This window comes from Acomys minous (assembly GCF_964271855.1).
Source record: "Acomys minous genome assembly, chromosome: 14".
Lineage (NCBI taxonomy): Eukaryota > Metazoa > Chordata > Mammalia > Rodentia > Muridae > Acomys > Acomys minous.
Genome location: NC_140496.1, coordinates 21,441,138 through 22,570,505, shown reverse-complemented (window position 1 = coordinate 22,570,505; position 1,129,368 = coordinate 21,441,138). Strand labels below are relative to the sequence as shown.

The window sequence follows — 1,129,368 nt, the reverse complement described above, 5'->3', positions numbered from 1 at the left end:
GCTGAAAGTCCAGGGTAAATCCCAACTGTCTCTTGACTTAGGTCCCTGACTACCTGCTCCCAGCCCCGGGAAGCTACATATTGTACTTGTCTGGTTGTTGACATTTTAAAATAAAGATACATTTTTATGTCTCCTAGAACTGGGAGATGCAGTGTTTGGAGGAGGTGACTGCCTGGTTGCCTGGGTGGTGGGGTGTGGCTATGTGACAAAGAGAGATGGGGAACTTCCTGGGAAATCCTGGGACTCAGCAGGGGACCTGAGTGGGCTCCACAGGAGCTGTAGGGTTCATATCCCTCCTCTACCAACCTGCATGAAGAAGTGAGATAAAGTAACCGGCCAGCCCAGCTTTAGAAGTTACATTGTGAAGCAGTTAGGGAGGTCTGGGAAGCCCCCAGAGCCAAGACACAACTCCTCTGTGACAACCCCCACCCCAGCCTATCTTTGTACCTGAGCTCCCAGCAGAAGGAGCCGTCCTCCAGGGACTCCCCAGACCCTGTGGCTGCTGACTGCAGGGGAGGCCTCATCAAGAGTGCAGCGATGAACTAGGCTGGGAGTCAAGGAAAGGAACAAGGGCCCAAAGGAGGGAGCAGGCAGTAGGCTTTTTAAAGAGGGCAATTTATTGTCTCAGAGGGGCAGAGCTGAAGGAAAGGGCTACAAAGCTACTTCCCCACACCCCAAGAATACGCATTCTCAATTCTTCCCATAGGCTGTGGTTCTGTGGGTTGACCCACAGAGGGGAGAGGAGGCTTGCACTGCCCCAGGGAGTTCTCAGGTTAGGGAGGGACATAACAGTGACACAAGTTTCTTAGACATGTTAGTGGCTGTAAACATTGGGGGGGGGGGTCTTTGCTCTGGAGGAGATCTTGGTCCATTCTTGATCAGGGGAGAAGTGCTTAACCCCCTTTTTAGGCCTAAGAGCAGTCCTGGAGGGGTCACAGAAGCTGGATAGCCAACCCCAGGACAATGTGCTACACCTCACCAGGTCAGACACGTGAGCCGTGGGCTTCACCACAGCACACAAAGACACACACAGTACGTTTGGGAGCCATGGGTTAGAACGCTAGAAGATGGGGATATAGTTGTCGATCTTGGCCCGATGGCGCTGGGCGATGCACTCAGCAATCCAGACAATGTTGCGACATTCCTGTTCCTTAAGCTTCACAAAGGCATAAAAGACACCAAAGTGGAACTGGTTCAAGAAGGCCAGCTTGTTCAGCTTCACCTGTGGACAGATGCAGGTGTGATGCACACGGCTGTGGCCAGCAGCATAAGGCCTAAGTCACAAGCCTACTGGGTAGGCTCCACAAGAGCCCTGTGCTCACCTCATGCTCAAAGAATCGGTCCTCCAGGGTCTTGTCTCCAGGATTGCTACCTGCACCCTCAAAAAGCAGTTTGTATTCCTGGCCAGGAAATGAAGAGGAGCACAGGTGTGAGTGCTGCCAGGTGCTAGTGGTGCCAACACAGCCACTTAAACCTGGTCAGCAGGGCACTCACCGGGTAGTAATCGGCTACACTCTTGACCTGTTCATAGTCATCCGCCCGAGCCAGCTGAGCTAAGCCCTCAGGGTAGAGTCTACCGCAGTGTGGAAAGAGCTTGGCACGGTCCTCCTTGGACAGCTCTGTGCCGAAAGAGTTGATGGTGATGATGAAAGCTCGGCGGTCAGCTTCAAACTGCAGGACCAGTGCATAGGTGAGAAGAGAGGGAGATAAGGGAGGCCATGGCCAGTCAGTTGGCAGAGCGCCCCCTGGCAAACATCAGTGGGGACAGAAGGCAGGGAGATGGGCAGGCACTCACCTCTAGGATAGGACACATGGCATCAGCTGTGGTCCCACCCAACAGAGTGCAGAACTTGTAGAAGGACTCCAGATAGGCCTGTAGAAAGGACAGCTTCAGGGTAGGTACACAGCCCCACCCCTTTTTATTGCCAAGCTTAGAGGGGGATCTGTTTTCCTACTGGTGCTCTACTTTTTTAGACTCCAGAAATCTCTCCTTCTTCAGCCTTAGAAAACCAGGTATCCAAGGGCCAATGAGGAAAAGTTATCCTCAGAGTTCAGTCTACACTGAATCCACAAGCCCTCCCTTGCAACAATCCACCTTGCAGACTCCTCCTCCCCCCACCCCAGGCAGCTCATAGGCATCAACAGCAGGAACCAAACTATCAGCTCAGTTCCTGCTGAAGGATGGTTACTGCTTATGTGAGCACCAGCCTCACAGTCAATAACTGGGCACATGGGCTGCAGGCGGAAACAAGTACTTTTTGTCCAGGCAAATTGGATCTGCTTGGCATGAGGAAAGGACAGGTTAGCTCAGATACAAGGTCTTTCCCAACTCTCACTCACAAGGTTTCTTTCCAATACCTCCACCCCCTCCCCAGCATGGGCTTGCAGACCCCATGGGGGTACTCTTGCATGAAACTTCACTCAGACCCAACCTAAGGCCCCAAATGTAGCATGGTCACCGAGACTCTGGATCTACATGCTAGGGACTATTCTGAGTCGGGTGGGGTGGGGGAGGGGCTTGCAAGGTATGAGAAGCTTTCCACCTTCAGGTGTGCCTTCTATGCTAGCTTGGACACTATAAGATAAGCTCAGGGGGGAGCCTGCCAATATAAATCAGTAATAAGAAAAGCCTGGAAAGAAACAACAGAGCCCAGCTCAGGATCTCAGAGAATCAAAAGCCATTTTGATGGGCGAGCAGAAATGGTTCCCAGCTCCCACCTTGGTGGTACTTCACAGGCCCACCAGGAGTCAGTCCTCTGTGGCCTTCCTATGGCCAGCCAAGCTGGTTGTGCTGAAATCTTAGGACCTACTTTAATGGAGCCTGCAGTTCCTATCTGTGGAAGAAACCACCAGGCAGTTTGGAGTTCTGTTACCTAGCATTTACTCAGCCAAGCTGTATTGATCCCCAGAAAAGCTGACCCTAGGACTAGCCTACATTTTCCTCTAGAGGGTATAGTAGCAAAGAAACTGGCAAGACCTAGGTACCAAGGTCACCTGCCAACCCTATCCTGTTCCCAGGTTCTGCCAGCCCATGCTTGCTGCACCAGCTCCCTACAGTTCACTTGTCAGACAGCTGTAGGTCCACCTAATCTCTCATGTGTGACCACTGGGCTGGGATATTGCCTGCTAGGCAGGCAGCTCTGGCATGGAGCCCATAGTGTTGGGTCAGTGTTTGTGAGCTGGTCCTGGGCAGTTCTTTGCAGTGACTCCAGCCAAAACCAGTCAGGCCCAGTGAGGGTGTGAGTAAGGCTTGGGGGATAGCCACACCCCTCATTCTGTCTGGGGCAGGGAATCTGTCAATAGGCTAGGTGCGTGGGAGAGAGCACTATAAGATTAAGCTAGCAAGTGTGTGTGTGTGTGTGTGTGTGTGTGTGTGTGAATGTGTGTGCACACTCGGGCATACGCACCTGCACATACGTGTATGTTTGCATGTACCCCTTGTCTCTAATCTGCTTTCCACCCTGCAGTCACAGAGAGCCTTCTAAGAATACTTTGCTCTGTTAGAAGACTTCAGACCCAAACTGGAGAGATAGCTCAATGGTTAGGAGCACCACCTGCTCTTCCAAAGGTCCTGAGTTCAATTCCCAGCAACCACATGGTGGTTCACAACCATCTGTAATGTGATGTGATGCCCTCTTCTGGTCTACAGGTGTACATGGAGGTAGGACACTGTATACATAATAATAAATAAATAAATCTAAAAAAAAAGATGACTTCAGACTCACAGCCTAAAGTTCATTTTTTCCACATTTCACTTATTTTGTGTGCCTGTATGTGGGAAGGTCAGAAGACATTTAGTGAGTATTAGTTCTCCCTTTCCACCATGTGGGTCCCAGAGATAAACTCAGGTTGTCTAGCTTGGCAGTAAAGTACCTTCATTTCCTGAGCCATCTTGCCAGCCCAAAGTTCAAACTTATCTTTTTTGATTATTGTTGTTTGTTTTGTGAGTATCAGTATGTGGGTATCACTATGTAGCGCTGGCTACCCTGAAACTTACTACATAGACTCAAACTCACAGCCATCTGCCTGCCTCTGCCTCCTAAGTACTGGACTAAAGGCCACTATCCCTGGCTTGCCTTTTTTCCTTGAGACAGACTCTTTCTATGGAGACCTGGCTGACCTGGAACTCACTACATATACTAAGCTAATCTTGAACTTAGCAAAAATCCTCTTGAGTTTTCTGAGCATTTTGAGGTATATACCACCACTCCCAGCTAAAGTTCAAACTTTTGATGTGCCATTCGAGATGCTAGGTGACTTGGCTCACTCAGTGCCTGCCTTCTTTTGGATATCCTCCCACTATCCACGTGAAACCTGCACTCTCACTGTACACCCCTTGCTATCTAGCTGGCCCATGCGCCTTGCTTTCCTTTTGAACGTGCCATCCCTCTGCCTATGCTATCAGAACTTCTGTTATCTACCACCAGATCCTTACTGTATGTTGGCCCAGGCCCCACAGAAAGATTAGAAGGTCTAACTCACACTGAGCCAAATGTCCACCAGCCAGCTACATTCAGAGCAGTGAAGACTGGATAGACAGATGTCCTCAGGTTTAGGTCAGCAGGTCTCTCTCTTCATGGTTTGCCAATTTCTGGCCCATGTTCCTGACTAAAGTCTGCCAGGACTCTTAGCATCATATCTTAGAATCACACCACAAACTGAACTCAGCCTTCCCAAATGCTCTTTACTGGTATCTAATTTTAAATGTCTACAGTGACTGTGAACCCAGAAATCCTAAGCCCACTCCATCTCCAGAGGCTATCCAGTCTATGCCACAGCCTAGGTAGAGCAAAAGGCCAGTAGATGCTAAAGACAGTGAGCTATCACGGCCTGGGAACTGTAAACTGGCTGTGCCTGGCTGGATACTTCCCCCACATAACTAAGTACATTATTGTCTTTGCCTAAGTGCCTGTTCTGGATGGCAAAAGCTCATGTGGTATGTGTCTGAGGACTATGGCCTGGGTGGTGGCCCATGACCCTCCTAGATGCTTGAGTGGCTGTCTAGGAGCCAGCTCTGACAGGCCAAGTGACAGAGCAGCGGCCACTCCAGTTGATCTTATCTGAGTCCGCTGCAGACACCATGGAATAGATAACGGGTTCCATGCAACCTTGTAACCATCACAGCAAGAGGCTAAGCCCCCAGGACAGGAGTGTGGTGCAGGTATACCCGGCCCAGCATCTCACATAAATCACCTCCTGGCACACCCACAGACCCACCCAACGGCAAGTAAGCGCCCCACCCCCACCACTTTTAAAGAACACTACCTTGTAAAGCGTATTGCGGATTATCTCGATGTTCATCTCATCAAGGTCTTGCTCTGAGATGCAGTCCTGGAAAAAAGCCGCTGGGGAGGGAAGACAAGGATGTGAAGAATGGGTAAGCAGCCTAAATGAGCGCCCATTAGGCTAGGTATTGGGGACCCCCAGTCCAGCTTGAGATGCTGCCTTGGAGTAGTAGAAGCAGCTCTCTGAGCCATGTGCACTGACCTGAGCTGTTCCTGCATCCCTGCTCCTAAAATTGATTTATAAAGGAGGCGGCCAGCCATAACATGATCTAATCGCTGCTGGGTCAGACCCAAGTTTTGACCATGCCAAAGACAGGCTTGCATAAGAGGCCATGAGATTTTTCCCTTCTCCAGGAGCAGCTATGGGTTGAGGGGCTTGAAACCCTCTGCTCTGTACACGCTATGAAGGCCTAGTGCCTACACATGGGAAACTAGCCTCCTTCTCTAGGTAAGAATGAGTTCAGCAGCGAGGCACGGAGTAGCCAGTGATCCACTGCAGGGCTAAGAGGAGAGGCCAGGCCAGGATCCCAAGGAGGGCCTGAAGGCTTACCTGACAGATGCCAATCCCTTAAAGATGAAGAAACTGCAGAAGCTACAAACAGCCCAGAACTAGCTCAGAGCTACTGGGAGAATAAAAGGCAAACCAGGTGATTCTCATGCCTTCTCTCTAGCATTTAGGCAGACAGGAGCCAGCACTATTAGGTGGGGCTAACATGAAGCTATCCTGACGCCCCCTCTTTCCTTGGCCTCTGACATGGACCCTGGGAACTCCTCAGTGAGATCCAAATGAAGCTGTTCGCTTCTCTTTTCTGCCTCATAGGAAGCTAGCCACTGTGGCCCTGGATAGGACTCCAAGGGACGCCAGCCCTTTGCTCTCCCCTGTTAAGTTCATTCTGCCCTTCTCTGAATTCCAAAAAACTAAACTATTTCCAAAGTTAGAAAGCCTAAGTCTGCCTTTTGGGTTGTCTGTCTGGCCTAGAAAAGGTACTGGGAAGGACAAGCAGTGGGATGGGAAATAATGAGAATAGGAGGCTGAGGGAGGACCAGGGCGGCGGCAGTGGGCAGTCTCCTTCTGCTTCAGGGCTTCCCCATCTCTTACAATCCACACTGAGGCTCTGATGCTAAGGCCACTGTCCAGCTGCTGTTTCCACCACAGTGGCTCACCCAGGGGCGTGTCCACCAGAATGGCATTGTAGAGCTCTGCAGGTGTCTGTGCGATGTTCACAGCCTCCATCTGCTCAAAGCTGCCTAGTGGGTGGCACTTGGGCACAAGTTCAGCAATTGAACGCTGGTGCAGTGTGCCCGTGATGAGCAGGATCACGTTGTCAATCATGTAGCTATAACTGTGAGAAGCAGACAACAACAGAGCAGATTGTTAGGGTAGAGGGCTTGGAAGGCCTGGCCCAACACCCTTGCCCACAGAACACATATGTCAGCACCTCCGAAGAGTAAGTGCTGGCTCATGGATGCTGTAGATAGGCTCCAGAGGAACCCCCACCCCCAGTAACAGGACCACAGGATAATACAGCCTCTCCTTTGACAAGATGGTGGATTCATGCCCTATAAATGACTGGAACACAAGTACCCCCCCATGGTGTGAACAGTACTCCAACAGTACACAAGAACTGTGGCCACACATGGGTGAGGCACACAACCCATCCCAGGGGCAGGTGTGGTCAAGAGTATGAAGATAAAAGGACTTGTAGATGAAAGTGTGTTCTGGAAAGGGAACAGTACACAAAGGCCTGGAGGCACACACTGAGTGAGACTGGATTTGAGGAACTAAGTGTCGCCAAGACTGGGAAAGGGAGGGCACAGCTACAGGCAAGGCAGTGCTGTCAGCAAAGGGCTGCCTGGAGACTGAGCTCAGGCCAGGCAGAGGGTTCCACCTTCACCTTAAACACAAGTGGGATGAAAATAGGACACCATAGTGTAGTTAGGGCCACTCTGGCTCCTTGGGAATTGGGAATGCAGAGGAGGAAGAGAGCAAAGACTATGGAGTAAGCCAGGGAGCGGCTCCTCCAAGAAGGGCTAGAGAGGAGTTGTGAAGCCCCATCTAGAATGAAGGACAGATTAGGCATAGTGCACAGCCTTACTTTGAAGACAGAAAAAAACACTACTCCTTAGGGCCAGATGCCAGTTCAAGCAACTATTCAGGAGGGCCGGAATGAGATCCAGAGGCTGGTCTGACTCAAGTCAGTTCTAGGATTAGTCTGCTAGGCTCGCCCTGCAAGAGGACTGCTCTGTCCATCGTGGGCAGCAGAGGGGGCTGTGGAGCTGGGGAGGGTGGGGCTGCTAAGACTTGGCATGGGACAACCAAGACAACTTGTCTCCAACTGAAACACAAAGCCACAGAGGTGCTAGAGCAGAGAGTTTTGTGTCCTCATCTATGGGGGAGCAGGGATAGGATAAAGAAGGGGAGAGGCCCCGGCTACAGTCAGGCTGCAGCTGAAGTAGTCCAACTATTATTACCTAGCCTGCTGTAAGCAGTAAAGAAGGAGCTGGAGCAGGCCTCAGAAGCATGTCCTCAACAGCCAGGCTGGGCCACGCAAGAGTAAGGACTAAAGATGGAGGCTACTCAGATGTGCAGCTTGGTCATCATGTGGGTCCCTAACAATGGAAGTAGGGGCTGTCTCTGACTGTGTTCCTTGCCTCTGGATCCCTTTCCCCTAGCTGGGCTGCCCTGTCTGGCCTCAGTGAGAGAGGATGTGCTTAGTCTTGCTGCAACTTGAGGTGCCAGGATGGGCTGGTACCCTTTGGGGCCTCTTCTTCTCTGAGGAGAAGAAGGGAAGGAATGGGGGAAGGGGAGCAGGAGTGGGACTGGGAAGAGAGGAGGGAGGGGGCTGGGATCAGGCTATAAAGTGATTAAAGGAAGAAAGGAAGGAAGAAAGAAAGAAAAAAAGGAAGAAGGGAAAAGAAAACAATTCTAAATAGAGATAGGACAGATAGTTTTTTTTTTAATGGAGGCTACTATGAATTGGGCCCTGAACAGTTTTGTTCTGTTTCTAGGAGGGCTTGAGCTAAGCTCTATGCCTGAGACAAATCTTGAGTACCTAGGGCTAGACTGTTCAGAGAAAGCCTTGGTAGGAGGTGGTGCCCACTACACCAAGGGAAGAAAGGGGAAAAGGTGGTGGCCCACAGTGCCAGCCACACAGGAAAATAACCCAGTCCTGCCTCAGCCCAACCCATACATATTCCTTGTGCTTGCTGAACACCCCCCTAGCTTGTACCCAATTCAATACCATTACAACCTCTGCTGTCCTGGGCCTGGGGCTAGGGAGCTGACCTGTTTTCATACCCAACCCAGCTGGACCATTAAGGAAGGATATGCACTGAGAAGAGACAGCACCTCTCCCCCAACTCCCTAAAAAAAAAAAACATACACACACACACACACAAGAGTCTCAGGCAAAGTCCATTTGTTTTTTGGTTTTTGTGTTTTTTGAGACAGGGTTTCTTGCAAGAACCATTTGTGATTGCAAGCCAAGAGGTCTATAGGCCAGCCTCTTGTTCCTTACTCCATACAACTGGCAGAGTAGGGGAATGGCAGAGAAGGAGAGCGAGCCTGCCAGAGCTCTGTGCTTTGGCCTTAACCTATATCTCCTCCACTCTAGTATGTCTCTTGCCTCTGACGTCTTCTGTATCTCACATATGCCAGGATACACATACCACCCTTCATCACTTAACCTGCACACAGTCTAGCCCCCTAAAGCCAATGCATCCCAGAGACAGCCATAGAGACCCACCCAGAGATTAGGACTGCCCTTTCCCCTCTTACACCCCCTGGAGACGCTGAAGAACAGCTCATCCAGTGTGGCCTTAGCACCTCAGCAGATAAAGCCCACAATGCGCTCTTACCAGGCCCTGTCTAGGGCTTTGTGCCACAGCCGCTGCTCGCACACACACCTATGGCCAGTACCTTATCTTCTAGTTCTAAACTTCCCACCTTTATCTTCTCAGTGACCCCACAACCTAGCCTCCTTGTGCGCACAATCCAGGGTCTCTGTTTTATCGGTTTAGGCTAGGGCAAGGCTATCTAAGACACCAACGGTGTCTGAGTATTTCTGAGTGTCCTGGCCCAGCCTTCCCTTAGGCCCTGTAGGGAGATGCTGCCACCTGACCTTACTGCTAGCCCTCTGGTGAGTGGAAGAGGCCAGCTGCAGTTCACACTTCAGCTCTGACAGTGTGTGTAGAAGGCAATAGTAGCTCTCCCCTCCCTTCCCCAAACCTCTCTTTGTTATAAGCCTTAGTTGAGCACAGAGGAAAATGCAGGGCCAAGTTAAGGCCACTCATAATCATGGCACTCAGCCCCTTCTAATTCCTCCTTCTACTCAGGCCAGGCCAGCCTGCATCCTGTGCCAGGCTGAGCAGTTCTCTCCCCCTGGGCCAACTATAAGTTGCTTCAGCAGAGGCCCCTGCTTTCCCTTCCTGCACAGTAAGACTCGAATCTTCTTTCCTGGGAGACGGAAGGCAGGACAGGCCTAGCAGAGGTGATGAGATGCAGCCATATACTTTCCTACATTCAGTGAGCAGGAAACCTTCCTTCTCTCTGCCTAGCTCTTCAGCAGTTGCCCCCCTGTTCCCAGAAAGCTGCGCTGCCATGTCTCCCCTCATTTGGCCTCAAAAGAGAGAACGAAGTTCCAGCTGGTCAGCATCTCCCTCCAGAGGAAGACAGCTGGGGAGTGGATGGCCCGCTGCCCGCCAGGCCAAAGAGGCCCTTTTGGAGTAGGGGGTGGGGCAGTCTATAATCCTCTGCCCTGAGGCCCTCCCTTGCCCTGTGCCTCCAAATAGCTTGGGTTGGGAGAAGTCTGGGGCTGCAGTTTAGGAAGTCACTTCCTTCAAAAAACCTTGAGAGTCCCTAGCCGACCCTGTCCCTCCACTGTGCCCTTTGGTGCCACCTGCTGGAGCAAGGTGGCTTTTCTGCACTTGGGCTGGGAGGCTGTATGGAACCAGGTACTTCTGTCAACTACTCTACCCGCAGCCCCCACCTAGGGTCCTCATTTGTTGCTAGTGACAGTGTCTGTTTTCAATTACATTTAAGTTCTGAAGAGCCTCACCCAGGGCTGGAAATGAACAGAAGTTTCTGCTATGGCCTCAGCACATCACCTCGTAAGCCTCAAGCTCCCCTTTACAACCAGAATGAATGAGATGTGGTCCACAGAGCAGTTAGTGGGGCTCTGACCATCTCAGTAAAATCCTGACCCTTCTTCAGGGTCCAGTTGGGCTATTCCATTTGATTTGAGCCTTTGGGGCTCTAAAAGAATGGTGCTTTTCTTTTCTCCTTTTTTTTGGGGGGGGGGGTGTTGTTGTTTGTTTTTTGTTTTGTTTTGTTTTTCAAGACAGCGTCTCTCTATGTAGCCTTGGCTATCCTGGACTTACTCTGTAGACCAGGCTGGCCTCGAACTCACAGAGATCTGCCTGTCTCTGCCTCCCGAGTGTTGGGATTAAAGGCATGTGCCACCATGCCCAGCTCATTTTTGTAAAAATATTTTATTTATTTATTGCATGTACACACTAGAAGAGGGCACCAGATCTCATTATAGATGGTTGTGAGCCACCATGTGGTTCCTGGGAATTGAACTCAGGACCTCTGGAAGAACAGACAGTGCTTTTAACCTCTGAGCCATCTCTCCAGCCCAATGGTGCTTTTCTTTAAGCCAGAAGAACAGGGTCAGTGCTGGCTCCCTTTCCATGCTAAGAAGCAATAAGGAAACAGAACCCACAGCAGCCCTAGAGACTCCATCAGCAGATACTTGCCCACTCACAAACTCAGCTTATTGGGAACAGTCAGGATAAAAAGGCCTGGGGAAACCTGATGACTTCTCTATGACCAAGCAGGGCCAAGGTGGGTGTAACATGTACTGCAGAGGGTAGGAGATGCTTTGGGGGACCCACTGGACACTTGAGGCAATTGTCCTGGGACAAAACTTCCTTCCAGGTGTCCACTTCAGCTGATAGCAATTCTCCCAGATGGTACAGGTTGACCACAGAGTTTCTGCCAGTGGGCATATAGGCTACAGGCAAGTGTTATCCACTGGGGATGGCCCTGCTAGAAGCTCACACATTTTTTTAAAATGACATTTAGGGGTCACCTGAAGATGTCCCAGACACCAAGCTTAGCCTCCTACATCTTTCCCAATTTATCTTCCAGGGCTAACTCTCCTGTGGGAAAACATCATGGAATAGGCCAGATAAAGGTCTCCTCCAAGGCTAAAACACCCTAAATATAGGCTCAATATCAAGTTAATGGCTAGGCCTGGCAAGAGTCTTTGGGAAAACGGCACTGTAAAGGTGAGCTGGGTCACCTTCAGACCATATGTAACAGTCTACTTCACTTTGACCATCTGCTTTATGGCAAACCTCTGCTGTGGCTCCTGTGGCTCTGCACCACTATCCCTCTGCATCCACACAGCTCCTGCCTGGCACTAGCTCTGGACTCACCCAAAGTCTTTCAGCCTAGATCCCCACTCCTAGGCCTTCCCTCAAACACCTTTCTCCTCAGCCTAGTAGCCATTCCTTAGGGAACGCAGTCCTGAGTCCCCAGCCTGAAGGAGCCCCACCTGACCCCCAACATAGAGGCCAAAGAAAGCTTCACTGTCTCTTTCCAAAATTCTATTCACACTTGAATGATCTGCTAGGGCACTGGAAGAGCATGAGAAGCTAAGGAAAAAGAAGTTAAATTAGACATCATGAAAGAACAAAGTGCTGAAGGCTGGACACTACCAGTGTCCTTGGCCACATGAAGGCCAAGACTGACCACAGTCAGGGCCTTGCTGTGGAGTGGCAGAGCTTCTAGGAAATGACTGCAGGCCTGAGTGACAGGGGAGGTGAGAGAAAAATGAGGAATGTGAAAATATAGGCCCCAAAAATTAGTTTCTAAGCGTGGGTAATGATGCTAGAGATTGAGGTATGGTTCCAGAAGCATGGGAGAGACCTGAAAGGGAAGGTGGCAACACGGGTAAAGAGGAACGGCCACTCAGGGTCCAGCCAAGGGGGAAGGTGGCAACACGGGTAAAGAGGAACGGCCACTCAGGGTCCAGCCAGGGGGAAGGTGGCAACACACACGGGTCCAGCCAAGGGGGAAGGGACTCAGACTGCTGGTAGAAGGCTCAGGGAGGAAGGTGGAATGGAGTCAGGGGAGGCATGCAAATGCAATGTTGGAAGGCGTAGTAGCTTCTGATGACTTTGAAGATGAGTAGGTGGGCCATCTGCTCAGACATGAAAAGACTGGAGGCAATCGAGAAATGATGCTTAGGATGGGGAGGGGTCATTCTACTCTTTTTTTTTTTTTAAGATTTTATTGATTTATGCGTAAGTGCTCTATCTGCAAGCAGACCTGCAATCCAGAAAAGGACATCAGATCCCAGTATAAATGGTTATGAGCCACCATGTAGTTGCTGGGAATTGAACTCTGGAACCTCTGGAAGAGTAGACAGTGCTCTTAATCACTGAGCCAGCTCTCCAGCCCCAGTCATCCTACTCTTGATGGGAGCTTCAGGGTGCTGAGTAGGGATAGCAAGAAGTCACTGGGCAGAAGCAGGCTCAGGCTAGCTAAATGGGTAAGCACGCATGTCTGTTAGGAGGAATGACACCCACCCACCCCCCTAACACACGCCCTGCCAATAGCTGGCTTCCCCAGCTTTGCTCCCAGCGGTGGAGGTGGAGGGAGGACAGCTCCAGGCTGAAGGCTCTGGGATTACTCCAGGGCTGGGGTGCTGCCAGCCGGGTGGGACCATGAGTTGGGCAGCCAAGAGAGTTACAGATGTTGGCAGAAGAGAGCTCAAATGATAGAAAGAAAAAAAAAAAAAAAAACAACCCTCCAGCTAGGGACATAGGGAAATGAAGAGGAAGGGATAGCATAGAAGGAAGCAAGGCCTCGCGTCATGTTGAATCCAAAACCCACCATGTTTTGCAAAGGACTCAAAGTGGGCTGGAAAGCCTGAAGGCTGTGGGTGGAAGATGACTGCCTGACTCTGCAATTTCAGGAGTGGAGTAGTTCCAGGTGGTGACATAGCCGTCGTCAGTGAGGGGTGGCTTATGGGAGAGGGGAGGAGCAGGCACTGGAGATGAAGGGGTCAAGAACAAGCAGCCACGGGCTCAGACTGGCCAACACATGGCTGCTGAGCTGTTCCTGGGCTGGGGAAGGCTATAAGCCACAATCACCCGTGAATGGAAGAGGCGGGGAAGTGGTGGATTCAGACAGCTTGCCACAGGATAGCACTTGGCCACTTTAAGCACACTTGGTGCTCTGAGCCAACCTCCAGCAAAGAGCTGGCGGCTGCTCTGTCTCAGTCACGCTCAGAGCCCTCTTCAGTTTCACAGCCTGGCCGGCTGACACCAACACAGGCCAGAGTAGATGCACAGGCAGGTGGGCAAGTTGGCAGCAAGATGGATAACATCTAATCTCTGACCACTGGCATGAGGTCAAGCTTCCTCCAGCCAGCCTAGCTGGCAAGACCAGAACATTCACCAGGAAGCTGAAGGAGCCTTGTGTAAACAAGCTGAAGGTGAACACTAAGCTCTGGTAATAAACTCCATTTCCCGGTATGTTCTCGGCTCTGGCTGTAGGGTAGGGGATACACAGGCCCAAGCTAGGAGTTAGGTGACAGATGGTAGAATGATGTGCCCCCCCCCTCTCTCTCTCACACACACACACACACACACACACACACACACTGGCAGCACATGATACACTCCATCTGCCCTGTCTCCCTAGGTCTACATTGGCATTCCTCAACAAGGTGAAAGGTAGTTTGAGCATGAGCCCATCGAGGACTCCCCAGCAAAGAGGTCTCTGGGGGAGGAGAGCTACAGCCAGGAAAAGGCCTGCTTTCCAGCTTATAGGAGTTCTCTGCACCTTCTGGATGTCCCAGCCTATTACCTTTACCTGAGGATGGAGCCCTCTGCCTAAACACCCCCTCTGAGGAGATAAATTCTGTGCAAGTGGTTGCTCTTGGTTGAGAAGGTGACAGGCTAGCCAGCCAGCATACAGCCCTGTCTCTGAAGAGACAAGTGGAGTACTGTGTCTGGTCCCAAGCAAGGGGGTAGGGAATGGGAAAAACAAGACTCTCAGAAGGATGTGGGGATACATTTCCTAACAACATCCACTGTACAGCCTGTGATCATACTTCTGCTCACCGCCTACATGAGGTAGCCTTCTGGGCGGAAGCCATTCTTGTCTGTCAGGCCCTGACTCATGACTCCTAGGTCACTCCTTAAGGGTCAACTTCTCTACCTTTCAGAATCCCCGGTACATAAGACTAACTAAAGTAGCCTCTTCTAGCCCTCAAGTCCAGGGTTTCTCTGTTTAGCTTCTCTAAGAGCTCCATCCAAGGGTCACACACTGAGGAAGCCTGGTGCAACCAAGGGTTATTAGTAAACAACCCACCTTAGCTCCTGTAAAGGACAGCAAGGCACTCAGCACTCAACTCAAGCCATGCCCAGTCTTTCTGACCTGACAGAGGAGATGGAGACCAGGCCTCAGCCTAGGTAGGGGCAGAAGGACTGCAGGGAGATCCATCCCAGGATCTCCAGAGTTCTGCCCACACCTGAACCGTAGACTCATAGCATGAGGGGGGAGGGTGAAACCTAATGAGTGTTTGATGGAGGTGCTGTAGAATAAGTGAAAAGGGGAGCCCCAAATTTCCCAGCTTTTGCAACTTAACACTTCCACAACAGTGAGAAGACAGGAAAAGAGACTGGTAATACCACTTTAGAGATTGTGACCTAGTGTCCAGGGTTGCTGAGCAACCAATCTAGTTATCACGTGAGAAGACTTTTGTTTTGTTTTGTTTTTCGAGACAGGCTTTCTCTGTGTAGCCTTGGCTGTCCTGGACTCACTTTGTAGACCAGACTGGCCTCGAACTCACAGCGATCCGCCTGCCTCTGCCTCCAGAATGCTGGGATTACAGGTGTGCGCCACCACGCCCAGCTGAGAAGACTTTTAAAGAAGATATTCTTTAATGACAGCTGAACTGACAAAGCTGCCACCTGGTGCCAACTTCTGCAGGCTTAGAGGTACCTTGCCCAGCACTATGGGTTTACTCACGTAATGAAGTCCAGGAAGCTGGCAAGCGGCTCATAGGCATGGTTTCTCATGTGGCGGAACTCTACTACCATCTTCTCCTTGAGCTTGTCATCGATGACTGACACTGTCAGAGGTGATGCTTCATTGGCCAGGAAGTTGCCATAATCTGTACTCTGCAGGTGCAGCTTCAAGTCTGAAATCCAAGGGTAAATGGTAAGGGCTTTTTTAATTGTACCCATTGCCCTAAGTTTCCTTCCCTACCCAATTCTAGGCCCAGCTCCTCCTGTGAAACTGTATCCTGCTGTCACCCTATCTTCCATCTCCCTATTGGCTCAGTGCAATTTACAAAGGAGCTAGGCTAAGAAGTCAGGACACTGGGCTGCAGAGAACAAACACAAGTAGGATAATTGTGCACCAAGATAGTGAGGCTAGGAAACCTCAACACAAGATGTCACTCACAACCTGTAGCCTCTGAGACCCTGGCTCAGAACAGAATATTACATGGGCTTCACTCTCCCATTAGAGTGAATTAGAGGAGTGGGCAAACCAGGCGTGGTGGGGCACGCCTTTAATCCCGGCACTTGGGAGGCAGAGGCAGGCGGATCGCTATGAGTTCGAGGCCAGCCTGGTCTACAAAGTGAGTCTAGGACAGCCAAGGTTACACAGAGAAACTCTGTCTCGAAAAACAAAAAGCAAACAAACAAAAAAAGAATTGGAGGGGCAAAATATTCAGACATGAGACACATTGAGAAAGAAATACCTAAAGCTATTATGGGTAGAGAAAAGAGCCAACACAAAAATATGGTTGAGTAGAGAAGGCCATGTTGGGTTGGGGTACAGCAAAGGGTAAGGAGTAGGAAGCACGAAGGAAAAGTGAAAAAGGGAGTGTATGGCCAGGGCACGGACTCCTTCAGCAGTGGCTGGAGGCAGACAGGCTAATACGAAGAACTCTCTTGAGCTTTTAGAGACACGTGATAAAATATGACTCGCCCCTGCCCCTAGTCCATTTCTCCCACAGCAGCCAGTGATTATTTTATTTTGCAGTACTGGGAACTGAACTTTGGGCTTCATACATGCTAGGCAAGTATTGTGTCACTGAGGTATAGTCCCAGCTCTGTTTTTTTTTTTTACACGTGTATATATATATGTGTGTGGGTGTGCATACGTACATGTAAGCATGGTTATAGTGGTTACAAGGAAATCTTGGACATCATTTTCCAGGCTCTTCCTTTTGCTTTAGACAGGGTTGCTCACTGGCCTGGAACCTGACCAAGTAGGCTAGACTACCTGGCCAGTGAGCTTACGGAGACCCACCCGTCTGGCCTCCTATCTCACTGTTGTTGGTAAAAAAAAAAAAAAAAAAAAAGCACATGCCACCATGCTCACCTTTTAATATGGGTTCTAGAGATTTGAACTCAGGTTGTCATTGCTTGTGAAGCAAACACTTTATCAATTGTGCTGTCTACCCAGCGCCTTTATTTATTTAGTTTTGGTTTTTTGAGACAGGGTCTCATTATGCAGCTTGGCTGGCCTTGAACTCATAGAGATCTCCCTGTCTCTGCCTCTTAAATGCTAAAATTAAAAGCATGTGCCACCATGCCCAGCCTCTTTCAAACATGATCTTGTTATGTAGCTCAAGTTGGTCTGGAACTCACTAGACCAGGCTGGCCTCAAACTTTTTCAATCCTCTTGCCTGAGCCTTTCAAGTGCTAGTGTTGAGATCATAGGCATTAACCATCATCAGCTTTGATCCTTTTTTGAAAGTTACATTTAAGCCAGGCGATGTGGCTTAATTACATATGTAATTCCAGCACTCTGTGAGGCAGAGGCAGAGGCAGAAGGATCTCCATGAGTTTGAGGCTAGCCTAATCTACAAACTGACTCCATGACAGCCAAGGCTACACAGAGAACCCCTGTCTAGAAAAAACTAAAAAAAAAAAAAAAGCTAGGTGGGGGTAGGGGTGAGCATGCATGTGCCCACATGTTCCCCAACATGCAGTGTGCCTATGGAAATCAGGGGACTTCTGTAGATATTTGTTCCCTTCTTCTACCACATGAGTTTCAGGTATTGGAACGCAGGTGGTCAGGTTTGGTGGCAAGTGCCTTTGCCACCTGAGAGTGGTCTTCTTAAAACACAAAGCAACTGGTTGGGCAGTGGTGGTACACGCCTATAGTCCCAGCACTCAGGAGGCAGAGGCAGATGGATCTCTGAGTTCGAGACCAGCCTGGTCTACAGAGCTAGTTCCAGGACAGCCAGGACTACATAGAGAAATCTTGTCTAGAAAAACAAAAGAGGGGCTGGAGAGATGGCTCAGAGGTTAAGAGTACTGGCTGCTTTTCTAGAGGTCCTGAGTTCAATTCCCAGCAACCACATAGTGGCTCACAACCTTTGTAATGGGATCTGATGCCCTCTTCTGATATGCATAAAGACAGAACATTCATATACATAAAATGCATAAATAAATATAGATTTTTTTAAAAAGTCAGGTGTAGTGGCGCATGCCTTTAATCCCAGCACTCGGGAGGCAGAGGCAGGTGGATCGCTGTGAGTTCGAGGCCAGCCTTGTCTACAGAGTCCAGGACAGCTAATGCTACACAGAGAAACCCTATCTCAAAAAAATCAAGAGAAAAAAAAAGAAAGAAAGAAAGAAAGAAAAGAAAACACAAAGCAACGATACCACTCTCCTTCCTCAATCCCTCTCCCGTGCCTATTTAACTTCAGGTGGGAGTCTCTGCTGCGATGGGAACGCACAGTCACCTCACTGCCCCTCCTGTCTCTCTACCCCAGTCACATCCTCTTGTCAGGGCCCTTTCTCTGTTCCGTAGCCTGGAAAAAGGTAGCTTACTCCACCCCTTCCTTCAGATCACTCCGTAAACACCCCTCTCTTCCAAAGCCTCTCCTGAAGTCTGACAACTCACCAAATCCTTCGCCCCTGTCATTTTTCTTTGTAGCACTGAATCCCAGCCAGGACAAGACACAGAAGCTATGAGGATAGATGCTGATCCACTGTGCTACTCTAGAGCCTAGATCAGAGTAGTGACTGTATGCTTACTTCTGCTCTGTAAATTACTGTAGGATAAATGAAAGAATAGGAGAGGATAGGTGAAGGTGGCAGGAAAATGAATCCTGGGTTATTATATGGGGTCACTATGGTAACAATGGAAATACTAAGGCCAGTGACTATGAAAAAGAGCCATTGGACGGGAATGAGAACAAGGATTCCCCAGGTGTTCTCGAGGCCCGGACAGCCACACCAGCTGGAGCTGCTCAGACAGAGTGGGAGGTGGAGTGGATAACTCCTCCAGGGACTGCAGGCACCTCTTTGATGCCCCCACCCCCCACTCTATCACATGAAGAATGCACATGTGTTCTGCACTGTGGCACACACCTCTAATCCCAGTACTCAGAAGGCAGAAGCAGGGGGATTTCTGAGACTTAGAGACCAGCCAGGATGACAGAGTTAGACCCTGTCTCAAAACAAACAAATGCGGCTGGAGAGATGGCTCAGAGGTTAAGAGCACTGACTGCTCTTCCAAAGGTCCTGAGTTCAATTCCCGGTAACCACACAGTGGCTCACAACCACCTGTAATAGGATCCGATGCTCTTTTCTGGTGTGCATGAAGACAGTGTACTCATATACATAAAATAAATAAGTCTTTTTAAAAAACAAACAAACGAACAACAACAAAGAATGCCCATCTTGCAGTCAAGCATGCAAAGGAGATGGAGGAGCACAAGTGCCAGAATGTGGAGAAAGAGGCAAAGGTGCAGGAGTGGATCCCTTCTACCTATATGCCTGGGGCTGGTGGGAAACAGAATGTATGCCATGTGGCTCCTAGGCACTAACAGTGTGGACTGTAGCCTCTTGAGGCCCACTGCTTTCATCCCAACTCTGCCACTTTCTTCTACTTTTATCCCATGGCCACCCTAAAGATATAAGAAGAGAAGGCAAAGCAAGTTAAGAAAAGCCTTTTAGTGATATGTGCACATCCTCCAATGTCTCTGCCCCAGGACATCTGCAATCACCCTGCTAAGAGGTCCTGTCTCTTAATATTGCCTGCATTCCCACTCTACACTATAAAAATCTTGAGACTAGACAAATATACAATCTTTTTTAGAGAAACATGAAGCTGAGGCTGTAGTTCAGCTGCTGAGGGCTTCTGTAGCACATATGAAGTCCTGGGTTCAATCCTTAGCTCTGTACAAACCAGAGGTGTTGGCACATGCCTATAATAACCAGCATTTGGGGGGCAGAAGTAGGAGAATCAACTATTCATTGCCAACCTAGGCTATAAGAGCCTGTCTTGAAAAAGAAAAGAAAAATAGAATAGGGTGGGGGCAGACATGACGTTTACATCTCAGAACACTGTGTCAGATAGTTTCGTGCATACAGCCACCTGCTTCACAAGTCTTCTGGCTTTTCTGAATTACTCTGAAAAATTACATAACTTTTCCTTTCCTTTTCTTTCTTTCTTTCTTTTTTTTTTTTTCCGGGGGTGGGGGTGTTTCAAGACAGGGTTTCTCTGTGTAACAGCTCTGGCTGTCCTGGAACTCGCTCTGTAGTCCAGGCTGGCCTGGCCAGCACACCTTTAATCCCAGCACTCAGGAGGCAGAGGCAGGTGGATCAGTAAGAGTTGGAGGCCAGCCTGGTCTACAGAGTTCCAGGATAGCCAAGGCTATACAGAAAAATAAACAACAGAACCCTCAAAACCACATGTTGCTACTGGGGCCTGGGAGACTAGCATGGGCAAAGGGTTCTGGTCTAGGGTCACCAAGTCTCAAACTTTTACTTCAAGAAGTTTTAGAGCTGACAGCAGCTAGAATTGGTATTTTGGCTTAGACTATCAGCTAGGCCAAACTGTCCATTTATCCATGCAGCCATAGCAGCCAGCTGAAAATTCTCCTCAGGCCAAAGACTTCCTTTTCAGCTCACAGCTTGGGCCTAGAGATTAAGACAGGGGCATAGGAAGGCCTCAGGGCAAAACTCAGTTCTCTGACTAGATTGCCTCCTCACCAATGGCCCTATTGCTTCCTAAGGTAGCAAGCCTAGCCTGACTCAATCTTCCTGATCCCTTATGCACAAAGCCCTAAGGACCCAGGCTTCTGTACATTCTGCCCTTCTGAGCCCTGGCACGTGCTCTGGGAGATTCCCTAGACAAACTGTCACCTTCCACTGGGAATCCTGATAAGCTCTCCAGTAGCATGACACTTCCTCCCTCTGTCCCACACTGCCTTGCATCACTTGGCTCTCTCTGGGAAGCTAGCTCAGCAACTTCCCCACTGCCAAACACTTTCTCTTAAATAACCAGTGACTCTCCATCAAACACTTGGTACTCAGGTGAGAGTTTTCACATCAGAAGACCTAGAAACACCCAGGTCATGTGATGGTCTCCTCCCATGCCAAGAACAATCATTGTGTTAGACCTAGTCATGCCCATTTCATAGGCTTGTCAGTGAAAAGTCTGATGGAGCCAGACCTTGTCCAGAGTCTCACAGGCAGAGTGTAGAGAGGTTAGGGCACTATGCAGGCCTGTGGGACTCTGTCACCCTATCTCAACTCTCTTTTGTTCCCCTGCCAGCCTCCCTGACCACATGCTTCCATAGTCCTTGGCTAGGGAGGGCTTTTCAGGTATGGAACCAGCTGCCAAATAGCCTTTAAAGCCAGAAGAATTGTCCAGTAGCAAAGTCCAGGCCACCTGGATGCCCAGGCCTACCTGTCAATAGGAGACACAGGCCCTCACTATCACGACTCAGTGACAACTCCTGATAGCATCTCTTCTGACACCAACCATTACCAGAGAAGCTAGAAATATACATGTGTGAGTAAGCAGTCAAAGCTGGGGTGCTCTCCTTTGTAGAACCCCACCCCTGGAACTTCACAGAAGCTTCGGAGCAGACACCCCTGTGCCTCCATTGCTGCATTCTGCTGACACCGCATTTGGAGGAGCACGGCTCTGAGCACTGCTGGAATGCAGGCGGCTGGGAGGTTTCTGCTGGAGTTTGTCAGCTCAGAGCAAACCCGGGAGACTCTGCTGAGAATCCTGCCCAAGGCTGAAGAGTCTGCCTTACCAGGAAACTCATTTTTTATTTATTTTATTTATTTATTTATTTTGGAAACTCATTTTTAAAAGCCCCCAGAGACACTGTCAAAGGGCTGTTCCAGACCACTTTCTTTGGCTAAGGCCCACATTTCCCTGTGACCCAGGGAAAAGGGACAGCCTGCCAGCCAAGAAGGCAATTTTGAGGGAGGCAGGCAGGCTGATCCCCCAGCTCGCCCACGAGGGGACCACACAAGGCTTCTAAACCAGTTTTCTGACCCTGATGGAGAAACCTGGCGCCCAGACGCAGTGGCTGGCAGCCCCAAGCTCTTCAGACAGGCCTGGCCAGGGCTAGGACAAGCTGGGTTAGGATGCTCTCTCCTCAGCTTCCTACTATGTCTGATGGCTGTGGAGGAGGGATGTGACTGGGGACAGGATCCAAGCACAGGAGAGGCTTAGCCACCACTGGGCCCTGGCTCAGCCCCTCAAGGGCACCCGAGGACAATAGGGGCTAGGACCTGGGCTCAGCAGCCTAACAGAATCAGTGGTGGACCTTGAGAGGACCAGACATGCCTGGTCTGAGGTAAGAGCTGTATTCTGGTTACAGCAGACTCTGGGAACAACTCTGGGCTACCCACAAGGCCAGCTGTCTACCCCAAATCCTATCAGTGGCCCAGCACCAATAAGTAGTGTCTAGTCAGTTTGGGATCTCACAGTAAAAAATTTCCTAAGAGGCTGATTCTCAAGTTCAGAAAGACATTGCTGCTATCAGGAAGTTCTTGTTTGGTGTGAGCGAAACCCTCAGGAAAGGAAGCAGATTAATTCACTTTCCCCATGTTCCTGGTCCTGCTCAGCTCTGGGCTTACTCCTCCACACCCCACCCCAGAACCATCCCAGGCCTCCTATGCCTTCTAAGTTCTTGTCTCCGCTGTTCTGGAAGCTACCTCCATTAACTCCAACTCCTGTGCCATGCACCCTTCCTGCTCTACTCCTTAGCGCTCACTTCCCAAGCCCAGAGTGAAGTCATCCAACACCAATATGTCACTATCACCTTTACGCAGGGGGCTCTGTGGCCCTGGAGCTACAGCTCTGTTTCTCCCAACACCCCTCACCCTTGCGCTTCTTTAGCCCTGACTCTCTGACTTACCAGTGCTACTATCCTGACAACAGTCACCTTCCTATCATCCCAGCAAATGCTCAGGGAAGTCCATAGGTGGCCTTAGTAAGAAGCCCCTGAAGTGGAGGAAAAGGAGCTGTTTCCTCAGTCCAGCCCAGGAAGACTGAACAAAGAAGACACACACTCAGCCTAGAAACCAAGAGCCTCTGCCCCTCCCTCTTCCACAGGGCAGCCTCTGTCATCTTGCGTTGTGCGTCAAAGGCCACTGTCCCAGCTCCAGCAGAGAGCTCTTGAAGGTACCTAGGAACCCTCAGCCCAACACTCACCTGGCACAGCTATTCAGCCTATAAGCCTGCCCTAGCTTCAGGCTAGCCTAATAGCTTCCATCTGCTCTGAAAACCCCCTTGCTTATCCCTAATCCCCTGTCTGCTCTGGTCATGACCTTTCAGTAGGAAGGCTCTGGTCCCTACTGACACTACTGACCCTACTGACTGATCCAGGCTCCTAAACAGTACAGCTGCATGCCCAACCAACAACCTGACCAGTGTTCTCTGCTCTGTATGATAAAGTATTGGCTTGGCAGTGACTCAGACAGGCTTAAGCAGCCCTACCCCCACCCTCTTCCTGAAAGCACTCCCTAAGCCTGCCAACCCTGAAGGAGATCTTTCAGGCCATTCAGCTGGCTCCCAGGGGCAGGTAGCACATGGCCTTTCCAGCCCTCTGGCCCCTACAGCAGTTCTCCAAGGACATAGGCAGGCAGAAAAGGAGGGTTATGGCCTATGCCAAAGGGTTGGTCCCACATGCCTTAGGGGACCAATACACCGAGCAGGGTGGCCAAGTTCTACACTCACTTATGGCCTCATGGTCCACAGAAGGGTCTTGTTGGCCAGCTGGCCAGAGTGAAGTATAAGAGTACAGTGTGTTCCCAGACTTCACTTCTGCTTTTCCAGAGGCTACTCAATGACACTCTCCTGGGGAGCTCAGGAGTTTTCAGGAATTGTATAAAACCAGATGCTAGAACATGTTCCATAGAGCCTAATGTGCCAACCCTAGTGGTAGCTAGGCCACTGGCCTGTGGGGTCCAGGTGACGGGTCTGCTTCAAAGGAACAGGGATCCACTTCCAATGCTATTACTTCTAGAGGTGAAAAATAAGAAAACACAAGATGGATAGATGTGGACAGATAGCCAGTATGGTGATGTAATAGAGGCTGTGCCACCCTGACACTTCTGGGTGAATAGGCTGGTGAATATGCTAGGCTCAGGAGAGTTTCTCAGGCTCATGTCATCTCTAAAGCAGATGTGTGTGCACTGGCTGGCTGAATCTGCAGGGTCAGCGTGCCACATCTGGACCACAAGTGTGGGAGCCTCTGCATGGGAACCATTAACTCTAGGTTTACCTAAGACCCCAGCACAGACTGAGCATCCTCTTCAGCCTTTGAGCCTCCACTGTGGCATATCTAAGGTGATCCAAAAGCCCCCAGGCAATGCCCACTGAGCACCTGTGGGTGCCAGCGTTCTCCCTCCTCACATACTGCCTGCTCTTCCTTACCGCCCCTGTAGTGTCAGGAGCACCTTACCCTGGCCAGTGAAGGCATGCCCTTCCTCCAACAGCTGGGTTGTGCTATAGTTCCTCTTCCCTCTTAAGACCCACTTTGCCCAACCATTGGTTTCAAAATCATTCCTTGGACAGAGAAAGGGAAATACTCTGTGTGTTTGTTTAAATACAGGGCTCACTGGTACCCCAGGATGGTCCTCAAACTTAAAAATCCTCCTGCCTCAGTCTCTTAAGTGCTAGGATTACAGGCATGTACCTACCAGCATGCCTGGCTCAAAACAAAAAGTCTGAGCTTTGGAGCCATAAAAATGTGGGTTCAAGCTGGGTGTGGTAGAGCACACCTTTAATCCCAGCACTCAGGAAGCAGAGGCAGGCAGGTTGCTTTGAGTTCGAGGCCAGCCTGGACTATAAAGCAAGTCCAGGACAGCCAAGACTAACACAAAGAGACTCTGTCTTGAAAACGAACAAACAAAAAATGAGGGTTCAAATCTTGTCGTGCAACTTGGCCCTGAGTATTTTACAGTACATCTCTATAGCCAGGCTCCTGGCTAGTCACCCAACACATGCACTGAGTGCCCAGCCCCAGGGCACCTACACAGACATTACATTGAAGTAATGGTATGCAGAGAAACATCAATACAGTACACTACAGACCACCTCTTCCAGCAAAAAGAACTCACACAAAGAACACTCTCAGCTCAAAAGTCGCGATCACTCCAGCTGTGGCTCAAGCTGCCGTATTCAGCCCTCCCAGGAATTCCCCTCTCCATGGCCTATAGCAGTTCTTCTTCTGGGCTCTGCTATGTCCTCCACACCCCCGCCGGTGGGGATTACTATACCACACGAGCATGTAAACTCACCAGCACAACTCTATCTACTAGAGATAAAAGAGTATGGCTGGCTCAAGATCTAGGACGCTTACCCCAAAGTCCACGTGTTACTTCACCTACCAACACGATCATACAGAGCCCAGGGCAGCCCAGAAATCCAGACAGAGTTTATGACCCAACTCTGCCCCACACACTATATCCTGGGCTTCCCTGAGCTAGAGCCCCAGAGTCTTGGGAGCAAACAGGAGATAGAGTAGCTATGTCAGCGCCTGCTCCACAGGAAGCCCTAGGACCTGGCAGGCCTGCAGGCCCTAGAGCCTATTGCTGGCACAGCCAAACAGTTACTGGGTTTCAGCTGGTGTGAGGCAGGGCTGACACAGGGAAAAGACATGGAGTTCTCCCTCCTTGGTCTCTGGACTCGAATTTTATTTCATGCTGGAGGCTTTTACGTCAAGGTGAGGCATTGACAGGAGGGATGGGGCAAACCCAGAGGTGGTCCAGCTAATACTGGTAACACCACCCACCAACATCAAATATTGGTGGGAAGATCACTCCCCATGTCCAGAGTAATCAGAATGTCCGTCCCAGCTTAGCCACCCCACTCCCAGCTCTGGGACAGGTGGCAGGTGGCACAGAGTCACATTTAATTACCCATAAGATCTCAGGAACACCTCGTCCCTGTAGCTGGGACAATGAAAGCATCTCTCATAACCCATGAGGAAGTCAACTCATCTGACAATCAGGACGGTGCCAGTCAGGCAATGGCTTCATGTGCCAAAGGGAGGGGCGGAACTGGTTACTGCTGCACCCAGGGCAAGTTCCAAGAAGCTCTCCCCTAACTGAGTGGTAATTCAACAGGACAGCCTTCATCAGGCAAGGAATACCTTCCTCGGTCCTAAGACTTCATAGGACTGGTATGACCCAAAAGACACAAGGTTTACAGGATAGTTTCCTTGTGTTCCCAACCACAACCTAGCCTGGCAATCAAGGGACCTTACCCTGGGAGTTGGGGGCCACACCTCTTCTGCGGCTACCATGCACTTTGGCCTCATGTAAGCTTTCTTCTCTAGATTTGCTACTACAGTCAGAGGATCTGCAGAATGGAGTGCATCTGGAGCTGTTAAGGAGAACTGCTTTGCGTTTTCCAAAGATATGGATCTGTTTGGATATGAGTAAAAGAGGTACAGTGGCCTGACCCGGCTGGGTGCCAGGCAGCTAAATGAAGGCCACCAGCAGATGTAAGCTGTGATCAAATGTTGGCTCATGTCTAGGTCGTGGGTTTGCTGGACCATAGCAACTGTCAGTGTAGTCAGTCCTTGATGCCGGGCTCCTGTTCCACACAGAGACCTCTGGAAGGAGGACATGAGGAAAAGCTAAGGCTTGCTCAGATGGAGAAGGGTAGTTCTAGCGAGCTCCAGAGGCTCTGATCTCTGTGTGACTATACCAGTATCCTGGCAGGAGCATCTTGCCAAATCCATGGTGCTCAGAGACAGCCCAAAGGAGAGACATAAGAAAGAAATACTCAGCTGGGCAGGGTGGTGCACACCTTTATTCCCAGCACTGGGCAGGCAGAGGCAGGTGGATCTCTGTGAGTCTGAGGCCAGCCTGCTCTACAGAGTGAGTTCCAGGACAGCCAAGGCTACACAGAGAAACCTTGTCTCATGGGGGGAAAATACTTATTTTGCTTTGGCCTCAGCTTTATGACAGGCTCAAAGGATCAAAAGCCTCACTCATGGATGTGAAGACACGTTGTCTTCAGTATGAAACTCCATTCCCTATAGCTCACAGAAACTGCACAGAGCAGTCCAGGCCAGGGGCAGAGTTGAGTCACACTATACACATGTCTTGCAGAACCAAGAGAGTTGGACTAGGCAAGAAGGTGGCAGCATCTAGCAGTAACTATCCAGACTGGTCCTGTTCAGTATCCTTCACTCACCCAGCTTTGAGCTTATGTCCAGTAACTCCACTCAAGAACACAGTAAGACAGGTGTGGGGCAGCAGTAAAACGCTACACTGGATGTGACCAGATCTGTGGTCCTAGCTGGCCTGTGGCAGGGCAGTGGTTCCATGTTTGAGGAGCTTCATAGTTTACAAGGTAGATCCAATGGCTCAGGAGTTAAGAGCATTGTTGCTCTTACAGAAGACCAGGGTTTGGTTCCCAGCGTCCACATCAGGTGGTTCATAACCACCTGTAACCAGGTATTGGGGAACCTTATTCCTCTGGGCTCCACAGGTAACTGGGCACACACGCACAGATAGCACAGATACCCCTACACACACATTCTCTCCCTCCCTCCCTCCCTCCCCCATCCAGGACTCTCTGTTCCTCCAGGCCTGGCCACGTGGAACGTAGTTTGGAACTTAGTGGGTGGAGAAAATGAATGAACTGCCGCAGGTGACCTGGAAGCCTCAGGGTCCTGTGCAGCAGATCATGGGTTGCACCTCACCTGAATTCCTCAATTCCCAACTCACTGACTCTAAGCTAGATTCCCTGTGGCAAGGCCTGGAGGATTGGCAAGAGCCCAGCAGCAGGGATTCTTCCCACTGACCACCCTTACTGAGTTGAGGACTAGATACACACAGGTATAGCCCAGGGAGCCATGAACAGACAAATTAAATAGTAAATGAAGGAAAAGAGAGAATCTAGAGTAATTTGACCAGAAGAGCTAAGGCAGGTGTCAGGAGAGCAAATGAGTAAGTCCTTGGGCTTTATCTGGGACCTAATATCCCAGATAAAATACAAGAGTTGGATAAGTTACCTCAGGAGCCTGTCTAGCTCTGCCATACTCTAGTCTGGTCAGGCCCAGGTCACTCTGACTCCCTGTAACACAACCTTTGAAGGCCACCAGAGAGGTTCCCTGGCAGGACTAGTAGCAGATGCAGGACCAGGTGATCTAAAGCCCTCAGAATACAGACAGCAACAAGACGGCTGTGGCTCGTCTACCAATCAAATGTGAAGTTTCAGTTGAGGTCAAGGCCTGAATCTACTACCTGAAAGTCCAAAGTCTAGACAAGTGCCCTTAGCTAGACCCCAGACAGAGCTGGCCAGGAAAAGAGTGCCCAGCAAGCAGTCAGGGCTTTTCCTCCCAGAACCCTTCCCCTGCTGAAAGCCTGCCTGTCTATCCTCAGTCAGTCAGGCCATCTACACAGCTGTCAGGGCAGCTGCAGGATGCTGGGTATGGATAGGTGGAAAAGGCATCCAGATTATGAAATAGTAGTCTAGCTAAAGTGGTTTTTTCATTTTTCTACCTCTTAAAGGGAGGGGGGAGATGAGGAAGTCAGCCTCAGAACACCGGCTGAGCAGAAGCAGTGACCTCAGTGGAAAGGCACTCAAATGAGAGCAGAGGTGGAGGAAAAAGAGTTGTCAGCTACCTGTTAATGACCCCATTCTTGGCATAATTATAGGGCCAACATTGCTTACTTGGGAGTTTGGTAGCATGCTTAGTACTCTCTCAGAGTCACTTACACATATGTATCTGTATGTGACACACATGCCTAAATGTTCCAAAGGAAACTGAGGAGAATATAGACTATGGATGAATTCTGGTTAGAACTAACAAGGGTGAAATGCTGGTGAAGGGGATATTTCTAAGAGCCTCAAAAGCAAGGTCTTGACCCTTGGGGAGCCTCAAGCTCCTACATGAAACCCTGAAGACATCTTAAGAGCTCATAAGCTAGCATACTGTAGTAGCTGCTACTCCAACTCTGAGAGCTGCCAGAACGATGAAGATGCAAGTAAATGAAGACAGTGTATTAGTCAGGGTCAGATCATCCTGTACATCATCAGGACAGAGAATATCAGAAAACGTCCTCTGGTCTTCTTCCTATCCTTGGAAGATGGGACACAGAGAAAAGAGCAGAAAGAATGAAACAAATAGAAAACACTAAACAATGAACCCTATACTTAATCTTAGAGGCTAATTGGGGACTTGAGAGACAGAAGTAGACCCCAGGACAGAATCCTAAAGGACAACAGCCATGGACAGGCGCTGTGTACAGCAGAAGCCCAGATAGAGCAATGCTGCGTTGCCAGGCTCTCAGGCAGCAGAGTGGTCCCAGTGCACCCTCTTGTGGCCAAAGGAAGGATGGGTTTACGGACAGCCAGGAGGAGTTTGGCTCTTAGAAGAGGTTTGCTCCAGCTCCAGTTCCCTTTCAACACATCCTTCCAGTTTCATCGCGCCTCAGACTCTTGGTCTCCATCTCCCCCAGCCATCAGCCCCTGCAGGGTAAGACTTCTGACACCCGCAGAGAGGTGCAGAAATGTGTCATAAACAATGGGAATTTAGGGGGCTGGAGAGCAGCTTAAAGCACTTGCACTTGCAAAGGGCCCAAGTTCACATCTCAGCACCCACATGGTAGCTTATAACCATCCATAACTACAGTTCCAGGAGATCCAACAATGCACTCTTCTGACCAGGCATGTACACGGTGCACATATGTACATACATACATACAGGTAAAGCATTCATACACATTTTTCAAAAACAAAGAGAAACTCGAGAGATGGCCTAGCAGTTAAGAGCTCTGGATGCTTTTCTAGAAGATTGGATTCCCAGCACCCACATGGGAGTTCACAACTATCTGCAATTCCAGGTCCAGGGGATCCAATGCCCTTTTCTGTTTTCCTGAAGCACCAAGCACACATGTGATGGTGCCCAGATAGACATATAGGCAAAACACCAATACATCTAAAAATAATTTAATTAACTAAAAAACAATGAAAAATTAACTGTAGACACCAGGAAAAGCCAAGGTGAATACCGGGGCAATATGAGTCTGACATGAGAAACTGGTCTTACATTGGCATAGGCAGTTTTCTAAGGGACAAGGCTAACAGGATGTGGAAAAAAGCTTGGGTACCCTCAGTCTGCTACACTCTTTGTTTTCTAGCTCAGCTGGACCCTTTCAAATCTCTATAACCCTCAGAACTGTTTTGTTTCTACTGACACTTATTACTTAGAAATAGGACAATCTGTGACACAGTGACTCCTTCAGCATGTGGCTTTAGCTCTTTCTCCCCTGGATTCAAAATCCTAGGACCCGGCTAGTAGCATTATGCGCCTAGCATTCATCCAGTCTCTCTCTCTCTCTCTCTCTCTCTCTCTCTCTCTCTCTCTCTCTCTCTCTCTCTCTCTCACACACACACACACACACACACACACACACACAGTCTACTGAGCATCCATTCTGGTGAGAGTTGCACTATTAAATCTTAATAGGCAACAATTTGAAGCCAGGTGTGGTGGCGCACACCTTTAGTCTTAGCACTCAGGAGCTAGAGGCAGGCAGATCTCTGTAAGTTCAAGGCCAGCCTGGTCTACAAAGAGAGTTCCAGGACAGCCAGGGCTATTGCACAGAGAGATCCTGTCTTTAAAAAAAAAAAAAAAAGTTTGCAAGTGAGTGATTTCCATTTCACTTCACACAGGTTCCGCTTTACACAGCTGGGTAAAAGGAGATCAACAGCGAACAGCTGGTCCTACAAAGAACAGGAGACAGTCTAGTAATCAGAGAGGTCTGACAGTCCTGAACCTCGGCAGGCACAGATGGCTTACCAGAGAGCCTGTTGTACCTGTTTGTCCTTTAGTAGGCCCTTGGATGAGCTGTATTATATTTGGTTGTTTGAGCTGTAAGCTGGGGAACGAAGCAGGATGCTGCAGCAGGTGACGGGGAACTAGAGACAAAATGATTAAACAGAGACAGACCCAGGCCCTCAGGGATGCGGCTCTGCTCTTCTTGTCATGTCTACTTGCTCTCATGCAGGAGACAAGTTGCTGTGTTTGATATGACCACCTAAGAAAGCGAAGGCTGCATTCCATAGCACATGCCTACAGTCCCACTACTCAGGAGGCTAGAGCAGGAGGAGGCTGCACTCAAGGCTAGTCTGAGTTACGTTGCAGACTATTGTTATCAGATGAGTTTTATGCAAAAACATTTAAGCTAAGATGTTACAACACTTCATAGTTGCCTGTAAACCCAGGACTCAAGAGAAAGAGTAAGGAGGGTCACTGCCATTCTGTCCAGCCCTGTCTACAAAGTGAGACCTTGCTTCAAAAAACAAACACAATGGAAAAATAAATAAGTAAGATGTTAAGGGCATTTCCCTCTCTGCTACCCAGGAAGCCTTAGTCTACAGGGGTCCTAAATAGCTGGCATTTGCCTATTTTAGGTGGCTACTTTAGAGAAACCCTGTCTGGGGAAAAAAAAAATCCTAGACAAAGAGTTTAGGCACTGGTTTCACCTCACAAACCAGGCCCAAGAAATTGCTGAGTAAATCTAAGAAAAAGTGTTTTATCACTTGTCAGAACCAGTCCTGACGTGCACTCCTAGAGCACAGCTTATGTTACACAACAGACACTCACTCGTTTGACCATAAATAGTTCCCAGATAAAATCAGGTGAAACTATACATAGCAAGATGTAATCTAAAGAGAAATCAGGAATGGTGATGGAGAGGGAGAGGCAAAGGAAAGAGAAAACGGCACGGCAAGAGGGAACTTGCCCAGGGCTGCTGTATCTGGGCAGGGACCCTAGGGCTCTAGCCTGGGATACATGAGGAGTCTAGGCCTGGCCTAGGCCCTCAAATATTCCCTAGATTCGAAGATTTCAGGTAAAAAGAACAGGGAGGAGCTTGATATAACCTCCCTCAGCATCAAAATAGCCCTATAATGCTGTGAACCAAAATCGGGCAGACACAGACTCCAAGCTCACCAGCACAAACCTTGGCTTGGATGACTACTAAGTGTCAGAACACATGTGCTCTAATTTCTCAAGTATCTTCACCAAACATTCTAAGTGTTTTTAAAATATTTATTTATTTTACATATGTGTGTGTGTGTGTGTGTGTGTGTGTGTGTGTGTGTGTGTGTGCATCATGCACCTGCCTTGTGCTTGTGGAGTTGGGGAATCCCACGGGACTGGAGTTACAGAGAGTTGTGAGCTGCCATGTAGGTGCTAGGAATTGAACCTGGGTCCTGTAGAAGAAAAGCAAATGTTCTTTTAACCACAGATCTACCTTTCTATTCCTGCTCTAAGCTTTTAAAGTATTATTTGTTCATTCTTATATTCAAAGAGTGGGAGAAAACATAAACTAGGTACTGAAACTCTTCCTCCCTCCTGTCCTCTCCAATCTCTCTTCCAGAGCTTATAACTCTGGACAATGTGGGGCCTTTGCTTCCAAATGCTTGTTCCTGTGTGTGCCTTTAGTCTTCTGCTACACTGGGATTGTTATGCACAGTGCTTTACGGCTTTCCCCCAAACAATGTATTTCTAAACCAGCACTTAGAAAATTTCCTGCTGGTGTCCCACAGTAAGGTAGTGCATGGGTTATCTAACCACTGCAGCCACCTTAGGGACTATGTCACTTGTTCTAATGGTCTCTGTAATTAACAAGGCTGCCATGAATATCTCTGTGCCTGGTACCCTATGCTCATTTTAGGATCTAATTCTTTAAATGGGATTACGGGTTCATACAGAAAATATTTAGGCAGTGTTTTGACAAAATAGTAACAATTTTGCCTACCATACATGGTGATACACATCTGTAGTCCAAGTACCTGGAAGATGGAGGCAGGAGAACCAGGAGTTCAAGGTCATCACAGTCTATACAGCAAATTCAAGGCCAGCTTCAGCTACATAGAGAGACCAGACCAACAACAAAGACCGTGGCCAGGTTGTGGTGGCGCACTCCTTTAACCCCAGCACTTAGGAGGCAGAGGCAGCTGAATCTCTGTGAGTTTAAGGCCAGTGTGGTCTACAGAGTGAGTTCCAGGAAAGCCTGGGATACACAGAAAACCCTGTCTCAAAAAACAAAAAACAAACTGAATGTGTGGGTGTGTAAATACAGATGTGTGCTATATGTATGTATGTATTAGAAAACAAGAAACAAAACCAACCCTACCACAATCACCCAGAGAGATGTCAGCAATCTAGAGGGAAAGGGAAATTCCAGCATGTTTCTCTCTCGCCTTGCTTGCTAAACTAGGCTCCATGCCATATGTCCTTGTTAGGCCACACTGTACACATCTGGCCCACAGTTAAGCTGTGCTTTAGTCACCTGGCACAACTCATGGGCAGGACTGGGCTCCTAAGGCAGGCTGCCCTGGCTGCAAGCCTAGAGATGACTGAGCATGTCTAGCTCCTTCCAGACAGTGTACTGATGACTTCCAGATTGGTATCTTAATTTAGTGCTACTTCCTCACATGCTCACTGGACTCCTCCCTCATACATCTAAGATGCAGCAGCACCTCCTCCCCTACCATCTTACCCACACTTAAGCTGTCTTCCCCTCAGGGGTCCTCCACCTCAGAAACAGCTTCAGGGCTCATCCAAATCTTTCTTGAAGTCAGAAGCCGACTTCCAACATGTCTCACTGGTTCCTAACAAAAAGTAGATTTCCGGCCATGCACACCTTTAATCCCATCATTGGGAGGCAAAGGCAGGTGGAGCTCTGTGAGTTCAAGGCCAGCTTGGTCTACACAAAAAGTTCCAGGACAGCGCGGCCAGGGTTATTACACAGAAAAACCTGTCTCAAAAACAACAACAAAACAAAGGAAAAGAAAGAAAGAAAGATTTCATCCCCTTTCTGATCTCTGATCCAGTCCTTTGTTCCCTTATTTCATGCTGTCACCCAAAGCCACTAGCCCCTAGTCTGACTCTTGAGAATAGGGAGCTCCAGAGCAGGCTTCTGTTTATATCACACAACCCATCCCTACCTCCTCCACACTTCCCTCGGCTTCATCCAGAAAAGGATGGAGTTCCTGACAGCTCACAGCAGCCTTCCGCCTCTCCCCCCAATTTGGAGGTCTCATTCTCTTGAGCAGACGCAAGCAATCAAGGCAGCAGGCACAGGTGTCAATGATCCATACCAGCTCCTTGATCCTTGGGCACTGGGGTCTCTGATGTCATTGCCCAGGGCAATTGGGACAATACAGATCCTCAAATACTGAAGGAAGGCTGTGTGAGGCTCAGTCTCTCACTTTACTCATGCTTACTGCCTTCTGCAGACATTTCTCCAATGCCCCCTTGAACACCTCTCTTTTGGTCATTAGATTACTGGGACATCTCTTCCTTTGGATCACATCTGACTCTGATGGATTTAGGACTGAGCTAACGAATCTTGCTATCTAAGCTATGTTCATCTCATTTCAGAAATCCTGTTTAGTCTCCTTTGGCAAAACAAAATGGAACACACATATATTTTCACACAAAATGATATCAAGAAATTGCCAGAGCCAGGTGTGGTGGCACACGCCTTTCGTCCCAGCAGAGGAGGCAGAGGCAGGTGGATTTCTATGAGTTTGAAGCCAGCCTGGTCTACAAAGAGAGTTCCAGGACAACCAGGGCTACAAAGAGAAACCCTGGGTTTTTTTTTTGGGGGGGGGGGGGGAAGGGCCAGGTGTGGTGGCGCACGCCTTTATCCCAGCACTAGGGAGGCAGAGGAAGGCTAATCACTGCGAGTTCAAGGCCAGCATGGTCTACAAAGCGAGCCCAGGCCAGCCAAGGTTACACACAGAGAAACCCTGTCTCAAAAAAGAAAGAAAGAAAGAAAGAAAGAAAGAAAGAAAGAAAGAAAGAAAGAAAGAAAGAAAAAGAAAATCTAAAAAAGAAACGAAATCACCAGGTTTGGTGACCCACACCTTTAATCTCAGCACCTGGGGGGCAGAGGCACATGAATCTCTGAGTTGAAGGCCAGCCTGGTCCACAGAGAAGGTTCCAGGACAACCAGTGCTAAATCTTGTCTCGAAAACAAACAAACAAAAAGAAGTTCTTGTGCTTTTGTGGTTCTTTGTTTGAGACAAGGTCTGCCTATGAGCCAAAGATGTCTTCCAGCTCCTTATCTTCCTGCCTCAGTATCCTAAGTGCTCAGGTGAAATAAAGGCATGTGCCACCATGCCCAAGTTCGAACCCTTCTAAAACATTTATTTGCTTACTTTGTCTGCAAAAAACCATGAGCATGTGTGGAGATCAGATGAAACTTTCTTTTCACGATGTGAGTCTTAGGGATTGAACAGAAGCAGTCAGGGCTGGAGCCATCAAAATGGCCAGCATTTAAAAAAATATTTTTAGATTTATTTTATGAGTATGTTTTATATGCATGTATGTGTGTATACTAAGTGCATGCTTGGTGCCTCAAGAGGCCAAAAGAAGGTATCGCATCAGTAACTGGAGTTACTGATGGCTGTAAGCCACCATGAGAGTGCTGGGGATTGAACCCTGGACCTCCACAAGAGAAACAAGTGCTCCTAACTGTGTTCCAGGACAGCTAGGACTCGAAAAAACAAACAAAAAAGTGTAAAGTACACAGTTTTCAGTATATTTCCTTATCACAATTTTAGGACATTTTTATCATCCTAAAAAGAAACTCGCCCACATAATCCATCCCCCTCCCACAGTACCCTGTGCTTACTGAGCATCCAATGCTGTTCTGAATGTTCTGCATCTTAGGCACACCTGTCCCTAAGTGAAGCCTGTGTGATGTTTATGGCCCACCCACTCAACCCCGCCCACGGCATCTCCCTCCTAGTAACTAAAGAAGAATGACCAGTGGGAAGTCAGCAACTAGCTCCTCATTAGTCCTTCTCAAACATCCTGAAGAGCCACGGTCACCTCCCTTTAAGATGGTGGCACACACCTGTAATCCCAACACTCAAGGAGGCAGAGGCAAGATTGTTGTGAGTTTGAGGCCAGCCTGGTCTACAAAAAGTGAATCCAGTTCAGCCAAGGCTACACAGAGAGACCCTGTCTCAAACACCCACCCTACCCACACCCCGCCAAAAAAAGATGATGTCCCTATGTTGCCCAGGTTGGCCTCAAACTGGCAAGCTCACCAAATGCTCTTCCTACCTCAGCCTGGTGAGAACAGATAGAAACCACTGGGGCCAACCACTAGCTAAAGGATCCTATTCCTGTTTTACAGTTAAGGATAAATGACTCGCTCAAGGTCACAAAGCCAGTAAGTGGTTAAGCTGGGATTTGTTCATCAGTGAGGTCTATTGTATCTAGTGAGCATCTCTGCCAATCCAGTTTCATCAGCTTCTAGCCCTTCCTTCCCCTGTTCTCACTAAGGTCACTCATGACTTGGGAACGGGAACGGGAGAGCCTCTTTCTACAAAGCTCTTGGCCATGTTTGAGAATCACTGTCCCCTTCACTTCTACACCCTCTCTCTATATATATCTCTATCTATCTATCTATCTATCTATCTATCTATATATATATATATATTTTTTTTTTTTTATCCACGTCCTCTCTTACGGTAATCAGTCTTTCAGGAGATGACTTTGGCCACTTAAACAGTTGTTTTCCTTCATCCTCCTCCCAACTTTGTTTAACTGAAGCACTTTCTGGAGAAGGGTCCAATCTCCAACCTCTATTCTATTCTATACTCTTTTGGAGACTTTGGTTACAACTCTACTGCAGTCCCCGAAGCTGTCTTCCAAGCTCTGGTCTCTACCTGAAGGGGATGAGGCCTTCATCCAGATGACTCATGAATGCCCACTCTCATCTTCTCACTTCCCCACTGTCGTCATGTCATTCTGCCATCTACACACTTACCTAACCCAGACATGAGGGTACCAACCTTAAGTCCTTGTTTGCTTCTTTTCCTTCCTTTTTTCTTTAGACAGAGTCTCATATAGTCCAAGCTGGCCTCAAAATTGGCATATAGCTGAGTATCACTTTGAATTCCTGATACCCCTGCTTTTGATATCCCAAGTGCTGGGATTACAGGTGTGCACCATCACACAGCCTTTCTTCCTTCCTTACACTCTTCCTACAATTCCCCTACAGTACTTCCAGCCAATGCCTAAGCACAGATTGTCCTTACCTCTGGTCAGATGCCTGTGAACCTACAGAGTAGCTGGGCATGGTAGTACACGCCTTTACTCCCAGCACTTGGGGCGGCAGAGGCAGGTGGACCTCTGTGAGTTCAAGAACAGCCTGGTCTGCAAAGTAAGTCCAGGACAGCCAAGGCTACACAGAGGAACCCTGTCTTGAAAAACCAAAAAAAAAAAAAAAAAAAATGGAGCTGGAGAGTGGGCTCACAAGTTAAGAGTACCTTTTGCTCTTGAAGGGGACACAGGTTCAATCCCAGCATCCACATGACAGACCTCAATCACTGTCTTCTGACCTCCAAAGGCACCACGTATGCACACAATGCACAAACATACATTCAAACAAAACACTCATACACATAAAATAATAAAATACATCTTTAAAAAAGAAAACTACATAGCCAGATGGGGGTAGCGCACACCTTTAATCCCAGCACTTGGGAGGCAGAGGCAGGTGGATCGCTGTGGGTTCAAGGCCAGCCTGGTCTACAAAGCAAGTCCAGGACAGCCAGGGCTACACAGAGAAACCCTGTCTCAAAAAACAAACAAAAACAAAAACAGAAAACTACATATTGTGCTTTCTCTTCTAAAGTAGCCTCTATCATATGCCTACTTTCCAACTACAGTTACCTTTAAAAGTCAAGTCTAATAGTTTTACTCTCCTATACTCTGAAAGCAAGGCAAAGTCCTCTCTGGCTTTTCAATCTTTCAAGAGTTGATGGTCTCTAACTTTCCAGCCACATTCCTAGCCATCCCACATTTAATAAATGCCAAATAACTTGTGATTAATGAAAGACAACATCAACATTTGCACCTTCAGTTTCATAAAACTGACTAGCCTAGCCCAGCCTAGATTTTCAGTGTTTCTTCACCCCAGACTATCTTTTATGAAATAATGCTAAATTATAGTGGGAAGTATGAAAAAGATTACACCAGACCAAAGAGGAATCAAAGTACTCTTGAGAGGTTGTACAGACAGCCCAGTTGGCAAGATGTGGTACAAGCACAGGATCTGAGTTTAGATCGCCAGCACCCACTAAAGAAGCTGAGCACGGAGTCCCAGGGTCTGAAACCCACTACTTGGCAGGTGAGACAGAAAGATCCTTGGAGCTGGTTAGTGATGAGTTTCAGGGTCAGTGAGAAACCCTGCCTCAAAAACTAAGGTTGGCAGCAATCAAGAAAGACACCTGAGCCAGGTGTAGTGGTGCACATCATTAATCCCAGCGCTTACAGGCAGAGGCAGGAGGATCTCCGAGTTCCAGGACAGCCAAGGCTACCCAGAGAAACCTTGTCTCGAAACACACACACACACACACACACCCCACAAAGAGAAAAGAGACTTCTTCTTGCAAGGGCAGAGGACTCACATGCAGGTATGCACACATCCACATAAACACATCCATAGCTCACACATGCACAACTATTGGGGAGGAAGCTATTCTAAAATATAAGCAATGAGCCCTACGTGAGGGCTTCAACCACAGCACCAAGTATTGAACTGGCTCTGAACAACTGTCCTCAGCACCACTTAGCTTCACACGAGTTAAGAAGAACATAGGGCTCTTCCCACTGATCCCTGACAAGAGGAAGTCAGCGGCCCAACTGGGCCACGGGCCACGTGAAGCCCTCATTATGGAGTAGAAAACTAGCAGGCTGAACAGCGTAATTCAGAAAGCTACTTGCTTTCTCTATTTCCCAAGTTTCTAAGTGAAGAAACACCTGTGACTGGACTCCTCAGGATGAGAACCACCCCTAGAACTCGGGTTGCCATCTCTAAATGGTGTTTTCCAATAAACAGAAGCACATCTCCTGAAAGAAAACTGACTATAATTTTAGGTCCGGAAATGTTCATAATGTGATTAAAATACACTGGCATCTCAGGTGGTCAGGAAGCACATAAGGCAAGCAAAAAAACCAGGCATGGTGGTACACACCTGTAATTCACACTTAGGAGTGTGAAACAAAAAGATCATTAGTTGAGGTCAGCACTCACATGAAAGTAAGGCATGACAGTGCACACCTGTAAACCCAGTGCTGGGAAAAGGCAGAGGCAAGGGAATCCCTGGTACTCTCTACTAGCCAGCCCCACGGTCACTGAAAGAACCTCTCTCTCAAAAAAAACAAAACAAGAGAGTGATAGAGGATGATACTTGATGTTGATCACAGGTGAGCACAAAAATGCATTCGTAACTCACATACACAATATACCTCTACACACATACACACCACACACACACACACACACACACACGGGGGGGGGGGGGGGGAGCGGTGAGAGACTTGGTAGCTAACCCTAATAAACTACTGACCAAGAGACAATGTTAGCATCAATAGTTTAACTAATAAGTTTAAGAAATAAGATCCAAAGCCAGGTGTGGTGGCACACACCTTTAATCCCAGCACTCGGGAGGCAGAAGCAGGTGGATCACTGTGAGTTTGAGGCCAGCCTGGTCTACAAAGCAAGTCCAGGACAGCCAAGGCTACACAGAGAAACCCTGTCTCAAAAAAGAAATACAATCCAGGGAGCTGGAGAGATGCCTGGGTGGTTGAGAGCACTGGCTGCTCTTCCAGTGGTCCTGAGTTCCATTTTCAGCAACCACATGGTGGCTCACAATAATCTATACCATCTGGTGCCCTCTTCTGGCACTCTGGAGGCAGAGGTAGGAGGATCCCTGAGTTCTGAGGCCAGAGTCCTAGGGCTGTTACACAGAGAAACACTGTCTCAAATAAACAATAAATAAATAAATAAATGTATGTTTGATGCAATCATAAATCTAAAATACATGCATTTAAATTTTTTTTATTTTTTTAAAATCTTTTAAAAACTTTTTATTAGCCGGGCAGTAGTGGTGCACACCTTTAATCCCAGCACTTGGGAGGCAGAGGCAGGTGGATCGCAGTGAGTTTGAGGTCAGCTTGGTCTACAAAGTGAGTCCAGGACAAGCAGGGATACAGAGGGAAACCCTGTCTCAAAAAAACAAACAAACAAACAAAACTATTATTTTATTTTATGTACACAGAGATTTTGTCTGTGAAGCACGGACATGACCAGTGCCCTCAGAGGCCATAAGTGGGGTTCAGATTTCCTAGCAAAGGAGTTGCAGATGACTGTGAGCTGCCACGTGGAGGCTGGCTACTGTTGGGGGGGATGGTCTGATGTATTTTGATGCTAATTGCTGCTAGCTGTCTCGGTGATCTACCTTTTGATTAATTAAAGGCCATCCCACCTGGGCAGGGCAGAGGAGACAGAGGTGTGGCTAAGATTCCTCAGGCTCAGAGAGAGAGAGAATTCTAGGGAAAAGAAGAGAGACTGACACGAGGAAGGAGAGACCTGAAGGGAGAGGAAAAGAAGGCCGCCATGGGCTAGATGGTGGAAAACAATAGGCCACTAAATACCTATTTGATTATAATAAACTACTGAGGGTGTTTTCTTTGTTTTTACGACAATCCTGACCAAAACAAAGAAACCAAAAACCCAGTGGATTAATACATTCAAAGTAATTTTGTACAGCTTGTGTGTATACATTTTTATTCTATTCCTACCACAAGATTCAACCTAACAAAGAATTCAATGGAGCTGGAGAGATGGCTCAGCAGTTAAGAGCACTCACTGGCTGTTCTTCCAAAGGTCCTGAGTTCAATTCCCAGCAACCACATGGTGGTTCACAACCATCTATAATGTGATATGGCGCCCTCTTCTGGCCTGCAGGCACACATCCAAACAGAATACTGTATTAATTAATTCAACACATCCACACACACAAAAAGCTCAGAAGCATGAAGAGCTCTTTTAACTGCCATCTCTGTTCCCTCTGTTCCCTCAAGAGTCTTCTTCCTACTCTTGAACAGACAGATACAATGTACAATACAGAATAACAAACACTGGAGTCTTTTTCTTCTCTTTTCTTTTTTGGGGGGGTTTTGTTTGTTTTGGGGTTTTTTGTTTTGTTTTGTTTTAGTTTTGGTTTTTTGAGACAGGGTTTCTCTGTGTAGCCTTGCCTATCCTAGACTCACTTTGTAGACCAGGCTGGCCTCAAACTCACAGCCATCTGCCTGCCTCCCAAGCCTAGCTGAGCACTAAAACCTTAAAGAGACAGTTCTATCAGAGAGGGAGTCAGTGGGGTAGATAGCCTACTGGACTGGAATCCAGGTAAGCTAAAATGCTATGTTTGTCATGTATTTTCTGTTTTGTTTTGAGTTTTTTAGGGTTAGGATCTCAAGCCTGTCTTGAACTCGTGATTCTCCAAATTTCTTGAGCTGGGATTACAGAACCATTGCACCTGTCTTTTACTTACTGTCTTGCAAAGCAAACAACAAACACCCTTAGTCCTGCCCTCTCTGCCTTCTGAAAACTGTCCAGCACCTGAAACATTCTCTTTGGAATCTGTATCATGCCAGAGCAAAGATCTTACTGGGGAGCCACGTGTACTGGTGCAGGCCTTTAATCCCAGCACTTGGGAGGCAGAGGCAGGTGGATGATCGCTGTGAGTTCGAGGCCAGCCTGGTCTACAAAGCAAGTCTAGCATACTCAAGGATACACAGAATAACCCTGTCTCAAAAAAACAAAAATAAATAAATAAATAAATAAATAAATAAATAAATAAATAAAAAAGAATCTTGATCATCTCCAGCATTCAAAGTTCCTGGGATCCCAAACACATGTCAAGAAATTTCTAGAAAAGTATAACTGAGCCGGGCGTGGTGGTGCACGCCTTTAATCCCAGCACTCGGGAGGCAGAGGCAGGCGGATCGCTGTGAGTTCGAGGCCAGCCTGGTCTACAAAGTGAGTCCAGGACAGCCAAGGCTACACAGAGAAACCCTGTCTCGAAAAACAAAACAAAAAAAAAAAAAAAAGAAAAGTATAACTGACAAATACCATAGGAGTTACAACTGAATGGAGGAGACACATGCTAGTCAACCACGGCCATTTTTTCAAAGACAAAGTTGGCAGTCAGGTGTGGTAACTCACACCTGTAAACCCAGCTCTGAGGAGGATTGTTGCTGATTCCTAACAAGCTTGGGATATACAGTAAATTCTAAGCCAGCACTGGCTGCTCTCCAGAAGACATGGGTTCAATCCCCGGCACCTACACGGTTCACAGTCATCTGCTAATTCCAGCTCTAAGGGACACACAGAATTAAAAACAAAAACAAAAACAATTCCAGCTTATTTAGGAGGCTAAAGGAGGGTCATAATAGCAAACTGAGCCTAAGCTACAGAGCACAAACAAGCCAGGGTAACTTAGGAAGACTCTGTCTCTAAACAAAAAGTAAGAGAGTGCTGGAGCTAGAGTCTGGTGGTTAGGCGCCCTGTCACATACCTACCAGGCTTAAATCAGTGTTTGTGAGGCAGTAGTGGGGCAGTACTTAATGAGCAAAGAGCCAAGCAGAGGGAACAGCAGGTTAAGTAACAGACAATATAAGCTAATGTTTACTTGGGTGCTGACTTTTTCTTAGTGCTTACTGGGTTTTGGTGCTGGGCTAAATAACATCGTGGCCATCTCACAGTCTTTGAGGCAGATGCTGCTTATATGCCAGGTGAAGAATTCTATGTCCAAGAAGTTAAGGGATTTGTCTACAACAATCCAGTAATTGGCAGGTTGAGACTCAACCTTGCTTGACTCTGAAGTCTTGTTATCTCTGTGCACCCAGTGCTGGGGTGTCCCATGTGGAAAGAGGAGGAAGGGATCCCTAAATACTACCCTACAGGCCTGGGTGATGTGCCACAAGGGAGTCCACTGCTACACAGCTCAGCAGGAAGAATGTCCTAGGATGGTTATTGTCAATGATGGAGTGTGTGCTGGAAAGACGGGAACACAGGATCCCAGAAATTCCACAAGGGAGCAGGCAGCAGCAGGAATAAGAAAAGCCAGAAGAGAAGCCAGAAAAGGTAACAGTGTTCACCTTTAGCTTTACCCAAATAAGGATTTTCCTCAAAGAAAAACTAAACATCTTTGTAACTGGGGGGAGGGGGGGGAATCTTCCTTAAGTTCCAGTCAATACACAGAACTCACGCTAAGTGGCACCTAGTTTTAGGTCCTGCCCGCGGCAGCCTCCCTATCTCTCCTCTTCCCGCAGTGAAGTCAAACTAACTTTTGTGGCCAGCTCCCACATCGCAGCATCTTCAAGCAGCCTCTTTCCCCACTTCCACTCACATAATAAAGGTGAATAATTTTTCTTGCATGTTTAACATTAAAATCATAAAAGCTACTTCTGCACTTTAACTTCACTAGGTCTTCCTATTTTAACATTATATTTCACTTGACAGGTCTAGTTTTCAAGGTAAACAGTAAGCGACCGAGCTCAACTTAACCTCAGAAGTATTGGATGAGAACTTCCCACACCGGTGAATCACCAAGCCTCCTCCAGCTATAAGTACCTTTCTTCAAGGGAATCATTTAGGCCTCAGGGAGCTCTCTATCCTTCACCACCACCAGGCTGGAGGTTCTGGTATTAGGGACGTCTCTAACTTAGTACAACTGCTACAGCTGGGCCTGAAAATCTTCTCACTTTACATCAGTGGTTCTCAACATTCATTAAAGCTGCAACCCTTTTAATACACCTCAAGTTGCGGTGACTTCCAACTATAAAATTATTTTCATTGCTGCTTCCTAACTGTAACTTTGCTACTGTTATGAATCATAAACATCTGTGTTTTCTGATGGTCTCAGGTGAACACTGTGATTCCCCACAAAGGGGTCCCCCACAGGTTGAGAACTGCTGCTTTAGATCTGTGTGAAGAAAGGGGAACTTGGGGCTGGAGAGACGGCTCAGAGGTTAAGAGCACTGCACTGACTGCTCTTCCAGAGGTCCTGAGTTCAATTCCCAGCAACCACATGGTGGCTCACAACCATCTGTAATGAAATCTGGTGCCTTCTTCTGGCCTGCAGGTGTACATGCAGACAGACCACTGTAAAATAAATCTTTAAAAAGAAAGAAAGAAAGAAAGAAAGAAAGAAAGAAAGAAAGAAAGAAAGGGGAACTTGGGCTGGAGAGATGGTTCAGTGGTCTAAGAACAGTGTCTGCTCTTCCAAAGGACTTGGGTTCAATTCCAAGCACCCACACCCACATGGCAGCTCACAACTGTCTGTAACTCCAATTCCAAGGGATCAGACACCCTTATACCAATGCACATAAATTTTTAACAACATTTTTTTAAAAAAGAAAGAAAAGGGAACTCAAGCTGGAGAGATGGCTCAGAGGTTAAGAACACTACTTGTTCTTCCAGAGGTCCTGAGTTCAATTCCCAGAAACCACATGGTTTACAACCATCTATGGTGGGATTTTTGTTTGTTTGTTTGTTTGTTTTGTTTTGTTTTTCCGAGACAGGGTTTCTCTGTTTAGCCTTGGCTGTCCTGGACTCTTTCTGTAGACCAGGCTGGCCTCGAACTCACAGAGATGCACCTGCCTCTGCCTCCTAAGTGCCAGGATTAAAGGCGTGCGCCACCACCATCTGGTTACGGTGGCATCTGATGCCCTCTTCTTTCATGCAGATGTACAGGAAGACAGAAGACTCCTATACATAAGTAAATAAAATCCAAAAAAGAAAAGAAAGGGGAACTCAGCTTCTGTCACTCTTGTGTAAGAAACTGGTGTCCCAACAGGCACTGCCTCTCGCTGGGGGTTGGTTGAGTGAATGGGGTTGGAGCCAAACACTTGTGCGTGAACTTCAGATTTACCAGGGCCACCTCTTGCTTTCCCAAACGGCCCGTTTTGAAGATACTGCACAGCCAAAGGTACAGAGTTGGGTGGAACCCCTCTCGCTAAACTGGCTTAGCAATTCCCCAGGAAGGCTCAACACCAAGACACAATGATTCCAAAGACAATGGGGGAGGGGAGAGGCGAGGCTTTTCCTCCTAACTTCCCCATGCATTGTCACCCAACAGGCCCAGGGTTGGGCCAGAGCGAAGAGGCTTGTAGGCACACACCTCGCGCCAGCTAACCAATCCACAGAGACCCCGTCCTTCTAAATTACAGGACTAGCTCTCACGGGGTTAGAGGCAACCCAAGCAGTGGCAAACCACTGCGGTTCTTAACGTCTTGTTTATGTCTGGGCCCCGCGACGAGCCACGGCTCCTTTTTTTGACATGCCAGCCACCAGCTCGCGGATTCCCAGAGGCTTCGCAGGCCCTTTCAAGACCCTCCATTTCCCGCTTCCTCCCCGACTCGGGGAGGCCTCCATTGTGGCCTTTCAAGGTCCCTTAAACAGCCCCGACCCTCGGAGCTCACCCTCGAGCGTCTCGCACTGCACCAGGTTGAGGTAGTCCGCCTGGCTGAGCACCCCGGCCTTCAGGCCCCGCACTAATCCCTCCAAGTAGCCATTGTCCACGTTGAAATAAAGCTCCGGGAAGGACGACATGGCTGCGGCGGGGGCAGCGGGGACGGCGGGACCAGAGAGCCCCGATCTGCCCGCACGCAACTCGACTCCGAGATCAGCTGACGCGGCGCCCGCAGCGGGCTGTCAAGTGCGTCAGGTGACGCACAGCGTCTCACGTGACCACAACAGGGCTGGCTCTTAAATGCATCCAGCTTCCGGGTAGCCTGGCGCGCAGGCGTAGTTCGGGAGTCCTACCCTGAGCGCCCTTTCTCTGGACGCCTGCGCACTAAGGAAAGGCGGGCTCTCGGCGCCCAGCGGAGGGCAAGGCAACGTCGATGTTGGAAGTCGACCGCGTGGTGGTGCTAATACCCTCAGGATTCGAGTGGGGGCCCTCAGTTTAGTTTTCCCGGGTCAGGAGCTTCTGTCTGGCTCTGTTGGGGGCCAACCAAATAAAAGTGAGCGTGTGTGCTGTTCCTTAAGCTGCCGACGCTGTCTCTTACCAGATGGAAACTGAGGTCCAAGGAGAGGAGGAGTTTGGAGCCAAATGTTTATCCACTAACTAGACTTTACACCCGGTAACCCGTGCTGCGCCCGCTTTCCCTGCATTTGCTGCATTAGATTCCCTAGGACCGGCGTGTGTCCTCCTGCTTTCCCCGAAAGGGGCCTGGTACCTTAAAATCGCCTGTATACGGGGCTCCGACTATGGTACAGCCTAGACCCCAAGCTTGTGTGTGTAGTTCCGACATGATGACATCCCCTACCCTTCGATGAGCCCAACCACCCTTCGACAGCCACATTAGAAATAACCACAGCTTTAGGCTTGGTCCCATCCTTTATTCGCGTCCCCTGCCTTTGCCCCAACCTCCGTTGGTTAGGTGCGGCTGCAGAGGTTCGTGGCAGTCCCCAGCTTGCGGCAGTAGCAAAAGGCATTGAAGAAGCGGCAGTAGCACGTGGCGCACGGGTCGCAGCAAGGCACCTGCTGTCCCAGGCAGGACTCGTGCAGCCTTACACAGCGACGCGGAGAGCGAGAATCGCGGTTCTGTGGATCTAGCACCTGCATTCGTAGGGGAGTAAAAAACAAAACAAAACGAAGTCTGACCTCAGGTTCAGGAAACTCTTCTACCCTGTCAAAGTAGGATGGCCGTGGAGTGTGGGACAGGGATGGCCTGCGATTCTGCACACGGTGGGCAGTCCAGAAGTGGGGGAGGTGATGGTCTCTGATGCACCCTGCCTTCTACTCTATCCCTTCCCCTGAGCAGTTACCTCTGCCAAAGCTTCTGCCTTCTGCAGCAGGCCTTCTTCCGCTCCGGCTGCAGTTGTCCTCTTCAGGCCCTTCAGACTTTGACCTGGGGCAGAGGATGTGAGGGCCACACCCGACATGCACCAAGTACCCACCTCCCAAGGTTGGGATGGGGAGTAAGGGGTAGGAAAGAGGGCTTAGCCCAGGCAGGCAGGTTTGTGGCCAGCAATTGTCCTCGCCCCACACATGCCCAACCTGACCATACTCACCTGGGAACTCTGGGAACAGGGCTTGTCCAGGCCTCCTGATGCTTTCCAGTGGAGCCACGCCCATCTGGACCCCCAGTGTGGGAGGCAGGGCCAGCAGCAGGACACAACTCAGCAGCGTTATAGTCAGCATGGCCTGGCTCAGCAGGAAAACAACCCCATTTAGTCTCCTCATCCTTAGAGTACCCTACTGATGCTGAGAGCGAGATTCCCAGAAAGTTGGGGTTCCTGTACAAGTCTTTGCGCTTACCTTCGTTTCTTGATCCTTGCCTAGAGAGTTCCTGCCCACTCGTGCCCTGAGCTTATATAGCACTGTCTAATAAAGGGCCAGCACGTGACCCCTTCCTTCCGCCAGGGCATGAGGGAGGGGCCTCCCTGGAAAATGGGGGGGGGGGGGGGCAGGGGGGAAAGGGGGCACAATTCAGGCTTTCTCCCTAAAACCTCTGTACCTTTGGGCGTTCTATCTCCAATTTGGCATGAGGCAGCCAGGAGCCAATTAAACTTTGGGAACAAGATCAGGTGTTCAGGCCCCCAAATTTCCATAAGACCAGAACCTAGGCATGGGTCAGGCTAGAACTATTAGCAGTAATAAGGCAGGCGGCCCTATGGCCTTAATTTAATTTCTGGCCCCATAGAGGTTCACTTAGAGTATATGGCATATTGTTTCCTTTGTTTCCAGGAATGTTGGTCAAGGGCACCAAAGAGAGGCAGTTGAGTATCATGGGGCAGGAGTGGAGTGAAAAACTAGACCCAAGGTTTCTTTGAAAGAGAGGTCAAAACAGCTCTTCCAGCTGAAACCAAGCCCTCCTGCCTCGACCTCCTCTTTCCCTTCTTTAAAGACCCCCTACTCTTATTCCTGTCCCCAAACCCCTTTCCACCTAAGGTTCCTGGAAACCAAGGGAGCAGAACACAATGTTCCCAGGGTGGGCACACAGCTTCAGAGTAAAAAGCTTTCAGGCCGCCTGCTTCATTAGTGTTAATGGCTGCTCCCTTCCGCCCTGTGTTGTCAGGTCTCTGCCCACGCCAGGTCTCATCAGCTTGATGACGTGTGAGGACTGCCCGTTTGTGGATGTAGCAGGACCCGTTTGTGGATGTAGCAGGACCCAGGCCTTTTTTTTTTTTTTTTTTTTTTGAGACAGGGCCTTACCATGTAAAACCAGGCTAGCCTCCAATGTACAGCGATCCACCTGCCTCTACCTCCTATGTGCTGGGAGTAAAGGCGTTCACCACCACACTTTGCGGAGGTTTCCGTTGTTGTTCTTTGTGCCTGCGTGTGTATCTGTGTGCCAAGTGCGTGTCCGGTGCCCAGGGAGGTCAGAAGAGGGCTTTTGGGTCCTATGGAACTGGAGTTATTGATGGTTGTGAAGCACCATATAGTTGCTAGGAACTAAATCCAGGTCCTCCTCAAAAGCAACAAATGTTCTTAACCTTTGACCCAACTCTGCAGCTTGGTGGGTTTTTGCTGATTTTCTTTCTTTTTTTATTTTTTATTTTTTAAGATTTGTGTATTCATTTATTTTATGTGCTCTGTCTTCATGCACACCAGAAGAGGGCACCAGATCTCATTGTAGATGGTTGTGAGCCACCATGTGGTTGCTGAGAATTGAACTCAGGACCTCTAGAAGATCAGACAGTGCTTTTTTTTTTTTTAAAGATTTATTTATTATGTATATAGTATTCTGCCTGCATGTATGTCTGCATGCCAGAAGAGGACACCAGATCTCATTGTAGATGGTTGTGAGCCACCATGTGGTTGCTGGGAATTGAACTCAGGACCTCTGGAAGAGCAGACAGTGCTCTTAACCACTGAGCCATCTCTCCAGCCCCCAGACAGTGTTCTTAACCTCTGAGCCATCTCTCCAACCCTCTTTGTGGGCTTTTTAAGAAATTATATACATGCCCATTTGGAAAAGGAATACAGGTTGAATCATCTTGGAGATCCCAGTGCGCAAGGCAGATGAAAGAACTGCCAGGATACACAGTCCAGTCCATACTGACTCTTCTAACCAGGTGGAGGCCTGCGGAAAGCCCCCTGGCAGCCTTCATCTAGAGTTCACATCAGTGTTTGGGTTCAAGCTTCATGGTAGGAAGCGCTCTGCAGAAGACGGGCCTATAGCACAAACACTGGTATCTGGAGTCAGGCTGGCATTCTCCTGCAGGTGACCAGGACACAGTCCTCAGAGCCCGGAGTCTTCTTTCTACTTCCCAGGAGCTGGGGGAAGCCCCTATGGGGAGTGGTCCCTGACCTTTCCCTTTAGGACAGCAAGGGTCAGCCCTTTTGTCTCCCCTGAGAATGGTGTAGGCAGTTTAACAAGGCTGTCACTGAACAGACCTGCCATTGAGATCGGTTTGGAAGCTGATCTGGAAGTTTGGTGGACTCGTGTCAGGACTTCGTCTCTCCTGCCGTGACCTGGAGAAGAAATCAGGCTGTATCCTAGCTGCCTCGCTCGGAACTCAGGAACAGCAATCCGTGAAGTGTATGTAGGTGAGGTGCTTTCCCAAGATCATTCTTTTAGCCTCCGTTACTGGAGATTCTGGTTGAAAAGGTAAGCAGGGACATCTGGTGAACAGGAAAGGTGCCCCCAGTAAGCTGATAGATACTTGTAATCCCATCGCTTAGGAGGCTGAAGCAGGAGGATGGCTGAGATGGACTCTGGCCACTTGGCCATATCTATTTACCATCTATCCTCAGGGCAGCTCTTCTTGTCTCCAGTGGGGCCTCTTCCTGCCCTGAAGGTCAGCAGTCTTCACCTGGTGGTGTCTATACAAGTGTATCCGTCCACTGGGTAGTGGCAGACAGGGAACGTGCTGCTTATAGGGGCGATTTGTGATCCTAGGCAAGTCCCACGGGAGAGACAGACAAGAAACTAAAATATTAAAGTGACATCAGCGATAGGCAGCAAGAGGGTGTCCATCGGCAGAGACATTCAGGCACCACAGCCATATCCCGCCATCTAATAAGGTTCTCTGGCAGAAGAAACAACCCTAATCTCAAAGCCTCAGAAGCTTTGGCATCAGCAGGACCACCATCTCACTCATCTCTGTGTTCACAGCATCCTAAAGGAAATCAGTGACAGGGCTGCTGAGGCACCAGGGTCCAACGGACACTGCAGAAACACAGAAGGCATTACCTCACAAAATGACAAGGGAGCCAGGCGTGGTGGCACATGCCTGTGATCCCAGCACTCGGGAGGCAGAGGCAGGTGGATCACTGTGAATTCGAGGCCAGCCTGGTTTACAAAGTGAGTTCAGGACAGCCAAGGCTACACAGAGAAACCCTGTCTCAAAAAAAAAAAAAAAAAAACAAGCAAAACGAAAAACAAAAACAAAAATAATGACAAGGGAAAACTATAACAAATATAAATAAACAAAATTTAAATGGAATATAGAAAATTTAGATACTTATATCTCCTAACTTATGTGGCTTAGCCAGCTTCGCCACAAGCTTACCTAATTGCTTATGCCCTTTATACTTTCTTTTAAGATTTATTTATTTTATGTGTATGAATGCTTTATCTACGTATATGGTGTATATCTACATATACACCAGAGGAGGGCATCAGATCCCATACAGATGGTTGTGAACCACCATGTGGTTGAACTTAGGGTCTCTGGAAGAGCAGCCAGTGCTCCTAACTATTGAACCATCTCTCCAGCCCCTATATTTTCTTTCTTAGTTTTTTTTTTTTTTCTCCCACTTCGTTTTTTTGAGACAGGGTTTCTCCATGTAGTCCTGGCTGTCCTGGACTCACTTTGTAGACAAGGCTAGCCTTGAGCTCAGAGATGATGCGCCTGCCTGTCCATTTAACCCCAGTACTCAGGAGGCAAAAAAGCAGGAAGATGTCTGAGTTCCAGGCCACCCTAGTCTACATAGCAAGTTCCAGAACATCCAGGACTACATATAGAGACCCTCTCTCAAAACAAACTTCAGCTTGCTAGGTGCTTCAATACAAGAATGCCCCAGAGCCTGTCGGGCCAGTTCAGGCACCACCTCAGTGGACAGCGGGCAGGGAGTTGGCTAGGGAAGGCTTCCCAGGGGAGGAGCCCTTTCTTCAGTCATGAAACTTGAGTAGGAATTGAGGAGGGCCAGGGCAGTGTAAGTTTCTTGGATTCATAACTGACACATTTGGGGGCTGGAGAGATGGCTTAGAGGTTAAGAACACTGTCTGCTTTTCCAGAGGTCCTGAGTTCAACTCCCAGCAACCACATGATGGCTCACAACCATCTATGATGTGATCTGATGCCCTCTTCTGGCCTGCATGTGTACATGCAGGCAGAGCACTGTGTACATAATAAATAAATAGATCTTTAAAAAAAAAAGCAGTATAACTGACACACTTTACCACTCAGTCTAGTTAGCACTGCTTAACACATGGTCTGCCTCAAACCTGGTTCCTGCCCAAAGACCCAACCTAATCAATAGTCAGTTGGCTTGCTTTCTTTCAGCTGGAAATGGGAAGCCAGCCATCCTCCAATGTTCAGACAGAGTCATCAGCAAACATCTGTAGCCATCACCACATCTCTGTGCGTGTGCACAGGCTCAGACAACCTGCCACAGAACCCAGTATAACGCACCTCATCCATAAGCACAAGTAGAGTCCAGAGGAGGAAATAAACATCTAGTTACATCTCTTCCCACTCCAATCCCCTTTACCTTCCAGTGTGGCCCTATATATATTTATACAGACAGAAAAAAAAGAAATGTTCTGTGTGTGCAGACATGAATGTGCCCATGGTGGCCCAAGGTTGAACTCCTTTTTTTTTTTTAAGATTTATTTATTTATTTATTTATTTATTTATTTATTATGCATACAGTGCTCTGCCTTCATAGCTGCAGGCCAGAAGAGGGCATCAGATCACATTATAGATGGTTGTGAGCCACCAGGTGGTTGCTGGGAATTGAACTCAGAACCTTTGGAAGAGCAGGCAGCACTCTTAACCACTGAGCCATCTCTCCAGCCCCTGAACTCCTCCTTGATCACTGTCCACCGTATTCACTGAGGCAGAGGCTCTCAAGTGATCAGACGCTAGTTCGGCTAGCCAGCTTGCTCTGTGGACCCCATGTCTCTGCCTACCAAGCATTAGCACTACAGGTGGACTGTCGTGAGAACATGGCATTTGTGTGGGTTCTGGCACCTAAACTCAAGGTCCTCACACTTGTAAGGGCTCTACCCACTGAGTCAGCTCCCCAGCTCCCCTACATATATTGATTTTTGCAAGTAAGCAATCTTTTATTTAAGTCAATTTATTTTATTTATATTTGTTTGGAGACAGGGTCTGTATATAGCCCTGGCACTCACTATGTAGACCAGGTCAGTCCTGAACTTGCAGAGATTCTCCTGCCTCTGCCTTCTAAGTGCTAGAATCAGGGCATGCACCACCACCTGGCTCTATTTTATTTATTTATTTTGATTTTTGGGGACAGGGTTGCTCTCGTAGTCCTGGCTATTCTGAAGTCCCTTTGTAGACCAGGCTGGCCTCGAACTCACAGAGATCTGCCTGCCTTTGCCTCTCAGTGCTGGGATTAAAGGCCTGTGCCACCATGCCCCAGTCCATTACATTTTTTGAGACTGGATCTCATTATATATCTCTGGTTGTCCTTGAACTTAGATCTGCCTGCCCCTCTGCTTCCCAAGAACTGTGATAAAAGGTGTATGCCACTACACCCAGCCTCAATTCAATTTTTGATTCAATTTTTGTTACAATTAGAATCTTCTGCCTTCCTAATGTGTCCTGTTTTCCTTAGTGCTAGGTTTGAGTATAGTTTGTGTCCCTCCCCAGGTTTTGGTGATTGAAGGCTGAACCCCAGAGGGCAGTCCTGAGAGGTGGTGGGACCTTTAAGGAGGACATAGTTGGAGGCCCTTAGGTCCTTGAGAAACTTAGCCTGTAAATTCTTCCGAGAGGGTTCTTATAATTGGAGCAAGAGCCTGGTTCTACCCAGGCTCTCTTCTGCCTGTTGGAGAAGTGATTCCATGGCCCTGCTCACACTCCAGCCATCTGTCACTGGATTCTTGCCAGGTCTATGATTTGCCACATGGCATTTTGGCCTTTAAAACTGTAAGCTAAATAAGCCTTTTGTTTTTAAATGTAATTTTTATTCACGCTTTGAGAATTTCATACATATATGCAACATGTCTTGCTCATATCCACCCCTTTGGAGCCCCCCTGGGCCCGCCCTAACAAGTGTCCATCTTTTTGTTTTGGTTTGGTTTGGTTTGGTTTTGGTTTGGTTTTTTTGTTTGTTTGTTTGTTTGTTTTTATTTTGAGACAGGGTCTCTCTGTATAGCCTCTGTATAGTCCTGGACTCACTTTGTAGACCAGGCTGGCCTCGAACTCACAGTGATCCGCCTGCCTCTGCCTCCCGAGTGCTGGGATTATAGGCGTGTGCCACCATACCCAGCTTCAGTAAAGTACTCTTATCCCCCCAAAGATTCCCTTATTTGCCCACTAGGAGAATGCTGAGGCTGTTCTCTCTCACTGGATTTAAGAGAAGACCTTCTAGAATGACCAAAGACTTGCTGTCCCTCTATTGAAAAGAGAAACCTGGGACGAGGAAGATGGCTCATCCAGTAAAGCACTGAATGCATAAGCCAGACCTTCTAGGTTTGATCCCTGGAATTCACAAAGGCTGGGAGGGTGGGTTGCAGGTTCAAGGTCAAATTAGTGAATTCTGTCTCAAGCAAAAAAGGCTAGTGTTGGCGCATGCTTTTAATCCCAGCACTGGGGAGGCAGAGGCAGATAGATCTCTGTGAGTTCGAGGCCAGCCTGGGGTACATCGTGAGTTCCAGGACAGCCAGGGCTACACAAAGAACCCCTGTCTTGAAAAAAGACACCCCCCCCCAAAAAAAAAGCTGTTAGGAAAACAGAACCAGTGACTTAACATCAACTGCAATTAGCTAAAAGCTGGAGTCAGATCATCTTAGGCCATAAGAATATGGTCTCATATACCTCAAAGAGTACAGAGGCAGGGCTGGTTTCAATTGAGGGGTGACAGAATGCCTCTTGAATTTTAAATACTTGCTGGGGGTAGACACAGTTGGTTGATTCCCAATTCCTGTTCTCAATTTTGTTTGGGACAGTACCCAAATACACCAGCTTCCTCAGATTCCCAAAGGCATTGCTGTGTCAATGAGGTATGTTTATTATGCACGAGACTCCACTATGAAGCCTCTGGAAAAGTGTGGGTTCCTGTCAAGAAGTTAAAAGTAGGATTCCTAAAGATAAGGAGGAACTCTCAAAAGGGGGAAGACACATCTAGGACCACTTTTGCACAGTTGTTCACAATGGAAGCCTAGTGCTTCCCAACATCTGTGTCACACACCTTCAGCATCCTGGTGTCAGGATCAAAATGGGATTCAGGCCATTTTTGCCCTCCCTGAAACCAAGTAATGGCTGAAGAAGTCCCAGGAGTTTTAAGTAGGTCAGAGGCCTACTCCTTAGGACTGGCAAAGAGGACTCAAGCAAGCTGCTCAGGCCTGTCCCTTAACCCTTGAGGGTAGAACCTTTTACTGCTTCAGTAAAGAGAAGAGAGATGTATTCCTACAGCTTAAGTTCTTCTCCCGGAGAGGAGCGGGTCACGAGAGCATCTGTCTCAGTATGTCTAAACATATAGATCTCCAAGGTAGTGCTCACGCCAGCAGCAACAGCCTGAGAAATCCTGAGGGTGTTAATCTAGCTCTGTACAGACTCCCAGGACTGCGCTCAGTTTCGTGTGTGTGTGTGTGTGTGTGTGTGTGTGTGTGTGTGTGTGTCTGTATGTCTGTGTCTGGTGTGCACATGTATGTCAAAGCCAAAAATCAACACTGGATGTCTCTTGTTAGGAGCTGAGTTGTCTCTGTTTTGTTGTTTGAGACATAGTCTTTTGCTAGAACGCTGGGCTCATCAGTTCGGCTGGGCTAGCTAGCTGACCAGTGAGCTCTGGGAATTATCAACATAAAGCCACGGTGCCTGGCTTAAGACTCAAGTCCTCATGGGAGTAGAGCAAACACTACTATAACTGAGCCATCTCCCAGCCCCCACTGGCTGCCCCAGTTTTAACAGACATTCCAGGAGACTTTGATGTGGCTGATCTTTGAGAATCCTCGCTCCATTTTGTAACTCCAAACCCTAGCAACTTCCTCATGTAAGACCAGGCGCCACTGAGCAAGGAAAGGCAGTTGAAGCTATCACAGGCAGGGGAGGATCTTCATCAAGTATCCACTGCGTGCCTCACTGTGTGCCTGTGCCTGACACAGAACAGGCACAGATCCTTAGGATTTAGGAGAGCCTGCAAGAAAAGAAAACAAAAGTTCATCCAAGAACTGAGGCTGATTGGTGGTGGTGACGGCGGCAGCGGTGGCGGCAGCGGCAGCACACACCTTTAATCCCAGCACTTGGGAGGCAGAGGCAGGCAGATCACTGTGAGTTCGAGGCCAGCCTGGTCTACAAAGTGAGTCCAGGACAGCCAAGGATACACAGAGAAACCCCACCTCGGGGGGGAAAAAAAAATAAGGCTGGAACACAAGGAATTTGAGCCTCTTGTGGCTCCTTGAAGATACTCAGCCTTGTCAGTCCAGAAAAGCCTCCAGCCCTACCCCCAAACCCTGCTTCTTTCTCAACTAAGGGAGCTATCCACTTGATTGTACAGAGAACAGGCTGTGTGCACTATCAGTGGAACACTGTGCTTATATTCCTTATAGTCCACGCAAGACCACCTGACCACAGGCTAGCCCCACATTCAAATTTGCATGGTTGAACCAAGGTCAGAGAGAAGCCCACAGAAGCTAGACCTCACACCTTTTGGGGTCTGGACGCCATCTACTGGCTGCCTGTGCTTGAGTGACTAATCCAGGGATTCCTTTTTCTTTTCTTTCTTTCTTTCTTTTTTTGTTTTTGTTTTGTTTTGTGTTTTGTTTGTTTGAGACAGGGTTTCTCTGTGTGGCCTTGGCTCACATGGACTCTCTTTGTAGACTAGGCTGGCCTTGAATTCACAGCGATCCGCCTGCCTCCACCTCCCCAGTGCTGAGATTAAAACCGCCTGGCAGGGATTCCTGTGTGAAGGCCTCTCTGGTCCTATCACCTCTTCTGAAGGCCTCTGTAAGAAGCCAGTGGAAGGAAATGAAGGGATAAAGGCCCAGTTTGGCCTCAAAATGGCCAGAGCAGAGTTTTATTGGTCTGAGAGGTTGATGTCGCTAAACCCTGAGGGGCTCAGTATCCAAGGGATACAGGAGAGCACCCCATCTGGCAAGGTCTGAGAATCAGTTTTTGTAGCTGTAGAGCAGGGAGGTGGAAGGCCTGGAGAAGCCAGACCCATGCACTCTGTGCTCCGGGGCATGCGACGGGGGTCAGCTGCTGTCTGGAATCCCATGGGCGGCTAATTTCCTGAAGCCTTGAGCCTATTTTATGGGCCTATTTTCGTGTGTTGGGGGTGGAGTCTTTACTTCCTTTTTCTTCAGTCTCCCACAGCCCCAGATGACTAACTCCCCTTGTCTTCTGTGAATATCTCCCATCTGCAACCTGGGTGCTGGGACTCAACTCTCCAAACTCTTTTAATGTCACACAATGACAACATACGCTACTTTTGCTATAAACGGCCCTTTGAAAAGTAGAATTCAAGGCCTCTGACGTGCTCTGACATCTATACCCAGGCTCCCCTAGAACTCAGGAGAGCAGACCTGTCCTCAGAGTCAGACCAGGGCTATCATGTTAAGAATCAGAAAACACCCTCACTGCTGGGCATAGTGGCACATGCTTATAATCGAAAATACCAAAAAAGAAAAAGTAAACACCCTCACAGCCAGAGTGGATGCTAGGACACAAAATGCCTTCCTCCCCTCCGGCCATACCCTAGCACACGTTGGTGCAATCTAGAAAAGGGATAAGCTGAGAAGGGCTCCGGCCCACCAGGGAGGAGGTCCCAAATATATTTAAAACTCCATCATAGCCCCCTCAGACACACCACTGCTTTGTCTGCAGTCCCATCCCACAAGTTTTGTAACATAGCCTGGAATGCTGCAAAGGCTGAAGATAGCATCTTGTGCCTGGTCCATTGTCTGAGAGAGGGTGGACTCGGCCAGCTTTTCTCATCAGTCCTTGATGTCCTAGGACAGGAGAACGACTGTAGACAAGAAGGAACAAAGCTGGGGCAACCTCCTCTGAGCCTGGCAGCCAAGCTGATGAGAGGCTGATTTTACAGAAAAATTTACATGACTCTCAGCAAGGAAGCAGGTGTCAAGGGAATTAGACCAGATTCTTGTGCTGCCTGGGCCTGCTCAAGTCCCCTCCCTTGCCCGAGGTCCTTGAAGTTGAAGGAAGATCTGTATATTAGTCAGGGTTCTTTAAAGTGAAAGAATTTATAGAACCAGGCGTGGTGATGCACACATTTAATCTTAGCACTGGGGAGGCAGAGGCAAACTGATTTCTGTGAGTTCGAGGCCAGCCTGGTCTACAGAGAGAGTTTGAGGGTAGCTAGGGATGTTACACAAAGAACCCTGTTTCAAAAAACCAAACAAACAAAAAAAAAGAATTTATAAAATTAACATTATATATTATGCTGGTCTCCAATATATGCTGTAATCCTGAAGAAGTAAGTTCTAATGTCAGGGAAGGAATGGATTTGCCAGCAAGGGGAGGGCAAGCAAGCAAAGAGCAAAAGCTCCCTTCTATGTCCTTATATAGGTTTCCAGCAAAAGGTATAGCCTGGACTAAAGGTGTGTCTTCCTACCTCAAAGATCTGGATTAGAAGTACCTCTTCTCACTTCAAATTAAGAAGTCCCTCACAGATGCACCCTCCGTTTTGGGGGGTTTTAATTAATTCCAGATGTAGTCAAGTTGACAACAAGAACAGCCATCACAAGCAGCAACATTAGGGCAAGATGTAGTTTTATACCACTGTGAGACAGGAACTCACAGGATCTCAGGCTGGTCTCGTACACAGTTCTGTTTTGGTGGCCGTCTCTGCATCCAAGGATAAAACCCTTAACAGTGTCACCTTGTTCACCAACAGCGTCAGGCCTTTGTGTCTCAGAAGCTCCAGTATCTGTACTTGACTAGCTGAGTGAATGCAAGGCTTATGACATTTTTTGGAAATAAATCAATAGACTCGTACGTGATCCTCCCTAAACATGGCCCCCTGGGCTTCTGCTTCCTGTTTAGCAGCCCACCCCCCTTCCTCGCAGCCATTCTTAAGCTCTGGCCTAAAGCCTGAGGGGCTTCCGTGCCTGGGATCTACTGTTAAAAGGTTTCTCTTCTTACTGTGTCCTCCTCACAGCCACCCGAGTATATCAGAGACTTTACGCCCTCACCTGTAGGGAATGGGTGGGCCATGGTTTCTTCAGGCGCTGTATTCTTGGCCGAGCCTCAGTCACTGTCAGGAGCATGCCCACATAGAAGCCAGTGTAAGCCTAAGTCAAATAAAGACAACAAGGCAGGGAGCAAGGATACAAGAGTGATCATAGCAAGAACAGCAGGGTTGGGGCTGGAGAGATGGCTCAGAGGTTGAGAGCACTGACTGCTTTTCCAGAAGACCCGGGTTCAATTCCCAGCACCCACATGGCAGCTCACAACTGTCTGTAACCGAAAGATCAGATATCAGAGACATACATGCAGGCAAAATACTAATGTACATAAAATTAAAATAAATTATTTAAAAAAAAAAAAAAAAGAACAGCAGGGTTGGCTGCGCCCTCCCCAAAATGAAAGATCTAGGATGGTTTGTTTTCTTTTGCCATGTCCCAGAGCTACGGAAGAAAAGCAGGTGAGGTTGACCCTGGGGGCACACAAGCCTCCACAGCAGCTCAATCACATCCTGGCTTTGGCAGGCTCTTATCTGTGCCCTGGTGGCATCAAGGTATCATCGGGTGGCAAGTGCCAGCTTGCAGGTTGGAATGGTGCCAGCAGCTGCTGTTCTGGCTCTAGCCTCGAGCTTCATTCGGTACCTGTCACTAGGGTTCTCTTGAGGCATTATGCGGTCAGTGTCTCCCCAGTTTCCCACTGACATTAGGACTTAAATCCTTGTGGATGAAACAGAGGCAGATCCTTAAAGGTGGCTTGCAAAGAGGAAGTAGGTGGTACAGGTCCTCTCCCCAAGGCTTCAGCAAGAGCTGTTGGTATGTTCAAGACGGGTGAACATGATTCCTTTTTCTGGGGCTGTCGGGAGAAAGGCCTAAGGAAAGACATGGTGTTTTTCTTTTCTTTTTTTTTTTTCTCCCAATGATTTATTTACTAATGTATAGGCGTGCCTTATCTACTTACACACCTGCATCCCAGAAGCATCAGATCACATTCTAGATGGTTGTGAGCCACATGTGGTTTCTGGGAATTGAACTTGGGACCTCTGGAAGAGCAGGTGGCGCTCTTAACCACTGAGCCATCTCTCCAGCCCAAGACATGGTGTTTTAAAGTATGAAGATTTGGGGTTCCTACCTCATCCAAGAAGCTGTCTTAGTTGGGGCTTCTACTGCTGTGACGAAAAGAACTTTGGGAGGAAATGGTTTATTTCTTTTTTTGTTGTTTTGTTTTTGTTTTGTTTTTTCGAGACAGGGTCTCTCTGTGTAGCCTCAGCTGTCCTGGACTCACTTTGTAGACCAGGCTGGCCTTGAACTCACAGCAATCCGCCTGCCTCTGCCTCCCGAGTGCTGGGATTAAAGGTGTGCACCACCACGCCCGACAGGTTTATTTCATTTTATAGCTTATAGTTTATCATCCAGGAAAGTCAAGGCAGGAATCTGAAGGCAGGAACTGACTCGTGTGTGTGTTTGTGTGTGTGTGTGTGTGTGTGTGTGTGTGTGTGTGTGTGTGTTTGTGTGTGTGTGTCTATTACTATATCCCACAGGACCCATCCCCTCCACAGGGTGTAAGTAGCTAGTGTTCAGAGACAAACTGAGGTTGTGTGTCTGTGTGTGAACGCATGGGAAAATCTGGGAGCACCTCCATCTCACCCCCACAATCAGTACAGTGTTACAGCACCACTGCTCAGACTGCACGTCAACAGAACTAACATCTTTTCATTCGCTCATTCTTTGTAGAACTTAGTTTAATGAGCCCTTTTGCTTAGCAAAAAAAAAAAGAGGGGGGGGCTGCACTGTGCCAGTGAAAGCCAGCTTTCTTACTTCATGGTGGAATCAGCTATGAGGTATAATTCTAGATCCCTGGAATGTCTGCCTGAAATTAGCATCCAAATGAGACTGCTTCTACCCCCGGATTTGCCCCATACTCTCTTCTCTTTCTTATTTCTATTTACTTGTGTTTTCATTGTCCATGTAATTGTTTCTGTTCATATGTGTGGGTATCTGTGCATGCAAAGGTCAGAAGAGGACACTGGATCCCTTGGAGTTGGGGTTGCAGGTGTTTGCAGGACACCCGGTTTGTTTTGTGGGTGCTGAAGTCCAAACTCTGGTCTTCATGATTACATGCAAGCACGTTTAACCACTGAGCCACCTCTCCAGCCCCATCTTCTGCTTCTTTTATTCCTTTTTTGTATCTCTCACTGGATACATGTTTTCCCAAAACAGACAGTAAGTTGGGGAGGAATAGTTCTTAGAAAGCAAACCAAAAGGTCGGCAGGAATTGACCACCTACCAGACTCCATGGTGAGAGGAATCCTATTAATGGAAGGTGATATCTGAGAGTCCTCAGACTATGACAGTGAGGTGATCAAATATTCACTCCAGGAAACGGAGACTGGAGTCAGGATGAAGGAGACACACCAGCTCATGTGGTAGGCCTAGTACACTGGAGTATGAGGCAAGTCAGAAATCTGGAATCCAATGGCCTGATGCTTAATCTTCGATCAGCTTGACTGGCTTTAGGATCACCTAGGACACCTAATGCCTTTGGCTGAGTCTTCAGGAGGTATTTCCGGATAGATTTAATTAACAAGGCTGGGCATGGTGGCGCGCGCCTTTAATCCTGGCAGAGACAGAGGCAGAAGCAGAGGCAGAGGCAGGGCAGGGGCAGAGGCAGAAGCAGGGCAGGGGCAGAGGCAGGGGCAGAGGCAGGGCAGGGGTAGGGGCAGGGCAGGGGCAGGGCAGGGGCAGAGGCAGAGGCAAGGGCAGAGGCAGAGGCAGGGCAGGGGCAGAGGCAGGGCAGAGGCAGGGCAGAGGCAGGGCAGAGGCAGGGCAGAGGCAGAGGCAGGGCAGAGGCAGGGCAGGGGCAGGGGCAGGGGCAGGGGCAGGCAGATCACTGTGAGTTCAAAGCCAGCCTGGTCTACAAAAGTGAATCCAGGACAGCCAGGACTGTTACACAGAGAAACCCTGTTTCAAAAAACTAAAAAGAAAAAAGAAAAAAAGAAGACTTTACCCTGACTACATTCCACAGGTTAGGGTCTCTAGCTGGATAAAAAACAAACAAAAAACAACTGAGATGATCACCAGCAACCCCTTCCCAACTTCTTGGCTGAACATTGGATGTGACCAACACTTCACAGCCACGCCTTCCCAGCTGTAGTGGGCTGCAATTTTATCAGCCAAAATAAATCCTTCCCTTCTTACATTGCTTTCTGTCAGGTATATGGTCACAGCAACAAGAAAAATATTAACTTTTATTATTTGCTACATTTAGTACTACCAGCAAGTACTTAGCAGTGGAAACCATTAATGTCAGCCAAGGCTACGGCAAGAAACCCTGTCTCGGAAGAGAGGGAGAGAGAGAGAGAGAGAGAGAGAGAGAGAGAGAGAGAGAGAGAGGAAAACCATGATTGTAAGTGAACCTTCATGTCACGAAGCCAGAAAGCCAACAAAGAAACACCAGAACCAGGACCCAATATGGCACCACAGACTTTTGGGGAAAGAATGGGACCTTTTGATTTGCAATTACAATATATGAGTGGATACACATGGAAATCCGGCACCGAGGGAGTTCTGTCCTCTATGTTAACTTCAACCTGTGCAGGGACACAGGGACCCTCCTGATAGAAAGCTACGCATAGTCTCTCATGTAGGCAAGTTCCTTGGAGGAGAATGCTTGCTTTTCTTACTTTTAGCCTTGTCATCCCTCCTAGTCGCCAGACCCATGCTAGAATAATGAGATTGATGAGTCCTCAGCAGAAACATGGTGGTATGTGCCTGTAATCCCAGTACTCAGGAGGCAAGGCAGCCGGGGGTTCTGCAAGTTGAGGTCATTTGATCTACATAGTGAATTCCAGGCCAGTCAAAACTACACAGCAAGCCAGGCATGACTTTAATCCCAGCACTTGAGAGGTAGAGGCAGGTAGATCGCTGTGAGTTCAAGGCCAGTCTGGTCTACAAAGCGAGTCCAGAACAGCCAAAGTTACACATAGAAACCCTGTCTCGAAAAAGCCAAAAACAAACAAAAAAACAAAAACAAAACTACACAGCAAGACAGTCTCTCTCTCACACACACACAAAAAGCAGGCAGATCGATGTTCAAGGCCACCCCGGTCTACAAAGCAAGTGTAGAACAGCCAAGGCTGATACCCAGAGAAACCCTGTCTTTTGAAAAACCTTTTTCTAAAAATCCTCTGGGCATGGCGGCACAGCACACTCCTTTAATCCCAGCACTTGGGAGGCAGAGGCAAGTGTATCTTTGTGAGTTCCAGGCAAGCCTGGTCTACAAAGAGAGTCCCAGGAGAGCCAAGGCTACACAGAGAAACCCCGTCTAAAAACAAAAACAAACAAACAAACAAACAACTAGATTTGCCAGGTGTGTAAGCGCATATTTGTAATCCCAGCACTTGGGAGGCAGAGGCAGGCAGATCCCTGTGAGAGTTCGAGGCCAGCCTGGTCTACAAAGCAAGTCCAGGACAGATCTCATTATAGATGGCTGTGAGCCACCATGTGGTTACTGGGAATTGAACTCAGGACCTCTGGAAAAGCAGTCAGTGCTCTTAACTGCTGAGCCATCTCTCCAGCCCGGGCTCAATTTTTTAACCAATACATTTTATTACGAGCTTATTAACTGAGTGTATGTCCCTTATAACCTAACTAACCGAAACAATAGGAAAAGAGGATTAAAGAACTACAAAACCATAAGGATATCAGTTCCAAGGAACAATTCACCTGGCATTGCCAGCAGGATTTCTTCTGCTGGAACCTGGAGTAGAACCCGGAACCTCAGCAGGAGCCCCGAAGCCTTCCCTCAAGCGGGTCTCTCTAGGAGTGTCTCAAAGTGGAAGCAATGAACGGCCAAAACTATCCCAAGTCTCCGAAGGCCGCGCCTCTTGTTTCTGGCTCACTTATATATCTCCTCCCACAGTCTGTTCACAGATCTTTTCAGCTGGCAACAATCAAGCTCCCACACGAGGTGGTTTGCCTTCTAGTAGATTAACATCACCTGTTCTCTCACAAGGCCGTTCCCCATCCCACACTTGGGATCATAACAAAAACAGGTTTATCTCCTTCAGATATGCCTGCCTCTGCCTCCTGAGTGCTGGGATTAAAAGAGTGTGCCACCATGCCCAGAGGATTTTTTAAAAAAGATTTTTCAAGAGATAGGGTTTCTCTGGGTTACAGCCTTTGCTGTCCTAGACTTGCTTTGTAGACCAGGCTGGCCTTGATCTCACCAGGAGGGCCCCACCACACATGGCTGAACCTAGGACCACAGTCTAGTCAATATAGCAAGAGCTTGTCTCAAGCCAGGTGTGGTGGCACATGCCTATAATCCCAGCAATTTAAGAAGCTAAATCGCTGGGCGGTGGTGGCACACATCTTTAATCCCAGCACTCGGGAGGCAGAGGCAGGTGAATCTCTTTGAGTTTGAGGCCAGCCTGGTCTACAAAGTGAGTCTAGGACAGCCCAGGCTACACAGAGAGACCCTGTCTCGAAAAACTAAAAACAAAACAAAACAAGAAACTAAGGCAGAGCCAGGCATAGAGGTGCACATCTTTAACCCCAGCACAGCGGCAGGCAGAGGCAGGTGGATATCTGTGAGTTTGAGGCCACCCTGGTCTACAGAGAAACCCTGCCTTGGGGAAAAAAAAAAAAAAAGCTGGAGAGAAGGCTCAGAGGTTAAGAGCACTGACTGCTCCTCCAGAGGTCCTGAGTTCAATTCCCAGCAACCACATGGTGGCTCACAGCCATCTATAATGTGATATGATACCCATTTCTGGCCTGCAGGTGTACATGCAGGCAGAGCATATTATAATAATACACAATATTATAATAAATAATTATAATATAAATAATATAATATTTATATTATATTTATATTTATATTATATTATATAAAAAATAATATAAAAATAAAATTATTATATTATAATATATTCATCTTGGGGCTGGAGAGATGGCTCATTTGTTAAGAGCACAGAGGACTCGGGTTCAATTCCCAGCAACCACATAGCAGCTCACAACTGTCTGTAACTCCAAGATCTGACACCCACAGACATACATGTATTATAATAATAAATAAATACATTTTTTTAAAAAGGAGGAAGAGGAGGAGGAGGAGAAGAAAGAAGAAGGAGAAGGAGAAGAAAGAAGAAGAAGAAGAAGAAGAAGAAGAAGAAGAAGAAGAAGAAGAAGAAGAAGAAGAAGAAGCTAAGTCAGGAAGATGGAAAGTTCTAGGGCAGCCTGGACAATGTGCGTGATACTTGACCTCATAAAAGGACTGGGCCTCTATCTCAGCGATATCACACTTGGGTAGCACCCCACCCAGCCCGGGATTCAGTTACAATGTATTCAGACATATGCACAGTGTCCTGCCTCCTGATCATGCCAGCCAAAGAGCCTATGAGGTGAATAAGCAGTAGCAGTTTGGGGCTGTAATTAGCAGGGTGTGCTTGCAAAAAAAAAGTTCTTGGAACGTGGGGGTGTAGACCTTGGCCCTCCAAGTTGTAGCTCAGCTGACTCCTCTGGTCTTGGTATGGTACCTTTCCAAGGGAGGGGTTATGCTGAACTTTGCAAATTAATTTAAACGGAGTGAAAGACCTTGAAGAAATGTTTGAAGAATATTTCTTGGTCTAGCACTCCATCTCACACAGGACACAGACATTAAGCAAATGTGATTGGCTATCTTAGCTTTTTTTAAGATTGATTTTATTTTATGTATATAAGTGCTTTGCTTGAATATATATATATAGGTGTACCATGTATGTGTCCGGTGTCCAGGAAGATCCCAAGCGAGCAGCTGACCCCTGAAAGCAGAATTATAGATGTCTATAAACTACCATATGGGTGCTGGGAATTGAACCCAGGTCCACTGCAAGAGCAGCCAGTGCTCTGAAACTCTGAGCCATCTCTCCAGTGACTTTTGTCTTAACTTTCACAAATGACTTTTAAGCAGTGGGCTTGTTGACTGTTCAATGTTAAGTCCCTGAGAAAGGCAAGTTCTAGGCCCCACCTCCATAGGTCACTGCAGATTGGGCCCTGTTGTGATTCTGATTCTCATCCTGGATCTCCCTGCCTTGCTTCGGAAGTCAAAGGCTCCCCAAAGGCCTCTGCCATTCTATGACCCTTTCACCCTACCTAGGAGCTACCTACCTAGGATCTTTGGGCTATAGAGAAGAGCTCCTACTGAGCTTTCATCTATTCATACCACTTGGGTACAGGTGGTGTACCCAACAGTGTACCCAATAGACTTAACAGTTGATCAATTTTCCAAAATTATATAGAGAGCACTCATGCCTCCTTATCTGGTGCAATAGTTGATGGCCTATTGAACAACACAGATCAATACATTTTCCTAGGATTGTAGGCCACCACTCCTGGCTCAAGATGAAGATTTTTTCCTTCCTTTTTAAATTTTTGTTTTGTTTTTGGCTTTTTGTTTTTGTTTTGTTTTGTTTTGTTTTGTTTGGGGGGTTTGTTTTTGTTTTTGGGGGGGAGGGTTCGAGACAGAGTCTCTCTGTGTAGCCTTGACTGTCCTGGACTCACTTTTGTAGACCAGGCTGGCTTCGAACTCACAATGATCAGCCTGCCTCTGCCTCCCAAGTACTGGGATTAAAGGCTTGCGCCACCACTGTCTGGCTTTGGTTTGTTTTTTTAAGACAGGGTTTCTTTGTGTAGCTTTGGCTGTCCTCAAATTCATTGTGTAGACCAGGCTGGCCTCCAACTCAAAGATCCACCTGCCTCTGCCTTCCAAGTCCTGAGATTAAAGGTGTGCACACCACTGCCCCACAAGATAAAGACTTTCTTTTTTGTTTGTTTGGTTGTTGTTGTTCATTTTTATTTTATTGCATTGGTATTTTTGCCTGCATGTATGTCTGTGGGTGTCAGATCTTGGAGTTACAGACAGTTGTGAGCTGCTATGTGGTTGCTGGGAATTGAACCCGGATCCTCTGTGCTCTTAACAGATGAGCCATCTCTCCAGCCCCAAGCTGAAGACTTCTTTGTTGCCCCTATTGGTCTTGAAATCCTGGAGTGAGGCTGGGTATGGTGATACATACAGCAAATCCCAGAGGCAGAGGCAGGAAGATCTCTGTTATTTTCAGGTTAGCCTGGTCTATTTAATAAGCTCCAGGATATCCAGGATTACATAAAGAAACCCTGCTTTAAAAAAAGAAGAAGTGGTATTGCACGCCTTTAATCCCTCAGGAGGCAGGCAGATCACTGTGAGTTCAAGGCCATCCTGGTCTAAAAATCGAGTCCAGGACAGCCAAGGCTACACAGAGAAACCCTGTCTCAAAAAACCAAACCAAACCAAAAACCACCAAAGCAAACCCTGTCTTGAAAAACAAACAAAGAAAAAAGAAAAAAGAGAGAAAGACAGAAAGAGAGAGAGAGAGAGAGAGAGAGAGAGAGAGAGAGAGAGATCCTAGACTGAACCTATTCTCTCGCTGGAGTCTCTTGAGTACCTGAGACTGCAAGCACACACTAACACACTCAGTTAATAAAAATCTATCTATTCATTCTTATTTCATTGTGGGTGGCCTGGAACTCATGGTGTAGACCAGATGGCCTTAAACTTGCAGAAATCCTCCTGTCTCCATCCCCTGAGTACTGGGATTATTCCCTTGCACCACCTTGCTCAGTTTTTTTGTTTTGGTTTTGAGACAGAGTTTTGCGTACTAGGATTAAGAACACGTGTCACCTACACCCAGATGGAGAGCCGGCTCAGTGGTTAAGAGCACATGCTGCTCTTTCAGAGGGGCCTAAGTTAATTCTCAGCACCCTCACTGCAAGGCTCACAGCCACCTGTACCTCCAGCTCCCAGGGATCCTACTCCCTCTTCTGGATTCTAAGGCACCCGCACATTCTCACCTAAACACACACACACACACACACACACACACACACACACACACACACACACACACACTGTTACGTCTCGAACTTGGGACAAACTGGCTAACTGAGGTGCCTATTAACACCTAATATTAAATCAGCCATTGTTTGCCAGCCTCTCTCAGCATCACCAGGACCAGCTATAGAGACATCCTGGCTGGCGTACCCTGCCCCTACCCAGCCCCCGAGCTTTACTGCTCTTTACCTAGCTTTTCTTCCTCATATAACCCAGCCATTTTTGGTTATGCTGGTCTCTGGCCCTCTTGGTCCCCTGGCCTGCTTCTGGCCTCTTGGCCCCAGGATCCTTTATCTTCCCCTCCCCCCTCCTCATACAGTCTGGTTCAGCCTGCTGGGCATGTTCAGTCTGGACTCCTCCAGATGCCTCTGTCTCTCTGCCTGCGCTTTCCCATTTACCTATGATAAAAGCCTCAATCCCTTAGGAGCAGTCATGTCTTCTTTTTATTTCCTCCCCACCCCCACCCCCACCCCCCATTAATCTGGTGCTGAAACCCGGGAGGAATAAAGAGTCGCAAAACAAAGTCTCAGTGGAGGGAATTCCTATCGCCTCCTTTTATCTTTTTACTAACTTTTATTCACCTTCATCCCCTCTACCCCCACCCTCACCCCTCTCTGTCTTCTCTGGGTTCCTTAGCAGATTCCAGAAAACAACAACTACCAACAACAACAACCTCTATGCTTCAGGCCAAATGTGTAGCTCTGCTTCTCAGAGATGAATTTAATTAGAATAATAGAGGTCCCTCCAGAGTTGGTGAATGTCAGTCAGAAGCACCCAGGCACAGACCCCTAAACATGTCTTACACACACACACACACACACACACACACACACACACACACACACCAGCAGCAGCAGCCGCCGCCACATTACACACTGGATGTGTACATAATTAGTTTCCTTGTGGACAGACTACACTTTAGTCCAAGTGTGTTTCAAAGATCAATTAGCATAGCAGTATCATTAGCTAACTATGTAATTGCATGGCTCCATGCTCCAAAGGGTCCCATGATTAGTTTCATGAGCTGCTGCTGTCTCATGAAATTCATAATCTATTGAATGAGACACTCTGTATTTACTTTTCCCACTGAGTCCCACAGATTGTGTCCTGGGCAACATGTTTCAAGATCAAGACAAAGTAAGTATATCAATTTAAGACATCCAGAAAGTAGATCTCCAAAGAAATGAAAATACTTAAAAATAAGCAGGGGAAGGCTGGGCGTGGTGGTGCATGCCTCTGATTCCAGCACTGGAGAGGCAGAGGCAGGTGGATCTCTGTGAGTCTGAGACCAGACTGGTACAAATAGGAAGTTCCACAGAAGCCAGGACTACACACAGAGAGAGAGAGACCCTGTCTCAAAGAAACCAAAGCAACAACAACAACAACAACAACAACAACAAAAGAATAAGCCACAATTTATTTATTTATTTTTGTTTTGTTTTTCGAGACAGTGTTTCTCTGTGTAGCCTTGGCTGTCCTGGACTGGCTTTGTAGACCAGTCTGGCCTCCGAACTCGCAGCGATCCACCTGCCTCTGCCTCCTGAGTGCTGGGATTAAAGGCATGCACCACCACGCCCTGCTCACAATTTATAATACAGAGTATACATGCCGCAATGAATCACAGCATGCCCAAAGAGACAAGGGAGGACAAAGATTTGGTTTTCTTTCTTTCTTTCTTTCTTTCTTTTTTTTCTCTATGTAGCTTGGGCTGTCCTGAACTCGCTTTGTAGACCAGGCTAGCCTAGAACTCACAGTGATGGGCCTGCCTCTGCTTCCTGAGTGCTGGGATTAAAGGCGTGCACCACCAAGCCTGGGGAGGACAATGAAATAACTGTTTTTGGCTACAAAGATCATCAACTATTTGGCACCTGGCTGAAGAGGCAGTTGCAAGGTAAGTGTCCTTATTAAAAAGACTGTGTGTATGTGTGTGTGTGTGCGCGCGCGCGCGCGTGCGTGTGTTGTGGGGTTTTTGCTTTGTTTTTTGAGACAGGGTTACTCTATGTAATAGCCCTGGATGTCTTGGACTCACTTTGTAGACCAGGCTGGCCTCCAACTCACAGCGGTCTGCCTGCCTCTGCCCCCTGAGCTCCGAGATTACAGGGGTGCACTACCACATCTGACAGGTTGTGGGGGTTTTGTTTTGTTCTACATTCCCCCCTCCCCTGCTCTCTCCAAAGGATGTGAGGTTTTAATTTTTTTTTTTTTTAGGAAGTCATAATAGTTTGTTGTTATAAAGAATGAGGCCAGCCTGGTCTACAAAGCCAAGGCTACACAGAGAAACTCTGTCTTGAAAAACAAAAAAAAATCTCGAACATTTGATTTTACCAATAAAGACTCAGGAGCCAGATGCTAGAGTGAAAACCTGTGAGCTCAGAGAGGCAGAGAAAGCAGCCAGCTGACCTTCCTACTCAGCTCATGTCCCAGAGGAAAAAAACCAAAAAGCCTAAAGCCAGAAGCTTGCTAGCTCAGCTGACAGCCTAGGCAGGAGGAAAAGCAGAAAAACTAAATTGCTAACTGAGAGCTCAAAAGCCTGCTTCTTCTTATCCACACTGCCCTAAATGTCCTTCAACTAAAAATCCCTTCTATTCTTTATTCCCTCTCAGCTGGCTTCTTGCTCCGCCTCTGACCTAGGGTTAACTTTATTAAATCCTGTGTACAAAAAGCTCTTGGATTAAAGGTGCATGCTAGGGCTCAACCACCCCATAATCACTGTTTACAGCAAACAGAAAGTTATTGTATTAAAGGTGTGAGTTAGGGTTCAACCATACCAAACAACAGAGTTTTACAGTTCACAATCTCAGGGTTGACAGTAGGATAAAATATCATGCAACATAGTTCTTTTTATCAAGTGTGTGTGTAAATGAGAGCTCTTACCTCACAGTCATGGGCTTGGCATAAGTGATTCTGACAACTTCCTTGTCATTGTTTCAGGGATTTTTGTTTGAGACAGGATCTTGCTGTATAGCCCAGGCTAGCCCAGCACTCACAATGTAGCCCAGCAATACCCACAGTGATCTTGCTTCATCCTCCTCTGTCTGGCTTGATTCTGGCAACATCCACAGGGGTGAACGAGGCAGGTGGCTGAGGAGTGATAGCTCTTTCTGGAACATATTAAGCCTACTGTCAAGTGCAGTGATATGCACATGTGATCCCCGGACTTGGGAGGAAGGGTCCGGCCGAGCTCTGAGTTCAAAGCCACCCTAGTCTACAAAGAGAGTTCCAGGACAGTCAGGACTACACAGAGAAAACTTGTCTCAAAAAATAAAGCTCAAGGCCTGTTTGAGTGACTTAGTAAGAATTTGTCTCAAAATAAAAATAAGGCTGGAGTTCTAATTGAACTCCAGGGTTCTGTCCTCAGTACTAGAAGAAACTGACAATTATTGTTACTGGGTGTCATTAATGATGAAGATAAGAGTGAAAGCCAAGCTGGGCGTGGTGGCACACGCCTGTAATCCCCAGCATTCGGGAGACAGAGGCAGGCAGATCTCTGTGAGTTTGAGATCAGCCTGGTCTACAAAGTGAGACCAGGACAGCCAAGGGTACACAGAAAAACCCTGTCTTAAAAAATCAAACAAACGCCGGGCGTGGTGGTGCACGCCTTTAATCCCAGCACTCGGGAGGCAGAGGCAGGCGGATTGCTGTGAGTTCGAGGCCAGCCTGGTCTACAAAGTGAGTCCAGGATGGCCAAGGCTACACAGAGAAACCCTGTCTCGAAAAACCAAAAAACAAACAAACAAACAAACAAAAAAGAGTGGACTTCAAATTTCATTTAAGCATGCTTAATTCATTATCCACATTCATCGCTCTATCTTCTTTCACCTATATTTTGTAAAGCATATTTTTAGCTGAGCATGGAGCACACACCTGCAATCCCAGCATTTGGGAGGCTGAGATAGAAAGATTGCCAAGAATTTGAGACTGTTCTGGGCAATATAATGCCAGCCCGGGCTACATAGCAAGAAAACAACAGCGACAACAAAGCATTTTTAAAATTCTACCGGGGCCTTTGACAACCCTCAGGAATTCAACACAAACACTCCCCCAGCCTTTTGATCACTTGCTAAGATGTTGCACATTCCATTTAGATAGGAAACCCCATCTGTCAATTCTATCAAAATCCCACCCAGCTGTCGTAAATTCTCTCAAAGTGTATGTGTATGTTTGTATGTGTATGTCTGTGTGTGCACATTTATGTAAGTATGTGATGGCTGCCTCAGAAGGATAAGAAGTTGACGTTTTGAAAATATTAGAAATAATCCAGAGCTGGGTGTGGTGGCGCACGCCTTTAATCCCAGCACTTGGGAGACAGAGGCAGGTGGATGGCTGTGAGTTCGAGGCCAGCCTGGTCTACAAAGGGAGTCCAGGACAGTCAAAGCTACACAGAGAAATCCTGTCTCAACCCCCCCCCCCAAAAAAAAAAGAGAGAGAGAGGGAAAAAAAAAGAAAGAAAGAAAAAAAAGAAGAAAGAAACCTATAGTTTTCTAGATTTCCGGGGCGATCGAGAGACTCTCAAGCAAAAACAGCAACAAAGATGATTCTGTGACTGTGCAGGACTTGGAAGTTGGGAGTGCTGTGGAAGTTCTGCAAAGCTCCAGCCTGGGCCCCTTGAGGATAGAAGGCCCTGTTTTAATGAGGGTGCCCAAATCTAGGGAAAACTAACAACTCCACTGCCTCTCGTGATAGAACAAATCAGGGTTTTAGATAAGAAAGCAGCAGTGCCCGGGCTGTTCTCAGGTTTCCTGTGAGAAACCCCGGTGGAGAAGGCGCTGTTGGCTGGGTAAATGAGTCACCGGCTTTATAGGCCAAGGGAGATAGAAAGCAGATTCCAGGAAGTAAGCAAAGACGGATCTCGGGGAAAGTGTTCCCTTCTAGTGTGAAGCTGTCAAGCCACGGAGCTGTGCTGGAAACTCAGAGAAAAACAGCATCAAGAAAGACTAGAGAAAGCTTGTGAACCCTGGCAGCTCAGAGGAGCGGGACTCCGCACATCTGGGCAAGGCGGAACAAGCAGCCAAGATGGCACCGTCTAGGCAAGGCAAGGAGAGAGTAAGAAAATACCTCAGCGCCCCCAAGCTTCTAGCCACCCACAACCCAGCGGGGATTCATTGAGCACGCACCACACTTGTATTAAGTGACAAGGAAGAAGGTTTGCAGGGTTGGGGTGCGAGTGGGGGGCTGGGGGGGGAGGGGTGGTATGCAACTGTGGGGATTTGGGTGGCTGTTTTAAAGAACTTCAAAGATGGCAGTTTGAGCTGGACATGGTGATGCACGCCTTTAATCCCAGCACCCGGGAGGCAGAGGCAGGCGGATCGCTGTGAGTTCGAGGCCAGCCCGGTCTACAAAGCAAGTCCAGGACAGCCAAGGCTAACATAGAGAGACCCTGTCTCAGGGGAAAAAAAATTAAAAAAAAAAAAAAATGGCCATTTGGAAGCAGAGGCACCAGAAAAAACCGGATGGATCGTTTGTATTCTGTTTACTAGTTGTTTGCCTCATGAGTTTCTTAAGGTGGAAAGGGCACTTCCTCAGTGCCAGGCGACATACTCATTGGCATCTTTGTGTTCACTAACAGAGCATTTTGGTTCTTTTTACTGAGCTCTCTGAGCCAGGGACCTGGGTCTACCAGTGGGGCAGGCAGAGGACACAGCAGTAGTATCAGAACCCAAGGCAGAGCCCAGTGTGGGGCACACACTTTTAACCCAGCACTCAGGAGGGCAGAGGCAGGTGGATCTCTGAGTTTAAGGCCAGCTTGCCTGGTCTACAAAGCAAGTTCCAGGACAGCCAGGGCTACACAGAGACACCCTATCTTGGGGAAAAACAAAAACAAAAAACAAAAATACTAAGGTGGGACCATGCATTCTCAAAGGAGAGCTCCTATGGTACTTGAAGTCAGTGACGGTTCAGAGGCCAGAGAGAATACCGAGATGACCTTACATTCCAGTCTGGCAGTGGGGAGAATAGGTCTGGGAGATCAGTGCCCTTCAAGGCCAAGGCTGAGTGGGGGATGTCCCACTCAGCACATTCCCTTCTGTATGACGTTAGAAATAATTAACCTGGGGGCCTTAACTGCTGCCACCAGCACCTTTTAGGAATTCTGGCCCTCCCTGAATGACGTGTGGCCAGCACTCCCACTGCATGGCCCTGAAGGCGAAGGGAGTCTCACTAAGATCTCATCAGATGTGGTGACCTGTGGTCACTGCATACCAACTCCCGTGATGTCCTGGGACAGTTCCCTGGGTTCTAATCAGTCTGAGCTGATGGCTGCTGTCCCATAGGGACAAGAGCACCTAGAACAATTCTCTTCCTGTCAAGTCTTATCAGGCCTTCAAGGATCCTAACTCAGTTCACAATGGCATCTTGGGGAGCAAAGAAACCCAGGAGAGGAAGGTAAGTCTTAGGTCTCAGCTCAACTTGGCCACAGGTTTACTGTGATGAACAGCAAGCATGGCGCTCTCTCTCTCTCTCTCTCTCTCTCTCTCTCTCTCTCTCTCTCTTTCTCTCTCTCCCTCTGTTTTTTGAGACAGAGTTTCTCTGTATAACAGCCCTGGCTGTCCTAGACTTGCTTTGTACACCAGGCTTGCCTTGAACTCACAGAGATCCACCTGCCTTGGCAGTCGAAGGCCACCACGCCCAGCTAAATTTTTTTCTTTTCTTTTCTTTTTTTCTTTCTTTCTTTTAAATTATGGCCTTCCCATCCCTAGGATACAATGATTTTTAGTATCTGGGTCTTCTGGGCATAGGAAATTGGACAGTCAGGTGACTCAGCCTAGATATGGCCCTGGAATAGAGTACTCTGTGTAAGAACACGCAGACAAGTGTAGTGATAAGGAAACAAATTTAGGACATCTTGAGGGCAAACAAAAGATTTCTGACCAAGCCTAGAGTCCATAGGAACTATCCAAAAGACACTGGCATCCAGCTGAGACCTAATGGGTAAGCAGGTATGAGTCAGGTGAAAGAAAGCAGAGAAAGCATTCAGATGCATAGACCAGCTGTACTGACAGAGAGAGGGGGGTGGGGTGGGGACAATGCACTCAGAGAACGTGAAGCTCAGTCTGGCAGGACTTAGGTCTTCCTGGAGGAGAACTGGTGAGAGATGAGGGACCAATAAGAAAGTGAGGAGGGACAGGGTCCAAATTATAGAGACGATCCACCCTGTGAAGACTGGACTAACTCAGGAAAACCAAGGACACAAGGGCTAGGCAGAGGTTTCCGATAGTTAAGGGCAGGGTGGTACAGGTAGAGGCTCACTTGGAGACAGGATGCAGTTGATGGGGCACCCCTGGTGTGGATGTTTGAAACTGCGTTGTGGATACTTCCACACGGTGGCACCAAAAGGCCAACTCTGACAGGGCAGGGGTCAGTTTGGGAATCCTCGCTGGTAAGGCAGAGTCTAGAGTAGGACCGGATTGCCAGATGCCTGGTGTCTAGGACACTCCACACCTCCACCAAGCTCTCCCTGCTATGTCTCTTTCAGAAGATTTCTGACAGTAGGATGCACACAGAAACAGCTGTGTGCCACACTCCCTAGCCTTTACAGAGGCCAGGCCTACAGGGATCCTAGGGGAAAAGCTCATCCCATGACCTGGGAGAGGCAAGGACATTCCTCCCACTTGTCCCTTAGGAGAAAGGAGTCAGGAAGGAAGGAAGGACGCCCAGCCCAACTCCAGAGAGGCACAGTCACCCCACCCCTTACCCAAACCAAAACAGCTGGGCCCGGCTCACTGCTCCCCCTGGAGGCTTGAAACTGGACCATCGAGGAGCGCAAGAGAGACACAGCTGGCTGTACTGGGTGAGTTCCCAGGAAAGGTGGCCTGCTTGGCCAGCCTAGAAATTTATACCTCCTAGTGCAGAAGCCAGCCTGGAGCTGTCCAAATAAGAAATGGCCACCTTCATTTTCAAAGCAGTGCCGAGCTTACTGAAACCTTTTGTGGTATCAGTAAATACAAATAGGGAAATTCAACCAAGAGAAATTACAACTCCGGGACACGATGGTCTACTGGCACAGGGAGGCGTGGACAGCTCTCGTGGGCAATGGATGCAGATACGGGTTGTTCTAGAGCTTTTTCCACCCCGCTGTGCTTGTTGCATTGAGGAACCCGAAACCCTCAACATATTAAACGACACATAATTCTCACTTGCCACCCAGTCCTGACTCTGTTCTGACCTACCCTTCCCACTGGCCACAGGCTACGGGCTACAGGCATTTGTGACTTCCTTCAGCATCCCCTCACTGAAGCACCACATCATCTGTTCAGCTCCATTAAATAATTGAGTAGTCGGCATTTTCAGACACAGATCTTTTCCTGTTTGAACAACTATTTCTTTGGGGTACATTTTCCAAAGGGGGTTAACAGGGAGAGGGGAAACAAGGCTTGTGCTTGACTTTCTGGTAACCCTGACAGCATTCCTCTGAAACCCACAAGGCAATTAATTCCCTCTTCTTATCAGTCCACTCATACACATCATGCCCACCACGGCTAATTTGAAAGGAGGAAAAAGATATCTCATTGTTTATTTGTTGTTTAATAGTGAGATGGCGTGCCTCCTCAAATTACTTTTTTTTTTCTTCTAGTCTTTTTGAGACAAGGTCTCTCCTTGTGGCTTTAGCTGTCCTGGAACTCACTCTGTAGACCAGGTTGGCCTCAAACTCACATAGGTTCGCCTATGTCTGGCTCTCAAGTGTTGGCATAAAAGGTGTGGGCCACCATGCCCCACTAAATCACGTTCTTTTAACGGTGCAGGGGATGGAACCTTGTATAGGACCTTGTACAGGCTAGACAAGTGCTCTGCCAATGAGCTACATGTCCAGCCCTCAAGGTGAAACTCCAGTGAGTAAATGGGTAGGCATAGTCAAAGCACCAGAAAGAAGTTGCACCAAGAACTACAAGGTGGTAATTGTAAAGCTTGAACTTGTATATGGGCAGTATCCTTGGCCCATCACCTTTGACCTACATGATAAAAAGTAAGATCTAATGCCAGGTGGTGGTGGTGGCCTTTAGTCCCAGCAGAGGAAGGCCTGTGTCTGTGAGCTTGAGGGCAACTTGATCCACAAAATGAGTTCCAGGTCAGCCAGGGCTACAGAGTGAAACTCTGTCTTGAAAAAACTAATCCCTCGGGAGGCAGAGGCAGGCAGATCCCTGTGAGTTCGAGGCCAGCCTGGTCTACAAAGTGAGTCTAAGACAGCCAAGGCTACACAGAGAGACCCTGCCTGGAAAAAAAAAGAGATAACTAATCCCACCCTCCAAGTAAGAGGGGCTGGAGGTGTCCAAAGGATGCACGAATGTGGGTAAGGGCATAACAGCCCCAGACTGAGTCCCTCTGAGCCCCCTTCTAGCACCACCATACACTGAAGGTCTCTTGTAGACCACTTTACTGGCATGTTTTATCCTTCACCAGACATCTCATTGACATAGTGACCATTGTCTCTTGCAAAAGCTGTCTCTAGCCTAGACCCCTCTTTCCTCTACCCACACGTCCAGCTGCCTTGTGGAAAGTCCCCTTCAGATGCTGTCTGCCCAGACTAACTATGTCATGGTCCTAAGTCGATTCTCCAGGCCTCCCCACCTCATTGAGGAAACTCCAAGGCCCAAGGCCCTTGCATCATCTAGGATGCTTCCCTCTCGCCAGAGCCCTTGAAGCATCAAGCTTTGCCTCCCAAATATTTCTCGAATTTCTCCCACTCTTCTTCCCCATTGCCCTAACTATGCCCATGCCAGTATTAGCTCACCTAGAAATGGTGGCAAGGTCGTTGTGACACATACCCTACTGCAAAGCACAGATATGATATAATTCTAGGATCTGCCAGCTTAAAGCCAAGGCTGTCATTACTCTAAGGATAAAGCCTTGCCCTTCACTTAGTGCCTAAGGCCCCTCATAGCTAGTCCCTTCACTAATGCATGCATAGTTCTCCAGGCATGGTGGGCTTTTGTTGTCCTCTAGCAAAAAAAAAGATTAAGTTTCTTTTCTTGCCTTGAGCCCTGTTGCCATCCTACCTCACATGAGCCTCAAAGACATGGTCTTCACCTGCCAAGGAATCTCCAGGAACATGTCACACTAAGTACCCTTTCCTAACAACTTCCACTTACCTATACATTCACACACACACACACACACACACACACTCATACATACATACACACAGGCACACACACTTACACATACATACTTCCACACATATACACATGCACACATACACACACTTATACACAAGCACACCCACCCACCCACACTCACATATACACATATGTATATGCACACACAAGCACACACGTGTTCCCTCACATACTCATATATACACACACAAACACTACATGCACACACATGCACATACACATGTATACACACACCACACAATCTCACAGATAAACAAACATTCTTTATTTTGGTGAGGCAGGAAGTGGGAAATCTCAAAGATCAGAACAAGTTGCCTCAGGGACAAGGTGGTGACCTTAACTATAGTCCCTGAAAGATGGATGGTTATGGTCTTGGATGTTTCCTGAAAGCTTGATAAGTATCTGGCCAGTAAATGGATGATATCACCAAAGCACAGTGGTGGTGGTGGTGGTGGCCTTCTATTTTATTTCTTCCCAGAAAGCAAGGGGAAGTTGTTTTTCTAAGAGTTATAACCTAGCTGGGAGTGGTGGCACACGCCTTTAATCCCAGCACTTGGGAGGCAGAGGCAAGTGGATCGATGTGAGTTCGAGGCCAGCCTCGTCTACGAAGCAAGTCCAGGAAAGCCAAGGCTACAAAGAGAAACCTTGTCTTGAAAAACAAAACAAAACAAAACAAAAAAGTTATAACCTGTGGGGGCTTGTGAGGGAAGCCTCTGTCTGTCCTTCTTTCGTCCCTCTTTCCTTTCTTCTTCTCTTTGTTGTTGTTTTGTTTTTAACTTGAATGTATACACTGCCAAAGTGGAGCAGGTAGCACCATGTACGAGGGCCCTTGCCACCCTCAGATTCTGCTAAAGATATTTTTCTCAGGCCTCAGTCTACCCCTCCAAGACTGTGAGCTCTTCCAGGTTAGAAGTGCACATGTTTCCTTGCTGAGCTTTAGCTTGAAGGCCAGTGCCTGGCAGAAGACGTGCTCGGCACCTGATGCCTCAATCAGGCAGAGCGAAACTGACTATGACTCAGGGAGCCAGTCTGGAACTCAGACCCAGCCCTTCCTAACCACGTGGCCTGGAAAATTGTGGCCTTCTCTTAGCTTCAGGTGTCTCCTCTGGCACGAGTCTCTGCTGCATCCTTCTAAAGCCTGCTTGCTAGTATCTGGGGGAGAGGCCTGACAGTTCTCTAGCATTCCACGGCCCTCAGATGCTGCCCTTCCTTCAGGGCCTCTTGGGAATCGAGGTGTGCCCTCTGATCACTGAAGTCCAGTCAGCCCCTGGTGGTCAGTTGGCTGCAGACAAGAACAATACAGTGATGGATGCTCAGACAAAAATAACTGGGGCACCAGAGGGCACGGATAGGGGTGTCATTTGATTTGCTTCCCAAGAGGATGGGGTGGGAAATAGGGTAAATCAAGTTGAAGGCAGGGAGGGAGGATGGTCAGAAGCCCGAGCATGGGAACCACAGGCAAGTGGTATAGTATAAGCAGAGGCAGTAGAGCCATGTGCAGAGGAAGAAGAGGGGCTGTCTCAGGCCAGAGCTCTCTAAGGCCCTCATGGTCTACATGGCATGAGGACCCATTGACACCTCTCTCAAGTAGGAGAACCTATGACTGAACTAATGATTTAAAAGGTTGCTTGGAAGCTCGGCATGGTGGCACAGGCCTGTAATCCCAGCACTCCCGAGAGGCAGGCAGATCTCTGTGAGTTCAAGCCAGGCTGGTTTACAAAATGAGTCCTGGACAGCCAAGACTACACAGAGAAACTCTGTCTCGAAAAACCAAAATGAAAGCTGGGCATGGTGACACAGGCCTTTAGTCCCAGCGCTCAGGAGGCAGAGGCAGGTGGGTGGCTGTGAGTTCGAGGCCAGCCTGGTCTACAAAGCGAGTCTAGGACTGCCAAGGCTACACAGAGAAACCCTGTCTTGAAAAGAAAAGAAAAAACCAAAATGGAAAAAAAAAAGGGGAGGGGGATTCGTGAAGCCGGAGAGATGGCTAAGTAGTTAAGAACATTTGACACTCTTGCAGGGCACTCGGCACCCGCACAGCAGTTCACAATCACTTTCGAACTCCAGTTTCAGGGGATCTGACACCCTCTTCTGGTCTCCTAGGTCATCAGGCACAAAGAACACAATTTATACACATAAAAAATAATATTTTTCTTAATTTTATTTATTTAGAGAAAGGGTCTCACAATGGAGCTTTGGCTGGCCTAGAACCTGATACGTAGACCAGGCTGGCCTTGAACTCACAGAGATCCACCTGCCTTTGCCTCTCAAAAGTTACCGAGCCTGGCAAATCTTTCTTTTTTTTAAGTGGGGATTTTCAGGCTGAGAATAAAGCTCAGCGGTAGACTGGCTGCCTAGCAAGTACCCAGCCATGGGTTCTACTCAGAGCACTGTAGGAGAGGGAGAGGGTTTCTCAATGTGGAATTGCATGCCTTCAGTCTTTGAAAGAATTTCTCAGAAAGTACCTTTGATTAGCCAAGTGATGGCACAGGGACAGCTCTATGCCATTGTCACAGCAGCAACCAGCACGCTGCCTAAGACAGAGCACTGGGAATTGGGGGCAGGGGAAGTAAAGGAGAGAATGAATGTTAAAGAACCTGGAGGACTAGGAACCAGGGAGAGTGGCACGTACCCTCAGTGCCAGTACTCGGGAGGCAGAAGCAGGTGTGAGTTTGAGAGCAGCCTAGCCTACGTAACAAGACCCTGTCTCAGTGGACCGAAGACAATGCAGCTCAGTAGAAGAGCGCTTGTCTAGCATGTAGAAAGTCCTAGATCTGATCCCCAGAAGAGAAAGGGGGGAAAAAAAGACAAGACAAGAAGGGAAGGGAAAGGAGGGAGGGAGGGAAGGCAGAGCAGATACTGATACTTGCTCATTCACTTACTCATTCAATAAATAGTCTTTCAACTCCCACTATGAGCCAAGATAATGATGACCTCTGACCTAAAATACTCAGAGACCACAGTCAGGTCCCTCAATCTCACACACAGTGCCTCTACGTCCACGTGGCTACCTCACAAAGGACTTGGTCAGAGCTTGACAGAGTCAAGAGAGGAGGCCGCCTGCAGAGAAGGCACTTGAAGAATGTCTTGTTAAAGGGGCGACTTTAGAGCTAGCCAGAGACCTAGAGATGCCAGTTTTGAGAATTCAAGAGAGGCTCAACCTCTGGCCACAGATGTGTGTGCTTGGGCAGAAGAGGTGCTTTACAAGGTTAAGGACGAAGTACCTGGTCAGGTAATCAAAAGAACCAGAGAAGGGATCTGATTAAGAGCATTAGCTGCTCTCCGAGAGGACCTGGGTTCAATTCCCAGCACCCACAAGGCAGCTCACAATTGTAACTAATAACACCCTCACACAGACATACTTGCAGGTAAAACAGTAATGCACCGAAAAATTTTAAAATAAATAAAAAGAAGAGCCAGGTGCTGGTGGCACATGCCTTTAATCCCAGCACTTGGGAGGCAGAGGCAGGCGGATCTTTTTGAGTTCAAGGCCAGCTTGGTCTACAGAGCACATTCTAGAACAGTAGAACAGCTAGGGATACATAGTGAGACCATGCCTTAAAAAAACAAACTGGACCAGCACTTGGGAGGCAGAGGCCAGCCTGGTCTACAAAGTGAGTCCAGGATGGCCAAAGCTACACAGAGAAACCTTGTCTCGGAAAAAACAACAAAAAAAAAAAAAAAAAAAAAAAAAACTGGAAAGGGGGGGAGGGGTGCGTTCACAATGGCATCCAGGGCAAGAGTTTTGGGGGAAACCTGGAGCGTTGGAGAGCTGGAAAACTGAAAAGGGCTGAAGGTGTCCCTGGTAAAAGCGTGGGACGTTGGTATCCCAAGAGTCCTACCATACTGGGTTGTTGAGAACAACCCTCAGGACCAGGGTCAGAAATCCAGGGAGCTCTTAAAATACATCAAACCACTCCGGAGTATGCCTGACCTTCTTCTACAGATGAGGTGCTGCGGAAGTCAGGAAACAAGGAAGCCAAAGGCGGAGGATCAAGGGCATAGGATTGGAAAGAGCTAGTACCATCTGATTAATGGGAGGTGTGCTCCCATAGCCAATGTGTGCTCCTGGTAGGCCTTACCAGATCTTACCAGGTCAGCCACGTATATTCCAGTAGCAAAGCCTGTAAACTTCTCAGAAAACAGTACCCAGTGAGTGGTGGTGAATGCGGGCATGCCCTGGCTATGAGCCCTGATTTGTTAGCCAGATAATGTCAGAAGAGGTTGTCTGACCCTACAGCGGGAAACTGAAGCTGGCTAAAAAGGTGGGGAAGGATGAGGGGCAGGGCTTCAACCCAGAAAATGTGGGATGTTAGCCTCCCTTATCAAAGCCTTTCCAGACCCTAATCATTTTCTCCAACCACCCCAACTCTCAGTATCAGTTCCAAGAACCTATTTATGGTGACAGGAAGGGGGCCTGAGGTCTTTAGAGCGCCAGAGATCTGGGGAAGAGGCAAGTAGGAGGGATTCCCGAGCGCCCCCTACCCCAGTTTTAAGGTCTGCAGTTGTTCCCAGGAAGCCGCCCAGTTCCCTCAGACGCCTTCGTTCCCCAAGGTCTCTCCTCCCACAAGCTGGCTGACACCCTAGGCAGACCATTCTGCCGGGTTACCCGCGAAGGCGGAGCGAGCTGTGGGCGCCCCTTAGGGGTGCGGGAGCCCGGGGGAGTAGGGGGAGCGCAGGAGGTGGGGCCCGGTGGGGCGGGGCGGCGGGACGGAGGGAGGGGCAGGCGCCTGCCGCGGCGACAGCAGCAGCTGCGGCGCGAGCAGGCCAGGCAACGCCGAGAGCACCGACAGCGCGAGGTCTTTGCAGCCCAGCTCAACCATGTGAGTGTCCGCGCCGTTTCCGAAGGCCGTGTCCGGGAGAGGGGGCGGGCGGTGGATCCCGTGCCTCCCGCACCCGCGGCGCGGGTCGGCTCCCCGACCCGAAACCTGTCCCGCCTCACCCCGTTCTCGCGACCCGGATCGCGCGGTGTCTTTCCTCCCCCACACCCCCATCTCCTCCCCGGGCGCGGAGAACGCTTCACCCTTCAAAAGCCATGGCCTCCGAGTCTACCGCGCCCGCCTCCTCCTCCTTCCCTTCTCTAGCCAGGCCGCGGCGGCCGTGCCCCGGGGCTCCGCGGTGGGCAGGCCTGAGGGCGAGCCTGAGGCGCCTATCTGGGCCTGGGATTGGCTTTCTCCCCGAACCTGCGTTACCCTCGGCTGATCTGGCACTGGGAAGGGGGTACGGGGGTGCAGGAGGACCTCCTAAATGAGCTAGTCTTCCTGGCCCTGGTCGATCTAAGCTGCTTTGGGGCCAGGCCTGAGGTGACTGAGCCTGCCCGAGGCCATACACTCCACCCAAACCAAACCTGAAGCTGGAGGTCGTACTGGCAGCCGTCGGCGACCAGACCCTGTCCCTGGAGATGGAAGCGGTTATGGGGACTCAGCAAACAGTCAGAACGGAGCATCCTGTAAAACTGGTTTGGGGAAGGGGTTTGTTCACCAGGGTTAGAACCCCGGAGAAGTCAACTTCAACACCCTCGGTCCTCCTATCCCGAGTTAAGCCTGAGTCTGACCTCCCTTACCAAATCAGTTCTGATGTGTATGCAGGCTGGTCTCTCCCGTGTGCAATCTAATATAATAATAACGGTGCCCAGGCCACCATCTGTGTGGCTGCACGCGTTTTAGATCCGCAGCATTCAGCTGAATGCAGCCTTCTGAGGAGGCGTATGACTGTCTGGCAGATGTACGTACCGAGCCTGAGAAGTTAACAACATTCTCAAGGTCACACAGCTGGGTTGGGGGAGAAGCAAGAATCCGATCTGAATCTTTGCCTCTGCACCATCCACCTTCCTAGTATTGACAGTGGGGGCGGGGAGGGAGATAAACCCGTAATAGAGCTACATAACACTAGAGCTGGACAAGGCTCTACCTCCTACACGGTCCTGGGTCCTGTGGGCAACAGAGCGAGATGAGCAGTCCCGGGGCCTGGGTTTGGGTGGGTGGATGGGGGGAAGCACAAAAGGCATTGGACTAGGTTCTGCCTAGGTGGAAAAGCAGGCGAGGAGAGTGAGGGTGAGTCAGAGCGTTCCCAATCTGCCACCGCTGGGACTGGCGTCTTAGCCAGACCTAGCCGGGGGAGGCCGTCCAGCTCTCAGAACGCGGCGGGACAGGGAATGTGACCAGCTGACCAGGGAGGAGGCTGGCAGGAAGTGAGGCCACCAAGCTGTCTCCACCCGGTTCCGGGGTGGGGTGGGGGTGGGGGGGGGGTCCTAGGCCACTGCAAGGCCCCCTCCCCTCTTCATTACCAGTTCTGGTTGGCGGCTGCCAGATGACGTCAGCAGCTAGGTTTGGGGCAGTTGCCATGGAGACAGGGACAGGCTTCTGCGCGAGACCCCTCTCCTCCCTTGCAGCCACTCTTTTGCCTGGGTTATTTATAACTTCTGTTTACCTCAGTCTACTGTGGCCCTACAGCTGAGTCGGCCTGGACCCAGAGACTTGGAAAGGCGGTGGCTAGAGTGATCGAGCACTGCGCTAGATGGACAGTATTGTAGGTCGGACTTTCCGTCTTGGCACTCTGGAGCTATTGGGCAGAGTTGGCAGGAGCAGAGACTCCTGTGTCTTAGCAGCCAGCATCCGCCAGCTGAGATAGTTCCTCTCCCTTAGCTCCTGGTTAGGGGTGAAGATGGAGGTGTTAGCCCTCTCCGTCCACACCAACAGGAGAGATCCTGCCTCCCCCAGAAATGACCAGTCAGATGTACATTCTCCATGGCCATTTAAGCGGCGGTCCCCGTCGTGGTTGGTGTTATCAACAGTTACTCGGCACGGTTCCTGAGTAATAAGAATACTCAGTATAGCAGAATCCTAGGGTACCTCCATCCTGCTTCCGTCCCAGGGAGCAGCCCCCAGCCCACGCATATGGTACCATGATGGAAAAGGGAAAGGCGAATCTTTTTTTTTTTTATTTTAAATTTTAATTTTAGGTTTTTCGAGACAGGGTTTCTCTGTGTAGCCTTGGCTGTCCTGGAGTTGCTTTGTAGACCAGGCTGGCCTCGAACTCACAGCGATCCGCCTGCCTCTGCCTCCCGAGTGCTGGGATTAAAGGTGTGCTCCACTACGCCCGGCCCAGGAAAAGGAGAATCTTAGGTAGTATAGGGGACCTAGACTTGTGTCCTATGACTTAGCAGGCCAGGATCCTGTTCCAAAAACTGGGTACCCCAGCTTCTTCACTCAGCTCCCTCCTTCCTTCATCTCCCGGGTGCTCAGGTCCTGGGGAAGGGCCCAGGAAATTACACACAGAGAAACACACAGAGAAACCGTGGCCCCAAGACCCAGAGGGCATAGGCTGGCGGGAAGATAACCCCGGGAGAAGAGCTACAACTCGCTATGTGGTCTTGAGGATCAGAGAGAGGAAGCTATAGAGGCGCCAAAAAAGGGGGAACCAACCCCGGGCGGGCTTCCGGCAAAAAGAAGTTAGGGGGACAGAAGAAAAGAGAAGGAGCTAATCAGGCTAGGAGTAGTGACAAGAGGGGGCTGGGAATGTGTCTCAGTGGTAGAAGGCTGGCCTAAGGTCCTTAGTTTGATCTATCTCTCTGTCTCTGTCTCTGTCTCTGTCTCTGTCTCTGTCTCTCTCTCTCTCTCTCTCTCTCTCTCTCACACACACACACACACACACACACACATGCACTCACACACTCACACTCACTAGCAGAAAGGCTGTGTGGGAAGGATGAGTTTTGCTGCTCAGATGCTAAGAGCCTTGAGTGCGGCAGGAGGGGTTACAGTTACTAGAGAGGAGGACAGGGGCCTGGGAAGGAAGCCTAAGTCTTTATTCTTAGGGCAGCAGGTAGCTGTGAAGAGAGAGAGATTTGAAACATTCAGAGTCTGGGATGAAAGCCTAGGCTTGGATCTGGGTAAGCTAATATTCATTAGTAACAGCAGCTAGCGTTTGCTGTGTACTACTTGGCCGTCTCCCTCCCCTGAACGCTCCCTGCAGACGGAGGTGTCTCGCTTCATGCTTCCGGCATGGCTGTGGTTATCATCCTCATTAGATCTGAAGGCCGAAAGCTTAAGTGTCCCACCCAAGGTCACATACAGCCAGCTGACCTCGGCTGTGAAGCAGGCCTAAGAAGACTTACCTATGGCTTTAATCCCGGCACTCAGGCGAGGCTAGCCTGGTCTACAGAGGGATTCCAGGGAGCCAGGGCAACACACAGAGAAACCCTGTCTCCAAAAACTTAAAAAGAAGGAGGAGGAGGAGGAGGAGGAGGAGGAGGAGGAGGAGGAAGAGGAGAAAGACAGACAGAAAGAAAAGGACTTACCTAGTCTTTGCTGGAATTAAATGATCTTTTTCAGCATAATTCAGTAAACATCCCTTTAAAAAGGGATATCGCTGGTTGTGGTGGTGCACGCCTTTAATCCCAGCACTCGGAAGGCAGAGCCAATGGAATCGCTATGAGTTTGCGGCCAGCCTGGTCTACAAAGCAAGTCCAGGACAGCCAAGACTACACAGAGAGACCCTGTCTCGAAAAACCGAAAAAGAAACACTTAAAATATATATATATATGGTGTTTTGTTTGTTTGTTTGTTTTGGCATTGTTGGTGACGAGAGTTTTCAAGACTGTTGTTGGTAAATAAAGATGGCTGATTGAAGAAATATAGGGAGTCTACTAGGAGGCTGCTGGAAGATTCCAGGGTAGAGTCGGTAATAGCTTAGACCTGATGTGAAGGTGCAGATTCTAGAGACTTTAGTTTTGTTTTTTGAGTTTTGTGACAGACTCTTAGTAAGTTAGCAAGGCTGGCCTTGAACTCACTTTGTAGTTCAGGAATGCCTGAACTTTTGATCCTTCTGCCTCAGCCTCCCAGGTAGATGGGATTAATAAGTATGTACCGCTATGTAACACCGGATCCAGAGACATCTAAAAGCTAGACCAGCTAAGAGTGGGTGATTGGGTGGAGGTGGGGTGAAACTCACAGCAGCACCGGGGGTGACTCCCAGTTTCTGTTCTGAACAACTGGGATATAGATAATAAGACTGTCGTGGAATCGTTAAGATTGGAAAATGTAAGCTGGGCAGTGGTGGCGCACGCCTTTAATCCCAGCGCTTGGGAGGCAGAGGCAGGCGGATCGCTGTGAGTTCGAGGCCAGCCTGGTCCACAAAGTGAGTCCAGGACAGCCAGGGCTACACAGAGAAACCCTGTCTCGAAAAACTAAATAAATAAATACTGGAAATGTAGCCATTTCCGTCCAGTGGCTTCAGACTCAGCTCATCTCCCTTCGCAGGCCACCACATATTGTCAGTTAGTTTGTGGGGAGGCATCTGGGGTGGGGGGGGGTAGGGGGGGAGTTGGATAAGCAGGCCTAATTCAAGAGTGGTTTGGTTGACAATAGATAAGGATGCTGACAGAGAGGTACAGAGCCCAAGAATTGAGGCAACGAAGTCCATGTGGGGATGAAAACAGAAACAGGTCCTCTGTGGGAAAAGAGAACGTGTGGCTAGGGAGGGAGAAAAACAGAAGTATGTTGCTTCTTGAAATTTAAGGGCAGGAAGTCAATACTTTATTGAGATCAAGCAGGATAAGGACTAGACATTAGATAGTGAGTTGATTCAGCAACAGAGAGGTCATTGTTGACCTTGTCAAGACAGGAGACAGGAGGGGTGGGTGCAGAAAGCCGGCCAGCACGGGAAGAGGAGTAGGTGGGTGTGGCGAGGAAATGGAAGCAGGACCATTTTCCCAGAAACTTGACTCAGAAGGAGCAGAGCAGTGGGGTAGCTAGAGCAAGACGCAGGACACGGACACACAGGGAGGCATTTTTTCCCCCATATTTATCCATTCACTGTGTGTGTGTGTGTGTGTGTGTGTGTGTGTGTGTGTGTGTGTGTGTGTTTCTGCATGCCTAGGGAATGAATCCAGAGCTTTGAACATACTAAGCATATGCTTCACAGAACCACATCCTAGACTCCCTGTAGTTATTTTACTTCATTCCAACTATATAATAAAATCTCATGCATGCAGGAAGTAGCTAGGTACCGTGACATACACCTAAGACCCAAGCGTCTCAGAAAGCTAAGGCAGCAATATTGTTTGAGCCTAAAGAATTTTGAGGTTAGCTTAGGAGACTATAGCTAAGACTCCATCACTCCTAAACACACACACACACACATACACGCACACACATACACGCACACACACACATCTGTCCTGAATGTGCACCGTGCTGCATGGAGCGTTACCTATCTGTGATCAGGAAGTAGAACGTTGCTAGCCCTCCAGGAGACCCCCTTCTGCCTACTTCCAGTTACAGCCTGAGGAGAATACTTCCTCACGCGGCGTTTCATTATTGTAACAAAACACCATGACCGAAAGCAACCTGGGGAGGAAAGGGTTTATTTCATTTTCTGCTTCCAGGTAACAGTTCATCACTCAGGGAAGTTGGAGCAGGAACTCAAGTAGGGTAGAAACCTGGAGGCAGGAACTGAAACATAAGCCATGGAAGAATGCTGCTTACTGCGTTGCTCCCCGTGGCTTGCTCAGTGTGCTTTCTTTTTCTTTTTTCTTTTTTCTTTTTCTTTTTCTTTTTCTTTTTCTTTTTCTTTGAGACAGGGTTTCTCTGTGTAGCCTTGGCTGTCCTGGACTCACTTTGTAGACCAGGCTGGCCTTGAAAACACGGCAATCCGGCTTTCAGTTTGCTTTCTTATATACCCCAGGACCACTTGCCCAGGGGTAACAACGCTACCCCCAGTTGAGTTGGGCTCTCCCACATACATCATTAATCAAGAAAATATGGCGTTGGGGGCTGGAGAGATAGCTCAGAGGTTAGGGGCACTGACTGCTCTTCCAGAGGTTCTGAGTTCAATTCCCAGCAACCACATGTTATAATCTATAATGTGATCTGATGCCTTCTTCTGGCCTGCACGTGTACATGCAGGCAGAGCACTATACACATAATAATAAATAAATAAATCTTTAAAAAAAAAAAAAAGAAAAGAAAATATGGCTGGGGTGGCACACACCTTTAATCGCACCACTCAGGAGGCAGATGCAAGCAGATCACTGTGAGTTCGAGGCCAGGGTGGCCTACAAAGCGAGTCCAGGACAACCAAGGCTAACACAGAGAGACTCTGTCTTGAAAAACCGGAAAAAAGAAAAAAAAGAAAATGCAGAGCCAGTTATAGTGGCATCTACCTTAATCCCAGCACTCAGGAGGCAGAGGCAGGTAGATCTCTATGAATTCGAGGGTAGCCTGATCTACACAGCAAGTTTCAGGCCAGCCAAGCAAAGCTTCACAGTTAGATCCTGAAACAAAACAAAGCAAAAAACAAACAAACAAACAAAAAACAAAAACAAAACCAAAACGATTGCCTACAACCCAATCTGATGGAGAGAGACATTTTCTCAGTTAAGATTCTCTCTTCCCAGGAATGTCTAGGCTTGTATCAAGTTGACAGAAACAATCAAGGACAATTACTAATCTGACTTCTGCCACCATAAATTGGTTTTGTATGTTTTTTTTTGTTTGTTTTTGTTGTTGTTGTTGTTGTTGTTGTTTTGGTTTGATTTTTGAGACAGGGCCTCGTGTAGCCTGGGCTAGCCATGAACTTCTGATCCTCCTGCCTCTGCCTTCTGAGTGATGAGATTCTGGGGTGGACCACCATGCCCAGATACTTTCATGCTTGTTTTTGAGCTTCATTATAAAGGGAATCATATACGTCTCCTTACTCCTTGATATACCTATAAGATTTGCTCATATTACTATTGTGTTTATTTTTGTGATTCTGTTCTTATTGATGGGCATTTGGATAATTTTCAGACTTGTTTTCTTCTCTCTCTCTCTTTTTTTTTTTTTTCTGAGACAGGGTCTTTCTGTGTAGCCTTGGCTGTCCTGGACTCACTTTGTGGACCAGGCTGGCCTCGAACTCACAGATATCCACCTGCCTCTGCCTCCCCGAGTGCTGGGACTACAGGCGTGCACCACTGCGCCCAGCTTTTGTTTTTACTTTTAATGTGAGAGTGGCTTGAATTTACTGGTGAGTTGAAGAGGAAGTCAGACATCTGTCTTCCCTCAGAAGGGAGAGAAAGATTAGAGCCACACAGAGAATTTCCCAGGTAGGAAGTGAGAACTGCCTGTGTTTGAGGATTGCACTGTGATTCCAACCAGGCTGTTGTGCCAAGACCCCTGGGCTCCAGCCAGGCTGGGCGAAGGGGCTGCAAGGACAGGGAGGTGGTTTGCCAGGGTTGGTTTCTGCTGGGGGAAGACAGAAGTACAGAGGGCTGTGGACACTAACAGGAGGCAAGAGATGGAAGTGTGGCCGTGGATGCAGGCTAGGATGAGGGTGTACAGAGAGGGGAGGGGAGGGGAGGTGGGAGGGAGCGGAAGAGAAAGCAAGCAGAGGCGGACTGTGATCTGTGTGCACAGCGGCGTCTGTGAAATTCTGGGTTGTATCTCCAGTGGACTGGCACATGCTTGTCATTCTGTGTGTGGCTCAATATCTGAGTTGTGGGCTCAGGGTACCAGCAGTCTCAGGCAACAAGCAGATGCTGTAGTGGTGATGGAGAAAAACTGACAGGGCTGTGGTTTAGGATAAGGGCATTCCAGAGCAGATAATAAGGGCAGGGGAGCAGAAAGATGCAGAAAGGCTCGTATTAGGTGGGCAGTCCATAAGAACACAATTCATGCTGGATGTGGACATGGGATATTCAGGTAAGAGGTGTTGGGATCAAGAAAGTCAGTACCTGGTGCATGTCTTTAATCCCAGCACTCGGGAGGCAGAGACAGACGGATCGCTGTGAGTTCGAGGCCAGCCTGGTTTACAAAGCAAGTCCAGGACAGCCAAGGCTACACAGAGAAACCCTGTCTCAAACAACAACAACAACAACAAACAAACAAACAAAAAAAACCCCACAAAACAAAAGAAAAAGAAAAAGAAAAAGAAAGTCAGTACCAAGGGAATTCAGGACTTGCAGAGAGCGCCCGGGTAGGAGGAGGACCCTCTCCATCTTAGCTTCCACTGTAAGGGGAGGTCCTGGCTCGGGAGTAGGACCTGAGCCTTTGTGGGTGTAAAGGTGATGTAGGGGCCCTTGAGATTCTTTGCCCTCACCTCTCCTCCGTGTCTTGGGGCTGCACGTCTAGCTCCCCACCCCTTCAGCTCCCCTCTCTTCTCAGCTTTTTCAGAATCCTTACTATCCAGCGTCATTTGTTAGCGCAGTCCCTGCATTCACCCCCCACGCCTTTCCCCTTCACACACATAGAACCCAGCCTTTCTATGTTGAATCTTTCTCAGAAGCCAACTTCTTCTTTCTTTCTTTCTTTCTTTCTTTCTTTCTTTCTTTCTTTCTTTCTTTTTTCTTCCTCCTCCTCCTCCTCCTCCCCCTCCTCCTCCTCCTCCTCCTCCTCCTCCTCCTCCTCCTCCTCCTCCTCCTCCTCCTCCGACACAGGGTTTCTCTGTGTAGCTCTGGCTGTCCTGGAACTTGGTCTGTATACCATGCTGGCCTCAAACTCATAGGAATCTACCTGCCTCTGGCTCCCAAGTGTTGGGATTAAAGGCGTGCACCACCATCACCTGTCTGTTTTTGTTGTTTTGTTTTGGTTTTGGTCAACAGAGACTTTTGAACGCTTTTAATTTTTATGTGTATTGGTGTTTTGCCTGGATGTATATGTCTACATATAAGTTTCTGTGTCTGTGTGAGGATGTCAGATCCCCTGGAACTGGAGTTACAGGAAGTTGTGAGCTGCCATGTGGCTGCTCACCTCTCTAGCCCCTTGCATACCTTTCTATTACTGAACCCCATCGCCTCTTCATTCTGCCCTTCCATATTCATTCTAGTGTTCAACTTCTTCACAGGCACCCCTGACCCCAAACCCTGTGTCAGCCCACTCCGGAGGAAAGCCCCTAGTCACCCCTTGCAGAGGTTAAGCAGACCGAGGTCGGGTGCCCCCCTAGTCCCAGAGACCAGTCCCGCCCCATCCCGGCGGGCTGAGTCAGGAGGCAGGAACTGGGCGGGCGGGAGGCGCAGAGAGCAGCCGAAACCGGGGCCAGAGCCGCTGGCATTGAGCTTGGAGTCCAGCGGGGCTGGTACAAAAAGCCCCGCTCAAGCGGGACACAGTGGGTGAGCGCGGGTCGGGGGCCATCCGGAGCCTACTATGAACTCCAAAAAGAGAGGTAGGACTGGGCTTGGAGCTGTGAGGTCTCCAGAGGTGGCCACAAGGGATGCAGACGGGATTCTGGGGGCCTAGGGCGTGTGTTTCGTTGAGAGTTGGTTGGGGCGGGGGTTCGGCCGTGGACTCCCTCCCTCTAAGGGCAGGAGAAGCGTGCGTCCATGGCTCCGTTTCCAAGTCAGGTCTATAGCAAAGTGGAGGGAGGCGGGGCACTTCTCTGTGCACTGCTCCCCACTCTGGGAATCCCCGGCCGCCTAGCCCGGAGGACGCTGGCGTCTAGGCGTCTGCGAGTCGGTGTGAGTTGGGGGCACTGTTTACAGTGGGCAGTGGGTTAAGGGCCAAACCTGTACCGGCCAAGGCTGTCTCTCAGCTCTACCAAGATCTGAACCCGTGTCCCGCCCCATGACCTCCCACGGCCTACCGGGGTGGTGGTACCCGAGTTCTCGGTCCACTTGTGGGGGGGGCGGTCCAGGGAAGGGCTGGGGATGCCGCCCCGCCCCCGGGTAAACAGGCGCTTCCGCACATTCTTTGTGCGCCCCGCCCCTTTCCTGCTCCTTCCCAGCTGGAGGAGGGTCCCCGCGCGACACCCCCTTCCTGCTCCGCGACAGGCGGAGCCCGCACCTCCGCAGGAAGTAGGGGCCGAGCGGAGGCCACGCTGAGTCCGAGGCCGAGTCTCCAGCCACTGCCCTGTCATTAGCACGGGGGCCAATGAGGCTAAGACTGCCAAGGCTGGATGGAACCCACTAGGGCAGCTGTACCTGGCGACCAGGGAGGGCCTGATCCAGCTCTGGGACCCTGCCACGGGAAGCGGGCTTCTTCAGGGACCCGATTGGTGCTAGACACATACCCCCGCCACCCTCAGGGAGCCCCGCGCGGACTCATTCCATGATGTCCCTGTCGGTGCGGCCGCAGCGCCGCCTGCTCAGCGCCCGGGTCAGTAGGAGCCAGTCCTTCGCAGGCGTCCTCGGCAGCCACGAGCGCGGGCCCAGGTACGCGACAAGGGGTTTATTGGGGTTGAGAGAGTTAGATGGGGTTGGGACTGGGTACGTAGTGAGGGTTCTGGGGATTCTTGCTGACTCCTTTCTAAAAGCAGTCCCTTCTCCAGGAACTTCGCCGTCTTCAGCCCGCCAGGGCCCCCACGGAAGCCCCTAGTGCTCTCCCGAGTGTCGAGGATGTTTTCTGTGGCCCACCCAGCCCCCAAGGTGCCACAGCCAGAGCGGCTGGACCTGGTGTACACTGCCCTTAAGCGGGGACTGACGTAAGCAACACCCTCCTTATACAGTGTCCCAGGACTCCACCTAAGTTTCTCTCTGCAAGGCCGAATCTCCAGCCTTGCCCCAGCCCCCTGTCAGCTGGAGGCTGGATAAGTTGACTCTTGTCGTTTGCCTCTCCCCCAGGGCCTACTTGGAAGTGCACCAGCAGGAGCAGGAGAAGCTCCAGGGCCAGATAAAGGAGTCCAAGAGGAATTCCCGCCTAGTGAGTAACGATAGGAGGTGCCCTGGACCAATGTCTGTAGCGTAAGGGCAGGGCAAAGCAACCTTGGGGTATATCCGGCTGGGGCCCGGGGTGAGTTGGTAGGAGTTTCTTTTTTTTTCTTTTTTTTCTTTTTTTTTGAGACAGGGTCTCTCTGTGTAGCCTTGGCTGCCCTGGACTCCCTTTGTATGGTAGGAATTTCTACCCCAGCTTCTTTATGCTCGAGACCCAGTGCCTTGCAAAAGTTTGCAGTGGGAGAGTTCAGGCCTTACTCATGGCAGCAAGAGATTACATTGCAGTGGCCCAGGAGAGTGACAGGAGAGGGCCGTCGAAGGAAGGAGACCACGTGTCTGTTGAATCCTGAGGAATAGCTGCATGGGCAGTTACCTTCCTGCGGCTCTCCTCATGCTTTCTAAGCGTCTCTTCTTCTCTCCCTCTGTAGGGCTTCCTGTATGACCTGGACAAGGTAAGTGTATGTGTATAGGATAGTGCTGGGAGTTGGCTCATAGGGAAAGGGCGGCCCCTGGGACTCGGGCTCTTTCTGACTCAACTCTCCCTTAGCAAGTCAAGTCCATTGAACGTTTTCTTCGACGACTGGAATTCCACGCCAGCAAGGTACTTGTGCAGCGTGCACGCGGAGTGGGGGCGTGGGTGTGGCTATCATAGGGAATGGGGAAGGTCCACCGAGGGCTACGCTGGTGGCCAGGCTCAGTCCCCTCCTGCCATCCTTATCGTCACCTTCTCAGATCGATGAGCTGTATGAAGCATACTGTGTCCAGCGGCGTCTCCGGGATGGTGCCTACAATATGGTCCGTGCCTATAGCACGGGCTCCCCGGGGAGCCGAGAGGCCCGAGACAGTCTGGCTGAGGCCACTCGAGGGCATCGAGAGTACACGGAGGTGAGAGATGAGGACCCACTGTGGCAGAGGCACAAGGTGTGGGCTGGTGAGAGGAAACCAGTTCTCGTCAGTGGCTCACATTCTTACCCCTTCCTCCCAGAGCATGTGTCTTCTGGAGAATGAGCTGGAGGCGCAGCTGGGCGAGTTTCATCTCCGGATGAAAGGTACTGAGTTGTAGAAGCAGAAGAGAGGCAGGAATGGGGATGCCTAAGGCCCTCAGCATGGCTCACCTTCTCCTTTTGTGCTCAGGGCTGGCTGGCTTCGCCAGGCTGTGTGTGGGCGATCAGTACGAGGTAGGAGGCTGTACGTACATGAGAAGAAAGCTGGGGGATGGAAGGGCTACAGTCCCAAGAGCTGCTTCACACACACCCTGCGTGTCTCCCCCAGATCTGCATGAAATACGGCCGTCAGCGCTGGAAATTACGAGGCCGAATCGAGAGTAGTGGGAAGCAGGTGTGGGACAGCGAGGAGACCATCTTTCTTCCTCTACTCACGGAATTCCTGTCTATCAAGGTGATTTTCTCTGACCAGATCCATAAGGCAGCTTGAGCTGGGCGTGGTAGCGCACACGTTTAATCCCGAGCACTTGGGAGGCAGAGGCAAGTGGATCACTGTGAGTTCAAGGCTAGCCTGGTCTACAAAAGTGAGTCCAAGATAGCTAGGACTGTTACACAGAGAAACCCTGTCTTGAAAAACCTAAAAAAAAAAAAAAAAAAAAAAAGAAAAGGAAAAAAAAAAAGACAGCTTGTCCCCGTGAACCTGTTATCCTGTGGTCTCTGTAACCCCCATAACACTCCTTATGTGGGCCTTGAAAACAGTATCTCTAACTCCTGCGCCTCATGATTTCAATACTGAGACCTTCTCATGGTATTCGGACCTTGTGGATGTTTGATTTCCTGAACTCCCGTGAGGCTGTGGACCTCTAATTCCAATGACACACACGTGGACTTCTATGACGCTTGTGTTGCCAGACTGTCTCCATGGCCCTATGGTCCCTAGAACACTCATCCTGAAGTAATCTACCTGGCCTCCTGACCCCGCGACTATCTTAAAGCCCCTATGGAAATTCAGATTTCTGAATACCCTAAAGCCCCTACACTCACATGACCCCTCCACACACTCTTGCTTACAGGTGACAGAACTGAAGGGCCTGGCTAACCATGTAGTTGTGGGCAGTGTCTCCTGTGAGACCAAGGACCTGTTTGCTGCCCTGCCCCAGGTTGTGGCTGTGGACATCAATGACCTTGGCACCATCAAGCTCAGCCTAGAAGTCATATGGAGGTTGGTGGGCACGAAGGGCTTAGGGCAGAGCAAAGGAAGGTCGTGGCACGGCTAACGTCCTTTTCCCTTGGCAGTCCCTTCGACAAGGATGACCAGCCCTCAGCTGCTTCCACGGTCAACAAGGCTTCCACCGTCACCAAGCGCTTTTCCACATACAGCCAGAGCCCACCAGACACACCGTCACTTCGGGAGCAGGCCTTCTATGTGAGTCAGAGTTCAGGCTGCAGGTCTTAGCATCTCCCTAGGCCTTACTGATGCGACCCTGAAAGTGTACTTTTCTCTTAGAACATGTTACGGCGACAGGAGGAGCTAGAGAACGGGACAGCGTGGTCCCTGTCATCTGAATCTTCAGATGACTCATCCAGCCCACAGCTCTCAGGCACGGCTCGCCACACGTCAACTCCCAAGCCTCTGGTCCAACAGCCTGAGCCCATGCCCATCCAAGTGGCCTTCCGAAGGCCAGAGACCCTCACCTCTGGCTCCATGGAGGAAGAGCCAGCTGTCACCCCAGCCCTGGTCAATGGACATACCCCTTATAGCCGGACTCTCAGCCACATCAGTGAGGCCAGTGTGGATGCTGCCTTGACTGAGTCTGTGGAAGCTGTGGGCTCAGAAAGCCTAACCCCAGGACCTAGCCCACTTGCACATCCAGATTCCACCCACACGGAACATTTAAGTAGTGTTCCTCCTGTTGTAGACACCGGCCTCTCTGCCACAAGACCCACCCTCAGTACAACTGGCCCTGCCCCCACATCAGTAGACCCTGTGTCGTCTACACAGCTAGACTTAGTTCACAAAGCCACAGACTCTGGCCCTTCTGCGTCGCCAAGCCTCACACATACTACTACGAGCTCTACCTATAGTGCTGTAAGCACTGTTAACAGTGTTCCAAGCCTAACGGCCACTACAGGTTCTACCCACAAACCTGCGCCCTCTGCCCTCGCTTCTGCAGGCTCTATCCCCAGTGTTACAGACCCAATCCGGGCTACCACAAGCTCTACCCACACTACTCCAGCTCCCACCCACACCACTATAAGCCTCACCCACACTACTGCAAGCCCTACACATAGCACCCCAAGCCCCATGCACACCACCCCAAGCCCTACCCACACCGCAGTAAGTACCACCTACACTACTCCAAGCCCCACCAATGCTACTCCAAGCCCCAGTCACAGTACCTCTACCCCTACTCAAAAGGCCAGGGTGCCAACTCATACCACTACGAGTCATACCACTAGGGCTGTGGGCCCAGACCAGACCACTACAAGCCCCATTTCTACAACTGAAAGCCCTTCCCTTTCTATAGACCTTGCTATAACCTCCCGTTCCTCTGCAGACCCCACAGTCCCAGGCACCGAACCTCCACCCTGTAGTCACCCAGCCTCCCCTCCCTACACTAAAGCAGACCCCACCGCATCCTGCACCTCTTCTTCTGATTCAAAGCCCCTCACAAGCCCTGCCCCTGACCCCTCGCAACAAATCCTTAAGAGCCCAAGTTCCTCTCCCTCATCCGTAGCCCCTGCACCCCAACATTCAGAACTTAGCCTGACCACAGCTGCTCAAGCCCCAGTCCCTGAAGCAACTGGAGGAGCTGGGGACAGAAGGCTTGAAGAGGCTCTGGGGACCCTAATGGCTGCCCTGGATGACTATCGTGGCCAGTTCCCTGAGCTGCAGGGCCTGGAGCAGGAGGTGACTCGGCTGGAGAGTCTGCTCATGGTAAGGAGGCTAGGCTGGGCAGCAGAGGGGCAGTTGCCAGCTGGCGCAGTAGTTCTGATAACCGCCCCCCACCCCTTTACAATCTCAGCAGAGACAAGGCCTGACTCGAAGCCGGGCCTCCAGCCTTAGCATCACTGTGGAGCATGCCCTGGAGAGCTTCAGCTTCCTCAATGATGATGAAGATGAAGACAATGATGATCCTGGGGACAGGTGAGGGGGCCGGGCAAGGCAAGCCTGGGGACTTAGTGGGGCAGCCAGGGAATGAAGGGGAAGAGGTAAAGCAATGGAAGGCAGAAGAGGAACCCGGTGATTTGGGAGAAAGGCAAGATGGGGACTCGTGAGGTGAGGCCAGGTAGAATGCATGAGGGTGGGCTTGTGGCAGCAGCTGTGTCTTGCCCTTGTATACCTCGTGTTTCTTTGATGCCCGTGTTACTAACTCCATCCATCCCAGTGTTTCTGGCCACCCTGCTCATCCCAGCAATGTCTGCCTCCCCTGCAAGTCCCCATCAGCCTGCGAGCCTCCTGCCTCTCTTCTTTCCCTTGACCTCACCTTGGACCCACCCTGTGCCCCCCAGCGTCAGCCCCCTCCGTCACGACCCCGACTCTCCCGGAGGTCCAGGCCTCTCGGCTCCCATTCCTGGAGTAGACTTTACCGATTCAGATCTGAGAGCCACACCCGGTCCCTCCTCCCTTTACGACTCCCTAGGTTCCCATCCCAAGCCCTGCGTCCCCTGCAGTCCACATTTTATAGACCATCCCGCCAGCAATCCTGCTGGCGCCCATCACGGGGCCGGCAGCCCCTTTGGTCCTAGCAGGCTTAGCAAAAGGCAGACTAACTGTAAAGACCTCACATTTACCCATTGCTGGTGGCAGCCTCGCCCTCCTGCAAGTCCTCTGTGAACTCTCTACCTATTGTCTGTGTCTTCACATTGTTCTTCCATCCTGGGTGGGAGGAGCTTAATAAAAATCAATTGGTGACCAGAAGGGGATGTGTGCTCTTCGGGTGGTCGATTCCATTTTTCTCTCAGGCCCATAAGCAGCCCAGAGGTTGTGTCAGAGGACAGACTAGACTCATCGAATGCACAGTCTCTAAGCACAGGGTGTCCAGCCCTGGATGCTACCTTGGTCCAGCACCTGTACCACTGCAGCCGCCTCCTGCTGGTGAGGGGATGTTACCCCTCCCTCAACCCCTTACTCCAAAGAGCCCTTTACTCCATCCCTGGCCCTCTAAACCTCCCAGTTCCACATTCCCGATGCCCTGAGGTCCTGGTATTTGGAGCCCACTGAATGTAATGCCTCCTACACTCCTCCCTTCTACAACCTCTCCCAATGCATGCTGGGACCTGTACTCCCCTCACTCCGTCCTCCCCAACCCTTACCATGAGGTCTAAATTACTTGGCAACCCCTGTCCTCTAGAAACTGGGCACATTTGGGCCCCTACGTTGCCAGGAGGCGTGGGCTCTGGAGCGGCTGCTGAGGGAGGCACGCGTGCTCGAGGTAGTGTGTGAGCGCAGCAAACTGTGGGGGACTGCTGCCACATCTGCCCAGGAAGGTAAAGACCTCTCGGGCTTGGGCTCTGGCGTCCTCCTGGAGTTCGCGCCTAACCGACTCCTGTCTGTGTGCCTGCCCCTCCTCACCCCTCACAGTGGTGCAGTTCTCTGCCCCTCGGCCCGGCTTCCTGATCTTTTGGGACCAGTGTACAGAGGGACTCAGCCCCTTCATCTGCCCTGTGGAGCAGGTGCTCCTCACTTTCTGCAGCCAGTACGGTGCCCGTCTTTCCCTGCGCCAGTCAGGCTTAGCCGAGGCTGGTGAGTGGGTCCTTCTTTCCTTCCTGAGTTCCCTTAGGGGAATCCTCTTCAGCCCATACTGACCTACAAGTTGAGCACTGAAGAAAACTAGTGAATGCTTGTCCTCAGAGTAAAGTGTGAGCAAGGAGTCCCTGGGCATGAGCTAGAAGGAGCGGGATCTCTTCCCCCTTAGAGGCGCGTATCTATCCCGACTCAGGCTGTGGTACTGTCTTCCTCAGTGTGTGTGAAGTTCCTGGAAGACGCCCTGGGGCAGAAGCTGCCCAGGAGGCCCCAGCCGGGCCCAGGGGAGCAGCTCACCATCTTCCAGTTCTGGAGTTATGTAGAAGCCTTGGACAGTCCCTCCATGGATACCTTCGTGACAGAGACCGCAGAGGAGGGTGAGGCAGTGGCCCTGGCCACAGAATACTGGCCCCATGGGTGTGAATGGTGAGATGTGAGGACAAAGCATGACACCCCAAGAGCTCTGGCAACTTGTTGTGCCCCCTTCCCTGCCGTTTCTTTTAGTGTTACTGGTACAGAACCTGAACTCCGATGACCAGGCCGTTGTGCTGAAAGCTCTGAGGTTGGCGCCAGAGGGGCGCCTTCGAAGGGATGGGCTTCGGGCTCTAAGCTCCCTGCTGGTCCATGGCAACAACAAAGTCATGGCTGCCGTCAGCACTCAGCTTCGGAGCCTGTCACTTGGTCCAGTCTTCCGGGAAAGGGTGAGTTTGGCAGGATTCTCTGGTGGGGGCGGTTAAGGTTGAGGGCTCCCAGGGTCTAAGTCTGCCATCCCACCTTTGCTCAGGCTCTTTTGTGCTTCCTGGACCAGCTTGAGGATGAGGATGTGCAGACTCGAGTGGCCGGATGCCTGGCTTTGGGCTGTATCAAGGTGATTTCCCTGCAAACCTCCCTAACACTCTCACTCCAGGGCTGTTCTTCCTAGTTACACTGAACACGCCTCAACATTTTGTTCCCTGATAGGCTCCTGAGGGTATTGAGCCCCTGGTGTACTTGTGCCAAACAGATACAGAAGCTGTGAGGGAAGCTGCCCGGCAGAGCCTACAGCAGTGTGGTGAGGCTGGGAAGTGGGGAGACATGAGTTAAGGGGGTTTGGGGGACATCTTGGCTACTGGGAGCAGGGTGAGGTCATGCCAGGGATGGGAAGACCTGGAAGATGCCAGGGCCACTCATGACCTTATGTTTGCTCATTTATAGGGGAAGAAGGACAGTCTGCTCATCGACGGCTGGAGGAGTCCCTGGATGCTCTGCCCCGCATCTTTGGGCCCAGCAGCATGGCCAGCACAGCATTCTGAACGCTCTAGTCACCCACCGGCTCCCAGTGCTCCTTCCCCCATTTTCAGGGCTCACCAGGCACTGTCAGGGAGGGTGAGGGCTGGTTCCAGTCACCTCTCCCCACAAACTCCTATCAGTGAAAATCTAATATATTCTGTTGCCCCTGGGGTTGGTAGAGTGCCTGAAAGGAAGAGCCTCCCAGCCTTGGTTCTGCAAACCCTTTGCCACAGATAGTGTCAGGGGCCTGGCCATCTGGTCATCTTGTTCTGCCTCACCACATCCCTTGGTTTTGTATTTTATTTACAGAGTTTTACAGAAAATAAAAAAGCAAAATGTGTTTCCTACATGGCTTGGTGCACTCCCAAACCTCTGCTCCAACACCTTCTGATGTGCTCTTCCTGACACTGTTGTGCCCACACTCCAGCTGTGACATCACGTGCATTTGGCCTGGAAATCCTGGTGGAAGAAAGCCCAGAGTGCAGGGTTTGGCTTGGAGAAGAGACACAGAAGAGAAAGGAGCATTGGTCATTAGGCTGAGCCTGGGAACTACAGCCCCTGAGTGGACCCAAACTGTCCAGCTGGTCTAGAGGAGGCCCTAACTGCTTAGTCTAGACCTGCAGTTGCTAGAAGGCCAAGAGGACGTCATCAACAACAGCCAGCATGGAGTGCCTGAGCTCCTTGCCACCAGGGGGCAGCAGAGAACCACATCAGTGGGTGTCTGCCGATCTGACCAGGTGGCCTCCTACAGCGGCGCTTAAGGAGCAACTTTAAGGTTATAGGGAGAAGGGGAAAATCCTTGCAGAGGGGAGGAGCCTGAGCCTGGGAGACGGGAGACCCGGATGCCTGCCCTGTGAACCAAGACAGCAAGGTCCTTCCCTCCCGAAGGCCCCTCCTTCCCTGTAATAACAAACCGGTGAACTCTGTGGCCCTACACAGCCAGCAAACCTGTGTTGAGGAAGTAGGATTCCCAAGAGAGGGCGTCCTTGCTTCCAGTACAGGAGTTTGTTAACCCAGGTTAGGAGACCTCGAACTTGGAGGGCCGGGTGTGATTTTTAGGGTGGCAGGTCTTTGCTAAGACGGCCCTGAGGGGGTTCCACACGCATGGCTAGAGAAATGGACCTTCCATTCTCCTACCAGAATCTCTATTATTCAGAGAGAGACTGGACATACGTAAGGCCCACTCTGGTGTCCCAATACCTGTGGTGACAGCACAGTAGTATGACATTGTGTGCAAAAAGCTGTCCTGGGGAGATGGGGAGCACTTAGGAAGAGCCAATTAGGTGTCAACAGCTGCCTAGATGGGGTGGGGGTGGGGTGGGGTGACCCAGATCCCTGGGGAGCTTTACACCAGTGCTTGAGAACTGCTACTGGGAGGTGTTTTTTTGTCTGGGCTCACACCACCTGCTGGGGAGGTCATGCTGAGCTAGAGAAACGGCAACAGGAAACACCTGTGAGTGGATGCTGGTTGTTCAGTACAGTCTGGTGGGGGTGGGGCAGGCAAACAGCCCTTACACACTGGCATAGCTGGGTAAAATAGGCAGTTCAGCTTTCTGGTTGGTCAGCTGGGTAAAATGGAGTAGAGAAAACAATCAGATGGCAGATTACACCATCGCCTAGAACTGGTCAGTTTGGAGGAAGACCCAGAACCACCAGTATCCCTGTAGGCCCAAAGCCACAGAAAAGGCCTACGGGCAGGGCAGGGCTGTTCAGAGTGGTGGGGAAAATGAAGTCAAACCCTGGCCGAGCAGGTCTACAGTGAAGGCAGTGACTGTGAAGCCAGAACAGCCCCATAGTGCACTGCCTGTCAAGAAATACAGGATGGGCCGGGCGTGTGGCGCACGCCTTTAATCCCAGCACTCGGGAGGCAGAGGCAGGCGGATCGCTGTGAGTTCGAGGCCAGCCTGGTCTACAAAGTTAGTCCAGGACAGCCAAGGCTACACAGAGAAACCCTGTCTTGAAAACCAAGAAAAGGTCATTCCAGTCAAAGGTCAATTATGGCTGTCACAAAAAAATCCTTGCTCTCCAAAGCAGGACCCTCTGTCTTCTGTAAGGAGGACCCTAAGGCCAGAGCCTAGGCTTCTGCCCGAGCTGAGCAAGGGTGAGGACATGGTGGATAGGTGCTAGAGTAACATCACTTTGAGCACAGCCAGGTGAGGAACTATCAGGGCAAGGGAAAGACCCTCAAGACATCCGGGCTTGGAGCAGCACGGACCAACCTCAGGACAACCACTTGACCTCTCCTCTTAATACATGACCTGAAATCAGGCTGGCTGGTCTCTCAGCCCAGGAGCAGGTCTTGGTCACAGAGCACAGCTAGTTGCCCCGGAACTCTTACTTCCTACCCTGCCGTCCTACTCAGATTCAGGACAGCTGGGAGCCTGCTGCCCCAGGTGGTGGACAGTCATGATATTATCAAGAGTCGCAGGTGTCAAAGCAAGGGATGTTTGCAGAGGGGGCACATGGAAATGGGCTTCCGGGGCCTGTGACATGCCCGCGGGTGTCACTGTTTAAGACCACCTCGGTCACAGTCCTGTCTTGGCCATCATCTTCAGAACTCTGCACAGAGGAGACTGACATGTGCATGCTGAAAAAAAAGGGGCCAGGCTGAGGTGGTTCAGGATACAATTTATTGAGTTGGTGGCTGCCGGGTTGCCTTGCATTCCCTCCTGTCCTCTTGCCCTCTTCCAATCTCATCTTCTTGTTTCACACTCTTCTTTCTCATGCATTCAACGCTGCAGTGAACCAAAAAGGAAGAAAAAGCGTGTTTATGAAGGCAGAGGAACAGATGGGCTGGCACACGGGAAGAGGACTGTTGCTTTGTCTCCCCCACAGAGCGGGGGTGCCTTCCTTGTACGATTCTGAGCCTGGGATGTGGGTCTAGTTTGCTGAATGCCAGGCACATGAGATGCTCTCTGCTTTCTCTGCATCCCCTCAGAAAGATGTGTTCTTACTATTCAGGCCCCCGGGAGCTCACTAGGTAAGAGCACTTGCTGTTCTTGCAGAGCACTTGGGTTCAGTTCCTAGCATCATAACCATCTACAGGCACATGCATGCATGAACACTCATACACGTAAATAAATCTTAAAAAAAAAAAAAAAAGAATTAGAAGGCTCTTAGTTTAGATGCTGGGCTAGGCTTTTCTGGACCTGGATAATATGAGGTAAGAACGAGTAACTCCTCCAAAAGTTAAGGAAGGACAATATATAATTTAGAAAATTAGGCTGTCAATGGCCTCCAGCGACAGCCATTAATCTAAATTTGATGCTAAAATTTAAGGCCCAGTTGCCTCTGAACTTAAGATACATCCCAAGTACATGGGCACACAGTAAATGCTGACTTGGAACAGCTACGGAAGCAGTTGCTTTTCTATAGGTAACAACTATTTTTGTTCCTAGCAAACTTCCCTGACCTCTTCCTCTTCATCGGACACCTCTCTAAATATCACTCCACAGACTGCTACTCTCTTGAAACATGACTTCCATCCACACGCCGAGGCTAATGTCAGCCATTCAACTTACTTTCTAGACCCCTGTGAATTCAACTACAGAATGAAATCTTCCTTTTGAACATCCAAAGCATTTCAAACTCAACAACGCAAGGCCTATTCTTTGCACTTCTTGGGCCTATCTATTCTCCATGATGCAGAATGATATCTAAAACTCAAATCTACCACTACAGGCCTTCTTCCCTTTACCAAAAAGCGTGGCCCACTCAACCCGGTGGCTCACAGAGCCCTTTGAGAAATGCTCTTCATTTCTAGTTTAACTACTCCCTTTCCCTGGAGCTTTACTGGGCTATTGGCAGGGCTGGCCTACAGCTGAGCCTGGCACCACTCCTTCTGTGGTCCATTATTATTTTCACCCTTACATAACCTTGCTCAAACCAACCCCTAAAAGCCTTCAACATAGACTCTGTGTGTGTGTGTGTGTGTGTGTATATATATATATTTTTACCCCTGTAAAGAGTTTTACCTTCCCTGGGGTATACTGGAAACTGCTTATAATAAGAGGACTGCTGTGAATTCAAAGCCAGCCTGGGCAGCACAGTGATTTTGAGGCCTGCCTGGCCTACACTCCATTCTAATGTGTTAATCACACCACACTGCGACTGCTTATTTCCTTTGTAACCTCCACTGTATTCATAATTACCATAATGATTCTACAAAGCAATTGGCACCACAAAAGTCTAAGGATGACCCACAGGAGTTTAATGGGTCCTTTTCACTAGAACTTTTTAAAAGTTCTTTTAGTCTTTTTTGTTTTGTTTTGTTTTTGTTTTTCTGAGACAGTGCTTCTCTATGTAGTTCTAGCTGTCCTAGAACTCACTTTGTAGACCAGGCTGGCATCTCTAACTCACAGAGACCCACCTGCTTCTGCCTCCGGAGTACTGGGATTAAAGATGTGTGTCACCTCTGAGAGCACCCCCACCCCCCACTCCCTGAGTCTCCAATTCCCCACCCATCCACGTGAGGATTGAACCCAGGGTCTACTAGGCAAGTACTTTACCACTGAGCTCTCATCTCAAACCTCACCCCCTTCTTAAACAATGCTTTATCGGGGTAATTCACATATTATGTAGTTCAGCCACTTAAAGTGCAAGCCTGTAATCACAGCATTTGGGAGGCTAAGGCAGGGGGATCAGAGTTCAAGGTTATCCTCAGCTACATAGTAAGTTTGAGGCCAACCTAGACTACTTGAGATTCTGTCCCAAAACAACTTTTTGTTCGTTTTTGAGACCAGGTTTCTCTAGGTAGCCTTGGCTGTCCTGGAACTCATAGAGATCTGCCCGTTTCTGCCTCCCAAGTGTTGGCATTAAAATCGTGTGCCACCATCACCTAGCTCAAAACATTAAAAAAAAAAAAAAGAAAGAAAAGCTCGGCATGGTGGCACAAACCTTTAATCTCAGCACTTGGGAGGCAGAAACAGGCAGATCTCTATAAGTTCAAGGCTAGCTTGGTCTAGACAGTGAGTTCCAGGACAGCCAGGGCTACATAGTGAGACTGTCTCAAACAAAACAAAACACCAAAAATTTCAAATTAAACAAGTAAGCCGGGTGTGGTGGCGTACACCTTTAATCTCAGCACTCAGGAGGCAGAGGCAGGTGGATTGCTGTGAGTTCAAGGCCAGCCTGGTCTACAAATCAAGTCCAGGATAGTCAAGGCTACACAGAGAAACCCTATCTCAAAGACCCCAAACAAACAAACAAAGTATACGATTCAAGTTATGCCTGATAGTGCAAGGGTCTAATGCCAACTACTTGAGGGACTGAGGCAGAAACATTACAAATTCTAAGACTGCTTGGACTATAAAGGGAGCTCAAAGAGGCCATCTTAGATAACTTAGCAAGACCAGGCCTCAAAAAAAAGTTAAAAAAAGAGAGTGGGCAGATCTGGAATATAGCTCAGTGGTAGAGTCTCTGCCTAACACAGACAATACCCTTGGCTCAATCCCCAGTAACGAGGCATCTAACCTAATGGCTTTGGATATACTCAGGGTTTTGTACCAATGACTACAATTTGTTGTTGTTGTTGTTGTTGTTGTTATCATCATCATCTTGAGACAGGGTTTCTCTGTGTAGCCCTGGCTGTTCTGGACTCACTTTGTAGACCAGGCTGTCCTCAAATTCACAGTGATCCGCCTGCCTCTGCCTCTGGAGTGCTGGGTTTAAAGGTGTGGGCCACCACGCCCGGCCTCAATTTTATAATATTTTTATCTACCCATAAAAGAATGTTACTTCAGCTGGGCACAGTGGCATACTGCTGTAATCCCAGCACTCTGGAAGAGGCAGGTGGATCTATGTGAGTTTGAGGCCAGCCTGGTCTACAAAAGGAGTCCAGGACGGACAAGGCTACACAGAGAAACCCTGTCTCAAAATAAATAAATAAATAAATAAATAAATAAAATGTTATTCTCTTTATGCTATGATACTTTATACTATGTTATCATTCCCAGGGTCCCTGCATAGGCCTAGGCAATTAGAAATCTTTCTGCCCCTATAGATTTGTTTATACTGAATATTTTTCATAAATGGAATCAGGTTATGTCTTACCAATTTACCCAGTTCTAAGAGACATCTGAGAATGTCCTGAAAGCTGGAACTACATGGTAGGTGCTCCCATGCCTAGCTATATATCCCCTTTACCCCTTAAAAGACAGTTATACAGAAAGTTTAAGGCCAGGTTGAGTTACAGAAGGAAACTTAAAGCCAGAAACTTAGTAAAATCCCACCTTCAAATAAAAAGCAAGCTGGGCGTGGTGGCGCCCGCCTTTAATCCCAGCACTCGGGAGGCAGAGGCAGGTGGAGCTCTGTGAGTTCAAGGCCAGCCTGGTCTACAAAGTGAGTCCAGGACAGCCAAGGCTACCCAGAGAGACCCTGTCTCGAAAAACCAAACCAAACCAAACCAAACCAAACCAAAAAAACAAACAAACAAATAAAAAGCAAAAGAGAGCTGGGGATATAACTCAGTGGTGGCGTGCGCCTTTAATCCTAACACTTGGGAGTCAGAGACAGGTGGATCGCTGTGAGTTCAAGGTGGTCTACAAAGCAAGTCTAGGACAGCTAAAGCTACACAGAGAAACCCTGTCTCTAAAAACAAAAAAAAAAAAAAAAAAAAAAAAAAAAGTAGCAAAATTACAGTTATGAAGTAGCAACAAAAATAATTTTATGGCTGGGGGGGGGGTCACCACAACATGCAGAACTGTATTAAAGGATGACAGCATAGGAAGGTTGAGAACCAGTGACCTAAGTAAAGATTCTTTTTTTTTTTTTTCATATTGCATGTTGTTGATGTTGTTATTGTTTTTTTGAGACAGGGTTTCTCTATGTAGCCGTGGCTGTCCTGGACTCACTATGTAAACCAGGATGGCCTCGAACTCACAGCGATCCACCTGCCTCTGCCTCCCAAGTGCTGGGATTAAAGGCATGTGCCACCATGCCCGGCCTTTTTTTTTTTTTTTTAAGATTTATTTATTTATCATATATACAGTGTTTTTTGCTTGCTTGTATACCTGCCCACCAGAAGAGGTCATCAGATCTCATTATATAGATGGTTATGAGCCACTATGTGGTTGCTGGGAATTGAACTCAGGATGTCTGGAAGAACAGTCAATGCTCTTAACCGCTGAGCCATCTCTCCAGCCCTAAGTAAAGATTCTTATCTATTGTTAGCACATTGTCCTTTCATTTGTTGATTATCTGGTGTAAACTTCCCCTCCTTCCTTTTTAGACAAGGTCTTGCTATCTGGCCCAGACTGGCTTTCAATTCCTGATCCTTCTGCCTCAACCTCTCAAATGCTGGGATTACAGGTGTGTGCTGCTATGCCTGGCTACAACACTGACTTTATTTATTTTTGTGGTCTTGCTACAGATTGAGGCCAAAGCCTCACGCGTGCTAGATAAAGTTACTGAGTTATCACTGAGTTACAACACACCTTTTGCCAGCACCTCTTACTACCTGTCCGCTGGTAAAGCAGCACCTTGTTTATCTATAAACTCTGGCACCCAACCCTTGAGAATTTGAAATTGGCCCAGTGGTGGTGGTGCAGGCCTATAATCCCAGCACTTGGGAGGCAGAGGCAGACGGGTCTTTATGAGTTCGAAGTCAGCCTGGTCTACATAGTGAGTCCAGGACAGCCATGGCTAGCTACACAGAGAAACCCTGTCTCAAAAAGACAAAAAACATCATGGTGCCGCACGCCTTTAATCCCAGCACTCGGGAGGCAGAGGTAGGTGGATCGCTGTGAGTTCGAGGCCAGCCTGGACTACAAAGTGAGTCCAGGACAGTCAAGGGCACACAGAGAAACCCTGTCTCGAAAAACCAAAACAACAACAACAACAACAACAACAAACAAAAGAAAGAAAGAAACAACCAAAAAACCCCAACAACCAAAAAACCAAACCAACCAACCAAACAACAAAACAAAGCCAAAGAACTTGAAATTGGCATGGTGGGTGCAAGCCTTGAGACCATGCCTGGCATCCTGAGTTTCATTCCTGGGACCTACATCAAAGAAGAAGAGAACCAACTTCTGCAAGTTACCATCTGACCCCAACAGGTATGTCCTGGTATGCATGCATATCCAAATACAGCTACACAAAATAAACAAAATGTGGTATCTTTTAAAAGTAAGGTGGCACCCTTATATACTATTTTTTCCTAAATGACAACTCTACCAATACTAAACATATATCTTATTATTTCAGTCTATATCACATTCTAAGACAATATTCTAAAACTAGCCTTTATAAGCCAGGAGTGGTCACTATTGCCTGTAATCACAGCACAAAAGACTATCAGTTCAACTTCAGGTCACCCTGTGCTACAAAGTCAGTACAAGGCTATAAAACAAGACCCTATTACAAAAAACAAACGACACACACACACACAAATCCCAACTATACATAAAATAAAGCACAGTGGCTGGCAAGATGGCATAGTTAGTAAAAGGTATTTGCCTCCAAGCCTGATAACTTGAGTCCCATTCTTAGGGCCCGGAAGTAAAAGGAGAGAACTTCTGCACGTTGTCCTTTGACCTCCACACATGAGCATGCCCACCCCTAGTAAATACATTAAAAAACCAACGAAAGGCAACACCCAATTTCCTTTATAAATCTTCTGCATAGGTAGTCTTCGTTAGTACTTCAGAAAACAAATCTGCCTGTATTTTTCAGTGCTGGGGATCAAACCCAGGGCCTCTAACACGACAGGCATTCTGCTGCTGAGCCCTAGCCCCAGGCTCTAGCCTTATTATCCTAACTGTATCTCATCATATTACTCTTCTCTCACCTTGTCTCTGTCTAGCTTGAAATGTCTTATTTTTTGGGTTGGTTTTCTTTTCCCTACTCTTTGGAGATGAGTACACAAAGTGGGACACATCAGGATTTCCTGTAAGAAAGAAAACATCTTTTTGTTCCTTCCTATGTATTTTCAGCATTTTCTCGGCTGACAGAATAGTACACAAGTTCCTTTTTTCAGAAAGCAGTCCTAATGTTACTGGGAACCTATTCCTGGCTTCTGATACCTCAGATGTCATAAAATAGGAAATACAGCTGAGGTGTGGGGGGGGGGCATTGTTTGTTTGTTTTTCTCTCCTAGACAGGGTTTCTCTGTATAGCCCTCCCTAGCTGTCCTGGAACTCGCTCTGTAGACCAGACTGGCCTCAAAGTTACAGAGAGCCTCCTGCCTCTGCCTCCCAAGTGATGGGATTAAAGGTGTACATCACTACACCTGGCTCAGCTGAGGTTTTTTTTTTCCGTTCCAAAGACACTGCCTTCTATTTGCCCACACTAAAGTCTTAGAGGTTATTACTGTGAATTATTCTCAAGGTGATCTGAGATAAAGACTTAGAGGAAGGTACCTGAAGAGGTTAAAGATTTATTGTTTTATTTATAATGCTAATCAAACCCAGGTCCTTGTGCATGCTAGGCAAACATTCTGTTACAGAGCTACACACTCAGCCCAGAGGCTAATGGTTTCAACTTCAGTCAGCATTACTGTTTCTGACACCTAAATTCCAAAGTGAGCCAGGCACCAATCTCTTTAGTAAAGAGACTGGAAAATGCAAACATCTTAGAGCTACCTGTCTCCAAATTTTCCTCTCTAAATCTGCCTTTTCCTTTTCTTTGAGTCCTAAAGTGTACATAAGAGATAAATGGGATTAATCCCAGCACTCAAGAGAGGCAAAGGCAGGCAGATCTCTGTGAGTTTGAGGTCAGCCTTGACTACAAAGTAAATCCAGGACAGCCAAGGCTACACAGAGAAACCTTGTCTGGGAAAGAAAAAAAAAATGCTCAGGAGCAATAAATACCATCTTTTTTAGTTTTCTGACCAGGTTTCTTTGTGTAAACCTGGCTGTTTTGTAAATCCCTCTGTAGAGCAGGCTGGCTTTGAACTCAGAGATCTGCCTGCGGGGGACTAAAGGTGTATGCCATCACCACCAGAGGCCTACCATCTTTTTAAACATCTCCACTGGGTTGAGATGAAGCTCAGTGGCAGAGCACTTGCCATGTGAACGGCCTAGGGTTGGAGGCCTTCCACCAAAAGGGAAACAACACTCCCTTGGCCTTACATCCTTGCACTTATCCCCAAATGTCTGCCCCACCCACCCACAGCAAAACCTTCAAGTTGCCTTTGTGCACCGTCTCTGTTTCCTTACTTTCCTGTTTACTTTTTTAAACCCATTCGACTCTGGTTAGCACCTTCAGCTGGTACATAGGAGTTAAGCTACAGTCACCAATAATATTTTCCAGTTATCTCCAAGGTGACCAATTCAATAGCTAAAGCCTTGGCTCAATTGTACCAGAACTCTCAGCACCTGAAAACAGAAAGCTCTCTCCCTGCCCCAAACTTGTGGCCATAGATTCTACAACACAACACTCTAGACTTGACTTTCTCTTTGATTCCTTCTCCATTACCCTCTTTCTAATATTGGAATTTCTCCTCTATCTTCCTAAGTCAAATCATAAACTGACAGCCACTCCAACAGTGGTTGAATTGGCTCATGAAGTTTTACAACATCGGATTTACTTGCTGACATTTGAAGATCTGGATTTTACATATTTCTAAACCCAACTTTCAGATTCTTTGCGGGGAATAAACAGCATCTGTTGAAGGTTAGGAACACAGTCCTGAGTCACATTCCAAAATCGGAGGGGGCAGGGGTCATTAGGACATCTGGCAATACGGGAGTTTGTCAAGTTTACCACTGGTTGGGTGGGGTCCCCAGGTGCCTCCAGCGGAGAGCGAAGGGATGAAGGACTTCACCAACTGGGAACCTAACAGAAATAACACGCCTTAAAAAAAAAATACAGACTTTCACGATGCCAAATACAGCTAGAGACGACTACTGTGGTCTGCTGTCTCTCTGAACTGGGGTGGCCGTGTTCTGGTTCTCTTAATTTCACATCCGGCTTTATCAGATCCTTTTCTAGGGAGGAAGATCACCAAAGCCACTGGGACAAGCCAATTCTTTCTAGCCGTAGTTCCTGAGCACCGGGCAGTGCTGGGGGGGAAGTGTGAGAGTGCGGGAAGCCAGTGGGTCTTACTAGGCGGTGTAGCCACGGTGCTGAGCTCAATTCGGGCTGGGCCCAGCCTGGGAGGAGCCTGGGCAGGGCAGACCGAACCCTGGAGCCTTCCCTACCCCACGGCTAAGCCCCGCGCGCTTAGTTCAGCTAACCTTAGCCCTCCCGCCCTCCCCGGGAAGGGAGGGAAAGGCAGAGAGCTAAGGAATCAGGGCAACCGGGCGGAGATCGGACTGCCCAGAGGCCGCAAACCTCCGCCCAGGAAGCCCCACCCAACGGGAACCAGGACGCCTCCGCGCCAGCGAAGCCCACGCGCGACCGGGCGAGGGCGCGGAAGGGCGCGTGCGGCGGCGTGACGACGCGACTCGCGGCGCATCTCGTGACGCCATCGCGCCTGCTTTTGAAAGTTGGCGCCCGGGGCCGCCTCCCATGCTGCCCTGCGCCAACCCCTCCCCTCACCTTTCCTCCCCCGCCCTCAACTCGCCGCCGGCCGGCCTCCCCCCCCCCCCTCCACCCGTCTCTTCCCTTATCAGCACCCGCGGCCCCGGCAGCGCCGACGCAGGCGCACTGCACCGCGCCGCCGCCATTTTGTGTCCGAGCCTGTGGAGCGATTAAACCGTGCGCGGACCTGCTTCTTTGGCGGCAGCGGCGACAGCGGTAGCCAGTGCAGGCACGCGGAGCTGGCCGGGGACGCCAGGTGGCCGGAGCGGTGGAGCGGCGGCGGAGCGAGCGCCGCGGGGGGTGTGGCGCGAAGGTAAGGGGGCCCGGGGTGGAGGAGGTTTCGCGGGCCGCCTCTAGGTGTCACGATGGGGCCGCTCCGGTCGGCGCTGGCTGCAGCCCGGCGCCAGCGCCGCCGCCGGGGGGTGTTTGTCTCCCTCTACCGTCCCTGCTGCGGCGCGGCCGCCGCCATTGCCCGGCGCCACCGCCAGGGCCTGGCCAACCCCCCTCCACGTCCGCCCCGCTAGCTTCCCTCCTCCCAACATCGTAGGCCTCTGGCGGCGGTGTCGACAGAGGCCTGCGCGCTCGGCGACTCCATTTTCCTTCCTTTGTCTCTACCCTCGAGGCCGGCTTTTGGCCCGGCTGATCTTCGGGCCGCGGCCCGCCCTCTGCCCTCCGCCCCTCCCGCGACGAGTGGCCCTAACCGAAGCTGGACTTCCCGAGGCTCGGGGGGGGGGGGTGTCTGCGTTTGCCTGGCTTAGGGGGTCCCGAACCCTCTGCCGCCGGCGCGTAGCCAGGTCCCGGAACCGTGTGGGTGTCGGGTCCCGACCGACGCGCCTCGGACTGCCCATCTTCCAGTCCACCCGGTCCCGGAACCTACCCGGCCGCCCTGCGTGCTTCTCCAGCAGCTGGGGTGCTCGCTAGTTTCCCCTAGTCCGATCGTCGCCGCTGCCGGTCTCCGTCGCCGCCGAGTGGCGCAGGCGGCGCTGCTGTGGCTGCGAGCAGAGGGACCCCTGAGCTGCAGAGAGCTCCCTCTGCCCGAGCTGCTCGCGCCTCGACGCCGCCCGAGCGGGCGGGGGAACGCGCGCTCACCGCCCCCGCCGGGCCCTGCTGCGCCCCCAAACTCACGCCAGGGCATCGCGCGGGACCCGACCGGTGCGGCCCCCAATGGCGGCCGGAAAATACACGAAATTCTGCACCAAATAGTTTTTCTCCAGCTAGGATCGCACTCTTCAGCCCCTTGGAAAGATAGCAGTCAGACTCTGTGCGCTCCGAGATCTCAAAGGGACTGAAACTTAATTTCACTCTGATCACAAGTGATATGATAAACTAAATTCGGGAGCATGGTCTGGCTAACGTTTGTACAGGCGATACTGGAGTTTGCCTCCCAGTTAAAATGTACTGACGGTAAATTCGTACTCCACTTAAGACCTGATGCTCTAGGGCTAGGCTAAGACAGTTCAACCCCTCTGGGATTGTGCAACCCGATCTAAAGTTCCAGTAGGGCAGAATGAACTTATTCTTGACTAGACTGGTAATTTGACTGTTCGATGAAATGTGAGGGTTGATGTTGTAATTGAATCCTGGGTCACTTGCAGCAGATGGTTTATAAATATCTGTGCCTAATGTAACTACTCTTTAGTAGCTGACTTCCTGTATTGAGTTTAGCATTAAGTAAACATTAACAAAGAGACCTAATACTTTTTTTGGAGTTTAGATCAACCAAGAAAGCTAAAATTCCAAGGCCTCCGTAGGCAGAGGGAAAAAAATTAAACAGGTTATTTATCCAGACTTTATGTCTTTTGCATTAAGAGGCTTTCTCTGTTACATTGTTCAAGTAAGTTTTGTGTCGTTCTGTCCCCCCCCCCCCCCCATTTTATTACCAATTAGTTGCTGGTTTGTGGCTTAGGTTATTGAGAAAAGAAAATCTGAAATGATTTTTAAGAAAGAAAAGATACTTAAGCATATGAGACCTTTATATCTCCCCTGCCTCCTCCCGAATTTCTCTGTGTCCTGGCTGTCCTAGAGCTTTGTAGACCAGGCTGCCCTGGAACTCAGAGCTTCACCTGCCTCTGTATCCTGGGTGCTGTGCTTAAAGGCTTGCTTTTTTTGGTTTTCCGAGACAGGGTTTCTCTGCGTAGTCTTGCTGCCCTAGCCTCACTTTGTAGACCAGGCTGGCCTCGAACTCACAGTGATTTGCCTCCCTCTGCCTCCCAAGTGCTGGGATTAAAGGCTTGCACCACACCACCACGCCCGGTTGCTTGCTTTACGCATCACGGTGCTAAGAAAAATGATGCTATTCACTGTTTACTGTGTCTGATCTCAGTTTGTAGGTGCTGACAACTCACATTATATGCAACTCTTCGAACACTCCCAACCTTTGTGCCAGCCCCCCTCCCTTAAAATGAACCTAGAATTGTCTGTTGAAATCCTGTGCAACTTAATTTTTTTGTGGAACATTGTGTATGCCATGGCAAGTGTTCTGCTTATGAGCTATGTTCTCAGCCATTTAGCATCTCATCCCGTTTTTGAACTCTCAAGAATGTTCTTCCTCAACCCTCCCCAATAAAATTGCACTAAGCTACCTAGCTGTGGTGTTTCATGCCTTTGACCCAGCACTTAGGAGGCAAAGGCAGGTGGATTTCTGTGCGTTCAAGGGGGTTCCAGGACAGCCAGAGTTACACAGAGAAACACTATCTCAAAAAACAAAACCAAAACATTGCACTAAGTAACTAAATATAGTAGTGTCTATAGAATGCCAGCCTTCTTAGTAGAGCCATCTTTTTCTCTTATATTTAGCCAAACAATGTAATTCCTGTGTTCTTTTGAGTTTTACTGTCAAGTTTGTATGACAAGTGGCATACTTTGTTTGTTAAAATAAGCTGCACAAGTTCCCAATGATAGTGACTATCAATACTTTGGAGGAAGAGACAGGAGGATAAGAATTCAAGGTCGTCCTTAGCTGCACAAGATTGCCTTATTAGATAGACTGGTTGGGATTTGTTTTTGTAGTACTAGGGTTTGCACTCAGAGCCTTGAATAAACTAGGCAAGTGCTCTCTACCTCTGAGCTATATTCATAGTCTCTTTAGTTTTGAGGTAGAGTCTCTCATTAAGTTGCCTTGAATTTACTGTGTAGTGTGGGTAGACATCCCATTTTCAATCCTCCTAACTCCCCAAATACCTGAGATTACAAGCTTGAATCCAGACAATTTAAAGTTAGGACCGTTGAGGAGTAAGTGGCTAAATTTAGTCCTGCAATACTACAACATACAAATGACAGATATTAGCAAAGTACAATGAAAATGAAAAATGTCATAAAATTCATTACTTTATATGCTAATGATTATTTTCAATGGAAAGAAAACAACTAAATCTACAAGGAAAATAAATTGGGAGGAAAATTAATGCAAGATAACCTGAAGGGCTACTTATTTAAACTTTGTTTTTGTTGGGTATAGTGTCACATCTTTAATCTCAGTGCTCGATAGGCAGAGGCAGGCTGACCATCCTGGACTACTTAGAGAGATCCTGTCTCAAAAACAAGAAAACTGTGTTGTTTTCACATAGGGTCTCATTATATTAGCCAGGAACTGGCTATGTAGAACAGCCTAGACTCCCAATTCAGAGATCCACCTGCCTCTAAAGATTTGAGCCACCACCTCCAGTGGCCTTTATGTGGGCGTGCAGGCCAGGTGTGTATGTGTGAAGGTTGAGGAAAACACTGGAGTCCATTTTCTCCTTTTCTTTTTTTTGAGCCCTGGTTGGCGTAGAACTTGCTGTGCAGACTAGCTTGGTGCTGAACTCACATCTGCCTGCCCTTGCCTTCCAAGTGCTGGAGTTGAAGTCCTGGGCCATCGCTATCAGCCATCATACCTAACTTTTCTTTCTTTTTTTTTTTTTTCTTTTTTTCTTTCTTTGCCTTTTTTTTTTTTTAAAGATGGTGTTTTCTATATAGCCCTGCCTCTCTTTGAACTGACTATGTAGACGAGGCTGGCCTCACAATTGATCTGTCTGCCTCTACTCCTGAGTGCTGGGATTAAAGGTATGAACATTGGGCTTTTACTTGGGTTTTACCCACACCTTGCCATCTTGCCCAGCTCAAGGACTTAAGTTAATAATGTGACACAGTTACATAAATGTCTGTCTACACAAGAAAACCCTGCTTATTTAAGAATATTTGAAGCTGGGCAATGGTGCACACCTGTGATCCCAGTTCTGGGGAGGCAGAGGCAGGTAGATCTTTGAGATTGAGGCCAAACCTTCAAAGCAAGTCCAGAGCCGGGCATGGTAGTGCACTCCTTAATCCCAGCACTCGGGAGGCAGAGGCAGGCGGATCACTGTGAGTTCGAGGCCAGCCTGGTCTACAAAGTGAGTCTAGGACAGCCAAAGCTAACACAGAGAAACCCTATCTCGATTTTTTTGTTTTGTTTTTTGTTTTTTGAGACAGGGTTTCTTTAAGTAGCTCTGGCTATCCTGGAATTCTCTTGTAGAGCAGGCTGGCCTCGAACTCACAGAGATCTGCCTACCTCTGTCTCCCAAGTGCTGGCATTAAAGGCATGCGTCACCATGCCCAGCTCCTGTCTCAGATTAAAAAATAATAATAGTTGAAACTGAGTATAATGGTACATGCCTTCAGCCTCAGCACTAGGGAGGCAGGCGGATCTCTGAGTTTGAGGCCAGGACAGCCAGGGCTCTGCTATACAGAGAAACTCTGGACAAAACAAAACAAAACAAAGTAGTTGAAAAATCCTGGGGCTAGACAGATGGCTCAGAGGTTTAAGAGCACTGGCTGCTCTTCCAGAGGACTCGGATTTGATTCCCGCACCCATATGGCAGCTCACAACTGTCTATCATTCCATTCCAGAGGATCTGACACACAAACCCATGCAGGCAAAACACCAAAGGATATAAAAATAAAAAATAAATTATCAAAAAAAAAAAAAAAATCACAGAGAGACCCTGACTCGAAAAACAAACCAAAAAAGAGGCCAGGTGGTATCTCAGTCCTTGGGAGGCAGAGACAGGTGGATCTCTGAGTTCAAGGCCAGCCTGGTCTACATAGTGAGTTCCACGACAGCCAAGGTTGAACAGAGAAACCCTGTCTTGAAAAAGAAAAATCCTTAGGGATCTCTCCAACCTTTTAAGAAAATTTAGTTGGTACAAAAATGAACCTTAAGGTGTGTTTTCAAAGTTAGGATTTTTTTTTTTTTTTAAGGATATTCAGAAATAAAGGAGTCCTACTGGGACTAATGACTGGCTTGGGAGTTCCTTGGCAGACATGTAGCTGACTAATGCTGTAGGGAGGAGTCTGTGGCAGAATCTTGAACACTTGTATTTACTGGCAGAAAGTTTCCTTTTGAGCCTTTTTCCTCTTAGGGGATGCTGCTAGGATCACAGCTATTCCACATCGTCTGATTTACAGGCACCATCTGTCTCTTTGTCTCTTTAAGAATCCTGATTTGGCCGTCTTTATAACCTACTTACCTGTGTTGGCTCTAGGTGACTTCAGACTTTTGGTAAAAATAGATCCTTCTTCAAATAACTTTCAAGTATTGGAATTACGGGCACGTACCACCCTAATAGTCACTCTCTTCATATCTTCCTGGTCAGTATCTGAGCGTTGTTTTTCCCCCAGTGGTTTAATAATGCAACGAGGTAGCATTATATAAACAACTGACATACACCTTACACCTCCAGAGTGGTGGTGTAGTTTTCATAAACTTGATCTGTTGTTGTTTTTCGAGACAGAGTTTCTTTGTGTAACCTTGGCTGTCGGGCCCAGGATGGCCTCGAACTCACAGTGATTCGTCTGCCTCTCAGGGCTGGGATAAAAGACATGCACCACCATGCCCTGCCATACATTTGGTCTTTTTTTTTTTTTTAAAGATTTATTTATTTATTTATTGTATATGAGTGCTTTATCTGATATCTGCAGAAGAGGGCATCAGATCACTTCATAGGTGGTTGTGAGCCACCATGTGGTTGCTGAGAATTGAACACAGTACCTCTGGAAGAGCAGGCAGCTCTCTTAACCACTGAGCCATCACATTTGGTCTTTATTTTGGAGTAACTTAATTTTTTTCAGGGGTATAAGTTCTGTTCCTTCTGATGGTATTAGGGACTTCAATATGAAATTGTTTCTTAGACAGAATAACAGTTTATGTTAAGCTACCTCCCAACAGAAGAGCCATGACATCTCTTTACCTTGAGTTTTATTCGTTTGTTTTGATTTTTCAAGACAGGGTTTTTCTGTGTAGCCTTGGCTGTCCTAGACTCAACTTTGTAGACCAGGCTGGCCTCGAACTCACAGCGATCCACTTACCTCTGCCTCCTAAGTGTTGGAATTTAGCTTGAGTTTTAAAGGTATTATATCAGCTTATTTTATTAAGCTAGTTAAATTATGAGATGGATTTGCTGTTTATTGTACCTTGCATATTAAGTTCTTTGAAAACTTTTGTTGCTTATAAAGACTTATTTTATGTGTATGAATTATTTATTTATTTATTTTCCCCGAGACAGGGTTTCTCTGTGTAGCCTTGGCTGTCCTGGACTCACTTTGTAGACCAGGCTGGCCTAGAACTGACAGATCTGTCTGCCTCTGCCTCCAAAATGCTGGGGTTAAAGGCGTGCGCCACCATGACTGGCTGAGCACTCTTAAAGAGTGTCACTTGGGGGTTGCTCCCCTCTCCCCTCCTTTGAAGGGGCATGGTCTCTCTTATGTACCCAGGCAGTCCTGGAGTTTGTTGTGTAGACCAGGCTGATCTCAGACTCAGAGAGCTCTTCGTTCTGCTGCTGGTGCTAAGAATCTAGAGCACTAGGACTAACTAAAGACGGTGCCAGGCTTAGCGTTCTTCTTTTTAACTAGCAGTAGATCCCATCCTGTCAGTACTTGAAGCTTGGCAGCGCATTGCTAGTCTAGGGAGGGAAGCGTTTGACTGAAACAAGTATTTGATTATTATGTGTCTAGAATCTTCAGGGCTATTTTGTTTGTTTTTTTGAGACAGGGTTTCTCTGTGTATCCTTGACTGTCCTGGACTCACTTTGTAGACCAGGCTGGCCTTGAACTCACAGCGATCCGCCTGCCTCTGCCTCCCAGAGTGCTGCTGGGATTAAATGCATGTGCCACAGCTAGCCAAAAATTCTTATATCTGAAGTAACAATCTTTTAGCAGTTTCCTTCCTTATCTTCAGTAATAATGAATAATGTTACTAAATAAGTTAGTTTGCACCACACTCAGATTAAGTTTAACAAGAGACACAGAGAAGTTTTCATTGACCTTTGAAAATCCTAGGCCCAAAGCTGGGCAGTGGCTCAGACCTGTAATCCCAGGGCTCCGGGCGCTAGATGTAGGCAGATCTCTGTGAGTTTGAGGCTATCCTGGTCTACAGAGTGAGTTCCAGGACAGCCAAGGCTACACAGAGAAACCTGTCTAGAAAAAGCAACAACAAAAAGAGTTAATTTTTGGCCAGGTTCTGTGGCTTATGCCTGTAATCCCAGCACTCAAGGAGGCAGAGACAGGCATATCTCTATGAGTTCGAGGACTCTACAAAAAGAGTCCGGGACAGCCCAGGCTACACAGAGAAAGAGACCCTATCTCGGAAAAAAGGCAGTTTTTGGTAGTTTGAGTTTATATGCCATGATTATAATAGTCGAGTACTGTTTATAACTCAAAAATTCATTTATTCTGTATATACTCAGTGAATGTCTGAAAAGCAACTGAGTGTTGTATTGTGGACTTGATAGGCCTTCACAGAAGGATTCGTTTGGTCAACATAGTAGCAGTTGATTGCCTGGTGGAAGGATTTTGTTGTTATTATGACTAGATCTTGCTTTGTGGCCCGGGCCACTATTCGCAGTTCTCCCGCGTTTGCTTCCCAGGTGCTGACATTGTAGGCCTTCATCACCACAGCCAGTTAGTCTATTGTTTTCCTCCAATCGTATCAACCCTCAGTTTGCTCTTCTTTTTTTATGCTGTATGTATAGTTACGTAAATTTTCTGTTTTCATTAAATGATTTTTGCTTTTCTTTTAGAATGACTACAAATCTAGAACCAAAGAACAGGATGCACTAGCAGCCCGACTTGGAGCTCGGGACTGGAGAACTGGGTTCTGTGGTCCTTCCTCAAACTGATTTTGCAGCCACGGAGAGGTACCGCCTTTTCCATTGTTCGCTGTTTAAAAGGGGCTAGCTGGGCTCTGAGGTGCAGGCCTGTGGTTCCAGCTCCTTGGGAAGCTTGTGTAGGAGAACCACGAGTTGAAGGCTATGCTGCCTTGGGAAATAAATAAAAAGGTAAAGCCGGGCATGGCGGCACAATCCTGTAATCCCAGCACTCAGGGAGGGAGAGGCAGATGGACCTGGGTGAGGTCTGAGGCCAATCTGGTCTACAAAGTGAGTCCAGGACAACCAAGGCTACACAGAGAAACCAAAACACAAACCAGAGGCATGGTGCCATATGCCCGTAATCTCTGCCAGCACTTGGGAGCCTAAGTTTACTCTCCAGTACTGAGGGCAAGAAAAGTGTATGAGGTGATGCCATCTCTTGGGTCTAGAAGATTTTCTGGGTAGTTTTGAGCATAGAAGATACAGCTTGTTGTGTAATCTTATCTATATTATAAGATAGATCCTGGATATGAAACTGTAGTACTATGTACTAGTTGTTTGACAAGACAGATACTGATGTTTTTCTGTAGAACCTTTGAGTTATATATTTTAATATCTGGGATAAATTTTTTTTTTTTACTTAATTGGAGTTAGTCTAACTGGCCAGTTTCCCGTGCGGTGTGATAGTCATAACCTAAACACTGGACAATAGGCATCATGGGTACTTGGAAAAGACCTCATGAATTTTGGGGTCTGTTCTGCTTTGAGACTTCTAAATAATTAAGTAGCATTTGAGATAAAATTACCTCCTTTCATGCTTAAAAAAATAACACATCTTTTTTACCACGGGGGGGGGGGGTGCAGGGGGGGAATGTGACATAATTGTGTTTGTAAAAAGGATTTAGAGTTTGAAGTTCATTCTATTGATTTTTATTTATTTATGTCTCTACTTGTTGTATGAGTATGTTAGTGGGATATGTTACAGCACTTACGGAGGTTAGAGAGCATGTTTTGGGAATCATTTTCTCTTCACCACGTGGGTTCTAGGGATTCTGCTTGGTGGCCAGCACCTTTACCTACTGTGCCATCTCCTCACCTTAGAGATGGAAACTTCAAATGAAAATATTAAGTTAATTGCCATGAGTGTACTATCTAAGTGGTTACTAGAGTTTTTTGGTTTGGTTTGTGGGTTTTATTTTGTTTGATTTGATTTGGTTTTTTTGAGACAGGGTTTCTCTGTGTAGTCTTGGCTATCCTAGACTCACTTGTTTTTTTGTTTTTCAAGAGAGAGTTTTTTTGTGTGTAGCATTGGCTGTCCAGAAACTCACTCTGCAGACCAGGCTGGCCTCAAACTCTCAGAAATTCACCTGCCTCTGCCTCCCGAGTGCTGGGATTAAAGTTGTGCACCACCACCATCCTGCTAGAGTTTTTCTTATAAACTTTGTTTAGAATAGAGAGAAGGGACTAGAAATGAATGTTCTGTTCTGCAAACTTGTTTTCCAAATAGAAAGAGCAAAGTCTGTATAGTAGTATTCTGCTTCATAAATTACACCCTGCAGGTTCTTTTAGGAATGTTGATACTGATCACACACTAATAGCCTGCTGAAAGAGAAGCATTACTAATTTGAAGAATTGTTGAGAAATCCAACCTTACTAGTTTGGGGAATGGAATAGGAACATGCTGCTCATTTTAAAATGTTACTAGTAAACTTAATTGCATTAGATCCCTATTTTTCAAATTTGGATATGAATACCTTTAGGGTATAAGGTGATAAAATTTAACAGTACTTGAAGCCAAACATAAAAACGACCGTTTTCTTGGAGCTTAAATTATGTTAATTTAGGGTGTAGTGAGTTAAATAATTTAGCTAAAACTGACTTTGAAAAAGTTGCTAGAGCCTGGCTGTGGTGGGGCACGCCTTTAATCCCAGCACTTGGGAGGCAGAGGCAGGCGGATCGATATGAGTTCGAGGCCAGCCTGGTCTGCAAAAGCGAGTCCAAGACAGTCAAGAATACACAAAGAAACCCTGTTTCGAAACCCCCCCCCCCAAAAAAAAAGTTGCTAGGGAGGCAAAGGCAGGCAGATCTCTGAGTTCTAGGCCAGCCAGATCTATATAGAAAGTTCCAGGCCAACCATGGCTATTTATTTAATGAGACTTTACCTCAAAACAAAACATTATATTTAAATAAGACACCATATTTGAAGTAGAATGCAAACTGTATCACTGCACTAGGGAGGCAGAGGCAGGCAGATCAGTGTGAGTTAGAGGCCAGCCTGGTCTACAACCTGAGTCCAGGACAGCCAGGGCTGTTACACATAGAAACCCTGTCTCTTTAAAAAAAAAAAAAAAAAAAAAAAAAAGGTCTTTAACAAATTGAAGTATGAGTGCCTGGGGTGGGAAGTGAGTTTCATGGGTGGCACAGTGGAAACTTTTGAGAAAAGTGATAACTTTTTGTTGCTGATGCTTGCTTGCTGGCTTGTTTAGATAGCTCAGGCTTTGTAGCCGAAACTAAAGACAATTCTGCCTTAGCTTCCCATGTGCTAGAATTCCAGGCATGCACCACCAGGCCTGGCTGGCGTGTGTGTCTGTGTGTGTCTGTGTGTGTGTGTGTGTGTGTGTGTGTGTGTGTGTGTGTATACGTGTGTACATGCTCATGCTCTTGTGCCTATTGGAGGTCAGAGGACAACTTGGAGGAGCCATTTCTCCCCAGGTAAATCCTGGGGCTCAAATGTAGGCCATTAGATTTAGTTGCAAGTGTTTTTACACCCTGAGCTATCTCATCAGCCCCACTGTAGTCTGTTATTTAACAATTAATACTGGTTTTTGAGGGTTGAGGATAGAGCATAGTGGTAGAACTCTTTTTTTAAAATTTTTATTTATTTATTTACTTATTTATTTTGGTAGAACTCTTTACTAATATTTGTGAAGCAGGTTCAGTTCCCAGTACTTAGGGGGAATCTTGTCATGGAGCTAGACAGATGTCTCAGTGCTTGCTGCTCTTGTCATGGAGCTAGACAGATGTCTCAATGCTTGCTGCTCTTGTCATGGAGCTAGACAGATGTCTCAGTGCTTGCTGCTCTTGCAGAGGATGGGAATTGGGTTTCTTGTGCCCATACAGCAGCTCACAGCCTTCTGTAACTACAGTGCTAACATTATTTTGTATCCTCATTCTTTGCATTTGTCTGGGACCCTGGATTTTGTTTCTATATGTGACAGTCTCTGTAGACACATATCACTGACTAATACATTAGGGTCAGGGTTCATTACGGGGTATCCATTGTTAGTCGCTATAGTACAGAGACACTTCTCTTTTGGTGTTCCCAAACAGAAAACTGTGTAACTCTAAGAAATGACCTGCTTCACAAGTTGTCTTAGGAATCTAATATTCCTTTGTTCTTTACATTTCTACCAATAGTATGTAGTATACATGTATCCTTTACTTTTCAGATTTTTCTGTTAAATAATTCTTTTGTTACACATATTTTGTTCTATGACACTATTTATTAGTCTCACTGAGAATGTTAGGATTGCTCCCAACTAGTCTTGATCTGTATTAAGAGCATTATGTTGCTATTTATTCTTACCACCATGCTCTGTGGTACAGGTATTCATTGTTGACTGTAAGCTGCGAGATTCTGACTTGGCCTTAGAGGAACCGCTCTAGGCAAACAGAAGCAGTGTTCTTTCTATCAAGTAGCCTTTGTGGTATGTACCGTGTAGTCACATACCGAGAGGCAGTAGGACTATGTACTTATACTCTTCCTCCTAACACTTAGCTTTCAGTATTGCTGAAAACTGAGGATAGAGGAAAAACTTAAAAAATTCACTCCGAGATATAATTAGTTTGAGATGACTTTGCAGAATTTTTTTTTTCAATTTTATTTTTGTTTTGAGACATGCTCTCTCTTTGTAGGCCTTGAACTCAAAAGAGATCCACCTGCCTCTGCCTCCTGAGTGCTGGTATTAAAGTCATGTACCACCGGGCTGGAGAGATGGCTCAGAGGTTAAGAGCACTGTCTGCTCTTCCAAAGGTCCTGAGTTCAATTCCCAGCAACCACATGGTGGCTCACAACCATCTATAGTGAGATCTGGTGCCCCCTTCTGGTGTGTAGGTGTACATGTAGGCAGAATACTGTATACATAATAAATAAAAAATCTTAAAAAAAAAAAAAAAAGTCATGTACCACCATGCCTGGCAACTTTGCAGATTTTATCGAAAAATGAACAAGGCAGATATTGTAGCTCACACTTGTATTATTAGCACTCTAGAGACTAAGGTAAGAGGATTACAGTGAGTATGAGGCCAGTGTAAAGCCTTGTCTCAAAAGTGGGGGAACCTCACATTAGAAGACTATAAACTAGCCAGGCAGTGGTGGCACACGCCTTTAATCCCAGCATTTGGGAGGCAGAGGCAGGCGAATCACTGTGAGTTTGAGGCCAGCCTGGTCTACAAAAGAGTCGAGGACAGCCAGGGCTACACAGAGAAACTCTGTCTCGAAAAAAAAGAAAAAAGAAAGAAAGAAAAAAAGAAAACTATAAGCCTATATTTAAAATATTATATTTTAAGCAGAGTGAGGTAGCGCATTCCTGTTATCCAAGCACTCAGAGGCAGAAGCAGGTGGATCTTTGTGAGTTTGAGAATAGCGTGGTGTACATAGCGAGTTCAGGACAGTCAAGGCTATACAGAGAAATCCTGATTTGAAAAAAAAAAATTAGGGGCTGGAGAGATGGCTCAGAGGTTAAGAGCACTGACTGCTCTTCCAGAGGTCATGAGTTTAATTCCCAGCAACCACATGATGGCTCACAACCATCTATAATGTGATCTGATAACCTCCTCTGGCCTGCAGGTGTACATGTAGGCAGAGCTCTGTATACATAATAATAAATAAATCTTTTTTAAAAAAGAAAAAAATTTCTATTTTAGGTCAGTAACTTTGAAACCATGGAACATAGACTCTATATGAGATCGGATTACAGTCTGAAATCATCTGTCCCTCCCCTTGCTGAGAGTAGAGTCTTAAGAGGCTGATTTCCAGTTCCCCAAGATTATGAACAGGATGTGCTGAAGTTTTAAGAACCGCTGCTGCTGGTTGTCCACTCTTTAACCCCCACCCCCACCCAAAACCAGAAAATTATCTGTTAGCTCTATGTAAACCCTAAGTTGTGTGTGTGATTTATTTCTCTTGTGTAACTATTAGTAACAAGCATACCATAGATGAAACTTTTCTTAGTATTGTAATTGCTGAAAGCTTAGGACTGTTTCAGAGACAGTAACTCTGAGCTGCTTCTCAGGGAAAAGGGAAGCTCTGGTGATTTTGGGCACAATTACTCTTAGGTATATAATGAAAAGCAAGGTGTTAGGTTGCTTTACCCTAGTGTTGGATTGTAGAGAACTTACTCTGGACCCAAGTACTGTTGACTTACCCTATAAGTCTTTTCTTATTAAACAGCCTCTAATACCAGATTGCAGTAGCCAATTTGAGGTTTGGGGGTTTGGGGGTACTGGGGAATCAACCAGAGGCCCTAGCACATGCTTTGTTTACAATCTCGGTGTCAGTTAAGCACTTGCTTAGCATGTACAGGGCCCTATGTTTAGTCTTCAGGATCACCACCACCGTCCTGAGGGTGAAGCGGAATGGATTCTAGCTTTATGGGTCTGAAGAGAAGGCTCAGCAGTTAAGAGCAGTTGCTGCTCTTGTCAGATGAGACTTCTGTTCCCAGATTCTCGTGGCAGTTTACAAATGTAGGTAAATCCAGTTCTAAGAGATCCGATCAGTGCCCTCTTCAGGCCTCCCTGGGCACCAGGCACACAAGCTGTGCACATACATAGATGCAGGCAAAATACTCGTATGCATAAACTACAAATAAGTTATGATCTGTCTACCTCTGCTTCTCCAGTGCTGGGATCAAAGGTGTCCACCACCTTGTCTGGCCCTTGAAATTCTTTTTTATTCACACAGGTTGCCCTCTCTGCCAAAATAGTTGGAAATACATTAACCTCACTCATGTTTTGGTTGTGAGCTTAGTCTTTAATAGCTGAGCCATCTCTCCAGCCCATGTTACCCTCTCTTCACAGCACTCATCCTGTTACTTAGCTGCTATTTGCTCTTTGCCTGTCTTGCTGTTAGATGAGGAAGCTAAGAACTGAGCCCTGTGTAGAAAGCTTATCTGGGAGTGAACAGTGTTACAGTGGAGGCTGCCTCTACTGTTTGCTCTTTCTGCTTTACTTGTAACCTTTGTCCTACTTCTTTTGTTAACTTGCTAAGAAGCTACTACAACTTTTAAAAGAGTAGAATCAGTTATCTTTTTGGTTTAAGGATTATTAACATGTGTGTCTAGCCATGTCAATATGTGCTCTGAGTGTAGCTATGTTTGGAGGTCAGAAGTGCTGGACCACACCCAGCTAAGGCTTTTTTTTTTCATATATATATATATTATACCTGGTTTGTTACCACAGGTAGCTACTTGGGAGGCTAAGGCAGAAGGATCAGAAGTAAGTCTACAGGAGTCTATTTTAAAAATAAAACCACAACTTATTTATTTATTTGGTTTTTTGAGACAGGGTTTCTCTGTGTAGCCTTGGCTGTCCTGGTCTTGATTTGTAGACCAGGCAGGCTGGCCTTGAACTCACAGCGATCCACCTGCCTCTGCCTCCCAAGTGCTGGGATTAAAGGCGTGTGCCACCATACCCAGCTAACTTATTTAATATACTACCTGTTCTTGGTGACAAACAATTGCTAAATATAAATTGGCTGCACTCCGAAGGCAGAGGCAGGCGGATCGCTGTGAGTTCGAGGCTAGGACAGCCTGGTCTACAAAGCGAATACAGGGGAGCCAAGGCTACACAGAGAGACTGTGTCTCGAAAAACCAAAGATTGTCTTAACCATTCTCTCCATGCTAGGTAAGCACTGTCACTGGGTGTATTATCTTTCTGGTTGTATTTATTCAGTCATTCATTCGTTCATGTAGATCTTTTGAGACAAGATTTTATATAGCTTAGATTAGCTTCCAGCTTTGTAACCCTCAACAGTCTGGAGCTCCAGATCCTCATGCCCTGATCTCCTCAGTGCTTGCTTGCATCAACACACAGGCCTTATTTTCTATTTTGAGCCAGGGTCTTACTACATATCTCTGGTGGGTCTGGAATATACTGTGTAGACTAGGATGACCATAAATTTTTCAGCAATCCTCTTTTCTCTACCTTTCATGTGCAATTATACACATGTACCATGGAACGCAGATTTTTGTTTTTCTCAGTATCTCTTTGTATATTGATCTGCCCTGCCTGCTTTTGCTTTCTGAGTTCTGGGATTAAAGGAACATGCCATTATACCCAGCCAAACCCAGTTTTATTATCTTAAACAAATTGTTTAACTTTTCTCGCAATGACTAGATGCTGCAATGATAAATATGGAATGTTCAATTCAGTAGTTTCCTCCAGAAATAGGTGGATACACTTACTGTATTATTTTATATGATACATTTCTAAATTTATGTAGTCAAAATTAATACCTGGGCATGTGATTGCAAATTAAGTGCCAGCTTGACCTGTTTAGGAATTCTAAGGCTAGCCTGGGCCACAAAGCGAATCCTTGTCTCTAAAAATGAGAGAGAGGAAGGAAAATGACATAAATACTGCCATGAAGAAAATTAATTCATATTGTTAGGCTTTCATTTAGCATATAATTATTGTTTTATTTGTCTATCTTCCTACACACTTGTCTTGTGCTAGAACGATTTATATTTCATAAATCGTGGATGTCTGTTGTTTATCTCACATTGTTTTGTATCTGTTGCTTTAGAGAACACAGAAGTAAAACATAATTCCTGCCTTGAAAACTAATAGTTTGTTGAAGGAAGATATAGAGTATCACTACATTATAGTTAAAGCAAAACAGATAAAAAGATCAGTCTGCCCTTGTCAAGGATGAAAAGATTTTGATGTAGGATATGTTTTGAGCTAGGAAAGAACAAGACAGCAGACAATGATGTAAAGATGCTGAGCAAGAAGTACTCAGAGAGGTTAAATGAACAGCAAGGATGGAAACAAAAGGTGCAGAGCTGGGAGCTAAGCCAGAACTTGATTCACTTAGCATCAACCACTATGAAGGTTTTTCTGTCACATGAGTATCTGGTGGATACAATCTTACTGTACAACCCAGTCTGGCTTCAAATTCAAGACCCTGTCTCTGCCTCCTTAGTGTTGTGAGTATAGGCTGAACCACCACACTCAGCTTTGTTTGGGGTTTTTTCTGTTTTTTTTTTTTGTTGAGACAGGGTTTCTCTGTATAGCCCTGACTGTCCTGGACTCTCTCTGTAGACCAGGCTGGCCTTGAACTCACAAAGATCCGAATGCCTCTGCCTCCCAAGTGCTGGGATTAAAGGCATGCACCACCACACCCTGCTAATGAGTAGAAAAGTAGAATTTTGAATTCTGGCATTGGTTTTATTATCTGTTTGTGTGTTTATGTATATGTCTGTGTGTGTGCACATTTACAGTGGCATGGGTATTTAGCAGATAACTGCAGGAATTGATTGCTTCCACCTCTGGGATCCAGAGGATTGAATTCAGGTTGTCCTGTCTGGTGGCCAAAGCTGAGCTATATCACTAGCCCCAAGTGATTGGATTTTAATGAGGCAGAGGCAGGCAGATCTCTGTGAGTTCAAGGCCAGTTTGGTCTATACAAGTGAATCCAGGACAGCCAGGTGACACAGAAACCCTATCTTAAAAACCAAAAACCAAAACCAAACAAAAAGATCTGGTAAAATGCCAAGAGTAGCTGAATGTAGTACATGTTCAAAACAGATGCAAAATTTCCAAGTATCTAAAGAGTAAAAGAGGGTGGGTAGTGGTGCAGGCCTTTAATCCCAGCACTCAGGAGGCAGAGGCAATTGGATCTCTGAGTTCAAGGCCAGCATGAACTACAGAGTGAGTTCCAGGACAGCCAGGTCACCCTGAGAAATCGACTTTCAAAAACCCAAACCAAAACACAACATACTAAATTGTTCTTGCAGGGTCTGGAGAGATGGTTCAGTGGTTAAGAGCACTGTCTGCCCTTCCAGAGGTTCTAAGTTCAATTCCCAACAACCACATGGTGGCTCACAACCATCTATACTGGGATCTGATGCCCTCTTCTGGCCTGCAGGTGTACATGCAGATAGAGCACTCATCTACATAAAATAAATAAATCTTAAAATAAAAAGATCTATTTGGAAAAAAAAATTGCTCTTGCAGAGGACCCAGTTTCAGTTCATAGCACCAAGGTAGAGCATAATTGTCTATAACTGCAGTTTCACGGTGTCTAATGCCCTCTTCTGACCTCCTAGGGCTCCTGAATGCAAGAGATACACACACACACACACACCCCAATGAAAAAGCAACAACAATCTTTTCTTTTCTGTTTTGTTTTGCTTTTTTTTTTTTTTTTTTTTTTTTTGTGAGACAGGGTGTTTTTCTGTGTAGCATTGGCTGTCCTAGACTCACTTTGTAGACCAGGCTGGCCTCGAACTCACAATGATCCACCTGCCTCTGCCTCCCGAGTGATGGGATTAAAGGCGTGTGCCACCACTGCCCAGCTTTCAACAACAGTATTTTCTGTGGTCCCTTTACTCTGTTTTTGTTTTGTTTTTTGAGACAGTTTCTTTGTGTGTATAGTGTGGCTGTCCTGGAACTTAATCTGTAGACCAGACTGGCCTCTAATTCAGAGATTCACCTGCCTCTGCCTCCTGAGTGCTGGGATTAAAGGCCTGCACCACTACCCACCCTCTTTTACTCTTTAGATACTTGGAAATTTTGCATCTGTTTTGAACATGTACTACATTCAGCTACTCTTGGCATTTTACCAGATCTTTTTGTTTGGTTTTGGTTTTTGGTTTTTAAGATAGGGTTTCTGTGTCACCTGGCTGTCCTGGACTCACTTGTGTAGACCAAACTGGCCTTGAACTCACAGTGGTGATCCGTCTGCCTCTGCCTAGGATTAAAGGTGTCATCACCAAACCCAGCCCCATGTAGCTTTTGTCCTTCTTACATCTCAGCTGTTCATTTGTCCTTTTCCTCCTTTTTTTCTTTTATGATGCTAGAGTTAAAACTTAAGCTTTGAGTATGAGTGGTTTGCCCTTAAACCCTGAGATAATATTATACCCTATTTTCCAGCATATAAAATGACTGGGCATAGAAGACAACCCCCAGTTTTTCCAGTTAAAATACAGAGTTTGGAATATACTTGCTGTATAAGACTACCCCTCTTTCAAAGCACACACTGTGCAGCAGACTTGGGTGTGTGTCTATTTGCAGGCAGGGCACAGGCAGCCAGGCACTTTACTAAGTGCCAGCAGACAGCCAGTGCCAGCCTACACTGCCTCTTTAAGGTGCTCTCCACACACAACCCTACACGCAGCCCTCTGAGTTGAAGGATGGGCAGGCTCTGGTGGAGAGGCAATCCATGCTCACCTCCTCCTGGAGGTACAGAAAAATGTGTGCAGCTTGCTCCTCCCTGCTTCATACACAGCCAGGAATCGGCAGCTGTACCACCCCACCATATGTTTTTTGTTTTTTGTTTTTCAAGACAGGAGGTCTTTGTGTAACCTTGGCTGTCCTGGACTCACTTTGTAGACCAGGCTGGCCTTGAACTCACAGCGATCCACCTGCCTCTGCCTTCACCCCACTAAATATGCTGGACATATGAAGCACGGGGATGAAGCAAAGGGAAAGCAAGCTGCAGCATATGAGACAACCCCTAAAGAGTTGTCTTATAGGCTGGAAAATATAGTAGTCTTTTTTTTTTTTTAATGGATTTCACTTTTAGCTCAGGACAGCCTCAGACTCCTCCCAATTCTCTACTTTAAGGCTGAGGTGGAGTTGTTGGTGTGTATGTGTGTGTATGTTTTCCTTTTTTTTTTAAATTCACTCTACACTGCAATCATGGCTCCCTCCTCCCCTCCCCTCTTTCTCCGTCTTCCCTCCCCTCCCCCTAAGAAAAGGGGAGCCCCCCCCCATCACAGCACATCAAGTCACATCAGGACTGAGTGCATCCTTTCCCATTGTGGCCTGGCAGGGGAGCCCCACCAGAAGGAAATAATCGAAAAGCATGCAAGAAAGTCCTTGTCAGAAACAGGCCCTGCTCCCCTTACTAGCCCCCATGAAGACTAAGCTGCCCATATGTGTACATGTGTGTAGGGGGTTTAGGTCCAATCCTTACGTGGTCCTTGGTTGGTATTTCAGTCTCCACAAGCACCCCGGGCCCAGGTGGTTGGCTCTGTTGATCATCTCGTGGAGATACTATTCCCTCTGTATCCTTCCATCCTTCCTCCCACTCTTCCATAAGGCTCTCTCTGCTCCGTGCTCCATCCAATATCTGGCTGTGAGTCCCAGCGTCTGTTTCAATCTGTTGCTGGGGGGAGCCTCTCAGAGGACAGCTATGCTAGGCTTTCGTCTGCATGCATAGCAGAGTGTTGTTAGTAGTGTCAGGGGTTGGTTCTCTTGCATGTGGTGGCCAGGTGTTAGTTGGACATTCGATCAATCTCTGCTCTTTTTTTTTTTTTTATCTCCGCACATCTTGTAGGCAAGGTAAATTTTGGGTCAAAGTTTTTGTGGGTGGGTTGGTGTTCCCTCCTTCTACTAGCAGTCCTGTCTGGTTAGAGATTGGCCTCTTTATTTAGTCTTCGTGTCTGCTGCTAGCAGGGGTCTCAGCTCAAGTCACCCCCTTATACTCGGAGGAGCCTACCTTGTTGTGGGTCTCCAGCCTGTCTCAGGGATGCCTCAGACTATGGGTTCTCATCTCTGCAAGCCCTCTGTCCTCTGCTCCTGATTTTTGGGATTTCACTGTGTATGTTACCAACTCCTGGCTCTGAGTTCTGTGACTTTGAAATAGGTCTTGCAGTTTTTCAGTTCACACTATTATTTGATTCTTTTTCTTTTTCTTTTTCTTTTTTTTTTAGACAGGGTTTTTCTGTGTCACCCTAGCTGCCCTGGACCAGGCTGGCCTTGAATTCAGAGATTGACCCGTCTGTACCTCCTGAGTCTGGGGATTTAAGGCATGTTCCACTACCAGGAAGCTATTTATTTCTTGAGACTGTGGGCTGGCCTTGAACTCTGCAATCCTTCTTCCTTCTTGAATCAACATTGGCAAGAGTCATCATGCCCAGCTTGATGTTATTTTTTTCTTCTGATAAGTTTGTTGTGAATGATTTAACTTTCTATATTTCTATATAGTTTTTCTCTAACTTCTTTTTTGTTGTTGGTTTTTTGTTTGTTTTTCAAGACAGGGTTTCTCTGTGTTAGCCTTGAATGTCCTGGACTCACTTTTGTAGACCAGGCTGGCCTTGAACTCACAGCAATCCGTCTACTTCCGCCTCCCAAGTGCTGAGATTAAAGGTATACGCCACCACTGCCTGGCTATAATAACCTTTTCTGAATAGAGTTTTTCTAAGTAAGCATTAAGTCCTAATAAAATTTCACCCGTGTTTTCTTTGGTATAAGCCAAAAGACATAATGCCAAAAAAACCTCAGTAAAAGCAGTTTTGTGGATCAGACCAGGTGGCCCATGAATGTCCAGCTTTCAGATGGTCTGCCATAAGTCTGGGATAAGCCTGGGTAGAATGCTGAATTCCACAGGGAGGTCAAGTCAGACAAGGACAGAAAAGTCCCTTTTAGATTTACCTGCTAATAGTCATTGTTGGCAGTTCAATAGAATTCTAAGGACCGGCTGGGCGGTGGTGGCGCACACCTTTAATCTCAGCATTCGGGAGGCAGAGGCAGGTGGATCGCTGTGAGTTCGAGGCCAGCCCGGTCTACAAAGTGAGTCCAGGACAGCCAAGGCTACACAGAGAAACCCTGTCTCGAAAAACCAAAAAACAAAAAAAACCCCAAAAAACAAACAAACAAACAAACAAAATTCTAAGGAACGTAAAACAAACTCCTGAACTAAGAGGTGGAAGAGGATTGGAAACAGCAGATGTGGAGTTGAGCATAAAGAAAATACCTGACAAGGATGCCAGGCACAGTGGTGCACACCTGTAATCCCAGCACTCGGGAAGCAGAGGCAGGCAGATGTCTGTGAGTTCGAGGCCATCCTGGTCTACAGAGTGAGCCTGGCATAGTCAAGGCTACACACAAAGAAGCCCTGTCTCGAAAAATCAATAAATAAATGATAAAATACCTGACAAAAACTACACAGTGAAATGAGGTTTAAGAAGGGACGTATGTGGATAGCATAGAGCTGACAGAAAAGGATGAGAAGGATAATGTGAATTGATCTAGCCGACTGACCGAGGGATTATACAGTTAGGTTATAATATAGGAGCATGACAGATTTCAGTTGTCTCTGTTAGAGTTAGGTCCTTGCATCCAATCTGTTAAGAGGCCAGGGAAATACTAGGGAACTAGGTTTTCTTCTAACTGGTCACCCACAATTGCCTAGATGTTACTTTGTCAATCTAAAGGAAGCTCCCCCTTCTTCTATCCAGAAATTGATGAGAAAAGTTTATTTGCTAATTTTTTTCTTTATGTAGCTAAGTATGCTGGTGTGGAACTTCCTCCTGTGTACTTAAGAATGACCTTGAATTTTTTTTTCCCTTGCTGGGTGTGGTGGTGCATGCCTGTAATCCCAGCAGTCGGGAGGCAGAGGCAGGCAGAACTCTGAGTTCAAGGCCACCCTGGTCTACAAAGTGAGTCCAGGACAGCCAGGACTACACAGAGAAACCCTATCTCAAAAAACAAAAAAGGGGGGGGGATTTTTTTTTTCTTTAATTATGGCATACTGGGATTATGGTTGTATAACAGTATACTCATTTTCACAGTGCTGGAATCAAACCTGTGGTTTTGTTTGTGCTAGGCAATAACTCTACTGTCTGAGCAATATCAGTAACCCCCTTTTCTTTCTTTTTTTTTTTTTTAAGGTTTTTCAAGGAGTCTTGGCTTTCCTGGACTCTGTTTTGTAGACCAAGCTGGCCTTGAACTCAAAGAGATCCACCTGTCTTTGCCTTTCAAATGCTGGGATTAAAAGCATGTGCCACCACTGCCTGGCCACGCTTCTTTTTTTATTTCACTTTTCCACCGTGATGATAGAAAACCAAAGATCTTTTCTGAGAGCACTATTGTGATAGGACTGTTTTGTTTTATTTTGTTTTGTTTTGTTTGAGACAGGGTTTCTTTGGTTAGTCTTAGCTGTCCTGAACACACTTAATAGACTAGGTTGGCCTCAAATTCACAGAGATCTGCCTGTCTCTGCCTCCCAAAGTGTTGGCATTACAGGCATGGGCCACCATGCCTGGCTTGTGAGGGGACTATTACTTAGAGGGAGAGAACCTCTCATAAGTACAAGGCTCTGGCTGGACTCCATCCCAAGCACAGCCCCAAAAGAAAAACAAATTCCCAAATGCCAAAAAACAATGTATCACAGTGATACTGCAACCCCAGAGTAAAACTGTTCTACTAAATATTTTTTTATTTTGTTAGTGATAAGTTGAAAACTAGTCTTCCTTTATTCTCTATCCAGTACCTTTAAATTGAGAGAGTAATAGGTAGTAGTCCTTATGGAGAGATGCCTTTAAACTCTGAAACAGATTGAAGATAATGGCTTGAGAGTATGGAGATGATTTAAAAAGCTAGTGCCATGGCTACATTGTTCTTCAAGAAGCTGGTGGAAAAGCTGGCAGACACAGGGAAAAGACTCAGGAGCAGCTAAAAAAAGAAAGAGGGCCCCTTTTCCTTGGGATCAAGGAAATGTTAACTCCTTCTTAATAGTATCATTCCACAAAAGTGGTTTACTAAAATATTTGAAGATGTGGCCACAAGCAAGGAAGATGAGAGAGCAGAGAGATTTAAGCAATCAGGAGTCGAATATTTGAAAGCTGGAATCAAGAAGGGAGGAGGTGAATTAGAACTGTTAGCAGAGGCAGTACAGCTAGGAGTGTAGTCCCCACAGGAGTTGGGGAAGGAAGCCAGATTGACACTGTTGGTTAGTTATTGATTCAGAGGAGACATTCACTTCTGGAAAAAGCTAGCCTAAGGAATCCACTGCTCAGGATTTCTAAGCAGTGTCAGAGAGACTGGTTGCTTGTTCCTTTTATGTGATGTTTTTCTGTAAAAATAGAAGACATTGCTTGAGACTTCAGTAGATCCTGATGTTCATAGACTAAGTTGTGTGTTCGTTTCATTGAGTATTGTCAGCCCAACTCCTTGGTTACGCAGTTGTTTTCAGTTTGTGTTCCTTTAGACTTGTTATTTTTCTGCCTGGTACAATTCTGTGATCTCTTTTAGATAGAATTTTAAATGCAATATTTAATGTATCAAGTTTTCGGGTTTATAGCAGACAATTGATTTTCCTGTGTTCTTCAAATTATTTCCTACGAAACCTCAAAGAAGGAAAAAGAAGACAGCTTGTAGGAAAAAAAATTTTTCATCTACTAGATTTGATTAATCTGTCTGTCAGTCAATCAGCCATTCAAGAAATAGTGTCATGTAGTCCATGTCAGCCTCAACTCACTGTGTCCAGTACTTACCAGTAACTCCTGATCTCTTCTCTCCACCTGCCAAATGATAGGATTACATGTGTATGCTACTAAACAGACTCCTCCATCCTTTTTTTACTGGGGATATTTAAATCGTCTAGGATAATGTAGTAATTCTCTGGGGTGGCTACCATTAAACATTTACCATGTGGCAATAACTATCTCTTTTAATGCTGTCTGTAACATAAATAAGGCCTTCTCTCTGTTCCCTAACTCCAAATATTTGGATTATCACTCAGGTTTGCTGTTTGGAGCTTGTTCGATTGGGAAAACTCTTTATAAAATAGGCAGAGCTAGTGGTGTTAGGCATAGTGGCTGGCACTCACCTTTAACCCCAGTACTCAGGAGGCAGAAGCTGGTAGATCTCTATGACTTCCAGGCAAGCCAGATCTACATAGCAATAATTCCAGACCCTGGAAGCCGAGGCAGAATTAAGCTAGCCTGTCTACAGAGTAACGCCTGCCTGAAGTAAAAATTAAAAATGGGAAGAGTAATAAATGTCTTAATGTTTAGTGGCAAATCCTGATTATGGGGTAGGGGTGAGGCCCAGAGTTCTGCAAAATGATCCCAGTGTTGTTAGTCCTAAGATCATACTTGGAGCAATAAAGGTATACAATTGTCTTAGTTGTGTCTTCTAGTCTTGCTATTGAGAACTTAGAGGTTAATCTTTCAGGATCTTACAAAATGCTGGTATACTGGTGCTTAAATAGACATTTAAATTCAGATAAGTTATAAAGTTCCAGATATCATCCCTTGACTACTACCTTTACAGTAACATTTGTCTACACTGTACTGAAACGGCTAGTAAGAGGTCTTTGTATTAAACATTGTATTATTTAGCCAGGCTTTAATGGCAAGACTGGGAAGACAGAGGCAGGCGGATCTCAGTGAGTTCAAGGCTAGCCTGGTCTACAGAGACAAACCTGTGGCAAACAAAAACAAAGAAGAAGAACAAAAAGGTTATGTTGTTTTGCTCTTAGGTATTTAGAGCAAAGGATAATGAAAGCAGATAACAGCACTACAAACTAAACTGGCTAAATAGAGAGAGATTAAGATTGCTTTAGACCTGGCCTTGAATTTTTGCTTTTATTTTAAATTTGAGGAAATTGACATTACGCTGGTTCTGGGTTTTTGTTTTTTGTTTTTTGTTTTTTTGTTTTTTTGGGGGTTTTTTTTGGGTCTTTTTTTTGAGACAGGGTTTCTCTGTGTAGCCTTGGCTGTCCTGGACTCGCTCTGTAGACCAGGCTGGCCTCGAACTCACAGTGATCCGCCTGCTTCTGCCTCCCGAGTGCTGGGATTAAAGGTGTGGGCCACCACGCCCGGCCTGTTTTGTATTTTTGAGGTGGTGTGTTGCACAGCTTTACCTGAAGTGACTTGAACAAATGTTCATTCACCTCAGGTATGGTATCAATCACAATCCATAGAAATTATTTTGTTCAGTTTGGGTTTGGGAAACCAGTTTGTGAGTTTACTGGGGTTACATATAGAAGCATGGGTACTCAAAGGCGGCTGTGTGACGAAAGGCCTGCCATAGACAGGAATTCCCTGCCCAACTTTTGAAGGCAGCTCTACTGAAAAGTTTATCTCCTCCAGTAATTGTGCATGCTTTTAGAACCTTGAAGAGTCAACTTGTAAATCTTGTGACTTCCTGATTTTATTTTGTTTTTTTGAAACAGAGTTTCTGCTAGTCTTGGCTTTCCTGTAACTCACTCTGTAGACTAGGCTGGCCTTGAAACTCAGAGATCTACCTCCCTTACCTCCTGAATGCTGGGATTAAAGGTGTGTCACCACTAACCAGTCTCTTTCTGAGGTTCTTGAGCCTTTAAATGTTATGAACTTTCTGAAGCTTCTGTTTCCTTAGCTTTCTTTATCTTCTAAGACTCCCTATTCCATCTGGATAGAATGTTTCAATTAGAAAAAATAGACACATGACAGTTTTTAAACAACCCAGGCCAGCCTTGAAGTTGCTGTATAGCCAAGGCAGAGTTCAAACTTCTGATCTCCTGCCTCTGCCTCTTGATAGGATTACAGTGTACATCAACATACCCAACTCTTTGTTTTGTTTTGTTTAAGTTTTTCTTTTTCAGTTTTTCCGAGACAGGGTCTCTGTGTAGTCTTGGCTCTTGGACTCAATTTGTAGACAAGGCTGGCCTCAGACTCACAGCAGTCCACCTGCCTCTGCCTCCCGAGTGCTGGGATTAAAGGTGTGTGCCATCACAACATACCTAACTCCTTTCAGACATTGTTCAGCACAAAATCATGTGCTTTCTTTTCTTCTCCTCCTCCTCCTCCTCCTCCTCCTCCTCCTCCTCCTTTTCTTTTTTCTTTTTAGTTTTTTGAGACAGGGTTTCTCTGTAGCCTTGGCTGTCCTGGACTTCCTCTATAGACCAGGCTGGCCTCCAGAGTACACAATGATCCGCCTCCCTCTGCCTCCTTGAGTGCTGGGATTAAAGGGGTGCACCACCATACCTGGCATATGCTTTATTAGCAGACACGTAACAGCAAAGTAATGGCCTCAGAACCTCAGGAAACTTGACGATCTTAAGAATAAGGAGCCGGGCGGTGGTGGCACACACCTTTAATCCTAGCACTCAGGAGGCAGAGGCAGGCAGATTGCCGTGAGTTCGAGGCCAGCCTGGTCTACAAAGTGAGTCCAGAACAGACAAGGCTACACAGAGAAACCCTGTCTTAAAAAACAAACAAACAAAAACACACACACAAAGAATAAGGGGAGGCAGAGGCAGGTGGATCTCTGTGAGTTTGAGGGCAGGTTGGTCTCAAAAAGGGGCGAGGGGGCAGAATAAGGTGGATCTGAAGAAAATGGGAGGGGTGCAAGGAACAGAACAAGGAGGAAGGTGACCAGACAACAGTATTTGTGTGAAAATACAATTTTTTTTGTTCTGCTAATTGGTTTTGTTGTCCTTGGGTAGGGCGTGTTGTTTTGAGACAGAGGCATAGAACTCACTCAGGGCCTCACTCTAGGAGGCTAGCCTGGTCTACAAAAGGAGTCCAGGCTACACAGAGAAACCAAATTCTAATTTATGTAAGCATTTGCTTTCAACATGGTCATGTTTTTGTTCCAGCCCACCTTATTTTACCCTGAACCTTTTTCATCCTGAATCAGGCTATGGCTGTCTCTCTGTAAGTTTTATAAAGCCTTCCCAGAATGCTGACACAGATACAGTGCCTGCACAGAGAACTGATAAATCGTGTCTCTAATAAAGTAAAAGAGCTTTATTTGAGACTGGTCCAAGTGCATCATAAAGTGCTTTAAACTGTTGGTTAGGGATAACCTTGTATATATATTTATGGGTTTTGTTATGTCACCATATTACTTTAAATAAAGTGATTCTCGGAGCCAGGCGGGCTTGCGAACACTTTGTTTTTGTTTTTCGAGACTGGGTTTCTCTTTGTAACCTTGGCTGTCCTGGACTCACTTTGTAGACCAGGCTGGCCTCGAACTCACAATGATCCACCAGCCTCTGCCTCCCTGAGTGCTGGGATTAAAGGCATGGCTTTGAGGGCAGCCTCCTCTACAAAGTGAGTCCAGGACAGTCAAAGCTACAAAGAGAAACCCAGTCTTGAAGGACAAAACAAAAAAGAAATAATAATAAAAAAGATGATTCTCAAACACATTTTACTTAGTTGGTTTTTTAATTGTTTTTAGATTTATTTTGTATGTATGGATGTTTCTTCTGCATGTATGTATGTATACCAGCTGCATGCTTGGTGCCTAAAGCAGTTAGAAGAGGGGGTCAGATCCTCTAGAACTGGAGTTAAAGCCATTTGCGAGCTCAGTGTGGGGCTGGGAATTGAACCCTCTGAAAGAACAGTAAGTTCGCTTAACCAAGGAGCTATCTCTCTAGCTCCCCATTTTACTCTTAGGTTTTGTTTTGTTTTGTTTTAATTAAATTTAATCTGTTTAGTATGTAAGAGTTGATTCTTTCTTTCTACTACATGGGACCAGACTTGGTCATTAGTATTAATAACAAATACCTTTATGTCTGAGTCATCTCGCTGGCCGTTATTTTACCCCAGGTACCCCCAAGACTTAGGAGGCAGCAGCTGAGGACCAGCATGGTGACAGAGGCAGTCAGGCTTCCCCCGTATGTGATTGCAAGCATGCACTGCTGTGCCCAACTGCCTATGAACACTGGGGAGCAAATTCATGTCATCATGCTTTCTCAGAAACTATTTTACCAACTGAGCCCTCTCTCTTGCCCCAACCACATAATAAAACTTTCTGAAAAACAGTATATCTAAGTATGATTTATTTTTTGTTTGTGTTTGTGTTTGTTTTTGTTTTTTCAAGACAGGGTCTTTCTGTGTAGCCTTGGCTGATCTGGACTCACTTTGTAGACCAGGCTGGCCTCGAACTCACAGAGATCCGCTTGCCTCTGCCTCCCAAGTGCTGGGATTAAAAGCGTGCGTGTGCCACCACAACCGGCCAAAGTATGATTTCTAAGGGAGAATTTAGTAAAAACAGCAAAGCGTGTGGCTAGGAGTATAGTTCAGTAAGACCCTGGATTTGACACCTAGAGCGGTAAAACCAAGCAAACTCTATTCTGTTCTACATTTTATAGATATAAATATAATATAGATATAGATATAAAATGTACTGTTTGTTTAGGTTGGTTTTTTGTTGTTGTTGGTGGTGGTGGTGGTGGTGGGTTTTTTTTTGTTGTTGTTGTTTTGTTTTTTGAGACAGGGTTTCTCTGTGTAGCCCTGGCTGTCCTGGACTCACTTTGTAGACCAGGCTGGCCTCGAACTCAAAGCGATCCTCCTGCTTCTGCCTCCCAAGTGCTGGGATTAAAGGCGTGCACCATCACCGCCCGACTTTGTTTGTTTTTGAGTCAGTGTCTTACTGTGTGGCCCTAACTGTTCTGGTCTAGCCTTAAACCTGGTGGTTTGCTTGTCTCTGCTTTTCCAGTGCTGGTATTAAAGTTGTGCACCACCAAGCCCTACTTGCTACAATGTTTCTTTGTTGGCAAATGTATAAATTTTAAAGTAGCTTTACTGATGATTTTTAATGTAGTTTAATACCCAGAATTGAAGTTTCTAGTGCTTAGTGTTTCTGTGTTATTCGTGATTGGGTCTCGTTGTGTGGCTCAAGTTAGTCTAGACTTTATTCCCCTAGCCTCAGCTTTGCAAGTGCTGGTTTTGTAGTTATGTGCCACAGCACCTAACTCTTTGTGGTAGAAGATTGACCTGTGCTTTGTGTGATTAACCTGGTGCCATAATAACATTTTACCCCAATAATAACAACTAAAACATCCCTAGACCTTGCATACTGACTCTGGAAGCTAAGTTCCCTCTGGTTGAAACTTGAGTCTATAGGTCGTTATTTCAACTTTTCCATTTTTCTTTTGGTAATTTATTTGCATAAGAAACCAAAATTAGGGCTAGAGAGATGGCTCAGCGGTTAAGAGCACTGCCTGCTTTTCCAAAGGACCCGGGTTCAATTCCCAGCACCCACATGGCAGCCCACAACTGTCTGTAACTCCAAGATCTGACACCCTCACACCAGTACACATAAATTAAATTTTAAAAAAAAGAAAAGAAAGAAAGAAACCAAAATTAATACTGTGGTGTTTCTCTTAGACCAACCTTAACTTCTGAAGTCATTTTAATACTGTCACTGGTTTTCTGTTAATTGGAAGTATGACCTAGAGTCTTAATCGGTTTCAGATTTTTTGTTTTGATTGGAAAGATATATAATATAGGTGGTAAATTTTCTTCCACCAAAGAGGTAGATATCTGTTGAACAGCCATTGATGGGTGCCTAATTCCTTTACTAAGGAGTTTTTTTTTAGTTTGTAATGTGTATGCTTTTATTTGGGCAAACCTTATCTTAAATAACAGTTTGTGTTCTCTTTTACTAAAGGAAAGGGAAATGGAAGGTGAGGCGGTTGAAGCCATTGTGGAGGAGTCTGAAACTTTCATTAAAGGAAAGGAAAGAAAGACTTATCAGAGACGCCGGGAAGGGGGCCAGGAAGACGATGCTTGCCACCTGCCCCAGAACCAGACAGACGGCGGTGAGGTGGTCCAGGATGTCAACAGCAGTGTGCAGATGGTAATGATGGAGCAGCTGGATCCTACCCTTCTTCAAATGAAGACTGAAGTAATGGAGGGTACAGTGGCTCCTGAAGCAGAGGCCGCAGTGGACGATACCCAAATCATAACCTTACAGGTTGTAAATATGGAGGAGCAGCCCATTAACATAGGAGAGCTTCAGCTTGTTCAGGTCCCTGTTCCCGTGACTGTACCTGTTGCTACCACCTCGGTAGAAGAACTTCAGGGGACTTATGAGAATGAAGTCTCTAAAGAGGGCCTTGCAGAGAGTGAACCGATGATATGTCACACCTTACCTTTGCCTGAAGGGTTTCAGGTGGTGAAAGTTGGGGCCAATGGAGAAGTGGAGACACTAGAGCAAGGGGAACTTCCTCCTCAGGAAGACCCGAGCTGGCAAAAAGACCCAGACTATCAGCCACCAGCCAAAAAAACAAAGAAAACCAAAAAGAGCAAACTGCGTTACACAGAGGAGGGCAAAGATGTGGATGTTTCTGTCTATGATTTTGAGGAAGAACAGCAGGAAGGCCTACTGTCTGAGGTTAACGCAGAGAAAGTGGTTGGTAATATGAAGCCTCCAAAGCCAACAAAAATTAAAAAAAAAGGTAAAATGAATTTATCTGTAATGGTCTTGTAAAACTATTTGGGGATAAAGGATACAACAGCCTGTATGTAAATTATTTTTGTTTTAAAAATCTAGTATTATAAGTCCTCAAAAGAAGAAAGTCTATTAATGCTGTGAATTACTAAGTTTCTTTTTAGATTGAATTTGGTTATAAAAAGTTAGTAGTATATAATTGTGGCTTTGGATTAATCTAAACACTGAGGCACTGTAACAAGTATGTATTTTTATTTTGTTTTGCATATAGGTGTAAAGAAGACATTCCAGTGTGAGCTTTGCAGTTACACGTGTCCAAGGCGTTCAAATTTGGATCGTCACATGAAAAGCCACACTGATGAGAGACCACACAAGTGCCATCTCTGTGGCAGAGCATTCAGAACAGTAACCCTCCTGAGGAATCACCTTAACACACACACAGGTACTGGGTATGAATGTGGGGCTATGGCATAACAGAGGCTAAAACATGTTTTTTAAACTTTATAAACTTACTGCAGTAGGAAGTTGAAGAGTACTGTTTTTGTTCTTTGTAGTATCTGTAGTTTTTACTTGACATAATTCATAAACAGTTTAGCATTGTGTTGCTGAGACCCGGGTCTGAAGTTGCTGAGTGATAAGAAATGAGACCAGGGCTGGAGAGATGGCTCAGTGGGTAGGAACACCAGGTGCTCTTCCAGAGGTCCTGAGTTCAATTCCCAGCAACCACGTGGTGGCTCACGACCATCTAGAATGGGATCTGGCTCCGTCTTCTGGCATGAGAGCACAGTGCTGTATACATAAGAAATAAACATTTAAAATAAAAAAATTTAAAAAATTTTTAAAAAATGAGACCCAAAAGCCCAAGGCAATCCATGTGAAAGAACTGTAGAAATGAAAGTAAAATCTTATCTATGTTAAAATTATTGCTTTATTTGCTTCTTGTTGCTTCATCTAAAAGAAGGTAGGTTGTTCACAACTTAAGGATAGAAAAGTGTAAATACCATACTGGAAATTTATTTGTTCAAATACAAAACATTCTTTAATATGTTGTTCAGTATTCTGATATCAACTTCATCTTGTGTATGGCCAGATTTCAGTGAAGTGGGGATCTAGACTTCTTCTAGATCCCTGTGCTGGCAAGTTATTTTGTCAACTTGACTCAAGCTTATCAAGTTATTTGAGAAAAATCTTCATTAAAATTGGCCTATATTGCTATGTGGAACCTTTTCCTAATGATTCCTATGACAGGGCTCAGACCATTGTAGGTGGTGCCATGCCTAGGCCTGGTGGTCATAGGGTCATAAGAAAGCAGGCTGAGCAAGCCAGAGGAGCAATCCGGTAAGCATAGTTCCTGCCCGACTTCCTTAGCAGTGCAGTGTGACTTCAGAGTCATAAACTGAAAGAACTCTTTCTTCCTCAAGTTGGGTTTGGTCATAGTGTTTTATCACAGCGGCAGAAACCCTAAGAAACTCTCTTCTGGGATCTTCATCCTTTTAGACTAAGTACTTGGTTGTAAGTTCTCTCACCCAGTTTTTCATGGAAACTAGCTTTTTTCCATATTCTTTACTTCATTCATTTTAAATGGTTACTGTTGGTTTTGATTTGATATACTGGTTATCAGATAAATTAGTCAATTGTCTTGTTTTATAAGTAGTATGCCATATATTGGGATATTTGTTGGAGGTTAGTCTGATTGCTGCTCAAATGAGCAGACTCGCTTACGCCAAAATGTTTGTAACCTTGCCTAAAACCTTGTTCCTGTTAAACCAATAAAAAGCCAGCACACCTGGGCAGGGCTAATGGGATAGGCATGGCTAAGGTTCTCGTGGAGTTTTGGGAGAAGGAAGAGGAGAAGGAAGGCCAGTTAGGAGGAGAAGCACATGACTGGTGTGGCTGGAGGGTTTGGCCCAGATGAAGAGCATTAGCAAGTATTTGGGATTATGGATGGAAGATAGCTCGAAAGAAATTATTAGAGGCAGAAGCCATGGGATTGGGGGCAGGGTATATGATACTTGCTCCAATATGGGAGGTAGTTTTAGGGATTAATGTCTGCCTGCTCCAGATGAGCCAAGGCTATTTTAAAATATAACAGGTGTCTGTGTTTCATTGATTGCTAGCAGGTTAGAAAATACTGCTATAATAATAATGATAGGGCTAATAATAAACATTTATTAGGCCCTACCTTCTAAATTAACCTCAACAGATATTCTTAGCCATCTAGCCACTTAGACATCCACCTGTGTCTGTCTCTAGTGCTGGATTAAAGGGGAGCATGCGTCACAGTGCCTAGCTTCTAGCAGTATTTTTGCCTATTGTAGCAAGGGCTAGAGAGATGACTCAAGAGGTTAAGAGCACTGTCTGTTCTTCCAAAGGTCCTGAGTTCAATTCCCAGCAACCACATTCTGGCTCACAACCATCTATAATGTGATCTGATGCCCTCTTCTGGCATGTGGGCAGAATACTATATAAATAAATAAATAAATAAATAAATAAAGCTTTTTTTTTTAAGGTTGTAGCAAATGAAAAATGACTTGGTGAACATGAACCTTGAACAGAAGGTCATAGGTAGTACAGCGTAGTGGACATCCTGCTAGCACCACAGCCATACCTCCTTTGATAGTTGTCATGCTTGTTTCTACCAGAGGCAGAGCTCTTTTCTTTCCTCAATATCACTAGGTTTAAAAACAGAAGTCATTATTTTGGTTACTTTGTTCTGAAATGAATTGAATGCTGCTTTCCTTCTTTTGATAGTTGTTTTATTTTTCTATACCACCAGATAAATATATTTCATAGAAAAAATTTCTTCACTCCTAACTCAGTGGTACTGAAGAAGCAAATTTAAGGAGTAAATAAGCATTCCTTTCCATTTCTTAGTTACTGTAGTTTTTCAAATGACACTTCTCTCAAGAAAGCCATTTTGTAGAGTTGGTCATGGTGTCTTATGCCTGTAAACCTATGTACTTGGGAGGCTGGGCAGTAGGATTAAGAAAGATTTCAGGGCCACCCTGGGTCATAACATTATTTATATATTGAGAATCTATTTTAAAAGAGATAATGAGCCAGGCGTGGTGGTGCATGCCTTTAATCCCAGCACTCGGGAGGCAGAGGCAGGCAGATCTCTGTGAGTTCAAGGACAGCCAAGGTTACACAGAGAAACCCTGTTTTGAAAAACCCAACAACAAAAATTTAAAAAAGAGAGAGAGAGATAATGAAAGAAATCTTGACATTGTGATTTTCCTAATTATATTCTTTGGGAGAGTAGTGTTAGAAACAGGGTTTCTGTGTAGCCCTGGCTATTCTGGAACTCACTGTATAAACCAGGGTGGCCTGGAACTCAGAGAACAACCACTCCCACCCCCTACCCCCATCCCCTCAAGTGCAAGGATTAAAGGCACATGTTACCACTTCCCGACCTTGTTGTTACATTTAGTACAGACTAAAACATAATGGAATTTCCACTAATGTTGAATTCTTAGTAAACAGTTTTTTTGTTTGTTTTGTTTGTTTGTTTGTCTTTTGAGACAGGGTTTCTCTGTGTAGCCTTGCCTGTCCTGGACTCGCTCTGTAGACCAGGCTGGCCTCGAACCAGCGATCCGCCTGCCTCTGCCTCCCGAGTGATTAAAGGCGTGCGCCACCACGCCCGGCTTAGTATTTTCATAAGATAGGAATGAGAAGGAATTTTCTCTTTAAAGGCACTAGATTGAAATAATTAGCAGAAACTAAAGTTTAGCATGTTTTCTCACATCTTAGGGCCTAGTGCTAAAAATTTATTCAGGCCTTCCTGTAGCTTGTTGAGCTACTTCTCATTTATTTATTTATTTATTTATTTATTTATTTTTGTTTTGTTTTTCAAAAGAGAGTGTCTCTGTGTAACAGCCCCGCCTGTCACGGACTTACTTTGTAGACCAGGCTGGCCTCAAACTCACAGAGATCTGACTGCCTCTGCCTCCTGAGTGCTTGGGTTAAAGGTGTGCACCACCATGCCTGGCACTTTTCTTTCTCCTTTATTTTTTTAAAGATTTATTTATTTATTATGTATACAGTGCTCTGCCAGCATATACACCTGCACCCCAGAAGAGGGCATTAGATCTCATTACAGATGGTTGTGAGCCACCGTGTGGTTGCTGGGAATTGAACTCAGGACCTCTGGGAGAGCAGACAGTGCTCTTAACCACTGAGCCATCTCTCCAGGCCTTGTTGAGCTTTCAGTGCATCAGTCTGAGCCATACATCGAACTCTGTCATTTACTGTGTCCTTAATTCCTGTTATCTCCTTCTTCCTTTAGGTACTCGTCCTCACAAGTGCCCAGACTGCGACATGGCCTTTGTGACCAGTGGAGAATTGGTGCGGCATCGTCGTTATAAACACACCCACGAGAAACCATTTAAGTGTTCCATGTGTGATTATGCCAGTGTAGAAGTAAGTGTCTAGTCTTTTTTGAAAGCTTTCTTAGGCCATGGTGGGGTTTTCTGTTTATAAAGAATACCAATTCCAAGGCTGGGCATGCTAGTGCCCGCCTTTAATCTCTGCACTTGGCAGTCAGAGGCAAGTGGATCTCTGTGAGCTCAAGCCCAGCTTGGTTTACATAGTGAGTACCAGGGCCCTGTCTCAAAAAACTAAAATACCAATTCCATATGTTAGTACAAAAAAGTTCTTCTAGACTTTGAAGAAATAACTACCCAAGATATTTAAAAGTGGAAGGTTTGGTGTATACTCCTTTAATCTTAGCATTGGACAGGCTGAGAATTGAGAGTTGAGCTTACCTTAGGCTGGATATTGAAGGATTCACTTTGTAGACCAGGCTGGCCTTGAACTCACTGAGATCTGCCTGCCTCTGCCTCCTGAGTACTGAGATTAAAGGCACCACCACGCCTGGCACAAAACCCTGTCGTAATGATCGCATAATGGAAGATTTGGGGTTGAAGCTATAGATCAAGCAGGAGCATTAAAGAATCTCTTGGATTTGATTACCATTACTTAGAGGGAAAGGGGGCGTGTAGGTTTGATTTTTTTTTTTTTAAGTCTTTATTATTTGAGTCTGCCTTATTACCATAACTGAATAAGGATATTACCAAAAGAGAAGGGGAAGTTACATGAAATTAGTAAGCAACTAAATCCATCTAATAATATATTGAAAAATAAGTGGTTCTTTTTTTTTTTTTTTAAGTGGTTCTTAAGTATATCCAAAACAAGACTAGTTCAGTAGTGTGTGTTTTACTTTATAGGTAGCTGGAAGAGGCATGATAAAATACAGTTCTCATTACTGTGTAAAGTAATGAGACTTGGGAAAAGCTAAAGTAAATCCCTCTTAATTAGCTCTGAATCACTTAAGTGATCTCTCATGCCTTTAATATCAGTACTCAGGAGGCTGAGGCAGGTAGATTGCTGCAAGTTTTAAGCCAGCCTAGGCTGCAGAGACCCTGTCTTTTTTTTTGGGGGGGGGGGTGTCGAGACAGGGTTTCTCTGTGTTGGCTTGGCTGTCCTGGACTTGCTTTGCAGACCAGGTGGCCTCGAACTCCCAGTGATCCTCCTACCTCTGCTTCTCAAGTGCTGGGATTAAAGGCATGCGCCACCACGCCAGGCAAGTCTGTCTTTAAAAAAAAAAAAAATCTAGGGTTTTTGTGTGTGTGTGTGTGTGTGTGTGTGTGTGTGTGTGTGTGTGTGTGTTTAATTACATCTTGAAATCTAGGTTCTTAATGCTACTGTTTCATTGTTGTATTAAGAATCATAGCTAGAAAAAAAAAGAATCATAGCTAGCCAGGCATGGTGGCTTTTTTTTTTTTTTTTTTTTTTTAAAGAGAATACCCAACAGTATTAACTAAAGACCTTTGAATAGGAAAAATTCAGTGAGAAGAGACCAAATAAAAAGAAGTACACGGAATAGGCCTGGTTGTAGCAGCACACACCTTTGATCCCAGCACTTTGGAGGCAGAGGCAAGGGAAATCTCTGTGACCAGGCTTGCCTCACAGTGATCTGTCCGCCTTTGCCTCCTGAGTGCTGGGATTAAAGGGTGTAACTGTTTTTACTGAGACTGTCAAGTGAGATCAGTATCAGATTTTTACTTGCTGATATGTCAGTTCTTGAAAAGTTTTTAATTTGGAATGCTGGGTGTGGATGTTAGTACTAGGCCCTGTCTTTAGTCCCTAGAACTGTTGAAAAGAGAAGTTGTAATAATGGTTTTAGACCTGAGGTTTATTTTTGTTGTTTTTTGTTTTTTGAGACAGGGTTTCTTTGTGTAGCCTTGGCTGTCCTGGACTCGCATTGTAGACCAGGCTGGCCTCAAATTCCAAGGGATCCACCTGCATCTGCCTCCAGAGTGCTGGGATTAAAGGCGTGTGCCACCACCGCTTGGCCCTCCAAGCATTTTTCTTTTTCTTTTTTAAAAAATTTTATTATTTATACAGTATTCTGCCTGCATGTGAGCCAGTATGCCAGAAGAGGGCACCAGGTCTCATTATAGATGGTTATAAGCCACCACGTGGTTGCTAGGAATTGAACTCAGGACCTTTGGAAAGAATTGAAAATAAATTGAGGCGTGTGTGCTGTTGAATATTGTGAGACTGTGGTAAATCAGGCAGGTGTGGGCTGAGTGTGCTCCTGGTGAGTGGTAGAGCACTCAGCTAGCACGGGGGGAGCCCCACAGGGGGAGAAAGAGATTGAACAGTGCTGCTGAGATAGTTACTTGACCACTGAGCAAAAGGGTTTGGGGAGGTTTCCTCTTAAAATTTGTAGACTTTTCCCAAAAAAGTCTGACACATTAGTTATGAATATTGAAGTATTTCTTAGAGTCATGTGTGAAAGGTACAGTTTTGGCTAGGGTACTTAGCAAGAGACAGAACGCTTAGCCAGTGGCAAGGAAGAGAAATGAGAGGCTCCCAGATCTCAGCCTGTCTAGGAAATACTAACGAGAGGACAGGGTGGAGGGATTAAAACATGAGCTTAGAGTTGAATTTTGTAGGAAGTTAATGTAACTAAATATAGGCATGAATTACTTATTAAAATATTGTGAAAAGTTTTAAACAGAAATAAAAGGGGTGGAGATGTGGCTCAGGGGTAGAGAGTATTTACCTAATGCAAGTCCCTGGGTTCAGTCTTCAGGACTACTTGACCCTCTCTCCTTGGATTGTAATTTGCTAAGAGAAAGCAAAGGCTACAATGGAGAGACTTATTCTAACTTTAGTGCCCCTAAAGTAAGCTAGTATGCCTAAGCCATAGAGTTCATGTTACAGTCTACTTAACAAACGTATGAGAGGTTCGGTTGCTTTCATGTTTCAGGTCAGCAAATTAAAACGACACATTCGCTCTCATACTGGAGAGCGTCCGTTCCAGTGCAGTTTGTGCAGTTACGCCAGCAGGGACACATACAAGCTGAAAAGGCATATGAGGACCCATTCAGGTACGGCTTCTCCTCTCCTGCTCCTAATGAGCTGCTCTTCAGTGAACCCTGTAAAGTGCCTCACGTGCCCAGGGCTTACCTGAGTGGAAGGCTTACTAATGAAAGCTCTGGCTATCCTCTGAATTGATGGTTCAGAAAATATGCTTGAAGACAATTTTATTCAATTTGAGTCTTCTTATAATGTGAAAATGGTTCTTTTAAGTGAGATATCAAATGAAATTAAAATCTAGTGTTTATTTTTTAAAGTCTGAGTAGAAACTGGATGTGGTGATATATACTTTGAATCCTGGCAAAGGCAGGCAGATGTCTTGAATTTGAGGCCATCCTGGTATACTTGGCAATTCCAGAATAGCTAGGGCTACATAGTCTTTGTTTCAAAAAACAAGACAATATGTCTGGATAGATTATCTAGCATTCTGACTTCTAAGTACTGTCAGTTTGTAAAGAAAGGCCTGTGCCCAGTGTGGTAGCACAAGCCTATAATCCTCTCACTCAGGTTAAAGCAAGAGAGCCTCTGATATCAGATCATTCTAGGCAGCAAGATAAGACCCTGCTTCAAGAAATAAAGAGAAAGGACAATTTATTTCTAGTCTCCCCTAAGGTAATCCCACAAGAACTTACTGCCCTAAAATAGAAGACTGTACAAAGCTGAGCAGAGCAAAGGTGCAGTGTGTGTTTGTCAGTTCTGAAGATGGGCATGCGCTGAGCAGTTACACTGAGCCTGACCTTCTCAGGGAAGGCCTGAGATTCTTCGTGGCCTAACTCATGTGTCTGACACCCAGCTACTCAATAAACCATAGTAATTATTTATGTAATTTGTTCATTCTATATTTCCTTTTAAGGAGAAAAACCTTATGAATGTTATATTTGTCATGCTCGGTTTACCCAGAGTGGTACCATGAAGATGCACATTTTACAGAAGCACACAGAGAATGTGGCCAAATTTCATTGTCCTCACTGTGACACTGTCATAGCCCGAAAAAGTGATTTGGGTAAGTAGATTTACTAGAAGCAAATTAAAAAAAATTTTTAAATGGGAGGATAAAACCTTCACCTTAAACTCAAACTTTGGTGTATGTGAATGGCTTCCCACTTAGTGAAAGCCATTGCTTAGCTGCCCCTCCCCCATCTTCTTTCTCTTTATTGGAGTCAAACTACAAGATACTATATCCTGAATATAGATTATCCATAAGTTGAATGGAAACCATACCTGTAATAGTAGCCTCCATTCCCTAAAGGTCAGTTTCCTTCAGGTTTTTCTAAAGTATTTGTATATTTCTCTAGTAACTGGAGTATGTTATTGGTTTGGTGGTTATTCCTGTGCATAGCATAGGTAAGCCAAAATTACATGGAGAGAAAAGGCATCTATAGGGTATGCTTACACATAGGATCATCTAGAGTTCTCTCTTCATCTTTCTTACTAAAGAAATGCAGAGGCCAGCAATAGTAAGTGCCAGTGTTTGGGAAATTGAAGCAGAGGAGTCAGAAGTTCAAGGTCAGCCTGGGAAATTTGAGACTTTGTCTCAGACAAGACAAAAGATGACTTAGTGATGCCCCTGATGCCCCTGTGGTCCCAGTTTTTCAAAAGTCTAAAGCAGGAGCATCCTTTGTTTCTGGCAGTTTAAGCTTGGCCTTAGCCAAATTAGCAGGACCCTGTTTTCATAAGTGAAAAAGAACTGTAAATACTGCTTTCACAGTCTGTGTCAGCCCAAGAGAAACTGTGTCCTGGACATGTTGGTGATTTGTTCTTTGTTATACTTTGTAAGTGTTGAATGCCAAACCCACGGCCGCATCAATGCTGAGTCAAGCACTCTGAACTAGACTATACTCTTCAAAATATTTTTTCTCATTTCCTTATTTTTTTGTGGTTTAGATTTTTTTGTTTACATTTGATCTTTACAATTTGAGGTAATATGAAGTATCTTAAGGACAGTGGTGCACTGCCTAAAGCTCATAGAGATGTATTTGTGCAGCGTATCTTACAAGTGGCAAAATTGGGCAGAAGTCCTTGAGCCCTCTCAGTTTTGTTTTGTTTTGTTTTGTTTTGATCTTTTGAGGTTGTTGTCTTTTGTTGGTGGTACTGGGAATTGAACCCAGGCCGTCTTGCGCATATTGTGAAAAGTAATAGAGCAGGACTCCTGATGTCCTTCTCCAGCCTCTCTGTGAGCCTGAAGATGAGTGAGTGTGTGGAGTATTGGTAGCTCTCCCCCCCTCATCCTGGGAACTGAACCCAGTCCACAGAATCGGCCCTCTGGTTTTTCTTAGGGAAGAATGAGTAATGCTTTGGTAGACACTGACTTTGAATACCATATATTCATAGTCCTAGTGTGGTTGGTCCTACTCCTGAGCAGTCTAATGGCTGTTCCCCATTCTTTAGTAAGTGCAGTTGTTTGTGCACAGATTTTTGGTTCAGCTCTGCAGGAGACACAGTGCTACAATGTAGTTGGGCAAAGCCTTTTCTTTCTTTCAACTACTAATCTTCCTCCTCTTTTTATAAAGAAATAAAGGCAGCAGGGTGAGATGTCCTGTAATAAAACCAGTTATAACCTCATTGTATTTACGTTCACCTTTCTTGTCGTGGGAGTTGGTGTGGCTTTCTTGATCTGTGCCTTGTCCCTTCACTCTCAGCTCCACTGTCCTATGTCCTTAAGTGTTTTCACTACTGTTGTGTTTGCCTTCACACTCTGCTCCTTGATCTGTCTTTTCAACTTAGTGTACTCATTTCTCTCCTAGCCACAAACAGATTATTTTGAATAAGACCTGATGGTATAGCTCAGTCATCTTAGTTGTCCAAGAAGCTGAGGCAAGAGGATAACAATTTCAAGGCCTACCTGGGCCTATGTAGTGAGATCCTGTCTCAAAAAGTTTTTTTAAAAAATAGGGCTAGTGCAGCTGGAGAGATGGCTCAGCAGTTAAAAGCACTGACTGCCCTTCCAAAGGACCTGGGCAACCACATGGCGGCTTACAACTGTCTCTAACTCCAAGATCTGACACCCTCACACAGACATATGTGCAGGCAAAACACCAATGCTCATAAAATATAAATAAATAAATAAATACTGACTGTTCTTCCAAAGGTCCTGAGTTCAATCAATTCCCAGCAGCCACATGGTAGCTCACAACCATCTATGATGAGATCTGTATACATAATAAATAAATCTTAAAAAAGAAAAGAGGGCTGGTGATAAAACTGAATGGTAAAGTACTTGACATGCCCTGAGTTCTATCTTTAGTACCACAAAAACATGTTTAAAATAAAAAACTGAATAGTTCCAAATGTATCCTCAGCACACACATACATGCTCCACACCATTCCACACTGCTGGGCAGTCACTTGTGGTTTTTTCCCTGTCTTTAGTTTTCCTTTTATTTGCATCATATGCCATCATTTCAGAAAAGGGACCTGCTAAAACATTCTGTTCATGTTGGTTTCTTCCCTAATTTGTGCACGCACGCGTGCACACCCCAAATAATATGCTGTACTCTCCTTGAAGCAGTTTCTTTCCTTGGTCTCTGATTTAACTACTATTGGTTTTCTCTCCTTGAGTTCAGTCCCCACACCCTCCCCCCATTTCTATTTTATTTTATTTTATATTTATTTATTGCGTTTTTCTCCCCCTACCAGTGGCTTTAACTGTTATATTTAAAGCCAAACACAGGCTGTGCATGGTGGTGAAGGCTTTGAGTCCCTGTTCAGGAGATGGGTAGGTAAGGATCTCTGGTTTCCAGGCTAACCTGGTCTACATTGTGAGCTCTAGGACAGGTAGTAGTCATAGAGACCCTGTCTTAACAAAGGAACCAGCCTGACCATAATAGGGTTTTGTTTTGTTGTTGTTTTGGTTTGGTTTGGTTTTGCTTTTGGTTTTTCAAGACAGGGTTTTTCTGTATACCTTTGGCTGTCTTAGACTCGCTTTGTAGACCAGGCTGTCCTTGAACTCCCAGCAATCACCTGCCTCTGCCTCCCTGAGTGCTGGGATTACAGGCGTGCGCCACCACACCTGCCTATTATACCAGTTCTTGCTCTTGCCCTTCTGTCACAGTGACCTCATCAGCTCCTGTGTTCCACTCCTATACTAGGACCAGACTATCTTTTCCTGTTCTCATCCCTATTTTAGTGTCACTGTTTCAAATTCAGTGTCTATAAAACTCTAGGTCTACAGACACACAGCTTAGTCTTAACCCCTTTCCACTGTTCCTCATCTCAGAAAGTGGCTTCCTTTGGATGTCATCTTCAACACCTACTTCACTGTCTTCACCTTACCTCACATTTAGACCATTACCGCCTATTGATCTCACTTGCTAGAGCGCTCGTCCTCTCAGCCGGCCTCTGTGTCCATGCAGTCCTCTTTCTTCAGCCTCCATGGCTCACATACTGGTCTCCACCTGTTGTTGGTGGAGTGGAGATGGAGAAGGACAGGGAGTGACATAACACTAGGGACTGAGCTCAGGGTCTCATACCTACTAACGTGTTTTACTGCTGATCTCGTGTTCTTAGCCTATGGAGTAAGCTTTTCTTAAGAAATAAAATGTGTTTTTCCAGCTTCAATTTGGCTTTATATTTTGTTTGTAGGCGTCCACTTGAGAAAGCAGCATTCCTATATTGAGCAGGGCAAAAAATGTCGCTATTGTGATGCTGTGTTTCACGAGCGATATGCTCTCATCCAACATCAAAAATCACACAAAAACGAGAAGCGCTTCAAGTGTGACCAGTGTGATTATGCCTGTAGACAGGTAAGTGCTGTCTAAGTTAGAAAGCCATTGATGCTCGCTCCATGTCGTGTTGGTTGGTTTTTGAGACAGTTTCCCTGTGTCCTGGAAGTAGAGTCTACTCCAACTCAGAGATCCATCTACCTCTGCCTCCTGAGTACTGAGATTAAAGGTGTGCACCACCACACCTGACTCCATAGCTACTTCTCATAAGAGTATTTTCAGAGGAGTATGAGGAATACTACCAAAAATCAAAGATGCTACTGTTTGTCAGTTAGTTGAGTCTGGTCTCCATTTCATACACTTTTTGTCACAGTAGATACCTTAAGACACACGGTCAGCTTCTTTCTTGTTTATTTGCTTGTTTTTTTGTTTTTTGTTTTGTTGGGTTTTGTTTTGTTTCTTGTTGTTTGGTTTTTTTTTTGTTTGGGGGGTGGTTGTTGTTGTTTGTTTGTTTGGGACAGGGTTTCTCTGTGTAGCCTTGGCTGTCCTGAACTCACTGTTGTAGGCCTTGAACTCACAGGGATCTGCCTGCCTCTGCCTCCCAGTGCTGGGACTAGAGGTGAGCACCACCACACCCTGTTTCAGCTTGCTTCCTTCTTTCTTTCTTTCTTTCTTTCTTTTTTTGGTTTTTTGAGACAGGGTTTTTCTGTGTATCCCTGGCTGTCCTGGACTCACTTTATAGACCACGCTGGCCTCGAACTCACAGTGATCCGCCTGCCTCTGCCTCCCGAGTGCTAGGATTAAAGGCGTGCGCCACCACGCCCGGCACTCAGCTTCTTTCTTGAAGGGATTCGGGGTGTGGCTTAGTTGCAGAGCATTTGCCTGGTAATTTCCACAATAAAGTCAATCTTGACTATATAGTGAATTTGAGTCTAGCCTGGACTACAAGAGACTGCCTGGAAAAAACAAACAAACCAAAAAAACCCTGTAGGTATTAAGTCCAAGATTTGGGAGAAAGAGAAGAAATCTGGCCCTGAAATGATTCTTAAATGGGAGTTAAAAAATCAGCCCAGCCAGGGTGAGTGGCTTTCTCTGTGCTGGGGTTTAGGGAAGCACTTTTGCATCCCTGTAAATATACTGTTATCATCATGATAAACTGTTACCTCTTAAAAGTGAAAGGCACAGGGTATGTATGCACAGCAGCTGGGGTAGCGGTCCTGTGACCCTCGGAAGCCATGCTGACACAAGTTGTGTTTCAGGAGAGGCACATGATCATGCACAAGCGCACTCACACGGGGGAGAAGCCTTATGCCTGCAGCCACTGCGACAAGACCTTCCGCCAGAAACAGCTCCTTGACATGCATTTCAAGCGCTATCATGACCCCAACTTTGTCCCTGCAGCCTTTGTCTGTTCTAAGTGTGGGAAAACATTCACACGCCGGGTAAGGATCGGTTTCCCATTATGGTTCTTACTATCACGGGCTTGATCTGCTGTTGCAGGATGCAGTTTTTTCCACTGTAGTAAGTGTTTGGAAAGGGTCATTCATTCCTATCCCAAGCTCTTCTGTCCATGGGGGAAGCCTTCTGTTGATAGGACTGCAGGATCTTTGAATAGGCTGATGGTAAAAAGGCATGTCCTTAGGTAGATTGAAGTATGCATTCCATCCTATCCCTAGCTTTGAGTCTGTCCTGGTTTTCCATTGGTTAGCCAAGTCAGCATGGGCCAGCCATTGCGAAACTCCCTGACTCCTAGTGACTACAGGCACTAAGCCCATCAGAGGGCCCAGCCTTATCTTCTGACAGGTGCCTCTCTCACTCCCTTTCTAGTCTCTTCTACCTCGCCCCACCCCCCTTGACTATTCCAAATGCTTTCGGTCTTCCTGAATGGGGTGGGAGGGACATGTTGAGTACAATTAGAAGAGTTTGGGGACTTTATGGATTCCTTAAAGTTTGTTTTTATTCAATTAAAATAATGAGAATTTTCAGTTTGAACTTAGCTTTTTTAGTCGTGTGAAACAAGGTTTGTTCCTTTTGTCAGAATACAATGGCAAGGCATGCTGATAACTGTGCTGGGCCAGATGGTGTAGAAGGAGAAAATGGAGGAGAGACAAAGAAGAGTAAACGAGGAAGAAAAAGAAAGATGCGTTCTAAAAAAGAAGACTCCTCTGATAGTGGTAAGTGGATCCATTTGTTGATCTGGTTAGAGGTGACGCATTTGGAGGCCCAGTTTCCAGTCAGCCTGTATTAGACAATAGAGGCAAGAAGATCGTTTTTCTTTCATGCTTATAACCTTTCTAAAGCCAGGTGGTGCACTCCTGGAGGTGCAAACTGGAAGAGCAGAGCAGAGGTTCAATGGCAGTCTCACTACATATCAAGCCCAAGGCTAGCCCTGGCACCCAGAATTTTGAGGTGACCCCCCCAGAAGTTACAAGTGATCACAATAACCATGAGTTTGGAAAACTCTGTAGTAGTAGCTTGCTGCAGAGCTCAGCACTGTTAGAGACTGGCCGGTGCCTTTTCTTTGCCTAGTACTGTCTTGTTCATGTCTGCAGAGATTATTGACAGCCTCTAAGAGATCTGTACGGTTCTTCCTTTTGTCTTGCATTACAGGTACTGTCTCCTCCTCCTCTTCCTTTCCTTTTTTTTTTTTTTTTTTTTTTTTTTTTTTTTTTTTTTTTTTTTTTTTTTTGGTGAGGGGATGCTGGGGGGTGGTGTTTCTCTGTGTAGCCTTGGCTGTCCTGGACTCGCTTTGTAGACCAGGCTGGCCTCAAACTCACAGAGACCCACCTGCCTCTGCCTCCTAAGTGCTAGGGTGAAAGGTGTGGGCCACCACGCCCAGCATATTGTCTCTTCTTTTCCCTAAAAATTGGAGTCAATCTGAACTCCATCCTACTGCTAGCAAAGGCCATACTGTAGTCTTATTTACCTCAGAAGTTCTGTCTGTTAGCCATCTGCAGAGATTGACCAGTAAATTCTGTTACTTTCAAGACTTTTTTCCTACATTTCTCAAAGCCAAAAAGCCTTAAATCCCTTTCTGGGCACTTCCTCCCTATTTTTGACTGAATTTGTTTAATTTTCTAGGCATAGGGCCAACTTAGGCAACAGAGGCTGGAATGTTCCGCAAGGAAGCACCTTGTTTCTGAGACACTGCCACCTACAGTGTGTGCCCTTCACTCAGTGTCTCAGTCACTCAGAACATGAGGCAGTTTACCTTGAAGATGAGTCATTTACCCAGTGATTCTTTTTATTTGTTTGTTTTTTTGGCTTTTTAAGACGGGGTCTCTCTGTGTAGCCTTGGCTGTCCTGAACTCGCTTTGTAGACCAGGCTGGCCTCGACCTCACAGTGATCCGCCTGCCTCTGCTTCCCAAGTGCTGGGATTAAAGGCGTGCGTCACCACACCAGGCTACCCCACCTATTTCTAATTTTAAATGTTTCTTTTCAGAGAAAGTGAGTGTACGTTAATAAGCTGTGCCGCTTAGAGGGAAATGAGCAGTGTACCCTTTGTAAAGCCACAGTGCCGGCTGTGGGTAGTGAGTTCTCTTGGGCTGCCTGCAAGCACAGGCAGCAAAACAACCTCAGACTCACGTCAGAGGCTTGAGTCCCACTCCAGTAGTTTAAGCTTCTCGCCTTATAAATTAGGGTAATGCTGTGTGTGCGAGAGTGTGCACATATAGGCCAGAGGTTGCTCCCCAGGGCTGCTCCTGTCTCTCTCCCAACTGCTAGGATTGTTTGGCACACGCTCCCACTCCAGTCTCTCTTTATTAGTATTTAATCTTTGTGGGTTTTCTTTTGGTTTTTTTGAGACAAGTTTCTCTGTGTAGCCCTGATTGTCCAGGACTCACTTTGTAGACCAGGCTGGTCTCCAACTCACAAAGATCTGCCTGTTTCTGCCTCCCTGAGTGCTGGGATTACAGGTATGTACCACCACACCCAGCAGTATTTAATCTTTTAAAACTATGTGTATGTGGGGAAACAGGAATGTGACATGAATTCAGATGCCAGTGGAGACCAGAATTGTTAAATTCCTGGAGTTGGAATTACTGGTAGTCGTGAGCCACCTAATGTGGTGCTAGGAGTCGAACTCTGCAAGAGCAGCAAGTGCCCTTGACCACTGAGCCATCCTTCCATCTCCTAGGCCCTTTGTTTTGTTGTTGTTGTGGGGTGTGATTTGTTTTGTTTTGTTTTGTTTTTTGGTGTTTTTGTAGGTTTTGTTTGTTTGTTTTGTTCTTCTTGTTGTTTTTTCGGGATAAGTCTTCTCTGTACCCCTCGCTGTCGTGGACTGACTTTGTAGACCAGGATAGTCTTGAACTTACAGAGCTCTGCCTGCCTTTGCCTTCTGAGTGGTGAGATTAAAGACGTGTGCCACTATTTCTGGCTTCTTTTCTTCTTTTTTCTTTTTTTTAATAAATATAATGTGGGTGAAGATGATCAAACTCTCACGGTCTTCATACCAAGCAGTTTACTAGCTGACCTCTCTCCCCAGCTCTAGATAACTCCTCTTAACAGAAATAATGAGCCTAATAAGAGACTTTTTAATATTGTAATAAACAATATAAATAAAGGTTGTATTGTCGGGCGTGGTGGCACACGCCTTTAATCCCAGCACTTGGAGGCAGAGGCAGGTGGATCACTGAGCTCCAGGCCAGCCTGGTCTACAGAGTCAGTCCAGGACAGCTAAAGCTACACAAAGAAACTGTCTTGAAAACCCAAAAAAATAAAATAAGATAAAGGCTGCATTTATATAGCCTGTATAACCCAGGATGGCCTCAAACTCCAGCTCTTTTGCCTCAGCCTTTCAAGTACTAAATTACATATATACACTACCATATGTAACTGTTTCTTTCCTTAATTCTCAGAGCATTGTTAAGTGGATTGTGGGTCCTGTGGATAGCACTGGGGATGGGGTAGGTGTATATCAAGTCAGTGCACCAAATAAGAGATCTGAGACGTGTTCAGAGCCTTATTATCTGACTCCATGTTAGTTATTCACTCCTTTACATTTAATAGTTTGTTTTGTTGTTTTTTGAGACAGGGTCTCTCTGTTTTAGCCCTGGCTGTCTTGGAACTCACTCTGTAGACCAGGCTGGCCTCAGACTTACAGAGATCCACCACCGCCTAGCATAAACTCCATGTTCTTACACTAAAGCTAAAAGGGAGAAGTAATAGTATTTTTCTTTTCTTCTCTCTCTCTCTCTCTTTGGTTTTTCGAGACAGGGTTTCTCTGTGTAGCCTTGGCTGTCCTGGACTCACTTTGTAGACCAGGTTTGGCCTTGAACTCACAGAGATCCTGCCTCTGTCACCCGAGTGCTGGGATTACAGGCGTGCACCCCACCGCCCAGCCTCTCCCTCTCTGCGCCCCCCCCCCCTTTTAAGTACAAGCTCTCTTAACATAGCTCTAGCTGTCCCGTAACTCAGTGTATAGAGACCACACTGGCCTCAAACACAGAGATCTGTCTGCCTCTGCTTCTCAACTGCTGGGATTAAAGGCATGTGCCACCATGCCCAGCCTAGAACCTTCCCTTAGGAACAGTGTTTTCAGAACATTTAATTGTCTGCTTTCTTTTTCTTTCACCACTCTGCTTGACCCACCACCTGTGCTTTGATTTCTTGAGAAGAAAATGCTGAGCCGGATCTGGATGACAATGAGGAGGAGGAGGAACCTGCTGTAGAAATTGAACCTGAGCCAGAGCCTCAGCCTCAGCCTCAGCCTGTGGCCCCAGCCCCACCACCTGCCAAGAAGAGAAGAGGACGACCTCCTGGGAGAACCAACCAGCCCAAACAGAACCAGCGTAAGTTCAGTAGGCATCTTCTCCCTCGTGGGAGGAAGCCAGCTGTGTCTGTGCTCTTGTAAAGATGAGAACTAAGCCATGACAAACAAACTTTCAGGAAGCTTTTTTCCCCCCCTCTTTGCTTTTCTTTTTTAAGGGAGTTTTTACTGAGAAACGTCTAAGGCAGCCTTTAAAAGCCTGTTACATTCCAGGAGAAAAAGTCTAGAGTAGAAAGGTGCTGATATCCTTCCTACAAGATGGATGTGCTGTTACTGAGGGAGTTTTGCAAAACAACCAAGGTCACAGTCACCTGACAGAGCTGTCATGGCTATAAATAGAAAAGAGCCAAGTTTTCAAGGACTGAAGGGGTGAACTAATGAATGGACTGAGAGTGTCCTGCTAGGGAGATTCAGGCCCATAATGCTGTGAATGCTATTACCAGCCGTAATCCCAACACTTAGGAAACCGCAGCCTGTGCTACATGAGGAGGAGAGGAAGAGAAATAGAAAAGAAAATTCAAGTGAAAGGATTGGCCCAGAGGGGTTCCCTTTCCAGCACACAGCACAGGTGGTAGCAGGCACCTGCTCTGTACTAATGTGTGTGTCCCTAGTTTGTTCAGAACAGGTTCTTTCCTCTCTTTACATTCAGGGTGTAATCTCCTAAATGTGTCCTTGAGCCTTCTGTTAACATGTCTGTCACAAAGCAGGAGGTTAACTTATCTGTAGGACCATCCACTCAGTCCCTCCACACACTACAGAACCAGGAGTCAGCCACACTCTGAAGTATGTGCTATGTGTGGATGGGTTATTTTTTTTTAATCTTCTGTCTCACATTACTTCAAATCCTAAATTCATAACAAAGGAAAATTAATTTTTGAAGTGCAGTTTGGAACCTATGAAGATGAGTGTCAGCATTTGGTATCTTGGCAGTTTCTAGCCTATTGGAGTTTTTAAAAGTGTGACCACTTGACATTTGCAGGAGGTGGTTTTTGTTTTCTTTGACTCCCTATGTTGCTGCATCCCCCTCACTGCCAGTGTCTGGAGGGGTCCCTGTGCTCTCTGAGGCTTTAATGTAGCATTTATTGTGTTCCTGCTCTTCTTTGCCAGCAACAGCCATCATTCAGGTTGAAGACCAGAATACAGGTGCAATTGAGAACATTATAGTTGAAGTCAAAAAGGAGCCAGATGCCGAGCCTGTGGAAGGGGAAGAAGAGGAGGCTCAAGCAGCCACCACAGATGCCCCCAATGGAGACCTCACGCCTGAGATGATCCTCAGCATGATGGACCGGTGATGATGGGGCGATGCTCGTCACCTGGACTATTGGGGCTGTGTTTAAACGGCCTGAATCTTAATTTTTTTCCTTTTTTCTTTCTTTTGGCTTTGGGAACGGCATACTTTTACACCATTTTACCAAACATACTGAGAACGAAAACTTCAAGGATGATGTTAGAAAAATGTGATTTAACTAGAACTTGTTTGATGTTAGCAAATCATGGAATGTTCTAAGTCTCTGAGGGTTTACTGTGAAGTGCTGAGGACAGTGTTGATGCCTAAATAGTTTTCTTAGATGGAAACAGACATTGAGCCCTCTCTCTTGATTTAGTAAACCACTCCAGAATGGCCACGGGTTTCCCAGAGTTCTATGGTCTTCCCAAGAGAGTTTTTAATTGTAAATGCATAACTTGGGAAAGACTTAGACTTTTAACCTGGTTTTTGCTTTTGCTTTTCCCTGACTCCCTTTGCTCGGAGTCAGCCGCACACCAGTAGGATGGCATGCTACGATCAGTTTCTGTCCTGAAAACTTTGCCTCTTTCTTGGCAAAGTTTCTGGTATGGTCAAGCTTGTAAATAACCTTTTTTACATTTTAATCTTTTCCATTAATTAAGAGGTTGAAAAAGAAGTGCAGTGTAAGAAAACCCAGCATTTTAATTATTTGCAAATTAAGGAACCATGGACTCAGTGGTATGTAAATGTTGAATCGATCACAATCATGTAGCAGAAAGGCACTGGGCCTCTGCCTGCTAGTTACAGACACCCATGTGGGAAGTCGTGATTTCCAGCTCATGGAGCCAGCATTTGAACCTTGAACAAATAACTTTCATTTATGATTTCCCATCAACATTTTCTTTGCTCTGTTTGTTACATTTTAAAATCTCTGTTAAAGCCAGAAGTGTTGATTATGAATGGGTCACAGCAGCCCTGGCAAGCTGGGCCAAAAAATTTCACTAGGTCAGTAATTTAAACTTCAGATCTGGGAAAAAAAAATATTCATAATTATGTGAAGCAACCCAAATTAAAAAGTGATTCTTGCACATGAATTGTCACATGTTATGTGTTTTTTAAAGAGCCTCAGTCTGACTGATTTCAAACACTTTTTCTTCTGTGTATTGCTTTTAAGAGAGCCATCAGTTAGCTATCAGACTCTAGGTTGATGCATTTTTGTACTTAGCTGTACTGTGTGATATTTTTCATTATTTTAGGACGCCAACATGAGACCTGTAATAAAATATGTAATGGGGTTGAAAGCTGGGGAGGAGGATCTACTGCTGTACAGCTAATAAATCATAACGGATTAACAGGCACTCTGAAGACTCCGTCTTTCATGATTTCTATTTGCTGAGGTCCCTTAGGGGCCTGTACACGGCTTTTTGTCTGCAACACACAGGAGCTAGATGGTCCTAGCAGATGGTGGGATACGGAATGCAACGGGCTTCAAGTTGTAAGACCCGACAAGTGAGTAGAGTAGAGAGGGACAGAGCTACACAGCCTGAGGAATGTCTGCCACTTTGACAGCTACTGTTTCGAGAGACCCTGATGGGAAGCACTGCCCTTGCGATCTGCTTAAGAAAGGTGTAGGGTCAGTCTTTGTTCCTAGCCAGATAAAGGGGAGCAGAGAGAAGCTGGGCTCAACAAAGAGCACCGAAAATGTAGGATTGGCTAAGGGCAAGCTTGAGCTATAATTCCTACTCTTTATATGTGTGGTTTAATAGAAAGTCCCTTTTACAGACCAGTCAGCTAGCCATGTTCATCTGTATTGTCCATGTAGCTCGCGCACGCAAGCGTGTGTGTGTGTGTGTGTGTGTGTGTTCAAATTACCTGGGAATTTAAAAACACATGGATGGGATGGGGCCGGTTGTGGTGGCACACAACTTTAATCCCAGCACTCGGGAGGCAGAGGCAGGCAGATCTCTGTGAGTTTGAGGCCAGCCTGGTCTACAAAGTGAGTCCAGGACAGCCAAGGCTACACAGAGAAACCCTGTCTCAAACAAACAAACAAATGCATCAGTCTTGGCTTGGTGGAAAAGGTCAGGCAGGAAGCAAGGTTCTGATGGAGCTAAAAACAAAAGGAAGCTCTTGGCACAGCTCATGCTTCACCGACTCGAATCCATTCAACCCCTCAACATCAGAAGCTGGTCATCACTCCTGTTCTACTGAAAGCCATAGGCCAGTTCCCGAGCCTACAGTAATCTACAGTCTAATCTGTTCTTTCCAGCCTGGCCACCTCCAGCCCTATCCGCTGCTGCCCTGTGATCGTGTACCTGAGTGATCCCGCCTTGGTTTTAGTCAGGTTCTCACCTAGTAAAACCACCTGTGGTGAGTGAGGCTTCAGGGGCCTTCAGGCAGTGTTCCTCAGCCGACTATGTTTTTTTAAGTTTTGAGAATAACTTTCAGGGGTCAATAGCTTCCAAAAGACTAGTGAGGTTAAGTGTCAATTCATTCACTTTGACTTCAAATCCACATTCTTGGCCATAATGTGTATGTGACTAAATTTTGTCACCCTATAAGCCATTTGTGAGTTCCAGATAACCTTAAAGTCTTAAATCTGGGCTGGGGCTGCAGTGGTGCTCACCTTTAATCCTAGCACTTGGGAGGTAGAAGCAGCCCTGGTCTACAGAATGAGTTCCAGGATAGCCAAGGCTACAAAGGAAAACAGTTAAATCTTAGTTTCAGGCTGAAAGGCATTGGGGCCTCTTGGTTCTGCAGCTTCTCCAGCCAGCCCCTCCCTGTCAGCTTTTATCTGTCGTACCACGTACCCTTGCCTAAATGGCAGTGTCTTCCTCCAAGTAGTTTGTCCTTTATTTTTACTCTACACTTTGTCCTGTGTTTTGGTGGAAGTCGGCAAACACATACCAAGGGATTGTTCTCTCATCACCGTGTCATATAGGTGAAGAAAATTCTGCCGTTTAGTCATTTTATTTTGGACAGGCTCTGAGTTGGCCAGGGTGGCCAAAAAGTCCTGAGCTCACATGATTCAGACTAGCTGGGACTAGGTTGCAAGGTCCCTGTCTAAGGGGTGCCTATATATAGTCTCATCCTCAAGTTGAGAAAGGTAGGTATAGATGGGAAAAACCAAAGAGTCCCCCAATACATAGTCTCTTCTACTTTCCAGAACATTCTGTTTCTCTGATAGGGCAGCTAGAGGTGGGATTTAATGGAAGTCTTGGGGGGGGGGCACAGCTTAAAAATCTGACTCAGCTGGGCATGGTGGTGCACTCCTTTAATCTCAGCACTGGGAGGCAGAGGCAGGCAGATTGCTATGAGTTCGAGGCCAGCCTGGTCCACAAAGAGTTGAGGACAGCCAAGGCTACACAGAGAAACCGTGTCTATTAAAAATTTTTTAAATCTGTGACTCTTCTGGACTCGTCCTTTTTGTAGGCTAGCATACCTCATACTGTGATTTCCTGACACAAACACACCTCCACCTCCCTCGCCCAGCCCTAGACTAGCTTCCCTTTCAAATGGATCCTCCCTGAACTCTAATGCAGACAACCCGAGTCTCTCCAGCCTTCCCTGAGGTTCCCCGCCCTAATTTAGCTAAGAGCTTCAGTCAGATGAAAGGAACCTGCTACAAAGGAGCATGGCTTTTTAAATTTCTTATTTATTTATTTATTTATTTTGAGACAAGGGTCTCTATATTGTCTTGGCTGTAGACCACCAGGCTGGCCTCAACCTCCCAAGTGCTAGGATTAAAGCAGGCACCACCCGGACCCCAGTCAAAGAGTCTGGCTTTTTGACCTTATAAAGCCCAGGCTGTTGTTCTGCTAGGATTACAAATAGGTGGCCAAGATGTTTAAATTCGTATCTGAGCAAGGCAGAACCTTGAAGGCTGGGTAATTCTTGCTGAAGAGACATCCTTTTCTGGCTTCTTTGAGTTCCTTCCTACTCAACCTGTGTCTTGGGGCAAAGTTGAGCCTTTGGAATCCCCTGGAGGATAGCGCCCCCTGGTGTTCACATTAGGGACTACGGGGCAGGGTGAAAGTAGGGCACCAGGACCCGCAAGAGGCTTGAAATAGGCTAGACCCTCTCTGCTACACCATTCACACCTGTGAGTACCAGACGGAAAAGTCCTAGAGCGAAAGCAGTAGCCAGGATTCGACCTCCCTCCCACAACCTCTAACCCAGGCGAACTCAACCAGCCGAGCCTGGGCGGGGAGGGGCCGGGCCGGGGGCGGCCTGGCAGGAAGCGGCGCGTACCTTCCGCTGCAAGAGGAGCAGGTGGCTGCAGTGCTACCCGGGGCCCCAGGCTTCCTGTGTACGCTCCCGCCGGCTGCTTTTTCCCGCCAGAGTTCATTGGGCCGCCCCGGCCCCTATGGCTCAGACCCCAGACGGCATATCCTGTGAACTGCGAGGTAAGCCCCGCCTGGCCCTTCCTAAAAGCCAAGAGGTAACCTGACCCCAAACTAGACCTCCCCTTAGCGCCCCAGGAAACTTGACCAGAAAAGTTCTTTTCTGGAGGGCCAGCACCTAAGAAGATCCACTTCACTTCCTCCTCGCTGATCCATTGATGAACACCCGGGCAGTCAGGCGTCGCACAGGCCTTGGGCACAGAGTAGCCTTGGGAGGGAGGACCAAAGTCACCCAGTAGGTTGTCTTTCTACAGGAGAGATCACCAGGTTCCTGTGGCCCAAGGAGGCGGAGCTGCTGTTGAAAACCTGGATTCCCCAGGAGGGTGCTGAGCAAAGCCATATTCTGGTAAGGTGGCCAGGGCTGGAGCCCAGGACAGTGGCCAGGCCCAGCAAAGAAGCTTGATTTCCTAGAATTGTAGTCTTTTGTCTCCCCCAGGCACTGCTTCGATGGAGGGCATATTTGCTGCATACCTGCCTTCCCCTGAGGGTGAGTCCCAGGCCTGGCCAACACTCCTTTCCACGTTAGCAAGGGACTGACTGCCTTTGCAGAGTTCTCCTTTTTGCCTGTGCTGGCTTTTACTTTCCAACAGCATTGAGCGTCCAGCAGCAGACAGACGGGAGTCTGGGCAGGTCTAGCTCCAGACTCCTCAAAATCATGGGCTGGAGACACAGGACCTGGGTTCAATTCCCAGCACCACAAGGTGGCTCACAAGTGACTGGAACTAGTTAGTTCCAGGGCCCTCGCTGCCTTCTTCTGGCATCTTTGGGAACCAGACATGCAAGTGGTACAGACGAACATGCGGGCAAAACAAACAGTAATACATTTTTAAAAAAAGAATTTAAGAACAAGCAGTTGTGTGGTGGTGGCACGTGCCTTTTAATCTCAGCACTTGGGAGGCAGAGGCAGGTGGATCTCTGTGAGTTTGAGGCCTGCCTGGTCTACAAAATCGAGTCCAGGACAGCCAGGGCTACACAGAGAAACCCTGTCTTGGGAAATAATAATAATAATAATAATAACAACAACAATGATAATAATAACAATAACAATAACAACAACAACAAATCTAGACTCCAGAGAGTGGCCTGTTTTTCCCAGATGACTCATGTGCTTTCCAGGTGGACTGTACATTCAGCTACCTGGAGGTCCAGGCCATGGCACTGCAGGAAACACCACCTCAGGTGAGAAAGCTGGACCCCTACCTGGACCTGCACCCTGAACAATCATTTTCGCACGGAGAGCTGAACGGACACCGGCTTCTACACAGGGGTCCAAAAAGCCCACCAGTCTCACCTTCCCCAGGTCACCTTTGAGCTGGAGTCCCTGCCTGAACTGGTCCTGGAGTTTCCTGGTGTGGCTGCCCTAGAACAGCTGGCTCATCACGTGGCTACTGCCATCAGAAAGGTCTTCCCTCGCTCAACCCTTGGGTGAGGCCTGGGAAATCCAAGGGGCTGGAGGGCATCCGTGAACACTCCTTCCCCCCTTCAGGGGCTAGAAGACCCTTGCCTGTCCTCCTTTATTCCTCTCTAGGAAGCTGTTCCGGAAGCCCACACCCTCATCGCTGCTGGCTCGACTAGAGAGAAGCAACCCTTTAGAGTCCACAGCACCCAGCAGCCCATGTGGTAAGGGGCAAACAAGAGCCACATAAAACTTCCTGCCTGGGGAGCCGGGAGTGGTGGTGGTGGTTGTGGATTGCTGTGAGTTCGAGGCCAGCTCAAACTGGTCTACAAAGTAAGTCCAGGACAGCCAAGGCAACACAGAGAAACCCTGTGTCAAAAACAAAAACAACAAAACAAAACAAAAACAAAAACAACACCTTCCAGCTTGGGCTTTGGAGAGATGGCTTGGCTGTAAAAGGTGAGGCTTGCAACCAAAACCTTCCAGTTTGCCTCCACGATGCTCTAGACCCTTGGTATTGGGGGCTCCTCAAAGTGTACAGAGCCACTTTTGTCACTGCCACCAGTCCAGTCTGGGGTTCATCAGCCTGTCCTTCTCCCTCCAACATAATGCCTGGCACCTACCTCCCTAGGTGGCTTCTTGGAGACGTACGAAGCTCTGTGTGACTACAATGGCTTCCCTTTCCGAGAGGAGATTCAGTGGGTGAGACTAAGACCCTTTGGGGGGAGCTCTGCTGATGTTTGACACCCCCCTTTGTGGCCCCAAGCTAATTATGGATACTTCGTTCACATCCAGGATGTGAACACTATCTACCATCGTCAGGGCTGCCACCATTTTTGCCTTGGAGACTTCAGCCACCTCAGCAGCCGGTATGGGGCCTGCCAGGATTGGGAGGAGAGGGTTCCTAGACTTGAGTCTCACTGTGGAGGGCTGGCTTGCTGGTGGGGCCTAGTTTCTGGAAGGCGCTGAGCTCTGCAATTCCTCTTCCCCACACCAGAGACCTGGCCCTGAGTGTAGCTGCCTTATCTTACAACCTGTGGTTCCGGCGTCTCTCCTGCGTGGACATGAAGCTGGTGAGGGGGTGGGGATGGGAGGGGCAAGGGTGTAAAGGTCAAAGTTCAGCCTAATGAGTCATGACCCTCTGGTCTCAGAGCCTGGAGGTCTCAGAACAGCTTCTGCACATGATGACGCAGTCTTCCCACTTGGAGGAACTGGTATTGGAGACCTGTGGCCTGCGAGGGTGAGAGGCCTGAGCAGGGCTTGGGACTGGGAGCTGTTGGTGTGTGGAGTGGCTGGGAGCCAGTCTAAAACCAGGCTTTTGCTCCTCAGAGACTTTGTTCGGCGATTAGCCCACGCGCTGGCTGGACATTTTAATTCTGGACTTCGGGAGCTCAGCCTGTCTGGAAACTTGCTGGATGACAGAGGTATGACAGAACCTGGGAGACCCAAGGCAGGCAGCTACGAGAGGTGAGGTTCACAGAGTTGCTCTGTCTACAGGTATGGTTGCACTCAGCAGACATCTGGAGCACTGTCCAAGAGCCCTGAGGAGACTCAGCCTAGCACAGACAGGCTTGACACCTCGAGGTGGGTGGGGCTGATGCGGGTTGGGAGGGGGTAAGGCGAGAGTGTCTGATACTGAGCTGCTCCCCCCACCACCTCCAGGAATGAGGGCTCTAGGCAGGGCACTGGCAGCCAATGCCACCTTTGACTCTACCCTGACCCATCTGGATCTTTCTGGGAACCCTGGGGCGCTGGGAGCCTCCCAGGATAGTGGGGTGAGTAGCACTTTTTTTTTTTAATTTATTTATTTGTTATAACTATGTATACACTGCTCTGCTTGCATGTACTCCTGCAAGCCAGAAGAGGGCGCCATACCCCATTACAGGTGGTTATGAGCTACCATGTGGTTGCTGGGAATTGAACTCAGGACCTTTGGAAGAGCAGGTGGCGCTTTTAACCACTGAGCCATCTCTCCAGCCCGAGCAGCACTTTTTTGTTTGTTTTTTCGAGACAGGGTTTCTCTGTGTAGCCTTGGCTGTCCTGGACTTACTTTGTAGACCAGGCTGGCCTTTAAATCACAGACATCTGCCTGCCTCTACCATTCAGAGTGCTAGGATTACAGGCGTGCACCACCATGCCCGCCTGTGAGTAGCACTTTTTAAAGTCAGAAGCCGAGAAAAAGTCAGTCGGTAGAGCATCAGACCCTAAGTCCGAAGGTCCAAAGTTCAAATCCAAAGTCAGAAACTAGGGCTGCCCAGTCAGTGGGATGCTGGGAACCAGTAAAGCAACCCCTGACTCCCTCGGTCACATCCTCCACAGGGCCTGTATTCTTTCCTGAGCCGGCCTAACGTTCTGGCGTTTTTGAATCTCGCAGGCACTGATACCTCTCTAGGCACGGTGAGTGGGTGTGGCCAGGAGGGATGTTCCTTAGTTGGGGGCTGGGCTGCATAAGAGCAGGGTAGGCCGGGAGAGCAGAGCGGGGCATGGCATAGAAGGCCAGGTCTTCGAGAAGGTTATCACCAATGCTATGTCCCTCAGCTCTTTGCAGCGTTGTCTGCTGGCTGCTGCTCTAGCCTCGCCCATCTGGAAGCTTCGAGGAATATCTTCTCTCGCACGTAAGAGGCACCAGGCAGGCCCAGAAGAAACAGGCTTGTGGGGACGGGGAGAGGAGTCAGCTCCCTGAGCCTAAATCCCACTGCCCTTGCTCCTCTTCCCCAACGGCAGGAAATCCCGAGCGGCACCAGCCGCTCTGCAATGCTTCCTTGCCGGTGCCAGGATGCTGCGGTACCTGGGCCTGGCTGGCTGTAAGCTGCCGCCCGAAGCGCTCAGGTCAGTGTTGCTACGTGACCAGACCTCAAGTGCTTCACCCCTCTATCACACTCAGAATCTTTCGTAACCCTAACCTGCCTGACACGTATCTGTTTGCACGCTGAGTGCCGCTTTCCCCGATCTTGTCACCTGTGTGATACCTCTCCCAGGGCCCTTCTCGATGGTCTGGCGCTCAACACAGAGATCCGCGACCTGCACCTGGATCTCAGCGCATGTGAGGTGGGCAGTCCTGGTTGTGAGCTGGGAGCACGTCCACATGCTGGGAAGTGGGGCCGGGAGGCCTTCCCCCACCTAGGCATAAATATCCTGAGTGTGCCGGGTGGTGGTGGCGCATGCCTTTAATCCCCGCCCTCGGGAGGCAGAGGCAGGTGGATCGCTGTGAGTTCGAGGCCAGCCTGGTCTAGAAAGCAAGTCCAGGACAGCCAGGGCTACACAGGGAGACCCTGTCTCAAGCCCCTCGCCCCACCCCCACCCCCGCAAAAACAAAATCCTGAGTGCACCCTACCTCCACCTCCAGCTGCGTTCTGCCGGTGCTCAGGTGATACAAGACGTAGTTTGCGACGCGGGTGCCTTGAGCTCCTTGGATCTGTCGGATAATGGTGAGGCCACCACGGAACCCATCCACACCCTTATTGTTCACCCGATTCCCAGGGTGGGGACCCGGCCCTGGCAGCATCTCCTTGTGCGTCACTCTAGTTACCCCTAGGCTTTGGCTCTGATATGGTGACACTGGTGCTTGCCATCGGGAGGAGCCGGTCTCTGAGACACGTTGCCCTTGGAAGGAACTTCAACGTTCGGTGCAAGTAAGCCCCAAGCCCGTCCCTAGACCTCTCAGATAGGACGCCACCACCCAGATAGCTCCCTAACAGCAGCCTATCCCCACAGGCAGACTCTGGACGATGTCCTGCACCGGATAGTCCAGCTGACGCAGGATGACGACTGTGTAAGTTCATAGCACCCTCGGGGTCCTCAAGCAATTGCCACCTTGTAACGCTTCTTACTTTTGCTTCTTTAAAACCCTCTTTGCTAAACCGGACTCCAGCCATCCATCAACGCCTTTCTTTTAACCCCAGCCTTTGCAGTCTCTATCAGTGGCTGAATCACGGCTCAAGCAGAGTGCCAGTGTCCTGCTCCGGGCTTTGGGTACCAATCCTAAACTGACAGCGCTGGATATCAGTGGCAATGCCATAGGGGACGCTGGCGCTAAGTTGCTAGCCAAGGCTCTACGAGTCAACACCAGGCTACGGTGGGCGTGGTCTCCTTACAAGGGCTGGGACCAACAGGAGAGGAGATATATTGGAGGGGTGAATGGGACTAAGGTGCACAGGCTGATGAGGTAGATGAATAGATTAGGCCAGAGGGTTGGGTAGGGTTCTGCCCCTGTCCCAACTAAAGCCTGGTGGGGCTCAGGTCTGTCATCTGGGACCGAAACAACACATCTGCCCTGGGCCTGCTGGACGTGGCACAAGCCCTGGAACAGAACCACAGTCTGAAGTCCATGCCGTTGCCGCTGAATGATGTAACACAGGCACATCGCAGCCGCCCAGAACTCACAGCTCGAGCAGTCCACCAGGTGGGGGGTCCCCTCTTGCTCTCTGCCTTTTTGTATGTGGGGACTCCACCCCCTGACCTTTCTCACTTATCTCTTAACTGCAGATCCAAGCCTGTCTTTTGAGGAACAACCAGGCAGACCCTACTTCTGACCTCAAGCCCTGCCTTCAGGCCTCGGGTCTGATCTCAGACCAATCAGAGCAGGTCAGTGTGCCGACCCTCGTCTTGAGTGCCTGGGCGCCTGAGTCTCGGACTCTGGGTTTGCTGGGTCAAAGTGCCTGAGTTCTGTGTCCCAGACAGTTTCCTCTCTTGGGTCACCATTCCTGAAATAGATCTCCCTGTAACATTTGGGGGCCTTATTTTAAGCATGTAAATAGGTTCTCCTCGTAACCCCATCTGACTTCTAATTCAAGGGCCCCCTCCGCTCTCCACTGACCTCTGTGCACCCGGCTGCAGTTGTCCTATCTCAGGTTTTAATTTTCCTCCACTAACCTGTCTTTTTGAGTTGTTCTTCTGCATTCCTAAGCCTCAAATTTAATTAATTAATTAATTAATTTTTTAAAATTTTATTTATTGTATATGAGTACTTTATCATCAGATCATATTATAGATGGTTGTGAGCCACCATGTGGTTGCTGGGAATTGAACTCAGGACCTCTGGAAGAGCAGATGGTGATCTTAACCACTGAGCCATCTCTCCAGCCCCAATTTATTGATTTATTTTTAAGACGAGGATTTTCTGTGTTTCCTTGACTGTCCTGGACTCTCTTTGTAGATCAGGCTGGCCTGGACCTCACAGCAATCCGCCTGTCTCTGCCTCCCAAGTGCTGGGATTAAATCAATTTTTGTTTGTTTGTTTGTTTTTTGTTTCTCAACACAGGGTTCCAGGGTTGGGGATTTAGCTCAGTGGTAGAGTGCTTACATAGCAAGGCAAGTGCAAGACCCTGGGTTCGGACCTCAGCTCTAGGAGAAAAAAAAAAAAAGATGGGTTTCTCTGTGTAGCCTTGGCTGTCCTGGACTTAACTCTGTAGACCAGGCTGGCCTTGAATTTACAGAGATCTGCCTGCCTCTGCTTCCCGAGTGCTGGGGTTAAAGGCATGAGCCACCACCACCTGGCTCAAGCCTGAATTCTGATTTAGGCTCTAAAGCCCAGTTACCCAGTTACCTTAATCCAAACATCTTGAGGGGTGGGCTTTATGCACTCCATATCTTCAAATGATTTTTTAAAAGGTTTATTTATTTATTTTAATGTATATGAGTGCTTTATATTCATATACACTTGCAGGCCAGAAGAGGCTATCAGATCCCAGGATAGGTGGTTGTGAGCCACCACGTGGTTGCTGGGAATTGAACACAGGACCTCTGTAAGAGCAGCCAGTGCTCTTAACCACTGAGCCATCTCTCCAGCCCCTTCAAATGATTTTATATATATATATATATATAATTACATTTATTTAGTGTGCGCGTGCACATGCATGTGCGCACAGTACCAGCATGCCTATGCCCCAGGGACATGTGGAAGAGCCAGTTTTCTCGTCCCACAATGCAGGCTCCAGGTTACCCCTGAGCCATCTCAGAGGCTCTCAAGTGATCTTATCATCTTCCCAAAACCCAACTATATCACTCAGTGCCCTTTCACTCTGTGCCCCTTCAGGTCCTCCCTGGCCACGCTGGAGCCTTCATAGTCCTGCTCGGTCTTCCTCTGGACCATCTCTCAAATATACAGTCCTTTCCGCAGACCAGCCATCTTTTGCTTCCTCCATTTTTTCTTTCTTACACACACCCCTATCCTCAGTGTGGATGGGAGAGGTGACAGCTTTTAAATCAGTTACTAAAGCTTCTTTCCTTCTTGTTCAAAGCCTGGAGAAAGTACCAAGTCCCTAAAACAGCCAAAAGGGAGAGGCCCTGCGGTCCCACCTTGAGCAGATAGGGTTTCCCAAGCACTGTGCCTCATAGTTTGTCTTCTTGTCGGAAGCCCTGGGAGGGAGGCTGATAAGAGACAAAAGTGGGACTAATTGTTGGTTCCCCAGGAGGTGAATGAGCTGTGCCAGTCAGTGCAGGAGCATGTGGAGCTGCTGGGCTGTGGGGCTGGGCCCCAGGGTGAGGTTGCTGTGCACCAGGCTGAAGACGCCATCCAGAATGCCAACTTCTCTCTCAGTGTGAGCACTCCCTTTCCACTCTCAGGACCTTTTTGCTCTTTTTTTTCTTTTTAAAGATTTATTTATTTATTATGTATACGGTGTTCTGTCTGCATGTACCAGATCTCATTACGGATGGTTGTGAGCCACCACGTGGTTGCCGGGAATTGAACTCAGGACCTTTGGAAGAGCAGCCAGTGCTCTTAACCTCTGTGCCATCTCTCTGCCTCCCCTTTTTTGCTCTTTTTTAAAAATTATTTATTTATTTATTTATTTATTTATTTATTATGCGTACAGAAGATGGTTGTGAGCCATCATGTGGTTGCTGGGAATTGAATTCAAGACCTTTGGAAGAACAGGCGGCACTCTCAACCACTGAGCCATCTCTCCAGCCCCCCTTTTTTTGCTCTTAATCATGTGTAGATTGCAATTTCTTTTGTCCCTTTGCCCTCAGATCCTTCCCATTCTGTATGAAGCTGGGAACTCTTCGAGCCATCACTGGCAGCTGCAACAGAAGCTGGAGAGCCTCCTGGGTCAGGTGGGCGAGATCTGTCGCCAGGACATCCAGGTAAGGTGCTAGTCTTGCCCTGGCCACACCTCCACATGCAGGCTTGTTTGTGACCCGCCCTTAGTCAGCAGCGACCTAGGACCTAGCAGCGGGAGCTCACATCCTCAAGCAAAGTGTCCTGGCTCCTGCCATACTGTTAACCATTTCATAACCTTTGCCCAGGACTTTACTCAGACCACACTGGATACCACAAGGAGCCTCTGCCCACAGATGTTGCAGAGGTCTGGCTGGAGGAAGCAGCTAGAAGGCGTTCTGGTGGGCTCTGGGGGCCTTCCAGAACTGCTTCCAGAGCATCTGCTGCAAGATGCCTTCACTAGGCTGAGGTAAGCAGTCATGACTGGGCTGGGCAAAGCTGGACAGAGACAGCACACTAACCCTCGCCCTCTCCTGCCTTCAGGGACATGCGCCTGTCAATCACAGGGACCCTAGCAGAGAGCATTGTGGCTCAGGCTCTTGCAGGTCTTCATGCGGCCCGAGATCAATTGGTGAGGGAAAGCTTTGCACATATTTCGTAGAGTAGCCTGCCTAAGTCTCGTGGGGTGGGAGGAGTCATAAGATTAGCTACAGTTATCTTATCTTTTGGGGTGGCCTGGTATTGCAGGTGGAGAGTCTAGCTCAGCAGGCACCAGTGACAGTGGCTCCTGCTATACCATCACTGGGTGGAGATGAGCTCAGCCCCCTTGAGCCTGGGGCACTGGAAGACCTTTTCTTTCCCATGGAGAAGGAAGCGGAGGGAGAGAAGGTTAAGTGTCTCCAGAATTCCAAGCCTAGGATGCCAAATCTTCCCTTCTTGCTCTGGGATGTGGAAGGTGAGTAGCACTTCTGGGTCATGCTCCACCCCAACCCTAGACTGAGGTTGTACCCATCCCAACAGGATGATGGTTCTTCAAGAAAATGGCTTGAGCCCAGCTATTGCTTTCACTTGGGTCCCCTCCTTTTATGGCAAGTCAGGCCCTGGAGTGAAGAGAGTTTACCCAAGTGGACTGATGCGCTGTTAAATCTGGACATTTAAACATTCATTCAGTCCTGTCCTGGGTATACCCTAACCCTTCCCGGAACGAAGCTAGGAAGAAGGCCTGAGTCAGTTGTTGTCAGAACCATGTGGAACGTCAGCCAAATAAGACTAAGATACCTTCTTCCCAGCCTCCTCCGCCCCTTTCTCTAACCCCAGGATGCGCATGCTTGGCGGCTGCACAGAGCCGCGCGCACTCGGGGCCGCGCTCAGCACCACGGACAGCGGCGACTGGGGGAGGGGCGGCCGGCGTAGCCGGGCCCCTCCCCGCGCCCTGGGCGGGTCCCCCGCCGCCCGCCCTAGCGCCTCCGCCACCTCCCCGGGTTCGACGCTCTGTGCTCTTCTGGTGCTTTCGCCTCAGGTGCTGCTGAGGAAGCAGAACAGGACCCCGAGCTGGCAGCTCCGGGGGAAGATGCGGAGCCGCAGGCTGGGTCGTCCGCTCGCGGCTCTCCAAGCCCCGCCGCCCCAGGGCCACCCGCCGGCCCTCTGCCTCGCATGGACCTGCCACCCGCCGGGCAACCCCTACGCCATCCGACCCGAGCCCGGCCGCGGCCACGTCGCCAGCACCACCACCGCCCGCCGCCGGGGGGCCCCCAGGTAAGTGCTTCCCTTCCCCCTCGACCCTCTTGAGGGTCATGGGTGGGCCACTCGTTCTAAACTTGCGATAGAAGACAGGAAGACAGGTTGTAGAGGCCCAGGGACACCCGATTGCGCCCTATCATCTTCCTGGCCACCCTCAACCTCAGGCCAATGGCCATAACGGGCTACTGGGGTGCGGGTTTCGGGTGAGGAGCTTCTAGATGATAGACTTGCGCTTTGGAGTGGTCTGTTGTATGGGTGAACATGCGAGAGAGGGTGTCCGACTTGCCCTCCCTCTCCCGGGGTTACTGAAAAATACTGGGCAGCTGGGCCGCGGGACACTCCTGCGTCTGCTGTGCGCCAGCGGGTGGATGTATGTGTGGGTTGGGTACTGGCAAGGGTAGTGGGCACTGGCAGAAGGAGAGGAGGAGCCGGCCTGCGGCCCCCTGAGGGTCTGACGCAGCAGCGGCGCCACTGAGCCGGGATGAGGCCGGGTGGTGTGCTGTGGAGGTGGAAGGTTAGGGTACTGCAGGAACTGTTGGGACTAGAAGGGGTGGCATACTGGAATGCGTGACCCGTAGGTGTTTGCTTAGTGATAACCAGGTGGTTCAGGGTATAGCATCCTCTGTGAAACAAGACCTGGTGTGGACTGGGCGGGCATGCTGTGACAGCAGTGAGGACTGTACAGACAGCCCCCAGTTCTCTCTGGGATGTAGTCAGGCCAGTCAACTGAGAAGTGGGGGTGGGGGAAGAGTCACAGCTCTCAGTCTTGACTCCTAACTTCCCAATGTCTCTCAGGTGGCCCCAGCCCTGCTTCAAGAAGGGAATGGGCTCACTGCTCGTGTGGACGAGGGTGTTGAGGAATTCTTCTCCAAAAGGCTGATCCAGCAGGATCGCCTGTGAGTGAGGGTCAGTTGCTGGGAGTGGAAAAGGGTGGGACATCCTTGGAGTTTCTTCACTCACTGATGGTTTGTTCCTACAGCTGGGCCCCAGAGGAGGACCCAGCCACCGAGGGCGGTGCCACTCCTGTTCCCCGCACACTTCGAAAGAAGCTGGGTACCCTCTTTGCCTTTAAGAAACCTCGTTCGACCAGGGGTCCACGACCTGATCCAGAGACCAGCCCTGGTGCAGCTCGTGCCAGAAAACCCACCCTTGGGGACCTGCTTCGACCACCGGCCCGTCCAGGTCGTGGTGAGGAGCCTGGAGGGGCAGAGGGGGGCATCAGCAGCCCCGACACAACTCGCAGAAATCGGCCTCGGTACACAAGAGAAAGCAAGGCCTACTCTATGATACTGCTACCTGCTGAGGAGGAGGAAGGGACTGTAAGTGCCAGACTTGACAAGGTAAGGCCTGGCGTCAGAGGCTAAGGGCTCCTCAGGAATATGGAAGCTCTTCTCCACTTAAGGCATCTTTGTCCTCAGAGGCGGCCTCTGGAACGGGGAGACACAGAACTAGCTCCATCTTTTGAGCAGCGGGTACAAGTGATGCTTCAGAGGATCGGAGTAAGCCGAGGCAGTGGGGGTGCCGAAAGCAAGAGGAAGACGGTGAGTTGGGGGAGGGGGTGAACTGCGGGGGCAATGGCAGGTGGCAATCTGGATGACATATGTGACCAAGAAGGGGAAACACATGGCATAAATAGATCTAATTGTCAGTTACACTCTCCACACTCTCTTACCCCTCAAAATAGTCATAGCGTGTAATTTGCTTCTGGTCCAGGTCACTGATACGTACCTCCTAGGGTGTAGAGAACTCCTTTCTCTGAAGATTAACAGAAAATTGACTTTGTTACCTACACCTCAAAGCCCTCCAGGAGCTTCCTTCTTATCCAGACTCTTAATCCTGCTGCAAGATCTTACAGGTCCTTGGTCCTTGGCCACCCTAGACCTCCATGTCCTGCGGAGCACCTCAGAGCCTCATATGGCTGCTGTTAGTTTATGTTCTCTGTCTGGCCATGTACTGGGTTATACAGGTTCCTCGTGGGCCTTTTCTGACTCCCTTCCATGGTCACCCTGATGTCACTCCAATTATAGACTTTATTAGGAACCACACCCCTGTGTGCCGTGCACTGAACAGCTTTTTCAGGAAAAACATAATGTGATGAGACCTGGCCTGAAGTTAGATATTAAAGCGTAGGAAGAATCAGAACTAAGAAATCACATTATCAAGTGGCACATGCCTTTAATCCCAGCACTTGGGAGGCAGAGGCAGGCAGATCTCTGTGAGTTCAAGGCCAGCCTGGTCTACAAAGTGAATCCAGGACAACCAGGGTTAGAGAGAAACCCTGTCTTGAAAAACTAAACAAAACAAAAAACAACAAAAAGAAATCACATTATCTGGGCTAGAGAGATGGCTCAGAGGTTAAGAGCACTGTCTATTCTTCCAGAGGTCCTGAGTTCAATTCTCAGCAACCACATGGTGGCTCATAGCCATCTTTAATGTGATCTGGTGCCCTCTTCTGGCCTGCACATGAAATAAATCTTAATGTGATTTATCTGTAGGGTCAGCATTCTCAGGAAGCCAAGGCAGGAGGATTACAAGTAAGACTAGCCTACGCTATGCAGTGAGCCTATCTCAAGAGCAGCAAAACCAAAGAACTCACAATGTCTACCCCTCATGACTGATGTGCACATTTTTGTGTGTCAACTGTCATCCCAGACTGTAAGGTCAGGGAGCAAGGACCTGCTCTGCCATGCTCTGGCCAGCCCATGGTGTGTATACATCCTGTAGGTAGGTGTTAACGTGGATGAGGGGCTGGAGAGATGGCTCAGTGGTTAAGAGCGCCACCTGCTCTTCCAGAGGTCCTGAGTTCAATTCCCAGCAACCACATGGTGGCTCACAACCATCTACAATGTAATCTGATACCCTCTTCTGCAGATAAAGCACTCATATGCAATAAATAAAATAAATAAATCTTTAAAAAAATTAAAAAAAGAACGTGGATGAACAGACACAAGGCCAGCAACAAGGCTGAGGTCTGACCCATTTGTTTCCTACAGAGCAAAGATGGGGAGATCAAGAAGGCAGGCTCTGATGGTAAGTAGGACCCTGGAACCAAGAAATACATTTAGGGGGAGGAGGTGGCCCTAGAGATAGTCCTTGTGGCACTTGCTCTCCCGGGGGAGGGAGGGCACATGCTGCTCTTCACCACTAACCTCTGATCCTAACTGGCAGGTGACATTATGGACAGTTCCACCGAGACCCCGCCCATCTCAATGAAGTCTCGTACCCACTCTGTGTCTGCTGGTGAGTGAGGGCCCCTGTATATGTTAAGGGAGGTGCAAGGTCTGCTAGGAGGGGGATCAGACCACTGCTCAGAACCATCTCCGCAGCCAGGCTCAGGTGCTAGCTGACACTTGGCTCTCCACCCAGATCCCTCATGTAGACCTGGGCCAGGGGGCCAGGGGCCTGAGTCCGCCACCTGGAAGACACTGGGGCAGCAGCTGAATGCAGAGCTCAGAGGCCGTGGATGGGGCCAACAGGATGGTCCAGGGCCCCCCTCCCCATGTCCCAGCCCAAGCCCCCGGAGAACCAGCCCCTCCCCAGACATTCTGAGTCTCCCAGAGGACCCTTGCTTGGGCCCTAGGAATGAAGGTAGGTAGGCACCCCACTCCTAGGCTGGGAACTTGACTCATCAGGGTACACTAACAGTGGGAGGCAGTGGCTGGGTGCGGGCAGCTATTGGGAACGTACCCTGATATCTTGGCCTCCTCTAGATGGCCAGCTGAGGCCGAGGCCTCTCTCGGCAGGGCGGCGAGCAGTGTCTGTGCATGAGGACCAGCTCCAGGCCCCTGCGGGTGAGGGAGACACCGCTATCTGTGCTTGAGTGCAGGAGAAAGGGGGCGGGTGGTCTTGGTTCTGGTCCTTGGACAGGGGCACCAGTGCTGTGAGTGCTGGAGCAGTCAGGAAGCCCAAAGGCCTGGCATAGTGCAAGAGGAGTCACTTGGACCGGTCAGAGGATGTGAGTGACCACAAGCCCTGGCCTTCCCTACTGGACCTGGCTCTACCGCCTGAAGACTGGGTGGGAGGGTCCTAGGTGGAGAAGCTATGGGAGGAGCATGTGCATGCTTCTGCGTGCACTGAAGGTGAACAGAAGGGTTGGGGACAGCCTGGCAGTGAGTCTTTCTGTACCCTTTTTAGAACGGCCCCTGCGGCTGCAGCGTTCCCCTGTCCTCAAGCGTAGGCCGAAGCTTGAGGCACCCCCATCCCCAAGCTTAGGTAAGAGTGGGGCAAGGGCCAGTTGGGAAGAAAGACAAGTTTGCTGAGCACAAGTCTAGAATTTTCTCTCTCCGTCTCCCTTCACAGGCTCTGGCCTTGGAACCAAGCCTCTTTCTCCATACCCCACAGACCCCTCCAGCCCTGAGCGGAGCCCTCCCTCCCCAGCCACAGACCAAAGAGGCGGCGGCCCCAGCCCCTGATCCTCTCCTGCCGCATGAAATTATTTTATTAAAAAACTTGAATGAAACAAGAGTGTGGAATAATGTTTGTCCGTACACCTCTGACCGGTCCAAGTGACTCCTCAGACCTGTGTGAACTCAGACTCTGACTCCATCACCAGGTTCAAGGCCCAAGCTGCAAGGTGAGGGGGGAGCCTGGAAAGAAACCATGGCCATAGGGCAGGGGGGTTACCTAGCAACCGTGACCAACACGGGCAGGGCGGCCCCAGATACTCACCTGGCAGCCTGCACCTGAGCATGGAGAGAGGCAGAGGGTGTGTCATACTTATACTGGAAAGCGGAAGCGTCACGATGCCTCGTTGGGGGTTCCTAGAAGGGGTAGAACATTCCATCCAAGCCTCTCCAAGCTCTACCCAGGGCTGCCCCACACCTTCCCATGTAGTTGCAGTGCTCACCCACACAGAGCAGGGCTCCTGGGCTCCCTTAGCGCTGGTTCTTAGGAAGAGCTGCCGTTTCTTGATGGGCCACTGGAGTGCCTTCATCTCCACGTTATGATCTCGGGCTCTGCTCACGTGGGCCTTGTTTGGACTGAGGGCATGGCTAAGGGGGGAGAAACTGGGGGTGCAGCTGGGGGTAGAGCTGCCGGGTGGGGAATTGGGGGCCTCAGGTCTTGGGGAGGTTGAGCAAACAGCTGGTGGAGGCTGGAAGCTGTTCTGCCCAGGGTCTAACGGAGCCAAGGCCGACAGAAGGCTAACGCTGGCACCGCTTTCCTCCAGTGGTATGTGGCTGAGTGAATCGGGGGTTTCTGAGGGAAAGGAAACTGAGTGTGAGGCCAGACCATTCAGCCAAGGACAGCTGAGGGGCCTGTGAGCATTTCACAGCATTCTCCACGGTCCAGTAATCTGGCTGACAGCACTGAGGGCTTATGGCCTGAACCAGAGAAACTGGGTAAAGGACAAAGGGGTCCTTGAAATTCTGGAGAGAACCATCAACACTAGGGTGGGCTCTGGGCTCCAGACACCCCCCCTTTCGACCTCTCCAGTTCTCCTTACCCTGGACCTTCTGACTTGAGCCTAGAGAGCGCAGGATTTGCTCCTCATTCTCAGAGACATGCAGTAATAAACCAGACACAGTAAACACAGCTTCTCCCTGTGGGACATGAAATCTCAGTGCGGCAGCTGCCTAACCCTCACCCTGAAACCTCCCAAGAAAATCCAGGCACTGACCGTGGCCTGGCAGCAAGAGGCAGTCCAGTGAGTGAGGGGTGCTGTTGTACAAGGGCCCACTAGCATTAGGCAGCTCTCAGCTAGACGCACTAGGGCCCCCCGATGGTCCTGGTCCACTTTCACCTCATCCAGAAGCTGAGACAGTGTGAGGCCTGAGGCCCAGGGTTTTTGCCAAAGGGTTGAAGTTGAAACAAAGAAGGGAGAGTAAGATATTACAGTTACTTACTGAGGCGACACCAGGTGCCCGCAGAAGGAACGCCACAGGGAGTTAGGTAGGGTTACCCTACCAGTACCTGCACTGGACGAAGCCGACTCTGAAAGGTGGTCCCTGGAGAAACAGTAAACTCAGGAACAACCCTGAGGCCAATCTACCCAGCCCCGTCACCCCTGACCATACCACACTCAGCGTCAGGGCCCAACCCCAAACTCACTCAAGGCATGCGTTGAGCTTTTTCTGCACATCTGAATCCTGGTTGCTGGGAGAAAGAGGAAGGTGGTGGGTAATCAGTGTGATTGGTGCCCAAGCCCTCTCACCCAAAGACCTATGGCAAGGAGAGTGAAGAGGCATCGGGCGGAAGCTTCATTTAACTGTTTTGTTTTAGGGGGAGGAATATGGAGAGACTGAGATTGAACCCCTCAGGGCCTCAGGCATGCTAAGCCTGTACTCTCTTCCCTTGGAGGAATCACTTACCAACCAGTCACCTGTACCCGGGGCTGCTCTGTGGGCAGCAGGTTAAAGCGGTCCACCTGAAGGTAGAACTCAGCAGGCTGTAGGAGTTAAGGAGCGGTGTCTCAGTTGGGCCAAGGCGCCAGGCACAAGTAACCAACCCGCCCAGGAAAGCCTTCCCACTCACCGCATGGTCCTGAGCAATTTGTATGCGGATCCCGCAGTCCTGCAGCAGCAGGAGCCGGCCCTCTGTCCCGCGGAATCCGAATTCCTTCTCCTCCCTGAGGCGCGAACACGGCCATCACTGTCCAGACCCAGGCACAAACATACCCGACACACCTGGGAAATGGCCTTCCCACCACCTCTCCAGCGCCCGCCCACCTCAGGCTCAACCTCCCACTGCCCTGGGGGGTTCCCACCTTCCGCGGACAAGTAGCACCTCTCTTACCAGTCGGAGGTGTCGATGGCTTTGCGCGTCACCACGCATCGGACACTGTGGGTCCCGTCTGACACAAGCAACACAGCCCCGGTGTCAGGGGTGTCGGGGGCGGAAGATGGGCCCGGAGTCTCCGAGTCCTGGAGCACCTAACATAACAGTGACGGCTAGTGTCACCTCACTACCTCAGCCTCCAGGGTCCCTGGGATCTGAGCGGCCTGCTCACCTTGAGCAGCTGCCCGGCTCGTGGACTAGACAGTGTTTCTGGGCCCAGGATCAGCTCTCGAATCCATGGCCGTAGGAGCAGGCTCCCCGTGCCCAACATTAGCCCGGCGGCAGTCTAAGAGAACCCTCCCCCCGCTGGAAAGGGTTTCCCGCTAGCCCCGCCGCTCTGTCTTCTGGTTGGAAGAGGAAGCACGTGACCGCCAGGCGGATCCTGTTTGAAGCCCCGCCCACCCATGCTTCTGCGCCTGCGCAAGCTCCTCCTGGCCTAGGAAGAGTGTAGCTAGCTAACCTGGCTGCTGATTGCTTATTCTTACCGGGGTATCGCTCTGAGCCCGTGAGCTGTTCCTCAGTACTACTCTAGCACCGGAAAGGGCACGGGATGTCCTGGATGGGAACGATCCAGGTTTGGAGGCTGCAGCCGAATATAGGGTTCGAAGCCATTTCGGCGCTGTGTTACCTCAAGAGGTTTCCCAAAATGTTGATTTAGTCTCCTCTACGAAACGCGCGGCCTCGGCCAATGGAAATAACAGCACAGACAATTTAATAAATGTTATTTCCCTCATTCTGTCCTTGGATTGGTCGAGTCTTCTTTGGGACGCTCGAACCATAGCGTAATGACGTAAGAGCAGAGGAAGCCCTCGCTACCTCCGTCTCGGTTTCCTAGGAAACGTAGACTCCGCTTTTCTCGTTGTCGCGTCCCCCTTGACGTCATGATTTGGGTGGGAGGGCGGGGCGAGTGCTACCGCCAGGGGCGGGGCGGCGCGGGCCAGCCGGCCGGGCTGTGCACCTGCGCCTCGGCAGGCTGCCTTGGGGCACTGTCCCCGGCCCGCCAGGCCCCGCAATGGCCAGGCCACAGAGGACCCCAGCGCGCAGCCCGGAGAGCATCGTCGAGGTGAAAAGCAAAGTAAGGGCTCCTCCAGCCTCGGCTCTGGCCACCGCGATAGGCGCTCCCAATTCCCTTTCTCTCCCTTACTGGCTCCTTGATCTCCATCACCTTTCTGTCCTCCATCCTCTAGGTCTTATTCCGCTTTTTCTGTCTGCCTCCCCTCATGGCATCCTCCCTCCCACTAAGGACCCCCAGAGTCCCTCCACGGCCTGGGTATGGGGAACGCAAGGAAAAGACCTTGGACACTGTCCCTTGTCTTGGAACTGAGGTTTAAGCTTAAGACTGCAGCTGTTGCAGCCTGTTCCCTCACCTGACAGCCTCAGACCTATAGCGAGAAGGGGTCTTGGGCTCTGCCCTGACACTCCTCTCCCCTTCCCCTCCCGCCTCCAGTTTGACGCTGAGTTCAGGCGCTTTGCACTGCCCCGCACTTCGGTGAGAGGCTTCCAGGAGTTCTCGCGGTTGCTGTGTGTTGTACACCAGATCCCTGGCCTGGATGTGCTGCTTGGCTATACGGATGCTCACGGCGACTTGCTGCCCCTCACCAACGATGACAGTTTGCACCGAGCCCTGGCCAGTGGGCCCACACCGCTACGCCTACTGGTCCAGAAGCGGGGTGAGGACGGGGTACAATGGGCAGCTTCCTTGAGGTAGGGTGACAGGGCAGGTGTCCTAGGGTTAGTCCATACCCAGGGCTCCCAGGCTTCACCTTCTGCAGCCTCTGCCCTTGGTCTGACCTCCAAGTAGTAGGAAATAATCGATATTGTCTATACCATGGGCCCAAATGGGAGAAGTCTCTAATTCTAGTACCTTCTCCTGCAGCAGAAGGCAACTCCAGTGGCCTGGCTTTTGCCTCCAACTCTCTGCAGAGGCGCAAGAAAGGGCTCCTTCTGCGACCAGTGGCACCTCTGCGCACCAGGCCACCGCTGTTAATCAGCCTGCCCCAAGATTTCCGCCAGGTGTCCTCGGTCATAGATGTGGACCTACTACCTGAGACGCATCGACGCGTGAGGCTGCACAAACATGGCTCAGACCGTCCCCTGGGCTTCTATATTCGCGATGGCATGAGTGTTCGTGTGGCTCCCCAGGGCCTGGAGCGGGTTCCAGGTATCTTCATCTCCCGACTGGTACGTGGGGGTCTGGCTGAGAGTACAGGGCTGCTGGCAGTCAGTGACGAGATCCTCGAGGTCAATGGCATCGAGGTGGCTGGGAAGACCTTGGACCAAGTGACGGACATGATGGTTGCCAACAGCCATAACCTCATTGTCACTGTCAAGCCTGCCAACCAGCGTAATAATGTGGTACGAGGGGCATCTGGGCGTCTGACAGGGCCTTCCTCTATAGGGTCTGGGCCTACTGATCCTGACAGTGATGATGACAGCAGTGACCTGGTCATTGAGAATCGCCACCCTCCCTGTTCTAATGGGCTGTCTCAGGGGCCCCTGTGCTGGGACCTGCAACCTGGCTGCCTACTTCCTGGTGCTGGCAGCTCTCTGCCCTCCTTGGATAGCCGAGAGCAAGCCAATTCTGGCTGGGGGAATGGCATGCGAGGCGATGTCAGTGGATTCAGCCTCTGACAGGCAAAGATGCTTGTCACTTAAGGCTGCTGGAACATGGCCTGGACTTTCCAGTTGGGGAGGGAAGGTTAGCTAGCTCACAGCACCCTTGAAGCCTGGTGAACATTAAAGGTTTTCTACAAATGTAGATATGGTCCTGCTGTGTCCCAGCTCCAACCTCTTCCTCACCCTGTAAGTCAGCCCTCTCCCCCGGACACAGGGCAGGAGGGAGGGGTAAGGGCACGGGAGAGATCTTCCTATGACCAGCAGTGGGAAGCTTGCTGAGCTCAGCATTACTAAAGACAGCTCCTATGGAAACAGCCACTGTGTACAAAAGGTTTAATTTTGACAAAGGAGTTGGAAGGCTGGTGGCCCGTCTGCAGCCACTGGTGACTAGGAAGTGCTTTAGAGATCCCGCCCACCCAGTGCTCCTGTCTTTGGAGCTATGACACGGCTTGAGTCTGCCCTTTGCAGCCATGTGGTGATCCTCAGCATGGATCTTCCCATCACTCTAGCCGGGGGTGGGGGGTGGGGGTGGGGGGTGGGGGGGGTGGGGGGGGGCAGGAAGGACAGACGGACACGGCTAGGTATCCATCTTCACAAAGACTTTGGGTCGGGAAAAGATCTTGATAGCCTCTTCTATCTGCACCAACTTCCGGTCCAGTTCAGCACGGTGACCCTGGGCTCTCAGAGAGTCTGCCCCAGCAGGGAGCAGTACTAGCTCACGGAGCAGCTGGCTCTGGCCTACCAGAGGGCATGGAAACGGTAAGGGTTGGGTAGGGATCCCTGCAGGCTCCCTTTCAGCCACCCTTGCCCAAGGACTCACTCTGGAGCAGATTGTTCAGTGTCTCTAGCCGCTGACTGTCAGGCATGAGTGTGTGGCCAGGGGGCAGGGCAGGGTCTGGCTGGCTGTGCTGGCGAGCTTCAGCTTCCTTCCGCCATAGATCCCTGCGCTCCAACAAGCTGTGAATGCACAGACCCAGGGTTGACGACACCAAGGCAGACTGGTTCCCACCCTCCGCCGGGGCCCTCACCATACTTGTCTGCCCACAGGACCTACTAATGGGGCACATGGCCTTTCTGTGTGGCGTTGTAGTGTTCCTGGGCTTGCTGCTGCTGTTCCAGAACCTGGGCAAGGACCTGCAGTGAGCGGGAATGGCGCCGGGGGGCTCTCTTGGCAGCACGGGCATTGTGACTAATGAAATCCACATGCAGGCCTGACCCCTGCAGAGACATGGCAAGCATGGTGGGGACCCTGGAGCATGCACCCCCAGGATCCCCGGCCGATGGCCTTCAAGTCCCCACAGACCCTCTTACCTTAGCTTTGGGTCCTGGCAGGGCGAGCTGAGGACTGGAGACACGGGATGGTGGTAGCCCAGGGCCACAGCGCGAGTGTGCCCGCAGGAAGTGGGCAGGCTCCGTCACAGAGGCAGGGCCAGGCTCCTGGAAGGTAGGGTACGGCAGAGAAGTCAGAGGGGCTGACGCCAGGGCCCTCAGCCGTAAGGTCAGTCCTCTTTCTGTCCCTCCTCCCTCTAGGCACTTTTCTATGCCCATCTCTGTGGGCCTTCTTGGCAGATCACTTTTCAGCAACATTTAAATATGCCTGTCTCTCACAGCTTTAAAAAAACAAACTAGTTTGCTACCTACCTTTTAGCTACCATCCCTTTTTCCTCCTTAACCAAGCTTTCTGGCTCTAGCATACCTAAGTTACTGAGGGCTGCTGCCTCAGACCCACTGTCCTCACTTTAATTGTCAATAACACTCTGGTCTCGCTGATGAGATCCAGAGCTGCGGATCCATCTGCTTCCTGGACACAGTCCTACCCCCTAGCAGTTCCACAGATGCTTCAGCCCGAATACCATCCCGTGTGACCTCGTCTTTCCTCTCAACCTGCGTCTCTTTCAGGCTCCCTGGATAGGGAAACGGATAACCACCGCCAACACCTAACTGCTGCCCACCTCTGTCTCAGAAATAAATGTGCAAGGAATGGTGGTGATTGCCTATAGTCTCAGGACTCTGGAGGCTGAGGCAGAAGGATTGACAGGTTAGGGCCAGTCTAGGTTACGGAGAGAATTCAAGGACAGCCTGACGCAAAAGCTGTGATCTCAGAAAAAATAAGCAGGAAGTAGTGGTCCAAACCTATTTTCTCTACACATGGGCATCTAAGGCAGGAGGATTATTAGAAGTTCAAGGGCAGCCTGGGCTACATAATGAGTTTGAGGCTAGACTAGCCTACATAGTGAGACCCGTATTGAAAGGGGTGTGGTGGGGGATGGGCTGGAGGGAGGACCAGAGTTCCACTCCCAGTATCACATGGCAGTTTATAGCCCTCTGTAACTCCTGTTCCAGAAGATCTGTTGCCCTTTTCTGGGCCCTGTGGTATAGACATACATGTAGAAAAAACACTCATACATATAAAAAACCTTTTTTTTTTTCCACTCTGAGACAGGGTTTCTGTGTAGCCTTGGCAGTTCATGCTGGCCTCGAACTCACAAACATCCACTTGCCTTTGTGGATTTTTAAATTATGTATACAGTGTTCTGTCTGCATGTATGCCTGCATGCCAGATCTCATAATAGATGGCTATAAGCTACCATGTGGTTGCTGGGAACTGAACTCAGGGCCTCTGGAAGGGCAACCAGTGCTCTTAACCTCTGAGCCATCCAAACTACCCCCCCCCCTTTTTTTTGAAACGGTCTCTATGAAGCCCTGGCTGTCCTGGATTCACTTTGTAGACCAGGCTAGCCTCAAACTCACAGAGATCCATCTACCTCTGTCTGGGATTAATGGCGTACACCACCACACCTGGCTACAAAAATGTTTTGTTTGTTTGTTTTGGTTTTTCGAGACAGAGTCTCTCTATGTAGCCCTGGCTATCCTGGACTCACTTTGTAGACCAGGCTGGCCTTGAAGTCACAAAGATCCACCTGCCTCTGCCTCCCGAGTGCTGAGATTAAAGGCATGCACTACCACTCCCAGCTAATAAAATGTTTTTAATCTCAAAAAAAAAAAAGTAATTAATTAAAATAAAAAGAAGGGAAAAAGTAGTGTAGCAGTGCACACCTTTAATTGGGAGGTGGAAAAAGGAGAGTCGGGAGTTCACGGACCAGCTTTATCTCATGTACACACAATCTGAGGTCAGCCAGAAACAAACAAACTGAGAATGAGTTAGCAGGAAGGCTGGGGTAAAACTTAGTGAGCAGTACAGTGGGATTTAGTCTCCCACATCACAAACAATATTGACAAGTAGCTCAGGCCGTCCTTTCAGATCCATGTTCTAACCTTCTGCTTCTCCCCTACAAACTGAATTATACATACCAGGCCTACTGCCCACACTCTCTCTTATCTCAGGACTTCTGTTTACCTGGGTGGTTCCCTCTCTATGGGATGTTCTATTCCCTAGCCTGATTCTTACTTGCCCTGATGCCATCAGCTCCTCCGAGAAGGTCCACCCAGGATGTCTCAGTCTTCTGTGACCATCCCCACACACACTGTTAGATCAGGGTATAACTGCGTGTTGGCCAAGATGGATGACATGCCTGGCTCCTAGGGGCGAATACCTTCATCCTGGCCTTGACCCGAGACTCCACGTTGTCATACTTGGGTGAACGCCACAGTGCCTTCAGGGGCTTAGGCTGGCCCTGCTCCCGGTTGCGTTCCTGATCTTGGAAACGCCTCTGAATCTCTCTGATGCGCCTCAAGTTTTCCTTCTCATAGTCTTTTGGATCCTTCCCTGGGGGGCAGGGGGGAATGTTGCTAGGAACAGCCCTACACAAATGGCTGTGCAACTTAGACCCTATCTATCATAGGGTCACAGCCTACCCTTTGCAGAAAGATTTCCCAGACGACCTGGTAGATGTCTAGTATATGAGCAGCCCTGGGTTCAATCTCCAACCAACATCTCACACACACTCACACACACACACACACTCCCTCTTCATGTAAGTTATACTCTGTACAGGTAGCGACATTTTCACCTTATTCATTTACATAGTTATCTTCTCCATTTTACAGTGATCACCCTGTGCATTATACTCATGCCCTGTCTTGTTTATTGGCTCAAACTGTGACTCCAATTTTTTTTTTCTCTTTTTCTTTTTCGAGACAGAGTTTCTCTGTGTAGCCCTGGCTGTCCTGGACTCACTTTGTAGACCTGGCTGGCCTCGAACTCACAGCGATCCACCTGCCTCTGCCTCCTGAGTGCTGGGATTAAAGGCATGCGCCACCATGCCCGGCCCTACTCCCATACATTTTAACCCTATTTTTCTAACAGCTATTGGGTTTGGCACACAAGGTGCGGATGCTTGAGGCTAGGGCTTCCTGCAGGCTGAACTCTGATCCAGCCAGGAGGTAGTGTTTTTCGCCCTTCTTTTATGGTAAAAAAAACTAGGATCCAGAAAAGTACATTAATTAATGGCCAGGGCTCAAGGCAATTAAGAAGCACCCTATTTCACTCTCTGCTTTTGACCTCCGAATGCCTCACTACCTCTTCTGCAAGGACTTACTCTTAGGAGAGACCCCTGAGACAAGGGAGATGCTCCCCAATTGCAGCAGCACGTCCCCCACGCCTCGCTGGCCACGCTCTAGGATCTCTCGGGCTCCAGGCCTGATGCGGGGGCCACGAGGCGGACTGGAGTCCAGGTCGCGACCTGAAGTCAGCAGGTCCAGCTTCAGCGTGTTTCCTTCCAGGCGTCCTTGGGCTGCGGAGCAGGACGAGTTGCAAAGCCGCGCTCAGTGGTGGGGCGGGGTCCTAGCACCGCCGAGGCACCCCGCAACTCACCCGAAGCCGGACGCCGGTAGTAGTCCGGGCAGAGCGTAGGGTCTGGGGGGATGGGTCCAGAGATGCGGGACGGGCCCTCGCACATGATCCTATCGCAGTCCTGCAAGCGTGCACCAAGGCCTGCTGCGCTATGCAACTCCTACCCCTAACCCCGGCTGGGGGCTTCCACCATCCACCCACGCCCTGAAGCCCCGCAGTAGGCCCCATCACCAGCCCCCACCCCTCGACTCTCGCCCTTCCCCCTAGCTACCCTGAGGGGTTCTCGCCCCTCCCCCGCAACACCCCAGTGGGGGCTCTCACTGGTGCAGTTTTACCGCCAACTGTTGCAAGCCGGTGGGAGTTGCTGTTGCTTGGCAACAGATGGCTTCCTGCGGTCAGGGGTCAAATGACTAAGGCGAAAGGCCTTCTGGGGTTTGTAGTTCCAGATGAGGGAGTATAAGTATCTCAGCCGAATCCTCCTCACCTCTCTCAGCTTGTCTCCTCTACTAACCTTGAGTACATCGATCTAACCCCGCGCTGGGCCTGCCGTCTTCTTCTAGGAACCGTCGAGGGATGCACTGATTCCGCACAGCCATGGCCTCCGCAGGGGCCAAGAGTCAGCCAGAAGCTCAGAATGGGGCGCCAGTAGGGTTAGCCCAGGTTGCAGAGATCCCTGAGGTGACTCACGCATTTCAAAGCTCAGGAGGTGGAAGGTTGGGGCAGGAGAGGTGGAAGTCTAGGCGACCCAACCCTCCAGCAGGTAGGCCAAGCCCTACAAGTAGAGGAGCCTACGCTGGTAGCCTTCGTGTCATATTTTATGGCCAATATTGGGCTTTGAATGGCTGATCTCTACAATACTTCGCCTGGCCATTGGCTACTAACTACCTATGCCTATCTTCTAGTGTCCAGGAACGGGCGAAAAGTGTCTGGTGCCAGCACATGAGGCCAGCAGAACCCCAGGTGAAGACAAGTGTCCTGTAGGACACAGCTCAATGCCAGAGCTCCAGGAGGAAGGAACACACCGGGGAGAGGAAGGGCTCAGTCCAGGGGTGGAAGCAGGAGAGGACAGAGGACCCAAGCCTACATCATCAGTCATCGTGAGGCCCAGTCATGGGCCCAAGAGAAAGCCTATCAAGTGAGAGGGCATTGAAAGGGGGCTGGGGAGGTGGATCCTCCACCCGGAGCCCTAAATCCTGACTCCTCCAAGCCAGAGATCCTTGTCTTCTGCCGCCCATCACTCCCAACCTGTTTCTCTAGAAGAGGCGGAAAATGTATGTGTATATGTATATGGGGCTTCCAGGGCTTGTAGGAGCCTGAGCTACCGTGAGTGCTGTGGGGCTTAAAGGTTCCCTAGCCGAGAAAGGGACAGCTGACTAGCCCTGGGGTTGGTGAACAGGCAGGGCTAGACTCTAGGCTCAAGACACAGACCAAAGGCTGAAGCTGCCCCTTTCAGGTCTCTTATCCCAAGCGTGGGTACCCCAGCCTCCCCATGCCCATCCTAGGCCTGAAGCTGAACTGCCACCCGGGCTGCCGCCGCCGAAGGAGGAGCCAGAGGGCGGCCATAGTGAAGCCTCACCGTGTGCTAAACAGCACAAAAAATCCAAGAAACGCAAGAGCGTGGGGGGTCCTGTGCCTCCAGCTGCGGCCAGCGCATCCGCACCCACAGACACCTTGGGGCTGGAGCGTGAGTGGCAATCCTGGGCTTCCCTTTTTTCCTTTGTCTTTGGGGATCTGCCATGGCCACAGCCGGGTGCTCCAGCCTTTGCCCTCCCTGCCTTGGGTTCTTGCAGGAAAAGCCCAGCGCCTGCGGCCACTGTACCAGTATATCAATTACTGCAACCCTGAGCTGAATCAGGCAGGGGATGGAGACCGGGAGCCCGAGGGAGAGCCTGAGTCCGAGTTAGCGCTGGTTCCTGAGGAGGCAGGCGCGGAACAGCTGCAGTTGCAGACCTTGCTGCCCGTGGCAGGTGAGCTGGGCTTAGGCCTTGCTTTGCCGTGCCCTAACACGTTAGTGCCACTCACTCAGACCCTTCCTTCTCTGGGAGAGGACATTGGAGAGGAGCCTGGGGGTTTGTCTGGGCTAAGGGTGAGTGGCAGCCTCAAGGCTGAGGTGGATAAGACAACCCAAGTGGATATTGACAAGATGTTGAGTGTCTGTGCTGCTCCTCTTGTGCCCCCACTGTCTCCTCAGTACAAGTGACCATCTTACCCTCCTCTAGGCCTAAACTATGGCTGGAAGACCATAGGTCTAGGCCATCAGGTGGAGGGAGGGGTTTAGTCTTTGTATTTGAGAACGTGTGCTCACTAAAAATAAATATTCCCCCCCTCCCCTTTAAGACTGTGATTCCTCAAATATGATGCCTCATTTGGGAAAGAGGCTGGGGAAAGGGCGGAGGGAGGACTCACCCATGCAGTGTGTGAGGTCAGACTGGTCGTTTGGATCAGCGGAAACCTTGACAGATGGGATTCCTAGGCACTGCCACAGACCTGAGTCAGTGGGTGGGGTTGCGTGATGACACTTTTCCTGGGTAGAACCAACACCCACATCTACTCATCTCAGAGAGGGAGCCCACGACAGACCAAAGCACATATAACCACCAAAGTCCAACTTGGGGAAACAACGAATTTTAATGGGGTGACTTACAGGAATATGGCTGAGGGCTTACTTACAGGAGCAGTAATGTCTCCAAGGCAGCTGCATCACCAAAGCCCACCCAAGCACAAGTGACAGCTCACAAAGCTGAGAACCTGGAGCACACTGCACAGCCTGCAGGTAGCTAAACATGTGGGAGAGGGCCCTTCCCAGGTGCCTCAGTTGGTCTCTTCCCGGCAGCTTGGCTGGACTCTGCTTTGCCCAGGCCTCAGGCCTGAACTTGCATCTTCTATGCAGCTCAGCTTCCCTCTGTCTGAGAGGCACACTCAGCTTTTATTGCTTACCATGGCAGGGAGGGGCCTAGTGAATCTGGTCAGTTTCAGTGACTGCCTGAACCTATTTTGAGTTGTTTGCCTTCCTGTTTGAAGAGCTTCCTGCAGAATGAAATGTCTCATCTCTGAGGAAACTGTTAATATAACAGCGGTAGGAGGTAGGCATGGTGCCCAGCTCTGTGTAGTCTCTTTTGATAAGAGGTGAGGCAGAGGAACTGAGGCAGAGGAAAGAGGAGTATTAGGAACGAGCTTTTGATCTTATTGACGGTCTCTTGAAGGAGGGCTTACATTTGTCCTGACTTCAAGGGGATCAACCTTGGGATCTCCCTCTGAGGTGGCAAAACTCATTTGTCTGTCCCAAGATTGGCCATTTTACAAAGTTTAGTACTAACCATGTGTGGTGGTACATGCCTGTGGCAGGTGAGCCGGGCTTAGGCCTTGCTTTGTCCTTGTATTGGGGAGGCAGAAGCAGGTAGACAGAGTTAAAAGGCCAGCTTGGTTTGCATAGTGAATTCAAGGCCGGGGTATACTACATGTGACCCTATCTTTAAAATAAGAAAAGAAGGGCTAGAGAGATGGCTCAGAGGTTAAGAGCACTGGCTGCTCTTCCAAAGGTCCTGAGTTCAATTCCCAGCAACCACAGGGTGGCTCACAACCATCTATAATGAGATCTGGTGTCCTGTTCTGGTGTACAGAACATGCAAGCAGAACACTGTGTAAATCATAAATAAATCTTTAAAAAAAAAAAAAAGGAAAACAAAGTTCCTTAAATCTGGGGAAAAAATTTAAAAAGGGAAGGGAGCCAGGCTTGGTGATACATACCTTTAATCCCAGGACTCACAGACAGGGGCAAGCAAATCTCTTGAGTTTGAGGCCAGCCTGGTCTACAAGAGTGAATTCCAAGAGTCAGGGCCAAAAAGAATAGAAAAAGGGCTGGAGAGATGGCTTTGGTTAAGAGCACTTGTTAGGATGGCAGTGGTGGCCCACACCTTTAAACCCAGCACTCGGGAGGCCAGGGCAGGTTCTGAGTTCAAGGCCAGCCTGGTCTACAAAGCAAGTCTAGGACAGCCAAGGCTACACAGAGAAACCCTGTCTCAAAACAAAATTAGAAAAACAATGAAAGAAAAAAAGCACTTGCTGCTCTTGCAGAGGATTCAGATTCAATTCCCAAAACTTATACGTTACTTCACTCCCATCCCAGTGCATCTAACACTCTCTTCTGGCCTCTGTCTGCACGAGGCACATGCTGTTGTGTATAGACATACATGCAGGCAAAACACTCATGCACATAAATACTTTCATTGTCATAGAGCAGCCACAGATGATCCCTGGAGATGTGTGGTGACAGTGAATGCATTTTTTGGGAGCTCTCAGGCTCCCTTTTTGGATGACTGCTGCCTCTGGCCCCAGAAAGAGCTCTCCAGAAAGAGCGGACGAGCGAGGGATGCCGTGGAGACAAGGCTCCTGGTCCTCCCACATGTCCTTCAAACACTTCCACATGGTGCTTTCCACTGGCATCTCTTCCAGTGTCAAGCTGAGGTCCTGACCAGTGAATCTACTCTCCCAGCTGAGAGGGTCAGCATCTGTGCCTGGCCCTCAGACATCCCCTGGCGGGACTGAGATGTTCCCCCTGCCTGTGCTGTCTGACCTTGGAGAATCACGCAGTAACCCCGCTGCACACAGAGCACCTGCTCTCTTGTGATGTCACTGTCCCTCTAGCATCTTGCTTTTCTTACCTCAATTGCTTTGAAACTTCTCAATGGCTTAGTGTAACTCCCTGATTAACCAGGCCTCTTGGGGGGCTTTTCATTGTGCTCATGGGGTTTTCCCCAAGACATCTTTGTTACTTCATCCTTCTATCTGGCTGGAACATACATAACCTTGGTACACACCACTCCAACACACACACACACACACACACACACACACACACACACACGTTCATGCACTCACATACACACACCCTTTCTGTTGCTATCACTATGAGTTGTATACCGTGATTAGACTGTGCACCCCTAGATCACATATCATTGGGTCACACCTACCTAATGGGGGGCTTCCATCAAAGGCCTCAAGACAAGGAGCCCCAAGTAGAGGAAGACACAGAGGTGACAGGTATGAATCAGAACAGCCACAGCCATCTCAAGGCCACCACCACCTCACGCAGGGGGATGGGGATGAAGTGGGCATGCAGGTGACAACAGAATGGGCACGGCTCACTTTCCTAGCATCATTCCAGGCTGCTCCCTCCATTGGATGCTTTCTGACCCATAGGAAGGTTGCCGACAAGCCATGCCGTCAGGACATTTCTTCCTCCATCTGCCTACAGCAATGATTCCATTACCCCAGGTGATACTGTCCTCGGAGGCCAGGCAGACAGACTCTTGCTCACAGAGATGATCTGATCACTGGTGACTCAGGATCTTCACAGCTAGATTACTGTTTTAGGACTGAGGGAGTAGATGCTTGCAAAGATACAGCTTTGTAGTAAACCTGGGGTCCTGTCTTGCCTGGAGTTCTGCCGGTAGATCTCTGTGAGTTCGAGGGCAGCCTGGTCTACAAAGAGAGTTCCAGGACAGACAGGGCTATTACACAGAGAAACCCTGTCTCAAAAAGCAAAACAAAACAAAAGCTAAGTGGTTGGAAGGAGTTAAGCCCTAGTGTAGAATAAAATACATTGTCTTTATGCTAAGAACCGTATCTTAGTTGTTTTGCAAAACAGTACCAAAACAATCACCTTGTCCTTTCTGCATAGCTGCTCTGTAAACATGCTTGTTTTCAAAAATTAAGAAAAACAAGTTTTTTCCTAGAAGTCTATAATAAAGCAGACTGAAATGCCCAAAGGTGACACTGTACACCCAGCCAATAGAAAGCACATGAGACAATGGATAAGGTCTGACCAATTTTGAGGATTGGCTTGAGTTAGATCATCAGCAATATAGTAAAGTTAAGGTCTCCATCTCTCCAAGTGTGGACTGGCCGTGTCGGGGGAGTTTGCTTTTCCTACAATCTGACAGTGTGGAGAGATTGCTTATGAAGAACGGGGAGAGGTGAGGCCGCCAGGAAGGTAGGCAGCAGATGTCGTGTCTGACTACAAAGCCTAGGTGTGCTTGTAGGTTGAAGACTTAACAGGTATTTTGGAAGGTCTCATCTGGCTGGGTTATCAGAGGGGAGAGCTAAGTCAGAAACTTTAACCTGAAGGAATAGTCTTGGGAGCATCTGCTGCCTTCTTCCAGAAGGGGGCGCTGCAGGACAAGTCTGGAACTAGTTTGGCTCAGTCATCCCTGGGCTCTCAGGCTTAATAAGGCTCACCTTGCTTCATTCCCAGAAACAGCCCTTACGCTAGAAAGATGGAAAGATGTCAGGGGTCTGGATCTAGACTCAGACAGGCATCCTCAAAGCCCCCGTGCCCACTCACCCCCTGCTCCAGCACGGGGAGCCTATCTCTGAACACAAAAGTTCCCTAAAACCCACGCACTACTCTGGGCCAGCAAAATGTTCCTTCACAGGTACATCTTTGGTCTTCATGGCCATTCTCAACTTAGGTGGGACCCTGGCATCTTAGTAAAGCACACAAGGGCAGCTGGAGCTGAGTGGGGCGGTCTAGGGAGAGGGGCAGTCTTGTTAGCTTCCTTCCTGGCAGTGGGCACTGTGCAGTGCCTTCCTAGTTTGGGTCACACTGAACCCTGCTGCAGAAGGGTCAAGTGACTAAGTATCTGAGAGAAGATTCCCAAGTGCTGCCACAGTAGGGGTGGTTTAGGGTCCGGAGCTGGAGTCCTGACCAAGTGACTTTGCCTCTCTGTGACCCCTGGTCTAAATAACGGGCATGGCTCTTATCTTATTTTGAGACATGTTCTTGCTATGTAGTGATGGCTGACTTGGAATTCTCTATGTAGGCCAGGCTGGCTTTGATTGCAGAAATCCTCCTGCTTCTGCCTCCCCAGTGCTAGGGTTTCAGGTGGGCAGCATCACGCTCAGCTCTACCGGGCATATCAACAGTACCTTTCAGAAGTTGGAGATTAAATGAAATAATCTGCATGAAGAGGTTTACTCTGGGGAACCAGCACAGCAAGAGCACTCCAACCTGCTGAGCATGGTGGCGCACACCTTTAATCCCAGCACTCAGCAGGGCAGAGGTAAGCAGACCTCTGTGAGTTCAAGGCTAGCCTGGTCTACAAATCAATTCCAGGACAGCCCAGGCTACAACAGAAAAACAAAACAAAACAAAAAACATTCCAACCTTAGTTTACCTCACAGAGATAATGTCTGAAATAAAGGGCACCGCAGGGAACTAGGCCTGATGATTGCTACAAATGGTGCCAAGAGGAAGAGGAAGGTCTCCCAGGCCTTTTTGGCAAGGTGCCCAAGATGAGGAGGAAAACTGAAGAGAACAGAGTTCACTGAGGCTCACAATCCAGTAGATTGGCAAAGGAAACAAAGGGGCAGACTCATCCCTTCTTCAAGACCCCACCCAGCTCTGACCTGTCGCTGACTAGCCAGCTGACTCAGGTACTGCCGGTTAGACCAGCTCTGGAGGGTGGCCCTGGCCCCTTCCTCCTTGCGCTTCTCATCTAAGGAGCTCTCCGGGAGTCAAACATGGCTTCAGGAACAGAAGAAGCCTGGGGCTGGAGACCGCTCTGCACCTAAAACTGCTAACTGCTCTTGCAGAGGATCCAGGGTCAGTTCCCTCCACCGACATCAGGTAGCTCATAACTTCCCGCTCCAGGAAACCTGATGCCATCTCTTGGCCTCTTTGGGCACCTGCACTCATGTGTGCACACATACATGTACACACACAAATAAGAAATCTTGGGGCTGGAGAGATGGCTCAGCGGTTAAAAGCACTGTCTGCTCTTCCAGACGTCCTGTCCTGGGTTCAATCCCAGCAACCACATGGTGGCTCACAACCATCTATGTGCCCTCTTCTGGCCTGCAGGTGCACATGCAGAGAGAGAGCACTCATACATAAAATAAATAAATAAATCTTTTAAAAAAGAAAAAAAATCTTACAAACAAAAAAAATCTTTCAAGATGCCCAACACACACACACACACACACACACACACACACACACACACACACACACGAAATCTTATAAACAAACAAAAAATGACGTCCAGCCTAGGTGTCCATGGCCTGTCTCTCAGACTGGCAGGTTTGACAGCAGCGGCTGAGGATGTCTGGAGAACTTCTTGGACTCAGCCATTATTTTAGAGCTGCTATGTAGCCCACGAGGAAAGGAGAGAAACAACTGGTCCACACCAACAAACAAGCCTTCCATTATTAAAGAAACCCAACCCCAAACAAACGACCACACACCATGATGTCACATTTTTTCTGACTTATTTACTGACATTTCTCAGATGTTCTACAGTCCCCCTTTGTCTCCTCTCTGCCAAGTCAGGGGCCCTCCTCCCTAGAGTATGTGTAACACAGAAATGGCCTTTTCTGGAGGAAGGGCCAGCCTGGGGGCTGGGAGGGTCTGAGCACATGGGGGGTGGGTGGAGACGCCTATGGGATGACCTGTTGTTGCCCTCTCCCTCCCGAGGCGCCCTGGTCCAAGACGGCTTGCCATCACCCCTTAGAACGCAACCAGGCTGGTTCCTTATTGGGCTTTCTCATCCTGTCAGACCACAAATCAGGCTCAACAGCCCCACAGATTCTTTCCCTGGCCCTGCTCACTGGAAGCGCCACACGGGGCCAGGTGACAGCCCTGTCCTGCACACACTGCTAACCTAAGACATGGCAGCAGGAGCGGTTGCTGCCTTGTAAGTCTGAGGAGTCAATGATGGACAGATGGGCTTTTTCCGTGGCCACCTTCAGTTGGTTCCCAGGCCTGGCCCAAGCTGATTTATTGAACAAACACCGTCTCTGCTATAGCCAACCTCAGCTCCCAGTCCCCTCCCTGGCTCACAGGTTGTTCCGCTGAAGTGCTTCACACAGGTTCTGGTTGGCATCTGGCTCCTCCGTCAGCATCTCCACAGTCTCCCACTCCCCAGATCGGCTGGACCTTTTAATGGCATCCACCACACTCTGCATATACAGTCCGTCCTCAAATGAGGCCGCCATAGAGACAGGGGTGCGGTCCCAGGTACGGCGGTCACCCTGTCCCTGGAAGGACTGGCGCAAGGCCTGCACCATATAGACCATACCTTTTAAGTAAAGCAGTGGGACATCCTGGGGCCCCTGCTCAGGCAGCCCTGCACCCACAGCCAGCGAGTCTCTCACCAGCAGCTCTTCCTGTGCGGCAGAGTTCTTCTGCCCATAGAGGTCAGCCCCCCGGGCAACAAGGCGCCCCGCTGAGCCCACCACCATGACCTCATGCACGAAGGCCCCTGGCATGTTGAAGTTGAGTGTCACTGTGCTGCACACACCCCCACCCATAAGCATCTGGAAAAAACAGAAGTCGTCACTGGTGACATGCCGGATGCCACGGATGGTGGCATTCTGCCTCACAAAGGTCTTGAGTAGCCCATGCACCTTCTCGGCTTTCCGACCAGTCAAGTGGGTCAACAGGTCCACAATATAGGTACCCATGGTGTGCAGGCCCCCACCACCCATAAGCTCATCACATATCCAGCCATAGCTGGGGCTGAGCAGGCTCCCAGAATAGATGCGGGCATCGCAGATCATCACCGCACCCACGTAGTGCTCTGCGATCAGTTGCTTCATGCGCACAAAAGCAGGCAGGAAGCGCAGGACATTCCCCACCAGGCTCATCAGCTGTGGGTAGTAGCGAGATGCTGTGACCATCCGGAAGGCATCCACTGATGTTGCTGCCTTCTCACACACCACATTCTTCCCGATTCCTATGAATAAAAGACAAGGGGAAATCTTCAAAGTTCCTTGTATGGGGAATAACTTTTGTTGCTTTTTGTTTTTTGTTTTTCAAGACAGGGTTTCTCTGTGTAGCCTTGGTTGTCCTGGACTCGCTTTGTAGATCAGGCTGGCCCCTAACTCACATTGATCCACCTGGCTCTGCCTCCCGAGTGCTGGGATTAAAGGTGTGTGCCACCACAACCAAATTGCATTTCTCAAGCCTGACAGGTGGGATATGTTTGTCATCTCAGCATTTGGGGTGGAGGTGGGGGTGCGGAGGCAGAAGACCCAGAGTTGGAGGCCAGCCTGATGATATAAGATTCAGTTTACACACACACACACACACACACACACACACACACACACACACACACACACACACACGAATGTCTCTTATAGAAACAGGTTATCTGAGCCGGGCACAGTGGCACACACCATTAATCCCAGCACTCAGGGAGGCCGAGGCAGGCAGATTACAGTGAGTTCGAGGCCAGACTGGTCTACAAAGCAAGTCCAGGACAACCAAGGCTACACGGAGAAATCCTGTCTCGAAAAACCAAAAAAAAAAAAAAAAAAACCAAACCAAACCAACCAACCAAACAAACAAAAGAAACAGGTGATCTGGAACAGAGGGAGGAGACTTAGAAATACTGCAAAGGTCTCAGTGACTGGAGGAGTTAAGTCCTTTTGTTGGAGTGGTGATGGGTACTCAGAATGACCAGGACTGAGAGAGGGTTCACAGGGGAGTTTCCAGGGATTAACGGAGCAGGGACAAAGGATACGCAGGGAGGGGGTGTGGCATATGCCAAGACTTTAAGACAGGGAAAGGCCAAGAATTAGAATTGCTAAAGTCCTGGGTGCACACCAGCCAGGACAGAGCCAGAGACGTTATGTGGTACCTAAGGCGATATGGGAAAGTAGACGGACAATAGGCATCACTCACTCACAAGATGATCAAGAAGGAAGTGAGCTCCAAAAAGGGGCTTTGGAGATCTCTCTCCTCAAATCACCAGAGACACCTCATGCATGCCACTTTCCAAAAGATCTGGTGTCTGTGTGGTGTATGCAAGTGTATATGTTTGTATGTGCACATGTGTATGTGAAGATGGTCCTATCATGTATGTACATGGAGGCCAGAGACCAAAGTCAGTGTCTTCTAACACTTTCCACCTTTGTGTGTGTGGTTTTTGTTGTTGTTGTTGGGTTTTTTTGTTTGTTTGAGAAATAATCTCTATATGTAGTCACAGCTGGCCTGAACCTTATTATACAGACCAGGCTGGCCTCAAACTCCCAGAGATCCTCCTGCCTCTGCCTCCTGAGTGTTGGGAGTAAAGGCGTGTAAAGACACACCAGACCACTTTATATTTTGAGACAGCTTCTCACTGAACCTCTCACTGAGGCTGGTCAGCAAGCCTCCAGCTCCACTTCCCCAGCACTGGGATTTCTGGCATATGCTGCTATGCCCTGTGTCATGTGGGTGCTGGGGATCCCAGCTCAGGCCCTCTGGCAAGCACTTACTGAGCCATTTCCCCAGTCCCTCATACCCCACTTTCAATACATCCTGTGGACTTAAGTCTTCAAGCTGCACCCAGAATATAAGCAGGTCTAACTTTCCAAGTTATCATTGTTTTGCCTGGATTATAGCAGTCATTTCTTAGAAGACGAGAGACAGGATCAGGGGTTCAAGGCCAGACTCAGCTACATAGCTGGTGAGGCAGTATCTTAGAGACAACAACAGTCTCCCACTCCCCAGCGTCACTTAATTGGTCTCTGCTTCCGCTCCACCACCCTGCAGTTTTCCCACGGTACTGCAGCCAGGGTGGTTTTGTTCGAACTTGTCATTGTTTGCATCCTGTCATTCTCTAAAGGTCCCCTACTCTCAGTGCTACTGGAAGGGCAACCTGGCGGCTGTGCCTCGGAGTGGGATCCTGAGTTCCTCTGTTTCCCTGCTGCCTAAAGCACACAGCTCTGCTCCTCAGCAGGCTGGGGTGGCTCACTCCTGCAATGGCGGCAACTGGAGGTTGACCAGGAAGATGACGAGCTTGAGGCCAGCCGAGGCGACACAGTGAGAGCCTGTTTCTAACACACACACAGAACGGTCTTGTTTCACCACACGCTCTTTGCCTTACTGCTGTACTTCACAAAGGTCCAGAGATGACACAGCCACTACCATGGCTAAAAGGCTAAAACCTCAAGCAAAGCAAACCTTTCCCTTGGAACTCAGAGATCCCTCTGCCTGCTGCCCGCTGCCTCCAGAGTGCTGGGGTTGTGCTGTGATGCTACACCAGGCAAGCCTTTCCTTTGTATATCCCAAATATGTTGTTTCAACAGAGGAAATCTAAAACAAAACTTAAGATGGTTCAGATAATGTCTCTTTAAAAAAAAAAAAAACCCCGCCTCCCAATGGATTTGTATCTCCTTCTGAATAAAGGCCAAAGTCCTGGCATGGCACCATACGCCTCGAATTCCAGCAGTTGGGAGGCAGGGACAGGAAGGCTGTGAGTGGGAGGCCAGCCTGGACTACACCAGAAGACCTTGTTTCAAACAGAACAGGGGCTGCTGAGATGGCTCAGTGGGGGCTTGGGGAAGCGCTTGCTGTTTAAATCTGGTGAATTCAGCACAACCCCCAGCTTCTACAGGAGAAAGGACTGACTCCACAAAGTTGTCTGCTGAGCTTCTCACCATTTATACTGTGCCACAGGCACATCTGCTCACACACACACACACACACACACACACACACACACACACTCACACACACACACACACACACACACACACACACACCCTACCTTCACATATCCAATACTAATAAAGTTTCAAAGTAAAAACTTGGCTGGCCTATAAATTCAATTCCAGCCTGGAAAATTAGAAAGATCCAGTCTCACAGCAAGAAGCAAAAGAGGACTAGAGGTGCAGCCCAGTTCTTGCCCAACACGCACGGGGCCCTAGGGTCAATCCCCAGGCAGCGAGAAAACCATAAAGTCCTGTTACTGGTCTACTGATAGGAACTTGGTTGCCCAGATTTTCCGTTAGCTCTTTTTCCCTACCATGGCCCCACCTCTGCTCACCCTGTCCTGGCTGCTGATTGGAGATGGGACAGCTGTGTCCAGAGCCTGGTGCTCAGGGAGAGGCCGTGATTATATAGCACCAAAGAGCTGATGGGTAGAATTGGACACCATCATCGTCATAGAAGTTTTGAGAGGGACTACCTGAAGTTTCTGGTTCTGATGGAAGACAGTGTGCCTAATCCTGACCAACCTCGCTTCACAGGTGCTGCCTGGGTGGGTGGGCAGCCTCCAAGCCTTGGCGCCCTCTCCTGGGCTGCCGTGTATCTCCCCTGTGGGTGAGCACATCTGCAAGAGCCTGGTGCTCATTCCTTCGCTGTCCTGAATGTCTCTGAGTGGCTTCAGGTGAGACAAAGGCTGGGGTGCAGGTGACTTCTGGGGGTTCACTACAGAGCCCAGCCTGTTCTGATGGATGGGTTCTGTTCCCACAGGCCCAGCATAGGCATCTTTCGCCACAAACACTGGTTACCACTGACTACAAATTGTAGCATTTGTGTGAATCTTAGCATCTGAGTTACAGGAAGCCCTTAGCATGTGTCCTTCCTCTCCTGTGATGATGGTAAAAGTGAGCCACTTGCAGTTGTGCCGAGCCAGGTGCCTGGCCTGTGTTAGTTACCTCACTTAATTCAGTCACCTTCCCTGTGAGGTGAATTGACTTATGTTGCGGGGGGGGGGGGGGAATAAAAAGTAAAACTCAAGAGAGATAGACCAGAGCTACATGAAGTGAGAAAAAAATTGATAACAGAAATTTCTGGCCCCAGTGCTTAAGTTAACCACTAATGTTGGCGCTTTCTGGCTGTTTGGCTGGCTGACTGGAGGCCCTTCTATCATGAGAGACATCTGTCTTTTTTGGTTTTTCTAGACAGGGTTTCTCTGTGTAGCCTTGGCTGTCCTGGACTCACTTTGTAGACCAGGCTGGCCTCCAACTCACATTGATCGACCTGCCTCTGCCTCCCAAGTGCTGGGATTAAAGGTGTGTGCCACCAGACCCAGCTCTACATCTGTTATTTTTATAGTTTTTTTCTTTCTCTTTCTTTCTTTCTTTTTTTTTCTTTTTTCTTTTTTTCTTTTTTTGGTTTTTCGAGACAGGGTATCCCTGTGTAGCAGCCCTTGCTGTCCTGGACTCACTTTGTAGATCAGACTGGCCTTGAACTCACAGCGATCCGCCTGCCTCTGCCTCCTGAGTGCTGGGATTAAAGGCGTGTGCCACCATGCCTGGCCACATTTGCAATTTCTGCATGAGGGACAGGAGAACCACAATAGTAGGGTGACTGCCATTTGGCTGCCCAGTGAGCTATAATTAGGTTCTCAGACCCAGAGGACGGCAGTTCTGGCCGCCGAGCAGCTTCTGGTTATATTAACACCGCTCAGCTTGTGACAGACACGAAGGGGTAGGAGAGCAAGGTGACGCTGGGGAAGTGGAGAGAAAGCCCCATTTTCAGCATGCCCAGTAGAGGAGCTTTTAAAGAAAGGGCCCAGGGTCTTATCAGCATGGAAATAACAAGGATTCAGACCTAATCGGGGCCCCTGCAGTCTAACCATGAAAACTTCAACTTTCGTTAGACTTGGGTTGTCTTTAAATACATACTTTTATATAAGTTTATTCAGCTTCCCTGTCCGGAAGTAAGAGAGACACTGCTGAATGAAAATTGCTACTTGCTTCCTGGCAGCAAGAGATAGGGTCCCTAAGGGCTTTCTAAACTCTGCAGTGCTGGGTTGAACGCAGGGCCTCAGCATCAGCATACTAAGCACATATTCTACCACTGAGCTTTACCCCAGTCCCCTGAGGACTTCTTAGCTCAGGTATGGGGGGGGGGGTTAAACATGTTTTAAGCTGCCAGCCTCTCTTTAGCTACAGCTCCTGTAACAAGGCCCACAGGAGCTGCCCTAGTCCTCCTCAGTAACACACCATAGGAAGTGGGTTCACAGGCTGGGCTCAGGACAACTGCATTCTCCTGTCTCTATTGAGAGGCCTGGGAAGCAAGACTCATACAGGGTAGACAGGGAGCTCAAGAGGGGCACCACTTTCATGTCTTATAGTATGTTTAATAATGTCCAAGGAGATACACTAACAAAAATTTTCATTATTATTGGATGTGTTCGCACATATTATGTGTATGTGGGTGCATGTGCCTTGGTGCATGTGGTAGAAGCTACAGGACAACTCTGAGGAGTTTGTTCTGTCCTTTCACCTTTATGTGGGTTCCTGAGATTGAACTGGGGCTGCCAAGCTTGCATGGCAAGCACCATCACCCACTGAGCGACCGCAGTGGCTCCCATTTTCTTTTTTAATTAAGAAGGTTTAATGGAGCTGGAGCTCGATGGCCCAGAGGTTAAGAGCACCTGGGTTCAGTTCTCAGCACCTGCACAGTGGCTCCCAGCCATCTCGAACTCCAGGGGACCCCAGAGCCTCCTCTGGCCTCCTCAGACACTAGGCATGCGTGTGGTGCTCGTACATACACTCATGCCCATGAAATAAAAGTTAAACAAAGGACTGGAGAGATGGCTCAGAGGTTAAGAGCACTGACTGCTCTTCCAGAGGTCCTGAGTTCAATTCCCAGCAACCACGTGGTGGCTCACAGCCATCTATAATGTGATCTGACACCCTCTTCTGGCATACAGGTGTACATGCAGATTGAGCACTTATGTACATAAAAACAAATACTACCCCGCTTGTTTTGAGTTTTTGAGACAAGGCCTCTCTATGTAGTCCTGGCTGTCTTGAAACTATGTGGACCAGGCTAACTTAAACTCACAGACATTTGTTTGCCTCTGTCTCCCGAGTGCTGGGATTGAACGTGTGGCACCACACCTGGCCTTACTACTAAAAACGGGGGTTTGACAATCAGCAGAGCCGGCTCTCCCTCTTGCCTACAGCCTTTCTTCATTCTTTCCCAGTCACAGGTCCACATTAGCTCTCTGGCCACAGCAAAATGGACTACACGGGTGCAAAGTGTAAATGTCTTATTTACCCAGAATGTCAGGTCCTGGGCCAAGCACTGGGAAAACACACTATCAGTTGTGGGCTTAACTGGAAGACTTCCACTTTAGAGGTTCAGATGACCATATAATAAAAGGTAGAAAGCAGAAAGGAGAAATCTGGTCTGGCTTGAGTTCAGGGAGGCTTCTGAAGAAAATGGAGTTCTTGAGATTAAATTATCTAGGTCAGCCTGCTTGGACAGCAATCGTTTGTTATCATAATAGCCATGAGAAAAGAATTAGTAAACCTAATGTGTGTGTAAAAAATATATAGGCATATATATTTAATTTTAATTATTTTTATAAACTTTATTATTTAACAAAAAAAACCCTTTTAAATAAAACAAACACACCAAAATTAACCAGAGCCAAAATCAATATAGCTCAGTGAATTTCTGACTTCACTCTGAATTTTACAGTTTCACTACAGAATATATTTTTATGCACTTAACCATCACGAAATATGAAAACTCCTTAGCAGAATTAGAACTAGAAGAACAATTAGCTTCTCTCTTCTTTTATAACTCAGCCCGGGGAGCTGGCTCGGAGGGTGTTTGCTGCACATGGGTAAGGACCTGAGCCTGGATTCCCAGCACGATGTAAAAACCAGGTGCAGTGGCATGTACAAATAGCCTCAGGGCTTAGAGTTAGGAGAGGGAAGATAGACAGACAGACATATCCCAGAGGCTTACTGGTTGGCCAATCTAGCTGTAATGGCCAACTCTAAATTGTATCTCAAAAAAATTTTTTAAAATTACACACACACACACACACACACACACACACACACACACACACGCGCACACACACACACACGCACACACGCACACGCACACACGCACACACACACAGCGCTAGAGAGCTGATTCGGTGCTCTTCTAGTCCCAGCACCCATGTGGGGCAGCTCATAGCTGCCCGTAACTGCAGCCCCAGAGGATCTGATGGGCTTCCTCCTTGGGCACATGCATTCGCATGTACTCGCCCTCCCACACAATGTGAAATAAAATTACCCAATATCAGCCTCTAGCCTCTATGTGTGTTATGAAGGGGTACATGCATTCCCACACACAGTGTGTACATATGCACACCACAAACACAAAATCAAAAAAATACTCTAATGAGAAGGCAATGTAACTATTCCTGTAGCCAAAGATTTAGAAAATAATGAAGTTCCTGTATCAACATTCCTAGGCCTCTTTTTCTTTTCTTTCTTTTTTTTTTAAGGTTTATTTATTACATATACAATGTTCTGCCTGCATGTACACCTGCAGGCCAGAAGAGGGCACCAGATCTCATTATTAGGTGGTTGTGAGCTGACATGTGGTTGCTGGGAATTGAACTCAGGACCTCTGGAAGAGCAGCCAGTGCTCTTAACCTCTGAGCCATCTCTCCAGCCCTTTCTTTTTCTTCTGATTGGGGGAGTAGGGGCTGAACCCAAAGCTTTGTGTGCACTAGCTCTACCACTGAGCTATACCCCTATGTTCAGAGGAAAACCTTGAGGAGTCAGTTCACTCCTTCCCCATGTGGGTTCCGGTTACTACACTTAGGTTGTCAGCCTTGGCAGCAACTTTCCCCACCGTGTCATCTCACTGCCCTCCCTCCTCTTTTTTCAGAACACGATCTTTCATGTATCCCACGTTGCCCTTGAACTCATGGAGCCAAAATGATTCTGATCCTCTGGCCCTCCTGCCCCACCTCCTAATGCTGGGCTACAGCTATACACCACCACACTTCGTCTTACGTGGTTCTCAAGACTGAACTCTGGTTCTCACACATGCTAGGCAAACACCCTACCAATCCAATTCCATCCCCAGCCCTTCAGCTTCTTTAAACGACAACCAAGACATGGCTATGGGTGTGTGACCCTTCATCCACAATGTGCACCGAGAAAGCTTTTCCCGACACAGCGTGGGGCCCACTCCAGGGAGGCACGAAGTCTGAGGTGCTTGAGAAATTAGTTCTATCCCAGGGAACATCACTTCTTTGGTGGTGCTGTGTGGGGACCCCTCGGTGCAAGGGGTGGGGTGACACTGGGTAAGTGCTGTGGGAGCACACAGCAGGTGCGGGACTAGACACTGCTCAGGGCACCCACAGGCCGCACTGTTCTGTTTATTGCTGCAAAGGCCAGAGGATACGGTTCTATTAGCTGGCATGAGAAGCAAGTCTGATGAAAATATCATATGTGTCACAGATATCCTTATTCCTGCAAGTCTCTGTCCATGGTGTGTGTCTCACAATCCTGGTTTAAACTTTATATCTCTTATATGTTTACCATATTCTATCACAACCCAAGAAACATGCTTAGTTAAATGGAAACTTCAGGTAATTACAAAACCTTCTCACATGCTCCAGGTCTAAAGGAAATGAGCTAAAATCAGACTAGTCCAACAGCTACTGACCAAGTGACTGTCTTGTCTTCTTCCAATTCTAAAAAGACTGCAGTTATACAGCTTAGAACCTTAATTAAACGAAAGTAACACAAAGAAAAAGAGGTGAGAGAATCAGATCTAATGATAGAAAGAAAAGAAGAGAGCCAGGTGCAGTGGCACACACCTGTAATCCTAGCACTCGGGGAAACAGAGGCAGGAGGATCTCTGTGAGTTCAAGGCCAGTCTGGTCTACAAAGCAAGTCCAGGATAACCAAGGCTACACAGAGAAATTCTGTCTAAAAAAAAAAACCAAACCAAACCTGGTCTACAAAGCGAGTCCAGGACAGTCAATGCTACACAGAGAAACCCTGTCTCGAAAAACAAAACAAAACAAAACAAAACAAAAAACCAAAACCAAAATAAAAAACAAAAAAGAAAAGAGGAGAGGCTGGAGAGATGGCTCAGTGGTTAAGAGCACTGACTGCTCTTCCAGAGAGGACCAGGGTTCAATTCCCAGCACCCATATGGGAGTTACAACTGTCTCTAACTCCCAGATCTGACACCTTCACACAGACATACATGCAGGCAGAACAGCAATGCACATACGATAAAAATAAATAAATTATTTAAAAAAAGAAAAAGAAGTTATCTGAAGTTCACAGGCAAGAGGAACTTAGTAGAAACCTAAAGAACAGCTCACAGGGCCACACCCAGCCAGGACCAGAAGGTCCCCAGGTCCATGGTTTCCCAAGGGAGCAGACATGTGAGCAGGCTGTCCTGTGGTTGGTGTCAGGAAAGCCAAGGCTGACGGGGAGCCTTCCTGCTGTCTGGCAAGGCGAGATTGCAGTTTGCCAGGAAGGGCGGTGCTCATTACAGTCAAGGGCTGGCAAAGCATGGGAAAGGGGAGCCTTCTAGACAACCTCTCTCCTTCCTGTGGTGCAGTGTGCTACAGCGGGCAGAACAAACACATCAATCACCGCTCATGTCTCAGGGTCCAGGGATGCAGACCTGACATTCAGGAAGCGCAACTGTCTGGCTCTCTGATGGGCTGAGTTTCTGCTCAGGCGGTTACTAGAGAATAGGGAGTAGAGAGGGCTGTACTTTCCCCCCCTCCCCGCTCTTTAGAGCTTTTAGAATCCCCGGCCCTGACCCAGTGATGTCCCAGAGAACCACTGCCTGCAGATGCAGACAGAGAAGGAATAGCCAGGCCTAACAGAGGGCAGTGAGGCGAGGAGGGCCGCCTGCCTGCTGTGGGCTGAGGTGCATACCTAGAGCCTTCACGGATATCTGCCGGGTGAGTGGGGGCGGGATATTGATGCACACCAGGTCCACGTCTTGATGCAGTAAGACATCGTCAGTCCGGCTGGTGTAGAAGCTGATGTTCATCTCCTCCGCCAGCTGCTTGGCCTCCTCCTCGGTCTTTCCCCACAGGGCCTCCACGGTGAACCCTTCTGCTCTCAGCAGTGGGACTAGGACCCGGGCTGAGCTGCCAGTCCCAAAAACGCCCACTCCTGGCAGCAACTTCATCCTGGCCTCTGCTCAACAACTCATCTCCTTACAAGGGTCTCCAGAATGGAGCTGACCTTCCCGTAGTCCTGATCAAACATGGCTCCTGAAACAGAAAGGAACCGGTTAGTGATGGAGATCACACTCAGAGGAGCCTACATTCTAGGGAAATTTGGAAGCAACAAGTTCTCTGCCCCCCAAACACAAATGAAGTATTTTTCCGAAACAGAGAGCTGAAGGATCTCGTTCCCGGGACAGTGGACACCACACAGCCACCTACTAGACACACAGACAACAAACAAACAGTGAAAAGTGGACTCAAGTCCTTGGTTCTGCTCAAGTTTCTGTACAACACTGGCCAATTTAGCCTTCATGGTTTCAACCACAAAAGGAGGACTGATTTTTAAATTTAAACTTCTGACCGAGCACGCCTTTAATCCCAGTACTCGGGAAGCAGAAGCAGGTGGGTCACTGTGAGCTCAGGGCCAGCCTGGTCTACAGAGTGAGTCCAGGACAGCCAGGGCTACACAGAGAAACACTGTCTCAAAAGCCAAAACCAAAAACCTTCCTTCTTCTAAAAACTATTTATTTAATGTGTGTGTGCGCTTGAGTATATGTCTGTGTACCACGTGTGTGCAGGAAACCATGGAAGAGTTCGAGGCAGTTGTGAAACTCCGCGTGGGTGCGGGGACCAACCCAGTCCTCTGCAATAGTTATGCTCTTCACCGCCGAGCCGCTTCTCCGGCCCCTAAGCTCTTTCTTGGTGTAAACATTTACTGCTTTCCTGATATGAACTGGAAAGGGTAGGAAGAGCAGCAAACAGGAGAGAGGAAGCCGCAGCTGCAGCAGCGCTTTGAAGACACATTTGGGTAGAGGGTGGTGGAGTTTAATGGCAGAATGCTTGCTGGGCGTATGTGAGGTCAAGGGTTTGGGTCTCCAAACCAAAAAAACAAAAAGAAATTATTCTCGTTTCCTTTTTTTATATTTTTGGTTATGAGCCTAGCCTTTAATGGCTGAGCCATCTCTCCATCCCTTTTCCTTTTTTAGAACAGATATTCACCATGGGGCACTTGGAAGTCTGAGGAAGAAGTAGAGTGCCTGTGAGGCCAGCCTGGCCTACAGAGTAAGAGTCTGTCTCAAAAAAGACTGAAAAAAACAAAGAAAAAAGAAAAAGGAAGCCAAGCATGGTGACACTCACCTGTAATCCCAGCACTTGGGAGGCAGCGGCAGAGGCAGGTGGATCTCTGTGAGTTCAAGGCCAGTCTGGTCTATAGAGTGAGTTCCAGGTCATGTAAGGCTATGTAGAGACACTGTCTTAACAAAAAACACACTGAAAAACCAGGGTACCTAATAAAACTGGTGGGTTAGGTGAGTAGCTCTTGGTTCATTAAAACCATGAGGCAGAGGGACCTCACCCTGAAAGACACCACACTCAGTGAAAAGGAGGAAATACTGTTCACAGGACAGCCTGCAGCATCCTGGACTACTGGACAGTGCGCCTGTGTCTTTGTGAACCACTGAAACAAGCATGGCGTCTGCAGCTGGCAATGCCAGATCCTTTGGGACTTTTTGTTTCATGTGCATGTGTCACTAGGATACTTATTTACTTATTTATAGTCAGGGTCTTGCAGATCCTCGAGGGTGGGAGGGTGGGGGGGCCCTCAACCTATGGTCCACCTGGTCTTAGGTGCTAGGGACTGAACCCAGGCCTTCATGTGTACCAGGCAAAGCTTTCTACCAAGTGCATGCTCAGCCCTGTTTTGCGTCCACTATGGCTATGGAGCCTGGCTGGCCCCTGTACATTACCATTGGGATTTTGTCTTCCCCAATTTACTTATTTAAACAGGGTCTCACTATGAAGGCCTGCTTGCTTGGAACTCACTATGTATACACTGTTGGCCTCAAATATACAGAGATCCACCTGCCTCTGCCTTTGGTGTTGGGACTAAAAGCATGAGCCTCTATGCCCGGCTCTATAGACCATTGATTATTAAAAGCCAGGGATGTCCATAGCATCTCTACGATTATTCCTAGGACACATTTCCTTCTATTTCACACTGTACTCCTACTCTAGTCATATATGGTATATGTGTGAGTGTATAATTTGTTGTACATACAGATCCATGTACACATATATATGTAATTTATGGTTTTATTTTTTAGAAACAGGATTTTTTTTTTTTGGTAGTCCTGGTTGTCCTGGAACTTGATTTATAAACCAGGTTGGCAGCCGGGCCTGGTGGCACATACCCTTAATCCCAGCACTCGGGAGGCAGAGGCAGGTGGATCTCTGTGAGTTCAAGCCTAGCCGGGTCTACAGAGTGAGTCGAGGACAACCAAGGCTACACACAGAAACCTGGTCTCAGAAAAAATAAAAGAAAGGGAGTGGAGGTGGGGGAAAGAAAAGCAAAAATGGAAAAAAAAAAAAAAACAAAAACCAACAACGGGCTGGCTTTGAACTCAGATATCCACCAGCCTCTGCCTCCCAAGTGCTGGGATTTAAAGGCATGCACCACCACTGCCCAGAGGTGTATATATTCTTAAGCATTGGTGGTATAAAACAACAAATGGCTTAGATTTTTAAAATAACCTGTTTTACTCCCACTGACTTCATTAACACCCGTAAAGGGGCCTCTGACTTTCATCTGCCCCTATGATCTAAACAAATCTTAGCCTCACCAAGCTCCAATCACCACACGCTGGTCAGGAAGGCAAAGTACCAGTACCAGGTGATGGGGAAGGCAGTACAGAAGCTGGAAGCAGGGCTTCAAACCCTGTCACTTACCAGCTGGGCAGCCTACAGTCAGTCAGTCACTTTCTTCCTCTCCATCCGGCCCCTCCTCTCCCCTTTCCTCCCTTTGTTTCTTTGAGATGCTGTTTCATACTACAGCCTAGAGCTCACTGTGTAACTCAGGCAACTTAAACTCACAGCAACGTGCCTGTCTCAGCTTTCCCAGAGCCATGATCACAGGTGTGTTCATCTATCTTTGGACTTACAGTCTCTGTCAGCTGTGTGTGTGGAGGGGAGACACGCTATGAGCAATGCTATATGTTTGAAAATGCTTTAACTAACCCCATCATATTGTACGCTAACTAACATTTTTGAGACAAAGTGTGCATGTGCGTGTTTGTGTATGTGAGTGCTGTAGCACACGTTAGGGTGGAAGGGTTCGGGAGATGGCTCGGTGGTTAAAGCACTTGTTACACAGCAGGAATTCAGAGCTCCTGAACCAGTGTAACTATCAGGTGGACATGGCTATTCAACTGTAACTCTAGGCTTGGAAGGTGCAGACAGGATCTCCAGGGCAAGCAGGTTAGCTAGACTAGACACACCAGTGAACTCTGGGTTTGACTGAAACACCTGACTCAAAGCCCCCCCCAATGGAAAAAGGAAAAAACAAAAACAAAAACAAAAAAACAAAAACCAAAAGGCGGAGGGAGAGGCTCAGCAGGCTCTTAGCACTAAGCCTGATGACCTGAGTTCGATCCCTGGAGCTCACACCTTAGGAGAAAAGCAATTCCCACTCATTGTCCTCAGCCTCCACACTTGAGTCACAGCGTACGCATACCTATACATGTGTGCACACATGTTGCCTTACTTAGGCTTACTACTGCTATAATGAAACACCATGAGCAAAGCAACTTGGGAAGGTAAGGGTTTATTGCACTCACAGTTCATGTAACAGTTCATTATCAAAAGCAGTAAGGGAAGCCAGGGCATGGTGGCACACATCTTTAATTCCAGAAGCCAGGAGGAAGAGGCAGGTGGATTTCTGTGAGTTTGAGGCCAGCCTGGTCTACAAAGCGAGTCTAGGGCAGCTAGAGCTGTTATACAGAGAACCCCTGCCTCAAAAACCAACAACGACAACAACAACAACAACAACAACAACAACGGGGGGGGGGGGGGGAGAACGGTACAGTAAGATAAAAACAGGTGCCACGTAAAGGATTAAATGCGTGAGGCATGGGGGTGCACAGCTTTAACCCCAGGACTTGGGAGGTAAGGCAGGGGGCCTGAGAGAGTTAAAGGCCAATCCAAGCTACAGGGTGAGCCTTTCTAAAGAAACAAAAACAAAAAATACAAAGGAAAGAAAGTAGGGCATTAATGATAAATGTAATACACTTTCAAAGTTCCAAATGAAAAAGGCACGTACAACTTGGGGGTTGAACTGGCTCCTACAACATAAATGTATCCTGATTTCCTTCCCATTCCTCTGGCCACTTCTCAGACCCCTCTTGCTAGTTTCTCCTGCTAACCAGTGTACTACCACAGCTCAGGCCCTGCCCATTTCTCTTTTCTATTTATACTTACTTGATGATTCTATTAAGTCTCATGACTTTAAATACCATCTATTCCCTAGTGACTCCTAAAGTCAGCCCTAGATCCTTTGGCTTGAGGTCCAGACCAGTATAATCAACTACCTATCTGACGTCTCCACTTGAACGCTTAATATGCATCTGAAACTTCAAATGTCCAGGAAAAACACTGGTGTTTCCATTCCTCCCATGGTGGCTTCACTGAAATTGGTTAACACAGATGTTCCAATGGTTCAGTCCCAAACCCTGGAGTTATCTTTGCTTCCTTCTCACACTTGATATCTGATCCACCTACAAATCTTTTGTCAACTCTGCCTTCTGCCTTCATCTTCCATCAGAGTGCTTTTCACTTTCTGTCACCACCGCCTCAGTTCAAGTGACCATTACTCTCCTGCCTTACTGCAACAGCCTAACTGGTTCCCGCTTCCAATCTGTCTCCCCATGCTGCACCCCCAATCTACTCACAACACAGCAGCAAGAGTACCGTGATGATGACGAAAGTGTAATTGAGATCAGATTACTTGGCCAAAGGCTTCATCATGTGAAATAAAAACAAAACTCTTCCACTGACCTACAAAGCCCTACAGGACTGTCTGCACCCCTCCAACCACCAACTTTATACAAGGGCTCACTGCCGTACGTAGCTCAAACATGCCAGGGCTGCTCCTGTCTCAGGACCTCACACTCCAGACACACTCTAGGGTATAGACTCCACTTACCTCCCGCTTCCTTTCAGGTCTCCACTTAAATATGGTCTTTTTTCTTTCTATTATTTCTTTACTATTGGAGAATTGGTCCTAAAGCCTCGTGTATGATAGGCAAACATTCTATCAGCGATTTCCCAAGATCTTAACACAGTCCTACAAGAACAGGGTTAGGGTTATAGTGTTGTTGTTGCTGTTTTTACTTGCCAGCCTGCTAGAACTTATGCTCCCTAGGGACAGGTTTGAAGGGGTCTATTTTTTCCAATGTTTTATCAGATGCCTAGTAAATAATAAGTTTAATAAATTAATATTTTCTGAGGAAAAAAAAGAAAGAAAGGTTTCAGACCTGTTCTCACAAAGCCAAGAAACCAAGCCACGTTTACTGTACTGTGCTGGTGACGAGCACTTGCACAGGGCCAAGTTCAGTGCCTAGCATCCACACGGCAGCTTACAGCTAGCTGTCTGGAACTCCAGTTCCAGGGATTCTGACTAGGCCTCCTTTGACCTCCCAGGGCACCAGGCATGCACATGGTGGGCACGCACGCATGCATGCAAAATACTTGCACATATAAAACTAATAAATGTAGCCAGGTGTAGTGGTGTACCCCTTTAATCCCAGTACTCAGGAGACGGAGGCCAGAGGATCATTGTGAGTTCAAGAGGCTAGCCAGGGTTACATAGAGACCATGTCTCAAAATAAATAAAACAAAAACAACAAAAAACCCAACTAAAAACAATAAGTCAATCTAAAAACAATGTATAGAGATGGACATGGTGACTCATCCCTGTAATCAAAGCACTTGAGAAGCTCCAGGCTAACCTAGGCTACATATTGAGACCTACCTAAAATTAAAGACAAACAAACAAAAAAAGCTATATATAGCTCAGCAGGGTCTTGGGATAGGTAAGTTAATTAATAAATCTCTAGCTACAAAGTGAGATAGAAGGCTGATACTCAGTTGGCAGAGTACCTGAGCAGCATGAGTGAAATACTGTTTCAATTTCAACCTTGCCCTGTAGGCAGGTGTGCTGGCTTAACCCTAGAATTTAGGAGGTTCAAAGCCACCCTTGCCAACACAGTGCGTTCTTTTTGTTTGTTTGTTTGTTTTGTTTTTCAAGACAGGGTTTCTCTGTGTAGCCTTAGCTATCCTAGACTCATTTTGTAGACCAGGCTGGCCTCGAACTCATATCAATCTGCCTGCCTCTGCCTCCCAAGTGCTGGAATTAAAGGTGTGTGCCACCATGCCCAGCTACATAGTGAGTTCTATGTAGGCCAGCCTGGACGGCATGAGACCCTGCCTTAAAAAGAGGAAGAGGCCAGGCACGATGGTGCGCGCCTTTAATCCCAGCATTAGGGAGACAGAGGCAGGTGGATCTCCAAGATCTAGGCCAGCCTGGTCTGCAAAGAGAGTTCTAGGACACGGAGAAACATTGGGGCAGGGTGTGAAGGAGAAAGGGAGGGAGAAAAGGAGAAAGAAAGGGGAAAGGAGAGTAAGACAGAATTCCAAGGCACATGCCCCTCTAGGAAAGAGATCTGTAGTCAGGCATGGTGGCTCATGCCTGTAACCTCAACACTGAGCGCCACAGTAAATCCCTGTCTCCAACAAAACAAGGGGCACCGGCTCAGTCAGGAAAGCACTTACTATATAACTATGAGGGGACTTGTGTTTAGATCCCCAACACCCATGTACAAAGCTGGGGGGGTTGCCCCTCTGCTACTGCCAGGGCTGAGGAATCAAAGACAAGAAGATTCTTGGGGCTTGCTGGCCAACTAGTCCAGTCAAATTTGTGAAATGCAGGTTCAATGAGAGACCGGAGAGACCTTGTCTCAAAAAATAAGGTGGAGAGTAAATGAGGAGACATGTATGTTATTAATCTCTGGCCTCCATAAGCACACATGCAAACATACATACATGCACGGAACACACGGACACCATTAGCTTGAGTAGTTTGGAACAGATTCAGTGGCTCAGGAAAGCAAGCAAGCACCAGATGACAGCAGACCAACGGCCGGGAAGAAGTGCTGCCTGTCCTGTGTCTTCTCCAGAGGGCGCCCTTAGCCCAGAACCACTTTCACAGCTTTCACCCCTCCTCTCCATCACACACCAGCTCCCTTAGTCCCCCCTACAGTCACATCTCCTGCTCTCACCAGAGAAGGATACTATACCTCAAAGTTTGGAGGACCACAGCAGAGAGCATGGAGGCTGTGTTCAGTCAAAAGGAAGGAAAGTAACAGTGGACCCAAACGAATGCTAGTGACCCAAACTTAACCAGTTGAAAAGAAACATGGCACTAATGAAGCCTCCCTGTCTTCCAGCTGCTTAATTTCTCCAGACTAAGGGAAGTTAAGCACCATTAGGATAACCCAAATAACCTACAGTGCTTACAGCACCGCTCCTCAGCTACTTTCCAGCTCTCCACCTCCGGCTTTGCCCCAGGCTTGCCACCATCCTCAGTATGAGCCTTCAGTTCTTCTTTGAGACTTTGGTCTATGCCACTTACTCTGCCTCCTCAGAACTGTCAGTTCTTCTTGTCCGCACACTCCCTCAGAGAGCCTGGGTCCTTAGCTACTGTAAGCGATTCAGTTCAGTGTCCCCACAGCAACAGGGCCTTGGCTTTCTCAGTGCTTGCCACATGTCAACTATCCATCATCTGTCAGGATGGCAGTATGAGGCTTCTCTCACACCGCTGCCCCCCCCCCAAAAAAAAAACACAGCATGGCATTTGACAGAGTAGAGGCTGCAGAACCACTTAGCGACTCAATGAACACAGCAATGGGTGGACGGAAGAATGAACGAACTAAATCAGGTCCAAGCCTGTGAGGAGGCCACACTGATTAGAAGCTCTTAATTTCTTGTCTTTTTGATTTTAGATAAATGATTATTTTTAAACCTTAAGAGCAAAAACTGGGCTGGTGAGATGGCTCAGTGGGCAACGGTGCTTGTCACCAAGCCTGACAACCTGAGTTCAATCCCTGGGGCGAAAGGAGAGAACTGACTCTAACAAACTGTCTTCTGACCACTACATTAAAAATGTGGCATGTGCGCGTACACACACACACACACACACACACACACACACACACACACACACACGAATAAATGCATTTAATAAAAATAGAGGCCTGTGGGGGTTTTTGCTTGGTTGGTTGGTTTGGTTTTTCAAGACAGGGTTTCTCTGTGTAGCCTTGGTTGTCCTGGACTCACTTTGTAGACCAGGCTGGCCTCGAACTCACAACATCCGCCTGCCTCTGCCTCCCAAGTGCTGGGATTAAAGGCGTACACCACCACGCCCAGCTCTGTGGTTTTTTTTTAAAGGAATGTAAACTACCTGAAGTATAATCTCACTTAAATAATACTATAGAATTCTCACCCTAAGGAATGCCATGATTTAACATCTAGTCAAAGAAGAATCTTCAAAATAGGATAATTCTTTTTCTTTGTTTGTTTTGTTTTAAAGAGGATTTATTTATTTATTTATTATGTATACAATGTTCTTCATGCACTCCAGAAGAGGGCACCAGATCTCATTACAGATGGTTGGGAGCCTCCATGTGGTTGCTGGGAATTGAACTCAGGACCTTTGGAAGAGCAGGTGGTGCTCTTAACCTCTGCACCATCTCTCCAGCCCTTGTTTTGTTTTTTGAGACAGGGTTTCTCTGTGTAGCCTTGGCTGTCCTGGCCTCACTTTGTAGACCAGGCTGGCCTCGAACTCACAGAGATCTGCCTGCCTCTGCCTCCCAAGTGCTGGGATTAAAGGCATGCGCCACGTCACCCAGCAACATAGGATAATTCTTGAGGACAGTAAAAGAGATTTAAAAAAAGAAGAAAAGAAAGGGGCAAATGTGTGGCCCAGTGGTAGAGCTCAGTTTACATGTACTGAGCCTGTGCACAATCCTCAGTACCAATGCAAACAAACAGGAAAATAGAAAACACAGGTTATAAAAAGGCCACCTTTTTGCTTTGCAAAAACTAGGAACCTGTTGGGTACCATTTGACTTTTAGCAACAGTTATATGCCAAAATTTAATTAGGAATGTAACTCTGATTGTCCCCTAGCCTTTCTTATAACCTGTTTGATATCCAGAATTGAGCAGTATGGTAGACAAGCTAACAAGACGGTAGGACTGAACCCAAAGAACACAGGCAACCACACCTCCTCCTCAGAGCTGGCGCCAGAGAGAAGCAGCTCTGAACAAGTTCAAAGCCAAGGTACGAGCTACAGTTTGGTCACAAATCCCCAACAGCCAGCTGGTAGCTAGTCTGAAATGCTAACATGAATGCTTCAGAGCCGCGGGACAACGCTTTTTCACCTGCAATTATCTTCCAACTGAAAATCAAGAGATGAAGCTGGCAGAAGTGATGCACACCTCTAATCCCAGCCCTTAGCGGCTGAGGCAAGAGGACCACTGAGGTTTAGGCCAGTCAGCCTTGGCCACACAGCAAAAGTTTCTGAATTTGAGACCAGCCAGGGCAACACAGAGATAACCCTGCCTCAGAAACAAAACTAAACAAGCACAACCCAAAACAAAACAAACAATAAAAAGCAGGCTTGTGAGATGGCTCAGGGCTTGCTGCCAAGCATATCTGTCTGAGTTCGGTCTCTGGGACTCATGTGGTGGAAAGAAAAGACACTCAATGTAAGTTGTCCTTTCACCTCCACAACTATGTGCGCACACGCAGGCACGAAAAACAAACAAAAACCAGAAAAGCAAAGGGGGTGGGAGGGATAAGGAAGGAGAGAGGGGAGGGAAAGAACAGAAAAGTTAGAGAGGGGGAGAGGAGGAAATAGGTATTGACTCTTGCCAATTGTTTTCCATGAATATTGTTTATCTGAACAGTGCCTACACTGACTCTGTGACATCTGTCACACATTTCACCTTCCCACTGGGAGCAAAACCAAAAGCAGGACAAAGCTGCCATCGCTCAGCTCCAGTAGCTGACAGGGCAGTCAGCTGTTAGGCAGCCACCACCGGTCGGAGCACAGAGGCACCAGCTCCTCTCCACTCTCTGCACTCAGGACCAGTCACTGGCCTGATGACCTACTCTGCGAAGCACGACTGTGCCATAAAGGAGAAGTGACTGTAAGCCCACAGAGGCACTTAGTGTGTCTCAGGTTACAGAGCCCCAGCTGGAGTGAGAGAAGCCTCTGCCAGCCCCACCACATCTTTATTGAGTTCTGTTTGTTTCTTTGCAGTTATATTTGTTTCCTTAGTGTGCACACTTGCAGAGGGCAGAGGACAACTTGCAGCACTTGGCTCTCTCCTCCTATGTAGATACTAAGACTCAAACCCAGGTTGTCAGGCTAGCAGCAAGTGCCTTTACCCACTGAGCCTTCTCACAGGCTCTTTAGAATATATCTGTAATACGCCGGGCACAGTGGCACATGACAGTAATCCCAGCCCACAGGAGACCAAGGTAGAGGTCCTAGGCCACCGCCACCAACAGTCACCAGACTTCTCCATTCATTCTTTCCCCACCACTTTTAGTCACAAGGAGTCAGGCGCCATGCCAGGACCTGGGACACAGGAGTGAACCACACAGGCCCTGTCCCTGGGTCTCCGTTTCCATGTCTTGCTTGTCCCTACATGAACACAAACTGGTGTGACCTGGGAGCCGGGCTGTGACAAGCCATGTGGTATCAAACACTGGTTTGTCTTATGGCACGGAGGGCAAACTCTCCCATGACGCACTTGTCTCAGCCACCCCAGACACAGTATGTTACACAGGTTGGTTTTCCTTGTGGCACCAAGAACAAGGTGAATTTTTATTTATGATGCTTTTCAGTTGACATAGCCTTTAGGTTTTCACCTTCTTTTTTGCTTGTTTATGTTTTGAAGGCAAAAATCACAATATATAGCTTTGAGCTCACTATATAGAAGAGGCTGGCCTTGAACTCACAGAGATCCTCCTGCCTCAGCCTCTCAATTGCTGAAATTACAGGCATGAGCCACCCTGTCCACTTTTGGTGCACTTGTATGCAGCACTGTGCACAGCAGGGCCAGCGGCTCAGTGGGTAAAGGCACTCACCCCCAGGCTTACAGACCTGAGTGGAATCCCCAAAACCATCCTGGCAGGAGAGAGCCATCAGGCGCAAAAGGCTATGTGTGTTGCCTCTTAGCACCCCAAAGCGCACACCGGCCCCCAGGTCGTCTCCCCCCTGCTCGAGCGTCAGCTCCTGGCCTTCCCTCCCCAGCTTCTCATTCTCCTTTAACCCGCCCACCCAGCCGTGCTCGCTCTCCTTCCTCTTCCTCTCTTGGTCTCCTTTGCCCGAACTCTTTTTCCTCCTCTCTTACACCCCCTCCCTTCTCTCTTGGCCATGTCCAGTCCACTACCTTCCCTCCTCGTCTGGACTCTTCCAGATGCCTCTGGCTATATGCTCCCTCACAGCAACAACAAAAAATCTTCCCTCAACTATACCTTGGAGTGGTCATGGCCTCGGTTTATACATCTGGTGCTGAAACCCTCAATTTATACAAGAAGCAAGCTCCCACAAGTTGTCCTATGACCTCCACACTTGCACTGCAGCAAGCACATTCCCAGGGGTGCAGACACACACACACACACACACACACACACACACACACACACACACACAGTAAATAAATAGAAAAATCTGCTTATTAGCTGCTTAGCTCTATCTTCTAGTTAACTATGGGATGTAAACTAACGAAATCACTTTTTTTTTCTTTGCCCACCACCCCTTTTTTCTTTTGTTGCTGTGTAATTAAAGGGTCAGCTGTAAAACAAAGGTTATACACAGGATGTGCCTAACTGAAAACTTTCATTCATTTAAGTATTTAGAATTTTCTGTTTCTGTTTATTTTATTGGTTTTGTTTTTCCCTACAGGGCTTCTTTGTATAACAGCTCTGGCTGTGCTGGACTCACTTTGTAGACCAGGCTGGCCTTGAGTTCACACACAAAAATCCACCTGCCTCTGCCTCCCGAGTGCTGGGATTACAGGGGTGCCCCATCTCACCCGGCCTTCTGTTCCTGTTTAAATGATGTCTTGTCCACTATTGAGACTCTACATTCTTCCAGGACAAAAACTATGTTTTCAGTATCAAGCAGATTCTAAGTCCCTGAAATTTAATACTTCTAAATACACAGCAGATAACATTCCTTTATAATTTGGTATTTAAGTACATTAAATGTTCTCTGGAGAGCAATCAATATATTAGGGATATTAATCACTGGAAGAAAATTTCAAATAAACAGCATGTGTACTGACTTGTTTCATGGCAACTAGACCCAGGCTTGAGAGACAGAAACCTCAACTAAGAAAATGCTTTCATTAAAAAAACAAAAAACAAAAAACAAAAAATGGCCGGGAATGGTGGTGCATGCCTTTAATCCCAGCTCTCGGGATGCAGAGGCAGGCGGATCACTGTGAGTTCGAGGCCAGCCTGGTCTACAAAGTGAGTCCAGGACAGCCAAGGCTACACAGAGAAACCTTGTCTTGAAAAAAAAAACCTAAATAAATAAAATAAAGAGATCAGGTTGTAGGCGAGCCTGTAGGGCCTCTTAATTAGTAACTGATGTGAGAGGAACAAGCCCATTGTGGGCGGGGCCGCCCTGGCTGGTGTCCTAGGTTCTGTGAGAAGGCTGAGCAGGCCAGCAAGGAGCACACTCAGTGGCCTCTGCACCAGCTCCTGCCTCCAGGTTCCCTCACTGTTTGAGTTCCTGTTCTGATTTCCTTCGATTATCAACAGTGATGTGGAAGCCTAAGCCAAATACAGCCTTTCCTCCCCAGGTTGCTCTTGGTCGTGGTGTTCCAGCACAGCAATCGTGAGCCTAAGCAGCACGATCAAGATCAAAGCCAGCAAGATGCCTCAGTAAGCCAGAGCTTGGTATACAAGCCTGACGACCTGAGTTTGAGTCCCAGAACCCACATAAAGGAAGAAGGTCAGCACCAACCCCAAAAAGCTATTTCTGACTTCCACATGCCGTGACATGTGTGTGCCCATACAGGAACGTTCACCCCACCCCCGCCCAGCCCCCTGACCCCCTCAATGTGTAATTACAACAAATTATTTTCAAAGTAACATCTTATAAGAAAATGGTATATTAAATCATTTGCTCCACAGCCCCCATTACAAGCTGGGTCTCCTCAACACTCCACACAGGATTATAAATGCAAAAGGCTGAAAAGACACAGGAAGTACAGTTAACCCCTTCTCTCTGACAACCCAAGAATCCCTAGTGGGTCAAACATACCATCTCACAGGCTCCTAGAACCGCTCCCCTCAGAGATAACTAGCATGTGTCGCATGGGGCTCCAGAAATTACTAATCAGATGGATATCCTCTTTTGGAATGCAGTCTACCAGTAAGGACCAAGGAGGTGGTGGGATGGTAGTGTTCAGTGGTAATCTTACTTGCCCAGTAAACACATGTCCAGTACTAAATAACAAAACAAAACAAAACAAAACCCAAAACATAAGACCAGAGCTGGGCAGTAGTAGCGCACAGGCAGGCAGAGCTCTGTGAGTATGAGTCCAGCATGGTCTACAAAGCAAGTTCCAGAACAGCCAGAGTGGTTATAAAAAACAAAAGAAGGGCTAGAGAGGTTAAGAGCACTGACTGCTAATTGATCCTGAGTTCAATTCCCAGCAACCACATGGTGGCTCACAACTATCTACAATGTGATATGATGCCCTCCTTCTGGCCTGCAGATGTACACAAAGGCAGAGCACTGTATAATAATAATAATAATAATAATAATAATAATAATAATAGTAGTAGTAGTAGTAGTAGTAGTAGTAATAGTAATAATAACAACAACAACAACATTAGAGATGGCTCAGTGGTTAAGAGCGTCACCTGCTCTTCCAAAGGTCCTGAGTTCAATTCCCAGCAACCACATGATGGTTCACAACCATCTGTAATGTGATCTGATGCCCTCTTCTGGCCTACAGATGTACATGAAGACAGAGCACTGTATACATCATAAATAAATAAATAAATAAATCTAATTTTTATTGTTTTTAAATTATCTGTATTATCAGTAGGCCAGGCTAGCAATCAATGAAGACACAGACACTTATTATATTTTAAAATAGCCTTAGTTAACCTGGGGCAGGGCAGATATCGATCCCCTTAACTATTTTTCATAGTGGGGCAAGTATGGGATCCCTGCCTCAGTCCTATGCCATCTGTTTCCAATAACTTCTATCAAGCTACCTTCCATCCAAAAATCCCAAATATTTGTTAATGTTCTTTATGTGGGCCGGATTCTCCATCCATGGCGGTCATGTGTTTTTCTTCTATCTAACTCATGGCGGCCTCCTATTCCTATCCCCTTCAGGTCTCTCTCCTGCTCTTTTTCCTCTTCCTCCTTCTGGCGGTCTTTTTTCTTCCCAGAATTCCTCTCTACCCTAGCCCCACCCATCTCCTTTGCCCTGCCCAGGTGGGATGGCTTTTTGGTGGGTCACAGAGACAGCAAGCAGTAATTAGCATCAAAATACATCAAACCCCCTAACTTTTTTTGTTTTGTTTTGTTTTTGTTTTTGTTTGAGACAGAGTTTCTCTTTGTAGCCTTGGCTGTCCTGGACTCACTTTGTAGACCAGGCTGGCCTGGAACTCACAGCTATTTGCCTGCCTCTGCCTCCCGAGTGCTGGGATTAAAGATGTGCACCACCAGGCCCGGCTGAAATCAATAAATCTTTTTTTTTTTTTAAACCAAAAGAAAAAAAAACTTAAAAAAAAAAGTAGGAGGGGTGGTGGCTCAAAAAAATAAAAAAAAGGATGAGGATGTCTGATTTTTTTTCTCAATATCTCTTTTTTATTTGTTTGTTTTTCGAGACAGTTTCTCTATGTGTATCCCTGGCTGTCCTGGACTTGCTTTGTAGGCCAGGCTGGACTCAAACTCACAGCAGTCCGCCTACCTCTGCTTCCTGAGTGCTGGGATTAAAGGTGTGAGGCACCACACCCGGCCCCATAACTGACTTTTTATGTAAGACAAGTAACACCTTTTTTATTATACTACATACAAATTCTCAACAATACCAAAATCTCTGATTCAATTTTCTCCTAACTGTTCTCTGGCTCCATCTGTGGCTCTACCTAAGAATCAGCCCATTATGAATTTGCACAAGTGAATTTCTAAGCACTAGAAACGCAAAAAGGCCATTTCCCCTGTCCAATTAACGGCACCTGATTCCCCCGTTTGTCTTTCTTCTTTCTCTTTTTCTTCCTGCCCACCCACCCCCTTCTGAGACAGAGTCCCACTATGTAGCTCTGACTGGCTGAGAACTCACAAACACCCACCTGCCTCTGCTTTCCTACCGCTGGGATTAAAGGCGTGAGATTAAATGCTAGGCCTGGCTAATTCCTGTCTAATGGCCTCTTTCTCAACAGTAAAACCAGAAAACCAGCTCAGTGAAAGTATTACTGGCTTATCTGGTAAGAGTTCCTTGCAGTTGACCTGTCAAACACCAGTGATTACTTTATTGCAGGTCAGACTTGATAGCTGCCCTCACTTACCCTGAAAATGGAGTGGGTGCTATGCAATTATTTGTCAAAGGTTTCATTGCCATAGTAACATAGGAACACATGGAGAGTCTCCTGTAAGTCCACTCTCCTCTGAAAAAAAGTGTTAGACTGCAGAACTCAGAAGGGGGGGGAGGCGGAATGCACACAAACCCCTGAAACACAACGTAGCCACAGCTAAGCTGTACATACCCTACCATAACAAAGCCTCAGTAGTTAAACCTACTTACTGCTCTAGGCAGTGGTGGCACACGCCTTTAGTCCCAGCACTCAGGAGGTAGAGGCAGGCAGATCTCTGTGAGTTCAAGGCCAGGCTGGTCTACAAAGACAGTTCCAGGGCAGCCAGGGCTACACAGAGAAACCCTGTTTTGAAAAACCAAGGGGGGTGGGGCGGGTGTGGTGGCGCACGCCTGTAATCCCAGCACTCGGGAGGCAAAGGCAGGCGGATCGCGGTGAGTTCGAGGCCAGCCTGGTTTACAAAGCGAGTCTAGGACAGCCAAGGCTACACAGAGAGACCCTGTCTCGAAAAACAAAAACAAAAAAATAAGACAAAAAGACAAAAAAACAAAAAAAGAAAAAGAAAAAGAAAAACCGAGAGGGGAAAAAACCCAACAACAAAACAAAAAGGACTTATTGCTATGGCAGAGGACTGGGTTCACTTCCAGCACACAATGGCAATTCACAGCCACCTCTAACTCCATTACTAGGAGATGACACCCTCTTCTGGCTCCACAGGCACCAGGTATGCATATGGTGTACATACACACATGCAGGCAAAACACTCATAACTTTAAATAAATCTAGACAAAAAATTAAAGTGGTAGTGCATGCCTGCGATCCCAGCACTCAAGACCAGAGGCAAGGAGATTGCAGAAAGCTTGAGGCCAGTCTGTACTTTATAGTAAGAATGGAAAGTAGAGAACACATGAACAAACAACATCAACAAAGCCCTAGAGAATTCAGATATGAGATTTCTGTAGTAATGTATACCTCAGAGTGAGCTCTTATCTCAAAAAACATATGCAGCCAGGCATGGTGTTATATAGCTCTAATTGCAGCACCCAGGAGTAAGAGGCAGACAGATCTTCGTAAGTTCAAATCCAGGACAGACAGCATTACATATATGGTTAAGAACCTGTCTCAGTGAAAACATACTCATGATTTTTTTTTTTAATGTATATTGTATTCTGCCTGGATGTAATGCCTGCAGGCAAGAAGAGAGCACCAGATCTTATTATAGATGGTTGTGAGCCACCATGCGGTTGCTAGGAATTGAACTTAGAACCTTTAGAACAGCAGCCAGTACTTTTTTTTTTTTTTTTTTTTTTTTTGGTTTTTCGAGACAGGGTTTCTCTGTGTAGCCCTGGCTGTCCTGGACTCACTTTGTAGACCAGGCTGGCCTTGAACTCACAACGATCCGCCTGCCTCTGCCTCCCGAGTGCTGGGATTAAAGGCGTGCGCCACCACTGCCCGGCTCAGCAGCCAGTACTCTTAACCTCTGTGCCATCTCCCCCCCCACTTTTTTGCTCTTAATCATGTAAAAAGATTTATATATATTGTGTGAATTAGGAGGCCAGAAGAGAGTGCCCCAGCCCCCTCAAACTGGATTTATGGGTGGCTGTGAGGCACCATGTAAGTGCCAGGAAACCAACCCCATCCTCTGCAAGAACATCAAATGTTCTTCCCTTCCCACGCCCCAAGACAGGGTTGTTCTCTGTGTAGCCTTGGCTGTCCTGGACTCTCTTTGTAGACCAGGCTGGCCTCGAACTCACAGAGATCCAACTGTCTCTGCCTCCCAAGTTCAGGGATTAAAGGTGTGCAACACCATGCCTTGCTATATCAAGTGTTCTTAACCACTAAGCCGTATCTCCACTCCACCCCCCACTTTATGTTTTTGAAACATGGTCTTAATATGCAACCCAAACTGGCCCAGAACTTGCCATCCTCCTGCCTCTACCTCCTGGGTGCTAGGATTACAGGCACGTATCAACCTCACTCAACTTGAATTTCTTCACTCACACACACACGTGCCCCAGGGAGGTGGCTGATCAGGTAAAAAGCACCTGCTTCGAAGCCTGACACTAAATAAAATTCTACCCTCAAGATCCAATGGCAGGACCAGCTGTCCCTGGCTGCCACATTCATGTACGCAGAGTAAGTTAATAAGATATAAAAACTATTTTTAATGGAAGATTACAGATGTAGCTCAGTTCATACAGTGCCTTATAAAACCAGACACAGTGGTACATGGAGGCAGGAAGATCGGAAGAGTGTAGGGTCACCTTCAGCTACACAGTGAGTTTGAGGCCAAATCTCAATAAATAAATTGGATAAATAAAGGATTACCACAGACCAATAATTTGGCAGGAAAAGTGAGACAACCACATGGTAAGAGAACATTCCTTCTAACAGAAATTTCATCTGTAAAATAGGGATTCTACCAACAGAACTGCCTACAAAAATCTCCACTTCTTGGTCCCAAAAAGCATGTTTTAAATTCATAGCCCTAGGCTGGGGCAGTGATGGCACACACCTTCAATTGCAGCACTGGGGAGGCAGAGGCAGTCGATCTCTGAGTTCGAGGCCAGACTGGTCTATAGAGTGAGTTCCAGGGCAGCCAAGGCTACACAGAGAAATCTTGTTTTGAAAGAAAAACAAACAAGCAAGCAAACAAACAAACAAACCCCATAGTCCTAAAGCATTAATTTCCTCCTGTTTTCTGTAAAATGGGTGTCCTGAAACTCTTGTGTTCTCCGGTGTAGGTTTTCAGAAGGAAATGTTTCCTTGTAACAAATGAACCTCCCTTCCCCTTCTTGAAGACAATCATCTTTTCCTTATCACTCAATATCATAATAGCGTTGTGTCTTCCTTTTCTAGTTTAACGGCTGATTCTTTCAACTGAGTGGTCTTCCCTGATAAAAAGTCTTTATGCCCACAGATCATAAAGGTAGTGCCGCGGCTGAGTTTTGATTTCCTCCTCACGTATTTTGTCCTTAGCATGAGACTAAGAACAATGTACATAAATAAATGTAAGAGAGCTTCCTTGCTGTCTCCCCAGTGCGGTTGATACCTTTCCATGTCTTCCTTGTCCTTTAGATCCTGCAGTCTGGAAGGCAAACTGTTCCCGTGCCCATCTCCCAGCCTCGTCATCCCTCACCGTTCAGGTGTAATACAGCCTTGACAGGAACACCTTATTTCATCTTTTGTTTCCACAAGTCCATCAGTTTTGTTTTGTTTTGTTTTGTTTTTCTTTCCTGAGCTACAAAAGTAGGCCAGGGCCGACCAGGATACAGCACGGGATACCGAGGGCTGCCAAGGTAAACCAAACGTTTCTAGGGTGTTCCTTTTTCAAGCTTTTACCTGAACACCAGTTTCTTGTATCTTTGCTGCCTCAAAGTCCCATCACATTTTACAAGAGGATGGACCAGTTAGCCACGCGACGAGTCCTTTGTCTGAAGTTTCCACACCTCACAAACCCTCACCCACAAAGCGCTCATCCTCACACAGGTACCGAGTGGTCGGCTCCGCACTGGGCGGGGCATCTTATGCTTTCACATCTCTATAGGGATGGGTTAGGTTCAAGATCCTACAGGATCCAAAGTTCTGCGTCAATAAGTGCAGGTCCTATCTCTAAGGTAGAGAAAGCGACCCTCGGGGCGACCCTCGTATTCCGTGCAGTGCACATACTGGCTTTTAGCACAGGCCCCTCTTCCAGCCAGGGCCCCGCGTATATTCGCCTCCAGCCTCAGGAGCCCGGCGGCGGCAGAGGCCGGGCCAGCGCCCGCTCCCGGCCGCGCCATGCCCTCCTTCGCCCTCACCCGCAGCCGGCTGCCTCTCACCTGGTACGCTGGCATCGCCCGCCCAGAGCGGCACGAGAGAACATGGATCCGGACACGTTTCGGAGGCCGCCCGTCCGCCCTGAGGGTAGGGCTAGTGCGGATAAGCGGGCACCGGAATCCAGCGCACCGATACCGGGAACACGCCGCCTGGTTTCTAAGGAACCGGGGGCTCTGGCTGGGAGGGGCGGGGCGGCTGGCGAACAGCGCATGCTCTGTGACGGGAGTGGAACCGCGCGAGGAGGGGCTGGGATGGAGAGCCGCGCATGCTCGCGCCTTGGGGCGGTGCTTGTGAAACCGGCCCGGAGGCCGTTGCTTTTTCGATTTCTGGGGTTAGCTATTGATGCCAGGGAGCTTCCAGCTACAGACGCTCTCAGATTTGCCAACTGGCGTCAAGAATGTAGACGCCGGTGGTGGTGGCGCACGCCTTTAATCCCAGCATTTGGGAGGCAGAGGCAGGTGGATCTTGGTGAGTTCAAGGCCAGCCTGGTCTACAAAGTCAGTCTAGGACAGCCAGGGCTGTTAGACAAAGAAACCCTGTCTAGAATAATGCAGATACTTTAGAGGTTTTCCCTGGGATAAAGGAAGATCTCGACAGCAGCCTATGTTTGTAGAAACTCAGTTATCTCCAACTAGTCGGATTTCGTGACTCGTAAAGTTTGGTTTTCTGGTTTGCTCAGGTGTCGCCTGGTGGCTTCCTCTGGGTATTCTTTGGTTATTCCTTAAATGTCATTTCTCTTTTAGACTGAGACCTCAAGTTCCCTTGACCTCTTTATGGAGCCTGTATTCTCCCAAGGAAACCGATTTTGTAATGAGGTTGTCCTTGGTTTTACCAGACAGCTATTATGGTGAAGTCGGTAGTGTGAAATTGATTCTGTAGAACGTGACTGGGGTTTTATTTTATTTTATTGAGACAGGGTTTCTCTGTGTAGCCTTGGCTGTCCTGGACTCGCTTTGTAGACCACGCTGGCCTCGAACTCACAACGATCCACCTGCCTCTGCCTCCCGAGTGTTGGGGATTAAAGGCGTGCGCCACCACCGCCCAGCAGTGACTGGATTTATTCTGTGTGAGAAGACTCTCTTGGTTACTTCTTAGCTGTAGAAAGTTAGGCTCTCAGTCTTCATCCCACAGCAGGCTGGGATGACAGAACACGCCTGCTGAGCTGAAGTGGGTTCTGTGACCCTTTTGCCCGTTAGAGGACTTGGCACCATCACCACTATGTCTGTCCCTACCAGAGCAGCTTCAGTGAAAGGAAATCGCAACTTTGACCCTTTCTCTTCAAATGGCCCTTTATCTCCGGTCCACTATTGTCAGAAAGGATCAGAGTTAAAATGGGAATGTATACCCCGGCATGGTGGCGCACACCTTTAGTCCCAGCACTCGGGAGGCAGAGGCAGGCGGATCGCTGTGAGTTCGAGGCCAGGGCTGCATAGAGAAACCCTGTCTCATAAAAACAACCAAAAGAGAGAAAGAAAAAAGAATTCTAGGTACTGGGGATGTACCTTAGGGATAGCACTTGCCTAGTATACGTGAGAGCCTGGGTTTATGCCTTAGCACTGGCAAACAAAACCAGCAACATCGGTAAGATGCTACTGACGAGTGAAACCTTCTCCAATAATGCCGATTTAGGAAAATGCAGTGTCAAGGCCCACACTGTAACTCAGGACTTTTAGAGCTTTTCATTATCATCATCCAAGAACATTTCTCCTTGAGATAGGGCTCTAGTTCCTTCAGCAAACCTCACTTATGCCTACTCAAGCAGCAGGGAAGGGCTCCCCTTAGGTGGCCTCCCTTTGTAAGCCCTCAAGGCTGGAAAACCCACCAATCTCTGAGGGGGGTCCACAGAAAACTACCAATCAATGAGCAAGAAAACCCACCAGTCCCTGAGCTACACCCTAAGAAATCCTATATACAAGCCGGGCGTGGTGGCGCACGCCTTTAATCCCAGCACTCGGGAGGCAGAGGCAGGCGGATCCCTGTGAGTTCGAGGCCAGCCTGGTCTACAAAGCGAGTCCAGGACAGCCAAGGCTACACAGAGAAACCCTGTCTCAAAACACCAAAAAAAAAAAAAAAAAAAAAAAAAAAAAAAAAAAAAAAAAAAAAAAAAAAAAAAAAAAAAAAGAAATCCTATATACAGGCTGTCTGCTCAGTTCCCTGCTGTCCTCTGCTGGGAGCAGGGGCAGCCAACCCTGGATTCATCCCTCCACACCTTGGGCACTCCCAATAAAGCTCTTTTATTATGAGATTTGCTGCCTAGTTTGACTCTCTCATAGGAAGAAGCCAAGAAGCAACGAAAAGAAAAAGGGGGGCAGGGGCCTGGAGAGATGGCTCAGCCAGCGGGTAAGAGCACTGTCTGCTCTTCTAGGAGTCCTGAGTTGAATTCCCAGCAACCACATGGCGGCTCATAACCATCTATAATGGGATCTGATGCTCTCCTCTGGCCTGCAGGTGTACATGCAGATAGGGCACTCATACATAAAATCTTTAGGCTAGGTGTGGTAGTGCATGCCTTTAATCCCAGCACTCTGGAGGCAGGTGAGTTCAAGGACATTCTGGTCTACAAAGTAAGGCCAGAACAGCCAAGATAACACAGAGAAACCCTGTCTCGAAAAACCAAAGGGGGGTGGGGTGGGGGCTGGAGAGATGGCTCAGTGGTTAAGAGCACGCCTGCTCTTCCAAAGGACCTGGGTTCAATTCCCAGCACCCACATGGCAGCTCACAACTGTCTGTAACTCTAAGATCTGACACCCTCACACCAATGCACATAAATTAACAAAACAACAACAACAAAAAAAACCAAAGGGAGGGGAGGAAGTTTATTTGGCTCACAATTCCCAGTTATAGCTCCTCATTATGGGGAAGTCAAGGTGAGAGAAACTTGAAGTCCTATTATAGCAAGAGCAGGGAGCAAGAGGCTGGAGAAATAGTTAAGTTCCAAGCACCCATATGACAGGCTGCTCATAACTATCCACAACTCCAGATCCAGGGGACCTGTGACCTCCAAAAGCACCAGGTACACGGGTTGTACACAGACATATATGCAATCAAAACATACAGATAGAAACAAACAAAAAACCAAAGCTGGGCAGTGGTGGGGCACTCCTTTAATCCCAGGACTCAGGAGGCAGAGGCAGGTGGATCTCCGTGAGTTCGAGGCCAGCCTGGTCTACAAAGTGAGTCCGGGACAGCCAGGGCTACACAGAGAAATCTTGTCTTAAAAAACCAAAAAACAAGCCAGGCATGGTGGCACACGCCTTTAATCCCCGCACTCGGGAGGCAGAGGCAGGCGGATCACTGTGAGTTCGAGGCCAGCCTGGTCTACAGAGCAAGTCCAGGACAGCCAAGGCTACACAGAGAAACCCTGTCTCAAAAGACCAAAAAAAAAAAAAAAACCAAAAAAACCAAAAACAAAACAAAAAAACAAACAAACAAACAAAAAACAAAACAAAACAGGGCTAGAGATGACTCAATGGTTAAGAGCACCTTCTGCTCTTCCAGAGGTCTTGAGTTCAATTCCCAGCAACGACATGGTGGCTCACAACCATCTGTAATGAGATCCAGTGCTTTCTTGTGGCCTGCAGGTGCACATGAGGGCAGAATACTGTATAAATAATATTTTTTTAAAAAAGGAATAATGTATGCATGCCACTGCTCAACTTGCTCACTCAGTCCTGGTCCTCCAACCCACTAAGATGACTCCCTGAAGACTGTGGTTTTCCTTGTCTTCCTGTGGAAAAGGCCCATAGCCTCCATAAGCCAAGATCCGGAATATTAAAGTTGAGAAAGACTGAAACTGGGGAGCTCATAGCTTAATCTTTACACCAAGACCAACCTACCTTCTAGGTAGACTACTGTAAAAAAATATAAATAAATTACATCCAAAGGTTACTGGGAAACGAAAAAAAGGAGCATTCTTTTGGGGTTGTGAGTCCACTATTGGGGGAAAAAAAAAGGGACTTTGATTGAACCAACACTATATCTGCCCTGCCAAGATCTGGCTGAATGTCACAGTGCTTAGTGGGGTTGCAAAGCCAATTTCTTCTGGAGGCAAATCAACCCAATTATAGTCCTACAGAGAAAGCCATCACAATATACCTGTAATTTTGCTAGTCTTGGGCAGTGCAATCCCAGTAGCTATAAAGGTTTGGGCTTGGCAGGAAACTGAAGGTCATTATTGAAAAATCAATACAACTTGGGGAGTTATGTGGTATGTGAATGGTCAGGACCCAGGCAACTTATGTACTATCCAAAGGAAACGTTCACCTAGAGTCATCAGCCCATTGGTCCAAGCAGGCCCATCTTAGTACCCCTGGAAATAGCCTCCTAAGGATCCAATTTCCCCAGAAATTCCTTTGGTAACTGAGGTGGTAGAAGTCAAAGAGACAACAAAAGCCCCTCAGTATTTGAGAAGGTAAAAGGAGTGTTTCCATTCCTAAATCATTCTCAACAACTCTTAGTCACTGTTCTACTGCACCATGACCACGGCAACTTTTTTTTTTCTTCTTTTTTTCTTTTTATGAGACAGGGTTTCTCTGTGTAGCCTTGGCTGTCCTGGGCTCTCTTTGTAGACCAGGCTAGCCTTGAACTCACAAGTGATCCACCTGCCTCTGCCTCCCGACCATGGCAACTCTTTAAAAAGAAACCATTTACTTGGGGCTGGCTTACAGCTTCAGAAGTTTCGCTCATTGTCGTCATGGTGGAGAACATGGCAGCATGCAGGCAGACATGGTGCTAGAGAGTAGCTGAGAGTTCTACATCTGAATCCACAGGCAACAGGCAGAGAGACACTGGGCCTGGCTTGGGCATTTGAAACCCTAAAGTCTACCCTGAGTGACATACTTCCTCAGGGCCATCCCTCCTAATACCTCCCTGTCAAGTAGCACCTTCTCTAATGGCCAAGCATTCACATAACCAAACCTACGGGGGCCATTCCTATTCAAACCAATGCTGGCTCTGCCTAGACACCAAACCCCCATATATTGGGGAATAGAACTCATCAAACAAAAAGCACCACTTCCAATCTGTAGAAATAAGAAAGGTTAGCCAGGGATCTCTGTGAGTTCGAGGCCAGCCTGGTCTACCAAGCAAGTCCAGGACAGTCAAGGCTACACACAGAGAGACTCTGTCTCAAAAAACCAACAAAACAAAACAAAACAAGAAAGGTTAGCCAGGTATAATGGCACACACCTTTAATCCCAGCATTCGGGAGGCAGAGGCAGGCAGATTGCTGTGAGTTTGAAGCTAGCCTGATCTACAAAGTGAGTCCAGGACAACCAAGGCTAACACAGAGAAACCCTGTCTTAAAAAAAAAAAGAGACCCATTCAAGCTCCCAAATAAAGACAGAGACTTACTACATTTATTAATAAGCTTTAAAGCACTAAGCTGGGCAGATATCGATCTATTCTAACCTGATTTTACTATCCTGGCTACTTCCCAGCCACGTGCCCCATGTTACTTGTCATCTTAGTCTCACCTTGGCTGCATCTGCTCCATCTGTCTGTTCTCATGGCCCCTGGTGACCTCATGGGCCCCCCCCCCCCATTCCCTACCCGAGACCTCCTGACAGGTCTATCAGCTATCAGTTGTTCAAATCTTTATTAATCAATAAGAGATGATGGAGAACATTTTTTACACAACATTGAGACAAGAGATTCTTCATAGAAGCGACAGAGCCCATGTCCAGACTGCAACCAGATCTCTGGGCACAGAAATCAGCACCTGAATACACAGTGCACAAGACCATCCCCCAATATTTCCTTTTAATCCAATGAAAGCACTTTCTCTTACAATAATAAACTATATACAATAAGAACAATTATGAAAACTGTTGTGTAAAATTTACACTCACAATGTTGCTCATTTGTTCACAGATAGGTTTCTCTGTGTACCCTTAGCTGTCCTGGACTTGCTTTGTAGAGCAGGCTGGCCTTGAACTCACAAAGATCTACGTGCCACTGCCTCCTGAGTGTTGGGATTATAGGTGTGTATCACCTCGCCTGTTTTTTTTTTTCTTTAAGGATTTATTATTTATACAGTATTCTGGCTATATGTGTGCCTGCAGACCAAAATAGGGCACCGTATCTCATTATAGATGGTTATGAGCCACCATGTGGTTGCTGGGAATTGAAATAAGGACCTTTGGAAGAACAACCAGTGTTCTTTACCTCTGAGCCAACTCTCCAGCACCCCCTCCCCCCCTTTTTTTTTTTTAAGACAGCTGTCCTGGAGTTGCTTTGTAAAGCAAGCTGGCCTCAAACTCAGAGATCCTCCTACCTCTGCCTCCCAAGCGCAGGGATTAAAGGCATGTGCCACCCACACCTAGTGTATTTGGCAATCTTAGAGAAAGTATTCCACTACCTATCCTATCTTGGTGACCTCAGAGGTTTTTTTTTTTTTAAATCATAACTTGCATTTATCAACTATGTTTTTCTTTCTAAGAAAGTGCTGAGATTAAAGGTGTGTGCCTCCATGCCCAGCAAAATTATCACTGTAGCCTTTTGTTTGTTTGTTTTGTTTTGTTTGTGTTTTTTGAGACAGGGTCTCTCTGTGTAGCCTTGGATGTCCTGGACTCATTTTGTAGACCAGACTGGCCTCGAACTCACAGCAATCCACCTGCCTCTGCCTCCCAAGTGCTGGGATTAAAGGCGGCGCCACCACACCCGGCCCCCTTTTGGAGTCTTGACAGTTAAAATTTCAAAAGAGGAACTAAGAGGTAGGGACACCCCCCCCCAACCCCAGTAAGATTCTGAACAGACACAATTGCTCATGGATGTGTATTTTAATAAAAATAATTCTGCCAAAATACAACAGGAATTTTTTCATCTCAAGTACAATTTAATAGGATGTTTGTGTTAGAATTCTGTCAACCCTCTCACACCACAAGTTTCATGCTAATGCCGAGTATCAGCTTGCAGGGACAAAGGCAGAACCAGTGTGCACAGTGAGGAGGATGCCTGCTTCAGTTGTAGTCAATAATGGAGGGAACCTATGCAAAGAGATGGGCGCTGCGACAGCCAGAAGCCACCATCTGGCCACAGGTCCAAACGCCTGCGAATTGGTGGTAAAGTAGGGCTCTGCTGTCCAGCTGCCAAATGACATGCATACCTGAGTTGTGAGCAACCAAAGGAACGTTCAGCCCCACTAGCTCTGCCTCATCTTTGTGCTTAAGGGCTGGGAAGGTACTGGGGAGCCAGGTGGTCCTTCTCTAGTTTGTGATGCCCTTGTTCTGCCAGTCTGCACCCAGCCACAGACCCACAGAGGACGGGGCGGGGGAGGGACGACTCTGAGTGGTTGGCCAACTTGGCCCTTGCTCTGCAAAGAGCTACCATCTGGTGCCACAAAGGGAAGGAAGAGTAGGGAATGCTGCTCCCTCAAGGCTGGACGACCCAACCCAGCCTGCTCCTGCACAGAAGGGTCAGGTCCAGCCCTTTACTAAGGTGCTTCCAAGAACTATTCCCCACTCCAGGTTCCTGGAAACAGGCTAGTAAGATTGGGGGTGCATATGGGGCTCCTCTGGCAATGGGAGTGGACCAGCAACTGGCTCCAGCAGCTTGATTTTGGCCCTCCCCACAGCTTGTGGGACAAAGGCTTATGTCCCCAAAGTGAGCTGTCCAACTAGGACAGAGAGCCCCTCTGGAGAGGAACAGAGTAAACAACTTGGACTCAGCTGAAACAGTGAGATAAGGCACAGAAAATGGGGAGGTGGCCGTGGGTACTGAGTGCGAGCCAGGTAGACACACAACCCCACGCAGCACATGCAGTCCCGAGCCCTCCAAGGCCCTCTCAGCCGCTCCACAACCCAAGTCTCAGCACCCATCCCCACCCGTGTCACACTCCTAAAGGTACCAGCTGCTCAGGCACTGCGAAACGCATGCCAGGCTAACCCTTCACAACGCTCATCTGCCATTTTGCTTTAGGTCTAGACAGGACTCTCTCACTCACAGGGACAGTTAGTTACTCTTGGCTCGCCATTGCTTGCTGTGTGGCTTTGGCCAAGACTCTCCTGGGCCTGTTTAACTTTACAAGGAGAGGACTAGTGGAGATGTTTTCTAAATTCCACTGCTCTGCAGATGCCTCTGGTTACTTCCACATGCGAGGCCACCTCATATTTCCAGCCTGAGTCTGGAGCTTGGGTGTTCCAGCCTTGGACAGGATGAATTTCTTTTACGCAAGAAAAGACCTCTTAACGAGCTTCTAACTAGGGCCCTGACAAGATGCAAGAAAACATAATCAATTGCCTATAGGATCAGCCCCTAAAGCAAAATTTTGGAAGCTCTCAGTCAGGGTCCTAGGCCCTCACTGACAGATGGTCTAACTTTGTTCTGTCCCACTGTGGACCTCGTGAGGCCTGGTGGGCTCTACCACTGATTTCTGTGTCAACCAATACAACACCAGCTCACCCAGCCCAGAAGCAGACAGAGACTGGATGCCCACCTGTGGCTTCTGCCACCGTGGACCCTGATCTTTGCAGAGGCTGCCTGGGCTTTTCACCCACCCTGTGAAGTAGGTAAGACCCTGGTCCTTGGCAGACAGCCCCTCCACAGATGGCCCACCCTTGTCCTGGCAGCATCTCAGCCCTGTGGTAGTGGGGGATTCTGTTGTTGTTGTTGTCCCACCAGCTGTGAGGGTCCATGTGAAACAGCTGGCGGGACATTTATAAGGCCCACGGAGTCTTCTCTTCCTAAGAGTTGCTGGGGCCAAGCTGTAGGGAAATCGGGACCAGGAAGTCAAGGGTTCCATCCACTCTGGGACCAGTGGTCCAAGAATCAGGCCCCACGAGGTACCTACTTCTCCATATCAGAAACCATCAATCCCATCAGAGTTGGGCAGTAATGGTGAAGACCCAGGCAGGAAGAAAGCAGTTCTGTCCTTAAGAGCCTCTGTCCTGGGAATGGAGTCTTCCTCTTGGCAGCCTGGCATACAGCAGCTCTTGGATTGAAGGCAGGTAGTTCCCAGGCAATCAACTGAGAGTAATGAATTATTTGGCCATCTTAACAAGGGAAGGCAGGGTATTGGGATGGGAGAGAGGGGTGAGGCAGGCAGTGAGAGGCAGGGGAGAGTGGTAGACAGCGTGCTGGCTACGGACCCTGTGTTCCCTTGCTTTGCTTTGTGCCCCTGGGCCACCTCACTTCCCCGAATCCCTGAACCTGCAGCTCTCTGTTTTGTCTACGTATAAGGGGCCTAGCGACCCACACCTCTTGGGATGCTGCAAAGCAGCTTAGCTTGACCTTGCCCACCCAGCATCCTCCCCAAACCCATTTTGATTTCCTGGGCAGCAGCTGGACCTGTGGCTCAACAAAAGGGGAGCCTAAAATAAACATATCACTTGATTGAAGTGACAAGAGATGATTTTTTTTTTAATGAGTTGGACTCAAATAAAAACACATGGTGTCTGGACAGCCTCACCCAAGAGGTGCTGGACCACTAGTGCTACGATAAATACTGTGTCTTCTTTTTTTTAATATATATATTTATATATAGAGAATCTCATTTGTTTGTTTGTTTTTTTACTTATGAAAATAATAAGCTATCATCAACCTGGATAGGCTTCATTACTAAATTAGCAGAAACCAGCTCAGCACAAACTCTCCCGAGATAAACACTGGTGGCTCAGTCAGGAGGGAAAAAAATGTTAAAAAATCCAACCTCTCCTCAAAACAATCTCCTTTAAAGGAGAAGCCACTACGTGAGTAACCAGCCAATACTGTGTCACAGGCCACTGCACATGGAAGGCAGAGGGAGAAGGAGGAGAGGACAGGTAAAGGAAGGAGGCAGGGGCAGGGAGGGAGGGTGGACCTGCGGCCAGGTAGGAGGAGTGGACTCTGCCCATGGCTTCAAGGTCTCTGTACCAGGTGCCTATGGAGGGCAGGGTTGTTCCAGCCCTAGGGCTGAAGGAGGGCTAGACAGAGCCAGCCAAGAAGGTCAGCTAGTGCAAGTAGTCATCGACTCTGGCAAAGGAGCAAGATCCCAGGCCTGCTCGGGCCATGAGCCGTAGACACTCGGATGCCTGGCCCAGGGCGAGCATCAGAGGAGGCTGCTTTGGCAGGTTCTGAGACTCTGTGGAAAAGATTACAAGGTATGGTCAATGCCTAGTCAAGGATCTGGGCACAGGACAAAATTCCCTGGAGGCGGAAGGTGGACTTAAGGGTAAGGACAGAACTCTTGGAGGAGTGTTCAATGTTTGAGTGCCCCAGGCACCAGGCTATGACCCTGCATTCATGATAGGAACCTGAGTACCTGGCCTGGCCCATGCCCATAAACTAGCAGCCAGTGAACTCGGCTGGCTGGAGGGAGTAGTCCTGAAAACCCAATTGGCCTATGCCAATCTTGATGCCATGTCTAGGAAGAGGGAAGGTGGCCACCCTCACACTCATGGGTTAGCTTTTGCTTTCATATAGACACACTCACCTAAAATGGCGCTGTTGAGAGCAGCACACACAGGCTCCCTCTGGATGGGATCAAGCTGATGGCCAACTGGACAGCTCCAGGGATCTGAGTAGGCTAGTAGGCTAAAGGCATCCTAAGGGACAGAGCACGTGTGAGAGGAATGTAGCACACTATACATAGTCCCAGAGCGTCAGGAGGACAGAACACTGCATGGGACCCAGGTAGAGCTCAATATACCTCGACTATAGAGTCAGGCAAGGCTATCCCCTCTTTAGATCCTACAGTGGGTGGGGTACACTGTAAACGCCCCGCATTCCACTGCAGACACAACTAGAGCCCATTCTGGCCTATTACTACTACCCTTACGTGTTCCCAGAGCCCAGGTATCAAATGGGGAACTACTCTGTGTGAGGACCTGGCTTATCCTATACCTGCAGCATCTCCGTGTGGGCCAAATTCTTGCCGTACTCGCGGCCCAGCTGCTCACTCAATGCCTGCAACTCTCGGCCAAACAGGATGATCCTTTCTGTGGCAGCCTGGTTGCCCCCGCAGAGCTGCCGCCGTGGATGCCCATCGTCTGCACCCAGAGGCCAGCAGAAAACACATTAGAGGGTGAAGAGGGAAGGACAGAAGGACCCCATGACGCCACAGCTTCTGAGAGGCAGGCAAGGGCTGGGGGCGCAGGTCGGGCAGCCTAAGCCTACCTGGCACAGAGACCAGACGCGGGCAAGTCCTAGAACCTCCCTCTTCCCGCCCTGCACAGAGGCATGGTGTTAATGAGGTCCATTCTTGAACCCCCTTTTAGCCTTGAAGGGACTCTGGTCTTGGCAGCAGGCATGGACCTTCCTACACATTGGAATCCACCTTGAGGATGCATCCAGGAATGCCCAAGAAAGAGGAGGACTTAGTCCAGCTCAAGTTTCTCAAGTTGCCAGAGCTGCCATCGTAGCCCCTCTTAGGAGGAAGTGGGTATTAGGGCTGAGTCATACTAAAGAGCAGTGTTGCCCTCTCAGGGAACACAGGGGCTGAGTCATGCTAAGGAGCAGTGCTTACCCATGCTAGACTCATCTGTCTGCAGGTCTTCATGCTTGTAGGCACCATTGACGATCCGTGTGGAGATGCTTTCCAACACACCGTTGGGATAATGTTCTGCCTCCATCTCCATTTCACTGTCACTGTGGAGAAAAGTTGAAACAGAAGGAGTTGAGCCTCCATGCAGGTTTTGTTGACGACTGCTTCAGGCAGACTGAGGGAGTTTACCTGAGGGACCATAAGAGGTCCTATAGTGGCATCCACCTGAAGGAGTGCCAGGAACATGATAGGACAGGCCAAGCTTCCTTAGGCTCCAAAACTTAGTTATCTCCAGGTGCCTGTTACACAAGTCCCATTCTTGTCCCAAAGCTGCCCCTGTGGCTCTGCTCTCACTGGCTCTCCTCTCGGATGACATATGTAGCCCTCTCACCCCTTCCAACTGAACTGATTGACGTCTCTGTAGCCTTGGCTGAACCTAAACCAAGGCCGGCTTTTAGGCAGGCCCGGGCCTGTTGAAAGCCATCTGGAGCCACGACCTACAGACCAGGTCACCTGGCTGTCCATGAGCCTGATTCCAAAAAAACTCCCTAACGGTAGACCCTAGAGGTTGTGCTAGGCCAAGCCTCCTGAGAGGAGTCCCTGTGTTGGCCACCACGTTCTCAAGTCTGGCAGGGTCAGCCCCTCTAAACAAAGCCAGAGCCAAGAAAAATTGACAGCTCATCTTGAGTAGGAACAAAAGCCAGAACCAGTGTTTGGCCTGACCTTTCAACAGGTTGTAATCCAGGCACAGACCTACAACAAAGGTGAGGGGAGAGGGGTAGAGGGCAGAAGGCAGCACTTAAAGAAGTGGTTGGTCCAGTAGGCACAGAACAGAAGAGTGGAGAGAGCGGAGCAAGACAGGCACCTGGTCTCCTGGTTACTGGTACTGCTGTGGGGCTGGGACTTGGTGGAGTCTGTTGAGTTGGACTCGGAGTAATTGATGGAGGACGGGGAAGAGGAGGACGAGGAGGACGAGGACGAGGAAGAGGAGCTGGGTGCGGGGTATTTACTGTGGTTCTGTTTGTTCTTGGTGGATGCGACGCCATTGCTGCAGCTGGGGCTGTCTGCTCCTAGAAGCCAGGCGGGTCAGAGAAAGGAGGTCAGAAGTTGGGCCCCCGGGATTGTCAGAGTGGACCCTCCCTTTCCCTTCTACCCAATCCAGTACAAGGGAAGGTAGGTGGGATAGCCATTCTACACACCAGCTCTTCCCAGAGAACTCTGGGAAATGGCTAACCTGTGTTGTGTATATGGGAACTACCGGGGCCATGTCGGGGGCTGAGGCTGGGGGAGCCAGGATAGCTGTCCTGGGACTTGGGGCTTCGGGAGCTCAAGCTTCGGACCTCACTGTCCGTGCCATTCACCATCTCCACAAACTGTCGACACCTGTGAGGAGGGAAGAGCACACTGATGCCCCTGGCCTGGCCCAGGCTGTGGGCTCCCATTGCAAGCTGAGGGCCAGGCTCGGGAACCATGAACCCGACTTACTTGAGCATGAAAAGCAGGTTGGGGTTGTGCTCCAGCAGCCCAGGGTAGAAGCGCTGGGTTGTTTCGATGGCTTCGCCCACGCGGCCTTCCAGCACCAGCTTCTGGATTTCTATGGAGAAGAGCACAGCTGTGAGGAAGGGCTGAGACTGCCCCATCTCCCTGGCCGCAAGCCTGGAACATGGCCAGAATGAAGGCACGGGCCAGCCAGCAATCAGAAGGCTGGCTCTTAGCACCCTGCTGGTTGGAGACGCTCACAGAAAAGGCTACGAGAATCTGGTTTCCCAGCACCACAGCAGAGGCCGCTTTTGGTCAGGTGTCATGAAGCCCTCAAGAAGAACTCATAGCCCAGAGGTAGGAGGGGCAAGGAAGCGAGGCAGCTAGTGAGGGGGTCCTGGCTGTGAGACCGTGACCTTGGGACAGCCTGAGGATGCCTCTTCAGATAGACTGCTCTCTCTTCAGGCCTCACAGGGGTATGTATTGGCTTGGGCTAGGGCTCACATCCTGACAATCTGTAAATGCTGTAGTGTGCTCCATACTAGGAGAAGAGGTAGAGTACCTCACACTGGCATCTCTGAGGATGGCACCTCTCTGGCCATCAGCATCTTGCTACTGCCTTCTCACTCTTGCCCTAGGGCCTGGTGCATCTTGCTGTGACTTCTGGGTCTGAGGCTCTTTCATTTGTAGATCCCAAGTCTAGGGTAGGATACCTTTCCATCTATCTGGCTGAACACAGCTTCTCTAGGAGACACAGACACAGGTGATGGGCTCAGAGACAAAGGCAGGCGCTCACAGACATAGTCACACATGTATATCCACTCACCCACAGTCTCCTCTCCTCCGCTTATCTTATACTGAGTGGGTTCTGTTCTCTACCCCACCCCTCCTCCCATTAAAGGGTTCCAAACACACAGAACACTGGGAGAGCTGCATTTGGCCAAGAAAGAATAGGTTATCTGTGAAGGGTAGGGCAGAGGGCAGGGAGCAGGCAGAGAGCATGGCCACAGTCACAGAGCCTTGGCTCCACCTGTCTGAGTACCCAGCCCTCTCTCTGCCTGAGAACAAGCAGAACCATTAAACCTGAATAAGTGATGGGAAAGGCAGGATAGTGGTGCAGCAAGATGCGAAAACTCCTTTTGAATGGCCATAAAGAGCAGGTCAATTAGAAACCAGGATTCAGGGAACACGGAGAGGAAGCAAGCATGAAGGGATAGGATTCTGCCAGGCCAGGACCAGGCCTACACCTTATTTTCAAAGTGTGTGAGGGAGGCTGCCGGCTTCCCGGGTGGCAGTTTTATCTTGAATGAAGGAGAGGAGCAGGGACTGGAGCCAGCCAGTTGGTCTCCAGGATGGTACAATTAGACTGGACGCTTGACAGGCTAACCAGGAACGAGCTACAGATCCAAGGGCAGGTGAGAAGGCATGGAGAGAGAAAAATTAACCTTACTTTGTCTGTTCTTTATGGATGCCTGTTCTTCCTGAATCGGGGTTTCAGTCATTCGGGCAAAAGCTGTGGCTGTGGCACAATACCCATGATGCACCAGGTAAGACGAGACCATGCTAGAAAAAAAGAAGAGCTTAAGGTAACAGTCAAGAACCGCATTTCTCATGGAGCACTGGAGGGAGACAGACTGCATACATCCCCATGAGGTCCTGCCTAAACATACCTCAGAGGTTAATCTCGAAGGGGTGAAGAAAATAAAAACTCCCCTCAGGGCTCATGCTGTCAGTAGGAGAAGGGCTGGTCACATCTGTGCCCACAGGGCAGAGGGGTGGCTACAGTTTTCTGGGATATGTTGCCCTCAAGTTCACCGAAATGGCTGTCTTTTGGTAGTCTGCAGCAAGTCCAGATCTGGTCAATGAGCTTACCCAGGGCTGCCTAAAATAGCACCTAGCCAGGCAATGTGGCAAGTGCCAGGGTACAGAGGATGCCTGGCATATCTACCCTTGACAAAAGTACTAAATGTAAGCAAATGGTGAGGAAGGTGGGGTGGCACTCTGGGGCTGCCTGTATTAGACAGCCGTACCTGTCCCCAGGGAGCCTGCTAAGTGGTGGCACTCGCTCTAGAACTGTGGTTCTCGACCTGTGGATTGCGACCCCTTGAGGATCATGTCAGATATCTTGCAGATCAGATATTTATACTATGATTCATAACAGTAGCAAAATTTCAGTTTGAAGTAGCATCGAAATAATTTTAAGATTGGGAGTTGGGCTGGAGAGATGGGTCAGAGCTTAAGGACACTGACTGTTCCTTCAGAGGCCCTGAGTTCAATTCCCAGCAACCACATGATGGCTCACAACCGTCTATAATGAGATCTGATGCCCTCTTCTGGCCTGCAGTTGTACATGCAGGCAGAGCACTGTATACATAAAAATAAGTAAATAAATCTTTTTTAAAAAAAACTTAGGAGTCACCACAACATGAGGAATGTATTAATAGGAAGGTTGAGAACCACAGCTCTAGAGGAATAAGAGGACTATGGACCAAATTAACTCCATAACATACCATGTATCAGGACCAAGAATTCAGACAACAGGCTGACTTTGACGGGAAGAGCCAGGCACAGCATGGCTGACAGGAGTACAATCTTTGTGGAAGGGCACAATGTACAACAATTTGTTTTGTTTTGTTGTTGTTTTGTTTTTCAAGACAGGTTTCTCTGTGTAGCCTTGGCTGCCCTGGATTCTCTTTGTAGATCAGGCTGGCCTCGAACTCACAGGGATCTAACTGGCTCTGCCTCCCAAGTGCTAGGTTTAAAGGTGTGCGCCACCACCGCCTGGCTATCTTCTTATGTTTTAAGGGATGAGATAGTACAAACAAAATGCTTGGCATGAACTGAAAACAAATATAACTTCTTCTTATAGGATTATATATTATAGAATATATTCTTTTAAAAAATATTATACTTTTTTCTCTTATTTTGGTATCAGTTTTTCAGTAAAGTTTTACTTTTGGATAAAAAATATACTCTTGAAAGTAGTTGTTAACTATGATTATCATAAACAGAAAAGCAATGTATTTTGAAGGAAAAAAAAATGGCTCAAGTGAGCCATCAGATGCCTCTAAAATATACTTTCTTGGGGCTGGAAAGATGGCTCAGTGGTTTAAGAGCACTGGCTGCTATTATAGAGGGTTTGGTTCCCAGCCCTCGTATGGTGGTTCATAGCCACTTGTAACCCCATTTCCATAGGATCTGATGCCCTCTTCTGGTCTCCACAAGTACCAGGCACACACATAATATATATACAGACCTGTAGGCCAAACACTAATACATAGAAAATAAGAACAAATCTCTAAAAGAAAATAAACATAAAATACAGTTTCTTTGACTTAAGAATACTGCTTTAGAGGGCCATCAGACAGGGTTTAAAGTGCTGGGATTAAAGGTGTGCACCACCTTATTTATTATTTATTATTTTATATAGTGTTTGCCTTCATGTATGCATATGTACTATGTATATGCCTGATGCCTGAAGTGTCAAATCCTGTGGGACTGGAGCTACAGATGGTTGTAAGCTGTCATGTGGACTCTGGAAACCAAACCTGGTTGCCTACAAGAGCAGCAAGTGCTCCTAACCTCAGGGCCATATCTCTAGCCCCAGAAAGTAACTTCAGACATGTAAATGTCTTTATCACGAAATAGTTAACCATATCAGCAAAAGAAACAGGAGCTGGGGATTCAGGTCAGCAGTGCTGTGGTTGCCTAGCATGTATGAAGGTCTGGATCCTATTGCTGTCACAGAAAAAGGAAGTGAGGAGGGGGAGCAGAGGGAGGATGATAATACTGGAGTCTCACCAGGGCAAGCCAGCTAGGCATGAAACTTGTGACAAGCTCTCTCCAACATAACCTAGCCATTTCCAACATTTATACGATAATGCTACATAAAATAACACAACACAAATTATGTGCAGGTCTTTGCAAATGTTGCACAGGACACATACAGGCACATGGATACACACATATAAGCAAAAACCACCCATGTGTTGAGCCCAAATGCTGAAAGTAACTCCACCTCTTGTCCTGCTCAACCAGAAAACATACTGCGGGGGATGGCATTGCTCTGTTCCTCAGGGAAGCAGAGGAGGTCAAGCGGTTCTTCCCTACAAGGGTCTGGCTCTCTGTGCCTCAGCCCTTCCCTAAGGCTGCCTTAGTATCAATCACTCAAGAAAGGAAGGTTAAATACTGAGGATGTGACACAATGGTAGGTCTTTCCAGTAGAGTGAATGGAAGCCGGGCATGGTGGCACACGCCTTTAATCCCAGCACTGGGGAGGCAGAGGCAGGCGGATCTCTGTGAATGGAGGAGAAAGGGTAAGGGTAGGTGAGGGGCGGGGAGGGGAGGGGAGGAGAGACTGACTAAGCCTGGGTGAGATCTCATTGTATATTGCATCTCTACTCCTGGCCCCCCACTGCCTTTGCAGAACAATGATCAGATTGGCAGAAGCCAAGCCGGCCCCCTCTCCTGGGAGCCAAGATAACACCTACCTCCTAATAGGGTGATTAATAGTCACTGCTTCACCCAAGTATGAGGTTGGCTTGTGAAATAAAGACCCAAACTTGCCCCCCTGTTGGGGGTCTCAGCATCGTTGGCTTCCAAGACAATTTAGAGATTAATTAGCCAAGGACCTACTAGGCTGATCCTAGGGAAGACTCTTCCCCTGATGCACTCTGACATGGACACAGGGATACTTAGCCAGATACTGACCCTGTCAAATGACCTCAAGCCAAAGCTTGGCAATGTGGATTTAAAAAAATTATTTATTTTATGTATATGAGTGCTTTGTCTTCATGCACAACAGAAGAAGGATTCAGAATCCATTACAGATGGTTAAGAGCTACCATGTGGGTGCTGGGAATTAACTCAGGACCTCTAAAAGGGCAGCCAGTGCTCTTAACAGCTAAGCTATCTCTCCAGCCCTGCAACATGGGGTTTTGTTTGTTTGCTTGCTTTGTCTTGTTTTTTTTTTTGTTGTTGTTGTTATTTTGAGACAGGGTTTCTCTGTGTAACAGCCCTGGCTACTCTGGACTCACTATGTAAACCAGGCCTGCCTCAACCTCCAGAGTGCTGGGATTAAAGGCGTGTACCACCACCGCCCGGCTGCAATGTGGATTTTTAAAAAATGGCTTCGACATAGGGTTTTCCTAAGTAGTCCTGGATGTCCTGTAACAGCCTGCCTCTGCTTGGCTTCCAAGTGCTGGGAATAAAGGCCTGTACCACCACGTTGGCAGCAATATGGATTCTTTTCTTTTTTTATTTTTTCATTTTTGGTTTTTGGAGACAGGGTTTCTCTGTGTAGCCTTGGCCGTCCTAGACTCCCTTTGTAGACCAAGCTGGCCTCAAACTCACAGCAATCCACCTGCCTCTGCCTCCTGAGTGCTGGGATTAAAGGTGTGCATCACCACAGCTGGCCTGCAATTGTCCACAGAAGAATAAACTATAGTGGTTCCAGAACCTCTATAGAATAGCCTCATGAAGGAACACAGCAGTGCTGATGATTTTTTTTAATTTATAATTTTGTTGTTGTTGTTGTTGTTGTTGGCACATGTCTTTAATCCCAGCACTCGGGAGGGAGAGGCAGGCGGATTGCTGTGAGTTCGAGGCCAGCCTGGTCTACAAAGGGAGTCTAGGGTAGCCCAGGCTACACAGAAAAACCTTGCCTCAAAAAAAAAAAAATTTAAAAAAGAATAAAGATGGAGTCTTTCTACATAGCCCTGACTGTCCTGGAACTCACACTGTAGACCAGGCTAGCCTTACACTCATTGAGATCTGCCTGCCTCTCCCTCCCATGTGCTGGGACTAAAGGCATGTGCCACCACACCCAGCCTGTGCTGGTGATCTTACACACAGAAGCCGCCTGTGAGCTTGCTGAGGGGAAGGGTTTTTTTTTTTAAATTGTTGTTGTTGTTGTTATTATTATTAGTAATTAATTTATTTATTTTTGGTTTTTCGAGACAAGGTTTCTCTATATGGCCCTGACTGTCCTCAAACTCACAGTGATCCCCTGCCTTTGCCTCCCAAGTGCTGGGGTTAAAGGCGTGGGCCACCACCGCCTGGCTATTGTTATTATTTTTAATTATATGTCTGTGTGTGCAGACCATGCATGGGTTTATGCAAGTGAGAGCAGTGCCTCTAGTGGCTAGAGATGGAGTTACAAGTGGAAGGAGATGTCCATTGGTGAGAGGGAAACTGAGGCTTCTGCCATATTTCCAGGAAGCAGGCCCCACTGCTGGAACTGTCAGCACTCTGCAGGACTGCATTGGTCTACAGCTCCATGATGCCAGTGCGAGGGGGTAACACTCACTTCTGCAGCACCGCCTGCCACTCGCCAAGCCGGGCACTGATGGGGAAGCCGTGGACGGTGCCCTGGACTTTGGCACGCCACTCCCGCATATAGTCCTCAATGTCGAACAGGAAGGGCTGCTGCCCAAAGTTGGCATCCACAATTTCCCCTGGTGTCTGCAGGCCTACGGTAGGGTAGAGGTTGGCCTGAGGAGAAGAATGAATGTTAGTCAGGCCCCTGAGGGCAGCAGGGGTGCCTCTCCTCACTTCCATGGCTCCTGCCAGCCAATAATAGGGCTGGAAGAGAGCTGCCTCCCTAGTGGAAAACTATACCCAAAAGCTTGAGGGGAGAAGAAAAAGAAAAGCAAGCAAGGCTTTACATGGAAAGTCTTCTGCGCTGCATCAAAGGCCACAGTGTCACCAAGGCCTGGGGGCCCCCGTACAGAAGGCAGCCAGGGTACAGTGGCAGGCACAGCTGCACACCCCTACATATGTAGCAATGAAAATGTGCTACGTGGCAGCTTATGACTTCTAGAAAGTGATGCAGGGCCAAACATCCCTCAGCTACCAAAAAGAGGTACATGAGGGGATGGGATGATACAGCACATGAGGAAGAACAGGCAGAGACTGGGTGAGCTGCTACTGGACCTGGTGATGGAGAGAGAGAGGCTGCTCCTCTAACTGTCAGAGGCTTACTCAGCAGAGGTGAGTGGCCAGTGATGCACGGAGCTCTCTGCTTTAACTATCCACTTCCCAAAGCCAGCTTTAGCGAGGCCACACCCTCAGTGCCTCCTGTAGCTCCTATTGCCCATGCCCAAAGCTTCACCCACCTCCTCCCTGTACCACTAGGCACCATTTCCTAGGGACCCTTATCCACTTTTTTTTTAAAGATAGGGTGCCATGTAGCCCAGCTGGCCTCAAACTCACTATGTAGTTGAAGATGACCTTGAATTGACCCTGCTGCCTCCACCTCCCAAGAAGTAGGCTTACAGGTGTGCACCACCATCTCTGGCTCTCTTGTGCCCTCTTCACCTTTCACTCTTCAGGCAATGGGGTCATTCACAAGTAACACACGTGGTGTTGGCACATGGGACTCAGCCCACCAGACTGCTTCCTTCCTTTTCCTCCCATCTTCCACACCACAGGCAAAGACCACAGGGACATTTCCCAGTCTTTCCAGCACTTGACGGCACGCTGCCCACACTCACGTCTGTTCACTTCATGTCATGTCTCCATACCTAGATGCTTCCCCAGCCAGAGTCAGAATTCTTCTGAGCCTGCTCCCTTTGCCTAGGACAACAGCCCCTTTCTAGGGCCTCCAGGTAGGAAGGAAGGAGTCTGATACATAGACAGGAAGTTCAAACATGACTGTGGGTACTGCAATCAAGATTCAGAGGCCCCTCAGATCACAAATACACTTCCTGGGGCACAGTGGGATACCCAGGATCCTAAAACAATCAAAGTCAGCAAACGTCTCCTTTTCAGAGCCAGCCAGGGTACACAGGCCCATGCCAGGCTCCCAGCATTTTGGGTGAGGGCTCTGCATGTGACAGCATCTGTAATGCTCAGTAAAGTAATGGGATGGAGAGGCTGGGGATGGATCCCAAACTAAGCCGACAGGAATGCCTGGGAGCGGTAGCATTCTAGGTTTCCAGGGGTGCTGGCTTTGCTCAGGGATCTCTGTAGAAGGACCAGATTCCTAAAAGTTCAGGAGCAATCCCTCTAAGCCACACCCCGGTCCACAGCTGGAAGTCACAGGCATCTAATTCTGACCAGGCTGTGCCACAAAGTTACCCTCATTCCACCACCATCCCCTGACCCCCTCCCGCCATAACTGCCTTAGAAAATGCCACAAATTTCTGTCACCTGCTAAGAGACGTGGAGGAAGACCAGGCCTTGCTGCTGAAGAGAGAGGATGGCCAGCAGGTAACCCTTACTGGTACCCTCAAGCTGGCAGTACATCACACAGCCCTGCTTGGGGAAAGGGCCAGACTCCACACCCTGCACTTGCAGGTACCACCACCCACCCAGGCAGCCCTCAGCAGCCCAGGAGAAGGAAGGCCCATTTGTAGTACTTACCGGGAGATCTGTGAAGGCTACACCTGTCGGGAGGAAAGGACAGTGGTCAGTGATTGGCTAGGGATGGCCCCTTGGTCTCCAGGGCCTCTGTGAACTAAAGGTGCAGGTGGTAGTCAGGCATGAACTAGGACCTGGTAGTTTTAGGCCTGGGCCTTCCTCTTGCTGGATAATCTAACCAGAACCTTATGTAATTAACTGCCTATAGTTTTTTCATCTCTTCAAAGAAGATCTGTTAGAAAGAACTAAAGCAAATGATCTATGTCCAGCTAGTTATTCAAGTGATCTATCTCTGGCTATTTATTGAAGCCTCTTGATCTATCGTCTTTATAGAAACCTGCTGTGTGCTTTCACCCTTTATTACCTGTTACTCGACCCTCTCCTTATGTCAATCCCTTGGAACAGGCAGTCTGTTTGTTCTCTCATATTACAGACAAGGAAAAGAACTCCAGGGGCTAAATGAGTTGCCTTTGGTCCCTGAGATGTTGGTCGTGGTGGGTCTGCACACATCCCTATTCTGAGTCCAACGCTCTGAGCTGACAGATGTGTACTGCTCAGCTTTAGACCCACCAGTTCCAAGTCCTCAGAAGTTCCTTACTATCCAAGCTCTGGCTAAGAATAGCCTGTGCATCCCCAAACCCTCCTGTAAGGAGCGGAGAATGCATCTCTAGAGACTTCAGATTTGAGCTGCAGGAGGTCGTGCAACCCCAGACATACGAGTAGACCTGCGCAATACCCACAGGAGTTGGGGCAGAATGTGAGGAGCCAAGAGCCTCTTCCAAAACCTCACAGCCCCTCCCCCCCCCCTTTTTTAATAAAGTCTTTCATTGTCTGGCAACTTCTTAGCTTCTGGCATTATGAGAATTTAAGCCACTGACCCCTGGAAGGTTCCAAAGGTCTCCCTGAACCCTCATGGGGCAGGAAACAGAACTCAGCAACACAGCACAGGTAAAGTCTGGGCACAGCTTTCTCACACTGGTTCACAGAATAAAACCCACTGGGAAGAGAGATGACACACTCTTTGCACAGCTACTTCACCCTTCAATGAATGAAAGTAAAAAACCTTATGCTCCAATGGCCTGAGGCCACCGTGAGCCTCACACACAGGGTCAGAGTCACAGCTTCAGAAGCCCCTCGTTACAATGTAGCTGGCTGGAGAGCTGCCCTGTAGATCTCAGAGGATCCACAATGCTACTCACTCCCAGGCCTGAGGAGACACTCCCAGGACCTTAAAAGAAGGGGGGCTCCTTACTGCTCTGTGACCCTTGGCAAGTGACCCAAACTACTCTAGCCCAACTGAAGAATGGGATATGTGAATCCTTTACTGGGAGAGAGGCGGGAGGGCGGAATGAGATACTCTATGAAACTGCTTCATACACCGTGAGGTCTAGGTACAAGTTGGCTGCACTTGGGCTACACAGTGAGAAAACCGCCACACTCTGGGACAGAGGCTGACCCACTCAGACCTGCCCAGCTCTGCCTCACAATGGCGCCAGGAACAACAAGTCCTTGAAGGGCTTCCAGGACAATGAGGAAAGAAACTATTCTAATCTGTGCTGCACTGCAGAAGGCAACACTGCTCCCCAACGAGGCCCTGTGCGCCTCAGCAAGGCTGCTGTGATAATAAGACTTGGGCAGACCCACAGGAAGAAAGGCCAGGCAAACAAGATAGCCAGACTTGCTGATGAGAAAAACCCTGGGTCAATCAGGGTCTGGGGGCCCTGGAGCTGAAAACAAGACCATGTGAGTCAGTACAGAACCACACAGAGAAGAACCTACATGCACACAGGCCACCTGTGGACCACACATCAGTCCTCCATCTCCACTGACTCACTCATCAAATATCTGTTGAAGCCTTGCAGGTCCTGGGTCAGGTAACAGGACTGGGGAAACAGCTATAAGCCAGCTGACCCTCAAAGTAGGCCTGAATTCACTGAGAGAGAGTACATGACAAGCAATTACAGATACTGAATGATGGCACATAAGGTTTGAGTGTTCTGACAAAGAAAAGGACCAGAGAAGCCAGGGACAGGATGGGTAATTCTACTCCCCTGACGTGGAGAGGACTAGAGTCTGAAGCTTATTAGTGCTAAGATGGCACGTGATGTGGGAAGGCTCCCTAAGCAACTATCACTCTAACTGCATGAAATTTCAAGATCTAAGAAATGCAACGGGTAGGACTTATAAGGTCTCAACAATACACTTGTGGACCATATAGTAAAGCATGAGCTTCAAGCTGACATACTTGATTTAGCCGCTATCCCCAGTATTAGGGATGGAAGCCAGGACCTGACCAGGTCAAGCAATTATTCTACCACTGTCTCTATCTCAAGCTCTTTATTCATTTTTTAAATTTTAAAACATTCTTGTTGGTCTGGAGAGATGGCTCAGAGATAAAGAGCACTGGCTGTCCTGAGTTCAATTTCCAGCAATCACAAAGTGGATCATAACAATCTGTAATGAGATCTGGTGCCCTCTTCTGGCCTGTAGGCAGCCTGGTCTACAAAGTGAGTCCAGGACAGCCAAGGCTACACAGAGAAACCTTGTCTCAAAACAGGGGAAAAAAAATGGGGGTGGGGCCTGGTGAGATGGTTCAGAAGTTAAGAGCACTGGCTACTCTTTGAAATGTCCTGAGTTCAATTCCCAGCAACCACATGGTGGCTCACAACCGTCTATACTGAGTTCTGGTGCCCTCTTCTGGCTTGCAGGCACACATGCAGGCAGAGCACTGTATAAATAAAAGAAAAACCAAAAGAAAGGGGGCGGGGTGGAGCTGGAGAGATGGCTCCTCCTCCATAGGACCTGGGATCAATTCCCCGCACTCACATGGCAGCTCACAATTGTCTATAACTCCAAGATCTGACAGCCACAGACATACATGCAGGCAATGCACATAAAATAAAAGCAAATAAATTAAAAAAAGAAAAAAGAAAAGTCAAGAAAGAGGAGGAAGAGGAAGTAGAGGTGGTGGTGGTGGTGGTGGTGGTGTTAGTAGGCATTACAGCCTATGCTACCAGAGAGAACAGAACTGCTATTCTTTTTAAGGGAAGAAGGGTAAATCTATTCTCTGGCTTTTTTCTGTGTTTCTTTTGCCTTATTTTATGGTACTAAGGATTGAATTAGGATCTTGAAGAAGACAGGAAAGTACTCTACCACTACACTACATCTCTAGATGCACACACGTTCTTTTGGTTTGTTTGTTTGTTTGTTTGTTTAAACAGGGTTTCTCTGTGTAGCCTTGGCTGTCTTGGAACTCACTTAGTAGATCAGGCTGGCCTTGAGCTCACAGAGATCCACCTGCCTCTGCCTCCCAAGGGCTGGGACTAACGGTGTACACCACCACGTCCGGTGGTGTCTATCTGGGTAAGCTCAATTATACATAGGACTCAAATCTTGGCCTTTTTTCCTTCTAATTTGTTGAGTATCTTTATTAAATAATACTTGTGTCTCTAACTTTGGGGATAACAGAAGTCTAAGATGAACAAATATTAAAAAACAAGACCACAGAAAAAATTTTTTAGAAAGATAGAAAACAAAAGGCAATTCACAACCACATGTGTGTAAGTGTTTGCATTCACTGGCAGATGAATACAAACCCTGGCCTGAGGGGACCTGGGCAGCAAAGAATTTGTGACTCTTTTGTGTCCCTGTGCACACATCTACAGGGCCCAAAGGAGACATTAAATATACAGGTACTCAGTTCAGCACAGTATTCTCCAAATCTTAAATTCCCAAACAGACATCATGCTGTAAGCAAGATGTGGACAAGCTAGAGGGATGTGGAAGACAAGTACTGGAAGGAGTAGACTAAGCCTGGCTGCTGCAGACAGGCAGGAAAAAGGATACACGATGAGTGAAGACAACAGCCCTTGGGATTTGGGCGGCAGGTATACACCAAGTGAGGAAACAGAGTCAGAAAGCAGAATGATCCTGCCAGTGGGACACCAGCAACTAGGTGACAGCCTCAGGAGAGTTTCTCCAGGGGGAAGCTGTGCACTGTGACATGCTCTCTCTCACCCACTTCCCTCTCCTTTCCTGTTGGCTCTGGGCTGTGGTGTTCAAACTGCCCTGCTGAAGAATGCCGGCTCTTAGTTGCTCATCCCCAGTCAATAGTAAACCTAACTCCCTTAGGGCCTTTGATTCTGCATTGGTTCACCTCCTATAAAAGCCACACAGATGTGGGCACCCAGTTTCCATTCCTGGAAAGTTTAGTGGCCTGGTTAGTAAGGTAATGTGGTCCTCTCCTTGGGAGAAGCAGGGTGTAGCTAGAGCAGAGACCCCTGCAAGGCAGGCAAGCCCAGCAGCTAGGGACCAAGTTGGGACAGTTTGGCCATATACCAGTCAGCGCCTGGCAGGACAAGGCACCAGAAAAATCAAAGTCCCTTTCTCTGGAAAAGTTTCCCTATGTTTTAGATGTTAATTAATTGATTATATCTTGTGTATGAATGTACTCATGTGAATAGGGGCGCACACATGCCACAGCACATATGTGTGGGAGTCACATCCCTATGCAACCATCTTGGGGCAGTTGCATAGCCCAGGCAGGCCTTTAACGCATAGAAACCATCCTGGCTCTACTCCTGAATGATGGGATTTGAGGCATAGGCCACATCTGACATGTTCTTTCTCTCTCCTCCCCAAATCCCTGTATTGATTCGTTTTGGTTTTGTTTTTTTGACACAGGGTTTCTCTGTGTAGCCTTGGCTGTCCTGGACTTGCTTGGTAGACCGGGCTGGCCTTGAACTGACCTTGGTGCACCTGCCTCTGCAGGCATGCGCCACCAGTTTTTAAAGTGCTCTTATAGTCTAGACTGGCCTCAACCTCATTACAGCTGAGGATGGCTTTCAACTTCTGCTCTCCCTGCCTCCACCTCGAGAGTGCATTCATCACCAGGTCCAGCTCAAGCTCAAGGAGCCCATCAGACCCCCAACTCTCCGGCCGCTGCATTCCTTCACTCCACTTGCTCAACACCCCATTGGTCCAGCTCCTCCCTCACAGGTGTGCCCATCCCATCCACCCTGCTGGACCTCTACTCCCGTTCCTCATACCCATCACTGCAGAATTAACCTCAGGATACCTGCCTCTCCTCCCGGCCCTTTCTGCAGCCCATCCTTACACTTCTCTCTGGATTTTTACTTGTAACTCTGTCAACACTGCTGCATGTTAATCATGAACAGGCCAGGGTTCTGTTCCCTATATGGATGCTTCCTGTCTGCTTATTTTCTGTCTGGCAGCCCTCTCTGTTGCTTTCAGAAGAGCTGGCCAAAGTTTGCGACAGGTTACAGGCATGCAAACCCTAGTCAGTGATAGCTACACTCAGGGCCTTCAAACATCTTCTTCACCAAGTACAGCAGACAAAATAAACCAGGATCATGACCAGAATACTTACTGCTGCACCCTCAGTAACCACCTGGGGCTCATACAACAAATGTTGCTGAAGGGATGGGCTAACAACGGGCGTGCCTGTTGCCTTCCATTCACCTGATTCCAAAGGCTGGAAACGACTGCAGGTCCCCAGAACTGTTCCAGTGTTCTACGAGACTACTTTGACTTCAAAGCCTACTCTTGAGCTTCCCCTCAACCAGAGTAGCCCCACGGGCCAGACCCTCCAAGGTCTCCTATGCACCTACCAAGGCTGTGGCCATTCTTGGTGTAGAAGCAGGTGCCATTGATGAGGTTGACGCAACAGCCAATCACATCCCCCGTGGTGAATGTGGGACCATAAGGCTGGCCTGTCCCGGAGGAACAGAAGGAATGCCCATCATCGCCATGGTAACCATAGGAATGCTTGTCCCAACCTGCAGGGAAGAGAGCAAGGATAGCTGAAAGTAAGTACTTGATAGAGGAAGGTCTGAAGGTCTCAGTTATACTCCCCAACTCTTTTGCCTGCCTTAGCCAGCACTCAGGAGTATGGTCTTTTCAGAGCTGCCCTTAAGACAAGGTCTCAGCCGGGTGGTGGTGGTGCACACCTTAATCCCAGCACCCGGGAGGCAGAGACAGGCAGATTGCTGAGAGGCCAGCCTGGTCTACAAAGCAACTCCAGGACAGCCAAGGCTAATACAGAGAGACCCTGTCTCAAAAAAATAAAAAATAAAATAAAATAAAAGACAAGGTCTTGCTGAGTTACACACATTCTCTAATAGTGAGCCCACCAGATCATCACCTCTGAGGAGCTGAGGCAGGAACCAAAACCTGGAAGGGACTTACTACAAGACAAACGCAGAAGAGGAAGAAGCCTCATGAAGGCGCAGGCTAGAAACTATGAGGTCTATACTGATGGGTCGTCACAACGCTTTTGTTTTCCAGACAGATGTCATGAAGTCCACAACTATGGAGCTGAGGCTGGTCTTTAACTTCTGATCCTCCTGCCCCCGTCTCTCAGGTGCTAGAATTCCAGGGGAGTAGCAGCATCCCCAGCTGCTAAAAACATGTGTATGTGCCTGGAGTGGTGGTACACAGCTTTAATCCCAGCACTCAGGAGGCAGAGGCAGGCAGAGCTCTGTGAATTTGAGGACACCCTGGTCTATCTACAAAGTGAGCCCAGGACAACCAGAACTATACAGAGAAACCCTGTCTTGAAAAAGGAAAAGCCAAGAAAAAAAGAAAGAAAGAAAGAAAGAAAGAAAGAAAGAAAGAAAGAAAGAAAGAAAGAAAGGAAAAAGAAAAGGCGCCAGGCAGTAGTGGCACATGCCTTTTATCCCAGTACTTGGGAGGCAAAGGCAGGTGGATTGCTGTGAGTTCGAGGCCAGCCTGGTCTACAGAGAGAAGTCCAGGCCAGCCAAGGATATACAGAGAGACCCTGTCTTGAAAAACAAAACAAAAAATAATAACAACAGTAATAATAGAAAAAGGAAAAAAGTATGTTTTTTTTTTCTTTTTTCTTTTCAAGACAGGGTTTCTCTGTGTAGCCTTGGCTGTCCTGGACTTGCTTTGTAGACCAGGCTGGCCTGGAACTCACAGCGATCATCTGCCCCTGCCTCCCAAGCGATGGGATTAAAGGCATGTGCCACCACGCCCGGCTAAAAGTATGTGTTTTAACTGGCAAATAATTTATTCTTTTCTTTTTGATGGGATTGAACCAAGGAGCTTGGGAATGCCAGGCAGGCACGCCACCATGTATCTGTATTAATTCTTCTTTTACTTTTTTTTTTTTTTTTTTTGGTTTCTCAAGACAGGGCTTCTCTGTATACCTCTGGTTGTCCTGGATTCACTTTGTAGAACATGCTGGCCTCGAACTCAGAGAGATCTACCTGCTTCTGCTTCCTAGAGCACTGGGATCATAAGTGTGCACCACAATGCGGGGCTTACATTTTATTTTAAAAAAGAGGTCTAAACTGCCCAGGTTGGCCTCAAAATTAGCATTCCACTGCTTCAACTTTTGTTTTGTTTTTTGTTTGTTTGTTTGAGACAGGGTCTCTCAGTGTAGCCTTGGCTGTCCTGGACTCACTTTGTAGACCAGGCTGGCCTTGAACTCACAGCGATCCACTAGCCTCTGCCTCCCAAGTGCTGCGATTAAAGGCATGCACTACCACGCTTGGCTCTCCTGGGCTTTTTGAACTTTGAGTGTACCACCACACCCAGCTGCTTTAACTTCTTGAATAATGAGAATTATAGGTGTGCTCTACCACACCTGACAAAATCCTTCCTCTGTATTTTTTTCTTCTCCAGGCTCTCACTTGTACTAAGCACACTATACTACAGACTATATTCTGAGCTCCTCTCCCATCTTAGCAGTACAATTCAAGTTAACTTTAACACAAGTATATATAGGGCAGTGTTACTGACAAGTCAACAGAATGTTGTCACAATTGGTGCTGTACACCTTTAATCCCAGCAGTCAGGCAACTGGATCTCTGTGAATTCTAGGCTAACCTGGTCTACTTAAGAGTTCTAGGCCAAGGCTGGAGAGAAGGCTCAGACAGAGGTTAAGACCACAGGCTGTTCTTCCAGAGGTCCTGAGTCCAACTCCCAGCAACCACATGGTAGCTCATAACCATCTATAGTGAGACCTGGCGCTCTCTTCTGGTGTGCAGGCACACATGTGGGCAGAATACTATATAAATAACAAATAAATCTTAAAAAAAAAAAAAAAGAGTTCTAGACCAGCCAGGGTGGACTACACAGTGAAATACTGTCTCAAGCAAAACAACAACAAAAACCAGCAGGTTGGAGAGATGACTCAGTGGTTGAGAGCATTTGCTATTCCTGCAGAGGAGCCCACACAGAGCAGTTCACAATTGCTGTAACTCAAGTTCCAGGGATCCGAGTCCCTCTTCTGGCCTATTCAGGCACTGCACACACAAGACACACATACACATGTGAGCAAACACTCATATTCATAAAATAATAATAAGTTAAAAAAAACTTTTTTAAAAATTTTTTTTCAAGACAGGGTCTCTCTGTGTTAGCCTTGGCTGTCCTAGACTCACTCAGAATATTATGAATTTCCTTGGGAAGAGCAGCTATAACAATAGCATGATTCATAGCTAACATGGGACCTTCCTTTCTGGAAAGGAAAAAGTACCACCCCCTTTGCCAATGATCAATTAATAACAGCCTACTACTTGGCGTTTTCAAAGAGGGATATGGAGTCTAGAAGGAGAAACCATGTAAGTAAACAAGTAAGCAAGAGATACGTGGTAGGGACTAGAGAGGGCTCAGTGGTTAAGAGCACTGGCTACTCTTCAGAGGACGTGGGTACAACTTCCAGCACCCACATGGCAGCTAACAATCCTCCGTAACTCCAGTTCCAGGAGATCCCGCGACCTCCTCTGGCCTCTCTGAGTACTGCATGTACGTGGTGCACCAACACCACACACTCAGGCAAACACTCAGCAGAGTTCTACTTGACAAGAGGATCAGAGGGCAAGACATTTTGGTGAAGGGAATACAGTTAGCTCATCTGAGAAACTGCTTTCCACTGTAGTTAGGGGGATAGCAGCTCTCAAAATTCCTATCAGCCACTGTTCTAACCTCATAGAGACAGTCAGTTTAGGAGCCTAAAGCTAATAAGTAGAGACTAGAGCCAAGAGCCACAAAGAGCCTCGAGAAACATCTGGGTACCTGAGACGTAGTGCCTGTTTGCCCTTCCAGAGGGTCAGGAGACCGAACTAGGTTCTCTTCCGTTTTGTTTTGTTTTGCTTGCTTATTTTTTGCATGATTTTCTTTTTTGTTCTTGTTGTTTTTGTTTGGTTGTTTGGTGTTTGTTTGGTTGGTTTGTTTTTGTTTTTTGTTTTTGTTTTTGTTTTTTTCCAGACAGGGTTTCTCTTTGTGGTCTTGGGTGTCCTGGGCTCCCTTTGTAGACCAGGCTGGCCTCAAACTCACATCAATCCAAACCTGCCTCTGCCTCCCTGGGTGCAGGTGCTAGGATTAAAGGTGTGCATCACCACCCCCAGCTAAAGTTCTCTTCTTTAATGCAATCAAAGTTCTGGGGCTAAATAAAGGACCCTACTCAAACGTCCATCTGCCCATACTCCTGAACATCTGGTTCATGTAGTTGTTCAAAGAATGTTTATTAGGACGGAGGATAAAATTCAGTGATGCGTGTCTGTCTAGCAAACATGAGGATCCACATATAATAGAGACTGATAATGAAGTTACTTTTGCACTTTGGAAACAGACCTACAGCCAGGGGGTAGATCTGACTCTGCCCAGCTAAAAGCTTCATTCCTCTGGCTCTTCATTCCTCACCTATGAAATAAGGCAGAGGATGTAATGTCCCTGGGAGCTCGAGAGCCACCTATGGTGTTAAGATTCCCTTCCTATTTAGGAGACCAACAGCCATGCATAAGTTAGCTCTCTCCTACCCAGCACCCTCTCCTTAAGAATGGTACTCTGGGGGCTGGAAAGATGGCTCAGAGGTTAAGAGCACTGACTGCTCTCCCAAAGGTCCTGAGTTCAATTCCACATGGTGGCTCATAACCATCTATAATGTGATCTGGTGCCCTCTTCTGGCCTGCAGGTATACATGCAAGCAGAATATGTATAAATAATAAATATGTAAAAAAAAAAAAAAAAAAAGAATGGTACTCTCAGCTGGACGGTGGTGGTGGTGCACGCCTTTAATCCCAGCACTAGGGAGACAGATGCAGGTGGATCAACGTGAGTTTCAGGCCAGCCTGGTCTACAAAGTTAGTTCAGGACAGTCAAGACTACATAGGAAAAACCCTGTCTCAAAAAACCAAAAAAAGAATGGTACTCTCTCTCCTACACCAACACACTTCCCCCTCTCTGGGTGAGTCTGGTTATAAAGCTGGAATGTTTCTGATAATGCGATTTGCCACTACAAGACCACAGAGGTCTTGGTAGAGGTCAGTGGCAGACTGGCTGCCTAGCATGCTTGAAACTCTTCTGGGTTTGATGCCCAGCACCACAAAACAAAACAAGGACTACAGACAGCTGCTTCAAAGGACAGTAGGACACAAGGGTCATAGGAGGACAGGTGGGCAGGATTGTCTGGGTCAGGCTCTGCAGGGAATCCCATCCAGTTAGCTCTGGTTCAAAAGATGGCTGGGGCTGTTAAATGGGGACAGCACACTGACAGGATGCTGGTACCGTTCCTCCTTCTCCAAGGAAATTAGGTAGTGCTACTCTCAAAGGGAACTGACCACACTGCACCCTAGCTGAAAAGCCGATGGCACAGCGCCTTGCCACAATCAAGTACCTACCAGATGCCAGTAACCCAAAGGGAAGGATCCACATGTCCAGATTAGCAACCCAGTACCACCCACTTCCCCTGACTCATCATCAAAACAGGAAGATCTAACACATAAGTAGAGGGTGGCTGAGGAAATGCCTCATTGCCTCGGCTTCCCCACATACCATGCACGGTATGTCCCAGAGGTGAGAGACCCCTGTGAGGAGGGCCAGGACTCCTGCATGGTTGCCCTGGGAGCATTCCCATCCACCAGGACACACCAAGGCCTTCAGTCCCAAAGTAACAAGGAATGTTAAAGACTCTACCGTCAAACCACATCATCAATATATTAGGTCAAAACCCTGGGAGAGGGCCGAGGCTGTGGCTACCCTGTAGTTTCCTGCCCAGCACTGCCCACAGAGCAGCTAGCCCATGCCTTACCCACAGAGCTAGCCTGAGTTTGGGCCTTCAAACCAGTATCTTTCCACACTCCACTCAGTAGCGGACTTTGGGCCAAAGGACTTGATTTTGTTTTATTTCCGTTGGGGTCTCACCATATTGCCCCAGCTGACCTCAAACTCACAGGCTCTAATGCTCTTGCTGACTCAGCATTTGAATCTGAACCCCAACGCTTTCACTCGGCTCCTGGTTCTCTCAGCTGAATTTCTTTCAGGAATGGCATGATTCAGCGAGACTGTGCATGAGGCCCAAGCCAAAGGAAGTATTTCTAGTAGGGTTCTTTTCTCTCACTCTCTTGAACACACTTGGGTGCTCTGTACATGTATAGCCCCGTTTGCTCTGCATTGACAAGTGGGGTCAGCACCCACCTCTCTCGGCAAACAGCTTGAAGAGTCCACTAAGATTCCAGCAGAAGACCCGGGCCTACTCTGCCCTTGGAGCACATGCACACTCAAGGGCCATGTCCCGTGCCTCTCAGCGCTGCACCCTCAGGGCTGTTGTGGAAAGGAATGTGGTGGGCTGGCCAGCCAAGGGGTTTCCTAAGCCTCAGGTCCTGAGGCTACTATGAAGACAGCCAAGTGCAGGCTGGAGAGATGGCTCAGAGGTTAAGAGCACTGGCTGCTCTTCCAGAGGCTATGAGTTCAATTCCCAGCAAGCACATGGTGGCTCACAGCCATCTGTAATGAGATAGTCTTGCTATGCTACCCAAGTTATTCTTGAACTCCTGGCCTCAAGAGATCATCCTGCCTTGGATTCCTTAGTAGCTGGACCTACAAGTGTACACTGTGTTCAGCTTGAAAAATACACGCTCAGACAGTTTCTTACTTTGTAGCACAAGTCCAGAACTCAAAGTAAGCCTCCTGCTTTAGCTTCCCAAGTGAGGGAGTTACAGGAATAAACTAACACACTGAGAAACGGTTTTTAAGTCCAGTGTGCTTATAGAGAACAAGGAGCAGATACCTGAAAGAACAGAATTCTACCCACAATGAACCCAAACGTCCAGGAGTAAGGATAGCCAGGTCTAACCACATGGTAGTGGAACACCCCTTTAATCTCAGTACTTGGGAGGCAAAGGCACGTGGATTTCTATGAATTAGAGACCAGATTTGGTTTACAGAGTGAGTTTCTGGACAGCCATGGCTACACAGTGAAACCTTGCCTTGAAACAAAACAAAACAAAACAAAACAAAAAACAAAAGAGAAGTTCTGCCGGGCGTGGTGGCACACACCTTTAATCCCAGTACTTGGCTGTGAGTTTGAGGCTAGCCTGGTCTACAAAGCGAGTCTAGGACAGCCAAGGCTAACACAGAGAGACCCTGTCTCGAAAAACAAACAAAAACAACCTTGATAGCCACAGGGCTACTGGCACTACTGGACTTGCGAACAAACGCCAGGAGAGGAGAGGTAGAGACTCACACTAACCGAGCTCCCCTCTTGGAGACCATACACTATCACATGACCCATCAAGATTTCTGACTAGTTCCCCACCTCTGGTATCCAGCTGCTAAACCACCTGTATTCTGAACTGGCAGGCAGCACCTGTTGCCAGAGCTCCACGGCTTCTGAGCATCACGCCATTTCGGATACCTTCCAAGGACATCTCAGAGGAAGGACAGAAGGAAGGCTTAACAATGGGCCGGGTAGGACCAAGGCACTTCAGCACCAGCATATATCTCCCTCCCCCTCCCCCTCTCTTGTCCTGGTCCTGGGCAGCTGCTCATTGGCTTTAGGGAATGTCCTGACTGATTCCTTTCACAGTCAGGGCTGTCTTAAGGAACCCTACAGTACTAAACTACAGGGTAGCAACCAATGAGTTGCTTCTCTCCTGCCCTCTCGGCTACGCACTGGCTTGGGAAGGATGTACAGGACTACAATATAACAGGGGAAGTGACTCCCAGTTCTGTGCCCAGGGATGCTGCCATATTGAGAAGGAAGAGCATCCAAAATCTTAGCGCAGCCCTGATATCCAACTCACCCAGCTGGAGAGAAGCACAGCTTCCCTCAGAGGGGGCTGGAGCACCACATGGCACACCTTTATGAAGCACTAGCTCCTGAGAGGAAAGATGTCCCAGAGAGATGATGGCTGAACAAAAGGCCTGGTGGGCGCTCGTCAGCTATGAGCAACAAAGTTCCCAGCTTACAGGAGGCAGGAAAGAATAATTCCTGTTTGGCAGGTACCCACAGCAGCACTTCCAGACTATCAGAAACCCACTGCATATGCCAGAAATATCTAATACACCTGGCGTGCACCACCACCTGCATCTAGTGTTTACTTTCCACTGCTGCACCCTTAGGAAGGATATTAAACTTCCTGTTGTTCATTCGCTCTCTCAAGTTAACCTGGCACAGTGCTTCCTCTCCTAAGCTTGTGCAGAGCGACAGACGAGCCATTTGCAGCATATGGCCCAGCTAGTATAGTGCATGCCCACAGCAGGCTTGGTAAGGTGCACTCTAGAAGGAGGAAAGGTGCTGTTACTTTACACCATTCTGCAGAGACAGAGCAGACTGTTCCAACCTAGGCGCTCACCCCCCAATCTCAGTCCCCAGCCCAGGCCTGGGCAACAAACTGCTCCAGGAGATATGACACTTCTACGATATTCCTTCCCAACAACTAAGGAAAACAGGTCTCAGTGAGCCTGAATTCTTCTCTGAGGGCTTGTAGCCATCAAGGTAAGATATGCAACCCACGAGAAGAGCCACCTTACAGAGAAAAGGCAAGTGGGACAGTGCCAGAAGCAAGACCTATCCCGCAACCGCTCAAAGCACCCAAGCGCGGAAGAAGCCCAAATCCCTGGTCTCCGTTCACAATCGTGCCTTCTACATCCAGCTTCCTCAGTCTAAGGATCGAGACTCTGCCCTTTCCTGTTCGTTCTCCAAGGCAAGGGTGGGGCAGGGGCAGCTACACTCACCTGCCAGCAGATCATCTGCCTTGCCTGTGAGTCACTTAGCCCATGGTTCCAACATTCTTGTTTTGGAGCCACACCTGTTCCTTGGTTTCACACTTAAGGCACCTTGCAAAAGATAAACAAAACTTCCACATCTTCCAACAGAAACTTCTGACAGTGCAAACTAAGACACTCCCATATGCTCTCAAGAAACTGAGTGGAACAATCTCATGGGGGAGGGGCTTCTGTCATCATCTGCCAGTAAGTCCCCACAGTGCCAGCCCTCTGCCCCAACTACAAAGATGCCCCACCGAGCTGCTAGCCTACAAGACACATTAGAAGCATCAACATTCTGACCATGTGCTCAGCCATGAGCTTCCAGAATGCTACTCCTAGCACAGTCTACACTCAAATACAGAAAACAAGCACCTGAGGGGATTGTGCAGTCTGTCGGTCTGTCTCTGCCTCTGCCTGTCCTTCTCCCTCTCCCTCTCTCCTTCCCCTTCTCTCCCCATCCCTCCCTCCCTCCCTTCTTCCCTCCCTCCCTCCCTCTCCCCTCCAAAGTGTCTCTCTATTATGCAGTCCCTGGCTCACTATGTGAACAGGGTAGCCTTGAGCTTACAGAGATCCATCTGCCTCTGCCTCCTGAGTGCTGAGATTAAACGTGTGGGCCACCACGCCTGGCTTCAAAAAGTGCAGTTCAATAAACACTCCTAGGAGAACTTTAAATGCACAGGTGCTCCATTTTGGGTAGAAAAACTTTACCTTTTCCAACAACAACAGCTATACTTACAAGCAGAACTCTTAGTATTTTCTACAAATACACTCATTCTTCATGGTGCAGAGGTACACACCTGCAGAGCCAGCATTTGGGGTGCTAAGGCTGGAGGATTCGGAGTCTGAGGTCACCTTGGGGTATATTGTGAGATCCTGTATTAGACCTTCCCAGCCAAGGAATTAATCTCTTAGTTCTCACAGCCACAGCCCTAGACATTTATATGTTAATACATCGCTTCCATGTTACAGAGGGAGAAACAAAAGAACCAAGCAGTTAGGTAATCATTCTGGGTAACAAAGCTGCAAGAATGCAGATGTGGACAATGTGGCTCCCAGCCACGGCCTTAGCCACTGAGCCGTACAGTTTCACGAGTCATCCACACAGCCCTCAGGATTTTCCAGGCTGACAAGAATGCTCAGCAGGTAAAGGTACTTGTTAGCAAACCTGGTATCTTGAGTTGGAGCCCTCGGACTTGAAGGGTAGAAAAGAGCTGAGTACTGCAAGCCGTCTTGTGACCTCCACACATATACGAATGAACACACAAACATAATCAATCACTTAATGTAAGATATGTCTTTCTTGCCGGGCATGGTGGTACATATCATTAATCCCAGCACTCAAGAGGCAGAGGCAGGTGGATCGCTGTGAGTTCGAGGCCAGCCTGGTCTACAAAGTGACTCCAGGACAGCCAAGGTTACACAGAGAAACCCTGTCACAAAAAAAAAGTAAGTGGACTCTAGTCTCTAGAGGAATGATTTGCTTAAAAGTAGCATGCAGTCAGTCAATGCAGTGAGTTGGATTCTCCTGGCTAGGAGTTCCCTGGCTACTCTCTCTGCCCAAGCCCAACCACCGACTCATTCTTAAGGACGAGCAACACTGACGCTACCACCCTACAGGCCCTTCACTCAGCCACTGCACATTAGACAGATCCAAAGAGGCCAGAGAAATGAGGAGTCCAGGGTAGAGAAGGGAGGAGGAAAAGAGTCTCCCATCAGTTTCATACCAGTTCTGGCTGGTTTCAAACACTCAACTAGGTCAGAGCCATAAGAAAATGCTGTCCACCCACACCTGCAACACTCCTTCAAGGCTCAGAAGAGGCAGTATTAGGTCAGGGCCCAGTTTTTTGTAGCAGCAACAGCAGCAACTAGATCAGGCCTGGGCTCGCCATGTTAACGTCTTTTCTCTGACTGGTTTTGACAGGAGCTGCTTGACTCAGGCTCTCAGCCTGTTTCTAATGTCACTGGAATTCAGCATCAAAACAGCCATTATTTTATTAATTAAAACATTTTCTTAAGTCGGGCTTTTTAAAATTTTATTTTTAAAACTTTTTGTGCCTGCATGTCTATCTGTGTGAAGGTGTTAGAATTCCATGGTGAGCTGCCATGTGGGTGCTGGGAACGGAACCTGGGTCCTCTGGAAGAGCAGTCAGTATTCTTAACTGCTGAGCCATCTTTCCAGGCCTGGCACTCGCCTTTAATCCCAGCACTTGAGAGGCAGAGGCAGGGGAATCTTTGTGAGTTCGAGGCCGGCCTGGTCTACAGATGGAGGTTCAGGACAGCCAGGACTACACAGAGAACCCCTGTTTTAAAAAATCAAAATAAATAAATAAATAAATAAAATTTGAGGCAGTGTCTCATACAGCTTGGGCTGCCTCAAAACTCACTATATATCTAAACTAACCCTGAACTTCTGATTGTCCTGTCTCCACCTCCCAGCACGCCGGGATCATAGGCACACACTACTACACCCCATGTATGGGTTTCTGCAGCCTCCACCTCCCAGCACGCCGGGATCATAGGCACACATTACTACACCCCATGTATAGATTCTGCAGTACTGGGGAAATCAGAGTTTTACACGCTGAGCAAACAAACACTCTACCAACTGAGTTACATCCCCAGACTTAGTAAAGGATTTTTTTCTTTTTAAAGCACTGATCAGTGACTCTCTGGAGACACAGGAACAGCCTGCAGTTCAACCATCCACTACTCTAAAACACTAAGTTTTGCTCAATGACCTCGCCAAAGACTGCATCAAGTCTGGGCCACTGAGACAGGTTCTCCTTGTACCTGCTGCTGTCCTTCTTCTAACCCATACTATGGCTTCCTCAAAACACCCAAGACAACCCATATTCCTTCCTGAACCACAGACGCAGTCCCATTGGCTGCAGCCCTTCCCTGACCACTCAGTTATTTCGCACCTCCTCCACAGGGTCTTTACCTACAGCCTTCTTCCCCGCCTGACATACTCTTACCATTTGTCTTCTCTACTCCTGGGCTGACTCTCCTCATCCTTTACCTTCCAGGTTGAATGCCCCTGCCTCAGGAAGGCCTGACTCCGGTACACATCGTACCCCAAACAGTCCCTTGGAGGCACGTACCAAATGTAAGCTGCCCAAGGCAGGGTTCTGGGTTACCAGCTTCTCGCCTACAGGGCAGGTTTCATAGGGAGAGACTGTGTTCTGTTTTCCTCAGGGCTGGACTCGGCGCCTGTCACAGGGTACCTACACAATGCATTGCAGGGGCCTCCTGGATATGATGAATGAGCCGCTCCCTGTAGAGCACCCAGCACAGACAGAGCCTAAAACAAGGGCCTTGGGTTATCTACAGCCCCAAGAGCAAAGTGCCTGGGGGAGGAGGGTGAATAAAATTTCTGTTCACTCAACACTGTGCTGTGACTGGAGAACAGCTTTCCAAGCTTCCTATGGAAAGAATTGTTTGGCAACACTTCCCCAGAAGGTTCTCGGCAGGAGCAGCCACGGTGGAGTTGCCAATGCTATTGTTCACTCCCACAGCCTGGTCTAGAGAAGACAGACCGCCATGGAGATGACGGGGCCTGCCCTGACTAGTTTCCCTGCAACACTAGAAAGGCTAGCCCACAGGGGCTAACCCCCGGGGCCTGCTTGGCCCAGGATCAAGGGTGAGTCCTTCCTTCTAGTGGCCTCTTTCCGGATGAAAGAGTACTGCCTGCCACCACTTACAAACGCTGAAGTAGCAGCTTGACACTGGACCCCACCCAGCAGTTCCAGGCCAGCTGCCAGGACCCGAGGAGGGAGGGCACCTCGTGCTCACAACCAGGGCTCAGGGCATCTCTCACTCCACAGTTCTTATCCCCAGGAAGGTTTTTCTTCTGTTTGTCTAAAACAGGGCTTCATTTATGCAGCCAGGCTGACGTAGGTCAGGCTGCCTTCCGACTCAGAGAGACCCACCCACCTCTGCTGGAATAAATGCAAGAGCCATCATGCCTGGCTATTTGTTTTTAGTTTGAAGAGTATTTTACTGTGTAGCCTAAGGTGGCTGAGAACTCACAAGCTGCCGCTTCAGGTTCCTGACATGTGTGCCAGCAGCTCCAGGCCTGGATGAATGACTTCTTGTACTTTCCTATGCCTCCCAACTGGTACCTGGATATCCATGACTCCCCAGAAAAGAGTGACTAAGCCCCACTTTCTAGCCCTCCTTCTGTATTGTGCATAACTCATACACCCATCTCTAGATGACCTGCAAACAAAAGCACAAAAGGCCCTTACCACATGTTGGGGCAAACCCCACACTCACAATCCCAACATGTTTTGATTTTTCACCTAAACAGCCCTCAAAACAAAACAAAGATACTTTCTTTAAAACTTACTGACTCATAAGTGAGGTTATTTTGTTTTTTGTTTCATTTGTCTTGTTTCTAAGTGTGTGGTGCACCGGAGGAAGGGATGTATATGCTGGTTAATGTGGGTGTACCTCCATGTCAGTGTGTACACATGTGGGGCAGTGAACAGAGGTCGCCGACACTGGATGTCTTCCCTCAGTCATGGAACTCCATCTTTTATATTCTGAGACATGGTCTCTGGCTGAACCCTAAATTCATTGACTCAGCTGGGCTGGCTGGTCTGTGAGCTTCAGGGATCTGCCTGATCTCTGTCTCTGTCTCTGTCTCTGTCTCTGTCTCTGTCCCTCTGTCTCTGTCTCTCTCTCTCTCTCTCTCTCTCTCTCTCTCACACACACACACACACACACACACACACACACACACACGCACACACGCACACACACAGATCTTCAAGCACATGCAGTAGGCACTTTACCCCCTGAGCCATATCTGTTGCCTGGCTAAGTTTTTCTAAACTTGCAAATATAATCTACATAGGCTCAGTGTATAGGTTAGTAGAGAGTTTGCAATTGAACCTTGGGTTCAATTCCCATCACCACCCCCAGACAGAAGTAATCTGCACACACAGCCATCAAAATAAGGAACCTCTCCCAATGACCAAGCAGGTGTCTTCTCAACCATGCAAGATATATTCAGTTATCTCAATACACACACAGTTAAAACTAACTGCCTACTCCAGGGGATGGGCAGTGCTGGGGACCAAACCCACAACCTCATTAGTGAGCTACATCCTCAGGCCCCATTCCACTTATGACTAAATCCTCCAGTTAGTATCTTAGAGTGAGAAAGTCTTTTTGTAAACCATAATCTACCATTTCCTACAGTTCCAACAAGCTGAGTACATAAAGTTCTTTCTGCCCAAGCTTCAATTCCTCTAGTCCTCCTTCCTCTACACGGAGTTAGGGTGGATTAATATGACAGTATCTTGCCTATACAGCGCAATCCTGTAGCCCCCAGCTGCTTGTTGAAGAAAGGAGGAGGAGGAAGAAGGGGAGGAGGAGACTTCCATCACCATGCCATGCCCTTAGAAGGAATACAAACCCTTCTTCCAATTGGTCAGTTCTGACTGTCCCCCAGGAAGCCATGCACCCCACCTGAAGGGTGTGTATGGACTCACAGGCACAGGTCTTACTATGCCACTGCTAGTCCTGGCAAAGTCCTCAATATCAGGACAGCATTCACCACCTCTACCACTCTCTCTCCCCTCCGTTAGACATGCATGCACCTATCACAGGAAATCACACACCTAGCAGAAAACAACTGTTCACAGAACGGATAGTTCAAACACCAGTACTATCTACAACAGAAAGGCAAAGGGGATTTCCTCCGCAAAAATAAAAAATCCTTCCCCTGTCAAATATGAAATAGTATAATAATTGTGATCAACATAAAGGGCCAGAAAGATGGCTCAGACCATAACGGCATGTCTCCAAGCGCACCAACCTAAGTCCCATGCCAGGGGCTAACATGAGAGGAGAGAACTGATTCCTGCAAGTGCTCTGATCTCCATCTGCACACCATAACCCAAGTACACCTATACATATTCATGGACACAGAATAAATTTTAAAACAAGCAATAACTTTTGTTTTTTAAAAAAGATAAACTGGGTGGTGCACCCTTTTAATCCCAGATCTCGGGAGGCAGAGGCAGGTGGAGCTCTGTGAGGCCAGCCCAGTCTACAGAGCAAATTAGTTCCAGGACAGCCATAAAAATCCTCATGTCTGTAATCCAGCACTTAGAAAGTGGAGGCAGAGGACCAGGAATTCAAAAACAACCCAGCCACATAGCAACTTTGAAGTCAGCTTGAGCTACGAGAGATCCTGTCTCAAAAAAAAAAAAAAGCAAACATACATATAAATAAGTAAATAAGATAATTTAGAGCAGAAATACGTTTTTTTAAAAGATTCATTTATTATGCATAGTGTATATGCCTGCATGTATGCCTGCCTGCAAGAAGAGGGCACAAGATCTCATTATAGATGGTTGTGAGTCACCATGTGGTTGCTGGGAATTGAACTCAGGACCTCTAGAAGAACCTCTGAGCCATCTCTCCAGCCCCAGAAATAAGTTTTAAACTCCAGTAAAGAACAAGACAAAAGCCAGGCGTGGTGGTGCATGCCTTTAATCCCAGCACTCAGGAGGCAGAGACAGGTGGATCCCTGTGAGTTTGAGGCCAGCCTGGTCTACAATGTGAGTCCAGGACAGCCAAGGCTACACAGAGAAACCCTGTTTTAAAAAACAAAACAAGCAAACAAACAAACAAATAAAAAAAAAGGAATGAGACAAAATATGACCAACCACTAAGCAAACATGAATAGCCTGGCTAGGATGCAATTAGTTCTGCTGGGCATAGAAACACACACAATAATTCCAGCACTCAGAAGCACTTAGAAAACTCAATCGGCTAAGGTAGGCAGATGTCTAGTTTGAAAACAGCTTGGAATACATAGTGAGACTCTACTTCAAAACAAACAAACAAAAAAACATCAGTAACAACAATTACAGTAAACAAATAAAATCTGAAGGAAAAAAAAAGAGATTTAAGCCATTTCTTGTTTGGAAGATTGTGGAGGAATGCTGAGTGAATGTATCAACCGTCAATAAAGCCCTTTTTAGCCAATCAGCTGGGCAGAAGGACAGGAAGTAGAAGGCGGGACTTCCTGGAGGAGAGGAGAAAGTTTGACAGTTGGAGGAAGGTGGGGGTTGGGGGAAGGGTTTGGCAGTTGGAGGATGGTGGGGACTTGACAAGGACCGGCCCAAGGGGTCACAGTGGCAAGTGCTTGGAATATATGTATGTTATAAGGTTTAGAGTAGTTTGTTTAGTTTACGAGTAGATTAGAATCAGTTCAGACTCTGCCAGGCGAAGTGCTAGCAGCTTTAAAGTATGGTTCAGTCTCTCTGGGTCAGTTATTTGCTTTATAGACCGAAGGGATACAAAATACTGTAACAAATTGGCGCCCAACAAACAAAATACTGTAACAGAAGACTTTATTTTCAGTGAAGTTAAGGTTTCCAATGCTAACACATGGATTTTCTGCATGCATTATTAAAGTAAAATGTAAGTACAGCATTTTGGAACAGTTAATTAAAATCTTGTTGGTAGGCCTTGCTAGTAATGTTCCAAACTGACCTAGCCCAAAACCAGGTGTGGTGGTACAGGCACATATTGGCACAGCTCTCAGAGAAGAAGGATCCGGTTCAAAGTCACTCTTAGCTATAGAGAGAATTTGAGGCCCGGTTGATATACATGAGACCCTGCCTTCTTGTTCCCTGCAATGCCCCCTCCAAAAGTTCTGTTACAGGCAAATATAAAACCTCTGACATCGTCCATTAACACCCTTCCCTAAATAACACTAGAAGAAAAAACAAGCAGTTTCCACAAAGATGTTTCTAAGACTGTTCAAAACAGTAAACCCTGTTGGGCAGGCAGCACCATAGGAGAGCATTTGCCTAGTGTGTGCAAGGTCCTAGGTTCAATACCCAGTAAAATAAATTTTTTAATTTTAATTTAAAGAAAAATAGCCAGGCATTGTGTGACCTGCAATCTCAGCACTGACAGAGGAAAGTAAGAACACTGTGAGTTCAAGGTCAGCCTGAGCTACATAAGACCATGACTCAAAACAAATTCCTTTCTATAAATAATATTCAATATGGGAAAAAGGTTCATAGGTACAGTACATGCAAAAATGGCTTCACTGGGTCCACTGATGGTGAACAAACACATAAAGCAATAATATGTCCACAAACTATGTCTATACACACTGATCTCAAAAGGGATATTTGAGAACAGCATTGCTGCTTTGAGTATCAGCACTTGGGAGGATGAGGTGGGTAGACCTCTGTGTGTTGGAGGCCAGCATAGTGTCCAAGACAGCCAGAGAAACGTAATAGAGAGACCCTGTCTCAAAAATCAACAAAAAGGCAAATTAAAGTAATTAATCATTCATAGAGCCCCTCTGAACCTACTTGGACAGATGAAGCACTGGCCTACCGAAACCAAAGCTCCCACAGGTGGCCAGCAGGCTTGAGGATATGTTATGTCTCAAATATCTTATTTAAAGGTAAAAACAAGCCGGGTGATGGTGCTGCACGCCTTTAATCCCAGTCCTCGGGAGGCAGAGGCAGGTGGATCACTTGAGTTCATGGCCAGCCTGGTCTACAAAGTGAGTCCAAACAAACAAACAAAATAAAACAAAATAAAAAAATAAAAATAAAAAGGTAAAAACAAAGCCTCAAAATGTGGACTCAGCTAAGGTCTTTACCAGTCACCTGAAATCAGCCACATATCCAGACAACCCTATTAGTCTTCAAGGGCCACTTGGAAACCAAAAGCAGTTGGCAAGAAGGCTTTCATACTTCCTTGCTGCCCTTCCAAAACACCCACGAGGAGTTGCAAGCCTATCTGTTAATGACTGATGAGGCTTTCATACACCCTCCCCCCCACACAGAGCAACCTTAGGAAAGCTCAAAGCACACTCTTATATTCTAACTTTCCAAACCCAGCAGTAGACTGTGCAGTCCCACTGTCACTCCTGAGAAGGGACCTTCCACTCTATCCACATCTCTGCCCAGACAGCAGGCTAGGAAAGTCAGGGATGTCCAGCCATCCCAGACAGCCCTCCCTGGAGTCACTCTAACTCTTACTTCCACCTGGAATGATCAGGCAGGGCTCAGCTATGACGGGAAGAAACCCTCAAGAGGAGCTAGATGTCAGAACGAAACTGAGGTCAGCAAGCCAGGCACGGTGGTGCCCAGCTATGACCCCAACACTTGGGAAACAGAGGCAGCGAAAAGGCCAGCTTGAGCTATACAACAAAATTCAGTTGACAAAACCAAAATCTCTTTTCTTCACTACTAAAACAGTACAAAAGTGCAAAGGTCACACTGAAAGCAAGAAACAGATCTGTATAAAAGAACTAAAAAAATACAAAGAGTTTACACCTAACATACATTTTAATTAATAACAAAGCCATTTTGCTTTCAATCACATCAAAGGAAAGGAGGAAAAAACAAGCCAAATTCCTAGCCAGGTGGAGGTGGCACATGCCTTTAATCCCAGCACTCGGGAGGCAGAGGCAGATGGCTCTCTGTGAGTTCAAGGCCAGCCTGGTCTACAGAGTGAGTCCAGGACAGCCAAGGCTACACAGAGAAACCCTGTCTCCTTCAATTAGTTGAATCCAGAGCATTTGAAATCAGTCCATTATATACAAATCTGTGGTGAAAATTAAAATTATTAAGAAAGGCATTGAAAATGTTACTTCCTATTTATTCTCGTTCTCTCTCTCTCTCTCTCTCTCTCTCTCTCTCTCTCTCTCTCTCTCTCTCTCTCTCTCTCTTGGAGACAGGGTTTCTCTGTGTACCTTGGCTGTCTTGGACTCACTTTGTAGACCAGGCAGGCCTCAAATTCACAGAGCTCTGCCTGCCTCTGCCTCCTAAATGCTGGGATTACAGGCATGTGCTACTTCACCCGGCTTACTCCCTCTTCTAAAAAGCCAGCTGTCTTCTGCATCACAGGCACAAGGAATCCAAGGCAGAACACCGGAACACTGCCTGCCTTCGTGATGGTATCAGGGCAGCTCATATCATGTCATGCCTGCCACTTACTTAAGGCAAACATGGACTGGCACCATCACCTGAGCTCTATCAGTTCTTAGGGTAGGTTTCTGTCTCCTCAGCCAGGGCTAGGAATGGACAACTGGGCAGAGCACCATTCCACTCACCTGAAGCTACTGTGTACTCACAGCTACAAATTCAGGTATCTTAAGAGTATCAGACAGAACTCGCCTCAACCAGGTTCCACGTGGGAAGCCACTTAAAGACTTTGATCTTTAACATGGTGAAGTAACAAGCAACAAAGGAGCTAGGCTTGGCAGGACATGCCTCCCGGCACATGCCTGAATCCCAGGCCGGCAAGGGCCAATGGGATAGAGGGTTACCGAGGCGTAGCCCCAATGGGTGTAAGTTCAGGTCACTTCATTTGAACAGTAAACAGTTCAAATTCCATGATGACAATCACTTGTCAATTAATTTTTTAAAAGATTTTATTTTAAGGGGGCGCAATGGTGCATGCCTTTAATCCCAGCACTTGGGAGGCAGGTGGAGCTCTGAATTCGAGGCCAGCCTGGTCTACAGAGCTGAGTTTCAGGACAGCCACGGCTACACAGAGAAACACTGTCTCCAAAAAGACCAAAAAGGAAAAGAAAAGATTTTATTTTTTCTTATGTGTATGTCTGAGTGTGCACTTGGGTGCAGGGGTCTAACCAGACAGCTGAGAGCAACCTGACATAGTGCTGGTGGTGAACTCAAGTCCTCTGGGAAAACAGGAAGTACTCTTAACTGCCAGGCCTTCTCTGCAGCTCCCATCAATTAATTTTTGAAATGGAAGATGTCTCAACTCAATGATCATCATTTGGAATTCTCCAATAGTTTGATGTTCTACAAACAAGAACACACACACACTCACACCCCCCACCCCCACCCCACCCCCACCAGACTTTCGGCTGCCACAGCTATTGCTCTAAAAGACCAGAACAGCTGAGAGCAGAGTGATATTTCCTTAAACAGCGACTCACCAGGTAATCTGTTCATGTTGACCCCTTGAGCTGAGAGTCCAATTCCCATGTACCTTAAAAAAAAAAAGCAAACGGGAAGGAATGAGAACAAAGCAGAACATGAACATATGTGCCAAGAGCCATAATGCTAGCTAAAAATTAATCGTATCGGAGCCGGGCATGGTGGTACACGCCTTTAATCCCAGCAGAGGCAGGAGGATCACTGTGAGTTGAGGCCAGCCTGATTTACAAAGGGAATCCAGGACAGCCAAGGCTACACAAAGAAGCCCTGTCTCAAAAACACCAAATACAATAAAAAATTAAAAAATAAAACTAATTGTATCTCCCTTCTAAAACAGTTCTTGGTAGAAGACAGGAAAATGAGGAAACAATGACTACAGACTCTTCCAAAGCATTAGTGGCTCTCAGAGAACTGTCTTTCTTGGTTTTTCTCATCTAAGTACTAACTAGGCCCCACACTTAGACAATCTTTTGGTCTTTCTTTTTTTCTTTCTTATTTTGGAAACAGGGTCTTTCTATGTAGCTCTGGCTATCCTGAAACTCACTGTGTAGGCCACGATGGCCTCAGGATCTGCCTGCTTCTGCCTCGCCAGTGTTGAGATTACAGGTGTACACCGCCATGCCTGGCTGGCCCACGATTTCTATTGGAAGCAACTTCCTATCTTTGCAACTGAAGAAAGAAGAGAGCTCCTAAGATGATTCAGTAGGTAAAGGAACTTGCCACCAAGCCTGAAACCTGAATTCCACCTCTGGGACCCAACAGTGGAAAGACAACACCAACCCTCAAAAGTCTCCCTGACTTCCAGATCTGTCTACGATACATGTATGCACACATAAGCACGCAAAATAAACACGTGCATGCAATTTAAAACTTTTCTTGCAGGGGGTAGTGCACACCTTTAATCCTAGCACTCGGGAGGAAGAGGCAGGTGGATCGCTGTGAGTTCGAGGCCAGCCTGGTCTACAAAGGGAGTCCAGGACAGCCAAGGCTACACAGAGAAACCCTGTCTCGAAAAAAACAAAAACAAAAACATTTTTCTTTAAAAAAAAAAAAAAGAAGAAGAAGAGGAGGAGGAGGAGATAGTGCATGCTGGTGTACATTGTACAACTGTGTCTCTGTAAATTTAATTGTTAATTGCTAAACTGGCTTGATCTCAGTATTGTTATTTCTATGGCCTATCACTGGTCTTATATTTTATAAACATTCCTCCTTCCTCGCTTGCTTATTGGTTGTAATAAAGAGCTGACAGCCAATAGCTGGACAGGAAATGGAGGGTGGAACTTGCAGGACAGAGAGGGACTCTAGAAGAAGAAAGCAAAGGCATAAGATTTGCCAGCACCAGAAATGATCAGAAGGAACAGAGCAGAGCAGAGAGGTAGAGCTAGCCACGTGTCAGGATGCTGTATCAGGATTATTCGGGTTAAGCTACAAAGGTAGCTGAGAATCTGCCCTAACTAAAATATTTAAAAGCCTGTGTCATTATCTATACACTGGCGGGCCCAACGAAGTCCCGCTGTAAGTAACTGTAATCATGACTACCTGGCGAAGTGTCCTGAAACCATGGCCTCCAGTCGTCTGGCTTTCTAATTCTAAGGAGGGCAGGAGAATCTATTTCTTATAAAGTACCTAAGAAGTAAGGAACACAGCAATGCAAGGTCAGACTTAGGCGTTAGCAAGGCACAGTACAGCTCTAGCCAGGCTGCACCTATTCTGGATCTTCAAGAACCCTCCCTGTTCTTCTCAGGATTCCCAAAACACATCCGCATTGCCCCTCCCTGTACATTTATAGCTAGCTTCCTAGGTAACACAGAGCAGGGAGGTGGTGAAGTTGGAGCTTCTAAAACCATCTCCCAAATATACACACACCCCAGGTACCTAAGTAAGGTGTTCAAGGCAAGGTGGGGCCCTTCCTGTGGCAACTTCCAAAGATGTCTCAGTGACACTTGTAAGAAGAGCTATGCCAAAAAAGGAAATCTCTTTTTCAGTCTAAGTGTTTGTGGTATATAAGGAAATGGGTAACTCCTCAAGAACTTAAAAATAAAAGAATCAAGTCATGATCTCTTAAGAGTAAAAAAGTAGAAGGCAATATAAAACACCTAATTCTAAACATCAACTAACAGGCAGCTGTGGTACACAGAATACTTAAAACATCCAAAACACAATCCAAAGAGGCTGAGGTATGACTTTATGATTGCCTAACAATGTCAGTGTACTTAATGCCATTGGATTGTACATTTGAAAAGGTTAAAATGTTGAACACTATGTACAGTGAATTTTATCACAGTGAAAAAAGTTTCTATTGATGTGTGTGTGCATGTTCATTATGTGTGTACATGTGTGTGAGAAAACCATAGCTTAACATCAGTTATCCTTAGTCACTTTTTTGTTGTTGCTGTTGTTGTTGTTATTTTTCAAGACAGGGTTTCTCTGTGTAGCTTTGGTTGTCCTGGACTCACTTTGTAGACCAGGCTGGCCTTGAACTCACAGTGATCCACCTGCCTCTGCTGGGATTGAAGTGTCACCAGGCCTGGTAGAGGAGCAGCTTTTAATACCCAAACAGAATAGTAGACAGAAATGCAAGGCTCTGACCAGCCCAGCTCCCTTCAGAATCAGCAATCCCTATCAGGTTGTACAGGTATCAAAAGATATAGGCCACCACATAGCACTAATTAATTTAGCTCACAGTGCTTAAAGGAGAGGAGGTCAGGGGAAAAAGAAAAGGACTAGCATTTTATAGAGGGACAGCCACAGTTTAAAGAAAACTTGTTCTCTTTATTTTAATATTTGGGACACAGAGTTGGATCCTTTGAGGTCAAAGATATGGCCCAATACACAGCCCAAGGCTAAACAGAATGCTCAGCTCTTCCAAGAAACACATATACTGACTGCCAGAAAGGGCCAGCTTCTAGGACCATCAGGAGCCTCTGCGTGAGCCGGCTGGCAGGATTCCCACTAGATTAGAACCTGCACATTTCCCCAGAAAAACAGCAGCCTAAATAATCAGCTTCCTGGCTTTATGTGATAGAGGATGCCAAGAGCTGCTCTCCGTTCTCTCGTCTTTGCCTGACCAAGCAGTAAACAACTCAACCATCCTGCCCAAACCCACGAGTGCAACACAGCCAGGGGACTCCCTAACAGTCCTGTCCTACTATGAGGGGCCTGAGCCCGCATCCCACACCACATGCAGTGCTACTCCTACCCTAAGAGTTTCCTGAAACTAAGGTAAGAGCTTGTGTTTGGTGCATATTTGCTTCCTGGATGACCTTTGGCAGCTGTAAGCTAGTGCAAACAGGGTAAATCTGGGCTCCTCCAAGGAAAAGTTCTGGTTCTAGAAGTTCTAGGGTTCTGGTTCTACAATGTTAAATGGGGATGAGGGACCATTAAGACATATAAGCTGTGGGGGCTGCAGATGGCTCAGCAGTTAAGGGAACTAACTGTTCTTCGAGAGGCCACAGGTTCAAATCCCAGCAACCACATGGCAGCTCTCAGCTGTCTGTACTCCAAGAATCTGACACCCTCACATAAGACATACATGCAGGCAAAACACCAATGCACATGAAATAAAGGTTAAAAAAAAAAAAGACATCTAAGCTGGGCGGTGGTAGCACACACCTTTGATCCCAGCACTCGGGAGGCAGAGGCAGGCGGATCGCTGTGAGTTCGAGGCCAACCTGGTCTACAAAGTGAGTCCAGGACAATTAAGGATATACAGAGAAACCCTGTCTCGAAAAACCAAAAAATAAAAAATAAAAAATAAATAAAAATCTATGTTCAAAACACAAGTCGCTTTTAGGTGGTTAGGGGTGTAGCTCAGTGGTGCAGCCCTTGCCTAACATGTACAAACCTTGGGTTTGATCTCCAGCACTACAAAAACAAACACGAATGAGTTGTTGTTCCTTCCTACAAGAGAAGCCTCATCTGTCTCCAGCAGGTCGCCATCATCACGTTCCTATAGGCTCTGTGTTCCCCGGGGAAGAATGGCATTTCCTAGATCATGGCCTGAGAGACTCAACTTCAGAATCTGCTTGGATGAGTTAAGTGTAGAGCAGCCAGGGGAAGCTGACACTCATTCACACTGGGCACCATGCCACCTCTGGGTGTCAATGACACGGGGAGCAGCTTCACAGAAGCCCAGCTAGCAGACTCAGCTGAGTCACGGTCCGGGAGGAAATAGGCCCCCGACTCTTCAAACATAGCACTAAGTCTTTTCCAAAGTCAGGGTACTCTGAGGCTACAAGAAGGTGTAGGTTCCTGAGATACACGTGGCGTAGCACCTACACCTGGACTAGGCTCCTGGACTCGGGCCCCAGGCACTAACGGAAAACACAAAAATGTGTAAGCAAAGTAGTTGTTTCACAGATGTCAGTGATGGCGCATGACCGTAACTCCCCTGCAGCACTGGGAGGAAGAGGCAGATCTTACTGCACAGGTTCAAGGCCAGGCTGGACTACATAGCAATTCACCCAAGCCTACACAAAGAGACCCTGATTCAATTTTTTGTTCAAAACAGATGTAGGCTCCCAGCTTGTAGTGTGTTTCAGGCACCTGAAGACTACCATCCAACCAGTCTGAGATAAACAAAGTAGGTAAGAGCCATAAGGACCCTCCCAACAAACTAAAAAGTGTAGAGCTACACGCCTTTTGGTTTTGCTTTTTGCAATAATGAGAATCTAGGACTGCTCTGCTGAAATGAATCCCAACTCCTCAACTACACACTTTAATGGGTGAGTCATTTAGGATACTGAGATTAGATCTCAGCCAGGTGAGGTAGGCACGCACCTATGATCTAAGAATCAGGAGGCGGAGGCAGCTACATGAGTCAAGTCTCAGCTATATAACAAGGACTCTGCCTCAAACAAAATAAATTTTCAAATATTTAAAATTACGTCTCAGCTAGTGGTAGCGGTGTGGAGCACACCTTTAATCTCAGCACTTGGGGAGGCAGAGGCATTTGAGTTTGAGGAGTTTGAGGTCAGACTGGTCAACAAAGCAAGTTCTAGAACAGCCAAGGCTACATAAAGAAACCATGTCTCAAAAAACCAAAAGAGAAAGAAAGAAAGCCAGGCAGTGGCGGCACACACCTTTAATCTTAGAACTCAGTAAGCAGAGGCCTGGTGCTTGTTTACCAATGGAGCAATAATCAACACCAGGACTGGAAAGACAGCTCAGTGGTTAAGAGCAGCTGCTGCTCTTACAGAAGACCTGTGTTCAGTTCCCAGCACCCACATGACTGCTCACAACCATCTGTAGCTCCAGGGATCTGATGCCTCTTATAAACTCCTCAGGCTCCTGTACACACATGACACATTTAGGCACATGCACCAAATTAAATAAATAACTTTTTAAAAAAGAAGTCAAGCTGGGCGTGGTGGCGCACGCCTTTAATCCCAGCACTTGGGAGGCAGAGGCAGACAGAGCTCTGTAAATTCCAGGCCAGCCTGGTTTACAAAGCGAGTTCAGAACAGCCAAGGCTACACAGAGAAACTCTGTCTCAAAAAACAAACAAACAAACAAAAAAGATGTCAAGATTTCCCAAAGTTCATTAATTTTTTTATTTTGTTTTATTATTATTATTATTTATTTTTTGGTTTTTTGAGACAGGGTTTCTCTGTGTAGACTTGGCTACCCTGGACTCACTTTGTAGACCAAGCTGGCCTCAAACTCACAGTGATCTACCCGCTTCTGCCTCCCAAATGCTGGGATTAAAGTCATGTGCCACCACTGCCCAGCCATTAATTCTTTTTTAACAGAAATAGAGGGGGGGAAAAATCTATGTGGAATCTCAAATGGCAGTAGATAGCCAAAATAATCTTCAAAAAGTAAAAACTGGAGGACTCATATTTCCTGATTTCAAAACTTACTATAGTAAAGCTACATTGATCAATAGTATAGGACTAAAATACAATAGTAAAAATAAATTAAAATAATAATAAAAACAACCCAGTGAAGGACTAGCAAAAGGCAGACATAAAGACCAACAAAATAGAATGGAAATAGGGAACCTAGAAATAAACTCTCATATATGCAGTTAAGTGATGGTGACGAGGGTGCCAGGCCCACTCAGTGTAGAAATGAGTTGTTTTCTAACCAAATAGTGAAGGGAGAGCTGAGTAACCACAAGAAACACCCTCTTCTAAAGACAGGAGATCTCCTCACTCCTCAGGCCTCCTCATGATCTCCCACAGAGCTCCCACTCGCGCCTCCCACAGAGATCCCACTCGCGCCTCCCACAGAGATCCCACTCGCGCCTCCCACAGAGATCCCACTCGTGCCTCCCACAGAGATCCCACTCGCGCCTCCCACAGAGATCCCACTCGCACCTCCCACAGAGATCCCACTCGCGCCTCCCACAGAGATCCCACTCGCGCCTCCCACAGAGATCCCACTCGTGCCTCCCACAGAGATCCCACTCGTGCCTCCCACAGAGATCCCACTCGCGCCTCCCACAGAGATCCCACTCGTGCCTCCCACAGAGATCCCACTGTGCCTCCCACAGAGATCCCACTCGCGCCTCCCACAGAGATCCCACTGTGCCTCCCACAGAGATCCCACTCGTGCCTCCCACAGAGATCCCATTCGCGCCTCCCACAGAGATCCCACTCGCGCCTCCCACAGAGATCCCACTCGCGCCTCCCACAGAGATCCCACTCGTGCCTCCCACAGAGATCCCACTGTGCCTCCCACAGAGATCCCACTGTGCCTCCCACAGAGATCCCATTCGCACCTCCCACAGAGATCCCACTCGTGCCTCCCACAGAGATCCCACTGTGCCTCCCACAGAGATCCCATTCGCACCTCCCACAGAGATCCCACTCGTGCCTCCCACAGAGATCCCACTCGCGCCTCCCACAGAGATCCCACTGTGCCTCCCACAGAGATCCCACTGTGCCTCCCACAGAGATCCCACTGTGCCTCCCACAGAGATCCCACTCCTGCCTCCCACAGAGATCCCACTCGCGCCTCCCACAGAGATCCCACTGTGCCTCCCACAGAGATCCCACTGTGCCTCCCACAGAGATCCCACTGTGCCTCCCACAGAGATCCCACTCCTGCCTCCCACAGAGATCCCACTCGCGCCTCCCACAGAGATCCCACTGTGCCTCCCACAGAGATCCCACTGTGCCTCCCACAGAGATCCCACTCCTGCCTCCCACAGAGATCCCACTCGTGCCTCCCACAGAGATCCCACTGTGCCTCCCACAGAGATCCCACTGTGCCTCCCACAGAGATCCCACTCCTGCCTCCCACAGAGATCCCACTCGCGCCTCCCACAGAGATCCCACTGTGCCTCCCACAGAGATCCCACTGTGCCTCCCACAGAGATCCCACTCGTGCCTCCCACAGAGATCCCACTGTGCCTCCCACAGAGATCCCACTGTGCCTCCCACAGAGATCCCACTGTGCCTCCCACAGAGATCCCACTGTGCCTCCCACAGAGATCCCACTGTGCCTCCCACAGAGATCCCATTCGCACCTCCCACAGAGATCCCACTCGTGCCTCCCACAGAGATCCCACTGTGCCTCCCACAGAGATCCCATTCGCACCTCCCACAGAGATCCCACTCGTGCCTCCCACAGAGATCCCACTCGTGCCTCCCACAGAGATCCCACTGTGCCTCCCACAGAGATCCCACTGTGCCTCCCACAGAGATCCCACAGTGCCTCCCACAGAGATCCCACTCGCGCCTCCCACAGAGATCCCACTCGCACCTCCCACAGAGATCCCACTCGCACCTCCCACAGAGCTCCCACTCGCGCCTCCCACAGAGATCCCACTGTGCCTCCCACAGAGATCCCACTCGCGCCTCCCACAGAGATCCCACTCGCACCTCCCACAGAGATCCCACTCGCACCTCCCACAGAGCTCCCACTCGCGCCTCCCACAGAGATCCCACTGTGCCTCCCACAGAGATCCCACTCGCGCCTCCCACAGAGATCCCACTCGCGCCTCCCACAGAGATCCCACTCGCGCCTCCCACAGAGATCCCACTCGCACCTCCCACAGAGATCCCACTCGCGCCTCCCACAGAGCTCCCACTCGCGCCTCCCACAGAGATCCCACTCGCGCCTCCCACAGAGATCCCACTCGCGCCTCCCACAGAGCTCCCACTCGCGCCTCCCACAGAGATCCCACTCGTGCCTCCCACAGAGATCCCACTGTGCCTCCCACAGAGATCCCACTCGCGCCTCCCACAGAGCTCCCACTCGCGCCTCCCACAGAGATCCCACTCGCGCCTCCCACAGAGATCCCACTCGCGCCTCCCACAGAGATCCCACTCGCGCCTCCCACAGAGATCCCACTCCTGCCTCCCACAGAGATCCCACTGTGCCTCCCACAGAGATCCCACTGTGCCTCCCACAGAGATCCCACTCGCGCCTCCCACAGAGATCCCACTCGCGCCTCCCACAGAGATCCCACTCGCGCCTCCCACAGAGCTCCCACTCGCGCCTCCCACAGAGATCCCACTGTGCCTCCCACAGAGATCCCACTCGCGCCTCCCACAGAGATCCCACTCGCGCCTCCCACAGAGATCCCACTCGCGCCTCCCACAGAGATCCCACTCGCGCCTCCCACAGAGATCCCACTCCCGCCTCCCACAGAGATCAGCGCGGCGCTGGAGCCACATGGTAGGGCCTACACGCAATCCTACGCTACCAGCGTCAAGTTAAACCAGGGAGTCAGAGTGTACGGACTTGAGCCAGGGATTCCGTGAGGAAGTGAAAGCTGAGCTAAGGCCTGGTAAAAGAGGTGAGAGAAGCAAAAGGGAGTATGTGCCATGCAGAAGCAACAGAATTTACAAAGGCATAAAGGCAAGAGAGCAGACACAGGGTAGAGGAAGTGAAAGACGTTCAGTGTGGCTGAGTGGAAGGCTGCACAGACTTACAAAGAATCAAAGCTGGGCAGGAACTGGGGAGGGGGTGGGGGGTGCACACAGCCTACATGCTAACTTAAGGAGTTTCAACTTCATGAGAGGTCAATGGGAAGCCACAGAAGAGGTGTGGGAAGGCTACAACTGATCAAATAGTTGACACAGACTGAAGAAGCAAACCCAGACGCTACCAAAGTCATCCCAGAAAAGCAACAGGCCAACCACTCTTTATTGGGTATGGAGGGAGGGGCTTGAGAAGCCTAAGGCGTTGGCCCAAAGCAAGGCCATCTGACACCCACCTGGAAATTCAAAGCCAAAGGGCTCAGCAAGAGGCTTTAACCGCCACCCCTGCACGCTGTCCTTGCACTGACAACGATGCCAGGCACAATCGCCGGGACAAAAGAACATGCTTCCAAAGAACCAACATACAGGGCGTTCTCAGATTCAAGTCTCGTCTCTGCTCCAAGTTCACCATGGGTCCGTGGGCATGTCCCTTAGCCTCTCAGGGCCGGCTTCATCAGCTGTGAACCACGCACCCAGAGAGGCCTCAGCGCCTCAGGCCCCCAGCATGAGATGGCGGAGCACCTGGGCTGGTGGCAGATGGCAGTGTACATGACCCGCTCTGTCCTGTAGGTTCTTCCAGCAGCCGAATCTGATAAAGCAGGCCACTCTGGAAGCCTGAACTTAGGACATGTAAAAACAAATGCCTGTTTACTCGGGATTACCAAGAAGAAAGGACACGAAAATTTGCTTCCTTGTAGGTAATAGGCCAGGCTATGCCAAGAACACTAGCAGATAGGGCTAATTTAGCACACACTGAGAGGAGGGGAGACAGCAAGAGCCCCTCCTCCCCTAACAGGAGACAGAAGGGATCCAACAGTTTGTCTGTCCAACGCCTCACTTGTTCGCTGGGTTCTCTTTTCAGGCAGCAGGAGACATAAGAGAGAGAATTCATTTACCTCACAATTAGCTGCAAGATAAACTTATCTGATTTGTTCTTTTCTTCTATATGACAGCAAAATAGAGAGGAAATAATATTTAACAAAGACAGCCAGGAAGTACAGGGCAACAGACAAGTTAATGATGGTATCTGGGTGGTGAGCTGGTTTGTAACTTAACAGTTTCTTCCACTCACACCAAAAATCACAATGCAAGATGTAGCTACAAGAGTTACTCTGCTGGCTGGGCGTGGTGGCACACACCTTTAACCCCAGCACTTGGGAGGCAGAAGCAAAAGGGATCTGTGAGTTCAAGGCCAGCCTGGTCCAAGCTAGTCTAGGATAGCCAATGCTACACAGAGAAACCCTGTCTTGAAAATAAAAATCAAAAAGGGAAAAAAAAAAGTCACTCTGCCCTTATTGTGGCTTTGTACTGCAAGACCAAGCCAGGTAGAGACCCACCTGAGACTTGGGAGAAAGAGTAGCCACACTGTACGCAGGCAGGAAAGGCCGTTAGCTAACCGCAACCAGGGCTATTATTACACAGAGAAACCCTGTCTCAAAAAGCAAATAATGAGACCACTTGATTCTCTCAGGCCCTCAAGTCCTTTGTGGGGTTTTCCTAATAGCGCTGGGCACACCCTCCTGCACAGGAAACTCTTTTGGAAACAAATCAAGTGCTCCCTTCTTGTTTCTGGAAGGGAAACAGCTGAAGAATTTATTTTGGTTTTTGACACAGGTTTTTCCGTATAGCCCTGGCTATCCTGAAACTCATTCTGTAGACCAGGCTGTCCTGGAACACACAGCCATCCACCTACCTCTGCCTCCAGAGTGCTGGGATTAAAGATGTGCACCGCTGCCAGGCGCATGCCGCTGCAGTGGCACATACCTTTAATCCCAGCACTCAGGAGGCAGAGGCAGGTGGATGGCTGTGAGTTCAAGGATAGCCTGGTCCAGGACATCCAAAGCTAACAGAGACACCCTGTCTTGAAAAACGGGGAAAAACATAAATAAATAAATAAATAAATAAATAAATAAAAAGATATGCGCCAGGCATGGTGGTGCACGCCTTAAATCCAGTACTTGGGAGGCAGAGGCAGGTGGATCTTTGTGAGTTCAAGGCCAGCCTTGTCTACAAGTGAGTCCAGGACAGCCAAGGCTACACAGAGAAACCCTGTCTCAAAAAACAAGGAAAAAAAAAAAGAAAGAAAGAAAGAAAGATAGAAAGAAAGAAAAAGACGTGCACCACCGCCACTCAGAAAAGGATAGCCTAGACTGGCCTTAAACTCATGATACTCCTGCCTCTGCCTCCTTCAGCAAATCTTACCAGCCTGTGCTACCACAACTGGCTTATTTTGCTTTTTTGGAAAAAAAAAAAAAAAGATTCATTTACTAATTTTGGGTGAGCACTTGTGCCAAGATGCACAAGTAGAGGTCATAGAACAACTTACACAAGCCAGTTCTCTCCTTCCACCATGTGAGTCCCAGGGGTCACACTTAGGTCATCACTCTTGGTGGCAAGCACCTTTGCCTGCTGAACTATCTTCCCAAACCCTGAGCAACTTTAAAGTGACAGGAAGCAAGCCAGGCCCAGCATAGGCCTCTAACCCCAGCACTTCTCTGATACAGGGGATCAAGAGCAAGGCCAGCCTTCTTAGCTACTCTTCAAATTCACAGCCAGCCTGGGTTAGATGAAAAGCAAAAGCAAAGCAACAGGAACACTTCCTAGTAGGCTTTTAGACATGATACCCCAACTCTGAAAGGCTGCTCGCACAGTCTCCGCCCTAAGTCTGGATCACAGATCTTGGATTTCAACCCACATCTCAGGTTCCCTATCAGAAAAGAAGTTAAACTAAGGGCTTCCCAGATCTGACCTAGCAAACTTAATTCTTAGCAGAATAATGGCTGTGTGCTATTACAAATGTACCAAACCCAGATGCAAACCCAGGATGTGATACATCTTGGAAGAGCAATTAAAAAGTCAACCAAAAGCCAGGCGTGGTGGCGCACGCCTTTAATCCCAGCACTCGGGAGGCAGAGGCGGGCGGACCACTGTGAGTTCCAGGCCAGCCTGGTCTACAAAGTGAGTCCAGGACGGCCAAGGCTAACACAGAGAGACCCTGTCTCGAAAAACCAAAAAAAAAAAAAAAAAAAAAAGAAAAAAGAAAAGTCAACCAAGGGTGCAAGATGCCTCAGTGGGTAGGAGCATTTCCCACACAAGCCTGATCACCTGAATTCAATCTCTGGGTTCCATGGTGGAAGCAGAGAACTGACTCCTCAAAACTGTCCTCTGCCCTTCATTCTTGTACCACTGCACATGCATGCCCAGACACACAGGTCATACCTGCATGCACTGCACAGTAATAAAATTCTAGCAGGGTGTGATGGCCAATGCTGGTAATCCCAGCCCCCAAGAGGCAGATGTAGTAGGATCAGGAACTCAAAGGCAGCCTCTGCTACAGTGGTGTGTCTACACAGTGTACCAACCAGGCAAGTGCTACAGAGTCAATCTCAGATTAAAAAAAAAAAAAGAATAAGAGAAGAAGCCCCTATAACTCAAACAAAAAGACAACTCAATTACAAAACAGGCAAAGGATTATATAGCTGTTTCTTTTTGTGTAATTTTTATTTTATATATTATTAGTGTACAATGAATGCATATGTGTGGAAGCCACGGCACATGCATTTGTATTGAGAACAAAGGACAATTTTAAAGGATTGGTTCCTTCTACCATGGGTTTCAGGGTCAAACTCAGGTTTTCAGACTTATCTAGCAAGTGTTTTTACCCACTGAGCCAACCCAGCAGCCCTCTAGACATTTGCTGAAAGGCTTATAAGACAGCCGGAGCTGGAGATGTAGTTACATTGGAAGGCTGCTTGCCTAGTATACATGAAGTACTGGGTTTAATCTCCAGAACAGTATAAAGTGAGCAGGGCAATAAAGTCCCAACATCCAGGAGGCGGAGGCAGGAAGATCAGAAGGTCAAGATCATCCTTGGATACACAGTGAGCCTGAGAATAGACTAAGATACAAAACAAACAAACAAACAAAAAACCTGCATATTAAAAAAAAAAAGAAGTAGCTATATACAATAAGCATATGAAAAGATGCCCAGCATCACTGGTCACCATGAACGCAAACAAGCAGGCACATCCATCAGCAGAGGAATGGATAAGCAAGATGCGTCTTTCTGTACGCCTAGCTAGATACTAACTAGCTAGCCAGACTGTACGACATTATTCAGTCGCAAAAAGGAACGAAGCTCAGATTCCTGCCACAATATAAACCATGGAACCATTTTTACACAAAAAACAAGTCAGATGCCATAGAACTAATATTGTAGGATCCCGTTTATATAAAACTACCAAAAATAGATAAACTCATAAATACAGAATGTAATCAGAGACTGGGACAAAGAAGGAAATGTTGAGGTTTTTGTTTTGGGGTTTGTTTGTTTGCTTGTTCTGTTTGGGTTTGGGTTGGTGGTGCTGTTGCTGTTGTTTTGAGACACGGTCTCATTCTGTAGTCCTGGCTGGCCTAGAACTCATATTTATCCACCCACCTGCTTCTGTTTCCTGAGTGCTGGGATTAAAAGTGTGTGCCATCACACTCTGATCCAACATTGCAACCCTAAGTAATACCACTAAATCACACATTTAAAAAGTATTAATGAGCCAGGCACAGTGGCACACGGCCTTTAATTCTAGCACTCAGGAGGCAGAGACAGGCAAATCTCTTGTAAACTCAAGGTCATCCTAGTCTACACAGGACAGCCAGAGCCACATAGTAAGATTCTATCTTGAAAGCAGCAAAAAAGGCTAGGTGTGGTGGCGCATGCCTTTAATCTCAGCACTAGGGAGGCAGAAGCAGATAGATCTCTGTGAGTTCAAGGCCAGCCTGGTCTACAAGTGAGTTCAGGACAGCCAGGGCTACACAGAGAACCCCTGTCTCAAAAAAAAAAAAAAAAAGCAGCAAAAAAATTAGCCAGGTTAGCTTGGTGTGTTGAAGCACACCTTTAATCCCTGCACTCAGGAGGCAGAGGTAGGTGGATTCCTGTGAGTTTGAGGCTAGCACGGTCTACAAAGTGAGTCCAGGACAGCCAAGGGCACACACAAAGAAGCCCTGTCTCAAAACCCCACCTCCAAAAACAAAAAAGCAAAACTAGCCAGGCATGGCGGTGCGCTGCCTCTGCATTCAGGAGGGGGGAGACAGATCTGAGTCTGAGACCCTCCTAGTCTAAAGAGCAATCTCTAGGATAACCACGGCTACACAGAGACACTCTCTTGAGAGAAGGAAAGGGAGGGAAGGAGGGAGGGAGGAAGAAAGAAAGGAGGGAGGGAGGAAGGGAGGGAGGGAGGAAGGAAGGAAGGAAGGAAGGAAGGGAGGGAGGGAGGGAGGAAGGAAGAAAGGAGGGAGGGAGGGAGGAAGGAAGGAGGGAGGGAGGAAGGAAGGAAGGAAGGAAGGAAGGAAGGAAGGGTGGGTGGGTATATAAAGGGCACATTTTGTTGAAGGTTTTTTAGCACAGAGTCACACCCTTTTAGCTGAACCAGATAGCATGAGTCTCAGCTGGCTTTTCCTGATAAGACAAGGGCCTTGGCTGGCACAGAGCTCAATGGAAAGCACCAGAGCAGCCTGTCCTCTGGCCTTGTGTCAGAGCCAGAAATAAGAAGCCCCTCTCTGCCTGCAGAGAGCAAATAATAATGAAGAAAAAAAACATAAGCCCAGCTCTTCACACTGACTCTCAATTTTGTCTCAGAGGGAAAGTGGATTTTTTTTTTTTTTATTCTGTGTAGCCTTGGCTATCCTGGATTCACTTTATAGATCAGATTGGCCTTGAATTCACATCATCCTGCCTCTGGCTCCCTGAGTACTGAGATTAAAAGTGTGTGCCACCACGGCTGGCAGGAAGGTGGATTTTATGGGCTGCCAAATCTATGGGTACCTTAAATAATGACTGCATAAGGTATAGGAACCAATGCATTTGGCTACCAGACTTCAAGACTTTAGACTTAAAAGTGCAATCAATGGGATCGCTCTGGTAAGAAGTGGTGTAAATGAGAGGGAGAAAAGTCTGGGTTTGGTGGTGCACATCTTTAATCCCAGAGGACACAGAGGCAGATAGATGGATCAGAGCTCAAGGCTGGTCTGGTCTACAGTAGGACTTCCAAGACAGCCAGAGTTACATAGAGAACCCCTATCTTGGGGTAGGGAGGGGGACAGGGAGGCCCAGATACCAAGGAGCTCCAGGGACCTTACCTGGCAGTTCCATCTTGATATCTAACAATTCAGCCACAGCTCATCAGGCTGCCAATCTTGTTTCTCTCAGAACTTGCCCCAGATAAAAGAAACCAGCAGAATCGAGCAGAGCAACTCTAGGACAGTAGCTATAGAACGGTCCCTGGGAGACCCTTCAGGCAAGATACCAACTAACGTTTAGGTCTGAAATGAGAGCTAGTGTTTGGTACTAGGGATTTTATTTCATAGTCTGATGAGCCCACTTAAAACCACAGAGCATCATGGCATCAGCTACTATGTGCATTTTGATCCTCCAGCAACCATTGCCAGGAAGCCACTGCAGCTCACTTAGAGGAGGGCAGGACAGGCCCCAGCACTATTCAGGGAAAAACTATCCGAAAGGCAAAAAGGCCTTGAGTCAAGACGTGTTCCCGTAGAGAAGGTAGATCATGAAACCCTGGGGCAGTCTCTGCCACTGACACCCGGGGAATATCCAAGCAAGCTGCACCTAGGCTACTCAGTCGGGGCTCCTTTTAAAGGGACCAACGCTCTCAAAAACAAGTCTTGACTTTCCAGATCCTGCCACACTAAAAGCCAAACACACTACCCTCAAGCAGAGGGAGAAGCCGCTGAGATCTCAGTATAATGTGAGGAGGGTTCCCACCAAGCCTACAAGTGGTCACTCAGGACTCGAACTTCTCTACCTCTAAGGAATCTCGGAACGAGGGCACAGCCATGTGTAAACCCGAAGACTAAAGTGCTCAGCAAACCCTCTTAACCCTAGAGCACTTGCTTTCTCAGTCAGGCCTGGTTTACCAGCCCTAGATCCCAGCTACTAAAGGAGACCAAGGCAGGAAAAGCACAAATTCAAGGCTGGCTGGATTATGGAATAAATTCAAAGGCATCCTAGGCAACTTAGACTCTGTCTTCAAATAAAGTTTTGCCAGGCATGGTGATGCACACCTTTAATCCCAGCACTCCAGAGGCAGAGGCAGAGGCAGAGGCAGGCAGAAGTCTGAGTTCTAGGCCAGCCTTGCCTACAGAGTGAGTTCCAGGACAGCCTGGGCTACACACACTTCAAAAAACAAATAGGCCAAACCTGTAATCCCAGCACTAAAGGAGACAGGGGCAGGTGAATCTCTGTGAGTTCGAGGACAGCCTGGTCTACAAAGCAAAACCCTATCTCAAAAAACAAAAAATAAACCCCTCCAAAAACAGAAAGACAGACAGACAAACTATGAGTAAAGGGCTACAATTCATTTGACATAGTGGTTGTCTAGCGTACAGCAAGGCCTGGCTTCAATCTCCAGCACAACATAATTTAGATGTGGCCGCACGTACCTATCACCTACCGACTCTATCCTCAGCTATACAGTGACTTTGAGGAAACTCTGGAATACATGAAACCTTGTCTCAAAAACAAAAGCTGGAAAGATAGCTCAGCAGTTAAGAGTGCTAGCTGCTTTCCAGAGGACTTACACTACATTCGCAGCACGCATGTGAGGCAGTTCACAGCTGCCTATAATCCAGCTCACTGGTATCTCACCTCCTATCTGTCCTCCATGGATAGACACACACACATACACATATACCCAGACTCACACAGTACACATAACAAATAATAGTAAGGACAGTGGTAGAGCCTAGCACACACAAGGCCCAGGGTCAGATCTCTAGCATTAGAAAAATTAAATACTGCTTTGCTTGTTTGTTTGTTTCAGACAAGGTCTCACAGCCAAGCATGGTGGTGCATGCCTTTAATCCCAGCACTTGGGAGGCAGAGGCAGGTGGATCACTGTGAGTTCGAGGCCAGCCTGGTGTACAAAGTGAGTCCAGGACAGCCAATGCTACACAGAGAATCCCTGTCTCAAAAAACTTAAGAAAAATAAAAGAACGAACGAAAGCAGGCAGAAAAGGCCATGGAGAACAGCCAGTAAGCAGCATTCCTCTGTGGCCTCTGTGTCAGTTCCTGCCTCCAGGTTCCTGCTCTGCTTGAGTTCCTGCTCTGACTCCTTCAGTGATAAACAGTGATGTGGAAGCTTAAGCCAAATAAAAACCTTTCCTTCTGAAGTTGCTTTGGTCATGGTGTTTCATCATAGCACTGATAACCCTAACTAGTTAGGAGTAACAAATGTCAGGGCTCAAATACACCTTTACACCCTGAACATCCAGGGCAAACACTGATAATAACATTCATTTTAGGTCAAAGAGAGCCCCAGATTTTTTTTTTTCTCAATTCACAGTATACCAGGCAGTTGAAAATTTCAGCCCTCAGGGCAGAGGTGATTGGAAGATGAGAAGTAGACAGCAGAGCTTGGAACTTGCTACATGGACCAGGCTGGCCTTGAACTTGAACTCACAGAGACCCTCTTTTTTCTGCCTCACAAGTACTGGGATTAAAGGTTTGTGTCACTGTACCTGGCTAAAAAAATGTTTGTTTTATTTTTCTAGATAGGATTTCTCTGTGTAACAGTCCTGGCTGTCCTTAACCTCACTCTTTAGATGAGGCTGGCTTCCAAATGCTGGGATGACAGGCGTGTGCCACCATGGCAAGGGGTCTCATTGTGTATTCCTGGCTCACCTTGAACTTAATACATAGGCCAGGCTGGCTTCAAACTCCTGCCTCTGCCTCCTTAGTTAGGATTAAAGGTATGTGCCACCACATCTGGCTAAAAAGTACTTTAAATAGTATTTATTTATATGTACATATGATATCTCTATATGTTTATGTGTATAGGCTGCCCTCAGAGGTCAGAAGAGGGGTTGGATCTCCTGGAGCTGGAATTACAGGTACTTGTAACCTGCCTTATGCAGGTGCTAGGAACTGAACTCAAGTCCTCTGGAAGAGCAGCAAGTTCTTCCTGGACCTAAGCTTTTCTTTACCTGAAACTTGCTCTATACCAGGCTGGCCTTGAACTCAGATCTGCTTGTTCTCTCTTGGATTAAAGGCGTGTTTGTATACCAGCCAGATCACACAGACCTAGAAAGGTCTTTTTGGATGTGATCTCTTGCCAGAGCAGCCATGTTCTGAATTAAAATTCTTTGACAGCATCCTGTTCTGACATCTTGGTGACAGACGGGCTAGTCACTGCTCTATCATCAAACGCTCCAGTCCTCTGCAAGTCAGCCATGACTTCACATCTTGCCTGACCACACGCAAATCCCCTCCAGGACACTTTACTCCTGCCCAGTGGTCTGTGGAATCCACACTCTGCTCAGCCTGACAAACCCTGACTCCTTTATACTGACATGTACAGAAATAAGTCAAGCATCCCAGAGAATGAAGAAGCAAAAGGAGAACAGTCTAGGAACCCCCTAGGTGACCTTTGACCAAGTAAGATTTAACTTATAAAGGATCCATGGAGCCACATTATGGTGCTGTGCGCCTTTAATTCCAGCACTCTGGAGGCAGAAGCAGGTGGATCTCTGAGTTTGAGGGCATCCTGGTCTACATAGCTTGGTCCCGGCCAGCCAAAGTTACATAGTAAGACCTTGCCTCCAAAAAAACAAGAAAGAAAAATAACAAGCACTACCACTACCGTTCACAGGACAGCGAGATGGCTCAGTGTGTAAAGAAGCTTGCTGCCAAGCCTGATGACCCAAGTTCCATCCCCAGGACTCACATGGTAGAAGAGCTTCTTACAAGCTGTCTTCTGACCTCCATGTGAAACACACCCATGCACACACGCACAGAATAGTGACTTTCTACAGATCAAGTTCCAGGATAGCCAGGGCTACACAGGGAACCCTGTCTTGAAAGACAAAGAGGAAAAGAAAAATCCAAGCGCCAAAAAAATGGCTCAGTAGGTAAAGGTACTCACTGCCAAAACTGAAGACCTGAGTTCAGTCCAAGGGCCCACTCAGCAGAAGAAAAAGAAAGAACAGGATCAACTCTTATAGGTTGCCCTCTGACATCCACATGTGCATCAAGGCACATGGATACCACCCCCTGCCAATAAAATACGATTTTTTTAATTAAAAAAAAAAAAGTATCCCGGCTGGGAGTGGTGGTGCACTCCTTTAATCCCAGCACTTGAGAGGCAGAGGCAGGTGGATCACTGTAAATTTAAGGCCAGCCTGGTCTACAAAATGAGTCCAGTATGGCCAAAGCTACACAGAGAAACCCTGTCTCTCAAAAAAGCAAAACAACAACAAAAATGATCCCTTCTCCTTATCATGAGTTCATAGTTGGACATAGAGGGCAAACTAATGAGTCAGGAGTCCACCCCCACCCCCAGAAAAGTAGACTCCAGCTTTCTCAGTCCATGGCAGAGCTATATCCCAAGATATATGGCAGCCTCAACATAGCCATGCGTCACTCCAAGAGGCACCAGAGCCCAACATTCCGTATCTCCAGAGGTAGCACAGTGGTTGGTACTTGAGGAAAGATTCAGCCTAACGCTCAGCGGCCATTTGTAACTCTACCAGCTTTGGGGCAGTCAGGGAGAACAGGACTCCACTGCTGGCACCTACTTGCTTTGAGCAAGGATAGTACTTACTCCTCAGGGCAGAACAGGGTAAGACAGCCCACAGATAAGCACAGCTGTCAACAGCACTGAACCATGCACAGAGACCAGAATGGGGAGGGGGACCTTGAATGAGAGGTCCAAGAAGGTGACAAGTAAGATCTTAACAGAGTGACCCTCAGTCTCCATCAAACAGCAGGATAAGCAGAGAATCACTCCTCGGAGAAAGAAGAAAAGGACCGTGCTTGCTCTGAGGCCTGGCATAGTGGTGCACGCCTTTAATCCCAACACTTGGGAGGCAGAGGCAGGTGGATCACTGTGAGTTCAAGGCCAGCCTGGTCTACAAAGCCAGTTCAGAACAGCCAAAGCTACACAGAGAAACCCTGTCTCAAAAAAAAAAAAAAAAAAAGGAAGGAAGGAAAGAAAACCATTCTCCAGGTGAAGGACCTAAAGCCCCTGGCCCACATGCACAACTCTCAGCAGAGGCCCGATGGACCAGACTGGCAGTGTCAACTGCCCTCCAAACAAAGTATGAAATCCTTGGGCACAATATACATTTGGCCTCTACCTACTCTAGCCAGGGCCCAGATTTTTCCAAACATGTCTCCCTGTCAGCCCCAGGCTAGCCTTGAAGCCCAGCTGAGTTCAAGCTTTTGATGTTCCTGCCTCTGCTACATGAGTGCTAGGATTACCAGGATAATCTACTCTGCCCCGGGGCAGCCTACACATCTTTTTATGTGTTTTCTGCACAAAGCATCTGGTTCTCGCTTTGTTCATCTTGAGCATCCCAGCTGCTCTTTCCACATTTCACCACCGTCTCTTCTGTGAAGTGTCCCCTAAACTGATAGGTGTAGAAGGAAATCTAAGGCCTGGGCTAGCCCAGATAGGGTCCACATCACGGGCTAACAATTTCTATGCCCCTGTGAGGTCACATGCAGGGCTGTATCTCCCTCACCTCTCCATAGGCCTCCTGCTTGTGCTCCTGGAGGCCACCAAGGATAAAACCATCAATGCTCACTGTGCTGTAGGGCATGACTAAGTGGATACGCTGCCATGCGACCTTCAGGGCCCTAGCTGAAGAGAACACCACCTAGTGCTCTAGCCTAAGCTTTCTGTTCTTGGGTAGAGCCACCCATCACATGTCAGGAGGCCTCCGCCACTACGATGATGTTACAGTCTATTTTGAGGGTCACACTGAAGCATCTGTCAGCCAAGACAGCCACACCCGCCATGTGTCATCACTAAAAGCTGGGGACACCCACAGGTCCACAAAGCCTGTCTGAGGAAATTGTTCAGGGACCCTCAACGGCAGGGCCTACTTAGCTTTCTGGAAAGATCAACACAGATGGCCCTTATCTCCTAGGGGCAGTCCTGGCAGGGCTTGAGACATTTCCTCACCCTAGCAGACCTGCTCCCAAGGTTCACAGCTCTGATGACTTGCCAAAATTCAGGTAAAGCCAATTGGTCCATGTCAAGTTCTTACTTCCTCCTACAGATCCCAAAAGCCCAGAACCCTGGAGTGCCGCTAATTACCCACAAGACTCACAGTAGGAAGTACCTACTGAAACTCCTCCCATCCCTCACTTTGGTGCCCAAGCTTTACCTCCTCTTTTCTTTTTTCTTTTTTTCTTTTTCAAGATAGGGTTTCTCTGTGTAGCCTCAGGTGTTCTGGACTTACTTTGTAGACCAGGCTGGCCTTGAACTCAGAGATCTGCCTGCCTCTGCCTCCCTGGAGCTAGGATTAAAGGCGTGCACCACCGCCACCCGGCATATCTGAAGGGTTTATAGACTTGTTTTGTTTTTCATCCTGACTGTACCAGATACAGGTCTAGGACAGAGTCTAGGACAGCCAAGGCTACACAGAGAAACCCTGTCTCAAAAAAGAAAATAAATAAATAAATAAATAAATAAATAAACCTTCATATCAGGGTTTATATGGCACATGGGAGGCATAGGCAGCAAGACTGTCACTTCTTTGAAGCTGGTTGAGCTACAAAGCAATAACACCATTCTGTGAGGGGCTGGAGAGAGAGCTCAGCAGCTAAAAGGATGGATGCTCCTCCAGAGGAACGGAGTGTAATTCCCAGCACCCATGACAGACCCGTTACAACCATCTGTAATGCCAGGCCCAGGGGATCTGTCATCACATTCTGGCAACCTCAAGTACTATGCTCACAGGCACATACCCAAACACGGACACACACATATGCAGGTAACTAAAAATAAAAACATAAAATCTAAAAAAACTTTCTGTAAAACCAAACCAGACTAGCTTAGTGTTTTCTTGTTTGTTTGTTTGTTTGTTTGGAGACAGGGTTTCTCTGTGTAGCACTGGCTATCCAGGACTCACTTTGTAGACCAGCCGGGCCTCAAACTCACAGAGATCTGCCTGCCTCTGCCTCCTGAGTGCTGGGATTAAAGTCATGCGCCACCACACCCAGCTCTGATGAATGATGACAATAAAAAATGGATTCATAAATACCTTAAGAACACACAACTCAGACTGGAGAGATGGTTCAGTGGTTAAAGGCACTGCCTGCTCTTCCAGAGGTCATGAGTTCAATTCCCAGCAACAACATGGTAGCTTACAACCATCTATAATGTGATCATATGCCCTCTTCTGCTCTGCAGGTGTACATGCACACAGAACACTTTATACATAATAATAAATAAAATCTTCAAAAAAAAAAAATGCCAGGCATGGTAGTGCACATCTTTAATCCCAGCACTCGGGAGACAGAGGCAGGCAGATTGCTATAAGTTCAAGGCCAAACTGGTCTACAAAGTGAGTCTAGGACAGCCAAGTCTATACAGAGAAACACTATCTTGAAGAAAAAAAAAAAAAAAAGAAAAGAAAAGAAAAGAGAAAAAAAGAGAGCACTGTCTGTTCATTGAGAGGTCCTGCGTTCAATTCCCAGCAACCACATGGTGGGTCACAGCCATCTATAATGTGATCTGATGCCCTCTTCTGGCAGGCAGGCACACATGCAGAACATTGTGTACATAATAAATAACTAAATCTAAAAGAACAACAATACGCAACTCTAGAGAGTCAAGCAGAACACAAGGCATGCCCTGCTTCTCTAGCCTGTCAGTCCTGTCCCTGACACTGTGATCCTGTAAGTATCCAATAGGATGTTCCTTCACACTAAAGCAGAGAAGGAATGCAATAGCAGCCATAATGGGGAAGTCAGCAGCAGCTCAGCCTATGTCTGGGGTCAGGCAAGGGCACCTGACAGGTTGGATTCCATTGCACATCCTAAGCCCTGCGGCTAGGGCAGGCCACCAAACATCTCGGACTCACCCACAAAACAAGTCTATCCTCATTTGCTCCAATCATTTTCTAAAGATGCTGTGAGGCTCAAATTAGACAACACAGCAAGGCTACAAAACCAATAGCTAAGCTGGGCGGTGGTGGCGCAGGCCTTTAATCCCAGCATTTGGGAGGCAGAGGCAGGAGGATTTCTGAGTTCGAGGCCAGCCTGGTCTACAGAGTAAGTTCCAGGACATCCAAAGCTACACAGAAAAACCCTGTTTAGAAAACACCCCAAAAAAGTCCAGGCAGTGGTGGCGCATGCCTTTAACCCCAGCACTCGGGAGGCAGAGGCAAGGCGGATCACGGTGAGTTCGAAGCCTGCCTGGTCTAAAAAGCAAGTCCAGGACAACCAAGGCTATCACAGAGAAACCCTGTCTCAAAACCCCAAAAACAAAAACAACAAAAGAAAACTATACTGTGTGGCTCATACCAACAACTGGTTACATCTCAGCCACAAGAAGCCAGGAAGTAGCCATGGGGAGTCATATACCCTCCCATCTTAACACTTTAGCTGTCTGTCTACTGGAGCACTACAGACACACATGGCCTTTAGAAACTGAGCCTTCTAGATCAACTCAACAGCTGTAGTCAAAATGTGTAAAAACACTGAGAAGACAGCACAGGGATGTAACTCAGTTGACAGAGTGCCTGCCTAGTCCATCTGAAACACTGGGTTAGATTGCCAACTATGTGCCTGTTACCCTAGCTCTGGGGAGGTGAAGGCTGGAGGACCAGGACCTCTAGGTCATCCTTGGCCACATAAGAAGTTGTAAGTTGGCTTAGGTTACATGAAACTTTGCTTTTTAAAGAGGGGGAAAGGGCTGGAAAGATGGCTCAGCTGTTAAAAACTAGGCTCACAACCTTAAATAAAGGGGGAGGGGGCAGGGAGAACGCTGGGAAAAAGAAAGATACTCTGTTTTGTTGAGACAGGATCTCCAGCTGAAGAGCTGGCTGCCTTTCCTGAGGACCTGGGTTCAGTTCCCAGCACCCACATGGCAGCTCACAGTAACCACATGGTTAACCACATGGTAACTCCAGTTCCAGGGGATCTGACACCAGTGCACACTAAATAAAAGAGGGCGTGGAGGGAGGGGGAGAGAGAGAGAGAGAGAAGAGACAGACTGACGAAGCCCTGGTTGGTCTGGGACTTGCCATGTAGACCAGTCTGGCTTCAAACTCAGAGATCCGCCTGCCTCTGCCTGCCAAGTGCAGGGATTAAAGGTACAGGCCACCATGCCTGGCTTTCGTCTTTTTAGATTTGCAGACAACACCTCAGTCATACAGTCTAAGACAGAGCTGTCTTCTGTGAGAGCCACTGAAATCTAAAAAGCCAGTTGAAGGAATCCAGATCTCTAAGTTTAAACACCTCCCTTCTGAAACGGTGCTCTTGTCTCTCACTAGCTCAGCCAGTATCTATGGAAAAGGCCTCAGAGAAAAGATCCATTTTCCTCCCTACAAGTTTAAGAAATATACCCCTCAGTCTCCTTGGCAGTATCAGAATCCTGCACCAACATCTTTGTCAACACTGTAACTATTTTTGAGGTGTTTGTTTTAACAGGTCATTCTCATTGACACTGGCTTAAAGACACTAAATGTGTTTTATCAGATGGTAGAAAGAAAATCTAAAGATTTTGTCTTGGGTTTTTTGTTTTTTTGTTTCCCCCTAGACAGAGTTTCTCTGTGTAACAGCCTTGGCTGTCCTGGACTCTCTTTGCAGACCAGGCTGGCCTTGAACTTACAAAGATCTGCCTGCCTCTGCCTCCCAAGTGCTGGGATTAAAGGCATGCGCCACCACACCCAGGCTGGGAATGGAAATTAAAGATGCAACAGCTTCCTGTGATTGAAATTCTAAAGCCACTGAAGTTTAAGCTTAAAGGCAGTTTAGATAACGACTGTACCCCATAGAGTAATGAGGAAGAGACTCAAGCCCACAGGATCCTCCAAGGTCGGGAAGTCACCTGGAGAGCAGGCAAGGTTCTGATCCCAAGAGTCCTGACCCAGACTCAGTCTTTGTTTCGTTTTTTGTTTTGCTTTGAGACAAGATCTGATGAAATACTCCTGGCTGTCCTAGAACTCACTATGTAGACCAGGCTGGCCTGGAACTCAGAGGTCAGCCTACCTCTGCCTCCCTAGTGCTAGGAGTACAGGCATGCATCGTCATGCTAAGTTCAGGCTTGGCTTCTAACCCTGGCATTTTACATACAACACAAGTGAGACAATTGTTAAGGGAGAAAAATTATCTGAAATGCTCAAAACCAGGTCCACATAACTGTCACTGGCAGGGTTTGCAAGTTTCCCATAACAAACCTAAAATCTGATTAAGAAACATTGCAGGTGGTGGTGGCGATCTCTGAGTTGGAGGCCAGCCTGGTCTACAGAACAAGTTCCAGGTCAGCCAGGGCTACACAGAGAAACTGTCTCTTAAAAAAATAAATAAAATAAAATAAAACAACAAAAAAAGAAAGCTTGCCCTAAGATGGTTACAGTCACCTATCTCATAGCCTGAACATCTGTTTTGTTACAATTACTAAGAGGAGGGGGACTGGGAGAATAAGGAAGATGACAAGGAAAAATGTCCCCTCTGATGCCTTGTATCTGCTTTAGGTCACCTTAAAATAGGGAGTCTCCCTAATGCTGACTTTAATAAGACCTTCCTAAAGCTGGTCCAACTGGTGTTCAAGTCCCTGAACTGAAAAACAAGTTTATGAGCAGCAAGGTCACCTGACTCTGACCATGTGTACACTGTTTACCCAGATGGTGATGGTCACCACAGCTTTGATGAATGCCGTGTAGACTCTACTGTCCCTTTGAAGCTTACTGAGGCCTCTACATGACTAAAGGCCATAAAAGGGAACCTCAACCTCGAAAGGAGGGAAGTCACACACGCCACATGCTAGCAGGGGAAACCCCATTTGCCCTCTGAATTGTTAATGTAAACTTGTTACTTATACCTCTGATCTGTGACTATCAATTACCATCTTAAAAATAAATAAATAAATAGTCCCCTCTGCTCTACCTACAACGTGCCTACTGCTATCGAGGGCCACTGTTAAGACCAGACCATGTCTACAGTCAAGTGGGTCAGCTGGCTACCATCAGTCACTGATATCAGCCAGGGACTTCAAACTGTGACAACAGGGAACACCAGCTCCGTGTTGAGGAGGAAAAGGCACAGTAAGGAAGGACTTACCCATCTCTTCCTTTGCTGACAATCTTCACTTCAAAATAGTAAATACCACAGGCAGCTGGAATGGGGTGAGTGGCTCGCACAGAGGCTGCATCTTTGTGATTTTTGCCATGACCTGATATAAGAAGGCAGGGAAGGAATGTCAACACCAGAAAATGCAAACGGGATCCTCCTGTTTCCCTGTGCCATGGTAACTTCAACCCTTCTTGGCCAAAGGAAGTTCTCATACTGTCCAAGGAATAATAGGAAAACTGGTAGCCAGGCTTGGTGGTGCACACCTTTAACCCTGGCACTCGGGAGGCAGAGGCAGGCGGATCTCTGGTCTACAGAGCGAGTCCAGGACAAGCAAGGCTACACAGAGAAACCCTGTCTTGAAACAAACAAAAGACAACTGAGTAAACACATTAACCTCCTAGTTCAGTCATCTCCACCCCAGACCATCAGTCCTGACCAAGACACTGTCCTCTATAACAACAAATTAAGGTTACATTTAGGTGATAAGAGGTGTGTGTGAGACACCGAATACTGTTTTCTGTCTCTCCAGAATCCAAACAGCGCGGTCTGGAGCCCAGGGGAAGGAAGGGGCAGAAATGGAAGTCCTCACTACCAACGGAGCCCAGTCCGGGATGACTGGCAGGCAGGCAGTCCAAGCACCTCCTGTGGCAATGCTACCACCTCTTTTTGCAAACACTGAAACTAAGCCGTAGTAAAGGGCCTAGCTGAAGTTGGAGCCAGCTCAGGGGAGTAGGGAGGCCCTAAAGTGGAAGGTCCTGCCCAACACTGGTTTTGGAAATTTTACTGTAGTTTTCTTGAAGTCGGATTTTTTCAGGACAGAGCAAAGAAAGCAGGTAAACCCCGGCCTGGACAACCCCTCTACTCAGGACTTTCCGCTGGGCTAAGGCCCAACTCAGAGAACCCAGGCAAACACAGGGACGTGATGGGCACAGCATCCCTGCAGACGCTCTGGACTTGTCTCCCAGCGGCCAGACCAGCTGATACCTTTGTAGTGGACACGGAGGTTTCCCTGGGAGAGGCCGATGTAGTTGTACTTGTCCTTGGGGCTCCAGGAGCGCGGCAGCGGCGTCTCATGCTGATTAACCGCAGGGTACAAGCGCTGCAGGCGCCGGCTCAGTTCCTGCTCACCGGGTGACGGTAGCCCACCCCCGGCGTCCCCACCGGAGGAGTCCCCAGCCTGAGGATTCCCAGCTCCCGGGTCTGCCGTCGCCGCCGCCATCTTGGAGGGAGCTGCTATTGTGTCACTGGGGGCGGGGAGGAGTGCAACCAGATCTGCCTTGCTCAGCCAATGGCCGGTGAGCATCTCGGGGCCGCAGGGAAACTGAGTCCCAGTCCGGGCACCCTTTATTAAGCTTCACCATATTTTAGACTGCATGTCCCACAATACAGGGCGCTCTAGGAGCCAGCCAACACAGGATCCTGAAGAACTTCGGAAGATGTAGTTCATGGCTGGTCACCCACAAGGCTGTACAACAGAAACTCCGAAACACTAAAAACTACCATTCCCGGCTGGCCAAATGGCTAGGCTTCGAAGCTCAACTCCCTTGTCCATGGTCTCAGTTTACTCTCCTGCCTCAGTTCTGTGGCTAATAGCAAATCTGTGGCACGAACTGGTTCTGAGAACACACTATCCCCGGGTCTAAGAATAACTTTACTACTTGACGTCTCTCCAGAGTGCTCGTGGGGAGGGGGGCTTGGAGGCGTGGCGCAGCCGTGACCCCGCCCTCACCGCAGAGGCCTCTGGGGCTGGTTCCCATGGCAACAGACTGTACACTACCGCAACCGTGCTAGCTCGCTTCTGCTCCAAAGTCATGGCCAACCTCAAGACGCGTAACTACAGATTCTCCAAGTCAAGGTAGCACCTGGCTGGGCTGAGGGCGGGGGGAATTTAAGTACTTCCAGAGAGGCAAATGACACTGATCCAGACCACTGCACCATCTGTTGGTTCTCTTTGGACTAGGGCTCGAGCGCCACAGAATCAGTTGTAATAGAATTGAGGCTGACTCGTCAGTCCAGTAAGAACGTTACATGCTGCCAAAAGTACAGGCGCACTTTATCATTAGATACATGATCTTAGCTAAACACTGAAAAGCGAAGCGCCTGATCATATGTAAAGCCCTCACCACAGCTCCTGTATATAAGAAGCATTCAGTATCTAATGACTGTTGTGTCCCGCCTTCTGTTCGTTTCCAGTAGTGGAGGGGCGAGGGAAGCGACTTCATCTCAACTCTAATCTTCCAAGGTCTGATGCCTTGATAGAAAAAGGCTTCAAAGGCCAGTCTGTAGTGCACGTCTTTTATCCCAGCACTCAGGAGGCAGAAACAGAGATAGGAGGATCTCTGAATGGGAAGCCAGCTGGTCTACAGAGATAGTTACAGACAGCCAAGGATACACAGAGAAACGCTGTCTCAAAGAGAGAGAGGGGGGGAGAGAAAGGAGAGAGAGGGAAAGAAGGAGGGAGAAAGGGAGGAGGGAGGGAGAGAGAGAGAGAGAGAGAGAGAGAGAGAGAGAGAGAGAGAGAAGAGAGAATGGGAAAAAGGCTACAACCCTGGCATAGTAGCACACGCTTTTAATCCCAGCACTTGGGAGACAGAGGCAGGCATATCCCTCTATGAGTTCGAAGCCAGCCTGGTCTACAAAACAAGGCCAGGACAGCCAGGACTACAAGAGAGACCCTGTCTCAAAAAACAAAACAAAAAAGCAACTTAACGGGCAGCCAGTCTGTGGTGGCGCTCACCTTTAATCCCAGCACTCAGGAGACAGAGGCTGACGGATCTCTGAATTAGAGGCCAGCCTGGTCTACAAAGTGAGTCACGGACAGCAAGGGCCTGTCTCAAAAAACTAAACTAAACTAAACTAAACTAAAAATTTAAGATTCATTTATGTACATAGTGCTATGCCTACAGAGGCCAGAAGAGGGCACCATATCACATTATAGATGGTTGTGAGCCACCATGTGGTTGATGGGAATTGAACTCAGGACCTCTGGAAGAGCAGTCAGTGCTCTTAATCTCTGAGCCATCTCTCCAGCCCCAAAAAAACAAAATTTTAAATAAGAAAAATAGGGAGCTGGACACTTGAACTTCAATTCTGAGATTTCTTCAGGATCCACTTTTCTCCTGCTTTCATCATAATTAACATCTGAATTACTCACCTCAGTCTATATAGTATTTTTGCTTATCTTACTCTTCTGCTGTTGTTGCTTTGTTTTGTTTTGGTTTGGTTTGGTTTTTGAGACAAGGTTTCTCTGTATAGCCTTGGCTGTCCTGGAACCAGCTCTGTAGATCAAGTTGGCCTTGAACTCACAGAGATCCACCTGCATCTGCCTCCCGAGTGCTGGGATTACAGGCGTGGTGCTTATCTCACTCTTATTTAAACTTTACAAAACTATGAAGAGCAGAATAAGAATTGACTGTTTCTTTAAGAGAAAACTAGGGGCTCAGGGGTTAGGAGCACTAACTATTCTTCCAGAGGTCCTGAGCTCAATTCCCAGAAACCACACGGTGGCTCATAACCATCTATAATGAGATCTGGTGCCCTCTTCTGGTGCGCAGGCATACATGCAAACAGCATACTGTATAATAAATAAATAAACCAAGAGAGAGAGAGAGAGAAAGAGAGAGAACTAGGCTAAAGAAGGTTAAATTATTTGATATCAGGTCCCCAAATTTTATCAGGCATTAAATGATTCCTTCATCTAGCCTGTGCCAGCACCTGTACTCTCATATGCCAAGACTCAAACACAGATACAAACACCCACACATGGTTTTAAAAGGAAGGGAGGAGGGCCAGGCATGGTGGTGCACGCCTTTAATCCCAGCACTCAGGAGACAGAGGCAGGTGGATTGCTGTAAATTTGAGGCCAGCCTGGTCTACAAGGGGAGGCCAGGGACAGCCAAGGCTATACAGAGAAACTCTGTCTCAAAAAATCAAAAAGGAGTCGGGCGTGGTGGCGCACGCCTTTAATCCCAGCACTCGGGAGGCAGAGGCAGGCGGATCGCTGTGAGTTCGAGGCCAGCCTGGTCTACAAAGTGAGTCCAAGACAGCCAAGGCTACACAGAGAAACCCTGTCTTGAAAAACCAAAAAAAAAAAAAAAAAAAAAAAGACGGGAGTGCGGTGTTCTGGGGAGGTTGGAGAGCTTCCCCTACTGTCTGCGCCACCCTCCACAGCTTCTTTTCTATGCAGAAGCCGTACACAGTCTTCAGGACGGACTGCAGACACCAAGGGCACTGAGACAAGCAAGCTTTCTCAGAAGCGGAGGACACTGGTTAGTACTGCTCTCCTTTTGGGATCCCACATGTCACCCTCTACAACCAGTCTTCCACCAACAACCCCAAAACATGCCCAGCAGACTGACTAGCTCTTCCTAAGCAGAGAAGTGCGACTCACAGAGGCCAGCCTCACCAGGCTTTGGGGAAGACAGGGCATGTTGGCGCCGCCTCCCTATCTGGAAGCTGGCCCAGCCTGTCCTAGGTAAAAAGACTTCGCCCCTTCCCTCAGGACCCTTCAGTTTGCAACTCAACTTTCTGGAATGGACCTCACTTCTTCACCAGCCTGCCATCTGCCAAAGTCCTTCAGTGCTGTGACTGTGCCTTTTGTCTTTATGGCCCGAGGTCTGATACAGTACTTGAGTCCATAAATACTTAGGAAGGAGCATGTGAAGGCAGGGTACAGGGTGTTTCTCTGTTGTGTTTTGGCTCTGAGTTCCTCATTCCTATTCTGTAAGGTGTTTATATAGACCAAGGATAGTGGCTCACACCTGTAACCCTGGTACTTGGAAGCCTGAGGAAAATTGCTGCCAAGTTTAAGCCAGCCTGAGCTATAGAGAGAGATTGTTCTTTGTTTTTTGTTTTTTTGGGGGGTTTTTGTTTTGTTTTGTTTTGTTTTGTTTGTTTTTCGAGACAGGGTTTCTCTGTGTAGCCTTGGCTGTCCTGGACTCACTTTGTAGACCAGGCTGGCCTCGAACTCACAGCGATCCACCTGCCTCTGCCTCTCGGGTGCTGGGATTATAGGTGTGCGCCACCACGCCCGGCTGAGAGATTTTTTTTTTTAAGTATTTGTGCCAAGTGTGGTGGCACACCCCTTTAATCCCAGCACTTGGGAGGCAGAGGCAGGCAGGTCGCTGTGAGTTCGAGGCCAGCCTGGTCTACAAAGCGAGTCCAAGACAGCCAAGGCTACACAGAGAAACCTTGTCTTGAAAAACAAAAAAGAAAAAAAATATTCTTATAAAAATGAATGTGGTCAGCTAAGTATGGTGGCACACACTTGTAATCCCCACACTCTAGAGACTAGAACATGAAACTTTCAAGTTCAGGGTCAACCTGGACTACTTAGAAAGATTCCTCAAAAGCCTTTCTCCTTGCCTTCCTCCCAACCCCCCAAAAAAGGAACACTGCCTTATTACTTTACCAAGTATTTTGGTTTTGTCTTGGGTTTTCTTTTCAGTGTCTTGGATCAAATACATGCTATGAAAGTGCTTGCCACTGAGCTTATCCCACTATGGAGCTTTTGCTGATTTGATAGAGGGCTGTTGTACTTCAGCCAACAAACAACCATTGATCAAATCTCAAAGGAAAACATCATATTTTATGGGGCTGGGATAGGAACCTCAGTGGTTAAGAGTACTCGCTACTTTTTTATTTATTTATTTTTTTTTTTTGGTTTGGTTTGGTTGTTGGTTTTTCGAGACAGGGTTTCTCTGTGTAGCCCTGGCTATCCTGGACTTTGTAGACCAGGCTGGCCTCGAACTCACAGATATCTGCCTGCCTCTGCCTCCCAAGTGCTGGGACTAAAGGTGTGCACCACCACACTCAACGTACTTGCTACTCTTGCAGAAGACCAGGCTTCTGTTTCTGACACTTTAACTCCAGTTCCTAAAGAGCTAATGCCTTCTTCTGACCTCTGCAGACTCCAAGCATGTCTATGGTGTACTTACATACAGTCAAGATGCTCATACACATAAACAATTCTGTAAAAAATTTAATATAGACATCAATATGCTATATATTAATGTATTATATATAGATATGTATATGATCAAATTTAAAGCTCTAATTAATGAAAGGACACTGTGTGGGTAGTGTGTTGCTTTCATTGTGTGAATGTGTTCTTCGGAGAGTATTTGGAAATAAAGAAGCCATATACTTTTTGAAGCAGGGACCTGCCAAGATCAGGCCTCTAAGGAGGGAGAACTCTGTAGAGAATAAGTTCAGCCATATTCCTGTAAGGCGACCTCCAATTCTATTGCAGCCTCAGGTAGCCTCCAGATGCCTAACTCGGTGTAGACACACAGTCCTGGCGCTTTTGTTTGTTTTCTTTCCCCTATGGTACCGTCACCAACCACCAGAGGGAGCTGTTCCTCCCGCCATCTCCCGGATGTGGGGCACCTTCAGGTTTTTACCTGCAGGGGGAGGCAAAGAGCAGGAAACGCAGGGGAACTCAGCAAACGTTCTAACAACCTTTGGGCAGAAGCTTTTACCAGCAGCTAAAAATCCATGGAGAGAAACAGCTCCCTCCCCAGGTTACAAAGTTTTCATTCGCCTACGAAAATCAAAGTAAGGTGCCTAAGTTTTCTCCAGTTGAAAAACAGAGAGAGCACCTAAAAATCTGAAACACATTTCACAACACAGAGCCCGAGTACTAAACACTCTACGATCATGGCCCTGAAACACTTTTTCTTTTTTCTTTTTCTTTTTTAAGAAAGGGTTTTTCTTTTTTTCTTTTCTTTCTTTCTTTCTTTTTTTTTCAAGACAGGGTTTCTCTGTGTAACAGCCTTGGCTATCCTGAACTCTCTTTGTAGACCTCCCAAGTGCCTCCCAAGTGCTGGAATTAAAGTGTGCGCCACCACCGCCCAGTGCTGGAATTAAAGTGTGCGCCACCACCGCCCAGCTGAGACAGGATTTTTCTGTGTCACCTAAAACACTTTTCAAACTCACTGAGTCCAGGTGTCTCCTGGGATTTTTTTTTTCCTCATTTTTGATGTTTGAGACAGTCTGACACTGTAGCCTCAAAATACATGATTTTTCTTCCTCCACTCCCAGTGGCGTGCTGGGATTATTGGCCATCACATGCCATTACCACCAACTATGTAAAAAGTTTTTTGAGATAGACCTTTGCTATTTGGCCCAGACTGACCCGCGCACCAACTCTTATTTCTACTTGACCCTCCCAGAGCTAGTATTACAGGTGTGAGCCACTGCACTTAAAAAGTCGTTTGTTTACTCCCACACACCCGCAGCCTTTTTTTTTTTTTTTAATTATTTATTTTGGGGCTGGAGAGATTGGCTCAGCGGTTAAGAGCACTGACTGGTCTTCCAGAGGTCCTGAGTTCAATTCCCAGCAACCACATGGTGGCTCACAACCATCTATAATGATCATGCCCTCTTCTGGCCTGCAGGTGTATATGCAGGCCAAGCACTGTATACATCAATAAATACGTAAATCTTTTTTTAAAAGTATTCATTTTTATTGTATGTGCACTGGTGTTTTGCCTTCATGTATGTTTGTATCAGGTTGTCAGATCTTGGAGTTCCAGACAATTGTGAGCTGCCATGTGGGTGCTGGGAATTGAACCGGAGTCCTTTGGAAGGGCAGTCAGTGCTCTCAACCGCTGAGCCATCTCTCCAGCCCATTCTTTTCTTTTTCATATGGTCTCATGTAGCTCAAGCTGGCCTCAAACTCACTATGAAGCTAAGGATCACCCTGAACTCCAAGCCTCCAGCCTTCAGGTGTTCCGATTACAGGTATGTGCCAGCCCATATGGTTTGTTTATTTTGAGTCAGGATCTTACTACATGTTTCAGGCTGGCGTCAAACTTTTGACCATGGAGTGTTGGAATCATGTGCATGAGTCACCAGACAGACACTGTCTTTTGAGGCAGGTCTCTGTGTAGCCCTGTGTACTGGAGCACAGTCATGAACTTCTACACTGAGCCTCACTGTAAACACTTCATGGCTGTACAGTAACTTTATGTTTTAGATACTTAGGAATTTTACATTTTTCTTCTACAGCTCAAAGCATACATTTGGCATCACTCTGTGGATAACAACAATATTGTCCCTTTGTCTCCCTCCGCACTAGCTGCTTGGACTCCTTGCCTCAGGCCTCCTCAACAGGAGCTTCAGGCACCCTGCTAGCCCTGGATATCAGCTCTGTATTCGTAACTGAAAGTCCTCAGCCGCATCTTGAGCTGCTGGCGCTGTCCAGTCTTTGTACTTCCCCGCCACACACTGCCTCCAAGTGACTAGCTTCTCCCTGTCTCACAGAATCCCCTCTTACTGTGAGATGCCCAGCCTCCCCAGCTCATCTCAGTCAGGGCTTCCTTCCCTTCTATAACCGTCATTGGCTTCAGTCATTGCCTGCTAACACTTGTCAGCCTACTCCCACCGCCCCCAACTTTGCTGTGTCTCTAGAGCCCAGCAGGGATTGGCATATACTGTGGACCCCAAAATGCTGATGAACAAATGAAAGACCAAACTTATAAAATCCTAGCAATAGGATTCACTGGGCCAAATTATGTCTTTTTGTTTTTGTTTTTGTTTTGGTTTTTTTGAGACAGGGTTTCTCTGTGTAGCCTTGGCTGTCCAGGATCCACGTTGTAGACCTGGCTGGCCTGTAACTCACAGAGATCCACCTGTCTCTGCCTCCCTGAGTGCTGGGATTATAGAAGGGCACTACCACACTTGGCTTTTTACCTTTTTTTGTTTGTTTGGTTTTGGTGTTTCAAGATAAAGAGTTTTCCTGTGTAGCCCTAGCTGGAACTCCTTCCATAGACCAGGCTGACCTCGAACTCACAGAGCTCCCCATAACATCGGGATGGTTAGCCCAATGATTATCCCAACTTTTCACATGAAGAGTCTGAGGCTCAGAGAAGTTAACCTGTGGCCACACTGCTAATAAGGAAGATGTGAGATTTAATGCTCACTGCCTATAACCAAAAGACCACAGTGTTTTTTCTCTTAAATCATTTTCTATTTAGCAGTTAAGATTGAACCTATGATCTGGGCATAGTGGCACATACGTGTAATCCCAGCACTCAGGAGGCAGAGGCAGGCAGATCCCTGTGAGTTTGCGGCCAGCCTGATCTATAAGAGTGAGTCTAGGACAGCCAGGAATGTTACACAGAGAAACCCTGTCTCGAAAAACCTTTAAAAAAAAAAAAAAAAAGATTGAACCTAGGTTCTGAAAAAACAGTCTTAATTACGGATCATATTAATGATGTTTGTGTGGGTGGGTATGCTGGCACATACCTGTGATCCCAACATACAGGGGCTGGAGGCAAGGTCTCAAGTGGAAGGCTAGGATGGTCAATATAGCAAGGTGTGTGTGTGTGTGTGTGTGTGTGTGTGTGTGTGTGTGTGTGTGTGTGCAATCCTCAATTGAACAATACCAAAAAAGGGAGGAAGGAGGAAGTAATGTTGCCATAGTAACCCCAGCGGTTCCTCCCTTAAGCCCTTGCAGATATCCATGGGTGCCCACCTGTCACCATGGCCCACATACACCAGTGGCCAGACAATTCTGTGTAAACGAAAGCCCTGTTCAGAAGACAGCCGGAAGCGAGCCAGGTAAGCCAGGGCAAGCCCGATGTGGGATGAGCTGGTCTAGATTAGGTACTGGTCTGGAACGCAGAGGCGAGTGGAGTTGGTGGCCCCAACCCAAGAGTGCAAGGATCCATGGGTGCTAGCGACCTCTCAGCCCACCATCCTTTGCAGTAGCTGGCAGCAGCAGCCCCTGAGCACTTCCAAGCCCAGGTACCTGGAGCAGCTCGAGAACTACCTGCGCAAGGAGCTCCTCCTGCTGGACCTGGGCACGGACTCCTCACAAGAGCTGAGGCTACAGGTCAGAGCCACAGGCCAAACATGCCGAGGGTGGAGAGAAACCTCATGTAGCAGAATAACAGACTTCCACAGGGAACAGACTTCATCTCCTGACTAGTCCCCTTTGAAAAGTCCCACGACATAGCCAGGTGTGGTGGCGCACACCTTTAATCCCAGCACTCTGGAGGCAGAGGCAGGCAGATTGATGTAAGTTCGAAGCCAACCTGGTCTATAAAGTCCAGGACAGCCAAGACTACACAGAGAAACCTTGTCTCAAAAAAACCAAATTAAAGAAAGAAAGAAAGAAAGAAAGAAAGAAAGAAAGAAAGAAAGAAAGAAAAGTCCAATGACAGTGACAGAGCCTCTGGCCTGGGATGACAACTAGAGACTTGAGGAACCAGCCCAGAGACAGAGAGAATGGTCAGACTAGATGCAGTCCAGACTCTGGTGCACACGGGAGAGGGACTCCGTAATGATGAAAAGGAACCTCAGGTTGTTCACATAGACATGCCTCAAGTATTTACCGAGCGCTGACCCATGTGCCAGACTCACGCTAGCAGACGCTTGAGGGCATGCCGCAAGGAAGTGGTGGAGCGGGGAGTCCAACTCAAGGATAGTGCCAGAGCCTGTGCTCATCCCAATAGGTAATCCTGCCTCCGAAAGCTTTGTGTTTCTGTGAGAGCTGAGAGATGGCTCCATTGCTAAAAAGCCTACTGTACAAGTGTAAGGGCCTGAGTTTGGGTTGCCGGCAGTCACCTGATTAATATGCTAGGCCCAGCAGCACCTGTAGCTCTAGTTCTGGGGGGCTGGGGGTGAGAGACAGGCAGATCCCTGGAGCTTATTGGCCAGCTAGCCATGCCAATTGGTGAGCTTCAGGTGGAGTGGGTGACCTTATCTCAAGACAGTGGTGGAGAGCAATCAAAGAAGACCCCTACTGTAGACGCCTGTGACCTACAGCATATGCATGCACCTGCACACAGTCCTACACACAGTCACTCTGAGTCTGAGTTGCAAAGCAGTATTCTCTTTTCCACTTTGAGTTCACTGCCCGGGCAGCCAGAGTCAGCTTAGGGAGATTGGCGTATTTGGCCCACAATGGTGGGTTGCTAAGCCTCAGAGATGGCAAGGCCTCACACCTGTCTCTCTTCTCCAGCTCCGTGGTCCTAAGATACGGGTGGTGCCTGGCCAGACATAGGTTACTGGCAGGCTCACATGCAAACAGCTCTGAGTGCACTGGAGGTGTGAGTTATGGGCCAGGAAATGACAGGTTCTTTTTTTATGCTAGCCTTACAGGGAGATCTTTGAGTTCTTCATAGAGGATTTCAAGACATACAAGCCGTTGTTAGCCTCCATCAAGAATGCATATGAGGTGATGCTGGGTAAGACTGCAGCTCCCTTCTGAGCCCCAGCTGAGAGGAACAGAATACCATATTCTGACTCAGATTGTCTGTCCACTATTAACTGATCTTTCGGGTCATGTTTTGCATGCCTCAACCCCTTTATCCTCTAGAAGGATGGTGAAGCTATCTATAGTAAACAGAAGGAATCCTGGGCAGTCGGGAGACTCTCTCACCTGCTCAGAAAGTGCTAAGTAGGCTGCAGTTACAAAACTGAAGGCTTAGGAGCACGGGTTCCTAAGCCTCTCCACAGAAGAGATCCTGACCCTCAACATGACTCAGCCCCTGGTTTGTATTTCTTTTCCATGGCTGGAGATTTGAACCCAAATATGCCAATCTGCCTAAGCTGACTCTGGCTGCCCAGGCAGTGAACTTCTTGCCTACCAGACCCTGTATCCATTAGCCTCTCACCTGCAGCCCGTCTGTGTCAAAGACCTGTAGGAACAGTGCGTAGAAGTATCTAGCTTCCTGTTCTGAACAACACTGTACTCTAGAGGTCTATCCTCAGGCGCTGCCTTTCTTTAAAAATAAGTGTATGGAGAGTGTGAGGAGGCACTGGCGAGACGGCTTAGCAGGTAAGAGCACTGGCTGTTCTTCTAGAGGACCTGGGTTCAAATTGCAGCACCCACATGTTAGTCAACAATTATCTGTAATTCCATTTTCACCTCCTCTTCTGGCCTCTGCAAGTAGCAATCACACACAGGCTTCACAGACATGCCTATAGGCAAAACACCCACGTACACCAATGGCCTTAGGACTTGTGACTCCCGGATGTTTCTGTGGGCCCCGAAAGGCATTTCAACCTGTCTTTTCTGCTGGGTAGTAGTGGTACATGCCTTTAATCTCAGCACTTGGGAGGCAGAGGCAGGCGGATCTCTGTGAGTTGTAAGTCAGCCTGGTCTACAAAGCGAGTTGCAGGACAGCCAGTGCTGTTACACAGAGAAACCCTGTTTTGGAAAAATAAAAACCAACAACAACCTGTCTTTTCCGTTTTGTTTTTTGAGACAGGGTGTTTCTATATAGTCTTGGCTGTCCTGGAACTTGATTTGTAGACCAAGCTGACCTCAAATTTAAAAATCCATCTGTGGATGAGAGCGGGAGGGAGGAACAGGAGGATACAAGTGAGGAGGAAACAACTGAGATGTAATCTGAATAAATCAATTTTTACAAATCCATCTGCCTCTGCCTCTTGAGTGCTGTGACTAAAGGCATGCTCCACCACACCCAACCCACCTGTCTCTTCTTAGCCCACCAAAGGGAGAAAATTCGCTCGCTGGAGCCCCTGAAGGCCAAGATTGTCACTATGAATGAGGACAGCAGTGAGAAGATCCTGGCCATGAGGGCTGAGGAGAAGTATGAAATCTCTGTGCTCAAGAAAGAGAAGATGAATTTGCTGAAGCTCATTGATAAAAAGAATGAAGAGAAGATCTCATTGCAGAGTGAGGTGAATGGAACTGGTAATGCTGACAAGGTCCCCATGTTACTGCCCTACTTGTCGCCTGGGTGTGTTCCTGGGTACTGAGGCAATCCCTAACCCCGCCTACCCTTAGGCCTGGAATGGAGGGGCCAGGCTTCCTCATTCCCAAGGGCCCAGGCTATCGTCACCCTGTCCTGCTGCAGTGCTCAGTGTAGGTAGGTGCCAGTGTGACTCCAGGTGCATACAAACTCCCCGAGGGCTGAAACACTGACATCTTGCTAGGTTCTTAGGCTTTATCACTTTCCTTTTCCTGAGCTGAAGGTTCTCCCAGGCACTCCTCACACCCCTGTAGTGACTAGCTGCCAACAAGGATTCCCAGTCACTGAGAAAGCAGCCACATCTCTCCCTCGGCCCGCCTCCACCTCCAACCGCAGGTGACTAAACTGAGGAAGAGCTTGGCTGAGGAGTACCTGCGCTACCTTACTGAGCGAGATGCCCGCAAAATTCTCATCGGGGACCTGAATGAGCTGCGGTACCAGAGAGAAGACATGTCACTAGCCCAGTCCCCAGGTAACCCAAGCCAGGTTTGGTTTTGTCTTGTTTTGGTTTTTTTCCAGACAGGGTTTCTCTGGGTGTAGCCTTGGCTATCCTGGACTCATTTTGTAGACCAGGCTGGCCTCAAACTCACAGGAACCTGCCTGCCTCTGCCTCCCAAGTGCTGGGATTAAAGGCGTGCGCCACCACGCCCATCATCAGGTTTGTTTCTTAAAGATAGTCTACCTGTCACCATTTACCCTGCTCAGTCAACATTCCTAATATCTTACTATCCTGTGTCCATACATGATAGGAGACGTCTGGGCCACTAGCTGGGTCTGTGGGTCTTTTGAGCTAGACTGAGAACCACAGAATACAATAGGGAACTTTAACACTGCTAGAAGCTGAGACTCTGCAGGCAGAAGCCTGGCACCATATCTGGGCTTCTCTACTTAAGACTGAACCCTTAGTGTGCTGATGCTGTAGACCCAACGAATCCCAGGCAGAGAAGGTACGTTAGCTTCCTGTTGCTGTGACAAAGAAGGGTGACCAAGGCAACTTACAGAAGGAAGGATTCCCTTGGGACTTAGTGTTCCAAAAGGAATAGTAGTTTGTCACCGTCACGGCAGCAGACAGGCAGGCATGGCACTGAAACAGCAATTCAGTGTTCATGTCTGGATCCACAATCAGGAAGCAGAAAACACAGTGGGAATGGCACTGAGTCATTGGAAACCTCAAGGTTGCCCCCAGTGGCATGACTCCTTCAGGTCCATACCTCTTAATCCTTCTCAAACAGTTCCACCAACTGGCAAACAAAGTATTCATACATATGAGCCTATGGGACACACTCTATTCAAAGAGAGGGTATTCCCCCAAGCAGTATTCAACCCAACCCTGGGTACAAGCCCCAGAGCCAGGGTGACAGGCTGCTGGGCCTCCGGCAGGTGTTTGGGGAGAGGACCCTGTGAAGCTAACACTGGCACTAAAGATGACTCGACAAGACCTGACGCGCACTCAGATGGAACTCAACACCATGAAAGCCAACTTTGGAGATGTGGTACCCAGGAGAGACTTCGAAATGCAGGAGAAGGCCAACCTGGAGCTTCAACTCCAGGTGCTGGTGGGCAGGCAGGGCTTGATGTGGTAGGGTAGAGTCGGGCAGAAGGGTAGCTAGGACCAATCACCTTGTCTACAGCTGGAAAGCCTGAGAGCCGACTACGAAGAGGTTCGAAAGGAGCACGAGTTATTGCTGCAGCTGCACATGAGCACACTGAAGGAGCGGGACCAGTACCACTCGGAGCTGCAGGAAATCCAGCGCACCTCCACACCTCGACCTGACTGGACCAAATGCGAAAGTAATGGTGGTTGTAGGGGTCCCAGGGCCTGCTGAAGGGCACGACTGGGTTCCAGCTCCCTCTCCCCACCTGCAGGTGTCATAGCAGGGGGCCCAGAACGCTGGCTAATGCTAGCTGAAGGAAAGAACAGTGACCAGCTGGTGGACGTGCTCCTGGAGGAGATTGGCAATGGTCTGCTTCGGGAGAAAGACTTCTTCCCTGGTCTGGTAAGGGAGTCCCTGAGCTAGAGGCCATTTAAGATTCTGGGGGAACATTGGAGCTCTTCCCTGTGTAGAAACAGGGCAACAGAGGGGTCAAGCGCTGCACCTGCCTTTCAGGGCTTTGGGGAATCTGTCCCAGCTTTCCTTCGGTTCGATGGCCCTGTGGAGAACAAGAAACCAAGCAAGAAGGAGGTGATACAACTCCTTGAGGATGCCTGGAAGGAGCGTCTTGCAGATGACCAGGTCAGCTCTCATTAGTTATAATACATTGCCTCTGCAAAGCCTTCAGATCTAAAGTCCTTTAAGGAATTCCCTCAAGATGGTAGGGAGTGGTGGGTGGCTAGAAAGCCTGGGTCACACTGACCGAGTCATCTCACCCTACAGAAGGAGTTATTCTCGGATTTCTTCTTCAATTTTCTGGAGCGTCGCTTTGGGGTCAATGATGCCGTAGCCTGGGCTTATACCATTTTTGAATATATTAAGCTCTTTCGCACCAGTGAGGTCATGAGTCAGTTCTATGCAGTCTTGATGGGAAAGGTGAGCTTTGGCCTTGTTACCCTCAGAGAAACAGAAAGGGCCTCTGTTCCCAGCACAGAATGGCTCTGCCCCTACCACGCTAGTAAGCAGCATCTTAGTAACTACTTCCCTCTTGTAGAAGTTGGAAAGTGTATATATCAACCAAAAGGAGACGCTGGCCCATCTACTGAAGGAGATGACGAATGCTGACACTCAGAATGAGGGGTTAATTACCATGGAGCAATTGAGGTAAGAGACTGGTCAGGCCACTCCAGACTCTAGTCCATTACTTTGGTTGATCAGGTTCTCAGGTATGCAGGAAAATGGGAGCATCACAGGAAGGTCCTCAGCCTCAAAGCCTGCTGTCCTTACCAAGTGTGGGGGCACATGCCTGCAACCCTAGCGCACGTGCCTGCAACCCTAGCACATGAGACAAGCAGAAGTCATTTAATTCTAGGCCAGCTGAGAACAAAACTGTTTCAAAATATGCCAGGTATGGTAGTGTACACCTTTAATTCCAGAACTTGGGAGGCAGAGGCCGGAGGATCTCTGTGACTTTGAGGCCATTCTAATCTACAGAGTGAGTTTCAGGCCAACCAGATCAATATAGAAATAGACCCTTTGCTGGGCGGTGGTGGCACACACCTTTAATCCCAGCACTTAGGAGGCAGAGGCAGGCAGATACCTGTGAGTTTGAGGCCAGCCTGGTCCACAAAGTGAGTCTAGGACAGCCAAGGCTACACAGAGAAACCTGGTCTCAGGGAAGAAAAAAAAAAATCTCTCACAAACAAACCTGCTGAAATACTAGTGGTGATGGCCCAGGAGGCGTGGGAAGGGGAGCTGGCAGGCCTCTTGGAATTCTTACTTTCCCTGCAGCACCATCCTCAAGACTACCTTTCCTCTCAAGAAGGAAGAGCAAATTCAGGAGCTGATGGAGACAGCAGGCTGGAATACAGACAGCAGCTCTACCGACACGCTCACCTACAGACAACTATTTAAAGAGGTGGGTGGGACACATACCTTGCCAATCCCTTCCCTAGTTTATTTAAGCTACAGTCAAATGGCCTCACCTTGCCTTCTCCCACACCCCACACCACAGGATGAGGAGGGCCAGAGTGAGCCATTTGTGCAAAAGCTGTGGGAACAGTATGACAACGAAAAGGAAACATACTTACTAGAACTGAAGCAGGACCTGGGCCTGGATCTGTGAGTGACCCTAAGCCCCAAAGTCCCGCTCAGCCTTTGGCAAGTCCTATCAGGTGCCCAAGTCTCCCTGTACAACCAGGACCATGCTAGGACTATAAAGTACTCAAATTGACAGAAAAGTAGGCACTTCCGAGTCAGGGTGCAGAGGGAAGAGCTCAACCCTGTCTACTTGTCTTTCTTTCCTTGTGGGGCAGCCCTGACGAGGTGAGCATGCTGAAGATGCGTGGAGCCCTGATGAACATCGATCCCAACATAGACAAGCAGACTCTGAGTGCCTACCTGGGCCAGGCCTATCAGCTCCCCGCGGCAGACCTGCCATTGGAGGATGATGCAAAGATGGAGGCAATTGTGATAAAATTCCAGACTGTACTTGAAAGGCTTCTGATGGCAGACACCAAGCGCGTCGGGCCTCGAGAGGCAGAGACAGCAAGCTAGAACCACCAGGGGCAACTTAAGTACTTGAATGTTGATGTACTTCCAGTATAAAACTATTTTATCAAAATTCATACTGTGTTTTAGGCCGTGGGTCGGATCTGGGCCAGCCCTAAGACATGTACCAAAAAGCACAACAACCCATTTGTGAGACTTTATTGGTAGGAGGAGAGGAGGAGACCTTGACGGTTGTGGGGCTCAAGATGTCCAAGGTGAGGAGAGGACAAGTGCTAAGGCCTGGCCGCTACTGGGCAGGAAAGACAGAATTGCCACTGAATGCACAGGGGATGAGCAGCTGCCGGTACTCCAAGGGCAGGTACCGCTCCACAAGCACATGCAGTGAGACTTGATCAGTGATTAGTCCCTGCCTGCATCAGAGGAAAAGAGGGTCAGATAGAATTATCATCAGCCTCCCATCCTCAGCCTCCCTTTTATATCCATTTACCGTCGCATCAGCAGCTCCAAGTCCTCTGGTTTCACAGTCTTACGGCCAGCGTGAGCAGCAAATACCTCCAGGTCATTGCAAAGGTGCTGGAAGTACTTGTCTAGGCTGCCAAGAAGGTTGGGATAGAGCAGATTGAACCGTCTGCTATGAAATGACGCCTCTAGCCACTCACACGCTAGACTCACCACTTCTCCACCACCTCCAGAGCCTTCTTCTCCACAGGCATCTTAGTACAGAAGCTGAAGAGCCTCATATAGTGACTCAGTCCGGCCTTATAGGGGTCTTGGCGGTGCCTAGGACCTGCAGTCCGGGTCCTGCGTGGAAGGCTGGCTGGCACAGACTTCGGGGGCTCTGAAGATAAGCTGAGGACAGGAGCAGACAGATGGCTGAACCACACGGTTAGGGGAGGCCCCTATTTGAAGTCCTATTGGCTCTGCTGTCACTGGGACTGTTGTTAATTAAGTAGCTTGACCAAGAAATCAGTCGGAGTCGGGATGGGGGTGGGGTGCATGTGGCATACACCTTTAATCCCAGCACTAGGAGGCAGAGGCAGGATGATCGGAGTTGAAGGCCAACCTGGTCTATAAATCCAGTTCTAGGACAGCCAGGGCTACACAGAGAAACCTTGTCTCGAAAAACAAAACAACAACAAAAGGTCTGGTTTTCCCCTGTGACCCTGATCCTCCTATCTAGACGCAATATTCTAGTCTAGCCTCAGCATATATGCTGGCGTCCGCTTGAGCTTGTTAAATCTCACATCTCAAACTGGACCGTCCCCTCAGGAATCCATCAGTGCCTATCCCAAGCCCGCTAACGTCCTCCAGAGGACATTACATCTATGAGGATGTAAAGGTACAAAGTGACAACTTCAGGGCACCCCCTTCCCAGCAACCAGGATTTCTTACGTTGCAACTCCAGGAAGTGGGGTTGGCTCAAGAAACTGATGTGGCTGTTCATCCGGGAGTGAGTCATGGGTGGTGGAGGCTAATTCCGGGCTTGCTGCAGAGAAAGCACAGTATCACAAGGTGTTCAGCAGCCCAGTTACATTTTCTTCTGTATGAGAAGCTAGTAACACTCGCCTGCTGATGCCTACACTAGGCCTCTTACCTGGCCTGCCAGAAGTATCCTCATCCTCTGAAGATCCTTCTGGAACCTTGGCCTCCACAGCCTCCTGGGATCCCACTGCTTCTCTTAGTTCTGGAGGCTGCGGCTGTGGCTCCGAGAAGGGTAAAGGAGTTGTACCAAAACTGGTTCTGCTAGCTGAGGGGAGAAGACAAGGCGGCACTAACTTAGAATCTCCTGGTCTACCCAGGCCCTGCTCTTGGTGGAGGACATGGGGTTCTGGGCCACACTTAAGGGCCAGAGGAGGGAAATGTAGTGATGTCAACTCTAGGCTAAGCTTGGCTCCGAGCCAGCTGCCCCTTGTACTCACTGTGGCTCGGCAGCCCAATTCCAGTGCTTCGCATGCTGTGGCCCCCGGCTTTTTGAGCATCTTCAGCACAAGTGTGAGAAGGGGTGGGCAGAGAGTGGTGCACACTGAGGGAACAGCCAACCAAGGGCTGTGAGAAAGGCTGGGTGTCTTCCAACACTACATCCGTTGGCAGAGTAGCAACAGGGGTTCTACAGTTGTCACCTGGAGATCAAGAGCCAGATACATTGTTTTTTTTTGGAGGGGGGGTTGTTTGTTTTTCTAGACAGGGTTTCTCTGTGTAGCCTTGGCTGTCCTGGACTCACTTTGGAGACCAGGCTGGCCTCGAACTCACAGCGATCCACCTGCCTCTGCCTCCCGAGTGCTAGGACTAAAGGCGTGCGCCACCACGCCCGGCAGTAAATTCTATACTCTAGACCCACCTGCTAAAGACGGGCTGTCAGGGTACAGGCAGTGAACCTTAGGGGTCTTCTTTGCCTAAGTAACCTCCAAAATGAAGTAACCTTCATTCTAAGCATTTTATCTTCTCTTTCCCTCCTTGATGCTCTCCCTGGTCCTTCCTCTGACACTCCCAGGCCTCTACAACTTGCTCACATGGCGGGTGTGGTGGTGCACACCTTTAATCCTGGCACTCGGGAAGCAGAGGCAGGAGGATTGCTGTGAGTTCGAGGCCAGCCTGTTCTACAAAGCGAGTCCAGGACAGCCGAGGCTACACAGAGACCCTGTCTCAAAAAACAAAACAGAAAACAAAACTTGCTCACACCCCTGAAAACCGATTACTCACGCTTCAGCTGTCTGTTTCCTCCTCTACTCAGCAGTTTCCTCAAATACTATCTTGTCCTCTGTAGTCACGGTCCCAGATTAGTGCCTGCTGATCACCAAGCCTGTTTCCCCACCAGCGCCAGCTTTAGCATACCCCTTCCTTCTACCCTCAGCCGTGTAGGTCAAGAGTATAAAGTAATAGAAGAAACGGAGACATAAAGGATAGACCTGCTGTGATGGCTATTTTTGTTTGGTTGGTTTTGGTTTTTCTGTTTTGAGACATGGTTTCTCTGTGTATCCTTGGCTGTCCTGGAACTCACTTTGTAGACCAAGCTGGCCTCAAACTCACAACGATCCACCTGCCTCTGCCTCCTGAGTGCCATCCCACCCCACCCCCGGCTGTTTTTTTGAGACAAGGGTTTCTCTGTGTAGCCTTGCCTGTCCTGGATATTGCTCTGTAGAGGTTGGCCTCGAACTCACAAGTATGAGGAAGGCTTCCATGCCTGGCTATGACGGTTATTCTTGGTTGTCACCTTTACATTTGTGAGGGATTTTTTTTCTCAAGACCCACTTCTGTTGGGTTTTTTTGTTTTGTTTTTCGAGACAGGGTTACTCTGTGTAGCCCTGGCTGTCCTGGACTTGCTTTGTAGACCAGGCTGGCCTCGAACTCACAGAGATCCTCCTGTCTCTGCCTCCCAAGTGCTGGGATTACAGGCATGGGCAACCATGCCTTGCTCAAGACACACTTCTAATCCAGACCTTTGAGGTAGCAAGATCCACCTTAAATCTGGGCTACACATTCTGCTGGGAGCCTATATAAGGACATGAAAAAAGAAAGTTTGCTGTCTCTTTGCCTGTCTGCTCTCAATCTCCGTGGCAAGTCCATTCCTTCACTGTTTGTTTGTTTGTTTGCTTGTAGGCAGAGTTTCTCTGTGTAACAGCCCTAGCTGTCCTGGAACTCTCTTTGTAGACCAAGCTGGCCTCAAACTCACAGACCTCTGCCTGGATCTGCCTCCTGAGTACACCAACAACCAGCCCTGCTCATTCTTTCACTGTCAAAGGAGTCTACTTCTTTGAGATTCCAGCTTATACTGAAGACCAGCTGATACATCCAGTCTTGTGGGTTCTTGGGCCTTCCATTGGTAAACAGCAATTGTTGGCTACCTGGACCACAGCCTGTAAGCCATTCTAATAAACACACACACACACACACACACACACACACACACACACACTCATAAGTTCTGTTCCCCTAGAGAACCCTAATATGGCAAAGTGCCGAAGTGCCATGAAAAACTCCTCATAGATGCCTGGCCAGGCTCATACAGCATCCTTGACCTCACTAGATGTGGAACAACCCTGAATTCAGTAGAGCCTCCTGTCTGTCACAGAATGGTAGCTTCTCCCTAAAGCTAGAAAAAGAAATCTCAACCTTACCTGAAAGAGATGAGGTCAAGGAATTATCTTCCAGATCCTGCAAAAGTGCACGGACATCCACAGGTCGGCGTACGGGGCGTCTGCGAGCCAGACCAGGTCTCTTTATTGACTGTGGCTGAGCAGGTGGGACAAAGCTGAAGGAGCTGTTAAGATGAAAGCAGACACCAGACACGAGGAAAGCCTGAGCCACAATGTCCCCTAAGGGGCTCATCTCTTAGGATATGGCCACCATACTGTAAGGCTAAAACTAATAGCAGAACCGCAAGATTCCATCAGTCAGCACCTCCCTCAAGCCAGAACAGGGAACAGTACCTGGTCAAAGAGGACTCCTCAGCACTCCCAGGTGGCTCTGTTAGGGCCCATCAAGAAAATGTAAAAATAATAATCCACAGTGAGTGCCCCAGACTCATGAAAGCCCTCCCAGGTCTCGTCTACTTCCCGAGAGAAAGAGAAAGCAGCACAGGTGTGTCCTAGCCCTCACCTTGGGAGCGAGGCGACCCCTGGCTCACTTCCTGCTGAAATACTGACAGTCTCAGCTTTTGCTTCCTTTTGCCAGGGGCCAGCAGGCCTGGAGCCAGGGTTGAGGCGGGCTCCAGTTCAGGAAGATGGAGCTCCAGGCTATAAGGATGGAGATTTATCTCAGACATTTCAGAAAGCCCAGTTTTGGTTTCTGGTTCCTAGTGGTTTCTAAGCCACCAAGAGGTCGCAACCTATGAGGGAAATTCACTGCGTACCTTCCCCTGCTGCTCTCCCGTCTGGAAGACCCGCCGACCTCAGGAACTTGTACTGGCTTCACCGCTGAGACTGGCACCACAACAGAAGATTCCGGGGCTGTAGAAATAACAAGGAGAGGGTAAGGCTGACAAAGGATACCATAGGGCTAACTGTTGGACTAGCACTTAACTTTGCAGGCTGATGCCCACTTACCAGTTAGTAAGATATTCTTTAGCAGAGTCCGGGGTGTCTGTTCCTCCAGGTGCCCACTGGCTTGGAAATGAGCCAATCTGCCAAGTGACTATGGGTAAAAGCACCACTAGTCTGACTTTATCTATCATTATCATTATTTAGTATTTTTACCTTGAGAGGCTTCAAAACAAACAAACAAAAAAAAAACTTTAGGGCTCCATGAAGTCACTCATGGAGTGGACACTTACCCTAGCTCCATAGGAACGCCTTCTGGCACTTGTCCTTGTCTGGCTACCCTGCCTCTTGGAGGAAGGTGTTTGAAGCAAAGTTCGCTGTGCACTGTGTTTAAAACAAAACAAAGAACCTGGCTCTGGGAGTTACACATCCTGAGGAGGGGTGAGGTGCTGGTTTAGATGCAAACGCTACCTTCATAAGGGATCATAGTTTAAAGCTCTGGAGACATTCAGGGGCAGGATCCCTCCCAGAAACCACTTGAACCGTCCACAGTCCCTATTCCCAGCTTTGTCAACAAAGAGGATGAAGGGTAGCCCTGAGGTACAGGCAGACAGGGACTAGGATTGATCTAGCAGGAGGTGAGGAGGAAAGCTTCCCGGAGGTGAGCCTGGCAGAATAACAAAGAGATGAGTAGAGGCGAGTCACATAGGTTACAAATTGAAGAGCATCCCATTCCAGGCACTAAAGTCACAATCCAAGTAGGACATTTAAGTCTCCTTACTTTTCACGGTGTTATCAAGGCATAAGGACAAGCCCCACATGGGTCACCCCAGCCCTATTTCTCCAGTCCAGTGTGTCTCAGAACTCTACCAGCGTTCCCCAGGCACAGCTCCCACCTCATTACTCATAGATCTGAAATGTATCTGGAGGGCTGGCCAGATCGCTCAGTGGGGAAAGGCACTTGCCTCCAAGCCTGCCGTCCTGAGTTCAGTGACTAGAGCCCACACAGTGAAAGGTGCCAACTGACTCTTCAAGTTGTTCTCTGGCCTATACCACACTCTCTCACACAGAAACAGCAAATACATAACAAATAGCATATCTCGAATAAGCAAGGGCCTGGTGGTACCAAGCCTGTAATCCCAGCTACTAGGGAGGCTGGGGACAGGACAATGGCAAGTTCAAAGGCTGTTTGAGCCACAGTTTCAAGCCAAGGCAAGGCAATATTGTGAGGCCCTATCTCAAAGAAATAACCAAAAGGGCTAGAGATGTAGCTCCGTGGTTGGATGCTTAACTAGCTGGCATAAGGTCCTGGAATCAATCACTAGCACCAGGGGGAAAAAAAGAAAACATCTCATCGTGAACAAGTCCCCACTTGAAACGGGTGGCATTCTTCAGAGAGGAGGAACCTTCTGCTCACCAACCCTCAAGGTACTACTCCACAAAGTCAGGACAAAGTTCTGTTCTCAAGAAAAGCATCTTTCCACGTGCTGCCTCCTGACCTCCCAAGAGAGCCTCAGAGCGGAGGGCTGTATATGCTGGGAAAGGTGAAATCATCTGCAAGCAGGGATAGACGTCAAACCAGCCTTGGTCTGGGTTGAGTGAAACAGCCTAAGAAAACACACCAGCACTGTTGGTCCCTGTGGTCTCACCCTGGAGCACCACGGGTAAGGATACAAACCGCTGAGTCCGATTCGACTAGGAACACAGAGTCAGTCAGATCTAGGCGTCTGGGACTCTGAGACTCAGTTTTCCTTTCCAGACAAAGTAGACGCGGACATCACTCCCCATTCTAGTGGCTCAGGCAACACTCTCACATACTTAGTCTGAGCACTCCGGCGTCGCCTCGGAGTGCGTGAATCCGCTGTATCCAGCACGCGACGCAAGAGCGTACGTGTGGTCTGGTCGCTGTCGGGACTGCAGAAGTCCGCCATCCTCAGGACCCACCCCTCCTAACTGTTCAGGATGCTCCAGGCACTGTGTTCCCGCCACCTCTTTTGGGTCATTCTCGCGATACTGCCGCACAGCCCCACGGGAACTGTAGTCCAACAGCTGGGAGCCAGGTCTGACGTGATTGTACTGCCTCCCGAGTGCTGAGATTAAGGGCGTGCGCCACCACGCCCGGCCCTCATGAAAAAAATTTAAGGATGATAATCGTTTTAGAAAAGAACTAGGGACTCGGGAGGCAGAGGCAGGTGGATCACTGTGAGTTCGAGGCCAGCCTGTTCTACAAAGCGAGTACAGGACAGCCAGGGCGACACAGAGAAGGAAACCCGGTCTCGAAAAAGAAAAGAAGAGAACTAAGGGATGGAAAGATGGCTCAGCAGTACGGCCTACTTGCTGTTCTTGCCTAGGATCTGAAGTCTTAGAAAGGCTCATAACTGCCTTAAACACCTGTGCCAGGGCACCTGATGCCCTCTTCTGGCCACTTCAAGCACCAGGCATGCTCATACAGACATAAAGTCAAACTCTCTAGGCAACCCCCTTGCCTCTAGTAGGTGAGTGCTCAGATTGTAGGTGTAGGCTGCGATGTCTACACGTATAAGATGGGGACCAGACATCTGCATTTGGGGTTTGTGAGCAGTGATAGTGAAGGATGCCTGTGAAAATGTCAAGTGTAGCCGGGCGTGGTGGCACACGCCTTTAATCCCAGCACTTGGGAGGCAGAGGCGGGCGTATCGCTGTAAATTCGAGGCCAGCCTGGTCTACAAAGTGAGTCCAGGACAGCCAAGCCTACACAGAGAAACCCTGTCTCAAAAAAAAAAAAAAAAAAAAAAAAAAAAAAAAGGCCAGGCGTGGTGGCGCACGCCTTTAATCCCAGCACTCGGGAGGCAGAGGCGGGCGTATCGCTGTAAGTTCGAGGCCAGCCTGGTCTACAAAGTGAGTCCAGGACAGCCCAGGCTAACACAGAGAGACCCTGTCTTACACACACACACACACACACACACACACACACACACACACACACACACACACACACACAGAGTTTTTTGAAACCAAGTCTTGTTTGTTTTTAAGACAAGGTTCTCTGTGTCACAGTGTTATCAAGGCATATGGACAAGCCCCAGCTGTCCTGGAATTCTCTCTCTGTAGATCAGGCTGGCCTCAAACTCACAGAGATCCTCCTGCCTCTGCCTCCCAAGTGCTGGGATTAAAGGCATGCAGTCCCCCACCCCCTACCCTGTCCCCAGGCTTGAAACTGAGTCTTAGGTAGCCCAGGCTGACCTCAAAATTTCTAAATATCCTAGGAATGACCTTGAACTTCTGAACCGCCTGCTTCCATTTCAGTGTGCTTGGACTACCAGTGTGTTCCACCCCTCCCAGTTTCTATCATTTTTTTTTTCTGAGACAGGGTTTCTCTGTGTAGCCTTGGCTGTCCTGGACTCACTTTGTAGATCAGGCTAGCATTCTTTTGTTTAGCGGTTTTAAGACAGGATTTCATGTAGCCCAAGCTGACCTCAGACTTACCATGCGCCTCAGGATAACCTTGAACTTTTGATTCTCTGGCTTCCAACTCCAGAGTTACAGCGCTATAACACCATGTGCCATTTATTCAGCGCCAGCAATCCATCCTAGAGTCCCTGCATGCTAGGCAAGCCGCTGAACTAACTCTGCCAACTGAACTAACTGTCCGGTTATGTCTGATGTCCGTTAGCTGCATTTGCTAGGTCTTTGTAAATAAATGTCCATGGTCACTATCAACTACCTAAATCTAAGTCCTAAAAATGTGTGTTAGCCAGAAAAGATGATGATACATGTCACTATGCCCGGCACTCTGGAGGCAGAGGCAGGGGAATTTCCGTGAGCTTGAAGACAACCCGGTCCTAATAGTGAGTTCCAGACCAGCCAGGCCTACAAAGTCAGACTCTATCTCAAAACAAACATTTAAGCAAACAACCTTCATGTTTATTACATCCCTGTTTGTTTTTGAGGTAAGCTAACAGCCCTGGCTGGCCTGGAGTTTACACCAGCTTCCACTTGTACTGAATCATGCTCCTTTTTTTTTTTTTTTTTTTTTTTTGCCTTTTCAGAGCTGAGATTATATAGGCACGGATGACTACTATCTGATTGTTTGGTTTTTTTTAATTGAGACAGGGTTTCTCTGTGTAGCCCTGCATGTCCTAGAACTTCCTCTGCAGACCAGGCTGGCCTCAAACTCAGAGATCTGCCTGCCTCTGCCTCCAGAGTACAGGATTAGCTGGGCGTTGTGGTGGTACGCCTTTAATCCCAGCACTTGGGAGGCAGAGTCAGGTGGATCGCTGTGAGTTCCGAAGCCAGCCTGGTCTACAAAAGTGAGTCCAGGACAGTCAAGGCTACACAGAGAAACCCTGTCTCGAAGGGGGGGGGGAAGTGCAGGATTAAAGACGTTCAGTCATCACTGAGCTACTTTCTGCTGTTTTTAATTTTTCACTTTTATTTATAAGTGTGTGGGCATGTCCATGTCACAGTGCACAAGTAGAAACCAGAGGACAAGTTGCAGGAGTCAGTTCTTTTTTTATTTTTTTATTTACTTTTTAAATTTATGTGTGTTGGTGTTAGGGTGTCAGATCTTGGACTTACAGACAGAGGTGAGCTGCCATGTGGGTACTGGGAATTGAACCCAGGTCCTTTGGAAGAGCAGGCAGTGCTCTTAACCGCTGAGCCATCTCTCCAGCCCCAGGAGTCAGTTCTTACCTTCCACCATGTTCTCCAGGGATTGAGCTCAGGTCTTATAGGTTTGGCAGCAAAAAAAAAAATATGTCTGTCTGTCTCTCTCTCTCTCTCTCCAGTCCAAGGTTATTTTTATCTATCTATCTATTTATTTATTTATTTTCAGTTTTTCAAGACAGGCTTTCTGTATGTAGCCTTGGCTGTCCTGGACTTGCTTTGCAGGCTGGCCTCGAACTCACAGCGATCCGCCTGCCTCTGCCTCTCGAGTGCTGGGATTAAAGGCCTGCGCCACCACACCCGGCCCTCAAGGTTATTTATTTATTTATTTATTTATTTATTTATTTATTTATTTTAGTTTTTTCGAGACAGGGTTTCTCTGTGTAGCCTTGGCTGTCCTGGAGTCACTTTGTAGACCAGGCTGGCCTGGTTAAAGGCATGTGCCACCACACCCGGCTTCAAGGTTATTTTTAAAACAACAAAAATATTGAAGTGAGGATGGGAGGAAGGAATGCGATGGTTGCCAAGGACGGGGCAATATATGTGAGTTCTTGGAGGCTCCAGGAAGGAATTTAGAAAGCAGTCTAAATAGAATAGGAAGCCTCTTGTGTGACATATGGTTTATCAGACTTTCTTTGGCAGCCATAAGAACAGTTGTAGAAACTGGGCTCAGTGGACATGCTTGTAATCCCAGCACTCAGGAGGCAGAGGCAGGCGGATCTCTGTGAGTTCGAGGACAGCGTGGTCCACAAGGCTGGTCCAGGACAACCAAGGCTACACACACAAAAAAAAACCTGTCTTGAAGAAAAAAAAAAAAAACACCGCCTCCAAAAACAAAACAAAGCCGGGCGGTGGTGGCGCACGCCTTTAATCCCAGCACTCAGGAGGCAGAGGCAGGCGGATCGCTGTAAATTCAAGGCCAGCCTGGTCTACAAAGTTAGTCCAGGACAGCCAAGGCTACACAGAAACCTTGTCTCAAAACAAAACAAAACAAAACAAAACAAACAAACAGAACAGTTGTAGAGGAGGCAAGATTAGAGGCAGACATGATAAGATTGTTGCCTTTCACTAGAGATGAAAGGTAAGAGGATGGGCAGGGCACTTCCGGTGAGGAGAAGCATGTATCACACAAATGTATTCGATTGTTGGCCCTTGGTGCTGAAGATCCTGCACAGGCCCTTTCCTAGTCTACTATAGAGCGATACTTTCAAATTACTAGATATTATTTGAATGTATATAAGTGAATGTTAATTGTTATCTTGGCTGTCCTGGACTCTTTCTGTAGACCAGGCTGGCCTCGAACTTACAGGCTCCTAAGGAATGATACCCCCAAACTGACCTCTGGCCTCCACACTCACAGGCATACATATGGCATGCACAAACACAAACGGTACCCACACACACAGAGAAAAAACACATAATGACATATGTATAAAATGTTTCTCCCATTAGTTTGAATGCTAGCTAAGAAAACTAATAAATGTAAAAAAAAATCATACAACAACATTTATACCATGTATAATATAATATTTGCACCTCTGGTTTTGTTTTGAGACAGGGTCTTTCTATGTAGACCAGGCCCCCTCTGCCTCCGGAATACTGCAATTAAAATTGTGAACTATTAAAACTATTAAAGGAAGTGGTTGACACTCCTTTAATCCCAGCACTCGAGAGGCAGAGGCAGTCGGATCTCTGTGAATTTCAGACTAGGCTAGTTCCAGGATAGCCAGGGTTACAAGAGAGAGAGAGAGAGAGAGAGAGAGAGAGAGAGAGAGAGAGAGAGAGAGGAGAATGTGTGTGTGAACCATCATTTCAGGCTGTGTTTATACTGTAGTATGAAGGATTCGCTCAATGAATACACATCTTTCACTCTACTGTACACAGTGGGCAATACATTTTAGATGTATCAGATAGATGTGCAGAGATTCCAGCTGTGGACCCCTTTATTTAGAGCCGGAAAATTGGGTTGTTCTCTTATCTATAAGTGAGCAAAACCCACACAAATAACCAAGATCTCACTGGCTGCTCTAGAAATGCAATGATAATATATGTACCTTCTGTCCTGGTTTTATGGTGTTGTTGTTGTTGATTTTTTTTTTCTGGGGGTCTCTTTCGCAGTAGGCAAATGTCTTATCACTTAACTCTCTCAGCCCTGTTTTATTTCCAGAGAGGGTCTTGCTAGCTATGTTGCCCAGACTGGCCTTGAGTTCACTTTGTAGCCCAGTCTTTCCTTGATTTTGGTCTTGTTTTACCTTCTCAGGTAGTCAGGATTACGGGGCGGCACCACCAGGTGTGGCTGGCTTTTCTCACCCACAAAGCCTGTTACTGGGAGGAAGGCCAACCACTGTCTTGTTAAAATGCAACTTTTTTTTTTTCTCACTTAAAACTCTTCAGGACTGGGGAGATGGCTCAGCGGTTAAGAACACTAGCTGCATTTCCAGAGGTTCTGAGTTCAATTCCCAGCTACCACATGATGGCTCAAGATAGAGCACTCATATACATAAAATAAATATTAATAAAACAAACAAACAAACAAACCCCACAACTCTTCAACTTCCTGACCGCCTGCAGAGTGAAATCTCAGTCTCTATCAATGTTTAGCTTGTGATCTTTCAGGGCTCTATTCTGGCTGCCCTGTCCAGGCACTTAAACGGCAGGCCTATGCCCTTCCTGTCTCAGCACCCAGCCGTTTCCCAAGGCAGGCTACTACCCACTAACAAGCTTCTAACTGGCCCATCTGCCCAGGCCGCCCTCCATCATTGTCTTCTTTGTCTAGCTGATTACTCTGTGGCATTTATTCTTGACATCTATTAGCACATATTCATCCATTATCCAAATGACACTCTAACCAGTCTCCAGGAGGGAGAGGGCTGGGGTAGACCTGACTGCTCAAAATTACCTTCACTGTGTTCTCCCTACACTGTCTAGCACATCGTTGGCAGCTGTTAGGGACCTGGTTTAGGTCAGTGAATCCAAGTGGGAGGTAGGTGAGAGCCGGGAGAGGGCCCGCAATATGAGGTCACTCCAGAGATTCTTCTGTGTTGATGCAGCTTTCCTCCAGGCTAAAGAATGCCCTCCACAGGCCATGTGGTGGTGTATATGCCTTTAATCCCAGCATTTGGGAGGCAGAGGCAGGCGGATCTCTGTGAGTTCGAGGCCAGCCTGGTCCACAGAGCGAGCCCCAGGACAGCCAAGGGTGCACAGAAACTCTATCTCGAAAAACTAAAAAACAAACAACAAAACAAAACAAAAAGCCCTCGTTCCTGTGTACTGGAGGTTGGGGAACTTCTACAGGAGGTTGCAGAACCTCGGCTCAGACACGGGCCTGCAGGAACTCCACCTCTCCTTTAGGGGGCGCTGCAGTCCGCAGCCACAGCCAAGACGTTCTTCTGAGGCAACATGGAACTTGTAGTCTTCGCTTGTTTATACCCAGAGCGCTTGCGCTCACGAGGCACGCACAGGAATCCGGGTCCTTGTGAGGGATAGCCTATGCGACAACGTTCCATTCGAATACATTTTCCCCCTTCGCCTAGGACGAGCCTCATCTGGAAAATAATAGACTCTGAACAGTATGTCGCGGTGCCAAAGAAAGAAGCCGGAATAAACACGCCCCCGTCCCGGAAGTGAGCGGCTCCTGGCGCGGTGCATTGTGGGGGGCGTAGTCCTCCTTTCCAGGCGGTCCTTCGCGGCGTCCCCCCAGCCGACTCCGGAGCGCAGGCGGGCAGCCGGGTGGGTAGCGCGGCGCGGGCGGCCCGCAAGCATATTCTGGGCACGGGGCCCCCGCCCGGGACGACTGCGCCGGGCCACAGTAGTAAGAGACCTCTAAGGGCCTCGCGCGTCGCCGCCCGTCGAGGAGCTGAGGCGGGGGCCAGACCCGGCCGTCGAAGAGAGCAAGAGGCCGGTGGGCCGGGCCGCGCGTCGCAGCCATGCCTGGCTTTACGTGCTGCGTACCGGGCTGCTACAACAACTCACATCGGGACAAGGCGCTGCACTTCTACACGTTTCCCAAGGACGCTGAGCTGCGACGCCTCTGGCTCAAGAACGTGTCCCGTGCTGGAGTCAGCGGGTGCTTCTCCACCTTCCAGCCCACCACGGGCCACCGTCTTTGCAGCGTTCACTTCCAGGGCGGCCGCAAGACCTACACGGTGCGCGTTCCCACCATTTTTCCGCTGCGCGGCGTCAATGAGCGCAAAGTAGCGCGGAGACCTGCGGGAGCTGCGGCAGCCCGCCGTAGGCAGCAGCAGCAGCAGCAGCAGCAGCAACAACAACAACAGCAGCAGCAGCAGCAACAACAACAGCAGCAGCAGCAGCAACTGCAGCAGCCGTCTCCGTCCTCCTCCACTGCCCAGACCACCCAGTTGCAGCCGAACCTGGTGTCTGCCTCTGCGGCCGTGCTTCTTACCCTTCAGGCCGCTGTAGACAGCAGCCAGGCTCCGGGATCCGTGGTTCCGGCGTCGTCCACCACTCCCGCGGGAGATGATGTGAAGCCCATCGACCTTACAGTGCAAGTAGAGTTTGCAGCTGCTGAAGGCGCAGCCGCCGCTGCTGCCGCATCAGAGCTGGAGGCTGCTACAGCTGGGCTGGAGGCTGCTGAGTGCACTCTGGGCCCTCAGCTCGTGGTGGTGGGGGAAGAGGGCTTTCCTGATACTGGCTCCGATCACTCGTACTCCTTGTCGTCAGGTACCACGGAGGAGGAACTCCTGCGCAAGCTGAACGAGCAGCGGGACATCTTGGCCCTGATGGAAGTGAAGATGAAAGAGATGAAGGGTAGCATCCGCCATCTGCGTCTTACCGAGGCCAAGCTCCGTGAAGAACTTCGTGAGAAGGATCGCCTGCTTGCCATGGCTGTCATCCGTAAGAAACACGGAATGTGAATGGTTCCCGCCAGCAACCTGCAGAATTCGTGACTCCTTCCAGCCCGAGGGATCCTCAGGCGGATGGTGAACTGCCCAGTATTCTGGTTGACAGTGCTGAGGTTCAGGGCAGCGAACTCTTGTTGGTCATCGGCTGCCACCCTCATTTGTTTCCTTCTGAAGTAGGAGTTGGGGACTCCAGAATCTGGTGACACCAGCAATTATGACTTTATCTCTCACTCCCCAGTTTATGTTGCAGATTCTGGTTAAGCAAAGGCTTAAGAACCATTGAACTTAAACCTTATCCTGGAGGGATGCAGATGGGACTCGTAGGGTTTGGGTTTGAGAAAACCACATCTTAAGGTTGGCCAGCAATCAGAGACAGCTTTGCTGTGTGTAGTGATAAGAGATCTCAGTCACACCATTTCTCCTTTTCATGCTTACCCGTTTCAGGTGCAGCGTGTGATTCTGATGGGGACTAGTTGATCTGTGCCTCTGCCTCCTAGGACCTCTCTTCCCAGAAGGTCATTTATGAGAGGGCTCTGGGTGACTTGCTGATGGAGATCCAGCTTACCAGGGACTTAGGTTTATCTCGTTATGTTTGCTACTGGTTACAAATTCTATTTTCTGTACAATTAGACTAAAGTTTTCACTGTGTTTGTTTGGCAAAACAAATTAAACAAAAAAAAGTAAGGTTTTTATTTGGGTTTCGACATTTTATTTTATGAAAGCTAAGCGTCCTTGAAATATGGGGATATAGGTCTTGGCCTATTTGGAAGAACAGGCTAGCCCTGCAAGTAGAGATGCTTTGCAGAGGCAGGGGGAATCTCTGAGTTCAAGGCCAGCCTGCTGCACAGAGTGAGTTCCAGGACAGCCAAAGCTATACAGAGAAACCCTGTTTGGAAAACAAAACAAAACAAAACAAAACAAAACAAAACTGAAGAAGAAAAGGTCTCAGTTTGTCCAATATTTTCCTGCTGAATTGTGTATGTCTATATACATGTGTGTAGCATGGGTGCCAGAGGTTCCTGGGCTGTCTTTCTTCAGGTGCTATCCAGCCTATTTTGTTTGTTTTTGAGTATCTTGTAGAGCACTTGCCTAGCAATGAAAGAGAGAGAGAGAGAGAGAGAGAGAGAGGGATGGGGGAGGTCACTGCTGGCCGGTGAGTTGTTTGGCCAGCCAGTGAGCCTCAGGGAATCTGTCTCTGCCTCCCCAGTGCTAGGATTACAGGTTTGCATCACCATGTCTGCTTTCTGTTGTTTTGTTGTTATTACATAGGTTCTATAGATGTACTGGTAAGGCAAACAAGCACTTTACTGAGCTGTCTATACCCTTGATCTTTTAAACAAAAAGAGGTGACTGAAAAGTGGCAATTGTTTTGTTCCTCTAGACTCTGACAGTTTTAGTTTCCTCTTTTGGAGAGTGGGGGAGGGTTGAAACAGGGTATCACTGTGTAGCCTGGCTAAGCCTGGAACTCATTTTGTAGACCAGGCTCGCCTCAAACTCAGAGATCCACCTGTCTCTGTCAAGTGCTGGGATTAAAGGCGTGCACCAGCATGGAGGGCATACTTTCCTTTCTGAATTCTCATCGACAGTTGAAGTTTACCATCTCACCCCTTGGGATGGGTAGTGTCTGGTATGCATGTGGATGCAGTTACTTAATAAACCAGTGAAGTCCAGAACTGGAAGCAGCCTTGGCTCCTTCAGGCACAGGGACTTTTGTTGCAAATATGTTGGTTTCAGATACCTTCATTGTGAAAGAGTTAGATGACTAGAGGGCATTGAGGAGTTGGATTGTAACCCCTACATTGGTTTTGGCTGCCTCTCTTTAGATTGGATATTGGGAAGATAAGATGGCATTTTTTTTTTTTAATTTCTTTGTTTGTTTTTGGTTTTTTGAGACAGGGTTTCTCTTGTAGACCAGGCTGTCCTTGAACTCATGGAGATGCACCTGCCTCTGCCTCCTGATTGCTGGGATTAATGGCATGCACCACCACGCCCGGCTGATGGCATTTTTATCTATAGTTGTAAGTAATTTAACTCAGATCTAATGGGGAGATGTGATTTGTTTTGTTTTTCCAGACAGGGATTCTCTGTGTAGCTCCTGCTATCCTACAACTCGGTTTGTAGACCAGGCTGGCCTCCAACTCCTGCTTCTGCCACCCAGTGCTGGGATTAAAGGTGACCATCACCAGTGCCTGATGTGATTGACTTAAAACAAAATATTTTTTTAATATTTTGAATTATGTGTGTCTGTGTGATTGTAGCTGCCTGAAGAGGACAGAAGGCCATTAGAACCCTTGGAGCTGGAGTTACAGGTTGTTAGTTGTCAGTCATCTGATGTGGGTACTGGGAACCAAAACTTGGGGCTGCAAGAACGGTATACACTCTTTTTTTTTTTTTTTTGGTTTTTCGAGACAGAGTCTCTCTGTGTTAGCCTTGGCTGTCCTGGACTCACTTTGTAGACCAGGCTGGCCTCGAACTCACAGCGATCCGCCTGCCTCTGCCTCCCGAGCGATCTTTCCAGGTCTGTAAGTGCCCTTTTTTAGCATTACCTGTTTCTGTGACTGTTAGGGCATGTATGAACTCTACTTAGGCTCTGGTTCTGTAGAGTTTGACTTATTTCTGAGATGCTTATGGACCAGTCACCTTGCCTGGGGATGTGCCCTGTGACTACAAGCTGAAGTGTCCCCAAAACTCCAGGGTCTACTTCCCTTCTGGTCCTTTGGCCCTAAGTTGGGAAATGAGTCTTGAGAAAGCTGCAGTAGGTGTGGCATAGGTGGCCAGGTTGAATCTGCCTGCTAAGGTTAGTTTTGGCTTGTAATCAGGTGGTAAAAGCAGAGCGGTGCATTTCTAGGCTAACTGCCAAACTCTTACAAGTCAATACTCTTTCCTTGGAGTGTGGGGGGGCTTCCCCTGTGCTGGGCCATACTCTCGGGTGTCCTTGAACTCCTGTTCTTTGAAAGGACAGCTGCTATCACCTTGGTTGTTTTGAACCCTTCAGCAGCACGCCCTGGATCCTTCCCCCCCCCCCCCCCCTCATGACTTGCCTCCTGTTTTGTTTTGCTGGTGGTGGTGAGATGTATCACCAACAGGATAAGTCAGAGTTCTTACTGACTGGGTAATAGAAGCATCTGGCCAAACAAAGTGGCCTGGAGAGATTTAATCAAGAAGCTTAGCCTAGTTTTTCCAGTCATCCCCAGGAGGTGGGGTGAGGCTGAAAGTGCAAAATTCCTTATGGCAAAACAGAAGTAGTCAAGATTTTTCTAGCCAGGAAGGTAGGGGTGTTTGAAGCCATTTTTCTTTACCTGGTTCTTTGGGTTGGCTGCAGAGCCTTTTGCCCAGCACAGGCCTGACTGAAAGAGGCCTTCCTTCAAATATTTGTGTTACCAAGGAAACTGAAGGGATACTGAAAGTAAAGGGAAAGGGGTGGGAAGAGGATTATTTACAGTCTAGCCATTAGGGAAAGTTAGGTTGAGCCAGCTATTTTTCTTAAAAAAAAAAAAAAAAAAGGTGGACTTGGGGGGCAGAGGCAGACGGATCTCTGTGAGTTCGAGGCCATCCTGGTCTACAGAGTGAGTTCCAGGACAGCCAAAACTACTCACAGAGAAACCCTGTCTTTTAAAAAAATAAATTAAAAAAATTAAAGGAGAAGGACAAGTTTGCTCTGTGGGTAAAGTAACTTGCCTCTAAGCCTGAGAGTCATTTCCAGACCCTCATCGTGGAAGAACTGACAACGGTAAGCTTCCTCTAGATACCACACGCATGTGATAGCTAGCCTCTCAACACAAATAAAATGTAAAAAACAAAAATAGTTGCCCTGTCTGCTCCAACAAAAAAATTAAACGTAGAAATAAAAAAAACAAAACAAAACTTTTTTTTTTTTTTTACAGTTCTGATTTGAAAATCCCGCTCTATACAATTGAGGTTAACCTCTCCAACTATGGCCCACCTAAGGAGCGTTTTTGTTTGTTTTTGAGTCTCAACAAAAGCCTAGTCAGCTCGCAACCAACTCCGGGGCGGGGGGGGGGGGGGGGGTTGTAAGTGGAGCTAACAACGAATGTTGGGACAAGAAAGGGGTGGGTTTCTTCGCCACACGGGTTAAGGCCACACCGCGAGCACAATTAGTAGCCAGAGCGCCTAAAGGAAGTAGGCTTTGGCGGCAGAAACAGGCTAGGGGGCCCAGGACGGGGCTGCTAGAACAAGCAGGGTCAGCGCCAAGCTAGACCAGGCTCCTGCGGAGGCGGGGTCAGGCACTAGAGGCTGCACAGACCAAGGCGGGGCCAGGCCAGCTGGGACCCGGCAACCGAGACCTGATGCTTGCCTGGCGCCAACTCCGTGTTCCAGAGGCTTCCGCTAGACCACAATTCTCAGGGGCTCAGCCGGACAACCTCCCTCCGTGACTTAGCCTCTCCTCCCGCGCTGCGAGCCGTGGCTGCGCCTCCGCGCATGGCATTCTGGGAATTGTAGTACCATCCAAGCTCAGTAAAGCCCATAAGGAGTGTGTTGGGACTACGTTTCCCGGAGTGCATTAGACGGACGAGGGAAGGCAAGGGGGAAGGGACAGTCGTTCGCAGACCGCGCTGGGTTGCCGCCGCCGCTGCCGCCATCGTGCCAGCCCCACGGGTGAGTGTTGGGGCCAGCGCGCTGGGGCGGGGGCTGGGCCGCAGGAGCCGCGGTCTAGGCCGCCGGGAGCTTCTGTTTCGAGGCCCTGGGAGGCCCCTCCCCTCTTCGCACACCCTCGGCGGCCCGAAGAGGCGCGGGGCCCGCACCATGTGTCGCGCGCGGCTCCGCCTCCCGCGGATTGTCTGCCGCCGGGGCCAGGGGAATGCTGAGATCCTGGACCGACGCCTGTCCGGGCCGCCGTGTGTCCTGGCTGGTGGCCAGATCTTTTTCTCTGGTCCGGACGATCAGGATAGCTCTCAGGGCCCCGCCCTGTGTGGCCTTGCCTGGCTTGCTCGAATCCTGCAACCTCTGCTGGCAGGTTGGCGGGCCGATCCCAGACCCACGTCCCACCACCCGCCGGCGAAGATCCGGGGATGGGCAACGCCACCCAGCTCGCTCCAGAGCCAGCATGGGTAAGGGTTGCCCGCCTGCCGCTGCTGGGGCTTGGGACCATTGCCCCGTTCCAAACCAAAGCTCGGCTAGGATGTAGGTGAAGGCTTCTCTGCTTAATTGCCTGCTGGGAGTGCACGAAACTTAACCTCTACCTCAGTGGAACCTATGCTGTTATTGTGCAGCCTGGAGGACGGGAGCAGGAATTCTGGGGCCGGAGGGGCTGTCTCATGGGACTTTACCTTTAGCTAGTCTTGGATAATCTGAACCTGGGGTCTTTGTAGAGCAGCTCCCGGCTGGTAGGCCCAGCCTCCACCCTTCTGAGGAGCCTCTAGCCCTGGGGTGGGTTGCCCGACTTTGTTACAATGGAGGAAGGACGCCAAAGAAGTGAAATTAGTTGTGTGACCCTCCAAGGTTTCTGTTAGGTTTCTCAGGCACAGCCCAATTCTGAAATACATTAGAACCTCCTAGAGTCAGCATAGCATAGCCTGACAGGAGGATGACTCCTTAAGAATAAAATGATGAGGTAAGATTTAATTCATAAAGAAGTGGACCCCAAGCTTGAGGTCTTTGAGCCCAGTACTGGACTAGAAAAGGTGGAAGGGACCTATGACTAGAGCTCTGGTTTACACCATATTTGCCTTTTGAAGCTGGAGCTCAAAGAAATGTCTGCCTTCTCTTGTGTTGGAGCTGCCTGTGAACAGTCTAGAAGACGGGTGGGCCTTAAGAAAATGCCTTAATAATGGTGCCACAAATCATCACACTGAGTTCCTGGAGAAGAGGTGTATGTAACCAGTTACTATTAGGCAGGCTTTGATAAGACATTTCTGTTTGATGATTAAGGGACTAGTGTAGCTAAGCATCTCTTGTCAGGTGAATTCTCTGGCCCATTAATGGCTTCTGAGTAGACCAGAAGGCCTGAGGGGCAAGGCAGTTTGGTCTTTCGGACCTAGACTCAGCAAGCAGAGTGCCTGGTCTCGGTCCGTCTCTTAGGATGACCGACTTGGGGCCAGAATGCACAAAGCCATTTCTTTAAGGCCCTCTTCCCTGAATAGTTCCTCAGATACTGTTTTTCTGGTTTTTAACTTGAAATTTTTTTTTCAGTTCTCTGCCCAGTCCTTCTCCCTAGTTAAAGGCAACAAGCAAAGATTGCTTAGATCTCACCAGGGCCTACCTTGTATGGATTCAGCTCTCCTAATCCATGTCATAGCTGGTCACTGTGCCCCTGTGTGTTAGGCAGCCAGGGAGTGACTCTCCACAGAACATACAGGGCTGAAGAAGTAGGACCACTTGGAACTAAAGGCAGGTATTTCCAGACTTCCTTGGAGCTAGGGATGTAACTCAGGTTTCTCGTCTAATCGCCAGCACTGAGTAAGTTGGATGTGGTAGCTCAAGCTTGCAGTCTCAGTTTACGCGGGAATAGAGGTGTGAGCACAAGGGTCAGAAGTTACATCTTGAGCTGCACGGGAAACTGAAGGCCAGCCTGGGATACACGAGATCCTGACTCAAAGAAGTGACACAAACTCTCCAGCTTGTCTGGGTTCCAGATGAGCTAGGCTTACGGCTGTAGATCAGCTTGCATATTCCAAGCTTCTGGGTGGCTTGCGCATAGGACTTCCTTTTTGCTTTTTACTTTTTCCTGTGCTGGGAATCAAACCTTATACCGAACAAATGCTAGACTATGTATGCTCCAGCACCTTGAGGATCAAAAAGATACTGTTCTGAGCCGGGCATGGTGGAGCATGCCGTTAATCCAGCACTCAGGAGGCAGGGCCAGGCAGGTAGAGCTTTGTGAGTTTGGGCTAGCCTGGTCTACGTAGTAACTTCCAGGACCGCCAGCCAAAATATTCCCTAGAAATTCCCAGAAACTTACACCTGGAGTTAGCCATTGCTGTTACCCTGTCCCCGAGAAGCCCTTGATCTTTCTGGACTTGACAGGCCACTTAGGCTTGAGAGTCAATGGAGAACCCTAATGTTCTTCAGAATCCCTCTGTGCCTTCTCCTGTCATGTAGGAAGTCATGGGAAGTGGAACCTGACATGGGGCAATTGAGCATAGCTGACAAGCAAGTGACAAAGGACCTTTTTGTTTGTTTTATTTATTTTTCTTGTTTTTTGTTTTTGTTTTTAAAGATTATGAGTAGAGTGCTCTGCTCCATGGACACCTGCAAGCCAGAAAAGGGCATCAGATCACATTATAGATGATTGTGAACCACCATGTGGTTGTTGGGAATTGAACTCAGGACCTCTGGAAGAGCAGAGAGTACTCTTAACCTCTGAGCCATCTCTCCAGCCCCCTCAAAAATTATTTTTAATCATATTTAGTGTTTGGCTCTACATGTGCCACAGCTCTGGTGTAGAGGTCAGAGAACAGCTTGTAGAAGTGAGTTCTCTTCACTGTGTGGGTCCTAGGGATCAAAATCAGGAGATCAGGCAGAACAACAGGGACCTTTGTCTACTGAGCTATCTCAGTAGCCCCAAAATTTATTTTCACACAGTATTGCTATGTAATTCAGGGTAGTTCTGAACTTGCTATATAGCCTAGGCTGGTCTTGAATTTACAATCCCGTTGCCTCAGCCTCCCAAACTACTAGGATTATTTATGTGTACCACCACAGTTGGCCTTTTACTATAAAATTTGGTCTCTAGAATCCCACTTGTGTCTGAGCTATGTGTTGCTTTATTTGGCTGCCTCTGCAGTTAGTGCATTGAGATGATGAAGATAAAGGAAATGCAGAATTCCCAAATTTTACAAGCAGGAAGTACTTTCATTATGCCTGTGGTTCTAGCACTCGTGAGACTGAGGGAGCACGCCTGCATTTCAGACCAGCCTGGGATGCCCTAACAAGAAGCAGTTCTCAAAAAACAAACATTCTTAACCTGTGGGTCATAAGCCCCGTGGGGGTGAGTGACTCACAGGGTTGCCTAAGACCATCAGAAAACATATTTACATTACAATCCATAACATTAGCAAAATTAGCTTATGAAGTAGCAAAAAAAAATTTTTTTTTTCTTCAAGTCAGGGTTTCTGTGTGCAGCCCTGGCTATCCTGGACTCCCTTTTGTAGACCATGCTGGCCTCAAACTCACCTGCCTCTGCCTCCTAAGTCCTAGGATTCAATGCATGTGTCAACGTGGCTGGCTAACAAAAATAATTTTATGGTTGGGGTTACCACAACATGTGGTGTGTTGTATTAAAGGGCTGCAGCATTAGCCAGGTGTGGTGCATGCCTTTAATCCCAGCACTTGGGAGGCAGGCGGATCACTGTGAGTTCGAGGCCAGCCTGGTCTACAGAGTGAGTGCAGGACAGCCAGGGCTACACAGAGAGACTCTGTCTCGAGAAGGGCTGCAGCATTAGGAAGGTGGAGGGTCACTGCTTCACAGGAAGAAAGGTCAGTAAGTGGGTAAGAATGCTCGCTGTCCAAGAGTGAGGACCTGAGCTCTAGTCCTCAGCGCCCACGGTAAAGACCAGACCATACATTCTTATAACTCCAGCATTGTCAGAGGCCGACGTGAGTAGTGCTTGCTGGCTGACTTGCCATCCTAGCTCTAAGTCTGGACTTGACTTGAGAAAAGCCAAGAGCAGGACTTCTCACGGTTTCTTCTGACCTTCAGGCACACAGCTGTGCTCACACTGTGGCAAACAGACTTCAGTAATCTCAGCACTTAGTGTGAGGAGGGAGGGTAGGGTGCAAGGAGTCAGGTGTTGTTGGTGCACTGCATGCCTTTAATCCCAGGGCAAGTGGAGCTTGAGGCCAGCCTGCTCTGCGTTTTAGGGCGGCCAGAGAGTTCAAGGACCTTGTCTCAAAATGAACCTTCAGGGTTCTCCTAGTAAGGTATTAGCATCTTGTTCGACATGACCAGGGTTTGCTTCGTTTTGTTTTTCTCTAATGTTCGGATTTTTTTCTGCAAAGCACTCTTTGGTCCTTTGTGTTCACTCTGAGCTGAGGCTACAGGGAGGAGGAAATGGCAGAAATCCAGTCAGCCCTGATGCTAGACAAAGAAAGTGTCAGTGCTAAAGGTGATGGAGTAATGTTGGCATTGTGTGCTTGGTTGAAGAGAACTGCGGGGATCTAATTCTTGCGGAAGAGGGGCCTTTAGAGGATTAGAGTGTTGAGAGAAAAACCTAGTGTGCCCACCTCCCTCTTTAGTGACTGGCAAAAGCCATAGGAGTCTGGGGTTACTCTGAGAATGCCTGGGAATGTCACCAGCATTGTCTGGCCTTCTCTTCCCTTGCTTGAAATATGGGTGTGTAACATCTCTCACTAAACTGAGACTCCCTTGTGATCAGCTTGACTCGGGTGACAATTATTCCTTGACTGTTCTTCCTATACTGTTCTGTTCCGCCCCTTTCCCCTGGAGTGCCTGGGATTACATTACAGGCCTTTATGTCCCTCCCAGTGCCCTGTTGTAGGTGGTGCAGGGAGTCAAACGCTGGACTTGTGGTATGCTCTGGCCAACATGACCCACTGAACCACATCCTCAGTACCACTTGCTCCTTGAATGGTAACCAGGACATCTTTCTGGGACGAAAGATTAGAGAAGGCCTCCCCAGAGATGAAAGGTCCTCAGACCTGGTCACAGGGATTGTGAGTGTGCAGTCAAGAGATGGCCATTGTCTGGATGTTTCAGGGGGCGGGGGCCAATAGGGATGTCAGAAATAAGAATATTAGGACTGGGGATATAGGTCACTTGTTTAGCGGGCATGATGCCTTCGCTTCAGTCCCTAACTTTTGAGGGACAGAGATAAGAAATGAGAAGTCTGCTTGTTTTAGACTGCATTTCAGCTTCTCTCTGGGGCCTCCAGGATATAGTCTTTTGGGGCCAAAAGAAGTAGTAAACCATTTTCCAAGATCAGCATTGGAAAGTAGGCAGAAACCAGGCGGTGGTGGCAAATGCATTTAATCCCAGCACTCAGGAGGCAGAGGGAGGTGGTTGCTGTGAATTCCAGGATAGCTAAGGCTACACAGAGAAACCCTGTCTTGAAAAAAAAAAAAAAAAAAAAAAAAAGAAAGAAAGAAAGGCAGAAATTCTTTAGGCTATACCTCAAGTGGAACTTTTTCTTTTTTTTTTTTTTTCTTTCTTTTTTTTTTTTTCCGAGACAGGGTCTCTCTGTGTAGCCTTGGCTGTCCTGGACCTGCTTTGTAGACCAGGCTGGCCTTGAACTCACAGCGATTCACATGCCTCTGCCTCCCGAGTGCTGGGATTATAGGTGTGCGTTACTATGCCTGGCTCCGATGTGGTTTTTTAGTTTTTATTTTTGGGGTTTTTTTTTTTTTCCCAAGACAGGATTTCTCTGTAGTCTTGGCTGTTCTGGAACTCTCTTTTCTTTTTCTTTTTGTTTTTGTTTTTCTGAGACAGGGTTTCTCTGTGTAGCCTTGCCTGTTCTGGACTCGTTTTATAGACCAGGCTGACCTCAAACTCACAGCGATCTGCCTGCCTCCTCCCGAGCTCTGGGATTAAAAGCGTGCACCACCACATCCTGCTTGTTCTGGAACTCTCTATAGACCAGGCTAGCCTCAAACTCAGAGATCTGCCTGCCTTTGCATCCCAAGTGCTGGTATTAAAGGCATGTGCCACCACCACCTGCTGTTTGTTAATTTTTCAAATGGACTCTTTGCCGATAATGTTTGTAGGCTTACAGTTCAGTTTGAATTGGCTACTCCTTTCCCAACATTGTAATTCTGTGATCCTCTGACTTTGAAATAAAGAATTCTTGCTTGGGGAGCCAATAGTGTACCGCTGGAGTGGCTTTCAGGCCATGTGAAAGATTCTTACAATCAGTAAGTACTCAGTGGCAGCACCTCTCTTCTCCCTCTTATCACTCCAGTGTGTCCTCCTGAGCTGAGTGCTTTGCATAAGCCCAGCTCTGGCTAGAAAAGTGTCTCAGTAGCAGGAAGTAGTTAGTATTCAGAGACCAAAGGTGAGTCTGCTTACTGGCCCCAGGGTTCTCACTGCCAGCAGACATATGGTCAATCTGGAGCCTCTTACTCCTTATTTTTTGTTGTTGTTGTCACCTGTTATATGCCAACTCTGTAAGTGTCAGTGGCTGGAGACAAGTCTACCTAAGGATAAAGAACATCCTTTTCAAAAGAGTGTGTCAGGCCCTAAAGAAAAGGCTTGTGTGTGTGTATACCTGAATATACATTTCCCATATATGTGCACGTGCCCGTGAAGGCCAGACAGAGGAGTCAGATCCCTGGAACTGGAGTTACAGGTGAATGTGCACCGCCATTTGGGTATTGGAAACCGAACCTGGGTCCTCTGCAAAAGTAGTAAGTGTTCTTAACCACTGAGCTGTCTCTCTAGCTCTTATTATTTTGTGCATGTGACTGCTCACAGGCATGTGCTCATGTCATAGTACACAGAGGAAGGCAGAGGGCAACCTATGGGAATCTGTTCTCCTTTTACAGTGTGGCTCCTGAGGACTGAGCTCAGGTTGTCAGCAAAATGCCTTTATCTGCTGAGCCACCTCTGTGCTGCCCCGTTCTGGACATTTTTATGGGTAATCAAGTGCTAGCTGTGCCTAGGTCCTTTTGAGGTGAAAAACAACTATACTAGCCTTGTGGTGTCAGTTCATTTGAAAGAAGAAGTGTCCTTTTAACCTTGGTGGACTCTGTCCACTTTATTCTCTGCTCAGTCTTTGGTATCACAGCAGTTGTAGCTGAGGATGGTGGTGGCAGACCATGGAAGCAGGTACTAAGGAGTCTCCTGCTCTGCCAGGATGCCCAATCAGAAAGTTCAAGGCCTGACGCTCAGTTCACAAAGAATAGCTAAAAAAAGCCTTGGGCTTGGGCCGGGCATAGTGGCGCACTCTGGATGCAGAGGCAGGTGGATTGCTGTGAGTTTGAGGCTAGCCTGGTCTACAAAGTGAGTCCAGGACAGCCAAGGCTACACAGAGAAACCCTGTCTCGAAAAACCAAAAAAAAAAAAAGAAAAGAAAAGAAAAAAAGAAGAAGAAAGAAAGAAAGCCTCGGGCTCCAGAGAGCTCATGAAAGTACCGTGGAAAGGGAGGTCACTAGGCCAGTAAGTGCAGAGCAGAGAATAGAATGCAGCTCCCAGGATTCCTGGGTCAGTTGGGACTCTGGAGGCCTCCAAGCACAGGAAAGGGTCCAAGTGGTGCTAGGAATAGATAGGCTTCAGGAAAGGGCCCTGCCCTGGCTAACAACCTATGCACCAAAATGTTTCTTTCAACTTGAAGCAGAGGAATGGTAGGTTGGGCAGTTGCCATTCCTGGATCAAGAATGCTTCTCTGGAGGCTGACGATAACTCCTTACCACTGGGCTCTGTCACTTTAGCCCTTGGTTAATTTCTCCCTGATTTGCCCACAGGTACTGAGGAGCAGCCAGGACCACCAGGTCATAGCACAAGGGAGAAGTAGGCTAGTGGCCAGGTCTTAAGGAGGTGGCTGTGTGTCTACCACTTACCATAGCTCCTTCCTGAGGTTACTAGAGCCTTGGGATTGAGAGGGGGGTGTTGGGGCCAGGCTCCACTTGCCACATGTCACTCAGACACCCGAATGGATTGAAGGATCATTTCCTGGCAACTTAGGTACAAGATGTGGGTGAAGGAAAATGTGGGTCACTGAGCTACTTATATTGAGCAGGGTTGCCCAAAACTAACACCCCCAGCGACCAGCCAGCCCAGGTTAGGCTCCCACATTCATCAACAAACCATAGAAATGGGTGATTAAGAGTGCCCTGGTCAAGGAGACAGACCACAATATAAGTATAATGCTCTGACAGGGTGATGATTGCTAAGAAACAATACAGGAGGTAAAATGAGTAACCAGATTTCTGGACATGACTCATGAACACACAGCAGCACTGGCTGCCTGCGTAAGACTGGGCCCATCAGCATTTGATCATGGTGGGAGGATGGGGTGGGGCTCATAAGACCCCCATCCCTCTGAGGAGCTACATGTTGATAGTTAATAGTTGCTGGGAGGGGACGTGTTACTACTCAGTGGTGTTGTCATAGTGATTTGCCCTGTTCGAGTAAATAACCCCTCGCTAATGCTCATGCAAGTGACCTTAAATGCAGTGGGCCATGAAAAAGAAAAGGGCTAGTTAGGAAGAAGGACGGGGCTAAGAGGAGATAGTGAGATAATGGAGAATATGGTCAAAGTATAGTGCATAGGTATGAAATTGTGAAAGAATAAAGAAAATGGGCTGCAGAGAAGGCTCAGAGGTTAAGAGCACTGACTGCTCTTCCAGGGTCCTGAGTTCAATTCCCAGCAACCACGTGGTGGCTCACAACCATCTGTGATGGGATCTGATGCCTTTTCTGGCCTGCAGGTGTACATGTAGATAGAGTATTCATATGCATAAAATAAATAAATAAAATGAGGCCAGGGTAGTCATGGAATGTATCAGTGAAGAGGTGACATTTGAATTGATATGTGACAAGGAACCAGGTATCTAGTTACAAGAATGGTCCAGGTCTAAGGCAGTGAGTGACTGGTATCAAACCTTGTTTAAGTTCCTTGGGCCCCAGGTGAAGTGTAGGAAGTCTTGAAGAGGAGCTGCTTGGTGGGTTAGATGTCTTTACGGCTAAGCCTGACAACCTGCCTTCAATTCCTGGGACCCAGGTGTTGGAAAGAAAGGACCAACTCCTGCAAGGTTTCCTCTGGCCTCCACACATTGGGGCACGGACACGCACACACCTAAATAAATCCAATGAAGGAAGCAGTGACTACAAGTTCTCAGGTGACAGTGGACCCAAGTCTGCTCTAAAACTAGCAACAAGCCCAGTGTGGTTGCTAAAAAGAGAAGAGAGTAGGTGGCAAAGTCACAATTAGATGGCCAGGTAACTCGGGGCTGTGAAGATAAAGTAGTAATGAGCCTTTCTTCCAGGTACCGTGGAAATCATTGGAAGGCCACAGAGCCTGAGTTACATACATACTCCAGATCGCACATCATCATGAGACTAGAGAGGCAGAATTATCTTTTGGTTTTTTGTTTTTGTTTATTTTTATTTTTATTATCTTATGTGTATGAGTGTTTTGTGTACATGTATGTCTGTGTATCACATGGGTGCCTGGTGCCAGAAGAGATGACGAGACTATGCAGGTGCTGGGAATTGAACCCAGGTCCTTTGCAACAAGTGCTCTTAGCCAGACAGGTTTTTATTTTACTTTATTTCATGTAGTCCAGATTGGCCTTAAGCTCACTATGTAGTCAAATATAACCAAACTCCTGATCCTGTAGCCTTCAGTTCGCAAGTGGTGGGATTACAGGTGTACCACCACACCCAGACAGAAGGACAGGTTCTTTTTTTTTTTTTTCCCCTAAAGGACAGGCACCCTGCTGGATGACCCTGTCTGTGTAGCTGCTCACTCTGTCCTTTCCTCCTTAAGACTTCATATGCTCTGGCCCTAAGCCCAAGAGTCTTAGCCAAGGTCTGACGCCAGTCCCATTATTTGAAGAGCCTTCTTAGGGCAGGTGAGATGGCTCAGTGAGTAAAAGTGCTTCTTCAAGAAACCTAACAGCTTTAACAATTGAGATGTAATATGAATATTATCAATAAAAAAATAGCTTTTTTCTCAAAAAAAAAAAAAAAAAAGAAAGAAACCTAACAGCCTAATCCCCACCCCCCAACCCACCCTGGAAGGAGAAACCTAACCTCTGACATCTGCATAGGCTTACCTGCACTTACGTACATACCATAGATACACACAGTAATGAAAGAGTCCTTCCCAGTCTGTGTGTTTTAAGGCTATATGTTTGGGGCCTGGCAAACAAGGAATAAAGGAGAAATGGCACTCAATTTCTAAGGCTCTACTGCAAGCTTGTCACATTTAGCATTCTCCAGTGGACTTAGTGATGGGCCTTCAGATATGAAATTATCTCTATTTAATTGCCTGGAATAAATTATTTTTTTGTTTTTGTATTTTTCAAGACAGGGTTTCTCTGTGTAGCCTTGGCTGTCCTGGGCTTATTTTGTAGACCAGGATAGCCTCCAACTCACAGCAATCCACCTGTCTCTGTCTCCCTGAGTGCTGGGATTAAAAGTGCACACCTCCATACCTGGCTATAATTTTTTTTTTAAACCTTCTTTATCAACCTGGTGCCCCATGTCAGCCCCAGTTCCAGCTTGGCCAGCATCCCTCCAATTCTACTGAGACAGTAGAAACTGGTTGGTGATTTTGAAGGGCATGTGTGTTGCTGTAGGATCAAACCCAGGCCTTCACACCAAGTAAGTGCTCTACAAGTGAACTACATCTCCAACCCTTTATTTATTTTATTTATTTATTTTTTGGGGGAATGTGAAAAATCAGAGAACAACTTGTAGTTGTCTGTTCTCGCATGTTGGTTCCAGGGATTGAAGTCAGCAGGTTTGGTAGTAAATGCTTTTTCCTGTTGAGCTTTCTTGTCAAGCCTCTGATCCTTTTTATGTGTGTGAGTGCTTTTAATTGCATGCATGTACATGTTGTATGTGTGTGTCTTTTGTCCAGAGAGACCAGAACAGAGTTGTGGGTGCTGGGAGCTGAACACGAGTCTTCTGCTAAGTAATCTTCACTGTTGAGCCATCTTTGCAGTCCCCTGATACCGTTTTGTTTTGTCACAGGACATTTTTTTCCGCACAGACTGGCGAAAATCACATAGACTTCCTATCTCAACCTCCTGGTTGCTTAGATTATAGGCATGAACTACTATATATGTCTGTCTTCAGCCCTATTTTGCTCCTCTCAGAGATTGAGGCTCCAAGGTGTAGGGCTTCATGCCAGAGGCTACTGTTTCATGGATACAGTCTGCTCATTTTATATCTAAGAGCATCGGGTTGTTACTGAAGTCCTGGCTCTGGAGCCTACAACGTGTGCTGAGCTGATGGTCTCACTGTGTCTCTTGTTATCTCCGACATGAGCCTTGCTGGTGTGGGGGAGTGCACATAAAGTGCTTGGCACATTTCTCTCTCTGCTTGATCTGTGTTTGTCTTTGAGACTAAAGTCTCCATGCAGGTCACTGCTGTTCAGATTTTGCCTTTGGAGACACTTAAAATTTTTTAAATTTTTAGAAATTACTTATTTATTGTATGTGAGTACTTTACCTGCAGAAGAGGGCATCAGATCACATTACAGATGGTTGTAAGCCACCATGCGGTTGCTGGGAATTGAACTCAGGTGCTCTGGAAGAGCAGGCAGTGCTCTTAACCACTGAGCCATCTCTCCAGCCCCTAAAAATAAAAATGTTTAGGTCAGTGTGTTGGCTCTGTTTCTTAACAATTAAACTTTATTATACAACCCAACTAGCATACACAAGACGCAAAAAAGATTAAAGGGACAAAAGAGTGAACCTTCTGGTATCCGTTCCACGGGATGGGTCCTTAAGTGTCTCTCTGCCCAGCGTGCTGGTCTGGCCTGGTCGCTCCTCTCCACGTGCTCTCCCCTGGCCTGAACTTGTTGTTCTCTCCTCCCCATCTCCCTCAGTCACATGGAAAGGGCGGTCTCCTTCTCCCGTCGAGGGTCAATTAGGAAAACAATACCCCAGGTGGGGTTCCCAGGTCTGCTTCCTGAATTCCAGGCCCAGGATGGCTCCACTAAGTCTATCACAAGGTATTCATGGGGTGCCCCAAGGGTAAAGCCCGCCAAGACTGCTTCCACCTGTGACAAAGCTTAATCTTTCCCACACATCCCCCTTCTCTTTTAAAAAAAATTAAGAACTATATACACACATATACATATATACATAATCATCAGGTATTAAGTACATAACAAAGTCCTTTTATACTTGTTAACCTGAGGGAAAGTATTTCACTATCCTACCAAAGAGAGTCCTTTTCTTTCATGAGAAATTGCAATTATCAGTCTATAAATGTGTTTTTAATTCTTACACTAAAAGCTTCTAGTAACACTGTGGCTATCTAGTCTTCAATCCCATCAGAGACCCAAGAAGGAAAATCTATCTAATAAAGGAAGTGCTAGCGGGCAACTTCCAAGTTACATAGGACAGAGAGAGCAGACTGCCTGGATAGTCACCGAATTTGCCTAACTTGGAGTCTGTGGTTGCAGTCTCTTTTTTTTGCGGGGTGGAGGGTTGAGACAGGATTTCTCTGTGTAAGACTCAGTTTGTAATCTAGGCTGGCCTTGAATCTACAGAGATCCACCTGCCTCTGCCTCCCAAGTGCTGGGATTAAAGGAGTGCACCACCACACTGGTTTATGGTTGCATTTGTACATTTCTACCTTTGTAGTACCTTCTTGTCAGAGACTACAGATTCTCAGGGGATTTTTGTACCTCCAAATGCCTAAAGGTCCAAAAAGACTGATCTCAAGGCCACAGCTCCATGAGGAGCCTGGCTCTAGTCCGTCTGTGGGCTACTGGGGTGAAGCAGGAGATGCTGTAGCTGTTGGCTTCTCACAAGAGCTGTAGCAGTCAGAGGATGAAGGCTCAGTCTCAATCTGACGTGAAACTGTGTCTGTGAGTCTTTTGTTTTCAGGCTTGTACTTCACAGAAGATGTATTAACAAGAGCGGAGCTGTCTGGCTATTCTGAGGAAGCATTCAGCTCTGCCCTGGACACCTACCCCAGGAGAGTAGTGCATGTGGCTGGAAAAGGCTCTGCGTTCTGCTTCTTTTTGGATTGAAGAATGATGTCTTTAAGCTATGAGCTGAAAACTATTAAATCTATAATTTGCTATGCTGAACATTCTGTACTGGGGAAGGGTGTGTAAGGATTATGTGTATGAAAATTGATACAGTGGCCAGTTATGGTGGGCACACATTTAATTAATCCCAGCATTTGGGAGTCAGGTGGGTCTCTGAGTTCGATACCAGGCTGATCTACAAAGCGAGTTCCAGGCCAGCCAGGGCTACACAGAAGGCTGGTGGGGTTTGTACCTGGAGTGGGTCAGTAATGGTGTCTGGTAACGAGTTGACAAACAAGTAGCATCTGACCAGTGACTTGGAGGAAGAATAATTGACTGAGCAAATGATTGTATCCTCACCAGGGCTCCTGGAGAGCAAACGTGTCTGTGTGTCTGTGTGTCTGTGTTAGAGCCAGGAGGAGTGAACAGCTGGCAAGATGGGGACGGGTATAGACCAGCAATCTTTTTGTCTTTGATCTTTTTGTCTTCTCCCACCCACCACACCCCTGACAGGCTTTCTCTATTTTAGCCCTGGCTGTCTATAACTTTCTCTGTAGACCAGGCTGTCCTCGAACTCACAGAAATTCTCCTGCCTCTGCCTTCCAAGTGCTGGGATTAAAGATGTGCACCACAACTGCCTGGCTTGTCTTGCTCTTTTGTTTTGGCTTTGCGTTTGCTTTTGAGACAGGGTTTCATGTAACTCTGGATGGCCTAGAACTTACTGTGTAGACCAGGCTACTTTCAAACTCTCTGCTTCCTGAGAGCTCAGATTAAAAGTCTTCCACTGCTTCTTGGTTCTTTTCTAAATGTATTTTAGTTGTATGGGTGTTTGTCTGCATGTATGTCTATACACCACGTGTGAGCTTACTGCCCTTGAGGTTATGTGGGTGATGGGAGTTGAACCCAGGTTCTCTGGAAGAGCAGCCAAGGCTTTTTAACTACTGAGCTGTCTCTTGTTCTTTTTTTGTTTTGTTTTTTGAGACAGGGTTTCTCTGTGAAGCCTTGGCTGTCCTAGTCTCACTTTGTAGACCAGGTTGGCCTCAAAATCACAGCAACTTGCCTGCCTCTGCCTCCTGAGTGCTGGGATTAAAGGTGTGGGCCACCACACCCAGCTTCCCCCCCCCCCCAAGATAGGTGTGTGTTCTCCCCCCTACCCCATCTCTCCCAAGCTAGTCTTGAACTCACTGTGTTGACCTCCAGGCTGGCTTTGATCTTCCAACAATCTTTTTTTTTTTCCTTTTCCCTTTTTGGATTTTTGAGACAGGGTTTCTCTGTGTAACAAGCCCTGTCTGTCCTGGACTCAATTTGTAGTCCAGGCTGGCCTTGAACTCACAGAGATCTGCCTGCCTTTGCCTCCCAAGTGCTGGGATTACAGGCATGTGCCACTTCGATCAGCTTTTTTGTTGTTGTTAAAATTTATTTCTTTATTTTTCTAATGTATATGAGTGCTCTCTCTGCATGTACTACCATCTGCATACCAGAAAAGGGCATCAGATCTCACTATAGATGGTTGTGAGCCACCATGTGGTTGTTGGGAGTTGAACTCAGGACCTCTGGAGGAGTAGCCAGTGCTCTTAACCATTGAATCATCTCTCCAGCCCTCCTCCTCCATAATCTTTCTACCGTAGCATCCCTAAAACTGGAACTCCTAGCAGTTTGTGTTGTATGTTTTTGGTTTTGTATGTTTGTGTGTGGCCAGAAGAGGGTATCAGATCTTTTAGAGCCAGGGTTACAAGCAGATGTTAGCTGTCCCTTGTTGCTGCTGTGAGCCAAACTCTGGAGAACAGGAAGCACTATTGACAGCTGAGTAATCTCTGCATGTCCTTTCTTTATTTTTGTTTTTTCTTTGTTTGTTTGTGAGTGAGAGGGTCTCACTATAACTCTGGCTGGCCTGTATATCAACACATGGACCAGGCTGACCTTGAACTCAACAGAGATCCTCCTGCCTTTGCCTCCAAGTGCTGGCATTAAAGGCCTGCACCACCACAACCAGATCTTATTATTTTATGATACAAGGTTTCACTGTGCCGTCTAGTGTCCTGGAACTCACAGCAGTTTTACTATAGCCTACCAAGTGCTGGAATTATAGGCATGTAGCACGTACCTGGGCACTTGTTTTAAGAGGGGTCTTGCTATGTAGCCCTGGCTTGCCTGTAACTTTTGTTTTGTTTTGTTTTTGTTTTTCGAGACAGGGTTTTCTGAGTAGCCTTGGTTGTCCTAGAACTCACTCTGTAGACCAGGCTGGCCTGGAACTTATAGAGATCTGCCTGCCTCTGCCTCTGCCTCCTGAGTGCTGGGATTAAAGGTGTGCGCCACCGTGCCCAACTTTGCCCGTTACTCTTTATCCTCTCCTTTAACATCCTGAGTGCTAGGATTAGAGGAATATAATAGCATGCCTAGTTTAAGGTTTGGCTCTAACCCAAAGGCAACAGGGTTAAAAGGAGCTTTGACCAACTTTGTGATTGAGGCTTCAGTTATAGAAGACCTTGTCAGCCCTGATATCTGAATGAGCTTTAGGCAGGCGCTCTGCATTGTCCAACCAACTCTAAGTTTACTTATCTGTAAAGCCAGATGACAATGGAGTCTTACCATATGTCATATGTTTGTGTACATGGAGATAAAATTCGTGAAGGCCGAGCAGGCCTGGAGTAAGGTTGGTCTTAGCTTCTGGGGCTGCTTTTGGTCTCCTTAAAGCAATGGTCTTTGTGCAGTCTATGAGTTTTCTTGTGTTTGTTGATCATGTTTTTGAGATAGGGTCTCTAACCCAGGCTGGCCTCTAACTCTTTGTGTAGCCAAGTTCAAGACACCTTGAACTTTTTTGTGTCGCCCTGGCTTTCCTGGACCCACTCTGTAGACCAGGCTGGCTTCAAACTCAGCTATCCTCCTGCCTCTGCCCCTGAGTGCTGGGATTTAAAGGGGAGCGCCACCATACCTAGGTGACACCTTGAACTATCGATCCTCCTGTCTCTACCTTCCAAGTACTGGGATTATAAGCATGTGCTACCACATCTGGTCTCTGCATTGCTGAGGCTTTGTGCATATTAGGCAAGCACCCCTACCCTGGCCCTGTTTTGTTTGTTTGTTGTTTGTGAGACAAGATATCATGAAGTTACCCAGGTTGGCCTTGAACTCATTCTGTACTTTGGGCAGCCCCCTTGGATGAAGGTCTTTTTATTATTATTATTATTAATTTATTTATTATTATGTATACAGTATTCTGCCTGTGTATGTGCCTGCCTGCCAGAACAGGGCACCAGATCTAAGTATAGATGGTTGTGAGCCACCATGTGGTTGCTGGGAATTGAACTCAGGACCTTTGAAAGAGCAACCAGTGCTCTTAACCTCTGAGCCACCTCTCCAGCCCCTGGATGAAGGTTCTTATGTTAGCTTTTCAAGTAGCTTGCATTATAGGATTGTAGCACCAAGCCAGGTTTTATCCAGTTTTGAAGATTCTTTTTCATGCTCTCTGATGAAATGTTCCTAAGTTGTCTTGTTCCCCAGAGCCCCACCTGGACCAGAGTTTCCTTTTGTCCTTCTGCTATTACTTTAGCCAGATAGTTTTCCTACTAGAACAGTACTACTGCTGGGTGTGGTGGAGCACGCTCTGGAGGCCGAGACAGGTGGATCTGCACATCAAGCTCCAGGCCAAACAGGGCTGCATAGTGACATACTGTCTCAAAAAAACAAAAAAACAAAGCCCTACCTAGCTGGACATTAGTACATGTCTTTAATAGAATTCAGAGGGCAGGGTCCAATGGAAAACAGGCCAGTATGGTCTACATAGCAAGTTGTAGGCCAGCCAGGGCTACACAACGAGACTCAATCACAGATAGATTCATAAGGTTGACAGGATAGATAGGACAATACTACTGACACAGAGAAAACACCCACCCACTTCTCATGCCACGTGCCAGTGCTTTGCTTGTTTCCGGATTCCTTTCCAGCCTTGCTGTCTCTCTCTTCCATCTCTGATAGTCTGGTTTGCTGCCCCTTGTCTGTTTTGGTGCTATTTCTTGTTGCTTAGCATGTTCTCTCTCTCTCTCTCTCTCTCTCTCTCTCTCTCTCTCTCTCTCCTCCCTCCCTCCCTCCCCCCCTTTGTTTTTACAAGACAGGGTTTCTCTATGTAGCTTTGCCTGTCCTGGAACTCATTCTGTAGACTAGGCTGGCCTCTAGCTCACAGAGATGCCTCATGCATGCCTCTGCCTCCCAAGTGCAGGCATGTGTCACCATCGTCCAATGGCTTTTTTATTTTTTTTATAATTTGTTTACATTATATCTCAATTGTAATCTCCTCGCTCTTATCTTCCTGGTCCCACCCTCCCTCCCTCTTCTGCCCTGTTCTCCTCCCCTATACCTCTGACTGGTGGGGTCCCCCTCCCCCACCATCTGACTACAGCCTATCACATCTCATCTGGATAGTCTGCATCCCCCTTCCTCTGTGTTCCCACAGGGCCTCTCTAACAAGGGGCAGCGATCAATAGCAGGCACCAGAGTTTGTGCCGGAGGCAGTCCCCCGCTCTCCCCTCCCCGTCTCCATGTGGAGAATGAGCTGTCCATTGGCTAGGGTCTAGGTTCTGCTTGCCGTGTCCTTGGTTGGTGGGCATGTTCCTATTGAGGACCTCCCCCTGAGAACTGCCCAGCCTTGATGTGGGCTGAGAACAGAAGGAAGAATGACGCTCATTATTCCTGCAGCTTTTCCCAAGAGCACTTGTGAGCTGGGCAAAGTGTCGTGGCTTCTGTGGGTTGGGACGTGTTGAGTGGATACTATGGTGGAAGGTGCAGAAATGGGAGGGTAGGGAAATATGGACGTTTCTTGGAAAATTGGAAATGTGACCAAAATTGCATGTGAAACTAGCTGTAGGTCGTATGCTTCTTCCATTTGTTGACTTGTTTCTGGGCACAAATGTGAACTGGACACACCTTGTTTTCCTGTGGACAGGCGTGGCTGGATCCAAGCTTTCTCTTCTGCTTGTATTAGACTTCCCTGGACATTTCTTAGTCATCTGACCAAAGAGTTTCTATCTTTAGTACAACTACCTCCTAGGGAACTTAAAATAAAACTGGCTTCATTTCCTAGCTTTTCCTTGGCTAGGGTTTTGTCATATGCTGGAGGATTGGATTTATCTTTATTCTACTCTGTCCCTTCCTGCTGGCTCCTCTGGCCTTGGTGAGGTCATAGAGACTCACAAGTTAGCACTTAGCATGTTAAGCTGTGTGAGCACCAGCAACCCAGCATCACTCTTGAGTTTCGCAGAGGATGATGTGGAAGCCATAGAAGCAGTGCCGTGTATCAGCTCCTACCAGCTGATGGCTTTCTGTTGGGGTGAAATCTTCTTGATGTTCTGTCTGAAACCTATTGTGAAGACAGAGGCTGTGCTCCTCTGCAGGCAGATCCATACAGAACAGTGCATGGCTCTCTAGGGCCCACAGGAAGTGTAGGCCAAAGTTGCTTTTTCATCCGTGTCCTTGGGATCAGGGCCTCTAGCCAGATGGAGATCGCCCTCCAGGAGTAGGGCAGTGGTGAGGCGGGACGGTGTGCTATATGCCATTTCCTGCTCACAGCCTCCTGTTTATTTCCCTTTCTCATACTTCTGTCACAGCTCGGGAGTGAGCAGAGGATATTATTATCACTGAAGAAATGATGCCAGAAAAGGCCAGGTCATCAATCCCCTGGCCTCACAGATCTTAGGTGGCTCCTTAGGACTTGCTGTGGTCTCTTTAGAAGCCATGTGTCCCCCCAGCTCGCCCAGCACATCATTGGGACAGTGTTGGAAGCTGAAGGCTAAAAGGCAAGCATTCTACACAGAAACATCAGTCATTTCTGGTCTGAACTATGGATAGAATGGCAGCAACTCTGGGCTTGGAGGTTATTGAGAGAATTAAAGGAAAAATGTAGAACTGAGGCCAGTGCCTAGTTCCTTCTTCTCCCATTATTGGACATTATAGGACCTATTCAGTTTTCCTTTGTCCAGGTTACATCCTCAACATCCACCTTGTATAACTGGCACCCCTCTGTCATCAACCTAGAGCTCCTTAGAAGGTGGGCTAAATATGTTTCCCACCCTTGTTCGGGTCTCCTCTGAGATCCCCGGGGTTGTTCTCACATCCCATGAAAGAACACCTTTCTGCATGAGGAGGCAATGACAAAGGTCAGTGGCTGGCTGCTTTCTACTTTTGTGGTACTAACACTTCTGTGTTTGTCTTGCTGGTCTTGCAGGTCTCAGTGAGGTGGGTGACTCTCCAGGATGGGAGACAAGCCGATTTGGGAACAGATTGGATCCAGCTTTATTCAGCATTACTACCAGTTATTTGATAACGACAGAACCCAACTAGGCTCAATTTACGTAAGTCTACAAGTTGAGAGCCAGAATAGGACCCTAGGATCTCAATTTGGATGCCAGGCATAGGTACTGTAGTATCCTGGACAAGAAGTTTGGGCTTTGCCATTCCATGTGGTTGGCACCTTGTCAGGGCAGGTGGTCCTAAGAGTATCTCTCCTCCAGATCAAGTAGCATCAGGCAGAGGCAAGGACTCAGTATCCTCTGGAGGGAGCAGCCATGAGCATCTTCAGTGCAAGGCTGGAGATGTCATGTGTAGCTGCTTTTGAGGCCAGAGTACCTGAGTGCTCATGGGAATAAATAAATAAATAACCCAAGGAGTCTTCTAGGCAGGCATTGAGAGATGCTTTAATGAGACTCATCTACTCATTCTTGACAATGCCTGGGATTCAGTCACATCAGGGCATTTAATTAGCCAAGCTAACCAGGATCCTCCTGTCTTACTCAGGATAGGAATAACAGTAGGCTTAGATCCTGGTCAGGCTGCCAGAAGGTGTAACTCTTCCAGAATGCCAGGATTCATTCAGACAGTTTGGAAAAAAGAAAGGCATCTTAACAGAGCAAAGTCATCTCCCTACTGTCGCCCCATCACCACCACCCCTAGCATAAGACCCCACTCTGGAGCTTAGGCTACTTCAAACGCTCCATCGTCTTGCCACAACCTCTTGTCAATGGGAGGTAGAAGGATCTCTGAGTTCTAAGCCAGCCTGGGCTACACAGTGAGACTCTGTTGCACATAGTGGAGGGGGGTGGGTGTGAAGAATTTTAATAATCTTTTTGTGTCCATGAAATAGTTTAGTATAATCTAAATAAAGTTTGCTGGGCATTGTGGCATAAACCTTTAATACTGGTACTGGAAGGCTAAGGCTATTAGGTCTTTTGAGCTCAAGGCCAGCCTGGCCTACAAAGAGACACTACACCTCAAAAATAAAATAAAATTAAAAGAAATAAAGAATTTCTTTGCTGGGCAGTGGTGGCGCACACTTTTAATCCCAGCACTCAGGAGGCAGAGGCAGGCAAATCTCTGTGAGTTCGAGGCCAGCCTGGTCTACAAAGTGAGTCCAGGACAGCCAAGGCTACACAGAGAGACCCCGTCTTAAAAAAAAAAAAGAATTTCTTCTTTTGGTTTTGGTTTGATTTGGTTTTTCTAGACAGGGTTTCTCTGTGTAGCCCTGCCTGTCCTGGAACACACCAGCTTGGCCTCTAACTCAGGGATTGCCTACCTCTGCCTTTAATCCTGAGCACTGTCACTGCCCAGCAGAAATTAGAGTTTCTAATTTAGAAATTATTGCTAGTATAAATTTGGGAGTCAACCTTAATTTTCTCTTCCAGACAAATAAACAGGTCTGCATTCATTTCCCTCAGCAAGATCCTTTCAGAGAATTTTCTCCAGGGCCTTAGAATGTTGAGGCCCTGACTCTACATTTCTTGTATGCTTTTTAGATTGATGCATCATGCCTTACGTGGGAAGGACAGCAGTTTCAGGGAAAAGCTGCCATTGTGGAGAAGTTATCTGTAAGTAAGGTCCAAGCCTGGGATACAGTTAGCTTCTGTCATGCCCTTACGACCTCTGCTTACCTCCCATTTTTCTCTTGCAGAGCCTTCCGTTCCAGAAAATTCAGCATAGTATCACGGCGCAGGACCATCAGCCTACACCAGATAGCTGTATTATCAGCATGGTTGTAGGCCAGCTCAAGGTACAGTGCCACTGTGCCTCAGGGCTCCTGTGCCTTCCCTGTGCATGTAACCTACTTATCGAGAACATCCACAGTGACTGTCCAAACAAAACCTATCAAAGTGGCTGCCTACTTTGTTTAATGTAACAGCCACTTGCAATTAACCTTTCTTGCCGTCCCTTTCTTCTTTCCGTGGTGCTGGGTATTGAATATATGCTAAGCAAATACTCTGTCAGGCTGAGCTACACTCTTGTCCTCACAGTTATTTCTACCTACTTGCTTACTTACTATTTATTTGGGGGGCTGGGTGTTACTATGTAGCCCTGGCTGGCCTATAACTTGCTATATGGAGCAGACTGGCTCCACACAATCTTAAATTGTGCTAGTTAAATTAAAACATACTTCCTCAGTTGTACTAGTTACAATTCAAGTGCTTGTGGTGCTTGTGGTCAGTAGCTGTGCTTGCAGAAAGTCCTAGTGAGGAGTTCTGGTTTAGAGCCATTATGGAAAAGCGGCAAGATGAATAGGACCAGGGCCGAGCTATACTGCCAGACTCTTTGGCTCCTGTGTTGCCCTGAGGTATAGGTAGGCTTGCTAGTTGCCATCTCTTCCTTCCCCCCTGCCCCGCCTCCTCTCTCCCCCTTTGTCCCCCTCAGACTCTGAGACAGGGACTTGCTATGTAAACCAAGCCCTCCAGTTTACAGAGATCCTCCTGCCTCTGTTTGCTAAGTGTGGAGATGGAAGAACTGTACCACCACAACTGGCCCAATATGCTTCTTTACAAGCCAAGCCAAGCAAATATCTTGAAGTCCTGCCTTGTTGTGATTTCCTTTTCCCTTAAGAAAAAGAAAAAAAAATTTAAAAGATTTATTTATTTATATGTCTTATGTATATGAGCTCTATCTGCTTGTACACCTACATGCAGAGAGGGCATCATATCTCACTATAGATGGTTGTGAGTCACCACACGGTTGCTGGGAATTGAACCCAGGACCTGAAAAAGAATTTTTTTTTAGTTAAAACAAAAAAATGCTTTGTGTGTGTACATGATAGATGTATGCTATGTGTGCCATAGCACACAAGTGGAGGTCAGAGGATTTTATTTTTCATGGATTCTAGGGATCCAGCTCAGCTCACCAGGTTTATAGGGCAAGTTCCTTCTATCCATTGAGCAGCTCATTGGCTTTTGTTTGTTTGTTTGTTTTTTGTTTTTTGTTTTTTGTTTTTTAAGGTGTGTGCCACTATGCCTGTCTCCTTTTCTCCTCTTAAGACATTTCATCTGCCTGGCACACACCTTTAATCCCAGGAGGGAGAGGAAGGTAGACTCTATGAGTTTGAGGCCAGCCTGGTCTACGGAGTAAGTTGCAGGACAGCCATGGCTACACAGAGAAGCCCTGTCTTGAAAAACAAAACTAGGGCCAGAGAGACGGCTCAGCGGTTAAGAGTACTGTCTGCTCTTCCAGAGGTCATGAGTTCAATTCCTGGCAACCACATGGTGGCTCACAACCATCTGTAATGTGATCTAATGCCCGCTTCTGGCCTGCAGGTGTACATGCAAATAGAGCACTCATACACAATAAATAAATAAATAATCTTTAAAAGAAAGAAAGAAAGAAAAGAAAAAGAAAACTAAAACAAACAAAAAGAAGACATTTCATCCTTATTATCAGATAGTGTTCCGAAACAGGACAAGTTGGCTGAGCTCTCGGCCAGATTTCACATCTTTAGAAATGTGTTCCTGTAGACTCAGTATATGCCCACATGCATCAGTGATGCTGGAGACAGTGCCTGTTGTTTTGTTTTGTTTGTTTGTTTGTTTGTTTTTCAAGACAGGGTTTCTCTGTGTAGCGTTGGCTATCCTAGACTCAGTTTGTCCTCAAACTCACAGCGATCCACCTGCCTTTGCCTCCTGAGTGCTGGGATTAAAGACATGCGCCACCACGTCCAGCGAGACACCTGCCTGTTAACTAGGCCTCGTCATCATTTTTCTTATTTATTTATTTACTACACATACGGTGTTTTGCCAGCGTGTATGCTACAGGCCAGAAGAGGGCACCGTGGTTGCTGGAAATTGAATTCTGGGACCTTTGGAAGAGCAGGCAGTGCCCTTAACCTCTGAGCCGTCTCTCCAGCCCTCATGATCGTTTTCTGGGTTCTGGTTACAAGCTTTAGGCCTTTTTTCTGTTGCAGTGCTATGCTTGTCATTCTCCTACCCTACCCTAACCCTTTAAAAACATTGGGATCCTACTGTTAACTTTGTGTGCACATGCGTCTGTGCGTGCATGTGTTTTATTGGGGGGGGCTTACTGGCTTGTTTTAACTAGCCTTGTCATATACTAGCAGGCATGTGCCACCATGCCCAATGTGAACTCCTTTTTCAGCCTTAAACCATTTACTCAAAAAATAGTTTTACCAATTTCTCCTGCTTGGACTAAATGCTTTATTGAACACTAAGATTACTTACAGTTTTTTGATACTATAAATTAATACTAAGTGTTACAAGATTGCCTAAATGTTTTGATCACATCTACCCAGAGATGTTGTTAAGAGACAGGCAGTCTGATCTGTTGCCTACTTGGTGGTAAAATAAGCTGCCTTTCAGTATATATGGCAGTGCGAGTAACCATTTATTGACATCTACATGACCAGCAGTTTCACACATAGCAATTCATATTCAAATACCTAATCTGTACTGGAATTCAGGTTTTAGATGATAGGTACCTGATCCCAAATTCTATATTCTCTGCCTTGTTCTCCCACTACACATCCCTCCCCTGTACTGAATCTTCTCTTTTCCCCCCATGCAGGCAGATGAAGATCCCATCATGGGTTTCCACCAGATGTTTCTATTAAAGAACATCAATGATGCTTGGGTTTGCACCAACGACATGTTCAGGCTTGCCCTGCACAACTTCGGCTGACCTCCTGATGGCCAGATGTTCACGCTGTTTCCTCCTCCCGCCTCTTCCCAATACTATCTCACTCCTCCAGATGCTCCAAATATCATGCACACACGAGCAGGGCCGAGGTGGGAGTGGGTGCAGTGCGCTTCTGTCACCAGGTTTTGTGCATGATGTTTGGATGCTAGGCTAGCTGCATCTGACAGGAGAAGTTTGTGTTGTACCAGCGCATGCCTTGGAAAGACTTAAGTAATGCAAAAGATTGTCGGTTTTTGTTTTTGTTTTATTTTGTATTTTTAATCTACTGACAAGTTGCTCTAGTAACCCAAAGAAGTGAAGGAGAAAGCAGCTGCCTCACCGCCCAGATGTTGATTTGTTCAGATGTTTCAATGCCTCATGATACAATAAAACCACAAAAATTTTCTTAACAGTTTAAATTGTTTTAATTAGTTAAGTAGTTGGCTGGGCATCAATAATTCTGACCCATTGTCTCTCATGTCACCCTCCCCGTCTTCCTCACTGTAACAGTACCTGCTGCAAGGAGCAAATTGAAGTAGCAGTCCCAACTAAGCTTCTCTCGAGCCTGCTAGGCCAGAGTCCTCTCCAGCCCGCTTGTCTTTGGAAAGCAGGGAAAGCTGAAAACAGGTCTAGCCTGAAGCGTCTCTTGTAATGAAGGCTCTTCCATCAGTTCTGTCTGACACCTCCTGTGGCCTCTGCTCTGAGTAGGTTCAGGTCTAGTTGCAGGGTAGATGCTTCGCCTTTAGCAGCTAGAAAGGCCTTGATTAAAAAAACAGCTTCCCATGTTTAGACTTCTGGGTTGAAGTCCCAGATGAAGGGGCCTGCTCTGTTCCCAAAAGGGTCAGGATGACATTCAGAGCACCCACACTCCCCAAGCAAAGCAAAAGACACTGTACTGCCTGCTTGAGATAGCAGAGCCAGGCCCCGTTGGGTGGGAGCATCAGTTCCACACTATAGAAGGAGCCGTGCCTGAGAGCTCTCCGCTCTCGGACTTCTGCAGGGCATTTACACACCATCTCCTCACTTTGCACACACCACGTACTCTTCAAATCCCAGGAAGTCTTAACTATTAGGGCAGCTTTTGCCCTGTTCCTTGGTTTGGGCACAGGTCTTGCCCAGTACAAATCTAGCTTTTCATCCTTGAGACCTCTGGATAGTGTAAAACTGGTATCAAAATAGCAACTGCAGGCTAGAACCAAGCCCAGGATTTGGGTCTTAGGATCGGTCGGGCACACCTGAAAGTTTCCCCTCTCTTACCCCCATATCCTGCGTGTGAGGGGAGAGTAAAGGTTTCTGCGTACTCCATAGGTTGCCCGGTTACACCGTCATAGCCCTGGACAGCACACAGGAGGTTTCAATGGGACTGATCTCTAAGCTGTTTGTATTGGGGGAAGTAGGGGTGAGTGGGGAGAGGTAGACACCAGCTGCCTCTTAGTCCACCCTGTATAAAATCTGCAATACAGCTTCTTCCATGTACCTGTGCCTGAAATGTCTGCAATAAAAAGGTGTTTGTAAATTATGGTTTCTTTATTCCTAACTAAATTTGCCGTGTGGGACAAGGGGGTGCTGGGGACAGTCGGGAAACAATGATAGTAGGTTTTTGTGGTAGGAATCATCTCCCCTGCCCTTGCATTTCCTGGGCCTTTATAGCCTAACAAAGTGTCGTGGTCTTTACTCCTGAGATGGAACAGACTCCTACCAATTCACCTTATTCAGTGTCTGAAAAGTTGCTACCTGCGGGTAGATTTCGTTCCGTTGTACTATTAGAGTTCTTCAGAATGGGGCAGGACCTGGGTTGAATCTGCAGCGACAGTGGGGCTTTACACAACCCAGTGCTCTGTGAGCATGCTCTTTTCTTGGTCTTGTAAATTTTCTCCACTGCTGGACTTGGGGGGAGCAAACGAGCCTAAAGAGTCTACCTCCTGTAGGAACGGCTTGGTCTCTCAAAGCTCGGAACCTTTCTTCTGCAGTCGTTGTAGGTTCCGGGAAGCTAAGGTAGTGGGACCGGAAGTGGAGGCGGTTGGTGGGGTTGGCGGGGCTCACGGGGCTCACGGACGCAGCCCGGGTGGCGGTTTGCGAACTGCGGCTAGATTTTGCGTAGGGCACTGTCTCCTGCTGTCTGGTGGGGTCGTGGCTGGGCGAAATTGGACAGTGCGTGGAGGTAGAGGAACTAACGTGCGAGCAGGACTCTCGTGGCCGGGCCCATGGCCTCCTGCGCGAGCATCGACATTGAGGACGCCACGCAGCATTTGCGGGACATCCTCAAGCTGGACCGGCCTGCGGGAGGTGAGCCGGGATGGAGTGGGTAGGCTCTTGGCGAAGAGGCCAACGTATGGTGTGGAGCTAGACTGTCCTCGGGTACCGCAGGTCCTTTGATTACGGGGGACGGGACTTAAGAGTCATGAATGATTTCTAGGCACATCCAGAGAATGGCGCAGACCCCTGGACGTTAACCCTCTGCATCCTGTGCCAGACCATTCTGCCTTGTCTTTACGTGTTTTGGCCGAAGATAAGGCCCCTCCTCAGAATCCACCCAATCCATCTGGTTTCCTTGCCTCCAAACTCCAATGTTTTGAGGGCTGGCCCTGTGCTCTCACTCGCTATGGTTCAGAGGCCTGATACAATCAACGTCTGTTTAGCGAGTTCTGGGCCTAGAGTTAAGCCATATGCTGAAGAGCTTCTGTTCCCACTTTGCAACTTGCTTTTGCCCCAAAAGTGTAGACTGTAGGCCTGATGTTGCTCTGAAACCGATTTTCAGACAGAAGGTGGACAACCCCAAATTTCTTGTTCTTAATGGATTGAAGGCAAATCACAGACTCTGTAGCTCTGATTATATTAGGTTCGGAACATCTGCAAGCCCATATGTTCCCAATTCATCAGAGTTTTACTTGGCCTTCCAGGATCCCCTTTGGGGCTACTCTTGTCAGGTAAGAGTTCCCAGGACAAAAAGCCAACAGCGTTGTAACATAATATTGTTATTGTAAAAGGATTTTTTGGGTACTGTGATGTTAATGGGGGTGGATAGAGGGCAGGTCTGAGAGAGGAAACTTTAGGCTAGGTCGGAGACTGTATACAGGAGATTGGGTGCTAGGAAAAGCACTCAAGGTACTTATGGAAAAGGCACATATTACAAAAAGGAAATAGAATGTATGGAAAACTAGAGTTTTCTGACTGGCACAGAGATATTTGAAAGTTGTAGTGGCTTGCTAGTGATAGTGGTGTGCATGTAGAGGCCATAATTAAGAGCTGCCTCTTCTCACACGTTTTATGCTTGCTTTGGGGCTTGTGGGGAATCAGACCCAGACTGCTAAAGCAGGCACTGGTACTCGCTCTCCAGTGGGTTTAGCTGGCACATACACAGTTAATCTATTGGCTGCCTGAGACTGCTGGGCTTTGACTGGTGCCTGCAGTGTGTGCTCCCTTTACTCATGAGGTGGTTTGTGCCTCTGATGCCCATCATCAGCTGAGTAGACTATAGAGATTTGGTAGAGCCTGGCATGACTGACTATAGAGCCTGGGCCTATTGTTTATCCTCACAGTAAACTGCTTGGAAGGGAGAGCAGCCAGCTTTTGCCTGAGCTGCTAGAGTGGCTCTAGTCCTAGGGAAAGATAAAGGGTCTTTCTCTAGAAATTATTTGTTTAGTAACTGGAACTTTTTTTTTTTTTTTTTTTTTTTTTTGCTTTTGTTTTGGTGTTTTGAGACAGGGTCTCTCCCTGTATCTGTGGCTGTCCTGGAACTTGTTGTAACAAGTTCTAAATACTCTAAAATACTGTCATTCCTAATACCCCACCCCCACCCTATGCCCAGGCTGGTCTCAAACTCAGAGATCCACCTGCCTCTACCTCCAGACTGCTGGGATCAATTATGTGCATCACCACCACCTGCTGATTCTTTTCAAGTAACTTTTTTTTTTTTTTTTTTTTTTTTGAGACAAGGTCTCTCTCCCTGTAACTTGGCTGTTCTGGACTTGCTGTCTAACTCACAGAGATCCTTCTGCCTCTGCCTCCTTGAGTGCTGGGATTACAGGAGTGTGCCATCGCACCTGACTTCAAGTAGCTTTTGCTTGTCGCTTTTTACTGAAGGACTTATCAGACCTAAGACTGTTTCATGATTGAGAACTTGGTCTTCTCCTGAAGCACCTTCCTGATAGCTGGGAGTTTGGGAAGGAGTGTCTGAACTAATACATTTTAAAATTTAGCCAGAAGCCAGGCCTGGCAGCACTCCCCTGTAGCCCCAGCACTCAGGAAGCAGAGGCAAGAGAGTTAGCATTTGAAAGCCACATCAGGCTACATGTTGAGATCCGATGTAAATAAATAAGAAAATAAATAACTACATAAATGGTTGAAGACAGACCTCAGTGGTAGAACAATTATCTAGCATGTGCAAAGCCCTGAGTTCCAGGCCCAGTACTACACTACCACCACCACCCCCAAAAAAAAACCCACCTAGCATGCAAGGGATGTCCAGGACTCAAGCCACAGTACTAAGGAAGGGTGGGACCAGCCAGTGAAAACATCTAAAATCCTGTCATTCCTGATTGCACATCCCACCCCATGCCAACAGCTTCTCCTCTTTTTCTAGTTCCCCATGTGCCTTTCCTTCTGAGTTTACCTGCCCAAGGTAGCTTGGTAACTAATTCAGTGTGTCAGGTCCCCTCCTCTTTCCTTGCATTAGGAAACTCCACAAACTCTACCACTGTGTTTGTCTGAATTCTGGTACCTCACACACTCTCAGTTATCCTGTATTTTGCTTTAAAACTGTCAGTTTACTGGCTACGGCTGACTATGTAAAAATTAAAATTATGCTAGCATGTACTTGTAATTCCAGCACTTAGGAGACAGAAGCCAGAAGATCCCTATTTCAAGGCCATCTGAACGATACAAGAAGGTCCTGTCTTTAAAAAGGGAGGGAGTGATGAACTTTTGTGGCTCTCATGGTCCAGAGGGAGAAGCTAACCAACCTAGTCTCATATCAGAGGCATTTGCAACCCTATTTTCTCTTTATCCTTCCCATGTTTTGTTTCTGGGTTGTTTGATTGTTTTCATTTCATTATGTTTGCTTTAGATTTATTTTATGTGTATTTTGTCTGCATATATCTATGTGTCCCACATGTGGGCCTGGGGCCTGAGGAGGTCAGAAGAGGGTATCACATCCCTTGGAGTTAGAGTCACAGATGGATGTGAACCACCATGTAGGTGCTGAAAATTGAATCTGAGTCCTCTGCAAGAACATCAAGGGTTCAGTTTGTTTGGTTTGGTTTGGGGTTTTGGGTTTTGGAAACAGGGTTTCTCTGTAGCTTTGGCTGTCCTGGACTTGCTTTGCAGACTAGGCTGGCCTCAAACTCACAGAGATCTCCCTGCCTCTGCCTCCTTGGGTGCTGGGATTACAGGCGTGTACCACCGCGCCTGGCTGCAGCAAGTGCTCTTAAACACAGAGCCATATCTCCCACTTCTTTCTGTTTTGTTTTGAGACAGGATTTCATTATGGAATGTAGGCTGACCTGAACTTCATATATAGCCTAGCATGTCCCTTAATTCAAGTCTTTCTGCCTCAGCGTCTCAGGTGCTGAAATTACAGGCATGTGCCACAATATACAGCATTTCCCATGTTTGCATGTTGTAAATAAAACTGCTGTGACATCCTGTCTTACCCTCCTTCAAGTCAAGTTTGTTTGCTGTTCTTAGCCTAAGTATTAACTGGCCTAACTTTTTTTTTTTTAATTGTGTGTGCATTGGTGTTTTGCCTGCATGTATGTCTGTGTGAGGGTGTCAGATCCTGGAGTTACAGGCATTTGAGCTGCCATGTGGGTGCTGGGAATTGAACCCAGGTCCTTTGGAAGAGCAGTTAGTGCTTTTAACTGCTAAGCCATCTCTCCAGCCCCAAACTGGCCTAATTTTGAGGTTTTATTTATTTGCTTAGTTTTGGTTTTGGTGCTGAATAGCAAACCAAGGGCCTCACTTATAGTAAACAAGCAGGCAAACATGCTACCATTAAGCTGTGCCTCTGGCTTCATCAGAAGGTCTTTGCTGGTTTGACCCCTCCCACAGGCAGAAGAGTTCTCATGCTCATCCTTGGTCCTGCTGTATACACACACTTACAGAATGAGGAGTGAACAAGAGGCCCTCCTCCTCGTGGACATAATAAGTGTTTCTGAGTACTTTATGGTCTAGAGCTGTAGAGGAAGCTCATGGCAGGCAAAGCAACCATGTCACAGTGTCCTCTTTCCCTAGGCTCCAATGCGGAGAGCCAAAGGCCACCCAGTGCCTACAATGGAGACCTCAATGGGCTTCTTGTCCCGGACCCACTCAGTTCAGGTGATGGTAACTCAACAAACAAGCCTGGCATACGGACTATGCCACCCATTAACCTACAGGAAAAGCAGGTCATGTGAGTACCTAAGAAATAGTAACAGTGGTAGTGATAGATTTGGGGGTTTTGCTTAGCTAAGGGAGTCAAATGGGCAAGCAGCCTTTGCTTCCTCTCTTCTGGATGATCTGGGGCAGAGCCTATAATATGTCAAATTTATACTTACAGAAGAGATGAAGACAAGCTAAAGATTTAGCCTTTGTGCCTAGTGTGGAGTAGAATTACCCTCGTTTGTCAGGAGGGAGGTGAGCACGGAGTGAAGGAGCTGTGTACACGAGAACAGTGGACCAGGCAGAACTGGGACTCTGGGACTAGTTGTCTTCATCAGGTAGTTGTGTCCTTAGAGCCCTCTGCTGAGCCTTCAGTGCGCGAGGGACTGGGTTTATGTACCTCTTCCAGCTGCCTCTCTGGAGATGACAGCTCTACTTGCATTGGGATTTTGGCCAAGGAGGTGGAAATTGTGGCCAGCAGTGACTCCAGCATTTCCAGCAAGGCACGGGGAAGCAACAAGGTGAGGCCCAGGGTTTTGTGGTCCACGTACTATATGGGAACACACTCAGCTTCTCATTTCTCTCATGCGTGCTGCTAATTCCTGAGGGAACCACCTTCAGTGTTGACACCCAACCCTTGGAAATCTGTTCTGGGAGATGTCAGTGGGTGCTAGGCTTGTACCTGTGGCCTGGCCTGTCCTCAGGAGGTTTACCTACTCCAGCCCTCAGCTTCTTCACCTTACTTTGAGTTCTCAGGTGAAAATCCAGCCTGTCGCCAAGTATGACTGGGAGCAGAAATATTATTATGGCAATCTGATTGCGGTGTCTAACTCCTTCTTGGCATATGCCATCAGGGGTAAGTAGGGATGTGGGGCATATTTCCAAGAAGGGAGGGTTCTGCTGGACGCCCCAGAGAAGCACATTTAGTGTCGAGCTATTTAGCCTACTCAGATGCTAGGGATACAGTAGAGGTTTGTTGGCTTCCTTGCCATCGCCCTGGGCTAGTCAGGAAAAGCAGGCTTGCTGCTGTGATGGCGGTAGTGGGGCAGGCAAGGGCAGACTTGCTGCTGTGATGGCAGTAGTGGGGCAGGCATTGCAGGCCTCCCGTGCCGCTGCTGCTCACTATTCTCTACTTTTCTCATTTCAGCTGCCAACAATGGCTCAGCAATGGTTCGTGTGATCAGTGTCAGCACTTCAGAGCGGACCCTGCTCAAGGGTTTCACAGGCAGTGTGGCTGATCTGGCTTTCGCACACCTCAACTCTCCACAGCTTGCCTGCCTGGATGAGGCTGGCAATCTTTTTGTGTGGCGCTTGGCTCTAGTTAAGGGTAAAATTCAGTATCCATTCCCAGGCAAGGGGACTGAAAAAGCAGAACTGGGCCTAGGGTTGGGGCTGCTCTGGGCTACCTGCTCATCCACCTGGTATCTAGCCTTAACTCCTACTTAGAGAAGAGATTTTAGTCCATATCCGGCAGCCAGAGGGCACGGCACTGAACCACTTCCGACGGATCATCTGGTGCCCCTTCATCCCTGAGGAAAGTGAGGACTGTTGTGAGGAAAGTAGCCCAACGGTGGCCCTGCTGCATGAAGACCGGGTGAGAGGTCTGGATATGGTGAAGGAAGGATCAGAACTGCCATATTGTGCACATGGCCTAAATACCTCCCTGTACCCCTAGGCTGAGGTATGGGACCTGGATATGCTTCGCTCCAGCCACAGCACCTGGCCTGTTGATGTCAGCCAAATCAAGCAGGGCTTCATTGTGGTAAAAGGCCATAGCACGGTAGGCCTCTCTGCCTTTCCCCTCTCCTGTGCTCTTCATCTGTTCCCCATTTCCATAGCTTTACCAGTATGTTGCCACTGGGGGTGTTGAACATAAATTGGCTCTCACTTGTACAGTTCACTCTTTTTTTTTTTTTTAATTATTTATTTATTTAATGTACATAACTGCTTTATACCTGGAGGCCAGAAGAGGGCACCAAATCTCATTATAGATGGTCGTGAGCCACCATGTGGTTGCTGGGAATTGAACTCTGGTCCTCTGGAAGAGCAAGTGGTGCTCTTAACCTCTGAGACATCTCTCCAGCCCTACAGTTCACTCTTGATGTGGCTGTGCCCTGCAGGTCTGGTTTTCTCTGTAGCACCCACTTCATTCATTCAGTAACACAGAAGTGCAAGGCTACTGTTGGTCATCCCAGTTCACTACCGTCCTCATTTAGGAAAGACTCATTCTTAGCTCCAGTAAGGAGCCAAAGCAAAGCTTTTTGGATTCTTCACAGTGCCTAAGCGAAGGAGCCCTCTCCCCTGATGGCACTGTCCTGGCTACTGCAAGCCATGATGGCTTTGTCAAGTTCTGGCAGATCTACATTGAAGGTCAGGATGAGCCAAGGTAAGGAAAGCTCTGAGAGACCCTGGGCTCTACGCCCCGTGTAGAAAGTGAGACAGATAATCACTCAGGCTCCTCATGTGTCTGTTTATAGGTGTCTTCATGAATGGAAGCCTCATGATGGGCGGCCCCTCTCTTGCCTCCTGTTCTGTGATAACCATAAGAAACAGGATCCTGAGTGAGTGAGTGGGCATGCAAGTAGGCAGTGGGCTTACCTGTGGGCTCCTGGCTGGTAAGCAGCCTTGTTGCTTTTCAGGGTCCCATTCTGGAGGTTCCTAATTACCGGCGCTGACCAGAATCAGGAGCTGAAAATGTGGTGCACAGTGTCCTGGACCTGTCTGCAAACCATTCGGTAAACTAGAGCTAGGGAGTTGAGAATAGGCCAGGGATATGGCTTCTTTGAGTTGCGCCTTATTTGGTCCACTTCTTGGCTTCCTAGCTTCTCCCCAGATATCTTCAGCTCAGTGAGTGTCCCTCCCAGCCTCAAAGTTTGCTTGGACCTCTCAGCAGAGTATCTGATTCTTAGTGACGTGCAACGAAAGGTAGGCTGCTGTGGTGTACCCTAGGAAGAGCTGGTGTGTTTGGGCAGGGCAGGATATGTGACATAGCCACAGCCCTCACAGCTCAGCTCACATAGGAATGTCTTACTCATGCAGGTCCTCTATGTGATGGAGCTGCTGCAGAACCAGGATGAGGGCCGTGCTTGCTTTAGCTCCATCTCTGAGTTCCTGCTCACCCACCCTGTGCTGAGCTTCGGCATCCAGGTTGTGAGTCGCTGCCGACTGCGGCACACTGAAGTGCTGCCTGCTGAGGAGGAGAATGACAGTCTGGGGGCTGGTGAGGTGCCCCAGGCTCAGGGCTATATGTTGGTATGTGGGAAGAGTCCTGGCACAGAGCAGGCCAGGGGCCTAATGGTCCACATTGTCCTTTCAGAGAGTTCCCACGGAGCTGGTGCCTTGGAATCTGCAGCTGGTGTGCTTATCAAGCTTTTTTGTGTGCATACTAAGTGAGTGTGTCAGGGAGGCCTGTCATGTCCTGTCTGTGTTCCCCCTACCCTCCTGGCCCTGGCTTGCTGGAGTATTCTGTTCTCCTCTTTTCTTGTTCTTTAGGGCACTGCAAGATGTACAGATTCGCTTCCAGCCACAACTGAACCCTGATGTGGTGGCTCCACTCCCTACCCACACTGCTCACGAGGACTTCAGTGAGTAAGGGAATAGAAGGGAGGCAGGTTACACTGATGTGGTTCTGAGATCTTACTAAGCAGCTTTCCCAACAGCATTTGGAGAGTCTCGACCTGAGCTAGGCTCTGAGGGGCTAGCTTCAGCTGCTCACGGGTCCCAGTCTGACCTCCGACGCATTGTGGAACTGACTGCACCTGCAGACTTCCTCAGTCTGAGCAATGAGACCAAGCCTAAGTTGATGACACCTGATGCTTTTATGACACCCACCGCCTCCCTGCAGCAGGTACTTCCTTAGTGAAGAGAGGTCTGGTCATGTCCCGTTAGCTGACCTCAGTGCTCATTCTCTGGATCTTCCCAGATCTCTGCGTCCCCTAGCAGCAGCAGTAGCAGCAGCAGCAGCAGCAGTAGCAGCAGCAGCAGCAGTAGCAGCAGCTCTCTAACAGCCGTGTCCGCAGTGAGCAGCTCCTCAGCTATGGACCCCTCCTTGCCCAGGTAAGGCAATACTCAGAATTGGGTGATAGCAGAATTTAGGGCCAGATTGTGACAAATTGCTGTGCTTTGCCTTTCTGCTGGTAGGCCACCCGAGGAGCTGACCTTGAGCCCCAAGCTGCAGCTGGATGGCAGCCTGACAATGAACAGCAGCAGCAGCCTGCAGGCAAGCCCTCGAAGCCTCCTTCCTGGCCTGCTCCCAGGCCCAACTGACAAATTGACTCCTAAGGGACCTGGGCAGGTGTGTGTGTGTGTGTGTGTGTGTGTGTGTGTGTGTGTGTGTGTGAGAGAGAGAGAGAGAGAGAGAGAGAGACAGAGACAGAGACAGAGAGAGAGACAGAGAGAGAGAATATGAATATGAACGAGAGAGAGAATGCATATGTAAAATGCTGAGTAGCAGGTGGAAGACAGGCTTCATATCTCCTGAAAGGTTAGAGCATCCTTTCATGTTCCCTGGAGGGCATCTCCTCAGTCTCCTATCCCCACCTCTTGTGAGCTGGGTCCCTTCTTTCCTCATGTATCTCTTTTCCCTGTTACATTGTCTCTCATCACTATAGGTACCAGTACCTTGTCTCTGTGCCCTTTACCCCTTATTACTTAAGCCTCCATCTTTGGCCCTTCTCAGGTATCTACTGCTGCCTCTGCACTATCCTTGGATTTGCAGGAAGTGGAGCCATTGGGGCTACCCCAGGCCTCCCCGAGTCGCACCCGTTCCCCTGATGTGATCTCCTCAGCATCTACTGCCCTGTCCCAGGACATCCCTGAAATTGCCTCTGAGGCCCTATCCCGTGGCTTTGGCTCCTCTGTTCCTGAGGGCCTCATTGAGCCAGACAGTATGGCCTCAGCTGCCTCAGCACTACACCTACTGTCTCCTCGGCCCAGGCAAGGCCCTGAACTTGGCTCTCAGCTTGGCCTGGATGGAGGCCCTGGGGATGGGGATCGGCATAGTACCCCCTCCCTACTGGAAGCAGCCTTGACCCAGGAGGTTGCAACCCCTGACAGTCAAGTCTGGCCTACAGCACCTGACATTACTCGTGAGACCTGTAGTACACTGTCAGAAAGGTGAGAAGCTTAGAAGGGGAAAGTATGCTAATGGGTGTGTGGGCATTAGGACTATCTACTACTGAGTCAGTGTGTTTCCTTAGCCCCAGGAATGGCCTCCAGGAAAAGCACAAAAGTCTGGCCTTCCACCGGCCGCCTTACCACCTACTGCAACAACATGACAGTCAGGACACCAGTGCTGAGCAAAGGTAAGCACTGTCCTGCTGTACTCTTCCTCTCACAACAGAAATAATAGGCTGATAGGGCTAGCATGGGAGCAGGCGCTTAGCCCTCCTTCCCTTCCACAGTGACCATGATGATGAGGTTGCCAGCCTTGCCTCTGCCTCAGGAGGTTTTGGCAGCAAAATTCCTGCTTCACGGCTGCCTGCCAAGGATTGGAAGACTAAGGGATCCCCTCGGACTTCACCCAAGCTCAAGAGGAAAAGCAAGAAGGATGATGGGTAGGAGGGTTTGGGGACCGGGACTAGGGGTGGTCTCCGTGCTGCCTGATGTGACCTGCAGTGCTTCTTGCCTGTATAGGGATTCAGCTGTGGGATCCCGGCTCACAGAGCACCAGGTATGTAAGGGAGTACCTTTCTACCCATAGGACCCCATCCCACAAGGGTGGTAGGGACTGACATTGGGTAAGTTGTCAGTGCTTCTGGCAGGTGACATCACCCCCTGAGGACTGGCCAGCACTAATTTGGCAGCAGCAAAGAGAGCTGGCAGAGCTATGGCACAACCAAGAGGAGCTGCTACAGCGTCTTTGTGCCCAACTTGAAGGTCTACAGAGCACTGTCACTGACCATGTAGAACGTGCCCTGGAGACACGGCATGAGCAAGAGCGTATCCTTGGGGTGGTGGCACAGCATTGTAGTAGGGCACTGCAGCATCCTTGCCTAGGAAATGTGTAGGTTCTGTTCCTTAGCTCCACCACAGAACGGCGGCTTGAGCGGGCACTGGCTGAAGGGCAGCAGCGGGGTGGACAGCTACAGGAGCAGCTGACACAGCAGCTGTCCCAGGCACTGTCTTCAGCTGTGGCTGGGCGACTAGAGCGCAGCATAAGGGATGAAATCAAGAAGACAGTCCCTCCATGTAAGTTTTTCATGAGATGTCTTTGAAGTGGGCCAGGTGGGTATAGGGCACTGTGAAACAACTTTTTTTTTTTTTTTTTTGGTTTTTCGAGACAGGGTTTCTCTATGTAGCCTTGGCTGTCCTGGACTCACTTTGTAGACCAGGCTGGCCTCGAACTCACAGCTATCTGCCTGTCTCTGCCTCCCGAGTGCTGGGATTAAAGGCGTACGCCACCACGCCTGGCTCGTGAAACAACTTCTGATTCCATCCACTCCTCTTAGGTGTTTCCAGAAGTCTGGAGCCTGTGGCAGGCCAACTAAGCAACTCAGTGGCTACCAAACTTACAGCTGTAGAAGGCAACATGAAAGAGAATATCTCCAAACTACTCAAGTCCAAGGTGATATAGAGTCCAAGATGGGGGAAGTGTGGCTAGGCAGGCCAGATTGGACTCAGGCTTTCAACTTGACCCCTCCCTATATTCTAGAACTTGACAGATGCCATTGCCCGAGCAGCTGCAGACACATTACAGGGACCAATGCAGGCTGCCTACCGGGAAGCCTTCCAGAGTGTAGTACTGCCAGCTTTTGAGAAGAGTTGCCAGGCTATGTTCCAGCAAATCAATGACAGCTTTAGACTGGGCACGCAGGAATGTGAGTAGCGTCATAAATCCCAATAGTAGGAATGGCTGTATCCTGTCATCTTCCCTTTGTGATCTCTGTTTTTATCCTTTAGATTTGCAGCAGCTAGAGAGTCACATGAAGAGCCGGAAGGCACGTGAACAGGAAGCTAGGGAACCTGTGCTGGCCCAGCTTCGAGGCCTGGTCAGCACCCTGCAGAGTGCCACTGAGCAGATGGCGGCCACTGTGTCCAGCAGTGTTCGGGCTGAGGTGCAACACCAGCTGCACGTGGCTGTGGGCAGGTGTGTGGGCACGGCTCTGGGCTAGGTGGTAGGTTTAGGATGGGCCAGAACAGGCTTCCTATCCACCTCATTGGCTCACTTCCCTTTGCAGCTTGCAGGAGTCAATTTTAGCACAAGTGCAACGCATTGTTAAGGGTGAAGTAAGTGTGGCCCTTAAGGAGCAACAGGCTACCGTCACCTCCAGCATCATGCAGGCCATGCGATCAGCTGCTGGCACACCTGTCCCCTCTGCCCACCTCGACTGCCAGGCTCAACAAGCCCACATCTTGCAGTTACTGCAGCAGGGCCACCTCAACCAGGCCTTCCAGCAGGTATAATAGTGTTAACCCTTAATGATGGAGTGTCACCTGACAGGATCAAATGCCCATTTCCCCAGCAGTCTCTGCTCTGTATGGCAGACAGGTTCTTTTTGGCTGTCCGATCCATTGCATGGCCACCTTTCTTTGTATCTTAACCCACCTTTCCTCATGACCACCTTTTTAAGGAAAACTTTGTAATCTAATTTCCTAAAGTAGCCTTATAACCCTATCAGAGTTTCTGAACATCACTTCTGGAACCCCCAGAATCCAACTTTGGTCTTTAGCTCTTAGGCCGTACACCCTCAAATAAGCAAGCATTCCCGTCCTGGCATTAGGTATAAATGAGCACGCTGTCTTGTTCTACTCCCAGGCGCTGACAGCCGCTGATCTCAACCTGGTGCTGTATGTGTGTGAAACTGTGGACCCAGCCCAGGTTTTTGGGCAGCCACCCTGCCCACTATCCCAGCCTGTTCTCCTTTCCCTAATCCAACAGCTGGCATCCGACCTAGGAACTAGAAGTGACCTCAAGCTCAGGTGAGTTGGGCAGTCAGGAACCAGAGATGAGCTAGAGGGAGACACCCACTCTTACTGATTCCCATCTGCAGTGTGTCTTCCCCCCCCCCCCCCAATCTTCTCCACCCCTCCTATAAGAGGCTTAGAAACTTTCTTGTCCTTATTCCTCTGGGGTTCAGTGCCACCAGGGGGCACTCCTCTCTGCTGGCATCCAGCTTTAGCCTGCTCTTCTGCCTTATCCCCAGCTACTTGGAGGAGGCTGTGATGCACCTGGACCACAGTGATCCCATCACTCGAGACCACATGGGCTCTGTCATGGCCCAGGTGCGCCAGAAGCTCTTCCAGTTCCTACAGGCTGACCCACACAACTCACTTGGCAAAGCCGCCCGTCGTCTCAGCCTAATGCTACACGGCCTTGTGACCCCCAGCCTTCCTTAGCCATTTAAACAGGGATGGCGTGACAATGAAGGCCAGTCTGGAGGTCTAGGCCAAGGCAGGGCCATGTCTGGTGTTTCCCTGCTCAGGCCTCCATCTCCAGTGTTTGCAGGGAAGTAAGGGGCGAGGCACAGCAGTGGTCTACTGTATGTGGTAACCGACAGGGTTAGGCTGGGCCCAGGGCAGGTATTGTGCCTTCTTGGGTCCTGCCATGCCTGAAGCATGACCCCAAGATCGTGACACCACTTGAGTTGAATTTTCCATGTTCCTTTTTACCTCTAATTTGGATCTTTTTGTTTTTGAAAAACATTGAGAAATTCAATTAAAGGCTTTTGGAGTAAAACAAAGTTTGTGTGTGGTTTGGTTTGTCTTTGATGTGACTGTTTTCTCCTCCCTTTGGGAAAATCTGTCCAAAACTACCCACCTTGGGGTCCCCTGGCACCCATTCTCACCTGATAAACTGCCTTCACATCTACCCTGCCCAATTCAGGCAAAGCTCCTAGCACCAACCAGTTCAGCATCAACATGCCTTCTCTCCAGGCACTGTTGCCCTCTAGGGTCCTTCCTTACTTCTATGCCAATCTGGATGCTGGAGGTGGAGCTGACAGCTGAGATGAGGCTCCGCCTTCAGCTCCCATCCAATCAGGATCCCTTCCTCCGGGAGGCTGGGCCCACAGGCGGCTCTCCTAGCCACTAGCTCCCGCACTAGGTTTACAGCCAGGGAAGATGTGCTACTGCTGCCACTGGTGCAGCCGCTGTAAGCGGCTACCCTGTACCCTGACGCTGTTGCTGCTACTGCCACTCGGTGAGTGTGAGCGTTCTGGGCCTAGGCTGCAACCCTTCTCAAGAGGTCCTAGCCAGACTGGGTATAGAGTATGGGAGTAGAGGAGTTACAGGACAGCAGTGAGGGCTCTAGGAGAGTGTGAGAGTGACTTCAGGATGGGAAGTGCAAACTGCTCAGTTATGGGGGAAGAACTTGAAAATTCTGTGGCCCCTCTTCTGACCATGGAACTGTGGTCCGGAGTGGAACAACAGGCCGTGGGTCCGTGAGCTTAGAGTGACTGGTTTTGATCCCCACCCTGCCTGCTCAGCTTCAGCAGAGATTCTCGTCTTTAGGAAGGCAATGAAAGTGCCAGGTGAAGTTCATGAAACCCACAGAAAGGCTGCCTTCTGCCTGTGACCTCATGCTTTGGGACCCTATACCCCTCAATCCCTGTCTCTGACCTAGAGCCCCAGGAACTAGAGAAGGAACTGAGCTCTGAGCTCCAACACTCCCTTCCTGTTCCCACACCTCACACCTCCATGTGCATCCTAGCCAGATCCTATCTTTGAGTGTCAAGACAAGAGATCTCCAGATACCCTGAAGTTCCCTGGGGGCACCTCTTTCACGCTGAGTCATGTCCCCAGAGCGCTATCAGGTAAACAAGGTCCTGACAAATGGACCCTGGCTCTTTCTATCAACCATTCTCCATTCCCACCCCACTCTTAATCTGTATGCAACCTAGCAGTGGCTTCTGAGGGCCCAAACCGCTGTGATACCATATACCAAGGCTTTGCTGAGTGTCTCATCCGCCTGGGGGACGGCATGAGCCGAGGAGGCGAGCTACATACCGTCTGCAGGTACCAGCAGGTGGGAGGCAATGGGCCCCCCGCCCCCGCCCCCCCCCTCCGGTGGTGATAGGAGGCTCCACCCAATAACCTGTGCTACTGTGCCTCCACCTCAGGGCCTTGAGCCTGTTCCCAGGCCAAAATCTTTGTGCTCTGTCTCACTCCCCTAACCCCATTCTGTAACAGATCCTGGAATGACTTCCACGCCTGTGCCTCTCGGGTCCTGTCAGGCTGCCCGGAGGAGGCTGCCGCAGTGTGGGAGTCACTGCAGCAAGAAGCTCGCCGTGCCCCCCACCCAGATAATCTGCACATCCTCTGCGGTGCCCCTGTGAGTGTTCGGGAGCGAGTTGCTGGTCCAGAGACCAACCAGGAGACGCTCCGGGCCACAGCTCCTCCTGCACTGGCTCCAGCCCCAGCCCCTGCTTTGCTCGCTGCTGCTCTGGCACTTGCCTGCCTCCTGGGACCTCTGGCCTAAACAATCTGGTTGGCCAGCCAACAGTGCCCCTGCCTCCCATCACTGCAAACAGTGGCGGCTGGGTGAGCTCTGCAGAGTGTATACAGTTTTCATTAAAGGTATTTATATTTGCACCGAGCTGGTTCCTTTCTCCTGGCTGTGGCCCTCTTGGCTAAGGCAGGGGCCCCCAGAAGCCGATCCCCACGTGGAATGGGCGTGCCTCAGGACCTCCACAAGGGACCCAATCATCCTTCTAAACATTCATTTCGTGCATGCATTGAGGTTTCTTTCCATTACGCTATAGGTCCCAAGATCACCTTGGTTCCCATGAGCTCTAGTAGAGAGCGAAGATCTGCCGGAATGCACAGCCCTTCTCCACCTTCCCAACTCGCAGGGATGTGGGGGTGGGGGATGATAATGGGGGTTCCAGGATGGGAGCTCTCCACCTCAGACTCCTACCCTCAACTACTCAGGCCTGGTGGCCAAGTGAAGTCTTTCTTGGGCTTTCTGCAGCCTCCTGGTGCCTCTCTTGCTCCTCCCTCTGCCAAACTCAGTGCTTCTGAGGCCTGGACTGCCTCAGGAGAAGCCATCCAGAAGCACCTAAGTCCAAACTCAAACTCCTGACAGGACTGGAAGTTACAGAAGCTGAGGCCATAATGACGGGTACTCTGGCTTCTGCTCGTCACAAGCTTGCTCTTTGGGGGTTTGCAGTGAGGAAAGAAAATGATTCCAGAAACAATAGAGTGAGAGGTTATGTGGTGTGGGCAGGGCCCCAATTTATTCCAGAGAGGCCAGAAGAACAGAGAAGGTTAACATTATGTTTTATCTTTTCTCTCTCTCTTGGGGGGTGGGGTCGGGAGTTGAGACAGAGTATCTCTGTGTAGCCTTGGCTATTCTGGACTCACCTTGTAGACTAGGCTGGCCTGGAACCTATGGCAATCTGCCTGCCTCTGCCTCCCTGAGTGCTGGGTTTACAGGTGTGTGCTACCACACCCAGCTTCTTTTTCTTTTTAGGATATGGCTTTCCTTACACAGAGAAACCCTGTCTCGAAGGAAAAAAAAAAAAAAAAGAATAGGGCCTTCCTATGTATCTCTGGCTAGCCTGGAACAGACTGGCCTCATACTTGGAGTGATCCTCCTGCCTGCCTCTTCCTCCTAGGTGCTGAGATTACAGGCATATGTTGCCATTCCTAGCCTTAAATAAGACTTTTGTAGATGTTGCAGTGGCCTCATGGACTTTCTCTATTCACTTTCTCTACTTCCTGAATTGAGAAATGGATGCTTGTATTAAGCTCCTTCCCTCTTAACCTGGCCCTGCACAAACCAGCTCTGTGTTCCTGCAGAGCCAGCTCTGCCTACTCTGTCCTTGAGGCCGGGAAGTCTCAGAGAAGCCAAGTAGCACATGGGAGGTGATGGTGCCTTCAGCCTTACAGGTGTTTCACTCCGCAAAGTGCTCTCCACACGAGCATGAGGACCTCAGTGTGACCCCAAGGACCTATGTAAAATGTCAGTGTGTGGCATACATTTGTAGTCCCAGCTCTGGGAAGGCAGAAATCAGTGGATCTCTGGGGCTTGCTGGACAACCAGCTTCACCTAGTCAGTAACCCCAGGTCCCTGAGAGAGCCTATTTCCAAAAACAAGGTAGATAGCACCAGAGGAATGACACTCAAGATTGGCCTTTGCGCGCGCGCGCACACACACACACACACACACACACACACACACACACACACACACACACACACACACCCCGAGCAAGCCAATAAGATAGCTCAGCCATCAGTGAGTAAAGCTGCTTGCCAGCAAGCCATATGGTAGAAAGAGAGCTCTGGCTCCCACAAGTTATTCTTGGACCTCCACAGGAATGTTCTATGTGTGCACATGTACTCACACATAAATAATAAAGTAATAAAAATTATAATTTGTCATTAAAAAAAGAAGTAGCACAAGAAAACCTGATATGGAGAGGGATCATTTTTAAGAGAGGCCATTAGCCATCACCTGGCAGGCCAGGCTGTGCCGTTCATGCTGGGAGGCTGTTTACACACGCGCGCAGACAGACAGAACAGTTAGGTGTGATGAAATCTGCTTAGGCTCTGAGGTGACAGGTGTCTTTGGAGACCTCCACTCAAGTATGCAGAAAGACCGATACCTAAACATCCTCCCACGAAGACTAGCTCGGATCCTCCCCTTAGCACTGTTCTCCCTACCCTGGCTGCATCTTTGTCCCAATACTTCATGGAGCTTATTTTAAAAATGTGTATTCTTATTTAGATACATTTACTTTATATGCATGTCTTTTGCCTGCGTTTACTTATGTGCACCACTGCGTGCCTGGTGCCCCCAGGGTTCAGAAGAGGCTGCCACATCTCCTGGAATTGGACTTACCACATGGATGCTGGGAACTGACTCTGAGTATAAAAGCAACCAGTGCTCTTAACCTCTGAGCCATCTCTCTAACCCCCTCGTTGACCTAGATTTTTATCTTACTTCTGCCAACCATTGGTTGTTCACCTCATATTCCTAAAGGAGAAAATCCAGAGAAAAACAAAGTCCTAAATCTGCTGCCCTTATCCACTAGAAATTTCTGGAAAGAACAATGGGACTTCCACTCCTTTGTGTGTTTCTTTTTGGGGGGAGTTTCACTATTGTAGTCCTGGCTGTCCTGGAATTCACTACATAGACCAAGCTGGCTTCAAATGCATAAAGATCCATCCACTTTTGCCTCCTGAGTATTGGAACTAAAGCTGCTAGCACTTTGCCAGGGCTGTCTATCTGTTTTATAAAATACATTTATTGCATGGATGGATGGATGGATGAGAGTGCTTATGGGTGTGCTACAGTACACATGTGGAGGTCAGCGGACAACTGACAAGAGTCAGTTCTCTCCTTACAGTATACACATCTTGGGAACTGATCTCAGGTCATCATGCATGGCAGCCATCTTGTTATCACCTCTCTCTCTCTCTCTCTCTCTCTCTCTCTCTCTCTCTCTGTGTGTGTGTGTGTGTGTGTGTGTGTGTGTGTGTGTCTGTCTGTCTGTCTGTGTGTATTGGCTTTTTGAGACAGTTTCTTTATGTAGCCCTGCCTGACGTAGAATTCAATTTGTAGACCAGGCTGACCTCAAACTCAGAGATCTACCTGCCTCTGCCTCCTGAGGGCTAGGATTAAAGGCATGTACCACCACGCATGGCAATATATATATTTTAGGTTATCCTTTCCTAGTTCTAGTTCTTCTTGGTCAACACAAAACAGCTATTTCTTGCTTAAGATCACCAGTTGTAGAAAGTACTATGTAACTGAATATAAGCTAAATTAGATGTACCTCTAGGTATACATAGAATTTGGGCTTTTCCATGTCTCAGTATAACACTGGTTTATGAATGCCTAATTCCCAGTGAAATTCCCAGATGTGGACCCCTCAAAGATAAGGGGTACTTTTCATGTCTCTAGCACCCAATCTAAGGTAAAGAGTGCACTGTGGAGCGTGAGGAGTGAAAGAATATGTAACTTCAACACAGGTTATCGTCAGAGCCAACGCCAACACGGGCTCAGACTGAGAGTGAATCCAGCGTAGAGGGCATGTCATCGTGGGGCACCACCCTCAATTTGAGCAGATGGTTGGGAGGGATAGACTGGAGCTTCCTAAAAGTTTTCTAGACCCAGTAAATGCCCAGGAGCAGCATGCTTCTGAGAGCAGGCCTGGCTGCTCTGGCAGGCACTGTGGGGGATTACCATCCTCCTACTGTGACCTACTTTTACCCTGATGTTTTGCTCCCTAAGTCCCTACTCTTCCATGGGCTGGGATGGGAGGCTGAGTGGGGGAAGAATTTGCTCTCTGGCCAGGGGCTTAAAGGCTTTATGGGTTTTATCTCAGAGCTGGAGCAGAGGGGTGGGATGATGGGCAGGATGCTGGGACCTGGGCGTACATCGACATTGTCCTACAGCTGTAGTTCTGTAGTCAGGGCGTGGCTTTACCATCACACCAGCACACTTCCCTGCCTCGCCTGTGCTTTTCCCTAGAGCCTGAGCCAGCACGTGAATATAGTGTATGACAAACATTTGTTAACTAATTTGCCAAATATTTTTTAAGGTTTATTTTATTTATTATGTATACAACATCCTCCCTGCATGTGGGCCTGCCAGCCAGAAGAGAGCACCCGATCACATTACAGATGGTTGTGAGCCACCATGTGGTTGCTGGGAATTGAACTCATGGACCTTCGGAAGAGCAGCCAGTGCTCTTAACCTCTGAGCCATCTCTCCAGCCCTCTATATTATTTTTTTCTGTGAGGTTAGGATTATGATTATCTTAGGTTTATAATCATGATAAAGATAGGAAAATAGTATGGAAAACTTGGAGGGCGATGTCTTTGCTAAGAATTTACACAACTACAGAAATGTCAGAACTGAGGTTTGATCCCAGGTTTGGCCCCAAAGTCAATATTCCTTTTTTTTTTTTTTTTTAAGACAATGCCTTTCCGTGCAGCAGCTCTGTGTATCCTATTCTTTTTTTTTTTTCTTGTGTGTGTTTGTGTGTATCCTATTTCTATACAGACAGATCATGCTGGCCTTGAACTCAGAGATCCACCTGCCTCAGCCTCCCAAAGTATACCATGCCAGGTTAAAGTCCATGTTTTTAGTAATTCCACTGCCCTTTGGGAAACAAATTTCACTGCTGCTGTTTGAGTTAAAGTCTCAACCCATATTCCAGGCTGACCTAGAACTCATATGGCCTAGCTGTTCTGCATCTCCTACTGCACTACTCCCTTAGGGTCTACTGCTATATGGCAACATACCGGTAAATTGCTTTTCAGACAGAACCTCAGTATGTAGCCCAGGCTAACCTCAAGCTCAAGACTGACTTTATTCTTCTTCTAAAGTACTAGGACTACAGGCTACAAGTACCAACACACTAAGCTTCAAAGCAACTTTTAATTAAAAAAATAATATTAAAACTTTACCATGTAGCCGGGCATGGTAGTCTACATCTGTAATCCCAGCACTCAGGGAGGCAGAAGCAGGCAGCTCTCTGTGAGTTGGAGGCCAGCCTGGTCTACAAGGCAAGTCCATGATAGCCAAGGTCACACAGAGAAACTCTCTTGAAAAACAGACAGACAAAAAACAAAGAAAAAACCAAATTAACTCGGGTGTGGTAGCACAGGCTTTTAATCCCAGCACTCAGTGGGGAGTATTGGGGTTGAGGCAGAGGCCAGCCTAGTCTCTGGAATAGCCTGGAGCAGAGAGAGTTCTAGGATAGCCAGGGCTACATGGAGAAACTCTGGCTCGAAAAACCAAAAACCAATCAACCAAACCAAACAAAACTAAAACAAAACAAAACCCCAACAAACTAAAAAGTCTACTACTGTCTAGAAGTTGTTCCAAAACAAACTTCACCACAATTCAGAAATTAATTGCCTATTTAACACATCTGATTGTCCGAAAATGTCTCAATAGCAATTATATATACATATACATATATATATATATATATATATATATATATATATATATATATATATTTTTTTTTTCCAATTAGCGTGTGATCCCAGCATTCAGGGAGGCTAAGGGAGGCTGATTCCCATGAGTTCCAGGCCAGCCTGGATTACAATAGTGTGTATTCCTGGTAACCTACCTATAGGGCGATAGATCGAGTCTCAAGTGAAACAGAACAGATTTTATTAATAAGATCTACGTCAGTCATCTGTGGAGATCCAGAGTCTTTTGGAGAAAGCTCTGTGCACACTGTGTTCTTTCTCCACTTGCCCTTCAAGAGCCTCTTCATCTCTAGAATCTTGACATTTACTCCCTGCTCCCCGGCACTCTTTTCCACCCACAGGCTTATCCCCAGCAGTTTCCAGCCGCAAACAGACCCACCCCTCAAGAAGAGCCCTTCTCCGCCCGGAAGACGTTGATTGGCAGGCACTCAGAGGACGCCCACCGCATCCGCGGGCTGGAGCATCAGCCTCGGGTCCTCCCCGGGGGCCTTCGGAGTTTGTTTTGGCGTCGGGCGCGCGCAGCAATGACGTCACGACGCTGACGCGGGAGGATGGCGGCGGAGGCGCCCGTGGCCTGGGCCGGGAGACGGTGGGCTGAGCCGCCGAGACTCCGAAGAGCCCGCCGCCCGCGCGAGGTGAGGCCTTCCGGCTCGGGGCTTCGGCCTGACGGCCGTGAGGGGCTGGCGGGCTCGGCCGCGCGGCGTGGGCCTGGCGCTGCCGGGCCGCCGCAGTGCAACTCCGAGCCCTGGGCCCCTGTGCACCGGGGCCTGCGGGCTGGGGAGTGGGCCGGGCCGTGGCCACCAGTGGTCTCCTGGCACGGCCTTGGAACCTGCTGCCGCGTTAGGCCCGATGGACTTGGTCTCCTGCCCAACCGTCCCGCGTCCTGCGCGGGTCAGGCTGATCTAATGCTTGTGTGCGGCGCCTACTCCACACCCTTCCCTTGCGACTGAACGCCAGGGTCCTGCGGGGGCCACCGATCGCTGCCATGGACAGGCTGGGAAAAGGGCCAGAGTCCAGCAGGGTCGCTTGCACGTCAAATCTGTCATTACTTATAAGGAGCCATCCCCGTTCAGTCCTCTAATGAAGCTGCTGTATTGATAATTGCCCTCTGAAAATCACTCGTTAAAACTGCCTCCCTAGTCACTTGTAGGGAAAAGCTAAACCTTGTCGCCTGCAGCATTCGGAACTCTTCACTCTAGGCCTAGCTTCCCCTCCAGTCAACTTGTGGGCGCTACAGTCCTGCGTTAATGTAGTGTGTTGTTGAGGCATGCGAACCTCCTGTTAGCTCCATGGTATCATGCTTTTGAGGTTCAGAAAGCTGCTTTCTCAGTTTATGAAACTCTTCATTTTCACTCTCATACACCAGTATCCTTCACCTGTGTCCTTCAAAAATCTACCGTTGCTGTGTTCCTTGGGAAACTCCCTTGCTTTCACACAGCAGTAGTGTTTGATTAAAGCTATTTCGACACTGACTTTTGAATGGAAACATATTAAGCCATTGCCAGTGTCTGAGACTGTCACAGCAGACACCTATGTATGTGATAGGGGCTTCAGCCTTTTAGTTGGATGTGGGATCCAACTTCTAATTCCGGTATTTATGAGGTGGAGGCAGGAGAATCAGTAAAGGCCAGTCTAGACTACATAGTATGCTTAGGGCAAGCCTGGGCTACATGAGATCCTGTCTATCACAAGCAAAATATCCCAAAGCGCTGGTATGGTGATGCATGCCATTTTGCCCGGCTAGGGCCTGAACTATTTTTTGCTGAACTACAGGTACAGCTTACAATTTGATTTCAGAAGTTGTGTGGTAGCTCAGGTGCTGTAACCCCAGCATTTGGGAGGCGGAAAGATGAGGAATCCACGGATTTGAGGCTACTCCCACACTGTATATGGAGTACCAAGTCAGGCAGGGTTACAGAGTGAGACTGTGTCTCACAAAGCAAAACAAAAACAAGAAAGAAACGAGATGAGATAGAAACTGTATTTTTTTTTAAATTTATTTTTATTTTATATCCACTGGTGTTTTGCCTGCATGTATATCCATGTAGGGGGTTCCAGATCCCCTGGAGCTGGAGTTACAGACAGTTGTGAGCTGCCATGTGGGTGCTAGGGATTGAATCCAGGCCCTCTGGAAGAGCAGCCTGTGCTCTTAACCACTGAGCCACCTCTCCAGCCCAGAAACCTGTAGTTTTAAAGTTGTTTTAAAGTCTCCTTCCTCCACTTGTATGGTGATTAATTGATCCTGGGCATTTGGCATTCTACTAAACTGAGCTGTACCCCCATTTCAGAAATCTGTATTTTAGCCAGGCCTGGTGGCTCACATTTGTAGTCCCAGTGCTGGGGGGCGGGGGGCTGAGGCAGGAGGATTGCTGAATAGTGAGTTCCCCAGTCCAGCCTGGTCTACAGAGTGAGACCAGAGAAAAGAAAGCAAGAGCCAGTGACATTACTTCTTGGATGATGTCTTGCTGCCTCGGGTAGCTTCTGGCCCTGTCGATTCCTCTGTGGGCTCATTGCGTATACCTTAGAAAGACTTTGAAAGACCTGAATTCACTTACTGGCTTTTTCAGATCCTGAGAGTCTTTGAGTCCTCTTTGCCCAGTTCCAAAGTAGGATGGTCACGTTGACTTCATTTGATCTCATTAGATTGCAGATGGGTGAGATTATATGGAATGTTTAATTCACTTGACATTTTTTAAATGGAAGCCACTGTTAGCTAAGATCCAAGTGTCTTCCATCTTTTTTTTTTTCCTCCAGTGCTGGGCATCAAACCCAGGGCCCTATACATACTAACCAAATATATGCCAGTAATAAATAAATAAACATATATGTATTTATGTACATATACATATTCACCTTTCCATGTCTGTCTCTGTCTGTCCCTCTTTGTCTCTCTCTGTCTCTTTCTGTGTGTATGTGTTTGTGTGTGTGTGTGTGTGTGCGTGTAGTTCATAGACAATGTGTGAGTTGGTTCTTCTGGGACGGAGTCAGGCTGTCAGTCTGGGTGGCAGGTGTCTGTACCCACTAAGCTCTTGCCAGCCCAGTTGCTGTTGCCGTTTTTGTTTTGTTTTCCCTAGTACTAAACGTTGGATGTAGTCCAAGAACTCTGCCACTGAGGTAGAGCCCCAGCCCTCTTTGACACTTTTGACTTTGAGATAGTATTTTACGTAGTCTTCCAGGCTGGTCTATAGCTAAGACAGCTCTTGGGATGTCCCTGCCTCAGCTTACTGAGTAGCTTGGATTTGGGCCTTTCCTACCAGGCCCAGTTAGAAAATGTTACCTTTTTTTTTTTTCCCCTCCTTCTTTCGGATTTTCAAGAGAATGTTACTCTGGTGTAGTCCTGGCTGCCCTGGAACTCACTCTGGAGACCAATCTGCCAGCCCCTGCCTGAGTGCTGGGATGCCTGGCAAAATGTAATCTTTTAAAGTTGTTCTTCATAGCGAGTGTTTTCTTCACGGTCGCTTCTAGATATTCCAGAGCTCTGGTAATGCTGCTTCTCAGATGAATGCGTCGGCCGCTCTCCTAGAAGGGCTTTGGAATGCTAATTTACTAGTGGATAGGTTTGCTGAGTAAGCAAGTTTTCTAGGTCTAATTGTAATCCTGTGCTTAAGTTGTATAAATGAGCTAGAGAAAGTACAGCCTTCAGGAAACTTGCTTTTCTCTGACACTGAGCTGTAGTTTCACATCTCGGATTTTCTTGGTGCTCGGGAGAGAATGCCCTTGAAGATCGGAGTGCCTGTGGAATCTGAAATAGATGCTGAGGTCTTATGTCAGTCACAAGGTTATAGTTGAATGGGTAAGATTTGGTTTGGCTTTGTAAGTATAAGCATGTTCTTTGAGCAACCCTGACATTGCTCAGCGCCGCCTAACCAGCTGTGTGATGATGTGATTGTGTTGAAAGTAGTTGAAACCATTGACCCTTAGACTTCAGGAGAGCTGAGAACAGCTGTCTCCCTTGGCCCACAGAGATCCACCTGCCTCTGACTCCTGAGTGCTGGGATTAAAGCCGTGCGCCACCACACCTGGCTCCCTGGACTCATTCTGTAGACTAGGCTGGCCTCCTCAAATGCACAGCATCCACCTACCTCTGCTTCCCAGAGAGCTGGGATTAAAGGCATTCACCACCATGTCCCTCTCTAAAACATTTATCATCATCATCATCTTTATTATTTATGGTGTGTGTGACTGTAGGTACATGCACTGTGTCATGTCATGCATGTAGAGGTCAGAAAACAACTTTTCTTTTTTCTTTGAGACATAGTGTCTCTGTGTTTTGCTGTCCTGGTACTTACTCTGTAGACCAAGCTGGTCTTGAACTCAAAAATTTACCTGCTTCTGCCTTCCAAGTGCTGCGATTAAAGTTGTGCACCAGCACTGGACAGCAAGAAAACAACCTTTTCACACCATGGATCCCTAGGCTTGAACTCAGATCAAGTCTGTACAGCAAGTTCTTTGCCTACAAAGCCATCTTGCTGGCCCACTTTCTTTGAGCTTTATGTTTGTGTGTACATATACACACAAATATATTTTTAAAATATTTATTTATTTAGTGTATATGAGTGTATGCATACCAGCATGACAGAAGAGGGCATCAGATCCCATCACACATGGTTGTGAGCCACCATGTGGTTGCTGGGAATTGAACTCAGGACCTGTGGAAGAGCAGACAGTGCTCTTAACCACTGACCCATCTCTTCAGCCCGGTATATAATATTTTTAAAGCTGCCCTCATTCATTGTATGTGTGTGTGTGTGTTTATGTGTATGTGTGCATTTTCCATAGTATATGGGTGGAGGTCAGAGGACAGCTTAAGAATATAATTTCTCAAAAAAATTGTTTCTGTTTCTATCATGCAGGTCTCAGGTATCAAATCCAAATTCCCCTCTCTTCTCTCTTCTCTCCCCCTTTCATTCATTTGCCCAGAGGAAATTGCTGCTAAGAATTTCTCATCAAACTTTATGGGATCCCCCTCCAATATCTGTATATATGTATGTAGCTTTTTTGGGGGGAAGCTGGGCATGGTGGCACACACCTTAAAGCCAGCCCCTGGGAGGCAGAGGCAGGTGGATCTCTGTGAGTTTGAGACCAGCCAGGTCTTCAAAGCAAGTCCAGGACAGCCAGGACTACAAGAGAAACCCTGTCTCAAAAAACAAAAACAAACAAAACAAAAACAAGCAAAATAAACATTTTGGGGGTATGTGTTTCAAGACAGGGTTTCTCTGTGTATCCTTGGCTGTCTTAGACTCACTTTGTAGACCAGGCTGGCCTCGAACTCACAGCAATCCGCCTGCCTCTGCCTCTGCCTCCCAAGTGCTGGGATTACATGCATATGCCACCACACCAGGCTTCCTCCTTATTTTTTGAGCCAGGATCTCACTGAACCTGAACCATTTGGATAGGAATTGCAGGTCCGTGCGCTCCAGGAACCTTCCTGCCTCCCCTCTCCTCAGAGTGCTACAGTGCCTAGCGTTTTACATGGGTGCTGGGTATTCAAACTCAGGTCTTCATGTTTTCAAGACAGGTAGTTTATGACTGAGCCATCCTCCAAGCCCTAATTTTACAACTTAAAAAAAATTATTTTTGAGGCAGGGCATGGTGGCCCACGCCTTTAATCCCAGCCAGCACTCAGGAGGCAGAGGCAGGGGAATCGGTGTGAGTTGGAGACGAGCCTGGTCTACAAAGTGAGTCTAGGACAACCAAGGCTACACAGAGAAACCCTGTCTTGGAAAAAAATTAACTTTTGCTGTTTTGGGTTTGAACCCAGAACTTCTCACATGTCAGGCAAGAACTTTGGCCCTAATTTTTCATTATGTTAAAGAATGTGCCATGACCAGGACAGCCAAGGCTACAGAGAGACCCTGTCTCGAAAAACCAAAAAAAAAAAAAAAAAAAAAAAAAAAAAAAAAAAAAAGAATGTGCCATGAATTTTCTCATAGTGGTTATCTGTACCCAAAGTGGTTTTGTCATGTTTTTAGAAATGGAATTGCTGGCCGAGCATGGTGGTGCACACCTTTAATCCCAGCACTCGGGAGGCAGAGGCAGGTGTATTGCTGTGAGTTCAAGGCCAGCCTGGTCTACAAAATGAGTCCAGGACAGCTGAGGCTACACAGGGAAACCCTGTCTCAAAAAACCAAAATAAAATAAAATAAAAAATAAAGAAAAAAGAAAAGAAATGGAATTGCTGGGTCAGTCTCCCTGTTGTAGAAAGCAGAGTCCCCCCAAGTCTGCAGATGTGTCTAACATGACGAGGACTTTTGCCTGGTGTGTGTGTGCCTGGTGTGTGTGTGCCTGGTGTGTGTGTGCCTGGCGTGTGTTTGCCTGGTGTGTGTGTGCCTTGTGATGATGTGAGATGAGAAGGACAGTTAGGAATCACCAATTCCCGAGACTTCTGAGAGATTTCTGCCTTCCAAAACATAGGTTCAGGATCATTTATTCATTCATTTTTATTTTAATTTTTTGAGACAGGGTTTCTTTTTTGTTGTTTTTTTTTTTTTTTTTTTTTTTTGTTTTGTTTTGTTTTTCGAGACAGGGTTTCTCTCTGTAGCCTTGGCTGTCCTGGACTCACTTTGTAGACCAGGCTGGCCTCGAACTCACAGCGATCCACCTGCCTCTGCCTCCCCCGAGTGCTGGGATTACAGGCATGTGCCACCACGCCCACCTTAGACAGGGTTTCTTTATATAGCCCTGGCTGTCCTCCAGAGTGCTAGGATTAAAGGTGTGGGCCACTCTTCCCTGCCCTGCTTGGTTCAGGATCTTTATAGATGAAAGGTTATCTTGCTTTACTGTTTGGGGGAAAATTGTGAGTCGTCGTGGTGATATTGAAGAAGGACAAATGCCTATTTTCCATTATTGGGAGAAATTCACACACCAGGCCTCTGTTGCCAGCTCTTTTCTCCTGGCCTTCCCCATAGAGTTAGGTCTGGAAATGTGTGGACAGACTTGCTTTGAGGTTCAGATAACCTTTAAAACCCAAATAGGGTACTACTGTGGTCCAGGATGTTGACCCACTGTTGTGACTTCTTTCTGCTGCTTGAGAATACCTCAGAATTTTTCTTTGTTGCCTCCCAGCAAATAGAAATCCAAATGTTGCCCTTGTTCCACTCATTGTTGACAGACAGTGAATGCTTCCTGAGTTCAGCAGTTGGCTAGGTCCCAAGGGAGTCATAGAAAGCTGGGAACAAGCCTCCATCAAGGAGCTAACAGTGGTAATGAAAGGCAGTCGAGAGTAGAGCTGTGTAGCCAGGCTGAGTGGCACATACCTGCAATCCCAGCACTCAGGAGGTTAGGCAAGAGGATTGCTGCAAATTAGAGGCCAGATCAGCCTATACAGTGAGTTCAAGGTCAATTAGGACTACAGAAACAAGACTCTGTCTAATAAAGAAAAAAACTAGAATAAGCTAGTGAGCTACTTAACAGCTTATAGTTGGAATTTGGATTTCTGAAGATAGGCTTTTGAGGAAAGGGCTCAGCAGAGGTGTATTGATTTACCACCTTAGTGATGTGAGAAATAATCCATGCTTTGACCTCATGGGGTCAATTTCTGCTGGGCCCAGATACTTCTAAAACCTTTTGTTTTTTTGAGACAAGGTTTATCTGTGTAGCCTTGGCTGTCCTGGACTCGCTTTGTAGACCAGGCTGGCCTCGAACTCACAGCGATCCACCTGCTTCTGCCTCCCGAGTACTGGGATTAAAGGCATGCACCACCACCACCTGGCTTTTCTTTTCTTTTCTTCTTTTTAATTTTCGAGACAGAGTTTCTCTGTGTAGCCTTGGCTGTCCTGGAACTTTCTTTGTAGACCATGCTGGCCTCTAACTCACAGCAATCTGCTTGCCTCTGGGATTAAGAGGCATGCACCACCAAGCCTGGCCTTTTTTGGTTTTTTGTTTTGGGGGGTTGTTTTTGTTTTTTTATTTTTGTTTTTGTTTTCCAAGACAGGGTTTCTCTGTGTAATCCTGACTGTCCTGGACTCCCTTTGTAGACCAGGCTGGCCTCGAACTCACAGAGATCTGCCTGACTCTGCCTCCCAACTGCTGGGATGAAAGGGATGCCCCACCACCCAGCCTGAGTTTATTCTTAATTAGACTGCATTTATCCAGGAGACAGGAAAAGGGAAAATGGCTGTCATCCTTCAGAAGTATCCCTGACTATTCTGACTTGCTTTCTTTTCTGTTTGCATAGGTGTAGACGGGGCACTGCCTACAGAGCAGGTCCTGCCAGCCTCACTGGAGAGGATGCCCCCGTGTCAGTGATGGGCTGTGGGACAAGCAAGGTCCTTCCTGAGCCACCCAAGGATGTCCAGCTGGATCTGGTCAAGAAAGTGGAGCCGTTCAGTGGCACTAAGAATGATGTATACAAGCACTTCATCACAGAGGGGGACAGTGTTGGCCCTCTCAAAGCTGCGTTTCCAGCTTCCAGTCAGTATGCACCTCCCTGCCCTGGTGTTCCCACTACTGGCCACACGGAGCCTCCCTCAGAACCACCACGCAGGGCCAAGGTGGCAAAGTACAGGGCCAAATTTGACCCACGTGTGACAGCTAAGTATGATATCAAGGCCCTGATTGGCCGAGGCAGCTTTAGCAGAGTGGTACGTGTGGAGCACCGGGCCACCAGACAGCCCTATGCTATCAAGATGATTGAGACCAAATACCGAGAAGGGCGGGAGGTGTGTGAGTCTGAGCTGCGAGTGCTGCGCCGGGTGCGCCATGCCAACATCATCCAGCTGGTGGAAGTGTTTGAGACACAGGAGCGTGTGTACATGGTGATGGAGCTGGCCACTGGCGGTGAGCTCTTTGACCGGATTATTGCCAAGGGTTCTTTCACTGAGCGGGATGCCACAAGAGTGCTGCAGATGGTCCTGGATGGCGTGCGGTACCTGCATGCCCTTGGCATCACACACCGCGACCTCAAGCCTGAGAATCTTCTCTACTACCACCCAGGCACTGACTCCAAGATCATCATCACTGACTTCGGCTTGGCCAGTGCCCGGAAGAAAGGTGACGACTGCCTGATGAAGACTACCTGTGGCACACCTGAGTACATCGCTCCTGAGGTCCTGGTTCGGAAACCCTACACCAATTCCGTAGATATGTGGGCACTGGGTGTCATTGCCTACATCCTGCTCAGTGGCACCATGCCCTTTGAAGATGACAACCGCACCCGGCTATACCGGCAGATCCTCAGGGGCAAATACAGTTATTTGGGGGAGGTGAGTTTGTCTTGCTCCTGTTCCAGAGATGTGAGGGTGGCCCCTCAGGGAAGGTATAACCTGTAGCTCCTGAGGGCCATGCTCATGGGGTCCAAGCAGTGTAGAAGTAACAGAGACTGGCAAAATGTCTTAGTTTGAATTCCCCTAAATGTAAGCTCTGAGGTGAATACCTGGCAGTAACAAGCTTATGTGGGAAGTGGTTAAGCAAAGGAAGGGGACAGTGACATAGGAAAAAGGTAAATCTAATGAACAAGTAATTAGGAAATGGGCTGGCCAAAAAAATAAATAAATAAATGGACTGGCCAGCCTGGTCCGCATATCAAATTCCAGGCCAGCTAGTGCTGTATAGTAAGACCGGGACTCAGACAAAACAAACAAACAAACAAAGTGGGCGGGCCCTGGGGAGATGGCTCAGCAAGTTCTATACTTGCCTTGTACACACAAGAACCTGAGTTAGCCAGGTGTGGCAGCACATGCCTTTAATTCCAGCATTAGGAGTCAGAGGCAGATGGATCACTGTGAGTTAGAGGCCAACCTGGTCTAGAAAGTGAGTCTAGGACAGGACAGTCAAGGCTACACAGAGAAACCCTGTCTCAAAACAACAAAAAACAAAAAACCCAAAAACAACAAAAACCTGAGTTAGATCCTCAGAACGCATGTAAAGGAGTTGGATGCAGTGTCCTGAGTTTCTCATACCAGCACCGGGGAGACAGTGATGGGAGCATCCCTCTAGCCAAATTGCTGTGCTCCACATTCAGTGAGAGACCCTGTCTCAGAAGTTAGGGTGGAGAATGATAAAGGAAATCATCCTCTGGCCTCAACACACATGTGTATGTGTACTTATATTCATACAAGAAACACATGTACACACATATACCACACACACAGATGTGGACGGTAGACTGGTCCCACTTTTTTTTTCCTCGAGTCAGGGTTTCTCTGTGTAGCCTTGGCTGTCCTAGACTCACTTTGTAGACCAGGCTGGTCTCGAACTCACAGTGATCCTCCTGCCTCTGCCTCCCGTGTGCTAGGACTAAAGGCGTGCGCCACCACGCCTGGCTGTGTTTTGCTTTTTAGTGCTTTATTTACTATTGTATGTGTGCATGTGGCTGTGGGGTATGTGTATGTTACAGCAAGTATGTAGAAGGCAGAAGACAGCATTGTAGAATAGGTTCTCTCTATACCTTTATGTAGATTCTCGGAATCAAGCTCAAATCATCAGTCTTGAATGGCAAGCGCCTTTACCTACTGAGTACCTTTCAATGCCCATATGCTTTGTAGTCCAGATTGACCTGAAACTATGTAGTCAAGGATGGCCTTGAACTCCTAATTCTCCTGCCTCCTCTTCCCACATTCTGAGATTACAGGTGTGCATCATCACTATAGGTTGCCTTTTTTGCAACCTACACGGAAGGGAAGGAGCTCTGGGAGCTACTGTCGTCTGTGACCTGGCTTTCCTCCTAGGGATTTGGGCCAGGCTTGCCCTCTCCCAACCCCATCATCTGGCCCACAACAATGCTCCTTGTAAGAGTCACCCAAGGGCCTTGCATCACGTTTCATGGCTTGGCATCCCATGCTATATCAGCCTCCTGTTAGCTTGCAGGTGAAGTTGTGGGGTTAATCGAGGATGTCCCTTTCTCAAGAATGGGGTGCTCTTCTCTAGGACGGTCCCCAGGTCATACATTTCAAAGGTGGCAATGATTTAATGGACAGAGCCGTCTTCTTCTGCACAGCTCTGTCACAGCACTGGGAGGGTATCTTCCTGCACCATTTCTGAGAGGAAGACAGCTGTTTACACTGACACCTGGGCTATGTGGGCTCTGAAGTATAGAGGTCACTGTAGAACACCTGACACTCTCCACAGGGTGACCAACGCCATGGAAAGCTCATGTGTGGTCTCCTGTCATTTATAGATTTTAAGTGAATGTATATGTGATTTTAAAAAATTGACTCTCACAAATCTGTGCTGGGCTAGTACTAAAGAGTACAGGATGCCACGGGTCAGCCAGAGAGCCCTGCAGAGGCTCAGGAAGTTCTGCGGTCTAGATAGGAGGTTGGAGCCGAAACTGATATTTTAAATAGGGCATGAATGTCTGAAAGTTGAAAGGCTGCTTTCATTCTGAGCTCTGTGTGGTGCCAAGCTGTCGAGGGTCCAGATGAGAGGGCGGTATGGCGGCACTCAGCTAGGGAGGGGAGAGTATGCGTTTCTAAGTGGAAAGACTTGAAAAATCTATAGGCACACCGAAGAATTTCTGATTCTGGCAATTGTTGAACAAATAGTTTATCTAATTGGAGCTTGCAGTCTTGCTACCTGATTATTGATTATCTGAGCATGGGGGAATAACAAATGAGTGGAGTAGGTGTGGACTCAGGTCTCCTGCTTCTACCGGCATCCGAAGGTTAGAGGCAGAAATTCTGTGCTCTGGCTGCCGGAGTCCTGGGCAGTGGGTCTGGGCCCTCAGCGTGAGTGTAGGAGCTGGGTGTTGCCCAGCCTTTGCCTCCCCATCCTCTAGTTGGAGTTGAGCACATCAGTTCCCAGTTCAGGGTCAAATCTGGCAGACTCTGGTCATATTTTTCTACTACCAGGAACTTGGCTAACCCCAAAACAGATCTAACTACCTAACCTCTGTGGAAAGATTTTTTTTTTAAGATTTACTTATTTTTATGGGCATTGGTGCTCTGGCTGCATGTCTGTACAAGGGTGTCATATATCTGGAACTGGAGTTACAGACAGCTGTGTGCTGCTTTGTGGGTGCTGGGAATTGAACTGTGGTCCTCTGGAAGAGCTGCCAGTACTCTTAACTGCTGAGCTATCTAGCCTTGCTTAAGCTGTGCCTTTAAATGTACTTTTATCATGGTAATATAAAAAGTGACTTAAAAATAATAGGTCACCTAAAAATGATTTGTGTGGGTGTTGCCTAGGGGAGAGATCTGTTCCTCTGTGCCGGAGGCCAGTTTTGGGGGTTTTGTTTTTGTTGTTGTTAATTTTGTTTTTGTTTTGTTTTGTTTTAAGACAGGGTCTCTCTATGTAGCCCTGGTTGTCCTGGAACTCACTCTGTTTTTGTGGTTTTTGTTTGTTTGTTTGTTTGGTTTTTGGTTTTTCGAGACAGGGTTTCTCTGTGTTAGCCTTGGCTGTCCTGGACTCACTTTGTAGACCAGGCTGGCCTTGAACTCACAGCGATCCGCCCGCCTCTGCCTCCTGAGTGCTGGGATTAAAGACGTGTGCCACCACGCCCGGCTTCTGGAACTCACTCTGTAGACCAGGCTGGCCTCAAACTCAGAGATCCGCTTGGCTGCCAGTTACCTTTTTATCCTACTGATCACTGCCTATGCACAAGCATCTAGGAAAATACAAGAGACAGGAAAGTCTACCTGTTTCCTGTGCACTGAGCCCTGTCTGGTACCCTTGTTCCTTGCAGGGTTTGTCCCCACAGCCTCTGTGAGGCTATGGGCTTCAGCAGAAGGCTCCTATACTGACTGACTGAGCTCCAGGGTAAATAGGACATTGTCTGGGAGAATGGAGCAGAAGGGAAAGAGACAAAGGGTTTGGTTTTAGGAACCCTGTACAGCTAAGATGATCCCCAGCTTCCTGATAGGACAAATGCCACAGAAAGTTTTATAGGTGGTACCTAATTAACTGGATGCTGTTAAAATGATCCCAGTTTAGGTGAGTGGTGGTGGGGCACGCCTTTAATCCCAGTACTTGGGAGACAGAGGCAGGCAGATTGTTGTGAGTTCAAGACTAGCCTGGTCTACAAAGTGAGGCCAGGACAGCCCAGGCTACACAGAGAAACCCTGTCTAGAAAAACTGAAAAAGGGCTGGAGAGATGGCTAAGCATTTAAGAGCACTGGCTGCTCTTCCAGAGGTCCTGAGTTAAATTCCCAGCAAGCACATGGTGGCTCACAACCATTTATAATGTGATATAATGCCCTCTTCTTGTGTGGAGGCGTACATGCAGGCAGAGCACTGTAGACATAATAAATAAATAAATCTTAAAAAAAAAAAAAAAGCCCCAGCTTTGCTCTTGGGCCTGTTTGGGACAGACCATGAGACCATGGATTCTAGGACATAGGCCCCACATGGTTAGGAAAATGGTGCTAATCCAAGCTCTTCAGGAGGAACATCAGCTTTGAGGGCAGATCTAGAGGCTTCTCTAGAGAGGACCATCCTCTCTCACCTAGAGAGTTGGAAGGCTTCTGCCCTCACATACTAATTGGGCCCTGTGGTAGTGGCGTTCCACAATCCTGACATTTTGATACTTCAGTCCAAAGTCCAGGCTCAGGCTTACCCCACTTGTACATACTATTGGCCCCAGATGTTTGCTACAGTCACTCAGCACGGTAAGATTTTTCTCAAACTGTTCCATTTATTCTTGGTGTTGACCTTAGAAACTTAGCAGCTATGAAAGATCCAATTCAAACATTCCTTTTCCTTAGGAATAATGCTGAGCACTGCCATTATGCGGAGCCTACCAGGTACAAGGTATTGAGCTGGTACGCTACATCTAACATCTCCAGTCTCCACCCATTTATACACGGGGAAACTGAGGCTAGTGTGTTTCAGTAGCTTGCCAGTGTTTTCACAGCTTAGGGCAGCAGGCCAAAGATTGAAATGTATGCCATCTTGGGCTCAGGGACTAGTCTGCTTTTCTTTGCAACACATGCCTCAGCATGTTGCTAGTGCTTCCTTGTAATGTTGTGTTTGGACACACATCTCCTTGCTGACCTGTAAGGCCCTAGAGGACACTGTGTCAGCACATACACATGTCACAGACCTGGCTTAGCACATCACAACTGCCTATCACAACATGTGCTGGGTTGAACTAGACTTGTGACTAGAAGGAACATTCTTCTGGTTTCTCCCAAGGGAAGTATGAGTCGTCACTGGTGAGGCCCTGGGAAAGGCCGCAGATTAGATGAAGCAGAGCGCGCTCTGGTGGTGTGCTTAGGAACTGCTGCCTGTGGGCACACACAGAAGGTTTCCTAGAGTCCCAGGAGTGAACGCACTCTTCATTTAGGGCAGGTGTAGGACTTTGAAAAAAGAGGAGATGCAGATGCAGATAACATTTTGAAGAGAAATTTGAAATTTATCCTGTTTAGAGGTGCTGGAATAGAAGGTAGTTTGGAAGTGATAGGGAACGTGCTCCTAAGGGCCAAGGAAGGCCTGTATGCGGGTGAGAGAAGACAAGATACAAAGCCACCCAAGAGGTGAACTTCCTGTTACAAGAGACCTTAGGAGGTTGAAGAGCTGTTTTGAAAGGAGTGAATACAGGACGTGAGTCATCTGTAGACTCATGCTGAAGTACTGTTAGGGCTCTCTCACTCAGTGCTGCAGTGTTTCACTTGACAAGAAATGTGACAATCCTTGGCCTGATGTCACCGCTTTTGTCAAGGGTTCTATTCCTAGAGGCAGGATGTATGAGAAGGCTCTTGGAGGATTGATGGCAGAATGATGGTGCCATCAGCAGCTCTGCTGTCTTTTGAATTTAGAAGCCTGAATTGCCATCCTCCTCCACTTGGGCACTCTGAGCTGTGAGTGAGCCTGGTGACTACGCCAGGGACAGGTGGGCTTGAGCAGAGGCTCACAAAGCCTTATTCAGGAAGCTAAGTGCCTGTGAAGAGGTGACAGCTGGTGAGAGAAGAAACGCACCCTGCTTCTGCCTGGGAAATATGGGATGGTAGGAGGTGGTCTCATGGGCCTCTGGTGACAAGCCAGCCTGGGGCCAAGGGTCCGTGAGTGGGACGAGCACCATTGAGTTCTGATCCCCTGTAATAAGATGGGTTCCCAAAGTCAGAGTTGGCTGAGCATCCCATCCGAGCTCTTGCCTGACCCTCTCCTCACCTGACTCTTCCTTGCTTCTTTTTCTCCTAGCTCTTACACTCAGAATTATATGATGGTTACAAATCTATAGCTGCTGTTGCAAGGAGATACAAATAAGTTACACCGGGACTTGGTTCTGGCACTGGGATAGCACGGATGGCAGGATGAGTGATGAGATGATGTAGCTCAATCTTCCATTCCAAGAGATCTGTACTGCACTGGGCTGGCCTCAGTTTTGGACATCATAAAGAAACCAGACTGCTGTCACCCTCAGACAGGCCTTCCCTAACACCTCGCAGCAGGCAGCCCTGAAAGGCAGCTGTGTTCGGGTCATTGAGTATGCACAGTGGATGCTCAGTGTTGGAGACCTTGGTTGTAATCCTCTTCTAGGGAGATAAGAGCTTTCCTTTCTGTGATGAGGCAGGAGGCAGGCTCCAAAGGAAGAGCAAAGCCCCGTCATTTGCTCTCTCATGGGCTGCAGGCGCCCAGAGTTTAGTCCCTTAGGCATTCTTTTGTTCCTGCTGCCCTGGTTACATACTCCCCAGAGCAGCACCTTCCCTGTGGTGATAGAAGCAGCTGCCATGCCTAACTCCGCTGCACTCAGCCCTCCCTACAGAATGGCCTTGCTCTATCCCAACACTTCCAGCAGCTTGTCAGCCTTGGCTAGAGTTACTTTTCATCTCTGCCATTTTCCACTCTCAGCCCTCAGAGGCCCTCCAACAAAAGGGAACAACATGGCTGTGCTCAATCATCCCTGTTCATGAGTGGTCCCCTCCCTCTCTCTCCTCACTGTCTGACTTCACCTGGATATTTACTCCCTGTCATTCAGGGAGCTGTCAGGCTGGCCTCTCTCCCACATTCTGACTTCTTCAGAGTTATTCATGGTCTTGCCTAAACTAAGATGGATGGTAACTCTGTGTTTGGGGGATGGTTATGGTGACTTGCCTGGTCCTGTCCCTACTAACCATACCTCTGCACACTCCCCTCCCCCACCCAGTTTCTCCATCTCACAAGGCCACTTGTGCTTGGAATGCCTTGTTTTATCTATGTCCCAGTGCGTGCTCCTATACCAAGCGGGGCTCCACTTTAGTGTGGTCCATATCACTTGAGCAGAAAACTGACCTTCACCTCTTTACTCAACCTGCTATTCAGTGTTGACTGAGTACTAGCCCTGAACTAAATCCTGCTGTGCCCAGAGTTCTAGGACACAGACCTCTGAGGAAAGAGACCACAATATCTGTGAGTGAGAGTCTAACTCCCTCCATATCACTTCAGAGTTAAAATGGGGCACTGGAGTGTCTCTCAATTGGTAGGATGCTTCCCTCACATACCTGAGGCTCTAGATTTCATCCTGAGTGCTGCATACACTGGGAGGTAGAAGCAGGAGGATCAGGAGTTCAGGGTCATCCTTAGCTACATAGTGAGTTTGAAGCCCTCTTGGGATACATCTAAATTTTTATTTTAGATGGGAAGAAGTTTGTTTAAAGAAGTAAGAAAGAAATCCAAGTGTTCAAAACTCAGGCTCTCAATACTTCGTGGCTTTGGCAGAATCCTTGAATAGAAGTAAAAGATACCACTTTATAGCATTCATCTAGATCCAGAACCCTGTTCTGTCTCTGCCCTCTTTCTTTTCTTTTCCTTTTTTTTTTTTTTTCTGAGACAAAGTTTCTCTGTGTAGCCTTGATTGTCCTGGACTCACTTTGTACCCCAGGCTGGCCTCGAACTCACAGCGATCTGCCTGCCTCTGCCTCCCAAGTGCTGGGATTAAAGGCGTGTGCCACCACCGCCCAGCACTGTCCCCTTTCTTACCCCTTTTGCTTCATGAGGGAACATGTCAGGACACAAGGTTACATTTTGTTCTCATATTCTCCTTCTCCTTCTCCTCCTCTCTCTTTCCCCCTTTCCTTTTCTCTCCTTTATTTTGGTGCTCAGAATTAAACTCTGAGACTTGTACCATGATAAGCAAGCACTACTTCACTAAGCAATACACTCACCCCCTGCCCCTATTTAATTTAAATGTAAACTTTAGTTTTTACAAATAAAATTTGAGACATGGGTCTTTATGTTGCTGGGCTGGTCTAAACTCCCCAGGGTCAATCATACTGGGTAGCTGAGCTCTGCCTTTTTATTTATTTATTACTATGTACACAGTGCTCTGCCTGCAGGTACGCCTGCAGGCCAGAAGAGGGCATCAGATCACACTATAGGTGGTTATGAGCCACCACATGGTTTCTGGGAATTGACCTCAGGAGGAGCAGTCAGTGCCTTACCCTTTAGTTCTATTCCTTGTATTGTGGTGACCTCCAACCATAAAATTACTCTGTTGCTATTTCATAACTGTAATTTTACTACTGTTATGAATCACAGTATAAATGCCTGATATTCAGGAGACCTGATAGGTGAACCCCAAGGGAGTCTCAACCCACTACTTGAGAATCGCTGGCCTAAAACCAAATGCAGACTTCAGGCAGGGCTGGAGAGATTCCACTTCAAGCCTAATATGCTTGAAGAAGTATAAAAACAAACAAAACACCGAAACTCTGCGTTCAGCTGAATGCAGCTGAGGATGTTCAAATGGTGGGGTTACTTGAGATCAATCTGGGAAACACATAAAGAACTATGTCTCAAAATTAAAGCAAAAACAAAGACCAGCAGGGCATGACGGTACACACTTAGAATCCCAACACTCAGAAGGTGAGGCTGACCTTACACGACCTTGTCTCAACAAAGTCCTTTAAAAACCTCTGTTCTCATCTTTCTCTTTTCTGTCTTCAGACTGCCCTTCCACATCCTGCTCTCTGCTGCTCACTCCTTCCCTAGCCACTATGGAATCTCAGCGTGGGAGGGATCCCAATGTTGCTGTCTTGGTCACAGGGTTTGCTGGCCCCACCAGTGTCCAATCTTGCTAGATTTTTCAAAAAGCATAATTTTGGGTAGCTTCTGAGTGTGCCGTCCTTACTGTTACAATGAGAGTTCTGCTCTCCTGAGTAAACCCAAAGCTCTAGTTCCCAGAATTTCTTCTGTGCCCTTTTCTCTGCTTTCATTCAGGCCCACGTAAGTACAGAAAGAAGGCCTTTGAAGGTGGGAATACTGGATCTGAAAATATAAAAATACATCTTGAGACAAAGCTGAAGGAGGAACTGAGTCATGGTAGCAAGCCCAGCTTTGTTCCTCCCTCCCCCTGGCTGCTCTGCAGTGCGACTGCCTTCTTATCCCACAGTCATGGGCTGCATGAGGAACCTCAGGGGCCAGGTCAGCTTGAGTACCACATCCTCTGCTTCTTGCCTTGCATGCAGCTAAGAAGTGAAAAAAGATGAGAAGCATATTCTTAAAATCCAGAACTTTTCAAAATTAGAAGAAACTTTGAATTGCGTTGTGGTCAGTCTCTCCATTCTGAAAGTGAGGGGCTGTGAGTTCTCTTAGGTCATACAGAGAAGTGCAGTTACTTGGTCACAACTTATAGTCTGACACTTTAATCTGTCACCCTGATGTCAGCCAGAAGAGACTTGGGCCATTTGTTTTCTTCTAGTCTCACTTGAGAGAGGTTTGAGGCAGGAGGTGAGCAGGGTTTGCTGCCAGAAGGAAGCAGCTTGCTCATCCCTGCACAGCCAAGGCTGCACAGGTACCTCCGTCATCATCCCCTTTCTGGACTTGCAAGCTGGAAGTGAGACTACGTAGCAGCCTTGGGAACTGTGCTTGCCATGTCCTCCACTCAGGTAGGAGGAGCAGAGAGGAGGAGAGACAAGGCCTCCGAGCTGGAACAGAGTGCCTGTCTGTAGGTGCCTCTCCCTCTAAGTCCTCTGGAGTCCTCAGGAGTGGCTTTGGCTCAGGAGAAAAGTAGCCGATAATAAGGGGGAAATGGTCAGGGAGTGGTTCCTCCTAGTCCCTGCAGTTGTCTCTCTGCTGTTACCCTCAAGAGTAGGCACTTCAGTGGCGAGAGAACAAGGTCTCTGGGATCTGTGTACTGGGGAAAAGCAGCCAGCTTGATGGTCAGACTGAGCCCAGGGCCCAGCCCCGCCATGCAAGTGTCCAGAGACTCCTGGAGAGGATGGGCTGGTGGCACATGCATTGAAGCTGCCTTCTAATCTAATGTCTGCAGGCAGAGCTAACTAACCTCTTAACGTTTCCTATTAGCCCTCGCCCCTCCTGTGTCTCATAGCAGTCCACATGAAGGTAGAAATCTCTGTGAGACTAACCAGCTGCTACTTGGGACCTGTCCCATCTGTTGTCACCTGAGGCCATGAATGTGGCTGCCTGGGCCCAAGGATATATACAGACTGAGGTCAGAGTTCTGTCCTTCAGCCAGAGAAAGCAGTTAGAACTTTGGAAACTAAAGGGCATGGCTGTTTAATCATTTTTCTTTTTCTCATGCTCAGAATGCCTCCTGACTAGTCAGTCAGAGCCTGGCAGACATATTTAGGCTGCAGAGAAGCAGATGGGGTGGGCTGCAGGTACTGACCACTTTCTTGGGAGGCGCTGGGTTGGGCATGAGGCCAGAAGCGGGACTGGAAGATGTGGGAGGTCTAGGTAAGCTTTCTCAGAGGTTGCTTAGCTGGAGGTCAGCCCAAGCCCTGCCTCACTGTCTGCAGGCTAGGTGAGGCCCACCTCCCTGTGTTTAGCCTGCTTGACTTTGTACTGCATTTTTTTTCTAACACAAAGGTATAACTTGAGTCACATTGGCTTGGAGACCACTACCAGCATGGCTGTTCCCAACTCTTCAAAGATGGGGAGTGTTGGGGGCCTTCCAGAGAGCTGTGCTGCCCCTCAGACAAATGAGTCCATTGGCATTCTGTACACAGAGGCACGAAAGCAGTAATTGATAAGGCGAGAGTCTGGGGAGTAGGGAGGGTGGATCAATCTGGCTTGCTTTAGCACTAACAGGCTGACCGCCTGACAAGCAGCGGGGGGTGGCACCTGGTGCTTGCCTGTGCCCCTCTGGAGATGGAGCTGTTTAAGCTCACTGTGCAGGTCTGCTGAGAGGCCCTTCTAAGACTATCAGACTGGTTTGAAGCCACAGGAGTCCACACTTTAACTGGGTGAGGCTCTCAAGTGAGAGCCTCCAGTTCATCCATGTTCAGGCTTCCAGCTTGTGAGTCCAGCTTTACCACTGCTCCATCTTCTGCAGAGAAACTGCTCCTCTTTTGTTTTTAGAAGGGTGTTTGGGTTAGTGTCTCAGGAGGGACAAACTGGCTTCAGATTGTCTTTGAAGTACAGGGTGGCTTTGAACTCTTGATCCTCCTGCCTCCATCTACCAAGTACTGGGATCTTTTGTTACCATCATCATCATCATTACTGATATTTTAAGACATGGTTTCTTTGTGTAGCTCTACTCATCCTGAAACTCACTCTAGTCCAGGCTGGCTTCAAACTCAAGAGATCCACCTGCCTCTGCCTCCTGAATGACGGGCTTGAAGACGTGCTGGGCTCTAATGTGCATAACAAGGAGTTGCTCCTCTGTCCAGAATGGAATAAGGAACAGACAGCTTTGTTCAGAATACCCTGGGATGCCCTGGAACTGTTCTTCCAAGAACCCAGGCTGGGCTGCAGTATGTCTCCTAGCTCCCAGAGAAGCCCAGCAGGGCAGCACAACGCAGGTGTTCTGATCCAGTCTGTGATCAGCTGGCAGCATCACTCCACAGAGAGGTCTTTAAAAAGATTATAACAGCTGGGCATGGTGGTGCAAGCCTTTAATCCCAGCATTTGGGAGGCAGAGGCAGATCTCTGTGAGTTCCAGGCGAGCCTGTCTACAAGTGAGTCTGGGATATCCAGGACTACACAGAGAAACATTGTCTAAAAAAAAAACAACAACCAAACAGTATGTGTGTGGGTGTGTGTGGGTGACTATGAGAAAACCTCCTACCTCTTTACCTCCTACCTCTTCCTTAGGAGGCCACTTCTGCATCACTTCTGTCTAGCAGTTGGGAAGGGATGACCTCTTGTCTAGAAGGAGGTCAAGGGAGCCCTACTAGGGTAATGGGAATCAGCAGGTGTGTGTTAAATGGCCATGTCCCTACCTGGAATATGAACGCTTGTAAGGTGTGCCTGTGCACCTGGAGAGCGTGTTCATGGGTTCCCCAAGGTGAAGGGTGCCATGGAATAGGACAGACAGACTTCACCTAGCAGTAAAGAGAGCAGTGGTACCCCTGGGATCATAGCAGAGCCTGTACAGCAGAACAGGGAATTATCCAGCTACCTACCCTTTATGCATCAGAGCCCTTTCTAGAAGTTCTCTCAGGAGATTTCAGGCTCCAGAACCTGTCCTCTAGTAGGGCAGCTTAAGGATCCGCAACCCTAATCCTAACTCAACTCTCTATAGCACTTAGCCCCACTAGGCTGAGTTCAGTGGCCTAAAGCAGTTTCCACGAAGGACACCATTGGACAGCATTCAGTGGTGGTTAATTCACTGCACCTACACGTACCAGGTTCCTCTACATGTGCTGTATACCTAGCTAGCACTAGGGCTCGGTGCCATCTAATGGGAATAAGTAACTTGAATTCACAGACTGAAATAGTTGTAAGCACTGAGGGCTAGGAAAGCATCTAAGGAGATGTTCTTGGCACTAAGAATTTAAGTTCAACCAGGTAAAGACAAGCTAGGGAGGCTGAGACCCAGGGATTGACAGACACTTGCTGGATACCTGAGACAAGGCAGCTCAGGTTTCCTGTAGCAGAACAGGCTTTTAGGAGAGCTGTTGGGATAGAGTGTACTAGAAGGAGGCTGGCACACAGTACTCAGAGGAAGCGGTTGGTTTGGTTGGTTGTTTTTTTGTGGTGGTTTTTTTTTTTGTTTGTTTTTTGAGACAGGGTTTCTTTGTGTTGCCCTGGCTGTTCTGGAACTAGCTCTGTAGACCAGGCTAGCCTCTAACTCAGAGATCCACTGGCCTCTGCCTCCCATGCTGGGATTAAAGGCGTGTGCCACCACCATCCAGCTTGTTTGGTTTGAGATAGCATCTCACTATGTAGACTGTAGTGGCCTGACTAACAGACGTCTGCCTGCCTCTGTCCCTCACATGCTGATATTAGTGGCATGTACCAGTACACTTGGCTAATTTTACAGGAGCTTTTGTGGCTCAGAGAAGTCATATAAACTGGAAAGAGCCTCTGAAAAGGGTCATCATCTCATCTTTATTTGGCCCCAGAATTCCCTACACTATCACCAGACTGGAAAAATATAGATGCATTAAGTGTTATTTTCTTATTTATTTATTTTTATTAAGTGTTATTTTTTTCAGGCTGGGCATGGTGCCACACACCTGTAATCCCAGCACTTGGAGAGACAGAGGCAGGTGGATCTCTATGAGTTCTCTACAAAGCAAGTCGAGGCCAGCCAAGGCTACACAGAGAAACCCTGTCTCGAAAAACCAACCAAACGAACAAAAGTTCTTTCTCTTGGTGGCCAGGAGGCTCAGGTTGTGCAGGACATTCCTTGTAAGTTAGAAGGGAGACTCTCTCAGTGAGGGTTGTGAAGTTCTCCTCTACTTGGCCTGGTCCAGACAGACAGTTGTTGAAGGTTAGACATGGTGAGAGAATTTGGATCACTCTCTTCAGAAATCTGGGAGAACTGCAGAGATGGCTTAGCAGTTAAGAGCGGCTCTTACAAAAGACCTAGGTTTGTTCCCAGTACCCACATAAGGGCTCACAGCTGCCTGTCACTCCAGGTCCATCCATCCTCCATTGGCGCATATGTATATATGTGTGGATATGTGTGTATGTATATATGTGTATATGTATGTATATATGTATGTATATTTTTTGCATATACATGCACTCAGGTACACACACATATAAATATTTAAAAATCTCTAAGCCAGATATAGTGGTACATGCAAAGCACTCAGGAAAAAGAGGCAGGTGGATCTCACTGAGTTACAGGCTAGCCTAGTCTATATATTTAGTTCCAGGTTCCGGGCTATGCAAAGAAGACTCTGTTTCAAAACAAACAAACAAAAACCCTCCCTAGGGTAGGTTAAGGGTCTTGGCAGGGGCCATCTCTTTTAGCCAGGCTTCGGGTGCAGAACACTTAAAGTTGCTTCCTAGGATAGACACCAGGTCCTTTTCCTCCTTGTCAGACTCATCACTGAGCAGTGCCTGCTTAGTAGCCTGGGTCAGTGTTGAAGGGCAGGGAAGGAGTTGCAGTCTGCTGCGAGAGAAGAGGGGTGCGGCCTCTCTAGACTGCACAAAGGCTGGGCAGATCCTAGTTCTGTGATGTTGGCAACATCCAGATGGGAGGACAGTGTTGAGTCCTCTCACACTAATTTTTGTCCTTGGCTTCTAGCCCTGGCCTAGTGTATCTAATCTAGCCAAGGACTTCATTGACCGCCTGCTGACCGTGGACCCTGGAGCCCGGATGACTGCACTGCAGGCCCTAAGACACCCATGGGTAGTGAGCATGGCAGCCTCTTCATCCATGAAGAATCTGCACCGATCCATCTCCCAGAATCTCCTCAAGCGTGCTTCTTCTCGCTGCCAGAGCACCAAGTCCTCCCAGTCCACCCGTTCCAGCCGCTCCACACGCTCCAGCAAGTCGCGCCGGGTTCGGGAGCGTGAATTGCGGGAGCTCAACCTGCGCTACCAACAGCAGTATAACGGCTGAGCCACCGGCTGTGACGTGGACACACTCTCATCTCATCCTGGCCACTCTCTGCCATGTCACCTGGGCCCAATACCTTCTCTGTAGCTAGGCCTCATGGCCAGCAGTGTGTAGAGCATGCCTGGGCCCAGCTCCTGTCGTGGTCCTGGGCTTGTTATGACGGAATGGGCTGGGAGGCAGCTGCTCTGTTTGAGTTGGGAAAAGGTGTGGGACCCAGTCCCCCCTGATCTCCTTAATGTTTGCTTCTTCCTTGGACCACAGGGGCCTAAGTGTTGGGTAGAAAGACTCCTATGGCTCAGGACTCTTCTAACCCGTTACTTTTATAACCCCCTTTCCTCTGCAAAGCATTGGTCTAGCTTCCGTATTCTCTGCCATGCTAATCTTTAGGACCATGCTCCAGTGGGAGGTCTAGCTTTTTTTTTTTTTTTGAGACAGGGTTTCTCTGTGTAGCCTTGGCTGTCCTGGACTCACTTTGTAGACCAGGTTGGCCTCAAACTCACAGCAATCCACGTGCCTCTGCCTCCCAAGTGCTGGAATTAAAGGTGGGAGGTCTAAGCTTTTGCCATAGCTAGATTGCAAGACCTCATTGGTCCCTTAGCTCCAGTTAGATCCAAGCAACCCCACCATTTCCCCAGCCAAGATACATCTTTCTTCATGGTGCCACCAGGGACCCCTTCTAGCCTTCAGACTTGCCAGCACCTCTAGCGGTAGGACTGTGGCATGGACCTTAACCTCAGGCTCCAGCCTCTCTATGAGAGGGATTCAATCTATCACCCTCAGTACCTTTGCAGAGCCCACTGTAGTCTCTCTGTCCTATTGGATACATTTCATTCCCCATCTGCCTCCTCAGCACTGAGGGGTTAAAGGGAGCTCAGCTGCTGCTACCTGGGGGTGGATGTGCCTGGAAAGGGTTCTCCTCAGAATTCCTTTGGTATTGCCCTTTGCCGCTTGTCTTCTGGAGCTGCCATGCCCTCCTTTATAGCTCCGCGATGGTGCCATCTAGTGTCTGGTCTGGGAATAGATGGCCAGGGAGGGGTGGTGACTGGTACACATCCTTACAAACCCACAGCCCTCCAAAAGGAAGAGGAAAGAAAGGAGTTGCTGAATTGGGGGAGAGTCCTGGGCTGCTCAACTCCCCTTCTGCTCAGCTTCTCCAAACCTCACCCTGGAACTTAGCCATACTGTGTTACCTGCCTCTGAACCCTGGGTGCCGTGGGTGCTGGCCTTGCCCGATCTGTCCTGTGCCCATTTCTTTTCATAGCATTAACTTTCTAGGTTGGCCTCACTGAGTCTCAGGCTGGAGGGGCCCTTCTAGGAGGTAGGGCAGGGCCACAGGGGCTGCTTCCCCAGAGGACTGAGCCACAGCGGGCCCTGTAATTGTCATGGTCTCCCCTACCACCACCACAGGAGGCTGGAATCCAAGCTCCCTCCCTCTGTAGCTGCTTTTAGTGGGTAGGAAGGGGCCAGACAGAGCCTAGCTTGGGCCTTGGCCAGACTAAGAGCCTCTGTCAGCAGGAAGAGTCTTATTCCATTCAACTCTTCAGGAGGCAGCCTTGGGCTAGGCCCTCTTTGCTACATATGCCACCTCCACTGAGAAACCAAAGAGACCACTCTGTGCCAAGTCAACTGTGCCTTATATACCCTCTCCTTAGGTCCCTTCTCCTGGCGAGGAGGCAGTGGAGAATCCAAGCCTCACAGCCTCAGAATCCCCCACCTGCCAGATGGGGTGTGAACCACTGGGGACTTGCTTTCTCTCTTGCCCAAAGTAGGCCTGGTCGTGAGGATAGGACAGAGGGAGTTTAGTGTCCTGGGCCTTTGATAGGTCCACCAGGCCTTCATGCCATGGACGTGGATGGAGAATGTGCAGTTATTTATTTTGTGTACTCTGTAAATGTATCTTCTATATCCAATAAACAGGCTGCCCTCCCCTAGGGAAGGCTGCCATTTTTTTTTTCTGACCACAGATTGTGCCACGGGACTAGTGGATTGTTCAAAAAGAGGAGTAAGGGTCACAGCCTGGGATGCCTATTGCGGGAAGCTCCTGGCTGCTCAGCCATTGCTATGCTAGAAGACAAAGTCCAAGTCATGGGTAGAACTCCCAGGAACCTCTCCTTCCCACAAGCTGGGATGAAAGACAAAGGTGCACAAGAGAACTGAGCATGGTGTCTTTATTGGATTGAGATGGGGGAAGGATCTGTGGACAGTTTAGTTGCTGGCCATGACTTGGTTGATCCAGGTGTTGAACTTGCTGACTCGGGCGTACATGGCCGGGGCTCGTACATTGCAGTTTTCAGTACCCCAAGAGACAATACCAATAAGTACCCAGGTATTTCCTTTCTGGCAGACAAGAGGGCCTCCTGAGTCACCCTGAGAGGGAGACGGGGAGAAGTCAGTATGGCAGTTTGGGGAAGTATACCAGGGGACAGTGCAGGGGCAGGGTGCCATGCTTACCTGGCATGAAGAGGCACCTGAGGCACCCGCACAAATCATGGAGTCAGTGATGCGTGAGCCCCAGTACTGCCGACACTGATTCACAGTGACCAAGGGGAGAACCACTTGCTGCAGGCGTGCTGGTGTCACGTTGCCTGTGGGCCAGGAAAGGCGGTCAGGTTGGCCCAGGAGGCTTAGTTTGGCCTTCCCTCGCTCTTTCCCAAGCTCTTACCCACACCACTGATTCGGCCCCAACCAGTGGTGACACATGTGAGGCCTTCAGGCAGTGCCTCATTTGAGGAAGCCAGGCAGACTGGTGAGATTCGTGCTGTGTAGCGGGCTGGTGTGGCAAGCTTCAGGAGCGTGACGTCATTGTTCATAGTCCTGGAGTTCCAGCTAGGGTGTGTAATGGCCTATGGAGTCAGTAAAGAGCCATGTACAGCTGGAGTGGGCACAGGCACCTAGGGTCGGTGCTGAAGCGGGTAGGTCAGAGCATGCGTGAGCTTCTGTGTCCAAAGCAAGCCATCTGCAGCCCATTTTCTTTCTACACATGTAGCCAGGTACTCACCTTTGAGATGGCTACCACCTGCACGGGTTCAGCATTGGAAGATCGGTCATATTCTCCCAAAATGGCAAAATGGCGTCCAGCCCTGTAAGGATAATGGGAATGGGTAGGTGCAAAGGGGTTTCAGAGGGGGCATCCAAGGGAAGGACGTGGGACGCGACGGATTAGGCAGGGCGAGTGGAATACACTCACACGACTTGGCAGTGAGCAGCAGTGACTACCCAGTTGGGGCTGATGAGAGAACCACCACAGAAGTGGAAGCCGTTCCCGTCCTAGGGACAAAAGTCAGACATGTGAAAGGGCTTAAGGTACCCACAGACATAAAGCACCCTGACCCATCCCTAGGGTAAGTACCTGCAAAGACACCTGCCAGGGCCAGGAGCCTGGCACTGCGTTCTGTCCATTGACAATCCTCTGGCTGTAGCTCAGTGCGGGTGAGATGGCAGGAACACCACAGCCTGAACAAAGGGCTGGTGAGGAGCCACAACCGACCCACCGCTCCCCACGTGCTCCTCAGTACCCCAAGCTGGATATTCCAAAGATTGCTCCCCCTTTCCTTGAGTGCCTTTTAGGCACACAAAACTATCTTGCATGCCCTGCCCCATCGCCCTGCAAGTCCTATGCGTGCCGCCACATACACCAGCCCCGCCCTGATGTTCTCCAGGTCACTCTTCTCCCCGATTCCTGTTGTCATCTCCTTGGCCCTCTGTTCTTCTAGGCCTGAGCAGTCTGCCATGTAGCCAGAAAGCTTTGCTAATCTATGCACATCGCTCATGTTTTCTTGAGCTTTCTCAGGTCTAGCTCAAGCTCCTGTCTCGTTTGTGTGACTGGTCCCTGGCTTTTCCCCTAGTCCCGGCTCAGAAAGGCTCCCTCCCTCCGTTGCCTAGGTTCACCAGTTTTCTTTTGCCTGCACTGTCCATTTCTTTTCTGGCCAGGCTGGCCCCTAAATGGGAACTGGGAGCTAAGTTGTCCTCGGTTCTTCAGTCAAGGTTGGTCCCAGCCCACTTACCCCAGGAGGAGCCAAAGAGGACCAGGCTAAGGGTTAGGCTGAGCAGAAGCATTGTGGAAGTTAATGACTGAGGTTGAGAATGGCCTCGCTTTATTTATGGGTATCCTTGTCCTTGGGCAAAGTCTTGGGTCTGAGACCAGGCCAGCTGTGTGGTCTTAGCACAGCCCGACACCTGTTTAGGAGAGGTCTTAGGCCAAAGTCCTTGGAATTATCAAGAACCCAGGTGTGAGGCTCTCACCCCCGCCTCCCCAAACTTTGGTTTTTTTATTGGCTTTCAGAACTACCTCCTATCCCAAGTATTGGCCACAGGGTACCAAGGACGTATGGCTGAAGTAGGTATAAAGTGTCAACCTGGTGGCCAGGACCTATGAAATTTCCCAGAGCTACCAGGACTTCTAGAAAAGCCTGCTCAGAACAGAAGGGTGTTACGATTGGTGGAAGGAACAGCCAGATGTGGCCACCTCTGTTGTGAAGCCAGGGATGGAGGCTCTGGCAGGTTGTGAATCCTAACAGACACCATCTTGGGGTTCTCATCAGTATGGAACAGGCCTCAGAGGTTTGCCCAGAGAGGCTGACTCGTGACAGCATGAAGTGGGGTAGGACCCAAACCCTCGTGCATCTGGCTCTAAGACCTCTGTTACTGGTAAGTGTGAGGGAGCCCTCAGAGACTCAGACCCTGGACTGAAGTTGGTAGAAGAGTGAGAGCCATGGGCAAGATCTGTCCCCAGCACATTAGTCTGGGCTCCAAGCCGAGCGTGAGAGAAGGCGAAAGGGGAAAAGGTGCTTCTATATGCACAGTTGCAACCAGTGAGTTAGCCTGCATTTTTCTAGGGTATCAAAGGCTTTGACTGGCTCAAGAATACCTCCGTCTAAAAATGGAAATGGGCGAATAAAGAAATGGAGAGACATGAGAGCAAATATACAAAATATGAATTATAAAGGCTGGTGAACATACAGATGTTTACTGAACAATTCCTTTAACTTAACTGTTGTATATACATTTTTTTCCATAATAAAGTCTTAGGGCAACACACAGTTGGGGGCAAAGGGTGTCCAGCCTGGAAGTCCTCTCTGGAGAATGTGCCTTATCAGTTCTGAAGCCCCAATGGAGCTTAGCTTGTTTGTTTTTTCTTTTTCTTTCTTTCTTTCTTTTTTTTTTTCTTTTTGAGCCAGGGTTTCTCTGTGTAGCCTTGGCTGTCCTGGACTCGCTTTGTAGACCAGGCTGGCCTCAAACTCACAGACATCCGCCTGCCCCTGCCTCCCGAGTGCTGGAAGTTAAGGGGTGTGCCACCACGCTCAGCTGAGCTTAGCTATTGATAAGATGTTCTTACCAGCCCCCAGTGGACCTGGTACTCAGTGGGTGCTTAACAAAGTTTGTTTAAATGTGTCATCTTTCCCCATGAGTTCACAACTCCTTTCAGTCCAGAGAACCTGGAGTCAGTTTCCCTACTCACAGCGCCACATGTGCAGACAAGGCCCAGCTTTTCACCAGAGGCTCACACACGCCTGGTCGCCTAAGGGTGTCATAAGCAGAGGCACTGCAGGTGAATGAAAGGGTGCTTGGTGGGAAGTAGTTGCCTATCAGCATTACAGCCACCTAAAGACCCACAGTGGACCTGGTGGTCACTGGTAAGCCAGGACAAGGCTATGAGTGGGGGGTGGGGGGGTCATAAAAGAGAGGGTGTTGGTGAGGTAAGCTACCATATGGAACTAGGTTTGGAGATGACAGGACGTAGCTTTCCATCTCAAAGTCTATATAGCTGGCTAGGGCTGCGATTCTGGATGGACAGATCCTAGAAGTGATGATGAAGGCCAGGAACAGGGCCTGTGGTCCTTAGATACCTCAGCCACAAAGTTCATAAGGCTGCTTGTCCCACTCCTCTCAAGAACGACACAGTCTTCTGTTTTAAGTGTTTGTGTTTCCTGGATTTATTCCCCCTTGTTCTAAATTCTAAGTCTCAGGCCACTTTATTCCACCTCCATGGTCTGCACAGTTTCCTCCAGGAGCTCCAGGTTCAGGGGTCTCACTTCCTGGGTCAGGACAGCTGTGGTTCCAGGAGCAAAGTGGTAATGGCCAGCCCTAGAAGGGAGGAGGACCAGCCTTTCAGAACGCAGCCTGACCTGTTCTGGCAGACCCCCCTGTTTGCAGCTCTTGCTAAGGCTGCAGTTCCCCCCTGTAGTCCTCCCGTCCCCTGCCCCTACCTCTGCACAGGCTCTGTGGGTGAGCTCAATGTTCTCAGCAGCTTGGCACCAGCTGCAGTGATGACACATGCGTCCACACTGCCCCCAGAGCCCAGGTCACCCAGGATTCCTGCAGTGATGGCTTCCACCAACAGCTCTTGAGCAGCCTCCAGCTGGGGTAGTGTGAATGAGGTTAAATGAAACTAGTTACTTTGCTCTAACCTGGGGTCTTTATTAGTCTTTTGTTTTTGTGTTTTTCAAGACAGGTTTTCTCTGTGTATCCTTGGCTGTCTTGGCCTCACTTTGTAGACCAGGCTGGCCTCGAACTCAGAGAACTGCCTCCCTCTGCCTCCTTGAGTGCTGTGAGCGCCACTGTGCCTGGCTAGATTTTGTTAATCTTGAAGCCTAGACAGTTTGCTATTTGTGTAAGATCAACCTCCTTTCTATCCCTCTATCCAAAATTCCAGTCCCTTGGTTTCTCACTCCCTCTCCCCCAAAACACTGGGTTCCCGCTACCATTATCCCCTCTACAAACTTGTCAGTGTTGCTTACGCTTCTCGCCCCCCCTTCCAGCAGTCTAGTCCTCCTACTTCTAACCCGTTCCAAAGTCCAGACCTCAAACCTCATCCTTAATGAACCTTTGGGAGCTTCAGCTTCTGTGATCTCAGCTTGGTACTGACCGTTCCTCACGTCTTCAACATTACTCAGTCCCTATCCAGGCATCACTTTTGCCCCTACAAGCCTCCCTTGTTTCTATACGTGGCCAGGGTCTTTCCGGCACACCCCCCTAGTGAGCATGAAGTAATGGGCAGGAGTCGCTCACCGTCATGTTTGGCTGGAACCGGTCCTCCAGTAGTGCAATGGCTGCATCCTGTCCAGAGCCTGCAGGTGGGAAGGGGCATCTGAAGTGAGTTTTAGCTGCTCTATCTGAACCTTGAAAGTAATGCTGCAGGGGCAGGATTCGTAGAGAAAGGGTGGAAGTGCTCACCAAGGGCCGTAAAAGGCAGCCGGCTGTAAGAACCATGGGGGTGCACGCTATAGAGCTGCGGTCCTTTCAGATCAACCCCGCCCACGATCAATGATGCTCCCACGTGGCCTTGGTACCTGTGGAACAGTGGGCGTACTGCCAGCCGGAGCCAGGCCCCGCCCACTATTCTTCATCTCGGTCTGAGTCCCACCCCTTCCTGTGTCCTAGGATCCTACAACTCAGTTCCTCTTCCGGAACTCAGCTTCAGTCCGGCCCGCCTAGTTTCTTCCGGTTTCTCTGCTGGTCGCAGCCGGGCATTTTCTTTGGTCCCATCCCCTGTCAACTCCACCCACCTGCAGATACCCCTTTTAAGGGTCCTCTTAGCCCCACCTGCTCACCGGAAGAGCGTTTGGCGCAGGATACGGGTGACCGTGTCCACCCGAGGCTCACGGCCGGTGGACAGCGCGTGTAGCTCCATCTTGGAAGCTACCATCCGCGTGGTCATCTCAGTGTCCGCAGCTACTCCAGCCCCGCCGCAGCTGAGGGAAAAGGCATGGTGGTGGTGGACAGGAAGAGAGTAGGGCTTGAGCGACAGTGCAGCTTTTGCTTGAGTGTGGGGACTAGCTTGGGGGATTCTTACTAGATTTTGGGGGCGATGAAGTGGATCTTCTCGCAGCTTTTGTCCGCCACGACAGAATCGCTAGTAGCCCGCGTGTCTGCGCCCAGGATGACTCCATCCTGCAGAGGAAGAGCCCAGCCTTAATGCCAACCCGATCTTCTCCGCCATGGCTGCTGTTGTAGCCCTCCAGCCCTTTTGCCCTGCTCACTCGGAACACAAGTCCCGCGATGGTAGTCCCCGTCTTGCGTGCATGAGGGACTCGAAGGCCCGGGAGGACTTGTTCCAAGGTCGCATTCCTAGAAACATTAGGTGAATGGCGTTTCACTCCTGCTTCTAGAGAGGGTCCTTGAGCCGCTCCCCAAACCCATATTTACTTTCCTCGTCTCCTCGGTTAAAGCCCTCGCCCAAGCATAGTCCCAACCTCCACCTGGGAAACAAGGCCTGCAGTCGAGCACCAGCAGCTCGCGACCAGCGCTCCACACCCCCTTCACCTCTGGCAGTTCTCGAAAGAGAAGCCTCCTTTTTGTTCCGCCGCCTGCTTCAGCATCTCTGGGCAGGGAGGCCCACTGAGATCCGGGGGTCGATGGGTGGATTAGAGGAAGGAAAGAGTGAAGCAAAGGGGAGCAGAAAGGCAGGCGTCTGTCTCAGCTTCTGTGGAGCGGTAGAGGACGCTTCCCGCTTTCGCTTTCACCTCCACCCAAGTTCAGAGGTTGCTGGCTGCTGTGTGCATCTCTTTCACTTTCGCCTGTGCTGCTTCTACTCTCCGGCGGTTTGAGGGGTTAGGGTATCGCTTGCCAGGTCTTCCATAGTCCTCCTTAGTTCCTCCGTCCCCATCCCATCCGACACCCTACCGAGCACTGCAAGTATACACATATATACAGGCGAAACACTCACACACAAAACTATTAAAAAAAAAAAAGTATAAATCGTGCCAGGCGTGGTAGCCCACGCGCGTTTAACCCCAGCACTAGGGAGGCAGAGACAGACGGATCTCTGTGAATTCAAAGCCAGCCTGGTCTACAAAGTGAGTCCAGGACAGCCAAGGCTATTATATAGAGAAACCCTGTCTCCAAAACCAAAATAAATAAATAAAGAAAGAAAAAAAAAGTATAAAATGCTGGGCAATGGTAGGGCATGCCTTAAATCCCAGATCTCAGGAGGCAAGTGGATCTCTCAGTTCCAGCTAGCCTGGTACAGAGTAAATTCCAGGCCAGCCAAGGCTACACAGAAAACCCCTGTCTCAAACAAATCAAAACAAACAAATGTGTCTGTGTGTGTTAATGTGTTACATGCATGCCAGGTGCCCACCAAGGTAGAGAGAGCATCAGATTCCCTAAAACTGAAGTTACAGATGGTTGTGAGCTACCATGTGGATATTGGGAACAAAACCCAAGTGCAACAAATATTCTTAACTTTAGAGCTATCTCTCAAACACCAGATTAAGCCTTCTTTAGATGAATTGTCATTCCTTCAGAGCCTAAGCTTTAGGGCTGGGGGACAGTGAGACAGGATTTTTTTTATGTAGCCCTGGATGTCCTGGAACTCACTCTGTAGACAGAGCTGGCCTGGATGAAGAGATTAAGGCATGTGCTGCCGCCACCGCCGCCACCTGGCTCTAAAGTTATTATTTTTTAAAGATTTATTATTCATACAGTATTCTGCCTGCATGTGCCTACACACCAGAAGAGGGAACCAAATCTCATTATAGATGGTGTGAGCCACCATGTGGTTGCTGGGAATTGAACTCAGGACCTTTGGAAGAGCAGTCTTTTGTTTTTGTTTTTGGAGACAGGGTCTCTCTGTGTAACCTTGGCTGTCCTGGACTCTCTTTGTAGACCAGGTTGGCCTCGAACTCACAGATCCGCCTGCCTCTGCCTCTTGGGTGCTGGGATTAAAGGCGTGCACCACCACATCCAGCATGATTTATACTTATTTTTAAAAGAGTTCAGTGCTCTTAACCTCTGAGCCATGTCTCCAGCCCCTAAACTTTTCTTTTTCTTTTTTGAGACAGGGTTTCTCTGTGTAGCCTTGGCTGTCTTAGACTTGCTTTGTAGACCAGGCTAGCCTAGAACTCATAATGATCCTAGAACTCATAGTGATCCAAGTGCTCGCAAGTACTGGGATTAAAGACGTGCACCACAAGATTTTACATTCTTAACAGATTTCCAGCCTCAGCCACCATATTTTATTCATTTATTTATTTCGGGTTTTCGAGACAGGGTTTCTCTGTGTAGCCTTGGCTGTCCTAGATTCTCTTCGTAGACCAGGCTGGCCTCAAACTCACAGAGATCTGCCTGCCTTTGCCTCCTGAGTGCTTGGATTAAAGGCGTGCACCACCACCCTGTTGATACAGGGTTTCTTTGTGTGTAGCCTTGGCTCTCCTGGACTTGATTTGTAGACCAGGCTGGCCTGACCTCACAAAGATCTGCCTGCCTCTGTCTCCCAAGTGCTGAGATTAAAGGTACACACCACTATGCCTGGCCCTATTTTAAACTCGTGTCCAACCAGAACTCTAAAAGTCTGTCTCAAATCCTATTTCTGTGTCTTCATTCCAACAGCTGTACCTACATCTGAATATTGGCACAGGCCCTGAGAAGAGCAGGCTTTCTGAGCAGCTCAACCAGGACAGTGAGAATCTGCACACCTCCAAGTGCTCAGTTCAGGCCTCACCAAAGCCCAACGTAGCTCATGTTCCCGAGCCCTGGACGAGGTGAAGTATCAATCTAAGGACCCCAGTAGCGCCTTCCTCTTAACCCACAACACACAGGACTCATAACAGCAAAGGTCTTTATTCAGGGGGTGGGGGACCTGGGCTGGCAGCCAGGGGCTTAGGAGTTCCTTGGCGGTAGGCACCCAGCAAAATGGCATTGATGTGTTTCAGTGTCTTATTGCTGAAGACCATGTTGAGATGGTCTGTCCCATTCATGGGCAGCAAGTGTACGGGCTGGGATTGGCGGCCCTGCCACCGGCCACAGAGCTCGGTGCTGCGTGTGGCTACAGTGTCATCACCATCTTCATAGAGGGCAGCCACCGGGTCTTTGTAGGGAAAGTTGTGGTCATAGATGTAGGTGTAGGGTGTGGGCAGACCCACGCCGTACAGACAATACACTTCTACGCCAGGTGCTGGAAGGCCTGCCAGTAGGTCACGAGACTGTAGCCACATGTACCAGCCCTCTTCAAAATGTAGATCCGTGAAAAAGCGCTCAAAGTCTTGGCCCGTGTAGTTGAAGTTGGGTGTGGAAATGAACACATGGTCTTCAGGCCACACCTGGCTGGCCGGAAACATCCAGGGGGAAGTCGTAGTTATGCGTTGCTCCTCTCTCAGCTTGATGCTGGACATGATGGGGATGCCATGGTTGTCACCTGTGGATATAGAGCAAAGTAGGACAGTTTGCCTCAGCAAAGTACTCAAACTTGTTTCTGCCTCATCCTGACCTTGATTCCAGAACAGACCAGAGCTGGCCTGGTGTTCAGTTAAGGGCTCGGTGTGGTTTTATTTAGTTTAGTTCAGTTCAGTTTTGTTTTGTTTTGTTTTGAGACAGTTTCTCTATGTAGCCCTGGCTGTCCTAAAACTCTCCCTGTAGACCAGGCTGGCCTCTAACTCACAGCGATCCGCCTGCCTCTGCCTCCCCGAGTGCTGGGATTAGAGGTGTGTGCCACCACGCCCCGCTCAATGTTTATTTAATAAAGAGGCTATGTTGGTACTTCTATAAGACAGAGCTATAGGGCCTCAAATGGAAGTGTACAAGAAGAGGGGCAGTTAAAGAGAATGAGGGGTCTCCCTCTCTCTCTCTCTCTCCCTCTCTCCTTCCTCAGGCCCTGTGTAGGCCAGGGCTGCACAGTGGTCACAGGAGTACATTTTTGGAGGATTAGACGGTGTCTGTTTTACCCTCTGTGATACAGTCTGGTGAGTCACTCACTGGACTGTGAACTTCCACAGTGAAGGCTGAGCCTTGCTCTGCCCAGTATACAGTAGTGCCCAGTAAGTGGTAGCTGTATTATGCTGGGTTCCTGGGACTGCTGCTTAAAAAAAAAAAAAAAAAAAAAAAAAAAAAAAAAAAAAGGAGGAGGAAGAGGAAGAAGACGACAACCCCGAGGCTTGACCCTGCTATGGCAGATATGTCCTCAATGAAACAAATTCCTGCACAGAGGGGCTCTGGGCAGTAAAAAGCAGCCAAAAGCCAACGCATACAGGACTTGGGGCTACAAGGAGCAAATCTGAGCTTGACAGACGATCTGGGGTTGGCTTCCTCTACGTCACTCAAAGACTCTGGCAGATGTCCCAGCGGTGCTGCTTTCAAGGGGCTAACGGACAGCAGGTATGCCTCACAGACACTAATACACCTGGGAGGCTCTCTGGACAGTGCTGGAGTGACAGCCAGCAGCTCTGTGATCTGCTTCATTCCTCCCTGGCCCCACCTCAGGATGACAGTGAGGAAGAGGCTCCTAACCTGAGGCCAGGACCAGCATGGGCTTGATAGAGCCACCCCACGGAGCCCCAAGAGAGATGAAGCCGTCAATGAAGCGGTCCTTCCAGGACTGCGGCTGATGAAGTAGGAAGTAGAGTATATGGAGGCAGCCAAGGCTGTGCCCGATGAGGAAGACGGGCTTCCCGTACGCGGCGTACATCTCCTCTGCCAGTCCTGCCAGCTTCTGGTAGTACTCACCCTGCTGGGCTGCAGACAGGCAGACAGGTCAGGGCCGCTAGAGAGTCACCCGGCCCGCTCACAGCCCATTACCCACACACTCACTAGGTTCCAGGCGCCAGTCATAGGGTGCGGCCCGCACTGTCTCATCCCGAACATACCCGTTGTTAACCAGATTCTGTACTAGTGTGTGCATGTAACCTGTGGGGAGGCAGCAACATGGAGGACTCTGTCCATTTTTACCTGCAGGCCAGCCTGATGGCCAGCAAGAGCCCCTGCCACGCCCCGAGTACACACACCTGCCAGCTTGTTGTCATCCAAGTACTCAACAGAGTAGGTCTTGCCAAAGCCGGGGACACGGATCTGTACGCCAGGGGCATTGGTCACACTCCCAGAGCTGCGGTTGTAGACAACCCTGGGGACAGTGGGGGCATTTAGCAGCCAGTAGCCAAGGGGCAGCGTGTAGGGGCTGGGTTAAGAGCGCACGGGGACATACCTGGTGTTATCAATCCAGCAGTTCACCCCAAGGGGTAGAAACATGTTGAGATCCAGCCAGATGGTAAAGAAGTCCTCTGTCTTGCGGTAGCACAACCAGTTCACCACATCTGGTTTATCCAGCTTGGCTTCTAGCTGATTCCCCAGCCAGCCAGGCACTGTGGGTACCAGCTTTTGTTCTGAACTTCTTGGCTTCTGTCCAACCCCGCAACCCTACTACCAAAAAAAGCCCACCCCTCCATCCCCGACACCCTCAGGGTTCTAATGACACCTAGCCTCTCACCACCGCACTTCTTACTGTCCCACCAGTACTGCAGATTCCAGGCTCCCTTCAGGCAGGGAAGGTGCAGGAACCAAGGCCACTGACCCCTGCCCCCACAAAGCAAACATCCAGCTTGGCTTTCCATTGTTGCCAAAGTCCAAAGAGAGAACAAATAGGTACGGGGGAACAGGGGCCGGGCCTAGAACAGGGGGTAGGGCCTCTATGGACCTTCCCTGCTATCTTGTTCTTGGTAAGGCAGAGGCCAAGGGAGCAGTGGGGCTTCACCCAGTATCCAATGTCTCTGGAGCTGGCCACAGCTTGCCGTGCCCTGACCAAGGCCTTAGGCAAACCTCATCCCATTCGCTGACCACCACCCCGACCTCAAACCCCCAGAGAAGACAACTTGGAGACAGAACAGTATGAAGGGGAAAGGGGCGATGCCTCTGTAGAACAAGCCTTTGGCCCTTCCGCTCACCAAGGCATGAGGGCTGATGGTGGGAGACAAAAGAACCTTGACAGCATCCGCCGCTGGCAGGGGCTGGGACCCAGGTTCCCCAAAGTCTCGCCTGATGCATCAGGGGCCTAAGTGGGGGCTTACCGATGATGACAGGCCGTGTGTGGTTACTGAGTTCAGCCTTGGGCGTGGTATGCGGGGGGAAGAGCACATTGAGGAGCCAGAAGGGGGCAGCAGGAGGGAGCAGTAGTCCTAAGAGCAGCAGCACCCACTGCCATGGGGAGCCAGGCACCCCCATTCTAGCCCAGTGCCTACTGACAGATGAGGCAGTCCTGGGCTGGCCTTATCTGGACCGGGAATGGGAGGGGCCCCAGAGCCAGTGGGAGGGACAGACCCGCCAATGGGGGTGGCCAGGAAGGGGCATAGCCTTAGGGATCTGGCTCTGGGCTTGGGTTCAGTTCTTTCTTCCCTTGGCGCCAGGGGAAAAAGAGCTGGGGCAGCAGGAGGCCCAGAAGTACACAATGTTTTATTGAAAAAAGTCAGGCTCAGCTTGGCCAGCTCCATTCCACTTGGCTTGATGAGGGTCTCTGCCCACAGCAGCCTGAGCCAGGTCTTCCTGCAGGCAGGCCCAGCTCAACTCCCCCTCTTCCTGTCCCTCCCCTCTTCTCTGATGATGACATCCAAACAATAAATATACAATAAATAGCACTCGTGGGCCAGTCTGGGACTTGAGATCCCATACCAACCCTCACCAGTCTTCCCTAGTCAGGATAGGTCTGTAGTGGGGTAGGGAAGGGGAAAGCCCCTAAATCCCCCAGGGTCCCATGGGCCCTCGGATCCATTTCCTTTGCCAGGCCCAAGCTTGGTTTCCCTGGAGACCTAGCAAAGCTGGTCGAAAGCAAGGTTGGGTGAAGCAGAACTGGAAAGTAGGTGCAGGGCTGGGGACTGTTGTCCTACACACCCCAACTGCAGGCCACAAGACTCTCCACCGCGATCAGGAATAGATGGTGATGACTTCCCGGCCACCACCACGCACCAGCAGCACCCGCTCAAGGCCCTCGGTTAGCACTTCAAGGAACTCCATGTCTGCACAGTATCGGGTCAAGGAGGCGGCCACGGGACCAAGGGCACTTTCCACTCAGAGAGAGGATGGCTTCCTACCGTCAGCCTCTACACAGAAGGATACAGTTCTCATCACCCTCACTGTTCTTAGGGGGGCCAGGCATGTTCAGAAGGACCAGGCGGGCATCGTGGGAGCGTGTGACAATGACTTCGTTGAGCTTCACAGCAGTGTGCATACGCCGCACGTTGGACTGATCCCTGGGGACAAAGTAGGCGATCAAAGGCCACTGAGAATTACCTAGCAAAGGGGTCTTTGTCCCCAGCCCATCTGCACAGCCTGCCTGTCACCGCTTCTCCTCCATTCCAGACCTCAACATGGGTTGTACTCACGGCTTAATATGTACCAGCTCCCGGAAGTTTTCAGGGGCATGGCTGGGGTCCCAGGTTTCAGTCGTGTGCTTGTCTCTGGTCCATGTCATCTGGATCTTGTCAGCCCCTGCTGCAGACTCATCCTCTTCGTCGGAGTAAAGGCTCTCTAGCCGCAGGGCCGAGTGCCTGTCCTTGACCAGCTGGGCCTGAGGATAACCACAGGAGGTACCCTTGGTACCCTGGGAAAATGGGAGCCTTGCTGGCCCAGCATGACCACCCTGCCTCTAGGAAATGGCCACTGACTGGTTCTGGTTCGGGTTGTTTGTTAGTTTAAGACAGGCTGGCCTCTTGCCTCAGTCTCCTAAGTACTGGAATTAGAGGCATAAGCCACCATGCTTTTTTGTTTGGTTGGCTTTTTTTTGTTTGGTTGGTTTTTGCTTTTTCAAGACAAGGTTTCTCTGTATAGACCTGACTGTCCTGGACTCACTTGTAGACCAGGCTGGTCTTGAACTCACAGAAATCCACCTGCCTCTGCCTAAGTGCTGGGATTAAAGGCCACCACACCCAGCCTTTGTTTGTTTTGATTTTTATTTATTTATTTATTTTTTTGGTTTTTCGAGATGGGGTCTCTCTGTGTTAGCCTGGGCTGTCCTGGACTCACTTTGCCTCGAACTCACAGCGATCCGCCCACCTCTGCCTCCCGAGTGCTGGGATTAAAGGCGTGCACCACCACGCCCGGCTTTGTTTTGATTTTTGATACAGGGTCCTGCTATGTAGCCTTGGGTGGCCTGGAACTCACTTTGAAGACCAGACTAGCCTTGAACTCACAGGAATCCACACGCCTCAGCCTCCTCAAGTGCTAGAACTGTGGATAAGAGCCAGCCACTCTGATACCTCCACCAGACAGCGCCTCTAAAGGCGGGATGGGGCCCTCACCCGAACCTGAAGCAAGGCAGCCACTTACCTCTCGATCCCGCTCGGTTTTGGTCAGCCTCATCTGCCTCAGCATCTGAGACCGCTGCTCCATCATCAGTGTGCGCTCATAGGTATAGGCAGAGATGTCACTGTTGTGCTGGAGAGGGGGGACACAGTGAGTACCGAGGGGTCCCAGGGATCCTCAGGGACAGAGCAGGGCAGGCAGCTCACCATCTCTACCACCTCTACTTCAGCCTCCAGGCGGAGGTGGTACAGGAAGGTGGCCAGATCCTTCTTCATCTGGATGCTGTTGTCGTCCATCTGGGCCACAGTGAAGATGCGCATCCGGCACTTCTTCCAGACCTGTGGCGATGTGACTGGTTCAACCCACACCCAGCTTTCCAGGAGCCCAGCTGCCCTCACCCACGCCCGGCCAACTGGCCCACCTTATGTTGGCGTAACAGGAAGGGCAAAAGCATAAGCATGCCTCCGTCATGCACGATCCACCACACGTCAATGTGGCCCTCCAGGTAGCGCTCGTGGTTGCTGGGGTAGAAAGCTATGTTCTTTGGCACCAGCAGGGCCAGGTGGGCAGCTGTGGTACAGCGCACAGTGTCTAGGGAGGAGGGGCACTGCTGACTGCCAGCCTGTGACCCTCTGGTCTCTGCCACCTCACTTTAACCCTGGCCCTTGGTCCCTGGCCCAGCTTAGACGCCAGACCCTCACACACCAATAAAGGTCTTCCAGGCACGTGGGTCCTCACTCTGTCGCCAGCCATAAGGCCAGCCCAGCACCACGGAGTTATGTCTCATGCCGCCCAGGCCACAAGATTGGATGAGGTGGGCCAGCCCCTCTCGGACCTTGCTGGCCACCACTACCTGGCAGAAGCCTTTTACTTTCTCAATCTCCATCATGTTCTTGATCGTCTGTGGGGAATACAAGAGCATCAAGAGGCAAGGCCCACCAGTTCCACCCGAATGGGGATCCCTACCAGAACTCTGGGGTTCAGAGGGGAGATCTTGGAGCAAGCTGCCCACACAGGTCATATTCTCTGAATTTTAGTGTGTCTGCATGCGTGTGTGCGTGCATGCGTGTGTTTGTGTGTGTGCGCATGTGAATGTGAATGCAGTGCAAGCTCATTAGGCCTACATGAGTATCTATACCCACTGAGGTGTTTTGCCAGCCCACAGGCCACACTTTCAAGGTGGGACAACTATACTTAAGTCAAGCCCGAAGACGGTAACATCGTGTTGTCCATCCGGCCGGCCACAGTGATGAAGACTGGTTAGGTCCTCTCCTATATGCCTAACTGTATCCCAGACGTGCTGACCCGGCTAAGCTGTCTCCACGCCCCCGGGCCGTTACCTGCTCAGCGGCCTGAGCCTCGCCATAGCTCTCCAAGAAGCTGCCCTGAATGACAGAACCAACGATCGTCAGGCCCTTCCCGGCCTTCAGCTGGGAGGCGAAGGTGAGGAGCCGGGGGTACTTCACGTGGAGGTCTTCGTCAAGCTTCAGCAGCACCAGGAGCTGAGGCCTGCGGCGGGCAGACAGTTAGGCGGCCTGAGGGGAGGGCCTGGCCTCTCTCAGGATGCCGCGGACTCCCCCAAGTTTGGGTAGCACAGACGCAAGGGCTCAACAAGCAGGAAGGTACCTTTTGCCATCTCCTGGGGAGAAGTAGAGACCCCTCAGCCCCAGCGTTCCCTGGGAACCCCGGGAGGGCCCGGGCGTGAGCTCACCGCCAGTTCTTGGTGTGAGGAGGCCCTTCTTCCAGCCTCAACAGTGCATAGCGGGCAGCGCTCAGGGACAGGCCTCGGATCCCGTCGCCCCACTCCTTCTCAGCCCTGCAGGTGTCACCCCAAGCCGCTGAGCCCCTGCTCCCACCCACAGGCTTCCCTGCCTCCCTCCCTTCCCTTGTCACACCCTCAGGTGAGTACCTGACTAGTGAGCTGCAGTCCTAGCCCTCTACCCAGGCATTTATTTCCGTGTGAACATGGGCAGGAGGAAGGGCAGGCCCTCCCTGAGCCACAGCCCCCAACCACAGCCCCAGCATCAATGGCAGAAGCAAAGCTGGCCTAGCCTGCCTCCGCCAACCCAACGCTCAGGCCATCCTAACTGCTCGACTAGACACCTCCAGCGCTATACGAGCCATCAGCAGGCCATCCTAACTGCTCGACTAGACACCTACAGCGCTATATGAGCCATCAGCAGGCCATCCTAACTGCTCGACTAGACACCTCCAGCGCTATACGAGCCATCAGCAGGCGGACAGCAGCCCTTCACTCACCCTTGGTACTCGATGTACTTGTAGATCATGCCTGCAATGAGCATGGCGACCAGAGCGTAGTACCAGGAAGAGACAAACATAAGAGCCAGGCAGAGAATCATACCTAGGAAAGACAATGTCCTGGGCCAGAGATGAGAGGATGAGAACCAGGAATCCAGGTCACAGCCTGCCCATCCTCCTCTGGTGGCCCTTACAGGTCCCACGTCACAAGCTGGCTGTGTGAAGCAGCTCAAGTGTCCATTCTGACCATCTCCCGCCTCAGACTTTCAAGAGCAAGGAAACTCAGACTTCCTCCATAGTAGGGTTTGTCGCTTCCCCAATACCACCAATATGGGGGGGGGGGGGGTTGCCCCAGGGACTTACTCCAGCAGGCACTCACCAGTGATAGTATTTGAACCGGGGCCTCCAGTTGGGGGTCCTCAGAAGTGTCTGCACAGCACAGGCCAAGTTCACAAACAGGTAACACATCAGAAAGAACCTGCGGTACCAGGAGGCAGTTGGTGCAGAACAGCTTCCTTCGTACCTCAGGCTACACCATGGCTTCCCCCTGCACCCACTCCTATGGCCTGATGCGGACGGCAGTACTAAGAAGGCATCCCCAGAGCCAAGTGACAGGGGACGGGTAAGTATTCACCAGCAGAGGGGAGTGACAAAGGGACAAAGTCCAGGAATAATGAGTGGAGAGTGGGGACAGGACAATGCCAAGGAGTGCCAGGGAATGCTCAGTGTGACAGACAACAAGATGCTGTATAAGCCTGTGGCCCGGATAAGTCAGCTGGGGGCTGTCAAGCACCTGGAGGTCATGGAGTAGAGCCAGGAAAATATGACAAGGACCACGTCGTTTTGTTCTGAGGGTGAGAGACAGGATGCCATGCTGCATGTGGGAGTCAGACAAAACATGGCCAAGGTGGGCTGAGGACTGAGGGGACAGGGCATCAAACCCCATCCTTGAAGGGCAAAGAAGGGGTGCAGGAACCCTACTGGGGATTAAGTCCCAACAAGGGAGTGCCAGCAAGAGCTACATGACGAAGGATGAACCATTTCCTTTAGCTTAGACAAGAGAGCCACCACTCCAGCTGCCCACGGCAACAACAGCTTGAGGTGTGAATGTCTGTGGGGAGTGGGGAGTGGGAAGACAAGGCCACTCACAAGACAGGCCTGGCTGTGGGGAGGGTTTAAAGCTGCTCAGGAGGAAGGCGGCCCGGTCAGGTCTCTACGCTGAGTGGGAAGTGAAGTATAGACCTTCATAACTGAACAAGTAAAGGATCACCATCCACGGAGCGGAACGGTGAGGACCCCAACATGGGCAGAGGTGAATATAGAAACCAAGCCTCGGGGATCCCTAGGGACCATGTTGACCACCGCTAAAGGCAATAGCAACTCATTTCCTCAGCTTACAGACCTTTAGCATGGTGAGGGGGGGCATACTGGCTTTCGTAAGGCAGCAGACCAGGGGCTTGCCCTGTTCACGGTGGGCATCTGCCGGCCTTCTACTCTAGGCAGGCTCCTACCATGGGGCTTAGGGTCTGCTGTGTTTTTTTTTTGTTTTTTGTTTTTTCAGCCTCTGGGGATGTACCAGGCTGGTTTCTGAAATTAGGGTGAACAGCCCTGCCAGCTCCTCCCTTAGCCCAGCTGATCTCCCAGGGGCACCCTAGACACCAGACAGGATCGCTGGGAGGTTTCCCCAAGATCGCCCATCCCTCGGCTCACATGGACAGAATCGGGGCCACCATGTCAAGGGAGGCGATGAGGATGCCCAGCTCAGCGATGAGTGCTGTCAGGAGGAGCGCCCACGTTGGCTCGCCATTCGCTTTCCCATGGCCAAACACCTGCAGACACCAGAAAAGGAGCTGATCCTACCACAGCCGCTACCCACATCTTCCCTAAAGCCACCACCTATTTCCCATCATTCCTCTGGTCCCAGTCCCATGGCTATATCCTTATGGAGTCACACATTTCCCTGACTCCTCTTCTCTGGATCCCTCTGCTTTGGATGAAGCGTAGCCAAGCCACGAGCACTGTGGGTTTGAACAACATTGCCAACAGCAAACAGGGCCGGGAGAAGCTCTCAGTAGCTCCTTCTAAATCACTGCCAAGGCCTAGGCCACTGTGGGCAAACCACGCAGCATCTGAACCTGTCTCTCCCCTTCTGGGATGAGGGGCCAAGGGCATCAAGGCCGTGGGGCACGCAGGGGGGGGCCTTACCCGGAGGAAGGGGATGATGTTATCCTTGGCAATGGCTTGCAATAAACGTGGGGCTCCAGTGAGGCTTTGGAGGCCAGCACCACAGGTTGAGAAGAAGGAGCCAACAACGATGACCCAAGGTGAAGGCCAGGCCAAGGTGCCCACCACCAGGTTCCTGCTGACGCCATCGCCATACCTGCAGAGGCCAGGCGCGGACCAGGTTCCGGGTAAGAAGCCCTCCAAGCTCTGGGTAGGGCCCCCCCCCAGAGTAAAGGGGTGTCAGGGGTCAGGAACAAAGGTGGAGAGGCAAGGCTCTAACTTTTAAGAGGAGACCAGTTGCCAGCCCCTCAACCTTCTATCTTTGCCTTTTATCTCACCCTTGATCTTAATGTCACTGTCATCTCAGAAGCCAAAGTTACTGGTTACACAGATTGTTACCGGAAGTCGACTGCCTGACATGTGTGGGACCATGGGTGGTTGGGGGATGGGCTGGAGTGAGGGCAGGAAAAGCTGACAGGGAGAGGTTAACAGCTCGCTCACTTGTCCCGGAGCACCACGCCCTCGATGCAGGCACCAAAGAGAATCACACTGCTGAAGTCTGGGCTGTGTTAAGGAGGCTAGGATTCTACCACACTGTAGCCCCAACTCACCCTCCACACAGTAGTACCCTGGTGATCGTCACAGCCATAGCCCTGACCTGCAGACACCAGAGGGCCCAGGTGTACACATGCATATTCTCAACTGTGTGCAGGTTCACAAGGGAGTTAGGTATTCATGCTTGCATGTGTGTGGTGTGTCTGCACACGGTCTGGCACCTTCTGACAGTTTCCCCACCTTGCCTGGGAAAGGATACACACAAGTGAAGTGGTGACAATGGCCAGGATGGTCCCGACTGGGATAGACTTCTGGGCATCACGGAGGTCCCCGGAGCGGTTTGAGCCAGCCATGATGCCTCAAAAAAAAAAAAAAAAAAAAAAAAAAAACCAGACAAGAGTCCTTCAGGGATTCTCCAGGATTTGGAGGTGGGGCTAAGTGTGTGGGCATGAAGAACTTACCTGTTACAGAAGGGAAAAAGATGCCAACCAGCACAGTGAAGGATGTGGCGATGTCAGCCACCACGTACAGGGACAGGCTCTCCTTCAGGCCAAGGGTATCTGTGGAGGGCAGCCCATGCTTCTCCACGACCTCGCCCTTCTCCAGGTAAGCACTCCAAAGGTTCTCTGTAGAAGCAGGGGCATTACTGCCAGAGCACCACTAACAACCCCAAGGAGGACTAGAGTGGCCCAGCAGGATCCTACAGATGCAAGGAAGCTTTGGGGACAGCCTGAGCAAAGTGACTATGGTGTCTGCCACAGGACTGCTTTGGGCAGAGAGGAAGGCGTCCTGCTGGAACTGTAACAGATAAAGGTGACTGAACCTCCATCATGTTGGATCTCACGACTGCCTGACTCCCAGACAGAGGCCCTTTATGACTCTTGTGGGACCATCCCCCACAGCATCAGGGGCTGGTAGCCAGGAAAGAGGGGATGCCAAAACTTTATAGGGTTTGCAGCAGGCCTGGGATGTTGGCCAAACAGGCTCCGCTCACCCCCAAATTCAGCTACAAGGAGCCAGGCTGAAAGGACACTGCTGAGTAGGGGAAAGCAGCCAAACCTGCCTGTCTCCCCACACACCCCCTAATCTGAGCACACAAGGACAGCTCTGTGCTCTGCTTTCCTGCTCAGCCTGTGGGCTGGGGCTGGGGCTGGGGCTGGGGGGTGTGAGGTTTAGGAGGCAGGAGGGAGGACCCACCCTGGAGCACGCCAGCAGCTGCCCCAGGTATGCCAGGGATCTCTGTCACATTGTTGAGCAGGAAGTAGGGGTCACAGGAGTCAGCAGTAAGGTTGGGGCTGTGGCAGAAGAAAGTCCAAAGCGCAGTGGCCACCGTCTCATTGCCCACCACAGTTGTCTTGGCACAGACGTCAAACTGGTCCCGAGACAGGGTCCTGTTGCCCAGCATACACACCCTGGGGGAAGAGAAGCGCTGGATTCTGCTCATCTAGAGCCCTAGCCTGTTCCCACCCAGCAATCTGAGGGACACAGAGCACCAAAGACTTAGAAAGGATGTCAATGCAACGGCTGAACAAATGCCTTAGTTACTTACGGAAATAAGGGAGGGTCAAAAATAGACTTGATGCCTCCAGCATAAATGGAAAGGATGGAGATGATCACACAGGCCAGGAATAGCGAGGCAAATTTGTTCACATACTTGACACCAACAAACACCACCAGGGTCATAAAGGTCAGAAAAATGGTCCCGTACACCCGCATATTATTCAAGGTGGCACTTGACATGTCATGAGTGCCTGATGGGTGAAAGATGGCAGCTGGCGGAGCGATGTAGGTCTGAAACAAGAAGACAGAAATCTAGCTCCAACCTTCCATTTGGGGAGTGAAACCTGTCATTTTGGTTTTCTTTTAAGTGTGTCTACAGCCGGGCATGGTGGCACACGCCTTTAATCCCAGCACTTGCGAGGCAGAAGCAGGTGGATCTCTGTGAGTTCAAGGCCAGGCTGGTCTACAGAGAGAGTTCAGGACAGCCAAGGCAACACAGAGAAACGCTGTCTGGAAAACAAACAAACAAACAAAGAAACAAACAAGATGTCCAAAGAAGCAAACCCCCAGAGAGAACATAGAGTAGTGTCAGCTAAGGGCGTGGAGAAGGGAGAATGACACTAATCAAGTTTCTCTTAGAGTAATGGAGACAGTCTAAACTGATTCTGGCAATGTTTAGTTCCCTAGGGGTAACTTGTAAACTTTCCTCCTCCTCCTTCCTCTTCTTTTTCTTTTCTTTTTTGTTTTTTTTGTTTTTTGAGACAGGGTTTCTCTCTGTAGCCTTGACTGTCCTAGACTTGCTTTGTAGACCAGGCTGGCCTCGAACTCCAGCGATCCACCTGCCTCTGCCTCCCAAGTGCTGGGATTAACGGTGTGCACCACCACACCTGGCCCTCCTTTTTCATCTTAACAGTATCTCACTATGTAGCCCTGGCTGGCCTAGAACTCATTATGTAGACCACACTGGCCTTGAACTCACAGAGAACCACCAGTCCCTACCTCTTGAGTGCTAGGATTAAAGGTGGCACCTCCACATCCTGCATAGGCTTTGCTATGTCAGGCTGACTTCAAATTTATAATGTCCTGCCTCTGCCTCCTGAATGTACATTTATTTGTTTGTTTGTTTTCAGTTTTCATAGGGTTTCTCTGTGTAGCTTTGGCTGTCCCAGAACTCACTCTGTAGACCAGGCTGGTCTTGAACTCACAGAGACCCACCTGCCTCTGCCTCTGCTGGGATTAAAGGCGTGCGCCACCACCGCCCCTGAGTGGTTGGGGCCCATGCATGAGCCACAGCACAGGTGTGTAGGTCAGAGGACAACTTACAGGAGTCAGTTCTCACCCTCCACCATGTGGGTCCTGAGGACTGAACTCAGGTCATTAGGCTTGGCTGCACTAGGCCATTTCACTGGCCCCTGAGTTGTACCCTTTTGGATGGGTAGTGAATTGCTTGCCATGTATGTTACAGTTTAACAAAAGCACTATTCAAAGACAGGAAAGGGAAAGAAGGGAAGAAAAAGAGCTACAGACACAGGTGCCAACCAGTGGAAGAACAGCCAAAACAGAACAACAGTTTGAGCAACAAAATGATAGTATTGGATTATACCCAATAATCCAGAGAACAAAATAAACCTCCAGAAGCCCATATAATTACATGGTAAAATAAACCAATACGCTGGGGAGAAGGGACACAGTTCCTTACAGAATTCCAAATAACACAAGAGAAATATGAGAAATAGAAAATAAGAATTAAGAAGATCTAGGCAAAAGGTCTTGGCTTCTGGTTGGCTGTGCTACGCAGTGTCTCTACGCATCTCTTCCCTGGGTCTGCCAGGGGGCACCTGTCACCCTGTGTCACTCTCCTCATGTTGCCACATTTCCCACAAGGCCTCTCCCATTGGTTGAGGCTATTTATTCACTGGTAAGTAGGGAGCCGGGTCTGAGACAGCACCCATGGGACTCAAGGGCCTCCAGATGGCAGTCCATGGCTGTCCACCCTGACTTAAGGACAAGGAGAAATACATCTAAAGGACCCTGACATAGAGTCAGAGGAAGACAGACCTTCTTAGGAACCACAAGAGGCTAGGAGGCAATCTTTCTGTCACTATCAAGATCTGTCACTCAGCCCAATCCAACACTTCACAGACCCCGTGCCATGCCCCAAAACAAGTGTTCAGTAGAAGAAACATCCTGGCCCAGGTGAAGGCAACCAGGCCTCATCCCTGTTTGGCCAAAACCAGCACAGGTGTGGGGGGGGGGGGGACGGGACACAGATCTGAGCAATGACCCTGAACCCCAGACTCTAGCCAGGGATGAGAGAAGTAGCAACAGCTTCTAGAGACTAGAGAGACTGGACACAACGAGGGTCGACTGGGGATTAGCCCAACTCACCAGCAGGATCTCAATGGCCCCGAGGATATACATGGCTGCTGCAAATGTCGTCCCCAGGTAGAAGCACAGGCCCACGGCACCTCCGAATTCTGGTCCCAGTGACCGGGAAATCATGAAGTAGGAGCCTCCAGCTATAACGGGGGAAGTGTACACCAGTCAAGACTAATTCTTCAGTGAGAGCTCCCTCAGAGCACACCTCCACAGCCACCCCAAAGGACAGACTGCTCTTCTCTTTAAAAGACCAGCACAGAATCAGTGTCTTGTCTGGCTTCTAGCCTCATGGCGCATCGCAGACCTGCCGAGTCTTTACTTCTCTTAGAATCTAGCACCCCTAGAAAGCCGGCAGTCAACATTGGACCCCAAAGTATGAGAAAACAGAGACAAGAGTAACCCAATACTGCTGTTAAAAGCCTGTCTGGTGAAAAAAAAAATCTAGTAATACACATCAAAAAAAAAATACAAAAAGGGTCAATTTCTTTTATGTTGCAACCCGACTTCTAGGACTCCCAAAAAGAAGCATCAAGAGTGTTCCGGACTGTTCATGACAACAGTCTTACAGTAGTGGAGGTGGGGAGTGGGGGAGGCTGAAGGCCGGGTGATGGTGGCACAAACCTTTACTCCCAGCACTCGGGAGGCAGAGGCAGGCGGATCTCTGTGAGTTCAAGGCCAGTCTGGTCTATCGAGTTCCAGGACAGCCAGGACTACACAAAGAAGCCTGTCTTGGGGGGGGGGGGGGGAGAGGCTAAAAGGCACATGCTGTAATCCCGGCACTTAGGAGGCAGAAGCAGGATCATTTCAAGTTCAGAACCAGCCTGGTCTACATGGAGTTTCAGGCTAGCCAGGGCTATGTAGTAAGACCCTGTCTTCTGAGACCAAACAACAAAAACAAAAACCAATCAAACAACAGAAGAATGAAATAACAATGTTGGAAAAAGAAGAATCCACAAATAGGAGACTATTCCATAAACCGGTTATATCCTAGCGTAGAGTAACCTGCTTTGAAGAAAATTTCTAAATTTGGAAAATACATACACATATGTATGTACATTTATATGGGAAATATGAACTGTATATATATATACAGAGAGACTAAAACGTTGTTTTACCTTCAAAAAGCCAGCAGTAACGAACTCAGCCTGCTGAGGTTATCAGTGTTTTTGGTTTTCTATTCTGTTTCCTGTCCCTTTAAACTCTCTCATGGTAAATATGCATTGCTCTTTCTGTGTTCTTTTTTTGGGAAGGATATACTACTTTTGGGTTTTTTTTTAAAGATTTAATTATTATGTATGCAGTGTTCTGTCTGCATGTACACCTGCATGCCAGAAGAAGGCACCAGGTCTTACTATAGATGGCTATGGGCCACCATATGGATGCTGGAAATTGAACTCAAGACCTTTGGAAAAGCAGCCAATGTTCTTAACCTCTGAGCCATCTCTCCAGCCCTGCCGGATGCACTACTTTTTATATTTAACAAAAAAACACGCCACAGCAGTTTCAAATTCTGTTGAGCAGGATAGCTCCTAGGAGGCACTGTCTTACAGTCGAGGATGGGACCCTACCAGAAAACTGCCAGGGGAGGAGGGACAATGGATCACAGCAGGCAGATCCGGGTGGACTCCACGGCGTGTTCCCTGTTACTCACCTGGAACCACCCCGTTGGTGGCAATGGCACTCATGGAGATGGCCGTCAGCAGGGTCTATAGGAAGGAAGGCCTGGATGAGCAGCTCAGCTGGGTGGGCTCCGTGAAGCAGGGCGCCCCACGCCCAGCCCAGCTCCCGCCCACAGCGACACTCACACAGCAGCAGCAGATGAGGACGATGAGGAGTGCCTGCAGCACGCCGGCCGTGCCCACCATCCAGGTCAGCCGCAGGAAGAGGATGACCCCGAAGATATTCTGCAGGCAGGGCAGGTACACTCCCATGAGGGTGCCCATGCTGGGTGCCTAAGTGGGCAGGAGGAGCAGGGGCACACAGCATCAGAGAGGTCCAGGTGTGCCACGGGAGGGGGCCCTAGTCACGCAGCAGCTTCTATACCTGGGGTTCAGTGGAGCACAGGAGTTTGGAGTGGATGCTAGGATATCTCTCCATGCTCTCCCGTAGGAAGAGATGAGACCTGTTTTCTTCTTTGTGATTACTATCGCATGTGTGTGTGGTGGTCAGAGGACAAGGCTCGGCATCAGCTCTCTCCGACTCAGGCCCTTAGGCTCCTCACTGACCCATCTCAACGGACAGCACCTCATTCTTGTCCTGTATGTAGCTTCTAAACCTTATGCATACGATTCGAAACCTTAGCTCTTCCCCCACACCAAAGTATTTCCTCCTCCTCGTCTGTTGTTTTTGTTCATTTGCTTTTGAGATAAGGTCCTGGATAGTCCTGGTTGGCCTGGAACTCTCTATGTAGACTAGGCGAGCCTTGAACTTCCGACGACCTTCGGGCCTCAGGCTCCTGTGTGTAAGGATTACAGGCATACACTGCTATTTCTGGTTCCCTTCTCTTGCCTTTTGCTTTTTGAGGCAGAGTCTCCCCCCCTTAGTCAGGCTAGCCTGGGATTCACTATGTAAACCACGCTGCCCGCAAACTTGTGTGCAACCCTCCTGTCTCAGCCTCTTAGGTGCTGAGATTACAGGTGTGTACTACCACAGCTGGTTTCCAATTTCGCCTCAACCTCTGCCAGGTGGAAAGATAGCCACATTCTGATCCCGCTGCCCCCCCCCACCCCGTCAGGCCTCCATCACCCAAGCCAAAGCTCAAAGCATTGTCCCTGTCCCTCCCCCTCTAACCCTCCATCTCCAGCTCAAGTAGACGCAAGTCCTGCCTCCCTGCTGCCCTGGCACTGCCTGCTACATACCAATCCTGCACCAGGATACCAGCGACACTGGATGGCACCTCCCATGCCCGCCAACCTCTCCACTCTAAAAACCAGGTTCAATCCCATGATTCCTATTGAAAACCCTTAGCACTGCCGCTAATGGAGTGTGGGGCACGTGGTCCAGTCTGACTCCTTGGCTCCTTCACCTCCCTGCCAGTCCCAACTTTGAGCTACATTCCTCTGGAATATATACCAGTTTGCTGGTCTACTACATCTGGAATTAACTAAGAGCCAAATGGCTGGGCACATCTGTGAGGGATTTTTCCCCCTTTGTCTTATTTTGTTTTGTTTTGCTTTGTTTTGAGACAAGGTTTCTCTATGTAACAGCCCTCACTGTCCTGGACTCACTATGTAGACCAAGCTGGTCTCTAACTCACAGAGATTCACCTGCCTCTACCTCCCAAGTGCTGGGATTAAAGGCGTGCGCTACTATGCCCCACTCCCCCCGCCCCATCCCCTGCCCTTCACTAAATCATAAGAAGTGGGAAGACTCACTTCTAATCTTTGAGGTAGGAAGATCCACCTTTAATCTGGGACACACCACCGGGGTGGTGGCGCACGCCTTTAATCCTAGCACCCGGGAGGCAGAGGCAGGTGGGTTGTTGTGTGATTTCAAGGCCAGCCTGGTCTACAAAGTGAGTCCAGGACAGCCAAGCCAAGGATACACAGAGAAACCTTGTCTCAAAAAAACAAAAACAAAAAACATCTGTGACATACCTTCTACTGGCAGCCTATAAAAAGGACACGGAAGAAGCTTGTTTCCTCTTTGCCTACTTGCCTTCACTCTAGCTAGCAAGTCTATCCCTTTCCTGGTATCCAGAGCCTACTTCTTTGAGAGTCTGGCATCTACTAAAGACCCGCTGAGACATCCAGCCTCGTGGACTGAACAACTACTGGATTGTTGGACCTTCTGTTGGTAGACAGCCATTGTGGGAATAGCTGGACCACAGCCTGTAAGTCATTCTTTAAATCCTCCTTTATATATATAATATAAATAGTTATGTTTATTTAATTTAAGTGTTATACATTTAATATACTATATTAGATAAGTTTATAATGTATATCTTTATTTAAGTTCTGTTCCTTTAGAGAACCCTGACTTTTTTTTTTTAAGTTATTTATTATTATGTTACAGTGCTCTGCTTGCATGTACACCTGCAGGTCAGAAGAGGGCATCAGATCACATTGTAGATGGTTGTGAGCCACCATATGGAGCTGGGAATTGAACTCGGGACCTCTGGAAGAGCAGTCAGTGCTCTTAACCACTGAGCCATCTCTCCAGCCCCAGAACCCTGACTTATATAGAGTTTGTTTACTATTCTAACACCAACAGGCCTGACAAGTCTCCCCAAAAGTGCTCCTGAACCCAATGAGTAGTGCCTTGTAAAAGTCCCTTCCTGTCTGGGGGAGCCCCACAGACAGAACAGACGTCAGGCTCTGAGCAAGTGAGAAAGCAGTTTCTCAACTCTGTAAGGGCAGGCGAGGGGCTGAAAAGTGCAGAGGCCACACTGCTTCAACCCCGGGCAGTGGTGTCTTAAGAGCATCCACAGGACTCCAGCAAAGCCTCTTCTCACCTGAAGCTAAGGCCAGGCCTGGGGTCTGAGGATCTTCAAAAGAGCCTGGGCAACAACAGCAGCTCCCACACATGGTCTTGCACAAGGCTGTACAGGTGGGAGAAACCTTACTGGGGCCCCGGGAGCCCCTTCTCAGATGACACCACCTACTGGACGGTGGCAGTAGCAAGAGTTTCTATTCCTACCCCCCCATCCTAGGCTGAGTCACTGTAAGAGAAGGGCAGTGTGGAGAAGGGCTGGGCCGGAAATGCTTCTTGCATCCCTAAATAACCCCTGGCAGCCTCAGAAGGTCACTGGGTTAGAGCAGTAGTGGCTGCCAGGAAAAGCTGACTTTTAGCTCTGGCATGGTCTGACTGGAGGACCACCTTGCCTGCTTCAAGCCTTCTTTCCTGAGGCCCATGGCTCCCTGGCTTCCTACCAGATTGGGCTAGAATCCTTCTCCTTCCACAGATCAGCCAGTGGGCGTAGGACTGTGGGACACCCTCTCACAATAGGATCAGGTAAACTGGGAGGCCGAGCATCTTCACAGGCTCCCCATTAAGCCATAGGACCAGAGCCCCTCACTAACAGGCTTCTCTCCCACAGGCCTTTCTTGGGGGCTTTTTTCCTTCCTAGCCACCAGCTCCCTGGGATTGTCTGAGAATCCTACCAGCACTAAGCCAAACTGTTTGGAGGCTGAGACATCTCCTACAGGGCTGGACAGGGATGGCTAGAGACAGGCAGAGTTATCAATATCTTTAGTTCAGGACATGCCAACAAAATTACAACAACTTGGCGTCAGGGCTAGACCACCTCCAGGGTAGCAGCTGCCCTCTCTGAAGAGCGGGCTGATTTCCATAAGCAGAAGGTGAAAGATACTCTTTAGCTTAGCTTACTCTCTCTCCTGGACCCACATCAGCAATGCCCGTGTCTCGTAAGCAGGTCTGAAGCTGCTAGTAACCTGGTCTACTTCAACCAGGAATTACCTTGGTTTAGGAGAATGCCGCAGCCAGGATCAGACCCCAGCGCCTTCCAAGCACAGCTATTTGCTCAAGATAGCCTCTGGGAATGGCTACACTCAATCAGTCTATCGCCTTTAGCCCCTTTAAAATCACCAGGGGTGCTACAGAGATGGCTCAAAGGTTAAGAGCACTACTGTCTGTTCTTCCAAAGGTCCTGAGTTCAATTCCCAGCAACCACATGGTAGCTCACAACCATCTATAATGAGATCTGATGCCTTTTTCTGGCATGCAGGTACACATGAGGCAGAATACTGTAAAATAATAAATAAATAAGTCTTTAAAAATAAAATAAAATCTCAGCTGGGCATAGTGGCGCACACCTTTAATCCCAGCACTTGGGAGGCAGAGGCAGGCAGATCGCTGTGAGTTCAAGGCCAGCCTGGTCTACAAAGTAAGTTAGGACAGCCAAGGCGACACAGATATACCCTGTCTTGAAAAACAAAACAAAATAATAATAAAATAAATAAATAAAATCTCTAGGCATCCAGGTATGTACCACCTAGCCAGGCTTCTATCTCAAAGCTTTTTTTTTTTTGGTGTGAAAATAATACTCAAGACCCTAGGTTCACTCTGAAAGCAGCGTCTCCCATGCTGACAAGCAAGTACAAGGAGCCACTGTTCCTTCTGTTGCTTTTGGGGTTCCTCTGGCCTCTGCTCTCAGGAGCTCCTCCACAGCACTTGGTTCAGCCTCTGATGCCTCCTTCGGTGTAAGGCACTCACTTCCCACCTTCCATGCCCACCACCCACTGGTGTGCTCAGCAGCACACAGGAAAACATCTAGTCCCAACATCGACTTCTCTGCTGACACTGACTTGCTCACCTTGGCAGCTCTCCGACGGGCACCTTCCCCATTCTCCGCTTCCTCATGCTCCTTGGCTCCTTGGCTGAGGTTGGTGTAGCTGACAAGCTTGCCCAGGAGAGACGACACCTTTGGGCGGATGTCCAGCTCCTCCTGTAAACAGAGCCACGGGGCAAGGTGGCAACGGGCCAGGCCAGGCCAGTGGCAGGCTACCTGTGTGTAGCCAGCAGCTTGCCTGCTGGCCCGGTGCCAAGGCCTGAGGCAGGCCTGGACCTGATCCCAGATCTTGCCTGAGGAAGCCCAAGCCAGATAACTGGGCAGGTGTGGGCACCACACCCCAGAAGGCATCACTCAAAGGCTCAGCCTAGTGGCTGCTTCTCTCTGCCCTACCTTGGCTGTAATCACTGCCAGCCTGTTTGTGAAAATCAGCTGCCTCAGGGGAGAAGAAAGGGCAGGCCCTTCTGGCAGGCAGACAGATCACACACTTCATCCTGCCTGCTTGGCCACTTTGAAGCTATGACTGGGTCCCTAGGATTAACATCAACACACACACACACACACACACACACACACACACACACACACACACACCCCACTCTGTCTGTCTGTACCCCCATACCCCCCCACCCTCTCCCTCTCTCTCTCTCTCTCTCTCTCTCTCTCTCTCTCTCTCTCTCTCTCTCTCATCTTCACATGGGGACCAATCACAAGACTTAGTGCTTAAAGGGGTCCAAGGTTTCCCTGCCCCCATGGCCTGTGATTCTGGCACCTGCTAAGACTCTCCCTTGTCACCTGCTCACTGTCTTAAGCCTTTGTCAGGTCCTTTCTGACCCTATATAGAGACACCCGGTTGGCATGCCGAGTGACGATGGAAGCCCTTTGTGTGCACGGAGACTGAGATGCCAACAGTACTTGGCTGTGAGGCATATGAATGTGCGGGTTCAGAGTTTAGGAATCTGAACCATGTTAAACCCAGATCTTACTTCTCAGCTTGGGTCTGGAAAGGAAAAATTCCAGTTGAAAGGCACAAATCTGGGAACCTTTCCAGAGACGTGCTCACCGCGCCTATGGCTATAGAGAGCAGAGTGGGACCGAGGCAGGAGGAAAGGCAGGCCTCTGTCTGTAACCAGAGGGGAAAAGAGTTGGTAAAACCAACTTGGAAAAAAAACAAAAAATAAAAACAAAGAAAGGCTCTATCCACAGCAGAGAACAGAGCCAAGGGCTGGGAGAAGCCCTAGGAATGGAGGGAGAAAGAAGCCGTCCCCATGCTGAGGGGCTGAGGGAGTGCACAGAAGGCAAAGGTGGATGGCCCTGGAGAGGTAATGGAGGTAGAGTTGCAAGTGGGTCTGAGAAGGCAATGTGAGTTTAAAGGGCCAAGAGAGCCACAGCCTGGCTGGCTGCAAAGCAGGGAGGTCAGACAGGACTGAAAGAGAAGGCAACCTGCTGCTTAGTTGAAAGGTCCAGATAAGCCCCTACCACACCTGAACGGCTCTCCGCATACCTCAAACAGTGCCAGGTTCCTGTCATAGTAGTCACTTCCTCTGGAGGCATCCAAAGGGCAAAGGAAAGGGCTGTTCTCTCTGTGGTTACCCTGTCCTGTAGAGAGGGAAAGAATTCCAGTGAGAGCCAGGTGGAGGTGGTGGCGGTGGCAGTGGTGGCGGTGGTGCACGCCTTTAATCCCAGCACTTGGGAGGCAGAGGCAGGTGGATCTCTGTGAGTTCGAGGCCAAGCCTGGTCTACAGAGTGAGTCCAGGACAGCCAAGGCTACACAGAGAAACCCTGTCTCAGAAAAACAAACAAACAAAAGAATTCCAGTGAGTTGCTGCCTCTCAAGGACCCCAACCTAAACCCCACCTCAGAAGGCCAACCCACAAAACAGCTCTCCACTTAATCTCAGCCAAGAGGTTAGAAACTGCAAACACACAGTCTAAAATGCTTTTGAAAGCCACAGCATGCAGATGTTGGGCCTCTGTTTCCTTATCCTACACCTGTCATCCTTTTATTTATTTATTTATTTATTTATTTATTTAGTCAGCCTTCTTAAATTTAGGGCCATAAAGGAAGTACCCAGAAATCAAATCCCTAGTCGTTTTTCCCTGTAGAAGACTCCAAATCTCCACATTGGCACCAACGAAGGTACATGAAGGGCGGGGCTTACTGAGGAGGCGGGGCCTACCGAGGAGGCGGGGCCTGGCATAACCAACCCTGAGGTCACACCTTCCTTCCTCCCAAGGATCTGGAGTATTTACAGTGCAAGGAACCATTCTGCCCTCTAGGAAGAGGAAACCATACAGAGTGCCTTCCGCTGACATGGCCCACGAGGGGCCAGCTAGCTACCCCACCATGCACTGCGTGAGGTGTCCCGAAGGATGACCAACCCAGAGCATGATGGGAGACGGAGCCAATCTCGCAAGGGTCCAAGGAGCCAGAAACAGCCCTTGGGAAAGCCGGGGCACCAGATGGATCTTTAAACATCGGCAATGCAGGGGCTTGGACTGCTGTTGCGGTTACCCATTGGCCTTTTGGTTCCCAGATTCAGGCAGTTTGTTCCAGAACAAACTAAGAGGCCTCTTCCGGCTTCCACTCACCTGTCAGGCTGGTGAAAATGTGCCTCAGCAGGTAGAAAACCTCCCAGCCAGGAAGGAGCCAGCACATCTTGTCTTTCTGCTGTGTGTTGGGATCAAACTCACACACTCATGGAGCACTATGTCAAATGCCCTACCACTGGGCCGCAACCACATTCTCTGTCCCCTCCTCCTGCTCCCAGACAGGGTCTAAATGTAGCTCAGGTTGGCCTCAGATTTGTCTCCTCCTGCCCCAACCTCCCGAGTGTTGGGATTACAGATGTATGCGCCAGGCCCAACTCTCACACACTTTCTTTTTGTGTATGTCTGTGTGGTGTTTGTGTGCATATATAAGGCCAAGGTCAACATCAGGTGTGTGTGTGTTTCTCACTCTCCACCTCATTTTTCGAGACATGGGTCTCTCACTAAACCTGCAGCTCATCAATTCAGTCAGACTGGCTGGCCAGCAAAGCCCAGGGATCCTCCTGGCTCTGTCTCCCCAGGGTAGGTTCATTAGGCGCTCCATGTGGATGGCTTTGAACACCTGGCTCTCTGATCCACAGCTGATGGTGGTGTAGATTGCCTCAGAGGTCACTGCCAAAGCCAGCAGTCATTTCAACCCACCACGCCCTGCTAAAGTGGTAACTTCCACGTTCATTTCAGGATGAGAAATGTTCAAAATCCAGTCATGACCGCCATTTACCTTGACAACAATTCTGTTGAGAAGTGCTGACAACAGAAACAACCGCCGCCACAACAAAACCAGACCAAAGCAACAGAAATGAAAACGGCAGCTTCTTTATTGCATCTTACTTCCCTTTCTGCCTTTCCTGCTGGGAATCCTCATACATTTATACCCTCAGATGCAGCCAACATTGACTGTCAGCTCTGGCCCTGTCTCTCTGTTTCCTTTCATGAGGCACTTTTTGTTGCATATTTCAGATCCCTTTGTGGAGAGAGGCTGGAAGTAAATATAAATTATTCTAAACGCACACCGTGCGGGCTGTCCCACTACGGACACTAAGCGTTTCTGAGAAGAAGGCACTAGAAGCTGTAGTGCTTTCTGCCACTGCAATCCTTTAATACAGCTCCTCATGCTATGGTGACCCCCCCCAGCCATAAAATTATTTTTATTGGTACTTCAGAACTGTAATCTTGCTAGTTGTGAATCATAATGTAATCTGTGGGTTTTCCGATGGTCTTAGGTGACGCGACCGCTGTGAGATGGCCCGCCAGACACCCCCGACCCCCAAGGCTTGCAACTCACAGGTTAAGAAACGCTGCTGTAGACCTAGGTATGTACGGTGGCAAAAGCCTGTAATCCTTGCCCCTGGGTAGGAAGAGCTTGAGTTCAAGGTCAATACAGGCTACACAGTGGTTTCCAGGGCAGCCTGGGGTGCAGAGTAAAAACAAACAAAAAAGCCAGATGGACTAGGAAAGTAGCTTAGTTGGTAGAGTGCTCGCTTGCCTAGTATGCACAAAGCCCTGGGTTTCCTCCCCAGTGCCTCATGAAACTGAGCCTGTCATGCCAAGAGTCAGGAGAACCAGAAGTTCAAAATCATCCTTAGTTGTACATCAAGTTCAAGGCTAGCCTGGGCTACATGAGATGTTGTGTTTAAAAAAAAAAAAAAAAGAAGGAAAAAACAAGCTGGGCGCACAACAGTGTCCCCCTCTGTGACCCATCTGATCCCTCGTCCCTACAACCATCACTCCCAGATGGCTCAGAAGGCTTCTGAAAGCTTACTTACTGCCTGGTACACGTCATTTACCCCTTTCAGGAACAAGGCAAGGCAAGGCTGTCTAGTGAGGAGGGCCAGATCTATCACAGCAAACGGGGACTGAGCTGTGGGTTCCCTTTTTACATTCTAGATGCCCCCCCCCCAGTCCATTTAGGACGCACCATGGGGTACAGCACCATACCTTAGCATAGGAAAGACCTCTGGGATGTGTAGTTTGGCCACTGGGTGTTCAGCGGGCCAGCAGTTCTGATGGAATTCCTGCTCTTTGCCCTATGTGACACCCCCAACCTCCCAAAAGAAAATCCTGCTTACTATCTCTGTACTGCTTTGTCATCTTCTGTTAGGCAGAGACTTCCCTGATGCGCTGGACACGGGCAGCCAGCCGTTCCTTAGAGTTCCACAAAGCCTCACTTAAGCACCCCTCCCACAGGGTTATTGGGGGTATGAGAGGGTCTAAGTGGAGCCTCAGGTCTGTACTCCCCCTAAACTTCAACCTACCCACCCTGGGCTCAGCTATTCTAAAAATTCCAGGGCAGGTTTCATCACGCCTGCCTGCCTGCCTGCCAGCCGAGCTCAAGCTTTTCAGACATTACCTGAGACCCCACCCCGGAAAACTAGAGCACAGCTCAGGCCTGGGGCTCCCTGTGCAACACACAGGTGTATTCCTACCTGCAACTGTGAAAGTCCCAGTGGTAGGGAGTGACCTGGGTGACAGTTTTCATCCCTATATACCTGGCATCTACCTACAATGCCCTTCCATGACCTTCCTACTCCTGCCACAGGCCACCTAGATAAGCAGGCCTATTTATGCCCCTCAGAGCGGAGGTGAGGGCCTTAAGCTGGGAGGGGGGGTCCCCAGGAGAGCTCAGGGGCCTAAGATACTTCTATGCTCTCTGACCATTGCTGTACCTGTTAAGAAGAATCAAAATCACTCACCAGGGTGCAGGGTATCCCCCATGCTGCAGACACGGCCACAGTCTAGAGGAAAAGGAGTAAGAGGAGGAGGAGGAGGAGGAGGGCGGGGGTGGGAGGAGCTGGCCTAGCCTAGAGGGATCTGGCAAGGCACAGCCAGCAGCGAGCATAGCTCCAGGTTACTCCTGTCACCGTGAGGGACCAAGGCGGGGCCAAAGACAAGGCTCAGCACTGCCCACTGGTCCAGGCTAATCTCACAGATGTAGTTCAGCAGCACATCATCTGTGGACAAACATTCTTCCAGGCCTAGGGAAGGAGGGAAACCGTTCTGAACCCTTGGACCAGGCTAAGGGAAGCCAGGGACATTGGGCCTAGGGTTGCTTATACAAAGCTGTGAAGCCTGACAAATCTCCATGACTTCTGGCAGTCCGTGACTCTGGCTTACACCACATCGACAGGCGGCCGACAGGTGATTCGGCCATCATTCACATCAGGAGGCAGACGACCCCAAGCATGTCACCATTACAGACCTACCAGAGACTCTCTGAGAACATCACCTGACACAACACACATCCCAGATATCATAGGCATGTTATCAACCATACATAGCACCACGCTCATCACTGGCAGCCTTGCTGGAAAGAGTAGCCTCGAGGATGTCCTGACCTGACCCTGCCTTCACCTTGCGATACTCTGCTACACGCGTGCATTTGCGCGTGCCTGTACAGCTACACAGGCAGACACATATCCCCAGTAATTCACATTCCAAGTGTGGGTTCCGGCAAGGCCAGGCCAGACCTCGAGGAGCCCCCAGGGATGGAAGATGGAGAAAGGGGCTCTGGAAGAGGGACCGCGTTTCACCAGCCCTAATGCCTAGGTTAAGTTTAAGGCACTACACTCCCATATCCCGGTTTGAATCCCACGGGGAATGAAAGTTACATAACTCTTCTTCCACCGCCCTTCACTCCTTCCTAAGTGCGAGTAACAGGAGCCTGTCCCATGGGGGAGGTTGGGAGAATTAAAACGAGTTGCTTCTTGTACAGTGCCTTAGACAAGCCTGGCCCCGTGGGACTGCTCCCCAGACGCCCGCTATACCCACAGACCTACAACCAAGGCCAACACGGGCCCTTCAGAGAGCTCACCCTTCGCGCCTACCCGGCCAGTGTACAAGGAGGGAGGGGTGGAGAGAGAATAAATGAGGGGCGGTGAGTCAGAGGGGAAGAGAGGACGACTCTCGAGAGGATGGGGGCGATTCACAGAAAGTGAGGGAGCTGCTATCCAGACTTCCTTTGAACCTAGTCCGGACCCCGGGCGCGCGTTCGGCACCAGCCAGAGCGAGGCACCCCGCTGGCCGGCCTCCCCAGGCAGCCACGTCTGCAGCCCCCGCCCGCGGCTCTCGGGGGAGGAGCTGGGGGTGGGTGGGTGGAGGACAACCTGGCCCCGGGAATCCCGGACCGAGAAGACTCGTCGGTCTGAGCGAGCGTGGAGCAAGAAAAGTGGAGTCCAGCATGGACGTGTGCGCGCGCGGTCTGGTGGCGCGAGTTCGGTGTAGACGCCCCCCGTCCCGGCCACGGCCCCCGCCGAGCGCACCCTCACCGTCCGAGTCTTCCCGCTCGGCGCGCTCCCCGTAGTCCACCCAACTGAGTCCCTCGAGGTTGTCATAGTCGCCGCGTCGCGGCCTGTCCACCGGCACCACGGTGAAGTGAGGCATCGCGCGCGCTTGGCCCGCCGTCCCGGCCTCCTGCCGGCTTGTCCCCACCGCCCTAGGCTAGCCCGCCCCGCCCGCTCGCATTCCACCCCGCTGCGCTCACTTCCTCCACCCGCCCCCCGGGCCGCCCCTCAGGGGCGGGGAGCAGGAGGGGCTCGGGCCGGCTCCTCCCCGAGGGGGGTTGGCAAGGTAGCTAGAGGACCCCAGGAACTGAGTACTCCGTAAGCTGGAGAAGGGTCGGGTTCCTGTGTGACTTTGGTTGACTGGTTGCCCTCTCTGAGCCCTAGATGCGATACTTACAAAGGGAAACTCGTTTCCACTTTCAGGGTCTTTATGACTGTGAGACGGGGCGCAGGGTGCACTGGCTCTGCGCCCTGAAACTAATTAGCTCTCAATCACTTTTCTGTTATTTAGCGGGAAATGTAGGCAGGACCCACCCAGTTGTCTCAGTGCCCACCCCAAACCTCCCACAGTCTCTCGTCAGTCCTGCATACATGCTCCATTTCCATCATTTCTCTCTAACGCTTCTCCACGTCTCTGGGAGCCAAATCCCTTGAACCTACAGTCTCCACCCCGAGTCCTGCTTGATGCAGCCTCTCAGGTAGGAGGTGGCTGAAGACTGTAGGCCTTGACACTTCGGGATAGCCCAGCTATCTCATTTGAACTTGCTCCTTCATAACCTCACCTCCTGGTGGTTCCTGCACCCAAGTCCTTTCCTTTCTTGGTATTAACTTCTTTCACATACAGATAACTTATCTAGTTGCCTTTACTTTAGAATTTTTATCTTTCTGGGTTGTCCTTTGGCCTCTTTTCCCCGCCCCCCTCCCGCCCCCATTCCTATCAGAAAGCTCCAGGGCTCATCTTTCTGGTCTATCTTTATTCTTTTCCCCTTTCTGGCTTAGACACCCTTTAGAACAGGGGCTGACTCTAGGATCTGTGCCCTCTGACAGCTGGCACCTCCCGGCTCCAAACAACTGTGCTGCTGGGCCAGCCTGCTAGGACCTCCCAGGAGCAGCTCACCGGTTAACCTTTCCCACTCAGCTTTTCCTGAGCTACCCGTGGCCTCCTTCTCCTCCTGGCGCCCTCACCTGCTTTCCAGCTGTGCTCTGCTCTCTCCCATCCTGCACTCTCTGCTGTAGAGAAGGCTCCGTGGTTTAAGAGCATTTGCTGCTCTTGCAGCTGACCCAAGTTCAGTTCCCGGAACCACATCAGATAGCTCAGGACTGCCTGTAACTCCAGCGCTAGCAGATCTAATGCCTTTGGCCTCCTCAAACACCTGCATGCCGCGGTTCACACACACACACACACACACACACACACACACACACACACCATAATTATCTTTAAACTTAGAAAAAAAAAGCGAGCAAGCAGAAATAAATAGCTGGGAGGTGGTGATGCACACTTTTAATCCCAGCACTTGGGAGGCAGAAGCAGGTGGATCACTATGAGTTCGAGGCCAGCCTGGTCTACAAAGCAAGTCCAGGATAGTCAAGGCTACACAGAAAGACCCTGTCTCAAAAATACAAAAAATAAAAAATAAAAAATATAAGAAATACAGCCTATGAGTAACAAATAATAAAAATATAAGAAATATAAGGTATAACTACCGTATTTTTCGGACCATAAGCTGCATTCTCCCCAAAAGTGGGGGGGGGGGAGTTAGGGTGCTCCTTATGGTCTGATTACTGTCCTTTGGGCATCAACAAAGAGGTCACTTACAAATGTCTTCAGTGTGCAAGCCAAGAAACATACACAGAGTTTTACTGCTCTAAAAACTGAGTGCGTCTTATGGTCCCAACTTTTTTTTTTTTTCAGTCAAACCAAAAACCAAAACCGACCAGACAAGCCCACCACCACCACCGGTGACACCCATCTTTTCTTTTCTTTCCTTTTTGGAGTTACAGTCTTTCTTCCTTTTTTTTTTTTTAAATTGTTCCAAATTTTATTATTGGACAAACCACACCCCCAATTTAGACATGACCAAGTCTCCAGGTTAAAAATGCTGAACTCCATCTGGTAGGATCGATTGATGACCATGATGCAGTATAAAGCCTCTGTCCTGCCGCTGTGTGAATCCTTACAGTCCTAGCTTCACTCTCCTCCAGTGTCTTCTCTTGGAGTTGTACCTGCTCTTGTTACCAGTTTTCATCCGAATCCATTGAGGAATAGGACGGTTTTGCTTTTGTTTCTTGGCCAGGAATCCCTTGATTCTGAAAGTCTTGTGAGAAGACGTGACCAGAAGCCGAGTCTGATGCACAGTGCGTGATGGCGGAGGAAAGGAAGACTTTGTTTTGTTTTGCTTTGCTTTTTCCATTTTGTTTTAGCTTTGCCAGTCAGTCTTACTATGTAGCCCTGGCTGGCCTGGAACTCTATGTAGACCAGGCTTGCCTCAAACTCAGAGATCTTCCTGCCCTGCCTCCTAGGTGCTAGAATAAAAGATGTGTACCACAATGCACAGGTATTTTCTTTTTCTGTTTATTTATTTTAGTGTTTTTGAGACAGGGTTTCTCTGTGTAGCCTTGGCTGTCTTGGACTAGCTTTGTAGACCAGGCTGGCCTCGAACTCACAGTGATCTGCCTCTGCCTCTGCCTCCCGAGTGCTGGGATTACAGGTGTGCACCACTATGCCCAGACATGTTTTTTTAATTATATGTTTCCGTGTGTGTCTCTGCATGAGTAATGTACATGAGTACAAGTGCCTTGGGGGGGGGGAATCAAAGGTGTCGATTTCCCTGGAGCTGCAGTTATAGGCAGTTGTGAGCCATCTAATGTGTTGGGGACAATAGGTTATATGGCCAGTGTTCAGCCATCTTGTCAGAGTCTGTGCCTTTAAGTCTCTGTTTTTCCCAGAGCTTGCCTTTCACCAGAAACCAGCTGACCCTGTTGTGGGTCAGCAGTTAGACTAAAGACAGAGATGGAGCGACCCTGTTGTGGTTTAGCAGTTAGACTAAAGCTAAATGAGGACAGAGCAAGATGCCCTGTGTGGCAGGACATTATGATCCTGCCTGGAATTCCCTGTGTTTTGAGAAAAGCCTGCAATTGGGTTGCTATAACAATATGCTTCCCTGCCTTCTGACTTATAAAAGCTGCTGCCTGACTAATAAAGTTTGAGAGCTTGATCAGTCAGACTTGCTCTCCTTCTTTGTGTCTTTCAACAGGTGAACTTCCTCCCGAGTTTTAGTCGAACCCCGCAGGCCGGGGCGCTAATGTGCTTGCTGGGAACTGAACTCAGTGCTCTGCAAGTGTCTGCAAGGGATCTTAAGTGCCCAGCCACTGTCCAGGTCCTGTAACTCACCTTTAATCCTAGCTCTAGAGATGCAGAGGCAGGCCAGCCTGGTCTATACACAGTAAGGTCCAGGGCAGCCAGGCAGGGGGAGAAGAGATACAGAAGAATGCAAGAGAAACCCAACTAATAAAAATCCCAGAAAATAAAATTAAAACAGAGAAAAGGCTGGGCATAGGGGGCCATCCTGCACTTCTAGACCTCAGCAGAGATAAGAGGATGAGTTTGAGGACAGCCTGGGCTGTCTCAAAAAAACAAAAAGAGGGCCAGGCAGTGGTGGTGTACATTTCTAATCCCAGTACTCTGTAGGCAGAGGCAGGTGGATTGCTGTGAGTTCGAAGCCAGCCTGGTCTGCAAAGCAAGTCCAGGACAGCCAAGCCTACACAGAGAAACCCTGTCTGGAAAAACAAACAAGCAAAAAACCAAAACAAAAGAGGCTCAAGTTGTAGCTCAGTTGGTAGAGTGCTTTCCTAGTGCAAGCTACATAAAACGGGGTTGTAGTAAGCAGTGCATGACTGCAATCTCACCACAAACAGTCCTCCCCCAAGGACAAGCACAATAGAGATGAATTTCACAAACATTATGCTAAGGTAAAGACACCAGACATGAGCACAGAGCATACGATCTCAATTGGAAGCTGTCACACCTTTAATCCCAACACTCGGGAGGCAGAGGCAGTGGCATGCTGTTTGACCATCTTAGACTACTTTCCTTTGTGCTGTGATTAAATACCTATAGGTAATAACTACAGGTGGCAAAAGACTACAGTATGGCAGGGAATCCAGATGCTTGCTTAAGTTGGAATGGAAGACCGTCAGCATCATCTCAGATACTAGGAACAGCCTACTTTTTGTCAGATTTAATTTCACCTGTGGCCAGGGCCCCATTTGGCTGTTAGCTCCTAAATTGCTCCCACTTCCTTTTTTTTTTTTAAAGATTTTATTTATTACACACACACACACACACACACACACACACACACACACACACACACAGTGCTCCGCCCGCATGTACACCTGCAGGCCAGAAGAGGGCATCAGATCACATTACAGATGGTTGTGAGCCACCATGTGGTTGCTGGGAATTGACCTCAGGACCTTTGGAAGAGCAGGTGGTACTCTTAACCACTGAGCCATTTCTCCATCCCCCACTTTCCTTTTATTTCCGAGTCTAAGCCTTGTCTTCCCCATTCATCTCCTTGGCCTGGTTCTTGAGCTGTTTCAGTGGCCTCTTGTTCCCCCCCCCCCCCACCTCTTTTATCACTTTCACGGCTAGAGGTGGCACCCGTGTCCCTTTCCCCAGACCAAGATCCCCATCCAACTTTATTTTTTTGAGACAAGGTCTCTCCTTGAACCTGAAGCTCTCCGATTCATCTAGACATTTCACTCACTGAACAATTTCCCCAGTGTTACATTAAAAATGTATCGGTTCAGCCTAAGATTGCTAATAAAAAAAACAGCTTTAAAGCTGCTAGCACTACGCTGAACAGAATCTAAACTAATACAAATCTTCTCCTAAACTATGGTAAACAAACTACTCTAAACTGATATATAATACATATACCCCAAGCATTTGCCACTAAGATGATCGTCTTCCTACCCTGTCAACTGTCTCCCTCTCTTTCCAACTGACAAACCTCCTCGCTCTTCTCCAGGAGGTCCCGCCTTCTGTCCTTCTGCCCAGCTGATTGGCTAAACAGTGCTTTATTGACAGTTGTTACATCCACTCAGCATTCCTCCATACCCCAGCTCTGAATTTGCCTTTTATTTGTTTGGGTGTTTTGTTTTGTTGTTTTTCAAAACAGGGTTTCTCTGTATAACAACTCTGGCTGTCCTGGAACTTGCTCCATATGTAGACCAGGCTGGCCTCGAACTCACAGAGATCCGCCTGCCTCTGTCTCCCAAGTGCTGGGATTAAAGACGTGTATCACTACACCTTGCTGAATTTGCCTTTTAAATAGTTAATTTTATAGTATATATGATTCACCTCAATAAAGAATTTGCTATAACTATAGGGAAAAACCTGAAAATTATATAACCAAATGTGGAACAGTTTAGTGCAATGATTTGACTGCAAAATTTAAAAAGCATGGATGTTTCAGGCTCAGGCTTATGTTTCAGTGGTAACATGGCTAAACACACGAAGAGGGCTGGGATCTTCAGTAAATAGAAGGCCCTCTATGAAGCCCTATTCTTAAAACTGGTGATGGAAACTGAAATTAGCCAGCAGGCTGAGCACACTAGCTCCTTCTGTGGCAAGGCCAACCCTTCCTGCATGAAAACAGCAGCTAGCAGGGCTGGATCCAAACCACTGTTCCTGCTGTTACAGTCAAGTCTGTGGTCAGAAGACACAAGGAATCAAAAGACCAGCACAAATGATACTGTTTGAAACATCCCTAGCCCACAACAAGTGGGCTAATTTATGTTAAAAACAAACAAACAGATATAAAAGGGTTTTGTTTTGTTTTGTTTTGCTTATGTTTTGCCCAGCCTGATAAAAAAGATTTTAATGTGTTGGGTCCTAGGCATCTTCATTATGAAGGGTTGTTTAGTAGTAGAATAAGTTTATTAAGAAAGGAAAGGTTTTTTGTTTTGTTTTGTTTTTGTTTTTGTTTTTTGGTTTTTCGAGACAGGGTCTCTCTGTGTAGCCTTGGCCATCCTGGACTCACTTTGTAGACCAGGCTGGCCTTGAACACACAGTGATCCGCCTACCTCTGCCTCCCGAGTGCTGGGATTAAAGGCGTGCACCACCACGCCCGGCTCAAGGAAAGGTTTTAAAAAAAAGAAAGAAAGAAAGAAAGGAAAGGTAGCTGGGCAGTGGTGGCGCACACCTTTAATCCCAGCACTCGGGAGGCAGGAGGATCACTGTAAGTTAAAGGACAGCCTGGCCTACAAAGTGAGTCCAGGACAGCTGAGGCTACACAGAGAAACCCTGTCTCAACAAACAAACAAACAAACAAAAAAAAAGGAAAGGCAAATAAATGAATAAGTAAATAAATGAATAAAGGAAAGGAAAGGCTCTCTGCAGGTAGAGGTGGGTTAGTGAGCTCAAGAAGAAAGCACCAAAGCTGAGTGAGTGGTGTGCATGGCCACCATAGGCTGCTGTATTTGAATGCTAAGTCACCAGGGAATGGAACTGATTGGGAAGAATTAGGAGGTGTGGCCTTGTAAGAGGAGTGTATTGTAGAAACTTTACTAATCTGACAGGTTTTTCGAACCTGGCTAGCTCCCAAATAATTGAGACGGAGACCTATTGATTTATTCAACAAGCGTTAAGTACATTAACTGGACAGGTATGATTTATACTGATCCTTTAAGCTGGTCTGGCTACTTCCCAGCCACAAATCCCAAGTTACTTGCCAATATTGGTCTAGTCAGGGGGGCCTCACTGCTTCTTCGCACCGCTCCGTCGTCAGGCCATGTCCTTCCTCTCCATCATCTTCTTCCTTCTCTTCTCTTTTCCTCTCTGCTTCATAGTCCCTACCCTAAGCCCAGGACCCAGAAGCCCCACCTGCCTCTCTTCTGCTCATTTACAGGCTGCCCAGCTTTTTTTTTTTAATTAACCAACCAAAAATAATTGGGGAGCAAAGTTTACACAACATTCATCCATATACGTGACAATGCCTATGTCCAGACTGCAACCAGATCTCAGGGCACAGGAATTTAGCATTTGTATTCACGCAGCACCAGACAAGCCCCCAACAGAGGTGTGTCACTGGAGATAGACTTTGAGGTTTAAAAAGCCCCCGTCAGGCCCAGTCTTCCTCTCTCTGCACTCAGCTGCCGCTCCAGCTCCATGCCTGTCTGCTTCCCACCATGATGTTGATGGACTAACCCTCTGAAACTGTAAGCAAGCCCCCAGTTAAGTGCTTTCTAAGAGTTGCCTTGGTCACAGTGTCTCTTCACAGCAATAGAACTGTTAACTATGACACTGAGTTTGTTTTTTTCCGGTGTCAGGGCCTGAGCCCAGGGCCTTACCCATGCTAAGGCTATGCTCTACCACCGAGACACACCCTCAGCAATTTAGAGGTTGCCATCTTGCAGTTCCCTAATACTGACACCTTTTTATATGCTTACTGGACACTTTGATTTCTTTTTTTTGTAAAGTTCTTATTCAAACGTCTTTCCAATGCTTTTAAAATTCTGTGCCCATATATGTATGATGTGTGTATGTATGTGTGTGCATGCATGGGACAGTGCGAGTGTGGCAGTCAAAGGAAAACTACAAGTCGGTTCTCTCCTTCTGACTTTATGTGGGTCCTGGGACCAAGCTCAAGTTCCAAGACTTGCTTAGTAAGGTTCATCTTACCAGACCTGTCTTGTTTTTTTTGTTGTTTTTTGTTTTTATTTTTATTTTTGAGACAAGGTTTCTCTGTGTAACAACCCTGGCTGTCCTGGACTCACTTTGTAGTCCAGGCTGGCCTCGAACTCACAGCGATCCGCCTGCCTCTGCCTCCTGAGTGTGGTCTCAAACTTTTGCTCTTTCTGCTTCAACCATATTAGTGGTTTACTAATTTTCTTTCTCCTCCTCCTCCTCTTCCCCCTCTGCCTCCTCCCTCATTACTTTATTTTTTGACTGGCTCTCTGAAACAAAATACACGAGCCCATAAAACAAACAACAAACAAAGCCTTTCACTGGGAACACAGTCCTCTGTTACCCTGTTCTATGGGCTCCAGCTCCAGCAGCTGGTGGCTGCCTCAGCCCTCAGAGGACCAAGGCTGCAGCAGGAGTCCTCACCAAGAGTCAGTTCCAGCAATAAAGAAGGACACAAACACTTGGCTCGATATTTCAAGTATTTATTTTCAATATAAGCTGGGTTGGACAATGAGGAGGGGAACGTTGTGGATTTTGCCATACTGTGGCCAGATCACCAAAGCCAAAGAAGGGGGCCTAGGGAGGTGACAGCGGCCATGAGACCTGGAATGGGGGATGGCGGGGCTTTCGAAGCCCTCTGGAGGACCTGATTAGTTGGTCTCTTGGTCACCCTCACGAGTGTGTCTTGCTGATTGTCCAGAGGCTGAGGCACGAGGTGGGAGTGGCAGGTGCTGCTCAGCTGCCTGTCTGGAAACTTGACCTCCACAGGGCTCTGCCCACGGCTTTTCTGTCTCACCTGGGGAGGGAGTCAACATAAGACACACCAACAACTACCACCTGGATGCTCCAATCAGTGAGCCACCCACCTGAGATAGCCACTCCTGATTGTTAGCTGCCTCCAGAGTGCTTGCGCCACCATTGCCTGGGTTTTTCAATTTGCTTTATTTTGTTTGTTTTTGTTTTTTTGTTTTGTTTTTGTTTTTCAAGACAGGATTTCTCTGTGTAGCCTTGGCTGTCCTGGACTCACTTTGTAGACCAGGCTAGCCTCAAACTCACATCGACCCACCTGCCTCTGCCTCCCGAGTGCTGGGATTAAAGGCGTGCGCCACCATGCCCAGCTGGGTTTTTCAAATTTTCTAACAATTTATTTTCGATTAGCTCATTGGTGTTTTGTTTGCATGTATGTCTGTGTAAGGGTGTAAGATCCCTTGGAAATGGAGTTACAGACAGTTGTGAGCTGCCATGTGGGTGCTGGGGATTGAACCCGGGTCCTCTGCAAGAGCAGCCAGTGCTCCCATACGCCGAGTTATCTCTCCAGCCTCAATATTTTTGTTTGTTTTTCCAAAACAGGGTTTCTTTGTGTAACAGTCCTGGCTGTCCTGGGTTCACTTTGTAGATGAGGCTGGCCTAACTCACAGAGATCTGCCTGCCTCTGCCTCCTGAGTGCCACCATGCCTGGCCCCAGGCTATTTTCCTGATTGGCTCATTTGAAGTTGAAAGATCCACCCAAAATCTTGGCCACACCTTCTTTCTGGTGGCCGCCCAAATTAAAACGGCTGTGAAAGAAGGAAGCCTTTGCCTTTCTTTTGCCTGCTTGCCCTCACGCTAGCTGGAACCTCACCCGTCTTGTCACTGAGGCATTCTTTCGCTAGTATTAGAACCTACTTCTTTGGGATTCTAATGATTACTGAAGACCAACAGCGCCTCAGGGACTCTCCAGGATGTCAGCAGCAGATTGAGACTGTTGTGGACTCAACAGCCACTCCATTCTTGGCCTTGCCATCAGGAGACAGCCACCGTTGGACTCCCCAGACCACTGCCTGTAAGCCACTCCATAAATTCTCTGCCGGTTCTGCTCTTTGAGAGAGGCCTGATTGCTAACACAGTCCTTTCCCCAGGCCCCGTGTACCTGCTCCACTTCTCTGAAGACCCTCAGCAGGTTTCCTCGGAGGACGCCTTGCAGCTCCTGTTGACTCCAGCCCCGTCTCAGCAGCTCCTCTATCAGCACTGGGTATGTAGACACGTCCTCCAGCCCCTGAGGGAACCTGTGCAGATAGATCCCCACTTGGCTCTCTGATCCTGGTTTAGGGCGGCCTGCTGTCCCACCAGCCCCAGGCACATCTAACTAAAACTAAGAGCCAGTTTCTTTCTTTCTTTTTTCCTTTTTTGGTTTTTTGAGACAGGGTTTCTCTGTGTAGCCTTGGCTGTCCTAGACTCACTTTGTAACCACACTGGCCTTGAAATCGCAGCAATCCGCCTGCCTCAGCCTCGATAGTGCTGGGATTAAAGGCGTGCCCAACACGCCTGACTGGTTTCATTAGATTAGTGAACACAACTTTAGAAAAAGATTAAGTTCCTGTGGCTATACACAGCTTGCAACAGATCTTCTGGGCTAGGGACCGGTGCATGATGGGCTTTCTTTAGCCCCTGAGTGGGGAGATGAGACATGAACTGCAACACTGGAGCCTGTAGTAGAAGGATGGTCAGACTTCTGGCTGGGGACTAAGGCTAAGAATTTTGCTGCTGCACCCCAGCCCAAGGTAAACCCAGAGGGAACACTCACCTTCCAGACCCGTCATAGTTCCCACCAATCCCAATGAATGCCGATCCAATGACTGTCCTGATGTGGTCAAAATGATCTAGAAAGTAGAGGTTGGTGGGAGAACTAGCACTTCGGAGCATCTCTGATCTGAGCTTGTTCACTCCTGGCCAGTTGCCCTGCCCTCCTGGCCACGGGCTCCCGGCAACAACCAGGACAAGGCAGATTAGACCTTTCCCCTCCTCTAGGTCCCATGAGGCCCTTGTGGGGGCTCTGTCCTGTCTAGAGGTGTGGCATCAAGGGTTGAGAGCCGAAACGGCCCTTGGGGGGGTATCAAATCGGGCAGCTCTGACTGGTCTCACACATGGGTGGCAGGGAGGAGCTGAGTTTCCTGTGCCTGGAAGGTCTGCCATGGCCCAGCATATGCAAGAAGGTTGGGGGGTGGGGCTGCAGAGATGCCTCAGCGGTTAAGAGCACTGGCTGCCCTTCCAGAGGACCCAGGTTTGATTCCCAGCACCCACACAATGGCTCACTGCTACCCGTAGCTCCAATTCCAGCGGAGCTCACACTATCTTCGGGGCACCAGGGATGTGCATGATATGCAGACACACATGCAGGGAAAATAGCTATAAACAGTGTTTTTAATTAAGAAGGGCTGAGGTGGGGCTTACCTGCTACAGTGGACACATTAGCAAGCATGTTGCACTGTAGCACACCCATGGACAGTGTCACCATCACGATGCCACCATTCTTTTTCTACAGGAAGAGACAAAGGGGCAGTCAGTCCATCCCCTCTGGACTGCCACTGTGCTTCCCTTGTTGTGGGGACCCTCACTTGCAGGGCAGCAGGAGCTGCAAGAACCTTTCCTCCTGGGTTTGGGGGTCCCTGGGAGAAATTGATTCCAGTTTCAAAGATGGAGGCGGGTTAACCATCTTGATAGCAGAGTCAAGGACCTCCTCTCAGACATGGTAGCACATTCCTGGAAGCCTAGCTCTTGGGAGGCTGAGGCAGAAATATTATGAGGCCCAGGTCAGGCCTATTTATCTAAGAATGGCAATCTTGCCAGGGGTGGTGGCGCACGCCTTTAATCCCAGCACTTGGGAGGCAGAGGCAGCTGGATCCCTGTGAGTTCAAGGTCAGCCTGGTCTACAATGAGAGTCCAGGACAGCCAAGGATACACAGAGAAACCCTGTCTTGAGAAACCAAAAACAACAACAACAACAACAACAACAACAACAACAAAAAGACCCTCAGGATAAGTGGTGCACACCTTTAATCCCAGCACTTGGGAGACAGATGCAGGCAGATCTCTGTGAGTTCGAGGCCAGCCTGGTCTATAGATTGAGTTTCAGGACAGTCAGAGCTAAACAGAGAAAGCCTGTCTGGGTGTGAACGAGGGAGGGAGGGAGGGAGGGAGGAGAGTGAAGACCCTCTAGATCTGTGGTTCTCAACCTTCCTAGGGCTACGACCCTTTCATACAGTCCCTCATGCTGTGGTGACCCCACCCATTCAAAATTATTTTCATTGCTACTTCAGGACTACAATTTTGCTGCTGTTATGAATGGTGATTTGAGTATTTCTGGAGGTTCGCTAAAGGGGCCAGAGCCGCCTGCTGCTCTAGATGAAGTAAACTTAGTCCTGGGTTTGAGGGCCCAGGGTACCTACTCTACTCACCAGAAGCTGCAGAATGTCATCAGGAACATTCAGCAGATTGTCACACGTGGCTCTGGCCGCAGAGTGGGAGAAGATCACAGGAGCCCGAGACACCTCCAGAGTCCGCTTCACCAAGGTGTCTGAGGCGTGGGACAAGTCTATGATCATGCCTAGACGGTTCATTTCTTCTACTACTTTCTGCAGGAAAAATTGGGTTTGGGAGGGAGCAAAGGCGTGTTTAAGTCTGTAGGAAACACATAGGAGGGGAGAGGGGGAGCATACAAGGGTATGAATCTCACCTCACCAAAGCTTGTCAACCCACTGATGTTGGTGTAGACATGGTGTCTTAATTTCGTGGCACTCTCTGCCCTACAAGACACATAACAGAGGAAGTAAATCTCGCTGGCTATACCATGGCTATCATCCACCCTCCATCTAGAACAGATAGGGACCAGGGCCAGCCCTGGGAGCGTGGGGGACGTTCGAGGAGTCTTCCCCCAGTGGGTCACTTCACTTTTACTTCTTTTGTCAGGTCCATGCCAGGGAGGGCAGTCCCTCACCACACTGTCCGCCGTGCCACCCCAGCCAGGCACAGTGCTCACCAGGGTGTACTGCAGGTGAAGGTAAGTGTCAGGTAACGCACTCCTAGCTCGTAGAAACTGCGCAACACTGCGAGGCTGGTGTCCAGCGAGTGACCGCCCTCTACACCAATGAGGCAGGCCAGCTTCTGGGTGTTATTGAGACCTAGAAAAGGGTGGTGAGTCAGAGGAACGCACCCTAAGGAAGGAAGCACTGGGGTCAATCCCAGGCTATGCCCCCACTCACCTTCGGCCGAGGTCACAAGCTCCAGCTCGGGGTAAGCCACACACATGCGGCGAATAAGGTCAATCTGCTCCAGGGCTAGACGCACGGCATCCCGATCCTGGGTTTGGCATGGGACGTGGGCTGACCAGAACTAGGGGCAGGGCCAGAGGTCCACAGTGAGGCCAGCACAGTATCCAAACCTCTAGGCCTGCCATTCCTGCCTCAGCACCCATTCAGAGACACTGGCACCCCATAGTACCCTATGATGATGATTATTTTTTTATTTTTTTGGTTTTCCAGACAGGGTTTTCTCTGTGTAGCCTTAGCTGTCCTAGACTAGCTCTGTTGACCAGGCTGGCCTCAAACTCACAGCGATCCGCCTGCCTCTGTCTCCCGAGTCCTGGGATTAGAGGCGTGCACCATCATGCCCAGCCCCTCATGATTATTAAGCTTGTTAGCCAGTGAGCAAGTTATGGATGAATGACACATAGCTGCTGTTTGTCTATGATGCTGTGTAAATGTCCCAGGCAAGGCTATGACATCCATTGTGGTCCCAGCAAGCTCCATACTCACCTGCAGTTTTCTGATTATTTTCTTTGTGTTTCCACTGACCCTGAGCATCTACACAGCACATCTGTGCTGGCCTTCCAGGCCCCTGTACACCCTTGTATTTCCATGATGATGGTCTGCATCCCCCCACAGACCTAGTTATTGAGAGCCTGGCCTACTCAGGTTTCTGTGGTCCTAACATTGCCATGATTTTGGCATTATGTTACCTGGGCACCCACGAGGCCGGCTTTGAGCCTGTCCAGGCTGGTCTGGCCACGGGTGAAATTGTGTAGATTCACATCCTGCAGCTTGTTCTGGAAAAGTTCTCTCAGGAGCAGAGGCAGGTCGTTATGGCTGGGAATATGGTGGTCAGTGTGAGAACATGACCTCCAGGACAGGTGTTATCAGCCTGGGCCTTGCCTCCCTCCCGCCCCGCCCCCCATCACCAAGCCCCACCATCCCACAAATATGGTGACTCCTATAGCGGAGACTCCTGTAGCCGTTCCATTGGCAATGGGACCAAAGGGAGAGCAGGCACCCGTGGATAGCAAGAGGGAGAGGACTTCGGGGAAAGATACGAAGGGGACCTCTTCAATAGTCTAGTTTATCGCCCCCCACCCCCCACCCCTTTGCCCCACACCCACACATACGCACCCGTCCACAAGTGGGAAGTCTCGCATCAGGGCCCGTGCTTGCTCTCGAAGGCGAGGGTCACTAGTCGTGGCTGGACGGGTCGTGGCATTGGGGGTGCCGGGAGTGGTCACGGCTCTGGAGGCCCCGGGAGTAGTCGGAACGCTGGAGGGGCTCGGAGGGGCCTGGGTGCAGGTTACCCACGGAGACGGAACTACAAGTAGCGCCCCCAGCAAGAACAGCCAGTGCCCCAGAGGCCGCAGGCTGAGCGCACGGGGACACTCAAGACCCGAGGGCTGCATGTTGCTCAGTCTCGGTCTCAAGAGGCTGACAATGGGGTTCGGACCTTCGATTCAGGGTACCTAGGATGAGGCCTCCCTTGGATGGGCTTCCAGTCACACTGCTATGCAACGGACGCTCTGGAACTTTCCACGCCCCCGAAGCGCAGTTGCTAGAGGGCACCACCGCCCTTCCGCTCCCCCCCCAAGTAGAAGGGCGCCCCCTTGGGCCTGGCGGTTCTCTGCTCGCGTGAACTCCCTCCCTGCTGTTGGTTTCTGGCTGAGTTGAAGGAGGTGGCTTCTAACTGATCTCAGCCCCTAGCCAGAGCTCCGTGTGTTAGTGTCCGGAAATGCCCTGCCCTCGATGGGGTCAAATATTCCGTGATATGTTAAATTCCGCTTAGAGGAGTAAATTAGCTCTGTGTGAGTTTTGTTACTTTTTAGTCTTGTTTGTGTGGTGAGGTCTTATTATGTTGCCTGGGCTGGCCTAGAACGCCCGAGGTCAAGCTATCGACAGTACTGTTGTCTAGGGAGTACACCGCCACTAACAGAAGAAAGATGGCCTCATCAGATGTTTCATTTCAGCAATCAGAAGACAAAGGCAGGCCTGTGAGTTGAGTCTGAAACCAACTTGGGCTACATAGCAATACTCCACATCAAAAGGAAACAACAACAAAAACAAAAACAAAAAACCACCAAGCCACGCCCAAGTTTATCTCCTCGTACCCCTATAAGCAGCTCATAACTGCCTACAGCTCTAGCTCTAGATGCAGCCACCTACTTTTTTTCTTTTGTTTTTGTTTTTTTCGAGACAGGGTTCCTCTGTGTAGCCTTGGCTGTCCTGGACTCCGCTTTGTAGACCAGGCTGGCCTCGAACTCTGCCTGCCTCTGCCTCCCAAGTGCTGGGATTAAAGGCATGCGCCATCACTGCCCGGTTTTTGTTTGTTTGTCTGTTTGTTTAAGATTTATTATATACATAATGTCCTGCCTGCATGTGTCCTGCCCTCCAGAAGAGAGCACAAGATCCCGTTATAGATGGTTATGAGCCACCATGTGGTTGCTGGGAACTGAACTCAGGACCTGTGGAGGAACAGATAGTGCATTTAACCTCTTAGCCATCTCTCCAGGCCCCTAGCCACCTACTCTTGCTGTACACACAGACACAAGCACACACACTTTTAAGTATACACAAATACACATAAATATTTATAATTAAAAATGGATCTTTTACACTGGGTGTGGTGGTATTCAGCTTTAATCATAGCACTCAGGAGGCAGAGGCAGGAGAATCTCTGAGTTCCAGGACAGCCAGGACTGCACAGAGAAACCCTGTCTCAAAAACAAACTAACAAAAAGGAATCTTTGCCAGGCATGGTGGCAGACGCCTTTAATCCCAGCACTTGGGAGGCAGAGGCAGGCGGATCTCTGTGAGTTCGAGGCCAGCCTGGTCTACAAAGTGAGTCCAGGACAGCCAAGGTTAACACAGAGAGACCCTGTCTCAAAAAACCAAAATAAATAAATAAATATTTTTAAAAAGCATTCAAAGATCTAGGTAAGCCAGGGCTAGAGTTGAATGTGCTTGAAACATACATACATACATATATATTCTGCCTCAAAATCATAAAAGAATGACAGGAAAGAAAACTGGACACACTCCTCTGGCCTCTAAGCCCCTCCATGCACACACACACACACACACACACACACACACACACACACACACACACACACAGAGAGACAGAGAGACAGAGAGAGATAGAGAGAGAGAGAGTTAGTTTGAATGAGCAGGCCCTAAGAGGAGCTGCCAACCAGGGTGGGAAGAGCTCCTAACAGATTTACCTTACACCGGTTCCCAAACATACTCATTAAAGCCCTGGAACAGCAGACCTTCAGACATCCTGCTCTTTCATTTGTGGGAGGAGAAAATGAGGGGGTCTCAACTGAAGCCAGCTGGAGGTTCTGCCATTGTCTACAAAGATGGGCCACACAGGCTAGCCTCCCAGAAGCCAGTGCTTTCACAGAGGCACCCCTTCAAGGGGACCCATAGCGGTGACAGGGCGAGGCTGTCTCTGGGATGCCAAGCAGACAGACAGGAGGGCTTCAGCCAGAAACAGGAAGTGATGTGAGAGGAAGGGCTCTGCAGCCCAGAGTAGAAAGCAGAAGTGACTGATGAGTTTTGGTTTTCTCTGCAGCACCTGTGCCTCCCACAGCTGCTCCTTCCCCCGGATACTACCATGTCCTCTACAAAGAGCACACACAAGCCCAGATGGCCTGGCACGGAGAGACCTACTGCCTGATCGGAGGCTACCGAGTCTATGGGGATGCTCCACTGGCCTGCCCTGCGAAGGCTGAGGAAGAGAAGCCAGCACCCAGGCGGGCTCCCAAGAGACCGAGAGTTCAGGACCAGTCAGACCAAGACCTAGGGTGTCCCAGGGCAAAATGTCCTCGCCTGAAACTGGAGCATGGGGGAAATTGGGTAGCCCCCCAGGAGCACGCCGTTTGAGTGTTACCGTCAAGAGGACAGCCCGGAAGCTGCCTCAGGAGGCTGAGCCCTCTTCAGCAATGGCCTCCACTGACCACCGATGGAGATAGGACCTTAGCTGTTCTGCCTGTGCCCTCTCCAGTCAGGAACCCACCTGCGTGACAACTAACCATGAGCAAGGAACCTCAGAGAGGAGCAGCTGCTCTGAACAGCCCGCCCTCCTTTCAGTCCCCGAGAGTCTCTTGTGGGCAGCAGATAGGAACAGTCTGCTCTGAGTTGAGGAGACAAGTGCAGAGACATGATACAGAGGGGCCAGACTGGGGCTCTCCCTAGGAGCAGACCTTTGCTCTGAATTGTGCCAGCAGCCAGCAGCACAAGGCCACAGTGGCTGGACTTCCTAAGACTGGAAGAAACAAGCAGTGGTTAAGCAAGGAGCCTCCAGCCTAAGGTCTCAGGAGGCAGAATAAAGAGCCCCAGGGAGACCTGCTAGCTGGAGCAAGAAACTATGGAGAAAACCCAGCAAACCCCATTGAGACATCACCTTTCTTTCTTTCTTTCTTTCTTTCTTTTTTTTATAATTTCTTTAATTTTATGTGCATTGGTGTCAGATTACCTGGAACTGGAGTTACAGATAGTTGTGAACTGCCATTGGGTGCTGGGAATTGAACCTGGGGCCTTTGAAAGAACCACTAGTGCTCTAAACCACTGAGCCATCTCTCCAGCTCCAACACTTTTCAAACACTTTTCTTTATTTTTGCCCATTTTGGCTCCAGTAGGAGGCCTTCTACCCAGTAAAATGATTTTCTTTCTTTTTCTTTTTTTGAGATAGGGTTTCTCTGTGTAGCATTGGCTGTCCTGGACTGGCTTTGTAGACCAGGCTGGCCTCAAACTCACAGGGATCCGCCTGCCTCTGCCTCCCTAGTGCTGGGATTAAAGGCATGTGCTACCACTGCCCAGCTTAAAATGATTCTTTAACAGTGTGTGAGTTGAAATCCAACTTGTTCAGTGCTGGAGAGCTGGCTCAGTGGTTATGAGTGCCGTCTGCTCTTCTAAGTATCCTGGGTTTAAGTCCTGGCAGTCACATATTGGCTCACCACCTTCTATAGTGAAATCTTATACCCTCTCTTGCGTGCAGGTACAGGTCTGGGCAAAATACTGTATCAGCAATAATAAATAAGAAATCTAACTTGTTGGAGATGAAAACCAAGCCTAAAACCTTTTTTTTGTGTTGTTTTTGTTTTTGTTTGTTTTGAGATAGGATTTCTCTATGTATCTCTGCCTGTCCTGGAACTCACTTTGTAGACCAGGCTGGCCACCAACCCCAGTGCTGGGATCAAAGGTGTGTGCCACCAACTGCCTGGCTCAAAACTCTCTTACCTTAATGCACATTCCTACACAGAGGACCTGAGACTTCTGCCTTCGCTGAGAAGAACGCTTGGGTGTACCTTCTGTGCAACTCCTACAAATAATGGTGAGTCAAAATGAGGCAAGGCCTACATCTTTAAGACTTGGGAGAGGCTGGGATGCACTTGGTGGTAGGCTGTACTGTAGTCCCAAAGAGGACCTGGGTTCTATTGTGGGGGCCAGTAGGAAGGAGAGGGAAAAGAGAAGGCCGAGTGTTTTGTGTCTGTTATTTTTTTTTACTTTTATTTATGAGTGTTTAGCTGGAGTGTGTGTGTTTGTACGCCATGTGTACACAATGCCTGCAGAGACAAGAGGAGAGCGTTGGTTCCCCTGGAGCTGAAGTAACAGATGTGAGCTGCCGTGTGGGTGCTGGGATCCAAACCTGGGTCCTCTGCAAGAGCAGTTTGCGCTCTTAACCTCTGAATCGTTTCTCCAGCCCTCGTGTGTGTTATTTATGCAGCCAGGTTGCCATTTAGAGATTCCAGCTGGGTGATTCTCAGATCTCTACCTCCTCCTGTCTTGGTGTAGGAGTGCTGGGGTTATAGGTGTGAGTTAAGCCAACTTTTTAATTTTAATTAATTAATTAATTTTATTTATTTTTGGTTTTTCGAGACAGGGTTTCTCTGTGTATCCTTGGCTGTGCTGGACTCACTTTGTAGACCAGGCTGGCCTTGAACTCACATCGATCCGCCTACCTCTGCCTCCCGAGTGCTGTGATTAAAGGTGTGAGCCACCACTGCCCGGTTTTAACCCAGCATTTTTAGTGAGTTCTAGGGAACTCAAGGCCCCAAGATTGCGTATCGGTCACTTTTACCCACTGAGACTATTTGATCAGCCCCTCTAATGTATTTTGTTCTATTTTGTTTCTTGAGACAGGGTTTTTCTGCAGCCCTGGCTATCCTGGACTTTTGTAGACTAGGCTGGCCTCCAACTCACAGAGATTCACCTGCCTCTGACTCCCAAGTGCTGGGATTAGAGACATGTGCCACCATGCCTGGACTCTAATGCATTTTTTAATTGCAAACTTTCCCAGAATAGTTAAATTGTTGCATGCGTAGTACAAAAATTCAAAGTGAATGCATTGAAATTCACATTATTTGGGCCAAAAAGGCAGCCCAGTTGATAAAATGCTTGAGGTACAAGCATGAGGACCAGCATTCAACCTCTAGAGCCCATATTGAGACAAAACAGAACCGAACAGAGCAGAGTGGTGTTTGAGCTGGGTCATTCTAGCTCTGCGGAGTTGGACACAGAGGGATCCCTGTGCCCCTCCCCCTTACTCAGTCTAGCTTACTTGGTAGGATCCAGGCCATCAGAGACCCTGTCTCACAAAATAGGTGGCTGGCTCCTGAAAAATATCTGAGGCTGACCTCTGACCTCCACAAACACACACCCGCACGTGTACCCTCCAAACCCACCACTTTTAAAAAATATATTTATGTAGTTCATTTAAATCCAAATCAGAATTTATTATATTTTTACAATACTGACTAGCTCCCCATCCTTCTATCCCCACCCCAAGATCTGACTCTGTAGCTCATCTGGTCTAGAATTCACTATGTAGTCCAGGTTGGCCTTGAACGCTTGCCAATCTTCCTACCTCAGCGTACGAAGTACTGAGATTACAAACATAAACCACAACACCGGCTTGCTTGCTTGCTTTCTTTTTTTAGTGGCGGTTGTTTCTAGACAGGTTTTCTGTGTGTAGCTTCGGCTGGTCTGGAGCTCATTCTCTGTGCCAGGCTGGCCTCAAACTCATGGAGATCTGCCTGCCTCTGCCTTCTGAGTGCTGGAATTAAAGTTCAGCCAGTGCTCCTAACCACTGAGCCATCTCCCTCTCCTGGGCTTTTATTTATCTATCTATTTATTTATTTATTTATTTATTTATTTATTTATTTTGGGTTTCGAGACAGGGTTTCTCTGTATAGCATTGACTGTCCTGTACTCACTTTGTAGACCAGGCTGGCCTCGAACTCAGAGTGACCCGCCTGCCTCTGCCTCCCAAGTGCTGGGATTAAAGGCATGCACTACCATGACCCGCTTTTTTTTCTTTTGGTTTTTTGAGACAGGGTTTCTCTGTGTAGCCTTGGCTGTCCTGGACTGGCTTTGTAGACCAGGCTGGCCTCGAACTCACAGGGATCCACCTGCCTCTGCCTCCACAGTGCTGGGATTAAAGGCGTGCACCACCACACTTGGCTCTCCTGGGCTTTTTAAACTTTGAGTTCGGGAGATTGAACTCAGGTCCTTATGTCTGCTTGTATGGCAAGTACTTTATGACTGATCTATCTCTCCAGCCCTTATTATTATTATTATTATTTTTTCTTTTGAGACATGGTTCTGTGTAGTACAGACTGGTTACACAGGCTCAGGCTGACCTTGAAATTGCTTCTGTATCTTTTTTTTTTTTTTTAAAAAAGAACATGCTCTGCTTTCATGTACACCTGCAGGCCAGAAGAGGGCAGCAGATCACATTATAGATGGTTATAAGCCACCATGTGGTTGCTGGGAATTGAACTCATGACCTCTGGAAGAACAGTCAGTGCTCTTAACCACTGAGCCATCTCTCCAGCCCCAAAATTGCTTCTCTTGCTGCTCTGCCTCTCAAGTGCTGGAGTCACAGGTGTGCATCTCCAAGACTGTTTTTTTGTGGTGTTGGGGATCAAATCCAGGACTTCTGCATGCTAGGCAAGCACCCTAACAATCGAGCCACATTAGCAGCCTGGTACCAGCTCTTAATATTATCGATTATTATTGCAGTTGCTATTAATTTCTGCTCATTCTCTGGGAGTAAGAGGAAATGGATGCCTAAATAGTTTATACCTGGTCGAGAAGAACTTCCTGGGGGCTGAGAGATCGCCACATCCAAGGCAATCCAAACGTTGGGAGCCCACGACCCATTATGTATCCTGACATTCTGGGCTTTGTCCAAAAAGAATGAAGGTGCCTAGTCACGATCCGATCCGGTTCCCTACTTAGGAATCTGAGGAGTTCTCTGGTGGATCATAACCTGAGAGTGAGTGGTTCAGTTTGTGGATTGAGATGAAATCCTAAGAAGGACCCCCAAAATTCCAGACCACTTTCCTGAAGCCAGATCCATCCCACTGACTTCATACTGTGCTGAGCCCAACCACCTGGGCTGTGCAAATGGTGGCTGAGATGCCAAGTTCCACGGCCCACCAGCCAATGAGCCTGTGTCAACTCACTCTGTCACAGAGAAGGGCACTCACACCTGTTTCTATGTCCAAAACATTTACTTCTAGAAAATGTTTGCCCCTGCACAAGTGTCGGGGAGGGGGTTTGAGGGTACCAGAATGACACCTGAGAGGCCTGGGCATCCTCTCAAAGTCATCCGATAAGGCCTAAAAAGGTTGCCACAATGGTGAGGCTTGGGACTATGTGGAGAGAGGATTTTGAATGTGACCACTTGGGTGATAACTTCGGTGTATAATGCTCTGGGGTCTCTGGTTGGTTCTGTTCTGCACGCTGCTTCTGACTTCGATGTGGCAAAATTGAGTGACAAGTGCTGTCCAGCTGTTCCTCCGGAATCTTGTCCTCCAGAGGACTTTGAGAACTGTTTCTCTCCCGTACCTGGAGGTGAGAGTTGGCAGTTGGCAGCTCTTCCGGGTCTCCTGTCTGGTATGTTAGGACCTGTCTGGGGCCCCTTCCCCCGCTCTCTTGCCCGGCCCGGCATACCCGCTCCACTTCTCTGAAGACCCTCAGCAGGTTTCCTCGGAGAACGCCTTGCAGCTCCTGTTCACTCCAGCCCCGTCTCAGCAGCTCCTCTATCAGCACTGGATATGTAGACACGTCCTCCAGCCCCTGAGGGAAACTGCCACCCGAATCCCAACTCAAAACCTCAACTCAGTGGCACACACCTGTAATCCCAGCACTCTGGGGGCAGAGGCAGATAGATCTTGGAGTTCAAGCTCAGCCTGGTCTCCAGGACAGCCAGGGCTACACAGAGAAACCCTGTCTCCAAAACCAAACCAAAACAACAACAACAACAAAAATAAAAATAAAAAAAAAATAAAAAAGAAAAAAAAGAAAAGAAGAAAGAAAGAAAGACCAACCAACCAGCCAGGTGTGGTGGCGCACACCTTTAATCCCAGCACACGGGAGGCAGAGGCAGGTGGATCGATGTGAGTCCCAGGCCAGCCTGGTCTACAAAATAAATCTAGGTCAGCCAGGACAGGAACCCTGTCTCAAAAAAAAAAAAAAAAAAAAAATCAACCAACCAAAAAGACAGAAACAAACAAGCATAACAACAAAAAAGAACTTGCAGAGAAGACAGCCCACACCAGACCCTGGGAACAGCTCAGAATGCATCTGCTGGGGCTGAGAGTGGAGAGATGAGCCTTCTCAGGGCAGCCTTATAGGGGTCTCGGGCTGAAGACACACAGGAGAACACAGGACAGAGACCCCCGGGGATGGAGAGACGTCAAATGGGCAGAGCCTAAAGACCGTGAGGACCCTGGTGTGGTGAGTGTAGCTTCAGACAGGCCACAGAGAAGTAAATACTCACTGCCTGGTGCCGTCATAATCTCCACCAATCCCGATGAACTGCGCTCCGATGACTGCCTTGATGTGATCAAAGTGATCTGGGGGACAGGCAGTCAGAAGTATGGACTTTCAGGGAGAAGGTGGCCCTGGCACTAGGCTTAGCTGTTTACAATCTGGGATGTTTACTTCTTTTTGTACATTAAGCCAGGAATCCACAGGGGACAGGGTCCAGCAGCTCGGGCTCCCCCATCGTTCACATTAAGTGAGCGTGTCTGGGTGCAGCAGGCTTCTGCTTCCGTTGGCCTTTCTCTATGGCTTTCTTTTCTTTTCTCTCTTGTTTTTCTTCACCCGGCTCAGGAAGCTATTTTAGCTCTTAGAGTGCTTAATATGCTCAATTCAAACATTTTCTTGTGAAAAAAATCTTGCCCTTAACTTGCTTGTTTACAACAATGCCATCAGCGTGTTGAGTGATGCCAGGGTAACATTTAGGGGGTGTTCCCTTTTGAACAGTGCTCATCTCTTTGATGTCTACGACATCACCTTTATATATATATTTACATATATGTGGTCAATGGAACAACTTGATAGTCCCTTAAAAGGCCCAGAGAGAGCTGGAGAGATGGCTTGGGGTTATAGCATTGCCTGCTTTTATTTCAAGTTCCGGGGGATCTGATGTTCTCTTCTAGCTTCTCCCGACAGCAGGCATGTATGGGGCGCACAGACATACATGCAAACAAAATACAGCATACTCATAAAGTAAATTAATAAAAAAATCAAAACAAAAGGCCCGGAGAAATTACTGAGGGCGCCTCTCTTCTTTCCCTTAGTGTTTGTCATTTTGGTGAATTACTTCCTGGAAGATGGCTTCTGTGGCCCAAACAGATGCCCCTTCTTGTAGCTGGCACTCCATACACCTGAGCTAACACAAGCAAGCTCTAGACTAGACTTCCGGTTGGAGTGAAAGCATTTGGAGAGCCAGTGATTTAGGTCATATCCAGACTAATTCATATCAGATTCAAGTCTGGAAAACCTGGCAGGGGCCTCCTTTAGGCAAGAGTAGTTGACAAGGACTGAGGCAGGGGCAGAAGTAGGATGCTTTCATATCATAACCCATGACAGATAGTCATCACATTGCTCTAGAACCCCCTAACAAGTCAAAGGCAGTTGGCATTCTTTGACTCTGGCTCAAGGTAGTATAAGGGTCAGTGTGTCATGCCCCCCCCTTGTGTGTGTGTGTGTGTGTGTGTGTGTGTGTGTGTGTGTGTGTCTCTCTCTCTCTCTCTCTCTCTCTCTGTGACATGATTTCTCTACATGACCCTGGGTATTCTGGAACTTGCTCTGCACTGTCAGCCAAGGGATCAAATCCAGGCCTTTCTAGGAGGTGAGCACTCTACCAACTGAGCCACATCTGGGGGCTCCCATTGTGGTATTTTTGGCTAAATTGTCCAGGCTGTGCTGGCACCCCCAGGGCTTCAGGTCAAACAGTTCTGTTCAGAAAACCTAGGAGGGGATTGCTTCCAGAGCTTTATTGCTATAAGCACAGACCCGTTCTAGGATTCAAGTCAGAAAGTGTAGCTTTTCCTTCTTCCTATAGCCCGCTTCTCTGTTCCTCCCCCCCCCCCACCACTAAAGTTGCTAATGTTTGCAACTTGCTTTTTCTATTACACTGTTCTCTCAAACTCCAATAAAATTGCCTTTGAGGTTTGAAGGGAAAAGATATATAGTGAGGACGTTTTGGGGAGGCTTACCGGCCACGGTGGATACGTTGGCTAACGGGTTGCACTCCATCACCCCTACCGAGAAGGTCACCATCACAATGCCGCCATTCTTCTTCTGCGGGGACGGTCAAAGGGACACTCAGCTTGTTTCCCCAGCATTATAGTGTCTACCTAGACCAGTAAGAAAGCTTTGGGGACCAAAGGAGATTTCACCTCCTTGGCCTTGTGTTAACGAGGAAGGCTTGACCTTGCTTTAGGTGATGTCTTGACCTGAATGTGAGGGATATAGGAACATTTCTCTGCAACAACCTCCCCACCCAGGTTCAAGGATTTTATGGTTTTGTGGGGCAGGGAATGTCCAGTCTGAGGGGTGAGGAAACTGAGAGGACAGGGGTTCAAGCTCAAGGCCTCCTGGTTTGAATTTCTGGGTTTAGGTTCCAGCGCTAGGGAGTTTCTCACCAGGAGCTGCAGGATGTCGTCAGGGACGTTCCGAGCTTTCCCGCACACAGCCCTGGCAGCCGAGTGCGAGAAGATCACAGGAGCCTGAGATGCTTTCAAGGCCCGCCGCGTGGCAGCATCCGAGACGTGAGACAAATCAACCATCATACCCAAGCGGTTCATTTCTGCCACCACCTTCTGTGAGGGAAGGTTAGGGGGGAAGGGGTCAGGGGCACCCGTATGCACGCATTTATCGCTCAGGCGAAGGCGTGTGCATGTATTGTGGAGTAGCGAATCGCTCAGAGCCCTTACCTCACCAAAGCCGGTCAGTCCTTTGACACTGCTGTAGAATGAGTGGATGCCCTTGGCTGAGCTCTCTGCCCTGCAGGACAGGCAGGAGGTAGTCTAATTGGTGGCCACACCCACTTCCAAACTCTCTATCCACCCCACCCCCCACAGAACTGATTCAAAGACCCAAATTGGACTGTGCCTGGCAAGCGAGGAATCCAGTTTTGCTTTTTTTTTTTTGTTTGTTTTTTCAAGACAGGGTCTCTCTGTGTAGCCTTGGCCGTCCTGGACTCACTTTGTAGACCAAGCTGGCCTCAAACTCACAGCGATCCGCCCACCTCTGCCTCCCGAGTGCTGGGATTAAAGGGGTGTGCCACCACGCCCGGCTCCAGTTTTGCTTTTATAAAGACGCCAAATACCAGCCCCTGTATGTGAGTTTCAGATGATAAGGGTAAATCTTGGTCTCTGTCCACAAGGACAGATTTCCGCCTTGGTGGGCGCACACCGTCTGCTCTGTGCTCACCAGGGTGTGTTGCAGGTGTGTGTGAGTGTCAGGTAGCGGACCCCCAGCAGGTAGAAACTTCGAAGCACAGAGAGGCTGTTATCTAGCGAGTGGCCACCCTCCACACCGATGAGGCAGGCCAATTTCTGGGTGCTGTTCAGAGCTGTGGGCACAGGTTGGGTGATTATTTTCAGGAGCTAGAGTGCTAGCTTCATTATCTAGTCCCCAAGACCCTGAAGAAGTCCACTTACCTTCAGATGAAGTCACAAGCTCCAGCTCAGAATAAGAAGCACACATATTGCGAATGAGGTCAATCTGCTCCAGAGTGAGGCGCAGGGCATCCCGGTCCTGGGTCTGGCACGGCACGTAAGCTGACCAGAACTGGAGGCAAAGCCAGGAGGTCGGCTTGTGTAGGAGAGCTACCTGGGCCATTGCAGACAGGCTCATGGGTTCAGAGGCCGCAGGTAACAAACGCGCTGCTTGTTTTTATTGACCCCTCTAGCCACAGCCTCACGTCATAGCTTACTAATCTGACTAACTTGTCTTTTCTGGGGGCCCCAACGTCTCCAACCTTACCCAGCAGCCATGCGTGTGTGTGTGTGTGTGTGTGTGTGTGTGTGTGTGTGTGTGTGTGTGAGTTAGTTAGTTACCTGGGCTCCCACAAAGCCATCTCTAAGCCTATTCAGGCTGGTCTGGCCATGGGTGAAGTTTCTCAGGTTAGCACCCTGTATTCCATTCTGGTAAAATAGCCTCAGGACAAGAGGCAGGTCATTGTGGCTGCAAGAGAGTCAAGAAAGACATTAGATCAAACAAAGTTGGTTGGGCTGGAGAGATGGCTCAGTGGTTAAGAGCACTGCCTGCTCTTCCAAAGGACCCGAGGTTCAATTCCCAGCACCCACATGGCAGCTCACAACTGTCTGTAACTCCAAGATCTGATGCTCCCACAGCAACAGACATAAATTAAAATTAAATAAAATAACAACAACAAAGTTGGTTGAGTATTTCTGCCTGTAATCCCAGCACTCAGAAGGTTAAGGCTGGAGGACCATTTAAAGTTCCAGGCTAGTCTAGGCCTGGAGCCACCTGGGCATGCACAAGAGCACAAACACACAAACGCACACCACACACACACACAGAGGACATATAGCTGTGCCTTTTTGGCTTCCAAGGCTAGCAGGATGCAATGGGACAGCTACTCCCATGCCATGCTACATTGTTACCCAGAGAGCCCCTAAAGCCTGGCTGCACTGGGCTTCCCGCCAGAGAAGATATGACAGAGGAGAAAAGTCACCCACTGATGGTTGGAGACTGCATCTAGAGGTGAGTAGGAGGGAACTTTTAAAAGATATTTTGGGATTTTTGTTTGTTTTAAGATTTATTTATTTTATGTATCCAGTGCTCTGTCTGCATGTACACCTGCAGGCCAGAAGAGGGCACCAGATCGCATTATAGATGGTTATGAGCCAATGTGGTCGCTGGGAATTGAACTCAGGACCTCTGGGAGAACAGGCAGTGCTCTTAACTACTGAGCCATCTCTCCAGCCCTAGGAAAGGACTTTGTAAGCTCACAACCCTCCTCAACCCAAGAGTATGCTCAACACTGTTTCATTCTGACCAGTCCACAAGCCATCCTTATGCACGCACCCGTCTACAAGTGGGAAGTCTTGCATCAGGGCTCTCGCGAGATCTCTCAGTTCTGGGAAATTGGGGTTTCCAGGAGTGGCTGAGGTGCTGGAGGTGCCTGGCGTGATTGGGGTGCTGGAGATGTCAGGCGTGGTGAGGGCTCTGGGGGTGCTTGGTGCAGTGGAAGCACCAGTGATGCCTGGTTTGGTCTGGATCCATATTAGAGGCTGTAGAGGCCCTAATAACAGCAGCACCAACAGGAACATTGAATGCACTGGGCTAAGCACCCAGTGACTCATCTTGCTCAGGGCGGGGCGAGCAGGCACGGATGAGGGTCGTGAAAACCTGAGAGGGGCAGAAGGATAGGATATTCTGGTTCAAGCCACAAAAAGAACCTGTTTTGGTGAGAAGGGATTTGAGGTCCCTTGATTCGGTATATAGCAAAGTGGCGCACCACAGCCGCCAGGGGGAGCTCCAGCCCTACCATCCCAGTCTCAAAGGATGCTTCCGTGGACTGTGCAAGGCAAGCACCCACTCAACTCCTATCAAGGCTTCTTTTGTCCCATGCCTTCTCCCCTGTTTACTGTTCCTAGGGATTGTTCCCAAAGAACGTGGCCCCGGGGTGCTTTTTTCCACAAAGTGAAAGGTACATTAGCCCATTTCAGACATTGCGTCCCTGAGTACCAGCAGCCTTCCCCGAGCTCTTCAAAGGCCACAAATGCCCCTGAGACACTGACCTCTCCACCTTACCTACCATCCTCTGAAGACCCCAGCCAGCAACTGGGAACTATAAAGAGCACACCCCTCCACGCCCAACCCCACTCAGTCATCAGGCAAGGTGAGGACTGCTCTCTTTCCTCCACAGATGCTGTACCTGCCCAGGACTAGGAGGGATGACCATGTGAGAAAAGAAACTAAGGGAGCAACTAAGTGGTTCAGGGAATACTTACTTAGTAGCAAGGAACGAAGTCTGTCAGCTAGTGAGATGGAAGGAGATGAAATAATTTCCAGTGCAGCAGACACATCCCGCCCCCTCCCCACCCCACCACATCCACCCAACTCCTCAGCCCCTTTTCTAGCACCTTCCTCCCAGGGCTGCAGGCTGATCCTACCTCAGTGTGGAAGCCAGGTTGGAAGTATGAGTTCTCAGGCCTGGCACTTGTGTCCAGTGGCTCCATACACCTTATCTGTCACTCTTGTAGCCTGAGCTCGCCCAGAAACCTCACGGACCCGTTTCCTTTCCTTGCAGGCCCCACCCTGTTTTTAGCTTGAGCCCTCACCCTCTTTGCTTCCTCCAGGAACACCCCCCAGCTGCATGACCGCGTGTGCGCGCCCACACACACACACACACACACCATGTATATTATTGAGGTCCTATCACTTAAAGCAGCTTCCTCCGGAACTGTGCTCACACTACATCAGCAAACTTCTGGCATGAGGACTTGGAGATGTGAGAAGCCCTCTTATAAAAAGGAAATAGAGGCTTAGCCATTAAATGACTAGGCTCATAGCCAAAAATATAAGAAGGGAATGGAGTCGGGCATGGTGGCGCACGCCTTTAATCCCAGCGCTCTAGAGACAGAGGCAAGAGGATCACTGTGAGTTCAAGGCCAGCCTGGTCTACAAAGTGACTCCAGGACAGCCGAGACTAACACAGAGGAAGCCTGTCTTTGAAAAAAAACCAAAAAACCAAAACCAAAACCAAAAAAACCCTGAAAAAAGTTGTGGGGGGCCAGGGCCAGACATAATAGCCAATGCCTTTAATCCCAGAATTCGAAAGGCATAGGCAAATGGATCTCTGTGAGTTCAAGGGTATCCTGGTCTACATAATGTGTAGGCCAGAGAGAGTTACATAGTGATCCCTGTCTCAAACGAATAAATATTAAAATTTACAAAGGAAATAAGCAAACTCTTTGAAAAGGAGACAGAAGTCTCAGACTACCTAGCATGGATGTATTTGTGTTTCCCGGACTGCTAGTGTTTGCAGACTTTAATAGTACTGTGCTAAAGGCGGCCGATGCCTCGCCTGCTGCAGTTAGTAAGGAGGTCTCGTTGGCAGGCCCACTACAGGACGTGTACCCCTTCAGGGCTGGGCTTCAGACCAGGCTCTTCTTTGCCCATGCCAACTCAGACCTGCTGTCTTTCCTTTCCCCTCCCCCACTGCCACTCTTTTGGGCAGCCAAGTGACAAAAGGAAAGAGGAGCTTTTAGATTGGCTGGTCTCCCGTGTCACGGTTGTGGCTTTGAGGTTAAACATCATGTTTGTCCCATCCCTAATAAGCCCCAGGAAGCTGAGGGGTATAAACAATACAAATAAAAGGGGTTTAAGGACCATAGCTTGGTGATTAAGAGCACTAGGTGCTCTTCCAGAGCACCCAGGTTTGATTCCTAGACAAAATGGCCATATACATAAATAAAATAAAATCACAAAAAGAAAAGAAAAAGATGATGACTTAGCCAGGCCATGGTGGCACACGCCTTTAATCCCAGCACTTGGGAGGCAGAGGCAGGTGGATCTCTGTGAGTTTGAGGCCTGCCTGGTCTACAGAATGAGTCCAGGACAGCCAAGGCTACACAAAGAAACCCTGTCTCCAAAAAACAAAACAAAACAAAACAATAATGTCTTCCTCAATCACTCTTCATCTTTGCTGTTGTTTGGGAATTTTGTTTTGTGTTTCTGGAGACAGGGTGGTTTCTCTGCGTAGCCCTGACTGTCCTGGAATTCACTCTGTAGACCAGGCTAGGCTTGAACTCAGAGATCTGCCTGCCTCTGTTTCCTGGAGTGCTGGGATTAAAAGCATGCAACACCGCCATCTGGCCTCCGTCTTATTTTCTGAGGCAGGATTTCTTGCTGTACCTGAAGCTCACCATTTCAGCGGGACTGACCAGCAAACTCAAGGGCTCTTCCTGATTCCATCCTACCCTCCCCAGCGCTGGGGTTACGGCCTCAGATCCACGTGCTTACACATCAGACACTTGACCAGTTTAGCTGCTTCTCCAACCTCTGCTACAGATTGCTTTAACATTTTTATTACATTTGTTTATTTATTTCTCTGTATGTGTACATGTGTGGAAGTCAGAAGAGAACTGGCAGGAGTTGATTCTTTTATCCTTTTCCCTATGTGTGTCTCAGAGAGCACACTCAGTGAGTCAAAGTTGGCAGTAAGTACCTTTACCAGCTGAGCTGTCTTATTGTTGACTGTTTTGTTTTAAATTTACATAATAATAACTATTATTATTATTTATTATTATTTTGGTTTTTCAAGACAGGGTGTCCCTGTGTAACAGCCCTGGCTGTCCTGGACTCGCTTTGTAGACGAGGCTGGCTTTGAACTCAGAGATCCGCTTGCCTCTTTTTTTTTTTTTTTTCGAGACATGGTTTCTCTGTGTAGCCTGGGCTGTCCTGGACTTGCTTTGTAGACCAGGTTGACCTCGAACTCACAGCAATCTGCCTGCCTCTGCCTCCTGAATGCTGGGATTAAAGGCGTGCGCCACCACGCCTGGCTCCCGCTTGCCTCTTATTTTTAATTTTTTTTATGTGTATGAGTTTTATTTGCATGCAGGTCAGCATGCCTCATGCCCTCAGAGGTCAAAAGAAAGCACTGGAGCTGGGCGTGGTAAAGCACATCCTCCATAGAGCACAACCTCCATAAAGCACATCCTCCGTAGAGCACATCCTCCGTAAAGCACATCCTCTAGAAGAGCAACAAGTGCTCTTAACTTCTGAGCCATCTCTCCAGCCATTGTTGCAGGATATTTGATTCCATTGTGAACCCCGGGATTGTGAACTGTAAAAACCTGTTTCTGGTTGTGGAGTGGCTCAGCCCCAGTACACCTTTAATCCAAGACCTCTCTGTTTATTGTAAACAGGTGGTGTGATAATTCAAGTGCTTTCTGTAAATAAGAGCTAAGTAAAGTTAACCCTAGGTCAAGAGGCATAGCAAGAAGGTGGGCGGTGGTGGCGCACGCCTTTAATCCCAGCATTTGGGAGGCAGAGGCAGGTGGGTCGCATGAGTTCGAGGCCAGCCTGGTCTACAGAGTGAGTCCAGGACATCCAGGGCTACACAGTGAAACCCTGTCTGGGAAAAAAAAACTAAACAAAATAAAACACACACAAAAAAAACCCCTAAATAACAACAGAGGCATAGCAAGAAACCACCTGACAGGGACTAAACAGAGAGGAGGGGCACTGAGCTGCAGGGTATTAAGACAGTAGGTAGAAGAATAAGGTGTTTTTGGGCTTTTAGTTTTTGAGCTTTTAGCTTTTAGCTTTTTGCTCTGGGACTGAGCTAGCATGCTTTTACCTCAGTATCTGGCTCCCGAGTCTTTATTGCAAAATCGAACAATTGGGATTTTGATTTTAAAACAACAAGCATGACCTCAATTTTTAAAAGCAAATCATAGGGCTGAGATTTAGTTCCATAGCAGAAGGTTTGCCTAGAATGTGCAAAGCCCTGATCTTGAACAATAGCACTAGGGGTAAAAAAATAAAAAAACAAAAAGGAAGTGGGGCGAGGTGGTGCACGCCTGTAAACCTAGCACTCAGGGAGACCGAGGCATGTGGATCAGGCTGCCCTGCTCTACAAATTGAGTCAAGGACAACCAAGGCTACATAGAGAACCCCTGTTTTGAAAGACCAAAAATAAATAAATAATAGATAGATAGAGCAAATCACAGACACGTATTCCGTTCACATGTAAGCATTTATCTCAGAAGGTCATGTCTTTTTGTTTTGTTTTGTGTTGTTTCTGGACAAGGTCTCTCTGTGTAGCCTTGGCTGTCCTGGACTTGCTTTGTAGACCAGGCTGGCCTCGACCTCACAGCGATATGCCTGCCTCTGCCTCCCGAGTGCTGGGATTAAAGGCCTGCGCCACCACACCCAGCCGTTGGTTCATTTTTAAGGCAGGCTTTTTATAAGAAAAATGTAACCAGGTAACCAGGTGGGAAGCAAGGGGGAGGGCAGCACTGTGCATCATTTTGACCAGTTAAAGACAAGAAGACTCCATTTTGTTCCAAACACAGTGAATCCAGGTGGCTAGATAAAGCATTTAAAGCTGATTGGCTGGATTTAGGGTAGGGGAGCTCTTGGCGGCTTTCCAGCTCTCTGGGCGTAAGGAACATAGCAGGATGTTTTGGTTTTAACTCTAATAGAGCATTTATTTATCTTTAACCCAAACAGAACATGTATTTATCATCTGTTGTTTTATTGGAAAGAACAAGCATTGAGCTTTCCTGGTTCCAGGCACGTAGGGCCTGACCACTTGAATTTAATTTCACCTTATAATGAAAATGGAGACTCGGCAGTAAAATGGCTTCTGATATGCTCAGATCTGGTGTTAACAGAGGAGCCACACGTTTTTTAAATTTTTTTCAAGACAAGGTCTCTCTGTGTTAGCCTTGGCTGTCCTGGACTCACTCTCTAGACCAGGCTGGCCTCGAACTCACAGCGATCCGCCTGCCTCTGCCTCCCGAGTGCTGGGATTAAAGGCGTGCGCTACCACGCCTAGCTAGCTGCCTGTTTTTTGTTTGTGGGGTTTTAAAGATTTTTTTTATCTTATGTTTATGGATGTTTTGCCTGAATGTATGAGCAACATAATTACACAGTGCCCTCAAAGGTCAGAAGATGGTATTGGATCCCCTTGGAATAAGTTACAGACTGTGACTAGTTTCCATATGGATGCTGGAAATTGAGCCTAGGTCTTATGGAAGAGCAGTCAGTGTTCTTGTCTGCTGAGCCATTTCTCCAACCCCTGCCTTTTATTTTTTGCAAACTGGTATGTCTTTTACACCTGTCCAAATTTGGCTTTTTCTCTTTTTCTTTTTCCTTTTGTTTTTGTTTTGTTTTTGTTTGTTTTTTGGGTTTTTGAGACAAGGTTTCTCTTTATAACAGCTCTGCTGGTCCTGGAATTTGCTCTGTAGTTTAGGCTGGCCTTAAACTCACGGAGATCCACCTGCCTCTGCCTCCCAAGTGCTGGGATTAAAGGTGTGCGGCACCACCGCCTGCCTTCATTTCTTTTTTGAGACAGGGTCTCATTATGTTGCCTTGGCTGGTCTCAAACTCAAGAGATCTGTTTCCAAGAGCTGGGATCAAAGGTGTGTACCACCATCTCTGGGTTTCTTTTTTTTTCTTTTCTTTTTTTTGGTTTTTCGAGACAGAGTTTCTCTGTGTAGCCTTGGTTGTCCTGGACTTGCTTTGTAGACCAAGCTGGCCTCAAACTCACAGCGATCCACCTGCCTCTGCCTCCTGAGTGCTGGGAGTAAAAGCATGGGCCACTATGCCCAGTTCATTTCTGGGTTTCTAATTCATCCAAATTTCTGCCTTTCTATTACTTAGGGGCAGGGAAGTACAATGTTGCTGTGTAAGGCTAATCTTCATACTAACCAATATCAGAATTTGCATTTCTTTTTTTTTCTTCCCACTGTGTGACCCACTTCAGCACCAGCAGCCTACAGACAGAGGCTGGGCAATGGTTAGGAGCCACAGTTTGCTCTAGCATGGGACACTATGAGAGGCCCATGGGGACGAGCAGAATTTGCATTTTTTGTACCTTTCAGTGGCATCTGGGTCTGTGCCCACGCTGAGGTGCTCCACAGGGCGTGGCTACTTACATAAACCAGGTGGAAGAGCCTCGTCAGGTTCCTGCCTTTGCCCTGATCTCCTCAAAACATCAAGGCTTAGCCAGGCAGTGTTGGCCCATATCTTTTTTTAAAATTTATTTATTTCTTAGGTATACAGTGTTCTATCTGCATGTACAGAGGGCACTAGATCTTATTACAGATGGTTGTGAGCCACCATGTGGTTGCTGGGAATTGAACTCAGGACCTTTGGAAGAGCAGCCAGTGCTCTTAACCTCTGAGCCATCTCTCCAGCCCCATTGGCCCATATCTTTAATCCAAGCACTTGGGAGACAGAGGCAGGAGTTGTCTGAGTTTGAAGCCAGCTTGGACTACAGAATGATTTCCTGGACAGCTAGGTCTATGAGAGAAACCCTGACAAAAACAGCAACAACAACCAACCAACAACAACAACACACAGGGGCTTGGAGGACTATCCCTTCAAGTACCAGGTTCCATATATGACCTCAGTAGGTAGTGATGACATCACAGTTTCCATGGCAGCGTACTAAAGAAACTTGGATCCATAAGGAATATGTTCTTATTGTTTCTGTATGACATACAAGTCTGGCTGTTTGAGAATGACTGATCAAATATTCTACATTAACTCTAACTTGTCCTCTGTCTCCTGTGAAGGTTGTTATTCAGGTAAGTCTATGCCAGGCATGTGCACAAGGGCTTTTGGGATACATGTCACTTCACTGGGGACTATCTATTCCTCTTAGGCTTGCCTGTCACCCCTCAGAATTTCTCTAGCCATGCGTAGAAGACATAGAACACCGGCTCATAGGCCTAGTCTTGCTCAACACTGAGGACAACTGTTTATTTAGAAAACTCCTCATCTTTAACAACTTAGCTTTCCCTTTGGGTAGAAAATGATCCCACGCAAGTTTTAGAGCAGGGTCTCACTATGTAGCTCCGGCTGTCCTGGAATTCACCATGTTGACCAGGCTGGCCTTGAACTCGGAGATCAGCCTGCCTCTGGAATTAAAGGAGTGCACTACCATGCTTGGCACCTCCAAACTCTTTTTTTTTTAAATGTATATGAGTGCTCTATCTGCGTGTACACCTGCAGGCCAGAAGAGGGCATTGGATTATGTTGTAGATGGATGTGAGCCACTATGTGGTTGCCAGGAATTGAACTCAGGACCTCTGGAAGAGCAGACAGTGCTCTTAACCGCTGAGCCATCTCTCCAGGCCCTCACCTTCACACTCTTGTAGAGGATCTCAGTATGCATTAGAACAGGACAGTGGACCAAGCCACTTGGAAGACTAAGGTAGGAAGACGGCTTGAGGTCAAGAGTTTCTGACTAGTGACGACAACATAAACGATGTCAGGAAGGGGGTTGGGCGACCCTGGACAGGTGGCTTGGTCCTTAAGAATGCTTGTTGTGCATTGTGAGGACCTGAATTTGGATCACAGATAATAACCTGGGTATGACCTCACCCATACCTGTAATGCAAGGTGTATGTGGCGGGGTGGCCAAAAGGGAGAATTTGTGGGCCTTGCTGAATCCCGGTTTTGCTGGTGCTGAACCCAGAACCAGCACGTCTGAGGTTCAAGAAAAATATTCTGGCAGCCAGGCGTGGTGGCGCACGCATTTAATCCCAGCATTCAGGAGGCAGAGGCAGGTGGATCTCTGTGAGTTCGAGCCAGCCTGGTCTACAAAGAGGGTACAGAACAGCCCAAGGCTACACAGAGAAACCCTGTCTTGAAAAAACACATGCATACATACATACATACATATATATTCTGCCTCAAAATCATAAAAGAATAACAGGAAAGAAAACTGGACACACTCCTCTGGCCTCTAAGCCCCTCCATGCACACACACACACACACACACACACACAGAGAGAGAGAGAGAGACAGAGAGAGAGAGACAGAGAGACAGAGAGACAGAGAGAAAGAGAGAGAGTTAGTTTGAATGAGCAGGCCCTAAGAGGAGCTGCCAACCAGGGTGGGAAGGGCTCCTAACAGATTTACCTTACACCGGTTCCCAAACATACTCATTAAAGCCCTGGAACAGCAGACCTTCAGACATCCTGCTCTTTCATTTGTGGGAGGAGAAAATGAGGGGGTCTCAACTGAAGCCAGCTGGAGGTTCTGCCATTGTCTACAAAGATGGGCCACACAGGCTAGCCTCCCAGAAGCCAGTGCTTTCACAGAGGCACCCCTTCAAGGGGACCCATAGCGGTGACAGGGCGAGGCTGTCTCTGGGATGCCAAGCAGACAGACAGGAGGGCTTCAGCCAGAAACAGGAAGTGATGTGAGAGGAAGGGCTCTGCAGCCCAGAGTAGAAAGCAGAAGTGACTGATGAGTTTTGGTTTTCTCTGCAGCACCTGTGCCTCCCACAGCTGCTCCTTCCCCCGGATACTACCATGTCCTCTACAAAGAGCACACACAAGCCCAGATGGCCTGGCACGGAGAGACCTACTGCCTGATCGGAGGCTACCGAGTCTATGGGGATGCTCCACTGGCCTGCCCTGCGAAGGCTGAGGAAGAGAAGCCAGCACCCAGGCGGGCTCCCAAGAGACCGAGAGTTCAGGACCAGTCAGACCAAGACCTAGGGTGTCCCAGGGCAAAATGTCCTCGCCTGAAACTGGAGCACGGGGGAAATTGGGTAGCCCCCCAGGAGCACGCTGTTTGAGTGTTACCGTCAAGAGGACAGCCCGGAAGCTGCCTCAGGAGGCTGAGCCCTCTTCAGCAATGGCCTCCACTGACCACCGATGGAGATAGGACCTTAGCTGTTCTGCCTGTGCCCTCTCCAGTCAGGAATCCACCTGCGTGACAACTAACCATGAGCAAGGAACCTCAGAGAGGAGCAGCTGCTCTGAACAGCCCGCCCTCCTTTCAGTCCCCGAGAGTCTCTTGTGGGCAGCAGATAGGAACAGTCTGCTCTGAGTTGAGGAGACAAGTGCAGAGACATGATACAGAGGGGCCAGACTGGGGCTCTCCCTAGGAGCAGACCTTTGCTCTGAATTGTGCCAGCAGCCAGCAGCACAAGGCCACAGTGGCTGGACTTCCTAAGACTGGAAGAAACAAGCAGTGGTTAAGCAAGGAGCCTCCAGCCTAAGGTCTCAGGAGGCAGAATAAAGAGCCCCAGGGAGACCTGCTAGCTGGAGCAAGAACATCTACCTTGAAGAAAGCCCAGCAAGCCCAGCCCCACCCCCATGCCTGAGGCTCACATGTTCCCTTAATTCCAGCCCATTATGGCACTGAGGGGGTGGGGAGTCCCCCCGCTGCCCAGTAGAATAAGTTTCATAAGTTTCTGTAACAGTGTTTTACTTGAAGTCTAAGACCAAACCTCAAGCCTTCCTGGTTCCCTAAAGTAAATTCCTTTACAGAGAAACTGGTTTCTATAGTCCTACAAGGAACCCTTGGACGCACCTTCTTTCTGACTCCTACTCTTCTTTTTTTTTTTTTTTTCTCCAAGACAGGGTTTCTCTGTGTAGCCCTGGCTGTCCTGGACTCGCTTTGTAGACCAGGCTGCCCTCGAACTCACAGCGATCCACCTGCCTCTGCCTCCCTAGTGCTGGGATTAAAGGTGTGCACCACCACCGCCCGCCGGGCTCTGACTCCTACTCTTGAGAATGAGAGATTTAGCTGGGTGTGGTGGCCCACACCTTTAATCCCAGTACTTGGGAGGCAGAGGTAGGTGGATCTCTGAGTTCAAGCCCAGCCTGGTCTACAAAGTGAGTCCAAGACCGCCAGGGTGGTTACACAGAAAAACCCTGTCTTAAAAAACCAAAAAAAAATAAAAATAAAAATAAATAAATAAATAAATAAATAAATAAATAAGAAAAGACAGACAGACAGACAGAAAGAAAGAAAGAAAGAAAGAAAGAAAGAAAGAAAGATTTAACCTGAGTATCAACTCAACAGAAGCTTTTCAGGTGATGGCCTGGGAATACAGTTTTAAGAACTCCCTATAGTCCGGGCATAGCGGTACACACTTTTAATTCCAGTATCTGAGAGACAGAAGCAGGTGAGTCTCTGTGGGTTACAGGCAAGCCAGAACTACATAGTTAGACTCTGTCTCAAACAAACAAATAAAAAAAATTTCTACAAATTGAAGGACAGAATGGGTAATCCAGAGGTTTCGCACTTCTAAATAAACAAGGAACTAAAAGCTTTCCCAATATGCCAGTCTGTAGGAGAAACAAGGAACACACTAGACACCATAGAATATAATTAGTAAACACCAAGGACAAAAATCAGTAATTTTTTTTTTGCAACAAGCCAATTGCAAATAATTCATTCCTTTTAGCACTACAAACTAAATTGTGCCAAATTCAATGATACATCTTTTTACACTAACATTCAAATAATTATAGAAAGTGTGCAACCCTGTCTAAAAAAAAAAGCCTATAGAGGCACCTGCCACCTGAGCTCAAGCCCCATCCACATGTGCACACACATACAATAAAGTAACATCAGGCCAGGCGTGGTGACACACGAGAGGCAGAGACAGGTCAATCTCTCTGAGCTCGTGGCATGCCTGCTTTACAAAAGAAGTCCAGAACAGCCAGGGCTGTTACACAGAGGGACCCTGTCTCCAAAAAACAAACAAATAAATATAATATTAAAATAATAATATAAGAAAATGTATTATGAGCTTAAAAAAATGCCTTTATAGCAATTTTTTTAAAGACAAGACCTGCCAGGCATGGTGTCATAAACCTTTAATCCCAGCCACTGCCTCCTGAGTGCTGGGATTAAAGGCGGGCGCCACCACTCCCAGCTAAATTCTACAGGACACTCTTGGGTTTTTTTGTTTTTGTTTATTTTGTTTTGAGATAGGTTTCTCTGTGTAGCCTTGGCTGTCCTGGAATCACTTTATTTTTTATTTTTTTGGTTTTTTGAGACAGGGTCTCTCTGTGTTAGCCTTGGTTGTCCTGGTCTCGCTTTGTAGAGCAGGCTGGCCTCGAACTCACAGCGATCCGCCTGCCTCTGCCTCCAGAGTGCTGGGATTAAAGGCGTGCACCACCATGCCTGGCATGGCTTCATCTTTATGTTGGGGTTCCAGATTTATAGCTGACAGAAGCATGATGCCAAGATCATATTCATAGGTGTGGCCAGGCATTCTATTTATATTTAGGTAAAGGTGCTGCAAGGGAAAGGAGTTCTTGCCAGTGACTTTACACAGTGAGATTGGCAGGATATTTCTGTAGAAACATTATTAGTAGAAAGGACACTCATAGGCAGGTGTGGTGGTGCACGCCTTTAATCCCAGCACTCTAGGCCAGGCTGGTCTACAAATCCAGGACAGCCAAGGCTACACAGAGACCCTGTCTTGAAAAACAAAACAAAAAATCAAACAAAAAAAAAGCAAGCAAGCAAGCAAGTAAGCAAGCATACTTGTAAGACTCGTGTCTGGATAGTCCTTTTCTGGAAGGCCCAATGAGAGACAGAGTCTGAGATCCATACAAACGAAAGAGGCTTTTATTGATCTGTCGCGGCGGGTCTACCTGCCTTTGGAAAGAAAGAGACTTCGAGTAGCAAAGGCAGTGGGTTTTTATACCCTTTACAGAAACAAACTTTAGCAACAGTGATTAGTATAATCTTGATTGGCCAACAGGGGGACTTTTAGGCTGATTGGCTTTATGACCAGGGTTAAGCGAGGGGACCAGGGCCAGACCGCAGGAGAAATTTTTCATTTGTTCTGGTCATGTGACCTGTAGCTCTGATTGCTTGGCCTCAGGTACAAGCTCCTAGGAACAGTTGTCAGTTGTGTGTTTCTGGCTCTCCCTGGAAACTCGGGCGGCGGGTGTGTGTGTGTGTGTGTGTGTGTGTGTCAGGTGCTCAGGCCCTAAACACAAAATGGTGTTGCTTTGGTCTCTACACACTCATGACACAGTGACAATACAAATGGGTAACCCTTTCACTTCCCTTTTCAAAACAAACAATAGAGCTAGAGATGCAATGGTAGAGCACTTGACCAACAACCTTGAGGTACTGGGTCAAGCTGCCATTAGGGCAAACAACCATTACAAAAAGAAACAACAAAAACTCCAAACAGGGCTTTGATGCACGGCTCCGTAAGAGCATGACTGCAGAGGACCAGGGTTTGGTTTCCAGCACCTGCATGAGGACATTCACGGTCCCACATAACCCTAGCTCCACGAGATCCCACTCACTAACTTTTGAAAGCGCCTGCTTCATGTGCGCATACACACACACACACACACACACACACACACACACACAAATAATTCAAAATTAATCTTTAGCCGGTAGCCGGGCGTGGTGGTGCACGCCTTTAATCCCAGCACTTGGGAGGCAGAGGCAGGGGGATCGCTGTGAGTTTGAGGCCATCCTGGTATACAAAGCAAATCTAGGACGGCCCAGATAACATAGAGAAACGCTGTCTCAAAAAACAAAACAAAACAAACAACAAAAACATTAATCTTTAAAAAGATCAAAGCAAAATACAAACAAAAAAACAGATCAAAGCAACCCAAGCCAAGCCAAGAAAATCATGCATAGGGTGGAGTGTGAATCTTCAAACTCTACTGAATTCTGTTCAAATGGTGGTTACTGTTAAGGGAATCCACACAAAACCAGAATTAGCTAGGCACAAGTGAACTCTGAGATCCACCTGTGTCTGCCTCCCAAGTACTGGGATTAAAGGTGTGTCCCCTCACAACCTGGAAAAAAAAAAGAGGATCACTGGAGACTACCTTTAACTAATTATACACTATGACTTCAAGTCCATTGTGAGCATTATAGTGCCAACCTGTTTCAAAACACATCATTTTTTTTTGGAAATCATGACAGGAGGTCCATTGAGATAGCTCGGTGGATAAAGGCAGTTGTCATTACAAGCCTAGTGATGTCAATTAGATCCCTGGAGCACAAGAAAGGTGGAAAGAGAACACTGACTACACAACAGGGTCTTCTGACCTACACACACATATACAATTAGAAGAAAAAGAAATCCACTTTATTTTTTTGAATATGTTACTCTTTATTCCTAGCAAGTAGCTTACTTTTCAAATCTCCACACGGTTCATGTTCTCAGAGAGGCAAGGGGCGGTATGACCCAGCGTCACACACTGACAACCTTCCCGGGCCCCAGGAAGATCCCTGCTCTAGTGTTAGACTTAAGGCAGCCAAAAATCAGGCTTGTTGAGGCAAAGGGTCTCTCACTGAAGATGTTAGTCCTGGAAGGCTTCTCCTTCGACGAGCTGCCAGTTCAATTTTCTGAACCAGGCTCACATCCCAGGGATGGGTCACAAAACTGATAACGGACCCTGGCACTTCGCTGCCCACACGACCCACCCTTCCTGCTCTGTGGATGTAATCCTGCAGAGTAGGGGGGAAATCGTAATTGACAACCAGTTCCACGTGGATGCTGTCTAGGCCTCGTGAGGCTATGTCTGTGCAGACCAGTATTTTTTGGGACCCCTTCTGGAAACTCTGGAAGATTCCTGCCCTCATTGTGGCTGGCATTTGCCCTTGCAGCCTTAGATGCTGGATTCTGTGGTCATCCAGAATATATCCCAGCCAGTTCACAGTGCTGGAGCTGTTGCAGAACACCAGGACAGCTCCTGAGGGTTCCGTCTTATTTGCTCTGTCGTGCTGTTTGAGGATCTGAACCAGCTCTGTCACCTTCTCTGCTCCCTTTAGTCTCATAAATGTCTGTCTGACATGAGGCATGATGCAGTGTAGCCTGGAGCTGGTGATGGTGGTCAGAGAGTCTGGGCTGGTGACTTTACTCAGCAGTTGGTTTAGGCCTTCTGGAAACGTGGCTCCCACCATCACTAACTGAGCTTTGGGATTAAAGGGGTCTTCTAACTCAGCGGGACTTTCTGCTATAGGGCTCTTATCCAAGATGTAGTCCACCAGTTCCAGGAAGCTCTCATCCAGCAGTGTGTCTGCTTCATCCAACACTATGAAGGAAAGCTGGGCTAAGCTGATCAGTTGGCTTTTCAGAGCCTTCCACAGCGCCCCTGGAGTGGCCACTAGTACATCTGCGGACGGTCGTCTACGCAGCTGCAGTTTGAGGCTACTCATGCCAAGGCCTCCGCCAAGCTCTATCACCTGCAGGCCCAAGTACCTACCCAGTGACTGGGCCACCGCCTGCACCTGTTCGGCTAGTTCTCGGGAAGGTACAAGAACCAAGCCCCGGGGAGCGACGGAACGCCGGGAGTCCGGGTCTGGACTTTTCAGGAGCCGTTGAAATAGGGGCAGTAGGTAGCTGAGCGTCTTGCCACTACCGGTTTCCGCAGCGCAAAGGATGTGGCGGCCGCGGAGCAGCGGGGGGATGGTTCTCGACTGCACTGAGGTTGGCCGGACAACTTCGGGTGCAGCCTCCTGAAGCGCGAGCAGCACTTGGGGCTCCAGACCTAGGTCCACGAAGCTGCCCCGGGACGAGAGGTTGCTCAGGGAGGGCGCCTCCTGCTGCACTCGCTCTATGGAAAAATGGTCCCGACGCGATCGCCGATGCTTCCAGCCACCCGATGCCAGTGGCGCGCACTCCCAGCGGCCCAGCGTGAGGCGCGCCGGCTGGTTCAACTCTGGCCGCCGCGCCGAGACCAGCAGAGGACCAGGTCGCATTAGGACCGGCCGTGGCAAACTCCCACCACGACCGCTCTGGCGCTGTTCCTGCCGTCGCTGCAGAGCCCGCGGAATGCGCACCACCGGCAAGGACTCGTCGGAAACGCGCACCGCAGTGTTCCGTCGGGGCTCCAGAAGCAACCGAACTGCTAGTGACAACAGCCGCGTTGGCCGGGCCACAGCCATTTTTCCCTTGATGCAGAAGAGGCGCGCGCCAGTGACGTCAAGTGTGCGACCGTGCTCTGGAGTACGGTGGCTGACGCGGATCAGTGTGGCGTGTGGCGCCGCAGCATCGTCCAGGCGGAGGGAGGATCCTTAGAGTTCAGTGGCTGCGAGGTCTGTAGGTTCCCATTGGGCATGGCGGTGGGGTCATCTTTGGGGAAGGGTACGCGGTGTAGGGAGTTGGGGGGTCTGCAATAGGAGGTGGCTCTGGGGCCCTGACTCGAAATCATTGGGAGTGAGGATGAGGTCTTTTGGGTGCTTAATTGCTGAGGTTCTTATTTGTGGTCTTCTTTGTCCTTGTCAATCGTCTCATAAAACTTCGGGGTGCGGAGTGCGACGATGTTTTCATAGATGTGTGCTCCGCTCAAAGCCTGGTGATACTAGTTTTAGTGAGAGTCTGAATGAGTGAGTAGGCCTGGAGACTTGAGGAAAAGGTTCCAAGTCTGGGTCTTGGCTCAACCCTGTTCTCTAGTTTGGACCCTAGAGTGCATGCTGGTGGCCTTCAGCTTATTTTAGTTCTGAAGTCTGAGATAAGGGCTCAGTTCTTTCGAGTGGAGTTTCTCGGTTTTACACTTTGTCCCTTCCTTTCCAGGTAAGCGTCACCCTCGGTTCCCTGTCACCTCTTCCAGCTGCTCACACGGGACCTACGGCTCTTGCCCTCCGCTCATATGCACTGGCTTCTCGGGCAGATTCTAAATTGCCCGAGTAGAAGTAGAAAGAAGGGTCCTGATCCCCTTATGGAGGATCGAGCTTTGCTCACATAGAGCTGGGCGTGCAGACTACTTCACTTGAGTTTAGTGGTTCAGGTTATTAAAAAAAATTTTTTTTAATTTCATATTTCTTTAACACGTCTGAAAAACAAAACAAAACAAAACATGGGGGAGGGGGTCAAGATATTTTATGTGGTGTGAAGAGCCTGGAATGGGAGATAAGGTCAGTGTCCCTAACATCTGAAGAAAGTGTTTCTTCTGTGTTTTTGTTTTTCAGGACAGGGTTTCTCTGTGTAGCCTTGGCTGTCCTGGACTCACTTTGTAGACCAGGCTGGCCTCAAACTCACAGCGATCCACCTGCCTCTGCTTCTTGAGTGCTGTGGAGAAAGTTTTTTTTTTTTTTAAATTTCATTAACTAGAATTGGCCTTCCATATTTATAGGTGGGCAGCTGTGGATGAAAATATCCATGAAAAAATTGTCTGTACTAAACATGTATAATTTTTCTTTAATGTTACTCCCTAACAATGCTCCCTATGTCTACTTACATCGTGTTTATATTGTATTAGTCATAAGTAGTTTAAAAACGATTGAAAGTATATGGGAGAGGGTTGGATATAGCTCAGTGATAATCCCATCCCCCCACCCCAAACAAAGGCATATAGGGGGATATGTGTGGATTTTTATATATGGGGCTTGAGCATGCTCAGATTTTGATATCTTTGAGATTCTTAGAACCAGTCCTCAATAGCTACCTATTGATGACAGTACCATTAAAAAGCTAAAAATTGCGCATGGTGGCACACACCTGTAACCCCAGTACTTGGGGAGGTGGAGGCAGGCGGATCTGGGAGTTGGAGGCCAGCCTGGTTTATTATATAGCATGTTTAGATCAACCTGGCATATAATAGCAAGACCCTGTCTTTAAAAAAAAAAGTTGCCAGGCAGTGGTGGCACACGCCTTTAAACCCAACACTCGGGAGACAGAGGCAGGTGGATCGCTGCGAGTTCGAGGCCAGCCTGGTCTACAGAGTGAGTCCAGGACAGCCAAGGCTATACAGAGAAACCCTGTCTCCAAAAACAAAACAAAACAAAAATAACAACAAAAAAAGTAGGACATAGGGTCTTTCTTTCTTTCTTTTGTATGCTGTTTTATTATATGGTACACCCAGTGTATATAAAGTAGTTAAATCTTGTGAAACAGAAATCCATGAAAATTCAGAGAGGACTGACAGCTAGAAGACTGTATGTCCTGGTGTGTTACAGAGCTGCTTTTGTACAGACTTCAGATTTAGTTCTCTTGAATGTCCAGTGCCTCATGAAAGTGGTTCAAGAAACTTCGAGATATGTGACTACAAGAAGGGACAGACTTCCTGAGGTCTGAAGGGATTTGTACTTGAAGGCACTGCAGTCAGCAGAGGGTCCTGTTCTGAGCAGAGCATTCTGTGGCTGCCTGGGAAACCTTCACGCGGCTGAGCCCAGAGGTGCTGTACCACCTTCTTCATGGTGGGGCAGCCGTGCCAGCTCTCTATTTTATTTTTCTTTATGGTAGTGGAGATTCAGGCCAGGGCTTTGTGCATTCATACTAGGCAGGCGCCTTACTGGTAAGCTGCCCTAGTGCTTGATTGTCTGCCTCCCCAGTCACTCCCTCTTCCCTTTCTTCTTGTAGCCCTGGATAGCTTGGAGCGCACCATGCTCAGCCCCAGGCCCTGACTTTCTTCTTCTTCCCGCTGTCTGTCCCTTCGCGGTATCTCTAGAACGTGACCACTTCTTAGCAAGCTGGCTGAATCCCCGTCACCTCTCTCATGATGCCGATGCCGTTGAATTGTTCCTGACTGCTGCAAGCCTTTTCTTGACCCCGTTTGTTAATACAATGGCCAGTGTGATGGTGTGAAACCATGAGTGGGCTCCTGCTACTTCCCTACTTGCAATCCTTTCCTGGGTCATCTTTTTGAAGAGCCAACAGTGGCTTAAGAATGTCCCATAAAGACCTATGTGATCTGAGTAATGTCTTTTTTTGTTTGTTTGTTTTTGTTTTTTGTTTTTTTGAGACAGGGTTTCTCTATGCAGCCCTGGCTGTCCTGGACTCACTTTGTAGACCAGGCTGGCCTCGAACTCACAGCGATCTGCCTGCCTCTGCCTCCCGAGTGCTGGGATTAAAGACATGCGCCACCACGCCCGGCTGTGTCTTGCATTTTCAACAGGTGAACTTCCTCCCGAGTTTTAGTCGAACCCCGCAGGCCGGGGTGCTAATGTGCTTGCTGGGAACTGAACTCAGTGCTCTGCAAATGTTTGCAAGGGCTCTTAAGTGCCCAGCCACTGTCCAGGTCCTGTAACTCACCTTTAATCCCAGCTCTAGAGATGCAGAGGCAGGGCAGCCTGGTCTATGCACAGGTCCAGGGCAGCCAGGCAGGGGGAGAAGAGATACAGAGGGCGGCTTTCAGGAGTCAGTTACCTCTTTCCATTGAGGGTTCCAGGGACCAAACTCAGGTGGTCACACTTCTGCAGCAAGCGCCTTTACCCACTGAGCCATCTCACCAGCCCACCTCTATCCTTCTAACATGTATTTTCCCTTTCTTAAGGCATAGCAGAGGAGGAATGATTGGGAATAGCCTCTCCCTGTGCTACCACAATAAACTCATCTTAGCCCCTATGGTTCGGGTGGGGACTCTGCCAATGCGACTCCTTGCCCTGGATTATGGAGCAGACATTGTTTACTGTGAGGTAAGGTATTCCTGGCTTTCTGGGAGTCTCAGGAGAGGGGGGCACAGGTTTCATCTTGGGGTATGGCAGTGTTTAGGGGATGGGGAGGCAGTATGGGACCTCTACTCATGGTCTCACTAAAATCAGAAGAGAGCCACACACATGACACTGATGCATTCTGTTGGCCCTGATGCCCTCAGGACTTGGGCAGCAGAGAGCTGTGGGGCAGATGAGCAGGTGGGCAGGTGTCATGCCACTGCCCAGGCCCTCCTTCAGTACACAAGTGAACTAACTGGAGTTTGGAAGAAGAAAGAACCAGATGCGTAGTGAGGAAGTTGGATGCAGTTGGTGTTGGCAGCCATAGGAGTTTTTGGTGATAGGCCAGTACATATATCCACTGGCTACAGACCCAGGTCCAGAAAGATCTGATAGGAAAGTGGAGTCGCCAGAGGAAGGCGCCTGATAATGAAGGAGTGTTCTCAACTGAGCACTTAGCAGAATTATCTGGGGGGCCATCAGGACATGGCGTAGATGGGCGTGGTGGTGCAAGCCTTTAATCCCAGCCCTCTAGGGGACAGAGGCAGGTGGATCTCTGTGAGTTCAAGGCCAGCCTGGCTACAGAGGAAGTCCAGGGCAGCCAAGGCTACACAGAGAAACCCTGTCTCAAAAAACCGTGGGCGGGGGCAGAGGGGAGGGGGGAGAGGAGAATGTGGCTGTGGAGATGTGTGGTAAAAGAGGCTTCACACCTTGTATCAGCCAAGAGGCAGAGAAAATGAAGCAGGCATACAAACCCCTTAGACGTACTTCCTCCAACTGGACCACATCTTGCCAAGTTTCTGCCACCTCCCAGTAACATCATTAGATTGACTTATTCATCAAATCCTTTAACAAATATGCTTTAATTAATTAATTACTTAATTAATTTGAGATAGCATTTTAGTATGTAGCTCAGCCAAGCCCTAAAGTCTATACTGTTGCCCTAGTTTCCCAAGTACCATGCTTAGATCCAGCTACATGAGAGACATCTCAAAACAAATATAGCTGAGCGTGGTGGTGCACTCCTTTAATACCAGCTCTTAGGAGGCAGAGGCAAGCAGATCTCTGTGAGTTCGAGGCCAGCCTGGTCTACAAAGTGAGTCCAGGGCAGCCAAGGTTACACAAAGAAACTCTGACTTGAAAACCCCCCAAAACCCAAAAAACATATACAAAACTTTCCAGGCACGGTCATGGTGGTGCATGCTTGTAATTCCAGCCCCCAGGGAGGCAGAGTCAGGCAGACTGCTGCGCGTTCGAGGTCAGCCTGGGCTACAATGTGAGTCCAAGACAGCCAAGCCAAGGTTACACAGAGAAACCCTGTCTCGGAAACCAAAAAAGAAAAAGCAAACAAACACCTGGGGCTGGACAGATGGCTCAGTGACTAAGAGTGCCGCCTGTTCTTCCAAAGGGCCTGAGTTCAATTCCCAGCAACCACATGGTGGTTCACAACCATCTATAATGTGATATGATGCCCTCTTCCAGCCTACAGGTGTGTTTGCAGGCAGAGCACTGTATACATAATAAATAAATAAATAAATCTTAAAAAAAATTAAAACCCAATAACTAACCAACCACATAAATAAATGAACTCTAAGAACACCCCAGGTATTTGATAAGAGAATGAGGCTGTGGGGACAGGTGTAGTTTTTTTTCTTTTAGAGGGCTCAGGCCTCAAGGAGTGAGTAGATAGCTGGGAAGCAGAAATAGAGTTTTCGACCACTCTGCCAAGTATTTAAGGTTAAGGCGGTAGAGAGCACAGGCAAGTACGGAAGCTTGAGCTTTGGCGGGAGTTGGGTAAAGGGAGCTGTTTGTAGATGATTTGCATGTTTCTAAAGTAAGAGAAGGAAACACTCAGTGTGGGGGACTAGGGTGATAGGTAAGGCCAGGTCTTGGGGCAGGTGAGAATTTTGTTTTCTATGCTGCAGATGGAATCTCGGGCCTTGCAGGTCTTAGACAAGGGTTCTCCCGCGAGTTACATGTGCGCTGATGGGGTTTGTGGAAGCTGTGCAGCGGGAGCTGTCTGTCTGCTGGCTTCCACGCTCTCCGCTGACTCTTCAGGGGTTCTTGGGGTTGTTCAAGCCGTTTAGAAGTTAGGGGCCCAACGTTTATGTGATTATTTTAGTATGTGCCTCCTTTTCCCACTTCTCCACTCTTCCTTCCCTTCTCTCCTCCTCTCCTCTCCTCTCTCTTTTTTTTTTTTTTTTGGGATAGGGTCTCATGTGGCTGAGGCAAGCTTCAAATTTACTATATAGTTGAGGATGACTTTTACCCTCCAGTCTCCACCCCCCAAGTGCTGGTATTAGTTAGACTCTCTAAAGGAGCAGATTTTATCTATCTATCTATCTATCTATCTATCTATCTGTATATGAATGATATATTAATATGTATCATATATATGATAGAATATATATCATAATATTATTTATATATTAATATATCTTATACACATACACACACATGGAATTTATCAGAGTGGTTTACAAGCTGAGCATCTGAGCTGAGGTTCTCGTACTTAGGCGTCAAGCGCTCCACCATTTGGTCCATTTACTCAGCCACTACACCTGTTTTCGTTTGTTTGTTCTGTTTTAGTATGGGTGTTGAGGATTGAATTGGGTCCTCAAGCTTACACATCAAGCATTTTCTGCATGAGCTATATCTCCAACTTGAAAAGCATGTTTTACCAGTAAATGTGACTAATTCTTTCAGGGTCCTGCTCAAATTTGGAGTGGAAATTCCAAATACTTTAGCCATGTTTAGTGTATTGTATGCTGAAAGAGTTGGTGTGATTTAAGAAAAAAGAGTTTTTTTTTTTCTAGACAAGTCAGTCCTACGCTTACTCCCTGCCCAGCCTCTGAGGAGAGCAGGCAAGGAAGTGGGTGTACCTTTTGCTTGGCTTGAGACCAGAGGCTGAAAATTGGGCTTGGTAAAGTGTGATGCGTAGCGCCCCCTGGTGGAGCCGGGGTTGCTGTACAGGGCAGCGCCAGTACAAACTGCCTGGATGGTCTTTGTAGATAATTCATAGTTAATCTGAGAGATTAAGAAGTAGACTCAGCTCACCTGTCTTGTACAATGGGACTCCAATAATCCAAACTGTAAGGAGCTATCTGGATTATTTTCTTTGTGCATGTATTGGCTTGCTTTGTTTGTTATGTTTTTGTTTTTGTTTGTTGAGACAGTGTTTCTCTTGTAGTCCTGACTGTCCTGGACTTGCTTTGTAGACCTGGGTAGCCTCGGAACTCACAGCGATCCACCTGCCTCTGCCTCCCGAGTACTGGAATTAAAGGTGTGTGCCACCATGCCTGACAATATTTACTTTTTATTTTTATTTTATATATGTGGGTGTTTCGCCTGTATGCATATCAGTTGTGTGACGCTATGGGGAAATGTGAGCGAATATCTTCCACTCCACATATGGAGCCAACCACAGACACCACCAAAGTCCAGCTTGGTCAGCCAGTGTGTTATTATGGTTACTTAAAGGAATATGGGTGAGGCGTAATTAACTTATAAAAGTGGAAATGACAAGGCCCGCCTGCAGGGAAGCTCAGTGGGTGGAGGGTGCACTGTTCATGCAGCTCAGCTGGTCTTCAATTCTTCTAAGCAGTTCTGGTGGTTTCTGTTCCTTCCGGGCTGCTTGACTGATCTGTATCTTTCTGGCTACTGGGTCTAAGCCTTTTCCAAGTAATTGAGCTGCCCCGAGAGTGTCTCAGCAGTTATTACTGCTTAAACATGCTATGCTCCGATAGAGAGGAGCCTACTGAGTCTGGTCATGATTTCTGAAGCTAGTTAGAGTTGTTTACCTCGTATTTTTAGCAGGCTTCCCTGCAGGAATGGAAACTCCTGCACAGTAGTGTCTGTGCAAGCTATGGGTGCCTGGTGTCCCAGGAAGCCAGAAGAGGAGGGCATGGCATCCCAGAAAGTGAGTTAGAGATGGTTGTGAGCTGCCTGCCCTGTGGGGTTCAGAAAACCCAACCTGCGTCCTCTCCAAGAGCAAAAATTGCTCTTAACCACTGAGCCATCTCTCCATCCCCATCAGAGCCATTTTTAGTGTACAGTTCATAGTGCTAAGTAACCTATGTTGTTATGAAACAGATCTCTGCAGCTGCATCATCTTGTAAAACTGAAACTCAGTAAGAACAGCTCCCCACTTATCTTTCTCTCTAACCTCTGATAACCATTCTGGCTTCTGTTTCTATGAGTGACTCAGATAAATGGGACTATGCAGTATTTGTCATTGTGTAACTGGCTTATTTTACCAAGCATAATGTCTTTTTTAAAAGACGATTCATTTTAATTTCTTTGCATCTAAGTGCAGTGCTTGTGGACACAAGAGGATTTCAGATTCCCTGGGACTGGAGTTACAAGTAGTTGTGAGCCATCTGGTGTGGGTGCCAGGAACTGAACTCTAGTCCTCTGCGAGAGTAGCAGGTGCTCTTAATGCTCAGCCACCTCTCTGGCCCTAGTGAAATGTCGTAAACATTTATCTAGGCCACATGTGGTAATGAATGTCTTTAATCCCAAGCAGAGAGGCAAAGGCAGGCAGATCTGAGCTCCAGGCCAGCAGGAGCTACATAGGGAGGGCCTGTCTAAAAAACAAAAGAAAAGAATACATACACAAAACCTAGCTAGGGCGAGTGAGGTGGCCTATCGGGTAGACACTTGCTGCCTAGCCTGATGACTTGACGTCAATCCTTTGAACATACATAGCTAAGGGTGACCTTCAACTTCTGATTCTCCTACTTCTGCTTTCTAAGTGCTAGGTTTTTTTGTTTTTCAAGACAGGGTTTCCCTGGCCTGGAGAGATGGTTTAGAGGTTAGGAGCACCATCTGCTCTTCCAAAGGTTCTGAGTTCAATTTCTAGCAACCACATGGTGTCTCACAGCCATCTATAATGAGATCTGATGCCCTCTTCTGTCCTGCAGGTGTACATGGAGGTGGAACACTGTATAATTATAATAAATAAATCTTAAAAAAAGAAAAAAAAAAGGTTTTCTCTGTGGAGCTTTGGCTGTACTGAACTCACAAAGATCCACCTGCATCTGCTCCCTAAGAGCTGGGATCAAAGGCATGTAATCACCATGCCCAGCTATATGGTGGAGTGATGTTGAGGTTTATAAGGGAAGAAAATTGTTACATATGATAACACATCTGCAATCCCAACTACCTCAAGGCAGAGGGAGAAGTCAGAAGTTTAAGGACAGTCTAATCAACTCAGATCATACCTCAAAATAAAATGGTATATTTGAAAAAGATATATTTTTATTTTATGTGTGTGAGTGTTTGGTTGTTTGTGTGTATGGATGCTGCATGCCTGCCTGGTGCTCACAGAGGTCAGAAGAGGGCACAGGACCCCTTAGAGCCGTGGCATGTTTTGTGGCTGCTGGGAAACAACCCAGGATCCTCCTGTAAGAGCAGCAAGTGCACTTAAACACTGAGCCATCTCTTCAGCCCCCAAACAAATTATTTATTTATTTATTTATTTTTAATTTTTTAGATTTTTTGGTTTTTCGAGACAGAGTTTCTCTGTGTAACAGCTCTGGCTGTCCTATACCTTGTTCTGTAGATCAGGCTGTCCTCGAACTCACCGCGATCTGCCTACCTCTGCCTCCCAAGTGCTGGGATTAAAGGTGTGTGCCACCACTGCCCAGCAAAAAATTCTTTTTTTTAAATATATCTTTTTGGTTTTTTTCTTTTTAAAATTAATTTATTGTTTTGCCTGCGTGTTTGTCTTCTTTCTTGGGGGGGGGCATTTGTTTGTTTTTGTTTGTTTTTTGAAACAGGGTCTCTCTGTGTAGCCTTGGCTGTCCTGGACTTGCTTTGTAGACCAGGCTGGCCTTGAACTCACAATGATCTGCCTGCCTCTGCTGGGATTAAAGGCCACCTGTGTGTATGTCTGTGGGTGTCAGATTTTGGAGTTACAGACAGTTGTGAGCTGCCATCTGGGTGCTGGGAATTGAACCTACATCTTTTGGAAGAGTGGTCAGTGCTTTTAACCACTGAGCCAACTCTCCAACCCCTTTAAAAATTTTTTTTTGAGACAGGGTTTCTCTGTGTAGCCTTGGCTGTCCCGGACTCCCTTTGTAGACCAGGTTGGCCTTGAATTCACAGCAATCCACCTGTCTCTGCTTCCTGAGTGCTGGGATTAAAGATGTGCACTACCAAATCCAGGTTTGTTTCTATTATCTTGTGATTGTGAGAAATGTTACAAGTATCTTATGAGATCTTACTTTCTTTTTTTGGTTTTTGTTTTGTTTTGTTTTTTAAAAGTTTTTTGAAACAGGGTTTTTCTATATCATTGGCTGTCCTGGACTTGCTTTGTAGACCATGCTGGCCTTGAACTCATAGTGATCCACCTGCCTCTGCCTCCCAATTTTTTTGTTTCGTTTTGTTTTTATTTTTGTTTTTGAGACAGGGTTTCTCTGTGTAGCCTTGGCTGTCCTAGACTTACTTTGTAGACCAGGCTGGCCTCGAACTCAAAGTGATCCGTTTGCCTCTGCCTCCCAAGTGCTGGGATTAAAGGCATGTGAGATCTTACTTTCAATTGGAATATATGTTCAGAAGTGAGATTGCTGGACCTTTCTTCTACCCCTTGGTACTGAGTATTGAATCCAGGGCCTCACACAATGTAGGCAAGCTACCTCCCCAGCCTTTTTAAAGAAAAAAGGGAGCAGGGTATGATGGCGCGCACCTGTGATTCCTGCACTCAAGAGAAACCCTGTCTCAAAAAGCAAAAAACAACAACAAAAAACGAAAGAAAGAAGGAATAAAATGGGCTTTCTCAAGTTGTTTTTGATAGCCACAATTGCACCATACACATATACACATAGTATATGTACAGTAAATAATGTCACAAAATAATTTTTAAATTAAGCGGAGGAAGACATTTCACAGCAATCTTTGGCCTTCAGACACAACTTCATGGGCGAATGTAGCTACACACACACACACACACACACACACACACACACACACACACACGTGCATCCATTCACAGAGCACATGTACACCTGAATGCTTTCCCACATGCCCACTACCTTTTTGCCTGTTGGACATTGCCTACCTCTTGGGGTACTGCAGGACTTCTCGGGGCACAGAATTGTAACTATGCGCCCAAAATTGATTGTGGTTGTTTGTTTAGGACTGGACCTTAGATTTTTGATGATTTGAATGTTGTATGGGAAGAATAGGAACAGAAATACACAGAACGAAGCTGGCCAGTGACGGCCTTTCATCACAGCACTAAGGAGGCAGAGGCAGGCAGATCTCTGAGTTTGAGGCCAGCCTGGTCTACGGAGTGAGTTCAGGACAGCCAGGGCTACACAGAGAAACCCTGTCTCAAAAACCCAAAAAAGCCATCTCTGAGAGATGGCTCAGAGGTTAAAGAGTACTGACTGCTCTTCCAGAGGTCCTGAGTTCAATTCCCAGCAACCACATTGTGGCTCACAACCATCTATGATGAGATCTGGTGTCCTCTTCTGGCCTGCAGGTGTACATGCAGGCAAAGTACTGTATAAATAAATAATTTATTTTCTTTGTTTTGGTTTTTCGAGACAGGGTCTCTCTGTGTAGCCTTGGCTGTCCTGGATTCACTTTGTAGACCAGGCTTACTTCGAACTCATAGCGATCCGCCAGCCTCTGCCTCCTGAGCACTGGGATTAAAAGTGTGTGCCACCACGCCCGGATAATAAGTCTTAAAAACAAAACAAAAACATAGAACATGTGTTTAACCTACATGCTGCTTATGTTGATTGAAGCCACACAGATGGCGTCAGGATCCTTTGGTCATATGTCCTCTACATGTCATGGTATCTTCCAGGCTTAGCGAACGGTTCGCTGAGGCTCATAAGAGGTCAGTGTGGGCATGAATATCTTGGAGGAGCATCTTTTCCTGTCTTCTCCTGGATGCCCAGAGTCCATGAGCTTCAGCCTTGTCTTCCACATCTGCTGAAATAATCACTGAACAAAGCAAAACAGTGTTGTATCCACCCAGGACTTACCCATCAGGAGAGATCATATTTCCCTCCATTTGTAATGCCAGTTTTGAGGAGATCTCTTTTTCTGCCCTGACTCTGCTGGAGTGTCTTACCCAGGTGGGAGGCTCACCTCCTTGTTTACAAACAGTGAGCAGCGGGGACTTTCCCTTCCTGTGTTTGTCTCAGATCTTCCTCTCTGGGCGTTTATTCTCTAGTTCTGATTTTGTCTGCTTGCTGTACTTAGTTGTAGGGGATAGCACAGTGTGTCCCCAAGGCCATGGTTTGTGGTCAGTGTTGTGCTTAGTGGCTAGACAGTGGCCATCAGAATGTAACAATGTGGGGGCCTGGTGTCCAGGCTGACAGTGTCTTCTGATTCCTCTGCAGGAGCTGATTGACCTCAAGATGCTTCAGTGCAAGCGAGTTGTGAATGGTAAGTGCAGCCCTCGCCTGCGGCGCTGCCTCAAGCAGAGTGGCCCCTGCCCCTGCCCGGGAGCCTTCCTTGTTATATTATGTAATTGCATAGGTCACACGCTCCCTCAGGAGCAGACACTGCTTTTCAGATGCAGGCACTTGAGCTGTATGTGAGGTCCTTCAGTAGAATGCTTACCTACTATACGTGAAAGGTGTGATCCTCAGCATCACAGACATAAATAAATAAATGAACAGTCAGCTGTGGAACACTACAGATGCTGTTCTCTGATAGACTTGAAAACACAACAAAGTTTTCCATATTTCGTAGTATAGATAGTACCTAGGGGCCCTGGACTAAGGATAACTTTAGTACTGGGCCCAGTCAAACATGTTGTAGTTATGTGACCTCAGGCAAACCTCATGTCTTCTCTCCATCTGTTTCTCTTTTTTTTTTTTCCTTGCTTTCTTTCTTTTCTTTTCTTTTCTTTTTTTTTTTTTTTTGAGACAGGGTCTCCCTGTGTTAGCCTTGGCTGTCCTGGAGTAGCTTTGTAGATCAGGCTGGTCTCGAACTCATAGCAATCCACCTGTCTCTGCCTCCCCAGTGCTAGGATTAAAGGCGTGTGCCACTGTACTTGGCTTCTTTTTCTTTTTTGTTTGTTTGCTTTTGTTTTTGTTTTTGTTTTGTTTTGGGGTTTTTGGAGACAGTGTTTCTCTGTGTAGCCTTGACTGTCCTAGACTCCATTTGTAGACCAGGCTGGCTTTGAACTCAGAGATCTGCCTGTCTCTACCTCCCTGAATTCTGGGATTACAGGCATGCGCCACCATGCCCAGCTTCATAGGCTTAGTTTTACTTAATTCATAGAGTAGGATTGTGGCTCAAAGGCATTAAAGTAAGCACTTCACACCCCTTAGGCTCTGTGGAAGAAGTTGTGATGGATTGTGATTCTCTTCTGCTTTGTTGATAGATGGATTGTATTTTGATTAGCATTGTAATCTTTAAGGATCTAGAGGGTTTTTTTTTTTCAAGACAGAGTTTCTCTGTGTACCCTTGACTATCCTGGACTCACTTTGTAGACCAGGCTGGCCTCGAACACACAGAGATCCGCCTGCCTCTGTCTCCTGAGTGCTGGGATTAAAGGTGTGCATCACTATGCCCAAGTAGCACACCATTTTTATATGGTTTTTCTCTTAGATTTGTTTTGTTTTGTTTTGTTTTTGAGACAGGGTTTCTCTGTGTAGCCTTGGTTGGTCTAGACTTTTTTAGTAGACCAGGCTGGCCTGGAACTCACAGAGATCCACCTACTTCTGCCTCCCAAGTGCTGGCATTAAAGGTGTGTGCCACCACCCTGGCTAGATATTTTCTTACCATCTTCAGCTACCACTGTCAGCAATCAACTACCTTTACCAACAAGTCATCCCTTTACGCCACCTTTAGAAATGTGCGGTATTCACCAGAGAAGATTCCTAGATGTGAGCCAAAAGAAAGTCTTTCTTAGCCAGCCAGCAACAAATGGAGTGTTAGTGATTCCAGTGTAGCCCTGAGCTTTTTTCATTGTGAGGTTTTAATCAGAAAAACCATGTTCTGCGTTGATATCCTTCAGTTACCAGGCACAGTTAGCCAGAAACAGAACTACAGAAGCCAAAGAGCAAGGTTAGTTCATTTAGAGACTTTCCTGGAACCATGGACTTGGGTAGATTAGGCCTTTGTTTTGCTTTTGGCAGGTGGTGCTGTCTGTGTGCTGAGTTTACAGCCTGAATGGTACTTCCATCATGGCATCAGTTGTGCTGAGTTTACAGCCTGAATGGTACTTCCATCATGGCGTCAGTTGTGCTGAGTTTACAGCCTGAATGGTACTTCTATCCTGGCGTCAGTTGTGCTGAGTTTACAGCCTGAATGGTACTTCCATCATGGCGTCAGTTGTGCTAAGTTTACAGCCTGAATGGTACTTCCATCCCGGCGTCAGTTGTGCTGAGTTTACAGCCTGAATGGTACTTCCATCATGGCGTCAGTTGTGCTGAGTTTACAGCCTGAATGGTACTTCCATCATGGCGTCAGTTGTGCTGAGTTTACAGCCTGATGGTACTTCCATCATGGCGTCAGTTGTGCTAAGTTTACAGCCTGAATGGTACTTCCATCATGGCGTCAGTTGTGCTGAGTTTACAGCCTGATGGTACTTCCATCCCGGCGTCAGTTGTGCTGAGTTTACAGCCTGAATGGTACTTCCATCATGGTGTCAGTTGTGCTGAGTTTACAGCCTGAATGGTACTTCCATCATGGCGTCAGTTGTGCTGAGTTTACAGCCTGATGGTACTTCCATCATGGCGTCAGTTGTGCTAAGTTTACAGCCTGATGGTACTTCCATCATGGTGTCAGTTGTGCTGAGTTTACAGCCTGAATGGTACTTCCATCCCGGCGTCAGTTGTGCTGAGTTTACAGCCTGATGGTACTTCCATCATGGCATCAGTTGTGCTGAGTTTACAGCCTGATGGTACTTCCATCATGGTGTCAGTTGTGCTAAGTTTACAGCCTGAATGGTACTTCCATCATGGCGTCAGTTGTGCTGAGTTTACAGCCTGATGGTACTTCCATCCCGGCGTCAGTTGTGCTGAGTTTACAGCCTGATGGTACTTCCATCATGGTGTCAGTTGTGCTAAGTTTACAGCCTGAATGGTACTTCCATCATGGCGTCAGTTGTGCTAAGTTTACAGCCTGAATGGTACTTCCATCATGGCGTCAGTTGTGCTGAGTTTACAGCCTGATGGTACTTCCATCCCGGCGTCAGTTGTGCTGAGGTTAACTGCTTATGGGTTGAGTGCTGGGATGTCAATAATAGCCTCCATTTGTGGGTGTGCTTTACATGCTTTCCAGATCTCCTGTATTCTTAAGATAGTCTTTGCCACAGGCGTACTCAGTCATCTGCCACACTGGATCTTTTAATGTAGTAATCTTCTTTGAAAGTTAATAATACTGCATGTTTCTCTTTGCTGGACGATGGTAGCACACACCTTTAATCCCAGCACTAACTATGAACACTTTAGGGCTGGAGAGATGGCTCAGCCGTTAAAGGTTAGGCTCACAACCAAAAATACAAGAACACTTTATCTTCTTTTTCTCTTCCTTCCTTCCTTTTTGTTTTTGTTTTGAGACAAGGTCTCTAGTAGCCTCGGCTGGCCTTGAGAACTCACTTTATCTTCTTTTTCTCTTCCTTCCTCTCTTTTTGTTTTTGTTTTTCTTTTGAGACAAGGTCTCTAGTAGCGTAGGCCAGCCTTGAACTCACTGTGTAGCTAGCTGAAGATGAGTTTGAACTCTTGATCCTGTTCCTCAGCCTTCCAAGTGGTGGGATTACCAGTGAGCACCACCATGGCCCTTGTTTGACCTCAGCCGGGAAAGAGACTCAATCTATTTTGCCACATTTCATCTGTCTATAAGTAACTAGAAATATTCAAAGTATTGATTTGCAGGTCATGAATAAGTAGTGAACTTACAAACATTGCAACTCCAGGTAATAAGGAAGGGTGACTGACGTGCACTCAGTCTCCACTCGTGCTACCTGGGTGCCACATAACTAAGAAGCGATAACTTTGCTAAGCCCGGGACAGCTACTTTCTAGAGCAATTTGGGTCCAAGAATCATGTATGTTTCTTCCTCCTAGATAAAATGCTAATAGCATTTTTCCAAAATTGCAGAACTAACTGTGAACATGTCATTTGTCAAATAATCGTAAAGTGAACTACCATCACTCTGAAAGCAGACTCAATGCAAAGCCCAGGTGCATATTTCTGTCTTTAGGAAGAATATATCTAGAACCCACTGTGTTCTCTTTCCAGATCGTGGCTTTGCTGTGGCTTGCAAGGCTTAGGCTGGGTTGAACTTGCATCTTAACTGTGTGGTCCAAGCCTCTGTGTTTTCTTGCAGAGGTGCTCGGCACAGTGGACTTTGTTGCTCCTGATGACCGAGTAGTCTTCCGTACGTGTGAAAGAGAACAGAGCAGGGTGGTCTTCCAAATGGTAAGAGGCACCTCCCACTCCAGTGTCTAGATCCTTCTGAGGCTCCCTGTTCCCTGGATTTCCTAATTCCTGTTTATGTCTGCCGGTGTTGGTGCCTGTAATTCACTGCACAGTGGTGGCATCCTATAAGTAATTGGCTTGATCCTTTTTCAGAGATTCAGTCATGATTGGGTGCACTGTTGAGGACTGTGGAAATCAATCTGTTGCATTCTACCCATCCTGCAGTCTCACACTTATTTGATTATGAATAACCAGTTTGGCCTGGCTTCTTCATTAATTTTTTTAATCCCTACGGTTGATTATTCTGGCAAAGTTTGCTTTTGTGTAGTATGTATCAAAGGACTTAGGTTTTCTAGAGTAGTTAAGATGTATGTTACAGATGTAATTATAATTATAATAAAGCTTTTCTCTTTGTTGTCTTTAATTTTTGTTTTGTTTTGTACTGTTCTGCTTTGTTTTTCAAGACAGGGTTTCTCTGTGTAACCCTGGCTGTCCTAGAACTCACTCTGTAGAGTTCTAGAGTTCAGCTCAGGCTGGCCTTAAACTCAGAGAGACTGGCCTGCATCTGCTTCCCAAGGGCTGGGAGTAAAGGCATGTGCCATCATCACCTGGTTAGCTTTTTTCTCCTTTTTCAGGCATAGTTTTTTTTTTTGTTTTTTTTTTTTTTTTAAGAAATAGCTCCTGGGGGGGCTGGAGAGATGGCTCAGTGGTTAAGAGCGCTGCCTGCTCTTCCAGAGGTCCTGAGTTCAATTCCCTTTTTTCTTTTTAAATTTATTTATTGTATATGAGTGCTCTATCTGCAGAAGAGGGTATCAGATCACATTATAGATGGTTGTGAGCCACCATGTGGTTGCTGAGAATTGAACTCAGGACCTTTGGAAGAGCAGGCAGTGCTCTTAACCACTGAGCCATCTCTCCAGCCCCTCTGCTCATTTTTAAATATAATATTTACTTGTGTGTGTGTGTATGTTTGTGCCATAGGAAACAACTTGCAGACTCAGTTCTCCGGCCATATGTGTCCCAGCTTGTTGATCTCAAGCTGGCATTTTTGGTAGCAGGTGCCTTTACCCACTGAGCTGCCTTTCTGGCTCCCATCTGCTTTTTAGGTGGATGCTAGTGATCAGAATTTTGACCTTCATGTCACACAGAAAGTATTTAGCTACTGAGCCGCCTCTGTAGCTCTTGCTTTTTTTTTTTTTTTTTTAATGTTTGAAAGTAACCACAACACTAATGAGATTGTTTAGGTCTTCCGAGCCCATCTTTTTCCTTTGTTGGGGAGCAAGGCTAGTGTGCTGCTCTTAAAAAAAGAAAAAAAAAGAAAAAAAAATATATGTACATACATATATAAATTTTATTTTATATGTATGGGTGTTTTGCTTGCATGTATGTCTGTGCACCATGTATGTTTCTGGTGCTTACAGAGATCGTTGGGTGCCCTAGGACTAGAATTATAGTTATGTGGGTGCTGGGAATCAAAGTGGGGTCCTCTAGAAGAATACCAGTGCTTTTAACTGCTGAGTCATTTCTCCAGCCCCAGGAGGGCCTGACTCTTACACTTGCTGTCATATGGATATGCACGCATGTACGTGTGTGTGTGAGATACCAATAGGTGTGTTTGTCTACATGTGTGCACTTGTGTCAAGACAGGTTGATGTAGCTTCTTGTGTTCCCAGGGGACTTCAGACGCAGAGAGAGCCCTTGCTGTGGCCAGGCTTGTGTAAGTTCTTCCCTCCCTGGGAATGCCTTGTCTCTTCTGTAAGCTGTGACACCTCAGTGTCACTCGCAACCTACCTTTTGCGTCCTAGCCCCTTACCTTCTGTTTTGAGGGGAAGGGCACTGGATTTCTTTCTCTGTGGTATCTGAAGGCTGGCCTGGGGCTGCTGTGTACCCACTGTGGTTCTATTCCAGAGATCCTCTGTTGAGCCGTCATTTTACTGTTTATTCATGGGTTTCCCTTTCTAGGGATTCCTCTGGGAGACTTTAACCCTCATGAGATGTAGCTAAGATCCGTTCCTTCCTGAGGTAGCAGTCAGGAGAGTACATGGTTGAAGTGGGGGCCTTTGGAGTCAAAGCAGAGCTCATTTGGAATTCTGGCTTTGGTATTTGCTAACTGTGTGAACTTAGGTAACTTTCCTAGTGTCATTGAGAACTTGGTTATCTTATCTATAAGATGGTGCCTATCAGCCCCTGGCATCATAGGCAACAGCAAATGAAATAATGTATGTCACGTCTACAATATGTGCACATCATGAGTGCTTCATATTAGCGCTTGTTATTGATGACAGTGAGAGGAAGAAAGAACTCAAGCCTTAATTGCTGCAAATCACAGACTGTTATAAACCAGTGAACTGTTTGGAGTAAACCAATTGTGCAGCTCAGCAGATGAAGCCGGTCTAATACAATCACCAGGAGCACCACCAGCACCTCCTCCTCCTCCTCTTCTTTATCTTATGTATCCCAGGTTGGCCTCAAACATGTGGTCTTCCTGCCTCCACTTTCTGAGTGCTGGGATTCCGTGTGTACTACCATATCCGGCTCAGCTTAGTAACTTACTTCCACAGAAGACGATGTGCTCTGCCAACGGCTCTGTGCTCATACCACCTTTCAACACTGACAAACAGCTTCCACTACCCCAGTCAAAATGATAGTCCTAGGATGGAGTTCAGAGTCGCTCGGTATTGAAATACCTGACACGACACGACCCTCAGCGTAGTGAAGCCATCTACATCCACCTCTTTATTGATGTGGGTTTGTTATGTCTTTCTTCTGGGGCTTGGCTCAGATGAGGCAGTTGCAGCTGGGACATGGGCTTCTTTCCTGATTTTCAGCTTTTGTCATTAAGAATTAGTGTGTTTTACAGGCCCAGAAGGCCCAGGAGTCAGGAGCCCAGAACCCTTTACCTTTCATCTATTTTCTTGTCTCGAGTAGAATGTTTACTACCTTTTCTGTTTCGTGCTTTTCCAGAGAAAACGATGTAGCTGGTATCGATGTCAACATGGGCTGTCCAAAAGAATATTCCACTAAGGTAAAGTGATTTCTTTAGCCTCCTTATAATCACACTGTGCAGATTAAATGAGGCTAGCTATTACAGCACCTGGCTCCAGCCTAGATTCTATGTGGAGTGAGGACAATGCTCAAAGGGATGTTATTAAGCTAGGTATGGTGGCACACAGTTGTAATCTGAACTTGCAGCGGCCGAGGTAGCATGCGGATGAGTTGAGGCTAGCCTGAGCTACAGGATGACCTTTGTCTTCTGGTCCGCCAGTCGTTACTTCCCAGGTGCTGGGATTGCCAGTGTTGCCACCACATTCAGTTTTAGGAGATGCTAGGGATTGAACCCAGGACTCGGTGTTTGCTAAGCAAGCGTCCTATGAAAGGAGCTCCAGCCCCAGCCCATTTTCTTTAGGCCTAGTGAATTTAGACTTTTTTCAGATTCTATGGGTCAGCAAACTGGCTCAGTGGGTAAAAGTGCTTGCCACACAGGCCTGATGTCATGAATTCAGTCTCTGTGGGAAGATAATCAACTCCTAGATGTTGCCCTCTGACCCCCACACATGCGCTGTGGCGTGCATGCGCCCCCTCCCCACACCCTGCATATACACAGTAACAGCACCTCTACACGTGGGCTGTGGCATGCATGCGCCCCCTCCCCACACCCTGCATATACACAGTAACAGCATCTCTACACATGGGCTGTGGCGTGCATGCGCCCCCTCCACACACCCTGCATATACATAGTAACAGCATCTCTACACATGCGCTGTGGCATGCATGCGCCCCCTCCCCACACCCTGCATATACATAGTAACAGCATCTCTACACATGGGCTGTGGCGTGCATGTGCCCCCTCCACACACCCTGCATATACATAGTAACAGCACCTCTACACATGGGCTGTGGCGTGCATGCGCCCCCTCCACACACCCTGCATATACATAGTAACAGCACCTCTACACATGGGCTGTGGCATGCATGCGCCCCCTCCACACACCCTGCATATACATAGTAACAGCACCTCTACACATGCGCTGTGGCATGCATGTGCCCCCTCCCCACACCCTGCATATACATAGTAACAGCACCTCTACACATGGGCTGTGGCATGCATGTGCCTCCTCCACACACCCTGCATATACATAGTAACAGCATCTCTACACATGGGCTGTGGCATGCATGTGCCCCTTCCACACACTCTGCATATACATAGTAACAGCACCTCTACACATGGGCTGTGGCATGCATGCGCCCCCTCCACACACCCTGCATATACATAGTAACAGCACCTCTACACATGGGCTGTGGCATGCATGTGCCCCTTCCACACACCCTGCATATACATAGTAACAGCACCTCTACACATGGGCTGTGGCGTGCATGCGCCCCTTCCACACACCCTGCATATACATAGTAACAGCACCTCTACACATGGGCTGTGGCATGCATGCGCCCCCTCCACACACCCTGCATATACATAGTAACAGCACCTCTACACATGGGCTGTGGCATGCATGCGCCCCCTCCACACACCCTGCATATACATAGTAACAGCATCTCTACACATGGGCTGTGGCATGCATGTGCCCCTCCACACACCCTGCATATACATAGTAACAGCATCTCTACACATGGGCTGTGGCATGCATGCGCCCCCTCCACACACCCTGCATATACATAGTAACAGCATCTCTACACATGGGCTGTGGCATGCATGTGCCCCTCCACACACCCTGCATATACATAGTAACAGCATCTCTACACATGGGCTGTGGCATGCATGCGCCCCCTCCACACACCCTGCATATACATAGTAACAGCACCTCTACACATGGGCTGTGGCATGCATGCGCCCCCTCCACACACCCTGCATATACATAGTAACAGCACCTCTACACATGGGCTGTGGCATGCATGCGCCCCCTCCACACACCCTGCATATACATAGTAACAGCACCTCTACACATGGGCTGTGGCATGCATGCGCCCCCTCCACACACCCTGCATATACATAGTAACAGCACCTCTACACATGGGCTGTGGCATGCATGCGCCCCCTCCACACACCCTGCATATACATAGTAACAGCACCTCTACACATGTGCTGTGGCATGCATGCGCCCCCTCCACACACCCTGCATATACATAGTAACAGCACCTCTACACATGGGCTGTGGCATGCATGCGCCCCCTCCACACACCCTGCATATACATAGTAACAGCACCTCTACACATGGGCTGTGGCATGCATGCGCCCCCTCCACACACCCTGCATATACATAGTAACAGCACCTCTACACATGGGCTGTGGCATGCATGTGCCCCCTCCACACACCCTGCATATACATAGTAACAGCACCTCTACACATGCGCTGTGGCATGCATGTGCCCCCTCCACACACCCTGCATATACATAGTAACATCACCTCTACACATGGGCTGTGGCATGCATGTGCCCCCTCCACACATATACACAGTAACAGCAAATTAAACTAAGCTTGTCATGATCCTTTTTAGGGCTAGGCAGATGGCTCAGCGGTTAAGAGTGCTTGCTGTTCTCTTAGAGGACCTAGCTTCAGTTCCCAGAACCCCAGTCACACAGCTCATAAGCACCTGTAACTCCGGCTCTAAGAGACCTGAACCCTTCTGGGCTCCAAGGGCATGCCCACACATGTGGCACACACACACACACAAACATATACATATTAAAGAAAAAAAAAAACCCAAAACCTCACCTCTCTATTCCCCACTCATGATTTATTAAACCTACTCACGGCAGCTAGATAATGTAGCTTACAACTGTAATCTCAGCACTCAAGATAAGGCAGGAGGATTACAGTGAGTTCAAAACCAGCTTGAACTCATCCAGGGTTATATAACATGATCCTGCATCAACAAAGCGAAACTCAAAGTAATTCATACTATTGTCTAATACTTCAGAAATATAGACAGTTATGAAAAAGGCATATTGGTAAGCAAGCTTATTATCAAGAGACAACCATTGGCAGGAGTGACGGCTCAGCAGGTAAGGGCATTTGTTACCAGGTCTGATGACCTGACTTTAAACTCAGAACCCACATGTAGAGGAAAAGAACTGACTCCTGCAAGCTGTTCTCTGATCTGTATACCTATAAACACACACACACATACAGACATACATACACAGAGACACACAGAGCAAATAAATGTTGAAAAGTTTTAGAAGAAAGAGAGCCATTGCTAGCCAGGCATGGTGGTACACACCTTTAATCCTAGCACTCAGGAGGCAGAGGGAGGTGGATTGCTGTGAGTTTGAGGCCAACTTGGTCTACAAAGCTAGTCCGGGACAGCCAAGGCTACACAGAGAAATCCTGTCTCAAAAAAAAAAAAAAAAAAAAAAAAGCCATTGCTGTCATTAAACTTTAAGTTGTTCTGTGAGTTGGTAGTTTTCATTTGCTGAACTTGTTTTTGTTTTGTTTTGTTTTGTTTCAAGACAGGGTTTCTCTGTGTAGCCCAGACTGTTCTGGACTCACTTTGTAGACCAGGCTGACCTCAAACTCACAGCGGTCCATCTGCCTCTGTCTCTAGAGTGCTGGGATTAAAGGTGTGCACCACCACCGCCTGGCTGGGCCCCTTGTCTTAAAGAGAGACAGTGGATGGTGCGCTCAGTTTGCTGTGACTCTGAGATTTTTATGGGGGTGTGAAGTCCTAAAAAGTAAAATTGGTAGTGCCCATTTTTAGGTTGGTAAATGGTTTTGCAAATATGGTCAGACTGAAAGTTTTTAGGATTCATCACATTCTGCCTCCTGATGGGGCCTGCAGTGTGCACAGATAATGCCACCTTCCTCTGTGGCTAGGGAAATTCCCCTTCCAGTGGACCCTGGCTACCTTGCTGCTACACTGTGTTGCCATTCCATGGTTGGGACCATCTCCTTCAATCTGTGTGCTTCTCCTTAGGGAGGAATGGGAGCTGCTCTGTTGTCAGACCCTGACAAGATTGAGAAGGTAAGTGACAGTAGGATCCTCAAATGTGCTGTGACTCTCCCCCTCGTCCGGGTTTACTGGTGTCTACCTAGATTCTCTATTTGGGGCCCAGAGACATTTTTACAATTTTATTTATTCTTATGTGTTAGGGGTGTTTTGCCTGCATATACGTCTGCACCGTGTACATGCAGTGCCCGAAAAGATGACTGGATCCCCGGGAGCTGGAGTTACGGGCAGTTGAGAGCTACCTGATGTGTGTGCTGGGAACTGAACTTCAGTCCTCTGCAGTGCTAGAGATCCTCTTTCAGATGTGTGGCAGACAAAGGCAACCTCAGAGCTATAGCTCTGAAGCCCCTGAGGCCCCTAGCCATGGCATTGGTGCTCTTTTCCATGACACCTTATGCTAAAGGTGGCTGTGATAGTTCTTGAGTTTCCAGCCACCGTCCAGTCACTACCTGGACCTTAGGAGCTGCAATCAGATGCCCTGTGCAGAGTGGAGGGCGTAGCTATGGATCTCAGAATGGTTTCCACACTTGAGTAGGGGATGCCTCAAAGGAGCTGATGGTTCGTGTGTGTACATAGGCTTTTTCATTATTCTCCTGACTTCTTAGGCCAAGGATGTTGGCTCTGCCCCTTCCCCACTTCAATGAGGCACATTCAGCAAGAGGCAGCAGTGATGCACTCCATGTCAGAAGCTTGCTTCACTCTCCTACAGTCACAAGGGGTTTACCTCATGAAAGGGAGGGTCCAGGCTTCCACCATGCAGTTAGATGTGACTTAGAAGATAGGGCAGGGCTCTGTTCCTCATTGTGCTGACAAGCTGGGTACTGGCTGAGAGCTTTGTGGGTACTTTGAAAGTTTTCTCAAAATAAAGATGCTTGTATAGAGTCAGCAAAAAACTTTGGAAATACATAATGATGGTGGCTTTACCGCTGTATGAATGTAACTGAATTACTTACACTTTAAAGTGTTTAAGCCGCCGCCGGGTATGGTGGCACACACCTTTAATCCCAGCACTTTGGAGGCAGAGGCAGGTGGGTTGCTGTGAGTTCAAGGCCAGCATGAGCTACACAGAGAAACCCTGTCTCAAAAAGAAGGAAAAAAAAAAAAAAAAGAAAAGAAAAGTGTTTAAGGCAAGTGTGGCGGCAGATACCTTTAATTCCAGCACTTGGGTAGTAGGGCAGAGACAGGTGCATCCCTGAGTTTGAGACCAGACTGGCTCAAGGACAGCCAGGGCTGCACAGAGAAACCCTGTCTCAAAAAACGGGGAAAACGGTAGCAGACACTTATATTCTCAGTACTGAAGAGGCTGATGCAGGATGGTTGTGGGCATCGTACACTGTGTAAAAGAGTCCAGGACAGTGAAACCCATCTCCAAAGCCAAGAAGTTAAGGGTAGGACAGAGCGTATAATGGAAAATTCCTTTCCTTTCTTTCGTTTTTGAAAGAGAATGGATCTTAGGTATTCCAGGCTAGCCAGTGGATCTGGTGAGCAAGCCTGCCCATGGTTATAAGTGTTCCCCACTCAAATGTGGGTTCCATCTCTGGTCCCTTTTCTCCTCTGTCAGAGAGGTGGCATGGTTCAGATTGGATGGTGGCGTGTCTGTGTTTCATGCCACCACCTGGCAATAAGGCAGCCTCAGGTTGCCTGCTCCTCCCTCCTGTGATCTTACCAAGTGGCTAGGCTTTCACGTTCCTAATTTCCTTCCTCATCTCTGTTTTTTGTTTTTGTTTTTTCGGGGAGGGTTTGAGACAGGCCTTGTTTTTTGAGACAGGGTTTCCCTGTGTAGCCTTGGCTGTTCTGGACTCACTTTGTAGACCAGGCTGGCCTCAAACTCACAGAACTGCCTGCCTCTGCCTCCTGAGTGCTGGGATTACAGGCGTGTGGCACCTTGCCTAGCTTTATTTGTTTATTTATTGATTTGTGTATTTTGAGATGTAGTCTGGGCTGGCCTTCTACTCCTTATGTAATCAAGAATGACCTTAAACTGCTCCCCCTGCCTCTACCTCCCAGGCACTGAGGCATGTGTCACCATTCCTAGCTAGAGTGAGAATGTTTGTGACATAACCTCTGGGCCTGCCAGTCCCCTTCCTTAAAGCACAAATGCCTCTTTAAGGCTCTCCAGGATGGCTCTGGTCTAGCTGCTGCCTGAGGCAGCACCTGGAGACTGCTCCTTCCTGCCTGGCCAGCAGGGAGGGTCTTGCTGGTGAACTACCTGCCTTTCTTGGCCTGAAGTCTTTCTTGAGTGGCCTGCTTTAGCTCTTAGATAAGGCCTGTTCTACTATAACTGGCTCTCTGCTGCCCCCATCTGTCCAGAACCCAGGTAAATGCAAGTGCCCATGCATATCTGGTAGCTGCTGCCTAGGAGGCATCTGTGCTGGTTCTTCTTGGAAGAAGGCTGTTGAGCTCACCTTCCCGCCCCTGTGCGTGGCCTGGCAATGTTGATGTAGGAAGAAGATAGCAATGCCACAGACATCCTGGGCCATTTATATCTCCCTTGATCTCTGAATCTCGTGCTACTTCTTTAACTACTTTCCTGTGTGACTTCTTGATCTTTCTTTACAACCTTTTAAAATTATTGTATAAGAAGCAATTTAAAAAATACATTGACTATGTTGTATTTTCCTTTTCTAGTTTATATATGTATATATCTGACACTTCAAAAGATAAAGTTTCATGAGGATAGAGCCTAGGCCCTTAAAGACCTTTTTTTGTTGTTTGTTTTTGAGACAGGGTTTCTCTGTGTTAGCCATGGCTGCCCTGGACTAGCTTTGTGGACCAGGCTGGCCTTGAATTCACGGAGACCTACCTGCCTCTGCCTCCCAAGTGTTGGGATTAAAGGCGTGCACCACCACCTGGCTTAAAGACCTTTCTTCTTCTGTAGTTCTTGGGATAGCACTCAAAGATATTCCTTTTACTTAGAAAAGAAGCTGTGAGTTGTTGGGCAGTGGTGATGCACGCCTTTATCCCAGCGCTCAGAAGGCAGAGGCAGGAGAATCTAGAGTTCCAGGTAGCCTGGTCTACAGAATGAGATCCAGGGCTGCACAGAGAAACCCTGTCTCAGAAATAAAAATAAATTAAAGCCAGTGTGTTCATATGTGCTCATAACTAGGCCTAAACGTGAGGATTATACTGAGTGTGTTGTGCAGTGGTTAAAAACACAGGTGTCTAGGCTCTGTCCTTATAGACCCATTCAGGAAATAATGTGGTGGGATCTGAGAGCTCTCCAGGTAATTCTGATGTTTTCCCTGGCAAAGACTCACTGTGTTCCACACAGGACTCCGTGCAGGCCCATTCACTTCTTCATTCAGTGTATTTAACGTGTGTGTATCTATACCTCTATATACCAGGCAAGAACTTGCTGGTGTTGAGAATTTGCCATAGCCCTTACACCATGGAGTTTACATGTAAACACATACAACAGATAACTGCAAGTATGCTGGTCCTCTCCTGGTACTATTGCAAGCAATGTGGTGGCTTGTTCCGGAAGAGATAGATGCTCCTGTCTCCTCCTCTTTGCAGATCCTCAGCACTCTTGTTAAAGGAACACACAGACCTGTGACCTGTAAAATCCGAATCCTGCCATCGGTAAGGATGTGTCACTTGAAGGTCTGTTCTCTGGGTGGTGTTGGATCTGGCGGTGGAGCTGAGCCTGTGTTAGGAGTCAACAGCTCCTCCGTTGGGTCCGTAATGATCTTTGTTGTGCTCTTTCTTACTCAGCTAGAAGATACCCTGACTCTTGTAAAGCGGATAGAGAGGACTGGCATTTCAGCCATTGCAGTTCATGGGAGGTGAGTGGTCCTTCTCAGTGACTGACTGGCAGGGAGGTTCCTCAGCCATCCTCCTGGTGTACCTGAAAAACAGCTTCTCTGTGTCTGTGGTCTACCTCTCTCTAGCTTCTGTGAATCCAGAGAACATTTAAACTCTGCAAGGGCTTGCATTTGTTCATTCATTGAATACCTTGTAGTGTAGGCCCAGCTCCAAGCATTAGAAGCCCTTGCCTTTAGGATGTGTAAGTGGTAGAAGTCATTCAATGTGCTTGAAATTGTATCACATAGCCAGGAAGTGGTAGAATTAGAATTTTGAATCTTAGGGGTTTTCCTTCCCTCCCACCCTCCCTCCCCCTCTCTCTTTCTCCCTCCCTTCTTTCCTTCCTTCCTTTTTTATGAAGTTCCAGGGATTAAATCCAGGGTCTATGCCTTTAATCCCAGCACTCGGGAGGCAGAGGCAGGTGGTTCTCTGAGTTCGAGGCCCACCTGGTCTACAAAGTGAGTCCAGGACAGCCAAGGCTGCACAGAGAAACCCTGTCTTGAAAAACCAAAAATCAATCAATCAATTAATCAATCCAGGGTCTTCTACATGCTAGGCAAGTGCTTTACCACTGAGGTAGATGCCTAGTCCATTTTCTGTTTTTCATTTGGTTTTGTTGTTGTTATGGTCTCATAGAGCCCAGAGCGGCTTCAAACTTGACACATAGCTGAGGCTGGCCTTGAACCCCTGATGCACTTGCCTCCACCTCCTAAGAGTTGGGATTATTGGCATATTCTCTCTCTCATTCTCTCTCTCTCTCTCTCTCTCTCTCTCTCTCTCTCTCTCTCTCTCTCTCTGTTTTTTTGTTCTTTTTTCTGAGACAGAGTTTCTCTGTGTAGTCCTGGCTTTCCTGAAACTTCCTCTGAAGACCAGGCTGGCCTCAAACTCACAGAAATCCACCTGCCTCTGCCTCCCGAGTGCTGGGATTAAAGGCGTGTGCCACCACTGCCTGGCTAAGCCTCTCTTTTCTTGAAGACGGGTTCACTGTACAATCTAAGCTGTTCTGAGCTATTCTGAGCTTTCCGTCCTTCTGCCTCTGCCTCCCCAGTGCTGGGATTACAGGCATGAGCCAGCACACCCACTGAATCTTTTTTCACTGATTTTTTCCACTTCATTGAGCACTGGCTTCTCCCTTGAATGACCCCAAGCAGATGGCTGTCCTTTTAAAGGTTCTGCCTTTCTTTGCTACCCTTGTTGGACTGCTAGCTGTCCCGTGTCCCAGTTTTTGTATCTGTAGCTCATGTGTTCTCTATTGGGAGCTGAGTCTTGTTTGTTTGTTTGTTTTGTTTTGTTTTGGAGGGTTTCTCTATGTAACAGCCCTGGCACTCCTGGCTCTCCTGGCTGTCCTGGTTTCACTTTGTAGACCAGGTTGGCCTGGAACTCACAGAGATCCACATGTCTCTGCCTCCCAAGTACTGGGATTAAAGGCATGCATCACCATGCCCAGCGGAGTCTTTTCTTTAAAGATTTATCTTATTTTTGTGTGTGTGTGTGTGTGTGTGTGTGTGTGTGTGTGTGTGTGTGTGTCTCAATGTAGAGTGCAGAAGAAAGTCTTGGGTCCCCTGGAGCTGGTATTCAGGAAGTTGTAAGATGCTTGACTTGGTTGCTGGGGACTGAACTTGTGTTCTCCGTAAGAGTAGTGTGCACTCTTACCTGCTGAGCCATCTCGACAGACAGACAGACAGACAGACAGACAGACACACACACACACACACACACACGAGTGCATGCATGCATAAATTTATATAGATAGGATAGAGGGGTGCTCTCACTGTTGCCTCTGATTAGGCTAAATCTCACCGTACAGCCCAAGCTGACCTTGAATTCGTGGCAAATCCTCTTGTCTCCATTTTCCAAGCACTGGGATTATAGGCGTGAAAGAGGGCCTGCTGAGCCAAGGTGTTTCCGAAGGCTGCTATCTTCCTGTCAAACTTGCTTCTTGTACCTAACATGCCTTTTTTTTTTTTCTTAATAATCCTGCTTAATAGACTTTGGCTGACGTTCTTTTTGGGAAGTGGGGGAAACTCAGGGGTTGTATAGGAACAGCCAGGTTGCTGCTTATGCCTGTTACTAAATTTTGGGGTGTATCCTGAACAGCATACAGAACAGTAAAGTGGAGCTGCCTGGATTGACACTAGGAGGGTTTGTGGGTGACAGAGGCCCACATCCTGGCGTCCTCGCTGAGGCTTTAGACTCAGTAGCCTGATTTGAAATCCGAGCCTGGCAGCTTGCTGCCTGTGTATCCTTAGGGAAACCACGTAACTTCTCTGATTGACACACTCCTCATCTGGCAATTAGCATAACTTCTGCTTCATAGTTATTTTGAATCTTTTATGAGATAGTGGATATACAGCCTTGTAAACAATATTAAGGAAACTTACTTTTCCCAGAAGTCAGAGGCAATTAGAAGACAGATTTGGGAGAGTTTAAGGGAGAACTTTCTGACCATCAGAAAGTCAGCCAGTACAGCTGTTTAGTATGGTGTAAAATCAGCTGTGGGGGCTGTAAGGAGTCAGAGGAGAAGCTGGACTGGCAGGCTCTTCTGAGAAGTCAAAGACTATATGTATAGCATAGGAGCTACATTCAAGTGAGCACTGGCTAGTCACGTCTCCTGCTTGCCTTCGTGCATAGCTTGGCCGTCACTGTGCATACCTGAGATTTGCTTACTCATGCACAAGAACTTCTTGTTGACCTTGGTAGGAAGGGGCCCTGGGTTGTGTCCTGCTTCTTCCATGGCTTATGGTGAGGGTCATGATCTGTGGTCTGCCCTGGTGGCTCCTGGAACAGGGCCAAGCCCATGTCAGGTGCTTCTCCCAAAGATCAGCTGTGCAACTTGGCCTCAGCACAGGCAGCTGTGTGGGAGTGGCAGTCTGAGCAGTGGCAGCTGTTCCAGGTCCCTGGGGAAGGGCAGGGCAGGGACTGTAGGGGCAGCATTTTTGTGACACTGTCTCTTATTTCTGGCAGAGGCAAAAGGAAGCCAGAGAAAAGCAGTGTGACCTTGGGAAGCTGGCCACCCACATTGGTCCTCTGCAGCCATGTCCCGTCTTCAGGCTCCTAAGAATTAGACTTAACCTTCTCACTCTCTTGCTCCTTAGGACAGAGCTCTTCGCCGTAGGTCAGGGAGGCCATTCCCTGCCCGAGGTGACCACTTAGCTATCTGATCTGCTTGAGGTTAGGACGGACAGTAGGGTTTCAGGAATGATAAGGCCTTTGGGCCTCAGCTCCCAGGCCCCATCTCTCTCCTTTATCTTTAAGGAATCGGGAGGAACGGCCTCAGCACCCTGTCAGCTGTGAAGTTATAAGAGCCATCGCTGAAACGCTCTCCATTCCTGTCATAGCCAAGTAAGCCTCCATCCTTCCTCCTCTGTGCGCCACCTTATAAAAAATGACTTGTACTAGCATAGAAAACTGGAGTGACAGAACATGGAAAAACTGATATAAGCCAGGCATGGTGGCACACTGCCAAGTCAGAGGCAGACAGATCTCTGTGAGTTCAAAACCAGCCTGGTCTACATAGGAGCTCCAGGACTGACAGGAAAGACCCTGCTTCTCTCAAAACAAACAAGCAAACAAACCCCAGTCAAAACCAAAACAAACACGGGGCTGGCAAGTTTGCTTAGCTGTGAGTGTCAAGCCTGACAACCCGAGTTCATTCCTTGAGAGAACTGAACCCTGCGACTTGTCCCCTGACCTCCACTTGGGTCATATCATATATTTCTCCCATCTCCAACCAGCCAGATAAATGTAAAAAATGAAATCCTTTAAAAGTCTGACCATAAAGGAAAGGGGCAGAGGGATGGAGCAGCAATATAAAGCTGGGAGGGAGCCTGTCACTGGCATTTGGGGGTAGCGTTCAGGGGATTCTCATGGTGGGCTAGACTGAGCAGGAGTAAGAGTGGAGAGGGAGCCGAGTGTGGTGGCGCACACCTTTAATCCCAGCACTTGGGAGGCAGAGGCAGGTGGATCGCTGTGAGTTCGAGGCCAGCCTGGTCTACAAAGTGAGTCCAGGACAGCCTCTGCCTCCTGAGTGCTGGGGTTAAAGGTGTGTGCTACCACGCCTGGCCCAAGTGTGAGGTTTTGATGACCACTCCTAGACTTAATGGTAAGACTCTATCTAGTCCTCAGTGTTGGCCACCTAGGAGTCTAGCTCAGCCTCGTACCTTAGGACAGCACAGACTCAGGGAGCTAGGATGTTGGACACAGGGATGTCCTGAGGAAAGCTACCTCTGACAGGCTCGGGGAAGAAGGTTGCTAGGTGCCATGTTCTCAGAGAAAGAAGTTTGAGAGGTGGCTTGTAGGATTAACGGAAGACTTTGGAACTAGTTGCTTTTCCTGTTACCTCAGGGTCCTCCCAGCATAGGTGTCTCTGGACTGAGCCTGCTACCCAACTGTGGGTAAAATAGTTGTGAATAGACAAGGTTCTTAGAGCCGCAGGGTAGAAGGAGGGGGATATGACCTCTTGTTTCTACCACAATCATCAATGAGTGTGTTCTTCCTTCACTCTAGGGTTTGCCTTAGTCCTTAGAGGGTCTATGGACAGCTTCTCAGCTTGGAGTTTTTCCTGTGGCCCTAGTTCCATAGTTTTTGGGCTTTTTTTTTCTTTTTCATTCTTTCTTTCTCCCACCCCCCACCCCTGCCCCCCGAGACAGGGTTTCTCTATGTAGCCTTGACTGTCCTGGACTCGCTTTGTAGATCAGGCTGCCCTTGAACTCATAGAGATCTATCTGCCTCTCTCTCCTGAGTGATGAGATTACAGGCGTGTGCCACCTCGCCGGGCTTTAATTTTATATTTTAGACAGGGTCTTTCTATATAGCACCCCCCCCCCCCCCCGCATGCTGGTCCTAGAACTGGCTACATAACCCAAGCTTGCCTTGAACTCATGAGCCTTAACCTCCTGGGTGCTAGGATTGGAGGTGTGTGTGTGTGTCATTGTGCCAGCTAATGTCTCAGCTTTAGTCCTACATCTTCAAATATTGTCTGCCTTTGGCCACTGTTTTGGGTAGTAAAGAAGAAAAGTCAAATCTCTAAAATACCTCTTCTCTTGCAGACGTGGTACAGGCTGTTTTATGTATTATTTTGTGTGCTTCACTTACCAACAGGATATATATTGCTTCATAATTACTTTGTTAACGTTCTGATAGTTGAAGGGACTTAGCTAAAGCCGTACTAAAAATGAATTGCAGATCTGGAAATCGCCCTTCCTGGAAATAGTGGTAGGTTTCATTATCCCCCCTGTTGTTTTTAGTGGAGGCTCTCATGACCACATCCAGCGACATTTGGACATAGAGGACTTCCGACGAGCCACAGCTGCCTCCTCAGTGATGGTGGCTCGAGCAGCCATGTGGAACCCCTCTATCTTTCTCAAGGATGGCCTTCGGCCGCTGGAGGAAGTCATTCAGAAGTACATTAGATATGTAAGTCTTTGCCCTTTTCCTTTCCTTTCCTTTTTAGTTTTGGCAGAGTCTCATAGCTCAGGCTGACCTCCAATTCCTTATTCTTCTGCCTCTGCCTCCTAAGTGTTGGGATTTCAGGCATGTGCTGCCACACCCAACTTGAGAATAGTCTTTTCTTTTTTTTTTTTTCTTTTTTCTTTTTTGTTTTTTTGTTTTTTGTTTTTTTTGAGACAGGATTTCTCTGTGTTAACAGTCCTGCCTATCTTGGACTCATTTTTGTAGACCAGACTGGCCTCGAACTCACAGCGATCTGCCTGCCTCTGCCTCCCTAGTGCTGGGATTAAACATGTGTGCCACCATGCCCGGCTGAGAATAGTCTTTTCTAAATCAGTTTCTTCTCTCTACGTGTGTGATAGTTATACTAAAGGATTTTTTTTTTCAATGAATTCATTGGGTACAGCCCTGGGATGCTGGGACTCTCTACCGGGCTGCACATGGGCAGAAACAAAGAGTTGTTCTCTGGTTCTTTAGTTAGTTTGATCTGAGCTGCAGTTCCAGGCCTCTTCCTGGGTAGTTTTCAACCTTCGTTTTCAGCTCCAAGGGTCACTAATGTTTGGGGTATCTCTGCTCTCCTCAAGCTATGACATTTGGGTGTTTTTATGCTTGTTAAGCTGGGCTGGTAGGAGGAGGCATGTGTCCCGTCTGGGCAGCGTCTGTCCTAGAGCCTCCTTTCCCCAGTGCTGCAGTATTTATCCTCTTGGCTCTGGGTGTCCTGGTGGCTAAGTTGGTGACTGTCGGCTCTTTAGCAGTCCCAGTCAGCTACAAAGGGCTTTAGCTCAGCCCAGGTCAGCTGTCCAGCTCTTCTGGCCGCCTGGCAAGCGTGTGGCCGAGAAGATGTGTTCAGCAGTGCTGAGCCTGCTCACTGGGTGAAAGGTGATGCTATCACTCCTGTTCAGCCATCCTTTGGCAGCTATCAAGAGGGTGTGTTGTCACGGAGAAAAAGAGTAGCCTCAAGCATCAACATGGATGCTTCTGGTCTGATCAGGTACTTTCTGGGTCAGACAAGCTGAGTCACGGTCCTGCCCGTGGCTAGGACTTACCCACTTATCCCATGCTTTGTCCTGAGCATGCCATGGGACCTTGCTAGGCACAGAAGACAGGCCTAGAGGAGATTCTACAGCAGTGGAGGGGGTAAGTGCTTGAGGGGTTCTGGAGGCCTGCCTATAGAGCCTTTACCCACTGCTGCTCTCTTGGCCTGCCCCTAGCTGCGTGAGCATCCATGTGCTATTTCTAGGGAGTCATCTTGCTTCCCTGGGCCTCACTTCTCAGTCTGTAGAGTAAGGTAGCAGCTGTACCTATGTTTTTTATAGATACACAAATTGGTAAGTAATGTGTATGGACATGCTTAGTAGCTGGGTTGTGCCCCACCCATGCAGGGGAAGTTGGAGAGAGGTTTGTCAAGATACAGTTGATCCTGGTTGTAAGGAATAGAAACTTGCCCCTGTCCTAGGGCTAGATTTGCTCTGCCAAAATCTCATGTGCTGCTTTTCCCACCCTGGAAGATGCTCAGCATTGGGTTCTCTGTGGTAGCTTGTGGCCCCTGAAGCATGGGTTGGTCCTTCATACTTTTATCCCTCGGCCAGACCGTCTAGGTGAGTACGCTGGTGAACATGAGCCTTCTTTTGACCCTTACCCTTTGTATGACAGCAGGAGGAACAGATGGCAGGCTGGGAGTAGTTCTTATAGGGGTCACATGGGCTCGGCTGTAAGCACACTTCTAATGCCCCCTTAGAGTTCCTTTCCTTCCCACTGGAAGCCACCTCAGATCTCGGTGTTTGCTGGTAGCAATGGGCTCTTGTTCTCCTCCTCTCAGGCAGTGCAGTATGATAACCACTACACCAACACCAAGTACTGCTTGTGCCAGATGCTGCGGGAACAGTTGGAGTCACCCCAGGGACGGTTGCTTCATGCTGCCCAGTCTTCCCAGGATATTTGGTAAGAGTGCAGAGTTCTATCTGTCTATTCTTATACACTTGACCTTGATCCCTAAGCTTCATTTGCTGAGGGACCATGGGGTATGTATGTGTAGGAGCTGGGTGGTACTACAGTTTTCCTTTGTAGAAGGGGGATCTTCCCCTCCCCTCCCCCAAGACAGGGTTTCTCTGTGTAGCCTTGGCTGTCTTGGACTCACTTTGTAGACCAATCTGGCCTCAAACTCACAGAGATCTGCCTGCCTGAGTGATGAGATTACAGGTGTGTGCCATCTTGCCTGGCTTAGAAGGGGGTACTTTCACAGTTTTGAAACCTTCGCTTGTCCAACTGGTCTTTTTTTTTTTTCCCGGTTTTTCAAATTTCTCTGTGTAGCCTTGGCTGTCCTGGAACTCACTTTGTAGACCAGGCTGGCCTTGAACTCACAGTGATCTGCCTGCTTCTGCCTCCCAAGTGCTGGGATTAAAGGCGTGCACCACCGCCGCCCGGCCCTGACTGGTCTTAGTAGTAGCAGTTTTAGTAACTAGGATACTGTTAGAATGGAGGAAGGGAATTCCTGAGGAAGAGGAAGTTTTTCTATTAAAAGGCCCTTTGTATGCCAGGTTAAAAAATAAAAACAAAACAAACAAACAAAAACAAGTGGTCAAGGGCTGGAGAGATGGCTCAGTGGTTAAGAGCGCCACCTGCTCTTCCAGAGGTCCTGAGTTCAATTCCCAGCAACCACATGGTGGCTCACACCATCTATAGTGTAATCTGATACCCTCTTCTGCAGATAAAGTACTCATATGCAATAAATAAAATAAATAAATCTTAAAAAAAAAAACAAGTGGTCAAGATCTTGAGACAAGACTTACTGCGTGGTAGTGGCACATGCCTTTAATCCCAGCACCTGGGAGGCAGAGGCAGACAGATATCTGAGATCAGGGCCAGTCTGGTCTACAGAGTGAGTTCCAGGACAGCCAAGCCTACACAGAGAAACTCTGTCTTGAAAAACTAAGAAAGAAAGACAGACAGACAAACCAGAGAGAGAGAGAGATGAGGGATGTAGAATGGAGCTCTTGACACATGCCAACTTCCATTATACTGGTCAGGAAGGCTGTGTCTTGGTCCTTCAGATTGAGTAGAGCTTTAGACCTGGAGGTTTGGGGCAGCTTAGCCTCATCCCAGCCCTTTTAGCCTCCTGTCTACTATTACTGTAAGTCAGGTTTGGGTCCTTTGTCTTAAAGGTCATTTCTCCTCACCTGGCTGTCTGTACCCTCCTCCCTTTAAGGCTCTCTGAATTACAGTGGCCTACAGTGATTGCATGCAGGGGTTTTTCTAGAAGGGAAAGCTCTTCCAGAAGCCTTCTTCCATTCCTGCCTTGTGCTGCTGGTTCTGCCCATGTCTCATATTGGTCAAGCAGCTGAACATCAGTGCTTTGTGAATCCCAGAAGAGAATGTAGCTCTGGAGCTTTGAGAGGTTCAGACTAGGGCCACGGTAACCATGGGCACTGAGGACTCTCCTCAGGCCTTTGTCTTTTCCTCCTATAGGCCCAGTATAGGTCACCTCTGCCATGCTGGCTGGTTGGGTACATCCATCTATGTGGTTGTCCTTGGGAGAGAGCAAGGAATAGTGGGGGCAGAACGTCTGAAACCTTTTCTTTGCAGCCCAACCTCCCTCCAGTGTTCACACTCAAACGTTCAAATTCACTCTCTACTTTGCAGTCTAGGCAGATGCTGGGGTGTAAGCATGTACCTTCTGGTGGTCCCACCCTGGGAGAGTTTTGATGATATATGTGGTGCAGGGGTTTCTTGTTGGGAGTTCCTGAAGTACCCCGGATTCTGTTCCATTATGCTTCCTATCCTGCTCTACCACTTTCTCCACAGTGAGGCCTTTGGCCTTGGTGCCTTCTATGAGGAGACCATTCGGGAGCTCGATGCCCGGCGAGCTGACCTCTTAGCCAAGACTCCAGAGGCAGCCGAGAACCCGGCTGAAGACGCCTCTGGCATCATTAAGATGACCGTCAGGTTTGACCGGTAGGGCTCCAGGATATCCCAGGGCCAGTTGCCTTGGGGACTGAGTGGCTGTTATATGTGAATACTGTCAAACTTAGGGACCACAGCTCACCTTCTTAGCTTTCAGCTTCCCAAAAAGGTACTTTTTGTTAGTGTATTTTGTGTTGTTTTGTTTTGTTTTTGAAACAGGGCCTCTCTCCATAGTCCAGGCTGTCCTGGAACTCATATAGATCTGGCTAGTCTTGAACTCACAGAGATCTATTTGCCTTTTGCCTCCAGAGTGCTGGGATTCAAGGCATGAGCCACCTCAGGAATTGTTACTGTATTTTTTTAAAGACAGGGTCCCATGTAGCCCAGACTGACCTTAAACTTACTGTGTAGCAATTGAGGACCAGTAATTCCTGAATGTCATGCCCTCAAAGAGAAGGTGCTTTCAGGAAGGACTGTCCCTGAAAGCTCAGGTGGCCCTCGTAGGGGCATATTGTCCAAGACAGACAGAATTGAATTCCACTGTTTCCCTGACCCACTCACTCCCTTTCACATCTCGGGACAGGGAGATGTGTCTTCTGCTCCTCAAAGCCTGTGCTCCCCTGAAGCTCTGCAGTGGCTGCAGGAACCTTTCTGTGGCTCTGTTCCCTCCTACACCCTGCCCCTCACCAGGCCAGCGGTGCCCTCTCTAGGCAGAAGCAGCCTCACACTGTGACTCAGCTTTGGACGGTACCCTCATTCTTGTCCTCTGCCATCTGGGTCTGAGCCCTTCTCTAGTTTCCATACCCAGACCAGAAGCCAGTCTCATCTGGCAAGGGCTTGAGGTAGGGCTATGAGGACAGCTGTTGGGTGGGCAGTCATATGCCAGAGGGAGCTCCCAGTGTAAGCTGAAACATGTCCTTTTCACCCTGTCACAGACTGACTCTGCAGAGCAGATAACCCTGATACTCAGCAGATGGAACCGTAGTGCACATTAGGCTAGAGCGCTGAGCCTACTCTGTGGCCACCTCTGCTGCTGCCTCCACCCATTCCCTCAGATCTTGGGACCTTCTTTCCTAGCTGCTGCAGGCAGTTCTCCAGGCTGCCGCTCAGAGCACTGGGAGTCGTCTCTTATGCACGCCTTGTATTTTAAGCACGGATAAGCCCATCTTCCCTTCAGATAAAAACCTGGTCTGTCACTGCTGGTAGAGCAGGAAGGGAGTGGGCACAAGAGCCTGGGGGCAGCAGCCTGATAGCTCAGGTTCTCCAGCAGCACCCATCAATGGCTGGTGGGTGGCTATGGCTAAGGGATAGAGTAGAAATGGCGAATGGGCCTTAACCGTCTCTCCTCCTTTCCCTAGGAGAGCATACCCACCCCAGATCACCCCCAAGATGTACCTGCTCGAATGGTGTCGGAGAGAGAAGTTGCCACAGCCTGTGTATGAGACAGTGAGTTTCTCTGGCCGTTGTCTGTCTGTCTGTCTCGCATCCACTGGTGTTTCCTGTACTGCTGTCCTCACCCCCACTACATGCCCAGCTCCTGTCCTTTGCTCCAGGCTGCTAGGTTAGCACCTGAACTTGCTGTCCACAGATGTGCATAAGTTGCTAGTAGCAGGGTGAGTGGGATCAGTAGGGTCAATTGCTGATAGCCTCTTACCTCCAACCTTGCGATTTTCACCCAATTCTGGCAGATATATCTTTGGATCCAGATTCAGCCAGTAGACCACAGAATTATGCCCACACATAGGGCCCCTGGGGTGCAAACCTTAAAATAGTCTTGCTTCACTTCCTTTGGTCCCTGTGGCTGCTCTGCCTTTCCTAATGGCCTTCTGGCCTCCAGGCTTGTACATTCTGGGCCCTGTGTCCCCTCTACCAGAGTGGCTTTTGGAGAACAAATTGAACTGCTGTCTCTTTTGTTCAAGTTACCAGTTCTCCAGAACACAAGACATCTCCTCCCGCCCCATCAGCCCCCCTCTCCCCCCAAATACCTTGCATTTTCATCTCTTACACTCAGCTTTCTACTCCAGCTACATCCCTTGATCCTTTTGGCAGTTGTACCTTTTTTTGCCCCAACCCTTGTCCCTTCTCAGTCCTTTGCCAATCTGGTGAACTCCTTTCTGCTGGGAACTGGCCCACATAGACGTCAGTAGGCAAGGGGCCCCATAGTCAGGTGCAGATAAGAGCCCTTTGTTTAGTTCAGTGACAGAACTCTGACACACTTGATATCACTGTCAATTTGCATAACTGCCTTTTCTCCTGAAAGATGCAGCAGGCACTTTCACATGGGTGGAGCATGTGATCAGGCAGCCTTCATTTGGTTTAAGCTAGAAGCATTACCCGGTTGGTGGTGGGGCACTTTTTTAATCCCAGTACTTGGGAGGCAGAGGCAGGTGCATCTCTGAGTTCCAGGCCAGCTTGGGCTACACAGAGACACTCTGTCTCAAAAAAAACCAAGGGGGCTGGGGAAAAAGTACTTCCCTTCCATTTATGTGTTCATCACGTGATGGAACAGGTGGGCAGTCTACCCTGTTTCGTTTGTTCTCTCTGTACCAGGTTCAACGACCTATAGATCGCATGTTCTGTTCTGTTGTCACGGTGGCAAAACAAAAGTACCAGTCCACCTTATGGTAAGTTTCTCATCAGATGGTAAGAGTCTTTTGGTGGAGGCTCCAAGTCTACTTCTTTTTTTAAAAATAATTTATTTAATTTTATTTTAGTGTGAGGGTGTTGCCATTGGAACTGGTATTACAGACAGTTATGAGCTGCCATGTGGTGGCTGGGAATTGAACCCAGGTCCTTTGGAAGAGTAAACAGTGCTCTTAACCACTGAGCCATCTCTCCAGCCCCTCCAAGTCTACTTCTGGTCTGGGAGAGTTGAGTGTATTGTGTGTGAAGGCACCTGTTGATGACCTCTCTTAGCAGTTTTGTTTTGTTTTGGTTTTTCGAGACAGGGTTTCTCTGTGTAGCCTTGGCTGTCCTGGACTCACTTTGTAGACCAGGCTGGCCTCAAACTCACAGAGGTCCTCCTACCTCTGTGTTCCCAAGTGCTGGGATTACAGGTGTCTGCTACCAAGCCTGGTATCCTCTTAGCAGTTTTGTTGTTGTTGTTTGTTGTTTGTTTTTTGAAGCAAGGTTTCTCTGAGTCGCTTTGGCTTCCCTGGACTTGCTTTGTAGACCAGGCTGTCCTCACATTCACTGAGATCCTCCTGCCTCAGCCTCCCTGAGTGCTGGGATTACAGGCCTGTAACACTGTGCCCCACCCTCTTAGCAGTTTTACCAGAATCTTCTCAAAGGGTATGTAGACTCAGGGCTTCCAGGATGTAGTCCTGCTGTTTGCTTGCTTTATTAATCTTAGCTTCATTTACCCAGGGACAAGTCCAAGAAACTGGCGGAACAGACTGCAGCTATCGTCTGTCTGAGGAGTCAGGGCCTCCCTGAGGGTCGGCTGGGTGAGGAGAGCCCCTCCTTGAATAAGCGCAAGCGAGAGGCTCCTGACCAAGACCCTGGGGGCCCTAGAGTTCAGGAACCTGTCCTACCTGGGGAGATATGCAAAAAGCCATTTGTAAACTTGGGAAGCAGTGAAGACAGTCTCCTGGAAGGCTGCTGACTCCTGCCCTGGGTCTTCAGTGTGTGGGACAGATGTGAAGGTGGTTATGGGTGCTGGGACCTAAAGATGCCATTGGACAGTTTGCTGGCCCTTGATATGCAGAAGTTAGAGGTCTTGGCCCAGGCCATCAGTCTGAAACAAGTGCCAAGGAATGTCCAGGGATAATACTAGCTCTCATAGGTCTGAATGGCTAAGCAGAGTTCTCAGTGGCCTGAATGTTTTATTGAAAATGAGGTTTTCAGGCACTCCTCTAATTTGACATTGGTACTGTGCAATAAAGACACCTTGACTCTCATCCAAGGCCAACTGCTTCAACCTTGGATTTATATCCTGACATAATTATTCTACCTTCTGTGTGGAACTGGAGCTTCCCAAAGTATGTCTCTTGCATGTAGGGAGTAAGTGGAGCTTTGGGGTCTACTGGATTTTGATGAGAGCAAAAAAGGACCAAGAAAACCATTTTAATGATGGGAAACCTGGGGTGTTAATCATCAGTTGACTGGCCTGACGAGAGGTTCTGTGTAATCTCAGGGAAGAACAAGGGTATCTGGTATCCCAGCAAAGGGCCAACAAGTTGAAGGGCCCTAGGGGGGGTAAGGCCCCCAGAGTCTCCTTTATGCCTTACAGCTAAGTTAAATTCAGACCTGATGAATTGCCTGCTCAGGGCAGAGCCACCTGGAGCTGCTGATGGCAGCAATGTGCCCCTTTTTTTTTTTTTTTGGTCAAATGCAGCATTCACTGGTCACACTGTCACTTTCCCCACCCCAGTCCCACTTGAGATGGAAGGAAGTGGTAGATTCTCTTTAATTTCCTCCTGGCAGTGAGAAGCAAACAAACAGCTCCCACACATTTATTGGGGCCTCCCCACTCTCCTACTGGGAGGGGTGGCCTGACCAAAGGTCCCTGCCCTGCCCCACCCCTGCTTCCTCTGCTGTAAACAGGCTGTGTGACCTTCCTTTTGCCAGGCTATATAGGGGGAGGATTCCCCTCTAGACCAAACCTGTCTTTCCCACAAGTCCCTTGGGATAGCCTCATGGCTCTTTGGCAGGCTGATGTAGGGGTCAGGCTGCCCTGCGACAACCTGCAGCCCATGGCCCTGCCTATGTCTGAATCAAGGCTTAGTGGATTAAGCTTTGCCTTATTCCATCTACTTCCACACTTGCTCTTCTTTGGTCAGATAAGAATACCGTACTCAGCCGAGCGTGGTGGTGCACGCCTTTAATCCCAGCACTTGGGAGGCAGAGGCAGGCGGATCGCTGTGAGTTCGAGGCCAGCCTGGACTACAAAGTGAGTTCAGGACAGTCAAGGCTACACAGAGAAACCTTGTCTCGAAAAACCAAAAAAAATAAAAAATAAAAAAAATAAAATAAATAAATAAATAAATAAAAGAATACCATACTCCAGAGACCTCTCAGAGCTCCTGACCTTTTGACCTTGGGTAACTCACTTCTAGTCATCTGCCTCTTCTAGGATCAGTTGTCTTCTGCATGTGTGAGACTGGCCTATGATGAGCTACTCCATGGCTGTGTTCAGCTTGCTGAGAGACTGCCTTAGCTTTTCATTCTAGTGCTGTCATTGTAATAGGGGCCCCACTAAGGAGGAAGACAGTCTTGGTCTGATCTCAGCCATCAATATTTTAAAAGTTCATATTCGGATTTGTGTGCTCCTACTAAGCCTGTCTTAAAATTCCTCCTTTATCTTTTCTCCCACTTAGACTGGAAGTAGGAAAACCAAGGCCCCAGGGGACCCCTTTCTCCTCCCGGCATGCTAGAAGGGGATTTTGGGGACATGGCATCAAGTGCAATTTAAGTGGCCCTGAGCGTTGATATCAAGCCTCTTCTCCTAGTGTGGTTTTCATGGGGAAACCCCTTCCCTGGCAAGGTTAGATTCATTTTCCCTGCTACAGGAAGTGGAGACAAGAGCAGAGTGCTGCTAAGATTCAGGCTGCGGTGAGGAGCATGGGAGGAGCTCTGAGGACCTGGAGAGAGGCTGGTAGCCAGCTGAGGAGGGTCTGGTTAGTATGTGTCCAATGTTGGGGTATGGCTGGCAAAAACCTGGGTGATTGCATTGGTCCTCATCCTCCAACAGTTTGTTCATTAGCATAGTCAAAGATGTCTGTTTGGATTCAGTGACCTGTCCAAGATCTGAGACTGAGAGGCCCGTCAAGCCTGAAGGCATTGTCTCTCTGTCTACCCCTAGAATAATTCACTTAAGAGTTCCCATCCTGAAGCTGGGCGTGGTGGCGCACGCCTGTAATCCCAGCACTCGGGAGGCAGAGGCAGGCGGATCGCTGTGAGTTCGAGGCCAGCCTGGTCTACAAAGTGAGTCCAGGACAGCCAAAGCTACGCAGAGAGACCCTGTCTCGAAAAACAAAAACAAAAATAAAAAACAATAAAGATTTAAAATTTTATTTTATGTATATGAGTGCTCTGTTTTTATATACACCAGAAGAGGGTACCAGATCTCATTATAGATGGTTATGAGACACCATGTGGGTGCTGGAAATTGAACTTAGGACCTTCAGAAGAACAACCAGTGCTCTTAACCCCTGAACCATCTCTCCAGCACCTATAGGGGTCTTTTTGTTTCCTTTTGTTTTGAGATAGTATCATGTGCAGTCTAAGCTAGCCTTGAACTTTATTTATTTGTACATATTATTATTTATTACTCTATGTGGGGCCATGCATCTGGTTACTAGGGGTTGACTTTGTGGAATCATTTCTCCTTCCATTTTTGTGTGGTTTCTAGGGATCAAAGTCATGTCACCAGACATGTCTGGCAAGTGGCATCTTGTTAGCCCCTTTAACAGAGTTTTCTTTCTTTCTTTCTTTCTTTTTTTTTTTAGAGTTTTCTTTTTGAAAATTTATTTTTAGCCGGGTGTGGTGGCGCACGCCTTTAATCCCAGCACTTGGGAGGCAGAGGCAGGCGGATTGCTGTGAGTTCAAGGTCAGCCTGGTCTACAAATCGAGTCCAGGACAGCCAAGGCTACACAGAGAAACCCTGTCTCAAAAAACAAAAACAAAAAAAAAAAAAAAAAGAAAGAAAATTTATTTTTACTTCCAGTTTTACATTGTGCTGGGGATTGAAACAGGTTGGTGAATGTCCTGCAAGCACTCTTGTAACTGACCTACATCCCTAGTTAGGAATATTTTCTGTTTTTACTCTGCGATAAGGCGTTTTGTTTTGTTTTACATAGCCCTGGATGGCCTGAGCTTGCGCTGTCGATCAGGCTGGCTTCCAGCTTGTGGGGAATCCTCTTGCAGCTACCTTCATGTGCTATGACTACAAATGTGCACCACCACACTTGGCCTAGAACAAATGTGGCTTTGATATGCCCATGAGAAGGAGAATAAGTATGGTTGGAGAGGTTGGTGGGGGCTTCCAAAGTTACAGGGAGAAGCTCAATTTGGGGGATGATAAGGGGGAAATCTTGGGCCTTAACGCTCACAGGTTTAACTTCTCCCAGGCGCTGCTCTCCGGACCAAGTCCAAACCCTTAGTCCAGTAGGAGAAGATAAAGTGATGGCCTGGGTTTTCAGCACTGTGTGCTGATGGTAGCAACTTATGTTTTGAGGCTGTAGTTGGCTGGTCTTAACCTATCCATCCAAACTGGAAGCCGCTCAGGGACAGTCCTTTTCTCTATCGCCAACACTGGCATGGAGGTAGAGAGTGGGCTCAGCAAACTAAGAGTTTGAAGTGTGCGTAGGAGGCGTATATGGTACAGAGAAGAAGATCTCCAAGTTTGAAGGGTTCTCTCGATTCTCAGGCCTGGGCCATACTTTACACAGGAGGGGGAAAGGACCTACAGAGACCCCTGCAGTCTCTGTCTACTCTGTGGTTCTGTCTACTGTACTGGCCCTCTATCTGCAGATGGAGTAGATGATGAGCAACAGCGTTGGCCCTAGCTGGGGAAGCAGTGAAGAGTATGCATAGTGGAAGAGGGGAGCGTGTGTGCGTGTGCGTGTGCGTGTGCGTGTGTGTGTGTGTGCTGGGGGGAACCTTCATGGCCCAAGGGATCCTAGCCACTGTGCACTTTCTCTCCCTCTTTCCCTCTCTCTCTTTGTCCTTCTTACACAGATAGTAACTCATTTCCTACAATTGGTTTTTACTTCTGCTTTATCAGTCTATGTTAAAATCTTAGGAGCCAGGTGGTAGTGGCGCACGCCTTTATTCCCAGCACTTGGGAGGCAGAGGCAGATGGATCGCTGTGAGTTCGAGGCCAGCCTGATCTACAAAGAGAGTACAGGACAGTCAGGGCTACACAGAGAAGCCCTGTCTACCCTACACCTGAAGCCTTTCCCACAACATGGCCCCTTTCTAGATATTCTCAGGTAGTCAATGTCTGGGGGAAAAGATCTATTGCTGAGCATTTAATAAATGGGTGGAACTTTCAAACCATCTATAGCTTCCTTGTGATCCCTTATGAAGTGTAGGTATTGGCAGGCCAGGGTCTACATTCTGTCTCCATGGCCAGATTTTTTTAGCCAGGTATGGTGGTGCACACCTTTAATCTCAGCAGTCAGGGAGGCAAGGGCAGGTGGATCTCTGTGAGTTCAAGGCCAGCCTGATCTAAAAATAAAGTTCAGGACAGCAAAGACTACACAGAGAAACCCTGTCTCAAAAATTAACAACAAAGGGCTGGAGAGATGGCTCAGAGGAGGTTAAGAGCACTGCCTGCTCTTCCAGAGGTCCTGAGTTTAATTCTCAGCAACCCAAATGGTGGCTCACAACCATCTAGAAGGAGATCTGGTGCCTTCTTCTCATAGATAGGTACACATGCAGGCAGAACCTTGTATACACAATAATCTTTTTTAAAAAGGAAAACAACCACAAAAAGATTTACTTATTTTGACTTTATATGGATGAGTGTTTTGCGTACTTGTATATATGTGTGCTACGTGTGTGCTCGTTGAGCCAGAAGAGGGCATCAGATCCCTTTGAAGTTACAGATTGCTGTGAACATGTCAGTGATGAGAACTGAATCCAGATCCTCTGGAAGAACAGGAAGTGCTCTACTGCTCCAGCTCCACTGTCTCTACCTAGCCCAACCCACCTGGTTAAGGAGTATAACTTGGGGAAGGGGAGGCTAGATCCACTCTCTGAATCTAAATTATAAGCATCCATCTACAGTTAGGGCTGAAGTTGTTTTAAGTTTTATGGGAATGGAGGGGTAAGCTGGGCAAATTTGGGGGCCCTTATAGGATCATATGAGGTAGCTGGTAAGACTAAAGCTTGTCTCAGGCAAAAGGCTGCAGAGCTCATGTACCATCTGGTCTCCTAGTTTCATATTCAAGCTTTCTAGGTTAGCCCCTCTGAAGACAGGATGGATTATTGGGAAGTATTTTTCACCCACCTAGTATGCTAACGCCTCTATTTTTGTTCATTTGTCCGTTTTGAGACAGGATCTCATGTACCCAAGCTGCTCTCAAACTCACTATATAACTGAAGATGATCTTGAGCTCCTGCTCCTTTGTTTCCACTTGCAAGTGCTGGGAGTACAGGCATGTGTCACTAAGCCTGACTGCTTCCTCTTTTTTAGTACAATTTTGCTGCTTTTAATGTTCTCAGTCAAGTGACAAGTCTCCTGCTTTAAACCCGAGTATGGTTCCCTACTGTCCTCAGGATAAAGTCCAAGCATCACACAGTGACCCATCGTACTCTGCCCACCAAGCCAGAATCACCTTTGACTTCTGCCCACTGTTCCCTCTCTGGAACAAACTTTGCTCATCTTTTGCCCTGGATCTCCAGTTCCTGCTAATCCTGTGGAGGCCCTGTATTGTGTGTGTGGGTGTTGCATGTCCTCAGAGCTCCTATCACAGCTCTAATCTCTTTGCACAGTAATTATATATTTGTTACTCCTCTCTCCCAACCCTGAAGGGAGACTATCTCTGTATCTCTAGGTCCCGCTTAAGTGCTGGCTTAAAGCCCTGAGCAGGAATGAACCAGTCCGAGATGAATGGCTCACATGCTCAGAACATTCCTTGCTCTTCTGAGCCTAGGCTTAGTTGGGCTCACCCAGCCCAGGAGCTACTGAGATACAGAGATCTTTGCAAGGTGCTTGTGTTTGCTCTGTTCTCTCAGGGGCTTTTGTGAAGAGCGTAAGAGTGCTGTTGTGGGGAGGCGGTTCTGGCTTCTCCCAACACCCCTTACCCCATTGTTAATGGTTTTACAAGACAGGGTTTCTCTGTGTAGCCTTGGCTGTCCTGGGCTCACTTTTAAACCAGGCTGGCCTCGAACTCAGAGATCAGCCTGCTTCTGTCTCCCGAGTGCTGGGATTACAGGCCTGCTACGCCAGCTCCCTCTCATAAGGAGGGAGTTAAGTAAAGAAGTACATGCCCTAAGTAAACAAGACTGAGTTCCCGACTCCAAGGGATGGTGTCTTGGGCCATTTCATGTCTCATGGGGAGAGGCAGGCTGTTTGAGATGGAGCCAAGATTGAAAACGGGTATGTGGGCTGTCACAATACCTCTCAGTTTCATGGTTGTGTACTGGGATGCAGAAGTCAAGAAGGGGCCTTTCTTGTGTGTCAGCTCAACTTCCATCAGGGACCAGACCTGGCTTCTCTTATTTAGGTGAGGCCTACAATGCCTGGGGTCCTCAAGACAGCAGCCATCTGGGCGGGCTAGTGGGGACAAAGGCACAGCTACAGAGGCGAGGCCCCACCCAATAGGGGTGGATCTGAATCGACTCCAGACTTGTTTGCAAGGTCTCCTTCAGCTCCACCCCAACCTACGGAGAAGCCCTGGCCCTCTGGAGATTCCGCCACTGAAGGTGGCATAGAGGGCTGCGGGGGTGAGTGGTGTATAGGTAACCTTGAGGCGATCTGACGGATCCTCTCTAAACCCAGCCATGAGGGAAAAGTGCCTCGGTGGGGCCAAATAGCAACCCTACCGCTCTGCCGCCCCCATCAATTAGACAACGCCATTCGCTCCACTCCGGTCTTGGCTTAGAAACTGCGGAAGAAATAAACTTTAACTACAACTCCCGAGAGGGAGCAGGGTTCTGTCGCTCACTGTCAGGTGACTTCCTTCTCGCAGAGGATTCACGCGATAGGCCGGCGAGGAGGCGGGGCTCGTGACTGTCAGCAGAGCCGGCGGCCTATGGGCCTCCCGGTCGGGTGGGAGCGCGGCGGGGGGCGGGGCTGGGCGCGCTGCAGGGCGCGGGAGCGCGCCGGCGGCCGTGGCGGCAGTGGCGGCGACTGTGGGGGTGGGGGGCGGGGAACCTTGGTAGAGACGACCGTGGCTGTTAGGCACCCTCGATTGGTGGCGGCGGCGGCGGCTCCTGGTGTGGCGGGGGCGCTCGGCCAGCTTTCTAGGTCGGAACGGAACGCTTGGCTTCGCGGGCCCCGCCCGGAAAGTTTGCAGTAGAGCCGCGACCTCCTGGCCGGTGCGGCCCAGCATGAAGCGGCGCTAAGGAGCCGCCGCGGCCGCCTGAGGAGGAGCCGCTGCACCCCGGGCCACGCCGATGACTACTGCAAACTGTGGCGCCCACGACGAGCTCGACTTCAAACTCGTCTTTGGCGAGGACGGGGCGCCAGCGCCGGTGTCCCAGGTCTCGCGGCCTGCAGGTGGGTGCCGGGCCAGCCGGGACCGTGGAGCGTGCCCTCCCCGCGCTCCCGCCAGCTCGTTTTTCCCCTGGTCCCCCCGGTGCGTGCATGTGGTGAGTGAAGCCCGATTTAATTTGAGGAGGAGGCGTGTAGTTCCAGGCGACGTGGAAGTGGCTTGGCTGGAAACGGAGTAGAAGGGAACTCGACTCCGGAGGCCAGTGGCGGGCGGACGCCCGGGGCTTGGCGGCAGAGAGTTGGGGCTAAAGCCCCAAGAGGTTTCTGGTTGTCGCTGTGTTGCCAGCGTGGTGCTGAGGAAACGTCCCTTTGAAGTGCAACCACACTTAGGCTGTTTTTAGCTTGTTTTTTAAAAAATTTTTTACTCGAAAGATACGTACTCTTGTAGTGTTGGGCCCTTTTAAAATTCGCTCATTTTTAAAAGTCTTCTTTGCTAGGAGAGTAATACGTTCGAATTAGCGTTCAATTGTGCAAACTTATATTCCACACTTAGAGTACACCATAACGGACTTATCTGAAAACTGGGTTGTTTTGCTTTAGCAAAGTGTTTCTGGAGACTTTCTTTCTTTCTTTCTTTCTTTCTGATACAAGGTAGGTTGCTTTTTTCATAATCCCCCTAGAATGTTTTAGAAGTTATTTTGTTTTAAGAAAAAGGCTCTTCTCAGAAGATATTTTAAAGATCTTAGGTTGGGAAAGCCGGGCACCATAATGCTTGCAGGTCAAACCAGTCAGGAAATAGAAACAGGATGATGACTGGGGACTTAACTCTCTCCTGTGACCTGGTTTGGAATAGTGCAGTTCATTAAGTTCAGTTTCCCTATTCTATATGCAAGAGAACTTCTGTTTATTCTTAACCGTGAGTTACGGTTTTATAGTATATTGAAGCCTAATAGACTGGTTTGTATTGACAGTTTTTTGTTTGTTTGTTTGTTTGCTTGTTTGTTTTTGTAAGCTGAATCACTAGTGGTACAATACCTATTTTATTAGTTCCTTTTCAGCTTTTAGAAGTCTTTTCCAATGTAATAAATAGTTATACTAGTTAAGTGTTGCCTGTGTTTATTTTCAGTTCCATTAGCACTGTCTGAGCCAGGCTTATGTTAACATTACTGGTGGGTACTTAGTTGTGTACTATTATTTTGATGCAAAAAGTCTCGGATTCCTGAAGGAAATTGGGATATAGATGAAAGAGACGCATGGCCCAAATAACTATTATATGCAAACTGAATTGTGATAAATTTGTATATAAAACAAAAAGGAAAAGTGGGGTTTATGGAGAGGACGGCATTGGATTGTACTTAGATTATGGAGATTGAAAAAAATAAAAACAACTTGTTGAGTGGCTTTTTTTTTTTTCTTTCCCCTTTTGGTTTTTCGAGATAGGTTTTCTCTGTGTAGCCTTGGCTGTCCTGGACTCCCTTTGTAGACCAGGCTGGCCTCAAACTCTCAGATCTGCTTGCCTCTGCCTCTGAGTTCTGGGATTACAGGCCTGTGCCACTGCTCCTGGCTGTTTGAATGACTTTTTAGGAAAAAAGTTTGTAACTTGATTTGTAATTGGGATTCCCAAAGGTAAACGTGAACAGTTTCATTTTTACCAAGAGGTGACTTTAAAATGCTCTAGGAGGTTTTTTTCTTTCCTCTTTCTTTTCTTTCATATTTTTGTTTCTATCAGAGTCACTCTAGTTCAGAGTGGTCTCCTGCCTTTTCTTCCAAGTGCTGGCATTGGAGGCGTGTGCTCATTTTCTTAATATTTGTTTTCCATTATTTATTTATTATGAAAAAATAAAACTTTGTGGCTTTGTTTTGTATTTTATTGAGACAGTGTTTTGCTATGTATCACAGGCTAGCCTAGAAATCACTATGTAGCCCAGGCTGGCCTCAAAATGTAAGAATTCTTATGGCTTCTGCCTCTGAGAGTACTGCGATTACTGATAAGAGACACCACACTCAGCTATTTTATTTAACACAGTTGTGGAATTTTAATGAGTAAGTACCACTTAAGTTTTGAGTCAATACTCATTGTTTTTTCATGGTACGTAGCATTGTTTTGGTTCTTTGGCTGATAGATTAGTTCCATAAAAAAGCAAATTTTGGTAATTTTGGCCTACATTGGTTCTGTGTTTCTTTGAAGGTGTGAGAATAGTTAGAGCACGTTAAAATTTCCATACAGTGAAAAAGTTTTTCACAAATTCTTTATGGAGGCTGAACATAATGGCTTATACCTTGAATCCAGTACTTGGGACACAGAGGTAGGTGGAGATCTCTGTGAGTTCAAGGCCAGCCTGATCTACATAGAGATTTTTCCTTAGTATCTAGCTTCAAACTGACCATCTACCCCAGTAAATAGAGATCTTAGAAACGTTAATGTAGTGCCAGGCATAGTAATTAATGTAACTCAATGTTACGCTTATTTGTGACCTAGTACTTGTGGTCCAGGCAAATGGACCACATGTTTGATGCCGATATAGAGGGGACTCTGCCTCACCAGTACTGAGATTACAAACCTGCATCGCCACACTCAGCACTTTTGGTTTTTTGTTTCTTCAAGACAGGCTTTCTATGTGTAACCTTGGTTGTCCTGGACTCCCTTTGTAGACCAGGCTAGCCTCAAAGTCACAGAAGTCCACCTGCCTCTGCCTCCTGATGCTGGGATTACCACACCGGCTCACATTCATAATTTTTACATAGCTCCTGACTCAAACTCAGGTCCCAATACTTGTGATGCAAGTACTTTACCTACTGAACTCTCTCTTCTTCCTAGTTAACTAGACCAGGCCTTCCTGTACTGCCTGTCCTTTGCTGTCCTGCTGTCATGTGTACTAGAGGATGACCTTGGGCTCTTAACTGGGAACCATCTCACATGATCCTCCTAATTCTACTTTCCAAATGCTAGAATTATAGGCATGTTTTACCTCATGTGACTAGCTTTGTTTATTTGTTTCTAAGGTTTATTATGTATACAGTGCTCTGTCTGTATATACACCTGAACTTCATAAGAGGGCATCAGATCTCATTATATAGATGGATGTGAGCCACCCTGTGCTTGCTGGGAATTGAACTTAGGTCCTCTGGAAGAGCAGTCAGTGCTCTTAATTGCTGAGCCCTAATTTTTCTTTTTCTTTCTTTCTTTCTTTCTTTTTTTTTTTTTTTTAAGATTTATGTATTTACTTTATGTATATGAGTGTTCTGTCTGCATGTACACCTGCATTCCAAATGAGGGCATCAGATCCCAGTATAGATGGTTGTGAGCCACCATGTTGTTGCTGGCACTTAAACTCAGGACCCCTGCAGATCAGACAGTGTTCTTAACCACTGAGCTAGCTCTTCAGCGCCTCTAGCCCCAATTTTACTACCTTTAAAAAAAATGCTGGGCATGCTGGTGACACCTTTAATCCTAGCATTTGGAAGGCAGAAGCAGGAGTATTTCTGTGAATTCGAGGCCAGGTTGTTCTCCATAGTGGAGGTCTAGGACAACCAGGGCTACATAGACCCTATCTACCAAAAAAATAAATTCTTGCCACTTATTTTGTATGTGTGTGACATGCAGGTGGAGGTTAGAGGACAGCTTGGGTGAATCAGTCTCTCCTTCCACTGTGTGGGTTTCGGGGTTGGAAATCAGGTTTTCAAGCTTGATAATAATGTCTTTTTAAAAAATATATTTTATTAATTTATTCATATTACATCTCAGTGGTTATCCCATCCCTTGTATTCTCCCATTCCTCCCTCCCTCCCATTTTCTCCTTACTCCCCTCCCCTATGACTGTGACTGAGGGGGACCTCCTCCCCCTGTATATGCTCATAGGGTATCAAGTCTCTTCTTGGTAATAATAATAATGTCTTAACCCACCAAACCTTCTTTTAATTTTAGTCTTTACTCTTTTCAGTGTTGTTTATCTGTTGCAGGATATTTGATCCCATTGTGAACCCCTGAGATTGTGACTTGTAAAAACCTGTTCCTCATTTGGTTACTCCTAACATACACCTTTAATCCAAGACCTTTATGTTTATTGTAAAAGGGGATTGTGGTGTGGCTCAGCCCTAACACACATGCTTTAATCTAAGAGCTTCTATGCACAGGATTTAATAAAGTTAACCGTAGGTCAAGAGGCGGTGCAAGAAGCCAGCTGACAGTGAGTCAGTAGAAAGGAGGGGCTTTGGGAGAGAAGAGGGCTTGAGAAAATGTGGAGACGAAGGAGCTCTGTTAGTTTTTGCTTTTTCCTCCTGGGCTGTCAGCTGAGCTAGCACGCTTTTGGATTTTGGCAATTTTTCCTTTGGGACATGACCTGAGTAGGAAGATCAGCTGGGTGCTTTCTCTGCCTCTCTGAGCTAGCAAGTTTTCACCCCAGCATCTGGCTCCTGACTCTTTATTAGTAAAATAGAACAGTTGGGATTTTCTTCATTTATAACAACACTCGCCTTTTTTTCTTTGTATAAATACTGTTTTGTTTTTGCTTTTAATTACATTGTTCTACTTTTTTGAGTTGCTGACTCATTAAAGTTTGAAAGGTTATTGATTCAATAGTCATACAAGTATAATTGGATATTTAAGTCAGGATGAAAAAAGGGAAGTTGCTTTTTAGGATTTTCTGTAATATTTGTACAGCTAAATTATTAGGTATCATAGAAGACAATTTGATTGCTGCTACTCCATATTTTTATACCATAGACTAGATTTTTCTGTAGACTGTAGATGCATGTACTGCCACGGCTTGCATGTGGTGGTTTGTGGACAAACTTGAGAGAGTCAGTGCTCTGCTTTCACTGTGTGGGCTCCAGAGACTGAACCCAAGTCATACACCTGGAGGCAAGCGCTTTTACTTGTTGAAACACCTGGCTGGACTACATCTAGTTGTTTTCAACACGTTGTGTTTGGGGGACTGGACCTTGTTTTTCTCTGTATGATTTTGTTAGTTTATTTTGCTTGACAGTGTTGTAGTCTTTTCTTGTTTGCTTGCTTTTAAAATTTTTATATTTATTTATTTACTTATTTATTTGTTATTTTTCGAGACAGGGTTCCTCTTGTAGCCCTAGCTGTCTTGGAACTCATTTTGTAGTAGATCAGGCTGGCCTTGAACTCACTCAGAGATCCTCCTGACTGCCTCCCAAGTGCTGGGATTAAAGGTATGTGCCATCCTCCCTCACCATCTTTTTTTTTTTTTTTAAGATTTATTTACTTTTTATTTTTATGTGGGTTGGTATTTTGCCTGCATGTATGTGTGTGTGAGGATGTTAGATACCCTGGAACTTGAATTATAGACAGTTGTGAGCTGCCATGTGAGTGCTGGAAATTGAATCCAGGTCTTCTGAAGAACAGCCAGTGCTCTTAATGCCTGAACCATCTCTCCAGTCCCCTATTTTTCTTCATCTTTTTGGGACAAATATGTGTAACCCAGAGTGTCTTTCAGTTCCTTTTTTTATTTTTTATTTTTAAGATTTATTTATTATATATACAGTGCTCTGCCTGCATGTACACCTACATGCCAGAAGAGGGCATTAGGTCACATTACAGATGGTTCTGAGCCACCATGTGGTTGCTGGGAATTGAACTTAGTACCTCTGGAAGAGCAGTCAGTGCTCTTAACCTCTGAGCCATCTCTCCAATCACTCCAGACCCCCTCTCTCACCCCCCCATCCCCCCCCCACAGGGTTTCTCCTGTAGTCCTGACTGTCTGGCCTTGCTTTGTAGACCAGGCTGGCTTTGAACTCACAGAGATCCGCCTGCCTCTGCCTCCTGAGTGCTGGGATTAAAGGCGTGGGTAACCATACCCAGCTTGTCCTTCAGTTCTTTTTTTTTTTTAATAAAGATTTATTTAGTTATTATATTATTTATACTGCATGCATGTACACATGAAGGCAAGAAGAGGATACCAGATCTCATTATAGATGGTTGTGAGCCACCATGTAGTTGCTGGAATTGAACTCTGGACCTTTGGAAGAAAAGACAATACTTTTAACCTCTTAGCGATCTCTCCAGCCCGTCCTTCAGTTCTTAATCACACCTCAGCTTTGCAAATATTGGTATTACAGGGATGCACCATGATACCAAGCCTAGAAATACAACTTTTAAGAGCTTTGTTATGGGCTGGAGAGATGGCTCAGTGTTTAAGAGCACTGATTGTTCTTCCAAAGGTCCTGAGTTCAATTTCCAGAAACCACATAGTGGCTCACAACCATCTATAATATGATCTGGGGCCCTCTTCTGGCCTGCTGACATACATGCAGGCAGGATATTGAATAAGTAATAAATAAAAATAAGTATTTAAAAAAAAAAGAAACAATCATTAAAAAAAAGAGCTTTGTTATTCCTATACTGTCTAAAGTAAAACCATTTGCTAATACAGAAGAGATATTTTTGACATGTATTCTGAAATGGTAGTAGAGATTATACTGTAGTGTTTTATAGAATAATAAAAAGATTAAAACTTGTGTTACATAAATGGTCAAGGGTGGCAGGCATAGTAGAGTACACCTGTCCTCCCAGCACTTGGAAGGTACAAGTAAGAGGATCAGGAGTACAAGACCAATTTTAGTTACATGTCAAGGCTAGCCTGAGGTACATCAGAATCACCTTTAATTTTTTGTTTTGTTTTGTTTTTCTTGAGACAGGATCTCATGTATCTTTAGATGGTCTTGAGCTTGCATACTGGAGTTGACCTTGAACTTCTGATCCTCTTTACAGTGTTGAGGTTACAGATGTGTGCTACTACACTCAGTTTATGGTGCTAGAACCCATAGTTTCCTGCATGCTAGACAAGCACTGTCTACCAACTAAACTGTATTCCTATCCTAGAATCTGTTTATTGCTAAGACTTACCTTTCAGCAGCACTGGTAAAGTAGCCCTAAAATCATAGTTATTTTTATGGCAGCTACAGTCCAAACTCTGCTTCTGAGGGTTGCTTTATTTTTCCAGTAAGTCTACACATAAGGACATTTTTGAAGAGAAATTATACTGTTTGCTTTTCTTCAGTCATAAAGACAAATATTTTGAACTGGAGTAAATGGCTCAGTGAGTATGAGTGCTTGCTGCCTTTGCAGAGGACTGGAGTTAGGTTCAACAGTGGACATCTTGCAGCCAACTGGGACTTCAGGTCTATGGGGATTTGACATCCTCTCTGGCCTACAAGGCATTTTCATGCATGTGTATGTGCACACACATAATAAAAATCCTTTTCAAAAAGTTATTAGCCAGAGCTGGGCATGGTGGCGCACGCCTTTAATTCCAGCACTTGGGAGACAGAAGCAGGCAGATCACTGTGATTCGAGGCCAGGCTGGTCTACAAAGTGAGTCTAGGACAGCCAAGGCTACACAGAGAAACCCTGTCTGGAAAAACCAAAAAGAAAAACCTAAGTTATTAACTGGAAAGTGAGTGTGTGTGTGTGTGTGTGTGTGTGCGCGCGCGCAAATGCACATGTGAGTGTATGATTTGTCCAGGGCCTTGCGCATGCTAGGGAATGATACAATACTGGTTATAGCTCCATCTATGAAACAGAAACATTGAAAAGAAGATAGTGAGTTGTATTACCAGTTCCCATCATTAGTGATTGAAACTGTTTTAAATTGGGATGGGGCTGAGGAAGCTATAATGCAGTGAGGGCAATCACATTACTCCTAAGAGGTAGGAAATGTGAGTAAGTTGAGCCCTATTTGATAGTATGCTGTAGTTTGGTCACAGCAGTAACATGAATAAGGATGATGTTAAAGCTGTTTTGGTGGGTAAGGAGAATAGACACAGCAGACTTGGCAGTAAGCCTGACTTCTAAAACTGACTCCAAGTCATCAAATTTGCCCAGACATGCCATGTGGGGTTCAAGTAACAGGAGTGAATTTTATTTAGGGAGGTTTAAAAAAGACAAGAGCAAGCTTGTGTGTGTGTGTGTGTGTGTGTGTGTGTGTGTGTGTGTGTGTGTGTGTGTGTATTTATATAATCAACTTTCCTGCTTGCTTGTAGTTGGCAAGATTTTGGCAAGAAAAACAATTGGAGCTATAAGTAAGATAGCTTGTGAATTGATAGCTTACCATAAGCTGAAATTTGTTTGGAAAGTTCTAGTTAATACATTGGTATCTGTTTTTGTTGTTTGTTTTTATTTTGTTTATCCGAGACAGGGTTTCGCTGTGTAACAGCTCTGGTTGTCCTGGACTCTCTTTGTAGATTAGGCTGGCCTTGAACTCATAAAGATTTACCTGCCTCTGCTGGGATTAAAGGCATGCACCACCACACCTGGCCTATACATTGGTATTTTTATGTGAAAAGGAACTATAATTCATTGAAAACCTGAATATTCCAGACACACTTATGAAAACTTAAAAGTTTCATTTCCTACAAAATGTATAGTTTCAAGTATGTCTTGTGGATAGCAGCAGGTACGAGCTCTTGCATCTAAACACACATGTTTCAGCCAGGCCCGATGGTGTCACGCCTGTACTTCTAGTGGTTGGGAAGCAGGAGGAGCTGTGAGCTGAGCCTGACCTTGGCTTTACCGTAAGTTCTAGGTCAGCCTGGTTTTTATTTTTATTTATTTATTTATTTATTTATTTTTATTTTTTTGGTTTTTCAAGACAGGGTTTCTCTGTGAAGCCTTGGCTGTCCTGGACTCACTTTGTAGACCAGGCTGGCCTTGAACTCACAGCGATCCACCTGCCTCTGCCTCCCGAGTGCTGGGATTAAAGGCGTGCACCACCACGCCCGGCTCAGCCTGGTTTTTAGTGTGAGATCTTTTGTCAGACTTTTGCACCACCTGATTTTTTTTTTTTGTCAGTGCTTTAGACTTATGTTTCTTAGCTAGGTGGTGGTAGTCTATACACTTGACCCCAGCACTTGGGAGGCCAAAGCAGGTGGGTTTCAGAGTTCTGGGACAGCCAAGGGTTACACAGAGAAACCCTGTCTAGAAAAACAAGTGTGTGTGTAATTTTGTATTTCGGAATTTGGGGTGAAATTTTAACTAGCTTTACTCTTTTTTTTCTTGTAATTTATGTTTGTTCTCATACAATACATCCTGACCCCAGTTTCTCCTCCCTCCACTTCTCCCAGGTCCTCACTCCCCACCTCCACGAGCCCTGCTTAGTAGATTCAGCAAGCTGTGCCCTCCTGATCCTTCTGGCTCCCACAATTCCTTTTCCCATTTTTCCATGAGGTTCTCTGAGCTCTAAGGGGAGTGGTCCAATGGAGACCTCCACCTGGGACTCTCTCTTAGCCTAATGTTTGGTTGTGTGTCTCTGCATCTGCTGCCAGGAGCTGCCAGAGGCAGCCTCTCTGATGACTGGACAAGGCTCTGATCTATGAGTATAGCACAACGTCATTATTGATTTTTTTTTTTTTTGGTTTTTTGTCCAGCAGTTTTTGGTTCTACCATAGGTCTCTGAGCTATCCTCAGGTTCCTGGCCATCCAGGCAGGGACAAGCATGGACTTAATTATATATTCATAATCGTAATTAAAAGTGGATAGAGTTATATGAGCCTTGAAGTTGCATTAATTTTAGGTTTTTCATTTGTTTGGTTTGGTTTTTTTGTGACTAGGTCTCTCTACAAAGCTCTTTAAAATAACAGGATAGGAAAAATACTCACTTTAGAAAATAATACTGTGAGGAAAGAGACTCATGAGACCTTAGCATGCGCACCTTAAGGTAGAGTCACTACTGGTAAGTTGCCTGTGTTCCTTTAATAATACCTCACTTGTGCCTCTAGTAACCCTAATTGAGTCACCATTTTAGAAAGGGCATGGGGGCTGGAGAGATGGCTTAGTGATTAAGATCAGAGGTCCTGAGTTCAATTCCCAGCAACTAAATGGTGGCTTGTAACAATCTGTAATGGGATCTGATTCCCTTTTCTGTCTGATGCTTTCTTCTATCATGCATACATGCAGATAGAGTGCTCATATACATAATTAAATACATCTTTTTAGGAAAAAAATTAAGGGAAAAATGAGGGATTGGAGAGGTGGCTCAGCAGTTAAGAGTTGTTGCTCGAGCTGGCGCGCTGGCACACACCTTTTATCACGGCACTTGGGAGGCGGATTGCTGTGAGTTCAAGGCCAGCCTGGTCTACAAAGCGAGTCCAGGACATCCAAGCCTACACAGAGAAACCCTGTCTCAAAAAACCAAACCAAACAAACAAACAAAAAGAATTGTTGCTCTTGAAGAGGACCCAAGTTTCATTCTTGGCATCCACATGGTGGCTCACAACCGTCTGTAACTCCAGTGCTAGGGGATCTACCGCCCTCTTCTGGCCTCCACAGACATCATTTAGTTATCTCCCCAGCCCTGCTTGCTTTTTATCTTTGTTGTTGTTTTTGAGACAGGGTTTCTTTGTGTAGCCTTATCCCAGGCTGTCTTGAAATTTACTCTGTAGACCAGGCTGGCCTTGAACTCAGAGATCCATCTGCCTCTGCCTTCTAGTGCTGGGGTTAAAGATGTGTACCACCATGCCCAGTTTCATTTTGTTGTTTTGTTTTTTGAGTCAGGGTCTCACTCTGAATTCCAGGCTGGCCTGTAGCTTGTTCTGTAGATCAGGCTGGTGGTGTTGAACCTGCTGTGATTCTTTTGGCTCCTGGGATTACTGGTGTAAACCACCACGCCCGGCTGAGTGCCTTATGTGAACAGCCTTTGCTTATTATGAAACTATAGGAATATATTACTTCAGTTTTTGTTATTTTCTATTGCAATATTTTCATATTCAAGCTGTAGTGTGATTTTCAATTGTATCTATCTGTTTGTTTACTTATTTATTTGTGTGTGTGTTTGTGTAAACACAGCTCCAGAAGCTAGAGGAGGATGTTGGGTGGTCTGTTTGAGACAGGATCTCTCACTGAACTTTGCATGCTTTTGCCTCAGCTTCTTCAGTACTAGTATTACAGGCTTGTCTTGCCACACCTGGCTCCTGTTTAATCTTAAATGAGCCACTGTTTGTTTGTTTTTCCTTTTTTGTTTTTGAGTCATGGTTTTGCTCTGCTGCTTAGGCTGCTGGGTTGAAGCTCACTGTATCTTAAATTTGATGTCCTCTGCCAAATAGCTGGGACTAGGAGCACGTGCCACCATGCCTGGCTTTCGACTGTTTTACATTTTGAAGCTTTTCTCAGCTGTTTGATGATTGTTGTTATCTGCTTGTCACATAAAATGGGGCACCAAAATTATATTGATTGCTCTGTGATCACAAGTGATGTTTGCCAACTGCAGGCCTCTTTGTATGGTTTTTACTAGGTTACCTTTGAGGTCATTCTCTGTAGTTCTTCTCGCTAGGTTAATTAGATTCCCAAGTGAGAAATCTGCCAGTCTATTGCCTAGAGAGTGTAAGTGTGTTATGCTGTGAGCCAAGGGAGCAGGAAAGCACTTAGGGTTTCAATATACACGTTTTAGAATGGCTTTATTTCATCATCCTGTTTTCAGTATGGTTGCCCGGATTCCTCTTCCTTCTTTCACCTTGTCAGAAAATGTTGTTTACTGCCTAAAGAAAAAGTAGTGGGAGATGTGGAAATCTAGGAGTAGGCTTAGTTCTTCCTTTAAAGAAACTTTGTACCCACCTAGTTTTTTAGTTTTGCCTTCACTTTTTCCTAATTCTGGATTTGCTTGTTCTGGATATATAATATAAAGGGCATTATATAATTGTTGTGTGACTTTGTGTCTGTGCCTTTCACTTAGAGTATTTTCAAGGTTCATTCAAGCTGTAGCAGCATTACTTTTCCTTTTTTGTTTGTTTGTTTTGTTTTGTTTTGTTTTTTGAGACAGGGTCTCTCTGTTTAGCTTTAGCTGTTCTAGACTCACTTTGTAGACCAGGCTGGCCTTGACCTCACAGTGATCCACCTGCCTCTGCTTCCTGACTGCTGGGATTAAAGGCATGCGCCACCACGCCCAGCCCCCATTTCTTTTCTTTTTTCTTTTTCTTTTTTATATTTGGTTTTTCGAGACAGAGTTTCTCTGTGTAGCTTTGGCTGTCCTGGACTCACTTTGTAGACCAGGCTGGCCTGGAACTCACAGCGATCCGCCAGCCTCTACCTCTCCAGTATTTGGGATTAAAGGCGTGTGCCACCACCCCTGGCTCCCCATTTCTTTTCTTAATGAGAAAGATTCTTATTATGTTGCTTCAACCTGCTAAGTAGGTTAGATTGCAGTTGTGTAGCACCACCATAAGTCTTATTTGTTTTTCCTTACTATATTTCATCAAATATGCCACAATTTGGTTATCCATTAATCTATTGAAAATTATCTGATTTTTTTAATCCTCTGGCTATTTCAAATACTACTGTTATAAGCATATGTGTGCAAGTGTTTAGACATTTTTATTCTTATGAACACGTAACTGGGAAGAATTACTTAATTGGTAGTCATTCTTTTTGTTGTTTTGCTTTTTGAGATTGTGCCCCAGATTGGTCGGAAACTTACTCTGTAGCTCAGGCTGGTCTAGAATTTGTACCAGTTCACCTACCTCAGCCTCATGAGCACTGGAATTTCAGATATGAGCCACTGTGCTGGATTGTAGAGCCAGGTGTATATAGCCAAGGATGAGCTAGGATTCCTAACCTTTTGCCTCTACTTCCCTATGCTGGGATTATGAGCATTTGCTACCGTGCCTGTCTTGCTTACTTATTTATTAATTGATTGACTGTTGTTATTGCTATTATATTTGTTTCAAGACAGGGTAAGTCTCTTTTTTCCCTTTTCCATCTCTGTTTTTGAGACAGTCTTGCTCCATAGTCCAGGTTGCCTTTGAACTTACTGTAGCTCAAGCTGTCTTGAGCTTTCAGCAGTTCTCCTGCCTCAGCCATCCATAACTGGGATTTCTAGTGTTTGCTTTGAGGCAGAGGCAGGAGGATCACTGTAAGTTTAACACAAGACTGGTATACATAAGAGATTTGTAGGCCAGCTTTGTGTACATGGCAGTTTGCGGACCAGTCAGGAATTCATGATGAGCCATTCCCTCCCCAACTTCTCTGTCTCATAAACAACAACAACAACAACAACAACAACAAAATGGCTGGGTATACAGCTTGGTGTAGTATGTTTGCCCAGTATTTGTAACACCCTAGGTTCAGTTCTGAGAACAACAAAACCATATTACTGTGTCCCAAGCAGCAGTGTGACATCCACTTATGTGTTTTTTCAGTTACTATCTTTGTGTGAAAGTAACCACGGACAGCACATAATTGAGTGTGGCCAAATTCCAATAAAATTTTATTTATAGACACCAAAAATTGAATCACACTATTATATCTCATAAGGCAGTTTTCTTTTAAAAACCATTCTTAACTTGTAGGCTGACATAAAAAAAAAAAAAAGGCAAAACAAAACAGATGATAGGACAGATTTGGCTCACAGACTGTATTTTGCCAACCCATGGTTTACTATTAGTAAAAACATGAGCATGCTGTGTGTTCTCCAGATTACTTTCTGCTCTCCTTTGGTCCTCTGGTGGCTAATAGAACATTTAAAAATTAAATAAGTCTTGAGATGGTTTTCGAGCATTGTGAATGAGCTGAAAATCTTACGATTGTTAAAAAGTATGCTTGGCGTGGCTGCTATCATTTTTAGAGTTGGAATTTCTGGACACTTAGGAAAAAGATGAAACAGTACATTATCTTTTGTGTTCATGTTTTTGTACTACTTTAAAGTATGTGTGGTTGGGTATCCATCCATGTTCCCATACATGAGGAGGCCAGTAGAGGATGTCAGGTGTTTCCCTCTTTTGCTGTTCACCTTATGGCCTTGAGACAGGGTCTCACTGAATCAGCTAGGCTGGCTAGCTGGGAATTCCTGAGACCTGCCTACCTCTCTGCCCTCAGTGCTGAGGTTACAGACACATGCAGACATCCCTCGAATTCATGTTCTCATCTGCTGGCACAAAAAGCACTGCTACCCAGTGAATGAATCGTTTCTACCAGCCTCAAGACATCATTTGTATCTACAGGGTCCTTGGAGAAAAGTATGAATTTCAGCATTAATCAACCACTGAAGTAGCTGGTATAACAATTGCATTACTCATGGATGATTTTCAATAAAAAAAATAAGATTCTTAAAAGTACATTCTTAGGTAAAAATGAGTTTTTACAAAAACTGGATCTTGGGCTGGAGAGATGGCTCAGAGGTTAAGAGCACTGGCTGTTCTTCTAGAGGTCCTGAGTTCAATTCCCAGCAACTACATGATCGCTCACAACCATCTGTAATGAGATCTGGGTGCCCTCTTCTGTACATGCAGGCAGTACACTGTATACATAATAAATAAATCTTAAAAAAAACCAAGACAACAGCAGCAACAAAAAACTGGATCCTATAATGATGAAGAATATAAGTAATTGATAGTATAATTAAGTCTCTAGCAGGACTTGCTTAGTATTAAATACTATATAATACGAATAAAAATAAAATTATATAATATAAAATAAAAAAAATATTGGGGCTGGAGAGATGGCTCAGAGGTTAAGATCCCTGTCTGCTCTTCCAAAGGTCCTGAGTTCAATTCCTAGCAACCACATGGTGGCTCACAACCATCTATAATGTGATCTAATGCCCTCTTCTGGCTTTCAAACACTGTATACATAATAAATAAAAATTTAAAAAATATATAAATATAAAAAGAGCAAGAGGTGGGCTTTATTTAACTTTATCAAATAATCTTATTTTTATTTGAGACACGGTTTTTCTTTGTAGCTAAGGCTAGTCTTGAACTCTTTATCCCACTGCCCAAGTTGGAGTGCTAAGATTATACAGTTATGAGCCACCTTGCCTATTGAGGGAGTAAATAAAAAGTCTAAATCTATGAAGATTAATGATCAGCTATAATTTAAAATCCTCAGTCAGCTTTTTTCTGTTTAGGTAAAGGATCTATTGGTGTCTGGTTGCTTTTGTTTGGACTTACTTTATGTGTTTGGAAGTTTTGCTTAGTATATGTCTGTGTACCATGTGCATGCCTTGTGCTTACAGAAGAGGCCATTAGATCCCCTGGGACTATAGTTTCAGACACTTACTATGAGGTGCTGTATGGGTGCTTGGAGTCAGATCTAACCCAGGTTCTATGCAAGAGCTCTCTATTGATGAGTCACCTCTCTAGCCCCATCTAGTGGCTTTTGTAACCTGATTGGCTGTGTGCAAATATGAATTCTTTTTTTTAAAGATTATTTATTGTTATTTATTCAGTGTTCTGCCCATATGTGTGCCTGCACTCCAAAAGAGGGTACCAGATTTCATTATAAATGGTTGTGAGCCACCTTGTCGTTGCTGGGAATTGAACTCAGGACTTTTGGAAGCGCAGACAGTGCTCTTAACCTCTGAGCCATCTCTCCCACCCCCAAACATGAATTTTTGTTTGTTTGTTTGTTTTGTATTTGTTTTTTGAGACAGGGTCTCTCTGTGTAGCCTTGGCTGTCCTGGACTCACTTTGTAGACCAGGCTGGCCTCGAACTCACAGTGATCCACCTGCCTCTGCCTCCCGAGTGCTGGGACTAAAGGCGTGCGCCACCATGCCTGGCTATGAATTATTTTTTAAAAAATATTTATTTATTATTATGTATACAATGCTGAAGAGGGTATCAGATCTCATTATAGATGGTTTGAGCCACCATGTCGTTGCTGGGAATTGAACTCAGGACCTCTGGAAGAGCAGTCAGTGCTCTTAACCTCTGAGCCATCTCTCCAGCTCCCCAAACATGAATTCTTTTTTTAAAAATTTATTTATTTATTGCATATGAGTGCTTTATCTGCAGAAGAGGTTATCAGATCACATTATAGATGGTTGTGAGCCACCATGTGGTTGCTGGAAATTGAACTCAGGACCGTTGAGAGAGCAGGCGGCTCTCTTAACCACCGAGCCATCTCTCCAGCCCCCAAACATGAATTCTTGATGATATGACTACAGAGGAAGAAGATGTCTGTGTTATACACTTCCTAAAAGAAAAAAGAAAAATTTTATTGCAAGGAAACTGAGACCTACAGAGTAAATGTGAGTAAGAAGTAAAGTCCGCATTACTGGTAGGGTAGTATAGATAACAACAAACTGCCAGAAAGTAATAAAAACCACTTTCTGTTGTTCTGCTGTTTTGAGAAAAAAAAAACAACAAAACACAACTCATTGTGTGTCCTACAGACTCACAGCCTCACCTGACCTAGAACTAGCTATCCTTCTGCCTCCTAAATTTAAGTATGAAGAAACTTGATGCCCTCCCAGCCCAAAGGTGCTTTTCTTTCTCCTTTTTCTCACCTTCATTTTCTTCAAGACAAGGTTTTTCTGTGTAGCCCTGGCTGTCCTGTAATTCTTTCTTTAGACCAGGCTGGCCTAGAACTCAAAGATGCACCTACTTCCGCCTCCCAAGTACTGGGATTACAGGAGTGCACCAACACTACCTGGCTCCCAAGGTGTTTTTCTTTTCTTTTCTTTTTTTGGTTTTTCAAAACAGGGTTTCTCTGAGTAGCCTTGGCTGTCCTGGACTCATGTTGTAGGCCAGGCTGTCCTAGAACTCACATTGATCCACCTGGCTCTGCCTTCCAAGTGCTGGGATTAAAGGTGTGTGCCACCATGCTGGGCTCCCCAAGGTGTTTTTCAAAGACTCTCTTTCACTCAGTCTTAAATGGCAATTGCCAAATACAGACAGCACAATTTCTATTCTTAAAAACAAAAAACAAAAAAACTTTATCTGGGCATGGTGGCACATGCCTTTAACCCATATCACTTGGGAGGCAGAGGTAGGCAGATCTCTTGAGTTTGAGGTTAGTCTGATCTACACTTCAGTCCCAGGTCAGCCAGGGCTGCACAGAGAAACCCTGTCTCAAAAAACAAAACAAAACAAAAAATCTTTAGGGCTGGAGAGATGAGTCAGTGTTGAAAGCACCTGTTGCTCTTACAGAGGATCTAGGTTCTGTTTCTGGCATTCACAGAGTGACATACAACCTTCTGTAACTCCAGTTCCAGGGGACCTAATGCTGCCTTCGGCCTTCCAAGGGCACTCGCTGTACACAGGTAGTATATTGATATAAATGTAGGCAAACACAAAAAATGAAAATAACAAAAATCTCTAAAAATTTTAATTAAATTCAGGTGTGTGTGTGTGTGTGTGTGTGTGTATGTGCAGATGCCACAGAAATCATATGGAAATCATAGGATATTGTACAGGAGTTGGTTCTTTTATATATGTGGATCCCAGAGGTTGAACTCAGGTCATTGAGCTTGGTAGCAAGCACCTTTACCCACTAAGCCTTGAGGGTCCAATTATCATATAGTTATGTGGCTTTAGTTTTTATTTGTATGTGAGAAAGAGCACATAGATACACATTATACTCTCCCCCCTGCCAAGACTGGGTTTCTCTGTATAACAGCTGTGGCTGTCCTGGACTCACTTTGTTAACCAGGCTAGCCTCAAACTCACAGAGATCACTGCCTCCGAGTGCTGGATTAAAGGCATGTGCTACCACACCTGGCCACACTGTACCTTTTATAAAAACATTCACTATTCTCAGATTATAACTTTTGGAAATAGGGAAGTAAAGAAAAGGAGTATCACATATTTCCATATGTAATTTTCATGCATTCTTTTTTGGGTGGGTGGTTTGAGGCAGTTTCTCTGTGTAGCCTTGACTGTCCAGGACTTGCTTTATAGACCAGGTTGGCCTGGAACTCAGAGATCCGCCTGCCTCTGCCTCCCTGAGTACTGGGATTACAGAGGTGTGCCACCACCACCGGGCCATGTATATCTTCAAAAGTAAATAAATAAATACATTTTTTAAAAAAAGCCAGCCTTTGTTCTTGTCAGGATATGGTCCAATCAACTAGCTCAAGCTGGCTGGGCAGTGGTGGCATATGCCTGTAATCCCAGCACTCAAGAGGCAGAGGCAGGTGGATCTCTTGAGTTTGAGGCCAGTCTGGTTTACAGAGTGAGTTCCAGTACAGCCAAAGCTACACAGAGAAACCCTGTCTCGAAAAGCCAAAGTGGGGGAGTTCAAGTTGGCCTGAAATTCACTAACTTAGCTAAAATAGGCACTGAACTCTTGAGTAGTCCTTCTGCCTGTTTGTTACAATTAACAAATAAGAATCACTGTGCCCATCCAATTAGTGGAACTAATGACACACATTTTGGTATCCAGATTTTTTTTCTCTCAGGATTGTTACTACTTTTTTATCTAGTAATTTATACACTTGTGTTTTCTAATTTCTTCTCATATTGACTTTTTTGGTTGTCGTTTTTTTTTTCTTCCTTTTCATAGATCTTGAGCCAGATGACTGTGCATCCATTTACATCTTTAATGTAGACCCACCTCCATCTACTTTAAACTCATCACTTGGCTTACCACATCATGGACTGCTGCAGCCTCACTCTCCTGTTTTGTCACCATCATTTCAGCTCCAAAGTCACAAAAATTATGAAGGAACTGGTGATATTTCTGAGTCTAAATATAGCCCATTAGGTGGTCCCAAACCCTTTGAGTGCCCAAGTATTCAAATTACATCCATTTCTCCTAACTGTCACCAAGGAACAGATGCACATCAAGATGACCTACATATAAATGACCCAGAAAGGGAATATTTGGAAAGGCCTTCTAGAGATCACCTCTATCTTCCGCTTGAGCCATCCTACCGGGAATCTTCCCTTAGTCCTAGCCCTGCCAGCAGCATTTCTTCTAGGAGCTGGTTCTCAGATGCATCTTCTTGTGAATCTCTCTCACACATTTATGATGATGTGGACTCAGAGCTGAATGAAGCTGCTGCTCGCTTTACTCTTGGCTCACCTCTGACTTCTCCAGGTGGCTCTCCAGGAGGCTGCCCTGGAGAAGACTCCTGGCATCAGCAGTATGGACCTGGACACTCCTTGTCACCTAGGCAATCTCCTTGCCACTCTCCTAGATCCAGTATCACTGATGAGAATTGGCTGAGCCCCAGACCAGCCTCAGGACCCTCATCAAGACCCACTTCTCCCTGTGGTAAACGACGGCACTCTAGTGCTGAAGTATGTTACGCGGGTTCCCTTTCACCCCACCACTCACCTGTTCCTTCCCCTGGTCACTCCCCTAGAGGAAGTGTAACAGAAGATACCTGGCTTACTGCTTCTGTCCACACTGGGTCAGGCCTTGGCTCTGCACCATTTCCATTTCAGTACTGTGTAGAGACTGATATCCCTCTGAAAACAAGGAAGACTTCTGAAGATCAAGCTGCCATACTACCAGGAAAAATAGATGTCTGTTCAGATGATCAAGGGAGCTTATCACCATCCCGGGAGACTTCAGGAGATGATGGCCTTGGATCTCAGTATCCTTTAAAGAAGGATTCATCTGGTGACCAATTTCTTTCAGTTCCTTCACCCTTTACGTGGAGCAAACCAAAGCCGGGCCACACCCCTATATTTCGGTGAGTTGATAGAAATGGCTGCTGATCACTTTTTCATGCTCTATAGGTTGTTTGCATCGTATAACTACATTGTCTGTCTATGTTTGACTACCTCTCCTCCCTTTTCTCTCTTTCCCCTCTCCCTTCTTGTCTCTCCTTCCTTCTCTTCCCCTCTCCCTGTCTTTATCTTCCTTGTTTTTCATTTAAAAAAAAAAATTCTGCTGGTCATAAAGCTTAGAAGCCCTTTTTTATTTCCCTTTAAGTCTTTTTTGTTTTTCCAGACAGCCCTGGCTGTCTTGGATTTGCTTTGTAGACCAGGCTAGCCTCAAACTCAGAGAGATCTGCCTGCCTCTGCCTCTGCCTCCCAAGTGCTGGGATTAAAGGCGTGTGCCACCACTGCCTGACCTTTAAGTTTTAAGTGTTTTCAAATTGGCAAAGTTACATTTTAAAGTATATACATTAAGAAAAATATAGGTGATGCATTAGAGATAATGGTAAATGACATTTAAGGATCCTTAAGAGGAGTTTCTTTGTCTAGAAAAGATTATTGTATGGGTAAGTTATTGTATGAGTTATATTACTAATAAATTAATTGTAACTTCGCATATTTTGAAGGAGCATGTGTGTGGGTGCGTGTATGTGTATTTTTATGTGGAGGCCAGAAGACAGCCATGAGTGTTGTTCCTCAGGAGTCATACATCTTGGAGTTTTGTTTGTTTGTTTGCTTGCTTGCTCGCTTTGTTTTGTTTTTTGAGACAAGGTTTCTCTGTGTAGCCCTGGCTGTCCTGGAATTCTCTCCTTTGACCAGGCTGAACTCGAACTCAGAGATCCACCTGCCTCTGCTTCCAAGTACTAGGATTAAAGGCGTGCACCACCATGCCTAGCTATACACTCTGTTTTTTAGACAAGGTTTCTTGTTGGCCTAGAGCTCACTAAGCTTCTGGTTTAAAACAAAAAGTGTGTGTGTGTTTGCATGTTTATGGATGGTATGTGTGAATATGGGCATCTGTGTCATACCCTGTATTTGGTATTTAGAGAACAACTTTCTGCAGTTGGAGTTGATTCGTTCTGCCTACCTTTATGTGGGTTCTGGGGATTGTTTTTTTTTTTTTTTTTTTTTTTTTGGTTGTTGTTGTTTTGTTTTTTGTTTTTCAAGACAGAGTTTCTTTGTGTTAGCCTTGGCTGTCCTAGACTCACTTTGTAGACCAGGCTGGCCTCGAACTCACAGCGATCCACCTGCCTCTGCCTCCCAAGTGCTGGGATTAAAGGTGTGCGCCACCACGCCCGGCTGGGTTCTGGGGATGGAACTCAGGTCCTTATGCTTGCATAGCATGGCAGGTACTTTACTGACTTGAGTTCTCTTGCTTTGTCTTATTGATGATGACAAGCATTTTCTCCTACAATCTATTTATTTTTAAATATTTATTTAATTGAGAAAGAATATTGCTGTCTGACCCATGCTGAACTAAAATGTGTGATCCTATTCCTACAGACTCCCAAATTAGCTGGGACATGTTTTATTTTATTTTAAACCTTTAAGCAGTCTTATTTTCTTTCTTCAAGACTGGGTCTTACGTAGCTCAGACTTTACCTCAAGTTTACTATATAACTGAAGTTCTGATCTTCCTACCTTAACCTCCTTAATTCTGGGATAACAGGTGTGTGTCACTAATCAGGTTTTCTTGCATGCTAGGCAAGAACTCTACTTACAGTTTTACAAATCATTAAGAGGTCTTTCTCAGCCGGGTGGTGGTGGCGCACACCTTTAATCCTAGCACTCGGGAGGCAGACCAGGCGGATCTCTGTGAGTTCAAGGCCAGTCTGGTCTACAGAGTGAATTCCAGAACAGCCAAGCTACACAGAGAAACCCTGTCTCAAAAAAAAAAAAAAAAAAAAAAAAAAAGGTCTTTTTCAAAATAAAAAAAGGAGTCCTAAAAGCAGATACAATATATTTAAGTATTCGGGTTAAAGTAGTATTTATTCAGTAAAAAAAAGAATAGCCACATAATGGTGGTGCATGCCTTTAATCCCAGTGCTCAGAAGCCAGAGGCAGGTAGATCTCTCTATCAGTTCTGGATCTTTTTTTTTTTTTTTTTTTTTTTTTTGGTCTTTTGAGACAGGGTTTCTCTGTGTAGCCTTGGCTGTCCTGGACTTGCTCTGTAGACCAGGCTGGCCTTGAACTCACAGCGATCCTCCTGCCTCTGCCTCCCGAGTGCTGGAATTAAAGGCATGCGCCAACATGCCCGGCTCCAATTCTGAATCTTGATGAGTTCGAGGCCAGCTTGGTCTACAGAGTGAGTTGCAGGACTGTCAAGGATACACAGAGAAACCCTATCTACAACAACAACAACAACAACATAGCCTACTAAATACCTACCATGTTCAGTACTATAACTTACTAAGTGAAGTAAGTTGATTTTGGAATACTTTTTTTTTTTTTTTAAGACTACTGGAAAAAAACGAGGTGTGGTGGCGCACATCTGTATTTCCAGCACTCAGGGAGGCAGAGGCAGGCAAATCTCTGTGACTTCAAGGACAAGCTGTTCTACAGAGTGAGTTCCAGGACAGCCAAAGCTACACAGAGAAACCCTATCTTGAAAAAAATAAAGACAAAAAAGGCACCACTGGGGAAAAATATTGGAACTGGCATAGAGATGCTTTGAATCTTTGAATCTGCTTGGCACACTATGATGAAATTGTTTGTATGTTTTGTTTATAGCACATCTTCATTACCTCCATTAGACTGGCCTTTACCAACTCACTTTGGACAATGTGAATTGAAAATAGAAGTGCAACCTAAAACTCATCATCGAGCCCATTATGAAACTGAAGGTAGCCGCGGGGCAGTGAAAGCCTCTACTGGTGGCCATCCTGTTGTGAAGGTATGAGACTTTGGAGCTTTTCTTTATAGGTACCATATACGTGTTAATGATTGTATGAGTATATTGATTTAGGTAAAAGTAAGAAAACTCAGATCTGAAGAGCCTCTGTTTTGTGTTTGTTGATATGGCTGTACTTCTGCTTGAGTTTTCTTTGCTAGTCCAGGAAAAAGTCTTCCTGACTGACTTTTCATCTGGGGAAATAAGATGTTGATGGTCAAATTGCTGTTTTTCTGGTTTTAAAAAGAGTATAATGCCAGGTAGTGGTGGCCCATATTTTTAATCCCAGCACTCAGAAGGCAAAGTCTCTGAGTTTGAGGCCAGCTTGGTCTACAGAGTGAGTTCCAGGACAGCCAAGGCTACTCAGAGAAGCCCTCTTGCGAAAAACAAAAAACAAAACCAAACCAAAAGAGTATATTGTGCTTATAAATCTAGTATAGGCTCATGTAAGTGGTACAGCCTGGAGAAATGACTCAGTGAGGAGAGAGCATGTTCTGTAAGTTTGAGGACTTGAGTTTGAATTTCCAGCAATGACTTAAAAAGCCAGCCTTGGCTGCATGTGCCTGTCTGTCAGCATTAGGGTGTAGAGATAGGCTGGCTTCAGCAGGTTTCTGGCCAGCCAACCAGCCTAATCTAAAGAGGAGCTCATCACAAGGCAGTAAGGAAGAAAGTGAAAAAGGAACTCTGTGCGTTCATATCATGCATGTAATACACTCACAGACACGCACACGTGCGCACACACACACAAATTTAAGGTATGCAGAAAGTAAAAAGAATAATTCAATAGATTACCCAAAATTTGTCAACCTGAAAAATAAGCTATATTTGATAACATTTTAGTAACATTATAGGTTCCCCCCTCCTCTTGTCTTGACTATATATTGAGTGGATATAAATAGTTGTCTAAAAAGATGAATTAATTAAAAAAAATTATAGTATGAGCCGGGCGTGGTGACGCACGCCTTTAATCCCAGCACTTGGGAGGCAGAGGCAGGCGGATCGCTGTGAGTTCAAGGCCAGCCTGGTCTACAAAGTGAGTCCAGGACAGTCAAGGCTACACAGAGAAACCCTGTCTCGAAAAAGCAAAAAAAAAAAAAAAAAAAATTATAGTATGTGTGCCTGATTGTCTGTAGGTGCCCTCAGAAGAGGGCACTGAATGTCCTGGAAGTGGAGTTACAGGCAGCTATGAGCCTTAGGATGTGCATGCTGAGAACTGAACCCAAGTCCTCTGCAAGAACAGCAAGTGCTTATTAACTGGTCAGCTATCCTCCAGCCTCGTCCTTTTTATTTTATTTTATTTTATTTTTTTTTGAGACAGGGTTTCTCTGTGTAGCCTTGGCTATCCTAGACTCACTTTGTAGACCAGGCTGGCCTCGATCACTCATAGTGATCCACCTGCCTCTGCCTCCAGAGTGCTGGGATTAAAGACGAGTACCATCATGCCCAGCTGCCTCATTCATTTTTTAAGGATAGTGGATTATTAAACTTCATCACTGTAATATCATACATGAGGTAGTCAACTTGTAATCAGGAAGTTTTTATTTTGGTTCAGTTTGGGAGGTTGATTGGTTCTGCTGCATTGGGGCCTATGGTGATCTAGTATACCATGGTGAGAGCACATGACAGAGAAAGACCCTCACCTTATAGAGGCTGGGATTGAAATTGAGAATTGGAAAAGGACTGGTTCTCAATGCGCCCCTCCCAACTGTGTTCCAGTAAACTTGCTTTTTTCCATCTAACTCTCACCGCTTAAAGTTTCTGCCCACTTCCCAATAACACCCCATATTGACAACAAAGGCTTTAACAAATAGGCCTTTAGAGGAAATGTACATAAACCATAGTAGATAGAATAATACATTCTATCTATGTATCTATATATCTCTCTATATAGTATATTTCGTGATTAAAATATTTGTTTTCAGCTGGGTGGTGGTGCACGGCTTTCATCCCAGCATTTGGGAGGCAGAGGCAGGTGGATAGCTGTGTGTTCAAGGCCAGCTTGGTCTATAAAGTGAGTCTAGGACAGCCAAGGCTGCACAGAAAAACCTGTCTTGAAAAACCAGTTTTCACTTAACTAGAATAAAAACATGTACTATTTGGTGTATTTCAAGTATGCCTCATATTTTAAAACTTTGAATCAAATTTTTTAAATTTTGATTGTATTTGGATGTACTGCAACAACACACACACACACACAAACACACACAAAAGAAAAGAAAAGATGCCAAAATAAAACAAAGAAATGCTTAGTCTTAAGCCATTGGTGGTGATTCTTGCTTGTAATCCCAGCCTTTAGAATACGTAGGTCAAGAGACTCACGGTATATTCAAGGTCAGCCTGGGACACATCGTGAATTGTAGGACAACATGGGCTACAAAGTGAGACTGTAAAGAAAAAGGGAAGGGTAGGAAACAACAACAAAAAAAGTTTTAAAAATGCACAGTAACCTGAACACCAACATTAATGACCTCTAATTGAAACAACTCAGTAAATAGTTAAACAGCCTCTAGTATATTTATAGGGCACTCCCACCTATCTGTAAGAAGGAACAAATAGTTGATATGTGCTACAACTTGTGTGATCTCCATGGCGGTTTGGTCTATCATAGATATACTACCACACCCAGCTCTCGTGGTTCTCTATGGAAGTATGCTAATTGAAAAAAAAAATCTCGGAGCCAGACGTGGTGGTACATGTGCCCTTAATCCCAGCACTCGGGAGGCAGAGGCATGCGGATTGCTGTGAGTTTGAGGCCAGCCTGATCTACAAAGTGAGTTCAGGACAGCCAAAGCTACACAGAGAGACTCTGTCTGGGGCGGGTGGGGGGACACGACACGACACCTCACAGTATGATTCTATTTACATAGCTTTCTCAAATTGACTAAGCTATAGAGACACAGAATAGATTAATAGTTACCAGGAAACAGTTTAAGTGTCACAAATAAAAATGGGTAGCACAAGAAATTTTATTTGTGGTGATGGAGTATGTCTGTATCTTTACCACTGTAGTAATTACTTAAATCTCTACCTCTGAGAAAAATGCACACAACCAAGCAAACATATATATGTGGAAACTGTGTTGGGCTATAGTCAGCAATTATACCAGTGCCAATTTTCTGGTATTTTTCAATAGAGTTCACTACTGTAAGTGCATGCTATATTATGTTTGTGAAGTCCAGGTGTTGATACTTTTTTCTAACTTTCACTAAGGACAAAAAGAGCTTATACTATATAGTTTGGCTATCATGGTCTGCTTAGTGAAATCCTGTCTCAAAAATAAAAATAAAAGGGCTAGAGAAATGGCTCAGAGGTAAAGAGCACTGTCTATTCTTCCAAAGGTCCTGATTTCAATTCCCAGCAACCATAGGGTAGCTCACAACCATCTATAATGAGGTCTGGTGCCGTCTTCTGGCCTGCAGGCACACATCTGGCAGAATACTGTTCAAGTAATAAATAAATCTTTTTTTAAAAAAAGAAAAGAGTACAGATTAAACAGTGGTAAGTTAGCTTTTTTCTTTTTTCTTTTGTTGTTATGCTAGGGACCAAACCCAGGGCCTCATACATGCAAGGCAAGTATACTTCTGACATAGTCAAACCCAGGGGCTCTTCCTAAGTAATTTGTCAGGACCCATAATAGGACTGCTGTTATTAAAGTTGCTGTGGTGTGTCCTATAGTGACCTTCAGGCTTTAACCCTCCAGCCTAAATTAGATTATGCAGGCACAGATCTTTGCTATGGAAACAATATAGAAACATAACAAACAACAACTTACTACTTTCTTTTACACAGCAGAGGCCTGATTAGATAGTAGATGAAAGGTTTGAGAGGATAATGTTAACAGTGGTAATTTATTGATAGCTTATAACATAATTGTTCCTTCTGGGATTAGATAAGGCAACAGCATAACTAGTTTATTCTTTAAAATCCCTGAGATGCAGAAGAGTAGTCCTATTTTTCTTATGCTGTATTATATGTACTTAAGCAGATGTTGGCAGGAATATATTTATATATATATTCCCTTTGAAATCTTATATGTATGATTACCTTCCCACAGCAGTGGTTTATTTCATCAAAGTGAAAAGGACAGGTGGCTTACATCTTTGCCAAGCTGGTATGAATATGAGTCATTTAATATAGCTAAGGATTCTTTGGTATATGGTGCTTATCCACTTGTCATGTGATACTTACAATAACATTTATGCATAATAGTAACATTTAGAAGTCCAGTGCAGTATCCATTGTGACACAGAGCCAGGAGAGTAACATGTAAATTTTTTATTTTCTATTTTAGATTTAACTACTTCATTTTGGCCAGGCATTTACTGCTTATTATTTAAATATTATATTTACCAACCTTGAGTTAATATGTTCTATGAAATTGTCTCTCTTATTCCAAAATTTATTTATTCAATAATGATGTGGGGTTTTTGTTTTGTTGTTGATGGTTTTTGTCTTTTGAGACAGAGTTTCTCTGTGTAGCCTTGGCTGTCCTGGGTCTCTTTATAGACCAGGCTGACCTTGAACTCACAGAGATCTGCCTCCCAAGTGCTGGAATTAAAGATGTGGCCCACCACCGCCAAGCTGATGTAGAGTTTTTTAATGTATTAAACATATGTATAAACTCTGGTGAGAGCAAGGTAAATGCTGTTCTCTTCAAGTACTTAGAGGCAAGTGCTGAAGCTGTTGTGTCTTCCATCAGTGAATGAGCTATCAATTTCATACAAATGGAACATGAAGGAACAATAGGTACAGCAGAAGGAAGGAAGCATTTATTAGCTGTGAATTTCAGAAAGTCCCCTTCTTTTTTTTACATTTTAGTTTTACATTTTTTATCTGTAGACTAGGAAATAAAAATGACGTTCACTCTACAGGAATCTTAGGTTTTAATGCACTCAATTAAAGCAGAGTATATAACCGTTCTCTACCTTGACTTTTTGTCTCTGTGTAAGTATAGAAGAGGTGGTAGTTTGTGTGTGTGGCATTTGCTGCTATAGAATCAGAAAAGTACATGTGTATGCAGTGTCCCACCCCACCCCACTCCACCCCACTGTCTTAGTCAGATTTGGTGGGGCTTGCCTATAGTCCTAGCCGTCAGTCTGGAGATGTAGACAGATCACAAATTCCAAGCCAGACTGAGAAACTTCCTGGGTTTCAAATCAGCTTATGCTACAAGACTCTGTATGAAAGCTTGTCATGGCAGATTCATACCTCCAATCCTAGCACTCAAGAGGCAGAGCAAGGAAGAATCCAGGAGTTCATAGCCAATTGTTGGTCCATAATGAGGTTGAAGTCAGTTTGAACTACCCAAGACCCTGTTGTTTTGCTTTTCGTTTGTTCATTTTTTAGAGACAGGCTTTCTCTGTAACAGAGCCCTGGCTGTCCTGAACTCAATTTGTAGACCGTAGAGATCTACCTGCCTCTGCTGAGATTAAAGCCATACGCTACCACCTCTGGCTCCAAGACCCTGTTTTAAAAATAAAACAAAAAACAAAACCAGAACTGGATAGATGGTTTAGGTTTAAAAGAATAAGGCTTACAACCAAAAACCAAAAACAACTGCTTGCCATCTTAGGATCTTTCGGAATGTCCTGGTCTCTGCTTAGGAGACCAAAGAGAAACCCTGTCTTGAAAAACCTTTTTTTTTTTTTTAAAAAAAGACTGCTTCCATAATAGATTCTCATAAAAGTCAGAGGTTAGGATGATGAGACAGTTTCTGCTTTTTGGAACTTTTATGGCTCCCAGGAGAGTAGATAATAAAATTTAAAATAGTGTCAATAGCAGTCAGTACTATAAAAAATAATAAAGCAGCATGAAAGATGTAAATAAGAAGGTAGTAAATGAAATGAAGGAGGAGGGCAATACTACGATCAGAAAGAACACTCTAGAAGGATAAAATACTGAGTAATTCTGAGGTTAAATACAGGCATGATGGACAGTCCTTTAATTCCAGCACCCAGAAGGAAGGGGCAGGTAGATAGATCGCTGTGTGTTCGAGGCCAGAGAGTCTACAGAGTTCCAGGCCACACAGAGACTCTGTCCCAAAACAACAACAACAGCAGCAACAATAATAATAATGTTGTCCTGAGGTTAGGAATGAGTAATGGTTCAAGTAATAAACTAGCATATCTAGATGGTGGAAAGGAACATAGGGCAAGATAAGAACCCAGGCCTTTAATGTAAACCATCGTAGGGATTTTAATTAGCTCTGAGTATAGAGGAGGAAGTATTACAAAGCTCTCAGTGAGAGCTGGGCATGGGGGTGCATGCTGTGATCCCAGCACTTGGGAGGCAGAGGCAGGCAGATCGCTGGGACTTCAAGGCCGGCTTGGTCTACAAAGCGAGTCCAGGACAGCAAAGGCTACAAAACAAAAACAAAAACAACAAAAAAACATACGGATGGGAACAAATGTATAAGAAGGGTAAAAGTGTTTATCTTTATGTTTATAGATATAAATATACTCAGAAGAATAGTGACAGTGAGCCAGGTGCACACCTATAGTTCCAGCACTTGGAGAGGCGGAGGCAGAAACAGTTGGCTGTGAGTTTGAGGCTAGCCTGGTCTACAAAGTAAGTCCAGGACAGCCAAAGCTACACAGAAATCCTATTTGAAAATCAAAAACAAAATAAAAGAATAGTGAGAAGCCAAAACTGACAGAACATTAAAAGAATTGCATATCAAATGAGATTTATTCTAGAAATAGTTTAGCATATGAAAATAAGTTAATGTAATATGTCACAATAATATTAAAGGGAAAATACATATGCTGATTGATTTTTTAAAATACATTTTCAGGGGTTAGGGGCTACAACTCAATGGTAGAATAGAGGCTTAATCTGTACAAACTATAGGTTCATTTTCCTGCACCAGAAAAATGTATCCTTATTTTTAATTACATGTAGTCTTTTGTCTCTGTGTATGTTTGTGTGTGTATGCTTGTTTGGAGGCCAGAAGACAATCATAGGTGTTGTTACTCAAGTGCCATATATCTTGGTTTTAAGACAGATCCACTTGCCTCTGGCCCTGGAGTACCACAATGCTGACAGTTGGAGGCTTCAAAGAAAAAAAGAAAAAAAAATTGAGGCAAGGTCTCTTCGCCAATACAGACTAGTCTTGAATTTAATATGTAAACCAAATGAGTCCTTGGACTCATGATCCACCAGTCTTAGTCTGCTGAGTCCTGACTTAGCTTTTCAAATATTTTGATGATTCAGATGTTTGTCTTTCCTCCATTCTCCCCACTTCCACATTTCTTTGTAACATGTTTCAGTGTTTAATCTCTCCACTTTAAAAAATTTGGGAGTTTAGTGGGCATGGTGGCACACACCTTTAATCCCAGCACTCAAGAGGTAGAGGCTGGCAGGTTTCTATGAGGCCAGCCTGGTCTACAACTTGAGACCATTAAGGCCAAGACTATTACACAGAGAAACCCTGTCTTGAAAAACCTAAAAAAGGACTGAAGAGATGGCTCACGGGTTAAGAGCACTGGCTGTTCTTTCAGAGGATCCAGATTTGATCCCAGCATCCACATGGTAGAGCCACAGGTACACAAGTGGTGCACAGGTATACACACAGGCAAAATACTCGTACATAGAAGAAAAATATTCCAAAAAGAAAAATGTGAAGGGCTTTTCATGAGTTACTTTTCCCCTAACATAATATATTTATTAATTATTTGAGCATTTCACATCATGCGCCTGATCATGCTTGCTTCCCAGTCCTCCCATGTCTGCTCCCATTCCCTTTTGGCCCCACCTGAACCCATCCCCTCAACCCACACTCCCCACTCCTAGCCCCCCCCCCCAAAAAAAAAGAAAGAAAAGACAAGTTCATGTTGTGTTGTTCATGTACTCACTGGAGCATGATAAACTCTCATGGGTTACTTTTTACTTTTTTTTTTTTTTTTTTTTTTTTTTTAGTTTTTCGAGACAGGATTTCTCTGTGTAGCCATGGCTATCCTAGACTCACTTTGTAGACCAGGCTGGCCTTGAACTCACATCAATCGCCTGCCTCTGCCTCCCAAGTGCTGGATAATAATACTTTTATGTACAATAGTATGTGATACAAATATAGTAAGCTTATCATGCATGGATAATGAAGTGTACTTTTTTGTATTTCTTCTTTCATTTAGCTCCTGGGCTACAGTGAAAAGCCAATAAATCTACAAATGTTTATTGGAACAGCTGATGATCGATATTTACGACCTCATGCATTTTACCAGGTGCATCGAATTACTGGAAAGACAGTTGCTACTGCAAGTCAAGAGATAATAATTGCCAGCACAAAAGTTCTGGAAATCCCACTTCTACCTGAAAATAATATGTCAGCCAGGTATCTTTTTTTTTTTTTTTAATATTTTTATTTTTAATTTTAATTTATGTACATTGGTGTGAGGCTGTCAGATCTTGGAGTTACAGACAGTTGTGGTCTGCCATGTGGGTGCTGGGAATTGAACCCGGGACCTTTGAAAGAGCAGACAGTGCTCTTAACCACTGAGCCAACTCTCCAGCCCTAGCCAGGTATCTTTTTTGTGTTTTGTGTTTTTTGGTTTTGTTTGTTGAGACAGGGTCTCATTATGTAGCTCTGGCTGGCCTGCAAGTCACTATGTTTTTTAATAATACTTTTATGTACAATAGTATGTGATACAAATATATGGTTTCAAACTCACAGATCCACCTGTGTCTGCCTCCAACCAGGTATCTTAACACCTTTGTTAAAATGAGTAGCTTAGCACTTAACCCATATTCTTCTTCCAAAGGACTAGAATACTAGAACTTAGTTCTCAGCACCCACATCAGACAGCTGGCAACTGCCTATAATTTCAGCTCCCAGGATATCTAATGCCCACAGGATATCCAACGCTATCACAGGTGCTGGCACTCATGTGCATGGATATACTTAAACACAATAAAGAGTAAATTTTTTGAAAAACCTTTTAAAAAATCAGTTACCTTTTTTTTTTTTTTTTAAAAAAAACAATTCTCAGAAAAATACATGGTTTGTTTGGTTTTATTTATATAAGTAGTTCTGACAGTTTTGCTCAGGTGGGCAGTAGGTTCCATATTTCCAGAAAGAAAGTTGTTGGAGTCTTGTGCCTATAATCCCAGAACTTGTGAGGCAGGCAGGAAGAACAGGAATTCAGGGTAATCCTCCACTACATGATGAGTTAGAAGCCATCCTGGGCTATCTCAGAAACTGGGAGCAGTGGCCAGGTGTGGTGGTAGCTCATGCCCTTAAAAGTCTCAACATTCCAGAGCAGAGGTAGATGGATCTCTTTGAGGTCAGCCTAGTCTACACTTTCAGTTCCAGGCCAGCCAAGGCTACATAATGAGATCCTGCCTCAAAAACAGTCAAATGACATAGGAACAAACAACAACAACAAAAATATAGGACAACATACTTTAAATATAGGATAACTTCTTCCTGTCTTAAAATTAGGGTGAATGTGAATGTGTCGGTGTTACACCTAATTGAAAATAAAGGTTAAAGCCAGGTGTGGTGGTGCAAGCCTTTAATCCTAGGTGAATCACTGTGAGTTTAAGGTCAGCATGGTCTACAAAGCAAGTCCAGGACAGCAAAGGCTACACAGAGAAACCCTGTCTCGAAAAACCAAAAACCAAACCAAAACAAACAAAACAAAAAAAAAAAAAAAAGAAAAGAAAAGAAAAAGAAAAAGAAAAGAAAGGCTAATTTGTTACTGTATGCCTGTAGTCTTAGCACCTAGAAGTCTAAGCCAGGACAACTTTTGAGGTCAAGGTCATTTGGGACACAAAATAAGACCCTATCTCTAAAAAACAAAAAGAAGAGGTCATTTCAAACAAAATATGTATTTTTATTGTTAAATATGAGTGTTTTTGTAGGCTTATATGTTTTGTTTTGTTTTTGTGTTTTACAGCTCTTAGTTTTAAGAATATATATATATATATTTTTTTTAAATCACTTTAAAATTTAAAACATTTTTGGACACTTATTTATTTTTATTATGAGTATGGATATTTTGGCTATATGTATATCATTGCACCATATGCATGTCTGGTGCCCAAGGAGGCTAAAACAGGGGCTCAGATTCCTGTAGCTAGAGTTACAGATGGTTGTGAGCTGCCATGTGGTTGTTGGGAATTGAACCCAGGTCTTTTGGAAAAGCAGTCAGTCAGTACTGCTGAGCCATCTTTCCAGCCCGATTACTTTATTTATTTTTAAAAAATCTTTTTAAGATTTGTCTACTTTATTTTATGTGTATGAGCGGTTTGTTCAAATGAGTATCTGTGTCATATGTGCTCTGGAACTGAAGTTACTGACAGCTGTTGAGCTACCTTGTGAAGGCTGGGAATCAAACTTGATTTTCTGCAAGAGCAAGTGCTCGTTACTGTTGAGCTATATCACCAACCTATATATATATATATATATATATTTTTTTTTTTTTTTAATGTATATATGTGTGTGCTGAGTGTGTGTACATACACCATGTACATGGAATGCCCGAGAAGATCAGAAGACAGTGTCAGATTCCCTGAAACTGTAGTGTTAAAAACCATTGTGAACTGCCTGCTTGGGGTACTGGGAACAAACTTGGGACCTGTGCATGAACAATACACCCTCTTAAGCACTGAGGCATCTTTACAGCCCCTTATTTTTGTTTGTATGCCCAGGTTGACCTTGAATTAAGGCAATCCTCAGGCTTCTTTCTTCCAAGTATTGGGATTATTGGAATGTGCTGTCACACCTCAAATAATTGTTATTGATGTCATTTGGGGTATAGAGTTATTTCTGGAAAATTTTTGTTTGGTTTTGAAATAGAGTCTCTTCTAGCCCATTTTGGACTATGTAGCTGGGGCTGACCTAGAACTCCTTATCCCTCTGCCTCTCGACCGCCCAAGTACTAGGAAACTGGCAGTGCATATCTACACCCTTGAGTTGTTCAGAACCAGTTTTGGATAATGAAATTAAAAATGTGTTTTTTTCTAGTATTGACTGTGCAGGTATTTTGAAACTCCGCAATTCAGATATAGAACTTCGAAAAGGAGAAACTGATATTGGCAGAAAGAATACTAGAGTACGACTTGTATTTCGTGTGCACATCCCACAGCCCAGTGGGAAAGTCCTTTCTCTACAGATAGCGTCCATTCCTGTCGAGTGCTGTAAGTGAGCTTGCAATGTGTTTTAAGGTTCTGATGTAAGTTTTGTATGTTTTGATTAAAATGAGTTGTATATTAAAAGTACAGTCTGAGATATTGAGTCTGAGTTGCTGGTTAGTTTTTAGATATGAAAATAAGCTAACAAGGAGAGAAGAATGCTAATTTTGGGTTTCAAGATGTCTTCTCACTGTAGTTTGAGTCTAGGCAGCTGTGTGACTGTAGAGAAACTTTCTCTTCCTCGTGTCTAGCTTACATTTCTTCTAGCTCCGGCCTCAAGCCTATGTGTTAGGATTGAGTATAGGTTTGTGCCACCTTCTCTAGCTATAAATGAGAGTAGCTGAGCATCCGTCATAAACTGTGATCTTGATGCTTTTAGTGCCTCTTGGGTTATCTTTGTTCTACTCAAATGTAGCCTTCATATAATAGAATCCTGTTTTGTAAGCTTACCCCTCAGCTAAATAAGAATTAATGGTTTGGGTTGGTTGATTGGTCTTACAATATAATGCTGACTGGCCTAGACCTCTTTGTCGACCAAGCTGGCCTTGAATTCACAGAGACCCACCTTCTTCCTGCACTGTGAGTTTAAGGCCAGCCTGGTCTACAAAGTGAGTTCCAGGACAGCCAGGGCTGTTACACAGAGAAACCCTGTCTTGAAAAACCAAAAAAGAAAATCAGATTATGTTCTCAAACTCTGTGGAGGTAGAAAAATATAGTCATTATAGAAACACAGCTGCTTTTAGATATAAAATAGTAAAATATGTGTTTCATTATGCTTTAGTTATTTATTTAAAAAATTGTCCACCATTAAAGCCTAACCTAGCCGGGCATGGTGGCTTACGCCTTTAATCCCAGCACTCGGGACGTAGAGGCAGGTGGATTGCTGTGAGTTTGAGGCCAGCCTGGTCTACAAAGTGAGTCCAGGACAGCCAAAGCTACACAGAGAAACTCTGTCTAAAAAAAAAAAAAAAAAAAAAAGGAAGAAAGAAAGAAAAAGAAGAAGCCTAACCTGATGTGATGGTGAGTTGAGTATTCTCTTGAGGTTTAAAACGGTTGCTTGTCCTATAGTAGTTATTTAGATGCTTGTCTTCTCTTAATTGTTTGTAGTTTAATTACATATTTTTGTAATTAGATTTGTAAATTTTGCTTTGTTTTGTTTTGAGACAAGGTTTCTCTGTGTAGCCTTGGCTGTTCTGGACTCACTTTGTAGACCAGGCTGGCCTCGAACTTACAGTGATCTGCCTGCCTCTGCCTCCCAAGTGCTGGGATTAAAGGCGTGCGCCACCACTGCTCAGCTAGATTTGTAAATTTTAACAGTTCTGTGGATTCCTGAGTGCTAGGCACTCAGGAGGCAGAAGCAGCCATGTATCACTGTGAGTTCCAGGCCAGCCTGCTCTACAAAGTGAGTCGAGGACAACAAAGAATTATACTCAAGAATTAAATTAAAAATAAAATATTAGGTAAATGTCTTGGAGTCACTATATTACTTAAAGACATTAATTTCTATTTATCAGGTTTTTTCAGTTGTAATCTAGAAATAATTTCATACCAATTTAATATAACTCTTGTTTCTAAACATCTTACCTTTTTAAATAAGAATTCTTATCATTGTCTTAATTTTTAAAGGCCTAAATGAATTAATTCTAATGCTTATTTTATACTTTGAACGTATCTTGTATGTGTAAAATATTTTAAAATAACATTTTATTTTTCTTAACTCTCAAAAACAGCTCAGCGATCTGCTCAAGAGCTCCCTCATATTGAGAAGTACAGTATCAACAGTTGCTCTGTCAATGGAGGCCAGGAAATGATTGTGACTGGATCTAATTTTCTTCCAGAATCCAAAATCATTTTCCTTGAAAAAGGACAAGGTAAATAATATAAAATACAAATTAGCCAGGTGTTGGGGCAAACGTCTTTAATCCTAGCACTCAGGAGGCAGAAGCAGCCATGTGTCACTGTGAGTTCCAAGCCAGCCTGCTCTACAAAGTGAGTTGAGGACAACAAAGGCTACACAGAGAAACCTTGTTTTGAAAAACAAACAAACAAACAAAGAAAACCACCAAGTTAGTTTCAATCCAAGTGATAAAGTAAGGAAATCAATTATGTAGATATTACAGTTACATTAATCACCAAATAGTTTCCCTAAAGCTATCGTTATCATTTAAGCACTAGGTTTTAATGGAAACTTAGAATTACTAAATTTACATACAAACGTTAAATCATCTGTTGGGCATGGTGGCGCTCGCCTTTAATCCTGGCACGTGGGAGGCAGAGGCAGGTGGATTGCTGTGAGTTCGAGGCCAGCCTGGTCTGCAGAGTGAGTCCAGGACAGCACCTCACAGGCATGCTTACAGGCCACCCTGATACAGACAGTTCCTCATCGAGACTCTTCCTAGGTGATTTTAGATTGTGTCAGGTTGACAATTAAAACTAATCATCATACGTAAGTGGAGTATTATTTAGCCATTAAAAAGTGAAGTACTACTAATATGCGTTACAACATGGATAACTATTGAAGATATTAGAAGCCATTGCAGAATACATAGAATTAGCAATTCACAGAGGTAAGTCAACTTAGTGTTTGATAGTTGATTGATGTCAGTGGAAGTGACTAAGGATGATAACAAAAACGGCATGGAATTAGTAGTTGGTTGTACAACCCTCTGAGTATCCTAACTAAATTGCATACTTTAAAGGGATAAAATTAGCCAGGTATGGTTGAAATACTTTTGTTTGTTAGTTTTTGGAGACAGGGTTACTCTGTGTAGCCTTGGCTGTCTTGGGCTCACTTTGTAGACCAGACTGGCCTCGAACTCTCAAGAGATGTTCCTAACTCTGCCTCCCAATTGCTGGGATTACAGGTGTGTGCCAGGATGCCCAGGTGTGTGTGTGTGTGTGTGTGTGTGTGTTGTGTTGTGTTGTGTTGTTTTGTATTTTATTTTAAGATAGGGTTTCTCTGGTAGCCCTGGCTGTCCTGGACTCACTTTGTAGACCAGACTGGTCTCAAACTCTCAGAGATCCTCCTGCCTCTGCAGCCTGAGTACTGGGATTATAAGCCTACCCCAGTGCACCCAGCCTGTTTTCTAACTTTTTAGGGAAAGGAGAGAGAATAGTTTTTTGCTAGCTAACTGTTAAGCTGGACAGCCTAATGTTATTCTCCCATTATTTTCATTATTACATGTTTTGTTGTTAATTAGAAGTAGAGAAAGATATTCTCTCTGCCAATAATATGTGAAACTACATAGATCAGATTTTCTATGTTTTCAAACTTGAATTGTTTTTAACTGGAAATTTCTTCTTTCAATAGATGGAAGACCTCATTGGGAGGCTGAAGGAAAAATAATCAGAGAAAAATGTCAAGGGGTAAGAGATTCACCTTAAGTAGTTAATAAAAAGTATTGGGATGGAGACATGGCTCATTGGTAAGGGTACTTGTTCTTCCTGCAGAGGTCCTGGGCTCAGTTACTAGTACTCACAACCGTTTGTAAGTACAGTTCCAGAGGATCCAGTCTCCATCTCTGATCTCCTGAGATACCAAGCACAGACATGGTTCATATGTATGTGTGTGTGTGTGTGTGTGTGTGTGTGTGTGTGTGTGTGTGAGTGTGTATGCATGCAGGCAAAGACTTAAACTCATAAAACTTAAAAAATAATAAATCTTAACAAGTTTATAGCTGGGCGTGGTAGTGTACGCCTTTAATCCCAGTATTTGGGGAGGCAAAGGCAGGTGGACCTCTGTGGGTTCAAGGCCAGCCTGGTCTACAAAGTGAGTCCAGGACAGCCAGGACTACAAGAGAAACTCTGTCTTGAAAAACCAAAAAGAAAAATTTTATAAAAAAAGAAGTAATATTTAAGGCCAGGCATGGTAACATATGCCTTTAATGCCAGAACTTAGGAGTCAGAGATAGGTACATGTCTGTGAGTTGAAGGACAGCCTAGTCTTTGTAGTGAGACCTTATTTTCCCCCAAAAGAAAAAAGTATGTAAGAAAATTAAGAGAAAATTGAATGGTGCAGCTTTATAGTATGGGAAAGAATAAGAAAAAGAAATTAGAATTTTTATTAGTTTAGAAGTTTGATGCTTTCCTGTTATTCCAGGATGAGCAAGGTTACGCAGAAAAACCAGTCTCAAAGAAAAAAAGAGATGAAAAGTAAATAGTTGGTATCTTCTCTTCTGTATTTAAAAAGAAAAAAATTGGAAATGAGAGATTAAAAATGGAAGAATTTTCATAATAAAAATGTCACTGAGCTGAGCGTGGTGCCCCAATGCCTTTATTCCCAATAGAAGTCGCTGAATCTCTGGTTTAGAGGCTAGCTTGGTCTACATAGGGCAGTCCAGGACAGCCAAAAGGCTACATAGTCTGACTCTATCTTTAAAAAACCAAAGATTATGTATAATATGCTAGGTGTCGGTGACGCCAACCTGTAACTACAGTATTCACAGGGCTGACCAGAAGGATGGTAAGGCTGAGGCCATGGAGTCCAGGGCTCCTCCCAGCCCCTCTTCCCCCCAAAGCAGCTGTGCTGGCTAGTTGTAAGTCTCAGTGAGTTGTAACTCACAGAGATCTGCCTGCCTCTGCTTCCCCAGTGCTGGGGTTATAGGTGTACACCACCATGCCCTGCTTAAATGTAATTGATGATGGTTTTTTTTCGGGGGGGGCATGGTTTGAGACAGGGTTTCTCTGTGTAGCCTTGGCTGTTCTGGACTCACTTTGTAGACCAGGTTGGCCTCGAACTCACAGTGATTCGCCTGCCTCTTTCTTTCTTTCTTTCTTTTTTTCTTTCTTTCTTTCAAGAGTTATTTATTTTATGTGCATCTGTGGTTTTGCCTATATGTGTGTCTGTGTGATGGTGTTGGAGCCCCTGGAACTGGAGTTGCAGACAGTTGTGAGCTGCCATGTAGGTCCTGGGAATTGAACCCGAGTCCTCTGGAAGAACAGCCAAGCCATCTCTCCAGTCACCTGGGTGTTTTCTTAATAAACACCAACTTTGCTTCATTTAAAACAAACAAACCAAAAAACAGTTGTCCCTTTTTTTCTTTCTTTTTTTTTTTTTTGGTTTGTTGTTGTTTTTGGTTTTGGTTTTTTGAGACAAGGTTTCTCTGTGTAGCCTTTGCTCTTTTGGAATTCTCTTTGTAGACCAGGCTGGCCCCAAACTCACAGAGATCCGCATGCCTCTGCCACCCAAGTGCTGGGATTAAAGGCATGTGCCACCATGTCCAGCTGGCCTTGAATTTGTAATTCTGTCTGCCTCTACCTCCTGAGTGCTGGGGTCACAAATATGCATTACCCTGCCTAAAGGCTTTTATTTTTGCTATAATTAGAAAGACAACTGGGTGGGTAAAAATCAGTTTCTTCTTTAGTGATTAAAGGTTTGGCTCTGTCAATAAGATATTCATGTAAATAAATCTCCAAATGACTTCTATGACCAGTTCATGCACATAAGAGTTAAATCTCATGAGTTGCTCTGAATTTGGCAGGTGCATTTCATTTTCAGTTCTAAGCATAACACAATCTTGCTTTCCTTCTTCCTTAGGCTCACATTGTCCTTGAAGTTCCTCCCTACCATAACTCAGCAGTTACAGCTGCAGTGCAGGTGCACTTTTATCTTTGCAATGGCAAGAGGAAAAAAAGCCAGTCTCAACGCTTTACTTACACACCAGGTACAAAAAGTTGTAATGGTTTAGAGTTTTCTTTCATAATAAAAATTTTGTATTAAAATGTTTAATGTAGAGCCAGGCATGTGCAGGACAGCCACAGTTGTTACACAGAGAAACCCCATCTCAAAACAAAACAAAGAAAAACCAAATAACAACAAAAAAGAAGAAAAAGTGTGTGTACTCTTGGGTAGTGAACTTCCTTTTTGCGTTTTTTTTGTTTGTTTGTTTTGTTTTGTTTTTGGCTTTTTGAGACAGGGTTTCTCTATGTAGCCTTGGCTGTCCTGGTCTCGCTTTGTAGAGCAGGCTGGCCTCGAACTCACAGCGATCCGCCTGCCTCTGCCTCCCGAGTGCTGGGATTAAAGGTGTGCACCACCACGCCCGGCTTCCTTTTTGCTTTTAATAACAACCAAGAAAGGTAGTATAGCTCTTTCCTCCATCTTTCCGCGCCATCACCATGGTGTGCATGAATGTCCTGGCAGATGCTCTCAAGAGCATCAACAACGCCGAGAAGAGAGGCAAATGCCAGGTCCTCATCAGGCCGTGCTCCAAAGTCATCGTCCGCTTCCTGACTGTGATGATGAAGCATGGCTACATTGATGAATTTGAGATTATTGATGACCACAGAGCTGGGAAAATTGTTGTGAACCTCACAGGCAGGCTGAACAAGTGTGGCGTGATCAGTTCTAGATTTGATGTGCGACTTAAGGACCTAGAAAAATGGCAGAACAATCTGCTCCCGTCCTGTCAGTTTGGCTTCCTTGTACTGACAACCTCAGCTGGCATCATGGACCATGAAGAAGCAAGATGAAAACACACAGGAGGGAAAATCCTGGGATTCTTTTTCTAGAGAGTAAAACATAAATAAAAAGCCTCCGTGGGGAGGGGGGGAAGAAAGGTAGTATGCCCACTTCATGATGTCTTCATTACCTTTTATAAGACAAGGTTTCTCTTTGTAGCCCTGACTGTCCTAGAACTTCCTTTGTAGACCAAAGTTAACCTCAAATCCAGAGATCTATCTGCCTCTGCCTCCCATGTGCTGAAATTAAAAGTGTGCAGCCCCCAGCTTTTGTTGCATTTTCATTTGACAAGTAATAATTGAACCAGTCTAAGAGTTATGAAGGATATAAAGTTGATGTCAGAGTTCATTTTATGGTACCCACCAGCCAGCTCTCCAGCTTCTCTTGCAAAAACTTTTCCCTTGTATATACTAAATGAAAAGAGTCAACATTTTATTTGAGTGGGTGCTGATTGTTTAGAAAGGTTTTGTTCTTGTTTGGGGGGGGGGGCACCTCAGTCTGTAACTGGCCTGGGATTTAATCTTGGCAATCCTTTGTCTCAGTGTCCTGAGTGCTAAAATATAGTCTATAAAGACTATGTTTTCAAATCTTTTTTTGTTTGAAGACAGTTTCTCTGTGTAGTTCCAGCTGCTCTACCTGCCTATGCCTCTCATAAGGTGTGCATTACCATGCCTGGCTTATTTTCAAATCTTTTTTTCCCCCCCTTTTCATTTTGGCTTTTTTTCAAGACAAGGTTTCTCTGTGTGTAGCCCTGGAACTAGCTTTGTAGACCAGGCTAGCTTCAAACTCAGGGAGCTCCATTTGCCTCTGCCTCTGTAGTAGTTAGCCAGCATGCCTGCCTTCCCTCTTCTATTTCCTTCCTTTAAGATAGGGCTTTGCTTTGTAGCCAAGGCTGGCTTGGAACTCACTTTGGTGAAAGAAATACAGGCTGGCCTCAGACCAGGGTTCTTGTACCTTAGCATTAAGAGCACTGGGGTACAAGCATGCTTTACCACAACCAGCTTCCCTTTTCTCTTTTGAGCCAGGGCTTCACCAAGTTGTTCCGGCAGGCCTTGAACTTGCCAGACTCCTTTCTTAGCCTCTCCTGTTGGCTGAGATTACAGGCATGAATCATCATGCTCTTCTAAGAGGAGGCTTTCTTCATTTGCACTCTCCTCATAGAGAAGTAAATATCTGAGTTTAGGATTCAGTGCAGCTTTCCTGAGATTGGAGGAGGAGTTGAATTAGCATTGGGGCAATCTAGTGGTCTAATAACACAGTTTCAGTTTGACCAAGTCAGAAAAGTTAGTACATGCCTCTTGGGAGACAGAGGCAGTTTCGTCTCTGAGCCTGCCTGGAAGATTGTTGATAACATTTCTCTGTTCTTAGTTGTTGTCTCATTGGTAGTAGTGGGCTCACTATTTATTGGGGTTAGAGAGACTATTCTGGTTTTGTTAGAAAGTTAGAGTAAAATATAAAATTCAAACCTACAAACATGTTGACCTGGAATACATAGAGATCTACCAGTATCTGCCTTCCAAGTGTGTGAGTGCATGCATGCTTTCTTGTTTGTTTATGGTAAGTTACATTATCAGGACTCAGTTCTTATTCCAGAACAAAAGATCCAAAATCAGACTTCAACTAATAAGTGACTTTGAATACAAAATTAACCTTCCAGCACTATGACTTCCTCACAGTGCATTTGGAACTGACCTAAGACTGAGACATTGTTTGTATAAAGAGACTTAAACTAGACAGGGCTTGAATTCAATACGTAGATCAGATTTGACCTATTTTTGGTCTCGTCTTTTTCCCCCTTTTAGATTTATTTTGGGCATACACTTTTAATCTCAGCACTCAGGAAGCAGAAACATAATGGACAGCTATGAGCTACATAGTGAGACCCTGTCTTAAAAAACAAAAATAAAAAAGAATTATTTATTTTTATTTTATGTTTATGCATGCCTGCTGTTGGTGAAGGTAGGAAGAGGGCATCAGATCCCCTGGCACTAGAGCTGTGGATTATTGTAAGTCACCATGTAGGTGGTAGGAACCTGGGATCACAGCAAGACAAATAGGTGCTCTCAACTGCTCAGCCATTTCTCCAGCTTTTTGTCTTATTTTGACAGTAAATGAAGTATTTTGTAGTAATCATGAAAGTTGTTAATTAAAATTTTTTCTATTTAGTTTTTATGTGTATGAGTATTTTGCCTGCATGTATGTCTGTGTACCACTTACACACAATGTCCTTGGAGGCCAGAAGAGCATTGGATTCCCTGGGACTGGAGTTAAAGATGGGAAGCTAGGAGTGGGCTGGAGAGCTGGAGAGATAGCTCAGTGGTTAAGAGCACTGGCTCCTCTTCCAGAGAATATGGGTTCAATTCCCAGCACCTAAATGGCAGTTTACAATTGTCTGTGACTCTAGTTCCAGAGGATCTGGCACCCTCATACCAGTGTACATAAAAAGAAATGAATCTTGGCCTAGAGAGATGGCTTAGAGGTTAAGAGCACTGGCTACTCTTCCAAAGGCCAGCAACCACATGATGGTTTACAGCCATCTATAATGAGATCTGGTGTCCTTTTCTGGCCTGCAGGTGTACATGCAGGCATAACACTGAATACATAATAAATCTTTTTTTTTTTTTTAAAGACTGTTTTAAGCTGCGGAGTGTGTGCTGGTAAGCAAATCTCGGTCCCCTGAAGGAGCAACTTTTTATATTATTTACTGTAACTATGCAGACTTTTTTGTTTTGTTTTGTTTTGGTTTTGGTTTTGTTGTTGGTTTTTTGAGACAGGGTCTCTTTGTGTTGGCCTTGGCTGTCCTGGACTCACTTTGTAGACCAGGGTGGCCTCGAACTCAACTCACAGCAATCCATCTGCCTCTGCCTCCCAAGTGCTGGGATTAAAGGCGTGTGCTACCACACCCAGTCAGAAATAATTTTTTTAATGTGTTGGGTTTTTGTTTTGTTTTTGTTGCTACTGTTGGTTTTTTCAATAGTGTATCTCTGTGTAGGCTAAACTGGCCTGGAATCAGAGATACATCTGCCTGTGCCTCCTGAATGCTGGGATTAAAGGCATGTGCCACCAAACCTGGATTTATGTGTTGGTTTTATGCACTGTAACTTTGTTGAATTTGTTTATTGGCTTCTTTTGGATTTGAGTACTTTTTCTTTTTTACATTATTTTTTGCTGTTTTATTGTTGTTGTTTTGTTTTGTTTTGTTTTTCTTTTGGCTTCTTTAGATAGGAACTAAATAACCCAGGCTGTACTCCTTCCTATCTTTGTTCTGCTAAGCACTGGCATTACAGGTGTGCTGCCTCATCAGTTTTTCTCTTGATAGTCCCACAGTGGTAGAGAATCAAACTTACACATGAGTAGTTTTTTTCAGATTGGGAATCTTAGACTCAGTGCTTTATAGGCTATAAGATTATTTTTGGTGGTTTTCTTGTTTTTACATTTAGCAGTCCTTTTTCTTTTCAAGTCAGGGGTTCTCTGTATCCCTGGCTGTCCAGGAACTCACTCTGTAGACCAGGCTGCCCCCGATCCACCTGTCTCTGGAGTGCTGGGATTACAAGCATCTACCATCCAATGAACAGCCTCTAATTTTTAATTATGTCTTAAACAGTTCTTATGTATATGTGCAAATGAGTATTTTATACAAATGATAAGCACTGTGCTTGCTTATCCATATTTGAAGGCCAGAGGACACCTTCCAGTCTCAGGTGTCAGTCCTTGCCTTGCATCTTGGTTTTTTTGGTGTTTTGTCTGTTTGTCTGTCTGTTTGTTTGTTTGTTTGTTTTGAGACAGGGCTTCTCTGTGTAGCCTTGGCTGTCCTGGAACTTGCTCTGTGGACCAAGCTTGATCACGTTCCTCTGCCTCCCAGATGTTGGGGTTAAAGGCGTGCACCACCACGCCTGTCCACCTTGCCACTTGTTTAAGACAGGATCTCTGTAGTCTTTGGCCACCGTGTGCCAGATTAGCTAGCCTATTAGCTGCTAGGATTCTCCTGCCTCCCTTCTCCTGTTTTGCTGAAGCACTACTGGAATTTCAAAATGGCCTGACTTTTTTCCTTTTTTTCACATGGGTCGTGGGGATTTAAACTTAGGCTTTCACAGTTATACAGCAAGCATTTTACCTACTGACCCATCTCCTCAGCCTTCCATATATTTAACTTTTAAGTTAACATAAAAGTTGTGGATTTCAGGTGGGTGTAGTGGTACATACCTTTAGCCCAGCACTCAGGGAGGCAGAGGCGGGCAGATCGCTGTGAGTTCCAGGACAGCCTGGTCTACCAAGTGAGTCCAAGACAGTCAAAGTTACACAGAGAAACACTGTCTTGGGGGATAAAAAAAAGTAGTAGGTTTCATTATGGCATTTTTGTATAATAAATGTCATTTACTTTGTTTTTGAGACAGGGCCTCACCTAGTAGCGTTTTGTGGCCCAGAACTTGGTATGTATACCAGGCTGACCTTGAATTTAGAGATCTGCTTGCCTCTGACTCAGAAGTATTGGGATTAAAGGTTTGTGTACCACTATGCTTGGGTCTGTCTGTCTGTTTTTAATTATTTTTGGATGATAATACACATAATGAAAAACATGTAAAAAGCATAAAAAGGACTAGCCCACTGGCTCAGTAGGTAAAGGCAGTTAGTGCTAAGCCTGATGATCTCAGTTTGATCCTTAGGATCTGAATGATAAAAGGAGAGGGCCAATTCCCACAACTGTCCTCTGATCTTCACACATATGCCTGGCAAATATATGCACTCACACAAATTGAATGAATGAATGTAATCTTTCTAAGTGAAAATTATTTGTATGTATATATGTATGTACATATTATGCATGTATGTATACACACAAATAAAACATTTTACATGGATTTCCTTCTCTAAAGGCATTGAGTTCATCCCCATATGTGTTATGTATCCTAGAATTAGGTTATGTCGTAATCATTTTTTAAGCTATATAATAACATTTGTTTTAATTTTTAATTTTCAGTTTTGATGAAGCAAGAACAAAGAGAAGATACTGATTTATCTTCAGTTCCATCCTTACCTGTGCCTCATTCTGCCCAGACCCAGAGGCCTTCCTCAGACACAGGGCACCTACATGACACTGTATTGTCAGCACCGAGAAGCTTGATATGTCAAATCCAGCCAGCATATGCATCTATGATAACCTCATCCCATTTGCCACAGTTGCAGTGTAGAGATGAGAGTGCTGGTAAAGAACAGCACATAATACCATCTTCAGTCATGCACCAGCCTTTTCAAGTTACATCAACATCTCCTATGGGGGCTTCCTATCAGTCTATTCAAACTAATGTGTATAATGGACCAAGTTGTCTTCCTATGAATCCTGCTTCTGGTCAAGAATTTGATCCAGTTTTGTTTCAGCAGGATGCAGCTCTTTCTAGCTTAGTAAATCTTGGCTGTCAACCACTGTCACCAATGCCATTTCATTCTTCAAAGTCAGATGAAACAGGACATCTCTTAGCACATTCACCTCATTCTGTGCAAACCCCACCTCAGCTGCAGTCAATGGGATACCATTGTTCAAATGCAGGACAAAGATCTCTTTCTTCTCCAGTGGCAGACCAGGTCACAGGTCAGCCTTCTTCTCATTTACAGCCTATTACATTCTGCCCTTCACATCCAGGATCTGCTACAACAGCTTCCCCAGCAGCCTCTCATCCCCTGGCTAGTTCACCGCTTTCTGGGCCATCATCCCCTCAGCTGCAGTCTATGCCTTATCAATCTCCCAGCTCAGGAACTGCCTCCTCACCATCTCCAGCTACCAGAATGCATTCTGGACAGCACTCAACTCAAGCACAAAGTACAGGCCAAGGAGGTCTTTCTACACCTTCACCCTTAGTGTGTCACAGTCTATGTGACCCAGCATCGTTTCCACCTGGTGGTGCACCTGTGAGCATTAAACCTGAACCTGAAGATCAGGAACCTAACTTTGCAGCCATTGGTCTACAAGATATCACTTTAGATGATGGTAAGTCCCGTCTCCTCCCTACCTCCCCCGACTACCCCATGTGTATGTGTATGCTTATGTATTTTGAGTTGAGTTAGACTAGCCTTGAACTTGCTGTATAGTAGAGAGTGACCATAAACTTCTGATCCTCCCAAGCGCTAAGATTACAAGTATGTACTGCCAGAGCTGTGTAGTATTCAGGATTATACCCTAGGGCTTGGGGGTGGGGGGATGGGGAGGTTCTTGCAGAACTGACACTCAGTGTATAGCTCAGGCTGACTCAGTTACATGGTGATTCTTCTTCTACCTCAGCCTCCTGAATGCTGAAATGACAGAAGTTAGCCACCACATACATTACCTGTAATACCATCTATAGTTTCCTGTAACTACCATCTAACGAAAATCCTGAAGATTCTGAAACTGGATATAGAATTTTAGTTTTTTTTTCTAGTTCTATATTAATCTGCCATAGGAAAATAATTCTAGACCAGCTAGCTCCTGTAGGTTTGGAGTGGCACTAAGTCCATTCCTTAATGGAAAAGCTGTCATTAAGTGCCCAGTTATAGAGGTAGAATGATATCTCAGTGGCTAAGAGCACTTGCTGTTCTTCCAGAGTCTGATTCCCAGGACCAGCATGTCAGTTCATAACCTACAACTCCAGTCCTGGTGGATCCAGTGCCTTCTTCTGGTTTCGTGGGTACTGCCTGTGGTGCAGAGATGTACGCAAAATATTCATACACATAAAAAACAGTTAAATGTAAAGTCCTAAGCACAAAGGGCAAAGAAGACAAATAATATGTAACCTGTAAGCTTCTGGGGCCCTCTCTTCACACCTAGTGCCTGACTAATAGTCAATATGATGCAGGCAGTTAGAGTTACTATAACCAAAGTATGCAAGATCCATGTTAGAAGATATGCATGACAGATTTCATAGGGATTTGTACCACCAGTCAGTGATAATTTGAGTGGGTTTTAGAAGATGAATACATGTTTTTAGTAAATTCAAATCAGTGGGCAACTCAGTAAAAACAGAGAGATTTTGCCAGGGAGAGCAGTCTTTGGCAAAGGTACAAATGGTACAGTAGAGCATAGTTTTCAAAGACATGAGGGTGATATCCCAGGTCTTTGTTGTAAACATAAAATGTATATGTAAACTAGAGCAACTCAAATTAGCAATGTTTTTATTTGTTATCTAATCCAATCCTTACCATGCAGTACATCTGAGTAGGTGGTAACATTTAGAGTTGGACTTCCCAAATGTCACACCAGTTATAGACACTGCAATATCTATATTGCAGAGGCTGGAATTGTTATTCTAGATCGAGCTCTTGTACCACTACAGCTGCCACTCAGTATGGTGTGGATGGGAGAAGGGATTAGGTCTGTGTTCTTTTGTTTTAAGACACGGCCTCATTACATAGCCCAACCTGGCCTTCCTCAGCTGCGTAGAGACTCTGTATCAAAAAGAAAGAACAGATCAGGCAGTGGTGGCACACCCCTTTAATCCCAGCTCGAGAAGCAGAGGCAGGCAGATCTCTGTGAGTTCGAGGCCAGTCTGGTCCACAAAGAGAGTCCAGGACAGCCAAGGCTACACAGAAAACCTGTCTCAAACACAACAAAACAGGCTATTGAATTTTCACATTGCCACTTATCAGAAAACTCGGTAAAGCTGGTTGATGCCAACCTGTAAATGGAGTGAAAGAAGTAGTCTGTATTCTATATCCACAGATACCTGAGCTGTATAATTTTTTATTTTTATTTTTATTTTATTTTTTATTTATTAATTTTTTTGTATAATTTTTTCAGTAAAAATTCAGTAAGTAATTTTTTAAATTGCATTTTTTGATGTTTAACTTAAGCTTTCCAAGTGAATTTCTTTTCAGCTGCACATTCTGTACTAGCGTACTACTGTAGGGTCACATTCCTGGCCATTTGTCAGGTGACTTCTTGTTTGGATTTTTTTTGTGAATGTCTGCTTTTGTTTTTTAAGACAGGATTTCACTATGTAGAATGCTGGCCTTGAACAGAGATTCACCTGCCTTTGCATCCCAAGTACTATGATAAAAAGTATGCAAGTCCACATCTGGCCCACGTGTCTGCTCTCAAGATGTAATTTTTCTTGAGCCTTTCTATGAGTTTGAGGGTCTACAGGGTGAGTTCCAGGATAGTCAGGGCTACATAGAGAAACCCCATCCTGAAAAGAACAAAACTGCTTAAGCAACACACACACACACACACACCCCTCCAGATTTTAGACAGACAGACAGATATACATACATACATGCGCACACACACCTGGCGGTGGTGGGTCACACCTTTAATTCCAGCACTTAAGATGCAGAGACAGGCAGATCTCTGAGTTTGAGGCCAGCCTGGTCTACAAAGCGAGTTCCAGGACAACTAGGGCTACACAGAGAAACCTTGTATCAGGGGAAAAATACATAAATAGAAATAATCACAGTTATCTTTTAAACTTTTAAAATAAAATTATAGTATTGCAAACCTGGACTAGTGGTTTCAGAGCTTTACTTTGTGATTGAGCTAATTAAATTGTGTTACAACTTTCCATTAGAGTTTCCCCTCCCACTTGTCTTCCTTTGTTCATAGACTATCAGAACCAGAGCTGCAGCTCTTCCCTCAGAGAAGAGGATGCACATTTAGTGTAGTTCAACCTGCCGCTGTGGTGAAAGATGCCACTGCCACTTGCCGGCTCTAAGCAGCAACATGTTGATCCTGAATGTAGGTCAGTTGCTGATTTGACAGTTGACGATCTAGATAGTCCCTCAGTTGCTTCAGCTCCCCGTGTTGTAAGAAGGAGGTGCTAGCTTGATGTGGTGGCAGATCGTTGAGCCTGCTCTACAAGAGTCCAGGACAGCCAGGGCTACACAGAGAAAAACCCTGTCTCCTGGAGGGAAAAATAGGTGCTTGCTAGGTTTGTTTTCCTTTGCTTTTTAAAATGTAGATCCTTGCAAATAGCTCAGGCTCCCAAGTGCTAAAATTATAGATGTCTGATACAATGCCTGCCTTTTAAAAGCAAAGGAATAATAAACACAAGATTCAAATGGTTGCTGGACAGGGGTAGAGAAGCCTATTATGGAGGATGAGTGGAGAGGTAAATATTAAATATGTCTCTCTAAAGTTGTTTTGGTACATTTATTGGATAGTTGGGTTTTATTGTGTTTATATACGTATCTTATTACATTTTAAGTTATTTTGTGTTTCTGTGTATGAGCAGTGGTGTTCATTGTATTTACATAAATATTTTATTACATTTTTATTATTTTGTGTGTATGTGTATAGGCAGGAGAGTCCCTGGAAATGATTGTGGAGTTTGGAGAACAACTTATAGGAGTCAGTTCTTCTTCCTTCCTTCCTTCTTTCTTTCTTTCTTTCTTTCTTTCTTTCTTTCTTTCTTTCTTTCTTTCTTTCTTTCTTTCGTTATTAGAGATAGGATTTTTCAGTGTAGGCTTGGCTGTTCTGGACTCGCTTTGTAGACCAGGCTGGCCTCGAACTCACAGTGATCCACCTGCCTCTGCCTCCCGAGTGCTGGGATTAAAGGTGAGTGCCACCACTGCCCAGCTTTGAGTCAGTTCTTTTTCAACAATATTGATTCCAAAATCAAATTCAGTAACCAAGCTTGGTGTCAGGTACCTTTAACCTCTGAGCCATCTTGCTGGCCATAGACAATTATATTTAAATAATACAGGAAGCCATTTATAGCCAGTAGGGACAGGATATCATCAATGAGATATATAATTACTCCATTTATAGGTCCTAGGGGATATAAAAACGTAGATAATATTTCTCCTTTAACTGGAATACTGGGATCTCCTTTGGCTACATACATGTATCATTAGCCTTCAAATGTACTTATTAAATCTTTTTAAAAATAATTTATTTATTTTATTTATTGCATATGAGTGAGTGCTTTATCTGCTGAAGAGGGTATCAGATTACATTATAGATGGTTGTAAGCCACCATGTGGTTGCTGGGAATTGATCTCAGGACTTTTGGAAGAGCAGGCAGCGCTCTTAACCACTGAGCCATCTTTTCAGCCCTCAAATGTTTTTATGATGAAGAATTTCAAAGGTTTAAAGAACTAATAAAGAATGCTTATGTAGGGCTGGAAAGATGACTCAGAGGCTAAGAGCACACACTGGCTGCTCTTCCAAAAGTCCTGAGTTCAATTCCCAGCAACCACATGGTGGCTCACAACCATCTTATAATGAGTTCTGGTGCCCTCTCTGGCATGGAAGCATACGTGCAGGCAAAAACACTATACACTTAATAAATAAATAAATAAATAAATAAATAAATAAATAAATTTAAGTTCTTTGCCGTGCCTTTAATCCCAGCACTTGGGAGGCAGAAGCAGGTGGACTGCTGTGAGTTCAAGGCCAGCGTGATCTACAAAGCGAGTCCAGGACAGCCAAGGCTACACAGAGAAACCCTGTCTCGAAAAACAAAAAACAAGGCCGGGCGTGGTGGCGCACGCCTTTAATCCCAGCACTCGGGAGGCAGAGGCAGGTGGATCGCTGTGAGTTCGAGGCCAGCTTAGTCTACAAAGTGAGTCCAGGATGGCCAAGGCTACACAGAGAAACCCTGTCTCGAAAAAAACAAACAAAACCAAAAAAACCCAATGTTTATATAGATGCTTATATAGACTTGGGTTGTAGCAAAAGATTCAGGACCTTAAGATTCTACCATCTTGGAATATGCAGTAAGAAAAATTAGTTTAAGCTGAATGTGGTGGTGTATGCCTTTAATCCCAGAATCATCTCTGCCAGCCTAGTTTATTACATAGTGAGCTGCAGGACAGCTAGAGCTTCAAAATAAAGAGACCCTGCCTAAAAAAGAAAGGGAAAAAGAAAAAGTAGTTTCTAGATCCAGTGAAACATTTGAAAAAATCTTTTGCTATATCAAGTGAGTTTATGTATCTCCACAAGAGTAACTTAGTTGTAGCCTTTAAAAATAAATTGCTGTTGGGTGTAGTGATGCACTCCTTTGATCCCAGCACTCGGGAGGCAGAGGCAGGCAGTTCTTCTGTGAGTTCGAGGCCAGCATGGTCTACAGAGAAAGTCCAGGACAGCCAGGGCTGTTACACAGAGAAACCCTGTCTTGGGGGAAAAAATTGCTGCATGTGGTGGTGCACATCCTTAATCCCAGAGTTTGATAGGCAGAGGCAGGCAGATCTCTGAGTTTGAGGCCAGAATGAGCTACATAGTGAGACCTTTTGTCAAAAAACCAAAGCAAACAAAAATTTATTTTTTGTGTGTGTATGGTGTTTTGTCTGCATGTATGCCTGTGTACCACAATTTGTCCCTGGTGCCCTCATATCCCCTGTGACTGGGGCTACAAGTGGTTGTAAACTGCAATGTAGGTGCTTAGAATTGAACCTGGGTCCTCTGGGAAAGTAGGCAGTACTCCTATCCACAGAGCCATCTCTCCAGCTCCAATTGTAATCTTTTTTATAACAAGGTATAAAATGTAAATTTTTAGGCATTTATCAGAGTGTAGGAAAATGCTAATTCAGAACATGGCTGCTCTGGCAAGCGATCACATCCAAAGGCCTTGTAGGTCTGTGTGATCCAGCTGTAATACAAACACATCTTCAGTCCAGGGGACAGAGGCAAACAGTTGAGTTCAAGGCCAGCCTGGTATAGAGTAAGTATCAGGTAAAGAAAAGCTTAGGTCCAGGCAAAGTGGTACATGCCTTTAATCCCAAATGAAGGTAAAGTTAGTTTGTAGAAGGAAGTACCCATGTTTGAAAGTGATGTCTAATTGAGTGGCAGAAAAGGTGGCAAATCAGAGACTTGACAGAGCAAGATACACCCAGCTACTTAAGAGGCAGTTTTACCAGGACAGTAATAGAGAGATGGATTGCAGAGAGAGAACTCAGGTGAAGATGGAACAAGCCAGAAAATAAGAAGCCAGATTAGAGTAGATTGCTGAGTTAGTTTGAGGCCAAGCAGAGCAATTTTGGGCCAAGAGAGAAGCCAGATTAAATAAGACAGCTGGGAGAAGAGTTTGAGCCAGAACAGCTGAGTTGATCCAGCCAGCAAGAGCTTAGAAAGAGCAGGTAAGGTCGAACTCATTAAGCAGTAAGTCTCAGAGGCTGAAAACATTCTAGGCCTAGATTAGTTTATGCAGAGGCTAGAAGCTTCCAGGACCAGGCCTAGGCCAGCAGGAGGAAGCAGCACCTGAGCCTTTACATTGGAGAGCTAAGCTTTCTCCCAATACTCTGTGACTACAAATATTATGACTGGAGTTTGAATCCAGCTTTATATGAAACTTAAATACTCTTGCATGTGGTAAGTAGTTTGGAGAGCATCTGGACTCTAAACATACCAGTAAAGTCTGCTCTGGTACAGTAGCACATCTCGTTTCTTAAAGATCAGTTATTCTGTTTTACAATTTGTGTTCTCAAGTTATTTAGAAGATGGATTTGTTTATTTTTTTTGAGATAGGTTTTCTCTATGTGTATCCCTGACTGTCTTGGAACTTACTGTGTAAACAAGGCTAGCCGGGAACTCACAGAGATCTGCCTGCCTCTGCCTCCCAAGTGCTAAGAATCAAGCCTAGCCTGACTTGAAGATGGATCATTACTAGAGTCAAAAGCTTTGTTTTGGGTGCTGGTTCTTCTATTCTTACACCCCTTGTAATATTCCCTGGGCCTTGAAAAGGGTGGTATAGAGACTTCATTTAAAGGACTGGAGAAATTACTCACTGAACCCCGGTTCATTTCCCATTATCTATGTGACAGCAGCTGACAACCACTTCAGTTGCAGAGGATCTGATGCCCTCTTCTGGCTTCCTGGAGCACTGCATGCGTGTGATGCGTAGACATACATTCAGGCAAACACTCAAACACATAAATCTTTAAAAAGATATCTCATTTATAGCTGTTACATTTACACCAGCAATTTATTCCCTATACTTCAGATGGATATGAGTTATGAGCCTCTCCCCACCCCCAAATAGAAGGAACTGCCTGTCTCTACATTCTACATGTGCACATAGAACTGCCTGTCTCTACATTCTACGTGTTCACATAGAACTGCCTGTCTCTACTTTCCACATGTTCACATAGAACTGCCTGTCTCTACTTTCCACATGTTCACATAGAACTGCCTGTCTCTCCTTTCTACATGTTCACATAGAACTGCCTGTCTCTACTTTCCACATGTTCACATAGAACTGCTTGTCTCTACATTCTACATGTTCACATAGAACTGCCTGTCTCTACTTTCTACATGTTCACATAGAACTGCCTGTCTCTACTTTCCACATGTTCACATAGAACTGCCTGTCTCTACTTTCCACATGTTCACATAGAACTGCCTGTCTCTACATTCTACATGTGCACATAGAACTGCCTGTCTCTACATTCTACATGTTAACATAGAACTGCCTGTCTCTACTTTCTACGTGTTCACATAGAACTGCCTGTCTCTACTTTCCACATGTTCACATAGAACTGCCTGTCTCTCCTTTCTACATGTTCACATAGAACTGCCTGTCTCTACTTTCCACATGTTCACATAGAACTGCCTGTCTCTACTTTCCACATGTTCACATAGAACTGCCTGTCTCTCCTTTCTACATGTTCACATAGAACTGCCTGTCTCTACTTTCCACATGTTCACATAGAACTGCCTGTCTCTACTTTCCACATGTTCACATAGAACTGCCTGTCTCTACTTTCCACATGTTCACATAGAACTGCCTGTCTCTACTTTCCACATGTTCACATAGAACTGCCTGTCTCTACTTTCCACATGTTCACCTAGACTGCCTGTCTCTACTTTCCACATGTTCACATAGAACTGCCTGTCTCTACTTTCTACATGTTCACATAGAACTGCCTGTCTCTACTTTCCACATGTTCACCTAGACTGCCTGTCTCTACTTTCCACATGTTCACATAGAACTGCCTGTCTCTACACTCTACGTGTTCACATAGAACTGCCTGTCTCTACATTCTACATGTTCACATAGAACTGCCTGTCTCTACACTCTACGTGTTCACATAGAACTGCCTGTCTCTACTTTCTACGTGTTCACATAGAACTGCCTGTCTCTACATTCTACATGTTCACATAGAACTGCCTGTCTCTACTTTCCACATGTTCACATAGAACTGCCTGTCTCTACTTTCCACGTGTTCACATAGAACTGCCTGTCTCTACTTTCTACATGTTCACATAGAACTGCCTGTCTCTACTTTCCACATGTTCACATAGAACTGCCTGTCTCTACTTTCTACGTGTTCACATAGAACTGCCTGTCTCTCCTTTCTACGTGTTCACATAGAACTGCCTGTCTCTACTTTCCACGTGTTCACATAGAACTGCCTGTCTCTACTTTCTACGTGTTCACATAGAACTGCCTGTCTCTACTTTCCACATGTTCACATAGAACTGCCTGTCTCTACTTTCTACGTGTTCACATAGAACTGCCTGTCTCTACTTTCTACGTGTTCACATAGAACTGCCTGTCTCTACTTTCTACATGTTAACATAGAACTGCCTGTCTCTACTTTCTACATGTTAACATAGAACTGCCTGTCTCTACATTCTACATGTTCACATAGAACTGCCTGTCTCTACTTTCTACGTGTTCACATAGAACTGCCTGTCTCTACTTTCTACATGTTCACATAGAACTGCCTGTCTCTACATTTTACATGTTCACATAGAACTGCCTGTCTCTAGATTACTCGTCCCAGTGCTTTATACCTTACAAATTGAAATGTGCTCCCCTCTATTCCTTTATTTGTTTCTCTATCCTTATTTCTTCCCTTTATTCCATTACCTGTGTAAGCATGTTTCTTACAGAAGCTTTCTTTTGTCTGGCCAATAAGAGTTGCATGTAGTCAGGACATGTTCACGTCCCTGATCAGGACCCCATCCAGGCACCACTTTGCTGGGTCCTTGCACAGCTCCAGGGACTTGACGTAGCTGGGGCAGTAGAGGAATGAAGAAATGAGACATGAACACACAGAAAAGCTCGAGTTGGGTGAACTGGGCTCTCTGATAGAGAAACTTCAGCGCTCCAGAAATTTAGCATGTTTATAATATACAGTTGAGAAGGGAGTCAGGGTTATTGTGCACAGCTGAATTAAGAAGACAGATTTAGCTAACCACATAGGAGCAGTCTCTGTAAGGGAACAGTCTTCAGACCTTAAATGTCTAGATGGAGAAAGCTATGATGGATATTTTCCTGTTGGTGCCAGTGAGGGTCATCAGAGAGTTTCAGATCCTTTCAAACTTAAGTTATGGGTGGTCCTCTGCAAGAGTAGCTGGTGCTCTTTACCACTACAGCCATCTCTTTAGTCCAGCACTAACATGCTTTTTGAGATAAATTCTCATGCAGCTTAGACTGGCCTTGAACTAGCTGTATAGCTGGGGCTGGCCTTGATCTTTTTGCCTCCATTTAGTAAGTGATGGGATTATAAACGTGTATTGTTGTGACAGCTTTTTATTGTTGTTGTTGTTTGAGACAGAGTTTCTCTGCATAACCTTGGATGACTTGGAACCGGTTCAGTAGACCAGGCTCTCGAACTCACAGAGATCCACCTGCCTCTAAATCCCTGAATGCTGGTATGACAGGCTTGCTCCAACATGCCTGGTGTCTTTTCTTGTCGTTTCAAGATTGTTTTTTTTAATTGTGTGTGTGTGTGTGTGTGTGTGTGTGTCTGTGTGTGTAGAGGTAGGTAGGTAGGTGTACATGAGAGTCTCCAGGTGCCTTTAGAGTCTAGAGAAGGTATTAGATCCTCTGAGGTGGAATTTTAGGCCTGATAGGATTTTGAGACTCATATTTGTTTCCTCTGCAAGAGCAATACATGCTTTTAATTGCTTAGCCATCTCTTCAGTCCTGAAGTTTGTGGAGTTTGTTGTTTTTGATCTATAAACACTGCTTCAAGGAATTAGAAGGGTGCTGGAAGACTGCTGCTTTCAATGGAGCACAGCAGTGAAGTACCAGCAACTTAGGTACTAAGTCACAAAAGGCATCCAGTGTCTGTTGACCTCTTTGCCAATGTTGATGCCTAACTCAGAGTCACACATCCCACCAACACTTTGAAGTCTGTTTTGGAGGTCCTTTACAACAAGATTGGGCACCCTTAGAAAAGATCATTTTAACCAGTCTCTTAAAAATAAAAAATAAAAACAAAACACTTGGCAGTAAAATTATACAATGAAGAATTGCTGGGTTTTAACCCTTTTGTGAGAGTACACTTACTACAAATTGGCTCATCTTTTGTTTGCTTAAGGTAAGAGTGTGGTGCTCACACCTTTAATCCCAGCACTAGGCAGGCAGATCTCTGTGAGTTCAAGGCCAGCCTATTCCACAAAGGGAGTCCAGGACAGCCAAGGCTACACAGAGAAACCTTGTCTGGAAAAAACAAAACAAAAATAAAGGTATTAATTAGGGTTTACAGATGCAACATACATATTCTTTCCTTTCAAAGTTGAATTTATATGTCTGAGAAGTTGTATAGTAAAGGCCTAGAATAGTTCATATAGGTTAAAGGAGGAGACTTGTGAACTTCTTATCTATTGTAATAAAAACTATGTGTTGAGTTGGAGAGATGGCTCAGAGGTTAAGGGCACTGACTGCCCTTCCAGGGGTCTTGAGTTCAATTCCCAGCAATCACATGCTAGCTCCCAACCATCTGTAATGAGATCGGGTGCCATCTTCTGGAGTGCAGGTAATTTTTATTTATTTATTTATTTTTGGTTTTTCGAGATAGGGTTTCTCTGTGTAGCCTTGGCTGTCCTGGACTGGCTTTGTAGATGAGGCTAGCCTTGAACTCACAGAGATCCACCTGCCTCTGCCTCCCGAGTGCTAGTGCTGGGATTAAAGGTGTGTGCCACCACTGCCAAGCTCAAAAAATTATGTGTTTAAAACTGAATTTACACTGGGCGTGTGGTATTATGCTGTGTCCTGGAGTCCAGGACAGCCAGCCAGGACTACAAGAGAAACCCTGTCTTGAAAAACAAACAAACAAATAAATAAATAAACCTTAAAGCCATAATTGTAAGTTATTTAAAAGCATTACCTTTTTAAGTAAAAATTATTTGTTATGCCTAGCCATGGTGGTGCATGCCTTTAAATCCCAGAACCCAGGTAACAGAGGCAGGTGGATCTCTGAGTTCCAAAAAACATAAATGATTTGGACTCCAGTATTACATTGTCTAGTAAAATGTGGGGAGCCATTATACATAACAGTAATTGATAAGTAAAGGAGAATTACATTTCTCTTACTCAGGAAACAAAGCAAAACAAAACAAAAAACAGTACTGGGCAGTGTAGTGGATTGTTCACCCTCTGGTTTGTTCCATTCAGTAGTGATGTTGTCTTCTTTGACACAGACCAGTTTATGTCTGACTTGGAACACCAACCATCAGGTTCAACAGAGAAATGGCCTAATCACAGTGAGCTCTCATGTCCAGTTCCTTTCTGGAGAATCTAGAGGGTGAGTGTTGACTGAAATGTATCATCACTGTTCTTGTACCCTAGTCTGGTGTTTGCATGCCGTGGCTCGGTTTGCATGTGCTACAAAGGAGGGGTGTGCACAGGCATCTTCTTTGTAGGCCCATTCATTGCCTATGTAGGTACACTTTGTGAAATTCTGCTTTTAAAACCTAACCACGCTAAGATTCTCACACCTGAACTTAAAATTTTAGTCTTGTTTTTTAGTAAGACAGGGTTTCTCTGTGTAGCCTTGGTTGTCCTAGAACTTCTGTACACCCTGTTGACCTGGAACCCAGAAATCCACCTGCCTGTGCCTCCTGAGTGCTGGGGTTGAAGGCATGAACTGCCACCACCCTAGTCAAGATTTAGTTTAGTTTTATGAGAAAGGCAAGTAATTGTTTAAAAAGATTTGTTAGAACAAAGGAGAGTTCTACTATGTAGATCTTATGGCTTGGGTACTGAAAAGTTTGTACTCCTATGGTTCATCTGTGCGTCCATTTGGAAGTAAGCCAAAGCCATAGTAACAGACATAGTTTCTGTAAAAATAGGGCCAGAGTCTTTGGCTGTTTCAGTAGCTGTCTAGGAACAGTCTTCCCTCACTATTAGATCAGCTCCTTTTTCAAGTTCTTTTAAAGACACTTACAGTGAACATGGTGGTGAATTTTTCACATTTCTAGCTACTTAGGAGGCTGAAGCAGGAGGATCTGCAATTCAAAGACAGTCTGGGAAATATAAGGAGAGTGTCTCAAAATTGTGTTTGGTTTGTTATTGTCATCTCCTCCTCTTCTTTCTTCTCCTGTCACAGTCTCCCTATGTAGCCCTGGCTGGCCTTGCTGTTTAGACCAAGCTCTCCTTGAACTCAGACATCTGTCTGTTCCTGCTTCCACCTCCTAGCACTGGGATTAAAGGCATGTTCCATCAAGCCCCATCCAAAACCGAAAACTATTATAGTGCTTGTCTAGCATGTAGAGAAATTTCGGTTCGATCTTCAGTATTGGGAAAAGGGGAAGCATGTGATAGAAACTATAAATATGTAGATTTTATTTTATTTTGGTTTTTCAAGACAGGATTTCTCTGTGTAACAGCTCTAGCTGTCCTGGAACTTGCTTTATAGTTCAGGCTGGCCTCGAACTTGTCACGGAGATCCACCTGCCTCTGTCTCCCAAGTGCTGGGATTAAAGGTGTGTGCCACCACTGCCCAACTAAATATGTAGATTCTAATTACCTAAATGGCATTTGAATTTGATTTTAAGATTAATTTTTTTTATGTATGTGGGTTTTTTTCCTGCATATATTGTTGTGTACTACATGTCTACAGTGCCCTGGAAGGCCAGAGAGTGCATTGGCTCTTCTGAAACTAGGGTTATAGACTATTGTCAGCTGCCATGAGTTTATATGTAGAAAAGTCCTTAGATAGCATCATTAACACTCAATAGTTTATGAATTTTAAAAATATTTTTTGTATGAATGTTTGTTCTACATGTATATGTGCACATGTGTGCCTGGTACCTGTAACAACCAGAAGAGGCCATTGGGTCCCCTGGAATTGGAATTAGAGGTGCCTTTGAGCTACCACATGGGTGCTGGGAATGGAACCAATGTCTTCTCCAAGAACAGTCGACACTCTTAACTCCTTAGCCATCTCTTTAGCCCTAATATTTTAGGAATTTGAGATCTCCTGATTATCACATAAGACCCCAGAACCCTGGATTTCTAGCTTTCAAAATCTGGGCCTGTTCTGGTGTCACATGACTCTTGTCTAACTATAATAGGAGCAGAGCTGTTAACTAGAGGAGGGTGGGGCTGGAGAGATGGCTCAGGGATTAAGAGCACTAGGTGCTCTTCCAGAGGTCCTGAGTTCAATTCCCAGCAACCACATGGTGGCTCACAACCATAAGGTGATTTGATGCCCTCGACTGGTGTGCAAGAAGACAGTGCACTCATATACATAAAATCCATAAATAAATAAATCCTTTAAAAAAAAAAAACTAGAGGAGGGTGTATGTCTTACTAAGGGTTACTCCTGCTGTGATGAGACACCATGACCAAAAGCAGCTTGGGGAAGAAAGAGACTCACAGTTCTGTGTAACAGTTCATCATCAGTAAGAGCAGGCACATGTGATACACGGCATATGCAGGAAAATGCTCAGAGATGATAATAACTCTTTTTTAAAATAATGTTAAGCTGTGAAAGAATTAGATATAGACAGGATTGTAGAACCTGATGTTTTATTTTGTTGTTTGAGACACAGACTTATCCATATTAAGCACAGAGAGGAAAGATCTAGGAGGGCGATGATACTGAGTAACGGAAAGCAAACTGATAGGAGGAGGGCTTGCACAGTGTCTGCAGTATATGTAGTGCAATGAATCATATGATTGGTAACTTTAGAGCTCAAGTTTAACCCAAAGAGTACTATATTTTTGGCTATTAGTAAAATAGATTAGTTAAAGATAAGCTGAATTTTCTATGGGTCTAGGAATGTGGCTCAGTTATAGAGTCCTTACCTAGGATACAGAGGCTCTGGGCATGCTCCATAGCAGGATGTGGGGAGGCTTCTGAGTCTCATGTCTTAACCCAAATTTAAAAGTGTAATTGTATTTATACTACTTTGTGGGTCCCTTTCTTGTTCACTCTTCACCTTCGACCTTCTAACACTACATAAGAGACTACTTATGATTAGGAGCGTTGAGTTCCTTGGGGCAAATTTGGTCTTCACTGGCAAGATACCTAGTTTCCTCCTGTTTGGTTTTTTGTTTTTGTTTTTGTTTTTGTTTTTGTTTTCTGTGCATGACTAGACTTAACAAACCACGACCAACAGCAATCAAATAGCATCCAATTAGCAATCAGCAACACTCATCTGGGTCTAATATTAATATACCTCTGTTCTCAGAATTCCAAACATCACATACTTGCAGAAAGTATCTGCAGCTGGCAAAATTATGTCTCTCTTAGAGCACGAGGCAAATAATGTCAGCACTTCAAATTAAAAAAGAAAAAAAAACATGTTATGATAATATAAAAAAAAATGTTCTGATAATATTTCTATGAGTTTTTTTTTTTCTTTTTTCTTGAGACAGGGTTTCTCTGTGTAGCCTTGGCTGTCCTAGACTTTTTAGACCAGGCTGGCCTGGAAGATAACACTGATCCATCTGCCTCTGTCTCCTGAGTGCTGGGATTACAGGTGTGCGCTACCACACCCAATTTATTTCTGTGGACGTTTTTGCTTTTTTGTTTTTGTCTTTAAGAAACCAAAATTCTCACTATAGAAAAGTATTTATAGCCGGGCTGTGGTGGCGCATGCCTTTAATCCCAGCACTCGGGAGGCAGAGGCAGGCGGATCGCTGTGAGTTTGAGGCCAGCCTAGTCTACAAAGTGAGTCCAGGACAGTCAAGACTACACAGAGAAACCTTGTCTCAAAAAACCAAAAAGAAAAAAAAGAAAGAAAAGTATTTGTTTTTCAAATTTTAGCGTTCACTGAAAGGAAAAAGTATAGGGCAGCACTTTCAAGTACCTACTTAGTGTTGTCTACATCTTATAGAATGTTTGTTTTGGTTTTTCAAGACAATGTTTCTCTGTGTAGCCTTGGCTTAACTTGGAAACTCATTGTAGACCAGGCTGGTTTCGAACTCACAGAAATCCACCTGCCTCTTCCTTTATAGCCCAAACTGATGTTTTGCTTTGTTTGTTTTACAAGACAGGGATTCTCTGTGTAGCTTTGGCTGCCATGGAACTTGCTCTCTAGTCCAGGCTGGCCTGGAACTCAGGGATCTGCCTGCCTCTGCCTCCTGAGTGCTGGAATTAAAGGCGTGCACTACCACCCCTGGCTCTGACTTTCAGCCTCAGTCTTCTGCCTTTGCCTCCTGAGACGAGAATGGCGTCTCTTTTTTTGGTGCGGGGGCAGATTGGGTCATACTATGTAGCTTTGGCTTGGTGTGTGGTCAGAGCTGGCCTCTGCCTCCTGAGAACTAGGATTGTAGGTATTTACTACCAGGTCAGGCCTTGGCTGTCTCGGACTCACTTTGTAGACCAGGCTGGCCTCAAACTCACAGAGATCTGCCTGCCTCTGCCTCCCTGAGTGCTGGGATTAAAGGCGTGCACCACATGCTGGGCCAAAATGAAATCTTAACATCTTCCTTAATTGGTTGTGGAAAATAATGTAGCAGCTTTTCTTTACGTACAGTTTGACCTAGTTTGAAAAATGAAAGTTATCTTCTGAGTGTTGTGTATATTTTCAGTATAATTCTATGGTTGGAAACTGTATTGAGTTATGGGTAAAGTTTAAATATTAGGACTGGGGTGTTGCTCAAGTATAAACAATAACTTGTATCTAGTTAAGTAAGAAAAGAAGTGACCAACTTGTTCTGGAGTAGACCTACTCTACAGTTCTAAGTAGAGGGAGGAGGCAGGAGGATCATCTGTGCTCAGGAGTTAGAACTAAGCAACATGGTAAAACCATGTCTTTAAAAAAAAAGTCAGCCTGGTGGACATAGTAAGTTCCAGGAGAACCAGGGCTACGTAGATCTTGTCTTTAAAAAAAAAAAAAAAAAAAAAAAAGTAAAAATAGGGGCTGTAGAGATGGCTCAGAGGTTAAGAGCACCGGCTGCTCTTCCAGAGTCCTGAGTTCGATTCCCAGTAACCACATGGTGGCTCACAGCCATGTATAAGGTAATATGATGCCCTCTTCTGGCATGCAGGTGTACATGCAGGCAGAGTGCTGTTTACATGATAATAAATAAATCTTTTTTTAAAAAATGTAAAAATAAATAAAATCTACATATTCTTTGTTGCTCTTATGATGTTGAGCTTAGTGTATTTTAAGCCATGTCCTCACCATGTAATTCTGCCTGGTTTGGGACTTAAATGGAGACCAAGCTGGCCTTGAATTTAGAGATCCACCTACCTTTACTTCTTCCTTTTTTTTTCTTCTGAGTAACAGGAATAAAGGCATGGGAATAACACTTGGCTTTTATGTCTGTTAATATGTGTTAAACTAGCATAATGAGTTGCCCAAATTATAATGAATCAATTAGAATAGAGGTTTCTCTTGTATCTCCTGGTAGTTCAGAGATTAAGATTCCTTTTGGTTTGTTTCTCTTTTTCCCAAGTTTTATCAAAGCAATCACCACTTGATGACTAAATCTTAGTCTACTGCAAGGATTGGAGGAAAGAGAGAAAAAGGAAAACCAAGCAGGTGATGAGTGATGTATGCTCTGCCTTTTTGTCCGCATTACATTAGAGAGATTTCACTGGCTACGAGGGAACATGAAAAACACTCTCTAAAACTGAATTGCCAAATGACTAGCTAAGTAAACTTCAGTTGCTGGGTATGGTGGCACGTGCCTTTAACCCCAGCACTGAAGGCAGAGGCAGTTGGATCGTGAATTCGAGGCCAGCCTGGTCTACCAAGAGAGTGCCAAGGATACACAGAGAAACCTTGTCTCGAAAAACTATTTAAAAAAAAAAAATCAAGCCAAGCAGTGGTGGTGCACGCCTTTAATCCCGGCACTCAGGAGGCAGAGGCAGGCAGATCACTGTGAGTTCGAGACCAGCCTAGTGTACAAGGGAGTTCAGGACAGCCAAGGCTATACAGAGAAACTCTGTCTCAAAAAAAAAAAAAAAATCAAAACGAAACCAGCTTCAATTGCTAGTGAAGAATGTACTGTGCTATGTGTGGTGGTGCACGCCTTTAATCCCAGCACTTGAGAAGCAGAGGATGCAGATATCTGTGATTTAGAGGCCAGCCTGGTCTACATAGTGAGTTCTAAGGCCATCAGGGTTATGTAAAGAGATCATATCTCTTTTGTTTGTTTGTTTTGTTTTGTTTTTTTGTTTTTTGAGACAGGGTCCCTCTGTGTTAGCCTTGGCTGTCCTGGACTCACTTTGTAGACCAGGCTGGCCTCGAACTCACAGCGATCCGCCCACCTCTGCCTCCCGAGTGCAGGGATTAAAGGCGTGCGCCACCACGCCTGGCGAAGAGATCATATCTCAACCACCAAAAAAGTATTGAGATAGCAGAAAAATCCAGATACCTGCTAAATATTTTAGAATTTAATTTCTGTCTTTAGCTTACGAAAACACATTGATCAGACTTTAATGAGTTAACAAAAATTTTTTGAAACAGGGTCTCATGGTAGCCCAAGCTTTCTTTCATTGAGTTCTTGGTCCTCCCACTCCTATAATGTGCTGGGATCATAGATGTATACTGTCATATTTGGCAGATGCTCTTGCTATAAATTAAGTAAATTCAGTATTTCATTCATGTAATTTAGATGGTATTCATTTTTTTAAAGGCTTATTTATTTTAAGTACATGAGTACACTGTCCTCATGCATACCAGAAGAGAGCATCGTATTGTATTAGAGATGGTTAGCCACCATGTAGATGCTGGGAATTGAACTCAGGATCTCTGGGAGCGCAGCCAGTGTTCTTAACCTCTGAGCCATCTCTCTAGCCCTAGACGGTATTCTTTTTTTGTTGTGTTTGTTTGTTTGTTTGTTTGGGGGTTGGGATAGGGTCCTTCTGTATTGCCTTGGCTGTCCTGGACTTGCTTTGTAAACCAGGCTGGCTTCGAACTCTCAGCGATCCGCCTGTCTCTGCCTTCTAAATGCTGGGATTAAAGGCGTGCACCACCATGCCTGGTTTGTAGCCTCCATTTTGTGAAAAAAAAATAATCTCCATAGAATTGATTACCCAGAGAAATGTATAATTATGCATTTAGGAAGAAAGAAGAAAAGATAAGCTCTGGTGACTCTGCATTGTAGCTTCAAGAAGTAAATATAGAGGTGGGTTTTGTTTTGTTCTTTTGGGTTTTTTGAAACAGGGTCTCTATACATAACCCTAGCTATCCTGGAACTCCTCGTGTAGACCAGGCTGACCTCATAGAGATCTACTTGCCATTTAAAATCGACATGCAGGACTACCTGTAGACTAAACGAAGTCTTTTTCCCCCTCGATATAGAATGTCTCTAGTATGTAACTCTGGTTGTACTGGAACTCACTCTGTAGACCAGGCAAGCCTAGAACTCAAAAAAATCCACCTGTCTCTTCCTTTGTAAGGATTAAAGATGTGTATCACCACACCTAGCCTTCTAAATAGAGTCCAAATAGGGTCCAAAAGCCATTACAAAGATGAAAGAAAGGCCCTTTGAGTCAGTCCTTAACAACACCATCCTGTTGCTTTTTTGTTTGTTTGTTTTGTTTTTTTTCTTTAGGTTTTTTGAGACAGGGTTTCTCTGTGTAACTCCCTGGCTGTCCTGGACAGCCCTGGCTTTGTAGACCAGGCTGGCCTTGAACTCACAGGGATCCACCTCCTCTGCCTCCCTGGTGCTGGGATTAATGGCATGCACCACCACACCCAGCCTATTGTTTTTAAATCTAAAACATTAGATTTTACCAATAAAGACTCAGGACCCACATGCTGGGGTGAAAGCACACTAGCTCAGAGAGGCAGAGAAAGCACCCAGCTGACCTTCCTACTCAGCAGACCACCCGGAGGGGGAAAAAAAGCCCCTCCTGCTTCTCCACATTGTCTTAAGTTCCCTCAACTCAGCGTCCTTCCTTCCTGTTTGTTCCCTGTCAGCTGGCTGCTTGCTCTGACTCTTGACAATGGTTGAATTTATATAGCTCTTGGATTAAATGTCTGTGCTAGGACTGAGCCACACTTCAACTAGAAACAGGTTTTCCTAATACACAGCCTTGGGGTTCACAATGTAATCAAATATCCTACAACACCCTCCTGGCCAGAAACGGGGAATCATCTTAAAAGGAGGTAAAGGCAGGAAGATCAATATAAGTTTGAGGTTAGCTTGGTCTACATGCTAGGTCCAGGACTACATAGAGACCTGTCTGAAAAAACAAAACTAAACTAAACAAAAAGCCTCCTGAGTTTTTATATATTTATCAGTATTTCAAAAATATTCCCTGGTCACCTTGTTCCTCTGTTTGTTTGTTTGTTTTATCATACCAGTGCTCATGAAATACAACTTTGAGGGTTTTTTTTTCCCCCAAGACAGGGTTTCTTTGTTTAACCCTGGCTGTCCTGGACTAGCTTTGTGGACCAGGCTGGCCTCGAACTCACTGTGATCTGCTTGACTCTACCTCCCGAGTGCTGGGATTAAAGGCATGTGCCACCACCGAGTACAACTTTGAATTTTTAAGCATGGGAAATAGCTCTAAAGGAGAAGCCAGCCAGTACATAACAGCTTATTCTGCTCTTGTAGGACATTTCAGTGCACTAATTTGAACATTTCCTAAAGAACATTTTGTTGTTGTTACTGTTTTGTTTTGGTAACTGCAGATATTGCTGGTGCTTTTTACTCTACTTCTGTTGTGCTAGCACAGACAAATTCAGGTGTTGGGAGTTAAGTATTTTGGCTACTAAAAGTGGGCCAAATGCTATGACCTACATACTCCATTGGCACTGGTATTGACAACTGTTGACTCTTTATTTTGGGCTTTTAGTTTATTTGTTTGTTTTGTTTTTTTCTGAGACAAAGTTTCTCTGTGTAACAGCCTTGGCTGTCCTGGACTCAGTTTGTAGACCAGGCTGACCTCTAACTCACATTGATCTACCTGTCTCTGCCTCCCGAGTGCTGGGATTAAAGGCATGTGCCACCATGCTCAGCAGTGTGCTTTATTCTTTAAAATGAAGAAAATGGCCAGGCCTGGTGTCACACACTTTTGAGGCAGAGGCTGGTAGATATTTGAATTCAAGGCCAACCTGGTATACATAATGAGACCCTACCTCAGTAAGTAAATAAGGAGGAGCTGGGCATGGTAGCACACACCTTTAATTTCAGCATTCAAGAGGCAAAGGAAGGTTCTCTGGGTTCAAGGCCAGCTTCACCTACATAGAGAGTTCTAGGACAGCTAGAGATGCACAGAGACCCTATCACAAAAACAAAACACACACACACACACACACACACACACACACACACACACACGGGATAAAAACATCTTTTGCTTTTATCTGATATTGGCAGAAACATGTAAAGCATCTTGTACACTTTGTGAACTATGATGTAAATAAGTGAATGAATACACAGATGTGTGGCTATCAGAATGCGCTCTGCCTTATTATTTTGAAACAGGCCTTTCAAGCTAGGCAAGTAGCTAAGAAGCCCCAGAAATCACCCGATCTAGATCAGCTTGCTTCTGCCTCCCAAGTCAGAATTTTTAAAATTATTGTTATTTTTAATGTGCATTGCTAAGAGGTACCAGATCCCTAGAACTGGAGTTACAGACAGATGTGAGCTGCCCATGTGGGTGCTGGGAATCAACCACTGAGCCATCTCTCCAGCCTCAGAAATAGAAAAATTACATGGATTTATTTTTTAATTCCATCTCTGCATATAGATACAGGAATGCAATCTTTAAAAATTTTTAAATGATTTGTTTTATGTGTTTGAGTGTTTTGCCTGCATGTATGTATATACATTGTGTGTGCATGGCTAGGGAAGCCACAAGAGGGCGTTGGGTCCCTTGGAACTGAAGTACAGGTGGTTATGACGTGCCCCCTGAGAACTGGAAACCAAACCTGAGTCCTCTGTAAGAGCAGCAAGTGCTCCTAACTGCTGCCATGTCGTCTCTTCAGTCATCTCTTCAGAATCTCTAGTTGGGAAAAAAAAAAAGGCTAGGTATGGTAATACATACCTATAATCCCAGCAGTCCAGAGGCTGGGACAGGAGGATCCCCAGTTTAGACCAATGTAGGCCACATCAGTAAAACCCTGTCTCATAAAATACAAAGACCCCAACCCTCAACCTCCATAACAAAGGAAAAGGAATACATGGATAGGAGAAGAGCTGTGTTGTGTTTTGCTTTTTTCTCTTCTCCTTTTTGGTTCCCTTCTTTTTGTCTTGTTTTATTTTATAAGACAGGGTTTCCCTGTGTAGAATTGGCTGTCCTAGACTCGTTTTGTAGACCACGCTGGCCTGGAACTCAGAGATCTGCCTGCCTCTGCCTCCCAGAGTGCTGGGATTAAAGGTGTGCACCACCATGCCTGGCTTCTTGTTTGTTTTTAGGGGAGGACTGGAGTATCACTCTATAGCCCAGCCTCGCCTAGAGCTCCCAAGATACATCCAAGGTTGCTTCCTGAGTGCTGGGGATTGAGCCACCACACCCAGCTTGCTTTATTTTTTTCTTTCAGATGGAAATTCATGGCATTTGCCTCACAGACCATTGTATTTTTTGAGGACTTGGGCACATTAGAGAAAGCAAGAGCCTGCAATTAGAAAGGACTACATATATACAAATGCCCCCACATAATAAAGGGTACATGTATTAGGACAACAAAGTACCCCCTAACGCTTGGTGGTTTGCTCTAGCTAAAGCATTTATTTTCTTTTGCTTTGTATTCTTAGGTGGCACTGTGGGAAACCAAAAGGGAAAACTTTCCCAAAGGAATTCAAAGTAGGGAGAAGTTAGAATAAGATTTTAGAAAATGTTATGTGTATGGGTTTTGCGTGCATGTATGCCTATGTAACACACATGCATGCCTAGTGCCCTCAGAGGTCAGAAAAGGGCAAGCTTTTGCATCACCTAGAACTAAATTTACCCCGAACATTCTTTTTTCTTTTCTCTTTCTTTCTTTCTTTTTCTTTTTTTTTTTTTTTAAGTGCTTTCAGCTCTGCTTGGAGCATGAGCCTTTGGAGTAGGGACAAGAATGTTTCCTGTGTGAGCTAGGGAGATGACTTAGCACTAGCTGCAAAGCCTGGCAATGGTGGTGCACCTGGGAAGCAGAGGCCAGCTTAATCTACAGAGCAAGTTCCAGGACAGCCAGGGCTACAGAGAAACCCTGTTTCACAAAAACAACCAACAAATGTTGCTCTTGCTGAGGACCTGGGTTTGATTCCCACCACGACCACATGGTGGTTCACAGCCATCTGTAACTGCAGTTCTTGGGGGATCCTCTGTTCTCTTAGGATCTCCAAGGGTACCAGGCATGAGAGTCCCTGGTGCACAGAGCCAGGCATGGTGGCGCATGCTTTTAATCCCAGCACTTGGGAGGCAGAGGTAGGTGGATCTCTGTGAGTTCAAGGCCAGCCTGGTCTATAGAGCAAGTTCCAGGACAGCTTAGGCCTGTTACACAGAGAAACTCTGTCTCGAAAAACCAAAATAAAATAAAATAAATTTTAACAAACGGTTGCCTGTTCTCAGCCTTCTTTCTTTCTTTCTTTCTTTCTTTCTTTCTTTCTTTCTTTCTTCCCCCCTTCCCCCACGAGACAGGGTTTCTCTGTGTAGCCTTGGCTGTCCTGGACTCACTTTGTAGACCAGGCTGGCCTCAAACTCACAGAGATCCATCCACCTGCCTCTGCCTCCCGAGTGCTGGGACTACAGACATGTGCCACCAGGCCCGGCTAGCCATTTCTTTTAAAGTCCAAACTGAAATGAAGTGGGAGATGGGGGACCTGCAGCCACTTGAGGAATAACGCTTCTGCCTTTAGTGCCAATCAGCTCTGGAACAAGCATCAAGTGCTGCTGCCTTTACCATTACTTAAAGCCATCAGAAGGAAAATGTCTTAAGAGAGGAAAAGAAAACTCATATGCTATTCCTTTGAGGTTACTAATCACTCTCCTCTTTCTTTTTCAGTGAACGAGATAATTGGGAGAGACATGTCCCAGATTTCTGTTTCCCAAGGCCCAGAGGTGAGCAGAGACGCTCCTCTCCTAGGTCCAGAGTCCCCAGGTTTAGGAAGATCTGATGGGCCCTAACAGTGCTCACTGAAGCTTTGTGTCCACTTATCAACTGCTCGGCCTGCCTCTCCTGGACATTGGGTTTCCAACCAGACTTCAGAACCTGTTGTAGGAGTTGGACTCACTGCGAAAAGCAGCATTCCTCCACCTCAAGGCTTGGGCAGATTTTGTAAAAGAACAGGAACAGCATAGCTGTGGGAAAATGAGCTTCGCTTTTTTAAATATTTAAATAGGATACTTTTATATGATGGGTGCTTTGAGTGTGAATGCAGCAAACTCTATTTCAGAGGTGCTGTTCTTGCAGGTGATCTGGTTGCATAGCTGGGATTAGTAATTTGTACTGCTTTCTGGTCATTTGAAGAGCCCTTTAGTTTTGATATTTTTAAAAATAGAACTTTTGATAAAACCTTCCAGAGGCAGACAAAAAAAATATCCTAAGCCCACTCTTACACCTCAAAAACTTAGCATGCATCCTGAAGCCTTTCATAGTCATAGGAAATAAAGCCAAATGTAGCTCATACTCTTTATAAAAAGTAAAGTGTTAGGTGAATCAAACAGACCATTCCATCATTGAAGTGTTGGATATGAATACATTCCAGAGCATAGCCTTTGTAACTGTAGATCACCATCGGGCAGTCTCTCCACTAGCTCCATGTTCAAGCTATTTTTCCTCCCTCAGGGCCTTGGGTAAAATGATCATTTGTAAGGTGAATTTCAAAGGTAGGGTTTTAGCTTAGGTAGTTATTTTCTACCTACCTAACTTTTCAATGGGAGCTTCTGCCAGTAGTCTATAGTCTTTGAAGCCAGTCTACTGATAGTTCAGGCTTTGCGGTTTTAACTCTTGAGGCCAGGCTAGCAGTGTCAGGAGCTAAGTATGAATGAAGTGTGTAATGGGAGACAGAGAAAATGCAGCCGTTCAGACGAGAAGGCTTTAGGATTCACACTGGCAGGGAAGGCTTATCTCCTGTCATGTTTACAGCCTGCAGTGATTCTCACCATGGTGTCCTGACTACATGACCTAAAAACCAGCCTTTCCTTCAGAAGGCTTTGAGACACATCCGGAAATGAGGTGGTGTCACAGACCTGTCCCTCTACACCAAAGACACCTGGTGCTGCTGCTGGGGAGGCTTGTGTCCAAGGCAGGGCCCAGCAGAAACTCCAGCCTGCTGTCTACCAAAGGAGGTGCCCTGGTTGGGTACTGTTCCCAAACCCTGCCTTCACTCTTCCCTTTTAAAGTCCCTGGATTTTACAGTATGTTTTCAAATAATGTACTTTTATTCATTGAAGAAGCAAATTGAGTGCCTACAAGTGCTGTTACTCTAGGGGATTGTGACCCTTGTGTAAAGCTACATCAGGCCTGAGCAGGGCTGGCATGTTGCCCACCTCTAGTAGGCAGGGTAGGAGTTGCTAATTCAGGATGAGAGAAGTATGTGTTTATTTTTAACACGATGCTTTACATTTCTCCCCTAAAACTAGTTAGAAAACAGTCTAGCAGTAAATTGTTTTGGCCACTCTTGGAACTGGATACTTTCCAAATTTCTCTCAGAATGAGTTTTATATCAGTGAGCATTGGTAGTGAGATTTGCTTTAGGGCCCATGGTTGGTAGCCCACAGCTTCCTCATTGGCCTCTCAGGTGAACTTGCAGAGACTTGGCCAAATTTGCTTCCACCCTCTTTCCCCTGGGGCAGTTGCCTCACATGGGGTCACTGCAAGACCCCTTGGGGTGCTGCTTTGCTGCCTTCAAGAATAAAAGCCTCTACGATCCAGGGTTGCTATGCACCAAATTTTGATGCCTTTTAAATGCCTTGATGCCTGTAGCATTAGAAATGCTTTCCTATTTAAAACAGGTTAGATTTTAAAATAGAGCTTTGTATTCTATGTAAGGGTTTTGTATTAGCTTTGTATAAGCTTTCATGTAAGAGTCATATTTTTTGGCTTTGTAGATAAAGACTTAAATTTTTGTGCAAAATAGTGGTGGTAAAGCACACATCCATTGGACTATGCAAATTGATTTCTAGTAGCAGCACTGAGCAACTGGGCATTTGCTAGCATACACTCTTTCTTACTTATACTAGACCTTGGGTTGAGGAATGAAGGAGCAGCCTTCTTTTACTAGAGATGCAGAGAAACATGGCTGAAAATATTAAAAAGAGATGTTTGGGTTCACATGTGGTGCTGTTGCCCTAGGTACAACCCATCACCACCCAGGGCCAGCTAGTATCATCAGACCTATGCTGGGCCTTGCTAAGAAGCCCAGTTTCTAATATGCAAAACACACAGTCACCTTTAATGCTCAGATGGGCTCAAGTTGAAACCCTGTGTTTTATAGAACGGATGTTTGGGTGAAGAAATTGGTTCTCAGTTACGTTTACAGCACTAGGGATTGTGTTTTCTTGTACATTTTGTATTTTAAAATCTTTTATAGGAGTTCAGTACTCCTTACATACAAAGGGAAGACGAGCCAGCAGTTCAGGCTCTTCCTCGATTACAGTGCTGAAATAATAAACAGTGAACAGATCACAGTCTCCTTGAAGTTTGAGTTTTTGTCCACCTGGGGCTAGTGTGGAGCCCTCAAATGCTAAGGGCTCTGTGGCTTTTGAAAAGTCTATTTGATCAAAAATGTTAGTTCACTTTACAGAGAAGGTAGAACTCAAACTTCCTTCTGAGACTTGAGTTCTGCACCCTTTAATCGGTGCAAAGGACATGCCATGGCATTTACTGGCTTCTGGACAACTGGTCTCCCAAGGTGTTGCAAGAAAAAGTTGACACAGTCCCCTTTAACCTGAGTTTTGCATGTGCTTTCTGCCCTCTGGTGCTCTCTGGGGATACTGCAGCAGCACAATCTAGAATAGCTGGGGGGGGGGGGGGGCGTTGTTTGTGGTAGGGGGCTAAATATGCAGAATAGATTGGATTTGAACTTGAGGCAGTCCTTCTGCCTCTGCCTCTTGAGTGCTGGGGTTACAGCCATGAACCATCATATCCAGCTGGCGGGTTTCTCTGGTTGGAGCGGGGTTAGCATACTTATTGTGAGACTACCCCTGGCACTTTGTTTCTGAGGTCCAGGTATCCTGAGGGTGGGTGCTGACTCACCCTCTTCCTGCCTCCTGCAAGGATAGAGACAGTAAAGAATTGGGGTCTCTATTCAGACTCAAGTAGACTCTTGATTCTCCTATAAGTTATAAATATTAAAGGTACCAGGCCTTGACATTTTACAAAGGAAACACAGGCCTGCTGTGCACCCTTCAAATCCAGTACTTGAGGGCCAAGGACAGGTTGAAGTCTTTCTGGGTGTCACACCATCATGAACAGAGCAGTCCCATCACATCCCAGCCCTGCCTATAAGGTAGCCATCATCTTTGGGGTAAGCAGGCAGAGAAACAACGGTACGTGGTAAGAAGGAGAGTAGTGCCGAGCTTTGTCTTTTCCAGGTGCCTTTGAGAGCTTTGACAAGCCAGAAAGGAGCTGCTGGATTGAGGGTGCTCTGGACTCAGGAAAGGCACGTTAGCTGGAGACATCAGCTCAGTCTACTTCCTGGTTTCTTCTCCTACAAACACACCCACTCCTTGGGGGTTTGTAACACGGTTCGAGGTGTGTCACTGACAGGCATCAGAGTGGTGTAATCATCAGGAGCCAGCTGCAGAAGTGACACAGACTTAAGGGATGGAACTCCAGGTTCAGCTAGGCCCTCCCTCCGGCCCTGCCAACAACACAACCTCCTCACCTGGTAGGCTTGAAAAACACTGAGCAGATCCTTCATACCAGCCGTGTATGGGACCCCCTGCATGCGGACCAGGGCTCCTGGCTGTGACAACATTGAGGTGGGAGTAGAGGCCAAGGCAGCAGGAGGTGTTGTAAGATAGCCTACAGTAGTGGGAGAGACTGGGGGGCTAGGGCGGGAGAGACAGAAGTTTAATCATACTTTCTCTCTGCATCCTAGACCAGTACCACCATCCTTCCATACCTGTGCTTTACGTTTGATCCTTTCTACTTTCTGTGCTCTGCTGCTACAGTGGTATCTCCCACACCCATAACTCCCTTGCCATATCAAGAGGAATTCTGAATTTTAACAGATCTTGGATTATCTGGGGTAGAAATGTATTAGGATCCTTCCCCCAAACGGTGACAGCAGGTCTGAGTCTGTCCACGATACCTGGGGTAGTAGGCCGTGTAGTTCATGTAGAGTTGAGTGGCTGGCCCTGGGTAGTAGGCCAGAGGAGCGGGGGCAGCAGATACCCTGGCAGCTGGAAGCAGTGCGTTAGAGTGATAGAGTGCTGTCGTCTCTGTGGGAATAAGGGCTGGGGTGGCCTGGAAGGTGGCGTAGGTAGGCGGTGAGAGGCCTAGAGACAAGAGGAGAGCACATTGATAGAGAGCCTACAATTTCCCTGAATAGGGCAGCTAGAATAGAAAGTGGTGGCTTAGTTCCCACATGCCCCCTCCTCTAGCCCACGAACCACTCACAGGGCAGTTTGCAGGGTGGAGGGGACATGCCACTGCGGCTCAGAGACCCCCCCATCAGCACGCGGCTCATCTCCTCTGTGGAGCAAGGGACTACTTCCACATAGCGTTCTTTCATCAACTTCTTGTGGCAGCGCTGGGCAGCAGCCAGAGCACGCTCCACTGACATCATCTGGATGAAGGCATCACCAGATGGCCGGCCCTGCGCATACCACCTTGTAAGCAGTTTGTCACATATAAAAGTGCCTTACCCTTTCCTACCCTGTGTGGATGCCCTTCCTGGTGGCAGTCTCACCTGCTGGTTGAGCACCATATGCACACCATGAGGCCTAATGTCAGCTGCTGCCTCTCCTAGAAAACTCAGAATGTCTTCAATGGTGGCAGTGTAGGGCAGACCTCGAAGGCGGACACAGTCTCTCCCAGTCCCTCCTGCCAGTGGGAAGGGAATGGGCAGCAGCGGGGCAGTCAGTGTGGGAAGGAGTGGACTGGTTGCGTAGCGGTTAAGGACCTAGTAAAAAGGCAACAGGTTTATCACGGAGGGGACCCAAGGCACTTCTTGAAGAAGCCCCACATTGGGGCATGAGGAGCGTTGAGTGCTCACCTGCTGCACCTCTGCTGCAGTGCTCCTGAAGAGTTCAATGTACCGCTTACCCAGCATGCCTTTGTGCCTGCGCAGAGCAGCCTGCGCCAGTTCCTCACAGGCAAAGAGAGCAAAGGCATCCCCAGTTGGCCTGCCATCAGGGTGGCGCACAAAGAGCAACCCATCAGCGCCCCCAGTCACTGGGCATTCTGGCCCCAAGAAGCCTAGAACATCCGCTGGCCCGGCTGAAAAGGGCAGTCCCCGGAGCCTCAGGATCACTTGATCTTCCCGTGATAAGAAACGAGCCACCTCTAGTGATGTGCCTAGGTTGGGAGGACAGGAGTCCCTTGCTGATTTTATCCTTGTAGCATGCACCCGCAGGGGACCCAAGAGGCAGTGAGTGGTAGGAAATAGGTGGTCAAGACAAGAGAGAACTTAGGCCCTCTGTGGGCACACTCACCCCCTGCGATCTTTACAAACTCCTCCCCTGTGGCTTTATATACCTGTGGGGATAGAGAACAGCCTGTAGGTCTCTCAGTCCTTACTTAGCTTTGCCCTGCTCCACTTCAAGCCCAAAGCCCTACCTCAATATAGCGGACACCCATGTGGTGCTTGTGTCTCTGCAGCGCTAGGTCCCGCTGCTCGCTGTCCACGAACCGGATGAGGGCCTCGCCATTTCTGCGGCCCTGGGCATTGAGACAGAGTGCTACGCCACCCCTGTGGAGCCAGTGTTGTTAGTGCCTCCTGGGTAGGCTTGCCCTCTTAACCCCTCCCATCCTGCCACACCCACCTGGCAATGTTGAGCCCTTTGAAGAATCGAGCCACATCCTGGTCTGAAGACTGCCAGGGCAACCCACGGGCCCGTACTACAGTCTCATTGTCCACCACATCAGCCTTGCTGCTGTGGGGGCAGGGCACAGGATCAGCGCTGTCCAAATATTGTCACCCCCACCCCAGCTCCCACACTCACCAAGGGCCCGTCTCATATTTCTGCTTTATCGCCTCTGGCTTCGAAAACAACTGACCTGAGAGGAGATGGCATGGGGGGGGTCAGCAGGGTCTGGTGGAGGAAGTCTCCCCACCAAGCTCTGCAAAAATAGGACAGGTGAGGGAATTGAGGTGACAGAGGAGTTTCCACCTTGTGTTCTCTTTGAGAAGGTCACAAGTCTGCAAGAGGACTCAGGAAGTAACGGACACTTCACCCAACCCTGGCAGTAGGTGACAAGCAGTCCAAGAAGCTTACCATTGGGCCCTTCAAGTAGGTGTAGGATAACAGCTACCATAGTCTTCACTTCCCAGACCCCGAAGTCATCTTCTGTAGGATCTGTTTCTAGTCCCAAGGCTACAGGCAGAGAAGTGACAACTAGAATCTAGGTCCATATACCACACACACACACACACACACACCCCAGACACGCACAGAATCCTGGCAGACACTAGTTGTGGCCCAGTTCACACATGCACCCACAAGTCCTCAGACCAAACACAGACATGCCCACATTCCAGATGTATCCCAGCACAGATGCAGATACAGTGCCCTAAAGGATGAGGCCCAAGACAGAGACTTGCCTACATTAATATAACCCATACAGCAGTGTACACACACTTGGACAGATGAAGCCACCCCTCCACCTTCACCCTGCTGGGTCAGATACCCTGTGCCATGGTGCCCACTGTGAGGTCTCTAGCAGAGCAAGCGCTTGGGTGCTGCATATGGAACTCTCTGCGGAGGTCGTAGAAGGAGAAGAAGGTATCCGGGAGCACCAGGTTCTGGGAGCACGTGGGAGCGAGGGTGAATAAGTAAACGAAGGTGTCTTGCCCAGCCCCATAACAACAGGGGCCTTGGGAACCCAACCACCCATGTGCCCTCAATGGCGTACCTTCCTGGAGGCCTCGGGGTGCAGAACCTGTCGCAACAGCTGCTGCCCATCAGTGCAGAGCACATAGGGGCCCCCGCCCAGCAGAGCCACATCCCCGCTCACCAGCTGTGAGAACTGGGGACAGGGAGTGGAGACTCAGACATAGATTCACAGCTTAGGCAGGCTGAAACTGGGGGTAGGAGGAGGAGGGAGGGACTCAGGCTGCAAAGCTGGTTCAGCAGGATGTTCAGCACTACCCTGCCTGGGAAGTAGAAGCCTTGCCCTATATCCCAGGCCCCTAATCCCCACCTCTGCCCTAGTCCACTGTCACCTCCTCCAGGCTAAATGAGAACAGTCACACATAACCCAAGCCCCCATCAAACACACTCCAGGAGTCTGGAGTGGGGCCAGAGCAAACACCTGGTGGAGTGAGGCAAGCAGGTGGGGCGGGGAGGGGCAAAGCAGGTTAAACCTGTCCTGGACCAGGCACCACCCTCAGACAGGAGGGGGAGGTTCACACCTGCCTGAGGGCCAGAAGGCTCATGGTCAATGGCAGCCCCGCCCCTTGGTCTGACCAACCCCAGAACAGAGGAACACCAAGGACAGAGCTTCATACTTGGACACTGGCAGCAGCCTGAGCTTTGACCCACACCCTATCGACCAACTGGCACTGAACTGTTTGCTCATAGAGGGGGTGGCCCTCTGAAGGCTGCCCAGCATGCTCCTGCCCTTTCCCTGCCAAGTCTGTGACACTTTGCAACCTAAGGCCGGCAGAGCAAAGCACCCAGATTTTCTACAGCACTCTCCCAGGTGAACAGAAGGTTAGGCCTGGAGCCCCTGTGCAACATGCTCAGATTCAGCATCTTTATGTTTCCTCATTAAGAACCACAGAGTTGGAAGAGGAAAGAATCTATGCTTCTGAAAGACTTCCACTCATCACAACTCAGTCATGGGGTGAGTGCAGCGGTGCAAACACGGAAAATAGCAATGAGACTGAGCTCCTCTTGGCCAGGGTTGTGGGGAAGGCACGTTCCTTAGGCCTTTGGGCTCAGCACGCAGGTAGCCCCTAGGTATTGTAGGGACAGCACCCACGCCTGGCCAGTAGACTGAGACAGGCCCAAACCAGCCGCCCTCACCTAGCGGCGTCTGCCCCTGAGGCAGACACCGCCCTACGCCCTCACTCCAGACGCTCCCAGGAGGGCGGGCTAGAGAGACCAAGAGCTCTCTATAGCCAAACCTGAGCCCCTCCACATTATTTCTGAGGCGTCTGGGCCTCGGCTACCCGAGAGGAGGGAGACGAGGGGTTGATCCCTCAGCAGGAGTTGGAAAGTGAGGCTCCCCTGCAAATGGTCTAGGACAGGCTCACGCCGTAGTAGCTCAAAACTTTCAACCCTTACAGAACGTGCCAGTGGGTCGCGGTGCTCCAGGCCTCGCCTCCTGCCCCTCTCTGCTCCCACCGCGTGGAAGCGTCCCTGCAGCCCCGCAGTTCCACCACCACCCACGCGGGCACCCACGCTCACCTGCTGCAGCACCTTGTCCAAGGACTCCGCCCGCGCTAGGCTGTCTGCGCTGAGTCCGCTCGCCTCGCGGCACTGTGGACTCAGTGCAGCCGCCTCAGCCCGAACTAGCGACTTGTGCAGCGTCCCCACCTAAGAGCACCAAGGGTAACTCGATGAGCCGCTGTGCCTCGCCGGCCTTGAAGTGTCCTGCGGGCCCCCGCCACCTCTTTCCACCCTACCTGTCGGCTGCGCGGCTCCACCACTTGCCAAACTAGAAGAATTAAGTCGGTCTCGTCCGAGCCTAGGTCCGGCCCCAGTGCACCCGCCGTGGCCCCGAACAAAACGACGAGCGACTGGGGTCCGGGGCAGGGGTCTGTGGCGGAGTCTACCGTGGGATCTGGGCCAGGGGGTGGGGGCGGCGGCGGCGGCGGTGGAGTCATGGCCGCAGAGGAAGGGGGCGCTCGGCCACACACACGCGGACCGACGAGGCGCACGCACGTACCGACCGACGGCAGACAGACGATCTTGGGCGGGATCCGGTGTGTTGGGGGCGGCACCTGCGGCGGGGCTAGTGCAGTGGGAGCTGCAGAGACCCGCCCGCGGTGCCCTTTGGGGCTGGGCGGCGCGGCTGCTGGTCCCAGCCTACTCGGACGAGTTACCTGCGGGCCCCGAGGGCCACGTGATCCGGGCGGCCCCGGGAACCTCGCGGGAGGGCCAGAACCCTGCCCAGGAGGCAGGAACTCACTTCAGCCGAGCCGTGAGCTCGGCGGCTGGAGTCCCACCTCTTGGTGCGGTCCTGCGAGACTCCTGGAACGAACCCATTCTTTCTCCTACTTCCTCTCCAGCAGGCACTATGAGTCCTCCACAAAAGAATGTGCAGGATCAGAGGCCTTTTCCATTCCGAGAAGGTCGCTTGAGATCCGTGAAGGTCACCAGGAGGCAATCTAGGGGCTGTAGGGGTCGCGACATCCGGCTTGGGGTTTTAATGGAAGTCACAAAGGGTCAAAAGCCAACAGTGAGCGCTACCAGGTATATCCACTGGAAGCAGGTGGGAGAGATCCGTTGGGGAAAGGGAGGGCGGCAAAGATCAAGGGTTCTTAGAGCTGTGGGCGGTCACTAAAGATCACAAGAAAGGACGTGCCCGTACAGGTGTTAGAGTCGGCCTTGGACTGCGTTGGCGAAGTGCCGGCCGTGCAAAGCGCAGTCACTGTGGACGCCAGGGCTCAGGCCTTGATGCCAGGGTAGCAGAATCTCTCATAAACCCTAGAGAGCTGCATCTTAAATGAGGCTGAGCCATATGGTTAGGGGCCTGGAGACTCAGCCTTCCAACCGTACTTAGAGTTTACCTGCCTGTTTTGGTCTTTCTTGGACGATATGCGTGTTGTCTGGAGATCGAAAGCTCTCTGGCAGGTACCGGCTAGCGTTGAGCTAGCAGGCTGCAAAGTCTGCATCCCAACCCAGTTCAGACTAGTCCCATTCGCCACACGCAGTTTGGTGAGGCTCCCCTACTCTTGTTTCCAGGTCTCCCTGCGCGCTCCTTATAGTTTTCCCTCTACTCTACTGTAATTAGTAACTGGTGTGAGGAGAGTGATACAGACTGGCGTGGGATTTAGAGATACAGGATGCCAAAGCCGAAGAAACACCTTGTATGTTTGGAAAAGCGGGGCCCTACATATCAACCTTGGATAAAAGGCAGCCCAGAATCCGGGTGCATCCCTAATTCATGCCCAAAGAAGGGTACTAGTACGGAGCCAGAGAAACCAGAGTAGCAAAGGAACACAGTGACCCGACATAATAATGTAAAGTGGCTGCTGTGCGCACCCTGCAGCCACTCTCCCGACAGCCCACCCCGCCAACCTCCTAAGCCCCGCCCCCACGATAAGCCTGGAATGTCAAATATTTGCTCTAGGTACCCAGCTCAACTGTGAGGTAAAGCCACTCCCCTGCACCCTCCCATTCCGGAGTGCGCCTGCGTCAGTGCAGGCTTTCCGGTGGGACACTCCCTTTCAACTAGTTCCTTCTACCCGCCACTCCCCCACCCTTCACCCTGGTTATTTAAAGGTCGGCTTCCCTCTGCAAGCTCCGGATCCTATGAGACAGAGCCACGGCGTCGCTACACGGCTATCTCAGTGCTACCGGTATAGTTGTCTACCCACAACCTCCCAGCAAGGCTCCCTCACTCATTTAACCTGTAGACCTCACCTCCCAATTCTCAGGAGATCTTCCGCTGTGAGATCCCCAGCTGTCCTTAGCCCGCTGGAAAGAAGTGGCTCTACCCAGCTTCCTACTAGGTAGCGAACATGAAACACCCGACTGGAAGAACTGGGCAGCTCCATTCAACTCTGGTGCGCTCATCCAGCCATTCCCTATAGTAAAACTATTCCAGATCCTCAAAGTCTTTTGTGCCGTGCATGCCATAACGCGTGTGTGGACGCCAAAGGAAAACTCGTGGAAGTTTGGTTCTCTCCTTCCGCCAAAAGAATCCTGGGCATGGCAAGCTTGGTTGCTTGGTTGGTTGGCTTGGGTTTTTTGAGACAGAGTTTCTCTCTGTAGCCCTGGCTGTCCTGGAACTTGTTCTGTAGGCCAGGCTGGCCTCGAACTCACAGAGATCCTCCCACCTCTTCTTCCCGAGTGCTGGCATTAAAGGTGTGTGCACCAGCTCCCGACCCATGTTTGGTGTTTTTTGGTTTGTTTTGTTTGTTTTCGAGTCAGGGTTTCTCTGTGTACCCTTGGCTGTTCTGGACTTGCTTTGTTGACCAGGCTGGCCTCGAACTCACAGCAATCCACCTGCCTCTGCCTCCGGACTAAAGGTGTGAGCCAGCACGCCCGGCTCCATGTTTGGTTTTTTGAGACTGGCTTTTATGTATCACTAAATAGCGGAGGATGATCTTGCAAACCTGAATTTCCTTCCTTCACTTTCCAAGTGCTTGAGAACCCAGCTAGAAGTGCTTGAGCTACTTTGAAAGTTCCAGACTGTAAATAAATAAAGCCAAAAAGATTAGTGGCTGAGTGTAGACTTGGAATCACCACACCCAAGAGGCTGAGGCAGAAGGTTCAGGCCATCCTGAACTGCTGACTTAAGCAAAAATAAATACTTTTTAAAGTTAATTATTTAGCCAAACAGTGGTGGCTCATGCCTTTAATCTAGGATTTTGGAAGCAGAGGCAGGTGGGTCTCTCAGTTCAAGGCCAGTTTGGTCTACAGAGTGAGTTCCAGGACAGCCAGGGTTACACAGAGAAACCCTGCCTTAAAAAAACAAAACAACAACAAAAATTATTTATAGCCAAGTGTGGTAGTGTATGCCTTTAATCCCAGGAGAGACAAGTGGATCTTTGTGAGTTCAAGGCTAGCCTGGTCTAGGACAGCCTTCATACAGAGACCCTGTCTCAAAACAAGCAAATCAAATAATGATGGGCTGTAAATCGCCCTATCATTTAATAGACAAGTTTTCACTCCTTTCCCTCCCCTATGAAGCAAACTTAACACTTTTTTTTTTAAAGACAGAATCTCAATATTGTAGCCCTTACCTGGTCTAGAACTCTCTGTGTAGACCAGGCTTGCCTTGGTCTCACAGAGATCCAAATGCTCTGCCTCTCAAGCACTGGGATTAAAGGTATATGCTACCTGGGCTGGAGAGATAGCTCAGCAGTTAAGAGCACGCTTCCTAGAGGACCTGAGTTCAAGCCCCAGCAACCTCATGGTGGCTCACAACCATCTGTACTGGGATCTGATGCCGTCTTCTGGCCTGCAGGTGTATATGCAGATAGAGCATTCATATACATAAGGTCATATATATATATATACATATATATATATATATATAGTCATATATATATATATATATACATATATATATATATAGTCATATATATATACTAAGTCTTAAAAGAAAGAAACAACAAAAGGTGTTCACCAGCCAGGTGTGGTGACACATGCCTTTAACCTCAGATCTCAGACGGCAGAGGCAGGCAATTCACTGTGAGTTCAAGGCCAGCCTAGTCTACAAAATGAGTCCAGGACAGTCAAGACTACACAGAGAAACCCCGTCTCAAAAGACAAATAAACAAAAAAAACCAAAACAAGATCTATTAATCATGTATTGTCCCAGTCCTCAAGGACAGGCCTTCCACATCCTGCTCATTATGGGGCTGTCCAGGCTTGTGAATTAATCATCCTGGTGTTTGTTTTTCACAGTATTGGAACTTGTTTTGTAGACCAGGCTGGCCTCAAACTCCTAGAGATCTGCCTATCTGCCTCACCATGTAACACCATGCCCAGCTGCTTTTCTTCTTCTCCTCCTCCTCCTCCTTCTTCTTCTTTTCTGTTTTTTTTTTTTTTTTTTTTTTTGAGACAGGGTTTCTGTGTGTAGCCTTGGCTGTCCTAGCCTCACTTTGTAGACCAGGCTGGCCTCAAACTCACAGCAATCCGCCTGCCTCTGCCCCCAAGTGCTGTGATTAAATGTGTGTGCCTGGCTTTTTTTTTTTTTTTCAGATTTGTTAATTTATTATGTATACAGTGCTCTACCAGAAGAGGGCATCAAATCACATTATAGATGGCTGTGAGCCACCATGTGGTTGCTGAGAGTTGAACTCAGGACCTCTGGAAGAGCAGTCAGTGCTCTTAACCTCTGAGCCATCTCTCCAGCCCCTTCCCAGCTGCTTTTTCTTTCTTTCATTTATTTATTTTTGGTTTTTTTGAGGCAAGGTTTCTCTAAGTAGCCTTGGCTGCCCTGGACTTACTTTGTAGACCAGGCTGAGATTAAAAGCCTGTGCCACTGTGCCTGGCTGCCATTTTAAAAAATTTAATGTGGGGCCGGGCGTGGTGGCGCACGCCTTTAATCCCAGCACTCGGGAGGCAGAGGCTGGTGGACCGCTGTGAGTTCGAGGCCAGCCTGGTCTATAAATTGAGTCTAGGACAGCCAAGGCTACACAGAGAGACCCTGTCTCAAAAAACCAAAAAAAAAATTTTTTTTAAATGTGTATGAATGTTTTACCTACAAGTATATATATATGTATACATACCATGTGCAATGCCTGGTGCTCACAGAGATCATAAGGTGTCAGATCCCTGGAACTGGAGTTAGCAATGATTGTGAGTCACTTGTGGGTGCTGGAGTTGAGTAAGGATCCCCAGAAAGAGCAACAGTGCACTAACTGTTGAGCTATCTCTTCAGTCCCTGCTTTCTATGCCTGCAGCAGTAAATTCCTTTGCACCATGGGGCCTTTTCTTTGGTGGCTTTGCCTCCAGCCCACATCTGCTCTTCCTGGATATTTTCACCTCTCAAAGTACCTTGTAAACTATAGGGAGCCTCTATGTAGTCTGTGTCTTCTACACTGATGAAGGTCCCAGCCACGGTCAATCCTCACTCTACTGCTTGTTTCTGTGGTGATTAATGAAGGAATGAATACCGAACAGAGGTACCCAAATTGCACTCTATGAAGAAGAGACTAAGGCTCTCTCACTCACAGGGGTGGGGTGTGGGATGTTGGCACAAATTCTTATGTTAACAGGAGTGGTGAGAAATCGTCCTCTTGCTTCCCTTCGGAAAAAAAAATGTATACAACTTTTTTTTTTTTTTTTTTTTTTTTTTTTTTTTTTTGAGACAGGGTTTCTCTGTGTAGCCTTGGTTGTCCTGGACTCACTTTGTAGACCAGGCTGGCCTCGAACTCACAGTGATCCGCCTGCCTCTGCCTCCCGAGTGCTGGGATTAAAGGCGTGCGCCACCACGCCCGGCCCGTATACAACTTTTAAAATATGCACTGGTAGTTTGCATGCTTCTATGTCTGTGTGAGGGTGTTGGATCCCCTGGAACGAGTTATAAACAGCTGTTAGCTGCCATGTGGACGCTGAGAATTGAACTCAGATCCTTTAGAAGAGCAGTCAGTGCTCTTAACTGCTGATCCATCTCGCCAGCCCTCCCTTTTTGACCAGAAAAGAACCTGCGATAGAACAAGATTAAAGTAGAGGATCATTTCTCTCCCTCAGCTGCTTGCAGCTAACCCCACTTCCAAAGGTAGCCAAAAATAGCGAACTCACCCAAAATGTTCATCTTTGAGTCTTTGCATAACCACTTAAGGCCACCAGAGGGCGCGCCGACTCTGTGGCTTCAACCTATTTGAGAGAAGCAGGGGTGGGGGTGGGGGTGGAGATAAGGGGTGAGGATGAAGTGTTAAAGCACATATCCCTCTGTGAGCAATAACCGGGCCAGAGAGAGAACGCCTTGATGCTACCAGCCAAGCGGTGGTTCCCTCCATCTTCAGAATCTACATGTTGCTCCTGAGACACAGGATTTAATCTACTGGTTGAGTCTCATACATGTAAATAATGTAGTCCTATTACACTCATCCCTGCGCCTACTGCCCCTCCTCCCACCAAATTCTACTCCACTTTCCTGTCTTTTTGTTTTATTTTGGTTTTTGTCTGTCTGTCTGTCTGTCTGTCTGTCTGTTTTTGGAAGAGGGCACCAGATCTCAATCTAGATGGTTTGTGAGCCACCCTGTGGGTGTTGCTGGGAATTGAACTCAGGACCTTTGGAAGAGCAGCCAGTGTGCTCTTAACCTCTAAGCCATCTCTGCAGCCCTCTGCTACAATTCTTTCGCTCTCTGGACTGCTGGAACACTTACCTACCTTTGTTGTCCTGGAAAACTACTTCTCTTCAAGTAAAACAACCTTCCTTGATGCTTAGGCCAGATTGGATGTTCTGTTCTGGGTCCTCGCCTCCTGTTTCCGGGCTGAATGGCTAATTGGGTTGGAGTTTGGCCCTTCGTTGACCCCAGGAAGGCTCTGGAAGTAGAGGAATAGTGGCCTGCAGAGTCTAGAGAGGACTGGTTGACATCCAAATGGGCCTATGAGCACTAAATGGCTTCGGAAGTCCTGGTTTTGGTTTGGTCTCCGTAGGGGACCTAGAAGCATAGGTCTGTGAGGGGGAGCAGTAGGCACCGTGGAGGTCGTTGGCTGTGGAACGGAGCAACACTGGGCTGGCATCTGGCTTCTAAGTTTATCCCTCCTTCCAGCCTTTTCCCAGAGTCTGCTCTCCACAGGACTGTCCTCTTCCTTTCTCAGACCCCAAGCTGACCCTCATCACCTCTTAGTCTTCTTTCTCCTCTAAGCCAGATAGGAACTAGGACCCTTTTTTGGAAGTTTGGAAGCAGTTGAGAGAGAACATCACTGGTACATTTAACATTTTGTTGTTGTTGTTGTTGTTTTAAAGATTTATTTATTACTATGGTATACAGTGTTCTGCTTACATGTACACCTGCACACCAGAAGAGGGCACCAGATCTCATTATTGTGAGCCACCATGTGGTTACTGGGAATTGAACTCAGGACCTTTGGAAGAGCAGCCAGTGCTCTTAACCTCTGAGCCATCTCTCCAGCCCCACATTTTACATTTTAAACATCTGTCGTATCCTAGGAACAGATAGCTTGCTCTCGCAGTGTGCGTGGCCTAGTGGGAGCCAGGGAAGGTGCCTCAGATGCAGTGGTTATTTCTGGGCTAAAGCCTAAGGGAAGAGTTTAGCAGAGACACCCCCCCCCCCTTAACTGGGGGAACGCAAGGTATCACTGCAGCAAGCTCGAGTCCCAGAGGATCCTGTTCCAGCCAGCAAGGAAGTCAGAGGCAGGAGGTGAGTGGGCTGCAGAGAAGGTGAGATTAACCAGGGAAATAAAGGCAGGCCACTATTCCAGGTCCTCCGTCCCTGGGAGTGAGAAGGACACTGTAGAGGAGCTGTGACTTAGAGGAAGGGAGAAGGGTGGGACCCTGACTCATGGTGTCCACCTGGCACATGGACTACGTCCCTCCAGGAGAGCAACATTGGAACACCTGTGAGGGTACAGGAAATGTGATTTTCAAGAGGAATGCTGGCAAGACTTGCTGATCACCTAAGTTGTAGGTTAGAAAAGCAAGGAGTTGGGGCTGGAGAGTTGCTGAGTGGTCAAGAACATGCTGTTTTGGCATGTTTGCTTCCCAGCACCCATAACCCGGTTGGCCTACAACTTCCTGTAACTCATCTCCGTGGGATCCGATGCCTTCCACTCTCCAGTGGCACCTGCTTTCATGGCCATAAACTTCCATGCCCATGTCATTTAAAACAATAAAAGCAAGTTGGGTGTGGTGGTGCAGGCCTTTAATGCCAGCACTTAGGAGGCAGAGGCAAGTGGATCTCTGAGTTCTAGGACAGCCAAAGCTACAAAGAGAAACCCTGTCTCAAAAAACTAAAATATGCTGGGCGTGGTGGCGCACGCCTTTAATCCCAGCACTTGGGAGGCAGAGGCTGGTGCATCACTGTAAGTTCGAGGCCAGCCTAGTCTACAAAGTGAGTCCAGGACAGCCAAGGCTATACAGAGAAACCCAGTCTCGGGGGGAAAAAAACCACTAAAAATTAAATTAATATTAATAACAACAACAACAACAGCAAGTTGGGTATGGTGACGTATGCCTTTAATCCCAGCACTGGAGAGGCAGAAGCAACAAGTTCTCTGTGAGTTCGGTGCTAGCCTGGTCTACAGAGCAAGTTCCAGGACAGCCAGGGCTATACAGAGAAACCCTGTCTCAAAAAAAACAAAAACAAAGCTGGGTGTGGTGGTGCACGCCTTTAATTCCAGCACTTAGGAGGCAGAGGCAGACAGATCACTGTGAGTTTGAGGCCAGCCTGGTCTACAAAACGAGTCCAGGACAGCCAAGGCTATAAAGAGAAACAAAAAACCTAAAACAAAACAAAACAGGAAAAAAAAAACCCCATCACTTCCTATTTTGATATAGAAGCTAAGAATGACCGGCTATACATGGTCAGCTGTTTAAGAAGAGGGAAGGAAGAGGTGAAGGGTGGTGCAGAAATCTGGGGATTAAGCAGTATCCCAAGGGCACAACAGACCTTCAGGAGGAAGTGTATGAAGGGTCATTTCTCAAACGCACTTGTTAACTCTACCCCACAGTGTTGGCGTATTACCAGTGTTGAGCCTTTGCCCAGTCTACCCGGGTCCCAGTTTCTGGCTCAAGTCTTGTTCCCTTCCTGAGTTCCCAGGCTTGCACGGACAGGAGCTAAAGTGCCAACGTGAGGTCTTGAGCCCTGTTCTTTTGCAGGGGAAACTTACAAATGGATGGCTCAGAGTTTTGGATTAAAACCGCTTTCAATTCTACTTGGAAATCCATTAACAGACCCTTCATGCCGGGTCTCCAAAGCGAGTCCAGGACAGCCAAGGCTACACAGAGAAACCCTGTCTCGAAAAACAAAACAAAAAACAAAACCAACCAAACAAACAAAAACCCAGATCCTTCGTTTGGAACAAGTTGATCTAGCTTCTCTCAGACCTGTTTTTTTATTCCTACCTGCATTTCTACCCGCAAGGCAGACAGTAAAAATTCTCTAGACAAAGGAGACAGAACCTATGTGTCCCCGGGGATGCCAGTGAGAAGGCGGTATAAGGGTGCCGGGCAGCTGATGGTCATCTGAATTCTAAGAAGGAAGGAACTGTCCAGGACCCACTTCCTCTTTTCTTGCTTTGAGAGAGGATGTTGAAGCACCGCAAATGATAAACCTGTTTTCAATCCCTTAGGTGCGTGCGGGAGGGCTAGGAGTCGGAAATGAGGACTGCCTGAGTGGACTGTGTTAGGCACATGATGAGATGGGGCTGCCTAGTGACAATGATACCTGGGAGCCCAGCGATCGATCGATGCGTTCGGCGCGCAGCACAGTCTAACAAGCCCAGTGGGTGGGCAAGGGCGGGTGGTGAGCTTGGGTAGGAGGGACGAACGTGGCGCAGAGTTCCAATTGGTTAGAGCCTTAGCAAGAGGCGGGTCCTAATTGACTGGTGGCTACCAGCGGTGGGGTTAAGCCCGACGCTGCGGCCCCGGCCTAGGCAGGATCCCTGTGCATTAAAGCAGCCCCTTGGACTTGCTACCACAGTCTCACGCCATGGATTGCCATCTCTGCACTTGTCGCGCGACCCAGCTCCGGAGTGGCCTTCTGTTCCCCCTGCTTCTGCTGCTGATGCTGGCAGACCTCGCGCTCCCGGCCCAACGTCACCCCCCGGTGGTGCTGGGTGAGAAGGCGTGCGGTGGGGTGGTGGGTGGGTCGTGCAGGACCCTTTGCGGCCAAGGTCTGCGGGGCCCACTTCTCCGTTGTGCATCTGCTTTTGAGCACGAAGCCCAGAGCGTTTTGGTCTAACCTGGGTCGGGTCAGTTAGCCTTATCTCCTGCCATACTGGGTGGGCATGGGTGTGGTCAGCCATCCTCTAAAACATGGGAGCAAAGCGAAGAGAGAACTGTCCGATTTCCGACTCCACCTTATCTGCACCAGCAGCCCCAAACCTTGCCTCACCATGCTCCCATTTCTTAGCTGGTAAGACTAAGGCAAGTTTAACCCTACCTCAGAGGACTCCTGGGGAGTCTCAGAATTGGTCTGAGTCTGCCTTAGGGGCATCACCCTCCTCCCTTCTGCGTCTCACAGGGCATGGCCGGTAGCAAGCGCTATCCTAGATGGCCACCAAGATCATTTCCTTTTGCTGTCAACTTCTGAAATGGGGTGACATTGACTTTCGAGGAGAAGACCTAAGGGAAACAGGATGGCTAAGGGAAGGGGAGACTGAGGAAAAGTGTTGGGACGGCAGGCAGGAACAGGTGTTAAGGGACATGGAGCATGCCTCTTCTCTCTCCCCTACCAGACTTAGTTACTCTGTGTGGAGGCCAGGTGACACTCCCTGCCTACTCACTCTTGGCTCCAGACCTGGCACCTGAACAGAAATAACAATGTTTCCTTATGGTATCAGGCCAGGCTAAAATCTCTAGGAGTCTGAAATGCCCGATTAAGCAGATGGCTCTCATCTTGAAGTGGTGTTTCTGGCGAGCTAAAGCTGAGTCCTGGCCAGCTGGGTCCTGGGATGCTGAAGCATACATTATATATTTACTCCACCAGGGCATAACACCCTGTGTTCTTTCTGCTGGGATTTCTTGGTTTTGTTTTTGTTTTCAAGACACTGTTTCTCTGCCTGACAGCCCTGACTGTTCCAGAATTCACTTTGTAGACCGGACTGGCCTTGAACTCAGAGATTCCCCCTGCCTCTTCCCGAATGCTGAGATTAAAGACGTGCGCTACCACACGCAGCTGCTGGGAATATTTCAGTAGGGGTACTGCAGATCATATAAGGAGAGGCAAAGTGGTTCCAGGAAGCCTCAAGGAGGCATTCCAAACTAGGCATGGCGGTGCATGCATTTAATCCCATCGCTTAGGAGGCAGAGGAAAGGCAGGCTTATCTGAGTTCAAGTTGGTCCTGGTCGACAAAGCAAGTTCAAAGACAGCCAGAGCTACACAAAGAAACCCTGTCTTTTTTCTTTTTTCTTTTTTCTTTTTTCTTTTCTTCTTTTGTTTTGGTTTTGGTTTTTTGAGACAGTGTTTCTCTGTATAGCGCTGGCTGTCCTGGAACTCTCTCTGTAGACCATGTTGGTCTTGAACTCAGATATCCCTCTGCCTCTGCCTCCCAAGTGCTGGGATTATGCATATACACCACTATGCCTGGCTCAGAAACCCTGCCTTAAAAAACAAACAAACAAACAAACAAACAAATAGAAAAAGCAGGAAATGGCATGGGGGATTCTGGACCTAGCTTCACTTTGAGATCTGTACATTGTTGTCCCTGCCTTTTCCAAGCTTCCTGAACGATAGTAACAGTCAGTGCCCCTCAGAGGTGAGGTTTGTGTTGGGTAAATCAGCCTGGGTGAGTGGGTGCCATGGGAGCCTTCCTGGAAGATGCCGGAACAAAGGTTGGTTGGAAGATGATTCCAAGCTGGTTGGAATGAAGTTCGGGGAGGGGGGTGGGGGAATGGGGAGGAGAAGGTGGTATAGAGCTTGTGACTTATTGGGTCACCTGGACTTTACCCTGAGAGCCAGGATGAAGAAGTCACATGCCAGCCTAAGGAGTTCTAAGAATGAGGGCCTTGGCACTGGGATGTGTGCATTCTCTGACCGCATAAACATTTGCCACTTTTTTTTTCTTTTCTTTTCTTTTCTTTTTTTTTTTTTTTTTGAGACAAGGTTTCACTGTGTAACCTTGGTGGCTTGGACTTACTTTGTAGACCAGGCTGTCTTCGAACTTACAGCGATCCGCCCGCCTCTGCCTCCCGAGTGCTGGGATTAAAGGCGTGCGCCACCATGCCCGGCTATTGTTTTGTTTTTCAAGATAGGGTTTCTCTGTGTAGCCTTGGCTATCCTAGACTCACTTTGTAGACCAAGCTGGCCTCGAACTCACAATGATCTGCCTGCCTCTGCCTCCCAAGTGCTGGGATTAAAGGCATGCACCACTACGCCCAGCTATGGGCACATTTTTTTAAAAGGCAGGGTTCACTCTGTAACCCTGTTCTCTCTTTGTGGGCCAGACGGGCCTTGAACTCAGAGATCTGCCTGCCTCTGCTTCCCTAGTGCTGGCATTAAAGGTGAGTGCCACTGCGCCTGCCTGTTTGCCACATAGTTTTTGCCTGGATGGATTGGTACTAACTGCGCTCATTAATCTATCCAGTTTTTGTTTATCCTAAATCACAGCAGAGAAACCTCAGACTCCAAAGGGCTCTGAACACCTGTACTCTCAACCTGCCCATTTTTGAAGGATGGATGCTGCTGCTGTTAGCTCAGGGACCAGAGGGAGCTGTTTCTAGGCACCAAGTGTGGGTCCTGAATTAGTGGTAGGGGCAGCAGAACTCAGAAAACTGATCCTGAGGCAAACACCATCTGCACCCATCTACGCCTCAGTCAGCACCTCCTCTGTTATATGAATAAAGAGGCCCTGCATGAAAGCTCGGTGAGGACTGGAGAGATGGCTCAAAGGTTGAGAGCACTGCCTGCTCCTCCAGAGTCCTGAGTTCAATTCCCAGCAACCACATGGTGGCTCACAGCCATCTATAATGAGATCTGGTGCCCTCTTCTGATGTGCAGGTGTACATGCAGGCAGAACACTGTATACATAATAAATAAATCTTAAAAAAAAAAAAACCTCAGTTACCAAAAATAAAAACATAAATAAGCTGGGTGGTGGTGGCACACGCCTTTAATCCCAGCACTTGGGAGGCACAGGCAGGCGGAGTTTAAGGCCAGCCTGGTCTACAAAGCAGGACAGCTTTGGCTGTTAACACAGAGAAACCTTGTCTCGAGAAAACAAACAAAAAACAATAAGTAAATAAATAAATAGCTGGGTATGGTGGCGCACACCTTTAATTCCAGCACTCAGGGAAACAGCAGCAGGCCGTCTCTGTGAGTTCGAAGCCAGCCTGGTCTACAAAGCAAGTCTAGGACAGTCAAGGCTAACACAGAGAAACCCTGTCTCAAAAAAACAAAAGAAGCCAGGCGCAGTGGCGCACGCCTTTAGTCCCAGCACTCGGGAGGCAGAGGCAGGTGGATCACTGTGAGTTCTAGGCCAGCCTGGTCTACAAAGTGAGTCCAGGACAGTCAAGGCTACACAGAGAGACCCTGTCTCAAAAAACCAAAAATAAAAATAAAAAAACCAAAAGAAAGAAAAATAAAGGTGGAAAGAAAAATTTAAAATAAATAACAAAGCTCAGTGGGTAAAGGAAAGGGATTGCCCTCAAGCCTGAAAACCTGAGTTTCATTCCCAGATGAAATGAATTCTGGCAAGTTGTTCTCCAGCCTTCACACATAAGCTGTGTTGTGTTTTCATCTTATCCTACACACACATACACACACACACATACACACACACACACACACACACACACACACACACACACACACTAAGTAAATGTAATTTTAAACTTCATGTGAAGGTAAAGATGACTTCCCAATATTATTTGGAGTAAAAGTTCTGTGTGTGGCACCAAGTTTCTCGAGAAGGGACCGTGGCTATTTTTAGAGGCCACACAGCCTGACCAGGGCAAAGGGTTCTGGTGGCTTCCTCTTTCCCCCATTTCCCCTTGGATAGATGGAGACATTGACCAGTCCACATGCCCAACTCACAGGCATGTTGTATAGAGGCTGCCCAGCTCACAAGCTCCCTTCCTAGGAATTTCCCACTTCATACCCACATCTTGAAGGGAGTGGAGACACTGGGATAACTGCTCAGGCTGCAGGGTGGTGGCACACGCCTTTAATCCCAGCACTCAGGGGGGCAGAGGCAGGCGGATCTCTGTGAGTTCGAGGCCAGGCTGGTCTACAGAGCGAGTTCCAGGATAGTCAGAGCTGTTACCCAGAGAAACCCTGTCTCAAAAAAACAAACTGCACAGGCCAGGACAAGTGCCGTGCTGGGTTCAAAGTCACTGGTGAGGAAAATTAAGTGGCTCTTCATAATAATTGTAGCTCTTTTTTTTTTTTTTTTTTTTTTTCTGAGACAGGGTTTCTCTGTGTAGCCTTGGCTGTCCTGGACTCTGTAGACTAGGATGACCACAAACTCACAGAGATCCACCTGGCTCTGCCTCTGGATTAAAGGTGTGCGCTACCATCACCCAGCCTTTTTTTGTTTGTTTGTTTGTTTTTTGAGACAGGGTTTCTCTGTGTAGCCTTGGCTGCCCTGGACTTGCCTTGTAGACCATGCTGGCCTCAAACTCACAGTGATCCCCCTGCCTCTGCTTCCCTGAGTGCTTGGAACAAAGATGTGCACTACTGTAACTGTATATATATTTTTTTTAATTTTTAAAAATTAAGGACCTCTATTTTCTTTCTTTTTAAAAAAGATTTATTAATTAATTTATTTATAGGCTGGAGAGATGGCTCAGTGGTTAAGAGCGCCGCCTGTTCTTCCAAAGGTCCTGAGTTCAATTCCCAGCAACCACATGGTGGTTCACAACCACCTGTAACGTAACATGATGTGATGCCCTCTTCTGGCCTGCGGGTGTGAGTGCAGGCAGAACATGTATACATAAATAATAAATAAATAAATCTTTAAAAAAATTAATTTATTTATTATGTATACCGCACTCTGCCTGCATCTACACCTGCAGGCAGAAGAGGGCATCAGGTCACAATATTGTTGGTTGTGAGTCACCATATTGCTGGGAATTGAACTCAGGATCTTCAGAGGAACAGTCAGTGTGCTTAACCTCTGAGCCATCTCTCTAGCCCATAACTATAGATCTTAAAAGAGGTTGTCTTGCTGGGAATTGGTGCTGCATGCCTTTAATCCTTTAATCTCAGCAACCTGGAGGCGGAGGCAGAGTCAGATGGATCTCTGAACTCCAACTCCAGGCCAGCCTGGTTTACAGAGCAAGTTCCAGAACAGGCAGGGTGACACAGAGAAACCTTTCTGGGGAAAAAAAAAGAGCGTGTGTGTGTTTGTTTGTGAACTGTCCAGAGTATAGCCTATAGGAGGTAGATGTAGCCTGTGAGGCTAGTGGGGGTAAATAGATTGAGGGGCTTTAAATACTGGAAATTTAAGGGCTAGATGTGAGCTTGTGTGTCACCAGGGCCCTGGGGTTTGTGTGGACCAAAGAGATTGACAAGAGTGGTATCCAGTCACGCTTGGAACTTGGTCACACACCCTGGCCTGTGGCTGCTGTGGCATGTTATTTCAGATTAGCCATCTGCAGCACACCTCTCAACCATGTTAAGCCTTTCCACAGGACCTACCTTCTGGAATTTTGCTGGCCTTTAGCAAGGACTAAGGGCCTTGGTAGGGCTGCTGGTACTATTGTAAGCTTGTCTCACTTGTGTTTTTCTTTTTTTTAAGTCATGGCTTTCCTCCCACAAGACTGTAATCCCAGCATCTGGCTGGTTGGAGGCAGCAAAAGCATGCTTTTGATGTCAGCAAGCCCTGGTCTCAAAACAAAAACATAAGAATACTGCATCTAGATTTAATTTTTGGCCTATCAGTCTGCCTCGTGCCTTGTGCCCCACTGCTTGAGGGTTAGATAAGACTCTGTTTTTTGTTTTTGTTTTTGTTTTTAAATCCTGGTTTATGCCTGGAAGGTACAAATATAATATCAGGCCTGTACCATTGACCAAATTTTGGAGGTTCTGAAAAACTCCCATGAGCCTCAAACCCCTCTTAGAGTATGACACCTGGGTCCATTACTTTAGAAACCATCTGTAGTTGTGGGGGACAAACCAGGCTGAGCTCTCAGAGGGATCCACAGCCTCTCTTAGGGACCGTGACTTCTGAATGGCCTGTGAGGAAGTTCCAGTGGCGATCTAGGGAAATTTTGTTTTGTTTTGAAATATTTATTTATTTATTATGTACAACAGAGCTCTGCCTGCATGTACACCTGCAGGTCAGAAGAGGGCATCAGATCACATTATAGATGGCTGTGAGCCACCACGTGGCTGCTGGTTATTGAACTCAGGACCTCTGGAGGAGCAGTCAGTGCTTTTAACCTCTGAGGCCTCTCTCCAGCTCGGGAAGTTATTTTTAGCCCATAGCATTGGGCTAAACGTGCCAGGCCTCTCTTTCACACCTCCACAGGGTATCTGCGGGCAGGCTTCTTTTCCCATTCTTTCTGTTTGTTTTGAAACAGGATCTCATTATGTAGCCTGGGTTGAGTTAGCAGTCACTTGATCCTGCTGCCTCAGCCTCCCGGGTGCCTGACTTACAGGTATCCATCACCACACGCGCCAAGAGGTAGCTTTTCTATGGGAACGGGGCGTCCTGCCCTCTCTCTGTCAGGCTCTAGCTTCAGAGTGGGACTGCAAAGACGTGCCGCGGGGCTGTCCCCTCTGGGTGGCTCTCTTGGGGTCTCCTGTCTGCCAAGGCCTGGGCCCATGCCTGCCTTTTTCCTTCTGCAGTGCCTGGTGATTTGGGCAACCAGCTGGAAGCAAAGCTGGATAAACCGAAGGTGGTGCACTACCTTTGCTCCAAGAGGACGGACAGCTACTTCACGCTCTGGCTGAACCTGGAGCTGCTGCTGCCAGTCATCATCGACTGCTGGATAGACAACATCAGGTGAGGGCTGGCGCACACGGACCGGGGAACCACTCGTCTAGAGTCCTTGTCCTTATTCCTTAGCTGATGCCAAAGTGACCTCTTGTTTTCTAGGTCCTTAGCCCTTGATCTGCTCTGGTCTGGATGGTACCAGCTAACCACCCTCAGAGGCTGCTGTGCCTAGGCCTCCCTTCTCTAGTTCAGCCATCAGGGCGACGGACTCGGAGTTTTGGGTTTTTTTTGCCAAGCCCCTATTCACAGACTCAGTGTGGATCCCCTCCTTTCTTTGGCCTGGATCTTGCTAAACCTGCCTCTTTAGCTGCTTGTTCCTCCTGCTGTATATCTGCATCCTTGCACATTGTAAGGGGTAAACGTAGGGGGTCCGGTTTTATAGCCTACATTGGTAAATCCCCTCCCGTTCACTCTCTAAAAGCTGGCTTTTTAGCCGGGCGGTGGTGGCGCATGCCTTTAATCCCAGCACTTGGGAGGCAGAGGCAGGTGGATCGCTGTGAGTTCGAGGCCAGCATGGTCTACAAAGCGAGTTCAGGATAGCCAAGGCTACACAGAGAAACCCTGTCTCGAAAAACCAAAAAACAAAACAAAACAAAGCTGGCTTTTTTTTTTTAATAGAGCTGACTCTGTGATTAAGAGCACTGGCTGATCTTGCAGAGAGAACCCCTGCTTCTCAACCTTCCTAATGTTGTGACCCTTTAATACAGTTCCTCATGTTGTGGTGACCCCCCCCCATAAAATTATTTCGTGCTACCTTATAGCTGTAATGTTTGCTACTATTATGAGTCATAATGTTAAATAGCTGATATGCAACCCTAAAGGGGTCACGACCCACAGGTTAGGAACCATTGCTCTAGAGGGGTTGGTTCCTAATACCACATGATACTTTTAACTTTAGTCCCAGGGGATCTGAGACCCTCTTCTGGCTTTTTTTGGGCACCACAAAGATATGAACAGGCCATATATTTGGGCAAACACTGAATACACATAAAATAAAAAATTGAAAAGAAAAATAAAAACAAACCCCCCAAAGCTGGCCTTTGCTGGTGTGGTGCAAGCCTGAAATCTTATTACTTTGGAAGGCTGAGGAGGACTGTAGGTTCCAATCTATGCCCTGTTTCCAAAAGCCACCCTTCCCCAAACAAATTCAACTTTATTCCCTTCTTGAAATCTCCCCTGTTGTCATTTCTCCCCAGCACAATGCACGTTCCCTGTAACCCTCACCAAGAGTCAAATCATGTTGGCAAGGAACTGTGTTTTACCAAATTCAATATAGGAGATATATGTTCTTTTCTGTTATAAAGTGAGGTTTATTACCAGCCTGTAAGTGTGCATATGCACTGCATGAGTGCCTGCAAAGATCAGAGGAAGGCACCAATCTATAGGAACTGAAGTTACAGATAGTTATGAGCTACCATGTTGATGCTGGGAATCGAACCTAGGTACTCTGCAAGAGAGCCGACTCTCTAGTCCCCTTTTCTGTCTTTCTTTTTTTCCTGTGTTTTTCTTAATGTTATGTTTATGGTTGTTTTGCCTGCCAGAAGTTTGTATGCCACATGTATGTAGTATACACAGAAGCCAGAAGAGATTCCCTAGCACTAGAACACAATGTCTCTCTTTCTTTTTTCTTTCTTTTTTTGTTTTTTAATATTTATTTGTTTGTTATTATGTATACAGTGTTCTGCCTGTATGAACACCTGCAGGCCAGAAGAGGGCATCAGGTCACATTGTAGATGGTTGTGAGCCACCATGTGGTTGCTGGGAGTTGAACTCAGGACCTCTGGAAGAGCAGACAGTGCTCTTAACCTCTGAGCCATCTCTCCAGGCCCATGTATCTTTTTATTTTTCCTTTTTAAAAAAAATTAATTTATTTATTTATGTGCATTGATGTTTTGTCTACATGTATGTCTGTATGAGGGTGTCAGATCTTGGAGTTACAGACAGTTGTGAGCTGCCATGTGGGTGCTGGGAATTGAACCCAGGTCCTTTGGAAGAGTAGTCAGTGCTCTCAATCAGGGAGCCATCTCTCCAGACTCTTTGTTTTTTCTTTTTTCTTTTTTTGGGGGGGAGGGTTTGAGACAGGGTCTCTCTGTTGGCTTGGCTGTCCTAGACTTGCTTTGTAGACCAGGCTGGCCTCGAACTCACAGCGATCTGCCTGCCTCTGCTTCCCAAGTGCTAGGATTAAAGGCATGCACCACTACGCCCAGTCCCTTTGTTTTTTCAGAACAGGGACTCACTATGTATTTATGGCTGTCTTGGAACTCACTGTATAGAACAGGGTGGCCTCCAACTCACAGGATCCCCCTGCCTCTGCCTCCCAAGTGCTGGAACTAAAGACCTGGACTATTACACCCAGTTTATACAATGTATCTTGCCGGGCTTGGTGGCACATGCCTTTAATCTCAACACTCAGGAGGCAGAGGCAGGTGATCGCTGTGAGTTTGAGGCCAGCTTGGTCTACAAAGCAAGTCCAGGACAGCGAAGGCTAACACAGAGAGAGTCTGTCTCAAAAAACAAAAACAAAACAAACAAAAAAATTACAATGTATCTTTTGTTTGTTTGGTTTTTTTTGATACAGGGTTTCTTTGTGTGGCCCTGGCTATCCTGGACTCATTTTGCAAACCAGGCTGGCCTTAAACTCACAGCAGTCTGCCTGTCCCTACCTCCCCGAGTGCTGGGATTAAAAACTTGCACCACCACACCGGGCGGCTGCAAGGCTCTATCTAGCTTTTAGTGGAGGCCAGCCATCTCATTCAGCTGATAAATCACAGAATCAGAATTGTATTATTCGTTTTGTTTTGTTTTTTGAGACTGGGTTTCTCTGGCTATCCTGGAACTTGCTCTTTAGACCAGGCTGGCCTCAAACCCAGAGATGGCCCCCCTATATTTCCTGAGTGCTGGGACTAAAGTCATGTGCCACCACGCCTTGGCTGAATTGTATTATTCTAAGGTCTTCTTGCAGACAGCAGTCTCTAAAGGTGGAAAGTATGTTGTTGTTGGGTTTTTTTGTTTAGTTTTGTTTGCTTGTTTTTTGTAGAGTTTTTTTTTGTTGTTGTTGTTATTTTATGGGTATGAGTGTTTTGATTGCATATATTAAGTGTACTGAATGTGCTGGGTGCCTGTGAAAGTCCGAAGAAGGTATCAGATCCACTAGGACTAGGAGTTACAGATGGCTGTGAGCCACCATGTGGGTGCTGGGAATTGAACCTGGGTCCTCAGCAAAGAGCTAAAGCCAAATCGAAGAACGTAGTTGGTGCCCCGTAAATGTTTGAGCTGACTGGAACCTCATCAATTAAAAGCTTTTCCCAGAGACTTGCTAGCCAGTCCTGGGCACCCGGTCCTTCCCTGTTGTTCATGCCCCCCTCTTTGTTGACACTTTTGGTGTGTGGTTGCAGCTATTTCTGGGCTGTTGATCTACATTTCTATTTCTGCCCTGGAGACATGTGGCCTCAGGTACAGCCAGTGAGGGCACAGGGCGCTGCTGGCTGGAGGCTTTTGTCTTCATTGCTTCTCTGACCTGTTGACATTTTCGTCTTGCACAAAACTGCTTATCTTCCCACCACAATTGTACAGTTTTGGGCACTTGGCTGATTATACACTGGAGAGAGTGGCCCCAGGCGCTGTCATGTGATCAGCTTCTGTGACTGAGCATTTTTTATTTTCCCCTTTGAGATAAGGTTTCTCTGTGTAGCCCTGGCTTTCCTGGAACTTGCTCTGTAGTCCAGGCCTCCGTGATTAAAGGCATGCTCCAACACCTGGCCCCCTGGCCGTTCAAAGACTCTGTTTCATTCAATCTTAAACTGCAATGGCCAAATACAGTACAATTTCTTTTTCTTTCTTTCTTTCTTACTTACTTTTTAAAGATTTACTTATCATGTACACATTTTTCTGCCTGCATCTATGCCTGCAGGACACCAAATCTCATTATAGATGGTTGTGAGCCACTATATGGTTGCTGGGAATTGAACTCAGGACCTCTGGAAGAGCAATCAGTGCTCTTAACCTCTGAGCCATCTCTCCAGTCCCCCAAATACAGTACAGTTTCTATCAGTTTAGAAAAAAAAATCAAGCCGGGCGTGGTGGCGCATGCCTTTAATCCCAGCACTTGGGAGGCGGAGGCGGGCGGATCGATGTGAGTTCGAGACCAGCCTCTGAGACAGGGTTTCTCTGTATAACAGCCTTGGCTGTCCTGGACTCTCTTTGTAGACCATGCTGGCCTTGAACTCACAAAGATCCTCCTGCTTCCGCTTCCCAGGTCTGAGATTAAAGGCGTGCGCCATCATGCCTGGCTTCTGATCAGTGTTTTATAAGCCTGCCTTGTTACTTTTTCATCTCCCTTAGGCCTCTGACCAAGCCAGGGAGTGAGACTGTAGTGTGGCTAAGGTCACAGAGCAGGATTGAGACATACTAAGATTAGTGGTACCTTTGAATTACTTACTCAGTGTCTTCTCCTGACAGGCTGGTTTACAACAGAACATCTCGGACCACCCATTTTCCTGATGGTGTGGACATACGTGTCCCCGGCTTCGGGGAAACATTTTCTGTGGAGTTCCTAGACCCCAGCAAAAGGAATGTGGGTATGTAGCTCTTGCTCAGGGCCTCCAGGGCATGTGGCTGGAGGCTGGAGGCTCCAGGCTCTGCTGGGCCTCTAGGACATGGGAGGTATGACATCACTTTGAAGGGGTAGGTGGAAAGCTGTCATTGGTGAGTGGGGACAAATCCCTCTTCCACTTCTTCAGGCAGACAGATGTCACTGTCTCTGTGGGTGCAGTGTGGGTGGCTGACACTGGTGATATTTTATGTAACTCTGTGCATTTCTGCCTGTAGGTTCCTATTTTTACACTATGGTGGAGAGCCTTGTGGGCTGGGGCTACACACGAGGTGAAGACGTCCGAGGGGCTCCCTATGATTGGCGCCGAGCCCCAAGTAAGAAATCACCTCCATTTCATCCCCGAGGGATTGGGAGGCAAGGATGTAAGGTAGTCTTGGCCACTAATAGGCTGTGGGCTCTTTTTACATTTGGGCCGCTGACTTCCAGTGCAGTGGCCATAGCCACCAGCTCTGATCAGTCTCGCCTTGTTCTTCCCTTTCATTCATCCCAGGATCCTGGACCTCTGAGCTTTGGCAGCAGCAGAGACTAACACTGAGGGGGGAAATGAGTTTCTTTATCCTCTCTTCATGAACTTTTCGGGGGGGGGGGGACTAGTCTGCTCCTACTGTGTTTCCAACACTCTCTGTACTCCCTAGTCCTGGGTCTGGCCTGTGGAATGGTCAGTGGTCCAGGTCCCAGAACACTTCCTGCCTGACCCCTGCTTGGCTCTGGCCTGCAGATGAGAACGGGCCCTACTTCTTGGCCCTCCGAGAGATGATCGAGGAGATGTACCAGCTGTATGGGGGCCCCGTGGTGCTGGTCGCCCACAGCATGGGCAACATGTACACGCTCTACTTTCTGCAGCGGCAACCACAGGCTTGGAAGGACAAGTATATCCGTGCCTTCGTTTCACTGGGCGCGCCCTGGGGGGGCGTGGCCAAGACCCTGCGTGTCCTGGCCTCAGGTAAGACCTCCCTGGCTGTTTCCGGATGGCTCTTCCCAGGAATGCTTTCTCATCTCTTCTGCGGTCTCATTGCAATGCCAGCATCCTTCATGGCTTCTCCCTGAACTAGCATGTTTCCTTCTCCAGAGTGGTCTTCTATTTTAAATATCCATTTTGGGGGGGGGGCCCAGTGGTAAAGGAGTTCGCTGTACAAGCCCAGCAACTTGAGTTCAACCCCCAGAACCAGTTTAAAGGTGGAAGGGAGAGAACCAATCTAACAAAGTTGTCCTCTGACCTCAACTTACAGGCACGACATGGGTGCTCATACACATGTCATATACACACAATAATTAATTGAAAAGAAAAACAAATATCTGTTTTTTCCCCTCCAAAGAAAATCTAATGCTGTGCCTGGTGAGGTGGCTCAGCAGGCTAAGGCACTTGTTGCTAAGTCTGAGGACCTGAATTCAAACCCCAGAACCCACATGGGAGAAGGAAAAAACCAACTGCCATGAGTTGTCTTTTTGGCCTCCATAGGCATGCTCACAAGGACACACACACACACACACACACACACACACACACACACCTTGATAGCCCTTGTAATTTGTGTCATCTGTTGTAATCTTATACAAAGAATGACAGAACTGTTGCTCGTTGCTTGTGTGTACATGCACACGAACAAACACACAGTGCTGCATCCCTGGCTGACAGAACTTGATTTGACCCACAGTTCACCGAGGCACCTTGTCAAGCCTTTCTCACTCCATCCCCACTTGTTCTCACAGGAGGACGGGTGACTGCCATATCCTGTTTATGAGTTTCACCTGCCCCTGGGGGCAATGCAGGGGGAGTTGGGGGGGAGCAGGTGCAGCTCCGGCTGGGCCCGTTTGTCCTCTTTTGGTCCTCCAGTTGACTTGTGTGTTTTTTTTTAAAAATTTAATTAATTAATTAATTAATTAATTAATTTTTTGGTTTTTCGAGACAGGGTTTCTCTGTGTAGCCTTGGCCATCCTGGACTCACTTTGTAGACCAGGCTGGCCTCGAACTCACAGTGATCCGCCTGCCTCTGCCTCCCGAGTGCTGGCATTAAAGGCATGCGCCACCACGCCCGGCTTAATTAATTTATTTATTCAGATTACATCATATCCTTGTATCCTCCTGTTCCTCCCTCCCTCCCGCTTTCACCCTATTCCCCTCCCCTATGTCTGTGACCGAGGGGGACCTCCTCCCCCACTATATGCTCATAGGCTATCAAGTCTCATCTTGGTAGCCTGCTTATCCTTCCTCTGAGTGCCACCAGGCTTCCCCACCAAGGGGACATGGTCGAATATGGGGCACCAGAGTTTGTGTCATATTAACTTGTCTTTTTATGACTGTAGGACCCATCATTACCTGCAGCCATAGGGCAGGGCCTCCTGTTGCAAAGAGAAGCTACCTTCCTCCCGGCATCTCAGTAATCCCTAGGCTTCCTTTCTGCCATCACTAGTACTGCCTGACCTGCTTGCTCCTCAGATCATTACAATCAAGTCAGGTTCATAATCTCTCCCAGGAGTGATCCTGAATTGATTTTGTTGTTGTTGTTGTTTGTTTGTTTTTTGAGACAGGGTTTCTCTGTGTTACCCTGGCTGTCCTGGACTCACTCTGTAGACCAGGCTGGCCTTGAACTCACAGCGATCCACCTGTCTCTTCCTCCCCGAGTGCTGGGATTACAGGTGTGTGCCACCACACCTGGCTGTGACCCTGAACTGAGTGGACAATGAGATCATTGGCTCAGAAGTTTAGATGCAGTGAGGATTCATCACAGCTGTATGCTCTGCCATTCCTGGCCCTATAGGAAGAGATGTGGGTGCCTTTAGAGTTCCATCGGGAGGCATTATAAGGATTCAGCACTCTGTGAGTTCGAAGTCAGCCTGGTCTACGGCCAGTGAAGGCTTCACAGAGAAACCTTGTCTTAAAAAAACCAACCAACTAAACAAACGACAACAAAGCCCAAAGAATTCAGGCATTGGCTGTCTCAAAGCTTCCCTGTAAAACCCCTTAAATCTTTGCCTTGGATGTTAGGAAACTGCTATCAGCCCTAGAAATCCAGGGGTGAGAGAGATGGAAATCTAGAGAGTTCTGGGAGTTACCTTTTCTCCAAGGGTTCTAGTGGTAGCAGGTGAAGCTGAGACCCTGTGTTCAGCCAAAATGTCCTCCCTGCTGTCAGTCAGTGTTGGATAGCAGGTGATGCCAGGACTTGAACCAGTGAGCAGCCCTTGTTGCCTCAGCCCCTGGGTCTCACTGCCTAACGAGACCAGCTGACTCCAGGCGTGGCTCTCTCCATTGCCTTGCTGACAGCACCTCTGCCCTCCTGGGCCAGTGCACAGGCTTGTAGGTGGGTAGGATGAAACCGGGCTGGCCGAAAGCTGGTCTGGGCCTAAGAAAAGCATGTGTACAGTGCAGACTGTTAAAACAGAAAGAAAGGCCGGGCGGTGGTGGCGCACGCCTTTAATCCCAGTACTGGGGAGGCAGAGGCAGGCAGATCACTGTGAGTTCGAGGCTAGCCTGGTCTACAAAGTGAGTCCAGGACAGCCAGGGCTACACAGAGAAACCCTGTCTCGAAAAACAAACAAACAAACAAAACAAAACCAGAAAGAAAGAAGAAAACTACTGACTTGCTGCTTCCTCTTAGTGCCCACAGGCATGCTGGGATATACTTAGCAGAGGGTGCCCTTTACTGATGAGCGAACATAATAAATAACTCGAGGGGGGATGGGGAGTGCTCTCTGAATCTCTGGTGAGGAAATACATAAGGAACATGCAGATGTGGGTGTGTGCTTTCCACATACAGGAAAAAGGAAAGAAAGAAAAGAAATAGAAATAAGATTCAGGGCTGGGCGTGCTGGCGCACGCCTTCAATCCCAGCACTCGGGCGGCAGAGGCAGGCAGATTACTGTGAGTTCGAGGCCAGCCTGGTCTATAAAGTGAGTCCAGGACAGCTAAGGCTACACAGAGAAACCCTGTCTTGAAAAACCAAAAATAAAAAAAAGAAAAAAAAAAAGAAAAGAAAAGATCCAGTCGTGCGTGCATGGGGATATGACGGCTAACAGTCTAAGATTCTGGAGTAATGAGTGGGCCTTTGGCTGGGTTGGTAAACCTGCTATCTAGATAGTTGCCTCCTGGGAACAGGCTGATAGAGCTCTTTCCTTCCAGGTGACAACAATCGCATCCCTGTCATTGGGCCACTGAAGATCCGGGAACAGCAGAGATCCGCGGTCTCTACCAGCTGGCTACTGCCGTACAACCACACCTGGTCACATGAAAAGGTATTTGTGCACACGCCCACGACTAACTACACACTCCAGGACTATCACCGCTTCTTCCAGGACATCGGCTTTGAGGACGGCTGGCTCATGCGGCAGGACACGGAAGGGCTGGTCGAAGCCATGATGCCACCTGGTGTGGAGCTGCACTGCCTCTATGGGACTGGCGTCTCCACCCCAGAATCTTTCTATTATGAGAACTTTCCTGACCGTGACCCAAAAATCTGCTTTGGTGATGGTGACGGCACAGTGAACTTGGAGAGTGTCCTGCAGTGCCAGGCCTGGCAGAGCCGCCAAGAGCACAAAGTGTCATTGCAGGCGCTGCCAGGGAATGAACACATCCAGATGCTAACCAATGCCACCACCTTGGCGTATCTGAAACGTGTGCTTCTCGAACCCTGACTCCTGTGCCAGGCAGGGCTGCTGGATGGCTGGACCACTGAGCTTATCTTGGCCTCTGACCCTTTCTTTCATGGCCTACAAGCTTGACAAAGTTTGTGACCATCATTCAAGGTCCTAAGTCTTAGGCTGGGAGGTATCTGCCCAGGGGAGTGCTGTTTCTCACCGTCTTAGGTAGAATAGCTCTGAAGAAGGAAGAAATACGTGTGGACTCAAACGGATGTCTGATGGAAAGAATGCTGCTACTGATGGAGTTGTGACCTCAGACTGGCTCTGTAGGCTGGATTGTTTGTTTGGTTCCTCACCCCAGTCCCTAACCTGGGCCCGTGCAGTTTGTCTAGCTCTCTGGTCTTTCTACTCTAATTCACTGGGCCCTAGTCTTCCTGTGAGGGATGCTACCCAGTGACCCTCAGGTGACCTTCCCACATACTGGCCTCAAGTAGCCTACTGTACTGGCCATAGGTGGCTGGAGCTGCTGGCATTCCTGTGACCTCACTGGTGGACATCCTGGTGTAGTCTCCTGGAGGCAGTCCCGTAACCCCTGCAGGCAGGGCAAGTTGTGTTTCTGCGTAATTCCCCCAGATCCTGGGATATTTACACTCCGCTCCTACCTCTCACCTCTAGCAGCGCCCTAGCAGAGGACCCCTCCATCCTGGGGACCATGTCCTAAGGACTCCTGATCTCTTTGGTTGTGATGTAGGTCCCGGTACTGAAGCTGGCTCTCTTGGTTCTGGGACTGTAGTTTAAGGAGAGCAGGGCCTAATGTCATGGCCTTCTAACAAGGTACCTGGGAAGAAGGTGAGCTCAATGGGACAAGCACGGTCACTCAGAACTTCCCTGAGCCTCCCTCTTGAGAACTCCACCACCATGTGGCACCCTGCTGTAGGGTCTTTCTACCACTCACTTGGCCTGGCACAAGGGCTGGCACCTCTCGAGGTGGTAGAGCTCCCGCCCAACACCGGCTCCCACGAGCCACCGGAATGGGTTTTGGTTTGCAGGAAATAGTGCAAAGATTTGAAAGGGTTCCCGAGAGAGCTAAGAGCTTAGAGTCCCAGCTGGGGGTTGGTTTCCCTGCCCCCCCCCCTCCAGGGATGCCCCATGGTCTGTGTGTGACAGCAGGCATGGGGAATCTGGGCCTGCCTTAGGGACAGTGGACCTGACTATCAGCTTGGGTCAGCTTGTAGGTTGGGGTTCCAAAACCACCTTGAGGCTGGACTGCACTGCCTTCCCCCAATGGTTCTGGTACTGGGCTGCCCTTGTTAAGCACATTCCTGTTCTCTGTCCCTCACCCGAGTGGGGTGGGGGGGCGGCCCAGCCCGCCTGGGGCCCTGAGCAAGCTGTACCTCGATTTTGGCAATAAAAGTATTCTGGATGCTGTAAGGTGCCTTGTCCTGCCCTGAGCATGAGAGGAGGGAGCTGTGGAGTATGAAGGTGCCATACAGGAGGGGCCTTGCTGGGATCTCGGCATTGTCCTCTGTCCTTGCTTTACCCTTCTGTCCTCTTCTCTGGAATCAGTTTCTCCACTGGGACCGAGGAACAGACCCAGAACTGTGTCTCTTTTTTTTTTTTGGTTTTTCGAGACAGGGTCTCTCTGTGTAGCCTTGGCCATCCTGGACTCACTTTGTAGACCAGGCTGGCCTCGAACTCACAGCGATCCACCTACCTCTGCCTCCCGAGTGCTGGTATTAAAGGTGTGCGCCACCACGCCCGGCTAGAACTGTGTCTCTTGGGGTTGGGCTCTTATCCTCACGCTGCTTCTGCCGGCTCAGCAGTCCCTCCTATGATGCCCCAACGCTGAGGGTGGAGGTAAAGAAGACCCTGGCTGGGCTCCCTAGCCTCTGTGCCCCCTCAGCCTCTAGTCTCAGCGGCCTTTGATGTGGTGATTCCCCTCTGCAGGCTTTAGAGCAGGCAGGGAAAACCGGAACAAGGTGAGGTAAGAGTGAAACTCAGCCTGATTTTATTGTAACCGGGGATAGACCAGGCCTTCTAGAGTCTGATCCAGATAACTTTATTTGTTTATTTATTTATTTATTTTGGTTTTTTCGAGACAGGGTCTCTCTGTGTTATCTTTGGCTATCCTGGACTCGCTCTGTAGACCAGGCTGGCCTACAGCTCACAGTGATCTACCTGCCTCTGCCTCCCGAGTGCTGGGATTAAAGGGGTGCGCCACCACGCCCGGCTTTTTCAGATAACTTTCTTTTAGCCATATTTTTTGTTTGTTTTGCTGTTTTTTGAGACACAGTTTCTCTGTGTAGATTTGGCTGTTCTTGACTCACTTTGTAGACCAGGCTGGCCTTGAACTTCCAGAGATTTACCTGCTTCTGCCTCACTGACTGCTGGGATTACAGGGGTGTACCACCATGCCTGGCTGTAAACTGTGTGTTTAACTTTCTAAGCATAAGGGCTTTTTGCCCTTGACACTTTAAAAAGTTCATTTTAGGAAGGCACCTTTCCTAGATTCAGCATCTTATATGACTGCCTTCTGATTCTGACCTGCCAGGGCTTTCCCACAAGACCCACTCACCATAAGGCCCCTTAGAGCTTTGCTTCAGATGTTGGGAAACAGCACTCGGGAGGCAGAGGCAGGCAGACCGCTGTGAGTTTGAGGCCAGCCTGGTCTACAAAGTGAATCTAGGACAGCCAAGATAACACAGAGAAACCCTGTCCCAACAAAACAAAAACAAACCCCAAAAGCCAAAAAAAACAGATGCTGGGAAATTGTTAAAGCCCTGAAAAATCTAAGAGTGGAAGGCATGGAAATCCATGGACTCCTATGAGCTTTCCTAATTTCAAGGACTCTAGCTGTTAAGACTGGGATGGGCAGAGATGATGTCTAAGAAGCGGGAGCCCACGGAGATAAGACAGAGGGGGTATCTGAGATAGGGAGACAGCCGAGGGTTTGGGCCCCAGCCTGAACTTGGTGGTGTAGAACCTGGGTCAACTGAAGATGGTGAGGGTTTCCAATACCACTTTCCACTGAGTCAGCAAGCTAGACTCTAGGTGTTCATATACTCCGGCGGCCACTAGAGGGCGATCTAAGCCTCACTGTACATTATTAACGCGTGGAATGAAGGGGGGGGGGGTCAAGAAACTGAGATTAAGGTGAGGAGACACAAGCCCAGTTGTGGCACCGGCCTAAGTGAAAGGTTGATAACGGGAAAAGAAGCCTTGTTCCCTGGGTCTACCCAGCTCAACACTTACCTACCCACCCAGGCCATCTTTTGTGATGACCTTGTAGAAACCTCACTCATTCCAGCTTTTTTCCCCCCCCTATTGATACCTCAATTTCATAGCTGCAGAAAAGGTGTTCTGCCAGCGTCAGCCAACTTGCCTGGGTAGCCTTTTGACCTCTCTGAGCCCTCAGCTTCCTTATCTGATTAATGAGGATAAAGAAATATATCCCCCCGGGTGGGCCTGTAGGACAAGAGCGCTGAGGTTGGAAAACGTCTGATCCCGTGCCGTGTACATAGTGAGCTTTTCGGCTGAGTAGGTTTTGTATGTGAATGTGAGGGCAAAGCCAGAGGTCGAGGTGGAAGCCAGCAGGTTTCTCTATACAGCTATTGCAAGGACAAACGGGTGGCTCTCACCAAACGGAGGGAGCTTTGAGCCAGAGATGCAGGGGCGGTGGGGGTAACTGATTCCAGAAGCGCCAGGTCAGGCTCAACTGACCTAAGTATATGCAGGCTCACTTACTCTTCTAGAAGGTATGTAAGGAGGTGAGGGGCTCCAGCTGCTGCCCAGGCTATAATACTTATAGCAGTTTTCCTCCCACAAATACTAACGGGCACTGTCCTGATACCTTGCTGTGGATCTGTAGGCAACAGGGTTTCCCACACAGGCTAGGGAGTTTACATCAAAGAAGTGGTGGGAGCCGGAGCCGGAGCCGGGCGCGGTGGTGAACACCTTCAGTCCCAGCGCTCTGGAGGAGGCAGAGGCAGGTGGATCTTTATGAGTTCGAGGCCAGCCTGGTCTACACGGCGAGTCCAGGAAATCCTTTATTGAACGCCCCGCCCCCCAAAAAAAAGTTAAGTAGTTAAGAGAACTCTAGGAGGGAGGGGATTCTATCCCCAGTACCCACATGGTGCCTCACAACTACCTGTGACACCGGTTCCGGGGATCCAATAGGCAGTATTTGGTACCCAGGCAAACATACACATAAGGTAGAATTTCCTAGGTTTAGTGACACCAGCCTTTAATCCAAGCGCCCCAGAAACAGAAGGAGGTGGAGCTCTGTGAGTTCAAGGCTAACTAAGGTTACACAGTTAGACCCTGCCTCAAAACAAACAAAAGCAAAGAGAAATAAATACATAAATATGCCTGCCTGGGAGGTGGTGGTGCGTGCCTTTAGCTCCAGTGCTGTTGAAGCAGAGACAGATCAATCTCTGGATTCCTGGCCAGCCTGGTCTACAGAGCAAGTTCCAGCACTGTTAGCCAGAGAAACCCTGTCTCCAAAAATCTAAGGAGGAGGAGGAGGAGGAGGTAGAGGTGGGAGAGGATGATGGTGATGAGGAGGAGGAAGAGGAGAAGAGGAAGAAGGAGAAGAAGAAAAAGAAAGAAAGAAAAAACACCCTATTAGGACCCCCAAAGACAGACTTGGGGGAGTCACTGGACCTCTCTATCCTTCCCTATGTGACCACATTGAATAAATCTCTTTTCTGCTTTTCATTATTAATTTGCCTTCCTTTATCATTTTTTTTGTTTTTTTTTTTTTTGGTTTTTCGAGACAGGGTCTCTCTGTGTAGCCTTGGCCGTCCTGGACTCATTTTGTAGACCAGGCTGGCCTCGAACTCACAGTGATCCACCTGCCTCTGCCTCCCGGAGTGCTGGTATTAAAGGCGTGCGCCACCACGCCCGGCCCCTTTATCAGTTTTTCAAAAGATTTATTTAGCCGGGCGGTGGTGGCGCACGCCTTTAATCCCAGCACTCGGGAGGCAGAGGCAGGCGGATCGCTGTGAGTTCGAGGCCAGCCTGGTCTACAAAGCGAGTCCAGGATGGCCAAGGCTACACAGAGAAACCCTGTCTCGAAAAACCAAAAAAAGAAAAAAAAAGATTTATTTATTCATTTATGTAGATGGGTGCTCTCCAGCGCCCCCCACCTCCCCCACGAGACAGGGTTTCTCTAGCTGTCCTGGACTCACTCTGTAGACCAGGCTGGCCTCAAACTCACATTGATTCACCTGCCTCTGCCTCCCAAGTGCTAGGACTAAATTCGTGCGACACCATCTAACAGTTGTACAATTTTCTTCCTTTAGATGCTTCCCCCACGTCCTCTCCTAGCAGGATATTCCTGGAGACAATACTGATTTCTTGGGGTCCATTTTTAAAAAGTCTGATAGCCTAAGAGGAAAGCACAACTGTCTCTTTAGAGTAACACATTTATTCGTGTCCGATAGGTCAGTTAGAGCCTTAGAGTGAGTCACCAGAGGAGCAACTAACGGGAGAGGAAAAGAACATGAGGTTGCAGCTTCCCCAAGAGGGGTGCCAGCACAGTTTGGCGAGACCAGAACAAAGAAAGCCCTGGGGTGGCTAAGGGAGCAAGAAGTAGCTTTGCCTTCCGGGGTCGAAGACAGTCTGTCAGGGTACAGGTGCCGGGAGAGCATTTCTTCATAGGTTCCATAGGCTGAAGGCCAGCAGTTCTCTAGGTAGAAAGGAGGTCCAGAGCTCTTTGTGTCAACTAGGGGTGTGTGTGTCCCCACTGGGTGTGGAATCCCTACCAATGGCCAGGAAGGAAACAGTGTGGGGCCCTTTAGACCTCTACGCTGCAGCATCCCCACGGGGAGCGCCAGAAGCTTCAAGTGACTCATGCGGAACCCGGGAGTGGCCATGCCAGGTGAGGGTGACCGGACCCCAGGCACAGTTCGTGGGGTCCACCCCCCCTCCCTCGGCGCGGCCTACGGGAAGCCGCTTAGTAACGGCACGCGGATCGCCTGGGGCCCCGGCGTGCTCTGGTGTCCGGAAGCAACGCCGCATTGAGGCCCCCGCGGACGGCCGGGTCCCCAGGCGGCGCGCGCTGTCGCGATCCGGTGCGAGTGACGTGGCGTGGGCGGGGCTTGAGCGGCTGCGGACGAGCGACAGAGCATCCTGGCAGCCCCGGGGGCCACAAGGAGGTAGCTGGCGGGGCCGAGGTGGTGACGGGCTGCCCGGGTCGTCTGGTGTGAAGCGGAACGCTCAGGGGGTGGGGCTGGGGGGGCAGCAGTCGCCGCGTGCTGGATGCGGGCCGGAAACCGCGTGGGGCGGAGGGCGCGGGAGAGACGCGGCGGCTGAGAGGAGGACGCCGGGAGCGTGGAGCCCTGAGTGGACCGTGATGTGAGGAAGACGCACGCGCGCGCTCGTGTGTGCGTGTGCGAGAGGGAGAGAGAGGGTGGGGGAGAGACCCTGGGTGGCTTTGTGGGTGTGCAAGATCCTGAGTGTGTGGGGGAGACTGTGTGTGGGAAAACTGCTCGACGGTGAGTGTGAGGGAGACCCTGTGTATGTGACGGAAAAACCCAGACTGTGTGTGTGTGTGTGTGTGTGTGTGTGTGTGTGTGTGTGTGTAAACCGTGGGTGTGAGGGTGACTCTGGGGTGCATGCGACCCTGAAAGAGACGGAGACGGTGAAGGAGGTTTCAGAGTGAGGGGAGAGGAGGGTGTAAGGACGGAAAACCCGTGTCCTTCCCAGTCAGTGACCGTGTGAGCCTGAGTGATCCCATGGAGCACAGAGCGGCAGCGAGGAAGAAGCTGTGTGCGAGGGACCGTGAGTGTGAGGAGGGCAGAGACTGCAGGGCGGGTGTGTGAATGCAGGAATGCAGCTTCTAGGGGCTGTTGAAACTTCTGACTCGTGTTGGGACTTAAAAGGTTGAGCTATTGGCGTTTGGGAACACGGTGCTCTTGTGGGTCTTTTGAGTGTCTCCATATTTTTGTCATCTCATTTGACCATCTCATGTCACAAATGTCAGGAAATATTTGTGAAACATTCTGAAAATTCTGTACCGAGCACTGAGCCAAAAGGCTGGTCACCGTGTTGTGTAATGTGTCAGTATAAATAGAAGTCAACATCTAATTTAACAGGTCTTGGGGAACCAACCGCGAACCCTGGGTTATGTGTTGGAAAGAATTCTGTTAATGGGGGATAAACCAACCAACAAACCAACAAAACCCCTTAGTCTTGGGCAGCTAATCTAACAAGCAGTATGCTTGGCTGCTTGCTGCCTTATCTCAGAGAGCCACTCCCGGATTTTAAGATTTAGCTGGGGCTGATTTGAAGCCTACAACTGCTTTTTGAAGTCATTTCTTCCTCCTTACCTGGTGATGTTCTTCAGGAAGCTGCCTGGGCTTCCTACATTGTTAAGGTTCCGTTTAAGGGAGGAAATATTATCCTGTTGCTTTTTTGTTTTGTTTTGTTTTGTTTTTTTGTTAAGTAACTAAGACCTTACTCTTCCTTACAGAGATTGAATGGCCCAAACCAAGAAGTGGAATTAGTCCTTGCTGTAAGGAATTATTTTCTTCGTGGTACCTGGCTCATTTGTAGTGAAACAGCTTTAAAAACTGTGAATTTTCTTGTATTTTTGACAGGTGAGTATTAACCACTCTGTTCTTTACTTCTTTTTTTTTTTTTCTTTAGTGATATCTCTTTTTTTAATTAATTTTTTAAATTCACTTTACAACTTTACATCATGGTCATAGTCCCATCTCCCCATCCTTCCTCTCCTTCCAGTCCCCCCCCCCTTTTTTTTTTTAAAGAACAGGTTTCTCTGGACTCCATTTGTAGACCTTGAACTCACAGTGATCCACCTGCCTCTGCTGGGATTTAAGGTCTGTGCCCCTGTGCCCTGCATATTTATGTCTTTCTAATTTTTTTTTTCCAAGATAAGTTTTCATGTAGCCCAGGCTGGCCTCAAACTCTCTTTGTTGCCGAGGATGACTTAGCCTCCGAAGTGCTGGGAGAATAGGCATGAGCCGCAATGCCTGGCTCGGTTTTATGTTTTTCTAAAGGGTACGTTTTGATGGCTTATAATTTAAGCTATGATTTCTAATCACAGTAATGGGGAGGTTAAAAGCTCTAGAATTCAAGATTCCCTTGAGCTATGCAATGAATTCCAGGTCAGCCTGAGCTTGCAAGAGATAGATCCTGAAACCACCCATGGTGACTTTCGCCTTTAATCCCAGAGAGGCAGAGGCAGGTGGATCACTGTGAGGCCAGCCTGGTCTACAAAGCGAGTCCAGGACAGCCAAGGCTACACGGAGAAACCCTGTCTCCAAAACAGAGAGAGAGAGAGAGAGAGAGAGAGAGAGAGAGAGAGAGAGAGAGAGAGAGAGAGAGAGAGAGAGATCCTGTTAAGAAAAAGTGATGAGGGGGCTGGAGAGATGGCTCAGAGGTTAAGAGCACTGGCTGCTCTTCCAAAGGTCCTGAGTTCAATTCCCAGCCAGCACATGGTGGCTCACAACCATCTGTAATGAGATCTGGTGCCCTCTTCCTGTGTGTAAGTGTACAAGCAGGCAGAGCACTGTATACATAAGGAAATTTAAAAAAAGAAAGAAAGAAAAACAAAGGGGAGACCAGAGCCTTGGAAAAGAATATATAGCAAATACTGTTGAAGTAAAAGTATCTTCTTCATTGTGACTGGAAGGTAAACTGTACCCAAGTTACCTGTTAGCCTCATAAAACATAATATTTGTTACTTGGGAAAAAAGTTACAGTAACTATATTTACAGCTTTCTTTGTAATTGTCCTTTTTTTTGTATTTGTTTTTAGAGACAGGAGTTCTCTATGTAGCCTTGGCTGTCCTGGACTCCTTCTTAGACCAGGCTGACCTTGAACTCCCAGAGATCGGCTTGCTTCTGCTCCCCAGAATGCTGGGATTACAGGTGTGCATCACAACACCTGACATGTAATTGTATTTTTATATAGATTTTCTTCTTTCTTAGAAAATTATATATGATAGTTTTCTTGTTAAATTTTCATGAAGAAATTTTAGGGGTCTGATAAACTCATTTTACTGCCTGCTTGCTGCACGAACTTGGAAAATGGGATGAAATTCTGTAAGAAACTGCTCTTTCTTTCTCTCTCTCTTTTTTTTTTTTCTCTTTTTTTGTCTGTGCTGAGGATTCAACCCAGGGTCTCAAGCGTCAACCCTGCTAAGTATGTACTCTACCCAGTGAGTCACAATGCCAGCCCCAGGGATGTGTCTTTACAAGTAGAGTGAATGTAAAATGATTTTTTCAAGATAGGATCTTCTGGGAGTACACTGAATGATTTCTGGAAATTGCTTTCAACAGTGATTTTAGAGCTATTAGCGAGTCAGAGACGAGACTAGTAACTATGTATGGTTGTTTTATAAAGATTTAAGTGTTGTATAAAAATTGAAGGCAGTCAGCCACTCAGGGAGGCAGAGGCAGGTGGATCACTGTGAGTTCAAGGCCAGCCTGGTCTACAAAGCGAGTCCAGGACGGCCAAGGCTACGCAGAGAAACTCTGACTGGGGGGAAGAAAAAAAAAAAAGGAGGCAATAACTGGAAGAATACTGTCATAAGGTCCTTGCAGCACAATGAAAGAATATATTATTTAAGAGTAGACTGGTTAAAGACTCATGAGGATAAAGTATAGCGCAGTGGTAGAGAACTTGCCAAACAGAATTATGGCTCTATACCCTGGAGGCCAGGAAAAGATTTACACTGTAAAATTAGGGCAACAATTAAAATAGTAATAAAAAGAGACATAAATAAAAAGCCAACAGTAAAGAGCTAGGTGTGATGGCACATGTCTGTACACCAGGCTGGCCTCACACTCGTAGCCATCTTCCTGCCTCTGCAGGAGTCCTTTACTGGGACTACAGGGGTGTGTCAGGTCTATCTAAGAAAGCAGATTGTAATTCAGTTAAAGATACTGTTAAATTAGCTGGGTGCGGTGGCACACGCCTTTAATCCTGGCACTCAGGGAGGCAGAGGCAGGTGGATTGCTGTGAGTTAGAGGCCATGAAGAAAACCAGATGCACGTCTGTAATCTCAGCACTGACAATATGGCCAGATAGGAGGCTGCGATAGGAAAACCAGCAGGAAGCTTGTCAGCCAGATAGCCGGGAGTATGTTAACAGTAACAAGCAAGGGGAAAGCGAGAACCACTGCCCAAAAATTGTTCTCCCAACCTCCACATTCCATGGCTTTAATGTGCCCACGCTCACATACACATTAAAAAAAAAAAAAAAGAATTTAAAAAGCATTCATAGATACGCCAGGTGCTATGGCCCACGCCCTTAATCCTAGCACTCTCTAGGCAGAGATAGGCAGAAAGCTCTGGGTTCAAAGCCAGCCTGGTCTACAAGAGAGTTCCAGGACAGAACTATTACACAGAGAAATCCTGTCTCGAACCTCACCCCACCTCCAAAAACAGCATATATAGATAAAACAAAACAAAAAAGATCTCTTTGTTAAAAGTCATCTAAAGCACACACATAAATATTGGTTTGTTTTTCCTTTTTTTCTTTTTCTTTTGTTTTTGGAGACAGGGTTTCTTTGTGTAGCCTTGGCAGTTCTGGACTCGCTTTGTAGACCAGGCTGGCCTTGAGCTCACAGTTAGTTCTGCCGGTCTCTTCCTCCCGAGTGCTGGGATTACAGGCATGCACCACTGTGCCTGGCTTTTTCTTTTCTTTTCTTTTCTTTCTTTCTTTTTTTCCTTTTGGTCTTTTCTTTCTTTCTTTCTTTCTTTCTTTCTTTCTTTCTTTCTTTCTTTCTTTCTTTCTTTCTTTCTTTCTTTCTTTTTTAAGATTTACTTATTGCCAGGCGTGGTGGCGCACGCCTTTAATCCCAGCACTCGGGAGGCAGAGGCAGGTGGATTGCTGTGAGTTCAAGGCCAGCCTGGCCTACAAAGTCAGTCCAGGATGGCCAAGGCTACACAGAGAAACCCTGTCTCGAAAAACCAAAAAAAGAAAAAAAAAAGATTTACTTATTTATTTTATATATATATATATAGTGCTCTGCCTGCATGTACACCTACATGCCAGAAGAGGGCATCAGATCACATTATAGATGGTTGTGAGCCACCATGTGGTTGCTGGGAATTGAATTCAGGACCTTTGAAAGAGCAGTCAGTGCTCTTAACCTCTGAGCCATCTCTCCAGCCCCCTTTTTTGGTTTTTCAAGATAGGGATTCTCTGTGTAGCCTTGGCTGTCCTCGACTCCCTTTGTAGACCAGGCTGGCCTTGATCTACGGAGTGTTGGAATTACAAGTGTGTGCAATCACGCCAGCCTCTTGATTCTCCTTTTGAGACAATATCTCACTCTGAATCAGAAGCCAGGCTGTCCTAGAGCTCAATATTTAGAGTAGACTAGGATCAACACCAGGCATTTTCTGCCACTGTACTTTTGTTTCTGGGAAAAGCTGATGAAGGAAGATATCAGGACTACAGTGATGGTTTAAATTGTGTTTAATCAGTCCCACAGTACTACATAGACACAAAAAAGGACTCCATATCTATTTATGTCAGAGGCATTGTTTATCCCTTCCCCACAAGAGATCTACAGACTCTGAAACAATGGGATGACAATTGCTGGCAAAGGGCCTATTTTAAGCCAGTATCAAGCCTGATATTAGAAGTGGGTCATCAAGCTGGGTGTGGTAGCAGAGGCCTTTAATCCCAGCATTCTGGCAGCAGATGCAGGCAGATCTCTGTGAGTTCAAGGCCAGCTTGGTCTACAAAGAGAGTTCAAGGCAGCCAGGGCTACAAAGAGAAACCTCTGTCTGGATGGGAAAAAAAATGGGTCATCAAAAGTTTACCAAATCACCTGCCTGAGTTGACTGCCTTCCTGGATTTACTTTGTAGACCAGGCTGGCCTCAAACTCACGGAAATCCACCTGCCTCTGCCTCTCAAGTGCTGGGATTAAAGGTGTGTGTCACCACCGCCTGGCTTGCCTCCTATGATAGTATTGCCAGGCATTTTTCCTTTATGCTATAAACCAATAGTACAGTTCAGCTTCTGGCTTTATTTATAGTCTGAATAAATTTAAAATAGTCTTTTTTTCCCCCACTTAAGACCATTTGATACAGATTGTCCTACAGCTTTTATATATTTTGCCCTTTTTTTTCTATTTATATTCATAGCTTTTTCTATAAAGGTTTATTTATTATGTATACGGTGCTCTATATGCATGTATACTGGCAGGCCAGAAGAAGGCATCTGATCACATTACAGATGGTTGTGAGCCACCATCTGGTTGCTCGAAATTGAATTTAGGACCTCTGGAATAGCAGTCAGTGCTCTTTTTGTTTGTTTGTTTGTTTTTTTGTTTTTCGAGACATGGTTTCTCTGTGTAGCCTTGACTATCTTGGACTCACTTTGTAGACCAGGCTGGCTGAGAACTCATAGTGATCCACCTGCCTCTGCCTCCCGAGTGCTAGGATTAAAGGTGTGCGCCACCACCGCCCGACTGGTCAGTGCTCTTAACCTCTGAGCCATCTCTTCAGCCCCCATAGCTTTTTCAAAAAAAAGATTTATTTATTATGTATACCATGTTCTGCCTGCATGTGCACCTGAATACCAGAAGAAAGCACCAGATCCCATTATAGATGGTTGTGAGCCGTCATGTGATTGCTGGGGGTTGAACTCAGGACCTTTGGAAGAGCAGACAGTGCTCTAACCTCTGAGCCATCTCTCCAGCCCCCAGATTCATAGTTTTCTACATTTGCTCCTCTTACTCTTGAGTTTGTTTGTTTGTTTGTTAGTTTGTTTGAGACAGGGTTTCTCTGTATAACCTTGGCTATCCTGGACTCATTTTGTAGACCAGGCTGGCCTTGAACTCACAGCGATCCATCTGCCTCTGCCTTTGAGTCTTTACTATATTAATCACAGTTACTTTATTTCTACTTTTTGTCAGGTCTAGGATTAATCCCAGAGTCTCATGCAGGCTCTGGAAATACCCAACCATTGGGCTATATTCCAAGACTCAGTGTAATTACTATGTTTTTCTTTTCTTGTGTATACATACATATGTGTGTTTCTGTGCAAGGGCGGTGTGTATAGAGGTCAGTGGTAACCTTGGGTGTAGTTCCTCAGGATCCATTCACCTTGCATTTTTTGTCTTGTGTTTTGAGAAATGGTCTCTATATAGAACTTGCTGGCTTTGTGCTTCTGCCTCCACTTCTCCAGTGCCAAGGTTAAAGCCACATGCCATGAGACACTGTGCCCTTGTGTTTTGGAGAAAGTGTCTCTAAGGATTATACAGGAAGCACTGAGCTGTCTCTTCAGTGCCCCGCCCCCCCAATGTTTTGCTCTTGTTCCTTTTCTTTTGATTTGCTTTTTTTTTTTTTTACACCCCCTCCCCCCGCGGTTTTTTGAGACAGGATTTCTCTGTATAGCCTTGGCTGTCCTAGACTCGCTCTGTAGAACAGGCTGGCCTTGAACTCACAGCGATCTACCTGCCTTTGCCTCCCAAGTGCTGGGATTAAAAGTATGTGCCACCATGCCCAGCTCCTTTTTCTTTTGAAATGAGATATTAATGTGTTAACAGAGAGTAGTCTTGAACTTTTGAGGTTTAGGCATCCTCCTGTGTCAGTCCTCCAAGTAGCCAGGACCACAGGCCACTGATTGAACCTGGATCCCCCTCATAGTTATTGGAAACAGTCTGTGTGATGTTTCTGTTATCTGAGTTCTATCTAAGTCTGGTCATATTGATTACTTTGCCTCTTGATAGTGGGTTGTTTTTCTTGCTATTTTTTTCCTTATAATGTATTAGTCATTGCTGTAGTGTATAGTATAGGAGAAAATTGTGGTATTTAATTTTTTAAAGATTTATTTATTTGTTATATGTACAGTGTTTCACCTGCATGTGTGCTTGCAGGCCAGACTTGCACATTATAGATGGTCGTGAGCCACTGTGTGGGTGCCAGGAATTGAACTCAGGACCTCTGGAAGAGCAGACAGTGCTCTTAACCTCTGAGCCATCTCTCCAGCCTCCTCCTGTCCGTTCTTGAGGCACAAAAGATTTTGTTGTTAGCTTTCTTTCTGGTTTTTTTTTTTAAGGATTTATTTGTTTTATTTATTGCATATGCGTGCTTTATCTGCAGAAGAGGGTATCAGATTACATTCTAGATGGTTGTGAGCCACCATGTGGTTGCTGGGAATTGAACTCAGGACCTGTGGAAGAGCAGGCAGCGCTCTTAACCACTGAGCCATCTCTCCAGCCCCCTTTCTTTCTGTTTTTGAGGCTATGTACACATTATTTCCTAATCTTTCTCAAGAATCTGGCCCATCTATATCATTATCTCCATCTCTTCATCTTCAATACAATTTTATTATGTTTATGTATATTTTTGTGTGCACATGAATGCATCTGTGTAAAGGTCAGAGACAACTTGTGGTAATTGGTTTGCTCTACCATGTGGGTTCTGGGATCAAAACCAGGTCATCAGGCTTGGTGACAAGTGTCTTTTTACCCACTGAGCCATCTCTCTGGCTCAGTGCCAAGAATGAGAATTACTTCCTGAAAAGTCTAGTCCTGTTAAATAGAGGTGGGCCAGGTCCCTTCTTCTGGACTTCGAGAGATTTCTCAGACCCCAGACCAGCTTTTAACTTGGGCCCAGGCCCAAACTCTTGGGAGGGGATTGGGACAAGTAAGAGAAGGGTTTTTTCTTGAGGCAGGGTTTCTCCTGTCCTGGCTGTCCTGGACTCGCTTTGTGGGCCAGGCTGGCCTCGCTGCAATCCACCTCCCTCTGCCTCTGCTGGGATTAAAGGCGTGCACCACCAGCAATCTACTTTCACATCTTATTGAAGAGTTTGATGTTGTTTAGGCATTACTGACAAGGTCAGCTGAAGGTCAGACCGGGGAGGTGCAGCCAGCTGGTAAATGTGGTCTCTGACTGGGATCACTGCTCTCAAGTCTTTCTGGTTTCTATGTTGCCGCATCGTTGCTTTATTCTGAGGATGGGATCCATGTCTGTGTTTACTTTGTTGATTGCTGTGTCTTTACATACAACCCTTGCTGGGCATGGTGGCGCACGCCTTTAATCCCAGCACTCAGGAGGCAGAGGCAGGCGGATCGCTGTGAGTTCGTGGCCAGCCTGGTCTACAAAGTGAGTCCAGGACAGCCAAGGCTACACAGAGAGACCCTGTCTCAAAAAACAAAAAAACAAAACCAAAGTCTACATACAACATTAGAGGAAGAGGTTCTTGGAAAGTTCTCTAGAGGAATGTGAGGTGAGGGTTAGATTTAGAGAGAAGGTAAGGAATGGCCTTGGCTTTTGTGGCCAAGCAAGCATGGAATTTGGCCATCTGTCTTCGGAGTTTGCTCTAGTTATTTCACAATTTTGTTCTTGGATTAAATAAGATAGGAGTTCTAATTACTTTGGCCAAGGACAGGCTCATAGTGATAACTGTGTTTGGTTTTTGTGTGAAGAGAGGAACTTGCTCCTTGGTTGAAGGAGAAGTCCTTTCTACACTGTTCGTCCCTCATTCAGATGCTGGGACTGGGATTCTAGGCAAGAGGTCTTACAGGGCTGTGACTGATTGTAACACATCCTTCCAGAACAAGCCACTGGGAGTCTGTCTAGTGTATCAGACACTAGAATGTTCAGGGGCCAGGTGTACAGCTACAAAAGGAATACCTGGTAATCCCCACTCTCAGCTAAGTTTTGATGGGACAGAGGAGATCGGAGCAATGTCTAGGTCCAGCCTTTGCTGCCTATCTGGGTGTGGAGTTAGGTAGAAAAGGTACCCTAAAGGTCTCTTTGTACTTCACTCTTACATCAGAGTGTAGATTCCTCGATGTTTATTGGATTTGTTCCCATGGAAACCTGGACTTACTTGACAGACATGTGAAACAGATATGCTTCCACATTCTTGCATAGGGAAACTTGCATAGCCCAGTGCCGAGAATGAGAATTACTTCCTGAAAGTCTAGTCCTGTTAAATAGAGGTGGGCCGGGTCCCTTCTTCAGGACCTCGAGAGATTTCTCATACCCCAGACAGACTTTTAACTTGGGCCCTGGTCCAGACTCTTGGGAGGGGATTGGGAAAAATAAGAGAAGGGTTTTGTGTGGGGTCTGTGGAGGTAGGAGTTTCCCCTGGGAACTTTTAACTCTCAAATGACCTTGGTTGTTTTGCTCTGAGGCCTGTGAAGCCAGAATCTAATAGACATTTTTTTTTCCTTTTTCTCTTCTGTCCTCTGGCCACACCCTGAGCCCTCCCCTTTTATTATTTTTTATTTTATTTTATTTATTTATTTTTGGTTTTTTGAGACAGAGTTTCTCTGTGTAACCTTGGCTGTCCTGGACTCCCTTTGTAGACCAGGCTGGCTCGAACTCACAGAGATCCGCCTGCCTCTGCCTCCCAAGTGCTGGGATTAAAGGCATGCGCCACCACGCCCAGCTCAAAGTAAAGAATTTTTTTTTTGTTTTTGTTTTTTTCTTGGTTTTTCGAGACAGGGTTTCTCTATGTATCCTAGGCTGTCCTGGACTCACTTTTGTAGACCAGGCTGGCCTCGAACTCACAGTGATCTGCCTGCCTCTGCCTCCCAAGTGCTGGGATTAAAGGCGTGCGCCACCACGCCCGGCTTCCTTTTATTTTTTTTAAGGACAGGGTCTTGCAGTGTAGTCCTCACTGACTTTGAACCTAAGATGCTCTTGCCTCTGCTCCCAAGTGCTGGAATTACAGGTGTGTGCCAATATAGCTTTCCATCTTCACTGACCAGAGGAGAGGGTTTGGGAAGCTGACCCCGTTCTTATCTCTAGAAGAGGTCTTATCCCTAAGACCTAAGGACTGACTTCTGGATGGTAATTATGTGCCCACCACCTTTCATTTCCCAAAGATGAGGTAGGCTCAGTGGTGCTGACTCATGACCAGACCAGCACAGGAACTGAGGAAGGGAGAAGGCAAGTCTGGGTAGAGTCAGGAAGTCAGGAGGTTGCTTGTCTTTTTGACAGAGCCTTCTTAGGTAAGGTAATGTAAAACCCACTTTCTTTTGAGTTTGCCAAACTTTGACCCAAAGGGTGTGAGTGTGTATGTACACACACACACACACACAATCTCTTTGTGATGATTCATGCTTCCCAGTGCTGGCTCTGTAACTAAAAGGAGGCTATGGCTTTGGTTAGGTGACAAGACTCTGGGAATTATTTTGGGAAAATTTGTAGCCTCAGATGTTAGTGAGGAGCGTGGAGAAGAGAAAAAACGAATGAGCCAATAGCAGGTTAGCTCCAAGTAAGGGTGCCCCTGGATGTCCTTTTTTCCTCTCTCTTATAATCTTGTACTCTCTCTCGGATACTTGAGAAAAGAAAGGTATTGATTCAGCAAGCAGTAATATGGGGAGTAAGGTGGGGGTTTTATATTTTGTTTTTTTTGAGGCAGTAAAACTAGGGAGAATCTACTGTAGACAAATATAGTTTTGCTGGCCTCTTTGCTCAGTAAGACAGATCTCTTTTTTGTTTGTTTGTTTGTTTGGTTTTTCAAGACAGGGTTTCTCTGGGTAACCTTGGCTGTCCTAGACTCACTTTGTAGACCAGGCTGGCCTCGAACTCACAGTGATCCGCCTGCCTCTGCCTCCCGAGTGCTGGGATTAAAGGTGTGCGCCACCACGCCCGGCTAAGACAGATCTCTTGTTGGAAGTTTTCACTGGCTTGGGACTGAGTGCTCCTGTTGTCTTTCTTAGCATTGGATCCTGCTACATCCAGTTCCCTGTGTCTAGTGATTGAAACCGAGACAAGCCTGTTGTGTTGTGTGTGTTGCATGCTCTGCCTAAGCAGGTGGTGGGCAGGGAGATCTGGCTGGCTGGCATGTGAATCTAAGCCAGAGTCACACTAGCTCCTGCCCTAGACTTGACATACTTGTTTTCTTTGTCAGGCCACAGTAAACACAGGTGTACAGGAACCAGTTACCATGGAAGCCAGGGAGCTTGGGAGCCCCACACCCACCTACCATCTTCTCCCCAAGGCCAACCAGCACACTGTAAAAGAAGATGCCAGCTCACCATCCCAAGAGTCTCCAGAAACTTTGCAGCTGAAAAAGGAGATCTCCTTGTTCAACGGGGTCAGCCTGGTGGTGGGCAACATGATTGGCTCAGGGATCTTTGTCTCACCCAAGGGTGTTCTAAGACATACTGCTTCCTATGGGTTGTCACTAGTTGTGTGGGCCATTGGTGGGCTCTTCTCTGTTGTGGGTGCCCTTTGTTATGCAGAACTTGGGACCACTATCACCAAATCAGGGGCCAGCTATGCATATATTCTAGAAGCCTTTGGGGGCTTCATTGCCTTTATCCGCCTGTGGGTCTCACTTCTGATTGTTGAGCCCACCAGTCAGGCCATCATCGCCATCACCTTCGCCAACTATATCATCAAGCCCTCCTTCCCCACCTGTGATCCTCCGTATCTGGCTTGCCGGCTCCTTGCTGCTGCCTGCATATGTAAGTATGGGGGTGGGGCAGGGAGCATGTGTGGCGATATAGGGTGGGTGCTATATTATTTGTGTGGGTACCTGATACCTGAATGTTCTTTGGGGAGGAGGGAAGGCGTGGATCATCATACCTTTTGAAAAACTAACTTTATCACTTATTTGGCTCTGAGAGATAAGTAAGCACAAAGGATGGGGATGGGAGAGGTTTGAATCTGTTCATGGCCTTTGAGCTGTAGCCTCCTCTTTTCTTGGCTGTCCAATATTTCTGTTCCCTAGTCTGAGGCAGGTTGGTACATGTCTTGGATTTGTCTTGCCAAGTTATTTTTTTCCCTTGGAGGGTCAGGTGTTTTGGATGGTGTCAACATCACTATTTGTAACTTATCTCAGAGAACAAGTCAGAGCTAAGGCCTTGTTGTGCTCCCAGCTTTTCGTTAGGAACTAGTTTAAAGGCATCAAGGAGGAAATAGGCTTCTCTGGATGAGATGATGGGGGTACCTCTTTCCTGTCACTCTGCTCTCTGGCCTGTTCTAAGCCCTAGGCACCACACCAAGTGGTCCTTTTCCATTGGTGTTTCAAGTTTCTTTGCACTGACTTTGTAAACAAGCTCTGCCCACTGCCACTGAGGGGAAGATAGTCTCCACCCTGCCTTTAGGTTTTTGACAACAGGGTGTGAAAGATCCCAGGGGATCCCTGTTTATTTTCTTTTCCTTTATAGGTGGACAAAAGGATATTCAGTATGAAAACATGGAAATGAGAGAAAATTGGTATGAATTTAGGCAGCCTTGCAGAGCTGGTCTTCTGCTAGCACTGAATCTTGTGTTTCTTAGCATTGTGCTGCCAGAAGTACTTAATCATATTCTGTTCTTTTTTTTATCTCTGTTTTGCAAAAACTTTGGCTGTATGTGTAGTTTATTGACAATTTTAAAAATACCTTGGAGTTAGCAAAAAGAAAGATTGATTGTACAGTGTGCCATGCCTCCTGACTTTAAAGGCTTTGTTAAGGGCAAACAATATAAAGGTAATCTCTCCATATTCCTTGAGACAGGGGAATTAGATACCCCTGGGAAAAGGAAGAAAGGTGGGACTTAGCTGTGTGTCCTTTTTCTTTTCTCAGCTCTCTGTCTGATAGGCTTTCACTGCACAGTTTCTGGCCTTGTTGAGATCTTTAAAGACCGAATTTAGGTAGGTGTAATGGTGCATACCTTTAGTCCCAGCACTTTGGAAGCATAGGCAGTCTTATTTCTGTGAGTTGAGGGTAGCTTGGTCTACATAGTGAGTTCTAGGCTAGCCAGGGCTACATAGTGAGATCCTATCTCAAAACAATCAAACTAAAAAACAAAGCAAGCTGGATGGTGGCATATGTCTTTAATCTCAGCACTCAGGAGGCAGAGGCAGTTGGATCTCTGAATTTGAGGTCGGCCTGATCTACAAAGTGAATCCAGGATAACCAGGGCAACACAGTGAGATGGTGTCTTGAAAAACCAAAAAGCCAAAACCAAAAGAAAACCAGAGAGTAGTTTTACGAGCCAAGCATGTAGCACACACCTGTAATTCCATTGCTTGGGGAGCAGAAGCAAAAGGACAGCTTTGGTTTCATGTCAAGTACCAGACCAGCTGGGGCTACCTAGTGAAACCGTGCCTCAAACAAGCAAACAACAAAAAGCAGGCTGGCATCTCACTAGGTTAAAGGCACTTAACTGTCAAGGTTGATAACCTGAATTCGTGCCATACGACCCACGTGCTGGAAAGAAAAAACCTACTCTCATGACTGTGCTCTGACCTCCATAAGTGAGAGTACTCACACCATATATATGCAATAATATTTAAAGCTTATTTTACAGTATCTGTATTTTTTAAATTAATTTATTTATTATTATGTCTATAGTGCTCTGCCTGCATGTACACCTGCAGGCCAGGAAAAGGCATCAGATCACATTATAGATGATTGTGAGCCACCATGTGGTTGCTGGGAATTGAACTCAGGACCTCTGGAGGAGCAGTCAGTGCCCTTAACCTCTGAGCCATCTCTCCAGCCCTCATCTGTATATTTTTTAGCATTGAGTTATACTAGGGAAATTTTTGTGTGTAAGGGAATGACCAATATTATGCAGCTTTTTAGAAGACTTTATGTATTTGTGCTCCTATCTGATAGTGCCTGCGGGTTGTTTTGAAGCAGGAGTGTGAATTCAGAGAGTAGCCACGTCCAAGGTGACTGCTATACATGATCCAGATTTTTTTGATCTCCGGACACATACTTTCTGAGGTGAAAAAAACGAAAGCTCTGCACTGGATCCTGGATGAGGTTTGGATAGGGTGGAAAATGATGCTCTGAAGTTAAGACTAGAAAGGCCCGCCTTGTCGGTGGACACTGAGACATGAGAGGAGTCCACTTTGTTAATTGGGAGATGTGCAGAGACTTTGGAGCCAGAGGCTAGTGAGACAGCTCAGTCTTTAAGAGCACTCACTGGCCAAGCAGGGGTGGCACACGCCTGTAATCGCAGCACTTGGGAGGCAGAAGCAGGTGGCCTGCAGGGTGAGTTCCAGAACAGCCAGGACTACACAGAGAAACCATGTCTGGAAAAACAAACACCCGCCCCCCAACCAAAAAAAAAAAAAAAGAGCACTTTACTGATTACTGTTTATTCTTCAGGAAGTCTTAGTTCAGTTCTAAGTATCTGCATCAGGTGGCTCACTGGCTTCCAGGCACACACATGCACATAATTAAAAATAATGTAAGCCAAAAAAAAAAATATATATATATATGTATATATAAGCATTTAAACATTTTATTTTATTTTCAGACAGGGTCTCTCTGTGTAACTCCAAGAGCCTAGAACTCACTTTGTAGACCAAGTGGGCCTTGAACTCAAAGAAATCTTCCTGCCTCTGTTTCCCAAGTATGGGAATTAAAAGCATGTACCACTATACCTGGCGTTAAGTGCTTTTTTCTTGAAAGGAAAGACAAAGTTTCATCCTAGAAGGTAGGATCCAGGAAGTCTCCATATATTCAGTCTCAGTCGTGGGGTACAGGCTATTAGATGGTGGTTCATGGACCAGACTTGGCCCACAGATAGATTTGTTAGGCCTGCACAGCGCTCTCTCTCTCTCTCTCTCTCTCTCTCTCTCTCTCTCTCTCTCTCTCTCTCTTTTTATTTTTATTTATTTATTTATTTTTTGGTTTTTCAAGACAGGGTTTCTCTGTGTAGCCTTGGCTGTCCTAGACTCGCTTTGTAGACCAGGCTGGCCTTGAACTCACAGCGATCCTCCTGCCTCTGCCTCCTGAGTGCTAGGATTAAAGACATGCGCCACCATGCCCGCTTATATCTATTTCTTACCCTGGAACCATATTCTATGTCTGCCTCAGTCTACTGAGTGCTGAGATTGCAGGCTGAGCCACCAGGCCTGGCATAATTTTTTTTTTTTTTTTGGTTTTTTCAAGACAGGGTTTCTCTGTGTAGCCTTGGCTGGCCTGCACCTGCTTTGTAGACCAGGCTGGCCTCGAACTCACAGCGATCCACCTGCCTCTGCCTCCCGAGTGCTGAGATTAAAGGCGTGTGCCACCACGCCCGGCTAATTTTTGATTTATAATAAACAGGCTCACAGTTCCAACCCAGGTCAATAGATTACAAATGTAATGGCCTTCTTGCCTGTTCAGCACCAACATAGCACAGGATTTCACATGGCAGGAAATACAGAACATACATATGTGACTCTGGTCTTTCTCTATTTTTATTTTCATGTGTTTATTTTTGTTTCTTTTTAGAGACAGGGTTTCACTATAAAGCACTGGCTTTCCCTATTTTAAAAAACACTTAAAGTATATATTGGTACATACTAATTCATTATTCATTATGTTTTCATAATGTATGTAATGTACTTCAATCATATTCATTTCTACATTCCTCTTTCTGTTCTTCTTATTCACAGTGTTTTAAACTTAAATAATTTGGATTAATTGTCAGCTTTTGAAAAATTAGAATTTAAACTGGTGTGGTAACACATCCCTGTAATCTCAGCATTTGGGAAGCTGAGGCAGGAGGATTGCTTTGAGTTCAAGGCCAGTCTGGGTAATAAAGTAAGGACTGAGCCAACTTGCACTACAGAGCAAGATCATGTCTCTAAGGAAACCAGAAAAGACAATACAAAGAAAAATTAGAACATATATATATATATATATTTTTTTTTTTTTTTTTTTTTTTTTTGAAGATCAAGAAGTCTGGCGAATTTGAACCCAAATATCTGCCCCTCAGGCAGTCAGCTAGATGTGAACAGCTGTGGCTACTTTTCCCCTCAAGACAGGGCTTTTCTGTTTCGTCCTGGCTGCCCTGGACCAGGCTGGCCTTGAACTCACAGTGCCTCCCAAGTTCTGGGATTAAAGGCATGTGCCACCATGCCTGCCTTGCTATTGTTTTGTTTGTTTTTGAGATAGACTCTCATTTTGAAGCCTTGGTTGGCCTGGTATTCACTATATAGACCAAGTTGGCCTGAACCTCAGAGAGGTCTGCCTCCTTGTTGCTGGGATTAAAGGTATATACTGCTATCTTGGCTACGTGTTGCTTTTTTTTTTTTTTTTTTTAATTTTTTGAAGTGCGTGTGTGTGTGTGTGTGTGTGTGTGTGTGTGTGTGTGTGTGTGTGCGTGCGCGCGCGCGCGCGCGCGCCGCATGTATGCCAGTGCCCAGAAAGTCCAGAAGAGGGTGTTGGATCCCTTGGAGCTGATGGTACAGGAAGTTGTAAGCTGCTTGCCATGCATGCTGAGAACCAAACTCAGGTCCTACTGTGTCTTCTCTCTACTCTTCCCATTTGTGTTGCTTTGTGTATTGCTGCTGTTTCAGCCACTGTCTTTCCATCTGCAGCCCACTCCCTTCTCAGGTTACGCTTAGCAGGGAAATGTAAGTAAGTGGTGGTGGAATCTCAGAGAATCTTATTCTCTTGAAGTTGTGGTTCTCAGTGGGACCTTAGTTTGTCACAAAGGTGGCATTTGGCAGTATCCAGAGCCGTTTTTGGAATACAATAACTGGGAAGCAGTGCTGCTGTGACCTATTGGGTAGAGCCTAAGAGTGACATTTAACATCCTGCCAAGCAGGATGTAGTCTTACTGGCTCAAAATATCAATAGTGCTGCAGATAGGAAACTATCCTAAAGATGTACTTCTGTGATCTTGGGATTTTCAGAGATGGGTGGGTTCTTAGGCTGCTGACCCAACCCAGCAGACTTAGGGGCTCTAGACAACTTAAGGAACTGTAGAAGACTAATGACTTACTTTTCTCTTTGTTTCATTTGTTTGAGACAAAGTTTCATTGTGTATGCCAGGCTGGCCTCAAACTGGGTCTCCTCTTCCCTCAGCCTCCCAAGTAGTGGGATTACAGTTGTACACTACCATATAAGGTAAAATAATGGTTCTTTTTGTCTTTTTCTGAAAAAGTTTTAAATCATCATCATCATCATCATTTGGCTGTTCTTGGTTTTGAGACAGTGTTTCTCTGTGTAGCCGTGGCCGTCCTAGAATTCCAACATGTAAATTGAAACTCACAGAGGTCCACTTGCCTCTGCCTCTTGAGTGCTAGGGACTAACAGTGTGTGCCCTCACTGCCTTTTTAAATTACATAATTTGTGTGTGTGCACACACATGTGCATGTCATGACATAAGTGTGGAGGTCAGAGGACAGCAGAAGGGTATGTTCTCTCTTTCACAACTCAGGTCCTCAGGCTTGGCAGCTGTGCTTTTATCTCCTGAACTATGTCTGCCTCTTCTTTTTCCTTTCTTTCTTTCTTTCTTTCTTTTTCTTTCTTTTCCATACCTTTATGTATCCCCGGCTGGCTTTGAGCTCACTATGTCACTAGGTAGTCAATGATGGTTTTGAGCTTAATTTTTTTTTTTTTTCCGAGACATGGTTTCTCTGTGTAGCCTTGGCTGTCCTGGACTCACTTTGTAGACCAGGCTGGCCTCGAACTCACAGCGATCCGCCTGCCTCTGCCTCCCGAGTGCTGGGATTAAAGGCGCGCACCACCAGGCCCGGCTTTTGAGCTTAATATTTTAAAGGTTACAGAGAGAGAGAGAGAGAGGTGGGGTGTGTGTGTGTGAGGGGTGTATGGGAGGGGGGAGGAGGGGAGGGAGATTGTGTGCAGCCACCTGCCCATCTATGGTCAAAAGATAACTCTTAGGACTCCATTTTCTCCTTTCACTATGTGGGTGCTAGGGATCAAACTCAGGTTGTCAACCTTGATGGCATATTGTTACTTGCTGAACCATCTTCCGTTGGACTCCTAATCCTATCTCTACCTCCCAAATGCTACAATGACAGGTGCATCCATCAGGTCAGCCTTAGATCTGTCTTGTTATTACATAGATTTGTATTTCCCTCTCCATGATCCTCCTTAGGAACACACACCTGTTTTTTGAGGATATGTAAGGTATTCCCCAATCCCGGTCCCCAGCCCTGATCTATGGGTATAGGGAAATGGGGCTCAGTTTAAGTTGCCTGGCCACCTCCTTGTCAAGGGAAGAAAGTATGAGACTTGGTTCAGTCTAGAAGTGCATGTATTGCATCGCTTGGCTTGCAACATACAGCAGAAAACCCAAAGCAGCATGGCTGAAACACTGACGTTGTGAGGGTCTAAGGAAGTGACATAAAGTATGTGAGAAATGAGGCTAAAAGACTTTTCAAAGCTCAGAGTTTTAACATATTATCAATGAAGTTCTTACAAACTATTAATTTAGCCCTGGTAAAGCACTGGCTACTGTTAATCATAGTCACAGGTTTAACATTTTAGATTTCCTTGGACCTGACAGACATTTATTTCCTTTGTTACATGAGGCCACAGGGTGGCCTGGTAGCAGCTTTGGGGAGCCCGCTCTGTCTTCCTTATGCTCCTCAGTCTGTGATTGTTTTTTCTTTTTTCTTTGGGTTTTTGAGACAGGGTTTCTCTGTGTAGCCTTGGCTGTCCTGGACTAACTCTGTAGACCAGGCTGGCCTCGAACTCACAGAGATCCACCTGCTCTGCCTCCCACGTGCGGTGCCACACCCAGCTAGTCTGTGGTTTCTTCCGATGGCCCAGGGTGGCTCCTTAAGCTCCAACTGTTTGCATGTAGCCCACTAGGACAAAGAAAGGCATGCTTTGTTCTTTAGAGATACTTCCTGAGGCCTGGCCTGAAACATCCTTAGGGAAAATCTAAATGGCTAATCTGTGGCAAAGTCTGGAAAGTGTCTGTGATAGCCATGACTTCAGCTAAAATTTCTATTAAGAGGAAAGAGGGGGGAATACTGGAATTTGATAATCAGTCTGCCACAGAGTGACGTTGGAGATTTGTTTCTGTCTTGCTGTTTGGTCTGGATCTATAGTGAGGTTTCAGTAACAAGCTCCCAGAAGTGGTGGAACGTCTGGATAGCACACAGAACTTGTGTTCAGTCCCTAGAACTACCAGGACAAACTAAAAATAAGCTCTGGGAGAGCCTAGGAGACAATTGGAGTCTATGATCATTGATGTTGGCTTGTCTAACATGGACATATGATCAGAAGAGGGAAGGCTCGGAGGTCTGAGTTGTGGCACGCGAGTCCAGGCACCTGGCCTCCAGGCTCAGTCTGGTGAGCTGGATGGGACTGGGAGATCTTGGAAGCATATGGAGTGTAGATCTGTGGTAAGATTTTGTTTACTAACTTGAAGCAGGCAGCGTTTTGGCTTCTGCTTGGTAGACTGTGTTCTTTGGCAGGATTAAGAGCATGAGGTAAGCTAGAAGCCCAGGGCCAGCCTCAGAGGATCCTGTGCTTTTCTTTCTTTCTTTCTCTTTCTTTTTTTTCTGGTTCTTTAGACAGGGTTTCTCTGTGTAGCCTTGGCTGTCCTGGACTTGCTGTGTAGACCAGGCTGGCCTCAGACTCACATCGACAGCGATCTACCTGCTTCTGCTTCCCTAAATACTGGGATTGGGGCCCAGTTGAGGTTCCTGTGCTTTACTCTCTGAAAGAAAGTGTTCCTTAGGTTTCTTGCCTGAGGCTTTTGGCTCATTTCATCCTACTTGCTGACTCTCTCTGGCAAGTGTGTTGTGGCTCATTAACTACTTCAGTTGAGAAAGGAGCTTATATACTTGGTGAATAAGTCAAAATGTAAAAGAATACACCCTTCTTTTCCAGCTCTTTAGTCTTTTTCTCAGAGTCAGTTTTACTGACCAGGTGCCTTAGAGCCTATCCAGCTGGCCTTTGGAGTGGGCCCTGCTGGGACTTCCTGAGGCATGCCTTCTTTCTCCCTTTTAATACAGTCGTTGAGTCCACTGCAGGCTGTGTTTACTTGTGTCTACAAAATGACCACGCCTGCAGGAAGTCTGCAGAAGGGGGGGGGGGGGGGAGGAGCAAGACTGAGACTAGGGCCTGGCACAAGGGCTGAGGGGCGAGAAGCATACTCAGTGAGACCAGCGAGGCTTTTGTGTCTCTTCCGTGGTGTTCAGTTTTTAGTTTCTCCCTTGTCCTGTTTTCTTCTTGCCATTTCTGTGCATTTCTTTGTATTTTTTTCCCCTCCATAAGCTCTTTTCTTTTTTCTTCTGCTTTGTTTAAGTCCTTTCTTCTTTGTTCATCTGCTTGTGGTTTCTGTTCCGCTGTTACTCAGGACTTCTGTGGCCTTTGACTTGGTGCAGTTCTACACTCGCAGAGTACTTCCTCTCTTGGTGTTCTGGGAGAGATGACTATAGGCCCAGATCAGATCCATTGTTTGGCTTGAGCAAGTCTGATAAGCGGAAAGAGAGCAAGTCCTAAGGAGATGGACAAGCACCTCAAACTGTCTTACTGTATGCTGGCGCCTGTGGTTTACTGGTGGCAGTTAATTGCCTGATCCAGGCTTAGCCAGAGAGAGAACTTCAATCAGCAATTGATCCTTGTAAAGAATTTTCAGTAGTACACGTTCCTTTGGGGTCCCCCTCTCCCACCATCCTACTCAACCACTGCATCCCTAACCCCATATAATTACTTTGTTATGTGTCCCCACCTTATATGATTGACTGGTGACCACCTGTACTATTTGGAAGCATATTTTTGAAATATTTATTTTATTTTGTGTCTATGAGTGTTTGCTAGTCTATGTGTATCTGGTTACCATGGAGGTCAGCACAGGGCATCAGTCCTCTTGGAACTAGAGTCACAGGTGGATAGTTGTGGGTCACCATGTGAGTGCTGGGAATTGAACCCCAGTTCTCTGGAAGATCAGCCAGTGCTCTTAACTGCTGAGCCAACTCTCCAGCCCTATTTGGCAGCATATTAAGTGAAGCTCTTGAAACACCAGGCTGTTCTGTCACATGTCATTGTCACAGCTGGTCTTGGACACTGATCTTTTAAGAGGAGAAAGGTCCATTTTTCTGACAGTTGCCCCAGGGACCTGGCTGTTAACTTAGAGGTGTCACTGCGCCCCTTCTTGCTGTAGAAGCCCTTGGATAATTGCTTCCATGTTCTCCCCTAGGTCAAATTGTCCTTGTTTTTTGGGAATAGAGTTCTGTCTGTGGGTTAAGCCTCAATCAGTTAGCAGTTCACAACCATCAGTAATGGACTGGGCTAAGATGTTATTAAGGCCCATGAATATGTATCTTAAAGGTAGCAAGGATGACACGAGCCTGAGATGCTCTCAGGAAGGCCCATTCTCCACCATATTCACTTAGAATTAGCAGGTTTGTATTGGAATGGGTTAGGGAGATCATTTGGACTTGGAAATTCAACCTTGGAAATGACAGTCTCTCTCAGCCTTAGTTTCCTCATGTATAAGATGGGGACTAGACGTCTATATTTGGGGGTTTGTGAGAACTGATAGTGAAGGATGCCTGTGAAAATGTCAAGTGTGTAACACACACACACACACACACACACACACACACACACACCTTATTAGGTGATCGTTTATCAGTATTCACATTTACTTCGTTTGTTAATGGATCCTTTTTGCCCCTACTGTTCTGATCAGTTATCACTATTCAAATTTATCTAATTTGTTAATGGGCCCATTTTGTCTCTACTGTGTGGTGTGACCATAGACAGGTCTTGTGTCTCTCATCATTTGACACCTTGGGAGTCTGGTCGAGGAAGAGTGGGTGAAGTGAGGCCAGCCATTCTTGGTGCTAAGGAACATTTCCAGATTGGTTCTGGCAGTTTAAAGCATATATGTGTTCATGCATGCCCTAGTATCTTTGGATACCGTATGAATTGGTCCTGTGTGCTGCTCCTCCTGTTTACCTGTTTCCGTCCTCACCGGTCCATTGTTCATATAACTTGGGCAGGAAGAGCAGAAGGATGCTTTCTATAGGGAGGTTGGGGTTTGTGTGCTCAGCCCAAGCTTGCCAGTGATACTATGGTTTTCCTTCTAGGTCTGCTGACATTTGTGAACTGTGCCTATGTCAAGTGGGGCACCCGAGTACAAGACACATTCACATATGCCAAGGTCCTGGCACTCATTGCCATCATTGTCATGGGCCTTGTTAAACTGTGCCAGGGTAAGAGGGGCTGGGGTGGGAAGAAGGGTAAATGTCTCCTGAAGTCTCTTTGGCTCCCTGAGGAGGATATGGGACTCAGCTAGCTTCATCTCGGCACCTTTTGAGTATGTTCTAGAGTGTTATCAGTGAATGAATCTCTTCCTGGGCTTTGTCAGCAAGTCTGGCTTGGCCAACTGGACATGTGAAATGTCAGGCTCTCCTCAGGGCTTCTGTGGAAATATAGAGCATTGTGGAAAGCTAGCCAAGGTCCCAGGAGTTCTTGAAACTTGGATTGAGTCGTTCATAGGTCACCTAGGGGTATGGAGTACTGGCTCCTGGTTGTGGTCTGTAATTACCAACTAGTGAGTGGGGAACTTGACTTTCCCATCCCCCCCCCCTTTTTTTTTCTTGTGCTAGGGATGGAACCGGAACTGTAGTCTTTTTTTTTTTTTTTTTGTGAGGCAGGGTTTCTCTGTGTGGCCTTGGCTGTCCTGGAACTCTCTGTAGACCAGACTGGCCTTGAATTCACAGAGATTGACCTGCCTCTGCCTCCCAAGTGCTAGGATTAAAGGCATATGTCACCACCGCTTGGCCTTTAAATTTTTTTTATAATGTCTTGAATTATATTTTGGCCTGACCTGTAATTTACCACATAGCCCAGTCATCTTGAATATTTGATTCTCTTGCTGCAGCTTTCCACGTGCTGGGACTAATGGCATGTACCAACATGTTCAGCTACATATTGGCTCTTGAAAGCTTTTCGTTTTGGTGACAGAGCAGACTGAAGCTAATGGGCTTCCCTGGATATCCTGGAAGGTTTATAGCAAAGGGCATCTTCCTTGTTTAACAGCCAATTCCCTGCTATCAGTCACCTAAGGAGCTAAGCCCGTCATCTCAGACCTATTGGTTTGAAATTGAAAATTAAACTACAGCCAGGCATCTAGATGTCCTTGGAGTCTCAGGAGCACCTTAAATTTGGGCTGTTGAGTAATTTTTCCTCCAAAACATGTACCTTAGAGAACCACTGCTGTGTGCAGTGACCGATAACCGCTGGAAGCTCTTGCCTCACACCTATGCTTTTTTGCCACATTGAGATCTGGGTGTAAACTTTCTTTTATTTGTGTGTGTTTATATGAATATACCACATGTGTGTGGGTTCTGTGGAGGCCAGAAGAGGATTTTAGGTCTTCCTGGAGCTGGAGTTACTTACAGGTGGTTGGCCACCGAGCCTTATTTCTACCTCTAAGTCTAAACTTTCTGCAGTGGGTGATGACAAGTGCCTTAGAGGGCTGACTCTTGTTAAAAATACAGTGCTGTCTGGATGTCTGTCCTGAGCAGCTAGGTAGGCTTTCAGTCTGGGGTTTTCAGAGGCCTCCAGGGAGGGTGACTATTGCTTTGGCTTGGGTTGGTGCTCTGAAGGGTGGGGTTGGCCCATTAAGAGATAAAACCTCAGCTACTCTAGAGTTCCAGGTTTCCTGCCCCAGACAATCATGAAAATAGAGTGATGAAAAATAGAATACAAATAGAGTCTAAACTGTACAGTGATCTGAGCCAAGGCCTTCGGCTAGAAGGTCTGATTGTCAGTAGGAATTACTTGTGTGAAATGACTAGTGACATTAAAATAGGAAGAAAAACTGAGGTCGCTCACAGTAAATGGAAACTCCTCAGGGCTTTGGAAGAAGTTCCTTCAGAGTGCAGCCAGGCATGGTTTTGTTTTCTTGATCAGCTAGTTTTACTAAGGAAAGCGTAGCCTGGGGGATAGGTGGGGTGGTGAAGCACAGGGACTTTGTGGTTGTTGTACTTTGGTATTAAATGATATTTTTTTTTGTTTTTTTGTTTTTTCTTCCCCTGCCCTTTTTTCCCCTTCTCTTTTGTTTCATCTTTGTATCCTTTATCTTCTCCATATTCCTTTCATCTCTCCTCCTCCCTTCTCTTCCTTTTACCTGGTCTCCCACCCACTTTTGCCCCACAGGACACACTGAGCACTTTCAGGACGCCTTTAAGGGTTCCTCGTGGAGTGTGGGAAACCTCTCTCTTGCCCTGTACTCTGCCCTCTTCTCTTACTCAGGTTGGGACACCCTTAATTTTGTAACAGAAGAAATCAAAAACCCAGAAAGGTAAAGGCGAGATCGCACCCACCATCTTGACTGGAACTCCTGCTGATGGTGGGCACAGTTGTCCTTTCCCCACACCCCTCTGCCCCTCACTCCCTCTTCTTCTCCCTGCTCCCCTTCCCCAGTTAGGAGGGGTCGGGGGCTAGGATGGGAGTGAGTGGATGTGGCAAAGCCCTTGGCTGTCACCCTCATGTTCCATTGGAGACCCAGGGTCCTTCCTAGAGGAGAGGTCTTTCGTGGGCAGCAGCAGACCCAGCTAGGGCTGAGGTGACAGGAATCTTCCCTGACGTGCTGAGACTGTTTCTGCCTGACCTGGCCCCCAGCCTAGGCTCTAGTTCCCAGAGGCTCCTTGCATTTATTCTGAGACCACACACGCAAGAAGGTTATAAAGCCATGTGTGGCTGATTGGACCTAATGTGGTAGCATAGAGTAATCTTGAGCCCCTTCTCAGGGAAAGTGCTCTTCTTTGCAGTGGAAAATGCCCAGGAACACGGGAAGCATCCCCACCCTAGGGCACATGGGGAAGAGGAGCCCATCTCAAAGACCTGGCAGGCAGTGAACTGTCAAGTGTTAGAAAATTCCAGTGGGTGCTGGATGAACCTTCATTCTTAGGGGAGGTTGGTCCTAGGTAGCCTTATTTCACTTGTCCTGACAGAAATTTGCCCCTGGCCATTGGGATTTCTATGCCAATCGTGACACTCATCTACATCCTGACAAACGTGGCCTATTACACAGTGCTGAACATTCAGGATGTCCATGAGAGTGATGCCGTGGCCGTGGTGAGTCTCCTGGGGGATCCTCATTTGCTCACGTTTCTCATCTTATGAGGATCACGTGGTGCTTAGCCCCTGAATGGTTCAGTCTTTTCCTGTAGCTGCTCTAGCTCTACAGTGTGAGGGATGGGTCTAGATAGGGCAGAGGGTGACTGCCTTTGCTCAGAGATCATAGATGCAGGAGGGTTACAAAACTCTGTTCTGTATTTAGTATCTCTTCTTTGCTCTGCCTTCAGACATTTGCTGACCAGACGTTTGGCATGTTCAGCTGGACCATCCCCATTGCTGTTGCTCTGTCCTGCTTTGGGGGCCTAAATGCATCCATCTTTGCTTCATCAAGGTACTTTGGCTTTTCTGATACTAGACTGTCTTTAGCACCCACATGTCAGCTCACCATCATTTGTGGCTCTAGTTGCAGGGGCACCTGTGCAAGTGTAGCACACTCTCTTAACTGCTGACCTCTCCCTCCAACCCCCGTGGTGGCTTTTGAAAGAAGGGCTGAGCAATCCCAGCTGAACCGGGAGGATCTAACTAGCCCTTCATAGGAGACCTTGTCTTTAAAAACAAGTCCATTGTGGTAGTTGTAAATTCGTACATTAGCAGAATAGCGGTACCCCTGGTGGCCCGGGGTGGGGGTGCCATTAGATTGTGGGAACACATAGCATCTGTGGAGTGGTGGAGAGGTCTGGTCCAGAAATGGGAGTGTTGGTGATAGCAAATCTCATTTCTGGGGGCCTGGAATGGTTAAGGCATAGTGGTGGGTAGTGGTGAGGTGCTAGTAATTAGTGTAATGGTCTGGGTGTATGTGGAGCCTATGAGGCTGACCCCTGTTTTTTTTTTTTCTGGGGCTCTGAGCTTAATTTGTCTGAGAAGCGTGACTGAATAAAAGGCTGACACATTTCATACCTTTGCAGGTTGTTTTTTGTGGGCTCTCGTGAGGGCCACCTCCCGAACCTTCTGTCCATGATCCACATTGAGCGCTTTACACCTGTGCCTGCTTTATTGTTCAACGTAAGCTCTGCTGGGAGAGTGTGTGCTGGGGCAGGATGTGGAGGAGTCCTGATTTACGCTACACTTTAGGCTTTGCTCCAGGATTTGAAGCACAGTTCATTATCTTTCCTGTAGTGTTAGGGATGAAACCCAGGGCCCTATTACATTAGGAAGGCGGTCCCCCGCTGTCCCACACCCCTAGCCCTCTGCCCCAGGCAAGGCTTTTTACATAACAAAAGCTTAAGAAGATGTTTAGCTTTAGATCTTCTTCCCTTGTATTGGTTGGAAAAGATTTTTTCTTCTTTTTTAAAAGTCCTGTGGAGCCGGGCGTGGTGGCACACGCCTTTAATCCCAGCCCTCGGGAGGCAGAGGCAGGTGGATCACTGTGAGTTCAAGGCCAGCCTGGACTACAAAGCGAGTCTAGGACAGCCAAGGCTACACAGAGAAACCCTGTCTCAAAAAAACCAAAAAAACAAAACAAAAACAAGTCCTGTGTTGATAGGTCAGGATAAAAAGACAGGTGGGAAAATTTTTCTGTTTTTAAAGTTTAAGCAAGTCTGACCTTGTCTTGGAAAGCTAGTCCCTGAAAACCTATCCCCTAGTATTCTTTCCTACGAGAGACAAGTAGTTATCCCTCTCTCCGAGTGGGTATGGAAACATTTTGCCGATTCCTTTCCAAACACTCCAGGTCACTATGCTGGCTCTGGGCCCTAGGCCTAAAGAGTCCTAGGCTAATGTGTAATTCCCATTATGCTTGGTGTGTTAAGGGCCCTCCCATTCTGTGTCAAGAAGGAAGAAGAATCTACCTTGTTAACCACAGTGTGTGCAGCGAGCGGAGCACTGAGTTTAGGCACTGAGTTTAGGTAATGGGAAGCCCCTGACAATCAGAGCTAATGTGGTAAGGCTGTTTCAGATCTGACAGACTGCTGCACGGTGGGGTCTCTTGGTACGGCTGAAAGTAACAATACTCGCTCTTCTCCACCACCCACCCCACAGTGCACCATGACACTTATCTACCTCGTTGTGAAGGACGTTTTCCTGCTCATCAACTACTTCAGCTTCAGCTACTGGTTCTTTGTGGGCTTGTCTGTTGTGGGACAGCTCTACCTTCGCTGGAAAGAACCTGACTGGCCTCGACCTCTCAAGGTCAGCACGTCCATTTTTCTTTTTCTTTTTTAAAGTTTGGGCCTCATGTAGTCCAGATTAGCTTGAAATTTAACTATGTAGCCAAAGAAGGCTCAGCGTGCACAGCTTGTGCATAATAGCAGAATGGGTCTCTCTCTCTCTCTCTCTCTCTCTCTTAAATTTATTTTGGGCTGGAGAGATAGCTCAGAGGTTAAGAGCATTGTCTGTTCTTCCAAAGTTCCTGAGTTCAACGCCCAGCATCCACATGGTACCTCATAACCATTTGTAATGAGATCTGGTGCCCTCTTCTGGCATCCAGGTGTATATGCAGGCACAGTATTGTATACATAATAATAAAAAAATCTTAAAAAAAAAAAAGACTTATTCATTTCATGTGCATTGGTGTTTAGCCTGCATATATGTCTGTGTGAGAGTGTCAGCTCTTGGAGTTACAGACAGTTGTGAGCTGCCATGTGGGTGCTGGAAATTAAAACCTGGGTCCTCTGAAAGAGCAGACAATATACTCTTTTTTTTTTTTTTTTTTTTTGAGACAGGGTTTCTCTGTGTAGCCTTGGTTGTCCTAGACTCACTTTGTAGACCAGGCTGGCCTCGAACTCACAGCGATCCGCCTGCCTCTACCTCCGCCTCCCAAGTGCTGGGATTAAAGGCGTGTGCCACCGCACCCGGCAGACAGGACAATCTTAACCACTGAGCCATCATCTCTCCAGCTCTGGGTTTCCTCTTAAAGTGCCATTTGATCAGCTGTGTTCTTTCATCCCCCCTACTAAATCTCACTTACCTCTGTTTCAGCTGAGCCTCTTTTTCCCCATCGTGTTCTGCATATGCTCCTTGTTTCTGGTGGCCGTACCCCTCTTCAGTGATACCATCAACTCCCTTATTGGCATTGGGATTGCCCTTTCCGGGGTCCCTATCTACTTCATGGGTGTTTACCTGCCAGAGTCCCGGAGGCCACTCTTTATTAGAAATGCTCTGGGTGAGTGTCTCTTTGCCCCTACTGTTCACTGGATGAGTGCTTATGCTCAGGTGCATGCAGAGACTACCAACTCTTCCAGGATAAAACCTGCCGACCCATCATCATTTCGTGTGTGTGTGTGTGTGTTCCATTCTAGGGCTAAAGCACTATCTGGGTTTTGATGTTGTTGGGTTTGTGGTGTTTTGTGTAATCCAGGCTAGCCTTGAGCTCACCATGTAGCTGAAGATGACCCTGAGCTCCTCATCCTCCTGCCTTTACCTTTCAAGTGTTAGGATTACGGCCAGGACTACTCCTAGAAGAAGAGGCTGGGTGTGGAATAGAGAGGGTTGTTGGTTGTAAAGGCCAGGTGTGGTGTGCCTAAGGGACAGGTGGGAAGGAGATAAGCTTTCAGCCTTCTGGTATTCAGATGGAAACTGTAGTAGAGTATATTTGCTAAATCTCAATCTTCTTATTTTCATTTAGCTACTGTCACCAGAGTAACCCAGAAGCTTTGCTTTTGCGTCTTGACTGAGCTAGATGTAGCTGAAGAGAAAAATGTTGAGAGGAAAACTGACTAGAAGCCAGCGATGACATTCCCTGAAGCCCAGAAGGCTGTGACCACAGCCACCAAAGACCAATTACTTAACTCTTCTGAATTAAAGGAGCTTGTTGGCCCACATTCTGTAAAGGGGCTCAGGGCCAGCTTTCTTATTGGTAAGCTATGGGCAGACACTGATCAGGCCAGCCTGAAGATGGGGGCTTCAGTGGGGGGGGGTGGGAGAGGGGCACTAATGACTTAGTTTTATTTCAGATGGGTAGGTGCGGCCCTGTTGGTAAGTTGTAGTGGGCAAAGAAGGGACGTTAAGTTGACGGTTATGGAAGACGATTCACAGCTATTTGCAGTTTAAACCAGGAGTCTACAGTGGTGCTCCTTCATGGGGAGGTTTTCTCTGACCAAGTCCAGCTACTTGATTTTTAGAGGTCTGAAATGCTGTAATTTCTTCCTGGGAGAGTGTTGTGGGGTTTTTGTTTTTTGTTGTTGTTGGTTTTGTTTGTTTGTTTTTTTGTTGGTTGGGTATCATGAGCAGCAACGCTTTCGTTAACTGACACGGGATCAATGTGTACCTCTTTTCCTGAATTCCCCAAGAGGAACATCACTCCTTGCTCTGGAACTTCATGTTCAAGCAAACAAGCTTGATGGAAGACTTTTCTGGGTCTAGGCATGAAAGTTCTGTTGAGGACTTCTCATTTGTGGGTCCGAATGTTGGGGTATCTTTGGGATCTCATTGTGTACAGACTACCCATCTCTAAGGAGGTGCTGCCTGTCTGATTGACTTTGCTCAGATCATATTAACAGTATGGTCAGAATCCTTAGGCAACGGGGTGAGCTTCCAGCTCAAAAAAGAATTTGTCTTGGCCTCTTGATTGCGCCCTTCCTAGCTGAATCCATGGTGCTGTGGAGCCCTTGAAACAAGGGCCGAGAGAAAACCTCACTACTCCAGCTGAATGGAGCATCTTTGCTACTACCTGGACAAGCCACTATTGTCACCAAAAACCAATCTGTGTATTTCATTATTTATTGATATTTAACCCAGGACACCAGTTGTAGCAAACCATTAGTGATCATTTGTCTACAGGATGCAATAAATGAATTATGTTTGAAAAAAAAAAAACCTTAGCTGGGCACACCTGATATCTGAACATGTGGCAGGTGAGGCAGGTGGAGTTTGAATGTGAGGCTGGCTTAGGCTACATAGTGAGTTCCAGATAGCCGTTCTGGGCTATATAACAAGATCATCATGTACCCGGTACACTTTAATATGTAGATAAGTCACATGTCGACTATCACTTGGCTCGGATGAAGCAAGGAGAAATGAGCAAGTTCATGAGTCAGAAGTCTGGTAGTTCTGCTCTTTTGAAGGATAATCCTTTGTTTTATTAAGACCTTAGGTCTTAGTTCTAGTTGATAGTAAAATTTTGGATATCTGCTATGAACTGTAAGAGGCCTGGAATGTTCTGGAGTTCAGGTAGATCACCTGATCTATCAGAAGTCAGTGGACCTAGAGAACATCTCATGGATTCAAGTCATCAAATAGCTTGTTCTCTTCAAGGGCATGTGTGAGGGTTTGCTGTGCATAGACTCATGCAAGTCCCGCTCAGGTGTTGGAAGTAGTCATTAACTTTCTGAAAACTACATGGGCACCAGGCTTTGTTCACACTCCGAAGCATCATGGGACAGTACACCTGCTTATCTTCTCTTGTCCAAGGGCTGGTGAGATTGAAGTCCTAGGAAGTGCTTGGTACTTGTGCACCTGCTGTTTTTTCCCCTGTGAAGATTGATGAAGACTGTGGGCTCCTGGAAAAGGGTGGGAACAGCTAATTCTGGTGATCGGGCTAGGCTTCGCGTTGAGGCCAAAACAACTGGCTTGGACCTTCGTGAGCCGTATGTCTCCGTTGGAATGTTCAACTATCTCAGGATGCCCCTTAGACACTATCATCTTGGACACAGAAGAACCTGCTGTCTTGGCATCCCCATGGACATTTCATCTTTAAGTTTTGGAATTTGTGAACAATACAGATAACTGAGACAATCTCCCGTTCTGATCCTTTTCACTTACCAAACTGGCCCAAAATGCACAGGAGTAATCTTGGATATCTGCTTGCTCAATAAAGACTTAGGGGAGTGTGACCACAATTGCCTTTGGTTCCGGACAAACATCTGTGAGAGCTTTCAGGTGACCTTCCCACTTATCATGTGTTGGGGAATTTGTAAATTCCTGTCTATTAAGGTGTTTTATGCAAAGAGTGACTTGCCTAAACCATACAAACATGATTCATGTCTGAGCCAAGTTGGTACCCATTCCAAGGCCCTGCTAGAGCTAACCTTTTTTTTTTTTTTTTGAGACAGGGTTTCTCTGTGTAGCCTTGGCTGTCCTGGACTCACTTTGTAGACCAGGCTGGCCTCGAACTCACAGCGATCTGCCTGCCTCTGCCTCCCGAGTGCTGGGATTAAAGGCATGCGCCACCACGCCGGGTTTAGAGCTAACCTTTTAAGTGTAGTGTTTTTAGCCGAGTTTGCTTCTTAATTAGCTAATCCCAGGAATTTGCTGCCCTCCAGTGGGCTCTGGGAGAAGCAGGGACCTCAGTCAAGGTGTTCTTAGTGAGCCATGTTAGCCTCCTTATTTTACTAGACATTGTTTTTTCCTTCTGAGCTGAACACAGCTCCTGGCAGAAACCCTGTCCATGGGAAAGCCGCCAGACTTCCTACAGCACTCCGGTTTCATGGTGGAATTCTTCCTACAAAGTCTGTCTCTTTGAATCCACCTCCTGGTGTGCTAATCCTATTCACAGTGGTACAGTTTGTTCCCTTTTGGAGTAGGTAGAGTCTGTGAAGTTGTCGGCCCTTTAATGCTAGCATAACTTAATGAGCACATACGTACCAATGAGCACACTGTAGTGGCAAATAGGATTTTAGTCCTGCTCGTATGCCTACAGATCAAGATTGGTGTTAGATACAACACTGCTGGTTTTTATTTGAAATACTGAATTGTTTCTTTGTTGATACTGAGTATAGAGTAACTGAAATAGTTTTGCTTATTGGATTAGTAGCAATAACTACTTCAGTACACAAATTATGTCACTTTGACCAGTATAATTTAGTAACTCCTTGTAGATAGGAACAACCATTATAGGTAAAGGCTTATCAAACAGACAAAGTGAAGGAACGAGTAGAGTTGGTAGAGAGGCGCTGGGAAGAAGGCATCTGTGCTGCTCACTTTCCCATGGATCAGCTATTACAGGACAAGAGGGCATTTGCTACTCAAATGTTCTGTTATTTCCCTACACCTACAGTGTCTACTACAGTAACTACTAGCCACATATAGACAAGCTAAAGGGAAAAACCCAAGCAATTTGATAGCTTGCATATGTTACACTAGCACCTAGAAGACTAAAGCAAGATTGCAACTTACAGTTGCGACCCTCTCACTGCTGGCTACAGTGGCTCAATCCTTTAATTCCAGTGCTAGGGAGGCAGAGGCAGGTGGATCTCTTCTAGTGCAAATTCCAAGACAGCCAGGGGCACACAGAGACTGTCTCATTCACCCTCTCAAAACAAAAATCCCTGAGGTTTCTCAGTTGCACTAGTCAATAATTCAAGTGCTCAAAGGCCACAGAATTGCAGAGTACACACATACATACATACATGCTGTGGAAGTTCTACTGCACAATGGCCACATCTAGGGGTAAGACAGCTGAAATTTAGAAGATGAGTAGGGGGAATTTTTTTTTTTTTTGAGGGGCCGGGTTGAGACAGGGTTTCTCTGTGTAATAGCCCTGGCTGCCCTGGACTCCCTTTGTAGACCAGGCTGGCCTCGAACTCAGAGATCCGCCTGTGTCTGCCTCCCGAGTGCTGGGATTAAAGGTCTGCATCACCTCGCTGAAGTATCCCATTGACGGTACATTGGGTCTTCTATGTAATGTGAACCTTGCATCTATGAATTCAATATGGGGCCTGTGATGCCAGCACTGTGTGCTTGTGCAGAGGCAGGCGGATCTCTGAATTCCAGGTCAGCCTGGTCTACAAAGGGAGTCCACGACAGCCAAGGCTACAGAAACCTTGCCTCGAAAAAATGGGGGGAAGAAGGGGGCAATATTTCTATATAGACTTGTACAGATTTTGTCATTCCTCAAAGAACAATGGTACAATTTAGATATTGTTTACATTATATTTTTAGAATCTGAAGATGGGCATACACTATGTGGCAAATACTGTGCCATTTTATGTAAGGGACTTGAATATATGATAGATTTTGGCAATCCTGAATTGTGTCCTGAGGGATATAACTGTTAATTTGTCTTTAGTGAGAGCTGTAAACAGTTAACACAGCCCAACATAGCCCAAAGTGTATAAAATTAATTCTGAAATGTCTCTCACTACCATTTCCCTTTTCTGTGGGGAAAATGCCTATAATAATCAAATTTAAAAGGCTTTAAAAGAACTGCTTGCTGAGGCCAGCTTGGTCTACAAAGGGAGTCCAGGACAGCTAAGGCTACACAGAGAAACCTAGTCTCAAAAACCAAAAAACTGCTTGCTTCCATGTAAAAGTTAATCTTTATTAAAGAATATTATATTCAGACAGGCTGTTCCTTGGCACCACTGCCAAAAGATGAGAACAATCTTTACAACCATTATTAGAGTCCAAGGGGTGGGGCATGGGCAGCACACAAAACTCAGCAGAGCACTGTTGTCCTTGAGGATCTGATCTCCATCAGAGGGAACAGGCCCCACTGGAGGCCCTCTCTCTCCTTCTACCTGGGCTGGAGGTTTCACATCATTTATTTTCCAGACTGTAAGACCACTTCTTAAAAAAAAAAAAACAAACAAACAAAAACAACCCAGAATATTATGCTTTTGTCCAGGCTGGCCTAGAGTGTATTGTGTATTGCATTTTCAGTGCTCTTCTTGGCTCCTAGACTCTCCAATGTTGGACTATTAGAGGCATGAGCCAGCATGCTTGGCTTCACTTATAAGTAGAAGTCTTCACTGTGCTGGCGTACAGTTTTTCTTTCCATGTGCACAGTTAGGAATCCTAAGACGACTCTGTGTCAAGGGCCTGTGGAAGAATCTCAGGAACACCAGCAGACCATCAATCTGAATCCAGATCATGGGGGCTGTCATAGCCGAATTCCCTCTGTACATCCAAGGGGTACTTGTTCCACGCCAATCGCCTGCTGCTGCCTCTTTCCTCCTCACTGAGGTTGTTGTAGTCATCAGAGTCTATGAAGAAATAAAGATTTTATTCTCTATTATAAAATACTTGATCATAAAGAAAATTTATGATAAAGAACTTAAATTTATTAATTTTGTTGGGGGTGAGGGGTGCACGTGTGGAGGTCAGAAGACAATTTCCAGGAGTTAGTTCTTTCCTTCGATTTTGTGGGTGCTGGGGATCAAACCTGTTGTCATTAGGCTTGGCAGCCAAACATTCAGGAGGCAGAGCTTTTTGTCATCTCTCCATCCCTACTTTCTTTCAAGGTTTGTCTAGAACCCACTGCTCTGCCACCTCAGCCATGTGAGTGCTGGGATGACAGGTTAACACTTTAAATTTAGGCCAGGCTGTGGTGGCACACACCTTTAATCTCAGAATTTGGGAGGCAGAGGCAGGTGGTCTCTGAGTTCAAGGCCAGCCTGAACTACAGAGTAAATTCTAGGACAGCAAGGGCTACACAGAGAAAACTCGTCTGAAAAAAAATTAATAAATTTATTTGTGTGTGTTGTATATACATGTGTGGCAGTCATGACAACTTACAGAAGTTTGTTTTCCTTCCATAGAGGATTCATGTTGTTAGTCTTGCTGCCTGATATATTAATACTTTTTTTTTTTTTTTTTTTTTTTTTTTGGTTTTTCGAGACAAGGTCTCTCTGTGTAGCCTTGGCTGTCCTGGACTCACTTTGTAGACCAGGCTGGCCTCGAACTCACAGCGATCCGCCCGCCTCTGCCTCCCGAGTGCTGAGATTAAAGGCGTGCGCCACCACACCCGGAGTTATTAATACTTTTTTTGAGAAAAGGTTTCTTTGTGTAGTTCTGGCTGTTCTGGAACTTAACTTTGTAGACCAGGTTGGCCTTGAACTCAGATATCCACCTGCCTCTGCTTCCCAAGTGCTGAGATTAAAGGCATGTGCTATCTTACTTATTTTTAAAATGTATTTATGAATGTTTTTCCTGAATGTGTGCATGAGCACATACATGCCTGGTGCCCACAGAAGTCAGAAGAGGGAGTCAGGTCCCCTGGAGCTGAATGGAATTAAGGATGGTTGTGAGCTGCTATGTCAGTACCGGGAACAGAACCCTACCTTTTGCAAGAACAACAAGTGCTTAGCCATCGAGCCATCTCTTCAACCCTATTAATACTTTAGCCCCAGCAGTCCCCGCATAAAGAGAGGGAAAGCCAGCCATATGCAAACACACCCACCATCAACTGTACCTGTACCTCAGTCTTCACTCCTATCAGTCCCACTCCATCTGGGTTGCTACCCACCTCTGGAATCTCCCTCTTCATCACTGCTTTCTTCATCTGGGTACTCATTGCGCCAATTATTTTCACTATTTTCATCATCTTCATCTTCATAAATATCTTCTGGTTGTTGTTCATCATTCACCTGAGCATCTCAATATAAACATGAGTATAAGTCCAAAACCTCTAAGTTAAGCTCCTTATTTGAAACTATTGGGGAAACTCAAGCAAAGGCACCATGTGAAAGTGGCAGAGTAGGACTTGTCTGGCTCAGGCTAGGAAGACCCCCTCAGGATTCTAGCTGCAGATACCACATCCCAATGCCATTAGAGGGGAACGACTGTAAAGAGAAGGTAGTGGCCTCCATCTTCAAATTCCTGAAGGCCTGCCAGGTGGGAGAGGGACCTTATGACTGTAGGCAATGCCAAAGGTTAGGATCAAAAACTTCAGGGTGAGCGGTATAGGAAAGGAGGGATAGAGACCACATAGTGATCTAAGGTGGGCACCCACAGATACATGCACATCCACTCAGGCACACCCAGACTCATGCATACACATAAATTAAAAAACAAGGGGGCTGGAGAGATGGCTCAGCGGTTAAGAGCACTAGTTGATTTTCCAGAGTTCTTGAGTTCAATTCTCAGCAACCACATGGTGGCTCACAACCATCTGTAATGGAATCTGATGCCCTCTTCCAGTATTCATGAAGACAGAGCACTCATGTACATAAAATAAATAAATAAATATTTTTAAAAAAATTAAAAACAAACCTCTCAACATTTTTAGAAAATGGAGTTAAGGAGATTTTTTACCTTTCCTTTATTCTTTTGAGACAGGGCCTTACTATGTAGCCCTGGCTGGCCTGGAGCTCGTTATTGCAGATCAGGATGCTCTCACAGAGACCCACCTGCCTCTGCCTCTGGGATTAAGGATGTGTACCAGTGTGCCTGGCTCTTTTTATAAAATTTAGAATCTTTCTGTTCTTGGGGGCTGGAGAGATGACAGAGATTAATGCTTGATGCTTTTGAGGCAGACCTGGGTTCAATTCCCAACACCTACATGACACCTATCTATAACTCTGCTTCCAGAAGATCTAACACTCTTCTCTCCTCTTTTGGTACTAGCATGCAAATGATGTGCAGATATTCATGTAGGCAAAATACCCATAAAGTTCTTTGTTCTTATTCATGTTAGTGTCTGGTTTTATTGTCTCAAGATTCATTATGAACAAAGCTTTCAGTGTAGGTACTCCAACATATTTGCTGAATTAAAGCATGGTTTCCAGAAAGGATTTGGAATAGAATTTTTCTTGTACGTGAAAACAAGAACTAGAATAATATTTATCAAGAGAGGAGTTCATAGGCAGCTTGGTGGTACATGCTTGTAACCCCAATACTGGGGAAGCTGAGGCAATTTAGATAGCCACAAGTTAAAAGCTTGGGCTACATGCTAAGTACAAGGCCTACCTGAATTACATAGAGATATCATTTCACAAAAATAAAAGGAGCTAGAAGGTGGTCCAAGTGGATAAAGTACTTGTACGAGCTTAGACACCACAGTGCAGATATCCAGAACCCACGTAAGAGCTGGGTGGGCTGGGGAGCCTGTCTGAGATCCCAGCACCTGGGAGGCAGAGACAGGAATCCTTGCGGTAAGCTATCTAGTTAGATTAGAATTGGCAAGCTCTGGATTCTGTGAGAGACCCTGCTTCAAGGGAGACACTCAATGGACTATGAGACACCAGCTCAACAAAAAATACAGTTTGATCTCAGGAACCCACATGATAGAAAAAAACCCAAATTGTTCTGACTTCCACACAGCACTATGGTATACACACTAAATAAAATTAATTGTAAAATTTAAAAATAATCAAATAACCAATAAAGAGTGAGTCTAGGAAGTCAAAGTATTCTGTTCCTTGCCCTTCCCGTCTAGACCCCTTGCCTTACCAGCTCCCATTCCTGGCTGTAGGGCTGCACAGACAGGATGTTGTCAATCCACCCTGGAGGGGCCATCTCCATGTAGTAAATGTCATATACGTAGTCCTCTTTGTGCTTTGCCTCCTCCTGATGGTCGACTTGTGATCCATCTTCAGATACAGTCAGCCGCTCACGGATCAACTCCACAGAATTGCAGAGGATCACGTCTGGATCAGATGTCTATAAAGAAACCAGATGACAGAGATAAGACTCAGATAAGGATTCTTTCTAAGGACTGCATAAACGAAGGCCTTTTATTGTTTTTTTTTGGAGACAGGGTTTCACTATAGCCCTAGCTGGTAGGGAACTCGCTATGTGACCAGGGAGGCCCTGAACTCCCAAAGTTCTGCCTGTCCCTGCCTCCCAAATACCGAGATTGCAGGCAGTATTCAAGATTCATGTCCTCACACACTCCTTGTTTCTTTCTACCTGCTTCTACAGGTCTTCTTTGAGCACTCTTTGCTATTACATTCTTCCTTTGGGATCCACAGGCCCACATAAGTTTCCTGATAAACCTATTGAAATCTTTCATTTGGCTCATCATAACTGACCAAACTCCATTTAATAAAGAAAAGACTAACCTATAGTCTCAGCTAGAAAGAAGCGCTCGGGCTGGAGAGATGGCTCAGAGGTTAAGGGCACTGACTGCTCCTCCAGAGGTCCTGAGTTCAATTCCCAGCAACCACATGGTGGCTCACAACCATCTGTAATGTGATCTGATGCCCTCTTCTGGCCTGCAGGTGTACATGCAGGCAGAGCACTGTATACATGGTAATAATTAAAATTTAAAAAGAAAGAAAGAAAGAGGAGCTCATTGAAAACAGAAAGGTCCCAGAAAAGAACTAGTCCACGTTAAGATGTTTTCCAGTGTCTACATACAGGGCCCTGGCAGCGCAGGTCAGTGCTCCAAGGAAATACTACAGACGGTCCCTCTCATCAGGATCACCACAGAAAGCTACTTAGCTGAAACCAGCTACTATACAAAAGTAGGAATGTTCCACGACCAAAGCACACACAGGGAGACTGCTGCTGTCACATACAAATCAAGAGGAATTTTCCGGTACTCAGGAAGGTACAAGTTTCTGTATTGGTTTTTGCTCCTCAAGGCTTTTTCCCCCTTTTGCTTAATGTATATGAATGGTTTGCTTATATATATATATGTATACACACCATTATGTATCTGTGGTCCTCTCAGAGATTAGAAGAGAGTGCTGGATCCCCTGAGACCTGAGTTGCAGATGGTTGTGAACTGCCATGGGGGTGCTGGGAATTGAACCCGCCCCACCCTCAAAGCTCTTTATAAGGAGAATTCTGGCTCAAACTCACAGGTCCCACCCAGATCAGGGAATTATGTAGCTATTAAATTTCTAAGACTAAGTGGTGGTGGTGGTGGCATACTCCGTTAATCCCAGCACTTGGGAGGCAAGCCTGGTCTACAGATTGAGTTCCAGGACAGCCAGAGGTACAGAGAGAAAGCCTGTCTTGGGAAACAAAACAAAACAAAACAAAAAACCAAAAATATTTCTAAGACTGCAAATTAACCAGCTTCCCTCTAGTTACCTTTGAATTGTGGGTAAGGTGCTTTTTTTCCCCCCAGTGCTGTAATTTGAATTGAGGGTCTTATGTAAACTAGACAAAATGTTTTATCACCAATCTATATCCTTAAACCCCTAGTCTACTTTTAGGTTGCTATGGCTTTTTGTTTTTTCGAGACAGGGTTTCTCTGTGTAGCCTTGGCTGTCCTGGACTCAATTTGTAAACCAGGCTGACCACGAATTCACAGAGATCCACCTGCCTCTGACTCCCAAGTGCTGGGATTAAAGGCGTGCACCACCACTGCCCGGCTTGCTGTTTTTTCATGAACAGACATTGTTCTCATAACTTCTGTTACTGGCCCAGACTGGCCTCAAAGTCATGGAAATCTTGCCTTAGCTTCCTATGTGCTGGGATTATAGGCATTAAGTCACTAGTTTTTGTAGTTTTGGTTTTTTGTTTTTGTTTTTTCGAGACAGGGTTTCTCTGTGTAGCCTTCCTTGGCTGTCCTGGACTCCCACTGTAAACCTGGCTGGCCTCAAACTCACAGGGATCCACCTGCTTCTGCCTCCTGAGTGCTGGGATTAAAGGCATGTGCCACCACCACCCGGCTACCACTATACTTTGTATAAAAATTAACTTAAAAAATTACAACTGTGGCTGGGTGTAGTGGTGCACACCTTTAATCCCAGCACTCAGGAGACAGAGGCAGGGGGATCTCTGTGAGTTTGAGGCCAGCCTGGTCTACAAAGTGAGTCCAGGACAGTCAAGGCTACACAGAGAAACCCTGTCTGAAAAAAAAAATACAGTTGTGTGTGTACATGTGTCCTAGTTAGCTTTAACTGTCAACTTGCAGCCGGGTGTGGTGGCACACGCCTTTAATCTCAGCACTCGGGAGGCAGAGGCAGGCCTATTGCTGTGAGTTCGAGGCCAGCCTGGTCTACAAAAGCGAGGCCAGAACAGCCAAGGCTACATAGTGAAACCTTGTCTGGAAAATCAACAAAACAAAGCAAAACAAAACAAAAAATTCTCAACTTGCTATAGCCTAGAGTCACAGAGAAGACAATTTTAATTAAAGGATGTACCTTTCCTGAGTAGGTGGTGTAGGGCTACAAAAGAAACTAAGCATAAACCTGGAAGCATTTTTCAATAGTAGCCAGCCTGGTCTACAAAAGTGAGTTCCAAGAGAATCAGAGTGAGATCCTGCCTCAAACAAAAGAAAACAAAACAAAACAAAAAAACCCAAAACAATAATTACTTGCTGAACAGTCTCGCCAGCATATATGCTTATTCATATTTTCAGTTATATTACATAGAGCACTTTCTATTGTTAAACACAGGATTTCCCATGTTGCCAACCTTCCAGGTTATTAAGGTGTTGATTCCACTTGAATTGAGTGGAGTAACAGGCAGTGTTGTGGTGCTTATGTGGATTCTGGGAACCAAATGATGGAATAGCAAGTAAACTGCAGAACCATCTCTACAGCCCATGTATACCTATTTCTTGAAGTAATCATGAGCAGTACTGCAATGAACATGTCATTTCTGCATTTGAAAAATGGGGATAACCTTGGAGAAAACAAGTCCTTACCCAACTTCACCACTGTCATTCCACTGAAAAAGCAGATCATCCTGAAAAACACCAACGCCTAACACCCTCTGAGGGCTGCATGTCAATCAGCCAATTTAATTAAAATTGAGGCCAGCCTGGTCTACACAGTGAGACCCTGTCTCAAAAAAAAAAAAAAAAAAAAGATGCAGGCATAGAAAAGCCCAGATAACACAGTGAAACTCACCCACACTATTATAAGCAATCTCAAGTAGATTAATAGGAATACATACTCAAAGATCATAGTAATAACAGTAGAATAATCAGGGTTCAGCAGGAGTGAGGAGTACAGCAAGGGTAAAAGAATGAACGTGATCAAAGACAGTATACATGTACATAAATGTCCTAATGAAAAAAACCTATCAGTTTGAGTGACCAATGCATGCTAATAAAAACATTTTTGAAAACGTAAACGCAAAATGGTATTTGTAAAGATTAAATAATTTAAAGAAAATACAGAATTAAGGGCATAGCTTAGTAGAAGAACACTTGCCCCACGTTTGGTCCCTAGGCACTAAAAAACAAAGCCCAAACAAATACTTAGCAAAGTAGATAGCACAATGGGAAAGCAACAGTATGTTTTTTAATGCCATAGCTGTTCACTTTTGTTGAGTTATTTATCTAGGTTAAGTCTTGGGAGTATGATTATTAGGAAGACACAACCCCCCCCCTTTTTTTGTTTTTTTTGAGACAGGGTTTCCCTGTGTAGCCTTGACTATCCTGGAGTCACTTTGTAGACCACGTTGGCCTCACACTCACAGTGATCCACCTGCTTCTGCCTCTCAAACGCTGGGATTAAAGGTGTGTGCAATTTTTATTTTTTTTAAACGTTCTTATTTATCTGCTTGCTGGCACTATAGGGTGAGAGCTCTGGTACATACTCCTGTTGTTATAGTATTCCCCTACAATACAGATCCATAGCACTTGAGCAGGCCGACCATGCACCAGAACCTCAGAAATCGTGAGCTAAAACCAATCCTCTGTATCTACCTCATTTGTCACAGCAACTAGAGTTTAACACAACCTCTAAATAATGTATACATTTTAAATAGGCCCAAATCTACTTTTCAAAAGGCATACATCGAGCCAGGCATGGTGGTGCATTCCTTTAATTCCAGCATTCGGGAGGCCGAGGCGGGAGGATCTGTGAGTTCGAGGCTACATAACAAGCCCAGGACAGCCAAGGCTATGCAGAGAGAGAGAGAGAGAGAAAAAAAATCAAAACCAAAAGAAAGAAAGAAAGAAAGAAAAAAAGCCTACATCAATTTTGTTTATTTGTTTAGATACAAGGTATCATTGTGTAGCTCTGGCTAGCCTTGGATGCAGCCGTCTACCCACTTCTGCCTGAGTGCTAGTATCAAAGGCCTGGACAACCATACCTAAACTTTTTTTTTTTTTTTTGAGACAAGGTCTCACTATGTAGTCCTACTTGGCTTGGAACTCAGATCCCCCTGCACAATGATCTACAAGTATTGGGATGAAAGGTGTGCACCACCACACCTAACTGACAAAAAAAAAAAAAAAGAAAGAAAGAAAACCAATTATAAGGGGTGTGGTGATACTCGCCTGTTTTCCCAGCACTGGGGCTGCAGAAGCAGGAGGACCTCTACGCATCAGACGCCTGCATGGCCTACATAACCAATACTTTGTCAACCAAAGCTACACAGCAAAAACTTATCTCAACAAAACAAATACAAAGCAAAAAATCAAACATAAAACGAGGCCATCCTTTAGACTGGACCATCCGTCCTTAAGCTTAAAGTGTATGCTGTCTCTTAATTGCTGCCTTTGAGAGCAGAGCCGAGACAGAGTACTCACTTTGCAGCAGTCTGTGGCAGCCCCCTCTGGGTCTCCTTCCTCGTGGACCAGGTCCAACAGCTGGAAGCCTGCGTCCCCGGCAGCTTCTGACACACACTGGGGTTCCAAACTGCTAGACGTTCCCGAGGATCGGTGGCTGGAGACTATCCTGTAGCGGCCCTCTTTACGGACCTCGCGAACCGAGGCACGAAGATCGCGGCGGATTCGCAGCTGGCTGCTCCGGGACGGGCGCAGGGCAGCACGCACAAGCTGCTGGATTGGCTCCTCCTGAGGGTGGACAGGAAAAGGATGACCGCCTCAGCAATCGTTTGTACACAGGCAACATTCAAAGATTCCCTTCCACGCAGAGTCCGTGCCCGTCTCATACCTGGGAGCGCACGGTAGCAACCAGTTGGAAGACATTACTCTCCGCCGCTGTCTCCTGATCCCCTGGCGTCTCCTGAGCAGACGACTCGACCTCGCCGCTCCGGAGGCGTTTACAGGCCAGCACGAGGGCCTCTGCTGGCTCGGCGTCGCGCTTCCGCTTCACGCGCAGCACCGCAGTCCTGCCGGCCTCCATAGCGGCAGTCGCGGAGTACTGTGGGAAGGCGCGGGGTGGGACGGGAGACGGCTCCGGTTCCGCAGGGGGCCGCGCCGCGTGCGACGTCACACCGACGCGATGAGGCCCCGCCCCCATGCGGTGGGTGAGGCAAAATGGTCGCGGCCATTGGCGCTGAGTGGAGTGCTTCCCACGGCGGGTGAGCCTGTTGGGCGTGCTGGGGGAGGTAGTGTCGTGGCTAGTCCTGAGTGCAGCCAGCCTTCTGCACTCATTATTAGGGGATCTGGCGTGGGTGTGTTTGGGTTCCCGGGATACTTCTGGACTTTTCCAGAGTCCACGTGGAGTTGTTCGAGCACCCTGGCGGACAGGTCTGCCCCTCGACAGCAGTCCGCTTGGGCGGCTGATTGCCTTTTTTTCCGACTGTGGCGGAGCCCAGAGCAGGGTGTGGGGCGTGAGACTGGTGCCGGGAGCCTCGCTTCAGCCACTCAGAGGCAGACGTCAGTTGTATGGCCCTCCAGCCTTCGGTCACCGAGCCGTTCAGCGGTTCTCTGATTCCCGATAGGCGTTCACAGTGCTGAAAATGTGTGCACTGTGCGTAGACAAGCCTTTGATTAGAACACTGGAGTAGCCTCCAGTGCATTTCTAAGTGTGTTATCAGTTAAACCCTACCGACCTCACAGATAAACGTGTTTAATAGACGCTTTTGCTGCTTTCTGTTAACTCATTTCTTGGCTTGCCTAGCCGTCTCACTTTTTCGTTCATCTGAGGGCTGGACCCAGATGAACTTGTGAGATACTTTCTGAAGAGTGTCAAAATTTGCAGACACCGTTTATATTTACTATGGGATTTTTCCCCCCCTTCTACTTTTTCTTAAGATCTCATTGTGTAGCTCTGACAGGCATGGAACTCGTAAAGGTCCTGCTGCCTCTGCCTTTCTGCTGCTAGAATCAAAGATGTGCGCCAACACGGTGTTGTGTTTTGTTCTTGTTTAATGACAGGGTCGCATGGCGTAGCTCTGACTGGCAATCAAACTTCAGCTCCTGTGCCTCAGCTTCCTAAGCGCTGAGACTGTAGACATGTGCTACCACACCTGGCTTTTATTGTAGTTTTTGATGGTATATGCTGTATACAAGATGAAATCCCTCTTACTAGAAATATTAAAATGCTGATTAATGTTTCTCTGAGACAGACCATCACTACGTAGTTCTTTTGTTGTTGTTTTTGAGACAGGATCTCTCTGTGTAGCCTTGACTGTCCTGGACTTGCTTTGTTGACCAGGCTGGCCTCGAACTCACAGAGATCCGCTTGCCTCTGCCTCCCGAGTGCTGGGATTAAAGGAGTGCGCTACCACCACCCGGCCCACTATGTAGTTCTTACTGGCCTAGAACTTGGTATGTAAACCATGCTGACTCTGTGCTTTAACAGAGATCCACGTGTCTCTGCCTCCCCAGAGTTGAAATTGAAGATTGTCATTGTTAATAAAAAAAAATTTTAAGTGGGCTGGAGAGACGGCTCAGAGGTTAAGAGCACTGACTGCTCTTCCGAAGGTCCTGAGTTCAATTCCCAGCAACCACATGGTGGCTCACAACCATCTATGATGAGATCTGGTGCCCTCTTCAGGCCTGCACCAGATGCAGGTAGAACACTCTATACACAATAAATAAATCTTTTTAAAAAATTAAGTGACTTTGACACTTTTGTATGTTTCTTGATTTTTTTTTTTTCTCTTTTTGCTTGTTCCTTGCCTCCGCCGTAGGCATTATAATTGACTAGGTTTCTGCTACCCAGATCTGTTCCTAAGAAGTAAATTGGCAAGGCCACCTTTCTGCGCAGACTCTGCCGCGCCCGTTGGCACCATGAAGGTCTTCTGTGGCCGTGCCAATCCAACCACAGGATCCCTGGAATGGCTGGAGGAGGATGAACACTATGATTACCACCAGGAAATTGCCAGGTAACGTGGGCTGCTTCTCAGTTGGCCACAGGTGTGTGGGGCTTATCGATGTTAATTAAGTTTTGAGGAAGATTCTGGAGACTTGTTTTTATGAGCAGTTGAGATGTTGAATGGGGGAACAGAACGCTTGCTGACAGCAGTTGGTGAAGTGGGTCGGAGGGAAAGGACAGTGGGTGGTTACTGTCATCCTAAAGTAGAAGCAGCGGATGAGAGAGGTAAAACCGCTTGGAGGAGCTTGAGTTTGGTTACTCACTGTGTGCAGTAAGAGTGGCAAAGTTCAAGAAGCTTCAGGATTTCTCCTGGTTAGAGTGACTAGATGGATGGATGTTGTTTCTAACAAAATTTCAATCATTCGATTTTACCAATAAAGACTTGGGAGCCAGATGCTGGAGTGAAAGCCTGCTACCTCAGAGAGGCAGAGAAAGCACCCAACTAACCTTCCTCCTCAGCAGAATCCCAGAAGGAATCCCCTTCCCCCATGATGCCTCAAAAAAACCCTCAGACTCATTGTCCCTCCCTTCTACTTCCTGTGTATCTCTATCTGTCCTCCTGACTTCTTCCTCTCTATTTTTTTTTCCTTAATAATCCTATGTTCACTTCCTGTCAACTGGTTGCTTGATCTATGGTTGATTTGATCTATGGTTGACTTGATTTGACAGGTTCTGGTCTGCCTGCACACCAGAAGAGGGCACCAGATCTCCTTATAGATGGTTATGAGGCACCATGTGGTTGTTGGGAATTGAACTCATGACCTCTGGAATAGCAGAAAGTGCTCTTAACTACTGAGCCATCTCTCCAGCCCTGGTTGACTTAATTTAATCCTGTTTATTCAAGCAGAAAATATTCTTGGATTATAGGTATGTGCTAGGGCTGATGCGCACAATTAGAAACAGCTTTTTCCAGTAAATAATACAGTCTTGGGGTTCACAGTGTGATCAACTATCCTGCAACAGATGGAGATGTCATCCCCCGTAGAAGGGATTACAGGAACAATGGGACATGAGGTTAGGGTTAGGACGTTCATGTGATGCTAGTAGCTAGGAAGAAACATGGGCCTTGAGACACAGAATTTGCAGATGGTGGTAAAGGTGAAATTGAGAGGAACTCAATGAAAGGGGTTATGGAATGTAAAAACAGAATTAGCTGAGGAGGCAGAAGTGGACCCAGAGGAAAGTTAGGATGGAAAGGGAGGGGAAGTTTTGGAAAGATGGAGTAACTGTTAAGGTGGGGCTGCTAAGAAGTCCTGAACGCTGGTGACCATTAGCAGCAGTGAGCAGGGGGTGATGAGGGTAAGTAATGTCTGCGCAGTGGTGAGAAGCGAGTGGCTGATAACGCCAGGGAGCTGGTGAGTGGACATGTCTTAAGAAGTAGGTAGGGACCTGAGAGATGGCTCAGCAGTTAAGAGGGTGGGCAGCTCAACCTCCTGTAACTAGTTTCAGAAGATCCTTTCTGGCCTTTGTGGGCTCTTACACTCATAGGTATACTCATACACATATACTTAAAAATAAAATACTTTTTAGATTCCGTTCATCTATCTATCTGTCTGTCTATCAATCATCTATCTATCATTCTTTTTTTTTTTTTTTTTTTTTTTTTTTTTGTAGACCAGGCTGTCCTCGAACTCACAGTGATCCACCTGCCTCTGCCTCCGGCAGGCTGGGATTAAAGGCATGCGCCACCTCTGTCTGGCCTATCTATCTATCTATCTATCTATCTATCTATCTTTCAGCTTCTTTGAGACAGAAGAGGATGTTGGGTCTCTTGGTACTAAGCTTAGACAGTTGTGAGCCACAGTGTGGGTGCTGGGAATCAAATCCAGGTCTTTTGCAAGAGCAGCAAGTGCTCTGAACTGCTGAATCATTTTCTAGCTCCTAGAATTCACATTAAAAACAAAATAAGCCAGTTGTGTCACTGGATGGTAGGATTTTCTGAAAGAGGTAGAGACAGGAGGAGCAAGGCCAGCCTCAGCTGGGTGGTGGTGGTGCACACCCTTAATCTTAGTGCTCAAGAGGCAGAGGCAGGCGCATTTCCAAGTTCTAGGCCAGCCTGGTCTACAGAGTGAGTTCAGGACAGCCCGGACTACATAGAGAAACTTTGTCTAAAAAAACCAAAGGAAAAACAGAAAACAAAACAAAACAAAACAAAAAAAAAAACGTGCGATGACACCTGGTAGTCATCTCAGCACTGGGGAAGTAGAGACTTGCTGGTCAGCCAGGCTAGTCTAATTGGTGAGCTCCAGGCCAGTGTAAGGAGGTGCACAGTATTCAAGAGGGTGACTGGAGGTTTTCCTCCAGTTTTAACATGTCTGAACAAATGTGCTTGTGCACCCATACACACATGAATGCTCACACAACATACAAAGTGGGTAAGGAGCACATTTTCAGCAGTGCATGACTTTATCTTAGGTTGCAATCTTAATTAGCAACAAATGAATCTTCTTTATTTTTAGCTTGGTTGGTTTTATTCTCAGTCAGAAATAGCAAAACATTGAAAATAACATGCTCATCAACATTATTAGGCAATCCTGTGGTGTATCTATAGAGAGGAATGCACTGCAACTGGGAAAATGGAAACGAAGCTCTTTATTTTCATTCATTCTCCATTGGTAGAGTGATCTTCACATTACATGAAAAAAGCAAGTTTGTGCCAGAAAGAAGGTGAACTGTCTTGCTTATTTTAGTTTTTACAAAAAGAAGTACTAGAAGACTAACTGGAAATTGGTGAGAATTACCTGTAGATAAAGCAAATGAGCCTGGCTTCGTGTTTGTTATGGTTGGTTTTAATGTTAACTTACCACAGTTAGTGGCACCTGAGGTTCAGTGCCCAGTACCTACATGGCAACTCAGAACTGTGTGAAGCATCACGATCTGACCCCCTTACAGAGACATACATGCTGGCAAAACACCAATGCACATAAAATTAAAAATTAAAAAAATTAAAAAGTATTTCAAAGTGGATGATATACTTGTTGGATCCAATTGAGGGCTACATTTATAGGTGGGAACTCTTTGATGTGTTCCTGCATGTCTACCTTAGCAAAGATTTCTGACTCACCTTTTCTTTTAATTTTGTCTTTTAAGGTCATCCTATGCTGATATGCTGCACGACAAAGACAGAGTAAGTGTAAAGTAAACAGTACTGTAAGACAGGGTCTCATAAAAAAGGAAAAAAGAAAATAAAAAATAAAAGACAGAGTCTCACTGGATAGTCCTAGTTGGGCAGGAACTTGCTGTGTAGACCTTGCTGACCTCCAGCTTGGAGATGCCACCTTTCCCTGTCTCCTGTGTGCTTGGATTAAAGGTGTGCACCACCATGACTGGTGGAAACCATAACCTTGATGTGGTATTTGGAATCTTGGATTTTAAGGTCAGAAACTCCTCAGGAATCAGGATGTTCAGTGATGCTGAGTGATTATAGTATAATAGTTAGAAAATCTTTCAGGATGTTGGGTCCTGTCTCTGGCTCTGTTTTTCTCCCCTTCAGCTTTATTAAGGTGTGGGTAGATGGTTCAATGAATAAAGTACTTGGTTCATAAGCACGAGGACCAGAGTGTCCATCCCCAGTACCTGTGTAAGAGCTGGACATGGCAGTGTCTCTGACCCCAGCAGGGGTGGCAGAGACAGGCAGTGAGGGCTTGCTGGCCAGCCAGTCTACCTGAGCCAGCTGCTTGAGGGTCACTGAGAGACCTGGTCCCAGATACCGTGGAAGTTGATGGAAGTAGACACCCACTGCCTGTCACACATGAAAGCAGGCACATGCACAGCCACCACATATATAGTACAATTAACAGCTAAAGGTCTTGTATATTTATTGTTACGATGTAATGTTTTAACTTTGTGTGTGTGTATATCTATATATACATGTACATATATACACACTGGGAAAGATCTAATTGAACTACTTACGATTTCTATCATCTACATACTTACATTTTTCCTTTGGTGATAAGCTGAGAACATTTAACATCTACTCTCAGTAGAGTATGTAATGTATTATTATCTGACTGTGGTGACCATGGTGACAGAAGCCTTCTGCACGCTGACCAGTGCCTCTCAGCTTTCCCGGCTTTCAGTGGCCATCATTCTGTTGCTTCTGAGCTCAGCTAGTTCAGATTCTGCGTGCCAGTCACAACATCCACTGTTTGTCTCTCTGTCATGCTTGTTACTAGTTCACTTAACAGGACCATCAATATTGTCAAGTGACTAGAGTTCTTCCATCTTTAAGACTAAAGAGTAGTATGCCATTTGGGAGGAATACTTTTTTTGTATATTATTTTGGTGATGATGACTCTACCATTGATCTGTGGTCTGGGGAAAAAAAATGCAGCCTCTGTCAACTTTCCTTGCTCTGTTTTAAAATGAATCTGCTGAAGAGGGTAAAAATTCTGAGTCCATAAAATCATATTTGTGGAGGTTCCTAACGACATACTGTAAAGTACATTAAGCCATCATTGTAGAATTACATTTCGTGTTTTCTTTTTCACATTTGGTTTTTTCCCCCCTTTGTTTGAATTATGGAGCTGTCTAAGTTCTAGTTTTACAGTGAGTGTTTTGGCTGTGGGGTGCTGGCGGATGTGAGCAAGGCACATAGATACATAGGTATGAAAATGTTAATGAACTTGCCACCCTCTCCCCCTTTTTTTAAAAATTTATTTATAGCTGAGTGGTTGTGGTGCCCACCTTTAATCCCAGCACGCGGGAGCCTGGTTACCTGGAAACCCTGTCTCGAAAAACCAAAAAAAAATTTATTTATTTATTTATTTATTTATTTATTTATTTATTTATTAAGTATACAGTGTTTTGCCTGCACACCAGAAGAGGGCACCATATCTCACTATAGATAGTTGTGAGCCATCATGTGGTTGCTGGGAATTGAACTCAGGACCTTTGGAAGAGGAGGCAGTGCCCTAAACAAGGGCCATCAATCTAGCCCTTGCCACTCCTATTTTTAAAGGCAATAATCTTTTTTTCTTTTTCTGAGACAGGCTTTCTCTGTGTCACTATGGCTGTCCTGGACTTGCTATGTAGACCAGGCTGGCCTCAAACTGCCTGTGTCTGCCTCCTGAGTGCTGGGATTAAATGTTTATGCTACCATGCCTGGCTAAAGGTAATAATCTTAACAAGTATTTCGAGTTGGCCATGAACTCACTACATAGCCTAGCTGACTAATACTCATGTTGGTCCTTAGCTTCTTAAGGATCTGCTAATTTTATTAAATATCTGAGTGTGTTTGCTAAGCTAACTAGGAAAAGGCAGTCCTGGTTTTTGATAGACAGATAACAATATTCTCATATTATTGATGAGTATTGTGTTGATCAGATTTTCTGATTTTATGTGAGCCATATAGAAAGGGTCTTTCTTACTTCAGAGGGAAGTTGGCCAAATGACATTCCATCCAGTCAGTCAAGCCAAGAAGATAAAAGATAGCTTCCCCTTTTCTGTGAGCCTGAAATCTGTCATCCAGTTCTACTGATGTCAGCCCACGTGACAGCCCAAGGGTCAGTCTGACTGAGAGCTGCCATGTGGATACTAGCCATTAAGTCAGGTCTTCACAAAAGTAGTAAGTGCTCTGCACTGGTGAGCCATTGTTCTAGACCTAGTAAGTGTATGCTTGACATTTTAAGAAGTTGTTGCAACTTTTTTAGGGTGGATGTGTAATTTTGTTTGTTTGTTTTGGAGTTTTTTTGTTTTGTTATTTTGGTTTTTCGAGACAGGGTCTCTCTGTGTAGCCTTGGCTGTCATGGACTCACTTTGTAGACCAAGCTGGCCTCGAACTCACAGCGATCCGCCTGCCTCTGCCTCCCGAGTGCTGGGATTAAAGGCGTGCGCCACCACACCCGGCTAGATGTATAATCATATGTTCCCAGGACTGATGCGTGGGATTTCTAGTTTCTTCACATTTTTTTCAACATTTGCTATTTTAGAAACTGGTATATAGCCGGGCATGGTGGCACATGCCTTTAATCCCAGCACTCGGGAGGCAGAGGCAGGCTGATCGCTGTGAGTTCGAGGCCAGCCTGGCCTACAAAGTGAGTCCAGGATAGCCAAGGATACACAGAGAAGCCCTGTCTTGTGAAAAACCTAAAAGCAAAAACAAAACAACAACAAAAAACCAAACAAAAAAAAGAAGCTGGTATATAGCTCAGTAGTGTACTTACCTAGCATAGGTGAGGTCCTGAGTGACACCTGGCGCTGGAAAAAGAAAAGAAATCAGCATGTGGTATTTTAAACTTAGAAACAAACAACAGCAACAACAAGAACTCAACCCAAAAAACAAAAACCGTTTTTATAACTGGGTTGGCAGGATGGCTCATCAGGTAGGGCTGCTTGTCCCGAAACCTTACAGCTCAGTTCAGTCCCTAGAACCCACATGGTAGAAGGAGAGAACTGACTCCTGCAGGTGTCTTTTGATGTACATGTAGTCCTACTGTGTGCATACGCGCATCCAACCCTCACAAACAAACAAGTGTCTTCATTGGGTCTAGAGATGGCTCAGTGGCTAAAGCACTGCAGAGGATCCTGGTTTAGGAGAGTTTTCAGGGAGAACATAACAAACTTAGTCATCTGTGCAGGAAGGAAGTCCTGGTCTAGGACTGATAGAAGCGGAAGTTGGCAAGGAGGGCCTGTGAACTGGCGTTTTCACCTCTCAGATGCGTCAGTGCTTGGGTGTTGGTGCTGCTCTGAGGCTGTCTCTGCGGGGAGTGGGAGGAGGTGGGAGAGGGTGGGAGGGGGTGGGAGGGGGCTGGCTGTGGGATACTAGGGGAAGAGGCCTAGAGTCAGCCACCGCTTCTGAAAGGAGCCTGATGAGACCTGCACTCCTCCAGGAAGGACACTCTTTCTCCCTGCTCCCACCTGCCATTCACCCTCTTAATTTCCCTATTGTCGACACCTAACAGCTAAAAGGACAATGGTTTGCAGTCTCTTCAGCATTCCTAAGCAGAAAGAGCAGAGTGCGGCAGAGAGTGAGTCGCTCAATTCAGGGCAGGAGGAAAACTCAGTGGTTGTGGAGTCTGCACCTGTCTAGCTCAGCTGGCCATGCTGGGGCTGCCAGCCATAGAGCATGGGATGTGACAGCTGTTTTTCCTTTCTCTTAGAATATAAAGTATTACCAGGGCATCCAGGCAGCTGTGAGCAGGGTGAAAGGCAGAGGACAGAAGGCCTTGGTTCTCGACATCGGCACTGGTACGGGCCTCTTATCAATGATGGCAGTTACTGCAGGGGCTGACTTCTGTTACGCTGTCGAGGTAAGCCATACTGTTTGGGTATGCGTCCTATATCTTACATGGGATGGATGGCCTTTAGGTCCTTGGGTTTTCCTGGTCTGTTGACAAACACATGCCAAGCACACGACCCAAGAGACGATAGAGGCGAGTCAGACAGGGTTCCTTTCTCCAGGATCTTTTTTTTTTTTCCATCTAAAACAGTGATTCTTAGAATTGTCTGTGTTAGAATCCCTGAGAAACTTTAAAAAATAGTTATGTGGGCTGGAACCATGGCTCAGTGGTTAAGAGGACTGTCTGCTCTTGCAGAGGACCCGGGTTCGATTCCCCACACACATGGTGTGTAAACCATCTGTAACTCCAGTTCCAGGGGACACGCTCTTCAGACCACCTCAGACACCAGGCACACGTGTGATACATTGACGTATATTATGCAGGCAAAACAGTCACACACGTTAAAAAAAAAAGAAAGAAAGAAAGAAAAAGAAAAGAAAAGCTTCTGTTTTTTGCTGGAATTTCCACTAAAGTTTTTGTCAGGCATGTAGTTGAGCCTCTAGAGATTAATTTAGCATGGGTTTGATCACTAGCACTACATAAACTGGGATGTTCATGCTCCAGAAGTAGAATTGGGGAAATCGAGGTTCAGGGTTGTCCTGGACCTCTGACAGGTCTTGCCAAATGTGAGCTACCACAGACACTGTCTTAAAATAATATCAGGTTGGTTTTTTAAAAATTAATTTTCTATTGAATTTTCCTGGAATGTGACCTGACATTGGATTTTTAAAATGTGCAACAAGCTAAATGTCTCTATTGTCCCTATAGAACTAGCTGCTTTTTATATTTTGACTTTCTTCCTTTCTTTCTTTCTTTTCTTGTTTTTTGAGACAAGATCACTCTGTGTGGTCCTGGGGTCAATATGTAGATGAGGCTAGCCTCAAACTAACAGAGATACTATTACCTCTGCCTCCCAAGTGCTAGAATAAATGGCATGTGTTATTAAGTCTATCCTTTTTTTCTTGGTTTTTTTGAGACAGGATCTCTCACTCTGTAGACCAGACTGGCCTCAAACTCTCAGAGATCTGCCTGCCTTGAACTCACTATGTAGACCAGGTTGGACTCTTAATTCATAGACATACACTTTTTCTGTCCTCCAAGAGCTAGGACTTAAATGTCTACCACCGTACCCATATATATATTTTTTAAATCATATTTTTATTTATTTATTTTGTATTGGGGGTGTTTGTGGTAGTCAGAGGACTACTTTTGGAAGTTGTTTTCTCTTTTCACCGTACAGGTCTGAGGGATTAAATTCAGGTCATTGCAGCAGGCTCTGCAGCAGGCTCCCTTGGCCACTGAGCCATCTTGCCATCCTTACCATTTCTATCTTTCTTTTTTTAAAAATTTATTTATTTATTTATTTATTATGTATACAGTATCCTGCCTGCATGTACACCTGCACACCACATCTCATTATAGATGGTTGTGAGCCACCATGTGGTTGTTGGAAATTGAACTCAGGACCTCTGGAAGAGCAGCCAGTGCTCTTAACTGCTAAGCCATCTCTCCAGCCCCACCATTTCTTTCTTTAATAAAACATTAATCATGTTATTTATATGATAATGTAAATAGTATACACTGTAACAGGAAATGTGGTAAATGAATAGCAACAGTAACTTAAATAATATAAAAATTTTACTCTCGTAAAGTCCTGAGGTCAACAGTAGAATGTGGTCTACTTAGGCTCCTTCTGGCTGCCTACCCTGTCATCCCTACAGCGTGGCCCTAATCTCAAAGTATTTGGGATGGTGTGATAGATGGATTAGTGGATAGAGATATGACTTGTCCTGAAAATCTGATAGCACAGGTTTGACCCCTGGATCTCACAGTGGAGAAGGAGAATAGAATTCCAAGGCTTGTCCTCTGACTTCCACATGCACTCTGTGGCACGTGCATACTCACCTATGCATGCACGTCGTTGCCCACACACAATAAGAAGAATAGTTATTTGTTTTTTTTGAGACAGGTTCTCTACATAGTCCTGTGATCCTGGAACTCGCTATGTAGAGCATTCTGGTCTCATACAGAGCTCCGCCTGCTTCTGCCCCCTACCTCAGTGTTGGGATTAAAGGCATGTGCCATCATACCCAGCTTATGTCAATTTCTTTAACCAAAGCTCATGGTTAAGAGCTTGTACTGTTCTTGTAGGGAGCCAGCACCCATGGCTGCTAGTTCATAACTACTAGCTCCAGGGGAATCCAACATCTTTGGCTTCTGTAGGTCCTGGCACTCACATGTACATACCCCTCACAGAGATACACATATGCACATATTTTAAAAGCATTGCCGGCACACCTGGCCTAAGTAACATATATTTAATGTGGAATAAGAGTAACCTATTTGTGGCTAGATAGATGGCTCAGAAGTTAAGAGCATTTGTTTCTACAGAGTTCAATTTTCAGCATTCACATGGTGGTTCACAGCCATTCATAATTTCAGCTCTGGGAATCTAGTGTCCCTTTTACCTCCACAGCCACTAAACACGCACATGGTGCACATATATGTAGGCAAAAAAACTCAAACATAAAATGAGTAGGCTAGACATGATGGCACACACATTCAATCCCAGCACTTGGGAGGTAGAGGCAGAAGCTGAATGATCTCTGTGAGTTCGAAGCCAGCCTGGTCTACATATGGAGGCTATCCCAAACATGAGCAAACAAATAATAACTAAAATGAGTAAAGTTAATTTAAAAAATAAGGTGTTTAGAGGCTGGAGAAATAGCTTTGTTAAAAGCTGTTGTGGACTATCTTCCAGAGAAGGCAGCTTGGATGTGGATTTAGGCTAGTAAAAAGTCTTTATTAGCCAGCCAGTGTCTACACTGACTTATTAGAAGCTCAGGGTGAGCTTGTAACGTGTCCTAGGTTTGCAGGACAGCTTGATCTTCAGCACTGACATAAATAATAAATAAATAGGAGCTAGACATGAAGGCAGGCCTCTGGCTGTGTTCCCTAAACACACATAAAATGGTATATATAGGTGGACTTGGTACTCACTTGCCGACATATAACTGGTAAAGTTAGCAGTGAGATTGCTCAGGGAGGGAAAGGAGAAGAGCTATACTTGGAAAGGTGCTTACTTTCAATGTTGAGGAAATGTGGCCAGTGAAGTCAGGTGTAGACAGACAGGAAATGAGCCTAGAGGGTAAAGTGCTGTGGAAGCCAATAGAGCAGTTTATGGAAACCTTGGAAAGGAGGTAGTTGTCAACAGCTATAGATGAGACAACATCACTGTCAGTACCCACAGTGTTGCTTGATACAGTGGGCCCTAGTGACATGTGGTTGAGGTAACTGGCTTAGTCACTGTTGCTATGAAGAGACACCATGACCAAGGCAGTCTTACAAAAGAGAGCATTTAACTGGGGCTTGCTTACAGTGTCGTCATGGCAAAGAGAATGGCAGCAAGTGCGGTGCTTGACATCTGCGTCTCATCTCAGCAAGCAGAGAGAAAGACGTCAAAGCCCACCCCGCAGTGACACACTTCCTCCAGCAAGGCCATGCCTTCTAATCCTTTCAAATGCTGCCACTCCCTGGTGACTGAGCATTCAAATATATGAGCCTATGGGAACCATTCTTAGTCAACCACGACAGTTACCAAACACTTGAATGAATTTTTTATTTCCTCCCATTTTAATCAGCCATGTGTTGATAACATGTTAGACAGTATAGGTAGTTGTAAAGGTTTGGCTGGGTAAAGATTAACAGTTTTGTTTTGTTTTGTTTAAGATAGGGTTTCTCTGTGTATCCTTGACTGCCCTGGACTCACTCTGTAGAGACCAGGCTGGCCTCGAGCTCACAGCAATCTGCCTGCCTCTGCCTCCTGAGTGCTGGGATTAAAGGCATGTGCTACCACTGCCCGGCTTGAATTCAACAGTTATTGAATTAGCAGTAGGAGGTCATTAATGACCTGTTTTGGTTTGTTTTTGTTTTTGGAGACAGTTTTCTCTGTGTAGAACTAGCCATCCTGGAACTCACTCTGTAGGCCAAGCTGGCCTTGAACTTACAGATCTGCCTGCCTCTGCCTCCTAAGTGTTAGGGTTAAAAATGTGTGCTACCATTTCCTGGTTCATTAATGACCTGTAAAAAATTTTTTTTCAAGATTTTATTTTTGATTGTATGTGTATACACAGATGAGTACAGGTGCCCATGGAGGCCAGAAGAGGGCATCAGATCATTTAATCTAGTATGTAAGCCACCCAGTATGGGTCCCCTGGAAGAGCAGTATGTCCTTTTAAGCATTGAGCCCCTAATTTTTTTTAAAGAGTTTGTTTTTATTTGTATATGTTCACACGTGAAGCCATGTTAGTGCCCTCAGACCAGAAGAGGCCATCAAATTGAATTACACTCACTTCTAAGTTGATCAATGTGGGTACTGGGAACTGAATTCTGGTTTTCTGTAAAGCAGCAAATACTCTTTAACTCCTGAGCCATCTCTCCTGCCTATATGAATTTTTTTTTTTTTTTTTTTTAGTTTTTTGAGACAGGGTCTCTCTGTGTAGCCCTGGCTGTCCTGGACCCGCTTTGTAGACCAGGCTAGCCTCGAACTCACAGCGATCCACCTGCCTCTGCCTCCCGAGTGCTGGGATTAAAGGCATGTGCCACCATGCCCGGCTATGAATCTTATTAAACTATGTTGACATAGCATCTTCCTTTGAAAGCTTATCTCTCTACTGGCTATAGGAGAGATGCTAAAGAGCATGGTCCTAACTTTCTCTTTTAAAAGCAAGCAGTTTTTTCCTAGAAAAAGGTTCTGATAAACCTCTTCTTGTATCTATAATTGTTCAAAATAATTGACAAAGAGGATTTAGTCCCTCTCAAACCAGATGGTTTCATCACTTTAAAGCAGGTCTGTTTCCATACTGCACCACTGCCCCTGTTCTGTGGGAGGGAAGAGTAGATCTTGGGAAGTCTTCATTGTTTATGTTTGGGGTGAGAACATTGTATATTTGGGTATGCCTGTTTGTGTGTAGGTGGGTACACACTCCTGTGGAGGCCAGCGGCTGACACTGGTGTCTTCCTCAGTTTCCACCTTATATACTGACATAGGGCCACTTGAACTCAGAGCTAGCCAGCCAGTCTAGCTAAGCATTCTGTCCCCTGCCTCAGGCAGCTGGTCTGGGGTCACAGAGGGACTGCTGGCATTTCCTGAACTCTGGCCTTCACACTTCTGCTGGTACCTTAGTTTCATTTGTGGCTGCTGTGATAAAATTCTTTGACAAAATCAGTTTAAGAGATAAAAGGTTTATTTGTTCAGTTTCAGGTTATGGTCTATCACTGGGGAGAAGTCAGGGTATCAGGAACTTGAAGCAGCTAGTTGATTTATATTTCCAGTTAAGAGGCAAAAGTAATGAATAATACATGCAGGTTTGTGCTCAACTGGTTCTCTCTCTCTCTCTCTCTCTCTCTCTCTCTCTCTCTCTCTCTCTTTCTCTTTCTCTTTCTCCCCTAGACTGGATTCCTCTGTGTAGCTTTGGCTGTCCTGGACTCACTTTGTAGACCAGACTGGCCTCAAACTCAAAGCAATCTGTCTGCCTCTGTCTCCCAAGGGTGGTGCTAAATATGTGTGCTGCCATGCCTGGCTGGCTTTCTCTTTGTCAGTCTTGGACCTACCTATGGTGCTGCTCAGAATTCAGGGTCAGTCTATTCATCCAATTAAGAAAGTCCCTCACAGGCCAATTGAATCCAGACATGCCCTTCTCAACTGATACTGTATTGTGCCAAGTGACAATTAAAAGTAACATCAGCTAGGTATGGTGATGCATGCCTGTAATCCCAGCACTCAGGGAGGCAGAGGTAGGCAGATCTCTCTGTGAGTTCGAAGCTATCCTGGTCTTCAAAGTGAGTCCAGCACAGCCAAGGCTACACAGAGAAACCCTGTCTCAAAAAAAAAAAAAAAAAAAAGTAACATGACACACTAGATGAGCTAGCTGTCTTTCCAGCCTCATGAGAGCTTAAGCTTCTTGCTGGGCTGAGGAGAGAGGCTGTGAGTATCAAAGCTGGAAGGTTTATGGAAGGGGCTGAGTGATAAGTCAAAGGCAGCAGAAAGAGAGGATGACACTGAGTTTGTGGTAATTTCAGAGGCTCAGACAAAGTGATTAATTAGGACCCAGGGTTTGAGGCCAGAGAACCTGGGGGGTGGGGGGTGGGGGAGAAACTGTTTTAGCCAGGCGTGGTGGTGCATGCCTTTAATCCCAGCACTTGGGAGGCAGAGGCAGGCAGATTACTATGAGTTTGAGGCCAGCCTGGTCTACAAAGTGAGTCTAGGACTGCCAGGGCTAAACCAGAGAAACCCTGTCTGGAAAAAAAAAAAAGAAAGAAAAACTAGGTTTTAGAAATGATTGTTTCCCCCAGCTGATACATACATTCTTCACAAAAGAATATGGCTTTTCTCTGTGATATAAAAACCAAAATCATTTTCATGGTAGAAAATACAGAAATTATTTAGAAAAAAAAGGGAAAATCTCCCATTGTTTATTTTTGTTTCTACTTTGTATTTAATAAGTTTCTGTATTTTTATGGGTTAGAGCTGGGATATCCAGACTAGGTAGGTGGAAAAGTCAGGGACAGAGGGGCTAGTGAAGGGCTCTGGAGGAGCTCATGACTTCTGGAGGAAAAACTTTGCGCTTCCCTGTGGGTTGTGTTTGTGTGTTTGCTTTAGACACTAGCTCCTGCTGTGTGGCCCAGGCTGGCCTTGAACTCCTGATCCTATCCACACTTCCCAGATGCTGTGGTTACAGGCATGTGTTACCATTCCAGCCTCCAGCTGGATTTTATTTGCCTATGAATGCTGAGGAGGACCTTGTGGATTAAGAAAGGGGGTATGGCTGGGAAAGTAAAATGGTCTACGTTATGGAGGGTCCCAAGTATCAAAAGGAAATACAGTCTGTGCTTTTAGTCTGAGTCAGTTCTGAACATGAAGCTGCTCCAGCCATATTTTAACACAGTCTCCCTCAACTCTGGAAAATAAAGCACACATTCCCAAGTTTGTGAGACAGCTCTGTTCTTAGCATCTGTAGCATGGCAGTGACACCTACTGCCCTTATTGGGTAGTGCAAGATGCCTTCATTTCCACTTAGCATGAAATGGAAACTTCTAAACAGTACCTTGAAATTGAACTTATAATTAATTAATTTATGTATGTGCAGGTGGAGGCTATTGAGACAGGGTTCACTCTGAAGCTCAGGCTTGTCTATAACTCATGATAACTCCCCTGCCTTACCCTTTCGAATTCTGGGATTACAAATGTGTGTCACCACACCTGGCTGAATTTCATCCCTTTATGTTCATTTTCCTTGCTGCTATGAGTGTTTAAGAAATAAGATTTCTTTTTTAATAGTACATTGCTCATCCCCTTCTCTGACTTACAGGTTTTTAAGCCTATGGCTGATGCTGCTGTGAAGATTGTGGAGAAAAATGGCTTCAGTGATAAGATTAAAGTTATTAACAAGCATTCCACTGAGATGACAGTTGGACCAGGTGAGCACTATACCGCCTGCGTAGAAAGCAGAGCTAACGGAGCATCATGGCAGTCTGTCACACACAGGCAAGAAACCCTTCGCTTTAAGCATGCTGGGATGCTTGAGTAGCCAAACTTTTGTGACACCTGAGGTAGTAAGGAAAGTATGCAGTCAGGAGCCGGAAACTCAGGAGTCCCACATGCTCTTTGAAACCCAGAGAGCACAGTGCAGTGTTTGGGGAAGGGAAGGCCAAGCTGTGTTTTATTATGGCTGTCACCATGCCTTAAGATGCAGTATTTTAGGATTGAAGCATCGATTTAAAGTCACCATTTAAGTCATTTGCCATTATCATCAGGATCTAAAGCAGTCTGGGCTGGCCTTGAACTCACTGTAGCTGAAGCCTTGATCCTCCTGAGTATTGGAATTACAGGCATGCGTATCACTACAACTTTTTTGGGGGGCCTTTTTTGTTTGGTTGGTTTGTTGGTTGTTTTTTCCTCTCATTTAAGAAAGTTACTTTGGGCATGGAGATGTAGCCACCGGCATCGTGGCTTGGGTGTATAAGGTCCTGGGTTTGATCCCCAAGACAATAAAGTAAAAGTAATTTAAGCTAGGTATGGATAATCCTAAGCATTTGGGAAACTAAGGCAGGAGGAAGATCCTGGGTTTCAAGTGAGACTTTTTCTAACAACAGCCCAAATACAGGGCTGGAGAGATGGGTCAAAGTTTAAGAGCACTGCTGCTCTTTTAGAGGACTTAGGTTCAGTTCCCAGTACCACATGGCAGGTCTAATCATCTGTAACTCTGGTTCCAGCGCATCGCCCGCCTTCAGGGGTCACAAAGGATATGCATGGTACACAGATACACACCTGTCTACATGCAGGCAAGAGACTCACATATAAAGGGAATAAATGTAAACCTAATTTTAAAAAATCTGTGTGTGTGTGTGTGTGTGTGTGTTCAGTTTGGTTTTTTGAAACAAGGTTTCTCTGTGTAACAAGCACTGTCTGTCCTGGACCAGAGCAGGCTGGCCTTGAACTCACAGAGATCCTCCTGCCTCTGCCTTCCAAGTGCTGGGATTACAGGCATACGCTACCATACCTGACCTTTTTTTTTGTTGTTTTTTTGAGACGGGGTTTCTCTGTGTAGCCCTGGCTGTCTTGGACTTGCTTTGTAGATCAACTGTGTGCCCAAATGTTTTTTGTTTGTTTGTTTGTTTTTTGTTTTTTGAGACAGGGTCTCTGTGTTAGCCTTGGCTGTCCTGTACTCACTTTGTAGATCAGGCTGGTCTCGAACTCCTCGATCCGGAACTCTCGATCCGCCTACCTCTGCCTCCCAAGTACTGGGATTAAAGGCGTGCGCCACCACGCCCGGCTCCCAAATGTATTTCTATGCACCATACAAGTACAATGCCTGAAGAGGTCAGAAAAGAGTGCAATATCCCTTAAAGACAGTTATTAGTCACTATGTGGATGCTTGGAGTTGAACCTGAGCCCTCTGGTAAACAGAACTGTTGACTCATCTCTCTAGCCCCTACGCCCTAGTTTTCTTCCTTCCCTCCTTCCTTTCTTTTTTTTTTTTTTTTTTGTTTTTTGGGTTTTTTTTTTTTTTGAGACAGGATCTCTGTGTGTAGCCTTGGCTGTCATGGACTCCTAAACCAGGTTGGCCTCAAACTCACACCGATCCTCCTGCCTCTGCCTCCCAAGTGCTGGGATTAAAGGGGTGTGCAACCACACCTGGCAAGATTTATTTATTTTCTATCTTCATGTACACTTGCATACCAGAAGAGGGCATCAGATCACTTGATAGATGGTTGTGAGCCACCATGTGGTTGCTGGGAATTGAACTCAGGACCTGAGGAAGAGCAGACAGTGCTCTTACCAGCTGAGCCATCTCTCCAGCCCCTCTTTCTCTCTCTCTCTCTCTCTCTCTCTCTCTCTCTCTCTCTCTCTCTTTTTCTTTTGAATCAGAGTCTCTCTATGTAGCTCTGGCTGTCTTAGAACTTGCTATGCCCAGGCTGGCCTCAAACTCATAGATATCTGCTTGCTTTTACCTCTCTTGTCCTGGGCTTAAAGACATGCGCCACAACGCACAACCCAGTTTTCTTTTTCTTTTCTTTTCTTTTCTTTCTTTCTTTCTTCTTTTAATTTATTTTATTTAATTAATTAATTTTTTTAATGGTGTTTTGAGACAGTTGTTTTCTGTGTAATAGCCCTGGCTGTCCTGGAGCTCGCTCTGTAGACCAGGCTGGCCTCGAACTCAGAGATTTGCCTGCCTCTGCCTCCTAAGTGCTGGGATTAAAGGTGTGTGCAACCCAGTTTTCTTAACATGTAAGTTAATGAAGGTATTAGAACTTTATCTTGGTTTTGTTTCTGGTTTTAGGTTTTTTGAGACAGTTTTTCTGTGTAGCTTTGGCTGTCTTGGACCCACTTTGTAGACCAGACTGGCCTCGAACTCACAGTGATCCACTTGCCTCTGCCTCCCAAGTGCTAGGATTAAAGGCATGCGCCACCACGCCTGGCTAGAACTTTATCTTCAGCTCAGAAAATTTTATAATTTTAGCAGACAATATTACCTGGTACATTTATACCTCCTCTCCCTCTGTCCCCCTCCATACCCCCTAACCCCCCCAACCCTGCCCCCCCACCCCCTATCAAAAGGATGTTCTAAAAATATTAGTAATTGACTTTGGAAAAGTGTCAAATAAATAATGACATCTAGAAAAAGAAATCAATATATTCAAAATGGAACTTGTTATTTTATTGCTCCACACATAGGTATCTAATCATTACCCAAGACTGGAAGCAGGCAGTAGTCTTTGATGTGCTCTTTGTACTGAAACACCATTCATTTTACTACCTGAATATGTTTCCCACTTCCCACCTCTCACCTCCACTACGCATTTGTAGGTCAGGTTCTAAGGTCTCACACAGGATTTCTAGAACAGTAAACCATCCTTCAGAATGACCTGTCATGCTCCCTTTCTACTCAGAATTGTTTGAGGCCCCCAGTTGGCGAGTCTTCCCTTATGAAGATTATCACCCCACCCACCAACCCCCCTCCCAAACAGTCCTTAGTTGCCTATAGTTCTTTGTGTAGGTTTAAGGCCTGAGAGCACCCCCTCTTTTTTAGCATGTCTACTTCTGGGTCTTTCTTTTCAGCATTCTTGATGGTTGAAAACAGCTTAATGCTTTTGAGGTTTACTTACATTGTTCTGTGTGCCATTGTATATGTGTACCATAACTAATTACATTTCTTATTGCTGCTACTGCTTTTTTCCCCCTCCAATATATTTGTTACTTTCCTATTGCTGTTATGAAACACCATGACCAAGGTAGCTTTAGAAGGAAGGGGGTTTTTGGGCTTACAGTTCCTGAAGGATACGTCGTCACCATCATCATGAGTTAGCTTGGCAGTAGTCAGGCTTGGTGCCTGGAACAGCACACTTGAGAGTTTACATTTTGTTTTGTTTTGTTTTGTTTTTTTTTTTGGTTTTTCGAGACAGGTTTTCTCTGTGTAGCCTTGGCCATCCTGGACTCACTTTGTAGACCAGGCTGGCCTCAAACTCACAGCGATCCGCCTGCCTCTGCCTCCCGAGTGCTGGGATTAAAGGCCTGTGCCATGCCATCACACCGGCCTGAGAGTTTACATTTTGAACAGCAAGCAGGAAGCCGACTGAGAATGGCACATGGCTTTGAAATCTCAAAGACCACCCCCAGTGAGGTGATTCTTCCAGCAAGGCCACGCCTCCTACATCTACCCAAGCGTCTCTAGGAGACACGCTTACTCAAACCACCACACTCTAAACCAGCCTGCCTCCTGCCTGCCTGCCTTTTGAAACGTCTTGCTTTGTAACCCAGGCTGGCTCCAATTTTGAGATCCTCCTGCATCCCATGTTGACCCACTATGTCCCTTTGATGGTTTAAATAAGAGTGGCCCCCATAAGCGCTTATATTTAAATGCATAGTCAACGGGGTGCGGTGCTATCAAAAAAGGATTAGAAAGATTAGGAGATGTGCCCTTATTTCAGGAAGTGTGGGGTTGGACTTCGATGTTCCGAAAGCCCATGCCAGGCCTAGGTTCACTGTCTTGCTTGCTGATCATTATGTAGCTCTCAGCTACTTCTTCAGCACATGCTCCCTGCCATGATGATAATGGACTAAGTCTCCGAAAGTGTAAGCACGCCCCCAATTAAATGCTTTCTTTTATAAGAGTTGCCTTGGTCATGGTGTCTCTTCACAGCATTCCAACAATAACGAAGACAGCCCCAGATGACACTTTAACAATTTTCAAGCCTCTCCTCTTTCTAAGACCATTTTACTGTGTAGCCCTGGTTGGCCGGGAACTCACAGATATCCACCTGCCTCTGCCTCCCAAGTGCTGGGATGTAGCCTGGTCTTTGCTGCTTTATAATCTCTTCTTCTTCCTGTCCTTTGTCCCCCTGGTTTCACCTCTTATCACTAGCTAGGAGACAGACAGAGACAGAGAGAAACAGAATTCATTCCTTTTTTCTTTTCTTTCTTTCTTTCTTTTTTTTTTTTTTTTTTTTTGGTTTTTCAAGACAGAGTTTCTCTGTGTAGCTTTGACTGTCCTGGACTCACCTTGTAGACCAGGCTGGCCTCACAGCAATCTGGCTGCCTCAGCCTCCTGAGTGCTAGTATTAAAGGCGTGTGCCACCACGCCCAGCTGAGACGGAATTCTTGAATCTATTTTCTTTTGTTTCTTTTTTGAGTACAACTACTAGCAAACCACAGCCAACCCCACTAACAGCCGGCCTCCCTAAGTGACCAACAGCAGCCCCGACCCAACCACCCTGGCCTCTCAGGGCTCTAGCATTTATATAACTTTTTAAAAGCTCCCAGAATTCCAAATGTCACACAGAAGCTATCTGCAGCAGGCAAAATCATTCCTCTGCTAAAGCAAAAAACAAACTTGCATTGTAAGTCATTTCAACTCAAATAATTTCATAGTCAGCTGCTATGAACAGTCTGAAGCAGCCCCAAAGCCCCGCACCTGGCATTAAAATGAAAACGTATTCTTATAATATTTGTGTTTTTTAGAGAAGCTAAAAGTCCAGAATTGTCTCTGCACTGGGATTAAAGGTGTGTACCACTATGCCTGGCTTCTAGTCTCCCATCTTTTTTTTTTGTTTGTTTCTTTGAGACAGGGTTTCTCTGTGTATTCCTGACAGTCCATCTTAAGAAGTGGCTTGCTCAGGTGGTGGCGCACGCCTTTAATCCCAGCACTCGGGAGGCAGAGGCAGGTGGATCACTGTGAGTTCGAGGCCAGCCTGGTCTACAAAGTGAGTCCAGGACAGCCAAGGCTACACAGAAAAACCCTATCTCAAAAAACAAACAAACAAACAAACAAAAAAAGAGGTGACTTGCTGAGGTTGTTTTGTTTTGTTGAGACAGAATCTTGCTATATAGCTTAGGCTATCTTCAAACACACAGGCCTCTTGTTTCTGCCTCCTAGGTGATGGGACTACAGGTATGCACGGCTTTCTCCTGCCGCAAGTGGCTTCCTCATTGCTAGTTAGCCTTCCTCTGTTTCCCTCTTTGGCTGCCAGTGTTGGCACTTCTCATTCCGTTGCTCCTGAACCTCTTACCACTGCCCAGTTCTGCCTCCTGATGTTGGTTCTCTTTTTTTGTTTCTGTTTATTGGGAGTGGATCTGCTCTGTAGTGTGGTAGTCGCTATGTATGGCCTACTGAATGTTAGGATTAAGCTATTTATTACTTTATTACTTTTCTTCTAATTCCAAATGCGAGTTTCCCAAGGGTCTGTTCTAAGGCCTTAAAATTAGCATCTAAAATTTGGAGCCTGTTCCTCAGAGATGGATTAACCCGTGTATACTGTGATAACAGCTGTTCAACCCTCCATTCATGACACTCATGTGATGAATTAGGATACACCTGCTGTCACTGCCCATTTTTCAGGCTCCTCTATACCACCCCCGCATAAATTCACACTCACTTGATAAATGCCAGGCTCTAAGAGGTACTTATTAAAATTCAGTGGGTCATAAAGCTTTGTTTTTATTTTAATGAAACAAACTTGGATTGTAAATCATTTTAAGTCACATAATCACCTTAAAATTTAGGAGGTAGAATTGGCAAGGTCTGATGATGATTGAAAAGGGAGACTCAAGAATTAAGCTGGTGTTTGCTGACTCTTAGGGCGTTGTGCTGCATTGGGTGTGGTGGTGAATAGGGCAGTGCTAGGCCTAGCAAATGATGCCTCTGTTTGACAGTGCGACAGGTGCTGCTCCAAGGCAGAGGTGAGCAAATGTAGGAGTGGGATGGGGTCGAGTTGGGACCATACGTTCCAGCTGGAATTTAGCATAGTAGAGAGAATGGGTACAGTGTTGTTGTGGTTGTTGTTTGAGACAGGGTTTCTCTGTGTAGCCTTGGCTGTCCTGGACTCGCTTTGTAGACCAGGCTGGCCTCAAACTCACAGTGATTAGCCTGCCTCTGCCTCCCGAGTGTGGGGATTAAAGGTGTGTGCTACCACCGCCCAGCTGGATACAGTTTTTAAGCCAAGAGATGGCATTTGATCCTATCTTTGCACTTTACTTGATAGATATGTTTGGGGTTTTTGTTTGTTTGTTTGTTTTTTTGAGATAGGGTTTCTCTGTGTAGCTTTGACTGTCCTGGACTCACTTTGTAGACCAGGCTGGCCTCGAACTCACAGTGATCCACCTGCCTCTGCCTCCCGAGTGCTGGGATTAAAGGCGTGCGCCACCACCGCCTGGCTTACTTGATAGATGTATAAGTAAAATGGGCCTATGGGGTCATGTGTGTACCAGAGGAAAGGTGATTTCTAGCCTTTCTTCTGCCCCCTTGTTTTACAGTTGAGGCGACTAACTTGATGGTTAGAACTCCAGCCTCTAGGCCGGGTCTGTAGGACTCCAGGCTCAATCTTTTACTGCGCTCATCCCCTCCAAGCCATGCCAGTGCTCCTCTTTGTCAGGGCCAGCTGCAACATTTGTCCTCTGGATGGAGAATATGAGTGGTCTTTGTCAAATATGATTCATGAGCCATCAGAAATGTTTACAGTTCATTCCCCAGGAGAAACAGCTCTTTCCAAAGTATTGCCTCATTAAAAATTAAAATTGCAGCAATAACATATTTTAGACATTTGGAAAACAGTTGACAAAAGAACTCCTTAAAACACCATTTTCCTGGGGCTGGAGAGATGGCTCAGGTTCAAACAGCCCTGGCTGCTCTTCCACAGGTCCTGAGTTCAAGTCCCAGCAGCCACATGGGGGCTCACAGCCATCTAGAATGAGATCCCGTGCTCTCTTCTGGCTTGCAGGTGTACATGCAGGCAGAATACTGTATAAAAATAAATAAACAAATGATTTAAATAAAACATAAAACAACATTTTCCTGAACAGCTGGTATTTGGGAGATTACTTGGTAGCAAGACATCAACTTAATTAAGAGCATTTGGCAGAAAGAATCTGGGGTTCTAAGTCATAGGTCTAAGTTTTTGTGGCTGAGCTTACAATAATTGCAGAGTTAAAGATCAGCCTTCTCTTGTTTTGATTTTTCTGTCTTTTTTTGTTTTATTCTTTTCTGTCCTTTCTGTAGCCTTGAAGTACCACCATTCATCCAGTTTTTGTTTTTCAATTTTACTAGTAAGGATGAAAAAATTTTTATCTGACCAATTTCTGAAACTGTATATTTCTTCCTATTTTCATTATTGTTTAGTTTTCATTTTAGACATTTATAGACTTTTTGTTCTCTAAGGTATTTCTTTCCCATTTTTTTCCTTTTTCTTTCTTTTTCTTTTTTGGTTTTGTTTTGTTTTTTTAAAGACAGGGTTTTTCTGTGTAGCCACCACCTCCTGCTATTTTCTCCATTATTAAACACACAGGAGAGTTGAAAGAGAAGTGCAAGCAGGCTGGTGGTGGACACACCTTTAATCCCAGCACTCATGATCTCTGAGTTTGAGGCCAGCCTGGTCTACAGAGTGAGTTCCAAGAAAGCCAAGGTTGCTCAGAGAAACCCTGTCTGGAAAAAACAAAAACAAAAAAACCAACCAAACAAAAGTAAGCCAGAAAGAGCAGTGCGGAGAGGCCGTTTCCTGACTGGCTGTTACCATGTCAGCCTTTTTTTTTTTAACCACTGGAAAGTGAGTTGCAGGCATATTTCCAGATATTTCAACATGTGTATCTGCTCTCACTGTCATGACTTTTTTTTTATTTTAAGTTATGTGCATTTGCCAGGTGGTGGTGGCGCACGCCATTAATCCCAGCACTCAGGAGGCAGAGGCAGGTGGATCGATGTGAGTTCAAGGCCAGCCTGGTCTATAAGTGATTCCAGGTCAGCCAAGGCTACACAGAGAAACCCTGTCTCAAACAAACAAACAAACAAACAAACAAAACCCAACTATGTGCATTGTGCAAGCCTGTTGCATATTTCTGACTCTATTCACTTGCTTTCAGATGGTGACTTGCCATGTCGTGCTAACATCCTGGTTACGGAGCTGTTTGACACAGAACTGATTGGGGAGGGAGCACTACCCTCTTATGAGCATGCACACAGGCATCTTGTGCAGGTAGTAGTTCCGAGCCTTCCTCGAGAGCGTTGGAATTGTAGGTGTCATACACAGTTGCTGCTATACCATGCTCAGCACAGCCCTTCAGAAGGCACACACCTGGGGCCTCCCTGCACTTCCCGGCAGGCATCTAGCTCAGGTGGGGTAGGGCTGAGTAGGAGAAACTTCTGCTTATAACTCCCAGCTGTGAAAACTCCCCTTCGCTGCTGGGTTTCCAGGGCCTGGTGATGGATGCAGAATGAAAGGATGAGTGAGGTGGGAGGACCACTGGACAGGGAGGTGGAACCCCAGCCAAATAGGTGGGGACACCCGGCAGGTGTCCTGTTGGCTTTGTCAGCCGGGATCAGATTTCAGAGAGTCTAATGCCAGGTGGCTCATTGTCAGCATATTTAAAACACAGTACAACTTGGGGAAAAGTGGTGTTTTTTTTCCCCAACAATCATTCCCGTTCCTAGTTCCCAGGTGCACAGTAAAGCTGAAGGTGTGAGTGTGTAGAGACGCCCTTGGGAAGGAATGTGACCATGAGGGTGGGCTCTGTAGCTAAAAGGCCTAGAATCTGGTATAGAGGTCCGCAGGCTATAAAATACATGTGACATCTCCCCTAAGAATAGGTTCCATTGGCAGGGCAGTGGTGGTGCACGCCTTTGATCCCAGCACTCAGGAGGCAGAGGCAGGCGGATCGCTGTGAGTTCAAGGCCAGCCTGGTCTACAAAGTGAGTCCAGGATAGCCAGGGCTACACAGAGAAACCCTGTCTTGAAAAAAAAAAAAAAAAAAAAGAATGGGCTCTATTAAAGAGAAAGGTCTAGAGAAGGAGCATTGGGATAGACAGCTGTGAAGCCCCTTAGGTAAGCTTCACATTCACACTGTCTACTCCATATGCACTGGCAGCTTAGGAGAAAATATTATCTATCCTGTTTTGATGAGTTCAGAGTTTTGTTCTTAAATCATTTTCTATTCTTATTTGCATTATCAATCTAAAAACATCTTAGACGTAAAACATCTTAAATCCTAACCAACTAAGCTTAATTGTAAGACTATAACTCTTTAGTCTTTAACCCCATCAGAGATTTGATAAGGAAATAAATATTACCTAGGTATATGGGAAGTGCAGGCAAACAGCTCCCAATCCTAAGAATTGACAGACAGCTGGCTGCCTGAACAGTAACCCAAATTCCTTTATAAGGTTGGAGCATCAATCTTTAGCCTTTTTTTTTTTAAAGATTTATTTATTATGCATACAGTGCTCCACCTGCTTGTACCCTTGCAGGCCAGAAGAGGGCACTATATCTCATTATAGATGGTTGTGAGCCACCATGTGCTTGCTGGGAATTGAACTCAGGACCTCTGGAAGAGCAGTCAGTGCTCTTAACCGCTGAGCCGTCTCTGCAGCCCCAGTCGTCAGCCTTTTGGCCCAGAATGTCTGACAGACATGTTTGTGAAGCAGAACTATTAAGGACTTGCCTACCTTGTCGTGGCAGAGCTTGGCAGTCAGCTTCCCTGCATCTGAGTTTGCCCATTTTAGGCAGCATCCTGTCTTCCCCCAGCCCCCTAGGCAGCACCTTATATTAGAAGCCACCTCCTAATGGAGATTCAATGTCCATCATCTTTGAGATAGGCTGGTGTGTTGCCAGGAGCTGACATGTCTTAAGTCAAAAAGCCTTAAATTAATAAAACATCCTTAAATGCCATATTCTGTAGGTATCTGAGGTTTTTGAAGACTTTTAATCTATCTACCTATATTACATAATCGTACCTGTCTATAGTGAATCTGTATAGGCAAATGTTTGTTGTTAGCCATTTACTATCTGTTCAACCTAGGATGTATATCTCTGCAATAAACTAGACTAGTATCACATGACTGTGAGTTTAGTTGACTATTAACTTGCATTGCTTAATCCTAACATTACTAGCAGTTAATCCTAAACAGTAATAGCAGCATTTAGAAGGACTGGAAGTAAGCCTTGTATTTATAAAGGTCCAATAACTTATACAAGAGTTGAAGCACATATACATTATGTGTATCAGAAATAACCTTAATTCTGAATCAGTATACAAAATCTATACCAATGTAAGATTATTGGCTTATAAAATACTCTTTAGTTTAAGAGTAGATTCCATAGTCTACTCTTTTTGTTATTTTTCCTATATTTCCCCCTTTTTCTTCTCAACCCCTTTCCTCTTAACTAAGAAAGAAAGGAGGATAGTGAAAAGAAAAGGAAAGAAATCCCTGAGTTTAAGTTTCTATACCTTGATTTTTTTTCCTGCTGAAGACCATTTAATAACTTGTAACCAACGTCCCTAAGTGACAGCATCCATAACCCTTCAAAACACCTAAACCATCCACTCTTTCTTTTGGGAAGTGAGGTATTGTTGTCTTAAAGTCTCTCCTTGTTGATTTGGGGCATAGGATTCCTTTTTGGGGGCCCAAAGGAAATTTGGAAAAAATGGTTAAGGAATCTAGCAGTAACATTTGTTGTTTAATCTCTAAATGCTGTGAAAATGTAAATTTCTTTGAAGTCCAGGCTGGAACAGTTTGTGATGCTGGATTAAGTAGGATGTTAGCGTCTCAGCGTCCTCCAGGGTGAATCCTGTTAGGTCATTTCCACTTCATTGGCATTTGGCCATTTGTTCTGTAAACACATAAACGTTTAAAGGTAACATACAATTCTGTAATAACGATGCGTGGAATATGCAGTGTGTACAGGTCAGTTAGAGATGAACTTTTGTTCTTTGGGTATATGAAAGACATCTTTCTTATAAGCTAGTTTGGATTGTAACCAGAACTGCAATATACATCTCCATCCATGCCACATGACAGGATGACACGATGAGTCCTGAGGACTTTTACAGCCATAGACTTACTGGCCATGCAGGCTGAAGTTCTGGCTGGAGACACATACTGTCCTCGTCAGTTTCAGAGTTATGTCATATACAGGAGCCAGCAGCTGCATCACTGTCTCTTGTTTTCTCTCTTGATTTCTTTCTTCCTGTCTGCAGCCAAGGTCTTCAGGAGATCTCCCTCTGTCATATCTGATTTTTATTACTTTAGATGGAATCCAAAGCCTTTTCTTTCTTGTTGACATAAACTAAAGCATCTCTCTCCTTTGTCCTGCAGTTTGAAGTCATTATAAGTATAAACTGATTTAATTTAGCAGTCCCTTTTTTTTTTATCTAGATCTGCTCCATTTTGGTTTCTCTCAAAGAAAATGTATAGTATTATCATTTCCACTGAACAGATAACCATTTTCATGATGATAATCAAAACAAGACTGTATGGGGCCCAAATATCCTCCTCTAAAGTGCTACTTTATTATTTTTTATTAAGATAGGGTTGTTTTGTGTAGCCCTGACTCTGCCTCTGTTTCCTGAGTGTTAGGATCAAAGATATAAGTTTATTTATTTTTTTCTTTTTCTTTTTCCCTCAGAGATTTACTTTCTATGTAGATTTATTTATCTTTCCTTCCCCCCCTATCTTTTAACATCCTTCCCTGTACCTGCTTTATTTAAGCTCCTTCCTATTTTAGTGCTTAAGCGCATTTTTAAGCATACTGTATTTGTTTAGAGGTTTGGGTTTTAGTTCTGTATATTGTGCCAGGCTGAACTGTCATTACTCCTCCTGTGAGACTGGCTCGCTGTTCAGAGTAATGTGATACCCGTCTTCACACTGTGGGAGCCCCTAGGTTATTTTGCTGTCCCAGCTCTCAACAGCCATGGACTGCCATCCGGCGGCTCCTGCCAGCTGACAATCCCAATGTCATGCCCTTGCTTGTGTCCCCATGTGTCCTGCCATGCTTGGCTGGGCTGGAGCTTCTGGCGTCTGCCCACTCTAGGAAGGTAGTGGGCCCCAGGCAGGAGCTCTGCAGCTTGTATGCTCCTCTCTCAGCAGGGGTACTCAGGGCCTCTATGATCCGGCCACTTTCCCCAAGCTCTGTGTTTACCTTACCGGATGTTTGACCTCTTCTGTGGCCTGCCACAGCTCTGTGACAGACAGTATCACGGCTTATTACAGTTTTTATGTTAAAGAGAGAGTACATCTTTCACCTGGAAGATCTGTAATATAACTTGGGTTTTAAGTAAGTTCTTGTCCCAAATTGGGTGCCAATTGTAGAATGATTATTAATGTGGATATAAATTCATAAAATTAGTATGGCAGCAGTTTTTCTCTAGCCAGCTATCTACCCAAGTAACGACACATGGAGACTGTGATTTATTTAATTAGCCTTGAGCACAATACTGAGCAATCGTTACTCCTTCCTAAACCTCCAAGCTAGTTTAGCTTCCTTCCAGCCAAAATCCCCATCATACCTGCAGTTTTAATCCTCTGGTGGATCTGGCTCACTTCTCTTGTTTCTTGGACCTCTCCTTGTGACGTAATCTCCTACTTCTCTCTCTCTCTCACCCTCGATGGACCTGGATATCCTACCCTATTCTGTCTATCACTCAGCATTGGCTGGTCAGCATTTTCTTAGCAAAGTAGAGAACAAATGGTGAGCATGTTTACACAAATTTGAGACAGGAGATACTTAGAATAAACATAAAAAAGCCATGTCTGGATTGAAACCAGATAGTAGGATAGAGAGACCAGCATTTGCCTAGTACAAAGGTAAACTATACATAGTGCACAGTAACAGTATGTATGCCCTGGTGTGCTGAGGAGGGCTGCATTAAAGGGTCACTTTGAATCTGAAGCTAGAAGAGCTGCTTGTCCAGAAAAACTCTTCCAGGTCTGTATGGTAGTTGATAAATAGTTTTTGGGGGGTGTTTTTCTTTTTCTTTTTCTTTTGTTTTGTTTTGTTTTGGGTTTTTTTTTTTTTTTTTGAGATAGCCTTGGCTGTCCTGGACTCTCTTTGTAGACCAGGCTGTGTTTTGTTTGTTTTGTTTTGTTTTAACTATTTATTAGTTCTAGGTAACTAGGAACTCTTTTTGAGACAGGGCTTCTCTGTAGCTTTGGCTGTCCTGGGCTCACTTTGTAGACCAGGCTGGTCTCAAACTCCTGAGTGCTGGGATTAAAGGTGTGTGCCACCACACTTGGCTAGGAACTCCTCTTAAGCCATTTTAGCACTCAAGGCTGAGTCAGGAAGATTGTAAGAGGTTAGCCTAGACGACATAAGAAGGCCTTGTCTTTAAAAATAATAACCATTTTAGGCATGATGTACTTTCTTTTCTTTCAGACATAGGGCAGAAAACAGTTCACTTTCCCGATGGGGAATATGGTAGTTACTAAGTCAGTCAAGTATTAAAGCCTTTAACGGTGTCAGTCACTTGTGATGAGGCACTGGCTTACCGCTGCTGATGTTGCTTTGTTGTGATGTAAACTTAGGAAGACTGTGAAGCAGTGCCTCACAGGGCAACTGTCTATGCCCAGCTGGTGGAGTCCAGAAGGATGTGGTCGTGGAACAAGCTGTTTCCTGTTCGTGTTCAGACTAGTCTCGGAGAACAGGTCATCATCCCTCCCTCAGAATTGGAGAGGTGCCCTGGTGCGCCTTCAGTCTATGACATTCAGCTGAATCAGGTGTCACCTGCTGACTTCACTGTCCTCAGTGATGTGTTACCAATGTTCAGGTACCGTGGAACCTCCCTGGGTGGCAGTGCTTTGGACATTTGATCGGATGTCTTCCTTTTATGGAGTAGAAACCTAGCTGAGTCCTTTCCACATCAGTACTGTTGTTGGGCAGGTCCCTGTGGAAGCTTAACAGAGCAGCATGTGCGTTGAATTATGCTCCAGTTCCCGAATATTCTTCCACAGCGTAGACTTCAGCAAGCAAGTCAGTAGCTCGGCGGCCTGCCACAGCAGGCAGTTTGTACCTCTGGCGTCTGGCCAAGCGCAGGTGGTTCTCTCCTGGTGGGACATTGAGATGGACCCTGAGGGGACGATCAAGTGCACAATGGCACCCTTTTGGGCACATGCAGACCCACAGGAGCTTCAGGTAAGAGGCAGCCACTGAGTGAGCACTGTTGTTTTAAAAGACAATCCCAGTTGTTCTATTTTACCAATAAAGACTCAGTAGCTGATGCTGCGGAGAAAACTTGCTAGCTCAGAGAGGCAGAGAAACACCCAGCTGACCTTCCTACTCAGATCATGTCCAGATGGAAAAGGCCGAAAAGGCTTGCTAGCTCAAAGCTCAAAAAGCCCCTAAAAGCCAAAGGCCAAGGAGCTGAAGAGCTGAAGAGCTAAAGCTAAAAGTCCCTTCTACTTTTACACACTGTCTTAAATGCCCCTCAACTCAAAGTCCCTCCTACTCTTTAGTCCCTGTCAGCTGGTTTCTTGCTCTGCCTCTTGACCTAGAGTTAACTTTATTAAGTCCTGTGTACAGAAAGCTCTTGGATTAAAGGTATGTGCTAGGATTGGCTGAACCAAGCCGTAATCACCTGTTTACAATAAACAAAGTTCTTGGATTAAAGGTGTGTGTTATGGCTCAGCCACAAGAAACAGGGATTTACAATTTACAGTTCACAATCTCAGGGATCACAATGGGATCATCAAATATCTTATGACAGAGCACATTTCCTGTAAGTCAGGGAACTTTTGTTTATTTTTGCTTCTTTTTACCCCAAGATCAATATCAGTTAAAGACAAAGAAGAATTTTCCTTTGGGAGGACACACATACACACCCAAGCACAGGTGACTGGGATGTAACTCAGTGGCAGAGCACATTCATAGCATGCATGAGCCCCTCTACTACATGCGCATCCCCAGAAGCACAAGAGAAAATGACCATAAATAAATAAAAATTAGAAAGCACAGCCTGCCTGTGTGTAATAAGGCCAACCTGTCCTCTTGAGGTGAGTTCATGGTTGACACCAGTGTCCACAGTAAGCAGCTGAAGTCTTAGTGAGTTAGTTCTGCCGTTTGCTTTCATTCTGGCATAGCCCCTTGCCTCATCACTTTCTGCTGTAAACAGTTCCAGTGCTCTCAGGTCAGTTTGGAATAGATAACTACAACGTCACTTCCTTTAGTTCAAAATCCACCTTTTCCTGCTCAGGAAAAATAAGCAGAGGAATATGAATACAAAGTGGAAATACTACTCAATATATGATAAGTTTTCACCTTTAAACTGCTATGAAACAAAACAATATAAGTGAACTGCATTGCAATACTGTCTCTACCTATCAGTAAATAAAATTCAGAAAGTTTAGTGACATACTGTTGGCAAGGCGTGAGCATAAACTGTCAGAACATTAATGGAACACAGCATGGCTGAGGTCAGCCTGGTAGGAACCTGTTAGGACCCTGGGTACTTCTGCTTGTGAGCCGAGCGACTCAGTTGTAGGATAATCATCGTGTCCTTAGTAGAAAAAGAGCAACAGAAAGGCCACCTACATGAGGAGTAAGGTCATCCTGTTCTTTGAGTAAGCAAGGTAGCTCTCTGGGAATGATGCAGAACTCAGGCCTCCTTGTGTAGGCTTAGGAAAGCACCCTGGGGCACTCAGAGGGTTAATAAGAGGTGTTTTAGTGCAGCACTCGGGAGGCAGAGGCAGGCAGATCTCTGTGAGTTTGAGGCCAGCCTGGTCTACAGAGAGAGTCCAGGACAGCCAAGGCTACACACACAAACCCTATGTCGGAAACAAACAAACAAAACCACTATTTAATGAAAAGGAATAAATATACAAACTTTCTCTGTTATTTTAAACTTTTGGGTGTGTGTAGGATGTGTATTAGTTATGGCATATTAGTGTATGCACTTGCTAGTATTGGCATTCGCATTCGTGTCTGTGGGTGTACTGATACATGTATGTGTGGAAGCCAGAGGTCAGTCACCCTCTGTCTCCATTTTGTAAACACGCTGTCTCGGTGAGCCTGAAATTCACTGGTTTGACTGGGCTGGCTCTCCACTCAGAGAGGCCTCTGTCTCAGCCTCTCCCATCCCCCAGGTTATAGACAACTAGATTTTCACCTTTTTGTTATTTTGTCTTTTTTTTTTTTTTTCCAGAGCTGAGGACCGAACCCAGGGCCTTGCGCTTGCTAGGCAAGCGCTCTACCACTGAGCTAAATCCCCAACCCCGATTTTCACCTTTTTACATGGGTGCTAGGGATTCAAACTCAGGTCCTCATGCCGTACAGCACTCACTTTACCAGTTAATCCATCGTCAGCCCATTGTCCCAACTTTTGTTTTGAAAAATTATAGAATCACAGAGTAAGTGGAAATGCATACTAATTGTGCCTTTACTTCAATTTACTAGTTGTTAATATTTTCCACATTTACTGTAACCCTTCCTTCTCTCTTTCCTCTGCTTCCTTCCTTTCCTCTCTTACTGCAGTTCTTGCTCAATCTTTTGATAGTAATTTACAAATATCTGACACTTGACTTGATACTTATAAGAATAAAACTTTTTCTTTTTCTTTTTCTTTTTTTTCCTTTCTTTTCTTTTCTTTTTCTTTTTTTTTTTTTTTTTTTGAGACAGGGTTTCTCTGTGTAGCTGTGGCTGTCCTGGACTCGCTTTGTAAACCAGGCTGGCCTCAAACCTACAAAAATCCACCTGCCTCTGCCTCCCAAGTGCTGGGATTAAAGCCGTGCACCAACCCACCATGCCTGGCTCTAAAACAGTTTCTTTATTAGCAAAAATACCATCACCACACCTAAGAAAATGAACAACATACTATTCCATAACATATAACATGGTTCAAAATAAATTGTTCTTAATTGTCCTCAAATGTCTTTGATAGCTTTTGTTTTCCTAGTCTAGGATCAAGTTAAAAATTATACACTTATTATATTTAACCTTTCTGTGTATCAAAGCCTTGTAATATATCCCAAGGGGCTCTTAGAGAAAGATTTCCCCAAGGCCACAAGGTTGTCAGCCTTGGTTGTGAGCCAGAGAAATTTTCCTTTAATGGAAGATGGCTCACAGTCCAACAGGTGGAAGAAAGAGCGTTGGTGCTTGTGCTGGCTAGAGTCATCTTAATAGAGGGACCCTCAACTGACAAATGCCTCCATAAGATTGGGCTGTAGAGCATTTTCTTAATTGGTGATTAGTGGGGGTGAGGGTGGGGGAAGGCCCAGCCATTGTTCATGGTGCAATCTCTGGGCTGGTGGTCCTGAGTTCTGTAAGAAAGCAGGCTGAGCAAGCCATGAAAAGCCAGGCAGTAAACAGCACCCTCTGCCTCAGCTCCTGCTTCCAGGTTCCTGCTTTGTTTGAGTTCCTGCCCTGATTTCCTTCACTAATGAACAGTGATGTGGAAGCATAAGCCATAGAAACACAAGTTGCTTTGGTCATGGTGTTTCATCACAGCAGCAGTAGCCCTAACTAAGGCAGCACTACTCTGTGAGGAGAGAGCAGAGCCTGCACTTCTGCTTTCTTCTAAAAGCTACCTCACAAGACGACTGCCCATGATGACCTCTTTTGTTTGCTTGTTTTGGTTTTTTGGTTTTTTTGACACAGGATTTCTCTATGTAGTCTTGGCTGTCTTAGACTCACTTTGAAACTCTCAGCGATCCGCCTGCCTCTGCCTCCCTGAGTGCTGGGATAACAGGCATGCGCCACTGCACCCAGTTGATGACATCTTCTAAAGCCATCAGGGTTCCAGAAAACTTTTTGGGACACTGGTTTCTCAGATTAGAATTTTTCTCTTTAAGGCCATAGTAGGCACATGTAGTCTAAGCCATGTCTGTATGCACTTGACACTTGGCTTTGGGCCATTGGACTGGAAGCATTGCTGTCACAGCTTGGTAAACGCTTGCCCTGTATTCCTCATTTCAGTGGCGGGACCACTGGATGCAGTGTGTATACTTCCTGCCGCAGGAGGAGCCCATTGTGCAGGGCTCACCCCGATGCCTGGTAGCCCATCATGATGACTACTGTGTGTGGTACAGCCTTCAGAGGACCAGGTATGCCTGTTTGTTGTTGGGGTGGAGGACCAGTCCTCAGAAACTGCACTGATGTAAACTCTCCCTGCAAAGACTGTGCAGAGATTTGAATGGACACATTTATATCAGAATAGAATAAAATAAGAGCAAGGGCCAGTAAGATGGCCTTGTTGGTAAAGATGTTTGTAGCCAAGTCTGACGACCTGAGTTTAATCCCCAGAATCTATAGTGGGGGAGAGAACCTATTCCACAAAGCTGTCCTCAACATTTGTGCTATGGTAGTTCCCCACATACGTAAAAAATAATAATTCAAAAATCAAAAGTTTAGCCAGGCGTGATGGCGCATGCCTTGAATCCCAGCACTCAGGAGGCAGAGGCAGGTTGATCTCTGTGGGTTTGAGGCCAGCCTGGTCTACAAAGTGAGTCCAGGACAGCCAGGGCTACACAGAGAAACCCTGTCTTGAAAAACAAAACAAAACCAAAAGTTTGTAGCAGGATATATCCTTGTGTTTGTGTATATGTAGAAATTGTTACTGATTGGTAAGAAAGTTCTACTCAAGTACATGAAAAGTGTGGAGTCACAGGACTGTAACCCCCAATGTGTTGCTGCCCCGTCTCCTTTAGACTCCTGTAGAGACCTGTGTGTGTATCTCTTAGGGTCCAGGCTCAGGTCGGCTGTTCTCATGCCCTGGGCTGCGCCCTCATGGTCTCTGGTTTCCAGTGTAGAACATTTATCACTTGTTTGGCTTTCTCCTCCCTGCTCAGCCCTGATGATAATGAGATTGTCTGCCAAGTGCGACCTGTGTGTGATTGTCAGGCTCACTTGCTCTGGAACCGGCCTCGGTTTGGAGAGATCAATGACCAGGACAGAACTGATCAGTATGCCCAAGCCCTGCGGACTGTAAGTGGCCCTGTCTCTGTGCTTGAATCTCACTGCTCTATGCATGGTTTGCTCTTATTTGTTTTGTCTTTCCTTGTCAATGGAATCTCTCCACTGGCTCCAACTAGAGAGTCTGAGAGCTTGTCCTGGGTTTTCCTTGCTCTGTGAGAGGTCTGCAGGGTGTTCTCTGTTTCCGTAAGAGCTCGCCTGAAAGCCTTTCCCAGCCCACACTTGTTCTGGTGGATACCTGTAGCTCTGTGATCACCAGCAATTGGTGTGGGTGATCCCCACCTTCAGCTACTCCTCTCCTGTTTTCATGTGTTGCACCTTAATAAAATTTCCTAATATCTAAGTCTGATCATGGAACTCTCTGACCTGGAGTTAAAAGTCCCCACATGGAGTTTAGAAGGAATCTTCTGGACCCCTTGGAGTTGCATACATGAATGTCTGCATATGCATGTATTTTTTTGTGTAGAGAAGACTCCAACCTGCCATAAATTCTTCTCCAATGGATCTATGACCCACAAAGGCACCTTTTCCCTTGGGGAGCCACTTGAAGGGAACATGGGCCAGGTGGTGAGGAATTCTGTCATCGTAGACTAGAGGGTCTAGGTTAGTGGAGCAGGTCTTTAGCTGGGCCTTCTAGCATGGTTGTGGAGGGTCTTCCTAGCAGTGGGCTCTGGTGGGAAGAGGGGGAGGCCATGGGTGGTTACTGTGTGTGCTGAGGAGGCAGGTGTGACAATGTAGGGGCCATGAGGAAGATGAGATGAGAGCTTATGTATTCAGAAATATGCCGAGTCTGGAGAGATGGCTCAACAGTTAAAGGCACTTGCTGCTCTTCCCAAGGACCCAGATTTGATTTCTAGTACTCACTCTGTCACTCCAGTTCTAAGGTACCCGATGCTCCTTTCTGGCCTCAGTGGGTCACAAGTCCATATGAAGGCAAAACACCCATACACATAAAATAAAACTTAAAAAAAAAAGAAAAAGAAGAAGAAGAAGAAGCAGCCTGTGAGTGGAGTTGAGGAAGGGAAACATGTCTCTTAGCTGGTCAGGAGGAAGCGCCTGGCCAAGGTGCCCTGCGCTGATCCTGCTCTTTTCCCACAGGTGCTGAAGCCAGGTACCATCTGCCTTTGTGTGAGCGACGGCAGTCTGCTCTCCGCGCTGGCCCATCACCTCGGGGCGGAGCAGGTACTGGGTCATGCCTTTCTATTGACTCTGCAAGGATCGTTCTTCTCTTTTCAGTTTTTGTATTTATTTTTCTTTGCCATTTTGTTGTTTTTCACTTTTCTAAAGGTTGGCTCTTGAGTTAGGGCATGGTGTAGTCCCATGGGAATCTGTGATCAAAGCCCTTTGCAGATGCAGCTTTTGTAGGTGGAATGGACTTGGTTTGGAGTCTGAGGAAGTTTATGTGGCCAGGAGCCAAGTAATGGTTACTACTGCTAGGTAGCTGCAGCATCGGGCGCCTTTTTGACTGAATCCCCAGCATAGTTGCTGTCTTGGGGAGGTAGAAAGGCCAGGCCACTGTTTCAGTAACCTCTTAACCTTTTTTCTTGAGTGTCTACCCTCCTTAAGTCTATCTCCTGTGTTCTTCTCAGGTGTTTACAGTTGAGAGTTCAGTTGCTTCCTATAGACTGATGAGAAGGGTAAGTGACAGTTGTTACTGAATTCATGAAGGGATTGTTGGGCCCACCTTCCTAAGTCTGGGATGGGTGACTTTGAAGTAGCATCACACCCAGGAAGTGGTAAAAATAGTCCTGCTTCATGCTGTAGCTCCTACCTAAGGGCAGGCCTTTGGACTCTGGGGCAGACATCTAATTAGTAGGAATTTTGTATGTTTGTTTGTTTGTTTGTTTTGAGATTGGGTCTCACTATGTAACCTTGGCTAATCTGCAACTCACTATATAAACCAAACTGGCCTCAAGCTCACAGAGGTCTGCCTGCCTCTGCCTCCCAAGTGCTGGGACTAAAGTTGTGCACCACCATGCCAGGCTTCTGGTATCCAATCAGAAGCCAGTGTTTGCATTCTGCTTTTGGTTTTTGTAGTTGAAGGAGTTTTTCTTTTCTCATTTCACATAAGACTAAGAAACCGACATCTCTGAGTAAATAAACCTGAGTGATTTGTTCCTGGGAATAACCTACTCCTCCAAAACTGCAAGACTGGGAATAGGTCCTGCTGATGAGATGTCATTTGCTCATGGCCTCTTCTGTGATCCTGTAGGAGGTCCCCAAAGAGATCTTTCCACAAGTAGATAAAGTGGTACCCTAGAACCATTTGGCCAGAAAACTCAACAGAGAAGGTAACTCTGAGAGATGTTAGTTTTTAACTTTGTATGATGCTGCGGATTGATCCAGGCCTCAAGCACACCAGGCAAGCCTCTACCATGGAGCTTTACCTTCTGACTGATAGTTGTTTCACCCTGATCCAAAACAACATGTGAGTCAAAAATATTTTTCCTTTCAAAGATCTTCAAGGTTAACCACTTGGATGATAAGATTACTATCATCAATAAACGGCCTGAGTTGCTTACATCTGCAGAGCTGGAGGGTAAGAAGGTAAGGAATGGGACTTTGGGCTGCACTGAGGCTGTTTGAGAGGGGACAGAGTAATGCAAAAGTAGCCTACGGTCCACCTTGTCACCTTGGCTAAATGCTGTGTGATGTCTCTCCTTCAGTTTGGCTAGCCGAGACCTCACCACTATGAGGATGGGTAAGGGTTTGTGTAAGGCCCAGTGAGCGTAGAGCTGGCCTCTCAGCTGAGAGCAGAATGGCTTGCTGCAGTAGGGAACATGATGTACCACTTCTCCTTTCCCTTCCACATGAAGTCCTCTTGGAAGGATTCCTCCTGCTCAGATTGTTTTCATCCCCCAGAGCTGCTCGCCAGGATCCCTGGGGTCACTGAACACCAGCTCCCTGCGGGGTTTTGTTTGTCTTGAGACAGGTTGTTATGTAGACTAGGCTGACCTTGAGCTCACAGAGATCTGCCTACCTCGGCCTCCTAAGTGCGGGGATTAAAAGCATGTGGCTCTCTGTGTTTAACTTTAGAAGCCACTGAGGGGCTGGAGAGATGACTCAGTAATGAGAGCACTGGCTGCTCTTTCAGGGGACCTGGCTTCAATTCCCAGCACCTACATGGCAGCTCACACCTGTCTGTAACTCCAGTTCCACCTTCTGACACCCTCACACAAACACAATCAGGCAAAACACCAATTTGCATAAAATAAAAATAAATTGTTGGCCGGGTGTGGTGGCGCACTCCTTTAATCCCAGCACTCGGGAGGCAGAGGCAGGTGGATCTCTTTGAGTTCCTGGCCAGCGAGTCCAGGACAGCCAAGGCTATACAGAGAAACCCTGTCTTGAAAAAAGCCTAAATAAATAAATGAATAAGTAAGTAATTGTTATTAAAAAAAAAAAAAAGAAAATCCCAAATGTTTGATTTTACCAATAAAAACTCAGGAATCAGATGCTGAGGTGAAAGCATACTAGCTCAGGGAGGCAGAGGAAGCACCCAGCTGACCTTCCTACTCAGCCATGCTTGGCTTCTGCCCACCTGTTTGACTTCTGATTCCTAGCCATACATCTGTTTATTCCACCAATGCTGACTAAAAGCAGTCTTCGAGGGACTGTGCTGCCAGTGTCCACATTTGCTTGAGTGCAGTGCAGGTGACGTGCTGTTCATCTGGTAGTGCTGCACTGGGGTGAAGCAACTTTGTGGGTTGGTAGGAGCCATTCTGGAAGCCCTTTCTAAAGCCCCGGCACACGCCTGTTCCCTGCTTCTTTCACATGAAGACTGCTCCCTCCCCTGCTTGTGTCGTTCCTCCAGTCTGCAATCCTTTGTGTCTTTAGGGCCATGCTCGTTTACTGACTGAGTGAAAGAATGAATGAACGAATGAATGAATGAATGAATGAATGAATGAATGAATGGACTGTTACATGTTCTGGTGAAATTGCTGAGTTGCCTTTCACTTGCTAGCTTCACTCCTGACATTCAGCTTCTCTTCTCTGGTTGCCAGGTCTCCGTCCTCCTGGGTGAACCCTTCTTCACTACCAGCCTGCTGCCGTGGCACAACCTCTACTTCTGGTACGTCCGTACCTCTGTGGACCAGCACCTGGCACCTGGAGCTGTGGTGATGCCCCAGACTGCCTCGCTTCATGCCATGGTCGTGGAGTTCAGGGTAGGCCATCTGGGACTTCGAAAACCACCACAGCAACAGGAGGGTGGGGGCGTGTGTACTTCAGAGTCCTTGAGTGCAGATGGAACAGCCTGGGCCCTGCTGACGGGCCTTTCTTTTCTGCATCAGTGGCTGCAGGACAGAATAGAGAAAGCTGCGTTTTTAAAAAGCAGCAATTTGACATAAAATGAAAATGACTGTGTGTTGTCATTTCACAATTGTGGCTTATCAGAATAATTAAAAACATAAATTAAGCGTTTCAGGAGGCACGCTGTGTAGCTCGCTGTGCTCTTGCAGAGAACGGAGGCCACGCTTGTTAGAGCAGTCTGGGATGGGGACTTCTCTTTTTCATGCAAGAAGGAATTGAAAAGCTTCATTTTAATTCTCTCATCAAAGCAGAACCACAGCAGTCACCAAGTCATTTTGGGAAAGGCATTTTTTATTAAAAGGATTTTGAAGTGCTTTGAACCTGAAATGGAGAGTGAATCACATTTGCTATTCCTTTTATGAGAGCAGCTCTATCTGTTGGTAGCCTCATGGCTCCATCACTTATGTTCTGGGCATTTGTCTGTGTTACTTACCTGATGGGATTTCAGTATGGATTGTGGGTCTATGACTACAGAGTAGCTATAGAAAAGCCACTGCTTGTTCTCTGGCAGCACTGGCCAGAGTGTGCTTTGGGACCTTCTCCTGTGCTCTTATGCTGTGGCCCCGGGCCCCAGAGGGCTGCTTTCAGAGTCTCAGCCTAGCAGTTCTGCTGTTGGGTCAGTTTACATATTCTTAATCCAGTCTGTTACACAAGCCACTCTGGCTCTTCAGTGTCTTTGTTGGTTCCCCCCCCTGGGGGAGGGGTGTCTGTGTCTGAGATAAAGGAACAAGGAGTGGTGCAGGTGGTTCTGAGTCAGTGCTAGCCTGGAACTCACTGTGTAGCCTCCAGATTCACAGAGTCACCTACGTTTGTCTCCCAAGCACTGGGATTCAAGTGTTGTGTCACCTTGACCAGCATCCCTCCTGACCCAGACTCACGTAGCCGGTTTTGTGGCCCGAGTGTGTAACACAGGCACTGTTCTTCCTTCATAGGATCTGTGGCGGATCCGGATGCCTTGTGGTAACTGCGAAGGTTTTGATGTGCACATCATGGATGATATGATTAAGGTAGGCAGCTCTAGCTAGACCTGCTGCCTCTAACACCGCTTGGAGCTGAGATGAGAGGGTTAAAAGTTCAACCCAGGATACTTAGGAAGAGTGCCTCAAAATTTAAAAAACAAGACAAACAAAAACCCTCAAAGGGCTGGAGAGATGGCTGAGCTTCTTCCAGAAGATTGGTGTTAGATTCCCAGCACCCACATGGCAGCTCACAGTCATCTGTAACTCTAGTTCTATGGAGTATGATGTCCTCTTCTGGCCTCCATAGGTAACAGATATGCAGATAGTAAACAGCCATGTATGTAGACAAAACACCCATACACATAAAATAAAAATAAAAAACAAAACCCAAAGCCCTATGGTAGAGAGTGCAGGGGACTAAGGCTATAGCTTGGTGTAGCCTTAGATTCAGTCTCCAGGGTCACTGAAAGCATGGACAGGAGGCAGGCATGCAGCTCATGCATCCCGCCCAACCTTTCCACACAGCCGTGCACCTCAGGCAGGAACCTGGTGGGGCGGGACATATAGTGTATATAGGGAGAGCTTCTGTTTGGGATGGTGAGGCCAGTGCTGCCGTTTTGTTTGGCCCACCATGGGCATTAGCCTGAGAACCATTGCATGGTACCAGCCTCAGTGATAGCCCCATCTCTGACGTCTGGATTAGAAGCACTGCTTACGACCTGGGTGTCCCTGGGCTGTGCACTAGGCCTGCCCTGCTAGTTTTCTGTTGGGACAGCCTTTCCTAGCCTTCTTGCGAGGAAAGTGACATATCCCTTCCTGTGGCAGCCATTTTCATCTTGGGGACAGTGCTCCAGAGAAGAATGCCAGAGGGATCTATGAGAGGTCTCTGCAAGGTTGTCTGTAACAGGTGTTTATAGTTCCCTGAGTGTTCAGCTAGAGTGGGGTCCCACAGGGCCTGTGTCCCCTGGAAATATGTCATGACAGCAATAATGCTAAGTGCCTTTGTAGGAATAGAGTTGAAAAGTCACAGGATGAATTCACATGTAATGGCAGGGCAGAAAAATGGGCCCATTTATTTATTATTTATTTTTAATTTTTTAAATGGGCCCATTTATATGTTTAGAAATTCATATTCACAGAGAGAAATGATAATGGAACTTACAGCTTGTAATTAGATGGAGACCTTTCTCCTTGCTGATCTTCTAGGTCACATTTTTCTATATGAATGTGAGTTTCTTTTTCTTCCTTCCTTCCTTCCTTCCTTCCTTTCTCTCTCTCTCTCTCTCTCTCTCTCTCTCTCTCTCTCTCTCTCTCTCTCTCTCTCCTTAAGTCCCGTGGGTATTTTCCATTTGTATCTTGCCTTCTCTGCAGCAGCCCACTGACTGTCTGCTCCTAGATAGCTCTGTGTTGAGACACTCACTGCTCTAGGTCCCTCTGCCACCTCGGCCACTCATCAGGCTTGGTGCTGGCCTCCTCTCACTCTGCCATCCTCTGAGGTGTCATGCCTCTGGTCTCCCTCAGTCCCTTTTCCTGACCCTGCATATATGGTATTGCCAGTCTAGTGCCTGGCTAATGGATCCTTTTCTTGTGGATGGAGAGTGGGCTCAGTGTTAAGTACAGGTACTACTCTTTCAGAGGACCTGAACTCAGTTCCCACACTCATGTCGGGTGGCTCACAGTGCCTGTAACTCCAGCGTCAGGGGAATCTTGGCACCTCTAGCCTCTGTGGGAACCCACACACATGTATGCATGAACACACACACCCTCACACATAATTTAAACTATTAAGAATAAATCTTGAAGATTGCTGCAAGGCATGGTGGTCCCTGCCTTTAATCCAGTGGGAGGAAAAGACGGGAGGATCCCCATAGGTTCAAGGCCAGCTTGGTATGCATGATGAGTTCCAGGACAGTCAGAGCTGTGTAAAGAGACCCCGTCTCAAAAAAGAAGAGGAAAACAAAAACCAAAGAAAAACAGAGATGGTTTATAGAGGAGGACGTCTCTGCTGGGCATTGTCAGGCCTTGACTTGTGCTTCCGCTGTGCCACAGCCTTCTGCTCGTCTAGACCTGGTACCCTCCCTGCCAGTTGTGCCTCCCGTGCAGTGCTGCGCCATCAGGTTCCCAGGGAGTCTCCGACTCAGGGTTCTGCTGCCAACCTCGTCAGAGCCTCTGGTCTATGGCTTCCTACCACTCCCATATGGTGCCCAAGGAAATGCACATCTTACAGGGCCCATCCTCTTACAGATGAGGGCCATACCCAACCCCTTGGCATTCCCTCTGCCACCACCACCTCGCCTTCCTGCTTGGCTCTTGCCTATGCCCATTTCCAGCCTTTTGGCCTCCAGTTTTTGCCTAGTGTCACCTCTAGGCAGCGTCCCTGTCCTGCTTCTGCCCACACAGCCCCTTCTCACATAAGTACTGGAGCTTTTCCTAGGCGCTGGACTTGCTTCTTTCTATGACCGTCATCTTCTGAGCCCCAGCAGGGTGGCACCATGGTGGTGGGAGTATCAGTGAGAGGGGAGTGCATGCCTGTTCCCCCAGCAAAGACAGTTGGCCCTCAGAAGAGGGCAAAAATAGGAGCTGTCATTCCCTGTTTGAAAAGGAAGCTGAGATTTGGGGAGGTAAAGTGGCCTTCTAATGGATGGACAGGGAAGGAGAAACTGGCTGGTATAAGCAGGTGCCAGTGTTAAGTGACAGTATGTTGCTCCACATAACTGCAGTTTCCTGGGCCGATTGGCCCATAGAAATGAGGGTACCTCTGGCTGGCTGCAGCTCATGTCCACAGACTCCATATTCTCTTCTCCTCTAGCACTCCCTGGATTTCCGAGAGAGCAGGGAGGCCGAGCCTCACCCATTGTGGGAGTACCCCTGTCGAAGTCTCTCTGAACCTCAGCAGATCTTGACCTTTGATTTCCGGCAACCCATCCCCCAGCAGCCTTTGTGTGCCAAGGGCTCTATGGAGCTGAGAAGGTGAGTGGAAGCTGCAGGGAGTTATGGGCTGAGGACAACCGGGGGACTTCACACAATGGTGAAGGACAGACATCCTGGACCCAGGATGAGTCCTTCCATCCAGCTCATCTTTTGTATTATGGAGCATCCCACAGCCTCTGGGCATATGCAAGTGAAGGAGAACTGAATGGGCCTTGCTTACCTCCCCACCAGCAGCACCTTGTTGTATCAAGCTGCAGACCAACATGAGTTTAGTTACTATGGTTACCAACTGGCCCATTTTCCTGGACTCTCTTGAGAGTTAAAGCAGGTCAGGATTGGTGAGGGCCACTTGCTGCAAGGTGGGGGAGACCCCACCCAGCTCCAGCTCCCCTCACAGAGCTCGGCACCAGGGACAAGCAGCAAGGGCGAGGCAGACACCACTGCCCAGAGAATCATCATTGTCAGCATGGCCGTGCTCAGAGGTTTCTGTGCTCAGGCTGTGAAGAGTTGAGAGCTGTGGCTGCTCTGGTCCAGCCTTTTCTGTCCAGCATTTAGCCACATGGGTAAGGAGCACACAAACTCCCGATTGGGAGGGATGGGAGAGGTTGAGGTTTCAGGAAAGCAGAAGAGCGTGCTGGTTGGACTTCTCCATGTTTGTGTGACAGTTTGGCTCTGTGTTCCCTCTCAGACCTGGGAAGAGCCATGGGGCTGTCCTGTGGATGGAATATCAGCTGACTCCAGACAGCACAGTCAGCACTGGCCTCATGAACCCTGCAGAAGACAAGGTAGTACCATAGGCACCAGGCCCGGAGTATGTGTCCGCCCTAGAGCCACTTGGACCCCCTTGTGCTCTGTCAGGGCAGATAACTCCCAGGTGGCCCAGGTTACTTCCCACTGTTAGTTACCTGGGCTAGGAAAGTGGCCTGGGTGCCAGGGACCCTTACTACCCTCTTGCTGCACATCCTGCAGGGGGACTGCTGCTGGAACCCCCACTGCAAGCAAGCTGTGTACTTCTTCAGCACCACACTGGACCAGACTGTGCCTCTGGATGGCCCTCAGTCAGTCAGCTATGCTGTGGAGTTTCAGCCCCTCACTGGAGACATAACCATGGAGTTTAGGCTTGTTGACACCTTAAACTGATCTTCTCTTGTTGAGAAATAAAATGGCTAATAGGCTGCAGGCTCTGAATGGCTTGTGCCTCAGTGGGGAAGGAAGGCCAAGGAACTCGTCTCCTTGCATACACCTGCTTGGCATCTGCACAGTGTCAGGCATGACAGGCAGCATAGGCTGGTGACTGACTGAAGAGTTCTGAGAGCTGAGAAAGCTCTAGCATGGTAATGCCTCCTGTTCTACCTGGAGGAGAACTGAACACAGACGCAGGACTGCCTACTTAGCTGGGATCTGCTTGGCCTGTCTGAATCAAGGAATTTCTAGATCTCTGCTTGGAGAGTAGTGTTCCAGGGAGATCCCTGGGGCTTTGTATCCCTGGTAAAGCTTGTGTTGACAGGACCAGGCTGCTCTGCTAAGTAGCTGTACCCAGGCACATTCCTAAACACTGGAATAACTGGTCTCAGTGCACGCCAGCAGGTTGCCTGATAAGCCTTGAGCCCTGGACCAGGTCAGAGAAGAGGCCATCCTCAAGGAGCTCCCTATGGGAAGGTACTAGAAAGAAAACTAGGAGTGTAGCCTTTTCCTGCCTATCTGTCTGAAGGCCCTTGCTGTGATGGCCCATCCTTGCTGAACCAGAAAGTACAGAAACTCCTCAGTTGGCTACAGCCTTGCTCACCACTGCCCACCTATACTCTTGCTAATGGCCTCTCAGTCCTGACCCAGCAGTAGTAGAGCCCAGACTGGCCCAAGCCCCTAGGCTGGGATCAGTGCTGGAAATGAGCAGGCCCTCCCTCCCCAGTTTGTCCTGGAAATAAGTACAGAATGAGAACACCAGTCTTGAGCCTCACAGTTTTATTTTTTCCTCATTCTCCATCCTTCCTTTCAGCACCATAAAGGAAAAATCCACCTCTTTTCAACATTTTCTTTTTTTTTTTTTTTTAAATCAGGCATAAAGATTGTTTTTCTTCTAGGGAAGAATCGTCTGGATATATGTTTGATAATGTTTTACCAAAACCTTAGGTGTCTTACCATATAAAACCCCTAATGTCCCATGAGGACACAATACAGAAAAAAATACAGAAATTAAAAAAGTTTCTTCTTCTCTTTTAAAACAGTATTTCTAAATCTGAGCATGTTAATACAATAGTTAAAAAGCATCAAGGTTAATATTCATACTTAAAACTCCAGGTGGTTTTGCACAAATAAAGATGAATGAATGGTCCGTCCTAAGCTGACGCATTTATCTAGCGCTTCCCTTCAGGGTCCTGGGCAGGCAGAGCCGTGGCTAGGACTCAGGTGATCCCCCTGATTACCCTGTGTGGCCTCAGATGTCACAGAATCTGGAATCCTGGCAATGTCCCTTCATTTTTTAAAGTTGAGATAGAAAGGCCTGGCAGTACACAAGCCCTGAGTCCACAGGCAAACCACAGTGAAATGTGTGGCAGATGGTCATGGTCTCAGTGCAGAGATGTGTAGGGGAGCTGGAAGGCTGGCTGTCCCTCCTCTGACTCCAGTACCTGACTGTGTAGAGGTGACCTTGTGATAACAGAAATGACAGAGGCACAGGGCAGTACGACTCACCTAAGGCCACCCTGGGAGTCAAGAAGGAGAGAAGGACGTGGCTCTGACTCCAAATGTGTTACCCTAACCCAGGTTTAAGGACCCTGGCCATGGCCTCATCTGCTCTCCTTGTGCACAGTGCCATTGGTTTAAGGATTGGGCCTGCCCAGAACAGAATCCTGGTGGTTTCCAGGAACAGGGACTCTTCATTCCATGAAGCCTTTCCAGATTTCTGGGAGGTCAGGTCCTGGCAGGAGAGGGGCAAAGCAGAGAACCCAGCAAGGCTGCCTCAGCCGACACTGGAGCATGGGCAGGGCTTTCTTGTCCAAGAGGTTTAGACAGTCCAGTGTCACCATCATTATGCGCCCTAATGCCAAGCTGCCATGCTCTGAAGGACCGCCACTCAGCACAGGGCCTGGCATCTTGCTGGGTGTGTGCTCCTCTTATCCCTCTTCCTACTTAGTGAGTGACAAGGCACAGCTTCAGGGCACCAGCATTTTAGAGGTCCCAACAGCAGGGACCTGATGCTTCCTCCATCCTCACCAGGCAGAGCTGGCCTTGAGCCAGGCTGGATAAGATCAGGGCACTTTGAAGAGACCAGCGGGGTTGTCAAAACAGTCCCTCAAATTGGAGCTCAGCTGCCTAAGACAGACATCTTCCCTTTGAAGTCAGGGGTCAGCTTCTGCTCTCTGAAGGTAGGTCAGCAGAGCCAATGCTGTCTTGGGCATCTGAACAGGACAAGGTGGGGAAGAGTGGGCTTCTAGCAGCCTTACTATGCTGAGCTTAGGGCTGGCTCTGGCCACACAGTGGCTTCTGGGAGCTGTCTGGAATCAGGCCTGCCCTAGACAAGCAGTGGCTGTTGGCTGGCCGCCTGAGCTTTGCACTGGTGAAGAAGCCATTCTTCACACCTCGGCTTCCTGCCACATCATCCAGGGTACCCTTCTAGACATGGCATTGGCTGCGGTAGCTACTGAGGAAGGGTGGGCCTTGGAGGCCAGAGCTGCAGCCTGACTTGGAGGCAGGCAAATGGTTCCTGAGCTCAAGTCCTCAGGAAAAGGTTGAACCCAAGGGGTCCATAGAAGAGGACGTGTTGGATAGAAGAGAAGAAGCTACAAACCTGTCATTTTCAAAATCAGAACCCTCCCCCCTTTATGTTCTGAGTCCCCTTCATGTACAAAAGTGATGCCCTCTTGGATTCCCGTTATGGCCCCACAGCCAGTGTCGGTCTCCTACAGGAGATGCTGGGGTGACCAGAGCCAGCTGGACCCTGCTGTGTGGGCTGGGGAAGAGCACAGGTCTACCCAGTGACTTACAGACCCTAAGTGAAGAGTGATTTTGTGTTTAACGTTTTCTGTTTTCTTTTTAAAATGTAATCGCCCTTGAATGCAAGACCCTGGGAAGAGCCCTGGGCTGGCAGGTAATGACAGCCTTCACGTCCCCACCAAGCTGGAGGTGGAGAGCTGGCAGCTGTGCCCAGGAAGTGCTTCTTTGGCTGGTTCTGATTGTGTTTGGAGTTTGGCCTTAGGTGAGGCCCGAGCAAGGGGTCTGGGTGCTACGGTGTGGCACATGGCATGCGGACAGCGTGCATGCGAGGGTGCAGGCATGCGAGACAACATTGGCAGCAGACAAAAGTAATGAACCTGGACAGAGCTTGAGAAGAGATACAAAGAGTACATAAACCCGGTCCTCATACTAACCCTCGGGTTACAAACTATGTTGTGCTGTGTGTTTCTGTAGGAAATTGTGATTGGAAAGAATGGCACTGGTTAGGCAGCCAGGGGCTCCCGGGCTGGCCTGAGTCCTCTGTTCTCAGAGATGGCCCAGAGGCACAGAGCAGCCTGGCTTCCAGGCTTGCAGGGGACTGATGGGCTCTTCCCTGTCCCCTGCCCTCCTTCCCCCAGCACTAGGTGCTCAATGGAGGGGGCACAGCCCACAGGCTGTGGCTTGAAGGGCTGGCAGAGGCCCCACTGCTTGAGATGCCGGTGGCATGGCTGGTCTATGCCTCCTCTTCCCCTGGAGATACCATCAGCCGCATGGCCACAGGGAGGTGGTCGGTCAGGCCGGACAGCTGGGTGATAAAACTGAATTCTTCCACCTCCTAGTTTGGGGAAAAGGGTTGGAAAACATTCTGATTAGATCCAGAGTGAGAGAGTGTTCTGTAAGGGGGAGCCCTGGGGCCGGAAATGACAGCCTGGGTAGGAGGTTCCTGGGTAGGGCTGAGCGGGCCAGGGCTGTGCAGAGTTTATCTGGAGTGTTTCGGGCTGTGAAAATGATGGCTTTCCTTTTACAGGAACATGTGCTGAGGTTTGGGTTCAAAGGACTATACAGAACTGCAGGGCCCAGCCTTAGACTCACAGCCTTCCAGTCAGGGCACAGCCCCTCCTCAGCATGCAGCATATAGTCGATGCGGCGGCCGTTGCCCTTCAGCAGGTCCTTCCGCCCCTTCTGCCCAGCCCCTGGGCTCTTGCTGGTGGGGAAGGCCAGATACTCCCTGCGGCCTTCCTCGCTCTCCAAGACCCTGTCAGGCAGAAAGGAAACAAGCTGAAGTCCTGTGCCAGCCTTGGCCTGTGCAGCCATACTTTCCACCACATAAGAGGAAGAAGGGGAGACACTGCTCAGGCCTCCAAGTGATTAACACTCATAGATGTAAGTGCCTGGAGAGACCAGGCTGGTAAACATGGCGCTCTATAGGCTTTTATCAGCCTTAAGATAAACACACTAATGACATTCAGAGCATTGTTAACGGTTCAAAGATGTAATCCATCACTGTCTTTTGCTTTGATAATTAATTTTAGCATCAATGATCTGTGTTACTGATAGTCATTTTTTAATCATCATCTCATGAAAAGATAATTTTCTCGGCATAGGATGATGTTTCAAATTTAGTCTACAATCTAATTAATTGGCTCAAATTAGCTGCAAGGAGCCATAGCTGTGGCTGTGTGCAGCCTTGGGCTGTGCATTATAAATCCACTCTCCTATTGGCCTTTTCCCTGGGTCCTTTATGGAAGCCTCACAGGGCTCCAGCATGGAGCTGGCCAGGTAGAACTGTCTTTGAAGACAGTGAGCACGTGTGCCCACCGCTCATATTTTATCTGTCAGTTGGTGGGTGGAGCCCACGGGGCTCCCTTCACCATACACCCCTTAGCCAGCAGCTCTCTATGGCTTGGCCCTTGACCTGATTCTGGAAATTCTGGCTCTTTTTCCTATATGTGGCATGCTCAAGAAGAGCTATTTTCAACATGGGTCTAGACCCAGTCTACTGACTCAGGATTTGTCCCCTGCAGACTCCACGAGCCTCTGAGATTTCTAGATTATGAAGGTGATGACAGCCTCCATCCAGCTGTCTTCTCTCCTCTGTAAGGAAGGGACCTGCCCAGTCCCCATTTCTCTACAACCTGGGAACTGGTTAGGCTCTAGCCTGTCAGCCTGCAGTCATGTGGGCACTTACTTTTGTAGATTGTCAGGAGTACACACATCCTCGTCATAGAGACCATTTGTGTCCAGCAGGGTACCTGGGGACGAAGTGGAGAGTGGTAACTGAAGCAGGGTCCAGCCAGCCCTAAGGGTGGCCTCCGTGGAGGGATTAGGGAAACACCAGGACTTTGGGGGCCTCCAGACAGCTGCCTAGGGCATGTCCTCTTTATCAGGGAGCAGGTTCTGATGGCCTCCTCTTGGGAAGCCCAGCCCCCCTGCTTACCAATGGCCCACGGCTTCTCCTCCCCAGGCCCCAGGCGGCAGGGGTCCTTGTAGCGAGTAAACAGTGAGTGCTGCTGCTCCAGTTTGTCATCTGTGTGGAGAGAGGAATGTTGAGTGGCAGGCGCCTGGCCTGAGGCACCCACTGTCCCCTGGTTCCATCTAGTTAATCCCACCATATGCCACTAGCCTCATGTCTCTTAGGTAACCACTCTGGGTTATGGTCCCTGGTTCCTACTGTGGTTCATCTGTCACTGGTTCTCTATGTCCTCAGGATATGCCCAACATACACTCTGGGCTCTGTCCTCCAAGCCTCCCTAGATTCCATGGCAAACTGTTGGTAGGAAATGGATAATGCTGCAGCCAGAACCCCTGCTCCCTTCACAGTCCTGGATGCCTGGCCCGTGGGGAAGAGTAAATATTACATGGCTCAGAGAACCATATGTCCTGCCAACTCACTGGACCAGTAGAGGCTTCCTTTGACTAACCCCACCACCACCAAGGCTAGAAGGAAAGGCACTAGGTTAGGATCCCCTCCAAAAGCCTCTTTTAGTTTGTGTTGTGCTAAGAGTGTCATGACCGGAACAGGGAGACCTGTACTGGGGCAGGGTTGCTGTACTGGGTGTGACAACAGCCTTGCTGTCCCATACACCTGTGAAGGAAAATCATTCTGTCTTGGAGGCTGTGTTCCATGGTGAGGACTGCATTCTCCTTGCCCCCCCCCCCCCCCGGAGTTGCCAGTGTTGTCAAGAGATGCCATCCTGGCCATGAAAGCTTGTAACGGATTTTACCTGCCACCTCCAGGTGAGGCCACCGTCCTGGACTCCAGGTGAGACCTTGGGGTTTCCTGTTCTAAGGTGAGGCCTGAACTCATAGGCTCTAAGTTCACCTATCCATAGGCTCCTGGGGGATCTGTGGCTCCTGCAGGAGTGTTAGAACCATGAGGCTTCCAGGCCAAGGAATGCTCAGAGCTACTCCTCCAGAAAGGAGGTCTCTGTAAGAGCAGACTTAAACCAGTTGTTTAAAACTTCATGGATGATTAACTTTTATTTTTTGGCCTAAAAGGTTTGTTTCCTGTTTTTTGTTTTGGGTTTTTGTTTGTTTGTTTGGGTTGGTTTTTTAAAATCTTTTTTAAAGATTTATTTATTTTATTTATTGCATATGAGTCCTTTATCTGCAGAAGAGGGTATCAGATTACATTATAGATGGTTGTGAGCCACCATGTGGTTGCTGGGAATTGAACTCAGGACCTCTGGAAGAGCAGGCGGTGCTCTTAACCACTGAGCTATCTCTCCAGCCCCTGGGTTGGATTTTTTAAGACAGGATTTCTCTGTGTAGCCCTGCCTTTCATGGAGTCTCTTTGTAGACTAGGCTAACCTTGAACTCACAGTGATCTGCCTGCCTCTGCCTCCCTGAATGGTGGGATTACAGGTGTGCACCACCACACCTGGCTTTGCTGTTTGTATCTTGGGACAATAGCTTTGTATCCCTATTGGCCTAGAAGTCACTATTGTAGACCAGGCTAGTCTCAAACTTGCAGCAGTTCTCCTGCCTCTGCCTCCTAAGTGCTGAGATTATGGGCATGGGCTGCCATACCTAGCATAGTCCAGTAGTTTAAGCCAGTAGTTTTTTTGTATTTAAAATATTTATGAGTGTATGTGTTCGTGTGTGTGTGTGTGTGTGTGTGTGTGTGTGTGTGTGTGTGTGTGTGTGTGTTTGTGGAGGTCATGTGCCACAGCAAATATGTTGAGATCACAGGTCATCAGGCTGGTGCTTTTGCCTGCTAAGCCAGCTTTTAAATCTTTTTGGCCTGTTTTATTGTATGTGTATTGTTGTTTTCCATGCATGTATGTCTATGCACCACTGTGTCTGCTGAGGCCAAAAGAGGGCATTGGATCCTCTGAAACTGGAGTTACAGACAGCTAGTCGTGAGTTACCATGTGGGTGATGGGCATTGAACCTAGTCCTCTGCAAGATCAGCCAGTGCTCTTAGCCACTGAAACATCTTCCTGGCCCAGTATAAGCCAGTGTCTTTGGAAGACTCTCCCTTGTCCTGAGTTCATTTTTAGGGCGTATCTTTGTCCCCAGCCAGAGGCTTCTGCTCTTTTGGCCGTGTGTGGGTTGTCCCATGCTAGGATTTCAGTGTGGGGAAGACACATCAATCTTGCTAAATTTCTCAGATGCACTCATGAGGACCTGGAAGTTCTTCAAACTGCCTAGCTATAGTCTGTGACTGTGCCTGGAGACAGTTCTGCCTGGAGCTTCAGACCTGAGAGGGGAAGAGTGCAGTCTCACCAGAAGAACAGTTATCAAAGTTCAGATCTCCACAGATGACGTCAAACACCACCAGCTCCTCGGGGTTGGCTGTGCTGGACGAGGAGGTAGATTTTCGGAAATCAGCCAGCCAGTCCTGAAGCCAGTCCAGCTGCTCACACCGGATGGCACTGTCCTCTGCAGACAGGACAGAGACCAGACTATGAAGCTTGACCTGGACCCCAGCCAGGGCTCAGGTATTTAAACCCATCCCCAGAAAGCCCTAGACTGGGACATACCTGGTGGCGCATGCAGGTGTGTGCAGGCGATGTACCCAACAATTCTTTGGTCCTGAGGTGTGCTTCCCACCTGCACCTGGGGGAAAGCAGGGCGTCAGTACTGCTACCAGCCAGCTATTGCTCCAAATGCAAAGGGACCCTGGCAATATCCAAAGCCCTCTGCTCACGTTCTCAGCATCCTGCTCTGTGCCAGGCTCCTGGCTAGACTCTGGCTAGGGCCCATGCCCTGCTTCTAGAAGTGTCTGGCTGGTTATAGAAGTAGATATGTAAAGAAAACATCAGCCTACAGTGTCACATGATTGTCAGCAGTCTGTGCAAGGATTTTTTTGTGGAGGCACACTCACAAGTTGTTGGCTGGTTCCTCTCTAGTCCCTGGCATCTGCAGGTGACTGGAGCATTCACCTACACTACTTTCAGTTTTTTTGTTTTCAGACAGATCTTGGTATGTAGCTCTGGCTGGCCTAGAAACTGTTATATAAATCAGGATGACCTCAAACTTAAAGCAATCCTCCTGCCTCTGGTTTTCATGTGCTAGTATGTGCCACCATGTCCAGTCTAACCTTCAGTCTTTTGAATATTGGTTTATCACCATTATCAGTGTGTGTGTGTGTGTGTGTGTGTGTGTGTGTGTGTGTGTGTGTGTGTGTGTCCATCCATCCAGCTGTCTGTCCATGTCCACAGAAGGCAGAATTGGAGCTGTTTAACATGGGTGCTGGGATTTCTAACTCTGGCCCTTATGATAAGCTGTACAAGCTCTGATTCATGGAGCCACCTTCTTTGTGCCCCTTTTAGTCTTTTGTCTACTCTCACTTAGTGACTTTTTCCTTCCTCCTTTGGCCACACTCTGAACCTGACCTCCTGTTGTACTTCTGATTTGAAATCAGAGCCAGTACCCGCTGGAGGGTCTTGGACACTGCCAGCTTCCTGCTAGTCTGTCTTTGTCCCATCTGGCTGCATGCTCTGTTGTTCCATGAGTTTTATGGGACGTGGTCTCCTGCAGCCACTCAATCTTAGACAGAGTTCTACCCTGAGTCCCCTGGTTCTGAGCCCCAGGCACGGGCTGGCCTCGTCCTGAATCCAGCCCTCCTCCTTTTACACTTTCATGCCTCTGCCCCCACCCCAAACCTGACCCCTTTTTTACTAAGGCAGAGTTACATTGGGTAGGCCTGGCTCAGCAAGCAGGCTGTCTCTAACTCTGGCTTCATAAAAATGGGAATTTAACTGTACGTCCCAAAGATAACCCAGCTGCGTCCCTTCCCCATGTGTAACCTAGCACAAGAATGAGCCCTTGTCAGTGCTGCGGCTCTGGAAGGCAGGCCACACCCCTCTCCCTCCTACCACCTGAGGCCGCTCCCTTATCACTAGCTGCTGGAGGCCACTTGAGTCCTTCACCTGCATACTCCTCAGGGACCATTGTGGGCACCTGTCCCCAGAGGTCTCTGTCAGTAGCACATCTTCCTATGGGAACACTATCTGCCTTCTCCAGCCTTCCTTAATCCATTCCAATTGGATTTCCTGTGCTGATGAACCCTCAGACCCAGGCCCTTCCCAGGGAGGCAGACCACAGAAGCCAGGCCTCTTGTTCCAGCCCATGGAAAAGGACACAGCCGGCCTCTCAGCCCGAGTGCTTTCCTTCTGCTGCTCCATGTCTGGCTTTCTCCTCTCTGTCCCCTGGATTTCTGCAACTCTACCTTCCTCCTCCGGCATGCATGGCAGTCTTCCTCAGTGTGTTTGGGTAAATGTCTGGCCATTGGATAACAGGCTTTACCGCCTGGGCTTGTGCTGCTTCTGACTCACTTGTTCAGTTCTTGCCCATATACCAGACCCAGAGTGCAGCCATCTCACACCCCTGTTCTGGGAATTAGCCCTGTGAAACCATGGACCACTGGTGCAGCTTGTTATAAAAGCACAGTTTTAAGAATGTGGTGCTCAAGGGGTCACATGACATGGCCACCTATGTGTTCGTCTGGCAACAGGTTTCTCCTACTTTAGTCTTCAGCCATTGACACTAAAGTTTAGCTCTTCCTCATGTGCTCAGTGTGTACCATTTCATGGAAGGGCTCACAGCACTCAGATGCTGCTCTTTGCTCCTTTCTGGGCTGCCAGTGTCTTTGTTGAGATTAGCCAGCCATTTGTCAGATTCTCCCTTAGTATGACTTGCCCTGGGCTGAGTTCTGGACAGGACAAAGGCATCCCTGCTGGCTCTGCAGGCGAGAACCCACGTAGGGTACAGGGAGAACACAATAGTAGCGAGGCCATAGTTGCCTCTCACGTATCCTGCCTCCCCCTTAACAGATGTGTGATCTCTACAGCATCCACTTTATTATTTGCTGGGACTTAGTGATTCCCACTGCATGTCTGCACGACCTACAGAGTCGTGTGTGTTTCTCTTGCAAAAACAAACAATCACACTGAGAGGCTGTGCCCTTTAGTCTGTCGGCACAGAATGTTGATAAATAAAGTGCTCAGGATTAGCTGTGATGAGCTGAGGCCGAAGGGAACTTAGCCCTTCCTTCACGGGAATGCCCATTTCTTCAATGGATCCATGGAATAAGCTGGGAGAGCAAGTCCCAGTGAGGGAGGTGACAGGAAAGGCCTACTGGCTGCATCTTCCCAATGTCTCCAGTTCCTCCTCAGATGGGCCTGACCCTCTTCTGTAGCAGGACAGTCATACCCTAGTCCAACAGGGCCCAGCTCTGCTCTCAAAGGCAGTGCCTGGCTGAACAAGCGTCCAATAAATACCCAAACACGTAGTCAAGGAGTCCATAAAGGGAGAGCTGGCTTGTGCTTGGCAAGACTAAGACCATAGGATGTGAAGTTCCCTCGGGTGGTCCAAGAAGGGTGGAGTGTAGCCAGTGTGAAAGGAAAGAAATTGAAGGCAATAAGAGGAATCAGAGTTGGTAAGAAGAAGGGGGCCTCATCGGAAGAAGTCAGACAGCCATGTTTACAGTGGACAAGTGTAGAAAGGAGAAGATGGCTAAGATGGTGAAGTTAGAACCAGGGCCATTTGTAGTAAAATGAAGAGTCTGAGATAAACTCAGCAGGCACCGTGTGCAGCCAAGGTGGCTGGCTTCTTCTGGCTTCAGCATGGGAGAACATGAGTGAGGACAGCGAGGCAGATGCTGAGCTTGCTTCAGGAGTAAGCTGTATCCAGCAGTCAGCTAGATTCAGAGATGAGCTCTGGGGAAAGGTCTGAGCTGGGACAAGGCTGAGGGTTACCAGAAAGGCCAGCAAAGGAGGCTGTAGGATTATACCCCAGGAGGGACAAGGTTCATAGGGGACCCTGAAAAGTAAGAGAGATGGCTACATGGCTTATCCCAACCTTTGGCTATGAGAAAACTTGTCAGACTTATCAAGGTGTTGAAAGATGTGGCAAACCAAGTTTGATAGGAAAAACAATTACTGGCCAGCTTTTAAAAAGTTTTGGAATGGCATGGACTGACATGTCTACTGACTAGTTTGAAACCCACAGGATGAAGGGAGACAAAAAGAAGATAGAACCACAGAGGAGAAGGTGTCCCAAGAAGATAGTTGTTCCAGGGTACCAGATGGAGGAGGAAAGGGAACATGTGGATTCTTCTGTACAGCAGTAATCTAGGGGTGGATGTCTCCAGGGTCTGAGCCATCTATGTCAGGCCAAGGCTGAGACAAAACACCTTTCCACACTGAACCTGATGACGTATCCTCTTCCTTCCCAGAAGGCCACTCTGGCTACTAAGACAGAAGGATATCCATAAATGCAATACAAACAAACCATGTGAGAACAGGAAGGCTGGAACTGTGTGTCAGAGGACCTGCATCTGGGGACCCTAACTCTGGCAGAGCCATGCAGAGCCTTGAGCACCCCAGGAGCACCCCAGGGTGGGGTGTAGAGTGCCTGCCTAGGCTCTACCAGGCTCAGTGGAGTCAATGTGCCCTTACTCCCAGCAGGCGCTGGTTCAGCATTTTCCTGCAGTTACTTAAGACTAGAACTGAGAAGTGAGAGAAACCTGCCCTGGACCATAGACAGGTGCCCTGCGAGCAGCTCCTCAGTTAAGTCTCATCTTTAAGGGGAAGAGCCACAGGCAGAAAAGCTTCTGCCCTGGGGGCAGAAAGCCCATCTGCATCAGATGGCAAATGATGCTTCAGAAAACTCTAGCTTCACTAACAGTGGCTTATAGAGGACAAAAAGTCGACACAGTATTTCAGGCTCTGTGGAAGATAATGTGTAATGACCAAATTACTATGGTCTAAAACCTCCACCAACTGCATCCAAATTAGCAGAAATAATTATGATCCACTTTAATTAGTGACTATGGAAGTGAAGCCAAGGGCTGGTGGGCAGAGAGCCTGGCATGGCAGCTGCTGACAACCCGAAGGGTGGCTGTGCTGGCCAATGAAACTACAGGTCTCGGGCTGAGTGTGGCCTTTGTCCTGGCAACCTGAGAGTCCATATGCTGGCCTGCAGTGGTGTTCTACTATGGTCTCTGCCATGTGTGAGTGGAGGTGGGGCTTGTTTCCTCTCCCACCCCTATCACAGCCATCACCATCATCACCACCATGCCTACCACATGCAATACAAGAGACTCAAACGTGACTCATATCTGAGAAACTGGCCCAGATCACTCAGCCTGAGCCCATGTGTTTCTGGGCTTAGGCTAGGGTCCCTGAGTTCAGTTCCATCAAGTGAGTAAGGATTCTTAGGGAGTAAGGGTTGGCAGGGCCTGTGGCCCACTTTGTCATGTGACTTGGGGACAGCTGGTGTATAGCCCTCAGGCAGAGCTGAGGATGCCTACCTTGAGAAACAGAGCTCCCTTAGAGGCCAGGGCATCGAAGCTGCACCCATTGGGGTAACAGTGATAGGCCACGTCCATGACAGGGTAGCGGCTGGCAAAGAAGAGACCGCTGTTGAGACACTTGAAATTGCAGCAACCATGGCAGCCATAGACCCCGACATCATACAGGATGTACTCAAAGTAGCCATGTAGCTGCTCTTTCAACTTAGCAGCCGCGCGCTTGTCAAACACCTCCTGCAGGCACAGGAAGTCCAGATTGGCCGGGAAGAAGGCCGAGACCTCGTGGTCAAAGGCTTCATCAGGGTGCCGCCTCCTTCGTGCTGCTGCCTTCTTCACCACTGAGGTCTTATATAGGAGCTTGCTGTTGACACTCGGTTCTCCGCTGCCACTGCCATCTTGCCCAGCCCGTGTCTTCACCAGGGACTCCCTGGAGGCCGAGGGGCTGCCCAGGCTCCCAGAATCCCCATCCCGCTGATTGTGGTTGGGTGTCTGGCCCTTTGGGGCTCCACCAGCCCCGTTCCTGGCTTGGTTCCCAGTAGCAGGGTCATCAACTTCCGGTGGCCGGCCTCCTTCCTCACCACCAATTCGCACAATGCAGCTGTCCTCCAGGTTTCCATCGGCCTGGTCCCCAGAGGCTGGGCCATTGGCAGCCTCATCGCTGGGGTGACGCCCACCATCCCCCTTGTATTCCACCGAGGCTGTCCTCTTAATGCTCCCAGGAACAGCTCTGGCTCCATCACTGCCCTGTGGCGACACCAGGCTGCTGAAGCTGGCTGCACTGATGGAAGTGTTGGTGGGAGAATCAATGTAGATTTTGATCTGAGGCCGGGCGGCCCCGTTGCGGATTCTCTGCCCAATCTCTTTGGCTCTTGCTTGGGTTTTGAAAACATTATTGAGCCTTGCGAGTGAGTCAGGGAGGAGGCAGACATTGGCGGTGGCAAAGCAAAAACTTTTGCCAGCCCCTGTGCCCTTCCATTCACTGAGCAGGGCTGCCCCGCCAGCTGGGCTCTTGTCTTCTAGCCGGGAGTAGGAGTAAGGCCGGCGGGCAGACTGTAGAGGAGACCAGAAGATGAACCCAAGAAAGGCAAAAGGCAGTGCAGCCACAAGCAGAGCCAGGTAGACTGGTGTGAAGAGTATAGTGCAGAACAGCTGTAGGCAGCAAGGGTCGTCTGCCCTCTGGCGCTTCTCATAGGTGGTGGGTATGAAGGAGGCCACCAGCCGGTCCACCAGCCAGTAACATGGGAAGATGAGGGCCCAGGACACAGCGTGGAGGGCGGAGAGACAGCTATTAGGAAAGGGGGTCGTGTACAAAACCATTGCAGCTCACTGGGCGCCGCAGCCAGCCCTACTACATGGTGTCTGTGGCAGCTGCAGCACTTTCCCAGGCAGGGCTAGGCGAGCTGGGGGCGAGAGGAGGACCGATCAGCTCCTGGCAAGATGTGACTCTGGATGATCAGTGGCACGTGTCCCGCAGACAGACATGGTTCACGTCAAAGGGCCATGCTTAGGACGCCAAAGCTTGTTGAGAACCTGTAGAAAAGAGAAAACAGGAGGCCTTTACTAAATTAGGCTGTTCCAAAAACCAGGGAATCAGTTTTGCATGGAGTGTTTGGGGGCCAGAAGAATGCCCAGAACATTCCATTTGCCTATATATTTTTTTCTTGGAATAAACAACTTAGTATATGATTGTCCCTAACTGGCTGTCTTGATCCTGTAACTTAATTGCTTTAAAAATGACCCATGTTTTCAGAAGAGCCTAGCTTTATGGATACAAAGGGGTGTGTTAGGATAGAAGAGTATACCTGGATTGACACTGGCTAGAAGCAAGTGAAACCCTTGGGAGCCAGGGGTGTGTTTAAAATGGGTGGGCAGCGGCCTTGGCTAGAGGAGCTGCAAACATGCTCACCTTTTATCTAGTGCCAACTAGGCCAGGAAAGACAAAGGGGCCAAAGGTTACAGGGCAGAGAGCAGTGTGGCTAGCTGGATAGAAAAGCAAGGACGCCTCCTCCACATGCAACATGGTCTGGCTTCCTGAGCTGTAGACTGAGCTCTGTGCTTTCCCCACAGTGCTCTGGCAGAACCCCAGGCAGTGGAGGCCCAGGCCCAGGCTGCTTCACCAGTTGAACAGTTTACTCACTTTTAGGGACCCTGACCATCTTCTGGACACTTGAAGAAGCTTCTTGGGGCTATGTAGATCAAAGTTTTATTAACTCTCTAGCTTGCCTTCCAAGATACAGCTTCAGACAAAGCCAACCGCCGCCTAAATATGTCTATCCTTGGTGCCTGCCCCAGCCTGTACTGAGCCATATTAGTTCTCAGAACAGGCCTGGCCACACTTACAGTAGGCTGACAGGTACATAAACTGTGCTGGTTATGAGTCCATAAAGTCAGGAGTCTTGTGTTTCTCCGGCCTCCAGGGACCCACACTGCTCATCCTGAGGGGAAAATCCTGGATGCATGCTCTCTATTTTGGTTACCAGGCCAGCCAGGTAAGTTCAGTGTGATCTAACACTAATTCTGTCCCTGACACTTCAGCAGGTCTGGATTCAGGCTACCAGCATTCATCCTGGCCCCGCATTCTTTCCTCATTCTTGAGACCTGGGTCACCCAAGCTAGGGACCCAGATATCATTTATACTACTCTCCCAAGTCCTCATGTCCTACCTGTCCCTCTGCCCCTGATGAAACATCTCAGTATGGGACAGTGTCACAATACGTCAGCTTTGTCAGCCTCCACCCTCTCCACTGGCTGAGGGACACTTCCTCAGCCAGCCTGCAGTCTGTGCGCCTGTCACCCTACTAGACTCTTCTCCTAGTCTGACAGTGGTACCAGGACCTCACACTGAGGATCTCCCATAGCTCTGCTTCTTGTTCCCTCACCCTCTCCATGACTCAGCTTAAATATTAGCTTCCTAGGGAGGATGCGTCACCTCCTTGCCCAGGTGGCATAGGTACTTCCAGTGGGGGTGCTTGTCCCACAGAACAGCCTGTACATGCACTTTGGAACATGTGTATATCCCCAGAGAATGAGGGGACTCAAAAGGGAAGGGGCTACACAGGGAGCCCACAGGCAAACGTGGCAGGTGCCTCAGAGACAGGATAAATGAAGAGGTCAGTCACAATGCTAGTGCCCAAGAAAAGGCAGCCATTTCCCCCAGTGGTGAGAGAGGTGGGTTTCTACACAAAACCATCAGTGGATTGGTAAATGGCAGTCAGGACTTCATGTCCAAAGAGGAGCATAAGCTGGTGGCTGCGTCTTGTTCGCATGAACAAGACGCACAAAGATTTTGCTTTCCTCAAGGTAAGTCTCTTTGAAGCCAACCCTGGCAGGTCAGAGTTTGTAGTAACAGGCACAGCCAAGTAAGGACTTCTCAATGAAAGACACTCCAGCGACCTCCCACACCCACCACATCACCCCAGAGTCTTAGGCAGACCCATTCCCAAGTCTCCTCCCCTCCTTCCTCCTCATTACTGTTGTCTAAGGTCACCAGTACCTTCTCTTACCCTTGTGCAGTACTCAAAAGTACACTTAACATCTCTCTTTATTCCCTTCCTCCTCTCCTCTCTCCCTCTACTGACCCCACTGTCTTGTGAGACAAAGTCTAGGCTCATAATCTCTGAGTCTGGGGCCCTTTGTGTTCCTGTCTCTGTGGTCCCTCCCCCTCCCACCCTGAATCCAGCCAGTCTTCCTCCCTGCTGCGGCTGCTGCCAGGTCCCTTTGCACCTGCTCATGGCTGTAGCCTGCAACTTTCTTCTTGACTCCTGTCATCCCATCTGTACCCTTCAGGGATCAGCTGAGACTTCTCTTCAGGCGAGTCTTCCTTGACCCTGTCCAAGGCATTCTGTGACCACAGCCCCTCTCCACTCCAGGCTATCACTTGGCCTGGAGCTGGAGCTGTATCTAGGATTCTCTCTAGCATAAGCTTTATGCAAATCAAGTCTGTCTGAGGCCCAGCCCTGCTTGTCAGCCAGCCTGTTTGGGAATGGAAGTAACAAATTCAGAAACAACCCATTAAGGAACGAGTGAACAGACTGCTGATAGGAATGCTCACTCAAGTGGGGAAGCTCTTGTGGAGTCAGTCTTCCTGTAGTAAGGGTCAGGTTTGACCTGTGGGCTGCACAGATGACATATGGACAAAGGATCAGGAAGGAGGTATGTTTGCACCTCTAAGAGCCACTGCAGTGTCCACACAGTGGCCAAAGCACCCATGTGGGTCAGACTTTACTTCATCTAAGTCTTCCTGAGAAAAATAACCTATTCTGTCTCCCCCATGTGGCTCAACCCTAACACTGATCTAATTGGGATCAGCTATTGGCTGGGACAGGGCTCTAAGGGGAGGAGGAGAGAGAATCCATCTTCAGCTGCCACTTGCTCCCAGAAACCTTTGTGAGCCCAGAAACCCTTCTGGCAAAGCCCTCTGATCCACGGTGATCTTTCTGCCTGTCCTGTGCTTAGTGTGATTTGGGTCTCTATTTGTAGGGTTGGTGGAGTGAAGGATGATCTGGGGTAGTAGCTCCAGGGACTAGTGGGAGCAGTGCTACTACAATGATCCCTTAAACTGAGGCAGTCTTGAGTCCCTTAGTCCTTCATAACTGCAGATCCTCTGCAGTGCCCTGAATAGGAGGACCTTCTTGGCTGTTATCACCTGCCCTGCTTCCTTGTCTACACACAGAAGCTGCTGCTACAGGAAACACAGACAGGACTGCCACAGATGAGGTTGTTTCTGAAGCTCTGGATAATTATTTTGTCTCAGGGAAATGAAAGGAGGGTAAACAAACAGCACACATTAATTAGTCTGATCTACACTTTGCTCATGAAAAGAGGAGTGCTGCAGTTAAACATGAGAGGCTGGCAACTTCCCAGAGTTTCCAAGTGCTCAGAGGAGCGGCCATGGGAGGATGTGGCCTTCCCAGGCTTGTACAGTCAGTACAGGCAGGTGCTCGGCCGCACACTGCTGTCTCCCTTGTCTACACTGTCCAGGGGGGTGAGACTCATGTCTGTGTCAGGCACAGACTCTGGCTTTGGACACAGGATCCCATTCTCAGCACCATCCTCTCTTCTCTCTCCCGTATCCTTGATCTGGTAGCTTTGCAAGCAAGGCCTGTCTTGGACTCTTAAGGGGGCAGTGGGTCCTTTCAAGGCCATGTATGCTGAGCTTCTGCACCTCAGCCTCTTAGATTAGGTGGATCATTTACGGTTTGCAAATCCTAATGTATTGTCCCCAGGGTTACTAGAAACCACATCTCTTTCCCTCCTTACCATGGTCTATATAGCTGAGCTGGATACTCTCCGGCCCTCAGTTCTCAGGGATCGTAACAGGAACCCTGATCCCTTCATTATGAGCTGTGGGGTTATGACTGGGAGCTATACAGTGCCCTGGGAGCCAGCCTCTCTGTCCTAAATGTGGAGACCAGGCTTTCTCCTCTTACCTGTTTCTTGGTCTTGCATTCAGACTGGGAGTCAGGCTAGCCCGAGGGACACCCTGGCAATATGGGGTAGCAGTGCCTACCTCTAGGGCTACCATGAGGACTAGAGGGGCCACACTCCTGCTTCCTTCCCTCTATTTCCTGAGGCTACCCAGTGTGGCCTATCTTCTCTCCCCAGCTTGTGTTTTCTGTGTTAATAAGGGGCTGAATTGAGCCCACCCACAGGACTTCCAGGACCCTAACTAACCAGAGTGCCTTCAGGATCCCCACAGGTGCCACTCACACTGTTTAGGCCAAAGCAAAAGCCTTAACTAACTTGCTCCTCTCCTTGGCAATGAGGACTGGCCTGGGCTATGGATGAACAGAAAGGACAGAAAGCTTTGTGGGTCACAGATGATACAGGTAGAAGAATTTAGCCTTGGGATGTTTGAGAGCCCAGAAAATCCTCAATCTATGTGGAAAAGGGAAAGGTGGACAAATTCTCTGCAGGACCTTAAAAATATAGTCCCAAGTGTTTCTGAGCAGCCTGAGGCATCAACAGTAAGCACCTCCAATGTGGCTGTTCATACAGGTTAGCCTGCCAGCACTGAAGGCACCTGACCCCTAATCTGTAACCTGTGTGAGGACAGCATGAGAAAGCAACAATGGCTGCTCAGAAACTTGTGTTAAACCAGAGCTCACCCTAGATACTTGCATGTTGGCCCAGAGGCTGATCTTTCCTCACCAGTGAAGGGAATCCTTAGGAATGGTCTTGTCTGGGCAAACTGTGGGAAGCAGTACTGCTCCCATTGAGCACCAAGTGACCAGGCCACAGGACTAGCAGACCTGGGAGATGGACCTGGTTGGCTGATACACAGAATATACCTTCACAGGAGCTCCAAGGGCCCTGGGTGGGTTCTGACTTTGAATTTGAATTTCTTCTGCAGTGAGAAGGTGATAAGGCCAGATCAGTTCTGGCCAAAGCATGTCCTGACCCCTTGTGGAAACCTATGCCATCTCTGAGGGGTCTCGGAACATTTGGCACTGCCTGGGGCTTGTCCCTCCTGTACTACCTGTCTTCCGACCTTCAGGTTTGCTGTGGCCTCTTTCCCACTATAAGCTTGGAGTCTTGGAGCAAAATGTCCTCCAAGTCTTTGAGTCTAAGCAAGAGCTGGACCAAACCCCAGGTTTCCACAGGAAAGGCCTGTGGAACGCTCCAATCCAATTACCTGAATGTGCCTGCATTCACCAGCCGCAGTGAGATCAGGCCAGCCCATTCTGCCTAGATGCTGCCGGGGAGGAGTTGGCATGGCAACGTGAGCTCTGAGCTGCTGAAACTTGGAGTCAGCTCATCGCTAGGAGGACAGAAAGACTGACAAGAGACAGATGCTTTTCTGAGTTGGGGGAGGGGCTTGAAAGATCCATATCCCAGACAGAATTGGGGTTTGGGGTCTAGCATAAAAACACATGCTGTAGCAGTGACTCCCTCAGACACAGGTAAATACCTGTTTATAGTTCTCAATCCAAAGCACCCAGCTTCACCTACATCTTCCCGGTCTGCTTCACTTTCCTGGCAGTGGCAAACACACTGCCCTGCCCTACTCTCAGGTGATATAACAGCCAGGCACACCAAGCAGCATCATAGTCCCCTGACAATGAGATGATTCTAAGTGTTCCCTGGAACTCTTGTCAGACCCCTTAGGAAAGAAGTGTAGATTTTCTCTGAGATGAAGGCCACACTGAGAGCCTGCAGCTTCTAGAGCCTTCCCCAAGAATGAATCTGGCTCAGAGGGAAACAGACCTTAAGGCTAGAATGGAGAGGCCAAGTCTTCATATTCATAACATACTTGTGCTCTGATCTCTCTGCCTGAAGCCACACAGCCTGCAGACTTTCTAATTAGTGGGTCAGCAAACCCCCTTTCTTTTCTCTAGTCACTTTTTTCTGTCACATACCACAGAGAGGCTTTGTTTCATCTATGTATACCAGGTATGTGATCTTTCTAAAGCTAAGTTTTTTTCAGATATGCATAACTCCTATACAGCCCCCAACTGTGCACTGGGCAGAGTAGAGCTGTCCTCTGGAGTCGAGGGTCCCTGCACGTCTGTGTGCCGCAAGGCATCCCTTGCAGCTAGCTCGCAGACAGAGGTTGCAATCACAAGCTCTGTGAAGTCAGGGGTCCTGGCGGATGTTAGGCAAGTTGACTGAGGGATGCTCTGCCTTAGTTGACTTTTACATTAGGTGTGGATGACAATTTCTTGGGCTAGTTCAGTGGTTCTCAACCTTCCTAATGTTGTGGTGACACCCCAACCATAAATTTATTTTCATTGCTACTTCATAACTGAAATTTTGATACTTTTATGAGTTATAATGTAAATATTTGATGTGTAGGATATCTGATATGTGACTCCTGTCAAAGGGATGTTCGACCTCCCCAAAGAGGTCACAACCAACAGGTTGAGAGCTGCTGAGCCAGGTGGAGATGGTGAGCATTTGCAGCACTCAGTGCAGAACCTGTCTTGCTTCTGTGTTATCACTAGCAACACGACAATGGTGATTCCCTTGCCTCAAAGTCCCTTCAAGAACTGGGCTATTGAACATCTTTTTTTTTCTCTCTCTCTCTCTCGAGACAGGGTTTCTCTGGGTAGCCTTGGCTGTCCTGGACTGGCTTTGTAGCCCAGGCTGGCTTTGAACTCACAGTGATCTGTCTGCCTCTGCCTCCCGAGTGCTGGGATTACAGGTGTGCGCCACCATTCTATTGAGCATCTTGAAGCACTGAGTTTAGTTCTGAGCACAAAAAGGGTGGGGAAGGGAGAAAGGCTGATGATACAGCCAAAGGCTTCAAAGTTGTCTTATAGGGCCAGTTGGCCTTACAGACAGCACCTGCTCTTCTAGAAGATGGGGCAAGGACACTGTGGGAGATGTGCAAGGCTTGCCTTCCTGGCAGGGCTGTAATAGAGCTGCCTGTTCTGAGCAACTTGTATAAGCCAGAGTCATAGGCTTCTGTAGAAGCCAAGTGCAGGCCAAGGGTCTATAAAATTTTCAAAAAGAAACTTTCCATGGGAGCTATTAATTCACGATGTGGTTTCTGAGAATAGGAACGGGCTGGGAGCAGCTCTGAGGTGTTCTTTCTACCAGCCAGCCTGGGCATTTCCATGGCAGAGTTCAGAAAGCACAGATGAAGCCAACTAGTGTGTGCTTGGAAAGCAAATCTCAAGCTAGGTCAGTGTGCGTGGCAGTGTTGCAAGCATGCTCAACCAATCTGGCCATTGCAATTTCTTTTTCTCTTTCTTTTTGTTTTGGTTTTTTGTTTGTTTGCTTTTTGAGACAGGATTTCTCTGTGTAGCCCTGGTTGTCCTGGACTCACTTTGTAGACCAGGCTGGCCTTGAACTCACAGTGATCTGCCTGCCTCTGCCTCCTGAGTGCTGGGATTACAGGTATGCACCACTGCGCATGGCTCTGGCCACTCCCATTTCTATGGCTTACCATTCTATATTTAGCCATAGGCGACTAGAAAGGTCATTGCTAGGGAAGCTGGGATGTAGCTGGGTCCTAAATCTTTGCCTGAGCTTCCTCTCACTCCCATGGTTCCTGATATTATGCTTAAGAACTTGCCTGCCCCAGATCCATCCTATGAAGTTGGCTAAAACAGAGCCACAGGGCATCTGTCAGCCCTGTGCCCGTGAGAGGCTGAGACCAGTATGTCAAAGGAGACTTGGAGTGAAGGCTTTCTCTGCAATGAGGATGGGCTCTGAGACCACTCTGCTCACAGGCCTTTCCCGACGTGGGCATCAACAGGCAGAACTGGAGCAGACCTGATTCAGGGGTCAGCTGACTCAGCTGAGCATGTAGCCAGGCCTGAGCCTGTGGCCTCTAGAGTTCTGAGCTGCTGGATACTGGAGTATGGATCTGATTCCAGACTTGAGAACAGTCTCAGCAGGTGCTCTTGGAACTCCCCAGCCCGTCATGGTACTGCCTCCTGGTGAGAGGGGCGTCTAACTGGTCAGCTGCGAAGGAAATACATGCATGCCCCCATCTAGTCCCAGGAGTCAGGGGGACAGTGACAAGAAGAGTCTCAAATCTCTCAGATCCTGTTGCTGAGGCCTCTCAGCAAAGCTCCTGACCAGACACAAAGGCTAATGTCAATGCTTTGAGAGCCAAGCAAGCCAGAGACCATACTTTGCTTCAGAAGAACGAGCAACATGCTCTCTGTAGGAAGAGAATTTTAAACAAATCCACACAAATGCTAGAATTTTTGCAGACCATGTGGTCAGCCTAGGTTCAAGTACAGAATTTCTTTCTGTAATGGGTTGGCTGACTGAGCAGCATGCAGGCATCTCAAGGCCCTGCGAGCACTGATGAAGACAACAGCCCTTCCTAAAGCAGAACAGACTTGCTGACATTCTTCCAAAGGATCATTTCATATCCAGCCAAAATTTTTCTATGCAAAGAACATCTAACAAACTGTGTACCAGAGAATGTATGCAGAGATTAACCCTTGAGCAAATTAAATCAGTTATGCAGCATATCACCAACCTTCCTTGGCAGCTGAGTCGGGTGAGGTCACTCCTGAGGTCATTCCCTGCTGAGGGTCAAGGACTTTTGGGCCCTTTCAAAGATTCTGACCCCTGGCCACTGCTATATTCAGGGACTCCTGCATACACCAGTAAGGAGGCCCTTGGCTCCAAGAGAACCGACCATAAATCCCTTCCATTAAGAGGGGCTGCACACACCAGGTAAGGCCTACACCAATCTATATACTTGCAAGGAAGCTGAGGGCTGCTGTGGTCTTAAGACTGCAAACCAGTCATTTGTCTGTATCAAAATGGAGAGGAGCTTATGGGACTCTGCAGTTCTTCCACGTTCCATCCGCAACACTAAGGTCTTCAGAGGTTCTGGTTTTCAACGGTGTCAGCTGGTGACAGTGGCCCTGTCTATACTTGCTTTTGACTGTTGAGTTATGGGCTCCATTTTTGTTTGTTGTTTTATATATACATGTTTGTGTGTGTGAATGTATGTGTGTGTGTACTTGTCCATGAGGGTAGGTTTGGAGGCCAGAGGCTGATGTAATTTCTTCCTCAATCTTTTTTTTTTGAGTTAAGTCTCACTGAGCCTAGAGTTCACAGTTTGGGCCAGGATGGCTGGCCAGTGAGCCCCTAGAATCTGCCTGTCTCTGTCTCTAGTGCTGGAGTTACTGATATGTGTTGCTATAGCTGATTTTACATGATGTACTCATTAGTTTTTTGTCACCTTGACACAGCTAGTAGAGTCATCTGAGAAAAGAGAACCTCGATTGAGAAAGGCCTCTGTAAGACTGGACCATAGACAGGAATGTAGGGCATTGTCTTAATTAATAATTGATGGGAAAGAGCCTAGTCCATCATGGCTGGTGACACCTCTGCGTTGGTAGTCCTGGATTCTATAAGAAAGCATGCTGAGGAAGCCATGAGGAGCAAGCCAGTAAGCAACGCTCCTCCATTGCTTCTGCTCAGCTCACACCTCCAAGTGTCCAGTGTCCCCCACCCCTGTAGCCCAGGCTGGCCCCTGACTTACAATCTTCTTGCCTCCTTGCTGAGTACTGAGTCTAAAATCCTGCACTTATGAGAGAGAATGCAGGAATTCTTGGCTCTGGTTGCAGCACTTATATGTACCCAGATTGTTAGTGTGGACAGAGGTACATTTCTACACAATAGGGACTTGGCTAAGCATCTGGGCAGACTGTCCCCTTTGTCCACTTATCTTTCCAAACTTCTAGTTAGGTTGCATTTCCTAGTTCCCTTGTGAGACAAAGCACTTAACAGCAGGTGTGAGATAGAGTTCTCTTCTTCTGTCACATGGCCCTTCAGTGTTTGAAGCTACTCCATCGGCAGGGGCCCCAGATATCCCCATGTAATGGGACTAGTAAGACAGCTTTAATTTTTAGATATATCCCAGTCTGGCTTTGACTTCACTGTGTTGCCAAGAATGACCTTGAAATTCTGATCTTCCTACTTCTACCTCTCAGATCCTGGGATTACAGGCATGAGCCACCACAATATATAATTGAAGAGATTGAACCAAGGCCTTCATGCCAGCTAGACTAGCGCTCTACTAACTGAGCCAATCTGTAACCCACATTCTAATTAATGACTGCAGCACAGGTCATCCCACTGTGACCAGCTGAGGAAGTCAAGGTCTGCTGTATAACTGACCTCCTTGCTTGAGTCCAGAACACAGTCTTAAGAGCGGCAGGCTTTGCTCTCTAGGACTACAGCCAGATCTACCTCTGGACTCCACTTTCTTCATCTCCATTTCAGTAGTGATAGTCATGTCCCTCTGCCCAGACTGCAGACTAGGCAGGAGGCCCACTCTTCAGTCTTCACAAAGTCCACCCCTGCCTTGTGCCCAGATCCTCTGGGATCATGGGGTGCTGGGACTTATGAGCCTTAATCTCTTCATTTTCAGTGGAGACTTTCTGCTCAGGGAGAAACAGCTTAATACCAGTAGACAGTAAATCCATAGACACAGAGAAGAAAATCCATGTGAATGCACAGAAACCTCTGTGAGGGGTCAGTTTGAGAGGTTGGTGGAGAGGCCCCCAGGGCCTGCAGAAGACAGGTGGGAGGCAGCATCAGGTCTTCCCAGGTGGACACATATTGAGGCAGAGCCAAGAGCCTATGCTTCATGCTCTGAGTCAAAGCCAAGATGTTGGGTGTGGCCAGATACTGTGGGGTCAGTGCTGTTGGATGGTGGACAGGGCCAAGGCCGAGAAGGCAAACAGGGAACTTGGGTGCCAGAGTCAGACATGACTTCTCAGGGTAGTACACTGTAAGCACATGAAGAATGCTGGTGACCAGGCGTGTACGGAAGGTACAGGTGTGCTCTAGAGGGTGTATGGACAGGAGAGTGCTGGGTATTGGGCAGGGCAAACAGTGAACAAGGGAGAGGCAGGTAGAGCAAAGAGACAGGGACACAAGAATGGAGCCATTCAGAAAGTCCTGCCTGGCAGGGCTACCTCTTCAGTGATCACAGTGACTGCCTACAGGCAAGAAGAAGACAGACACAGGGAGAGCCAGCTCTGTAATGTGGGCATGAGAGGGGACTTTGTACTCAGTCAGTTCCCCTACGTTGTTTGTTTGCCTTATTTTTATTTTTTAATTTATTTTATATGTATGGGTATTTTGCCTACATGCACGTTTGTGTACTACATACATGCCTGATACCCTTAGAGGCCAGAAGAGGCATTGGATTGCCTGGTGCTGAAGTTACAGACAGTTATGAGCTGCCATGTGGGGTGGTGGGAACTGAACCCAGATCCTCTGGAAGAGTAGTAACCAATGTTTTTAACTGCTGAGCTAGCTCTCCATCCACACCCCAGTTTGTTTAGTTTAAGACACATTATCCAGATAGGGTGCCCACTGTGTAGCTCAGGCTAACCTACAGAAGCATTCACAACATGTTGGTGGTATCAGAACCTGCACTCTGACTGGCTGAGTGAGTTGGTGACAGCACAGCTTGAGGCTGCACTCCCATCCCTAGAAAAAGATGGGCAGTGTACCGGGGTGGACTTGCTGGTAAGTTTTGAAAAGAAAATCTCCAAAAAGACATCAGCATTAATGGAAACACATTTCATGCAATTCTGGTCAGAAAGGCTTTAAGAAATAATCCCAGGAAGCTGGGTGTTAATGACACACACACTCTCAGCACTAGGGAGGCTAAGGCAGGAAGGTTTTAGGCTGGCCCAGCTACATAGTGGTGAGACCTTGTTTCATACAAACAGCAATAAAAATTAGGTCCAGGGGCTGGAGGTGTGGCCCAGTGGTTGCATGCTTAGTGTGCTCAAGACCCTGGGTCCAACACTCTGCACAGGAAGGAAAAGGAAAGAAGGGAGCAAGGAGGAAAGGGAGAGACTCAGGGGCTTTCAGCGGCTTGGTTTCTATTTCCCTACTTTCTGTTCCTAGTCCTTTGCCACCATACTTCTCGCCTTCACAACTGTCCCTTCTCAAAGCTCTTAGATGCCCCTCTGACACCATCTTTATGCCATACTTGCCCCTGTCTCTCCCAAACCCCCTCAGGTGATATCTGTTCCTAAGGGACAGCCAGCCCAGGTGCCTCATGACCTTTGACCTCCTGTATTTGGCAAGTTCCTCTTCTGTTTTTCTAACACCAGCTCTATCCCTCAAGGAGTCACTGAGCAATGGGCCTCTTTCACATCCTGCCTCCTCTCACTAGCCCACAGTTCTCCTCTGGAGCCCTTGGGCTGGATTCCCACAGCCATGCCCAGCTGCCTTGGCCTCTCCCACCACAAATGACAGAAGCTTCATGTGACCTCCCTGAGCCTGGCCCCTTCTCCTAGCTCCCCTGGTCACTGTTGCGATCTTTCTAGACTACACAATAGACTACATCAACGACATTGCTTCTTCTTAAGCCCTTTAGTGGCTGATGCTCCATCAACTTATCAGGGGAAGGCAAGTTCTGCCCAGCAACCTGACTTTTATGTTTCCTACTTCTGGAGCCTCAGAAGCTCAGACCTGAGCACTTTCCCATGGAGCTTTTGCAGGCGTGGGTGCCTCAGCCCTCATCTGTGCAGACGGATGTGGCTTCAGCAGAGGAGGTCAGCTTCCAGAGCACAGTGATGGTCCTCATTCTCAACCAGTTCCCATCCATGGCTCTGGAGATCACCACCACCCTTTGGTCTGCCTAAACAAACACATCTGTCTTGGCAGTTGTTTTTTTGGGGATAACGTTGCAATCCATAAACCAGATTTGGCCAAGGGCTCTGAGGAGAAGCCGTCTTGAGAACAAGGGAAGGCCAAGGAGGATGATGCCACAGGATGGGGCAAAGAGCAGGGAAACAGGAATTAAGCAAATGAAGGCCTTTATTGAATACACACACACACACACACACACACACACACACACACACACACACACCTATTCTTCCTTCCTTTCATTTTCTTACTGGAGGCTAAAGCAGTGTCTGGACATCCCATACTTTCAAGCAAGTGGGGTCTGGTGGGCTGTCTCTCAGGACTCCTTGCCCACATGGCATTCTTCCATTCCTCCCAGAGAATGAGGGCGCTGTTTCCTAACTCTGAGGCCTGATGAGGAACAAGGTCAGTGCCCCTTCCACTGCCATCTGCCCCAAGCTGTGTGGCTAGTGGGAAAGTAACAGGAAGCCTGCTACCTGCCTGACAGGTGACAGCCCTGTGCACGAAGGACTTTGAACCACAGCTAGAATGGCTTGAGCAAGCCAGCTCCTGTGAGTCCACATGTAGCCACTCAGGACCCCAGACTTCTTGCTCTTTCCTTTCTTCCTCTCTATATGTTGAGATGGGGCACAGCCAAGAACCAGGGCACAGCAAAGACACGGGGGAGACTGAAAATAAGCATAGAAAGCAGGAGTAATCGATCTGCCTTTTGGGACCATGTGAGCAGTTGTCACTTCAGAGAACATGTTCTCATCACTAAGGGTACATTTGATACTTCACAGCCACCCAACGGGTACAGTTGACCCACTGTACAGATGAGGAAACTGGTTTGGAGAAAAAAATGGCAATTCCTGAGAGGTAGCAGCTGGATCATTTGGCTCCAATCCCCCTTTCTAACAAAGCTTGAGCATAAGCAAACATCTTTGCACCCACCCAGCACCGGGCCCCTCACATGCAGCCTGAGTCCTGGGGAAGAGTAAATTAGCTCCTAGCCTGTCTGCCACGCCCTTCCCCTTCAGTGTCCATAGGATAAGATCCCAGCTTTGTTTTTTTCTCCTAAAGATTCCCCTAGTATGGGCTCCAGTGACCTTTATTCCTCTCTGTGGGGTCATGGCTTTATCCTTTCCACTTTTATTTTTTTTTATATAGTCACCACTACATGGGTCCCTAAATCTCCTTGCTTCCAGCCTGATGGCCTCCTTGGCAGCCCAGAAAACATTTGCTCTGTCAGTATTTGGAAAGGGTTCTTACAGTGGTCTCACTGTTTGTCTCTTGGCCTGAGTTTCTTGACTATAGGGGTCACTGTGTTCCTAGTATCTGCTTTTATCCCTGGATTCTGAATGCTCAGTAGTTTGAATTCTCTGGTACGAATTTGAGCAAATGAGTAAACTTTAAAGCCTCTGATAAATGTTGCCAAACTGTTTTCTATCAATGTTGTGTCAGTGTGCCAATTACTTGAGAATGATTATTTCACAATACCCTTACCAATTCTGGGTTTTAGAGTAAAAAACTATTATTATTATTATTATTTTATTTTATTTTATAGGTTGGTGGGCAATGATATCTGGTTACATTGTTGGGGACACTTGTTACTCTACCCTGAGGTGCTTTTCTTCTTCACACTTTATCCACAGGTGTGGGTGTGCAGCCACTCCTACTTTGTGCTGTCACTACAAAGGAGGGCAAGCCTGCATAGATTTCTTACCCCAGAGCCATCAATTTCAACCCTTTTTATGGAACAACAGAACTTTTTCTTAACTAATTTTACCTAGTACCTCTTTATATAAAAATATTTACACATAACCATTGCCAAGTGTGTTCATGTAAGTAAGCCCCAGGTCAGTCTGCGCTACATGCTGAGACCCTATCTAAAAACCCCAAAACTAAAAAGAAAGAAAGAAAGCAATACCACAAAGCAAAACAAGTAGCCATGAGGCAAATCCTAGAGTCCACTTCCTGTAGTTCCTGAAGTCTGTCTTACCTGAGGAGGGGCCACTTGGATCTTGTGTCCGTCCTTTCCTATAGAGAAGAGAGGTCCAAGGAATCAGGACCTAAAAGGAAATGAGCCTTTCACGGTGGAACAAGACAGCCACATAGGTGATTGGGGTACAAAGACCTCAGTGTCCGCCTCACCTGGAGGTGCTACCACACCCTCACTGTCGCCAGGACTTGGGTGTGAGGGCTGGCTCTCCTAGCAGAAGTGCAGCCAGAGGGGATGAGGGCGGGGTTTACATGATAGAAAGCGAGGAAGAAGATTGACAGGTGGGAAAGCCTCCTTGTTAGATGGATGACCCTTCCACGTGGACTGCTGCACCCAGGCAGGCCCTTGGTGTGCAGGTTGAAAGGGACCGCAGCAAAGAGGCCAATTCAGAGCCCTACTGTGGGCCTAGATTTGATCTGGCAGTTGAAGCCAGAACAATCAGAACACCCTCTGGAAGCTTTGTAATCTTTGCCTCCCACAGATCCGAGCTGGGGTGGGGTGGAGTAGGGGAACAGGGGAGTGCACTGAGGCTGAACCTGGTCAGGAAAGAGGGATTGTGGCCACCTTGGCTGGAGTTCAAGGAGGAAGCAGAGTTGGGAGGAAGAACCAGAGGGATTTGTAGCAGTTAAGGAAGGAGGACAGAACAGCGGAAGGAAGACTCTGCGGGTACATGTCTTCGGAGGATAGTCTGTGAGTGGAGGCCTTTGAATATAAGGCTACAGGCTCCCTACACCCTTTCCCCAGCCCAGGGATCCTGGCCCTATGCCCTAGGGAAGTTGTCCTCTCTCCTCCTGAGGCCATGCCTCCGAATCACTGGCCAATCCTTAGCTGTCACCACCTTTCTCTTGATCCCAGTCTCTCAGGTCTCTCAAGCGCAGCCCCTACCTAATACAGCCAGAGAAGCCCTCCTTTGCCCTCCACCTTCTTCAGCTCCACTGTCCTGCACTGTCTTAAGCCCTCGTGTTATCCATACATCCTGAGAGGGGCTACCACATTCCTCACAGACCCCCAAGGCCATATCCTGTCATTGAATGAATCTGAACTCTTTATCCCTCGACCAGGTACATCTCGAAAGTTCTGGTGGTACTGTCTTTTCTCATAGCTTGGCTCCCTCTGGTTAAGATACAGGCTCCAAGGGAAAGCTGTTTCTAGTCCAGCTGTGCAGCTGTCCAGCTGTCCAGTTGCTGAAGGTCCTGGTCTTTTAGCCTTTGGGTCTCTAATGCCCTTCCCCTGGAACATGGAGGGATAATATAGGATCTTGGCTCACCATGGCTACATCAAGAGAACATCAGTATTTGGTGATCCCAGATCAGGGTGGGAAGAAGGAAGCCATTAGTTCCAGGTGCTTTTCATCATGACTCTGAATTCTTCAGAGGCCCCAGTTCCATGTGGTACCCTGGCCTTTTCTGTCAGAGAGAAGATGCCCCACTTCCATCCGCTGGAATCCATCCCAATGGAAACTGAGAGGTTATCTTGCTGACCTGTCCTCTTGGAGGAGATCCTGATCCCTATCCTTGGAATCCTGCCTCCCTCCCCTTGAACACAGGCTAGCAAACCTCTGGAAGTGGACTTAAAGGAGGCAGGCCCCACCCCATCCACCAGAGCCTATGTGCCTCAGCCCCCACTGCCCTTTGGGCAGTCCTTCTTGCTGGAGAGGGGACATCAAGACAGCCAGGACCTGAAAGGAGATGAGGAAACCACAGTGGTGACCAGAACAATCCCCAGGACTCAAGACAGCCACAGAGGGAGGAACCCACTCATGTCTCTCAGTACAATGCCTATCAAGTAGCTTTGACCTCCTATAATTTACCAAATTGTCCCTCACCAATTGTATAGCTCCTTCCCTCTCTCCCCAAATTCTCTGCGTGTATTTTCCAAGGAGAAGTTTCTGAAGGGAAATTGAATCTTGGTAACCTTGACATTATAGGTCCCTTTTCATAAGAAAAGAAAAAAATGTATGAGATAGATAATTGATATTTTGAGCCAGACCTTGTTTTGAAATATGTTCTCCCCTGTTCCTTCACAAACTACAGCCTTTCTTCCTCTTTGAAAATAGGGCCATGTCAAGTCAGGCAACAGAAATGGAAAAATCCAATCAGAGCCCCCCTTTGCCAGCTATATCTCAATATACTCCCGGATAGAGGCAGAATCAGTTCTTGCCACAACCCCCCTCTGCGACATCATTTAGTACACACCGGTTGGAAATGGCGAAACAGAAGGACCTTTCATTCCTGGGTGAGTGGAGCCGGCTGCACTACTCTCCTGGTTCTGGAAGCTGGCTGTGTCTGGCTGGGAGTCAGGGCCTCTAGCTTAAATAGGCAGCCGGAATGGGGCAGGGCAGGCCTGGGGTGGGGGCAGGCATGGAAAGTGGGCCATTTACCCAGCACAGCAAAGTAGTGTCTGAAGAGCAAGCAGTGGTCTAGACTCGCGCCTGCCTGCCTGTCCACCAGGTGGCCTGGAGCCCACAGGCCCTTAGACCACAGACCAGCACCTGGGATGACCCGTGATGCATGTGTAGCTCCAAGAGAGCCTATGATCCCTGGATGCTCCAATCGTGGTTCCTGAATGCCTCTGCCTCTCCTGGATAACGAAACCAACTGGCGTTGAATGGACTGTTCCCCAGAATCACCAGCAGCTCAGGCAGACAGAGTACCTTTCCAAGCCTCAGTTTGTACTTAAAACAACAACAACAAAATAAAGATAACTCTGATGTCATGGCTGCAGAAAGAATGACCTCAACGCCAAGGCAAGAAGAAAGGTGAGCACACTCAGGCAGCCTGTGTGTGATTTGGTTATAACTGTTGGGGGCCGAGTGTGCAGAAGTGCCCAGGACAACTGCTAGAAAAATATCGGAGAGAATGGCCCTTCACACCTAGCAGTGTCTAAAGAACTCTGTGTGTGTTTGGGGGGGGGGGACTGAGAGAGTCTCACTTGGTTGATTCAATTTGATTTTCTGGAGGATGGAGGCAGCGCCCCTGCCACAGTAAATGGAGGCTAGACCATCAGCTAGCAGGAAATAAGGACAAAGCAGTAATTCATTTGTTATCTCATTCTGGTAAAATTTCTACCCTTAAAAGTACAAGTGTATTTATTAACATATAGTTGAAGTCACATATAGGAACTCTTCTTTAACAGGAAACATAGATTTTCAGTTTGAGTTAAACAATATTAACCTGTCATTTGCAAAGAGGTAGCAACTCAAGCTGAGTGTGGTGGTGCACGCCTTTAATCCCAGCACTCAGGGAGGCAGAGGCAGGCAGATCGCTGTGAGTTCAAGGCCAGCCTGGTCTACAAAGCAAGTCCAAGATAGGCAAGGCTAACACAGAGAGAACCCTGTCTCGAAAAACAAAACCAAAACAAAACAAACAAACAAAAAGTAGCAACTCAGAGGTCCTGGGTTTGTTAATGGAACCAGAAAATCAGTTTTGCTCTAAGTACTGATGAAGGAGAAGCTAAGGTTATATTATATACAAACTTATCTGCCCACCATTAATTGCCCTGCGTATTTGGGTCTAGAATCCTTTCAGATGCTTGGACTGACTGCACTCATGGAAAGAACATGCATTTCAGAGCTCAGCTTGGGTTCAGCTCTGACTCTGAGCATCTGGCCTTCACTTAGCCTCTCTGAGACATCCTTGCTGGGAGAACGCAAAGAGATGCCATGATATTAGGAGAAGTGCTTAGTAGGCACCCAGTGATTCATTGTCTATTTTGGAAAGATAATTCTACACGGAGTGTGGGGTGTGGGGTGGGCAGGAAGACCAGTGCAGGAGCTGAAGCAGGAACAGTGGTCACATGTGTGTGGGACATCTAAAACCGAATGTGTCCCTCTCTTTAAGTACATAGGTTGAAGTCCTAGCCCTCCAGTGTGACTGTAACTGAAGACAGGGCTGATAAGGAAGTAATTACAGTTAAATGAGATCATAAGGGTTGGGCCCTGATCAGATAAGACTAGTGTTTCTTTTCTTTCTTTCTTTTTAAAAATTTATTTATTTATTTGCTTTTGCGAGACAGCATTTCTCATTGTGTAGCCCCGGTTGTCCTAGATCGCGCTCTGTAGACCAGGCTGGCTTCACAGAGATCTGCTTACCTCTGCATCCTGAGTGCTAGGATTAAAGGCGTGCGCCACCACCAATGGGCAAGATTACTGTTTCTTTAAGACTAGAGATACTGCAGAATATTCACACCCTGTGGAGGCTGTGGAGGCTCACAGAGAAAGTGGCTGTCTATAAGCCAGGAAGAGAACCCTCTCTGGAATGAGCTAGAGCTTGATGAGAAAATAAATGCCATTTGTTTAAGCCGCCCCGTCTGTGGGAGCTTCATGGCAGGAGAAGCAGACTGATAGAATGGGTGGGACTAAGGGGTAAACTCGCTGGGCAGCTAGGAGGACAATTTTGAGCTTTCCCACTTCAGGCAACTACTGACAGTTGCTCCCCACCCAGGGGTTGAGCATTATGCATTATTTATGTGCCTGCGGTAAGACTCAGAGCTGAGGTCTGGGCTGGTACAGAAACGGGGAGTTATTAGAGTGTAGATGAAGTCTTTAGAGTGACAACATTTTGCCAGATTTTTTTTTTCTTTCTTCTTTAGTTGGTTCATTCTAATTCTAATTCTTGTTACATAAGGTAGCTTTTGTCTTTTACACCTTTATAAAAAGGCAGGCATCCATCTTGGCTTTTGAAAAGCTTAACTGTGTACTGATCCACCCCAGCCCCTGTACACGACTATTTCTTCCTACTTTACAGATCTGATCTTGTTTAGGCTTATAACTGAGTTAAAACCCACATGTTAGAATCACCTTTTTCCCTGAGCTCAGCGTGTCTTCAATATCTGTGATGTAAACTCTCTTGTCATTCTTACCCAGTTTCAGAAAAAAGTGTATCTTCCTCCATTTTAACTTTTAGTGGATATTTTACAATTCAAGAATTTAGCCAGCAAACTCTTTTCTCTTCTTCCCAGACTTGAAAGGGCCCATGCATGTTCTTTAGCTCTAGGGTGGAGGTGTGGTGTGCTGGTTACTTCTGAAGGCTGGATCCCACCAGTCTCTGTGCGCTATCTTTTGCCTCCCTGCATGCTCATTTTATCACTACAGTGCCACTACCCATTTTCCAAATCAGTTATTTGTTCCTGTTTTTATCCCCTACATTTTGGGTTTGATGTGTGACTTCATCCCCATCACCACTGACTCCTCTGTTCTATTTAAATTTTCTTTCAGTTACTCCTTTCAGGTTTTTCTCAGTTCTTCTATGTTTTCACCTGGGAATTACAGCCATCATCTTTCTGGTCTGTGCCTCTTTTTTGTTTTTTGTTTTTTGTTTTTTTTTCCATTCAGGACTTTTAAGGCTGTTACCAAGTTCTCAGACCTTTCAGAATCTATCTTTTTGGTCCTTTTGGGGTGTGTTTGCTGAGACGGTCTCACTCTTTAGCTCAGGTCGGCCTTGAATTCAAGGCCATCTTTCTGTCTCAGCCTCCACAAGTGTGAGCTGCCTCCCCAAGTGCTGAGATCACAGGTGTGAGCTGCCTCCCAAGTGCTAAGATCACAAGTGTGAGCTGCCTCCCAAGTGCTGAGATCACAGGTGTGAGCTGCCTCCCAAGTGCTGAGATCACAGGTGTGAGCTGCCTCCCAAGTGCTGAGATCACAGGTGTGAGCTGCCTCCATCACTTAACGCTAAGTTAATTGACACTTCCTGAGGGCCTAGTGTGTATAGATACTGCTCATTAGTTAGCATTTGTAGCTGTCTGCTTTTCTCCTGAGTTTAGGACAGTGACATCCAGAGTCTTCAGTTAGGGCTGCTTTGGGGGATGTATCTGACTAAATAATTCATTTGTTCTGTCTTATTCCTAAAAAGAATGGAAAGAATTTCAGCTATACTCTGTGTGCAATACGACATTTTTTTTCTTTTTCTTTCCTTCCACACCCCCCCTTCATTTCTTCTGTCTTCCCTTTTCTCTTCCCTCAGTATAGACAGAAACCTCTAGAGGCATCCATGCAGAGTTGGAAACAGAACGAGGGAGTTAGCTGGCCCCAGATGGACACAGAGGTGATACGTCTTATGACTGAGGCTTGTCCTATTGATCTTTTGCTGGTGGTTTTGAAATGACCCTTTGTTTTAAGTTCCTGCTTGAATGGCTGTAACACAGAAGAGGCCACTGGGGTGTGACTCACACCATCAGCCCTGAGTGGGAAATGCTTTTGTTGCTGTTGCTCAATGGGCATAAGATAGAAAAAGGTGAAAGACACAGGTGGTAGTTAGCAGGCTGAAAGCAGACAGTACTGCCTAACCGTGCCCCACCACCACCACATCCTCCCAAAGTAAGTATTGAGTGAGCAGCTCATTAGCTGTGTTTCCTGTTTTCTGAAGCTGAGCTCTCCCTGTTTGGAGGGCAAACGGAATCTGGTTGAGAGGAAGGTTTCTCTGGCCCTCTGTTCCCACAGAACTCCAGAGTGGCCTCATTTCACACTTCTTGGGAGCCAGGTTTTCGAGTGACAGATTGATTGCTGTATGGGTGGTTACCAAAAAAGACTCTATTTTATTAGCTGTTTGTCTTGCAAAGTGAAATCGTTTTTTAAAACCTTATCAAAATGTCATCATCCCAAGGATTAGAACAAGTCCTCCAGCTCTGAGGGAAGATCTCAGTCCCACAGGTAAAGAGCTGTCAAGTACTGGTCTAGCCTAAGCCCCTGAGTGGCAAGCCAATCAGGACAGGTGAGCGAGCTTAGGCCTGGCTCCTTAAACCAATAGCTCTCATACCTTTTAACTATTTTTGTTTTATGTTTCTTTGTTTGTTTGTTTTAACACAAAGGAAACAAAAGTCTAGAGATTCATATACAGGAGAGACCATGTATAGGTAACTTTGTCTTTTCTGTTTGAGGAAGAAAAAGAAATATCTCACCTACTTTTTTTTTCAGATTAAAAATTAGAAACTATATTAAGAAATTATAAAGAGCTTAGTGTGGTGGAACATGCCTTTAATCCCAGCACTGGGGTGTGGGGAGTGGTTAGAGGCAGGTGGATTGCCATGAGTTTGAGACTAGCCTGGTCTACAAAGGGAGTCTAGGACAGAGAAACCCTGTCTCGGGGAAAAAAAAAAAGAAAAGAAAAAGTAAAAAGAAAGAAAAGTATTTTGTTTGAGGTGGGTGAACTTGTAGCTCAGGGTGCTACACTTGGTTAGCTTGGGTGAGGCCCTAGATTAGCTCTTCAGCACAAGGGTGACAAATATTTGGTTTCCTATTGTAGCAGTTAAAGGGGGGGGGGGAGTTGCTGAAAAAAGGCAAGAATGAAATGCTGTTGACCCTCTCAATGTGCCCAGCCTGGGTGGGCTGTCCATCCACCTCAGCAGTGGATTCCACCTTGAGCCCCTCCCTCCCTTCGACCTATGCTGTCTAGAGTCGAGGCTAATCATTGTTAGCTGCAGAGTCCATTTTCAGTCCTACTCTCCATTCTTCCTTAACTGTCACCTTCTTTCAAGGCCCCCTTACTTTTTGTTTGCACTCATGCTGGTTTGCCACTACTGAAATGTATCAGGCCTCTGTCGTCATTCCACATCCAAGCCCATGGTCCCTACATGATTTGGGGGGTGTGACCTTCTGCTCTTGACCAGCCTCCTCAGATCTACTGCCCACAGGACAACTCCTCTACCTGGTCTCCTTGGAGACCAGGCCACGCCCTCTCCAGCATCATTCCTACCCCTCTTTTCCTCTCACCAACTCACTGTGTGGACCTAGCCTCCTAGTCCTTCTCGTACCTAGAGACATATCATGAGCACCCACTTTCCTGGGTGGTCCACTTGGCATCTATTAGGAACCTAAGTAAAACCATTTTGTGTAACTTGAAGACCATTTTGTGTGACTTGGAATAATGTAGTGTCTGCAAGATAGGAGCCAGCCACAAGGTTGCTCAAATATGAGCCAAGCCTAAGGCAGGCTTTGACGTGCTAATGAACCTGGAGGTGGCACTACTCTGCTAGTGAACCAGCCCTAAGCTGTGAGCACTGATAGTGCAAAACTAAGGCACATTAGAATAATACAAAAACTGGAACTTTGGAGATGGCCCCTAGGATTGCACTACTGTGCTCCAAGACACATCTTAAGATGATGCTCTGATACACATCAGCTGTTATGTGACACTGGCTTTGATGACTGTTCCCGGCTGTGTTCACACATGCATGACTGTGAGCACTCGCCACTGGCTCTCCACAATGACAGTGCCATCCCTCTGTACACTAGGCTGGCCTTGAACTCATAGAGATTTGCCTGCCTCTTCCTGCCAGTGCTGGGATTAAAGGTGTGTGCCACCTGACCCAGTTCAAGCTGGGTCTTTTCTTTCTTTCCTTCTTTCTTTCAAGTTTTAATTTTATTTTATGAGTATGAATGTTTGCCTGAAGTATGCCTATGTACCACATGTGTGCCTGCTGCCCACAGAGGCCAGAAGAGGGCATTAGATCCCCTGGAGCTGGAGTTACAGATGGTTGTGAGCAGCCATGTGGGCCCTGGGGACTGGAATTTTGGAGATGACCCCTAGGGTTGTACCACTGTGCAATCTGGGTTTTCTGCAAGAGCAGTAAGAGCTCTTAACCACTGAGCCATCTCTCTAGCTCTATCCCTAAGCTTTTTACTGGAGCTGAGAACAGATGACCAACCCTAGCAAGGCTCAGTCCCTGAAAAAACTTCCTTAATGGAAGAAATAAAATGAGTTCTAGCCAGGCTGGCATGTCAGTCACCAAAAGGTTCAGTTCTCTCTGTACATACCAGGAGCACAGTGGGAACCATGAGCAACTGCTCCTGACTGTTGGAACTAATGCATCAATTAGGCTGCTTGTCATCAAGAAAGACTTCCAAAAGTGAAGCCTTGCAGGCTAGAGGTCTTATGTGAACTCATGTGGGTGGTATTGGCACTGGCAGCCTGCTCAGATCACTGTCATCATCAAGAATATTTTGGGGGTACTTAACCATGTGCTAAGAACATTTCATGTGTGTTTCTTGCTTTAGAAGCTGGAGTGGTTGAGAAGTTCTGTCCCTGGCCTCAGAGAGGAAAACTAAAAGTCAGAGTTGGGTAGAAATTCAAGTGGCTTGCCCAGAGTCACATAGCCATGATTGACACAACCTGGACTGCAAGGGTAAAACTTCTCTGAAGCCCTATCCGGATGACTCGGAATGGTTAACAAACAGAGTGGTCACAGGCAAGAAGGAAACACCGCAGAGCAGTGGGAAAGCTTGCTGGAAATTCCCTTCCCTTCCTTCCTTCTTGCTACTTAGGTCTGTCTAAGAGGGATTCAAGGTAGATGCTGATGTCATTTATTATTAGTTCTTGAATGTGTGAGAACAGCTCTATCTTCTGCTGTCCTAGGGGATCTGGAGGAGGGTACCTTGGAATGCATAAATCAGGAAGAGCTATTGCTGTAGGCTGTGGGATGGGAGGCAATACCCTGGCCAAGCACCGCACCACTTACCAGGCCTGTCAGCCTTGCCTCCTGATCCCTACCTCTGTATGCACAAGCCATTGTGACCTTTCTGTACACTGCTGAGCACACTCCCAGCTCACCCACTCTCACGGCCTCAGGCAAGACCCTGCAGCCATGCATCTCCTCTGGTTTGTTCTTTGCCAATCTTACTGTCATCTATGTGTTCTCAGGGCCATCTGTCCCAAGGTCCCTTCCTCCAGTTGGAATTGACACCTCATCTAGCTAGTGCATTCTCACTTGAATTTCACCCCAACACTCTTTTGAGGAGAGGCCCTATCCAGGGGTGGGCTGTGGTAGGGCTGGGCCCACACTCCTACCTAGGTCATCTGCAGACAGGTAAGGAAGGCTGTGGAGATGAATGACTGCAGAGAGTAATGCTGTGCCTCAAGCATGCCCCTCCACAGGTAGGTGTACCATCTGGTTCTGGGATGTGAGGGCCTTGAGAAAGAAAGAGATCATCCAAGGGTGCTGTGCTAGACAGTGTCAGAGCTGCATCATGCAGAGGTCAGATAAAGCTGTTGATATGGATATCTGTTCTCAGGTCCAGCACATAGAAAACCAGGGGGTGGAGGAAAGATCAAGGACAGAACTTGGGGCTCATCCAGTTTTGGTTTAGTGTGGAAAGAAGAGCCAAAAAGAGCACTGGGAAAGGGGGAGGATCTTAGGGAAGGAGGCTAAAATGTAACACTGTTCTTCTTCAGTTCTCATTTTTTTTTCTTTCCTTCTTAGAATAGCTGAAAAGGAGGGCCCTGCATGGCAGTCCTTGGGATGAGAGAACTATGTGTCAAAGCTGTGGCTAAATCCCTTACTCTGTTTTTGCCTTCCCACATTACCTCTTTCAGCCTGGAAGAGGGGGGAAGCCTTGGCCTGAGGTGGCCTGGCCTGGCATCTCTGAGGCAGTGTGGCTAGCCTTTGCCTCCTTCTCCAGAAACTACCCAAACACTGGCTCTTCACTTCTCTTGTCCAGAAATAAATGTACCTCACAAATTGCTTTTGCTTCTTTTCCTCAGTTCAAAGTTGTGTTTTTGTTCATGTTAGTTACATTAAAATTGGACAGTAATTATTGTTCTTAAAATAGAATCCCCATATTCCCAAGTTGGGAAAGAAAACTACCTAGGAATAAAAAGACATAGCCATATGTGAAATGCCATTCCATTAGCCACAGAATCTTTTATGAGTCTCAGTGGGGAGCGGCTGTCAAGTGGTATTTGTGGCAGAGTATGCCATGGCAATGATGTCTGTGGTTGCTTTTCATTTTGTCCCTCCAAGTCAAGGAAGCCTTTGACATCTGTGGTCAGGAACACTGGGGTTCACCAACTTCTAATTACATTTCTTTTTTTAAATATTGGTAAGCAGTCTCTCTGCTGTTGATTCAAACGTTTGAAAATACTGAGTCTGTAGTTGTTGGCTCTGAACAAAGAAAGCAAATCCTGGGCCTCCTCTGGCCTACCTTTGCCTGCTTCTCTGGGTTTTTAGATGTGAATTCACACATGTGAATGCTGAAGCCAGAGAAGTGTCCCTCGTAAAAGCACTGGGGGGTCACTTCAGGATTCAAAAGCACTGAAGCGTGAGGCCCTGACTCCCAGACGAGGATAGCTGGCCTCTCCTTCGGCCTAGCTCCTTATCTAGCTTTAAAGTAGAGGTCAAGGTAGGAGAGGCAGAAGGGTCACCATTTGAATTCCAATGCCCTTCTGCCTAATGCCCCATGGTACATCTTTGCAGTAGTCACCACTTTGCTCTGTTTATGAATGAAGGACGCAGGGCCCACAAGCTGTCGCTGTGAACGAGTAACACTGCCAGGCATGCCCTGCAGCCATCTGCAGACTGGGATGGAAGTGAGTAGGAGCTGGAGGCATTCCTTCCTGGCCCATGGAGTGTCTACCTTTCACACGGATACCCTCATGGAAAGGCTTTTCAGCTTGCTCCTCTCCAGACGCCATGGATATAGTGCAGGGCAGGCACACAGCGGTCTTTTTCCTGACTGAGTGATTCAGAGCCAATTAGCCACATCTTGCCCAGCCTGCCAGGTTTTTCTGTTTCACTGATCTGAGTACCAGTAGTTAGGTATTGAAATTACTTTTGTTGTAACTATACCTAGGGAGGGGCTCCATGTTACAAATACAGCACACCTGAAGTGGAAGTTTCTTGTTGCTTTGAAGACTCAGTTGTATCACATGATGTTTTTCTGGATGAGATCTCATGAGAAGGTGCGTGATATTTTGCTCGGAGCAAACACGTGAGAGGGCTCGTGATACTTGGAAGGGTATAAATGGAACTCCACAACTTGGGATGCAGAGGCAGGTGGATTGCTGTGAGTTCAGGACAGCCAAAGCTACACAGAGAAACCTTGTGTGGAAAAACAAACAAACAAACAAACAAAGAACTCCACAGACAGTGGGAGAAGGCTTTTACATTGCTATCCTTCCGTGCAACGCTTCACTGGCCTTTGTTAGTCTTCAGGGGTCTTCGCTTCGCAGAAAGAAATGTTCCAGAGAACTTATTGTGGTACTCCAGGTGATTCTGGCTGCTTCCCCTGACTTGTGCCAATTTGGTGGAACCTTGCAGTTTCTTCTGGATTGTGCTGCTGCTACAGAGTTGTGTGGCTGTTTGGTGTTGGCTGTTGGACTGGACTGCCCGTATCTTTACAACGCAGAGTGGTATTGGCTGGAGGAACTACATCTAAACAGGTCCAAAACCCCTTTTTTACTATTAACATTCTTTCTCCGGTTGGTGGGTTGGAAGTGAGGTTGAAGTGTTTAAGGTGTAGAAAATCTAAGCCTACATACACCAGGGACATCAAGACGAATCCGAAGCCATGTATCGACTCAGGAATAATGCCAAGTCAGCCTGGGCCCCTCCTACCCTAGTCTCCTGCTCTTTGGGCATTGGTGCAAAGGTCATCAGCCTTCCAATCAATACTATAGCAGGGCAGCTACTATCTATCATTTTGTAGATGAGGAACCTGAAATGCCAGAAGGATCAAATATGATGTTCACCATCATAGTGGAGGAACTGGGATTTGAACCTGAATCCATCTGATTCCTAAACCAGGGCTGTTCTTAACCCATTCTGCCTCAGAATCTCCTGGTTCTATATCCTACTTCTGACAGTCTCTAGAAGGAGCCGCCCTTACATATAGGCATCAAGAATGTCAGAGTCTGGATAAGGAGCAAAATCTCTGATGAGGTGCCAGCAACTATGGTGCCTATTGCCAAGCCCTGCCAGCCCTGTTGGGTTGTCCCTTTTGGTTGAAGGCCCTTGTCAGCATGACCGATTTGGGCTGTAATTTTAAAAGATGATTATGGATGAGCTTGGTGACCATTAGGCCTTTCTGCTACATCCCAGGAAATGGACCTAACCTTGTTACAGGGTAAATCAGATATAATGGGCTCCTAATTCAATATGGTGGCTCTAAGTAACATTTATCAAGGTGCAGAAGCTGCTCTGTGGCTAGACAGCTGTGAAGGTAGGATTGAATTCAGACAAGAAGACTAAGCTTGCATTTTCTGACAGTTCTAAGACTTGAGTGGAAATGATCTTTGTACCATATGCTACAGGTACATGAATCCATAGGTTCTATTCCACGTGGAAGCATCTTTTCGATAGCTACATGTAAATCTGCAGCCTGTTCTGCCATGGTCATCTCCCACAGACCATGACAAAGGTATTTACTTGCCTGGATTTGATGTTCTGCTCAAAACTGAACCTAGAAGGGCATGGTGGCTCATACCTATAATCTCAGAACTCAGGAGTCTAAGGCAGGAGAATCACAGTTGAGTTCAAGGATACCCTGGGCTACATAGTGAATTTAAGTCGGCTTCAGAGGGAGACCTTGCCTCAAAACACTAAAGCACAAACAACCTTCATAAAACTGAAACAAACCAACTCCTCAAAACCTGAACCCAGAAGACCAGCCAGTGTATGGCCATTCCAGCCCCTCCTGCATGTGAAAGTACTATCGCTGAACATATGTACATAAAAAAACTTCTGGCTAACTCTGAATGGGAGAGTCTTCCAGCTTGTTATGGAATAGGGATATTACAGAGGTCAAATTATAATCAGATTATTGGATGATTGTGACTGGGGAAGGGTATATGTAATGTGCATATTTGGGTGCAATTGGAGGTCATAGGTTGACGTTGGGTGTTCTTCTGTATTGTCTTTCATTTTAATTTTTGATGCAGGGTCTCTCATGGAATCTGAACCAAACTTACTGATTTGGATAAGCTGCATGGTATTAGGGATTCAGTTGTTTCTTTCTCAGCAGTGAGATTACAGATGTGTGCTGTTAAACTCTTCAGGTGGGTTCTGGGCATCTGAGCTCAGGTCCTCATGCTTACAAAGCAACACTTTATTGACCGAGTCCTCCCTGATTTCCATCCCTGTGAATCTCTTGCTTTTGCACTAGACTGAACTTTTGTGCCTCCTTCCTGGTCTCCTGTCTTCATAGTAATGCTAGGTAGATGAAGAAATGGGACCCGTAGGTGAGCTTTAGAAACTGTCCACCTGTGCTGGAGAGATGGCTCAGAGGTTAAGAGCACTGGCTGCTCTTCTGAAGGTCCTGAGTTCAATTCCCAGCAACCACATGGTGTCTCACAACTATCTATAATGAGATCTGGTGCCCCTTTCTGGCATGCAGATGTACATGCAGGCAGAACACTGTGTACATGATAAATAAATAAATATTTAAAAAGAAACAGTCCACCCCTGGCTACCATCACAGGTGGCAGCTGTTCCAAGATGGAAGGTCAGAGAAATAGCCTCTCTCTAGGCACAAGGAAGTTACTGAGAGATTAGTGTGGAAGGGGATAGGGAAGAGGATTCTAGGAAAGGTGTGGTAGGCAGAACAGAGTCAGGTTGGAGAGGCCTGTCTGAGGGCCATGTTCAATGCCCCTCCCTCGTCTGTCTCCCACTGGTTATATTCAGTGGGTGTACTCTGTGCTATTGACAGTGCTGGGCACTGAAGAGACAGGAGCTATGATCCTTGCAACCTTCTTGCATCACATGGACGGTGATACAGAAGCTCAGTCTTTTTTTTTTTTTTTTTTGCTTTTTTGCTTTTGTTTTTTGAGACAGGGTTTCTCTGTGTAGACTAGGCTGTCCTCTAACTCACAGTGATCTGCCTGCCTCTGCCTCCTGAGTGTTGGGATTAAATGTGTGTGCCACCACCACCCCAGCCTGAAGCTCAGTCTTAACTAAGGCACCCAGGTCAGTGGGTGTCAGAACTGAGATTGGAATTCTGAATTGTCATGCTGCAGATTCTGGGTACTTTCCACAGACTCTCTTGGTATCACCTGTTTTCTGACCAGTCTACTTGAGATGTCCCAGTGGTTGGTAGAAGGACCTACTGCTGAAGAGTGGGGGTCTCTTCAGCTTGTAGCTGACTTACTTGCTCTTTGAATGTCAGCAGCCAGTTATCAGTGGTGGTTCATGTCAATGCGTTTGGTTTTGCTGAACACCAATGGTAATGTCTACCAGACAGGCAGACATGCAGAGCTTGACTTTGGGCAAATGCATTGGTAAGTGGAATAGAAGTTGACTGGACTATGGAATACAGCAGAGATCATGGGATAAGGGAGATGCTACTGGGAGGGCAGGTAGGCTCTGGGGCAAGGTTTTGTGTGTGTGAGAGAGAGAAGGGATGGGGAATATAGACCTGTATATAGTAGCTTATAGGACTCCTGGTTCCATATTCCCAATGCCTGTGCTGTGCCCCCCATCCTCCTGGCCTATTAGAAGGCTAATGCCAGAAAATGTAGTCTTGGTACTGCCTGGGAGTTTTAGGGCAGATTTCACAGAGGCAAGGTTGCTGAGCCGGATACTTTATAGATTATCTAGAATCATATAATTGCTCCCCAAAGACCTTTAGCATTTCAGCAAGGCAAGTAAACCAAAGGGCTAGGACAGGAGCAGGTTCCAGTTTATCCCTGCTCTCCTTCCCCATTGCTGTCCCAGCTGACCCACTAGACACTTCTCTGTTAATTCATAGTTGGGAGCCACCGAGAGACAACAAGGTTCTGTGAACCCCAGCATCCCTTATTGAGACACACAGCCTTCTAGCTCTCCCTGTAGGCTGTGACTCTCCTTCATCCCACAGGTTAGATATTGATCTCTTCTAATTCATTCTGTCTCTGTCTGTCTGTCTGTCTGTCTGTCTGTCTGTCTGTCTCTCTCTCTCTCTCTCTGTCTCTTTCTCTCAGACAGGATCTCATTATGTAGATCTGGCTGTGATAGAACTCACTATGTAGTTCGGGTTAGTCTTGAATTTACAGAGAGCCACCTGCCTCTGCCTCCCAAGTACGTCACTGCGCCCAGCTGATAAGGTCCAATTTCTATAAGAAGTTCCCAGTTCCATCATGCTCTGCCTCCACTATTGAACCCTGGAAATTAGGCATCTACCTCTTCAGGTTGTATTTTCTATCTCCTATAAAAATGGGGGTAGTACATGATACCCTGGGCCTGCCTTTAAGTGCTAAGGGCTACCAGGCTCCAGGCCAGAATCATAACCAAGCTGGGATTTTCACCTTAGAACCAGCTGGAGAAGTCCTACCTAGAAGACCCATTAGAGCCAGAGGATCCATTTAGTCTGGTGAAGGTGTCAGTGGTTTCATTGGTAATGATGGCTTACGTGCATGGTAGATGTTGGGACTGAGTATCTGAGGTGTCAGCTGGCCAGAGCTTTCTCCTATTGGAAGTTGTATCTCAATCAGGAGAGTAACCCCCCAAGCATAATGTTCCCCTGGGAAGGGGTATGCTGAGTGAGGAGGCTTCCAGGAAGATGCTGAGAAGGATGAGAATGACTCTTGGGGCCTGAGATGTGCTCTGCTGATTTGCTGGATAGCAGTGTTCCTGTAATGATGATGAGCTAGTCTGTCTCCTGAGTTTATACAGTGAATTTGCAGAAGCTGTGTCAGGGCACAGAACACAGAGCCCTAGGCCCTCTGCAGCCCCCAGGGCCTTGCTCTTATAATATTCTACTCTTGGATATCTTTCCCTGTCTGTTCCATTCCCACCCCATCTCACTTCCAGAAGGCCTGCTGTCTGGGAACTCACTTCACTGCTGGGGAGGGCCCCAGGCTCAGACCTTCCCAGAGAGAGGCCTTGGAGTGACAAGTATTCTGCATGTGGCCCCATTGATAACCTTCCCCCAGCCCAACTCACTACCTTAGGGTATTCAGGTCACTTATCCTGCTATTTCCTTAGGATCGCCTTCCCTGCCCCCGCCTCTGTGCACCCAATGACTCTTAAGTCACCCTCTGACCCCTTCCCTGATTTGTGTTTCTTTCCCAACATCACCACTTAACACAGTCTGCATCTTTATATTGTCTTTCTTTCTTTCTTTTCTTTTTTTTTTTTTTTGGTTTGGATGTAAAGCAACGCCACATCTGTTTTGTTTGTGGCTGTATACTTCCAGAACTTTGCCTGCCTCAGAGCAGATGATACAAATTAATTGCAGGTCAGAACTAACCCTTGATGAAGAGTAGTGGCTTACCCTTGGCTCAACCTCTATCTCTGTCTTCATTTGTGTTTGACAATGCTGATGAACATGCCTCAGCCTCAGAAGTGGGCTGCTCTCAGTGTCTGCAAGGGCAGTTTGATAGTTATGTACCTAACAGGAGTCTCAGCATCAGGGAGTTTTTAGTTTTTTTCTCTAATCACTCTTCTTGATCTTGGGATCTGTAACTATTTTGGAAGTGGATTTGCTGTGATTAAATTCTTTCTTAGTCTAATCCTTTATGGAAAACAAAAGTTTTAAGTGAAGTGAATTAGGATGGATTTTCTGAGGTTTGATTGTTTGTACAATGATTTTACCTTGACTCATCTCCAAACCAGATCCCTGAAGATCACTGTGATGGTTGTCTTGTGACAGAGGAGAGCAGATCTCCATTATCATGTGGCTGCACTTACTTAGCACCTGTGCCTAGAGGATGACCACATACACAGGAGTCATGGGGTGAGGTGGGGCAAGCCTATCAGGAGAAGAGCTGTCACAAAGCCCATGCACCGTTTTGCAGGGAACAACCAGGTTCTGGTGAGGCTGCAGTATGAATGGAGCCTGAGAAGAATTATCCCTGATTTTGTTGTTGTTTTCTCCTGGGATCCCTGAGGGCTGCACCTTAGCAATTGCAAAATTGGGTGTTCACGGAGTGGGGTACAAGGAGTTTCTGGCAAGCAACCTTTAGAAGCAGAGCTGAAAGGACATGTTTTGAGTCCTTCTGTGCTTAAGTCTTTATGCCATTTCGGTACTAACTCCCGCCCACACCAGGCTACTGTTTGCAGCCCAGCTCAGTACTAAGCATGGGGTAAGGTGATGGCCAGCAGTGCCATATCTGGGAGTATGCTGTCATAAGGGCTTCCACCCAAACCAGAAAGGAGAGCGTACTGGGGCCTAACTGACCTGCTGCAGTGACTTACAGCACTGTGAAGGACCTCAATCTTGGAAACTCCAAACGATGACCTGAGTTTGCTCTCTGAAACCTCAGTTATACAATGTTCAGACTTGCAATGGGTCATGCTGGGACAGAATCTGGCTCTTACCCAGACATTTGCTAACTCCCCAGTGGGAATCTCCTCTTCTGCCAATTGGACTAACTTTAGGGCTGTATAGCATGTAGAATTTGTCTTCTGAGATCTGCTAATACAGACCTATTTTTGAGTAGGAACAGAGTTTCTTTTCCAGGCAGTTGTTTGGAAGAGAGCGGAGACCACAGCCTTGGGATTTGTGACTGCCTTGCTTCTTCTCATCTGTGTGGACTACTCAGTTCACTTAGCTCTGCAGGCCTCCTTAAGAGAGAGGCCCATGAATTCACCAAACTCACGTGAAAATGGTGACCTCTTTGGTTGAAATTTGTGGCCCCAAAGCCCCTTTTCTCTGTTAGAAATGAGGTTGTTTGGCACTGGGCCCTGGAGATATCAGCTGAACTATAGGATGGCACACTGTAGGTGCTGGCTTTTCACTGCTGCATGTGAGATAGCCAAAACAGCCTGGCTTGAGGTGAAGTAAGCAAAGCCCAAACTGACTTCATACTGATCAGACTGAGAAGTAGCAGTTTCCTGGCCTCACCTCTACCTACTCCATTCTTACATGAAAATGGTGTTCAGGAGCAGTAAAATCCTCACTCTGCCACCATCCTCACCACCACATACAGTTTAGAGGGTGATGGAGGCACATACATGTTCCTCACTTAGCAGGGCCTGGCCCCTGGAGTGACACCTAACACAGGTGGAACACATATTTTGTGCCAGTCAATGTCAAGTAGTTATATCACTCATCCTCAGCCTTGTCACTGAGTAAGAAGCCCTTTAATACTGTCTTCCTTTTTCATTTTTCATTCTTATTTTGTGTGTATATATATATATGTATATATTTATATTTATATTTCATATATATGTGTACACACACACACACACACACACACACACATATGTGTCCAGATTCCCTTGGACTGGAATTATAGACAGTTGTGGGTCACCATGTGGGTTTTAGGAATTGAATCTGTGTCCTCTAGATGAGCAGCCAGTGTTCTTAACTGCTGACATCTCTCCAGCCCTACCCCCTTTAAAAAAAGATTTTATTTTATATTATTGATACAAAATAAGGGATTTTCCATAACATTTTCAAACATGTACACAATGTACTTCAATCATACCCAGCCTTTCTTGTATTGGCAGCTTTTGTTATGGGCTTGAAACCTTAAGGATCTGACACTAAGAGCATATACTTTAAAATTTTTTGTTTTTGTTTTTCCAGACTGGATTTATCTGTGTAGCTCTGGGTGTCCTGAAACATGCTCTGTAGACCAGCCTGGCCTCAAACTCAAACCTGCCTCTACCTCCTGAGTGCTGGGATTAAAGGCGTGTGCCACTACCGCCCAGCAGAGCCTATGCTCTTAATGATCTTCCCATGGGGCCTGTTTGATGATTCATTTCTTATTATATACCCAGAGACAATGAGGCATAAACTAGAATAAAAAGAGGCTATTATAATATCACTATTTGCCATTTATCTAAATTAGATAATAAATCATGAAGCGACTTGAAACAATATGCATGTCAACCTCCTAACATTTAGTTATCGCTTGGTGCATTTGATGGTGCCTGTGGTATAATTAATAGTTTTTTATAGAAAGTATTTTTTTGAAATGGAAAAGTGAAGGAGAAAATAAGCTTAACCAGCTTTCCTCATCTTCAGGTGTGAGGCTTATGGCAGTGGTCATCTGAGAGGCTGGTGGATGGATAAACAGTTATTCTCAGGACTGTCTGGACCAGGATTGTGCCTTGAGAAAGGGGAAGCCCATAGCCTGGAGCAGCAGCAGCAGCAGCAGCAGCAGCAGCAGCAGCAGCAGCAGCAGCAGGCAAAACTGAGCAATGTTGTGGAGTTCCAAACGACTCCCCACCATGTGTCAGGCTCAGCATAATTGGGCATCTGCCACTGGCATCTGCAGATGTTAGCCTTTATCAGACATTGATGTGGTTCAGGGTTTTCATTGAGAGTCGTGTAAAAAGCTCAAGCTGGTTGGGACGCTTATTGTTCAGTTTATTTGAGTTCCTTATCATGTGCAAAATGTTCCAGGCACCATTAGGAGACACAAAAGACTCTGAAAACACAGTTTCAGGGGGTGGAAGCTCACTGTAGTGTGGAAGAGAAACGGCCACGGACATTTACAAACATTTGCTGAACGCAATCAGCTGGTAGGAATGAAAGTTGCTCTCAGCAAATCGCCAAGGCTTTGGGGGTAGGGTGTGGAGGCTGAGGATTTAATGCTTGCCGGGGGAATCTTCTAAAATTGGATGGGTATTCCAGGCTGTTTCTACATTAACGTCTTTAGATTACTACTCAGTAGTGGAGGCCAGAAATAGGGCAGGAGCTTGACCAGGAAAATATTAAAGGGGACTTACATCTTGCTTGAGGCAAACATTTGAGGCCTCCATCTGGGAACACTATAATTATTGCTTAACCATAAATGTAGCTTGGTGAGGTGCACTGATTTATCTATAGATTGCCTAAGGGCATTTAGGGAAAACCCAACTTAGGCAACAAGAGCTGTCCCCATCAATTTACAAAATTCATGTCTGAGACAACATCACATAAGAGCAACAAGCCTGCCCATGGCCATAAATTAAAGGAATCTTCATTGGAAAAGAATAATTTAAATGATCAATAACCTCCTTTAAAAGACTACTTAGAGTCTCTCTCTCTCTCTCTCTCTTTTTTAAGAGACTTGATTTATTCTCTTCCCTTCATCAAAACTGGATTAGTAGAAGCTTGTAACAAAAGATTTGACAGTGAACCCAATTCTGAAGAGGAAGGAGAATGAATATACATTTCTAAACACAAAGGCCACTCTTGTTTTGTTTTGTTCTGAAGACAAGGTCTACATAGCCCTGGCTGTCCTGGAACTTGATCTCTAAACCAGGCTGGCATCAAGCTCACAGAGACCTATTGCCTCTGCCTTCTGAGTATCGGGATTAAAAGAGTGTGCTACCACAACATGGCCATTAAAAACAAAAAGTGAGCCTGTGGCCTTATGCAGCTAGACAAGTGCTGCACCATCCAGCTAGAGCCCCAGCCTCGTAATGCCAACCTTACCAAGTTCTAAATGTATCTTTGAGATTCATGGAACCCAAAGTGAAAGGAAAATGTAACTAGTTACAGAGCTCCAGCAACTAATGTGGACAAAGTGTGCTCACTCAGGCCTATTGGATTATTTGTGAATTTATAAAGTGAGGCAGTGGCAACTTCAGGGAAGTTGGAAAAAAGATCTAAAAGAATTTTTTAAAAGAAAAGACTGATTTTGAATTTTTTAGTGGGAAAAAAAGCAGTACCGAGGATAGACACACTTACTATCTGAGTGGACATAGGGCAGCTCTAGATTAGTTAGTTTGTTGCTGGATGAATGAATCACTTAGGGTGTGATTGAGTCAAAGTCACTGACCCAGATCTCAGCATTCGAAACATCTGGTCTACCTTAAAGTAGAGTCTGTGCTCTATGTCACTGGTCTGTACAGACACTGCCTGGTACATTTGGCACCCAAAGAACATAGCCATTGCTGAGTCTCCTATAGGTTGAGAGCTCTAAGGGCAAGATCACCACTCTCAATATGCATGGGGTATTGTCCTGGGACTAGTCAGGACTCAGCTAGTGGGGATGATGATGTCTCACAAACTAAAGACAGGAACAAAATCCACAACCTAACAAACAACAGTTATTCTTTAGTAGGGATCATTTTTTGGAATGCTTGATGATAGTAATTAAATCTGCCAGCATTTTTACCAAAACAAACACTTCAGTGGATCTTCTCAGTAGGAGCCAGGCAGTTATGAAGTGCCCAACAAATGCAATATGTTGTTGGACTTTGACTATAAAAGACCTATCTGGGCTTAGAAGGGCCTTGAAAAGGAAGGGAACCTCAGAAACAGTACTGACCTGTTCCTAGCTGTACCCCTGCACATTTTAAGGGTAGGATCCCCACAAGCATGATGGAGGGAAAGAGAAAGATTGGAGAGGGACAAAGAAACAAAGCACCAAACTGGTGCTGATGATGGCAAATTGCCCACAGGACTTGAACCTGAGCAGATGGAAATAATGATCAAACATGAGGCACACAAGCAATGAAGGACCAACAGCCAGTGTGTTGAGCATCCTTGTTGAGCCAGGCTCCTAACGTAAGCCCTATATGTTATCATGTTTTATTCTCATAAGTAAAGCTCTCAACTTGCTCTGGTGGCACCAAGAAGTGGCCATGGTACTCTGGGGATCCTAAGAGTTGGTGGCTATCAAAAGTGCTGAGGGCTAGGAGGAGGACCCAAGTGAAGGGATAGTTATGATTAGATCATTCGGACAGAGGCTCGAGAGGCTTAGCTGGAATGGCTGGGAGGGCAGCAGACAAAAGGTGGGTTTGGGAGAAGCAAATGCAGTTTGTGACACACTGAGTTTGAGAAGGCAACAATCACCTGGAAATGTGGGCCTGGATCTGAAGAGCTGAGGCGAGATGTCAGAGAGGTGTTCACTAGGAAATGAGTGGGCTGGGGGGCTGGTGTTGCTGAGCAGATAAATGAGCCCAGAGATAGAGCCATGAGGAGGGCCTGAATTTAGAACCAGGAAATGACAGAAAGGAGGAGGCTTGCTGGAAAAATGCAGTACAAGAGGCTGGGGAGGCAGAGGCACTGTGTTCAGTAGATGAGGCTAGGGAGGGCCTGGCTGCTCTCTGGGAAAGAAATAAGGAGGGAAGGGTACGAAACACTGATTAGAGAAATGAGTGGGTCATGAGGACTGTCAAGGTTTTTCAACATGAGCCTGTTAGCTGAGAGTACCCACTGTCTAAGAGCCAGCACCAGTCTACTGTGTCATTCCTGACTGCCGTCTACAATCCCTGAGAGTGGCAGGGAGGAAACCCAACATCAGCTGGCAGTCCTGGAGTCCCACAAGCGACCCAGGCACATATCACCAAACAGCAAATGTCAGGATGAGGAAATCACACAGATATCCAGCCATATCTATCTCCCAAAACAGAGATGGGAGTCTAGAAGTAAGCTGAAAGCATCCTGCAGCTCTAAGCTGGCTGCCATCAGCACCTCTAATTCCCACAGGCTGGCTTGTAAAGAGAGGCCTCATGCACTCTGGTAAACATTTTTTTCCTGGTTTCCATTAAGAAACAAAGCGCGCCGGCCGTGGTGGCGCACGCCTTTAATCCCAGCACTCGGGAGGCAGAGGCAGGTGGATAGCTGTGAGTTCGAGGCCAGCCTGGTCTACAAAGCGAGTCTAGGACAGCCAAGGCTACATAGAGAAACCCTGTCTCGAAAAACCAAAAAAAAAAAAAAAAGAAACAAAGCGCGTGCGTGCACACACACACACACACACACACACACACACACACACACACACACACACACACAAAGCCACAAGGCAATGGCTCTGAAAATCTCAAATAGACAAGGTCACAGTGAGAAGTTGGCCTGGATAGGCTCCTAACTTTCACTTAGACCCCATAGTTCACAATTCCTACATTTTTATAATAAGGTTTCTGGTGTCAACAAGACATTTTAAAATAACATTCCATCTGAGTTGCCTAAGAAGTAGGGTGGTGCATAGCATATGCTTTGAAAGGTTATGCATTTGAGGAGGAGATGGGAACACCTTTAATAAGCACCAACTATATAACCATTATCTTAAATTCACTGACTTCCTAACAGTCTTTTAAGAAACCATTACTTTTACTGATCCCAAAAAGAAGTAGTGAGCTGCAGAGAGCATCTCAGCTCATGATACTAATGGTACTTTTCCCCCCACCCTTGGCTTGCCCCCAGTCCTTTGTGAATGGGTATGAAGAAAACTTGCTTTATTATGCATTTATTTTTGGACTTTGAAACAGAGCCTTACTAAGCTTTCTAGGTTGGCCCTGAACTTCTTAAGACTTAAGAAATCCTCCTGAGGTAGATCGCTGTGAGTTTGAGGCCAACCTGGTCTACAAAGCCAGTCCAGGACAGCCAAGGCTACACAGAGAAACCCTGTCTCAGAAGAAAGGAAGGAAGAAAGAAAGAAAGAAAGAAAGAAAGAAAGAAAGAAAGAAAGAAAGAAATCCTCCTGCCTCAGTCTACCAGGTAGTTGGGACAGCAAGTGTGTGCTACTGTGCCCTGCTTTGACAACAGGTGGATGAAGCTCTGATGGTGCTGGTGATGCTATCATTGTCCCACTATGTTTTTGTTTTGTTTTGGTTTGGTTTTTTTTCGAGACAGGGTTTCTCTGTGTATCCCTGGCTGTCCTAGGCTCGCTTTGTAGACCAGGCTGGCCTCAAACTCACAGTGATCCTCCTGCCTCTGCCTCCTGAGTGCTGGGATTAAAGGCATGCGCCACCATGCCCGGCTCCCCTCTGTGTTTTTATAAAGCACACTTATAGGGACAATGTACTTGGTCTGACATCCAAGGCTTTGGCCACTTTGAAGGGCAGAAGGTCAAGCCCTGCTCTGCCTCTGTATCCACGATACAGCTTCCCTCTTCTCTGTGTCAAGAGTAGAAATAAACAAATAGTTTACCAGGTATCTGCTATGAGGAAGGATTTGGCTCACCTGAAAGGTAGTTTTGTGAACCTCATCTTCCAAGAGAAATTATTTCCAGAGGACTTGAGCAGTGGTAGGCTCTGATTTTCATTCTTTAATCATCCAGAAAAACATGTCCATTTCCATTTATTCAAAATAGTGAGAAATCATTGAGTTTTTCCTGTGCAAAGGTCAAACTATAAAAAGCTAAGTGGACTCAGAGAATTCTAGGCTAGTCATAGAACACGGCTGCACATTAGGAAGAATCCAAAAAAGGATTTAATCCCCTTTTGGAAGCAGCTGGTGATAATCTTTTCTGTACTTTCCCTCATGGGTGTTAAATTCAGGTACAAGTACAGAAAGTAAGTGCTTTCCAATGAGTAGAATGTGTGGGCTGTACTGATAGGGAGGCCTGGATAAGAGTCCTTACCAGCCGCTATACACCAAGCATAAAGCCTAAGCATCTTCCTCACCTGCGAGCCTCAGTTCCTTTGTATGACAAATGGGCACATTCCCCAAGGTGTTCTTCAGAAGGGCCTGAGCCTTCTCTACCATCCAACATGGGACTCTCCCCCTGACACTCACCTGGAGCCAAATGGAGCCTGGTTTGGCCAACATGCTGACTAAGAAGGGCAGAGGCAAACAAAGACAGAACTCCTTCCCCACCTGGCCACCCGATTACGTACCCAGACTGAGGGCTCTGCCAGGATGTGGACTTGGGTGACCTGTGAAGTCCCTGCCATTGGAAGATAAACAAGTAACTGTGAGATCCACATCCAAAGGCGTTTTAAAAGGGCACTTGGCAATTTAACAGCTTTTGTGAAGCTGAGCAAGTGGTGGGTTGATGATAGAGTATTTTGAAAACACCTAAGAACTTGGAGAAAATCTTTAAGAGTGTCTTTGGGAAGATAAGAAATGGCCATATCTCCTCCACCTTATCAAATCAAGGTTTTATCCATGCTCTGTGTCAGCCTCACCCTGTGGTGACTGGCCAGCTCTACCACACTGGCCAACCCACTGATAGACAGTTGAGAGATGGAGCCAGATCTAAGGCTGGGTCTGGCTGCTTAGTTACTTAGGAGGTATGACAGGTGGGAGTTGGCTTTCATTTCCTAATTTACACCCACACCCATGTAGAAACAGAAAAAAAAATGACATATATTGGGGAAGCCGGAGATTGAAGAGTGGCCAATAACAGATAACAGGAGCCACAGAGGGGATGTACTCAACAGGGAACATTTGGATTAAGTAAGACCAAAGAGGACCAAGAAGAGGCAAGAGGTTCCAGGAATCAATGACGTTAGAGGTTGAAGCAGGTCTGTGGAGTGGGCAGAGGTGCAACTGGGAGAGTGTGGAGTCAGGGTACTGAGATAGGAATCAGCAAAGTTTGGGCAGCTAGAGTGTGCGTTGAGATTGGGGCAGAGGCCCCTGAGGCTGGGCTAGCTGCTGGGGTAACCTGTGGAGAAACTTCTCCTGCTCCCTCAGCAGTACAAGGCTCCAGCTGGCCCCTGAAGCTGTCCTGCAACTCTCAGTGTCTTTTCCTGGGCCGAGGCTCACAGTGGGCTTCCTGGGTGTTTCTAGGCGGTCTGTCTGTGGGTACTCTCCTAAGCCTTACATTTTCCATGTGGCTCTATTTAAAGTCAGGTAATGGGCAAAGTGTAACCATGACTTGTATTTATATTATTCTAATGTAAATATAGCAGATGTTTATTTTAAGTGTTAGTATGAGAGTCTACTTTACTACCCTTTATATTCTTTAAATGAAGAGCCTAATTTTAAAAATATGCACAAGTTACATGTACATATTTTGTATCCTCTTGGATGGTCTGTCTTCAGCTGTTTTTAAGTCATGAGAGACCTGTCTTAGCTCATTAGGCATTTAATGTGACATGTTCTGCTTTGCAAAGTAAAAGAGAAAGGGTGGGTTTTTTGGATCAGATACAAACAGCTTTGCCCCCAAATGTGTCTAGCAGCCTGATTCAGTATTAATTCTCTGAAACGATTGATTATCCATTAGGGAAGCTATATAAAGAGTTCATTGCAGCAGATTCAAACTGACAACATCTGTGCTGCAAAGGGTGGCAAGGTGAAAACAAGCAAAACTGAAAGGCTTTGGACAAAGCTGTTGGTTCTGTCTTGTGGACCATGGACACCAAATTTTCAGGAAGGAAAGTTACAGGTTGCTGTGGCCACTGTGCTTGGTGATCAGGCATGTTCACCAAGGAACCAGCTGCTTCCTGTTGGGCAGGATGTACCAGAGAGAATTCCTGGTGCTTGTGGTCAGGAAATATGGCTCAGAGCCAGCCCCTCTCCTCTGCTTTACGCCTCAGGCCCCTTCATTTAAAGAATATAAAGGGTAGTAAAGTACATTCTCATGCTAACATTTAAAATAAACATCTGCTCTATTTCTTAAAGTTATATTAGAATTATATAAATACAACAGTCATGGTTACACTTTTCCAGTTACCTGACTTTAAATAGACCCACAGGGAAAATGTAAGGCTTAGGAGAGTGCCCATAGACAGACCGCCTAGAAACACCCAGGAAGCCCACTGTGAGCCTCGGCCCAGGAAAAGACACTGAGAGTTGCAGGACAGCTTCAGGGGCCAGCTGGAGCCTTGTACTGCTGAGGGAGCAGGAGAGCTTTCTCCACAGGGTACCCCAGCAGCCTCATCCCTCGTCTCCTTCCCTGGGACCTCCAATCCTCAGGGACATCAGGCCCATGCTTCCCCACCACACCCGTCCACAAGTGGTTTCAGCTGGCTTCACCCTGACCCTCTCATCTAACCCCATTGCTAGCAAACTTTACAAAGTCCAAGTATAAGGCCATTATCATCTTCTAACCTCGGCAGATTTCTTGTTAACAGAACCGCCCAACTGTCCTGACTCTGCCTTGTCCTTGTATGCTGAGCAAACAGTTTACTTTGGCACATACACCAGGAAGTAGTAATACTGCTAAAGCTAGAAACTTTCTAGAGCTTTTATTTCAGGATGTGTGTGTGTGTGTGTGTGTGTGTGTGTGTGTGTGTGTGTGTGTGTGTGTGTGTGTCTAGGCTTAACAGGCTGAGGTTATGGTTATCTGTGACAAAAGAACAGCTTCAGGGCTTCAGAGCAGAGGCAATCTGCACTATACTCCACAGTACTGTGGCTGGTCCAAGGGCCTCCCTCCCTAGCCAGCCTGGGTGAAATGCGGGATACGGGAGGGTACCTAAGTCTCACTGAGCTCTGTGCTAGAAGGTTGTCTACTGATTGCTGTGCAGTGGTCACGAATACTGCATCCAAACGCCCATTGGCAATATCTCACAGCTGTGTCCCTCCCTGGCTTGACTCAAGGCTGGTTGGTGGCCCAATGACAGGCAGATGGGGAGGGAATACAAGGCCAGGCCCCTTGGGCTCCCTTGGGACAATTATGAAGAGCCACTTCAGCTACTAGACTCCCTAAAGAACCACTGAGATTTCTATTGCAAATAATTTGGGTTCTTCTCTTCTGCCTCCACCCAATCCTGCCTTCATTTCCTCATACTCACTGTAAATCCACAAAGGCTCAAGAAATCCAGTATTGGACAGCTGCGTGACTCAGCTGAGAGAGACTAGACTAACTACAGACTTCCAAATCCTTCAGAGCTACCTTGGCCAAGCTATGATGGGGTTGCTGACTGGGGAACCAGTAGAACAAAGGCCTATATCCTTTTACATTGAGGGCTGAAGAGATGACTCAGAGGTTAAGGGTGCTGACTGCTCCTCCAGAGGTTCTGAGCTCAATTCCCATCAATCACATGGTGGCTCACAACCATCTATAATGTTATCTGATGCTCTCTTCTGGCCTGTAGGTGTACATGCAGGCAGAGCACTGTATACATAATAATAAAAAAAAAAATCTTAAAAAAAAGAAACAAACAAAAGTCCCTTTACATCCAAGCCTCCCAAAGATGCCACTTGGGGGGAACATTTGTGAAATTAGGAAAACCTGTGTTTTAAAAGGTCTTTGGTCCATTTTGATTCATATTTATGCTATAAACACCAACAATGGGAGGAGATTCATGTTGCCCCGTCCCCCACCCCCAACATGGCTGCAGAAAGCCTGAGGCCCAGTCAGAGACCTGTAGCTTGAAGAACAAAGATCCTGGCATCTTCTGAGTTTCCTTAGCCTGTCTTCCTCATTGTGTCGTTTTGAGTTTTGTTGTGTGATACAACTCCCTCTTTACCCCAAATGTTATGTGGTACAAGGTAAGGTATAAACACATATAGCTGTGGGGGTGTGGTATCAGACAGGCTTGTTTGCTCTATATGGATTAGGGACATTTGCCAAAACACAGCTACTCCAAATCAGTTGATCCAGCTTGGTGTGTGTGTGTGTGTGTGTGTGTGTGTGTGTGTGTGTGTGTGTGTGTGTCCTGATGGGATTGTTTTGAAAAGAAATATAATATGCACTGCTTTGAATCTATCAAGTAATCAATACATGGTAGACATTTGTAATTGTTTATAAATCATGCTCTCAAGAAACTTCCCTACCATGTACATCTTTTTCCTTCTGTCCTGTCCTGTCAGCTAGGGTGCACTTCTGGCCTGTTCGGTTTTGTTTTCTCTTAAGCAAAAGATGTCCAGGCACTGCAGCAGGAAGGCCAACAACAATGCTTGATGGGCATGATTTGGGCTTGGGCATATTCAAAATACCAACAGGAGAGCCAGACATGTTGGCACTAGTCCGAGATACTTGGTAGGATGAGGTTTAAGAAACTGATCATCCACTTGGTTGGAGGAATTCTAAACTGTAAACGAAGGCTTCATAGACTGAGAAGAGGGTTGTACATGAGAGATAGGTGATGAATAATTTGACTAAGTCAAATGCAGTCGATGCAAATCTAGGCCTTTGAATGCTTTAAATATAACCCACTGATATAAAAAGCATTGCACTAAATTTTTTAAAGCTGAGATCTTTCCTAGGGTGAGAGACTCACTTTTTTGATAGAGCAATGCTCCCCATAAGGCAAGCAGAGAAGGCATAGAACAACATGATGTCACATTCCCCTGTAGGCAACAGGGAACTTTATGAATTTTATAGTCCACAACAGCAGCCCGTGTGCCTGCTACACACTACCTTATGAGCCAGTTCCGAATCATAGTAGCAGCTTGAGAAGGCTACTTCAAAGGGCAGGTGGTTCCAGAGAGGGTTTCTTCTGTTTATTTTGAAAGTCAATCTGTCTCTGGCTTTTTCCCCTTGTGTCCCAGATAAGACTGAACCATAGTCTTTATACAAAGATGGGTTTCAACCTGGATTCCCCTTTGTTTGTTTGCTTGCTTGTGACAGGGATTCACTGTGTAGTGTAAGCTGACCTTGAACTTTCCATCCTCCTGTCTCAGCCTCCTGAGTGCTGGGATTGCTGACATGTGCCACCATGCCCATATTTTCCCCTGTCTTTTGAGGGATGAGTCCAGGGCAGAGAACCATCCCTCTAGAATGGATTTTCTGGCTGCACCTTTCTTGTGTGGAGAGATGGATGGTGGGAGTGTAGAACGCTGAGAATGAGGTAAAGGGCAGGATAAAGAAGAGGTACCAGGGCAGGATGGAGAGTGAGTAGTGGGCACATCTGAGCTCAGCCTGCTCTGGAGCCTCAGTATAGGTAAGAGGTGCAAAGAACTGGAGTGTGGCTGGGGGATACAGCAATTATCTGGCTGGGATGTTAGTTCTGCTTAGCCTCCCTGACTCCTCTGAGAGTGATTCAAGATGGGTTAGGTAGGTGTTGGAAAACAAACCTAATCAGATCTTTTATGGCTACCAATGAGCTAAGGAGTGACTCAAGGTTGACAGCTCTTGAGCTTGGGTCCTTATGCAGGTATTAGTTGAAGTTCTGGGAGACAGATAGAGCATAGGGATCAGACTGGGGATTTGGGGTTGGGCCTTAGGCCTTCCTTTGCGGGGAGATCAACCAGTGCAGGGAATTGGGAAATGTCTGGGTAAGTAGGGTAACAGATAACTCCTTGTCTCCCAGATGTAGGTACACTGTTCCTTAAGAATAGATAGAGAGAGGGAATGGAATGGTGCTGCAGTTCAATATCTTTCAGCATCTATTGACAGCTTTTCTCTAGAGAGCCTGCTATCCACAATTTCCTTGCACCCCCAGAGTTTTGCATAGTTTTTATAGTAATATCTTACTTTCTTTCCTGTGGAAGACAGGGGTCGAAGAGGCCCTTCCCCATCCATGACCCAAGCACAGATGCCCTAAAGCCCAGATCTTTATTCTATGTAATGAGGACCATGATAATGACAATTGTAATGAAGCCTGATTGTTAAAATGGGTGACCGTGCTAATAAAGGCCACAGAGTGTCGGGGGAGAAAGGAGACTGGAGCAAATAAAGTACCTACAATGCTTGCAGAGGACTTGAGTTTGGTTCCTAGCACCCATGTCAGGGTAACTCCAGTTCCAGGGGCTCTGACTCCCTCTTCTGGCTTCCACAGGTAGCTTCTCTCACAGGCACATACCCGCAATACAAATACATAGGCATACACATGATTAAAAGCAAAAATAAATCTCAAAGTAGCTAACTATTATAATATTATTTAAAAGGGGCTAGAGAGATGGCTCAGAGGTTAAGAGCACTGCCTGCCCTTCCAAAGATCCTGAGTTCAATTCCCAGCAACCACATGGTGGTTCACAACCATCTATAATGAAATCTGGTGCCCTCTTCTGGTATGCAGGTGTATATGCAGGCAGAGCACTATACATAATAATAAATCTTGAAGAAAAAAAAGAACATGACTTAAGTCAGTGTATATACCTGCTATTGCTATTATTGTTATTCTTGGCATTGATGTTATTATTTACTATAATTGTTCCTATTACTGATATCATTACTACTGTTACTATTTATGTTACTTATCATTATTGCATGCACAGTTATGATTGATTTGACTATGAAATATTCTCCCACAGGGTTATGTGTTGAATATCTGGTTCCTAACTGGTGGCAGTGTCTTGGGAGGTTCTAGAACAAGCAAATAGGGGGCCTTTCTCTGAAGGTCCTCATTCTGTGTGGCCTTTGGCCATGAAGTAAAGACACCCCCACACACACACTGTGTTATTCCTGCCACTGGGAAGTTTTGCCTAAGCATGTGGAGCCAAACAATTTAGGGAACCCTGTAAAGCCTGAGCCCAAATAAATAGTTTTTCGCTTCAGTTACGCTGGGCACTTTGGTCACAGTAATGCAAGGAGAACTAACATAGATACCAAGGCCATTTCATCTGAAAGTCATTTTGATCACATAACTCTGCATAGGAACAGGCATGCTTATTGTTATTTTTCTTTCCAGATGAAGAAACTGGGTTCAGAGAGACTATGGGATGTGCCTAAAGATATACCAAGCCTGCTGCTGAGTCTGTAAGCTTCTCCACGTGGCCTACCTGGAAAGGCTTAGAAGAGATGCTTCACTACTGCCTAACAGTTCCTCCATTATCTGTGCACAGCAGGGATGGAGGTTTTATTCCTCCACTTAATGCATGGCCGATAAGGACCAGGTGAGTTAAGTGGCTCCCAGAAGGGCCTGCCTCCTCTGAGTTAAGCTGCTTTCCAGCCAGCTGATCAGAACTGCTCTTCAAAAATCACAATTTAACCATCCATTGTTCTGTGCATGGAGGCAGCTGCCCCCTTGGCCACCCAACTTGGTGCTGCCACAGTGATTAATAAGGATCCTCTGTGTTCACGTGAAACCTCTCAGTCAAGATCTCAGAGTGCTTTGCAAGCATTAATTAAGCGTTGTGGTGGTGACTCAGCTAGGTGGTGGCCCTAGGCTTACTCTGTCTTCAGCTGTGCAAAAAGAGAACAAATCACTCCCCCAGCTAACCATGGCCTTCTGCCCAGTCAGACCCAGTGGGCATTCCTGGCCATACTCATTTGCAGAGTAGACTTCCTTCTTGTCCTTTCAGTTCTCAGAAGCCATTTCCTATTTGAGTTACAACCCTACCAACAGCCTACTTGGTGCCTACATGCTGGCCCAATTGCACTTTGGCGGCTGCTATAGCTCCAGGCCTGTCACCACCAGCGTGTCTAGACCAAACTTGTCTGTACATAGGGGACACTGGTGTCCACTCAACTCTGAAACACCATCTGCACCCTATCCCCATTCTTCCCTCACCCTCAGATCAGCCTTCTCTCATCTTCCACTTACTGATAGCTCTGAATTCTTAACTCAGGATAAAGAGCTTAAGCCTCTACCTGAGGATGTAGGAAATTCCAGAAGGGGAAGAGGTTATGGTCACAGATGTGCTTCAACATGCTAGGACAAGAAACTACGTATGTGAGATGAAGGCTGGGAAGGTGTGCAAAAGCAGTAGGGGCCTGACATTGAGACTGGGGAGCAGAGATGGGTTTCCAGCTGAGCTGTGGCAATGAAGCAGAAAGAAGGGATTTTAATTTAGAAAGGAGATCTACAGGACTTGTTGACTACCTGGAGGTAACCCAACAGAGCTTTTTATTTTCTGACCATTAGGCAGATCCAATCTGCTTTGGGAAGCAGAGCCAGGTAATTTCTGTGAGTTCAAGACCAGCTTGGTCTAGATAGCAAGTTCCAGACCAGCCAGAGTTATATTTTACAATGAGACCTTATCTTAAAACAAACAAACATCAAAACAAAGACAAAAAATCTGGGCAGTGATACACAGTTATAATCTCAGGACTCAGGAGATAGAGGCAGGAGGATTAGAAATGCAAGGTCATTTTCATTGAGAATCTAATTTGAGACCAGCCTGGATCTCAATTCATGAGACTCTGTAAAAGTAAAATAAACAAAGAAACAAAGTTTCTATCCTCTGAAATTAGAAGATTAAATTTTTCTTAGTGTCATTAAACCCAAGCAAAAATTCTCAGCAGAAGGAGGAATTTATTTTGTGCTAGAGAGGTGGTTTATTTTGATTTTTACAGAACCACAATTGATCCCTCCCTTTTCCCAGAATCATGGAAGCCACATATGTTGGGCCAGGTTGAGGGATAGACCTCCTGAAAGTCAGAAGCTGGAAACATGTGCAGGAGAAAAATAAGCCAAGCTCAGAGAAGGAAAATGCATTTGCTGTTGAAAGAAAAATAGAGCCCAGCTGTTTGAGAGCCCTGGCCAGGGGAAGAGCGGACAGAAAGGAAGCGCCTCCTGCTCAGGAGTTCTTTGCAGCTGCTGTTGCTGAGGCTTTGAAAGGAAAGGAAGAGAATTGGCTCTCTTGGCCACGCATCTGAGAGGGCACAAACTTGCATCTTATACACATACATGCCTCCTCTTTATTTTGATGTCCAGGGAGCTCTGGTCTAGCTTCAGACTGCCCAAGGGTTGCCAAGACTACACCTGGAGAAACCCTGTCTGGGAGGAGTGTAGTAGGGGAAGGGAGTGTGTGTGTGCAGGTGGGGGGGCGGGGAGGAGAGACAGGACACTAACTTCTTCACCATTGTCCCTTGTACATAACTCTACCCTGCTTTCTAGAGTTTTAGTTAGAATCATTAATAGGGGGCTTTGCACTGGTGGTCAAAGTTATTAGCTCATTGATTTTCACAACAACCTATAAGCAGGTACTGAGATCTCCACTTTATTCCTGAGGAAACAGGCTTATGGAGGTGAAGTGATTGGTTCATGTTAGTATGAGGGCCAGACTTTGATTCAGGTTTGCTGGCCACCTTCTCTTATTGTTTATGGCACAAAAGAGACTTCAAGAATCATCTGTTCACCCTATCCTGTGACTGCTCCACAAGGCTGAAGATGTTATCAGGGCTCCTGTAGAACATTATAAGGTTTGGTCTTTCCCCTTTGGGGTCTTATTCATATACCTTAGATCTCTGCTTCTGGCTTAGTCAAGGGACCTGGGACCAACTCATTTGCTTACTCACTGGCAGGTGTTTTCTAAACTTAACATTCTTGTATAGGCCAGGTACCCTGAGCATGAAAAAAGAGTGGTGCAAATGAAGCTACTCACAGAGGCCTATTTGGCAGCTCTGGAGCCTGAAAGTGGCTGAAGTTAGGCCATGGCAAGTCTCAAAATTAACTTTTCAGAGTACTGTTAGTATTGCGAGGAGATGAACAAGCATTTCCACTGTAAGAGAAGTAGAGGAACTCTCCGGAAGAGATAGAACCTGGGCTGGCCAATTCCCTCCCTGTGGTCAGCTAAACACACATACTTCCAGCTTCTGCCCCAAAGCCTGTCAACGTGAAGGTGTTCAGGGGGTGCTGAGTGGGTAGGTTTAACTAGAAAGGAGCAGAAATCTGATGCCGATTGAGGGCCATATTTTCCTCAAGAAAAGTAAACTTCAAACTTAAGACAGAACAAATGTAAAAATGTAATAGAGGCTCAATAGATTATCCTAACTTTGGTGCAGTATTCTGTTTCATGTTTGCAAAGGTATATCTCAGTTCAAAGTAGAGTCTTTACATGAATCGGAACATTTGCTCAGTATCTAACTAGGCTGCATGGATGTCAGACATGAATATACTACCAGGGACGTGAATATTGATTTGATAACCCCGTTTGATCTTTGACAACCCCATGTGCTATGTCATTATAAAGACTGGACACAAAGAAAAAGTGGTGTACTGGCTGACCCAGGTCATGCTGACAACCAGTTCCTGACTATGCCTAGAAGCTTCTGTGAGTCTCCCCAGGGCAGCCTGAAGTTGATCCCTGCTTGGTCTAGGAACTCATCCTTACAACTTGGCCCCCATACTCTTGATGGAAGTTGCCAGTAGTGAATATTTGCTGCTGAATATTTGAAAGAGATATGTTTCAAAAAGCTGTGAAACAATGAAAAGCTCTTAACAATTGATTTAAAATCAATATGGCGAGAGAAAGAAGTGCTCAGAATAGAAATAGCCCCAAGAGGCCAAGGGACACAGCTTCTTTCCTCATTGCTGTTTCCATCAATGTACTCCTTCTCCACCTTCACTGTGTACACACATTTAAATCTTTCATACAGACTCAGCATCAACCCAGGCTGCTAGAGTTTATTAATAACAGAAACAACAATAATAACTATGTTAATAGCTTGCTTATCTCTGTCAGATACATTAAATGTTTTTATTTTGTCCTCCCATCAATCCACATGTTGATATAATTATTCCCACTTTTCAGATGTGGAGGTTGAGGAACCCTAGGTTCACTCAACAACCAAATTTCAAAGTCAAGATTGGATGGAGAATTGAAAATGACTGGGGCAGCAGGGGTGTTGATACACTGTGGGAGCTGAGACATTAAATCAGAGAAAGAAAAGAGAGGTGTGGGCAGGACAGAGTGGAGAAGACGGGCTTAGAAAGCGGGGGCAGGTATAAAATGGGTTCATTTGAGGATCCCTGTGTTCTCCAGGCTCAAGGCCCAGAAATACAATGGAAAGACAAGGCTTTCAAAGGCCCGGGAGGGAATCACTTCCAGTCCTTCTACCAGGTTCCCTGGGTTGTCCGTGTGCTGGTGTCCACCTTCACCACATCCCATTTCCTTGTTTGCTTTGGTGCATCTGAGTAGTCTATGTCTCATCCCAAGAGCATGAAAATAAACATCACCTTGGAGACAAACTCACTTGACTCCACTTACAGCAGCTAATGGCCCAAGATTTTCCAGCTTGAAGGCCCTTTTGCTTCTGTGAGCATTGCCCAGGAAGATTTGGCCATGGAAAAAAAAGCATTAGGAGGCAGCAGGCAATAAACTGTGTGTGATTGGAAAGACTTGAACTAGTGCTTGATGGGTATGTTAGAGGCAACACTTCCAGTATAACAACAGCATTGCAGGCCACTTCAAGCAGCCCCTGGCACTCTGATTTGCAAATTGAATACACATTTACCTCTCCCTTCCCTGCAGCTCTGCAGGGAACAGGTGCAATAGCAGCTGGGTCTGGCTGTCTAGCAGCAGAAAAGACTTGCTGCTTGGACTTTCAAAGAAGAACAGGGATTATCCTTTTGTCCCCAGATGCTCCAGAATCTGAGCTTTAAAGGTCAGGAAGTAAACAGCAAACGTGGTCATAGGGAGCAAAGGGCTTTCCAGGAAGTCATGCTGGGAGTTGACATCTGACCCCTGCATTTTGGTGCCTGATTATGGGAGGAGGAGAGTGAGCTTGATTGTTTCTACAAACAGCAAGCCTAAAGTCTCCATGCTGTAGAACCTTCCATCTGCACCTGGATCTGGGCCAGGTGCTAAAAGGATTACAACTGGTCTCTGGCCTGAAGGAGAAAGATAGACCTAGACACAGATAACCATGTGTGTCCAGAGCCCAGAAACTGTTATGACCCCCTGAATTTCTAGAGTCTGAGACAACTACAGTAATATCGAAAAGCCTCAGCAGAGGGCAGGGGTTTCTTGTGGTTTAGTGGTGGAGTACTTGCCTAGTATGCTCAAGACCCTGGGTTCAATCTTTACCATTGGAAAAAAAATCTGAATGGACAGTGTTAGCTATGGGCAAAGCTGGCCAGCCTGACTATGTAGGGGGATTCTCAGTGACATAATCAAACTTGGCTATCATGTGGGGATAATGGCTCTGATGGCTATGCTTTGTGTGCAAAGACAGGGTAAACTTGGTGAGGGTCTAAGTAATGGCAGGGTTGTGGATCTAGAGTTGGTCTTGGCCTACCAGACACCCGGAGGTGGATGTAGACACCTTGGAACTTGACTGCTGCTTACTTGTGTCCAGAGTATGAAAGTCATGGCCTGTGGGCTTTGTTGCTGGGCTCAGTGCCGTGCCTCTACTTAGATCCTGCAAAGCTTTGTATGATCAGTATTTCCAAACAAGGAACCAGCCAGGGCTTCAGGATGCTGCTTAGTGCTCTTTCCTTTAGCAATGTGGTTGTAAAGATTTCAATAAGCCCCTATAATGATCTAGAAATGCCAGTGTTGGGCTGCATTTCCCAAGAAGGATCTGAGGAGGCCCAAGAGCACCAGGCCTCAAGACTCCTGCACTGCTCCAGAAACACAGCAGTTTCTGTCCTCAGTAGTTGCTTGGGTACAAGCAATGGGCACCACAGCCCTGTCCTCTGGGCCTGGTGGAGTAGTAGCACCATTAGGTGTAGCCCAGCTAGGAAGAAATGGGGCTGTGTGGTATAGGGCTGATGCTGGTCTGTCCCAGTCATTCTTGCTAGCAATGAGTGTCTATGAGACCTCTATTCTTTCCTGTTCCTGGGACCAACGAGTGGGTTTTGTCTTAGGAGAAAGAAGTAAATTTAGATCCTTAGTGAGGAAAAGAACTTAAAGTGGGACTGGAGATCAAGCAATGCGTGTAGAGGAGGCAACATACCCAAGAGCAACTTTAATCCAACAGCAACAGAAGCTGACTCCCCCTGCCCCCTGTTTCCCACTCTTGGCTACCAATATTTGTTCTTTGCTGTGGTTTGAACACCACCAACACTCATTTAAAATGTAACCCCCAATGTGAAGGGTGGGAACTTGATCTAAGTGAGATGGACCTTGGGGAGGTAATTTTCTTAAAAATATTTATTTATTAATTTGTATACAACATTTTGCCTACATGTACACATACATGCCAAAAGAGGGCATCAGATCACATTAGAGATGGCTGTAAGCCACCATGTGGTAGCTGGAAATTGAACGAACTCAGGACCTTTGGAAGAGCAGGCAGTGCTCTTAACCTCTGAGCCATCTCTCCAGCCCCTTTGGGAGGTAATTAAGATTAAATGAGGCTATAGGAGGGGGTCCTAATCCATTGGGACTGTGGCTTTATAAGAAGAGAAAAGCCTAAGTTATAATGTCTGTTTTGCCCTGAGACGCTGCTGAAAGTGCCTCCAATCAAGTACCTCACCAATGTGCCCAACTGATCCTAAACTTCCTAACCTTCAGAACCATAAACCAAAAAACCTTTACTCTTCATACATTACTTGTTCTCTGGTATTCAGTTATAGTACCAGTGGAGGCACTAAGACATCCCCCATCTCTTACCCCTCCCTGCCATGCTAACTGCAATATCTCTTTATCTCTAGTAATTCATAGGAACATTTTTCAGAGATAACACATAAACCTAAACTTCCACAAACGCCACTGCAGTTCCCTTCCATGAATATTTGGTGCAGATGCCTTTTCCTGTCTCCCTAGTCATGCTTTTTATTGACTGCAATGCTGGGGCTACAGGTTGTGACTCTGTGGTGAAAATCAATTTCATAGGCATCAATAAACTAAGAGGAGGATTAATTCAGACACTGAAACTGAGCATGGCAGCTATTTTGGGTCAAGTCCATATTTTATTCCTGAATGGGCTTCCCGCTCTGGCTCCTCAGCCTTCATTCTCAGTTCTGTACAATGAATTTGGGCACATGCCTATGATGAAGCCATAATGTTCAGTGTCGTGTGTCCCCCCCCCTCCCCGTGCACCCCATCCCATCCCCCTCTACTGCTGCCGTAAAAACAATACAGAGGAGAATTTGGAAATATGTCATATAGAACTCACATCCTTCTCATAGTACATATTCTGTATGTCCTTCCCCTTCAATCTGGGTCCATGTGTGTAATGGCTAGACCAGGACACTCTTTATGGTCTATTTACTCAATTAATGTTAGATGTGTCTCCACTCGGCCTTTGAGTCTTCAAGAGCATCATTTCCAGTGGCTGCAGAATGTTGTGTCAAGTGGATAGACATGCATTATTTAATCATTTGCCTTCTGTGCACATTATTGCTGGAAGCCAGGTCATCTGACCTGATTTTGGCTCATAATGCACATTTGCCAGTCCTGGTACAGGGAGGGAGCATTTATTCATAAAACATTTACTGTCAACCAAAAGCAAAGCAATGTACAGTGAGAAGATGCGTTTGAGGGAGAAAGTAAGAAAATGTGGTCTGTAGTACCCAGTTGCTTGAGAGTCTCACTATGGCAAGGACGCAGGTCCCCAGGTCTCACCTAATTAGGGGATGACAGGACTGCTGGTTTGCAGGGAAGTTATCACAAACCTATTTCAATGAAAATAGGCTCTTGAGTAATTGGGACTTGTCTTTCAGACATTAGACATTTATTTGTTACTGATGATAAAGCAATAAAGTTTGCAAGTAATTTAATTAAAATGAATAAGCAGATTCTTGGAATTTTTCCTATAGTTACATCAATTATAGTAAAAAAAAAAATCAGTGCCTTTGAATTCTTCTTGAGAGAAGGAACTTCAAGCTGCTGATGGGAATTTGTACAAAACCTGTGCCTTTCCCCACCCAGATTCTCAATTATCACATACAGGGCCTAGAGTGGGGAGACTGGAAACTGCTATTTGATGTAAGAATAATACCCACTGTTTACTGAGCTCCTGCAGCAAGGCAGCCGTGTAGCATGCACTTTACTGGGAAATATGACTTTCTAGTTGAGTCTTTTATGGTAGGTACTATTTTTCTCCATGTTTAAGGAGGAGGCTGTGAATTAGAAAAGTCAAGTGATTTGCTAGAGGTTTCTTAGCAACATCTCTTCTCTGAAACCAGATAGCTGTATAGGATTTCATGAAACCATTTTCCCATAGAGTGGTCTCATGAACATATTGCCTTTCAAAATAAAATGCTAACTGGATAACAATCCAGATCTAGGGAAGAGAAATTATATATGCTACTTTTAGAAAGCTTTCAAAGTAATTTACATTCCAACGAGAATATGTACTTTGAGCTGAAATTGATAAGAATATATGTTTAGCATTAGTAAAGTTTATTTTTGTCCTTTCAAAAAGACTGTATCTTGTAGTATTTAAAAGCCTTTGAATTCACATGCCACATCAGTTGGACTAAATCCTCACTCTTTTTACTGGTAGATTAAAAACCTTAGAGTATTTACAGACTTTGTGTTCTAGAGGTCAAGCCGGCAGCCACTGACCATCCAGTCTCAGCAATGCAGCAGAGTCTGTCTTTTGAACTAGCAGGCTGGCAGAAGGAAACTCAAGGAGTCTCTCCAGTACCAGGGCGGCTTTTAAAATTCAGCCTTGCTGCTTTTCTTGATTACTTCAATAACCTAGTTCATATAATCATGCAAGTCAGTGAGAGCCATAGGTTTTCATTTTTGGATGGCATAGAGTGGGCGATGATTTATTCTGACTCATTCGTGGGAACCTTCTTTTCCATCTGACTGGGAATGCCTAAATGTTCTTATCACCACCCACGGGGGCATCCCTGCCTCACGTTCCATCTTTCCCTTTTCTCCACCATCAGGTTCTCAAAAAGACCTATCTGCAGTCATGTCCACCATCACTGCCCATCTATGGGCGTTGTTCAATCTACAGGCTGACAGGTAATGCACCCTTGAAGCTCCATAATGAGCTCAGGGCTAGGTGTGAATTCAGGAGTCCTTAGCATATAGAGAGGAGCTGCATCCCAGTGTGAGAATGGCTGAAGTCATCTGGAGCATAGGCATAGGGGTCAAGCAAGGGAACCTACACATGTCTTATCACTTTTGAACTACTACTGTGCAGGGTGCAGGCGTGGAAAAGGTGTGCTGTGAGGCATAAGAACAAAGTTGGGGGAGTGAAGCATCCAGGGCAAAGAAAACAGCGTCCCAAATGGAGATTTGACCCCAGAGGGCCTAGTCCTGTCCAGAGGGTTAGGCATATTAGCCTACCCAGACTTTCCCTCTAATGACCTTGTTTGTTACATTTTACCCATTCTTCCATGAATATATTCTCTCAAGTCTTGAAAATTATAACCTTATGCTATGAGAGTAGGTCTCCTTCCATTTTTGTATGTTCTTTTTAGTTAATTTTTAAAAGTCATAGATTATTATAAGATCACTAAAGAACATTGGAAGAAAATGTGGAAGGGAAAAGATGTAAATATCTCAATTCCAAACACACCAAATGCTAATTTTGGTATATTTTCTTTCAGTGGCTCTTTAGTGGTTTAGGGTTTTTAAATGCAGTTATAATTACACCGTATGTAAGATGTGCACTAAATTTAATGTTCGGATCATAAGCATCAATCTATGGCAGTCTCTTGAAACATAGCAAATATCATTCCTACCACATCAAACTCAGTACCACCCTTTAATTCACTCTTAATTGTACCACTGCTTTCTATTTTCATGTACGTTTTGGCTACTTGATGTCAGACTCCCAGAGTAGTATGTAAATTTATGCCCACAACTGTCTGTTGGCCAGCATCTTGTATTTCTTGTGACAGATTTTTGCCTCACGTATTTTGATGTTAAGGTACTGAGTGTACAAATGTTCAGAACAGCTCTGCCTTCACAATTGCTTCTATGAATATGAAATTACCCTTTTATCCTGCTTGATGCTGTTTATTGCCTTCAATTGTGCTTTGTCTGATCCAGCCACTCATGCTTTTCTTTTGTTTGCATTTGCTTGCTATAGCTTTGCCTACCCTGCAGCTGTTTTATTTCAGGTGAGTTTCTTGTATTAATTTAATCTAGGGTCCTTTGTCTTCCACCAGGGGAGTGTTAAATGCTTTACACTGATTGTTGTAACCATTCTGGGTGGCTTCCTGCCAGTGTGTTTTGTGTTTCCTGCATTTCCTTCCTTTTGTGACTTTTGAGCCATAGCTGGTGCTATTTTCTTTTCTTTTCTGCAGTGATGTGGAAGGGAGACATCTTGTTTCTCACTCTACTGATCTGCTTTCTGTTGCCTCCAATGAGTGTTTAATGTCTCTCTGTGTTCAGTTTCTAAGCAGCTCAGCTTATTTCAGCCTGCCCTTCTCATCTCTACAGCAAGGTTCTAAAAGCTTGATGTTGATTTTTGTTTGCCAACTCCAGGAAGGGAGTCCTGTGTGTCTGGAGCAGGAGACAATAGGCCATTTCCGGTGCCCTCATTGCTTTTTGAGAGATGAGGGACACCAAACCCTCTCCAGAGGGTGTATGCATTGGACAATAGTGGGCACTTGGCAAGGCAGAAAGTGTTCAATATCACCCTTGTATGGGGGAGCCCTTCCTTCAGGCTCTTCTGGCGTTGAGTGGAAAAAGTAGCCTGAGTATCTGATCTCAGCTGTCAAAGATGAGCTCTGTCAGGAAGAGTGTCCCAGTGCAGAGGAACAGAGAGAGGGTGTGTAGGGGACCTTATCTAGTTCTTGCCTAGATATGGGGTGTGGGACAGATCAGACTCAGGTGTGACATTTCCTGGGCACACAGATTATTTTAAAAGGTCCTTTTAATGACTAGTAAATGGAATTTCAGTGAGAGCTATCTGGTGTCTCCATTTGTCTTTTGTCTTTGCATGGTAGTACTCTGATATACAGTATATGAAAACTCTCTACAATGCAATTAGCAGTCTTAAATGGTTTGTTTAATTTCAGCATTGGTATTGTTTAATTTATTTGAATGGTTGCTTTTCTGTATTCCCTATCACAGTGTTGATTTTGGGTAGGCCACTGTCACACTCACAGACAAGGAAGGCTGAGATCTGCAAAAGGCAGGCAGGATACATGAGTTGGAACAACCTGCTTCATAACCTAGATAGTCTTTAGAGGAAGTACAGTGAGGCAGCCATGTCTTCTAGGGACCCTGAACAGCAGGGCCTTGGACTGGCCTGCTCTCACTGATCCTATTTGACTGGGCCAAGATTTTCCCTAGAATGTCCTCAGAGGCAGGCAATATGCAAGAGATCTGCTGGTGAGAAGGGGGGGATAGCACATGCAGTGGTTGGTGCTGTGATAGGCCAGTGTGACTTTCTGATAGGCACGAGGAAAGCAAGTGGCACCCCAGGAGAGCAGATGCACTTCCCTGGACCCCACAGGCTGATGTCTCAGAGTGCAGAGTTTCTCTGGCACCAGAGTCTTGGCTAGGATCCCTGGGAACATTTTAGCCAGAATTAAGAGGCAACATCACCAGGGTCTAGACAAGCAGGAGACAAGAAAGTCTTGGGGCTGAGACAAAACTAGGCTTCATGATGCTCTAGCCTACATGGCCAGGATAACTACTGACAAGCCCTAAGAGCACCAGATTAGGAAACTGAGGTCCGAAGATGTAGGTGATACATCCAAGGTCACTCAATAAACCCACCCAAATGTCTTACTTCATCTCAAAGTATTTCAGTATGTTGGTGTTTCCTCCTATGTGGACTGGTATGAACTCTGTAACTCAGTTTTTAAAAATTAATTTATTTTTATTTTATGTGCATTTGTGTTTTACCTGCATGTATGTCTCTGTGAAGGTGTCTGATCTTGAAGTTACAGACAGTTGTGAGCTTCCATGTGGGTGCTGGGAATTGAACCTGGGTCCTCTGGAAAAGCAGACACAACACATGAATGTGTGTATGTGTGTGCTCCCCTCAGCAGCCTTCACCACTCCCTTATGCTTTCTGCTCATACCTCATCTTGCTACACGATAATTGTCTGTGTACCTAGGAGCAGGAATAGAGCAGCTGCTCTATACATAGTCAGCATACAGTAGATTTTGTTTTTAAGTTGGTAAATTAAGCCAGGAGGTGGTAATGCACACCTTTAATCCCAGCATTCGAGAAGCACAGGCAGGCAGATCTCCGAGTTTGAGGCCAACCTGGACTACAGAGCAAGTTTCAGGACATCCAGGGCTACACAGAGAAATCTGCTTCAGAAAAAAAAAAAAGTTGGTGAATTTACAACCCTCTACTCATGAACAGAGTACCATGGCTTGGTCCTATTAAATATGTAGTCTCTTTACAATAGAAATGCTAATTGCCTTGATATGATTATTACAAATTACAAGCATATATCAAATTATACTGTACCTCATAAATATGTATAAATACTGTGTCAATTAAAATAAGTGATAATACTTTTTAAAAAATCAGTTATTTTGAAATTATGTTCTTTTTAAAAAGATTTATTTTGTGTGTCTGGGTATTTTGCCTGCATGTTTGTCTGTGCCTGCCTGGTGTCCATAGCGGCCAGAGGAGGGCATCAGAGGCCCTGGAACTGTAGCTACAGATGACTTTGAGCCACTGGGAACTGAACCTGGGTCCTCTGGAAGAGCAGCCAGGGCTCCTAAGTGCTGAGCCATCTCTCTAGCCACTAAAATTATGTACTTTGTAGGGTTAAGAACTATAAACCTGACTCTGTTACACAAAGAAACCCTGCCTTGGAAAAAAAAAGAGCTACAAAACTACAGATGCTCAGATTCCTTTCCTTAGTGCTGCCTCTTGCAGCAAATGCTTTAATTGTAGGGCAAAGAGTCCTCACAGCACATGGGTTTCTCTCAGAACTCAGGAGGCAGAGGCAGGTAGACCGCTGAGCCCAATGCTGGCTTGTTCTACATAACAAGTTCCAGCCAGGGCTACACAGTAGGGCCCATGTCTCAAAAAATCAAAAAGAATTGACTCACTTAAGCCAGAGACTGCCTCGTTTACTTCTATGACTTCTGTGTTTGGCATAGGGCTTACCACAGAATAGGAGCCAGGTATGAGACTACACTGTGAACACTTGCTGAGCATTTACTGTGTGCCGTCTGTATGCTTAAGGCTCATCACAAGAGCCTTTATGAACTGACATTTCAGAGCCTCGGTTTCAGAATGAAGAGGTAAAAGGACTGCTGCTCACAGGGCCATAAAGTCACCATCACCCCAACCTTTCAATGTCAGCCAGTGTAACTGTCCATGCCTTTACTGTTTAGATGATTTCTCAATCTGGATGTTTTCACCAGAAGTTATCATTTTAACCCATGGCACTTGGCATATATTGGTAGATGTTGCTGTTGGAGTCAAGACCCTGACAAGCCCATAACATTCTATCACTCAGTGTTTATCATTTCTCATTAGTGAAACATTTGTAATGCTAGGGGCCCTATCAATGGACAAACCCATTCTGTATTTAGCCTTCCAATACTGTAGAGGGTGTCTGGAAGCCTAGCACAATCCTTCAAAGAAAATTCAGTGAGACACCATGATCTCTTCCACTGTCTATCTTGTACATCAAACTCCTCTTTTAGTCGTCAAGGGATTCTCTCATAGCTGTAAAAGCTACTCCCCCATTCCACCCCCTGTATTCTCCACAGAGCTGCAGGTGCCTCTTGGAAGAAGTGTCACGTTCCTACTGGGTTCCTTTGTTTTCTGTTATTAGAAGCGTAGCCATGGAGAGAAATCTGGTGCCGATTATGACTGCAGCCATTTCTGATTTTACTTCCAACTAGCCAAAAGAGGATAAGATTTGGTTTTCAACCCTGCTGCCTATAGAAAAATAAGCAGAATAAATTTAAGATGGCAAGTCCTGAAAAATCCCATTTTGTGGAACAAGCTTTCTGCATGGGAGGGGTTGCTGCTGATGGGTGCTACATTCAGAGCCTCGGGATTTGCAGTGACCTTGACTTAGGATCCTCCCAGCAACCACTCTGGGAGGCAACCATTTAGAGATGTCATTGGGAAATCATGAAACAAATGACAAAACCGCCTGTCTTCTAGAGCAGAGAGCAAAGACCTCAGCCCAGGGCACAAACATTCTGCCTTCTCCCTCACAGAGAAGGCTTTTTGTAAGCTTTATGTTCGGGGCTGGGTACCACAGCTGTTTGAGGCATCTGTGCTTTTTGGCAGTCTCAGCTGCCTGCCACTTGACACAGACAGTGGTCCTTGTAGCAGACCACCTATCCTACCTAAAGCTTTTGTGAAGACTGAATGAGGTAGTATAAGCTGGAGATGGTGGAATATGCCTGGAATCCTAGCATTTGAAACATGAGATGAAGAGTTCAAAGGCAGCCTTGGTTATGTAACAAGTCAGCTGAAGCTATATGAGACCCTATCTCAAGAGAGAGAGGGAGAGGGAGAGCAAGAGGAAGAGGGAGAGAAAGACAGACAGACAGACAGACAGACAGACAGACAGACAGACAGACAGAGACAGACAGACGGGGGAGGGAGAGAGAGGCCATGTGAATTCTTTTGGAAGCCGAAGAGTGCGAGTAGGAATGTTTGTTGGATGGTGGCTGCTATCTGCCTACACCTTCCACAAGCTTTAGCTTTGGATATGTTTGATTCGTGCCCTCAATACTGCAACAAAATGCGCACATCCAGTGGGTGCTCCAAGCTAGTGGTTTTGTATCTATGATCCTTTGCCTAGGAATATTTTTAACAGTTATTGTCATAGCTACTTTTCTTATTGCTGTGACAAAGTACCCCCCCAAAAAAAGCAGCTTAAAAAAAAGAAAGGGGTCTGCAAAATGGTTCAGTGGGTAAAGACTTCTGACAGTGTTTAATTGTAGTCTCCAGGCCCCACAAAGAGAAAGGAGAAGATCAACTCTCAAAAGGCGTCCTTTGACTTCCATTTGCCAGCTATAGCATGGGCACAGCCGCCCCACCCCCACCCCATGCGCGCTCTCACACACACACATTTTAAAATGTACTTAAAAGCATAGTTTTGTATACTAAAGACAACAGGAAAGGGTTTATTTTGGCTCACAGTTTAAAGTATGGTCTATCGTAGTAGGAAGGCAGGGCAGCAGGAGATTAGGGTAGCTACTGGTCACATGTATCTATCTGAAATTAAGAGGCAAGGGGAAATTAATACTAGTGTTCACTCATTTCTCCCTTCTATCCAGTTCAGAACCCTAGCACATGGGTGGTGCTGCCCATAGGTTTTGTTGTTGTTGTTTTGTTTGGTTTTGGAGACAGGGTTTCTCTGTGTAGCCTTGGCTGTCCTGGACGCACTTTGTAGACCAGGCTGGCCTCGAACTCAGAGATCCGCCTGCCTCTGCCTCCCTGAGTGCTGGGATTACAGGTGTGCACCCAAATGCTGGGCTACTGCCCATAGTTAAGAGGGGTGTTTCCCCTTCTTTTAAATTAATCTAGTTAATCAGTTCCTCACCAGTGCTCCCAGAGGCTTGTCTCCTAGGAGTTTCTAGTTTCTGTGAAGCTGACAATCAATATCAATCACCTAGTTCTCTAACACTTGTTATGCAGATGTTCCAAGCTTCTCAGTGTCTAGTTCCTATAGAAACTCTCTCCAGTGACCCTAAAACACATGGTTAGCCTGATCTCAGATTTTCTGCCCCCTGTTGGGGATGGTCTGATGTATTTTGATGTTAATTACTGTTTGTTGTCTGACCCACCTTTTGTTTAATAAGAAGCCATCCCACCTGGGCAGGGCAAAGGAGATAGGTGGGGCTAGGAGAAAAGAGGAGAAAGAAGACCTAAAGGGAAAAGAGGAAGGCCACCATGGGTTAGCTGGAGGAGAAACACATGGCTGGTGTAGATGGAGAATCTGGCCCATATAAAAAACATGAACAAGTATATGGGATTATAGATGGGAGGTAGCTTGATAAAAGTTATTAAAACAGATGACATGAGATTGAAACAGGATCCCATGCCTGTCCCACTATGGAAAGTAGTTTAGAAGATTAAGATCTGCCCTGCCCCAGGTTAACTAAGACTATTTGAAAATATAACAAGGGTCTGTGCCTTGATTAATTGCTAGCCAGGCCTATTGATAATACATGTAATTTAAAAACAATAGCCCCCACCCCAGCCTTCCCTATTGCACTAACCCTTGATGACCAAACAGAAGACCTCTTTACAAACGACAAAGACTCTCTCCTTCCTTCAAACATTACTCACATTGCTCCCTCCTGCTGACACTGAAGGAGAGAGGCCACGATCACTATGGTTAAGAACAGGTTCTGTAGTATGATGGTCTGGGTGGGGTCCCGGTTGTCTCTTACTGACTGCATGACCTTGGACAAGTTTCTTAAAAACCCCTGAACATTGCTTTCCTCAGTTGAAAATGCAGACAGAATGGTTGTCATTTACACACAGTGTCTGAACCACTGTAAGCCTTTCATAAAGGAGGGGTAGTATTATTCTACAGCACAATGGCCATAGCAGCACACGAAAGCTTTGTCTTATTGTACCAGATGAGAAAAATTAGGCTCAGAAAGGTTAAAACTCAGGCTGGGGTGAGAACTCAGTAAAGTGCTTCTCTTGCAAGCCTGGGGACCTGAGTTATATCTCCTTGGACTCAAATTTAAAATGGTGGGAATGGTAGTGCTGGGGAGGCAGATCCCTAGGATTCACAGGCCAGTCAGCCTAGCCTACTAGGCAAGTACCAGGCCAATGAGAGAAGCTATCTTAAAACCAAGATCTGAAGATTGCCCTTTGACCTCTACACACATGTACACACACACACACACACACACACACACACACACACACACACACACACACACAGTTAAAGCACATTTTCATGAGGCCACATATTCCGTGGTGAAAATTGGATTCAGAATGAAGTCTGAAGTGGAATCCACATCTTTTTCACTGCTATAGCCAACCTGCATTAATGCAGCCTTGGGATGACTTCAGTTTTTGTTCCTTGGTCCACTCTGTATGTGAGCGTTTCTCTTTGCCATTCAGAAAACATGCATCTTAAGACCTGGCTGACCCCCAAATTTAGCATCTGCACTTGGTCCCTGTAAGTCAGGAGTCTTCCAACAGAGACAGGGAAGCTCATCCCCAGGCCCTTCTACCTGAATCCACCAATCACATAATAACTTATGAAATCTGATATTCACAACTTCCTATGAGACCAATTTGAACAATTGCTCTATAGCCCAATACTGTCTGTTAACATAATTTTTCCTGAGCTTCACGTATATTCTTTCCTTTTCTACTTCCCCACTGGTTTTTATTTTTCAGATAGTTTCATACGTAGCCATCAACGTCCAAAGTGATGGGTTTACAGGTGTAAGCCAGCACATCAGGACCACTTGTTATTTCTTTGATCTGGGTGAATTTTCATTAGAAGACAAAATGGTCAAGTAGTGACTGGAGATATAGCTTGCTCCAGGAGGCAACATTGTTCTGGGGGTCTGGAATCAAGATTTTTTTTCCTCTCCACTTCTTCTTCTTCTCCCTTCTTTTTAAAGTTGCATAATACATGCTCCTAGACAACTATGGTGAACATGCCAGAATTTCAAGACAATGCAGCAGAGAACAATGCCCATTTGCTATCTGCCTCATCATCCCAGAGAAGAAACCTCACTGGACAAAGAACATAAAACGGTGTAGTGTGTGTTCAAAGATACCAAGATCATGCCTTTGGTGCAGCCTTACTTTATCTGGTGAAACTGTTTTTTCAGGCCTCTCTGAGTAAGGGTGGAGAATAAAGCAGAACAGTTGTTGAAAAGGCTCTGGAGATTCTGAATAGAAACCTCTCTACTAAGAACAAAGAGTTTGCCATTAGGAACAGCAGAAGTCCTGCTTAGCGGTAGCTACCACTTGTTGAGTGTTTGCTCTGCTCCTGGGTTTTTATTTGTGGTGTCTAATTTTCTCCTCAACACAAACTGCAAGAGAGATGCAACTATCTCCATTTTACAGAAGAGGAATTAAAACTCTTGCCAAGGCCAAGAGCATGGCAGAAAAGCCTTGATCTTGAGTGTGTTTGATTCCTGTCTAGGAATTTCCCTCCAGAGCACAAGGCTCTTATTCCCCTGAGGAACCCTGGAGACCAAGAGACTTAGAGCTCTTGACTCATCTGGTACAGGCATCCTCTAATCATCCTCTTCCTCAACTCATTAACAGAAGTCAAGATATGTACATAATCTGGTTAGCTAATATGTTTGTTTACTGTAGGCTTATGGAAATGGCTTGAAATTTTTCCTCAGCATCATCAGCCACCAAAAAGCAGGGGCCAAATCTCAGCAACTCATGAGTTATACTTGCAAATGTTTTCAATCTCGTTTTAATGACCAATAAATCTTTATTTGATCTATCTGAAAATCTCCTGCTTACTTTTCTCCTGCTTCCCTGGCTTTTAATATTCTATATATCTCCATTATCAACAACATCTAATATTTAGTTAATGTTAACTGTAGACCAGTTACCGTTCTAAGTAATTTAACTTATAATAAAATAGGCAAGATGTTATTCCCTCGTTTTATAAATGAGGATATAGAAGTTTAAGGGCACACAGCCTAAATGATAGAGCCAGGATTCAATTTCAGGCCAGTTGGCTATAGAAATGACTTTGCTAAATACCCATTTATAAAAAAAAAAATCTCCCCAAAAGGGAGCATGCTAGCATAGTGCTAATCTACTACAAATATAGCATGGATAGAAATGTAAATAATACACAATTATATTCATATGTACACACACAAATATATAGATAGATATAAATTTTTACAGTGCTGGGGCACTGAACCCAGACTGGGCTATATACCAGCATTCAAATATATTGTTATAATTTAAAAAATTTTAGGTTTATTTACTTCTAGTTTATCTGTATTAATATTTTGGCTGCATGCATGTATGGTTGGGTCCTCTGAAACTGGGGTTTAAAATGGTCATGAACCAACTTGTGGGTGCTGGGAATCAAACCTGGGTCCTCTTAACTGTTGAGCTATCTCTCCATCCCTAGTATAAAGTTTCTAAAAGTTACATTTGGAAAATAAACAGAAGTTGTTGGGCATGGTGGTGCATGCCTTTAATCCTAGCACTCGGGAGGCAGAGGTAGGCGGATCACTGTGAGTTTGAGGCCAGCCTGGTCTACAAAGCGAGTCCAGGACAGCTAATGTTACACAGAAAGACTCTGTCTTGAAAAATGAAACAAAAAAAAGAAAAAGAAAAATAAACAGAAGTCAAGTAGAATTAATGTTAATAGTATCTTTTTATTTAATTCAGTGTATACAAAATATTATTTCAACCTGGTCATACTCCAAGTGTCCAGTAGCCAGCAGGTGGCTGCCATTGAATGTCATGGGTAAAAGCAGACTTTCTGTTTTGTCTATTTTACCTTTTTTTTTTTTCTCTCCTGTTTAAACTTTAAATTTGGGTTTTGGTTTAGAATTGAATCAAATAAGGCTGATGGAAATGTGCCCTTTGGATAATTTAATGAAAGGAGCAGCAGTTTAGGACCATGGAACGAACATGCATTAGGTGTCATAAAACATGTGTTTTAAGACTCATCTTTGCCATTAGCCAGGGATGGGGTCAAAGAATCCTTCAAATTCCTGTAGCTTCTGTCTGCATGATAAAACAACATGATAGTTTATGATACTTAAATGTATTTCCATCTTTACAAAGTTCTGCTTAAAACAACACTCTTTTGAGGGTTTCATCTTCTGCATTCTACTCAATATATATATATTTTTTTGTCCAGACGTGTGCCAAGTTGGGGGTTGATTCCATGAGCCCAGATATGTACCAGGTACATTGCAGGCATAAGAAATATTTGTTGGGAGTTGAAGAGATGGCTCAGAAGTTAAGAGCATTGGCTGGCTCTTCCAAAGGTCTGGAGTTCAATTCCCAGCAACCACATGGTGGCTCATAACCATCTATAATGGGATCTGGTGCCCTCTTCTGGCCTGAAGGCCAGATGTAGGCAGAACATTGTATACATAATAAATAAATCTTTAAAAAGAAAGAAAGAAATATTTGTTGAGTGATTATAAACCCAGTCTTCCTTTGAGGGAGCTCTAAGTTATTACTAGAATAATTATAAGAGTCTTAGGAATTAATTATATATTTTGTTTCCTTTTTATATTAGATGAAGTCTTCATAGCATATGCTTTCTGGAGGATATACCCGGGATTTAAAACTATCTCCCGATCCCGTTAACGAAGATGATGGTATTCAGCCCTAGGCACGGCTGTCTAGAGACCTTCACAAATGGCTTCTTATTACAAGCTGTTCTGGTGCTGAGGAAAGCTAAGACTCTAAATAAGAAAACAATCAAATCTGTGTGTGGTCCTATGAATCAGAGCAGACCCAGATGGGAAGCCAAATCCTTGGCCTCCAAATGCTCTCAGGAACCACATCTCGTGTCAGAGCTCTGTAAAGCCCTAGCACGTAGAGAAAAGGACTCTTTCAGGAACAGGATGGAGTCCTAGCTTGATGAAAACATTTTATTAAGAGAATAGGCCTGCTATTTCTGAACGATATGCAAACCAAAGCCCAGGGAGAAGAGAAAAAGCATGTTTACCCACTTTAGATGTCTAATGCATCATCTACCAAGTAGAGAGTTCCTGGGTACAAGGCCGTGCGGTGTAGAAAGATGGGGGCAGTTGAAACTCACCCTGGGGAAACCAGAGCGTGTGGTATTAAGTTCACCAAGCCCCAAGCTGCCCATCTTCAGGAGTCTTGCAGACACATCTGAAGCTTGTGATGGTGTGAGGACAGGAACATAATGTTTCCCCAAGACTGGCAGAGGTTCGCAACAATAAAAAGTTTTATTTAGGTGTTAAGAACTTTGATGTGAAAATCTGAGAATGAGAATAGATGAAAGGAGTCCCCTAACAATGTCCCTGTTTTGTCAGCTCTGAATGCACTTGGTGTTTATTAAAAAAAAAAAAAAAGCAAAGAGGCTTTTCCCCCTCCTTTCTTTCTTAAAAAAATCCACTTTATTGCTAACCAGACTTAAATTCCAGTGAAAATCTTCCATTCTAGAAAGAAAACCCTGTATTATTACACTATCTTCTCTGGTAACCAGGTTCAAGCAACAATCCTTACCACAATAAGACAAAGAATGGACATAAACTTGCTGAACTTGACATCACTCTGTGGTTTGTGTTTGAATTCTACTTTGTCCCTAAACTTCATTCCTCTAAAACTTAGATATACCTTTACATAGGATAGTCCAATACTTAAATTTTTGCTTCAGCAGTATAAAAAGAAATGTGGCAAGGGTGGATTCATAGTTTAATAGCTATGAATGGAGCCTAAACTTTGTCCGTTTTGTGTGACCTCAGGCAATCCTCTTTCCTCTGAAAGCTTTGTTCACCTTGAAAGTGGGAATAACACCAGCACCTACCTCACAGGACTGTCAGGATTAAATGCACTCTAGCATGCCAACCGCCTGATTTAGAAAATGTTTCCTCTTATTGTTAGCTTGTAATTCTTTAAATAGGGATTGCCATGGCCTTATTCAAAACACCACAGTGAGAACCCCTACATCTCAGTTTCCTCCCATGCTCTTCTGTGATCAGTTTAGGGAAATCCCCTCAGCTCTGTTCTAGTCCTCATTCTTTGCAGCTGGCAGGCAGAGGCCCGTATTCCAGAACCTTGGATAGATCCACGCCTTTGCCACTCAGCCAGTCTGCCACTCAGGAGCTGCTAGTTGAGGGAGCTACCTTAACTTGGGGAAATTTTTACAGAAAGGCCGTGTAAAAGCAGAGATACTCCTAATATGAGTGCTGCCACTTGCATGCACACTGACACTGTCATTCATGCTAGATCTTCAAAATGGCCTGCCTTCCCTCCTGTATATTTTTAATGAGCCTCTTCTCTGAAAGCCACACCTCCACCCGAAAGATTTTCAAACTTAAGAGTTCTTTTTTTCTTTCCTATGAACTTCAAGAATTTTTTGAGGCCCCTCCGAAGACACCACCCACCCCTGTTATCTGCTTTTTGTTGGCTTCAGTACAAGGATTAAATCCCCGTGCCTCCCCCATCCCCCCCATTCCCCCATGTGTGTGTGTGTATGTGTGTGTGTGTATGTGTGTGTGTGTATGTGTGTGTGTAGCCCTGGCTGTCCTGGAATGACAGAGATCCGCCTGCCTCTGCCTCCCAAGTGCTGGGATTAAAGGCGTGCACCACCATTGCTCAGCTGGATTAAACATTCTTGATTAACCTCAAGTAAAAAGCAATACATGAGCATGAGGAAATGTTTTACAAGACAAAGATTCAGGTATGAATTAAAAGAAACATAAAATAATGTTTCCACTTTGGGTGATGCTAGACACTCTTGCTAATCGGGATGACCAGGTGGCTCAATTTATGAGGCGATTTAGCTTTTCACTCACCAATGCAGAACACAACACACTATATGCAGTCACCTTCTGAACAGGCGAGGAAGAAATTAAGTCCTATTTTTACTTTATGATACTGAGTCATGTAGTTCAATGCAAATCACATGGATGCCAAAGTAAGAACAATGCCAGGTATTTAAATACCTCCTTTCCTTTGAGGAGCTCTAACAATTTTGTGACAGTGTGAAATCCTTTCAGAGCAACTCCAGAAGAGACACATGTCACCAGGTGGGCATTTAGGACTGTCTCACCCGTCTTCCCAACTCCAGGTCTTAGGAAGAGGAGACAGCATTGCTCAAGGACCTTTTGTGTTCCTAATAGCCTCCAGATGTCTGAAGTTTCTAAGTCATAATGTCATTAAAGAAAATAAGGCTTGGTTTTGAAAATGTGTTACTGACTACCTTTAAAAAACAAGGAGAGAAAAAGATAAAAAGTGGCATATGAGAGAAAAGGAAAAGTGAAGAAAGGCTAGGGAGAGATTAGAAAGGTACCCGAACCTCCCTGAGCTTGATAACTGTTTTTTATGCATCATTCGAATAGATGGATTTGATGCCATTTCTCAATTGTAGGCCTTCAGACCCACTTTTCTAGGTGGCTGAAGACAGCAGCAGTTTCCCTGCTTACTGTCATTTAAGAGAACCATAGATAAGAACAGCATCTTGTGGGAGGAAGGTACCTCAGTGGAAGAGTGCTTAATAGGAATCCAGAGCCGGAGTTCAATACTGTGAAACAAGCAGACAAACCTAAACATCAACATCTACTCCAAAGGTAGACAGGAAGTTAGCTCCAACAGAAAGGTGTGTGGTAACAATGCCCACACCTGAGCCCAGCAGCTCTGAGCCTCTCCAGCAGAGGTCACTGTAGATGCTGGCAGTGGATTCTTAAGGGGAAAGGACCAGGTAGGCTTGGCTGGCTGGTGGTTCCACTGCCTGGTTCTCCTATAGTCCATAATCTATCCTCTTAATTTATGTGAAGGAGATTATCTTGAAGCTACATAAGACAAAACAAAACACCCCCCCCCAACCTAACTTTGGTATAAAGTGATGGTGGTAGTGAAACTGGGGTCAGTTGCTGGGACAGATGAGTCTGAGAGGGCTAGGTTCATCTTCTAGGAGCATTACGACAGAGACTCATCATATAGCCCAGGCTAACCCCTAACTCTTACAATTCTCCTGCCCCAGCCTTAGAGTGCTGAGATTACAACCATGCCTGGCTTGTACCTGGCATCTCTGAGACTCCATTTGTGATTGATTATGAGTAACTCTAGCTCTATAGCCCTTCCAGACTCTATAATAGGCCTCCCCAGTCTTATTCAGCAGCTAGAGGTAGTGATAGGGCAGATCCTGGTCATTAGGGCAGCCCCCCCCCCCCCAGCATGATAAAGTGCTCCAGGGAAAGAGGACTGATGAAGATGTTAGGGTCAGATTTGGGTGACCAAAGGCTGAAGGGGGCGGGGTCCACATCCTTGTGAAGTTCCACTGACTGGAACGTAGCCTGTCCTTCAAGCTAGACCCTAGGCAGTTTAAAGTTGCCTTCATCCCGAGAACACCCATTTGGACCTTAGGTCAGCATTGTGGCTTGAGAGTTGAAAGGCTAACTCTCATTTTACCTTCTACATCCAAGATTAGTTCCTCTTCCTCTTCCTTGTCTCCACCCCTCCCCCTGCCATATGTGTTAAGCTCACCACAGCAGGGCATACACGTGAACACTGGAGAACAGACAGATACATTCACCCAGTTACACACATTGTCACTTACACTCTGACCCACACCATTATCAATAAAAACACATCTAGCCACAGAACCAAATTTGCCCTAATATAGCTGATAGTGAGTCCCGTCAGCATGCCTCTTCAGACCTGGCTCACTCATGTTCCTAAACCCCTACCCTTCCTGCAAGGTAGAGCCCCTGGTTATACCTATCCTCTTGGTCACAAGTCCTGGCTCTGGTAACCATCGCATACACTGCATTCTTGGGGCAGTACCGACGGTGGGGTTGCGGGGTGGCGGGGGGGGGGGGAGGTACAGAGAGGAGTGCATGGCATAGGACCCAGCACAGCACAACCACCTCCTCCCTCGGGATTTTCCATCCCGGCTCGCGCGGGCCCGCGAGGAGCGAGCGCGCTTTGTCTCTCCGCTCCTGGCACGTTTCTGTGGAAGCTACCCGTGCCGCGCCCGAAGCCCCCCTTCCTCAGCCGCGCCCCTCGCGCAGTCCAGCCATGCACGCCTGCCAGTGCCGCGACCGCCGCTTTGTCCTCCCGCAGATGCCTGGACAGAGCGCAAAAGCCGGGCACCTGAGAGCAGCCGCTGCGCCGGGTACCAGATCCCCCAGTCCAGATCTGGAGCGCGCTCCGCATGCAGGAAAGCAGCCCTCCAGGGTCCGCGAACGCGGAGAACGTCGCCTGGAGCTGCGGGTTGCTGGAGAGGGAGACTACCGGGTCCAGTCTCTCAGGTGCCCATCTAGATCTGACTCCTCGCTGCCCCGTGCTGGAGCTTTAATCCCCGGGGCGTGGCGGGGCGAGAGAGACAGTGTCCACTCTGTAGTGCCTGGGACCTGGATCTAGGTGGAGAGGGCCTGGGAGATAAGACCCAGGTAGGGAGGGTACCTTAGCCGCTCACGTCCACCCACACCCAGGCTATTCAGACTTAGGCGCGGCTCCATCACAGAAGATGGGAGCATCCATCAGTGCTTTCCTTTATGGGAGGTTGGGGTAGGGTGGGGAGGGGTCCTACAGCCCCCTCACTTTCTCCATTCCTCAAAAACAAATGCTCCACAAAGAACCCAACTGTGTGCAAGTAATAAGGGGAAGAGTCTGGATGTATCCATTTCTTAGGATGTAAAGGAGGCCAAGGGGGAAGGGTCTACCTAACAACTCGAAACCCGGGAGAATCTAAGAGGAGGGGAGGAGTCTCATCAATCACACCTCAATCCCCTTTTGCACCCTCGAGCTGCTGGGATGTTGCAGGGAAGGGTCTCCCTTGTCTCCATATCTCCCATCCTAGAACATTCCCTCCATCCTCAACAACCCAAACAGCCTCGACTTTAGGCACAGAGAAAGGGAGACTCCAAGCCTTTTCCCATGCTCTCCCAGGAGAGACCGGAGAGGGTCTTCCAGCCCTTGTCCTTTACACCCAAGAAGCTCTTTTACCATACGACAAAACCCAGCCTAGGCTGCTCCGACCTCAGGCACTGGGCCACGAAGAGGCCCGCAGACAGTCCTCAAGCTCCATGGACAGATGGTGTTGAGTGCGGCGAGGACACGTCCCGTCAACTCCCCAGGCCCCCCTCTCCTCAGTAAAACAAAAGCGAGTCCTGCAGCACCCACCTCAGACGGTGTTCAGGAGGGCGCCCGGCGAGGGGCAGCGCACGCGGCGCCTCCCAGCTCCTGGCGACCCGGGCTTCCCAGAGGCGGCTCTCGCGGCGGCGGCGACGGCTGCAGCGGCCGCGGCTCTGGCATCCGGAGCCTCCCTCGGACTCAGCACCTGGAGCGGCGAACAGCTCCGCGCCTCATTCGGCTGACCCCGCCTCCCGAGAGCCGCCGTAGCCAATGGCGACGCGGGATCCGCCCAGGAGGTTGCCCATTGGGAGATTCCGGCCCCTCCGTTGAGACCTCATCCCCAGAGACCGCCCAAGTATTCGCTTTGCCTGCTGGAATATGTAGTCTCTTAGGGCCGTGGAGTGGGCTCGTGCCGCGGGTTGGTGCAGAGATGGACTGCATTTCCCAGAGTGCATTGAGGAGCCCTAGGCGCGGAGGAGGGTGGGAGGGCTGTTTCCATAGCAAAGCCGGGCCCCTTGGGGATGGGTGATGTGGAAGTGGGGCAGGCCCTGAGACCCTCAGAGGATCACACGTGATCTGTGATCAGCGTCCTGGGAGACGAATACGGGCCTCTTTTTCTCTCTGTTCCTACCTGAGCCTCAGTTTCCCTGTCTAGCAAGGTAACCAGATGGCCTTGCTGCAGCACTCGGTGGAACCAACCGGCCACTTTGGTTCTTGGTCATCCGAGATGAAGAAGTATACAGGAGGAGACCTTCACAACCGCATCCTGAACTTTTATTTTTTGCCTTAATCCTGACTGCAAAGGTTTTTACTTTTTAGCCATATTCTTTGCGCCACTAGGACCTTTCCTTCTTGTCCCCACATTCTTGCCAGCCCGATTCTGCAGCCGCTCCTTCAGTGCTTTCTGATAGAGTGAACCACCTCTGCTTAAAACCCTACGCGGGCTTCCTGAGGCCTCTGGGATCAAATCCACATTCCTCAGCAAAGCTGGAAAGTCCCTCGAGAATTGGACTCCACCCTCTTTTGCGTCGCTCTGAACTTTGGAAACTGGCAACCCGTTTTCTCTTACTCCTCTGGTCTCCTCCATCTTGCCTTTCTCCAATTCCTCTCAACACCCTTAAAGCCCTGCTTAGATGTTGCCTTGACGTGTGAAGACTTCCTTGATGTTCAGGGTTGCACATCTCTGCTTGTCAGCCTCTACTTCCCCTATTTTATTTGCATGCTTACACACCCATCTTCCTCATGAAATTGTAAACTCACAGAGTAGAGGCGAGACCTGCATTATTCATATTTACAGTTGCATGTCTACAACATTTGACACGCAGCAGGCATTCAAAAAATGTTGAGATTTGCCTGTAGATATTTATTGAAAATCAACAGCAGTTTAACTGATTTTGGCACACACCTTTAAAATCTTTATTTTCTAAGGTTAGGAGTTCCCCATTGCTAGAGATGTTCACTGGAAGTATGCGACCAGCTTGGAAAAAAAAAAGTTTAAATGCCATTGGTTGGGATTTTGCCTGAATGTCCTGAGGGTCCTTTTATGGTTCTAGAGAGAGAGAGATTTGTACCTGCTAATCCTGCCATTTCCCCCACTAAATGTCATCAGTCCCTCATGTTCCTCTATTTGTAGCTGTTGGCCCTGCTTTCTATGTCTAAATGCCTACCTCCCACTCACTTTCTGGGAAAATCTTCTCTCACCTGTCACTCATAAAATAAGATGCCGGCTGTCCTTTAAACCCTCTGTTCAGCATCATAGGACTCCACGGTGATTTCCTACCTTGCTAGGTAGCATTTCCTCCCTGAGTCTCCACTGCAGATTCTGATATTGACTAGATGTCCCATTAATTCCATCTGTATTTTATTTCTTATTGTCCTAGAATTTTAGGGTGTATGACAGCAAAACATTCTGAGTAGAATGTCTTGATGTATGTAGTTAATTCGTAATGGGAAGGGAAGTAAGCAGAAAGACCACCACTCTGAACAGAGCCTGAAGGAAAGGAAGCCTGCCATCCTTGTGTTGGTGGTCACTACAGAACCAAGGCTAGGGCAGAGGAGTGAGTAAATGCTACTTCTGCCCTAACAGGGCTTCTAATACGTATTGCAGAGGGCCTTTGAACTTGGGTAAATAATGAAGGAGGGCCATTGGAGCTGACTTAACAGATGGGGCCTCATTACTGAGGATGAGAAAACGGCAAGGAGCAGAGGGAAATGGGATGTGTTGAAACTCAGTGCCCAAGTCTGTGGATACAGCGAGAATAAAGGCTGTTGGTAAAGCAGGTAAGAGGACTATACTGTAGAGTGGGCATCACCTGGAGCCAGAGGGGAAACCATTTGGAGGTCAGTTGAGCCCTTCAGAAGTAGCGTTAGAGCAGGAAATTCGATTAATGACAGAACACCTATTTACCACCTCCAAGGCCCTGTTTCTAACTCCTGGCGCTGGGTCCCCAAAACTAATGCTAGTTTTCATAAATGGTTCCAAATAGGAAAAAGTTGAAGTTCCTGGATTCTCCCAGCACCCCTATGAGTGCTAAAAATAGAATCTGCTAGAGTCGGGAAGCCAGGTTATAATCCTGATTTTATCTCTGATTAGATGTATGACCCTGGGCTGGAACCTGTTTCTTCGGCTATAAAATGCTGTTTACTGGTGTCAGGTAGAAGCTAATAAGGGTATAGGTGAGGAAATTCAAACCCATTTACTAGCTGTCTGACCGTACAAAATCTACCTTCTGGAATTTGTAGTTTGCTTGTTTGAAAACATTGCAAGGGACAGATAAAGTTGCCTTATGTAAAGGATTTCACATCCGTTGAGCCTCAACACGTTTGTCTACTTCCAGATCTTGTGTCTTGTTTTGTCAGATACTGTCGAGAGGAAGAGGTGAAGATGATGCCCAGGCCACTTAGGGGTTGACTCTTCCCTCAGTTAGTACTTGCGCAGCTTGCCTGGGTTACTTAATCTTTAAACCTTTGCATCTCAACTTCAGAATCTGAGAAATGGCGATGACGGTATCTCAGAGTGGAGCGGGACGAGCTCAAGTGCCTGGCTCATGAAAAAGTGTTCCGTGTGTTTAGTTTCTCGTTGTAGGGGCAACTTGAGGGTACAGAACCCCAAATGGAATGGAAAATTGGGTACTTAGCAGCTAGAGTTGTAGAAGATTCCACAGGAGTGTCCTGCTAGTCTTCTCCTCCTTAAAGAGGAAAACTGAACACTGAGCTTAGGGAAGTGACATGGTGTTTTTAACGAAGCAAGGAAGAAACTAACTAGAATGCTGTGACCTTGGGGCATTGGACCAGGGGTGTGTCCTGAAACATCTAGCAGAGTAGGCTGAGGGTCAGACTTTATTCTAACACTAACGAAGGGTTTTAAGGAGATGATCGTTTTGAAACTGTCCAGGGGGTGTACGGAGAATGACCAGAAGATGAGGGTAAGACATGGACCGAGAAGCCGCCGCAGCGACCTAGCCCAGTGTGGAAAAGCACGGATAGTGTCTTTGCACTATATTAAAGAGCCAAAGTTTAGCCAGGCGTGGTGGCGCACACCGTTAATCCCAGCGCTCGGGAAGCAGAGGCAGGTGGATCACTGTGAGTTCAAGGCCAGCTTGGTCTACAAAGCGAGTCCAAGACAGCTAAGGCTACACAGAGAAACCTTATCTTGAGAGAGAGGGGGGGGCGGGGGCAAAGTCTATAGAGAGAACTTTGGGGGTTTCGTTCAGTTGGGTTTTTAAGGTTTTTATTTGTTATGCCGTGGAGCACATGTGGAGGCGAGAGGACAGCTTTTGGGAGCTGATTCTTACCTTCTACCCTTTTGAGGCAGAGTCTGTCTTCTTCCTGCAACTGTACTCCACGCTCTGAGCCAGCTGGCCTGTGAGCTCCAGGGCGGTCTCCTGTTTTCTGCCTCCCATCTCACGGCAGGAGCCCTGGGATTAGAGATGCACACCACTGCTTGGGTGATTTTTGTGGCCCCTGGGACTGAAATTCAGGCTGGGATTGCATGGCTAGTACTTTTACCCACTAAGCCATCCCCTTGGCCCCTTGGTTTGTATTTGAGAGAGTGTCATGTTATACAGTCTAGGCTGGCCTTGCACTTGTGCTCCTCCTGCCTCAACCCCGTGGTGCAGAGGACTTTGTGAGTGAGGAGCTGAGGGCAGAGAGAGAGAGAGAGAGAGAGAGAGAGAGAGAGAGAGGGAAAGATGAGGCCCAGGTTTCTACCCAGGAGATGGAAGAATGGAAATGCTTTCCTCAGAGATGCAGAGTGATGGAGGCTTAAGTCTAGGTGAAAAGGGAGGTCAAGGGGCAGGAGAGATTGCTCAGTGGTTAAGAACACTTGTTGCTCTTGCAGAGGACTCAGTTTCACAGTACCCACCTGGTATCTCAAAACCATCTGTAAGTCCAAGGAATCCACCGCCCTCTTCTGGCCTCCTTGGGCAACAGGCACACATGTGGTGCACAAACATACATGCAGGCCGAATACCCATACGAAAACCAAATATTTTAATATTTTTTGTAAATCTTTACAAATAAAAAAGAGGCAGAACAATGGTGGCTCACGCCCTTAATCCCAGTACTTGGGGGCAGAGGCAGGTGGATCTCTGTGAATTCAAAGTCAGTCTGGTCTGCAGAGCTAGTTCTAAGACAGCCAAGGCTACACAAAGAAAGCCTGTCTTTAAAACCCAAAAAATATCCAGGCAGTGGTAGCATACACCTTTAATCCCAGAACTCAGGAGGCAGAAGCAGGTGGATCTCTGTGAGTTCGAGGCCAGTCTGGTCTACAAAGTGAGTCCAGGACAGCCAAAGCTATACAGAGAAACCCTGTCTTGAAAAACAAAAACAAAAGAAAACAAAAATATTAATAAAAAAAGACCCAAGAGGTAAATTTGCGTTGCATGTGGTATGTGCAGGTGAGATGCCTAGGATGTAGTCTGGAGCTTATGAGAGCTAATGAGGAGACAGATGATAAATTATCAACTTATTAGAAGATAGGTCATCATTAAATGTATGGAAATGAATTGAATTCTTTACTAGAGAGGGTCAAAGAGAAGGCCCAAATTCCTTGTGAATTATCAGCAATTAAGGAACAAGAAGAGGAAGAGGATTTCATATGAAAAGGTGAAAAGAACAGAAAAACTTGGAGAAAATTAGAGAGTAGTGTTCTATAGAAGCCAAAGTGGGGAGTGGGGTGACATCATGCAGTCAAGGTTAGCAGAGCTAAGCCCTGAACTGTCCCCACACCCAATTTAGCAACAGAGTCACTGGTGGCCTTGGAAAACAGCTTGATGCCTGAGGAGTTCCGTCTCTGGGGACCACATAGTAGGAGACAATAAATTCCAGCAAGCTGTATTCTGACCTACACATGTGTCAGCGCATGTATGCACATGCTCGCGCGCGCGCGCGCACACACACACACACACATACACACACACACACACAAATATTTTGAAAGGCAAATGAGATACCTTAGTAGAGAAAGAGGAATAAAGAAGACTGAAGGGTTGAAGGGTGGAATAAACTCAGCAAGAGAGTGGGAGGTGAAGTTCAGTGTGAGACTCGGATGGAAGAAAAATGCTTTCCTATAACGTGGGGGTGGAGAGAGGAGCTGGAGGTGGCTCTGTGTAGTAGGTAGCTTGGCCACTATTTCTGCTTTAATACTGGAATCAAGAGTGTGTGCTTAGGAGCCCAGTGGGAGGAGGTTGAAAAAAAAAATAGAACATTTGAAATTAAGAAAACGGTCAAGGTAGCTGCTGTGGAAAAGAGAAACTAAAAGTGATCTCTGGAGGCTTCAGAGCAGTAACAGGGCCTTCAGAGGTCGGGCACCATGGCCTAATGGGAATCTTTGGGGCCATGAACTTTCTCCAACCTCCCACCAGTCCTGGGAAAGGCACAATGATCAGGAGCTAGGCTTTCTTAGACAAGAAAGGGTATCTAGAGCTGTAGAGACCTAACAAGAGAGTTGGAAGCTGCCATTCCCCTAGTAGAAACAAAGCGGGACAGAGTGGACATGGGACAATGGGGTCTTTGGCGAGTGGGGGCACAGATGTGGTTCTAACAAGGAAGAGCCTGCAGTGCTGGCCAGAGGTGGAACAGCTCTGGGTAAGGAGAGGGTCAGGGTGATTAGCATGGGCAGAAGGGATTGTGGGATTGAAAACCAAGCTTGTTTGATCATTACAAGTCTGTGTCAAGATAATTGCTTTGCAGGTGACATAGCTGATCCTAACTGTACAATGAGTGGGAAGGTAGCAAGGAACACTGGATGCAGAGTGCAGAGCCCTCTAATGCGAGCCTCACAGAGCCTTACCAAGAGATGGTAAGAGGAAGTCCTCTTATCTAACGTCTGAGCATGGAGAAAAGAGAAGCAGTGAGCTTTCGAAGACATTTCACAGAACTATTGTGTCAACATCATCTACACAGGAGCAGTTTTTTAGGCACACCTAAAAGGCAGAACGCCTAGCAATAAAATTAGCCAGATGAAAATGCAGCTCCAGACTTCCTGATGGTGCTGTATCATCCAAGTTCAATGATAGTGATTTCTATAATTTATGTTTCAGGGTAGTTTGTAGACTTAAGTATGTGCATATCAACTAGAAAATGTGTTTAAGAAACAAATTTAAATCTTTTTTTTTTTGCAAATTTCATTTCTTAGCAACGATTTGTTTTCTCGGTTTAGAACATAAATTAGAGAACTTGTGTTGATTTCCCCCCAAAATGTAGAGCTCAGAGCTTAATTCATGCCTTTGAAATGCCATGAATTTGAAATGCAGCCATTTTTCTCTCTGCATCCTTGAAAAGGATTACAGGGACTTTATTAGTTTTTCAAATAATCTTGCCAACACTTTCAGACTTCCCACGAGGTCTCCTTCTGTGATGTTGAGCTATGAGTGATGGTGTTGCAAATGTCCTGTGTACGGGATTTCTAAGAGCAGTCTAACAGACAGCCAACTTCAGGATTTCCCAAACAGCAGCTCGGCCTGAAGTCATGTGACCTGATACAGCACAGGAGACAGGCATCTAAATGTGAATTGAGAAACACATTCCTATAATGTCTACAGAAATAAGAGAGCAGTTAGCTGCTTTGAAGAATCTCTTTTTAAAAACATTATTTTAAAATGGTTATTTAAAGATTTATATTGTCTTTACATGTGTGTGTCACGTGTGTGCAGGTGCCCCCAGAATCAGTGTGTGTGTGTGTGTGTGTGTGTGTGTGTGTGTGTGTGTGTGTGTGTAATTTATCTTTTGTCTTTTCTCCACCAGCATGGGCACCCTTCATCTACTCTGTCCCCTGTTGTATTCATAGTATATAGAACAGTACCAAGTGCATACATAATAGGTGTTCAGCAAACATACTGAATGACAAAGAGTAGCTGTACACAACACTAACGTCTATTTTTAATTTTTCCAAAGTATAGTCCACAGCTAAAAACACATGTACAGCCTTTGATATTCTGAAAACCATGGCTTACACATATTATTGGTGTTGGTATTTTGTTGTGTAAGCTTGAATTCTGTTGCTTGAATTCACTTGTTCAGTTGTTTATGTGCTCACTCAGGCATTCAACAAATATTCAAAGAGATGTCCTTGTGCCCTGGACATCCCAGGACTGCCTTGGGGAACAATTCTTTACAAATAGTATTTGTAATGATGGCCTAAGGGTCTATCATATATCTTCCTATACCTAACACCTCCCTTATTTAACACTTTTTATCTATTACCAAAGAATAGTGTTATTAATAAATCACTGTTATTAATAAATAAACACCTACAGTCTCATAGCAATAACTTTTCCCCCAAATCATTCTTTATGGCAAATAAAATACCTAAACAGAGAATTATTGAGTCAGAGAACCAAAGGCAGTTTGAATTTTTTGGTGCTATTTGTATTTTTTTTTTTAAGGTGGTATCCAGTTTAAGCCATCAGCAGCAGTTCTCCCATGGCCCACGTTAAGCATTACTCACACTTTTGCTGATATACAAGATAAAACGGTCCTTTTATCTTTGCATGCAACCTATATCCAATAAGCACACACCTTTCTCTTTGGTGTATGTGATTGGTATGTGTATGCATGCTCATGTGTGGGTGTGCATATGCACATGCCTCTATATGTTCAGTGTGTGTGGAGGCTAGAGATGAGTGGCAAGTCAGAGTTTTCCTCTGTTGCTCTCCACATTTCTTTTGAAACAGGAGCTCTCACTGGACTTCTTTACCATTTCAGCTAGACTGGCTGCCTGAGAGCCTGCCCTTCCCCGTCAGCTTTCTCTACCTCAATGCGCTGGAGTTACAGACATGCACTCCTGTAACCAGCTTTAAAATTTTTTTATTTATTTATTATGTATACAGCATTCTGCCTGCAGGCCAGAAAAGATGGCTGTGAGCCACCGTGTGGTTGCTGGGAATTGAACTCATGACATTTGGAAGAGCAGTCAGTGCTCTTAACCTCTGAGCCATCTCTCCAACCCCTATTTCTTTTTTCTTAAAGATTTATTATTATGTCAGTGCTCTGCCTGCATGTACACCTGCAGGCCAGAAGAGGGCATCAGATCACATTAAAGATGGTTGTGAGCCACCATGTGGTTTCTGGGAATTGAACTCAGGACCTTTGAGAAAGTAGGCAGCATTCTTTACCACTGAGCAGTCTCTCTAGCCCCACTGTACCCAGCATTTACATGGGTGCTAAGGACCCAAACTTAGGTCCTCATGCTTGCACAGCAAGCACCTCACCCACTGAGCTATCTCCTTAGCTCGCAGGATACATATATTACATTTACTTGTCAGTGGTTAGTTCAGTATTTCCCAGGTGGTTCCTGGAGGCTTTTTAAACATCATGACCACTGTTCACCACATCATGAAAGCTTTACAAAGCATCTTAGACTTGGGAGAGATCGAATTCATCATTTACATCGACTAAAATTTTTGACAGATGGCTTTCCAGCCTCTGCTTGTGTGTCCATGCTAATGGACATGTCAGTGTTCTACAAGTGTTGAGCTGGCATCAGACCCTGTGGCCTTCATGTGGCGCCAGTTCTGCCTTCAGAAGCAACAGGGTCTACATTACCAGTTAGTTTAGCACTTCCCACCTTGACTGCCCATCTCTGCAAGTATGTGGCCAGACTGGAATATCCAAATTACTGGAAAAGTAATGGTTTGTATGGAGCACGTCTGTCTTTTACACGGGCTTCCGCGAGGCGTTGAATCAAGCTCCCACAGCTGGCTCACGTGGAGTTTATGATTGGCTGCGAGTCCACAATCTTCTGTGTGGGTCCTGCAGGCACATCTAGCCCCTGTTACCCCATACTTCTGCAGTTGGTCTTTGTAGACTGGAAAGCCAGGCTTTGTTTTCCCACAAGTAATTCACTCTGGCAGCGGAGCAGCTCCTGGTCACACTCATGTCTAAAACAGAGGGACAGGGATGGAAGTCACTTCTGAGAACATGTGTTGATGCAAGGATGAAATGGGATGCAAGAATAAGACACTGGGCCACTCTGTTGCTTAGCATCAGAGCCTCCTCCTTGTGTTCCAGGAATTACCTCTACATCTCGCGGGACAGTGGGGTCTCCCTTAATAGCTAGAATGTGGCCACAAGCCTGAAGCCCTGGCTCCTCCAGATATGTCCCCACCCCAACCCCTTCCCACACTTGTGTTTTGAACAGAGCTTAAAAACTGCTCTCCATAGCTGGGCGTGGTGGCGCACGCCTTTAATCCCAGCACTTGGGAGGCAGAGGTAGGCGGATCGCTGTGAGTTCGAGGCCAGCCTGGTCTACAAAGCGAGTCCAGGACAGCCAAGGCTACACAGAGAGACCCTGTCTCGAAAAACCAAAAAACAAAACAAAACAAAACAAAACAAAACAAAAACTGCTCTCCAGCAAATGTTACCTCCCCTGTCCTCTGGAGGAAAATTGCCTTTCTCTAGCTCTCCTAGTCCTCCAGGGAAGCACAGCCTTTCATTATCTTCCCTCGTCCTCCGGGGGAAAGGAACCTTTCATGTCTTAAACATTAACTGGCCGTTAGCTGTGTCCTGGAAAAGGATCTAAAAAGACATGATATGTAAAAACGTCCTCACTTTTTTGGGATTAAGTGGGAATTGAGCACAAGGTTAAATGCATGTACCACTGAGATACACCCTCAGCTCAAGACTTTGTGAAAAGTAGCTTTTCCTTAGAGTTACAGAACTCAGGATATTTGGTGGAAAATAGCAGCCCATGAGCATTTTAACTACCTGGGCACTCATCTATCTGACGTATCTCCTCCCCCTGCCCGTCCAACCCCTCTGCCCCCCCACCTCAAATTCATATATTTTGCAACCTAAAATCCTTAAGTAAGATGTCCATTTATTTTGTTTAATCTTCTTGTGTGTGCACATGTGTTCATATGCCACAGCATGTGTGGAAGTTAGAACACTTTCCAAGAGTTGATTCCTCTTCACTGGGGGATTCTGGGTATCAAACTCAAGTTGCCAGGCTTGTTCAATATGTACTTTTGTGTTCTGAGCCATCTCAGTGGCCCAAGATAATCCTTTTTTTTTTAATGGAAGTCCTCATCTTCTTGCTGACAAAGCTCTCTTCTCTCTCCTCACCCTGCATCTGTTTCTCCTGTGGTAGGCTTCATCCAGAAGCAGCAGAGCCAGGCTAATAGTGAAGGGGCAGGGCCTCCTGGCTGACCCCCTCCACCTCCACCTTTTCAGGGTTAGGGGCTCACAATGTGGCTCAGGTTGTAACTTCTGACTTAAGTGATCCAGAGTTGCTGGGACTACAGATGCATGTCACCACACCTGCAGGGCCTCAGCAAGCCTTCTAGGAATTCCGTGGGTACCATCTCGGTTGCCAATGACTGCAATTCCTTGGGCAACATGGCAGCAAGGGATTTCTGTGATGTCGATGGTAGGGACAGAATGCCAGGAGACACAGCGATGCCTCTCTCCTCAGTACTGAGTTTGAGTTTAGGGCTTCCAAACCTGATCCTCCTGCCTTGCTGGAGATTCTATCAACTACCCACTGTCACATAAATAAACTCATCTGCCATACACAGTAGCCGAAACGAGTTCTTTAATTACAGCTAAAATTCCTAACCAATGCATCCAAGGCACATAAGTCCATAGCAAAGTTCTAAGTGCCACGTATACAAGGTGTTACTGTTTAGGGTAAAGAGAACTGGGAAGAAATTGGCCCAAGTGCTGTACCCACATAACGCTTAGACAGACCTAGGTCTACCCAAAAATTCTCCTGAGTAGAAGAGGGTAATGAGAAGAACTGTTGGGCTGGACTCTGGCTTGGTGGTTAAAGGCAGGGCACTAATCCCAAGGCAGGTGTGAGCAGATTTCCACCAGCTCCTGTGGGTATGTGGAGTTCAGGGTACCTCCTGACCACACATAGCAGGCTGGATACCTTCTCCTACCCTTGAACCATTAACAAGAGCGAGGGCCAAGAGGTGGGGCCAGGCTTTTAAGCAGATCATCCTGCCCTTGGTGTTCTCACTGGGGTGGAAACAGGAAACTGCTTCCATGTGGTTCTTGCCCCCAAAACTCAGGAGCATCATGGGACGGGGGAAATTCCATACCATGGTGCCCTTCAGCCCACATGCCAAGGCTTTATACATAGCATTATATATATCTAGTCTTGACTGACAGGTGCCATCCGGGTGCATCAGTCCTGACTGGGGCTGCTTTGCCACTCTGCCTCAAGAGAAATGGCCCTAGGAGCCTCGTGAGAGTGCTTACAACCTCTCTTAGATTGGGTTGTTTATGTTTGTGATGCTAGGATATGAACCCAGAGCCTTGTACGTACTAATACAGAGTTCAAGTGCTCTACCGCTGAACCACATCATCATATCCCCAGCCCAAAGGCCTTCCTGTCTTCACCCCCAATCAAGGGTTCTTCTCCATGCATGGGGGAGATGGCAGGGTCAGAGTACTTCTCCTTAGGGCATTCCCTGAGCTGGATGTATCTGGAACATTGGCACTGGCCTGATCTGGGTACTTCAGGGAGACTTGAGACCTAAATCAGCCAGGGTTATCCTGGCCATATCAGAACTCTGATAGCATCATCCAGAGAAATACCCTAGGGAACTACAGCTCCTGTTATACTAGACTATAACTGTTTATGTTAACCCTTTTGCCAAATATGTCTATATATCCATTAAAATAAAATCCACTATCAAACCTAAGTTCTGAAATCTTGGCTCACCTACACAGCTTGTTCGTATGTAACTGCTCTGGGCCCTAAGAGTTTTAATAATTCCTCTCATTTAATCTTCACAAATCTATGAGCTTGGTGACACTTTTTTCACCAAATGTCATTATTGTTGTTGTTGTTGGTCTTCTGAGACAAGATCTCACTATTTAGCCCTTGAATCTTCTTGCTTCAGCCTCCCAAGTACTGGATTACAAGTGTGCATGGCCACACCTGGCTCTTCATTTCCATAAGTAAGGAGACTGGGGTTTATAGAGAGTAAAGGACTAAGGTCGCACAACTAGTCCTTACCCCCAAAGAGCTGGGAAAATGTTCTTCAGCTGTGGGGAAGGCCTAAGTACTGAAATGTCCCTTACATGCAACTAAATCTGTCTCCCAAAGATAATACTGTTTCTGTTTCTGCTTCTCCCAGGAGCCCACTGAGGCAGTTCCTGGACTCCCAGGCTCTGGCTCAGTTGTGAACTCCACCATGGAAACAATGTTTCTTTCTGGAAACAATCAGGCATGTCTAACCTATGGCCCCGTGGGACGAAGGGTAGCTAAGAATGAGGTGCAACACAAAACCCTCAACTTGTTTAAAGCATTATGGTAACACTGTGTGGACTGAACATGTTATGTTTAGGAATATGTATGTGTATACAGCTATGCATGCAATAAAAAAGAGGCCATAGATTTGAGGAAGAGCATTATACGAGACAGGTTGGAGAGAGAAAGGAAAAGGAGAAATTATAACCTCAAAAAAAAAAGCATTATAGAAAAAAGTGTGTTGCATTTTGCTTCTGTAGCTCAATTGTAGCCTTTTGAACATGGACTTCGGAGATGCCATCTTGTTGCAATGTCAAAGGGTTGGACGTGATTGAACCATTCTATGTCACAAAGCTCTAAGGAGAAACACCTCTTCTGGTTACTTTGATTCCAGATGAACTGGTCTCTGGCTGTAGATCGACCCACACACTGTCTGAGGAGTGTGGTGAAGAGTTCTACAGCACCAGTGCTGTGTGAAGGATGCTGCTGCTCTATGAGAAGCCTCTGTTTCCCTGGCTGGAATGTGGCTTCCCAAGGACAGGAGCTTATTGGAATTGTGTTCACACTGTTGTAATTCTTACAGTTGTGCCTAAAGCATAGTGAAAGTTACAGTCTGTGTTGAGTGAATTAGTACTAACGTTTCACATTTGGTGTTCCTGTCATGGTTACTGTGTTTTCTTTGGGTGGGGAGGGACTTCCAAAGTCTATAGTTTCATATTTTGTCTTCTTTTGCCCCACTAACAATTTTCCAGTTATTTTTATGTGTATGTGATTTTGATTCATAGGAAGATAACATTAATAATAACTAAAGCCTAAGTGAATGCATACTACTTGTGTTCAGCCTCATCAAGGAAATATGTAGGAGCCATTGGGTTTCTAGATCTTTCCATCCATGGGAAAAACATTCTGCAGCTTTCTACTTTAAATTTTTAATTTAATGCTGGCGGTGGTGGCACACACCTTTAATCCCAGCACTCAGGAGGCAGAGGCAGGTGCATCTCTCTGAGTTCAAGGCCAGTCTTGGTCTACAGGGTTCAGTTCCTGGTCAGCCAGGGCCACACAGAAAATCCTTGCCTCAAAAACAGGAAACAAACAAACTCTTAATTTAAGCCACTGTGGTGGTATCCACCTATACTCCCAGTACTTGGGAGATTGAGACAGGAAAATCATGCTTTCAGGGACAGCCTTGCACATTGCTTGAGCTATATGATGGGACTCTATCTCAAAACAAACAAACAAATAAATACAGTTATTTAAATTAAATAAAATTGAGGTTAAATTCAGAATATAAAATTGCCAGGAAGCAGCTAATGGAGAGGAATGTTGGCCTTACCTTTTTTCTATCATAAAAACATATTATCATGTACATAAATAATATATTCTCATGGTATTTCACTGAGAAAACACAAACAAGCAAAGTAGTGACCATAAAAATTACTACATCCCCACCATTTGGTCGCTGATACCATATTTCTATTTGTATATTGAATTAGCTACTATAGTCCCAGGAAGGACATACATGGTGAAAACGTGAACAGAAGATCCTACCCCGGCCCAGGTCTACTTAAACTAAAAGGAGCCCCCAGATCTGAGCCCAGAAGGACACAGGTAGTCCAAGTGAACGGGTAGGGTCACCTCCAGTTCATAGCCCAGCATCTGACCTTACAGGATGACCCCAGCAATGGCAAGAGACTGGGATGGGTATGAGGAAAATAACTTGGACCTGGCTGTACATCCTAGGTTTGACACAAAGCAAATCTCATGTTCCTAGAATTGGGAGTGCCTTTTCCTGAGAATCCAAAGCGATGGTCTTGGGAGTCTCTGCTCTAGGATGACTCACAGGTTAGGAAGGCACACAGATGAGCCAGCTCTGGCTCTGAGGAAAGTGAGAACAGCCAGCACAGGGCCACTGTGGTTTCTGAATTGTCTTCTGGTCCACCTCTCCATCTAGGAAATGATTTCACAGGATTCATGACTTGCAGCAGGAAAAGATGAGGATCCATGTGATGTGCCTGAGACCATGGCCTCGGGCCTCAGTACCTACAAGTTCCGATGCGTGGGATCTCCGAGAAGCTCAGGGCATGGGCCAAACAGCTCATATTTTTCTTTAACATTAGTAAAAAAATTTACATCCTCTATTTTTTTTCTCTTTGAAACAATTGATCACTATGTAGGCCTGGCTACCCTAGAGCTTGCTATGTAGACCAAGCTGGCCTCTGACTCACAGAGATCCACCTACCTCTACCTCCCATGTGCTGGTATTAAAGGTATGTGTTACCACGTTTGACACTTCTCCCTATTATATCTCAATATTAAGGCAAATTTTAAAATAAAATCATGTGAAATTGGTGTTCTGGGTACTCAGCACAAGATATCTTGTGGAAATATTGTTTCTGTCCATTTCCACGGTGTTCTTACTCAGGCCATAGCAGGGGACCTGGGTCCACTGGCATGCTGTGCCCACTGGATTGGTAGATAAAGAAGCTAACATTCTTTAGATGCCAACAAGAAGTCACATCAGATTCCAGTTGTTTTTTTTTTTCAGTTGTTTTTACCTACATAGCATCAGTGTAGTCCTCGTAACTCTGCAGTGATACGTATTTTATACAAAGGAAATTCAAGTGACTGGTGACACGGCTCTATGAGTAAAGGTGCTTGCCACCAGTAATTGCTTGAGTCCAGTCCCTGGTACGACGTGGTGGAAGAGAGGAATTGACCTCCATGTAGACACAGTGTCATTTATAGTCACGTGCACATGCGCACACACAATAAACACGTAAACATAACGAGGTCTGGAAAAGGAAAAGAACCCAGCTCTTCTGAAGCTTTGCTTTGTTTCATACATCACATGTCCCCCCTGAGTCTGGGTTACCTAATCTTTTTTTGGAGACTGAATAAGCAATGTAGCTTCCTGGGGTTATGAAAGAAACTTCCCACCTTCATCTCCCTCTACTGAAGGCTGAAAAGGGCAGAGATCACAGGCCTTGCCTATGGGCACAGGAAGGCAACCTCTCTGCGGGGTCTAAGAGATAAAAAGCGCCTCTCATTCTCAAGAAAGTTAAGCAGTGGAAAAAGACTGAACTGCAGTGTGCAGATATGGACAGTAGTAGAGGGAGCTTGCCACAATCTTACGTAGGTGGCTGCATGTGCAGAGCCTGGAGCCTCAGCTAGGGGTCTGGACCCTCAGGTGAAGCTGGGACAAAGGCTGAGACCTTCCTGCTGATCCTCAGCCCTGACATGAGAACAGCCTGGCACCTTGGAGGGTGGAGCCAGCCCTTGAGCATCTCCAACTCTTCACAGACCTCCATTGGGTTGGACCATCAAATCAGACAGAGCCTGGCTCCTCCCCTAAGAAACAATCTTTGGGAAATGTCCTCATCACACCTCGATGTATTGTGGAAGTGCCCACCACGTGCTTAACCTGGCAAAGCTGCATCTCTTTCCCTGTAATCATCTTGGCAGAAGTGACGCTACCCCGAGAAACACTTATACTCTCCCTTTGGGTATTAGATTAGTGGAACAATGGTCACAAGAAATTGGAGTTTCCCCAGGAATCTCATGCTGGGAGAAGGAAAGGGCTGAAGCCTGGTACTAGCCAGTGGAGGAACTTGTCTCCCAGGAAGAGGTTTTACACATTTCTGACAACTTATTAGACCACCATACAGAAGAGAATTGGAGCTGACAAAGACACAGGAGTGGATGTTGGGTAGAATTACACCTTGACTAGAGCTGCTTATGTGTGCTTCTTGTTCTTTATTTAGAGATAAACTTTATGTCAGGAGCAAGAAGACATACTTGGAGCATCACTGGACCTTTTTATTCCTCTTCCCAATGAGGCCACAAAAAGATCTCTTTTTGATCTTTTCACCGTTACTTCTCTGTTTAATTTACCTGTTGAAGAGAGGTTTTGACCCTAACAATGATGTCCACTGCCATTTAATGCCTCTTTCTGGAGGCTCACTGGACCTCAAATTCCCTAGACCTTTTGGGCAATGGATTTCCTTGTCTCCTAGAATAAAGAGTGGATGGAGATGAATGTTGTACTCCCGTCTTCCTCCCAGTCCAGTGTCTTGTCCCTTTTTTTCCATCTGTGGATTTGATTCCATTTTTGGACTCACAGCTCCTGAAAACCTCTTAAAATGTCTGTCATCAGCATTAGCCTGCCTCCCAGGCCAAGGGAAGGCCCAATGTGTGGTTCTGCACCCCACAGTTTGCACACCCCACTCTGGCTCTTGATCTTGTCTAGCCTATGTGTTCTTTAACTTAACTTCTGAAGGAAGCCCCCCCTTTTTTTCTAGAAGACCTTGCAGTTAAACATGTGAGGTCCAAGGGATACTGTAGTTCTCCCCAAGGCAAAGCAGACCCTTGTTGCTTGTAGGGTCCTGTAGAGAATGCAGGGTTTGGGGTTTTGGTTTTGTTATTTTTGTTTTGTTTCTTTTGGGGGGGTTGTTAGTTCTTTGTTTTGTTTTGTTTTACAGAACCTGTTCTCTCCAGGTCTCAGGACCCTTGGGCCTAGCTCTTTCTTGAGACACTGCAGGGATAGACGGCCACCCACATTGTTACTGCTGGGCCTGTTAGGATGACCCACAAAGAAAGAATACCCATACCGTGTTATTTTAGGATAACAACCAGTTAGAAGGATATCATCACTCTTAGCTTGTTTAATCTTTTAAATTTTGTGGAACTCTTAAAAAAGCACAGATTACAAGGCTCTAGATTATTCACAGATGTCCCATTTGCAGATAATGACTATCCATGAAGGGGTCACTTAAGATTCCAAGGGGTGCCCATGATGCCCTTGGCTTCCTTCTTACGCTAACCGGACAACATCCTCAACGCCTTTTGGTACTCTTTCCTTATAACACAGAGAATGTAGGGGTGTGTGTGTGGTGGGTGGAGAGCAAAACTGAACCATGGGACTTGAGCCCCAGAGAGCTGGATTTCATAATGTAATTATAAGAGGTGGCCAAAGGGAAATCTAGTGTGAACTCACTGGATACAGGTTTCAAGGTGCCTCTGAAGTGGTGTTCCTGGGTAGCAAGTAACAGCAGCCCCTCTAAAAGGAAAGAGACACATCCTTCAGTTACCATTTTGCCTACATGCATTTTTTTCCTGCTGTGAACTCCTATTTCTGGGAGTACAGATATGATCCACCACGCCCAGTTTATGCAGTCCTGGGGATTGAAGCCTAACAGGCGCTTTATTGATTGAGATACATCCTCAGCTAACTATTTTTGCATTTCATGATTTATGCCTCTAAAATATTAAAATTACCTAAGTACCTAATGCTAGTATTTACTCATACATCTCTGTTTCTCCACATCAAAGTAGTAATGTGGAGCTGAGGCTGTAGTTCAGGGGTATTTGCTTAACACATGTAAGACCCAGAGTTCATCCCTCAGCATGGTAAAGAAAAGTGATAAAGTGATGAGTTGCCTTTAGGCCCGCATACACAGAGTTTGCCAGGCGTCGTGGCACATACTATAATCTCAGTCTAGAAATTGGATAATCAGGAGTTCAAGGTCATCTTCAGTTACATACAAGGTCTACAGACCTTTACTGAAAGAAAGAGAGGAGAGAGAGAGAGAGAGAGAGAGAGAGAGAGAGAGAGAGAGAGAAAGTAGCTGAAAATGACTTAGAAGTTATGAGCTGGTGAGTTGGTCCAGTGGGTATTGGTGCTTGCTGCTCCCCAAAACTGACAACCTGAGTTCAATCCGCAGAACCCACAGTGGAAGAAGAGAAGAACTGACTCCTGAAAATTATCCTCTGACCTCCACATGTACATCTGTGTACACATGCGCACACACATACACCACAGCACCACCACCACCACCAACAACAACAACACCACTACCACCACCACTGCACCACACCTACCTATATACCTTATCCCTGAACAACTGACAAAATTTGATGGTTAGAGATGCTTAAGTATTACTGTGATGCCTGGACGTTACTGCACACTCAGCAGCATTGATCCTCATTCAGAAATGCACTGGCCAGGTATACTGGTTTTCACTGCAGTCACTTTTCAATACGTCATCAGGTTGACCAAAACTGTACAGTGCAGAAGTGTGTAAGCTTTTCTTCTTAAACACCAGACACAGCAGGCACCTGTCAGGTGGAGAATGAAGACGAGAAGCTCATCCTGTTATTACATCTGTGTGTGGGACAGATACAGGAGGGAGAGCCAAAGGTCACAGGCCCATAGAAAGCACTTGACCCTGCTGTGACTCAGCCAGGTGGAGTACAGGTTGCTGTTGTGATGCTGAAAACATCAACTCTCGTCACCCCAATGGCTTTCCTGTCTATCATCTTTGAAATTTACAGTATTTCAAAATCCATAGTTGCTGATTTTCATTAGGAAAAGAAACTGGAAGTGGTCCCTTTTGTCTGTCGCCTGCAGCTGTTCTCAGAGCTGTCGTTGGCTAAGCAGGTCTAAGTGTCTATGACACTCCATGGCTAGGTGAACCTTCTCAGCCTAGCCCAACCTGAGGTAATCCTGCTTCTGTCCTCTCTGTAGAGATTTGGGCTGTCAAGCTGCGCTGGGACAAAGGAAAAGTAGCACCAATACAGGGACAGTTCTTTACCAGCCCCTTCATCCACAGCTGCCAGGGCTGATTCCGTCCTCTGGTCCCTGCTTTGCCAGCGCGTCTCAAGGGTCCGCCTCATCTGTTTCTAATGACCTAAGCTTCTGTCTCTTTGTGTGAAGCAGGCCCCACAGTGTACCTTGTCTACACTCTTCCTGCCAAGTGTTGGGATTACGGGCACCTAGCACCACATATGGCGTCTCTAAGACCCACTCAGCTCCAGGGGTCCCTTTTCCACACTCTTCTTCCTCTTCAGGGGTCTATGTCAGCAAGTTACCCTTCCGTCTGATTCTCTGACTACTCTTCTGTGTGTCTGCTTCTTTCCCTCACCCTATAAATGTAAGTCTTATTCTCTCCTCCCTGCCCTGCCCCCCTCCCCTTGGGAGCTTTTACCCTGCCCTTAACCAACTTCTTGAAAAGAGCACACATGCTGTGCTTCAGCATTTTTTTTTTAACTTCCCACCATGAGTCTAAACAAACTGCCCTTACTAAGATTACCAATGATGACCTCCCCCTCCCCCCCCCCCCCCCCCGCTTCCCCTCCTTCCCTTCCTTCCCTTCCTCTTCCTCCTTCTGGAGAATTAGACCTAGCCATATAAACGCTCTAACTCTGAGCCCAGGCAATAGCTTTTTCCTCCTTTCGGGGCTGAAGGCTGAACCTACCCAGGTCCTTGAGCAAGCTGGACAATCAATCTACCATTGAACCACATTTCCAACCACCAAAGATTCTCCTGTCAAATTATTAACTGACATATGTTTGTTCTTCACTGGTGTTGACCTCCTAGTACTTAGCCAGTTTTGGTAACTACTCCTTAAAAAAACGTATGATTTCATTGGCTTTTCTGGCCTCCTCTGACTTTTCAACATGTGGTTGAAAATCCCTCATATTGGTGTGCTCAGGGTTTTGCCTTTGACCCTGCTACTCAGCCTTTTGACCATCAGTTCCCTCTCGGGTGCTTTTTCTGGGAGAGATGTGTGCTGTGACCAGTGGTGCCCAAAGCATCACTGCAGGACCAGAAACCTTTTGAACTCTTGAGGTTCCAACAGCCACGGTCTTGACTCAGAGGAATCCATTTCGAGTTGTAGAAGTTTCAGGCATTGGACCCTCGGAGAGTTGGATGGAGCTGACTCTTAACGAGTGACTCACCCCTTCCCTGTTGTTGCTTTCAGATAACTGAAGGCCACAGAACTGTGGTTCACAAAGACTGCATCCACGGAGCTGCCCCCATGGAGCTGTCCCATTGTCTTACCTGTCGCCACACGTAGCTATGATCCACTGGTCTTGGCTGCTCTGTGTGAGCTCACTGCAAGGACACACTACAGTATCCAGGCTCTATAAAGATGGCCCCTGGTTTGGGATGTTGTCCATGGTGCTGCTCATAATCTTGACTCCTTGTGCAAGAATTCCTTCAGGGCTATGTGTGTCTTGAAATTTACTAGGAATATGTGCTTTCCAAAGATTTTACAGTGTACATTCTCTCTCTCTCTCTCTCTCTCTCTCTCTCTCTCTCTCTCTCTCTCTCTCTCTCTCATTTTTATTCTTTCAAGACAGGGACTCACTATGTAGCTCTGGCTATCCTAAAACTCATTATGTAGATCAGGCTGGCCTCAAACTCAGAAGTTCACCTGCATCTGCCTCCCAAGTGCTGGGATTAAATGTGAGAGCCACCACTGTCTGCCCCAGTGTACATCCGTACAAGCATGAGACGTAATCCCCAATGCTCTTAACATAAGCACAAGATAGACTCATTGGTCTAATTCTTTACTGCCAGGTTGTTGCATGCTGCAAAAAGGCCTCATGTGGCTGGGTAAAAACTGCTCTGATCTCTGGTGTTTGAATCCAGCCTCACTATCTCCAGTTTCCTGCTGGAGCTAAGCTGTGTGATGTTTCCATGCTCCCACAGTGAAGATCTTTCCTGTTTTGCTGGTCCTGAGACGCTTTCCTCTAAGACGCCTGCTGCAAGGGCCAGTGACATAATGTGTGAGACCCAGCACCAGTTAAGAGGCAGCCAGATCTCTGTGAGTTCAAGGCCAGCCTGGTCTACAAAGCAAGTCCAGGACAGCCAACGCTACACAGAGAAACCCTGTCTCAAAACAAACAAACAAAAAAGGTAGAGCAAGAAAAACCATTTCCACAGCCACCGCCCCCCCACCCCCCACCAGCTACAGTGAGTAGTTAACATCTGCTATTCAACATTACACTTCCTCAGTACTCAAAGCTCAAGTGTAGACCCACACAGTACCTGAGGCCTGCCCCATAATTTGACACAAAGGCTTAATACATTCTGTGCCTAGGTCCAAACCCCTACCAAGATGGGTGTCCTCCTTGGGTGGCAGCTGTAGGCAGGGAAGGGAAGAGGGAAGGAGGCCAAAGGCAAGAACACCGATGAATGGAGACCTCTAGTCTCAACTGTGTTTTGTGTTGTTCCATCAGGCATTAGTCATAAAATACAAAGCCAAAGCAGGCACGGTGGCAGATGCCTTTCAGCCTACCACTTGGAAGGTAGAGGCAAGAAGATCAGGAGTTGAAGGCCAGCCTGGGCTACATAAGACTGTCTCAAAATAACAAACCCAAAAATCCGAATGAAAAGTAACAACAACAACACCCATATAAAGCTAAAACTACTAAGGATTTATTTCAAGATAACGACTGCTGGTTGTCTAGGCTCAAGCTTAGTGCCCTGTTGGTGCCCTGCCTGGCACCCCCTGAGAACCAATGCCCTCTGCCCTCTGCCCTCTGCCCTCTGCCCTCTGCCCTCTTCCCTTCCCAGTCTTGGATTCTCTAGAAGGCTGTGTTGAGTTCCATTGCCACCGGTGGTCATGATTTCTGCAGAAAGATCCTCAGGCCATCAAGAGTGTCTATTTGGAGTTTGTATGAGTCCCTTTCTCCCTCAATGGCCACAGTGGTGGAACTTAATCCTTCTCTTGGCTCTCTTCATTTCTGGTAAGTAGGATAGTGTATTTTGTTCATTACTGTTATAGTCACTAAGTCTTCAGGTACCAACATAATGCTTAAAACATATTGCTGGCCTGGCATGTGAGGCTCTGGGCTTGATACCTAGCAGTAATAAGAGTAATAAGAGTAGCAATAGTAATATACTATCCAGTGAGGAAGTACAGAAACTCCCATGACAGACAAAAAACTACAAACTCTGGTTAACACTTGTCTAATCTAGTGAAGTCAATGGGATACTTGACAGTAAAAGAAAACTACTCTCCAGCCAAAATATTAAGGAAGAACTAGGGTAAAGCCAGGCATAGAGGCGCATACCTGTAATTGGATGTAAATGCACTTACGTATTTATGTGTTTTTACAATTACCTCATTTCACCCAACTAGCTTGGGAGAAAGTGTTGTATGACAAAACCTTTCTTGGGGAGACACAACACACACATATCATACTCCAGTGAGGGAACCCACACAGACCAAAGTACAGATATCACCAAGGTCCAAAACCAATGAGTTTTATTGGGGTTACTCAAAGGAACATGAGTAAGGGGCTACTTACAGGAGCAGACACCCACCAGGGCCCACCCCAGCATGGGTGACAGCTCACAGCAGCTAGGAACCTGGACTACACTGAGCAGCCTGCAGGCAGCTTAACAGATTGAAGAGCATCCTTTCCAGGTGCCTCAGTTGATCCCCGCCTCTTCCAGGCAGCTTTGCTGGTTTCTGCTGCTTCTAGGCAGCTGGTCTGGTCTCAGAATCATCTATACAGCTCAGATTTATTTCCTCTGGATGGAATTCTCTGCTCTTATTGTTTACTCTGGTAGGGATGAGGTTAGTGAATCTGGTCAGTTTCAGGGACTTCCTGAAGCTATTTTGAGGTGTTTCCCTTCCTCCTTCAATCTCAGAGGAAACTGTTGTATATGTAACAGGCAGATTCCACTTTTGTCCTATTATAATAAACTAACATAGCGATTTCACTGCTGGGGTGTGTGCTTGAGACCCTCATCAAACACACGTTTCTGTTTACCAACACAATCACTGTCATTTTACAGGTGGGGAAACTGAGGTTCAGAGCAGAATAGTAACCTGACCATGGTGATAGAGTCAAGAAGCCACAGGTCCCTCTGGCCACTTTTTTCTCTCTCAAAGAACACCAGGGAAACAGCCTATCTGGAGGGAGGAACCCAACCAACTGCTCTTCAGCATGGCTTGCTTCTAAACTGCGTCTCATTTTTCTTTCTTTCCTTCTTCTTCTTCTTCTTCTTCTTCTTCTTCTTCTTCTTCTTCTTCTTCTTCTTCTTCTTTGCTTTTCAGGACAGGTTTTCTCTGTGTAGCCTTGGCTGTCCTGGACTCACTTTGTAGACCAGGCTGGCCTCGAGATCACAGTGATCTGCCTGCCTCTGCCTCCCAAGTGCTAGGATTAAAGGTGTGTACTACCGTGCCCAGCTCTCTGTTCTTTTAACTGTCTTTTTTTATTTAAATAATTTATTCAGATCACATCTCAATTGTCGTCCCTTCACTGTGTCTTCCCTTTCCCCCCTCCCTCCCTCTTTAACCTTTTTCCTTTGCTAGGCCTGTGACAGAAGGGGACCTCCTCCCCCAACATATGGTCACGGCCTATCAGGTCTCATCTAGGTAGTCAGCTTCCCCTTCCTCTGAGTCCATCCAGGCCTCCCCACTAAGGGGAAGTGGGCAAATAGGGGGCACCAGAGTTCATGTCAGTGTCAGTCCCAACTCTCCATACAACTGTGGAGAACACACTGTCCATTGGCTAGCTCTGAATAGGGGGTCTAGGTTTACTGCATGCATTGTCCATGGTTGATACAGTGGTTTGTGTATATCCCCTGGGTCCAGATCTGCCAGCTGTGATGGTTTTATTGTAGGATTTCAGGACCCTCTGGATCCTTCCATTTCCCCATTCTCCCATACCTCACTCACCTGGAGTCCCAATAGCAAGTCCCAGCATCTGTCCTAATCCCCCTCTGAGTGACGAATCTCAGAGGACATCCATGGTTGGATAGTATCCAATTATAAGTGAGCATATACCATCCTGGGTGAGTTAACCCAGACCCAGAAAGATACACATGGTATATACTGTTTTAACTGTCTTTTCTGGGCCATGTGGAGAGAACTGTCTGCTGTGACGGGGAAGGCTCCTCGTGCTCTCTGCCTACACACCTGTCCGCTGTTACGGGGAAGGCTCCTTGTGCTCACTGCCTACGCACCAGCCAAAGAGCTTCAGGGAGGAGGAACTTCTCTAGCAGGGGAGATGAGTGGCTCTCAACAGCACAAGTGGCAGAAAGACTCCCTGGTGCATCCTGCCATAAATGCTGAAGGTTTTACAAGCAGGACCCTGATTCGGGGGGAGAAGCATCCTCCCAGAATCCTACAGCAAACTGTGGCAGAAGTCCAGCCCCAGCAAGGGGCTTTTTGTGGTCATTGCATCAGTCAACAAGTGTCATGCAGCTGCAGATAACGAGGGATGACACTTGTAGGACTGGTGGCCATAGGCACCTCAGCATCATTTTCATTTAATTAAGACCTTGAAGCTACAGTCTCCTTGGGAGTTGATTATATGTTTGTAAAATGGAGTGAACTCTTTTGAAGTCGGAGATCTTGGAGCCATGAGTAAGTGCTTCCTGTCTCGCTCCAACTTTGCCCCACATTAGGCATGATGAATAGGTGGGAACAGTTATAGGGAAGTCCCTCTAGGCAAATTTAGTAACTGTATCTTTGTGGCCTGTGGGAGCTAAAAATAAAACTTTCTGAAATGCCACACTCAAGGAGTGCCTCGCCCTGAGGAAGACCCAGCTCTGATTGCAAGGCCAGCAAATGCATTCTGTCTTCAGTTAGCAGCCACTGTCCTAGCTGTCTACGTCACTGGGACACTCTTTCCGTCTATCTGTGCTTTGCTTTGACCCTTCAAGAGGCCACAGGGAGCTTGAGACAAGAGCACCAACAGTGAGGCTGATGCGGTGGCTCATTAGGTAAAGGTGCTCGCCACCAAGCCAGATGTAAGACCTACATGCTGGAGAAAACCAACTCTCACTGGTTGACTACATGTCCTCTGACCTTATATACTATGACATGCACACACACACACACACACACACACACACACACACACACACACACACACACACAGAGTTAAATAAACAAATAAGGAAGAGGAGGAGGAAAACTCAACAGTGACAACAGTAGGTCCAGATGAAAGGGATGGCAAATTTGGCAGCTATCCTGGCAGCTTTCTCCATTTCCTGTGGTCTTCCAGATGCTGGGCCTCAAGTCCACTTTATCTATGCTCAGTACTTCCCAGGTTAGCCATAGGATCCCCCCAAAGCCTCAACCCTATCTTCTCCCACAACCTCATCTCCTTAATCTGGAGCTGAGCCTGCCCTCAGCTCATGCCTGCCAGGTGGCACTTCTACAGTCAACTCCTGAGTAGCCCCGCATCTTGCATTCCCCTTCACCCCACTGCTAGGGTGCAAATCTGTGGATAAAAGAGGAACATTAATTACCAGGCGTATCTCCAAGAAACGAAGGTAGGTCCGTTCTCTCTGAACGCCTTCCCTCCTCTTCTTCCTGCTCTAACGCTGCCACTGACTTTCCTGCCTTGCTTGTTCATACCCTCATTTATATCTCAGTGGCCACAGATGCTCTCCCGGGGAGATGGCATCCTGATAAAATACACGGGTAATGTAGCAGGGACACACATACTGAGGCAACATGCCACACTCTTGGTCTGGGGACAAGCAACTCAGTTTTGCTTGACATAGAGTGATGGTTACTTTAGGCACATAGTTTTTTATTCCAATTCATCTGGGGGACTTCCTAGGCACCTGGCATAGTGATATATTCTGGCTAAAACATCTAGAAGGTTTTCCTTTTCTATTATCATGGATACCTGAGAACAAGCAGATACAGCAAGGTCTGTGGTGTCCCTGGAAGCTAGCAAGGAACAGTTAGCGACCTAGAGATGAAGTGCAGTCTGCCACATATAACCTACACCATGCTCTGCAACCTGGCTGCTCTCAAACTCAGGGGAAATTTTCTGAGGAGGCAAAAAAACAAAAACAAAAATTAAAAAAACCAACCCCAAAACGAAACAAACAAACAAAAATACAACCAATCGAAAAACCTAAGAAAGCCCTAGAAGGATCACCTTGCTCCTTCCTGGGCATGCCTGGATATACACCTGCAGAAGAGTTCTGAAAACCAGATATTTTGTGGGTTCTCAGGATGTCAACACTCAGGAGGCAGAGGCAAGCAGATCTCTGTGAGTTTGAGTCTGTCTCTCCCTCCCCTGCCCTTCCCCCTCCCCCTCATACATACACACACACACACACACAGAGAGAGAGAGAGAGAGAGAGAGAGAGAGAAGGACTTCCAACCAACAGCTAGTTGGCTAATTCCTTTGTCATGCAATCAGTAAACCTAGCACTCTTTTTCCTTTTGAGGTTGAGTTTTTTAATCAAGTTTTCCTTTAGCAGGGCCAGTGCTACCAAGCAGAGGAGCACAGTTTATCAGAAGGATGGCAAGGTTGCATTCTTAGTCTAGCCTATAGTTTGACTCACTCAAGCCCACAAGAACTGTCACTATGGCAGGCAGCTGTCAGCTCTAGGTTTGCTGGGTTGGCTTCTCCAAGGGAGAGAACTTCAGCTTTGGATTTGGCATTGTTGTTAGCCTTTATGTATGCTCTGCAGAACAAGTCTGACCACAGGGTCATGAAGACGCTAATCAGGTCAGTGTGGGAAAGGTTGGAATCTGGGTTCAGCAGTCACAGAGGAGGACCTCATACGTAGCATTGACTTCCTGGCTCTGGAATATCACAGTTCTCTGTAGGTTATGTAAGGACTGTCCAATGGGACAGCCCAGACCTGAAGAGTGAGCCCCAGTGGTCCAGTTCTTCCAGGGGCTGATCTGACTCAGCACCTTGCCGTATCCAGTTCCTCAGCTATGCTGGGAGTCTTCCTGGAGCGAGTCACTCACATTCCATAAACAAGACAGGCACAGCAGTGATGCTATTGGCTCGTGGTTAGGTAACTCCCCAGGATCCTGCTGATAACCATCCCCTCTGCTGCCACTCGTGCAAGTTGCTTCATCATTGTTATTATCCCCTTCCTCAACAGGACAGGCTAGATGCAGAAAACCCAGTCCCTGCCCTCCAGGAGCCTGGAACGAGTTGGGAAGGTTTAGCTGAGTTAATAATGAACCTACACATAGCAGCGCAGATGGAATCTACAGACTGTGTCATCAGACCCCACACCCACATCTGACTGGAACTGCTGAGGGGTGACTGGTTTTCACCAAGGGACCAAGACTACTGATACATATGTTTATACATATGTGATACACACACACACATATGTATACATACACACACATATATATACACACACACATATATACATACACACACATATATATACATACACACACATATATACACACATACATATATATATATACATACACACACACATATATATATATATATGAGAGAGAGAATCATATGATAGTCCCAGTCTAGCTTCAGACTCACAGCAATCCTACCTCAGCTTTCCAAGTACTAGGATTATAGACATGAGTCACCCTACCTGGTCCACCCTCCTGCTTTTAAACAGCTTCAATAAGTTGCACATATTTAAAGTCTATGAACTGATGGGTTTTGATATACGTCTCCCTTGTAAAACTATTACAATTGGTCAAGACAATGACTACAGGCATCATGACTTCATTTCATCCTCCTTTAATATCCTGTGTCCATTTGAAATCTTCTGCTTCCTGCCCCTCCCCCCTCACACCCAGCGAACTACTCACACGTTGTCACTCATTTCAGACTTCCTTACAATCTCTAGAATTGTTTATGAATGGAATCATTCAGTATGCTTATGCTTTTGTCTGCCTTTTTTCATCCTACACATCATTATTTGAAAGTCCACCCACGCCATTGTCTGGAGAGAAAAAAAAAACCCAACTCGTTCCTTCTTATTGGTAAAGTAGAATTACATTAACATGTACACAGCAGAATGTGTTTACTCACATATTGATGGGTCCTTGGGTGGATTCTAGTTTGGGGACTGTTACGAATGAAACAGCTAAGACTATGCATTTACTTGTATGGGTGTTGAGCTTTTTCTTGTTGTTAGGTTGGGGTGTTGGTGAGGACCAGGGTCTCACACATGCTAAGCAAGTGAGCACCTCTGAGCCACATCATGATCCCAAGTGTCTATGTAAACACACGCTTTTATCTCATTGGTAAGTACCCAGGGGTGGAATGGCTCACCTATGTGACAAGTCTGTCTTTAACCTTTAAAGAAGTTGTCAAACTGTCTTCCAAAGTGATTACACCATTTTACAACTCCAGCGGCTGCTTATGGCAGTCCCAGTTGCCCCAAGGCTTTGTCAGCATTGATGTGCTCAGTGGTTTTAATTTTAGGCAAGTGTGTATCACAGTATCTCCTTGTGGTTTTCATTTGCATCCTCCTCCACCCACCATGATTAGTGGCCTTGAACATATTTGTCCCTTCTATCTATGTGTCTTCTTTGGTGACACTCTGAATATTTTGCATTTCTAAATTAAGTTATTTGTCTTTTATGACTGAGGTGTTTTGTTTTTACAATTATTTTTTTTTTGAGACGGGGCCTTACTATATAGCTCTGATTGTCCTTAAAGATCTATATAATTCGGGTTGGACTCAAACTCATAATCCTCCTGCCTCAGCTGCCACTAGGCTAGGTTCTATGATTGTGTTTTGCACACACATCACACACACATACACACACCACAAACACACACTACACACATATACACACTCACACTAAACACACATATACACATCATAAATGCTCACACTCCACACACATTACACACATACACACTCTTACACATCTATACACATACTATGTTTATGTTCATATAAGCTACACATGTGCACATGTATACATACACACACACATATTTGTAGATGAGTTAGTAGTGAACCCACAGACAGCAGAGCAGATGGAATCTGTACCATCAGACCTTACACGCATGGCTGAATGGAATTGCTGAGGAATCTGGTCTTCACCAAGACTAAGGCACCAAGACTACTACTTCTCTCTCTCTCTCTCTCTCTCTCTCTCTCTCTCTCTTTCTCTCTCTCTCTCTCTCTCTCTCTCTCTCTCTGTATGTGTGTGTATATATACTGCTTTTGATCCCAGAACTCCAGAGGCAGATGCAGATGGATCTCTATGGATCTCTGTAAGTTCAAAGCCAGCCTGTTCTATATAGTAAGTTTCAAAATACATAATGATAGCTTGTCTTAAAAATAAATAAGCCAGGCAATGGTAGCACATGCCTGTAATTCCAGCACTCGGGAAGCAGAGGCAGGCAGATTTCTGTTAGTTCAAGGCCAGCCTGGTCTACAGAATGAGCTCCAGGACAGCAAGGCTATGCAGAGGAAACCCTGTCTCAAACAAACAAATGAACAAACAAATAAATTATCAAAGTTAAATTTTATGTGTGTGGATATGTTTATGAAAGTGAATATGTATGTGTCTGTGGGCGCATCTGTGTCACAGCATGCATGTGGAAGCCAAAGGTCAACCTGTGGGAGTCAATACTCTCTCCATGTAGAGTCAAGCATTAAACTCATTGCTTGACTCAGGATTGACAGGAAGTGCCCTTATCCGATAAGCCATCTTGCCAGCCCAATTTTAAACTTTACGCAGGGTCTCACTTTGTAGCCCTGGATGGCCTGGAACTAGCTCTTTAAACCAGACTGGTCTTGAACTCACAGAGACCGACCCACCCCTGCCTTTCCTGAGTGCTGGGATTAAAGGCGTGTACCGCCACACTTGGCTCCTGCTTTAAATCTTGGTGATGTTTAGATCAGCGAAACCGATGTGTTATACTTAATGCTTTTTTGGTACAGTTTAAGAAATCATTGCCAAATCCAGGACTTCTTCTAACTGAAACTTTTGGTTCTTTCATTTTGGTCAGTGGTCCATTTTAAGTTTTGTGAATATCTTCACACCATATGCCTAAACATTCAGCTCAGTTGTTTTAACATTCCTGGTCAATACTCTTCCTTCTCCTCACCAAACCTCGGCTCTGATTCTTTGTGAGGTTATGTCCTGTTCTAAACTCAGATGACTCCTAAGCCCACCAGCCTCTGACCCCTTTCTGCGCAGCCCAGAGTTCTGTGGAGACAAAGTCTCAGCCTCACCCTTCTCCTGACACCACTGGTGCGTCATCTGCCACTGAACACAAGCAGTGGAGGGAGACCTGAGCATTTCTCTGAGACCAACCCATTTCCCTTTTTCTCTTTCTCTCCCTTCTCCCAACCCCCTTTCTCTTAGACTGATTCTTGGGTAGCCCAGGCTAGCGTCAAACTCAGTATGTAGCTGAGAGTGGCTATCATGTCCTATCATGTCCCTTAATGCTAGAATTATAGTACGTGCCACCACGGCTGGTTTGTGTGGTCCTGGAAATTGATTGCATGTCCTTCTGAATGATGGACAAGCTACTGACCAACTGAGTTATGGCCTCAGCACATGTGTGTGTGCGCGTGCGCACACGGGTGCGCGCACACACACACACACACACACACACACACACACACACACACAAACACACACACCACGCCCTCCTACTCATGGTCATGGTTTTATTTCTGGTGCTAATTGCCTTCCTAGCCATCCATCTGATGCAGGGGGGAACTGAAACTCTTCCACTGGACATCAATTAGCCTGATTCCCTTGTTGGCACACAGGGAAACCCATGAGCAGTCTTTAGGGGGAGGGCAGATATTGCCCTTTTCACTTCATGAGTGAAAAAAAAATCAAGGTTCCACAAGATCTCGTGACCTAGTTCAAGTCATCCAATGGGCTCACCACAGAATGCCACCTTCTAGGGAGTATCTTAACCCCTGAGCCACACTGCCAGCCACCTGGCTGCCACCATCGAGAAAGGACTGAGCTTAGGCCTCTTGTCCCTTGGCTAGCAATTCTTGTCCTATAAATGCTGCAAATTGCATGTGGGATTTTCCTGCTTCCAAGAAAAGCTCCACATTCTTTTATGGTTTCAAAGAAAGGCAACTTCAATGGACAAGGGACTTCAAAGGCTGTGTTTAAGGTCTTGGCTATAGGCCTTCAAAGGGTATATTTAAGGTTGTGAGTGCAAGTCAAAGGATCGGAGTTGGTAGAGGGTGGCTTCCCCCTTTCAGAAGGATCTCAGCTTGTTTTCTTCTTCTGCCTTTTTGTTGGGTCCAGAAAGGAAGTGCTCCTGTGGGGCTGAGGGGTCATCTCACATGCTGAGGCTGTGCTAGGAAGGAGGAAGAGAAGGAAGAAGAAAGAAGGGAGGGAAGAGAAGGAGCAAAGGAGGGAAGGAAGAGAGGGAGAGAGAAGGAGGGAGGGAGGGGAGAGGCAAGGATGGGCTGGCTGACATATCTTTCCCCGACCCTACAGACCACAGGATTTCTAAAGAGATTCATTGTCCACATCAAGGCCCAAGCTTCTCAGCCTGTCCAAGTTACAAGCTATTCCCTGGGCCCCCTTATGTCCACCTAGTTGAGCTGGTGACTTAGGGACAACCGCACCTTTTATCTGGCTCACATGTCCCATCTTTTGCCCTCTCTACCTGGAGGCAAACAACCAACTTGAGTTTCAGTGTCTGTCACCCAGGAAACAGGCCCGTTTCCTGCCCTGACACTCTAGGTATGGCCACCTTGACCTTTGGCAAGCTTGTCCCTGGAGCTCAGTCTTGTAGAACCTCTTTCCTTGTGGCCTGAAACTGATACTTGGGCCTCGTGCATTTCTCTCTGCATAGTTATCTCATGTGTCTCTGGCACAGATGGGCCTGGCCCTGCTTCATACCAGCGTGTCTCATCAGCATGGGCATCGTCCATCTGCCAACTCCCAATGGGTTTCAACCATCGGCTTTTCCTGAGTCCTAGAAAGGAAAGAGGCAAAGGTGGCGCAGATAGGCAAGCACCTGTCAGGGCTGGAGGCTGGGATGAATAACAGCTGGTATTCAGCCCTAAAGATAACAGATGCAAGCACCCAGAGAGGCCCAGGGCTCAGAGCCAGTTCCTACCTGACCTTGGAGTACTCCTGGCCACGGAAACATCTCCATTGCTTCACACACAAGATGGCCTGAGGCTGGGGTGACTCCATAGGCCACTCTCCTATACTCCACATGCCAGTCTCTAGGGGAATGCACCTTGCCCTCCACTGTCCTGCTCAGGAAGGAACCTGCTCTGAGATGCCTCTCCTCTTTTTTTTTTTTAATTGTTTTTTTTTTTTCTGAGACAAGGCTTCTCTGTGTAGCCTTGGCTGTCCTGGACTCTCTCTGTAGAGAGAACTCTCCAGGCTGGACTCGAACTCACAGAGATCTGCCTGCCTCTGCCTCCCAAGTGCTGGGATTAAAGGCATACGCCACCACCGCCCAGATCTCCTCCTTTTCTTGAACATAAGAATTCTAAAATGAGACTGGAGAGATGGTTCAGGGATTAAGAGCACTTGCTGCTCTTTCAGAGGACCCATCTGTGACCCCAGTTCCAGGGGATCTGACATCCTCTTCCGGCCTCTACGGGCACTGCATCCACACAGTGCTCATAACATAGATGCAGGCAAAACGTTCGTACACACAGTAAGTAAATACCTTTTGAAAAAAGAAAGAATTAAAAAACAAAACAAAACATTGACTGTGGATGTAGCTCAGTGGCAAATAGAGCACATGCTCAGCGTGTACAAGGCCCAACACTGAGAATAAAAACAGAACACAAAAAGTTCTGGAAGTGTGCATGCCATGCTCCCCGCAGAGCACTTCCAAGGGGTCAACGTACAAACTGGGATTGGTCTCAGCTCTTAGGGAACTTGCTGCATCCTATAAATGTTGACACGGGAGCCACATGCAAAAATAAAGGAAGCCTGAGGTGACGACTAATGGAGGGGAGCTGTTCTTGGTAAGAAGACGTTCTGGAGTCAACTTTCTGAGCGCAGGAACTGGACAAAGGAATTTCAGGAGAAGGGGTGTGTGAGCCAAGGCATGGGAGTTAGGATCATGCAGGGGGATTGCAGGCAGTGTGCGCCTGTGACAGTAGTCTGGAACCAGTTCATAAACATCCTTGAAAGCCAGCTTTATGGGCACAACGTCTGAGTCAGGCGTGTTGCTTTGTTGCTTCGTAGCTGGGAACCTTGGGCAAGTTAGTTTATTTCTCAGAGCCTCGGCTTCCTTGTCGTAACTCTGGGATGAAGCGGCTGGGAGGAGTAAATGAAGGCATCCTTTGGGACGTGCATGGAAATGTCCCCGTATTCAGCAAGCACTCAACAAATGCATATTGTCAGTGCTTTCCAGAGATGGTGGGTAGGAGGGAGTAAGGCCTCCACGGCCTCAGAGGGCGGATTAGTAGAACCAGGTGATAGCAAGAAGACCTGGAGGTGGGGTGGGGCGGTCCTTGTTACAGATGCCCGGGTGTGGACTTAACACGTCTCATGTAGACACTGGCAGAACTGGGACAAAGAGGAAAGGACCAATGGGTGTCAAGATAGGGTCGGCAGGCTGGGGGGACTGAGGAGAGGGAGACACCCAAGACGGTCACATGCGGATCTCAGTACATCCCAAAGAGAAGCCCTGCCACAGGCTGGGCTCCCATGAGGGGAGCTCAGGGGGTGAGGTGGTGTGAAGTGAAGCCTGGCAGTGGGAAGTAGTCTGGGGCCATGTTAAGAGGCAGCTGCCGACTTGGAGAATGGAGGATGATGTTTCTAAAGCCACATGGAGCTGGGAGCATGGTCCAGTGTGTGCGCTCGCTCTCCCTCCTCCCTTCCCCCCACACCCCTCCCTCCCTCCTTCCCTCCCTCTTTCCCCCTCTCCCTCCCTCCTTCCCTCCCTCCCTACCCCCCACCGCTTGCTCCTTCTCCCCTCCCTCCCTCCCTCTCCTCCTCCCTTCCTCCCTGACCCCTCTCTCCTGCATACACACACACACACACACACACACACACACACACACACACACACACACAAACCACACACACACACACACACACCAAATAAGATGTAATTTTTTAAAATCCTACTTTAATTCCTTGGAATTACGTTTTTTCTTTTCTCTTTTCTTTTCCTTCCTTCTTTTTTCTTCTTCTTTTCTCCCTTCCCCAGACACTGTACTTCCTACACAGAAGCTGGTAGAGTTCATGCTGTGTAAACTTGGATAAGCCTCTTCCCCACTTTTAGACCTCAGCCTTGCCTTCCTCATTGTTGAAGGAACTGATGAGAAAATAAAAGTAAAGGGCTTAATGCATTCCCTGGCACAAATGTTCTCTTCCCTCTTAAAGCCTGATGGGATTGGATCCTTGGGACATGGCAGCCTCCCAGCCATCCAATCCCAGACCCTTCTGAGAAGGTTTTTCTTCTATTCTACAACCTTATCCTTCAAGCATTGAGGCACCTTCTCAAAGTCTGACATGAGAGGGGTGTGTGTGTGTGTGTCTGTGTGTGTGTGTGTGTCTGTGTGTGTGTGTGTCTGTGTGTGTGTGTGTCCAGTAACACAATTAAACTGGTGTCAGAGATGGGGGAGGCACTGCTAGGAACAGGAAGAGCCTTGGTCTCAGCAGCGTTACAGGAAGGGCTGCTGTGGGGCTCAAGAGGGTAGGTTTGCCTGAAGATGGCTCAAGATGCCTTGGTAAGCGAGCTGAACCTCTGCAGAAATCTCTCTCCTTTGGATCTAGAAGCCAGTGGGAGTGTCCTTTCCAAGAGGAACTGGCTTCCTAGCTAACCAAGGGTCACCCTCTGGACCACGGAGCGTTCCCGGAGGCAGTGTAGTCTGGTCTGCCCCTTCTCCATTCTCCTCCATTGCAATCTGGACTGTACAGCCCACTTCTGCCGGGGACACTGCATCTCCTGACGCCAGAGGATGTGAGTGGGTTTCCAAGCTCACAGCCACCGCTTTCTGTGGATGCCATCCTTCTTCCCAGTGGTAGTTCCGGAAACTCAGGGTCAGGTGACATGGCTGGCTCCTGTCCCCTCAGCCCCATTTGATGTCGATTAGAGAGTCTTGCCTTTCCCTGAATCTTGTCTTAGTTCAGTGGCTCTCAAACTTCCTAATACCGTCCCTCATATTGCACTGACCCCCAACCATAAAAATTATTTCGTTGCTACTTCATAACTGAAATTTTGCTACTGTCACAAATATCTGATAGGCAGAACATATGATATGTGACACCCCCACAAAAGGGGTCTTGACCCACAGGTTGAGAAGCTTACCGTAGTCATGTCTGTATCCTTGACGCTCATATTAGTTGCTTACACTAGATGAGATCTGCCAGGCAGGTTGGATATGTCCACACCATGTGTGCAAGCAAGGCAAGACCCCAGCCAGAGAGGGCTTTCCTGCTTTCAGAGTCACGCAGAGCAAGGAGCAGGGTGCAAAACATCAAATGTAGCCATCAAGCAGCACAAGGATGGGAGAATAAATGATGCTACTTTTTTGGTTTTTGGTTTTTCAAGACAGGGTTTCTCTGCATAGCCCTGGCTGTCCTAGACCCGCTTTGTAGACCAGGCTGGCCTTGAACTCACAGAGATCTGTCTCCCTGTCTCTGCCTCCCGAATGCTGGGATTAAAGGCATGCAACACCACACCCAGCATGATGCTACATCTTTATGGCATTCATCCTAAAGCAAAGCCACTTTACAATCAAACACAGCACTTTCAACACTTTACTTGTATCTGTGTATAAAGCAGACAACAATTTAAACAAAGTCATCCAGGCTCCTTCCCAAAGTGTTCTCCTTCCCAAATGCAAAATGAGATTCAGATGTGGATCATATGCACCAATTAAGGAGCCCCAGTCCCTGGGCTGTTTCAGTGACAGCCTTTGGAGAATGCAAGCATTCTCGGAGGATTCCGCTACATCCTAATTATCCAGTTGGGAATCGGTGTGTCTTCACGGGAAACCATTACTGAAAGCTTTTAGAATGAGCTGTCTCGAAGAAATTCCCCACAGGAACAAAGGGAGGAGAATTAGGTGAGTGCCAATTTCAGCACACACTCTGGCACCGAGAGGCAAACGCCCCACCCCATCCCCTGTGTCCTACTCTAAAATGTGGAATTTCTCTGGAATTTTTTGCGCTCCCATAGCGGAAGCTTGGACTCTCTTGGAGGCACCTCTGATCTTACACCACAACATGTTTCCTCTTTGGCTTGGACTGCTCTTTCTTCCTCCATCAGCCAAGCAAGAGGTGTCTCAGGGGGCCCTCTGCACCACTGCTTGCCCTGACCTCAGAGTCTCTCAACAGAAAAACTGGCCCATCCAATTCTGCTGCACCCCAGCCCCCACACAACACATCTTTCAACACTCACAGTAGCTGCTCACCTTGCTCACCTTTGAGCAGAACCATCCATAAGCTAGCTGTTCTTGGAGTCAGGTGTGAATAAAAAGGAAATAATTGGCATTACTATTCTTGACTTCCTCTCCTTATAGCTATTCTAGAACATTATTTCATGGGTACATTAAGATACTGTGAATTGGGCCTCTATTGGGTTATAGGGCCCTTAGGACCTCACTTTCAATGTCTCCGCTGCCCCCTTTGAAGCCTAGACCTGAATGGGAAACCCACATAGCTGGCTGCGTAGGAGGGAGGTGCCTGCGAAGTCATAGGGTCAGACCTGCTCAGGACTCTAAGACCCCAGGTAGAAGGTCAGGACCACCTGGGAGGTCACCAAAGGCATCAGGAGCTCACGTGGCTTTTTATGGTCTTTCTGTGTATACAGGAATCACTGAGAAGCTGGGCTTCCTGTTTACTCCTCAGAGCTGCTAGCTTCAGCCTTTCTCACACTGTTTCCAGCAGACCAAAACGCTTTGGCAAATGCTTTGGAACCTCCCCATTGTGGGGCAGAGGCCTGGGCCTCCTGGCTATCTGCCTATCTGGTTATCTGTGTATTTTTCTGTATGAAGATGAAGAAGACACGCCCTCCCCAACCCCTATGCCCCGAAGTAGTGGCTGAGCCACATCAGTGACCCATGTGGCATTCTTCCCAGGAAAGCGGCACCCCCTCTGAAGCCTGGGATTTCTGTTCTTCCTGTCCCTTCCTACTCTTCCTTCCTTCAGGTCTCCTACTCCACCCCATGTGAACCCACACCATCTCCCAGCCCTGTCAGACATGCAGGTGGATCTTTGCCTCAGATCAAGCAAACAGCCAATAACCAATTATGTGCTGGTGCTATGAAGCACAGAGAAGGTAACCATGTACAGTGTGATCTGCCGAAGTCAAAAGACACAACCGAGTGAGGCCTCAACAAAGGAATAGGAATTCTCTGGGGTGATGAAGCAGAAGACTAGAGCAGCCATCTTGGCCCATCCAGAGAGGCACAGATAATGTGTGGATTATCAGGAAAGCAAGAACCTTGAAGACTATGCTGAGTAATGAGTGACTCTATCTTAAATAAGCACAGCTCTTCTTCAGTACAATTTGTATATGACACGTACAAATACATATAATACAGAAGATGTACACTCTGATGGTTTTCACCTATATGTAGTGTGTGTGTGTGTGTGTGTGTGTGTAACCAACACAAACAATAATAACCACATCCATCCCTCCTGTCCCTTTGTAAACTCTCCCTTCCATCCCCAGGGTCTCCCGCAGTCACTCATCTGCAACACCCTGTCACTATATAGATAAGTTTGTATTTACCTAAAAATATTTTTCTTACTTTTTAAATTTCACTTAAAATGTTTATTTTGTGTGGTGTGTGCCTATAGAGGTAGGGGATGCATACCACAGCATGCTTGTAGAGGTCAGAGGACCACTTCCGGAAGTCAGTTCTCTCTTCTCCCCCATGTTCCTGGGAGCTGAGTTCAGGTCATCAGACTCCATTGGCAGGCATGTTTACTAGCCAGGCCGTTTTGACAATGCAAGTTTGTATTTTCTGATTTGTCAATAAATAAGATAGAATATCTAGTATGCACTATCTATATTTGTTCTGTCATTCAGCATGTCGTTCAGTGGTGAACACATTGAATGGCGTGTTCACAGGTAATCCCTGCTTCTTGCTGAGTAGTATTCCTTTCTTTGAATTATATCACAATTTATCTACCTTTCCACCTGTTGATGGCTATTTGGGTAGTTTCTAGTTTGGGGCTGTTACAAATACAGTTGATGCAAATGTGTACAAGTGTCTGCGTGAAAACAAGCTTTTATTTCTCTTAGATAAATACCCGGGCATGGAATGCCACATCAGATAATAGATTTGTGCTTAGAATTTTTAAAAACTATATATATAGTTTTATATATATATATATATATATATATATATATATATATATATATATATATATATTGAACCAGTCTCTCTCTCTACATTGCCCTGGCTGCCCTGGAATTCACTATGTAGACCAAGATGACATTAAACTCACAGAGATCAGCATGCTTCAAAAGTGCTGAGACTAAAGGTGTGTACCACGATGTTGGGCTCTTCTTTTAAACTTTAAAAAAAAATTACATTTATTTGTTTATGCAGGGTCAGGGGAAGCATGACAAACCACACTTATGGAGGTCAGAGGGTAACTTGTGAATGGGTGCCGGGGATTGAACTCAGGTTATCAGGGTTGGTGGCAAGCACCTGCATTTACTCTCTGATCCATTTTGCCAACTTCTTAAATAATGATTACATTTATTTATTTATCTCTGTGTATGGGGACCAGAGGACAACCTATAAGAATCAATTATTCTCTGGGTGTAGTGACTCATGCCTTTAATCCCTGCACTTGGGAGGCAGAGGCAGGTGGATCTCTGTGAGTTCAAGACCAGCCTGGTTTACAAAAGCAAATCTAGGACAGCCAGGGCTGTTACACAGAGAAACCTCATCTCAAAAAAAAGGGGGGGGGCAGGATATTCAGCCTCTTTGAGCCACAGCCTTGTCCAGCAAGTGTTTGGATGTTTGTCATCTTAGGCAAGAGGATGTACTCATGGGTGCTGCACCTGGAGCGGGGGAACCCATTCAATGCGCCACACCTGCAGCTGGCACATGATGGCCTGTCAAGTCCGCACAGCAGACGAGTACAGTTGTGAATTTGGCTCCATGAAATATTATGCACTGTGTGGCTTTGGTGGGATCTTAAGTTGTGAGCTGACACACACTGCTGTTGTTCCCCTGGACTTAGTAAAACGCTACATGCAGGTGGACCCTCAGAAGTACAAGGGAATATTTAATGGCTTCTCCATCACACTGAAAGATGGTGTTTGGCTAAAGAATGGGCCCCAAGGCTGGGCGTTGTGGCGCATGCCTTTAATCCCTGCACTCAGGAGGCAGAGGCAGGCAGATCACTGTGAGTTCGAGGCCAGCCTGGTCTACAAAGTGAATGCAAGACAGCCAAGGCTACACAGTGAAACCTTGTTTCAGAAGGAAAAAAAAAGGAAAAAGAAAAAGAAAAAAGAATGGGCCCCAACTTTGATTGGCTCTGCAAATTCGGCTTTTATGAAGTCTTCAAAGCCTTAAATAGCAACATAATTGGTGAGGAAAACACCTATCTGTGGTGCACATCACTATATTTAGCTGCTTCTGCCAGTGCTGAATTCTTTGCTGACGTTGCCCTGGATCCTATGGAAGCTGCCAAAGTTCGAATTCAAACCCAGCCTGGCTATGCCAACACATTGAGACAAGCTGTTCCCAAAATATATAAAGAAGAAGGCTTAAATGCCTTCTACAAGGGTGTGGCTCCTCTGTGGATGAGACTGGTCCCATACATCATGAAGTTTGCCTGCTTTGAACACTGTTGAAGCCTTGTACAAATCTGTGGTTCCTAAGTGTGGAAGGGAATGCACAAAGGCAGAGCAGCTAGCTGGTTGTGACATTTGTGGCAGGTTACATAGCTGGAGACTTCTGTGCAGTTGTTTCTCACCCTGCTGATGCTGTGGTCACTGTGCTGAATAAAGAGAAAGGCAGCACTGCGTCTCTGGTCCTGCAGAGACTTGGCTTTAGAGGTGTGCGGAAGGGACTCTTCACCCCAGTCATCATGACTGGCACTCTGACTGCACTGCAGTGGTTCATCTACGACTCTGTGATGAGCTACTTCAGGCTCCCTCACCCTCTGCCGCCTGAGATGCCAGAGTCTCTGAAGAAGAAGAAGAAGAAGAAGAAGCTGGGATTAGCTGAGCATCAGAGTAACACAGACTGAATCTGCTTGTTGATCAGTATTGAAGTGCAAAGGAACTTTTATATATTTGACACTGTAGGAAATGGTCTGTTCCTGATAATAATTACTGTAATACCCTTGCTTAAAGCAAGAGTTTCAAACTTACTGCTAAATAAACCCATCCATTCATGAAAAAAAAAATCAAGTATTCTCTTGCAAGTGGGGGAGTGTACTCAGATGTGCAGAGTCAGTGGCAAACACCTCTACCAGCTGAGTCATTGCTGTGGCCCTATGTTTCAATTTTATTTTATTTTTTAAAAAGATTTATTTACTTATTATTATGTATACAGTGCTCTGCCTGCATATGCACCTGCAAGCCAGAAGAGAGCATTAGATCACATTATAGATGGTTGTGAGCCACCATGTGGTTGCTGGGAATTTAACTCAGGCCCTCTGGAAGAGCAGTCAGTGCTCTTAACCACTGAGCCATCTCTCCAGGCCTGTTTCAAGTTTAAAAGGCCGTTCAGAAGAACTTTTCCAAAGCACTTGCTCATTTTCCAGGCTGCCTCTTCTCTGAGGCGCCCACATGTCTATTCTCTGCTGGCTGCTACAAACCACAGGAGGGATTTCAGAACTGAGTCCCCACTGGATTTATCCAGCTCGTAACTTTGGACTCCTCCGAAGTCCCAGGGCTTGAGGCAAGGAGTCAGAGCATCTGGAAATCTTTTGGGGAATGCTGCATTCTCTCAGCTGGCTGCCTGATGCTGGGGATGCTTTGGAGGGTGGTGCGCTTGAGCAGGGCCAGAGGACACAAGGAACGGAGTACCTGAGATAAGTCCTTCGGCCGAGAAGTTAAGTCTCATTAATTATAGGCCAAATGTCATAGAAACCAATTCTTTCATGAGCACATATCTGAGCTGGTATCAGGACCCCCGAAGGGCGTGGGACTGACCAGGAGACGCTGGAGAGGTAGTTTCCAGCTAGAACACCCTGAAAGGAAACAGAAGTTTCCAGAGTCCTGAGGGGGTCCAGAGTCCTGAGGGCTTTCCAAGGTGAGAGGATGTTGATTTAGACCCATTCCCTGAAGGAAAGAGCTACTGGACAATATCAAGGACCAATGTCCCTATCTGCATAGCCACTGCTGGGGCCTGACCTTTCTCTCTCGTCCTGTTTGGGACTCAGAATCCCTGATGTTAAGCGATAATATAATCTGCAGAAGGTAAACCCCATTGGAGTTTGGGGCATGCCATTCATTTCTTCATCCATCCATCCATTTATTTATATATCGATGGTCTTCATTAGATCCAGACTCAGGCAGGCCCTGCTAAGTGATACAGACAAAATTCATCATGGAGAATGCTAATAGCTTCCCATGACAGAGTGTTTAGATACAGTTTGGCTTTAGAAAGATCCCTTGAAGCCATCATGTAGGGCCAAGCATTGTGGCGTGTGTCTTTAATCCCAGCACTCCGGAAGCAGAAGCAGGCAGATCACTGTGAGTTCAGTTGAGGCCAGCGTGATCTACAAAGCAAAGTCCAGGACAGCCAAGGCTACACAGAGAAACCCTGTCTCAAAAAAGAACAAGCGAACAAACAAGAAGCCATCATGTAGGATACAGTGTGTCAGGCACAGACCACCTCAGGGAGATGGCAAGGAGTCGTTGAGGAAGGGATCTGAGCAGGGCAGTGCTGGGCTAACACAAAGCCCAGCAGGGTGGTTGGCATGAGCCCAGGGCTGCCTCTCTTCTCCTGGCTCTAGTCAAAGTGTTGTCATCAGTCACCACCAAACATGGCTTGTGTAAACAATAAACAGATGGGGGCATGGTTGGAGGGATGGAGGATGGCTGTTGATCTCAGCAGAGAAACCAGAAACAATCACTCAGAGGTGACAGTTGAGCCAAGGCACACATCTACCCACCCACCCACCCACTCACTCACCTATCACCTGCTGCAAATCACCTGCTGCCTGAGCAGCCATCCTTCACGGAGAGGATGGTGGGAAACACGGCTGTCCTCTTGGGGCTATCAGGAAGCCGCTGACTCATATGTGACAACTTTAGCCTGAAATGGCTCCCAGCTGCTCAGCTGCCTGTGACACTAAAGCACAGAGATCCCTTCTTGCCCTCAATTCCTCAGGCAGTTGGTGAACTCCCAAGGGCTGTATCTTTGAACTTCTAGGAAGGAAAGAACTCAATGTTCCTGGGAGACCCCTTCTTCAATATTGGGGGATAATGGAGGGGAAACTAGAGTCTGGTTTGTAGGGTGCAGGGTTAGATGTCTTGACTCAATACTTGTCAGAAGATGAGTCTCAACTGTGATCACCAAGGTTTTGTAACAAGGGACTCTTGTGTCATTGCTTGGCTTTACATAAGGGGCAGATCAACAGTCACGCGTGTTTCTGTCATTTAGACACCAGCTGAAAGCTCCACCCACAGATGAACTCAGAGTGACGCTTGTCATAACCTAGAGTTCATCTCCAGTGTGCAGGGCCAGGGAGCGGAGAAGAGAGGACCAACAGGTGGAGGCGCTGGGATTGGGGGCGGAGGAAAAAAAATCTGTGGAGATGCTTGGTGAAGGCAGGCAGCCATTTCCATCCCTGTGCCACCTGGAGAGGGAGACCACAAAAGAGGTTTCGTTTGTTTGTTTGTTTGTTTGTTTGTTTTACCCATTTGAGCAGACGCTGGACCCTGATCACAGAGACCGGCCATCTGTGTTTGTGTCCCTCCAGTCTGACCTGGGTCACGGATGGTGAAGACATGGGGCTCTGGCCTTTCAAACCAGGTTGAGACTGACTGAGGCTGTTCTCCCTGCTTCTCTTGCTTAGGTGTCCGCTTGTCAGCCAGCTGATGCTGAGTGTCTGCCGTGAGCAGCTCCCCACCCGAGGTCTAAGTCAGGCCAGTGGGAGAATTTGTCTTGGATGAGAGGAAATGATCATTTGATCACTGGCCTGCTGAGCGGGACCTGTCCGTGAATCTGGAAGCGCCTGGGGTTTCCGAGGCAGTGTCTAGATCTAGGGCAACGCTTAGGCCATCTGCTTTACCCATCATCATATGATATGCGATGGAACAGAGACCCACCAAGGGAAGTCAGACCACCAAAGTCCCAGCAGAAATGGTCAACCTTGACTGCCTGAACTCCAGGGGGTCCCAGAACCTCCACGCTTTGGCTTTCTGGAATGCACTTCTGGGGGATACCTTGGCGGGGGGTGGGGGAGGTAGGTCATTGGCTCAGTCATTGTCACTATCTTGGCATGTTCCCTGTCCTGAGGCACCACTAGCAAAAGCCCCTCCTGACCTTGTTTATGGAGTGTCTAGAAGGAAAGACTATCTGGGTCGGGCCTGCCCGGTGAATGAGGCCTTTCCTGTTGACCAAGCTCTCCCCAGGCTCAGAGGAGCAGTTAGGAGTCTAAGGTTAAAGTCCAGCTAGACTCTGTCCCAATGCAGAAGGTAAGGTTTGTGAAGAGCTGGGCAGTGCCTGGCACTGAGCACAGGGCTGTGCTGTAGCTGTCATTCTCAGCCAGGTCATTTCCCCCTAGTGCTTTGATAGAAGAGACCTGGGCTGGGTAGTGAGTGGTAGTGCCAGCCTGAGAAACCCCAGGGAGAAAAAGCTAACAAGCCAAATATCTGAGCTCAGGCCAAATATCCAGGCTGGGTATCTCTGGACCCAGTGATCACATTCCTCCCGATGTCTGAGGTGAAGGCAAAGGAATAACGCAGGTATCTCTTGTAGCCCCGCCACGGTGGTACTGCTGTGGGGGTAGGGCGGGGCCTTTGTGTGGAGGGGGTGTTCTTCTGGAAAGGGAGGAACGCGGAAGTTCTGGGGAGGGAAGGGAGGCTGGGTTCTTAGTATATTTGTAGAGCAAACATTCTCCCAGGCCTGATAGCTTGAGGCCGCCTGGAGCAGCAGATATGGGTTGATGCATGGATCAGGGTCGTGTAGTCCTGTTACTAGGGATACTGAGGTTCTCCTTTGGGAACTTTAATCATATTAATAAAATAATTTTAAAATGGACTCGCAAGGAAGCTTGAGGACAGTTTTATTAGACTTTGTGAGGAAAAACAGCCCTGCAGGCACGCCATAAACCTCTGCGGCTTCCAGGAATGGGAGAGCAGGAAAAAGTCATTCTGTTTAAATCAGAGTTGAACAGAAATAATTTATCAATACAAGAAAACCACTCCAAAGACTGGAAATGGACTAGTGCCCCGAGGAAGGAGCCCAGAAAGCATTTGGCCACTGCGGTGTGTGGTCCTTTATACTCCACACCTCTCCTGTTTGTATTAGGAGAACTCAATTATAAGTGAGTCTGTACCATTTGAGTCTCTCTGCTTCTAGGTTAACTCACTCATTATGATCCTTTCTAGTTCCATCCATTTGTCCACAAATTTCGGGAATTCCTTGTTTTTGATAGCTGAGTAGTATTCCATAGAGTAAATGTGATGCAGTTTCTTTATCCATTCTTGAACTGCATGCTTCCTTCATCGGATGGAGCCCAGATAAAGGGCTTGAGTTTTCCTTTGCAAACTGGCTTCCTTACTTTAACCTTGATGTTGCTTCTCCAGTCCTTACTCTGTCCTGACCCCAAGACACAAGACACACCTACAAATTTCCTCTGGGCTTCTTTGAGTCTGTTCTGCCCAGCTTGAGCCCTGTATAGAGGAGAGAGACATGTCCTAGCTGCTAGCCCACTGAGCAGTGGAAGGAGGAGGTGGCCAGGCAGATGTCCCCTCAGCCCGCCATGCTTCAACAGGGAAAGGCCAGTGTCCTAGGGTTCACAGATTTCTGGATGTGGCTAGTAAGCAGGTTGGATAAGCAACATTGTCTTTCTTAAAGGCCCCCAAGTACTTGAAGACCCAGGAGAGACTTTGCTGGGGTACCAGTCAGGTTTCTGGCAAATGGTGAAACAAGAAAGTAAGGGAGTATTATTTGTACCTTCCCTTGAGGTTTTGTTTCATTCTTTTGGGTGGGTGGGGGGGTTGAGATAGGGTTTCCCTGTGTAGCCTTGGCTGTCCTGGACTCATTTTGTAAAGCAGGCTGGCCTCAAACTCACAACAATCCACCTGCCTCTGCCTCCCGGAGTGCTGGGATTATAGGCGTGCACCACCGCACCCAGCTTCCCTTGAGGTTTTTAAATAACACTGTACTTGTGGGATTCCATTTTCTCTTTCTATGATGTGGGTCTCAGGGATGGAACTCAGGTTGCCAGGCTTGGCAGCAAGGATCTTCGCCCACTGAGTATCTCACCAGCCCTCCCTTGAGACTCTTAACAACAGGATCCAGGTGACAAAATATGAGCGGGTCACCAAAAAAAGCTGTTTTAGTTCAACATGGTGGCCCATGCCTTTGATCCTAGCACTTGGGAGGCAGAGGCAGGAGGATGTATGTGAGTTCAAGGCCAGCCTGGTGTACACAGAAAGTTCTAGGCCAGCTAGGGCTACATAATGAAACCACCCTGTCTAAAATTAATTAATTAATTAATGAAAATTAAAAGGCCGTTCTAGGTGCAGAGGCCAGCCTCCTGCGGTTTGAGAGCCCCATCCATTCGATGGGGAGCACTTGTTTTCTAAAAGGTGAAGCTTTGGAGGCTGAGGAACCTCTGACACTCCATCCTTTGGTTTGCTGTGCCACAGCACACAGCCCATCCAGACTCAGGAAGGTCTCAGCAACAGCAGTCACAGGCTCCCTTTGTCACTGCCCAGTCAGCCATCACATTGTACATTCAAGGCTGAATACAGAGGAATAACAAGCACCTTTCACTCTTAGCAAAATGAGGCTCCTGGCATGTCCCAGAGCCTGACGCCTGCTCCTTTGAAAGCCTTTGGGTTGTCTGGGTGCTCCCAGCACTCCAAGAAGCCTATTGATAAAACACTTAGGTTTAGCATTGCTAATAAGTAGAGAAATGCACATTAAAACCACCAGAGATACAAGCCCATTCCTATTAGTGTGGTTAAATGGAAAAAAACCTAACACTGCCAAGAGCAGATGGAGATGTGGAACAGGTCAGTCTAGACACTCAAGATGCTGAAGTGAGGATGTGGGTGATTCCTCCAGTATCAAAGTCCTAATCATCCTGGGTTTCTGGTAGGAGCTGTGATGAATTGTGCTGGCAGCATCAGAGCCAAAGATCTGCATATTGTGTCTATGAAGGGAATCATGGGACAGCTGAGCAGACTTCTTCCTGCAGACACGAATGACACGGAGATGGCCACGGTCAAAGAAGGCACAGCAGAGCTAAGAAAGAAAGTCTATCAAAGCATGGTAATCCAACAACACAAGTCACACTGAAGAAAAGGCAGACGGTCTCTTTCTTTTCAAGACAAGGCAGGGGTCACAGTAAATAATAGCAGTGAGATGAAAGGTTCGAGGGCATGTGAGTGTGTGTGTGTGTGTATGTGTGTGTGTGAGAGTGTGTGTGTGAGTGTGAGTGTGTGTGAGTGTGTGTGTGTGAGTGTGTGTGAGTGTGTATGAGTGTGTGAGTGTGAGTGTGTGTGAGTGTGTGAGTGTGTGTGAGTGTGTGTGTGAGTGTGTGTGAGTGTGTGTGTGTGTGAGTGTGTGTGTGTGAGTGTGTGTGTGTGAGTGTGTGTGAGTGTGTGTGTGTGAGTGTGTGTGTGAGTGTGTGTGTGAGTGTGTGTGTGTGTGTGTGAGAGTGTGTGTGAGGGTGTGTGAGTATGTGAGTGTGTGTGTGTGATTGTGTCTGTATGTATATATGTATGTATAACTTAGTGTACATGTTTATACCTGGAAGCCAGAGGAAGCTATTGGCAATGCCACTCTTATCACTCTCTGCTTTCTTTCTTTTGAGGCTGAACATGGAGGGGGCTAGGTTGGCAGCTTGTAACCAGCAAGTCCCAGTGATCCTCTTGTCTCGGTCCCCTATAGAGATCCCAACTAAGGCCCCTATGCTATGCTTGTCCAGCAGGGGCTCTTACTCGCTGTCTTAGTAGGGCTTCATTGCTGTGAAGAGCCACTGACCAAGGTAATTCTTACCAAGGAAAGCATTTCTCTGGTGCTGGCTTACAGTTTCAGAGGTGTAGCCCACTATCATCATGACGGGAAGCACAGTGGCACACAAACAGACATGGTGCTGGAGAAGGAGCTGAGAGTTCTGTATCTTGATCTGCAGGTAACAGGAGGAGACTGTGTGTCACACTGGGCGTAGCTTGAGCATAGGAGACCTCAAAGCCGGTCCCCACAGTGACACACTTCCTCCAACAAAGCCACACCTACTCCAACAAGGCTACATCTCCTAATAATGCCACTCCCTATGGGCCAAGCCATCAAACAGGGGAGTCCATGGTGGAGGGGAGGAGGAGGGGTGAACCTATTCACACCACCACACTCACAGACCTGTGGGTCACAGAGCTAAGCACTGTACCAAAGGCTCAGGGTGAGTTTCTGCCTCGTCCATTGGGCCATTTGACAGCTCCTGCAGCCAACATTTTTAGAGTGCCTACACCAGGTACCTGGTCTATCAGTCCTTCCTGCTCCCAGAGTCAGGTGGGAATCTAGCTAGACAAGCATCCAAAGGCGGGTTCCCAGAACCTGAGGAGAGATGGGAAATGAGTCCGTTGCTGTAGGGTGAGGGACTCTAAGCTTTTCAGCCTCCTGTGGGAACTCTACTCCCTAGAAATGGTGGCTGAAGTGATAGGGCAGAGCGGGATGAACCAGGAGGCATTTGTTTCCTCTGCAAGGAGCCACCCCGTGCCACAAGGACCGGACACCTGCCGGGTAACTGGGCTGTCTTACATATGGCTCCATTTGCAGAGCCAGGGCTGTGTGTTCTGTTTGGTGATTCTTTCTGTTTCTGCCCAACTTGGACATAGATTCTTTGGTAAGAAAGTTGAGTATCAAATCCCAGAGTAAGCTAGAGTGGGTGACCTTCACACAGAAAGCAGAACCACAGGACAGTGGGACAAACCAGAGCTGCGGGTGTCAATGTGGGTACATCTCAAAAACAACACTGTGGAATGGAGAATAATCAACAGAATTCACAGAAATGATGCAATTTAAGAATAGGGGTTCAGTGCCAGGTGTGGTGGCACACACCTTTAATCCCAGCATTCAGGAGGCAGAGGCAGGCGGATTGCTGTGAGTTCGAGGCCAGCCTGGTCTACAAAATGAGTCCAGGACAGCTAAGGATACATAGAGAGACTCTGTCTCAAACCCCCCCCCCCAAATTTAATAAATAATAAGTAAATAAATAAAATAGAGGTTTAAACCGGGTGCAATGGTGCACACCTGTAATCCCAGCACTTGGGGAGGCAGAAGCAGGCAGATCTCTGTGAGTTTGAGGCCAGCCTAGTATACAAAGCAAGTCCAAGACAGCCAAGACTACACAGAGAAACTCTGTCTCAAAAACAAAACAAATGAAAAAGAATAGGGGTTTGACCTATTTGACCTTTAATCCCAGCACTTAAGGACAGAGGAAGGTGGATCTCTAAGTTTGAGGCCAGCCTGGTCAACAGAATAAGTTCCAGGACATCCAGAGTTATACATAGAAACTCTGTCTCAAAAAACAAACAAACAAAAATGGGGGCAGTTATTTTTTATTGGTATAGGTTTTAAATTTATTTTCAGTGTGTGTGTATGACATATGTCACAGCATGTGGGTAGAAGTCAGAGGACAACTTTGTGGAGTTGGATCTCCTACCTTTGTGTGGGTTCTGGAGACTGAACTTGAGTCAGCAGGCTTGTGTGATAAGTACCTTTACCCACTGAGTCATCTTGCTGCCTGTTTTGATTGAACAAGGTCTTACATAGCTCAGGCTGCCAAACTCACTATGTTGCCCTGACTGGCCTTGAACTTCTGATCCTCTTGCCTTCTCTTCCCCAGGTGCTGGGATTACAGGCATGTGTATCACACCCAATTTTAAGTGTTTATAAAATACAAACTAGGGGCTGGAGACATAGCTCGGTCGGCTGAGTGATTGTCCATCATGTATGAAGCCCTAGGTTCAGTTCCTAGCACCAGGACCAGGATTGGTGGTGCATGCCTGTCCTCCCAACACTTGGTAGGTGGAGGCAGATGATCAGGAATTCAAAGATACCCAGACTTATGTAGTGATTTTTAAGGCCAGCCAGAGCTACAGAAGATCTTCTTTCTAAAACAACAAATAAACCAATGAAAACCCACAAAGTACTATTATTTGTTATAGATACAAATTTGGATATATATTATGGTATTATATAAAATACACATATAACAACATATGTATATTGCACAGAATATATATTATACATTGTTATTGAGATTAATTTTTTTAAACCTGAACAAGAAAAATACATGCTAACTAAGAAGTGGATTATCTCTCTCCTTCCCTCCCTTCTTCCCGCATTCCTTCCCTCCCTCCCTCCCTCCCTCCCTCCCTCCTTTTCTCCTTCTGTCCCTTCCTCTCTCTCTCTCTCTCTCTCTCTCTCTCTCTCTCTCTCTCTCTCTTTCTGTCTCTCTGTCTCCAACTCTTTTCTCTGTCTTCCTCTTTCTGTCTCTGTCTCTCTGTGTTTCTCTGTCTCCCTCTCTCTGTCTCTATTTCTCTGTGTCTCTGTCTGTCTCTGTCCCTGTCCCTGTTTCTGTCTCCGTCTGTCTCTGTCTCTGTCTCTGTCTCTCTGTCTGTCTGTCTGTCTCTCTCTCTCTGACACATACACATACACACACACACACACACACACACACACACACACACACACACACACACATCAACACCTGCCAAACCTGAGATACAAAAGCTAAACCAAGGGCTTGTATTTTGCTTTGCTTTCTGTATTCCGGGTTGAGATGTTTCACAATTTAGAAGCAAATAAAAAGAACCTGGAGAACATGCTAAATGAAATAAGCCAGACACAAAAAGGACAACTACTGTGTGATTCTGTGTCTGTGTGATAAAAGGGTAGTCCATGCTCATGACAGAAAGAATGATGGTTATCAGGCACTGCTGCTGGTGGCACTGGGTAGTGCTCAAATGAGGACAGAGTTGTGGAAGATCACAAAGGAAAAATGTCCCAAAGACCAATGGTAGTGATAGTTACACATGGTAACTTACTTTCTACATTTTTATGTGGTTTATTACTATTAGTGTGTGTGCATATGGGTGTGTATGTGTGCATATGTGTGCCATAGCACACGTGTGGAAGTCAGAGGACAACTTTTGGGAGTCAGTATCTCCTTCCACCATCAACCCCAAAGGTTGAACTCTGGTCATCAAGCTTGCATGCCAAGTGCTTTAGCACTGAGCCATCTCACTGAGTGCGGATTACTTTGTTGTTTGACATGGGGTCCTATGAGGTATCCTAGTTTAGCCTCTATAGCCCAGGCTGGCCTCAAACTCATATTCCTCTTGTACTTGGTACAGTGTTGTGTCGTATGTCGCTTCCTTTTCCACACCCTACTCCCTACCCCCACACACACACCAAGGCAAGGTTTCTTTGCATGGAGCTGGCTGTCCTAGAACTTGCTCTACAGACCAAGCTGGCCTCAAACTAAAATAATCCACCTGCCTCCACCTCCAGAGTGCTAGGGTTAAAGGTGTTCACCACCCTGCCCAGCTATACATTGCTGCAAAAATAAATAAATATAAGCACAGTGTAGGCAAATAGATAAAGAGAGCAAATTAGTGACTGCCTAGAACTGGGGAGGGTGCCAGGAAAATAGCTAATGGTATACTGTCTCTTCCTAGGGTAATGAAGGCACTCTAGAACTTATTGTGGTAATGGATGTACAACTGTGACTCCACCATAGGCGATGAATAAACTTTCATGGGTGACGTGTATGGTATGTGACACATCTGCTTCAGAGAGAGAGAGGGGTGGGGTGAGGTAGGGAAGGAAACTTTTTCTGTCACCCTAAGAAGCCTGTGGTCTGTCTTCTGCTCAAATGGCTCCATCCCGAGTGTCACAATGTAACCAGGAGCTCCTAAAGCCTTCCCATTGACATGGGGAAGGGAACTCTGTGAACCAGATTCCAGTCCCTGGCTGGAGCCACCTGTGCATCCACCAGACTGTGGCAGGGAACGAAGTCTGAGTGTCAGCAGAAAGAAGTCAAGGAGACTCGGCTCCGGGTCCCTCTGCATTCCGAGCCTCCATTAATACTTGCAAGGCCCCTCCCTGATGCCCGTGAAAGCGAGGCTGCATGCGTGTGCCCAGAGCTGGCCTTGTTAGCTCGACTCTGTGCATGGGTGATGAAACTAGCCAGATTACCAGTTCAGCTCCCTGCAGAGACAGGTCCAAACCTCCAGGGAAGCTGTCTTCACTGTGCCTATCTTGTTCTCCAGGTCACTCTTAAGATCTGAATGGTCTGGACCAGGGAAGCCACCCTGAGCACCAGACGCAGCCTGGCTTCTGGCAGCCCTTTGTTGGGAGACTGACGTTTTAGGTTGTAGAAAGTAGATTTCCAGCAGCCATCTTGGGGACTGTCCCTCCAGGCCTAAAGACACTGAAGGTGGCTGGTTTCTGTATTAGATGTGCCTCTATGGGCCAAGGCTAGCCTGGGCTGTGGCGACAGCCCATTTTGCCCTCATGTGGATTCTTCCTAAGTGACTGGCTCCTCCCTGCTCAAATCAAGTACCAAAAAGACCCTAGGTTCTCCAGAAAACATGTTGCAAATCATCTTTCTTCCTTCATTCTGGATTGTCCTCCCAAGGAAGGGGCTGTCTCACCCCTCAGGCCACCAACCCAAGAGCATCATGTGGTGGCACAGTGGCATCATGTGCCTCTCTTTGTTTTTATTTTTTCATTTTCATTTTTTATTTTTATTTTTAGAGATAGAGTTTCTCTGATTTAGCCCTGGCTGTGCTGGACTCACTTAGTAGACCAGGCTGGCCTCGAACTCACAGAGATCTGCATACCTCTGCCTCCTAAGTGCTAGGATTAAAGGCATGTGCTACCACTGCCCGGTTTTTAATTTTTAAATGTATTTATTGAGGGATTTTTCTTTTTTTTGAGACAGAGTCTATGTAGTTCAAACTGTCCTGGAACTTACTATGTAACCCAGGCTGGCCTCAAACTTGCAGTGCCCCTGCCTCAGCCTCCCAAGTGCTGGGGTTATAAACATGTACCACCACACCAAGTTGGGACTCCTGTTCATTCTGTATCCTCTAGACTCCATGAAGAATCCTCCCTGATACTGTGGCCATAAAGCCATTGTAACCATTGGAATAATTCTCTGGCCAGAAAGGTGGGAGATGGAGACACAGGGGTGGGGTTAGGGTCTGTGGCCCTGGGCAACCTCAGCTCTGGTGTAATGACCCTGGAGATCTTTCAGCTTAGGGACTCTAGAGGCCCATGTGCTTAAGAAATGCTATTCTGAGCTGGGAGAGGTGGCACACACCTGTAATCCCAGCACTCAAGGATGCAGAGGCAAGTGAATTGCTCTGAGTTCGAGGCCAGCCTGGTCTACAAAGGCGAGCCCAGGATAGCCAGGGCTACACAGAGAAACCCTGTCTCAAACAAACAAACACAAAAAAGAACAAAAACAAACAAACAAAAAAAGAAACAATGAAATGCTATTCTGTGATATTGCCTCAGCCACATTTCCCAATGCCTGATGTTCCTGGGTCACCACTACAGTTTGAATTTGTCCCAACCCAGGTTCATGTTGAAGCTGAGATCCTCAGTGTAACTAATTACCTAAGAGGTAATTAGGTCATGGGGCACCACCCATATGAATGCATTAATGTCTTTCTCAAGAGGACAGATTAATTGCAGCTGGGGTGAGTTAGTTCTTATGGGACTAGGTTTAATACAGGGAACCTCCCTTCACTCTCTGCATCTATGCTTTTCTTCTACCACGGGGGCCTTTACCGGGTGCCCAACAGGTTCAGGTACCACTATCTTGAACTTCAGTACTTTGAACTGAAATAAGCCTCTTGTCTTTATAAACTACCTAGCCTCAGGCAATTTGTTATACCAACAGCTTCTGCTGTGTGTACTTCTCTAAGCCACAGACCCTAGTTACACATGCTAAGACAGAGTCGCCCTCCTCACCTAGTGCCTGTCCCTGGGCACTATGCCCAGCTCACACTTCCTTAGGCATGGTACAACCTGATGGATACAATGTGTCACTCCTTCTGGGTAGATCTGAGAATCCTGTCATCCTCCAGTCACCTGTCCCTCCCTTCTCCTTTCCTTCATGGTTCCCTGTCGTCCTCAAACATAGTCGACCATCATCTATCTCTTTCCTTGTCCAGCTCCTGTCAAAGCAGGTGGGGCTGAGGCCAGACCCTGATGGCTTCCTACCAGAATTTCTCCCTTATGGCTCAGACAGTTCTTTTCCCCACCTCTTCTGGAGAAGCAATGTAGAAGACTGGTTCCTGAGTTCAACCTGTCTCCGCTTGTGTGACGTTTAGACAAGTTGCTTAACCTCCCTGTGTGTCATTTGCAATTTAAGGTCAAGCGTAACACTACGCAAGGTATGCGTAAGGATGAAATGGGATCATGGGAGATTTGCTCAGCATTGGCTTGGCATACAGTGATATCAAAAGAAGGTCATCATCGATGCTGAACAGGCTGCTTCAGAAGCTTTCTGAACATCCATCACTCACACCCAAGCGACCACAGTCCACAGCCTGTCTCCAACCCCTGTTTCAGCAGATGAGATCTGTCTGCAGTAGAAGGTTGCTGAAACTCACTCTGGTATGATACACTTACCGAGTCTCTCCTGGACCCTACAGCACCCAGCAGCCTCCTAAGGCCCAGGATAGGAGGAGGGGCGCCAACTCTGTTACTCTGCTTACGTGGACCATCCGTGGGCAGCTTGAAGAAGGCCAGCTTTCTATTTGTAGTTAAAGCCATCATGGCTTGTCTGTAATTTGGGAGGTCTTTTATTATGTTTTCTTCATGTAGATCAGTGGAAAAATAAATGAAAGGGAAAATTATGTGTGTTGTGGTTAAGGAAAACTACCGGGGGGGGAAGGCATGTTTCATGTTTCCCTCCTAGGTGGTGTGTCCAGGGCATCCCGGGACACCAGAATAAGAAATGAGCCCTGTTATGGGACCTTCCTGAGGCATGGCACTACCTCAGTAGGAAGAGACTGGACCTAGCGCCTTGAATAGGCCTCAGCTGTCTCTGTGCTCTGTGCCTGTGACAAGGCTGTGGCTGGTAGGTGGCTGGCAGGAGGAGCTCAAACTCCTCAGCCATCTTTCTGTAGGGCAGGAGGCCTGAAAGGTTTGTTCTCTGCCCCAAAGATCTGGCCCGACTCCCCTCAGGGCAGATGGTCAAAACCAGAGCAAATTCTAGGCCTAGTAGCCAAGATTGTGTTCAGAGGCTAAGGGTCAAGGTCTTCTATCACCCTGGTCAGCACAGGGTCCTCAGAGAGAGAGAGAGCAGAAATATCATTTGCAGTGGGAAAACTAGGGAGGGCTACACACTGAGGATTGCAGAAGAGCAGAGAGGAGGAACTGGAACGGAGGTGCGCAGTGGCCACACTGGGTTCTGGCCGCTGGCATTTGAACCCCAGCCTGGCCAGCCAGCAGGTATTATAGAACCTTGGGCAACTTACCAAACCCTCTCCGCTCCTCTTGTAAGGTGGGAACAGCAGTGATAGCCTCTAGCAGTAATCACTGAAAGGACTCAACAGGCTGAATGTAAAACAGAACCAGCCTCACCCCCTTGCAACCCTCGTGTTCCAGCACTGCCCTGGCCCTGCTCTATCTCTCTGAGGGTAGAGGATGTGACCCAATCTTGAAGGACAACAAAGGCAGATTCCCAGCCTGGGAGACTGGCAGCATCACAAGGCCACGCTCGAGGGCTGTGGTCCCACTGGATGCGGGTGGCGGCACATGCAGGGTCAGAGCTCCCCTGGCTTTTCTTTCCACTTTCCTCCGCTCAGAGAGAGGCCTCAGGCAAGTGCTCTGCTCACCTATGATGGCCAATCTCCGGCCAGATACCTGACGCAGAAACTTAAGGGAAGAAGCATTTGTTTGGGCTCAAGGTTTGAGGGAATCTCAGTCTACCGTGGCAGGGAAGGCAGCAGGTGGCTGGTGTGGGCAGCTTGGAATCCTCTGCTCACAGCTTAGAAAAACAGGAAACAAGCAGCTGGACAAGAAGTCCAATTGGCTTACTTACCCCACAGCCTGCCCACAGTGACCTACCAGGCCTTATCTCCTAAACATTCCACAATCTCCCAAAACAGTGCTACCATCTGGGGGAAGCACATGAATCACATTTTACACTAAAAGCATAACAGGGATCTCATCACTGTGTCCCATATCTGGTGCCTTCCTTGTACTGCCAAGATGCTTGGCAATGTTCTGGATTTAACTTTCTTCTCACTGCACCTGACGAGGCTACACCTGGCCACCTATGATTCGCCTTCCCTGGGGCCCATGTGCCCATCTGCAGACCCAAGATTGTGTGGCCCAGTGCCCTGCCCCAGGCCTGGTGGCATTGCTACACAGCTTAGTGGATTTAAACAAGTAACTATGAACTTCTGAACCAACCTCCTCGCAGCCATGTGGGGTGACAGCCTCCATCCCAAAGGTCAGTTATGAGTCAGTAGGAGAACAAATGGTCAGATCCAGCCTAAGGCTTGGCATGCAGGAGGTGCCCAGCCTCTCCCATGACTCACTGGGACAACATAGCATGCCCCCCCGGTTTCATTTCCCTAACTTCCTAAGAGGCCACCCCCTCGTTACAAACTCTACCCACCCCCCGTCCTTGCTTGTACCTTCTGCAGATCTCTGTCCACCCCAGTGCACTCCCCACACTTTTAGAACTAAAATAAACACTCAAGTCACGCAACCCTTTGCCTACATGGAACCCTGTGCTACTCATTGACCCCAGGTCTTAGTCCACAAAGCCAATTTGCTCTGCCCCTGCCAGCTACTTACCTCTACTCCAGCTTCTCCCATGCAGGAGCAGCAGAGTGACTTACTCTCTGTGCATGGTTTACCTCCTCTGTCACCAAACTTGTCTCTATTCAGAGTATGGGATAGCTGGGCTTGACCCCTATAGACCCCTCCCTCTCCAGCTTTTATGTATGTTATGGTTTGGGTTATTTGGTTTACATTTTATGGAGTGTACACATGTAAGTGTGAGTGCACATGCGCCACGGTGTACACGTAGAGATTAAAGGACAAGTTTCAGGAGTCCTCTCCTTCAGCCACGTGATCAAAAATCAGGTCGACAGTCTTGGCAGCAAGTACCTGTTGAGCCACCCCCAGGCCCTGAGCTATGCTTTGAAAGTGCAATATTTAATGTTTTACTTTCTTTCCAACTGGGGGTTCTGGAAGGTTCTGGAAATGTACAGAGGCAGGGCTTACCTGGAGGAAGTGGGTCACTGTGATGGTGGCCGTTCTTGGTTGTCAACTAGACCACATCTGGAATTAACAAGCAGCTGGGTACACCTGTGATGATTTTATCTTGATTAAATCACTTGAAGTGGGAAGATCCCCTTTTAATCCAGATCTTTTGAGATGAGGGGATCCATCTTTCATCTGGACCATGCCTGCTGCTGGCAGCTTATGTAAAGGACATGGAAGAAAGAAGCTTGCTCTCACTCTCACTGGCAAAGTCCATTCCTTCCCTAGCATCAGAGTCTACTTCTTCAGGATTCTAGTATTCGCCAGAGACCAGCTCCAACACACAGGGTAGACCAAGTTGGGTTGCAGTGTCGGATGACCAGCTAGTGGCTAGTATTTCTCTATATACTTTAAGTCTTTATCTTTCAGGTTGGTGGCCTTGCTATTCACACCTTAACTCTTTTTTTTTTTTTGAGACAGGGTCTCTCTGTGTAGCCTTTGGCTATCCTGGACTCACTTTGTAGACCAGGCTGGCCTCGAACTCACAGAGATCCGCCTGCCTCTGCCTCCCGAGTGCTGGGATTAAAGGTGTGCGCCACCACGCCCAGTTCATACCTTAACTCTTTTTTTTTTACATATTTTAAATTTTAAAAAAAATTTTATTATTTCATTCATATTACATCTCAATAGTTATCCCATCCCTTGTATCTTCCCATTCCTCCCTACTCTCCTCCCCTATGACTGTGACTGAGGGGGACTTGCTTTTGTAGACCAGGCTGGCCTCAAATTCACAGCAATCTGACTGCCTCTGCCTTCCTTACTCTTTGTTGCTCCCTGAAAACATGTGGTAAGCAGTTTCCTTTACATGCCCCACTGTGCTGCCATAGGACAAAAAAAAAAAAAGAGCCAATGACTATGAATGGAAACCACTGAGGCCATAAGCCAAAATAAAATTTCCCTCCCAATAATCTGTTTATTTCAGTCATTTTGTCATAGTGGCAGAAAGCTGACTGACACACACATTATTCTAAGACAATGGTTCTTAACCTCCCCAATGCTGCAATCCTTTGCTACAGTTCCTCATGTTGTGATGACCTCCCCAACCATAAAGTTATTTTTGTTGCTACTTCACATCTATAATTTTGCTACTGTTATAAATCATAATGTAAGTTGAGAACCACTGTTCTAAGAACATGGAAAGCCCTTAGAGTATTAGGCACTGGATAGCATGACAGGTGGTATCTGTGACCATCCATGCAAATGTGGATGGTTGTTTTTGCTTGCTGCTCCCGTACTTGGAGAGTTGAATTCACATATTCACCAGAGGCTTAGGCCTGAAGGCCAAAGCAAAGAAGCCCAGTGTTTTAGCTTGAGCGTCTAGGTGACGGCAGTCCCCAGTCATTGCGGAAAGCAAGCGTGGCATGGACTGGTTGAGGTGGACAGACGCCAAGCATGCAGGCTTGGTCATGCAAAGATTGAAATGTTTGTCAGATGCCAAGTGGGGCTCTAAGATCTAATTCAAGATCTTCAGCAACCCAGCCAGTGCTTTTGTACACAGCCCCAGTAGCTTTCTTGGCCATACATTCTTGTGTAGTGAACGAACAACACAACTACACACGGTAGCCCTGGGTGTGCCAGTCTGGAGCTCAGACTACTCGGGACAGAGAAGAACTTATAGGCTATAGGCTTATAGGCTGCTTACTCAGATGCACTGTGGCACGGTCGATTTTACCTGGCAAGGTGAACAGGAAGCACTAGGGGCTTTCCTAGCATGGGCTGGGAGCCCTTCTTTTCCAGATGTTCTAGAACAACCCAGTCCCAATATATGACAGCTGGCTCCGAGATACCATGAGACCAAAGGGGGGTGGAGGGGAAAGGCAAGCAGATCTAGAATTACAGAGTAAATTAGTGGGTGTGGGTGTGTGTGTGCAAATGTCAGCCTAATGTGTAGGTATATTTATGTAAATAGATATGAGTGTGGGTATAGTCTAAAATATAGAAAAGGGATCTAGAGAGCGTGGCATTAGGTGAAAGGCAGTAGTGGTAATAGGACCTGAGTCATGAAAAACACACAAAGCTGACTTTTCCCCCTAGTTTTAACTCTGTCATAGTTTTTTTTTAATTTTATTTTTGTGTGTGGTGAATATGTGAATTCAACTTTTCAAGTATGGAGGCAGCAAGAGCTATTTCTATTTTTGTATTTCATAACAGTCCAATGTGTGATCTTCCTTTGAGGCAGTGGTTGTGAAAGTTGAGCTTTAAAAACAAATTCTGTTGACCATAAGTGCCATAGGAACCAGACACAAGTCCCTGGATACGTTTGTCACAATGACCCCCCTTAGGAAAAGTGATTTTTTTTCCCTTAAAGAAATTTGTTTGGGAAGGAGGAGGTTATAAACTAAATTATTGCCCCCCCCTTTTTTTCCTTCTGTTTAAACTTATATCAAGGAGGCCCAGCATGGTAATGCATGTCTTTAATCACAGTGCTTGGGATACAGAGGCAGGCAGAGCTCTGAATCCAAGGCTAGCCTGTTCTACAGAGTGAGTTGCAGGATAGCCAAGCTACACAGAGAAACCCTGACTGGAGGAGGCAGACATAACCAACTACATCGAAGGGTGGAGAATTAGCTCAGTAGTTAAGAGTACTTGTTCTTGGAGAGAGAGGACCTAGTTTTGATTCCTAGCACCCACATAGTGGCTCATAATCATCTATAAGTCCAACTCCAGGATCCAATGGCCTCTTCTGACCTCTTGCAAGTACCAGGCACACAAAATATTAACATACTTAAGTAAATATTTTTTAATTTCAAAAACTATAGAAAATTACTTCATTATAGTGTTATTTAATATGTAAACTCTATTATTAGATATATAATAAAACATATGTTTTTAAAAAGTTAATGGGGGAACTTACTGATCCTATGTGGTCCTGAGTAACTGCAGGACCAGTTAGATTCCTGTAACTTGAGTCAGAAAGTATTTGTGTTAGCTGGAATGTATCTGGTTTATCTTAAACTAATACCAAATCTAGCCAAGTATAGTGGTGTACCTCTGTAGTCTCAGCACTGGGGAGTCAGAGGCAGATGGATCTCTGTGAGTTCAAGGCCAGCCTGGTCTACAAAGTGAGTCCAGGGCAGCTAGACAGAAACCCTGTCAAAAAAAATCTAAGTACTATTCTGGAGCCAGGATCAAGGTATAAGACTCCAATTATGATAGTTTTGTTCATTTGTTTGATAACAACTAAGGCTACTCTTAATTGGCAATTACAGTGGTTAGATGACTCAAGATGGCTGCAGTCATGTCAAAAAACTGAATCTGTTCACCAAGGCCAAGACATCGTTCTCTTCCTGCAGGGGAAATGCTCTGATTCCTGAAAAGACTACGCAGTTGTGTTCCCAATAACATTGTATCCAAAGGATAGTACACAAAGCTGGGGCTTAAAGAGGATTCATCTCCTTTTCCTTTCTCGCATTTCATTTGTAAAATAACTTTTTTTTTATTTTTTGAGATTATAATATAATTACATCATCACATTCCATTTTTAATGCAGGCATGATGATCTCTTGCCACCGTGCTGATGACTCTAGTGTCCCCAGAGGAGAGTCACAGACAGGGTAAGTACCAAGTGGGAGGAGGAATACTCAGAGGCTCCCTTGAGACTCAGCAGGAGTCCTCAACCAGGCCACAGAGTTTGAAATGGCTGAAGGAGCAAACCACCTAGGGTTTGTAGAGGGCCAGCTGTCATCTAAATGTCTGGGCCCACATCCCCAAAGCCAGTTCTTATATACAGCTAAGGGAATTTGGCCAGTTGGTGAGCAAGCCTCAGTTTACCCATCAAGTGGGGATACCGACAGAAAATACCTACCTTCTAGGTCAACCGTAAAAATGAAATTTGTTCTTCTGCAGGAAGCTTTGATCTTCAGATTGTCAGCACTAAGGGCATCTTAGCTTACATGGTGGATTTTAGGGAAGCCAGTCCCACTGGGACTCCCAAAGCTTTCTACTAATTGCTGACCAAAACCAACAGAAGATGAAGTAGCCTTGCTTAGTTGGTAAAGCTCAGAGCTGCTTCCTGCCTCCTCAAATCAAGGTCCTCAAGGGGTCACATCCCAAATGCTATCATTCAGGGCCAGCTTGAGTCATGGCAGCTAAATAGGGATCCTCCCCTTCACAAACACTTTCAGGGAGGAGATTTCCCAACCCTCAGGACCTGCTGGAGCTCCCCTGGCCCCATCCTCCATCCTTTTCCTAGGGGTGTGTCCAGTCCTGACCTCACAGCTTAGCTTAGCACTTTCTGTCCTTGGAGTAAAGAGGAAGTGAGCCCAGTGTGATCGCCCTCACTGTGCCACCCCAAAATCTTGTCAGCCTGTATGAGGTTCTGGTTCCTTTCAAAAACCTCATGAATACCCTAAACCCTCTCCCCAGCAGACAAGCAACTTTCTCAAATATATATGTAATCCTCGCAAGTCAAATTTCTCAAGGTTTCATTGTTGAAGAATAGTCCCTGTTATAGCTTGGTGGTTGAACTGGCAGGCTCTAGAGGGCAAGTTTCTGCATCGCAATTCTGCTTCTATTGTTTATGGCCTGTGAGATCTTAGCAAATCATGGAGTATTTTTAAAGCCCGGATTTCCTACCTTTAAAATGAACGTGGAAACATTGTCCCTTTTATAAGGTTTCAAGAAGATCAATGTAGGGCAAACAACTAGGTCCTGCTGGTCAGATTCTCCCAGTCTTTGCACCAAAAATCTTATGTTCAAGGAAGGGTCTCAATATTGGGTTGGCTGCAAGGACCTGAAAGCATTTAGCCTAGGGTAGGTGGCTCATGCAAGTTCCATCAGTGTCAGCTGATCGGAATGATGTCCAGATGGTCACACTTCTCTATCTGTCTTTGTGTGTGTGTGTGTGTGTGTGTGTGTGTGTGTGTGTGTGTATGCACATCTCCTGAGTCCACCTTCCAATTCTAAGAGTTGGGGTTGCAGAAGTGTATCACCACACCTGGCTTTAGCATGTTTGTTTATCTATTCAGTTATTTAGTGTGTGTATGTGTGCGCAAATGTAGAGGTCAAAGGACAACTTTTGGTAGTCAGATCTCTTCTTCCTGGGAGAGTGACTTAGATCCCCAGGCTTGGTGGTGAGCACCTTTACCCACTGAGCCATCTTGCAGGCCCAGGCCTCAGTTGTTGTAAAGACAAGGTATTGGTATGCAGCCCAGGTCCATTTTCCATTCGAGATCCTCCTGCCTCAGTATCCCAGGCACAGAAATTAAAGGCTTGGTGCCACCATATCCAGACCTCATGTGCCTTAATAGCTTCCTGGGAAATGCCTTGGCTGTCCTGGACTCACTTTGTAGACCAGCCTGGCCTCGAACTCACAGAGATCCACCTGCCTCTGCCTCCTAAGTGCTAGGATTATAGGCATGTACACCACCCCACCCGGCTCCCTGGAAAATGCTTTGACCTCTCCAAACCTCCATTTAGTCATTAATCAAACAAAGATTAAACTTAGGGGTTACAGAGAATTCTTTCTACTGTGGCCTGATTCGTCCCCCCAGGTCCCCTTGCAGTGTCTTGAAGAAAGATGGCACCATGTATACACTCTTGTGCCAGACACAGTGCATAATGAACCCCATGTGATTTCTAGCAGTCCAGCCTTTTCAGGGAGGACTGAAACCTTCACCTTGCTGGCGATACTTTACCTTATAGTGGGGACTTATTAAGCTCAGAAAATATTCGTGTGTGTGTGTGAGTTTCACATCATGCACTCCAGCCCCACTCATGTCCCTGTCCCTTTGTATCCAACCCCCACCCCTGCAATCCTTCCCCCCCCCAAAAAAAAGAAATTAAAAAAAACATTTAAAAAATAGACAAAACAAAACATCTCATCGTGGAAGCTGTAGTGTGTCACAGTGTGTCCCCACAGTATACACTTTTTTCCACACATCTTTACTTGCATATGCTCATTGCAATGAGTCATTGGTCTGGTTTGAGGCCTCCGGCTTCTGCTGCACCATCAATACTGGATCTTCACTGGGACTCCTCTCGGATGTCCTGTTGTTGCCCCATATCATAGAGATCCTGCAGCTTTCGATGTGCAGGCTTGGCCTTTCATGTGCTCCAACAGTTCCTAGATGAGGTAGAAGATGTTGAGGTGGGCGCCTGGATGGTAGCTGAGTTTGTCATCCCTGCAGCTCCCCACACCCACACCACCAGGGCAAGTCCTCCAGTGCCTCCCTGGGCTAACTCACTCAGTGCTGCAGCTGGCAAGGGCAGGGCCAGCTCTCCCACTCCCATACCCTCAGGCCAGCTCTCCTACACCCACACCACTAGGTACCTTAGGAAATTTCAACATCAGAGTGTGGGATGGGAGCTAAGACAGTTGATATCCTTTTGTCTGTATGCGGTTGTGACAGCAATGATCATGAATGTGTCATAGAGAAGGGGGCGACGTCATTGCAACAACAACAACAACAACAACAACAACAACAACAACAACAAAAAGCTTTTCCCTGGAAGAGTTGTGGGTGTTATCTAGGTTTTAACCCTTCTTTTCAGAACCCCAACCTCCCAACATTCATATTTTCAGTGTATCCAGGTAGCAGTAGAAAATAAGGTTTGGAGCCAGGCATGGTGGTGCACGCCTTTATTTATTTGTTTGTAAATTATTTATTTTTATTTTATGCGCATTGGTGTTTTGCCTGCATGTATGGATATGTGAGGATGTCATATCTTGGAGTTACAGGCAGTTGTGAGCTGCCATGTGCGTGCTGGGAATTGAACCCTGGTCCTCTGGAAGAGCAGTCAGTGCTTTTAATCGCTGAGCCATATTTCTGGCCCCGGTGCACACCTTTAATCCCAACACTTGGAAGGCAGAGGCAGGTAGAGCACTGTGAGTCCCAAGCCTGGTCTACAAAGCAAGTCTAGGACAGCCAAGCCTATTCAGAGAAACCCTGTCTCAGAAGAAGGAGGAGGAGGAGGAGGAGGAGGAGGAGGAGAAAGAAGAAGAAGAAGAAGAAGAAGAAGAAGAAGAAGAAGAAGAAGAAGAAGAAGAAGAAGAAGAAGAAGAAGAAGAAGAAGATAAGGTTTGAGGGTCTAAAATCCCTGAGGGTCCTGTCATCCCAGTGCCCTTACCTGCAGGCTGTTATCAGCTTGGGGTATAGAGATGCTCTGGATGGCACTTCTCTGTCCTCTAACTCCCAGAAATTCACTGGTCTTTGCCCACACTCTGTCTAACTGCCCATAGCTAGCTCCATTGACAGACAGGACAGGACAGGACAGGACAGGGATGCCCACAGTAGAGTACCCTAGACTTTTGGATGTGGACCTCTCTCAGATTATTTATGAACCCAGATGTTATCTCAGCTACTTATGACTGTAGGGCAGGCGCCCCTGAATGGCTCCCTTGGGTTCCAAGTGTCTTGGAAGTGATTCACCAAGGCTCCAGGATGAAGCCAGCCTGGGAGAGGAGGAGATGGCTCTTCTCTCTGGGGATTTTTAAGAGGTCTCCATATCCTGAGATGTGGAGAAAGCATGATCACCTCTTCCTGATTTAGCATTCAGTGTCAGATCCAGCACAGTTTTACCCTATGTTAAGACATTGGCTTATTCTAGCATGGGGACAGAAGTGCTCAATATAAGTCAAAACAAAAATAAAACAAAACAAAACAACAACAACAAAAATCAGGTGAGAACATAATAGAGTTGTGCTCAGGAGGCTCCTATTGGCTGGGAGGGTAAATGGGAGCCCCCACAGTTTAGCTCATGGTCATATTCAATCTCCCTCTCCCTCTCCCTCTCCCTCTCCCTCTCCCTCCCCTCCCCCTTCCCTCTCCCTCTCCCTCTCCCTCTCCCTCCCCCTCCCCCTCCCCCTTCCCTCTCCCTCTCCCTCTCCCTCTCCCTCCCCCTCCCCCTCCCCCCCCTCTCTCTCCCTCCTTTAACTTATGATCCTCCTGCCTCAGCCTCCTTTGTGCTGAAATAACAGACACGCGCCATCACGCCTAGCCTGGGGTGATGACTTTCAGAAGCCCTGACATTTGCAGGTCAGTCAACTCTTCCAGGACTCATCCTTTGCCTCTAAAATGAGAGAATTCCTCTGGAAGGGGCCTCCAGGGTAGCTCGAGTGCCCACTGGTAGCGTGCCTGGTTTGGTAGTCACCTTGGGTTAAACCAAGACAGAGGCAAATAATTTGTAAAAGAATGCCAAAGAGCCTGGCCAATGTGTGTGCCACACAGGTGAGTCTCCATCATAGTCCTGGGCATTGCTGGACAGGTAGCTTGGACAGTGTGCTAAACCTGGCCAGGTGTGGCAAAAGTCTCTGCTCCTGGAGCTGAGCATACTGACTTAAACAGGATGGTATATCATCTCTCAAAAATTTAAAATAGCAGGCTTTTTTTTTCTAGTAAAAAAAAATGCATTCCTATTACCAAAAGGAGTCCTCAAGGAAGAACATTGTGTCCAAGCTGCCAACTCCTTCACAAGGAAAACGTGGGAGGGACTCTTTCCTCTCAGCCTTCTCTTAAGAGGGAAACATGCGAGTTTGGATGGATTTGTCACAAATTGTCTGTAAAAGAAAAAATCTCTGGCATACCTCACAGCTCTGAAAAGCACCTGGGGGCTCATTCTAGCTGTAGAGAGGTTGGAAGAAATGATGCAGTTACCAGAGAAAGGTTTCTCTCGTCTTATTCTATTATTATTATTATTATTATTATTATTATTATTATTATTATTATTATTTTATTTTTGTTTATGTGCACTTGTATGTATTCATTCACATGTGCCATGCACACATGTGGAAGTCAGAGGACAACTTGCAGGAGTCAGTTCTCTCTTTTCGTGTATGTTGTAGGAATCAAACTCACACCATCAGGCGTGGCAGCATGAATCGTTATTCACCGAGCCCTCACCCTGGCCATGCTCTCAATTCTGCTGAGAGGGTTCCACTGTGACATAAGTCTATAAATGTGCCACTTAGGAACTAGCTGTGTTTAGTCTGATCATGGGCTCTACAGTATTCATTCTGCACCCACCCCCCACCCCACTAATACTCCCAGAATTCCATAGAATTGTCCTTAAAGTCACTAACATGACAAGCATTCATGGTTCTATTGATAAACAAAACAAAACAAAACAAAACAAAACAAAACAAAACAAAACCCTTCCTTTCTCAGCCGTCCTCAGAAGGGAGGTTTGTGGAAGAGGGTGTGTTTCCCTTCAGGTCCTACTCCCCTTTGTGCAGCTGGCTCTGTCAACCCCAGCACTGTCTGGTGATTCACTGGCATCCCTTACCTTCCTTTTTTTTGTTGTTGTTGGTTTTTTTTTCCTACCTTCCTTTTGACTTTAATTCTTTCTTTTGACTCATACTGGGGGGACACATAGGCAGTCAGCCATAGTCAGGATGCTGAGGGCAGGTGTGCAAGGCAAGTGAGCCCAGAGAAAGAGGTAGAGCTTCGACTCTTGGAATGTGAAGAGAAGTGAGAAGCGATCCAAGTTCATACAGGAACGGACAGTTGCTGTTGTCGGTCATTGGGCATCAATTTCCGCTTCTCTTGTTGTGATCTTCTGCACTGTATGTGGGTGTCACCCCCTCCTGCATGTAAGTACAGATGCTTCCCACTCCTCCTCAGCTTCTGCAAAAGGCCTTGATAGACAGCTGTCCATCAGCAGGTCTCACCCACGTGGTCACAGTGATCAGGTAAGGGATACATCAGTCCCAATTAGGCCAGAAGGGACTTTGATGGGTCCCTTGGGAAGAAGTTCCCTGAATCATCCCTAAAGACCACCTCGAGCAAGGCCTGCTGCATCTTCTGATGGCCAGAGTGTACGGCTGGGTCCAGAACACTTTAAGCCCTCGCTGTGTTGAACACAGCCAGGCTCAACAGGAAGCGGACAGCCAGAGGCAGGCGGCCAGGGAGAATTCCAGAGCAGTGAAGCTTGTCCTGCCTGAACCTTGGCAGAGACCCTCAACTCCCTCTGGACACTTCTGTTACATGAGTCAACCCCTTCTATTGTCTGTAGTCCTTTTGGGTGTTTTTCTATGAGTTCTACTGGAGAAAATGCAGAATTACCTCACTAGAAAGGAACTTTCTTATGGCTTCTACACTGCGACTGGGGCAGCCTGAGTCCACAGGAAGGAGAAGGCAGGTATATAAACCGTGCCCTAGCCAGGGAAACAGACTTGGGAAGGTGACCTCGAGGGGACACTCTCTAAGAAGACAGAGAGGAGGCAGATCTGGCGAGAGGAAGGGTGACCAGAGTTCTCACAGCTGGATGCTCCCTTGACTAATTCACCTGCCTGCTAAATGCATAGTAGGGACCACTTAAAGAAACCAGAAGCTGCCACTATGAAAAATGTGTGTAGGTGTGGGGGGGGGGGGAGGTTGGTAATTACTCAGGGGAAATCATTTTCTTGATATTCTTCTGGAACTGTGCACACAGCAGAGAGAGCAGTGGGAAAGAAGGGTGGGGGCGGGGATCACTAACAGAAGGTACGCGTTGTGCCTCTCACAGACCTGTAGAGGCAGAGGGTGCAGCACCTCACATGTTTATCTGACCACTGAATGCTTTGGGGGGAACATCTGAGACTTCATGGGAAAAACACCGGCAGGGCTGTGTGCGTGCGTGTGCACGCGTGCGTGCGTGTATGTTCGATTGTTCTCCACCTTCTGTTTTTTGTTCCTACCTTACTATTTGAAACAGGTCTTTTTCCTGACTCTGGATCTCATCCATTCAGCTAGACTAGCTGGCCAGCGGGCCCCAGGGGTCCTCCTGTCTCTGCATCCCCAGGGAGGGCATGGATTTATGTGGCTTCCAGAGGACTGAACTCAGTTCGTCATGCTTGCACACCAGACACTTTATTAATGGAGCCATCTCCCCAGCTCTAGAGGGCCTCTTGAATGTTAAGCATGTTCGCCCATAGGCTAACTAAAGGGTTTCTTAAAAATGAGTGTTCTAGCGGGCATGGTGGCGCACACCTGTAATCCCAGCACTCGGGAGGCAGAGGCAGGCAGATTGCTGTGAATTTAAGGTCAGCCTGGTCTAAAAAAAAGAGTTCAGGATACCCAAGGCTACACAGAGAAACCCTGTTTTGAAAAACAAAACAACAACAACAACAACAACAAAAATGAGTGTTTCAGCCAAGCATGGTGACACACGCCATTAATCCCAGCACTCGAGGCCAGCCTGGTCTACAAAGCAAGTCCAGGACAGCCAAGATAACATAGAGAAACCCTGTCTCAAAAAAAAAAAATAGTAATGAATGTTCTGTGTGCGCGCTCATACCTGTGCATGTGTGTGTGTGTGTGTGTGTGTGTGTGTGTGTGTGTGTGTGTGTCCCACACTGGCTCTTCCTGCCCCATGACCCATGGGGGTGGTCACTTTTCTAGACTTTTCACACCCTGGGAAAACAGAAGACAGCTTAGATTCAGCAGGAGAAGGAACTGTAACGTGACAGAGAGAGCTCTCCACCCCCTCTCTCTCTCTCTTTTGTCTGTTAGGTCTGCCCACAGATCCTATGTACCCACACCCTACATGACAGAGGGGCACCGGAACTCTGAGAATCAGCTTTGAGGTCATGAACATTCAATGTAGATAATTATCCAGCTGTGGGTAATCTGAACAGTTCTAGAGGCTCTTTCTGCATAATTATAAATATTTGAAGATATTAAGCTCCTAGGTTACACACCGAGGCTATTATTTGAGCAACGGTTGCCTGTTGAGCTGAAAATTCAAACATCTTTCCATTCCCCTCTCCTTTTGCACTTACAATACTTTATGGGATTCAAAAAAAAAAGTTTCAGTTGAAGAAGAAGAAGGGGGAAAAAAAACCCAACACCACAACAACCTGGAAACCAAGCCAGTTGCTAATATTTCTAAATAATGGTTTAAAAAAAAAAAGGAATGTGACCACTTTAGTTAAATTGTGGTGGGTTTGCAATGCATTTTTCTTTGAGGGTTAGGAAAGCAATTGCAATCAAACAGCCTACTTGTGCCTCCATTGTGATAAAGTGTTCCCTCTAATGGGATCCACGCGCCAAGCAGTAGGTCTTTATAGCACTCAATGCTTCCGGAATGGTTCTCACACGGGGGCTCCTTGGCATGCAGTCAGAATTGGGACTAGCTCTAAGCACCTGTCATGGCGAAGGGGAGCCCTAATAGGAGATGGGTCCTCCTCAACAGAGGCTGGTAACTGGGGTGCCATGGAGAGCCATACCTCTGCCTGGTGGTCCACGTGATGCTCAGAGGGACTGTGTAGCCTCCAGCCCTTGTCATCTCCTCCTGTCCTGTCATAGGCACATCCTCAGTGTCCCCTGCCATCTCCTACTCTGAAGCTGCCTCCTGCTTGACTACAGCTTCCACACAGTTTCCTGAGGGGGGCGGGGAGGGGGCGGGAGGCTCCTCATTCTTTATTCCCCTTTCCCATTATCTCTGGAGGTCATTGTTCTGTGCTTTAGAACATCATGCAAACAACTTTTGGGGGTCCCCACATACTGTTCTCCCTTGGTAGTAGTCCCTAATTCTGGGCCTTTGCTTGCCTCTTCTCTCATCAAAGACCTGCCTTCATCTTGAGTAACTGTTGCTGCCAGTCATCATGGTCACAAACCTCTCCATGCATTGCCACATCCAGGCTTGACCTGCTATAGTCATGGCCACTAGGGTGACATCCCTACCGCACCAGATCTCTGGTCTACAGATCAGTATTTTGTGGTTCCCTCATTTTTCATCTGGGACTCCATGGCCACCCATATGTCTCCATTTCAGTGCCTCCCCGGCTTCCATTCCCCATCTAAGGCCTACAGCGTCCCCCCCGCCCCAGCTGGCCCAGTGAGAGGCCTGGCACCAGCTTTCTCTAGCCCTAAACACCAGACCCCAGTTCCTAAGGTCACAGTGAGACACAGGACATTGGTTAATTCATAAAATCAGGACAGGGTTTCTCTGTGTAGCGTTGGCTGTCCTGATCTAGCTTTGTGGACCAGACTTGCCTCAAATTCACAGCAATCCACCTGCCTCTGCCTCCCAAGTGCTGGGGTTAAAGGTGTGTGCTACCACAACCAGCACTGGGACGAACTCTTGCTTGTCTTATATAAGGCGAGAGAGGAAAAAGCCTTCCCTGACAAATGATCCAGCATCGCCTTGGAAGCCCAAGGTCTCAAACAAAGGTGGGACAAAGCAGAGATCCATCTAAAAGGTTGTATACCTTATGCAAGCGTCCAAAAGCCCTGGCTTCTTTTTTTTTAGTCATTATGCTTAGGTGGGTGGGTAAAGGTGCAGAAGTAGGATGTAAGACCCAGTCAATCCAGATGAACTAGGTGAATCCAGAATTGTCTGCCCAGAGCCTACAGACTGCCAACAGTACGGGCCCTGGGCGCCCCCTGGAGGCTGTGAGGACCACAACAGGAGCGCCACCTTGCTGGGAGGAAGGGCCTTGGCATTAATTCCTGCCAGGCAACTAGAAAAAAACAAGCTCCATAAAAATGGGCAAGGACAGAGCAGAAACCTTTGACATGAAATACAAATGCCCAATAAAACTTCAAGCGGATGTTTTCATAGGCAGGATCTGTCACAAGCCCTCACAAACATCAACTGCTTTTAATCTCACGACACTCAAAGGGAGGTGTTGGTCCTTCCGAGGCTACAGATAAGTAAGGGAGACACCCACAGGCTGCTCATGACCACATAGTAAGTAAGCATCAGAGCCAGTATGTGATCCAGCACTGAGAACTCTAGAATCCATGGCCTTATTTGAGGCAACTCTTAACATATGAAAATACAAAGTGTAAATTAAAACCATCCATTCAATAAGCTGTGGGAATCCAGAAAGATGAATTCATCCTCCACACAGCCTCGGGCCAGGCAAGAATCTAGGTTTCCTTACACTTGTTCCTTTCCCACGACCATCCAAGGGCTTGCTGTCTTGATAGCTCTTGAAGGAGCCTGGAATTTGAAGAGAGCTCCCTGTGGCTTGGCCTTGAGTAAGGGCGTGGCCTCGGTCTGAGGCAGTGGTTCCCAACCTTCCTAATGGACACTTTGATACAGTTCTTCGTGTTGTGGTTTCCCCCACACACACACACCCCTAACCATAAAATTATTTTCAGTGCTACCTCATAACTGTAATTTTGCTGCTGTTATCAATCATAATGTAAATGTCTGTGTTTTCCTGTGGTTTTAGGTGCCCCCTGTGAAAGGGTTGTTGGACTCCAAAGGGGTCACAACCTACAGGTTGCAAATGGTTTGTGTGTCTGTCTTACGATCAAGAGACAAAAAAAACAAGGTGAGAGAAAAGTCAGGAGGTGTGGCTCCAGGGAAGTGAGCCTGAATCTCCCCCAGTGTGGGCCACCCTCAAAGGGCCATTCCCTTCCCCCACTCCTTTAGCATCATCTTTGAGATTAGACAAATTACTCTGTAAAAACAGCTGCTCATGCACTCGCCTGCGTTTGTGCTGACGGGTGTCTGCTGATCTGTTCTGCTGGGCTCCTCCGTTTCCTGCTTAGGCCCCCTTAAACTGGAGTGCGCTTGCTCGCTGGGTGAGCCTAAACTAGGTTGAATCTGGAACAGGAGGCCAGCCAGGGTGAGGGCTACCTGGGGCCAATGGGTTACGGCCATAATCCTAGGACCCCAAGATCTCCGTCTGTGTGTGTGTGTGTGCGCACATGCACACACACACACACACATACACACACACACACACACACACACACACACACACACTTATTCTCTCCCAGACAACAAGCCTTTGTTCCCCTCAACTTGAAGTATCCCTTTCATGTCTGGAAGTTTTTGCTTTTTGCCACGCAGCGCACTGCTAATCCAAGCATCTTGTGACCTCTGTCCTTCCTGCAGTAGCTGCTTAGCCGCCTAGTCTCTGGCAGTCCTCACCGCTCTAAGCTAGCTCCCCTCCTTTGCCAGAACATATCATTTGTCTCTGGATTGGCTCTCATGGGCCCTGGTCCCCAAGAAGGGAGCGTGCTAACATGGCTGGCATAACCCTGTCCCTCTGCAGTTGCTATGGGTGATGCGGGCATCTCTCTCAGGCCATCCAACACAGCCCCAGATTCTCTTTCCTCACATTGATTCACTCTTGCCTTTTATTTTCTGACCTTTGTTACTGTTGCCTAGATACCTTTTTGGGTCCTTAAACTTCTCTTAGATACCCAGCCTGGTGCCCTGAGGCGGCTCCTACACAAAAGCTTGATGGAAGAGTTATACACAGTTAAACAAACAGTAATCGTTTCCTCCTCCCTCTTTGGTTTCACCTTTCATTGAGGAACAAAGGGGAGAGGCTTATTTAATGAATACTAGCCCTAGATCAGATAAACGGTCTCTTAATACGGTATTTCTTCTAGAAAGTGTCTCTCCTGCCCTCACAGAACAACGTGTGGTCAAGAGGAAATTGAATAAAGTCCTTTAATCAGCCACAATAGTATTCGAATCATTTAATTTAGGATCTGACAACCACAAATTACTCTGTTTTTCAGGCCAATTTCAGGCAACCAGGAGAGCTGGCCCCTGTCAACTCAAGCTTAATAAACGCTTGATGATGGCAGTTTCAGGGAAAGGGTTTTTTTGGGGGGAGAAGGGGGGCAAGAGCTGAGTATAAACAAAGCTGAGCTCCCGCAGCATGCAAGCCCACCGTGAGTTCTTGGACGTGCTACCTTCCTGGCTCCCTGTGGCTGAGAGTAAACCGTGTGGGTGGAGAGAGCCAGCACAGTGGACAGCGCAGAGCTGTCTATCACCTCTGCCCTGCCCCCCCCCCCCAGTGCTTTTTATTCCTGGCCCTGAGTTCTTGTGGCCAGGAAAACAAGTCAAATCAAATTAGACATAGATGCGCATGGCCTATAGCAGCTCACCCACTGCTGCCTCAGACTTTTCAGCACTTCTGGAAACCTTTCAGTGGAAATTTAAGAGAGAGAGAGAGAGAGAGAGAGAGATGCTACAGTATCCACTGGACACCCTAGAGATGGCTGCTGCTAGGAAGCCAGTAAGAGGCAAAGGCAAGATCTCACCTTCAGAACCAGTTCAGCACACAGCACGATCCCCCAGCTGATAACTCCCCTGACTACCAGGCAGATAAGGATGAGCTGGGAAAAAAACTCATCCGAGTTCATTTTCCCTTGCTGTAAATGATAGCCTGTGCTAGATGGTTGCTTTTAAACTGGCTCTCCCATTTCTTCTCCACCAATGCAAAGTGTTTAGATACTTAGGTCTGTTTTCTGTTGCCGTAACTGACTACCTGAAAGCAGGTAGCTTATAAAGTACAAAGATTCTATGCTCGGTTCCTCACTTGTGAAGGTTCTTGAGGCTGAAGGTCTACCTCTATCAAGGGTCCCCTTACTGGTGGAGACTATTTGTAGATTTCCGAAGTGGTACAGGGTATTACATAGCAAAAAAGGATGCATAGAAGGGTCAGAGTCAAATTTATTTAGCAGATGTGCTCTCAAAATAGCCTATTACCCATTAATCCAATAATCCCTCATGACCTAAGTTTGATCTCTGGAGCACACATAATGGGAGGAGAGAACTAAATCTCAACTGTTCCTCTGATCTCCACATGCACACCATGGCTTGTAACACACATACACACACACACACACACACACACACACACACGCACATGCACACGCACAGTTTTGAATATAGATAATATTTGTTATTTATATGTAAACAAATCATATTTTTTTAAAAAGAATTTGGTACATCTAGGGAACTATAACATTTTCATGACATTCATTGTTTTCGACTGTCTTGATGTGTTCCTGCAAAAATGGAACTCTCAACAGGGAAGGTGAATATCACAGTAAGCTCCAGAGGCAATCTCTGGGAGAAAGGCAGCTGTGAAAGCCCTGCCAGGCTCCTGGGAACTGTCCAGCCAGTCTCTCCAGCACTGAACCTGGCTGTGTTCACTTGTCTCCTGGCTCTGCAGGTGGAGATTTGTTTCCTCTTCCTGTTTAGAAGTGGAGCTCCTGTCAAGACAGCTCTGGTTCGTTGAGTCTGCTCATGACATTTAATCCGATCAGTTCAAGAGCCACCATCAACTAAAGAGACTCCCCACTCTGGGCCCCTTCATGAGAGACTCAAGGGGACAGGGTGGACCCTATAGTCTAGTCAAGTCTGTTCAGAAGCCCCTGGGGAAGTGCCATGGTCTGGATGTGAGCTGTCCTAGGCCCCAGCACTTGAATGCTTGGTCCCCAGCTGGTGGCATTGTTTTAGAAGGTGGTCTCCTTGATGGCAGCTCTTGAACCAATAAGTGTACTGAGACTTTATGGTTTCTTTAAAAACATAGGAATGTTATGGAAATAGGTTTTATTTTAATCCCATGTGTAGGATATGGGGCTGCTTCAGCTTGTCCACAGCAGCGGACTATGATTTGCCTCATGCTCTAGCCAGGGAACGATTTTGCCAGCTGCAGATAGTTTGTGTTAGAAATTCTGGGCTTTGCTTAGAATTGTTTGTTTGTTTTGAGACAGGGTTTCTCTGTGTATGAAATGAAATGAAATGAAAAGCTGTGGATACCATCAAAACTTAGAAAGACCAGAACTGAGCAAAAGAGATCTCCTGAAAACCTTGGCTACTGATCTGAAAAAGCGTTTAGTTTATTGAAAATGTCTCTGTTAGGGAGCTAGAGAGATGGCTCAGATGTTAAGAACACTGTCTGCTCTTCCAGAGGTCCTGAGTTCAATTCCCAGCAACCACATGGTGGCTCACAACCATCTATAATGTGACCTGATGCCCTCATCTGTCATGCAGGTGTACATGAAGTCAGAGTACTATGTACATAATAAATAAATAAATAAATAAATCTTTAAAATATCTTCATAATTTCTCATTAAACACAGCACAATTAATGGCTTAAAAACAGAAGTGGGGGGGGATGTAGAGAGATTTTATGGTTTCTTTAAAAAACCAGAAATGTGCTGGGTCTGATGGTACACACCTTTGATCCCAACACTTGGTTGGCAGAGGCAGGCGGATCTCTCTGAGTTTGAGGTTAGCCTGGTCTACAGAGCAAGTTCCAGGACAGCCAAGACTACATAGAGAACCCCTGTCTTGAAAAAAACAAAAAACAAGCCAGGCGTGGTGGCCTCGCCTTTAATGCCAGCCCTTGGGAGGCAGAGTCAGGTGGATCACTGTGAGTTCAAGACAGCCTGCTCTATAAAGAGAGTCCAGGAAAGTCAGTGCTACACAGAGAAACCCTGTCTCAAAAAAAAGAAAGAAAGAAGAAAAGAAAGAAAGAAAGAAAAGAAAAGAAACAAACACACAGACAGACAGAAATGTTATGGGAATATGTTTTTGTTTTAATTTCAGGTGTGGGACATGGGGCTGCTTCAGACTGTCCACACCAGCTGACTATGATTTTTCCAGCTGCAGATAGTTTCTGGAAGTGTATGACATTTGGAATTCTGGGGACTCCAAGAGCCCCAAGAGCTGCTGCAGCAGCTGCTGCTCCTCTAGTTGCTGCTGCTGTTGCCAGTTCCTGGTTGCTGGTTGCTGTTGTTGTAGTTTGTCAAGTGATCGCGCGCACAAGGAGACAGAAGAAGGAATTTAATATCCTGGCAGCAAAGATCAAACTTGCACCAAGGAAGTTGATGGCCCTCATTACCAGGAAGTAGCCTACCTTTCCCCTCTACCCTTTTTCTCCCTACCTGGTACTAGGGGGGTCAATAGGAAGGGTGGAAGAGGGGAAAAGGAACCCACAAAAAAGCAAACTCTTACTACAGGTTGGGTTAAGCATCATGAGCAGACTCAAGGAACAAAGCCTCTTGGCAGGATTTCTCTTTCCAGAGGGGAACAAGAAGGAAACCTCCATCTACAGAGCGAGGAGACAAGTAAGCATTTAGGAGACGGATCTCTGTGGAGGAAGTGGAGCACTGGGGACAGGCCTCAAGGTTCTATTTCCCGGAAATCTGATTTCTTGCCCCTCCCTTCTGCCCCTGAATCTGTCTCTCTCTTCCTCTCATTATATTTTGGTGAGACAGGGTCTCACTGTGTTGCCCTGGATGACGTGGAACTCACAGAGACCCATCTAGCCCTGCCTCCTAAGTGCTGCAATCTTGGCTACTCTTTGCTCCCACCAAGATCCTAGGATGTGCACCGTGCCAGCTGCACTCTCCTGCCGCCATAGAGCTGTCTGCATCCGTGTCTTCCCTTATTTTGTTTAATTTAATTCACATTAGTAATAAAAGGATGGGAACCCCCCCAAAAAAAAGAGAGAGATGGGAACAAATGGGGCTTTTAAGAAGCAATTAGGCCGTGAGGGCTCTGGCCTCATCTTTACATTGACCCATTCATGGATTAACAGTTAATACATCCTTTTTGTTGATTTTGTTTTGTTTTGTTTTGTTTTTGAGACAGGTTTTCTCTTATAGTCCTGGCTGTCCTGGACTCCCTTTGTAGACCAGGGTAGCCTCAAACTCAGAGACCCACCTGCCTCTGCCTCCCAAGTGCTGGAATTAAAGGCGTGCGCCACAGCGCTCCGTTAGTTAATACATTCCTGTGAGACTCAGCCTGCTATGGAAGTTTGGCTTTGAGCCTTGCATGTGTCCCTCTTGCTGTGTGACACCCTCCAGGACACCACAGACAGTCCCCACCAGCAAAGCAAGACAGACCACCCCAGATTCAATTCTTCAACCTTGCGCTGTCAATCAAGCCTTCAAACTGCCAACCAAACTAAGCCATTGCTTCCCTCAAATCGCTTCCTGTTATATGTTTGATCATAATTACAAATGAGGGGGTAGCTGAGCACAGTGGTGCGTGCCTGATTTCTGTGAGTTCGAGGCCAGCCTGGTCTACAAACTGAGTCCAGGACAGGCAAGGCTACACAGAGAAACCCTGTCTCAAAACAAACAAACAAAAAGTGTGGGGGGGGGGGTAGCTGGGCAGTGGTGGCACATGCCCTTAATCCTAGCACTTGGGAGGCAGACGGGAGAGGATCTCTTCGAGTTCAAGGCCAGCCTGGTCTACAAAGGGAGTTCCAGGACAGCCAGGGCTACACACAGAAAAGCCCTGTCAGTAGTAAAGCCAGGCATGGTGGTTCAGTCCTATCATCCTAGCCCCTAGAAGTCTGAGGCAGAAGGATCTTGAATTCAAGGACAAACCAAGGCTAGCCTGGGTTTCATGGCGAGAAACTGTCTCAACAAAACAAAAGCTACAGCAACAGTGGTGGCAGCAGTGATGGTGGCAGCTGCTGCTGCTGGTGGTGGTGGTGGTAATTGGGATGAAGCTATGCTTCATGGCAGAGAGCTCACCTAGTGTGTACATGGCCCTCAGTTTTGTCTTCAGCACCACAATGGAGAAATAAATACTTAAAAATCAATTTTTACAAAATGGAGGTGGTGATAGGCATATAAAGAAAGGGAGCTGAAGCCCTTGTACCCTCCACCTCGTTGGTCTACCTCCTGACTCGAACCCTCAGCGTAGCTCAGGCCTAACCCTCCCAGTGAATCTTAGTTATGCCTTGCATCTTTACGTGCCCTTGAACTTCTAAGTAAATAAGAAGCGCCGCTTATCAACAATAACCAGTGAGAAGTGTCTCCCACCAAGATGCAATCGGAGACCAAAAACAAAAAAACAAAAAACAAAAAAAACACATAGACAAATGTAGACTGGATGTTTGGTTTTGTTCTGAAAACAAACAAACAAAAAAAGAGTCTTTAAATGAACACAAGAATAAAACATTTTATTAAATAAAAATTTAAAGCAGGAGTAGGGTTGTGCACCTTTAATCCCATCACTCAGGAGACAGAGGCGGGGGATCACTCTGAGCTCAAGACAGAACTACATAGAGGTCTACCCAGAGAGTTTCAAGCCAGCCAGGGCTACACAGAGAGAAAAAAAATTAAACATTATCATATATATGAAGATCTATAAATATGACTCATAAAACAGAACTACTAAGTACTTTATCTGTGTCCCCTTTGTCCTTTTTTTTTTTTTTTAGGTTTTTATTTTTGTGTGTAAGTGTTTTGCCTACATGTACATCTGTGTACTACCTGTGTGCCTAGTGCTTCCAAGACCATTAGAGGGACCTCACATCCCATAGGATACCCTGGGACTAGAGGGACAGATGGCTGTGAGCCTCCATGAGGACACTGGGAATTGAGCTTGGGTCTTCTGTAAGAACAGCCAATGCACTTAACCACTGAGCCACCCTCTCTGTCCTAGGATTCTAGTCCATGGTAGCTGTAGATGTGCCTCCGAGGGTAGAGTGCTTGTCTAGTGTTCACAAAGCCCTGAGTTCTAATCCGAGCACCACATACACTACCTGTGGCGATAGGTGCCTATTCCCAGCACTCGGGAGGTGGAAACTGGAAGATTAGAAGTTCAAAGCCACCCTCAGGCCTGCAGTGAGTTTGAGACGGCCTGGGATACACATGATACTATCAACAAGGTAAGAACGAATGTGCTCAGGGTCACTTTTTCCTTGTCCCTTGATTCTATGTAAGGCAAGCCCTTATGACTCTTCCTCACCCCTGGCACCGTAACACCTCAGCTTCTTTCTGCTGCTGTCTTTCTCTCCTGCCACAGTTGTTGTTGTTGTTGTTGTTGTTGTTGTTGTATGTGTATCTGTTATACTTATTTGTTTTTAGCTAGTTGGGTTGGTTTGGTTTGGTTTTTGAGACAGGGTTTCTCTGTGTTGCCTCAGCTGTCCTGGACTCCCTTTGTACTTTGAAGACCAGGCTGGCCTCGAACTCATGGCGATCTGCCTGCCACTGTCTCCCAGAGTGCTGGGACCAAAGGCCTGCGCTACCAAGGCGGGCTTGCTTGTTTGTTTGTTAAGGCTCAGGCTGGCCTCCAGCTTCCTGTCTCCCCGTTTCCGTCTCCCAGGTCTTGGGATTGCAGGTGTAAGTCACATAGCTGTAAGGAAGCTTCTTACTCAGGTCCTAACATGACTCCACCTTGGTTCCTTCATGTCAGTAGCCACGTCTTGTGCTTCTGAAACAACTCTTACCTTCTTGATCTTGGCCTGCAGCTACATCCCAGTGTGGCTGTCTTCCTTGCTGGACCATGGACCCCTGCCTCTTCTGATGCTAAGATTCTTTGCTGTGAATGGTCCCAGGTTCGGTACATCCTTAAAGCTTCCAAACATAGATTGATCGTACCAGATAGTTCCATACCACCCCTTTCCCTGAGTTTGAGAGGCAAGGGAAAAATGATTTACCAAGGCCAGGAATTCACAGCATCAACTTTTCCAGGTACCAGAGCCCAGCATTCTGGAAATGCCCAGCAAATGCAGCCCCCAGGGCTGATCTTACCTCCCTGGGCCCAGGTAGAACCGATACTGTTACTGATAGAATCCATACTGTTTCTTGTAGAATCTGAAGCCCACTTCTCTGAAGGGTCTTAAGCCCCGAGTCCCAGGTCCAATCCCAAGTCCCCAGGTGACACCATGAGAGGTCAAATGATGATTTCTCTTTTGCTAAGACGTGGATTTTTGGTCTTTTCCAAATGTCTCTGGGGAGAATAAAGGTCTCTGTCTCTGTGGGGATGTGTGAGAAGGAAGATGTTCCAGCTAGCTAAGGGAAATGTGTGGTGTGGCAGTGTCTCAAGCAGGCACCCCGCAACCCCCACTTCTGCTGCCCAGCTGGCTATTCTGTCCCTTTAAAGGCTTACTGATTAAACCCATTCAGAGAAGAATTATGACATCCCTTTGTCTGTGTGATTGAAGGGTACCAGAACTGCTTGGTCTGGAGGCAAAATAAAAAACCATGTTCTAGACCGGCCAGATGGCTCAATGGGTGAAAGTTCTTGCTGCCAAGACTGATAGCCTCAATTCAATCCCTGGCACCTACACAGTAAAAGGAGAGAATCAATTCGCCCAAGCCATCCCCTGACTTCTATAGCATGTGCCCTCACCCACCCACAAACTAACTAAATAAATGAAATAAAATTACAAATAAAGCAGCCGTGTTCCAGGAAGCAGAAGAGGAGGCTGGAGAGAGGGAAGGTAGGGCAATGGGTGTGATGGAGACAGGAGGACCCTGAAGTCAAAGCCAGCCTTAGAAGAAACTCAGGGCTCAAGCGTACCCTAGCATCTCTGTCTCCAAAGGGGAGGGGTCTGGGTTCTATTCTCAGTGTGGCCCAGGAGGAGACAGATGGTCTGAGAAGAGAAAGCAGTGCCCAGGGAACATGTACACTAGCAAGTCTATCTCAGATGATTAAATGGCAGCGGATAAATTTAACTAAACGTGAGTAATGGGGACACAGAGGGGAAGTGAAGAGAAATAGAATATTCTAGCAACATAAGGAAACGAGAGGAAAATGACTTTGCAACAAAATGTCAAACTTCTGTGCCTGGAGGAGATGTAATCTGGTCATTGCAAGCTCAGGGGAGCGGGGGAGTCGGCGGTTATTTCAAGCAAGTTTTAATTCACTTTAATAACATATGGCTAAGTCCCTCCAGGCCCATGTCCTGGAACGGAACTAGGAGTCAGAGAGAGAGCCATCTTTGTTAACAGAGGCGTTTCTTGTTTGCTGGGTTTTTTTTAAAAGTTGTATATACATACATACATACATACAACCATGTATTTGATTGAGAAAAGCCAGCCTACTCTCTGCCAGTCTACAAGAGACTCTAAACAGCTGAAAAGAGAGAGATACCTAAACAGGAAGTAACAATGTAGGGCTACATCCAGACCTAACATTTGTTGATTTATGGGGCTGACGTGTGATTGAAGGGAAGGTTATGGTATGGTACCAGAAAGGCTTGGCCATCAAGCTGGACCTTGAAGGATGAATAAGTTCACCAGAGAGACAAGAAAGCCAGGGGCCGTCCACATAGAAGGGACTGCATGTGACAAGGGGGACAGTACCACATCCTACATTGACGTGCTTAACAGACATAGGGCTGGGAGAGATGCCAGGAAAAGGAGATGGGATATGAAATAAGGGAAAAGTCAGGGAGGAGATTCGGGACCAGAGGGCCCCTAGTGAGGAGCAGCCTCTCAGGAAGGAAGAGCCTGAAGACAAGACCTCCTTCAGTCCACCCAGTGCCCAACTTAAGCCTGATCCTTCACGACGACGGCGCAAGTCAGATAATCACTTCCCTCAGGAAGCATTTCTGCCTGGCTCAAGCTGGAGTGGATTACATTCCTACATGGTGTTCTCCACCCACCCCATCATCAGCCTTGTCACCCCTGTTCCCAGCCCCATGCTGAGTCGGCTTATTGGCATGTCTGCCTGCCTCCTAACCAAGCCTGCCACAGCCACCTCTAATGATACCTGCTGCCTCCACATACACATCTGTACATGGCACCCTGGGTCCTCTCCCGTCTGTGTGATCTTCTCCAAAAGATGGATAAGGGATTCTGGGGAAGGACCTCTAGAGCAGCAGTTCTCAACCTGTGGATTTTCTGCCCCTTTGGGAATCAAATGACCCTTTCACAGGGGTCAAATGTCAGATAAGCAGCATATCAGATATTTGCATTATGATGCATGGCAGTAAAATTATAATTATAAAGTAGCAACAAAATAAGTTTATGGCTGGGTGTCACCACAAGATGAGGACTGTATTAGAGTGTTGAAGCATTAGGAAGGTTGAGAACCACTGCTCTAGAGTCTAGGGTCTGAATTCAGGTTTTCTAGAATCATCTAGAAGGGGGGGGGGCGTTTTCCAGAGAGACTCTGTAGGTGTCCTGAATAACAATCCTCAAATTTCCCAGAACCATGAATGGAAAGGGCTGATGCATAGAGCTTTTGCTTTTTTGACAAAGCAAGAAGCCTTACTCCAGGTAGAGGGTTGGAGCCTGGAAACAGGGCAAGGCAGTGACAAGAGGTATGAGGACATCGTTACCAGATCCACCTCTCTGAACAGAGAAATGGGTGCAAACTCATCCTGCAAAGTCCTCAGATGTCCACAATGGCACAAAACAGCTTACACCAGCCTCTGGGTCACCACAGTAAATCTGCTTTTCCCCAAGACATTGGTCTGGAAGTCCGGAGAATGCCGGAGGCATGGCAGGCAACTGGGATGTTGGAAAGATAGCTAGCACTTCCAGGCAGTCTGTGAGGTCAGGGCAAGACTCAGGCAGAAACAAAGGAAAGCAGCCTACTCGCCTTCATGACCTCACAGTATGCCACATCTTCATAGGTTAAGCCGAGGATAGCAGGTATGAGAGTGAAATAAAATGGAGTTTTCCGTCATTCAAACCAGCTCCTTCACTACACACATGAAACAGAAACTCAGAAAGAGAGAAGCACTTGGTGAAGGTCACACCACACCAGGGCTGGAAATTGAGCTGAGGAGAAAGGAAGGAGGGAAAACAACCCCGTACAGTGGCCCACAACTGACATGCCAGCACTCAGAAGGTGGAGACAGGAGTACCCAGTGCTCAAGGTCGTTCACCGCCAGTTGGAGGGCAGCCTGGATTACAGGAGACCCTGTAGGCTTTGAATTTTTTCAAGCCTACTTTATTTGAGGGTTTTTAAAAAATGCTTATGCCTCCCTTCCAACCCACATATCCTAGATAGGAGATAAAAGAGGTTAATAGGAACAGAAGTAGGACCTTTTTAGACTCAGTTCCTTGGAGCAGTTCCACTCTCCATAGTCAGGGTTTCAGCAGACCCGTTAAACAGCAAACCAGCAATTCAGCAAAGATAACTACAACTACAGCAGCCAGAACTCAGAACCTCAAAGCATTCTCTGGAGCGTTTCTTTCAAGGGGCATCTCGAAGCAGAGCAATGAACAGCCGAATGATAGGAAGCGATGCCAAAACCAAACAGCCAAGCCTCTTTTGGGCTCATTCATATATATATGTATATCCATCCTCTCAGAGTTCCTGCTGGCATGTTTATCAGCTGGCAAAGACCATGCCCCCAAAGAGGCAGTACCTCTCCTAGTAGACAAACACCACCACGTGTCCTCCCACAGGTCTGTTTCACATCCTACACTTGGGATAAAAACAAAAACATGTTTACACCCATTACAAGACTCTTATCTCAAAAGCAAACAGCCAGAGGCAGGTGCCGTGGCCCATGCCTGTAATCCCAGCACTCAGGGAGGCAGAGGCAGATCTCTGTAAATTCAAAGCCAGCCTGGTCTACAAAGCGAGTCCAGGACAGCCAAGGCTACACACACACACACACACACACACACACACACACACACACACACATACACACACACACACCTCAAAACAAAAATAAAAACAAAACACTGTCTCAAAAAACCAAACCAAACCAAACAAACAAACAGGCATGGTGGTGCACACCTTTAATCCCAGTAGAGGCAGAAGCAGGTGGATCTCTGTGAGTTTGAGGCCAGCCTAGCCTACATAGTGACTCCAGGACAGCCAGAGCTACACAGAGAAACCCTATCTGAAAGAAAGGAAGGAAGGGAGAAAAAGAAGGGAGAAATTAAGAAAGAGAGAGAGAATAACAAAGCCTAGTTTAGCAATGTTTCCTTTAAGAAAAAAGTAAGTCTTTTTTTTTTTTGTGGTGCTCGGGGTTAAATTCCACTATTGAATTCTAGCCCCCAATAAATCCCCCCCTTTTTTTTCAGAGACTGAGTCTCAAAAATGTATGCTAATTAATGAAAACTTGATTCTCCAATCTGTTGGGAATAATGAATGTGTTGACAACTGAGCATCATCATGGTGGCCTGCACTATGTCAGTAAGCACATCATTTTCACCACCAGCCCAGCTCTTCCCTGAAAACTGGTGGGTGATGTCCAGAGAGACGTGGGAGTCTTCCCTAGGAAAATGTGCTGCTAAGCATAGTCAGTAGTCAGGCGAGAGACTTACCTGCCACACGGGAGAGTATACAGCACTTGGAGAGATGTCATTTGAATTCCAGATGTGACATTTGGTGGTATGAGAAGTTTCTTATATTCTGTTTGTATTCTCTGAAGCTATTTTCTTACACATACAATGCTGATTAGAATAGCCGCCCCCCCCCCCCATTTTCCAGGGATCGAACCTAGGGCATAATGCATGTGAGACAAGGGTTCTGCCACTGAGCTATACCCCCATTCTATTTTTATAGGTTTTAAAATTCAAGATGTGAGGCTTGGTCCTGGCAGGAACAAACTTGTTAAAGCTTACGCGGAACTTTAGAAGAGTAATGTGTCATCGTGACCAGCAGATGGCGATGGAGGCCAGCAGTCTGAAGAACGCTAAAGCCTTAGGGTCCAGGCAAAACAGGGGGTTTGGTTGGTCTTCCTGGAGCCAGATTTGCTGGCTCTCTCCTGTAATCCCATCACTCTCAAGGTTGAAGCAGGAGTGTCGCCACGAATTTGACAGGACAGCCTGAGTTACATAATGAGCTCAAACTAGTTTGAACTACGGCGGAGGGGTTAAAGGAGTCGGGGACTTGCTTCCCTCAAGCAACTGAGAGCGAACTCTCAATTGGAGGAAAGGTGAAGTTATGCAGACCCCAAGCCACGCCCAGTGCGGGGGGGTCTCGACTTGGTGTCTTGCTGTGTGCAGGAAAACAGGGATTGGGGTTCCCTGTTCGCAGGTTTTCGTAAAAGAGCCGGCTCAGGTGCGTTCGCTAGGCACCATAGGCTGTCACTATTTTTCTTGGATGCTCCTGTGTTACAAAGGGGATCTCAGCTGGAAGGCTGGGCCCCGGTTCTGACCCAGTGTGTAACTGAGGGCCTAATGGTCCAGGGTGTTATCTTATAGCCGATGCAGAATAAGGCGTCAGGTATCATTAACTGATTTCTTTGGCTCCACCTATCTGGGACAAGGTCACACTGAGTCCAGCAGAAAGGGGTGGCCTCTCGCCCACCAGGGCACCAGGTAAGAATGAAGGAGGCCACTACTCTGATGCCTGGGGCCCTTCCTCTGTGTCCCTGGCACGTGCTCTGTCTGCTCCACCTCAAAACTCAGGAATCTGAAGCAGATGAGGAGGCCTACTCGGTCTTAATTGGCTAGAAGTCTAGTACTGTGAATGTGCTGTTCTGAACTCACTAGGGACACAAGCTCTCCTCCAGTTGGCTTCTTAAACCTTGTGATTGCCACCAAACAGTAACCCCAGACTTCATTCCTATCCCCAGGGGCTACGGCAGAGCCACACTTGCTCTTGGAGGAGCCCGTGGCTAGGGTCCTGGCTCTGTAGTCACTGGTCACACGTTTAACCCAGGTCGCAGGGGCCGTGAGGGACCCTCACTAGAGCAGCCAACCTCGGACCTGGACGAGTTACACCTCCGGCATGCCCTAGCCTGTGCTTAGGGAACTAGGGGGAGAGATCCAAAAAAATCCCTCTGAGCGTATTTCCGCGGCGTGCCTTCCAGCTGTGCACACCGCTCTCTGCCCACTGGAGGGTCTAGTGGGTCCTTCTCCGATTGCAACTTCAGGCTTTATAAATAATAGTCTTTGAAATGGACAAATTGAAGCGGGTTTTTTATTGTTGTTTTGTTTTGTTTTGTTTTCATTTTTTCAATCTTCTAAACAATGAGTAGAAATAGTTTCACAGAGTAAGATAAATGAACTTAGAGGGGGAAACCTGAAGACCTGAGTTAGGATGGTAGAAGATGGAAGGAACCAGCTCCCAAGCGTTGTCCAGCTTCCCTCTCCCCAGCACGCACACACAAAATCACAGAGATCGGCTTATCTCTGCACCCAGGACCACCGCCCATCCCTCCCAGTGCTGGGATAAAAGGTGTGGGCAAACAGAAATCTTTTACATAGTTTTTAGCTCTTTTGTTTTGGTGAGGTTTTTGTTCCTTTTGTTTTGGTGGGTTTTGGTTCCTTTGTTTTGGTGAGGTTTTTGGTTGGTTCCGTGGTTGGCTTTAAGACAGGGGGATCCTTATAACGAATCCAAGCTGATCTCCACTCAATGTGCAGCCGAGGATGACCTTGAACGACTGATCCTCCTGCCTCAGCTTCCCAAGTGCACTTTTGACGTGATGTGCTTCCACCTCACCTCACTGTGTTCTTGTTCTGCTCTTGAGGGCCAGAGGTTTGTTCTTCTTCTTAAGTCTCTCCATGTCACTTCGGAATCACCCCCCCCCCTTGTGACCGGGTCCCCAGGGAGGTACTCATTTGTGGGCTGTGTTGCTTGCTAGTGCTGGGGGTGTGAGGGGGGGGGGGAAGCAACCTTAGTCTCCAGGGCTGAGCCTTCTTAGCCTGTGTTTGTACTTCTTACTGAAAGTTCTGTTTTGGGAATCATCTATAATTTATTGAACTTCTGTTTTGTGGTTATATCTGGGTCTGTTGTTCAGTGTGGGAAATCTTTACACAGTTTCAAAGGGGTTTGTTGTTGTTTGCACTTTCCCCACCCCCACATTCCTGTAAAAGCTACATAATGCTATAGTAAGAAAGACAGATAGCAACAGAGGTGAGTAGGAATGTTGGAATTTATACACTGTTAATTTTTTTAAAAAAGTAAAGTGATGCAGCCACTTAAAAAAACAAATTCACAGTCTTGAAATGTTAAACATCATGCTACCAAATATCTATAATGCTACTTCTCAGTATCTGCCCCAGATCAAAGAAAGAGCACCCCCATAAAAGTATGTATACCCATATCCACGGTATTGTTGCTTTGAAGATAAAAACATAAAATCCCACACTGTAAACAGCTCAAATGCCACTATGGTATGCTCAGTCAATCAAATCTCCCACTCAGCATTAAAAAAAAAAGATAGAATGAGGGCTAGAGAGATGGCTCAGTGGTTAATGGCGCCACCTGCTCTTCCAGAGGTCCTGAGTTCAATTCCCAGCAACCACATGGTGGCTCACAACTATATATACTGTTATCTGATGCCCTCTTCTGCAGATGAAGCACTAATATACAATAAATAAAATAAATAAAACCTTTTAAAATTTTTAAAAGAATGAAATATGGATTGCAGTAACGTGAATGAACTCAGAACCACTGTGATAACTGAAAGAAGTCAGTCATGAACGTTCATATTGCCACAGCCTACTCATATGAAATATCCAGAAGAGGCAGAGTTGTTACGGAGACAACACAGGTCAGTGGTTGCCCAGGATTGAGAGAAGGTGGGTGGGGCTACAGAGCGGTTATTAATGTGTGTGATTTTTCTTTTCTGGATGATGAAAATGTTCAACGAGGAGACTAAAGCGATGATTGTGCAATTCTCCGCATATACTAAAATCTCTTGAATTGTACATGTTCTCCATTCATGCATGCATTATTTATTTCTTATTTTGGCTTGTAAAGCCAGGTCTCTCCGGGGGGTAGTGGCGCACACCTTTAACTCCAGCACTCGGGAGGCAGAGGCAAGTGGATCTTTGAGTTTGAGGCTAGCCAGCCTGCTCTACAGAGGGAGTTCCTGGACAGCCAGGGCTACAGAGAAACTGTCTCGAAAAATTAAAAAAAAGAAAAAGAAAGGAAAAATCAAAAAGAAAGGAGGAGAAAATGGGATGGGTGAGCTGGAAGCAGCTCCAGAAAATACACACGCCACCACACTACCAGAGAAAAACTTTTAACCTTTCTAATAGCTCCACAAAACACACACACCAAACAAAAACTTTGAACCTAAGCTTCCCGCTTTCTTGTGCTTACTATAGACTCCACTGGGGGACGGAGCATCTCTGCAGGGCGCGCGGGCGAGGGTAGCTGGGAATTGTAGTTCCTCGGCCGCAGATGGGCAGGCGCGAGGCTCCGTGTGCGCAGGCGCACTTGTAGCTCTGTGCCCGCCGTTGTGGCCATTGTCCGGCCCTGTTGTGGCAGAGACCAGTTTGCAAAACTGGTCCTTTATGCAGAGCAGCACCGCCGAGAAAAGAGACTGCAGCGGGCGCTAGAGGGGCGGACCTGAGGTCGCGGATTCCGAAGCCCTGGAGGCAGCGATTCCGAGCGCCGTGGGTAGGAGGCTGTCCTCCCAGCCTCGCCCACCACCCTGCGGGCGGACTGGGCGTGGCCGGAGGGACTGTTCCGTGGCGGCCGGGCCTTTCATTTAGCCTTGGGGGAGCAGCAGGCGAAGGCGGGCTTCTTCCCACCGTTTCGGTTGTGGTGGCTGCTGGGCTGGAGGGGTGGGGCCGCGGGGTAGCAGGGTGAGTGGATCTTGTCCTCTTTCCTCAGGACCTAGCCAGCACACACTGAGGCAGGAATGGCCCCGAGGCCTCCGACGGCCACGCCCCAGGTGAGCCGAGCCTTCCCTACCGCCCCGAGCATCCCACCTCGTGAGGCCCCTGGAGCGTGTTCGGGACAGTTATTGTTATAAGTATTCTTAGTTTTTGATCCCTTTGAGTCTCCTAGTCTAGCGAAAACTCCTCCCAAAGTGCCCAGACCTGGGCAGAGCGGGGGTTTCTGAAAGGATGGAGCTGTCTGGTACCTAGAGGAGACCAGGGAAGTGCAATCTTGTGAGAGGAATTAAACGCATTGGGATAGTAGGCACTGAGCCTTTATTGCTGTGTGCGAGTTCTTTGAACTCTTCAATGAGGAATGGGTGACAAGATAGAAAAGTGAGGCAAGAAGCCCCCGCTTCTCGTCCAAAGGCCATAAAAAGACAGTAGGGAGCAGAAGAAGCTAGGTTAGAGGAAAAGGCTGGTGAAGGTTGAGCGCGGGGTCTGAGACCACCATCACAGCCAAACCAGGACCAAGTAGCTCCAAACTTTTCTTTTTTCTATTCTTTCTTTCTTTTTTTTTTTTAAGACATTTATTTATTATGTGTACATTATTGTGCCTGCATATCTGCCTGCACACCAGAGGGGGCACCAGATCTCATGGATGGTTGTGAGCTGCCATGTAGTTCCTGGAAATTGAACTCAGGACCTTTGGAAGAACAGACAGTGCTCTTAACCTCTGAGCCGTCTCTCCAGCCCCAGCTCTAAGCTTTTCTTTAACAGATGTATAGATTTGTTAACCCATTTTATTCTTGTCACAAAAGGAGCCTTTTCTGGAGCTAACGAGCAGTTTGCCAGGATGGCAACTAAACCCATTAATAGAAGCTTGATTTTATAATCTGGCAAGATTGGCTAATTGTTGCAAAGGGGAAGGTTTGGGAAATATAATATGGGCCTTTATTGGGCTACCTACCTTTATGAGGGGGAAAAAGGTTTTGTACACTACCCACACAGAGACACAGAATAAAATAATTACAAGATTTAACAATAAACTACAAATTGTAGTCATTACATATATCATATAATCAAGTTCAATCTAGATAAAAATACTAATAATGTCTTTGAAAATCAATTTATAGTGTTCAAAGTTACAGTTCAGTTGGTAGAGTGCTTGCGTAGCGTGCATGAAGCCCTGGATTAACAGCACTTCATAAATTCGATATGGCCTAAGGAGACCTTTGGAGAACTAGAAAAATCACCCTTGGAAAGGAGCATCGAGCAGGTTCTAGAACGGTGGCTGAGAGTATTTTATTATTGTTGTTGTTATTGTTATGGTGAAGATATGCAGAGCAAAGAAATGCAACAACAACAACAAAAAAAGAGTCAAGTTAGTAAGGCAAGGAGTCCATGTGACAGAAACACAGGATGTACAATAGGAGACAAAAGTTTGAGAAGGTGATTGCGTAGCCTGGAGAGAGCAGTAGGAAGTGCAGATTGAAAATAGCTTAGAACATCACCATCCTCTATGTGCGTCTTTGCAAACACCACAGCCAGCCAGCAGATTGTTGAGCCACAAAGAGGCAAAAGAAGGCCGTTGAGTTCAGCACAGCTCAGCAGCTAGTGTTGGTTCAAACTTCAAGAGTCTGACCCCCCCCCCAAGTAGTTTATCTTAGGCACACTGAGGCATAGCGGAATTGGGTGAAATGTTCTCCTCAATCCTGTATCCACAGCAAAGTTTAAGACATGACTACATCAAAACTCTTTGTAAAGAGCAAGTGGCATTTTCCGTAAGATAGGTCCTATAGATTGACTGAGACAAACAAGCTCAAGATAACGTTTTGGGGGAGGATCCATTCACCAAGCGGTTGACCATGTCCACTGTCAGTGTTTTGGGCAGGAAACAGGTTATGCGTCTCTGCTTTTGAAGAGACAACCCTGTGTGTTTAACATTCCTCTTTCCCACAGTGCTTATGAGAACAAGGTTGTAATGCATCTTAGGATCATCCAAAAGAAATGTGCTGTCACTTAAAGTTGTCTAGTAGCCATGATGTAAAACGTAAGATTTAATCTAACTAATGCATACGATTCAACCCAGTATGTACAAAATATTATCACTTCTATTTATGATTAGTACCTTTAAATTACTAATGAGGTATTCAACCTTGTAAGAATCCTGAGGAGTTGAAATCTATCAGGTATATTATGCTTACCACACAAGCTTGATTGTCCGCAAGGGTCAGCGAGATTAGGAATAGCAAAAGCCTCCTGAATAGTATTGGGGGGCAGGGGTTGGATTTATAGTACCGTGAGATGCTGTTGGTTTCAGGCAATAGGTACATTGAGATTCACTTGTGCTGTGGGGGGGGGGGTTCTGAAACAGCTCAAGATAATAAGGTACAATTCTATGTGGGATGATCTCCAAATGTAGGGCTGGAGGTAGCCTCCATTGGCGGAGTGCTTACCTAGCATGCACCAAGCCCTGGCTGTCCTCCCAGCACCACAGGGGCCAGGTGTGTGGTGCTCACCTGTAGCCCTGCTTTTGGGAAGCAGAAGGATCAGAGGTTCAACCTCGACCACATAGTGAGTTAGGGCTCAGCCTGGGATGCATGAGAACCTGCCTCAAAAATTAGTAGTAAATGAGTAGGTGCTGGAGAGATGGTTCATCAATAAAGAGCACTTCCTGCTCTTGCAGGAGACCTGGATTCAGTTTCCAAAACCTCCAAGGCTGCTCACAGCTGCCTGTAGCACAGTTCCAGAGGACCTGATGCCCTCTCCTGACCTCCATGGACTCCTGCATGAACATACTGAACACAAATAAATAAGTGAACAAATATTTTTTTATATTAGTAAATACATAAAAAGCAAGTTGTAGAGCACTGTTGTGTGATGTTTCATAAAGCATGCCTGTTACATGTGTGTGAAACATGGACAGGGAGCCCCTGAGTATATATACCAACTGCTGAGGATGATTGTACCAGGAATAAAGGGCGATAGGAAGGCCAGGAGGCGGTGGCACAGGCCTTTGGTCCTAGTTCTGGTCAGTCTGGTCTACAGAGCAAATTCCAGATCCCAGGACAGCTAAGGCTACATGGAAAAACCCTGTCTCAAAAAGGGGTGGGTGGGTGGGTAGGATGGTGTTATTTTTACTCATTCCTATATCCCGGTGTTTGAATTTGTAACAAAACAAAGAAAGAAAGCTGCGAGGGATGAGCAAAGACTTGGTTTGGAAAGAAAACAGCAAGCTGAATGAGAATGCAAGTTGTAAGCTGGCCATGGTAGTGTAGGCCTGCAGTCCTGGCCCATGAGAGGTAAAGGTGACAGCCTTAGGGATTCAGGGTCACCCTCAGCCACCCATTGAATCTGAGGCCAGCCCAGGCTACATGAGACCCTGGAGAAAGAGGCGGGAAAGAAAAAGAGAGACAGAATAGTATATGCAGGGTTGTGGGGTAAATTTCCCCCTTTGACTTGCCTGTTGGATAAACTAGATGCTTTAAAATAAGCACATAAAACCAAACCTTGGCCCTTTGAGCAGCAAACACGTGATCCCAAAGTCCATCCCCAGCACTTCGAGAGGAGCATTTGTGGTGTTGATCCCTACTTGAACAGGACTGTAATCCCACAGGAGTTAGTGACATTCAAAGACGTGGCTGTGGACTTCACCCAGGAAGAGTGGCACCATGTGGACGCTGCCCAGAGGAGCTTATACAGGGATGTGATGCTGGAGACCTACAGCCACCTGGTCTCTCTTGGTAAGAGGGACCACTTCCCCCAGGTCTCACATGCTGCTGAAGTTTCTCCCTTGGTTGGTAAGGTCTGGTGCCTGCCCCGTAGGTAACCGGGAAGGAAGTCTGGGGCTTGGTGCCTCTGTTTTGGGGAGCCAGCTTTCCAGGGGTTTGAGCTTGAAAGACACTTATTTTATAGAACTAGCAAAGGGGCCTTTGCTGGCGTGACTCCTTAGGTTGCACCTTTCCTTTTCTTCAGAGTTCCTGAGGATCAAGGACTAGTTGTGACTTACAGGAGGGTCCTTGGTCCACTTGCTCAAACACCCAAATCTTGTATATTTACCCATGAGCAGGGTATCAAGTGTCCAAGCCAGAGGTGATCTTCAAATTGGAGCAAGGAGAAGAGCCATGGATATCAGAGAAAGAAATCCAAAGACCTTTCTGTCCAGGTAAATGAATAAGTAGAGTTCTGCTCGTGGAAATCAGTGTGGCCAGTGACACAGCTTATGGAGAGGCACATCCTTTAACAAGAGGCATGGGAGCTGTCTGACCTGCCAAGGATGCTGAGGCCACTCTGCGTGTCACTCTTCTCCAGTCAGGTATGCCTGCTGGCAGTAAGTCTTAGGGGGCAGAGATGCCCAAATGCTGGAAATACAGACATGGACCACCATACCCAGTCTTAAGAGAGAACTTAGCCCAACCATATCCCTTAATGCCAGTATCCAGAAGGGAAAGGTAGGGATACCTGTGTGAGTTCCATGCCAGCTGTGACTGCATAGTGAGACTTTGTCTCAAAAGAAAGCAAAACCAGAAACCACAAGAGGTTAGTGTAAGGTGAGTCTTGGTTGGAGACTCACAACACTATTCTAAGGACACGTTCCCTAGGACTAAGCACCGCCTTCACTGTTCAAAAAGAAAGCAAGGTGTTCACAAGCCAGAGAAAATGGTTCCCTCTGTAACTCACCGCTCAGTTTGCAGTGACACTTCTAACCTTAGTACACTGTGTGTGATAAGCATACACTCCTTGGTAAACCTGCACTCAGCACACACTGTTTGGGGAAAGGTCTGGTTTAGGCCTCTATTAATGAAAATACAAACAAAAACAACAACAAAACCCTAAACTTTCATTAAATGTCCCACTGAGAAGGAGTCTAAAAAGAATAAAAAAATATTCTCTGCCCTTAGGAATGTGGCCCAGACTGGCCTCAAACTTGCCACTCTCTGGGTGCCAAGTACTGAGGTTACGAGTGTGTACCACTATGTATGGCTGCCGTTACGAGTTTAGGATGCTTGATGTTGCAGGTTTAGAACCTTGGGAATTGGACTTCTTTAATTGTTGTTTTCTCTCCCAACATTTTATTGTAAAATTTTCAAATACATGGAAAAAATAGAAAGATTGTACAGTAATTATCATAAATCTGCCACCTAGATGATCTCATTTGCTGATAGTGTGGTACTTGCTTTACCATATATCTCTTCATCTATCCACATAAATATTACCTTCTTAGCTGGGCGTGGTGGCGCATGCCTTTAATCCTAGTACCTGGGAGGCAGAAGTTATATGAGTTCGAGGCCAGCCTGGTCTACAGAGCAAATCTAGGACAGCCAAGGCTGTATCAAGAAACTCTGTCTGGTTTTTTTATTTTTTTCTTTGCAATACTGAGAATAAAATTCAGGGCTCTGCACAAGTTCTTTTTTTTTTTTTTTTTTTTTAAGATTTATTTATTTATATCATGTATACAGTGTTCTGCTTACATGTACACCTGCACACCAGAAAAGGGCATGAGATCTCATTATAGATGGTTGTGAGTCACCATGTGGTTTCTGGGAATTGAACTCAGGACCTTCGGAAGAGCAGTCAGTGCTCTTAACCTCTGAGCCATCTCTCCAGCCCCTCTCCACAAGTTCTTAAGGAAAAAGAAAAGTGCTGTGTCACTGAGCTATAGCCCAAGCCCAGAGTTCAGTTTTTTTTTTAATACATATATTACATGAGGTTTATTAATGATCATGGGGAGAGAAGGAAAGGGCAGAGTTCAATTTTTTAAACCACTAACCTGTCAATTATTCTTTAAATCTCAGGCATATTTTTTATTCTCAAGGTTCTTTTAAAGAGATTTATTTTCTTTTTAATTATATATATGCAAGAATAAGAAGTATAAAAAAATGTAAAAGCTGGGCATGGTGGCCCACGCCTGTAATCCCAGCACTTGCAGAGGCAGAGGCGCGTGGATCACTGTGAGTTCGAGGCCAGACTGGGCTACAAAGAGAGTGTAGGCCCAAGTATAGTGGCTCACATCTTTAGTTCCAGCACTCGGGAGGCAGTGGCAGGCGGATTGATGTGAGTTCGAGGCCAGCCTGGTCTACAAAGTGAGTCCAGGGCAGCCAAGGCTACACCAAAAAAAAAAAAAAGAAGAAGAAGAAGGAGAAGTATGTGTGCCTGTGTGCAGTGTCCACCAACGCCAGGAAGGGGCACTGGACCCTCTGCAGTGAGAGTCACAGTCAGTTGTTAGGTGCCTGGTGTGTGTGGAACTGAGCTTGGGTCCTCTGTAAAACAATGCATGCTCTTAAACACTGAACCATCTCACAAGCCCTGCTCACTTGTTTTTCTGTATATGGGTATTTTGTTTGCGTGGATGTCTGTGCGCCACACATATGCAGCCCACAGAGAGCAGAAGAAGGTGCTGGATCCCCTTCCTGGGACTGGAATTAGTAGTGTGAGCCTCCAAGTCAGTGCTGGGAAGCGGGCCTATGTCCTCTTGAAGAGCAGCCGGTGCTCTTAACTGGGCAGCCACCTCTCTAGCTCCTCAGTTTATTCTTATCGCTTTGTTACTGTTTGGTTTGGGTTGGGTTTTAGAGGGACGTGTTTGATTTTTTTATTGTTTGGGTTTATAAGATCTATTTTATTTGTGGGTGTGTGAGAAGGGACAGACTGTCCCTCGGAGCTCTAATTACAGGCAATGTGTGGAGCTCCTGCTGCCCTACTGTGTGAACGGAGGGATCTAAACTGGAGTGCCCACTGTTGAATAACAAGTAACCTTAACCCCTCAACCACTTTTCCTGACCCACTTGGTTCTTCCACGACATGAACTTCTGCCCATTCCGCCTGTACCACCTGAGTTCTGGGGATGCAGGATGCACTGTCACACCCTGCTTATTTGGTAGTGGGCATCAAAGCCAGGGCCGTGGGTATGCTAGAGAAGCGTTCTACTAGCTTGTTCCATTGTCAGCCCTATAGGTTTTTTTTCTTAAGTAAATGCTGTACACACTAAAATGTACACTTACATGTACAGTCCTCTTGGTTTTGACAAGTGCATTCACCCTTCCAATCCATACCCCTCAGTATTTTTGTTTTGTTTTTGTTTTTGAGAGAGCATCTCCTTGCATGCTCTCCTCAAACTCATGATTTATTCTGCCTCAGTTTTCCAAGTACTGGGATTATAGTTATAAACAACCATGCCTAGAATTTCCGTTAGTTTTCAAATGAAACTATTTCTCTCTCTCTCTCTCTCTCTCTCTCTCTCTCTCTCTCTCTCTCTCTCTCTCTCTCTCATTTTTCTACATATGCGTGCTTTGCCTACATGTGTGTCTGTGTGCCATGTGCATACCTGATGCCCACAGAGCTCAGAAAAGGGCATTGCATTCTCTTGGACTGGAGTTACGGAATCAAACCCAGTACTCTACAAGAGCAGCAAGTGCTCTTAAACACTGAGCCTTCTCTTTAGCCCTAAAGGTTACCATTCTTTTTTTTTTCCCCCTAAAGGTTACCATTCTTAGAACCTAAAAGTTAATGTTATCTAGTACTAGTTTCTGTGGGAAAAACAGACCTAGGGATACATCTAGTGACTGAAATCCGTGGTCAAGAGAGGTGATTGGCAGGATGGGGAGATGGTTCAGCAGTTACCTGTAATTCCAGCTGTAGGGAGTCTGATATCTTCTTCTGACCTAGGTGGGCACCAGGCACACACAGTGAACATACATAAATGCAGACAAAACACATAAATAAAGTAAATCTTCAAAACGTTTTTTAAAACAATTTAAAAAGAGAGGGAGAGGGCTGGAGAGATGGCTCAGTGGTTAAGGGCACTGACTCCTCTTCCTGAGGTCCAGAGTTCAATTCCCAGCAGCCACATGGTGGCTCACAACCATCTATAATGAGATCTGGTGCCCTCTTCTGGCCTGCAGGTGTACATGCAGGCAGAGCATTGTATACATAATAAATAAGTAAATCTTTTTTTTTAAGATTTATTTGTTTATTTATTTAATGTTTACAGTGTTCTGCCTGCATGTACACCTGCAGGCCAGAAGAGGGCACCAGACCTCATTATAGATGGTTGTGAGCCACCATGTGGTTGCTGGGAATCGAACTCAGGACCTTTGGAAGAACAGCCAGTGCTCTTACTGAGCCATCTCTCCAGCCCAATAAATCTTTTTTTAAAAAACCTTTAAAAAAAAAAAAAAAGAGGGAGAGAGGTGATTGTGAGCTGGGGAGCTGGCTCAATTAGTAAGGTGCCTCAGTTTAGATCAGCAAGCACCCATGAAAAAGCTGGACATCTGTAACCCAACCCTGGAAGGAGGTGGGAAGGGAGAACACATGGCTTCCTGGGGCTCATCAGCTGGCCAATCTGGCTGAATCAGTGAGCTCCCAGGGTCAGTGAGAGATCTATCTCAGAAACTAGAGGTCAGAGAGACAGCTCAGCAGGTAAGACGCCTGCTGCCAGTTCTGATGGGCTGGGTGTGCTCCCTGAGACCCACATTGTGGAAGGAGAGAATTCACTCCTTCAGCTTTTTATCTGACCCCTACACGTGTGCTCTGGTGCTTATAGGCACACACACACACAGAGAAAGAGAGAGAGAGAGAGAGAGAGAGAGAGAGAGAGAGAGAGAGAGACAGACAGACAGATAGACAGACAGACAGAGAGAGAACTTTCTATGTGGACCAGGCTCGCCTCAAACTCACAAAGATCCTCCTGGCTTTGCCTCCCAAGTGCTTGGATCAAAGGCTTCCTTGGCAATAAATGTTATTTTAAGATTACACACATACATCACACACATGAAACACACACACAAGAGAGAGATGACTCCTGTAGAATCAGAGCTCAGACAGACTGAAATGACTACTAGTTGTAAGGGCAAAAGTAACTTGCTTCCTGAAACATTACTTTTACTCAGTTTTTACAATAGTGTATGGCCTCCAAGTATGTCAAAGAATCTCTTGAGAAGATCCTTAGATGAAGATTTTCTCTGCAGTATTTAGAAGCCTGCTGTCTAATGGGAGACTGTAAAGGAATTATAAAATCAGATTTGGAGAAATTATAAAATTGATGTATTAGAGAGGTAGATTTTTGTTATGTCCCATAAAATGGGCAGGAAATGTGGAATCCTGCATGATCGTAAATGGTTCTGTTCCGCTGCATCTGTGCCTTGCACATTTAAGCTCCTTTACTCTTTTGTTTCCTATAAGCTCATGCCACTTACATGGATGTTCCGCATGCTCGGGGTGTGGCAGACACTCTGGGTTTGTAATCGTGACTGACACCTCTCTCTTTCTTTCCTGCCGTTTAATGCTTCTGCACAGACTGAAGGATTGATGTAAAAATATAGCTGTGCATGGTTTCTATCACATTTTCTCACCCCTACATAGCGTTTGTTTGAACTGGAGGGAATGTGGGAACTTTTGCACTTTATATTTCTTTTAGACTGGAAGACCAGTCCTGACTCCAAGCCATCGAGTCTTCAGCAGGACATGGCTGAAGTAACCCACAGCACGAATGTTTTGTCACATGCAACATTAGGGGATATCTGGGACGCCGGTATCCAAAGGCACCAGGAAAGTTGGAGGAGACATCTGGGGCCAGAGGCATCTTCCCAGAAGAAAATAACCACTTTAGAGAAAAATGTTGAGCAAAATCAGTTTGGTGGAGACTTTAGATTGAGCACAGACCTGGTTCCACAACTGGGCATTCCTTCAAGTATAGGGCCCAGTGAATGTGAAGCACTTGGAAATAATTTGGAACTTAATTCAGAATTAGTGGCTCGGAGTAGTATCCTTGCAAAAAAGAAGCCTTATAAATGTGATAAATGTAGGAAATCATTTATTCACAGATCATCACTTAATAAGCATGAGAAAATTCATAAAGATGATGCCTACACCAATGGTACAGATCAAGGAGTTTATTCTGGAAGGAAGCATCATGAATGTACTGACTGTGGGAAAACCTTCCTTTGGAAAACACAGCTCACTGAGCATCAGAGAATTCACACTGGGGAAAAGCCCTTTGAGTGTAACGTGTGTGGAAAGGCCTTTAGGCACAGCTCATCCCTGGGTCAGCATGAAAATGCGCATACTGGAGAGAAACCTTATCAATGTAGTCTCTGTGGGAAAGCCTTCCAGCGCAGCTCCTCTCTTGTTCAACACCAGAGGATTCACACTGGAGAAAAACCCTACCGATGTAATATCTGTGGGAGGTCATTCCGGCACGGTACGTCCCTCACTCAACATGAGGTCACACACAGTGGCGAGAAACCCTTCCAGTGTAAGGAATGTGGGAAAGCCTTTAGTAGATGTTCGTCCCTTGTTCAGCATGAGAGGACTCACACTGGAGAGAAACCTTTTGAATGTAGCATATGTGGGAGGGCTTTTGGTCAGAGCCCATCCCTTTATAAGCATATGAGGATTCATAAAAGAGGTAAGCCTTATCAAAGTAGTAGCTTCAGCATGGCTTTTGAGCCCAATACATCTCTTATTCAAGGTGAAAGTGTACTTACTGAAGTAAAACTGTACCGTTGTAATGACTGTGGGAAAGACTTCAGTCACATTACGGACTTCACTGACCATCAGAGGATCCATGCCGGAGAGAATTCCTATGACTCTGAGCAGGCCCTTGGTCAGAAGTCTATGACTCATCCTGGAGAGAAACCCTATCAATGTAACGTATGTGGGAAAGCTTTTAAAAGGAGTACAAGTTTTATAGAGCATCATAGAATTCATACTGGAGAGAAACCCTATGAATGTAATGAGTGTGGAGAAGCCTTCAGCCGACGCTCCTCACTTACTCAGCATGAAAGGACGCACACTGGCGAGAAGCCCTATGAGTGCATTGACTGTGGGAAAGCCTTCAGTCAGAGTTCATCCCTTATTCAGCATGAACGAACTCACACTGGAGAGAAGCCCTATGAATGTAGTGAATGTGGGCGTGCCTTTAGAAAGAAGACCAACCTGCATGACCATCAGAGAATCCATACAGGAGAAAAACCCTACGCTTGTAAAGAATGTGGGAAAAACTTCAGTAGGAGCTCAGCTCTGACTAAACACCAGAGGATTCATACGCGAAATAAACTGTAGGAAACCTAAAGTTATGGGATGGGTAGGGAGCTGTGTCTACAATACTGTTCCAACTCCGTATCAGAGAATTCTGGAAATTTGAGAATGTAATTATGTGTTTGTATGTGTGTATGGAGAAAACTGTGCCACTAGACAGATTTTTTTTTTTTAATAAAAGCCATTCTTTCATAACTGATTATAAACTTTTTTTGAAACTACATACAAGCCAGGAGTGGTGGCGCGTGCATTTAATCCCAGCACTTGGGAGGCAGAGGCAGACAGATCACTGTGAGTTTGAGGCCAGCCTGGTCGACAGAAGTGAGTCCAGGACAGCCCAGGCTAACTCAGAGACACCCTGTCTCAAAAAAAAACAACAACAACAAAAACAAAAAAAAACAAAAAACAAAAAAAGAAAGAAAGAAAAGAAAAAACCTACATACAACATATGTAGCCATTTAGAAGTGGTGTGAGTTCACTAAAACATTTGAATATGTGTGTGCAAAGTCACCAAGTTTTGACAGCTTGGTATGTAAATCCTACTGCTTACAACCTTGAAAGAAAGAAAAGCCACAGCTGGCCACTTATTTTAAACATTACTTGGCAGTTTCATTTGACTGAAACTCTTGCATGGAGCTGGAAACCATGGAAATCAGTTTGCTTCCAAGAAGTCACCACTCAGAGAGCTAGAACAACTAGCCCAATCACGTGTACAGACGGAGACAGTGCAAAGCTGGAGTTGGTGCACAGTAAGCTATAACTTGTAATAGCAAAGCTGAATGGAAAAGGCTGCTGTGCTGGTTCTTTGGCCTTGTACCCTTGCTATGGAAGGGCTATATTGGAATTCAGAGGGCTTTAAAGTAAATTTGAAAAGAGTTGCACTGGATGGACACACAAACACACACATACACACACACCTTTCTCAGCTCTAACACCTTTGGCTAATGTGTCATTTCATTGTGCTTTTCATGGACCTGCATGGAAAGGCATTGCTCCCAAGCCACCTTCTCCACTGCCTCCTCGTGCTCCCCACCGCGGTCTCTGTCCCTTTTTTTTTTTTTTTTTTGCCAGCTTAGTTTTACTGTAGAGAAGAATAATCCTAATTGCCCACAGCCCTAAACTTTCTCTCTGACTCCATTTACAGAAACAGCATGTTTTGGCTCTTACTATGTGCAAAGAAAATATGCTGCCATTTCAAAAATCATTTTAATTCTGAGACCTTCTGTCACCAAACCGTGACAGATAAACTTCCTTGGTACCTCAAATTGCCTATCCTGAGGGAATTTCCAGAACCCTTTTTGGTTCCTTTAACAACAGTGGTGCACATGAATTTGGAATAACTGAACCCTGATCTCTTTCCCACCTTATGCCAAGCCTTAGCGATGAGTCTCAGGGAGGAATGGTCATTGTTGTGAGTGGGGCCGATGGGTAAAACTTTCCCGTTGGCTGTTTTGCATACTGGATGACAAGCTCCCTTAACCTTTCTTAGCCTGTATGGTATAAGGTAGCCCCCAAGGATTTATCACACTTTTTTTTTTCCTAACAGGGATATTATCCCTGAATAAGTAGCTGAAATGTGATGTGTGTTTCCAATAAGTCTGTTACCTGTGAGTCAAGAGGAATAAGACATTCCATAGCAGATAGGTGCTTCCAAGATGGTAACTGCTCAAAGAAACTTTGTGTGTGGCTCCTTGTACTGTCTGGTAGAATTTGACAACGGGTAATTCTGTTCAGATTCTCTCCTAGTCAACAGTTAGGACTCCTTTCAGGAGTTTTCTGATTATTTTGGGGGATCCTTTTATGGGACTGTTTAGAGGAAATAACATGAATTATAATTAATTGGCTGTTGCCCAATGTTATTGAAGTTTATAAAAAGCAGTTCCAAAAGACTGGAAAGACACCACTGGTTAAATTGTGGAGGGAATATGTCCTTCATCCAACCATGACCGAATTTCAGAACACTTTCATTGACAGGAAGGAAGTCCAGCATACATTGTGGCTACTTAAGCCGAGGGCTCTCCTAACACCAGCAGTCACACACCCTACACTTAGGAATACCCAGCCTTGCAGGGATATATGAAACTCATAGTTGTTTCGGTTTTGGTTTTTTGGGGTTTTGTTGTTGTTGTTGCTTTGGTTTTTTGTTTGTTTTTTGAGACAGCGTTTCTCTGTGTAGCCTTGGTTGTCCTGGACTTGCTTTGTAGACCAGGCTGGCCTTGAACTCGCAGCGATCCGCCTGCCTCTGCCTCCCAAGTGCTGGGATTAAAGGCTGCGCCACCACGCCCGGCTTAGATCATACTGTTAGTATCAGTAGTTTTCCAATAAATAGCCTTCTGGGAGTCAGTTTATCCTTTTCAGTTTCCAGAACTTAACTAAAACTAACTAAAAGGATAGCCCATCAAGAAAGAGAGGTTAGCTGCCCCGTTCCTCACTCAGCCAGGTGAGGCGTTAAACCATGTGTTAGTGTTTGCTGCACGGAAGACCTTCCCAAGTCTTTCATTTTACTGTTTTGCTCAATCTCCTTGCCAGATAGAGGTGCTGGGACAGATCTTTGCCCACTGTCTTCATGGCTATTCTATTGCTATGAAGAGATACCATGACCAATGGGTCTTATAAAAGGAAGCATTTAATTGGGGGCTCTAACAGTTCCAGAGGGTTAGCCCATGATCATTGGGAAGCATGGCAGCAGGCAGGCAGGCAGCCACAGTGATTGAGTAGCTGAGAGCTTACATCTTACTGCAAGATGGAGGAGGGGGAGGGGAGGAGACTGGGCTCAAAGCCCACCCAACACCCGGTGATACACCTCCTCCAACGAGGCCACACCTCCTAATCCTTCCTAACCAACCCAGCAGCCGAGAACCAACCATTCAGCTGCATGAGCCTGTAGGCTCGTTCTCTCTCAAACCCCCACTCCCATCTCTTCTCCCTCATAATAATTCCTGGCAAACTCTAGTGACATAAGTCAGGGTGTCACCAGAGGCCAGTGATAATTGTAGGGCTAGGCATGTTACCTAGTTCCTCCAGAGTTCTTAGATTTTTTTTTTCATGTATAGCTGGGAGAGAAGCTGTTTTTGATTGCTTGACTGAAAAGGGCTGGGTTCTTACTAGCCTCTGAGATAGGAGAAGATAAAGCTCGGGTCTAGAAGTGCGTACTCTCTTCCCTGAGCTTGGACCTGACAATTTCTGAGGAATTATTGAGCTCCCCGCCTTCAACCCAACAACCCCTCCTTTCTGCTTAAGCTTATTTTGTACGTTTCTGCTGCTTGTATTAAATAAGCTACTGCATGCATCATGCCCTTGTTGGAGAGGCAGATGCGTCTGCCTACAGTGGGACTCTCTATAGCAAGTTCATCAACCCCAGAATTGTCTAGCTCTGAAAGCATAGCTCTTAGCATCTAAAAGTATGGTCTTGATGACATCTCCGGAGCCATGTTGTATTTGAGGAGCTGCATATAACTCTGTCTTTAGGGGACAATAGAACACAGTGATAGGTAAGCAGAGACACTGGTGAGAGGTCTTTGGATATGTCGGATGCTCCCATGTCACAGGGCATGTGCTGAAGTCAGAGGAAGACTGTGGAGTCTGCTCTCTGCTAACCCCTGTGTGTATCCCAAGGGTTAAATTTAGCCCGAGGAACTTCCTCATGAGCCTCCTCAACACTGGCGTTACAGGTGTGTGCCACCATGCTCAGCTTTTTATGTTTTGGGCATCCAGACTCAGGACTTTACCAATTAATACATCCTCCCCACCCCACCCCCTTTTGCGGAGACAGATTCTTACGTAATTCCGGCCAGTCTCAAACTCACAATGTAGCTTACAGTGGCCTTGAACTAACTACTCATTCTCCTGCCTCCGCCACAAGGATACCTAAGTCATCGTCTCAGGACACAGCATGAGCCACCGTGCCTGGTAAGCTTTTGTGGTTTTACAAAGTTCCCAGAGGGGCTGGGGAGATGGCTCCGTGGTTAAGAACACTCACTGCTCTTCCAGAGGACCTAAGTTTGGCTCCCAGCACTCATCTAGAGTAGTGTATAGCCACAAGAATCTGACGCTTTCTTTCAGCTTCCATGGGCAAGTGTGCGCATGCACACACACACACACACCTCATCTTTGCCTTCATGGGTACATGTGCTCACACACACTCACATACACACACGCATACACACACACTCTTTTAAAAAGTTCCAGATGAAGCTGGGCAGTGGTGGCACATGACTTTAATCCCAGCGCTCGGGAGGCAGAGGCAGGCGATCTCTGTGAGTGAGTTTGAGACCAGCCTAGTCCACAAAGTGAGTCCAAGACAGCCAGGCTACTCACAGAGAATCCCTGTCTTGAAAAAAAAAAAGAAAAGAAAAAGAAAAAAAACAAAAACTTCCAGGTGAATGCTAATACTGATAGTCTAGAAATCACAAATCTAGGTTTCTAGGTTGTAGGGCTGGAGGGAGAATTTAACAATTAAAAGTATGGACTGTTCTTCTGGAGGACCAGATTTTATTTGTAACACCCATATGATGGCTCAAAGCCATCTATAACTCCAGTTCCAAGGGATGAGCTCTGATGCTCTCCCTTGTGGACACCATGCATGCAAATGAGGCACAGACACATGCAGACAAAACACTCATACACTTAAATTTTTAAATAAAACACCAAACTCTTTGATTCTGAGAGTTAGTTGTGAGTCGCACCTGCAATCTCACCACTTGGGAGGTAGAAACAGAAAGACGAGGAGTCCAGGATCAGCCTCGGCTACACAGCAACTTCAGAGCCTGCCTAGATTACATGAGACCCTGCCTCAAGACTACTCGGTATGTTAGCTAAAAGATAGTGAAAACATCACTGGGTTGAGGCCTATAATCCCACTACTCCAGAGGCTGAGGTAGAATAGGAGCTAGAGGCCATCCTTGGCTACAAATGGCTTCCAGGTTAGACCAGGCTAGAGTGAGACCCTGCCTCAAAATACAAAATTTAACAAAGTAAGTAATAGCAATTATTAATTTAAAAATAATTGCTATGGGGCCAGTTATAGTGGTGCACACCTTTAATCCCAACACTTGGGAGGCAGAGACAGACAGATCTCCGAGTTTGAGGCCAGCTTGGTCTACAAAGCAAGTCCAGGACAGCCAAAGCTATATAGAGAAATCCTGTCTCAAAAACCCAAACCAACCCCACCAGCCCTGCCCCCCAAAAAATGAACAAAAAAACCCTACTGTCACAGGGTATTTTTGTTTTAATCTATCACCTCCTTTAGTTTTTTTCAAACCCGTTTTTCCAGTTCTATTCTTTCTTCAGACACATCCAATGTTTCATGGAGGATATAGTTAAAATAATAAGGATAATTATTGTGAGAATGAAAACCTTATATTCCAGTTGGGCAATGGTGGTGCATGCCTTTAATCCCCGCACTTGGAAGGCAGAGGCAGGCAGATCTCCATGAGCGAGGTCTACAGAGCGAGTTCCAGGACAGCTAAGGTTACACAGAGAAACCCTGTCTCAAAAACCAAATAAAATAAAGTGCCCAGGGCTAGGACAAGCATCATGGGACACACCGTAAGACCAGGGCTGCAGAGGTTGAAGTAGGAGAGTTAGTCATTCCTAACTGCATAGTGAGCTTGAGGCGACATGACAGCTTGTCTTAAACAAAACTAACAAAAACCCAAATAAACGAGTAACTAGTCGTGTGAACCTCAAGTGAACAGGGTCCAATTTTGGGGTGCTGGCCCGCGCCTCCCCACCCACTCCCGGTTGCAGCGAAAGGTGCATTTCTTGTGACCACCAGAGGGCGCTGGCGCACTGCTGAGGGCTCCGAAGCCTCCCGGAGAGATGAATTGCCCTCCAGAATCTTATTTTCTTTTATTTCCGTCTTGTTTGTTCTTTCCTTATCTTCCTTCCGTCCTATAAGTGATGCTGGAATTCCACCTACCCTCATGAAATGAGTCGCCCTCAACAGCTCCCACCGTTCCTTCCTATGCCAGAAAGGAAGAGAACCAGCAGCGCCCAGCAAAAAAAGCAGCACATTTCTGCCACAGGTCCTTGGCACTTGGTGTGTCTATACCTGGAGTGTTGTTCCCTGAAAAATGGTTTCCTCCTTCATCCTCAAGACTTTGTTCAAACACGAGCTTTTCAGCAAAGCCCTTGTCTATTCTTTTCTCCGTCACCACTCTCTAATTTCTCCCCCCTAAAAATTGTCAGCATTACCAGGCATGGTGGCACTCACCTTTAATTCCAGCACTTAGGAGGCAGAGACAGGTGCTGTGAGGTCAAGACCAGCCAAGGTGACATAGTGAGCCCCTGTCTGAAAACAGGGGGGGAAAACTTTAAAATACTGTCACCTTCTGATGCATATTATAATCCAATTGCTGTGTTTTCCATCTGTCTCCTCTAGTCGCCTAATATTTCTCAGCTTCCTTCACTGCTACATTTCCAATATCAAGTAAAACATGGCATAGTCACTCGATGCTGAACGAACGTAATTATCTAGTACTACATTATAAATGACCCCAAAGCACAGCAGCATCAGCTACAGATAATTCCTCTCACACCATTTCCGAGGGTCTGGAACCTGGAGGCTGCATAGCTGTGCGGTCACTGTCCGGTTCACTCCTGAGACTGAGATCCAGCTGTTGGCCAGAGCTGGGCTGTGGAAGCTGCTGCAGAGCTTACTCATGATTGTTGGCAAACTGTGTGTGACTGGGAAGCTTCAGTTCTTAGCTAAATGGGTCCCTCCACACAGCTGCCTCTTGCCATGGCAGCTGGCGTCCCCCCAACACGGTGAGATAGAGAAACAGAACCCCGGAAAAAAGCTACTGTGTGTTCGTTGCCTAGCTGTGCCTAACAGAACTTGGAACCTCCTTCCCATCAAAGAATCGCCTGGCATAATTGCCACGGCTCGTAAGTGAGCATCCGTGGCAAGGGGTGGGGGTTGCCAAGTGAAGGGCTCTGAGATGGGAAGAGTGTTCTAGACTGCACAGGTGAATCCAGTTTCGCCATGAGGACCCTTCTAAGCGGGGAGGGGGTGCGAGGGGGGAACCCCAGGAGAAGCAGCAGCTGTAGAATGGGAAAGGAAGTTGGAGTGATGCATTTGGAAGATGGAGGAAGTGACCATGAGCTAAGGCGTGCCAGCAGCCTCTAGATTAGCTGGACTAGCCAAGTAAACATGTTCTTCCCAGCAGCTCCCATAGGAACAACGTCAGGTAGAGCATGTGCCCAAATGTACAAGTCCCTGGGGCACACATCTGGAGATATAAGTCAGGGGTAGAGTGTGTGCCCAAATATACAAGTCCCTGGGTCACACATCTGGAGATATAAGTCAGGGGTAGAGCATGTGCCCAAATACACAAGTCCTTGGGTCACACATCTGCAGATATAAGTCAGGGGTAGAGCGTGTGCCCAAATATACAAGTCCCTGGGTCACACATCTGGAGATATAAGTCAGGGGTAGAGCATGTGCCCAAAGGTACAAGTCCCTGGGTCACACATCTGGAGATATAAGTCAGGGGTAGAGCATGTGCCCAAATATACAAGTCCCTGGGTCACACATCTGGAGATATAAGTCAGGGGTAGAGTGTGTGCCCAAATATACAAGTCCTTGGGTCACACATCTGCAGATATAAGTCAGGGGTAGAGCATGTGCCCAAAGGTACAAGTCCCTGGGTCTGAAAGGGAGATAAGGAAGGGAAGGAGGGAGGGAGGAACCCTGCTGAGCCTTGATTGTAGTTCAGGAAAACCCACTTAGATGTGTGGCTCCCAGACCTGTATTATTTTTAAGCCACCACGCTTGTGGCAGTTTGTTACAATATCAGTAGAAAAGGACAAGTCAGCTTTGCTGTATTAATTAGAAGTGAACCACTAAGTCCTGCCCACATGCGCAGGGTGTGAATATACACAGTTACTAGGACTCATTTTATTTTATTTTATTCCCTGCCCCCCCCACTCATTTTAGAAGCTATCACAGTGCCTATCACAATGAATAAATTAACATGAACCCCACTTTACAAGTAGATAAGCTGAGATCCAGAAGAGTGAAATAACTTGCCTGAAGTCATATAGCTAATAATGGTGGAATCAGTTCTGTCTGACACTTAGAATAAATTCCAAAGTCTTGAACTTCCGGAAGCCGGTTCTATCCTCCCATTGTGTGGGTTCTGTTATCTGGGATGCATTCTAGCTGCCTGACTTGGTGGCAGGCACTTTCTTTACCTGCTGAGCCACTTCACTGGCTCCAAAAGTCCTTTTTAAAATGTCTGTGAAGACCCATTAGAGCCGGGCCAGCTTCCATCCCTAATTTTAAACACACCAAACATATTCTCACGTCAGCACTATTTTTTTTTTTTTTTACAGTCTCTCTGTGTAGCCCGGGCTGGTCTTGAACTCAAAGCAATCCCCTTGCTTCAGCCTCTCAAAACACTGAGATTATATGCAGGATCCCCCATGCCCAGCTGTACCCCAATGCTATTTCACCACTTGCTGCTTCCTCCCCCAAACTGTTCTTGGGGCCACTGTCACCGTCTCATCCTCAGGTCCCCCCTCAAAGGCAAGCCCGTCTTCCCTGACCACCACTGGCAAGTACAGTGACTTTGAGCTTGTCAATCACTCGCTGCCTAATGTCTGTTCCCACCACTCACTCCAGTCCCTCACAAGGATGCTCATCCTCTCTTCACTGCTGTACCTACCCAGCATGCTCAGCAAGTGTTTACTACAAGAGTGCATGTCTTCAAACAGTGACACACAAACTGTTCAACTCACTTCTCCAAGCTTATGAGGATTAAAGGAGATTTTTTAAAAAATGACACGGCCTAGAGTCAAATGGTATTGTTTTTTTTAATATTTTATTAATTTATTCATATTACATCTCAATTGTTAGCCCATCCCTTGTATCCTCCCATTCCTCCCTACCTCCTGTTTTCCCCCTACTCTGTTCCCCTATGTCTGTGACTGAGGGGGACTTCCTCCTCCTGTATATGCTCATAGGGTATCAAGTCTCTTCTTGGTAGGCTGCTATTCTTCCTCTGAGTGCCGCTAGGCCTCCCCATCAAGGGGACGTGGTCAAAAATGGGGCACCAGAGTTCGTGTGAAAGTCAGACCCCACTCTCCACTCAACAGTGGAGAATGTCCTGTTCATCGGCTAGATCTGGGTAGGAGTTCGAAGTTTACTGCACGTATTGTCCTTAGCTGGTGTCATAGTTTGAGAAGGACCCCTGGGCCCAGATCCACCCGTCATAATGTTCTTCTTGTATGTTTCTAGGACCCTCTAGATCCTTCTATTTCCCCATTCTCCCATGCTTCTCTCACCTAAAGTCCCAATAGGATGTCCTCCCCTCTGTCCCACTTTCCTGGTAAGTGAAGACCTCAGTAGAAGAATGGATAAAGAAACTGTGGTACATTTACACTATGGAATACTACTCAGCTATTAAAAACAAGGAATTCTCGAAATTTGTGGACAAATGGATTGAACTAGAAATGATCATAATGAGTGAGTTCACCCAGAAGCAGAAAGAGTCAAATGGTATATACTCAGTTATATCTAGACAAATGATATTGTTTTAAAGAAATGAGTTTCGATTCTCCTACCAACCGGCAGGACCTGGGGGCATTCACAGGTTTGAGCTCTGACAGTCCTTTGTCTTCCTCAGGCTGGCTGAGGGCTGAACAAACCATCAGTGCCACTTTTTGCTAATAACTGACTGATTTCCTCCCAGACTGGTTCTACTGGTCCCCGCACCTCTTCTCACGCGTAAAAACCTTAGCCAGAAACTGCAGCTCTTCTAAGACTGGGCACCATTATTTATCCAGGGTGTGGCAGGCGGAGGGAGCCCAGCTGGAGACCAGTATGGAAGGTAGAATCAATTATGTCAGCTCACAGTTCACTGTCTCTGGCCTCAAGGTCACTAGCACTGCCCAAGGCAACTTCAAATGTGTGGCAGTCCTCTTGCCTCAGCCTCCCAGATGCTGGGGATCACACATGTGCACACCACTGTGTCTCATGTACGTGTCTTTTTTTTTTTTTTTTTTTTTTTTTTTGAGACAGGGTTTCTCTGTGTAGCCTTGGCTGTCCTAGACTCACTTTGTAGACCAGGCTGGCCTCAAACTCACAGTGATCCATCGCCTGCCTCTGCCTCCCAGAGTGCTGGGATTAAAGGAAGGGAGGAAGGAAAGGGAAAAGAACAAAAATGCCATTTGGGAGAAAGTATTTGTTGAGCCTTAATTTTGTAACTTCAGAGAGCAGCAGAGAAGAGTGTCTCCCAGCTGACTTGGAAGGTGAGCTGAAAAGCAAATGAAGGACTGTATTTATGCCAATGCCAATCACAGAATAGCCCTTCATGCAGATGAAAGATATGGTTTGCAGCAATCAGGTCTTAATGGGGAAATGGAGGTGGGGGCGGGGATGGGAGCTCTTCCCTCTGATCTGACTGAGACAGCTAAAGAGTAAGCAGGGTGGTTTCAAGGTTCACCATGGCTTACCTTAGTATTGATTGATTGATTTTTCTGTAGATAGAGCTTATGTAGTCCTCAAAATCACTATGTAGTGGAGGCTAACCTTGACTTCTTGACCCTCCCACACATATCTCCTGCCTTCTAGGATTACAGACCCACGCCTGGCACCCGTAATTGCTCTCTTTTGTAGAGTGGTGCTTTCTAAACCAGTGCTGTCCAAAGCAGTCATGACTGGAGCACGTGTTCAGCAGTGGGGTACTTAGTAGACCTTGACCCCAAAGCAACCAGGCTGCCTGGAGGGACCAGGAACCAACCGAGGGCCTGCTAGGATAACAGATCCCTGACCAAGGCTGCCTGGGAGGAGGGGCAGGCCTGTCAAACAGCCAACTCCTGACAGCTTAGTCATCCCCAGAAAGCATTTAAAGAGTGTTTACAATAAGCACTTAACAAAAGCTCGACACAGAACTAACAGTTCGAACAGCCTTAATACTTTCTGGTGGTGCTTCATAATGCTTAGCCGTGCTTAACTCCCGCCCCAGTAACCCAGATCCAGGTTGTCCCCGTCACCATAGCTCAGAGCTGGTTTCTTCTTGTAGTAGCCAGTTTACAAAGTCCCCTGGTGGCTCCCCTGGTAGTCATATGTTTGAGTTCTTCCTGCAATAAATGTTTGCATGTCTACAAAAGGTATACATCAAAGAATACACCAGTGGCTTTTTGGAAGCAGGGCCTTTGGGAGGTAAGGATCGATATGAGGTCATGGGTGTGGGGACAATGATAGAGTTGTGCCTTTTTGTTTGTTTGTTTGTTTTTTTTTGTTTTTCAAGACAGGGTCTCTCTGTGTAGCCTTGGCTGTCCTGGACTCGATTTGTAGACCAGGCTGGCCTCGAACTCACAGTGATCTGCCTGCCTCTGCCTCCCGAGTGCTGGGATTAAAGGCGTGCGCCACCACGCCTGGCTTTTTAGATTTGTGCCTTTTTGTTTATTTGCTACAAGGCCCCGATTAGCCAGACTGGCCTAGAACTTCTGGCTCGCCTCTCTCTTATCCCCCAGGTGCTGGGTTACAGGTGTGTACTGCCGTACCTGGCTGTGAGTGTGTACCTTTAGAAGAAGAGGCAGTGCGGGCTGAGAAGACAGGTCAGTTGGTGGGTTGTTTGCCGTGTGAGCGAGCATGAGGACCTGAGTTTCATCTGCAGCACCCACGTGGAAGCCAGGCACAGCAGTGTGTACCTGTAATGCCATCACTGCCAGAACAGGGGGGCTCTTGGGGCTTGCTGGCCAAACTGGTAAGCTACAGGTTCAGCAAGAGACCCTGTCTCAGAAAATAAGGCGGAGAGCGATTAAGGATACATGACTTTACCCTCTGCCTTCACACACCTGCACATACACATACACACATGCAAGCACATATAAGAGGAAGAGGAAGATCAAGAGAGGAGATACCAGAGCTTACTGGCTTTGCACATACCATGCAAAGGCCAGGAAGCACACAGAGACCCTGGTACCCACACACTGGCAGAAGAGGCCGCAGAATAAAACCTGCCTTTCTGATCTTGAGCCTCCCAGCCTCCAGATCTGGAGATTTCTGTTGTGAAAGCTACCTGACCTGTAGCTAGTCAGCTGACCGGGGTCGTCTGCTCCTCTAAAATAGAAAGCAGGATTAGAGAGAGTTAGTATTCTAGTGTTTAGCAGACCTAGGCCCTTGAATGCCAAAGGCCTGTGGGCTGGGCTGCAGACTCACATCCTGAACTTCTCAATTAAAACAACAAAACCAAAACCCAGTGTTTATTTCAAGTATTAGATTTGGTATAATTTTCTTTCCTTCTTTCTTCCCTTCCTTCATTTCTTTCATGTGTGCATGTGTTTATGCATATGTACCATGCATATACAGGTGCCCACAGAGGGCAGAAGAGGGCATCAGATCTAGATCGGCAGTTATAGGCAGTTATGAGTTGCCCAGTGCAGATGCCAGGAATTGATCCTAGGTCCTGGGTGACAGCAGCAGGTGCTCTTGACCACTGAGCCAGCTCTCCAGCCCCATGGAGTTCCTACATGGAAACAAATACCAGATTTACTTCTTTCGTTCAGTTCTATAGCTTGTTGGTCTAAGTCTGTGTGTGTTTGGTTGGTTCAGAACCAACAAAATTCTACTGTACAGAGCTTCACAATAAATACTCTAGGCTCTGCAGACTGTGTAGTCTCTTGCAAGTACTCAGCTCTGCTCTTGGAGCACATGAGCAGCTGTGTGGGCTGAGGGTGTGGCTCAGAGAGTAGAGCGCTTGCCTTTTATGCACAAAACTCTGAGTTTGACCCCCAGTACTACGGAAACCAGGCATATTGGTACATACCTGTGTAATCCCAGCCCTTGGGAGGTAGAGGCAGGAGGATCACCTTCAGCAACATAGCTCAAGGCCAGCCTGAGATACGTGAGACCATTTCAAAAGCTAGCAGCCACAGGCAATAAGTACGTAAAGGATTAAATTTGTAGGCCAGTGAGATCGCTCAGCAGGTAAGGTCAGGTACCACCAAACTTGATGCCTGGATGCAATCCCTGGAACCCATGTGGTAGAAGGAGAGAACCAACTCCCACAGGTTGTCTTCTGACCTTTGCAAATATGTGAAGCACACACACACTGCATAGGTATATGAGCACAAAATAAATATGATTTAATTGTAAAAAAAAAACAAACAAAAAAGAGGGGTAAAGTTGTATTCTGGTAAGATCTTATAGATGCTAATATTATAATTTGTATATAAATTTCATGTGTCACAAAATGGCTTTCCCCACAAACATTTTTTTAAAGATTTATTTATTTATTATTATGTATACTGTGTTCTGCCTGCATGTGCACCAGCATGCCAGAAGAGGGCACCAGACCTCATTACAGATGGTTGGGAACCACCATGTGGTAGCTGGGAATTGAACTCAGGACCTTTGGAAGAACAGGCGGCGCTCTTAACCACTGAGCCATCTCTCCAGCCCACAAAACTTTTTTTTTTTTTTTTATGAAAAAAACCAGTCTTAGATCATTAGCCAAGTTGTATAAAAACAGAAGACAGGTTAAGTGCGACCCACTGGCATTTGTTTCTTGGCCCTGCTATACCTCCTTATTTTGAACAGCCACATACCTTTCCCACAGTGAGACCTCACTGTAACTTACAAAGAAGCAGTTCTGCAGTGAGGGACATCCAACGAGCTTCTCTCAGCTCTCACAAGCAGCAGCCTCCTGCAACAGTTCCTGCAATATTTGCCTAGGGGTGGAAATTGCTGGGATGTGTGGCATTAGCCCACAGTCACCTGTAGGGCACGAGGATTCCTCTTTCACCACAACCTCATCACCATTTTCCAGCTTTGGGTATTTTACCAGCCCTGTATCTCCTCTGGTTTTTTTTTTTTTTTTTTGGCATTTCCCTTGGTGATCTTAGGCATCCTTTATACATCCAATGCCCACACGCCTTTTAGGGCATTGGCTTTGTTTAATTCCCACACCACTCCCTGAGCAGCTACTGTTGTGACCGTTCTGCAGGTGAAAATGTCAAGGGCTCTGGGGCTGTGGGGATGGCCCAGCCGGTGTGGTTTGAATCAGCAGCGTCTTCCATAGCCTCATATATTTAAGCACTTGCTCCCTGCTTGGTGCCACTCTTTGGAAAGGTGATGGAATCTTCTGGAAGTGGAGCCTTGCTGGAGGAAGTGTGTCAGTGAGGGCAGGCTTAGAGAGTTTATAGCTGGCCCCATCTCCAGTTTGCTCTGCCTGCTTTGTGTTTGTGGACAAGGATGTAATCTCTCAGCTTCCTGTCCAGCTGCCAGGCCTCCCCACCACTTATTGGACTCTCCCTCTGGACCTGTCAGCCCAAATGAACTCTTCCATAAGTCGATGTTGGCCATGGTGCTTATCATAGCAACAGAAAAGTACTTCATACTGTGAGTAAATGTGCTTGCTGCCAAGCCTGCACACGAGCTGGACCCTCAGAACCCAAGAGAGAGAATTGTCTTCTGACCTCCAGACTCATACTGAGGCGCATGTAGGCACACACACACACAAACACACACACACACACACAAGCTAAAGTTAGCAAGGTGAAGCCGCAGGCCACACAGATCACTAGCTACAGCACAATTTACGATATTTTGTTTTATTTGTCATTTTATGAGACAAGACCTTATCCCATTTCAAGCTGACCTTGAACTTGTGATCATCCTGTCTCATCCTCCTGAAAGCTGGGACTATCAGGGTGTGCCACCATCCTCGGCTTGCTTTGTTTGTATTCTTATACTTCACAGTTCATCGATCTAGCCAACACACCTCACAGGCTGTTGTATGTTCATGGAGTTGTGCAGCCCCACCATGAGAAATTCCAGGACATTTCCACCATCCCTAGAAGAAATGCTGTGCTCCTCAAGCCTCTCAGCTCATCCACTTTCCAGCTCAACAGAATTTCTCATTCTGGACACTTCAGTGAGAACCCACAGCATGCAGCACACACAGTACATACAGCACATACAGCAAACAGCACATACAGTTCACATGGCACACACAGTGCATACAGTTCACATGGCACACAAAGCACACACAGCAAACAGTACATATAGTACACACAGCTCACACAGCACACAACACATACAGCACACACAGCACACAGCACATCAGTACACATAGCACACAGAGCACACAGCATATACAGTACACACAACACACAACACACATAACCCATACAGCACACACAGCAAACAGTACATACAGTGCACACAGCACATAGCACACACAGTACACAAAACATATAGCACACAGCACATACAGTACACACAACACAGCACACACAGTATGCACAGCACATACAGTACACACAGCATATACAGCATGCACAACAAACAGTACACACAACACAGCACACACAGCACATACAGTACACAATACGCACAGCACGCAGGAGCCTGTTCCTTCACTTCTTTCGCTCAGTGTAATGTCTCCGAGGCCCATCCATCCTATAGCATTCGTAGACACTGTATTCCTTCTAAAATTTGAATAATATTCCCTTGTATGGATTTGCCACATTTTACTTATGCCTGTATCAGTTAATGGAATCTGTGTCCTTCTGTGTACTTCGTATTGAGCCTTTGGCCATCTTGTGCACACACACAACAAATCTTGACCTTACCCACCCTTAACATGTCCTCCTCCCCTCTTTATGTCCTCTCCTTTAAAGAAGAGGACGAGTCCACTGAGTACAGTCACTGCTGCCTGCTGGAATGTCGACTGTCCTTGCTGCCTGGATCCGGCCCACGTACCCACAGTGAGTCAGGAGCGCAAAGGCCAGCATTTTACAGCACTCCTCCCCACAGTGTTCCCCAAGTCTTTTGATGGTGCACAGGTCTTCTGCTTTTTAGCTGTCATAAACAGAGCTCTGTGCACTTCCGTGTAGAAATGTCTATGCAGACATGGATCATTCCTTTCAGGGATGTACTCAGGAGTGGAACTGCAAGCTCAAACAGTAATTATGTCTAACATTTTGAGGCAACACCTGTTTTTAATGCATTCCAGTAACTGAAAATGGTTTCTGCTATTAAAGATAATGAAAAACATAATAACATAGTGTAGCATACAAACGGCACGGGGCCCCAGCTCAGGGCACACAGGACCCAGCTCAGGGCACACAGGACCCAGCTCAGGGCACACAGGGCCCAGCTCAGGGCACACAGGGCTGCCTTTGCTCATCTGCGTATTATCCATGGGTGTTTCTGCATTACAGTGGTAGCATTCAATTGTGTGATGGAGGCCAGTGGCCTGTTCACTCTGTAGAAAAGATTTGTTAACCCCTGAAAAATTATGTGTTGAGGTTACTGTTGATTCTTTTTGAGATAGGGTCTCAAATTCATTGAGATAGGCTGCCTTCAAATTCCTTATGTAGGCCAAAGATGGCCTTCAACTGCTAATCCACCTGCCTCCACCTCCCAAGTGTTGGAATTCCGGATGTGCACCACTGTGGTGGTTTGAATGAAAATGGCCCCCATAGGCTCATACAAAGTGGCACTATTAGGAGCCGTGGAATTGTTGGAGTTCGTTGTGGCTTTGTTGAAGGAAGTGTGTCATTGGGGGGTGACCTTGGAGGTCTTAGGAGCTCAAGGCAGGCCTAGTGGCTCAATGTCTCTTCCTGCTGCCCCATGATCTGGGTGGAGAACTCTCAGCTCCTTCTCCAGCACCACGTCTGCCTGTGTGCTGCCATATTCCCTGCCACAATGACAATGGACTAAACCTCTGAAACGTGAGCCAGCCCCAGTTAAATGTCTTCCTTTACAAGAGTTGCTGTGGTCATGGTGTCTCCTCACAGCAATAAAACCCTAAGACAACCACCATGCCAGGTTCAGGTTGTGCAGTGCTGGGGATCAAACCATGAGCTTCTGTGGGCTAATCAGACACTTTACCCGCTGAGCTCCAGCCCGCCTCCTAGTGGTTCTCAGGCCTGAAGGCCGCTTGGCTATGTCCTGCCTCCAGGTTGCCTGGTAACAGGACTCAGGCCATCAGCTTCTCCCTAACAGATGCTTACTATTGTAGGAACCAGGCCCGACTGGGCTGCCTGCCTGTCTTGCTGTTTCATGTCCTGTTTCTAGCAGCTTCCATGTCTGTGTTTATCTTGGTTAGCTAGTCATGTTTACTGCTCTGAGAATGCGCCCCTCCCTTCCTCGAGACTTTCCTCCTGTGTGCAATCACCTCTTGAGGGATTTCACCTGGGAGGGGGATTCCTGTTTTGCTGCCTATAAGAAGGCTCTTTGGAACTCTGGGACGGGGAATAATAAACTGCTCCACGACTGCTGCTGCTGCGGCTGCTGCTCTCAGCACGAAGGACCCGCTGTGTTATTGTGTGTGTGTGTGTGTGTGTGTGTGTGTGTGTGTGTGCGCGTGCGTGCGTGCGTGCGCGTGCGTGCGTGCATGCGCGCCTGTGTGTGCATGAGTTAAATCCGCAGTCCCTCACCCTCGACTCGGTACCGCGGTGGCGCAGGCGCCACATACTATAACATAGAGAAATGAAAAAAAAAATTTTGGAGGGGGGCAGGTTGCAAGGGCAAAGGGCAGATATGAGGAGAATGCAGATGGACAGGACTGGGGTGCATGATGTGAAACTCACAAAGGATAAAAGGTTATGAAAGAGAGAAAGAAAAAGGGAAAAAAGGGAAAGGAAGGAAGGAAGGAAGAAGTGAATTCCTGAATCAGTGACACGGATCGGCACATAAAGATACTGGGTGCCAAGCCAGAGACCCGAGTTTAATCCCTTGGACCCACATGGTGGAAGGAGAGAGTCAAATCCTACAAATTGTCACCTGACCATATGCAATGGCACAGATGTACTACCACATATAGACCGACACACATACAAACATAAGTAAGTAGCTGGGCATAGTGAAGACACACATCTTTAATTCCAGCACTCAGGAGCTCAAGGCCAGGTAAGTCTATACAAGTTCTAGGGCAGTCGGAGCTACACGGTGAGACCCTGACTCAACAAACAAATGTGACTGATTTATTGATTTACTTACCTACTTACTTACTCATTTTGGTTTTTCAAGATACACAGTTTCTCTGTGTAGCTTTGACTATTTGGACTTAGTTTGTACACCAGGCTGGCCTCAAAATCACACTCAAACTCACTCCCGAGCGCTGAGATTAAAGGTGTGCACCACCACACCCGGCTCACAATTGTGATTTTAAAATAGAAATAAAAGCTTGTGTTTGGCCCATCTTCTGGATGAGTGCGCTGGGCCCAGGCTGGTTCGCGTAAGCTTGGGGAGGATGAGTGAGATTCAGCCTTCTGCCTTCCAGGGCAACTTCCTCCTCCAGCTGAGAGGACCTAAGCCTGCATAATTCATGGCTGGGCTTTGCAGAGCACTCCCACTCCTCAGAGCACTCTGACCATCATTAATTAGTAAGAACCTGGCTCTGGCTGTCACCATGTAAAAGAAAAGCAGAAGTGGCTTTAATGTCTCTGCTGCTGGAACTAGAAGCTTCCATCTTCATGAGCTGTGTGACAAGGCTTTGGCCAGCAGGTTCCTTCTCCCTGCCCACTGCTCCCTTGATGTCCTCTGAGAAGCCATGGCCCCCCCGTCCTCATTGGCTCGTCTGAAAAGACCAAAGAAACCATCTCTGGGCTTGTGAGGATTACTGTTGTTGAGTTTATGTTTACAAAAACTGTTCTGAAAAGAACCTTCATGCACAGGCCGGGACATTCAATGGCCCCGCAGCTTTGAAAGGCAACCTGGCAGCTCCCCAAATGGTCAAACATCAAGACAGCAGATGTCCCAGCAGTTCCACACATGGCTTGATAACGCATGCACACAAGCACCTGTCCACATGGCAGCATTATTATGATGACTTGGGAGAAGGGATCAGGCTGGAGCGGTGGCTCAGCAGTAAGAGCACCAGTGGCTTGGTAGAGGAAAATCTAAAACAAAACAAAATGGACTCCAGAGCTCCGTATCAGATTGTGAGATGTTGGGGTTTTTGTTTGTTTGTTTGTTTGTGGTTCTTTTTGATTCTGTTTCTGTCAACAGTAGCTAGCCCACCAAGGGCCAGCAGTCCATACGTCTCCCTTAATTTAATCTCCCAACTTGAATTTTTTTTAATGTAATTCTTTTAATCTCCCTCACCTGGTATTACTTTTGTTTACACAAAGATGCCTCTAAATCCCCTGAGCTTACTGGCCGAGGGTGACTGGCTGCCCCTTCCCCTCTTTCCTTCATTTCCTCTGCACTGATTGTTTTAAAACTGGTCGATCATGAAAGATTGGGAAGTCAGAGGGGCGTGAGGTGGGACGACAACGTGACAGTCACAGTGCAGTTAGAATAAAAGCCAAGTGAACTTCCTGCCCCAGTGTGCCTGCTTGCTGCGTTTGGATGGTGACATGTCCTCTTTACAAAAAGAAATCGTCTTGCCAAGCTACTTGCACGTTATTTCTGTGTTCCTTTGTACACTGAGGTTTTACGTTTCCCAGGAGACCAGCGTATCAGAATCTACGTTTTTAAGAACTCTTTAGGAGCGTCTGACAGTCAGGCTACTTTGAGAAACTGATGACCCGACTTGGAACCACGTGGCTTATTTATACCCTGCCCCAAATCCCTTTCGCTGTGTGTTGTTTCATATTGACCTGCCACAGATTCCTGTGTTTAAGAGCTCAAACTCTTAGCCGCAGTAATAGCACACAGCCCCTGGGAGATTATAATTTCCCCTTAGTTTAACTCAGGGTAAGGATTGATGATGTTAATAACAGCAATAGAGAAGTGGAATGTGCTGGCCCTCTGCAGGAGCTTTCCAGGCACCATGTCCTCTGTGGTCTTGTAGCCGACTAATGAGTGAGTTTGCTTATCCCTGTTTTGCTCAGAGGGGCTAAATAATTTGCTCAAAGATTTGGGGCAAGGACTGGAGAGATGACTGAGAGGTTAAGAGGTTAAGGGCACTGACTGCTCTTCCAAGGGTCCTGAGTTCAATTCCCAGCAACCACATGGTAGCTCACAACCATCTAGAATGTGATCTGGTGCCCACTTCTGGCCTGCAAGTGTACATGCAGACAGAGCGCTGTATACATAATAATAAATTAATTAATTAAAAAAAATAGCCAGGCGGTGGTGGCACCCATCTTTAACCCCAGCACTCGGGAGGCAGAGGCAGGTGGATCGCTGTGAGTTCGAGGCTATGACAACTAGATGCAGCACAGGACCCTGAGTTATATCCTGACTAGGAAAGTATATAAGCACAGCTGTAGATTGGATGGAGTGTGGCCTGGAGATCAGATGAGACTGGGATTACATTAGATGTCCTGTGTCTGCCCGCTGTGCTGTAGCTGTACACTCAATGTCTTCATTCTTAGAAAGATAGGCCACAGCAGCCGAGGGGAGTAATCTCCCAGCACAACTCAAATAGTTCCGAAAAGGTAGATAACCACAGGACTGTGTATAACACTTGTGCAAACACTGTAGGGAAAAGAGATTGGAAGACCCATGGCAGACCAAATTGGTTCATGGATTAAAGGTTTCTTGGAATTCCTTGTATTATTCTTGTACTGCTCTATAAGTCTGAAATTATATAAAAAAAATTACAAGTTAGAAAGGGGAGGGTGGCAGTGAGGTGGCTCAGTGGGTTAAGGACTTGACAGCAACCCTGATGCACAATTTACTCCCCAAGACTCACACGGTGGAAGGAGAGAACTGATTCTCTCAAGTCCCCCTCTGACCTTCACACATGTGATGCACATAAGCTCGTGCAGACACACACACATACATATAACAAACGCACAGTTAAATCTTTTAGTTAAAAAAAAAAGCGTATATGTAAAGGGACCCACAGGTATGGCACAGTAGCTGAAAGTGCTTGCCACCAAGCTTTGTTGATCTGAGTTCCATCCCCAGAACCCACAGAGCGGCTACAGAGAACTGAGTGCCACACGTTGTTCTAAGGTCTTCACACACACACACACACACACACACGCCATGGCATATGTATGCCCCCCAATAAAATGCACAAACATCTAAAAATTTGAATATACATGCTGAAACCGCTATACAACGTATGTGGAGAAGTAAAAACACCAAGTATTAGTTGTACTCTGGAGTTGTCATGAAAAACTTCTGGCTCACTGTGGCCTGAATAGACTCTCACTGTCTGAGAGAAACATGTTGGTTTTGATGTGCACGTGTGGGTACTTGGTAGTGCTGCGCATGTGGAAACCAGAGGCCGACACATGCATAGAGGGCAATTTTCAGTGTTTGGTGTTTTTTCTTTCTTTCTTTCTTTTTATTTTAAAGATTTATTTATTATTTGATAGTTTCCCACCTGCATGTATGACTCCAGGCCAAAAGAGGGCACCAGATGTCATTGTAGCCATCTATAATGGTCTCTGTGAGTTTGAGGCCAGCCTGGTATACAGAGTGAGTCTAGGACAGCCAGAGCTATTATTACACAGAGAAACCCTGCCTTGAAAAAAAAAAATCAAATTCAGCCAGGTGGGTGCTGTCAAACGCCTTTGTTCCCCGCACTCAGGAGGCAGAGGCAGGAGCCCAAGGTGAGTCCTGAGAGTCACACTGTTCCCGTCTCGTTGAACATTCACTGGGTGTGCCAGGCACACGTCCCGCTCAGCAGGGTACTACAGCCCAAAAATGACTCCTCATCCCCCTGCCTCTACCTCCCGAGTACTGGGAGCACAGTTAGCCACTGCCATCCCTGGCCCTGTGAGGACATGGAAGCCTGAGATCTTGGAGAGCCCACCGAGGCCTCACAAGTAAGTGGTAAAGCTGGGGTTTGGCCCACATTCAGTCTGGCTCCAATGCTGAACTCCCCAGACACAGGAAAATGCTCTGGTAGTTTGATATGAAAAATCTCTCCCTTATTGTCACCCTTCATAGTAAGCTCTTTATAATATGACCTTTTGCTCCTCCCACCTCAAAGGCGGAGTCTATTTCCCCAGTAGAAAGATTGGGGCAGCAGTGGTATGTGACAAGTTTCTGTTCTGTCTCTTTGGGCACCAACCCTGTCATGAAAGCAAGCCCAGGCTGGACTGATGGAGTATCGTGGCCTACTCATTCTTATCCTAGATGACAGCTAGCCACCTGCCAAGCATGAGTGTGGCCGTCTAAGACACGAAGGCTGTCTGTGGCTAGACCTGTGAGTGAGCCACACGAGATAAGCTGGGCCTGCTCAGACCAACAGAACTGTCAGACAGACGCACAGACTCATGAGCAACTGTTGAAGGCTCTGGGAGTGGTTGGTTATAAAGTGCCGCCTGATGATGGGGCTGCCTCTGGAACAGGCTTGGTGCAAGAGGGTGGAAAACTCAATAGAGAAGAAATTAGAGTTGTCATAACTCTACTCGGGGTGGCTAGATCCAGCACTTGCCTAGCTTGTGAAGCCATGGATCTGGTTCCTACCACCAAAAATCAACAATGACAATGATGACATCAACTTAATAGTTACTGTTTCACTGAATCAGGGTGACAGTTTTATTTTAAAAAAAAAAAAAAAAAGGTAGTGAATAGCCGTTATCGAAAATGCTTGGACCAGAACTATTTTGGATTTTTTTTTTCTGAATTTGTAACATTTACGGTACGTGATTAGGGATCTTGGGAGTGGGACTGAAATCTAAACCCGAATGCAATGTGTTTCATATACACCTTATATTTATACTGCTTGAAGGCAAACTTACACAATGCTTTTAGTGCCCCTGAATTGTTTTTGTTTTATTTTAAGACAGGATGTCACTGTGTAGCCCTGGCTGTCCTGGAACTTGCTATGTAAACCAGGCTGGCATTGAACTGCCTCTGCCTCCCTAATTCTGAGATCAAAGGTATACAACACTATGCCTGGCTGTGCCCCTGAATTTTGAGTACAGTTTATCACATGGGATCAAGTATAAAAACTCTCTCATGTGCGAGAACACACACACACACTCATGTACACTTATAGTCATCATCCAACTTCCTGGCAAGGGATGTGCTCCTCTGCAGCAAACTCAGGTCTTTCTGCATCAGCAGCTCATACTTACTGTGGCTCTAACTATGCAGCCTGATTGATTGGCCGGGCTTAAAAGGCCTGTTCTTGAATTTGAGATCCCAGGCTTCCAGGCTTCATAGGGCAACAAAGACCGAAGGCCTGGCATGAACAGGAGGTTATTATTCACCCGAGAAGACATTATAAACCACAAGAACGCAAGGCCAGCATGCAGGAATGGCCACCCAGCTCACCAGGCACACCGTGTCCTCATCCCTCTATCCAGCCTGATCCATAATTAAATCTGCAGCTGGCAGGGGGCAAATGCAAACTTCGTGCAAGCTGTCACTGGGGAAGTACTAGGAATGCAATTAATTTAATTTTGTAACCCTAGAGCTCTGGAACGGGACAAGCTTGCAACATTGCAGTTAGAGAGCTCCATCCTTAACCATCAGCTGTCTACCTGGAGGGAGACAAGTGGAGCAGGTTGTCAGTCAGTAGGTAAAGGCTAGATCTGGGAAACCATGACGACAAAGATACTGTATGCCCAGATGCTAAGTATGTTTCCAGTTAAATAGATCACAAAGATAAAGATGGAGGAGAAAGAGAGCATCCTATGTGGGAAGGGACATTAAGGATTCATAGATGCTGGGTGTGGTGCTGTACATCTTTAATCCCAGCACTCAGGAGGCAGAGGCAAGTGGATTGCTGTGAGTTCGAGGCCAGCCCAGTCTACAAAGTGAGTACAGGATAATCAGGGTTACACAAAGAAACACTGTCTCAAAAAAACAAAAACAAACAAACAAACAAGGGGTGACTGGCATTTACCCATAGTTCCTGAGTTATACCACCCAACTCCAAGGGGCAGCACTGGAATCCTATCTGTTTACAGAAATTCAGTCAGATGGTCTGTAGGAGAGGGCACACATCGATTCAATCATCAAGGCCTGGGTTCATCAGAACGAAACAAATAAAAAACCCTTCTTGGTCCCCTGGACTCCCCTGGTGAGTTTATCCTCTGCCTCGCCTGAGCCTGCCCTACCCATGGCCCTAGCTTTCACCCTCCCACCCTCATAACTGGAGAGCCGCACTGCTGGACTGCAGCAGCGCCCTGCTGGATAAGCCCCACGCCTCCCCCCACCCTTCCAGCACTCCAGCTCCGGTCACTCCTCGGCTCCCTTGAGGCGGACAGCCCTCTGACCGCCCTGCCCTTTGGAGCTTTTCTTCCTCACTCCCTTCTCTGTGGGGCATCAGCTCTGTGACCTATCCTGCTCCACACACAGGCGTGCAGCTGAGGGGCCTGGGGAAAGCTCCCAGCCACCAGCCCAGAGGACTCTGCAGCACGCCCTCCGCCCTCCGCCCTCCGCCCTCCGCCCTCCGGGGCAGTCTCACAGCTTTTCTTTGGCCTTCTGCTCTCCCAGTCCCCTAGAAGGCTCTGCCACACCTTCTCTTCTCTCCTAATGCACACTCATCCTCCCCTGTGCTCACACTGAGCTGATGATACGATCAGAAGGGGAATTCCAGACGATTCCATACCCAGACTTACTCAAGTCTGTTCTAACCCTACCTTGATTCCCGAAAGTCTCTTCTTTTTAAGACCAACTGGTTTAGCGTTTCCTTTCCGGCTGCCGCGCCTTCCTCCTGCGCCATCACCCCTCTACATCCAGTGAGATTTTCCACCAACTTTCCACAGTCCTGTAATGTATCAATTAAAGACAAACCACCAGAACTGTGGGGGACACATGGTGCACACTTGTAACCCCAGCACTTGGGGGAGCTGAGGCAGAAGGATCGTAAGTGTTAGGGAAGCCTGGGATACACAGTAAGTTCTGGGCCAGCCTGGGCTTCATGTCAAGACACTGTCTCAAAAAAACAAAACACAGCAACGCCCCTCAAAGCTTAATAGGGATAGATAGATGGAAATGTAAGTCAAAAGCAAATATAAAGAGCTATGTGGGCTGGGTGGTGGTGGCGCACGCCTTTAATCCCAGCACTGGGGAGGCAGAGGCAGGCGATCACTGTGAGTTCGAGGCCAGCCTGGTCTACAAAGTGAGTCCAGGACAGCCAAGGCTACACTGAAAAATCCTGTCTCGAAAAACAAAACAAAACAAAGTGCTCAAATCTCCAGAGGTGATAACTCCTGCTATCAGCTCCACCTGCTAAGATCGATCGTTGACCACAATTCAACATGAGCAGGCATGCCATCACGTGTAGATCTTTACAGACCAGGCTTTGTTCTTCGGTCTCTTCTCCTGGTGTCAGTCCTTACTTTATTACCAGTTCTCATGTAAATCCAGCGGGAAATTGGGACAATTTTTCTTTTGTTTCTTGTCCAGAAATCACTTGATTCTGAAAGCTGTGTGAAAAGACAGATCAACAAACAGCGTCAAGTGTACAGTGCATGAAGTGGGAAAGGAGAAGAGAGCCCTTTCTTTCTTTCTTTCTTTCTTTCTTTCTTTCTTTGTTTCTTTCCTTCTTGTTGTTTTTCCCTTTTGAGACAGATTTCTCTGTGTGGCCCTAGATAGCCTGGAACTTGCTCTTGTAGACCAGACTAGCCTCAAGCACAGAGATCCACCTGGCTTTCTGCATACACCACCACTCCTGGATGCTCTTGGCTTTTTAAAGCTCTTCCACTGACATGAAAAAGCTGAAGCCAGCCTTTCTTTCTTTCTTTGTTTCTTTCTTTCTTTCTTTTTTCACTTTTTTGGTTTTTGTTTGTTTGTTTGTTTTATGTGGAGGGGAGTGTTTTTGTTTTTTGTTTTTCGAGACCGGGTTGGCCTCGAACTCACAGAGATCTGCCTCCCGAGTGCTGGGATTAAAGACGTGTGTGCAGCTCCCGTGCTGCTTGTCTAGGCTACATCGAGGGTCTGCGGATTGAAAAGATGACACAACAATGGGTCATTCGTGCTAGGAGAATGCCATTTATTGGGAGTAACAACTGCTTATATTGGGGAGGAAGCAGCAATCCAACAGCACTGTGGAAAGTCCCCAAGAGGGAGCAAACCAAGGGCCAAATAATGAGACTCAAAACAAGGAAAATGAAGGCAACCAGTGGAGCACAACAGAGAAAACCAAGTAATGTTTCAACTGCAGACAAAACCAAGCAATGGTCAGTACCAGCACAGCTGCAGTTCCCCACACATGTGCAACCACACCTGGATGCCAAGCTAGCCTTTCTGAGAGTGAAACCACACAGAAGGAGAAGCTTCCCACCAAGAGCCTACACTGACTGCCAGACAGGAGGATGAGGCCATCAGGCCCTGGTCTACTCCAAGATGACCTGTTACATGAGTGACCCAAGACAAAAACAACAGAAAAGCCATCACTTTCATCTCAGATAAGTAGCTGGTCCCCAGAGTCACACAGTGAATGATGTAGTCCAGGCTGGCCTTGAACTGTCCATCTTACCTTCAGCCTCCTAAATGCTAGGTTTCAGGTGACAACATCATACGGGGATGTCGGGGTTTTTTTGTCTGTTTGTTTGTTTTTGTAGTTTGTAGTGACTTCTTTTCCTGTTCTAAATAAATACTAACTTAGGTACATAAAAATTTTAAGCATTTATTTATTTGTGTATAACTGCCTTAATGAGCATGTGGAGGTCAGAGGACAATTTCCAGGGAGTTGGCTCTTTCCTTCTACGGTGTTTGTTCCAGGGGTTGGCAGCAAGCAGCCATCTCACAACCCAAGACTGCCTTTTCAAAACTGAGTACTGTGGGAGGCACGCAGGTTCTTGTGCTCACAGATAAGCACTAGGGGGACCAAGAGGGCCAGGTGTGGTGGCCCACGCCTTTCATCCCAGCACTCAGAAGGCAGAGGCAGGCAGATCTCTGAGTTCGAGGCCAGCCTGGTCTACAAAGAGAGTCCAGGACAGCCAGGGCCATGGAACTTTATGAAGAACACCAGACGAAGGAAAAGGGTGCAACATCCTTGCCTGGCCCCTAGAAGAAGAAAACTAACACTGCCATAGTGATGACCCCCACTAACCTATCATCTGACCAGCAGGCAGATGCATCACAGGACTGCGAGGCAGGCAGCTCCCAGCTACCCCAGGACGTTAGCAAGGCACAGTTGCTGTCTGTCCAGCCACTTGTTCGTCTATCTGAATCAGGTTCTATACTTGGCCTCTACACTCTCCATGGTCTCAACCTTAACTCTGGCAGATAAACTCAGCTCAGTTAACCTGTGACCCTGTAGCAGTGACTTCAGTGGCTCTCCCACACAGTTCTTTATCTAAACATCCCTTACCCCAGAGACTGTCTGCGTCTCTGTCAGCCTTCTAACTGCCTCCAGGAAAGCCTCTTTGAACGCTGCTGTGGCCTTTTTATAACCCTTTTGTAGCCACACTGAAACCTCCATATATACATATATGAAAGTAATTATTGTGCATCGTGTGATATGTGAGCCGAGAGTTCATATTAGCAATTAAAATTGGAATAAAAGAACCTGGGTTTGCCAGCAGCCAGTTATAAAGGGAAATTGGGACTACCAGGCAAATCACAGCCAGCAAAAAACAGAGCGGGTGAAACTAGTGTTAGTCTCTAAATTCCTGATGTTGTGGGGAGCGCCGACGACAGTGCCAAGTGGAGATGAAACACAGGAGGGAGGCAGGAGAGCCCTCCTGACCTTGTGGCCAGTGTGAGAACATGGTGTCTGGACAGTTTGAGGCACACACCGTAGCCGCAGTATCTGACTGTAGTGAGGCAGACCGTGGAGACAGAGGCAGAAGTGGGGAGCCCAGCGGGGAGACCATTGCTCTAGTGTGGGGAAGCTGATGGAAGCTTGGGCCAGGAGACCTGGAAAAACTTCAAAGGTAGAGCTCACAGCACTCAACAGCCTAAAAGGTGAAAGAAAAGGGCGGGCGGGGTCACTTTCAGCGTCATGAGCTAAGCAATTGACATAGCTGAGGGAGGGAAGCCGGTGGTGGGAAAAGGGAAGGCTGACTCAGAAATCACGGAGATGAGCTACCAGGGCAGAGGTGGCTTCTCCTTGGACAGAGGCAAAGATTATGTTAGAGTGCTTATGTACTACTGTATGAAGACAAAACATGGGAATAGAAAGCACGTGTACACACACGCACACACGTACGTAAGTACATACACACGGAATAGTATTATATTCATTGTAGCATTATTCATTATAGTCAAAATGTAAAAGTAACCCCAAAGTCCATCACCGGATAAATGATGGACTGAGTGTGGTAGAGCCATACAGTGGCACATTACTCGGCATTTAAAAAAAAAAAAAAAAAGAAATACTGATCTGGGGAGATAGCTCAGAGGTCCTATTCCCAGCAACCACATGGGGTCACAAGCCCTCTACTGACTTTCAGGTATACATGCAGGCAGGCATTCATATAAATAAATAAATCTTTAAAAAGAAAGAAAGACATGAAATGAAGTACATAGCACTTCATGGATAAATTCCAAAACATAAGTCAAGCTGGGCTCAGGAGACTGGGTTTGATTTCAGTTAGGGCTATAGACTGAGACTCTCATATATGTCTGGTTGTGAGCCTAGCCTTTAACAACTGCGCCATCTCTCCAGCCTGAGACTCTCTCTTAAACAAACAAACAAAATCATAATTTGAGCCAGGCGTGATGGCCCACGCGTTTAGTCCCAGCACTCAGGAAGCAGAGACAGGTGGATCGCTGTGAGTTCGAGGCCAGCCTGGTCTACAAAGTGAGTCCAGGACAGCCAAGGCTACACAGAGAAACCCTGTCTCGAAAAAAAGACTGTTGTAGCCAGGAGGGGAAGGAGGAGTCATGGCTATAATCCCAGCACCTGGGAGACGGAGGCAAGAGGTCATCCTTGGCTGTATAGTGAGGTCCAGGGCTATATGTTATCCTCTATCAAAGAGTAAACAAACAACAACAGAAAGACTATTTTATGACTCTATTTTTACTAAATAGATGAAATAGACAAATCTGTAGATATAGAAGATACGTAAGTGATCGATGCTGTCCAGGGAGTTTGGAAAGAAATGAAGTTGGGCTGTGGAGACAGGATATCTTCAGGGGATAATAAAAATGTTCTAATTCACTGTAGTGATGGCTGCATGAGTTTATGAATCTATAAACCCAAAATCACATATTTTAAGTTGGAGATTTATAGCCAACTCTTAAATAAAGTTGATATTAATACATTTTTGTTTTGGGGTTTTGGGGTTCTTTCTTTTTTTTTTCTTTTTTTTTTTTTTGTTTTTGTTTTTTATTTTTTGTTTTTTTGCAAAGCTTGAAAATAAAAAGCACATACATACTACAGTTTCCCTGAGGGAGCTTCCACTGCGGAGGCCTCATGTGAGTATGTGTCAGGACAGACACCAAGACCAAGCAAACCACAAAGGACTTCAAGCAATTCACACAGTGATCACACGGCACTTCCTGTACCCCATGCCAGTCATGGGAGTTCACAACCATTTTGTAGCTGACACACTAGGACAGGCAGAAGGAGCTTCCCAGCGCAGGAAAAGCACTGGCTACAAACATTCTGCAGTGAGACAAGGCTGGCTCTCACCTCGGCTCTGTGCTGTGGCCTCTGGCCAGTTAGCGTCTCTGTGTCTCAGTTCTGCTTGTGTAGAATACAGATAATAATACTCGCCGCATGAAGTGATGAGGGAATCCAGTGATGTCCTTTTTATGGAACACTTAGCAGTGCTAGAGATGGGGGAAGGATCCAGAACTGGCAGTTGGCATCATCGACTATAACACACAGATCTCTGAGCAGTGCCTTCTGCTATATGAGAAGGAGTTATACTTTGAAATTACTAAAGTATATATATTCACACTATCTATATCTCTACAGATAAAAATGTGTATATGTAAATATCTCTACATATGGATAGAAGTGTGATACACATACACACACCCATACACACACACATTAGACCCTTGAACTTACAGAGACCCACCTGCCTATGCCTCCCAAGGCGTGTGGCACTATGCCCAACAAAACTGGAGTTTTAGCCAGGCGGTGGTGGCGCGCGCCTTTAATCCCAGCACTCAGGAGGCAGAGGCAGGCGGATCGCTATGAGTTCGAGGCCAGCCTGGTCTACAAAGTGAGCCTGGGACAGCCAAGGCTACACAGAGAAACCCTGTCTCGAAAAAACAAAAACAAACAAACAAAAACTGGAGTTTTGACATGAAGACTAAAACAAGAAATAATATTGCCCCACCAAGGCTTGAACTGAGTCAAGAGGCTAGAAAAGGAACTCAGATTTTTGGTTTTGGTTTTTAAGATGTAATTGGTTTGCACAGGAATTTAATGGCATTCAATTTAAAGCAGAAAATCTACTCATATACCATTCCACATTATCTGGTTAAAGGAGAAAAAAGGATTAGTTCAATTCCTGAAGGGAAAAGCCATGGGTACTAAACTTGGTGCTCGCTTCTGATTAAATATTAATGAGCCAAAATGAAAGGGAAATTCCTGTTGCTGTTTCAAATTGCATTTGTATATTATTTATCCAGTATAAGGATTATCATATTATATAATATTACAAGTGTTGTAAGCCTTATCAAGCAACATAGTTAATGCTAAGAGCGAGAGAACTGCTCCCCAGTTGGGACTAAGGGGAAGATGCTCTTAGTATTTGATCTGATAGTGGTGGACGACTGATTCTTTACAAGGTTGCCAGTTCATCCAGTGGAAAAACAAACAGTGTTGTCAGGACAACTGGATATCTGCATGTAAATACTAGCACTTGATTCTTAAACCATATGTTTGTTAAAGATTTATTTATTATGTATACAATGTTTAGCCTGCATGTACAGCTGCCACCAGAAAAGGGCACCAGCTATCATTATAGATGGCTGTGAGCCACCATGTGGTTGATGGGAATTGAACTCAGGACCTTTGGAAGAGCAGGCAGTGCTCTTTACCTCTAAGCCACATCTCCAGCCCCCACTTATAACATATTTAAAACAAAAATCTTTAAAGGGCCAAACACCTAAATGTGAGAGGTAAAACTATAAAATTCAGAGAAGAATTCCTGATGTGGGATTTTACAGGTTTCTTAGGCAGGACACCAAGAGAGTGACTAACCAAAGAAGAAACAGATCAATTAGACTTAACCAAACCAAAACTTTCATTATATTTTGGAAGACACTGCCTAGGCAGATGTGGTAGTCCCCATCTGAAATCTTACCATTCAAGAGACAGGCAGAACTCCATAGGTTTCAGGCCAAACAGGGCTACACAGTGAAACCTTGCCCAAAAAAACCAAAATCAGGGCAAATGTTAAAAATAAACAACAAAAAGGGGGCTTTGGGGTTGAGGGTAGAGTTCAGCGACAGCATGCTTGTCAAGCCAAGTGTGACTTCAATCCTCAGGACCAGGAAAAAGAAGGAAGAAGGCAGAGCTAGAGATGGCTCAGCAGCTAAGATGGCAGACAGCACGGGTGATGCTTTGACTTCATTATATTGCATGATAAAACACTCTGACCACACATGACTAAGGGGAGGAGGAAAAGGGTTATTTCGGCTTAAAGGTTAGAGTTCATCATTGAGGGAAGACAGGACAGGCACCTGAAGCAGAAACCCAAGAGGAACGCTGGCTTGCTTAGAGACACAGGTTTAGCCCAAAACCACCTGCCCAAGGGATGGAGCTGCCCATAGCCTCCTACTCAACTAACAATCAAAACAGCTCCCCTCCCCCCACCCGGCAGACCAGTCTTATCCGGACAGTCACTGCTGAGAATCCCTTCTCAGGTGACTCAGGCCATGTCAAGTTGATGGTTAAACTAACTAGGACTCCTGAGGATGACCTAAATTCAATCCACATAGTAGAAGGAGAGAATTTCACGAGACCTCTGTATGTGTGCCTTGGCATAACAGCAACATGATCACAGTCAAGCCATGACTGCGAAACAGTAAAGTTCCGGCAATCTTACCTGTCCTTCATACTTTAGATCCGTAATATGTCTTGTCCTCCGGGAATCTATATGAAGAAGTCACTTAAATAGATTTTAAAATGGCAATAAAACCTCTCCAGTCCCGACCTTATCCTACATCTCTGAGTGAAAACTTTTCCCACTTTTTGACTCTGTGTTGGTTACGTGGTTTGCTTTAACCAATGGGATTCCACAGATGTGCCTGTTGTCTTGTTCTGAGACGAAGCTCCAGGCCTCTCATGAACTTGCACTCTCTTGGAACATTTCCACTGCTCTGCAAAGATGTCCGGCCGGAGGTCAAGCCCCAAATCTTCTAGATGAGGCTCCAGATGCCTGTGAGCCATCACAGATCATCGAGTCATCTGTGCCACCGCTACAGCTGCCAAACAAGCCATGTGTGAAGAGAAGAACCTCCTTGTCAATTCACAGAATATTGAGAAATAAACTTACTATTTTAAGACTCTGAATTTGGGCCGGGCGTATTGATGCACGCCTTTAATCCCAGCACACGGGAGGCAGAGGCAGGCAGATTGCTGTGAGTTCCAGGCCAGCCTGGTCTACAAAGCGAGTCCAGGACAGTCAGGGCTAATACCGAGAGACTCTGTCTTGAAAAACCAAAAAAACAAACAAACAAACAAAAAGACTCTGAATTTTACCCAGTGGTGGTGATACACACCTTTAATTCCAGCACTTGGGAGGCAGAAACAAGCAGATCTCTGAGTTTGAGGCCAGCCTGGTCTACAGAATGAGTTCCAGGACTGCCAAGGGTACACAGAGAAACCCTCTCTCAAAAACAAAACAAAACAAAATAAAACAAACAAACAAAAAAACCCCCAGACTCTGGTTTTTTTTCATTTCCTCAAAATAATAATGGAGAAAGAGATCTACAGCATTCTCACACAGATCTCTGCCTCCTGACTGCAGATGCAGTATAACCCACAGTATACCCCAGGCTCTGGGACAAAATAAACTCTTCCTTTCTTAAGTTACTTTTATTTATTATTTATTTTATCATTTATTTGGGTTTTGGACACTTGGTTTCTCCGTGTAGCCCTGGCTGTCCTGGAACTCTCTCTCTCTCTGTAGATCAGGCTGGCCTCAAACTCAGAGATCCACCTGCCTCTGACTCGAGAGTACTGGGACTAAAGAGGTGTACCACCATGCCCTGCTAAGTTACTTTTGTTACAAGAAGAAAAGTAACTACTCAAAACTCAAGTAAGTAAGTAGTTACCATTCTGCAAGGAGGTTCATCCGGAGAGAGGCCCAGACATCTCTACCAAGGCTCCAGACAAGTGAGTGAGGCCTCCCAGGTCATGTGGTAAGAGTTCAAAGTTCAGCTCAGAGGTAGAACACTTGCCTGGCATCCACAAAGCCCTGCATTCAATCTGCAGCCCCCCAAACACCAAAATAATTCAAGGTGCTTAATATTCTGGCAGAGAGAACCAGGCTGGCCTCTGGCGGAGAGAAAGCCTCTTGGCTGTCTGCATGATGTGACCGCCCCTCTGTGGGATGGAGGAATCCATCCTTCACAGGCAACACAAAATGTGTCATGTGCAGTAAGTTGGAAAAGTCTCAAAAATATATTACTGTAGGTTAAAAAGTGAGTTGTAGTCAGGCACAGTGGCGCACACCTTTTATCCCAGGACTCTGGAGTCAGAGGCAGGCTGATCTCTGTGATTTCCAGGCCAAACATGGTGGAATCTGTTTGCCACCCCAGCATTTGGGGAGTTAAGGCAGGAGAATCAGAAGTTCAAGGACAGCCTGTGCTACACGGTAAGTTCAAGGCCAGTCAAGGACCAAAGAGCGTGCACAGGCAATATTCTAGAGACTGTCTAGTGTGTCCATCTTTATTACTTGAACTGTTATTGTCATAAAAAACATTCTGACAAAAGCACCTATGGGGAAAAAGTAAGTGTCTTGCCTCACAGCTTAAAGGCATGATCCACTTTGGCCTGGAAGCCAGCCCCCCCCCCACCCTCAGGCAGCTGGCCAGATGGCATCCACACTCACGAAGCAGAGAGAGATCAACACTGGTACTCAGCTTTGCCCAGAGCATTCCTCACAAAGAAGGAGGTGTGAAGGAGAGATAAAAATGTTTCTTGTTATGATCTCAAGAGTGTGATGAGGAACAGACTTGTGAGAGAACAGGTGATGTTAATCCTTTAGAAAACGCACCACCTCCTGTGGGAGCTTGATTGTGGCCAGCTGAAAAACACTGGACAGACTCTGGGAGGAGCTATATATGAGCCCAGAACAGGAGAGGGGACTTTTTGGAGAGAGTTGGGATGGTTTGACTGTTTATTGCTCCACTTCCGGACACTCCTAGAGAGACCCGCTCTAGGGAAGAGGGTTCGGAGCTCCGAGCTCCGGATGAGGCTCTCGGTTCCGGTTGCTCCAGATTCTAGCCGAAGAAATCCTGCTGATTATGCCTGGAGAATTGTTCCTCGGAACTGATATCCTTAAGGTTTCATTACTGTGTTCTTTAAACTCCTTTTCCTATTGTTTACATTAGTAGGGTTATAAGTGAGGTACTCTTGGTTTATAAGTTCATAATAAAATATACTTGTTAAGAAAACTGAGCCTACAGGGCTCTGTCTTCCCCATCTCTCTTTACCTCAGTATTGTCTCACTGCTGTGCCCAGAGGCCTGCTTCCTTCTTGATACAATCCTGTCAAAGGGACAATCAGTGTTAGCCGTCACCGGTGTCCTTCCTGCTCCTTGAAAACACTTTTGTTTTTGTTTTTGTTTGTTTGGTTTGGTTTCTCAAGAAGGGGTTTCTTGGTGTAGCCTTGGCTGTCCTAGACTTGCTGTGTAGACCTGGCTGGCCTTGAGCACACAGGCATCTGCCTGCCTCTGCCTCGCTGAATACAGTCGCACTGTACCTGGCATTTTATTGGTGATATTCTGTTTTGTTGTTGTTTTTAAGGTAGGCCAACTGCTTACTCACTTCAGATTCATCTACTCAGAAAGCTCTGGGGATCCAGGCAGCTCAGGGTTTCCCTTCCGAGTGCTGGCGTTTCAGGCACCACCACCATTCCAAGCAAAGGAACCTTCATGACCCCGTAGTTCTAGAACTCACTTGGTTTTTTGGCTTCTTGAGACAGGTTCTCTCTACATCATCCTGAGTGTCCTAAAACTCCTTATGGGGGGGACAACACCTGCCACCCTTGCCCACTGTGTCACTTCCTCGGCTTCTTTCCCTCTGTCTCCCTGGGGCACCCACACCCCCTTCCTTCTTTCCCCTCCTCCCTTCTACAATAAAATCTCCTTCAATAAATATGTTTCATGGAGGCCTATTTATCAATATTATAACACTTTTTAAAAAAGATTTATTTATGCTGGTGGTGGCCGTGGTGGTGGCGGCGCACGCCTTTAATCCCAGCACTCAGAAGGCAGAGGCAGGCGGATCTCTGTGAGTTCGAGACCAGCCTGGTCTACAAAGCAAGTCCAGGACAGTTAGGGCTACACACAGAGAAACCCTGTCTCGAAAAACCAAAAATAAAATAAAATTTTACACACACACACACACACCAGCAGCAGCAGCAACAGCAGTTCCTAAAGCCTTCTTTCCTGCAGTATTAGCCTGGAGATTCGCCCTGCACCAACCCTCACACCTCTCTGTCTGCAGGCAGGCTGGTAGAGCCAGGTGAGCATGTGGCACCTGGCTGTAAGGTCTCCGACCTCATGCATCCAGGGCCCGCCTGTGCCTTCAGGGGCCTACATTCTTGCCAAGGCCTTAGATCTCAGACTTTGATCCTCAAAACTGTTCCTAGAGCATCAGCTCATTAGTTCCATCCCTGCGACTAGACCTGGCTTTTCCCCCAGCTCTAAGGGGACTGGGCCCTCAGGCCAGCTGCAGAAGACAGCGGGAGCGGGGGTGAAGGGGGTGTAGGTGTTTGTACAGGTGGGCAGCCAGAGTTGCTTGCCAGGGGCGATTTCCTTCCCGAGCAGATGTGAAGTGGAGGGCTTTATCAGGCCTTTAAATTTTTAAAGACCTTTGCGGGTTATGCTTTTGTCTTGCTGTCACCCTTTTATCAAGGGAGTAGCTTTGGCGTCCTAACTATTGTGTGTGAGGGTGTAAGAGCCAGCCTCCTACAAGCAGATTAGTGGGGCTCAGGAGGCAAACGGGAGTCCAGAGACTTAGCTCTGCGCTGCAAAGTAGTTCTGGAGTCTTCATTAGTCCCCCTGCCCTGCCCTGAAGGATGTGCTTTCTGGCTTTGACCAATAGGTTCTTTCCTGGCAAATCTTAAAACCTGATCTCTGATTTAAAAGCAAAGCAAAACAAAGCAAAACACAAAAACCTGGGTTTTTAAAAAAACTCACAAATGACAAAATTTTTAAATATTTTCCTTTTTTTTACACTGATCGATTGTGCATGAGTTTAGCTGAACTGGGTCAGAGAATAACTTGGGAAAGCTGGTTCTCTCCTTCCACTTTGTGGGTCCTGGGATCAAATTTAGGTCATCAGACTGGATGGCAAATGCCTTCACTAACTGAATCAGCTTATTGGCCCAACAGAGTTTGTTTTCTATTTATTATTTATTTATTTATCTACTATTTATTTTTGGTTGCCTGGTCAAAGTTGGTTCTTTTAAAAAATGAACAAAAAAGGGAGGTATATTACTAAAAATAAAATGAGAGAGGAAGCCGTACCACTTAGAAATGTGGTTTCTAGCCGGGCTGTGGTGGCACTCACCTTCAATCCCAGTACTCCAGTGGCAGAGGCAGGCAGATCCCTGTGAATTTGAGTCCAGAATTCCAGGATAGCCAGGAGTACTCAGGGAAACCCTGTCTGGAAAAACCAAGGAAAAAAAAAAAGAGAGAAAGAAATGTGGTTTCTAGTAGAATATGATGCTGGCCACCTGGGATACCAATACCTGGAAGGCTGAGGCAGGAGAATGGAGATTTCAGTACAGTATGGGCTACACAGAGAATTTGAAACCACTTGGAACGTAGCAAGAGCATGTCCTGAAAGAAAAAGAAACAGGGGGCTTTGTACCTATTCATTTACACACTCAGCAACTGCTGCACACCTTGCCATTTGCCAGCATCCGTGTGGGGAATAAGCTGTGCCGGGCATTCCCCTTGGACTCCTTCATGGAGTGCGCAGTGAGTGCAGAGCCACAAACTAATAAGAGAAGCACACGGAGAAACGCCAATTTAAGCAGTGAAGAAGCCAGCAGGCTCAGTTCTATAGACTGGTTGGTTGGTTGGGTTGGGTTGGTTTTACGGACAGGGTTTCTCTGTGTAGCCCAGAGATCTGCCTGCCTCTGCCTCCCAAGTGCTGGGACCACAGGTGTGTGTCCAACGGCTGCTACTTCTCTTTCTTGTTCTTTAGCTTCATTTCTTAAAGTTATTTTTGTTGTTTTTCTTCTTTGAAAACACCTGCCTCTGTCTTGCACTAAAGGTGTGAACCAGTGCTGCCTGGCTTTTTTTGGGGGGAGGGGGATTAAATTGTATTTTATGTGTATGAGTGTTTTGCCTTCATGCATGTATTTGAACCATGTGTGTGCCTGGTACATGCAGAGGCCAGAAGGTGGTGTTGGATTCCCTAGACCTGGAGTTACAGACAGTTGTGAGCTGCCCTGTGGGGACTGAGAACTGAACCCAGGTCCTCAGGAAGAGCAGTGAGGGCGTTTAATACTTAAGCCATTTCTCTAGCCATATACACATATGTATATACATATATACACATTCTTAAATATTATTTTAATTAAACCATTTGTTTATTTACATTTTTGTGACAGATCCAAGGTGGCCTCACACCCACAGTCCTCCTGCTTCTGTTTTCCAAGGGCTATGAATACAAAGCAACACATCCAGCAAAACAATTAGATCAAAATATCTTATTACAAGTATTTTTTGAAAAACTGAGGAGATAGCTCAGTGGGTAAGAGCAGTCTCTGCCCAAGAATGAGAACTGAGTTCAGATCCCAGCACATACATTAAAGCTAGGTGTGGCTGTGCACACACCTGTATCCCCAGCACTGTTGGGGACAGAGACAGGGGGATTACTGGAGCTTGCTGATCACCAACAAGGAGCCAGCCTAGGTCCAGGTTCAGTGAGAGACCATGTTTCAAGTGAGGAAAGAGCAGTAGAGCAGACCTGCCATCTTCTGACCGTGTACCCACTTGAATGTGTGGGCATACTATACACACGTATATCACACTCAGATACATATATAAACACATACAAAATTGTTTCCAAGGGGAATATAGCAGAGCCAGGCGTGGTGGCACAGAGCTGTAAATCCCAGCACTCGGGAGGCAGAGGCAGGTGGATGGATTTCTGTAAGTTCAAGGCCAGCCTGGTCTACAAAGCAAGTCCAAGACAGCCAAGGCTACACAGAGAAACCCTGTCTAGGAATAAAAAATAAATAAATAAAGAAAGTAAGTAAGTCAACAACAACCAAAAAACCAGAAACCTTGATTCCCATTGTAGCCTTCTTAGGAGTTGGGGCTAATGAAAAGTGGTTAGTCATGAGGGTGGGGTCTTTGGGAATTATCATCCTTATGTCTGGAATAAGTTAGTTTGGGGAAAGTGGGTTGCTTATAATAGCATGAGTTCGCCCAGTAGTTAAGAGCTTGTACTGTTTTTTGTTTGTTTGTTTGCTTGTTTTGGTTTTTCAAGACAGGGTTTCTCTGTGTAGCCTTGGCTGTCCTGGACACACTTTATAGACCAGGCTGGCCTCAGACTCACAGTGATCCACCTGCCTCTGCCTCCCGAGTGCTGGGATTAAAGGTGTGCGCCACCATGCCTGGCTTGTAATGTTCTTGAAGAGGACCGAAACTTGCTTTCTAGTACCCAAGTCCAGTGGTTCACAACCTCTGGTAACTCCAGAGCCAAGGTATTCAGTGTTGTCTTCAGTCCAAGATCACTTCATCCATGTGCATGTACATGTTTGAGAGTCCTCCCCCCCCACACACACACAAATACACATACACACAAGTGAACATTTAATAAAATCCAAAAGAAGAAATCCAAGCCAAGTGTGATGATATGCACCTGTAATATCTCCATTCAGAATCCCAGCACTCAGGAGGCAGAGACAAAAGGATCTGAGTTCAAGACCAACCTGGTCTAACTCAGCAAATTCCAGCACAACCAGGGCTACACAGAGAAACCCTGTCTTGTTTGGTTGGTTTTTTGAGACAGGGTTTCTCTGTGTAACAGCTCTGGCTGTTCTGGAACTTGCTCTGTAGACCAGGCTGGCCTCAAACTCACGGAGATCCATCTGCCTCTGCCTCCCAAGTGCTGGGATTAAAGGCATGCACCACCACCACCCAGCCAAGAAAAACTGTCTTAAAAACAAGCAAACAGAACACAAAATAAAAGGCAAATCCCCTCCGCATGTTTCCTTTTGCATGTGTGTGTTCCTTCATGTTCTGACATGATCTCAGGTATGGTGACTTGCCAGGTGCTGACACAATGCCTTGGACTTACCAGAACTGTGAGCTAACCAAACCTTCCTTCTCCTCAAGACCCACCCCCTTTTGGAGACAAGGTCTCATGACCTCATGTAGTCATGAGGCTTCAGACCCACTGTGTAACTGCGGATGACCTTGAGATCTTCCTGCATCCACTTCCCAAGGGTCGGGTTCCAGGGTTGTACACCCCGGCCTGCTTTAGAAGGTGCTGAAGATCAAACCAGGGTTTTGTTCATATTACTCACTCTTCCAACTGAGCTTTGCAAAGTGCATCAGCTGGGGATCCAAGTCTCAAACTTGTTTGTTTTTTGAGACAGGGTTTCTCTGTGTAGCCTTGGCTTTGTAGACCAGGCTGGCCTCAAACTCACAGAGATCCACCTGCCTCTGCCTCCCAAATGCTGGGATTAAAGGCGTGCGCCACCACCCTCGGCTCCAAACTTTTTCTTTTTTCATAAACTACCCAGTCAATGAGATTCCATTAAAGCATTAGAGAAGGGCCTGGAATAATTTTAAATTGTTTTAAATAAAAGAGGCTCTGGGGAAACCCATTTTTCATAGATGCTCCAAAGAGGTAACACTAAGATGAAGATGGCAGGTGGTTCAATTAGCCCTGGGTGTAGCCTATGGCATCCTTAGGCTAACCTTTCCTGAGGGAAATACAAACAAATGACTATTTACCCCCAGCATGGGCACTAACAGCTAGCCAAAGTATCTATGTGTCTATGTGGGTGCTATGTGCGCCTGAGTATAGTTACATATAGAAGCCAGAAGAGGGCGAGGATTTTTCCTAAAGCTAGGGTCACAGGCTTTTGTTGTCATCTGCCCAGTGTCGGAGGTGGGAACCTACCTAACTCAGGTCCTCTGCAAGCTCTTTCCCACTCTTAGTGGCTGAGCATCCCTCCAGCCCCAGACTGAGCCTTACTTTCTGTCAGAGTCCAGTCCAGTGTTTAACTGAGAGGGGATTTAAACAGAGTAACGGAAGGCCTGAGAGGCCAAACGGAACAGAAATGAATCTCAGAAACTAAACAGATTGAAGTTGCATACTTTTTCTTCGCCCACCATCCAGTCCCCAATAGAGTCTCCTGTTGGCTGAGCCCTGATGGAAGTCATCTCTGAAGGGAACCTGGGAGATAACCCTCAAGGGCAGTGACCCTGCTTTTCAGAGGGAACTGAAGAATGATTCTGAGAGCAGCTGTTATTAAATTGTGGTTTTATTGTTATTATTTTTCTTAAGGTTTGGTGGGCGTGGATTCTAGAGCCCCAAGTTACTAGACCTCAGCGTACCAGTGAGATCTGAGGTTTTGTGAGTGCTTTGTTGATTCTTTGCCATATATACATTATATATATATATATATATATATATATATATATATATATATATATATATTACATGTTTGGCTTCTGGTCTCTGGAAGGTAATTGCTCGGGTATTGGCAGGCTTTCACCAAGCCCTGAAGTCAGCTCTGTCTCACCTGTGATTCAAGGAAAGCAAAGCAAAGCAGAAGAGATTTCTCAATGAACACAGATAGGTTGTCTCAGCACCTTTGAGTACAGGAAGCATAAATGGGATGTGCTTGCCGGTGATGTCATACAGCAAAAGGGAGGTTCCCAGGAAGTTCAGGAATAGACTCAAAGAAGCAAGATTATGAAACAGTTTGTGACAAGGCCTGGGTGGAACATGCCCAGAAATGGCTTCACCCAGTTTTAAGGCCACTTCCTGGAAGACTGAGAAACATCCTCTGGTCTTTAAGATAGCCCCATAAGTGGGCTTTGGGGGAGTAAAGCTTTAGGAATTTTACTACCAAAAATGGGAAGAAAGCCTCTATCTAAATATTTCCCAAAAGACCCAGAGTTTAACCTTGAACCAAGGTCAGATATGTTTATTTTCAGAGATGCTTGAGGGAAAGGATTATGGATTAGAATGGAGCTCATTTGGTTGATAAAACCCTTGCCTGCCACTATGCAAGGCCCTGGGTTCAGTCTTCAGCAAAACAGATTCTTTCTCGTGTACAAAACTATTTCTCCAAGTTCATTCTACAAAATACTTTTCAGTATCAGATTGGCAATCAAATTAAGCAATAGATTTAGGAGTGCAGAGCTGCGTACACTCTGGCTTTTGTCTCTGTCCTTGCTGTTTGGCCTTGGACAGGGGACCCAACCTCTTACTCTTAAGAGATATAACTAGGACAGCCAGGGCTATCCAGAGAAACCATGATTAGGAAAGGAAGAAAAAGAAAGAAAGAAAGAAAGAAAGACAGACAGACAAATTATATACGCTCCCTCATAGACTTGTATGAATTAGAATAAATTCACACATAAAGTACAAGGCTGCAAGGCTGCTATGCAGCTCAGTAATATGGAATTGTGGTCATTTTCTTAAGATGTGCATGATTTGTGTGGCACTTTGCAAAAACACTTTCCCTCATGTGAGTGCACTGGAGCGCTTTTGTGTGAGGTTGGTCGGGGAAACAGCATCGATTTTGCTTCTGCTGTGCATTTAGCACCCTGCCAGATGCTAACGGCTATTGTTTTGTTGGTTTCACTCGTTCAATAAATATTTGAGTATTTGATGCCAGGCTGTTTTATGCGCTGAGGATCTAGCAGTGAATAAAGCAGATTAAAAATCCCTGCCTGAGGCTGGAGCAATGGCTCCGTAGGTATAGTCACTGATGCCCAAACTCAAGGATCTGAGATTAGATCCCCCACACCTACCTAAAAGTCATGTGTGTCAACATGTGTCTGTAACTTTAACAGACAGAGCTTGCTGACTAGCCGGCATAGCTAAGTCGGTGACCCCTGGGCTCAGTGAGAAACTCCATCTCATAAAAGTGTGAAGTGGAGAACCAAGTCAGGAAGACACCTGATGTGAACCTCTGCAGTCACATGCAAAGGTGAGATCGAAACGGGCCCCAGACCTCTGCACAGTGGACTCCATGAAAACTCAGCATGTAGACAGTGCCACTTACCAAAACAAAGACAAAGACCTAATCCATCAATGTCCACAGTTCAGAGAAAGTCTCTAAATGGGCCTCGTTAACTGAAGTATGTCAACCCAGGATGTGGTGGTGGGGTTTTGGTGTTTTGTTTTGTTTTGCTTTTACTTCAAAACTCACTCTGAGAAGGGCTCGGGCCACACCGGCATCCCAAACACCAGTGTAGTCACCAGTTAGCTAATAAAGACTTTCTGTTAGCTTACAGCTGTCAGAGCAGTCTTCTCTGGTGGATGCCCCACAGTGAGAGTGCACTTGCACAAACACACACCCATACACATACGCACTCATACGTACCCTGCACACATATACACGCAAATAAAAAACAATAACTAAAAGATGTTCAGTAGGGGCTGGAAAGATTTGGTTAAGAGCACTAGCTGTTCTTCCAGAGCACCCACATGGTGGCCCACAACCATCTATAACTCCAGTTTCAGGGATCTGAGCCTTCTCTGGCCTCCATGGGTACCAGGCATGCACATACACAGATAGACATACAAAACACTCAAAGACATAAACTATTTTTTTACAAATTTAAAGATGTTTATTAGTTCTTCTTTGAATGCAAGTTGATTAAACTGGGCTTTTGTTGTTGTTATTGTTGTTGTTTTTAATCCCAGCGCTTGGGAGGCAGAGGTAGGTGGATCTCAAGGGCAGCCTGGTCTACAAAGGAGTTCCAGGATAGCCAAGGCTACACAGAGAAACCCTGTCTTGACAGAAAAGCAAATTATAATGATGATGATGATGATAATAATAATAATAATAATCCCCTTATTATTATTCTCTCTATGTGGAGAAAGACAATAAGCACAGTATAGTGATCTTCTAAGGTTTTTTTTTGAGGGGGGGGGCGTTCAAGACAAGGTTTCTCTGTGTAGCCCTAGCTGTCCTGGACTGCTTTGTAGACCAGGCTGGCCTTGAACTTATAGAGACCCTCTCTGCCTCCTGAGTGCTGAGATTAAAGGTGTGCATCGCCACTGCTGGGTTAGATCTTCTAGGTTTGATGATGTACACTGCTTTACAAACATCCTTTATACAAATGACATTTAATCTACACGAACTAAGTTACTTAGAGTCTCATGGCTGAGTTGAGCTAAATTCAAGATTTAAGCCAGATAACACGGTTCTGAGTTCTGGATCTCAATCATGGTGTGTTACCTCACCAAACAAAAGCAAAATTATTATTATTGTTGTTGTTATTATTATTATTATTATTATTATTATTATTATTATTATTAATGTTTTTGACAGGGTCTCTCTCTGGCTCTGAAACTCACTATACAAACTAAGTTGGCCTCAAACCCACAGACATTTGTTTTATCTGAGTGCTGGGATTAAAGACATGTGCCACCATATCCTGCTGAATAACAACAACAACAAAATTATATAGGTACTAATAAATCACAGTCTCATAAGTACTCTGAAATAGGCAAAACAGAGGCCAGCGAGATGGCTCAGGGTAAAATAGACACTTGCCACCAACCTCAAGGATGTGTTCTGTCCTGAGACCCACAGGGTGGAAGAACCAGTTCCTGCAGCTGTCCTCCAATGCACACATGTGAGCCAATGCACATGCCACTCCCCCACAAATGTAGTTTTAAAGATTGAAAAGGGAGCACCCAGCTGGGTGTAGTGGCGCACACCTTTAATCCCAGCACTCAGGAGGCAGAGGCAAGTGGATCTCTGTGAGTTTGAGGCCAGCCTGGTCTGCAAAGTGAGTCCAGACAGCCAAGGCTAACACAGAGAAACCCTATTTCAAAACAAAACAAAAAAGGCAAAAGGAAGTGTGCAGAGTCATCAGGGAGAGGCTGCTTGAGTCACATTTGAACAGAGACCTTCCAGGCATGGGAAGGATCCCAAGGTATCTTGGAACAGCAATCCCCGGCTGAGGGAAGAGCTTGGGCAGATCTCTCTTAGTGTCCGGGAAAACATGTGGAGCCCAGTGTGAAAGTGCCATGAGGCAGGGGCTCAAAAATGGCTCAGCCCAGGCTGCAGGCAGGATGCGGTTGGTTTTTGCTGAGGAAGATTGTAGAGGTAGAAAAGTCATAGAAGACTCCTAAATGAAAAAACAACAAACAAACAAAAACCCAAGCCTCCATCTGTATGCATTTGTGTTTTGCACCTGCCCAGTATAACATGCACTATCACACTGGGAACACACACACACACACACACACACACACACACACACACAGCAATCTCAGGTCTGTGGACCTTACCTTTAATGCTACAGACACTTCCCTGTGTGGGTGCTGTGGGGGACAGGCTTAGCCTCCGTCCCTAAGGAGCGTTTGAGGTGGGAGGAAAGAGGGGGAAAGATAGTAGAGAATAAAGCAAAGGACACTTAGAAGAAAGCAGCGACACTAGAGATTTTTACAGCACAGTTAAATGGCAAATGTTTAAATACAAAATGCAATCAAGAAACACTAGGAAGGGGCCATTCTCTGGAAAGGAAAAAAGAACGAAGGAGTTCCACAGCCCCGTGTGCCTGGAGGATGTCCAACAGGCTTGCTCTGTTGGAAATAGTACTAAAGTTTGGATCTTTGTCTCCCAAAGGGGGCTGAGAAAACAGCTCAGTGGGGCAGCGCCTGGCACACCGAAAGCCCTGAGTTTTATCCTCAGCACTTCTCCCCTGCCCCCCCACACACACACACAAAAAGATCTCCGAAGGGTTGGTCTCCAAGATCCACTAATGGGAAACGATTGAGTGTTTAAAGAGTTAGGGCCTGGGGTTAGGTGCAGTGGTGTACTTTCCTTTAACCCAAACACTCAGGAAGCAGTGACAGGCAGCTCTCTGTGAGCTCAAGGCCAGCTGGTCTACAAAGTCAGTTCCAGGACAACAAAGACTACACAGTGAAATACTCTTTCAAAAAAAAAAACTCACATATATACACATTCTCATGTTTTCTTATTTCGTATTTGATGTGTTAATGCAACAAATTTGAAATTTTTTAAAAATTTTATTTTATGTGTTTGAGTATTTTGTCTGCATGTACATCTCGTGCATTCCTGGTGCTCGGAGAAGCCGGAAGTGAGCTCCAGGTTCCCTGGAACTGGAGTTAAGGATGGCCATAAGCAGCCATGTGAGTGCTGGGAACAAACCCAGATCCATCTCTCTAGCCCCAAATTAATTTTGGCTTTTACATTTTCAAATTTTATGTGTATGTTTGTCTGCATGTGTGTATGCATACCACTTGTGTTCCTAGTGCCTGAGGAGGCCAAAAGAGGCCATTTACTCTTCTAAAACTGAAGTTACAAATGGCTATGCTCTACCATGTGGGTGCTCAGAACTGAACCTGGGTCTCTGCAAGAGCTCTTAACTGCTGAGCCATCTCACCACCCCCTTTGACTTTGGTTTCCTAAAGTTAACTCTTGGACAATCTTATGCATATATGCAATGTATATTGATTACACTTGCGCCCCCATCCCCAATCCATTTGATTCCTTCCTCCCACTAATTCCCTTCTTCCTGCCTAATCCACCCAGTGTTCAGTGTGTTTGTGAGTGCAGGTGGTGGTGTTTGCACTAACTTGAGTGGCAGTTTATTTGCTAGAACGTCCCCGTGGCTACACCACTGAAGAAATATGTCTCCTCATCCCATTAGAGACAAGTGCTGAATCTCAAGGCCCCTTCCTCTCCTGTTCTTTGTTTCCTGGCCATGAGGTAAGTGGGGTTTGTCTTTCTTTATACCTCTGCCATGATAAGCTGCCATATCACAGGCCCAAAACTTTGGGGGTCTCTCAGTTGTAGCCTGGAACCTCCAAAACAGACAGCCCCAAACAAACCCTCCTCTTGCTAACTTTCTAAGTCTTGGGTATTTCCTTGCAGTGACAGAAAACTGACTAACATAGATGTGAGGGTTCCAGAAGCCCAGAGTCCGACCTTAGCAAGCCTTCTACTATAAGGAGCCCGACTCCGAACCTTCCCTTTGTGACAGAGTCCTGTCCTCCGTCCATCCGCCACACACTTCCTCTGAGGTGGAGCATACAACCGCAGCCTCCGCGTCACACCATGGCAGGCCTCAGAAATGTCTCCCAACAGAAGCTCTTGGTCTTCCTCCAGTCTCAGGCTTGTTCTGAGCATGACAGGATTCCAAGAACCCAATCTTGAGATAGGATTCATATTCCCAACACTACACACAAGAAGGGCTCCCCGCCCCCCTTCTTGGAGGAGCTAGCAACCAACTGGGGAGAAGCAGGAAAAAGAAGGGTAGGAGGGGGTGGTGAGAGCACAGACCTAGTCCCATAGAGGAGAGCGCTGTGGTGCAATTACATCTTACGATTTGTCTATCTGGAAGGAAGGATGCGGAGCTGTCACCCACAGCAAGTAATCATCGGCTGTGGGTGGAGGAAGCAAATTCTGGGCATGTTTTGTTTTGTTTTTCCGAGACAAGAGCTTGCTATATAGCCCATGCATTGTCAGACTATCAGGAAATTTAGCTGAAACTTAAGACTGAAATTCATTAGTTAAACGAATGACTAGATGAATGACCAGTTGGGGAAGCTGCGCAGAAGGCAGCGTCGCGATCCAGGCTTGCAGAAGAGCTGAGTATGGTTTGCTCCACTCGCTCGCTCGCTCGCGGCCCCCCGCTGGAATGCTGAGTGCCGGCGAAGGAGGCGGAAATGAGCGCGCTCCACAGCTCTCCAGCGGAGTGTTTACTTAATTAGGGCCTGTATCCCGAGGCTCGTTTGTGTTTAACTGTCCGCCTAATGGCTTCGTCTGGCTCCGGGCCGGCTCTGGAGGAACTTTGGGAGCGAGGATAGGTCGGGCCACCCTGTTCCCTCTGGGCCAGAGACATTGAGAAACTCAGGCGGGCACCTAGGACATGCCAAGCATTCCCAGAAGGAGAGCTGGGCCACTAGCCTGCCTTGGGCTTTTCCTGAAAGTAGCCACCTACCACCACAGCTGCTAGGATTGCGCGCCTCACACAAGACTCCAGAGATGGCAGATGCCGGCTACCCGCAGCCGTGAAATTGAAGGATTCAGACACCTCATTCTCTTAGCTGTCGAACTGGGAGTGCTAGCCAGCTCTCTGGTTGGCGAGGCAGAGAAAGCGAAATGAGCCGCATCCGAGAGCCCTACTGCCGACAACACTGGGCCCTTGCTCAGTGCCAGCTCCTGAGTTCAGCATTTTTAATCCTCATGTACACATATTCATTTAATTCTAACACAGCCTTGTACTGTGTGTGTGTGTGTGTGTGTGTGTGTGTGTGTGTGTGTGTGTGATGTGTGAGTATGAGTAAAGGCCACATGCATGGCCAGAGGACAATCTCTGAGTCAGTCCTGTCTTTCACCTTGTTTGAGACTGGGTCTCTGTTGTTTGACACTGTATAAGCCAGGCTAGCTGGCCTGCTAGGTTCCTTCAAGTTTCCTGCCCTCCTCCCCTCTCTCCATAGGAGATAGATCTCATTAAAGATAGGCCACTGCTTTCCACATGACATGGGTTCTGAGGATTTGAACGTGGGATTTTCCCAAAGCACATTGCCCACTGAGACGTTTTCTTTATTCTACCCACTCTGTACACAAACAAACAAACAACAAAGGCTCACTATGTAGTGCTGGCTGTCCTTGAACTTACAGTAATCATCTTGCCTCCACATCCGGTGTTGGGATTAAAGGCATATACCCCCACTCCTGGCTCTAGTACTGTACCTTAGACGGTAGGTGTCAAAAATAGTTGCAGTGATAAATGGATAGGTGAGGGTTCCATCCCAGTAAGAGGTGGGACCCATCCAGCAGGGTAGAGCCAATGCTTGCCTGATTGCGTCACAAGTTTTACTGCTCAGCCAGAGACTTGCGGTAGGAAGGACGGGTAGATTCAGGTGAATATTTGAAGGCCAAAAAAAACCACCAAAAACCTCCAAACAAAACCCTGTCCTTTAAAGCTGAGCTAGATGGAGGAGAAGGCAGGGAAAGAAGAGACATCATCTCTGGGGAGCAGTGGAAGATGGGGGAGAGTGCAGAGAATATGGGCATCAGCTGCAGAGCCCTTGCCTGGCTTGTGCAAGGCCTTTAGTTCAATCTCTAGCATGGTGGTGGTGGTGGTGGTGGTGGTGGTGTGTGTGTGTGTGTGTGTGTGTGTGTGCACGCGCGCGTACCTAAATAGGGAAAGGGCACATGGAGTGGGGCAGTTGAAGCCTATGCCTGCCCAGGAAACTGTGCACCCCCTATGTGCCTCAAGGAGGACAGCCATCTATAGCTGAAAGAGAAACAGAGGATCAAGCTCCAGCTCAGCAGGAGAGCCATCTTCCAAGGGGCAAGCATCACATAGCAGGTAGTTTTTAGGTGATGTACAGTATCTCAGGCCAATAAAAGCTCAGCTGATAGACTGTATAGTGTGCATGAAGCCCAGGGTTCAATTCCCATTAACCACCTAATCCAGGCTTGGGGATACAGCCTGTAATCTTAGTACCTGGAAGGCAGATGCAGGGGAATCAGAACTTCAAAGCCATCCCCAGCTGCATATTGAGTTTAAGGCTAGCCGGGTATGGTGGCACAGGCCTTTAACCCCAGTACTCGGAAGCAGAGGCAGGCGGATTGCTGTGAGTTCAAGGCCAGCCTAGTCTACAAATCGAGTCCAGGATAGCCAAGGCTACACAGAGAAACCCTGTCTTGAAAAACCAAAAAACAAACAAACAAAAAAAGTTTTAAGGCCAACCTAAGATACATTAGATTTTTTAAAAAATCATTATTAAGCTGGTCATGGCTTTAAACCCAGCAGTTAGGTGACTGGGACGGGTTCGTGAAGCATTCAAGGCTAGCCTGAGACTATATAGTGTGAGACCCTGCCTTAAAAAAAGACGGGCAAAGGAGATGGCCTAGCAGGAAAGCACAATTCGAACGACCTGAGTTCAATCCCCAGAACCCGTTTAAAGGTGGAAACAGAACCAACTCTTCAAAGTTGTCCTCTAACCTGACATGTGTGCAACGGGTCCATACATACATGTAATAATAATAAATAAGATAAAAAGTTTCTGTTGTTTGCTTTTAACATAAAATTGAGGAAGCGTTTATATTTGGGTAAAGAATGCATTTGTGTTGGGGGTTCCGGAAGTAATGGGGCTAATAATTGATATAGGCTCGCTACCTCAAGCTCTTTGAAGTTACTAGGGCTCCAAACTCTGGGGCTTTCTCTATAAGCCTCCGTCCATTTGTTTAGCTGCAAAAGGAAGTAACTGTTGTCTCAAACGTCATCGTGTACTGCGGTCCTTTGAGACCAAGATACCAGTTTCAAAGCCCTAGTGCTCCCAGCGGACTCGAGTGGGAGGTGGAGAAAGTGGAAGTGGGCAGACCCTGCTGTAGTTGCTGTGAAAGACACGCCCTGCCTCCATCACATCTTTGAACACTGCGCCTCTGGCAGCACGAATGGGGAGCCCGTGTGTGTGTGTGTGTGTGTGTGTGTGTGTGTGTGTGTGTGTGTGTGTGTGTGTGTGTGTGTGTGTGTGTGTGTGTGTGTGTGTGTGTGTGTGTGTGTGTGTGTGTGTGTGTGTGTGTGTGTGTGTGTGTGTGTGTGTGTGTGTGTGTGTGTGTGTGTGTGTGTGTGTGTGTGTGTGTGTGTGTTTCAGATGCGTCTCCACTTTTTTTCCGTTGTAGCTGCCAGCAGTGGAATATTTGTCTTCCCGTGCTACAGAGGCTGAGGTGGAGTGATTGGCGGTTTTGTTTTATTATTTTCCACCGCAGCCACGGGGTATCTTTCAGGAGTAGTTTGAGAGAAGCAGAGAGGACTCAGGAGGGTACCAGGGAGGAACAGCAGGGGTTTCGCGGGTGCCTTCTGCGGACTGGCCTCGGCCCCACCTGCGGGGAGGCGGGACTTATGACGTTAGACCAATCAGCAACCACCTGAGCGCACCTGGCCTCCTCCCGCGGGCTCCAGCGAGTCCGAGTGCTCAAAACTGCACCGGGAGCTTAGCAGAGTGCAGTCATACCGTCGCGGCAGCTTGTTCACTTTCCTCTAGTCATGGGGCTCCTCAATGGGCCTCTCGCCTCCCTGCTCCTCTTGCTCCAGGTACTACAGTTTTTTGCCATGGTCCTAATCGGGATTGCTCCCTAGAGGGCGGGCGGGGTCCTCAGGCTGCGGGCGTCGGAGGGAATCTTAAGGCTGTGCTCCTTGGAGCCAAGGTTTTCCCGGAGGCCCACCGAGGACTCCCAAGGATGGGTGTGCGGAATCGGGCACGCCTGTGACTCAGCCTCCCTCTTAACCCTTCTCCCCTCAGACGCAGGTTTGCTGGCTACCGAGCGTGGCCTCCGAGCCCTACCAAGCGGGCATCGGGGAGGCTAAAGTGACCTTGGAACTGGAAGGAACTGATCTGCAGCCCAGCAAAGCGCTGGGGAAAGGTAAGACCCTCCCAGAGCCAGCCTGGATGGAACCACCGTGCGGAAGACCACACGTGGTCCACTTTACTGTGGAGCTTCGGAGGGTTGTCGATACCAGAGCTGGGGACTTCTGGAGCCACTATACATCCTGAGGAAGTGCTGAAAGTGCCTCTAGGGCTGGGAAGGACTTGAGAAGGCAGCGCAACGCGCGCCTACTAACGTCCAGCTTCTGCTTGCCCCGCAGCTGCTGCTTGTCTTGAGCTCTTAGTGCCTCGAGGCTTAGCCCCTCACCCAGCCCCGACGTGGAAAACTCTCCAGCCCGGCCACAGCCGAGGAATGCGCAATGCACATTCCTCCCGCAACCCCCGCGCAGGTGTGGGGATGAACCGTGCCCCGAGCAGCCCCCTTCACCCCTTTCGGGCCCCCTTTGTGAACCGTGCTTTGTGTCTCCGACAGACCGGGTCTGTTTCTCTTCTCTAGGCTGCCCTCCCCGCCCCCCTTCTTCCCGGGCAGCTGGAATGTACTCTTAACCCTGCCCTTCCCGGAGGGCCTGCGCCCCTGCTGCTTGCCTGCTAATGGCCTGGCACACCTGGGCGGAGGCCATCACGCACGGGGGACCCTAGGTACCTCAACTCCAAGCATCTTGGTACTAGGATGTTAGATCACTTGAGTCGGAATTGGGGGCCCGGGAGAGGGGGGCATCTGTGCCCCAAGCCTGCGAGTGAATGAACGATCAAAGCTCATTTTGATCTTTCTGTTGGGATTTTCTCCACTCAAGTTCAAACACTTGAAAGTGGAGGGTCATTTTGGTGCTGAGAACCAGTGTATCATGAGACCCGGGCATCTGCCAGCTGGGGAGGGGTGGGGCCTTGACTAGAGAGGACAATGAGGTTTTTCTCTGTAGATTAAGCCCAAGTAAAGCTCCAGAGAACTTTTGCGCGCATTTTGGGGGAAGGGGACTGGTAGTTTAAACGACCTCCAAAACATTTGCCACCTAGCATTTTCTAGTTGCTTCTATCAACTATTTCTGACCCTAGGTGCACATGTCCACAGCTCAAATATGGGGGTGTCAAAGCTGAGGCAGAATGGCCTTTCTTTGTTTCTCCAAAAGAAAAGTGAAGCCCTTGAGTCTGTAGAAAGCCTTAAGGGGGAAAAACTTTTCTCAAATAACTCTGCAGATTGACAAAACAATTAACACCCAGGCTAGGCTAGGTTCTGTAAAGGCTTGGCTGGAGGGAGCCGGAGCCCAGGCATTAAGAGGCCATGCCTCATAAACTTTAAATTCTTGCACATGGGTTTATTACTGGCTGGCTAACAAACTGCAACTGAGCCAACCTGTAAAAATGTTAACGTGGGCAGGGCCCCAAATCCAATTCCGGCTCCCTGAGGAAGCTCTGTGGCTAACCAGATCTCTGCCAAATCCACCTCCCCATCCCCACCCCCACCCCCACCCCCACCCCTACCCCCACCCCCACCCCTACCCCCACCCCCATTGTTGTCCCATTCTCTGCTGTATTCTGGGAGCAGGTATGGCTTTTTGCTGTGAGTGTCTTATCTTTCTTACTGAAGCAACAAATATCAGATTAGCTGTCACTTCACTTGGCTTGAGGTTGGTGTGGGGAAGTGCTGATCTGGGTTTTGATTTCATGGTTGAGTTGGCCAGCGCTTCCTGGTGATGTCACTTATCCCCGCGCCCCCCCCCCCACCCCCCAAGAAAATTCTGCCTTCTTGGATGTCTGGTTTATGGTTGTGAAAGTGGTAGCTTTGTGCCAAGAATGCACCTGGTTTTAAAAAAAAAAAAGAGTGGGTTAATGTACTTGACACACCTTGATTTTTTTTTTCCCTGCAAACACTGCTGATTCTTGGGGGCAGGCTTCCCTGGAAATGGGATGTCACTTTGGTCTTAAATAAAAGCAAATTTCTGGGTCCAGTTGGTGCTAGTAAATTGAGACTCTCCATGCTGATAGTTCCGGCTATGCCAGAGGCTGAGACAGGATCCCTGGGCCCCAGGAATTCAGGGCCAACATAGAGGTTTTGTTTGTGCGTGCGTGCGTGCGTGCGTGCGTGCGTGCGTGCGTGCGTGCATGTACTACATGTGTGCCCACAGAGGCCAGAAGATGGCGCCAGTTCTCTGGAACTGAAGGTACAGAGGTTGTAAGCCACCTGATATAAGTGGTGGGAACTGAACCCAAGTCTTTGACAAGAGCAATTGGTGCACCTAACCACAGAGCCATCTCTCCAGCCCAGGAGTCCATCCCTTTTTTTTTTTTTTTTGAGTCTATCTCTTAAAAATAATAAATACAGCTGTGGGTATAGGTCAGTGACAGAACGAGGCCTTGAGTTTGATACTTAGCATTGTAAAACTAAATTTTAGATTTTTAAAAATTTTTATGTATACAATGTTCTGCCTGCATGTACACCTGCAGTCCAGAAGAGGGCATCAGATCACATTATAGATGGTTGTGAGCCACCATGTGGTTTCTGGGAATTGAACTCAGGACTTCTGGAAGAACCGTCAGTGCTCTTAACCACTGAGCCATCTCTCCAGCCCCAAATTTTAGATTTTTAAATAAATGAAACTCCCCTAAAAATGGCCCCCCAAAAAAGTGCAATATATTTCCTCAACTGCTACTAATTGTCCTCTTCACTACCCTCATCCTAGCTCCTCATTTTTAAAACATCAATGTCCCTTTATCTGACGAGGTGGAAAGGATTATCCTGCGGGCACATGCAAACCCTCCAGCTTTGCCCAAACAAACAACACTTCCCACATTACAATCCTCTCTCCTTGCCCCTGGGTTATGAATATTACAAGCGGCTGTGAAGTTGAGCTCAAAGAAATGATCCGGGATAATTAATGCTTTGTTTGTGTGTGTGCCTTCCTCTTCAAAGCCCTTCTACAACTCTGAGCTTGCTCTACCCTCCTAACAGTCCCTTGAAGCAGGAAAGGTGAATATTAAACACTTTGAGGTTTTAATCTTGGAGTTGGAACTTAAGAAACCCTGCCCGAAGTTTTAAAGATGGAGAATCAGAGACTCGGCTTTCTGGTTTCCATTTGCTCAACAGCTCCCTGTTGAGGCTCCCTGACAGAACTTTTACTTCCTGGTACCCGCCCAAGGCCTAGTAAACCCATTGGAAGAAATCAAGACTCCCTTGTGAAGGTCAGCCCGTATTTTACCTCACCCCCTCCGTTAAAGATACGGTCTCAGCCGGGTGGTGGTTGTGCACGCCTTTAATCCCAGCACTTGGGAGGCAAAGGCAGGTGGATCTCTGTGAGTTCGAGGCCAGCCTGGTCTACAAAGGGAGTCTCGGACAGCCAGGGATGTTACACAAAGAAACCCTGTCTCGAAGGGGGGAAAAAAAACCCATATGGTCTCATTATGTGGCCCTGGCTAGCCCTGTAACTATGTAGGTTAGGCTGGCCTTGGACTCACAAGAGATCTGCTGCCTCTGCCTATGCCTCCCATACCCAGCTGGTCAACTCATTTCACAGAAGAAACTCCATTGGCTACGATTTTACCACAGCTAGGAGTTGAGCAGAATTTTTGACTCCCATGTTGTGTGGACGAAAGAATCAGAGTGCTGAGTCTTGAATCTCACAGCCAGCAGTCACAGGCCTTACTCCCACGGGCACTTAGTCTTTGTTTGTTTGAGACAGGGTCTCACTGTATAGCCCTGGATGGCCTAAAATTCACTGTTTAGACCAGACTGGCCTCAAACTCACAGAGATCTGCCTGTCTCTGCCTCCTGAGTGCTGGGATTATAGGTGTGTGCCACCATGCCCAGCTTGTTTTATATTTATGTGTGTGTGTGTACATACATATACATACACACACATATATACATATATACATACATATATATACACATACAATATTTATTTATTTATACATACAGTATTTTGCCTACATGTAAAGATGTGCAGCACTACCACCTGGCCAGATGTTTTTATTGTAGGATTTTCCAAACACATTTCTCCACAAGAAGATAGTCTCTAAGGGTCCTAGTATTAGGAGCTTTACTAGTGAAGTCAGTTTGGAAGGACAGAGAGCAGACTTGGTCCCCTATTCTTGGTCCTTCAAGTGTGATCTGAGAGCAGAGTTGAAGAAATGAGAGGTAGGAATTTGTGAGGTGTGAGTGCAGTGATCAGAAGTGACAGACCACGGCCACTTCACCCATCCTTGATGAGTAATTGGCTTTGTGACATTGGTCAAAGACACTCAAGGATTTAACTGTGACCCAACAACCCCCTCAGCTGCTCAGCCAACTCTGAGGAAGCCGTTGGGCAAAATTAAAAGCTAGTCATAGGAAGCTTTGGAGTTCACTAGTGAGCTTGACTGAGCCTGACTTGGTTTCAAAGTGGCTGCGTTTAGCTTAGCTTTTGGTATAAAACCACCCTTTAGTTTGGAGTTGCTTCATTCTTTCAGAAAATGTGTAATTGCTACCTGTGTGTCTCAGGGTCTGTTTAAGAACTGTGTCTAAAGCAGTGAACCAAACAGAGCCCCTGCCTTTGAAAGCTTACAGACTGGTGTGAACTATATTTTAATGCTATGGCCACTTCCCACAGCAGGTGCTAGTACCTTCTCCTTAGATGTAAAATGGACTCGCTGGGCAGTCAGCAGTAAGTCCAGGATGTAAATCCTGGTTGGCTGCCTCCATAGCCCCCAAGGGATTCTGTAGTGCCCCATAAATCTGCCTCAGAGGAATGAAAGGTAGGGAGCTGGGCTTTGGAGCCCAGCCAGCTGCTTTCCTCACTCAACAGAGGGGAGGGCTGGTTGCTGAAGACTCTGCCCTGTTATCAACCATCCACAGTGTCAGGGGAGCTGGTCTCAAACCTCTAGTCACCTCCTCTCATAGCACTCCGTTCCTAGGTTACTCACAGGTGTTCTCACCTCCATACTGCATGAGGAAAGTATCTCGTATTGGGCAGTGAGTGACTAGGGCCAGAAGCTACAATTTTTAAAGAATGTTTGGTGAGCCGGGTGCATGCCTTTAATCCCAGCACTCGGGAGGCAGAGGCTGTCGGATCGCTGTGAGTTCAAGTCCAGCCTGGTCTACAAAGAGGCCAGGACAGCCAAGGCAACACAGAGAGACCCTGTCTTGAAAAAAAAAAAAAAAAAGAATGTTTGGAGGACGGTGAGATAGAAATGGGAGAAAACCTCTCCTGCCAAGATCAGTGAAGCTTCTGTTCAGACACTTGATGTTGAAGAATAATATATGTTGAGGGCAGGCAAGATGGCAGCCCGTTAAGGCCCTTGTCACCTAGGTCAGTGACCTGGCTCACATGTGCATCCTAGTACTGTGTGGGATTGGTTCAGGCTGACAGCAGTTCTCTGCACTACAGTAGCTGACCTCATCTGGGTGCTCTTCCCACCTAGACTGGTTCCTCATCTGGCCTACTGGTGAGGAGACGGCAGGTTTTTAAGGATGTGTTTGGTTTTTCCTTGGAAGAAACTCACTTCCTGTTGTTTGCTGCTAAGCTAAAGGTTGCTCCTTTTCCCCCAAAGTAGGAAGGAAGACTGTCTTTAGTCACTGTTCTGCTGCTGCTGTAAAGAGACACCATGAACAAGGCAGCTTCTAAAAGAAAGCATTTAAGCCGGGCAGTGGTGGTGCACAGCTTTAATCCCAGCACTCAGGAGGCAGAGGCAGGCGGATTGCTGTGAGTTAGAGGCCAGCCTGGTCTACAAAGTGAGTCCAGGACAGCCAAGGCTATACAGATAAACCCTGTATTGAAAAGAAAGAAAGAAAGCCTTTAATTAGAGTCTTGCTTGCAGTCCCAGAGGGTTAGTTGGTGACCACTGTGGCAGGGAGTGTGAGGGCCGGCAGCGGCTGGCATGGTGCTGGAACAGTAGTTGAAAGTTTACACAAACAGGAGGCAGAGAGAGAGAGACTGGACCTGGTGTGGGCTTTTGAAACCTCAAAGCCCATCCCCAACGACACCACTTCAGCAAGGCCACACCCTCTAAACCTTCCTAAACAGTTCCACCAACTGGGATCCAGAAATTCAAATGCGATCCTGTGGGAGCCGCTCCCATTCAAACCACCACAAAGCCTGACAGCGGCCACGTGGCTTTCTAGGCAGGGATTTTTATCCTGACCAGTTCAAGGGGAAGGCAGCAGCTTTCTCATTTTGCCCATGGTCAGATCACACACAACAGAAGCAGTTAAGTGTCTGAGATCTAAAACCAAGTTGAAATGGTGATTTAGCCCACAAATGCCTGGGCGTGTAATTGGTGCGAGGTATTCAGAGGTAAGCAAGGCCCGTAGATTCTTGTGAGCTCCCAGTTAGAAAAGCACAGGTCACTCACCAGGCAAGTATAATGGCTAACCCTCAGTTCAACACCTACCACACCCTACACCCCACCCCACTTGAGAGAGGCTCTCACAGTGTGGTCGAGGCTAGCCTCCGAGACATGCTTCTCTTTTCTCAGCCTCCTGAGTGTTGGGATTACAGACGCGTTCCAGGTACCGCTTCAGATGCTGGGGATACATTAGTGAACAAATGAACAAGAAGACCCCGAAGCCAGTGGGGTGCAGTGGCACACACCTGTACTACTAGCGCTCAAAGAGGCAGAGGCAGAGGCAGGTGGATCTCTGAGTTCTAGGCCAGCCTGGTCTACACAAAGCAAGTTCAGGACAGCCAAGAGAGACTCCTGTCTTGGTGGAGGGGGGGAGTTGAGCCACTTTGAAGGCCACTTTGAAAAGTAGAGAGACAGGCAAGATAAGTATTGGGGTGGGGTAGGACTTGAGGTTGAGATTAGAAAGGAATACTGTAGAGTCACTAGGAAGGGACCCATAGGAAGTGATGTCTTAGCTCGAGGTTAGGAAGGAACTAGGCTGGAGTGTTGGGCGTGAGAGATGGCAGGGGATGTTCCTGCAGGTGAATGGCATAGGTTCCAGAACTTTAACTACATTTTTTTCTTTTAGTATTTATTTATTTTTCTTTTTATGTACGTACATTGGTGTTCTGCCCACATGTCTGTCGTGTGAGGGTGTTAGGTCCCCAGGAGTGGGAATCACAGACAGTTGTGGGCTGCCGTGTGGGTGCTGGGAATGGAACCCGGGTCCTTTGGAAGAGCAGCCAGTGCTCTTAACCACTGAGCCATCTCTCCAAACCTCTGAATACTTCTCATGTGACTGGACCATAGAGTGTAAGGCAGGGAGAAGAAGCGAGAGGTGTTTCGGACTGTCTGAACCCTCGGCAAAGGCAGCGCGGATGTTAGGGAAAGGCTGGCGAGATGCTTAGGCACTGTCAGCCCCTCACTGAACTCTTCCTCTGAGGCAAGATGCTGAAACACCCCACCTCCTCGGCACCCGCTTCTCTGCTCCCAGCCCCGCCCCCTCCACCTTGCTTTCCTCGGACCAGAAGACATTTCTTGCGTTTATCCCACATTTCGTTGATTAGGGCAGAGGAACCGGCAAGAAAAGGTTCAAAACCCATCAGCCTAAATGCCGCATCTTTTATTTTTATTACGTTTTGTTTACTTATTGGGTGTTCATGTGTGTGCATGGGCAACTGAGTGAAGGTCAGAGGGCAACTTGGGAGGGTTTGTTCTTGTCTAAGAGTTAGTGTGGGATCCAGGGATCGAACTTGGTGTGTCAGGCTTGGTGGCGTGTACCTCTGTCCACTGATTCACAAAGCTCTGAGTGCCCCTTCTCAAGGGCTTCCTGCATTCCAGAATCACACTTTGTATCCGATGTAATAGCCCCTTTAATCCTCCTTTTAAAAAAAGCCCGGTGGAGCTGGTGGAATCAGCTCCATTTAGCTGGACTGGAAGCCTACATTAGTTATTTTGTAGCTTGGCCAACACCGTCTACTAGAAAGTTGTGGAATCAGGCTTTGAACCCCGCTAAGTATATATTACTGCCAGTATGGGCATCCAAGTGGTTGTGGGAAAGCGATTGCAAAGTCCTCTGGCCTCAGAGAAGCTAGGGAAAGATTGGAAATAGTTAACTTCTGACTCAGGATCCTTGAATTCCTGTTCCCTCCCAGGCAGGGCTTCTGTTAATCACCGGGCACTGGAGTGGTGGGTCCTTTAGGATGGGGGGTGGGGTGCAGATACCACGCTTGAGAGGGCTCAGGCGGACATTCTTAGCAGATGCCGCCACTGGCCACTGGCAGTTTGTCCCACCCTTGGCCTTGTATAGTACAGCTTGAAGGACCCCAGCCCCCACTTTTCTCCTCCACTAACGAATTCCAAACCTTCAAACTGATCCTGGGGCACCAACGTCAGTGGTCTAAACTACTCAGAAATACCTTCCTTATCCTAGGAAAGCAAGCCCAGTGAACTGCTTTCCCTCCCTCCTGCCCCCCCCCCCCCAGGCAGGGTTTCTCTGTGTGTAACAGCCCTGGCTATCCTGGACTCGCTTTGTAGACCAGGCTGGCCTCGAACTCAGAGATCCTCCACCTGCCTTTGCCTCCCTGCGTGCTGGCATTAAAGGCGTGTGCCCACCACACCCAACTGTACGACCAGTTCTTTAAACTCGCGGCTTTTGCTTTGTCACTGACTGGCTGTCAGTCCAAGAAGAAGGCTCAGAGCTGCACAGCCAGTTAGTGAGGGAACCAGATTCAATGAGGAGAGATGGTTGTGGCCTCTTGCCCTCAGGGGCTTGAGTGGAGAGCTATAGACTCAGGAGGTGTAATCACACGTTTTCTCATCCGGCCTGTGCTTAAGGACCAGGCATTGTGGCACATGAAGGTGGAGGCAGGAGAACAGAGGGGGCCTGGAAGGTAGGCATGATGCTGCATGTCTGTAATTGTAGTACTCGAGTTTGAGGCAGGAAGATTGTGGGACAGAGCCGCCTGCTCTACATAGCAAGACTTTGTCTTGATAAATACATAAATAGACTGTCTGAGAGAACTGGAGGTCTAAGTAGCTCAGTGGTAGTCTTTGATCCCCTAGAATTTCGTGTTTAAGGGTGCATGTACGTGTTTCTAAAAAGATTCTCTGATTTTATTTATTTATTTATTTATTTATTTTGGTTTTTTGGTTTTTCAAGACGGTTTCTTTCTGGGCAGTGGTGACAAACGCTGTTAATTGCAGTACTTGGGAGGCAGAGACACAGGCAGACAGGCAGATCTCTGCAAGTTCGAGGCCAGTCTGGTCTACAGGATAGGCAGGGATAAAACAGAGAAACCCTGTCTTGAAAAACAAAAAACAAAAACAACAGCAAAAAGGCAGGGTTTCTGATGTAGCCCTGGCTGTTCTGGGCTCACTTTGTTTGGCAAGATCCTGTTTCCCACATCCCAGATTCCTTTAGACTCTTGTTAAACTAGTCACAAGGGGGCTGGAGAGACGGCTTAGAGTTTAAGAGCACTGTCTTCTCTTCCAAAGGTTCTGAGTTCGATTCCCAGCAACCACATGGTGGCTCACAACCATCTATAATGTGGTATGATGTCCTCTTCTGGCCTGAAGGTGTAAGCAGAGCATTGTATACATAATAATAAATACATCTTTTTTTAAAAAAACTAGTTAGAAGGGACAGATGTGTGGTTTACACTTGTGCACTTAAGGGAAAGGAGGACTTTTGGTCTTGATGCTCACCCCAAACTGTTACCTGAGGCAAGTTCCTCTGAGGAGATAAGACTGCTTAGACCATTAGAGGGGCAGTTGGGAGGGTCTGCTAAGGGTTCCGTGCCCTTCGGCCTATCCTGGGCATCCTGCTTTTCAGCCTGGCTGCTAGCTGAGCTACTCTCACAGGGCAAGCCCTATCTTGTACCTTCAGGCATGGGGGAAATAGCTGCTCAGGGATGCTCACAGACAAGCCAGGACAGGACACCAGGCCCACACCCTTCCCTCTCCCTGTGGAGTCCCTTAGGCCAGTTTCCCAATGGACTCCCCAACTCTTTTTTATTTTCCCTCTTGTCTTTTATGTTCTTTATCCCATTCCAGAACTTTCTTGCATTCCACAACTTGGACTTAACCGTACTCCCACTGTTTCATCCCTGCCTTTGGCCTCTGAGCCAACAATTTGCAAGTTTGGCTGATAATCAAAATTCTCTGGGGAGTCTTATGTTTTAATCATGCAGCCCCCCCCCCATATATGTTATTTTATACTGTTTATATAGAGCTGAGCGATTGAGGTTTTTTTTTTTAAGAGTTATTTTACTTATAATTATATGTATGTTTTTGTGTCTCTATGTGGGTATGTGCATGAAACTGTAGGTGCCCACAGAGGCCAGAGCATTTAGGTCCTGTGGAGCTGGAGTGATGGGCAGTTTGAATCACCTGATGTAGGTGCTGGAAACCAAATCAGATCTTTCAGAAGAGCAGTGTGTGCTCTTAACTGCTACCATCTCTCCAACCCCCGAAATTTTTAATTAAGCCATGTGCATACGCTCCCTATAGATGCAAACATTTTTACAGTAAAACACTCCACACTTTCTATATGACAGGCGTAGCTCTAAGCACTTGATGCGAACTAGCTCAATAAAGTCTCAAACATTGTTTGAGGGAGGTAACACCGCCCAGTTTTAAACAGGCAGTGGAACTAAAGTCAGTTAAGTGGACCCCCCACCCCACGCACACACCCCGTCATGCTAATCTCAGCAGACACTAAGTTTGGGCTTAACAGCCTTGACTCCCTGTCAGTAGCAGCAAATCATAAAGACAGGGTAATTCTCTTCCCAGATTCTACGCACTTTGGGCAAGCACCATTAGTGGTGTAATGTATTCTTTTTTTTTTTTTTTTTTTTTAATTTTAATCTATGTACAGTGGTGTGAGGGTGTCAGATCTTGGAGTTACAGACAGTTGTGAGCTGCCATGTGGGTGCTGGGAATTGAACCCAGCAGTGAGTGCTCTTAACCACTGCGCCATCTCTCCAGCCCCAATATATTCTTATCTTGTAGACCTTTCTACTTTTTAAAAAACATTTCTTTATTTCTGGGGTCAGGTTTTCAAAATCTTTTTGCAGTGTGGGCACCAGGGATTGAACTTGGGTCCTGAGTCATGGCAGCAGGCGCATTCACTGGCTTATCTCAATGGCCCTGTTACAGATCTTTTTCTGTATACAGGAACATGAGCACACATAGAGGAATTTTGAACAACCGGACTATGTCATGCGTACACGTTACTGTACAGCTTGCTTTGATAGCTGAGAGATGCAGGCATCTTTCCAGACTACGAAATGCATGTCTGTCTTGATGGTAACCAGTCTGGAGTCTTCCAGTGGTGGACGGGACATGATTTATTTGAGCCAGCCCTCTGGATTTTATCTTTTACAGATGTGGTGGTAGGAGGGAGTTAGCACAAAAAGTGTTTGGATTTCGGAAATCTATCAGGAGTCGCCTTATTAGGAAAGACAGCGGCCAAAAGATGACGCAGTGAGCTGTGTGTGCGTCTTAACCTCGTCCAGACTAACTGAACTTTTTATGGCCAGGCTCTGCTGCGAGCCCCAGATAAGGCGTCCACACTATTTAAAAATCATTAGTTTTCACAATAAACTTTTTTTTTAATGACTCAATAATATGAATGTTTCAAAAGCACCCAAAATCTCCAAAAATCAAGACAGTTTAAAGTTGTATGCCAAATGTGTGCGTGCCGGCATCGTTTCCTGGGGCAGCTCAGAGCTTGACTGTGTGGGTCAAACAAAGCAAGAAAGAAAATGTATTCTTCTTCCCCCTCAATTTTTTTCTCCAGACTTCTGCTAGCAGGTCTTTGGCTCAGTAAAAGCTAGTTTGCGTTCTTAAAGCAAACCCTCACTTCTGGTCTTGTTTTTCCCTTGGAAGAGATTTTTACATTCTTTCATAATCCCAGATAGCGCTGCGGTAGACAGTCTCGTTGCAGAGCACAGTTGTACTGATGTAAAGGGTGCATCCAGAAAGCCTCAGATAATCCCTAACACCCACCATTTGAGATGCGTGTTTCCGTATGATAACATGTGAAGTACACGCATGGCTCAGGGCATGTAGAGTTTTACAGCCCCACTGTCTACAGCTTAGCAGTGACTTTAATACAAGACATTTCGGGTTTGTGGGGTTTGGGGTTTTTGTTTTTTTGTTTTCTTCTAATATTTAATTTTCTGCCCGGTGTGGTGGCGCATGCCTTTAATCCCAGCACTCGGTAGGCAGAGGCAGAATCCCTGTGCAGGGAAAGCAGCAACAGCAGTCTGAGGCCTTGGGTAGGTGTGGGAATCAGGCTTTTGTGCAAGATCAGGTCTGGGGTGAATCGTGCAGAAATGAATTAGCCATCCTGCCTCATTCCTCCAAGGTCTTACATCCTGCAGGAGCTCACTGTCTTTCTTGATAGAGCTACAACCTGGAGCATACGCCTTCCACCCCATCTCCAGCATCACTGCCATGCAGATCCCTCAGAGGTCCAGAAGCCAGCATCAGGGTACACCCTCAGCACCTCGTGCTGGAACATCCAGCCTGCCCGCTGTGGAAGCTCTGGAAAAGAAGCACCTGGAGCCTGGAGAGATGGCTCAGTGGTTTAGAGCACTGCCTGTTCTTAACAAAGGACCCGGGTTCAATTCCCAGCACCCACAATTGTCTGTAACTCCAAGATCTGATACCCTTACACCAATGCACATAGATTAAAATTAAATTGAAGGAGGAGGAGGAGGAGGAGGAGGAGGAGGAGGAGGAGGAGGAGGAGAAACAGCAGCAGCAGCAGCGGTGGCAGCGGAACCCCTAAGTGTCCTGGAGATTAACTTCATAGTGGGGTATATTCCCAGCATGCTTTTCTGCCCTGCAACTTCTCCTCATTAGTCTGCTCAATTCCAGTGTTGTTCATCTTTTTTTTTTTTTTTTCTCGAGACAAGGTCTCTCTGTGTAGCCCTGGCTGTCCTGGACTCACTCTGTAGACCAGGCTGGCCTCAAACTCACAGCGATCCGCCTGCCTCTGCCTCCCGAGTGCTGGGATTAAAGGCGTGCACTGCCGCCGCCGCCGCCGCCGCCGCCGCCGCCGCCGCCGCCGCCGCCGCCGCCGCCGCCGCCGCCGCCGCCGCCGCCGCCGCCGCCGCCGCCGCCGCCGCCGCCGCCGCCGCCGCCGCCGCCGCCGCCGCCGCCGCCGCCGCCGCCGCCGCCGCCGCCGCCGCCGCCGCCGCCGCCGCCGCCGCCGCCGCCGCCGCCGCCGCCGCCGCCGCCGCCGCCGCCGCCGCCGCCGCCGCCGCCGCCGCCGCCGCCGCCGCCGCCGCCGCCGCCGCCGCCGCCGCCGCCGCCGCCGCCGCCGCCGCCGCCGCCGCCGCCGCCGCCGCCGCCGCCGCCGCCGCCGCCGCCGCCGCCGCCGCCGCCGCCGCCGCCGCCGCCGCCGCCGCCGCCGCCGCCGCCGCCGCCGCCGCCGCCGCCGCCGCCGCCGCCGCCGCCGCCGCCGCCGCCGCCGCCGCCGCCGCCGCCGCCGCCGCCGCCGCCGCCGCCGCCGCCGCCGCCGCCGCCGCCGCCGCCGCCGCCGCCGCCGCCGCCGCCGCCGCCGCCGCCGCCGCCGCCGCCGCCGCCGCCGCCGCCGCCGCCGCCGCCGCCGCCGCCGCCGCCGCCGCCGCCGCCGCCGCCGCCGCCGCCGCCGCCGCCGCCGCCGCCGCCGCCGCCGCCGCCGCCGCCGCCGCCGCCGCCGCCGCCGCCGCCGCCGCCGCCGCCGCCGCCGCCGCCGCCGCCGCCGCCGCCGCCGCCGCCGCCGCCGCCGCCGCCGCCGCCGCCGCCGCCGCCGCCGCCGCCGCCGCCGCCGCCGCCGCCGCCGCCGCCGCCGCCGCCGCCGCCGCCGCCGCCGCCGCCGCCGCCGCCGCCGCCGCCGCCGCCGCCGCCGCCGCCGCCGCCGCCGCCGCCGCCGCCGCCGCCGCCGCCGCCGCCGCCGCCGCCGCCGCCGCCGCCGCCGCCGCCGCCGCCGCCGCCGCCGCCGCCGCCGCCGCCGCCGCCGCCGCCGCCGCCGCCGCCGCCGCCGCCGCCGCCGCCGCCGCCGCCGCCGCCGCCGCCGCCCGGCTTCTCCTCCTCCCTCCCCACCCCCCACACTTGGTTTTTTGAGACAGGGTTTCTCTGTGTAGCCCTGACTGTCCTGGAACTCACTCTCTAGAGCAGACTGGCGTGGAACTCAGAGGTCCACCTGCCTCTGCCTCCCGAGTGCACACCACACCCCAGCCTTTGTTCATTTTTTTTCACTGCTGTCTTTTTTTTATTCTCTTGCCTCAGCCTTTGGTGTTGGTGTGTATATAAGCGTGTGTCACCACAACCGGCCATCACAGTGTTCCTTTCTTTGGAAGATACCTGATGGTTAGGGTTCAAAAGCCAGGGGGCCTACTTAGTCCTAGGGCGTGGCTCTATCCCTCCTTATTTGTGCAGTGTGAAACTATTAATATTGTATAATTGTTGGATGGACGGGTACTATAAATGGCTCTTTGTGACCTTTCCTCTGCTTTGTAGAGCACTGTTTTCCCTGGGGGGGGGGGCTTCTTTTATAGTATTTGAGGCTGTCATTTAGACATTAGAGTGCCTGTAATACAGCCTAATTAAGCATTCCATTGAAAGGTTATTGAATCCTTCATTTTTCTCCTGTTTAGACAACAGACTTAAGGATCCTCCAAGGTCTGATTTTGTTGTTGTTGTTGTTGTTGTTGTTTTGAGAGGGCGGGGTTGCCACATCTGGGATGTGGCATCATACCTGGGTCAAAGAACAGATTTATGGATTTGTAACTGATAGGCGCCTGCCAGTTTCCGTTCTCACTCATCCCAGCAGCGCAGATAGCAGCTCCTGACTCCCCACTATCATCTGCAGCGCTTGGCCTTTAATTAGTGTGTGTGTGTGTGTGTGTGTGTGTGTGTGTGTGTTTTGCGAGACAGGGTTTTTCTGTGTAGCCTTGGCTGTCCTGGATTCGCTTTGTAGACCAGGCTGGCCTCGATCCACCTGCCTCCGCTGGGATTTAAAGCCTGCGCCACCACAGCCGCCTAGGCTCCAATCTTTTTGGTTGTGCTAGAAGCTGTCCGTTTCCCTGGGTCCAGCAGGCACGGCTTGCTCAGTTCATTGCCCTTGTCAGAATCCCTGTGTGTGTGTGTGTTGGGGGGGGGGGCGGTGAACAGTGACAGCAGGCTGAGGCCTCAGGAAGGTGTGGGAATCAGAACTGTTTAGGCCTTTGTTTTCCAGCCCTGAGGTTTGGACCATTATGTCATGTGTTCCTTGGTGCTCATCAACACAAGCCCACTCATGCCCCCGTGAGCTGGCTAAGATGCGTGGCCTTGCAAAGCTGCCGCAGCCGGGAGCAAGCATCTTCTCTCTTTCAGGAAGGTGAGGTCAAAGTAGCATGAGTGATGGTGAGACCTGGCCGGCGGATCAGCTTTACCCCGAGACAGTGGCTCAGAGCCACTGGTTCCAGGAAACATTTGGGAGGAAGTTGTAATGATCTGCCTGCCCCCGGGGCTTAACCGCTCAGCAGATTCCCTGTGACGCCTAACTTGCTAAGAAAATGACTCATGTTCTTACAGATGCCCCAGCAAGTTTCCCTAGAAAAGTCGGAGTGTCTGTGAGATGCCTATCCTCTGCCCTCTTCCTCCCCCTAGCCAGAGACACCCCACTAACAGCCCTTTCCAGAGACAGACTGAACCAATTTTCTCTAGGCACTGGGCATCTGCTTCTCCTGTAAATCAGGTAAATCATAGTCACAGTTAACCCCTTTGCAGATTGGGAGGTGTTTTTTCTGTGGTTTAGAAAGAACTAGCTATGGAAACGGGTGACTACTGAAGAGACAGTCCAGGGTTTCTGAGCACTGAACAGAGGACTCCTGTTCAGTTGTGAGCAGTCACGTAGGTGACCAAAACTATAGTTGTGAAACTGCAGTTTCAGAGTATCTCACGCCCTCTTCTGGCCTCTGCAGGCACTGCACGCACTTGTACATACAGGCAAAACACTCATACGCATAAAAAAATAGAACTCACTCTGCAGAACAGGCTGGCCTCAAACTCAGAGATCCTCCTATCTCTGCCTCCCAAGTTCTAGGATTAAAGGAGTGTGCTATCACCACCTGCCTCACATTTAAAAAATAATTTTAAAAAATATTTTTAAAAGGTTTTCAAGACAGGATTTCTCTGTATATCATCCCTGGCTGCCCTGGACTCACTTTGTAGACCAGGCTGGCCTTGAGCTCACAGCAATCTGCCTGCCTCTGCCTCCCCAGTGCTGGAATTAAAGGTGTGCACTACCACATCTGGCCTTCACATTAAAAAAAAATTTTTTTTTTAATCTTATTAAAAATAAAGACCAGCCAGGATATGGTGACAAACACCTATTTCCTAGCACATGGAAGGCCGAGACAGAAAAATTACAAGTTTGAGGCCAGCCTAGCCTATGTAGTGAGTTCAAGGACAGCCTGAGCTACATAGCAAGCTTTCTCTCAATAAAAAAAAGACCAGCCAGCCTAGTCTACAGAGTGAGTCTGGGATAGCCAAGGCTACACAGAGAGACCCTGTCTCGGAAAAAAAAAACACAAAAAAAAGAAAGGAAGGGTTCGACACACACATACACAACACATGAGTTGAGGGATAGAAACCAGGACTTAGATACAAACGCCTTGGTTAACTGGTTTTTGCTTTTGTTTTTGGTTGGTTGGTTGGTTGGTTTTGGTTTTTTTGAGACAGGGTTTCTCTGCGTAACAGCTCTAGCTGTCCTGGACTCTTTGCAGACCAGGCTGGCCTTGAACTCACAGCCATCCTGCCTCTGCCTCCGAGTGCTGGGATTAAAAGTGTGTGCCACCACGCCCACCTGATACCTTGGTTAACTGCATGCATTGATTGACAGTACTTCTTATTAAAGGCTTATCCTGGACCGGGCACACATTATTTTGTTTTTGTTTTGCTTTGTTTTTAAAGATTTATTTATTTATTATGTATACAGTGCTCTACCTGAATATACCCACAGGCCAGAAGAGGGCATTAGATCACATTATAGATAGTCATGAGCCACCATGTGGTTGCTGGGAATTGAACTGAAGACCTCTGGAAGAGCAGGCCTCTCTCTTAACTGCTGAGCCATCGCTCCAGCCCCCAGGCACACATTATTAAGTAGGCTGAGCGTCCATAGGCTCACACCGTTTGCCTAGGCGTACAGTTGATAATCAGCATTATATAGATTTTGACCCAAGTCTTCTAGACCTCTGTATTCTTCATCACTTACCACCTTCAAGATTTGAAATCTGGTCCTGATTCCTTGTAGCTGTTGGGGCTTTCTTTCTCTGAAGCTCAGGGCACCGTCCAGCCCCATACTCTTACAACCTCTTGTTTACTGAGTCGGTAGAAGCTGAAATACCTAGCTTGCAGGTGATATTACTTCCCAGGACTGGGAAGGAAAACACTTAGCTGAGTGTCTGCGGCAGAGTGGGTGTTTTGAAGCGTGTTCCTGCCTGCCTGGACTCCTGCCCCTTGCTGGTGTTCTGCTTCCTGGTGAACGTGGGTTGGACTGACGCGCCCGGACTATGCAGTCTGCGGGGGAGGCCAAGACACCCACAGTGCACGACTGCTGGCTGCTTGGTTGTTGGCACGTCTCCTCTGAGAATAGGTGGGACAGCCTGGATACTGAGATGCTAGCACCCAGCCCCATGTACCAGTGTGGGAACACCAAGACAGGGCAGCAATGTGAGCTGCACACTCCTTGGGGGCAGAGTTTGTAGGTAATAGGAAGGGTTTTTTTTTTCCTGAGTTATTAGCTCCTTGTAGGTATTGCTGATTTTAGAGTTTGGGACACTTAAGGCTTCTGAGTATTGGGGAGTCGTTAGTTCCCTGCTGGGTAACCTGGAAGGACAGAGGAGAACTGCTGGAGAGAGTGAAAAGAAACCCCTAGCACACGTGTGCTAGCCGGAGGCCATTTCTCAGGTCAGGAACAGGGAAGGGAAGGTGGCTGTTGTGTTTGCTACTTTTATGTTTGCTACTTTTGTTGTTGTTGTTGTTGTTTGCTTGTTGTGTGATGGGGCAACTTTTGGGTATATGCCCAGGAGTGGTATAGCTGGGACTGAGGTACTATGATTCCCAATTTCCTGAGAAAGCATCAGACTGATTTCCAGAGTGCTTGTCCAAGTTTGCACTCCCAACAGCATCCTTGCCAGCATGTGTTGTCGCTTGTGGGTTTGGGTTTTTTTGTTCTGTTTTGTTTGTTTGTTGTAGTTTTTATTTTATTATTTTTTAAGTATATTTTATTAATTTATTCATATTAGATCTCAATTGTTATCCCTTTCCTTGTATCCTCCCATTTTTCCCTTACTCCCCTCCCCTATGACTGTGACTGTGGTACATGTACACTATGGAATACTACTCAGCTATTAAAAACAAGGAATTCCTGAAGTTTGTGGACAAATGGATTGAACTAGAGATGATCATAATGAGTGAGTTAACCCAGAAGCAGAAAGAGTCTAATGGTATATACTCACTTATATCTGGACACTAGCCCAAGGGGCATGTCTCATGAAAGTCTGCACTTACCAGGAAAATGGGACAGAGGGGAGGACATCCTATTGGGACTCTAGGTGAGAGAATCATGGAAGAATGAGGAAATAGAAGGATCCAGAGGGGCCTAGAAACCTACAAGAAGAACATTATGATGGGCAGATCTGGGCCCAGGGGTCCTGCTCAAACTATGGTACCAGCCAAGGACAGTACATGCAGTAAACTTCAAACCCCTACCCAGATCTAGCCAATGGACAGGATATTCTTCACAGTTGAGTGGAGAATGAGGAATGACTTTCACACGAACTCTGGTGCCCCATATTTGACCACATCCCCTTGATGGGGAGGCCTGGTGTCACTCAGAGGAAGAATAACAGGCTACCAAGAAGAAACTTGATACCCTATGAGCATATACAGGGGGAGGAGGTCCCCCTGTTTGGTACTGTTTTGAGCTAGGATCTCATACAGCCAAGGATGGCTTCAAACCATAGCCAATAAAGACACCAAACTCCTGACTCTCCTGCCTCCACCCCCACATGCTGGAATTACAGGCCAGGTTATCATGCCTGGCAATGTTTAAATCAACTAATACAGTCAGGACCATGAGACTCCAGCAGGGTCTGTGATAAGGAGAAGTCTTATCTTTGTCCTAGCTGCAGGGTTCTCTGCCCAGAAACCTATTTCTTTTGAATTGCTTTTCAGAGATTGTTGTTGTTGTTGTTTTTCCATTTTATTTGGGAAGGGGTGCCCACAGAGGCCATAAGAGGGTATCAAGTCTATTGGAGTTGGAGTTAACAGATGTTTGTGAACCATCTGACAGAGATGCTGACATCTGAACTCCGTTTCTTGTGATTGGGGAGAAAGTGCTTGCAACCACTGAGCCTTTTCTTTTCTTTTCTTTTTTAAATTTATTTTAAGTTTTGGTTTTTTTGTTTTGTTTTGTTTTGTTTTGTTTTGTTTTCTGAGACAAGGTTTCTCTGTGTTGCCTTGGCTGTCCTGGACTCGCTTTGTAGACCAGGCTAGCCTCGAACTCACAGCCATCTGCCTGCCTCTGCCTCCCGAGTGCTGGGATTAAAGGCGTGCGCCACCATGCCCGGCCTCAAATTTTAAGTTTTTTATATTTTGAGACAGGGTTTCTCTGTGTAGCCTTGGCTGTCCTGGACTTACTTTGTAGACCAGACTGGCCTTGAACTCACAGCAATCCGCCTGCTTCTGCCTCCTGAGTGCTGGGATTAAAGGAGTGTGCCACCATTCCCAGCCCCTCAAATACAGTTTTAATAGTGCACATCAGGCTGGGCCATAGTGGCACACGCCCTTGATCCCAACATTGGTGAAGCAGAGACAGAATAATCTCTGAGTTTGAGGCTGGCTAGCCTGGTCTACAGAGTGAGTTCTAGGATAGCCAAGGCCACACAGGGAAATTCTGTTTCAAAACAACAAAAGTATATCTGGACTAGGGGTGTAACTTAGTGACAAAGTTTTTGCCTAGCATATGCGAAGTCATGGTCAAGCCCCATTGCCACCAAAAAAAAAAAAAAAAAGTCAAATAATAAAGTACAAATGTGAGCATATTAGCAGGGAAATACCACTGCTATTATGTCTGCTAATGGCACATCCTAGGGTCTTCTTTTTTTAATATAGTTTATTAATTTATTCATATTACATCTCAATTGTTATCCCATCCCTTGTATCCTCCCATTTCTCCCTCCCTCCCATTTTCCCCTAACTCCCTTCCCCTATGACTGTGACTGAGAGGGACCTCTTCCCCTTGTATATGTTCATAGGGTATCAAGTCTCTTCTTGGTAGCCTGCTATCCTTCCTCTGAGTGCCACCAGACCTCCCCATGCAGGGGATGTGGTCAAATATGGGGCACCAGAGTTCGTGTGAAAGTCAGACCTCATCCTAGGGTCTTCTTACATAGGCTACACAATGAAAACATCCATCTTGCTGGGCATGGTGGTGCACACCTGTAATCCCAGCACTCAGGAGGCAGAGGCAGGTGGATCGCTGTGAGTTCGAGGCCAGCCTGGTCTACAAAGTGAGTCAAGGACGGCCAAGGCAACACAGAGAAACCCTGTCTCAAATAATAATCATCATCATCATCATCTTCACATTGGGAAAAAAAATAATCACATTGGGACATACAAGGAGCCAAAGAACTTTAGCATAGGATTGGGGTGGGGCAAGAATTCAGGATAAAACCAGGAATCGGCGGGCGTGGTCAACACACCTAAAATCATAGAGCCTCGGGAGGCCAAAGTCGGAGAATTGTGAATTCAGGGCCAGCTTGGGCTTCAAATTGAATTCCAAGCCAGCCTGCGCTACATAGCAAAACCTTGTCTCAAAACAGAGGGTTGGGAGATGGCTCGGTTATTAAAGCACTTGCTACTAAAGATAAGCCCAGGAGTTCTACAAAAGCCAGGTAGTGGACGGAGAGAACCAACCTGGTGTGCTACAAGATGCATGTGTCCACACACATGTAAATAAATGTAATTATAGTAAAATAATGAAAAGCCAGGTGGGCATAGTAGCCCACCTGTATTTCCAGCAAGCTGGCTGATAGCTCTTGCTGAGGTCTGGGCTCAGTGAGACCCTGCTTCAGTAAGTAAAGTGGAGACGTGCGCACGCACACACACACACACACACACACACACACACACACACACAAAGAGAGCACCAGAAGACAAGAAATGAAAATAAATGGTTATCATATAGTCATGGCCAAGTGCCTAAAAGATTCGAGAATAACTTGAAATCATCGTAGGAGGGGTCATTTTCTTAATTTTTTCTTCTGTCTATAGTTGCATGGCTCTTTATGTCGTTTCCAGTTCTGCTTGCTTTCATAGCACAAGGGTGGCCCTATATAATTTTAGAACTCTGCAAGTATTGCTTTGCACAACTGTGTAGACAGCCCAGGGAGTGTGTACTATACAGATACATAGCATTTTCTCTACTTAAGGTGATTTAGTCTTTATCGTGTCAGTCATTTCTGGTCTTTCTAGGGTTAAGGCATAGCAAAATTTCTCAGATGAGCCTACAAAAGTATGCAATAGAGTAAAAGACACGGCCGCCCCATGGATCTCATGGTTCCGGGGACCCTCTGGCGTGGAATCAAGGCCCGGTCCCTTTCTTCTCTTCCTCCCCCCAAGCCAAGTGTGTCAGCCCAAGACTCCTCAGAGAGAATATTGTCAAGGAGGCAGGGCTGTCTCTAAGCAATCATCGCTTACCCACACACAGGCACATCCCAGCCTTCCAGGAGGATCTGCCTGGATATGTGCGCTCTGAGGCTCTGGGGCTCCTGAAGGCTGGCACTGGATTCCTGTGGGCTGCAGGTGCCTCCTTCTGGTTGTCCCGCCCTGCTGCCCCTTCTGCTGACCGCGTCCACCTCCATAAGCTCTGCCGCTTTTCCAGCCTCACACAGTGGGATCACACTGCAGGAAGCCAAAACGTGTTGCACCAGGAAGTGCCTTCTGGGTATATGTTTTTGAGCAAAAGGCAAAGCACCCAAAGAGCCAGGTGTGGTGGTGCACGCCTGTAATCTCAGCCCTCAGGGAGGCTGAGGCTTTCTGCCCTCCTAGCCTGTCTGGTTTGCTCCCTGGATTTATGTCCACAGCTCCCTGCCCCTTTGTTTTGTCACTTCCCTGAACCGCACTGTTGGTTGCGGGAGAAGATGCATAAGGTTCTTCCGAGATGCTGTCCGCTGAGCCTTTGTGAGGCGCATACCGAATGCGTTCATGAGCTTGTTTTCCTCCTCTTACTCTGTCTTTGATTACAGGGTCTGTCTGGACTACAAGCTTTGGCTTTCGCAGGAGGATTGTGTTTCTTCCGGCAGGCATGCCTCCTGCCTTGTGTCTGGCTTTGCCTCTCAGCTTCTGCTTCTTGAATCCACCCCTTTCCTGTGTGTCCCTGCGTTGAGTCATTCCAAATGTGGCAATGCCGCCGTGTGTCTGTCTGGGCTTGCTTTCGTGGACACCTACTGTTCTCAGTTGTAGCAACAATGAGCAGTGATGCTGTGAGCATCTTAACACGCACCTTTGTTTGTTTTGTTTTTCAGGACAGGGTTTCACTGTGTAGTCTTGGCTGTCCTGGAACGCACTCTGTGGACCAGGCTGACTGACCTGGGGATTGAACTCAGGGCTTTGTATATGTTAGACAAAGCACCCTACCACTGAACTATGTGCCCAGGCTTATGAATATGTTTAAATTTTGTTTCAATTTTTATTTATTATTATAATGTGTAAGGGTACTTTGTCTACCACATGTGTACTTGGTGTTCATGGAGGCCAGAAGAGGCCGTGAGACCTCGTGAAACTAGAGTTACATCGTGCCGGTGCTTGGAATTGAACCCAGATCCTCTGAAAGAGCAGCCAACACTCTTGCTGCTTACCACCTCTCCAGCCCCGCTGCCATGCTTTCCCACAGTGGCTGCTCACTTGCTTTCACGTTCCCACCAGCCATCCGTGAGCTGTCTAGTTTCTCCGCATCCTCCCTCTGAGAGTGCAACTGTGAAAGCCCTGGGTTTGACTAGAACAACAGAGTAGAAGCAGTGGGGCTAATGGCTAGCTTGAGCAGATGCTGGTGACTTATAGTCAGTAACTACAACTGCTACTGGAGAAGTGGCTCAGTGGTTAAGAGCACACTGGCTGCTCTTCCTGAGGGCACAGGTTCGAGTCCCATGATCCATATGGTGGCTCATAACCGCCTGTGACTTCAGTACCAGGGGGATCCAGTGCCCTCTTCTGGCCTCTTCGGGCACTACATGCATGTGGTACACAGACATATAAGCAGAAAAAACACCCAGGTCTCCGGGTGCCTCCACTTGACAGTCCTTAATCTAGTCAAGGCACTGCTTTCTAATTCCCTTTTTCTTTTCCTCACAGTAGCATTGGCCGGATGCAGTGGATATGAGATGTGTGGTGCTGACAGTGGAGAAATCACTATTCTGAATAGTGGGACAGTCCAGGTAAAATGCCCAGTCTGTCTTCAGACAAAAGGAAGGTGCTGTGTTCAGATTGCTGCTGGCCAGAGTCCCTGGTTGCTATAGCAATAGGGACTAAGTTAGCCCCTAACCCCAGCCAACCACCTGTGAGCAGAGCAATGACTGGAGCTAACCAATAGGGGGTGCAAGAAAGGCACCACATGGAGCAGGGAAGAGGGGCGGGGCTGCCATCACCCAGCTCACTCAGGCTCTATAGCTCCCTTCCAATTTGGACCAGGTTAACCCCAGGTGAAGGCCATTTCAATACAGGACTACCAATCTTACGGACTTCTAGGATTGTAGACCGGAGGCACTTAGCCTAATGTCTTTATATTTTTTCCCCCTATGAAGCTCTGACTATCCTGGAACTCACTGTATAGACCAGGGTAGCCTTGAACTCAGGGAGGTCTGCATGCTTTTGCCTCCCGAGTGCTGGGATTAAAGCATGCACCACTACTCCCAGCTTCCTGGTGTCTTTTAATTTTTGCAGAGTCGAATGTTCAAAACTTTAAAATGTTTAAAGCTATATAATGAAAAATCTCTGTCCCCATCTGCTAATAGCCTGCCCACTGTCTTGAGGAGAGGCAGATAACCAGTGTGGCACATTTTCTCCCATCACCGTTTCCTTCTATATGTCATACACATTCAGATAAGTTATTCCTTGCGTTTATGCAAATAAAAAATAGACTTTTTTCCTTTTCTTTTTTCTTTTCCTTTATTGTTACTATTACTATTGTTGCCAGGTGTGGTGCCTTTAATCCCAGCACTTCTGCGGCAGAGGCAGATGGATTTCTGTGGGTTCAAGACCAGCCTGGTCTACAAAGAGAGTTCCAGGACAGATAAGACTATTACACAGAGAAACCCTGTCTCTAAAAAATCAACAACAACAAAAAATAAATAAACAATTGTTCTTATTACTGTTGTTTTGAGACAGGGTCTCATGTGGTTTAGGCTGGCCTCAAATTGCTATGTGGCCAAGGATGACTTTGAATTCCTGATCCTCCTGAATGCTGGGTGTGTCACACCTGACTCTTTCCTCCTTTCAAGCAAAAGCTAACACATCCTTCACATCTTTCCTTGCAGAGAGAGAAGGCTGCTGTGAGCTCCCCGCCCAAACGCATCTTACGAAGACGAAAGAGAGAGTGGGTGATGCCACCCATATATATCGCTGAGAACGGCAGGGGTCCTTTCCCTCAGAGGCTAAACCAGGTATGACTGTGCCTTCTGCCTAGGCAACTCTAGTGTCAGCAGGATTTGTTGTCCGAAGGCCTAAGAGTGAGGCTTGTCATCAGGTGAAGTATTTTGTCAGCTGTCGTTTTATTTTGTTCCCAGCTCAAATCTAATAAGGACAGTGGCACCAAGCTCTTCTACAGCATCACTGGGCCTGGAGCAGACAGTCCCCCTGAGGGTGTCTTCACTATAGAAAAGGAGAAAGGCTGGTTGCTGTTGACGGTGCCACTGGACAGGGAGAAGATTGCCAGGTATGAGGTAAGTCGCCTTTAGCACCCAATGTTGACTTTCTGAGGTAGGCCCAAGGCCTGGTGAGCAGGGAACACCAGCTAACGCTGGACCTCTGTGCCCACAGCTTTCTGGCCACGCGGTGTCCGAGAATGGTGCCTCTGTGGAGGATCCCATGAACATCACCATCATTGTGATAGACCAGAATGACAACAAGCCCAAGTTCACTCAGGACACCTTCAGAGGGAGTGTTTCTGAGGGGGTGACGCCTGGTAAGAAGTTTGGGAAGGGATTGCTCAGACCAGCTGGGTCCAGATCTAGGCAGGAATCAATTGCTCGAGGTCGTCCCAGACCTTCATGGCTGTCATATCTAAACACACTCTCTCTCTCTCTCTCTCTCTCTCTCTCTCTCTCTCTCTCTCTCTCTCACACACACACACACACACACACACACACACACACACACACACACACACACGAGTCCTGAGCAAGTGGTAGAGCGCTGCCATTCACGTATGAAACCGTCCCAGAAGCCCTGGGATCAGCCAGACATAGGAACTGCAAAGCTCAGGCTTGAGTCTGGACTTTGTGTCTTTCCTGGCTGTGTGACCTTAGGTGCATTCATAACCTCTGAGCGTCAATCCAAATGGGCACATCAACCTTGAAACCATAGGAGGATTAGAAACGGCGCAAGTCACGGGGTGGGGGTGAGGGGGCGGTGTGTAGCTCAGGTGGAACATACGCTGGGTGTGTGATACGCCCTGAGCGCCAGCAGCAGGAGAGGTGGGGGAAGGGCGGGCAAGCATACACATCATGTGTGTGCTCCTACATACTGTGGAGCACCCGGCCTGAAGTTCTGCAGCCACAGGGCAAGCAACTGGAGCTGCAGGATGTGAGAGTGTGATGCCTAGGCTGCCATGGTAGGGAAGAGACAAATAGAAGATGAGGGAGTAGATGCGTACCGCAAAGCTACGACAGGCGCCGGGAATAGGGAAGGGTCCTCTCATTGTTTACAGTGGTCTGGACTGCTCACCTCTTGGCCTTTTGGCTGAAAAGAGTTTCAAAGATGTCAAAGATGAGTTGACCAGACATTGCCAATAACAGGAATTCCTGCCACTAAAATACTGGTTTTTGTTTCTTGTTTGTTTTAATATTTTGGAGACAAGATCTCCTCGTGTAGCCCAGGCTAGCCTCAAACTTGTGGTCTTCCTGCCTTAGCCTCCTGAGTACAAGCCTGCACCAGCACTGTTAAAAACAAAACAAAACAAAACATTAGTCTCATTGTGTAGTTCTGGCTAGCCTGGAACTTACTATGTAGAGCAGGCTGGCCTTGGACACACAGAAAATCACCTGCCTGTGCCTCCCAAGTGCTGGGCTTAGAGGCACACACTACCATGCTTAGTTTTGAAAGGTGTTTTGTCCTGTTGTGTTGTGTTGTGTTGTGGGTTTGTTTGTTTGAAACATAGTCTAACTGTGTGGCCTTAGTTGGCCTAGAACTTGCTATTTAGGCTGGCCTAAACAGTTTTAACAAGATGAAAACTTTGCCTTTTCCCTTCCTTGCGCTCAGAAAGCCCTAGATGCAGTTGATCCAGGTGGCAATGAGGCTTCAATTAAAGAGTACGGATCCCATCTTGTTATTCTGTTGTCTCGGTGTGGTTAGCTTTCGTGGCTGCTGGAGCCATCACGCTTAGTGGGAAGCTGAGGGACGACGTCTTTCTTTATTGCTTGTTTTTGTCTGTATGAGGCAGTCTCCCTGCTGTGCAGTCAAGGCCAGGCTTGAGCGCAGCAGCAGTCCTCCTGCCTCAGCCTCCCAAAATTCTGGGATTAGAAGTGTGAGTCACCAGCTACAAGTACGTCCTAAAAAAAAAGCCTTCCTCAAAATTTGTATTTGTCCGAAGTCACTGCAATGGTCACAGCTGCTGCTGGAAGGGTGGGGCGTACATACTGTGGGTCCCCTGTGGCCGTGACTAGCCTAAACTGAGGATCCGCTTTCCAGGAAAGAAGAAGGGCATGATGGCAAGTGGGCTCCTGCCGCTGAGCAGGAGGGGAGACGCCCTTCTGGGGTGCAGGGTAGAGCGTCACAGGGTTCCAGGGTAGGCAAGGCTGGCACTGGGCTTCGAGGGAAAGGCTCAGTGGTCCCCTCTCCCCTGCAGGTACTTCTGTGATGCAGGTGACGGCTACTGACGAGGATGATGCCATCAACACTTACAACGGGGTGGTGGCCTACTCCATTCTTAGCCAGGAACCAAAGGAGCCACATGACCTCATGTTCACCATCCACAAAAGCACTGGGACCATTAGTGTCATCTCCAGTGGCCTTGACCGGGAGGTGAGTAGCCTTCCAGAAGGTGCTACCTGTGCCAAGGCCTAACCCAGAGGGAAGTTCTGTGGCTTCCCCGGGGTCAAGGCTGGATTGACGCTGCTGCTGCTGCTGCTGCATCTGCTGCGGCTGTTGCACACCTCCATCAGGCTAGTGGCATGCTGGCTAGATCCCCTGGGGGTGAAGAGGCGGCTGTAAAATGCACGCTTTTGAGCTTTTCTCATTTCCTGTCCGAACGGCTCATTTACTTTGCATGTTGCCCGGATCTGTCCCTTGTGTGCCACAAAGTGGAACTGGCTCCTCGGATATTGGAATTACCTTCTGTTTCCTAATTAATATCTTTGCCTAGGTCCTTGTTCCAAGTTCCTGTGGGGAGCAGCGGAGGGTTGGGCAGTGTCTGGGCTTTCCCCAGCATAGCCCAGGAGAGCTGTTGGGAGATAAGACCTCCAACCCTGCTGCCCACTGCCCCCTCCCCCTCCCCCCCCCCCCCACACGCACAGAGTCATTCATATACTTGTTTGTTTTCCTGGAAGTGAATAAGGGGCGGAGCCAAGGAACTGGGAGGACCTCTTCTCCCTCCTCCATACCCCAGGGCAGTTTCTTGTGGCCGCTCACGTTGGACTCACAGTGGGCTTCTTCTTTGCTCTTTTTCTCCCCCAGAAAGTCCCTGAATACACACTGACCGTCCAGGCGACAGACATGGACGGAGACGGCTCTAGCACCACAGCAAAGGCCATAGTGGAAATCCTTGACACCAATGATAATGCCCCCGAGTTTGAGCCACAGAAGGTAATTTCCCGTCCTTCCTGCATTCCTGACTGAGTTTGGCTGCTTCTCCAAAACCAAACCAACAAAGCCCCAATTCTGTCACTTACTGGCTGTGCAACCTTAGACAGATCACCTAGCCTCTCTGTGCCCAGTGTCTTAATCTGTGGTGATGATAACTATCTGATACATTGTGCTGAGTGCTTGGTGAAATGATCCGTGTGCAGTTCTTTCCGGTCTGCAAGTAATACAGGCGCTTACCTACCTCATATCTATATCTGTCCTATAAATACATACACAGCCTTTGGGACAGAAAACTCAGTGCCAGGACCGGAGAAATAGGCAAGAGCCTAAATGACCTGAGTTTGATCCCCGGGACCCGCATGGCAGAAGGAGAGCACTGACCACGTCCTGTGACTTCCACTGCACAAGCACCCACCCCACCCCCAACACATAAATACAATACAAAACTAAAAGGGGAAAAAAAATCTCAAATCAGTTCAGGTGACCCGTGCCCCTGTGCGTGTGTTTACAAATCTAGCTTTGGAATGTTGTTTAGTCCTCATTAAAATGCCTGCCCCGGGGAGGTGGCACCATTTATAAAATGTCTGATGTGCAAGCGTGGGCACCTGAGCCAAAAGCCAGGCGTGGTAGAACACACTTGTAACTCCATTGTTGGGAAGGTGGAGATAAGATTCTTGGGCTCCCTGGCTTGGTAGACAGCTCCAGAGGGACAGTGTCTGAAGTTGACCTCTCACCCCTACAAACACACACATACACACACACACACACACACACACACACACACACACACACACACTTGTCCTGAAGAGCTGGTGGGGTGTCACAGTGTGTGGGAGGTAAGAGCAGGAGGATCAAGAGTCCAGGGTCATCTTCTACTCCATGTCAAATTCAGGTCCAGCCTGGGCTACAGGGTTCTCTCTAAAAAAAACTAAAACTTAAAAAGATACTTAAAAGCCGGGCGTGGTGGCGCACGCCTTTAATCCCAGCACTCAGGAGGCAGAGGCAGGTGGATCGCTGTGAGTTCGAGGCCAGCCTGGTCTACAAAGAGAGTTCCAGGACAGATAAGACTGTTACACAGAGAAACCCTGTCTCTAAAAAATCAACAACAACAAAAAATAAATAAACAATTGTTCTTATTACTGTTGTTTTGAGACAGGGTCTCATGTGGTTTAGGCTGGCCTCAAATTGCTATGTGGCCAAGGATGACTTTGAATTCCTGATCCTCCTGAGTGCTGGGTGTGTCACACCTGACTCTTTCCTCCTTTCAAGCAAAAGCTAACACATCCTTCACATCTTTCCTTGCAGAGAGAGAAGGCTGCTGTGAGCTCCCCGCCCAAACGCATCTTACGAAGACAAAAGATAGAGTGGGTGATGCCACCCATATATATCGCTGAGAACGGCAAGGGTCCTTACCCTCAGAGGCTAAACCAGGTATGACTGTGCCTTCTGCCTAGGCAACTCTAGTGTCAGCAGGATTTGTTGTCCGAAGGCCTAAGAGTGAGGCTTGTCATCTGGTGAAGTATTTTGTCAGCTGTCGTTTTATTTTGTTTCCAGCTCAAATCTAATAAGGACAGTGGCACCAAGCTCTTCTACAGCATCACTGGGCCTGGAGCAGACAGTCCCCCTGAGGGTGTCTTCACTATAGAAAAGGAGAAAGGCTGGTTGCTGTTGACGGTGCCACTGGACAGGGAGAAGATTGCCAGGTATGAGGTAAGTCGCCTTTAGCACCCAACGTTTCTGAGGTAGGCTCAAGGCCTGGTGAGCAGGGAACACCAGCTAACGCTGGACCTCTGTGCCCACAGCTTTCTGGCCACGCGGTGTCCGAGAATGGTGCCTCTGTGGAGGATCCCATGAACATCACCATCATTGTGATAGACCAGAATGACAACAAGCCCAAGTTCACTCAGGACACCTTCAGAGGGAGTGTTTCTGAGGGGGTGACGCCTGGTAAGAAGTTTGGGAAGGGATTGCTCAGACCAGCTGGGTCCAGATCTAGTCAGGAATCAATTGCTCCAGGTCGTCCCAGACCTTCATGGCTGTCATATCTAAACACACACACACACACACACACACACTCTCTCTCTCTCTCTCTCTCTCTCTCTCTCTCTCTCTCCTCTCTCTCTCTCTCTCTCACACACACACACACACACACACACACACACACACACACACGAGTCCTGAGCAAGCGGTAGAGCGCTGCCATTCACGTATGAAACCATCCCAGAAGCCCTGGGATCAGCCAGACATAGGAACTGCAAAGCTCAGGCTTGAGTCTGGACTTTGTGTCTTTCCTGGCTGTGTGACCTTAGGTGCATTTCATAACCTCTGAGCGTCAGTCCAAATGGGCACATCAACCTTGAAACCGTAGGAGGATTAGAAACGGCGCGTGTCACGGGGTGGGGGTGAGGGGGGCGGTGTGTAGCTCAGGTGGAACATACGCTGGGTGTGTGATACGCCCTGAGCGCCAGCAGCAGGAGAGGTGGGGGAGGGGCGGGCAAGCATACACATCATGTGTGTGCTCCTACATACTGTGGAGCACCCGGCCTGAAGTTCTGCAGCCACAGGGCAAGCAACTGGAGCTGCAGGATGTGAGAGTGTGATGCCTAGGCTGCCATGGTAGGGAAGAGACAAATAGAAGATGAGGGAGTAGATGCGTACCGCAAAGCTACGACAGGCGCCGGGAATAGGGAAGGGTCCTCTCATTGTTTACAGTGGTCTGGACTGCTCACCTCTTGGCCTTTTGGCTGAAAAGAGTTTCAAAGATGTCAAAGATGAGTTGACCAGACATTGCCAATAACAGGAATTCCTGCCACTAAAATACTGGTTTTTGTTTCTTGTTTGTTTTAATATTTTGGAGACAAGATCTCCTCGTGTAGCCCAGGCTAGCCTCAAACTTGTGGTCTTCCTGCCTTAGCCTCCTGAGTACAAGCCTGCACCAACACTGTTAAAAACAAAACAAAACAAAACATTAGTCTCATTGTGTAGTTCTGGCTAGCCTGGAACTTACTATGTAGAGCAGGCTGGCCTTGGACACACAGAAAATCACCTGCCTGTGCCTCCCAAGTGCTGGGCTTAGAGGCACACACTACCATGCTTAGTTTTGAAAGGTGTTTTGTCCTGTTGTGTTGTGTTGTGTTGTGGGTTTGTTTGTTTGAAACATAGTCTAACTGTGTGGCCTTAGTTGGCCTAGAACTTGCTATTTAGGCTGGCCTAAACAGTTTTAACAAGATGAAAACTTTGCCTTTTCCCTTCCTTGCGCTCAGAAAGCCCTAGATGCAGTTGATCCAGGTGGCAATGAGGCTTCAATTAAAGAGTATGGATCCCATCTTGTTATTCTGTTGTCTCGGTGTGGTTAGCTTTCGTGGCTGCTGGAGCCATCACGCTTAGTGGGAAGCTGAGGGACAACGTCTTTCTTTATTGCTTGTTTTTGTCTGTATGAGGCAGTCTCCCTGCTGTGCAGTCAAGGCCAGACTTGGGCGCAGCAGCAGTCCTCCTGCCTCAGCCTCCCAAAATTCTGGGATTAGAAGTGTGAGTCACCAGCTACAAGTACGTTCTAAAAAGAAAAAGCCTTCCTCAAAATTTGTATTTGTCCGAAGTCACTGCAATGGTCACAGCTGCTGCTGGAAGGGTGGGGCATACATACTGTGGGTCCCCTGTGGCCGTGACTAGCCTAAACTGAGGATCCGCTTTCCAGGAAAGAAGAAGGGCATGATGGCAAGTGGGCTCCTGCCGCTGAGCAGGAGGGGAGACGCCCTTCTGGGGTGCAGGGTAGAGCGTCACAGGGTTCCAGGGTAGGCAAGGCTGGCACTGGGCTTCGAGGGAAAGGCTCAGTGGTCCCCTCTCCCCTGCAGGTACTTCTGTGATGCAGGTGACGGCTACTGACGAGGATGATGCCATCAACACTTACAACGGGGTGGTGGCCTACTCCATTCTTAGCCAGGAACCAAAGGAGCCACATGACCTCATGTTCACCATCCACAAAAGCACTGGGACCATTAGTGTCATCTCCAGTGGCCTTGACCGGGAGGTGAGTAGCCTTCCAGAAGGTGCTACCTGTGCCAAGGCCTAACCCAGAGGGAAGTTCTGTGGCTTCCCCGGGGTCAAGGCTGGATTGACGCTGCTGCTGCTGCTGCTGCATCTGCTGCGGCTGTTGCACACCTCCATCAGGCTAGTGGCATGCTGGCTAGATCCCCTGGGGGTGAAGAGGCGGCTGTAAAATGCACGCTTTTGAGCTTTTCTCATTTCCTGTCCGAACGGCTCATTTACTTTGCATGTTGCCCGGATCTGTCCCTTGTATGCCACAAAGTGGAACTGGCTCCTCGGATATTGGAATTACCTTCTGTTTCCTAATTAATATCTTTGCCTAGGTCCTTGTTCCAAGTTCCTGTGGGGAGCAGCGGAGGGTTGGGCAGTGTCTGGGCTTTCCCCAGCATAGCCCAGGAGAGCTGTTGGGAGATAAGACCTCCAACCCTGCTGCCCACGGCCCCTTCCCTCCCCCTCCCCCCCCCACACACACGCACAGAGTCATTCATATACTTGTTTGTTTTCCTGGAAGTGAATAAGGGGCGGAGCCAAGGAACTGGGAGGACCTCTTCTCCCTCCTCCATACCCCAGGGCAGTTTCTTGTGGCCGCTCACGTTGGACTCACAGTGGGCTTCTTCTTTGCTCTTTTTCTCCCCCAGAAAGTCCCTGAATACACACTGACCGTCCAGGCGACAGACATGGACGGAGACGGCTCTAGCACCACAGCAAAGGCCATAGTGGAAATCCTTGACACCAATGATAATGCCCCCGAGTTTGAGCCACAGAAGGTAACTCCCCGTCCTTCCTGCATTCCTGACTGAGTTTGGCTGCTTCTCCAAAACCAAACCAACAAAGCCCCAATTCTGTCACTTACTGGCTGTGCAACCTTAGACAGATCACCTAGCCTCTCTGTGCCCAGTGTCTTAATCTGTGGTGATGATAACTATCTGATACATTGTGCTGAGTGCTTGGTGAAATGATCCGTGTGCAGTTCTTTCGGGTCTGCAAGTAATACAGGCGCTTACCTACCTCATATCTATATCTGTCCTATAAATACATACACAGCCTTTGGGACAGAAAACTCAGTGCCAGGACCGGAGAAATAGGCAAGAGCCCAAATGACCTGAGTTTGATCGCGGGGACCCGCATGGCAGAAGGAGAGCACTGACCACGTCCTGTGACTTCCACGGCACAAGCACCCACCCCACCCCCAACACATAAATACAATACAAAACTAAAAGGGGAAAAAAAATCTCAGATCAGTTCAGGTGACCCGTGCCCCTGTGCGTGTGTTTACAAATCTAGCTTTGGAATGTTGTTTAGTCCTCATTAAAATGTCTGCCCTGGGCAGGTGGCACCATTTATAAAATGTCTGATGTGCAAGCGTCGGCACCTGAGCCAAAAGCCAGGCGTGGTAGAACACACTTGTAACTCCGTTGTTGGGGAGGTGGAGATAAGATTCTTGGGCTCCCTGGCTTGGTAGACAGCTCCAGAGGGACAGTGTCTGAAGTTGACCTCTCACCCCTACAAACACACACATACACACACACACACACACACACACACACACACACACACACACACACACTTGTCCTGAAGAGCTGGTGGGGTGTCACAGTGTGTGGGAGGTAAGAGCAGGAGGATCAAGAGTCCAGGGTCATCTTCTACTCCATGTCAAATTCAGGTCCAGCCTGGGCTACAGGGGACTCTCTCTAAAAAAAACTAAAACTTAAAAAGATACTTAAAAGCCGGGCTTGGTGGCGCACGCCTTTAATCCCAGCACTCGGGAGGCAGAGGCAGGTGGATCGCTGTGAGTTCGAGGCCAGCCTGGTCTACAAAGAGAGTTCCAGGACAGATAAGACTGTTACACAGAGAAACCCTGTCTCTAAAAAATCAACAACAACAAAAAATAAATAAACAATTGTTCTTATTACTGTTGTTTTGAGACAGGGTCTCATGTGGTTTAGGCTGGCCTCAAATTGCTATGTGGCCAAGGATGACTTTGAATTCCTGATCCTCCTGAGTGCTGAGTGTGTCACACCTGACTCTTTCCTCCTTTCAAGCAAAAGCTAACACATCCTTCACATCTTTCCTTGCAGAGAGAGAAGGCTGCTGTGAGCTCCCCGCCCAAACGCATCTTACGAAGACGAAAGAGAGAGTGGGTGATGCCGCCCATATATATCGCTGAGAACGGCAGGGGTCCTTACCCTCAGAGGCTAAACCAGGTATGACTGTGCCTTCTGCCTAGGCAACTCTAGTGTCAGCAGGATTTGTTGTCCGAAGGCCTAAGAGTGAGGCTTGTCATCAGGTGAAGTATTTTGTCAGCTGTCGTTTTATTTTGTTCCCAGCTCAAATCTAATAAGGACAGTGGCACCAAGCTCTTCTACAGCATCACTGGGCCTGGAGCAGACAGTCCCCCTGAGGGTGTCTTCACTATAGAAAAGGAGAAAGGCTGGTTGCTGTTGACGGTGCCACTGGACAGGGAGAAGATTGCCAGGTATGAGGTAAGTCGCCTGTAGCACCCAGTGTTGACTTTCTGAGGTAGGCCCAAGGCCTGGTGAGCAGGGAACACCAGCTAACGCTGGACCTCTGTGCCCACAGCTTTCTGGCCACGCGGTGTCCGAGAATGGTGCCTCTGTGGAGGATCCCATGAACATCACCATCATTGTGATAGACCAGAATGACAACAAGCCCAAGTTCACTCAGGACACCTTCAGAGGGAGTGTTTCTGAGGGGGTGACGCCTGGTAAGAAGTTTGGGAAGGGATTGCTCAGACCAGCTGGGTCCAGATCTAGTCAGGAATCAATTGCTCCAGGTCGTCCCAGACCTTCATGGCTGTCATATCTAAACACACACACACACACACACACACACACACTCTCTCTCTCTCTCTCTCTCTCTCTCTCTCTCTCTCTCTCTCTCTCTCTCTCTCTCACACACACACACACACACACACACACACACACACACACACACACACACGAGTCCTGAGCAAGCGGTAGAGCGCTGCCATTCACGTATGAAACCATCCCAGAAGCCCTGGGATCAGCCAGACATAGGAACTGCAAAGCTCAGGCTTGAGTCTGGACTTTGTGTCTTTCCTGGCTGTGTGACCTTAGGTGCATTTCATAACCTCTGAGCGTCAGTCCAAATGGGCACATCAACCTTGAAACCGTAGGAGGATTAGAAACGGCGCGTGTCACGGGGTGGGGGTGAGGGGGGCGGTGTGTAGCTCAGGTGGAACATACGCTGGGTGTGTGATACGCCCTGAGCGCCAGCAGCAGGAGAGGTGGGGGAGGGGCGGGCAAGCATACACATCATGTGTGTGCTCCTACATACTGTGGAGCACCCGGCCTGAAGTTCTGCAGCCACAGGGCAAGCAACTGGAGCTGCAGGATGTGAGAGTGTGATGCCTAGGCTGCCATGGTAGGGAAGAGACAAATAGAAGATGAGGGAGTAGATGCGTACCGCAAAGCTACGACAGGCGCCGGGAATAGGGAAGGGTCCTCTCATTGTTTACAGTGGTCTGGACTGCTCACCTCTTGGCCTTTTGGCTGAAAAGAGTTTCAAAGATGTCAAAGATGAGTTGACCAGACATTGCCAATAACAGGAATTCCTGCCACTAAAATACTGGTTTTTGTTTCTTGTTTGTTTTAATATTTTGGAGACAAGATCTCCTCGTGTAGCCCAGGCTAGCCTCAAACTTGTGGTCTTCCTGCCTTAGCCTCCTGAGTACAAGCCTGCACCAACACTGTTAAAAACAAAACAAAACAAAACATTAGTCTCATTGTGTAGTTCTGGCTAGCCTGGAACTTACTATGTAGAGCAGGCTGGCCTTGGACACACAGAAAATCACCTGCCTGTGCCTCCCAAGTGCTGGGCTTAGAGGCACACACTACCATGCTTAGTTTTGAAAGGTGTTTTGTCCTGTTGTGTTGTGTTGTGTTGTGGGTTTGTTTGTTTGAAACATAGTCTAACTGTGTGGCCTTAGTTGGCCTAGAACTTGCTATTTAGGCTGGCCTAAACAGTTTTAACAAGATGAAAACTTTGCCTTTTCCCTTCCTTGCGCTCAGAAAGCCCTAGATGCAGTTGATCCAGGTGGCAATGAGGCTTCAATTAAAGAGTATGGATCCCATCTTGTTATTCTGTTGTCTCGGTGTGGTTAGCTTTCGTGGCTGCTGGAGCCATCACGCTTAGTGGGAAGCTGAGGGACAACGTCTTTCTTTATTGCTTGTTTTTGTCTGTATGAGGCAGTCTCCCTGCTGTGCAGTCAAGGCCAGACTTGGGCGCAGCAGCAGTCCTCCTGCCTCAGCCTCCCAAAATTCTGGGATTAGAAGTGTGAGTCACCAGCTACAAGTACGTCCTAAAAAAAAAGCCTTCCTCAAAATTTGTATTTGTCCGAAGTCACTGCAATGGTCACAGCTGCTGCTGGAAGGGTGGGGCATACATACTGTGGGTCCCCTGTGGCCGTGACTAGCCTAAACTGAGGATCCGCTTTCCAGGAAAGAAGAAGGGCATGATGGCAAGTGGGCTCCTGCCGCTGAGCAGGAGGGGAGACGCCCTTCTGGGGTGCAGGGTAGAGCGTCACAGGGTTCCAGGGTAGGCAAGGCTGGCACTGGGCTTCGAGGGAAAGGCTCAGTGGTCCCCTCTCCCCTGCAGGTACTTCTGTGATGCAGGTGACGGCTACTGACGAGGATGATGCCATCAACACTTACAACGGGGTGGTGGCCTACTCCATTCTTAGCCAGGAACCAAAGGAGCCACATGACCTCATGTTCACCATCCACAAAAGCACTGGGACCATTAGTGTCATCTCCAGTGGCCTTGACCGGGAGGTGAGTAGCCTTCCAGAAGGTGCTACCTGTGCCAAGGCCTAACCCAGAGGGAAGTTCTGTGGCTTCCCCGGGGTCAAGGCTGGATTGACGCTGCTGCTGCTGCTGCTGCATCTGCTGCGGCTGTTGCACACCTCCATCAGGCTAGTGGCATGCTGGCTAGATCCCCTGGGGGTGAAGAGGCGGCTGTAAAATGCACGCTTTTGAGCTTTTCTCATTTCCTGTCCGAACGGCTCATTTACTTTGCATGTTGCCCGGATCTGTCCCTTGTATGCCACAAAGTGGAACTGGCTCCTCGGATATTGGAATTACCTTCTGTTTCCTAATTAATATCTTTGCCTAGGTCCTTGTTCCAAGTTCCTGTGGGGAGCAGCGGAGGGTTGGGCAGTGTCTGGGCTTTCCCCAGCATAGCCCAGGAGAGCTGTTGGGAGATAAGACCTCCAACCCTGCTGCCCACGGCCCCTTCCCTCCCCCTCCCCCCCCCACACACACGCACAGAGTCATTCATATACTTGTTTGTTTTCCTGGAAGTGAATAAGGGGCGGAGCCAAGGAACTGGGAGGACCTCTTCTCCCTCCTCCATACCCCAGGGCAGTTTCTTGTGGCCGCTCACGTTGGACTCACAGTGGGCTTCTTCTTTGCTCTTTTTCTCCCCCAGAAAGTCCCTGAATACACACTGACCGTCCAGGCGACAGACATGGACGGAGACGGCTCTAGCACCACAGCAAAGGCCATAGTGGAAATCCTTGACACCAATGATAATGCCCCCGAGTTTGAGCCACAGAAGGTAACTCCCCGTCCTTCCTGCATTCCTGACTGAGTTTGGCTGCTTCTCCAAAACCAAACCAACAAAGCCCCAATTCTGTCACTTACTGGCTGTGCAACCTTAGACAGATCACCTAGCCTCTCTGTGCCCAGTGTCTTAATCTGTGGTGATGATAACTATCTGATACATTGTGCTGAGTGCTTGGTGAAATGATCCGTGTGCAGTTCTTTCGGGTCTGCAAGTAATACAGGCGCTTACCTACCTCATATCTATATCTGTCCTATAAATACATACACAGCCTTTGGGACAGAAAACTCAGTGCCAGGACCGGAGAAATAGGCAAGAGCCCAAATGACCTGAGTTTGATCGCGGGGACCCGCATGGCAGAAGGAGAGCACTGACCACGTCCTGTGACTTCCACGGCACAAGCACCCACCCCACCCCCAACACATAAATACAATACAAAACTAAAAGGGGAAAAAAAATCTCAGATCAGTTCAGGTGACCCGTGCCCCTGTGCGTGTGTTTACAAATCTAGCTTTGGAATGTTGTTTAGTCCTCATTAAAATGTCTGCCCTGGGCAGGTGGCACCATTTATAAAATGTCTGATGTGCAAGCGTCGGCACCTGAGCCAAAAGCCAGGCGTGGTAGAACACACTTGTAACTCCGTTGTTGGGGAGGTGGAGATAAGATTCTTGGGCTCCCTGGCTTGGTAGACAGCTCCAGAGGGACAGTGTCTGAAGTTGACCTCTCACCCCTACAAACACACACATACACACACACACACACACACACACACACACACACACACACACACACACTTGTCCTGAAGAGCTGGTGGGGTGTCACAGTGTGTGGGAGGTAAGAGCAGGAGGATCAAGAGTCCAGGGTCATCTTCTACTCCATGTCAAATTCAGGTCCAGCCTGGGCTACAGGGGACTCTCTCTAAAAAAAACTAAAACTTAAAAAGATACTTAAAAGCCGGGCTTGGTGGCGCACGCCTTTAATCCCAGCACTCGGGAGGCAGAGGCAGGTGGATCGCTGTGAGTTCGAGGCCAGCCTGGTCTACAAAGAGAGTTCCAGGACAGATAAGACTGTTACACAGAGAAACCCTGTCTCTAAAAAATCAACAACAACAAAAAATAAATAAACAATTGTTCTTATTACTGTTGTTTTGAGACAGGGTCTCATGTGGTTTAGGCTGGCCTCAAATTGCTATGTGGCCAAGGATGACTTTGAATTCCTGATCCTCCTGAGTGCTGAGTGTGTCACACCTGACTCTTTCCTCCTTTCAAGCAAAAGCTAACACATCCTTCACATCTTTCCTTGCAGAGAGAGAAGGCTGCTGTGAGCTCCCCGCCCAAACGCATCTTACGAAGACGAAAGAGAGAGTGGGTGATGCCGCCCATATATATCGCTGAGAACGGCAGGGGTCCTTACCCTCAGAGGCTAAACCAGGTATGACTGTGCCTTCTGCCTAGGCAACTCTAGTGTCAGCAGGATTTGTTGTCCGAAGGCCTAAGAGTGAGGCTTGTCATCAGGTGAAGTATTTTGTCAGCTGTCGTTTTATTTTGTTCCCAGCTCAAATCTAATAAGGACAGTGGCACCAAGCTCTTCTACAGCATCACTGGGCCTGGAGCAGACAGTCCCCCTGAGGGTGTCTTCACTATAGAAAAGGAGAAAGGCTGGTTGCTGTTGACGGTGCCACTGGACAGGGAGAAGATTGCCAGGTATGAGGTAAGTCGCCTGTAGCACCCAGTGTTGACTTTCTGAGGTAGGCCCAAGGCCTGGTGAGCAGGGAACACCAGCTAACGCTGGACCTCTGTGCCCACAGCTTTCTGGCCACGCGGTGTCCGAGAATGGTGCCTCTGTGGAGGATCCCATGAACATCACCATCATTGTGATAGACCAGAATGACAACAAGCCCAAGTTCACTCAGGACACCTTCAGAGGGAGTGTTTCTGAGGGGGTGACGCCTGGTAAGAAGTTTGGGAAGGGATTGCTCAGACCAGCTGGGTCCAGATCTAGTCAGGAATCAATTGCTCCAGGTCGTCCCAGACCTTCATGGCTGTCATATCTAAACACACACACACACACACACACACACACACTCTCTCTCTCTCTCTCTCTCTCTCTCTCTCTCTCTCTCTCTCTCTCTCTCTCTCTCTCACACACACACACACACACACACACACACACACACACACACACGAGTCCTGAGCAAGCGGTAGAGCGCTGCCATTCACGTATGAAACCATCCCAGAAGCCCTGGGATCAGCCAGACATAGGAACTGCAAAGCTCAGGCTTGAGTCTGGACTTTGTGTCTTTCCTGGCTGTGTGACCTTAGGTGCATTTCATAACCTCTGAGCGTCAGTCCAAATGGGCACATCAACCTTGAAACCGTAGGAGGATTAGAAACGGCGCGTGTCACGGGGTGGGGGTGAGGGGGGCGGTGTGTAGCTCAGGTGGAACATACGCTGGGTGTGTGATACGCCCTGAGCGCCAGCAGCAGGAGAGGTGGGGGAGGGGCGGGCAAGCATACACATCATGTGTGTGCTCCTACATACTGTGGAGCACCCGGCCTGAAGTTCTGCAGCCACAGGGCAAGCAACTGGAGCTGCAGGATGTGAGAGTGTGATGCCTAGGCTGCCATGGTAGGGAAGAGACAAATAGAAGATGAGGGAGTAGATGCGTACCGCAAAGCTACGACAGGCGCCGGGAATAGGGAAGGGTCCTCTCATTGTTTACAGTGGTCTGGACTGCTCACCTCTTGGCCTTTTGGCTGAAAAGAGTTTCAAAGATGTCAAAGATGAGTTGACCAGACATTGCCAATAACAGGAATTCCTGCCACTAAAATACTGGTTTTTGTTTCTTGTTTGTTTTAATATTTTGGAGACAAGATCTCCTCGTGTAGCCCAGGCTAGCCTCAAACTTGTGGTCTTCCTGCCTTAGCCTCCTGAGTACAAGCCTGCACCAGCACTGTTAAAAACAAAACAAAACATTAGTCTCATTGTGTAGTTCTGGCTAGCCTGGAACTTACTATGTAGAGCAGGCTGGCCTTGGACACACAGAAAATCACCTGCCTGTGCCTCCCAAGTGCTGGGCTTAGAGGCACACACTACCATGCTTAGTTTTGAAAGGTGTTTTGTCGTGTTGTGCTGTGTTGTGGGTTTGTTTGTTTGAAACATAGTCTAACTGTGTGGCCTTAGTTGGCCTAGAACTTGCTATTTAGGCTGGCCTAAACAGTTTTAACAAGATGAAAACTTTGCCTTTTCCCTTCCTTGCGCTCAGAAAGCCCTAGATGCAGTTGATCCAGGTGGCAATGAGGCTTCAATTAAAGAGTACGGATCCCATCTTGTTATTCTGTTGTCTCGGTGTGGTTAGCTTTCGTGGCTGCTGGAGCCATCACGCTTAGTGGGAAGCTGAGGGACAACGTCTTTCTTTATTGCTTGTTTTTGTCTGTATGAGGCAGTCTCCCTGCTGTGCAGTCAAGGCCAGGCTTGGGCGCAGCAGCAGTCCTCCTGCCTCAGCCTCCCAAAATTCTGGGATTAGAAGTGTGAGTCACCAGCTACAAGTACGTTCTAAAAAGAAAAAGCCTTCCTCAAAATTTGTATTTGTCCGAAGTCACTGCAATGGTCACAGCTGCTGCTGGAAGGGTGGGGCGTACATACTGTGGGTCCCCTGTGGCCATGACTAGCCTAAACTGAGGATCCGCTTTCCAGGAAAGAAGAAGGGCATGATGGCAAGTGGGCTCCTGCCGCTGAGCAGGAGGGGAGACGCCCTTCTGGGGTGCAGGGTAGAGCGTCACAGGGTTCCAAGGTAGGCAAGGCTGGCACTGGGCTGCGAGCGAAAGGCTCAGTGGTCCCCTCTCCCCTGCAGGCACTTCTGTGATGCAGGTGACGGCTACCGACGAGGACGATGCCGACACTTACAACGGGATGGTGGCCTACTCCATTCTTAGCCAGGAACCAAAGGAGCCGCATGACCTCATGTTCACCATCCACAAAAGCACTGGGACCATTAGTGTCATCTCCAGTGGCCTTGACCGGGAGGTGAGTAGCCTTCCAGAAGGTGCTACCTGTGCCAAGGCCTAACCCAGAGGGAAGTTCTGTGGCTTCCCGGGGTCAAGGCTGGATTGACGCTGCTGCTGCTGCTGCTGCTGCATCTGCTGCGGCTGTTGCACACCTCCATCAGGCTAGTGGCCTGCTGGCTAGATCCCCTGGGGGTGAAGAGGCGGCTGTAAAATGCACGCTTTTGAGCTTTTCTCATTTCCTGTCCGAACGGCTCATTTACTTTGCATGTTGCCCGGATCTGTCCCTTGTGTGCCACAAAGTGGAACTGGCTCCGCGGATATTGGAATTACCTTCTGTTTCCTAATTAATATCTTTGCCTAGGTCCTTGTTCCAAGTTCCTGTGGGGAGCAGCGGAGGGTTGGGCAGTGTCTGGGCCTTCCCCAGCATAGCCCAGGAGAGCTGTTGGGAGATAAGACCTCCAACCCTGCTGCCCACTGCCCCCTCCCCCTCCCCCCCCCCCACACGCACAGAGTCATTCATATACTTGTTTGTTTTCCTGGAAGTGAATAAGGGGCAGGGCCAAGGAACTGGGAGGACCTCTTCTCCCTCCTCCATACCCCAGGGCAGTTTCTTGTGGCCGCTCACGTTGGACTCACAGTGGGCTTCTTCTTTGCTCTTTTTCTCCCCCAGAAAGTCCCTGAATACACACTGACCGTCCAGGCGGCAGACATGGACGGAAACGGCTCTAGCACCACAGCAAAGGCCATAGTGGAAATCCTTGACACCAATGATAATGCCCCCGAGTTTGAGCCACAGAAGGTAACTCCCCGTCCTTCCTGCATTCCCGACTGAGTCTGGCTGCTTCTCCAAAACCAAACCAACAAAGCCCCAATTCTGTCACTTACTGGCTGTGCAACCTTAGGCAGATCACCTAGCCTCTCTGTGCCCAGTGTCTTAATCTGTGGTGATGATAACTATCTGATACATTGTGCTGAGTGCTTGGTGAAACGATCCGTGTGCAGTTCTTTCGGGTCTACAAGTAATACAGGCGCTTACCTACCTCATATCTATATCTGCCCTACAAATACATACACAGCCTTTGGGACAGAAAACTCAGTGCCAGGACCGGAGAAATATGCAAGAGCCTAAATGACCTGAGTTTGATCGTGGGGACCCGCATAGCAGAAGGAGAGCACTGACCACGTCCTGTGACTTCCACGGCACAAGCACCCACCCCACCCCCAACACATAAATACAATACAAAACTAAAAGGGGAAAAAAAATCTCGGATTAGTTCAGGTGACCCGTGCCCCTGTGCGTGTGTTTACAAATCTAGCTTTGGAATTTTGTTTAGTACTCATTAAAATGTCTGCCCCGGGCAGGTGGCACCATTTATAAAATGTCTGATGTGCAAGCGTGGGCACCTGAGCCAAAAGCCAGGCGTGGTAGAACACACTTGTAACTCCGTTGTTGGGGAGGTGGAGATAAGATTCCTAGGGCTCCCTGGCTTGGTGGGCAGCTCCAGAGGGACAGTGTCTGAAGTTGACCTCTCACCCCTACAAACACACACATACACACACACACACACACACACACACACACACACACACACACACACATACACACACACTTGTCCTGAAGAGCTGGTGGGGTGTCACAGTGTGTGGGAGGTAAGAGCAGGAGGATCAAGAGTTCAGGGTCATCTTCTGCTCCATGTCAAATTCAGGTCCAGCCTGGGCTACAGGGTTCTCTCTTAAAAAAAACTAAAACTTAAAAAGGTACTTAAAAGAAAAGCTGACTTCCCCAGGCTTTGTTACCTGGCCCCAAACTTCCCGGCCAGTCCCCAGCGTAGTGCGGCGCCTGACCTTGTTACCATCTTTCTTGGAGCCTCTGCTCTCTGCCAGGCGGGTGGCTGTGCGCGGTAGGGACGTGGGCACCCAGACTGTGAAGGAAAGTGGGTTCGGGATGTGTGGCCTTGTGGCCGGAGCTGTGCTTACACTTGGGGCTTGTTTTTCTGTACCTGTGTGTGTCCTGAAAATCTCTACGGGTCAGTGGTCCAGAAACATAAAAAGGCCGTCATGGGTCTTCCCAGCAGTGAGGCAGAGGCTTCCCAGACGCTGGTGAGTGGAGTGGCCTGTGGGATGGCTCCTCTCTCTGCTCTGATTGCGCTGTGTCCCATCCCTCTTCCCCCACACACAGTATGAGGCCTCGGTGCCTGAGAACGAAGCAGGCCGTGAGGTGCAGAGCCTGACAGTGACTGATCTGGATGCCCCCAACTCACCGGCATGGCGTGCTGTCTACCACATTGTGGGAGGCGACGATGGGCATTACTTTACCATCACCACTCACCCAGAGACCAACCAGGGCATCCTGACAACCAAGAAGGTAGGTCTGTTTGGGCCTCTAGGACAAAAGGGGACCCCTCCTGCCTCAGACTGCTTCCCTTGGGCCATTCACTGAGGACTGCACCAAAATGGTGGCTCTGGATACCATCCCTCTGCTCTTGGGCTGAGAATCCTTATTTGGGCTTTTGTTTGTTTTGTTTGTTTGTTTGTTTGAGTTAGGGTTTCTCTGTGTAGCCCTGGCTCTCCTAGACTCACTTTGTAGACCAGGCTGGCCTCCAACTCACAGCGATCCACCTGCCTCTGCCTCCCGAGTGCTGGGACTAAAGGCATGCGCCACCATGCCCGGCTATTTGGGCTTTCAAAACAGGGTCTTGCTATGGATTTTGTTTAGGGGGTCCTATGGGAGAATACGGTGGTGTTGGGGATCCAAAAAAAAACCAGTCTTTTTCTTTTATTGTCTTGTTTTTATCAGGATACAGGGCAAGATGGGGGTCAAAAAAATCCTTGGGAGCAGAGTATGGTGGTGCATACCTATGACCTCAGGCTTGAGAGGTGGAGCCAGGGAAGTCAGGAGGTCAAGTTCATTTTCTGATACATAGCCAGAGGCCAACAAACAAAATGGATTCTTTAACAGGCAAGCATGTGTCTATAGTATCACATGTCCGTGATCCTAGCATTTAAGACAGTTGCTCTCTCAAGGCCAACATGGCCTACCACGTGAGTCCAAGGCCAACCTGAGCTGTATGTGAGACTAATTCAACAAGGAGAAAAAAAACCAATAATTGATACTTAAAGAATATGGGCCTCAGCAAGCACACACTTTTAATCCCAGCACTCAGAGGCAGGCGGATCTTCGTGTGTTCGAGGCCAGCCTGATCTACAAAGTGAGTCCAGGACAACCAAGGCTATACAGAGAAACCCTATCTTGGAAAAAAAATAATAAAGCAAAACAAAACAATTATATATGCCTAGAGCTGGGCATGGTGGTGTGGTGGCACACGCCTTTTACTCAGGAGGCAGAGGCAGGCAGATCACTGTAAATTCAAGGTCAGCCTCATCTACAAAGTGAGTCCAGGACAGCCAGGGTGACGCAGACAAACCCTGTCTCAAAATAGTAAACAAATAGAAAAAAGAATATGAGCCTCAAACTGGGTACGGTGGCACACACCTATAATCCGAGCACTGAGGGAGGCAGAGGAAGGCAGTTCTCTTGAGTTTGAGGCCAGCCTGGTCTACAGAACAAGTTCAGGACAGCATGGGCTATTGAGAAACCCTGTCTCAAAAAACCAAAAAGGGCTGCGTGTGGTGGTGCACACCTTTAATCCCAATACTTGGGACGCAGAGGTAGACCGATCGGTGTAAATTTGAGGCCAGCCTGTTCTACAAAGTGAGTTCAGGACAGTCAAGACTACAAAGATAAATCCTGTCTCAAAAACAAGAACAACAAATAACAATAATAATAAAGTAAAATAAGCCAAAAAGAAAAAATGATTGATGGATAGATGGATAGATATATATAGAAAAAGGATAGAGGTGGGCGGTGGTGGTGCACACCTTAATCACAGCACTTGGGAGGCAGAGGCAGGCAGATCACTGTGAGTTCAAGGCCAGCCTGGTCTACAGAGCGAGTCCAGGATAGCCAAGGCTACACAGAGAAACCCTGTCTCGAAAAACCGAAAAAAAAAAAAAAAAGAAGAGAAAAAGGATAGATAGAAACATTATTATAATGAACATTTTAAAAACATAGTTGGATATATAGAGGGAATTATAAAATAAAAGGAAAGGTTTCCAAATACTTTTGGTATGTGAGGTACGTTTGAGCACGGTTACACTAGAAAGCACAATGAAATGGTCAGATACTTGAACTTATTTGTAGCACATTCCAGATGCAGTGGGTCCTCTGTGTCGGCCTGGTGACGCACTACCGCTGCCGGCATTCAGAACAGTGAATAAACAACTGAAAGTGTTCCAAACAAATTAAATTACAAGGCCCTTTCAGATGTTGCATTCCTTGAGAACTCGGTCTATATTAAAACCACACCAAAGCTTGGTTTATGTATTAAAAACGTGTTCTCGGCTCTAATTATAAACAGGTTTCTCACTCTACTGTATGTATGAGTGACTATGGGGACCTTGACAAGTCACAAGGGATACAGAGGTAGTTTTTTTTTGTCCATAGCATAGATGTGATATAGCGTCCTACCCAGAGGTACCCTAGTCACAAGTAAATGCCCACAGGCTCTCAGGCCCCTCCTCGGGAACATCACCACCCCATTGGGAGCTAATCTTCTGGGCCTCAGCCTTTGGGATGCTCTGGGAGACCCCAGTAGATGTCCTCTTAGGAAACACAGTTTGGAGGGGAAAGGGAGGGGACAGCTGCTAGAGCCTTGGTCCCTTCCCTGTGACCCCTCTGATGCCCACAGGCCACCTCACAAAATGCTGCCTCGGGTTCCTTTTCTCTCCTAGGGTTTGGATTTTGAGGCTCAGAACCAGCACACTCTGTACATAGAAGTGACCAACGAGGATCCCTTTGCTGTGAAACTTCCCACTGCCACCGCCACCGTAGTGGTCCACGTGGAAGACGTCAACGAGGCCCCTGTGTTCGTCCCACCTTCCAAAGTCATCGAGGCCCAGGAGGGTATCGCTGTTGGGGAACTGGTCTGTGTCTACACCGCACAGGACCCGGACAAGGAGGAACAGAAGATCAGGTACCCGGGGCTGGGCGTAGACATCCTTGGGTGGCCTGCTCCCTTCACCGTTAAGTCTGTTCCGTTCTGCCACCGCCATTCGTGCACCAAACCCCGCCTTCCTGTCTCGCCCGAGGCTGAAGGCTCTGTGGCTGGTCTGAGGACGCTCTAGATAGTAACAGAATTCTGTGCGTGCTCACCCTGACCCTTCTCAACCTTCTGTCCAGCTACCAGATCTTGAAAGACCCAGCCAGCTGGCTAGCCATGGACCCGGACAGTGGTGAGATCACTGCTGCGGGCGTCCTTGATCGTGAGGACGAGCAGTTTGTGAAGAACAACGTCTACGAAGTCATGGTGTTGGCCACAGACAACGGTGAGAGCGTTCGCCTGGTCCTTCCACCAGCCTGCCTGTGGCGGTATCCAGGGCAAGTGACACAGCGGGGAATCCTTAGAGAAAGGATTGACAAACCCGTCTGGATTTAAAGGCCTGACTACTATGATCCTAAATTCTCTAAATCCCAAGAGATAGGCAAGGTGCTGAGGCCTCCCTTTTCAACTTGTTTTTAGTTCACTCAACTCTGAATTGGCCTGTCAGTTTCTACTGATGCTTGCCTGACAAGGGCTTCTGGGAATACCACAAGTGACTAGTGGTGTTGTGCAATAATTGGGGGGGGGGGGGTTACAATATTATGCCATCTGCTTGACGTTTAGCGAGCCGGTGCCTTGAGGCAGGTTTGTCGGAAGCTTCGGTGAACCCGAAGCTGATCAGTAGATGACTGTGCTAGCTTGAGGTAGCTGGTAGGTTTTACTCTTGATTGATTATAATGCCTGTCTGACTGTAGTAGCTTGCAGCTACCTGTGATTGGTTAGTAATGTCTGCTGTGGTCACAAATTAGAATTAGGGTGTGGTGTAGAATTAGGGCGTGATTGCCATGCATTCGCCCTCGTCAGATTGATCTACGATGAAGTTAGTGCGTGAAGAGAAGGGACTTAGGAGGGGATAGCGGGGTGGTAACCAGGAGCCGCTTGGAGGCTGACTGAGTAGGTCTTAGGGGAAATTAGTATCGTTGGTTCGTTCAGCTACCAAGAGCAAAAGGTAAAAGGAGATCATCTGTGCAATGTCGGACAGGAAACCCTCCCGCCACTGGCACGGGGACACTTCTGCTGACACTTACTGACATCAACGACCATGGCCCGGTCCCTGAACCCCGTCACATCACCATCTGTAACCAGAGCCCTGTGCCTCAAGTGCTGAACATCACGGACAAGGACCTGTCCCCCAACTCCTTCCCCTTCCAGGCCCAGCTGACACATGACTCAGACATCTACTGGCTGGCAGAAGTCAGTGAGAAAGGTAACTGGTGCTAGCAGGAAGCTGCCAGTTGAGCTGGGTGGGTGTCAGCCCCACAGTAAGACCCACACACGTTCCTGTTCCAGCATGTGAGGGGGAATTAATGGTCTCAAAAATGGCTGTCTGGGCCATGCGTGGTGGCCCATGCCTTTAATCCCAGCACTCAGGAGCCTTTAATCCCAGCACTCGGGAGGCTTTAATCCCGGCACTTGGGAGACAGAGGCAGATGGATAGATCACTGTGAGTTCGAGGCCAGCCTGATCTACAAAGCAAATCTAGGACAGCCAAGGCTACACAGAGAAACCCTTTCTACCAAAAATAAAAATAAAAATAAATTAAATGATCTGTCTCTCCAGGAGACACCGTGGCCTTGTCCCTGAAGAAATTCCTGAAGCAAGACACATATGACTTGCATCTTTCTCTGTCCGACCATGGCAACAGGGAGCAGCTTACCATGATCAAGGCTACTGTGTGTGACTGCCATGGCCACGTGGAGACCTGCCCCCAACCCTGGAAAGGTGGTTTCGTCCTGCCCATCCTGGGTGCCATCCTGGCTCTGCTGAGTGAGTACCGCAGGGCTCCATGTGCAGCTGCGGAGTTAAGAGAACCTGGTTTTTCTTAGAACTTCTGAAACTAAGCCGATACTGTTCATTCATTTGTGTGAGTGTTTTGCCTGTATGGGTGCATGCGCACCGGGTATGTGCCTGGAGCTGGAGTCACAGGCAGTGTCTGAGAGTTCATGGGTGCAGACCTGGTCCTCTCCATGAGCAGCCAGTGCTCTTAACCACTCTGCTGCCTGTGTCTCCTGCTCCAACTCATCTATTTCTTAAACTCTAAACTTAAGAAGCATCTTTTAGTCAGGAGTTAATTCCAGAAGTTTCTAGAAGTGTTTTAAAAGTTTCTAGAACTTCTGGAATATGCAGGCTAACGTCTTCCTGTCGTGTCATCTTGTGGTTCTGGGTAGACTACCCAGGAATCTGTTAGAAAGGCAGACTCCCAGTTTCAGGCAGCCTCTTGTTCCTCCAGCTGACTGTCCCTTGCAGTATACACAATATGCCTGCTTTTTCAAAAACAGGCAGTTTCTCAGGCCTGCCATCCTACAGACCTGTTGATCCAGAAGCGTAGGGGTAAGACCTGGCTTCCTGTGTCTCAGCAAGCCCTCAAGGGCCTTTAAAACGTGCCACAGTGTACGGATCACTGGACCACTAGGCAGAAGTGTTTGGTTAAAAACAAATTTCTTTCTTTCATGACATTTGCAGGAAAATGGCTACAACTGGAAATCATTATGCTAAGTAAAATAAGCCAGACTCGGGGAGACACTACCACGTTTTCTCTCACATATGGTACCCAGACTTAGAACCACATATGTAAATTTATATGTGTGTTTATATGTGTGGGTTTGCAGGTCATGAAACTAGAATGGAATTACAAGGGGAAGGAGTAGAAAAGAGGCAATGGGTTACATGTGATAGGAAAGCGGGGGGGGGGGGGGGGGGGGACATTTGTGGGGGGGGAAAGAGACCAACACAAGTGGGCAGTGGAGACCGGAAATAAATAAAATAATAAAAGCCAGGCATGGTGGCCCACATCTTTAATCTCAGCACTCTAGAGGCAGAGGCAAGCCAGTCTTTTGAGTTCAAGACCAGCCTGGTCTACAAAGTGAGTTCCAAGACAGCCGGCATGTTACACAGAAATACTCTGACTCAAACAAAACAAAACAGAACAAACCACCAATAAATAAGTAAATAAAATAACAACAATAAATAAATAAAGTTTTCCTAGAGGTGGACATGGTGATAACATGTCTGTAACCCCAGCACCCAGGGAGCAGAACAGGAGTATTGCCACAAGTTCAAGGCCAGCCTAGGCTACATAGTGAGACCCAGTCTCCAAAACAGCAACAATAATAATAGCAATAGTGATAATAATGCAAATTTGAGCTGAGTATGCCTGCAATCCCACCACTAGGGAGACTGAGGTAGAAGGATCACAAACTTCATGCCAGCCTGGATGACAAAGTGAAACCTTGTCCTAGAAAACACACACACACACACACACACACACACACACACACACACACACACACACATCCAAGCCTCAGATTTCTTTGCTGCAGGGATAGAAACTATCTTAGGCGGATGTTTTTTTCTGGCTTCCTGGCTTGGTCGTCACACACAGTGCTCACAGCAGCCAAGTAGGTGTGGGACAAAGATGAAGCCTTCACTACTCATCATACTGTTCCCCGGCCAGGGCTTAGGCACCAAGAGGTAGGGCTAGGGGGCTGAGAAGGCAGCACAGAACAAAACAGGCATGGGCCGCCTTGGCAGAGAGCTGAGAGCTGATACCAGGCAGCTTAGCAGGCCAGCGGGTGTTGCCATAGAGAGAGAAAGCCAGAGGCAGGACCCGGGTAGGAAGCCAGGGTAGGAAGTGTGTGGTTTTAACTAGGATGAACAGAATAGGCCTCAATGAAGGAGGTAGAAAGTAAAGATCTGAAAGTGGGAGGAAAAGCAACCAGGAACGTGTTCGGAACAGCAGGCCCTGGGGCAGGACTGTGCTCAGTATGGAAACTGCAGTGGCTGTGTTGGGGAAAAGTAGGAAATGAGGTCAGAGGGTGGTGGGTGAATGGTCCTTGTAGTGGATTTCGTGGACTGCTGGAAAGACTCTGGGTGACTGGGAAGTCACTAGATTTGGAGCGTCAGAGTGCTGTGAGACAACTGACGTTTATAACTGGAAATGATTCCAAGCGTTTGGGGCCGAGCAAGTAGAAATGCTTTTGGGACTGGTCCCTGAGACCTTCTGCTCCTTGCCTCCGTCCCCACAGTCCCCCCACTATTCAGTCAGTCCCCTGGTGAGTCCCCTGGGCCATAGGAGCCAGGTGAGGAATTTGCTCACTGGGTTACAAACCCCATCAAAGTCCTTGGTGCTGTTTTTTGATCCGTTGGATGTTTTTTCTCCTTGTTGGCTTTGTTTTCTGTTCTGTGATAAAAATATCCTGTCAAATGCTAGGTGGTGGGGGCACATGCCTTCAATCACAGCATTCAGGAGGCAGGGTCAGGTAGACCACTGAGTTTCAGGCCATCCTGGAGCAAGTTCCAGGACAGCCAGGGCCACCCTGTCTCAAAAACGAACAGGGGCTGGAGAGATGGCTCATTGGTTAAGAGCACTGACTGATCTTCCAGAGGTCCTGAGTTCAATTCCCAATAGTGGCTCACACTAGAGCACTCGTATACATTATATTTAAAAAAAGAAAAAAAAAAAAAGACAAAAGCAACTTAAGAGAAAAAAGGTTGTTTTTGCTCACAACTCCAGGTTTCAGTCCAGAACTTGAAGCAGCTTTTCATAGCTGCAATCAAGAACAGGGAGGAGGAGCTGGAGAGATGGTTTGTTAATTAAGAGCACTGACTCCTCCTCCAAAGGACCTGGGTTCAATTCCCAGCACCCACATGATAGCTCATAACTTATCTACAACTACAATTCCAAGGAATCTGATGCCCTCTTCTGGCCTCTGCGGGGATCAGACATGTATATGATTATTAGAAATATAAGCATCTGTACACATAAAAATAAAGGAATAAGCCAAGCGTGGTGGTGCACGCCTTTAATCCCAATACTTGGGAGGCAGAGACAAGTGGATCTCTCTGAGTTCAAGGACAGCCAGGGCTACATAGAGAAACCCTGTTTTGAAAAACAAAAACGGGAGCTGGAGAGATGGCTCAGAGGTTAAGAGCACTGACTGTTCTTCTAGAGGTTCTGAGTTCAATTCCCAGCAACCACTTGGTGATTCACAACCATCTATAATGTGACCTGATGCCCTCTTCTGGCTTGTAGGTGTAATGCAGGCAAGGTATTATATACATAGTAAATAAATCTTTTTAAAAAAAAATGAGGATATATGTATGGGATTTACTAAAATGCCTTACAGAATGTGGTCCAGCTAGTCTGACACAGACTATCTTCCAGTAGAAGATCTAAGAATTGAGGAGTTGTTCAGTCTATAAGGCTGGGTATTTCAGCTGGTCTCCTTTTTTTTAATATTTATTTATTTACTACGTATACAGTGTTCTGCCTCCATATACACCTGCACATCAGAAGAGGGCACCAGATCTCATTCTAGATGTGTGAGCCACCATGTGGTTGCTGGGAATTGAACTCAGGACCTCTGGAAGAGCAGACAGTGCTCTTAACCTCTGAGCCCTCTCTCCAGCCTTCAGCTGGTCTTTAGTGTACAAGAATCCCAATAGAAGGCCGGGCGGTGGTGGCGCACGCCTTTAATCCCAGCACTTGGGAGGCAGAGGCAGGCAGGTCGCTGTGAGTTCGAGGCCAGCCTGGTCTATAAAGTGAGTCAGGACAGCCAAGGCTACACAGAGAAATCCTGTTTCAAAAAAAAAACAAACAAAACAGGGCTGGGGAGATGGCCCAGAGGTTAAGAGCACTGACCGGTCTTCCAGAGGTCTTGAGTTCAAATTCCCAGTGACCACATGGTGGCTCACAACCATCTATAATAGGATTTCATGCATACTGTATACATAATAAATAAATCCTTAAAATAAAACAACAACGACGACAAAGTTCCTCACGGGGGCTGGAGAGATGGCTCAGAGGTTAAGAGCACAGTCTGCTCTTTCAGAGGTCCTGAGTTCAATTCCCGGCAACCACATGGTGGCTCACAACCATCTATACTGGGATCTGATGCCTTCTTCTGTCAAGCAGGAGTACATGCAAGTAGAGCACTCATACACATAAAATAAGTACTTGAAAAAAAACAAACCCCTCACAGGTGTACCTTGGTTATGTTTTAGTTAATTCCAGATGTGGTCAAGTGGACAACCAAAAACAGCCATCACACAGGGTCATCAGGAGTTCAAGACTAGCCTCAGCCAGACAGTGAGACTAATCTGGGCTACAGGAGTCCCTCTCTGAAAAACCCATAAGTTAATAAATAAATAAGTTGATTGATTGAAAATAAATAAATAATGCTGTATGTTCTGAGGGCCTGGTTGGGGGAGTACTTATATTTCTCCACTTGTTCAGCCCTTCTGCTGGCACTCCTCTTGCTGGTGAGAAGGAAGAGAAAGGTCAAAGAGCCCCTGCTGCTCCCGGAGGATGACACTCGTGACAACGTCTTCTATTATGGTGAAGAGGGCGGTGGCGAAGAGGACCAGGTGGGTCCCAGAAGGGGTTAGGATGGTAGATACGGATGCCTCCAAGGCCCGTGATGGGAACAGTTGCATCATCCAACAACCTCTGTGATTGTGTTGACTTCCCCAACAGAAGCATCATCTTCTTGCAGAACGGGGCACCACCCTCCCTCTCCTGGGAGGGTGTCTAACGCCAGAGTCTCTTTGCCCCAGCTAAGTGGCTCTCAAGTCTGCACTTAATTTGGAAGAAGAGGGCACAGTAGAAACAAGGGATGTCTGGGGGGTCCCTTCTAGAGCATCAGAGGGATGACAGTTGTCCGGCCGCTGGAGAGCAGGGCACATTCTCAACCCAGCGCTCCCTTTTGTTTCCATGAAGGACTATGACATCACCCAACTCCACCGGGGGCTGGAGGCCAGGCCTGAGGTGGCTCTCCGCAATGACGTGGCGCCAACCTTCATCCCCACACCCATGTACCGTCCCCGGCCAGCCAACCCAGATGAAATTGGCAACTTCATCGTTGAGGTGAGGCATGCTAGGTTAACCCAGAGCAGCGTGGGAGCACAAACAGGAAGAAGCGCTTGCTATGTAAGCCTGACCACAGTTTATCCCCGTAATCTGCTGTGGTAGGGAAGAATAGACTCCCCAAAGTTGTCTTCTGATCACTACACACAGCACCATAGCATGTGTGCCCACACACACATACGCACACATGCACACACATACTCACACATACGCACACATACCACAGCTACCACATCATCATCATCATCACCATTTAGCTTCTTTGGTGATGGGCAGCAGGCTTCAGCCCCAGCTCCCACCCTCTGTTCCTGTCTCCTGGGGAAAGGGAAACAGAACTTCTTGCCCCTTTGACTGTTGAAGTTAGTCTAGCAGCGAGCCTCTCTTCTTGAGCTTTGTTTGGAAGAGTGCTGCACCAGACACACAGGTGCTCACACCTGGAAAGCTGCACCAGACACACAGGTGCTCACACCTGGAAAGGTACACCAGCAACAGGTGTTCACACCTGGGAAGCTGCACCAGACACCTATGTGCTCCCACTTGCAAAGGTCCACCAGACACACACGGGTGCTCACACCTGGGAAGCTGCACCAGACACCTAGGTGCTCCCACTTGCAAAGGTCCACCAGACACACACGGGTGCTCACACCTGGGAAGCTTCAGCTTGGTCAGATGCACAGCTACTCACACCTGGAAACTTTCATCAGATATAGGTGCTCACACCTGGAAATGTTCCGGAGAACTAGTTCAGAGAGGATACTTTGAGCCTCTTGTTAGAGGAGGACAGCTAGATGAGCCAGGGTGCCAATTCTATCTTACTTAATCCCATACTTGCAAATATGGGAACAACGTCCTGTCTGTCAGGTACTAACCTACTGTCGTTTCATATGTACTCAATTCCCCCCAAAAAAACGCAGGAGCATCACCGTGGTACAGGTAGGAAACAGGCAGACAGCAGTTGAGAGATTTGCCCAAGGTCTCAAAACTGGAGTGTGGAGTCATTTCGCTGGATCTGTCTAACTTCAAAGTCATGGTCCTCGCTCACTGGCTTGGGTCGCCCTGAGCCACTGTGCTAAATAGTTTCTGTGTATTATTTAATTTCAACTTTGAAAGCCTGAGGGGCAGAAGCCAGGCAGCCTTTCCCTGGGGTGGGGGTAAGGGGCTGAATACAGAGGCTAAGCACATACACTGATCTGCCAAAACCCAGGCAGCTGGCAAGGGTTGCCATCCTGCCCGGCTAACTGCTCGTCTCTGTTACCCTAGAACCTGAAGGCCGCCAACACCGACCCCACCGCCCCGCCCTATGACTCCCTGCTGGTCTTTGACTACGAGGGCAGCGGCTCTGATGCTGCCTCCCTGAGCTCCCTCACCACCTCGGCTTCAGACCAGGATCAGGACTACAACTACCTTAACGAGTGGGGAAGTCGATTCAAGAAACTGGCTGACATGTACGGTGGAGGCGAGGACGACTAGGCCGGCCCGCCAGGGTATCCAGGCGACAGTGGGCACAGCAGCATCTCAAGGGAGCGTAGCTTCCGCTTCAGCCGAGGCCTGCGCAGCTCAACCGGAAGCGTCCTGCGTAGCATACTGCATCTGACATGAAGGCTGGACTGTAAGCCTTTTAGGTGCAAGAATGTGACACGGACTCCAACATTGAGCTCCTCGCAGAGGCAGAATTTCTAGAGGTCTTCCGCCCGCAACATAAGCTCGACCCTGCTGCCTCAGGGCCGACTTGGCTCTGTTGCCCTCCGTGACTTTCCCACTCACATGGCTCCTCTTCTTTAAAAAGAGGCCTCTTACTACCGTTTTCAAAAGGGAGGGCATCATTGTCCACCCAGGCCCTCCAAAAGAGACAACCTGCAGGGCTCACTGGCCCTAGTACATTTCTCTGATCTCCAGGCCTTGAGGCTTCACGTTGGGATGGATTGCTTATTTTATTTTATTTTTTCTGAGTATGTTTTAAGTTGCCTTGTTTTTTGTTTTGTTTTTTCTTTCTTGTATTTTTTTATTTTCCCTGTGCTATAGATGGGAAGTGATGACAATCGTGTAAATGTACTAGAATTTTTTTTTATTAAATGAATTTTTCCCAGAGGTGCTAGGGGAGTGAATCTGAAAAGCAGACAGCTTAATGCTTCTTATGTGAAGCATTGAGTTTGGTGGGTTTTACAAGCTCTTGCAAATGCCCTTGCTTCTCCCTCACTTCCCCTTGTGGTAGGTATGCTCAGAGTTCACTCACGTGCCCTGTGGGCTCAACTGATGTCAGGACAGGCAGAAGTGGTACAGCGACAGGCAGGAGGTGCTATATAGACCTTCCCTCCCTCCCCTGCAGCTTCAGAGCCCAGAGAGACCCACAGTTTACTTCCTTCCCTACAATTGAGTGGTCCAAGCCTGTAGTTACAGCACTTGGGGGGGTGAAATCAGGAGGTGAAAGCCTTCGTGGGCTTTGTAGCAAGTGAGGTCAGTGCCCAGGGGGAGGGAGGAAAAGGAGGATCATTGGTGGTGTGTTTCCATAATCCTAGCTCTAAGGCTGAGGCCGTAGATCTTAAATTGGAGGTCCACCTGGGTTAGGAATCAAGACTCTTGTCTCAAAAGGAGGGCAGCCAGAGCTTTTCGGTTGATTGGGATTAAAGGTGTGTGCCACCACGCTGGGCTCTGTCAGAGCTTTGCGGTGGCTGTGTCACAAACAAACAGACATGCCACATGGTGAATGTTTTCCAAGTCTAACAGCACTTAACATTGGTGACATCTTTTTGTTTGTTTGTTTATTATGTACACAGTGTTTTTACCGGCCTGTTTTGCTGCAGGCCAGAAGAGGGCGCCAGATCTCATTCTAGACGGTTGTGGTCCATCATGTGGTTGCTGGGAATTGAACTCAGGACAGTGCTCTTAACCTCTGAGCCATCTCCCCAGCCCCCATTGGTGACATCTTTAGCTTGGCCTCACAGCCAAACTCTGAGGGGGTGGGTATTCCAGCATTAAAGAGTGACAACTTTGTGAGGTTTTATTTATTTGTTTTTGCTTTGTTTTGCTTTTATTTTGTTTTGTTTTGTTTTTCGAGACAGGGTTTCTCTGTGTTAGTCTTGGCTGTCCTGGACTTACTTTGTAGACCAGGCTGGCCTCAAACTCACAGTGATCCACCTGCCTCTGCTTCCCGAGTGCTGGGATTACAGGCATGTGCCACCACGCCCGGCTTGTTTTGTTTTTAAACAATATATTGAAATCAAGCAAAACGGGAAGTAAGAGAACCCATTCAGAGTGTTAGCCATATTAGAATAAATTAGAATGTTGCTGACACTGCTAGGGCAAGAAAGCAGACGTCAGCATGGCTTGGTGGCGCATGCCTGTAACACTAGCACTCAGGGAGGTGGAGGCAGGCAGATCTCTGTGAGTTCAAGGCCAGCCTGGTCTACAGAGTGAATCCAGGACAGCCAAGGCTACTCAGAGAAGGAGGGAGGAAGGGAGGAAAGAAAGCAGCTATCAGAATGCTGTCTTTAAAGTGAAATCCAAAACTGTCCCTTTTTTGTTTTGTTTTACGTGTATGGGTGATTTTCCTGCATGTGTGTCTCTGTAACGTATGTGTGCCTGGCATCCCCTTCACCCAAGGAGGCGCCAGAAGAGAGTGTTGGATGCCCTGGAACCTGGAGTTGTGAGTTGTCATGTGGGTTCTGGGAATCGAACCCAGGTCCTTGTGCAGTCAAGTTAGCATTCTTTACCATTTTGCCATCTTCAGCCCCACAAAATTGTTCTTTTCAGAAGAGATTGAGGGGCTGGAAAGATGGCTCAGTGGTTAAGAGCACAGGTTTTGCTCTTCCAGACGTCCTGAGTTCAATTTCCAGCAACCACATGGTGGCTCACAACCATGCATAATGGGATCCGATGCCCTCTTCTGGCCTGCAGGTGTACATGCAGATAGAGAATACATTAAACAGAAGAGATTGAGTACATTAAGTATGGCCTTAGACAAAATTGTCCTTTTTTTTTAAAAAATGTATATATTTTACATACAATGCTCTGCCTGCATGTACACTTACACACCAGAAGAGGGCATTAGACTACATTATAGATGGTTATGAGCCACCATGTGGTTGCCTGGAATTGAACTTAGGACCTTTGGAAGAGCAGACAGTGCTCTTTTTTTTTTTTTCCTTGGTTTTTCGAGACAGGGTTTCTCTGTGTAGCCTTGACTGTCCTGGACTCACTTTGTAGACCAGGCTGGCCTCGAACTCACAGCGATCCGCCTGCCTCTGCCTCCCGAGTGCTGGGATTAAAGGCGTGCGCCACCACGCCTGGCCTACAGACAGTGCTCTTAAACTCTGAGCCATCTCTCCAGCCCCCAGTTTCCCAAGTTGTCCTGTGACCACCACACATGCACCGTGGCCTGCATACCTGTGCTTGTGCTCACTAACTAATAAAAAAAAAAAAATACAATTTTAAAAAGCTGGGCATGGTGGTGCACGCCTGTAATCCCAGCACTCGGGAGGCGGAGGCAGGTGGATCTCTTTGAGCCTGGTCTGCAAAGTGAGTCCAGGACAGCCATTGCTGTTACACAGAGAAACCCTGTCTTGAAAAACAAAAGGAAAAGAAACCTGTCTCCAAAAAAGGGAAAAATTTAGGGAGTTCTGTAGGGTTCTTGCCTATCTTCCATCTGTTTGTTCCCCAGCCATCAGACCAAGTCTGTTCCTGCTGCTTTTGGGCCCCTTTGCCTCTGCCCCCCCTTATCCTCCATCCCCACCCCCACTCTTGTTGATAAGCAGGTGTGGAAGGATAGGATGTCCCAGCCAGTCACACCTGCTACCCTTATCTCTAACTCCCCTCTCAGAGGCTGAATGAAGCCGGGAAACCCTACCCGCCGCCACAGCTAGTCACAAAACCAAACAGCCACTGTTGAGCCCGCCTTCTCCCCTGGGGCTTGCGGAGGGTGTTGAAGAAGTGGCTTTTCACAGCCAAGTCTGGCCTCTGTGAATGGAATCACCAGCCTGAGTATCCGGGAAGGACAGGCCAGGACTAGGTGGCTAGGGTGTGCGGCATCCTGTTGTCTTTCTGTGAATGCACTTCCCATCTGCAGAGTGAGATCGTGGACCGGTGGGCATCAGGCTCCGTAACCAGAAACCAGGGGCCTGACGTGCTCAGCAGGAGAGGGTGCTTGCTGCCAAGCCCAAGCCTGGTGACCCAGAGAGCTGACTTCCTAAAGTTGTCCCCAGACCCACATACACATGAGCACACAAAACTAAAAAAAGTTAATCCAAGCCGGGCGTGGTGGCGCACGCCTTTAATCCCAGCAAATGGGAAGCAGAGGCAGGGGGATCACTGTTAATTCAAGGCCAGCCTGGGGTACAAAGTGAGTCCAGGACAGCCAAGGCTACACAGAGAAACCCTGTCTGGAAAAACTTTTTAAAAAATTGAAGTAGTGAACCATGGCCAGATGTCCAAGTCAAGGCAGGGACCTGGAGGTCAGCTGAGTGACAAGCCACCATTGACAATTGGGGCAGTCCCCCTGGAAAGGCACACCAGCAGCTTATCCTGTATGTGTCTAGTTCAGCTCACTGGGGAACTGTTTCAGGGGGTTTTTGTTTGTTTTTCAAGACAAGGTCTCTCTGTGTAGCCTTGGCAGCCCTGGACTCGCTTTGTAGACCAGGCTGGCCTCCAACTCACAACAACCGCCTGCCTCTGCCTCCCAAGTGCTGGGATTAAAGGCGTGGGCCACCACGCCCAGCTCATTGGGGAACTGTATGGGCCACCTCCCCCCAAACTGAAGGCAGAGCCAGTCTTCCAACTCCCAGCCAACTTTTCTTTTTCTTCCCTTTCTTTCTATGTATGTATGTATGTTGCTGCAGCTGTCGTTCTTGTTTTCAAGACAAGGACTCTGTGTAACAGCCCTAGCCCTCCCGGAACTCACGCTGAAGACCAGGCTGGCCTCAAACTCGCAGAGACCTACCTCTGCCTCTCCAGTGCCGGGATTCAAATGTGCGCCAACGCTCCCGGGCCCCCATGCAACTTGTCTAAAGAGACATGGTTCAGAGGCCAAACTGACATGCTGCACTTCTGAGTAAGGCCTTGGGCAAATCGCTCGCTCTCTGCCTCATTTTTTCCTTTTACAAATGGGATGAGTAAACAAGGTTTCGTCTGGAAAGTGTTTGAGAAGGGTGTCTGGCCCGTGAGGCCTGCATAAGGGTGATTGCTAGCACTGCTGATGCGGGAGGTTGAGGGAGTGGCCGGCCTGGTTACACATCTTTGTACAAGGAACCTGCCTAGAAGGTGAGCTTCCAAAAGGAAGAATTCCCGGAAAGTCCCAGAGTGCTAGAGACCACCCCCTACCCCACCCCACCCCACGTGACCAGTCGCTGTGGTTATCCCAAAGGGACGTTCTCTTCCCTCCCAGCAGAGGGCACCATTCTCCCAAACCACTGCTGTAGCAGGCATTTGCAGCCATGCTTGCCAGGGTGGGGCCTACGGGAAGGGAGGTTACGAGACACAGGGCCCCTGGCTGTGGCATATGGACGTCTGCTTGTGATGTCAGATCAGCCTGCACAGAGCACCTGCTCGGTAAAGACGTGTTCAATCAGTGAATGAAAAAAGCTGTCCGACAGAAGATGAGCCATCCTCATAGGGGGACTGTGGCAGCAGTCCATATTTATTGGGCTGTCACTGTCTATAACCTTCACCAGAGAGTCAGCTCTCTCAAACCTGTTAGGCAGGAGAGAGCGGTTTTGTTTTGGGGGCGGGGGGGGGGGGGCGATTTAATGGTTTCCTGTTTTTAAAGGAAACTGAGGGCCAGAGAGATGGCTTAGTGGTTAATTAAGAGCACGGTACGTATTGCTCTTGCAGAGGACCCAAGTTCAATTCCCAGCATCCACATGGTGACTCACAACTATTGGGCTTCAGACCCAGATATGTAGTTGAAGTGCCCCTTTAACCAAGGCGGACCAGACCTCCAGGTTTTCCCAGCATCCTAGGTCCCTACCTGCTGCAGGGCGTGGCTGGCATACCCTGCCCTCTATCCTGAACTCATCAGCCAGGTGGGGGTTGGAGGCTTCATGGCCCCCAGAGGCTCGTCATGATATAATCCATTTTTTTAAAGACTTTTTTTAAAGATTTATTTATTTATTATGTATACAGTGTTCTGCCTGCACACCTGCACACCAGATCTCATTATAGATTGTTGTGAGCCACCATGTGGTTGCTGGGAATTGAACTCAGGACCTTTGGAAGAGCAGCCAGTGCTCTTATCCCCTGAGCCATCTCTCCAGCCCATAATCCATTTTTTTGTCAATCCCCACCCCACCCACGTTTTTTTCTTTCTCTTCTGCCTCTCCTCCCTCCCTCCCTTTCTCCCCCTTCCCCCCTCCCTCTCTCTCTCTCCTCTCTCCTCTCTCCTTGGGCACCTGTCTCTGCCCCTCCTCCTGCTTGGCTGCCAAGAGCTGCTCCCAGTAAACCTGCATTTATATACTTCAACTTGACTTGCATTAGCTCATATCGCCGATCAATAAGGTTTATCAACAACCATTCGGAACTCCAGTTCCAGAGGATTCAAAGTCCTCTAATTACTTACATGGTTACCGGTACACATAGGCGCTGGCAAAACGTCTATACACATAAAATAATAAAAATGAGTAAGTCTTAAAAAAAAAACAAAAAAACGAAATTGAGTGTTAGGATAAGTGCCAGGCTGGGCATGGTGGCACACCAGCGTGCGTACCTGTAATCGCAGCCCTTGAGAGGAAAACCGAGGTGGAAATTGTGAGCTCTAGGCCAGCCTGATCTACACAGAAAGACACAGGGAGAGGAAGAGCAACAGTCTTCAGATCTAGTTCTCCTAGATCCCCAAGAATGGCTTTTTATGTTTCCTTTAAGGACAGTGTCTCGTGTATGCCAGGTTGGTCTGGAACTCAAGTTTGAACTCGCTCTGGAGCCTTAACCCCTGCTCTCTCTCTGCTTCCCAAAGGCCCAGAGAACAGGAAGGCACCACCACCCTAGTTTTTTGTTGTTGTTTTTGTTTTTGTTTTTTGACTTTTCGAGACAGGGTTTCTCTGTGTAGCCTTGGCTGTCCTGGACTCACTCTGTAGACCAGGCTGGCCTCAAACTCACAGCGATTAGCCTGCCTCTGCCTCTTGAGTGCTGGGATTAAAGGCGTGCGCCACCACTGCCCGGTTACCACCCTAGTTTATGCAGTGCTGTAACTGAGCCTGAAGCTTCATGAGTGCCAGGCCAGTGTTCTGCCAACGAAGGTACCTCCCCAGCGCTTTTTATCATTAGGAATAAAACCTCTCAGCCAGGCATGATGGCAAATATGCTTAATCCCAACACCCAGGAGGCAGACACAGGCTGAACTCTGTGAGTTCTAGAACAGCCTACACAGCACGTTCCAGGACAGCCAGAACTACATGGAGAGACTCTGTCTCAAAAAACCAAAACCAAGCTGGGTGTTGGTGGTGCACGCCTTTAATCCTCAGCATTCGGGAGGTAGAGGCAGGCGGATCACTGTGAGTTTGAGGCAAGGACAGCCAAGGATACACACAGAAACCCTGTCTCGGAAAACAAAACAGAACAGAAAGCCAAAACCAACCAACAAAAAAGCAAGGTTGATGGCTCTAGAAACCAGCTTCCTGCCTTACACTCAAAGGTAAAGCCCTGGCCCACTGTGCCTAAGGTTACACAAAAGCCACAGCCTACCCTGCCCGAGGTTCCGGCTCGGGGCGTAGCCTTCAGACGTCACTCTGTTCCTGCACTCAGACCAACTGCCCACCTGGCTGTGAGACCCCATGCCCTACACCACCCCTTCCAGCCTCTTTTGGGGGTCCCTTTGAGCATGTTGTAAGTTATCCCACAGCTCTTGTATTCCTTTATGTAACAACTATTGATCAAATTTGTTCTATGCCAGGTACCATTGTTGGTGATGGAAAAAAAAGAAAGTCAATAAGCAGCTAAAAATCCTGAACTCTGACATGCCAGGGGCGCTGGGCAAAAAATCTGTGTAGAGATGTTTGATTCAGTGGCATACACCTATTAGGTTAGTACTTGGATGGTGGACGGAGGAGAATCAGGTGTTCAAGGCCAGCCTTGGCTATATACTGTATAGTTTGTGGCTAGCCCGGGCTGCGTGACAAGCTGTCTAATAAAAGTGAAATGTGCCCACACCTTTAATCTCAGAACTTGGGAGGCAGAGGCAGGCGGATTGCCGTGAGTTCAAGGTTAGCCTGGTCTACAAAGGGAGTCCAGGTCAGCCGGGGTAACGCAGAGAAACCTTGTCTCACAGAGAAAAACAAAAAAATGAAATGTGTAGGGTTTGCTGTGCATTAAAAGGCGAGCCCAAGGAGAAGAGAGAGCTGGGTTAGGGGAAAGGGGCTGGAAAGAGGACTCGGTTCTAGATCCAGAGAAGGCTTTGCTGAGAAGTGCGTAGCAAAAACTTAGGGAGCAAGCTCAGGAGTGGATATTTCAGTGTGAGGAACAGAAAATGAAGACTATGCAGAAGAGACTGGTGAAGCCTGGTGTGGTGGCTCACACCTTTAATCCCAACACTTGGGAGGCAGACCAGGCGGATCGCTGTGAGTTCGAGGCCAGCCTGGTCTACATAGTGAGTCTAGGACAGCACAGAAACCCTGTCTCAAAAACAAGAGAAGGAGAAGGAGAAGACGAAGAGAAGAGGAGGAGGAGACTGGTGGGGCTCAGGAGGGTTTGTCTGGAGCACAAGAGCGAGAGAGTGGTAAGAAGTGAAGGAAGGAGATCCAGGGTGCCCAGTGCTGGACAGCTTCTTCAGCTGGGGGCTGAGTGAAGAGAGCCGCCGGCTAGGCCTGGAAACCCTGTGGAAAGTCCTGACTCAGCCCTGCTCTGGAGCCAGCAAAACCTGATTCTTTCACTAAGCCATCCCCAGTCACCAAGGAGGAGGCCGGGGCCTGCCTGGGCCTGTGTCAGCTGCAGACCTGGCAGACAGGAACAGCAAGATTCTTCTCTCAGGGCCCCGGGGCAGACTGAGAGGCTGTGAGAAAGCAGAGCCCTGGTTTAAAAGTGCCAGTGCCGGGGTGTGTGGAGGGGCGGGGGAACGCCTGACATTTCCCCAGGGGCCCAAGGGAGCCCTATGAGGTGGTATTTGAGGAACATCCAGTGTCAGGGCCTGGGCTGACATGAAGGTCCCATGAGAGTTACCTGCTGGTACTATTGCTCTTATCTCCGAGTTCAAGGTGGGCCAGCAGCCCTGGCCAATCCTTCAACATAACCTGGTCTCTACCCAGCAAGCTGCAGGCTGTCTAGGGTGGAAATCTGAAAGGGGATGGGTGGGTCAGGAATGCTGGAATCTGGCTCTGCCATTCCTGTCCCCACTGCTCTCTCAGTGAGCCAGGCTCAGTGGCTATCAGGGCGGGACACAGAAGGCCTGTGTGTTATGCTGACTACCACAGCACTCCTGGAAGATGGTGCTGACTCAGAGGACTTACAAGCACTTGAGGTTTGTGACTGAAACACCTACCATCGCAGGACACAGTGGTTAAGGTTCACTTCCTCCAAATCAAACCCACTTCTTAACTCAGGGCCTCCATGTTTGCCTATTGCCTGGCACGACAGCCCCCTCCCTTCCTCAGCCACCGCTCAATGTCAGCTTGTCAGGGCTGCTGTCCTTGGATAGCCCTCTTTTTTGTTTGTTTGTTTGTTTTTTGTTGTTGTTGTTGTTTTTGTTTTGTTTTGTTTTTTGAGACAGGGTTTCTCTGTGTAGCCTTGGCTGTCCTGGACTCCATTTGTAGACCAGGCTGGTCTTGAACTCACAGCGATCTGTCTGCCTCTGCCTCCCGAGTGCTGGAATTAAAGCATGTGCCACCATGCCCGGCTTCGGATAGCCCTCTTTGTTCTTTGCTTTTTTGTGTGTATGTACCTGTTTGTGTGTATGTGCATGTGTGTGCTGGGGATGTAGAGGCCAGAGGGTGATGTTCGGTATCTTCCTCAATTGTTCTCTGCCTTATTGTCATCATTATTATCATCATCTGGGGGGGGGGGCGGGTTTCCATAAAGAGTTTCTATGTGTAGCCCCAGCTGTTCTGTAATTCACGCTGTAGGACCAGGCTGGCTTTGAACTCAGAGGTCTGCCTGCCTTTGCTTCCTGAGTTCTGGGATAAAGGCAGCGTGTGCCACCATCACTACCTACTATCTTTTTTTTTTTTTTTTTTTTTTTTTTGAGACAGGGACTTACTTTGTAGCCTTGATCGACCTAGAACCTGCTATATAGACCAGGCGGGCCTTAACTCACAGAGATTATCTGCCTTTGCTTCCCAAGTGCTGGCATCACAGATACGTGCCAACACATCTGCTGTGCTGGTTAGTTTTTTTGTTAACTTGACATAACCTAGAGTCACACTGGAAAGTGTGAATATCAGTTGAGGTACAGCCTCCAACAGATAGGCCAGCAGGCAGTTCTGTGAGGCAGTTTTAAAGACTTACTTTATTATTTTATTTGTATGAGTGTTTTGCTTGTGTGTATGCGTGTATGCCATGAAGGGCTGAAGAAGGTGTTGCAGACAGTGGTGAGCTGCCATGTGGATGCTGGGAATCGAACTCCAATCGTCTGCAATAGCAGGAAGTGCTCTTAACCAGTGCGAGCTAACACTCCAGTCCTGCTTGCTCTTTCTCTCTCCACTTCCCCTCACTCCCCAATCTGGGTCTCACTATGTAGCCCTGGCTGTTCTGGAACTCACTTTGCAGACCAGGCTGGTCTTGCACTAAACAGCTCCACCTGCCTCTGCCTCCCAAGTGCTAGGATTAAAGGCATTATTCCAGGCAACCTGCGTTTTCTAGATTAATGATTGCTGTGGGAGGGCTCAGCCCACTGTGGGTGGTACCATGCCTGAGCAGGTGACCCTGCTTTGTTATTTAAGGAAGCAGGCTGAGCCGGGCAAGGTGGCACACACCTGCAATCCCAGCGTTCCAGAGGCAGAGGCAGGCAGATCTCTGTGAGTTCCAGGCCAGCCTGGTCTACAAAGTGAGTCCAGAATGGCCAAGGCTACACTGAGAAACCTGTCTGGAAAGCAGGCTGAGCAGGCCACGAGGAACAAGCCACTGAGCAGCATTTTTCCATGATCTCCACTTGAGTTCCTGGCCCGGCTTCCTTCAAGATGGGCTCTGCCGTGTAAGTCAAATACTCACCCCCAAGTTGCTTTGGTCATTGTGTTTATCACATAAATAGAAGGCTAGAACACCCACTTACCTTATTTTTTGAGATATTTATTGAACCTGAAGGTCACCATTCTGCTAGATTGGTTAGGTAGCAAACCCCAAGGATCCGCCTGTTTCCTCTCGCGGGTGCTGGGATTTCAGGCATGTGTTGCTGCACAGTCTCATGGCATTTTACAATGATGTTCGCATCTGAGCCTAGGTCTTTATGTCCCATTGCAAGAACTTTGCCATTGAGCCATCTCTCTTAAGGCTGGGTATGGTGGCGCATGCCTTTAATCCCCAGCACTCAGGAGGCAGAGGCAAGTGGATCTCTGAGTTTGAGGCCAGCCTGCCTCTGCCTCCCAAGTGCCGGGATTAAAAGCATGCCCCGCCACTGCCCAGCCCATGAATAGTAATTAACAAATATTTGTTAAAACCTGATGTGGCCAGATGGTGTGGCTCCTGCCTTTAATACCAGCACTGGGGAGGAAGAGGCATGTGAATCTGTTGAGTTCAAGGCCAGTCTAGACTACAGGGTGAGTTCCAGGATATTTAGCCAGGGCTACATAGTGAGACTCTGTCACTATGTTCAGGCCAGGGTGGAAGGAAACTGCTAAAGAAATCTAGGCAGGCAGGCAGGAGTGACACAGGCCTGTCAGATCTTGTGAGGCCGAGGCAGGAGGATCACCAAGGTCAAGGCTGGCCTGCACTAATGAGAAAATCCAGCAAGGAAGAAGGAAGGAAACCCTCCGAATTGGCCCTGGAGGGTGTGTAACAGATAAGAGGCTCAAAGTAAGGGAGGACCGAGGGACTGGGGAGATGGCTCAGCACTTCAGAGCATTTGCTGCTCTTGCAGAGTACCCAAGATCCCAGAGGCATGCTCACAACTGCCTGGAACAACTGCTTGTAATTTCCCCCTCCAGGGGGGCTCACACCCTTTTCTGGCCTTCTTGCCCTTTGCTTATGTATGTCACACATGCTTACACACACACACACACACACATGCATACGCGCACGTACGCGCACATACACACTTAAAAATAAATAAAAGAGGGGCTGGAGAGATGGCTCGGTGGTTAAGAGCGCTGCCTGCTCTTCCAAAGGTCCTGAGTTCAATTCCCAGCAACCACATGGTGGCTCACAACCATCTATAATGTGATCTGATACCCTCTTCTGCAGATAAAGCACTCAGATGCAATAAATAAATACATAAATCTTTTTTACAAATAGATAAAAGAAAGTGCATGCATCTGGCGCTCCTTGCCTGCTCAGAATTCTGCAGACATGGCTGGAGGCTTTGCCAAGCCTGGCCTGGGCAGGGCCCTGGAGATGAAGGAAGCCTCATGCTTCCTTCCAGTCTGAGGATGGGAGAAGTGATCCTAGGAAGGGGAAGCCCAAACTGAGCCCAAGTGGAGAGCTGGGTAGGAATTTTCCAGAGGCTTGGGAGGACAGCGAGAGCAGGGCGTGCTCAGTGGGGACAGGGGCACGATCAGACTGGTGGTCTAGAGTCTATTCCTGTGGCCATCGCTGATGGACACTTGCACCTATGCAAAGTGGCAGGTGGACAAAGAGTGTTCATTCCACCGCTGCGCTGTCTGTATCAGCCGAAGATGGCTAGTGACCTTTGACCGGCTAGTGGGGGCTGCTTAAATAATGCACCCCATTTACTGTGGAATGCTCTGGCACTGAAAATTAAGAAAGAGGAAGCTTGCTGTGTGCTGATGTGGAAAGGCCCAAGAGAACCAGCTGACCCAGGAGGACTGAAAACTGTGTTTAAAGGGCGCTGCCTCTGGGGTAGAAACGAAGAAAGTAAGCCTGTATGGATTTTTGTCTGTTTTTACTTAACTCTGCACAGAAACTAAAACAATGCTGTCCAAATGACGTTTCTGCCGCGATTGAAACATCCGCTGAGAGCCACATCTAGCACCGAGGACCTGAATTTTTACATACCGCTTTCACACACTGGAGATCAAACCCAGGCTTGATGCATGGTTGGCAAACTCTATAAAAAGTGACCTAAATCTATACCGTACCCCCTTTCCCATAGAAACAAGACCCTTATTAATGTTTAAGACAGGCTTTCAGCCTGGCCTCAAATGTTCCATCCTCCTGCCTCATCCTCCTCAGTGCTTAGTTTTTTGTTTTGTGTTTTGTTTTTCGAGACAGGGTTTCTCTGTGTAGCCTTGGTTGTCCTGAACTTACTTTGTAGACCAGGCTGGCCTCGAACTCACAGCGATCCGCCTGCCTCTGCCTCCCCAGTGCTGGGATTAAAGGTGTGCGCCACCACACCCGGCTCAAAAAAGGGCTTTTTAATTTACAGTTCCAGGTTATAGTTCATCACTGAAGGAAGTGAAGGTACTAGCTAAAGGAAACACCGTGGAGGAACACTGCTTACTGCCTTGTTTTCTGGCTCGTGCACAGCTGGCTGGCTTGTATATACCAGTCCCAGACCCGCCTGCCTATGGGCTGATGCCGCCCACTATGAGCTGAGCCCACCCACATCAGTCATCCATCAAGACACAGGCTAGGGCCTGGAAAGATGGCTCAGAGGTTAAGAGTACTGAGTGCCCTTCCAAAGGTCATGAGTTCAATTCCCAGCAACCACATGGTAGTTCACAACCATCTATAATATAATGAGATCTGGCGTGCAGGCAGAGCACTGTATACGTAATAAATAAATAAGTCTTTAAACAAACAAAAACTAACCAGCCCACTGGCTAAGTTATTAGATTTAAATCGACAAATGTGCCAAGTGTGAGCAGGATGCCACAGGCTTATAATCCCAGTGTGTAGGATGCAGAGGCAGATGAATCAGGAGTTCAAAGTATGTGTGTGTGTATATATATATATATATATATATATATATATATATATATATACATATATATATTAATTAATTAGTTAATTATTTGTTTTTCGAGACAGAGTTTCTCTGTGTAGCCTTGGCTGTCCTGGACTCACTTTGTAGACCAGTCTGGCCTCGAACTCACAAAGATCTGCCTGCCTCTGCCTCCTGAGTGCTGGGATTAAAGGCATGTGCCACCATACCCAGCTATAATAATATTTTTTTTTTAAAGGAAAGCAAAGTGGGAGATGGAAAGAGATGTAGGACCCTCCCATGTCTATGTGGAGAGTGGTTAGAGAGGAAGACAATGTGAGAGTGACCGGCTGCATCAGAATGCTTTTAAGAGAGGCATGCTCACAGACTCGCCTGCAAGCTTGGGTATTCGCAGCTCAGTGGTAGAGTGGTGTGCATCCTGCTTAAGCCTTGGTTCCAGCACTAGCGCTTTAGAAAACTCCCACTTGAAAAAGGAGTGCTAATGATGAACCACTCACAGCAGGGTGACAGGGCAGTAAATTCACAGCTACAGCCCTAATGCCATGTGGGTGAGAGGATTCCCTGTTGTGAGAGCTGTGCTGCTCGCTGTGAAAATGTCCTCCTGCTCATTCAGGGAGCCCCTTAGTGCACTGTGAGTGAGGACCGCCCAGTACTTTGAGGCCATCCCCCCCCCCCCATTGCAAGGCTCATCTCTTGAACTGTGTGGACCACCCCACAGTGTGAGGGCTGTTTTATTTAAATTTCAAGTTGCAGGTGGCTAGAGAGAGGAGTTCAATGGTTAAGAGAATTTACTGCTCTTGCAGGATCAGTTCCCAGCATCCACATGGTGACTCGTTATTCAATTGTCTGTAACTCCACTTCCAGCGGATCCAACTCCCTCTTTAGGCACCAGGCAGACATATGGTTCATAGAGTCAAAGCGGTCATAGGCATAAAATAAATCTAAAATTAAAAAATATGCCGGCCCCAGCACTTGAGAGGCAGAGGCAGGTGGATCACTGAGAGTTCGAGGCCGGCTTGGTCTACAAAGTGAGTCCAGGACAGCCAGGGCTACACAGAGAGACCCTGTCTCAGGGGGAAAAAAAAAAAAAAAAGAACTACTTAATGCCAGCCTGGTCTACAAAGTGAGTCTAGGACAGCCAAGACTACACAGAGAAACCCTGTCTCAAACAAACAAACAAACAAACAAACAAACCACGTAATGAGTGCAACTCTGCAGGTGGGACTTTTGTCAACTGGACACAGCAAGGGTCATCTGGGAAGAAGGAACCTCAATAGAGAAAACACCTCCATCTGATTGGCCTCTAGGCAAGTCTGCAGGGACATTTTCTTGATTAATAATTGATGTGGGAGGAACCAACCTACTACCGGAGGTACAACGCCTGGGCAGGTGGTCTTGGATTGTATAAAAAAGCAAGCCACAGAGAGCAAGGCAGTAAGCAAAGTTCCCCTGTGGCCTAGTTCCTTTAAGTCAAATAAACCCTTTCCTCCCCAAGTCGATCTTGGTCACGATATCTATCATAGCAATAGAAATCAAAGTAGGAGCCGGGCATGGTGACGCACACCTTTAATCCCAGTACTCGGGAGGCAGAGGCAGGAAGATCTCTGAGTTCAAGGCCAGCCTGGTCTACAAAGGGAGTCCAGGGCAGCTAAAGCTACACAGAGAAACCCTGTCTCAAAAAACTAAAAAAAAAAAAGAAAAGAAAAGAAAAAAGAAAAGAAATCAAAGTAGGTACAAAGCGAGTCCAGGACAGCCAAGGCTACACAGAGAAACCCTGTCTCAAAAAACAAAAAAAAAAAAAACAAAACAAAACAAAAAAAAGAAATCAAAGTAGGACAGTGACCAACTGGGGCATCCCTAGACTACCAAACAGATATGCAAGGAGAAGACATAGTCTTTTTTTTTTTTTTTTAAGATTTATTTATTATTTATACAATATGCATCAGATCACATTATAGATGGTTGTGAACCATCATGTGGTTGCTGGGGAACTCAGGACCTCTGGAAGATCAGTCAGTCTTATTTGGAAATAAGACTTATATAGTCTTAGTTGGAAATGGAGAAAGCTTCAGGCCCGGGACAGGGCCCACATGACAAGAGCAGGGATCACAGGCACACAGCCTGTCATGGGGACACTCCAATTTGATCTCCTTCTTACCGCATTTCTTATGGGTTCCTTCATATAATTTAGCCAAGGATCCAGGGAATAAGAGAGTCTTGTCAGGGATAGGAGTCTAGAGCGCAGAGCAGGGAAGAGTGGGCCCAGGGCAGGGCAAGCAAGGCAATGACAGTGGTGATCCCAGAAGGGCTGGAGGGGAAAGGATGGAAATGGATTCAGGGCTACTTGGGAGGAGTCCATGGCTTATCCAACACCAGCAGTGGCTGCAGAGGCCAAAAGAAGGCATTGAATCTTTTGAAACTGGAGGTACGGAAGGTTGGGAGCCATCATGTGGGTGGTGGGAGTCAAACCCAGATCCTCAGGAAGAGCAGCCAGTGCTCTTACTTTCTAAGCCATCTCTCTAAGGCCTGAGTTTTGGTTGTTTTGTCTTGAGACAGTCTAACTCTGTAACTCAGGCTGGGCTCAGATTCATGGCAATCCTTCAATTCTCCTATCTTCAGTACTGCACCTACAAGTCTATATCACACACCACGACACCACAGGACAAGTTACTTCTCTCCCCCCCCCCCCCCCCCCCCCGCAGATGGTTTCTCTATGTTATCTTGGCTGTCCTGAACTCATGCCGTAGACCAGGCCGGGCCCGAACCGACAGCGATCTGCCTGCCTCTGCCTCCCGAGTGCTGGGATTAAAGGCTTGCACCACCAAGTCACTTCTGAACACTGTATTTGAGGCACCTCTGGGACTTGTAAGTGGATATGTCCCATTGGGTCCTGGAGAGGGTTCTGAGTTGTATGGCGGCCAGGAGACCCAGAAAGGAGAGGCATGGCTGCTAGCTTCCCACAGACTCTACCCTGCTTCCCACTAGAAATGGGAAGAGAAGTTACCGCCAGCCACAGAGGAAGGAGGAAGAGGAGGAGAGGAGAAGTGGTGATGCCACAGCACTAAGGGATCTCACCTCTTTTGGTGCGTATTTCTCATCTCTTCCCCATGGCGGTTTCTAGGAAAGAGAAGTAAAAACTGAGGAGTGAAACTTGAGTCTACAGCACATGAAAAGATGCAGGGATGCCCTGTGCCACGTGGAGGGTGTCAGATAGTGGGAGGGTGGGGGAATAAAGCTGCCCCTGGTGCTGCTGGAGCTGGGATAGAGCCCTGCAGTGACAAAGCTTAGGGGATGGGAAGCTGGCAGATGCCACTGGGACAACCCTGTGCTGAGGTGCCAAGGAACTATCTCCCAGGTGCCAGATGTCATGGGTCACGCAGCAGACAGGAGGTTTAAAGGACAGCTGGAGCTGTGGCAAGCTGCCAGTCTGAATCCCAAACAGAAAAAAATCATCTGGAAACTTTTAGTAATGGTAGTGGTGGTGACGGTCGTAGTGCTGCCCTTAGCCAGCCGAAGAACCTTCTCTCTGCCAAATCAGACTTCATTCAAGTGTCCTGAGGACTATGATCTAAGATGCAGGTACAGAGGCACTCACTGACCCCAGGTTCACAGAATGGCAGAGAACAGTTTATGGATTTGCCTGAGATCTGAACCTAGAGTTTCCCAATTTCAAGGTCACTAAGCAGTCTACTTCTCACGCAGCAGCAGGCCACACCCCCTTCCCCCCTCCCCCCCCCATCTCCCTCCTATGTAATTTAGGCAAGCTCTCCTCCTCCCTGTGGTCACGCCCTTCTGTTCCTCCTTACGTTCCTCTAGGTATCTCCCAGAAAGACAAGATTCTAAGTGTAAGACAAGTGTAAGACCAGGTTTACACTTTATGCTGATAACCTTGGCTGTCCCGGAAGTCTCTGTGTAGATTAGGCTGGCCTTGAACTCACAGAGATCTGCCTGCCTCTGCCTCCCCAGTGCTGAGATTAAAGAAACGTACCACCACACCCGGCTTTTTTTTTTTTTTTTTAACGATTTCTCTTGAAGTCCTGGTTGTCCTAGACTCCCTTCATAGACAAGCCTGGCCTCTGACTAACAGAGATCTACCTGCCTCTGCCTCTGCCTCTGCATCCTGAGTACTGGGATTAAAGGCATGCACCACCATGTCCTGCCATGACCTTGAATTTTTGTTTCTTTTTTTTTTAATCAATCCACTTCCCAACTACAGAGATTAGAGAGCGGAGTGTGCTATCATACCCAGGTTGATAAATTCTTGTCTTGTTCCCATTAAGGAAAAAACAATAGAACTAAGTCGGTTTGCCTTTTTTTTTTTCTCTCACTTTGCTTTTTAAAAAAGATTTATTTATGTGTGCATGGTGTGCATGCCTATGTGTGGGTGAGGGCAGAGCCAGAAGAGGGCATGGCATCCCTCAGAGCTGGAGGTACACGGATCTGAGGGATGGACACCGGGTTGTTAGTGAGTGAGTGCTCGGATCTGAACTCCAGCCCTAGTGATCAAGCCCTAAGTGCTCACCAAGGCATTCGTCACTGCAGGCCTTTAGTTAATTAATGCATTTCTGAAAGGTTTTATTTGTTTTGAACTCAAGACCTCTAGAAGAGCAACCAGTGTTCTTAACCGTGCAGCCATCTCTCCAGCCCCCATTTAATGTTTTTCTGTTCTGTTTTAAGAAAGGTTTTGTTTTGTTTTGTTTTGTTTTTTTCATTTTATTTATTTATTTTTGGTTTTTCAAGACAAGGTTTCTCTGTGGACTGTTCTAGACTCACTTTGTAGACCCAGACTGGCCTTGAACTCACAGAAATCCACCTGCCTCTGCCTCTTGAGTGCTGGGATTAAAGGCATGTGTGCCACCACCCCCAGCAAGAAAGAATTTATTTAAGGGAACAGTGTATAATGGCAGGGAAGTCAGGGTGGCAGAGGACAGTTGGTCACATCATGTAGCCACAGCCAGGAAGCAGGAGACCAATATGAGTCATTTTACTTTAATAACTGCTCTCTTGCTGGGCATGAGAGAAGAAAAGAAAAGAAAAGAAAAACTGTGCTCTTTTCCCTCTAGTAATTCAGTGGCTATCAACATGGGGTCCCTAGTCACAAGGAAGCATATCAGGTTGCTGCTGCCAGTGTCAGGAGCCTTTATTATCTTAGGGATATTAGCCATCTCCCTCGGGGCCACCAGGGAATAGTATCAGGGCTTGGGTTTCAGGTTGGCCGACAAGCACTCCCCTTCCTTTCTGTGCCCACTTCCTCTGGCCTGGACCAGACCTTGGACTCCCCGCAAAGAGGATGACGGGAGTCTGTGCTCCCCAGACCAGTCTCTTAAGAACCCAGCCTTCCTCCCTTTCTTCCAAAACACTTCATTGCATTCCCATGATTCCTTCATTGAAGTACAATGGCAGGCTGGTTAAAGTTCTTTCATTCCTGGCCTTGGTTCAAAAGTCCCAGTTCCTGCTGACCTGTCCCATTTCCAGGTATAGGCCACATATCCACAGGATACAATCTCCGTCCCCATTCCTGGGGTGTTGGCTTTGCCACTGTGACGCCTTCTCAGGGTCCCCGCTTCAGCTATCTTTCCTTTCACACCTGATAATAGTTTTTGTTCTTAGACTGGGGTGAGGTGGGGGGCGTGTACCACAGTCCAAGTTATCCTGGAACTCACTAGAGAGCCTAGACTGGCCTCCAACTCAAGCTAATCCTGTCCCAGCATCCTTGTGACTGTTGACTGCTGGGATAATGGCCACCGTGTCTGGCTCTCTCACAAATGCTTGCTCTACAAAACTTCCTTCACTCCTGACAGTGGAACTAGTTGCTCCTTAGCTGGGATACTTTGTGCCTTCTTCTAGCTGATGTCAACAGAGCCTGGGGGCTGTCAAGACAGAGTCTCTATGTAGCCTTGGCTGCCCTGGCCTCTCCTTGTAGACCAGGCTGGCCTCGAACTCACAGTGATCTGCCTGCCTCTGCCTCCTGAGTCCTGAGATTACAGGCATATGCTGCTGCTGCTGCCACCACCAGTAGGCCTTTAAATTTTTAAAAAAATACCTGGGCAGTGGTGGTGCAGATAGGTGGATCTCTGTATTTGAAACCAGCCTAATCTACAGAGGGAATTCCAGGACAGCCAAGGCTACATAGAGAAATTTGAAAAACTATAGGGAAAAAAAATTAAGGAACACTTTATCTATGAGGCTTTGCTTTTTTGTTTTATTGAGACAGGGTCTCGTGTAGTACAGATTGGCCTAAAACTCATTAACAGGCCAAGCATGACTTTAAGTTCCTGACTTTCCTACCTCTACCTCCCAAGTACTAGGATTCCAGGCATGGGCCACTGTGCCTGGTATCCTGTGGAGCTTTGATGGGTTCTATGGAAAGGTCCTTAGGGTCAACTTCTTAGAGTTACTAAGTCAAGAATGGTGTTCATGGGCTTTAAGGAGGACCCAGCAGTTGAGAGCACTTACTCTCACAGAAAACTCAAATTTAGGTCTCAAATTCTCCCAATCTGAAGCCAGGCATGGTGATGCATGCCTTTAATCCCAGCACTCGGGAGGCAGAGGCAGGTGGATTGCTGTGAGTTCAAGGCCAGTCTGTTCTACAAAGTGAGTCCAGGAAAAAACAAAAAAAAACCTCCCACACTGGGAGGCTCCTGACAGTCTTTCCCAGCCTACACACACACACACACACACACACACACACACAGAGACATAGAAATAAAAGCAAAAAAAAAATCTTAAAAAAAAAAAAACAAAAATATGTGCATATGTTACTGTTTTGAGCCTTCTGTTTTGCCTACCAGCAAGGAAGGGTGACCCTCTTGGAGAGGTCTGGCACCAGGCCTGGTCTTTTAAGGTCTTTTGCTTCTGAAGCAGCCCCTGAGGCTGGTCATTCAGCAAAGGATGCTAACCATTCCTAGGACCGTCTCGTGGTGGTATGGCAGGAAATGGGGCGGCTGGCCAAGGGGAGCAGAACAAGAAGCCTCTATTACAATGTTATCCGCCAAGAGCACTTTCTTAGTACAGTCTGCCTTTGCTCTTGAGCAACTCTCTGCAGGCTGATGTGGGACTCTGCCTCCTGTGAGGAAGAGGATTCGGGGTCCAGGACTCGCCCAGGCTATTTGGCCAGTGGCCCTGATGCCTCTTCACTTAGTAAACGTAGATCATCAATAGCGTGTTGTCATCGTTGTTGTTGTTTTACTTCCTAGCTGTGTGGCTCAATGTGACGCGGGTGCTGCGGTGCACTGATGCAGGTACATGGAAATTCTGTCGCTGGAGGGATGCTAAAGCCAGAAGGCTTTCTGGAATAAGAGGCATCTAGACAGGAATCAAGTCTCAAGGCACTTGTAGGTTAATACAGAGGCAAAGTGGCTTTGAGAGAGACCATTAGGTTCCATTATTGGAAAAGTACCTATGAGAGGTGGAGCTTCTTCTCGGGTTTCAAGTCGGCGATCGTAGGAATGGGCTCGGCACTAGGATGAGGTGAGTGCTGGAGGTCAGATATCAGCTTGAGACCCGTGGGGGAGAGGTACAATGTATAGCAAGCAGACTCTGGGTGAACAAAATGGTTCCTCCTCACTGTTGCCAAGCAGGGATCTGAGTTAGATTCCCAGAACTCACATGGTGGAAGGAAAGAGAAACAACTCCCACAAGATGTTCTTTGACCCCAACATGTATACTGTGGCATTTGGACTGCATATACAATACATCTAATTAAAAAACCGATCACCTCACTCGGGAGGCAGAGGCAGGCAGATCGCTGTGAGTTCGAGGCCAGCCTGGTCGACAAAGTGAGTCCAGGACAGCCAAGGCTAACACAGAGAGACCCTGTCTCGGAAAAACTAAAAACAAACAAAAAACCAATCACCTAATGTGGTGGAGCACCCCTTTAATCCCAGCAATTGGGAGGCAAGGGTAGAGGGATCTCTGAGTTCAAGGCCAGCCTGGTCTACAGAGTGATTTCCAGGACAGCCAGGGCTACACCATGAGATCTTGTCTCAAGTAAGCAAATAAATACGTTAAAGCTGGGTGTGGTGGTATATACCTTTAACTCCAGCCCTCAATGAGGCAGAGCTGTGAGCTCAAGGCCAGCCTGCTCTACAAACTGGCTTGGTTCAAGGGATCTTAAATTCAAGGTTGACTCGGGCTACAAGCTGATTCCCTCTCTCAATCCCTACTCCTTCAACCCTAGAATAAGTAAAATGAAATGTTTTCCCAAAGGCTGCAGGGTGTGATTTAGTTGGTAGAGCATGCCCTATAGTGCATAAAGCCGTTTGACCCCAAGCACCACAGAAAACCATGCATGTAACCCCAGAGTTTGAAAGGTAAAGGCACGAAAAACTGGGGGGGGGGGGGGAGGAAGAAAGTTGTAGAAATTCTGTTTCAATGTGTATAGCACAATTTATTGATTGATTTTTGGTTTTTATGAATGGCTTTCAGCCTTTTGGCTAAGACCATCTCTTGCTTTCTTTTCTTTGTTTGTTTGTTTGTTTGTTTGTTTTGGTTTTTTGAGACAGAGTCTCTCTGTGTAGCCTTGGCTATCCTAGACTCACTTTGTAGACCAGGCTGGCCTGGAACTCACAGTGATCCACCTGCCTCTGCCTCCCGAGTGCTGGGATTAAAGGCATGTGCCACCACGCCCAGCTGATTTTTGATTTTTAGAAACAAGGTTTTTCTGTATAGCCTTGCCTGTCCTGGACTCATTCTTTCTTACTTTCTTTTTTTTTTTTTTAAACAGTGTTTCTCTTGTAGTCCTGGCTGTTCTGGACTCCCTTTGTAGACCAGGCTGGCCTCGCTTGCCTCTGCCTCCCAGGTGCTGGGATTACAGGCGTGTGACACCATGCCCAGCTGTACAGGGCAATTTAGTCTTGATTGTAAAGTTTGCACAATGCTGATCTAATTTACGGAAGGCCAGAAAAAGGATGCTAACTGCCGGAGGTCACACAGCCAGCAGTTCTGGCTCCCAGAGTAAAGGGCATTCAGTCATTCATTGCCACAGCTGTTAGCCTCAGGCAGCTCCTATCCTTGCTCCACCCCCAGAACTGGGAAGGTATTCACAAACCAGATAAACTTGCTCTGCCTTTGTCCTTCTAGAAGGACGGAAAAGCGACTGATGTGCTATGAAGTAGCCACCACGCACACATAGTGTGTTCTGCGCCAGGTGCTGGGCAGCTTGTTAGCTGATTCATCAACAACTCTAAATGGCAAGTTCTACCGTTGACATCATGAAGCCATTTCATAATGGGGAAATGGAAGTTCACAGAGCCAATAATTTGCATGTCTGGTGAGCATCTGAGCTGGGACTGGTGCCCAAAGTGCCTGGCTTCAGGCTCTGTGCCCTCGAACACCACCCAAGGCCCAGTTCTGCCTTTGGAACAGATGCTTACAGGCTAAGCCACAGGCAGTTGCAAGCTTACAAGAGATGGCCTGACGAAAAATAGTCTCAGTGGTGAAGACTGCAAACTTGGCCACAGAATCCATTCCAGTCATACTATTTTGGGCTTTTATCTTTAAAAAAAAAAAAAGGTGGGGGAGGGGCATCATTTTACATTTTTAGGTCAACCTGTGACTAAGTTCTGTCTACTAAAGAGGAATCTCTACAGAAAACTGGTTGGTCCCCAAGCCATCTCCAAGCAGCCACCGTCTCCATGGACATCTGGTACAGACACTGGTGAGATTGATGGAAAGGTGGGGCCCTGCAGGGGTCAGAGCTCCTATCTCAAGGTCAGCCCTACCTCGTAACCATTTGAGACTTCTGGGGAAAAGGTCCTCAGCCTGCCCCAGGGGGACTGCCTTCTTGAGTCCCAGGGAGCCTGCTGAGGCTTAAGAACACCCTCACTTACCCTTAGAGGGCCACACCCCTCCAGCCACTAGGACTTTCTGCCCAGATCCATGGAAGAGAGTTCTCTGAAACCAGGAGCCAAAATAAATCCTCTGAGAGTTTGCCCAAGATGACTCCCAGGGCTGGTCCAATGACCTGGCCTTACCCAATTAGAATCATCCAGGTACCTCCCTGGCCATAGCGAATTGGTGCCCCTATCAGCTAGGAGCCTAGGTTCTTGTTTTGGAAAACTTGGTCCCTTGGTGTCTTCTGGGAAGACATGCAAGTTCCCCAAGGCTGCTCTATCACTTAAAATCTTGTCACTAGGAGGTAGAATGGTGGTACATACCTGTCGTCCCAGGACTCAAGAGTTGCGGGCTGGGGGATCAGGAGCCTACAGTGCAATGAAGGGAATCACAGGCCAGCCTGGCTTACGTGAGATCCTATCTCAAAAGAATTAAAATGAATTAATACTGTCTGCTTCATGATGTGATGGCAGAGGCAATAGAATCAGCCTGCTTTTGCTGTTCTTGTCACTATGTTGTCCCTGCCTGCCACCAAAATTTCCACACCATGCTGGACTAGAGCCTCTCAAAATAAGTTATACTTAGGAAAAATAAAAAGAATTAACAGCTGAGTTGGGTTTGGTGGTGCACACCTTTCATCCTAGCACTTAGGGAGGCAGAGGCTGGAGGGTCCCTGTGAGTTTGAGGCTAGCCTGGTCTTGATAGTGAGTACCAGGATAGCCAGGCCTACACAGAGAAACCTTGTCTCAAAATAAACAAACAAAAAACAAAGGAAGAAGAAGAAGAAGAAGAGACAGCTGAGAGAATACAGCTAACATATAAAGTTCCATTAAAAGAAAAATAAAGCTGGGCATGGTGATGCACACCTTTAATCCCAGCACTCAGGAGGCAGAGGCAGGAGGATCGCTGTGAGTTCGAGGCCAACTTGGTCTACAAAGGGAGTCCAGGACAGCCAAGGCTACATATAGAAACCCTGTCTCGAAAAACAAAAAAACAAAAACAAAACAAGAAACCAAAAAACCAACAAACAAGCAACCAATAGTAATAGTAGTAGTAGTGGTGGTGGTGGTAATAATAAAATAATAATAATAACAACAACAACAACAACAAATTCTTGTATTGGGTGTGGTGGACACACCTTTAGTTCCAGCACTCTGGAGGCAGAGGCAAAGGGATCTGCGTGAGTTCAAGGCCAGCCCAGTCTATAAAATCAGTCTAGGAGAGCCAGTACTATACAGAGAAACCCTATCTCCATAAAATAAAAAAATAATACATCTTGCTACAGGCTGGGTTGCAGCTTCACGGTGGAGCGCTTAGCATGCGTGAGGTCCTAGGTTCCATCCCAGGCATAAGCAAACAAAGCAGCACTCCAGCTGCCTGTTGTTTTCAGGGCACAGGGAAAGGTGGACCGCAAGCAGCAGTCCACACTCCTGCTCAGTTCCTCTACCTTTCCTTCAGCTGCCATCTGCTCCTCAGGAGTCCTAGCATCCAAAGTTCTCCCTGGAAGTAGTGACCTTTGGCGTTTTTTGTTTTGTTTTTATTTGAGACAGGGTTTCTCTGTTAGCCCTGGCTGCCCTGGACTCACTTTGTAGACCAGGGTGGCCTTGAACTCACAGTGATCGCCTGCCTCTGCTTCCGGAAGTGCTGGGTGTGCCCAACCACGCCCAGCTGAAATTTGACCTTTCTAAGAAAACTCTGGTTCACTCAGATTTATGATATTGGGTTGTTTTTTTGTTTTTGTTTTTGTTTTTGTTTTTTTAATAGTCCTAGCTGTCCTGGACTTGCCTTGTAGACCAGGCTGGCCTCGAACTCACTTCAATCGGCCTGCCTCTGCCTCCAGAGTGCTAGGATTAGAGGCATGTAGGCCTGGCACAAAAGTCAGGGCACTCTAGCTCCTTACTTAGCTGAAGAAGACTTTGAAGTGCTACTTCCTTTGTCTCCAATCTAACAACACCTGGATTCCATCTGTGCAGCAGGATGCCTGGTTTATGTGCTCTGGGGCTGGAGCCCAGGGCTCTGTGCACGTGAGACTCTCACAGCTGAGCTACATCCCTGAGCCTACTTTCTCAGATCAGATATCATTTCCACGGCCAAGTCTTCCCTCCTCCTTCCCCTCTACTGGTTAGTTACTAGTCACTCGGTACTAGGGCTGGCACCTCATCTCAACCATAACTATGCCTCTCCTAGTGGCTGACACCTAACCAGAATCACGAATATGGCTCTCTCGGTTGCTAAAATACTGTGTGGGATGTTTTCATATTGGCTAGTTAATAATGGCTTCCCCATTTCCCTGCCAGCAAAAAAGGAATAAACATTAAAAAAAAAATAAATAAATCAGACACGGCAGGTGGCCTGGAACCCTACCCTAACTACCCTAGCACTAATCACTGCTTCGTTATTGCCCAGGAGCCCAGCTCTACCGGTTGTTAAATGTTGGCAATACCACCAGCACAGTGGTAGCACAAGCCTTTAATCCCAGCTCTTGGGAGGCAGAGGTAGGCAAATCACTGTGAGTTCGAGGCTAGCCTGGTCTACAAAGCGAGTCCAGGACAGCCAAGGCTACACAGAGAAACCCTGTCTCAAAAAAACCAAAACAAAATGTTGGTAATACTATCCTGCTTATTGTTCTGGATTCTCTTTCTTTCTCTCCTTTTCTTTCTTTCTTTTTTTTTGTTGTTGTTTTTTGTTTTTCGGTTTCCTTGTCTATTCGCTCCACCAGACCAAAGCTCCTTGGAAAAAGAGACACGCCTCCCTTGTCCACTCTGAACTTTGCTCTATTGGGGCCTCAGTGACTGTTGACTGACTGGTGACTAAAAGCTTGTGCCCTAAGAAGTTGGAGAGTCATTGAACAACAAGGGCCCTTCCCACTCGAATCTGAACTCTGGAATTTTCCTAGACTGCCTTGGAAGCGTTGTCCTTTGCCAACATTTTATGGCTCTTATTTCTTTCTCCAGACAGGATGTTTCTGCCACCTGCCTTAGTCGGACTCCAACCTGGCCAGCTCCACCCGGCCTCCTATAAAACTTGGGAAAACCAAACCCCAGCCCCTCTCCCAACACAGACTCGGGTGGCATAAGTGTGCAAGGTCACTCAGTGCTCACTGACTCTGGGATGACCAACTTATGGGAGTTTCTATGCACTGTCCAGGTTTTAGGCATTTGGCTGGGGCAAATGGGGACGGTTGGTCACCCTAGTGCTGGGTAGGTCAGGTCATTCTGAGTAGATAATGGAGGGGGTTGTGGCCCCAAGGGATGGGTTTTCTGTTTAGCGTAGTGCTAGGCCCATCATGAGTTACCCAAGTTTTGTCATTTGCTAGCCATGGAAAATCTTTTTGTTTTTTTCCAAGACAGGGTTTCTCTGTGTAGCCCTGGCTGCTCTGGACTTGTTTTGTAGACCAGGCTGGCCTTGGATTCACAGCAATCCACCAGCCTCTGCCTCCCAAGTGCTGGGATTAAAGGCGTGTGCCACCACCGCCCGGCTGGCCATGGAAAATCTTATCACCTTTCAGTTTCCTTAAGAGGGAAGAGAATCATCCAATTTCCCATGACACAAGTTCCCTAACACAAGTAGAACAGTTTACAACCTGGTGCCTGCCTCAGCCTCTCAAGTGCCTGACTTGGAATTTTTAATCATCATGTATTATTCAGAACATTTATGTTTTATTTTGGAACTGTAATTATTCCTTCTGTGCTTTATTTGGAGGCTGAGCTGAAAATTGAAAATCAATGGACAGCTTCCACAAATTCCTCTCATTTGAGAACTAACTCCAGGCTCCTGTGGAAAGAAATGGTGACCAGAACACTACACAGCATTGGATGTCAAGAAGCCCAAAATTGGCCGGGCGTGGTGGCATACGCCTTTAATCCCAGCATTTGGGAAGCAGGGGCAGATGGATCGCTTTGAGTTGGAAGCCAGCCTAGTCTACAAAACGAGTCTAGGACAGCCAGGACTTCACAGAGAAACCCTGTCTTGAAAAACAAAAACAAAAACAAAAACAAAAACAAAAAACAAAACAAACCAACCAACCAAACAAAAACAAAACATAAAAGAAGCCCAAAGTTGGCCAGCTCTGGTAGCTCAGGCCTTTAATGCCAGTACTTGGGAGGCAGAGGCAGATAGATCTCTGTGAGTTGGAGGCCAGCCTGCTCTACAAAGTGAGTCCAGGACAGCCAGGGCTGTTGCACAGAGAAACCCTGTCTTGAAAAACAACGATGAAAAAGTCCAAAGTCAGCCAAGGTTGGCAGTGCCTATAGTCCTAACTAGTAGGAAGGCTGATGCAGGAGCCTTAGAAATTCACCATCTGCTTGGGCTATAGAATGAGGTCAAGGCCATGCTGGGAATTTAGTGAGACTCTATCTCAAAATAATGAGAAAGACAGAGAGAGAGAGAGAGAGAGAGAGAGACATCTGGCATGGTGGCGCACACTTGTAATCACCCAGCACTTGGGAGGCAGAGGCAGAGGAATCAATGTGAGTTCTAGGCCAGCCTGGTCTACAAAGAGAGATGCAGGACAGCCTTACACAGAGGAATCCTGTCTTGAAAAACAAAAACAAAAACAAACAAAAAGTCATATCCTCTTAAAAAAAAAACCACTAATAGGCAGCAGGGTCTCAGAGCCAGGCTAACAGGTGCCATGTCTGCATTGGGACCATGGGTTGAACTAGTCTTGGAACTGCACATCTGTCTCCTAGACCCAGTCCTACTTTAGGGTCACTGGTCCACCCCTCACTATACTGGAAGCTCCTTCCTAGGTGAACAACACTGTAAAACAAACAAAAACACAAGTAAAAAACAAGGCCTTCGCTCTGGACTCCCAACGTCCTCATCTTTCCAAGAGAATATTACCAACACCTTTGAACTCTTGCCATTTGCCTGCCTCTTCCTCTTGGCTACCCTAGGACTGGAGTTTCAGTGAGGGCAACCGACTGTTTCTTGCTAAATTAAGCAAGGTTTAGACTCAGTGGTGCAGGCCTGTAATCATAGCTAAACAGAAAGCTGAGACAGGAGAATTATAGATTTTAAGACCTGCCTGACCTACAGAATGAGTTGAAGGCCAGTCTGGGCAACTAAGTGAGGCCTGCTTCAGAGTGAAAAGTAAAAGGTTTGAGGAAGTAGCTCAGTTGGTACAAAGATTGCTTAGCATGCAAAAGCCACCAGTACCATCAACAGGCACGATACTGCCCATGTGTAGTCCCAGCACAGGGAAAGAAGAGGCAGGAGCATCAGAAGTTCATGGTCATGTGCAGCTTCATTGTGAGTTGGAGGCCAGTCTGGAGTACTTGAGACCCTATCTCAAAACAAAACAACATTCAAAAGATAAAAGAAAGTGAACCATAAACTGGGCAGTGGTGGCACATGCCTTTAATTCTAGCAGTTGGGAGGCTGAGGCAAGTGGATGTCTGTGAGTTCAAGGCTAGCCTGGTCTACAGAACTAGTTCCAGAACAGGCAAGGCTACACAAAGAAACCCGGTCTCAAAAGAAAAAAAAAAAAAAGGGCCAGGCATAGTGGCACAGGCTTTTAATTCTAGCACTCAGGAGGCAGAGGCAGGTGGATAACCATGAGTTCAAAGCCACCCTGGTCTACAAAGTAAGTTCAGGGCAGCCAAGCATACACACTGAGAAACCCTGTCTTGAATCCCCCAACCCAACAAAAAAGAAAAAAAAGGCAAAAAAAATTTTTTTAAGTTAATATAGGGCTAAAGAGGTGAGATGGCTCAGTGGTTAGAAGAGCCTCCTGCTTTTGCAGAGGATCTGAGTTTGGCTCCCAGCACCTGCATTGGGCAGCTTAGTAACTACCTGTAACTCCAGTACCAGGGGATCCAACACCCTCTTCCGGCCTTTACAGACATACACGTACACAAAATGTTCGCTGGGTGGCACATGCCTTTAATCCTACCACTTAGAAAGGCAGAGGCAAGCAGATATCAGTGCATTCCAGGCCAGGCTGGTCTACAAAGTAAGTCCACAACAGCCATGGCTACACAGAGAGACCCTGCGTTAAAAAAAAAAAAAAAAGAAAGAAAAAAAAAAGAATATGAGACTATGGCAGGCTCCTTTAAGTGGTAGCTGTACTTTAATTACCTGCTATATGCAGTTACTGGCCTCTAGCCCAATACCTGACATACACTTTGCATTCTGTAGGGTTTTTTTGTTTGTTTGTTTGTTTTGTTTTTTCGAGACAGGGTCTCTCTGTGTTAGCCTTGGCTATCCTAGACTCATTTTGTAGACCAGGCTGGCCTCCAACTCACATGGATCCGCCTGCCTCTGCCTCCCGAGTGCTGGGATTAAAGGCGTGCGCCACCACGCCCGGCTCATTCTGCAGTTTTTTAATTTAATTTAATTTTTCTTTGAGACAGGGTTTCTCCTTGTAGCCCTAGATGTCCAGAACTTGTTCTGTAGACCAGGCTGACCTCGAACGCAGAGATCCATCTGCCTCTGCCTCCTGAGGGCTGGGATTTAAAGGCATGAGCCACCACTGCTTGGCTGTCTTCTGTTAGTATTGAATAAAGAAATGGATGAATGTCTACTCGTCCAAAGGCCCTACAATCTTATGAGCTTCCTAAAGGTAAGGACCTTATTTTGTTGATTTCTGAGTCCCCCTGCTCTGTGTTGGGCAGAACGTCAGGCACAGGGGAAGACTTAATAAATGCTTGTTGTCTGACTCATCGAGATAATGGAGTCCAGCTGGACAGTCATGCTCCCTGAGGCTACCACACAGGGTGATTAGAAGGAGGTAATGGAGGATCAGGTGACGCCAACTGAAATTCAGCTTCTGAAAGACAGGATAGTCAGAGGACTTATTACTTCTGGATATTGTGCTATGGGAAGGGCCCAGCCTGTGGAGTGTTTTTTGTTTTCTGTTTTTGTTTTTTTTTAATTTAATTTCATTTATTATGCCTGCATGCTAGAAGAGAGCACCAGATGGTTGTGAGCCACCATGTAGTTGCTGGGAATTGAACTCAGGACCTTTGGAAGAGCAGTCAGTGCTCTTAACCTCTGAGCCATCTCTCCAGTGCCCTTGTTTTTTTTTTTTTTTTTTGATTATGTTTATTTACTCGTGTGCGCACACATGTCATAGCACTGCGTGGGAGTCAGTTCTCTCCTTCTGCCATGTGGGTTCCCGGGATCAAACTCAGGTTGTTGTCAGGTTTGGCAGTATATGCCTTTACCTGTTGAGCCATCTCACTGAACCCTGATGATGTTATTTATTTTTGCTTAAAAAAAATTGACTCTGGTGTGGCACGGCGGTGCATGCCTTTAACTCCAGCACTTGTCAGGAGGCAAATAGATCTCTGTGAGTTCTAGGCCAGCCAGGCTACATAGTAAGATCCTATTTAAAATAAAGAAAGATAAATAAAAGAAAAGCCATGTGAAGGCATGGCAGGAAGTCAAAAACTGAAGACCCATCCGATCGAGGAAGATACCACATGTGTCGTCGACTTCTGGTCCCCACATGGACACATGTGCACTTGCAACTGCATACACAGCACACACACACACACATACACCCTAAAAAAAAAAAATGCATCTGGACCAGTGAGATGGCCCAGCAGGTAAAGGTGCTTGTCCCCAAGCCTAATAGATTTTTTTTTTTTCTCCAGACAGGGTCTCTGTGTAGCCCTGTAGACCAGGCTGGCCTTGAACTCACAGTGATCTGTCTGCCTCTGCTTCCCAAGTGCTGGGATTAAAGGCGTGCGCCACCACACCGGGCCCTAATAGAAGAGTTTAACGCTCAGGATCCATAGGGTGTAAAGAGAGAACCTAAGTGTACAATCTGTCCTCTGCCCTCCATACCCCACTCACACCATGACACTTCTCCTCAGATAGATACATAGATAGATAGTGTGGCAAAAAATTTATCCCCCCCCCCCAAAAAAAAAGAAAATGGTAAAATAAACAATTATATCTGAAGGCTGGGAGTAAAGGCATACCTTTAATCCCCACACTTGGGAAGCAGAGATAGGTAGATCTCTGTGAAGTCGAGGCCAGCCTGATCTACATAGTGAGACCTATCGTGTGTGTGTGTGTGTGTGTGTGTGTGTGTGTGTGTGTGTGTGTGTGTATTACATCTGAGTTGAGCATAGCAGCTCAAGCCTATAATCCTAGCCCTTGGGAGGCTTGCCCTGCAAGTTTGACACCAGTTTGGGCTACAGCCTCAGTTCCAGGACAACACAGGTAAGCAGTGTATAGCATCCACATTGTATCAGGCAATCTTGAGATGGCTTCCATAAGGAGACTGTGCATTGTTTATACGCAAGTAGCCAGGCCATTCCTTCCCAATCTCTCTCTTTGACAGGGTCTCACTGTGTAGCCAATCCTGGCCTGGAAAGGTCTACATAGACCAGGCTAGCCTAACTCACAGAGATCTGCCTGCTTCTGTGTCCCAAGCGCTAGGATTAAAAGTTTGTGCCACTATACCTGGTCAAATCTTTAGTGTTTTTGCAATCCTGAGGCTGGAACCCACACAGTCCAGGGGGTTGGTTAATCATTAGCCTCCCAGCTGACCTGTAGGGCATCCAGGAAATGAAAGGCCGGCAGCCTCACTATGCAATGAAGAAACCTACAAATAGAGGGGAACCATCTGTTAATCATCCCAGAGTGTTAGAATCTGAAATCCCCAGGGTCCTAACTCCTGCATTTTATTTTATTTTCCCCTTCCTACATTGAAACCTTTCCCCCAGCCTGTCCAGCACCTGGACTAGTTCTGAGCCTCTCATTCCTTTGTAAGTAGTAAGTTTAGCCCCTAGCGCCCTCTTTAAAATGCAAATGACCCTGGGAAGTTCTAAATGATTAGCTGGATTGTGTGAAAGTTTTTCCCAGGCCACAGATACCCTAAGAGGCTTTTCTAGTGGGTGTGGGGAAAAGAGAGCCTGGAACTGGGGAGATTCCCAGGGTACTCAATTTTTTTTTTTTTTTAATTTTGGGGGGATTTTCGAGGCAGAGTTTCTCTGTGTAGCCTTGGCTGTCCTCAAGCTCACAGTGATCCGCCTGCCTCTGCCTCCTAAATGCTGGGATTAAAGGTGTGGGCCACCCGTACTCACATTTTTTTTGTTGTTGTTGTTTTTCCTCCCCATAGACTGCTGTTGGTGAGCAGTGTTGCATGCTTGGCTGGCCTGGTGATTCAAGCCTGTAACCTTCAGCTGATGCGTCGGCAGGCTGATCACAAGTTCAAAGCCTGCCTGGGCTACAGAGTGAGTTTAAGGCTAGCCTGGACAACTAGGTGAGACCTTGTCTCAAAGAAGAAAGTACAAAAAGGACTGGGGATATAGCTATACATAGGCTGTGTCCTGGGTTCGATTTCTATTAAGAACAACAAAAGTACCATATAGAATACACAGGAGAATCTTCCGAGGGCTGGGGCTGTACAGTTCAATGTGTAGGGTGCTTGCCTAGTATCGACAGAGCCCTGCGTCATCGGATGCCCACATACTCCCGCCAACATGGGAAGTCTGGTATGGCGACACACACTTGAAATCCCGGCCTTGGGAGACGAAGGAAGGGAGACCAGAGGTTTATGCTTATCATTTTTACCTACATAGTTAGCATGAGCCCATCCTAGGCTAGAGACCCAATCTCAACCACTTGCGAGAACCTTCTGAATTTAACGCTACCAAATCACCTTTTTATATAGTGATCAACGGAGACTTGGGGAGGATGCAAAACTCAGCTCTCATGGGGGCAGCTCTCTGTATACTGGCTCAGTGGCTCTTCACATTGAAGTTCTATGCCTTTGGCAGAAGGGTAAACTGAGGAAGGTCACTGCTGCACAGAGCCCTATGTGTTCTCTCTTCAGTCTGCCTGCACAGCCTGGGGTGGGGCGAGTGGCCTTTTCTGACCCCTCTGGAGGACTTGAAGAGAAATCTGAAGAGTGCATCAGGCCTTAAAAGTGCTTCAGACCTGCCCTGTCTCTGCTGCCCTTGATTGTTGTCTAAAATCCTTTTTATTGAATTATCAGTGTAATAGAAGAGTCAATGAAAACCATCACGAGTTCCAAGACCAATGCTTGCTGGGCAGAAGAAAGCAAAGCTCCAAAGAGTCTCTGCACCCAGCAATGATATAAAATATGTATTTTTACATAACTGGGAGGAAAAAATAAATAAACAACAAGGCTGCCCATGGGGGGGGGGCAAGGAAACGCCTCTTTTTTTCCATTATCTTGTTCAGGGCACGATGATCTGGGCAGGAACTTCAGTGGGAAAGGAAATACCAGAGCCTTCTCCCTCAGAGCCTCCTGGTGGGCTAAGAAGCAGAGAGAGCCAAGAAGCAGACATCCAAAAGGCTGCTGGGTGTGTGCTTGGAAAGCCATTAAAACGGAAGGGTCAGCCTAGGGGCAGAGCTGGCAGAAACAGCGAGGTTGTGTGGGCTAGAGATAGCACCTCTATAGAGGAGATGCAGTGCTCTCTGTGGGCTCAGGTTCACCATTAGCACTATGGAAAATACTGTAAATCTGATGCTCCCCCTGGGGCGGGGAGTTAGGGCTGGGCCTCTACACCTCAGTGATTCCTTTGGCTTTGGCCTCCGCACAGATGAGGACAGTGACTTGCCCAGGGTCACACAGCAAGGCCATTATTTTGTAGTTTTTGTAGTTTGCTTGTTGAGATTCTTAGGGTTCAGATTCAGTGTGTAGTGGAGGAGGACGGCTTTGAAGTTATGATTTCCCTGCAGCCACTTCTCAGGTGCTGGGATTACCGACAGCCGCCACCATACCTGGTTTATACAGTGCTGTGGGTGGAACTCAGGACATGTCATACGCGTTAGCTGTGCAGTCTACAAACTAAGCCAAATCCCCAACCTCTGCTTTGTAGTTTCGTCAAGGTCTGGACCAATTGGGGCGAGAGGTGCCTCTGTTAGCCTGTAACCAAGCCACCCAGACGTGGCACGCCATAGGCAGACAGAGAAACTGATCTAGTGTTTGTTCATTTAATTTTTGATGCTACAGTTATGAACCAGGGACAGAATTCTCTGACTGAAAGTGTTGGTAGCTGTGGTAAGGCTATGGCATTAAAAACCCACACTCAGAGGCTGGAGAGATGGCTCAGTGGTTAAGAGCACTGACTGCTCTTCCAAAGGACCTGGGTTCAATTCCCAGTACCCACATGGCAGCTCACAACTATCTGTAACTCCAAGATCTGACACCCTCACACAGACATACATGCAGGCAAAACACCAATGTACATAAAGAATAAAAATTAAAAAAGAAAACAAAACTTGAAACCCACAATCTGTGAAACAGGAGAATTTGAGTTCTGTTCTTTTCTTTAACACTCACTTGCTACATGATATTAAGCTGTAGGTAAATACCAGATCTGTGTGACTTCTAAAGTGTCTCTTCCAGATTAGCATAAAAAAAAAACCAAAAAAAAAAAAAAAGCCGGGTGTGGTGGCGTACGCCTTTAATCCCAGCACTCAGGAGGCAGAGGCAGATGGATCACTGTGAGTTCGAGGCCAGCCTGGTCTACAAAGTGAGTCCAGGACAGCCAAGGCAACACAGAGAAACCCTGTCTTGAAAAACCAAAATAAAACAAAACAAAAAACCAAAACCAAAAACAAAAACTGATGGATGTGATGGTGCATGCTTGTATTCCCAGTATTTAGGATGCTGACACAAGAGAGGATCCTAAATTCAAAGCAAGTCTGGGATACTGAAGAAGAACTTGTCTCAAAACACAAGCCAGTTGTAGCAGGGCCTGCCATTAATCCCATGGCTTGGGAGGCAGAGGCAGGCAGTTCTCTGTGTGTTTGAGGCCAGCCTGGTCTACATAGTGAATTCCAGGACATCCAGGGCTACATAGAGACCTCTCTTAAACAAACAATAACCAGACAAACAAGGGGCTGGAGAGATGGCTTAAGAGTTAGGAGGGCAAGCTTGCTTTGCTTCCAGGGGACCAGAGTTCAGTTTTCAGCCCCCACACTGAGCAGCTGAGAAGTACTCCAGGGGGTTGTGATCCACTGGGTCTCTCCCTGATTCACCAACCTGCTGGGAACTGAAATGAAAAGAACAAGTTTTGCTGGGTGGTGGTGGTGCACGCCTTGAATCCCAGCACTTGGGAAGCAGAGGCAGGTGGCTTGCTGTGAGTTTGAAGCCAGCCTGGTCTGTGATGCAAGTCCAGGACAGCCAAGATCACAGAGAAACCCTGTCTCGAAAAACAAAACAAAAAACAAACAAAAAACTCAGGGGGGGGGGAAGAAAGGAAAAAAAAATTAAGCCGGGTGTGGTGGCTCATGCCTTTAATCTCAGCACTTGGGAGGCAGAGGCAGGCGGATCGCTGTGAGTTCGAGGCCAGCCTGGTCTACAAAGTGAGTCCAGGACAGTGAAGGCTACACAGAAAAACAAAACAAAACAACAAAATAAAAACAAGAACAGGTTTTAGTGGGCACGGTACGGTAGTGGGTGCCTGTATTTCCATCCCAGAACCGAGGAAGCTGAGCCTGGACAACAGTGAGTCGGAAGCCATACTGGGCTACATACAGAGCAACACTGTGTCTCAAAAGGGAGGGAGGCAGATGTTAGACAATTAGACGACGAGATGAGAGCCTGGGCTGACGCCTCACGTGTGCAATCCCAGCATTCGGGAGGCTGAAGCAGGAGGATTGCTGAGGCTAAGACAGTTCGAGGTCTACTTCGGCTAGAAAACAAACAAACAAACAAACACTTAGGCTACAAAACATAATAAAACAGCCAGAGAGATGGCTCAGTCAGGAAAGGCTGATGATTGCAATTCAATCCCGACCCTCTTGGTGGAAGGAAGAACAGACTCCCGCAGGCTGGCATCTTATCTCCGCTCTCAGCCAGTGGCACGTACGTTTGCGCGCGCGCGCGCGCGCGCGCGCGCGCGCACACACACACACACACACACACAGGTTAAAATATTTTCTAAAATCCTTAAGACAAAATAAACTAAACCAAACGAACTTCTCCAACCAAACACAATAAAGAAAAAAGAAACACAACAAAACAGTAATCTAGATGAAGACTCTGAGTCTCATTGGCCCAAAGAACAGCTGGGATAGGATTCGAACGAACAAGGAATAGGAAGTGAGGTCGTCTCCTAAGCCAGGCCCCATGCCACCAACTACAGGCGGGGGTGGAGGAAGTAAAGGGCCATGCAGTTCCTTGGCTGCCACCTGCGGGTTCGTCCTCAGCCAATCAGCGGCGCCAGGGGCGGAGCCTTAAGGCTCACCTGGCGGCAGCAGCCTTTGCCTGGTTCAGTGGAGTGGGAGCTGCGGCTCATTAGTGGCTTCTCTGGAAGTTCTGCTGTACCTTAACCCGGCCCTGCCCGACCGCACCCGAGCTCCGTGTTTGCTCGGCACCCGTCCGGCCAGCCATGGGAGCCCTGTGCCGCAGCCTCTCCGTTCTTCTGCTCCTACTGCAGGTATGTGGCCCCACTACCCTCTTCCCTTCTTCCAAGAAAGTTGGGGTCCAGAGAGCCAGATTGTTCTGTAGGCTGCGCGGTGCCGGGCTGAGTGCTGTGGAGTGGGAGGGAGGTCCAGGCGAGCGCTGGGTGGCTGCCTCTCGCTCAATTCCCAGGTTAGGGGCGCGTCACGCTGCGGGCTCCCGGGACCCCGACTTGAACAGGGTTCCTGTTTGATACCGACAGAGAGAGAGGGCGTGGAGCAGGATAGGGGCCTGAATTTAGGAGGAGGGAGATGGGGCTGAGGTAGCCCGGAGGATCCGAGATAAGGAAAGGGATTTTAGTACCAAAAAACCACCTGCCATGTAAGGGAGGGACGGTTGGGCTTGGGCTCTCTGGAGTAAGAGAGAGAGGAGTCCGAGAGTGTTTGTTGAGGAAAGTGGTGTCCCGAAGAGAAAAGGCGTCTCCAGTGAGATGCAAATGGAGCCAGGCAGGAAAGGTGGACAAGGCTGCGGAGGTGGTGACCCCTGAGGTCCCCTCCCCCAAGGATTCTTGGAACTTGGTGGCTGGTTTCGGGATGAGAGGATGACGTCCCTGGCTGCCCACTGGGGGGTCCTCCCACAATCCCGACGCCTCAGGCGAGGGAAGGATTACCTCTTGGTTTCGGTGTAGGCTGTTGGGAACACCCCTCTTCTCCCCCAACTCACCAGATTGCCTACTTTTCTTTTCTCCACTCTAGGTCTCATCGCGGCTTTGCCAGAAGTCGGAGTCGGAGCCTGAGCCATGCCGTCCCGGCTTCAGTGCCGAGGTCTACACGTTCCTGGTGCCGGGGAGGCACCTGGAGAGAGGCCACGTCCTGGGCAGAGGTAAGGGCGCTCCTCTAGTGTAACTGGGCAGAGTGGGGTCGGGTAGGGAAAGCGCCAAGAAAGTGTGCACCTTTACCGGTAGGATGGAGTGGGCAAAAATCTCCCTTGGGAATTACAGAGATTTGAGAGTCTATTTATCGATTGTGGTTGATCAAGGTAGATACGTCTGCTGTGCTATTTATACGGGGGCAAAGATGGCCCAAGGGTATTTAGAGGTCATCGGTATTTCTCCAACTCGTTACTGGAGCCAGTCTATCATATTTTAGACCGCCAAAACCTGCTGGGTAGGGTCAGTTGGACTGTATTCCCATTTAATGATGAGCAATCGGAGGCTCAAAGGGTGACTTCACAGGGTCAGCAGGGCAGGCAGGCCTCTGATCCTGCTTTTGACTCCCACAATTTAGGTAATCCCCGAGGAACCGGCTCTTAGTGACTTGTGGTTTTTACTCATAAGGATGAAAATACTTGATACAGGTATTGCTTTTCCTAGGAAAATTTAATGGTAGCTCTGACTCATTCAAGCACTCACTATAGTTCAGGTCTTATCTCACTGTGATAATCTAGAATTTTCTTTGGTTCACTGTCAGGCATGGCTGAGAGCAAGGCAAGAAGACCAGGTGTTTTTGGTTTGTTTTTGAAACTGGTTTCCCTAATTTCCAGGTGCCTCTTTTGTACCAGTACCACCACCTCCTCTCTCATGAGGAGTTTAATTGATCCCAAATGTATGATAAACAAAAAAAGAAAGGAGACGTCACTCACAATCCCTTTCCTGGAATACTTTGACCAAGTTTGCTCTTCCAGCCACAGGACACCTGAAAATTCTACAGCAATTGTGATGTTGCCTAAAATTTTGTATCGAACTTTGGAAGCTGTGCCTAGGTTTGGTGATGTGTTTTTACGGAGAAATAGCAGTTCAGTTGGTTAGTTGTATTGCTTTTCTGAGACCTGACTGGTTCTGTCGAGGTTTCTATGGGCTCAGAAAGGCAGTGCTGTCCTGTGGCCCTGAGGTTGGAGTGGTCAGAGATTGCTTTGTCTCCATTCAGTGTCTGCCGGAGGAATAATTTGAGCCACGGGTGGGTTCCTTAGAGTATTTCAGGATGCCCTTTGGTGGCACTTTAGGATGGGCTACGGAATATGGGTGGCCTGGGGTGTTTCCAAGGGTGCCAGTGGACTTTTGAAGAGATGGAGCCATCTCTGTGTTTTGAGCAGGACAGGATTAGAAATTGGAATGCTGGTGGCTTTGTTTTCCACACAGTTGTACCTTAGTTAGGACAGTTTAAATGCATTAGTAGCACTAGCAATCAAACCCAAGGCCGGCCACAGGTTTGCCAGGCACCTTACCCCTGGGCTGTTGTGGTTTGTTTGTTTGGGTTTGTTTTGTTTTGTTGTTTTTTGAGACAGGGTCTCTCTCTGTAGCCTTGGCTGTCCTAGACTCACTTTGTAGACCAGGCTGGCCTTGAACTCACAGAGATCCGCCTGCCTCTGCCTCCTGAGTGCTAGGATTAAAGGTGTGTGTCAACCAAGCCAGCTCCTGTTGTGAGACATGATCTCCCTATGTGACATGGGCTGGTCCAAAATTCAGTTTGATCCTCCGGACTCTGGAAGGCTGCAATTATAGGCACTACCCTGGCACTAGTGGGGCTTTTTTACCCCTGAGTGCCAGTATCCAGTCACTAAATACCACTGCACATCAGTAATAATGTCACATATAACTGATAAGTACTGGCTGTTCCCTCTTGTTGCAGTGAGGCAATGTTGTCATTTACTTAAAAGTGAAAACTGAGAACTTTTGGAGGGTGGACACCATCCTGGTCCTTAAAGGAACTCAGGGACCTGACGGGGCTTTGTGTATTGCCTGAAGCAGCTACAACTGGCCCTTTCTCTTTTTGGTTTCCTTTTTTCTCAAAGAGAGGAAGAGAAAAGCAAGCGAGAGTGAAAGCAAGTGAGAGCTAATGCTTGGTGTGGTAGTTCAGTGGTCAGCACTTGGGAGGCTGAGGCAAGAGGTTTGCTAAAAGTTTAAGTTTGAGTCAGCCTGGTCTATGTAGTGAGTCCCAGGCTAACCTGGGCTACACAGTGATATAAGACTCTTTCTAGAAAACAAAGAGAGAGGAAGGAAGGAAGGAAGGAAAGAAAGAAAGAAAAGACGGGTTGAAGTAAGGCAGGGCCAGATGTGTGCATGTTTGGAGAGAACTGGGTTCATTGTGAAGTAGACTGAGGACAGAGGTCTTGAGGGGGTGCTGGTGGGGAGAGCAGTTGGTGATGATGGAGCATGTCTTGTGGGAATGAGAGGCTGGTGGTTTAGGCGGAAGCAGCGGCCTTCATACAGCCTCCTACAAGCTTCCAAGCTTCCGTGAGGCCGGTTCCAGGTCCCTTTGTGTCCCATGCTCTGCCACTACTCAGCGGGGGCGGGGTGTGTGTGTGTATGTGTGTGTCGAGTGGCACCTGTGCAAAGAGGGGTTGCTTTAGATCAGATGTGTCTTTCCAGAAACCACATGTTACACCCCAGGAACTGCTTTGTGTAGGGAGAATTGCCCCGATTTAGGAAGATTGGACCACTCTCTGGTTCTCCAGGGGAAATGGAGGGTTGTGACGTCAGCGCCAGGCTCCTGAAAGAGTCTGCTTCTCCGGGAGTTTGGAAATAAGGAACCTGACACTGGTGGTTAAAGGGTCCCAAATAGGGTTTGATGGAATGGAGAACTTCGATGTGGCTTGCTAGCATCGTCCTTGTGCTCCACGATCCTCACGCCACAATTTTGGCCTCGAAGATTCTTTCACTGGCTTCTAAAATGCAGAATCTTAAAAGCCAAAAACCCAACCTCCCCCACTATCCAAGTATATTCTTTAGTTCGGCTGATTTGTTTATTTGTTCTGCTTTTGTTTTTGCTGTGTGTTTTTGACACACAGGATCTTATTAGGTAGCCTTAGTTGGCCTGGAATTTGCTAGGGTAGACCAGGCTGGCCTTGAACTCAGAGATTTGCTTGCCTCTGGGATTAAAGGTGTGTGCTGCCTCCTCTGCCTCTGCTTTATTTATTTATTGGTTTCTCGAGACAGGGTTTCTCTGTGTAGCCCTGGCTGTCCTAGACTTGCTTCGTAGACCAGGCTGGCCTCGAACTCATAGGATCCGCCTGCCTCTAGGTGTGCGCCACCTCACCCGGCTTTGTTGTTTTTTAAATGGAGCTCTTGGCAAATTTCCTTGTCATCTTTTTTTGAGGGGCTGTACTAACCTCTGTCCCGTTCCAGTTTTAGTCTGTGTGCTGCTGACTGAAATATTTGTGGTTTATTGCGACAAGGTCTAACCGAGGCTGGTATGGAATTCATAGTATAGCCAGGCTTAGTCTTGAACTCACGGTGATCCTCCTGCCTCAGCAGCCTCCTGAGTGCTGGGATTACTGACAACAACCACCAAGTTGTTGGTTCTTTTCTTTACTCTCAGCACAGACTTTTCAGAGACCCAGAATCCTAGATGTTCGCCTTTCAGAGATACAACACGAATACACACGGTCACCTCTGTGTGGAGTGACAAAAAGAGCTTGAAAGGCCCCTTACATTGACGGCGTCCTTCCCTCGCTTGCTTTACAAATGCTTGTGGGACAAACAGGCCTGCCTTTTGGGCTTGGGCTTCGGTTACTTGATGGATTGACCTAGTTCCCAGGCGTCCACCTGTGTGGACTAAGTACGTCCATATCCTCTCCTTTCTGAAGGATGTGCTGAAAGCCGCCTTGGACATGAAAGAAGCAAACGTGGAAACCTGCTTTAGGATCACCTTACATCATCAGATACCCACCTCCCACCCTCAGCCTCCGAAGCTTGCCCTGATTACTCATGCCAGTCAGTGACAAGGGCTCATGGGGCCTTCCTGGGAAGGAGACTAGTGGCTGTCATTCTGTCCCAGCTTTGTCTCCTGAGGAGTGTAGGCTGTGAGGTCACAGGCTAAGCCAGGCCATTTAAGGAAAGCTCCCTCAGCTCCTGCCCAGGCCTCTCTGCCAGGTGGCTATGAAGTCCCTGTTTCCTCTCTAGGGCTTGTTATTGGCTGCACTGCTCACCCTGGTATCTGTTACACGCATTCCCTTCCAAGAGCAGCCCTTAGACAAGCCAGGGGTGGAGACAGTCAGCTCTTGAAATCTCCCGGAAGCTGCCAAAACCCTAAAATCAGCAAGAGACATCCAACACAGTCCAGACTCAGCCTTTTGGGGTTTTACTCTGCCTCACCCTCTCTCTTTTCAGGGCATAAAGTTTTCTAAGGAGAAGAATGAAATCAGTATAGCAGGTCAGTGAGAAAGTATAGAAAGATTCAGGTTTGGACTTTAGTAGCCGTTCCAATATGACTTTACATAAGTCAAGTTTACTTCTGTCAGACTCAGTTTACCCATCTGTTGAGTGTGAAAATCATATATATATATTTGTTATGTTACGCATTAATGCATATGTGATGAGTGAATACTTGGTGCTACATGGAGTATGGATATCAATCTGTCCATATTGAGTTACTGTTTTATGCCAACACAGGCTAGGCCCTAGGGTTGACATAATGAATAAAACGGATATACCTGGACATAAATATGGGGCAGGGGAGGAATGCATGAGTGTAAAGAAAGCACACATAAGGAGGGTGCATGCTTGTAGTCCCAGCACTGGGAGAGGCAGAGGCAGGTGGATCTGTGAGTTCAAGGCCAACCTGGTCTACAAAGTTGAGTCGAGGACAGCCAAGGCTACACAGAGAAACCTGGTCTTGAAAAGCCAAAATAAACAAAAGCCAGTGAGTTGGTCATGGTGGCACATGCCTTTAATCCCAGCACTCAGGAGACAGAGCCATGAGGATCTCCGAGTTCAGAAGCGAGGGCTACACAGAAAAACCTATCTCAAAAAGAAGAATCAGTGAGTGAAAACACCTGCTACCAAGCCCGAAAACATGAATTTTATCCATAGGACCCACATGGCAGGAGAGAAAGGCTCCCAAGGGTTGTCTCTATCCTCAATACTCACACATGAGGGTGCACACACAGTAAATTTTTTTTTGTTTGTTTTGCTTTTTGTTTGTTTTAAAGCTGAGTATGGTGGTGCATGCCTTTATTCCTAGCACTCATAAGACAGAGTTCAAGGCCAGCCTGCTCTACATAGGAAGTTCCAGGCTTGGCAGAGCTATATAGTGAGATCTCGTTTTAAAGGAAGAAAAAGGAAAGGGGAAAAAAAAAAGTCTTGAACAAAGTTCTCCACACCCTGATCAAGGTCCTACAGTGAAACTTCAGCCCCTCCCCCATCACTGCCGTGTTGCCAAACTCAGTCTCCCTTTATGACTACCCACATCCTGATAGCCTGGGCAAGGCAGTTTGTAAAGATAAAAAAAACCATCGTTGTCTGGACAAACAACTCCAGAAGGGAGAAATGGCACGTAGCCTCAGCACTTGAATTCCCTCAACCTCCTATAAGCCACAAGCATCCTCCGTCACCTTTCAAAGACCACCCCCCTCTTGTCTGTCTGAGAGAGAGTGTCTGTCCAGTCGCTGTTTGAAATACGCAGTCCAGTCTGTTGAGGCCAGTCTCCAGTCTCTTTTCTGCCTCCTCTTTCTAAGTTGCTTCAGAAACTTACCGAAAGTCATTTAAATAGAGCCAGGCGTGGTTGTCCACATCTGTACCCAGTGCTTCATAGGCTGAGGCAGGAGGATTTCAAGTTTGAGGTCAGCCCGGGACTACCTGTGGAACCCTGACCTTTTGTTGGCAGAGGGTGGGTGGGTGGGGAGGGAGAGTGTAAAAAGGGAAGCTGATCGTGTCAGCACATGAGGCAGGAGGATTGTTAGAAGCTTGAGGACAATCCAGTTCTGTAGTGAGCTTGAGGCTAGTTAGGACTACGTATTGAGACCTTGTTTTAGTAGTAGTAGTAGGAGAAATAGGAAGGAGAAAAAAATGGATAATAATTTTTTACGGACCCAGTGCACCTTTCAAGTCTTGTTTTGAACAAATAAATGGACGATGCATGAATCAATTTTTACTACCTTCACTCACTGTTCTGCCTCTCAAGCTCTATTTCTGTGTCCCCAGAGCAGCCCCAGGTGAGTGAGCAGGGCAGGGTAGGTCAGCTGGAATCTCTACATGTCCTTGCTCTCTGCCCAGCAGTCTCCCTGGAACCTGAGCCTGGCCCTAAGTGTGTCCTTGGGGATATTGTGAGCCAAGCAGGTCCCACCGAGGGGACGCCTCAGACCTGGGTCTGGAAAGAGCAGTTAGTCTTTCTTTCTTTCTTTCTTTCTTTCTTTCTTTTTTTTTTTTTTGAGACAGGGTTTCTCTGTTTAGCCTTGCCTGCCCTGGACTCACTATGTAGACCAGGCTGGCCTCAAACTCACAGCGATCCACTGTATCTCTGCCTCCTGAGTGCTGGGATTAAAGGCGTGCACCACCACCCCCTGGCCAGTTAGTCTTTCTTTCTTTCTTTCTTTTTTTTTTTCCCAGTTAGTCTTTCTTAAATGATTTTTCTTCTGTCAATTAAAAAGAAATTTGAGCCTTCTCCTCTTTTTATTTTATGTTTTTTATTTATTTATTTATTTATTTATTTATTTATTTATTTATTTATTTTGAGACAGGGTTTCTCTGTGTTAGCCTTGGCTGTCTGGGACTGGCTTTGTAGACCAGGCTGGCCTCGAACTCACAGTGATCCACTTGCCTCTGCCTCCCAAGTGCTGGGATTAAAGATGTGGGCCACCACCGCCAGGCCTTTTATTTGCATTTTGGAGACAAGAGTTTCACTATGTAGCCTTGGCTGTCCCAGAGTTCCCTATGTAGACCAGCTCGGAGGTCTGCCTGCCTCTGCCTGAGTCCTTGTAAACAGGCATTCACCACTCTATGCCGCACTGCTTACAAGCACCATGTGGTGCTGGCTTAGAATATTGGGTTCCCACCCGGATGGTGGTGGTGCACTCAGGAGTCAGAGGCTGGTGGATCGCTGTGAGTTCAAGGCCATCCTGGCCTACAAAGTGAGACCCTGTCTCGAAAAACAAAAACAAAACCAGAAGAACATTGGGTCCTTTAGCGTACACCTCTCAAACACTGGAATTACCAGTGTGCACCACCCAAAGCCCAGGCTTAGAGGGACTCTTGCCAGGACTTTCTTCTCTAAGCCTTTCTCTCCCCATCTGGAAAGTGGATATGACCATGTGTGCATATATCCTAGGGGCAAGTGTCCCATGCTCGGTGAATACCCAGTACAGGACCCCTGTAGGGCCCTCCGGGTTTGCCTTTCCCTTTCCCATGATTGCTATGCTTGGTTCAAACGCTGGTTGAAAGTTGCCCCACGCTCTCTCCTGCCCAGCAAACCAGCCAAACCAGTTTTCTCATTCTCCGAGCTTCTGTACTAAGCAAACACTGCCTTGCAAACAGTAGAACAGGAGCCAGCCTTTGTTAGAAAAGGAAAGCCAATGGCGTTTTCTTCCCTACAATGCTGGGAGTGGGCTGCAGCGGGTGTGCTGTGGATTAGGAAGGGGCCAATGGGGCGGAAGCAGGACGCGGAGTAGTTTGGGGCTTGGGGGTTCAGGGTGGCCTCAAGGTTGCTGTTCCAGAACCTGCAGTTCTTACAACTGTTTCACAATACACACGCTTAAGGATACCTATCTGTTGATCCATTGCAAAACGCTCTCTGGCCCTCTTAGATACCACGGCTCACTTCCCCTCCTCCCCTCCCCCTCCCCTCCCCCTCCCCTCCCCCACTCCCACCCCGTGGACAAGCCTTGAGTCACCTAGGGCCTTTCACAGATGCAGGTTTGCCCTCCTACGAATTTACTGGACCTCAATCGCAAAAAATGATCTGCTGCTTTTAGCTCCCAAGTGCTGGGACTTTAAAGGTCCATGACACCACACTGATGGACACACACTCATTCTCTTGACAGACCAGGAGTTAGGTCACAGGTGTTTGATGAGTAAACATCCGGTGCCAGCCAGGGTGTGGGCATCTGGCTGTCTACCCTGAAGCCCAGGATCCAAGAGCACCCCTGGTCTATGATACTAGGGGGCCCCCAGAAATGTGGCCAGTGCTTCTGTCCTCAGGGAGCTTCAGAAAAAAAATCTCTGCTTATAGAGAACTTCCACGGGGCGTTTGGGGGGAGGGGCTCGCAGGAATGATCAGTTTCACCTGCTGAGCCTCACCTGCTGGGCCTCGGTGAGTAAGAGGGTGTGGCCAGGCACAGGAAAGGAAAGCCTGAGGCCCTCCTGGATCTTGGGCCTTTTTGTCCACTGGTGAGTGAGGGCTCCCTCCCTCCCTCCCTCCCTCCCCTCCCCCCCTGCTCTCTCTGATTTTTCGAGACAGGGTTTCTTGGCATAGCCCTGGCTTTCCTGGAATTCGAGGCTGGCCGAGAACTCAGTATGAACAAATGTTTACGTATGGCTGGCTGGCACCAAGACCTCCTCCTCACCCAGGGCTTCCCCAGTACAGGTTTGTAGCCTTCCCAGGATCCTCTGTGGAAATGGTAGAACTAGCTGTGGCTTTGTGGTCACGTGCAAGCCTAGTGAGTGTGAGGCACCACCTTTTATCCCTGGCACTGAGGAAAAGCAGAAACAGATTCTTACCCGATTTTCTGCTGCCTATTGTCAAACTCCAGAGGACCCATGAGTCTGTTTCCCTTCCCGAGGGGAACAGAACCCACTTCCCTTTTCTGAGGCAAGGGATTTCCCCCCCACACCCCCAAACACAGCTCTCTTCCTCAGCCTCATTGATTTTTGTGATGTTACAATTAAGTCTTTTGAGCTGAGCTCAGCCCTTGGGAGGTAGAGGCGAGCGGATCGCTGTGAGTTCGAGGCCAGCCTGGTCTGCAAAGCAAGTCCGGGACAGCCAAGGCTACACAGAGAGACCCTGTCTAGAAAAAACAAAACAAACAAAAATCAGTCTTTTGCCTTTGAAGGACCTTTATTGGTTTTGCTTTTGCTTTCACAGCTCCCACCCCTCACTGCTGTGCTGGAAACCTACCCCCAGGGTATCCCACACTCTCGGCAGGCCCTCTGCCTTGACATACACCTGCATCCTTTTGCTTCCCCCCAAAAAAGATTTATTTAGTTATTATTTATACAGCGTTCTGCCTGCATTGTGAGCTTGCACACCAGAAGAGGGTACCAGATCTTAGTATAAGTGATTGTGAGCCACTGAGAATTGAACTCTGGACCTTTGGAAGAGCAGACAGGGCTCTTAACTACTGAGCCATCTCTCCTCCAATTTTTTTTTTCAAAAGATTTACATCCTTTTGCTTTTTAAAAGTTTTATTTGAAGCCCGGTGTGGTGGCGCACGCCTTTAATCCCAGCACTTGGGAAGCAGAGGCAGGTGGATCGCTGTGAGTTTGAGGCCAGCCTGGTCTACAAAGCAAGTCTAGGACAGCCAAGGCTACACAGAGAGACCCTGTCTCAAAAAACCAAAAAAGTTTTATTTGAGACAGAGTCCCACTGTTTCCCAGGCTTTGAGCTTGCTCCGCAGCCTCATGCATCAACCCAGCTTACCTCCTAGTACCTGAGATGGTCAGCTTGTGCCAGCCACCAGGCCTGGCTCAGCCTCTTGACCTACATGTGCAGATGCATGCTAGCTGAATAGCTTTGTCTTTTTCAGTGTTCTGAGTGCTGGTGTGTGTGTGTGTGTGTGTGTGTGTGTGTGTGTGTGTGTGTGTGTGTTCGTTCATTCTGGCATGGGGATGTGAGAAGAAAAACTGCCCGAACCTCTAACAAGTCATGTTCCAACTAGGACTTGCTTAGAGCACATAAAGAAGCCAGACAGATGTGGGAGTGCACTTAGCTCCTGAAAGAGGGGGGCAAGGAGGATGCTTAGACGCCACCACTAGGACCTAATGGGGTGTACTTGAAGGTGAACCTGTTCGCCATGAGCCAGCTCATAAATGGCTGCTAGCACAGGACCCTGTGGGATAATTGGCCTAGTCCTAGATAATAATTAGTTAGCTTTGTAATTAGGAGAGCTTGTAAGAAGCCGAAAGTGTTTCAGATTTATTTTACCTGGACAACTTGAAGACTAAACTAACACCTGTTTCTGTGGTTTGGCATGTAGACCCATCTGTTTCCAAAGGAGATCCTACAGCAACTTCTTTCTGGTCCTCTCCCCCAACTCCCTCCGTTCTCTCAAAATAGTCATCTCTCCATTCAGTAAGCAGACTGATTTTTTTTTTCTTCTCCTCTCCTCTCTCTCAACGAGACAGGATCTTATTATGTAGCCTTTGATGGCTGGCGAAGGCTGCGTAATGTAGAACAGGCTGGCCTCGAACTCAGAGGGGCATATCCACTTGCCTCTACCTTCCTTCTACTGAGATTATAATAAGGCCTGTGCTACCACTATACCAGCCCAGAGTGATGATTGTTATTATTATTTCTTCTTCTTCCTCCTCCTCTTCTCCTTCTTCTTGTTTTTCAAGATAGGGTTTCTCACCAGGCTGGCCTGGAACTCAGAGATCCTCCTGCCTCTGCCTCTTGAGTGCTGGGATTATACGTGTGCACCACTGCACCTGGCTGAGTGATGATTTCTTTCTTTCTTTCTTTTTTATATATTTTACGTATACAGTGTATGCCTGTACACCAGAAGACGGCACCAGATCTCTTTATAGATGGTTGTGAGCCCACATGTGGTTGCTGGGAATTGAACTCAGCACATCTGGAAGAACAGCCAGCTGCTGAGCTACCTCTCCAGCCCGAGTGATGATTTCTTTAAAAAATTAAATTAGGACGCATCATTCATGTTTAAAATTGCCTGGGATTCCATGAATCTGTTTCATACAGAACAAAAATTCTGTCCACGACTTCCAAGTGTCTGGTGCTGTGTTCCTATTCCCCCCACAGCTCATGGCTTGGGTCTTCATTTCCCCCCCACTTCCCACATGTACTTTGCTCATTACCTTTACTTCCTGGGTGTACGCACAATATGGTCATAGCTCATGCTGAAGCTGGGTTTGAACTCTTGATACTCCTGCCTGGGAGTGGTAGCATTTCAGGTATCTACAACCACACCCTACATATTACCTGTTCGCGATGTCTGCCCCACTCACCTGCATCCTGCAAAGCTTTGCTAGAACGTTGCCCATTCAATGAAGATGCCCAGACGCTTTATTTTTCTGCAGCCCATCTCCTATTTTTTGGTGGCAGTGGTGGGGATCAAACACAGGGCCCTGTGTAGGCTATGCAAGTGCTCTCTATTGGCAAGCCACACCTACTGGCACTCTTTGCCTTCAAACCTGTTATTTCCTCAGTTCATAGTCTTTGTCCATAAAAACACAAATTCTGTGCTGGGCGTGGTGGTGCACGCCTTTAATCCCAGCACTCGGGAGGCAGAGGCAGGTGGATTGCTGTGAGTTCGAGGCCAGCCTGGTCTACAAAATGAGTCCAGGACAGCCAAGGCTACACAGAGAAACTCTTTCTCGTAAAAAACAAAACAAAACAAAAACCCCCCACAAATTCTAGGAGGGCAGGTCTTCTTGAGGTATAGTCCAGGCAGAACAGAGGCTGGCTCACAAGTTTTTTTATTTTTTTATTTTTCTTCCTTTTTGAATTTTTGAGACAGGTTTCCCTGTGTAGCCCAGGATGTCCTGGAGCTCATTCTGTAGACCAGGCTGTCCTCGAACTCACAGCGCTTCTTCTGCACTCCTTCCACCCTGACCCTGCGCTGCCGCGCACCCCCCCCCAAAGCATGCACGCACGCACATAGAAAATTAACAGGTAAACAAATATGTGAGTAAATAAAGATATAACGGGCCGTTGGAGTGTGGGAACATGAGGAGGAAGGGAGGCTATGTTCTCAGGCCCTGTGTTTCTTCTTGGCACCCAGTAGTTTCTCTGAGCCCTGGGTAGCTACAGTATAACCTTACCTAATTGTCTTATTACAAAGTAGCTCGCTGCTGAGAGTCTAAAGGTCAGACGAGTCACTTGGGCCCCACACTTCTGGGTGTAAAGAAGCAGTAGATGGAAATCTCAAGGAACACCTGACACCCGCTTGCCTTTCAGCTGTCAGGCAGCAAGCACCTCCCCGAACCAGGCTCTCTCAGATACGCCCTCTCACCTTCATCCTGAGAAGCCCATTAATTGTCCAAGGCCTTCTAGTTCTTGGCGATGCAAAGCCAACACAATCAGATACCAGCCGGAGTAAGGCTCTCGGGGTTAAAGTTCACCAATCAATATCCACCGAGAGAAGAGTTTGACAGCCTCACGGAAGATACACCGCTCTGCTTCATGGGTCGAGGCGCCAAATCAAAATACAGGACACTGCTTCTTTTTGAGACAAGGCCTCACTATTTAACATTTCGTCATATAAATAAAAAGCAAAAATTTGTTGTGACGTAGCTCAGTAGTAGAATGCTTGCCTAAGACATGTGGGCCCTAGTACCTGCCCCCACACCCCTTTTTCCGGAGACAGGGTTTCTCTGTAGCCCTGGCTGTCCTGAAACTCACTCTGTAGACCAGGCTGGACTCAAACGCAGAGATCTACCAGCTTCCTCCTCCCGAGCACTGGGGTTAAAGGTGGGTGCCACCACTGCCACCGCCCAGAGGGCCCAGTATGGGTTTAAAAACACAGAAACCAGTGGGCCTTGCATAAAATTAGACTGGTTCTTGTGGGTGCTGACCTCCCATGCTTTCAAGTACTTACTGTTAGCATTTGCTGAACAATCCTGAGGGCTCAGAACAGCCCTAGCGCCTTTAAATGGGTATCAGATTCAAACCAGAATGGAATGCTCTTTCCCAGCCACCCCACCCCTTGGCTTGTTGCCCAAGGAAAATGGCTCTAGTCTGGTTCCCCAAAGTTCTCATAGCAGAGGGGAGAGATTGCCCAATTCCATCACAACCCCTTGGGCGCTGCCCTGGTGACCTGCTGCTGCTGCTGCTGCTGCTGCTGCTGCTGCTGCTGCTGCTGCGCGAGCCAGGACTTCAGACTGCAGACTTCCTCCCCCACAAATTCCTCATCACAATTGTGTGGGAGTGTTTGAAAAGGGAACAAGATGACCAACTTGTTTGTGGGAAAGTTGTGGCTTTCCTATCAGAAAAAAAAAAGTCACCCCTTAAGTCAGCAGTGGGACATAGCCGAGTCCTTTGACAGGTGGGGCAGGGTCCTGAGTCAGGGGAGGCCTCACCTGGGAAGGTTTCTCTTTCAAAGACTGAGTCATCCATGACATCACCCCCTCAGAGCAGCAGGTACTTCATGGCCCTTTACCTCCATTGCCTACCGGGGGATACTGGTTCCCTCCTTCCCTTCCTTTTTTCATATTGTTGGAAACAGACTCTACATACAATATAGTCTGGTTACAGTTTCCTCTCCCCCAACTAATCCCAGTTCCTCTCCACCTCCCCTTCCAGCCAGAGCCACACCCTTTCAGTCTCCTTAGGAAACAGGCATTTGAGGAATACCAGGTAAGATAAGATGAAAACAAACAAATTGGAATAGGACAAAACAAAGGGAAAAACAGACCAGAGATGCCTCGGTGGGTGGGACACGCCTTTAATCCTAGCGCTGGGGAGGCAGAGGCAGGCCGATCTCCGTGCGTTCGAGGCTAACCTGGTCTACAAAGAGAGTTCCAGGATAGCGGGGATTACACAGAGAAGTCCTGTTTTGAAAAACCAACTAATCAACCAAACAAAAACATGTCCTGACAACATTATGAGACAATCTCCAAAGATGTCGTTGACTTCCTTTTGTGTTGGCTATCCTGCCCTTTAGCGGTCCTGCCCTTAAGAGTGGCTTGGTTCCCCAGTGAGACACCCTTAGAGAAAACTTAATTTTCATTTGCAAGTGCTTATCAATTGGAGATAGCTTCTGGGTTGGGAACAGTGGGGGTGGCTGGGAGGGCACCTGTGTCCACTTCTCTTGGCTCTAAGGCCACCTTTGGTACAGACTCATGCAGAACCTGTACGTTGCTGCCACAGTCTCTGAGTTCATATATGCATTGTTCAAATTGTTTTTAGAAGGCCCTATTTCCTTGGCCTCCTCCAATTCCCTCTTTCCCTGGGTTCCGTGGGTCCTAAGGGGAGGGATTTGCTGGGGTTAGACCATTTAGGGCTGAGTGTTCCAAAGTCCCTCATCCGCACGTTACTGGTCTCTTCCTAGCTTCTCACTTAGGGGTTTTGGAGAAATGGCTACTTGGTGATGTTCCTGTGGCCAGTTTCGTGACCACCCAGCTCCCAGGCTTGGCACCATGACTAAACTTGTGGAGAAAACCCATAAGCAGGGTATATATTTCTTTCTAATCTGCATCTGAGAGGAAATCCTCTAGCCACATCCTCCTGTTTACCTAGCCATGGGGAGACTGAGACTGAGGCAGGAGGAACTTGCCTGGGAGTTTCGGGTGAGTCTGGGCAACTCAGCTGTGAGACTGCATCACAGGGAGGGAGGGGGAGGGGGGAGGGTGCACGCCTTTGTGCCCTTTGTACACCTCACAGGTGGGAGTCTCTGGGCTCGTGGTTGGAGTCTTTTTGATTTTGCAACTTCCTTGTACTCATCAGCTGGAGTTGTTATTATTCCTCCCTCTTTTTTTTTTTTTCTTTCTTCTTCTCTTGCTAATCCTTTCACTTGAACTACTGGAGTATCTAAAATTCAGGGGAGGAGAGAAATACTTTTCAGGTGAGATCCTGTTGTTGAAAAAAAAAAACTGCCTAGGGACTGAGGTCACCAGGTGTGAGGTTTGCCTACAGTTTCAACAGATGTCAAGGTCATCGCTTCCCAAGCATTTGCTCTTTTCCCGGTTAGTGAAATTACCTGATGAATACAGAGTAAGGGTGAGCCGGGAGGGAGGAGAAGGCCTGGCCTGGGCAGCCTGGAGACCAGCCCCTCCTTGCCATTTGACCTCAGCAAATTACTTACCCTGAGGTCCTCAGTCTTGTTACCTGTGAAAGGGCTGGGGTGGGGGCGGCAGTGAGTTAGCATTCATTCACCTGGGCTTCCAGGGCCTGGTGCTCAATCAAGCATGTGGAGGGGTTTGAGTCTTTTGTTTGTTCCTTTGAGACAGGGTCTCTAGCTCAGTCAGGCCTTGGCTGACTCAGCACCCCGGAGCTGGCTTCAAACTTGAGACAATCATCACGTCTTCAGCCGCACCGTTTGTGCTGTGCTTTTAGTAGCCACATTCCACTGATTGCCACTACCACCAAATAGGGAGGGAGTGGTGACAGGAGTCTGATCTAGAAGCTTCTTTGTCCCATCTGCATTGGTTTTCCTTGGACTCCTGGAGACTAGTTGTGACTTCTCCATTTCGTTTGAACCACAGGAGTGCTTGTAAAGCTACGGGAAGGAGGTGTACGCTCAAGCACGTGAGTGTAGGTGCTGGAGGAGGCCAGAGGCGTCCAACCCCCCTGGAGCCGGAAGTTGTGTTGTGAGCTTTCTCATACGGTTGCTGGGGACTGAACTGGGGCCCTCTGCAAGAACAACACGTGCTCCTAAACCATGAGGCATCTCTCCAGCCCCCTCCTCTAGTTTCTTAGTTTGTACATGAGTTGGCAAATCTGGGGAGAGCAGAGCGACTGGCCAGGGAATCTAGAGTAGTAAGTAACACGGTTGCAAATGACAGCCATATTGTTCACGGTGTGCCTTGATCAAACACAGAATGAACTAGCTGTTGATGTGTGATTTTGATTTTTAATCTTCGCACCAACTTTAAAGTAGTTACTATGTAGACAGTTCCATTTCCAAATAATAACAGTGGGAGCTTTAAAAGCTGCTTACTCAGCCGGGCGTGGTGGCGCATGCCTTATGTTCCAGCACTTGGGAGGCAGAGGTAGGTGGATCTTTGAGTTCGAGACCAGCCTAGTCTACAAAGTGAGTCTAGGACAGTCAGGGCTACACAGAGAAACCCTGTCTTGAAAAACCAAACCAAACCAAAACAACAACAAAAAAAAGCTGCTTACTCACCCACCTCGGGTTGTCCCCCCCCCTTCCCCCCCCAAATAGATCTGCCTGGCAGAGGTGCTCAGCCACGCCTACCCTCACCCGTCCCCATTTCTGCAGTGTCTGAGGATGTTGTTCACTTTCAAGCTCCTGGGAAAGAACTTGAGGTTCACCCGTGCAGTCCTACCGCTAGTCCTTTGGTACCTGGAGACTCAAGCTCCTGTCCACTTATGAAACCTGGAACAAAAGGGTGTTACTGGTCCTTTGGGGCTCCCCTGAAATCTGAATGGCCACCTGGAGATGGAAGTGGGGGGGTGCTTGCTCTCTCTCTCTCTCTCTCTCTCTCTCTCTCTCTCCCCTCTTCTCTTCTCTTCTCTCCTCACCCTCACCCCCCAGCTCCTTTTAATTATTATTTTTTTCTTTTCCAAATTACTGCCTATGAGTTTCTCATAACCACTTTGGTGGGGATGGGAGGTGGAGTGAAGGGCAAGGCAGTTAACTCTGTGAGTGCCGCAGACCGCTTGGGGAAAGCATTTTAAAGGAATCCCTATGGTGACAGCACCAGAGCGGAAGGTCCCCATGGTTCTGGAGCACCCTGGAGTTAAAACAGAAGCCTAGGGCTGGGAGAGGAGGTGGGAGTCTGCACAGCGCACACCCGCAGGCTTTACACCAACAGCTGTTTTGTCTTTGGATGGTTTCAGTCCCCTTTATACAACTTAAAATTCTGTAAGTCTGAACCAAAGTGGTAGATGGGAGGGGAGCACTTAAAATTCCCCACTAAGATCTAAAATCATGATCAGAGATAGGAAATTCTGATAGTTTGAAACTCCTTCCCTGACTCAGGGGCCTCTGCAATCAACTCCATGTAACTTTTAGTGGACAGCTTACAGCTTCTCGGGGTGCTGCTTCCCCCCCCCCTTTCATCAGAAAAGTTTTCCAGAAACTAGACTATAAAACCACATTCCCACCCATTCTTTAAAACAGGCGCTGGACAGTTTGGTCAGTCAGTGGGAACACCTACCCCTTCTCCATAGGGAAGGTGTTTTTGCTGCTCTTTAGACCACTCCACACGCCTCCTCCTCTGCACTGCCTCCTGGGAATTTTGTGCTGGTCACAAGCCTCCCATGTCCCAAGGGGGTCTGGAGATGAATCTGAGGTGGTGAAAAGTGCTGGGGTGCCAAGTTGTCAGACAATGGATACATTGAGAACGCAGGTGGGGCAAGGCCTGTGTGGGCTGGAACAGCTGCTGAAGCCTCAGGGAGAGAGCAGCAGGCGCTGCTCATGAGCAGAAAGAGGGTGGGGGGGAGGCAGCCTCTGTGCTGCCTGCAGGGGGTGGGGTAGGGGTAGGGGCAGGGCTTGTGTGTGGGGAGCGGTCCCCCACCAAGATTCCAGGGTTAAGGGATGTTTGAACGATGACTCAGATAAGAGAGGCGGGATCAGCGAGCAAACTTCCTGTTGGAAGCTTGGTCTTGGGCCTGTTAGGATACCAACAAGATGAGAAAACCTGGGCACCTAGGGTAGCTGGTCTTCGTCCTCTCGTGCTCCAGGCCAGCTGCAAACCTGTGGAGGGATGCAGGGTGTGGTGTTCCCTAGTCCCTCAGAGAGGCGGCATGCACGATCAGACCAGGCCTGGGGCAACCCTGGGGCTGCTCCTTGACTGTGTCAAGTGATTACCCAGCCCTCCCTCTCCTCAAGCCTCCCACCCCAGCTTCTAGATTGTTCTCCTGGGAGTCCATCTAAGCAAGTGGCACCGCCTACTCTTTACAGCCGTCTTTTGTTCATTTGTGTGTTCATTGCTGTGCCTGAAGATTGAAAGCTGTGAGGGAGGTGAGCTCCTAGGCTGAGGAGCAGCTGAGAACCAGATCATGACGTCTGCACTGGTGCTCTGGAGTGGCAGAATCAGGCAGTAAACACGGGTATATAACACACCGCATTTGAGTGACAGATGTTTAGGGGAAGTGGATCTGAATTGGGAAGTGCTGGGAGCACTGGGAGGGTCCTCACAGAAAGGAAGAAACGGAAGACTAGGGAACAGTTTTCCGGCCTAAGGAAACAGCCATGGCAGAGCCTTTAAGCAAAGGAACAAGAGAGCAGTATGCTTGGAGTCCGGTGGAAGACAGGAGGAGCACAGAGGCGGGTGGCAGTGTATAGAGGGCCTGGCACCAATTTATGGCAAGGACTGTCTGACCCCTTCTAGCGTGATGCTCCCTCTCCGTTCCAAGCAGTACAGTCTAGTAGCTAATGGCTTGGACACCAGCCTCTGACTGCTCAGGTTCCCAGCTGGTCAGAGCCCGTGCCCTTCCCAGGGCTTCTGATCCAGGTGGCACATGGCAGGGCCCCTGATTCACATTCTTGATAGTGCTGCCAGGTTCCCTGCCACCGGCTGGCACATTCTGTCTCCCTTCCCAGCAGCGCTTGGCTGGGCTCCCTGCCCAGCTGCTAGGCCTGTTAAGTCAGCTCAGTGGCTGCTTCCTCCAGGAAGTCTTCTCTGATCTCCGTTCATTCCCTGGCTTCTTCCCAAGCGAGGAGGCCCTTGGCTTCTCCTGTTTCCCCAGAGTAGCACCTGGTGTGTCAGGTACTCTATGCATAGTTAGGAGAGGTGTGAACTGGGCCTCAGGGACCAGAGGCTCATCTCCATCTGTGAGCGACTTTTGGAGAGGTCATCACGGAGAAGTAGGGCTCTTTGCATTTCCTCCCCCCACCCCCCCCTTCGGTCCAGCTTTGTTCTTGTAATCAACACGTGTGTGATGCTGACGCCATCTTCCTGGGCACACTTTTATTTACTTGTAATATTAGTTTTACCATCCCTTTCCACAAATGCTGAGAGGTTTAAAAGGGCTTATTCTTAACTGGGTGAATTAGTACAGTGGTCCCAGCACTCAGGAGGTTAAGACAGGCTCAGAGATTGGAAGCTAGCCTGGGCTACATAGGGAGGGGAAGAGTGGGTTACTCTCTCCAGTACCACGGAGCCTATTTTCATCCTAAAGATAATCACAAACCCCAGCACAGCCGAGAAAGTGTGCTCCTTCTGCTTTTTGTATTGAGCAGGTGCGTGCTGCTTGTTTTGAGCGGTTAGAACCGGCCCAGAGGCTCGCACTTCATTTTGTACTCACTCTTAAGTGCCAGCCTACAGAGGGGCTGTGAAAACGGAGGCCCCTGCTCCTCTTGCAACTACAGCAGGATTGGATGGTGAGGAGGAGGCACAGGTTATGATAAGTCTGCTGAGGAGACAAAGGACTGAGTGGCGGGGGGATGGGAACGGGGGTTGCGCTTCCAATGCCTTTATTGCTGCAATCCTTTCTACCTCACCCCATTCCTGTTTGACAGATTAGAGACTGAGATTTAGAGATTTAGCCTAGGGGAAGCGGGTGGAAGGGTGAGGGGAACCCACGGGGAGTGGCAGAGGAGCCCGGTGACTGGGGGAAGGGGAGTCAACCTCTCTCCCTCTGTTCTGTGGCTCCATCTTTGGAAATGCTGAGTGGTTAATTATCAAGCATTAAAGGGCTTTCAACTAATTTGCGGGGGGGGGGGGGCGGGCAGGGACACAATACAATGACACTTCTTTACTTTTAATGACTGCTTGTCCTTTCAGCGGGGTGTATGTAAATCTGGGGCCTCCTGCATACTGGGCAAGCACCGTACTACTGAGATAGCTCTCTATGCTTTGCACCTCCACACTACAGGTTGGCCTGAATTCACTTGCCTCTGCTGGGATTTTAGGTGTGCGCCCCATGTCCCCTCCCCCCATTGTGGCTTTTCATGTGCTTCAACACCAGGCTGGTCACTAAGGGAAATTGTGCCCTGCTGTACCCAGCTCTCCATCGCTAGGGATTCTGATTTATGTATTTGGCATAGGTCTCTCTAGGACTCTGCATTTTAACTTCATTGCTGTTTTTGTAGTACTGAGAATTGATACAGGGCCTCTTGCAGCCTATGTGAGTGGTCTGCAACTTAGGACCCTTCCTTTTCTGTCTTTCGACAAAGTCTTCACTAGCCTTGCGTGATAGGTATTTTCCGCTGAAATTAAAAGTATAAAGGGAGGTTTATTGGGAGCAGCTTTTGGTCGGGCTCACTGATCTTACAGGAGGGGGTCAGGGAAGTCCCCCTGCAGACTGGGAGACAGAAAAGTGGGAGGGAGAGGGGGAGAAAACCAAAAATGTCTGGATAGTAATACTGAAAGAGCCTCTGGGGGAAGAGAGGAAGCCCAGCCCCTAGGCTGGAAAGTTCAAGGTAGAGAGGGGAAGGCATGCCAGCCACACCCTGTAACAGGTAGGGACTGAGGAATGCTGGGAGAACCTGGAGGCCAGGTACACTTTGGTGTGTTCAATAGGCACCTCAGCTGCTTGTCCCCAGTCTGAAACCCAACATCGGACAGTCTAGAACTCTGTGTAGACCAGGGTAGCCTCAAACTCGAAAAGCTCTACCTGCTTCTTGAACTGGAGCTGTCAAATGGTTGAGTTTTTTGTTTGTTGTTTGTTTTTGGTCCTACTGTGAGGATCACCTGGACCAGAACCCAAGCTAGAGTGCGGCTCACTCCGAAAAGCTTAAAAGTGCAGACTCTGACTGGATGTGGTGGCGCATTCACTGGCCTTTGCTCCCTTTGCTCAAGAGGCAGAGGCAGACGGATCTCGTGAGTTCCGGGCCAGCCTGGTCTACATGGCTACTTCTAGGACAGCCAGGGCTTATAGAGAGAATTTGCTCCCCGCCCCATGGGGGAGTCTTCTCCCTATTCATTCATTGAGGTCTCTAAATTGAGCCCAGAGCCCTCAGCTTGCCCCCGGGATCCCCTAGCTTCCCTTCCGCTCCTCACTCCTGCTCAACATTGGTTCTTGGGGTCCAAACTCCGCTCCTCATGATTATACAGCATGCTCCCCCCCCCCTCGCTCCCCCTGTGCTGTGTGCTATAGCCAAGGAATAGCATTGCACTTTGGGTTCTCCCGTATCTGTTAATGGGCACACATTTTCCCAGAGGGATATACATTCCCCTTGGAAGGTGTTATGAGTCACCCCTAAAGCAGCATCGACTCTAAAGTAGTTATGAACCTCAGGGTCCTTCAAGGAGGAGAAGCAGAGAAATGACATCTGCAAACTGCACCCTCCTCTGCCCCGCCCTTCTCTACTCCTTTTTCTTTTTTTCTTTTGAGCTCCCAGTGGCTGAAGTCACTATGTAGACTGACCTTGTGGCCAGGCTTTCTGCCTTTGCTTCCTGAGGGTTCTGAAAAGCAGTGAGCAACAAACGGGCAAGGTACTCAAGATGTGTGACAAAATCCCAGTCCAAAGTCTGGTCCAGGACAAAATTCTGTCCACTGTGCTTGCTGCATCCTTCACTCATGCGTCTCTTCTCACCGGCGCAGAGGCTGGGTTAATCCCCGCCAGTGGGTGACTTTACAGATTAACCCGCCTGGCCTTGGACTGAGGCATCTATCAACACAGCTCCCTGGTTTATGAGTTGCCCAGCCCAGTGTTAAAATGCATGGCTAAGCCCTGCTGTTGTCTGAGAGAAGCCACTGTGAAACTCAAACCAAGCTGAGAACAGATCCAACACGGAGATAAGGCAGCTGCAGTTTCAGTTTTGGGCTGGGCCAAGAATTTCGGGACTTTTCTTTGCTATAGATGGGGGAGTTAAGCTGTTTTTAATATGGATGGGCTTGTGTGCTGACTTAGTTGATGATTAATTGATATGGGATTTGATAGCAGGTCCAGTGGACACATAATGCATTTCAGATTATTTATTTATTTACCTATCTATTTCTGGTTTTTTTTTTTTGAGACAGGGTTTCTCTGTGTAGCCTTGGCTGCCCTGGATTACTTTGTAGATCAGGCTGGGCTCAAACTCAACAGTGATTTACCTGCCTCTGCTTTCCTGAGCGCTGGGATTAAAGACATGTGCCACCACGCCTGGCTCAGATATTTGACTTTAAATGTACTCCTGCTACCTTTATTCATTTATTTTTGACTTGGTATTTTTGAGACAGGGTTTCTCTGTGTGATCCTTTCTTTTCTAGAAGTTTCTATCTCCCCCCCTCCCCGCCCCCGTTCCCCCAGACTGGCTTCAAACTTAGAGAGATTCGCCTGCTTCTGCCTCCTGAGTGCTGGAATTAAAGGTCTATACCACTTCTGTCCAGCTGTGCTTCTGGTATTTTAGAAAGGGCAATTAAGGTAGGCATGGTGGCATCCCAGGACTCAGGGAGGAGGCAGAGGCAGGCAAATCACTGTGAGTTTGAGGACAGCCTGGTCTACAAAGTGAGTCCAGGCCAGCCAAGACTACACAGAGAAACCCTGTCTTTAAAAAAGAAAGAAAGAAAGGACAATTAACTATATACCCAAGGGTTCTTCACTTTTATTTGTTTTGCTTGTAACAAGCTAACCAGTGATGGTTTGTTTTAGTTCTCTCAGTTTCTGTCTCTGTGTCTCTCTCTGCCTGTCTCTATCTCTCTTTCCTTGAGACAGGGGTCTCATGTAGTCTGAGCTGACCTCAAAGTCACTATTTAGCCAGCAGGGCCTTGAGCTTCTGCTCTTCCAACTGTAACTCCTGAGCGCTGAGGGCACAGATCTAACCTTCCCTTTGAGGCAAGTTTGGCTGTATCTCTGGTCCCTGGTGATACTGAGCCATTACTTTGGAAGCCCCCCCACCCCCTACCCCCTGCTTTATTTATTTCTTTTTTTGGTTTTTTGAGATAGGGTTTCTCTGTGTAATGGCTGTCCTGGAATTCACTTTGTAGACCAGGGTGGCCTCGAGCCCCTGGAGAGCCGCCTGCCTCTGCTTCCCTGAGTGCTGGAATTAAAGGGTTGTGCCAACGACTCCTGGCTTAGAGGAGGTGGGTTTTGAAGTTTCAAAAGCTCCAGCCAAGCCCAGTGTCTATCTGTCTTGTCTGTCTAGGTCTTTTTTCTTTCTCTCTCTCTCTGCTCCAGCTCCATGTGTGTGACCTTGGTGTCTGCCATGGTGATGATGGGCGGAGCCTGCGGAACTGTTGAGCAAGTCCCCAGTGGGATGCTTTGCTTTACCAAGCGTTCCCTTGGCCATGGCGTCTCTTCACAGTAATAGAACAGTGACTAAGGACAACCACTTATGTCCTAAAAGTGGGAAAGTTGGGATTTCCCTAGAAATGGGAATTTTCTCTGCCCCGATGCCAGCATTCTCTCTTAAAGACCAAATCGAGAACTTTTCCCTGCTGGCCTGCTGCTTGACTTTTTCCATTCTCACCTTGTTCCAGTGAATTTGTTCTCTTCTGTACTGTATCTCGGGCACAAGGAGAAGAAGAAAGGATGAAAGATAGATGAAGAGTGGGCGTGGCACCTGGCACGCCGTAATCCCAGGGAGGCAGAGGCAGGTGGGTCTCTGTGAGTTCCAGGCCAGCCTGGTCTACAGAGAGAGTGGCAAAGTGATTGCTGTATAGCCTCGACCACGGATTTGCCTCTGAGGTTCCTGCCAGCCAAAATAGGAGAAGATCTGACCAGCTCCCCAGCGGGGTCTCAATGTCAGGCGTTAGTGGGGTGTCTGGTTTCTCCAGAGAGCTCTTGCTGCACTGCAGTTGCAGCACTGTCTCCTAATGTGCTGGACCTCCCATTTGTAGTTGTCTTTATTAGACAGCTAATACTTGTGGGGGCAACATCACACAACAGACACATTTCAGTCATGTGTATCACCACACATAGCTCCATGGCAAGTGTTTTTGCATCTGTCCCCCTAGGAGCCAAATCTGTCGTGAATAATACAATATAAATTCACATTATAACAATATGTAATGGTAGAGATTTTACCAATGTTTTTGCTTCCCAGGACTCTGCTGCCTCAGGATAATGGTGCTTACTGTTCCTCTGCTGGGTACTTCTTTTTTTTTTTCCCTGAGACAGGGTCCCTCTGTGTAGCCTTGGCTGTCCTGGACCCGCTTTGTAGACCAGGCTGGCCTTGAACTCACCTGCTGGGCACTTTTGCCCCTCCCTCCCTCCCTCCCTCCACCTTGGCTGTCCTGGAACTAGCTCTGTAGACCAGACTAGCCTCGAACTCACATAGATCCAGTTGCCGCCGTCTTCCAAAGTGCTGGGGTTAAAGGTGTGCACCGTCATTTTAGGCATTGGCCACAGATTTAAAAACAAAAATGAAAACAAACCCCCAAACCCAACCCAAGTATAAAAATCCTATCCATCTTCCCTTTTAGAAGATTTGGGAAGGGCATATTGCTAGTGACAGAGTAAGTGCGTAGCTTGTGGGCGGTCCTGGTCTCAAGAGGGTACTCCTCGAGAAAAAGCAAAAGAAATCCTTTAATGGAGGAAGGGCTCCGTGTGAACAGTAGGAAGAAGGTTCCAGAACAACCAAGTGAGGTCCTAGGGCTCTCCAGGAGCCAGACCTCTCTCCTGAAGGCTGGGTAATTCCATCTGCCAAGGCCGAGTCCTTTGGAAACAAAGTGCAGCAAACCAGAATAACAAGACTCGTTCCTCACTAGCCATGGCTCAGCACAGCGTCTTGTCAGAAGGGATCTGGGGCCCATGTTTGATGGGGATTAGCCGTGCCCACAGCATCTCGCCTTTCGGCCCAGCTGAATTTCGACCTTCCTTGCTGATGAGCTATTGCTCATTTCTAGTTCTAGCCCTGGAAATGAGTATTCCCAAGCAGTTATCATGTGGGCCACATCAGGAAAGAGTCATCAGGAAAGAGCTCTGGTTTGTTAATTTATTATTTGTTTATTGTTGTTTGCTTTCAAGATTGGGTCTCTGCAGTCCTGTCGTCCTGGGTAGACCAGGCTGGCCCACAATGCCACAGAGATCTGCCCTCTTCTGCCTCCCAAGTGCTGGAGTCAAAGATGTACAGCTGGGTTTTTTGTTTGTTTTTAGTTTAGTTTAGTTTGTATGGTTGATTTTTTTTTTCCCCCCTGAGGCAGGGTTTCTCTATGTAGCCTTGGCAGTACTAGAACTTACTCTGTAGATCAGGCTGGCCTGGAACTCAGAGATGCCCCTGCCTCCTGAGAGCTGAGATGAAAGAAAGGTGTGTACCACCATGCCCGGCCTTTTGTTTTTGTTTTTGTTTTGAGACAGGATTTCTCTGTGTAGCCTTGGCTCACTTTGTTGAGCAGGCTGGCTTCAAACTCACAGAGATCCGCCTGCCTCTGCCTCCCAAGTGCTGGGATTAAAGGCATGTTCCACCACCACTCGGCTTAAAGGTTATTTTAATTAAATAAATAAAAAAAATTAATTTGTGTTTTTTGAGACAGTTTCTCAGTGTAGCTGGGGCTGTCCTGGAACTCGCTCTGTAGACCAGGCTGGACTCCACCTGAGAGATCTGCCTGCCTGCCTGTCTCCCGAGTGCTGGGGTTAAAGTCCTGTGCCACTGCACCTGGCTAATTTTGTATGTCAAATTTTGTGTGTGGCTATGTATACATGTATATGTGTGCAGATACCCATGGAAGCCAGAAGAGGGTGTCAGATCCCCTGGAGCTGGAGTTACATGTAGTTGTGAACCACCTAACATGGGTGCTGGGAACCAAACCAAACTTGGGTCTTCTGCAAGGTCAAGGCCCTTGACTGCTGAACCATCTCTCCAGCCCCAACACACTCAATTCCAAACAATACATCAGCAGTTAGGAAAACACTGCTGACAGGTCCAGCTACTTGAGCTCCATCTTCCAAGAGTCAGGATGCCCCTTCTGAACCGTGGCGCCGTTCTCACAGGCAGGGAGTTTACGGGATCATCTGATGTCTAGTTTTAAACACCCCAGTTCTCCCAAGAATGTTTGATTCAGTGTAGGCCCTTAAGCACAGGGCATTTCAGACACGACCTCCCATTCTGCACAGCCAAGAATGTTAAAGTCAGCCTTGCCTTTGATCAGCCTGCCATTCCTCTTTGTTCTCCCACTTGGGGGATGAGCCTGGAAGCATCCTATTGGGTTATAGGAGTCACGGTCCTGGTTTTGTGTTTTTAAGCCACATGGATTTCGTGTAAGCTGTATCCATGCACACAGTAGCGACATACACAGCTCAGGCTTGTAATTTAAAAGGACATCATATGTCTCTCCCCCTGCAATAAAGCCAGGCTGGCGCTTCTGGATCTGAAGTAGCTAATGGTGTCTGCCTGTTGCTTTCACAAGGAACAAAAAAGTTTTGCTGTAGATGCTGGACTTAGACACGAGCATCAAAACCCAGATCTGTATGTTTCTTTATTTGCCATCTTTCTTTTACAGACATTTTTCCTTAAAGGGAGGAATGTGGTAGAAAAAATTGTTTGTGTTTTTCTTTTTCCTTTCCTTTCTTTTACTCTCTCTTTTTTTAAAATTTGTTTGTTTGTTTGTTTGTTTGTTTGTTTTTGAGACAGGGTTTATCTGTGTAGCCTTGGCTGTCCTGGACTTGCTTTGTAGACCAGGCTGGCCTCGAACTCACAGCGATCCACCTGCCTCTGCCTTCCAAGTGCTGGGATTAAAGGCGTGTGCCACCATACCCGGCTACTCTTTGTTTTATTTTATTTTTTTTAAAAAAATGTAATTTTAACTTTTTGAGACTGTATAATTGCCCTGGCTGTCCTGGAACTCACTTTGTAGACCAGGCTGGTCTCAATCTCACAGAGATCTGCCTGCTTCCGTCTCCAAGTGCCGGGATTAAAGGTGTGTGCCACCACGCTTGGCTCCACTTTTTTAAAAGTAGAGAATAGAGAAAGGAGCCCAGTGTCTACCTCTGTGCAGAGACACGCCTCCCACACCCTAAAACGGCTGTTAGCCTACTAGGCATGAAACTATATCCTTGCCTGTCATTCCAGCCTTTTAGGAGGCTGAAGCAGGAGAATTGAGTTTAAGGTCAACCTGGGCCACTTAGGCAATTCAGAGCCAGCCGAGGTATCTGTATATATAGTGAGACCCTACCTGGGAAAGAAGAAACAAACAAACAAAAAAAAAATGTTATATTGAGCAAGAGTGGGACACTTGACTCCTCATGTCATGGTCATGGGCTCCTTGATTTGCAGTGGGCGATGTCTTGGTACGTTGGGCGTGTGCATTAGCCCATGTAGCCTGCCAAAGCATTTAGCTCTGGCCGAGTGTTGCGGGCTGAATGTTGTTGCTAGCCTGGGACCCACATCCAAATCTTACTGTATTACTTGATTTTGAGCCACCATAAAAATGGGAAGAATGAGATGGGGTGGGGGTGGTGCATGCCTTTAATCCCAGCCGGAGGCTGGCCGATCCCTGAGTTGTTTTTTTTTTTTTTAAGGCCAGCCTGGTCTGTAGAGTGAGTTCCAGGATAGCTAAGGCTACACAGAGAGACCCTGTCTTAAAAAAAACACAAAAACAAACAAACAAAAAACAAAAACAAAAAAAGAGAAGAAGAATGTAAAGAATGTCAGTTAGGCCTCATGTGCACCAAATACCCAGAATAGGCAGAGGGACAGATGGTGGATGAGTGGCTGCAGGTGGATGGAGGACACTGGCTGCCAAGCACAGAGTCGCCTAAGGGAGTGGCCAGGGTGTTCTACAAGTAGAAACTGGTGGTTGATATACAACAGGGGGAATACGTCCCAACCACTGAAATGTAATTTAAATTACGGCTTTTGTGCTATATATTTTTTATTTAAAGATTTATTATTATGTATACAGTGCTCTATCTGCATGTACACCTACAGGCCAGAAGAGGACACCAGATCTCATTATAGATGGCTGTGAGCCACCATGTGATCGCTGGGAATTGAACTCAGGACCTTTGGAAGAGCAGACAGTGCTCTTAACCTCTGAGCCATCACTCCAGCCCTGGATTTTTTTTTTGTTATATTAACAGTAGTTTCAATTTTAAAAATTGCCAAGGACAAATACTGTTAATTCCCCGAACCCCCACACCTCAGACTGGGTTTCTTTCTTTCTTTCTTTCTTTCTTTTTTTTTTTGTTTTTTTTGTTTTTCTGAGACAGAGTTTCTTTGTAGTCCTGGCTGTCCTGGTTTAGTAGACCAGGCTGACCTCCGACTGGTCCACCTTCCTCTCCCTCCTAGAGTGCTGGGATTACAGGCGTATGACACCATGTCCAGCTTCTATTGACTTTGAAGCATTACCTAACAGTTTTGTTTTGCTTATTTTTTATTATTGTATTTTTATCTATTTACTATGTTTGTGTATGTGCACGCAAACCACATTATGCACACCCGGAGATCAGACAACTTAGGGGAACCTCCTGCCACCACACGACTTCACAGCATGTGCCTTTACCCCACTGAGCCATCTTGCCAGCCCTTGATTTTGTGTACTCCCTACCCCGCCCCATCCCCCTGGAGACAGGTTCTCACTGTGTAGCCCAGACTTAGCTTCGAACTCACCAGTCCAACCTGTCCTAGCTCTCAGGAAATGACCTGGGCTATCCGGTGAATCTTGCTGGGCCTGCCTCCTGTCGGGAACTTTGGTTTGCAGCCTTCCAAAAAAAACAAGAAAGGTTCTTGAGAAGCATCAGCGGCCCGCCTGTGGGAGATAACATTTGACATGTTGTGTAATCAGAAGAGGAGGTATGGGCCAGCCGGTTTCTAGAGGAGCCTACACTGATGGCTTGAGAGGGTGTTTAAGAGAGAAAGTTTGAGACTGGATGGCCTGAAGTGCCCAGTCAGCGAAAGAGGCCCATTAAGAATGAAGGTATTTAAAGCTGGCATCAACGGAGAGCGTTTGTCCCAGCATCCAGGGTTAATGCATGGTGTTTGTGGGACTGGTTGGAGAAAGGCTTTGCCTTGTGTGTGGGCCAGCCTCCCAACCCCACCCCAATCGCCCCATCTTGTCAGAAGCCATGACTTTCTCTGGGAACTACACCCAAAGGCTTTGCTTTTTATTTAAGCCAATGAAGGCCTTAGGGGATTTTCAGATGGCCTTTTTAAGTTTTGCCAGAGCCAGCAAAGCCGAGGTGTGGTGTGCCAACTTAGTCACAACTCCCAAGTCCCCAAAAGGGGCCTTCTGCCCTCATCATCTGCCCTATCAGCACTTTTGTCTTCTACCTGTGCTGTAGTGTATACTGAGTTGCACCAGTGGTCCAGTAAGGTTTGCCTTGGGACAAACTGCCCGCGTGTGGAATATAAAACAATGCTGGTGGGTCTGGAGGGACTTACCTGCAGGTTCTTAGAGGATTTGGGTAAAGGCCAGTATTGGAAATAGCCAGTCGTTGTGGCCACAGTGAGGTCTCCAGTATTCCTCACTCCACTTTTATCTTCAACACTACAACACCCATTAGAAAGAAAGATTTATTATTTATTTTGTGTATGTGTGTGTCTGTATACAAAGGCCGGGGTGTATCAGAGCTCCTGGAGTTGTTGTGAACTACCTAACCTGGGTGCTGGGAGCCCAACTCCTGACCTGGAAGAGCAGTACAGACTCTGATCTCTGAGCCATCTCCTCTGAGCCATCTCCTTTGGATATCTCTAGTGCAGGGATCCTTTCTGAGAGTTGGAGACCCTCAGGAGAATCATCAGTCTAACAACAGGCATCCAGGCCCTTAACCATTTTAGGGACGCACACCTTCTCTGATGTCCACTCCCAACCTGAGTAAACCCTGGCACTGCTCACCCCTGAGGCTCCAGGGAGGGTCAGGAAGGCAGACTAGCTACCCAGGAAACTTGCTTTTATGGCCACAGCTGCTCCCCAACCCCCACCCCCAAGTGGCCTTGGGAAGGGAGTGTCTGGCTTGGACAGACACTGTTCCCTGAGGTAACATAGCTTTGATGTGCAGGGGTGGGGAAGGATCAGCTTCCCAGAAGCAGAGCTGTGCTGGCGCCCCCTGCCAGGAGGGGCAGCCACACCTGCAGCCAGTGGATGACCAACCCTGAGGTTGGCCCCTGCAGTGTAATAACAGCAGCAATACTTATTCGGTCACTCAGTAGGACCTCCCTTCAGATTTTCCTATGGCATCTGTAAGATGCAGAGACCTTTTTATTCTGTAGCTCAGGCTGGGCTGGAATTCACCATAAAGTCCATGCTGCTTGTGGTAATCCTCCTGCCCCAGCCTCCTGAGTGTAGGATTACAGACATGAACTATTGTGCATGGCCATTATGTCTATTTTTGTTTTATATAGCCCAGATTAGCCTTAAACCCTGTGCAGCCCAGGTTGGCCTCAGACTGGAATGGATTCTCTTGCCTTGGCCTCCACAATGCATGTGCTTACTGCATCCAAACATTCTATTTTAGAAAGAGGGCGAGTGAATTTTCCTAGTGCCCCGCAGCTTGTTAGAGGCCCAGTTAGGCCAAAGTCCACATTTATACAGATTCTGTGTTTACCCACTAGCCAGCCATGCCATGAGGTGGTGGCACCTGCTGGAGCCACCTGTGCTAACAGAGCAAGGGGCCTTCAGGAAGGGAGTGGCCCAATCAGAGGTCGGCAAGGGGCCTTTAGGAGGGGGCTGGTCCAATCAGAGGTTGACTCTCAGTCCTGGGACTGTCTACACCTTGCTGACTTTGGTCGTGGTCTCTGCTGGCCTTTATCTTACTTTCCGTGAAGTCAGCACTCTTTCTCTCTCCCTTTGCAGAGGGCCACTTACTGTCCTTACCTACCTTTGTGCTGGGACCAGCTCCAGGGGTCACAGTCCCTCTTAGGAGGCCGACTTTTGGAAGGAGAAAAACATCATCTATCATTTATGTCGTTAGATTGCAAACCCGGGAATGTTCTTATCAAACCGCAAAGAATCAGACGGAACCCACAGGCTCCCGTGTCCTAAGTGTCTTCACTTGATAATGCAACTGAGACCCACATTCTGGGGTTTGGAAAGCTACGTCATCCAGTTGGTTGCTGTTGACTACAGTCAAGTAAACACAGGTTCCTCGTTGAGTTCTGCTTTCATTAAATAAAAAAAAAGGGGGAAGATGTTTGCTATGTAAAGGCAGGGAAACAAATAATCTTATTTAAATTGGGTCTGCACGTAGTAGTGTGTGGCATATGCACATGAGAGTGTATGTGCACATGTCCATACTTGCACACTTGGATCCGGTGCCTTACTGTGCCTTTATTACCAAGAAAGGAAGAAAGAAAGGAAGGAATGAAGAAAGAAGATAAAAGAAAGGTTGCTGCCAGAGAGCTCTGGGTATGCCTGTCTGTCCGCTCCTGCACTTGGGTCACAGCATGCAGTTATGTCCAGCTTTTTCTGTGTGTGAGGGGGATTCAAGCTAAGGCCCTCCAGCTTGCAGAGCAAGCACTCTGGCCCACTGAGCCATTCCCTCACCCCCTTTTGGAGTGGTGGGGCTTGAACTCAGGACCTCCTCTATGCTAGGGAAGTACTTTGACGACTTACCCCAGCCATTTAATTTAAGCTTGCTTTTGTTTTAAGACGTGGTTTTACTGTGTAACCCGGGCTGGTCTCAAATCTCCAATTCTTTCTCAGCCTCCAGAGTGGTGGGTCACAGGTGCGCTGCCCTTACCTAACCTCACCCTTAGCTTTTTAAAGACAGATTCTTCCCGTGAAGTTACATACCAGCTTGTAGGATTCTTTTTTGTAGATGACGGGGTCTCTCTATGTAGCCCTGGTTGTCCTGGAACTCACTATGGAGGCCCGGCTCCTTCTGCCTGAGTCCTGCCTGAGAGAGTAAAGACATTTGTCACCATTAACAGCCTAGCTGCCTCTTTTTGAATTTCTGCATTCTTTACTATTTTTGTTTTAAATTTATTTATTATTTATGTATTTCTCCCCACATGTCAGAAGAGGGCACCAGATCTCACTACAGATGGTTGTGAGCCACTGTGTGGTTGCTGGGAATTGAACTCGGGACCTTTGGAAGAGCAGACAGCTCGTCTCTCCAGCCCTGCATCCTTTTCCTTTGAGTGAAGCTCAACCCTCTACCGTGCTGTTTACATCTTTTGCCACTGAGAACAAGTCTGCCCTGACTTCTGACTTCCATGTTCTGCTAACCTTGGTCTAGTGTCTGAGTCTTGTGGAATGAAATCTTGAAAAGGAACTTTGGCGGGGGTGGTTGGGGGGGGTGGGTGAGGGGGTGGGGGGTGGGTGGATGGGGGCGATTCACACATATGAAATCTGTAAGCATAGCCAGCATGGCCTCCAGCCATTATACTGAGCCAGATGTGGTAGTACATTTTTGTAATTCTAGAATGTGGGAAACTGAGGCAGGAATATCGGAGAGTTCAAGGCCTCAACCTGGCTACATCAAAAGAAAAAGACTCTGAGCCAGGCAGTGGTGATGCATGCTTTTAATACCAGCGGAGGCAGACCGATCTCTGAGTTTGAAGCCAGCCTGGTCTACGGAGCTAGTTCCGGGACAGAAAGACCCTGTCTCAAAAACTTCAAAACCACAGTACCAACACGCACTTGCTAAGGCGTCCCAGGCCTTTGAGCCACTTGTTTGCTAGTTCAGTTCAGCCTCTGTGCATTACAGATGAGAAGGCTTACCTAGGAGCGGTGTAGGGACACGAGCGGCCTACTGTAGGAGGATCCAGTCACCTGACGTGGCCCCTGTCATGCTTCTCCGTAGACAGCTGCCAGCTGCCTGGGGTGCCCCTTCCTCTTTCAATCACGTATGGGTCAGCCTCCACCCGCCTCACCACCATAGCAGACGTCCTTCCTCCACCAGGGCTCTTGGAGCTGGGCACTGGGCACATGCCTGTAATTCCAGCACTCGGGAGGCAGAGGCTGGTGGACCTCTGTGAGTTCGAGGCCAGCCTGGTCTACAAAGCAAATCCAGGACAGCCAGGGCTACCCAGAGAAACCCATCTTGAAAGCAAACAAGGGCTCTTGGGTCTTGTGATGCACAAATTCTTGGGAAGGTCTCCATCGCCAGGGGGCAGGCATGTGGAAACATCTGATTGATGTGTGATTTTTCTTCTGAGACCTGAGCATTTGCAAAAATGTGTAGTATCTTGCTGTTTGTTTATTGAGATAGAGTCTCATTCTAAAACTCAGGCTGGCCTAGAGCATACTGAGTTGAAATTTTTTTTTTTTTTGGTTTTTCGAGATGGTTTTTCTGTGTAGCCTTGGCTATCCTGGACTCACTTTTTTGACCAGGCTATCCTGGAACTCACAGCGATCGACCTGCCTCTGCCTTCCAAGTCCAGGGATTAAAGGCGTGCGCCACCATGCCCGCCTGAGCTGGAACTCTTGACAATCCTTTTCCTGCCTCAACTTTCCTATTGTCGGCATTACAGATGTGAGCCACTGCCTAAAATAGTATATTGGTGTTCTTTCTTTCTTTCTTTCTTTTTTTCAAAAATTTTTTTATTTTTTATTTTTTTATATTGGTGTTCTTTCAACAACCTGGTATAAAGAGCTTTATTTGTTTTATAGCTACATAATATTTTACCCTAAGAAAATGCCGTCATTTATTTAGTTGGTCCTGTACTGATGGATGCTTGGGTTGTCCCTCGTGTTTGTGCTTTGCAAACAGTGCCTTTGTGAGGAACCTTGGATGGGAATTTGTATGTGTGTGCCACTGAGCCTGGCTAAGTTTCCAGTTCTTGATCATATTGGAAACTGGGAACAGACTGGGGAAATGGAGTCCTTTGAAAGAACTGTAGCCACGGGGCGTGGTAGCACACGCCTTTAATCCCAGTACTCAAGAGGCAGAGGCAGGCAGATGGCGGTGAGTTGGAGGCCAGCCTGAGCTGCAGCCAAGGAGGTAAAAGGTAGGGCAGGTGTCACAGCACGCATACTGTGGCATCCTGAGTATGTGACCTGTGACTGTATGCTATTGTACACACTAAAACCTGGATCTGGTATCTATGGAGCTGGTCCTCATACCTTTTCTTTTTTTTAAATCACTGTGTATTGTTACTGTCAGGGTCTTACTGTGAAGCCCAGGCTGGTTTCAGACTCACTCTGGCCTCTCTTGATTTGTGATCCCGCCCCTTCCTTCCTATGCCTGACTCATTACTGGTAGTCACTGCCCCCAGTCCCATTCTGTGGTACCTAAATTTGAACCCAGTACCTCTGACAGTCTAGCACTGAGGTATACCCACAGCTCTTCCTTTCCTCTTCTCATGGTTTCTGACTTGGAATTCTTAGAATGAATACCCCAAACTGAGGTTTGCCCCACCCCCAAGGGTCCAGTCATTGTTGTGGGGTTTATTTACTAAGTAATTACCTCTCCAGGCAGGCTGAGCAGAGTTAGCAAACACTCTTGGAAGTAGCGGCCTTTCCCATCAATGTGTGCTTGTTCTGGATAATGAAAAAAAAAAAAAACAAACCACGCCAGCATCCATTAAAGAAAAAGCTGCCTCTTGTGAGCTCTGGTGGACAAGCAGGCGCTTGTCACGGAGTCATCTGCTGATGCATGTGACCTGGAGACTGGGAGACGCCTCCCTCTGCAACTTGGACTCCTAGCCATTCTTTGGGCCTGTGTAGGAATTTTGTTTAAAGGTCAGAGGCAGAGGGTCTCTGCTTTTCCAGCACAAGCCCACACTGGGCAAGCGTGGGGGCCTCGTGTTCATCCTCTGCTCAAGAGCTCTTCAGAACTCATTCTTGAGTTTACTGAATGAACCAAATATTCTGGATTTCCTGGAGTCTCAGCAACTCCAGAGCCTGAGGCAGGAGGACCACTTCAGTTAAAGGTCAGGCTACAAGCTGGGCGTGGTGGCGCACGCCTTTAGTCCCAGCACTTGGGAGGCAGAGGCAGGCGGATCGCTGTGAGTTCGAGGCCAGCCTGGTCTACAAAGCGAGTCCAGGACAGCCAAGTCTACATAGAGAGATCCTCTGTCTTGAAAAAACAAACAAACAAATGGAAACCTTGTCTTGAAAAACAAAAAAATAAACAACTACAACCCCCCCCCTCCCAAAACCCAGCTGGCTCCCCAGCAGCATAGGTGCCAGCATGAATAGTTCACAGTGCATGCTGCTGTGTTGCCTGTGTGGGTGTGTGCATGTGCACGCCGCAGTGGGATGTGGAGCTTATAGAACAACCTATGGGATTTGGGTCTCTCCTTCCACTGCACGGATCCCACGGTTTCAGTCTTGCCAGCCGAGCCATCTCTCTGGCCAGCCTGCTTTGTTTTATTGAGGCACAGGTCTCACGTAGCCTAGACTAGCTTTAAATTCTCTGCAGACGACGGTGATCGTAATCTCCCGATCTTCTCGCCTCCACCTCCAAAGCTGGTAGATTATAGGCAGGTGCCACCACACCTGGCTCCTAGTTACTCTTGTAATTACTGCTAATTAAGGAATATTTCTGGCCTCTCTCTCTTCCTTCTCCACTTTTCCATAGCCCTGGTATTATTGGGTGTGTAGACCGTGGCTCGTGGGCTCCTCCTCAAACCCTAATAACTATATTTCATGGGGTTGTAATTTACACACCTTACAATTTGCCCGGTGTAAGTGCACGTTAATTTTTATAAGTGTACTCAGTGGTTCGCCCATCACCTTGATTGCATCACTCAGGAGCCCCACTTGGGTCTCCTGGCGATCAGATACCCACTTTGCCTCAGTCCCAAGCCATCATGTGTTCTGTATCTAGCTTTCTTTTTTTTTTTTTTCTGAGGACAAGGGTCTCTGTTATGTAGTCCTGACAGTCCTGAACTATGTAAAAACTAGCCAGGGATCAGAGTTCTGCAGGCCTCTGCCTTCTGAGTGCTGTGCTCAAAGGCCACGCCACCACACCCACTAACTGTCTCTTAGTTTTCTGATAATCATGTAAATAAGCAGCTTTTTTGGTGCGTGCTTGACACTTAATGTCGATAAGGCTTTCCTATGCTTTTTGAAGGGCTGGGAATGTAGCCTAAGAGCAGAGTGCTGTCCTAGCATGCTCAGCGCCCTGGAAGCAAAAGGAAAATGTTTCTAGACACCTGTGCTGCTGCACTTACTAGTATTGACTGCCTTTAGTGTGGAGTGGTCAGTAGCTAGAGCAGAATTTATCCATCCTGGCAGCAATAGGACTAAAACTTTTGGAATTAAGAAAAAAAAAGTGTGTGTGTAGCACAGACCCTTCAGAGTTGGAGTTACAGGTGGTTGTAAGAGTTCTGTGAACCAAACCCAGGTCCTCTGTAAGAGCAGTAGGCACTTTTACTTCAGAGCCATCTCTCCAGTCCCTTTGTTTTGTTTGTTTAATGGGCAAATGTGGAAAAAGGAGGGTGGGTGGGTGGTGTGTGTGTGTGTGTGTGTGTGTGTGTGTGTGAGAGAGAGAGAGAGAGAGAGAGACAGAGACAGAGACAGAGACAGACAGACTGACTAATTACATATCACACTCACTTTAAAATATTGAATCAAATGCCTTTGGTATGTGCGTAGAATTTGCAGTCATCTTCCCGTCAACCTTGGGGCATTTTTAATGGGGACTGGAAGGAAGAGCATTTGCTGTAAGGACCCGGCTCCAGCTTCGGATCCCAGCCCCCACATGGTGGTTCACTACCATCCATAACCCCAGTTCCAAGCGGTCTGATGCGGTCCTGTGACCTGGCGGCACTAAGCACACACACATGTGGTGTACAGCCACGCGCGTGGCTAAAATATTCACACACAAAGTGAAAAGAGTAAGTACGATGTACATTTAATTGTTAAAAAGAAATCCATCCCTTGCTACCCGCCGCCCCCAAGTCCTGTCTGTAGCCATTTGATCTGGAACATTCACACACGACAGATGGAATGGTGCATCAGATCATCCGTAAAATAACAGGCACCTCTGCTTCGTTTCTTTCTGTTGCTGGGTTACACTCTGTGGCTACACCATCTTTTACTCGCCCATCCATCATTCGACATCTGCTTGTCTCTGCTTTGTTTGCATGTTAGATAATGCTGCCCCTTCACTTTGTAAACCCCCGCCCCCCCCAGCCCCCCAGCCCCCCACATGGCGTTGCTGTAGACATTAAAAAATAAGCCAAGCCAGGCGTGGTGGCGCACACTTTTAATCTCAGCACTCGGGAGGCTGGAGCAGGCGGGTCTCTGTGAGTTCGAGGCCAGCCTGTTCTACAAAGAGAGTCCAGGACAGCCAAGGCTATTACACAGAGAAATCCTCTCTCAAAAAACCAAACCAAACCAAAAAAAAAACTAAACCAAACTTCAATCTGGGGTAGAAAATAGACGCGCCCGGCAGAGTGTCTGAAGCAGTGATGTGTGTCTGTTGCTCTCGTATCAGGCAGTCCTGGTTAGTAAACGGAAGGACAAACAGACACCATGGTCTCCATTCCCATGATCAGACTAAGGAACGAAGGAAAACCCTCAAAACCCAGAAGGTGGGGCCGCTGAGTCGTCTTGGTCAGCCAGAGTTTGAGTTCTACTCTGCCATGCTGTGTAACATTGGAAGAAGCACTTAACCTCTCTGAGCCTTTGCTGAGTCGTGTTTCCCTCATGGTGGTTTGTAAGGTGCTTACTATGCCTGATCCAATTACGGTTGTCTCCTCTTTTTCCTCCTCCTCCTCCTCCTCCTCCTCCTCCTCCTCCTCCTCCTCTTCCTCCTCCTCTCTCCCACCCCCCACCCCAAGCTTCTTTGCTCACATTGGACTCTACAAAGAACTTGGGAAAATTTTAGGATCTACCAGTTTGTAGGATATCTGTATTAAGTTAGTTGGAGTCACAACCCAGGCCTGGGCAGTTTTCAAGGCATCCCAGGAGAGTATGTGCATTGTACGCAAGATCCCAGATGCAGATTTTGGGCTCCTGAGTGGGACTGGAGGCCTGAGAGCTCTTAAGGCTAAGAGAGTCCCTTGTCCCAGCACTCAGGCTGCTGCCTGTCTCTACTCATGGTGAGACGACAGGGCTTGAAGGTCAGGGACTCAGTTGTATGGAATTTCGTATGTGGCCCTCCCTGGCCTTGGGAAGTCCCACAGAAAGAGAAAGTGGGCAGATGCCTGGCCCGAGAGGCAGCTTCTGTCTTTCTAATCAATAAGCAAACAGTTCCTGGAGTCGCCCCAACAGCCACAGGAATGCTCCCTGGATTGCAGCCAATTGCAGTGCCAGTTAGCACCCTGTGTTTAGGCAGGAGGGTGGGGTGTGTGCCTGCTTGCAACGAAAAGCCAGGACACCACAGCTCTGACTTGGTGTGAAGCCTCCTTTCATTTAAACAACAACAACAACAACAACAACAACAACAACCACCACCACCACCACCCTCTGTTCTCTTCTTTTTGTCGGCTGGGGTCAGCTTGGCCAGAAGGGGGCGTTGGATTCCCTGAAGCTGGAGATACAGGCAGCTGCGAGCTACCTGATGTGGGTGCTGGGATTTGAACCACATAAATCCTCTGGAAGAGCAGCAATGCTATTAACCATGGAGCCATCCCTCCGGCCCCATTTTTGCCTTTCCCCTCCGTATTATCGCAGGTAGGGACAAAGTCCCCACCGTATTACACCTCATTCTTAAAAATGATTTGAGTCCTCACCAGACAGCACTCTGGGAACATTGAAGCTGGTGCTGGGTGCTGTTCTTGGGCAGTGAAGTGTTCTGGTCCTCTAGCTGATCCATCGGAGCCCTGCAGGGCTGTGCTACTGTCAAGCCTCAGAAGTAGTTTTATCTGCATTTCTGGATAATCCAAGAGAGGTCTGGAGAGGAAAATGACTTCAAGCTAGTGTTTCCTTTCCTTGGTCTTGACACAAAGGACAAGCAGATGGGGAGACCCTAGTAACAGGAGCCACTGCTGGGTGTGAACCCCTGTATTCCCACTGGCTACCGTCACTTCAGTTATGGCACAGTGACCCACATCTGCTGTGTTGTCACCTGGCTCTTCTGTGTTACATCGGGGACTCTGGCTGTGCCAGGCATGCAGTGCTAGCGTGGTTCTTGGAACTGCCGTGGCCTGACACCTTAACTTCTCAGGGCTTCTGCTATTTCGTTGATGAACAAGAGTTGCTAAATGCCTCCTACTGCATACACCTGGCCCGCTTTGTGTATCTAACCCAGGACTGCTTTGTCTAATAAACAGTACATTGTAGTTCCTGTCCATGGCTCAAGGGAGACGGACACAAACAGCGGCCCATCAGAGTGAACCTATGTCTCCTTGGCAACAAGCCCTCAGACAAACCAGAGGATAACCTGTCTGCACTACAGTGACATCTCCTGCTGAGTGTGGCTCTTGCCCAAGTACTTTATGACTGGGTAGACATTCATTAGAGGACATTCCAGCATTGCCAGTGCCATCTAAGAATATGATAGGCCGGTGAGAGGTTTTCTGGGGGCTGACAGCTGTTGAACCCTAAAAGGAGAGACTGTCTTCCCCAGTCGTTTCGTGCCCCTAAGTGAAACTTCTCATCTTCGATCTTCTGTATTTGAGTCAGAAAGTACAGCCTTATTTTAGGGGTATAAAGAGGCAGTGTGGCTCCCCACCCCAGGAGCTCAGAAGCCTCTCTGATCATAAGTTTATAACCTGGAGCCAAGTATGCGTGTGTGTAAACGGTCCTTCAAGTAGAGCCGCACACTGAGGTCTTGGCACTGGCTGTGCAGCTTCTCTGGAGGAAGGCGTCCATCACGTGCCCCTGGGTGTGATGCGAGCAGGTACTTTTAGGCAGTTGTTTCTAAGAAGCTGGATCATCCCACTGGCTACTAAAGCATTCAGCAGTGGTCAGCTGCCTCTGGTGACAGCTCTCTGTCCTCAAGCCTCAGCATTTTCTTGCCACGTTCAGAGGCTTCTGTGAGTGCCTCGTCTCAAACCCACTCACATTCCAGTGACGGCCACCCCAGTGAAAAAAGAAATGGAATCCTTCAAGTGAGGCCCGCCCTGGCATGATGGCAATTACACGAAAAGAATGTTGCTGAGGCTCACACAAGTCACCCACTGTGGCCACAGGCTCTCATAAGCTTGGGCTGTATTTGTGTTGAATTAAGTTGTCTACCCAGGACTCTCTGCTTTTAGCTACTACTTCTGCCAAGTGGGCTAGAAGATGTGGCGGGGCTTTTGGATGAACTCAAAAGTTAGACACACACTAGAAAGACATTCTGACCTGTTTCTGTCGTATAAAGAAAGAATTCATTCTAATTGTAACGGGCAAAGAAACAATAAGATGCACCCCACCCCCACCCCTTCTTGGCTGGGCAGTTTGAGACAGTCTTCATGTATCCCAGGCTGTCCCCCAATCTGATATGTAGCCCAGGATGACCTTGATCCTCTTCAGCTCTCTAAGGGTTAGGATTGAGACCATCCTGTCTGTCTGCCCCTTACTGTTGGCAATTTAATACAAAGCTTTGCACATTCTAGGCAAGTGCTCTGCTACAGACCTGGGTCTCTAGGAGAAACTATACTTTAAAAATAGCCCACCTCCAGTTATCACTCAGGACCCATCAGTGTGGGCTAGTGTGTGCAAGCTTCAGTTGCCGACAGTGGGGGTGGGGTGGTTTTGAGGTGAGCCAATCCAGCTCTAAACTCAGCAGTATATAGTTTCCGGGAAAGAACAACCCATGTTGAAGGGGCCTAAGCAGGGCAGTGGTGGGGGCAGAGAGAATTCACCTCATCCCACCTCACTAAGAGATGAGACACGGTTCAGCAGCTCAGTGGCATATCAATCCGTGAGACTCACATAAAGGCAGAAGAAACAGCTAACCCCATGAGGTTGTCCCTGACTTCCACATCTCCCCCCCACTCCACACCACAGGCATTGATGTACACACATACAGTAAAAAAAAAAAAAACGACTTACTGTGAGCGGGGCGTGGTGGCACGTGCCTTTAATCTCAGCACTTGGGAGGCAGAGGCAGGTGGATCACTGTGAGTTTGAGGCCAGCCTGGTCTACACAGCCAGTCTTGGACCGCCAAGGCTAACACAGAGAGACCATGTCTCGAAAAACAAACAAAAAAAGCTTAGTGGGTAAACATGCTTGCTGCCACACTGACAACCTGAGTTTGGCCCCTGGAAGGCCCACATGGAAGGAGAGAACTGATGCTTGCTGGTTGTCATACGACCTCCACACACGCAAACATGCATATGCAAAACACAATTAAGTGTAAAAAACACAATTAAAACAACACTTTCCTTCCTTCCTTCCTTTCTTTCTTTCTTTCTTTTTTTCTTTCTTTCTTTCTTTCTTTTTCGAGACAGGGTTTCTCTTGTCCCCCTGGCTGTTATGGACTCCCTCTGTAGAGGAGGCTGGCTGCTTTGGCTGTCCTAGACTCCCTCTGTAGAGCATGCTGGCCTCCAATTCACAGAGAGTGCTGGAATTAAAGGCAGGCGCCACCATGTCCTAGCTGTAAAAGAACACTTTTAAGAAACAAAAACAAAAAATGCCAGAGATGAGCATGGTGGCACATGCCTGTAACCCTAGCACTCAGGAGGTGGAGACAGGCAGATCTCCGTGAGTTCAAGGCCAGCCTGGTCTACAGAGTGAGCTTCTGGACAGCCAGGATTATGTAAAGAGACCCAGTCTCTAAAAAGGAGGAGGAGGAATGCCAAAAGCATCAACTGTTCTGGGGTTTGAGTGGTTTAGTGTTTGTGAAGTGCTTAAAATCTGAAACGATAGTGTTCTGCAGATATTTAAAATGTGGGTGGAATGCTTGACAGCTTCAGATTGTAGGATTCTTGTTTGTTAATTTGTTTTTAAAGATTTATTTATTTATTACATAATACTGTGTTCTGCCTGCACATGTGCCTGTATGCCAGAAGAAGGCACCAGATCTCATTATAGATGGTTTGTAAGCCACCATGTGGTTTCTGGGAATTGAACTCAGGACCTCTGGAAGAGCAGGCAGTGCTCTTAACCTCTGATCCATCTCTCCAGCTCCTTGTTTGTTTTTTTTTTTAAAAGGGTCTCCAGGTTAGCCTCAGACTTCCAATGCAGGTGTGCACCGCCACCTCCAATTTGAGATTGTGGCTTATCCTGGCGATATGGGTGATGGTGGTGACGACTGGTGGGTTTTCCATGGGACGTTCAGGGGCCTTAGTTACCAATGCAGGTAGCAGTTGGCTAAGGAAGGATGTTGTGCTGGGTGGGTTGGCTTCTTAGTCTCTTGTCAGCTTTCTTTAGTCAACACTCTTCTCTCCTGTACAGATCTTGGTGTTCTCAGAGCTCTGCATGGCTGAGCCAGGTCAGCCCCTGGCCCAGAGAGACGGAAGGCAACTTCTAGAACCTTCCTGGAGCTGGAGAGCCCCTCCAACTTTCCTTTAATTATCTCTCAGCCCAGAGGATCCGGTTTTACAGAGAGCTAATGAGCCTTAACCAGCACCTGGAAATTCAGGTTGGGGCTCTCTGTCATACGGTGTCACCTCTAAGAGTGAGGCTGAGCCACCATTAACAACCCGCCTTGAGCAGGTTAATTGCCTTGTACCAAGTTATTTACAAAGCCGTCTTCACTCTTTTTAGCCACTACCCTTGGCAGGTCCAGTCACGCCCCTGTTGATTTTCACTGCCTAGATTTGTGCTGGCTGGGGAAAGGAATCGGGGATGGTTCCTGTTCCTTACTTGTGTGACAAGCCCCCAAATATGACCCCATCCCCCCATTACTTGTGCTGTGAGTTGGGAGGTTTTCTCTAAAAGCATCTTTAAACATTCCTAGTTTGGACTTTAAAAGTGGTATCTGTGAACTAGGGAGATGGCTTAATTAATTAAAGTGCTTGCTGTGGCCATGAGAAAAATCTGACCAGGTACGTGGAGGGGGGCTGGGGGGGCTGGAGGGGGGTTTGTTATCTCACTGTGTGGAGGCAGAGACACCAGATGGAGTCCTGGGGTGTGGCCAGCCAGCCTGTCTTACTCGTTAGGTTCCAGGCCAATGAGAGACTCTAGTCTTACAAAGCAAGGTGGCTAGCATCTGAAGAACCACACCAAGATTAACTGGACAGTCTGTCAGTCTGTCTGTCTGTCTGTCTGTCTGTCTTCTCTCCTCCAGTCCCCCGCCCCCCCCTCCCCAACACACACACCCACATACACCTATCCATTCCTTTAAGGAAGGATAGTTCAAGTTCAGATAGGTCTTTCTGCAACTCCCATTTCTCATTTGCCTTTGGCTCCAAAGTGCATTTGTCAAAGAAGTATATTTTGCCAGTCAGACTGATGATGGTGCCTGGACCCTCCCCTCTCACACACTGAAACAAAACATTCTATTTTCTCTGCCAAGCACAGGGCTTTTGGCTTCAGACATGTTTGCAAGGGCGGCCCCTGGTGGAACAAATGAACACTGCAGCACAGGCATCTCCACTCAGGCAGAAAGTGATCATCCATCCCTGACCAGACGAGGTGTGCCTAGCTTTGTAAAATAGGCTCGGGAGTAGGACTTTTCATAAGAGAACGCTTAGGCAAAATAGAAATTCCGCTGGCAGTGATGGGCAGTTGTTTTAAAGTATGGAAAGTAAGCTAACTTTCTGGGGGGGGGGGTTTCGAGATAGGGTTTCTCTGTGTAGCCGTGGCCGTGCTGGACTCGCTTCGTACACCAGGCTGGCCTCGAACTCACATCGATCCACCTGTGTCTGCCTCCTGAGCGCTGGGATTAAAGGCGTGCGTCACCATGCCCAGCAAGTAAGCTAATTTTTGAGTATTATGTGAACTGTCTTTTTCAACTGGACCCTCTATTTGAGATTTTTTAAATTACATTTCTCTCTGTGTGTACACACACACACACACACACACACACACACACACACACACACACACACACGAATGTCCCATGGCATGCCTGTGGAGCTCTGAGGACAGCTCACAGAAGTCAGTTCTCTTACCTGGGCAGTGGTGGCATATGGCTTTAATCCCAGGATTTACAGCAGAGTTCTAGGACAGCTACACAGAGAAACTCTGTCTCAAATCCCACCCCCTCCCCCACACATACAAAATCAGTTCTCTCATCCTGTGAGTGACTTGTTTCACTGTGGGGTTCCAGCAACTGACGGCAGGTTGTCAGGATTGCCAGTGAGCATGCTTACTGCTGAGCCAGCTCTGCAGCCCTTGATTTTGGGTTTTTAAGGCAGGATTTCATGAAGCCTTGAATTTGCTGTGTAGCTGGGGATGGATTGACACGTGTGCCTGTTTCCACCTATGAAGTGCTAGGATGTAGGCCCGCACTGTATTGTGTATTAGGTCCGTAGGCATGCAGTATGTTGTTTATTAGGACCATAGGCTTGCGCTATATTGTTTATTAGGACTGTAAGCATGCGGTATGTTGTTTATTTGGTTTTTGGTTTTTGAGAAAGGCTTACTGAGTAGCTCAGGTTACTGTAAGAGTCACTGTGTAGCTCAGTTGACCTTAAACTTACTGTGATCCTCCTGCCTCAGCCTTCTGAGTGCTGGGATTGCTAGCATGAACCACTATGCCTGGCTTTATTTCTCTTTCTTTTTAAAAGGTTATTCCTTAAGAGGGTGGGGGTCTTAACTGTGTTGTCTAGCTAGCCTCGAATACCTGGGCTTCTGAGCTCTAGCAGTCCTTTTGCCCCAGTCTCCCTAGTAGAGGGGATAAGGAGTTTGCACCACAATACTGGATTTGGAACTGTCTTGAGCCGTGTTAGCAAAACTGACTCCTTTGGGTCCCCTTAGATACCTCTACCTCACAGAACCTTGCAATATAAGTGCCTTTCCCAGATTCCCCCCCCTCTCTTTTTTTTTATGTCACACTGAAGAGAAATTGTTTGTTCTGTGTCTCATCAGACTCTACTCTTAAAACTATTCTAAAATGGGCAGAGTGGTATATGCCTGTAATACTCAGGAAGTCAAGGCAGTAGGATGTCGAGTGGAGGCCAGCCTGGAGTCTCTAGTGAGTCCCTGCCTCTTCTAACAAACAAATGAACAAACAAAAACAATGATTGGTGCCCAGAGCATATCTCTGTTTCCTCTGACTCTTGGATTTTTTTTTTTTAAAATAAAGATTTATTTATTTATTTATTATGTATACAATATTGTGTCTGCATGTACACCTGCATGCCAGAGGAGGGCACTAGATCTCCTTATAGAGGAGATGTGGTTTCTGGGAATTGAACTCAGGACCTTTGGAAGAGCAGCTAGTGCTCTTAACCACTGAGCCATCTCTCTAGCCCAGATTTGTTTTTTGAGACAGAGTTTTTCTGTGTGTAATCCTGGCTGTCCTCAAACTTGCTTTGTAGACCAGGGTGGCTGGCCTTGTACTCACAGAGATCTGCCTGCCTCTGCCTTCCAAGTGCTGGGATTAAAGGCATGTACCACATCCTGCTCTTTTATATGAGTTCAGGGGTCTGAACTCTGGTCACCAGGCTGTGCCGCAAGCACTCTGACCCAGCAAGACATCTCTCCCAGTCTGTTTTTATATTGAGCCAACTCTCTTTTGCTATTTTCTTTGATTATTAAATGAAGAAAAACAAACAAACAAACAAAAAAAACAAACAAACAAACCAGACCCCAAAGGTCAGTTGCCCTGTATTTGGGAAGATCTTAATGATGAGGATGAGGCCCCTGGGTAGGGTTGCTCATCACCAGTTTGTGGTTTGTTGGATATTGCATGATTTGGTGGGTGGATGGATCATGTTCACTTTCTGGAGAAGTAATGCCCTGTCTGCGATCTGTCCAGCATACTAATTCCTGTGCTCTCTGACTTGCAGTGGGATTTGAAGGATGCACTGGTCGGCCAAGGACAGTCTATTTTTCTGAAGACTCCCGTTTCAACGTGGCTACAGACGGCGTTATCACGGTCAAGAGGCCTTTCAAGCTTCATAAACTGGAGACCAGCTTTAACGTCCATGCCTGGGACTCTACTCACAGGAAGCTTTCCACCAGGGTGACGTTGAAGTCCATGGGGCACCACCACCAGCACCGGCACCACCACCATGTATGTTGGGGTACTGCTTGGATGTGTGTAGGTTTCAGGGCACTGTCTAATGTGGGTCCCCTAGCCTTGGTACTGGGGACTTGTAGGAAGACTGTGTGGCGTGCTAAGTAGCATTCTTGATGCCAGAAACAACTATCAGTTAGGACAGTCAAAACTACCTCCAGAAACCCATGGCTCTTGGTGGGGGTGGGGGTGGCGAAAGTATCCCCAGTTGATTAATTGATTCGCTCTTTCAAAAAAGAATTTGTTTATGTATGCAGTACTCTGCCTGCATGTACACCTGCAGGCCAGAAGAGGGCATCGGATCACATTGTAGATAGCTGTGAGCCACCATGTGGGTGCTGGGAATTGAACTCAGGACCTCTGGAAGAGCAGTCAGTGTTCTTAACCTCTGAGCCATCTCTGCAGCCCCAGTTGAGTCTTTTAGACTAATCTCATTCCTACTGAGTTGGGGAGTTCTGTTGGGTTATGAGAATTGGGTAGTCTGGGATAGTGAGGAAGACCCTAGCCCTGCCTGCGATCCCTAGCTCACAATTGCTCTTTCTCTAACCTACAACCTCCCGTAATCCCAGAGGAGTCATTTTATCTGTGTAGACTGAGTGGATTTACATGCAGGAAACACTGAGAGTGTGCATGTACACTTGGTATTTGCAAGGAGCTAATCCTTTATGTAAAGGTGTGTAGATACGCACCTGTAACCAGCATGTCCTCCTGTTAGTGACACGCTATGTAAGATAATAATGCCCAACCCATCACTCATGTGACACTTGTTACATTCATTATTGAGAACTAACGACGGGGTTAATCTGCTTATGTTCAGCACAGACAGAACTTTTTCTTATTTATTTGGCAGGGTCTTGCTATAAAATAGCCTAGGTTAACTTCAAACCCATAGTCCTCTTGCCTCAGCCTCTTGAGAGCTGCGATTACAGGTGTGCACTAACATGTTTGATATAGGTTCTTCCACTTTTTTCTTCTTTGGACAAGTTCTCTTTTAGCCCATGACAGCCTCAAGCTCACTGTATAGCAGAAGATAACTTCTAATCTTTTATCTCCCAAGGGCTAGGATCACAAGCTTGTGCTATACACCTGGTTTTGTGGGATTCTAGGGACTAAGTACAGGGTTTCATTTATGCTAGGCAAGCATTCTGCCAAGAGAGTTGATATCTTTTAAAATATATATATTTTTTAACACCTTTTTTTGTCATGTTCCCCCACCTCACCCCCTTGTTTTTGTTTTTGTTTTTTGAGACAGGGTTTCTCCGTGTAACCCTGGTTGTCCTGGACTCGCTTTGTAGACCAGGCTGGCCTCGAACTCATAGCAGTCTGCCTGCCTCTGCCTCCCAAGTGCTGGGATTAAAGGCGTGCGCCACCACACCCAGTCCCCTGTTTTGTTTTATTTGAAAAATGATTTTGTGTAGCCAAAGTCCTCTGTGTGTCGCCCTGGATGACCTTGAAATCCCAGTTTTACTTCCTGCCTTTGCCTCCCAAGTGTGGGATTATAAACATGCACCACCGTATCTGGCTTTGAGCAAATCATTTCTGTTTGTGCTTGGTTGACCACAGAGGTGAACCTGAGCGGTGGAGGGGGGGTGAGTGGGTTACATTCTTACTGCATACTAGCTGTTCTCACTGTCGTCCCGGAGGCAGAATGAATAAGCTGAGGTGCTGGTGTCTTACTTAGGAGCGGGAAGACCAGTGGAAAGTCATTGTCCCTTTTTTAGGTAAGGGTGTTCACTGCTGTTACAGGAGACATAGGTTTGTTTCCTAACACCCACATCAGATGCCCCAGAACAGCCTGGAACTCCAGTTGCAGGAGTTAAAACAGGCTCTACTTCTGGCCTGTATGGGTGCTTGCACACACACATATGCAAGCATATGCATAAGTAATAAAGAAATGGTTTGTTTTAAACCTTCTCCCCGCTGTCGCTTGGACAAGATCCTTTCCCATGGCATTACCCGCGCCTGCTGTTAGGTCTGGCTTGGTCCAGACAACGAGCAAGCCGTAAGAGGCCGATACAGACTATGTGTTGTCTAGATTCTGGTCATGACTGTCCCTGGAGGTTGTTACCAAAGCCAATTGCCTTTGCCCATCTCAAAAATGCTCGTGCGGGCCGTTCCTATCGGGTCTCTCCAGGGGACATTCCAGCCACACCTGCTTCCTGCCTCAGAAGTGTGGATTGTGCCTTTGAGTGCCAAAGCGTTTAAGGTCGGTTCCTGTTCTATTCTCCAAAGGCCCTTGAGATTCATGGAATTTAATAACCCCCGATCTAGGCTTCCTCTCAGATGCAATTAGAGAAGCGAAGAACTTAGTTCAATTACATTAGCCATGGCTTCCTGAGACTCAGCCCCAGCTGGCCGGCCGGTCATCCAAGTTCAGCACAGTAAGCACTGCCAGGCAGTTGACTAGCAGTAGAGCTTTCTAAGACCAAGAACAGTTTTGGGGTTTGTTTTTTCCTCTAGATCCCTGACCCCCCACCTTTCCCTTTGCTGACTTTACTGCATTTATAGAAGCCCCCAAGGCAGGCATGGTGGTGCACACCTTTTTGTTTGTTTTGTTTTGTTTTTTCGAGACGGGGTTTCTCTGTGTAGCCCTGGCAGTCCTGGAACTTGCATTTTTAGACCAGCTTGGCATTGAACTTAGAGATCTGCTTGCCTCTGCCTCCCACCACCTGGCATCATCACCTCATCTTTCTGTTTTGTTATCCTTTGCCCTCCCCCACTCCAAAACTTTTAGAGGTAGGGTCTCACTGTATAGCCTAAGCTGGCCTGAAATGTGTGTCCCTCTCGCCTCAGCCTCCCAAATGCTCAGAGCACAACTATGGACCATTACACCCAGTGAGTACCCGGCTTTGTTTCATATTGTTACCATTTTATAGACAGGGTCTTATTATGTAGCCTAGGGTGGGCTTGAACTCACTTGCTATATAGACCAAGCTATCCTTTTTTTTTTTTTTTAAGGTTTGTTTGTTTGTTTGTTTACTTATTTATTATGTATACAGTGCTCTGCCTGCCAGGACAACTGTAGGCCAGAAGAGGGCATCAGATCACATTCTAGATGGGTGTGAGCCACCATGTGGTTGCTAGGAATTGAACTCAGGACCTCTGGAGGAGCAGTCTGTGCTCTTAACCTCTGAGCCATCTCTCCAGCCCCTAGACCAGGCTATCCTTATTAAAGTTCTGCCTGCCTTTGCCTCCCAAATGCTGGGATTAAAGGGCTGTGTGCAGCATGATGCCTGGCATTCCTTCTTAATTAATTGTATGTGATATGAAGGAGAAAGATACATGTCATATACTGTTTAGTCAATTGCCTTTGTACCGTTTAAGAAATTTTATGGACTTCTCAAGTACTACTTCTATTTATATTAGCCGCATCTAACCTGTTACGTTGTTAGGGTTATTTTTGTGTAACTGTGTTTGTTTCTCAGTTTCTCTCTTAACCCGGCTACAACACCAATAATTGAGACTCTGTTATATTATTTAAACAGGCTTCACAGCACAAGAGCAGTTATTACTCTATTGTTACCCCTCTAAGCTAATTTGGTTTCCTCCCTGCTTATATCCCAAGATGTTTGTGTTTCCTGTTCCAGCTCTCTCTTCTGGTGTCTTCTGTACCTCTCCCATGGCTGAGTCCCCTGCTCCCTCTCCTAACTCCTCCCGTGGCTAGTAGGAAGACCAGCCCTATTCTCTCCTATGCTCAGCAATCGGCTGTAAGATGCTTTATTGGAGACAATTGGGGAGCAGAGTTAACACAACATTTAGACAAGAGAATCTCAGAAGAAGGATTGCAACCAGACATGGAGGCTATAGAAATCAGAAATCAGCACTTGAATTATGCAATAACCTTATGCTTACATTAAGTGTAGCCTTTTTTTTTTTTTTTTTTTTTTTTTTTTGATTTTTGGAGGCAGCGTCTCTCTGTCTTGGCTGTCCTGGACTAACTTGATAGACCAGGCTGACCTCGAACTCACAGCGATTCGCCTGCCTCTGCCTCCCGAGTGCTGGGATTAAAGGTATGCGCCACCACCGTCTGGCTAAGTGTAGCTTTTTAAACAAACAAACAAACAAACAAACAAACAAAGGAAAAACCAAAAAGGTGTTGTTAGTGCCCTTGTGTGTAGAAGCCAGAGGTCAATGTTCATGTCAGACATTTCCCTCAATCACTATTTTGTTTTGTTTTGGGGATGAGGTCTTACTGACTGGCCTAGAATTTATATCTCATTGATCCACTTGTCTCTGTCTCTCAGTATCCACCTTGTTTTTTGAGACTGGCTCTCTCACGGAATCTGGACTTAGCTGATCCAGCTAGACTGGCTTGGTAGTAAGCCTCAGGGATCTTCCTGTCACTGTCTCCCCAGTGCTGGTATTATTGCAGAGGTGAACAGCTGTGCTCATGCCTACATAGCAAGCGCTTTACTCACTGAGCTGTCTTTCCAGCCCCAGACACTATTTAGTGCTAAGACTCAAATCTAGCCAGTTATTTCACTAGCTTCCAAGTGTATTTTCTTAGTTTTGTATATTTCTGGGCACAAAATTGAGGTATGTTAGAGAAAAAGAATCTTTAAAAATTCCTTTAAAGATTTGTTTATTTTTGAAACTGGGCGTGGTGTCGTACACCTTTAATCCCAGCATTTAGGAGGCAGAGGCATTTTCATTGTATGTGTATGGTTGTTTTGCCTGCATGTGTATGTGTGTGTGTGTACACACCACATGTGTACCTGGTACCTGTGGATGCTGGAAAAAGATATGGATCCCTTGGAACTGTTACAGATGGTTTTCAGTGTCTGTGTGGGTGCTGGCAATTGAAGCTAGTTCCCCTGCAAGAGCAGCACGCGTCCTTAACTGCTGAGCCATCTCTCCAGCCCCTAAATGTTGGATTTAATAAGAAAGGAAAAATCAGGCAGGACAGTGATGGCGCACGCCTTTAATCTCAGCACTCCGGAGGCAGAGGCAGGTGGATCACTGTGAGTTTGAGGCCAGCCTGGTCTACAAAGCAAGTCCAGGACAGCCAAGGTTACACAGAGAGACCCTGTCTCGAAAAACCAAAGGTTAAAATAAAACAACAACAACAAAATAAAAAACCTGCCAAGCAAAACAGAGAGAAAATGGAAGAAGGTCGGCATGGCACAGGCTTGTGATTACAAGCCGAGGCAGGAGGATTGTAGTCCTAGGTGAGCCTCAACCACACAGCATAAGACCGTGTTTTTGTGTGTGTTGTAGAAGGTACAACACTTGCTATGTAGGCATTAGGACCTAAGTGGGAATTCCCAAAATTCACTTAGCGCTGAGTGAAAATAGTGTGGGTCTGTAGAGCCAAGAGAGTGACTCTCATGGCCCAGCTAGCCCGGTGTGCGCAGTGACAAACAACGGAGCACTGTGGTTGTCCTCTGATCACCAGATGCCTGCGGTGGGAACTACTGCAAAGGCGCGTACACACACGTCTCACTTTCTCGTTCTCTCCCTTGTCTGGTTGGGCTTTCTGAAGGAGCTTCATATTCAGGGACAGTTCCTTTTGCTCTCACACATGTTACATCACCCATCATTTATTACCCATCTCTGTAAATAACCTGCATCTTAGCAAAGGGACCTTCTTCTTCTTCCTCTTCAACATGGCCAGTGGGTTTGTGTTCATGTGCCCATGTGTGTCTGTTCACTGTAGCTGTCAGATGGCCATTTGAAGACTCAGGGTGCACTGTTCATAGGCAGGTTCTTATATTCTTCCTGCACTGTGGTTAAAGTCCCCCCAGATATTATGCCAGTGTTTTTTCTAATCGATGTCATCATCTTCTTCATTCTCAGGCACTACTCTAGATGCTTCCTATGTAAACAAGTGTTATTTAGCCCTTCCAAGCACTCTAAGACGTTGGCACCGACATCATGCTCTCAGTTTTAGCTAGACGTCTCATACCTTTAATTCCAACACTTGGAAAGTGGAGGCAGGTGGATTTCTATGAGTTGGAGGCCAGCCTGCTTTTTAAAAAACATAGTGAGTTTCAGGCCAGCCAGGGCTATTCTGTAAGGCCCTATCTGAACAAAACAAAACAAAATAAAACCCCACTTTAGACACTGAGACAGTTCACACAGAACTTACCTCATCTCCTCTGGAGACAGAGAGGGGCTATACTGAGAGAGGCCTGGTAGCCAGTCCCAGAGGCAGCCCTTAGCCCCTGCTGGCTGTCTCGTAAGGGCGGGCAGAGTGTATTGGGGTGTGTACGTGGCAGCTGTGTAGGACTGGGTTCTAGAATACCTGGTCAATTTTATGTTTGTCTGTCTTGTTTTAAGTCTTGGGAAGGGAAATGGGGGGGTGGGGTGGGCGCGGGCGGAACCAAACAAACAAAAAACAACCCAAGAGGGCTGACAATGTGGCTCAGTTGGTAGAGGCCTTGTCTAGCATGCACGAGGCCTTGGTTTCTGTTCCCCGTCATCACACAAACAGCATAGTGGCGTGTGCCTGTCTTCTTTGGTAGGTGGAGGCAGGAGGGCCCGAAGTACAATATCATCAATGGCTGCACAATTTGAAGCCAGACTAGGCTTCATGAGATTCATTCTTTCTTTTCCTTCCTTCCTTTTCTTCCTTTCTTCCTGTCTGTCAGTCTGTCTGTCTTTTCCCAGACAGTGTTTCTCTATGTAGCCCTGGCTGTCCTGGACTGTCTTTATAAACCAAGCTGTCCTCGAACTCACAGAGATCCACTTGCCTCTGCCTCTCTGAGTGCTGGGATTACAGGTGTGCACCCCCACGCCTGGCTGAGGTTGTTTCTAAAAATGTCCAAAGCAAACAACAAAAAGGAAATAGGGGGCCGGGTGTGGTAGTGGACACCTTTCATCCCAGCACTTGGGAGGCAGAGGCATGTGGATTGCTGTGAGTTTGAGTCCAGCCTGGTCTACAAAGTGAGTCCAGGACAGCCAAGGCTACACAGAGAAACCCTGTCTCAAAAAACAAAAACAACAAACAAACAAAGGAAATAGGGCTGCATTGGCAAGTATCTTCCTGTGTATGGTAAGGGTGAAATTGAAATCTAGAAAGTTTGTTACTATGAATCATTCTAAAACACTTAAACAGTTAGAAAGTATTTTCCTTTCATCTCCAGCTCTTATTTCCCTGAGTATGCATGAAGTTATCTTTATTGCACATGGGAACTGTTCAATACAAATCGCCAGGTTATTTTTGGTTCCCATCCCAACAGCTCCTGTTAGAACAAATTGCAACCCTTATAGGTAAAATGCAATAAGATTAACACATTTGTATTGATCTCAAAGTAGTTCTTAAGAGCAATTCCCCCAGACTTGTTGGTTGATAACTCCACTTTGGGGAACTACATCTCTAGGAAAACAAAGGAAAGGAACTCAGAACTCCCAAATACCTAGTTACTGAATCCTCTCTGACATTATCCGAGTATTTTGCTTAAAGGACATATACAATACAAGTTTGAAGTAACTTTTAAAATATAATTGTCAAATGTTCAGACCCACAAATTTTATATGTACAGTCATTATTTGAATTTTGAATAATAATTTAAGGAGAATAAATAAATACATAGAAATTCCTGAGGCAGCTAACTGAAAAGGGAAAGGTTTACCCGGTAGTGATGGCACATGCCTTTAATCCCAGCACTCAGAGAGGAAGAAGCAGGCATATTTCTATGAGTTTGAGGCCAGCCTGGTCCTCAAAGCTAGTTCTAGGATAGCCAAGGCTACACAGAGAAACCCTGTTTCAAAACAAACAAAACAAAACGAAACAAAAAAACTGAAAAAGAAAAGAAAAGGTTTTACTTGGATTCTGGGTTCTGGAGATTCAAGACCAAATGACACTGTTATTTTGTCCTCTAGCGAGGGCGGCATATGAGAGCAGGAGCATACAGGGGAGTAAGCCACTTATGATTAACAAAAGCGAGGATGAGACTGGGCTCTCAATATTCTTCAAGGATGTACCTCCTGTGATCGGTACCTCATTAGCCACTGAGTTAGGAGTCAAGCTCTTAAGCACCGGCAGGAGTTCTCCGGCTTCTGTCTTAGCTGTCCGTTTTGTATGGTGCATGTAAATTTGTCATTGAGAAGGAGTCATTAAGGCCACACGTACACAGCCTTGAGAAGACGGGATGGGTTGGACTGTTAGACCCGCGTGCCTTCTGAATTACCTCACTTTGTTAATCTTCTTTCCCCTAGGACCCTGTCTCTGGAACCCAGCCAGAAGTGCTCATGTTTCACAGCTCTCACCAGGGTCCCAGGAGACAGAAGCGAGACTGGGTCATCCCTCCCATCAGCTGCCCAGAAAACGAGAAGGGCGACTTCCCTAAAAAGCTGGTTCAGGTAAGGGAGGGAAGTTGGTAGAGAAAGGGATGAGGGAAGAGAAAACCGAAAGGCCTGATGTCTGGATCTCACCTTGCCGGTTCTGTTTCTTTTCCCTTCCTGGGTTCAGATCAAATCCAACAGGGACAAAGAGACGAAGGTTTTCTACAGCATCACTGGCCCAGGGGCCGACAGACCCCCTGTTGGCGTGTTCATCATTGAGAGGGAATCGGGCTGGCTGAAAGTGACGAAGCCTCTGGATAGAGAAGACATTCCCAAGTACATGGTGAGTATTTACTTCTCAGATGCTTGTTGACCATTGGGTAGCAGCTGTCAGATTTTGGGAGCAATCGGTGTATTTTTCACGCCCTGTCAGATGCCCTGGACAGATAAGTAGCTTAACTTATCTCTCTCGACGTGTTGATGAAGGAAGACAAGAGAAGAGTTTGGGGTGTTTCCTGTTGTTGCTGTTCCTTATAGGAGAAAAGTGGGGACTCCACATCATGAGCATAGGTAGAAGTTGTCAAAGTCGGCCCGGAGAGACGACTCAGCGGCTAAGAACACACTAATTGCTCTAGGAGAGGACCATGGTTTGACTCCGCCAACACCCGTGTGGCAGCTCCTAGCCACCTGTAACTCTAGGTCCAGGGGACCCACTGCTCCCCGTGGGTACCAGGCAGACGTGTGTTACACACACACACCTGCAGGCAAAAGGCATTACACATTAAAAGGAAGGGGGTCTAGAGAGATGGGTCAGTGAGTGAGAGCACTGGCAGCTCACTACTGTCCGTGACTCCAGTTCCAGAGGACCCGACACCCTCAAACAGACATACATGCAGACAAAACACCAGTGCACATAAAATAAAACAAGTAAATCTAGGGGCTGGAGAGATGCTCAGAGGTTGAGAGCACTGACTGCTCTTCCAAAGGTCCTGAGTTCAATTCCCAGGAACCACATGGTGGCTCACAACCATCTATAGTGAGATCTGGTGCCCTCTTCTGGCCTCCAGGTGTATATGCAGGCACTGTATACTTAATAAAGAAGTAAGCTTTTAATAAAAAAACAACCCCCCCCCAAAAAAAACTAAGTAAATCTAAAAGAAAAAATTATTTACTTATAGACAAAATATATTCTGATTGATAATAAATAATGGAAAGCAAAGTCCACTTCTGGGACTTGGTTACAATGTGGACGAAGGGAAGAGGGAGGTAATCTGTACATGAGATTGGCATGGCCAGTGAAAAATTACCCCAACTGAAGTGACTCCATATGTGTGTACATTGCTGAGTAATACAACCAGTGCTCTTAGCCAGTAAGCTATCTCTCCAGCCGAGTTGGCATCTTTTATTTTACATGTATCTGTGTGCATCTATCAGTGTGTGTGTGTGTGTGTGTGTGTGTGTGTGTGTGTGTGTGTATGCATCTCTGTGTGTGTTCACATATGCTTTCATGCACTTATCCATGGGTCATAGCTGGGGGTCAGAGCCCCTGAAGCTGGAGTTTCAGTTGGTTGTGAGCCACCTCATCTGAGCGCTGGGAACTGAACTGAAGATTCTCTACAGGAGAGCAATGTACATATAGACTCATACAGTGGGAAGTCAGTCTATCTGGCCTTGAGACTTAGTTCATCATGAGTCCATTAAGCAGCAGCACACGGTGTGGAAAATTCTCACTTGGGTAGCTCACAGGAGAAAGAGCAAAGGCGCTATGGAGTCACTCTAGCCAGACTCCCTCTCCCAGCTCTTCTTCTGGTCAGGATCTAACTCTCACTTGACTCTCTTGCAGCTTTTTTCTCATGCTGTGTCATCAAATGGGGAAGCAGTGGAGGATCCCATGGAGATTGTGATCACAGTGACAGATCAGAATGACAACAGGCCTGTGTTCGTCCAGGAGGTCTTTGAGGGATCTGTTGCAGAAGGCGCCCTTCCAGGTAAATCAGTCTCTAGGAACTGAGTATCCAGAAAGACATCTGGATTCCTACTGAAGGTCAGACGTGTCCTTTGAAAGCTACCACCGAGGGATAAGGTGGAAGTGTGTGGGAGCAGATATAACACTCTACCTGCAGAAACACATATATAAGTAGAAATGATAAAAAGAATAACCTTCCTGGGGCTTGGAGAGATGGCTCAACGGTTAAGAGCACTGATTGCTCTTTCAGAGGTCATGAGTTCAATTCCCAGCACAACCACATGGTGGCTCACAACCATCTATAGTGTGATCTGATGCCCTCCTCTGGCCTGCAGATGTACATGCAGGCAGAGCACTGTGTACATAATAAATAAATAAATAAATCTTTAAAAAAAGAATAACCTTCCTAGGGTTTGGTGGTGCGTGCATGCAACTCCAGCTCCAGGAATGTGATGCCCTCTTTTGGCCTTTGAGAGCATCTGCGTGTATACATATTGGTGCTGGTGCTGCTGGTGGTGATGGTGGGGTGTTGGCGGTGGGGTGGTGGTATCTTAAAGAAACAATAAGAGCAGGAGGACAAGATCAGGACTTGGTAGGGATATTTTAGTTAATTTTTTTCCCAGCACTGTCTTCCTTTCCCCCTCACACCACAGTAAATTATTGTCTCTGAAAGCCGAGTTCACTGAGCATGGCTGGCTTGGTGTAGAGCTCCCTTCCTTTGTAGTTTGATGAGAATTTTAGGAATAAAAAACTGTGACCAAGTGTGGCTGTCTCCTAGGACAGGATTGTTCTGAGTAGTCACAAACATATTGCAACGTAGCAATTGCGACCCATTTACCTTAAGCTCCTCTCCTTTGACACTTCTAGGAACGTCTGTGATGCAGGTCTCAGCCACTGATGCGGACGACGACGTAAACACCTACAATGCCGCCATCGCCTACACCATCGTTAGCCAAGACCCTGAGCTGCCTCACAAAAATATGTTCACTGTCAACAGGGACACAGGGGTCATCAGTGTGGTCACCTCCGGGCTGGACCGCGAGGTAGGGCAGGGCTCAGGGCGGTGGCAGGGAGAGTTGGAGGCAAATGTATACTAAATCCCACAGACAGGGTAAGCCTCCACTGCGCCTCCACTGAGCTAGTGTGCGTGAGTGGCTCAGCTTTGCATCTAACTACCTGGGCAGAGGCTCTGTGCCAGGGGCCAGGCAGCCCCAGGCAGTTAAGCACATGGTCAAATATGTTGGGTTTGTATGTGCAGCGGGCTACACCGGGCCTGGGGCGGCTTTGGAGCGGCTTCTGATTCCATGCCTTTGGTCTGCAGAGCTACCCTACATATACTCTGGTGGTTCAAGCTGCTGACCTTCAAGGCGAAGGCTTAAGCACAACGGCAAAAGCTGTGATCACCGTGAGGGACATTAACGACAACGCTCCCGTCTTCAACCCAACCACGGTAAATTCTGCAGCTTCTTTACTCTGTAGAAGGTTATGTTTTACTGAATTAGTTAGAAGTTGACTTTAGAGGTTACTTAGCCGAGGCCTGAGTGGTGTAGGTTCAAAAGACAAGGTTGAAGCCGGGCGTGGTGGCGCACGCCTTTAATCCCAGCATTCGGGAGGCAGAGGCAGGTGGATCCCTGTGAGTTCGAGGCCAGCCTGGTCTACAAAGTGAGTCCAGGACAGCCAGGGCTACACAGAGGAACCCTGTCTCGAAAATCAAAAACAAATAAACAAACAAACAAACCACACAAAACCTGACAAAGTTGACTTGACTTTTGGCCTCTTTAGGTTACAGATGGCCCCGGGGATAATTGCTCTTTCATAATTTATAATTTTTTTAATGGTTACTAATAGAGAGTAGAGGGGGCGGGGGCAAATGCGCATGTGTCTTACGATCACAGTCAGCAAACAATGGGAGCAGCAGATGGTTCTTGTAGCCAGGGCCTTGGAAAGCTACTTCAGGTATTTATAGTAGAGGATGCTCGGGATGCTAGTTGGTCTACTGATGGGAAGTGAGGACCACCTCCGTCTTTCGAGGCTTGGGGTCAGTATGGATCTCATTCCTGTAGCCCAAGTCCTGGCTCCATGCTTACTGTCATCTTGTCACTAATGACCCAATTTTTTCCTTTGCTCTTCAGTACGTGGGTCAAGTGCCCGAGAATGAGGCCAATGCCTACATCACCACGCTCAAAGTAACTGACAACGATGCGCCCCACACTTCAGCGTGGGAGGCCGTGTACACCATAGTCAATGATCCCGAACAACAGTTTGTTGTCATCACAGACCCCACGACCAACGACGGCATTCTGAAAACAGCCAAGGTTTGTATGATACTTGGTGACTGATGTGACAGCGGCTCGGCCTCCTTGTCCCATACTGTCTTCTCCTGAGCGGATCAGCACCAACAGGGGAGTGATAGGTGCTAATGACCGTCTGGTGTTTGGAGAAACTTTCTTGGCTGTTTTTGTTGGTTTGTTAGAAGTGAGGCAAGTATGGCTCTTTTGAAAAATGTCCTAAAGCCTGGGGCTAGGGGGCAGTTCTTAACTTGTAGGTCCTGACCCCCTTGGAGGCGTCTAAGACCACCAGAAAACACAATTGCATTATGATTCATAACAGTAACAGTTATGAAGTAGCGACAAAAATAATTTTGTGGTAGTGGGGTCACCACAACATGAGGAACTGTATTAAAGGGTTAAAGCGTTAGGAAGGGTGAGAACCACTGGGCTAGAGAGGCGATGGCTCAGTGGTTAAGAGCACTTGTTGCTCTGCAGAGTTCCTGAGTGTTGTACCCAGTGTCTACATGGCAGGTAACAACTGCTGGTAAATCTTTGGAAAGTGTCCCCAAAAATGTCTAAACTAAAAGTTGGGATGACTTGTGAATTTAGCAAAAGTTAATAGACACCAAAAGGGTCTTTAGAGCTTTAATTTCCTCTTTAGCAAGTGTGTAACTATTTCAGTCATAGTGGTAGCAGAACCAGCTTAAGGTGGCACAAGCCTTTAATTTCAGCACTCGGCCAAAGGCAAGCAGTCTACTGGTCTACTGATTGAGTTCCAGGATAGCCAGGGCTACACAGAGAAACTCTGTCTAGAAAAACAAAACAAAAGTTGTGGCTGAAATTAACTAAAAATTTTAAAAACTCAATACTATTTATTTATTTATTTATTTTAGGTTTTTTTCCCCCCCCAAGATAGGGTTTCTCTGTGTAGCTTTGGCTGTTCCTAGACTCATTTTGTAGACCAAGCTGGCCTCAAACTCACAGTGATCTGCCTGCCTCTGCCTCCCAAGCGCTGGGATAAAAGACATGCACCACCGTGCCTGGCTAAATCTTTTTAAAAAGTCATTTATTTTCATTTTATGCACATTGGTCTCTTGCCTGCACATATGTCTATGTGAGTATCTTAGCACTGGAGCTGGAGTTATAGACAGGTGTGAGCTGCATGCACGTGCTTGAAATTGAACCCGTGTCCTCTGGAGAAGTAGCCAGTGCTCTTAACCACTGAGCCATCTCTCCAGCCCCCCCCTCCTCCCTTCCTAAAAGGATTTATTTGTTCTATGGCAATGATTATTGACCTCAGAGCCTTGAACATGCTGGGCAAATGCTCTGCCACTGAGTTACAAAACAATCCCTGGTATTTTAGTTTTAACTCTTTTTTTTTTTTCCCTCCCCCACTTCTGTTCTCTAGGGCTTGGATTTTGAAGCCAAGCAGCAGTACAATCTACATGTGACTGTGGTGAATGTGGACCCCTTTGAGGGGACTCTTGTCCCTTCCACAGCGACTGTCACTGTGGATGTGGAGGATGTGAATGAAGCCCCCATATTTGAACCTGTCAAGAAGGTAGTGGATGTGCCCGAAGACCTAGGTGTGGGTCTGGAAGTCACATCTTACACTGCTCGAGAGCCAGACTTATTCATGCAACAGAAGATTACGTAAGTAGGAGCGTTTTCTTTCCTTTTCTTTGTTTTATTGTTTCTTTCTGTTTTTCAAAACAGGGTTTCTCTGTGTAGCCTTGGCTGGCCTGGACTCACTTTTTTGTAGACCAAGCTAGCCTTGAACTCACAGAGATCACCTGCCTCTACCCCCCCTGGGTGCTGGGATTACAGGTGGCTGCCACCACACCTGGCAAGTAGGACCATTTTCAATGTTGAGTATTGAGTGGGTGTGGTATGTATTTATACTTTGGTTATTTTGTTTTGTTTCAAGACGGGATCTCTCTATGTAGTCCTCACTGTCCTGGAACTTGCTTTGTAGACCAAGTTGGCTTCATACTCAAAGATCCTTCTGCTTCTACCTCCCTAGTGCTGGGAGAAAAGCATGCAGCACCATGCCCAACCACTTAGTTGCGTTTTTTTGTTGTTGTTGTTGTTGAAGATTTATTTATTTATTATTGTACAACATTCTGCCTGTATGTGTGCATGCCCACCAGACAGAAGAGGGCATTAGATCCCATTGTAGATGGTTGTGAGCCACCATGTGGTTGCTGGGAATTGAACTCTGGCCCTCTGGAAGAGCAGACAGTGCTCTTACCCTCTGAGCCATCTCTCCAGCCCCGCTTAGTTGGTTTTTTATACATGTAGTTTAGGTAAGTATAAATGCAATCATTTGTCATGTAATGATAATGCATTCTGAGATATATGTTCCTGTGTGATCACTGTGGGGAGCACTGCATAGTTTGTAAAGCAGACTAAGGTGGCTGCAGTTTCTCCGAGGAAGCGCCATTATGTGGGCAACCAGTGGGTGTCAGTTCTTTCCACCATTTAGGTCCCAGTTATCAAACTCAAGTTGTCAGGCTTGGCAGTCAGTGCCTTTACCCACCGAGCCACGCCCTATACCCCACCCTTAACCCCGTCACATTTTTTACTAAAGCCCCAGAGTTCAGTTCTCAAGCACCCACATGGAGGTTCATGACCATCTGCAACTCCAGTTCCCAGGGATCTGATACCTCTTTTTTCTTCTTGTCCCGCACACTCACACACACACACACACACACACACACACATGTACAGGTGTATAGCAGTACCTGTGTAGCCAGTGAAGACTCCAGACCTTCACTTCCGCTTGGTTTGCTGTTCCTGCTCTAAGCCAGAGGTTGTGTTCTCAGGTACCGGATCTGGAGGGACAGTGCCGGCTGGTTGGAGATTAACCCAGAGACTGGTGCCATTTCCACTCGGGCTGAGATGGACAGGGAAGACTTGGAGCATGTGAAGAACAGCACATACACAGCTCTCATCATTGCCATAGATGATGGTAGGACACCGTTCGGCCTTGACCCCCACTGTGGCCTGGGCCGCATCACTCTCCGCTTCGCTTGCTCACTTTGCCTCTGCCTTCCTTTTCTTTTATCCAGAATTTTCTTTCCTCTTGTCCCCTCTCTGCACCTGAAACTCACTCCTTCCTATGGGAACTTGGGTTTGTATCTCAGGTCTGTGGCTGTGAACTTAATACTTAATTCTTAATTTTTTTTTTCTTCTTTTAAAAGTTTTTATTTATTAGCCAGGCATGGTGGCACGCGCTTGTAATCCCAGCACTCAGGGAGGCAGAGGCAGGTAGGTCTCTGCGAATTTGAGGCCAGTCTAGTCTACAAAGTGAGTTCAGGACAGCCAGGGCTACACAGAGAAACCTTGTCTTAAAAAACCATTTATTATGTATATAGTATTCTGCCTGCATGTATGCCGACAGGCTAGAAGAGAGCACCAGATCTCATTATAGATGGTTGTGAGCCACCATGCGGTTGCTGGGAATAGAACTCCGGACCTCCGGAAAAGCAGCCCGTGCTTTTAACCTCTGAGCCATCTCTCCAGCCCATGCATTTAACTCTTACAACCTTCATTTCTTTCCCTCTTTCTTTCAAATGTTTATTTATTTATGTATATAGTGCTCTGCCTGCATGTACATCTGCAGGCCAGAAGAGGGCACCAGATCTCATTATCGATGGCTGTGAGTCACCATGTGGTTACCGGGAATTGAAGCCAGGACCTCTGGAAGAGCAGACAGTGCTCTTAACCTCTGAGCCATCTTTCCAGCCCTTATTTTGAATTTTATGTGTATGAGAACTCTGTCTGCATCTATGTCTGTGTTCTACATTTGTTCCTGGTGTTTGCAGAAGTCAAAAGATCCCTTGGAACTGGAGCTGAAGTTAGTTATGAGCTACTGTGTGGGCGCTGAAACCTGAACAGCTATTCCTAGTAACTGAGCCATCTCTTCAGCCCCCTTTTCCTTTTTTGTGTAGTAATGGGAATTGTCCACATTGCTTTAAGCATAGACATGTATTCTCTACTACTGACTTATGAGTCGAAGTGTGACCTTCTGGAAGGTGGTAGTACCCTGAACTATGTCAGCTTTTCTGTTTTCTCCCTTAGGTTCACCCGTTGCCACGGGCACAGGGACTCTTGTCCTGGTCCTTTCTGACGTCAATGACAACGCTCCCATCCCAGAACCCCGAAGCATGCAGTTCTGTCAAAGGAACCCCCAGCCCCATGTCATCAACATCATCGATCCAGACCTGCCCCCCAACACGTCCCCGTTCACTGCTGAACTCACCCACGGGGCCAGCGTCAACTGGACCGTCGAGTACAACGACCCAGGTGGGAAGTCCAGCTCGGTTTTCAGATCGGCTCTGCCTGTCCCGCTTCTGCCTCCCACTTCAGGATTTCTCTCTCATCTCCACATGCAAACACCTCCCCACCTCCCCTTTGATGTTCGGCCCTAATTCTATCTGTGTTCCATGCACACACTCCTTTTCCTCTGTGGCATACTGTACAGTAAGATGAGCCCCAAGCCCGCCCTTCACCCAGCACTGGATGTAAGATGTTTTTGCTTCTCCTACACGTTTCGATTTTTGTAAGCTTTTTTGGTTCTGTCCCTTGCCCCCGGTCTCATCGTTTCTTTGTTCTGCTTTCCCCAGCCCAAGAATCTCTGATTTTGAAGCCAAAAAAGGCCTTAGAGTTGGGCGATTACAAAATCAACCTCAAGCTCATGGATAACCAGAACAAAGACCAGGTGACCACGCTGGACGTCCTTGTGTGTGACTGCGAAGGAACTGTCAACAACTGCATGAGGGCGGGTTACGTGGAAGCGGGATTGCAAGTTCCTGCCATCCTGGGCATTCTTGGAGGGATACTGGCTTTGCTGAGTAAGTGCAGCTACTGCGTGCTTCTGCCTGCAGCCTCTAAAATCGGGAGGGGCCATTTCCTGGGAAGGGCTTTAGGTTAGGGTACAGAATAAACTGGGACCCAGGATCCTTCTGTTCTGAGCTTGTAGGGCCACGTGTGTTGTGTGGCGGCAAGGTCGTGGCACACTGTTCTCATTAGCGCAGTCAAGGCTGGCCACTACCATCATCTCTCCGTTCCATCTTGGAGGGCAGATGATAGAGGAAGTTGAGGCTACCTAACTGCATGCTGTAGGCAGTACCACCACTCACATCCCATTGGCCCAAATGAGCCCAATGGATGCTTGCGAGGCAGTGGAGATGGAGGGCTGGGTGAGCAGTGTGTATCCGTGGCTAAAAAGATGAAGGAAAAGGAAGATGCTGGAAGGAGGAATCTGGCCATTTCTCTACATATTTTATTTCGAAACAGTTTAATTTTTTCTTTCTTATTCTTTTTTTGTTTTGTTTTGTTGTTGTTGTTGTTGTTGTTTGGAGACAGGGTTTCCCTGTGTAGCCTTGGCTGACCTAGACTTAATTTGTAGACCGGACTGGCCTCGAACTCACATTGATCTACCTGGCTTCTCCTCCCTAGTGCTGGGATTAAAGGTGTGGGCCACTGCATCCAGCTAGAAACAATGTTTCTCTGTGTAACTGCCCTGGATGTCCTGGACTTGCTTTGTAAGACCAAGCTGGCCTCAAACTCACAAAGATCCACCTACCTCTGCCTCCAGAATGCTGGGATTAAAAGCGAGTGCCACCATGTCTGGCTTCTCTCCGTAATTCTTGATCCTATTTTTCCTTTAGAGAGTCCAGGGCTTGGTGCTATTGCCCTGAGGGTTTCTGTGACAATCAAAGCTTTTTTTCTGAAGGTGTACCTGACCACCTCCCCCGACCCCCCCAGTAGATATACTTTATTAGACTTGGCTAAAGTTGGAAACAGTCTCATATCAGACATTTAAAGTAGAAATGGTGCCAGGAGCTTTGTTATTTTGCTGTGTTGTGTTTTGGGAAAGGATCTCTCATCTATAGTCCAGGCTGTCCTGGAACTTACTACGTGGCCCAGGCTGGCACAGGTAGTCCTCCTTCCCACCTGTCTGTTGTCGCGATGCTCTGGCTCCCAGTGATAGTTGCTTCCTCTGGTCTTCCTTGCCTGTGGCTCATCCTTCTGTCCCTTGTCTGCAGTTCTGGTCCTGCTGCTCCTACTGTTTTTACGGAGGAGATCGGTGGTCAAAGAGCCCCTGCTGCCCGCAGATGATGATACCCGGGACAACGTGTATTACTATGATGAAGAAGGGGGTGGAGAAGAGGACCAGGTTGGTGCCAGATAAGCCATCCCCACTGTACGGCCAGGGAGCACAGGGTCTAGAGCATCCTTTGACTGTAGTGAGGCTCACCTATCTTTCCACCAGTGAGGATTCAGCCATCAGGCAGAATGTTGCTGAAAGGCCCTAAGCTGCAGCCTGTGTCCAGGTCTGTTGCATGGGAGCCTCGTGTGGATAGGAGTAGGCATGCATCGCTTGCTGCCTTGTTGCCTGAAGCCCTTCACGTGACAGAGCCCTTTAGTAACAGACAGGACACTGCCTGCATCAGCTGTGATGGGGTAGGGAGGACTGAGCGTTTGCCAAGTGATAACCTGATGGTCATGCCCTATAAAACGAGTTAAGACGTAATAGTTTGGGATCATAGAGTCTCTAAGGGCTCTCTTTTCTTTTACTTTGAGGTAGGAGACTCTCAGCTTAGAAACCGCCGTCTCTTTATGTGTCTGGGCACACGCCAAAGCATACCACCCAGGGGGTGGGTTGGCTTTGTCCAGGGGCACAGCGTGTGGTTCTGTGAAGTGAACCTGCACTTGCATCTGCTTCCTTTTCACTGGCCATCGTGCTTTTGCTCTTCCCTCCAGGACTTTGATTTGAGCCAGCTGCACAGGGGCCTAGAGGCCCGGCCCGAAGTCACTCGAAATGACGTGGCCCCCACCCTCCTGACTATGCCCCAGTATCGGCCCCGTCCTGCCAACCCTGATGAGATTGGGAACTTCATCGATGAAGTAAGTAGAAGGGGCTGTGAGCCAAGGCGCGGTGCGTCTCTTAACTCACAGCCAAGGGGAAAACCTTTCCGAGTGCAGAGGAGAAAGTTCAGATTGTGGTCTTAGTGGGTGTGCCCACCCAGATCCCCGGGACAAAAGCAGGATCTACTGGGAGAGCTTCAGCAGGTCCAGGAGTTACGAAGTCTGTTCAGTTTGGTTCATGAATGAGGTCCCTGCATTCATTATGGCCTGAGGCAGCTCAAGAGATAGATTTTAAAAAAGCAACTTCTGAGCAACCTGAGGCACCAACATAAACGCTGGGCAGGCATGGCGGCCTCCTTTTATTCCAGTGTTCAGAGTTAGACCATCCTGAATTGGCAAGCTCTAGGTTCAGTTGAGACCCTGTCTCACTAAATAAGGTGAAGAGAAGTTGAGGACGTTGGTGTTGATATCAACCTTGGGCTTTTCACTTGCACATGTGTGCACACATATAAACACAAATACACGCCATGCGTGCCGCACACAAAGTGTATCCCCGTTTACTTGAGGCCCATAAAAATAGCATCCATCATGTAGCCTAGCCATGTATTATTGTACGTGTCAGAAATATGTTCAGCTCTGATTGAAAAGCTTTTTTTTTCCTTTATTAATTTATTCTTGTTACATCTCAATGGTTATCCCATCCCTTGTATCCTCCCATTCTTCCCTCCCTCCCATTTTCCCCTTATTCCCCTCCCCTATGACTGTGCCTGAGGGGGATTACCTCCCCCTGTATATGCTCATAGGGTATCAAGTCTTAAGCCGACAGTAGGAGATGTAGCTTGTATATATGGAAGGCATATAAGTCTTGTATGTTCCCGATCCATTATCTAATGTCTTATGGCCTTGAACTCACGGAGATCCACCTGACCTGCCTTTGCCTCCTGAGTGCTGGCATTAAAGGCGTGGGCCACCACTGCTTGGTGTTAACTACGTTTCTATTGCTGTCAAGGCACCTTACAGAAGCAAGAGTCTAATTTGGGGCTCCAGAAGTTTAGAGTCCGTGACTATCATAGCAGCAGGCAGACATTATGACAGGAGCTGAGAGCTCACATTTTTGATCCGTAAGCAGGATGCAGGGCAGAGGCAGAGAGGGACAGAGAGCAAGCTAATTGGAAATGGCTGGTCCTTTAAAACCTCAAGCCTAGGGCTAGAGAGATGGCTCAGAGGTTAAGAGCACTGACTGCTCTTCCAGAGGTCCTGAGTTCAATTCCCAGCAACCACATGGTGGCTCACAACCTCTGTAGTGTGATCTCATGCCCTCTTCTGTGCAGACCATGTAACAAGATGACTTTAAATTCCTGATCCCCCAGTTTCACTCTTCAGAATTAACAGTTAGCAATAATAGTTTGCCACCCATTCTTTGAGGATTTCCTGGGCTGACTGTTATCTATATGCACTAGTGTGACTGCACTAGTGTGACTGTTCTCACTGTCTTTAGTTTCTGTCCACCCTGATTGGTGGTATAGTATCCTTACTCTGGTTTCTGGGGACCCCATCCTGACACGCAGCAACTTCTCAACATGGTTTAGAGAAAAGCACCGGTGGCTTGTCCTTCTGCACTGATGTGTATGCCTGTACCGTGAGGGTGTTAACTACTCCCTGATTACCTTTTCATGTTTGGGTTTCCTGCTTGCCCCAGATGCATAGCAATAATAAATACAGGTGCATAGCAATAAATACGGTGCTCTTCCCTTTAGAACCTGAAGGCAGCCGACAGCGACCCCACGGCGCCCCCTTACGACTCTCTGTTGGTGTTCGACTACGAGGGGAGTGGTTCAGAGGCGGCTAGCCTGAGCTCGCTGAACTCCTCCGAGTCGGATCAGGACCAGGACTACGACTACCTGAACGAGTGGGGCAACCGCTTCAAGAAGCTGGCCGACATGTATGGCGGCGGCGAGGACGACTAAGAAGACTAGAGAGCGGCCCGTGGGCGGAGCCATGGGGGATGCAGAGCGGTGTCCCCAGTGGCCTTTCAGCTCCTTGTCTGAGATGGTAGACGAAAGACTTGTCTGAGGTGCATGATGCAGTTTGCACAGCCGTCCCACTCTTCCTGCCAGTCCACTCGTGTTAGGAAGGTTGTCACTTATTCTTGAAATCTTTTTTTTTTTTTTTTAACATTTTAACTACAGTGCTAGGATTTGAATTCTGCCACTGTGTTACAGGCCACCCCTCCCCTTTTTAAACCGCCCCCACCCCCCATGGATTGGGTTGAATCTGGGCCTTTACCGTGTGCGACAAGCGCTTTTATCAGTAAGCCATAGCCCCAATCCAAATTTTACTGTTCTGAAATGACAGTTAGAGCCTCAGAAGAGTCCGCCAGCCCTGGCAGGTTCTCCTTCATGTTTAAGAGGCAGGGGCACGCCTCTGCCCTGCTTCTGTTTCGCTGTGTATAGAAAGTGGCTTGTTTGTTTGTTTGTTTGTTTGTTTTTGAGCCTAGGGATCTAGGCACGTGTCCTGTCCCAGACATACAACCCCCAAAGCCCTTCACCCGCTCGCTCATTAAAAAAAAAAAACTGCCCTTTCCCTCAGTTACCACGTTTGTGCTCTCTGCATTTTAATAGCCATGTATATGCTCCTGGATTCAGTTGCCCTGCCCGGGTGCTATTTTATGATGCAGAAATGACTGGGCCCTTTTATGGTGAGAGACCGGAATCTTGGTGTGGGCACAACTGAACTGGGTAGTGCGTGCCTCAAAGGCCTTTGATGATTTTCCATCCTCGCCTCCACTTGAAATGGACATTCCTGTTCCGTCAGCGGCTTCTGAGGTGAATGCCGCAGTGGGATATGTTGCCTTGGGCTTCTATGCAGTGCTGTGACCAGAGTATGCGGGGAGGTTTCCAGGCACCATTTTGGTTTTTTTTTAATGTTTCTTTCACACCAACACACAAGAGTTCTCTGAGACTCCACTAGCGCCTAGAATGCTGCAGCCAAAGACGGAGGAGAGAAAACAAGAGAGACCAGCTGAGGACAGCAAGTATGGCTCTGAACCTGGCCAGTTAGCACTGATAGTGGCTTGGAAACTTCTGGAAAAATAGGGGTTTCGTGGCTGGACTCTTTCTCCTAGAGTCCAGGAAACACACCCCTCCAATGCCTTCTTTTGATTGTAGCTACAGAAAATGCTGGCAGATTTGAATCCATGTTGCCCAGTTTTAAATATACATAGAAAACTGAGAATATGCCGGGCAGTGGTGGTGCACACCTTTAATCTTGGGAGGCAGAGGCAGGTGGATTTCCATGAGTTCGAGGACAGCCTGAACTACACAGAGAAACCCTGTTTCGAAAAACCCAAGAAAAGAAAAACAAAACAAAATAAAACAAAACAATATGCCAGGTGTGATGGTGCATGCCTTTTCCCACACTCGGGAGGCAGAGGCAGTCAGGTCTCTGTGAATTCAAGGCCAGCCTGGTCTAGAAAGTGAGCTCTAGGACAGCTAGCCTGTTAACACGGAGCAACCTTGTCTTAAAGAAAAAAGAAAGAAAGGAAGAAAGAAACTTAGAATATTAGAAACTGTGCATTTTCTCATAGAAGCCGGAAGCAAACACTGTTCTAATGCTAGGGGTGAGGGCCTTCATTTGAATTCTTTTCATTCAAAATGCAAACCTCAGCTTTTTGATACCCACTGGAAAGGATTTCATCGAAAGTGCTATACTCAACTAATTTCGAAAGAAAACAGTGAATGCAGTTAACTGTGACAACTGTTGATTTCTCTGTAGTTTAAATGTCTAATGTAGTCAGTGTAGAGTGTCACTTGTATGTAGTTTGAGTGTATGTGTGTGGGTGCTGATAATTTTGTACTTTATGGGGAGTGGAAAAGGTAAACAATTGAAACTGTTCTCTAAGATACATTTTTATAAATTTTATTAAAGAGTTTTGTTAAACTATTGTGAAGCTCATTTGATTTGACTCTTACCAGAATTTCGAGAGACACAAGAAGACGAAAGATGAGCTCGGTTAAAGTGTGTGGGGGGGATGGGCGCTTCCAGCTGAAATGACTTCTCCATAGTTTCAAAGTCATTCTGCTTGGAGGAAATGCATACAGGGTCCCTGCCTTGGGGGAAATGCATTCACAGGTCACTGCTCAGAGCCCCCATCTATGTGATGTGTGATGAGACCAGTAAGTACTAAGGTCAGCAGGACAGAAGGTAGCCTGCAAGTTTCAGGGCTGTCAGAGAACATTTTCTATCAATAACAGAGGCAGCGATTCTGCACAGAGGACAGCAGTGTGGCCTCCTCCTCCTCTCAGGAAGATTTGTCAGTTCCCTCCCATTATCCCTCTCCCATTCCATGATACCACAGATTTAACCTAGGCTTTACCTAGACCAGTGTCCTGCCATTGAGAAACACCCCCAGCTTCCTTTTGTAAATTTTTCTAGTTTTGTTTTGTTTTTAAGATGCCCCCCCTCCCATGTGCATGTATACACATGAGTGCTGGTGCCAGATCTCTACAGCTAGTTATGGTCATTATGTGCACTGAGTCTGTAAGAGGAGTAGGCGCTCAGCCACAGAACCGTCCTCTCTGGCCTTTTTTTTTTTTTTTAAGTGAATATGTTTTTTTGTGGTACTGAAAATTGAACCTGGGGTTACACACAGACCCACCTGGTATTTGACAATTTCTCAGATAGCTGGGAGGTGCTGCTGTCATGCACAGAGAATAGTCCTCATGACAAGAAATGACCAGCCCAAATGTTAATATGACCTTTGAGAAAAACCTGGTAGGAGAAGGGAGTGTAACATTTTGTCTGATGTTGTCTTGAGCAGTTTTCTTTTATGCTGGGTGTGTGCCGTGTATGCACAGAGGTATCCATGAAAGCCAGAAGAGGTACCAGATCCCCTGGAGCTGTAGTTACAGGCGTTTCAAGGTACATCTATCTATCTGTGTTGGAGCATGTATCAGAACCTTATTTATAGGGGAAACCAATATATCACTGCACACATATGCCACATTTTTGCCCATCTTGGGTTGGAATGACACACATGTGGATACTTGTTTCAATCCTCCCTTTGGATTTTTTTTTTAAGTTTTTTTTTTTTTTTTTTTTTTTTTTTTTTTTTTTGAGACAGGGTTTCTCTGTGTAGCTTTGGCTACCCTGGACTCACTTTGTAGACCAGGCTGGCCTCGAACTCACGTCAATTCTGCCTCTGCCTCTGCCTCTGCCTCTACAGTTCTAGGATTAAAGACATGTTCCACCAGGCCTGGCTCCCTTTGGATTCTTTTAGGAATATACCCTGAAGTGGGATTGCTAGGTTATATGTTTGGGATCCGTACTATCTCTTAGGTGCAATAGTGACAATGTGGCTTTGTAAGAGAACTTTTATTCCTGGGATACAAAAGCTGAAAGGGTGAAGTGTTAGGATCCGTTGGAGATAACAGGACAATTAAAATGAGACTTTCTCGAATTGTGGCTGGGGCACACGCCTTTAGTCCCAGCACTCAGGAGGTAGAGGCAAGCAAATC

At 47.4% G+C, this 1,129,368-nt stretch overlaps 40 protein-coding genes, 5 long non-coding RNA genes and 1 pseudogene across 86 annotated transcripts in view; 25 read left to right on the top strand and 21 right to left on the bottom strand.

The window, feature by feature from the left end:
* The window catches only part of HSD11B2 (hydroxysteroid 11-beta dehydrogenase 2), a 5,388-nt gene extending 5,249 nt beyond the window's left edge, over nt 1–139 (top strand). Inside the window, exon 5 of the mRNA XM_084755552.1 lies at nt 1–139. This exon is cut by the window's left edge and continues 768 nt beyond it. The gene's annotated coding sequence lies outside the window, so the exon portion shown is untranslated.
* Nucleotides 140–596: 457 nt separating this feature from the next.
* On the bottom strand, nt 597–45,169 carry ATP6V0D1 (ATPase H+ transporting V0 subunit d1). The gene is made up of 8 exons (XM_084755555.1): nt 44,912–45,169; nt 15,334–15,505; nt 6,450–6,628; nt 5,266–5,345; nt 1,796–1,873; nt 1,495–1,671; nt 1,323–1,400; nt 597–1,222 (listed from the first exon to the last, which is right to left on the bottom strand). The coding sequence occupies exons 1-8, from the start codon at nt 45,039–45,041 to the stop codon at nt 1,061–1,063; spliced, it is 1,056 nt and encodes a 351-aa protein (XP_084611681.1). The 5' UTR covers nt 45,042–45,169; the 3' UTR covers nt 597–1,060.
* Nucleotides 45,170–45,819: 650 nt separating this feature from the next.
* Nucleotides 45,820–46,784, bottom strand: AGRP (agouti related neuropeptide). The gene is made up of 4 exons (XM_084756295.1): nt 46,756–46,784; nt 46,509–46,641; nt 46,263–46,345; nt 45,820–46,053 (listed from the first exon to the last, which is right to left on the bottom strand). The coding sequence occupies exons 2-4, from the start codon at nt 46,636–46,638 to the stop codon at nt 45,871–45,873; spliced, it is 396 nt and encodes a 131-aa protein (XP_084612421.1). The 5' UTR covers nt 46,639–46,641; nt 46,756–46,784; the 3' UTR covers nt 45,820–45,870.
* A 24,735-nt stretch (nt 46,785–71,519) lies between these two features.
* Nucleotides 71,520–99,715, top strand: RIPOR1 (RHO family interacting cell polarization regulator 1). 6 transcript variants are annotated; one of them, XM_084755503.1, is made up of 23 exons: nt 71,520–71,823; nt 74,299–74,466; nt 91,784–91,910; nt 92,027–92,179; nt 92,319–92,397; nt 92,837–92,860; nt 92,956–93,009; nt 93,141–93,293; nt 93,394–93,457; nt 93,543–93,586; nt 93,681–93,806; nt 94,426–94,574; nt 94,649–94,778; nt 94,860–96,290; nt 96,379–96,500; nt 97,319–97,451; nt 97,708–97,843; nt 97,938–98,099; nt 98,318–98,476; nt 98,604–98,800; nt 98,884–98,967; nt 99,060–99,150; nt 99,294–99,715. In XM_084755503.1, the coding sequence occupies exons 3-23, from the start codon at nt 91,807–91,809 to the stop codon at nt 99,389–99,391; spliced, it is 3,693 nt and encodes a 1,230-aa protein (XP_084611629.1). In that variant the 5' UTR covers nt 71,520–71,823; nt 74,299–74,466; nt 91,784–91,806; the 3' UTR covers nt 99,392–99,715. The 6 variants fall into 6 exon arrangements, with proteins under 6 accessions (XP_084611629.1, XP_084611631.1, XP_084611628.1 ...); XM_084755502.1 differs by lacking the exon at nt 71,520–71,823 and adding an exon at nt 72,815–73,061; XM_084755505.1 differs by lacking the exon at nt 74,299–74,466.
* A 2,261-nt stretch (nt 99,716–101,976) lies between these two features.
* Nucleotides 101,977–115,208, bottom strand: LOC311582429. Its single transcript, XR_014774118.1, has 2 exons — nt 111,709–115,208; nt 101,977–102,103 (listed from the first exon to the last, which is right to left on the bottom strand). It is a non-coding gene; the product is annotated as an uncharacterized lncRNA (long non-coding RNA).
* Nucleotides 110,898–161,508, top strand: CTCF (CCCTC-binding factor). 2 transcript variants are annotated; one of them, XM_084755521.1, is made up of 12 exons: nt 110,898–111,144; nt 118,862–118,978; nt 140,328–141,117; nt 141,382–141,552; nt 145,396–145,529; nt 148,387–148,507; nt 149,350–149,499; nt 153,078–153,238; nt 154,417–154,599; nt 155,196–155,331; nt 158,774–158,947; nt 160,033–161,508. In XM_084755521.1, the coding sequence occupies exons 3-12, from the start codon at nt 140,337–140,339 to the stop codon at nt 160,215–160,217; spliced, it is 2,196 nt and encodes a 731-aa protein (XP_084611647.1). In that variant the 5' UTR covers nt 110,898–111,144; nt 118,862–118,978; nt 140,328–140,336; the 3' UTR covers nt 160,218–161,508. The 2 variants fall into 2 exon arrangements, with proteins under 2 accessions (XP_084611647.1, XP_084611646.1); XM_084755520.1 differs by having other exon boundaries at nt 158,771–158,947.
* A 2,796-nt stretch (nt 161,509–164,304) lies between these two features.
* Nucleotides 164,305–179,059, top strand: CARMIL2 (capping protein regulator and myosin 1 linker 2). Its single transcript, XM_084755500.1, has 38 exons — nt 164,305–164,556; nt 164,808–164,899; nt 164,990–165,040; nt 165,670–165,732; nt 165,854–165,978; nt 166,082–166,173; nt 166,581–166,651; nt 166,745–166,818; nt 166,947–167,022; nt 167,101–167,189; nt 167,279–167,373; nt 167,447–167,533; nt 167,612–167,724; nt 168,269–168,346; nt 168,488–168,564; nt 168,674–168,778; nt 168,928–168,997; nt 169,296–169,377; nt 169,485–169,581; nt 169,664–169,721; nt 169,852–170,024; nt 170,189–170,351; nt 170,435–170,533; nt 172,360–172,488; nt 172,922–173,035; nt 173,198–173,358; nt 173,433–173,520; nt 173,637–173,844; nt 174,409–174,644; nt 175,425–175,525; nt 175,609–175,969; nt 176,048–176,170; nt 177,623–177,659; nt 177,798–177,869; nt 177,996–178,217; nt 178,340–178,420; nt 178,764–178,841; nt 178,929–179,059. The coding sequence occupies exons 1-38, from the start codon at nt 164,517–164,519 to the stop codon at nt 179,039–179,041; spliced, it is 4,194 nt and encodes a 1,397-aa protein (XP_084611626.1). The 5' UTR covers nt 164,305–164,516; the 3' UTR covers nt 179,042–179,059.
* LOC311582430 lies at nt 165,506–388,137 on the bottom strand. Of its 2 annotated transcripts, XR_014774119.1 has the most exons (3): nt 388,096–388,137; nt 229,841–229,912; nt 165,506–165,540 (listed from the first exon to the last, which is right to left on the bottom strand). It is a non-coding gene; the product is annotated as an uncharacterized lncRNA (long non-coding RNA). The 2 variants fall into 2 exon arrangements; XR_014774120.1 differs by lacking the exon at nt 165,506–165,540 and having other exon boundaries at nt 229,836–229,912.
* ACD (ACD shelterin complex subunit and telomerase recruitment factor) lies at nt 179,050–181,769 on the bottom strand. 2 transcript variants are annotated; one of them, XM_084755549.1, is made up of 11 exons: nt 181,576–181,769; nt 181,362–181,498; nt 181,101–181,194; nt 180,938–181,014; nt 180,678–180,788; nt 180,540–180,574; nt 180,247–180,398; nt 180,073–180,169; nt 179,476–179,825; nt 179,298–179,389; nt 179,050–179,215 (listed from the first exon to the last, which is right to left on the bottom strand). In XM_084755549.1, exons 1-11 carry the CDS (start codon nt 181,672–181,674, stop codon nt 179,143–179,145), a joined length of 1,317 nt encoding a protein of 438 aa, XP_084611675.1. In that variant the 5' UTR covers nt 181,675–181,769; the 3' UTR covers nt 179,050–179,142. The 2 variants fall into 2 exon arrangements, with proteins under 2 accessions (XP_084611675.1, XP_084611676.1); XM_084755550.1 differs by having other exon boundaries at nt 180,678–180,722.
* PARD6A (par-6 family cell polarity regulator alpha) lies at nt 182,290–184,161 on the top strand. Of its 2 annotated transcripts, none has more exons than XM_084755561.1 (3): nt 182,290–182,478; nt 182,851–183,073; nt 183,283–184,161. In XM_084755561.1, exons 1-3 carry the CDS (start codon nt 182,416–182,418, stop codon nt 184,032–184,034), a joined length of 1,038 nt encoding a protein of 345 aa, XP_084611687.1. In that variant the 5' UTR covers nt 182,290–182,415; the 3' UTR covers nt 184,035–184,161. The 2 variants fall into 2 exon arrangements, with proteins under 2 accessions (XP_084611687.1, XP_084611688.1); XM_084755562.1 differs by having other exon boundaries at nt 182,393–182,478; nt 183,280–184,161.
* ENKD1 (enkurin domain containing 1) lies at nt 184,339–189,384 on the bottom strand. 3 transcript variants are annotated; one of them, XM_084755558.1, is made up of 8 exons: nt 189,257–189,384; nt 188,794–188,893; nt 188,519–188,713; nt 187,574–187,746; nt 185,331–185,456; nt 185,074–185,237; nt 184,840–184,976; nt 184,339–184,757 (listed from the first exon to the last, which is right to left on the bottom strand). In XM_084755558.1, exons 2-8 carry the CDS (start codon nt 188,876–188,878, stop codon nt 184,597–184,599), a joined length of 1,041 nt encoding a protein of 346 aa, XP_084611684.1. In that variant the 5' UTR covers nt 188,879–188,893; nt 189,257–189,384; the 3' UTR covers nt 184,339–184,596. The 3 variants fall into 3 exon arrangements, with proteins under 3 accessions (XP_084611684.1, XP_084611682.1, XP_084611683.1); XM_084755556.1 differs by lacking the exon at nt 189,257–189,384 and adding an exon at nt 189,094–189,226; XM_084755557.1 differs by lacking the exon at nt 189,257–189,384 and adding an exon at nt 189,108–189,223.
* Nucleotides 188,672–191,112, top strand: LOC311582424 (uncharacterized protein C16orf86 homolog). Of its 4 annotated transcripts, none has more exons than XM_084755564.1 (5): nt 188,672–188,809; nt 189,333–189,450; nt 189,675–189,907; nt 190,275–190,456; nt 190,563–191,112. In XM_084755564.1, the coding sequence occupies exons 2-5, from the start codon at nt 189,367–189,369 to the stop codon at nt 190,970–190,972; spliced, it is 909 nt and encodes a 302-aa protein (XP_084611690.1). In that variant the 5' UTR covers nt 188,672–188,809; nt 189,333–189,366; the 3' UTR covers nt 190,973–191,112. The 4 variants fall into 4 exon arrangements, with proteins under 4 accessions (XP_084611690.1, XP_084611692.1, XP_084611691.1 ...); XM_084755565.1 differs by lacking the exon at nt 188,672–188,809 and adding an exon at nt 189,186–189,204; XM_084755566.1 differs by lacking the exon at nt 189,333–189,450 and having other exon boundaries at nt 188,687–188,809.
* Nucleotides 197,024–227,996, bottom strand: GFOD2 (Gfo/Idh/MocA-like oxidoreductase domain containing 2). 2 transcript variants are annotated; one of them, XM_084755553.1, is made up of 3 exons: nt 227,788–227,996; nt 208,201–208,544; nt 197,024–198,506 (listed from the first exon to the last, which is right to left on the bottom strand). In XM_084755553.1, the coding sequence occupies exons 2-3, from the start codon at nt 208,457–208,459 to the stop codon at nt 197,608–197,610; spliced, it is 1,158 nt and encodes a 385-aa protein (XP_084611679.1). In that variant the 5' UTR covers nt 208,460–208,544; nt 227,788–227,996; the 3' UTR covers nt 197,024–197,607. The 2 variants fall into 2 exon arrangements, with proteins under 2 accessions (XP_084611679.1, XP_084611680.1); XM_084755554.1 differs by lacking the exon at nt 227,788–227,996 and adding an exon at nt 227,019–227,506.
* RANBP10 (RAN binding protein 10) lies at nt 234,546–301,421 on the bottom strand. Of its 2 annotated transcripts, XM_084755532.1 has the most exons (14): nt 301,088–301,421; nt 300,092–300,203; nt 274,075–274,127; nt 254,714–254,881; nt 249,087–249,109; nt 247,030–247,214; nt 242,173–242,285; nt 240,729–240,837; nt 240,478–240,626; nt 240,109–240,313; nt 239,226–239,347; nt 238,604–238,749; nt 238,194–238,305; nt 234,546–237,842 (listed from the first exon to the last, which is right to left on the bottom strand). In XM_084755532.1, exons 1-14 carry the CDS (start codon nt 301,404–301,406, stop codon nt 237,712–237,714), a joined length of 1,947 nt encoding a protein of 648 aa, XP_084611658.1. In that variant the 5' UTR covers nt 301,407–301,421; the 3' UTR covers nt 234,546–237,711. The 2 variants fall into 2 exon arrangements, with proteins under 2 accessions (XP_084611658.1, XP_084611659.1); XM_084755533.1 differs by lacking the exons at nt 234,546–237,842; nt 238,604–238,749 and having other exon boundaries at nt 238,218–238,305.
* TSNAXIP1 (translin associated factor X interacting protein 1) lies at nt 301,820–317,046 on the top strand. 7 transcript variants are annotated; one of them, XM_084755525.1, is made up of 16 exons: nt 301,820–301,958; nt 304,290–304,371; nt 309,555–309,667; nt 309,818–309,941; nt 311,205–311,298; nt 312,564–312,760; nt 313,168–313,303; nt 314,212–314,381; nt 314,463–314,622; nt 314,698–314,828; nt 314,940–315,065; nt 315,207–315,359; nt 315,478–315,587; nt 316,215–316,341; nt 316,438–316,544; nt 316,739–317,046. In XM_084755525.1, the coding sequence occupies exons 1-16, from the start codon at nt 301,915–301,917 to the stop codon at nt 316,977–316,979; spliced, it is 2,115 nt and encodes a 704-aa protein (XP_084611651.1). In that variant the 5' UTR covers nt 301,820–301,914; the 3' UTR covers nt 316,980–317,046. The 7 variants fall into 7 exon arrangements, with proteins under 7 accessions (XP_084611651.1, XP_084611649.1, XP_084611652.1 ...); XM_084755523.1 differs by having other exon boundaries at nt 309,815–309,941; XM_084755526.1 differs by lacking the exon at nt 301,820–301,958 and adding an exon at nt 302,135–302,345 and having other exon boundaries at nt 309,815–309,941.
* CENPT (centromere protein T) lies at nt 317,116–323,945 on the bottom strand. 2 transcript variants are annotated; one of them, XM_084755540.1, is made up of 13 exons: nt 323,729–323,945; nt 322,246–322,294; nt 321,977–322,016; nt 321,784–321,880; nt 321,531–321,667; nt 321,362–321,398; nt 321,050–321,192; nt 318,854–319,054; nt 318,529–318,681; nt 318,327–318,420; nt 317,607–317,783; nt 317,422–317,526; nt 317,116–317,344 (listed from the first exon to the last, which is right to left on the bottom strand). In XM_084755540.1, exons 1-13 carry the CDS (start codon nt 323,839–323,841, stop codon nt 317,221–317,223), a joined length of 1,470 nt encoding a protein of 489 aa, XP_084611666.1. In that variant the 5' UTR covers nt 323,842–323,945; the 3' UTR covers nt 317,116–317,220. The 2 variants fall into 2 exon arrangements, with proteins under 2 accessions (XP_084611666.1, XP_084611665.1); XM_084755539.1 differs by having other exon boundaries at nt 321,977–322,064; nt 322,204–322,294; nt 323,729–323,943.
* On the top strand, nt 330,027–332,106 carry THAP11 (THAP domain containing 11). The gene has a single exon (XM_084757454.1). It carries the CDS (start codon nt 330,481–330,483, stop codon nt 331,426–331,428), a length of 948 nt encoding a protein of 315 aa, XP_084613580.1. The 5' UTR covers nt 330,027–330,480; the 3' UTR covers nt 331,429–332,106.
* Nucleotides 335,895–360,387, top strand: NUTF2 (nuclear transport factor 2). 3 transcript variants are annotated; one of them, XM_084755570.1, is made up of 6 exons: nt 335,946–336,033; nt 354,644–354,832; nt 355,261–355,387; nt 356,825–356,896; nt 356,980–357,078; nt 359,865–360,387. In XM_084755570.1, exons 3-6 carry the CDS (start codon nt 355,289–355,291, stop codon nt 359,976–359,978), a joined length of 384 nt encoding a protein of 127 aa, XP_084611696.1. In that variant the 5' UTR covers nt 335,946–336,033; nt 354,644–354,832; nt 355,261–355,288; the 3' UTR covers nt 359,979–360,387. The 3 variants fall into 3 exon arrangements, with proteins under 3 accessions (XP_084611695.1, XP_084611696.1, XP_084611697.1); XM_084755569.1 differs by lacking the exon at nt 354,644–354,832 and having other exon boundaries at nt 335,895–336,033; XM_084755571.1 differs by lacking the exons at nt 335,946–336,033; nt 354,644–354,832 and adding an exon at nt 336,464–336,485.
* On the top strand, nt 361,806–375,013 carry EDC4 (enhancer of mRNA decapping 4). Of its 4 annotated transcripts, none has more exons than XM_084755498.1 (29): nt 361,806–362,261; nt 366,207–366,363; nt 366,742–366,853; nt 367,082–367,188; nt 367,480–367,669; nt 367,779–367,926; nt 368,008–368,112; nt 368,609–368,718; nt 368,810–368,893; nt 368,972–369,067; nt 369,155–369,257; nt 369,372–369,552; nt 369,649–369,721; nt 369,825–369,916; nt 369,992–370,179; nt 370,255–370,388; nt 370,473–370,551; nt 371,011–371,447; nt 371,531–371,635; nt 371,735–371,887; nt 371,967–372,003; nt 372,083–372,272; nt 372,366–372,521; nt 372,782–372,897; nt 372,985–373,150; nt 373,233–373,419; nt 373,511–373,730; nt 374,089–374,252; nt 374,477–375,013. In XM_084755498.1, the coding sequence occupies exons 1-29, from the start codon at nt 361,821–361,823 to the stop codon at nt 374,667–374,669; spliced, it is 4,524 nt and encodes a 1,507-aa protein (XP_084611624.1). In that variant the 5' UTR covers nt 361,806–361,820; the 3' UTR covers nt 374,670–375,013. The 4 variants fall into 4 exon arrangements, with proteins under 4 accessions (XP_084611624.1, XP_084611623.1, XP_084611622.1 ...); XM_084755497.1 differs by having other exon boundaries at nt 370,473–370,626; nt 372,095–372,272; XM_084755496.1 differs by having other exon boundaries at nt 370,473–370,626.
* On the top strand, nt 375,378–376,862 carry NRN1L (neuritin 1 like). 2 transcript variants are annotated; one of them, XM_084755944.1, is made up of 3 exons: nt 375,378–375,471; nt 376,175–376,286; nt 376,461–376,862. In XM_084755944.1, exons 1-3 carry the CDS (start codon nt 375,393–375,395, stop codon nt 376,747–376,749), a joined length of 480 nt encoding a protein of 159 aa, XP_084612070.1. In that variant the 5' UTR covers nt 375,378–375,392; the 3' UTR covers nt 376,750–376,862. The 2 variants fall into 2 exon arrangements, with proteins under 2 accessions (XP_084612070.1, XP_084612069.1); XM_084755943.1 differs by having other exon boundaries at nt 376,172–376,286.
* On the top strand, nt 382,443–407,803 carry PSKH1 (protein serine kinase H1). Its single transcript, XM_084755551.1, has 3 exons — nt 382,443–382,861; nt 390,403–391,429; nt 405,526–407,803. The coding sequence occupies exons 2-3, from the start codon at nt 390,473–390,475 to the stop codon at nt 405,841–405,843; spliced, it is 1,275 nt and encodes a 424-aa protein (XP_084611677.1). The 5' UTR covers nt 382,443–382,861; nt 390,403–390,472; the 3' UTR covers nt 405,844–407,803.
* Nucleotides 406,756–411,604, bottom strand: CTRL (chymotrypsin like). Its single transcript, XM_084755572.1, has 7 exons — nt 409,845–411,604; nt 409,190–409,293; nt 409,028–409,107; nt 408,839–408,920; nt 408,503–408,683; nt 408,292–408,425; nt 406,756–408,207 (listed from the first exon to the last, which is right to left on the bottom strand). Exons 1-7 carry the CDS (start codon nt 409,894–409,896, stop codon nt 408,046–408,048), a joined length of 795 nt encoding a protein of 264 aa, XP_084611698.1. The 5' UTR covers nt 409,897–411,604; the 3' UTR covers nt 406,756–408,045.
* Nucleotides 411,605–411,743: 139 nt separating this feature from the next.
* On the bottom strand, nt 411,744–414,486 carry PSMB10 (proteasome 20S subunit beta 10). Its single transcript, XM_084755567.1, has 8 exons — nt 414,103–414,486; nt 413,820–413,907; nt 413,633–413,730; nt 413,391–413,531; nt 413,014–413,129; nt 412,849–412,907; nt 412,047–412,198; nt 411,744–411,924 (listed from the first exon to the last, which is right to left on the bottom strand). The coding sequence occupies exons 1-8, from the start codon at nt 414,156–414,158 to the stop codon at nt 411,813–411,815; spliced, it is 822 nt and encodes a 273-aa protein (XP_084611693.1). The 5' UTR covers nt 414,159–414,486; the 3' UTR covers nt 411,744–411,812.
* Nucleotides 414,487–415,818: 1,332 nt separating this feature from the next.
* Nucleotides 415,819–420,038, bottom strand: LCAT (lecithin-cholesterol acyltransferase). Of its 2 annotated transcripts, none has more exons than XM_084755534.1 (6): nt 419,613–420,038; nt 418,754–418,910; nt 418,557–418,672; nt 418,363–418,458; nt 418,063–418,287; nt 415,819–416,974 (listed from the first exon to the last, which is right to left on the bottom strand). In XM_084755534.1, the coding sequence occupies exons 1-6, from the start codon at nt 419,764–419,766 to the stop codon at nt 416,400–416,402; spliced, it is 1,323 nt and encodes a 440-aa protein (XP_084611660.1). In that variant the 5' UTR covers nt 419,767–420,038; the 3' UTR covers nt 415,819–416,399. The 2 variants fall into 2 exon arrangements, with proteins under 2 accessions (XP_084611660.1, XP_084611661.1); XM_084755535.1 differs by having other exon boundaries at nt 418,754–418,833; nt 419,613–419,920.
* Nucleotides 419,976–444,008, bottom strand: SLC12A4 (solute carrier family 12 member 4). 2 transcript variants are annotated; one of them, XM_084755511.1, is made up of 24 exons: nt 443,814–444,008; nt 438,510–438,604; nt 437,030–437,161; nt 432,561–432,707; nt 432,407–432,461; nt 430,765–430,895; nt 428,426–428,667; nt 428,074–428,288; nt 427,338–427,502; nt 427,136–427,234; nt 426,823–426,880; nt 426,304–426,478; nt 425,809–425,927; nt 424,478–424,576; nt 424,099–424,218; nt 423,551–423,655; nt 423,180–423,348; nt 422,545–422,740; nt 422,261–422,430; nt 422,046–422,177; nt 421,864–421,971; nt 420,921–421,105; nt 420,655–420,788; nt 419,976–420,554 (listed from the first exon to the last, which is right to left on the bottom strand). In XM_084755511.1, the coding sequence occupies exons 1-24, from the start codon at nt 443,932–443,934 to the stop codon at nt 420,463–420,465; spliced, it is 3,264 nt and encodes a 1,087-aa protein (XP_084611637.1). In that variant the 5' UTR covers nt 443,935–444,008; the 3' UTR covers nt 419,976–420,462. The 2 variants fall into 2 exon arrangements, with proteins under 2 accessions (XP_084611637.1, XP_084611636.1); XM_084755510.1 differs by having other exon boundaries at nt 443,820–444,004.
* Nucleotides 444,009–445,906: 1,898 nt separating this feature from the next.
* LOC311582846 (large ribosomal subunit protein eL39-like) lies at nt 445,907–446,261 on the bottom strand. Its single transcript, XM_084756134.1, has one exon. It carries the CDS (start codon nt 446,246–446,248, stop codon nt 446,012–446,014), a length of 237 nt encoding a protein of 78 aa, XP_084612260.1. The 5' UTR covers nt 446,249–446,261; the 3' UTR covers nt 445,907–446,011.
* Nucleotides 446,262–451,991: 5,730 nt separating this feature from the next.
* Nucleotides 451,992–458,182, bottom strand: DPEP3 (dipeptidase 3). Its single transcript, XM_084755548.1, has 10 exons — nt 457,731–458,182; nt 457,304–457,430; nt 456,549–456,678; nt 456,326–456,467; nt 456,023–456,092; nt 455,745–455,921; nt 454,741–454,825; nt 454,094–454,169; nt 453,440–453,575; nt 451,992–452,326 (listed from the first exon to the last, which is right to left on the bottom strand). Exons 1-10 carry the CDS (start codon nt 458,006–458,008, stop codon nt 452,084–452,086), a joined length of 1,464 nt encoding a protein of 487 aa, XP_084611674.1. The 5' UTR covers nt 458,009–458,182; the 3' UTR covers nt 451,992–452,083.
* Nucleotides 458,183–464,367: 6,185 nt separating this feature from the next.
* On the bottom strand, nt 464,368–473,455 carry LOC311582412 (dipeptidase 2-like). 3 transcript variants are annotated; one of them, XM_084755538.1, is made up of 12 exons: nt 472,052–473,455; nt 471,890–471,916; nt 470,961–471,284; nt 469,967–470,093; nt 469,568–469,697; nt 469,338–469,479; nt 468,839–468,908; nt 468,548–468,724; nt 468,119–468,203; nt 466,393–466,468; nt 465,564–465,699; nt 464,370–465,458 (listed from the first exon to the last, which is right to left on the bottom strand). In XM_084755538.1, exons 3-12 carry the CDS (start codon nt 471,236–471,238, stop codon nt 465,216–465,218), a joined length of 1,464 nt encoding a protein of 487 aa, XP_084611664.1. In that variant the 5' UTR covers nt 471,239–471,284; nt 471,890–471,916; nt 472,052–473,455; the 3' UTR covers nt 464,370–465,215. The 3 variants fall into 3 exon arrangements, with proteins under 3 accessions (XP_084611662.1, XP_084611663.1, XP_084611664.1); XM_084755536.1 differs by having other exon boundaries at nt 464,368–465,458; nt 468,548–468,908; XM_084755537.1 differs by lacking the exon at nt 471,890–471,916 and having other exon boundaries at nt 464,368–465,458; nt 468,548–468,908.
* A 9,524-nt stretch (nt 473,456–482,979) lies between these two features.
* Nucleotides 482,980–486,388, bottom strand: DDX28 (DEAD-box helicase 28). The gene has a single exon (XM_084757713.1). It carries the CDS (start codon nt 486,300–486,302, stop codon nt 484,677–484,679), a length of 1,626 nt encoding a protein of 541 aa, XP_084613839.1. The 5' UTR covers nt 486,303–486,388; the 3' UTR covers nt 482,980–484,676.
* Nucleotides 486,334–526,191, top strand: DUS2 (dihydrouridine synthase 2). Of its 3 annotated transcripts, none has more exons than XM_084757711.1 (16): nt 486,334–486,452; nt 489,629–489,770; nt 498,143–498,188; nt 502,086–502,177; nt 503,851–503,894; nt 505,142–505,202; nt 509,108–509,155; nt 512,657–512,743; nt 512,855–512,925; nt 516,200–516,286; nt 518,191–518,359; nt 520,212–520,333; nt 522,194–522,343; nt 523,651–523,738; nt 524,843–524,916; nt 525,659–526,191. In XM_084757711.1, the coding sequence occupies exons 2-16, from the start codon at nt 489,645–489,647 to the stop codon at nt 525,894–525,896; spliced, it is 1,503 nt and encodes a 500-aa protein (XP_084613837.1). In that variant the 5' UTR covers nt 486,334–486,452; nt 489,629–489,644; the 3' UTR covers nt 525,897–526,191. The 3 variants fall into 3 exon arrangements, with proteins under 3 accessions (XP_084613837.1, XP_084613838.1, XP_084613836.1); XM_084757712.1 differs by lacking the exon at nt 486,334–486,452 and adding an exon at nt 488,608–488,873; XM_084757710.1 differs by lacking the exon at nt 486,334–486,452 and adding an exon at nt 488,729–488,873 and having other exon boundaries at nt 512,657–512,722.
* A 6,891-nt stretch (nt 526,192–533,082) lies between these two features.
* On the top strand, nt 533,083–604,880 carry NFATC3 (nuclear factor of activated T cells 3). The gene is given in 12 exon segments (XM_084755673.1): nt 533,083–533,462; nt 551,633–552,770; nt 555,469–555,631; nt 563,758–563,957; nt 566,592–566,764; nt 568,489–568,629; nt 570,069–570,124; nt 572,295–572,421; nt 578,194–579,198; nt 590,554–590,618; nt 590,621–590,657; nt 602,254–604,880. Coding segments are annotated over 12 exon segments (3,330 nt in total). The 5' UTR covers nt 533,083–533,359; the 3' UTR covers nt 602,376–604,880.
* LOC311582531 lies at nt 535,125–543,491 on the bottom strand. The gene is made up of 3 exons (XR_014774129.1): nt 542,149–543,491; nt 541,674–541,951; nt 535,125–541,498 (listed from the first exon to the last, which is right to left on the bottom strand). It is a non-coding gene; the product is annotated as an uncharacterized lncRNA (long non-coding RNA).
* LOC311582530 (small ribosomal subunit protein uS8-like) lies at nt 562,287–573,638 on the top strand. Its single transcript, XM_084755676.1, has 2 exons — nt 562,287–562,933; nt 572,781–573,638. Exon 2 carries the CDS (start codon nt 572,873–572,875, stop codon nt 573,224–573,226), a length of 354 nt encoding a protein of 117 aa, XP_084611802.1. The 5' UTR covers nt 562,287–562,933; nt 572,781–572,872; the 3' UTR covers nt 573,227–573,638.
* Nucleotides 604,742–611,334, bottom strand: ESRP2 (epithelial splicing regulatory protein 2). Of its 2 annotated transcripts, none has more exons than XM_084755674.1 (15): nt 610,991–611,334; nt 610,773–610,901; nt 609,274–609,387; nt 609,049–609,163; nt 608,637–608,735; nt 608,364–608,418; nt 608,184–608,294; nt 607,978–608,110; nt 607,854–607,896; nt 607,415–607,716; nt 607,109–607,321; nt 606,817–607,015; nt 606,509–606,695; nt 606,080–606,245; nt 604,742–605,992 (listed from the first exon to the last, which is right to left on the bottom strand). In XM_084755674.1, the coding sequence occupies exons 1-15, from the start codon at nt 611,189–611,191 to the stop codon at nt 605,903–605,905; spliced, it is 2,157 nt and encodes a 718-aa protein (XP_084611800.1). In that variant the 5' UTR covers nt 611,192–611,334; the 3' UTR covers nt 604,742–605,902. The 2 variants fall into 2 exon arrangements, with proteins under 2 accessions (XP_084611800.1, XP_084611801.1); XM_084755675.1 differs by having other exon boundaries at nt 608,184–608,291.
* Nucleotides 611,335–611,673: 339 nt separating this feature from the next.
* Nucleotides 611,674–613,409, top strand: LOC311582532. The gene is made up of 2 exons (XR_014774130.1): nt 611,674–611,780; nt 612,968–613,409. It is a non-coding gene; the product is annotated as an uncharacterized lncRNA (long non-coding RNA).
* Nucleotides 613,410–620,533: 7,124 nt separating this feature from the next.
* On the top strand, nt 620,534–638,232 carry PLA2G15 (phospholipase A2 group XV). 2 transcript variants are annotated; one of them, XM_084757344.1, is made up of 6 exons: nt 620,534–620,792; nt 627,467–627,623; nt 632,073–632,191; nt 632,442–632,540; nt 633,070–633,169; nt 636,344–636,480. In XM_084757344.1, exons 1-6 carry the CDS (start codon nt 620,666–620,668, stop codon nt 636,345–636,347), a joined length of 606 nt encoding a protein of 201 aa, XP_084613470.1. In that variant the 5' UTR covers nt 620,534–620,665; the 3' UTR covers nt 636,348–636,480. The 2 variants fall into 2 exon arrangements, with proteins under 2 accessions (XP_084613470.1, XP_084613469.1); XM_084757343.1 differs by having other exon boundaries at nt 620,535–620,792; nt 632,945–633,169; nt 636,344–638,232.
* A 3,994-nt stretch (nt 638,233–642,226) lies between these two features.
* On the top strand, nt 642,227–674,211 carry SLC7A6 (solute carrier family 7 member 6). The gene is made up of 12 exons (XM_084757341.1): nt 642,227–642,682; nt 644,276–644,402; nt 645,583–645,695; nt 654,656–655,214; nt 665,540–665,665; nt 667,617–667,761; nt 668,414–668,537; nt 668,768–668,871; nt 669,446–669,542; nt 670,518–670,667; nt 671,457–671,640; nt 672,103–674,211. The coding sequence occupies exons 1-12, from the start codon at nt 642,569–642,571 to the stop codon at nt 672,195–672,197; spliced, it is 1,938 nt and encodes a 645-aa protein (XP_084613467.1). The 5' UTR covers nt 642,227–642,568; the 3' UTR covers nt 672,198–674,211.
* A 2,502-nt stretch (nt 674,212–676,713) lies between these two features.
* On the bottom strand, nt 676,714–686,216 carry SLC7A6OS (solute carrier family 7 member 6 opposite strand). 2 transcript variants are annotated; one of them, XM_084757345.1, is made up of 5 exons: nt 685,943–686,201; nt 685,576–685,842; nt 680,586–680,795; nt 678,661–678,781; nt 676,714–677,398 (listed from the first exon to the last, which is right to left on the bottom strand). In XM_084757345.1, the coding sequence occupies exons 1-5, from the start codon at nt 686,132–686,134 to the stop codon at nt 677,268–677,270; spliced, it is 921 nt and encodes a 306-aa protein (XP_084613471.1). In that variant the 5' UTR covers nt 686,135–686,201; the 3' UTR covers nt 676,714–677,267. The 2 variants fall into 2 exon arrangements, with proteins under 2 accessions (XP_084613471.1, XP_084613472.1); XM_084757346.1 differs by lacking the exon at nt 678,661–678,781 and having other exon boundaries at nt 685,943–686,216.
* PRMT7 (protein arginine methyltransferase 7) lies at nt 686,190–731,438 on the top strand (the record flags this gene model as incomplete). 2 transcript variants are annotated; one of them, XM_084757337.1, is made up of 18 exons in its annotated part: nt 686,190–686,312; nt 687,870–688,064; nt 691,145–691,181; nt 695,158–695,307; nt 702,708–702,816; nt 711,248–711,360; nt 716,682–716,923; nt 717,108–717,288; nt 721,063–721,190; nt 721,935–722,070; nt 723,157–723,240; nt 723,648–723,695; nt 724,516–724,605; nt 726,063–726,224; nt 727,302–727,376; nt 730,138–730,298; nt 730,948–731,044; nt 731,229–731,438. In XM_084757337.1, the coding sequence occupies 17 exons, from the start codon at nt 687,970–687,972 to the stop codon at nt 731,397–731,399; spliced, it is 2,079 nt and encodes a 692-aa protein (XP_084613463.1). In that variant the 3' UTR covers nt 731,400–731,438. The 2 variants fall into 2 exon arrangements, with proteins under 2 accessions (XP_084613463.1, XP_084613462.1); XM_084757336.1 differs by having other exon boundaries at nt 686,234–686,312; nt 687,902–688,064.
* An 850-nt stretch (nt 731,439–732,288) lies between these two features.
* SMPD3 (sphingomyelin phosphodiesterase 3) lies at nt 732,289–817,579 on the bottom strand. The gene is made up of 8 exons (XM_084757340.1): nt 817,477–817,579; nt 743,953–745,482; nt 739,178–739,253; nt 738,921–739,076; nt 736,630–736,719; nt 736,381–736,444; nt 735,285–735,447; nt 732,289–735,027 (listed from the first exon to the last, which is right to left on the bottom strand). The coding sequence occupies exons 2-8, from the start codon at nt 745,267–745,269 to the stop codon at nt 734,926–734,928; spliced, it is 1,968 nt and encodes a 655-aa protein (XP_084613466.1). The 5' UTR covers nt 745,270–745,482; nt 817,477–817,579; the 3' UTR covers nt 732,289–734,925.
* Nucleotides 817,580–856,609: 39,030 nt separating this feature from the next.
* Nucleotides 856,610–857,826, top strand: LOC311583051 (solute carrier family 25 member 3-like; annotated as a pseudogene). Its single transcript has 2 exons — nt 856,610–856,924; nt 857,086–857,826. The product of its transcript is annotated as a solute carrier family 25 member 3-like (transcript).
* A 46,751-nt stretch (nt 857,827–904,577) lies between these two features.
* On the top strand, nt 904,578–916,181 carry ZFP90 (ZFP90 zinc finger protein). Its single transcript, XM_084757342.1, has 5 exons — nt 904,578–904,772; nt 904,989–905,049; nt 908,595–908,721; nt 909,048–909,143; nt 914,391–916,181. The coding sequence occupies exons 2-5, from the start codon at nt 905,017–905,019 to the stop codon at nt 916,034–916,036; spliced, it is 1,902 nt and encodes a 633-aa protein (XP_084613468.1). The 5' UTR covers nt 904,578–904,772; nt 904,989–905,016; the 3' UTR covers nt 916,037–916,181.
* Nucleotides 909,150–914,263, top strand: LOC311583599. The gene is made up of 3 exons (XR_014774594.1): nt 909,150–910,964; nt 911,003–912,424; nt 912,455–914,263. It is a non-coding gene; the product is annotated as an uncharacterized lncRNA (long non-coding RNA).
* Nucleotides 916,182–965,590: 49,409 nt separating the features above from the next.
* CDH3 (cadherin 3) lies at nt 965,591–1,022,191 on the top strand. 2 transcript variants are annotated; one of them, XM_084757339.1, is made up of 16 exons: nt 965,591–966,217; nt 966,426–966,546; nt 989,760–989,842; nt 990,941–991,066; nt 991,190–991,345; nt 991,443–991,587; nt 993,469–993,644; nt 994,296–994,424; nt 1,010,259–1,010,444; nt 1,012,871–1,013,112; nt 1,013,319–1,013,464; nt 1,014,221–1,014,445; nt 1,014,799–1,015,005; nt 1,019,474–1,019,604; nt 1,019,957–1,020,103; nt 1,021,364–1,022,191. In XM_084757339.1, exons 1-16 carry the CDS (start codon nt 966,170–966,172, stop codon nt 1,021,571–1,021,573), a joined length of 2,478 nt encoding a protein of 825 aa, XP_084613465.1. In that variant the 5' UTR covers nt 965,591–966,169; the 3' UTR covers nt 1,021,574–1,022,191. The 2 variants fall into 2 exon arrangements, with proteins under 2 accessions (XP_084613465.1, XP_084613464.1); XM_084757338.1 differs by lacking the exons at nt 965,591–966,217; nt 966,426–966,546; nt 989,760–989,842; ... (3 more) ...; nt 993,469–993,644; nt 994,296–994,424 and adding exons at nt 1,005,374–1,005,503; nt 1,005,627–1,005,782; nt 1,005,880–1,006,024; nt 1,007,926–1,008,098; nt 1,008,750–1,008,878.
* On the top strand, nt 994,613–1,004,099 carry LOC311583050 (cadherin-3-like; the record flags this gene model as incomplete). Its single annotated transcript, XM_084756401.1, has 11 exons — nt 994,613–994,636; nt 995,730–995,855; nt 995,979–996,134; nt 996,227–996,371; nt 998,276–998,451; nt 999,107–999,235; nt 1,000,547–1,000,672; nt 1,000,796–1,000,951; nt 1,001,049–1,001,193; nt 1,003,107–1,003,282; nt 1,003,938–1,004,099. The coding sequence occupies 11 exons, from the start codon at nt 994,613–994,615 to the stop codon at nt 1,004,097–1,004,099; spliced, it is 1,521 nt and encodes a 506-aa protein (XP_084612527.1).
* A 35,903-nt stretch (nt 1,022,192–1,058,094) lies between the features above and the next one.
* LOC311583589 (cadherin-1) lies at nt 1,058,095–1,127,795 on the top strand. The gene is made up of 16 exons (XM_084757335.1): nt 1,058,095–1,058,278; nt 1,058,997–1,059,123; nt 1,104,285–1,104,511; nt 1,112,675–1,112,818; nt 1,112,928–1,113,083; nt 1,114,584–1,114,728; nt 1,115,574–1,115,749; nt 1,116,028–1,116,156; nt 1,116,839–1,117,021; nt 1,118,385–1,118,629; nt 1,119,802–1,119,947; nt 1,121,060–1,121,284; nt 1,121,605–1,121,832; nt 1,123,030–1,123,160; nt 1,123,748–1,123,891; nt 1,125,610–1,127,795. Exons 1-16 carry the CDS (start codon nt 1,058,231–1,058,233, stop codon nt 1,125,817–1,125,819), a joined length of 2,664 nt encoding a protein of 887 aa, XP_084613461.1. The 5' UTR covers nt 1,058,095–1,058,230; the 3' UTR covers nt 1,125,820–1,127,795.
* Nucleotides 1,127,796–1,129,368: the final 1,573 nt, after the last annotated feature.

Bases quoted from the DNA above. Each gene is read 5' to 3' on its own strand.
- SLC7A6 (XM_084757341.1), top strand. From the start codon at position 642,569: ATGGCCAGGAAGGAAACAGTGTGGGGCCCTTTAGACCTCTACGCTGCA. The intron at 644,403-645,582 runs GTGAGTATTAAC...ATTTGTTTTTAG, and splicing joins TTTTCTTGTATTTTTGACAG to AGACAGGAGTTCTCTATGTA. The intron at 665,666-667,616 runs GTAAGAGGGGCT...TTTGCCCCACAG, and splicing joins CCTTGTTAAACTGTGCCAGG to GACACACTGAGCACTTTCAG.
- NRN1L (XM_084755943.1), top strand. From the start codon at position 375,393: ATGTGCTACTGCTGCCACTGGTGCAGCCGCTGTAAGCGGCTACCCTGT. The intron at 375,472-376,171 runs GTGAGTGTGAGC...TATGCAACCTAG, and splicing joins GTTGCTGCTACTGCCACTCG to CAGTGGCTTCTGAGGGCCCA. The intron at 376,287-376,460 runs GTACCAGCAGGT...ATTCTGTAACAG, and splicing joins GAGCTACATACCGTCTGCAG to ATCCTGGAATGACTTCCACG.
- AGRP (XM_084756295.1), bottom strand. From the start codon at position 46,638: ATGCTGACTATAACGCTGCTGAGTTGTGTCCTGCTGCTGGCCCTGCCT. The intron at 46,346-46,508 runs GTGAGTATGGTC...CCTCTGCCCCAG, and splicing joins CCTGTTCCCAGAGTTCCCAG to GTCAAAGTCTGAAGGGCCTG. The intron at 46,054-46,262 runs GTAACTGCTCAG...CTACGAATGCAG, and splicing joins AGGCAGAAGCTTTGGCAGAG to GTGCTAGATCCACAGAACCG.
- SLC7A6OS (XM_084757345.1), bottom strand. From the start codon at position 686,134: ATGGAGGCCGGCAGGACTGCGGTGCTGCGCGTGAAGCGGAAGCGCGAC. The intron at 685,843-685,942 runs GTATGAGACGGG...GTCCACCCTCAG, and splicing joins TTGCTACCGTGCGCTCCCAG to GAGGAGCCAATCCAGCAGCT. The intron at 677,399-678,660 runs GTGGGTAGCAAC...ATTTCTTCATAG, and splicing joins TGAAGAGGGAGATTCCAGAG to ACTCTGATGACTACAACAAC.
- CDH3 (XM_084757339.1), top strand. From the start codon at position 966,170: ATGGGGCTCCTCAATGGGCCTCTCGCCTCCCTGCTCCTCTTGCTCCAG. The intron at 989,843-990,940 runs GTAAAATGCCCA...CTTTCCTTGCAG, and splicing joins TGAATAGTGGGACAGTCCAG to AGAGAGAAGGCTGCTGTGAG. The intron at 1,013,465-1,014,220 runs GTGAGAGCGTTC...AATGTCGGACAG, and splicing joins GGTGTTGGCCACAGACAACG to GAAACCCTCCCGCCACTGGC.
- PLA2G15 (XM_084757343.1), top strand. From the start codon at position 620,666: ATGGATTGCCATCTCTGCACTTGTCGCGCGACCCAGCTCCGGAGTGGC. The intron at 632,192-632,441 runs GTATGTAGCTCT...TTCTGCCTGTAG, and splicing joins CCCCAGCAAAAGGAATGTGG to GTTCCTATTTTTACACTATG. The intron at 632,541-632,944 runs GTAAGAAATCAC...TCTGGCCTGCAG, and splicing joins TGATTGGCGCCGAGCCCCAA to ATGAGAACGGGCCCTACTTC.
- LOC311582530 (XM_084755676.1), top strand. From the start codon at position 572,873: ATGGTGTGCATGAATGTCCTGGCAGATGCTCTCAAGAGCATCAACAAC.
- LCAT (XM_084755534.1), bottom strand. From the start codon at position 419,766: ATGGGGGTGCCTGGCTCCCCATGGCAGTGGGTGCTGCTGCTCTTAGGA. The intron at 418,673-418,753 runs GTATGTCCCCGT...CACTGTCCCCAG, and splicing joins TGCTGGATTGATAACACCAG to GGTTGTCTACAACCGCAGCT. The intron at 418,459-418,556 runs GTGTGTGTACTC...GCCTCCCCACAG, and splicing joins GGATGACAACAAGCTGGCAG to GTTACATGCACACACTAGTA.
- PSKH1 (XM_084755551.1), top strand. From the start codon at position 390,473: ATGGGCTGTGGGACAAGCAAGGTCCTTCCTGAGCCACCCAAGGATGTC. The intron at 391,430-405,525 runs GTGAGTTTGTCT...CTTGGCTTCTAG, and splicing joins AATACAGTTATTTGGGGGAG to CCCTGGCCTAGTGTATCTAA.
- LOC311582412 (XM_084755536.1), bottom strand. From the start codon at position 471,238: ATGAGTCACTGGGTGCTTAGCCCAGTGCATTCAATGTTCCTGTTGGTG. The intron at 469,480-469,567 runs GTAAGTGGACTT...CTGTGCCCACAG, and splicing joins GCTTGTGACTTCATCTGAAG to CTCTGAACAGCACCCAGAAA. The intron at 468,204-468,547 runs GTGAGAAACTCC...CCGTCCCCGCAG, and splicing joins ACGACATCCTGCAGCTCCTG to AAGAAGAATGGCGGCATTGT.
- EDC4 (XM_084755496.1), top strand. From the start codon at position 361,821: ATGCTCTTTTCTTGGTCTTGTAAATTTTCTCCACTGCTGGACTTGGGG. The intron at 366,364-366,741 runs GTGAGTACCTAA...TACCTCTTCCAG, and splicing joins CTACAGGAAAAGCAGGTCAT to CTGCCTCTCTGGAGATGACA. The intron at 371,888-371,966 runs GTAGGAGGGTTT...TTGCCTGTATAG, and splicing joins AAAAGCAAGAAGGATGATGG to GGATTCAGCTGTGGGATCCC.
- RANBP10 (XM_084755532.1), bottom strand. From the start codon at position 301,406: ATGCTCACCGGCCATTGGCTGAGCAAGGCAGATCTGGTTGCACTCCTC. The intron at 274,128-300,091 runs GTAAGTCCTTCC...TTTTTTTTTAAG, and splicing joins GTCAGCAAAGGAAGAGATGG to GTACATGGGAATTGGACTCT. The intron at 237,843-238,193 runs GTGAGTGTGTCT...TCTTTTCCACAG, and splicing joins TCTCAACAGCGCCATTTTAG to AGTCTCAGAACCTGCCAAAG.
- NUTF2 (XM_084755569.1), top strand. From the start codon at position 355,289: ATGGGAGACAAGCCGATTTGGGAACAGATTGGATCCAGCTTTATTCAG. The intron at 355,388-356,824 runs GTAAGTCTACAA...TATGCTTTTTAG, and splicing joins CCCAACTAGGCTCAATTTAC to ATTGATGCATCATGCCTTAC. The intron at 356,897-356,979 runs GTAAGTAAGGTC...TTTCTCTTGCAG, and splicing joins CCATTGTGGAGAAGTTATCT to AGCCTTCCGTTCCAGAAAAT.
- CTRL (XM_084755572.1), bottom strand. From the start codon at position 409,896: ATGCTTCTGCTCAGCCTAACCCTTAGCCTGGTCCTCTTTGGCTCCTCC. The intron at 408,426-408,502 runs GTAAGAGCTTGG...CCTGGCCCACAG, and splicing joins GGGCCGAATCAGTGGTGTGG to GCAACGTGACACCAGCACGC. The intron at 408,208-408,291 runs GTAAGCATGGCA...TCTCCCTCTCAG, and splicing joins CAGGTGCCTCTTCATGCCAG to GGTGACTCAGGAGGCCCTCT.
- THAP11 (XM_084757454.1), top strand. From the start codon at position 330,481: ATGCCTGGCTTTACGTGCTGCGTACCGGGCTGCTACAACAACTCACAT.
- LOC311582424 (XM_084755564.1), top strand. From the start codon at position 189,367: ATGGCCTCCGCAGGGGCCAAGAGTCAGCCAGAAGCTCAGAATGGGGCG. The intron at 189,908-190,274 runs GTGAGAGGGCAT...TGCCCATCCTAG, and splicing joins CCCAAGAGAAAGCCTATCAA to GCCTGAAGCTGAACTGCCAC. The intron at 190,457-190,562 runs GTGAGTGGCAAT...GGGTTCTTGCAG, and splicing joins AGACACCTTGGGGCTGGAGC to GAAAAGCCCAGCGCCTGCGG.
- SLC12A4 (XM_084755511.1), bottom strand. From the start codon at position 443,934: ATGCCTCACTTCACCGTGGTGCCGGTGGACAGGCCGCGACGCGGCGAC. The intron at 426,881-427,135 runs GTATCCTTTCCC...AACACAGCCCAG, and splicing joins TGTCACCACTTCACTTGTGT to ACTTCAGCAGTGTGATTCTC. The intron at 420,555-420,654 runs GTATCCTTCTGT...GATACTGTGCAG, and splicing joins CAGTGAGGGTGATGAGAACT to ACATGGAGTTCCTTGAAGTG.
- DPEP3 (XM_084755548.1), bottom strand. From the start codon at position 458,008: ATGCAGCCCTCGGGTCTTGAGTGTCCCCGTGCGCTCAGCCTGCGGCCT. The intron at 455,922-456,022 runs GTGAGATTCATA...TTTTTCCTGCAG, and splicing joins GGTTGACAAGCTTTGGTGAG to AAAGTAGTAGAAGAAATGAA. The intron at 452,327-453,439 runs GTACACGGGGCC...CTCCCTCCCCAG, and splicing joins TCTTCAGAGAAGTGGAGCAG to GTGAGACAGAAAAGCCGTGG.
- LOC311582846 (XM_084756134.1), bottom strand. From the start codon at position 446,248: ATGGAAAAAGCAAAGCAAAACAAAACAAAGTCTTCCTTTCCTCCGCCA.
- ACD (XM_084755549.1), bottom strand. From the start codon at position 181,674: ATGTTGGGCACGGGGAGCCTGCTCCTACGGCCATGGATTCGAGAGCTG. The intron at 181,499-181,575 runs GTGAGCAGGCCG...CTGTTATGTTAG, and splicing joins GAGCCGGGCAGCTGCTCAAG to GTGCTCCAGGACTCGGAGAC. The intron at 180,399-180,539 runs GTACTGGTAGGG...CCTGGGCCTCAG, and splicing joins GTCGGCTTCGTCCAGTGCAG to GCCTCACACTGTCTCAGCTT.
- DUS2 (XM_084757711.1), top strand. From the start codon at position 489,645: ATGATTGGGAATAGCCTCTCCCTGTGCTACCACAATAAACTCATCTTA. The intron at 505,203-509,107 runs GTAAAGTGATTT...GCTTCTCCTTAG, and splicing joins CAAAAGAATATTCCACTAAG to GGAGGAATGGGAGCTGCTCT. The intron at 516,287-518,190 runs GTAAGCCTCCAT...TGTTGTTTTTAG, and splicing joins TCCATTCCTGTCATAGCCAA to TGGAGGCTCTCATGACCACA.
- ENKD1 (XM_084755558.1), bottom strand. From the start codon at position 188,878: ATGTGCGAGGGCCCGTCCCGCATCTCTGGACCCATCCCCCCAGACCCT. The intron at 187,747-188,518 runs GTAAGTCCTTGC...CCTGCCCCCCAG, and splicing joins CTCAGGGGTCTCTCCTAAGA to GGAAGGATCCAAAAGACTAT. The intron at 185,457-187,573 runs GTATTCGCCCCT...CCTACCTTCCAG, and splicing joins GGGTCAAGGCCAGGATGAAG to GAGCCTGGCCCTGCCTCTGT.
- LOC311583589 (XM_084757335.1), top strand. From the start codon at position 1,058,231: ATGGGAGCCCTGTGCCGCAGCCTCTCCGTTCTTCTGCTCCTACTGCAG. The intron at 1,117,022-1,118,384 runs GTTTGTATGATA...TCTGTTCTCTAG, and splicing joins GCATTCTGAAAACAGCCAAG to GGCTTGGATTTTGAAGCCAA. The intron at 1,123,892-1,125,609 runs GTAAGTAGAAGG...TCTTCCCTTTAG, and splicing joins TTGGGAACTTCATCGATGAA to AACCTGAAGGCAGCCGACAG.
- DDX28 (XM_084757713.1), bottom strand. From the start codon at position 486,302: ATGGCTGTGGCCCGGCCAACGCGGCTGTTGTCACTAGCAGTTCGGTTG.
- ATP6V0D1 (XM_084755555.1), bottom strand. From the start codon at position 45,041: ATGTCGTCCTTCCCGGAGCTTTATTTCAACGTGGACAATGGCTACTTG. The intron at 15,506-44,911 runs GTGAGCTCCGAG...CTTGGATTTCAG, and splicing joins GCAGTGCGAGACGCTCGAGG to ACTTGAAGCTGCACCTGCAG. The intron at 1,223-1,322 runs GTGAGCACAGGG...ATCTGTCCACAG, and splicing joins ACCGATTCTTTGAGCATGAG to GTGAAGCTGAACAAGCTGGC.
- CARMIL2 (XM_084755500.1), top strand. From the start codon at position 164,517: ATGGCTCAGACCCCAGACGGCATATCCTGTGAACTGCGAG. The intron at 164,557-164,807 runs GTAAGCCCCGCC...GTCTTTCTACAG, and splicing joins CATATCCTGTGAACTGCGAG to GAGAGATCACCAGGTTCCTG. The intron at 167,023-167,100 runs GTGAGGGGGTGG...CTCTGGTCTCAG, and splicing joins CCTGCGTGGACATGAAGCTG to AGCCTGGAGGTCTCAGAACA.
- CTCF (XM_084755520.1), top strand. From the start codon at position 140,337: ATGGAAGGTGAGGCGGTTGAAGCCATTGTGGAGGAGTCTGAAACTTTC. The intron at 153,239-154,416 runs GTAAGTGCTGTC...GTTGTGTTTCAG, and splicing joins GTGATTATGCCTGTAGACAG to GAGAGGCACATGATCATGCA. The intron at 155,332-158,770 runs GTAAGTGGATCC...TGATTTCTTGAG, and splicing joins AGAAGACTCCTCTGATAGTG to AAGAAAATGCTGAGCCGGAT.
- GFOD2 (XM_084755553.1), bottom strand. From the start codon at position 208,459: ATGAAGTTGCTGCCAGGAGTGGGCGTTTTTGGGACTGGCAGCTCAGCC. The intron at 198,507-208,200 runs GTATGCACCTCA...TTTTATTCATAG, and splicing joins GATATCCGTGAAGGCTCTAG to GAATCGGGAAGAATGTGGTG.
- CENPT (XM_084755539.1), bottom strand. From the start codon at position 323,841: ATGGCGGACTTCTGCAGTCCCGACAGCGACCAGACCACACGTACGCTC. The intron at 321,193-321,361 runs GTACTGTTCCCT...TCATCTTAACAG, and splicing joins GAGGAGTCCTCTTTGACCAG to CTCCTTCAGCTTTGTCCCAC. The intron at 317,345-317,421 runs GTAAATGGATAT...CCTCTGATGCAG, and splicing joins TTGGAGCTGCTGATGCGACG to GCAGGGACTAATCACTGATC.
- PARD6A (XM_084755562.1), top strand. From the start codon at position 182,416: ATGGCCAGGCCACAGAGGACCCCAGCGCGCAGCCCGGAGAGCATCGTC. The intron at 182,479-182,850 runs GTAAGGGCTCCT...TCCCGCCTCCAG, and splicing joins TCGTCGAGGTGAAAAGCAAA to TTTGACGCTGAGTTCAGGCG. The intron at 183,074-183,279 runs GTGAGGACGGGG...CTTCTCCTGCAG, and splicing joins CCTACTGGTCCAGAAGCGGG to CAGAAGGCAACTCCAGTGGC.
- RIPOR1 (XM_084755501.1), top strand. The intron at 96,291-96,378 runs GTAAGGAGGCTA...TTACAATCTCAG, and splicing joins GGCTGGAGAGTCTGCTCATG to CAGAGACAAGGCCTGACTCG. The intron at 97,452-97,707 runs GTGAGGGGATGT...CCTGTCCTCTAG, and splicing joins ACTGCAGCCGCCTCCTGCTG to AAACTGGGCACATTTGGGCC.
- TSNAXIP1 (XM_084755522.1), top strand. From the start codon at position 304,531: ATGTTGGCGCCGCCTCCCTATCTGGAAGCTGGCCCAGCCTGTCCTAG. The intron at 313,304-314,211 runs GTAACCCAAGCC...GGCCTCCGGCAG, and splicing joins GTCACTAGCCCAGTCCCCAG to GTGTTTGGGGAGAGGACCCT. The intron at 316,545-316,738 runs GTGAGTGACCCT...CTTGTGGGGCAG, and splicing joins CAGGACCTGGGCCTGGATCT to CCCTGACGAGGTGAGCATGC.
- ESRP2 (XM_084755674.1), bottom strand. From the start codon at position 611,191: ATGACTCCACCGCCGCCGCCGCCGCCCCCACCCCCTGGCCCAGATCCC. The intron at 608,295-608,363 runs GTGAGTGTGGGA...CTGCCCCCACAG, and splicing joins AAATATGAGACGGGCCCTTG to CAGCAAGGCTGATGTGGTGG. The intron at 606,696-606,816 runs GTGAGTGGTTCG...TCTTGTCTCTAG, and splicing joins TCCACCCTGCAAACTGCCCT to GCCTCTCACCGCCTACCTAC.
- ZFP90 (XM_084757342.1), top strand. From the start codon at position 905,017: ATGGCCCCGAGGCCTCCGACGGCCACGCCCCAG. The intron at 905,050-908,594 runs GTGAGCCGAGCC...GTAATCCCACAG, and splicing joins CTCCGACGGCCACGCCCCAG to GAGTTAGTGACATTCAAAGA. The intron at 909,144-914,390 runs GTAAATGAATAA...TATTTCTTTTAG, and splicing joins CCAAAGACCTTTCTGTCCAG to ACTGGAAGACCAGTCCTGAC.
- PSMB10 (XM_084755567.1), bottom strand. From the start codon at position 414,158: ATGCTGAAGCAGGCGGCGGAACAAAAAGGAGGCTTCTCTTTCGAGAAC. The intron at 413,130-413,390 runs GTGAGCAGGTGG...ACTGTTCCACAG, and splicing joins CTGCGCCAAACGCTCTTCCG to GTACCAAGGCCACGTGGGAG. The intron at 412,199-412,848 runs GTGAGCGACTCC...ACACTACCCCAG, and splicing joins GGTTCCAGCCAAACATGACG to CTGGAGGCTGCTCAAGAGCT.
- SMPD3 (XM_084757340.1), bottom strand. From the start codon at position 745,269: ATGGTTTTGTACACGACCCCCTTTCCTAATAGCTGTCTCTCCGCCCTC. The intron at 739,077-739,177 runs GTATGTCCCAGT...TCCTGTCTGCAG, and splicing joins ACACCTGCATGCGCCACCAG to AGGACAGTGCCATCCGGTGT. The intron at 736,720-738,920 runs GTGAGACTGCAC...CTCTCCACACAG, and splicing joins CTTTGATAACTGTTCTTCTG to ATGACAAACTGGAGCAGCAG.